This window comes from Dasypus novemcinctus, chromosome 20 (assembly GCF_030445035.2).
Source record: "Dasypus novemcinctus isolate mDasNov1 chromosome 20, mDasNov1.1.hap2, whole genome shotgun sequence".
Classification (NCBI taxonomy): Eukaryota; Metazoa; Chordata; class Mammalia; order Cingulata; family Dasypodidae; genus Dasypus; species Dasypus novemcinctus.
In genome coordinates this window covers 18,760,706-19,914,138 of record NC_080692.1, presented here as the reverse complement: position 1 = coordinate 19,914,138, position 1,153,433 = coordinate 18,760,706, and the positions used below count along the sequence as shown (strand labels likewise).

Genomic DNA, 1,153,433 nt, shown 5'->3' with positions numbered 1-1,153,433 from the left:
CGTTTCCCGCTATTTCTTTTCATCTCCACAATTTTACAGATGAGGAAACCTAAGGCTCAGAGCATTTAGGTAACTTGAGGTGGGAAGCAGATGTGGCTCAACTGATAGAGTGTCAGCCTACCATATAGGAGGTCCAGGGTTCGGTACCCAGGGCCTCCTGGCCTGTGTGGTGAGCGGGTCCACGCGCAGTGCTGCCACGTGCAAGGAGTGCCATGCCATGCAGGAGTGCCCCCCGCATAGGGGTGCCCCTGGAGCTGCCCCATGCAAAAAACGCAGCCCACCCAGTAGTGGCGCTGCACACCTGGAGAGCTGTCGCAGCAAGATGATGCAACAAAAAGAGACTCAGATTCCCGGTACTGCCTGACAAGAATGCAAGCGGACACAGAAGGACACACAACAATGGACACAGAGAACAGACAATGGGGGGCGGGGAAGGGGAGAGAAATAAATAAAATAAATCTTTGGAGAAAAAAAGCCACTTAAGGTCTCTCCGTGAGGAAAAGCGGGAATAATATTTGACCCAGCTCTTCTAACTACCAGGCCCTGGCTGTTTTCCTCACCCAGGGCAGTGCATCATCAGGCTTCCTGCAGTCGGTTAGCCACCAGGGGGACCAGATGAGTTGGATGCCTTAGAGCAGGGGCTCTTCACCTTTTTTTTGTTCCACGGGCCCCTTTGCCAGTCAGGTGAAAACCATGGACCCCTTACTGAGTCCCCACTATACTGTGCATTGTGTAATACATAGATCACGCCTGCACCAACACAGCCCCACAAGAATAATGTTGTTCTGAATTTCAATTCAAGCTCATGGACCTTTTGTTAAGAACCCCTGCCTTAGAGCATAGTTGTCAAACTTGATGTAGCAACGGAAGCCCCGGGAGGGCTTTTTCAAAACACACATTATTGCACTCTGCTCCCAGAGTTCCTCCATCTGTGGATCAGGGGTGGGGGCCCGAGAGTACCCATTTCTACTAAGTTCCCAGGTGGTGCTGATGCAGCCATTCTGCCCTGGACCACACTTGGAGACCCACTGGCTTAGGCTAACACATCTCCACTGAGAGAAAAGCCACTCCCCTTACGTGTTCTAAATGCAGTATATAAACGCTAGCACTTCCCAAAGTGCCCCCAAATTAGAACATACCGTGTTCTGGGAGCTGATGGAACCATGTTTTCTTGATTCCCAGTTCCCTTGCAAGATTTCACCCACAAATCATTCTCTTTCGCTAACACCGCTTTGGCTTCTAAGTTGCAACGCGCTGGTCATTAATAAACCTGCTAAGGATCTCTAGGGTGTTTTTGTTCTGTTTTATTTTTTTGACACTTTTTCCTTTCCCTTTCGCTGTCTGCTATATAAATATATAGGAATCTGAGGGGATAGGTACAGGAAGGAACCACAAAAACCAAACCAAAAAAAAAAAAAAGAAACACTTGAACATTAACTCAAAGACAAAAGGCTTATCCAGTGCAAATTAGTGTGTATAAACGGCATGTAAAACCATATTCTTTCTCTGGTTATTTCATATGCCGGAATGTAGGAAAGCATCAGTGATCACTGTTACTGTCACATTTCAGGCTTTTCCTACTGTTTCCCTCCAGATAATATTTAGTGTTTAAAGAATGAATCTCTTAGTCTCTTCCCTTTCGGTCAACTCTGTCCACGGAGAACTGTCAGAAGCCTGGGTAGCAGTAATGCCAGGATTCTCACATTCAGTGCCCAGGCCGGAGCGGAGGAAGGCAGGGCCTCCCAGCTGCTGTTTATCTCACTCTCGTTGTAACCGGAGAACAATGGGTCCTGCTGCTGCTGGGATGAGAAAACTGCTTTCATTGTTAGTGTCGATGGCCAGAGATGGGACTCTGAACCTGGGGACCAGTTCCTGCCCCTCTCCTTTGGTTTCGGAGTTTTCTCAGGAGCATAGGCCCTCTTCAAAGACGTACTGTTATGCTGGGGTGGCAGGGGAGAAATCTAGCATCCAGGGCAACACAGACCATGCACACGTGAGGAATGCCAACGAACCGCCTAGAACTCAGGCAAGGCTTCCCTAACCAAGACAACGCCCTCCTCCCAGGCTTGGGCGGGCTTAGCTCTCTGGACTCCTCTGTCCTCAGCATCAGCACAGCGGGACTGAAAAGTTTAAGGAGGACGAGTCCAGCTCACCTGGAAGGGATAGTGCCAGGACCCTCCACGAGTCGGGGCATTCAAAGATCATTGTTAGTTTAGTATACAGAGGTCCTTTAATGCTTCTTCCTTTCTACGTTCTGTCTTGAGAGCTGTGTGATTTTTATATATGTTATCCCTGACTGCCGTGTATCACAGACTCTAGACTGGTTTCGTGCACCAGGACAGCTCTATTACACTCCTGCCCTTTTCAGGTGTGTTTCTTCAGGGTCACTGGTTGGCACAGTGTGAAAGGGGAGGTGAGGGATCGAGTGGGGGCTGCGCCTACTTCCTCAACGCCGATGTTTTCTCTTTTCCTTCTGCCACCCCGTATTGGAAAGACGGTGTTTCCGCACACCTTGTGCTTTAACCAGCTGTCTCACCTTTTGCTTGACCTGCTTCATGGTAACACTCCCATTCTATTTATATTTGCATTTGAAACATGCGATGACGATTCCTAGCAATTGGTCAGCAAGGGTTTGGGACTCGAAAGGTGGGTAGGAGGAAGGTGAAATATAGTGGGATGACTGGAAAGAGAAAGGGACAGTGGCAGTCAAAATTAAATAAGTAAGATCCTCTAAATATTCAGAATATTCAGACAACCTCCCCCAGCCACATTCTCAGATTGTTCGGTTTGTTGCCCTTTGATCTGAATGTGCAATTGGACGCTTTTCCCAGTCATTTTTAGTATTTTCTCTGCATCACCTTTCTCATCCTCTGGTGCTTCTTTACTCATTTTCTTTACTCATTGTTCTCTTTACACATAGTTTTCCAAACCCTTCCATTTCCTTCCAGTTTTCACGGCTTCTACTGTTTCTGAAAGTCCCTATTTTCATTCAAAGACAAAGGACAAAACTCCTTATATCTATAATAATAGCTGCACACGTACTACTTACTAAGTGCCAGACACTGCCCTAAACACTCTGTATATGTTAACTCATTTAATTCTCATAATACTCCTAAGAGGGAAACGGACTTTGGCCCAGTGGTTAGGGCGTCCGTCTACCACATGGGAGGTCCGCGGTTCAAACCCCGGGCCTCCTTGACCTGTGTGGAGCTGGCCATGCGCAGTGCTGATGCGCGCAAGGAGTGCCGTGCCACGCAAGGGTGTCCCCTGCGTGGGGGAGCCCCACGCGCAAGGAGTGCGCCCTTGAGGAAAGCCGCCCAGCGTGAAAAGAAAGAGCAGCCTGCCCAGGAATGGCGCCGCCCACACTTCCCGTGCCGCTGACGACAACAGAAGCGGACAAAGAAACAAGACGCAGCAAATAGACACCAAGAACAGACAACCAGGGGAGGGGGGGGGGAATAAAATAAATAAATAAATCTTTAAAAAAAAAAAATACTCCTAAGAGAGAGATGCTATTATCACCCCCATTTCATAGGAGGAAACGGAAGCCCAGAGAGGTCAAGGAAGCTGACGGAGGTCACCCAGCTGGGAAGTAGCAGAACTGAGGGTTCAAGCCCAGGCAGTCTGGCTCTACAGTCAGTGCTCTTCGCCACCACCATAGAACCCTCTTCCTGTGAATGAAATACCGCGTACTGGCACTGTGACACTCTCTGCTCCACATGGCCCATGTTCTTCAATGCTTCTGAATCTTCCCTTAGCAGGCTGTCACGACAACTACTGCTGTGGCTGTGACAATAATGCCACCGAGCTCTCTCTTCTAGGATAGAGTAAGCTGGCCCTAACTGCTGGGAAAGTAGCTGGTAGCTGCAGGCTTTAGGTATGGCCTCAGCTGCAGAGAACTACCTAGCCCAAGGTCACGTCCTTCCCAAGGCAGCCCATACATATCCAATGATATCTTTTTCTTTTTAAAGATTTATTTATTTATTTTTAATATTTCTTTCTCTCCCCTTCCCCCCTTCCCCCCCCCCCCCCCCCCAGTTGTCTGCTCTCTGTGTCCATTCGCTGTGTGTTCTGTGACCGCTTCTATCCTTAGCAGCAGCACTGGGAATCTGTGTTTCTTTTTGTTGCGTCATCTTGCTGTGTCAGCTCTCCGTGTGTGTGGCGCCATTCCTGGGCAGGCTGCACTATCTTTTGCACTGGGCGGCTCTCCTTACGGGGTATACTCCTTGTGCATGGGGCCCCCCTACACGGGGGGCACCCTGCGTGGCACGGCACTCCTTGCGCACATCAGCACTGCGCATGGGCCAGCTCCACATGGGTCAAGGAGGCCCGGGGTTTGAACCATGGACCTCCCATGTGGTAGGTGGATGCTCTATCCATTGAGCCAAGTCCGCTTCCCTCCAATGATATCTTGATGAGAGACATTAGCTCTGTAGCTTTCCATGAGCTTAATTGAGGTCAGCGCAGGCCTGTGTTGTAGCTCAACTCCTCCTTCTACTGAATCCTCCTTCCTCAGTCATTGGTCCCTAAGGCACTCCCTAATAAGCACTCTATATGGTAAATTCCATCTCAAAACCCTCGAGAACATAACTGGACACTGCAACTGTAGGCCTAGGGTGCTCAAAAAAGGATACACTGAAAATGAAAGGGAAGACAGAGGTGTATAGAAAAGTCAATTTACAAAATCAATTAAAAAAAAACATGATATCATCAAAAAAAAAAAAAAAAAGAAAAGTCAAGTACAAATCAAGTACTGATGATATATTTTAAAGATGCCAGATTTATCATATTGTATCCAGCTCTTTCCATTGATCATTTCTGGATGATATATTTTTTTTTCCTTTTAAAACTGTTATGCAGCAAGATGTCAAAATTAAATTTTGGCAAGGGAGCATTGATGAGAACATTTCACCAATTCTATCTATGTATTCTCTGAAACTGGTAGTAGATCTGAGATTCTGCCCCGTGTAAGCCTTGGAAGGAGAGAGGTAAAAGCTTTCTCCAAAATGTGAGACAAGAGAAAGATGAAGCCTTGAAGGACAACGGAGAAGAAGAAGGAGGAAGTTCTCAGGAAAACAGTGCCAAGTTCAGGAGCACCTGCCACTGCATTGCTATGCGGTGGCTGTGGAATCAGGCACTTTTTATGTCGGTATAAAGATAACCTGAAAGAAGGATGAAGAAGAGAGGAGAGGGAGGGCATGGGTTCATGGCTGCGAAGCAACTGGAGCTGGTTGTATGCCATGACCAACGGAAACTGGAAGGAAAACCCGTTTGTTTTGAATCTCCGAGGGCATTCACAATAGTAGCTGCTAAACAGGAAGAACCCGAAAAACTGTTCTTAAAACCCCATTCTGCAACTCAGGAGAAAAAATGCTTAGAAGGGCTCAGGGACTGAAGTTTTAAAAGCAAAGATGACAGAGTAGGAATAATAGCCTGGTGTCAGAAGGAGGATTCTAGCAGCCGGTGACAGAGGCTGAAGAGACTCGGTGAGAGGGGATCAAAGCTTTCTCCAATCCTTGGGTGCCAGTGGGTGATCTGACCTTGACCTTGGCTCATGACAATGAAAGAGGAGCCCAACAAGTAAGTCAAGAGGAAAGCTAACCCTGCCTGCAGAGATTCAGTTTCACAGTAACCCCAGACAACCGCCCAACCTGAAACTACTTTCCTCAAAGCATTGTCATTATGCTTTGAAGCTATAGATGCTCTATTTGATGCACAGGTGAGAACTACCTGTCCTGTTCATAAATCAACCTGATTCCCTTTTCCAAAGGCACCTAAAAATTGCCTCAATTTGAAATGGCCAGATTGCTCTTGATGTCACTAAAGGGGTTGCTTTGAAGAACTTTCAGTATTATTTTCGATTAAGTTTACCCTTTTTTGAGGTTCCCCACTACAGTAAGTAAAGTGATAATAACTTAAATTGTAAGTGATATATATAAAAACACTTTATGTTTTTAAACATATAGTAATGAAATCAGCTAACAATTATGTACACCTATATCAATATTATAAATCTGTTCCATCTCTTTCATGATGCCTTACCTCCCCAACCCAGAACAACCCCTTCTTATATTGTTCCCTTTAGCATTCATCGTCTATAATATTTCTGAAATTATTAACTGGCCTACTTTTTTTTTTTTTTTTTCAGGTACCAGGGCCAGGAATTGAACCCAGGACTTCATATGTGGGAAGCTGGTACTCAGCCACGGGGCCACGTTGGCTCCCCTGACTTGGTTTTTTGTTTGTTGCTGTTGGTGGTTGTTTGCTTTTGTTTTAGGAGTGACTGGGCATTGAACCTTGGGCCTCCCACGTGAGAAGCAGGCACTCAGCCGCTTGAGTTACATCTGTTCCCCTGGCCTACTTTTCATCCCAGTTGCTGCTGAAACAACCAACTTTTCCCAGGCATCATTCTTGTGTTCTGTCCCAAAACTCAGAGACTGAGGTGGGGAATATCTGCAAAGTCTACTTGGCATTCGTGGACATGCAACCTGGGAGCGCATAGGCGTCGATGCCTCGTGGGACCGCCTCTGACCAGTGGGGACAGGAGCCAGTCCTTCCTTGGTGGGTAATTCAGAGAGGGACAGTCTATACTGCTTTTTGGACATTTCCAAAGAGACGGAGCCCCAGTTTCCTCCAATGACCAGTCTGAGACACATCTTCACACTGGTTGCCTTTTTTTCCTTTTGCATGGGATTAGTAGTCACCACCCCTCTCCCCACAAACAAACAAACAGACTTACTCAAGCCTTGTCTCAGGCCTGGCCTTCCAGAAAAAGCAGAGGCTAATACAACAATGGTAGGCTTTTGAGATCTCCTATATTTAAAAAAAATCGAAAATAACAAATGATTTCTTGCAACCCATGATAAAAGACCAAGAGGAATGTAAATGTGGGAAGTTAATAAGGATTTGGCTATGTGATTAAGATAGAAATGCTTGGTTTCTGTATTAAGCTAAGCAAAAGCACCAGGATGACAATAGCCATTCTTAGGGAATCAGCTGTTTCGAAGTCACTGTCAATTGACTGAGAGCTATAATTTCTCCTCCTTGTCATTATAGTGCCTTCTTCACCATGCCTTGCTCCAGCAGGAAGGGCTGGTGTGAGAGCATCTCATTTAGAACTCTGTCTTCCTCCTTCCCTTTAGTTCTTTTATTATTATCATTTGACTTTATTTGTGTGTGTAATTAGATATTTTTAGTATATGCACAAAGTCGTGCAACCATTACCACTATCTAATTCTAGAACATTTTTTATCAACCCAAAACAGAAACCCCATACCCTCTAGCAGTGCCTCCATATCCCCCCATCCCAGCCCCTGGCAACCACTAATCTAATTTCTGTCTCTCTGTTGGCCTATTCTGGACATCTTATGTAAGTGGAATCATCTAATATGTAGCCTTTCGTGTCTGGTTTCTTTCAATAGTATAATGTTTCTGATGTTTGTTCATGTTGTAGCATATATCAGTAGTCCATTCCTTTTTATGGCCAACTAACATTCCAGAGTATAGGTATACCACATTTAATCTGTCTGTTCATCAGTGGAGGGATATTTGGGTTGTTTCCACGTTAAGCAAGTGTGAGAAATGCTGCTATGAATATTCATGTACCAGTCTTTGCATGGGCATATGTTTTCATTTCCCTTGGGTAAATACCTAACAGTGGAATTGCTGGGTCATATGGCAATTCTATGTTTTACTTTTTGGGGAACTGTCAAATTTCCAAACAGCTTTCCAAAGTGCTTGTGTTGTTTTTTGAACTTTCTCTATACACTCTTTAGGTGTTATCTCCCAATTAACTTCCCTGCATTCCCCACAGGGTCTATTAATATCCTAAAGTCTTATACATAGTCAGACCTCAATAAATATTTGACGCGTGCCATGTAACTAAGATAATATGCTCCTTATCCTGGGAGTTGGTACAAATACAGGCTTCCTGTCAGGTGGTTGGTGGACATATAATTGGCTTTCTTTGCCTTCCTTCTTTTCTGCATGGGAAATATTCAGGCAACAGGTAGCGGGTACACGTTTGAGGGAATTGACTGATTGTGGTGATGGTGGTTGGTGGGCGGTAGTGTAAAGGAGAGTGGGATTCGAAAGAATGACTTAACCAATCCTTCTGGCCAAGTGCTCATACATAATCCCAGAGAATGTTGATGAGTTCCTATTCAAAGTGATGGATCCAATTTATATCAGACTCACAGACTGGCAGAGATTGGAGCGTCCTTCCTGTTCTAGTTAAATCATCTCAATCCTCTATTCAAGCATATAGAGCCTTCCCTCATAGGTTAGTCAGGCTCTCTCAGTTGCAAATGAAAGAAGCCCACTTTAATTTATCCAAATAAAAAGGCAGGGGAGGATTTCTTGGCTATAAATGTTAGGGCTCCTAAGTGTCAGACAAGCCTGGGTCCCCTGTCAGCTTGCTTGCTCATGTTCACTGTCTGAGTTTTTATTGACTCTGCTTTATTCAACCTTGACTTTATTCTCAAAACAGTTTTCTCCACCTGGCAATAAGATTTCCCTTGGCAGCTCCCTTTGCTTCTCACTATCTATTTCACACAAATACTAGAAAGCAAGGCAAGTGTCAGGAGCTTGGCTCAATGCTATTTGCCATTCTACCGGGGACAACAGTAGCCTCACGCGAGGGTGAAGCTCATTCTTATTCGGGTGGAAACTCCGGAGATATCTGGAGAGCTTAGACAACCATCGCTCACAGCACAGCCTCACCATCACTTCCTCTGGAAATCCCAGGCTCATCAGCATGCCCTTCTAGTCAGGCAGCACGTGCCCAGTCCTGTCCGTTCTTGAGAGGGAACATGGGATAACACCTGTAGAATGATGGGAAAATAAAAGTGTCTTGGGACCATTCTCTAAAATTTCCTGACTTTTCCTCCTCTGCTTGCACTTTTGCTTTTGGTCCCAGGAAGCCCGCTGAAAAGGGCCTGGTGCTGCTGGGCAGCCATTCCTGGGAGAAGACTCTGAGTGGCAGGTGTGGTTCAACACAGTGGGCAGCAGGGCATCAGCCAGCACATACAACCTGAGCCCTTTCTCCTGCTGAGTTCAGCATGCCTGCATCTTTTCCAATACTAAGAAATGAATCCCCACTGTGATAAGAGAAGCTACAGTGCCCTCACCAGCTCCGATTTGAACATTCTTTATCCCTCTTTTCTTTAATCCCTCTGTGGCTACTTCTCTGTCTTCCCCAAAACCTTTTTTTTACCTTAGGTACTGGATCCTGGGGATGGAACTGGGGACCTTGTATGTGGGAAGCCAGCACTCAACTGAGCCACGCTGGCCTCCCTAATTTGGTCTTTTTATTTGTTTTGCTTGTTTTTTTGTTTTCCCAGGAGACACCAGGAATTGAACATGGGACCTCCCATGTGGGAGGCAGGAGCGCAACTGCTTGAGCCATCCACTCCCACTTTTTTTTTTTTAAGGTTTATTTTGTCTATTTATTTCTCCCCACCCCGCATTGTTTGTACTTGCTGCATCTGTCTTCTTTTTTTTTTCTCTTTGTAAGGAGGCATCAGGAACCAAACCTGGGACCTCCAAAGTGGGAGGGAGACGATTAATCACTTGAGTCACCCTCCATTCCTTGCTTTGTTGTGTCTCTCATGTTTTTTCTTCTTGTGTCTCTTGTTGCGTTATCTTGTTGCATCAGTTTGTTGTGCCTGCCCATCAAACCAGCTCACTGTCTTCTTTAGGAGGAACTGGGAATCGAAGCAGGGACCTCCCGTGTGGTAGGCGGGAGCTCAATTGCTTTGAGCCACATCTGCTTCCCATCTGATGTATTTTTGCTGTGAGATTTTTGTTTGTTTGCTTTACTTTACTATCATTGTTCCAGTCTGAGAGACAACGGGGTTTCTCTCCTCCTATCAAAAGTCCCTCCCCACAGGGGCAGATCCAGGATTTGTGGGGTCCAAAGTCCATATAATCCAGGGGCCCTCTTTAAGAAAAAGAATTAGAAATTACTTAAAAAAATTAGGTTTGACAGGGGCCCATGCCAGTGAAGAGCCTTGAAGCTTTAGCTTTGTTAGCTTCAAAATAAATTTTCCTCTTCCAGGACCTGCGTCCCAGATCTTCTCTCTCTACTTCTCGAGAAGTTTGCATCCCTTTCCTCTACCATTAATCTCACTCCTTCTGTTATCACTCCCATTCACAAAGGGCTCCAATAACTTGCATCTTTGAGAACTCTGTCCACTTTGGCACCGCATCCCTCTTGAGGTAACTTTCTTTCCTCTGATCTCTTCAGAGCCAAAGTTCTTGAAAGAGTTAAGTCTTCACAAGCCACTTCTTCACCTTCCATTCACTTTTCAGGCCCCTCCTACTTGCTTATGTCCCACCCTTCCACTGAAAAATGGTTTCCACCATTTTTATCAACAGTACATGGCTCACTTGTTGCTTTAGCCCATGAACACTCCCCTGTATTCATCTTCTTGATCGCTCAGCAGCATTTGTCATGGCTGGCAACTTTTTCTTCAAACTCCTTTCTTGGCTTCTATGACACCACAATGCCCATGTTTTTGTCTTGAATCTTTTTTTAAAAAAAGATTTTATGTTATTTATTTATTCTCCGCCCCCTCCCCATCGTTTGTGCTTGCTGTCTGCTCTCTGTGTCCATTTGCTGTGTGCTCTCTATCTGCTTGTCTTCTCTTTAGGAGGCACTAGGAACCGAACCTGGGACCTTCCATGTGGGAGAGATGCACTCAATCACTTGAGCCACCTCCGCTCCCTGCTTTATTGTCTCTTTCGTTGTGTTTCCTCTGTGTGTCTCCTTGTTGCATCATCTTGTTGTGTCAACTCTCTGTGCCAACCCATTGCACTAGCTTGCTGTCTTGCTTGTCTTCTCCAGGAGGCACCAGGAACCGAACCTGGGTAGGCAGGAGCCCAATGGCTTGAGTCACATCTGCTTCCCCTTCTTGGATCTTTGTACCTTTTGCTCCCCTTTGCGGGTCCCTTCTCTTCTACCCAAACTCTGAATACTGGAGCATCCTAGGACTCATTCCTAGATCTCCCTTCTCTAACTACACACTCTCTCTAACCCCATGATTAAAATGTGCCACTTATGTGCTGAGAGCTCAAAAATGTCTCTCTCATCTAACCTAAACCTTTCCCCTGAGCTCCAGTCTCCCACCTCTACCTGCCAGCTTGTCATCTCCATTGGGATGTCTAACAGGCATCTCAAACTTTGTACATCCAAAACTGGGCTTGGGAGTCCCTCCACCACCCCAAAACCAATCCTTCCCAAGTCTTCTCATCTCAGTAAATGGTAGCCTTATATAACCTACTGCTCAAGGCAGAAATGTGGGTACCATTCTAGACTAATCAGTAGATCCTATAGAACACCCCCCCCCCCGCCCACATGCAGAAGAGGAGCTCGCAAATGTATTCATTTTTCTCCATTTCCATGGTACCACCTAAGTCCATCATTTCTAAACTTCCAATAGCCTCCTCGCTGGTCATCTCCCTTCTTCTGTTGCCTCACCTCCAATGCATTTTTCATAAAGCAGCCCAGGGCATTGTCCCATAGAGATACAATACAGGAGGCGGATGGGGCTCAACGGATTGGGCTCCCGTCTACCATATGGGAGGCCCTGGGTTCGTGTCCCAGGGCCTCCTTGTGAAGGCAAGCTGGCCCACGCCCACAGAGAGCTGATGGCCATGCCCGCAGAGAGTTGGTGCAGCAAGATGATGCAACAAAAGGGAGACAAGCAGACACAGAAGAACACGAAGTGAATAGACACAGCAGACAGCAAGCAAGCGGCAAGGAGGGGGGGAATAAATAAATAAAATAACTTTAAAAAAAAAAGAAATATAATACAAACCATGTGCATCATTTTACATTTTCTAGTAGCCATGTTAAAAAAAAATCCAGGTGAACTTAATTTTAACAATATATTTTATCTAACCCAATATATCCAAAATATTATTATTTCAACATGTAATCAATATAAAAATTACTAATGAGATACTTCACATTTTCTGACAAAATCCTTGAAACATGATATATATTTTACACTTCATACATCTCAATTCAGACTTGCCACATTTCAAGTCCCCAGTAACAACATGTGGCTAGGGGCTATGGTGTTCCATAGTAGCCAGGGAGATCTTTCAAAAAATTAAGTTGAATTAGGTCACTCACCTCCTTAAAACTCCTTGTTAGCTTCCCCTTGCCTTTGGAACAAAACCTAAACTCCTCACCAAGACTTGCAAGGGGCCCCATGATCCAGCCTGCACTTTTTTTTTTAAACAAATCAATTTTATTAATACCTATTAATAAAGCATACAATTCACCCAAAGCGTACAATCAATGATACTTAGTAGGATCACATAGTTGTGCATTCATCACTCCAATCATTTTCAGAGCATTTTCATTTTTCCAATAAAAATAATAATAACAAGCAGACAAAAACATAAACAAGAAATTTTTCTCAATTTCTCTGTTTCCGCTGCTGTACGTAGATGCTGCTATTTCTGGCTATTCTCGCGCAATTATTTATTTATTTATTCAGCAGGGTTTTGTTTTTTGTTGAGATATATTCATGTACCACACGATCCAAAGTGTATAATCAGTGGCTTTTAGTATAATCACCGTGTTGTACATTCATCACTGAAAAAAATTTTTAGAACCATTTCGTTACTCCAAGAAGAAAAATTCCACATAGCCTTAACTTTCCAACATCTTCTTGAGCCATTTTTTTTTCTTGTTCACAGGGCTCCAGTCGCCCTGGCCTCCTTTCATTTCTGAGAACACACCAAGTCTGTTTCCATTTATGTCAGGCTGGCTTCCTCTTATCCTCACATTTCAGCTTAAATATTATCTCTTCATATAGGACTTCCCTGTCCATAGCTAAGAAGGCCCGTCTAGGCTCTCATTTATCACAGTGCACGATTTATCTTCATAGCACCTTTCTTGGTTTGTAATTATGTATTTATGTATCAGTGTATTGTCTGTTCACTCATTAGACTGTAAGCTTCATGAAGGCAGAAATTATCTCTAGCTCTGCAGGCTGAGCCTGGAACTCATTTACACGCGGTAAGTGCTGAGTGAATGAATGTCTGGGGTCTCTCTCTCTCTTTCTCTCTAAGGAAATGGAACTAGGAAACAATTTGATTTCTGTAGTGTTGTGTATCATATTACCACCCAAAATGTGCACATCCATTATGGCTAGAAGAGATTGTGTCCCTTTAGCAGAGGAAAGGTTTGAATGTAAGGGAAAACTAGATTTCATTTGCTCTTATTTTTCCTTTTTGAAGAAATCTTCATTGTTCACTCTGCAAAGAAGGCAATCTTTTTGAAAGATGTTCTATTAAGGGGAACAGTGCCTCTGGGAATCCCCAAATTGAAATACATTGGCTCCACAAAAGTCAAACTCTATGTCTGTAAGACAGAACCAGAGACAGTGGAAACCACTGTGGCTTTGGGGAAATGAACTTGGAAGATGAATGAATGCTCTTGAGCGATTACTAAAAGGTTCGTTCATTCAACCAGTGTTTACCTTTACGAGAGCCATCACTCTACAGCGCTGGGGATACAGCAGTAAACAAAACACAAAGCCCCTGCCCTCCTGGGGCTTACCTTCCAGTGTGGGGAATAGAGATAAAATATGCAGTATGTTAAATAAGCTCTAGGAAGAAAAATAGAGCTGGGAGTAGGGGGCGGTAGGACGGGGCTGAGAATTTTAGATAAAGTGACCACTGAGAAGGTCAACTTTGCACAAAGACTGAAGGAAGTGAGGGAGAGAGCCACGGGCTCTCTGAGGTACGAGTGCTCAGGCACTGAGGGGAGTGAAGGGGAGCAAAGGTCCCGGGTGTTGGGACTTGGGGGACAGATCCTGCAGAGCTTGAAGCTGGCCGTCCTGAGGCCTCCGAGTGAGGTGAAAAGTCAGCGGAGGGCTGTGAGCAGAAGAGGGATGTGGTCTGACTTGCATTTTGGTGTGATCACTCTCACATATTTGCTGAATGTGAAGAAAGGGAGGAGGGAGGAGAGGGAGGGAAAGAAAAAGAAAGAAAGAAAATGGGGCAAGGAAGACATTTTGAGTAGGGCCTTACTGAACCCGGGAACCAGGAAACACCAGAAATGTACTTCTAGAGAAAAGCGTAACTCCCGACTCACTTTCTCACCACATGAAAGACAGAAAGCCCCACTTGAGGGGCCTCTGTTGCTTGCTGGGCTCTCGCCTCATCAAGAAGGGCAGGGGAGACTCTTGAGCTCCTGAGAGAAAAGCGGCCGGTTGCTGGTGAGACTGGAGGAGAACCCGAAGCAGCTCCTTTGTCACTAGAAACCTGACCCTTTTGGATTTAGTCGGACAATGACAGCCTTGGCTGGGGAATGTGGGGGCACGCCGCCAAGTTTACCGTCTGCCTCTCTCAGCTGGGACAACCTTTGAGAGAGGAGCGTCTCCTTTGAATTTGGAGAAATGAGACAGAGCAGAGGGAGAACTAACCTTTCTGATTAGTATAACACGCAGACTGTGTCAAAATGTGCTGCTGGGTCTATTTTGTTCTACCGTGAGAAAGCAGGACTTAATCCACATATAGAAGAGAAGGTATAATTGTGGGGTTTAGAATTTAGGAAGTTTCGAAATGGCTCCTCTAAATAAATTTATCTCTGCTAATCATTGTTTACCCCGTCTTCTTTTTTTTTTAGAATGAAATGAATTTTTTTTATGTTCATAAAAACTGAAACGTGTGCATGGTTAAACATTCAAGCAGTAGGAAAGGGTATACAATGCAAAGTAAGTCTCTCAGTGACATAAACATGTAAAGACCTCTAAATTCATCTATGTATTTGACCCTATCCCAATAAAAATGCTCTTAGAATTTTTTTAGAGCTAGACAAGACAATGCTAAAATTAACACTGAAGAGTAAATGTGCAAAAATAGTGATGAAAATTCTGTGAAAGAAAAATAGCAAGGGAAGATTAGCCCTAGAAGATTAAAATAAACTATAAAATACCACAATTAAATGCTTGGTAGTGGCACAAAAATAGCCAGACAGATTAGTGGCATAAAAGTGTGTCTAGAAATAGATCCAAATACGCATGGTAATTGAGTATAAGACAAAAGTAGCATTTCAGGATTTGGAGGGGGAAAGGTTATTAATAAATGGAGTCGGACCATTTAGCTTACTCTCTGGAAAAAAAATTAAAGTGGATCTCTAGCTCATTCCTTATATACCAAAACAAAATCCAGATGGAGCAAATATTTAGATGTTAAAAATACAAAACCATAAAATTAGCGGACAAAAGCACAGGAGAAAAAAAAATGGGGGGTGACTAAAATCTTAAGCATGAAAGAAAATTCAGAAACCATGAAAGAAATGACTGATAGATTTGATTACATAGCAATTAAACATTTCTGCACAGAAACAAACAACAATGATAAAAACTCACCAAAATGCACAAGGCAAATAGCAAGCTGGGGGTGGGGTGGGAATGACACCTAAAGGGCTGATTTCTTTACTTTGGGAAAAGAGACGTCAGAATTGCTAGGTGGTTCTTCCTTTTCTCTCTCTCTCTCTTTCATTCTTTCGCTAGAGTCAGGAAATCCAAATCTTTATGTGATATCTCCTGATAGTATATGTTGGAAACAAATTTAAAACTTGAACACTGCAGGCCCACACTGTGTGGGACTCCTAGTTGAGGCTCTGCGGTCTAGACGAACACGGCAGGGCGCCTTCCCCGAAGCAGGTCAGTCCAAAGTAGGTGGGGAGTCCTTTTCAAGGGTGATGCAGAATGCAGATTTCTCTATAGTTATCTGGAATCTTATACACACATGCACCCACATTTCCCCAGCTCATATTAACTCTCAAATACAGCCAGACTAGAGCGACACGATGGAAGCAAACCATTTCCCCATATGCAGCAGACTATTTTCTGCCCCCCTTCCCTGCTCACGTGTAAATAGTGCTTTACATTTTTTTGTGTCGAACTGTGTCAGTCACTTCCTATCCTCCTTGTCTGGTAAAACAAGGTCAAGAGGCCCACCTATGCAAGAAATAGGAGGCTTTACAGAGCTGTCTGTTGATGGATGGCTACCCTGAAGATCTGGAGGGGCTTTAAAAGAACCCTCTTCTTTGTACTGTAAGCCAAATCACATTCCCAAGCAGAAGGGAAAGAGAAAATAGGAGAAGTTATGGTCCGCTTGTATAAGAGCCTATGAGTAAGTGTGAAGTGAGTGTAGGGGTGGTATGCCTCTCTGTGGGGGTGTGTAAAAATTTTCATAATTTGAAATTTTAACTATGGCTAATTTGGGGAGGTAGGATTTGGGACGATTTTGCTTTTTTGTCTACCTACCTTTTTTTTTGCCTTTTTAAAATTTCCACAGTGAACAGTAATGAATGCTTTTATGAATAGGAAAAAGGATAATAAATGTTGTAAGAATCATTTTGTATGTTAGTATTAGCTTCCTACCTAGACTAGATAAACTTGAGAAGAGTTAGTGTACATCATTTTTTTTTTTTTTTTTTGGTATGTTTTCCTATACTTACAGTTTAGGGTCCACGGTCAGCACTTTAGTAAAACCTTGCTGACTGTCTTTTCCAGAGCTAATCCAGATTAAGGCCACCGAGGAAGACGTCGTCTTGGCTGAGTCAGAATGGGCCTTGTGGAAATGACTGGAAAACAGAATCTGTGGGCGGGATGTGTATTGTGCCCTGTACTGATCTCGAAGGTATGCCACCAGGCACCCAGATTCAGTGCGCTCTCTGCCAGCCCTCTTGCACCACGTGTCTGCAGCATTATTTAAAATTTTGAAGTGTGTGTTTGTGGGGTTTTTTGTTTGTTTTTTAGAAGGTACCAGGAATTGAACCCAGGACCTCATACATGGGAAGCAGGCATTCACCACTGAGCTACATTCGCTCCCCAGTGAGAATTGTTTTTTGTTTGTTGGTTTGTTTTGTTTTTAGGAGGTACTGGGGATCACATCTGGGACCTTGTACATGGGAAGCAGGCGCTCGACCACTTGAGCTATATCCGCTCCCCAAGCAAAACAGGCTTGCCACTCCAGGTTTAATACTGGAGACATGGCTATCATCAATCACCTCGAATGTTATTTCATCTAAGAAGGCTTCTCTGATTTTCTTGCCTAGAAGTAATTTTTCCTTCCTCCAGATTTCATTTCACGTGTTTTCTACCTCCATATCATCCATCACTTTCTAAATTTGTATTACAGTTATTTATGAACATCTTATTTCCCCTCTTGGACTATGTGTTTCCTGAGATTAGACAGTGTTCTTCACTCACTCTGTTTCTCCCTCAATAATAAAATGGCTACCCAGCAGTTACTATGATGCCTAGCCCTTTGTAGGGACCGTCCTAATTAAACCTCACATCATCCCCCATAGAGTGAGTATTTTTGTCTCCATTTTACAAATGAAAAATCCGAGGACCAAAAAGATGAACATCCAGTAAAAGGCCACTATGTGACAGAGCCTGGATTTGAACTCAAACTCAAAGACCCCTGAGCCTGTGCTCTTTACTGTTGAGCCATAGCATCCCTCAGTATCGCATCCTGCAAGGTAGGAGTTGTAGACAGTAGGATGCAGGAAATACATGTTAAGCTAATTCATTACTCAGTTAGCTAATCAATGATACTTACAAGAACGCTGGACACCTGTTAGGAGACCAGCCTAGTTTCAGATACAGCCCCTGACCCGCAGCATCAGGACAGCCAAGACTGGAAAGGATTTAGGAATAAAACATCCATCAGGGAAGCGGACGTGGCCCAATGGATAGGGCATCCGCCTACCACATGGGAGGTCCACGGTTCAAACCCCGGGCCTCCTTGACCCGTGTGGAGCTGGCCCACGTGCAGTGCTGATGCATGCAAGGAGTGCCGTGCCACTAAGAGGTGTCCCCCGCATAGGGGAGCCCCACGTGCAAGGAGTGTGCCCTGTAGGTAGAGCCACCCTGCATGAAAAAAGTGCAGCCTGCCCAGGAATGGCGCCGCACACATGGAGAGCTGACACAATAAGATGATGCATCAAAAAGAAACACAGATTCCTGTGCCACTGATAAGTATAGCAGCAGTCACAGAAGAACACACAGGGAACGGACACAGAGAACAGACAACTGGGGCTGGGGGGGGGGGGTGGAAGGGGAGAGAAATAAATAAAAAATAAATCTTTAAAAAGAAAAGTCAGTCAGGGGATAGTCAAGGATTAGATCTGCCTCCAGACCGCTAGCAAGCCATGTTCCACCAAGACTTAATAGTATAATTAACCTAAGATGCTGCTGCTTACACTGCTTCACAGCCCCATGCAGACCTAGCAGAGGCTGAGAAATTCCTAAGGAAGAGAAGTCACACATTTCAAAGAATTAAATTACAGACCTCTTCGAGCCTCAGTGCTATGACTGAGGCGAGAGCTTGTGAGGAGGGGGATGGGAGAGACCCACCTAGCAGGTTATTGGGAGGCTTAAACAAGACTGTGTAAAGTAGCCGGTATGGAGCATGGCTCAAAGAAGGATTTCAACACATATAAGCACGACCTGCCAGTCTACCCTTATTCCTCTTCTTTGCAGCTAAGCAGGAAGAAGGCACAAAGCCAAGAGGAAAGATGAATAGATGACAGCTGGCAATAAGAGCAATGCTACTCAGATTCCACAGAGCTAAGTGGCTGTGAATCAGATAAGAAAAAGCCTACTCCCCAAATTCCAGAGACCAGCTTTTAGTCTTGCAGGAAAAGTTCATCAGGGCAGGAATAAGTAAGACAACTAATGGAAGAAAGACAAAGTAGTTATTCCTAGCAGAGGGTGAAATTAGTTTCTGGAATTTCTCCATTGTAATGAGTGGCTGTTTGTTGGCCAGGATTGGATTAGTTGAAGGGGCGTACAAGGATCTCACTGGGTCATATGCATTTTACTGAGGAATAGGAAAATTAATTGCAGGCATTTGCCCGACTGGTCATCCCACTGTATGTAACTGACCCTGGGAAGTTCCTCTTTCATTCTTGAAACGCTCTTCTGTCTCCTGCCTCTATGATGTTTGCCCATTTGCCTGGAAGAAGGCAGTTCAGGCCTCATTTTCCCCAGCAGTAGAAAAAGTCAACCTCAACAAAGCTAGAAGCTCATCTTAAGAATCTAGAAGGTTACTTAAAGGATATTTCAACAATTTATGTCTTAGGTCAGGCTCCCCCAGAAACAAATAACGGATTTCTAGACAGAGATATGCATGCAAGGCTTTTTTTTTTTTTTTCCTGCAGGGAGTAGTCTTAGGAACAACATATGTGCAAGAGTTGAGAAGTAGAATTGGGCAGAGGGAGAGGTTGCCCTGCAATGCCGTTACAACAGAAGAGTCAGCTGAGTTTATGGGGAGCTGGTAGTGCAAAATTATCAGGGATTCGGGCGAGGAATGGGTCTTTGTGTTCCCGGTTGACCAGTCATTGGAGGTCATTGGATGCTGGCTGCCCCCAGGGAGAAGGCACAACCTTGGACAAGACAACTTCCTTGTTAAGGGCAATTCCAGGAGAGGGTCTCAGCTGTGCGCCAACAGCCTACACTCTGCAGCTGGGAGAATCTGAATGGGCCCCACAGTATCCCTTACAACCTACTATGCAGCTGTGGGTCACGTCTCAAGTTCAAAATCTAAGGGAAATTTTTTTTTTACCATGATATTCAGAAAGTAGTTTGGAGGTGAAAAATAGGAGAATCTCACCTAGGAGTTGAGAGTGGGAAAGAGAGAGGAAGGAACATTAATTAACAACTTCCTGTTCTGGAGATGGACAGAGCCAGGGCTGGATGACCTTTAGAGTGCAGTCCAGCCATGAAATTGTGCACCTCTTTTTGCCCATAGGCATTAGTGAAGTAGACTAAATGGCCTGATACACCTGGAAACTCAACCTAGCATCCTGGAAGCATGGAATCGTAGATAGACATCACAAAGAGTAGGCATTTTGTCAATATCTTTTTTTTTTTTTAGGTACCAGAACTGGGGATTGAATGCAGGACCTCGTGTGTGGGAAACCAGTGTTCAACCACTGAGCCACATCAGCTCCCCTGAGTTGGTTTTTTCATTTGTTTGCTTGTGGGTTTTTTTATTTATTTCTTTTTAGGAGGCACCAGGAACTGAATCCAGGGCCTCCCATGTGGGAAGCAAGCATTCAACTACTTGAGCCACATCTGCTCCCAGTCAATATCTTTTTTTTTTTTAAGATTTATTTTATTTATTTGTTTCTCCCGACACCCTTGTTTGCACTCGCTGTGTCTGTTCATCTTCCTGGTTTATTTAGGAGGCACCAGGAACTGAAACTGGCACCTCCGATATGGGAGGGAGGTGCCTAATTGCTTGAGCCACTTCTGTTCTCTGCTTTGTTGTGTTTCTCATTATGTTTTTCTTCTCATGTCTCTTGTTGTATCATCTTGTTGTGTCAGCTTGCTGTGCCTGCCTGTCACATCAGCTCACTGTCTTGCTCGTCTTCTTTGAGGAGGCATCGGGAACTTCCACTCCGTGCTTTGTTGAGTGTCTCATAATGTTTTTCTTCTTGTGTCTCTTGTTGCATCATCTTGTTGTGTCAGCTTGCTGCATCTGCCCATTGCACCAGCTCTCTGTCTTCTTTAGGAGGCACCGGGAACCAAACCAGGGACCTCCCACGTGGTAAGCAGGAGTGCAATCACTTGTGCCACATCCACTTCCCCAGTCAATATCTTTTTTAACTGAATTGTGTTTCTTTGGTTTGGGGAGTCTGACTAAGGGGTACAATGACTCTTTTTTGTGTGTAGAGTAGGGGAATTTTTCTCGTGGATACCACCACAAATGTGCCTACCTTGATTTAATCCTACCGGGATCTAACAGTCTGTAAAGTTTGTCAAGCCCTAGGAAGAAAAGGTGAGAAGATGAGAGTTTATTAGATGTAGGCAAAGCAAACAAACAAAAAAACCAACCAAACAAACAAAAACATCACCCACCTAAGTGGCTTCCTCTGTGGCTGAACCCCTAAAGTCACATAGCATTTTTCCTTGTATATATCACTTAGAATCTCTCTTACATTAAAGGGCTTTTTGTTTTGTTTTATTTTGTTTTGCTTTGCTTATTTGTTTGTTTTTTAAATTGGTATTTGACTTCTTCACCAGATTGTAAATTCCCGGAGAGGAGGATCTCAAGATTTATTCCCCCTTGTTTTCCTTATGGTCAGAGATGATCTTCATAGTGGTTAACACCCAGTAGAGCACAGGCTCCAATCAATTAAAATGGACACTGTCTTCTGCAATTCGTGTGGCTGTACTGGAGCATACAGCTGAATATTTGCTTTCCATATTCAATAAACAATCGTTGAGTTGAATTTCATTGGTTTGGTAATCCTGGCCATGGCATCTAATAGATTTCTTTCAGAAGTCAGGCTACTTTTTCTTGCCAAAATAGGACCATAACCATTTTTCTTCCTTGATTTAATCCTTCTGATCTGTGAGTAATTTTGAAGAGCTTTGCAAGAAACAGGACACTCCATATCTTCAGTGTTCAACATGTGTAGAGTTCCAGATAAAATATAAGTATATAAATATAACTATATCCCAAATATTGCATGGGATATATGTATACCACAAAATTGTTATTTACCTGAAATTAAAATCTAACTGGCCGTCCTATATTTTTATTTGCTAAAATCGACAACCCTACATATGAGGCCATATAAATTTAAATTAATTAAAATGTAATAAAATTTTTATAAATTAGTTTCTTAGTCTCTCTAGTCACATTTTTAAATGCTTAATAGCCACATATGGCTAGTGGCTGCTATCTTGGACAGCGCAGATACAGAACATTTCCTTCATCACAGAAAGTTCTATTGGACACGCTTTTGCCAGGCAAAAGAGAGAAGGAAAATTTTCAGTACTTTACAGAATTACATTTAGGGCTGAAAAACTGCCAGAAGACCCTAGAAGGCCACAGTCTTTATGTTTCAGTCTGTAACTATTACTGAATATGTAAGATATTTGATTAAAAGGTAGAAGGTGCCTCTGTTTCAGATCATTGAGTTGATATGAGAGAGAAAGCTCTTGCAGATCTACATTTGTGTGTGCAGTTGTTCTGCTTTTCCTCTGGGACTACAAGAGGAAAAATCTAGTTACGTCAGAGCAAACTAAATTTTAGAGGGTCTTAAGTGAAAAACAAATGTGTTGTTACTTGACTTATTAAATCATTATTCATAGATTTTCTTAAATTAGTAGTCACAGGACATCTTCAACTAGAATGTCTTCTTATAACCTAAGTCAGTGATGAACTTGGTAAACATAGCAGAAGTACTGCTGCTCTTAATTAGCCTTTTGGGAGAAATCATGTTTTGAATCACTGCCTATAGCCCTGGAGTCTTGTAAGAAATAGGAGTAGATTGAACTCTAGAAGAGTTGTGTGCCAGAAGTTGATTTTTACATATGACTTGGCAAATCTTAAACAGAAACTGGCTAACATGCCAAATGTGACTAATTTAAAAGTGTGTAAAGCCTATGTCAAAGTCAAAGTCAAAAGGCATAAAAGAAATGACTGGTTGATTTGACACAAACATATATTTTTTAAAATCAATTTTATTGAAACATATTCATAAAGCATGCAATCCATCCACAGTGTACAGTCAGTGGTATATGGTATAATCACAGAGTTGTGCATTTATCAGATCAATCAATATTAGAGCATTTTCATTACTTCAATAATAATAAATAAAAACCAGATAAACAAAAAAACTACACCCCTCAGTAGTCACCTCTCAATCTCTCTAAATTTCCCATGCCATACATAGCTGCTGTTCTATTTCTATCTCTCTAATTTATTTGTATTTATATATATATATATATTTTTTTTAAGGATTTGTTTTATTTATTTTTCCCCACCCCTTTGTTATTTGCACTTGCTGTGTCTGTTCGTCTTCCTTGTTTCTTTAAGAGGCACCAGAAACCAAACCCAGAACCTCTGATATGGGTGGGAGGTGCCTAAGCACTTGAGCCATCCCCGTTCCCTGCTTTGTTTTGTCTTTCATTGTGTTTTTCTTCTTGCGTCTCTTATTGTGTCATCTTGCTGCATCAGCTTGCTGCACCTCCCCGTCACGTCAGCCTGTTGCATCAGCTCGTTGTCTTGCTCATCCTCTTTAGGAGGCACCAGGAACCTCCGTTCCCTGCTTTGTTGTGCCTCTCACTATATTTTTCTTCTTGTGTCTCTTGTTGTGTCAGCTTGCCACGCCTGCCCATTGCTCCAGTTCAGTCTCTTCTTTAGGAGGCACCAGGAACCAAACCAGGGACCTCCCATGTGGTAGATGGGAGCTTAACTGCTTGAGCTACATCCACTTTCCTGTATTTCTATTTCGTGTAGATGGAGTCAAATAACATGTCATACCTTTTGTCTAGTTTCTTTCACTTAGTGTATTTCCTTTTTTTTTACTCTTAATGGAAGATTATAAATATATTATTATACACTACAGTCCATATTTTCTTTAGTTGTATTTTTGTCTGATATTAACATCTTGGAACGTTAATGCACATTTATTCTGTTTTAAAGAAAAACAGTCTTGGGAAACAGACTTTGGCCCAGTGGTTAGGGCGTCCGTCTACCATATGGGAGGTCCGCGGTTCAAACCCCGGGCCTCCTTGACCCGTGTGGAGCTGGCCATGCACAGTGCTGATGCGCGCAAGGAGTGCCCTGCCACGCAAGGGTGTCCCCGCGTGGGGGAGCCCCACGCGCAAGGAGTGCGCCCGTGAGGAAAGCAGCCCAGCGTGAAAAGAAAGAGCAGCCTGCCCAGGAATGGCGCCGCCCACACTTCCCGTGCCGCTGACGACAACAGAAGCGGACAAAGAAACAAGACGCAGCAAATAGACACCAAGAACAGACAACCAGGGGAGGGGGGGAAATTAAATAAATAAATAAATCTTTTAAAAAAAAAAAGAAAAGAAAAACAGTCTTATATATGCAGTATTACCCATAATCATTTTTCACATGAGGTTTTGCTATGCAAATAGTCCCATGTTATATTTTTTAGCTTTCCTTCTAGTAAAATACAAGATCTTATGCTTTCCCTTTCAACCACTGTCATACCGATATATTAGCACTGCTAGTTACAAACACTGTGATGTTCATTCACCATTTCTATTCATTTTCAAAGATTTATAAACAGTATTTTTACCAATTCTGCACAGACTGAATCTCAGCTTTCCATTCTCTAACCTCATTCTATTTTCTGGTGACTTATATTCTAGTTATTAACTCCATGAGTTTACTTATATATTTAGCTCATAATAGCACAATCATGTAATACTTATCCTTTTGTGTTTGGCTTGCTTCACTCAACATAATGTCCTCCAGATTCATCCATGTTGTCATATGCTGCACAACTTCATTTCTCTTTACAGGTGAATAATATTTCATCATATGTACACACCACAATTTTTTTATCTATTCATCAGTTGATGGGTACCTAGGTTGTTTCCATCTTTTAGCAATTGTGAAGAGTGCCACTATGAACATAGGTGCTCATGATTTGACACAAGCATATTAAAAAGTTGTACATCCAAAAAAGGGCAGAGGACAAATAGAAAAATATTGCAACGTATGTGACAGAGTTAATGTCATTAGTACATAAGAGATTCTTACAGATGAGTAAGAAGATGACAAATGCCTCAGTAGAAAAATGATCAAAGGAGAGACAAGTCACAAAACAAAAAAATACAAAAGTTTAATAAGCATTTCGTGTCTAGAATAGTGCCTGGCACTTAGTTAACACTAAGTAAGTAGCCACTGTTTGAATGAATATGAAAAAATGTTTGACTTCAGGACTAATCAAAGAATTACAAATTAAAATAACAGTGAAATATTGTTTTCACTTGTCAGCTTGACAACAATGAAAAAAATAATACCTAGTGTTGACAGTGATGTGGGGAGATGTGCCATATCATATATACTCTGTTGATGGTAGGTGTAGTAGTCAGCCAAAGGAGTGCTGATGCAAAATACCAGAAATTGGTTGTTTTTTTCAAAGGGTATTTATTTGGAGTAGGAAAATATATATATTTGGGGTAGGAGCTTACAGTTACCAGGCCATAAAGCATAAGTTACTTCCCTCACCAAAATCTATTTTTATGTGTTGGAGCAAGATGACTGCTGATGTCTGGTTCAGGCTTCCTGGGTTCCTCTGGGCTCAGCTCCTCGGTTTCCTCCACAAGGTCAGCTGTAGACTATGAGTCTCTTTAGACTTTGCCTCTCTCCACAAGGTCAGCTGTAGACTACCAGATGAATGGCTCTGTCTCTCTCCCTGGGGTTTCTGCCATGACTAAGGAGCCATCTCTATTCCTCTGTGCTCTTCTCCTGGCTCAGGTCCTCTCTTCCGGGGGCTTGCTTCTCTCTCCTCTGTGAGCTTACTTCCTGTGGCTCCAGCTTAAGACTTCAGCATCAAACTCCAACATCAAAACTCCAACATCAGAAAAACCCTCAACTCTGTCCTTTGCCATGCCTTTTATCTGTGAGTCCCCACCCACCAAGGGATGGGGACTCAATGCCCTAATGACATGGCCCAATCAAAGCCCCAATCATAACTTATTCATGCCCAAGTACAGACCAGATTACAAAAATAATCCAATATCTATTTTTGGAATTCATAACCATATCAAACGCTACAGTAGGGTAAAGTGTTATAAACTTTTTGGGTGGGCAATTTGACAATATGTAAAAGAGCTTTGTCTAAATTCTTTGACACAGAAATTTCATTTCGAGACAATTATTCCAAGAAAACACTTAGACAAATGCCCTATCCTATATGTATTATGGCGAGGTCAATGTTCTGCATTTATTTTGTTTTTGTTTATTGGGTCAATCATTTTAATGTATCCTCCTGACCTCAGTCGTTGATATAAGACATAGACATGGGATGCATCCAAGTCAGGTCACTCCTTCCAAGAATTACCCAAGTTGGAGATGGAGAAGGAGTTCTCTTTTTGCCCTTGACATGTAGGCTGTATGGGTGGACTCTAGAGCTGACAGTGGCCATGTCCTCCACTAGGATGCAGCAATATACAGAACTGGAGATGAGATGGAAAGAGAGAGATCTAGTGTAATTTGAGTAGATGGATCCACTCAACCCTGAGGCTGGTATACTTTCTTCCTACCTGGGTTTGAACTATGTGAGTCAATTAATTCTAATTTTTTACTAAACATAGCATGAGTGTGGGTTTCCACTTCTGGCCAAGCTGGAATAACAGTGATCAAATTTACCCTCTTTCCTGAAACAACTAAATTTTAAAAAATATTTTTTAAAAACAGCCATTTTGAAGACATTGAACATTAGGTCATGAAGAACAGTGATCCCTGAGAAATGGGAAATAAAGGAAGTAAGCCCTACAATTGCCCGGCTTGCTGCCCCCAGAGAGTTTCCAGGTGATGGAACATAGGTGGAGCCTGGCAGATTTCCTGAGTTGAGGGTCCAGAGAGAACAAGACAGCTAGCGTTTGCAGGGCAGAATACCAGATGGAAGAGAGCTGTTCAGGGAAAGACAATAAACTAACCCCAAAATTCTAGAGGTCTTTAGAGAGTCCCTTTCCAGCCTTCAACCGAACTCCCAGCACGAGTTTACACTCATGAGCGCAAGGAAAAACCACCTGAAAGGATTGTGGGAAGAGTAGCTAGAATTCATACAGGTCCAGGAATTAGTGCCTATTCCCACGAGCCAGATTGGGAATCTCATAAACTGCAGGGTAATGGGTTAAGCGCTTGGAAGGTCTTGCTTGAGTTGTAAGGAAACGCTGGCCCTAGATTAAATGCTGCTGTGTCGGGAAGCGGATTCAGCTCAACAGATGGGGCATCCGCCTGCCACATGGGGGTCCAGGGTTCGAACTCAGGGCCTCCTGACCCAGGTGGAGCTGGCCCACGCGCAGTGCTGGTGTGTGCAGGGAGTGCTGTGCCACGCAGGGGTGTCCCCCGCGGGCAGGGAGCCCGACGCGCAGGGGGTGCACCCCGTAGGGAGAGCTGCCCAGCATGAAAAAAGTGCAGCCTGCCCAGGAATGGCGCCCACACACAGACAGTTGATGCAGCAAGATGACACGATAGAGAGAAGACCCGGATTCCGGGTGCCACTGACAAGAATGCAAGCAGACGCAGGGGAGCGCGTAGCGGGTGGACACAGAGAGCAGACAACTGGTGGGGGGGGGGGGGTGGCGGCGGGGAAGGGGACAGAAATAAATAAAAAATTTTAAAAAGTAGAAATAAATGCTGCTGTGGGAGATGCAAAAAAGATTCAAATTAAGCTTTTTGGAGTGAAAATTACAAGACATGTACAGTGGATAGGATTAACAGCAGATAAGACATTGCAAAAGAAATGTTAGTGACCTTGATGACACAGCAATAGAAACTCTTCAAAATGAAACCCACTAGGATGTCTATAAAAAAAAGGCAAATAACAAAAAGCATTGGTGAGAATGGAGAGATTTTGGAACCACCATATATTGCTGGTAGGAAAGTAAAATGGTGCAGCCACTTTGGAAAATGGTTTGGCAGTTTCTCAAAAAGCGAAATATAAAAGAAACATGGCTGCAATTCTAATCCTAGGTACATACCCAAGAAAACTGAAAAACATGTTCATAGCAACATTATTCAACATAGTCTCAAAGTAGAAACAATCCAAATGCCCATCAACTGATAATGGATAAACAAAAAATTCCCAGTTCATTGGACTTACCCAGGTCAGCTAACAAGGAGGTGAGGATGGTCAACCACCACACTAAGGAACCGAGAGAGTCTACAACTGCAAACAGGAGAATCCCATCCATCAGCCATGTGGGATCGAAGACTCCTCTCAATTAAGAGGTGAAGTGGACATCACCATGCCAGAGTCCTCAGGACTGGGGAATAAAATTCCACTAGAATGGGCTTACTGATATTCTACTGCAGAATTATTGTGACTCTAGCAATGGAAGAAATTACATCATTGATGTGGAGACAGCGGCAGGGAGAGGGAAAAAAAGGTATCATATGGGGGCATTTTCAGGACTTGGAGTTGTCTTGAATGATATTGCAGGGGCAGATGTAGTACATTATATATCCCACCACAACCTACTGAATGGACTGGGAAAGTATAAACTACAATGTAAACCATGCTGTGTAGCAGTGCCCCAAAATGTATTCATCAAATGCAATGAATGTACCACACTAATGAAATAAGTTGTTGATGTGGGATAAGTGTGGGGTGTGGGGAATGGGGCATATGGGAATCTCCTATATATTTTTAAGGTAACATTTTGTGTGATCTAAGTATCTTTTAAAAATAAATTAAAAAAAATATATATATATATTTTTAAATGGTATGTCCATTCAGTGGAATATTGTTCAGCCATAAAAAGGGATGAAGTACTAATACATGACAGAACATGGATAAACCTTGAAAACATTATGTTAAGAAAAAAGAGTCAGATGGAAAAGCCACATATTGTAAAATTCCATTTTTAAAATTGGATTGCAATTTTATTTTATTTTTTCTTTGTTCTTTCATCTTTTTTTAAATAAATCAATTTTATTGGTACATATTAATAAAGCATACAATTCATCCAAAGTATACAATCAGTGGTATTTGGTATAATCACATAGTTGTGCATTCATCACCTCAATCATTATTAGAGCATTTTCATTATTTCATTAATAATAATAAACAAACAGACAAACAAATAAATAAGAAAATTATTTACCCCCCAATTTCTCTATGCCTCCCCTGCTATACATAGCTGCTAATTCTGGCTATTCTTGCACAATTATTTATTTATTTATTTATTTATTAAGCCGTTTTATTGAGGTATATTCACATACCATATGATCGATCCAAAGAGTATAATCAATGGCTTTTAGTATAATCACAATGCTGTGCATTCATTACCACAAAAAATTTTAGAACCATTTCATTACTCCAAAAAGAAAAACTCCACACCTCTTAGCATGCCTTCCCTAGCCTTACATAACCACTAATCTGATTTCATCTTTATAAATTGGTTTATATTTACATTTTATATATGTGGAATCATGTAATATGTTACGCAATATATTTAGTTCATAGTAAAACAACCATACAGTATTTGTCCTTTTGTGTCTGGTTTGCTTCACTCACTATAATGTCCTCCAGGTTCATCAATGTTGTCATATGCTTTAAGATTTCATTTCTTTTTATAGCTGCATAATATTCCATCTTGTGAATGCACCACAGTTTGTTTATCCATTGAAAGGTTGATGGACACCTGAGTTGTTTCCAACTTTTGGCAGCCATGAATAATGCCGCTATGAACATCGGTGTGCCTATGTCTGTTGGTGTCACTGCTCTCAGTTCTTCTGGGTATATACCCAGTATTGCCAATCCTGCAGCCAAGTTATATTCAACTTCTTTAGGAACTGCCAAACAGTGGTACACAGTACCATTCCACATCCCCACCAACAGTGAATAAGTTCCTATCTCTCTGCATCTTCTCCAACACTTGTAGTTCTCTGTCTTTTTAATAGTGATAGATATGAAATGATATCTCATTGTAGTTTTGATTTGCATTTTCCTACTTACTAGTGATGTTGGATATTTTTTCATGATTTTTTTTTTCCATTTGTATTTCTTTTTTGGACAAATGTCTATTCAAAGCTTTTGCCCATCTTCAAATCAGGCCATTTGTCTTTTTGTTGTTGAATTGTAACATCATGGACTGTATAATTTCATTTTTATGAAGCATGTAGAATAAGCCAATGGACAGATACAAAGTAGACTAGTTGTTGCCAGGAGCTAGGGGAAGGGGAGACTAGGGAGTGACTGTTAATGGCTACAAGATTACTTTGGGGTGTGATTAAATGTTCTGGAATTATATTGTTGTGGTCACTGCACAACTTTGTGAATATTCTAAAAATTACTGAAATATGTTCTTTTTTTTTTCTTAAGATTTCTCCCCCCCTTCCCCGCCCCCCACCTCCCAGTTGTCTGCTCAGTCCATTCACTGTGTCCATTCACTGTATGTTCTTCTGTGTCTGCTTGTATTCTTGTCAGCAGCACCCGGAACCTGTGTCTCTTTTTGTTGCATCATCTTGCTGCATCAGCTCTCCATGTGTGCGGCACCATTCCTGGGCAGGCTGCACTTTCTTTTGCGCTGGGCGGCTCTCCTTATGGGGTGCACTCCTTGCACGTGGGGCTCCCCTACACGGGGGACACCCCTACGTGGCACAGCACTCCTCGCACATCAGCACTGCATGTGGGCTAGCTCCTCACATGGGTCTGGAGGCCCTGGGTTTGAACCCTAGACCTCCCATGTGGTTGGTGTATGCTCTATCCATTGAGCCAAATCCACCTCCTGAAACATGTTCTTTAAAGGGGTGAATTTTATAGCATGTGAATTATCTTAATTTTAAAAAAAAGATAAACAGGTAAGCAGATGTGGCTTAGGCAACTGGGCTCCTGCCTACCATATGGGAGATTGCTGGTTCAGATCCTGGTGCCTCCTAAAGAAGACAGTGAACTGGCCAGACAGGCAAGCTGACACAAGAGACACAAGAAGAAAAAACATAATAAGAGACAAAACAAAGCAGGGAGCAGAGGTTCCCTGTGCCTCCTAAAGAAGACAGTAAGCTGATGTGATGCACAGGTGTGGCAAGCTGATGCAACAAGATGACGCAACAAGAGACACAGGGAGGAAAAACCTAATGAGAGACACAACAAAGCAGAGAGTGGAGGTGGCTCAAGGGATTAGGCACCTTCCTTCCACATCAGAGGTTCTGAGTTTGGCTCCTGGTGCCTCCTAAAGAAACAAGGAAAACAAACAGGCACAGCAAGTGAGAAACAACAAGGGGGTGGAGAGAAATAAATAAATAAATCTTTTAAAAAGATAAACAAAGAGAAAAGTGATTAACAACAACAACGTATATGAAGACAGCATTAGTTAGCTGTGGGAAAGCTGTAAGTAGCCTAATATGCATATAAATGAGTCCATGAAGGAGAGGTGAGTAGGAGGTGACAAAATTATTTGAAAAAATAATGGCTCAGAATTTTCCAAATTTGATGAAACACATAAATCCAAGAAGCTTGTTCATAAGCAGACGAAACAGGAAGAAAAACTAAAACTAAAACACTATACCAATGAGCATCATAATCAAATTTCTCAAAACTACTGCCATATTTTTAAAAAATCTTAAAAGCAGTTATCTACAGAGGAAGAAAGAAAACGATACAGCAAATTTCTTGGTAGAAACGCTGTGAATATAAAAGACAGTAGAGGGAAGCAGATGTAGCTCAAGTGGTTAAGCGCCCGCTTCCCACGTACAAGGTATTGGGTTTGGTCCCTGGTACTTCCTAAAAACAAACAAACAAAAAACCCAACTCTCACTGGGGAGTGGATGTAGCTCAGTGGTTGAGCCCTGCTTCCCATGCCCAAGATCCTGGGTTCAATCCCCAGCACCTTCCCTCCCAAAAAAGATAGTGGATTAATGTCTTATTGTACTGGAAACAAAACAAAACAAATACTGTCAACCAAGAATTCTATACTTTGTGAAACAGCTTTAAAAATGAATGCAAGATAAAGACTTTTCAGACATGAAAACACAGAAATAATTGACCCACATAACAAGTAAAAGGAAGTCCTTCAGGCAGAAGGAAAATAATACCAAATGGAAATCTGAATCTACACAAAGGAATGATGAGCTCTGAGAAAGTTAATTACAAGGGTAAACATAAATGATATTTTTCTTAGTTTTAAAGTATCTTTAAAAGATAATTAACTCTTTAAACAAAAATAGTAACAATGTAGCATAGCTTTATAGCATATGTAGAAGTAAAATGCATGACAACAAAAATGAAGTATATGGTTGTGAGGTTGTTAAACCATATGCAAAGTAATATAATATTACTTGAAGGTTGACTGTGATAAGTTAACAATGTAAACTATAAACCCTAAAGCAAACATTAAAACAACAAATGAAAAATAAGATAACAACCCTACAGATTCTATAGATCTTAAAAAAGGATATTAATGGAATATTATAAACAATTTTATGACAATAGATTTTCAATTAAAAAATAAAAAATAATAGCATGAATGTAAATTCTGTCACTTAGAACCAAAACATTCTAACCAGATGCTTTTCAAATATAATAGCAAAAACTGAAAACCATCCAAATACTTAACAATAGGGAATTGCTTACTTACAATATAGTGCATACAATCAGTGCAGTAACATGAAACCATTAAAATAATAATGCATTTATTGACTGAACAATGCTGTAATAGGCAAAATAATGGACCCCCAAGATGTCTACATTATAATTCATGAGTCCCATGAATATTTTCAGACTACATGGCAAAGGTGAATTAAAGTTGCTAATCAGCTGATCTTAAAAAAAAAGACTTTGATTTTTTTAAAAAATGTAATTGCATGTGTTCTTATAAGAGTCAGAGGAAGCTTTGTCTGTGGAAAACCAGACAGATGGCAAAGCAAGGACTTAGCCCTGAAGATGAAAGGAAGGGGCCATGAGCCAAGGAATGTGGGCAGCCTCTAGAAGCTGGAAAAGGCAAGGAAATGGATCACACCCTGGAGTCTCCAGGATGATTGCAGCCCTCCTGGAATCTTAATTTTAGCTTACTGAGACTGATGTTGGACTTTGGACATCCAGAACTGTAAGATAATGTGTTTGTATTGTTTAAGGCTTTGTGGTAATTTGTTACAGCAGCAGTAGAAAACTAATACAAATAAATGTACACATTAAATTGCCAAGTTAAAAAAACAGTACCAGATAGTATGTATATTATAAACCTGTGTTTTTAAAATATAGAAACTTATGTTTTACCGATATAATACCCTGGATATACACAAAAATGCTAAGAGTGGGCATCTATGTGATGATGGTGTTGAGAGTATTACTATTTCTCTCTTTTCTGTTTGTATTTTTATACTTTCTAACTTGAAGTAGCTTTCCACACTTGTTTGTCCTGTCCAAACAAGTTCGGTTTTTTGGTTTTTGGTGATTTTTTTTTTCAGGTACCAGGGGCCAGGGAATGAATCCAGCGCCTTGTAGGTGGGAAGCCAGCACTCAACCAGTGGACCACATCAGCTCCTGAGTTAGTTTTTTCATTTGTTTTTGCTTGTTGTTTGTTTTTTCTAGGATGTACCAGAAACCAAACCTGGGACCTCCCATGTAGGAAGCAGGCACTCGACTGCTTGAGTCATATCCACTCCCTATCCACACAAGTTTGAAATCTCTTGTAGCATGGATTATCTGCACTAATTTACTAATTCAATTTTCTCAAAAAAAGCACTTTTTTGGCAAAGATAAATATCCTTTATAACACTGCTTGTAATAGCCAACAAAAAAAAAAAAAAAAGGAAGAAAGAAAAGGATAAGTTAAAAAAAAAAAAAACCCTGAAAAAACCCCTGAATTTTATCAATAAGAGACATGTTAGATGGAAGTAGATGTGGCTTGAGTGATTGGGCCCCCGCCTACTAAATGGGAGGTCTGTGGTTTGGTTTCTGGTACCTCCTAAAGAAGACAATGAGCTGGCACGACAGGCAGGTGTGGCAAGTTGACAAAACAAGGTGAGGCAACAAGAGATGTAAGAGGAAGAACATCCTGGGAGACACAACAAAAGCAGGGAATGGAGGTGGCTTATGCAATTAGGCGCTCCCTTGCATATCAGAGGTCCTGGGTTGAGTTCCCAGTGCATTCTAAAGAAACAAAAAGAAGGCAAACAGACACAGCAAGTGCAAACAAGGGGGTGGGGAGAGATAAATAAATACAATAAATCTTTAATAAAAAGAGACATGTTAGATAAATTTTAGTAGTAGGAAAAAGGGACTTCTGATATATATTTGTTTATAGTATATGTGTGTAAAAATATATACAGTGTTTATATTTTTCTTAGTATTTGCAAGAAACAAAAAACCACTTAGGGGAGCAGATATAGCTCAATGGTTGAGCACCATCCTTCCCATTTATGAAGTCCTGGGGATTGAACCCACTCTTAAAAAAATGTAATAAAGTTTACTCCTGGAGAATTGGCCTGAGAGCCAAGATTTGAGCTTGAATGAAATGGGAAAGAAGATTTTTCTTCTCATTTCATAGCTTTCTGCAGTATTAATTTTTTTTACTACTACTTGCTTTATATGTTTTTAAACAGCTTTACTGAGATATAATTCATATACCACACAATTCACTCATTTAAAGTTTACAATTCAATGGCTTTTAGTATAGTCACGGAATTATGCAACCACCACCACAATCAATTTCAGAACATTTTCATTACTCCAGAAAAAAATCCCACACCCCTTAGCTTACACCCCAGTCCTCCTACCATAACTCCAGCCCTAGGCCACAGCTTATTAGTTTCTGTCTCTATAGATTTGCACACTCTATTTTTCATGTAAACAGAATCATACCATATGTGGTCCTTTGTGACTGCCTTCTTACATGTAGGGGAATGTTTTCAAAATTCATTCATTTACAACATGTATCAGTGCTTCATTCTTTCTCTTTTCCTTTTTTTTACACAAAAATCATGCAGAAAGTATAGTTTCCATATAGTCATCCACCTCACACATCCAGTTTCTTCTATTAACATTTTGCATTAGTGCAGTAATTTTGTAACAATTGATGAAACAATATCATTATAATTATGCTATTAACTATAGTCCATAGTTTGTATTTGGGTTTGCTCTTTATATTATACGGTTCTTTATTTTAAAAAAAATTTTTTTGGATAATACATCTACAATATAAAATTTCCCATTTTAACCCCTTGCAAATACACAATTCAGTGGTGTTAATTACATTCACAATATTGAATTACAACACACCATCCATTACCAAAACATTTCCATCTCTCTGAAATGAAACTCTGTACCAACTAAACATTTAGTTCCCCATTCTCTACCCCAACCTCAGCCCCTGGTAATCTGTATGTTCGTTTCTGACTCTATGAATTCACATATGATAATTATTTCATATAAAGGAGATCATATAACATTGTCCTTTTGTGCCTGGCTTGTTTCACTCAACATGATCTCTTCAGAGTTCATCCATGTTGTCGCATGAATCAGAACTTCATTTTTTTATGGCTAAGTAATATTGTATGACCATGTCACATTTTATTTATCCATTCATTAGCTGATGGACAATTGAGTTGTTTCCACTTTTTTACTATTATGACTAATTCTGCTATGAACACTCATGTACACGTTTTTGTGTGGATGTATGATTTTATTTGTCCTGGGTATATACCTCGGAGTGGAAATTGCTGGGTCTAACTGGAATAGCTGGAATTGCTTGGTAACACTATGTTTAACCTTTTGTGGAAGAGACAAACTGTTTTCCAAAGTAGCTACATCACTTTACATCAGCACTGGCAGTGTATGAGGGTTCCAATTTCTCCACCAATGCTTGTTATTATCTTTTTGCATATAATCGTCCTTGTGGGTGTGAGGTGGTATCTAGTTGTGGTTTTGATTTTCATTTCCCTGATGCCTAATGAGGTTGAACATCTTATCGTATGCTTATTGGCCATTGTATCTTCTTTGGAGAACTGTTTATTTAAATCTTTAGCCCATTTTTAAGTTGGGTTGTCTTTTCATTGTTGAGTTATAAGTGTTCTTTATACCAGATGCAAGTACTTTATCAGAGCTCTTTATTGATGGTGTCCTTTGAAAAACAAAAGCTTTTGTTTTTGTTGAAGACTAATGTACCTATTTTTTTCTTTTGTTGCTTTTGCTTTTAATGTCATATCTAAGAAACCATTGTCTAATCTGAGGTCACAAGGATTTACTTCATGTTTTCTTCTGTTTTGCAGTTTTAGCTCTTTCATTTATGTTTATGATCCATTTTGAGTTAATATTTGTATAAGGTATGAGGTGGGGTTTGATTTGGTTTTTCAGCGGCTGAAACAAATACGTATGTCTTAGTTTGTCAAAGGCTGCCAATGCAAAATAGCAGAAATGGGTTGGCTTTTATAATGGGAATTTATTAGGGTAAGTCTTACAATGCCAGGCTGTGAACATATTCCAATCAAGGGCATCATCAGAGATGCTGTCTCACCAAAGTTTGGCTTCTGGTGATCCTGGACTCCTGCCACATGGCAAAGGAAAATGGCAGCCAGTCTGCCTCTTCTCCCCCTGCATCACTTTCTCCCCGAGCTCAGCTGTGGGGATTAGGCATCTGGCTCATCTCTTCCCTCTCCTCATTGCTTCAGCTTCCACTGCTCCACCGATTTCAGCTTTAGTCTCTCTCTCAGCCACTTTGGGTTTCTCTGTTTTTCTCCACTTGCAGGTAGTCTTGGAGTCCTCTCTCACATGACAGGGTACCATAGTGGCTCTCTCTCTCTCTGCCCTCTCCTCCTTTAATAGAGGACTCCAGTAAAAGAATTAGGACCCACCCTGGGTCCTACAATCTAACCAAATGTACTTAACTGAAGCAATCTAATCAAAAGCGATCTAATAAAAAGGCCCCTTAACTGAATCTAACTCAAAAGCCCCATATATGATTGGCTTACCAGCACAGGAATGGGTTAGTATAAGAACATGATTTTTCTAGTGGCCACAAAAGACTCAAACCAGGACATCATACACTGGGTTTGCTTAATCATTAGGAATTTGTTGATTCATGCTTTTGAGGCTAGAGATGTCCAAATCAAGGTGTAATCAAGGCAAAGCTTTCTCTCTGAAGACTGCGGCATTCTTGGGGCTGGCTCCTGTGGCCCTCGGGCCCTTGGCTTTTCTGTTACATGGCAATGCACAGGGCATCATTTCCTCCTTTCTCTTGTGAGTTCTGCTGACTTCCAGCTTCTCTCTTCCCTGTGTCTTTCTCTATAAAATCCATCCTGATTCAGTTGACCACATTTTAACTTCACCGATAACATCTTCAAACAGACCTATTCATAGTGGGTTCACATCCACAGGAATGGATTAAGATCAAGAACATGTTTTTCTGGGGTACATAATTCAATCTACCACAAGATTCGACTTCATTCTTTTGGATGCGGATATCCAGTTGTTCCAGAACCATTTGTTGAAAAGACTATCTTTCCCTACTGAATTGTCTTGTCACCTTTGTTGAAAACTATTGACCAAAAATGTCAGGGTTTATTTCTGGAATTTCATTTCTATTGTCTTCGTCTACCCCTATACTAGTACCACACTGTCTTGATTAGTGTAACTTTAAGTAAGTTTTAAAATTGGAAAGTGTGAATGCATCAACTTTGTTCCTCTTCAGGATTGTTTTGAGTGTTCTGGGTCCCTTGAAAATTCATAGGACATTTAGGAACAGCTTATCAGTTTCTGAAAAGAAGATAGCTGGGATTTTAATAGGGACTGCACTAAATCTTTAGTGTAATTGGGGAATATTGCTAACAGAACTAAATTAATTCTGCCATTTCATGAACATGGGATGTCTTTCCACTTACTGAGTATAAGAATTTGGCATTATTTATGAATTCCAATAAAATAGATATTGGATTATGTTTGTAAACTGGTCTGTCTCTCCAGGCATATTAGATTGTATTGGATTCAGAGGTTTGACTTTTACTTGATTAATTTATGATTAAGGCTTTGATTGGGCCATGTCAGTAAGACTTTGAGTCCCTACCCCCTTGGTGGGTGGGGACTCACAGAGAAAACTACATGGCAGAGGAATTATTTGGAGTTTTGAGCTGGAGCCCCAGGAAGTAAACACACAGGAGAAGAACACAGAGGAATAGAGATGGCTCCATAGACATGGCAGAGGCCCTGGGAAGAGAGATTCTGATAGTCTACAGCTGACCTTGTAGAGAGAACAGAGCAGCTGAGCCCAGAGAAAAATGAGCCCCAGGGTAGAAAAGAGCCATATCCCAGTCTACAGCTGATATTGAAAGAAGCTGGGACCACAGAGCCTTAAGAGGAAGAGGAAGACTGGACTCTTAGAGATGTCGGCAGCCATCTTGCTCCAACAAGTGGCAACAGACTTTGGAGAGGGAAGTAACTTATGCTTTATGGCCTGATAACTGTAAGCTTCTACCCCAAATAAATACCCTATATAAAAGCCAACATATTTCTGGTATTTTGCATCGGCACCCCTTTGACTGACTAATATACTGGGTCTTTAAAATCTTTTAACCATGTTTTGTACTTTCAAAAGTTTTCATACTTTTAAAAGTTTTCAAAACTTTTAACTAAGTTTTACTGTTTTTAAAAAATCTGTTCATAAGTATTTTATTCTTTTTGATGCTATTGTAAATGGAATTGTTTTCTGAATTTCATTTTTGGTGCTACTGTATAGAAATGCAATTGGTGTTTGTATATTGACAATGTATTCTGCAATCTTGCTGAACTTTATTATTAGTTCAAATAGGTTTTTAGTAAATTCCTTAGGATATTCTATGTATAAGATTATGTCAACTGCCAATAGAGATAGTTTTACTCCTGCCTCTCTAAATTGGTTACCTTTTATTTATTCTCCTTGACTAATTACCCTGGCTTGAACTTCTCCAGTATAATATTGAATAGAAGTGGTGCACTATCCTTTTCTTGTTCCTGATCTTAGGGAAGAGCATTCTGTCTTTTACCATTAAGTGTGATGTTAGTTGTGGATTTGCATTACATTTGTTTTTTTAATCAAGCATTTTGCTAAATTCATCCTTGTCCTTCATCAATATTTTTCATGTAATTTTGAAATTTCTGATGTATCAATCACTAATTGTGTATTCACAACTACCAGAGGTCATTCCGTTCCCTGAATGTGACATACAGACACCTGAGCCCAGTTACAGTTTGTTTCCATGTATCATGCTACCAGGAACAAAGAGAAAAAATATTTTTCCTGTAATATTAACTTTCTTCAAGAGTATATTGAAGTTAGTGCAAATTTGATGGAGTCATAGCACACATTTTATAATCATTTTAATGGATTTTTATAATGCCTTGCACAAAGTAGTTTCTCAATAAAGATGTGAATGTGTTCTTGTAGAGTAATTGATAATGGGAGGAGGATAACATGGAAAAATAAAACCCATAGAAAATCTGAAATTCTAATTTTAGCCAGTAATTTTTATGCCAGCATCCCCTTGATTTTTTCCCTAAGCTCCTTTATCCTTTAATCTCCCTTTATCAAATACATAAAAAGCCTAAAGGAAAGGCAGGCTGAGAGAGACAAGAGACGTCTAAATAATCCACAAACAGTATAATTTGAGCCTGAATAATGAAAAGGGCTTTGTAAACAATATTGTGATAATATAACAAATCCTAATCGCTAGGAAAATTAATTCATCACTGAGACTGGGACATCATTTTACTCAACATGTAGTAATTTAAAAAATAATGGTAGTTGGGAAGCAGATATGGCTCAAGTGATTGAGATCTGCCTGCCACATGGGAGGTCCCTGGTTTGGTTCCCAGTGCCTCTTAAAGAAGACAGCAAGCTGGTGTGATGGGCAGGTGCAGCAAGCTGACGCAACAAGAGACACGTGGAGGGAAACAATGGGAGGCACAACAAAGCAGGAAGTGGATGTGGCTCAAGCAATCAGGCGCCTCCCTCCCACATCAGAGGTCCTGGGTTCGGTTGCCAGTGCCTCCCAAAGAAACAAGGAAGACAAACAGACACAGTAAGTGCAAAACAATGAGGGGGTGGGGAGAAATAAATAAATAAAATATGTCTTAAAAAAAAAGTAATGGTACGGAATGAAAGGCTTGAGGGCTCCATCTCCCACAGAAACTTTGAACAACCAGCAAGAACTGACAGAAATATCTTTCTCAAAGCTCTAGAAAATATTCACAGGGCCGCAGTAACAGGGCAAGCGCTGAATCAAGGAAAAGGCTACTTAACAGCAGAAGGAGCTGTGGTGCTCTGGCAGCCCCTTCCCCAACTCTTCCTGGTTCAGAGCAGGCCGGCCCAAATGCTCAGTCCTGGTTCTGGAGGGAGCAGAGTAACCCTCTTGCACATACTGAGTAGGTCTGGCCCAATCCATTTGGTAGTGGCCTGAGTGGTTTGCTGTACCAGAACCTGTCCTGTGTGTAGATGGCTGTGAACAGAACTCTCCTACTGAGCACTATGGGAAGATAGTCAAATCTTGCTGCTGAAGGCAAGAGATTGCTGGCTGTAGGACACAGTGCAGTGTCTGGACCATGAGGAAACTTTCTGAGGAAAGAGGGGACACCTGGAATGGGGGAGCTCCAGGGCCACACATGCATGTCCAAGACAAGATGCATGGCAGGAAGGATCGGAGCAGTAACCTGCCAATTGTTTTCTTTTTTTCCTTCTTCTGTTTTTTTGTTTGTTTGTTTGGTTAGATTTTTTTGGTTTGTTTGTTTTTGTTGTGCTGTTCCTGGCAATCTAGGAAAGCTCTGTCATAATACTGGCTGGACACAAGCTTAAGAAACAGACACCTCAGAGTCTAAATTCAATGATAATACTTTAAAATAACAAAATGTCCAGTTTCAACAAAAGGTTACAAAATGTACAAAAAACAACAAACAAAAGACAAGAAGTGATGGCCCAAGCAAAAGAGAACATTAAAGTATTAGAAAACTTCAATGAAGAGGATCAGTCCTGGCATATACCAGGCAAGTAGCTAAAAATTAAAAATGGTTCTAAAGATCTCAAAGAGCTAAGGAAAACATGGACAAAGAACTAAAGGAAACCAGGAAAATGATAGATAAACACAAAGAGAATATCAATAGAGAGATGGAAATTATGAAAAGGAACCAAACACAGCTAAAACCACAGTAACAGAATTTAAAATTCTCTAGAGGAGCTGGAAGAAGAACTTGAAAATAAGATCATCTAACTCATTTGGTCTGATGGGTTGAAAGAAGAAAATAATGAAGAAATATGAACAGAGCCTGAGAAACCTGTGGGACATCAGCAAGCATGCCAATATATGCGTTGTGAGAGTTCCTGAAAAAGAAAGGGGCAGAAAGAATATTCAAATAAATAATGGCTGAAAACTTTCCAAATTTAACAAAATACAGTGAATATACATATTCAAGACGTTCAATGAACTCCAAACAGGATAAACCCACATAGACCCACACCATGCCATGTTTACAATCAAGGTGTCAAATGTCAAAGATGAAGAGAGACCTCTGAAAGCCAAAAGAGAGAAGCCATGTGTCACATACAAGGGAGCCTCAATAAGGTTAAGTGCCAAGTTCTCATCTGAAACCATGATGGTAAGAAGGCAGTGGGTTGACATATTTAAACTTCAAAAGCAAAAAATTGCCACCAAGCATTTTATATCCAGGAAAACTGTCTTTCAAAAATGAGAGAGATATTAAGACATACCCAAATAAACAAAAGTTGAGGAAGTTTGTTGCCACTAGATCAGCCCTACAAGAGATGCTAAAGAGTATTCTGCAGATTGAAAGGAAAGGACAATAGATTGAAGCCACATGAAAAAATAAAGATGTGTGTTGAGGTAATGACATGGGTAAATATAAATGCCAATACTATTGTATTTTTGGTTTGTAACTCCACTTTTTACTTCCTACAGGATCTAAAAGGCAAATACATAAAATGTAATGACAGAGCAATCATTTTGGACTCATAATGTCTAAACATGCAATTTGTGCCAAAAACTATATAAAGGGGGGACATAGGGGTATAAGAACATAGTTTGGGGCACTCAGTGGTTGAGTGCCTTCTTCCCATGTGTGAAGTCGTGGGTTCAATTCCCGGTACCTCCTAAAAAAACAAAACAAAGCAAAATAAAATAGTTTGTATATACTCTTGAAGTTAAGTTGTTATCAAAGCAAACAAGATTCTTATAGATTAAGTATGTTAAATTCAAGCACCACGGTAACTACAAAATATACCAAGAATATGTATGCGCAAACAAGATTGTTATAGATTTAGGAGTTAAATTTAAGCACCATATTAACTATAAAGAAAATATCAGAGAATATGCAAACTTACAGAGACAGTAGTATATAGGTTGCCAAGGGGTTGGGGGCAGGAGAAACAAGAAGTTAATGCATAATGGCTGTAAGGTTTCTGTTTGGGAAGGTGGGAAGATTTTAGTAGTGGAAGGTGGTGAGTGTATTGCAACATAGTGAATGTGATTAATCCCACTGAATGGTATGCTTAGGAGTGGTTGAGATGGGAAAGTTTATGTTATGTATATGTTCTCACAATAAAAAATAATAATAAATTTTTTTAAAAAAGAGCAACTGAAGAGCCAGTGACAATAAAAGGCAATACATGATCCTGGACAGGATCTAACAAGGGAGGAAACAAGGCTCAAAGGGACATTATTGAGACATGTGAAAAAATTGGAATATGGATTTTATATTAATGATAAAATTCTTGAAATTGATATGAACTTAAGATGGTTACATAAAGGAATATTCTCATTTTTAGTAAATATACATGGCAGTATTAAATGTTCAGTTGCACGAGTGTTCACAAATGAATTGATAAATGAAAGAAAGAAAGAAGGAAAGAAGGAAAGAAGGTAAATGTTAAAATTAGTAGATCTGATTAAATGGGGGGTGGGTATGTTGGAATTCTCTATATGAGGTTTGCATTATTTTTTTCAATTGTCCTGTAAATTTGAAAGTATTCCAAAATAAAAAGTTTTTAAAAAGTAGTACTACAGGGGAAGCGAACTTGGCCCAATGGACAGGGCATCCGTCTACCACACGGGAGGTCCGTGGTTCAAACCCTGGGCCTCCTTGACCCGTGTGGAGCTGGCCCACGTGCAGTGCTGATGCGTGCAAGGAGTGCTCTGCCATGCAGGGGTGTCCCCGCGTAGGGGAGCCCCACGTGCAAGGAGTGCGCACCGTAAGAAGAGCCGCCCAGCGCGAAACAAAGTGCAGCCTGCCCAGGAATGGTGCCACACACACGGAGAGCTGACACAGCAAGATGACCCAACCAAAAGAAACACAGATTCCCTGTGCCGCTGATAAGGATAGAAGTGGTCACAGAAGAACACACAGCAAATGGACACAGAGAGCAGACAACGGGGGGGGGGGGGGGGGGCGAGGAGGGGAGAGAAATAATTAAAAAATAAATCTTTAAAAAAAAGTAGTACTACAACTTTAACAAGACTGGCTAGTAGAAGAATGTCAGAATCTTGGGACAAATAATTTAATTTCTTTAAGCTGTAGTTTCCTTATCTATTTTTTTAAAGGGAGTGAGGTGGGAAATAGGATTAATTTATCTCTAAAGGCTCTTCAAGCTTCTGTGAGACCCTGTCTTACAATTCTATTTGTCACTTTTTTTTGAAGGAAGGCACTATATCACATGCGCCATTAATTGTAACCAAAAAATATCAGATAGATAGCCTTTTTTGTTCTTATTTACAGGGGGGTGCTGTGGCAGTTTGAGATTATTTATGAACCCCAAAAAAGATAAGGATTATGCCTGTAAACTAGTCCGTTCCTCTGGGCATGATAGCCTTTGATTGTATTAGATTCAGGTAAGATGCCTTTGATCAAACTATGTTAAGATTAGGGCTTTAATTCCACCATTTAATAGGGTGTAACTCAGTGTATTAGTCAGCCAAAGGGGTGCTGATGCAAAGTACCAGAAATCAGTTGGCTTTTATAAAGGGTATTTATTTGGGGTAGAAGCTTACAGTTACCAGGCTATAAAGCATAAGTTACTTCCCTCTCCAAAGTCTGTTGCCACACGTTGGAGCAAGATGGCTGCCAACACTCAGCCTGCCTCCTCCTCTTAAGGCTCCGTGGTCCCAGCTTCTTCCAGTATCAGGTGTAGGCCATTAGGCTCTCTAGGCTTTGTCTCTCTTGCTGGAACTTGATTCTCTCCAGGCTCAGGATTGTTTCTCTCCATAAGGTCAATTGTAGACTATCAGGTGAACAGCTTGTCTCTCTTCCCACGGCCTCTGCCATGTTTCTGGAGCTGTCTCTATTTCTCTGTGTTCTTCTCCTATGTGTTTACTTCCCAGGCTCCAGCCCAAAATTCCAACTAACTCGTGTGCCTTGTCGTTTTTCCCGTGAGTCCCCACCCACCAAGGGGACAGGGATGCAATGTCCTACTGACATGGCCCAGTCAAAGCCCTAATCATTATTTAATCAAGTAAAAATGAAACCTCTGAATCCAATATAATTTAATATGCCTGGAGAGACAGACCAGTTTACAAACATAACCCAATATCAAGTTTTGGAATTCATAACCTGAGTGTGGCAGTTTGATATTGTTTATGTCCCCACCCCCTTGGTGGACTGATATAAACACTCACTCAAGAAGACACAGAAGAGATACTCAAGAAGAGAGAGAACAACTTTGTCAGTTTGGATCTGGAAGCTGTGGGGGAAGATGAGCCTGATAGTTTGCAGGTGATATAGGAAGCCCTGAGAGACCAGCCCTATGCCAGCCTACAGATCAGAAGTTGGGGCCATAGAACCTTAAGAGAAAGAAGGAAGGAGAGGCCAGGCAGAGATCACCCACCATCTTGCTTCATATGTGGCAACAGACTTTGGTGAGAAAGAAATCTTGAGTTTGACTCTTTAGGGCCTTGTAACTGTAGCTTTTACCTCAAATAAATAACCTTTGTAAAAGCCAACAGATTTCTGGTACTTTGCATCGGCACAGCTTGGGCAGACTAATACCAAGAGCTAATGAATCTGCCTAATATTGACAAGGGTTAGGGAAGTAAAAAAAAATCTTAGAGTTGAAAGAGTCCTTAGTTTGGTCATCCAGTCCAACTTACTTTCCAGTGTGGAATTCTCCTCAATATCACCAACTGATGATCAGTTATCTTGCCTCTGCTTGAATTTTTCATGCAACAGGGAGTTTACTGGCTCAGGGGACAGTCGGTTCCAATTTAGGGCAGCTTTAATCATTAGCAAATTCTTGCTTATATTAAGCTGAAATCTGTCTCCTTGTAACTTCCACCCTTCTGCCTTTTGGAGTCACACAGAAAAAATCTAATCCATTTTGCACACAAAAGTCCTTCAGATATTTGAAGAATGTTGTCATGTCCTCGTTAAAAATTCTCATATCCATGTTAAGCTTCCCAAGGTTCCTCAATCATGGTTAGTTCCTTGGCTGTTAAAGCAAATACTCTGCAGTGGGTTGGTTTAAACAGCAGGAATATATTGGCTCATGGTTTTGAGGCTAGGAGAAGTCCAAAATCAAGGTGTCATCAGAGTGACGCTTTCTCCCAAAAAACAGTGGCATTCTGGGGTTGACTATTGAGGATCCTTGGTTCTTAGCTCTTCTGTCACATGGCAATGCACATGTCTGGCTTCTCTTCTGGGTGCAGGCTTCTGGTTGCACCCCTTGGCTTTCTCTCAGCGGCCATCCCTATAAAGCCTTCAGTAATAGGATTATGAACCATTTTTATTCTTTCGGGCCACACCTTAAATGAGGTAACCTCATTAAAAGGTCCTATTTACAAAGGCTCACACCCACATGGGTTAGGGTTAAGAATGTGTTTTTTGAGGGACATAGTTCCAAACACCACAAACTGTTGCCATAGGACATGATAGTAGGTCCCTCACCATCCTGAGTTCCATCAATGGGTTACTTGTTTTGTCAATTTCTTCTTAAAATATAGTGCTCAAACTGAACACCATACCAAAGATTTGTGCTTCTTAAGGTTTTCTTAAAAAAAGCAGGCAGAGGAGTCAGGTACACCTTTGTGAGTCCAATGAAAACTATACCCTTTCCCCTAAAAGAATATAGATACAAAATTCTTTATTTGCACAGCCATTTAGGGAGTTTGTGAGTTGTCTAAAGCCTATCTGCAGGCCCAGATGTTAAATTTTATTTATGAGTATAATTGGTCTGTCATTTTGTTTAATTGAATACCTGGTAAAGTTTAAGGTTTCCTTTCTTTTATCTCAGGTTTGTTCATTTGGTTAGTTAGCTACCTAATTTTGCAAGTGATGGGTTTCTGTTCTTTCTCGTGTTCTCTCTCTCTTTCTCTCTTTGTTGTTGTCTTTAATGAAATGTCTCCAAACCTTACTTGTGCTGTGCTGATGATTATTTAAATGTAAATCTAGGACTTTCACATTTTTCTATTGAATTTTCATTTTGATTATTTTAGCTCATGTTTCAAGCTTGTGGAGATCTTTTAAAACCTCAGTTTTGGGAAGTGGACGTGGCTCAAGTGATAGCATCTGCCTACCATCTGGAAAGGTCCAGGGTTCAAAACCAGGGCCTCCTGGCCCATGTGGTGAGCTGGCCAAGGGCAGTGCTGCTGCGTGCAAGGAGTGCTGTGCCATGCAGGGGTGTCCCCCGTGTAGGGGAGCCCCATGCACAAGGAGTGCGCCCCACAAGGAGAGTCGCCTCCACATGAAAAAAGCACACGCCGCCCAGGAGTGGCACCAAACATTTGGAGAGCTGACGTAGCAAGATGACACAACAAAAAAAGACACAGATTCCTGGTGCTATCGAGAATGCAAGTGGACACAGAAGAACACACAGGCAATGGACACAGAGCAGACAGTGGGGGGTGTGGGGGAGAAATAAATTAAAAAAAACTTTTAAAAAACCCTCAGTTTTGATAGTCACAGTAGTTTTTTTTAAAAGGGCTTTTAAAAAAAATTTTTCTCCCTTCCCCCTCCCCACCCCAGTTGTCTGTTCTCTGTGTTCATTCACTGTATGTTCTTCTGTGTCCATTTCTATTCTTGTCAGTGGCATCGGGAAACTGTGTCTCTTTTTGTTGCATCATCTTGCTGTGTCAGCTCTCCGTGTGTGTGGCTGCCACTCTTGGGCAGGCTGAACTAACTTTCACGCTGGGCAGCTCTCCTTAAGGGCGCGCTCCTTGCGCGTGGGGCTCCCCTACACGGGGGACACCCCTGCATGGCAGGGCACTCCTTGCGCACATCAGCACTGAGCATGGGCCAGCTCCACACGGGTCAAGGAGGTCCTGGGTTTGAACCGTGGACCTCCCATGTGGTAGGCAGACACTCTATCCATTGAGCCAAGTGTGCTTCCCCAGTAGTATTTTTTAAACTTTATTTTAAGGGAGTTTTAGATTACAGAAAAGTTACATCGAAAATGAAGGGGATTCCCATGTACCTTCACCTCTTCCCCTCTCATGTTTTCCCCCGTTAACAACGTCTTTCATTAGTGTGGTACATTTATTACAATTGACGAACAAATATTGAAGTATTGCTACTAACCATGGTTTATAGTTTACCTTATAATTTACAGTTTTCACTGTACAATTTTATAGGTTTTGACAAAATGTATAATGGCCTGTATTCATCATTACAATATCATGCAAAACAATTTCAAAGCCCTAAAAATACCCTGTATATTCCCTATTCTTCCTTCCCCCTTCCCTCAGAGCTTCTGGTAACCACTATCTTTATATCAATGTTACAAGTTTTTCCACCACTACAATAATAATAAGTCTACTTTGGTCCATAGTTGCAGTTCCCCTTTGTGTTAATTCATTCCTCAGTCGTGAAGATTTGGGGATGGTGATTCCTACTCTGCTTCAGATTGGGAGGGAGCCTGGAAAGGGTGTGGGTGTAGCTCAGTGATTTTAGCAACTGCTTCCCATGTATGAGGCCCTGGGTTCAATCCCCGGCACCTTCTAAAAAATATATATATATTTGAGAGGGAAATTAGATTTTGTGGGGGTAGATGGAAGGAAGTATTTTGTTTGCAGTTGTAGATACTCTTTACTTTTTTGAGATGGGTGTTGTCCATCTACATCATTTTGTTTGTTGTCCTGGGCAAGTCTAATGAACTGGAGAGTAGGTGTTGGCTGTAACTCTCCTGAGATTCAGGGTTTAACTTGCATGTAAACAGTCCGAAGATTTAAGTCCCTGGGTCATATATTTAATGAGAATAGTGATAATTATAGGTTCAAATGAAAGGGGTAGAAGAATCATATGTAGGGAAATTATAAATGAGTCTAACTATGTTAGGTTGGGAAAATAGGTTATCATATATTCCAAGGTAAGGCCCATCAATGGGGTGCTGATTTCATGGAATTGTGTGCCTTGCCTATGGTGTCCAGCTGTCTCTAGAACCCTCAGGAGCACCCCTGCATGAGGCGTTATTTACTGCGGCGGTTAATGAGATCCTACTGAGACATGCATTAACCAGCAAGCACTCCAAACCTTGTGATATCTGAAAATTTAGTTGGGGTTATTTATTTTTAAATGTTTTTTTAATTGAACATGCATAAAGAATAAGCATACAATAAAGATTATGAACTTACAAAATAAGCAAATATAACATCTTAAAAGAGTCTCATACATCACCCCTCCACCAACACTTTGCATTATTGTGAAATATTTGTTACAAACTATGCAAGAGCATCATCAAAATATTAACTACTAACTATAGTCCCTATCTTACATTTGGTGTATTTTTCCCCCAACCTGCCCTATTTTAAAAAATATATTTTTACTACAGAGGTTGTGAACTTACAAAGCAATTGTACACATGTGTAGAATTCCCACACAACTCCCCTTCACCAACATATCACACCATGGTGGAACATTTGTTACAGATTATGAGATAATATCATCACACTATTACCACCAACCATGGTCCATAGCATACATTTGGCACACTTTCTCCATACTCCTTCACTATCAACACAGTACATCTTTGGCATTGATGCAAGAGTATTATAGTATTGCTGTTAACCACAGTCTATAGTTCACACCAGTTTTATTTTTCCCATGCTTCTCCATATTCCCACCATCTGGCTATAGTGATGTACATCTGCTCTAGCTTACAGAAGTACGCTCTTGCATTGTACCCTCAACCACAATTCTCATCCACCTTGGGGTTCACAGTGTTATTCAGTCCCTAGATTTTCTTTAACTTTCTTTCAGTTGACATTTACTTCCCCAGACTACCCTTTTCAGCCACAATCCATTTATAAACCACTTGCTGCTCACTGTAATGTGCTACCATCAACTTTAACCATTTCTATACTTTTACAGTCAATTAAAACTTCTACATACATTAAGCATCAGTAGTTCTTCTCAACCTTCCTCTTATCTCCTAATAACCTATACTCTAAGTTTTAACTCCATGTGTTTATTCTTCCTATTTAGTTCATATTAATGACACCATGCATATTTGTCCTTTTGTATCAGGCTTACTTCACTTAGTATAATGTCTTCAAGTTTCATCCATGTTATTATATGTGTTCCAATTTCACTTCTTCTTACTGAAGCATAGTATTCCATCATATGTATATACCACATTTTGTTTATCCATTCATTGGTTGATGGACATTTGGGTTATTTCCATCTTTTGGCAATTGTGAATAATGCCATTATGAACATGGGTGTTCAAATGTCTGTTCATGTCATAGTTTTTAGTTCACCTGGATATATTCCTAGTAGAGGAACTGCTGAATCATATGGTAGTTCTATATTTAGCTTCCTGAAGTGTTGGGGTTACTTTTAGTGTTTGTTTAATTGATTAAATGTTGATTAGAACAGGTCAAGGACAGAATTCTATGGCATGGACCTGAATACCACCCTTCAATATAACAGCTATATGCTTATGATACCTTCCAGCTCATATTTTTCCATCTTGTCCATAAAAATATTCTGAGTCTTTGTAATAAGCCATGGTAAAAGAAAAGACACCATGTTTCTTACAGCATTTCCTTTATTTATCTGCTTAGTACTCTTATCAGAAGAGGAAATGAGGGTTATTGCAAGGATTCAGTCTTAGGGTTGATATATATTTCTCATTTTATGCAATTGTGTTCCTAAGATTTGTGCAAATAATACATTAATGAGAGCTAACAACATATAGTGCATACTAATGGTTGGGAACTATTCTAAGTGGTATGCACCCATTTATTCATTTAATCTGACAACTTTGAGGTGGGTATTATTACAATTCCTATTTTACAGTTAAAGAAAAAAAGCGGAGGGAGGCTAAGTAACTCACCCAAGTTAAATCGCTATTAGGAGTTTGAACCTAGGTAGTTTGTCTAGAGAATTCGTGTGCTTATACAGCCCTGTACTTTAGAAATATCAGGTTCAGTGTAAGGAGATCCATTTGATAATTATCTGCAAATTTAGTTTCCTCTCTCAAGATATCTACCCTGTGTCCTCACTACATATAAGTCAAAGAGAATGAAAAGAGCACCCTTGCCATTTGCATTTTCCAGCAAAGTATACTTTAAAATCGGCAAGTTTTTTCCCAATCCAGTAAATACAATGAAAAAAGAAAAACCCTAAGATTCATGAAGATCCATTTCCTTGGGTCTAGATGGAGATTAAATCTGGACATAAGAGAAGCTACTAATCATGTTTAATCGCTAGCTGGGTCATCATAGGGCCAAATCTTTCCCTTTTCTGAATCTCGCTTTCCCCATGTGTTTTGCCTCAATTTCCTCCCTTCTTCAGAGAGCTGGTAGGAGAATGAAAATAAGTACATGACTATGTGAAGAGCTTTCAGTTTGAGAGAATGATAATGGGAAAATACAAGATGCTGTTAGAATTTATCTGTCCTGAACAATCCATTAAGAATCAATTAACACACTTTAAGAATTACAGCTATAGTAAAGTACAACTAACCAGCTTGAATATGCCATTGCATCACCACTTAAAAACACAAACATGTAAGTCCAGTTAAAAACCTGTCTAAACTTAAATACGGAGATTAGGACACTGGCCCCATTTAAATTAAGCATCACATAAATTGCCACCTGCAAGTTTGGGAACTATTGCTGAGGATGGGTTTTAACCTTTGCTGAGGAAGATTAAGCAAGTCATGCTTAATTTGACACAATATTGACAGTTCCTAATGCCTTTATTTTCACCTGAAAAAATTATGTAAAAACTAACCAGAAAGGCCTTTCAAAACCCTGCTTAATAGTATATAAATACTAAAAGCTTATAATGTGTTAGAAGCTGAAAAGTTATCGTAATATCTAAATGGATTTGTTGACCTTTAAAATGGAGCTTGGCTCTCATGTCTGTTTGTCACAATTTCCTACTTATTTCCTCCCCCACCTTTTCCCCATTGTCAAGTCTTGTTATTCTCAGTGGTCATGGAAAAAAATTATATTAGTTTGAGGGCCTTAATGTGACCAAATACAACACAGACTGGCAGATTATCTCTCCTCTCTTCTGCATTATTTCTAACTGTGCTCATTACAGAGGCTTTAATAATAAGAATGGGAGCCTGAATACAGCGCTTGTATCATACGACCAGAATCTCACTAAGAAGCTCATTCTGTTTTCCTCCACCCCTTCAGACAATGCTCCAGTGATAATATCCAGTCCAATTATGTATTTTCTGCATTTTATTAAAATGTGACAGGATTCTCAGATTGCATAAACTTTGAAGTAGTCTTTTTATGAAGCAAAGTGTTTTTAATATTAAGTTGAAGAGAAAAAACGATTTTTGAAAAGGGGAATCAATGCAACGTTGAGGCAGGGGAAACTGGATGATTGGGTGAGTCAAAATGGGATGGAGAGGTAATGAACATGAAGTTCAAGAGCTTATATGCAATATTTAAATTTTTTGAAAACTTTTTTTTTTTAAAGGAGGTCTGTTGATATGCTGGACCTGGGGAGAGAGGAAGGAGGTATCTGGGATAGGATGGCCAGTTCACATTTCTACTCCATCTCTCTTCCCCACTGCCAATAACTTCTACTTATAGAGCTGGGGATAGAGGAAGATTTTCATATGCACTGTATTTATAATAGAGAAACATTTGAAGCAACTTAAAAGTCCAAAACTTGGGTAGTGTGTTTTGGATCATCCATATGATAGAAGGCATGCTGTCACTGAAAATGACTTTAAAAATAAAAACTGTCATACGGAATTTTTTTAGAAAATGTACAAAAAAAGAAAAGAAACCTACGCCTACACATAAAAACATAAAAAAGCATAAAAAGTATTGGAAGGAGGGGAGTTGGTGTAGCTCGGTGGTTGAGTGCCAGCTTCTCGTATACGAGGTCCCGGGTGTAATCCCTGGCCCCAGTACCTCAAAAAAAAAGGTAACTATAGCAAAGGATTAGTGTGGTTATCTCTCTGTGGTTGAATTAAGAGTGGTTTTTATATCTTTATAAATTTTCTATAAAGAATATGCATTATTGCTGAAATTAAAGCTACTTTTTAAAAGAGCACAGTAATTTTAAAACATGGATTTTCTGGCCTTTGTAGAGATAAAATAATGGAATTTACAAATTATGTTTTTACTGTTATGATAAACAGAATTCATTAAAACCCTGGTTTGTTATATATGTAAGTGTGTAAGTGGGTGGGGTGGGGAGTGATCTTCTATACAGAAGTTAAATTTATCTTTTAAAAATCAATCAAATAGTTAATCAGCATCTACCATGTCTATGGCCCTTTTGTGAGTATTGCAGAGGACAGAATTAAACATAAAACATAGACCGTTTCAGGGCAGGCTTACATCTGATAGTGGAAATAAAACTAAAACCTGTGGAATTGTCCTTTTTAACCCCTGTGGTAAACAGAGGCGTTTTGCAACAAGTCATTATATTCTGTTTTGTTTATGTAATTTGATGACTAGAAAATGTTTCTTGAGAAGACCTATATACTTTAAAACACCTTAGTATATCTCTTTTGGAATGAGAGCCATGTATCACAGGAGTCCAAAGAGGTAAAAACAGTTCTTCCCATTTAAAAATTCATTTGGGATTGATTTGGCATTAAGGACTAACTTTTTTTTTTTTTTTTTTTTTGATGTAGCAAGGATTGAACCTAGGACCTCGTAATGTGAAACAGGTACTCAACCACTGAGCTACACCCACTCCGCTGGACTAAGTCTTTAAAGGGGTCTTTAAATTTCTCTTTGGGGCCTGTGTTCCGCCTTTTGGCCCTCCTTCTAAGTACTACTCATGAGTAGAGAAGGTCTGGTAGTCCTTATTTTTCTAATCAACGTCTGGCACTTGTGTCCTGATTCTTTTTTGGTAGCTAATCCAACACTTCAACCTGTCTTGGCATGTTATAGGCAGAGGCAAGTGGTAAATTTCCCCAATCCCATTCTGTCCTAATTAATACCTCTGTCAAAGTTTGACAATAAGAGCTGTAGAGATGCAGAGATACAAAGCTAAAATCAGCCTGACAGTTGAGAGACAATCCTAAAATGTGCTAAGGTATGAGGCAACTTTATCTTGTCTTCCTTTAGGACCCCTGATATTCCCAGGTTTATATTCCTCTACCACTCACATATTTCTGACCTGGCCACCTATTATCATACTGACTATTATGATTGTTCAGCACACTTATTGGAGGACGAGTGTTATACAGCATACAAAATGTGAAATTAGACATTGTTCCTTTCTAGTAGGAACCTAATCTCAACAGGCACATAATAAAAATTTAGGAAATTTATCTAAGAAGAGGCCAGGGAAGGAAAGCAATGGAAGGGAAAGAAATAATTACCATAAGGTTTTCCTAGACAAAGTATGAAGAAACTTCACAGAAAGTGGGTCACAGAGGGTAGGTGAGGTAACTTGCCACTCTAAAAATGGAATACCAACCTATTATTAAATCAGTTCAACTAAGTGTCCAGCTCTAAGGAGGAAATCTTGCCAAGGTCTCATCCACTACTGACTTAGAAGAGCTAGTTTCCTTTTTTTCATCTTCTTCCACTGTTGTTTCCTGGTATTTTTGTATAATTTCATGAGCTTTGTAATTATATCAGAGAAAAATGAGACTAGTATTTAAGGACTATTATTACTATCTTAAAATAATGTTTACTTCTGTCTAGTTTAGTGTATTACCCACGGTAGGACTTGGAACTCTTTTCCTAATTCCCAGTCATTCTAAGTGGGTAAATTTGCAACAGTATCTTAAATTATTCTACACACATTCAGATATATGGAAGATGATAATATTATTAATGTTGTTATTGAATTTGCTAAACCCCTTTTCTAGTTGCAGAATGAACCTGACCATGGAGGTTAATAAATGTATGTTCAATAAAATCATTATTTTTTTATATTATCTCATGAATATATCACAATTCAGTGGTTCTCAAATCTTTGGGGGTACAGAGAGACTGTTCTTGGTAATACACAAAATTTTAAGGGAATTCTTTTCCATATCCTCCACTTCCATCGATCTGTTCTCCTAAGACCCATCTGCCCGAGGTTTCCCAGTTTCTCCTTCTCCAGCTCCCCTTGGATGATTGCTCTTCTCCTATTCTCCTGCACCTTCTTATGATATAAGGCACTGGAGGTGCAAAACTTTCTGGAGCAAACAATCAAAGGGATAAGCCCAAATAGTTTTCACTTGATGTCCATCCCCTTAGGAATTGTCAAAGAATGTATTAGAAATCCAAGCAAAGAGGCACTTATTGGAGTGCCTATTGGCAGAATCCTGGGCCTGCTCACTCTACCCATGTCTCTATTGTAGAACTAGGATTCAGAAGTGAGGTAGTTATTATGAGATGCTCATTAGTGTGCTTATTTGGATTGCAAGGGAAATCCAGAATTCTTTAAAACAGAAAGTAAGTCTGATTTGCTGATTGGTTTGATGTAGAAAACTGGCTTTGCCAAGGAGATTCATTGACAGTATGTTTTTTCCCCCTTTATTACAGTAGGTGTGGGCTTACAGCTCAATCATGCACAAAATACAGGATTCCCATATATCTCCCCACCACCACCACCTTTCATTGGGGTGGAACATTTGTTACAATTAGTGATAGCACATTTTTATGATAGTACAGTTAATTAAAGTCCATGGTTTAACTTAAGGTTAACTGTGTTGTGTAGCAAATAGAGTCTGTAGTAAAATATTCAAAATAAACAGTATAATCTTTAAGTCTAACCATTGTACACAACATGGTAATAATCAACTTAAAAGTTGTACCTGTTTTTAATACAAAGCTAACATTACACCAGTCAAAAAAGCTGTTATGTGGGAAAGTATTGTTTCAAAGTCAACCTTTAATTGAATTATTAAAATGAATTTAGTTGTTCCTGGTTGAAAAGAAATGTCTAACAAAATTCTTTAGTGACCATACACACAGATATATCCTCCTTTCTTACGGAGCCAAAAATTGAACATTGTGATTTACTGGTTTTGTTTTGTTTTTTAACTCATCAATTTCTAATTATTTGCCTTAGGTTTAAAAGCAGATTATTTTTCCTAGTAAAGAAACAATTGAACAAGTGCTAAGAAGCTACTTCAAGAAGTACAATACTAACGTACTTTAAAGTCATTTCTTTCCTAGCTTACATTAAGTTTATGGTTGGACATTTACCACAATGAGATTCGCTGTTAGCAATGAATGAAAGATGTTTTCTGAAACAGTGGATCTCTACTATTTTAGGGATCTAGTTGCCTCTATGAATTTGTATTTTAAAATGTTTATAACCTGCCAGCTGCGTGAAACCTAACATTTGATCCCCCCGCCCAACATTTGGTTTTAAAACAATCTCTTTGTAAAGCTGAAAGTGCAGCTTTAACAAAAATTTGGAAAAAAAAAAAAATCAGTTTAACTATTTTACGCATCAGATGAGTTCATATGAATTGTATGGTGAGGCTTTTCTAAGTGGAGTTATCCAGGTAAACCGTGGGTATTTCCTAGGAAACGTAGTGCTAACGAATCTTCTGTCAAGTTGCTTCCAAAAACTACCACTCCTTTCAGCACGGTCCCCTGCTCGGACGTGCGCTACTGCGCTCGCTCCACAGCGGGCGCTGACGGGAGGCAGCGGTGTGTCGACGCTCTGATGCGGTTGCGTACGTTTAAGTACTTCCCGCTCTTACCCGTTGGGCGAAGACTTTTTAACTGCCATCTGGCTTCCACGCCTGGCTTCCTACTCTGTCTGGTGCCCCCTGGTGCTCATCACCTCTACACTCTTGAGTAGTTGCCAGGAGCAAAGGGGTCCAGGGAGCACAAAGATGCTTTTTAAAGAAAAGCATTCCATTACTGTGAACTGTAGGACCCCAGGTTTACTCTGTCACAGCCTTGGTATAAATTATATGTACGTTCTAGAAAAAGAGGGCATGTTGTTTTAGTAATTCACCAAGCAAAAAGAAGATGGAAAATAAGTTTTAACCAAACACACAGGCGGAAGTCAACCCGGTTCTCTTAAGTTTGTGGTAAAAACGCCAACATTTGTAAACCTTATCTTTTCTCGACCTCTCCTCCCGCTGTTTTGATTTTCTGGGAAAGCAAAATTAAGAGTTCACTTATGATCTGGAGGCCACTAGGGCAGGCAGCCCATCTATGAGAGCTGGAATATCTGTCTTGGAGCTGGAGCTCAGAATGTGGCCTTAAGGCTCATGAAAAGAGAGGAGAATAGAGGATAATTCTGTCTCCTCCAATTTAATCTTTGATCGATATTAATCTCATGGGCAATCTTCACAAAGTTTCTTCTACCCTATGGAAGGAGTCTTTGCTCCTCTGGCTCTCTGAGCTCCGGCTCTCGTTATCCTGCATTGCCGTGTCACTCCACCCCCACACTCCTACAGTCACTCAACACTACTGCGGCTCTCTCCGTTAAAGATGAACAACAGATCATTTTTCATTGCATGGCAACCCTAAGAGCTTTCTCGCTTCAGCAGAGCACTATGGGAGTCTCTCCTCTCATCCTCCCTCTCTCTTCTTTTTTTGTTTTTTCTTCCTTCTCTTTTTCCACATTAATCCCTAAATAATGATTTTCCTAGTCAGCGCGGACTTCAGGATGGGGTTTAGCCACCCACAATGACGCTCCCATCAGCCTTCCCGAAGGGGGGGGGGGGGAGGGAGGGGGTAAAGAAAACTACAACTCCCATGAGGCATCAGCCTAAAGCCGCCACAGGGCATCACGGAAGTCGTAGGCCCCTTCCTCCTCAGCCTCTTTCCTCCTGCGCGGTGTGAAACTACAAGGCCCAGGGAGCGTCAGGACCCGCACGCCTGCGCGAGAGCCCGGCGAGCGCGAGGGGGCGGGGCTGCCCCGGGCGGCGGGGGGCGGGGTCGAGCGGGCTGTGTGGAGGCTTCAGACTCCCGGCGCCATTTAGCGCGGAGAGTTTCCCCGGCGGACGCGGCTCTTCTCACTCGGTCCCTTCGCACCCCCATCTCCGGTGACAGAAGGCGCCTGGTGGGGGTGACTACTCCTTTCTCTCCCTATCCCCCTCACTCAGTCCTCTCGGTCTCCTCTACTCGCGGGCCCCAGAAGCAGCGGAGCTCCGGCCCCGCGGCGAGCGGCCCTCCCCTCCCCACCGTTCCCTCCCTCCGTCAGCCCCCGGCACCGGCCCGGGAGGAGACGAGGGTTTGCCAGTCCCGGGGCGGGCGGGGAGGCCTCGGGGAAGGGGGGGCCCGCTCCTTAAGGCGCCGAGGCTTCGAGGCGTTGGCCTTTTCCATTGGGGCGATGGACGTCCTGTGAGCCTCGCCCCGGAGTTGGGGGCGCGTGTGGGAGGAGGCGGCGCACCGACCGGCCGGAGCCTCGGGGCCCGGCCTCCTCTCGCGGTCCTCGGCCCCTCCCACCCTCTCGGCCTCGGAGCCGCCACCGCCCGGGCGCGGGTGCTCGTCCCGTCCCCGCGGCGCCTCCGCCCTCAGGGCCTAGCCCGCCGAGCCGGCGAGCGGCGGCCGAGGGGAGCTGGAGCGGTCGCCGCCGGCGCCGCATCCGCTTCGACTCGGCCCCGGCTGCTCGCGCTGCCCCTCATGACTGCGGCGCCGCCGCTGCCCCAGCCGCTCGCCGCAGGATGGATGCGGACCGGGAGGCGCTAACCCCCGTGGCTGCGCTCCTGGATCGCCCGCCGAGCAGCCCGCCGTGTGAGCCGCAGCAGCCTCGGAGTCCGCAGCCGCCGCAGCTGGGCCCAGCGTCCCGCCTGTCCTGCGGGCCGGCTTGTCAGTGCTGAGCGAGGAGTCGTCCCGGCCGATCCGAGCCCGCGGGGCGGAGGAGCCGGAGCAGCGGGGCTCCCCAGAGCGCCAGCCCTCCTCCGGGTCGGCCCTTCCTCCTCGTTTTCCTTCCCCCCGCCCCGGTCGAGCCCGCTCGCCCGCCGCCCGCGGACCGACCATGTCTGGCGGCGCCGCAGAGAAGCAGAGCAGTACTCCCGGCTCGCTCTTCCTCTCGCCGCCGGCGCCTTCCCCCAAGAATGGCTCCAGCTCCGATTCCTCCGTCGGGGAGAAACTGGGGGCCGCGGGGGCCGACGCCGGGACCGGCAGGACTGAGGAGTACCGGCGTCGCCGCCACACTATGGACAAGGACAGCCGTGGGGCGGCGGCGACCACGACCACCACGGAGCACCGCTTCTTCCGCCGGAGCGTCATCTGCGATTCCAATGCCACCGCGCTGGAACTGCCCGGCCTTCCCCTGCCTCTTCCCCAGCCCAGCGCCCCCGCGGCCGTCCCGCAGAGCTCCCCGCCCGAGCCGCACCGGGAGGAGACCCTGACGGCCGCCGCGGCTTCCCGCACCGCCCAGCCGCCGGCCGCCGCCGCCGCCCCCGGGGAGCCCGCCGGCGCGAGCGCCGCCGCCTCGGCCGCCCCCAGCAGCGCCGGCAAGGACCGCGCCGCCTCTCACCCGAACCATGTGGGCAGCCGAGAGGAGCCGCCGGCCGGCAGAAGCGGCAGCGGCGGCGCCCGGGAGGCGCAGGAGGAACGGAGCCAGCAGCAGGATGACATCGAGGAGCTGGAGACCAAGGCCGTGGGGATGTCCAACGACGGCCGCTTTCTGAAATTTGACATCGAAATTGGCAGAGGCTCCTTTAAGACGGTCTACAAAGGACTGGACACCGAAACCACCGTGGAAGTCGCCTGGTGTGAACTTCAGGTAACGCCTTGGTTTTAGGGTGGTGTGGCCCCCCAGTTTGGCTCGGTTCGGCCAGTTGAGTATCGAGGTCACCCTTGGCAAATCCCTGTCTAACTGCTCTCTCTGGCTGGCTGGGGGAAGCGAAAACGAAGAGAATGTTGAGCCAGTACCTAGGTGTTGGGGTCGACTGAGAATTATTGGTCCCCAAAGGTATTGGCTGCTAGTGAGAGGGTAGTGAAAGTCGTCGTGGTACAAACGCGTTGTCTAGTGGGGAAGTTTTGTTTTTTTTTTTTAGTGGGGAAGTTTTTGAAAGGACTTTTAGGATAGTACAGGGTCGTCTTGCTCAATGCATTTTAATCTCCTCAGAGGCTCTGCAGTGATGGTGTGTTACATGTGTGTTTCCATCCCTGGGATCAAGCTCTTCCTTTGAAATGAGATGTGCACGAACTTATTCAGGCATGACTTTCCTGTGACTATATCTTAGATGGTTGCACAGGCATTTCATATAAAAGAATTATGAAAAAGACTTTCTTCTCTGCCCCTTTTGGATAAATGCCTTGGGACTAGTAGAACATAGTAAATGTTGGTAATTGTCCTATCTGATGATGCTTAAGCTTTATGGTAAATAGTAGTGATCTGACTTTGCTAAGGAAAACTACAGTGTCTTCAGCATATTCACTATACAGTAAATATGTAAAATTGTGTCCTTTGGGAGTTGTCATCATCATTGATTTAATCCTGTTATAAAGGGTTTTTGAGATTAACTTCCCCAAGTATCCAAAGGAGTAACAATACTTCCTTTTTTAAAACCTCCCAGGGAGATTTATATGATGTAAATAATGATGTGTCATTTTGGTTAACAATATTCTAGGTTTAAGTAGCCGAGGTCAGGCTTCTTGTTGCTTGACCAGTGGCCATTTGATTGAAAGTGTGTTCTAAGAAGGAAGGAAGGAAGCATAGTTATTGGGGAAGCAGAAGTTTTACTGAATGAAAAAGTGCGTGACTACACTACACTATACATGAAAAACAGCATTATCAATATTCTTCTTGCCACGAAAATGGACCAGGCTGACATAAGATATGAAAAGTAACTGAATGATATGGGGACTTATTTTATCCATGGACTCCACTTGCTTACATTTAACCCTTTGAATGCCAGCTTCCGAAATGACCGAGACCTTATCAGATGTCAAAGGAAAGTAGCACAGCATGTGTGGAACCTAAAAATTGACAAGTCCTTTAGGAGCATAATACTTTCTTAAGCCAGATAGTTAATGATATAGATCATTTAAGGCATTATGAGGTAACACTATTCATTTTATGGTAGTTTAAAGTTGGAAAGATAGGCAGACCTTTAAAAAGAAAAAGCTTGTCCAACTATAACTTTATTTCTAATGGGCAGTCATACTCAACTTAGGTCTGATTCTTTTGTGTTTACAGGCAAAAATTTTAGTTTGCAGGCAGTCACCTATTTTGTACCAACCAAGGATGCCTAGTGCTAACTGAACCTGGAATTTTATTCTTCTGTTATAACTTCATATTTGAGTAGGAGCTTTTTAACAAAATTTTCTCCTTTATTGATTATTTTAGTCTCTTAAGACTGGACACAAGTAAGTATTGAGCACTTTTTGGGATTACTTTTGCTAGTTTTAGTTACTTCACTTTTATGACTTCTCAGTATTTGTGTTAAACCAAGTTCAGAATTTGGCTGCAGAGTGATACTGGCTTAATGAAGAAACTTCCATGTCACTTGATCCCATTTTTTATTTTTCAATATGGTTTTAAAATGTGATTAGCCTAGTTCAGAGTTCTTTTATTTTTTAATTTTATCTTTTGCCTAGGACACTGTGCATGCCATTAAAGTAGTCACTTTGAACTTTTGTCTTTGGATTCAAATTAAAGAACTAAAGCAGTAGGAAGAAAGGAAAGCATTTTTTGCATATGTATATTTCTAATATATATGCTTTTCTGTAACTAGATGGAAGTATTTGTTCAGTTGAGAGTTAAAAATATTAAGAGTATTAAAACTTGAAGAAATCTTAGATTATTCTGTCCAGCTGCTTAATTGATAGATGAGGACCTGAAACTCATAGAGCAGGTAAGTGACTTGCTCAGGGTAGAAAAGAATGAAAATTAAAGTGAGTAGAATCTTTAACTTGGGATGTATTTAAGCATTTGTAGTGCAATAAATGGCTAATAAGTAAATCATAGATAAGGCAGTACTATTTTGGAGTGGAAGAGTTGGTCACATTTTCAGAATAATTCAGTCCTGTAATAGGGACAAATCTCAGGCTTGTGTTTCAGGTATTGATTTTATCACTTCATATGAGAAATAAATAGGCTTTTGGGACAGTGGGAGGGGTAAATGTGATTCCACAAATCAAACTCCTTGTATCAAGTTGCTTTTTGTTCTTTTGTTGAACACGGTATGTATAGCTATCTGTTGAAACAAGCATCAATTTTTAATAACTTATACCTGGGTAATGCTTTGATCCTAAGTGATAACAGAGTTTTTGGAGGTACCAGGGGATAACTTTTACACGGGAAGCAGGCACTCAACCGCTGAGCTATACCTGCTCCCCAACTGAGATGTTTTAGGATGCAGATTTCTTTATCTGGTTTTATTAAGTTGATTATGTGGCTTAGTTTTTTTTTTTTAAGGTTTATTTTTTATTTATTTCTCTCCCCTTCCCCACCCCTCCCCCCAGTTGTCTGCTCTCTGTGTCCATTCATGTGTTCTTCTGTGTCCACGTGTATTGTCAGTGGCACCTGGAATCTGTGTTTTGTTTTGTTGTGTCATCTTGCTGCGTCAGCTCTCTCTGTGTGCGGCGCCACTCCTGGGCAGATTGTGCTTTTGTTGCATGGGGTGGCTTTCCTTATGTGTGGGACTCCCCGAAGCGGGGGGCACCTCTGCGTGGCGGGGCACTCCTTGCAGGTATCAGCACTGCAGGGACCAGCTCATCACACCGATTAGAAGGCCCTGGGATTGAACCTTGGACCTCCCATGTGGTAGGCGGACGCCCTATCCGTTGGGCCAAATCCGCTAATTTAATAATACCCATTTGCCAATGGGTCAGAAAATTATTGTTGGGCTTGTTGCTTTTCTAGGGAGGGATTGTGTTTGTTAAGAAACAGTGTAATTTGCTTTAAGAAAACATATTTATATACAGATAGAAACTTAAAATGATTTAAAGAAAACTTTAAGCACATTCCCCTCTTCCCTACAGGTTGCCTCCAGTTAGTATGGTTAGTACATGCATTACATACTGATGAGATTGTTTTGAGATCTACATGAAAGGGGAGGTCAGGTCATAATTTTTTTTTTTAAACCTCTAATATGTATTAGTGCTCACTTTTCTCTGACTTTTAGGAAGTTAAAAGTAATTTCTATCATAGGTATATGACGTTAATGTTTTATGAAAAGTTTAGCAGTGCTGCAGAAATGGGATGTGGTTCTGTGATTACGAAACCATAACATTTTGTTGCTGTAGTTCTTACAATAATTCATTGAACTGAATATCTCCATTTGAATATTGAGGACTTTTTTCCATGTACCTTTTAAATTTGTGCCACATTTTATTTTTTAGCATGAGAATCTGCAGTAACATTTAGTTGCAAGAACTAGATTTCAGGGAACACTCTTTGGAGGTTTTTTTGTTTGTTTTCTCAAGAGTCACTGATTAGTATTGGCAAAATTCAGATAACTCCTTTACCTTTACTTAAGGGTAGTTGCTATGCAAATTAAAGAAATGTTTGCTAACTTGTCTGAAATAATCTTTTGTCCCTTTTAAACAGGACAGAATAGAATTAGGCAGGATGGTTTTGATTTTAAATACTTGTAGATTTATTTATTCCTGTAAAAAGTAACCTCTTATGGTACAGGAATTGAGAATTACATTTAGGTTTAGTTTTAAAGATGTGAGTTCCTACTTAGGGTTTTAAATAATGTTTACATTTTCTCTTATTTACCTTTTTTTAACCTTTAGTACCACGGTTTTTCCTAGTGTAATAAGAACTTGTAAAGAAGTTGTTTTTGTGTTAAACAAATTGGCAATTTATTGTTGCCTGGTGACTAAATTCATTTTTGACATTCAGATTCTAGTGCAAAATCCTTGTCGTTTAAAAGTCATCCCAGTTAATTTCTTGAAGCCTTCAAATGCATTCTCATTTTCTCTGAAATCATCCCAAACCTATTATTTGGGTTTACTGGTAGCTTTTTAAATTTTTAGATAACGCTTAATAGTAGCAAGAGTGGTTGGGCTTAATATATAACTTCTGAAAATGTTGGTATAATGTGGAAAAAAATTCATAATAACTATAATTATTAGGTCTTTGCTGTATCTGTTCTTGAAATTATGTTGATGTATTTTTAGTAACCTGCATTTTATTTGAGGTTCTTTTGGTTTTTGTTTGATTTTTATATAGGGCCAATTTGATCTGCAGGAATAGGTAAGAGATTTAGCATGACCTGAACTTAGGTTGAAAAGGATATTACTGATATGCAGAGTAATGTAGTTGTTAAGAACTACACTGCCTAGATTCAAATCCTGGCTCAGGTACATAATTTGTCACCTTGGTAAATACTGTGCTGCACTTTTGTTAAATGGGTATAATATGGGCACTTACTTTGTGGAGTTGTAGTGACTAAACTAATATATGTCAAGCACTTAGGATATGCCTGACACGTGAACTTTAACAAGATGATTTAGCATCTTTTTTTAGGCTTTCCTTTTGAGGAAACATGAATATTTCCTTTGATTTTTGCCTACTTTTATGTTAGAAAATAATGTAGCAATACTCTTACTGTAGCTACCATTTTTTTCTGTTAACTTTTAAAAATATATTTTTAATTTATTTTTAAAAGATACATAGATCACACAAAATATTACATTAAAAAAAAAGGAGACTTCCATTTGCCCCACTACACACACCCCCCACTTTTCCCACATCAGCAACTTCTTTCCTTAGTGTGGAGGCTACCATTTTTTTGTAGGAAAAATATTGGACTTGGACATGGTGTCATTGGTCCTTTCAGATTCCTTAACTTTACTTCATCTCTACCTTTCTAATTTTATGACCTGTCACTTTCCTAAATGCCTTCCTTTCTGAACTGCTTATTTCTAAAATTTACTAAAATTTTTGTATTACCTCCTTAACATGTACCTGGAAAGTATTTTCCCTGTTGGTGAATCCTGTACATAATTCTCATAGTATTTATCGAAATTGAATTGAAATCATTTACATACTTTTCTCTGCTAGTCTTTGATCCCCTTGAAGACAGTAGGTACTTAAAGTACTTTAGTAAAAGGCAATTTTTTTTTTTTTTCTGTTTTAAGTTAGAAATAGTTGTAGATCTCAGGATTGTTTCATCCATTATCCTTGCCTTTCTTTGGCCCACAGCAAATTCTTTATGATCTTGTTTGTGGAGAGTTTACTATGGTATAGTACAATATAGTATAATGGAAAAAAGTACTAAGGTAGAACACTTGGGTTCCAGGTTACCCAGTTATCTGACCTTGAATAAGGAATTTAATCTTTTAAGTTGATGTATTAGTAATATGTCTTATTCACTCACAGGATTGTTGAGGATCAACTGGGAAAACTATATGAAGGTACTTATAAAAAATATTTATTCCCCGCTCTGCTCCCCCCTCCCCCCATTGTCTGCTCTCTGTGTCTATTTCCTGTGTGTTCTTCTGTGTCCACCTGCATTGTTGTCAGCTGTACCGGGAATCTGTGTCTCATTTTGTTGCATCATCTTGCTGCGTGAGCTTTCTGTGTATGCAGTGCCACTCCTGGGCAGCCTGCACTTTTTTCATGCGGGCCTGCTCTCCTTGAGGGGCATACTCCTGCGTGGGGCTCCCCTACACAGGGGACACCCCTCGTGGCAGGGCACCCCTTGTGCGCAGCACTGTGAGTGGGCCAGCTCACCACATGGGTCGGGAGGCCCTGGGTTTGAACCCTGGACCTCCCAGGTGGTAGGTGGATGTTCTATCTGTTGAGCCAAATCGGCTTCCCTGAAGGTACTTTTAATAGCCTTCTTGAAGTCCATAAGTTGTTACTTGTTGCAAGTTGATTGGATATTTTAAGCTTTTTTAGATGGGCTTTAGCAACTTTTTGCTTCTTCAATTTAGTAATTTTATCACATCTTAAAGCAAGCAGAGTAGTTTTTCAGACTGCAGAGAAGTTACGGTAAGCTTGCCTTAAGAGTAATTTTATTTGGAAAAGGATTATGTTTTTGAGAGGTGGCAGACTTAATTTTGTATGTGGTTTTAAAAAGAATGGTTATTGGGAAACAGACTTGGCCCAATGGATAGGGCGTCTGTCTACTACATGGGAGGTCTGCAGTTCAAACCTCGGGCCTCCTTGGTCCGTGTGGAGCTGGCCCATGTGCATCAGCACTGCACGCAAGGAGTGTGCCCCCTAAGGAGAGCCGCCCAGCGTGAAAGAAAGTGCAGCCTGCCCAAGAATGGCGCTGCACACATGGAGAGCTGACACAACAAGATGAAGCAACAAAAAGAAACACAGATTCCTGGTGCTGCTCATATGGATAGAAGCGGTCACAGAAGAACACACAGCGAATGGACACAGAGAGCAGACACGGGGGGTGAGGGAGGGTGGGATTAAATAAAAAAATGAAAAGAATGGTTATTGATATTTTATATATGAAGGAAAAGGGTGAGTAATTTGCTTAGTTTTGCTTTCACTTAACTGGTCATAAATTGCCACCTTATATTTAGATTTTTGAATGAGCTTTCATAAATCATTCATTCATTCATTCGTTCGTTTTGAGGTGCCAAGGATTGAACCCCCCAGGCCTTGTATGTGGGAAGCTGGTGATCAGTTACTTGAGCCACATCTCTTCCCCCAAGAATTTACTTTTTAATGTTGTAGCTTGAACCTTGGCATTGCAAAATTGCAATATTATTAAATGCGGTATGTTAAATGAATATACTTAATGGTTTTTGGAAAAGAGGTTAATACAGTTTTCCCAGGAATTTAAGCTGGTTTAGCTTTGGAAATCTGCTTGGTATAATATAATCATCAAATTTAGGTTAGTTAAGAAAAAACATGCTATCATTTCTAAAAGCTTTGCAGCCAAGGTTCAGCTTCTCGGAGACGACTTATATTTTTGTCAGTATACCTATGGTGTATGGTCTTGTGTTAAACACAGACTAATAAACAGTGGGATATAAAAACTAATGAGTAAATCAAATAGTTATTAATGTGCACATTCTCTCCATTAGATATAGCTAAATAGATTGCTTGGGATAACAAGGAGATCATCTTAGCTAATAGTTTTGAGTTAAATAACCTGTTATATCCATTTTGATGGGGATAATCTCTTTACTCAGACTCATAGGTCATCCTGAATTAGGGTAAATTTGGGAAATGCAGAAGATGATCTCTTCAACATTCTGTAGAGCTCCTAGATATCATGATAATAAAATGTTCTTTGAACTCTACCTACCCAACTATACCTTCCCTATCCCCCAGCCCCCAATCAGCTATAGGTAGTAGAGAATAACTGAAGAGTTTTAAGCAGGGAAGTTAATTGGTCAGACTTGCAAAGTACAAATCGTGAGGAATGGATTTAACAAATATTAATAATAGAATGGAAGTATAGAGATTACTTAGGTTGTTGAAATTATTTGTTGCATTTGACTGTTAAATCATTAGCAGCAAAATTGAGGATTACCTAAGTGAAAGGGGAAGGTTGAATAAGGGAGGTGGAGTATGTAAGTAGATGTAAATTATGATAATGTCCTAGATTTCTGCATTATTCAGTGTCCAATATGGTATTCACTAGCTACACATGGCTATTTAAATTAAATTCATTAGAATGAAATGAAAATTCTATCTCTTAACTGTACTAGACACATTTCAAGTAGTCAGTAGCCATGATGGCTGCCGTATTGGACAGTGCAGGTATAGAGCACATCCATCACTGTAGAAATTTCTGTTGGAAAATAGATACTAGATCTTGAATTGTAATTTTTTTTTAACTTTATTGAGATATTCACCTATAAAGTGTTGAAAGTAGTGCTTTTATAATAAGTTACACATTTTGAAAATATATCCTATTAGCAATTTAAAAAGTCATTTCTCTTTTTAGAGAAAGGAATATAAGTTCAAAGGATGTTATCACAAACACACGTAAACATGAAGAAATAACAAAAGTTAACTTGTCATACTTTCTTTAGATACTTAGTGACCTTATAATTTCAGGAGAGTAGAAAATTTGCTGTGGGTTTAAGAAGTAGCAGAAGGAGGTTAGGAAGTAAAGACAATCAGTGTAGGCCATTTCTTTGACAATACTGACTGACTGGAACTAAGAACACTGGGTGAATGGAAGGGGTCATCAAGGAGTGGATAGTTTAGCAAGGAAAGCTTTTTAAGGTGGAAGCATTAACCTTCAGCATAATATGTGCTATATTTTAAGCATGTTATATTTTGTCTGTTCTAATACTGTTTTAGTTTTGGTTTTCTTTGTGATAGTTAAAATTTAACTACGTTTTCATACTTGAAGCGATTTATTCACTATATTCTAGAATCCTCTCTATTGAGTTTGGAGAAATGTGTTGTTTCTTCATTAGGTTGTTTCTCTCTATAATTCTGACATTCATGCAACATTTGCATGTTAGTGTGGTAATGTGTACACTTTAAAGTGGAACACCTCTGTGAAATAACCATTTTCATGTGTTATTTGAGGTAGCAGACCAATTTCAGATAAAACTCCATTTCAAAGAAGGTTCTGAATTATTATATTGGTTTTTTGGGCGTGGTCAGAATGGACTTTTACACACACAAACAACCCTAAATAGTACATATACTTTCTTCAGGCCTGGCCTTAAGGAGTGTTTGCGAATTTTTCTTGCTAATTAATTTGGAAAGATATTAATAGTTATTAGGTTACCTGCCTAATAAGAGGTATGCCTTCCCTCCTTTCTTGTGACAGGCACAATGCTCTGCCCATGGCATATTACTTGTGATCTCACAACTGCAGTACAAGACAGATGTTTTCTTAATTTTATGTTTGAGTAACTAACTCAGGCTTAATAACTTTAAGATCACATGGCATATTTGAATCTTTGTTCTTTCTTTCCACTACAAAATAATTTCTAGTTAAACCAAGAAGAAAAAAGTTTGAGTTCTAGAGGAATTTTAAGCCCTTTTACTTTGTTCAACAATTGTAATTTACAGTTGGGCTTTTTGTTTACCTTATACTTTCACTGCATGAAATAAATATCCTCTTATATAGTCTTTCAGCCAAACAGGATAAACATGTAGTTTCTATAAAGAGAAAGGAGGTTCAATGCCTGGTACCTCCTGAAAAAGAGAGAGGGAGAGGAATGGCAAGTTTGTTTCATTAGTTTTTTGGTGTGTTCAAGTGCTATTTATATTGGTTATCACGGAGAATGTGTTAGTTCTGTTTAAATTGAAGAATTTAAATGGAAGGAATATTGCCCTAGCAGTTGATGTATATCAAAATTCCATCTGATAGCAGCAAAGTAAATGGCTGTAGTTTTAATAGGGTTTTTGTCTGTGGTCTCTAGATGACATCTATGTATAAAGAGTGTTCATTTTTAAGTTTTAGCAATGATTTAGGTACCAGTGCTGTTTTTTACTCATCAGGAAAGCAAAATTAAAGATATTGGAGTATTAATGATTGAGATGCTAATTGTCATTGTAAGATTTCTGTAATACTTAGTTTAAGCTAATGGTTATTAAGGCATGGTTTATTTAGTTCTTGATACTGACAGTATAAATTGATTTTTTTTTTTTTAAACCTTGTTACCTTTTTTCCTACATATTTTGAAGTATCATAAATGCTGTTGAGAAGGATTTGGCCCACTTTTTATGTATTCCAAATAGAAATCTCATTTAAATTACATAATTATGTTTTGAAATCCTCTGGAATGTTTAATTTATTCAGCATTGTTATGGGAATAAGGTGTTCCCTCACCACCAGTAAGATTTCCAGATAACTGAAGTTTTCTTTCTTAGATTAGCAGGTCTCTTTGTATTAAAATATTTGGTAAAACATTTAAAAAGTGTCTAACTCTCCCCCCCTTTTTATTTTTTATTTATTTTTATTTATTTTTAAAGAAGTCTTAGATTACATAAATGTTACATTGAAAATATAAGGGGTTATCATATACCTCCCCTCCTCCCCCCATTTTAAGTAGAGGATCTAAATCTGTTTAGAGAATGTTTAAGAGTACCTATTGTTATATTAGATAATAATACACTTAAGGGCTATTGGGTAATGAACATCATGCCCTTTTACTGTAAAGCCTTACACATGGCTACATTTTTGAAAAAATAGTTTTTGTCCCAACTCTTCCTATTCCCCGCCCCCAAACTTGTGGTTTGTCAGTGGTCACTGCTTGCTGCTTTTGGCTCATTTGTATCGGTTTCCTTATTAATGGTTGCTTCTGATTTTCTCTGGACTGGGCACCTAAATTGCCTGTTTTGTTAGAATTTTATGATTTAAAAAGGAAGAAATAAATTTAAAATAAATAACCAAAAAAAGAAATAAGACAAAGGAATAGGTATGAGTAAAATTCATTTGCTTTAGCACAATGTATCTGGGATGCCTAGGTCTTTCTTGCTTTCTGGTTGTGCTTCTCCTAAAGTAATGTCTGATTAAGTAAGTTTTAATGTGATATTCTGAGATTTTAGGGGACCTCTTTGATTGGTACTGTTATATTTAGTTCAGGGCATTTGATTTGAATGAAAGTATCTTAATGCTGGTAAAGATCACTACTGCTTTTTATATGCTCATGGCTGGCATCAGGATACAAAAGATTGTAGACCAGAAGTTAAGGGTTGTTTTTTTGCCGTGAGCTGTTCTTTTAAAAGTAAGTCATGCTTATCATTAATTTTGTATGCATATCTAGAATTTGATAGCTTCAACTTTAGGAATAATGTAGGTCTCAAAACTACATGGTCTAGTTTGCTGTCTTGATATTATTTGCTTAGTCCCCAGCAGCACAGATTAATAAGTGTAACATCCCAATAAGCCTGGACTCTTGGATGTCCTTTAGACTAACATGATTCTTTGTGGGCAGACAAACCCATATACCCTTTTATTTATTTATTTTTTAAAATTTCATTTTATTATCTTTTTTTAAAAACATACATGGGTCACACAATATGTTATATTAAAAAATATAAGAGGGTCCCATATACCCCACTCCCACACTCCCCACTCCTCCCACATTGACACCTTTGTTCATTATTGTGGCACATTCATTGCATTTGATGAGTACATTTTGGAGCATTGCTATACAGCATGGATTATAGTTTATGTTGTAGATTGCACTCTCTGCTAGTCTATTCAGTGTGTTATTGCCCCATACCCTTTTACACCAGGAAGTAGTCCATACTTGGGTACACAAGATGTCACCTCATAATATGCCTCAAAATATGATAGATTTCTCAAAATATTCCTGTTGTGGTGAGAGTAGCTGGGTCAATAGAGGTTTTCAACTTCACTTACACATTGTACAAATCACCCTCACTCTTTCGTCTACAAATCTAGCTTTAAGCTTTCATTCTCCTCTCTTTCAAGGTGGATTCCCTTACCGAGTGTGTTCTGGGTGGGAGAAAGTTCCTGCCATTGGACCGCATTCAGGGCCATTGAAGTCTGTCAGAGAACTTCTAGGTATATTAAACTAAAAGGGAATATTAAACTTAAAATTCTTGCCAGAAAACTTTGGCTTTTTTTTTTTTTTGCATACACATTATCTTCTCTTAGTGCACTAATATTTAATATTGGTGGGGACAACTTTTATAAGTTAAAAATAGAGCCTGCTCTACACCCTTTTTTCATGGTGTCAGTTTGCTTCGATGACATAACTGAGAAGGGTCCCCCTGAAGTGGTTCTTTGCAGAACAAAGAAGGTGGCTCCTAGGTGTGTTGCTCTTTTCTACCTAGTAAAAAAACCAGGAGCAATTTTTAAATGGTAATCCTATCAACATAAATATTTGTTCCGCCTAGCCAGGCATTTTCCTACTTAGGAGTGCTAGCTGAAGTTTTACCTTTGGTGGACAAATTGTCTATTACTTTATCTCCTTTTTTTTTTTTTTTGCTGTATGGGAGCATAGTGATATTTTGCTGGTGAACCACCTATTGCTAAAGCATAGTTTTCATTTCTATGATGAGAATCTTGACTGTTTTCTACCCTTCTCGTAAGAACAGAAGTGAAACCGCCATACTACCCATAAAGGTCACTATTATAGGCTTTCACAAGTTTTTAACTGAGTGTATTTTGTGTGTATTAGTTTGTTTTAAACATCTATAGTTTTTATCCTCTTCATGAATAAAGATGACTTCTTTAACAACCAGTACTTAGCTTAATGTTGCACATTATAATTTTTTCCCTCTTCACGTGATTGGACACAGTAATACTTTAAAAAAATATATTCTTACTGTGAAATACTTTTATGCATAAAAGTTGTCCCAGTGGGAAACCTTTTCAAGCTGTGGTCTTTGACCTTGTTTTTAATGTCTTACCATTTTTTTTTTAAAGATTTATTTTTATTTATTTAATTCCCCTCCCCTCCCCCGGTTGTCTGTTTTCTGTGTCTTTTTGCTGCGTCTTGTTTCTTTGTCCGCTTCTGTTGTCGTCAGCGGAATGGGAAGTGTGGGCGGCGCCATTCCTCGGCAGGCTGCTCCCTCCTTCGCGCTGGGCGGCTCTCCTTATGGGTGCACTCCTTGCGGGTAGGGCTCGCGGGGGACACCCCTGTGTAGCACGGCACTCCTTGCGCGCATCAGCGCTGCGCATGGGCCAGCTCCACACTGGTCAAGGAGGCCCGGGGCTTGAACCGTGGACCTCCCATGTGGTAGACGGACGCCCTAACCACTGGGCCAAAGTCCGTTTCCCTGTCTTACCATTTTTTGATCATATGCCCACTTTCTGCTTAAAATGTTTGAGCTTTGTCTTTCTCATTTCTTACCCCAGTCCTGAATCAGCCAATTCTTCAGGAGTCCAGGTTCCTTTTAGTGGAGAATGATATTTAGAACAAGATCTGAGTGGTAAGCATGCTCCTGGCTAGTGAAGTATTTATTGCTGTGCTCTCCCTCCCACCCCCCCACCCCCGTCTGTGTTTCTATATCTGTCTCTATTGGTACCTCCAATTCAACATAGAGTTCATTCTAGCTTTCCCATTTTCCTTATTTATACCTCCCTTCTCCAAGCATTAGAAATCCAGTTTCCATCATCCTGCTTAAATGTACTAATTTGCACTGTCCCCCTGTGTGTAGCCAGTCGCTTAAATTCTCTGAGCTGCAGTTCTTGGGTACCCTTTGCATGCAGGTCCCCTCTCCTGCAGGGCTGCTGTCCCTTCTCTAACATCTTCCTTTCTGGTGGCAGTACTCTTTTAAAATTCATTTACTGTCTCTTCTTTTACATTCTTTCTATTGCTGCTGAATTTGGCATTTCAGCTGCAAGGAAAACAGTGGTGTTAACTATTTCATTATAAAATGAAATAATAATAGAGGAGCTCCCTGTTCCTCCTCCCCCCAAATCATTCCCTATTAATAACAGATAGCCACTGTGAATCTGACTTAGTATCAAATTCAGTATTTTATTGTTTCCTGAGTTTTTATTTTACCTGTTTTCTCCTTTGTATGTATCACCAGGTTTACACTGCTTGAGCACCAGCTTTATTAGAAACTTCAATTCTGTTTGAATACCAAATATTCTAGGAGTTGTTAGTTAGTTTTGTCAGTTTACAAATGCAGCACTTAGCTCTTCCTGTTCAGTATGGTAGTCCCTAGCCACATGTGGCTATTGAGCTCTTGAAATGCAGCTAGAGTGACTAAGGAACTGAATTTTAAATTTTATTTAATTTTAGTTAATTAAAAATTTTTAAAGCTTTAATTTTTGGAAAACTTTTAAGTATGATTGAAACGACTGTGTGAATCTACTTTTTCAACTCTAAATTTTATAATATCTAAATACAAATCAAGTATTTCTGATATGAACTTAGGATCTGAATTGAGATATACTGTGTGTATAATATAAACTGGATTTTGAAGACTTAGTACCAAAAAAAGTAACACTTCACATTTCTTCAGTATTGATTACATGTTGAAATGTTTTAGATATATTGGATAAATAAGTATATTCTTGATACAATTTGACCTGTTCTCTTTACTTTTTTTTTTGGTTAAATGTGGCTACTAGAAAATTTTAAATTGCATATGTGGCTCACATTATATTTCTCTTGCCCACTGCTTAGACTACTCTGTTCAGATAAAATGCTGTAAAAGAGCTGATGCTGCAGTAAGTTTAGTTTACTTCTTCCTTTGAAAAAATATCTTAGCACCTTCCTTTTTGTGGTTTCTTTCATTAGCCTTTTGCAAGCCATAATTCTTTTGCTTTGCTGAACACAGACATTTGGGTGTTTAAGTCTTCTCTTTTTGGGTCATGGTGCTTTTAATACTAGTTAATTATGAAAATCGGCATCCAACTCCTTAAAATTTTATGTTTTTATTTACCAGCATCTCTGGATCAGAAATGATATTGTTTATGGTTTTGTTCTTTGAATACTTTAGGTGTTGTCAAGAGCAAACTGCAAGTCAGTTTTTGCTGCAAATATATTGAAATGTTTGGTAAATGTTTATTTCAGATAAACTGCTTATGCATATTTAGATGTATCCTGAATGTTTAAAACTTTCTTCTTTATATTTAATAATTTTTGACTATTGTGGTTCTTTAAACTTGTTAACTAATTTAGTGCACATGTTCATAGTGCACATGTTCATATCTTAATGATATTGAGAAATAGGTTAAATTGTTTTTTAGCATCTTTTGCTTTTGAAAGGGACACTATTTGTAGCTCAACTACTTAATTACATTAAGTTCTTTCAAAATAGTTAAATTCTTTGACTAGTTGTGCCTGTTCAGTAAACAAGGGTGAAAAGATAATAGTGAAAACACAATTAACTGCTTTGCATCAATATATTTTAGATGCCCAGACAGTGCTTTTCATATTCACTGGTAATTTAATGACTGTAGAAGCCTATTTTCTTTTTGAGTGAGAGCCTTTGACACTCAGGGTTTATAGACCAAAAAAGCCTTAGTGTGCCAATTTGATTTTACCTAAATGATCTGAGTTAAACTTCACTTATTTCCACCTTAGCTTTTGTAACCATCCTTAGATCACACACAAAAAGTTTTAAAAGTATATTATCATTATAAAAATTAGATTAGAATAAAAAATAAAAAAAATCCTTGCATTCAGACCCTTTAATCCAGAGCATCGTTATCATTTGTGGCACACCAGTTTCTTTTTTTTTTTTTAAGATATATTTTATTTATTTCTCTTTCCCTCTCCCCCCCCTCGTTGTCTGCTCTCTTGTGTCCATTTGCTGTGTGTTCTTCTGTGTCTGTTTACATTCTTGGCGGCACTGGGAATCTGTATCTCTCTTTGTTGGCGTCATTTGCTACTTTAGTTCTCTGTGTATGCAGCGCCACTCCTGGGTGGGCTGCTCTTTTTTCATGCAGGGTGGCTCTCCTTGCGAGAGGACGCACTCCTTGTGCGTGGGACTCCCCTACATGGGGGACACCCCTGTGTGGCACGGCACTCCTTGCATGCGGCAGCACTACACGTGGGCCAGCTCACCACATGGGCCAGGACGCCCTAAGTTTGAACCCTGGACCTCCTATATGGTAGGTGGACGCTCTATCAGTTGAGCCACATCTGCTTCCCCACACTAGTTTCTTTATGCATTGATTTTTAATTTTTTTAAGGAGGTATCAGATCTTGAACCCAGGACCTCATACATGGGAAGCAGGTGCTCAACCACTGAGGTATATGCGCTCCCCAGTATAGTTGTGATCATACCTCATGGTGCTACAGTTTGCCTATTTTACTACGTAGCAAAAATTTCCCATTAAGAAATTTGAGTGTTTTAGATAAGAAAACAACTAAATATGATTTGTACTCTGTTAATTATTTTTGATATTTTGGTGTCACAATAACATCATCAGTTTTTATCAGTTTATGATTTGAATCTTGAAGTTAAAATGAACACTTGAATATCTACTTGTGTGTAAATTATTTTTTTTTAATTCCTACCAAGACAAAACCAATTAGAATATTTCATCCACAAATAGAAACATTTAGTTAAAACTAAATTAAGGAAATTGATCATTCATGCATTTGATCCCTCTGAACAAAAGTTTAAAAGTCGTGGTTGATGTAGTGCAAAGCTAATTTCCTCCCCCATTTTCAGCCTTTATTCAGAGATTTGCAAGATCATAGTTGATTTTGGACGTTGTCAGAATACTTTAAAATTAATAGTTTGTTTTTAGAACAGTATTACTGTGGTTGAGAGATTTGTAAAAACCAAGTATTAGGGGTTTTAATAACAGTACATTTAAAATTCTTTGAGGAAGTTTAGTTTGTACATTGACCAAGTTACAGAAGAAAAAAGCCTTACTGAGCTTTTTCCGCTTCCTACCCACTCAAGATAACCTAGGTCTGCTTCCTTTATTTAAATTTTAGTATGCCTACTCTAGCACATACCAAATTTTTCTTTGAAAATATAGGAAATTCTTAATAGATTTTTAGGGAACTGCTTTCTAAATAGTTTTTTTTTCTTTTCCCAAGAAGTAATATATATATACATGGACAACTTAGAAAACAGGGAAAAGTAGAAACCAAAATTACCCCAGTAAAGTTCCATCACCAAAAGACAATGCCAGTGTATCACTTCAGAATATTTCACATTATCTGTCATGAAGGGTTATATGTTTGTTCAACAAATATTTGTTGAACACCAAGTGTCACCCACTGTCTTAGCAAAATAGAGAAAAACCCTGCCCTTAATAGAGCTTGTGTTCTGATGGGCTCATAGATATACATATATATGAGATATTGTAACAAAAGAATTAGTATAAATATTTTTAACAGCTGCATGATTGTTCCTTATGTGGATACAACACAATTTACCTCATTTTTTCTCCAAGTGTTTTTTTTTTAAACTTATAGTCTATATTCCAATTTTTTATTATTTTATTTTATTTTTTAAATATTTATTTTTATTTCTTTCTCTCCCCTTCCCCCCCCACCCCAGTTGTCTGTTCTCTGTGTTCATTTGCTGCGTGTTCTTTTGCCCGCTTCTGTTGTTGTCAGCGGCACGGGAATCTGTGTTTCTTTCTGTTGCATCATCTTGCTGCGTCAGTTCTCTGTGTGTGATGCCATTCCTGGCCAGGCTGAACTTTATTTCGCGCTGGGCTGCTCTCCTTCTAGGGCGCATTCCTTGCGGGTGGGGCTCCCCTATGCGGGGGACTCCCCTGTGTGGCACAGTACTCCTTGCGCACATCAGCACTGCACGTGGGCCAGCTGCACACGGGTCAAGGAGGCCCAGAGTTTGAACCGCACACCTCCCATGTGGTAGGTGGACGTACTATCCATTGGGCCAAGTCCGCTTCCCCAGGTGTTTTTAAGATTATTTTTTTGTTATAAATACAGTGGGTGTGAGTCTCACTCCAGAAAAGTGTTATGAAATACATTCTCGTTTTATTTAAACTCAAATTTAATGTGTTTTGTATCCTTACCTAATTTAGTCAGTCATTCCCCTGCATGATCTCTCCCACCCCAATCCTTGGATAGCTTCATACAGTCCAGAAATTTTCAGGAAAGGACTTTACAGTCTTCTACCTACACTATTTGTCATTGATATGTTCATTTATGTAAGCCATGAAGGTTATTTTGAAGTTCAGTTTACAGATAATCTTTGGAAATAAGATGTTTTGCAGAATTTTCAAAGGCTTTGGTTCTTACTATCATTGTCTCTTCATCAACCCTTCCCTTCTACCTGCAATCCCCTGTGGGAATGGGGTGATAATAAACTTAATCTGGATGAATCTTTTATCTTAGCATAAACCTCTCAAACTCCCTTCATTTTTCTGTTCCCTCCCTGTTTGGAACTGTCCAACTGAAATCCTTTGAGTCTTGAGCTTTCTCAAGCTATTTGAGAGGGTTATTTTCTAATTGCTGGTTCTAAAATAGCATGCAGTGAAAGCAAAGCTTGCTATAATATGATGTTTTTTAAGTGTTTGATTTCCAACTATTTACAATATTTGTCACAGTGTTTGTCTATCTCCTTTCATATCCTCTTGGGCTATTGCAAATTTTTGCTATTAAACTTAAGCTTCAGTAGGGCTGGGGAAGGATAGAGGAGGGGTTGACAGGTGACTGCTAAGGGGTGTGGAGTTTTTCTTTTTGGAGTAATAAAATAGTTTCAAAATTTTTTGTGGCAATGAATACCCAACATTGTAATTATACTAAAAGCCATTGATTAAACATTTTGGATAGATAGTACGGTATGTGAATATATCTCAATAAAACTGCTTTAATTTAAAAAACAAAAACAAAAACTTGGGAGTGGTCGTAGCTCAGTGGCTGAGTGCATTCTTCCCATGTGCAAGGTCCCTGGTATCTCCTAAAATAAAACAACAAAACCCTTAAGCTTCATGTGGCATTGAATATTCAGTTGTAGCCATAGGTAAATATGACTCCCAAACATAATTTAAAGCTTATGACAATTGATACCTTGTTAGCTGTCTTAGGACTCTAAGCTTCACTTATTTAGTGGCCCCAGCTATCAACTCTGTAATTAAGTAGTAGCTGGCTACTGATTTCCTAATGATTTAAATTATAATATTTTCACCTAAGAGGAATTATTACTAACCTAAGCAATTTCACATTTTTGCTTATAGTTAGGGTTAAATTTTGTTTGAATGGTTTACTTGCTTTGTGGGAAATCTGAGATTATAATTTTATGTTTGAGTTTAAAAAAATTATTTAACATGTTGAAATCATAATCTCAGATTTTAAAAATTCAAATATTAGATGTAATAATCCAGTTACCCTCTTCTGGTTACAACATCTTACAATATTAAACATAGCATAAGTTTAGAAAACAGGCAGCACAATGTAACTGCTTGTTTATCATTTCCAAGTGAGTAATTTGTTTATTAAAAAATGATTCATAGAAATTGGAAGGAAATGCCATTGTGCTATAACAGTCATTGTGATGAGGACTTGAAATTATGAATGACTTATTAAAATATAAAATAACATGGACCAGTATATGTACATTTTTTAAGGAAACTAACATAACCAAACTCTGAAAAATGAAAGATAGTAGGAAAAAAACATTAGGAGTATTTTTTGTAAACTACAGAACAAAATTTCATATCTCCTTAGTAAAATTGGTAGTAGTCTTGTAACATAGGTAAGACTTTTCCCTGATATCATGGGGAATTCCCATCACTGGGTTAGGGTGAGGTTCTAAAAATATTAATAAAATCACATATTGCCAGGAAAGTCGAGTACCTGGGAATCTTTGACCTGAGGGAGGAATTAATATTCTGGGAAGAGCAAACAATAATGGGCAGAGAATTTGCAGAAGTTTTTGCTTATTTTACTACTGCAAAATGGAAAATGGGTAGTCCTTTTTTTCCCCCTCTTAAGTTCAAGTGGACTTCATTTTCTTACCTCTTAAGTTCAAGTGGACTTCATTTTCTTACTTTACAGCTGCCACTGATTATACATTTCTTCCGACAGTAATGATCATATTGTCTTTTCTTTACCCAAAGAGCTAAATAACATTTATTTTCATTGTATTTTAGAAAAAATGAGTGAGTGAACATCGGTAGCTTTTGCAGTGACATTGAATGGTATTTACTTTCAGAGTTAGAATTCATTGTTGGAAAAGTAATCTAGGTTATGTTGCTGTGAGTGTAATTAAATAAACACATTTATCTTTTTAAAATAAAGGATAAATCTGTGTTTATTTCCCTTACTAAAAGAAAAATTCACATGCAACTTTGTCAACTGTCAGGAATGTGGAATAAAATTTTCGGAATTATATGTCTCTGCCACAAAGCTGTAGGACTGAAAAATACAAGAATAAATTCTCCAAGACATTTTTGTTTCTTTGTTGGGTATGAAGGACACTGTACTCCAGTAAACTTTCCTTTCTTCTTCCCTGCATTTGTTTGGTAATGTATATGTACTTTACTGGTTTGGTTAGTCATTATAGGCCTACAAGTCAGAAGGGATACCTGTATATCTCTGCCATTCCCAGTGTTTAGTAATTTTTAAATTTTGGATTTTATTGGTTATCATCGACAGACTTGTTTAAGGGTGAATGGTTAGTGTTCTTTATAGAAATTATTTGAGGCAATTGGGGAGGGGCTTCTTTCTAATATTATGAGTTAATTATGGATTTTTTTTTTAGTTTTTAATATTATAAATATTAGGAGAGAGGATGTGGAAATGAATCTTTGCTTGTAATATGAAGCTGTGATAATCATCCCCAAACCTTTCAAAGTTTAATCTTTTTGTTGAGACATCATTTTTGCCCAAATTAGTTTTAACTTTCCCAAACTCTTCAATGTTCAATCTTTTTAGCATTTTGTTGAGAGAGCTTTTTTGTCCAAACCAATTTTAACTTTAGTCCTTACTTGTTCCTTCTCTTCTCTTACTCATTTCAGCTGTCATTGAAGATTGATTTATTAGGAAGTGGTAGTGAAATACTTTGCATATATTTTAAGATTTTACTGTTTTGAATGGGACCTCTTAAAATATTTATGATGTTTTAATACTGAGGGAAATGCACAGACCACAAAAAAATATGATCTGATTTGATTAGATTTTGTAGTACTTTGCTTCTAAAATTTGGACGGAATATAGAAATTTCCATACTATGGCTACAGTCATGCATTCCCAAACGAAGTGTGTTGCATGCACTGCTGAGCATAATGGGCAAAGAAAAGTGCTATAAAAAGCTAAGTACCAAGTAACTAGCAGGAAAAAACTCTTAATGGGAGAGCTGGCATGGTCATTAATCTGATAGAATAGTACTTGAGGGAAATAGTTGCATGTGTTAAACTACAATTTCTTTAGGCTATTAGAAACCAGAATAGGAAACTCAGAATTAGCACTTCAATGCTGATAAAGTTCCTGCTACCAGATTTAGTTGCAAAGAGAATTAGAATGGGAGACTTGGTTGTAATGCAAACTATCGAAGAATGGCCTTGGCTAGTTTATTTTCTTACTGGTAAAGTGAGTGGGGGAAGGATTCTTTCAGCTTTAGGAGGTTGCTTTCTTGTCCTACCTAACAATCAAAAAGGGTTTATACTTTGATTCAGTCTGATTCCCCCAACCCTCTTCCAGTCACTAAATGTATAGTATGTTTGCTATAGAAAGGGGCAGTACATTTCACATCCTGACCCAGTACATTCAAAGGTAGAAGATGGTTTCACAAAATACTTCCCTTACTGGTGATGAGCTGTATTTTCTCTACTGTTTCATTAAAAATAAAAAAGCTGTTGATAACCCTTTACTTGAAAAACACTGGATTTACAATATAAACTATAAGCTAGATCATTTTTTGTCTTTAACCTCACCAATTAAACAGTAAGCCATTGAAAAACATTTGTCAGGAAATGAAAATACAGTGGTTATATGAAATTTCACTTCTGCCACTGTTCATTAATATATAATGATGATTTTGCATAACAGCTGGAGTTTGGCACATGTAAATTTTTACAATTGTGGTCTTCATGATAGATAATGAAATGTTAATTTTATTTTTGCTTTTTATTTAGTCTCCCATTATTAACATTAGATTAGCCATAACACAAACCAGTGGCATTAAATGGATTTTTTGCTCTTGTGTTTTAACTGTCAAGATATGTATAGATATATAGAGAAAGAATTTAGATTAAATCCAATTAAACCCTTCAGTCTTCTAGTCCTAGTCTAGTCCTTTAAGCTACTCTCCCCCATGATTGAGGTCTCATGGGATTTGTAACTTTTTAAAAAGATTTATTTATTTATTTATCCCCACCCCTACCCCACCCCTGTTGTCTGTTCTCTGTCCATTCGCTGTGTTCTGTGTCTGTTTGTCTTCTCATTAGGCAGCACTGGGAACCCATCCTGCAACCTTCCGGAGTGGGAGAGAGGCACTCAATCTCTTGCACTACCTCATCTCCCTAGTCTGCTGCATCTCATACTGTCTCTCCTCTCTGTCTCTTTTTGTTACCTCATCTTTCTGCTCCAGCTCTTGGCACAGGCCAGCACTCCTGCATGGACCAGCTCTTTGCTCAGGCCAGCTCACCATGGAGGCCAACTTTCCTTCACCAGGAGGCCCCAGGAGTCAAACCCTGGACCCTCCTATGGTAGATGGGAGCCCAATTGCTTGAGCCACATCTGCTTCCCTGGATTTTAATTCTTGAATTCAGAAAGTCACAAATCCGGGAAGGGGATGTGCCTCAAGCGGTGGGGCTCCCATCTACCATATAGGAGGTCCGTGTTTCCATACCCAGGGCCTCCTGCTGAAGGTAAGCTGGCCCATGTGGAGAGCTGGCCCATGTGGAGAGCTGGCCCATGCAGAGTACTGCCCTGTGCTGTAGTGCTGCCCTGTGCAGGAATGCTGGCCCACACGGAGAGCTGGCGCAGCAAGATGACACAACAAAAAGAGACATGGAGAGATGATGAAAGACGCAGCAGACCAGGTTGCTGAGGTGTCGCTAGAGAATGATCTCTTCTCTCCCACTCCAGAAGGTCCCATGATCGGTTCCCGGAGCTGCCCAATGAGAAGACTAGTAGACACAGAAGACCACTCAGTGAATGAACACAGAGAGCAGACAATGGAGGGAAGGGGGAGAAATAAATAATAAATCTTAAAAAAAAAAAAAAGAATTACGATCCAGTTTTTTGGCAATATTATTTAATATTTGTATGACCTTGGCCTGGATATCCCATTCGCATAACTTCTGAGCCTTTTTCATCAACTGAGAAGTATAATTTTTGTAGTTGACTGGATTATTTTAAATAACAAAGAAAATGCAGTTGATGAGTTAGTAAAGTGTAAGATTATATATATAACTATGTTATTAGCATAGGCTTGATTACAGAAATTAACTTCTGAGGTTTTGGTCTAAAGTGACCCTGAAAGCTCATGACCTAACTGTCATTTCATTAAAGATTGAACTTGAATCCTACTTTCTGAGAGAATAGTGTAAAAGTAGTTACATAGCTGACTCCTTAATCTAGCACATCTGTTACAGTGCCACTTAGTTATTCTGTAGTATATCAGTAGTTTCATTCAGTTTTGTCAATTACCCTATACATAGTATGTGTGTCTTCCCTATTTTATAGATGAGAAAACCAAAGGAACTATTTAGAATAATGTGAATATTTTTGTTATGACTTTCCTTATATTTAATTTTTTAAAAACAGATCTGTTGAGGAATAATTAACATACAGTAACTGCACGTATTTGAAGTATGGAAATTTAATAAGTTTGGGCATATGTATACATCCAGATTGCTATGAAACTATCACCACAATCAAGAGAGTGAACCTAGTCATCACTTCCAGAAATTTCTTTGTGTCCTTTCGTTTGGCTGTTTATCATTCAGTATAATTATTTTGAGATTCATCTATTACATGTTATAGTGTATTATAGCATGTATCAATAGTTCATTTTTTAAATTGCAGAGTAGTATTCCATTGTATGGATGTATTGCAGTTTCTTCATTCACTTGTTGATGGACATTTGGGTAATTTTCAGTTTTGGTCTGTTTCGAATAAAGCTGCTATGAACATTTATGTACAGGTATTTGTATGAGCCTGTGTTTTAATTTCTCTTGGGTGAATACTGTGAGTGGGAGGCTAGGTCCTATGTTAGGTGTACTGTTTATTTCAGACACTGTCAAACAACTTTCCAAAGTAGATGTATCATTTTACTTTTCTCCATACATTGTGTGAGAATCCAGTTGCTACACATTCCCTTGGTATGGTCAGGCTATTTAATTTTAGAAATTCTAAAAGGTATATATGGTGGTATGTCATTGAAGTTCCATTTGCATATTCCCTAATGAATAATTTTATTGAGGATCTTTTTCATGTGCTTATTTGCCATCTGTCTATCTTCTTTGGTGATGTCTGTTAAAATTATTTTGGGAGGAGTGGAGGTAGCTCAGTATTGAGTGTCCGTTTCCCATGTATGAGGTCCTGGTTTCAATCCCTGGTACCTCAAAAAAAAAAAAAAAATATATATATATATATATACACACACACACACACACACACACACACATAATTTGGGAGTTCTTTTATATTCTGGATATAAATCCTTTAACAGGCGTTTGAATGCCTTGTCTTTTCATTTTCTTTTATTGTCTGTCCAAAAGCAGAAGTTTTAATTTTGATGAAATCTAATTTATCAGTTTGTTCTTTTGTAAATCATTCTTTTGGTGTCACAGCTAAGAAATCTTTGCCTCACTCTATGTCACAAAGATTTTCCCCTATGTTTGTTTTATAGACGTTTTATAGTGTTGGGTTTTACATTTAGGTCTAAATGATCCATTTTGAGTTGGATAGATTAAAGTTCATTATTTTTGTGTATGGATTTTCAGTTAGCAATATTTGTTGAAAGGACTATCCATTATCAAATTGCTTTTGCACCTTTTTTGAAAGCCATTTGTCTCTTACTCATTTTTTTAAAAGATTTATTTTATTTACTTTATTTTTCTTTGTTTACCCTGCCCCCCACCTTCTCCAGGAAGCACTGGAACCCAACCCGGAACGCCCCCCCCAAACATGGGAGGCGAGTGCCCAACAGACTGAACCACATCTGCTCACATCAGCAGCAGTGCCTGCTGGCTTGTGGCCTCTGCTTGTTGAGGCGAGGGTGGAGTCTTAACTCCTTGGGGCTGCGGTGGGAGGTGGCCTCTAGCTTGTTGCAGCAGGAGGCAGCATTTGCTCATCTTCTTTTCGGAGGCATTGGGGCCAAACCTGGGACCTCCCATGTGGTAGGCAGGTGCCCAAGTGGTTGAGCCACATCTGCTTCCTCCTTACTCACTTTTGAAAGATAGTTTTGCCAGATACAGAATTATTGGTTGGCAATTTTTTGCTGTCAGCACTTTAAATGTCTCCTTGCTGCATTCTTGCCTCCATGGTTTCCAGTGAGAAATCAGCACTTAATCTTATTGAGGCTCCCTTGTATGTGACACATTGCTTCTCTTGCAGCTTTCAGATTTTTTTCTCTCTCCACCCTCTCTCTCTCCTTGCTTTATTTTTCTTTTTTAAAATAATTTTTAATATCACTGTTACAAATTACTCAGTTAACACAAGATAATAACTACAATAAGAATAAATCCACTTTAGTCAGTGGCTATACTCCTCCTCCTCATCCCCCCAGCCCCCCCCTTTTTTTTTTTTGAGGTACTAGGGGCCAGGGATTGAATCCAGGACCTCGTATGTGGGAAGCCAGCACTCAGTTACTGAGCCACTTCGGCTCCCCTGAGTTGGTTTTTTCATTTGTTTGTTGTTTATTTTTGTTTTTAGGAATCACCTGGGACCAAATGCAGGACCTCACGTGTGGGACGCAGGCGCTCAACCACTTGAGCCACATCCACCCTTTTATTTTTATTTATTCCTCAATCTTAAGGGACTTGGAATAAGGTCCACTCTGCCTATTTCATGCTGAGAAGGGGCGTAGATACTGTGGGGCAGAGGATTGGAATTGTTTTGCTTTCAGTTGAAGATACTCTTGCCTTCTGGATGGGACTGGTACATCATCATTGTTTTTTTAGTTGTCCTGGGCAGGCCCAGAGAACTGGAGAGTGGAATTTGACCGCATACCTGCTGGATTTCAGGGCTCAACCGATATAGGAACAATTGGGAGGCTTTTAGTCTCTGAGAAATAAACTTAACAAAAAAAAATATAAAGAAAATTATGGGTTCTAATAAAAGAAGTAGAAGAATCATGACTAGGGGATTTATAAGTGAGTATAAGTGTTATATTGGGGAAATAGCTTTTCATATGTTCCCAGATAGAGGGTGTTGATTTCATGTAGCCTTGTGGCTTGTCTTGGTTTCCAGACTTCCCTGAAGCCTTCGGGAGCACTTTTTTTATTTAGGAGGTACTGGCGATTGAATCTAGGACCTCATACATGGAAAGCAGGTGCTCAATCACTTGAGCTATGCACATTCCCTCAGGAGCACTTTTGTTTGAGACTTTGTTTACTGTGGCAGTTCATGAAATCTGGCTTGAGACTTCTGTAAGCATAACCTCCAGAATGACCTCCCAATTCTCTCTCTTTAAAATCCTTTTTTCCCCCTTAATTAGAGAAGTTGTGAGTTTTCCCAATTCTCTTTGAAGTCTCTTAGCCATAAAAACTCTATTTTAGTTAATGTTTCCCCCTTTTCATCATTGTCTTTCTCCAAATGCTTGACTAATTAATGCTTGGAAATAAGTCCTCAGCTCCAGGGAGGTTCATCCCTGGGAGTCATATCCTGGGGGGTAGGAAGAGAGTGACATATGACTTATGCTATGCAGCTTAACAGCCTTCTCAGCTCCTGTACTCTGGTATTCAAGATTGCTCTTGGGAGCAGATTTGGCTCAAGCGGTTGAGTGGCTGCTTCCCACATGGGAGGTTCGGGGTTTGGTTCCCGGTGCCTCCTAAAAACAAAAAAGCAAGCAAACAAACAAAAACCTGCTCATGGAGCCGATGTGACTCAGTGGTTGAGCGTTGGCTTCCCACATGTGAGGTCTTGTGTTCAATCCCTGTCCTGGTACCTCAAAAAAAAAATTTTATATTACTGTGATCTTAGGTTCTGTTTGGTTCCTTCTCATAATTTCCATCTCTGTATTGATATTCTTTTTGAGTTCATCTGTAATTTTCCTGTGATTTTTTTTTTTTTTTCCTTTGCCCATGCTTCCCCTTAGGTCAGGATACTTAAACTTTTTTTGTTCCATGGACCCCTTTGCTAGTCAGGTGAAAACCACAGACCCTTACTGAGTCCACACTATACTGTGTATTATTTAATAAATATATCATACCTGCACCAACACGTTCCCATAGGAATATTTTTTTTTTTTAATTTTCAATTCAAGCTCATGGACCCTTTGTTAAGAACCCCTGCTTTAGCTCTTTGAGCAAAATTAGAACTATTTCAAAATGGTTTGTTTTCTGGAATATACCAGGTCTGATCCTCTTCATTGATAGTTTCTGATCTTTGCTTGGGCCACCACTTCCTTTTTCTTTGTCAGTTTTGTAATCTTTTGCTGAAATTGGGACATTTTTATATTTTAATATATTATTGCTGTAATTTAGACTCTGAGGGTGTCTATTCCTTAAGCACAATCCAGCTAGAATTATGACAGAATTCCTTGAATGCCAGGAACTAACAAAACAAAACTTTTCCCAGTCTTTGACCTGTGTCAAAGCATATTCATACAATAAATTTAGAGAATTAGCTCCAGGCCAAAGTGTAGGGGCCTCTCTGGTCTTTTCTGCACAGGAAGATTGTCTTGACTGTGTGTGGTTGGCCTTATGAATTTAATGTTACCTTTTTTCTTAGTAAACAGCTTCCTTGTAGTACTGGTCACAGTATTGTGTGTCCTACAGCCAGCTGTCTTTTGCCCCAGGTTGCCACTTGACTGCCTTCTATATGCAAGGCAAGTTCTGGGACAAGAAGTCCCTTAGCCCCTGCTAGACAGATTGGGCCAGACATACATGCTCCCAGTATATTCAGGGGTTACTGTGCTTCCTCTGGAACTAGAACACAACGGATTCACAATGGAAGAGCGGTGAGAGTATACTTACCATGCTTTTAAACCTGATCTGGTAGTGGCGCCCTCTCACCTTTTAAACAAATAATTCCAGAAATAGGAGCTATGTAGGATAGGCAGGGGCTACAGCTGTTGAGAGTCTCCAGTACAGAGATCTGGTAGGAGATGGAAATATATATATATTTTTTAATTTTAATTTATTTTTTAAGATTTATTTATTTTACTTTGTGTATTTATTCTCCCCCCTGCCCCATTGTTTTTTGCTATTGCTGTCTGCTCTCAGCTCTCTGCGGTAGTGTGGGCCAGCTTGCCTTCACCAAGGGGCCCCGGGAGTTGAACCTGGGGCCTCCTGTATGGTAGATGGGAGCCCAACTGCTTGAGCCACATCCACTTTGCTATATATATTTTAAAAGAGATAATTCTAGAGATGACCAGGGTTTTAAGGAAGGGAAATGCAGTTTTATCATGAGCACAATTTTATTGCTTTTATTGGCCAGCAGTAGCTGCATGTGGATAGGAAGACTTCGTTAGCAGACCACTCCCCCTAAGAAAGGACTGCAAATTTTCATTCTTTCCCTTGAAGTTATGTTTTTCATCACGGTAGGGAAAACATCACAAAATCTCATTTTCTGGGTTCTTAAATAACAGTTGTAACAAATCCCAACAGTAAAGGATATTCTGTTTAGAGAATTGTTAACATCTCTCACAGCCCAAATAGCTGCCTCAGAAACAACTCTGAAGAAAAAAGATTACTCTAGAACTGTACATATGTGTGCATAGGTGTGTGTATGCCGGAGGGAGAATGAATGTGAGAGAATAAGTATCTGAAAGGTGGCATGTAATACTGAAGGAGGGAAGGCTGCTGGTGGAGAAAGAGCTGTGGTTTATTCTCCAAAAGGAAGATGAATGTGTGTGCCTGATGTGCTTTTAAGAAAGCTTCTTCCACAGAATAGAAATACTGAGAAACCCAGTCTAGTACAAAAAAAATTAAGAGAGCAGGTGACTACTATATTTCCAGTACCTGATCCACATAGTGTACTCGATAATAAATAGTTGCTGAATGAATGAATTAAAGGCAGGGTATGTAAAGCTTTGGATTGGGGAGGAGACATGTGCCTGTAAGGGAGTTCTGGGAGAAAAAGTGAAAAATATTGAGGGAAATGGCCGAACCATTAGGGCCTGGAAGAGGAGGAGACTGTGGGATTCACAAGAGCACTGACCAGAGAGAACTCAATGCTGGGCCAGTTGACTTGGAAGGGATGTCATCGCTGAGTGAAGGGATTGTTCAGCTGCCACAGGATGACTCCAGAAGGCAGCAGAGGACCAGTAACACTGGCCCGCCAGGGACCAGACTCTGTGTACCTACAGGAGGCAGTTTTAAACTCTGATAAGATTTCGTATCACTTACACTGAGATTGTTCCCATTAACAGTTGTGTAGCTTCCATGTTAGAGCTATGTCATAAATTATTGAATCATTCCCTGAGAGGGCATTTAGGCTATATTCAGTTTTATATCTTAGTAAACAGGTAAACAATATATTATACATCCTTGCTTGGTACAAACAAGTTTGTGTAGGTGATTTCCTGAAGAGAGGTATGTACATTTATTAAATTTTTAATTTTTCAAAGGTTGTATACTTAATAACATAGCTTTAAAGATAAATAGTCCTCCGAAGCTTATTACAAAAATCAGCAGTTTCTCCATTCTCTTTTCACCCTTCTCTTCCCACTTCCTAGTAACCAGAGGTACACATTCATTCATTTAACTACTTCTTTTGGTATTTACCTCCATATATATATAGGTAACGTGCCTTTACTGTACTTTTTCAGTTTTTTAGTTTTAGACATTATTATTTGATTCCCACTATGGATTAACTTTCCCTTCTCCCTTACACACTTCCCCTGTCATCTCCCTAGTGAAGATAAAATATGTAGTGTTTACATCATTATGACTGTGTTAAGTCCTATACAAAACTGAACCTTAGTACTAGTCATAAATATGATTACTTGTCCTTTCTTGTATAAGCTTTTGTTTTCTCTGGAGCTAATGTTTGATTCTTTGCTTAGTTGTGTGTGCATTTAATACTGTTTTTCCCAAAATTATTCTTGTAGTTATTTAGATCTCCTGTCAGTACATTAAAACTTCTAGATATTCTTCCATTTTGGAAATAACTTCCTTAAGAGAGCTCTAGCCTGCACCAGTTTTTACTGGTTGCTTTCTGGGTTGATGCCCAGGCTAGGTGCTCCCTTCTTTCTCATTTAGGGGATTCCTTTTATTTTAACTGATGTTTGATCATATTTCTAGAATCCCCCCCTTCCTTTTTTTTCTTTTCTTGATTTACTCTTATTTGTGGAAGTATGCCTTCATAGCTGTCTGAGAAATATCATTTGGGAGGTATATCTATTTTTTGAGATCATGCATATCTGGAAATATCCTTTTTCATTTTCCTATCTCTCCCTTCTTACTTGGTAGTTTGGAGACTGAATTTTAGATGATGTTTTCTTCAGAATCTTAAAGGCATTTGCTCTATTTTCTTCTATCTTCTGTTACTATTTTTAAAGCCTGATGCTATTAGGATTTTCCACCCTTTATAACTTATTTCTTTCTGTAGGAAAGTTTTTTGGTTCATCTGCTTGTCCTCATTATTTTGAAATTTCACAGTGATGTGCCTTGATGTGGGTCTGTTTTTGTCTGTTGTGGCTCTTTCAGCCTGGAAACTTAAATGTGCATCAATTCTGAGAATTTCCCTCTATTTCCTACCCTCTTATTTTTTCTTCTTTCCCTCTGGAATGCTTCTTATATATATTGTTTTCCTAGACCAAAGGTCTAATTTCCTTTTTTTTTTTCCCTCCTGTTTTTTGGGTTTTTTGTTTTGTTTTGTTTTGTATTTTTTTCTTTTGGTTCTGTTCGCTAAGAGATTTCCTCTTGGAAAATCTTTCTTGACCATGTTACTGAGTTTTATTTTTGCTATCATATTTACTAAACAACACCTCCTTGTTTCATGGATACACCATTGTCCCTTTTTATAGTTTGTCTGTTTTTTTTTTTTGCTTTTAAGTTTTCGATGTCTTACATGACTTCTGTTTTTTCTAAGTTGTTTTATTTCTGTTTATTGGTTTTAGTTACTCTTTAATTTTAAGGACTTTATTCAGTTATCTGACGAGCCTTGGTTTTCTGCTTGTATTTGAGTTGGTCATGGAAACATTGGTAGAGGAAGTACAGTGGATGGTGCTTTTTGACTGGGAACCTTACTGTGATCTGACTGGGCCATTGTGGAATCTGTCAGGACTCTTATGGGACCTAGATGTCAGTATCTTTAAATCTTTATACTTGGGTGCTCGCTTCGGCAGCACATATACTAAAATTGGAACGATACAGAGAAGATTAGCATGGCCCCTGCGCAAGGATGACACGCAAATTCGTGAAGCGTTCCATATTTTTTCTTCGGGACATGGAGCTGCCCTGGATGGTGCTTCAGAGGTAATCACCGGACATTGTAAATCCTCACAGGGCCTACATGATAGAATAGAGGAGAGTATGGGCCATGATGTGAACCAATGTATATGAGGTGCAGAGGTGCCCAAAGATGTACTTACCAAATCCAATGGATGTGTCATGATGATGGGAACGAGCGTTGTTGGGGGGGGGGAGAGGGGGGGTGGGGGGGTGGGGTTGAATGGGACCTCACATATATATTTTTAATGTAATATTATTACAAAGTCAATAAAAAATAAAAAAATTAAAAAAAAAAAAAATAAATCTTTATACTTGGAATGGTTAGATTCCTACTTTTATTGCATAATGGTCAGAGAATGGCTTAAGGCTTACATGATTTCTACTTTAGAGATTTTATTAATATTTTATGGCCTAATGTGTGGTCATGTTAAGAAATTTGATGTTCTTTGTTTATTTTTAAAAAATGTGTTGGGAAGTGGACTTGATCCCATGGCTAGGGTGTCCGCCTACCACATGGGAGGTCTGCGGTTTAAACCCCGGGCCTCCTTGACTTGTGTGGAGCTGGCCCATGCGCAGTGCTGATGCCTGCAAGGAGTGCCGTGCCACACAGAGGTGTTCTCTGCGTAGGGTAGCCCCACATGTAAGGAGTGCACCCCTTAAGGAGAGCTGCCCAGCGCGAAAGAAAGTGCAGCCTGTCCAAGAATGGTGCCGCACACGGAGACCTGACACAGCAAGATGATGCAACAAAAAGAAACACAGATTCCCGGTACTACTGATAGGATAGAAGGGGTCACAGAAGAACACACAGCAAATGGACACAGAGAGCCGACAACTGGGCGGGGGGGGGGGGTGGAAGGGGAGAGAAATTTTTTTTAAAAGTGTTTTGTTTACGGGGGAAAAATGTTCTATGTTTATTAATTTTATTACCTAAATCCTATACATTCTTGCATTTTTAGACCACTTCATTAGCTAAAAGTTTTTTTTATTTTTAATTGTTTTTTTTTTTAAGATACACAGATCACAAAAAATGTTACAGTAAAAAATTAAAGAGGTCCCCATGTACCACAGACCCCATACCCCACACTCCTTTCACATCAACAACCTCCTTCATCCTTGTGGTACATCCATTGCATTTGGTGAATACCTCTTGGAGCACTGCTGCACCACATGGGTTATAATTCACATTGTTGTTTACACTCTCCCATATATAATGTCCAGTATCTGTCCCTGCAGTATCATTTAAGACAACTCCAAGTCCCAAATATGCCCCCATATCACATCTCTTTTTCCCTCTCCCTGCCCTCAGCAACTACCGTTGGCACTTTCTCCATGCTACAATTTCTTCCATTACTAGTCACAATAGTTCTGTAGTAGAATACCAATAAGTCCACTCTAACCCATAGTTTATTCCTTCATCTGTGGACCCTGGAATGGTGATGTCCACTCCACCTCTATCGAGAGGGGGTTTAGGTCCCACATGGTTGATGGATGTGATTCTCCTGCTTGCAATTGTAGGCACTCTTGGTTCCCTGGTGTGGTGGTTGATCATCTTCACCTCCCTGTTAGCTGACCTGGGTAAGTCAAATGAACCAGAGTAGGAGTTACAACTCTGCTGAGGCTCAGGGCCCAGCTGGTAAATGGCCAGTCTAGAGATTCAAGTCTCCTGAGTATACACCAACCCCAGCGCCAACCACAGGTAAGTAAAAGGGACAGAAGAGGCATGTGTAGAAAGGTCACATCTGAGTCCAACTCCATCACATTCAGAAACCCAAAATCCAGAGTAGGGCCCACTGACAGGGCACTGAACTCCAGTTCATTAGCTAATAGTTGAGAAGCATTGTTAACCTTACAAAATAATTGTGGATTTGTCAATTTAGATTTATAACAATTTTTGTGTAATATTATATTTTTTGCTTGAATGTTCTATTCTTGAATAATTGTACTTTTTACTGATATTAAATGTGTTGCGTCACTGATGTTATTTTGGTTAGCAAATTCCCTTTGTATATTAATGTCATTTTTTATTAGTATTTATCTCATTTATATTTATTCATAACGCATGGCTGTATCATTTTATCTTAGTTGTGTTTTTTTTTTTTTATAGCAGGTACTGGAGATTGAACCCAGGACCTTGTACGTGGGAAGCAGGTGCTCAACCACTGAGCTATGTCTGCTCCCTGATAAGAGTTGGTTTTTTCATTTGTTTCCTTGTTTGTTTGTTTTGTTTTTAGGAGGTGCCAGGGATTGAACCCAGGACCTTATACATGGGAAGCAGGACTCAACTATTTGAGCTGCATCCACTCTCCAAGTTGTGTTTCTTGTAAATAACATTTAGCTAGGTTAAAAAAGAAAGTGTTTCCAGAGTTTGCCTTTTAATAGATAACTTTAGCCTATTCACATTTTTAGTGATAATTGATATGTTCGGATTTGATCTTATTTCTGTTTTTTACGTGTTTTATTTTTGTCTTTCCTTTCTTTGGCTGGGTTGACATAAAGCAGTAGTATGACTGGCTGGTAAGGACTCAATAAATGTTAGCTATTATCTTTATTTAGTAGTTGTTATTAACAATACATTAAGGTTTAAACTACATTATTAGTATAGTTCTTGGGTGTCCCAGTGGTTGATGTGCACCTGTTTCTTAATCCATATTTGCTTTCTGTATTTCTAAATAAATTCACCTTTATCCTTTTAACAAGTATGTTTTCTTTATTTTTACACTGTAATGTTCATAGGCAGCTCTTTTGTAAAGACTCAAGTCTTCTGTTCAGCTGACTTTTCTACTTTTATTTATTTTCTTTTGACCTCTGTGCTTGAGTTCCCTCTTTCTGTCCCCTCCCCACCTTAGGGACAGGTTTAACCAAAAATGTTAACACCTTGGCTGGTGTCATGGGTTTCTGAATGCTTTAATCACACAGTATGTACGCGTAATTTGAGTGTGGAGATGATGTATTAAGTCAGGGTTCTACAGAGAAATAAAATCAATAGGAGATGGATATGATTGATAATGTTTGTCCTTGCTTATCTTAGTTTTACCAGCATTTTCCAAATGCTTTTGATACTGGCTTATTGACATGTCTTTTACATCTACCAGAGAAGTATTCTGTGAGATACCATTTTGGGAAATCCTGGCCCAGTTGATAGTCTAAACTCCTTAACCTGGTCAGAATTTTAGTCTTGTTTCAACCAGCATTTCTAGTCTCATCTCCTCTTCCCATCTTATACACATTGCACGTTTATTCAGGGACCATATATTGAGAATGTACTCTCAGGTTGATGCTGCAAAGATCAAGAAGTCATTCTGCCTCGAAGTTGCAAATGGGCTTATTAAAATGGAGTGTGAAAAGTCTTGTGACAGATGTATATTTTCTGTGATACTTCCGCTGTGATAAAGTGTCACCTGAAAGCACACAGAGATTTCAAGATGCTTTTGGCTGCAGGTAACAAAAATCCAACTTTGAGCAATAAAGATGTATAATCTTCCATGTGAAGCAGGTCATTTCCAGACAGGTTTATTCTGTTATGGCATCAAAGATTTCTCTGCCTTTCTCAGATGTGTTTCAGTGTAATGCTCCTTATACAGCCCTTTTCCCAGGAATAACATGTATCCTGGAACAGCATTCAGTAGCAGAAGAAACAGTTGATTTCACAATATCTCATGCCTCACTGGCCAGAATTGTGGTCACGTGTTCATGCCTATTAAAATAAATTTTACTGGAAATGGGGACCCCATGATTGACTTAGGGCAATCACGATTCACTTCCTTGGAATGGGAATGCCTTTCTTTTAGGATTATGGTTAACAAGAAGGAGGAGATGTGGGAATGGCTGCTAAGGTAATCAGCAATGCTGTATTTCTTGAGGGATGGGGGTAGGGTAGGATGCTTAGCTTAGTTTTTTTTTTTTAAAGATTTATTTTTTATTTATTTCTCTCCACTCCCCCCCCCCACCCCAGTTGTCTGCTCTCTGTGTTCATTCGCTGTGTGTTCTTCTGTGACCACTTCTGTCCTTATCAGCAGCCCTGTGAATCTGTGTTTCTTTTTGTTGCGTCATCTTGCTGTGTCAGCTCTCCATGTGTGCGGCCCCATTCCTGGGCAGGCTGCACTTTTTTTCGCGCTGGGGGGGCACTCCTTGCATGAGTGGCTCCCCTACGCAGGGGACACCCCTGCATGGCACAACACTCCTTGCACACATCAGCACTACGCATGGGCCAGCTCCACACGGGTTAAGGAGGCCTGGGGTTTGAACCGCGGACCCCCCATGTGGTAGGTGGATGCCCTATCCATTGGGCCAAGTCTGTTTCCCTGGTTTTTTTTTAAATGTATTTCTCCACCCCACGGTTGTCTGCTCTCTGCTCTCTGTGCCCATTCACTGTGTGTTCTTCTGTGTCTGCTTGCATTCTTGTCAGTGGCATTGGGAATCTGTGTCTCTTTTTGTTGTGTCATCTTGCTGCATCAGCTCTCTGTGTGCAGTGCCACTCCTGGGCAGGCTGTGCTTTTCTTGCATGGGGTGGCTCTCCTTTCAGGGTGCACTCCTTAGGCACCCCCGTACGTGGGGGACACTCCTTGAGCACATCAGCAGTGCACATGGGCCAGCTGATCACATGGGTCAGGAGGCCCTGGTCAGGTGCTCTATCAGTTGAACCAAATCCACTTCCCTTAACTTAGTCTTGAGTGTTGTGGAAGGAATCATATTTTTGGATAAGGTAATTTCCTTATCCAAAGCTGAATTTTGTGAACAAGAGAGGTTATTAGGGAGAAAGAATTTTCCTTATCTTTCTAAGCCATTGGCATTGTTACTTTGGGCATTGTTGTTTGTGTTTTCTTTTTTTTTAGAATCATAACCCTGTTTAATAACACATTTCCCTAGGAATCTATCTTGACCTGTGTATGTGTGTGTATTAGGATTCTCTAGGGAAACAGAACCAACAGAAGATACCTGTAAATTAAGAGATTTTATATAATTGTCTCACATGATGGTGGGGATGCACAAGTCCAGATTCCGCAGGGCAGGTTGCAAACCAGGGCCTCAGATAAGGGTCCTGGGAGACATTGGCTGGCTGAAGTAGAGATCTGAATTCTCTCCCTGAATACTGAAATCACTTCCCCTTTTAAGGCCTTCAACTGATTAGATGAGATGTCACTCATTGCTGACAGCAATCTCCTCAGTTGATTGTAGATGTAACCAGCCAACTATGCAGTCAACTCACTGTTGATTAAAGTCCATGTAATGCCCTTGTATTACAGCTAACCTAGTGCTTGCTTGACCAAACAACTGAGCACCATTACCTGGCTGACTTGACACATTAGCCTAACCATTACAGTATGTTTAAAATTTGTGTCAAGGCCTTAAAGGAATATGTAGCAACCAGTTCAGTTGAATGAAATGTGTTGCTAATCACTGTTTTAAAACAGGAGTTCTTAACCAGGGTTCCATGAGCTTGAATTGAAATTTTAAAAAAATTATTCTTGTTGGGATATGTTGGTGTGGGTGTGATATATTTATTAAATAATACACAGTATAGTATAGACTCTTAAGGAGTCTGTGGTTTTCACCTGACTGTCAAAGGGGTATGTGGAACAAAAAAGGTTAAGAACCCCTGGTTTAAAAGGACAAGAATCTTTTGATGTCCCATATCTTAGTATTAATTTCTTTTTTATTTTGGGAGATATTTTTATCCTGGGAGTTTTATTTTACAAGATAAATAATATTTTGTTTAGTGTCCTTCCTTCCTCTCTACCTCCCTTGCTCTTTTGGTACTTTTCAGTCTGATCTTCTCCTCCTAGATTTAGAGATGAAAACATGGAAGTCCAAAAAGATTAAGTGATTTGCTTGAGATTGTTTGGCTAGTAGATTAGAAACCAGGTCTTCTAGGGAAATGAATTGTAAACATAGTGAAAAAAAAGGGAAATATGCTCTTTTGAGATTCTAAAAACACTTCCCAACTTTTGTTCTCTCTCTAAACCCAAGAGAGCCTGATATTTTAAAAAGGGATATGAAACTGTTTTTATTAGGATTGGTGAATTAGTGTATCATAGTGTCACAGAATATAATAATTAAGTAACACAGTTGAAATAGACATTGAAAAATGCCAGTAAGAGAATTGTACCTTCTTTTTGAAATTGTGAATATATCATAAAGTTCTTTCTTGAAATTAAAAGAAAAAGAGATAACTAGTGCACAAGTAGTATAATGACCTTCTCTTCCTAGTTTAGGCTTATATTTGGCCAAAGAGACATTTTGTTTGAGGGAGCTGCTTTTTTATCCCATAGTGGTAAGCCATTTTATTTCATAGATTTTTATTAATGATTTACTCTGTGAAGTATGTTGAAGAGGGCAGAGAAAATTGTGTTTACAACCTACTTAGCATTGGACATGGTACTAAAGTATATAACACTATTGATATGATTGTTGTGTCCTTTCTTGATAATTTTGTATCCATTTGTAGTCTTAACTTGCAGTAGGATATTTACTTTTTTTAGTTTTTTTATTGTTATATCTATGGTAGTATAAACCATTTATTAGTCCATGTTTAAAATGGTAGGAATAACAGTTTCTCGACCTACAACCAGAATTCTCACGATGAAAGAGGGGAGTTCAGGGGATTTTTCTATACACCAAACTGTCTGTCTGCTTGCTCTTTTTCCCCACCCCAACCTAAGGAGAGTAACTTTCTTAAGTACTTTGATAATACCGAAACACTGCTACTCCTCTGCCCACAGTCAAAGTTTTCTTGAAGGGAGAAGTTAGTCACATGAAAGAAGGGAGGGTAATAAGGTATTTTGTAGGCTGAGGAAGAACAGAGAGATCTAAAGGTGAGAGAGCTTGACACAGAACTACGGAAATGTACAGTATGTGCTTTTGTTCTAACTAATAAAACTTTCCCCCCATTTTGGTAATATTGTTACTCTTGTAAGAAAAGGCATAAGTAAAATAGGAATGCAAAAAAATAGGAATGCATTTACATCGTCTAAGATTAAAACCATATTAAATATTTACAGGAAAACATGAAAGTTCATCCTTGCCCATATCCTGCTTTTTTTCCTTTACCCAGAGGAAAGAAAGTAGGATATCCCTTTCCAGTTTGTGCATGCTTCCAGTTCTCTCTTCATGTCTTTACACAAATACGTTCACATTTTTTAAAAATTATGTTTATATTGTTCTGTGACTTGACTTTTTGTTAACTTTAACTCATGGAGATCTAATCAAGTCCAGTAAATTCTGAAGACAAGGGACACAATTTGGATTCAAATACCATCTATATATTAAGCCTCTGTTTTGTCTATTTATAAATGAAGATATTGATAGCATATATCTTGAGGAGCTATTTCAAGAATTGAAGTGTTCATGTCCTTAATATAGTAGCTAGTTCTCAGTAAATTAGCACAGGGCTGCTAAACAAAAAGTCAACACACTTCTATATCATCCTCTAAATCTACGAAATAAACTGTAGCAATAGAGCACAACCTGCCAGCTTTCTAAATCTGAAGAATAAAATTTTTATGGAGTCTAGCAATGACTGCAATGGTGACTGTTACCAAATAATTATAGGGCAGTTTTATAAAAAAAGGAATTAGACATTGTCTCTGTTTTGTTTTTGTTTTTTTTAGATCCATTAGGATACCAAATTTTTAACTTAGTTTATGGAAGAACCTTGTAAAGCAGAGCTTGCCAAACATGGATGACCTAAAAAGTCTTATGAAATCATTTAGTAAGAAATAAATTGGTATTTCTAATTGTAGTACATTAGAACAAAGAGATATCTATAAAAGAGCTAAACAGTAAATTAAGGACAAAAGTAAGAATAGTATTTCTCTAATGCATAGTAAACATTGGAACTAATTATTCCCAGTAAAAAGAGAGACTGATTTTTTAAAAAAACTAAAAATCGGTTTAAATAATAAAGATCAGTATTGAATGACTGTGGTTTTAGGAGTGTGTCTACAATCCTTTCTAAAAGAAATGGACCATTTTCTCTCATTATGTGTTCTTGTCTGGCTCTGTTTGAGGCAGAACACTGGATTAGAGGAGCTGTAGTTTTGACAAAATATGGTAATTCTTAAATCCATATATTGGTGGTTTGCATTATTTTATTAACTTTGTCATTTGCATTTTTAAAAAACAGCTTTATTGAGATAATTCACATACCATACAATTTACCCATGTCAGTATAGTTCACTGGTTTTTACTCTATTCACAGAGTTGTGCAATCATCACGGTGATCATTTTAGAATAATTTTCATCCCCCTTAAAAGAACCCCATAGTCTATTAAGTAGTCACTCTTCATTTCCCCCCAAACCCTCCAACTGTGGGTATCCACTAACCTACTTTCTGTCTCAATAGATTTGCCTGTTCTGGACATTTTATATAAATGGAACCATAGAGTATATGGTATGACTGGCTTTTCATTTAGCATAATGTTTTCAAGGTTTATCCATGTTGTAATATGTATCAGTACATCATTTTTTTTTTGGCTGAATAATAATCCATTGTATGTATATCCCATATGTTGTATATCCATTTATCAGGTGATGGACATCTGGGTTGTTTACACTTTTTGGTTATTATGAATGTGACTATGAACACTTGTATATATGGTTTTTAGTTTTTGTGATTTATATCTGTTTTTTTAATTTTGAAAATTATGTATTGTAGTATAAGAGAATATCCTTTTCTTAAGAAATAAATTGAAATATTCAGTGTTAAATGGTCATGGTATTCCAAACTTATATACAAATTGTTTTATAAATGATAAGTGTATAGTAAAAGTTGTGAAATTACAAAAGAAACATGTCTGTCATCATATAGGCTCTCATATATCACCCCACTGTGAACACCTTGCATTGCTGTGAAAAATGTTTGTTACAAACTATGAAATAGCATTGTCAAAATATTACCCATATTTAACCACAGTTCATCTTCCGCCACTGGATTCCCTGTGTTTTATAGCCCCATGTTTTGTACAGTCCATTCAAAGTATATACTCAGTGGCTCTCATTTTCATCACAGAGTTGTGTTGTCATCACCTCAGTCAATTTTAGAACACTTTCATTGCTACAAAAGGAAAAATTCCATAACCCCTATCCCCCTGTAGTTGTTTCTTAGGTTTGATATAATATCTTCTTTGCCATTGCTGCAAAAATTTACAGTGTTAATTGTTAAGTATCCTCTATAAGTTACATTAGTTGTAATTTTTCTGTGCATCACCATATTCTTAACACTTTGTGGAAGAACATATTTATATATTTATATTTGTATTTGTATTTATATTTTTAACCACAATTTTTTATCCCCACTGAAATCTGTTACATATACCCTGAATTATTCTCTAGTTTCCTTTCAGTTGTCATTTACATCTACAGACAGGCTATCCCTTTCAGCCACAATCTCATTTATAAATCAGCAATGTTAGTTATACTCATTATAATGTGTTACCATCAAGTCTATTCATTACCACAATTTTATAATAAATCTTATTAAAAATTATACATATTTTGAGTGTCAGCTCCCATTCTCAACCCACATGTTTATAAATTTTTATGTGGATATATGCTTTCATTTCTTTTGGGCAGAATACAATTGCTGGATCATATGGTAAGTCATTATATTTTATCTTTAAGGAACTGCCATTTGGTTTTCCAAAGTGGCAGTACCATTTTATATTCCCATTGGCAATGGATGAGGGTTCTAATTTCTTCAAAGCCTAACCAATACTTGTTACTTCCTGTCTTTTTTATTTTTATTTTTATTTTTTTTAATTTTTTTTAATTTTTTTATTTTTTATTGACTTTGTAATAATATTACATTAAAAATATATATGTGAGGTCCCATTCAACCCCACCCCCCCACCCCCCCTCTCCCCCCCCCCCCCAACAACACTCGTTCCCATCATCATGACACATCCATTGGATTTGGTAAGTACATCTTTGGGCACCTCTGCACCTCATATACATTGGTTCACATCATGGCCCATACTCTCCTCTATTCCATCCTGTCTTTTTTATTTTCATCATTGAATTAAGTATGAAGTAGGAGCTTGTGGTTTTGATTTGCATTTGCCTGTGATTAATGGTTTTAAGCAACTTATAATTGTCATTTTTTAATATCTTCTTTGGAGAAATGTGTATTCAAATCCTTACCCCATTTTTTTTTAATGTGTTCTTTTTTTTTTTTTTAATTTCTCTCCCCTTCCCCCCTTCCCAGTTGTCTGCTCTCTGTGTCCATTCATTGTGTGTTCTTCTGTGTCCGCCTGTATTCTTGTCAGCGGCACTGGGAATCTGTGTCTCTTTTTGTTGCGTCATCTTGCTGCATCAGCTCTCCATTTGTGCAACGCCACTCTTGGGTGGGCTGGGCTTTTTCATGCTAGGTGGCTCTCCTTGTGGGGTGCACTTCTTGCGCATGGGGCTCCCTTACGCCGGGGACACCCCCACATGGCACGGTGTTCCTTGCATGCATCAGCACTGCGCGTGGGCCAGCTCACTACACAGGTCAGGAGACCCTAGGTTTGAACCCTGGACCTCCTCTCACTTAAGCCAAATTTGCTTTCCCTCACCCCATTTTTAAATTTTGTTTTATTGTTGGGTTGTAAGAGTTCTTTATTAAATATACAATTCACTTATGAGATGTGATTTACAAATATTTTGTCTCATTCTCTGGATTGTATTTTCACTTTCTTGATACTATCCCTGAAGCACAAAAGGTTTTTATTTTGATGGAGTCTAGAAGAGTCTAGTTTATTTATTTTTTCTTTTGTCTCTCGTGTTTTGGGTATAATATCTGAAAAACCATGCCTAAACAAAGGCCACAAAGATTTATTCCTGTGTTTTTTAAATAAATGTTTGATATTTTAGCTCTATTTGAGTCTCTGCTCTATTTTGAGCTAATTTTTGTATATAATGTGAGATAAGGATCCAAATTCATCCTTTGTAATGGAATATCCCATTTTTTCCGCACATTTGTTGAAAAGGCTATTGTTTTTACCCATTGGGTAGAATTGGCAACCTTGTAAAAAATAAAGTAGTCACAGATATGTTTCTTTTTGAACTATCAGTTCTATTCTGTTGGTCTATGTCTGTCTTTGTGGCATTACCTCAGTTTTGATTACTGTACCTTTGTAATACGTTTTGACATCTGGAAGTGTAAATCTTCCAACTTTATTCTTCTTTTTCTCAAGTTGGTTTTAACCATTCTGTATTTCTTGGATTTCCATATGATCAGCTTCTCAATTTCTACTGAAAAAAAAAAAAAAAGGAGCTGGGATTTTGATAGGGATTGCATTGATTCTGTTCAATTTGCTAAGTCTTGTCATCTTCACAATAAAGTCTTCCAACCATGATTATGGGATACCTTTCCATTTATTGAGGTCTTTAAATTTTGAAGAAGGGAAGTGGACTTGGCCCAATGAATAGGGCGTCTGCCTACCACATGGAAGGTCCAGAGTTCAAACCCAAGGCCTCCTTGACCTGTGTGGAGCTGACCCATGTGCAGTGCTGATGAGCTCAAGGAGTGCCCTGCCACGCAGGGGTGTCCCCCGTGTAGGGGAGCCCCACGCTCAAGGAATGCACCCCATAAGGAGGGCCGCCCAGTGTGAAAGAAAGTGCAGCCTGCCCAAGAATGGTGCCACACACATGGGAGAGCTGACACAACAAGATGACGCAACAAAAAGAAACACAGATTCCTGGTGCTGCTGATAAGGATAGAAGTGGTCACAGAAGAACACACAGCGAATGGACATAAAGAGGAAACACCTTGGGGGGAGGGGAAGAAAAATTAATTTTAAAAAAATCTTAAAAAAAAAAAAACAAAAATAAAAATAAATTTTGAAGAACACCTTGATTTTCATTATATCAAGTCTTGCACTTATTTTGTTAAATTAATCTTTAGTATTCCTTTTTCTTTTTTTCTGTATTCTTTTTTATGATATGCTAAATTTAATTTTTCCTCATTTTTTTCATTATTGAAGTATATCACTCATACATAAACATACATAAACAATACATAAACATACATAATATCATACAAGGCTCTCATACCTCATCCCTACCACAAATACCTTGCATATTGTGAAACATTTTTAACTAAGATGAAAGAGTATCCTCAAAATATTACTAATAACCAAAGTAGCTTACATTTGGTGTATTGTTCTCCCAACCCACCCTATTATTATTGTTATTATTATTATATCATTTATACATGAACATACATATACAATAAGAGTATAATAAAAGTTGTGAACTTACAAAGCAAACATGCATAACTTCGTACTGGGGTCCCATACATCAACCCACCACTAACACCTTGCATTGTTATGAGACATTTCTTACAAATTATGAAAGAATATCATCAAAATCTTACTAATAGCTATAGTCCTTACCTTACATTTGGTGTTTTTTTCCCCCAGCCTACCCCATTATTATTTTTTAAATATATTTTTGTGACAGAAATTGTAAACTTACAAAACAATCGTGCACATGTGCAGAATTCCCACACATCACCCCTATATCAACACACCACTCCCTGGTGGAACATTTGTTACAGTTTATGAGATAATATCAGATTATTACCAGGTCTATGGCGTACATTTGGTATACTTTTCCCATACTCCCCCATTATCAACACAGTACATCTTTGGCATAGATACATGAATATTACATTATTACTGTTAACTACAGTCCATAGGTCACTCCAGTTGTACTTTTCCCATGCTTTTCCACTTTCCCACCACCATGCAATAATGATGTACATCTGCTCTAGCTCACAAAGGACACTCTTGCATCTGTACCATCAACCATAATTCACATCCACCCCTGGGTTTACTGTGTTACTCAGTCACTAGATTATTATCTAACTTTCTTTCAGCTAGTATTTACATCCCTAGTCTACACTTTCCAGCCACATTCCTATTTATAAACCAGCTGTTATTATAATGTGTTAACCATCAGCTCTATACATTTCCACACTTTTACAGTAAAGTAAATTAAAACTTCTACATACATAAACATCAGTAATCCATTTCAGTCCTCCTTTTATCTTCTTTAAGAAGCCAACACCTACCACCAGGTCTTGAAGATGTTTTCCTACATTTTATTATAGAAACTTAATGGTTCTCTCTTTTATATTTAGGTTTTTGTTCCATTTTGAGTTATATTTGTATAAGGTGTGAAATAGGGGTCCTCATTCCTTCTTTTGGCTATGGATATCCACATCTCCCAGTATCATTTGTTAATTGAACTCTTCTGCCTGAGCTGATTGGGTTTGACATGCTTTTCCAAAATCACTTGATTTGTGAGGGTCTGTTTCTGAACCATCAGTGAGGTTCCATTGGTCTATGTGTCTGTCTTTATGGCAGTATCATGCTGTTCTTTACCACTGTAACTAGGTAATATGATTTAAAGTCTGTGAGAGTCTTCCAACTTCGTTTTTCCTTTTTAAGATGTTTCTGGCTATTCAGGACCCTTTACGGTTCCAAATAAATTTAATAATCTTGCTTTTCATTTGTTTAAAAAAATGCTGGTAGAATTTTTATCAGGATTGTACTGAATCTGTAAAGCAATTTTTTTTTTGGTGAAGATTTTATTTATTTATTTCTCTCCCCTTCCTCCCCCTGCCCCAGTTGTCTGTTCTCTGCATCTATTTGCTGCATGTTCTTCTTTGTCCGCTTCTATTGTTGTCAGCAGCACGGGAATCTGTGTTTCTTTTTGTTGCGTCATCTTGTTGTGTCAGTTCTCCTTGTGTGCAGCACCACTCCTGGGCAGGCTGAACTTTCTTTCGTGCCGGGCGGCCCTTCTTACAGGGTGCACTCCTTGCACGTGGGGCTCCCCCACACGGGGACACCCTTGCATGGCAGGGCACTCTTTGCACACATCAGCACTGTGTGTGGGCCAGCTCCACACAGGTCAAGGAGGCTTGGGGTTTGAACTGCAGACCTCCCATGTGGTAGACAGACACCCTAACCACGGGGCCACGTCTGCTTCCCTGTATATCAATTTGAGTAGAATTGACATCGTAATGATATTTAGTCTTTCATTCTGTGAGCATGGAATGTTCTTCCAATTATTTGGTCTTTTTAAATTTCTTTTAACAATGAGTTGTAGTTTTCTGAATACAAGTGCTTTTACATTGTTCATTAAGTTTATTCCTAAATATTTGAGTTTTATCTGTCGTATTTTATTTTCACCACTCTTTTGACACTTTTAGTTACTTTTACTGATATATTCTTCATTTCTAGACTCTCTTCCAGTCTCTCTCCTGTCTTTTTCTTTTCAGGCTATAGCACACCCTTTAGTATTTCCAGCAAAACCAGTCTCTCTTGGTTATAAACTCTCTGTTTCTCTTGATCTATGAGTATTCTAAACTTGCCCTCATTTTTGAAAGACAACCCTGGATATAAGATTCTTGGCTGGAAGTTTTTCTCTTGCAGTATCTTAAATATATCATACCACTGTCTTCTTGCCTCCATGGTTTCTGATGAGAAATCGGCACTTAATCTTATTGGGTATCCCTTATATGTTATACATTGCTTTTTTCTTGCTGCTCTCAGAATTCTCTCTTTGTCTTTGGCATTTGACATTCTGATTAGTTTGTGTCTCGGAGTTGGTTTATTTGGATTTTTTCAGATGGGAGTACGTTGTGCTTCTTGGACATGGAAATTTTCTACCATTATTTCTTCAGATATTCCTTCTGCCTCTTTTCCCTTCTCTTCTCCTTCTGGGACACCCATGACACATATGTTTTGCATGTCTCTTGCTATCATTTAGTTCCCTGAGACCTTGTCCAATTTTTTTCCATTCTTTTCTCTATCTGTTCTTTTGTATTTTCACTTTCAGAGGCCATTTCTTCAAGGTCACCAATCCTTTCTTCTGCCTCTTCAAATCTGCTATTATATGATTCCAGGGTATTTAAGTTCATTTATAGTGACTTTCATCCCCATAAGATCTGCTATTTTTCTATGTATGCTTTCAGATTCTTTGTGCTCATCCAATTTTTTCTTAATATCCTTAATCTCTTTAGCCATCTCATTGAGTTTATTAAGGAGATTTGTTTGATCATTTTTGATTAGTTGTCTCAACTCCTTTATGCTATCTGGAGGCTTATCTTGTTCCTTTAACTGGGCCATCTCTTCCAGTTTCTTGGTGTGGATTGTAATTTTTGGTTGGCATCTGGCTTACTAAATGTATTTATATAGTTTCTCTCTTTAGTTTAGGGCTCTCTTGCCCTTTCTCCCTTGCTGGTTGTGTCGAAGGAGCCAAGGATGTAGTTGGCGTGTTAAGCTATGAAGGCTCAAGCGGCCCTCATTTCCCCAGGGACCAGTGAAGCTTTTCCTAAATTTCTCCTTTGCCCAGCGGTAAGGACAGAGACCCACAGTGGTGTGTAATAATCCAAATCGTTCAGGCCTAGAATGTAGTTGCCCAGAGAGACTGATGATGCTTTAAGCCCCTTTCTCCCCTGTCTAGGGTGGGGATGGAGCTGCAGGTGTGGGCAGCAATCTATGCCGTGTGAGTACAAAATGATTGCAGTTACCCCCAGAGAACTGGTGCAGGGCTCACCAGCTTCCTCCCTGGTGGTACTGAAGCCTAGGCTAGGGCTGCAGGCTGATCTGGATAAAAGAAGCTGGTCCCTATTATTGCTGAGATTTTCAGTCAGCTTGGTTTCCCCTCATGTTGGGAGCAGAGTAAAAATGGTGGCTACCAGCCCTTTTCCGACTTGGACAGGTTCAAACTTTAGTTGCTCTTAGGGTTATACTTTAGCCAGCTAATTTACTAATCAGTAGCTGAAATTGGTGACCAGCCGTCTTCTTCCCCTGTTTTTGGGAAATGGAGCTTCCTATTCCAGCCAAAGAATAGCTTCTGAGGCAGCTTGTGCTGCAACAGTAAATGATAACTGGCCTCTGTAGATGGCATGTATTTTCCCAGAGTGGCTGGCGCAGGTCCCCCTGGCGCCAGCCGGAAGTGGGGCTGGCGCTTATGCTAGAACTGCACTGTGATCTGGATGGAAAGAAGTCGATCCCTACCTGCACTGTGATTTTCTATCAGTCCCGCTTCCCTAGTGCCAGGGACGGAGTTAAAATAGCAGCTTCCAGCCTCTTTCTGACTCGGACAGGTTCAAACTTGAGCTGTTCTTAGGCTTAAACTTTAGCCCACCAAAATTACTGATCAGTAGCTGTAGTTGATGTGCAATTGTCTCTTCTTCCCCCATTTTTGGGAAGTGGAGCTTCCCATTCCAGCCTCGGAATAGCTCCAAAAGTGCCTTGTGCCACCAGTGGAGGGTGGGCATGCCTCCGGGGCATGGAGTGCTTTGCTTACAAATCCCTGCAGATGGGCAGTCTCCTCCTCCCATTCTTTCAAGGATGTTGCAGGATGCTGTTTTGGTCTCCTGGAGCCCCCAAACAGGAGCTTTAGATAGCTCTGGGTAATTACTAACGGCCCTGTAGCACACACTGACTCTAGGAGCTCCTTACTCTGCCACCATCTTGCTGATTGTTTTCTAAATTGATTTTTATTAAACTTTTCGGTTTCGAATTATTCATTGCTAGTGATAGAATTGATTTTTGTGTATCAATATTATATTCTGCAACCTTGCTGAACTTACTAGCTTTCTTAGTAATTTTGTGGATTCCTTATGACTTTCTAAACACAAAATCATACTATCTGCAAATACATAGTTTTACTTCTTCCTTCCTAATCCAGATGCCTTTTTATTTAAAACTTTTTCTTGCCTAACTGTTCTGGCCAGAACCTCAAAACCAGTGTCCAATTGAAGTTGCAAGAACAGACATTCTTGTCTTCTTAATTTTATGAGGAAAGCATTCAAATTTTCACTGTTAAGATGAAGTATAGGGAAGTGGACATGGCTCAACTGATAGAGTGTCCACCTGCCATATGGTAGGGTCCAGGGTTTGATACCCACGGCCTCCTGACCTGTGTGGTGAGCTGGCCTACGCGCAGAGCTGCCGCATGCAAGCAGTGCTGTGCCACACAGGGGCGCCCCCGTGTGGGGATGCCCCACGTGCAAGGAGTGTGCCCTGCAAGGAGAGCTGCCCCGCACGAAAAAAGCACAGCCTGTCCAGGAGTGGCGCTGCACAGATGGAGAGCTGACACAGCAAGATGACGCAACAAAAAAAAAAGAGACCAGTTTCCTGGTGCCACCGAGGGTGCAAGTGGACACAGAAGAACACACAGCGAGTGGACACAGAGAGTAGACAGAGGGGCAGGGAGAGAAATAAAATAAATCTTTAAAAAAATAAAAGATAAAATACAATGTGAACTGGTTGTTTTTCATATATGCCTTTTATCAGGTTGAAAAAGTTCCCTTCTTGTTTTTTGGATGTTTTTGTCATGAGACTGTTGAATTTTTAAAAAGACTTTTTCTGTATCGCAGATTATTCTGCATCTTTTTTGTTCCACAGACCCCTTTGCCAGTCAGTTGAAAACCACCAGCCCTTTACTAAGTCCATACCATGCTCTGTATTATTTAATTACTATATCACACCTGTACCAACACATCCCTACAAGCATAATGTTTTTTTTTTTTTTAATTTTCATTTCAAGCTCAGAGATCCCCTGACATCTTTCCATGGACCCCTGGTTAAGAATCCCTTGTCTATTGAACATGTGGATTTTACATTCTATTAATGTGGTATGTTACATTGATGGATTTTTGGATATTAAGCCAACCTTGCATTTCTGTGATAGATCCTTTTTATTTATGGCTCGATTTGATTTGCTGGTATTTAAGAATTTTTTTTTTTTGTCTATGTTAATAACAGGTATTGTTCTGTAGTTTTCTTGTGATATCTTTCTTGTTTGGGTATCAGGTTCATATTGACCTCATAGAATTCCTCATCTTTTATTTTTTGGAAGATTTTGTGGAGGATCAGTGCTAATTCTTTTAAGTATTAGGTAGAATTCACCAGTGAAGTCTTCTGGGCCTAGACTTTTCTTTATGGAATGTTTTTTAAAATTACTACTCTAGTCTCCTTGTTATATGTCTGTTCAGATTTTCTGATACTTGCTTGAGTTAGTTTCTATATTTTGTGTCTTTATAGGAAATATAAAATTTTCATCTAGATTATTTTTTAAAAAAATTAAAGTTAATAGATCACAAGGAATGTTATGTTAAAAAACATTTTAAAAACCCATGAGATTCCCATATAACACACTCCCCACCCCTCACCACATCGTTTTTGTAAATTGTATTTTTTTAAGATATATACATCACACAAAAAAATGTTACATTAAAAAATATAAGAGGTTCCTGTACAGCCCCCATCCCCCCACTCCACTTCTCCCACGCCAAAAACCTCCCCCATCATTGTAGCACTCTCATCACACTCGGTGAACACATTTTGGGGCACTGCTGTATACTACATAGATAATAGTTTACCCTGTAATTCACACTCTCCCCCAGTACATTCAGTGGGTTATGGCAGGATATATAAAGTCCAGCGTCTGACCCTGCAATATCATTTAGGACAACTCAAAATGTCAAAAATTTCCCCACATCACCACTCTTCTACCCTTTCCCTGCCCTCTACAACTACTGTGGCCACTTTCTCCACCTCGATGCTAAAATTTCTTCTATTACTAGTCACAGTAGTTTTATAGTAGAATATCTGTAAGTCCACTCTAGTCCGTATTTTATTTCTCCATTCTGTGGACCCTGGGATGGTGATGTCCTTAATTATCTATTTTATTGGTATATAGGTTTCCATAATATTCCCTTATAGGACATTTACATGTAATGTGATTATTGATATTGTCGTTTTCCCTTTGTTCTGTTGGAATATTTTTATGTTTCTCATTTTCTTTTTTTTTTTAAAGATTTTTTAAAAGATTTAAAAATTTTTTCATTTATTTCTCTCCCCTTCCCCCCACCCCCCACCCCAGTTGTCTGTTCTCTGTATCCATTTGCTGTGTGTTCTTCTTTTTGTCCACTTCTAATGTTGTCACCGGCACGGGAATCTGTGTTTCTTTTTGTTGCATCATCTTGCTGCATCAGCTCTCCATGTGTGCGGCGCCATTTCTGGGCAGGCTGCACTTTCTTTCACGCTGGGCAGCTCTCCTTACGGGGCGCACTCCTTGTGCATGGGGCACCTCTGCGTGTCAGGGCACTCCTTGCATGCATCAACACTGCGCGTGGGCCAGCTCCACACGGGTCAAGGAGGCCGGGTTTGAACCGTGGACCTCCCATGTGGTAGATGGATGCCCTGTTCACTGGGCCAAGTCCACTTCCCTGTTTCTCATTTTCTTTCTGCCTTTTGTGTTATGGAGTATTTCTGTTTTATCTCCACTATTGGCTAATTGAGTATTCTACTTTTAATATTTTTTTAGCAGTTGCTATAGAGTTTATAATATATGCATATTAATAATTAGAGTCTACTTTCAAATAATTTTATACCCTTCACAGATAGTTTAACAGTAAATTGTCAATTCCTCCTTCCTATCCTTAATGCTATTTTTATCACATATTTCTCTGAATTATAGGAACCAGGGAATGATAATAGAACACAGAGGGAAATGAATACTCACTTGTGTTGTTATATAGTAAAGAGCATGATAATTGGAAAGGAAAGGCAGAACAAGCAAGAGTAAGAGGGTATAATCAGAATTTTTAATGAAATTTGAAATCCAAAATTAAAATTGAATTATCAATTTGGGATAACTTGAGTTTCCTAATTATAATAGACACATCTATTACAAGCAGCCTCCCTGGGCATCCCTTTTCTCTGGGGTTTTTAAAAAACAAAGAGTTTACCAGAAGATGAGAACAGCAGGAAGGGGGAGTTAAGTTTGATGGATATAGATATGTATAAATAAAGTTCTTAAGAAACAAAACCAAAATAAAGCTAAAAACCTGGGAATCATCTTAAACTTCTCTCCTTTATATTTCCTTCACATTTCAATCTAATTAACCACCATATCTTTTTTTTTTTTTTTAAAAGAGGTACCAGGGATTATTCCTAGGACCTCTTGTCTCTTGTACATCAGAAGTAGTCACTCAACCACTGAGCTACATCTCCTCCCAAATGAGAGTTGGTTTTATTGCGTATTTGTTTTGTTTTGTTTTGATTTGATTTGATTTTAGGAGGTGCTGGGTACTGAACCTAAGACCTTATACATGGGAAGCATGCGCTGAACCACTAGAGCTGCATCAGCTCCCCCCACCACGTCCTTTTCATTCCACTTTCCTAAAATTCATATTCATTTTTAAATAAGTAAACACTTATTAAAGAAATCCTCCCAGACAGAAATTAATCTTTTGTATATCTATACTGTACTTGTGTAGTCTAGTATTGATTATATCATCTGTCCTTAGATGCACATAGGTGTCCAATAATGGTTGTAAAGCATTTCGATAGAATTTAATGTTTTCCCTATTTTATGGTATCACCTATGTAAGACAAGCATCAGTGGTTTTGACTGAGAGTAGTAATGTAAAATTTCCTTTTAAAAATTTTTAAGTTTTGTGCAAAGATGGCTTTGGGGGGGAAAGTTAGGTTAAGAAAGATTGTGCAACTACAGAGCAATCCTGATGGTGGTATGGAAATTAATCACAGTTTAGATGGTTTCACTTGCAACTTTGTGACCATACCATACCTTTATTTATTGTTCCATCTAGGATAAGCATTTCTGCTCTACTCTGTAAAATGAGGATTGTATTATTCTCAGCTCCTTTTCTTCAGTTCTATCCTCCACTCTCCACTATCTGTATTTTAAATCAAGATGATTAATATTAAAAGGTTCCTTTAGAGTTTTCTCATAGTATCCTATTCTTGTTTTATAGTCACTTGTTTTTAATGCACTCACAATAAAGGATTTTTTATTAACATTTTATTTAAAATCCAATATATTAAAAATATTGTTTTAGCAGTTAGTATAAACAGTAATTAATAAGCTATTATATATATATTTTTATACCTAGTCTTTGAAATCCAGTGTGTATTATATGCTTACAGCACGTCTCAATTTTGACTAGCATTTTTTTTCCATCTCCCTCCCTTATGACTTTTTGTGTGCTGTCTGCTCTCTTGTGGTTCATTCGCTGTGTGTTCTTCTGTGTCTGGCCTCCCATATGGTAGACGGGAACCCAGATGATTGAGCACAGCCACTTCCCTCGACTAGTCATATTTTATGGGTTCCATAAACACATGTAGCTAATGGCTACTGTTTTGGACAATGTAGTTCTAAACTTTTTTTTTTTTAGTTTATTTTGGTAAGATATAAACAACACAGTTTATCATTGACCCCTTATATATATAAAATTCAATGATATTGGTTACTTTGACACTGTTGTGCTACCACTACCTCCATCTATTACCAAGTTTTCATTACCTCAAACAGAAACTCTGTACCCATGAAAGGATTTTTTTAAAAGTGTATTATATTCATAAATTTTTGTTTCCTCTGAAGTAATTTTAATAATTTTCATGTGTGTGAATGCACATTTTATCTTTGTGAGTTTTCCTCAAGTTGGGTGATCTGTGGTTGCCTGCGGATGTTTAACAGTGAGGCTTACTGTGAGCCCAGAATAAGGATGGACTTGTTAACTGTCAGACTTCATGCTAGGGTGAGTAGAAAGGGAGACCAAAATGACAAAATGGTGTCTGGGAAGCTAACTTCTACTCTAGTTGCCCTCCTAGTTGCGTTGATATCTTAATTTTTTCCTTCCACCTAAGGGTAAATTCCTAGTTGAGTATTTTGCTGTGTGTGCAAGGAAGAGAAGGAGCATTGATTAGACTGTCCTATGGATTTTACGTTGTTTCTGCTTTTTTAAAATCCCATGTCTCATTTCTGCCAACCGGACCTCTCAGTTTTATGGGGAAGCGTTGATTCTCTTCTCAGTTGCCATCAAATAATCTAGGCGGCTATTTCTTGGGCCGCATTTCACCATTAGCAGACATTTGTTCTCTGCTGATGACTCTTTTCCCATCCTTTTCTAATGCATTTATTTACTTATTTCACTTTCGTTAATTATCATTTTAATGGACTCTCTGGAGGGAAAGTATGTAACAAAGTAGGATGTGTGTACTGCCATCATGAATTGGAAGCCCCTGCAAACTTCTTTGATGATGTTAAAGAATGTTAATGCTGAATTAACCTGTCAATATGGAGGATCAGTCTTGTTCCTTGATATCAGTTATATAGCACTTCAGTTGTTGCTTTGTAGAGTTAAAATGTGTTTATATTGTGTGTTTATGGTCCAAGATGGTGCCTGAATTGTACCTCCAAATCAGTTTTTCTTATTCTCGCCAAAATCCCCAACTTTATTGCACCCTAAAGTTGGACATAAAGACAGAACTGGGCATAATTGGTAAAACAATAGGATAAATTGAGGCAGATGGCGAAATATTAATACAACGTACTTATTAACTACAGAGTATATATTGAGTTTGTTTTTTGAAACAGGGATCATGGGGGAGAGGGAGAGTTGATAACCTCCCTCCCCCAATTGATAAAACTGAACTGCCATCAAAAACTTAACCCACTCTTATGTGAGGTAAAGCAAGTATCCTTTTCCTATAACCCTACCAATTTTTCTGTTTGAAAGGAAACCAATAAAAAAGGCAGTATATAGATGGCTACTAATAATATGCATATGGCAGAAACAAGAAAAAGATATATTTAGGCTTCTTATCCAAAATATGGTATATCTTCAAGAGATATATCTCTTTTATCTCTTCAAGAGATAAAGGATTGTTTTTTGTGGTATATGTATGAACATTTCAATACTTATAAATTCATTTAATAACCAACATAGCAACACTAGTGTTGGTTAAAACGATGCTAAAATCAGTATAAAGTACCATGGGAAGCAGATGTGGCTCAAGTGATTGAGCTCCCACCTATCCACATGGGAGGGCCGGGTTTGGTTCCTGGTGCCTCCTAAAGAAGATGAGCAAGACACCAAGCTGACACAATGGGCTGGCACAGCAAGCTAATGCAACAAGGTGATGCAACAAGAGACACACAAAGTAAAACATAATGAGAGACACAACAAAGCAGGGAGCAGAGGTGGCTCAAGCAATTAGGTGCCTCCCTCCCACTTGGGAGGTCCCAGATTCAGTTCCTGGTGTCTCCTAAAAAAAGACCATCACACAACAGACAGACACAGCAGATGCAAGCAATAAGAGCAATAAGTAGATGGGGAGAAATAAATAAATAAAATCTTTAAAAAAAGCAAACCCAAAATCAGTATTAAGTACTATGATGTCTTATAAATAAAGTATCAAGTAAATGTTAGGATAATATTGATTTTGGCCAAAAAACAAATGTGAAAATGGAAACAAATGACAGAAGTTTGAGAAACACCTGCATTAGATAAAAGCCTGCTAGAAACTGGGAATTGTGTTGTAATCTATGCATATCATAATTATAAATATGAAAAGGAATTTGACTTCCACAAGTGTGGTAGACAATAAGACCTTCAACACTAAGTTTGGAAGATCTGTCCTCATTTAAAACAGAGCCAAAAGAAAAAAACATAAGTCTAAGAAGAGAATCTAGAAAAATTTTACAGGATCTAAAAATATAGTTTAAGAAAATGCCAGCATATTCAGTAGAATGGCATCAAGACTTGGCTCATGGCATATGGGACAGAAAACAAAGAAATGTTTTAAGGAAGGATAAAGATGGCACTTCAAGGAAACAGTAACACAATTTAAATCCACATTTAATGTTGTAAAGAAACGAGCTGATGCCATATGAAATTAAATTAATGAAGAAGAGGATAAGCCTAAATTATTTTCAGAATGCAGAAGGAAAAAAACGGAGTCTTCCCTCTTTTTTTTCCCCCTTCTTCAGATTTTTAGAAATTTTGCTTTGGTATTATTTCCTTAGGTGAATACCTTGTCATATAAAGCTGATATATTGTGCTTTTATATATTAGACTTTCATTTTGTTCAGGAAAGACATCAAGAAAATAAACAGTTTTTGGAAATCAGCTCAATGAATTATTTTATGTGATGAACACCACCACATTTGCTTTTCTATGGTGGCAGATTCTTATAAGATTACCTACTGAGTTTCAGTACCAGTTATTATTCCATTTCAGTTTTTCAGTTCAGTTTTGGTCTCCCTTTTGATGATCCCTCAATACCCCATTCAAAACACTTTAGAAACTTTTCTCTGAAGTGTAAAATTTCCTTCCTATAATGAGCAAGAATTTTTCCCTCTTTATCCCCATTCCACATTCAACTTCACTTCTGTCCCCTCCTTAGCCTTTTTTGTTTTCTTTAGAAAGTTTTAGCTTAAGGCCTTACTTATTAGAGTTGAAATTTAGCCCTATCAGTTAGTTGCCTTCACATTCAAATTAATCTTATTTTGATGAAAAGACTTTTTTTTAATTTATGTGAATGGCTAGGTATTATGGGTTTTGCTGTGCAATGGGTATTGTAAGTCATTTAGTGAAAAGAGTTAGCCATTTTCTTATAGGGCTTAATGTGTTTCCTCTTTTTTTGGTTCAGCTACTTAAGTTTCTGCTTTATTTTAACATTAACCTAAACTTGCCTCTGTGTGCCAGGTTCTAAATATTTTAGGATTCTGAGAAGCAAGGGGTGTGGAGAAACAGGGAACATGATGTCATTTTTTAAATATTTCCCCAACTAGTTATTCATTTATTGAGGAAAATTCAACTGATGTAGACCCTCTTTACTCTGGGATAGGCCCAGTTCCACCTGTAAGGTACCAAATTTGAAGTTCGTAAGGAAATATGCAGTAGGAGTTTAATCTGTAGATTTGGCCACATAAAGTCCAGCTTTTATTTTCATGATGTATTTCAAAACACCTTAAAAGACACACTGATAGGTTTTTGTTGCCAATAATGTGAGCAGCATTATTTTGCATCAATTTGTTATTTTCCCATCCGTTTCCAGGCTTACAATCTAATTATTCTGAAGTTATCAAGAAGAAAAATGAAGATTAACTGTAGTTTAAAAGGCCAACAAATTACTTCTCTCTCAGTTTTGAATTGCTAATTAGATCATGTAGGCCTATCAGAAATCAATAGCCAGACAAAAGTAATTACTTATATGATTCCTTTTCTTATAAAAATGGCACCTGAGACCCATGCTGCATTGGAAAGTTATATTTCAACTGTACTTCTGCCTGCAAACAAGTTTGTGTTTCTGTAGCCCAACACCCAACAACAATTAGTATCATTTTAAGAGGTGAAATAGATGCCCATGTATTTGCTAAGTCAGTGTGTTGGAGAAAACGATAAGGAGGGAGGACTCCAATATTGACCTAAAGTATTTTAATCAAGAAATTCCAGACACTTATCTCCACCCATATTTTGATATATAACCATGTCATATGTATTCTTAATTTAGCAGTAAAACTTTGAATATTGCTAAAAATAAAATGAAACAGAAGTTTAAATGTTGACAAGACTTAAGGACTAGATCTTTTTGAGGGTATAGTTGTTAGGTAATTAAGTGAAAATTTCAGGTTAAGTTAATGAAACCAATCTCAGTGTTTCAGTTACACAATTAGTGTGGAAGGTTTGTTTCTCCACAAAGAAAGAAGCAAGTAATAGAAAGGGATTTGGATTGCTAATTTAGAAAATACTTTAATATAGGGATAAGAATTGTAGAAAATGCTCATTAGAATTATGTTTAGAATCCAGTAACTTCAAAGCAAGGAACTGAAGATGTGCAAATTGCTTTAAGGCTGTTGTTAGTATTATGTTTCCTGCACAAGAAGAAATTACATCAGCAAATTATCTACTGAGCACTGTTGTTTGCATGGTACTGAGATGAACAATTGTTTTGTTTGTTTTCCTCACTCCCCAACCCCATCTCCTAGCAGTCTGGAACTGTACATGTTGTGGGAGGTCATGTGACTGAGCCTTTGTTCATTTAGCCTATCAAAACAACTTAAAGTAGGTGGAAAAGAATGAATGAAATGAATAGAGTGGGTTAGATGCAGTCATCAGCTCTTACTGAAGATAACGCTGCAATTGGGGATAGTATATCAAGCCCCTAGAAATCAGTTTGATAATGCTGAAGAGAAGGCACTAAAAAAGCAAGAGTGGCTAATCTGTTTTAAATTTCATTTGACATTTTATTGCTACTTTTTTGATGCTTTGTTTTAAAGTTCTATTGTTTTCATGAAAATTTGATAGTCAATTGGTAATATTTAAATAATATAGGTTTCCCTTTCTCATTTTACCTTCAACTGTAATTTAGTAAAGTACTTAGCCTAACCCTTTTAATGATCTCAAGTTAACATACCAATATAGCTTTTCTGAGAAAAAAAAATTGTCTTAGAAGTTTTACAATTTCTCAGATATGTTTGGGTAGTGTAGTGAATGGAGCAAGAACTTTGAGTCAAATTTGTGTTTAACTGTTGGTTCTGATTTTCATTTACAAGTCATGTGAATTTCAAGGAGATATTACATTTTTCTGCGTCTGTTCATCTGTAAAATAAAGTAATAATGCCTAGTATGGCATAGGGTTTTTGTGAGAATTAAATGAGAACAGAAGTAATAACAGCCACCTAGCATATAGCAAACACTTGGTAAATGTTATTTTTGAAAACCCAGTTGTTCCTGTTGTGTGCTTAAGTTGGTTTCGATCTATTTTACTGTTGTCTTAAAAATTATTTGGACACTAAAATAACATAGTTCTCTGAGATTTTATGCCATGCTTCTAGATAAATAGAGGAGACTTAGTTTTCAGGGGGGACAAAATGCCTATAATCGTTACATAAAATAGTTTATAGTGGGTAGATGGCTTCTTGGTAAAATTAGATATAAAATAATCTTCATATTCCTGTGGAATTTGAAGCTTGCCTTTCAGTGTGTTCTCAAGAAAACTTAGTTGTAGATTATTGGTGAGGAAAAAGTTTCTAGTTGTTGTAACTCCATCTCCCCCACATTTTGTTAGTAGTAAGTAGTTGGAAGCTTAATTACAGTGAACTTTTGCAAAAAAAAAAAAAAAGTCATAATGGTAGTGGCTGTGTCCTTTGCAAATTGGTCATGGTTTTGATTTGTGTTAGACTTACTGAGATTCATATACTTCATGGCCGCTGCTTTTGCAATTTTTACCTTTATTTTAGGTAATAGGAATTCCTTTTATGCTTGGAGAAATGCTAGTTACTTGCTAATTACACACACATTTGTTTGAAAAATTTTACTTGTCATTATGGGCTATGAAAGAAGCATGTAGAATTCATAAAGACATAAAAATGGGGACAATGACTTAACATGAAGTGAGGACAATCAAAGGTGTCCCTGAGGAAATGACTCATTTGATCTTTGAAGGATGACTTTTTTTTTTCCCCCTCCAGGAGGTACTGGGGATTGAACCCAGGACCCTTGTACATACATAGGAAGCAGGCACCCAACCACTGAGCTACATTCGCTCCCCAATGAGAGTTGGTTTTTCCATTTCATTTTATTTTTAAGAGGTAGTGGTGGGAAGTGAACTTGACCCAATGGATAGGACATCCGCCTACCACATGTGAGGTCTGTGGTTCAAACCTTGGGCCTCCTTGACCCGTGTGGAGCTGGCCCATGCACAGTGCTGAAGCGCGCAAGGAGTGCCGTGCCTCGCAGGGGTGTCCCCCGCATAGGGGAGCCCCACGTGCAAGGAGTGTGCTCCATAAGGAGAGCCGCCCAGTGCAAGAAAAGTGCAGCCTGCCCAAGAATGGCAACACACACACGGAGAGTTGACACAGCAAGATGACACAACAAAAAAGAAAACAAAGATTCCCGGTGCCACTGATAAGGATGGAAGCAGTCACAGAAGAACACACAGCGAATGCACACAGAGAGCAGGCAAATAAAAAATAAATTAAAAAAAAAAGAGAGAGGTAGTGGGAATTGAAGCAGGACCTTGTACATGGGAAGCACGTGCTCAACCATGTAGCTATACCTGCTCCCCAGAAGTGCATTTATTTATTTACTTATTTATTTATTTTTAAAGATTTGTTTTTTTATTTATTTCTCTCCTCTTACTCCCCCTTTCCCCCAGTTGTCTTCTCTCTGTGTCCATTCGCTGAGTGTTCTTCTGTGACCGCTCCCATCCTTATCAGCGGCACCGGGAATCTGTGTTTCTTTTTGTTGTGTCATCTTGCTGTGTCAGCTCTCCGTGTGTGTGTCGCCATTCTTGGGCAGGCTGCACTTTTTTTCACGCTGGGCGGCTCTCCTTATGGGGTGCACTCCTTGCATGTAGGGCTCCACTATGCGGGGGACACCCCTGCGTGGCACGGCACTCCTTGCACACATCAGCACTGCGCATGGGCCAGCTCCACACGGGTCAAGGAGGCCTGGGGTTTGAACCGTGGACCCCCCATGTGGTAGGTGGATGCCCTATCCATTGGGCCGAGTTCGCTTTCCTCAGAAGTACATTTTATATAGAATAGCGTGTATAAAGGAGCCTGGCATGTTTGAGAATAGAAAATGTTTGAGTGACAAGAAACTAAGCTCCAAAGGTTTGCAAGGAGCACATTAGGTCACGATTTTCAACTTTATCCAAAAGGAAGCTATGGAAGGTTGTAACATTTGATATTTCATTCAATCTTAAGACTCCATCAATTACACAGTACATCCTCATTTTAAAGACATGAGAAGTGGCATTTCTTAGAGTTAATTAAACATTAAAAATATTCCTGCTATAATATGGACAAAGCAGATAAAAAGATTATATAAGAATAATAAGAGTCAGTGTATGGAAATGTGTTAGTAGAAAGTTATTGCAGGAAATCAGAAGAGATCATGATCACTTGAAATAGGATGGTGGCAGTAGAGAAAACATAAGTAAATTACTTGGAGTAAGTTTTTAGCAGGCCTAATTTACAAGCTTTGGGCACTTCAAAATGCTTTTGAAAGCTTGAAATTGTAGGTATGATAGAAACAATCTTTAAATAGATTTTAAATTTTAATTAAAAATTATAATTAAAATGATAGAATTATTTTATACCACAGTCTTATTTCACATCCAGTGACAATTTCTGGCTGAGAGAAGACATTTCACAATTGAAAATACAGTATGTCTTTTAAATTATATAGATGTTTTATGAAAGCCCTGTACTGAAAGTTATTCAGACTTAAAGTCTGTACAATAGTGATTGCATTTACAAGTTCATTTTTAAGCTATGACTGTTAAGCACTATGCTGTACCATCTTTCATCTTGTATAATGTATATAAGGGTTAGCTACATCGGCCTACTGTAAGTGATACATTTTCCAGTACTAAATAGTGGGTAGATAATCAAATTTCATAGTATTTCTTACATTCCACAACTCATTGTTAAAATAGTTTCTGAGTCCCCTTGCCTCCAATCTATAGTTTACATTTCCAAGTTTGCCTTTAGCGTATTTCCAGATTGGCATGTAATTAAAATATTATGGGACAAGAACTGTGGGTACTTTCATTTTCATGATCTCACTTAATCCTCAGAGAAACCTGCTGATTTCGATTCTTGTCATCTTACTTGGCTAACTCTAGTGTGGGTACACTTAACACAGAGTTCGGTCTTTTGTGATGAGTTCCCAAAGTACCCATTTCCCCGTCTTCATCATGCTTAGTAAAATTAATGTCTCTGCCTCTTATAGTGTAAGGTCTAGACTACAAGGATCTGTCTGTGGTATTCATCATATTCTGTTGTCTGACACAGGGCACCCAAATATATGTTAAAATTTAAGCAGACATTTATGAAGATGTACAGTCATTGTAAACAAAAAATGAATGTTGCATGGTACAGAATATTCTAAGTACTTATCAGGATAATTAAGAAGGTAGATTACATTTTAAAATATCACTTAATAGGTAGAATATAATAATTAATTTGACTCATTGACTACTGTTTTCTAGTTGTTTTGAGACTGGATTAACTTTTTGTAACCTCTTTAGAATGAAGTTTTTTTAGTTCAGTTATAGTAATAATTGAATAATGTACAAGGAAGTCAACAAGTGATCTAGACGCTTGTTTTTCTATCAGTATAGCTTTAAAAATTTATGGTAAGATTAAAAAATATATATATAGGGGGGCGTGGCTGTGGCTTAGGTGGTTGAGCACCTGCTTCCCACATGGGAAGTCCAAGGTTGTGTTTCTGGTGCCTCCTAAAAACAAAGAGAAAAACAAACAACAAGCAAAGAAACCATAAAACCAAATCAGAGGAGCTGATGTGGCTCAGTGGTTGAGCACCAGTTCTCACACATGAGGTCCCAGGTTCAATCCCTGGCCCTGCTACCTTTTAAAATAGATAGGTAGATAGACAGACAGATAGATTAGATAGATTAGATAGATAGATAGATAGATAGATAGATAGATAGATAGATAGATAGATAGATAGATACTCTTACTGTCAGCAAATGGAAAAACAGATAAGCTAAACACTCTTCTCAGTATAAAACAACTGATATTTTAATTTTTTTAAATTAAAATAACAGAAGCCTATCCTTTCAAATGCATAGCTGAGCTTGCAAGAATGTACTGGTAATTTCAAAGGTCTAAATAATAATGAGAAACTAAAACCAGAATAGGGACAGTATGAAATGACACTAGGGCTTTTCTGGGACAGTTGACAATCTTGTGAACTGAGAGACTTGGTTTTGCCATCTATCTGAGGGTAGATGAAATCACAAGCCAATCAGGTATTGGAACTGAGAACCCATAAAGTCAGTTTCCTTGAAGAGCTACACCTTTAATGAAAAGACAAACTACAGAAAAATGAAGTCCATGAGATAGGAAAAAGACAAAGACACTTCTCCAACTGAAAGTTTACCTTGAGAATTCATAATCAGCGACCTGTATTCATATAATATGAAATTCAAATTTAAACTGTTTGAATAGAGTAATATCCTGGACTAGTAAAATCTCTGGTGTACCAGACAGAAACAAACTCAGAACCCATCTAAAGGGATACATCTACAGCTGAAGCTATACAAGATTCCCACAGACAAATCACAGTTTAAGATAACCTTTTATCTAGTATTGTAAATCACAGGAAGAAACAAGCCTCAATGAGTGAGTGTCAGCAGCCTAAACAAAACAGGCAAAATTAGATTCCCAATACCGCAGATAAAAGTGGTATTGAATTGAACCTCTAAAATATATTTTTAAAGAGTTAAAAGGCTAAAAACTATTAAAAACAAAACAAGTTATCGGGATGCTGTGGAGCTAGGAAAAATAAAAGGATTGATTTAATAAAGACCCAAATCGAACTTCAGGAAATAAAAATGCATTGAAATTAAAAACTAATTGAAGGAGCAGATATGGCTCTAAGTGGTTGAGCACCTGCTTCCCATATATGAGGTCCCAGGTTTGATCCCTGGTACCTCCTAAAAAAGAAAAAACAACTAATTGAGAAATGCCACCATCTTCAGTCATCTGGCCTCAGATACTTTGGCTTTTCCTTTGACTGCCTGTTATCTGGGAAAGATAGACTTTATAAAGATAACCCTGGTTGAGATAGATATGCTGCCTTGGATCTGAGTCTCAGTGGATAGGGTATGTGACTTTGTGGATGTTGAAGCCTCCAGTTTGAGATGGAAATGAAAGTGAAAAAGGGCAGTGAAGGTGGACCTTTGAGGAACTATGAGGAAATCCAAGGGTGTTGCTGGGAAGCCTTGTCTGTTCATAATGCTGGAATGGGATGGAGGTTAGAAGGGATAATTGCAAATTGATCTGCTGATTGTCATGTGTCTCATCAAAATCCCATGTATAGGGTTACCACTAGATTAGCGAGAGGGGCAGGGAGGGGTATTTGTCCATGGTGAGATTGTCAGAGATTCCACCCCACTCAAGCCCTTAGTATGTGCCTAGCTTCCTCCCACCCCACTAGCTTTGATGTTGATACAAATGGGAAGAGTTAGGGACTGGAGTGGTGAATGGGTTCCCTTTGTCAAAAAAGATAAGCATATTAGATATAATAATGGAAGAGAGAATTAGTGAGCAAGATGGTAGATCTGAGAATATTGCCCAGAGGGTAATAGAGAGAAAGAAATGGAAAATAAAAGTTAAAATGTAAGAAGGACAGAATAAAGTTCTGTGTGGTCACATTCTCATACACTTATAAAATCTCATAAAGAAGAGAATGGAGGATAGGAGGAGAAAATATTCAAAGAGATAATATTTGAGAATTTTTCTGACTTAAAGACAAATACTTGAAACTTTTTATTTATTTAAAAAGCACAGGGAAGCGGACTTGGCCCAGTGGTTAGGGCGTCCGTCTACCACATGGGAGGTCTGCAGTTCAAATCCAGGGCCTCCTTGACCCGTGTGGAGCTGGCCCATGTGCAGTGCTGATGCATGCAAGGAGTGCCGTGCCACGCAAGGGTGTCCCCTGCGTACGGGAGCCCCACGCGCAAGGAGTGCGCCCCATAAGGAGAGCTGCCCAGCGTGAAAGAAAGTGCAGCCTGCCTAAGAATGGTGCCACCCACACGGAGAGCTGGCATAAGAATTCGCAACAAAAAGAAACAGAGATTCCTGTGCCGCTGACAACAACAGAAGCGGACAAAGAAGAGACAAAGAAGATGCAGCAAATAGACACAGAGAACAGACAACCGGGGTGGGGGGGCGGGGTAAGAGGAGAGAAATAAATAAATAAATCTTTTTAAAAATAAATAAATGAAAAGCACAGTCAGCCTCATTACTGGTAAGTAAAACTAAATGAATGGTAGTGAAGTTACAGAGCACAATAGTAAAAAGAAAAAAGTTACTCAAAGCAGCCAGAGAGAAAACATAAATTCCCTACAAAGGACATTTATCTTGACAACTGCAATAAAATCCAGAACACCTTGAAACAATATTTGGAAAGTGCTGGTAGAAAAAAAACGAACTTGAATTCTGCATGCATCTAAGTTATCATTCAAGAATGAGGATAAAATAAACAATTTCAAACAAACCAGAATCTACTAATGGATATTCGCTAAAATAATTTTGAAAAATACTTTTCAAACTAGAGGAAAATTGAACCTAAAGAAGGAATAAGAAGAAAAAATAGAGTGGTAAACAAGTACCTTGGTTAAGTATAAATAAGCATAAACTATTGAAGGAATAATTTTAATGCTATCCACTTGATGAGTTTTAAGATAGAACAAAATATTGAGGAAACTAATTTATAAGATGGGGACGGCTTTAGTTAAAATTCTTGATAATTTGATAGTTCTAATTTCTTTTGCTATGATTTCTACATTATAAAAATGATAGTTGTCATTGAAAAAAAATAGCCAAAACAATATTGAAGGTAAAGTTGGGATGATATTGAAGGAAGATGTCCTACCAGGTATGAATTTTTTTAAAAAACTTTTTATTTTTAAATAGTTTCAAACTTACAGGGCAGTTTTAAAGATAATACAAACCCCATACATAGAACTCTAATATGCCCTCAGATAACCAGATCCACCAATTTTAACATTTTGCTACCTTTGCCCATCCGCCCCTTCCTCTCTCCCTTCTCCCTCCCTTCCATTTGAGGGCAGGTTGCACACATCATACTTCTATGTACATTTCTTACGAACAAATATATTTACTTATGTTATTACTGTAACTGCAATTATCAAATTCAAGAAATTTAACATTGATATAAAGCTTACTGTCTAATTTTAAATTTTTTCATAGGTCCCATTAACCTATCCAGTGTAATGTATTTAATTGTCATTATCTCTTTAGTGTATCTTTCTTTCCTTGTTTTTTGTTTTTGTTTTTTTAATTGTGGAAACATACAACACAGATCTTTCCATCCCAACCCCTCTCAAGTGTGCCATTCAGTGGGATTAATCATATTCACAGTATTGCAGTACTGTCACCCATTCAGTAGTAGAATTGTCTCTTTACTCCAAACAGAAACCCTATACTCATTCTGCATTAACTCCCCATTGCCTTGTTCCCCTCCCTATAACCTGAGCTCAATTTTCTATCACTATGAGTTTGTATATATTCTTTGTGGTTACCGTGGGACTTAAATTTAACATCCTAAATCTATAACAATCTTGTTTACTTTGATATCAACTTAACATCTTCAATAATCTACATAAACTATGTTTCTGTACTCCTTCCGTCCCCCAACGTTTTATAGTTCTTGTCACAGATTACATATTTATATACTGTGAATCCATTATTTTGTCATTGCATTTTATGCATTTGCCTTTTAGATCCTGTAGGAAGTAAAAAGTAGAGTTACAAATGAAAAATACAATAGTATTGGTATTTATATTTACCCATGTCATTCTCTTTACCAGAGATCTTTATTGTCCTTTCAGCCTACAGGACTCCTTTTCGTATGTCTTATAATGGTGATAAAATCCCTCAGTTTTGTTTATCTGAGAATGTCTTAATTCTTCCCTCCTTTTTGTATAATTTCAGTCTTTTTATATTTATTGAGAGCTTCATTGTGCCCTAATGTGTGGTCTATCCTAGAATAAGATCCATTGGCACCTGAGAAGAATGTATAACCTGCTGAGTTTGGATGCAATGTTTTGTATATATCTGTTAGGTCTAACTCATTTATCATATTGTTCAAGTTCTGTTTTCTTGTTGATAATTCTGTCTAGTTGTTCTATGTAACCATGTGTGAGTGGAGTGTTGAAGTCTCCAACAATTATTATAGTTTCAGTTTTCCCAGAGTTTGTCTTATGTATTTTGAGACACCTTGATTAGGTACATAGATGTCTATGACTACTATATCTTCCTGGTAGACTGTCCCTTTTATTAATATATATCATGGCCATCTGTACCTCTTACAGTTTTTTTTACATTTAAAGTCTGTTTTGTCTGATATTAATATAGCTACTCCAGTTTTGTGTTTTTTTTTTTTTTTAGTTGCTAGTCACATGGAATGCCTTTTTCCAACCTTTTACTTTTAGCCAGTTTGTATCCCTGGGTCTCAGGTGAGTTTCTTATAAGCAGCATATGAGTGGCTCATGTTTTGTTTTGTTTTTTTATCCATTCTGTCAGCTTATATCTTTTGATTGGGGAGTTTTATCCATTCACATTCAATGATATTACTATAAATGCACTATTTACTTCCACCATTTTATTCATGTTATATCATATTTTTGTCTGCCTTTTTACTCTTTCAGTTATTCTTTCTGCTATTCTTTATTCTCCTCCAAGCCTCTCTTGCCTGGTTTTTTATTTCAGGTTCTAAGGCTACCTTTAATATTTCCTGCAGAGGTGGATTCTTTTTTGCAATTCTCTTAGTTTTGTTTTGTTTTGTTTTGTTTTGGTGAATATTTTATACTCACCTTCATATTTGAATGACAGTTTTTCTGGATAAAGAATTCTTGGCTGGCAGTTTTTCTTTTTTAGTATCCTAATTGTATCATACCACTGTCATCTTGCCTCAATAGTTTCTGAAGAGAAATCCATGCTAAGTGTCACTGGGCATCCCTTGTATGTAATGGTTTGCTTCTCCCTTGCTGCTCTAAGAATTTTCTCTTTATCTTTGACATTTAACATTCTGAGTAGTACGTGTCTTGGAGTTTATTCTGATTTGGGTAACACCGTGCTTCTTGGACATGGAAATTCTTTTCATTCATGTGACTTGGGAAATAGGTATTATTTCCTCAATACTCTTTCCACCCCTTTCCCCTTCTCCTTCTGGAACTCCCATGACACGTATTTTATTGTGTGTCATGTTGTTATTCAATTCTCTGAGCCCCTGCCCAATTTTTCCACTCTGTTCTCTCTCTGTTCTTTTCTCTCTTCAATTTCAACTGTTCCGTCTTCTGTATCACTTATTCTTTCTTCTATCATTTTGAATCTGCTGTTGTATGCCTCTAATGTGTTTTTTTTATCTTACCTATTGTATCTTTCATTCCTATGATCTCTGTTACTTTTCTGTTCAGGTTTTCAAATTCTAGTTTGTGCTCACTCAATGTGTTCTTGATGTCATTTATCTCTTTAGCCATATTGTCTTTAAGCTCATTAATTTGATTTTGTAAATTTCTGGGCATCTTGCTGATTAGTTCTCTCAAATCGTGTGTCTCTTCTGGGGCTTTGATATATTCCTTTACTTTGGCCATGTCTTCTACTTTCTTGGTATGGCTCGTAATTTTTTGCTGATGTCTAGGCATCTGATTAGGATGTAGTTTACTTAGATGCACAATTTCTTTCTCTTTTGTAGGAATTTAGTGGCAGGAGCTTATGTATTACCACTGCTCCTTGATTCTTGGCTTGACCTAGGTTGTTAGGATTGTCCCTGCTTATTGGTCAAAACTGGGCACTGGGCCCAGTAATTGATTGTAGACTCACTTCCAAGGACCTTGGTGAGGGAGGCTATAGAGGCTAGAAAGAGTCTCATCTACTTACTTTTAATTTTCTCACATGCACTTCCTTGGTTTTCCAGCAGATAGTGCTCTTTGGCATCTCTCAGTTCTATGCCTGGTTGGCATGTATTTGTTGCAACAGAGACCAGATCAGTGTGATAGAGCTTCCTGTCTGGAGGCTAGGAACCTTGTAATTCAAACTTTCTCTGAGACAGTTCTCCAACCTTCTCTGGCAGCCTCCTCCCTTTTCCTGGCTAAGGAATATTTCCATTCCTCTTTGAGTCCTGAACAATCAGTTAGTAGAGAAGGAGATTGGGAGGGTTGTGTATCTTTAGTTCCTTGCCCGCTCCAAAGGCATATAATGGTGTGGCCCCACCTGGCCTTGAAGGGCTCCTGGGATACAGCAGACCAAGTTTGTGAGTCAAAAGCTGATTCAACCCTAGGCTGTGTTCCTCTCTCTCCCCTTTCCTGGGGTAGTAGATCCCTGGAGCCCCCTTTGTCTATAGCCACAGGCCCAGGGGCCCAAGAATTCTAAAGTGTCTCTAATGTGTGTGGGGGGGATGGTGCTGGCAGCAGCAGCTACTGGTTTCAACTCACAGTTCTGTAGTTGCAATTTCTGTCCTTTGTCCCTCCATCCTCTGGGCGGTGTCCAGCATTCGCCTGGTGTCTTGAACCCTACAAGATCTTTTTCTAGGCTGTTTCAGCCTGTCCTTAGCTATTTTTTTTCTTTCCTCTCTTTTGAAAGACAGTTTTTGCCAGATACAGAATTCTTGGCTAGGAATTTGCTGGGGATTGAATCTACAACCTTGCACATGGGCAGCAGGCAGTTAACCACTGAGCTACACCCATTCCCCAGCACTTTTTACTTTCAGCACTTTAAACGTCTTCCCACTGCCTTCTTGCCTCCAGGTTTCCAATGAGAAATCAGCACTTAATCTTATTGACTCTGTTTGTGACACATTGTTTCTCTCTTATGACTTCCAGAATTCTTCCTTTGGCATTCGACATCTTAATTATAATATGGTATGATGTAGCTCTATTTGGGTTTCACCTCGTTAGAGTTCATGGAACATCTTAGATGGGTATATTCATTAAATCTGGAAGTTTTTAGCCATTTTGTCCTTGAATATTCTCTCTGCCTCTTCCTTCTTCTGGGCCTCCTGCAATGTTTATATTGATATGTTTGATAATGGTGTCCCATAGGTACCCCAGACTGTGTTTGTTCTTTTTCTTATTCTGCTCCTCAGTCTGGATGATTGCAACTGTCTTTTTTTTCAGGTTCACTGATTCTTTTTTCTGCCAGCTCCAATCTCCTGTTGGACCCCTCTAGGCAAATTTAAATTTCAGTTACTGTGGTCTCAGCTCTGTTTGGAGCCTTTACATAATTTCCATCTCTGTATTCATATTCTCTTTGTGTTCCATCTGTTGTTTTCTTTTTTTTAAGATTTATTTTTATTTATTTAATCCCCCCCCCCCCGTTGTCTGTTCTCTGTGTCTATTTGCTGCATCTTGTTTTTTGTCCGCTTCTGTTGTCATCAGCGGCACAGGAAGTGTGGGTGGCACCATTCCTGGGCATGCTGCACTTTCTTTCGTGCTGGGCGGCTCTCCTTATGGGCGCACTCCTGGCACATGGGGCTCCCCTGTGCGGGGGACACCTCTGTGTGGCACGGCACTCCTTGTGCGCATCAGCACTGCACATGGGCCAGCTCCACACGGGTCAAGGAGGCCCGGGGTTTGAACCGCGGACCTCCATGTGGTAGACGGACGCCCTAACCACTGGGCCAAGTCCGTTTCCCCATCTCTTGTTTTCTTGACTCCCTTTCGTTCTTGGATGAAACATTCATCCATGTTTTCCTTTAACTCTTTGATCATATTTAGGACCATATTCTAAATGTCTTTGGTAGTTCCAAGTCTTGTCCTCCACATTGATACTTTCTGATGCTGTAGTCTTCTTTTCCAGGGCCATTACTTACTATTTCTTCGTATGTTTTGTGCTCTTTTGTTGAATTCTGGACATTTTGACATTTTAATGTGTTGTTATTGGAATTTGGACTCTGAGGCATTTGGTCTTTATGCTTGTATCCCGCTAGTGCTTTCCTTGAATGTCAAGAGCTAGCAGGGAAAAGGAAGAGAAAGAAAGAAAACACCTTTCCCAGTCTTTTGCAGATTGGCCTGTGTCAGTGTTCTCTTTCAGGTCATATCCATACAGTGTTTTTAGAGAATAGCTCCAAGCCAAGCTTAGAGGGCTCCCTAGTCCTGTCTGCACACTAGACTTGTCTTGGGCAGGCATTTGACCCTAGGAATTCCCCCATTTACAAGGATAGGTCTTCCATAGGTCTTCCTTAGCAAACTGTTTCCTTACAATTCCAGGTACAGCACTGAATGTCCTATAGCCAGCAGTCTCTTGCCCCACATAGCCACTTGTCTACTCTCCCACAACATTCTGTAGTAGAGCTTGGTGAGCCTCCTTCTATATGAGGGCAGGTTCTGGTATAGCAAATGCTTCAGGCCACTAGCCAGATTAGGCCAGGCGGACCTGCTCCCAGAATGTACATGAGAGGTACAGTGAAGCTGGGACCAGGGAGCCACTCTGGAAGTTTGGCCAGCTCTGCACCTAGCAGGTGAGAGGATAGAAGAGGGGTTTACCAGGGTTCCAGGAGACTCTTACCATATATATATATATAATTTTCAAAGAGGTTTTAGGTTACATAAATAATATATCAAAAATATAGGAAAGTCCCATTGTACCCCCTTTTATACTTTCCCCCATTAACAACATCTTTCATTTGTGTACTTTGTACCGCACACTTTGATAGGTTTTGACAAAATGTATAATGGCCTGTATCTGTCATTGCAGTGTCTTGCAGAACAATTCCAATATCCCCAAAATGCTCCATGTTACACCTATTCTTACCTCTCCCTCCCCTCAGAACCCCTGGTAACCACTGCCTTTATGTCAGTATTACAAGTTCTTCCATTTCTAGAATAATAATAAGTATACTTTAGTCCATAGTTGCAATCGCCCCTTATGTTTGTTCATTCCTTAATCTTGAGGATTTTGGTGTGGTGATGTCCACTCTACTTCCAATTGAGAGGGGACTCTATCACTTTTAAATGGACTTTTTAAAAAATTCTGTGCTCACCCTGTTACTGCAGTCCTTTGTTGTCTGGAATTTTTAGAAAGATGTTTTCACCAGTTCCTGCTGTTTGCTCAAAGCTCATTTCAGGGAAATGGAGCCTCCCCCAGAAGGGAGTAAGTTGATATCTTTCGGGGAGAAGGAATTAATGTCATTTGATTAGTTCGGGTCCATCACTGCTTCTTTCAGTTCATCTGTGCATCTTCTGCTCTTAGCTGTAGGGAACAGGCACCTGGCTTGTTTTGTGAACCTGGTGCTTTGTATGTCTCTGCAGGGAATTTGCTAAGCCCAGCCATGAGGGAGAGAAAGTGAGCCCTGAACCCATTCTTGAGGGAAGGCTCTTTTGCCTGTGCATTCCTGCCTAACCTAGTTTTGAGGCTAGAAATCCAAAATCGAGACTTCCGCAAGGCAGTGCTTTCTCCCAGAAGATGGTGGTGTTCTGGCTATAGTAATTAAGAATGTGTGGTGTTTAGTTCAGGAATAGAGCATTGGAATAGAATATAGAATCTAGAAATGGGGCTATACTTAATGGAAACTTGATATGTGACAGGTAAGAAAACATAGGAACTGTTCACCAAATGATACTGAGAACACTGGTTGATGATATAGAAAGAGTAACATTCAGTTCCTTTGTCACCTGACCTTACTAAATAAATTCCCAAATGTGGCAAACAAAACAAATTTGTCTTAAAAAAAAGAAAAGAATGGCCTTAGTTTCTGGAAGGATTACCAAAGACACAAAACTCACCTATCAAAAGATAGACAAATTGAACTACATTGAAATAAAAACATCTCTAAACCGAAAGACATCATAAACTACATATTGAGAAAAAAATAATTTGTAACTCATAAAACCAAGAAAGGATTAGTATCCTCAATACATGGAGAACCTCCTACAAATCAGATAAAGAAACAAAGTGTAGGATTGAGCAGTTTACAGAAGAGGAATTTTAAGTAATCTGCAAAGAAAACAAAGTGTTGCTCAAATTCATTACTAACTCAGAAATTGTAAATTAAACGAAGGTTTTGGGAGGCAGAAGGGGTCTATATGCTCTGTTTCATATACAAGAAAAGAAAAAAAAAAAGAAAGTTGCTACCAGGGTAGATAGATTCATAGGTCAGATACCCATCAGAAGACGTTTAGTTCTTGAACAGGAATGTTTTTACTAAAATGTAGAGCTGTAGAAACGTTTATATTTTCTAATGGGAGAATAAATTGCTACAGTTTATTTTGAATTACTTTGAAGAGTAATTTGTTGATGGCTATGAAAATTGAAGATGCCTATACACTGTGATCCAGCAGTTCTGCTGCTAGTCACATCTCCTAATAGATGTTCTTAACTATTTTTTGTTGTTGCTCCAAACCCCTTTTGACATTCTAGTGATGGTTAGATTAAAATAGTTTTAAAATCCATTTAATAAAATACATCAGATTACGGTTGAAATCAAATTATATTGAAATAGTTCAGAGATTCTTAGCCTTTTTTATTCCATGGACCCCTTTGCCAGTCAGATGAATTGAATACTACTGTAATTTATTTATTGCATATATTCATAAGTGAAGGAAATGCTAGATTTCAGTTAGAGGTCAGAGAAAATAAAGATAACAAGTAGATTTTTTTCAGTTCAAGCTCATGGCCCCTCTGAAACTGTGGACCCCTAGTTAAGAATCCCTGAAATAGTTAATCACCTTTTTTTAAAAAATCATATTATGTGGTTCTTTTTTAATGCATACTAGTAAGAACAAGTGAAAGTTCTAATAGCTACTATAATTTTAAAGTAATGATGAGCATAAATGATTTCTTTGGTTGGTGTTTTGTTTCGTTTTGTTTTTAAGAGGTACTAGAGATTGAACCCAGGACCTTGTACATGGGAAGCAGGCACTCAAACCACTGAGCTACACCTGCTCCCATAAATGATATTTTGAAATAATTGCAACCATTGTTATGATAGTGAAAAAATCTGAGGTCTTTTGGTGATAAAAATCACAGATATTGCTAAATACTATTAGGTGTGTAAATTCATAATTGAAAGAAATGTTAAATTTTATTTTATGGTTTTGAAAAATAAAGAAGCATTTGTTTTCACATAAATTCACAAACCTTCCATATCACAAACCTGACAATAAAGGGGTTTGTGGACCCCAAGTTAAGAACCTGTTGTGTCTCCTAGAGACACTCTTACTCATGCCTATGGAGATTAATATTGTAACATGATTGCAATTATACCAGTGTTATAAAAGCAAAAAAATGGAGAATAGCCTAAAGATTTATCAGTAGATTTTATAAATTGTGATATACCATGGGTAACTGTATAGCAGTTAAAATGAGCAAAGCAGGATTACAGTAATGCAGTGAAAGTCCTGTGATGTCTTCTTATATACCATCATGGGTGATCTCAAACAGCATTGAGTGAAAAAAGCAAGCTTACAAAGAACACATACTCTCTAACATAATTTTGTGAAATCCTTATATTGTATATAAAGCATAAAAATCCAAGTGGGAATGGTATGCCCAAATTCAGGTTAGTGGTTATTCAAGAGTAAGGAGTAATGGTAGGGAGGACAATCTAGATTATATAGGGGACTTTGAATTATTTAACTCAGTGATGGGCATTTTACTATATTGTATGCCTGGATTTCACTAATATATGTATTGTATGCTTTGACAGAATATTAAATGCCAGTTAGAGATGGTTTCAGTTTTAATTTGCAGAACAATTCAGAGTTTGTGTGCTTGAGGCATTGTCAATGAAAAAATAACATTATTAAGTGATTTTCCCCCCTTTCATCTCTAAGAAGTGAATTAACCTTTGAAGTATCAAGTACTGTAAACATATGAAACCATACCCTACTGCTTAATTTTTATTTTTTATTTTTTATTTTTTTTGAGGTACCAGGGCCTGATATTGAACCTAGGACCTCATATGTAGGAAGCTTGCATTCAACCACTGAGCCACATCAGTTTCCCTTGAGTTGTTTTTTTAATTTTTTGCTTGTTTGTTTTTTTGTGTGTGTGTGGGAGGCAATGGGAACCAAACCCCAGACCTCCTACGTGGAAAGCAGGCACTCAACTGCTTGAGCCACATCTGCTCCCCTAACTTTTAAAACAGTCTTGTGAGGTGATGGTATATATTCAGAAAGGAAATATAATCAATACAAAGACAACTGGAATTTATATTTCTGCCTCCAAAACCTGTACTTGTTCTGTGATATTAAATTGCCTATCTCTAGCAATGGGAGACTTATTTTGGAGTGGCAAGTTAGCTGCACTTTACAAAATGAGACCATATGTGATAGACACTAAAATAATCTCAAGTATGATTTTGTAATCCAATTTTCTTAAACATACTTTTTGGCTTACCCTCACAATCTGAGGACAGGCTATTAAACATTCTTTTAAGCTTTAATGTTTAGTGTTTAGTGTTCCTCTTTTGTTTGTTTAGACATTATTATGATTTAGTACATTTTTAGCACCTAAATTTAACTGTATGACTTGGTTTTATCATTGTAAACCACATTCTGTTTTGGTTTGTGCTTATAGGACCGTAAATTAACAAAGTCTGAGAGGCAGAGATTTAAAGAAGAGGCTGAAATGCTAAAGGGTCTTCAGCATCCTAATATTGTTCGATTCTATGATTCCTGGGAATCCACAGTAAAAGGAAAGAAGTGCATCGTTTTGGTGACAGAACTTATGACATCTGGAACACTTAAAACGTAAGTTCATCAATATATTAAAAGTTAACCAAAGAGAATGGGAGAATTGATTTATTTTAGGCCTGCCAGTTCTACCTGTGATGCCCAGCTTACTAAAAGAGGTAACTATCCGTCCTATTATTAGTATATTGGCACAAAGTCCCCTTGTGTAGAAAGTGATTTGATTGTTGTTTATTAGTAAATATTAAAATGAGAAGTTATTGTAGGGTAAACCTAGCAGTTTTAAGTCATACTGATTTGTGTTTCTAAAATTGCTTGGCGAATGGATCAGAAATAAAATGACAAGGTAGCCCTCTAGTGGTTAAAATTAGGGTAAATCTTGTTGAAAAGCTTTTACCCTTTTATTTTATCACCATTGGGCAGTTTTTGCTACATGAATGCAACTATTGTATCACATGCTTACATTGATATATTGTGACAATTATCACTAAAAAATGCTTTAAGTTCCATTTTCCATTGTATCAGATACTGAAGCCAAAATTAGCTAAACCTGTCATTCCTCTCAGGGAACCAGAGAGGGGTCAAATGCAAAAATTCCCTATTCCCTATTATAGAGAACTTTAGGTAAGAATTGGATTATATCTTTGAAATTCCACATCTCTTAGAACATCTGTTTCTACTCAGAGAGGAAACTAGTGTAAATTATATGCTATATATTTTTTTTATTATGGAAGAATTGGCTTTTAAAAAATTGTCACTGTGATAAATATTCTTCATTACTTTCATTGGATTTCATTCTTTAGTTAATGCTACTAAACTGATAACTGATTAATCCCAGATCTTCTTGTCTGTGCCCCTCAATGCTCAAGATTAACATGTTGAAAAACCAACAGATTATTTCCGCCTGCAAACCATAATTTCCCCGTCCAACTTCTCCAACTTGATTTATGGTTCATGCAGACTTGAATTTTTTTTTTTTTTTTTTTTTTTTTTAAACACCATGCAGCCCACTTCAGTGTCAGGCCTATGGACAAGCCCAGGCAACGGTTTGGGGCTACAGTTTGCTCTGTCATGGGACACTACAGCAAGGGGACAGGCCTGCAGAATTGAATTCTATAGACTATATTCTGATTTAATTATCTTCCCTCCCTACTTCCACTCATAACTGTATCTGGTCTATAAGGATTGTTAATTTTGAAATATAACTCTTTTCAGTCCACTTGTATTTCCCACTTTTATTATATTTCAGTCTTTCGTCACCTAAAAATTTCACTATTATTGCAATCTTGACAGCTAACCTCTCTAGTTTTTCTCTCTCTAAGCAATGTCATTATTCTTAGGCCTTAATCTACCATCTGCATTCTTTTTTTTTCAATCTGTATTCTGGTAACACCTGAATCACTATTTCTATACTCTTCTCCTGAGTTCCAGGTGCAGGTATTTATTAGCTGCCTTAACTGTCTAAAGGTACTTCTTACCCTAGCATGTCCCAAACTAAACTCCTCATAGTCTACTATCTCTAGTGTCTCTCACCAGCAAACATTGCCTTTTTCATATGTCCTTATATTAGTTACATTAGTGAATGGAATTATTGCCCACTCATTGGTTCCAGGCCAGAAAACTGTTTGTAATCCTATATTGTCTTGTCACCCTCACTCACCACCATTCTCTCACCATTACTACTTTAATCGCTCATCTGGATAATGGCAATAGCTTCCTGCCTTCCAGCCCACTCTCCACTTTCAGGTACCTCCATCTTTCTGAAAGGAAACCTATTCCCTCAAAATAAAAATCTAAACTCTTCAATATAGATTTTTTGTGATAGGACTCCTAACTGCATTTCTAGCCCTCATTTTTTGTCATCTCTCTCCCTATCACTCCCACTTGTCCACTCCTCTCCTTTGTGTTCCACCCACAGACTTGTTTAGATTTTCAAATTCACCATTATATATGTTGTCTCATTTGTCTGAAATGTGTTTTTACTGCCTTCATCTCAAAAACTCATTCATAAATTTGTGGTCCTTATTAAACATCACTGTCTTGCTTTAGTCCCCAATAATTTTTACTACTTTCTCTTTTCCCAGTAGTACTTCATGCTGATATTGTTAGAACACTTATCATATTGTACTGTAGTTAACTGTCTCCTGTCTTCAACTGTCCTGGCCTTATAGTCAAAAGGAATTGTTATGCATCTTTATATATCCTTAGACCTAAATAAGTAATCTTTTCATACATGAGCTAATTTATTTGTAAAATTGGTATTATAATTACTTCTCTCTACCTCAAAAAAGATTGTGGTAAGATTTAGATTAGGTTAAGTTTATATGAAATATTCATGAAGAAAAAGAAGCACACCACATGTATATTGCTTTTAATCTTATTTTTTTTTCTTCCTGGTTAAAGCCTGCCTTTGCCTCCCTGTTGACTGAAGCAAACAGTCTAGTCCCTTGGATTATTTTGGGTGCTTGGTGAACAGTCCCAGACTTTCTCCAGGTCCAACAGAGTTGATTCTGACAAATTTTGCTCATTTTGTCAATGTTTCTACAGAGGGATGGGCCATTTTTGTTGACATCACCAATTTTAGACTTTAAAAAATCAAATGTGAATTTATTCAACAGATATTTAGAGCATATTTTATGTAAAAGGCACAAATAGAGCTCATTTTATCTCTTTGGGAGAGGTAGTAAATAAGATTAAGTAACTGGGAAAATGGTAGAAGTCAGAGAAGTAGCAGAATTTTTCAGGCCTTTGGAAAGATTTTCAATGTAAAGGTTTCTAAGTGATATGGAAAGCCATGAGGGAATTTTTGAGCATGAAAACAGTATAATCTTAAATCGTTATGACTACAATGCAGAAAGAAGGGAGGCAGAGGTAAAGCAGGAGGCTATTGGAATAGGCCAGATATAGAGGTAAATAATGGTGGTTTAGAGCAGGAGATGGCAGTGGAAGTAATGAAGTGCTCAAATTAAAATAGTTTTGCACAGTTATATGTAATTCATGTCATCTGTGTACTTGAGAGAAGACTGTATTAGGAAGTAGATTTCTTTTCATGTGCACAAAAGAGGTAGATGTTGAATCTTATTAGTGCTTATTTAATAAACGTGGTGAAAAAGCTCTTTTGTAAAACCCATTACGTTAATAAAATGATAAGCTATTGAACTTGCCTTTCATTCCTGAAATAACCTTTATGTGGTATCCCTTGTTTAATACAGTACTAGATTTGATTTGCTAATTAAAATTCTTTTGCATTTATGTAGTATCAGGAGGTACCAGAGATTGAACCCAGGACCTCATACATATAAGCAGGAACTCAGCCACTGAGCTACACCTGCTCCCCTATTTTTGTTGTTTTCAAAGATTTATTCACTCCCCCTCCCCACTGTTATTTTTGCACTTGCTTTCTGCTTTCTGTGTCCATTTGCTGTGTGTTCTTCTTTGTCTGCTTGTCTTCTCTTTAAGCAGCACTGGGACCCTCCCAAGTGTGAGAGAGGCACTCAATCTCTTGCACCACCTCAGCTCCCTGGTCTGCTGTCTCTTATTGTCTCTCCTTTGTGCCTTTTTTTTATTGCATTGTCTTGCTGCACCAGCTTTCCTCTCGGGCCAGTTTGCTGCACAGGCCAGCACTTCTGCGTGGGCCAGCACTCCCTTGGACCAGCTCGCTGCATGGGCCAGTTCTCTGCTCAGGCTACCTTGCTGCACGCCAGCTTGCCTTCCCCAGGAGGCTCCAGGAATCAAACCCTGGACCTCTCATATTGTAGACGGGAGCCCAGTCACTTGAGCTAGATCTGCTTCCCAGTATCATGCTGTTTTTACTACTTTAGCTTTGCAGTATGTTTCAGGGTTAGGCAGTGAAAGTGCTCCCCCATTGCTCTTTTTTTTTTTTTTATAGTTGATTATTTGGGTGCACTTTCCCTTCCAAATAAATCCAAAATACTTTTATTTTCTATTTCTGTAACATAGGCTGTTGGAATTTTGATTGGGATTGCATTGCATCTACAAACCAATTTGGGTATTTAGTCTTCCAATTCATGGACACAGAATATATTTACCATTCGTGTAGATCTTCACTGATTTCTTTTAGCATTGTTTTGTTGTTTTGTGTATATATAGGTCCTGTACTTCTTTGGTTACGTTGATTCATCATTATGTGAGTCTTTTTGTTGCTGTTGTAAATGGAATTTTTTTTCCTGATTTCCTTCTCAGATTGTTCAGTACTAGTTTATAGAAACATCACTGATTTTTGTGTGTTGATTTTGTATCTTCCCACTTTGCTGAGCTCATTTATTAGCTCAAGTAGCTTTGTTGTAGACATTTCAGAATTTTCTAAATATAGGGTCATATCCTTCATGAATAGTGAGAGATTTACTACTTTTTTGCCTATTTAGATGGCTTTTATTTATTTTCTTCTTGTCTCATTCCTTCAAGCTAGAACTTAAAGCACAAGGTGTTTTATCAAGAAAGGATGCCAGATTTTGTCAAATGCCTTTTCTGCATCAATTGAGATGATCGTGTGGGTTTTTTCCTTGAGTTTGTTAATGTGGTATATTACATTAATTGATTTTCTTATGGTGAACCATCTTTGCATACCAGGAATAAATCCCACTTGGTCATGGTGTATAATTCTTTTGAAATGGTGTTGGATTCTGTTCGTATGAGTTTTGTTGAGAATTTTTCAGCTATGTTCATTATAGAGACAGATTTGTAGTTTTCTTATAGTATCTTTATGGTATTAGGGTGATGTTAGCTTCATAAAATGTCTTGGGAAGGGAGGGGATGTAACTCAATTGTTGAGTGCCTGCTTCCTATCTATAAGGTCCAGGGTTCAATCCCTAGTACCTCCTTAAAAAAAAAGTGTTGGGTAATTTTCCCTCCTCTTCAATTTTTTGGAAAACTTTAAACAAGATTGGTGTTAATTCTTTCTTGAAATGCTTGGTAGAATTCATCTGTGAAGTCATCTGGTCCTGGACTTAATTTTGTTGGGAGGTTTTTGATGACTGATTTCAGTGTCTTTAAGTGTGATTGGTTTGTTGAGTTCTTGTGTTTCTTGTAGAGTCAGTATAAGTTGTTTGGGCTTTTGTAGGAATTTTCCATTTCACGTAGTTTATCTAATTGGCATACAGTTTCTCATAATATCCTCTTAGGATCCTTTTTATTGCTGTGGGGTCATTTGTAACTTCTCCCCTCTCATTTCTGATTTTATTTATTTGCATCTTCTCTTTTCTTTGTTAGTCTAGCTAAGGGTTTGCCAATTTTATCGATCTCAGAAAACCACTTTTGGTTTTGATTTTCTCATTTTTTTTCCTTTCTCCATTTATTTCTGCTCTAATCTATATTGTTTCTTTCCTTCTGCTTGCTTTGGGAATGATTTGCTGTTCTTTTTCTAGTTTCTCCAGTTGTTCAGTTAGATCTTGGATTTTGGCTCTTCTTTTTTCATGTAGGCATTTAGGGCTATGAATTTCCCTCTCAGCACGTCCTTACTGTATCCCATAATTTTTATTGATAGTTTGTGTGTTTGTCTGTTTGTTGTTTTTAGGAGCTACCAGGACCTCATCACAGGAGACAAACTTTCAACCACTGAGCTACATGGAATTCTCCCATAAATTCTGATAAATTGCATTCTTGTTTTCATTCAGCTGAGTATGTTTACTAAGGGATTTCACTTAACAATTTCTTCTTTGACACACTGATTACTTAGGAGTGTGTTGTTCTCCCTCCACACATTTGTGCATTTACCTCTTTCCCATCTATTACTGATTTCTGTTTCATTCCGTTATAATCTGAGAAGGTGCTTTATTTAATTTCTTTTTTTTTTTTAATTTATTGAGACCTGCCTTGTGACCTAACATGTTGTCTATTCTGAAGAAAAATCAATGAGCATATGAGAATGCATAACCTGCTGATTTGGGAGGCAGCGTTCTGTTTATATCTATTAGGTCTAGCTCATTTATCATATTCTTCAAGTTCTTTGTTTCCTTGTTGATCTTCTGACTAGTTGTTCTATCTAATGATGTGAGTGGGGTGTTGAAGTCTTCAACTCTTATTGTAAGGTTTATTTTATTTATCCCCCCCCACCCCCCCGGTTACCCCATTGTCTGTTCTTTGTGCAATTTGCTGTGTACTCTTCTGTGTCTGCTTTTATTCTCATTAGGCGGCTCCAGGAACCAATCCTGGGACCTTCTAGAGTGGAAGAGAGACAATTACTCTCTTGCACCACCTCAGCTCCCCTGTTCTGCTACATCTTATTTTCTCTCCTCTGTGTCTCTTGTTGCATCATCTTGCTGCACCAGCTCTCCGCATCAGCCAGCACTCCTGCATGGGGCGGCTTTTCCCACACAAGGTGGCGTTCCCATGCAGGGCGGCTCTCCGGCGCGGGGCCACATTCCTGCATGTACCACCACTCCACATGGCCCAGCTCACTATGTGGGCCAGCTTGCCCTCACCAGGAGGTCCTGGGCATTGAACCCTGGACCTCCTATATGTTAGACGGGAGTCCAACTGTTTGAGCCATATCTGTTTCCCAGCCTGTATCTTTTGATTGAGGAGTTTGATCCATTCACATTCAGTAATTTTACTGTAAATGCATTATTGCTTCCACCGTCTTATTCTTCGGTTTTCATATGTCATATTTTATTTTTGTCTGTCTTTTTACTCTTTTGGTTATCCTTTTTGCTCTTCTTACTGTCTACACTCTCCTCTAAGCCTCTTTCTCCTGTCTTTTTTTTTCAGACTCTATGGCTCCCTTTAATACTTCTTGTTAAGGTGGATTCTTTTTTATGAACTCTCAGTTTCTGTTTATTTCTGAATATTTTAAACTCACCTTCTTATTTGAAGGACAGTTTGGCTAAATAAAGAATTCTCAGCTGGCATTTTTTTCTCTTTCAATATCCTAATTATATCATACCCACTGTCTTCTTTCCTCCATGGTTTCCGAATGGAAAGCCACAGCAAGTCTTACTGGGTGGTCCTTGTATGTGATGGTTTGCTTCTCTGTTGCTGCTCTCAGAATTTTCTCTTTATCTTTCTCATTTGACATTGTAAGTAGTATGTGTCTTGGAGTAAGTATATTAGGATTTATTCTGATTTTGGTATGCTATACTTCTTGGACATGTAAATTCATTTATTTCATGAGAGTTGGGAAATTTTTAGCCGTTATTTCCTGAAATAGCTTTCTGCTCCTTTTCCCTTCTCTTCTCCTCGACACTTATGTTGTGCTTCATGTTATCATTCAACTCTCTGAATCCCTGCTCACTGTTTTTCATTCTTTTCTCTCTATATTTTTCTTTCTCTTCAATTTAAGCTGTTTTGTCTTCTAATTATTCTTTCTTCTCTCATTTCAAGTCTGTTACATGCCTCTAATGTGCGTTTTTGTTTTTTGTTTGTTTTTGAGGTACCAGAACCTCGTATGCAGGAAGCTGGCGCTCAACCACTGAGCCACATTGGCTCCCCTGAGTTGGCTTTTTCGTAATTTGTTTGCTTGTTGTTTGAGTTTTGTTTTAAAAGATTTATTTTTTTAATTTCTCCTGCCCACCCCCCCCTCGTTTTTTGTGCTTGCTGTCTGCTCTGTGGTCTATTCATTGTGTGCTCTATGTGTCTGCTCTTCTTTTTAGGAGGCACTGGAAACCGAACCTGGGACGTCCCATGAGGGAGGGGGATGCCCAGTCTCTTGAGTAACCTCTGCTCCTTGCTTGTTGTGTCTCTAATTGGGTCTCCTCATTGGGTCATCTTGTTGCATCAGCTCACTATGCTAGCTTGCTGTCTTCCTTATCTTCTTTTGAAGGCATCAGGAACCAAACCTGGAACTTCCCTGTGGTAGGCGGGCACCCAACTGCTTAATCTACATCCATTTCCTCCTATAATGTTTTTGATCTCACCTATCATTTCTTTCATTCCCATGAGCACTATTATTTTTCTGTTCAGGTTTTCAAATTCTTCCTTGTGCTCACTCAGTGTCTTCTTGATGTCCTTTATCTCTTTAGCCATATTGTCTTTCAACTCAATGATTTTGGGAATTTGTATGAATCTCATTGATCAGTTTTCTCAAATTCTGTTCTCATCTGGGACTTTGATATATCCTTTGCTTGAGCTGTTTTTTCCATTTTCTTAGTATGGCTTGTAATTTTTTGCTGACGTCTAGGCATCTGATTATGATGGTGAGTTTAATGCTTACTTTTCCCCTCTTTTGTAGGGATTTAGTGGTGGGAAGCTGTGTTTTATTGCTGTTCTTTGATTCTTGGTTCAACCTGTTCTAACTCTTTAGGATTGTCCCAGTTAGTTGCTCAAGTCTGGGCCCTGGATCCAGTCATGGGTTTCAGACCTGCTTCCAAGGGCCTTGGGGAGGGAGGCTCTAAAAGATGGAAAAAGCCTCTTACTTTTATTTCCTCACATGCACTTTCTTGGTCTGCCAGCAGATGGCACTCTTCAGCCCTGGGCTATTGGTAACATGGAAATAATACTGGTAAAGTTACTGTGGGGATTAAATTAGCTGAGTTTAGATATAGAGAATTTAGCTTTGATGTTTGCATCACAGTGAATGTCCATTAAAATATGCTAACTTTAACAAGCTCTAAAAATGTAGAGAGCTAGTTATAGAATGGAAGGAGTCAACTTTGAGAATCCTGAAAAGAAAATATGTATGGAATCAACTTGATGTATATAGACATCTAGAAAGCAGTCAGAGATGACTTAAGAAAAGATCATTTGTACCGATAAAGAAAAAGTAAAATAAGGAACCGAGATAGTTTTGGGAAAAGATTAGGATTTAAGTTGTATTTTAAGGTAAAAGTGAACAAATATAACCACAGTCAGAACTTAAAGAATGGAAATTCAAAAACCAAAAGTGGAAGTATGATCTTGCTTATTAGCATCACTAGAAATGGATGCCACATCAAATGTTTTAAAAAATCTACTGTGTTGTATGGGAAGTGGCTGTGGCTTAAAGCAGTTGAGCTCCCGTTTACCACATGGAGGACCCAGGTTCAGTCCCTAGGATTGCCTGGCAGAAAGGGAAAAGAAGTATCCCAGACCTGCGTGGCAAGGCCCCCATTTGGTGGGGAGAGGTACAAGGCCCGCGAGTGATGAACTGACACATCAAAAGAGACAATGATGCAAATGGATTTTTTTAAAAAATCTGCCATGTTGCATTTTCTCAAAAAATAGAAGGGATATTTTTTCCCTAAAAGTGGACACTTTAGTTTTTGAAACCAGCATAACCCTAATACCAAAACCAAAGATATTATAGCAAAAGAAAATTAAAAACCAATATTCCTCAAGAAGATAGATTCAAAAAGCCTTAACAAAATGTTAGCACACTGTAACCAGCCATCAAAATATGACACTATCAATTAGGATTTATCCCAAAATTGCAAACATGAATTAACATTGAATGCATTGTACATCCTTAACTTTTCAGTATATACTTGGGGTTAATACTTTGTACCATTTCATATAAAATATAAGAACCTTGTACAACTATAGTTCCCATTTATCCCCAAACTCTGGTTCTTTATGTTGTAATTTTCATGTTACATTCAATGTAATCTAGACCCCACAATACAGTTTTATAAATTTTGTTTCAGTTAGTCACATGTGTTTTAAAGATACTAAGAGCAAGTGTAATCTTTTATATTTACCATTTTTGAGGCTTTCCATTTTTTCCTGAAGTTCTGCTCTTTATCTTGTATCATTTACCATCAACCTGTAAAATTTTCTTTCTTATATCTTTTAGTGTAGGTCTGCTAGCTACGAATCATTTCGTTTTTCCTTTATTGAAAAAAAATTTTTTTTCCCCTTCATTCTTGGGGGATGTTTCAGTTGGATATACACTTCTGGATTTGCATTTTTTTTCCCTTTTAACACTATGTGATTTAAAATCTGCTCTTTTACCCATTTTTAGAGTACAATTTAAGGACATTAATTCTTTTTACAATATTGTGCTACCATCAACACCTATTACTTAAATTTTTTCATGACCCGAAATAGAAAATCTTTTATCACAGTAACTCCCTATTTCCCCTCACTGTGATGATCTCTAATCTACTTTCTATCTCTGAATTTGCCTATTCTTGATATTTCATATAGGTGAGATCATACAGTACTTTTGCTTCTGTATCTGGCTTATTTCATTTAGCTAGATCCTTTAATATTATCTCACAATCTTTTTTCTCTGAGTCTTCAAATTGTATAATTTCTTTTTGTCTGTCTTCAAGTTTACTGACTCTTCTGTAATTTTCAGTCTGCTGTTAGTCTCATGCAGTGAATATAACCAGAACATGGTGAATGATATGTTGTAGAGACTTGGGATTCTGATTCGTTTCTCTTTAGGAATATTGATTTTATTTTATTTTTTAATCAGACAGTTAACCAAATTAATCCCCATAGTTTATCTTCCCTACAGTTGGGAGCATCAGAAATTTCTTTTCTAGTTTTTTTAGCATTGCTGGACTATTTGGGATCTATCTTACAAATAAACATTTCAGAGGTCAACCAGAGATTTGAGCAGAGTGAATATGTAGATTTTGGGACTCCCCATTGTTCCTCTTTTATGAGAGTCCCTCCCTCACTTTCTAGATCTCTGATGTCCAATAGAACTTTCTGTGATGCTAGAACTGTTCTGTAATGTATTATCCAAAATGTGGCTAGTGCCACTGAGAAACTGAATTTTTATATTTAATCTAAATTTAAATATAAATAGCTGTATTCAGCTAGCAGATACTATCCTCGAATATTTCCATTATTGTTTCATATTCTGTTGGCTAATGCTAATCTGGATGCTGTAGGTCATCCTGTCCTCATTCCTCAACCAGTAAGACTAGAGGTCTCTATCTGGGTTTTAGCTGGCCCACTGTTTTAGTTTGCTAAAGGCTACCAATGCAAAAATACCAGAAAGGGGTTGGCTTTTATAATGTGAATTTATTACGACAGTATCTTAAAAGAGGCTGTGAAAACGTCCAAATTAAGACATCATAAGAGATGCTGGCTCACCAAAGGTCGGCTGCTGTCAGATCCTGCATTCCTGCCATGAAGAAAGGCAGAATGGTGGCTGGTTTCAGTGTGTTTGCTCTAGGCTCACTTTTTTCCCTCACGCTCAACTGTAGGTGATCCTGGATACCTCTTTCACAGGGCAGGGTAACAATAGCAGCTTTCTTTCTCTGCCCTCAGTTTATATCAGACTCCAGTAAAAGGATTAGGATCCAACCTGGTTCCTGCAGTCTAATCAACTGAAGCATGTAATCAGAAGTGATCTAATCAAAAGGCCCTTAGCCGAATCTAATCAAAAGGTCCTGTATACAATAGGTTTACGTATACAGAAATGAGTTAGCTCAAGAACATAATTTTCTGAGGTCCACAAAAGCTTCAAACAAGGACATTCCACCCTTCACCCTTTGGGCCCCAAAAATATGTGTTATTTCCATATGCAGAATACATTCATTCCATCACAATATTTCAAAAGCCTTAAATCATTTCAATAACAGTGCTAAGTGCAAAATCTCATAAAAATCAGTTATAGTCGTGCATTCTGTCTTGGGAACAGTCAAAGAATAAATGTTCCCATTCCCATAGGGAGAAATTGGAAGGAAAACAGGGGTCATGGATCTCAAACAGTTCTGAAAACCTACAAGGCATAGTCCATTAGATTTCACAGTCTGAGAGTCAGAATAATGGTTTCTTCTCCTTGGGGCCTTATGGAGGCCCACCCCTTCCAAGGGCTTGCCTAGTGCCATCTTTTCCATTCCACCCTCATCAGGCATCTGGGTGGCAGCTGAGCTGTAGGCCTCATCCTCCACAAACACTGGGGTAATGACCACAATCTCCAGGGCATGTGCTCAACCCCCTCAGAACAGTGAGGTGGGGACTAACTCCCTCCATCCCATGGGAAATGTGCTCCACCCTCTCTAAAGCCAGAGTGGGTGGCTGACTACCCTCTTCAAATGCCTAGGCAAACTCAACTCACCCATTCCATATACATGGATGGGGTCCCTCTGTTGGCCCCAGAAGATGTCTTAAGTCCAGACCTCAGCTTCCACTTTTGCTTTCAAAATCATTTTCCTTCAGTCTCTCACTTCTCTGTCCCTTTTAGTCTACACTGACAATGATTTCGTTCATATAGATCTCACAAAAAGATCGTTGGTTTATCATGTAGGAAATGGGTCCTGGCTATCAGACAGTAAGACCTTCCAAAGATCCTTTCTGGATAACTACATTTCCAGTCCTAGCTTACAAGGAAATGGCTGGCTGGTTCCAAGTTTATTTAAGTTCTCACGTGGTCATGCATTTCCAGTCCTGGCTTACAAGGAAACGGCTGGCTGGTTCCAAGTTTATTTAAGTCCTCACATGGTACCCTATCCTGAGGACTCATTTTCCAGAAGATCAGAATTTCCCAACCCATCAATTTCTGGTTTCTTTGTGCCCAGGAGTTCAGTTCTTAGCTAATCTCTTTTTCTCTTGTATTTTACTATAAGTAGCAAGGGAAGCCAGGCTGCATTTTCCACATTTAGTTTGGAAATCTCCCTAGCTATATATCCAAGCTTATGACTTTCAAATTCTACCTTCTATCTAACATCAGTCAATTTTTCCAAGTTCTCTGCCACTTAAAAGGATCTCCTTTCTCCCAATCATCATTTGTCTAAGGCCTCATAACAAGTAATTTTAGGGTCCATATTCCAACCAACAGTCTCTTCAAAGCAGTCTAGGCCAGGATACCCACAAAGTCAGCCTGGAACCCTCCATCAAGAGAAAAGGTATAAAGAGTAGGAAACCTAAGTAGACTTTACCTTCTTTTTGTGTGATCACCCCTCCAATATATGCCTGCTTTTAGTTGCTCTTCGGTGCCTTCAAATAGTTGTTTGGTCTATTTTTTGTCCCAAGTTTATAATCAGACCCACAGCCAATAAGAGCTTCCCCACTTTATCAGAAATAGAACTTTACCTCTTAAGTTTTTTTTTTTTTAAAGATTTATTTATTTAATTTAATCCCCCCCCCCCCCCCCCGCCCCCGGTTGTGTGTTCTCTGTGTCTATTTGCTGCGTCTTGTTTCTTTGTCCGCTTCTGTTGTCATCAGCGGCACGGGAATTGTGGGTGGCGCCATCCTTGGGCAGACTGCACTTTCTTTCACACTGAGTGGCTCTCCTCATGGGCGGGGGCACACCTGCGTGTCAGGGCACTCCTTGCGCGCATCAGCACTGCGCATGGGCCAGCTCCACACGGGTCAAGGAGACCCGGGGTTTGAACCGTGGACCTCCCATGTGGTAGACGGACTCCCTAACCACTGGGCCAAGTCCGTTTCCTGTAATCCATTTTAGAAGTGAACAAAATTTTTTTTTTTTTGAGGTACCGGGACTGGGGATTGAACTCGGGACCTCATACATGGGAAGCTGGTGCTCAACCACTGAGCCACATTGGCTCCCTTGAGTTGACTTTTCGTTTTGTTTTGCTTTTTGTTTTTAGGAGGCACTGGGGATTGAACCCCAGGACCTCTCATATAGGAAGCAGACTCTGCTTGAGCCACATCTGCTCCCCAGTAGTGAACTAATTTTAAGGAATTCTTTTTTGTGTTTTGTTATCAGAATTCTCTTACCAACCACTAAGTATTTTCTGCTCTGAAATATTTAGATACTGCCAATGCTGTTACAGGCAACTTGATCTCCCATTCTTTTATGAAAATTCTAGTTACCTAATATTATAACTGTTTAGAAGTAAAAGTATTTGGAAGACTTTTTATTTTTCTGTGTCTGTAGTTTATGTCTGTTAATTCATTATGGGAATTTTCCTTTACTTCCATGAGCATGGTTATAATCACTTCTTTAAAATCCTGACTGTTAATTTCAACATTCTGGCCTCTCTTCTTACATATAGGTCAGAATTTTCATTTTAAACTATTCTTGTCCTTTTGCCTTACTGAAAGTAGCACTGACCTTCAAGGTTACTGATTCTTAATATTCTCAATCTGATATTTCCATCCCAGGTATGCTAGAATTTAATTGAATTCTTCAAAGCAGTAAAATCATATCATCAATAATTTGTTTGGTGTACCTTGCCTGTTTTTCTAGGTACCTGAAAAGATTTAAAGTGATGAAGATCAAAGTACTAAGAAGCTGGTGCCGTCAGATCCTTAAAGGACTTCAGTTTCTTCATACTCGAACTCCACCTATTATTCACCGAGATCTTAAGTGTGACAACATCTTTATCACTGGTCCTACAGGCTCAGTCAAGATTGGAGACCTAGGTCTGGCAACCCTGAAGCGGGCTTCTTTTGCCAAGAGCGTGATAGGTATGTTTCAGGTGTACCTTGGAGCCTAACTGGTCTTGCTGACAGTCCTTTTGTTTAGAAACCTGGCCTTCTAAGAGCTTTTGTTATGTGAAATAAACCTTAAGAAATCTATAGCTTGAAACCAGGAAGTGATCATTTCTACTTATGGGATTCTCTTTATGCTTCTAGAATCATCTTGAGGACTACTGGTGTTTTGTGAAATTACAAGGAGAAACTTTAAAGTGAACTTTGTTGATAAAACTATTAATCTTATTGAGTCATTCTGTCAATAGTTAACATTATTTACCATTTATATATAATAGGTATAGGGTGTCACTTTCCCCCAAAAGGAGATGGAATTTATAATTTATATGTAGTTTAGTTTCTAAAAAGTCAGATTTTTTTCCTGAAGAATAGCTGCCTGTTAAAACCTGATTAAAATATGTGAAAATATGGTAGTTCATTATAGAAATTTCATTTTTGTTGACATTTTTCTTGTTCTTACTCTTCAGATGTTATGATATATCTAAAAGGATTTCTCAATTTCAGTACTATTGAATTGATATTTTGAACTGGACATTTCTTTGTCGTGAGGGCCTGTCCTGTAAATTATAAAATGTACTTTAGTAGCATCTCTGACCACTAGATGCCAGTAGCACACCTTCTGCCCTCTTCCCAGTTGTTAGAACCCGAAATTTCTCCAGATAATGCAAAATGTCCAATAGGAAACTAAATTGTCCCTTGTTGAGAAACACTGATTTGAAGACCTTGGCTGTCCTCTCAGACTTTTAACTGTATATTAGAGAGTAACTTGGAAAAATAATCCATTAATAATACCTATTTTGAAAAGCTTTCATTCTCTAAAGAAGATAACGTAATTTAAAACTTAAAATCTTTAAACACTCTAATCTTCTCCCCCACCCCCAAAGGTGTTAACAATAAAAGAAGCCCATTAATTTTTTAAGTGGGCTAGAATCCTAAGTATTAATAGAGAGGGAAAAGCATAGAACACCAGTAATTTTTACATCCTTCTAAAACAGTGGTTTCCCTTGAAATATTATGCAACTTGAATTTGGAGTGCTGTTTTTACATTTTCTTACAATCAGATTAGCTAGAAGAGTGGAAAAAAGCTATTTAAAACAATTTCCTGGGGAGCAGTTGTAGCTCAGTGGTTTGAGTGCCTGCTTCCTATGTATGAGGTCCTGGGTTCAATTGCCGGTACCTCCTTGGAAAAAAAAAAAACTGAATTTCCTTTTCACCATCCTTACAGGAAATATTTCTCAGATTGTCATCGGCATTTAAAATCTCTGGTCTGTTCCTTTATTTTTTTTTTTCTTTTATCTTTCTTTTTTTTTTTTTTTCACTTTGTTTTTTTAAATCATGGCATGCAAACTTGTTCTTGGAAATGCTCTATGATTTGTGGTATCCAGGCTTATTTCTTTGGAAAACCTGGTCTTGTGGGCATACTCTGTCCTCCTACCTCAGTCTCTGAGTATGTGAGTTCTTTGTTAGTATGTTTGTATTTGTTTTTTGCCAGTAGGATGTCCCTCACTGTATTTCTTGTATCTGCAGTAAGTTTAATTTATTTGTGTACTGCAAGGGAATAATTGGTAAGTATGTGACGGAAAGGGCTCTGGTGAGTGGCCCTTTTGGACAGGTATACTTTATCATTTTTTTAAAACTTATTGAATATCAGGTTTTTCACTGCAAACTCTCTTTAAAAGTGAAACTGGGGGAAGTGGACTTGGCCCAGTGATTAGGGCATCCGTCTACCACATGGGAGGTCTGCAGTTCAAACCCCGGGCCTCCTTGACCCGTGTGGAGCTGGCCCACATGCAGTGCTGATGTGCGCAAGGAGTGCTGTGCCACGCAGGGGTGTCCCCCGCATAGGAGTGTCCCCCGCGTAGGGGAGCCCCGTGGGCAAGGAGTGTGCCCCATAAGGAGAGCCTCCCAGTGCGAAAGAAAGTGCAGCCTGCCGAAGAATGGCACTGCACACACCAAGAGCTGACACAAGATGACACAACAAAAAGAAACACAGATTCCCATGCCGCTGACAACAACAGAAGCGGACAAAAAAAAAAGACGCAGCAAATAGACGCAGAGAACAGACAAGGGGGGGGGGGAGAAAGAAAGAAAGAAATCTTTTTTTTTTTTTTTAAGTGAAACTTATCAGATGGATGTTAATGGCAAGAGTCTAGCTGTGATGTTAGTCTTACAGCAGTGCTACATTAGGGGACAGACAGGTATTGTGAGATTTTTCATCCCATCTTATTTTACAGTAGATACCCTTATGTCTGCTTTGTTCCCTAGTAGTCTCTTACCTTTTCCTTCCATTTGTTTTCAATGTGAATTCTATTAGCTTATCTCTTATCCAAGGCTCTATTTTGACATATTGTATGACAGGAGTCAATTTGAAACAGTAAATACTAATACTGTCTCAGCTTCTTTTATTTTTTTTTTTATTTTTAAAAAGATTCTCCCCCTCCCATGCTCCGCCCCCCCCCCGCCCCATTATCTGCTCTCTCTGTCCATTTGCTGTGTGTTCTTTGTCCACTTGCATTGTTGTCAGTGGCACAGGGATTCTGTGTCTCTTTTTTGTTGTGCCACCTTCCTGTGTCAGCTCTCTGTGTGTGTGGCACCACTCCTGGGCAGGCTGTGCTTTTTTCACACAGGGCGGCTCTCCTTGAGGAGCACACTCCTTGCATGTGGGCCTCCCCTACACAGGGGACATCTCAGCACTGCACATGGGCCAGCTCACCACACGGGCCAGGAGGCCCTGGGTTTGAACCCTGGACCTCCTATGTGGTAGGTGGATGCTCTATCAGTTGAGCCAAATCCACTTCCCTGTTTCAGCTTCTTTTAAAGGCTCTTCATATAACATATTTGATGGAAAAGTCTAAGAATTCCTCCCCTCCCACACACACACACCCTTTTTTTTTTCCCCTTCCACTTTCTTCTGTCTCACAAGTCAACCCCCCCTTTTCTCCCCATTGGTGAATAAAATCTGCAACTTCTGCTCACATTGAGTCTGAATCATTCTTTTAATTTAAGGTACCCCAGAGTTCATGGCTCCTGAGATGTATGAGGAAAAATATGATGAATCTGTTGACGTTTATGCTTTTGGGATGTGCATGCTTGAGATGGCCACATCTGAATACCCTTACTCAGAGTGCCAAAATGCTGCACAGATCTACCGTCGTGTGACCAGTGTAAGTTCCTCTAACTGTTTGGTGACTTTGTGTTATATCTGTTATTATCCCCAAACTGGATAGCATTGAACCATGCAAAAGGGGACAAGAATAGCAAGCATAAGGTGTTGGTGGGTGGTTGACCTGAGGGCAAAACTATTGCTCATGATACTGGAAGAACAAAGATTAAGATCAAAGGATCACCAGTTTATCCTGGGCCCTTCATTTAAACCTTTATTATGAAATATATTATGTTTAAAAACACACTTATCACCTACATTTCAACCTATTTATTCATCTAAGTTCTCCTTCCCTCCCACCATAAAGCTTAGTTTCTGAGTTAAAGGGCTTTGTTAAATTAGTTTGTTCAGAGACTTCCCCCTAACTGGCTTAATTTGATTTCTTAATCTATTTCATCATACATGAGTATCCACCATGTTTTAAGATATGAATTAATGCCTTATTATAGCTAAATTACCCATGGCAGTTTATCTCTGCTGACAGATATTTTCTAGATTTGTCCAGTTGATGTCTGAAATATTGATATCATAACACGTAAGGATGTACTTGATGTAACCATATCATACCTGAAAAAAAATTAGTAATTTCAGGATTATCCAAACCTATTCATATTTCCCCCGTTGTTTCAAAAATATACTATTATAGCCAATTTGTTCAGAACAGAGTCCAGCAAAGTCCACATTTGGTTGGTATGTCTTTTACATCTCTCTTAATCCAGAACTATTGCTCCCTCTTTCTTCTGCATGCCATTCTTTGGTTTGTTGAAAAAATAAGATGAATTGTCCTGAGGAATGTTTTGCATTTTGGATTTATATATTGCTCTCGTGATATTGTTTAACTTGTTACTCTGCTTTCACTATTTCTGTAAACAGAAGTTTGCTTTAAAATAGTGGGGGAGGGATGTCAATGACATCAAAATAATTTTTATTTTTTTCACTCTCAGTTACACAAGAGTGTACAGTGTAGTTTTTTAGAGGCTAATGATATGCAGTATTACAGCAGATTAAATGCAGAAGTAGATACGAAAATCCTTTTATCTTCTAGTAAGCCATATAGTAAAAAATATTGCAAAAATGTAAAACATTACTAGTTGTCACATTAATTTTGTTTTGTTTTGGAAAATATAAGATTTTTTAAAATGTTACTTATATTAGTATTTAATGGGTTTATTATGATTTTAAAATTAAATACTTTTAAACTTTCTCAACTTAAATTTCTACCATGGTAAACATCAGCAGATAAAACCACGTAAATAAAAGCTGTCTGGATTCCTCCATAATTTTTAAGAATATAGAAAGGTCCTGAGACAAAGTTTGAGAACTACTGTTCTAAAGGCTTGATAAAATTTAGATTGGACTTTTTTGACGAGGTTACTTAATACGTGGTGCTTGGCTTGCTAGAAAATATGATTATAAATTCCTTATTTAGGTTTGATAGCTGGTCAGAGTGATAGTTTTTTTTATTTTTCTGAAAACGGCCTGGAAACGTTTTTGCTTTAGGTAGACTGAATTAATTGGTTTTACATATTTACACCATGCTAGAAGAGATTCTTTGTTTACCTCATTGATGTTAATTGCTGTGAATATTCCCTAAATGTCTTTTGTGTGAATTCTGCTATGTGATGGGTATGAAGCTACCTTTGGACAGTTTGTTTAACTCAACATGAATGGTAGAAGTTATAGGGTCTTTACACCTAATTATAATATCTGTTGTTTGCTTAGAGAGGAGCATTACTCTCCTCTATCAGTTACTGGGTGTGTGTCTCCCAGTCTCTGTTTTGAGCTTTACCTTTATGTTTGTTAGCCTCCCACCCCCAAGTTCTAATCCATGATAGCTCTGCTAAAGCTTTATTAGAGGCAGAGAGGGGAAGGGTAGTTTGTTAAATCTTCAGGTAATTCTGATAAGTATGCTAATTATTTGTTCTACAGTTAATGTCCTTAGAGAGATCATCTGCTTTGCCTTTCGAAATTCTGTATTTTTAGTCCAGGTTCAGGTCTGTTATCATTCCCTTGTCTTTCCTACAAGAAGAAATGCAAAATTATTTACATTCTGCTTTTTTACCTTGGGAGTTGGGTGGGCTATTTGCTGAATGATATTTCCTGTTATTGTTGAAGCCTCAAGAGGTATATTTGACTTGTCATTGTTTTGGGTTTTTTTGTGGGTTGTTTTTTTGTTTGGTTGGTTTTTTAAATTTTTTTATTTTTAAAAAAGCTTATATAAATGTTACATGAAAAGTATAAGGGATTCTCATATGCGCCACTCCTTTCTTTTTCCTCCCACATTTTCCCACATCAACATCCTTCATTGACCATATAATTGATGAACACTTATTGAGGCATTGCTGCTAACTATGGATTACAGTTTACATTATAGTTTACACTCTGTCCTGAACAGTTTTGTAGTTTATGACAAAATATTCAATGGCCTGTATCCGTCACTGCGTTATCATGCAGGACAGCTCCAATGTCCAAAAATGCCCCAGTATTACACCTGTTCTTCCATCCCTCAGAACCTCTGGTGGCCACTGCCTTTATATCAATGATAAGAGTTCTTCCATTGCTAGAATAACAATAAGTCTATAGTAGAATAATAATAGGTTATTTTAGTTTGTTGTTCATTCCCCAGTCTTGAAGATTTGGGGATGGCGATGCCCACTCTGCTTCTAAGTGAGAGGAAACTTAAATCCTGTGGGGCAGATGGATGGAACTGTCTTGCTTGCAGTTGCAGATGCTCTGTGTTCTTTAGGATGGGTGTTGCCCATTATCATCTCCTTGTTTGTTGTCCTGTGTGAGTCCAATGAACTAGAGAGTAGGTGTTGCAACTTTGCTGAAATTCACAGCTCAACTGAACTCTTTTTATTTACTCTCCACTAGCTCTATATAGAAGTGAAACATGTAAGCAAACAAGTATAATCACAATATGGTGAGTTTTCCAGTGAATATGAGTACTAGAAATAGCAGGAGCACAGCGTTGAGCTCTCCTGTGGATTATGGAGGGTTTCACAGAAAGACCTGTTATGTGACCTGCCAAAAAGGAAAAAGGGGAATTAGAGTGAGAGGGTATTCTAAAAAGCAGGAATCGTATGTACAAGACCACTAAGGTGCCAGCCACCATAATACAGTCAAATAGTGTGAGGCTCTGATCTTGTAGTTGGGAGAGGAATGATGATAAGGGTGTTTTTTGCTGCTTATCTTTTTTGTTTGCTTTATTTTACTTTATTTTAAAGATGTATTTTTATTTATTTCTCTCCCCTCCCTCCCCCCATTTGTTGTTTTTTTTTTTTTTTTGAAAATGAAAGGAACTTGTTTGTTTATTGGTTTTTAAGGAGTTGGGTTGAAATAGTGGAAGGGATATAGTTGATAAAGCAGTATCCAGGATTCTTTGGGCTCCAAAGCATGTTGTATAGTAAGCCTTAAGAAAGGTTTATTCCCTAAAAGGAGGTAAGGTATTAAGATGACTGGGGCGGGGGAGGCTTAATTTTGGGTTCATATTTCTCTGTACTTTAGTTTTGTTCTTTGTAAAATGAAGATACTAATACGTACTAATAGATTGATTAGCACACTCCTAGTACTTGTAGAGGTTCTGGTTGTTTTCTATGAAATATTAGTTGTCCTTTTGAGTGGAAGAATGGCCTTTAAGGGTGGTAAAATTGTAAAATAACATCAGTGGAATTTTGAACTAATCAGGAAAAATAATTATTGCAAAACAGCACCAAACCTCCAGAATTGCATTCTTAGCATTGATAAACACTGTTAAGTGAACAATGAATTTATTGTTTATACTTGTGTATATATAAATAGGAAAGAACTCTGAATCCATAGATCAATTTGGAGAATGTTAAAATCGTAACAATGTTAAGTCTTCCTGTCCATGAACAAGGAATGTTTTTCTGTTTCTTAAGATTTGGTATTTTCAACATTATTTTATAGAGTTCCGAGTTTGTTTTGCCCTTCAGTTAAATTCCTAAGTATTTTATTTTCTTTTGGTGTCATTTTAAATAGAACTGTTTTCTTCATTTTGTTTTTGAATTGTTCTTTGCAAATTTATAGAAATTGACTTTTGTGTTTTGGTGTGTTTGGCAACCTTGCTAAACTTACTAGTTCTAATGTTTTTTTTTAATAAATGCCTTAGAATTTTGTACATACAAGATCATGTCATCAGTGAGCAGAGTTAGTTTTACTTCTTTCCAATCTGAATGTCTCCTCTCCCCCATTTTCTTGCCTAATTGCCCTTGCTAGAACCCCCAGTACAGTGTTAAATAGATTTGACAAAAGTGGGCATCCTGCGTTGTTCCTTATCTTAGGAGGAAAGAATCCAGTCTTTGTGGATTTTTCTTGATGCCCTTGATTAGGATAAGTTCCCTTCTATTCCTACTTTGTTGAGAGTTCTTATCATAAAAAGGTATCGAATTTTGTCACATGTTTTTCCTGCATTTATTCAGGTTATTTTCTGGTTTTTGTTTTTCTATTATATGGAATGTTGTCTTAAGTGATTTTCAGGTGTTAAACCAACCTTGCATTCCAGGTATATGCATTTAGGGTTTTTTGGTTGGTTGGTTGTTTTTAGGAGGCACCTGGGATTGAACCCAGGACCTCAGAAATGGAAGCAGGTACTCCCTGCATTTAGTTTTGAATGCCATAAAATAACAGTCTCAAGTACATTTCTTATTGAATTTTGAAATCTGAAAGAAAGTAAGGTTGGGCAAGAGTTGGTGTATGCTCTATCTGTGAGAAAGAATTTGAGGAAAATGACTTACTCTTAGCTTAATGAACAGAGGTTGGGAATAAAGTTGAAAAAAACAAAACTCTGAAATTCAAGGAGGTTGACTTCTGGGGGAATTTCCCAATGAAAAGAGACTACCTCTTAATATGTCAGATTCTCCTCCCATTGTAATTAGACTATGTATATTAGAGAGGATGAATACACAAATCTTACCTTTTCCAGTGAAATAACCAGTAAAAGTTTTCTGGTTTTTAAAAGTTACTTATAGTAATAATAAAATGACATGAGTAAATTGCTTTTATTAGTTTTCCTTAAGGAAAAAAACCTTTTTTTTTCTTTGTTGGGATTTTATTTCTTTTTATTGCCTATACTGATTTTGCTAGAAATGACAAAATGACAATTAAAACCTTGACTTGAAACAAATCTGAAACATCCATGTATTTTTGATAACTTCTATATAAATTGTTGTTTGAGTCCAAATATGTGAATTTAATCATGTATCAGATTGTCTTACATGAAACTTACCTCACATACTGATCTATCATATTGATTTTTTTTTAACAAGTTTCAGGAAAGGGTCAGCAGTGGGAAACTGAAGTGACCCTGGAAATTGGATACCCTTCGAACTTAAATTGGTGTGCCCAATATTTGAGCACAAATATTTTATGAAATTCTTCATAGGAAAGCTCTATAATCTCTTTTTAAGACATGACCTCTTTTATTTAAATCTGTGTGGTTTCTGATACTTTCCTGTTTAGTGAAAAAAGTTTATTCAACAAATAATTGTTTCTACTATGTTCCAGACTTTTTTTCTAGATCCTAGTAAGTGAATATTATTGTTAAGTAAAATACATTCCTGTCTCTAAAGAGCCTATTAGGAAAGGGAAGCAGCCAATTACCAGACAGTGTGAAAACAGTTGCTCTAGATATAGGTATTTAACAAAAGTGCATAGGAGAATCCCCTAATCAAGTTTGGACAAGTTAGGGAACTCATGTTCGAAATTAAGACCTGGTAAAAAAAATTGGAGAGGAAGTAAGGTAATGTTTCATGTAAGGGATCTGTAATTGTTTATATCTACAGAGGAACCCAGTTTGGAGTAATTGTGGTAATCTGGAGTAATGACTAATAGTCTGAAATAAGGAGTTTCAGGAGATTGCCAGAGAGTATGGATAAGAGAGACTTATTTGGGGTAAGGGTTAGGAGTGATATAGGGGTTAGGGGTAGGTATTTATGAGTTGGAATTCATTTAAATTAAATTATTATTTTCCACTTAGTATTTATAAAAAATAAATGCCCATTACAAATACATATGAAGATAAGCTCAGTCCAAATAGCACCCCTGATTATGAGATTAAATATATAACTTAAAATTTAGGTCTGTGAAATATTCAATTTATGTATGGAATGATTTGTATATTTTATTTACTAACTTTTCTTTCGTTCCCTTATTCTTCAAACCAGGGATTAACAAACTATTGTCTGCAGTTCATATCCCACCTGCTGCCCATTTTTATATAGCCTGTGAGCAAAGAATTATTTTTACAGGTTTTAATGATTGGGGGGGGGGGAATCAAAAGAAAACTATTTTGTGATGTGAAAAATTATATAAAACATTTCAATATTCATAAGTAAAGTTTTATGGGAACACAACCATGCCCATTTGTGTAGGTATTATCTATGGCTGATTCCATACAACAGTGGCAGAGTTGAGTAATTTCAACAGGGACTGCTGTCTACAAAGACTAAAATGTTTACTATCTGGCTCTTAACAGAAAAGGTTGCTGACTGCCTCACCAGAACTTTTCTTTTAATTGCCCTCTGAAGAGTTCTCTAAGTAATTGGTAATGTGCCAGAGTAGTAGTGATGTTCTTCTGTAAGAATGCTGTTTGTCTCTGTACTTGAATAGACATGAGAATTTCAGTCCAAGCGCGTAGCTACTTAAATTATTAGCTCTGAGAATTTGTGAGCAGTCATTTCTCTGTGTTGAGTAAAATATCACTTTAATTCTGTGATGAAAACAAGACATTTTCTCTAACAACTATTTTTCACTGGTCATGCTTATTCTTGGTATTGGCCTAAGAGTAAATAATATCTGAAAACCAATATTACTGCTTGAGGTGATTATTCTGGATTTTAAACAAAAAGATTTATGAACCAATGTCTTTTACCTTCTAATAATACTATGTATTTCTTTTTTAAATTTTTTTTAAGATTTTTTTTTAATTTCTCTCCCCTTCCCCCCTCCCCTCATTGTCTGCTCTCTGTGTCCATTCGCTGTGTGTTCTTTTGTGTCTGCTTGGATTCTTGTCAGTGGCACCAGGAATCTGTGTCTCGTTTTGTTGTGGCATCTTGTTGCGTCCGCTCTGTATGTGTGCGGCACCACTCCTGGGCAGGCTGCATATTTTTCACATGGGGTGGTTCTCCTTGCAGGGTGCACTCCTTGCACATGGGGCACCCTGTGCAGGGGACACCCCTGCGTGGCACAGCACTCCTTGTGTGCATCAGCACTGTGCATGGGCCAGCTCACCACATGGGCCAGGAAACCCTGAGTTTGAACCCCGGACTTCCCATATGGTAGGCGGATGCTCTGTCAGTTGAGCCACATCTGTTTCCCCTAAGTATTTCTTGATACCAAACACATTTGGAGAATGAAATATACATACAATAGCCATCTACTTAAACATCTTATCTACTGTTACCCTTTGGCAGCCAGCCTTCGTTGGTTTTGCAGAATTTCTAATTTGGAACTCAGGTAGATTTTATTAAGTATCAGTAGACAATGGCTCTCCTGCTATTAGAGGTGCTATGACTAGCTGACTATATTACCTATTCTGTATTGATAAATATTTCTGATTAATTTTATGAATTCAGCTTTGGATTATTTAAACAAATGTTGATGCTTAAAGTGTCTCAGAGGAGCATGAAATTTTAATGTTGCTTTTATTTTTTTAAGATTTATTTATTTATCCCCCACTCTGCCCCCCGTCTGCTTTCTGTGTCCATTCACATTATGTCCATTCGCTGTATGTTCCTCTCTATCTGCCCGTATTCTCATTGGGCAGCTCTGGTACCCTCCAGAGTGGGGGAGAGGCAATCATTCCCTTGCGCCACCTCAGTTTCCTGATCCACTGCGCCTCTCATTGTCTCTCCTCTGTGTCTCCTCTTGTTGCGCCATCATGCTGGGCCAGCTCTCCATGCTGGGCAGCACTCCTGCATGGGGCAGTACTCTGCGTAGGCTAGCACTCCGCGTGGGTCAGCTCACCCACACAGGCCAGCTTGCCTTCACCAGGAGGCCCCGGGCATTGAACACTAGACCTCCCATATGGTGGGTGGGAGCCCAATTGTTTGAGCCACATCCGCTTCCCTAGTGTTTCTTTTTGTAAAAGAAATGTAAAAATAATTCTATTTAAAGAAATCAATTTATAATTATTTGGGAGTGCATATTATATGGGTGATCTGTATTAAATTTTATCCTTTTCCGTACCTACCCCAGCAGTTATGATTAACTGGTTAAAAATGACAACTATGTAGGATGAGTAGATAAAGACAGCCAAACCTTACTGATTAAAGAGTTGCTCACCAGAGGCTCAGGGCTCTTGGCCTCATTATTAGGCGAAGCACTGCCATTATTTGATTTTTGCAAAAAGACATTTGAGCCACTGTCTAATAAACAAATTGCTCTTCATTTGAAAACTCAAGCTGGGTTGAGAAGAAAAGCCCTTTCTTAAATGAAAGACCTCTTCAATAATACAGTTAAGAGAACCTAGAAAGAGCAGTATCACTATATTAATATTTTCCCAGTATAGTGTTTAACCTGTTTTTCTTTATTCAGTCGGGTTTTTAAAAGATATAATTTTAAAGTGTGTAATTCAGTGGTTTTTAGTATATGTTGTACAATCATCATCACTCTCTATCTCCAGGACCTTTCCATCACCATTCCCACCAGTCCACCTATCCCATCCCCCTCACCCCCTGCCAAAAAATAAACAAACTCTTAGTAGTCATTCTCCACTCCCTCCTACCCCTAGCTTCTGGCAACCACTAATCTACTGTCTCTTTGATTTGCCTATTCTAAATATTTCGTATAAATTGAATCATGCAGTATGTTGCCTTTTGGGTTTGGCTTCTTTCCATTACCATGTTTTCAAGATTTTCTTCCTCTAATCTGAAAATGGATTGGGAACAAGAAGCATGAAGTATATAGTTCATATGACTTTGTCCTGGAGCCTGGTTTATTAAATCTTTGTTTATATTTACTGTGTTTATAGCACATTGTAGGCACTTGGTAATTTTTTTTTAACAATTCAATTTTATTGATACATATTAATAAAGCTTTCAGTTCATCCACAGTGTACAGTCAATGGTATTTGGTATAATCACATGGTGGTGCATTCATCATTTCATTAATTATTTTCATCATTTCAATAATAATAATAAAAATAGACAAACTAAAAAATTCTTCACCTCTCAATCTCTCTTTCCTCTGCTGTACATAGCTGCTCTTTCTGGCTATTCTCATACCATTATTTATTTCATTATTTATTTATTTAGCAGTTGGGTTTTGTTTTGTTTTTTAAGATTCATTTTTTACTTATTCCCCCCCCCCCCCCATTTTCTGCTCTCTGTGTCCATTCGCTGTGTGTTCTTCTGTGTCCACTTGTATTCTTGTCAGCGTCACTGGGAAACTACGTCTCTTTTTTGTTGCGTCATCTTGCTGCATCAGCTCTCCGTGTGTGCAGCACCACCCTGGGCAGGCTGTGCTTTCTTCGCATGGGACAGCTCTCCTTACGGGGCGCACTCCTTGAGTGTGGGGCTCCCCTGCACGGGGGACACCCCTGCTTGGCACAGTACTCCTTGTGTGCATCAGCACTGCACGTGGACCAGCTCACCACACAGGTCAGGAGGCCCTGGGTTTGACCCTGGACCTCGAATGTGGTAGGCGGACACTCTTATCAGTTGAGCCAAATCCACTTCCCTATTCAAGTCTTTTGAACATTTTTTATTTGGGTCATTTGTCTTTTTATTGTTGAATTGTAACATCTCTTTATATATCATGGATATTAAACCCTTATTGAACATGTGATTTCCAAGTATTTTCTTCCTTTGAGTCAGCTACCTTTTGACCCTTTTGACAAAGTCCTGGGAAGTGCAGTGTTTAATTTTGAGGACGTTGTATTTATCTATCTTTTAAAGATGTATTTTTATTTATTCCTTTCCCCTTCCTGCACTGTTTTCTGCTGTGTCCATTCGCTGTGTGTTCTTCTACGTCCACTTACATTATCCTGTGGCACTAGGAAACTGTGTCTCTTTTTTGTTGCATCATCTTGCTGCATCAGCTCTCCATGTGTGCAGCGCCACTCCTGGGGGGGGCTGTGCTGTTTTCACGTGGGGCAGCTCTCCTTGTGGGGCACGCTCCTTGCACGTAGGGCACCCCTATGTGGGGGTGCCCCTATGTGGCACGGCACTCCTTGCGCACAGCAGCACTGCACATGGGCCAGCTTACTACATGGGTCAGGAGGCCCTGGGGATCATACCCTGGACCCTCCATATGGTAGGCAGACGCTTTATCAGTTGAGCCATGTCCACTTCCCCTACATTTTCTCCTAGTAGTTTTATGGTGCTGGCGTTTATATTTAGGTCCTTGATCCATTTTGAGTTGATTCTTGTATAGGGAGTGAGACAGGGGTCCTCTTTCATTCTTTTGATTATAGATAACCAGTTCTCGCATTTGTTGAAGAGACTATTTGTCACATTAAAATGGATGTAGTAGGTTTGTCAAAAACCATTTGGCTGTAGAGGTGAGGGTTTATTTCTGGAATCTTAATTCTATTCCACTGGTTGATACGTCTGTCTTTATGCCTGTACCATGCTGCTTTGACCACTGTATGTAATATGTTTCAAGGGCAGGGAATGAAATTCCTCCCATGTCACTTTTCTTTTTTAGAATGCTCTTAGCTATTCTGGTGCACTTTCCTTTCCAAATGAATTTGGTAAGAGCCTTCTCTGTTTCTGTGTTTCTTTGTAGTAGCCTGTTGGAATTTTGATTGGTATTGCATTGAATGTATAAATCAGTTTGGGTAGGAGTGACATCTTCACAATATTTAGTCTTCCAATCCATGAACACAGAATGTCTTTCCATTTGTTTAGACCTTCACTGATTTCTTTTAGCATTGTTTTATAGTTTTCTGCATATAAGTACTGTACTTCATTGACTAAATTGATTCCTAGGTATTTGAATCTTTTTGTTGCTAATGTAAATGGGATTTTCCCCCAATTTCCTGCTCAGTTTGTTCAATACTAGTATACAAAAATATTACTGATTTTTGCGTCTTCATCTTGTATCCTGCCACTTTGCTAAACTCATTTATTAGCTCAAGTAACATTGTGGTAGACAATTCAGAATTTTCTAAATATAGGATCATGTTGTCTGCAAATAAGTGAGAGTTTTACTTCCTCTTTTCTTATTTAGATGCCTTTAGTTTTTTATTTCTTGTCTAATTGCTCTAGCTAGAACTTCTAGTACAAAGTTGAATAACAGTGGTAACAATGGGCATCCTTGTCTTGTTCCCAATTTTAGAGGGAAAGCTTTCAACCTTGCCACATTGAGTGTGATGTTGGCTGTGGGTTTTTCATATATGCCTTTTATCATATTGAGGAATTTTCCTTCTATTCCTATCTTTCAAAGAAACTTTTATCAATAAAGGATTTTGGATTTTGTTGAATGCCTTTTCTGTGTTAATTGAGATGATCATGTGTTTTTGTTGTTGTTGTGGAACCAGACTTGCTTACCAGGAATAAATCCCACTTGGTTATGATGTGTAAGTCTTTTGAGATGCTGTTGGATTGGATTTGCAAGTATTTTGTGGAGAATTATTGTGTCTATGTTCGTTAGAGAGATGGGTCTGTAATTTTCTTTTTTTGTATTGTCTTTATCTCTCTTTGGTATTAGGGTGATGTTGGCTTCATAAAATGTGTTGGGTAATTTTCCCTCCTCTTCAGTTTTTTGGAAGAGTTTTAACAGGATTGGTGTTAATTCTTTTCAAAATGCTTGGTAGAATTCACCTCTGAATCCATCTGGTCCTGGGCTTTTCTTTATTGGAGATTTTTGATGATGGATTCAATCTCTCTAAATGTGATTGGTTTGTTGAGTTCTTGTATTTTTTTGTAGTGTCAGTGTAGGTTATACATTTCTAGAAATTTGTTATTTCATCTAGGTTATCTAGTTTGTTGGCATATAGTTTCTCATAATATCCTCTTAATGGAACCTTTTGTTTCTATGGGGTCTTTTGTAACTTCCCCCCTTTCATTTCTAATTGTATTTATTTCCATCTTCTCTTTTTTTCTTTGTTAGTTTAACTAGGGGCTTATGAATTTTATTGGTCTCAGAGAACCAGCTTTTGGTTTTGTTGACTTTCTGTATTTTTTCTTCTCAATTTCATATATTTCTGCTCTAATTATTATTATTTCTTTCCTTCTGCTTGCTTTGGGATTGGTTTGCTGTTCTTGTTTCTCTGGTTGTTCAGTTAAAAAATATTTAAGATCGAATTTAGCGCTTTCTTCTTTTATAATATAGGCGTTTAATGCTATAAATTTCCTTCTCCAGACTGCTTTCACTGTATCCTTATAAGTTTTGAAGTTGTGTTCTCATTTCCATTGGTCTCAATGTATTTACTGATTTCACTTGTAATTTCTTCTTTGACCCACTGATTATGTAGCAGTGTGTTGTTCAGCCTTCACATTTTGCAAATTTGCCTTTCCTTTTTTTTTTTTTAAGATTTATTTATTCCGCCTGCCCCCACACACTCATTGTTTGCACTCTCTGTGTCTGTTCTTTGTGTGCTCATTTTCCTTTTAGGAGGCACCAGGAATGGAACCAGGGACCTTCCCCATGTGAGAGGGAGGCGCCTAATTGCTTGAACCACCTCTGCTTCCTGCTTTGTTGTGTTTCTCATTGTTTTCCTCCTTGTGTCTCTTGTTGCATCATTTTGTTGCATTAGCTTGCCATGCCAGCCCATCGCATCAGCTTGCTGTCTTGTTCGTCTTAAGGAGACACCGGGAACCAAACACAGGACCTCCCATGTGGTAGGTGGGAGCTCAATCACTTGAGCCACATCTGCTTCCCTTTCCTGTCTTTTATTGCTTTCCAGTTTCATTCCATTATGTTCTGAGAAGGTGCTTTGTATAATGTCAATCTTTTTATATTTATTGAGAGCTACATGGTGCCGTAACATGAAAGATCCATGGGTACTTGAAAATAATGTGTAACCCGCTGAGTTTGGTGCAACATTCCATATAATGTTAGATCTAGCTCATTTATCATATTGTTATAACTTTTTTGCTTTTAAAGTCTGTTTTGTCCAATATTAGTGTAGCTACCCCTGCTCCTTTTTGGTTACTGTTTGCATGGAGTAGATTTTTCCAACCTTGCACTTTCAGCCAGTTTGTATCCCTGGGTCTAAGATGAGTCTCTTGTGAGCAGCATATGGATGACTTGTGTGTTTTTTTATCCAGTATGTCAGCCTATATCTTTTTATTGGGGAGTTTAATCCATTTACATTCAATATTAACATTACTGTAAATGCAGTATTCAATTCCACCATTTTATTCTTTGTTTTTCCTATGTCTTATCTTATTTTCATCTGTCTTTTTATTCTTTTGGTTATCCTTTCTGTTTTTCTTTCTTATTTACTCTCTCTCATGTCTTTTTCTTTCAGACTCTAAGGCTTCCTTTATTTATTTATTTATTTATTGGTTTTTCAATTTAATTTAATTTTTTAAATAAAACTTTTAAAATTAAAGTTAATAAATCATGTAGAACATTACATTAAAAAACAAGAGGTTCCCATATAACCCATACCCTACTCCCCTACCTGATATTTTTATAAATTATATATTTTTGAAGATACATATATCACAGAAAAGGTTACATTATAAAAAACATAAGAGGTTCCCATATAGTCCCCATCCCCCCACCCCACTCCTCCCACACCAACAACCTCCCCCATCGTTGTGGCACACTCATCACACTCAGCAAACACGTTTTGGAGGACTCCTGCACCACATGGATAATAGTTTACTCTGTAGTTCATACTAGCCCCAGTACATTCAGTGGGTTATGGCAGGATATATAATGTCCAGCATCTGATCCTGCAATATCATTTAGGAGAACTTCAAAGTCCCAAAAATGCCCCCTCATCATATCTCTTCTTCCCACTCCCTGCCCTCCGCAACTACTGTGGCCACTTTCTCCCCGTCAATGATACAATTTCTTCTATTAGTAGTCACAAAAGTTTTATAGTAGAATATCAGTAAGTCCACTCTAATCCATATTTTATTCCTCCATTCTGAGGGCCCTGGGATGGTGATGTCCACTACACCTCTATATTAAGAGGGAACTTTGATTCCACATGGATGATGGATGCAATTCTCCTGCTTGCAGTTGTAAGCACTCTCAGTTCCCTCGGGTGGCTTCCTTTAATGTTTCCTGAAAATGTAGATTCTTTTTCAGGAACCCTCTTAGTTGCTGTTTGTTTGCGAGTATTTTATACTCACTTTCATGTTTAAAGGACAGTTTTGCTGCATAAAGAATTCTCAGCTGACTTTTTCTCATTCAGTATCCTAATTGTATTATACACTGTGTTCTCACCTCCATGGTTTCTGATGAGAAATCCACACTAAGTCTTGGTGGACACCTTGTATGTGATGCTTCTCTTAGAATTTTCTCTTTATCTTTGACCTTTGACATTCTGTGTAGTATGTGTCTTGGAGTAGGTCTATTCAGATTTATTCTGATCGGGGTTCAGTGCACCTTAGACATGTTAAGTTCATTTCTTTGATGAGAGTTGGGAAATTTTCAGCTATTATTTCCTCATATACTCTTTCTGCCCCTTTTCCCTTCTCTTTTCCTTCTGGATCTCCCTCAACATGTATGTTCTTGCGTTTCATGCTGTCATTCAACTCCTATTTTTTCCATTCTTTTCTCTCTGTGTTCTTTTCTCCAATTTTAGCTCTTCTTTCTTCTATTATTCTTTCTTCTATTATTTTTAGTTTGCTGTTGTATGTCTCTCTATGTCCCCTATCATATTTTTCATTCCCATGAGCTCTGTTAATTTTCTATTCAGGTTTTCAAATCTTCTTTGTGCTTGCTCAGTGTTGTCTTTTGTCCTTTGTCTCTTTAGCCATATTATCTTTTAGCTCATTAATTTGATTTTGGAAATTTGTGTGCATCTTGATTAGTTAAGTTTCAAATTCTGCATCTCATTTTTGGGACTTGGCGTTGTCCTGAATGATATTGCAGGGACAGGTGCAGGACATTGTTTATCCTGCTATAACCCACTGGATGCACTGGGAGATGTGTGAACTACAATGTAAACTGTGGTCCATGTGGTGTGGCAGTGCTTCAGGGTATGTATTCACCAATGCAATGAATGTACCTTACTCATGAAAGGGAATGTTGATGTGGGAGGAGCGGAGGGTGGGGGGGAATGGGGTATATGGGAACCTCTTATGTTTTTTAACGTAACATTTTGTGTGATCTGTTTATCTATCTATTTTTGTAAAAAATCCTGCATCTCTTCTGGGGCTATGATCTATTCCTTTTCTTGGGCCATGTCTTCCATTTTGTTAGTATGGCTCATAATTTTTTGCTGATGTCTAGGCATCTGATTAAAATGGTAGTTTATTCAGATGCTCAATTTCTTTCTCTTTCATAGGGATTTAGTGGCAGGAGGCTGCGTGTTGCTGTTGCTCTGATTCTTGGTTCGACATGCATCATTAGGCTTATCCCTGTTAGTTGTTCAAAACTGGGCTCTCAACCCAATATTGGGTTACAGACTCTTCCTTGGAAAGGGGGGCTATAATGCCGAAAAAACACCTCTCATTTAATTTCCTCATGTGCACTTCCTTGGTCTGCCAGCAGATGTAGCTCTTTGACAACCCTCTCAGTTCAGTGCTGGAGTGTGTTTGCTGCAAGAGGGACTAGGTGCCTGGAGGCTAAGAGCCTTGTAATTCAAACTTACTCAGAAATAGTTCTCCAACTTTCCTTGGCAGCCTCGTCCCTTTTCGTGCATAGAAAATAATTCCACTCCCCTCTGCATCCTCAATGATCAGTCCTGGTTAGAAGAAAGGGGAGATTGAGAGGACTGTTTGGACACCACAGACCAAATTTGTGGATTAAAAACTGAGTAAGCCTTTGGCTGTGTCCCTCTCTCTCCCTTTTCCTGGAGAGGTGTGTCCTCAATAATCAGCCTCGGTTGGTAGAGGGGGAGCTTGAGAGGGTTGGATCTCTTTAGAGCTATGCAGGCTCCCAGGACAAACAATGGCTCAGCCCTACCAGCCTGGAAGGGATGGTGGGACACAGCAGATGAAATTTGTGAGTCAGGAGCTGAGTCAGCCTTAGGTCATGTCCCTCTCTCTCCCCTTTCCTGGGGTGGTGGATCCCTGGAGCCCCCTTGTCTTTTTAGCCAGCTCAGAGACCTGAGAATTCTAAAATGACTTTAGTGTGGGGAGGGTCCCAGTAGTAGTAGCTGCTGGTTTCAACTTAATTTTGCTGTCACAATTCCTCTCCTTTGTCCTTCTCTCTTCTGGGTGGTTTCCAGCCTTTGCCTGGTTTCCGAAACCCTAGAAGATCTTTTTCCAGGCCATTTCAGCCTGTCTTCTAGCTTTTTTTCTGGAAGAGAAGAGAGTCTCATGCCTGTCTAGTCTGCCATCTTTCCAGAAGTCCTTTTTTTTTTTAATGGAGGTACCTGGAATTAAACCTAGGACCTTGTACATGTGAAGCAAGAGCTCAACCACTGAGCTACACCCGCTCTATGTACTTGATAATATTTTGAAGAATAAATGATTCATTTAAAGGAATCACAACTATAGTCAGACTTATATACTAAGTAAATTTGGGAGAGTTACATCTACCCTGTGAAAAAGGAATGAAATTTAAATGATTTTTAAGATATTAGCAGAATTATTTTACTAAAATGAAATTGAAAATGGCAAGTAGAAACTGTTACACATAGAAAACCATTAGATTTTATAGCATGGGGAAAACTTTAGGGTTCAGATATAGCAGAAAACACTAGCTGAAGTGTTTCCCCATAATTTTTACCCTATGATTTCTTGGGAAGGTACTTTTATATGCATAATAGTAAGAAGCAGGTGCTCAGCAATTGTTTTCTTGAGTTTAAATAAGAAAGAAATGAAAGTTGTGAATGAACATAAAGACCTTGGCAAGATTTTGAAAAATTGCAAAGGTCTATTGGCAGAGGTTTGAGATTGTGTCCAAGATCTTTGAGAAGAAGATTAGCTACCAGACATGAATGCTTTAGCTCAGTGTTTCTTTGATATCAGAGCCCCTCTATGCTCTTAAAAATTATTGAAGATTCCAAAGACCTTCTGTTTCGTTGTGTTATATCTATTGATTTTACCCTATTAGAAATTAAAGCATAATTTTCAAAATTATTTATTAATCGAAAAATAGCATAACAAGCCCAATTTATGTTGGCATCAATAACATTTTCATGAAAAAATTTTAAAATTAGTGAGAAGCACAGCATTTTTACATTCTTGAAAATCTTTGCAGGCTTCACATATCTGTTCTGCACTCAATGTATTGCACTGTGTCGTTTTGGTTGAAGTATGTGAAGGAAAGCTAGTGTTCCACAGGTGGTTAGTTGGTATACCTTGCACACCCCCACAGATCTTGAGAACACAGAACACACCCACAGATCTTGAGTCTTCGTACAACACTTGAGAACCACTCTTTCAAATCTTTTCTATGTAAATTATAGTCTCTGGACAAACAAAATCAACATCTCAGGGTCTTTTAAAAATGTAAAATTTTGGTCTGGTCCTAGACTTAACAAATCAAAATCTGCGTTTCAACAAGATCCAAGGGTGATTCATGTGAGCATTAAAGTTTGGAGAGTATGAGCTGATCCACTGAAGTCCTCTCCTGTTCTGTGTTCCTGATTTCTCGTTAAAGGGTTTTAAATAGGCTAGATAATATCATTCCCAAATATTGATTTGAACAAGTTACTGTTTCTTCATCCATCGAATCTTTTTACTAGTGTTATAAGTAACCAAATTGATTTAGGAAGTTAACCTTATATAATTGCTTTTGTTTCCCTGCCTTATTCTGGAATTGCTATTTTAAAAAACAAAGTAATAAGGCAACCTGTAGAAAAGATGGAATAAGAAGTTCTTAAAGAAATTCTTTAAGTCAGTTCGAACTGTGTTAGTTTCCTTAGTTTCTAAGGCAGGTGGCATTCACTGGTGTTTTGTTTTGTTTTGTTTCCCTCTACACTGTGAAAAATTTAGTTCCTTATGATCTACAGTTCCATTATGCTGTATTGTTGAGTCCTATACCTATGCCTGGAAAGCGCTACCTTGATTTCACCAGTCTCTATTTTCATCTTAAGGCTTCCAGTCAAGAATAAAAAGGCTGTGTCCCTTCTTAGTATCCCTTCTTAGTTTTCTGAAGTTTTTCTCATGTTTTGGGTGCTGGGATAAATGTGGGGTATTTAAATAAGTGTCTAGTTAATAAAGTGATTTTTGTAATTATATAAGCAGTAACTATGACTCAGTGTTGAAATAAGCCTTGCATAAAACCTTACTTTCTCTTAATCTGCTTTAGCTTTAGCTTTAGCTCATTTTTAAAAGTATGTATTAGGAATGGAGGTGGCTCAAGCCATTGGGTGCCTTCCTTCCACATGGGAGGTCCCGAGTTCAGTTCCCAGTACCTCCTAAAAAGAAGACGAACACCGATAGCAAGCATTAACAAGAAGGGGGGGGGGTAAATAAATGTAAAAAAAAAAAAATTTAAGTATATGTTAGCATCCTTTTTCCTAACTGTTGCACATTAATTAAGGAAACATGTTTGGTTACCCATTGGGAGTGATCAAAGGACTCCCTAATGCTCCTCCCACTTCCAGATTTCTGGTTCCCACCCCAGATCTACTGTGTCTATTAGTAATCAGTAAACCACTGTCTCCCACTTCCTTACACAGGGCCTTCTGTAGATTTGTCACTGGCTTAGAAAAGGGATACAAAGAAGATTTTTTAACAGCTCATGATTGCTTTTTTTAGTCTGAAGATCACAGAACTCTAGTCTCTTTAACTATAAGCCCTAAATCTCAGTTTCTGTTTATTTTAACAATTATTCCCTTTTTAACAATTATGTATCTTTTATGTGCCAGATTGAGGATACAGAAGTGATCAAGGATATATGCTTCAGTGTTCTCCCAGAACTTTTATAGTCTAGAGGAAGATAGACATTAAAGTTTATTAAAGCAGGTGGATGTTATGAACATGATAAAGTAAGGAATTTTAATGTACTTAAGATGATCAAAGGCAACATTTCTGAGAAAGCTTGTTTTTTTTATTTTTAAACAAATCAGTTTTATCGATGCATTCCATCCAAAGTATACAATCAGTGGTATTTGGTGTAATCACATAGTTGTACATTCATCACTATGATCATTATTAGAGCATTTTCATTATTTCAATAATAATAAACAAAAAAAAAGAAAAATAAACAAGAAAATTCTTTACCTCTCAATCGCACTATGCTTCCCCTGCCATATAGCTGCTATTTCTGACTATTCTTGCACATTTATTTGTTTTTTTAAGCAGTTTTATTAAAATATATTCACATACAATGTAATATATCCAAAGTGTAAAATCGATGGCTTTTAGTATAATCATAATATTGGGCATTCATCACCATACAAAAAAATTTTAGAACAATTTCAAAGGCAGCATTACTGAGAAAGTTTAAGCTGAAACCTTTATTGATCTGGTATGTCAGAGATGCTAAGAGGTAAATCGGTCCATCAGAGTAAGCCAATAGCTTCAATCCTCTGTGCTCTCTACTGAAAATATCCCTAGGATTCTTGGAAGAAAATCTCTCTTCTGGATCTTTGTTGCCATCATACTCTACCTCTGTTTTAATAATTATCATATTGGCATTAACTGTTCTCACACATACACACACACACTGGAACTGAGCCTGTCAAGGAAAGGTTCCTTTTTACTTCTGCAGATCAATTCAGTACAATATGTCTGACACTGCAGTAATACACACTACTATGTAAATAGTCAAGGATATTAATATATACATGCTTAGTGCCAGACATTATAGTAAACACTTTAATACTCCTATTATCTATAATACCTAGAAAATAACAGTTCTGTTGCCAGATCCCCTGCTCATATAAGAATGCTATACTGAATCCATACATGTCTATTGCAGTATTGATTTGTGACATGGGGGCATTTTAACTTGTCTGTGTGAAGGCCCATGTGAAAGGGGCAAAAGTCTTAATCTACTAAACTATATGGCTTTATAGTTACATCCTATAGTGTACTAATAATAAACTGTTTTTGTGTCATTGTTCTGTACATGCAGTTCATTCAGGTTGCTGCTTAAATATTACTTGCTCAGCAAGTAATACTTACCTGCCCACTTTATCTAAGCCAACATTCTTAAGTGCACACACATCTTAATTATATCCCCCTACTGTGTATTTTTCTTCATGGCTTTTATCCCAACCTGACGTGTTATTTACCTGAAGTCCTCCCAATTAGAATGTAAGTTCTATGGGTCGGGGGTTTTATTTTTCTTGTGTTTTTTTTTTTTTTTTTGCTATATTCCTAGTGCCTAAGGACTTGTAAGTATTTGTGAATGAAGCTCAGTATTTGTGAATGAAGGCATTAATATAGAAACTGTAGGGAGTTAAACACAGTTTGGTTCACTGTGGAGGAAATGGGCTCTGGAGTTGGTTCTGCTTGGGTGCACATTCCAGCAATGTTGTTTACTAGCTGTGAGACCTTGGGCAAATTACTGAGCTTCCCTGAGCCTCTGGTCTTAGTGCCTGAGAAATGTATATAAAATACAACATTATTATCATTAACATCATTGTTTGCTTCCTAGTAAAATAAGTTGTCTCTTGTTCTATTCTTTTAACCAGAGATGTTTAGCATATTACAATAATTGAAATGTGTTTAATGAACTTAACATAAAGTCAAGTTTTAAATGAGGGAAAATAAACTAACATTTGCAACCTTGCTTCTTGCCAATCACCTTGCAAAATGCTTTACATACATTATCTTATTTTAATCTTTGGAATCCTGTTAAGTAGATACTATCTTCATTTCGCAGGTAAGAAAATAGACTCAGAAGTTAAGCATTTTGCCCAAGGACACTCAGAAGAAAATAGTAGTGAGTCAGAAATCAAGCATCTCTAACACAACACTAATGTAACCCCCGCCCCAATGTCCTTCACCTATTTTTCTTTTAAACTTTTTCCCTAGATCTCAAGGGTAAAAAAAATCTGAGAATAATAAAACTCTGGTGTATTTGGGATAGCATAAGTAATTAGACTGGTCTCGCAGATTTGAGACCTTTGTAAAAGTTTATGAATCCTGTTCAAATGCAAAAAACTTAATTACATACTCTGACTTGTGATCTTAACCTAATTATCTAAAAAATTGATGCCATTGGTAATGAAAAGATCTAAGTAACAATAAAAACTACAGCCAGCAGTGGTATCAGCTTTATATATAAAGGACCGTACATTTAAGTTCGGAGCAATATACAAACTTTTAGGTATCCAGAAAGTAATGAGCCTTGGGGAATCATGAGGTAAATTAATTTCCTTTGATAGAGCTAACTGGATTCAGTAGGGAATTTGAAGAGGCTTGTTTTCCAATGGGATCATAAGGTATGTTCAAATTCCTCTAAACTAATGGTTCATAACAGTAAGAATCTGGCTGAATCTAGTCCCATAACAACCAAGTTAGAAATAATGGGGATTTTTAATTACTTTGTTTGTGTAATTGGACTTTGTCACTGATTCCATTAGCCTTTGGATTGCAAGGTTTGAACATTTTGTCTGGGGGAAAAAAAGACTTAAAAACATTAGGTAAAATTCCTTTCAGTTTTTATATAACAGATTATAGTTCACCCTACTTTTTAACAGAAACAAATGAGACTAATGCCTGGTTAGATAGGGTTTGAAAAATTGGTGAAAACTTTGTATTTATTTCTTTAGCAGATGGAATTTTTTGTGTAATACCAGAGATAAAAATCCAGTAGAATTAGTTGAAATGGTTCCTTAATAAATTTTATTCCTGCATCCATCCAATAAGTTTGGATTATAAGTGTGAAAGAAAATTTTGGGTATCTTGGGCTGTATCTTGAAAACATTTTGCATGATTTTCAATGATATTTCATTGTTGTATTGTGATTTGATTGACATTAAAGGTGACAGTTCTGGGTCTCATTTCATACTTTCTCAAAAAAGCTAGTTCGTGTATCTGTGCCAAATAGCGTTCTTTAATTCACAAGGCAGTAAACTACAGGATAAAAGCTGGTAGAAAATAGAAAGAAGGTTTCTATATTTAAGTACATTTTAATAGTGCCAAGTTTCCTGGTATCTTATAAGCACTTTACATGCTAAATATCAAAAGTTTCATACAGATCACTTTGCAATTGCTGCCCTCTCATCATGAACTATAAATGATTTGAGGTTTACTTTAAAGAAAATAGGACTCAGTTGGCTACATAAAGGGGAAAGGAAAGAGTATTCTTGTTAGTGGAAACATTTATTATATATTCATTGAACAAGAAAATAGTTTTCTGGACTATTTTGGGAAAATGGAGGTAAAAAAGTAGGCAGAAATTGGATTTTAAGGACTTTTCATATCAGATTAAGGAAACTAAAAGTGTAGTAACATGGACTAGAAGTAACATTGGGCTAGATTTTGGGAACTCTGGATTCTAATTTTTGCTTTACCATTTACTAGGCCCTTACCCACTGAAATATGTCCTCTGTCTTATTCTAGGAACTAAAGGTATGGTAATGAACAGTATCTGACATTTACTAGACAAGACATTCCATAGATATCAATTGAATTAATGAATTCTTACTTTGAACATGGCATTAATCTCTCTGGGGCCACACATTTCTCATTCGGACAAGGAAGGACTTTCACTAAGATTTTTTTCCTAACCTGTCATCCTGTGACCGTCTTACAGATGTGGGAAACTATTAACCATTTTAGAGCATTGTGATGTGAGTTAAATGATGTCAGGTGATTGACAATGGTTAAATTTTAGATAATTAAATGAAATCATATGGTTGAGGATGGAGAGAATAAAAGAGCAAAGCCCATCTTAAATTAATCTATGTTTAAAGAGGTGAGGTGCTGATATCTGAATTTTGGTGGTCGTAATCACAATGTAAAAGAAACAATGATTTTGGGAAGCGAATGTGGCTCAACTGATAGAGCATCTGCCTGCCATATAGGAGGTCCAGGGTTCGGTACCCAGGGCCTCTTGGCCTGTGTGGCAAGCTGGCCCACGTGTAGTGCTGCTGCACACAAGGAGTGCTGTGCCACGCAGGTATGCCCCCATGTACAGGTGCCCCACGTGCAAGGAGTGTGCCCTGAAAGGAGAGCCGCCCTATGTGATAAAAGTGCAGCCTGCCCAGGAGTGGCGCTGTATACACGGAGAGCTGACACAGCAAGATGACGCAACAAAAAGAGACACAGATTCCCAGTGCCCCCTGACAAGAGTGCAAGCAGACACAGACACAGAAGTACACACAGTGAATGGACACACAGAACAGACAGAGCAGACAGTGGGGGTTGGGGGGAAGGGGAGAGAAATAAATAAAAATAAATCTTCAAAAAAGAAAAAAAGAAAAAAACAATGATTTTGAGAGGGAAAAAAGAAGCCAGTAAATATCTCATTTTGCCTGGCCGTTGTCTTTTGGAGGAACAATTGGAGCACTAGAAGCAAAACAGTATACCAGCTTCTTTTCAACATTTAGCTTTGTTTAAAGAGCTCATAGAAAATAATAGTACTTAAATGTTGTGGGAAAGAAGCATCCAAAAATTACTAAGGTTTCTATTCCAGGTCACAGAAATAATGGTGATACATTGAAAGAAACTGGGAAATCCAGAGATGGGCACTAACTTTGAGAGAAAGAGGAATTAGAGTTTAGACATATAAATTGTTAACTATATGGGAATGGTATTTTTATTGAGTATATTGAAAACTCTTATTTTAATTGATAGAAAAGACTGCTCTTTAAAGTATCTAGATATATGTGTCTACATCAAACCTCTGTCAAGGGGAAAAAAGCTGCTACTTTTGGATTTGTTTGTTTTGCCCAGTGAAGTTAAAAACCTACCCAGGATCTTTTTATCTGACAAACCTTATGAAGCAAGAAATAAGATATCTCTTTTCTAGTTTTCTTCCTTTCATTTAGCCAAACATTCAGAGTTGCCGAAACACTTAAGTTAAAGGTGCTACATTTCTGACCAAGTACCTTGACATAGTAAGCTGCCTGCTTAATAGTGATAAATTATGTTGAGCCAAAGATAAAGGGCAAATGCTTTCAGGAAGAGCATTAGAATTAATAGTCATTTCTAGCCTTTAGAATAACCAAATAGCTTCCAAACCCTTATTTTTTGTCACTGTTGAATAATCTAAGTCTTAGTAGCCACTGTTTTGATGGGAATTCAAGCTTCCTAGATTATAAGGGATAGGAGCTTTATTCTGTTATTCATTATAACAATGAAATGAGCAGTTTGTTTTCTACCATCTTTGTTAATAATGCCATGAAGTGACACATATTCCTTAATTACTAGAATCAAAGTAGTTATTTGAGTCCATGTTGAGGCTTTTACTAGAAGAAAGAGGAATAAATTCTTACCATGTTGTTGTATAGTAAATCAGTTATATAATATATATCTGATATATACCGTAAGAGAGTGGTGTAAGACATTTTACGTTAATATCACCACTTTTAAAATTAGATAAATAGAGGAACTTTTTCAAGTTAGTTTGAAGGATATGGTTCAGGTCACAGACTTAGTATATAAGAGGTTGAACTGTGAACCCCAGTATTGTGAATCCTTGCCCAGTGTTCATTTGGCTGCATATTCTGAGTTTTTCTACTTTGGTCATTGAACTCAAACCTCTTTTTCTTTTAAAAGCATAGTTTCAACATGATAAGGGGGCAGGGGATATTTAAATAAATGGATTTCTTGTGTACATACATATGATAGGTTTGATGTCAAAGAGGCTGAACTTGTGGATGTAGTAGGTGGGGCTTTGAGCAATTAAAAATCTCATTTTGCTTGTCCAGGGATCAGTTGCTGTTGGAAGAGAAGCAGAGAGAAAAGTAGCAAAACAGTTTCCTGCTCAGCATGTAGTTCTTTCCAAAGGACTAATCTAGAGAAAGCAGATTTTGTCTGAGCAGAGCAAACTCATGTCTGAGAGTTGGGGAAACATGGCTAGTGTTAAACAAGAAACTATGCCTCAGTCTGACTTTGATGTATGCCTTCCTTATGCTGTGGGCTAATTTACTGTGTTACTTTATAACTTATCCATTTTCTTCTCATTTTCCTCTAACTGTAACACGTTTATTTTGCCTTTTCTGATGGATTTTACAAAGAAAGATTTTTGTTCAGTATTTGTCATCGTAAATTCTCACTGCTGTTGCTGCCCTCAAAAGGATTGTGTAAATGAGGTGGGTAAGAATGTTACGATATATACAAAGGGTATGTTGTAGCCATTTGGTAATATGTGTAGAAAGTTTCAGTTAAGGTATTTAAATTGTTGACTTCAGTATGCTTTTAAAAAAATATTGAAAGTTCTATAGTTTAGTTGATTTATTTTTTAGTAGAACCTATTTTATTGGGTACAAAAATGTACCAAGGACAGTTGATACAAAAGAGCAAATTAAGCAAATATTTGAAGTGATTTCTTAACACTCTTCTATGAAAGGAGGGAGAAGGGAGACTTTTTTCAATTCTGAATGGTTATGAAAAGTTTTATTTTTTATCAAGAGATAGTTAAAGTTTATCCTAACTCATTTGAAATTTAAGAGGCAATTGCTGACAATTTTTTTAAGAACTGGAAGATTGAACCAGAAAATTTGTTTTATGATTCATTGTTACTTTGCCAGTAGATTAGCTGATTGAATCTACACTGGTCAAAACATAAATACATAGAACTCAGAGGAAAATTCAAAGTCTATAAAATGTATGTATGTGTTTTTGTTGCTTTTTGGTTCCAGTAAGTCAACATGTATTATAAATATAACAATTATTTTTAAACTTTATTTTGTACATTTAGCAATTGACAATGTAAACAATTAAAAACTAAAAAGAAAACACAGTTGATTAAAAATATACATTTCTCAATTAAATGTACTGGATACCTATAAAAAATTTTTAATCATACAATATGTTACATAATGTATTTAGTTCATAGTAATGCAGTCATACAGTATTTGTCCTTTTGTGCCTGGCTTGCTTCACTCAACATAATGTCCTCCAGGTTCATCCAAGCTGTCATGTGCTTTACGACTTCATTTCTGCTTACAGCTGAATAATACTCCATTGTGTGATATGACTTTGGGGAGTCACAGTTGTTACTATTTTTTTTTTTTTTTTGGTATACCACTTAAGATTGTGCAAAGTAGACTTTTTTGTTTTGTTTAAGAGAATACATGATTTTATATAACCCTGGAAAGTATATTAGTTGGGTATACCTTAGATGCTCAAGAAGTACTTGTTTAATATAGAGAGATGTGCCTACTGTCCCATGACAAAAAAAAAAACATAATATGGGACTACTGCCTAAGGCAGTGAGTTATAAAAGTAAGGCAAGATTATTTCTAGAGCCAGTGGAGTAAGAGAGCTTGCTTTCTTAACTAACTTTAATTTGTTCTTTGTAAGACATTAGCCCAATTTACCTACCTTAGCATTCTCTTGTGTTTTTGAACTTCTTTCAGAATAGGTCCTCAATACTTTGTATTTGCAAGTCAGAATAGGACTAGAATGGAACTAACTGGAGCTAAATCAGGGAATAAAGAAAAGTAATGATGTAATCACATTTTGGAGGATCATTGAGCTCTAAGTTGATCATCTTCTCTGTTGAAGCGTGTGAACTAAAAGGAAATAAGATGAAATCTTTTATGTCATTAAAACATTTTCTTTTCCTTACTTTGTTCTGTCCAGTGCTTAGAATCATACTTTAGAATAAACTTTCTTTTTTACTTATAATCTTCTGAGTTCTCTCATCTCTTATGAACAAGAAGCCAAGGATATAGAGAGAATATAAAAAACTGTAGTTGCCTATTTTAAGCCACTTTCTATTGTTATATGTCCCAGTTGACTTTTCTCTACACCTTCAGGGTTAGTGAGGTTTCATACTCATTTCATACATTTTTACTTGGTCATATGTAATACATGTTCCCTATATGTTCTTTTTTTTTTTTTTTAAGATTTATTTTTTATTTATTTAATTCCCCCCCTCCCCTGGTTGTCTGTTCTTGGTGTCTGTTTGCTGTGTCTTGTTTCTTTGTCCGCTTCTGTTGTCGTCAGCGGCACGGGAAGTGTGGGCGGCACCATTCCTGGGCAGGCTGCTCTTTCTTTTCACGCTGGGCGGCTTTCCTCACGGGCGCACTCCCCACACGGGGGTCACCCCTGCGTGGCACGGCACTCCTTGCGCGCATCAGCGCTGCGCATGGCCAGCTCCACACGGGTCAAGGAGGCCCGGGGTTTGAACCGCGGACCTCCCATATGGTAGACGGACGCCCTAACCACTGGGCCAAAGTCCGTTTCCCTATATGTTCTTGATTCTTCTTAGATAACTCAGAATCTCTTTCCTAAGTATATTGATAAACTTGGCTTCTGGATGGTGACTGACTGGTGAAATTTCTTATGTTACATTTTTCACCTCTTGAAATTATTTGCATCTAAGTGGGTAGCAGTAAGCGTTCTTAATCTTTTAGTACCAGCTGCTGGGCTGGTAAGTTGTGTTTCAGTTTTATTGGCTTCTTTGGCTCCCACAGTACATTTTTTTAAGGTGGCTATGGCTCCTGAATATATTATAGATTGGTATGGAATTTTCTGTACCTAAATCTTGACTTTAGGTTGAGGAAGAAGCATAACCTAGATTTGAGGTTATATAATGCACAATTATTGGTTTTGCTATTATGATCTTTAATCTCTTTTGTTCATCTGGTATTCCTTTTTGTATAGGAATGTATATGTATTTGCATAGATAAGGTTATTTATTATTAAGGATTTTTATTGTAATAATTCAGGATTGACAAATACATGAAAGCAGGGTCACTGTGGCTCTGGGTGATTATTTTTTCAAGAGAATTCTTTACTTCCTTTTAACTCTAAGCTAAATTATCTTTGATTGCCTTTGAACTCAAAGTTAGCCTTAGGTCAGTAAATTTAATAATTCACAGAGATCTTTCAACATAGATACTACATTTGATTCTAGCTGTCCTGAATGGAGGTAGGTAAATTGGACATGATTATCCCCATTTGCTAGATGGAGAATCTGAAGCTCAGAACTGCTTCTACTTGTTCAGTTCTTCACACTGCATTCAAGTCTTCTGGTAAATCCTTTCATCTTTGCAATGTACCTATGCTAGATTAAAACAGAAGAATCCTTTAGTATAATTAGTATATGTCTGCTTTATGATGAGTTTTACTGTCAGTAGGTCAGACATATTCCTCTAAAATTTTTGTGCATACGGAAGAAGAAACTTTTCTCCTCATTTTATCTATATTCTCTTTAACCATTTTTCTGTAATATTTGGAATATCTTTATGAATGTCCAGTTTTACCAAGGAAGGGGCTTTCAGATAATTTTCTGCCAATGGTGAATGTTCTACAAACTTAATATACAATACTCTACATAGTTCTTTCTGTAATTTTTATAAATAGCATTTAAGGTTTACTTTATGCCATTTTACATACTGAAAATTAAAAACCAATATAAAACAAAATCTCCATTTACTCTACCAGAAAAATTTTAGTGTACGCCATCCATTTTTCTCTTTAGCCACTTCCTTTTTTTAACCCTGAGTTTGAAATACCAGCTTGTTTCCTTCAGCAGCATTATTTTCTTGTTCTTATTAGAAGTATTATGTGAATAACTTAGCTGGATTTGGAAAATAAGTTGAGGAAAATTCAGTGGTGATCCTTGTAGACATTATTAAAAAATAAATCTTTTAAATGCATAGATTTGACTTCAGGGTCAGCATTACTACACAGTTCCTTGCTGTGTAAAGTTAGCCCTAAGCGTAGATTCTCCAAATCAGGACTTTGAATAATGCAGTGGGTAATTGTATATCTTTGTTAGTGACTCTAGATGACTTTTCTGGTCAGTCCCCCTTAAGCCCTACTTTCTTTGTTTTATATATCTATATACTTAATGGTACCATTTGAACCTTAGTTCTTGGTCTAGCTACTTCAACTTTTAATCCATCTGGTCACTTAGATGAGGTAGGAAGAGATATAGATTCTTTCTTCCACCCTAACTCTCAGATATTATTATTTTCTTGTTCTTTTATATATTTTCCACACTTTGATAAAAATATTTTCAAAGAATGTATACTTTATGAAGATAATGAAAACTATCCCTGGAGCAGTTGTAAGTAGTTGAGTGCCTGCTTCCCATGTATGAGGTCCTGAATTCAATCCCTGGTACCTCCTTTAAAAACAAACAAACAAACAAACTATCCCTGTGTTTCATGTAATACTACTATTTAGTATTACATATAATAATGGTTGTCTACTGACTGAAATTTTTGGAAAGTTCTTTCATAGGGGTCTGATATAGCACTTTTTACTTTGTTTTTTATTTACAAGACAATCTACTCTTCAGTTATCACACCAAACCCATCCAAATCCTTAACACCTTCCATACTTGTTGAACTTGTTAAACAGTACTGTAATAATATAATGCCTTTCAAACTAAGCATGTGGATTCATGCCCACATGTGGGTTTATTCTTCAAAATAGTGAAATGCTGTGTTGATTAATGTGTTAGGGAGCAATGTTGAACAAAGGATGTGTTCTAACCAATTAGAATGTTTGGCGTTCTCTTTGTCCAATAACTTCCTTTACCTGAAACACAGCCAAAGATTTTAATACAGCCAACATTTGTTCATAGCCGCATAGAGACGGCATGGAAGTTAGTGACCCCACTATCTAATTGTTCCTTGCTATTTCCTCTTGGGGAGCTAAATTACCACTACCCAACTCAGACCCTACATGGACCAGCTGCTGCAGGCAAATCAGAAGAAAGTCAGGATGGTAAGAAGGCAACTTAGTAGAAAGTTAAGAAGAAATTAAAAATCAAAACCCTGCCTTTATTAATATGTTTCTCTTATTTAATGGCTTTCAGGGTGTAAAGCCAGCCAGTTTTGACAAAGTAGCAATACCTGAAGTGAAGGAAATTATTGAAGGCTGCATACGGCAAAACAAAGATGAAAGGTAAGTTGCCTCTTTTGACCTGAATGTTGCTTGAACAAATACCTAAACTGTAATGTACTCTGAATACAGTGACACTCAATGTACAGTATAGTTAATACTTTCTTTGTGGTTAGTTTCACCACTGACACTATGTAACATTTTTTAAAGTAGGGATTCTCTCCATTGAGATATTCAGATTTGACATTCTAGAATGTTGTAAAAATTTGGTTCAGTAGAATTTAAGTAAACCAGAACCACCTTAAACCTAGCTGCTACATTCAATAAGAACTACTTGCTTATCGCATCAGCATTATTTATAAAACTCAGTAAGGTTCAGTCTCTCTAATGTACCACATCTGTTTGTTAGTCCTATTGAATTCTAAAAAGTAAGTAAAATCTTGGCTCTTTAAAAGCAATTGAACTATACAGTTTTTGATTTGCTGTCATTGTGCCAGAACTAAAGAAGAGCAAAACATTCCTTTGGGTAAAAAGAGAAGAGTTTTTGCCCAAGGCTTAGGAGGAGATGTGGCTTAGTCATTTGTACTAACAGAGGACTTTTCTCAGAGGAGTGGCAAGTATCTAATCTGCTATATAGCTGATTCATCATCAGTTAGGCTTGGCAAAGGTTCATTGCTTGTTTTTTGAAAAAGAATCTACCTTCACCAACCCCCCTACCCACAAAAAAAGAAAAAATAAACCAGTCAGTACAAATATAAATTGTAAATTGAGTGTAATCTACCTCCTGAAGAATGTGAGTGATCCAGGTGTATTAACCAAATTAAAGAATTCCATATCTCCACTTCTCCAGTGTCATACTCTTTTCATAGCTTTGTTGTTTGTAATAACTTAACATCATGATATTTAACACTTTTTAATTTTTTTTTTTCACTATAAACAAAGAATATTTGTTTCCAGTCTTAGAACATATTACTGTTTCTTTTTTGGGTGGAACAGTTTACTAGATTCCTGGTATTTTGAGACTTATTTATCTGAAGAAGATGGTTCCTCAATCAAACTTCTGCTTGCCTGGTACACAAATAGTTGAAAAAGGAATTAGGAGAATTTGTTGGGGTAAATGAAGGTTGCTTTAGTAGAAGGTACTGAACTAGAAATCAAAAGATTTATTTTCTAGTCTTGATTTCATAATTTACAACTTTTATAACTATAAGCAAGATTTTCAACCACTGTGAGCTCCATTTCCTACCAAGCAGGGAAATTATATCTCACTGGATATTAGTCAAGGATTAGATGGGATTATATATGTAAGGATTTTTTGTTAACTGTAAAGTACTATATAAATGATTATGTAGTATTTTGAAGCTATGATATTCTATACATTACTTTATCATAGTTATATGATTAGATCATTAACTAATATTAGGTTAAATCATTGAATTAAAAAATTATCACTACCAGTTCTTATTCATAAATAAGATGGTTATGATTTTTCTGTAGCCTGAGAGTAAAATTCTATAATCACCATCACATGGAGCAATGTAGAAATGAGTTCTAATGTTTCTTTGGTTTTTCTGTTCACAATGTTTTTTCATTCTTTCAAACATAATAATAATCAACCACCCTTGAAAATTTCCTTCATAATCTAATAAGATTTTGTTTTGTTTTTCTTTTCTTTTCCCTCTTTTTTGGAAGATATGCTATCAAAGACCTTTTGAACCATGCCTTCTTCCAGGAGGAAACTGGGGTACGGGTAGAATTAGCAGAAGAAGACGATGGAGAAAAGATAGCCATTAAATTATGGCTACGGATTGAAGATATTAAGAAATTAAAGGGAAAGTACAAAGATAATGAGGCTATTGAGTTTTCCTTTGACTTGGAAAGAGATGTACCAGAAGATGTTGCTCAAGAAATGGTAAATTAACACTAATTAGCCATTTAAAAATTGATGTAGATTAATTTACAGTGATATGAAAGGGCATCTATGACATCGTTGAGCAAAACAGCAGTTTTTGAAACGGTGTATGACATATCTGTATGGTATAAAATTGCACTGGTTACTAGCCTAAGATGTCTCTTTGGTGGGATCTCTGAGTGTCGTGTGAGGGGCAATGGTGCCGCAGGTGCGTATCTGGCATGTGCGTGAGATATTTTTACTCGGCCCTGGCCTTATCGCCAGGCTGGTGGCTTGAGCATCCCCAACCTTCGTGGGACAAGCCCTCCGCCCCTGCTCGGCCAGGCCCACCACGCAGCTCCGTCCTCAGGCATCCGGGTTGGCGGCACCCTCCCACGGCGTGCCCGGCGCATGGGGCAACTGGCCACTGACCTCCCCACCCTACTCCCTTGAGGCTGTCCCTATCCAGAGGCCAGGGCTCCGGGTGGGCTCAGGCCACTAGGCCCAGCACGGGTGGTGGGATCTGCATCGAATCCACTGCCCCCGCCCTCCTCGCCTCCTGTGCAGAGATGCCTTTCCTGTGACTGTTCCAGAACCTTCTGCCTGGGGTAGCTGTGCGGACTGGAAGGGGGGCGCAATAAAGCTTGTCTGCTCTCCCAAAAAAATATATATGTATTTTTTTGGTATTGTTTTTATAATGAATGTAGGATTTTATAGTCATTTTTTAAAGTTATATGAGGAAAAGTTTAAAAAATTTTTTTAAAGATGTAGGTATAGAATAGGTAGAGAGGTAGGTTCAGATATCTAGATATATAGAACTAGAATACACTCTGAAGTCATTTTGAAAGTGTAAGACTGAACAACTCCTAATTTGTATAAACCTCTTCAAATAGAGTGACAAGTCATCTGATCAATTCCTATAAATAGACACAAGTTTATAAATTGTTTTCACTTTGAAGGAAATTTTCAAGATCAGTTATTAGTAAGCAGCCTTTGTTGTACTTGTACTTAGTTGAAGTATGTCAGAAAGATCACTTTTCAAAAGTGAAGCCTCCACCAGTTTTAGGTTTAGAAGAGAGACTTCGTTTTTTCTACTATTTGAGATGTGTTTTGGGTGTTTGTTTTTAACTTTTGTATGATTACCACAATTGTTTTATCCAGCTAAATGGTTTCCTAGTGAAGGGAACTTTGGTTAATGTTGATGGTTAGATATGAGAGGAAAATAGAGTAGAATAGAATAGAGTAGAATGCCTTATTTGGTTCAGGAACTGCAATTTTTAGTGTCCCTTGTTTTATTGTTTGTTGGAAGGGAAAAGTACACCTACCCGAATTTCTACATAGATGGTAGAGAAATGCATAATGCAGATTTCAGTAATTTCACAGTTTGGTTAAGACCAATCCTGAGATAGTTTTCTTCCTCCTCCCCTCTACTTTTCTCCAGTGCCATTTTTTGTTTTATTTTGGTTTGTTTCCTTTTGCTGTCTTACTGCTTCCTAATAAAACCTTCTTGTCCTACAGGTAGAGTCTGGGTATGTCTGTGAAGGAGATCACAAGACCATGGCTAAAGCCATCAAAGACAGAGTGTCATTAATTAAGAGAAAACGAGAGCAGCGGCAGTTGGTAAGGGAGGAACAAGAAAAAAGAAAGCAAGAAGAGAACAGTCTCAAACAGAAAGTAGAACAACAATCAAGTGCTTCACAGGCAGGAATCAAGCAGCTCCCTTCTACTACTAGTACTGGCATACCTACTGCCTCTGCCACTTCAGCTTCAGTTTCTACGCAGGTAGAACCTGAAGAACCTGAGGCAGATCAACACCAACAACTACAGTACCAACAACCTAGTCTATCTGTGTTATGTAAGTATTTAGGGAATTGCAAAAATACTCTACTGATGCTACCAGTTGACTTTTTATCTTCTTGTTCAGCGTTTTCCACTGGTCTCTTGATTTTGACTAATGAATCCAAAGTATAAGAAATTTGAAATGGGTACCACCTCGCTTTTTATTTTTATGCCAACATCTAAAAGCATAGAAGGATAAGACAGTGAAAAAATCTAATTAGTATAAAAGATAATTTAACAAATTCCAACATCTTAGAGGTTTCTCCTTTTTGTAATTGCTTAAAACATAATACAATAAAAATGAGCAAGCTTATCTTAGCTACTTAAAATTGAACCATTAATCTGGTTTAGCTCTTTTAGCAAAGCGGAATAATGTATAAACTAAAAGTAATGATACCACTAATTATTGATTGAATTACTTGCTTAATACTGAGAACTCATTGGGTCTCCATATTTATGCTTTTTCTTCATATGGGTCCCTCGTTTAATGACTAGTTTTTGTTTTTTATTTAGTCATATCTGTACAAAGAAAATAATTAACGCTAAATTAATGGGTCTGAAATGTGATGGGAAAATATGAACCTCCTTTTTGTGATTTCTCTCTCTCTCTTTCTCCCTTTCTCTGTTTTTTGGTGATTCATGTCTCCTTCAGCTGATGGGACAATTGACAGTGGTCAGGGATCTTCTGTATTCACAGAATCCCGAGTAAGCAGCCAACAGACAGTTTCATATGGTTCCCAACATGAACAGGCACATTCTACTGGCACAATCCCAGGGCACACAGCTTCTGTTGTTCAAGCACAGTCTCAACCCCATGGGGTATATCCACCCTCAAGTGTGGTAAGTAAATGCATAAGAGAGTGTAAAACTATAATGAGAACCAATAGACAATTTGCTAATTCACATTCTTTCTACTATCCATAGAATTGCATGAATCTTGAGTAGAAAATATAAATTGTTTATTTCTAAAGAAAATAGGTTTATTATAGAGTGTAATTGGAGTAGTTGAGGCAGGGTAGGATATATACATTAATGTGTAAGAATTAACTCAACTTCCTATGTGAAAGGTACCTATGTACAAGACTTAGACTAATCTGCATTGGATTAAAGTTAATGCTCTGTGTAGCACTTAGAGTTGAAACTTTTAGAAGCAGCATAAGCTGGACATAACTAATGGTTTGGGGCTAGGGGCAAAGAGTTTTTCAAAAGTTTTATTAAAATAATTACTCAGTATTTTCTATAAGATTTCTTATTGTATATAATACAGGTAAGCCCTTCTAACCATTATAGAATGCTGCATGTGAGTACTTTAGAGTAAAGGAATCCTTTATATGTATGACCATTTAATTTAGCGCTTGTGTTCAATCATCAGTTGCTATGCGTGTTCCTGCCTTAAAGTCTGTGTTGGACACAAGTTCCTTCCCTAGTATATGTTCATTTGCTTTTCCCCTTTATTTGATATCTGTTTTATTACTGATTTATTTTCAGAATCAATTTATGGGAATTATCCTTAAATATTTTATTATACATTATTACCCCATGTTTTACATTAGCCACTCTTGCTTTTCATTTAGAGAGTATTTCTTTTGTTGACTCTCCAAAAGATCTTCAGCAGAAAATAAAATACATCATCTACCTGAAAAAGGTGGAGAATAACTGGTCACTGTGGCTTGCTTCAGTGAAATCTTTAAGCAGCCAGATTTTCCCTTTTAGAAAGCTTTTTAATCTGAAGTTTTGTAGAACTCTAGCTCCATCATTAAGTAAAGTATTTCTCTGTTAAGAAAATGCTTCTGCTTGCCCTGGTCTTTTATCCTGTAGGTTGGTAGAAAAGATGTTTATTTGTTTCAGGAGTCCATTCATTTGGCTAGATCTCAAGATGAATGGTCACAAGGAAAATTACTAGTGTACTAATTTTTTTAACAGTCAAGTTTCTAACCTTTAAAAAAATTACGGAGGATAGAGGAACTTTACAAAGACTAAAAGATATATTGCTGATATATTGCTGTACTCTGACAAATATTTTGTCAGCATTTCTTGTCAGCTTCTCCTTTTGCTCTAATTGATTTTTTTTCCAGTCAGCGTAACTAGATTTTTCAAAACTATTTTTAATCTCTTTGCTCCACTCATCACAGAATTATTTGTAAACTTTAGCTCTCTATTTTAGCAAAGGAAATGGAATGATCATTTATGAAGATATTAAGTATTTGAGCCACAAAAATAGCTATATAGTTTTGGAGGCTCTATAAGCAGACTGTTTCTTGCCTTCTAACAACAGTGTTCTATGGAAGTATCATGAAGAATTATTAAACATTGAGAATTTTTTTGCATTTTATAATTTTATTAATACCCTATCTTATTCCAGAAAGAACTTACAGTGACTTACAGTAATATATAAATTAAGTAGAATAAAGAAGTATGAATGAAAGGAAAGCAAGGGTATAGAAAAAAATGGAGCCAGGATTGAAACTAATATGATGATACTTAAACACTTGCTACAGGTTGGCCACAAATAAAAGCATTCAGTGCAGCCAATTCTGAAAAAAGAAAATGTAATTATTTGCACAATTCACAATATCTAAAATGAAATAACAGATTTGCTCAGAACAACCTTATAGTATTAGGCATACCATCCGTAGTTTTATTAAAACCTTTCTGCTAAGATATATCAAACTTTATAAACCTAAGTTGAATCTCTGATGTATGTGTTTAAAAAATGTTTTAAAATTTTTCTTTGGAGATTCAAAATAAAGATATTTTCCCATTGACTAAGTTAGTAAAAGTACAGAACATTTCCACTAGTCAGCTATGAATTTCCTACAGAAAGCTAAACTTTTTCCTAGTAGATGATGACTTTTTACCTTTGCAGATAGATTGGCAAGTGTAATAAAATAAAATGCTATGCACCAACAACTTTTTTAGTCTGATGCCACCTAAATTAAAAATAAAAAGGCTTTCTGAGGTTTTCAGAGCTCCTGCAAAATACTCCAGTCTTAAAATTTTCTACATCTTATAATATATTTAAAACTAACAATTCAGTCTTCTTTATTCTTAATAAATCTGTGGAAAATGTATGGTCATTATATTCCCTATCTGGTCTGCAACATTCAGTCAGACGCTCATTCTTATTCATGCACTCAATTCCAGCGTTTCAGAAATTTTAGGAAGATTATTTGATCACTCTCATAGTAGCACATAGAAAAACCTGTACTTGACCAACAGCATAGAGAGAATAGTTGTCATCTTCCATGTGTGCTTTGTGGAGTTATAGCTCTCCTTCAAAAAATTTGACTTTGCAGAAATTGGGGGAGGATGGAACATTTCTTTATGTCACCTATGCCCTGTTATCATTGTACATTTGGTTATTTTGTTTTCAAAGTACTGTTTTTTCATGTATGTTTGTTTTCTGTTTAGCCTCGTCGTGGCCGTAGCATGTCGGTTTGTGTTCCCCATCTTTCTGCTGTTCCCTCTCTGTCCCGCATCTCTCCCAGTGCTCCTTCCACCCCACCACCAGTGCTGTCTGCACCTCTTTCTCCTTCCCTCCTTCGGACTGCCCCTGAGGAAACTTTTGCCGAAAAGCTTTCTAAAGCATTGGAGAGTGTCCTGCCTATGCACTCTGCCTCTCAGCGCAAGCACCGACGCTCCAGCCTGCCTTCCCTCTTTGTCAGTACTGTATGTAACCATAAACTTCCTGACAAATGAAAAATTATTACCAGTGAATACATCCAGGCATCAAGAATTTTAATAAAAATGGAATAAAGAACATTACTAAACTTGCTGTCATACTATGCTATTATATATTATGAAACCAGTTCTTCCTATAAGAAATGTTTTTTGTAATAAGGCTTTAAATGGGAAAAAAAAAAAAGCTTGGAAGAAATAAGAGAGAATGTTTATAAAGCCCTTGGCACATATTAGTGTGTGCCCAATAAAATGTTGGCTTTTCTTATATTCTCCCATTCCCTAATCATATGTGCAAGTCCTTGTATTTTCATATCCTAGTAAAAAATATGTATATTATTTCTTTCCTTTAACAAATATTACCCAAACATGTTTTCTCCTCACTTTATTCTAAAGGATCGCTAATAAAGGTGGATGAGTCCATTTTTTCCCAATATCAATGAAAAATAATTGAGGAGTGAAAATTGGATTTTCTTTTGTTAGCTGTTAAAAATGATGTGACAGAAAACAAAAGGTCACATGATGTTCCATCATGGGAATATTTTTTCATAGGTTGAATAGTGTTGAGCCTTAATGCTAATGAAATGGGCTTCTATCATATTTAGTATGTGTGGCATTCTTTGGCCCCATTAATGTCTCTAATAAAGATCCATCTTTTAAAAATTATATTACGCTCCGTGGGACCTTGCTGCTGCTTTTCCAGGTCAAATGTAAACATTCTGAGCTTAGTAATCCCCAGATCCTCAGATTTTTATTTAGAGGAATGATTAAATATACAGTGTTTTTATGGCTCTTGGATACATCTTGTATAAATAACAATAAAATGGAACATTTCCAATTCTGTAATTAGAAATAGAAATCCTCTGTTACCTGCTTGTAAAGAAGTAACATGAGCCATTATGCTACCTTTATTACCTTGATAGGTGTCTTCCCTAATTATTGAAAGAATGAAATGGATCTGCTCTTTTAAAAAGGAGTCTATGAAAGTGAATTATTATAGCATGCCCTGTTTGCTTTCGGCAAGCTAGGTTTCCAAACTTAGAATCTTAAATCTAGAACTGCTTCTGTGAACAAAAAGTACTGTTAATTAAGCTAGCTGTTCCAATTTAAACACCAAATATTAGAATCTAGTTTGGGATAGACAGAGGAAAGATGATGTCGTTAGTCCAATGCATTTTTTATTAACCACCAAAAATCTCTTCTGATTTCTAACTAGAAGACATACTACTAGTGGAAAAGCATCCCTTAAACCTCTAAGAGCACAGGATAGTAACAAGAATATAGAATATAGGAAGACTTAGTACAGTAAATTGAAGTATGTTTCTTACATTATAAGAATAGTTGTACCTATTCCTAGTCTTAGCTCATGTCTTTTTCTAATGATATAATTCACATTAAATCTTAAGAGTGGGCATATTAATTGTGGATAAAAACAAAATAATCAGAAAATTTAATTCTTCCTTTTAGAGAGGAAAGTTAAGTTGTGGAAAAGCAGCTTTTATCTAATGCAAAGATTCCCACAGATTGATTATGTTGGCCCTGGATGTATTTAATGGATTTTTACTGTGCACATAATTTCCAAAAGCATTGTTATATCTTAATTATAAAATTTGGTGTAACTATTTCATAGGGTTACACAAAACTATCCAGTTGTTCATGTCTAATGTAATTTCACATATGAATGTATGAATTACTTGTCTTATTCATGTTGATACAGCCTCAGTCCATGGTGCATCCGTGTGGGGGGACCCCAACATACCCAGAATCACAGATATTTTTCCCAACTATTCATGAACGTCCAGTTTCCTTTTCACCACCTCCCACCTGTCCACCGAAGGTAGCCATTTCCCAGCGGCGTAAGAGCACCTCCTACCTGGAAGCCCAAACTTGCCACTTCCAGCCACTGCTGAAGACTGTCGGCCAGAATCTTCTTCCACCTGGTGGCAGCTCAACTAACTGGATACCAGAGTCCATAGTTATGTTGGGTACTACAGCCAATAGAATAACTGGAGAGCCATGTGAGATACAGGTCCATCCTATGCTTGAACCAACTCAAGTTTACAGTGACTATAGACCTGGACTAGTACCTCCAGAAGAAGCTCATTATTTTATTCCTCAGGAAGCAGTATATCTAGCTGGGGTACATTACCAGGCCCCAGTGGGAGAACCATATGAGGGAATTGTGTTCAATTCACCAGTACTGTCAAGTCCTATGAAACAGATATCTGAACAGAAGCAAGTGCAAGGAGACCCTATCTCAAATTCTGTCTTTGAATTTCCTCCTGGACAGACTTTCCTGGTAGGACACCTTCAGAATTTAAGGTTAGATTCTGGATTGAGTCCAGGATCTCCCCTCTCTAGTATTTCTGCACCTATCTGTACAGATGCTACACGTTTGAAATTTCACCCTGTGTTTGTTCCTCATTCTGCACCTGCTGTGTTAACTCATAACAATGAGGGCAGAAGCAATTGTGTATTTGAGTTTCATGTTCACACACCAAGCTCCTCTTCAGGAGAAGGAGGTGGAGGTTTACCTCAGCGTGTTTACCAAAATCAGCAGGTTACACTGGACTTGAATCAGGAAGAACCACCTCCTCAATCAGTTGGATTACATGGCCGTCTGCAGCCTGTGACTGAAGAACAGAATAATTACCATGCCCCAGAACTGACCGTTTCTATGATAGAGCCTATCAGACAGAACTGGCCAATAGGAAGCCCAGAATATTCCAGTGATTCCTCACAAATTACTTCTTCAGACCCTGGTGATTTTCAGTCACCTCCCCCTACAGGGGGAACAGCTGTACATTTTGGCTCTGACGTCTCATTACCCTTTATCCGTCTGCCTCAGACAGTGTTACAAGAATCCCCACTTTTCTTCTGTTTTCCCCAAGGAACCACATCTCAGCAGGTCTTATCTGCCTCATTTTCTTCAGGAGGATCTGCACTCCATCCACAGGTTATAGGAAAAGTTCCACAATTCTTTTAAACTACCATACTGTGCACCATTACGTTAAGGTTTCTATCCTTTCCCTGCATCATGGATTTATGAGGAAAGGAATATTGTTTAATTCTGTCAGTAGAGTTTCCACTTCTTTTGGGGATTACAAACACAATATGAGAGAAGCGCCTTAATTTACCTATAGAATATGCAAACCCTTTAAAAACAACACAAAAACTAGAATTTTGGGAAGCAGATGTGGCTCAGTGGTTGAGCACCCATTTCTCATGTCTGAGGTCCTGGGTTTAATTGCCGGCACCTCCTTAAAAAAAATAGAATTTTAGCATTCAGCTCATCAAAATCATTCCCTCCTATCCATATGTGTAGGATATTTTCAACTGGCAGTGGAAATGCAAATGCCTGTAATGTAAGGTTGACTACTCAGCATTGGTTATTTAGGAATGCTAATGTAAAGTGTTTCCTTTTCCTGCAAACAAATATTTCCCTTAACAAATGAAGATGCCTTTTTTAACATTAGGCATCAATCAAGGACCAGTTCTAATTTTTAGCATCTAGGTTGGAATCTAATAGGTGGTGGGTTTATTTTGGGGGATTTTGTTTTAAGAATTTGTATTATATGCTGCAAGCTAAGGAACATTACACATCTGTGGCTTTGCTTTTTTGTCAGCAAATTTAAATATATTTGTGTGTATGAGCACATACACTTTACCTAGAAGTGGACATAATATAATTTAAGAAGTGTAGTAAGTGTTGACTATTTCTTACGTTCTTTTGATAGCTATTATCAAATATATATACTCTGTGTATTGGAATATGCAATTGTATATTCAAGACATCATTTGGACATAAATATTCCTCTTTTTTTTGCAAAGTATTTTCTGTTCTTCCTGCATTATTCTTATGTTCTTCCCCCATTAGGGTAATAAACAACCCCCAAAAATGTACATAAAATATCAAGTACTTGGAGTAGTACTAAGAAGCAAAAAGACCCAGAAACTTGCACTGACAGGCATGCAGCATATCATATCAATACTCTAGTTGTCATGGTTCCTAGTGTGACTCCTAATGCATTGCCAGACTTTCTTGTTTAAACTTTTAGAAGTAAAATTTCGATTATCAGGTACTTAATTTACAGACATATTGCAGAAAGAATGAATGCTTATAGGTGGTTAAGCTGCAGTGGAGTTTGATGCTCTAAACCGAAGTGGAACAACAAAGATGGTATTGCCTTTTCATTTCCTTAACCTGCCTATATAGTCCTGTTCTTATTTCTCGTTTAGAGAAATTGTCTTTATTTTAACTAGACTTCTTTTTAATTGAAATATTCAGGGTCAGGATTTCTTAGCCTCAACACTATTGGAATTTTGGTGTGGATAATTCCGAATTGTAGGATGTTTAGCATCCTCCGTGATCTCCCCCCACTAGGTGCCAGTCACAGTTGTGACAACCAAAAATAACTCTACGTGTTGCCACATGTCCCCAGGAGGGCAAAATTGCCCCTGTTTGAGAATCATTGCTCTACATACTTAGCAGTTGATGATAACAGATTTTTTGGCATTTATGATAAAAGTTACCATGGCACTACAAGAAGTAGCAAAAGGAACCAAATTAGCATTGATTTTATCAAATACCTTTTTTCCCCTTAATTAGTTGTTCAGATACAGAAAATATTCACATCGATAGTTTTAGCACTTTTTTTTTGGTTATTATATTTCCAGGAATTTGTGATAAAGCATACTCTTACAGCCTGAGTAGCAATGGTAGGTTAGGTTTTAACTGTCAGTCATTTTTGCATGGTATCAGAACATGTCCTGGGTTACAATCATTCTCTCAAGTTTTCTTACAAAAGATGCCCCAGAAGCCTCTTTCTTTATACTTAATCAAGCTAGTGTTTCGTTTTGCTTGAGCAAACTCTCCGGAGCTTAAATATTGATTGCAAAAGCCTGTCTTCTCTACAGCCTTAGAGTCTCTCTAATTTGTTGTGTTCACTTCTTTCCTTCAGGCACAGGGGCAAAGCCAGGGTCAGCCAGCCTCAAGTAGCTTAACAGGGGTTCCATCTTCCCAACCAATACAACATCCTCAGCAGGTGAGAACAACTCATTACTCTTTATGGATTAGCAGTGGCCAAATAGTGTTTTTGTTTGTTTGTTTGTTTTTAAAGATTTATTTATTTATTTCTCGCCTTTCCCCCCCAACCCTGATTGTCTGTTTTCTGTGTCTATTTGCTGCGTCGTCTTCTTTGTCCACTTCTGTTGTTGTCATCGGCACGGGAATCTGTATTTGTTTTTGTTGCGTCATCTTGTTGTGTCAGCTCTCCTTGTGAGCGGCACCATTCCTGCGCAGGCTGCTCTTTCTTTCGCGCTGGGTGGCTCTCCTTACGGGGTGCACTCCTTGCGCGTGGGGCTCCCCTATGTGGGGGACACCCCTGCGTGGCACGGCACTCCCTGCGTGCATCAGCACTGCGCATGGGCCAGCTCCACACGGGTCAAGGAGGCCCGGGGTCTGAACCACGGACTTACCATGTGGTAGACAGAAGCCCCAACCACTGGGCCAACTCCGCTGCCCAAACAGTGTTTTATATCCCTCCAGAATTAGATTCCTGAAAGAAAAAGCAAGAAACATAGCATTCCTTATGTTCAGTAACATTTTAGAAAAATCTCTTTTGTTTAATGTATTTTTGAAAAATCTTATAAATTATACGTTAAAATTTAAAAGAATTGTTATAACTGAGTTTATTTACCTTAAACAGATGATTCTATACATTATTTAATAACAAATAATATTAATTTTGTTTCTACATGTGTTTTTGACTTGTCCCTTTAGAAGCATTTTGCCTTTGCTTTCATCATGCTTCTCTCTAATAATTCTATACTACTTTTAAATTATTTCTAATCCACTGTGAGATATGGGATATCTGATGTTATACTAAGAGGCCCCTAAATAAAAGCCTTAAAACAGCTACTTCAGGAACATGAAAAACTTTTTTTTAAAAAGACTTCTGACTTGCAGGTTTTCTTCCTGAAAGTTCAAGGAACTCAAGAGATTAGTGCAATTCTGATACATTGAACAGCACAAGCTGATAATTCTAAAATTAGATATCCTAATTCATTACTAATATTGGTTCATATTAATTATTTGCAGGGAATAATGCTTTGGCACAATTGAATGTTTATTAGCTGTTTCAAATAAAATTTATAGCCACTACATGTGTCATAAAAACTTCCCAATGAATTATCTCATTGATAGTCCCTAAAAAGTATACTCTTAAACTACCAAATTGTAAATTGGCTTCTGTTTCTATTAGTTTCTGAAACAAAGCTTTTCATTTCTTTTATATTACAAATGGTCTGCTTCCAGTCCAGCATGTGGTCATGTAGTCAATTTGATACTATCTTCAGATTAGGTGTCCTTTGTACAAGATAATCAATAAAAAGTATTTTGTACAGAAAGAATTGATTAGTTTGCTTTTACATATATTTACTCAGTGACCAGTACCTCTCTATCTTATACTAAGGGCTGGAAATAATTACATGCTTTGTCATATAATTTGCCCCTACCCTTTCTTCCAGATAAGTATCTGACTTTATGTTATGATTATGATTTAATTCGAGTAGTCAAATTTTTCCCAGCTTCAGCAAATTCTATTTTATCCTAATAGCAGCCCCTGATAAGTGATTATAAGTTACATAAAGCTAGTTGAGGACAGAAACACTATCATGGGTAACAATCTCTTAATTTGTTTATCAATGGACATAGGCCAACCCCAATGAAACAAGCAAATTGTTTGCTCTGTTTTTCCTTTTCCAGTGGAATTTGTTTTGTATCTTGTATATGTGTATGTGTAATTATTATTAAATGAAGAAGATACTGAAACAAGCCAAGTTCAGTGATGAGAAAAGCATATGAGTTTAGAGGAGGGTAATTCCATAAATGCAGATTTTAAAGAATTAAGGCATTTGACTCTTCTGGGAGATAAAAAAAAATGGCTAAATTGCTACAGTACAAACAAAAACTTTCTGATTCAATAATGTTTTCATTTTAGTTATTTTAACTTTGTGAACTTATTTTAAATATAGCATGATATTCATGTTGAACATTAGAATCATAAAATTGAGCCTTCAATTTATAGAAAAAGTATATGCAGCCCAGAATATTTATCTTTTCCAAGATCACATAGCCAATAAATATTCCAGTCCCAAATGCAAGATTTCTAGAATAGTGTTCTTTTTTCTATATTAAATATAATATTCTACAGGGAACTAGAGTACCTTCTCATGCTCTGCTGTCTCTTAATGAGGTACCAAAAATAACTTCCTCCTACCAGAAAAGTTTTGTTGCCACAGTCCAGGTGTAGTGAGCTGCCCTACGAACATAATAATTTCTTACATAAGGACATATAGGAATTGTCAGGTATTTCTTACTGTTCAGTAGAACTCATGAACATTTTTGTTAATGAAAGCACCTGCGTCCAACTCCTGACAATAATATAGTTAGTAAAGGCTATGTGAACTGGTTTCATGAGCCACATATATGCAAAGTATGATGTCAAGCTGCTATTTTAAACCATACCTGCTTGGCTAAAGTGTTGATTATTAGCCACTGTGATTGTGTACCAGCAATCTCCATAAACTCCTTTCCTACCCAAGGGTTCTACTTCTTCCTAAATGGTCAAGGGTATAACTAATACATCCCTCTCAATTATCTTAAGCAAGGAATAAGGGCATGTCCATAAAAGTACTCATTTTTTTTTTATTATTTTTAATTCTGATAAAATATACATAACAATCATTTAAACCATTTTAAGTGGACAATTATTTGACATTAAGTGCATTGACAATACTGTATTAATTTCACCACACTGTATTTCCAGACATCATTGTAAACCAAAACACATGCTCATTTAGCAGTAATTTCCTATTCCTTCCTCCCCTCAACATTCGTAAACACTGTTCTGCTTTCTGTCTCCATGAATTTGTTTATTCTAAGTATTTCATATAAGACAACTCATTCAATATTTGTCCTTTGGTTTCTGGCTTATTTCACTCAATATGCTGTATTCACGGTTCATCCATGTTGTACCGTGTAGCGGCACTTGACTTATTTTTATAGCTGAATACTATTTCATTGAATGGTTATACCACATTTTGTTTATCCATATATCTGTTGATCATACCTGGGTTGCTTCCACCTTTTGGCTATCATGACTAATGCTATGATCGACATTGGCGTACAAATACCTGTGTGAGGGCCTGATTTTAGTTCTTTGGGGTATGTACCTAGGAATAAGATAGTGATTCTATGTTTAACTTTCTGAGGAACTGCCAAACTGTTTTCTTCAGTGGCTGCACTACTCTACTTCCTCTGGTATGAAATTTGTTACTTCCTCTGGTATGAAATTATTTCTCCTTGTAGTTTGTTGTTGTTTCTTTCTTTTTTATCCTTTTGTTCTCCTTGTAGTTTAAATTTGCATTTCTCTAAAGTTAATGATGGTATCTTTTCATATACAAATTTTTTTCTCTGCCCTTCCCTGCCCCCCCCCCAGCTGTCTGCTTTCTCTGTCCATTCGCTGTGTGTTCTGTGTTCGCTTGTATTCTTGTCAGTGGCACCCAGAAAATCTGTGTCTCTTGTTGCGTCATCTTGCTGCAACAGCTCTCCATGTGTGTGGCGCCACTCCTGGGCAGGCTGCACTTTTTTTCGCCCTGGGCGGCTCTCCTTACGGGGCGCACTCCTTGCACATGGGACTCCCCTACGTGGGGACACCCCTGCCTGGCAGGGCACTCCTTGCACACATCAGCACTGCGCATGGACCAGCTCATCACACAGGTCAGGAGGCCCTGGGTTTGAACCCTGGACCTCCCATGTGGTAAGTGGATGCTCTATCCCTTGGGCCAAATCTGCTTCCCTCATATATAAATTATTTATTAGAATTTCTTCTTTGGAGAAGTGTCTATTCAAATCCTCGGCCCATTTTTTAAAATGGATTGTTTGTCTTTTTGCTGTTGAGTTCTAGGAGTTCTTTAGATATTAAATTAAACCCTTATCAGATATCAGGTTTCCAAATATTTTCTCCCGTTCTGTAGATTGTCTTTTTACCTTTTTTTAAAGTGGTATACTTCTATTTTAATAAATTGTTTTAAAAAAAGGAAAAGAAAAAATGGTATTCACTTAACATTTCCATGTCCAGACTCTTAATTTTTCCATCAGAAATAATAGTTCTCTACTTTTTTGGTATTCTGGATGATTCAATGACTGTAGAAGCAAAAATATTTTTAACTATGTTATATTGTTGTCATGACTCTTTCAAAGTTTATTGTTTCTTTCTATTAAAAATATATATTAATTATAGAAAAATGGGATATGTAGAAAATTAGCAGGAATATCTTAGTTCTCCACAGTCCCTCCACTTACTATGCTACAATCAGCATTTCAACATACTTGATTTAAATATATTGTAATGAGCGATAGCTATTTCCCGATTTCCCTGTATTTTATTTATTTATTTTTAATGTTTTGTTTGTTTCCCATATTTTAAAATAACATTTCCATGAATATTCTTGTACAGAGAATTTTTATTGTCATTGTGTTACTCCTTAGGCTCGTTCCCCATAAAGGGTGCTATTTTCAGAAATGTCCATTTAGAAGGGTACTCCTTTTGCCAGTTCTTAAACCTGAGCCCATGGTAGCTGTCACTCAGGCCATAGTCTTACCTAGGAATACTCAGCTTTCAAGTGAAAAAGGCACAGACCTCTGGAGTCCACAAACCCAGAGTTCCAATTTTGTCTTTCCTACTTACTAGACATGTGGTTTGAGCAAGGCACTTATATCCCTGAGGATTCAAGTAAAGTACTTAGAACAATACAAATTCATAGTAACCTCTTGATAAATGCTAGCCTCCATCATCTTAGGGGATGTAACTGTCCTTCTGAGAAGGATGTAAGTTTAGAGATCTTAGATATGTAAATTGGGCAGTTTTCACGCAACTATCAACCCCTAACATGTACCCTATTTTGAGTCGTATGTGAATCTGTATCTTTTCTGACCAAAGAGTCTACAGCTTAAAGTGGTCAGAGATCCAGAAATGACCAAGAGCTACAATTAGGAATGACAAGTTTGAGTGTTTTCAGATAGGATAGAAGATGAAAAACAGAGGCTGCTAGGAAGGATATCCAGGTGTGATGTTGGTCCAGACTCCCCTGTTGACCTTTTTTACTTTCTTGGTAACGTCCTTTGATGCTCAAAAGTTTTTAATTTTGATGAAGTCCATTTTACCTATTTTTTGTTGTTGCTTATACTTTTGGTGTAAAATCTAAAAATCCATTGCAGCTACTCCATGATTGCCTTATTTTGTATTTAATTATTTTTCTGTGGTGTGTCATTTTGTAATAAAGAATATTCCAGGCCACAACGGAGGAGAGGAGGGAGAATAGTAAGAATAAGGTAGGAGGTACAAAGGTGTGGGACAGAAACAGATCAACCTTTAGAATAGAAGTATGTGAAAGTATCACTGAGGTATACCCTTCAGGAAAGAGTGAGTTGAATCCAATCTCAGTACAAGCATGGTTCAGCATTAATTTGGCAGTGAGGGGGTTGAATATGTCCAAATATAAGAAAAGAGTTTTTTCCTCAAGTTTATACCTAGAAAAGAGGGAAGTCACCATACATTCATACCCTTATCATACTCTTATATTTCAGAGCTTTCACTGTCCTTTATTTTGGACAATTGATCCAAAACAATGAAAAGTGGAATTAAAAAATGGTGTGGGGGGCGGCGACAGACTTGGCCCACTGGTTAGGGCATCCGTCTACCACATGGGAGGTCCGTGGTTCAAACGCCGGGCCGCCTCGACCCATGTGCAGCTGGCCCACACGCAGCGCTGATGCGCGCAAGGAGTGCCCTGCCACACAGGTGTCCCCCGCGTAGGGGAGCCCCACGTGCGAGGAGTGTGCCCCATAAGGAGAGCTGCCCAGCATGAAAGAAAGTGCAGCCTGCCTGGGAATGGCGCCGCACACACAGAGAGCTGACACAACAAGATGACGCAACAAAAAGAAACACAGATTCCCATGCCGCTGACAACAACAGAAGCAAACAAAGAAGACGCACCAAACAGACACAGAGAACAGACAAGACAACCGGGGTGGGAGGGAAGGAAAGATAAATAAATAAATCTTTTTTTTAAAAAAATGATGAGGGGGAAAAAATATTGAGAACAGACTTGCCTTTAAGGACCTTAAATAATGTAGGTGGGAATATTTATAGAGGATATCTGTCAGAATTGGTTTTTTAAAAAAAAAAATTTTAAGCCAAGAAATTAAACACAGATTTGGTCCTTCTTAGGGGCATAATTTCACTATTCAAGTACAGTATGTCATTATAACTAGCTTGTTTAGAGATAACTTTAAGACGTTAATGCAAAGGTTATGTGATTATAATTTTACAAGACCATGGGAAAAAATTTCCAAATATTGTTATATTATTTAAACAGGTGCTTGTCACTGCAAATTTTACCTTAAGGCACAACTTAGGAAGTGTTATGCTGCAGAAAACTGAGTACTGATAATGGAGCTCCAATAAAGATAAAAACACTTATGTCTTACATTAAAGAGTTTGATAAGGGAGTTGGGTAGGGACAGTATTTTGGAACTAATATATTTATGTTCTATGCAGTCATAATAGGTTAAATATTTTGTAGATATTTCATTCATATTCCTCAAAGTAGTAAAAAAGTCATAGACCACCAAAATTTTCGTCATTATGCAATTGATGCCATTGGTAAATGACATTAAATGAATATTGCAGGTTGTAGAACAATATTTATAGGATGGGCATGTTTTTGATGTTTGTTTGAACCAAAAGAAAAGAAAATGTACCTGTTTGTAAATGACCATTTATATATAGAAAAAAATCCACAATAGTGTTATACCAAGCCATTAGCAACGTTTACCTCTGGAGAATGGGGAAGTACTTTTTATTGAGAGTTATAATAATATATTGGCTTTTTTAAAAATATATAAACAGGTGTTGCTTTTGCATTAAAAAAAGAAAAGTTTTAAGTTAGTTGTAGGTACCAGAGGGTCTTGAAATCATCAGCTATAAAGGTCAGATTTTATTTGTTAGGCAAAGAGGGGGATAATGAGTTAGTAGCTATGGTCCTATTTTTGTTTGGTTTATTATAAAATTTAGTATTGGGGTACCAGTTGTGTTCCATGCATTACATTAGTTGTCTTATACATGGTTGATTCCCAAATATCATTCCCTTTGTCCCACTTTGAATTGGGTGATAGCATCCTTGATTTCAAAGGAAGAAATTTTTATCATGGTAGTTAAATGAGTGATCTAAGGTATTAAAATTAGCAAATGGTAGAACTAAAATTTGAAACTGTCTCCTCATTCTAAATCTCAGTGCTTTTCCCACTGAGCTGTTCTCTAAGCAAATTAATAATGCAATTGATAAAATAGATTAAAGGAGGTGAAACTATTAGCCTAATATAGGAGCCAAAAGGAATACTGATGCAAAGAAATGGGGGGAAATTGGGGAGAGGAACTGTTTTGATGTTGTGTCCAAAGATCTTCGTAAGGGGCCTACTGTTGGGGCAAGGGAGGCAGCAGGTAAAGAGCCAATGGTGACTCAGATTTTGAAACATTGGTTAATTGTTCTTGGTACCATCACAAACAAATAGTTCCAGAGGGGAGGGAAACAGATATGTAAAGGGACTTGATGAATCTGTGCATGTTTTGATTACTGAAATGATCATCATTTATAGATACCAAAGGTCTTCCTTGGAAGCAGCCATTAATGACTTGAAATAAAACTGACCTCTCATTTTTTATTCTTAGCATCAGGGAATACAGCAGACAGGCCCTCCTCAACAGACAGTGCAGTATTCACTTCCACAGACATCAACCTCCAGTGAGGCCACAGCTACACAGCCAGCGAGTCAACCGCAAACTCTACAGGTCTTGCCTCAAGTAGCAGCTGGAAAACAGGTAAACAGTTTCTGAAAGGATGCTAAAAGGTATCCCATATAACTTGTCCTTACATATGGATAGGCTTCTATCTTCTCCTCTAATGATGAAATAGCTACTGAAGATGGTTAATCTCATGGCAAAAATGAGGTGAACATTGCTTCTTTTGCTCATATGCACTGGTTAATGTAAATGGGTACATACTAAGAACTCAGAAATAATCTAACTTTGAGGTTATTCAGGCTAAAATAGATATCACAGGTATTAGAACTAAGGTTAAATAAAGGTACTTTGTAACTCCAAATCCCATGACATGCTCCAGAATTTGTCAGCTATACCTAATATTCTGGGTTTGCAACTATAATGTATTTTCATGTAAATTTCTGTAGCATCATCCCTCATTGTCTACTGACAGTCATAAAAACATTTTATATGGAATGGTGTGTTTTTTTCCTAAGTACTCTTTCTAATCTCTTGAAAAAGTATCCTGAAGAAGGTTTACTCTTCCAAATGAACATCCTTCTACTTTATCTTTGGGGGTTCTTTTGCTTGTATGTTGGCACAATGTATTATTACTGTCATATTTCATCACACCTATGGTGTCTTCAGTTGTGAATTGCACTATTATTTTTGTACCACTTAGTATGGAAACATCATCAATTTTAAGATATATCCCAATTTCACAGATTTTAAAACAGCAGGGGGTGGATTGCATCCTAGGGTCATCAAAATTTGGTAATTATATCTCTTTTTATAGGGCTTTCAGTTAGGCTTCAGAATTGTAGAGGTAATTTGGATAAAGTCTGATTCCTCTAGGAAGGAATTCATTGCATTTCAGGAAATACTATAATAGCAGTAATATGTTAGTAACAACAAACATGTCTCTAGACTATGGTATTTGAAATGTATGTCCACAAAGCTATGTTTAAAATGCCAGTGAACAGTCCCTCTTTTTATTGTTGAATGGTAAAGCATTGGCAAAATTTCCTACAAGAAAAGATTTGGAACAGTGACCAGCCTATCAGATTCTTTGTTTCCTGCCATCCTTGCCCTATTTTTATGTGGCATATTAACTTACACTAATGTATGCAGTGTTTTTTTTCCCCAATCCCTTCTCTTTTGGCTAATACATAAATCTTGCTTTGGCAGTCTTGCTTTCTTAAAAATAGTCGTCTGTTTTGTTTTTCTTTACTTTCCCAGCTTCCAGTTTCCCAGCCAGTACCAACTATCCAAGGCGAATCTCAGATCCCTGTTGCAACACAGCCCTCAGTTGTTCCAGTCCACTCTGGTGCTCACTTCCTCCCTATGGGACCGCCAATCCCGACTTCCTTACTCCCTCAGTACCCTGTCTCTCAAATTCCAATATCGACTCATGTGTCTACGGCTCAAACAGGTTTCTCATCCCTTCCAATCACAATGGCAGCTGGCATTAATCAGCCACTGCTTACCTTGGCTTCATCTGCTACAGCACCTGTGGTCCCAGGGGCAACATCTGTGGTTCCTAGTCAGCTTCCATCCCTTCTGCAGTCTGTGACTCAGCTGCCAAGTCAGGTTCACCCACAGCTTCTGCAATCAGCAGTTCAGTCCATGGGAATACCACCTAACCTTGGACAAGCTGCTGAGGTTCCTCTTCCCTCTGGAGATGTTCTATACCAGGTATTGTGTTAGCTGTCAAAAAGGAGGGCACCAGAAGGTTTAGTTCTCATAGTAGACCATCAAGAACTTGCTAGGAGCTAGTAGTTGAGTATCAGAATAACTAGCAATGACAAAAATTGCTGATCTCAACTGGAGAAGCTAAAATGGTAAAATTCTAGGAAGAGATAGAATGATAATGTCTTATGATTCCTATCTATTTAGAATAGGCTACCATTTGGGGGGAAAATGGTTCTCTCAGTATTCAGTGTAAGCTGATAGAATGCTAGATATGACTAATAGTAGAGTAGATCAGGCTCCTTTTTTAATATATATCTAGAGGCAGAGTAAATAGAATAGCCAACATGGTATCAATAAAGAAGCTTCAGGGTTTAGATTTAGAATATTAGTGCATCATGATCTGACCAGAATGACTGACATTTTGAAAATATTTTACATTCTTTCATTTAAGATTGGCTAGAACATAGCTATTTTTCTAGAAGGAATTCTTGTATCTGTTCCTCCTATTTAAATAATTTCCAAGAGGGGAAAAACTAATAATTTAAAGTATGATTATAGACTCTTCTCCCCTAAATTGGAAACCAGTCTATCATTTCATTTCAAGAATTACCTTTAAATGTCCCTTATATATTAGAAAGAGATTGGGGCTTCTAGTCATCTTTGCTATGCTTTTTTTTCCCCCCATGACTTGCTGTTTGCTAATTCGATGACCCAACCTGCACTAACTCACCTTCCTCCTTTCTATCACAGGGCTTCCCACCTCGACTGCCACCACAATACCCAGGAGATTCAAATATTGCTCCTTCTTCCAACGTGGCTTCTGTTTGCATTCCTTCTGCAGTACTATCCCCTCCCATGCCTACAGAAACATTGGCTGCACCAGGTTACTTTCCTGCAGTGATGCAGCCATATGTGGAATCAAATCTTTTGGTTCCTGTGGGTGGTGTAGGAGGACAGGTTCAAGTGTCCCAACCAGCAATGAGTTTAGTGCAACAAGTCCCCCCTACATCCTCCCAGCAAGCAGCTCTGGAGGTAAATGAGATTACTGCATGTTTATAAAACATAAATAAAATGGGATAAAAATAGCAAAAGAGAACAGTAGGCTCCCCTGGCTTAGAACTCATTTAGAGACTATTTCAAACTAACTTCTGAATGACTTTTTCTTACAGCAGAATGAAATGCCAGTGTGGGGGCCTTGTTGCCACTGGCCGTTCTGTTGGGAAGTGAGTGTGCCTTGGAGAAGATTAACCCTGCTAGCACTTCACTTCTCTAGCTAGTGTACTTTCAACATTATTCTTGTCCTTTCACGAACTCATGCCATTGGCTGTAATAAGAGTATCTTATCCTGCTATGCACCCAGAATTCATTTTGCCCTAGTGGGTGAAAGATCTGAATCATCTTTGTACTTTGCTCTGCCTGCCCTATTGCACACTTATGGTAAGATGCTGGCCGCATGGCAAGTTGTAGTTTCATACAATCTAGCAGATATGTTGGCAGATCTCACCATGAAGTCTGTTACCAGAAACTAGCTTTAGAAACTTCTTTTGGAATTTTTAAACCACTATCTCTAGAAGCTGAATATTAAGAATTACTAGTGAGTTTAGTGCTTTTAGGATTTAGGGGAGGGATGAGGGGGGAAAAAAAGAGTAGCCTATTGGGGAAGATGAATAATGAAATATATTAATATCAAGATTAGAATAATCCTTTCCATTCACAGAGTACTCCAGGAGTTTCTCAAGTTGCTCCTCCAGAGTCCATTCCAGCAACACAGCCACAGCCTGCCCAACCTACCCCTTTGGTCTCCTCTATAGACAGGTATGTAAAACTAAAATTCTCCTTCAATTGACAGATGGGATGGTGTTAAAATTTGTAAAATATCGGGCCTTAAAATCTCAGAGTGTAAACTAAACTTTTTTTTTTTTCATTTTAAGTGCACATTCAGATGTTGCTTCAGGTATGAGTGATGGCAATGATAATGTCCCTTCATCCAGTGGAAGGCATGAAGGGAGGACTACAAAACGGCATTATCGAAAATCTGTACGAAGTCGCTCTCGTCATGAAAAGACTTCACGTCCAAAATTGAGAATTTTGAATGTATGTATCACTGTTTTGTGGGCTTCATAAAATTAAGGGAATTTGGCACTGAAACAGATTATAGAGGTCATCAAATCCAACCCTCTCACTTTATAAAGATATCTTTTTGTGACATTATTTACATAACACCCTTCTTATTTAATCCTCAGAAGCCCTTTGAAATGAATATCACATTTTTCAAATAGAAAAAAAAAAATGTAGCTCATAAAGCTGTAACAGGACTAACAGTTAATGTCATTTAAATATTTCTCAAATATCAGATACACTAATGAAAGCTTAGGACCTTCTAATTACCCAAATTTTATTGCTGAATTCTTTATTTCTATGGTAAGGCATTATTTGCCCTTTAGAAAAAGAATCAAAAAAAAAATTTTTAATGAGATATATTCACATATCATACACTCTATTCAAAGTGTACAATCAATAGCTATTAGTATAATCTCAATGTTGTCTATTCATCACCACAAAAATTTTTAGAACAGTTCATCCATTACTTGTGCATTCTCGTTACTCCAAAGTAAGACTTTACATTCCTTCCATACATTTTAGGGCAAGATAACTGATAACCTTCTCAAAGCTTTTCTTGCTACCAGTTTATAAATGTTTTTGGTTACCGTATGGTTTACATTTTAGACTATACACTTTTATAAATTTTTGGTGGAATATAACATGGCCTGTATCCATCATTGCACGATTTTGTGTATCACTTCCATTGCCCTCCAGTTACCTACTCCTCCATCTGTTCTGTTCCTCTCTACCCCTTCACTGCTTGAAGGACAAGATTCATAGATACTTGCAACAATGCTGAGGGCTTGACACACTAGTCTGTCCTCCCCCATTGGGAACCACCCATGCTCTCAAAAGACACCCTCCCTTCGTTTGAGAACATCAGGCCTCCCCAGGATGGGGGTACAACACCTTCCTGCTCATTGTATGGGTCTCCACCCATCGATATAATACACTAAGACAAGATAAGCACTCACACATTCCCTAGAAGCCTGCCCCAGGTGCACCCTGTGCCAAATGCCCCCCATCAAACACGTTAAACCAGTAACCCTTCCTTATTATATTTTCTGAAGAGTTTTCTCAACATTATAGTTTCAACCACATACCTGACAATCTCCCATATTCACCTGCTCCCCCCAGCCCTCCCCAATTCCATGGACCATCTGACCCATCCTCCCAACCCTAGCCCCCATCAAGCCTGCAAAGCCCCACCCAGTAGTATCCCTATGACCCTGTCTTATCCTTTCAGTGCACAACTATTTATCACCACCTTATCATAGATTTCTTCCATGTAGGCATTGGCTCACAACCTTCCTCTCCCGGCTATTTCCTGTAATCTTATCTTCCAGTCTCTAGCTCTCTTAGGCAGCTTGATTTGTTTAATTCATATCAGAGAGGTCATGTAGTATATGTCATTCAATGCCTGGCTTGCTTCACTCAACATAAGGTCCTCAAGAATCATCCATGTTACCCCGTGTGTTAGTGCTATATTCCTTCTTATAGCTGAGTAGTATTCCATTGTATGTATATACCACATTTTGTTTAGCCATTTATCTGTTGATGGGCATTTGGGTTGATTCCAACTTTTGGCAATAGTGAATAATGCCTCTGAGAACATTGGTATACATATATCGGTTTGTGTCCTTGTTTTCAGTTCTTCTGGGTATATACCCAGTAGTGGAATTGCTGGTTCATATGGCAAATCTATAGCTAGTTTTTTAAGGAACTGCCAAATTGTCCTCCACAATGGCTGGATCCTTCTACCTTCCCACTAGCAGTGGATGAGGGTTCCCATTCCTCCACATCCTCTCCAACACTTGTAGTCCTCTGTTTTTTTTAATAGCTGCCAGTCTAATGGGTATAAGATGATATCTCATTTTAGTTTTGATTTGCATTTCCCTAATAGCTAGTGATGTTGATTATCTTTTTATGTGCTTTTTAGCCACCTTGCTACCATTTTAAAAGGCAAAGTACCACTGTTCCAAGGAACAGTGATAACACCTATGCTTCCTCAGGCTTAAATTCAAGTGATAATCTGCATTACTTTCTCAAATTCAGTAAGAAAGCTGAACCTGGTTTTCTGAGAGGAAGCACCATTTATTTTTTTCTTTTTAGGTTTCAAACAAAGGAGACCGGGTAGTGGAATGCCAATTAGAGACTCACAATCGAAAAATGGTTACATTCAAATTTGACCTAGATGGTGACAACCCAGAGGAGATAGCTACAATTATGGTAATGTTGCATTTGGAGATTTTGTCTTAATACATGATCTTAATTTCTACCACCATTGTAATAAGTGTTTGTTTTAAAAGTTAAATTTTTATTTCAATGTGTATATAACTGGTACATCAAACCTGTGGATTAGAGTTGTTTTTGTCTAAGACATGTCTAACTAGGTATTGAAATTCTTAAAATGAGAAGAGTTACCTTAAATGCCAAATAAATAATAGTACAGATGGTTTGCAGATAGGGCAGAACTCATGAAAGTAATAGTTGAATGACTTAAAGCTTAAGAAACTCCATACTAATTAGCCTGGTATCACATTTCTTTTGCAGGTAAACAATGATTTTATCCTAGCAATAGAGAGAGAGTCATTTGTGGATCAAGTACGGGAAATTATTGAAAAAGCTGATGAAATGCTTAGTGAGGATGTCAGTGTGGAGCCAGAGGGTGACCAAGGATTGGAGAATCTACAGGGAAAGGATGACTATGGCTTTTCAGGCTCTCAAGTAGGTTCACCATTCCCATAATGAAGCTTTATTTAAATTATTTTCATAGTGCTAAATTTTCTGTGCAGTATGTCCAGTGATAACACATTACACCTATTACTGAGAATATAAAGCATTTATATTCTCTGTGGATGTAGTGATTTGCTTTGCCAAAGTCATTGAGATTGAGAATGAATTTAATCCGTGCTGTTTTTTGTAGAAACTGGAAGGAGAGTTCAAACAACCAATTCCTGCATCTTCCATGCCACAGCAAATAGGTGAATTTCTTTTCTTTCCATGTTTACTATTACCTTTCACCTAAGAAGATGTGTGCTAATAGTGAAACTTTGAAGGCTCGTGTTAGTAACAGGATATATAATAATAATGCAATTAAATTGTTTGTGTTTTTTTTGACTAGGTATTCCTACCAGTTCTTTAACTCAAGTTGTTCATTCTGCTGGAAGACGGTTTATAGTGAGTCCTGTGCCAGAAAGTCGATTACGAGAATCAAAACTTTTCACCAGTGAAATAACAGATACAGGTAAGGAATTGGTTCTTTTACACACTTATGCAAATTCTTCTCTATCTCGGCTATATTAGAAACTTAGATATCATTCAGTAGTTCAAGTGCTGGCATAGAAAAAAAGTAGGAAATTGAGATTATAACCAACAGATAAAGAGCTGGAGGAGGGAAATAGATACATGAAGATTAGTGAGAATTAAAGAAAAAAGCCAGAAAGGACCTCCATACTAGACTGGTGTAGTATGTGTTTGTTTCTCCATTTAGTACTATTGTAAATACTTTGAGATTATTCTATGTTTTGTTAGAAATAGGTATTTGTACAGGGTGACCTTACTTGATCAAGCTACTGTAGCATTTTGGTAATCCCAAAACTGATTGTTAGGAAAGTATTCTATGTTTTGTTAGAAATAGGTATTTGTACAGGGTGACCTTACTTGATCAAGCTACTGTAGCATTTTGGTAATCCCAAAACTGATTGTTAGGAAAATTTTTTAAATGGACTAATTCTTTTTTTTGTTTTGCCTTTGCAGTTGCTGCCTCTACATCTCATGGTCCTGGAATGAACTTGTCTCACTCTGCTTCATCCCTAAGTCTACAACAGGCCTTTTCAGAACTTAGACATACCCAAATGATAGAAGGACCCAATACAGCACCTCCAAACTTTAGTCATACAGGACCAACATTTCCAGTAGTTACTCCTCCCATGAATAGCATTGCTGGAGTCCCAACCACAGGAGCAACCACATCTTCAGTCTCAGTCCCTGCAACTAGCAGCCCTCTTACTGATGTTTCCACATCAGTAATTCAGTCTGAGGTTCTGGTGCCCACTGAAAAAGGGATTGCTGGAGTTGCCACTAACATAGGTGTAATACCTTCAAGAGGTCTCCCTATACCCCCTGTGTCTGAGCCACCAATATTTACCAGTGTGGTTTCAAGTATCACAATTCCTGCAGTTGTCACAATGTCTGCTACATCTCAGTCAGTTCAGGCCTCCGCATCTGGGAACATTGTTTCTAGTACAGGCACTTTCCCCTCTGTAACAGTTTCCACCTCTTCAGTCCCTGCAGTGGGCAGTGTTGCTGTTGCAGGTGCTAAGCCTCCAGCTATATTATCTCAGCAGGCTGCAGGCAGTACTACTGGGGTCACCATACTAACATCAGTTTCTACTACTACTTCATTCCCAAGCGTAGTTTCACAGCCATCCCTCCAGCTTAGCAGCAGCAGCTCTGCTCCTACTCTAGCTGAAACAGTGGTGGTTAGTGCACACTCACTGGATAAAACATCTCATAGCAGTTCAGCTGGGTTGGCTTTGTCCCTCTCTGTACCATCTTCTTCTTCCTCCCCTGGAGGAGTGTCTAGTTCTGTTTCTCAGCCTGGCGGAGTACATCCTTTGGTCCTCGCATCAGCTGTAGCTTCCACTCCTGTCCTTCCCCAAGCAGCAGGACCAATTTCCACACCTTTAATACCACAAGTATCTAGTATTCCACCCTTGGTACAACCTGTTGCCAATGTGCCTGCTGTGCAGCAGACATTAATTCATAGTCAGCCTCAACCAGCTTTGCTTCCCAATCAGCCCCACACTCACTGTCCTGAAATAGATGCTGATACACAACCCAAAGCTCCTGGGATTGATGACATAAAGACTCTGGAGGAAAAGCTGCGGTCTCTCTTTAGTGAACACAGCTCATCTGGAGCTCAACATACCATGTCCCTGGAGACATCACTAGTCGTAGAGACCACTGTCATGCCAGGCATCCCAACCACTGCTGTGGCACCGAGCAAACTCACGACTTCTACTACAAGTACTTGCTTACCACCAACCAGTTTGCCATTAGGAACAACTGGTTTGTCAGTTATACCAGGGACCACACCTGGGCAAGTTTCGACCCCAGTCAGCTATGTTTCAGCCCCAGCCAGCACATCTTCAGGAGTGAAACTTGGAACTGCTCCCACAAAGCCCCCTTTAACTAAGGCTCCGGTATGATTCTTGAGACAGATTCACTTCATTTCATTTATCTTCCTGTTTTGTTTTGAATTAGTTAAATAAATAACACACATTCCTCCCTCCCACCCCCACCAATAAGTATATTTTTTAACTCAGCCTTCCAAATTAGAAATGTAGTTATTTAAGGCTTCTGGTTTATAGTAAGCACTTAATATTTATTATGTAAGTTGACTGAAGGTAATTGGAGGATATTCTATGTACATTGAACACAGGATTTTTGTTTTGTTTTGTTTTGAAATATGGCAGGATTTTGGGGGGTTAATTATACTGCATAATGTGCTAAGACTACAGAACAATCATATAAAAATCAGGCATTTCTTCCTCATTGGTACAAACTGAAGAAAGCTATATTCCAAAAGGAAGCTAAATGCTTCTGTCAGCAAATAATATCATGGTAACAGTAGTTCAAAACCTGTTCCTGTGAGAATGAAGTAAATTTTCCACTTGCTATAGATTCTACAGATGTACAATTTAGGCTTATAACCAATTGGAAGTTCATGATGGAATTGATATAGAGAAAGAGAAAAGAATCTAATCCTAAGACTAAAATAACCAGAATGTATTTCTTAATTCTGCTGCTATGGAATTGCTCTCATTCTGCCATCTCTGAACTCTAATCTTCTCCAAATAGCAAGGCTGTATTTTGTCACCATATTGTATACTCCAGCCATCTTTCTGCATTGCCATTTATATGAGATTCTTTTTACAGTAAGATAATTCATAGCCTTCATTTAGACAAAATAGAAGTTGCTTAAGAGTATAGGATTTCTGTGCCCTTTTTTATCATAGTTGACCCTAGGTTATTTCTGAGCCGACTATTGATACTTTCTTTTCTAAGAAAAATTTTGTTGATCTTAGCAAAGGCCTTAACAATACCAAATAAGTGGCTCAAGAGTATTTGAACTGTGCCTCTTGTGTGCATAAGGCCTTTGTTCTTTGTTTTCCCAGGGGATAAACTTTTACTGTATTTTGATTATTCTTTTTATAGGTAATGGATTAGTAGCCCCTACAACAGTATCAGTGGTTTTAATGTCTTTTACTGAGACATATACCAGAGTATAACCCAGGTGACAAGTATGCCTTGACTAGATACATTTATTCTTTTGCTTCTGCATTCAGACTAGGTGATTTGCTCTTTACTGTGCAGTCTCTACTGTTTGTGTCTCATGGACTTGAATTTCCATTCATTTCATTGTCTGTAGGTGCTCCCAGTAGGTACTGAACTTCCAGCTGGTACGCCACCCAGCGAGCAGCTACCACCTTTTCCAGGACCTTCACTAATTCAGGTGCTCCAAAACTTGGCAGATTTTCTGTACCCCTACTTTCTTTCACAATGCTTGTTTAAATTCTCTATTGCATGATCTTGGCTCTTGGCTCCTATTTGGCTGTGACTCTATAACATCTTTCATTTAAAACAATGTAACTAATAAAACAGGTGCTACTTAAAATAAGGCACTTATTTTGTAATATTTTGTTTGTAATATTGGCTGCAGGTCACCTAGAAAACATTTGATATTAATATTTTTTCATAGCTTATGAAGGGAAAAATGGCAGTCAACATTTTCCAAGAGAAATATGATAGCTTCAATCATTCACACTTTTTTTTAATGTGAGGTTAGGCTCTAGGTTGTTTTGGAAGTCAAAACTGCTACGTAATCAAAATTAACTTTGAAAATTCCTTGGGAGAGGCACCACATTGATAATTTGATATACCCTTCGTCAGTATGTCCAATGCAACCCATTTTTTTGGTTGTTGTTGCTGCTGTTTTTATTGTTTCTTTCACAGACCATTAAGTGAAGTAATTGGCTTAAATATACATATAGGGGTCATGTTTCATGAATATTTTGCACTGTATCTTTCAATTCAAAAGTCATACAACTCAACAAGATGCTCACATTATGAAAGGTGCTCAAGAATGGAGACCAGCACATGAACATGGGCTTCCTATCTCACACTACATTTTGCTCATTGAGTGGAATGATGATTAGAAGTGTTTGCAATGTTTAAAGTATTATTTCCCCCTCTCACAGTACATTTCATTGAATTCCCATAAAGTACTCATTGTGAATCCATTGTAAACATCATGAAAAAGCCTCTAACCTAGAACAAGATGGTAAACATTGATACTAAATTAGGAATTTGTTTTTGAATGAGAAAAATACAGTGAATTGCTTTCATGAGAAATCTAGTATGAATTTATCCCTACATCTTTCAACCCAGACGTGCAGTAGAACATAAGGAATTTGCCACAGTAAGGTATTAATTCTAACAGAGAACCCACTCCCATTAGCCACCAAATTCTGAAAGAAAAAAAAATTTGGATTGTGAAAGTCTGTATATTGTGAAAATTAAGTCTGCTTTCTCATAGAAAACATGTTCCTAAGAGAGCTCAATGTGTGATACAGCAAATTAGACATTTGGAAGGGAGAGGTTTGGGTGTTGTAAACAGTGCTTGCATATAGAAAGAGAAGGATAAAGCAAGGCTGTCTGAGAATAGTTGATAGAAGTCAAGAAAAATGTGAGATTAGAGGCTGTGGCAGAGGTCAAGAGCTATGACTTTGGGGTGAATGTTAGTAAAGCATGGTTTAACAGGATGAAATACCTGCCTAGACCTCTTCCTCCTTGCTGCCATCTAGAGGGCATGAGAAGTATAGATTGTAAGACTCGACGAAGAAAATGTCTCTTGATGGCGACAGAATATGTTAATGCCATCTTTTATTCATAAAGACAAGCTCCCAGACAGATGTACAAAACTTAAAAAGAAAGTAGGGAGCATGTGATACAATTAGTCTAACAGATCTTGATATATTTTTCAAAATGTATTTTTTAACAGGACAGACTTCTGTCACTTTAAGTGAAATCAAACACAGATGGGAAGAAAGACAAACTGCAAAAAAATACAACTGAATTTCTCTTAAGTCTTAAGAGACTGACAAAATCTTGAGAAACTGAAACATATGAAGTTGAACAATTCAGACTAGGCAAATGTTATATTGTGTCAGTTTAAAGTTTAAAGTAGTAAATTCTTTATACATTGGCTATATATAGTGGCTCTGAAGATACCAAAGAACTGTACTTACTGTGGATGTTTTTGTTTAGTCCCAGCAACCTTTGGAAGATCTTGATGCTCAGTTGAGACGAGCACTTAGTCCAGAGACTATTGCAGTGACATCTGTAGTTGGTGTAAGTTTTGAAAATCTTGATACATTGATAAAAATCATTTTCCCATACCCTAATTTATTATATTCCTGAACACAAACTGTGACCTAAACCATTATTAATACCTTCAGCAGCTTTTCAAAAGAATATCCTTACTTGTTCCAGCCAACATGACTCAGATTAATGAAAGACTAACACCCAATAGTGTAACTGTGAAAAAGATTTGATTTGAAAGTCGCTTTTCTTGTCTTACCTCTGGTTTGTATTATGCCACAGATTAATCCAAATTAATTTTGAATTCATGCTTTGGAGGGGGCTTTACTTTAAATTTGAAGTTTAACTTTTTTTGCTTGTGCATTAGTAAAAAACCACTTTTCTATGAATATCCAAGTTATCTTAAATATCCTATGAGAAAAATTAAGAAAGCAATATGGAAGGCTTAAGACTCAAAAATTTCTTCCTTAAAATGCTGTTTCTTTACATCAGATTTATAGTTAGGCTGAGAAAAATAAAAACAACAAAGAAAAGAAAATTCCCTCAGACATAAGTGTTTCTTCACATATACTACCTTTTTACCCTTTTACAAAGACCAGAAGAAAGGCATAAAAGACAAAAGTTTAAGAGTGAAGCTAAAAGATTTTGTGGTGTCTGTGTGTGTGTGTTTTGCAGCCTGTGTCCGTTGTGGCTCCAACAGCAGTTGCAGAAGCAGGAGCACAGCCTCAGAAGGATGGTGAGAAGCATCCTTCTTACATTACCACTTCTAGTCCTGACTATAATTGACTATAGAGGTTACTGTTTCAAAGACACATTCTTGAGAATGTAGGTGTCTTTGAGACTATTCTAGGGAACAATGTATGTATTTCATGAACAATGAGAACTGATACTAATATCTAGAGCATGGAAAATTAGGAAATTAATGACTTTTGCCTTTGTTGTTTCGGGGAAGGTAAATGGGGATAATGGTAATTTTATTAGCAAAAATCCTTTGTTATTGGTTTGGCCACGTCCTTGCCATGAGAGGTTATGAAATTCAGGCTTACTTACAAAAGTTAGTTTACTGTTTTCCTCTTGGCTTTTATAACATTGGATATGTAGAGATGAATTTGAGTAGCCTGGATAGAAGAAACAAATATAAGATTTCAGTTAATCAGTTTAAACATTTTTAATCTATTTCTGGAATCTTTAGATTCGGTGTGTACATAAATATATCTCCTTAGATCACATTTTCAGCTTAATTTTATAAAAATTTTCTATGCCAATAAATTAAATAATTGATTAGAACATTAATCATCATGTGCTTACTCATAAGTTCATATCAACTAATTCTCCTCCCAAGCTCTATTGTGAATCTTCCACCACATCATCAGACCTACATAACCTGTGAAATTTAGGCTTTAATATTTTGTGCCACCTTTTCCTTCAGAATCATTTCTATTCAAAAATGGAAATAATAAAATATGGATTATAATCAATCTGATTATTGTATAGCACATACTAGATATATTAATTTTCCCTTTTTTATAATATATCCATTTTCAACTACCGAACATAATATACTTAACCTGTGAAATACACCATTAATAAGATTGAATGCTTCTATTTCTTTCTTCCTTCAGTTGCTAAATTCAGTTATTTTTAAGGCAATTACATTCAAAATTGGCTCTCTCACTTTAACTTACAAATCAGTGGAATAGACTAAAAAGTCTAGAAATGGACAAATTCAAAAGGGAATTTAGAATATGAAAAATGTAGCCTTTCAAATCAGTGAGAAGATGGGATATTATAATGAATGATTGGGACAACTGTAGCAGTTCCAGAAAAAAATAAAGATGGATTCCTACCTTAGACCAAAATAAATTCCTAGTAACTCAAAATGAAAGAAACATAAAATAGTATTGTGAAAAAACATAAGAGGAATATTTTTTCCTTTTTCTTTTCTTCTGTTAACTTTTTAGCGCATATTCAATAAACTCTTTCTGTAAAGGGCCAGATAATAAATATTTTAGGCTTTGCAGGCCATTCAATCTCTTTTGCAACCACTGAACTTCCTATTGCAGTGCAAAAGCCGCCACAGACACCAGATAAGTGAATGAGTGTTTGCTGTGTTCCAATAAAACATTATTTACAAAAACAGATAATGGGCTGAATTTGATCATAGTTTGCCAATCCCTGGTATATAGAGGAAGTTGAGTTTTAAGTTTAATACTTGACCCAAAAGCCACAATAGATTTAAACATTTCTGCATGGAAAAAAAAGAAATACATTATGTTCAAAAACCAATGAAAAACTGGGGGGGAATTACACATACATACACAACCCGCAAAAAAGGACTAGTTTTCCTATCTAGTTCTTAAATTCAGCATGAGCCAAAAATACTCAAAAGATACCAAAAAATCCATTGTTTTGCTGGACCTAGACGGATGGCAGCCGTCAAGTACTTCTGCGCTTACAGGGTGCTTTCTGCCCACCTGCAGCACCGGAGATGGTGAAGTTAGGATAAAGAACCTGGATACTCTTAGGGTCCCTCGCAGACTTCTTAGAGATTTATTTTTGGAAACTAGTGTCTTTGCCTTCACCTCTCCGCTTTCTGGAAAAAAAAGAGTAGAGTTTGGTGAAGGTATTTACCTGCCCACTGAGATTAGCCAAATTAGTAAAGCCTTAGTGGAACTGCTTTCCTTTTGGGTTTTCTGTGGACTCTTACTAGTAAGCTACAGAAGTGTTAATTTCCAACGTTTTCTTTCTGGATCCTCAAAACTCAAACCAGATTCTTCAGAGAGAGAGAAGGGAAGAAGGGAGAAGAGCCCAGTGCCATGGCTCTCATTTTCTAGGATTATAGAGCATTTGGGTTCATCCCTACCCCATTGGTGCATGTACTTCTACTCGTATGTTTTCTTTCAGGCTCTAGGGCAGGGAAGAGGATTTTACTGGGGTGCATGGATAGGTTTCAAGCAGGTCTGTGAACCCCCTGAAGTTGTATATAAAACTAAGTGTGTGTTCTTTTTCAAGGATAGATTCCAAAAAACATTAAAAACCTATCTAGGGGAGCGGATGTAGCTCAAGTGGTTAATTAAGCACCTGCTTCCCATTTATGAGGTCCCAGGTTCAATCCCCAGTATCTCCTAAAACCAGACAAACAAATGGAAAAACCAACTCTCATTGGGGAGCAAATGTAGCTCTGGTTGAGCACCTGCTTCCTTTGTATGAGATCCTGGGTTCAATCTTTAGTGCCTCTTTAAAAAAAAATTAAAACATGAAAACTTAACTTCATTCATGGTCATAGAAATGCAAAATAAAACTACAAGTGATACTTTTGTAAATCAAGAAATTTTAGTAACTACTGATGATTAGGTACTGCGTCTGTACCAAATCTTAATGTCTAACAAAGCTTTGAATGGAAATGACTCAGCACTTCCATTCTTAGATATTTATTCCACAGATCTGTAAGAGAATATTTATTAGAACACTTATAATAGCAGGATATTCTGAATGACTTAAATGTTCATCAGTAGAAGTCTCATTAAAATGCAGTATATAAAGATTATACCATGATACATATATACAATACTGTGCATCCATTAAAAAAAGAATGAAACATTGATATGGAATGATTAAGTGAATGCATCAAAGTCATATTCTACTAGTAGTATAAAATAAAGTATGTGCTTGTAGCTATATATTGACTATTTCTAAAAAGAAACTCAAGTAGTCCCTACAGAGCGGGACCTAGGTGGCTTTAAAGTTACTCAAAACTACTTACCAATGATTCTAAGACATGTACTGTCCGGTTCTAGGATTTTGCATTGAGAAAATAAAACTACCTATATTTCATTTTAAAATGGGTCTTTACTATCTCTGGTAAAATTTCTTCCTTCCCTTATTTATATCTCTGAGTTAATGAATGAGTAATTGAGTTACTACCTATTAATCTTAGTTTTTACATATCTACAAGAAAAGGTAGATGATTAGTGACAAATTTCCAGACCTTGACAATTTTTGACAAACAGTATAACCTTTCATAATGAAGGTATCTGGTAGCAGAGCAAACAGTAATTATTTTCCCTTGTTTGTTGGGCAAAACTTAAGGGGACAAGGGGATAAGGGAGTTTTCCTTGCCTCTAACAACTTTCTTCATCGGGTATATAGTTTCATTTTGTTATATTTCTGGCCAAAGGGAAAAGAAGCCAACTAAAAAAGGATGCTAATTTAAGCGGTTTTCCTCTTTCATATATTTATTTCAGTTTCTCAAGTCACTGAAGGCCCTGTCTTAGCAACTAGTTCAGGAACTGGTGTTTTTAAAATGGGGCGATTTCAGGTAAGAAAATCACTTTTCCTTTCCTTGATTTCCTCTTTTGAGGGCGTTAGGTATATTTTTTATATATAGGTGTAATTTGTTTATGTTAAAATTATTATCTAGTCTTAAATCATTTTTTCATAAAAATAATACATACTGATTAAGGAAAATGCATGCTAAATAAGAACAGCAAGGGAATATATCATAATACCACTATCCCCCAATGATTACTTTTTGGGATATATTTCCTTCCATTGCTTTTTCTCTGTAGGAAGTATATGTCTAAAACTTACACTTGTTTCTCCTCTTCTGAATGATATTTCTATCGTTTTTTTCCATCTAGTAGTTGGTTTACCTGACCATTCTCCTCTTGTTAGTCACTTCATTTGTTTCCAGTTTTTCATACATAATAAGTATGTACAAAATCCATTTCCTTTTATATAAAAACTTTTTGCATGATTAGGATAATTTCTTCAGGATTAAATCCTGAAGTGATGCTGTATCATTTTATTTTCCCATCTGGCCCAACAAATGTACATTTTCTGGCTTTTAGTACATAGTACCAAACAAGCTTTAAAAATCACTTTTTTACTACTTTCACTATTACTTCAGATTATTCTCGTATTACTGCTTAGAGTCAGAAATAATAGGTGACTTTTTTTTTTCTTTTTTTTTTTTAAAGATTTATTTATTTATTTAATCTCCCCACTCCCCCGGTTGTCTGTTCTTGGTGTCTATTTGCTGCATCTTGTTTCTTTGTCCGCTTCTGTTGTCGTCAGCTGCACGGGAAGTGTGGGCGGCACCATTCCTGGGCACACTGCACTTTCTTTTGCACTGGGCGCCTCTCCTTACAGGCACACTCCTTGCGCGTGGGGCTCCCCTACGCGGGGGCACCCCTGCATGACAGGGCACTCCTTGCACGCATCAGCACTGCACATGGGCCAGCTCCACACGGGTCAAGGAGGCCCAGGGTTTGAACCGCGGACCTCCCATGTGCTAGACGGACGCCCTAACCACTGGGCCAAGTCCGTTTCCCTCTTTTTCTCATTTGTAAACTGAGGTTCTGAGGGTTTGTAACTGGGCTAAGTCTGTATTTACAATACAACAGAAGAACCAGTACGGGGACCTGGATCTTCCTTTTAGCTCCAGTAAGTTGTATTGATTCTTGAAGCTTAGCTTTGCATTTAATGGTTACTGGTTTAACCTTAGCAGTTTTTCTTATTTGCAAGCAACTTTTAAGACTTCCTTGCTTGCTGTTTTTATAGTTTGGCTAAGACATGACTCTGGATGACGTGAGATATGAAAGCAAATCATTTAGTTAAAGAATTCTTGTGCATGGCTTATGATAGGAAAGCACATCTTTTAGTTGGTAAGCTTAACCAGCCACTCAGCATCTGCATCTTAGTATAGATTTGTTATTCCCTATAATGGTATTTAATTTATTTTCACAGTCAAAGTTGGAGGGTCTGTGTAAAGAGGTAGCCTATTCAGTGACTAGAAAATAAAGTAATTCTTGTTTTGTTTTGTTTGTCCATGCTGAGAAATGAATTTTGTGGACTTTTGTTTTTGAATCTCACTTTGACCTCTTTCCATCAGGTTTCAGTTGCAACGGATGATGCCCAGAAAGAGGGTAAAAGTAAGTCAGAAGATACAAAGTCTGTTCATTTTGAATCCAGCACTTCAGAGTCCTCAGTCCTATCAAGTAGTAGTCCAGAGACTACATTGGTGAAGCCAGAGCCTAACGGAATAACCATTCCTGGCATCTCTTCAGATATGCCAGATGGTACCCACAAAACCCCTGCCTCAGAGACAAAGTCAGAATCTGGGCATCCTACCAAGGTTGGACGTTTTCAGGTAACAACTACAGCAAACAAAGTAGGTCGTTTCTCTGTATCAAGAACTGAGGACAAGATTCCTTTGGCAAAGGAGGGACCAGTGGCACCTCCTCCTTTTACAGAATTAGAACCAGCTGTTCTTCCTGCTGTGATACCAAAGAAAGAGAAACCTGAACTGTCAGAGCCTTCACATCTGAATGGGCCATCTTCTGACCTGGAAGCTGCCTTCCTAAGTAGAGATGTGGATGATGGTTCAGGTAGTCCACGCTCGCCTCATCAGCTGAGTTCAAAGAGCCTTCCTATCCAGAATCTAAGTCAGAGCCTTAGTAATTCATTCAACTCCTCTTACATGAGTAGTGACAATGAGTCAGATATTGAAGATGAAGACTTAAAGTTAGAGCTGCGACGTCTACGAGAAAAGTGAGTATATGTTCTCCTGTGAAAGAAAATATAATATCTGAAAAACTTTAAAGATGCGCTTCAGGGGTAGTCTGTGGGCCAGTCTCCTCATTTTAAAAAATGTCCATGATCTCACCCTAATTTTAATGGCAGATATTGTACTAAGATTCTAGATCCCTTTTCATTGCTATATGCACATACGCTATATACATCTCCTTTCTCTAAAAAAGAGGATGGTATACATAAGCTAAAACTATCTGAGTATAGTTCATTAGGTTTGCTTATATTCATAAGAATCATACCATTTCTAGTTGTAAAATTTGAGCATCATTATATGATGGTTACCATAATATTTTAATAATAATACTTTTTATCATTAATCATTCTTTGCTGTTTATTAGTCTACCAAATGAATATGGTGATGACACTGCGATATGTGATTTTGTTGGTTACATTTGGCAAGTTAGATCAGAGGAGCAATTTCCACACTCTTGCATATGACCTCAAGAGTCAGGAAATCTTTTTCTCTTAACATGTCATCAACCATTTGTAGTTGGCTAGGAGCTTGTTGGAATTTTTTTTTTTTTTAAGATTTATTTTTTATTTATTTCTCTCCCCTCTCCCCACCCCACCCCCCAGTTGTCTGCTCTCTGTGTATTCTTCTGTGACCACTTCTATCCTTACCAGCAGGACCGGGAATCTGTGTTTCCTTTTGTTGCGTCATCTTGCTGTGTCAGGTCTCCATGTGTGCGGCACCATTCTTGGGCAGGCTGCACTTTCTTTCACGCTGGGCAGCTCTCCTTATGGGGCACACTCCTTGTGCACATCAGCACTGCATATGGGCCAGCTACACACAGGTCAAGGAAGCCCGGGGTTTGAACCACGGACCTCCCATGTGGTAGGCATGGTAGGCAGACGCCCTATCCATTGGGCCAAGTCCGCTTCCCTGCTTGTTGGAATTTGACTTGGGTAATTAAGGCCAGCAAGATGAGTAGAACTAGACTCATCAGGTAGTAGAACTTGGATTAAGTATATTTGGGGAAAAGTTTCATGTGTAAGTAAATATTTGAATGTAGGTAAAAGAATACATTCTTAATTTTAATGATGCTGGTTATGATGTTTTGAATTATGTTTCGTTATCTTTTATAGACATCTTAAAGAGATTCAGGACCTGCAGAGTCGTCAGAAGCATGAAATTGAATCTTTGTATACCAAACTGGGCAAGGTTCCCCCTGCTGTCATTATTCCCCCAGCTGCTCCCCTTTCAGGGAGAAGAAGGCGACCCACAAAGAGCAAAGGCAGCAAATCTAGTCGCAGCAGTTCCTTGGGCAATAAAAGCCCCCAGCTTTCAGGTAAAAAGCCCTGGCTAGACCAGCCATGGTTGGCTCATCTTTTTTTTTCCCCTACTCCAATTGTATATATAACTCAGGGGACATTTGTTATTGTTGCTAAATTTCAAAGATGATTGACTTCCCAGTATTCTTGCTTCCTTAACCTCCATACTTTCCATATTCATAGTGCTTCTTCTTAAGTCTATAGAAGTACACTAGGTGAGTACAACAGCTATTCCATTGTAATACATATTGCTATCAACTGGTATTCTTCATTTGTAGTAATTCTTAAAGATAAAACATTTAGCTTTGGCTGCTAACTCCTTAAATAAACCCTAAAACAGGTGGGAAGAAAATACATTATTCTCCTATTTAGTAAAGTTTAGATAGTTTCTTCCTTTTAATGAATGAGTTGGCCAAAATTGCAATCAAGATGAATGCAGATGTCATATAAATATTTGTAAGTATTAACCTCCTTGATTAGGATATTTATTTCACTTACCTGTATTGTGATGAAGAATTTCTAAGAAATGGTAAGTCCTAATCTCTCATGGATTACAGTTAGTCTCTTTTTAATTGTGATAAACATAGAATGAACCTTTACTTTTTGGAGAAATTATGATAAAGTTACCAGATAATTAGTTCTAAAGACAAAGAGGACTAAAATAAGTTGGAGAGCAGCTGCTAACTTCTGAGCATCTTTTTATTCTCTGGAAGTTTTTAGGGATGTCCAAACCTTTTCTCTAGCACGTTAGCCAATTCACAGCAACTCATTAGTAGTGATATGATTATGAGGGACATACCAGTTTTGGTGTACTTTTGGAGTGGACTTATTACTCAGCTAGTAACTAGGGATCACAGAATTTAGTCAATCACAGGAAAACTGACCCAGGAATTGAAAGCCACCTACCAAGATTAATTTTAAATATGCATTACTTAATAGTTACCTACATTTTTTTTTTAAGATTTATTTTTATTTATTTCTCTGTCCTTCCCCCCTGTTGTATGCTCTCTTGTGTCCATTCACTGTGTGTTGTTCTTGTCTGCTTGTATTCTCGTCAGGCGGCACTGGGAATCTGTGTCTCTTTTTTGTTGCATCATCTTGTTACTTCAGCTCTCCATGTGTGCGGTGCCACTCCTGGGCAGGCTGCACTTTTCACGCGGGGCGGCTCTCCTTGTGGGGCACACTCCTTGCATGTGGGGTTCCCCTATGCGGGGGACATCCCTGGGTGGCTTGGCACTCCTTGCGCGCAGCAGCACTGCACGTGGGCCAGCTCACCACACAGGCCAGGAGGCCCTGGGATTGAACCCTGGACCTTCCATATCGTAGGCAGATGCTCTATCAGTTGAGCCACATCCGCTTCCTAGCTACATCATTTTTGACACCTCTTTTGTAGTTGATTTGATGCATGCTTACAAGAAAAGTCTAAGCAGAGACTGCCTAACCTGTGTTTATCATAATCTAACATCTTTTCTAATAAAAAAAAAAAGTGATCATGGAATTGCAAAATGGAATTCTCTCATATTCATTGCATGTTCTAGTCTTCTTACTCAGCTCAGACTTGTGAACCATCTGGCTTACCTAAATTTAAAAACTCTCCTGGAATAGTTTCATATACAGCAGTATTCTTAGCCCCTATCACCTGCTGATTCTGTCATTCCTCACTTCTTCTCCTATCAGTGAGCCCTTTGTTCTTTGCTCAGTTACAGTTTTGACACATATTTATTACTCAGTAGGACAAACTGGAGGAATAAGAACAGTGCCTATTAAGTGCATTGAGAAGTCTGCACTTGTTTCTTCATCCCACTTTATCTTTTAACAGGTAACCTATCTGCTCAGAGCGCATCTTCAGTCTTGCATCCCCAGCAGACCCTCCACCCTCCTGGCAACATCACAGAAACTGGGCAGAATCAGCTGTTACAGCCCCTAAAGCCCTCTCCCTCCAGTGATAACCTCTATTCAGCCTTCACTAGTGATGGTGCCATTTCAGTACCAAGCCTTTCTGCTCCAGGTCAAGGTAAGAAATCAAAGCAACTGTCATCTTCCAAAAAACATCAAAAATGGCAAGGCTGTCATGCCTGGGACAAAAGCCTCTGATGAGTAAATCTCTTGTTTACTCTGATGATTATAATATTTTGAATTATGTTTGGTTATCTTTTGTAGACATCTTAAAGAGATTCAGGACCTGCAAAGTCACTAGAAGCATGAAATTGAATTTGTATACCAAACTAGGCAATGTTCCCCCTGCTGACCAGAATACAGCTTACATAAAACCCACTTAAGAATCTTTGGGCTGAAAAGGGAATTTGGATGATGATTAGATTAAGTGGGCTACTGTTCCCATCTAGTAAAATAGCTTTTTTGAAGGAATTAGAGTGAAAAGTTATATCTGGGACCTATATGAGAACTTTTAACAAATGTCTTACCAAGTACTTAATCATTTGGGATTTGGGACATAACTTTAGTGCTAAGCAGTTATTTCCTGGACCAAATTTTCTAAGGAACTATAGCAGGTTTCAGCAGCTAATACAAATTTGCCTAGCCAGGGTAGAATTTTTTTAACTTCTAAGTATGGGAGTGACATGTTAAGGTGAATAGCTCTGCAATTCAAGTTTTCATCCATGATCTACATTGCAAACATAATTTTGTTTACTAAATGATTACTCAAAACAAGGAGTGAAAGCAGGGACAGAGGAAAGATCTAATAACATTAAAACAAGAATTGAAAAGTTTTGAGTGTTTGGATGGAAAAGAATGATAGAAAATATAGATAAGTAGCTTAGCTGCCTTTGCCACAGTATCAGAGCATTTAGGTTGTCATAAGATAAATGCGCTTGCTTGGTAAGGAGAGCAGACTGGCTAGCATTATTCCAACTGTACTTATTCAGTACTTTGCAAATGGCGTGAATTTGATTGAGGTGGAGGGAACTGAGGCCTAATATTTCCTAGAATACATATCTGCCCTTCCCCCAGAAGGATATTCTTCTCTGTACCCTCTTAGTGCATTTCACCACTCCAGCCTCAAGTTTCTAACATCTTGTAGTTGTGTTCTGTCTCTTCTCCTTTCTCTGTTCTTCCCTGTTTTTCCCCTCTCACAGGCTGTGCGAAGTTTAACTGTGCGTCTGAGCAGGTGACATTCAAACCTGGTGGCAGGAGGACCCGATTTCTGAGTACGCCCTGCTTGGCTCTTTGTGTGTAACACCTTTACTCCTTCCTTGTCCTTGTTTTTCTGTTGCTTGGATCTGATGTTTCATGCTACCCATTTTCATTTGTCTCTTTGTATATCATCTACTCAGTGGCTTGGCTGAATTGCTATTACCGTCAGAAGTTTGGGTTTCCACAAAAATTATAGTAAAAGATAGAGAAATAATGATAGCTTTCTATAAACTTCAAAATAACTTTTTCAGGCAGAATTGATTCTTCATATATCCTTAACAGAGAGTAGATACGGCATCATGACTATAAACTGCCAGGTTATTTAGAATAAGAAGGCTGAACACCACAGTCGTGTTTACTACCATCTCCCTTCCTGGCAGTGACAGAAAGAATCTTAACACCTAATACTCTTCGATCCTGGCAGTAGTCAGAAATTACACTATATTTTTCCATTCTTCTCTTTCAGGGTCGGTTGAAATACTTTTTTTTTTTCCCTTCTCACTTTGCCCTAAGTATCTACCAGTTGAAATGATGCTTAGAATCTCTTTATTGAATCCATCACCTGCTACCTCCCATAAAAATCAGTAGTTCAACAAAGAGCTTTCAGTGTGGTTATTCTGATAAAACATTTATTCTCTTAGAGACCAAAACATAATACCTACAAGGGAAAACTGTCTTTTAAACATGATTGCTGGGATTTCCCAACTTCCTATTTAAACCAACACTCAATAGCAAGACACCCAACCTCTCTTCTCCATCTTCCCACTTGTGAAATGAAGCTGATGCCTGTTTCATAAGGCTGTTGTACAAATCAAATACAATCATGTATGCAAAAGCACTCATGTTTCCCTTCTGACTAGCAAATGCCTATCTAGTACATTGTAGGTAGTCAAGAAATGTATATTGAAATTAAAAAGTCTTAAATAGAAAAAAAATTTGGTAGTGTTTAGGTGAAGATCTTCTCTTTTAAGGCCTCAAACTTCTGATGTGGTTATTGAAGTGCTTTTTAAATGCATGTGCTAAGGCCATCACTGTTTCTGTGTATGGTTCAGAGGTCCTTGGGCCTTTTCATGGTGGGAAGAATCCTTTGTTCTTTGCAATGACCAGATATGAAGGGAAGTTCATCAAATATGCCTTTATGCATTACATTCAACTTCCATTTCCTTCACTTGGTACATGTATAATCCTTTTAGGACCCCTATTCTTTTTCACTCTTAATTAATAATGGATTGGCTGTACTTGAGAGGGTCTTTTAACACCTTCCCTCACATAACACTATTCTAGGACTATTTAGCAAAAGAAGGGAGTGATAAACATTACCCAGTTTGCTACAGTGTGGTAGTTTTCTAAGCATGTATGATTTTTAATGACTCAGATCAATAAGTTTTCTGGTTAGACTAGCCTGAAGCAAGCATACTAGCATCTTTACACTTGAATAAGCATTTAGTTTGCATGGCCAACTAGAACGATGAGAAGACATTAATAGTAGGAAAAGACATTAATAGTAGAAGATGGGTGCTTTGAAGTAGAATGTGACATGCCAGGCCTGTGTTATACAGCCTGAAAAGTCTGAAAGGTGAGAAAGTGAACCAAGGCTTTGCTGTGAAGGAGAATATGACCACTTTCCATTTATAAGTTTAGTGATTTCTCATCCCAGGTAGGTGGTATTATCCCTGTTTTTCAAATGAAAGTTGGTAGAAAGATTAAGTAATTTAGGTATATTTAGTGAGGCTGAGTTAGAATCAATCCTGGTTTCAATAAAACTTATGCTTTTTCTTCCTTACTTACTGCCTCCTAGGAACCTGTCCCATTTTCCTACTAGAGATTAATAGGCTATGGGGGCCACTATTTAATCTAAATCTTATCACTTCCCTTTGGGTCTAAAATAAGAGGCTCTACATCTTTGAAGGCATTTCAGTGTATATCATGTAAGCCTTGATAAGCAGATCTCAAGAGGCAGATTTAAAGCAAATATGGAAAGAAAACTGATACTTATGGGGGTTCTTACTAGATTTAAATGTATTATTCTATTCTGCGCTCTCAAAATAGATAATGTTTGGAAGCACTGCTTGGCTTAATGCTCTATTTATGTTCAGAGATTGCTTATTTCCACAGTCCTTTTAAAGAATATTCTGGAAGGAAAAGGACAGTATATATATATGACTGGGATGTGGAAATAGCCAATTTAAATTAACTTAATAAAATTGTAGAAGTGGTACTATCTATCAGCTTACCTGTGGTAGGATTGCTAATGCATTTGAGTGCTTTTTAACAACCCAGCAGGAGAAACAGAAGGTAGGACTGGTCAATGGAAAGACCTTGAGTACTTGAAATTCAAGCAATGAGACCCAAAAGACTGGAATTTCTCCCCCTTCCCAGAGTCCTAATTCAAGGCATTGTTCTTTTGGATACAAAGATTGGTGGAAACTCAACTTCCGTCAGCCAGGTGCCACACAATCCATCTGATAACTGTGTTAAGGCTATCAGCCAGTTAAATACATCCTACACAACTATAGCTATGGCTGGTTCCACCAGGTCTTCCCACTCCGTCTATCCTCCTGCTTTCTCTTGCTGGGCCTCTGTATGCTTTTTGGAAATGCTAAATATTTTACACTGATGTTTCTTTATCTTTAACACATTGCTCTCTCTTTGTGCTTCAGGGAAGATGGTGAAAAAAGTCTGTCCTTGCAACCAGCTCTGTAGTAATTATCTTTTCTTTCTGTTACTTTTGGCCCTTGATTGCAAAGCCTGCTACCCATGAGTTCATTTAGCCCTGAAGCCTCCACACCTCCCTGATTTCTGGCTTCCATCTGTCTATCTCTACCCTTTTCTAATATATTCTTTAACGTGCTTAATTGCTGTCTACTGGCTATTCTCCTAGATTGACGAAGCACCTCATGGTCAAAGCTCTCAGTGATGATCTCTGTGAGCTTAGCTCCAGGACAGTGATGAGTTGGTAATGCACATAAAAGTGTGGAGAGACCAGAGAAGCCTCATTCCTATGGGAAAGAGAATCAGCAAATAGGTGCCAGACATTGGAAATCAGTGATAACAGCAGACAAAGTCCTATGCCCTCAAAATTTCCATCATAGTGGGAGATGTCTGCTAGATCAGTGAGGAGAGAAACACCTTTATATTTGAAGAATTTGGTTTATGAGACAGATGGCTTCTCATTAAAATATACACAATTCAGCAACCCAGCAGGATGGGAAGACTCCGTACTTGGGATGCTGGGCAGTGAACTGTGGTTCCTAATAGGTTATTATTACAGGACCTGGCAGAGTTGGGGAAGGGGTATATTATGGCAGGAGAAAATTTAAAAAATGAATTTTGGGGGTAAAGTATTCATGACATTTCAATGCTTTTCAGCAAAACCGAAAAAGGTTTAGAGGGTCGGTCAGTACACTGTGTGAAAGGCCTCCCTACTAGCTCTCAACTACAGGCAAGTCTACTGCTATGAGGTCAGAATTGGTTTCCTTCTTTAACAGGAAAGCTTATTTTCAGAAGCCAGAATAAGGTCAACAGTACGGTTGTCTCCCTCTCATGACAAAAGTTCCACTTTCAGAATCCAGTAGTGTGTGACATAGAAAGGTTGGGATGAAATTTCATTCTAAAAGGGCCTCACAGCATCAAGGGGGGCTGGCATCAGACTAGAGAGGTGTGACCCAGCATGAGCTCTTTGTGAATGAGCAGTATTCACCTCCTCTGAGTTGCTGCTTCTGTTTGGCTTTTGACAACTCTGCTCGCTTGCAGTGATTTCTGGTTTCTGTTTTGATTGTCTCAGCAAGCTCACCAAGCAGTAATCATTGGAACAGGATGCCAGGCATTGTGCATGTAAAACGCTTGCCTTGTGGGTTTTCTCATTATCATAACTCCCCAACCCCATTGCCTGTGCTTCCCACTTCACCACTGTCTGACATTTGGTGTTCCAGGAAGGCTGTTTCCTGTGCTTTTTATCCATTTCTACTTAGGCTTCCTATACTGTAGGGGACCTTCTTCCTTTTACATTGTATGTGCAATAGCAATCCCCTGTGACTCCAGCAGGCACTGAGAAGTGAGCTGATGTTCACACTGCAGTGGTTCTTGCCATGGTGGTAAGAAGCATGTGACCTTCCTTTCTCTGCAGCTTCCCCTCAGCCTTAACTGTTTCTCCAGCAGACATGCTTGTGTGAGCAGTTCCCTGGATGGAAGGTTTAAACTTAAGACCAGCAATGGATTATGAAGGGCTTTTAAATGGCAGGGGTGCTTCAGGTGTGCTGCTGTGCTCTGGTGCTGCTTTGACCTTGACAGCAGGAAATGTATGCACTTATTAGCCCCCAGCATTACTCGGGTAGCTTAAGGCCTAGTGGCTAACAACTTACTTTAATAGCTTTTATTATTCTGCAGCAAATGCGAGGTCTGGTAAGAAAGTGGGTGGGGGAACAACAAGACCATGACTCTTCTTTCCCTCTTCCCTAATACTTGCCTCTTCGAATAATCTTCAGTGTGCCCTCCAGCAGAGCCGAAATCAGGCAGGACACAGACTCCTTCTTTCTCATCAAACCATAGGATTAGAATTCCTTCATCATAACCTGAAAGCTTCCTCTTCGCCTTTGCACCCCTGCCTTAACTGAATGTTTTTGTTGCTTCCACATGGGAGTGCTTGCTGTTGGGTGGGGGGGGGGGGTGGTAAGTCCTTGAAACGATTGAAACTGAGGTCATCTGCAGGAAAACCATGTCTTCCTGGATTTGCATGTCTCAGGCCCACCATCGAGCCCCTTCTTCATTAATAATCCTGGTTCTTTACTCATGGGAAATGGGGAGAGGGTGAATGCTTAATTTCTTCCAAATAGATGTTTACAGACTCAGGTTGATGGGTGCAGGTGGAAAATTTTTTTGGACAAAATATGCTGCTACTTTAGTCACCTCTTCATATTAAAGAATGAGTAAAGAATGTGGCTGTGTCCACATGGATTGGGAACCCCATCTTATCCTTGGCCAAGCACCTACCTTTGCATCCCTTTAAGTCCTGCTTTAACCCTGCCTGATGCACAAGAAAGCCGCTTCTTTGCCCTGCATTCTGCAAAATTCCAGAGTAACTAACCTTGTTGACCATACCACACCTCTGTCATCACTTGATGCTGGGAATAGAGTACCACACTTAGTCCTGGTACTCTTAAGCTGCTAGTGTGAAGGGCTGAAAGCACTCCCTATCATCATCCTGTCTGTTCAGCTTTCCCTGCAGTTCCTGAAGAGAATCCATTTGCTTTACACTGTTAGGCCAAAGCAAAATGGCTAAAAATACTGTGGGCTCTTCCCTTCTTGCATGGCTTCCTAATTCATCCTCTTACATTCTGTAGCTTGCCATTCATCATCCTGTGAAGTTTTTCCCTCTTCCTAAAAATATAAACCAGGCTGCTTTTAATGCTTGTATTCTGGTGCTTCTTATAACTCTAGGGACCAGCAGCACAAACACTGTTGGGGGAGCAGTAAACAGCCAAGCCCCCCAGGCTCAGCCTCCCACCATGACAGCCAGCAGGAAGGGCACATTCACAGATGACCTCCACAAATTGGTGGACAATTGGGCCCGGGATGCCATGAATCTTTCAGGAAGGAGAGGAAGCAAAGGACACATGAATTATGAGGTAAGTCTTCCCTTTTTGCCATTTTCCTAATCTGACAGATTATCACATAGCTCACATCTGAATCAGAGGCAACATAAACTACTCTAATTTGGTACTAAATATTTTATGCCATGATCTTCAGTAATGCATGGATTTTAACGTTTTTAGAAAAACAAGACAAATCACCAAGGGATCCTTTTGTTTTTCCTTCCCTTTATCCCTAGTTCCCTATTTTCTTCCTCCCTTTTCCTTCCCAGAGGCACCTACACATTTCTTCCCTCCCCAGCCTCATTCTATGAGTAACTATTCCCCTCTGCTTGGTAAGTGTAGTCAATAAGTATTATTTAAAAGTGTTTTATTGCTGTAAACTATTAAGTTTAGATAGTCCAGTCCCAGTTTTAGAATTGTATTTTAATACCAACCCATTTTATACCCACACCAGACTTTACATGTTCTTTTTGTTTTCAGGGCCCTGGAATGGCAAGGAAGTTTTCTGCTCCTGGTCAATTGTGCATCTCCATGACCTCAAACCTGGGTGGCTCTGCCCCCATCTCTGCAGCATCAGCTACCTCTCTAGGTCACTTCACCAAGTCTATGTGCCCCCCACAGCAGTACGGTTTTCCAGCTGCCCCCTTCAGCACTCAGTGGAGTGGGACAGGTGGCCCAGCCCCACAGCCACTGGGCCAGTTCCAACCTGTGGGAACTGCCTCCTTACAGAATTTCAACATCAGCAATTTGCAGAAATCCATCAGCAATCCCCCAGGTTCCAACCTGCGGACCACTTAGACCTAGAGACATTAACTGAGTAGATTTGGGGGCAGGAGGTGGAATGCTGAGGGGTGGGGTGGGGGGTGGGAAAGTAGCCTATATACTAACTATTAGTGCTGCATTTAACTGGTTATTTCTTGCCAGAAGGGAATGTTTTTTAATACCGCTTTGAGCCCGCAGAATGGAGAATCTCTCTCTCTCCCCTTTGCCGTTTATTGAAGTGGGACAAGAAGGAAAGAGCAGCTTTCTTGTGATGGGGCAGCTTCAGACTTTGCTTTCCTGTTCATACCCAACAGTGAGGGCTAGGAAGGAGAATTGTGGTCGTCAGGAAGCCATCAGAGAGCTCGCTCTAAAACCAAACCTGGCCTGTATTTTCAAGTGGGTGGAGCTCTTGATTTTGGTACCAGCTCAGCTCGCATTCTCTTACTCCCTCAAGAATCCAGACCACAAGGAGGCGAAGAAAAAAAAAACAAAAACCACACAACTTTTGGGCTCTCTCCTACCCTGCCCTGCCCCCTTTTCTTTCTTTCCTTTTAACTCTTTAGAACCCAGTGAAAAACACCAGGGGACTGGGATTGCAACCCTTTCTTAAGATAGGTCATTAGTGCTTTAAGCAAACGATATTAGCAGCTTTGACTGCAGCATTAGCAATTAGGAAAAAAAAAAATTAAGTTCCCTGCGGACATGTAACTGTGCCATCAGTTTTGATGTGGAAACACTGTGATATATAAATGTTGTTGGACAACAGTAGTTTTAAGAGTAAAATACGAAAGGTTTAAAAAGTTCAAAAAAAAGCTAGCTCAGTCCTTTACTTATTGAGACACTTTAACTTTTTCCTTTGTATTTCCATTGTATTAGATAAATAAATGTGAATGTAAAATTGTATAAATTACTGTACTTGAATACGTCTGTTCTCCCAGTATTGCTTGCTGGATCTTTTAGTGCCTTGGACTTCTTATTGCTTCTGCCATTAGCATCAATTTCTCATCAGACCCCAGATTAGCAGAGGGCATGTGGAAGGAAATCTTAGGTCCATGTGACCCCAGCCATGGATATGCCAAAGGGAAATTGAAAGGGTATTTTTTTAAGTCATTCATTCAACAATTTTGTCTAGAGCAGGTATAAGATGAGCAGGGTGAGAAGCTAAGTTGACATCAGTGGTTGAAAGCAGAAAGTTCTGTTTTGGGAATAGTGAGGAGAGGGGTGTTAAATAAAAAACCTGGGCAATTTCAAAGATTAAGGGTGGTATGTGCTAAGTGAAAGAAAAAGAATGACTAAAGAATGGGGGAGCAACCCTGTTTTGAAGATACATGATGTCTAGCCAGAGTGTGCCATAAGCCTTAAGTGTTAGAGCTGGCTTAGACAGTCTAGATCTAGAAGTAATGACTGAACATAGAGGAAGGGGGCAGGGACTGGTTTTTAAGTTGGGAAACGTGATGGTGAAAAGTCACAGAGAAAGTTGCTCTAAGAAAACCTGTTGGATTGCTTTCCTCTTGTTGCACATGTACCATGCATTTCTCAGCTTGGGGTACTATCTTCTGCAGAAAATGGACCCACATCTGAATTAAGCGTTGTAGGAAAGAACATTTATTCCTACCTGTTTCCTGTATAATGCCCAAATGGTTGCAGGATCATAATCTATTGTGCCACCTTTAATATGTCTAGAATTGTAACATACTACCACATTGTCATATAAACAAATATTCCCTTAAATAATTACTGCAACCAACCAGTATTATTTAATACTATGCCTAGTTGTGATGGGCAGTTCTATTATTTTCAAAGCTTTCAGAAATACTCTTCTAATTGATTTGTCAAGGATCTGGATTATCTCTTGAAAATAGGGAAGAAGCTAGGACTCTTGGATTTTTGGGTGCTTCTTCTCTTGATGCTTAGTTAGGGAAATTGACAAATTTCCAACCTCTTACCCACCTCAGTGGCACATCCCAGGAAGCACCACTGAAATAGGAAGAGCCTGGTGGCTCTCTGGACCCTGTCCATCCATTCCTTTATGGGCTGTTTAATTAAGTTGGCCTAGACCCCAAAGATGCAAGATGAGATCTGAAGGTTTTAGAAAAATAGAAATGGAAAGGGCAAGGGTTGGAAGCCCTGCTTTAAAAATTGTTTCCTTATTTATTTTCTGCTTGTAATTCCTGGGGAGAGGGTAAGAGTTAGGATAGAACAGAGAACGTGCCAAGTAAATGAGAAATGGACCACCTAAGATGAAAGGAAACAACACTTTCAGAGGAGTGAGGGAGCCAAATGCAGCACACTGTTTTGTTATTTTGGTTTAATAATTTTGAGGTCTCTTCACTCACAGAAAAAGAACTGGTTTTATTTACTGTTGATTTTTCCCCCTCCTGTGGATGAAATAACTGAAGCCTAGAGGAATGAACTAGTGCTACTGAACTGTTTATTTTTGTGTTAATAGTACACTTTGGGTATCTTTTTCCACATTAAAAAAATCTTTCTGAATTATAAATGTTTTCCTTACATTATTTAACAATGTACACTGTTTAAAAAAATAATAAAATTAATTCAAACCTTGGGGGTTTCTCAGCAGCCGTTAATTGTACATTTTGCACTAACTCCGGGTGTTGCGCTTCTTGTAAGATTGCGCTTTGTGCTTCCGTTTGTTACCTTTGTAGACTTTTATTTAATGAAACCATTCAAATAAACCAAACTTGCTTTTGTTGAGCTGTGGGGTTTCATTTCCAGCAAATTCTTTTTTCATGTTCTCATTCATTGTTGTGAGTTACGTGCAATTTATAACTGACTTCTAATTCCCAGGAACACTTTTAGTGGCAGTTCTACCCTAAATTAAGATAATGCTATAGACAAGAGGAAGATATTTTTCCTGAAGAAAAGTGGTATGGACATACAAATCAAAAGATGAATACATCAGCACATCCAGCAACAGGAAAGGTAAAAGCTTTTAAAAGACAGGGAAATCAGGGTAAGCTGCTGCCTCTTCAACTTCCAAAGGAACAGAAATTCTAGACTGCCTTCCTATACATAGCAACACCTATACTTAAGGGTTCCTTCGCTCAGGTTCACAGCTTGCCTCAAAGGGATATGATCCAAAAAAATAATAAAAATCACTGCTCTAAGATTAGATAGGACAGCTAAAATTGGACTTTAAAAGAATTTAAAATTGCAAGTCATCATTTAGGGGAAAGAATGATGAAATACCTGAATGTTATTAAAAAAGCAATTTGGGCGGTAGACTTGGCCCAGTGGTTAGGGCATCCGTCTACCACATGGGAGGTCCATGGTTCAGACCTTGGGCCTCCTAGACCCGTGTGGAGCTGGCCCACGCGCAGTGCTAATGCACACAAGGGGTGCCGTGCCACGCAGGGGTGTCCCCCGCGTAGGGGAGCCCCACGCGCAGGGAGTGCGCCCCATGGGGAGAGCTGCCCTGCACGAAGGAGGGTGCGGCCTGCCCAGGAATGGTGCCACACGCACGGAGAGCTGACACAACAAGATGACGCAACAGGGAAGCACGGATTCTCACGCCGCTGATGGCAGCAGGGGCGGGCAAGGAAGGTGCAGCGAATGGACATAGAATGGACAACCGGGGTGGGGGGTGGGTAGGGGAGAGATAATCTTTAAAAAAAAAAAAATTTATGTTAAGATGGGTAATGTCACATCTGAAACAAGGAAATATAAGAAGCTATTTTCTACTGCACAGCAAGTGTTTGTTTTTTGTGTGGGGAGTGTTGGGAGAATAATTTTTTTTTTAAGATACATAGATCACACAAAGTGTTATATTAAAAAATACGAGGTTCCCATATACCGCAGTCCCCGCACCCCCCACTCCTCCCACATCAACAACTTCTTTCATTAGTGGGTAACAGCAAGAGATATATTATGTTTACTCAAAATGCCTTTTTCTTGATCTTAGATCAGTTTTCTTGATCTCAGGAACAAATGTTGGTATTGAAAGAATACAGGGCAGTGATGTCCTAAACCCATAAACAGACAGTTACTACAGATACAGACTGCAGTCTGGCTTGATCCACAGCAGTGGGCACCACCACAGCCTGGCACACAGTACTAAGGCACCCTTATAAGCCTGACGCCCTGGAGAGAAAGGTGCAGTGATGACACAATGTTTCTGGTCAAAGCTGGTGCTTAGTAATATGGCCTTTATTGTCAAGGGCAGGCAGCCACTGGTGATTCCTAAAATTTCTATCTTTATTAACATAATAGTTTAGGAATAAATAATTAAAGCCTCCAGAACAAAGAAAGGGTATTTAATCTTGTCCAGATCCTTTCCCATGGCAGTATGTGACAAGCTTTTTTATAGTGCTTGTTTTCCAAACTGCTTGGCTTTATCTGCAGTCCCCTCCAGGAGTCAAAGTTCAGAAGGAAGCAAGGCAAAGCCTTGGAAAGAAAGCTCATTTCCTAGAAATGATGAACAGTTTCACAACCAAAAAGTAGTTTTCCAAAGTCCCTTAATTGCATAGTCCAATGATGTGGTCACAGCCTCCGTTAAGCTGGATCCAATCTCCTTTTTTTCATGTCCTGGCTCTTCCTATAAGAATCACAGTTTTCTGTGAAGGATAAAATGGTTAAACTATAACGGCTATAATCTTAAAATAAGGACTAAATTGACAGTTAATGATTTCTTGATTGGATTAGTTAACCTAATTTACACCAAGAGCCCAGAAATGAAAACTAAGTTGTTAACAGAGAGGGCAGATCCTTCCGTTAACCCCACACCAAGGTGCAATGACCATTATGATGAACCTACTTTCAGTAGGGAAATCTCTTCTAATTACTTACACTGCTCATTCCCTTGGAATGACTGCACCCAACTTTCAACAAAAAATCCACAGAATTAAGCCCAGGCTCTCTCTTCAAGTTCTTTTCCTAACCACTTCTCTCCCTGTACCTGTTACATGTCGGTTAGTGTCATACGTCTGGGGCTGCCAGGCTCCAGATTTTGACTGTGGCTTCTGTTGGCAAAATCCCTGTGGAGTCTTGTTCCGGGTCGCCATGTAGTTCCTTGGCACTGGTGTGGCAGGCGTCTGGAGTGCTTCTGGTCTGGAAGAGGGCTTGCCTACACTGTCCCCTGCATCTGGAGTCATCTCCCACATTTCAAGGTTGTCTTCAAGGACAGAGCACAGGAAAATGCAGCATCAAGACAGAAGTGTTCTCACATAAAGCACTAGGAAAACTGATCATAAGAAATTCCAAGTCTTCAGTGCCCTATTTTTTTTTCTAAGTCTCTCTTAAAATGTATTCTGTGGTTACCAAAAATACACAGCTCAGTAACTTACAAGCACTTCATAGGTATTTACTGATTAATATTTAAGATGTTCCATTAGCCCCTACCGACCTGCAAGGAAGTCTTTCTCGGACAAGGGTTCGGAAACAGCAGTGATGGGAGTGCTGTGCTTCAAAGGAGGGGCCGGCGGTGCTGCTGCAGTTTACAGGAGAGAGAGAGGACAAACCGTAAAAGATTAGCTCTACGCCCTCTTGTTAAAGGGAACAGCCTCAGAAACACAAAGCTGTCTAGCGGTATTCTGGTTCCTCGCATGGGCAGAAGGCCACAAGAAGCTGGAGTCGCAGTCTTTCTGCAGATCTTTGTTCTTTAAAATGCTCTATTTTTTCCTCTCACCAAAGGGAGAATGAAACAAAAGTTAATTTCTCCTTTAACAGCAAACCCAGATTTAGAAGAGTTAGGAGAATTCATCTGGTCCAGTGGTTTACTTACTTTTAAAAATTTATTTAATCCTTGTTCCTACAAAAGTCTTAAGCAGAAATTCAGTAGATACAACCAATAAAAACAGTAGTAGCTCTGGTTGTCTGACAAGGGGTGGGGAAAAGTCCCGAGGACAAGCTCCTCCACTCGGCAGCCCTCCTCCCTCGCCCACAGCAGTTGCTGCAAAGGTTTGGCAGGCGAGAATCTAGAATAACTCTTATTAAGGATATCTCCAGGACAGTAAGTTTCTTCCACATTAATTTCAGCCTGTCACTTCTGAAAGGAATATTAATGAGCCAAACATGAAGCAGGCCCTTTATGAATCTTGGTAGTTCTTAGATGGGGCAAAGTCAAACTGGTCTGGGGCAAGACCCTTCCCTGCTTCCACTCTCTGGGCAAGACCCACAACAAATCTGTATCTGCTACTCCCACTGAATGGGGACTCTGGAAATAATCTGCCAAAAGTCTGTCGTTTTCAAACCCAATTGCGCTCTATAATTAAAAACAGTTTAGAAACAAACAAAAGGCATTCTGATGCAGTTAGCCAAATCAAAAAAAAAAAAAATTAAAAAGATTTGAAAATGTAAAGCTTTGAACCCTGAAATTTCTAGTTCTACAAGATTATGCCAAGGCCCCCGAAGAGCCAGTGTCTTGAGAAATGGAAAAGTGCACAGCAGGATTTCACTGCTTTGATTTCTTGGACGCTTCTATCATTTGTAACTTGAGAGAAGTCTGAGTGCGGTTAGGCGTGGGCCTTGCCACATGTTCCTGACAGAGGAGCAGGTTCCCCTGTGCCCTGGCCCCCCGTCTTCAAAGAGCCCAGGGAGGGTCTCTGCCCCCGTCGTTCTCACACACCCTGGTTCCTCTTGTCAACTGAAGGGGCAGATGCTTGAACTTGCTGCTGTTTCTCCATTTGCTCCCGGAACTGCTGCTGCAACTGCTTCTGCCGGAGCTTCCGCTGGTATGTGGCCTCACTCTCCACAGCAGAGGCCTGGATTCTGCATCAGAGGGGAGACGAGGTGGGAATGAATTCCTGAGGGAGCACACAAACCAGCTTGCTACTTCTGAAGGTACAAAGAGGCGACCCAGACCATATGAGAGGAAGGGGCAGCTGAGGAAAGGGAGAAAACTTAGGCCCTTACCCAGAGCTGCTGTCCTTATCCCTCCGGGTCCCAGTGTGGAGGTCATCTGAGTGGCCTGGTCTGCAAGGGGAGGTCACCTCCAGTGGTTTGGGGGGTACCACAGCCATGTTCTGCCGGCAGCTGCTGTATCTCGCCAGTTCCACAGATGGTTCAAAATCTTGTCTCTTTGCTTTAGTTAAATCCACTTCAGGAGGCAACTAATAGAGGAAGAAAGAGGGAAAATCACTGTTCTTCCCCTTTTCTCTTCCTTACAGATTCAGATTCCTGGAAAAAGGCATTTGACAATCCTCTATCATTCTTTCTAGGTCCTAAGAAGCCGAAGCAAAGGATCGATGACTTCCAAGTAATATTCTGAATTATATGCAGAGAAGAAAAATAATGTCATTTTCCATTTTATACCCTTCTGTATTAATGTAATTTTGACAAATAGTATTTCTTTGGTTTTGTTCGGGCAAATGGTCTGTGAAATCTAATGGAACCATTCCTTGGCAGCTGGATGTGTTAAATCCTGTGTCCTTCACATGGAAATGATCAGGCATAGTCTGCGGAGGCCCCTACCTCCTCTGCCTTTCCTGCGAGGACTACCCAACCCTTACAAACACAATATTCATCATCAGCATCCTGCATGTGACGGGAAGAAGAAACCTTGAAGAGCACTGGTTTAGTAAGCTGCCAGCCAAAGCTGCAAGGAATCTCCGCATTTGGGTAGTTCCTGCCTCTCACTCATGCAAGAAATGATGTGTGTGTGTACTTCAGGACAGTGGCAAATTGTTTTATTTTCAGACATAAGCACTGCAGAAACTGGGAGCTTTCTTACTTGAGAGAACTTCTCCCTCAATTCATAACAATGATGCTGCTAGAATAACTGTCTGAATATAGGGCATTGAGATGAATAAATTTCAATAAAGCTGAAAATTCTAGTGTGAATTTCTTTACATTGAAAAGCAAATAAGCAGGTTAAAAAGAAACGGAGGGGGGGAAACGGACTTTGGCCCAGTGGTTAGGGCGTCCGTCTACCATATGGGAGGTCCGCGGTTCAAACCCCGGGCCTCCTTGACCCGTGTGGAGCTGGCCATGCGCAGTGCTGATGCGCGCAAGGAGTGCCGTGCCACGCAAGGGTGTCCCCCGCGTAGGGGAGCCCCACGCGCAAGGAGTGCGCCCGTGAGGAAAGCCGCCCAGCGTGAAAAGAAAGAGCAGCCTGCCGAGGAATGGCGCCGCCCACACTTCCCGTGCCGCTGACGACAACAGAAGCGGACAAAGAAACAAGACGCAGCAAATAGACACCAAGAACAGACAACCAGGGGAGGGGGGGAAATTAAATAAATAAATAAATCTTTTAAAAAAAAAAAAAAAAAAAAAAGAAACGGAGGGGAGTGGAAGTGGCTCAGTGGCTTCCCATGTACCAAGTCCTGGGTTCAATCCCAGGTGAAGGGAAGGAAGGAAAGGGGAAGGAGGGAGAGGGGGGAAGAAGGAGAGGAAGGAGAGAAAGGGGAAGGGAGGAAGGAAAGACCTTTAAAAACAATTACAAGAATGACAATACCAAGTGCTGTCAAGGATACAGAATAATGGGAAGCCTCAAAAGGCTCATATACTGCTGTGGGGGGGGGGTCAGCACAACCACATGGGAAAACTGGAAGACTCTACTAAAACCAAACACACCCCTGTCCTATGGCCTCATCATTCTTAAGAGAAATGAATGTGGGGAGGTACACCAAAAGACACACACAAGAAAGCAAGAATGTTACTAGCAGCTCTATTCAAAACAGCCGAAAGCTTTAAAAAAGTATTAAAAGCAGAATGGAATAAACTGTGGTATATTCACACACTAGGGAAATTATACCACAATGAAAATGCTGCATGCAACATAAATGAATCTCACAAACATGCTGAATGGAAGCCAAGACGAGTCCATACTGCATGATTCCAGACAGCCCAGAAAGGTCAGCGCTACACTGCGCTGCTAGGAGTGGATCTCCCAGGTCGTGGCAGCGGCGGGCAGGTTGACAGTGACTCCAGGGGCACAGCAGAAACTTCTAAGATGCAGGTAATGTTCTGCTTTATTTTTTTTTTTTTTTTTGTAATTTTATTTTAAAATTTCCTAAGTTTCACTTTTTATGGTCTGATTCTTCATCTGGATGCTGATTACATAGATGTGTTTGGTTTTAAAAGTCATCAAGCCAAACACTGATGATATTTATGATATGTGCATGTTTATATGTGCTTTTTAATACTTGTTTTTTTGGGTTTTTTTAAAGTACAAACTGTACAATTCCATTTCTACAAAGGAAAAAACAATCTCTGAAAATAGAGGTTAGAAGAGAGAAGTCAGGACAGTAGTTACTTTTTTTTTTTTTTTTTTTTGAGGTACCGGGAACCAGGGATGGAGCCCAGGACCTCGTATGTGGGAAGCCGGCACTCATCACTGAGCCACATCGGCTCCCTGGTTGGTTTTATCATTTGTTTTGCTTGTTTTTGGTTTTGTTTTTTCAGGAGGCACTGGGAAACGAACCCAGGGCCTCCCGTGTGGGAGCTGGGCATCCATCTGCGCGAGCCATGTCAGCTCCTCCCGTGGTTACTTTTGAAGAAGGGCTGGGCAGGGACTGGGAGGGGCAACGCGGGGGTCTCTGGGCCACTGGCAATGGTCTAGCTTCTATTTCCCTGTCTGGCGGCTAAACAGCTGGGCTCCCTTACGAAACGTCATCAAGCGATGCCATTACGATTTGTACAGTTTTCTGTATATATATACAATACTTCATTTTAAAAGGTCATTAAAGAAAAAAAAACAGAAAACAGAAATGGAGCTTTGACTGAGAGGCCAATTGATTGGCACATGCCCCAGGGCTCCAGAAGAAAGGAAATCCCTTGGAAATGGGACAGGAACTCTGGTGGTAGAACATGGCGGGAAGAAGCCATGAAAAAGCAGCCGCCCCAGCCCAGCCCAGTGGGGCAGCAGGGACACCACAGGCCCCTCAGCCCAGGTCAAAGACGCCAGCCACAGCCCCCGTTCTCCAAAAGCAAAAGCTCAGATCACAGAACGAGCGCTGAGAGAAACAAGAGAGCCCTACACCTTGAAGACACAAGTGCTAAAAAGGCAAGAAGGTGAGGTCTGAGTGTCTGCAAGGAGCAGATGGGATACTGCAGAGGGTTGTGTATTCCTTTTGAAAAACCCAAGTCCCAAGCACAGTTCCCTGTGTGTGAGACAGGGAACCTCTCCATAGGCTTCAGGTGCTTCATCTGTGAAGTGAGGGGCTTGGCCTGCTAAAGCTGACACTCGACGAAGTCTAAAATACACATTCCAGGCCCTCCAAAGAGTGAGTCCTCACTTGCTCCCCCTCCATTCTCCAAAACTTAAACCATGATACCAGGGAATTAGCTTTAATATCTTTACTCCAACCCACTCTATTCATCCATTTCTAACATACCTGGCGTGGAAGCTTATTTAGTGACCTCAGATAGTCTTTATCCAGGATACAATTTCCAAGTGCATTCCCAAAACTCCTAGGGGGTAAGAAAAAAGGGTGACTATTTCTTACCTTAGCACAGAAATACTAAGAAGGAACTAACACTAAGAGCCCATTAGTTCTCCTGATAGTGAGAGGATGGTGACAAGTCCCCAACTAGAGCAGGCTATACAAACTTGGGGGCTGGAGGGGGAGGAGAGTGTCAGGGCCCATTCTCTATGACCAAAGTCCTTACCTTGGGACAAATGGACTCCCCCACAGGAAATGTGATGCAAAATTTTAGTATATGTTTATATCTGTGTTATTTCTGGTAATTTATTCACTTCCATTCTCAAAGGGTCTATGAACCAAAAAGAGGTTTAAATCTCTCCTCTAATAAATTATGCTACTTAAACATAATAGAAAACTATTATGCTGTATTAAAAGGAATGAGGAAGCTATCTGTGAACTCCTATAAAAAAGTCTCCAGGATACATTACTGAGCGGTGGAAAAAAGAAAAAGGCAAAAGCAAGTACAGAATAGCAAACATGGTATTCCCTTCCAAAAAGGGAAGAACTAAGGATAAAGAAACCCTGGGGAGAAGCAGATGTGGCTCAAGCAATTGGGCTCCCGTCTACCATATGGGAGGTCCAGGGTTCAATTCCCAGGGCCTCCTGGTAAGGCAAGCTGGCCCTTATGGTGAGCTGGCCCATGCGGAGTGCTGTTCTGCACAGGAGTGCTGCCCCGGGCAGAGAGCTGGCACAGCAAGATGATGCAACAAAGAGACACAGAGGAGAGACAATAAGAGACACAGCAGACCAGGAAGCTGAGGTGGCGCAATGGAATGAGTGCCTCTCTCCCACTCCAGAAGCTCCCAGGATCAGTTCCTGGTGCCGCCTAAAGAGAAGACAAGCAAACCCAGAAGAACACATAGCAAATGGACAGAAACCACTGGGTGGGAGGGGATAAATAAATAAATAATAAGTAAGTAAATAAATAAAGATACCCTGGGAAAATGCAGAGTGTGGGGAAAGAGAGTAGATGGGGACAAGCATGGGAAGATTTACCTTTTTGACTTCTTTTGATTTTTGAACAATGTGAATGTATTACCTTTAAAAAAACAAAAACAAAAAACAACCAAAACTGACCTGAAACGAGGGCTGAAATGAAGCGGGCTGGATTCCCACCCCTTTTGCTTACCTGAGTGCTCGCTTCAGCCCATCCGTCACCGCCTCCTTCCTTGCCTTCTCCAGAGACAAGGCCTTTGACTTGAGTCCCTCGCTAACACCATAGCCCACGTCTTCATGGTACGACCCATCCTAGGGGTAAAACAGAGTTTAAACCTCCAACATGGAAAGCTGCTGTTGTGTTTCTGGCCCCACAGCTCTTCCCTTCCTCAAGCAGCAGCCTCAGGACAAGGCAGGCACACCCCAGGCCTTGCTAAGGAAGGGGACGTGGGCACCCGTAGTGGGAAGGGAATTAAGCTCCAGAACTGCAACTTCCTGTGCTGTGTTTCCTCGTGGTGAGGTCAGCCTGGACAAGTGCCCGTGCCCAGGGCCAAGCCTTTCCTCCCTCCCCCACCCCTTCTCCATGAGAAAAGCACATCTCCCACCCACTCCACATCATACTACTGCATGTTAGCCTGAGGTATAAAAACCTCTGGGACTCCGAACAAAGGGATAATTGAAATAGTGCATCTAATGGACTCCAGTGATTGGCTATCAAATCCTTTCGCAAGTTAGGTGGTCTTCATTCCTTGGCTTCCATCGAAAGTGAAGGGAGACCTGATCAAGTTATTTAGCTGGTAGGGAATTACCTGTAATTTTTTATGATAGTCCTACATGACTTCTTCTAGACTATAACTCAGAAAGCATTCAAAGAAATGAGTGACACTGCTATCAAAAAAAACTCTTGGGAAGCGGACTTGGCCCAATGGATAGGGCGTCCGCCTACCACATGGGAGGTCCACGGTTCAAACCCCGGGCCTCCCTGACCCGTGTGGAGCTGGCCCATGCGCAGTGCTGATGCGCACAAGGAGTGCCCTGCCATGCAGGGGTGTCCCCCACGTAGGGGAGCCCCACACGCAAGGAGTGCGCCCTGTAGGTAAAGCCGCCCAGCACGGAAGAAAGTGCAGCCTGCCCAGGAATGGCACCGCACACATGGAGAGATGATACAACAAGATGACGCAGCAAAAAGAAATACAGATTCCCAGTGCCACTGATAAGGATAGAAGTGGTCACAGAAGAACGCACAGCAAATGGACACAGAGAGCAGACAACAGTGGGGGGTGGGGAGGGAGAGAAATAAATCTTTAAAAAAAAAACTCTTTCCATTCCCAGCTGACTTATATTAACAGAGTTTTTTAGTACTGTTTATAATAAATATAAGAAGTTATGATAGAATTAATGCTGACTGCTCATTCTAAAAAAAGTAATTCAACTGTGGATATAGAAACTGACTGAAAAGCAAACAAGGCACCATCCAGGTCATTAAAAAATGTATTTTCCAGAAAATTTTTGTTTTTAATAATGATCTATCAAAAAATTGTATGTAGGGAAGTGGACTTGGCCCAGTGGTTAGGGCGTCCGTCTACCACATGGGAGGTCCGCGGTTCAAACCCCGGGCCTCCTTGACCCGTGTGGAGCTGGCCCATGCGCAGTGCTGATGTGCACAAGGAGTGCTGTGCCACACAGGGGTGTCCCCGCATAGGGAAGACCCACGCGCAAGGAGTGCACCCTGTAAGGAGAGCCGCCCAGTAGGAAAGAAAGTTCAGCCTGCCCAGGAATGGTGCCGCACACATGGAGAGTTGATGTGCCAAGATGACGCAACAAAAAGAAACACAGATTCCCTGCCGCTGACAACAACAGAAATGGACAAAGAAGAACATGCAGCAAATGGACACAGAGAACAGACAACTGGGGAGGGTGGGAAGGCAAGGGAAATAAATAAAAAATAAATCTTTTTAAAAAAAAAAGAGATACAAACAAATCCATTTTAAAATGTCAAATTTTACAATAAAAAAAATACTGTTTGCAACTATTTATACTTAGGATGAAAACTTTCAAGTGTCAAATGAAAAATATTCAAGGAGGACAGAGTTTTTCAAAATCCTTTTAGAAGTCACAGAAGCCAAGAATGTCTGAAGAGAACACCACCGACCTATGGAAACTGGCTGCAACACAGCTCCGGAGAGACCCATGGCCAGAGGGCCCGGCTCTTTAGTTTGGATGTGCCACATCCTGAGACCTCCCTACCTCTTCACTCCCTCCTCCCACCCCCACGATCCTTCCAGGCCACAGGTCAACTCCATTACCCTCACCTTCAACTGGACCCTCACAAACGCCCAGACTCCCACGTAGAACTTGCCGTTGTTGAGGTCGACAAAATCTAGAAGTAGAAAAGAACACCCGTTGAGGATTCTGACCCTGGCCTCCCCATATTCCTCCCGCTGGCCACCAAGTGCACCTACCATAATCCTCCCCTCCAAAACACAACGATCAGAAATTAGGCAATGCCAAAGCAAGGGGGATGAAGACGGCGCCATTGCCAAGAAGCATACTCACCCACGTTCTGCTGTGTGACAGAGTGTGCCCAGCCATTGTAACCAAACATCTCATTGGCCAGATTAATTACCCTGTGACCCTCAATGTAACACACCTGGGAAATATATTCAAGAAAAGAAGCTATATTAAAATTCCTTGCCACACTTAAACATGGATCAAAATTTACCTAATTCAATCCTTACTTGCTTTTTGGGCAAAACTCCTTTTCAACATTCCAGAGAAATTCTCAAAGAACTTATTTCAAAGATCTTCCTGAAGGAGCCAGCTAGAACTAATGGTCTGTCTCAGGGAGGAATTAGAGTCAGAGGGAAATAGACCTATTTACCTGGTACTATTACTACATAGTTGCAAAAGGAAGAATTTCAGGCCGATATGTTTTTACAGAAAACCAAAAACATACAGAGAAGTTACACTAGAAGCAAATGGCAAAGGGAGAATTTTTTTAAGATGGCATAAAACTCCTAAGATGGCAAGTATGCAAGTCTCAAGATGGGGCTTTGGCCACTTCAGATGACAGTAAAGGCCAAAACCCATCTGCTTGCTGCACCTGGAAGCCTCCAGTACCACTGACCAAGAGACCTTCTGGACCCACGAGGACCCAGAGAGGGAGCTGGAAAGCCCTCCGAGGGAGCAGCAGATGCCCTGGGCTCTCCTACCTTCTGCCCTCCTCCAGCCAGGCGGCTACTGATGTATTCGGGGCCCAGCCTCTGCCTCAGGGCATTCTGGATGGCCTGGTACTCTTCCGAGGTGTACTGGCACTGCAAGTCACAAAGGGACAATTCAACTGACATTTCCACCATCCCTCAGGCCAGCAGCTCTCCAACTTTTTGGTCTCAGAACCCCTTTACACTCTTAAAGGTATGCATATAGTATGAAGGAACCCAAAGAGCTTCTGTTGAGGTGGGTTATATCTATTGATATGTGCCATATTAGGAATTAAAATGGGGAAATCTTTAAAACACATGTTCCGTTAGCCATCAGGGCAGTGATGTCACTACATGTCAGGCAACCTCTGGAAAACTTCCCCATGCACATGTATACTAGTGGGAGAATGAGAGTGAGAAAAACTAAAAGTGTCTTAGCATTGCTATGAAAGTCATTTATTTTGACCTCATGGATTCTGAAAGGGTCTTTAGACCCTTAGGTCCCCAGACCACTTTTTTTTTTTAATTGAAGTATATCACTCATACATGAACATGCATAAACAATAAGTATATAGTAAAGATTGTGAACTTACAAAATAAACATACGTAACATCACACAGGGGTCTCATACATCACCCCTCCACCAACTCTTTGCATTGGTGTGAAACATTTGTTACAAACTGTGCAAGAGCATCATCAAAATATTACTACCAATTATAGTCCTTATCTTACATTTGGTGTATTTTTCCTCCAACCCACACTATTTTTTTTTAATATACTTTTGTTACAGATATTGTGAACTTGCAAAACAATTGTACAGACTGTTTACACCCTGGTGGAATATTTGTTACAGATTATGAGACAATATCATCAGACTATTACCACCAATCATGCCCAGACCACTTTTTGAGAACCACTGCCTTAGCTATTACTACCATCCTTACAAAACTTTCTCAGGGGAAGCGGATGTGGCTCAAGCAGCTGGGCACTCACCTACCACACGGGAGGTCCCAGGTTTGGTTCCCGGTACCTCCTAAAGAAGACGAGCAAGACAGTGAGCTGAAACAACAGGCTAGCGTGGTGAGCTGATGCAACAAGATGATGCAACAAAGAGACACAAGGAGGAAACACAATGATAGACAGAAAAAGTGGGGAGTGGCGGTGGCTCAAATAGTTGGGTGTCTCCCTCCCACATGGAAGGTCCTGGGTTCATTCCCCAATGCCTCCTAAAAAGAAGGTGAACACACAACAGACAGAGAGCAGATAGCAAGCGCAAACAACGGGTGGTTGGAGGGAATAAATAAAATCTTAAAAAAAAATTCTCAAGCCAGAATTAGGAAACTAAAACCTCCAGTCTCAGAGTCTGTATATGGTGTTTATATGGGAAACAGAGTAGGGGAAAGAGAAATATCATATGAAGTCTTGCTTCCATTTGTCTTCTCTAAAATTCTACTATCTCCCTCTCCCATTCAACAATCTCCGATCCAAAACACAGATGAATACACTACTACTGTTATTTTTGTTCTTGTCCCCGTGGTAATTTTCCCCTTGCCCTATTTAAATGAAATATTCACAAACAGACCTCTGGTAGAGACAAAATCTGGGAGGGAAAGGTAAAAATCCCTTTGCTATGTACAGAATATCTCTACAAAGAACATGAAACTGGTGCTTTGGATGCCTCCAAGAAAGAGAAGTGGGTTGCATATGGAAAGGAGTGACAGAGTGACAGACACTGTTTTTTGGGTTTTTTAAAAGATTTATTTATTTCTCCCCTCCCACTCGCCGTTCCCTCCGTTGTCTGCTCTCTGGATCCATTCGCTATGTGTTCTTCTGTGTCTGCTTGTATTCTCATTAGGTGGCTCCGGGACCTGATCCTGCAACCTTCTGGAGTGGGAGAGAGGCGATTACTCTCCTGTGCCACCTCAACTCCATGTCCTGCTACGTCTTCCTATTTTCTCTCCTCTGTCTCTTGTTGTGTCATCTTGCTGCGCCAGCTCTCAGTGTTAGCCAGCACTCCTGCATGGGGCGGCTTTCCTGCACTGTGCAGCATTCCCATACCTGGCAGTATTCCAGCATGGGCCAGCTTGCCCTCACCAGGAGGCCCTGGGCATTGAACCCTGGACCTCCTATATGGTAGATGGGAGCCCAATTGGTTGAGCCACATCCGTTTCCCTTTTTTTTTTAAAAGATTATTTATTTACACCCTCCCCACCCCCCTTCCACTGTGTCTGTTGTGTGCTCATCTTCTTTTTGGAGGCACTGGAACCAAACCTGGGGCCTCCCATGTGAGAGGGAGGCATCTAATCACTTGAGCCACCTCCGCTCCCTGCTTTGTTGTTTATCTCTGTGTTTTCCTTCTTGTGTTTCTTTGGTGCATCATCTTGGTGCATCAGCTTGCCGCACCAGCCCTTCACATCAGCTTGCTGTCTTGCATCTTCTTTAGGAGGCACCAGAAACCAAATCCAGGACCTCCCATGTGGGAGGCGGGGGAGCTCAATCGCTTGAGCCACATCTACTTCCCTCACTGTTTCCTCTTGAATTGTATATCACATGACTAAGTTAAGTAACATATTTAGGTATCCAAAAAATAATTAAATGAAATTTAAAGCTCAACATAATCCCCAGTTCTATTAGCCTTATGATGCACAAGTTCCAAAATGCTCTCAGAGTTCATCACAGGAAAAACCATAATGCATCTAAAGGAAAAATCAATAATAACCAATATCTCACACATGTCTGATGATGTTCTACAAACTGATTCCTCGTGCACTTTCTCCCTTAACCTCGTTCTTTCCAAGCATGAAAAATCCAGTTACCTGCCCAAAGCATAACACAGAGTTGCCACCAGCAGATGAAGGAAGGCTGTCACGGCCTCCAGTCGCTCCCTCAATCCCCGACATGTTGATTCTGGTTGGCACCTGTATAAATAAAAGGTTAAAAAATAAAATCACAAAAGATGCTAACTGTAAAAGGCAAGTGCCTCTGTTAAAATAAGCTAGAACACCCCCATGCCCCAATCAAGTGCTGAGTTCCTCAGTTCTTGGCTGTGGTCTGCCAAGCCACTGAAAATCCTTTAGGGTCTGCTTCTACCTCTCTGTTAAATTTTTTGCTTTTGTGGTGGTGCTATTAAAGTGATTTTTACAATGGCAATATATTATAACTGAAAAAATTAAAATGAAAAATATGTCCCTTTAAGAGAGAGCAATCATACCTTCTATGTCAGCATGACTCTGATCAAAAATGAAACATAAGCCACAATAAATCTGGGTGGCCGGCTTGGAAATGCACCCTGAATTGACTTCACCTTCCTTCTCACTCCCTTCTTCCCTCACCTCTGCTTTCTGGAATTGCACTTTATGAAAAAACAACAGCCCTTAAGACTTTGCCTCAAGCGCTAGGATCTGCAATACCTGGGCATACAGGCACCATAGATGCTCTGCCAATTATCCTGTCAGTCCTCCCCACAATACACACCATGGCCTGACTTCCAAGTGCCAACATCTGCATCTTTTTACCTCAGGGCTTTCTCTGGCATCCAGAGCCTATTTTGTAACTGATCATGGCAAGCTGGAAGTGCCAGAGAAACTGGTGTCCCCTGGGGCAGCTCTAACAGCGACCGACAAGCCTGGTGTTTCAATCCCCCAGTCTCTCACCCCTTCTGTGGGAGTTCTACGTTGGCTCCAGAGTTCCCCAGGGCAAGGGGTCTGGAGGTGAGAGTGGCAGCTGGCTTGATAAGGCACGCTTTGTTGACCACCTGACCTCCCTACTCATTCAGCCTCTCCTCTACCTATGTGTCCTGCGGCCATCTGGCTAATAAACGCACTTTGGGGAAAAGGGGGCAGGGCTAAAGATACCTTTACAATGGAGAAACCACTTGAATCAGGAATCAATGTCGTCAATATTAGTTAAATCATCTACCTGATGGATACACTGAGGACACAATATCACTTAAGTAGTATTTCTACCAGTCTAAGCATGACTCTAACCATGAGAAAATAACTCAGACAAGTCCAAATCTACAAGGTAATTGGCCTGGACACTTCAAAAATGTCAATGTCTAAAAAACAAAAAAACTGGTGAACTCTTCTTGATTGAAGGAGATTAAGGTGACATGGCAACTAATGTACTGTGTGATCCTTCCAGATTTGGGGTCAGGAAAAAAGAAGTTATGAAGACATCATCAGGACAAGTGCAGAAATGTGAAGATGGTCTGCAGAGTAGATAATGGCATTGTATCATTGTTAAATATATTGAGTGTGATAATTATATTATGGTTTTGTAAGATGTGATATTGTGATATCAGAGATATATGATGAGATATTGGAGTAAAGTGAGTTTTCTGCAACTTACTCTATTGTTACTCAAATAAAAAAAGAATGTGTGTTTGTGTATGTGTGTGTAAAGAGAAGGAGAGAAACAGATAAAGTCGAAGTAACAAACTGATGAAACTAGGTGAAGGATATGCAGGCATTCATAACATAACTTTTCTGAAGGCTTCAAGTTTTTCAAAATAAAAAATTAGGAAAGACTTCCTGGGTAGCCAAAACTAGGGCAGCTACATGAATCCAAATATCCCAATATAACCTCCAAAAACTATACAGACCAATAGGAAGAACAAATAAAACCATGCACATATCCCATATCTTTAATATAACTGAAGACTAAAAATACTATAAACTTCAAATTACCTATTAGGAGAAAAAATAAACACCAATTTCCAGAGGCGATATCACCTGATTTCTCATCCCAACTCTTTGAGGAAAGCAAGGTGGAATCCAGATGGAAAGGGAAATGCATGGAAGAAAGGAAAATGGAAAGTCTAAGACTGAACTAAAATCATCCCCAGAAAAAGAAACCCACACGAACTATGAAAATACTACAAAGAGTTCTGGTAGATGACAATAGTCCAGGGGGAGGGAAAAAAAAAAAAAAAGATATTAAGTGTACATTGAACTTGATGAGTCAGTACTGGAAACAAAATGTTTGTGCAGAGAAAAGCAAAAAGGTGGTGATGAATGCACAACATTGCAATTATACTAAAGGTCATTGATTATATACTTTGAATAGATTAAATGGTATGTGAATATATCTCAGTGAAACTGCTTAATAAATAACTGTGCAAGAATTTTTTTAAAAAAAAGCAAAAAGGAATGGCGAAGTGTCCCCTGAAACGGTGCAATGAAAGGAGAGAGGGGGTTCAATCCCTGGCACTGCCTGGAAAACAAACACACACACACACACACACACACACCAGAAACAAAAAACAAACAAAAAAACCCACAGCTATCGGAAGGCACTTGAGAGCTAACAAAAGCAAAAATAGAAGGAAGTCTACACTTGGAAGGGAATAACACTGGGTAAGTTTCTGTTTTTAGGTGTTTTACTCGAGGGCACAGACCAGCAGTGGCTTTTTGAAATGGCTGGAACTCAGAAGCCCCTAACACTGCTGGCTTGAAGAACAAAATAATAAGTCCAGGCATTCATCGCCACTGGACAGTAAAGGGGTAAATCTCAGAAAGGAGAGGTCAGAGAGGGGAAGTCACAAATCGTGTGTGTAAGTTCTGCGGATTGGCTGATCTTTAAACTTCCCACATAAGCGACAGACTCCAAGCGGCCCAGGAAAGGTTAAAAGAACTGAACAGAAATTTTACCTTCTATCTACTAAAGGGAAACAATTGGGAGGCAGGGTCTAGTCAAGTTAATCAACTGCTAAAACACCACTCTATAGAACTATATAACAAACCCAGGGTTCCAAAACATATTCCTGGGAAGCAGAGGTGACTCAAGTGATTGGGCTTCCACCTACCATATGGCAGGTCCCAGGTTCGGTTCCTGGTGCCTCCAAAAGAAAAGACGAGCAGACACAGAGAGCACACAGTGAATGGAGACAGAGAGCAGACAGTGAGCTCAAACAACAAGCAAAATAAATAAATAAATAAATAAATAAAATATATCTTTTTTAAAAATAAAACACGTTATTCACAATGTCCAGGGTATAATGCAAAATTATCAGACATATGAAGAAAAAAATACATTTAACCCATATTCAAGCAAAAAGGTAATCAATGGAATTCAATCCTGAGATGGCCCAGATATTGGATTTAGCAGACAAGGATTTTAATGAGTTAATTATAATTATTCTTAAGGACATAAAGGGAATGAATGAAATATCATGAAATTCACCAGAGAATTTAGAAACAAATACAAATTCTAGACTTAAAAATATGAAAACTGAAATTTAAAATTTGCTATATAGGCTTAATAGTAAATTTGAGATAAAAAGAAGAGTCAGTGAAGTTAAAGATAATTCAACAGAAATATGCAATCTGAAGAAGAGAGAAGAAATACTGACAATACTGAGACTTAGGGTCCCAAGGGATAACATCTAACACACTTGTCATCAAAGTCCCAGAAGAAATTGTCAAAGAGAAAGGGACAGAAAAAAACATTTTTCAAAATAAGGGCTGCAAATTTCCCAAATTGGGTGACAGAAATAAAATGACTCAATACTGTTTTTTTATTTTTTACTTTTTTAAAGATTTATTGATTTATTCATTTCCCTCCCATTGTCTGCTCTCTGCATCCATTTGCTGTGTGTTCTTTTGTATTTGCCTGTATCCTCATTAGGTGGCTCCGGGAACCAATCCTAGCACCTTCTGGAGTAGGAGAGAGGCAATCATTCTCTTTCACCAACTCAGCTCCTTCTTCTGCTACATCTCTTATTCTCTCCTCTGTGTTTCTTGTTGTGTCATCGAACCCTGGACTTGCCATATGGTAAAAAGGAGACCAACTGCTTCAGCCACATCCATTTCCCAAAAGTGGTTTTTTAAATAATATATTTTATTTAACCCAATATATCAAAAATATTATCATTTTTAACATGAAATTAACATAATAAGTATTAATGAGCTATATAACTTTTTTTGGTACTAAGTATGTACTATGTATTTTACCCTCACTAAGGATGTACTATGTATTTTACCCTTACCTCTCAATGTGTACTAGTCACATCTTTTTTTTTTAATTTTTCTTTATTACAGCTTTTACAATCAATTCAACTTTTTTTAAAGATGTATTTATTTCCCCCCTTTCCCCTCCTCCTGCCCTCCTGTTTTTGCTGTCTGTGTTGTCTTCTCTTTTTTATTTTATTTCTCCCCTCGCCTAGGCCCCCCACGTTGTCTCCTCTCTTGTGTCATTGTCTGTGTTTTCTTCTGTGTTCACTTGCATTCTCAGCAGCACCAGGAATCGTGTCTCTTTTTGTTGTGTCATCTTGCTGCGTCAGCTCTCCATGTGTGTGGAGCCACTCCTGGGCAGGCTGCACTTTTTTCACGTGGGACGACTCTCCTTGCGGGGTGTACTCAGTGCACAGGGGGCTACCCTACGCCGGGGACACCCCTGCGTGCCGTGGCACTCCTTGCGCATGGCAGCACTGTGCATGGGCCAGCTCACCACACGGGCCAGGAGGCCCTGGGTCTGAACCCTGGACCTTGTACATGGCAGGCAGACGCTCCATTCATTGAGCCAAATCCGCCTCCCAAGCTTTAAATTTTGATGTAATTATGTTATAATTACTTTCTGAATCCTAAGAAACCTCTGTGCACTCGCAGGTGGTAAAAATATTCTTCTGTATTTTCTTCTAGACAATTTATAATTTCATAATCTTGGAAAAAAGTGTGATTTCTTAAAAAATTAAACATGCATCTCCACAGGTATAATCTTTTCATAGGTATTTTCCCATGAGAAATAAAAACATATGTCCACAGGAAGCAGATGTAGCTCAAGCGATTGGGCTCCTGTCTACCAAATGGGAGGCTGGGGGTTTGGCTCCCGGGGCCTCCAAGTGAAGACAAGCTGGGCTGTGCCATGGAGAGCCAGCAGGCCGCGCCAGTGCTGGCACAGCAAGACGACCCAACTAAGGGAGACACAGAGGAGAGACAGTGAGACGCAGCAGACCAGGGAGATGAGGTGGCCCAAGCAACTGAGTGCCTCTCTCCCACACCGGAGGTCCAGTTCCCGGTGCCTTCTAAAGAGAAAGACGAGAAAAGACAAGCAGTTACGAAAGAACACACAGTGAATGGACAGACAGACAGCGAGTCCAAACAAGTGGGGGGGGGATAAAAATAAAAATAAATCTTAAATAAAACAAACAAAAAAAAGTGTCTACAAAGACATGTGAGAGGTGAGGGGGTTTGGGGTGTGGGTCCTAGTGTAGTGGCCATGAGAAAGAAAAGGATGAATTTAAGAGATACTAAGAAGATAAAATGGACAAGACTGCCAAAAGTGCTTTTATTTCTACCCATTTTGTTATCACCTAAAAGCATTTCTAATGATATGTGGAGAGAAGAAAAGAGAGAACGAGGCACATTACAAGAGAAAAACCTCCTCTTTTGTCATGTTATCAAAGACAGGACGACAGAATTATTAAGAGGGTAATGGTAAGCCGTACAAAGCTTAAACATCTTTTTAAGCCATGAAAAGCAATGGAAAATTTTAAGCTGAAAACAACAATATTATATTTATGCCGAAAACTTCCTTTGTCAACAGTGAATAACTGAGGGAGAAATAATTTAGGAGTCTGTATTGCAATAGTCCAGAAAGGAAATGATAAAGGTTCCATTAAGACAATGGAAACAGAAAAAGGGACCGACTCTGGATATATTTTACAAAGGGTAGAATTAGCAAACTTGATGATGGGTGAGATTCTGGTTTAAGTCTGATCTGATAAACAGAAATATCAAGTTTCTTTCATTTATATACATACTGTTACAACGTTTGAGAGAGTTGTTTTTTAAATAGCAACAGAGGAGAAAAACAATGTTAAAAAATAGATCTTAAAACTTCTCTCCTTTCAGAAGCCTTACACACCTCACTAAAATAAGGAGAATTAACCCTATGCTCCCACAGCACTTTTAGATATACTTCAGAGAATGTTTTCACACTACAACCATTTACGGCTCCATCACCACAGCTCATCCATTGGAGAACGGGAGGGTCATATACTACCACCCAAGCCCCAGCATTCCGCATAGTCCCCAACCTTATCTTGAGAGCATTTTAATCTCATTGTAACCCCTCTACAAACTCGGAATCACTATGCAGGGACATATAGGGCAGTGTCAACCGCCGCCCCAGGTCCTCTACTCGGAATCTGCGCGGCCCACGTTCCCCATCACCCCCCGGCCCGAACCGCCCCACGGGTTCGGAGCCCACTTGCCACTTACGCGCCTCGGGCAGCGCGCGGGGCACGCAGGGAGCTCCGCCTGGGCTAAATGCAAGACGAAGGGACCCTAGATAGAGGCCGCGCAGAGGAGACTGGGAAGGATGGGCAAGGAGACCTAGGCCAAACGGAAAGCCGGTCCCTGAGCATTTAAAAATAAATTAAAAAAAAAAAAAGAAGAGGAGGGACAGAAGCCGTAAATCAAGTCGGAAGGAGGAAAGCAGGCTGTCGGAAGCCGTAAAGCAGGCTGAAAGCGCGTCACCGACCTCCACGACCCGAGCCGCTGGCCCCGCCCCCTCACCCCGCGCTCTCGGCTGTCGACCCCCGGGTGGGAGTGTGCGGCCGTCCGCGGCCCTTCCTCCCCGGCGGGCCCACCCTCCCCGGCGGGCCCACCTATGTCGCCTTGGGAGGGCGGTTTAACCGAAGACCTCCTGGAACCTGGGGTCCACGCCTTCCCACACTTCCTCACGGACCCAATCCCCAGTTGGGACACGGGGGCGAGGCCGAGTAGGGTCCTCCCTGTATCCATCCTTGCACTTTGGGGCGATTGCACGGGGGAAAAATAATGTTTTCAAGTTTTATTAAGAATGGTTATCGGGGCCCGGTCCGGATTCCAGGCCCGGCAGACACGGCAAACGAGGCCGTGTGGACCACACTCATATCTAATCGTCACCTGATGGCTTCTTTAATTAGCAAGACCCTGAGGGAAGTGGGTATGTGGAGAGTTGTCTTTTTCAGAATGTCTTTTCCAACTGGGTGACCATTACGCATGGTGTTAGCAATGCTCAAAAATCCGACGAACAGTCTAGTCATCATAGCCCCAAATTAGTACTAAGAGCAGCAACAAAATGATCTAAGTTTTCAAATTGGTTGCTGCCCTAAGCTCCTGTAACCAGACCGATTCATTGTCTGGCCAAAGCAAGTCTTGTATTCATGGCTACGTACTCTTTCCAGTTAGACCATTGGAAGCCTCGGGAAAAGCCTAAAACCAGATCCAGTGCATAAATAATTTATTTGATAAAGGTGGCAGTTCAAGTCAGCCGAGAAAGGAATATTTGTTAAAAATAAAAAATAGAAAATTGTTGCTGGAATCATTAATTAACTCTTGAAGGGAAAGCTAGATTCCTTATAAAAATATACACCAAATTCCGGTTGAATTCCAGGATGAACTGTTAAGCACATGCACACGCATGGATACACATAAAACAAAGTAAAAAAATAAAAATTAAATTTAAAAGATACATATATTTATATGTATGTAGAAGGGAGGGGATATGGCTCAAGCTGTTGTGCCACCCACATGGGAGGTCCCAGGTTCAGTTCTGGTGCCTCCTGATAAAACAGACAAGCAAAACAAACAAAAAACCAACTCCCCAAGGCCCAGGTATATATGTAGATGAAGAATGATCTTCTTTTACAAAATGTTAAGAATACACAGAAAAATTACAACTGATGTAACTTATGGATGATAGTTAACAGTAATATTGTAATATTTTTTGCAGTAATGGCAAAGAAGATATATCAATTCTAAGGGACAACAATAGGGGGACAAAAGGGAGTATGGGATTTTTCCTTTTGGGGTAATGGAAATGTTCTAAAATTGACTGAGGTGATGACAGCCCAACTCTGTGATGAAAATGAGAGCCACTAAGTGTACTTTGAATGAATTGCACAAAGCATGTGACTGTATAACCAAATGAATCCTGTGATGGAAGATGGACTGTGGTTAAGCATACAAAGATGATAACGTTCTCTCCTGATCTGTAACAGGTAAATAATACTGATACAGGGTGTTACTAACCAGGTGAGTTGGGAAAGTGCACAAAAAGTAAGATATTGACTATAGTTAGTAGGAATACTGTGATAATGCTCTTTCATAGTTTGTAACGAATGTTTCACAACAATGCAAGCTGTTGGTGGTGGAGTAATATGTGGGAGCCCTGTATAATATTCATGTTTGTTTTGTAATTTTACAACTTTTACTATACACTTACTGTTTATTGATGTTCATGTATGAATGATAAACTTCAATTTTAAAAAGTTAAAATATATATAGATGAATATTTGACCTCAGAAGGGGGAATAACTTTTCAAGTATAAAAGCTAAGAAATAAATCTTAAAGAAAAAGCTAGATGAATGTGATATCTACATAGCATCCGCCTACCATATAGGAGGTCCAGGGTTCAAACCCAGAGCCTCCTGGCCCATATGGTGAGCTGGCCCACAAGCAGTGTTGCCACGCACAAGGAGTGCCATGCCACGCAGGGGTGTCCCTGCATAGGGGAGCCCCATGCACAAGGAGTGTGACCCACAAGGAGAGCCGTCCCGCATGAAAAGCGCAGCCTACCCAGGAGTAGTACCCCACACACAGAGAGCTGACACAGCAAGATGATGCAAGAAAAAAGAGACACAGATTCCCAGTGCTGCCGAGAATGCACGTGGACACAGAAGAACACACAGTGAATGGACACAAGAAAGCAGACAACAAAATTGGGGGGGAGAGAAATAAATAAAATAAAATAAATCTTTAAAATAAAAGAGAAAGGGAGAAATATCAACAAAAATATGGCAAAGCAATTTATATAATATAAGAAGTTCTAACAACTCAGTAAAAAAAGACAAAGACCATGAGTAAATATTTCACAAAAGGAGAAATATAATAAATATGGAAAGTAAAAAACATAAGTATTAAAACAATGTTCATTTTCTGTGGAAAAAGCAGTGTCCATAATCATGTACGTTAAAAAGCTTGCCTACAATGAATCCCACCAGAGTGCTCCCAAATACACAAAAAGCTTCCAGTCAACTTGTTAGTACCTCATTCTTAAACAAGAGGACAGCCAAAAATCACAACATGAAAGCTATCAAAACAAATGAAAAAGGAATGCAAGAGAAAATTTTTCAAAGAGAACGTAAATGTAGAAGATATTGCATTCCATTAATGAAGAGAACAGTATGTTAAAAAAAAAAAAAAGGAAAAAGAACCTTCATTTGCTAAAATAAGCTCTTAGAAATTAAAAATATGTAAGCTAAAATAAAAACTTCAGTAATAAGGTAGGAAGATAAAGTCAAATAATCTCTCAGAAAGTCAGTAAAAAAGGTGAACAATAAAAGAGAAACAATAAGCATCAATCAAGGAAGTCCAACATCTAACAAATAAGGATTCCAGAAAGAGAATAAGAAAATATCAGGAATAAAATTAACAAAGAGAAAAGACAAATAATCTTTTTCAGAGCTGAAGGACTTGGTTCTTCATATGGACAGGTCCAACCCAGGGCTTAGTATTTTGAATTGAAAAGACATGATGCTGAGAAATTTTAGATCATAAGAGATAGAAAAAATATCCCAAATGAAAATATCCAGAATGAAAACCAAAAAATAAAATGTACCATTACATTGTTTTTACATACAAAGTATCATGTTACATCAAAAGTAACAGGAATTACAGGGGCATAGGATTTCCCCAGTTAGCTATAGAAATTGAAAGACATTAAAGCAATGCCTTTAAAATTCTGAAGAAAAATAATTTCCAACCTAGAATTTGATACCCAAACTATCAATAAAGTGAAAGAAAATGTATAAATGTTTTTATACATACTCTTTAAAAATTATTTTGTTGTCCACTCCACCCTTTCTCAGAAAGTTACAAAAGAATGTTTCCATCAAAATGTAAAAGGAAACCAAGAAAGAGGATGGCAAAGGATTAAGGAAAGAGGGCCCAACACAGAAGAAAGGTGAATAAGATTCCCAGATAAGAAGGAAGTCTCAGGAAGGCAGCTATGCAGCAGGCCAGAGGACAGGCAGTCCAGAGTGGAAAAGAAAAGACAGCTTTATGTCTACAGGGGGGAAAAAAATACTGGTGCTGATGGATTATCTGAATCTAGAACATATGGAAAAAATTGAATTAAGAAGAATTAATGAGTCCTTCCCAATTTAAAAAAGAAAAAGAAAAGATAAATGGAGGAAAGTGAGGTCTCTTATTTACGGTAGAATGACAAAGGCTGACTGGCAATCAATGAGAAAATGTTGGAGTTGGAAAATCATCATCTGACAACCATCATGGAAAAGATGGAATCAGGCAAGTATCAAGAACGGATGCTTAGTCTAAGGGGAAATTTGATTAGGAGCAGAATATTTACATGTTTTTCAAGTATATCCTCATAGACTTATAAGTTACAAAGGAGGGAAAAAACAATTACACGGTGGAGAAATTGGACAAAGTTTGAGCAGGTGATCAAAATTATTATCACCGATGAGAAACAGAAGGACACTGTGTGCTTCCAAATGAGAGTCCCTGAGAAGGCCACAGCATCACCCAGGTAGGGTTCCAACAGAGAATATATAGCCTCAATGTAGTCACAGAGAAACATCAAACACACACCAGGTGAGGAACATTCAATTAAAAGAAAAAAGGTGAGCGTTGGGAACAGAAGGGGAAACTACAACCTTCAAGAATATCAATGTCAGAAAAGACAAAGGTCATGAAAATGTCCCAGAATAAAGGAGGCTAAAGAGATGTAACAACGAAACACAACACCTGGATCCCATGCTGGATGGAGGCAAATGCTTTGAAGGACATTTTGACTCATTTGATTACATTGGAATATGAATGACAGTAGGTAAAATTCTTATATCAATGTAAATTTGAGAATTTATTAAATTTATGAAGACAGTGGTTAGGTTAAGATAAAATTCTCATTCTTTGGGAATATATGCTGAAGTACTTAGGGAGTAAAAGAGCTATCATGTGAAGTAGATGTGACTCAAGCAGTTAGGCACCCACCTACCACATGAGGTCCAGGGTTCAGTTCCTGGTGCCTCCTAAAGAAAGCAAGACAGCAAGTTGATGCGGTGGGTTGGTACAGTGAGCGGAGGCAACAAGCTGATGTAATGAGCTGTAGCAGCAAGGAGACACAACAAGAGATTAAAAGAAGCAGGGAGTGGATCTGACACAAGTGATTGGGCACCCCCCTGCCACATGGGAGGTCCTGGGTTTGGTTTCTGGTGCCTCCTAAAAGAAGACGAGCAGACACAGAAAGCACACAATGAATAGACACAGAGAACAGAGAGCAAGCACAAACAATGGGGGGGGGGGGGCGGGAGAGATAGATGATAGATCTATTTAAAAAGAGCTGTCATGTATGTAACTTGCTCTCAAATGATTCAGAAAAAAATTATGGAAATTTATACATATATATAAAGAGCAGATATAGAGCAAAAGGAGCAAAACATTAACTATAAGCATTATATGCTTCTCTGGGTAAAGGATATATAGGTATTCCTGGTACTATTTTTATTTTTGCAACTTTTTTCTAAGTTTGAGGTTATTTCTGAATTAAAAATTTTAAATACTATATGCGATATGATACTAGTTTTGTATCATGTTTAATGTGTGTATTCATTAAAAAAAAAAAAGACTAAAAGGAAATACCAGATTATTCTCTAGGCGATGGGACTAGATGATTTTATTTTTTCTGTAAACTTGTATGTTTTTGTATTCCCCACAATAAACAGTAATATGAAATGATAATACTAGGGAAAACTGTGTAGGGAGGGGACATATGGGAATTCTGTACTTCCTGCATGATTTTTCTGTAAACCTACAACTACTCTGATAAAAATATAAATAAGTAAGTAAGTAAGTAGTGATGGTTATGCTGATGTGTCAACTTGGACAGGTAATGGTGCCCAGTTGTTTGGTCAAGCAAGCACTGGGCTAACTAACACTAGGACATTGACGGGCTTTAGTCAACAGTGAGCTTATTGCATAGATGGCTGATTACATCTACAAGCGATCAAGGAGATTACCACCAGCAACGAGTGTCATTTTATCTAATCACTTGAGTGCCTTAAAACGGGAAGCGATTTCAGCATTCAGAGAGAATTTCCCAGCTCGTCTTTGGACAGCCAGTGTCTCCCGGAAACTCATCAAGGACCTTCATTGGACCTTCATCGGAGCCCCTGGTCTGCAGCCTGCCTGCGGAACTTGGACTTGTGCATCCCCGTGGTCACGTGAGAGATTTTTACAAAATCTTATACCATTGACAGTTATCTCCTGTTGATTCAGTTTCCCTAGAAGAACCCTGACTGAAACAATAAACAAACAAACACAGATGTTTTATATTCAGAAAAAAAATATGTTTTTAAAATGACAGCTGAGACATTCTCTGTAACTCCTGCCTTAGGCCTTCAGAACCACCTACAGGACTCTGGAGCAGATTGGCATCCTGGTAAGTGTCGCAAGTTGCCACACACTATTAGAAGTGGCCGTATTAAAACACCTGGTGTTTATGAAACAACGACCTTCTAAGAGGCTCCAGGCTCTTACAATTATACTTTATCCTGAGCATAACCCTTTGAGGTAGAGACGGGCAGGTTGAGTCATGCCTGGTAACAGAGACATTATTCCATAACCTCCAAGCACACTCCTGTGGGCTGTGCAAATTCTACCCTCTCCCAGTGCTGCTGGTTGTTTTTGTGAAGCTGCCATCCAGCACACACCAAAACCCACTGTGTTGAAAATCAACCTTTCCTATCTAGGATTTCACCCCCATGTATTGAGGACTGACTCTCTCTGCTTTTAGAGACAGAAAGGGGAGAGGTGCAGAAGGCAGACTAGGCACCTGAAATATTTTCAGAGATTACTGATCTTTCCTTACTGTGGCCATTGGTATCTTGGAGCATGGGACACCCCCTCCAGTCTCTACCCCTCCACTCTCTCACTACCCTTCACTTCCCACATTGCTCTCTCTTCCTGAGGTTAGGGCAGAAATGAACCTAATCCTTGGTACTGCACTAGTAAAATTTTAATAGGTGATTGATTAACCACTGTTTTTCAGACATTTAACACATGGGTGTGGGTATCAGCCCAACAGTACGCCCAATTAGCCTTTATGATCTTGTACATTCTACTGCCTGTTTCTTAACCACGAAATGTAAGGGGTTGAGAACACAAAGTAGGAGTTATCAAGTGGAAATCTCTGTATCGCATTCTTTGAGTAATTATTCCACAGAGCCCAGCCTGGGCACACTACCCAAACCAGGTTCTCAGAGCCAGCTGGAATCAGAGCCACCCCACTTTGATGCAACCCATCTTTTCCCAACTAACCTTCTCCCTGCGAAATGTCCTCATAGCTAAACTTGAGACAGTGGCAGGAGAGGAAATGTGAACAAATCCCTGCTCCCTTCCTGTTGCTACAGTCAGTCAATGTTTCCAGTGATTTAGCTTCAAACTGCTGAAAGTGCTGCCCACAGTGAAGTAGCAGACCAGAGATGCGCGTCAGAACAGAATATTTTGAGAGTAAGAGAGGTAAGGCTGGTGCTGCCACTGTAACCTTGATATTTTCACTCCTAGAGCCTCTTCAGCCTTGTTCAGTTCCACTGAGAGGAGTCTGAAGAGTCTGGATGCACAATAACTTAATCTACTCGCATAGTAGGACTTCCTCTTCTTTAAGGCCACCAAGTTTTTATTTCCGAAGGTCCACTTTGATCTTGGAGAAATCCCTTCTTCCTCTTTGGCAGTTCCCATAACCTTACAGCTCATGACACCCTATGACATCATGACACTAGCTTACAGAATGCAGCTACTGACCTTGATGGTGACTAAACATAACAAAATATAATAATAATATTGATATGGCACTAACTTTGTGTCAGGCTCTGTTCTAAGCACTTTACATAAATGAACCAATTTAATTTAAAAAATGCCAAGATCATAAAAGATAAGAAAAACCTAAGAAACAGTTCTAGATTGAAGACCAAAGAGACATGAGAACTGAATGCAACTCATAACTGGAATTTTCTTGTCCTATAAAGGAACAGTATTAGGATATTTAGGTACAATTGAAGAATATCTATAAATTAGCTCAATATATTATATCAGTGTTAAATTCCTGACTTTGAAAATTATACAATGTTTCATATTCCTATTTATAATGTTTATATACTTACTTTTAGGAAATATATATTGAAGTATTTAGGGAAAAATAAACATTTTATATTTATCATAGATAGATAAACCATAGATAGATGGTGTAGCAGTTTGACATGGCTATGAATTTTAAAAATAGATACTGGATTATGTTTGTAAGTAGGTCTGTACCTCAGCATGATTAAATTATGATTAGAGCTTTGATTGGACCACATCATTAGGGTAAAAGACATGGCAAAGGACAGAGTTAAAAGGTTTTTTGTTTTGTTTTGTTTTGTTTTTTAATGATTTATTTATTTATTTCTCTCCCCTTCCCCACTGCCCCCCCCCCAGGTGTATGCACTCTCTGTCCATTTGCTGTGTCTTCTTCTGTGTCCACTTGTATTCTTGTCAGCGGCATCCGGAATCTGTGTTTCATTTTGTTGCATCATCTTGTTGTGTCAGATCTCCGTGTGTGCGGCATCATTCCTGGGCAGGCTGCACTTTCTTCACGCTGGGCGGCTCTCCATACAGGGTGCACTCCTTGCGCGTGGGGCTCCCCTACGTGGGGGACATCCCTGCGTGGCACGGCACTCCTTTCATGCATCAGCACTGCGTGTGGGCCAGCTCATCACATGGGTCAGGAGGCCCTGGGTTTGATCCCTGGACCTCACATGTAGTAGGGAGATGCCCTATCTGTTGGGCCAAATCCACTTTCTGAGTTAAAAGGTTTTTGATGTTGGAGTTTTGGTGTTGGAGTTTGATGCTGCAATCTTAAGCTAGAGCCACACAGAGGAAAGAGAAGCAAGCCCCAGGAAGAGAGGAACCCTGAGCCTAGGAAGAAGCAAGCCCTGGGAAGAGAGGAACCCAGGAAGTCTGAACACTTGTAGACGTGGGCAGCTATCTTGCTCCAGCATGAGAAAATAGACTTTGGTGAGGGAAGTAACTTATGCTTTATGGCCTGGTATCTGTAAGCTCCTACCCCAAATAAATAACCTTTATAAAAACCAACCAATTTCTGATATGTTGCATCAGCACCACTTTGGCTGACTAATACAGATGGATAGATAGATGATAATGATAAACCAAATGTGGTAAAATGTTAACACCTGGAAAATATGAGTTTAGGTTATATGGAAATTCTTTGTAATAGTCTTGCAACTTTTCTTAAAGACTTAAATTGGGAAGCAGATGTGGCTCAAGCAATTGGGCTCCTGTCTACTACATGGGAGACCCCAGGTTTGATTCCCAGGGCCTCCTGGTGAAGGCAAGAAGCTGGCCCACACCACAGAGAGCTGGTGGCCTGCACTGTGGAGAGCTGGCGCAGCAAGATGACGCAACAAAGGGAGATGCAGAGGACAGACATTGGGAGACACAGCAGACTAGGGAGATGAGGTGGCTCAAGCAGTTGCGTGCCTCTCTACCACACCAGAGGTCCCAGGATCAGATCCTAGTGTCTCCTAAAGAGAAAGACGAGAAGGAAAGACCAGCAGATATGGAAGAACACACAATGAATGGACACAGAGAGCAGACAGCAAGTATAAACAATAAGGGGGGTGAGGGAGGAGAAAAAGATTAAATATGATACTATTTTTTTAAAAAGATTTATTTATTTAAAAAAGACTTAATTTGGGAAGTGGATGTGGCTCAACTGATAGAGCATCTGCCTACCATATAGGAGGTCCAGGGTTCAAACCCAGGGCCTCCTGGCCCATGTGGTGAGCTGGCCCATGTGCAGTGCTGCTGGGCACAAGGAGTGTTGTGCCACACAGGAGTGTCCCCGCGTAGGGGAGCATCACGCACAAGGAGTGGGGCTACCTCAAGGAGAGCCGCACCACGTGAAAACCTCAGCCTGCAGAAGTGGCACCACACACACGGAGAGCTGACACAGCAAGATGAAGCAACAAAAAGAGACACAGATTGCTGGTGCCGTGGAGAATACAAGCGGGCACAGAAGAAACACAGCGAATGGACACAAGAGCGCAAAGAACCGGGGGCGGGGGGAGAGAAATAAAAATAAAACTTTTTTTTAAAAGACTTAAATTATGTTAAAATGAAATGTCTTAAAAATGAAAATAATAAAATCTGTCTTACCCACCTCACAGAATTTGGGGAACGATCAAATGAAATCTTGTGAGTGAAAGCTTTATAAGCCTTAAGTCTCCCTGCAAAAGTAAAACATAATTATTACTACCAAAAAGAGCTTTATATGTATAGGGCTCTCTACAAGTGTAAAGCTAATTTTAATTTTTTTACTGCATTTTTGTAACTTCTACAGAGAATAAGTCTAGTTTAGTATTCATTATCTTAATTATTTCTCCTTTGAAAGAAGGCTTTTTTTTTTAAAAAAGATTTATTTTATTTTTATTTAATTCTCCCCCCTCCCCCGGTTGTCTGTTCTCTGTGTCTATTTGCTGCGTCTTGTTTCTTTGTCCGCTTCTGTTGTCCTCAGCAGCACGGGAAGTGTGGGCGGCGCCATTCCTGGGCAGGCTGCACTTTCTTTCATGCTGGGCGGCTCTCCTTACGGGGCACACTCCTTGCGCGTGGGGCTCCCCTACACAGGGGACACCCCTGCGAGGCAGGGCACTCCTTGCGCGCATCAGCACTGCGCATGGGCCAGCTCCACACGGGTCAAGGAGGCCCGGGGTTTGAACCGCGGACCTCCCATGTGGTAGACGGACGCCCTAACCACTGGGCCAAGTCCGTTTCCCTGAAAGAAGGCTTTTTATAGGAAAAAAAAAGGATTGCCCCTTGGTTTTATTGCTTTAGGAGGGTCAGTAATCAATAGTAACTTTATTGCCTCATTTCTTACAGAAAATCTATATTCTCAAAAATCATCTCTTGTGTTGAATTTACTGCCTGAGACTAAATGGCCTCCAAATCACTTTCCCACCCTGGAATTTTATGATTTAATGAAAGCAATTCAGGAAAGCCTTTGGCGGGAGGACTTGTGCTTCTTGTTCCTGCACCATTGCACATTTGGGTATATGACATATGAATCATTACTCTGGGCAGTTAAACTTTCTCTCTCTCAATTTACACTTTTACCAGTGGAATTCATACTAAGTCTCTGACGCACAGAAACATTGTAAAGACCAATTAAGTACTATGAATGAAAATGCTCTTCTTCAAGTCTTTTTGTTAAGACCATTTATGTCAGTTAACAGCTGAGCAGAGCACACTGTACTAAGTGTTGTTACAAAGTAGGAAAGGTAGGGGCTCCCGCATGACCCAAGTTGCTATCTTCTTTGACGCTAAGTGCTAATCGACTGAACTAGGGCTGGCTTGCATGTAGTAGGGGTTGAATAATATTTAGTGCAATATAGGGCTTTTGCAGATTTGACCTAGCCCCCTTTTCCTCCCTATTTCTGATGAGTTTCTTCTTTTGCCTGACTTATTAGTTTGACCATAAGATATGGTAACTTTTACTGGTCAAAAATGGTCAAATATCAGCAATTTCTTATAAGTCAACTTATAGTTGAGCTAATCTATTAAATAAGTTAGTAGGTGTTCCTACTGTAAACTCTCATTTATTCTGGCACTGATATATATTAAAGCTGATTACTTCTCACTCCCTCTGAATGGTGACAATTTGGCCCCTTCACAATTCTGGGATATGTTAACCAGAAAGTGGGCAAAGAATTCCAATCTATTTTGCTATAGCAGCTCTGGTAAAACAATAGGTAGATAAGATTGACATTTCTGCCTTCAGTGTGATCTGGGAATTATCTGTAGGTTTCAGTTGCCCATGAAATATCTGTTCCCTTTGAAAATAAGTAAAATCAGGAATTGGCTGTATGCAATCATTCTTTTTTTTTTCCTTTAAAGATTTTTTTAAAAATTTTATTTATCGCTTCCCCCACCCCCACTTTGCAGCTTGCTTGCTGTCTGCTCTCTGTGTGCATTTGCTGTGCATTCTTCTGTGTCTGCCTGACTCTCTTTGTTGCGTCATCTTGCTGCGCCAGCTCTCCGTGGGCACGAGCCATCAGCTTTCTGCTGGTGCGGGCCAGCTTACCTTCACAAGGAGGCCCTGGGACACTAACCCAGGGCCTCCCATATGGTAGACAGGAGCCCAGTCAACTGAGCCACAGCCACTTCCCTGCAATCATTCTTAAATTGACAAAAGGAATAAGAGGAAATAATCTGCTTATCTGTGGCAGGGGTGGGGGAAATTCAGGCACCAACTGGTATCACATCAGTCTTTTTTTTAAAGATTTATTTTTATTTCTTTCTCTCTCCTTCCCCCCCCCCCTTCCCACTGTCTGCTCTCTGTGTCCATTTGCTGTGTGTCCTTCTTTGTCTGCCTGCACCCTTGGCAGCACCGGGAAACTGTCTCTTTTTTGTTGTTGTGTGTCATCTTGCTGCATCAGCTCTCCATGTGTGCTGTGCCACTCCTGGGTGGGCTGAACTTTTTTTGTGCAGGGTAGCTCTCCTTGCAGGGCACACTCCTTGCACGTGGGGCACCCCCACATGGGGGCACTCCTGCATGGCACAGCACTCCTTGTGTGCAGCAGCTCTGCACATGGGCCAGATCACCACACGGGTCAGGAGGCCCTGGGTCTCGAACCCTGGACCCTCCCATATGGTAGGCAGATGCTCTATCAGTTGAGCCACGTCTGCTTCCCATGTCAGTCTTTCTTACTGACAAATTCCTTATCAACTTATGGCTTTTACTGTGTTGTATTATAATTTAAATTTTTTTAAATCGTGGTAACATATATACAACTTAAAATTTCCCATGTTAACCACTTTCAAATACACAATTTGGTGGTACTAATTACATTTACAATATTGTGCTACTGTCACCACCACCCAGTACCAAAGCTTTTCCATCACCCCAAACAGAAACTCTGTATCCTCTGAGCCATAGCATAACTCCATATCCTTACCCCCCTCACCTCTGCCCCTGTGAGTTGTAATTTAGCTCTTTGCTCATAAGTATCCTCTTAAGACTGTAACTTCCTGGTAAGAATTTCATATGGTGTTCAGCAGAAAGTAGTCAATCCATAAATGCCTACTGTGAAAAAGTGAGTTTGTTTTCTCTGGCAGTTTGATATTATTTATGAATTATTTCTGAATTCCAACAAAGATAATTGATTATGCTTGTAAACTAGTCTGCTTCTCTGGGCATGATATCCTTTGATTGTATTAGATTTAGCTGAGATGTCTGATAAAATTATGTTAAGGTTAGGGCTCTGAGTGCAATTCAGCTTTGAGTCCCAGCCCTCTTGGGGATAAAACAGATGCTCACATGGAAGTAAACACACAGAGAGGAGGAATACAGATGAAAAGAGACAGCTCATTAGATACAGCAGAGGCCCCGGGAAGGGACATGAGCCTGATAGTCTACAACTGATCTTGCAAAGGGAACTGAGCAGCTGAGCCTGGAAAGAAATGAGCCACAGGGAGAGAGAAGAGCCTTATACCAGCCTACAGCTGAGATTGGAAGAAGCTGGGACCACCGAGCCTTAAGAGGGAGAAGGAAGGCTGAACCCTCACAGACATTGCCCACCATCTTGTTTCAACATATCGCCAATGACCTTGGGTGAGAAAGTACCACTTTTGGTACCTTGAATTGGACTCTTTAGGGCCTTGTGACTGTAAGCTTCTACCCCAAATAAATACACTTTATAAAAACCAACGGAGTTGTGGTACTTTGCATCAGCACCCATTTGGCTGACTACTACACCCTCATAAATCATCCCTTTAATGCCTTAGTTTTTATGTTTCATTTTAAAGAATCTTTTGTTGGTGAGGCCCTGAAAGGTCTTGCACAAAAACCTCAGTCTAGGCTAGAAGGTTTCTTGACACAGTTGCGAAAAAGAATCCAAGGACTAGGCATACAGTATCAAGAGAATTTAATGTAAAGTGAAAGTACACACTCAAGACAGAAGTGCAGGTGTGCTTGTAAGAGACACAAGAGTCACCCCTAATTTGTTTCAGTGAGTCATTTTATAAAGGCTTTGGGCTTTTGCAAAAGAGGGCTTAAAAGTTGTTTCCCCTTTATGCGAAAGAGATTGAAAACTAAGACTCTGTACTGGCTCCAGTGGGAATGGTCAGGAGAGGGATTGGTGGAGGGCGTGGTGATCAGGTGATGGGTGGGCCCTTAGTCATCGGTGTCTTTGGCACTGGCCCTTGGGTGGGTGTACCAGGCATTGGACAGGTGATTTTCTACTGAGGTTAGGTATTCTCTGATGGTAGTTTTCCCCTTGGTCCTCCTCCATTACCGCGTTATCTCCTTTTTCCTACCTCTTTCCCTACCTCAAACCTACATTTTTTTTTTTTAAGATTTATTTATTTATTCCTCTCCCCTTCCCACCCCCCCACCCTGGTTGTCTGTTCTCTGTGTCTATTTGCTGCGTCTTCTTTGTCCACTTCTGTTGTTGTCAGCGGCACAGGAATCTGTGTTTCTTTTTGTTGCGTCATCTTGTTGTGTCAGCTCTCCATGTGTGTGGTGCCATTCCTGGGCAGGCTGCACTTTCTTTCGCGCTGGGCAGCTCTCCTTATGGGGCACACTACTTGCGCGTGGGGCTCCCCTACACAGGGTGGGGGGACACCCCTGCGTGGCACGGCACTCCTTGCGTGCATCAGCACTGCTCATGGGCCAGCTCCACACGGGTCAAGGAGGCCTGGGGTTTGAACCACGGACCTCCCATGTGGTAGATGGACACCCTATCCATTGGGCCAAGTCATCCACCCCCTCAAAACTACTTGATTTATGTTGAAAAGATACAACTATTATAGCAACTAGGATTGCATCAATTAGTGTATATCAGAAACCCCACTACAGTGGCTTAACCAAATGGAAGTAGATTTTTCTCACCTAAGAGGAAGACTGGAGATACAGAGTCATCCTGGTATAGCAGCTTCATAAAATCATTAATGCATCAGGCTCCTTCTAACTTTTGGACTCACTATTGTAACTGATAGTTTTTACCTGCATACTTTTTGCTTAATCACAGTATGGTTGCTTCATCTCTAGCCTCACATGTTCATGTTCCAGACAGTACAAAAGAAGACAGATATGCTAGCCTCATCTGATCCTTCTAAGTAGCTTTTGTAGAGGCCTCATCAAGCATTACACTTATGTCTCAATGGTCAAAACAAAGTCACATGGCCATCCCTACCTGAGAAGGTGAGTATTTTCACCTAAGCGTATTGTCATCCTGAAGAGTCAGGATTGCATTAGTAACCCAATAAGTAGATACTGGGTTAGGCAACTGAAAGTGTTTTAAAAATTATTTAGGATGTCTATGGAGGAACTGTATTTTTCCTTTTTTTTCCTTTTAACCTTAGTTGTAGAAGGTTGAGTTAATCACAGTCTCCAAGCCATAAGCCATTATAAGCATTCTCTGTGCAAAACTCCTCTTTTGTTGTTACTTGTTTTGCTTATTTCTTTTAATCTCTACAAGCCACTCTCTTTGTTATTTCCTTCCTTCTTCTTGCTTTGGGATTAGTTTGTTGTTCTTATTCTAGTTCTCCAGAAGCCACTGTCATGCCCTTCTTCTACCCTAGTAATCATTTTGATATATTTAGTGTGTATCTTTTTTTTTGTTTGTTTTTTGTAAATTCTTGCAAATTGTATAAATATTTAATTTTCTTATTTAATCAGTTTTATTGAAGTATAATTTTCATACATTAAAATTCACAATTATAAATGTTCGATTTAATGAGTTTTGACAAATGTACGCAGCCATGTAACAACCACCAATTTCTATCACTCCTAAAAGTTTCCTTGTATCCCTTCACCACCTCAGTCCCTGGTCACCACTGATTTACTTTTATAACTGTAGTTTTGCCTTTTCTAGAATTTTGTATAAATGGAATTATATAGAGTTTTGTGTCTTCATTCACTTAGCATTATGTTTTCGAGATGCAGTTATTGCATGTATCAGAAGTTTATCCCTTTGTTGAATGGTATGCTATTATATGGATATACCACAATTTTTATCCACTCACCAGCTCACTAGTATAAATAGAGCCACTATGAAAATTCCAGAACAAGTCTTTGTGTAAACTTATTTTTCATTTATCTTGGGTCAATACCTAGGAGTAGAAGGTTGAAGGGTAATAGTTTTAAAAGAAACTGTCAAGCTTTTTCCAGAGTGGTGGTACCATTTTGCATGCTTGCCAGCAATTTATAGAGGTCCCCTTGGTCTACATCTTCATCAGCACTAGGCGTGATCAGTCTTTCAAAGTTTGGCCATTCTAGTGTGTGTGTAACCATGCCCTTTAACAGGCTGAAGAAGTTCCCTTCTGCTCCTACATTGCTGAGAGTTTTAATAATCACAAGTCAGTGTTGAATTTTGTCAAATGCCTTTCTGCAGTTAGTAAGATGATCCTACAATTTTCTCCCTTCATCTGTTAATATGGTTGAAGCAGGCTAGTAAGACAGGGTATCAATAGACAGATCTGGAACCCGGCAAGAAGTCCCCGTGGACATCACTAACCCCAAGACGGCTGCTGGAAGACCTCCCCATGGTTCTGCCACTCAGAAGAAGACTTCCTCCGGAAGCCAGGAGAAGCCCCGGATAGTCCCAAGGACTTTAGCATTGGGCCCTCCTGAGAGACTGATGGGAAAAACACGCAATCAAAATGGTAAACAGCTGGGAGCCCCTCCCCTGCCCTTAGCAAAGGGGTGGGATAATCAACAGTTCAAAAAGGCAGGCACCAGGCCTAAGCTCTCTCTCATGTGCTCTCTCACCTCTGGACCCCGACTCTGGCTGCCTTCTCCCCTGCTTGGATCACTACACAAGTAAACCTGGGTGTTTATAACCTATAATGGGAAACTGTAGCCTGTAAATCAGCCCACTTCACGACTTTTCAACCCCTTCCTCTCTACCTGAGACCCCTGATCTGTTATTTTCTCCCATTTCTCTTCCCTCCCTCCTGAATAAATTACTGGCCTAACTGACCTGACGTGCTCTTGAAATTCATTTCTGCAGCATAAATAAAATCCAGTAACATATTTGGCGAGCCAGCCAGGAGTTTATTGGTGAGTGAAACTTGGGCCGACGGCTTGTTTAATGCCTTCCTTTGGTTCTCCATTTTAAATGGGTTCACCTACAAGCCCCAAAGGTCATAATCCCAGGAAGGAAGGGGCTGGGGCATGGGAATTCTCCATGTCCCTGCCATGTGTCTATGCTTGTGAGATTGGCTGGGTGATAGGGCAGTGGCTCAAATCACAGCCCTGCCAAGACAGAGGTTCCCCAGCAGAGCATCAGCCCCTGCAAAGCTTCTTTTTCAAGCTCTTTTAGCAGCTAGGGGTCTTTGCCCTTGGGCCTGCCTGCTGTTGCCTTCCCCAGCCCTCTCCCCGCAGAGGCAGCATGGCAATGGGAGAAAGCCCCAGGGGCTTGCCCCTCCCACTGGGTCCACACCTTTGCAGGCCCTCCAGGCAGGCAGAGCCAAAATGGATCCTGTGGAAGTTCCCTTCCCCAGGAGTGTCACAGGCCAGGATACCTTTGCGTAACTAACCTTTACCCATGTTTTACCTTCCTACTTCTTGCTGCTGAATTTCTCTTTACAGGTTTGTGTTAGAATGCTTTGGTATGTCTTAACAACCGTGAAAATGGAAAGTCCCTTTGTCTAGGAAGGAAGCTATTGCCTCAGGGCCCCAAGTCCAGTTAGCTAGGACAATTAATCTCTAATCACTTAATGGCCTTTTGATGGCTAGGCTAACCGGGAAACTATCAGACAGTAAAGTCATAAAACTAGGAAGGGGGAAGCAGACATGGCTCAACTGATAGAGCTTCCGCCTACCATATGGAAGGTCCAGGGTTCAATCCCCAGGGGTTCCTGACCCATGTGGTAATCTGGCCCATGTGCAGTGCTGCTGCGCAAGGAGTGCCGTGCCACAGAGGGGCACCCCCACATAGGGGAGCCCCACAAGCAAGGAGTATACCCCAAAAGGAGAGCTGCCCCATGTGAAAAAAATGCAGCCCACCCAGGAGTGGCACCACACACACGGAGAGCTGACATAACAAGATAACCCAACAAAAAAGAGATACAGTTTCCTGGTGCCACCTGACAATGCAAGCGAATGCAGAAGAACACACAGCGAATAGACACAGAGCAGACAATGGGGGGAAGGGGAGAGAAATAAATAAAATAAATCTTTAAAAAAACAAAACAAAACTAGAAAGACTTTAAGAACCTCTGTAAGAATAAGAAGCTTTTTGCCCCTTCTGAAAGGGAGGAGCAATATTAAAGGAAGAAGCACTATTTGGCTTGGCAGCCTCAGGTTGAAATCTATTCAGCCTGTCTCCCAAGTCCAGAATGGCCCCAGGAATGCCCAGTGGCAGGGGCTCTGTGATTCCTAGGGGTGGCAGGAACCAGAGAGAAGCCAAACATTTCCTGAGATTTAACTTGGGAACTTCTGTTTGAGTATCAGTGCAGTCAGTCTTGGACCCTAGAATGTAGGGGTGCCGAGAACCGGAGCAGTAAACTAAATGGCCCCCGTTCCTTAGGCCCATCCACTCAGAGAGCAGCCAAATATCCCCTGAGACAAACACTTCAGGTGCTTTGATTTGGGGCCACTGCACAGTCTCCCACCAATTTGGCTTGGGTGCATTGATCTGATTGCTGGAGAGGAAGCATCAGATATCCCCCCAGGACCTAGGTAGCCCACAGGGATGCCTGTAGGACAGACAGGCTCTGAAAATTGAACTTCTCAGGATTCTGGGACAGAGCATCAGCTCCAAAGTATGTGGAGTGGTGAACGTTTTAGTCACACTAGGACTCTGGGATGCCAGAACAGTCAACTAAAAGGTGTTTCTTCATTTTTTTTTAAAGAGTAGGTTTTTTTTTCTTAAGGATTTAAAAAAAAAATCATTTCTCTCCCCTCCCCCCTCCAGTTGTCTGCTTTCTGTGTCCATTCGCCTTGTGTTCTGTGTCTGCTTTTATTCTTGTCAGCTGCACTGGGAATCTGTGTCTCTTTATGTTGTGTCATCTTGCTACATCAACTCTCTGTGTTTGTGGTCCCACTCCTGGGCAGGCTGCACTTTTTTTTTGCATGGGGTGGCTCTCCTTATGGGGCGCATTCCTTGCACATGGGGCTCCCCTACATGGGGGATACCCCTATATAGCACAGCACTCCTTGCGCACATCAGCACTATGTGTGGGTGAGCTCCACATGCATCAGGAGGCCCTGGGTTTGAACCCTGGACCTCCCATGTGGTAGGCAGATGCTCTATCCATTGAGCCAAATCTGCTTCCCTGTTTCTTCATTTTTTCCTAAAATAATGGGCATGGTCTCTAGCCTACCAGTAAACTCTCCACAAGAGTGTCTCTCAAGAGTCAGGAAATTCTACCTATTGCTGGTCTACATGGCCACAACATAGCCAAAAGCAGCCTCTGTAGAGGACCCTGAATTCCAGTTAAACCAGTGTAAGAAAAGGGGACAGATAGGTCTGAGATCCAGAAACCTCATGTCATGTCTCCTTAAAGAAATGAGGAATTAAACCTCAAAATTCTCAGTTTAAACTCAGTTGTGCCTATAAAAGTTGTGAATAGAGATCAAGATCCAGACAGGTTACTAAACCTCTCCTGGAAAATAAGAAACCTCAGGTGCCATCAAATAAGATCAAAGAGTTCCTAGAAAAGCTAAAGGTATAAAATTCTTCTGTTTTAGTCTGTGCTTAACTTTGTGTTCAACTTTGAAATCTGTGTTTAACTTTGTCAGTTTGCTTCTGCCTAGGAAATCAGATTTGGGATTCATGTGTTAACAAATTGCATAACGGTGAAAGGTAACTTAAAAATAAGTCTTTAAATGTCAATACTTTCTTGCTAGTAGATTTAATGCATAAAGCACAAGTGGAATTTATTTAATTGCTGGAAAAGCAGAGAAACTTCCCACAAATTTGAATGTATAACTTTTGGGATGCTTGTATTTTTTTTTAATTTTGTTTTTTTAATTGTGGTGAAAAAATATACATAACGTAAAAATCAATCATTTTAACCAATTTAAGTGGACAATTCTCTGACATTAAGTACATTGACAATGCTTTTACCACTATTTCCAGACAACTGTCATCATAGCAAAACTCATACTCATTTGGTAATAACTTCCCATACTCCTCTGCCCCCACCTCTGGTAACCACTATTCTGCTTTCTGTCTCCATGAATTTGTTTATTCTAAGTATTTCATATAAGAGAATTTATGCAATCTTTTGCCCTTTTGTGTCTGGCTTATCTCATTCAACAAGTCTTCAAGCTTCATCCATAGTGTAGCATGTACCAGCACTTCAGTTCTTTCTACAACTGACTAGTATTTCCTTATATGTATATGCCACATTTTGTTTATCCACCTGTTGATAAATACTTGGGTTGCTTCCTCTTTTTTTACTATTTTGAATAATGCTGCTCTGAACACTGGTATAAAATTATCTATCTAAGTCTCTGCTTTCAAGTCTTTCGGTTATATACCTAAAATTGGCATTGCCAGATCATATGGTAATTCTATATTTAACCTTCTAAGGAAGTGCCAAACTGTTTTCACAGCGCTGCACCATTTTACATTTCCATGTACAATGTATGAGAGTGTGTGCATTTTAAATGTTACCTAAATTCTGTTGAGTAAAATATATCGTTTCTTTCTTCTTAAACTTTTAAGATTTTTCCTGTTTTGTAACATCTAGTCCACCTACCTGCCTCAGAAATCTAGGGTTTATGTCCACCACATTTTATCTACCCACTTTCCCCCACCAAGGACACCCATGTTGCTTTCAACTCCCCATCATCATGTGTAACACTACAGTGAACATATCCATACATATCCCCTATGATCCTATGTGAGAATGTCTTTGGAATATATATGCAGGAGTGGAATTGTTCAATCAGAGGCATGTACTTAATTTACCTAAGTCATGACAGATTTATAGCCACATGGCTACAATGCATGAGGGTTCCTATATCTCCACATCCCTATCAACATTTGGCATCAACCAGCTTCCTAATTTTTGCAGTCTAATAGATGTAAAGTGATGTTTTTGGGTCTTCTGTTCTTTAAATTGTCATTCATATCCTTCATTTTTCTCTTGTGGTAATTTTCTTTTTTGTTGTTGTTAATTTGCAGGCATTTTTTTGAGATTCTAAATCCTGTTGTCAGATTTGATGTTGTATCTTCTATTCTGTCATCTGTCTATTGAACTGGTCCAAAGTGTTATTTGTCAAACAGAAATTCTTAAATTTTATGTACTAACATTCATAGATATTTTTCCCTTATAGATTTGTACTTTTAAAATTGTATTAAATAATGCTTTCCTAGCCATAGGTCACAAAAATTTTATCTTACATCTTGTATTAAAATTCCAAATTAGATTAATAATGTAACCTTCCATATATAGGTATTTAATCTCGAATTTTCCTTTGAATGTGGTGTTAGTTAGGGAGCCACAAGGAATACGACAGGAGAATTTCAAGTTTACAACTTCTTAATTCTGCAATCAGCGAGCAAAGGGTCTTCTTTTTCCTAAATACAATTTGAAAAATGATGGAAAAGGGATCTGATTGTTTGGTTTGGGTCAAAAGCACATTTTTTTGGCCTGAGTAGCAGGCTGCATTACCAAGTAGTGGGCACACAAACAAATAGTAACTATTGGGAGGAAAGGACAAATACATCCATTTCCTATAATTTAAAGTTAAAAGTTTGTAAAGGTTTAGATTTGGGGAAAATAGCACCCAATTGGGGAACCAGATAATCCTTTATGACAGAAATGACAAATTCAAGAGTCTGTGAAGGATGGGTAAGATTTAGACAAGAAATTATGTTAGCTGTAACTTGTAAGTAGAGGAAAAGCATCAGTAAAATCTTAGCGACAGAAAATTATGAGTGTGTTGATGGTATAATCCACTTTGGCTGGATCACAGCATACAGGAATTTTTAGTGTACACTGACATTCTGGTAAGGTACTTGTAGAAGACACAGCAACTGCTTACCTAACAGCCTTTTACCCATTATCTTTGCTAACAGAACTCTGACTGGGATTGCAGTGTACTCTTCTTTATGGGTTGAATCTTGATTGATCTAAGTCATTTGTGGCACTCTAGTGTTCCCCACCTCACTTCCTCTGCCCGCTAACCATTAGCACCTCCTTACACTATAGCCCCTTTTAGCAGCAGCTCATGCTGCTGCCTCCCCTCACCCCTCCTCCTAGCCATTGTTATCTTCCCTCTCCAGCCGCTGCTGTTCTTCCCGCCAGTCCCGCCCACATTGCCAACATGTAATCTGCCTCCCTCCATAGCCACTGCTTACCTCATAGCCATCCGCCCTTACCCACCTATCCGCCACCACCCCGTCACCAGCCCGCCCCAGCAGTAACCCCTTCCTCTCCCAACCCTATATAACCAAGTGCACTTCCTCAATAAAGTAGACCTGCGCACAGTCCTCGTCTCCGTGGTGTTCTTCCACTGCGCTACGCGTCCCCACCACACCTTGAGCCGCCTGCTGCTGGCTCAAAGGGCCTCCGGCCCCCCGGCAGCTCTCCCTGAGTCAACTGAACCCCGCCGCCTGCGGCGGGCCGCCCGACAGCACTCTAGTACTCTTTTGTCTGACACTGACTGTCCCAGACTTTCTTGAATGTAACTCCTGTAATCCAGGACTGGTCAGTGAAATATAAGTGGAGGTCCACTGGGAACTACTCTGTCCATCCCCTTTGGGGTGGCCCTATAGAAACATCATTAGAGCCAGGTCAGGTTCATGGGCCCCATCCCACAGGGCCCCATGCTCACAGGGACTCCATACTTGACTTAATGCCCTGCTGTTGCCTTCCTGAAATCCTTAGTAATATTTTAATAAGGGATTCTGCATTTTTATTCTTCCCTGGGCCAGGCAAATTGTGTAACCAGTCCTGATTAGACCCTTGGAATCTCCTTCTTCCAAACCTCTTGTTAACAGTAAAGGTCTTTATGCTTTAAAACACTTTTCTTTTTTTTTTTTTTTAAGATTTTACTTGTTTATTTAATTCTCCTACTCCCTTGTTGTTTGCACTTGTGTGTGCTGTGTCTTTAGGAGGCACAGGAACTGAACCCAGGTCCTCTAATGTGAGTGGGAGGCACCTAAGCTTGAGCTACCTCCATGCCCTGCTTTGTTGTGTCACTCATTATGCTTTTCTTCTTGCATCTCTTGTGTCATCTTGTTGTGTCACCTTGCCACACCTGCCCATCACGCCAGCTCTGTCTTCTTTAGGAGGCACTGGGAACCAAACCACAGGCCTCCCATGCCGTAGGAAGGGGCTCAGTCGCCTGAGCCACATCTGCTTCTCTAAAACACTCTTGACTGGGCTTTCTGTTACTTGCTGAACACATTTTGATACAGGATTTAAACTTGAGGCAAGAGTCAACTGTCAAATAATGTCTCCCATAAAAAGATTAGAGGGAAGCGGACTTGGCCAAATGGACAGGGCATCCGCCTACCACATGGGAGGTCCGCGGTTCAACCCTGGGCCTCCTGGACCTGTGTGGAGCTGGCCCATCCGCAGTGCTGATGCGTGCAAGGAGTGCCCTGCCATGCAGGGGTGTCCCCCATGTAGGGGAGCCCCACACGCAAGAGTGTACCCTGAAGGGAGAGCTGCCCAGTGCGAAAGAAAGTACAGCCTGCCCAAGAATGGCGCTGCACACATGGACAGCTGACACAACAAGATGATGCAACAAAAAGAAACACAGATTCCCAGTGTGCCACTGATAAGGATAGAAGCTGTCACAGAAGAACACGCAGCGAATGGACACAGAGAGCAGACAACTGCGGAGGGGGGGGACAGAGAGAGAATAAATAAAAACAAATAAATAAATAATAAAGTAACCAACTAGAAGAAATATATTTTTATAAAGATTAGAACCTCGCCCGGGCTGGTGAAGATCCCACTTCTCAACAGGAGTGACCTCCAAGTCACATATTAAGAACATGTGGAATGGGAGATAGAGCTGCAGTCATATTTGGAAAATACAATCTACTACAGAATGCTAATGATTTGGGTCAGGAAACGAAGTGGTTGACAAACCTGTTATGTGCGTCACATCTAAAGCTAGCTGAAATTTAAAGGATTTGCGAGGCTCAGAATTGGTGATTCAGAGATTCTTTTACATAAAATGGAGATGGGCTGGGTGCCTTAGTGGTAGGACACAGTCGGCCTTCAGGAGCTCGCAGGGCATTTCCTCAAGTATCACTATGTTAGTTCTCGTAGGTAGGCCAGGTTCCAAATCTGGTAAAAATTGTTCTGTTTTTCTGAATTCTCCCATGATTCCCAGGGGATGGGGTATTGTGTTTTGCTTTTTTGTTTTGCTTTGTTTCCTGTCCCTGATTATTGTATGACAGCAGCTAGACTGCTTGGCAAGTCACTGCCACTCTACTTACTAGAGAAACATGAATTTAGGCATACGATTTAATACTTTTACAGGAATTCCAAAAAATAAAACTAAAGTTACCATTAAGTGTTTGTGTGTCAGAGCATACTAAGTGCTTAACATGAATTATCTCATTTAAGCCTCAAAACTACTCCAAGAACTAGGCAGTGTTATTTCTATTTCACAGATGAGGAAACTGAATTTTAGAGGAGTTAATGGGTAAGGTTATGTAGAGACTATTTTAACAGGAGCTCAAAGCCAAGATTCCAGTGCCTCTTAATTTTACTATGCTGCACTATTATGTCTCAATATTTAATTGTATCTATTCAACACATATTTATTAGGCCTTATCACGAGTTCGCATTATTCTAGGCACTAAGGATACATCAGTGAACAAACCTGTTAAGTCCATGCTGTCATGCAACTTACATGCTCGTGGGGAAAGAGATGTAATAAAATATCAGGTAGTGTGTTAAGATGATGTTAAATGAGGGTGATGTCTGATAATGACTTAATGCTGGTATTGAATGACTTTGCAGAAAGAACAATTCTGGCTGACCACAGCAACAACAAAGATCCAGAGGTAGGAAGAAGTTTGGGTAATGGGCCAAAGGCACGTTAGTATAAGATGAAGGCAGGGAGGGAGCAAAGGTTAGACCATGGAGACCTAAAAAGCTGGGTAAACAAACTAATTTACAGATTCAACATAATCCCAATAAAAATCCCAACAGTCTTTTTTGCAGAAATTGAAAAGCCAATAATTAAATTTATTTGGGAGGGTAAGTGTCCCTGGATAGCAAAAATGTCTTAAGAAAGAAGAACGATGATGGAGGACTCTAACTTCCTGACTTTAAAGCACATTACTTAGCTACAGTGGTAAAAACAGCATGGTACTGCCATAAGGACAGACAGATTGACCAATGGAACTGAATTGAGAACTCAGATATTGACCTTCACATCTACAGTCAAGAGACTTTTTGACAAGGCTGTTAAGCCCACCCAGATGGGCCAGAACAGTCTATTCAACAAATGGTGCTGGGCGAACTGGATAGCCATATCCAAAAGAAAGAAAGAAGACCCCTATCTCACACTTTATACAAAAATTAACTCAAACTGGATGAAAGATTTAAATATAAAAACAACAAATATAAAATACCTAGAAGAAAATGTAGGAAAACATCTTCAAGATCTTGCAGTAGGTGGTAGTTTCTTTTTAAAGATTTGGTTTTTATTTATTTCTCTTCTCTTCCCCGCCCCCCCCCCATTGTCTACTCTCTGTGTCCATTCCCTGTGTATTCTTCTGTGACTGCTTCTATCCTTATCAGCGGCACCAAGAATCTGTTTCTTTTTGTTGTGTCATCTTGCTGTGTCAGCTCTCCACGTGGGTGGCGCCATACTTGGGCAGGCTGCACTTTCTTTTGCCCTGGGCGGCTCTCCTTATGGGGCTCACTCCTTGCATGTGGGGGTCCCTTATGCGGGGGACAACTCTGCGTGGCAGGTCACTCCTTGCACGCATTAGCACTGCGTATGGGCCAGCTCCACATGGGTCCAGGAAGCCCGGGGTTTGAATCGCGGAACTCCTATGTGGTAGGCGGATGCCCTATCCATTGGGCCAAGTCTGCTTCCCCGGTGGTAGTTTCTTAAACCTTATGTCCAAAGCACAGCAACAGAAGAAAAAATAGATAAATGGGACCTCCTCAAAATTCAATACTTCTACACCTCAAAGGAATTTGTCAAAAGGACAATAAGGGGAAACGGACTTTGGCCCAGTGGTTAGGGCGTCTGTCTACCACATGGGAGGTCCGCGGTTCAAGCCCCGGGCCTCCTTGACCCGTGTGGAGCTGGCCCATGTGCAGTGCTGATGCGCGCAAGGAGTGCCGTGCCACACAGGGGTGTCCCCCGCGTAGGGGAGCCCCACGCGCAAGGAGTGCACCCATAAGGAGAGCCGCCCAGCGCGAAGGAGGGAGCAGCCTGCCGAGGAATGGCGCCGCCCACACTTCCCGTGCCGCTGACGACAACAGAAGCGGACTAAGAAACAAGACGCAGCAAAAAGACACAGAAAACAGACAACCGGGGGAGGGGAGGGGAATTAAATAAATAAAAAATAAATCTTTAAAAAAAAAAAAGGACAATAAGGCAGCTGACACGATGAAGAAAATATTTGGCAATCGCATATCTGATAAGGGTTTAATATCCATGATATATAAAGAGATCATACAACTCAATAATAAAAAGACAAAGTATCAGATTAAAAAACAGGCAAAAGACTTGAAAAGACAACTGTCCAAAGAAATGCAAATGGCAAAGAAACATATGAAAAAATGTTCAACATCACTAGCAATTAGGAAATGCAAATCAAAACTAGAATGAGATATTATTTCATCCTCCTAGACTTTTCACTATTAGAAAAGTCAGAAAACTGTACATGTCAGAGAGGATATGGAGAGATAGGAGCAATTGTTCACTGTTGGTGGGAATGTAGAATGGTACAGCCACTGTGGAGGACTGTTTGGCAGTTCCTAAAGAAGTTGAATGTAGACTTACCATGGGACCCAGCAATACCATTGCTAGGTATATATCCAGAAGTACTGAGAGCAATGACATGAATAGATATCAGCACACTGATATTCATAGCAGTATTAGTCACAATAACCAAAAGGTGGAAACAACCCAGGTGTCCATCAACTGTGGAAAAACAAATTGTGGAGTATACACATGGTGGAATATTATGCAGTGATAAGAAGAAATAAAGTTGTGAAACATATGACAGCATGGTTGAACCTGGAGGACATTATGTTGAGTGAAGCAAGCCAGACACAAAAGGACAAATACTGTATGATGGTGCTATTATGAACTAAATATATTATGTGAAATATAAATCTATTTTGTGAAATATGAATACGGATAGAATTGCATATATAAGACCGTTTTTCTTTGAAACTGAACAAATGTAAGTTAATAGTACAAAATGTTAATATCAGACAAAAAAAATATTATACTAAATGAAAGAGACCAGACACAGAGTACTACAAATTGTATGACTCATTTATATAAAATGTAAATAGAAATCAATTTATAAAGATGAAAGGAGATTAGTGGTTATGTAGATCTGAGGAAGGAATGCTAAGGGATGTGGAGTCTTTCTTTTTGGAGTAATGAAATTTTTCTAAAATTTTGAGATGACGACTATACAGCATTGTGATTACACTGAAAGTCATTGATTATATACTTTAGATAAAATAGCCAGAAACAGCAGCTATGTACATAAGGGAAAGCATAGAGAGATTGAGAGGTGAGGAATTTTCTTGTTTGTTTGTCTGGTTTTTGTTTATTATTATTATTATTATTATTATTGAAATAATGAAAATGCTCTAATAATGATTGAAGTGTTGAATGCACAACTATGTGATTATAGCAAATACCATTGATTATACACTTTGGATGAATTGGAATTGTATGTTTATTAATATGTATCAATAAAATTGATTTGTTTTTTTTTTTAAAAGCTGGATAAGATTATGAGTTTTAATCTAAGTGTTATGGGAAGCCTTTGGAAGATTTTTAACAGGGAAATGACCTGATCTGAATAAAAACTTCACTCTGGTCATCTTGTGGAGAACAACTTGTAGGGGAATGAGTATGGGCACAGGGGGACCAGATAAGAGCTCAGAAAGTGTACCTTAGATGATGGTATTAATAGCAGTTGTAAAGTTGGAGAGGAGAAAAGGCATTTAGGAGATATTTTCATAGAGAAATTATAGCTTGGATAATGGGATAAACAAAGGAAAGGAATCAAAGATAACACTTCGGTTGTTTGTTTAAGAGGGTAGATGGTGGTGCTATTTACTGAGATGGGCAGAACAGGGGGAGCAACAGGTTTGGAGAAAATCAAGAGTTTTGTTTTAAATATGTTAACATATTATCTAGTAGACATCCACTTGGAAATGTGGATGGAATATACTTTATTTATTTTTTTAGATTTATTTTACTTATTTATTTCCCCCATCCCCTGGTTGTTTGCGTTCACTGTCTGCTCTCTGTTTGTCTTCTTTTTCAGGAGGCACTGGGAACCAAACCTGGGATCTCTCATGTGGGAGGGAGGCACCCAATCACTTGAGCCACCTCCGCTCCCTGCTTGTTGAGTCTCTCATTGTGTTTATTTGCTGTGTCTCTTCATTGCATAATCTTGTTGTGTCAGCTCACTGTCTTGCTCATCTTCATTATGAGGCACTGGAAACCAGACCTGGGCCCTCCCATGTGTAGGCAGCACCCAGCTGCTTGAGCCACATCCCATTCCATGGAATGTACTTTAATGTCAACTTAATATGTGAATCTGGAGTCAGGGTAGAGGTCAGAACTCAAAACATACATGGCATATAGATAATATATGAATAGTGAAGGTAATATTTAAAGCCATGGAAGTGGATGAGATAATGTAAGAATAAAGTATAGAGAAATATGAGAAATATGAGGAAGAACCTCAAGCTTGAGTCCTGAGCACTCCAGCATGTAGAGGCAAGAAAGAGGAGAAGAAGTAAGCAAAGGATATTGAAAAAGATTGGACAATGGGGTGAGGAAGAAAGCCGAGAAGGTATTTCATTCCAGAAGCAAAGAGAAGAAAATATTTCAAACAAGAGGGAATAGTCAACAATGTGCATTGATAAGAGCTGGGGTAAGACAAGGATGGGGAAGTGACCATTGGTAAAGCAACAAGGAGATCTTGACTTCCATGAGCAGTTCCTTGGAAGCCTGAGTAGAATCATGATAATGGGACCTGGGGAAGCAGGGATGGCTCCAATAGACCAATCTTTCAAGAAATGTCATTAAAGTGGTAAGAGAAATGGATGGTAATGGAGGGAGACATAGGGTCAAGGAAACAATAGTTAAGGTACATATTTGAACATGTTTGCATGAGCTTATTCTTTTATATATATATATAAAGGAATATATAAAATAATATATATATTATATATATATATATATGTTTTTATTAGAGAAGTTGTGAACTTACAAAACAATCATGCACAATGTGCAGAATTCCCATACAATGACCCTTCCCCAATACATTACATTGTTGTGGAACATTTGTTACAGATTATGAGAAAACATCATCAGTCTATTACCACTATGTTCTATCGCATACATTTGGTATACTTTTTCCATACCCCCCTATTTAGTAAGTACCTTCTTTGGCATTATAATATTGCTGTTAACTATAGTCCATAAGTTATATTAATTGCATTTTTCTCATGCATCTCCATATTCTTACCACCTTGTAATATTGATGTACATTTGTTCTAGTTCATATAAGTATATTCTCGTATTTGTACTATTTACCACAATCCTCCTTTGGCTTCACTATGTCATTCAGTCCTAGATTATTCTCTAGCTTTCTTTCAATTGACTTTTATATCCCTAGACTACCCTTTTCAGCCACAATTTGCATGGTCTTATTTTTAATAGATTTAAGGGGTGTGAATGAGAGACTGAAACAAAAATAGAAGAGATTTCATTTATTTAGTTAAAATTATTTTATGCTTTCATGTGAAATGTGTGGATTCTCTCTGTTTTGCATGAAGTGCTGTATAATATTTCAGTTCCAAGAATGTCACCAACCAAGGGCTCCTATAGTATAGTGAACAGTGTTACTATTTCTCATTCATTCATTCATCTCTTCATCTTTTGTGAAAAGCACTGAGCATAGGGCAAAGAACAAAACAATGGAGTGAACTAGGAGAAAAGTAGAGATAAGGTCAGAAAGATTCAGGGTCCAGACTTTGGAGCTTTGCAGGCTGTTTAGGATTTGGGCTTTTACTCTGAGTGAGCAGAAGAGTGACATTTGCTTACACACATTTTTAAACAATCTTGCTAGCCGCAATGCTGAAACTGGAGATGATATACAAGAAGATTAGTTAGAAGCCTATTGCAATAATCTGGATGCAAGATGATAGCAGTTTGAACTAGGGCAGAATAGGAGAGTTAGAGAGAAGTGGTTGGGTTCTGGATATATTTTGAAGGTATAACCCAGAGATTTTCTGATGAACTGGGAGAAAAAGAGAAGAATCAAGAATTTTCCTTTAATTTTGTAAAATTCCCAAGGTGATTTTTGTTTTACTCATAAATTTTGCCTGTACCTCTTCAGTGGAACACATTCCAACAGTATTCATTCAACACCAAAGGCCAGTGACCTTTATCAACTAAAACAAACAAATAAACGAAATGCAGTTGGTCTTTAGAATTAAAGCAATTCAGTGAAACCTGTTATATATGTATTAGTGCAATCCAAGGTCACTTGATTTTCTATTTCTAGGCCTCTGAAATAATTTATTTGCAGTGAGAACTCAGAAATGTCTTCTTCATATATCTCATCTCCACTTCCACAGCTTAGCCTGTTTTCAGGATCTCATTACTTTTGGGATTATTTTATCTCATTTTGCAGATTAGGTGGTCACTGGACTCTTACTACAGTTGAAATGCTTTTGCAGTCAGGAAGCTATATATAGTTTAAAATAAAAGTAAAAATAAACATATATATGACCACAAATGAGAGAACATTTATTTTCCCAAGATTCTTGCAGTTTGAAAGTATGGCCTAGACGCAGGGGTGTCCCCCGCATAGGGGAGCCCCACGCACAAGGAGTGTGCCCCGTAAGGAGAGCTGCCCAGCGTGAAAGAAAGTGCAGCCTGCCCAGGAATGGTGCTGCTCACATGGAGAGCTGACACAACAAGATGATGCAACAAAAAGAAACACAGATTCCTGTGCCGCTGACAAGAACAGAAGAGGACAAAGAAGACGCAGCAAATAGACACAGAGAACAGACAACCGGGTGGGGGTGGGGAGAGAAATAAATAAATAAATAAAATCTTAAAAAAAAAAAAAGAAAGTGTGGCCTAGGGAAGCAGATGTGGCTCAAGTGATTGGGCTTCCATCTACCATATGGGAGGTCCAGGGTTTGATACCCGGGGCCTCCAAGTGAAGGCAAGCTGGCCCACACAGTGAGCTGGCCAGAGTGGAGAGCTGGCCTGTGCAGGAGTGCTGGCCTGTGTGGCAAGCTGGCCCAAGCAGAGAGCTGGCACAGCAAGATGCACAACAAAAAGAGACACAGCAGAGAGACAATAAGAGACTCAGCAGACCAGGGAGCTGAGGTGGTGCAAGAGATTGAGCACCTCTTTCCCACTCTGGAAGGTCCCAGGATCAGTTCCCAGTGCTGCCTAAAGAGAAGACAAGGAGACACAGAAGAACACACCGCAAATGGACACAGAGAGCAGACAATGGGTAGGGTGGGGTGGGGTGGGGAGAAATAAAAAAATAAATAAATCTTAAAAAAAAAAAAGAGAGAGTACGGCCTAATAGGAATGGTGGTTGACAAATAATTAGCTTTTAGGCTAAAATGACAACTGGAAAGAAGAGTAACAAATTAGCACTGTGATACATTCATTTAGAAAGGCAGCTGCTAATGGGCATTTGGGAGGAAGTGGTTGGAAATAATAGTGTAGAATAACATTTGGGAATAAGTGGTTTATGAAACAAGACAGTACATGAAGAAAGTGAACTAACCAATTTTGGATGGGTATTATTGCAATTTATTATTATTATTTTTAAAGATTTATTTATTTATTTCTCTCCCCTTCCCCCCCACCCCGGTTGTCTGTTCTCTGTGTTTGCTGCATCTTCTTTGTCCGCTTCTGTTGTTGTCAGCGGCACAGGAATCTGTGTTTCTTTTTGCTGCGTCCTCTTGCTGTGTCAGCTCTCTTTGTGGGCGGCGCCATTCCTGGGCAGGCTGCACTTTCTTTTGCGCCGGGCGGCTCTCCTTACGGGGCGCACTCCTTGAGCGTGGGACTCCCCTATGCGGGGGACACCCCTGCGTGGCACGGCACTCCTTGTGTGCATCAGCACTGCGCATGGGCCAGCTCCACACGGGTTAGGGAGGCCCAGGGTTTGAACCGCGGACCTCCCATGTGGTAGACGGACGCCCTAACCACTGGGCCAAGTCTGCCACCTATTATTACAATTTAAATGTTAACTATTTATCTCATCAATGACTAAAGCCAGGTACATCCCTTGTTAAGACTTTGAAATTTTAAAAATTATGACTATATATAACTGCTCTCTCTATAAATATGAAAATAGAATTGCATAGAGTATGTTTAAGGAGACATATATAAGCAATATATAAAATTTGTGCCAGTTTGTATTATATACTAACTGTCTAAAAATTAAGGTATATGTGTGTGTAGAAGTGGATTTATGTGCATATATCACCTATTCTTTTAATAGGCTTTTATCTTTGCTCATGCAAAATAAAGATTTTTAAATCTGAGCATCAAGTTCTTCTGGTTGGAGAAGAAAAAAGAATCAATAGGTCTTTACTTTTACTGGGGCCTAATATTTCCTTCACATTGACTGTAAAGTAACCAGTATGTATGCTCAATCGACATTTTGTTTTAATTCATATTATTAGAGGATTCAGAAAATATTGTGGAAGGGGTATGATAATTTTAAGAAAGGGATAATCATTTAGAGAAAAAGACTGCCTTTCCCTCTAGTGTAAGAATTTTCTAAGTAAGATAAAACCTAATAAATAGGACTTAGATACCTGAACTTGGGAGGTCAGGATGACCTTTCACGGAGGAAAATAAGAATCAGTGTTTGGAGAAGGGTGGTAAATTCACCTTTAATTATAGGCAGCTAAAGGTACCAATAGGTCAGAACCAAAAGGGTAAATAACCCTGAGAAAACCTGTGGGCGAGATTTTAATTTTTTAAGAAAAGATTTAATTTTTAATTTCTTTATTGCATCCTCCCCCATTATTGTCTGAGCTTTGCTGCCTGCTCTCTGTGTCTGCTTGTCTGTTCAAGGAACTGGGAATCAAACCTGGGACTTCCCATGTGAAGGAGGCACTCAATCACTTGAGCCACCTCAGCTCCCTGGTTTTTTGTGTCTCTCATTGTCTTTCCTCTTTGTGTCTCTTTGTTGTGTCATCTTGTTGCATCAGCTTGCTGCACCTGCCTGTCATGACAGCTCACCTTTTCCAAGAGGCCCCAGAAACTGAACCCAGGGTCTCCCATGTTATAGGCAGGAGCGCAATCACTTGAGCCACATCCTTCCCAGATTATAAATTTTTAAACTATTATTTTTAGTTATTTTTTTAAAGAATTTTTTAAAAAAATTTATTTCTCTCCCCTTTCACCGCCCCCCCCCCAGTTGTCTGTTCTGTGTCCATTTGCTATGTGTTCTTCTGTGACCGCTTCTATCCTTTGCGGGGGACACCCCTGCGTGGCACAGCACTCCTTGCACGCATCAGCATTGCGCATGGGCCAGCTCCACATGGGTCAAGGAGGCCCGGGGTTTGAACTGCAGACCTCCCATGTGGTAGGTGGACGCCCTATCCATTGGGCCAAGTCGGCTTCCCTATTTTTAGTTATTTATTTTACATTATTTAATATTATATTTTATATTCTATTATTTATTTATTTAAATGTACTATCAATGGTTTTAAATAAATATGGAATGATAATCAACTTTGCTAGTCATGCCCATAAAATCTGGGGCAAAGTTGTCTAACAGGAGGATAACATACCTGGTATTCTCTGAATAATTGGTTAATTATTTGGAAAGCAATTGGTGATTTCTATTAAAAGCTGAAAAATGCTTTTACCTTTTGATTCAATAATCACATTTTGGGAACATACACAGAGGAATGAATAATAAAATATGGGAAAAAGTTGTATGCATAAAGTTTGAAGCAACCCAAATGTCCAATATTGGTTGCTCATTCATTTAATCATTCAGCAAGTTTTCCAAGTGCCTACTATGTTCCAAGCCCTGGGAGTAAAACAGGGAATAAAAGAGAGTCCCTGCCCTCATGAAACTTATATTTCAGTGGGAGTGATAGAAAAATTTAAAAATAAGCAAGCTATACATGCATACGTATAAACACACATCTATAGTGTGTCGGATGGAGGAAAATAAAACAGGGCAAGGGGACGAGTGAATGGAGAGGAAAGGCCTCATGGATGTGACTTCTGGGTATGAAGGAAGGAAGGAAGTCTGGCAGCGGTCTGGCAGAACACTGTGCCTATGAGAAGGAGCAAGTTTTGAAGCAGGAGACTCCCTCGCATGTTTGAGGAGCAGCCAGGAAGCCAGTGCAACTAGAGCAGAGTGAGCGAGGAGAGTAGTAAATGAGGTCCAAAAGTCAGTGAAGGGACCAAACCCTGTAGGCCGTTATAAGCCACTTTAAGAATTTAGATTTTACTCTGAGAGAGTTTGAAGCCATTGGAGGGTTTTGAGCAAAGAAGTGACATGATATGACTTTGCTTTTAAAAGGATGAGGTGGGGGTAGGGGTGAGAGGCATAGAAGCATAGAGACCAGTTAGGAAACTACTGAAATAATCCAAGTTTCTCATATTATTAACATTGGGAATTAGTATGGTACATTTGTTACAGCTGATGAAACAATAATGATGCATTATTTAACTAAAACCCATAGTTTACATTAGGGTTCTTTCTTGTGTTGTATAGTACTAAGGTTTTGAAAACTGTATAATATTATCTATCCACCTTTACAGTATCATATATATATATATCATATAGAATAGCTTCACTGTCCTAAAAATCTCCTACCCTCTCCCTATTCATTCTTCTCTCCCTACTCCTGAACCCCTGGCAATTCTGATCATTTACTGGACTGTTTATAGTTTTGCCTTTTGTGGAATGTAATGTAGCTGGAATCATAACTTGTGGTTTTTTCATACTGGCTTCTTTCACGTACCAATACACATCAAGGTTTCTCTGTGTCTTTTGGGGGCACTTCAGATCTTTTGCCCATTTTTAAATTAGATTATTTGTTTACTTAGTGTTGACTTTTAAGAATTCTTTGTCTTTTATCAGATATGTGTTTCTCAAGTATTTTCTCCCAGTCTGTGGCTTATCTTTTCATTATCTAAACAGTGTCTTTCACAGAGCATAAGTTTTAAATTTAATGAAGTCCAATTTACCAACATTTTCTTTTGTAGACTGTGCTTTTGAGGTTGTATCTACAGAGTCATTGCCAAAAACAAGTTCAGCTAGATTTTCTCCTATCCTATCTTCTAGAAGTTAGAGTTTTGCATATCACATTCAGGCCATTTTGAATTAATTTTTGTGAAAGGTATAACATATGTGTGCCTAGTTGTTGTTTGTTTTGGAATATAGATGTCCAGTTATTCCAGCACCATTTGTTGAAAAGACTATCCTTTCTCCATTGTGTTGTCTCTGCTTCTTTGTCAAAGGTCAGTTGACTATACTTGTGTGGGTTTATTTTCAGGCCTTTTTCTCTTTCATTTATCTGTCTATTCTTTAGCCGATATTATACTATATTGATTACTGTAGATTTATAGTACGTCCTTTTTAAAAGATTTATTTTATTTATTTATTCCCCACACCCCACCCCTCATTGTTTTGTGCTCGCTTTCTGCTCTCTGTGTTCATTTGCTGTGTGCTCTCTGTGTCTGCAAGTCTTCTCTTTAGGAGGTATTGGGAACCGAAACTGGGATCTCCCACGTGGGAGAGAGACACTCAATTGCTTGAGCCACCTCCTCTCCCTGCTTTGTTGTGTCTCTCGTTGCATTTCTTCTTTGTGTCTTGTTGTGTCATCTCATCGTGTCATCTCATCGCATCAGCTTGCAGTGCCAGCCTTTCACACTTGTCTCGTCCAGGGGGCACTGGGAACTGAACCCAGGACCTCTTGTGTGGTAGATAGGAGCGCAATCACTTGAGCCACATCCACTTCCTGTATAGTAAGTCTTGAAGTTTGGTAGTGTCAACCCTCCAACTATGTTCTTTTTCTTTTATTGTTGTGTTGACTATTCTGCATCTTTTACCTTTTCATTTCAACCTTGGAATCACTTTATTGATATCCACAAACTAATTTGCTGAGATTTTGATTGTGGCTGCATTATTTGAATCAAGTGTAGAAGTAATGACACCTTAACAACATTGAATCTTTCTGTCGACAAACATGGACTATATTGTTTTATTTGGATCTTTGATTTCCTTCATCAGGGTTTTATAACTTTCCTTGTATAGATACCATACATATTTTGTTAGACTTATATCTAAGTATTTCAGTTTTGGGGGCTAATGTACATGGTGGCATTTTTGTTTATTTATTTTTAGGTACCGGAGCCAGGTATTGAACCCAGGACCTTGTATGTGGGAGGCCAGCACTCAACCACTGAGTTCTCCTGAGTTAGTTGTTTCATTTGTTTGCTTGTAGTTTGCTTTTGCTTTTAGGAGTCACCGGGGATCGAACCTGGGACCTCCCCTGTGTGAAGCAGGCCCTCAATCACTTGAGCCACATCTATCTCTGGTGGTGTGTTTTTAACTTCAAATTCCAATTGCTCATTGCTGGTATATAGAGAGCAACTGATATTTATATATATATTTTTTGGAAACGGACTTTGGCCCAGTGGTTAGGGCGTCTGTCTACCACATGGGAGGTCCAGGTTCAAACCCCGGGCCTCCTTGACCCGTGTGGAGCTGGCCGTGCGCAGTGCTGATGCGCGCAAGGAGTGCCGTGCCACGCAAGGGTGTCCCCCGCGTGGGGGAGCCCCACGCGCAAGGAGTGCGCCCGTGAGGAGAGCCGCCCAGCGTGAAAAGAAAGAGCAGCCTGCCCAGGAATGGCGCCGCCCACACTTCCCGTGCCGCTGACGACAACAGAAGCGGACAAAGAAACAAGACGCAGCAAATAGACACCAAGAACAGACAACCAGGGGAGGGGGGGAAATTAAATAAAAAAAATATATATATATATATATATATTTTTTAAGATTTATTTATTTTTCTCCCCTTCTCCTCCACCCCAGTTGTCTATTCTCTGTGTCTATTTGCTGCGTCTTCTTTGTCCTCTTCTGTTGTTGTCAGTGGCACAGGAATCTGTGTTTCTTTTTGTTGCATCATCTTGTTGAGTCAGCTCTCCGTGTGTGTGGCATCATTCCTGGGCAGGCTGCACTTTCTTTCATGCTGGGCGGCTCTCCTTACAGGGCGCACTCCTTGCACATGGGGCTCCCCTATGCGGCACGGCACTCCTTGCACGCATCAGCACTGCACATGGGCCAGCTCCACACAGAGTCAAGGAGGCCCGGGGTTTGAACCGTGGACCTCCCATGTGGTAGACGGACGCCCTAACCACTGGGCCAAGTCCGCTGCCCTGATATTTATATATTAAGCTTGTATCCTGGAACCTTCTTTTTTTTAAGGAGGTCCCAGAGATTGAACCCATACATGGAAAGCAGACATTTAACCACTGAGCTACACCTGCTCTACTGAACCTTGCTTTAATCACTTATTAATTCTGGGAGTTTTTTGTTGAGTCTTTGGGATTTTCTACAAAGACAATCATATTACTTATAAACAAAGATACTTTTATTTCTTCCTTCCTAATCTCTATACCTTTTATTTCCTTTCCTTGTCTTACTGCATTAGCTTGGACTTCCAGTACTATGTTGAATAGGAGTGGTGAGGAGTTCCTTTTAGGCAGCTCTAATCATTTGTTGGTGTTCCACCTATAACACTTGCCTATACTGCATCATTGCGCTTAGGACAGCCTGACCTCCAATTGCCAACACCTCAACCTCTTGGCCTGTGGGCTTTCTCAAAATAAGAAAATAATGGGTGGAATGGATGTGGCTCAAACAGTTGAGCTCCCACCTCCCACATGGGAGGTCCCGGGTTCAGTTTCTGGTGCCTCCTGAAGAACAAAAAACAAACAAAAAAAACCAACTCAGGGAAACTGACGTGGCTAGTGGTCGAACTCCAGTTTCCCACATACAAGGTCCTGGGTTCATTCCCAAGCCCTGGTACTTGAAAGAAAAAAAAAGAGAAGAAAAGAATGAAAAACAAAACTAAAAAGAACAGGAGATTTTTCTTTATAATAAGAAAGGCATATGAGGAGGAATTCTCTGTCCTTTCTTGCTTGTGAATGTGATGACTAGTGATGTTGCAACCATCAGGGGGATGTCCAAGGGAACTGAACCAAGGCCAACCCAGAGCCCTGACATTGTGGGAATGAACCAGTTCCAGAAACAACCTGCCTCGGGGAAGACTCCCTTCTTATCTAAGCCACTGTAAATCAGTTTCAGTTGAAAGCATTCCTGTATTAGTTAGCCAAAGGGGTGCTGATGCAAAACACCAAAAATTGGTTGGTTTTTATAAAGGGTGTTTATTTGGGGTAGGAGCTTACGGATACCAGGCTATAAAGCATAAGTTACTTTTCTCACCAAAGTCTACTTGGAGCAAGATGGCTGCTGACATCTGTGAGGTTCCAGGCTTCCTGGGTTCCTACGTTCCTGGGGCTTGCTTTACTCTGGATTCAAGATTCCTTCCTTCCTGGGGCTGGCTTCTCTTTCCTTGGTGTGCTGACTTCCCAGGGCTCCAGTTTAAGTCTTCAGCATTAAAGTCCAAAATCAAAACGCCAACATTAAAAGCCCTCAACTCTCTTCTTTGCCATGCTTTTTATCGTCCTAATCATAACTCAATCATGCCCAGGTACAGTTCAGATTACAAGTATAATCCAATATTTCTTTTTGGAATTCATCAATTATATCAAATTGCTACAATTCCTTACTAATTCACTCCTCAATAATAATAATACTTAACCTTATTAAGTGCTTCCTACATTCTAAGTATAAGTAGATACTAACATAGGACAACATCAAGCCAGGTACCACTGAAAATTGGAGCTTAATTGTTTGAGAACTTATAGAATTAAGTGTAAAACATGTATCTCAGAGTTATCACACTCAGAGCATGAGGGTGAGAGAGCTGGAATATTTACACACTAACTCCTATCCGTCACTGGGTGAGGCCTGCTTCTGGGAGTATAAACCCAAAGGCATGGCTTTAGGAATACAGCCCTCAGTGGGACACCAGCTGGAGCACATCGAAGTGGTAAAGTTGGGAGAACGTGGGCAGGACATTGAAATAATTTGCTTCAGTGACATTGACATTTTGGATGATTCCAGGCCAGTTGTCTTATAGAATGTCCCATAACTGGCTACGTGGAATCAATCCTACATGGTCTCTCATGTTTTTGTATGTCTGTGAGCAGAGGCACTAGTTGTTCTTTGGTCCTGGACTATCTTTTCAAGGATGTTTGTATAGTAAACAGTCTTGGAAGCTAGACATAGTATCTCCCTTCAGAACAAGGGCTGGTTTATTGACTGTCCCATATTACAAAGATGTCTTTCTTTGATACAAAGGGTAGGCAGGTTCATTTGCAGCCCATTTTAAAAGATCTGGGTTCTCAAAGAAAAAGAAAAAAAAGAGATTTGGGTTCTTTAAGCTTGGGATTCCTCTCCTGCAATACAGACCACTGCATGTCACTTAGCTCTCAGTGTATCCCACTATGGGAACTGGGGCTTGGGAAACTGGCATAACAAAATGATGATACTTTGGATACTTATATTTCTGTGAGTAATAGACTGTTCTTTGTCTCTGACCCAGGAGTCTCGTGTCTTCTGCCAGCATCTATAGAACTGTGTAGGCAAACTTGTTACCTTGCAAGAAGGGTAAAATCTCAGATCATTTACAGTTCATGACAATGGCTTAGGCTGATTGTTTCCTTATGATTAGATTTTTTTTTTCAAGGTTATTGTTCTAGTTTGCTAAAAGCTGCCAGAAGCAATATACCAGAAACGGGTTTTTACAATGGGGGTTTGTTGGCTTGCAAACTTACAGTTCTGAAGCTGAGAAGTGTCCAAATCAAAGCATCATCAGGCAATGTTTTCTCCCCAAAGACTGGCTACTGGCAATCCTGGACTCCTCAGTCACATGGCAAGGTGTGGCAGCATCTGATGGTCTCTGCCTTCTTCTATGGGCTCTGTTGCCCACAGCGTCTGGCTTCATAGATTTATATCAGCTTCTGTAGGTTTCTCTCTGTTCCTGTCTTTCTCTCTGTCAGTTCCTGGGGTTTCCTCTCTGTGTCTCTCTCCGTATTCACCCTGTTTATAGAGAGTCCAGTAAGAGGATTATGACTTACCCTGGAATTCTGGGAAGATGGCAAACTAGAAAGACAGGAGGTTCTCTTCTCTCCCAGAAAAGTAGCTAGAAGATAGGCATGAACAACCTGGAAAAAAAAGTCTTCTAAGGTTTAGGACACCAGGGGAAGGCTGGACACAATCCAGAAGAGAGAGGGACAAAGGAAAAGAATCTCGACAGCAAAAAGCCGCAGCTACTACTGCTGGCACCCTCCTCCACACTAAAGATACTTTTAAGTACTCAGGCCTCTGGGCTGGCAGCTATGGACAAAGGGGGCCCCAGGGATCTACCTACCCAGGAAAGGGGAGAGAGGGAAATAGCCTAAGGCTGATTTAGCTTCTGAACCACTAATTGAGTCTGCTGTGTCCCAGGAGTCCTTCCAGGCTGGGTGGTCTGCATCATTGTTTGCCCTGGGAGCCAGACTAAAGAGATCTGGGACTTAAGGGATCCCACCCACTCAATCTCCCTCTCTATTAACCAGGACTGATTGCTGAGGATGTACCTCCCCAGGAAAGGGGAGAGAGAGGGACACAGCCTAAGGGTGACTCAGCTTTTGACCTGCAAATTTGGTGCCCTGTGTACCACAAGCCCTTCCAGGACAGGTGGGGCTGCACCATTGTTTGACTAAAGAGAGCCAACCCTCTCCATCTCCCATTCTACTAACCAGGACTGATTATTGAGGACATAGAGGGGAGTGGAATTATTTCCTACCCAAGAAAAGGGAGGAGGCTGCCAGTGAAAGTTGAAGAACTGTCTCTGAGTAAGTGTGAATTACAAGGCTCTTGGCCTCCGGGTAGGAACTTCTAACACAATGATCCAGTCCCTGTTGCAGCAAACACACTCCAGCACTGAACAGAGAGGGTTAGCAAAGCGCACCATCTGCTGGAAGACCGATGAAGTGCACCTGTGGAAATTAAAAGTAAATGAATATTTTTTTGGCCTTTATAGCTTTCCACCCCAAGGCCCTTGGAAGCAGGTCTGCAACCCATTACTGGTTCCTGAGCCCAATTTTGAGCAACTAACAGAGATAATCCTAAAGACCCAGGTTGAACCAAGAATCAAAGAACAGCAGTAACAAAAAGGCTCCTGCCTCCTGCCTCTAAATCCCTATGAGAGAGAAATTGAGCATCAGACTAAACTCACTGTCCTAATCAGAAGCCTAGACATCAGCAAAAAATTGTGAGCCATATTAACAAGAAGGAAGACTTGGTCCAAGAAAAATAATATATCAAAGTCCCAGAAGAGATGCAAGATTTGAGACAACTAACCGAGATGTACACAAATTTCCAAAATCAAACTAATGAGTTTAAAGACAATTTGGCTAAAGAGATAACGGACATAAAGAAGACATTGAGCAAGCACAAAGAAGAATTTGAAAACCTGAACAGAAAAGTAACAGAGCTCATGGGAATGCAAGAATGATAAATGAGATAAAAAGCATATTAGAGGGAAGCAGATGTGGCTCAAGCTATTGGGCTCCTGTCTACCATATGGGAGGCCCAGGGTTTGATTCCTGGGGCCTCCTGGTGAGGACAGGCTGGCCTGAGCAGAGGGCTGGTCCACGAAGAGTCCTGGCCCACAGAGGAGTGCTGGCTCTTGCAGGAGTGCTGGCCTGTGTGGCAAGTTGGCCTGTGTGGGGAGCTGGCGAAGCAAGATGACACAACAAAAAGAGACACAAAGGACAGACAATAAGAGACGTGACAGACCAGGGTGCTGAGGTAGCATAAGAGATTGAGCACCTCTCTCCCACTCAAGAAGGTCCCAGGATCGATTCCCAGTGCCACCTAAAGAGAGGACAAGCAGACAGAGAGGAACGCACAGTGAATAAACACAGAGAACAGAAAACAGGGGTGGGGGGGGTGGGAATAAATAAATAAATACATCTTTTAAAAAAACACAACAACATTGGAGGCATACAACAGCAGACTCAAAATGATAGAAGAAAGAATAAGTAATACCAAAGACACAACAGCTACAATTGAAGAGAGAAAATAACAGAGCAAGAAAAGAATGGAAAAAATTGAGCAGGGACTTAAGGATTTGAAAGACAACATGAAATGCAACAATATATATGTTATGGGAGTTCCAAAAGAAGAGGAGATGGAAAAAGAGACAGAAAGAGTATTTGAGAAAATAATAGCTGAAACTTTACCAAATCTCACTAAGAAATGAACTTACATATCCAAGAAATGCACCATACCCCAATCAGAACAAATCCGAATAGACCTACTCCAATACACATACTATTCAGAATGTTAAATATCAAAGACAGAGAGAAAATTCTTAGAGCAGCAAAGGGAGAAGCAAACCATCACATATAAGGGATGCCCAGTAAAACTTAGTGCAAATTTCTCATCAAAAACCACTGTGGCGAGAAGAACGTGGTATGAAACAATTAGATACTGAAACAGAAAAACTGCCAGCTGAAAATTCTTTATCCAGCAAAATTGTCCTTCAAATATGAAGGTGGGTATAAAATATTTATAACCAAATGGAAACTAAGAGAGTTTGTAAAAAAGGGAGCCTTGGAGCCTGAAAGAAAAAGACAGGAGAGAAAGGTTTGGAGAAGAGTATAGAAGGAAAAATAGCAGAAAGGATAAGTAAAAGAGTAAAAAGACAGATGAAAATAAGATATGGCATATGAAAACCAAAGTATAAAATGGTAGAACTAAATAATGCATTTACAGTAATATCAATGAATGTGAATGGATTAACTCCCTAATCAAAAGATATAGGCTGACAGACTGAATTAAAAAACATGACCCATCCATATGCTGCTTACAAGAGACTCAACTTAGGCCCAGGGATACAAACCTGCTGAAAGTGAAAGGCTGAAAAAAGATACTCTAAGAAAACAGTAATCAAAAATCAGCAGAGGTAGCGATACTAATATTGGACAAAACAGACTTTAAATACAAAGAAGTTATAAGAGATAAGAAGGCAATTATATATTAATAAAAGTAACAACCCACCAGGATAATAGTCAAAAATATCTATGCACCAAACCAGGGTGCCCCAAAATACATGAGGTAAACTCTGGTGAAATTGAAGGGAGAAATATACATCTAAACAAGCCCCTGAAGACTTCAACACACCACTCACATCACTTGATAGAACAACTAGACATAAGATCAGCAAGGAAACAGAGAACTTAAACAATATGATAAATGAGTTAGACCCAACAGAGGTACAGAACATTGCATCCAAACTTGAGAGGTTACATATTCTTCTCAAGTGCCCACGGATCTTTCTCCAGGATAGACCACATGTTATGTAACAATGCAGTTCTCAATAAATATAAAAAGATTGAAATTATACAGAACATAATGGAATGGAACATAATGGAATGAAACGGGAACTCAATAATAGATGGGAAAGAGGTAAATTCTCAATGTTATGGAGGCTAAACAACACATTCCTAAATAACCAGTGGATCAAAGAAGAAATCGCAAGTGAAATCACTAAATACAATGAGACAAGTGAAAACAAGAACACAACTTATTAAAACTTATGAGATACAGCAAGGCAATCTTGAGAGGGAAGTTTATAGCCGTAAATGCCTATATTTTTTTAAAAAGGGTTTAAATCAAAGATCTAACTGAACTGGAGAAACTAGAAAAAGAACAGCAAATCAATCCCAAAGCAAGCAGAAGGAAAAAAAAATTATAAAGATTAGAGCAGAAATAAATGAAATTGAGAAAAAAAAAAAACAATAGAGAAAATCAACAAAACCAAAAGCTGGTTATTTGAGAAGATCAATAAAATTGACAAACCCTTAGCTAGACTGAGAAAGAAAAAGAGAGAAGATGAAAATAAATACAATCAGAAAAGAAAGGGGGGAAGTTACGATTGACCCCTTAGAAATAAAAAGAATTATAAGAGGATATTATGAGAAGCTATATGCCGACAGACAACCTGAATGAAATGGACAAAGTCCTAGAAATGCAAAAACAACCTTCATTGACACTATAAGAAATAAAAGAACTTAACAAACCAATCACATTTAAAGAGATTGAATCCATCATCAAAAATCTCCCAAAAAAGAAAAGTCCAGTACCAGATGGCTTCAGAGGTGAATTCTAACAAGCATTTCAAAAAGAATTAACACCAATCCTGTTTAAATTCTTTCAAAAAAATTGAAGAGGAGGGAAAATTACCCAACACATTTTATGAAGTCAACATCACCCTGATACTAAAGCCAGATGAAGACATGACAAAAAAACAAAATTACAGACCCATCTCTCTAACGGACATAGATGCAAAAATTCTCAACAAAATACTTGCAAATCAAATCCAACAACATCTCAAAAGACTTATACATCATGGGAAGTGGACTTGGCCCAATGGATAGGGCGTCCACCTACCACACGGGAGGTCTGTGGTTTAAACCCCGGGCCTCCTTGACCCGTGTGGAGCTGGCCCATGTGCAGTGCTGATGCATGCAAGGAGTGCCGTGCCACACAGTCGTGTCCCCCCTGTAGCGAAGCCCCACGTGGTAGGAGTGCACCCTGTAAGGAGAGAAAGAAAGTGCAGCCTGCCCAAGAATGGCGACGCACACACACAGAGCTGACACAGCAAGATGACGAAACAAAAAGAAACACAGATTCCTGGTGTTGCTGACAAGAATACAAGCGGACACAGAAGAACACACAGCAAATGGACACAGAGAGCAGACAGTGGGAGAGCAGGTGGGAGAGAAATAAATAAAATAAATCTTAAAAAAAAAAACAACTTATACATTGTGACCAGCTGGGATTTATTTGTGGTATGCAAGGCTGGTTCGATGTAAGAAAATCAATTTAATATACCACAATAACAAATTGAAGGAAAAAAACCCACATGATTGTCTTGATCAATGCAGAAAAGGCATTCGACAAAATCCAGCTTCATTTCTTGAAAAAAAACAAACACTTGGAATATAGGAATAGAAGGAAAATTCCTCAGTATGAAGAAGGTGTATATGAAAAACCCACAGCCAACATTATACTCAATGGGGAAAGATCAGGAACAAGACAAGGATGTCCACTGTCACCATTATTATTTAACATTATATTAGAAGTTCTAGCTAGAGCAATTAGGCAAGAAAAAAAATTAAAGGCATCTAAATATGAAAAGAGGAAGTGAAAGTCTCACTATTTGCAGTGACATGATCCTATATTTAGAAAATTCTGAAATGATTATTACAAAGCTATTTGAGGTAATAAATGAGTTCAGCAAAGTGGCAGGATACAAGACCAACATGCAAAGATCAGTAATGTTTTGTTTTGTTTTTTTTAAAAGATTTATTTTTATTTATTCCTCTCCCCTTCCCCCTAAATGTCTGTGTCCATTTGCTGTGTGTTCTTCTGTGTCTGCTGGTATTCTTGTCAGCAGCACCAGGAATCTGTGTCTCTTTTTGTTGTGTCATCTTGCTGTGTCAGCTCTCTGTGTGTGTGGTGTCACTCCTGGGCAGGCTGGACTTTCTTTCACGTGGGGCGTACTCCTTGCACATGGGGCTCCCCTACGCAGGGACACCCCTGCATGTCACGGCACTCCTTGCGCATTTCAGCACTGTGCATGGGCCAGCTTACCACACGGGTCAGGAGGCCTTGGATTTGAATCCTGGACCTCCCATGTGGTAAGCGTATGCTCCATCCATTGAGCCAACTCCACTTCCCTCAGTAATGTTTTTGTACACTAATATTGAACAATCTGAGGAGGAAATCAGGGGAAATTTTCATTTACAATAGCAACAAAAAGGCTGGAATTCCTAGGAATCAAGTTAACCAAGGAAGCCATAAATAGCAGCTTGTACAGCAGGGGAAACCTAGAGAGATTGAGAGGTGAACAATTTTGTTTTTCATTTGTCTGTTTTTTGTTTATTATTCTCATTTTTATTGAAATAATGAAAATGCTCTAATAGTGATTAAAGTAATGAGCACACAACTATGTGATTATAGCATATACTGTTGATTATACACTTTGTATGAACTGTATGCTTTATTAATATGTATCAATAATATTGATTTGTTAAAAAAAGTACAGGATCTATATGCAGAAAACTACAAAACAATGCTTAAAGAAATCAGTGAAGGCCTAAACAAATGGAAAGACTTTTTCATGGATTGGAAGACTAAATATTTTGAGGATGTCAATCTTACCCAAACTGATTTATAGGTTCAATGCAATATCAATAAAAATTGCAACATCTTAGTTTACAGGAATAGAAAAGGCAATTACCAAATACATTTGGAAGGGAAAGTACACCCAAATAGCCAGAAGCATTCTGAAAAAGAAGAGTGACATGGGAGAAATTTGACTGCCTGATCTTGAAACATATTACAAAGTTACAGTGGTCAAAACAGAATAGTACTGGCATAAAGATAGACACATCGATCAGTGGAATAGAATTTGAGAATTCAGAAATAAACCCTCACCTATACACTCAGCTGGTTTTTGACAAACCTACAAAATTAATATTAATGGGACAAAACAGTCTTTTCAACAAAGGGTGCTGGGACAACTGGATATCTATAACCACAAGAATGAAAGTTTCACCAAATGCAATGAATGTCTCATGATGATGGAGGAGAATGTTGCTATGGGGGGAGTAGTGGGGTGAGGGAGGTGGGTGGTATATGGAGACCTCATATTTTTTAAATGTAATCTTAAAAAAATGAATAAAGACAAAAAAAAAGAATGAAAGAGGATCCCTATCTCAATCCCTATACAAGAATCAACTCAAAATGGATCAAAGACTTAAATATAAAAGCCAGGACCATGATACTACTAGAAGAAAATGTAGGAAACATCTTAAAGACCTTGTGGTTGACGGTGGTTTCTTGGACCTTACACCCTAAAGCATGCTCAACAAAAGGAAAAATAGTTAAATGGGGCCTCCTCAAAATTAAATACTTTTGCATCTCACAGGTCTTTGTCAAAAGGGTGAAAAAGCAGCCACCTCAATGGGAGGAAATATTTGGAAATCACATGTCTGGTAAGGGCTTAATATCCATGATATATAAAGAGATCTTTCAATTCAACACTAAAAAGACTAACGACCCAATTAAAAAATGGGCAAAAAACTTGAATAGACATTTGTCCGTAGAAGAAATAAAAATGTCAAAAAGACACATGAAAAAAAGTTCAATATCACTAATGATTAGGGAAATGCAAATCAAAAGTACAATGAGATGTTCATTTCACACCTATCATAGTGGCCACTAATAAAAAGACAAGTGTTGGAAAGGATGGGCAGAGATAGGAACACTTATTCAATGTAGAATGGTACAGCCTCTGTGGAGGACTGTTTTGTCAGTTTCTAAAGAAGTTGAATATAGACTTGCTACGTGACCCTGCAATACCACTACTGGGTATATACCCAGAAGAACTGAGAACAGTAACACAGACAGACATCTGCACACTGATGTTCATAGCGGCATTATTTACAATTGCCAAAAGTTGGAAACAACCCAGGTGTCCGTCAACCAATTAATGGATAAACAAACTGGTGCATTCACACAATGGAATATTATGCAGCTGTAAGAAGAAATGAAGTTGTGAAGCACATGACAACATGGATGAACCTGGAGGACATTATGTTAAGTGAAGCAAGTCAGACTCAAAAGGACAAACATTGTATGACTGCATTAGTATGAGTCAAATATATTGTGTAACATATTGTATGATTCCACTTATATAAAATGTAAATATAAATTAATTTATAAAGATGAAATTAGATTAGTGGTTATGTAGGGCTGAGGAAGGCACACTAAGGGGTGTGGAGTTTTTCTTTTTGGAGTAATGAAATGGTTTAAAAATTTTTTGTGGTGATGAATGCACAATATTATGATTACACTAAAAGCCACTGATTATACACTTTGGATGGATTTTGATGTATGTGGATATAGCTCACAAAACTGCTCAATAAATGGATAAACAACCTGCAAGGGTGGCCAGAGTGGCAGCTATGTAAAGCAGGGGAAACAGAGAGATTGAGAGGTCAGGCATTTTCCTGTTTACTGGTTTGTCTGTTTTATTATTATTTATTAAAATAATGAAAATGCTCTAATAATAATTGAAGTGATAAATGCACAAATATGTGATTATGCCAAATACCATTGATTGTACACTTTGGATCAATTGTATCTTTATTAATATGTACCAGTAAAAATGATTTGCTAAAAAAATACTCATGCTGGTTATATGTCTTACTGAAATAATCTAATGAAAAGGTCCCAACTACAATTAGTTCACATCCACAGGACATGATTTTTCTGGGGTCCTAGAAGCCTCAAACTACCTCAGTGATTTTGTGCATTTCCCATTCCATCACATGTGAAGGCGTATACCTTCAGTTTGTTCCATTAACAGTGATGCTAAGTTTAATCATTTGGCTAACGTGGTGCCTGCTAGATTTCTCCATTGTAAAGGTACCTTTCTCCTTTATAATTTTTTTAAAGATTTTATTTATCTGTGCCCCACCCCCCCTGCTGTTGTTTGCACCCATTGTGTGCTCTATTTTTTTTATCCCCCCCCTTGTGGCTTTTTTGCATGCTGTCTGCTCTCTGTGTCCATTCACTGCGCACTCTCCTGTGTTTTTGCTTGTTTTCCCTTTCTGTTGCGTCACCTTGCAGAGTCGGATCTCCGTGGTGCTTGCGGGGCGGCACTCCATGGCGTGTGGGTGAGTCTGCCTTCTCAAGGAGGCCCTGGGACGCGAACCCAGGGCCTCCCATATGGTAGACGGGAGCCCAACTGATTGGGCCACAGCCACTTCCTTCTTTTTTTAAGGAGGCACTAGGAACTAAACCCTGAACTTCTCATGTGGGAGGGAGGCACTCAATGGCTTGGGCCATCTAGATCCCACTTGTTTTATCTCTCATTGTGTTTCCTTATTATGTCTCTTCATTGTGTCATCTCGTTGCATCAGCTTGCTGCACTAGCCTGTCATTTTAGTGCACTATCTTGCTCACCTTCTTTAGGAGGCACCAGGAACCGATCCCAGGACCTCCCATGTGGTAGGCAGGCACCCAATCTCTTGAGTCACATATGCTTCCCTGTAATTCTTTATTTAGTTCAGTTACATAATCTCAGAATATCAGTCTATAGATTACTTATTAATTATCTGCTCCAGATTTAAAATCAGTCTTTTCCACAAGGAGCTGGGTGTTTTTAGAGCACAATTGTATTTAGAACCCAAGGTTAAGGTGGTCGTTATGTTCACTGCTATTGGGATTTCTTTGCTTCCAGACCCTTTCAGTGGCAGAGTTAGGAAAAATTCATGGGTTCACCCTGATAACTTCAGTCCAAATTCAACAACACAGAGTTCTTCATTTTCTTCCTTTCCATATTCAAATCCCCTATCTCCCATACTAACATCAATATATTTACTCATTTGCTCTATCATACATTAAAGACAGTTTCAGAATTACTATACCATTGAAGGTACCAACAAGTCTAAGTAACTTACAAGATTACTTTGTAGTTCTTTTGAATCTCAGACTACATAACATTGAGGCTGTGCTATGTTCAAAAGTGATGTGGATGAAATTGTTTTCAGTTTGGTTATGCTCTTTTTTTTTTAAGATTTTATTTATTTCTCTCCCCTTCCCCCCTGCCTCAGTTGTCTGTTCTCTGTGTCTATTTGCTGTGTGTTCTTTTTTGTCTGCTTCTGTTGTTGTCAGCGGCACGGGAATCTGTTTCTTTTTGTTGCATCATCTTGTTATGTCAGCTCTCCCTGTGTGCGGCGCCATTCTTGGGCAGGCTGCACTTTCTTTTGTGCTGGGCAGCTCTCCTTACGGGGCGCACTCCTTGTACATGGGGCTCCCCTACGCGGGGACACCCCTGCGTGGCACAGCACTACTTGCGTGCATCAGCAAGGTGCATGGGCCAGCTCCACATGGGTGAAGAAGGCCTGGGGTTTGAACTGTGGACTTCCCATGTGGTAGGCAGACTCTCTAACAGCTGGGCCAAGTCCGCTTCCCTGGTTATGCTCTTAATTTGATATAATTTGGTTCATTTTATCATTCTTTTTTAATTAAGTTTTTCAAAAATATAAAATAATTATGTTGCTCAAAATTCAAAATTTTACATAAAGGCATGCTAAGAGAAATCTCATTACTATTCTTATCCATGCCTCCCATCCCCTGTAGGTGATCATTGATTACTATATAGTTTATCCTGCTTGTGTTTCTTTTTCAGAAAATCAGCAAAAATTTCCTTCCTCTCTTACACAAAAAATAGCATACTATATACTACTTCACAATTAACAATATATCCTATGAATCACTGTATAGCAGTTTATAGAGATCTTCCTCATTCATTTTTACAATTGCATTTCTCTATTGTGTGTGTGTACCATCATTTACCCGCATACGTTAATATTTTACTATTACAAATAATGCCTTGATGAATAACCTTGTCTACGTGCCATTTCATATTTGTGGAGCTATTAATTTAGGGTAAATTCTTAGAAATGGGATAGCTGGGTCAGAGAATACATGCATATGTAGTTCTGTTAGATAATGCCTAATTCCCCTTCAGAGAGGTTGCACTACGCTATATATATATCGTAACCAGCAATGCAGGAGAGTGCCTGTTTCCTCACTGTCTCACCAACAACGTGTTGCCAAACTTTTGAATTTTTATCAGTTTGATAGTGAGAGATGATATCTGATTGTCCTTTGAATTTGCATTTCTCTTAACATGAGTGCAATTGTGATCTTGTCATATATTTATGGGAGTTTATGTATTTTTTCTCTGGATATCTTCTTTAAAATTATATTTCCAGGGAGTGGTTGTAGCTTATGGGTTGAGTGTCTGCTTCCCATGTATGCGGTCCTGGGTTCAATCCCCAGTACCTCCTAAAAAAATTACCTTTTCTAGTAACTCATATCTGAATATTTATCTTATATTTAGGATACGTCACGAAATTCTCAATATTATTAAGTCTAATGTTTAGTCTATAGATTCTTTCATGTAGAAAATCCTAACGGTGGTTATCATATCATCAATGAATACCAACATATTTGTTTCTTCCTTTTTGATACTTAATTATTTTCCTGTATTAGCATGCTAGTTATGACAGCGATAGAATGTTGAATAGATGAGACAAGAGTGGCTTTTTCTTTTTTGTTATTTTAAAGAGAATGTTTGTCATGTTTTCCATTAAAAATGTTTGCTTTAGGCGTTTGGTAAATAATTTTCTCTCTTTTTCATTTTTGAGGTACCAGGACCAGGGATTGAACCTGGGACCTCTTATGTGGGAAGCTGGCGCTCAACCACTGAGCCACATCAGCTCCCTTGAACTGGTTGTTCCATTTGTTTGCTTGTTTTGTTTGCTTTTGTTTTTAGGAGGCACTGGAGATCAAATCTGGGACCTCCCATGTGGGAAGCAGGTGCTCAATCACTTAAGCCACATCTGCTCCCCTAAATATTTACTCAGATTTAGGCCCAGGCCAGGCATTGAACCTGGGATCTCATGTGAGAAACCAGCGCTTAACCACTGAGCACCACTTTTTAAAGATTTATTTATATATTTCTGCCCCTCCTCCCTCATTTTTTGTGCTTGCTGTGTGCTTGTCTTCTTTTCAGAAGGCACTGGAACTGAACCAGAGACTTCTGATGTGGGAGGGAGGCACCCAATCACTTGAGACACCCCTGCTCCATGCTTTGTTGTGTCTCTCATTGGGTTTTGCCCCCTGTGTCTCTTTATTGCTTCATCTTGTTGCGTCAGCTTGCCGCAACAGTCCATCGTGTCAGCTCGCTGTCTTACTTGTCTTCTTTAGGAGGCATCGGGAAACAAACCCAGGACCTCCCGTGTGGTAGGTGGGAGCTCAATCATTTGAGACACATCTGCTTCCCTAAATCGTTTAAAAAACATTGCAGTAATAATACAACATAATACATAACATAATACAACCATTTTCAAGTATACAATTCAGTGGCATGAATTTATATTTACAACGTTGTGCTACCATCACCACCATCCATTACTGAAACTTTTCATTACCTCAAACAAAAACTCTGTCCCCATTAAGCATGAACTCCCTATTCCCTCCCACCCAAAGTCCATGACAAGCCTCTACTCTGTCTCTATGAACTCACCAGCCTTAGAAATTTCGTATGAGCGGCATCACACAATACTTGTCGCCATGTCTGGTCTAGTTTATGCAGTACAATGTTTCCAATACTGCAGCATGAATCATAACCTCATTTCCCCTTATGGCTAAACAATATCCCATTGTGTTTATACTTGTTTTGCTAAGAGTTTTTACCATAAATGAGTGTTGGACTTTAACAAAAATTTTTTTTTTGCATCTACTGATATGACTGAATGTTTTTTCCTTTAATATGTTAATGTGGTGAATTACATTGATTGATTTTCTCATATTAAATCACATTTGTACACCTGAGTAAACCCAATCTGGTTATAATATACTTTTTTTTTTTTTTTTTGAAATACTGGGACTGGGACTGAACCTGGGACCTCATATGTGGAAGGCCGGTGCTCAACCACTGAGCCACATGGGCTCCCCTGAGTTGCGTTTTTCTTTTGTTTGCTTTTTTTAGGAGGCACTGGAAACTGAACCCAGGATCTCCCATGTGAGAGGTAGGCACTCAACTGCTTGGGCCACATCTGCTCCCATAATATACTATTTTTTAATACACTGTTGTATTTGGTTTGCTATTAACTAATATTTTTGCACAGTGTAATTGCTCTATAGCTTAATGTTATCGTTCTGTGCAGACAAGCTTTGGGATCAAGATTTGATTAATTCACTAAATAAGTTGGAGTGGAAAAGCATTATTCCTCTTGCTTTCTTTTTATCTACATGTTCACTAATTTCTTTAACCACCCTCTTCTGTATTTCAGATCTTTTTCTAGGATTATTTTTCTCTTTCCTAAATTATTTTCCACATAAACTGGTAACAAAGCTCTCCTTTTGTTTATCTGAAAATGTCTTAATTTTTTGCCCTTAATCTTAGAAGATTGTTTTACTTAGTACACAATTCTAATATGACAGCTATTTTCTCTCAGCACTTGAAGATATTACTCTTTTTGTTCTTCTTGGTGTGTTGGCAAGTCTGCCATCTGTCTAATTATTACTTCTTAGGAAAAAGTAAGGTGATCTTTTATTTGGTGGATTTTAACATGTATTCTTTGTCTTTTATTTTCTCATTTTTAATACAATCTATTCAGATTGGATTTTTTTACTTATCCTGCTTATTATTTTTTAAAAGATTTATTTATTTATTTCTGCTCCCCTCTCCCCCCCCCCCCGCATTGTTTACACTTGCTGTGTCTGTCTGTCTTCCTTGCTTTCTTTAGGAGGCAGTGGGAACTGAAGCCAGGACCTCAGATGTGGGGGTAAGGTGCCTAATTGCTTGAGTCACCTTCATTCCCTGAATTGTTGAGACTCTCATTGTGTTTTTCTTCTTGTCTCCTGTTGCATTGTCTGATTGCATCAGTTTGCTGCGCCTGCCCAACGCACCAGCCCACTGTCTTCTTTAGGAGGCACTGGGAGCCGAAACAGGGACCTCCCATGTGGTAAGTGGGAGCTCAATCACTTGCGCCACATCCAATTCACTGATTATTATTCTTTGTGATCTGTGGATTCATGTCTTTTATCAGTTTGCGAAGTCCTTGCCCATTATCTGTTTGAATATTAGCTTTCCTCCATTCTTTCTATTTTCCTGAGACTCTGAATAAATTTAAATGAGAAAACTGCTTTTTCTGTACTCCATGTCTTTAAATCTGTCATATTTTCATCTCATCATCTTTCTGTTCAGCATTCTCGGTAATAACTTCAGCTGTATCTTTTACTTCATTTGTTCTTCAAATGCGTCTGATGTGTCTATTAACTTTTTTTTTATTTTAAATTTTAATTTTTTAATTTATTGAAGTATATCACTCATACATAAACATACATAAACAATAAGTGTATATTGGGAAGTGGATTTGGCTCAACTGATAGAGCGTCCACCTACCATATGGGAGGTCCAGGGTTCAAACTCAGGGCCTCCTGGCCCATGTGGTGAGCTGGCCCTCGTGCAGTGCTGATGTGCGTAAGGAGTGCTGTGCCACGTTGGGGTGTTCCCTGCATAGGGGAGCCGCACGTGCAAGGAGTGCGTCCCCACAAGGAGAGCTGCTCTGTGCGAAAAAAGCGCAGCCTGCCCAGGAGTGGCGCTGCACACACGGAGAGCTGACACAGCAAGATGACGCAACAAAAAGAGACACATTCCCAGGGCTGCTGACAAGAATGCAAGCAGACACAGAGGAACACACAGCAAATGGACACGAGAGCAGACAATGGCCGGGGGGTGGGGAGGGGACAGAAATTTTTAAGAAAAGAACATATTTAAAAAAACAATAAGTATATAATAATAGTTGTGAACTTACAAAACAAACATATATAATATCATACAGGATTCTTATAATTCACCCTACCACTAATAACTTGCATTGTTTTTAAACCTTTTTAATGATTAAAGAGCATTGTCAAAATATTACTACTAAACAAAGTATTTTCCCCCCAACCAATCCTATTATTATTATCTTTATATCATTTATATATGAACATACATAAACAATTAAGTGTATAGTAAAAGTTGTGAACTTACAAAGCAAACACGCATAACATCATACACGGGTCCCATACATCAACCCTCCACCAACACCTTGCATTGTCATGAGACATTTGTTACAAATGATGAAAGAATATTGTCAAAATCTTATTACTAATCATAGTCCTTATCTTACATTTGGTGTGTTTTTCCCCCAACCCACCCTATTATTATTTTTTAATATATATTTTTATGAAGAAGTTGTAAACTTATAAAACAATCATGCACATGTGCAGAATTCCCAAACAACACCCCTCCATCAACACACCACAATGTGGTGTGTCATTTGCTACAGATAAAATAATATCATCTGATTGTTACCATGTCGATAGTGTATATTTGGCTCACATTTTCCATACTGCCTCAGTATCAACACATCTTTTGCATAGATGCAAGAATATTATATTACTACTAACCACAGTCAGTAGGTCACTCCAGATGTATTTTTTCCATGCTTCTCCACATTCCCAACACCCTGCAGTAGTGATATACATTTGCTCTAGCTAAGAAAGGACACTCTTGCATCTGTACCATCAACCACCATTCTCATTCACCTCTTGGTTTTCTGTGGTATCCATTCCTAGATTATTCTCTGGCAATCTGTCAATTGGCATTTACATAACTAAACTAACATTTTCAGTCACATCCCCATTTATAAACTAGCTGTTACTCACTGTGTGTTACCATCCACTCTATACATATCCACACTTTTACAGTAAAGTTAATTAAAACTTCTACGTACATTAAACACTGTAGTCAACTCAGTCCTCCTCTTATCTCCTTAAGAATCCACCACCTACCACCAGGTCTTGAAGATATTTTCCAATAATTTCTTCTAGAAGTTTTATGGTTTTTGGTTTTTAGTTTTTTGATCCATTTTGAGTTAATTTTTGGATAAGGTGTGAGATAGGGGTCCTCTTTCCTTCTTTCAGCTATGGATATCCAATTTTTTCAACACCATTTGTTGAATAGTTTGTTCTGCCCAAGCTATGTACATGTCACAGGCTAGTCAAAAATCACTTTATCATACCTGTGAGAGTCTATTTCTGAACCATAATTTGGTTCCATTGGTCTATTGTGTCTGTCTTTAGGCCAGCACCATGTTGTTTTACCACTATAGGTAGGTATTGTGTTTTAAAATCTGGAGATGAGGGTTCACTTTTCCTTTTTATGATGTTTCTGGCTATTTAGGACTCCTTACCCTTCCAAATAAATTTTATGATCATGTTTTCAATCTTTTCTTTAATGCTGGTGGAATTTTTATTGGGATTGCATTACATCTGCATATCAATTTGAGTAGAAGTGACATCTTAATGATATTTAGTCTTCCAATCGATGAGCATGGAATGTTCTTCAGTTATTTAGGGCTTTTTTGATTTGTTTTAACATTGAGTTGCAGTTTTCTGAATACAAGTGCTTTACATTACTGGTTAAGTTTATTCCTAAATATTTGGGTTTTATCTGCCTTATTTTATTTTTACCACTCTTTTGACACTTTTCATTACTTTTACTGGTATAATCTTCATTTCTAAACTCTCTTCTGAGTCTCACTCCTGTCTTTTCTTTTCAGGCTGTAGCACACCCTTTAGCATTTCCTGAAAAACCAGTCTCTTGGCTACAAACCCTCTCAGTTTCTCTTTATCTGTGAATATTCTAAACTTGCCCTCATTTTTGAAAGACAATCGTGCCAGATATAAGATTCTTGGCTGTAAGTTTTTCACTTGCAATATCTTAAATACATCATACCACTGTCTTCTTGCCTCCATGGCTTCTGATGAGAAATTATTAGCCTTTAATCACATTGGGTATTCCTTATATATTATGAGTTGCTTTTTTCTTGCTGCTTTCAGAATTGGCATTTGACATTCGGATTAGTATGTGTCTTGCAGTGGGTCTATTCAGATTTTTTGGATGGGACTATGTTGTATTTCTTCCACATGGATATCCATGTCCTTCGATAGGGGTGGGAAATTTTCTACCATTATTTCTTCAAATATTCCTTCTGCCCCTTCTGGGACACCCATGACATGTATGTTTGCACATTTCTTGCTGTCATTTAGTTCCCTGACACCTTGTTCAGTTTTTTCCAGTCTTTTCTCCATCTGTTCTTTTGTATGTTTGCTTTCAGAGGTCATTTCTTCAAGCTCACCAATCCTTTCTTCTACCGCCTCAAATCTGCTATTATGTGATTTCAGTGTATTTTTAAAAAAGATTTATTTACTTATTTCTCCCCCTCCCACCATTGTCTGCTTTCTGTGTCCCTTCACTGTGTTCTTCTGTGTCTGCTCGTATTTCATCAGGCGGCTCTGGAAACCAATCCTGGGACCTTCCAGAGTGGGAGAGAGGTGATCATTCTCTTGTGCCACCTCAGTTCCCTGGCCTGCTGCATCTCATTATTTCTCTTCTGTGTCTCTTTTTGTTGTGTCATTTTGCTGCTCCAGTTCTCTGAGTGGGATAGTACTCCTGCACGGGCCAGTATTCCCCACAGGTCAGCACTCTGCATGGGCCAGCTCCACACATGGGCTGGCTTGCCTTCATCAGGAGGCCCTGGGCATCAAACCCTGGACTTTGTATTTGGTAGATGGGAGCCCAATTGCTTGAGCCACATCTGCTTCCCCAGTGTATTTTTAATTTCATTTATTGTGCCTTTCATTCCCATAAGACCTACTATTTTTCTGTGTATGCTTCCAAATTCTTCTTGTGCTCATCCAATGTCTTCTTAATATCTTTAATCTCTTTAGACATCTCATTGAATTTATTATGGAGATTTGTTTGAATATCTATGATTTCAGTTGTCTCAACTTCTTTGTCATCTGGAGGCTTTCCTTGTTCCTTTATCTGGGCCATATCTTCCTGTTTCTTGGTGTGGATTGTAATTTTTGGTTGGTGTCTTGGCATCTGGCTTACTAGAAGTATTTATTCTGTGTGCAGTTTCTCTTTAGGGTTTTCTGCCCTTTCTCTCTTGCTGGTTGTACAGTAGGAGCCAAGGAAATATTTGGTGCTGTAGGATGTGGAAGCTCAAGCTGCCCTCACTGCCTCAGGGACCAACACAGCATCTCCCACCTTTCTCCTCTGCCTGGGGTAGGGACAGAGCCACAGCTGTAATACTCTTTCTCACCTGCCTAGGGCAGGGACGGAGCTGCAGGTATGGGCAATCTATGCCATGTGGGTCCAAAATTACTGTAGTCATTTTATGTGCCTGCAAAATGTACCTGCAGTTACTCAGAGAGGCTGGTGCAGGGTCCACTGGCTTCCTCCCTGCTCGAGGTGGGGCTGAAGCCTAGGCTAGGGTGAAAGAAGTTCATTTGAGTGAAAGAAACTGGTCCCTACCATCACTGTGATTTTTAGTCAGCTGGCTTCCTCTTATGCTGGGGGCAGAGTCAAAATGGTGGCTACCAGCCTTTTTCCAGCTTGGACAGGTTCAAAGTTTAGCTGTTCTTAGGGTTATGCTTTAGCCAGCTGTAGCAGTTTGATATGGTTATGAATTCCAAAAATAGATATTGGATAAAGTTTGTAATCTGGTCTGTACCTGGGGGTGATTAAGTTTTGATTAGGGCTTTGATTGGGCCAACTCATTAGGGTGTTGAGTTCCCACTACTTGTGGTGAAAGGCATGGCAAAAGACAAGAGTTGGAGGGTTTTTGATGTTGGAGTTTGATGTTGAAGTCTTAAGCTGGAGCCCCGGGATGTAAGCTCATAGAGGAAAGAGAAGCAAGCCCCAGGAAAAGAGGAAACCTGAGCCCAGGAAGAAGCAAGCCCTGGGAAGAGAGGAATCCTAAACCCAGAGAGAAGACAGACCCTGGAAGAGAAGAACCCAGGAAGCCTGAACCCTCGCAGATATCTGCAGCCATCTTGCTCCAACACGTGAAAATAGATTTTGGTGGGGGAAGTAACCTATGCTTTATGGCCTGGTATCTGTAAGCTCCTACCCCAAATAAATACCCTTTATAAAGGCATCAGCACCCCTTTGGCTGACTAATGCACCAGCCGAATTTACTAATCAGTAGCTGAAGTCGGTGGCTAACAGTCTCTTCCTTCCCTGTGTTTGGGAAATGGAGTTTCCAATTCCAGAGTCGGATGATCACTGGCTTGCGCAGTGTGGCCTGTATTTTCCTGGAGAGGCTGACACAGGTCCCGCCAGCTTCCTCTTGCCAGAGGTGGGGCTGGGGCTTAGGCTAGAACTCCAATCTCATCTTGCTGCTCCCTACCAGTACTGTGATTTTCAGTCTGCACTGCTTCCCCTCATGCCGGTAGTGGAGTTAAAATGGCGGCTATTGGCCTTTTACTGACTTGGACAGGTTCAAACTTTAGTTGTTCTTAGGATTATACTTTAGCCCACAGAATTTACTAATCAGTAGCTGAAGTTGGTGCCCAATTGTCTCTTCCTCCCCCATTTTTGGTAAGTGGAGCTTCCAATTTCAGCCACAGAATAGCTCCAGACACAGCTTGTGCTCCCAGTGGAGGATGGGCACTGGCCTCTGGGGTGTGGAGTGCTCTACTTACAAATCTTCTCTGCAGATGGGAGTCTCCTCCTTCCTTTCTGTCAAGGATGTTGCAGGATGCTCTTCTGGTCTCATGGAGCCCCCAAACAGGTGCTTTAGACAGCTCTTGTCTATTACTAACTACCCTGTAGCATGAGCTGTCTCTAGGTGTTCCATACTCTGCTGCCATCTTGCTGGTTGTCCAACTGTCCATCTTTTTTATTGTAACCACCCTAAAGGGTATGAAGTGATATCTCATTGTTTCCCCACCCCCCCCAGATGGCTCCGTTGTCCGGTTGCTCATTGTCTGCTCTTGTTTTTTTCTCATTGTGTATTTGTTTTTTCTTTAGGAGGCACCAGGAACCAAACCCAGGACCTCCCATGTGGGAGGTGGGTACTCAACTGCTTGAGGCACAGCAGCTCCCTGTTCGTTTTGCTTGTTGTCTGCATGTTGTTTTTGCTCATCGTTTATGCTCATTGTCTGCTTGATTTTGCTTGGTGTCTACTCATTGTTTTTCTTCTTTAGGAGGCACCTTGAGCTGAAACTTGTAACTTTGTAATATGTTTTTTAAAAAGATTTATTCCTCCCTATCCCCTTGTTGTTTGCATTTACAGTGTTTATTCGTTGTGTGCTCATCTTCCTTTTAGGAGACACTGGCAACTGAACCCGGGACCTCCCATGTGGGAGTGAGGCACCTAATCACTTGAACCACCTCTACTCCCTGCTGTGTTGGGTCTTTCATTATGTTTTCCTCTTTTGTGTCTCTTGGTGCATCATCGTATTACTTCAGCTTTCTGCACTAGCCCATCATGCCAGCCTGTCATGCCAGCTTGCTGTCTTGCTCATCTTTTCTAGTAGGCACCAGGAACCAAACCAGGACTTCCCATGTGATAGGTGGGAGCTCAACTGCTTGAGCCATATCCACTTCCCTGTAATATATTTGTTTTTGTTAAAGCTGTTTCATGCTCCACTGACTTTATTGTTCTCCCTCTCCTCCTCTCCCCCAGCCTGCTGTTTTTGCTGTGTCCATTCACTGCGTGATCTTCTGTATTTATTACTTTTTGTCTTCTCTTCTTGTCTTTCTCCTCTAGGATTTACTGGGACTTGATCCTGGGGACCTCTGATGTGGAGAGAGGTTCCCTGTTAATTGTGCCACCTCAGTTCCTGGTTTCTCCTGCACTTCACCTTGACTCTCCCCTTTGTCTCTCTTTTGTTGCATCATCATCTTGCTGCGTGACTCACTTGCGTGGGCACTGGCTTGCCGAGCAGGCACTGGCTCACCACATGGGTACTCACATGGGCAGTTGGCTTGCCACACGGGCACTTGGCTGTGTGGGCACTGGTTCACTGTGTGTGCCCTGGCTCACTATGTGGGCACTCACGTGGGCACTTAGCTCCCCACGTGGGTACTTGGCTCACTGCATGAGCACTGGCTTGCCATGTGGGCACAGGCTCACCATGTGGGCACTCACATGGGCAATCAAATTGCCACGCAGGCACTTGGCTTGCTATGTGGGCACCCACATGGGCAGTTGTCTTGTGCAGGCACTCAGCTCAGCAGGCACGCACTCAGCTTGCCATGTGGGCACTGGCTTGCTGTGCCGGCACGCTTTCTCTTCTTTTTTACCAGGACCCAGGGATCTAACTCAGGTCCTTCCATATGGTAGGTGGAGGCCTTATCACATGAGGCACATCCGCTTCCCTATAATATGTTTTGAAACCTAGAAGAAGTAAGAGTCTTAAAACTCTGTTCTTCTTCAAGATTTCTTTGGCTATTCCAGGTTCCTTATATTTTCAGATGAGTTTTAGGACCAGTTTGTCAATTTCTGCAAAAAATGGCAGCTAGATTTTGATAGGATTGCATTTAATCTGTAGATCAATTTGGGAAGTATTGGTATTTTAAAAATATTAAGTCTTCTGCTACTATTTTTTGATTTATTAACTCCTAAGATTGGTGATGATTTAGCTTACTTACAAATCCAATAGCTTACAGTCTATACTCCATTTTTCTCATATGTCCCAATAATTTCATCTTGAGCATTTCCTCCTTCATCATTAGATCCTGTCTGGGATCATGAATTGCTTTTGATTGTTATTATCACCTTAACCTCTCCCTCTCTCTTTTTTCCAATTGTGGAAACATGTATACAACATGACTTTCTCATCACAATCACTCCAAAACATAAAATTCAGTGGAATTAATCACACTCACAATGGTGTGCTAGCCTCACCATTTCTTGCCAATACTTTCCTCTCTCAGTTTGCTATGCTACTATGACAAATGCAACACAATGGGTTGGCTTAAACAATGGGAATTAAATGGCTCACAGTTTTGAGGCTGGGAGAAGTCCAAAATTGAGGCATCAGCAAGGTGATGGTTTCTCCTCCTCTGTAACATTCAGCGATCTTTGGGGTTCCTCAGTTTGCATCTTCTTTTCCAGTCACACGGTGATGCCCTCTCCATTGCACTCTGAATTTTGCTGACTTCTGGCCTTTGCTTCCTCCTTGTGACTTTCTCTCTTTATGTCTGGATTTCTTGTTTATAAAGGACTCTAGTAATCTGGACTAACCTCATTCAGTTGGGCCACAGATGAATTAAAGTAACATCTTTAAGGGATCCTATTTACAATGGGTTCACACCTACAGGAAAGTGGATTGAGACCAAGAACTTGCCTAAATTTGGGTACATAATTCAGTCCACCATGTTTGCTATCACCCCAAACAGAAACCCTGCATCCATTATGCATTAATTACCTTTTTTCCTCCCTCCCCTCCCCCCCTGGCAACTCATACTCTGTCTCTGTTTATTTGCACACTTCTATTTCATACCAGTGGAATCATACAATATCTGTCCCTCTGTGTCTGAATTATTTCAGCCAACATGTGATTTTATAATTTTGGCAATTTTATTTTTAATTTCAAGATCTACTTTTTATTCTTGGATTGTTACTTCATCACAGGTGTTATTCTTGTTTCATAAATCATAGAGGTGATACAAATCAGATTTTTTTTTTCTGCGAAGGACCTGTTTTCTCTATGGTCCCATTTTCTGTTTATATTCCATTGATCCTATGTTGGGGGTTCCCTTACATAGCTAATGATCCCGGGTTGATCATATGATCCTGTTCATATTTAAGATAAGTCACTTGGAGTGCTGATTAGAAGTCTTGTCATCTTGGGTGGATCTTGTCAACTTAAGCGCCATCACGTGGTAGGAAACTAGCTATTGTACCAGAATGAAGAATGCTTTACTCTTTGGCATTAACACTTAAAATAGGTGTCCAAGTCCTCCCCAAAGAATCTAAGAACATTTGATTTTTAACCTGGGACAAATGTTTGGCTACTTTATCTGAGGTATAGGGAGGGTTATGCAGGTCCATATCCAGATGTTTATTTAGTCTCTGCTTTCAGCCCTGCTTTTTCCTTTTCTGTCTTGTCTATACTTCCAAATGTCAAGCTCTCGAAAACATTTTTATGCAGTAAGTGCCCTTCCTTGGCTGCAGTACCCACTCTATATTATGGTTCCTCTGCTTTGCTTGGTCAGATCATACTCACTTTCTGTATGTTAAGATTTTTAAAAAAAATTGCTCTCTTCTGATGGTCATCTTCTCATTTTCTATTTTATATAGGTTTGTATCAGTTTTATGCCTTAATATCATTTTAATGGGATCTCAGGAGGAAGAGGCAATAAATGCATCGACTCAGATAGCCAGTTTTAATAAAAAATCCTAAATGTAGATTTAAAAAAGATATTTGGGGTAGGGTAGTAGAAAAAACAACTAGTGCAGTGGCAAAATTTAATAAAAATAAAAATCCGAGTTTATGATAAGACAGTATCCCCATACATAATTTAGTACTTATTTCTTAATTCTCCAGATCCACATATTTTAGGGATATGATGGGTCTCAGACATCTAGTACAGGCTTCATTTTACAGTTGAGAAAAGAACCCAGAAGTAAAGTGATTTGTCCAAGGTCACACAAGAAGGCAGTGTCAGAATAGAGACTAGAAAGATTCACTGACTTCGATTTTACTTTTCCTTCTACCTCTGCCCTACTGAGATGAAGAGATGAGGGAAGGGTGAGAAAGGCCTTAGAAAATAGTCAAAGATGGCTTTTCCTGGGTAAAGAGCTGTAATTCCAAGAGAATTAAATATTTTAGGATGATTATTTGGCAGCTCTATAGTCTCCATCTTTGGCAGCACACAGTCTAAAAATCGGTAGCCATATGTTGGATGTACTGAAGGGGGAGACTGAACAGCAGGGACAGGAACTGCAAAGATCCAAGTGTGTGGTGATCCTGGATGGGAACAATTAGAAAGCCTGGGCAGGATGAAAAAGTAGAATTTGGTGAGTGATTGAGGAGAGATGGGAAATGTTAATGAGATTAAAAGGGTCAGTAAAGTGGTTAATTTGGGGATGGGGTGAGGAAAGGGGTAAAATGGTGACCTTTAACTCTTCTCACCTTAATGGCATTTAAATCTATTTTAATAAACACTGGGAATAATAAAATTCCTACCATCCTTTCTTTCCTGATTCTGAGGTAGGGATTAATCTTTAAATTAATGGCTGCAGCTACCCTCTTTGCATGGCTCCGACAAAAAAAAACAAAAAACGATTGCGATTCTGTACAACAAAATAGGGTTGTATTAAATAATGTACCGATTGTCTGGTAGAAGCGCCGAGCTGTTGGGAGGACTAAATAAAACTGTTAACATAGCACATTATTTGGTACATCACAGGGCCTTAAAGTGGACATAATTTCCGCCAGTGCGCTCGTCTCCTTCCCAGGCATAATCCCTAGGAAAAACGGCGTACACTGGTGTGGATCTGCGGTGCCCAAGTTAGATTCCTAGAGCCGTGAGGACAGCTCCAAATTTCTCACATCTTATTACTACCTCCCGCGACCACACTTTGCAAAAGCCAAGGCAATTAAGTAAAGCCAGTGGGGGAAAAAAAAATCCAACTTTCCTTGGATAAAGCGTGCCCACCTCATAAGTGGGGGCGCATCCGTGAACCAACTGACGATCTTAGCTCTACTCCCCAGGCGGTGGCGGCGGCGGTCCCGGGGTTTGCGTAACCGGCCCCGCGGAGGAGGGGCTGGGGCGACTCCAAGGTCTGGAAAAGACTTCCACTCTCCGGCTTCCAGGCCATCTACTTCCTACGGCAAGCAGAAGGAGACAAACGCCGCCTCTCCGCACTCCCACTACCGTCTTTTCCCAAAGCCGGGAAGACGTGGGTAGGGCGTGTGTAAGCTCGTACGCTCCGCGCCCGTTACTCTGTCTCGGCGCCGAGGTCCCGCCGTAGCCCTGAGTCACCCCGGCTTCTCCTCCCCCTAACCCACCTTCCCCGGAAAGACGCCACAGGCCTGCAGGCTGCCGGGTCCCGCTCCCAGGAAAGTGAGGAGGTAGCCGGGAGGGGAGGAGAAGCTCCGGGCGCCTCGCAGCCGGGGGCCTGGGGGCGGGGCTAGGTGTCTCGCGCAGGGGGCGGGGCGCGGTGACGTCGACGGGCGCCGGGGCCGGGCCGTGGCTGTGGTGGCGGCGGCGGCGGTAGTGGCGGCAGTGGTGTAGGCGGCGGTGTCCGAGCTCGGGCAGCAGCGGCGGCAGCAGCTAGCAGGGGGCTGAGACGGCCTTGGCGGTGGCATCTGGGAAGTCAGGTGGGACCTAGAGCTTCCTGCCTGTCGCTCGCGCTGAGGCTTTTGCCCCTTCTTACCCGGCTTCTTCCGCACGGCCCTGACCAGGGCAGGGCAGCGCGCCCCCGGGGAGGGGTGGAGCTGTAGGTGAGGCTTCAGGACCCCTTCCCCCGCCTCTCCCTCCGGGGGGGATGGGAAAGTCCGGGGAGGGGCGGACCCCACCCTAACTACCCCCGGCCCACCGGCGGGCTCCCCCCAGCCCACCGGCGGGCTCCACCCAGCCGAGCTCCGGGATTGGGCGGGCGCTGAGAAGATGGATGTGGAGAACCCGGGGCCGGAGGTGGGAGGTGGGGGCTCTGGGCGCTTGGAGAACGGAGGGTGGAGGGTTTAAGAGGTGTGTTGTTGCTGCTGAGGAAGACGGAGGAATTGGGGAGCCATGAGCTTGGGTGAATCTGTGGGTTAAGTTGATCGCTGTGAAATATTGAAGGTGAGGATTTTTTTTTTTTTTTTTTTTTGGTGTGTTGTATGTGTGTGAAATGGTGAGATGGGAGATGAAGGGTTGTATTTCAAAAGCAAGATGAGCTGTGCAGGTTGCCTCTGAGGCAGTTGGAAAAGCTATTGCAGTGGATCTCACGTTTCTACTTGAGGGTTTTGGTTATTTTTCTCTTTTTCTCCTTGTGGGAATGGGTGGGGGGAGGGATCAGGAGGGACGAGAAGCCCTTTGCTTTGGCTTGGGGTGGGTAACTAGTGAGTGGGGAGGGAGCTGAAGTTTTACACCCAAGTAGAGTGAGATCTTGGGTTAGACAACTTCACTCTGGCAGCAACCATTAGGGAATAGGTCGCATTACACGTCGATCCTTAAAGGTGTTGTCATCCATTCTTTTTTCTGTGTCTAAATGATCTCTTTATGCTACCTTATTTACAGGCCTTAACCTGGCCCCTTAAAGAAGGCCTGAGAATCTGACGGTTGCTTTGGAAGACACGTTTTTGAGTAATAGTTGCAGGTGGTTTTGGTTGAGTGCCTTGAGTGAAAAAAATTAACAATTTGAACAGTTCTGTGAGAGTTAATTATATGAAAAATGCTTAAAGATGTTAAAGCACAACTGTCTTACAGATCCTTTTTCAGTAGATTCTTTTTATTTCATAATTGCAGATGTACTTATAGTCTTTAAAATGAAATAGATTTTTAAAAAATTGGGACACACATGATAACATGGATGAATCTTGAAGACATGCTAAGTGATATAATCCAGACATAAAAGGACAAATATTGCATGGTTTCGCCAATATGAACTAAATATGAAGAATAAACGCATAGAGTTAAAACCTAGAGTACATGTTATTAGGAGATAGGAGGGCTGAGAAGGAGTACTGATGATTAATGTGTGTAGAAGTTTTAATTACTGTAAAAGTGTGGGAATGGGTAGAGTTGATGGTAACGCATAATGTGAATAGAACTACTTCAGCTGGTTTATCAATGGGATTGTGGCGGAAAAGGGTAGTGTAGGGATATAAATGTCAGTTGAAAGAAAGCTAGAGAATAATCTAGGGACGAATAACACAGTGAACCCAGAGGTGGATGAGAATTGTGGTTAATAGTACAAATGCAAGAATGTCTTTCTGTGAACTAGAACGGATTTATGTCACTATTGTGGGGAGATGGGAATGTGGAGAAGCATGGGAGAAACACAGTGTAACTTATGGGCTATAGTTAACAGCAGTACTGTAATATTCTTAATTTTCTTGCATCAGTGCCAAAGATGTCCTGTGTTATCAATAGGGGGGTATGGAAAAAATATACCAGATTACACTATGGACCATAATTAGTGGTAGTAGTCTGATGATATTACCTCATAATTTGTAACAAGTGTTCAACATCAGTGTGGTGTGTTGGTGAAGGGAATTCCACACATGTGCGTGATGGTTTGTAAGTTCACAACTTTTGTAATAAAAATATATTTTAAAAAATCATATGGCTTTAAATTTTTTAGGTAGGCCCCTCAATTTCTTAGAAATGTTCTTGGAGTGCTTTTAAACTTCTCTTTAGTAACGTTCTAGGACATTGTCACCTTCATGGAGAGATGTTACTAAGGAAATAATGTTCTTCACATCAGTGTTTCACAAGTAAGCACAGTAAATCAGAATCTTTTCTGGACTCCTCCTTCCTGTTAGGTTACAGTATTCCCTAACCTTATTTATAAGTTTTTTTAAAAATTTTTATCATTTAAGCTGTTTCTTGCTCAGAAAACAGGACTTGTGATGGGCATGTATTGTGTAATGGGTGGAATTATGCATGACTCTCAATAATTCATTTATGGAGGAGGAAGAGAAACCATCATGGAATGGAATTTAAGCAGTGACTTTCCCAAGGCTTACCCAATTTATTTGGAAAATAGCCAGAGAAGTGCTTTCTTTTAACCCAAGAGAGAAATATATAGATGAGAGTCAGTAGCTGAAGATTATTGACTTTTCTGCATGCCTACTTCATGAGCAGACACATTATTGTCTTCTAGCAAATACTTCTGCTTGTAGAGACTTATAAGAAACACAAAAGAGAATCTATGATATAATAGTTATTAAGTGAGAAACGATGTGGTCCAATTTATACTTATAAATAAAAGATTTAATTAGCTATATTCAGGCAGGTCAAATTGCAGGTTGATGCATTGAATAGTTTTCATTTTGGGATGGTTACTTAGAGGGAAAAATTAAAATTCACATATATAGTTTTAGCCTTTGAATTGTATTTCGATTGAATTTTGTATGTGTGCAGGGAAGTGCGAATTAAGATACTAGGTGAAACTTTTTTGTATGTACTGCTAAAATGACATTTGCATGGCTGAGAGTGGGATGTGATTCTTCCTTTGTGGGAATGAGATCATATGATTTGGGGGGAGGTCTAAGGTAGAAGCGACCTATTTCTGTTTTGAATTCCTTGGGTCTGAAAAAAGACTACATTTTATTTTTCAGGAAAGTGTTCCTTGCTAGTCATTACTGTGATCCTCGTTGAGCTTGCTGAGATGTTCTTTATTCATTACTAAAGGCATAGATAAGTATGTCAGTCGGTTAATTTAAAAATACTGGAAACCTCAAATAAAAGCAACGGAAGCTACTCTTTCTACGCTACACTTATGCCTTTAGAAGTATTATAAGAGCTGGTAAATGTGCTTTTTACACATTGTATCAGAAACATTGATGATCAGAACACGATTAAGGAATGAAGTATTTCGGTTAATCAGATAATAAACAACACATTATCAACTTTCAGGGAAATACATGTAATAAAATACACGTATTTGGCACAAAGATATGTAGACTATAATTTACTTCTGTGATCCTTTAGGTCTCAGTCTCTTGGAATGTGGGCTCTGGAGTCAGAATGCTTGAGTTCAGATCCTGGCTTTGCCATTGCGTGACCTCAGGCAAACTGCTTAACCTCTCTGTGCCTAATTTATTCATCTGTAAAATGGGAAAAATAACAGTAATACTTGACTTTTTAGGTTATTAAGTGAGTTAGTACATGTATTTAGTACAGTTCTGACACATAATTAGCTGGTTAACTAGCATTTATTGAACTTTTACTGTGACCATTATTTATTCATTCATTTAATAAATATATGTTATCATACCCAGGTGTTCTAGGTGCTAGCAATATAGCAGTAAACAAAGCAGACAAAAATTTGTCACCTCGTGGAGCTTATATTGTATTTGAAACAGGTTATTAAATAAATAAATAAATTGCATAGGAAATCAGAAATTGATAAGTACCAACAAGAGAAATTAAGCGGGATGGGAATGGGGAGACTTGTGAGGCATTCATTATTAGGACTCTGAATTTTACTTTGAGTAAGGTGAGTAGCCATTGTGGAGAAGAATGCCATAATCTGCTTTCTGTTTTCAAAGAATTGCTCTGACTACTGGGTGGGGATTTAGAGTAGGTGTGCAAGATAGAAGCAAGTCATTAGGCTATATTGTAAGGTTTGAAGCGAGAGTGGCTCAGACCAACATGAGAGCTATTGAAGTGGTGAGAAGTGGTTGGATGGATTTTGGGTATATTTGGAAGGTAGAAGTGAGTAGTGTTGCTCTCGTTTGGAAGTAGGATGTGAGTCAAAGAGAAGAATGAGTAACTAAAGTTGTTGGCCTGGGCAATTAGAGAATGAAATTGCTAGTAACTGAGATGGGTAAATTTGTTAGTAGAACACATTTGGAGAGAGATCAGAAGTTTAGGGGAGATGTCTAGGATGGTGTGAGAAATTTGGTTGCCGGCTTACAGATGGTATTTAAAATTACAAGATGGGTTGATAACTGGGGAGTAAATTTAGCTAGAAAAGAGATCCCAACATCTGAACCTTGGGGGACACTTATCCATTCATTCAACAGCTATTTATTGAGCTTGATTCTAGGTACCTTTTAGGCCTTGGGGATTGAGCAAAAAGCCACACCATCATGAAACTAACCTTGATACACTTCCAGGAAAGGAGATTGATAAGAGGCTCTTGTGTATGGAGGAAGAGTTGGAGAGTGTGATGTACTGCAAGTGAAGGAAAGGGAGTTTTCAAGGAGGAGGAATGATCAACTGTCTGAGTGTTGATTTGAATGTTTGTGTTTTTCTTATTGTTTTTTATTTATTTTTTTGTTCAGGATGTTTAGTAACAGTGAAGTGACTAAATGGTTTTAAGTGTAAGATAGATGAGACAAATATAAGAATCTTTGAGTTTTTTACTTTCCAGGATTTAAAAAATTATTTCATTTTTTATTCTTTTTAGAACAAAATAGGCAGCCTGTGAGTGTATAATTGTACTAAGGAGAGTTCTATGACTTGTTATTAATCTTATGTGTAGTTATTTTTAAAAATTGGTAATACATGTGTCAAATTACCAGTTATAAAAGTGTATGTAGGGAAAAGTAAGTCTCCTATCCCATCCAGGTCTCCTTCCTGGAGGCAGTCTGTTTCTATTTCTTGTTTTTCCTACCTGTGAAATTCTGTGCATATATATAAGCAATAATATGGCATTTAGCTATTTAAAATTTGCATAAATATAGCAGGTATTTTATTTCTAGGCATGTTTTTGCAGGCTTAATATTTATTTTCATAATTTGTTTAGCTACCTGCGCACTATTTAAAAAACTAACAGCTTTATTGAGATATAATTCATATACCATACAGTTCATCCATTTAAAGTGTACAATTCACTGGTTTTTAGTATTTTCAGAATTGTTGAACCATTACCACAATCAATTTTAGAACATTTTCGTCACCCCAAAAAGAAGTTCCGAACCCATTATCACTCTCCTTTTTGGTTTTTAAATTAAGTATTAATTATTTTGCTCATTATGTGGGAAAAATGTTGAGTACTTTGTCCAGTGAAGCCATTTAGTGTGTACTTTTAATGTTGTTTTGCTCATTATAAGGGAAAAATGTTGAGTACTTGGTCCAATGAAGCCATTTAGTGTGTACTTGTAATGTTCTCCAATTCAGTGGAAGCATAGGTTTATATATAGATAGATAACATTTTATTTAGTTGAGAGGATACTTCTGGAATATGTTGGTTATCTAAGTGTCTTGTTTTCATTATTCATTCATCAAGTATTTATTGAGTATGTTCTATGTTATAAACCCTGCATTAGGCTAGATGGATGATGAATATGGGACAGAGTTCTTATGGAGTTTCATTTTAGTGGGAGAAGAGGAAAAGTTAATGGGAGACTGTGGTATGCTGTGATAAGTGTTTCAGTAGATGACATATAAGGTACTACAGAAGCTCATAGGATGAATCTCTAAACTGGGTTGTGGGAAGGTCTAAGATGAGGAAAGTATGTTCTGGCCAAATGAAAAGGATGCATGTGCAGAACCCAAAGGCAAGAGAAAACTTGAGGGCAGATTGAGTGATCTGAAAATACGTTGGTCTAACTGGAGTGTTGTGTGCTAGTGTGAGGGGTTGGTATCACTCCTTCTCTTGCTTGCTTGATGGGCATTTTTTTTTTTTTTTTAGGAGGTACTGGGGATTGAACCCAGGACCTTGTACATGGGAAGCAGGCACTCAACCACTGAGCTACATCTGCTTTTTTCCTTTCTTTCTTGTAGTTGTTAGTTGAGGGTGAACAATTGAGTTTTAAATAATTATTTTGCGATCTAGCTTCAGCTTTGGAGTTAGGATTTTGTATTTCAAATATAAAATAAATTTTTTGTATTTTAAATTGTAGGTAATTTATAACCCTCATACATCCCCTTCATTATTTTGTGATTATAAAAGCTAAACAAGCTAATTTTGGGAAATTTGGGCCAATTTCAAAATATGACACTAATAATCTCAGTGATTAGCATTTAGGTGCATTTCCTAAATTTCTCTTCTCTTTTGTGTGTATATTTCAATGCATTTATGTATCCTGCTTTTGCATGTGATTTTTTACTGTATTTTTTGGAAGATACATAGATCACAAAAAATGTTACAGTGAAAAATAAAAAAGGTTCCCACATACCACAGACCCCACACTCCCCACTCCTCCCACATCAACAACCTCCTTCATCATTGTGGCACATCCATTGTATTTGGTGAATACATCTTGGAGCACTGCTGTACTACGTGGGTTATAGTTCACGTTGTAGTTTACACTCTCCCCCAGTACATTCAGTGGATTATGGCAGGATATATAATGTCTAGCATCTGTCCCTGCAATATCATTTAGGATAATTCCATGTCCTGAAATTGCCCCCACATCACATCTCTTCTTCTCTCTCCTTGCCCTCAGCAAATACTATGGCCACTTTATCCACATCAGTGCTATAGTTTCTTCCATTACTAGTCATAATAGTTTTATAGTAGAGTCCCAGTAGGTCCAGTCTAATCCATATTTTATTCCTCCATCTTGTGGACCCTGGGATGGTGATGAGTCCACTCTACCTCTATATCAAGAGGAGTCTTAGATCCCACATGGTTGATGGATGTGATTCTCCTGCTTGCAGTTGTAGGCACTCTTGGTTCCCTGTTGTGGTGGTTGGCCATCTTCACCTCCCTGTTAGCTGACCTGTGTAAGTCCAATGAAGCAGAGTATAGGAGTTGCAACTCTGCTGAGGCTCAGGGCCCAGCTGGCACATGGCCAGTCTAGAGAGTCAAGTCTCCTGGGTATACACCAACCCCAGCACCAATCAGAGGTTCAGTAAAAGTGACAGAAGAGGCATGTGTAGCAAGATCACATACGAGTCCAACTTCATCACACTCAGGAACAGAAATTCCAAAGTGGGGCCCACTGATAAGGCACTGAACTCGAGCCAACTGCCATGACCTTAGAACCTGTGTGTCTCCGTAGTCCTCAGGAGCACCAATATCTGGGATTGTATCTACTTTGGCTGTCTCTGGGATCCTGCTGAGGCGTGCGTAAATGTGACCCCTTTGATGATCTGATTCTTTTTTGAAGACTCTTAGCCATATAAACTCATTTGTCTTTACCATTCCCCCCTTTTATTCAAGGTCTTTTTCTAGTTATATCACGAGTTAGTGATTGGTAGTAATCCCTCTGTGCCAGGGAGGCTCATCCCTGGGAGTCATGTCACATGCTGTGGGGAAGGTAATGCATTTACATGCTGAGTTTGACTTAGAGAGTGACCACATTTGAGCAACATGGAGGCTCTCGGGAGGTAACTTTTAGGCACCCTGCAGCTCTAGGCCTAGTTCAAATTTCAGTCACACAGTCTTATAAGAGCATAGTCATCAGTATCAAGGGCTCATCATTGGACCATCCTTCTTCACTGGTCTTTGCCCTTGCACTTGGGGGATTGTTGCTGTTCCATTGGGGAATGTGACAGAGCTCCCCTGGGTAGGAACTCAGCACTCCCTCAGTTGTCATTTGTAACTGTAACTACTGTGAAAATACCCAATGAATATCCAAACATTTTTATATACCCTATGTACGTGCCCTGGAGAACTCAGCTGCAGCAAATATAACATGAATATGTAAAAAGATCATTGCTGTGGAAGGGGGAAAGAGTTTGATGCTGGATATATGGGAGTCCCCTATATCGCATATGTGACTTTACCGTGATCTAAAACTTTTTTGAAGACAAAAATTAAGGAGAAAAAAAAAAAAGATGTAGACACTGAGGAAAAACGGAAGAAATCACCTTGCCACTGTATATACAGGGCAACACCTATTGCATCTGATGAATTGCAAAACATCAGAAGCAAAGTTTTGTGGTATTTTTCAATTTTTATACCCCAATTTATTTTACTTCAGTTTTTCTAAATTAATATGTATTGTATTTCTAAACTTTAAACCTATCGTTACTATTTCATTTTCCTATTAATTAAATTTGGCAATATAATAGGCTTTATTTTTGAAGAAATTTTGGAATGCAGAGGGGTTCAACTATGGCAGGGGAGGAACGCTGGTTCAACTATGGCAGGGGTGTTATTGGTGAGGATATATGTAATTGTAAGGAACTTTTTTTTTTCCATTTAAAAATTTTTATTGCGTAAGCGGATGTGGCTCAGGCAATAGGACTTCCGCCTATCATATAGGAGGGCCCAGGTTCGATCCCTGGGTCTTCCTGGTGAAAAAGAAGAAGAGAAAGTGTGCCTACACAGTGAGCCAGTGTTTGTGTGGTGAGCCAAGTGCCCGTGTCATGAGTCAAGTGCCCAGATGGTGAGCTGAGTGCCCGTGTGGCGAGCCGAGTGCCTGCATGAGTGCCCACATGGCAAACCAAGTGCCCGTGTGAATGCCTGCATAGTGAACTGAGTGTCTGCAGTGAGCTGAGTGCCCGTACAAGTACCTGCATGGCGAGCCAGTGCCTGTGTGGCAAACCAAGTGCCTGTGCAGTGAGCCAGTGCCCACACAAGTGAGTCACTCAGCAAGATGATGACACAACAAAAGAGAGACAAAGGGGAGAGTCAAGGTAAACCGCAGCATAGACCAGTAAATGAGGTGGTGCAGCTGACAGGGAACCTCTCTCCACATTAGAGGTCCCCAGGATCAAATCCCAGTGAATCTTAGAGGAGAAAAAAATGAGTAGAGAAGACAAAAAGAGAAATGGATAGAGAAGATCACACAGTGAATGGACACAGACAGCAAAAACAGCAGGGTGGGAGGAGGGGGAAGGGAAGGGGGAAAATAAACCTTTTTTTTTTTAAAGATTTATTTATTTTATTTTTATTTCTCTCCCCCCCTGCCAGGTGTCTGTTCTCTGTGTCTATTTGCTGGGTGTTCTTCTTTGTCTTCTTCTTTTGTCAGCGGCACAGGAATCTGTGTTTCTTTTTGTTGTGTCATCTTGTTGTGTCAGCTCTCCGTGTGCGCGGCGCCATTCTTGGGCAGGCTGCACTTTCTTTTGCACTAGGTGGCTGTCCTTACAGGGTGCACTCCTTGCGCGTGAGGCTCCCCTACGCAGGGACACCCCTGCGTGGCAGGGCACTCCTTGCACACATCAGCACTGCGCAAGGGCCACCTCCGCACCGGTCAAGGAGGCATGGGATTTGAACCATTGGCCTCCCATGTGGTAGATGGATGCCCTAACCACTGGGCCACGTCTGCTTCCCATAAACAAATCTTAAAAAATTATTTTATTTTATTTTATTTTTAAAGATTTTATTTATTTATTTCTCTCCCCTTCCCCCACCCACCCAGTTGTCTGTTCTCTGTGTCTATTTGCTGTGTCTTCTTTGTCTGTTTCTGTTGTTGTCAGTGGCACGGCAATCTATGTTTCTCTTTGTTGCGTCATCTTGTTGTGTCAGCTCTGTGTGTGTGCAGCAGCATTCCCGGGCAGGCTGCACTTTTCTTTCGCGCTGGGCGGCTCTCCTTATGGGGCGCACTCCTTGCGCGTGGGGCTCCCCTAGGCGGGGGACACCCCTGTGTGGCACAGCACTCCTGCGCGCATCAGCACTGAGCATGGGCCAGCTCCACACCGGCAAGGAGGCCCGGGGTTTGAACCTTGGACCTCCCATGTGGTAGATGGACGCCCTAACCACTGGGCCAAGTCCGCCGCCTTTTTTTAATTGAAGGTGTATCATTCATACATGAACATACTTCTAACAAGAAATATATAGTAAAAGTTGTGAAGTTACAAAACAAACATGCATAACATCATGCAGGGCTCCCATATATCACCCTCCCACAAATATCTTGCATTGTTGTGAAACATTTGTAACAAATTATGAAAGAGGATCATTGAAGTATTAACTTCAGTTATATTTCATATCTTAAATTTGGTGTATTTTCCCCCCAGCCCATCCTGTTATTACTTTTGTTCATAAACCATACAATTTAACTATAGGGTACAATCAATGGCATTTGTATATTTGTATATTAACATTTCATTCAATATTAAAGCATTTCCTTTACTCCAAAAAGAAAAAGGAGAAAACAACAACCAAGAAACAAATCACTATCATACTCATATGTTAGTGCTGCTAATATAAAATCCTGTGATGTGCTTTCACTATTTCAATTCTTTTCCAAACATTTCCAAACAACTTTTTACCAATCCTGCACAGATTGAATTTCAGGTCTCCATTCTCTAATCACATTCTCTTCTCTGGTGATTTATATACTATATTTATAACTCTGTTAGTTTGTTCATAATATTTAGTTCTTGATAGCAAAATCATACAATATTTGTCCTTTTGTACCTGGCTTGCTTCACTCAACATAATGTCCTCCAGGTTCATCCACATTGTCATATGCTTCACTATTTCATTTCTTCTTACAGCTGGATAATATTCCATTGTGTGTATATATCATAGATTGTTTATCCATTCCTCAGTTGATGGATGTGTCTGTTGTTTCCATCTTTCGGCAATTGTGAATAATGTTGCTATGAACATTGGTGTACAGATGTCTGTTTGTGTACCTGCTCTCAAATCTTCTGGGTATATACCTAATAGTAGTATTGCCAGGTCACATGGCAGGTCTACATCTAACTTCCTTAGGAACTGCCAAACAGACTTCCACAGTGGCTGTACCATTCCACATTCCCACCAACAAAGAAAAAGTGTTCCTATCTCTCCACATCTTCTCCAACACTTGTAGTTTTCTGTTTTTTTTAATAGTGGCCATTCTTGTAGATGTGAAATGATAACTCATTGTAGCTTTGATTTGCGTTTCCCTAATAGTGATGTTGAATATTATTTTCATTTGTTTTTTTGGCCATTTTACTCCGTGTATTCTCCGTGTATTTTGGGCAATACACGGAGAGCTGACACAACAAGATGACGTAACAAAAAGAAACACAGATTCCCTGTGCCGCTGATAAGGATAGAAGTAGTTACAGAAGAGCACACAGCAAATGGACACAGAGAGCAGACAACTGGGGGTGGGGTGGGGGGAGAAATAAATAAATAAATCTTAAAAAAAATCAGTTGACCACAGAGGTGCTAAACTTGCTATTTGATTTCATTGATCAATGTGTCTATCTTTATGCCAGTACTGTGCCATTTTTTAGAAAAGATTTATTTTTTATTTATTTCTCTCCCCTTCCCCCTCCCAGCCCCCCCGTTTCTGCTCTCTGTGTCCTCTGCTGTGTGTTCTTCTTTGTCCACTTCTGTTGTTGTCAGCGGCACAGGAAACTGTGTTTCTTTTTCTTGTGTCATCTTGTGTATCAGCTCTCCGTGTGTGCAGCGCCATTCCTGGGCAGGCTGAACTTTCTTTTGCACTGGGCGGCTCTCTTTACGGAGCACACTCCTTGCCCGTGGAGCTCCCCTACGCATGGACACCCCAGCGTGGCATGGCACTCCTTTCGCGCATTGGCGCTGCACGTGGGCCAGCTCCACCTGGGTCAAGGAGGCCCAGGGTTTGAACCGTGGACCTCCCATGTGGTAGACAGACGCCCTATTCACTGGGCCAAGTCCGCTTCCCTACCATGCTGTTTTGATCGCTGTAGTTTTATAATAACATTTCAAGGTCAGGAAGTGTGAGTCCTTTGACTTAACTTTTCCTATTTATTTATTTACTTACTTACTTTACTTACTTTACTTACTTATTGGAGGTACCAGGGATTGAACTCAGGACCTCAGGCACTCAACCCCTGAGCCGTATCCTCTCCCCTTGCTCTTCTCTTTTAGGATGTTTTTGGCTATTCGGGAATCCCTTCCATTTCAAATAAATTGGGTAGTTGACTTTTCTATTTCTGTAAAGTAGACTGTTGGAATTTTTATTGGGATTCGGTTAAATCTATAAATCAGTTTGGGTAGAATTGACATCTTTATGATGTTTAGTCTTCCAACCCGTGAACATGGCATGTCCTTCTATTTGTTTAGGTCTTCTTTGATTCCTGATTTTTAAAATTTACATCTTCTTTCTTTTTTTCTTTGTTAGTCTAGTTAAGGGTTTGTTGATTTTATTGATCTTCACAAAGAACCAGCTTTTGGTGTTACCAATTTCCTTTTTTTTTTTTTTTTTTTAAGTACCGGAGCTGGAGATTGAACCCAGGACCTTGTATGAGGGAGGCCTGTGCTCAACCACTGAACTAAATTAGCTTCCCCAATTGTTTTTCTTTTCATTCGTTCTTTTTGTTGTTGTTGTTCATTTTGTTTTTTAGAAGGTACCAGGGATCAAACCCAGGACCTTAATGTGGGAAGTTGACACTCAACTGCTTGAGCTACATCTGCTCCTCTGTATCCCATATTTTGATATTTTGTGTTTTTATTGTCATTCATCTCAAGATATCTACTAATTTTTCCTGTAATTTCTTCTTGACACACTGATTGTTTAGGAGTGTGTTGGTTAGCCTCCATATATTTGTAAAATTTCCCCTTTCCCATCTATTTCTGATTTCAAGCTTCATTCCATTATGATCAGGGAAGAAGCTTTGTATAAATTCAATCTTCTTGAATTTATTGGGAGCTGTGTTGTCATCCAGCATGTAGTCTGTCCTGGAGAAAGATCCATGAACACTTGGAAAGAATGTATAACTGCAGTGTTCTTTATATGTCTGTCGGGTCCCGTTCATTTATTTGTATTGTTCAAGTTCTGTGTTTCCTATCTAGTTGTTCTGTCTAATGATGTGACACACTTTTTTTTTTGCATTTAAAGTCAGTTTTGTCTGATACCAGTATAGCTACCCCTACTTTCTTTTGTTATTATTTGCATGAAATGTTTTTTTCTGACCTTTCACTTTCAGTCTGTTTGCATCCTTGGGTCTAAGCTGAGTTTCCTGCAAACAGCACGTGGATGGCTCTGTTTTCTCATCCAGTCTCTCAGCCTATTCTTTTGAGTAGGGGTTTTAATCCATTAGCATTCAATGTTGGGAGGTGATGTGGCTCAGTTGTTGAGTGCTGGCTTCCCACATATAAAGTCCCGGGTTCAATCCCCAGCCCTGGTACCTAAAAAAAAATATTCAATATTATTACTGTAAAGGCATTACTGACTTCAATCATGTTATCCTTTGTTTTTCATATGTCTTATCTTATTTTTGTCTGTCTTTTACCCTTTTGGTTACCCTTTTTGATAGTTTTCATTTTAACACTCTCCTCTAAGCCTCCTTCTCTTGTCTTTTTTTTTTTCTGGTTGCAAAATTCCCTTTAGTGTTTCCTGCAGAGCTGGATTCTTTTTTACAAACTCTCTTAGTTTCTGTTTATCTGTGACTATTTTAAATTCACCATCATATTTGAAAGACAGTTTTGCTGGATAAAGAATTCTTGGCTGGCAGTTTTTCTCTTTTAGTACCTTAATTACATCATACCACTGCCTTCTTGCCTCCATGGCTTCTAAAGAAAAATCTGCACTAAGTCTTACTGGACGTCCCTTGTATGTAATGTTTTGTTTCTCCCTTGCTGCTTTCAGAATTTTCTCTCTATCTTTGGCATTTGACATTTTGAATATTCTGTGTTTTGGGGTTGGTCTATTTGGATTTATTCTGTTTGGAGTATGCTGTGCTTCTTAGACTTGTAAATTCATTTCTTTCATGAGAGTTGAGAAATTTTTAGCCATTGTTTCCTTAAATCTCTTTCTGCCCCATTCCCCTTCTCTTCCCCCTCTGGGACTCCTACGACATGTATGTTTTTGCGCTTTCTGTTATCATTCATCTCTCTGAGCCCCTGCCCAATTTCTTCCATTCTTTCCCCCTCTGATCTGTTTTCAATGTCAACTGTTCTGTCTTCTGCATCACTTATTCTTTCTTCTGTCATATGAGTCTGCTGTTGTATGCCTCTAATGTGCTTTTCATTTCACCTATTGTGTCTTTCATTCCTAGCTTTTCAAATTCTTTGTGCTCATCCAGTGTTGGCTTGATGTCTTTTATCTCTTTAACCAGGTAGTCCTTCAAGTCATTGATTTGACTTAGGAGATTTGGATAAACCTCACTGATAAATTGTCTCAAACACTGTCTCCTCAGGGGCTTTGATATATTCCTTTGCTTGAGACATTTCTTCCATTTTCTTAGTATGGCTTATAATTGTTTTGCTGATATTTAGGTATTTGGTTATGATGGTGAGTTTACTTTGATGCTCAGTTTCTCTTTATTTTATAGGTATTTAGTGGTGGGAGGCTGTTTTACTGCCCCATTATTTGATTCTTGGTTTAAACCATATTAGATCTTTAGAACTGTCCTGTTGCTCAAATCTCAGGGTCCTGGCTCTGCTTATCTCCAGGGGTGGCTGTGAGTCTGTGGGCATGGTGTTGCTGATGGGAAGCTCTAGGGCCCTTTTCACAGACCTACCTTCATCATGGCGGGAGGAAGACCTCAGCTAAAGAAGAGTGTCTCCATCATTCCCTGCTTTGTTTTGTGGAGTCTGAGCTGCTAGGCATTGTTGTCCTGCTTGCCTGCCATCTGGAGTTGACACCTTCTCTGTACACACACATGGATTATTCTACTATGATAGCATCTACTCCAAGCCCTACCTGGGGCCGGAGGTTGCCAGCCGCATGCCCCCCACCCTCACCTTTGCCCTGGTCACTGCTGGGCCCACCCTCGTGATCCTGGTGGGGGAGCTTCTTCCTGGCACACTCCTCGGCCATTCCCGGCCTTTGAGAGTGCACCATCATGTCTGGGGCTGCCACTTTAGTCACTGTTGCGGCAGCTCATCCACTGCCTGGGGGTCTATGCTTTGGGCCTCTTCACCAACACAGGGCAGATGGTGACAGATAACCACATGCCGCACTTCCTGTCAATCTGCCGCCCCAACTACACAGCCCTGGGCTGCCTGCCACCTTTGTCTGACTGTCTGGACCCCAACCGCTTTATCATTGACCAAGGCCATTGTGCCATCAGCCCTAGCCTGATGGCTGCCATGCACCGTGTCTTCCCCTACAAGGATGCAGCCATCCTGCAGGCTGTACAACGTTAGTGGATTCTATTCCTCACCCTTCTACTAGGACAGCTTTTATTTTTTTAATTTAAATTTTATTTTTTTATTTTTAAAGAAACTTTAGAGTACATAAATGTTACATAAAAGATGTAGAGGATTCTCATTTGCCCCAACCCCTCCCCTACCAGAACAACTTTAGCCCCTACCTGTTTGCCAGTTGTGACTATCTGCTCTGCAGCCCCCCCCCCCATCAGCCACCCACTTGGGAATCTGCCCATTCCCCCTTTCTTCCCTGCCATGTTTGTATATGCATGTCACATGTAAGTGCCAAAGCCCCCTTTTCCCCAAGTCAGCAAGGCCCATGATGTGGGGAAGAGGACCCCTGCAAGCTCCTCAATCCATAGCTGCCTACCTGGGAACAGAGGGCCCCAGTGCCGTTAGCTCCAGTGTGGTGTTGGGCTCCAACGGCAATTGCTGTAGCTTTACTCATGGGGTTTTTCCAGTCAGCCGAGACTCCTTTTCTTTACCCTTCTTTCTTCTGGGAGGTATCTTTGATGGCCATTTATTTATTTATTTATTATAAATTTATTTTTTTGGTTTTTTTTATGGCCATTTTAATGCTCATTGGTGGGTCAAAAGAAAAGATTGAGAAAATTAAATTGGTTAGTTTTACTACCTTATATTGGTATGGGCCAAGTTTGGATTATCTATTTTATTGTTTGAAGATTCCCCACCCCGCCCGTGTTTTAACATACTCCAGGATGCATGGTGATTATGCTTGGAAAATATATGCTGGGATGGGAGGCATTAATTACTTTGTCAAGTTTTCTTGTGTTATGGCTTCAAGAATTAAAGCTTTATCATTGATAAGTGAATTTGATTTTTCCACATTTCCCCGAGTTTTAGCCTATTATGATAATACCAGATGTTTCTTTTCAGTGTATGTTAAATGGGTTTAATTCATTTCTTCAGCAGTTGTTTTAGAAGTAGATCATTAATAAAAGGAAAATTAAGGTGACCACATTTAGGAGAATAATGGTAGGGCAGTAAAACTTTACCATGCTTTTGTGAAGCATCACTAGTGAATTAAACTAGTGAATTATTGTAGTTTTTGTTCATTGCTGCCCTCTTGTTATCTCGAATGGTGCCTGGCACATAATAGGCACTCAATAAATATTTGTTGAATGGATGAATGATGAAGTAAATGGGGAAAAGGCAAAAGGCACATTACATAGCTAGTTTGGTTGTCTGTAATAGTGCTTTCTGATTCTTTTCATGTCACATCATATATAAGAAATGATACTGTTTGCAGGGAACGTGGGGTAACAGGAGGCTGCTGGTGCCAGGGCTGACTAGATTTAGGGCTCCCGTCTAACCCAACAATTCCAGCTGCTGAGATCTTTATCTCATCACGCCTGTAAGTCACTCATAGCTTTCCAGTTTAGACACTGTACTGTAAGAAAAGTTTGTATTCATATGTCTATTATCTGTCCTGAGTTTTCATAAGGTTTGTATTATTGTTTTCCTAAGTTTGTATTATTGTTTTGGTGTCATCTTTACTGAGCCATATTTTTTTTTAATCTAAAAATTTGGAGTTGCCATCAAGAAACATCTGGCTTAATAGTAGATATATACTTGGTTGATTGAGGTTTTACTTTTTCCAATCTATGGCTAGCTCATACGTATGAAAGTCACTATACTATAAAGTATATACTGTATGTACTTTTATATGTTCCTATAAAAGTATACTTCTGTCAGATATGCGTTTGACCTCTAACCTAGTGATTTGTGCTGCCTTTTCTGTTTTAATCAGGAAGTAGAGGAAGACACTAGAACTGGCAGGTGGAAGCACTGGTTTAAGAATCTAAGATGAAAAGTATTTACAGGAATAATACATGGCAGATGAAGTGATACTTCATGAGACTGATTTTCATCTCTATTCACCATTTTTTTCCCTCTAGAGAACAGCATGGGGGAGCTGGTACTATTTAAAGAGATGGGAAATGGGATGATTGCCCTTGGAGATCTATTTGATATCCCTAACTGCTTCCCCTTTTCTTCTGTGTTAAGAGGAAAACTATAGTTTTATTTATCACGATTTTATTTATAGCAATTGTAGGTAACTAGAATGAAAGCGTAGCCCTTTAATGCAAACATAGTAACCTACATTGAGTTAATGTGGAGAGTGGGAGTAGAAAGAAAGCACAAATTTGTGGAAAATTTATATTATTGACTATTTGGAAAGAAATTGTGTTGTATCATTTCTAAGCATAAATTAATATAATTGATAAAATATTGACAATGATGCTGCTGGACTTGATTTACTAGAAAGATTAGATTGAGGTGTAATTACTTTAAAAAGTTTCTTAAACAGATAAAACAATTACATTATTAATTTGCTTAATAAACTTACTGTGTGGATTGAAATCACTTCCTAGCAGTATAACTTGGGCATGTTACTTTATTATCTAAAACTCAGTTAATTTTCTTATCTATAAAATGAGGATTGTTGTGAGGAATAAATGTGATAATAAACATTAAGCTTTCAACAAAATGCTTGGGACATAATAAGTACGCACTAAAGTCAGCTGCCCTGATGGTGAGATTGATGGTGGTAGTGATGAAGGTGCCTGACTTACAAAACCCCTTAGGATATTGTGGAACCCCAGAGAGTTCTCCGGAAACTGGAGAATGGCACCTGTTGTTTTAATATTTTTTTTTTCTGAGGGCGAGAAAGTGAATAATAAAACCGAAGACCAGTACTGTTCAATAGAACTTTCTGTGATGATGGAAATGTTCTTTGTCTTCACTGTCTAGTACAGTATCTACTAGTCCCTTGAGACCATTGAACACTTGACATGTGACTGGTGCAACTGAATTGTTAATTTTATTAAAATTTATTTAAGTAACTAGTTGTGGCTTGTGGCTACTCTGTTGGGTAGCACAGTTAACAGTTAAACTGAGGAGTCTAATAATGAACTCTGGCAGTATTTTATTTTATTATTTTGTACAAACCATCATCTGTATTTGCACACTTAAATTTCAAAACAAAAAACTCACAATAAACAACATCCAACCCCGTTGTCAAATGGTGTGAGGCCCTTATATCCTGCCTTAGACACAAGGATGGGAGGGGAAAAAAAAACCCTAGACATTAGTAGATGGAACCAGCTGGGACAGGGCCATTCAGGTTGCTCTGGGAGCCAGGGAGACACTATACATTGGGTACAAGGTTTGTGGCTAGAAACTCCTAATCTACTTCTTCCATCTGGTGGCAGTATTTTAGAATAGATTACTAAATGTTTTCTTTTTTTCATATTTTTTACTTTATTTACCTATTAATTTTAAAGTTAGTTTTAAGAGACCTTGTCAAGAAAGTAGTGATCTCCAAGACACAGCGTTAATTTAATTTATTAAGTCAAGTTAGATCATAATTCTAGTTTCCTAGAATTGACATGGTTAATAGACTAAAGGAAATGCAGTAGGTGTGATATAAATAGACTTCAGCTAGATCTTTTCATGCCATCTTTGTGGAAAATATTAAAGTATGTGTCCTAGGTTTCATGAGGACAAGGACCATGTCTGTCATGTGTTCTCCACTGAGCAAATAATAGGTACTTACTAAATATCTGTTGAATGAATGGATAATGGTGCAAGTAAGTGAATTCATAACTGGTTGAATGGCTTTACCCAGGGGATGGAGAATTGCTTATTGGAGATGATAGGTTTGAGGAACTGGTGTTAGATGACTCATCCAAGTACACATTGAAGCGATCCCCATAGTAGAAGGACTGTCAGGTAAAAGATGGTGACATCCTTGGTCTAGCTGACAGCATATCCTCACCAGATGGGGGGATGTTTAGGTGGTCATTAACTAATGGTGAAGAGGAGGTGGTGGAAAGCTGTATTGCTGAATAGCTTGACAATCACAGTAACAGGATTTTACATGAGGGTTCAAGAATAATGGTCTGGAAGGGGCTTTGGGAGAGAAAAGGGAGTACCAATCTCTTTTCCCAATATTGTGTGTGGAGTGTGAGAGACTGAATAGCCTCCGCTTGAAAAGGTTGTATGGGAAGAGGAGTCCTGATCGGAAAGTCAGTTTTCATTTAAGGCAGAGAGATAGCGGGAATATTTCCCAAAGAATCTGAGGACTTTTAGAGGAGCTCGTTGATTGTGGGATGAAATTTCACAAGAGTTTCTGTCCTATTGGCTTCTAATTATCGTTATTGAAACATGCTCACATCTCTCTCATGTTAACCCAAAACTCCGCTCCACATTCATACTCTCTTTAACTGTTGCTGTAACTTGTTCTCCCCTTTGCTGCCAAGCTTTCTGAGAGGGTTGTCTACATTTGCTACTTATCTCCATTAGCAGTTTTGTTTTAATCTATATCAGTCTTCTGTCTTGTTTCTTTCTTCATCTTTTTACTTGTTTGCTGGGGTTACTAATGTCTCTAAAACCAGTGTGGGTCAGGAATCCCAGTGAGATGCCTCTGACCCAGGTTGCAGTCAAGGTGTTGACTGTGGACACAGTCATCTCAAAGCTCGACTGGGGAGGATCCACTTCCACGCTCATTCCTGTGGCTCTTGGCAGGCCTCAGGTCCTTGCTGGCTGTTGCCTGGAGAAATCAGTCTCTCGCCACCTGGGTCTCTCCAGGACCACTCACACATGGGACCTTGCTTCCCGTAGGATGAGCACTCTGTCAGGGTCTTTTCGAAATCTAATATCAGTAGTGACATTCTACCACTTTTGCTGTGTTTTTTAAATTAGAAGTGAGCCACTATGTCCAGCACACTCAAGGGTAGGGCATTCCACAAGGGCCTGAATACTAGGAGCAGAGGTCATTCAGAACCATTTTCAAGACTGCCTAGTATGGAAGCATTTGATACGGTTGATTTCTCCTTCCTTTGTAAAGCTCTCTTTCCTTGGCATCTCCAGATCATTCCCTTCTATATTTCTTCCTGGTTCTCTAAGCTCCCTTTCTTCAGTCTCCTCTTTTGAATCTTTCTCTACCAATTCATTGAATTTCTCTGGACAATCTTATCCTCTCCTATTTCATTTTTTGTCTGTATGCTGAGTATTCTTTTTTTCCTGTTTTCAGCTTGTCACATTTCTGAGTCTAAGTTCCAATATATCTAATTTGTTATTCAGTATTTCCATTTGGATGCCCCTTAAACTAAGCACATCCAAAACTGAATGCATGATTTCTGCTCTGGTGTTATTTAATTCATTAAATGGTAACACTAGTTGTTCAAACCAGAAATATGTGTGTTATTTTTCATTCCTCCTTCTCCTCAATCTTCTTCCATTTAACTATTTCCTTCCCCCCCCAGTAATCATTAATAATAATATAATAATATTGTTGCTTTAAGAATTAATGTTGTAAGGAGCTAAAATTTTCGTTTTAAGAGGTGAGGCAAAAATATATAATCAAAGGATTTAAGTAGGGAAATGGATTTGGCTCAACGGATAGAGCATCCGCCTACCACATGGGAGATCCAGGGTTCAAACCCAGGGCCTCCTGCCCCGTGTGATGAGCTGGCCCACATGCAGTGCTGATGCGGGCAAGGAGTGCTGTGCCACACAGGGGTGTCCCCCGCGTAAGGGAGCCCCACGTGCAAGGAGAACGCCCGGTAAGGAGAGCCGCCCAGTGTGAAAAAAGTGCAACCTGCCCAGGAGTGGTGCTGCACACATGGAGAGCTGACACAGCACTATGACACAACAAAAAAAGACACAGATTCCCAGTGCTGCTGACAAGAATATAAGTGGACACAGAAGAACACACAGCGAATGGACACAGAGAGAGCAGACAACTGGGGTGGGGGGGAGGGAAGGTGGGGAAGGGGAGAGAAATAAATAAAAAAATAAATCTTTAAAAAAAAAAAGAAAGGATTTAAGTAAAATTCTGTAATTCTAAATGTGATTTGGTATATCAGTATGAACTCAGGATATATTTTCTCTTTGAAAAAATATTTCCTAGCTCTGTCCACTAAAAAACCCTTGAAATAATGACCAACCTGATATAAATGAGCCCCTCTAGCACCCATACTGTGATCACCAAATACCATTTCCCACATACACAAAAAACAAATAACGCAGTGATTCCTTGAAGAAATGGCTAGTTTCAGATCTCAGACAGAAAATGGACTAGTTGTGTTGGGAATATCTCATCATTCCAGAACTGCTGGGATTCTGTAGGATTCTAAGGCAGCTTCAAGAAGTTCCCATTGGCTGAAGCATGGGACAACTGGAGTATGGAAAAATATATTATCCCTTAGCACTATTTGATTTTTAAAAATGTGTACAGGGGAGCAGGTGCAGCCCAGTGTTTGAGCTTCTGCTTCTCATGTGAAGATCCCAGGTTCTTCAATCCCTGGTACCCCCATGTCACTTGATTGTATTTCTCAGGGATATTTTTCCGATTATTACACTGTACACAGATTGTTATGTCATCTTGTTGTGTCAGCTCTCCCTGTGTGCGGCGCCATTCCTGGGCAGGCTGCACTTTCTTTCACGCTGGGCGGCTCTCCCTAAGGGTGCACTCCTTGCGCATGGGGCTCCCCTACACAGGGACACCCCTGCGTGGCACGGCACTCCTTGTGCGTATCAGCACTATGTGTGGACCAGCTCCACACGGGTCAAGGAGGCCCGGGGTTTGAACTGCGGACCTCCCATGTGGTAGACGGACGCCCTAATCACTGGGCCAAGTCCGCTTCCCAATGTTCCTGTCTTGAACTGTTCTTTATAGCTCAGCCTCCAGAGCAGTGTCATGTATCAGTCACCTTTCAGGGTTGTGGTGAGAATCAAATGAAGTACTCAGGACTGAACCTAATACAGTAGGTGTTCGATGTGTGTTGCTGCCCTTCCTTGCCCTCTGATTTGAAGCATGTCACTTGACTTCTTTGTGCCTCAGTGTCCCCAACCTGTAAAACGGAGGCAGCAAACTAAAGGGCCAGAGAGTCAGCTGGCTTTGCAGCCGCTGGAGAAAAGACAACAGGGAAGAGTCACTTCCTGGTACACCAGGCGCCTCTATTCCAGAGGCATCTGCCACCATCCTGAAAGGCTGGCATGGTGGGACATGGAGCTCCTCCCAGGTGCTGACTGGGCCACCCTTCTTCTATTCCTTGGTATCGAGGAACACCCATCCCTACTTTGCTGGGGGCCCTTCACCTGAGACTGTCCTAAAAAAGAACTTAATGTTCTATTGCCCCACTGCCTTCCCTCTCCAACTTCTATTTTTTTTTTAAATGATTAATTATTTCTCCCCACCCCCTTGTTTTTCACTTGCCTTGTTTATCTTCCTTGTTTCTTTAGGAGGCCACTGGGAGCTAAACCCCGGAGCTCTGATGTGGGAGGGAATTGCCTAATTGCTTGAGCCACCTCCACTCCCTGCTTTTTTTGTGTCTCTCATTATGTTTTTCCTCTCTTGTTGGGTCATCTTGTTGCTCCAGCTTGCTGTGCATGCCCCATCGTGCCAGCTTACTCTCTTCTTTAGGAGACACTGGGATCTGAGCCAGCGACATCCCATGTAGGCGGGAGCCCAGTCGCCTGAGCCACATCCACTTCCCACTATGTACTTTTGATTTTGTGAAAGTCATTGCTGTCTAGTGATGGTGTGAATGTTTTTTGAGGTAGTGCATCTCCTGCCAGGGTTCCAAGCATTTGATGAGTATTTGCTATGCAATTTTTAAGGTTCCTTCCAATCTTGAGATACTGTGTGGATAGCTGTTGAAGATTTTTCTTTTTTCTTTTTTTCAAGTAGGAGACTGATAATTAGAGCTATGCTTTAGAAGGATAGGAACTTCCATTTTTAGTGGTTTACTTCAGAATAAAACCAAACCCTGTATTTCTTTTAACCTTATTATGGTGTGTTATGTGATGAATATACAATGCTTTTCATCTGGAAGCCTCTATTTTTTCTTTTTTTAAAGATCGATTTTATTTCTTTCTTTCTACCCCCTCGTTGTTTGCATTTGCTGTGTGTGTTTTGTTGTGTTCTTATCTTCTTTTCAGGAGGCACCAGGAACTGCACCTGGGACCTCCAATGTGGGAGGGAGGCGCCCAGTCTCCTGAGCCACTTCTGCTCCCTGCTTTGTTGTGTCTCTCCTTATATTTTCTTGTGTCTCTTGTAGCATCAGCTTACTGCGCCTGCCCATCACGTCAGCTCGCTGTCCTGCTTGCCTTCCTTAGGAGGACCAGAAACTGAACCTGGGACCTCCCATGTGGTAGGCAGGAGCTCAGTTGCTTGAGCCATATCTGTTTCCCTGGAAGCCTGTTTATATTTATATATACATTTTTTTTTCTTGTTATATTTTGCTTGAGAGCCCTTTTGTATGGAAATAATATAGCTAGTGGAAAAAATAATTGCTATGAACTTCAGTTAAGCATATTTGAAACTCTAAAACTTTTCAAGAAATGAAAGTGCAGACCTTAAACATAATTTCTTTATAGGAATATAATTTATCCATTTGAGGAATAAATCCCTTCTTGAAGCCCTTTTCATTGTGCAATGTGACACATATATAGAAAAGTATGTAAAACAAATGTGTAGCTTAATTATTTTAAAAAACAAACATGTATAATTAACAAGGTATTCTTGGAATACCTTGCCAGTATTTCAGAAGCTTTCTTGTGACTTTTCCTAATCACAACCTACTCCTTCCCCTGTGAAGGTAATCTGTATCCTGACTTTTATCAGAATCACCTTCTTGTTTTTCTTTATATAAACCTATAGTTTAATTCTTCTGTGTTTGCTTGTCTTCTGTTTAGGTGGCACTGGGAACCAATCCTGGGACCTTCCACAGTGGGAAAGAGGTGCTCAATCTCTTGCGCCACCTCAGCTTCCTGGTCTTCTGTGTCTCTTACTGTTGCATCATCTTGCTGCACCAGCTGTCTATGCAGGCCAGCACTCTGGGTGGGCCAGCATTCCATTTGGGCCAGCTCTCTGCTTGGGCCTGCTTGCCACGCAGGCCAGTTTTCCTTTACCAGGAGGCCCCAGGAATCAAACCCTGGGCCTCCCATATGGTAGATGGGAGCCCAGTTGCTTGAGCCACATCTACTTCCTGGGGGTTTATGATTTAATTCATTTTGAAAGTGGATATGATCTAACTTTTTCTCAAATAGCAAATTTCGTTACTCCTTATAATACAAATAATACAAATAAAATCCCCCCATACACTTGTTCTAATAGTTATACCTAACAAATATATTACGTGTTATAATTCATATACATTTCACATGGGTTATCTCAAACTTAAATTTCTACTACAGACCTCTGTTTACTTTCATTCTTCAGAGTTAAAGACAGAATTTCCTCAAGGATAACGAGTTAAAGTAAGATATAATGAAACTTAGTTTATAATAGAAAAAATTCAACATAACACTGTAAATGACAAATGATGGGAAATTGTTTAATTATGCTATACTCTATATGATGACATATGCAACCATTAAAATCATGTTTTGAAGAATACTAAATGAAGAAGGGAAAGCAGGGATTCAGTGCTAAGTGAAAAAAGAGAAATAATAGAGCTATACTTAACAGTTTGTTTATTTATTCTTATAGTGTATTAACTCTAAGTGGAAACAAACACGGAGAGAGAAAATCCAGGAAATTAAATCGAATGGAATACTAGCAATGGTCCCTATAACTATTCTTGTACAAGGCTTTTGGTACATATTTGTATGCATTTCTGAGGCATATGTAGCCAGGAGTGAAAGCACTGGATCTTAGGGTGTGTGCTGTACAATGTAAATAGATATTGCCAAACAGTTTTCCTATAGATTATATAAACTTATATTCTCAAAAGCAATGTTTGAGAATTCCTTTTGTTCTATATCTTTGTCAACACTTGGTATTGTCAGTGTTATTTTAGTCATTTTGGTGGATTGATAGTGAATCTCATTATAGATTTCATTTGCATTTTACTGATTACCAGTGAAGTTGAATACATTTATGTCTATTGGTCATTTGGAAAGCCTTTTTATGTAACATGCTTATTAAATTTTCTGTTGGGTTATCCTTTTTCTAATTAATTTGTAGGAGTTCCTTATATGTTTTGGATATGAGCCCTTTGTTTGTTATTTGTGTTGTAAATATTTCCCCCCACTTGCTACTTTGGCTTACTACTTTGTTTTCTTGATGGTGTCTTTTGAGAACAGGAAATTTTAATTTTAGCGCAGTCCAATTAATATTTTCCTTTGTGGTTAGTGCTTTTTATGTCCTGTTTATGAAATATTTCCCTACCCCAACATCATGAAGTTATTCTCTTTTATTATCTTACGGAGGTATCATTGCTCTACCTTTCTTATATAGAGCTATAATCCACCTGTAATTGTTTTTTTTTTAAGATTTATTTTTTATTTTTAAAAAATTTATCTCTCCTTCCCCTAGATCCCTCACCTTCTCCAGGAGGTACTGGGAACTAAACCTGGGAGCTCCCACATGAGAGGTGAGTGCTCAATGGACTGAGCCACATCTGCTCCCCACAGGCTGCTGTGTCTGCTGGCTTGTGGCCTCTGTTTGGGCTGTGGCCTCTGTGGGGGAGGAATCTAGCTTGTTGCTGCGGGAGGCAGTGTCTAACTCTGTTAAAGCAAGTGGTGGCATCTGCTTGTCTTCTTTGAGGAGGCACTGGGACCCCAGGCCGGGGCCTCCCGTGTGGTAGGCTGGTGTCCAAGTGGTTAAGCTACATATGCTTTCCTGTAATTGATTTTTGTATTTGCTGTGGGTAGGGATTGAGGTTCATATGTTTTCCATACGGTTAACTGGTTTTCTTGGTACCATTTTTTTTCTTTTTCCACTGTCTTGTAATAAATTAAGGATCTCTGTTCTCTTCCATTTGTCTTTCTTGGTCTAACACCAGACTATTTTAGGTGTTGTAGTTTTGTAGTAAGTTTTCATACATGACAGAGTAAGTGTTTCTGCTTTGTAATAGTATAAATACCATAAAACTTCCAATAATTAAGACAGTGTGGTATTGGGATAAGGATAGATATATAGATCAGTGGAATAGAATAGAGTCCAGAAATAAACCCACACATATATGGTTAATTGGTTTCCACATAAGTGCCAAAGTAATTCAATGGGGAAAAGCATAGTCTTTTCAACAGAAGGTGTTAGAATAATTTCATTATCTGCCTGGAAAAAATGAACCTCAAATCTTACCTCATAGGAGAAACCTTATCACATAGGAAATTATCATTGAGACCTTGGGTTAGGAAAGAAATACATAGATATGACACTGACAGCATGGCTCATGAAAGAAAAAATTGATAAATTGGCCCTTATCAATTTAAAAAGTTTTGCTCTTCAAAAGACACCAGTAAGATTTTAAAAAAAACAACAACAAAAAAACACAGAATGGGAAAAAAAATTTCAAATCATATATTTGATAAAGGACTTTATCCAGAATATATAAAGAACACTTCAACTGAGTAATAAGACAGAAAACCCAAGGGAAAAAATGAGCAAAAGATATGAATAGATACTGCATCAAAGAAGATATACAGATGGTAATACACACATGAAAAAAAATGCTTACTGTTATTAGCCATTAGGGAGATGGAAATTGAACCACAATGAAGTAATATTGCACACCTGCTAGAATGGCTGAAATCAAAAGATGGGAATACCAAATGTTGGCCAGAATGTGAAGAAACTGGAACTCTTGTTGATTGGTGGGGGAATGTAAAATGTTAGAGCCATTTTGGAAACAGTATATTAATGCAATGGATTACTACTTAGCAAGAGAAAGGAACAAAATAATGATAGGTTTCTAACAATATAAAAAAAATCATCCAAGTATTACTGCTAACTATAGTCCATATCTTATATTTGGTGTAATTTTCTCCCAATCCACCCTATAATTTTTTTTCCATCTTAAAAATAATTTATTGAAGTCTATCATTCATACATGAACATACACAAACAGTAAGTTTATAGTAAAAGTTGTGAACTTACAAAACAAACATGACCCCCTCACAAATGCCTTGCATAGTTGTGAGACATTTCTAACAAATTATGAAAGAGCATCATCAAAGAGTTACTAACTATAGTCCATGTCTTACATTTGATGTATTTCCCCGCCCCCACACACACCCTATTTTTTTTTCATTAACCATATAATATATCTAAAGCGTACAATCAGTGGCATTTTGTATAATTACCAAGTTGCATATTCATCACTTCAATCAATATTAGAGCATTTCCATTACTCCAAAACAACAACAAATAAACCATTATCTTACCCATATGTAAGCACTACTAGTTGCAGATACTATGATGTACTTTCACCATTTCTATTCGTTTACACATGGGTGGCTTTTCTACCTTCATGGCAGTGTTCACTTCACTTTCGTTATTAGTCTGGTAAGTGGGAGTATTTCATATAGTTTTTCATCCCTCTTTTAAACTGCTGAATTAATTTAGGCTTAACCTTTGCTCGATGTTTTTTCCCCTTAACATTTAAGTAGAAACTACAGTTTTAGAATTATTGACCATTTCACTTAATTTTTCTAGTAGTTAGCTGATACATCTACTTTATAGTGTTGCCAAGTTTTTGAATCCATTGTGAAATAATTTGTTTATTCTTATGCTTAGGTCTTGATAATACTTAATTTTAATAGAGCAGCAATTTTTATCTGGTTCCCAGGTAATTTGTAAAAGTAAATTAATTGAAAATATACATAAATTGTTAGGTTGAAACCCACAAACATAGGGAAAGATTAAATATAATACAATATATTAATATTTCTATATAGCAAGTGTATGTAGTTACATATTTTTTTTTTATTTTTTAAAAAGATTTATTTATTTATTTCTCTCCCCTCACCCCCCCACCCCGATTGTCTGTTCTTGTGTCTATTTGCTGTGTCGTCTTTGTCCGCTTCTGTTGTTGTCAGTGGCACAGGAATCTGTGTTTCTTTTTGTTGCATCATCTTGTGTCAGCTCTCTGTGTGGGTGGCGCCATTCTTAGGCAGGCTACACTTTCTTTCGCACTAGGCAGCTCTCCTTTCGGAGCACACTCCTTGCATGTGGGGCTCCCCTACGTGGGGACACCCCTGCGTGGCATGGGACTCCTTGCGCACATCAGCACTGCGCATGGGCCAGCTCCACACGGGTCAAGGAGGCCCGGGGTTTGAACCGCGAACCTCCCATGTGGTAGACGATTGCCCTAATCACTGGGCCAAGTCTGCTTCCCAGTAGTTATATTTTTAAAGCATCAGTCTGAATTTGCTTCCAAAGTTCAAAATGAGGGGTTGATTCTTAAGTTATATTAAAATTCATTTAAATAGTATAACAAAAATTCTCATTTACCAAATTTTAATTTTTATATTTGTTCAAGAGTTTACATCTATTTTCTTTTTTCCCTTCCTTCCCTTATTCAAAAAATATTTATGGAAAATGAATATACTTCATTCATTTGATATGACTATATTGTGCTGGGTTGTGGCAACATAATATTTGAGACCTTGTTTCTCTCAATTATCAGTGACTAGGGAGGGAAGCAAGTAAACAGGCAGTTATGATAGAGTATGATAAGTGTTAGTGATAGGGACAAGAATTGGAAGGTGAGATGAGGCTGGAGATTGTGTTTGGATCATGAAGGGTTTTGTAAACCATGTTAGAATTTGGACTTTAACCTTTGAGTAAAGGAAATAGTTTATATTTGCATTTTATAGGGAGTGGATTGGAAGAGGCTAAGTGTGGAGGCTGGTTAGGAGGCTGTGGGCCATAATCTTGCTAAAGCCTGAAAACTAGTGTTAGTGATTTGAGAGAAAAGCATACAAAATAAAGAGTTTTTAAGAAGACAGAACTGTGTAGTTCAGTATCAGCATGTGTGCACATGCACACACATTTGTAAATATTTCTTTTTTGTGGAAAAGATAGTTGACGGGATGGAAGGAGACTGAGATGACTCCCATACTCTCAGATGGAACAGCTAAGGTGGAAATAGTGCTGTTCATTATGGTAGCTATTAGCCACATAATGACTATTTAAATTTAAACTGACATGAAATAAGTTTTAAAATTCATTTCTTCAGTTGTACTAGCCACAGTTCTTCTGCTTAATAGCCACATGCGTCTAGTGGCTGCTGTATTGGGCAGGGCAGATATAGAACATTTCCATCATCACAAAAAGTTATGTTGGATAGCATGGGTCTGCAGTTTCAGGTATCTACTTCCTGCCTTGTCCTACTACCCCCTCCTACTTCCCACACCTGGAAAGACAAAACAATAGGTGGTATTCTCTAGTCTCCTGAGAACTCCCTGGCTTCTGTGAGTTAGGCACCATCACTATCCTTTTCCCCACCTCTGCCATCAATTCCTTCATTATCAGATATGGAACATTTCCGTAATCACGGAAGGTTCTATTAGTGCCAAGCTATAGGGATACTGATGCTACTGATTGAGCTATTGATGATGGTGGTGAGGGCAACAGGAGCCTCTAGAAAAGTGCTGTCCAATAGAAATATAATGTGAGCCACATATGTAATTAAAATTCTTTTAGTAGCCACCTTAAAGAGTAAAAAAACAAATGAAATTAATTTTTTATTTTTATTTAATCTAGTACATCAAACTATTATAGTTTTCAACACATAATATTGACCTTTTTTGTACAATGGATTCATTGTTTATTTTTCTTTTACAGTATATCAATTTAGATACTGAGTTTTTATTAGAGATACTTGTTCAATATTTAGATTTATAAAATTTACAGTTGACAAAGTGGATTTATATACCCAAGTTGTTTCAAACATGTTTAATTTTTTTCCTGTAACTGAATTGAGTATCTGTCTTTAATTTTGAATTTAAATTTGAATAAAGATAAATTTGAATGTTATGGCTTAGTTTACATTAAATCCAGAGGCCTTATTCGATGTTTTTTTTAACCTTTTGGAATTGAAGTTTATCATTCATACACAAACATACATAAACAGTAAATGTATAGTAAAATTTGTGAATTTGTAAAAGAAACATATTGTCATACAAGGCTCTCATATATCTTCCTACTACCAAAACCTTGTGTTGTTGTGAAACATTTATTACAAACTATGTAAGAGCATCATCAAAATATTGCTATTGGCAAGTGGATGTGGCTCAAGCATTTGGGCACCCGCCTACCCCATGGGAGGTCCCAGGTTCTGGTTCCCAGTGCCTCCTAATGAAGACAAGCAAGACAGCAAGCTTGATGCAGTAGGCCAGCACGGCAAGCTGATACAACAAGATGATGCAACAAGATGTCACAATGAGATGATACAATGAGGAGACGCAATAAGGAAACAGTGAGAGATACAACAAGCAGGAAACAGATGTGGCTTAAGTGATTAGGTGCCTCCCTTCCCACATGGAAAGTAGGTCCTGGGCTTGGTTCCCGGTGCCTCCTAAAAGAAGACGAGCAGACACATAGAGCACCCAACAGATAGACAGAGCAGACAGTGAGCTCAAACAACAGGGGGAAGGGATAAATCTTTAAAAAATATATTGCTACCAACTGTAGCCCATATCTTACATTTGCTGTATTTTCTCCCACTCCACTTAATTATTAATACTTTATTATTAATCATAAATTATTATATATTGTATATAATATATTATAATATAATTATTAATAATTATTAATAATTAATACTTTATTAGTATTATATATTTGATACTGTTCAAGAGAGAATGTTCTCATATTTGTTCCATTAACCACAGTCTGTCATCAACCACTGGATTTCCTGTGTTATACAGTCCCATTCTTTGTACAATTCATAAAAATGTACATTCAGTGGCTCTCATTTATATCATGGTGTTGTGCTGTCATCACCTCAGTCAATTTTAGAACCCGTTTTCATTACTCCAAAAGGAAAACTCTCTTACCTTCTTAAAACCCCCATTATTGTCCCTTGGGATTGAAATATTTTCTTGCCTTTGCTGCAAAATATTACAGTATTCCTGAAATGGTATTGCTGGATCATACCGCAGTTCTATATTCAACTTCTTGAGGTACTGCCAAACTGTCTTACACAAGCTGCACCATTCTACATTTTTTTGGTCTGATATTGGCATCTTGTAGTACTAACATACATTTGTTCAGTTTCAAAGAAAAATGGTCTTATATATGCAGTTTTACCCATATTTCTGTTTCACATGCAGTCTTACGCTATACAGTCCCATGTTACTTTTTTTTTGTGCTTTCCCCCTTATATCTATTATTGATGGCTATTTTTTTTTTTGGTGATTTTACCTCTTTATCTATTATTGATTTCCAGATTCATTGTTCTCTGAGAAGGTGCTTTGTATAATTTCAGTCTTTTTATTTTTATTGAGGCCTGCCTTGTGACCTAACATATGGTCTGTCCTGGAGAAAGATCCATGAGCACTTAAGAAAAATGTATAACCTGCTGAATTTGGGTGCAATGTTCTGTATGTGTGTGTTAGGTCTAGGTCATTTTTCATATCGTTCAAGTTCTATATTTCCTTGTTCTGTCTAGTTCAGGGTTCTTCACCTTTTTTGTTCTACAGACCCCTTTGCCAGTCATATGAAAACTGCAGATCCCTTACTAAGTCCACACTGTACTGTGTATTATTTAATAAATTTATCACTCCCACACCAACATGTCCCTACAAGAATAATGTTTGTTTTTTTTTTAAATTTCAGTTCAAGCTCAAGACTCCTGGTCTAGTTCTGTCTAACGATGTGAGTGGTGTGTTTTTATTTTTATTTTTAGAGATGCCTCTCCCTTCAGCTTTGCCAACATTTGTCGCATGTATTTTGGGGCACCCTGGTTAGGTGCGTAGATGTTTATTATTTCTTCCTGGTGGATTGCTGCTTTTATTAATATATAATAGTCTTCTGTATCTTGTATAACTTTTTAGTATTTAAAGTTTGTTTTGTCTGTTATTAGTATAGCTACCTCTGCTCCTTTTTGGTTATTGTTTGCATGGATATCTTTTTGTAACCTTTCACTTTCAGCAAGTTTGTATCCTTGTGTCTAAGGTGAGTCTCTTGTAGGCAGTATATGGATGGCTCATGTTTTTTTATCCATTCTGTCAGCCTGTCTTTTGACTGGGGAGTTCAATCCTTTCACATTCAGTGATAATACTGTAAATGCATTATTTACTTCTACCATCTTATTCTTTGGTTTTCATATGTCATATCTTGTTTCTGTTTGTCTTTTACTCTTTTCATTATCCTTTCTGCTATTCTTGCCTTCTGCAGTCTTCTCCAAGCCTGTCTCTCCTATCTTGACTTTCAGGCTGTAAGGCTCCCTTTAGTACTTCCTGCAAAAGTAGATTCCTTTTGCAGACTTTCTTAGTTTCTGTTTATTTGTGAATATTCTAAACTCACTTTCGTAATTGAAGGACAGTTTTGCTGGATAAAGAATTCTTGGTTGGCAGTTTTTTATTATCCTAATTATATCATATCACTGTCATTTTTCCTCCATGGTTTCTGATGGGAAATCCACACTAAGTGTTATTGGGTGTCCCTGTATGTGATGATTTGCTTCTCCCTTGCTCTGAGCATTTTCTCTTTATCTTTGAAATTTCATATTCTGTGATGTGTGTGTCTTGCAGTTGGTCTAATAGGATTTCTTTTGATTGGGATACACTGTGCTTCAAGGACATGTATATTTATTTCTTTCATGAGAGTTGGGAAATTTTCAGCCATTATTTCTTCAAAACTCTTCTGCCACTTTCCCTTCTCTTCCCCTTCTTGAACTCTCATGACACATACATTGTTGCGCTTCTTGTTATCATTCAATTTCCTGAGCCCCTGCTCAATTTCTTCCATTCTTTTCTCTCTCTGTTCTTTTCTCTTCAATTTCAGCTGTTCTACTTTTTGTATCACTTATTCTTTCTTCTGTCATTTCAAGTATGTGGTTATATGCCTCACATATTTTTTATCTCACCTATTGTGTCTTTCATTTCCATGAGCTCTATTATTTTTCTGTTCAGGTTTTCACATTCTTCTTTGTGTTCACTCAATATCTTCTTTATGTCCTTTATTTCTTTAGCCATATTATCTTTCAGCTCATTAATTTGATTTTGGAAGTTTGTATGAAACTTGTTGATTACTTCTCTCAAGTCTTGTGTCTCAACTGGGACTTTGATATAGTCCTTTGCTTGGGCATTTCTTCCATTTTTCTTGCATGGCTTGAAATATTTTGCTGATGTCTGTGCATCTGATTATCATGGTGAGTTTGCTGCTCAGTCTCTCTTTTGTAGGGATTTAATGGCAAGGGGCTGTGTGTTACTGCTGTTCTTTGATTCTTGGTTCAGCCTTTTCTAGGTCTTTAGGATTGTCCCTGTTAGTTGCTCAAATAAAGGCCCTGGGCCAAGCAATGGGTTACAGTCCCGTTTCCAGGGGCCTTCAGGAGGGAGGGAGGCTATAAAGTCCAGAAAAAGCCTCTCCTGCTTATTTACAGTTTCCTTACATGTACTTCCTTGGTCTGCCAGGAGATGGTAGTCTTTGACTGGCCTCTCAGTTCACATCCTGGTCTGGGTGTCTTCACTCTAACTTAGACCAGATTAATGTGCCAGAGGATCCTGCCTGGAGCCTAAGAGCTTCGTAAATGAAACTTTCTCAGAAAGAGTTCTGCAGGCTTTGCTGGCAGCCCTGTCCCTTTTCCTAGGTAGGAATAATCCCATTCCCCTTTGCTTCCTCAACAGTCAGTCCCTGTTAGTAGGGAGGGCCATTGAGGGGGTGAGATGGCTCTAGTCCTGTGCCTGCTCCCAGGGCCAACAATGGCTGGGGCCTACCAGGCCTCAAAGTACTCAAGGGCTTCAGCACACCAAGTACTGACTCAGCCTTGGCCTGTGTGCTTCCCTCTCCCCTTTCCTGGAGAGGCGGATCCCTGCTCGCTGCTTCTGTCTCTAGCGGCAGACATGACGCCAGAGAATTCAGAGCTCTGGTGGGAGAGTTGTCGGCAGCTGTAGCTGCAGCTTCTACTCATGACCTTAATGACGAGGTCCTTTTCCTGTGCCCCTCTCTCTTATGGGCAGTGTCCAGCCTTGTGCTGTTGTCCTGAACCCGAGAACTTTTTTTTTTCCCCAGGCTGTTTCTACCTGTCCTCTAGCTATTTTTCTGGGAGAGGAAAGAGTTGCGTTGTCTTTCTAATCTGCCATCTTCCAGAAGTCCTGTAATATATTAACAGATAACTTAATAGAAATTTTATAGTATTGGGAGTGAATTTGTACCCAATAAGCACAATATTTTCTTGCCAATGCTGGCAGTGTATGTTTGTGAAAAGGTAAGGGGCATGGCATTAGTGTGTTCTTAGAGCTTATGAAGTCTTCCTGGATTTAAGATTTAGGTATAGAATTTCCTATTTTTATTCATTTAAGAAAACATTTTGTTAAAAAAAAGGAAATCTTGCCCATTCAGTAACCCATCATCCCATGATAATATTCCTGGGATAACACTACAGGACAAAAATATGTTGCAAGACATATAGGGAATGAGATTGTCAATTTATGAAATTTGTTGATAACTTAAAAATAGAGAAAAGTTTGTCAACATGAGGGAAATGTTATTAAGACTATAATTATATTATACATGTATACATCACATTTAGTTCAGAGTCCAGTGAACTGATTTCAAAATTATTACCACCTTCTGAATGTATAAGAACTATCTAGTGAATTTTACTTGGATTTAGGTTAATTTATGGATTCAGAAACATTTATCAAATGCTTGGTTTCTAATAGGCACTGTGCTAGGTTTTGGAGATAGGGAAAAGACGTTCCTTTGCCCTTAGGGAAGTAGTTAATTTACTAAAACATAGTAAATACATTATTTTAAAAGCCTCCAGTTACCTAAGAGGAGCACCTAAATTAGACTGAGGTATTTAAGGATTTGTATAGGATTGTGACTTTCAACTTAGTTGGAATGAATGAGTAGTTATTAGCCAGTTGATGGGGAAGAGGAAGGTCATGGAAGCAAGGTTGTTGGCACCATATGGTTCTCCTTCTCCATGTGGAGGAAGAGAAGTTTTAAGAAGTAAATTTAGAGAGGTAGGCAGGGCCCAAAATCAGAAAAATCTTAAATATGTTCCAGGGAACTTAGATTTTTTAAAATTTTGAAAGCAGTGAGAAGCCGTCTAAGTAAGTACGTGGGTATATGTGATTATGTCATAGTTGAGATTTAGAGCAGTGATTCTCAACCTTTTTAATTTTAGCATCTCTTTACACTCTTAAAAATTAATGAGGATCCCATTGAACTTTTGTTTATGTAGGCGATGTCTTTCACTGTTTGCTATGTTAGAAATTAAAACTGAGAAAATGTTACAGCATAAGAGTATACAACACACATTCCATTAGCTGTTGGTAGGATATTACAACCATGTCAGGTAGCCTCTGGAAAATAACAGTTTAAGGCAGATAGCATCATGGTATTATGAAAAGAATTTTCCCTGATGTACTTCCTGAAAGTGGGAAGCAGTGAGTCCCTGGAGGTCCCTGAACCACTCTGAGAATCAAAGTATTAGAAGATTATTCTGGGGAAGCAGATGTGGCTCAAGCAATTGGGCTACCGTCTACCATATAGGAGGTCCAGGGTTTGATGCCCAGGGCCTCCTGGTGAAGGCAAGCTGGCCCTTGTGGTGAGCTGGCCCACGTGGAGTGCTGGCCTCCATGGAGTGCTGGCCTGTGCAGAGTACTGCCCCATGCACGAGTGCTGCCCTGTGCAGGAGTGCTGGCCCATGTGGAAAGCTGGTGCAGCAGGATGACACAACAAAAAGAGGCACAGAGGGGAGAAATAAGAGATGCAGAGATCAGGAAGCTGAGGTGGCGCAAGAGAATAATCACCTCTCTCCCACTCTGGAAAGTCCCAGGATTGGTTCCCAGAGCTGCCTAAAGAGAGTACAAGCACACCCAGAAGAACACACAGTGAATGGACATAGTGGGCAGACAACAGGAGGGTGGGGGGTGGGCTGGTGGAAGTAAATAAAATAAATATATCTAAAAAATAAAAAAAAAATTCTTGCAGTGGTATTGAGCCTTGTTTAGAACCTACAAAAACAAATACACTTTAAATACTTTAAATTGTGATCTAATATGCATGTGTATATCATATGCACATCCAAAGCAAAAGTTTCCGCAAGCAGTACTGTATTAGTCTTATCTTATTACAGAACAAATTACTTCAAAATTTGTTGGATTAAAAATCAAGCATTGGGAAGCGGACTTGCCCCAGTAGTTAGGGCATCCGTCTACCACATGGGAGGTCCACGGTTCAAACCCTGGGCCTCCTTGACCCGTGTGGAGCTGGCCCATTCGCAGTGCTGATGCACGCAAGGAGTGCTGTGCCACGCAGGGGTATCCCTGCGTAGGGGAGCCCCACACGCAGGGAGTGCGCCCCGTAAGGAGAGCTGCCCTGCGCGAAAGAAAGTTCAGCCTGCCCAGGAATGGCGCCGCACACATGGAGAGCTGACACAACAAGATGACGCAACAAAAAGAAACACAGATTCCCGTGCTGCTGACAACAACAGAAGTGGACAAAGAAGAAGAACCAGCAAATAGACATAGAGAACAGACAAACTGGGGGATGGGGGGGAGAGGAGAGAAATAAAAATTCAAGCATTATCTCAGTTTCTGTCAGCATCTTAGCTGGATAGTTCTGACTCAGGGTATCTCACAAATTTGTAGTCAAGATGTCAGCTGGATCTACAGTCTTCTGAAGGCTTGACTAGATTTGCAGAGTCCTCTTCCAAGCCATGGATGTTGGAAGGTGGTATCTGATTCTCACTGGCTGTTGATTGGAGGTTGCAGTTCCTTGCAATGTGGGTCTTCATAGGGACACTTGAATATCCTCATGATATGGCAGCTAGGTCCCACCACAGAGTGAGTGATCCATGAGAGAGTGAACAACACTGAAGCTCCAGTGTCTCTTATGAGTTAGTCTTGAAGCAGTACATAATTAGAAGCAAGTCACTTAAGTGAAGTCCACACTCAAGGAGAGGGAAATCTTGAAGGAAGAGTATCAAATAATTTATGGACATATATTTAAATTACCACAAATACTCATTGAAGAGTCTTCTGTAGGCTGCTTGTGTTCCTGCATGCCTCATTTGCCAAGAATGCAAGGCCCTGATTGCTCTTAACTCAGGCCATTTCTCATGGTTTTGTTTGCAGGGAGCTACCCTGAGGGATGAAGTCATGTCTCTCACTGACAAAGATCAGGCTTGCTGCTTGCTATAAAAGTGGTGAATTCTCTAAGCTCAGTGTTCCTCAGCCATGATGCAAACCCACACATCCATTTGTACCTCTCTCTGTTGCCTTGTGGGATTTGGGATTAATAAGGAACCAATGAAAACATGCTGATGTTTATGCTATTTGCTATGCTTTGGGCAAAAGTTCCTCTGACTTAGGAGACTCAGGTCTCTCTCAGTATCCATGAAACAGTAACAGGCTAACATTAACTTGTAAGTAGGGTAAAATAAAATCCCAGACCCTTTGTGTGGTATCCTCGAAAAATGAGCTATATCTATTTGATCTATTCTCATTTATTTTATTTCATTTTTTAAAAAATGAAAGAAAAAAGAAAAAGTGGTTGCAATCCACCAAACTGATTTTACAATCTACTAATTGGTCATTACCTAAAATTTGAAAAACAGTGATTAGGAAGACTCTGAGACAAGAGGCCAGGAACCAGGTTAGAAAATTGTTTTAGTTCAGTTAAGGTATGATGGCCTAAACCAAAGTAATAATTGTGGTGTTGGAGGAAGAGGATCACTTTGAGAGATACTTGGAAGTCACATGGATAGCAGTTGTATGCGTTGATTATATAGGGAGTAGGAGGGAAACTCAGGCTTCAGGAATGACTCCCAAGTTTCTGGTTTGAGCATTTGGTGTTGTTCATTTGAATATAAGTGTGCCCATTGTGGTTTTTTTTTTTCCTGCTGCAAGAGCAGATTTGGTTAGGGAGGGAGGAGACCTAGATGAAGAATTCATTTCGGGGCATGAGGAGTTTGTGAAATATATACATGAAGATGTCCAGGCAGTGGGATATATGGTTCTGATTGTCAGAAGGGCTGGAGATAGAGGGTTGGGCATATAACTTTGAGTCTTCATTAAACAGATTATATATTTATTTTTTAATAGTTTTTTTTTCCTTTGTTTTTCTTCTTCCCCTTCCTCTCCCCTGCCCTGCAGTTTTTCCTGTCTGTGTCCATTTGCTGTGTGATCTTCTGTATCTATTTCTCTTTTTGTCTTCTCGTTTTTCTCCTCTAGGATTCAGTGGGATTCGATCCTGGGGACCTCTGATGTGGAGAGAGGTTCCCTGTCAATTGTGCCACCTCAGTTCCTGGTCTCTGCTACACTTCACCTTGACTCTCCCCTTTGTCTCTCTTTTGTTGTGTCATTATCTTGCTGGGTGACTCACTTGTGCAGGCACTGGCTCACTGCGCAGGCACTGGCTTATACCGCGCAGGCACTTGGCTCGCCGTATGGGCCCTCGGCTTGCCATGCAGGCATTTGTGTGGGGACACAGCTTGCCACACGGGCACTTAGCTTGCCATGCAGGCTTTTGCATGGGCACTTGGCTCACCACGTCGGCACTCGGTTTGCTACGTGTGCACCCACATGGGCACTTGGCTCACCACATGGGCACTCAGCTCACTGCATGGGTGCTTGGCTCACTGCATAGGCACTTGGCTTGCCACGTGGGCACTGGCTTGCTGCTTAGACATGCTTTCTTTTCTTTTTCATCAGGAGGCCCCAGGGATTGAACCTGGGTCCTCCCATGTGGTAGGTGGAGGCCTTATCACTTGAGCCATATCTGCTTTCCCTAAACAGATTATATTTGAAACAGTGGGACTAGATATGATCCCCAATGATAATATTGTAGTGTGAGAATGATAGGGGGATGAGGATTTAACTCTGGAGATTATGAACAGTTAAAGGAGGAGTAAACAAAAAAGCAGGAGAACTAGGAGAAAGGAGAGTGTGATATGAAAGAAACCAAAGGAGGAAAGTTTCATGAAGTTAAGAGTGCCTAAGATGAGAGACTCTATTTATATATAAAAGTTACAAAGGCATTAGAGAGGAAAAGTATAATTAAGTAAGATTTCTCTGAGGAAGCCTGAGTTAATGGGAACTAAAGTATCTGTGGAAGGATTAGCTTTGACCCTCTTCTTTCACACTAGAGGAAAACAAGTTTAGGGTTGGTGTTGATGTGAATCAGTTTGCCTCAGGAGGATGTTGAGATAATGTGTGATTTCTATATTTCCCTGTGATATAGGAGGTAAGGTCACCTGCTGAAAGTGATGGGCAGAGACAGGAGACACCAGAACAAAATACTGGATTGTGATCTAACAAATCTTGAATAGGGACGTAACTAAGGGACTTGTTAGGACCCTGGGGCAATATTATGGACTTAGCTGAGGTTGGAAATCAAACTGAACAGCTGCATGATTTTCTTTAGCAACAGTCAGGATTCCAGGTATATAGTCAGTAAAATTGTTTTTTCAGATTAATCAAGGGTAGGGGAGTTTGGAATGTATGAAAATATTTCCCCAAACTTTAGTGGTATAACATACACAAGAAACTGCACCTATTTAAAGTGTACAGTTTGATGAGTTTTGACATGTGTACATTTGTGGAACTGTCACAGCAATTCAGGTGGTGAATATTTTCATCATCCCCAAGTTTCCTTCTGCTCCTTTTTGATCCATGCTTCTCTATCCTGTTGCCCAAGCAACTGCTTATTGGCTTTCTGCTGTTATAGATTGGTTCTAGAATTTTATATAAATAAAATCATATTGTATATACTTTTCTGTCAGATTTTTTCAAATTGTTGCAAGCATAAGAATTATTATTATTTTATTATTATTTGTGGTTGTGTGTCTAGTATTTCTTTTTTTAGGTACCAAGAGCCAGGAATTGAAACTGGGACCTTGTATATGGGAAGCTGGTGCTCAACCACTGAGCCACATAGACTTTCCTGAGTTGGTTTTTTCATTTGTTTTGCTGGTTGTTTGTTTTTGTTTTTTCAGGAGGCACTGGGAACTAAACCTGGGACTTTCCATGTAGAAGGCAGGTGCTCAACCACTTGAGCCACATCCACTCCTAGCATGTTTTTTTTTTAAGATCTATTTTTTTATTTATTTCTCTCCCTTTCCACCCCCCCACCCCCCCGCCCCAGCTCTCCGTTCTCTGTGTCCATCTGCTATGTGTTCTTCTGTATCCGCTTCTATTCTTGTCAGCGGCACTGGGAATCTGTTGTGCCATCTTGCTGCGTCAGCTCTCCGTTTGTGCGGCGCCACTCCTGGCAGGCTGAACTTTCTTTCGTGCTGGGTGGCTCTCCTTATGGGGTGCACTCCTTGTGCATGGGGCTCCCCTACACGGGGGACACCCCTGTGTGGCACGGCACTCCTTGCGTGCATCAGCATTGTGCATGGGCCAGCTCCACACAGGTCAAGGAGGCCCTGGGTTTGAACCCTGGACCTCCCATGTGGTTGGCAGATGCTCTGTCCATTGAGCCAAGCATGTCCGCTTCCCTTAGCATGTTCTTAAAATCAAACCAATTTTATTGATATATATTAATAAAGCATACAATTCATCCGAAGTATGCAAATCAGTGGTATTTAGTAGAATCACATAGTTTTGCATTCATCACTTCATTATTAAAGCATTTCTCTTATTTCAATAATAATAATAAAAAACAGACAAGAAAATTCTTCACCTCTCAATCTCTCTCTGTTTTCCCTGCCGTACATAGCTGCTATTTCTGGCCATTCTTGCACATTTATTTTATTTTTAAGCAGTTTTATTGAGATATATTCACATACCATATGATCTATCCAAGGTGAATAATCAGTGGCTTTTAGTATAATCATGTGGGTAACCCTTGAATCTCTAGTGCCCGTATCTGGGTCTCATGTCATTTCAACTAAACTGGCATGACTCACACCCTGATTGATTATCTACCCTGAGACTAGTTTCACCTTAAGAACTATGTAGGATGGAACTTGTATATTCTTTAATTTTGTGTTCAAGTCTTAGGGACATACTTTTGTGATATTATTTTTCACAACTTGGATCTTTTCATTTTCTCTTTTTATTACTGAGATATATTTATATACCATACAGTCCATCCAAAGTGTACAATCAAAATGATTTTTGGAATAATCCTAGTGTTCTGCATTCATCACCACAAAAAATTTTAGAACAATTTCATTACTCCAAAAAGGAGAACACCAGATTCTTTAGCAGTCACCTCTTAATCCATATATCCTTCTGCAGCCTTACATAACCACTAATCTCATTTCATCTTTATAAATTGATTTATATTTACATTTTATATAGATGGTATCATACAATATGTAGTACTTTGTGTCTCATTTCTTTCACTAAGATTAATGGTTTTTATTGGTCTGATATTAACATCTTTTAGTATTAACATATATATTAGTTCTATTTCAAAGAAAAATCTTATATATGCAATTTTACCCATATTCATATTTCACATGTGATTTTACTCTGCTATACATTTCATGTTACATTTTTTTTGTAATATACGTGACGTTATATTTTTTTGTAATATACGTGACGTTAGACTTTCCCTTTAAACCAGTCATACCCACATAATAGTACTGCTACTTAAAAATACTATGTTCTTTCAACTTTTCCGTTCATTTCTGAAGATTAATACACATCCATTTTGCCAATTCTGCACAAGTTAACCCTCAGCTGAGTGTGTCTAGCATATGTATGTATTTTAATTTTTTAAGTTGAAGTTTATCATTCATACATGAACATGCATAAGCAATAAGTATATAATAAAGATTGTGGACTTAACAAAAATAAACATGCATAACGTCACATAGGGGTCTCACATCACCCCTTCACCAACACCTTGCATTGTTGTGAAACACTTGTTACAGACTATGCAAGGGCATTGTTAAAATGTTATCACTAACTATAGTCCCTATTTTACATTTAGTGTATTTTTCTCTCAACCCACCCTATTTTGAAAAAATATTTTATTATTATAGAGGTTGTGAACTTACAAAACAATTATATACATTGTAGAATTCCCTTACAATGCCCCTTCACCAACACACCACACTGTGGTGGAATATTTGTTACAGATTATAAGATAATATCATCACCCTATTTACCCACCAACCAAGGTCCATAGCGTACATTGGCACACTTTTTCCAAACACCCCTATTATAAACACAGCACATCTTTGGCATTGATGCAAGAATATTATAGTATTGCTGTTAATCACAGCGTTTAGGTCACAACAATTATATTTTTCCCATGCTCTCCACATTCCTACCACTACGCAATAGTGATGTACATCTGCTCTAGCTCACAGAAGGACACTCTTGCATCTGTACCATCAAGCACAGTTCTTACCCACTTCTGGGTTCACTGTATTACTCATTCCCTAGATTATTATTTTCTACCTTTCTTTCAGTTAACATTTACTTCCCCTTTTAAGCCATAATCCCACTTATAAACCTGCTGCTACTAACTCTAATGTTTTACCATCAACTCTATCCATTTTCACACTTTTGCAGTCAAGTTAATTAAAACTAATACATTTTAAAAAAAGCTTATTTTATTTTTTATTTTTTATTTTATTTTTATTTATTTATTTTTTTAAAGATTTATTTATTTATTTTAATTTCCCTCCCTCCCCTGGTTGTCTGTTCTTGGTGTCTATTTGCTGCGTCTTGTTTCTTTGTCCGCTTCTGTTGTCGTCAGCGGCACGGGAAGTGTGGGCGGCGCCATTCCTGGGCAGGCTGCACTTTCTTTTCACGCTGGGCGGCTTTCCTCACGGGCGCACTCCTTGCGTGTGGGGCTCCCCCACGCGGGGGACACCCTTGCGTGGCACGGTACTCCTTGCGTGCATCAGCGCTGCGCATGGCCAGCTCCACACGGGTCAAGGAGGCCCGGGGTTTGAACCGCGGACCTCCCATATGGTAGACGGACGCCCTAACCACTGGGCCAAAGTCCGTTTCCCTTATTTTATTTTTTAAAATAACTTCTACATATATTAAGCATCAGTATTTCTTTTCAAACCTCCTTTATCTCCTAATAACCTATAGATTTTAACTCCATGCATTTATTCTTCAAATTTAGTTCATATTACTGAGACCATGCAATATTTGTCCTTTTGTGTGTGGCTTATTTTGCTTAGCATAATGTCTTCAAGATTCATCCATGTTATCATATGTATCCCAATTTTATTTTTTCTTGCTGCAGCATAATATTGCATTGTATGTATATACCAAATTTTGTTTATCCATTCATTAGTTGATGACACTTGGGTTGTTTCCATCTTTTGGTAATTGTGATAACACTTCTGTGAACATTGGTGTGCAGCTGTCTGTTCATTTAGTTCTTTTGGATATATTCCCAGTAGAGGAACTGCTGGATTATATGGCAGTTCTATATTTAGCTTCCTGAGGAACTGTGAAACTGACTTCCACAGAGGCTGCATCATATAACAAGCTCACCAACAGTGAAGGAGTGTTCCTGTTTCTCCACATCCTCTCCAGCACTTATTGTTGTCTTTTTAAAAAAATAATGGCTGTTCTGTGTGGTGTTAGATGATATCTCACTGTTATTTTGATTTGCCTTTCCCTAATAGCTAGTGATATGGAACATTTTTTTCATGTACTTTTTGGCCATTTGTATTTCCTCTTTGGAGAAATGTCTATTTAAATCTTTTGCCCATTTTTAAATTGAATTGCTTGCTCTTTTATTGTTGAGTTGTACAATCTTTTTATATAGAATGGAAATCAAACCCTTATTGGATTTGTGTTTCCAAATATTTTCTCCCATTGAGTGGACTGCCTTTTCACCTTCTTGTTGAAGTCCTTTGAATTACGGAAGTGTTTCAAGTTTGAGGAGGTCCCATTTATCCATGTTTTCTTGGTTGCTCGTGCTTTCAGTATAAGGTTTAAGAATCCACCACCTACACCAGGTCTTGAAAATGTTTCCCTACATTTTCTTCAAGGAGTTTTATGGTACTTGGTTTTATATTTAGGTCTTTGATTCATTTTGAATTAAGTTTTGTATAAGGTGTGAGATAGGGGTCTTCTTTCTTTCTTTTAGATATGGATATCCAGTTTTTGCAGCACCCTTATTGAATAGACTCTTCTGCCCTAGCTGGGTGGGTTTGACAGGCTTGTCAAAAATCACTTCGCTATAGAGGTGAGGGTCTGTTTCTGAACCATCAGTTCATTTCCATTGGTTTATGTGTTTATCTTTATGCCAATACCATGCTGTTTTTTATCACTGTGGCTTGGTAATATGATTTAAAGACTGGGAATGAGGGCCACCAACTTCACTTTTCCTTTTTAAGATGTTTCCGACTACTCAGGACCTCTTAACTTTTCAGATGAATTTGATAATTGTGCTTTCCATTTGTTTAAAAAAAGGCTGTTGGAATTTTTATTGGGATTGCATTGAATCTGATATCAATTTGGGTAGAATTGTCATCTTAATGATATTCATTCTTCCAATCCATGAGCATGGAATGTTCTTCCATTTATTATTTAGGTCTTTTTTGATTACTTTTAGCAATGCATTGTAGTTTTCTGAGCACAAGTGCTTTACATCGTTGGTTAAGTTTTTCCTAAATATTTGATTCTTGGAGTTGCTATTGTGAATGGAATTTTTTCCCAGACTTCCTCCTCAGATTGCACATTACAATTATATAGAAACACCACTAATTTTTGCATATTGATCTTGTATCCTGACACTCTACTGAAATTGTTTACTACCTCTAGCAGCTTTGTTATAGATTTTTTGGGACCTTCTAGATATCGGATCATATCATCTGCGAATAGTGAAAGTTTTGCTTCTTCTTTTCTGATTTGGATGCCTTTTTTTTTCCTTTTTCTTGCCTGATTGCTCTAGCTAGAACCTCTAGCACTATATTGTACATCAGTGGTGACGTTGGGTATCCTTGTCTTGTTCCTGATCTCAGTGGGAAAACTTTCAGTCTTCCTCCATTGAGTATAATGTTAGTTGTGGGTTTTTCATATATGGCCTTTATTATGTTGAAAAAGTTTCCTTCAATTCTTGTCTTTTGTAGTATTTTTATCAAGGAAGGGTGCTGTATTTTGTCAAATGCCCTTTTCAGTCAATTGATATGATCATGTGATTTTTCTTTGATTTATTAATGTGGTGTATTGTACTGATTGATTTTCTTATGCTGAACCACCATTGCACGCCTGGTATAAAACCCACTTGACAGAAGCAGATGTGACTCAAGCTATTGGTCTTCTGTCTACCATATGGCCATTGGTTTTCCGTCTACCATATGGGAGGTCCAGGGTTTGATTCTTGGGGCCTCATGGTGAAGGCAGGCTGGCCTGCATGGAGAGCTGACCCATGTGGATTGCTTGCCTGTGCAGTGAACTGGCCTGTGTGGAGTGCTAGCCCGCTCAGGAGTGCTGGGCTGCTTGGCAGGCTGGCCCATGTGGAAAGCCGGTGCAGTAAGATGATGCAACAAAAAGAGATATGCAGGAGAGACAACAAGAGATGCAGCAGACCAGGTAGCTGAGGTGGTGAAAGAGATCGAGCATCTCTCTCCCACTCCAGAAAGTCCCAGGATCAGTTCTCAGTGCTGCCTAAAGAGAAGACAAGCAGACAGAGAAGACTGCAAGCGAATGGACACAGAGAGCAGACATCGGGGTAGGGGAGAGAAAATAAATAATTAAATAAATCTTAAAAAACCCACTTGATCAGGATGAATAATTCTTTTAATGTGTTGTTGGATTTGAATAGCAAGTATTTTACTGAGGATTTTTGCATCTGTATTCATTAGAAAAATGGGTCTGTAGTTTACTTTTTTCATAATATCTTTATCTGGCTTTGGTATTAGGGTGATATTGGCTTCATAGAATGTGTTTGGTAGCATTCCTTCTTGTTGAATATTTTGGAAGACCTTTAGTAAGATTGGTATTAAATCTTCTTTGAATGCTTGGTAGAAGTCACCTGTGAAACCATCTGGTCCTGTGCTTTTCATTTTGGAGAGCTGTTTGATGACTTTTTCAATCTTTTGTGATTTGTTTGTTGAAGTCTTCTATCTCTTCTATGGTCAGTGTAGGTACATTCCCAGGAATTTTTCCATTTCATCTACATTGTCTAGCTTTTTGGCGTAAAGTTCTTCATAGTATCCTGTTATAGTCTCTCTTATTTCTGTGGGGTCAATAGGAATGTTCCTGTTTTCATTTTTTATTTCATTTATTTGCATCTTCTCTCTTTTTTTCTTAGTCATTCTAGCTAAGGGTTTGTTGATTTTGTTAATCTTCTCGAAGAACCAAATTTTGGTTTTGTTAATTTTCTTTTTTTTTTTGTTCTCATTTTCATTTATTTCTGTTCTGATCTTTTTTCATTCTTTCTACTTGCTTTGGGACTAGTTTGCTATTCTTTTTCTAGTCCTCCAGCTGTGTAGTTAGGTCATTGTTTTTAGCTCTTTCTTCTTTTTTACTGTAAGCATTGAGGACTATATTTTCCCTTTCAGCACTGCCTTTACTGCATCCCATAGATTCTGATATGTTGTGTTCTCCTTGTCATTTGTATCAAGATATTTATTGATTTCTCTTGAAATTTCTTCTTTGACCCACCGATTATTTAAGATGTGTGGTTTAATCTCCTTATATTTGTGAATTTTTCCTTTTTTCTGCCACTTGTTGATTTCCACCTTTATTCCATTATGATCAGAGAAAGTGCTTTGTATAATTTAGATCTTGTTGAACTTATTGATCTGCTTTGTGACTCAACATATGGTCCATTCTGGATAAAGGTCCATGAGCACATGAAAGGAATGTATATTCTGTTATTTGGGGGTTTAGTGTTCTGTGTATGCCGTTGCCTGGAAAGGCCGTGGAAATCCCAGCCCCCTCCTTCTTATTGGGGGTTAAGTATGGATCCACAAGTACCCACCAGTCCAGGCTGTGTGGGCCAGAAGCACCTGTAGTTACCCAAAGAGACTGGGCAAACACAGCTTGTCTCTTGTCCTGTTAGGGGTGGAGATGCAGCCACAGGTGCCCAGTGGTCAAGTTTGTGCAGGTGAAAAGTGCCTGCAGTTACCTGGAGGGGCTGAGGGAACAACAGCCCCTTCCTATCCTATGGGGAGTCAGAGGTGGAGATGGACTTGAAAGCGCTCAACAAACCAGTTTATGTCGTCTGAAAATGCCTGCAGTTGCCTGGAGAGGCTGAGGAATCCCAGCTCCTCTCCTTCCTTATTGGGGTGCAGAGATGCAACCCCAGGTGTTGGACTACTTAGTCTGTGCTGGTCGGAAGCACCTGCATTTGTCTGGAGAGCCTGGTGTGGGTCCCACCAGCTTCCTTCCTACTGGAGGTGGGACTGGAGCCTAGGCTAGGGCTGCAGTCCAGTCTTGGTGGAAAGAAAGCAGTCTCTAACTTTGCTGTGATTCACAGTTAGCTCGGCTATCCCTATGCCTGGGTGGAGTAAAAATTGCGGCTATCAGCCTCTTTCCAACTTGAACTGGTTCAACCCTAACCGTTCCTAGGATTATCCTTTAGCCCGCTGAGTCCACTAATCAGAAGTTGAAGTCAGTGGACAGCCATCTCTTCCTCCCTCGTTTATGGGAAGTGGAGCTTCTAACTCCAGCCACAGAATAGCTCCTGAGGCAGCTTGTCCCGCCAGAGTAGGATGGGCACTGGCCTCTGTGGCATGGCTTGCCATTTCCCAGAGAGGTGGTGTAGGTTCCCCCAGTTTCCTCTCTGCTGGAGATGGGGTGGGGTTTAGGCTAGAGCTGGAATCTGCTCTGGGTGGAAAGAAGCTGGTCCCTATCAGCACTGTGATTTTCAGTCTGCCTCATTTCCCCTAGTGCTGGGAGCAGTTAAAATGGCGGCTTCTGGCTTCTTTCTGACTTGGACAGGTTCAAAGTTTAGCTGTTCTTTGGGTTATACTTTCACCTGCCAAATTGACTAATCAAACTGAAGTTGGTGCCTCAGTGTGTCTTCTTCCCCTGTTTTTGGGAAATGGAGTGTCCAATTCCAGTCACAGAATAGGTCCTGAGGTGGCTTGCATTGTGGGCACCGGCCTCCACAGCATGGAGGGCTGTACTCATGAATCTACTCTGCAGAATGGCAGTCTCCTTCCATACTTTCAAGGCTGTTGCAGGATACACTTCTGGTCTCCTGGGGCCCCCAAACAGGTGATTTAGATAGCTCTGGGTGATTACTAATTGCCCTGTAGGATGAGCTGACTCTTGGAGTGCCTTACTCTGCCACCATTTTGGCTTCCTCCTGTCTAGCATATTTTTAAAAGAAATTATTTTTTTAAAAACACTATCTTCCTTGCAGCTCATGAAATTCAAAAGCTGATATGAGGGAGCCAGTGTGGCTCAAGCTGTTGAGTGCCTGCTTCTCACATGGGAGGTCCCGGGTTCAGTCATGATGCCTCCTGAAAACAAAAAAAAAATAAATAACAAACAAACAATAAAACCAGTTCTGGGAGTGTATGTGGCTCAGTGGTGGAGCACCTCCCACATACAAGGTCTGTGGTTGAATTTCTGGTCCAGATATCTTAAAAAAAAAAAAAAAAGCTGATATAAGGGCTTTAGACAAAGCTAGTGAATTTTCTTTAGAAACAAAGACTTAACATGCAAATGCCTTTTAGATATGGTAGCAACTTGAACATTAGAGTGTACCTGCTGATGCTGAAAACTTGATGTAAATTTTTGTTATTGGATCTTTGTTCGTTATGGTTCCTTGAATACATGAAAATAGAGTTCTGCACAAAAGCACAGTTAGGAATTTTCTTCTTGAATGTGACATTTTAAAAGTTTTTTTTTTTTTTTTTAATAGGTTAAACAATGGAAATTGATTTGCTCACATTTTGAGGCTGGGAAAAAGTACAAATAAGGCATCATCAAGGTAAATGCTTTCTTCCCAAAGACTTTGGTATTCTGAGGCTGGGTACTGACATTTTTTGGCCCTTGGCTTGGCACATGGCAGGGCACATGGTGGTGTCTCCTGGTCTTGCCCTCTTCTTTCAGGTTGCAGATTCCATTGATGTGAATTCTTGCCTCCTCTGTCTTTTCCTCTTTCTGTCTGAATTTCACTTTGCTTATAATGGACTCCAGTAATAGGATTAAGACCAATCCTATTTGGTCTGGGCCACACCTTCACTGTAGTAATCTCATCAAAAGGCACTACTGACAATGGGTTCACAACCACTGGAATGGAATAAATTTAAGAATATGTTTTTATGGGGTACATAACGCTTCAAAGCACCACAGATAGCCTCTGAACTTCCTGTGTCCTGTGCTGGAGTCACTTGCTGGCGTTCAGTTTTTGGGACAAAGGCTGACTTCTCAGAGTGCTACCTGTTACTACCCAGAATACTGATTGCAGATATATCCTACTGCAGCTATTCTGAATGCAATCAATTGAACCAGTTGTGCAGCATTTTAAAGTTATGATGACATGATCATTTTTTTTCATGTGCTTTTCGGCCATTTGTATTTCTTCTTTGGAGAAATGTCTAAGTCTTTTGCCGATTTTTAAATTGGGTTGCTTGCTCTTTTATTGTTATTTGTATGGTCTCTTTATAAGGAATTGAAATCAAACCCTCATTTGGATATGTGGTTTTCAAAATTCCATTGACTGTGCTGCCTTTTCACCTTCTTGATGAACTCTTTTGAATCACAAAAATGTTTAAGTTTGAGGAGGTCCATTTATCCATTTTTTCTTTCGTTGCTTGTCCTTTCGGTGTAAGGTTTAAAAATCTGCCACGTACCACTAGGTCTTGAGGCTGTTTCCCTACATTTTCTTTTAGGAGCTGTATGGTTCTTGCTTTTATATTTAGGTCTTTGATCCATTTTGAATTAATTTTTGCATAAGGTGTGAGATAGGGGTCCTCTTTCTTTCTTTTGGATATGGATATCCAGTTCTCCCAGAGCCGTTTGTCGAATTGAGTGTTCGGTCCAGCACGGGTTTGAGAGCCTTGTCAAAAATCACTTGATGGTTTCTGAACCATCAATTCATTTCCATTGGTCTGTGTGTCTATCTTTATTCCAGTACCATGCTATTTTTACAATTTTAGCTAGGTAATATAATTTCAAGTCTGGAATAAAGAGTCCTCCAACTTTGTTCTTTTTTTAGATGTTTCTGGCTGTTTGGGATTCCTTACCTTTCCAAATAAATTTGATAATTGTTTTTCCATTTCTTTAAAAAATGCTGGTGGAATTATTATCGGGATTGTATTGAATCTCTATATCAATTTATGTAAAATTGACATCTTAATGATATTTATTCTTCCAGTCCATGAGCATGGAATGTTCTCCCATTTATTTAGGTATTTTAAAATTTCTTTTAGTAATGCATTGTAGTTTTCTGAATAAACATGCTTTACGTCCTTGGTTAGGGTTATTCCAAAATATTTGATTCTTTTAGTTGCTATTGGAAATGGAATTTTTATCTTGACTTCATCCTCAGATTGTGCATTACCAATGTATAGAGACTGCTGATTTATGCATATTAATCTTGTGTCCTGACACTCTGCTGAAATTGTTTATTAGCTCTAGCAGCTTTTGTTGTTGATTTTTCGGGACTTTCTAGGTATAGGATCGTATCATCTGTAAATAGCGGAAGCTTTACTTCTTCCTTTCAGACTTGGATGCCTTTTATTTCTTTTTCTTGCCTGATTGCACTAGCTAGAACTTCTAGCACTATATTGAACAACAGTGGTTACAGTGGGCATCCTTGCCTTCTTCCTGATCTCAACGGCAAAGATTTCAGTCTTTCACCATTGCATACAGTGTTACCTATGGGTTTTTCATCTGTGACCTTTATCATGTTGAGAAAGTTTCCTTCAATTCCTATCTTTTGTAGTATTTTTATGAAGAAAGAATGTTGTATTTTGTCAAATGCCTCTTCTGCCTCAATTGATAGGATCATGTGATTTTTCTTCTTTGATTTATTAATGTGTATTATGGTAATTGATTATCTTTTGTTGAATCACCCTTGCATGCCTGGTATAAAACCCACTTAATCATGATAAAAAAATCTTTTAATGAATTTTTGGATTTAGTTAGCAAGTAGTTAGTTGAGGAATTTTGCATCTGTATTCATTTGGAAGTGGGTCTTTAATTTTCTTTTTTTCTAATATCTTTACCTGGCTTTGGTATTATAGTGATATTGCCTTCATAGGATGTTTTGTAGTGTTACTTGTTCAGTACTTTGTAAGACTTTAAGTATGATTCTTTTTTTAATGAGGTACTGGGGTTTGAACCCAGGACCTCATAATGTGGGAAGCAGGTGCTCAATCACTGAGCTGTATCTGCTCCCCAATGAGAACTTTTTCATTTCTTTGTTTGCTTGTTTTAGGTGGTACAGGGGCTCAAACCTGGGACCCTGTACATGGGAAGCAGGTGTTCAGCCACTTGAGCTACATCTGCTCTCCAAGATTAAGTCTTTGTCAGTGCTTGATAGAATGCACCAGTGAAACCATCTGGTCCTGGGTTTTTCATTTTGGGGAATTGTTTGATTGCTTTTGTCTCTTTACTTGTGATTTGTTTGTTGTGGTCTTCTGTTTCTTTGAGGGTCAGTGTAGTTGTTTGTACATCTATGAATTTTTCAGTTTCGTCTGCATTGTGTAATTTGTTGACATATAATTGTTCATAGTATCCTCTTATGATTTCTTTTATTTCAGTGGGGTCAGTAGTAGTGTCCACTTTAATTTTTGATTTTATTTATTTCTTCTCTTTTCTTTCAGTCTAGCTAAAGGTTTGTCAATTTTTTAAATCTTCTTGAAGAACCAATTTTTGGTTTAATTTTCACTGTTTTTTGGTTTTCAATTTCATTTATTTCTCCTCTGATCTTTGTTATTTCATTCCTTCTGATTCCTTTGGGAATAGTTCATGGTTCATTTTCTAGTTCCTCCAGCTGCATAGTTAGGTTATTGAGTATAGCTCTTTCTTCTTTTTTTTTTTTTTTATTTATTTTTAAAATTTTATTATTTCTCTCCCCCCCGCTGCCCCATTGTCTGCTCTCTGTGTCCATTTGCTGTGTGTTCTTCTGCGTCTGCTTGCATTCATGTCAGCGGGAATCTGTATCACTTTTTTTGTTGCATCATCTTGCTGCATCAGCTCTCCATGTGTGTGGTGCCATTCCTGGGTAGACTGTGCTTTTTTTTTCTTTCGTGCAGGATGCCTCTTCTTTCAGGGCGCACTCCTTGTGCATGGGGCTCCCCTATGTGGGGGACACCCCTGCGTGGCACGGCACTCTTGTGCGCATCAGCACTGTGTGTGGGCCAGCTCACCACATGGGTCAGGAGACCCTGGGTTTGAACCCTGGACCTCCTGTATGGTAGGCGGATGCTCTATCTGTTGAGCCAAATCTGCTTCCCTCTTTCTTCTTTTTAAATGTAAGCATTGAGAGCTGTACATTTTCCTCTTAGCACTGCCTTCACTGCATCCCATAGATTCTGATATGTTGTCTTCTTGTTTTCATTCATCTCGAGATACTTATTGATTTTTCTCACAATTTCTTCTTTGATCCACTGATTATTTAAGGTGTATTGTTTAATCTATATGTATTTGTAAATTTTCCCTTTTTCATCCTCTTATTGATTCCTGACATTATTTCATTACGATCAGAGAAAGTGCTTTCTATAATTTCAGTCTTTTTTTACTTTATTGAAATCTCCTTTGTGACCCAACATATCATCTGTCCTGGAGAAATATCCATGAGTGCTTGAGAAGAATGTATATCCTGCTGTTTGGGGCTGTTTTAGTCAGCTAAAGGGGTGCTGATGCAAAGTACCTGAAATCTGTTGGCTTTTATAAAGGTTTTTATTTGGGCTAAAAACTTACAGTTACAAGGCCCTAGAGGGTCCAACTCAAGGTTGCTTGCTTACCTGACTTTGTTGCCACGTGTTGAAGCAAGATGGCGGGCAATGTCTGTGAGGATTCAGCCTTCCTCTTCCTCTTAAATCTCTGTGGGTCCAGTTTCTAGCAATCTCAGCTGTAGGCTTGCATAGGGCTCATCTCTCTTTCTGGGGCTTGTTTCTTTCTGGGCTCAGCTGCTCTGTTCTCTTCACAAGGTCAGCTATAAACTATCAGACTTATCTCTCATCTTGCGGCTCCAATATGAAAACAAAGTTCTGTCCTCTGTGCTGTCTTTTTCTTTGTTTTCCTTTGTATCTACTTCTGTGTTAGAGTCTGTTTTATCAACCCACCAATGGTGTGGGAACTCAACCCTGTTCACTCTAATTACGTGTTCAAATCAAAGCCCTAATCTTAGCATAATTTAATCAGTGACATGTCAGCTGAATCTGGTAGACTCAAAGCCTATCGTGCCTGGAGGAACAGACCAGTTTACAAACATAATCAAGTATCTTTTTTGGAATTCATAAATAATATCAAATTGCTACAGGGTGTATGTAATGTTCTATGTATGCTTGTTAAGATTAGTCTGTTTATCGTATTATTCAAGCTCTTTGTTTCTTTATTGATCCTCTGCCCAGATGCTTTGTGGAAGGCTGAGAGTAGTGTGTTGACGTCTCCAAGCATTATTGTAGAGATAATCTCTTTCTTCCCTTCAGTTTTCCCAGTGTTTGCCTCATGTAATTTGGGTCATCCTTGTTAGGTGCATACACATTTATGATTGTTATTTTTTTCCTGGTGAATTGCCCCTTTTATTAATATATCATGTCTTTCCTTGTCTCTAATAACAGCATTGCTTGTAAATCTCTTTCACCTGATACAAGCATAGCTACTCCAACCCCCTTTTTTTTTTGTTACTGTGTACATAGTATATCTTTTTCCAGTCTTTCACTTTCAGTCTTTTGGTATTCTTGGATGTGAGGTGAGTTTCTTGTAGATAGTATATAGATGGCTCAGATTTTCTTATCCATTCCTCCAGTCTGTATCTTTTGACTGGGGAGTTTAATTCATCAACAATCAATGTAATTATTGTAAAGGCAGTTCTTAGTTCACCCATTTTGACTTTGGTTATTTATTTATTTACCACACCCCCCCCCCCTTTGTGGCTTGCTTGCTGTCTGCTCTCTGTGTCCATTTGCTGTACATTCTTCTGTGTGTGCTTGTCTCCCTTTGCTGCATCATCTTGCTGCATCAGCTCTCTGCAGCCGCGGGCCATCAGCTCTCCGTGGCGCGGGTCAGCTTGCCTTCACAAGGAGGCCCTGGGGTACGAACCCAGGGCCTCCCATATGGTAGATGGGAGCCCAATTGATTGAGCCACAGCCGCTTCCCTGACTTTGGGTTTTATCTGTCAGATTTTATTTTCACCACTCTTTTTACCTTAAGTTACTTTTACTGATATACTCTTGATTTCGAGACTTTCTTCCAAGTCTCTTCCTCCTCTCTTTTCTTTTCAGGCTTTAGCACTACCTTTAGTATTTCCTGCAAAGCTGGTCTTTTGGTTATAAACTCTTATGGTTTCTATTTATCTGTGAATATTATGAAGTCACCGTCATTTTTTAAAAACAGTCTTGCTGGATGTAAGATTCTTGGCTGGCACTTTTTCTCTTGCAGTATCTTAAATATATCTTAGCACTGCCTTCTTGCCTCCATGGTCTCTGATGAGAAATCAGCACTTAATTTACTGGGTGTTCCTTTTATGGGATGCATCACTTTTCTCTTGCAGCTCTCAAAATTCTCTGTCTTTGGTATTTATTTTGATTAGTATGTGTCTTGGAGTAGGTCTGTTTGGATTTATTTGGTTGGGAGTATGTTGTCCTTCTTGGACGTGGATATTTATATCCTTCAATAAAGTTGGGAAATTTTCTACCATATGTCTTCAAATATTCCTTCTGTACCTTTTCTGTTCTCTTCTCCTTCTGGGACACCATGACATGTATATTTGCAAGTTTCTAGCCATCATTTAGCTTCCTGAGAACCTGTTCAATTTTTTCCATTCTTTTCTTTACCTGTTCTTTTGTATGCATTTGGAGGCCGTGTCTTCAAGTTTACTGACCTTTCTTCTGCCTCCTCAAATCTGCTGTTACATACCTTCAGTGTATTTTTTATTTCATTTATTGTACCTTTTATTTCCAGAAGTTCTGCTATTTTTTTATGTGTGCTTTCAAATTCTACTTTGTGTTTACAAACTGTCTTCTTAATGTCCTTAATCTCCTTAGCCATCTCACTGAATTTATTAAGGAGGTTTGTTTTAACATCTATCATTATTTGTCTCACCTCCTTTATGTCATCAGCAGGCTTATCTTGTTCCTTTGACTGTGCCATATCTTCTTCTTTATTGTTATGGATCGTAACTTTTTGTTGGTATCTTGGCATCTGACTTATGAGAAGTATTTATTCTTTGCTCAGTTTCTCTCTATAATTTAGGGCTTTCTTGCCTTTTATCCCTTGTTGCCTGTGTAGCAGTAGCCGAGGATGTAGACAGTACTGTAAGCTGTGGAGGCTGAAGCTGCCTGTGTTGACCTAGGAATTGATGAAGCTTCTCCCACATTTCTCTGATGGGGTAGGGACAGAGTCACTGCTATGTGTAGTAATCCAAGTTGTGCAGGCCAATATCATCTATAGTTACCTGGAGAGACTGATGAACCCTCATGCCCTTTCCTTCCCTGCCTGGGCAGGGATGGAGTTGCAGGTGTGGACAGCACACTCAGCCTTGCGTATTAAAACTGACTGCAGTTAACCAGTTAGAATAACATAGTTCCTGCCTCCCTCTGCCCCCTGCCATGGGTGGCGATGGACCCCCTGGAGTGTCCAACAATCCAATCCGTGTGGCTGAAAGTGCCTGCAGTTGCCCTGAGAGGCTGAGGAAGTACTGTCTCTTCTGCCCTTTAAGGGGTGATGATGGAACCACCCAACAAACAAGTCTGTGCATGCTGAAAGCAACTTGCCCAGAGGCTGGGAAATACAGCCTCCCTTGTGTTTTATTGCAGGGTAGGGATGGAGCTATAGGAGTCCAAGTATCCAGTCTGTGCGGACTGAAAGCACCTGCAGTTGTCCAGAGAGGCTGAAGAAACACCAGCCCTCTTCTATCCTGTGGGGGGGAGGTGGAATTGAACATGCTCCACACACCTCTCTGTGTGGGCCAAAAGCACTTGTAGTTGCCCAGAGAAGTTGAGGAAACACAGCTTCCCTCCTATCCTGTTGGGGGATGGGAATGGAGTCCCAGGTGTCCAACTATCCAGTCAGTGCCAGCAAAAAGCACCTGCAGTTGCCTGGAGATGCTGGTGCAGGTCTTGCCATCTTCTTCCCTGACAGAGTTGTGGCTGGGTCCTAGTGTAGGGTTGCAGTTGATATGGGTGGAAAGAAGCCAGTCATTACCTTCACTGTGATTGTCAATCAGCCCTGCTTTCGCTTAACCTAGGGATGGAGTTAAAATGGCGGCTATTGGCCACTTTTTGACTTGGACAGGTTCAAACTCTGCCTGTTTTTAGGAATATACTTTTAGCCAGCCAAATTTACTAATTAGTAGCTGAAGTCAGTGCTTGACCGTCTCTTCTTTCTGTTTTTGGAAATGGAGCTTCCAACTCCAACTACGGAATAGCTTCTGAGGTGGCTTGCGCCACCAGTGAAGGATGGGTACCATCCTCCATGGCATGGAGTGATCTCCCCATGAATCTTCACTGCAGACAGGCAGTCTCTTCAGGGATGTTGCAGGATACTCTTCTGGTCTCCTGGGTCCCCCAAAATAGGTGCTTTAGGTAGCTCTGGGTGATTACTAACTGCTCTGTAGGACTAGCTGACTCTTGGAGCCCCTTACTCTGCTGTCGTCTTGCCCCTCCTTCCTCTATAATCAGATGATGATAGAAGGGGAGCTCTTCCTCAGGTAGGAGTAATCAAAGTTTCCAAGAAGGCAAATATTTGTTATTGGAGAATTTAATGTATGAATTTTTCATTACAGATAAGGTGTAAGAAATTTTTTCAAGATTGGACAGCTGGGAACCTGTTCTGATTAGCCTTAAGAAGACTTGTAGCCATAGAGAAGCCTCACGGAGTTACATTTTTTTTTTTCTTTTCTGCTTTACACCTTTCTTGGCAACTCAGTTCACCTTGCAACGATGTATGGAAGTGCTCGCTCAGTTGGGAAGGTGGAACCAAGCAACCAGAGTCCTGGGCGATCACCTAGGCTCCCACGTTCTCCTCGCTTGGGTCATCGTCGAACCAATAGTACTGGAGGGAGTTCTGGAAGCAGTGTTGGAGGTGGCAGTGGGAAAACTCTTTCAATGGAAAATATCCAATCCTTAAATGCTGCCTATGCCACATCTGGCCCTATGTACCTAAGTGACCATGAAAATGTGGGTTCAGAAACACCTAAAAGCACTATGACACTTGGCCGTTCTGGGGGACGCCTGCCTTATGGTGTTAGGATGACTGCTATGGGCAGTAGCCCTAATATAGCTAGCAGTGGAGTTGCTAGTGACACCATAGCATTTGGAGAACATCACCTCCCTCCTGTGAGTATGGCATCCACTGTACCTCACTCTCTTCGTCAGGCAAGAGATAACACAATCATGGATCTGCAAACACAACTGAAGGAAGTATTAAGAGAAAATGATCTTTTGCGGAAGGATGTGGAAGTAAAGGAGAGCAAATTGAGCTCTTCAATGAATAGTATCAAGACCTTCTGGAGCCCAGAGCTGAAGAAAGAACGAGCCCTGAGAAAAGATGAAGCTTCCAAAATCACCATATGGAAGGAACAGTATAGAGTTGTACAGGAGGAAAACCAGGTCAGTTATGTATGTGTGTTTATCTCTGTTGGCTAAATTCATTTATATGAATGAAAGGAGCCATTCTTTTTCTTTTCTTTATGTATTTCCTTCTCTGTTCATTTGTCTTTATTTTTCCTGTTTATTTTCATATTTCTGACTTCTGTTGCTTAGTCTTTTCCAGATTTTTCTGACTCCCTGTCCCCTGTTGTTGTCTTAGTTGCCTTAGCTGCTTGTTCCCCATTCTTCTGTTTCTTTTCCTAGCTTTTTCTTTTGCTTCCTTCCTTTTCTTTTAGCATATACTATCTTTTTTACTTCTTGTGAAGGTGTATTTTGCCACACTCTCTAACATCCATTAGCAAAATGACTTCAGACTATGTAATTTAAGCATAAAGTATAGCGTAAAGATTTACTGTAGTACATGTCCAGAAAAGTCAGTCTTACCGAAAAAACAACTATCAGAAGGCAAATAAATGTTTTCAGCACAGGAGGGAAATTACTGAAAAATGTTTGATATTGAAGATGTAAATATTTATTAAATACCAACAGTTTTTTCTGTTGACATTTATGAAGGTTTAATATGTTGCAATTTTCTTTTGGTTCCTTAATTCTTCAAATTTTAATGTGGAGGAAAAGCAATGTGATATGATTTGTTGGTTTTAGAAAATAAATGGGAACACTTGGCATTATCATTATGGAACTTTGCAGTTCAAGAGCTAAGTGCTACCTTATTAGGTATGTGAAACATTCATTTATTATTTTTCTACACTCTTGTAAGTTATAGTTGATATCTTGGTGATAGCTATATTACATTTACTAACACATTTTATGACTCCCAGTATGTGAACAAATCATATTCCACCCCCAGCAATTAAAATTTTAAGTAGAATTTTTGTTTAAAAGACTTAGAAAATTTGTTAAATTTGCAAGCTTGACTTATTTGCATTGTTAAAAAAATTCTCCTATATTTTAAAGAAGAGTTTTGAAGTAGCTATCTTTTGTTGGTATTGTACTTTATTTCTGAGTTAGGTTAGCTAAGAATAATGAAAAAAACAATAAACTTGTCTAGATTCTGCTGTCTTCTCGAATGGTATGGAAGAAGGAATTAGAAATAATCTCTGTCTCTGTTGAAGTAAATCTTTTGTCTTACTATTCTGTTAACAAATGCTCAGTTGAGGTTTTAATCTTTTCTGATTTGGTTACTTGAAAGTCTATAGTTATATTAAATTTTGTATGTTAAAGTCCCAGACTTGTTTTTCTCAGCAATAAAAATTAGCTTATTTCTCTCCTGATCATAAAAGTAGTATGAGGGAAGCAGCTTTGGCCCAACAGATAGGGTGTCCGCCTACCACATGGGAGGTCCAAGGTTCAAACCCAGGGCCTCCCGACCCATGTGATGAGCTGGCCCACGCGTAATGCAAGGAGTGCTGTGCCATGCAGGGGTGTCCCCCGCGTAGGGGAGCCCCACGCACAAGGAGTGCATCCCGTAAGGATAGCCACCCAGCATGAAAAATAAAGTGCAGCCTGACCAGGAATGGCACCGTGCACACGGAGAGCTGATGCAGCAAGATGACGCAACAACAACAAAAAAAGCAAGACAGATACTGGGTGCTGCTGACAAGAATACATACGGACACAGAAGAACACACAGCGAACGGACACAGAGAGCAGACAACTAGGGCCCAGTGGGGAAGGGAAGAGAAAAAAAAATTATGAAAGTAAATTTTATTCCAAATCTTTCCAACTGCTAATAAGTTCGTTTTTCCCCCGTTAGCATTTATTCATTTATTTATTTATATTTTTGGGATTGCAAGATATAATGCACATTTTTATTTTTAAGATTTATTTATTTCTCTCCCCTTCCCCCCTGTTGTCTGCTCTCTGTGTCCATTCGTTGTGTGTTCTTCTGCGTCTGCTTGCGTTATTCGGCAGCACTGGAAAACTGCGTCTCTTTTTTGTTGTGTCATCTTGCTGCGTCAGCTCTCAGTGTGTGCAGCGCCACTCCTGGGCAGGCTGCTTTTTTTTCCCACACAGGTAGCTCTCCTTGCAGGACACACTCCTTGTGCCGGGCACCCCTGCATGGGGGTGCCCCTGCGTGGCATGGCACTCCTTGTGCGTGGCAGAACTGCTCGTGCGCCAGCTTATCACACGGGTCAAGAAGCCCCAGAGATCAAAACCTGGACCCTCCATATGGTAGACGGACACTCTTATCAGTTGAGCCACGCCCACTTCCCTATAATGCAATTTTAAACAGTTAAAATTATGAAAATATACAAAATTGTTGGGCAACACAGCTAGGCATTTGTACATTTTCAGTTATATGTAGAACACTAAAAATTTCTCTACTTTTTATCCATATCAGATAAATTATCTAAAGCAAATGTTTGCTTTGGAGAATTTTAACTTAGGATCTTAATAGTATAAAATTTATTTTTTAGTCTATAAACAGTAGTCATGTTTTTTTCTCCTTTCCTTTTCTTTTTCTTTAAATATTAGTTTACTACTCAAAACAATCCACACAAACCAAAAAGAGCAGCAGCAATGAGTTATTTGGGAATTCTCTTCAAATACCAATGACATTTGATTGCTGGAAGAGGGTGCTTTTTACTCATTAAATAATATATGTCTTTTTTTTTTTTTTTAAGATTATTTATTTATTCCCCTCCCACCCGCTCTGGTTTTCTGTTCTCTGTGTCTATTTGCTGCATCTTCTTTGTCCGCTTCTGTTGTCAGTGGCATGGGAATCTGTGTTTCTTTTCGTTGCGTCATCTTGTTGTGTCAGCTCTCTGTGTGGGCGGCGCCATTCTTAGGCAGGCTGAATTTCCTTTTGTGCTGTGCGGCTCTCCTTATGGGGCGCACTCCTTGTACGTGGGGCTCCCCTACACGGGGGACACCCCTGCATGGCATGGCACTCCTTGGCGCGCATCAGCACTGCTCATGGGCCAGCTCCACACGGGTCAAGGAGGCCTGGGATTTGAACCGCGGCCCTCCCATGTGGTAGGTGGACACCCTAACCACTGGGCCAAATCCACTTCCCTGTCTTTTATTTAAAACTGTATACAAATTATAGTGCATGACAGTTTCCAAAAGAACAAATCAACAAAAGATACTGGCCATTTCTGCATAATTTCATTCTTTTTATCTCAAAATGTAAGAAGTTGGATTTAATGGAAATGTTATATTTCAGGAGGAAAATCAGCAAGTAACAAAGGAAGCATAACCTTGCTGTAACATTATCTGTCATTAAAACCAGTGGAGGTCCCAGATGCCACCAGGCAGGAGACTGGTTAGATAAATCACTGAAGTTGTACTCCACTACATTTTACACTAGCATTTTATGTCTCTCCCTTATTAAATATCTTTATGCATATATGCATACATATTTTATACAGATGGTATATTATAAGTATTAGGCTGTGAACTCCTCTTTTAATACAGCTTTTCTATTGTGTGTTAAGCTCCCATAATATGTATCTAAATCATTTTTTAATGCTTATATGCAATTCTGTTACTTTTATACTAGCTTAACATTACAGTAATATGTATCTAAATTGTCTTTTTAATGCTTGTATTAGTCAGGGTTCTCTAGGGAAAACAGAATCAACAGGAAATATCTGTCAAAAGTAAGAGAGTTTTTAAGAGTCTCTCACATGACTGTGGGGATGTTCTTTAGACTGTAAAGAAAGGTCATGAGACAGTGGATCAAAGCATCATAAAAAAATAAAGACCCCTGGTAAAGGTAACCATATAGGTAATTATAAATTTCATTCATGTTGTATTTTATTTTTTTGGTATGTAACTCTACTTTTTTACTTCTTACTTTTCTGAAATAAACATGTTGATTGTGGTTTTGGAATACAGTGTATATTGAAATTAAGTTAGTCTGAAATGTGATTGTTAAAGATTTAGAATGTTAAATGTAAGCCCCATGGTAACCAGAAAGAAATGTCTGAACAATACATTCAGAAGGAAATGAGCTTTTACCCTCATTGCACCCTGAGAGTAAGATGGGTCACCAGCAGCTCTGCTGTCACCATCTGTGAAAATTGGGCCAGGGTTCCCACTCTTGCCATGCCTGCTCAAACCGACATGGTCTGATCCAGAAATATGGTCTCAATATGTGCCACCAGTGTTTCCATCAGTATGTGAAGGATATAGGCTTCATCGAGTTGGACTAATCTTACTTGAATGGACTGCCCAGGACATCTTCCTAACTAAAACTATGCTAGCTGTTTGTATATAAAATAAAACTAAAAAAACTGAAAAAAAAAAAAAGAAGGAAATGAGAAGGGACTGAAAATGGTACACTACCAAATAAACAAATAAATGTGAAAGGCAATAACGGAGGAATTGTGGGATAGAAAGGTATAAACCTTACAAAAACCAAAGAGCAACATTTCACTAGGAAATCCTACATTATCAGTAGTTACTTTAAATGTAAATGGAAAAGCAGATGTGGCTCAAGTGATAAGGCCTCTGTCTACCGTATGGGAGGATCCAGATTCGATCCCTGGGGCCTCCTGGTGAAAAAGAAATCATGCCTGCATGGTGAGCCAAGTGCCCCTTTGGTGAGCCAGGTGCCTGTGCAGTGAACTAAGTGCCCGCACGGTGAGTTGAGTGCCTGCACAGTGAGCCAAATGCCCATGTGGGTGCCTGCACAGTGAGCCGAGGGTCCACACGGTGAGCCGAGTGATCACGTGAGCGCCCACATGGTGAGATGAGTGCCCATGCAAGTGCCTGCATGGCAAGCCAAATACCCATGTGAGTGCCCACGTGGTGAGCCAGTGCCTATGCGGTGAGCCGAGTGCCCATGTGGCGAGCCAGATGCCTGCATGGTGAGCCGAGTGCCTCCGTGGTGATCCATTGTCCGCGTGGTGAGCCAGTGCCCACACAAGTGAGTCACGTGGCAAGATGATGATGCAACAAAAGAGAAATGAAGGGGAGAGTCAAGGTAAAGTGCAGCAGAGACCAGGAACTGAGGTGGTGCAATTGCAGGGAACTTCCACTTTAGAGGTCCACAGAATAGAATCCTGGTGAATCCTAGAGGAGAAAGACTAGAAGACAAAAAGAGAACTAAATACAGAAGATCACACAGGAATGGACGCAGACAGCAAAAACAGCAGGGTGGGGGAGGAGGAAGGGGAAAAAAATTTAAATGGATTAAACTCTTCTGTCAAGAGTCAGAGATTGGCAGAGTAGATAAAAAACCATGACTCCTGTATAAGCTACTTACAAGAGAAGAACCTTAAATTCAAAGACACAAATCACTTGAAAGGATGGAAAAAATATACCACACAAACAATAACCAAAGGAGAGCTAGGTAGTTGTATTAGTGTTTGATATTGTTTATGAAATCCCAGTATAGATACTGGGCTATGTTTGTAAACCGGTCTGTCCTTCTGTGCATATTAGATTATATTGGTTTCAGAGGTTTCAGTTTTACTTGATTGAATAAGGACTGATGCTTTGGTTAGGCCATGTGAGTAGGACGTTGCATCCCCACCACCTTGGTGGGTGGGGACTCAGAGAAACCACACCACAGAGAAAGGAATTTTGAGCTGGAGCTCAGGAAGTAAGCACACAGAGGAGCACAGCAGCTGAGCCTGGAGAGAATCACACCCTAGGGTGAGAGATGGAGCTGGTCGCCTGATAATCTACAGCTGGCCTTATGGAGAGAGCAGGGCATCTGAACCTGGAGAGAAACAAGCTCTGGGAAAAGAGGAACTCAGGAAGCCTGAACCCTCACAGATATCGGCAGCCATCAGCAGCTATCTTGCTCAGACACTTGGCAGTAGACTTTGGTGAGGGAAGTAACTTAGGCTTTATGGCCTGGTAACTGTAAGCTTCTACCCCACATAAATACTCTTTATGAAAAACCAACTGATTTCTGGTATTTCGCATCAGCATCCCTTTGGCTGACAAATACAATTAGTATCAGATAAAATAGACTTCAAGTCAAAAACTGTCACAATTGACAAAGAAGGTCACCATTTATACTGATGAAGGGATCACTCAATGAGAAGACCATAACAGTTATAAATATATATGTCCCTGAAGATAGAGACCCAAAATATATGAATCACATATTGATAAATTTAAAGGGAGAAATAGATGGTTCTTAATTAGTAGTAGGAGACTTCAATACACCACTTTCAGTAATGGATAGAACCTCTAGAGCAAAGATGAATAAGAAATAGAAGACTTGAATGATAATATTAACCAACTATAACAGACATTTATAGAACTCTCCACCTATAGCAGTTGGATATAGTTATGAATTCCAAAAATACATATTAGATTATGTTTGTAATCTGGTCTGTTATTGGGTAAGATTGACTTATGATTAGGGCTTTAATTGGGCCACCTCATTAGGGTGTTGAATGGGGGTGGGGACTCACAGATAAAAGACATGGCAAAGAACAGATTTGAGATTTTCTGATGTTGAAGTTTTGATGTTGGAGTTTGATGCTGAAGACCCGGGAAGTCAGCACACAGAGGAAAGAAGCCAGCCCCAGGAAGAAAGAAAACTTGAACCCCAAGAAAACCAAGCCCCAGGAATTTAGGAACCCAGGAAGCCTGAACCCTTGCAGATGTCGGCAGCCTTCTTGCTCCAAATGGACTTTGGTGAGGGAAGTAACTTATGCTTTATGGCCTGGTATCTGTAAGCTCCTACCCAAATAAATACCCTTTGTAAAAACCAACCAATTTCTGGTATTTTGCATCAGCATCACTTTGGCTGACTAATACACCACCCGACAGCAGCAGAATAAACATTTTTCTGTAGTGCACATGGGTCATTCTCTGGGATAGACCATATGTTTGGTCACAGAAGAAGTCTCAGTAAATTAGAAGAATACCAGAATCATACAGTGTGTCTTTTCTGACCACAATGGAATGAAGCTACAGATCCATTAACAGAGGGACAACTGGAGAATTTGCAAAGAAGAAATCACAAGGGAAATTAGGACATTTCTTGAGGTGAATGAAAATGAAAAAGACAGCATACCAAAATTTATGGGATGCAACAAAGTCCTGACAGGGAATTTATAGCTCTAAATGTTTACATTAAATAAGAAGAAAGATCTCAAATCTGAGACCTAACCACACAACTGAAGGATTGAAAAAAGAAGAGTTACCAAATTCAAAGCAAGCAGAAGGAAGGAAATAGCCACTTTAGAGTGTGGATTAATGAAATAGAGAATTTAAAAACCTATAAAATCAACTAAACCAAAAGTTGATTCTTTGCAAAGATCAATAAAATTGACAAACCTTTAGGTAGAGTAACAGAGAAAGAAGAGACACATATAGCTAAAATCAGAAATGAAAGGGAGCACATTACTTCTGACCCCACAGAAATGAAAAGTTTTTTTTTTTTTTCTGTCTGTTTGTGTCACTGTCTTTTTGGTGCGTTGATTTGCTGTGCATTGGCCTGCACCTCTCTGTGCAGGTCTGGGGCGCCTTTTTTTTTTTTTTTAACCAAGAGGTCCTGGGGATTGGGATTGAACCCAGGTACTCCATGTGGTAAAAAGGAGCTCAATTGCTTGAGCCGCAGTTGCTTCCTAAAAAGTCTTTTAAGAGGATAAAATGAACAACTGTATGCCAACAGATTATATAACCTAGATGAAATGTAAAGGGACTTGAACAAGTATCTGTACACTGATGTTCATAACAGCATATTATTGCCAAAAGTTGGAAGCAAACCAAATGTCCATTGGTTGATGAATAGGTAAACAAAATGTGGTATATACATGCAATGCCATATTATTCAGCAACAAAAATGGATGAAGTTCTGATACATGCGACAGCGTGGATGAAATTTGAAGACATCATGTTGAATGAAGTAAGACAGATCCAAAAGGACAAATATTGTATGATATCACTTAGTTAATTAGAATAAGCAAATTCATAGCATTAAAAAATAATATAGTTTTCCAGGGCTAGGGGAAGTGTGGATGAAATTTGAAGACATCTTGTTGAATGAAGTAAGACAGATACAAAAGGACAAATATTGTATGATATCACTTATATTAGTTAATTAGAATAAGCAAATTCATAGCATTAAAAAATAGAATATAGTTTTCCAGGGCTGGGGGAAGTGTGTAGGGTATAAGGAGTTAATGCTTAATTGGTACAGAGTTTTTGTTTGCAGTGACAGAAAAGTTTTGATAATGGTTGATGACGGTAGTACCATAACATTGTGAATGTCATTAACATGACTGAATTATATATTTGAATAGGTTAAAAGGGGAAATTTTAGATTACATGTATATTGTTCAAGTAAAATTTTAAAATACTATAGGACTGTATAGCACATACAGTGAACTCATATTAAACTATGGACTATAATGGTGTAGTTATAATATTGTTTCTTTAGTTGTAACAAATGTACCTCACTAATGCAAAGTGTCATTAATAGGGAAAACTGTATATCAGGTTGTGGTGTATGAGAATTCTGTATTTTCTGATGGAATTTTCTATAAACCTACAACTTCTCCATTTAAAAAAAAACACAGCAAAAGACTCTAATGAATAGAATGACAGTATTTAGGTGTTTGTTTTTGTTTGTTTTTTTAATTTAAAATGGATTTTGTTCATTGAATTTAGCTTTCTGTTCTTATCATTGTATTATCCTCTAGTGGACTTTTCTGATAGTGATGAAAATGTGCCCATTACTAAGATGCTATTATTAGCAAGCGACACAAATTCTTTCAATGAGGAAAAAAAATACTAGCACACTTCTTTATTTTCAATTAATTGAGGCAGTTTTTATGCCTGTGTTTTAAAAGCTGCATGGAAGTAAAACAATGGCAATTTCTCTTCTAATCATCTAGCTACATACAAAGGCAAAATATTTGACTCTACTGAAAAGACCATAGTCAGTACTCAGCACTTCAGTCCAGTGGAAGTGAAACAGTCCAGAGGATTTTGATGCCAAAAGAACCATGTGTGCTGGAGAAGGGTGAATGCTGCCTTATCTAGATTCTCCCCCTTGTCCTAATTAAACACCAATGCTGGCAGGAATGTATTCTTCCTGCACCCACTATAATTTACTACACAATCCTAAAATTGTATAACTTTGGTCCAGAAAAAGGAAGGGTGTAATTTTAAAGTAAAATGAAACATTGCAATGACATATAGAGACTGAAAATGCTAATTAATAGATTATAGTCAGCCAGCAGTGTGCCCTAATTAAACTCTGCATTCATTATACCCTCCATTGCCCTCAGAAGTCAGACATCTTCCACTTTATAAAGAAGATTGGTTTAATAGAATTTACAGTAATTAAATTCCCCTCTTTCAATTTGAGACTGGGAAATTAGGTCCATTGTAAATGTTTGATCTGATTGTCCCACAGAGATCTTGGTTTAGTATCCTACTAGATGTAAAAACACATTCACTTAGATTTGCCTCATGTGTATAGTTTGTTATTATGGAGTCCTTTTAGAAGATTGTGTCTAATAATACTCATCTGCTTTTATGTCCCATGCTCTTTTTGTTACTGAACTTTCAAATGGTGGTTGGAGAGGCAGACTGTTAGATATGCTTTACAAAGAAGGCCGTTTTTGTTTTTTTTAAATTGAGGCTATGGTAGGCTTTTAGTATATGCTTGCTTCATGAAATATAAAAATCAAAGCTGTGAACTTGGTTGAATTTGCAGAGGTAAGACTTTATACATATATACATACATATATATACACACATATATAATTTTACTCTAACCATCTAGAGGCAGATATTGAATTTAGTTGGAAATTTACTTTTAATTATTTTAAAGTGCTTTCATTGGAATTCTGTGTGATCAGAGTACATTCTGTTTAATATTACAAGGTGGTAGGTGGGTTTAATGTTTTTGCCTTGTGCATTTGTTTCTTTTTGGAGTTCTGCTTTTATTCAGGATTCTTGTTTTTGGATTCTGATTTTATTTATTTAGAGATCAAGAAAATGTCAAGGTCAGAAATGCAGAAACATTTACCCTGTGTAAATTTTTGTTTTGTCCTTTGCCTTCACCATTTGGAGACTCTTGACCATTAGCATTTATATAATTTAGTTTGTACCTTAATTCGACACATGGTAAAAAAAAATTTATTTCAACTTAAATCTTATCATGAGGTTGCTAATTGTTTCACTGTCATTTGAAATCATGTCTCATAATCTGGGGTGTATGTCTTGGGCTATTTATTTAACTTTTCTTTCTAAGTTGTTTTTCATAAAGAAGAATTGTGAATGATTATTGGGAGTATTATGAGTAAATCGGTATTCCCATCTCTTCTCTGGATAAAGTTCATCTTTTTTGGTGTTCCAGAAGTAGAATGTGTTTCGGCCCAATGCATTGTGTTCTGAGAGAATTAAACAAATTTGAAATAGAGATGTTCTTTTTTGGGGGAGTCTACAGTTATTTTGAGAAGAAAAATGTGTACTTATGTGGCTTACAAAAATTTAAGCTCTTCATCCCTTGAATCTTGTCATGTTTAAAGGTATCTAAGTCAATATGTGAATTGACTTCTTGTTGAATTGGTAAGTTTGCCTGGAATGTAGTGGAATGTTATGAATAATGATTCAACAAATTTAATAAAAATATTGAATAAATACATGACAGAGCTTATTTGTGAGGAATTAAGGGCAGAAATGTCGGAATTGCAGTCTTTCTCTACTGCAATCTCTCCCTCTCTCTCTCTTTTTTATCCCTCTTCTTGGATTCCGCAGTAATTTTTGTTACTTTAATCTTGATCAAGGAAGGTCATAATTTCATTTTACCTTTTTTTTTTTCTTCCCCATATTCTTTAAAAACCATACCACCCCTGGACTTGGCATCCTCTTACAGTGTTGTGATGGGTAATTTCATGTGTCCACTTGGCCAGCTGTTACAGTGTTCCAGTTGTTTGGTCAAGGAAGCACTGGCCTGATTGTTATTGTGAGGGTTATTTCTTGAATTTAAATCATTAGTCAGTTGACTGCATCTATGGCTGATTACATCTGTAAGCAATAAAGGAGATTGCGTTCAGCAGTGAGAGAATTCTGTCTCATCCCCTCAGTTGAAGACCTAAGGGAGAACTGATAGTTTCAGCAGTCATAGGAATTTCAGCCACCCTGCTTATTCTGGGGAATTCATTGTCACCATTGAGTTCCCAGTCTGTGGCCTGCCTAGTAATTCAGACTGGCCATTCCCCACGGTCAAGTGAACCAATTCCTATAATAAATCTCTTTATGTATGTATATATGTGTGTGTGTGTGTGTGTATGTATGTACGTATGTATGTATGTATCTATCCATCTATCCATCCATCTATCTAATCTATCTAATCTTTCATCTCCTGTCAGTTCTGTTTCTCTGGAGAACCCTGACTAATACAATTGCTGTATTTCCCCGCAAGAAACCATCTTTGTAAGAAGTGGCTGAAGGAACTAAATAAGAGAAGATTTGTGACATTTTCATTATATTATGTCTATTTGATGGATTGTCACGTGGAAGGAAGTTCTTTTTTTCTTTTTCTTTTCCTCCCCTCCCCTCCCACCCTGGGAAAATGGGTACAATTTTGGAATTCTAGATTTTGTCTCCTTGAAGAAATACTTTTTCTAACAAAGCTATATCAGTTTGATGGGAAGTCAGTTTCACAAAGTAATTCTTCACCGTTACTTGAAGTGGTTACTGGAAAATCACATTATCTTCTTAGAGGAGTGTTGAGTGACCTCTAGAGTCAGGATGCCAGAAGTGGTATGGAGTAAAGTGGTACTTTGCAGAGAACTGCTTAGTGAGTTTCCTCCCATTCTCCCACCACCTTTATTACCCTCCTTTTCTCTTCCTTTCTTCTTCTTCCATCCATCCTCTCTTTCCTTCTTTTTTTTTTAAAATGACATCTTTGTTGAGATATAATTCATTTTACCATTTAAAAGTGCATTTTAAAAAATCTGACTTATAAGAATTGTAAGGCAGGCATAATAAAAAATGCTGTTTAGAGGCAGCTTTTATTGCTATCAGCAGGATAGAACGAAGGAAAGAAGACAAGGGAAAGGAAATGAGTTTGTTGCAAAAGGCCTGGGTTAACTTGGATAATAAGAGTAGAGAGGAAGGTGCACATCCAAGAGAGATCTTTTTCAAAGAAATATTTGGATATAGACTGATGGTTAAAAATAGAGAGAAATTAGAAAGTGGAACTAGATTTAGGGTAAGAAATGATGAATTAGTTGTTTTTTTTGTTTTTGTTTTAATTGCTTGAGTGGAAGTGTTTGATAAGCATTTGAAAATAAGAGACCAGTGACTTACCTCAGGTGGATTCCTGTGGTGGTTATAGTGTGCTTCTTAATGTTGGGGAACTTACTGTTTTAGTTATGAAGTATCCCTCCATGTCTCTGCTTGTGGGAGTGAGGAGTGGAGAGGAACGAGAAAAGCTATTAGATGATACCTGTTTTATAAGTATTTTCTCAGCTAGATATTTTTGTGTTTTGTTCTACTATCTTTGTTGTATTTTTCTTTGACGGCTGATAAATTCCTTAAAGTCACTATTAATATTAAAAGGGGTTAATAATGATGTATATTCCTTTAGTAAATCAGCTTCTGCTCATTGAGAAGTCATTTATTTTATTTTAGTTAGTGACAGTTTCATGGAGATCACGTTCCTCTGCGTTATGAATTAGGATCTGAGTAAATTTGTTAAAAAGAGAAATATTGCAGAAAATGTTTTTTCATTGAGGAAATGATTAACTTTATATTGAAAATGTTCTATTCTTCCCTTATGCACAGATTAGAAATGCTTTTATGAACTGGATTTTTCATGTTTTCTGTGCTGGCATATGTATTTCTTAAAAATACTTATTTTTCCTTCTAGAGTTGGAAAGGTAGTCCTTAACAAGGCTCTATTTTATTTTTACCATATTAATAGCAATAATGCTTACTGAAGCCCCTCTCCCTTTCTTTGTTCTGCCAGTCTTCCATAGTAGGTGCATGGTAAATTTTTTTTAACTTTTGACAGCTTCTGGAGAATGCTGGTTAGAAATGACACCTGTTCAGCCAGATTTCATATGTGAGGATCCTGTGGGCTTAGAAAGGGAGAAATAGTTCCACCTTGATGAGTGCACTGCCCAGGGACGTATATCCTCAGCATTATCTGGGTCTTGTGTACTTTGCAGTATGTGCTATTCAGGGACCTGTTTTACTTTGGAGCCACTCTTGGGTAATTGCTTTGGTTTTGGACTATCCTCAGGCACTTGGACGGTTTCCTATAGCAGCAGTTCTCATTTTTTGACTTCAGGACCCTGGTGAACTTATAAAAATTATGAAGGACTCCAAGCAGCTTTTGTTTGTATAGGCTATATCTTTCAATATTTGTCATATTACATATTAAAATAGAAATTAAAGATAGTTATTAATTCATTAAAATAGTAAATCCATTAGGTGTAACATAATTAGCATTTTAATCAAAAACTGTTTAAGTCTCTATTTTTAAAAAAAAATTATTTTAAAGACTGAGTCAGGCTTTTTTTTTTTCAAGATTATTTTATTTATTTCTTCTCCCTTCCCCGCCCCCTCCCCCAGTTGTCTGCTCTCTGTGTCCATTCGCTGTGTGTTCTTCTGTGTCCACTTGTGTCAGTAGCACCTGGAATCTGTGTCTTGTTTTGTTGCATCATCTTGCTGGTCAGCTCTCCGTGTGTGTAGTGCCATTCCTGGGCAGGCTGCACATTTTCACGCTGGGCAGCTCTCCTTACGGAGAGCGCTCCTTGTGCCTGGGGCTCCCCTATGCGGGGGGCACCCCTGTGTGTCAGGGCACTCCTTGCGCTCATCAGCACTGTGCGTGAGCCAGCTCATCACACAGGTCAGGAGGCCCTGGGTTATGGGGGGAGAAGTGGGGGGAGGAGTGGGGTGAGGGAGGTGGGGGGTATATGGGGACCTTTAATTTTTTGAATGTAACATTAAAAAAATAAAGACAAAAAATAAATAAAAAATAAAAACAGTTACTTAAGTATGAGCAGTAATTTCTTAACTGTCATTTGTATTTGCTACTTTAGTTCTTTCTCAGTATTGGGGTTTGGACTTCAGTTTGCATTAATGAAATACACAGGCTGGTGGAGAACTATGAAATAGTGATCTCTCTTTACTGATCTGCTTCATCAGCTAAATTCATCAAAGCTTTTATTCCTAGTTCAGTTTTTGTTTTATATTTCTTTTGACTTCTCTTCTTCAGTGGCTATATCACATAACTCTCTAAGGTGTTTTGATGTAAATTTAACACAAAATAAATGATGACAAATTAAAAAAAAAAGAAAGCTTATTCTCATATCTGCTTCTACATTCATTTTCTTGTAATTTGTTGTTTTAGTTGAAGTATATGAAGAAAATTAGGCCTCACATAAATAAGTAGTTGGAAATGAGAGTGAAAAATAGTTTTAAAAGCTTTTTTAGATAATTATGGATCTTCTTGGAAAATATGCCAAAATTGGAAAAGTGATTGTTTCCTTTTTTTTCACTTTTTTTGAGGAACACTTTACATGCAGTAAGATTCATCCATTTTAAGTGTATAATTCAGTATTTTTAAAGTAAATCTATCAAGGTGTGCAGACTATAACCGTTATCCAGTTTTAGAACATTTTCATCAGCAAGTTATAGTTTTTTAAAGTTAATTTCCATGTGGACTCTGAAACTCTAGTAGTGAAGTTTCCATATTTTGTTACATTAAAATTCATTGGTCTGTTTTGCACTTTGAATGGCTCTTTTACCCATGTATGATTTGATGACATTGGTCTTTTGGAAAGTTTGAGTTCATTGAATTATGTAACTCTTCTAAATGTTGATACATTTCCTTAGACAAATTTTAAAAATCACATTAATATCACCATCTGTTTTTTCAAAGATTTATTCACCCTCCAACCCTACCCCCTGTTGTCTGCTTTCGGTGTCCATTCTCTGGCTGTTCTTCTGTGTCTGCTTGTCTTCTTCTCAGGTGGTACCGGGAACTGATCCTGGGATCTTCTGGAGTGGGAGAGAGGTGCTCAATCTCTTGGCCACCTCAGCTTCCTGCACTCCTGTGTCCCTTATTGTCTCTCCTCTGTGTCTGTTTTCATTATTTTCTTGAGAGCACGATAGCCAAGTTTGTATAATCAGTTTGTCAGTTCAGTCTTTTAAATTAAAATTGGTGGGGAGTAGATGTAGCTCAAGTTGTTGAGCTCCTGCTTCCCATATATGAGGTCCTGGGTTCAATCCCTGGTACTCCTAAAAAAATTAAATAAAAATTGGTGTTGCACAAGTCCTTTTGCTTGAGACAGTCATTGTTAGGACTCTTTGGTTCATCAGTTACCCAGTTTTTACTGTGAAAAGAATTAAAAAACAATAGGCTATATTGATCAACTTTTGGTTGTAATTGTATTCACACTAACATTTGGTTTTATTCTCCCACTCTGGAAGCTATTTAATATAATCATATCCATAGCTCTAAATGTAGGACATAAATTCTTAAAGAAGCACTGCATGCTTGTAAGCATTGCTTGAATGTTACAATTTTTGCTCTAAAAAGAAGTGAACAATCACCAAGAAATACTTGAAATTGGGATCTGTATTAACATTGCCATTAGAAAGCTTTGTAAAATTCTGTGTTCAATTTTATTTATTTAGTAATAAATTATTTTTTTAAAATGTGGAACACTTCAAAAATTTGTGTGTCATCCTTGTGCAGTGGCAATGATAATCTCTGTTATCACTTTAATTTTAATATATTTGCTGCCAAAATGAGCATGAGTTCAATTTTAAACACTGAATATTGGCAGGCAATGTATATTAAACCATTCTCATGGGAAATTTAACATAACTTTTTATTACCCAGTTTATGCTGGAGAATCTTTTTTCTCCATCCAGTTGTTTAAAAGGGGTTGTTTTTGAGTTTTAAGCCCATCAGTGCTGCTGCTTCTAAAATGGTATTGTATCTATTGAGGCCTCTTATTTTATATGTTTCATTTTGATTTGGTTTTTAAATCTTCTTTGCGTGGTGAGGAAAAAATCATGTATTTTTATTTTCTGATACTCCTAGCATAGGATATGATGAAAGTTCAATATCAATATCTTTGGGGCTGTCATCATTTTGTTACATAATGTGCTTTTGCCCATTTTGAAACAGGAAATTTGTACAAATTAACCTCTAAGTTTTGCTTCATGCAGTAAGATTTTGTAATGGAGAAATTATGTTCTTCATTTTCATAGTATCTAAAAGCATAATTGAAGAAAAGGTTTTCTTCAGGTTAAGTTTCTTCATTGTTTCTATTGACAGTTTCTATGTTCTGTGAAATCTAGGAAGAGAGATGTTTCTGTAATTCACATGTTTTCATTGTCAACAAATATAGATAATGCTCTCATATTTTATCTGTTTATTAGGTATACAGTTTTAGGTAGCTATTTATATTTTATTTTATTTTTTGTATACCAGAATTATTCCTTTAATTAGTCTGATATAATTGTATTAAATTTACAGCAAAAATGCCATGATTGGCTGTTCATAAATATTTGTTTAAGTACAGTAATAATAGTATATATATATGAAATTACGTTGTATTTAAGTTATAAGCCTTCTACAGCATTCATTCTGTTTTAAAGAAAAACACTTTTAGAGACTAATTGCAACCTGTTACTGTTTAGGATTAAAATCTATTGAGAAGTTGGGAGACTATATTAAGAAAGTGTTCTTAGTTTTGATTATCTTTGATAGATTTGATAACCTGAATAATTAATAACTTATTCTTGCCAAATGACTCTTCTTCATGGCCATAGAAACTTGGAATTAGGTGCCAAATTCTTAATTGCTAAGCATATTTAGAATGCTACTTTATTTATTTATTTATTTTTATTGACTTTGTAATAATATTACATTAAAAATATATATGTGAGGTCCCATTCAACCCCACCCACCCACCCTCCCTCTCCCCCCCCCAACAACACTCATTCCCATCATCATGACACATCCATTGGATTTGGTAAGTACATCTTTGGGCACCTCTGCACCTCATAGACAATGGTTCACATCATGGCCCATACTCTCCTCCATTCCATCCAGTGGGCCCTGTGAGGATTTACAATGTCCGGTGATTACCTCTGAAGCACCATCCAGGGCAGCTCCATGTCCCAAAGACGCCTCCACCTCTCATCTCTTCCTTAGAATGCTACTTTAATGAGTGTTTTTAGCCTTTCCTATTCTGTAATTTCATGGAGTATATTTCTTGTTTCTCTAAGTTAAGTTGTTACCCTGGGCACAGGGCATTTTCAAGAGATGAAGCAAGTGAAAAAGAATCTATTAAATGGTCACAGATAAATTCTTGTATTTCTCTTAGTATTTCTAATGATAGGTACTTATTTTCAAAGTGTAGTGTGTTGGTTCTCAGTTGCTGGAAAGTAGTGGGAACACTGGTTACTAGAATAACTGGGGACAAGGGTGTTGCTGGCATTTAGGATGGAGAGGCATAGGATTGCAAAATACTCTGTAATGTTTAGGATAGCTTTGCATAATGAAAAATACTCCCTTAATCCCATTGGATTTTCAGATGCTTTGCCAGAAATTTATGTAGTATCTGACCCTGGATCCTAACTAAATAGTGTGCATCAGTACATTAAGCATTTTATTTATTTTATTTTATTTTTTAAAAAAGATTATTTATTTAATTCCCCCTCGTCCCCCTTCCCCGGTTGTCTGTTCTCTGTGTCTGTTTGCTGTGTCTTTTTTCTTTGTCTGCTTCTGTTGTGGTCAGCGGCACAGGAAGTGTGGGCGGCGCCATTCCTGGGCAGGCTGCACATTCTTTCCTGCTGGGTGGCTCTCCTTACGGGTGCACTCCTTGTGCGTGGGGCTCCCCTACGCGGGGGACACCCCTGTGTGGCGCGGCACTCCTTGCGTGCATCAGCACTGCGCATGGACCAGCTGCACACGGGTCAAGGAGGCCCGGGGTTTGAACCGCGGACCTCCCATGTGGTAGACGGACGCCCTAACCACTGGGCCAAGTCTGTTTCCCACATTAAGCATTTTTAAATGGTTCTAGTATACAGTGAATGTTCTAACAATGTAACTACTATGTAAGTAATTGAAGATTGTACTTTGTTTTATTTGCAATTTTATCTAGAGTTTTTACAAAACACTTACAAAACAATCACTTCAACAGCAGCATTGCACTGAGTTGCCAGTGCATTATTATGTCTTGGGTTGTAGCTATGCCCCAGCACTTACATTTTCTTTTCTTTATTAGATAAATTGTTATTTACAGAACAATGATGAATAAAATACAGGATTCCCATACACCAACCCACCACTTTCCAACTGATGATAGCACAATCTTACAACTGTACTATTTAATTAAAGCCCATGTTTTAACTTAGGGTTCACTGTGTAGTGTAGTTGTATGGATTTGAAAAAAATTGTTATATGCAATCTAACACTTCTTTTAATCATATTCAGATATATATTTCAGTGCTGTTAATTGCTTTCGTAATGTTGTGCTACCATTACCATCACCCATTACCAAAGTATTTCTATTATTCCAAATAAGAACACTGTACATTTTAAGTCTTAACTTCCTATTTCCTATGCTTACCCTGTCCCCTGGTGTGACAGTTTGATATTATTTATGAATTCCTAAAAGATATTTATTATGTTTGTAAATTGGTCTCTTCCTCTGGGTGTGGTACCTCTTTGATTGTATTTAATTTAGAGGTTTCAACTTTTACTTTATTAAATACCGATTAGGGCTTTGATTCAACCACGTCATTACGTCGTGCAGGACTGAGTCACTGCTCCCTTGGTTGGCTGATAAAACAGATTCTCACACAGAAGTAGATACACAGGAAAAGAAGAACACAGAGGAAGAAAGACATCCCCATAGACACGGCAGAGGCCCCGGGAATAGGGATGAGACTGATAATTTGCAGCTGAAGTAAACAGAGCAGCTGAGAAGCCCTGTGAGATGAGCCTTATGCCAGCCTTCAGCTGAAATCAGAAGAAGCTGGGCCCAAGGAGCCTTAAGAGAAAGAGGAAGGCTGAACCTTCACAGACATGTCTGCCATCTTGTTTCAACAGTGGCAATCGAGTTTGGTGAGGAAGTAACTTTGAATTGGACTCTTTAGGGCCTTGTAACTGTATTCCACCCCAAATAAATACCCTTTATACTTTGCATTAGCACCCCTTTGGCTGACTAACACACCTGGTAACCTATATTCTTGATTCTGACTCTATGTTACTGATTTCTAGCTTCCTTCTCTTGTGGTCAGAGAGTACATATTGTATGTTTTCAATATTTTTGAATTTATTGAACTTTCTTTTGTGATTCTGACTTATAGTCTATCCTGGAGAATGTTCCATGTGCTCCTGAAAAGAATGTGAACTTTGAAAGAGGCTGTTGATGTGGGAGGAGTGGGGGTGGGGGGTGGGGGGTATATGGGAACCTCATATTTTTTATTGTAACATTTTCTGTGATATATGTATCTTTAAAAAAAAAGCCAATTAAAAATTTGCTATAAAAGAAAAGAATGTGTACTCTGTTTTTGTTGGGTGTAGTGTATATGCCTGTATGTCTAGTTGGTTTAATGTATCATTCACGTCTTATACTTAACATACTCATCTTCTGACTAGCTGCTCTATCTATCCATTGCTGAGAGTGGTCTGTTAATTAATGTAGAACCGACATTTTCCCCTTTCAAATCTGTCAGTATGTGCTTCCTATATTTTGGAACTCTGATGTTAGGTACATATATGTATTTATAGTTGTTACATTTTCCTTTTGAATTTTCCCCTTTCTAAGTATGTATTGGCTGTGTTTGTCCCTCATAACTGTTTTTCACTTAAAGTCTATTTTATCTTATGTTAGTATAGCTATCCCAGCTGCCTTTTGGTTACTATTTGCATGATATATTTTTTTCCATCCTTTCACCATCAGCCTACTTCTATCTTTGACTTTAAGATGAGTTTCTTGTAGACAGCATATTGTTGGGTCATGCTTTTTTAAGTTGTTCTGCCAATCTCATCTGAGGTTTGTCAGTTGCCAAATGGGAATAGTAATACTTATATGGTTGTTGTGATATATAAATGAGATTACTGGAGATAACAGATATAAAATTATGGGAATAACTGCTTGGGATAGTAGGTATATACAATAAATGTTAGTTGAATTAGAATCAAAGTCAAGTATTTTGTAATTACAGTAATCTTTTTATAACTTTTTTGATACATAAATATACCATCTAATCTGTTATCAGACGGCAAGCAAAACTGTGGGACCTATAAAGTTTTTCTACTAAGTGGGTCACAATGGATAAGTTTTTTAAAATATATAAATCACTACTTCTGTAGCCATAATATTCCTGATGGAGTTACCAGGAACTTTAGGTAATTAACTTTTAGGATTTCAGTTACAGTCATATTCATTATTTAACATTTTATTTCCACAATGACTCATCCATGAATTATAGAGTAGTTTTCCAAAAGGAATGTAATATTGCTGAAAATAAATTTTTTACTGCTTTTTTTTTTTTTTTTTTCCTGTCGTAAGGGGTTTCTGCCTGGTTAGTTAGGCCTGAAACTCTATACAAATAATTTTGACTATATCCCTTTGTGTGATGAAGCCTTAACTTTCCAAAGGCAGTGGAGATTTCTTGAGAATGGGCAACATAGAATTTTTATTTACACATTTCTGTGTATTTTAAACAGTTTCTGTACTATGTGTCCTACTTTTTTTTTTTTTAGCTGAAATCTTACGTAGTAAGTGCATGTCACTAAGTAGGGCTCTTTTTTTCACATATCCTTATTATTTACTACACTGATCTTGCACTTAATCTTAGCCAAAGGACCGAGAAGTGTTTTCACTTACATTAAAAATGTAGCATTACATCTCATGTTCCCCTTTGTTTTCATATATTGTCTGCTGTTCTTCCCTTAGAAGTACTGTGAGTTTTGTTAATAAAATAAAAATGATGTCTCACAGTGACACTTTTGTCAAATAGATCTCTAATAGAATACTAATTAAGGAGATCTGCTAACTAACATTTGTAGAACATTATAGATCATACTGGATGCTTTACTTCTACTTTACTTCTGCATTACTTCTAGTCCTCATGATGGCCCTGTAGGTAAGTGTACTCATTTATAGTGAGGAAGCTAAAAATCAAGAGAGAAATCTGTTCAGGTCACATAGCAGTGAACAAATGGATAGAAGAACTTTAGAAGTAGAAGAAGCAGGAGACCACTGTGACCTTAGGATATCAAGACAAATGCTGCCTTTACTGTTAATATGTGGATGATAAATTCTTGTTGTAAATGCAACCTTAGGTGGTTTGAAGGGATGGTCTGTAGGAAAATGAATTGTCCAAAGAATACACTGTCTTTGATAAGGGCTGTCATTTATCATCTCTAACTGGACCTGCAGAACAATATACTGGGGCGTCATGGGTCAAATCACTAAGTTCCTTATTAATCTGTTTCAGTGCCATAGTCTGTGCTTTTTGTCTGGGTCTAAGCTATCTCAGTGTGCACTCAAAGGCCTACCCAAAACTTGTTTGTCAGGCAGTGGGGAAGGATTCTATCTTCATCTCACACTGGTTCTTCTAGACACAGGAGCTTGGTATTGAGATGAATCGCTGCCAGGATTTGTTGATTCTGTGGGCTGAAAATGATTTTTACATTTTTAAATGGTTGAAAAAAGTCAAAATAAGAATACTATTTTGTGATGTGAAAATTATATGAAATTCAAATTTCAGTGTCCATAAATAAAATTTTTATCACGACAGCCATTTTACATTTCCATCACAATGAACGAATGTTCCTACTTCCCCACATCCTTTCCGATGCTATTTTTTGGATAGTAGCCACTCTAGTGGGTGTGAAATGGAGTCTTATTGTAGTTTTGATTTACATTTCCCTAATGGCTAATAATGTTGAGCATCTTCTAATGTGCTTATTGGCCATTCATATACCTTCTTTGGTAAAATGTTTCTTCAAGTCTTTTACTCATTTAAAAAAATTTTATATAATGCCCATTTTTTAATTGGGTTGTCTTTTGTTGTAGAGTTTCTTCTTTATATTATTAATCATCATAACCTTATGAGGTAAGTACTGTATTCTTATTTTACCAATGTGGAGATTGAGGCTTAGAGAAGGTAACTTGACCAAGGTCACACAACTCTTCAGTTGCAGCAGACTCAGTATTCTGGCCCAGATAGTGTGCCTTATTGTCTGTCCTCTTTCTCACTTGTCCTCTTTGTCATTCTTTCTCACAAGACTGTCAGAAAAAAGAAAACAAAGAGACACTTTAGGACATTGAACCCACCCTAAGAAGGGACTATGGTGCTTTGTAGGGGTGGGAGGAATTATGGGATATTTGGGTGGCAAGTGGAGGATTTGGAGAGGCGGTAAGGGTTGAGTTTTGAATTGTGGTTCATGCTTACGCTCATATTTTGCAAGTTGCTTCCTTTTGTTCATTTTGAAGTTTTGATCATGCAGAGAAAACTGCCAGTGCTTTCCATAATAGAGGACTTTGAATTTGTCTTAAGTGTTGACTTGTTTCTTTTTTGTATGTGTGTGTGTATGGTTTCTGTTTGCCACTACATGTTGCTCCTTCTAGTAGTGAGATAGATTTCTAGTGTTGGTGGTTTTTCTTCTTCTTACCCATTCCATTCATAATTGGGCACTAATAATTTTGAAAATATTGTCCATTACCAGGGTTAACTGGAATTAAAATCTAACTTGGATGTACCCAGATTGAGGTAGCATGCTCTATTCCTTGGCAACTACTGCTGCCTCTTTTTCTTGTTAACAGATGGCTTCCCCTCCTGGTTGTAACCCGCTGCAGATTGCTTTTTCAAAGAGTGAATTCCATGTGTTTCCCATTTTGGCAATGATTATGTTCTGCCCACTCATTGGCTTCAGAGGACCTTGAAATTGGATGTATTTGCTGCTGGCATTTATGGCAGGAAGTGGATGCAACTGTAACTCTCTGGACCAAGTGTTCATTTATTAGAAAAATTGTAAATTCTGAAAATTAAACATTCTTTTTGTTGTATCAGGAGGAAAAATGAATTTGATGGCTTTTGTAGAAGTTACTTTTCACTTGATTTTGCATAGTAAATAATTTTGGTGCCATATTTATTGCAAAGTAAGCTTTTAAATATGAATTTCACAGTTTCAAAGATTTATGGTATGTCAGTTTGTACAAGATGTTGAATGAATAGATCTAATTACATTGAATATAATCATGAAAGGGATTTGTATCACAGAGACTCCAAAAAAACAGGTAAAATTGTGATGTGTGGTTGTGGACTTTGAACTTATTATTTTTTAAAAGATTTATTTTTTATTTATTTCTCTCCCCCCACCCATTGTCTGCTCTCTGTGTCCATTTCCTGTGTGTTCTTCTGTGTCTGCTTGCATTCTTGTCAGCAGCACCAGGAATCTGTGTCTCTTTTCGTTGCATCATCTTGCTGCATCAGCTCTCCGTGGGTGCAACACCACTCCTGGGCAGGCTGTGCTTTTTGTCATGTGTGGGTGCATTCCTTGCGCGTGGGGCTCCCTGCACGGGGGACACCCCTGCATGGCACCGCATTCCTTGCGTGCATCAGCACTGCTCATGGGTCAGCTCACCACAAGGGTCAGGAGGCCCTGGGTTTGAAACCTATACCCCCCATATGGTAGGCAGATGCTCTATCAGTTGAGCCAAATCCACTTCCCTGAACTTATTTTAAATATGCTTTATGGGAAAAGTATTGTCCATTTTAACTTTCTTGTTTAGAATTTCTCTAGAGGTTCTCAACCTTGGCTGTACACTATAATTACATTGGGAGCTTTAATTCTAGTCATGTATAGATTGGTGGACATCATCTTGGCACTGAAGAAATTTGTAAATCTAAACCTGAGCCGGTTTAATTCTACAAAAATACTGTTCATAAATATAAGTTGGGGAGCGGATGTAGCTCAAGTGGTAGAGTGCCTAGGTTTGATCCTCAGTACCTCCTAAACAAAAAAAATGAAAGCGAAAAAAATAATGGAAGTAGGGTGTTTGGCTTTTAAAAATGCCTGCCAGGTCAGAGTAGCCAATACTTCTTTTTTTTGGGTCAAGAAATACCCTAAAATTAAGGTAAATATTAACAATACTTATATATCACTCTCATTTGTGCTGGAATTTCAAATTTCTGTTCTCAGAAGTCACTGTTCTGTCAGAGCTTATTGTATTTGGCTGAGTGAATCTAGTGCAGAAATGGCAAAAGTATTGTGCATCCATGGCAGACAGTCCATAAGTCTGTTGTGGGAATCTCACCAGCTTCACCTAGGTCTGTGATTCTCAGTTTTGGCTGCACATTGGAATCGCCTGAGAAACTGAAAACAACACCCTTCACTCCCCACGCCTAGAGATTGTTATTTATTTGGGTCTTGGGTGTAGCTGCCATTTGGGGGTTTTTAAAGCTCCCCATGTAATTCTAGTGTGCAGCCAAGGTTGAGAATCTGTGTCTTCTATTAATGGATGAATTAGCACATGAATTGAAACCTTTTTGCTGTCCTCTCTCTAGTGAGGTGTTACATGTAACCATGCCATAATATATGAACCTTTAAAAGCAATTTACAATTTGAATGAATGGAGGATATTTATTACTGGAATTTGAGAGCACGATTATAACTTGGGGTGATTAACTTATAGTGTTTTGTGACATTTTTACTGAATTAGCATGGTACAAGATGTTGCCATGTTGGACTGGAAATACCCAAGGTTTAGCGGTCTTAGTAAGGAGGATGAAGGGGCCAAAAAGTAGATAACACAAAGAGCACAATTAGAATGAGGATAAAATGAGAAGATAGGATGGGATCTAAGTCTTGAAGCAGAAATTGAGGGAACTACATTTTCCTCACCCATTAGAGGTAAATAGGGCTTATCATTCTGTGAGAGTAGGAAGTGGTGGTAATAAAATTGATGGAATGAGAGGGTTTCCCTTTACATCCAAATCTGTTCTCTGCCTAGTGGCAAAAGGATCAAATTCCTCTTTATTAAGCATTTCTCAATCTTAAGTGAATAAGGATCACCTGGAAGTAACTGTTGAAATTTAAAATTTCTGGATCCACTAAAAACTTTTGGTTTAGGACTGCTGGAGAAGGGCCCAGTTCTATAGTTTTAATAAGCACCCTTGGTCAAGGATAACCAAATATTTTTGTTTGCATTTAATCTTTGCAGTGTTCACCCTATCCCTTGTACCATTATTTATTTAGTAGTTTTTTAAATTGACTACTTAAAAAAAAAACTGAATCTTATTCTAAAATGAATTACTATATGGGAATGAATTACATATATATGGAAAAGATAAATCACTTGCTCTGGCAGTTTGACATTATTTTATGAATCTCAAAAGAAAAAGAATTATGTTTGTAAATTAAATCTGTTCCTGAGGAACAACTTCTGGGAAGATGGTGGACTAGAAAGACACACAACTCTCTTCTCCAGAAAAATAAAGGACAGACTGAAACAGCCTAGAAAAAGATCTTTTAGAGTTTAGGACACCAGGCAAAGGTTGGGCACTGCCCAGAGGAGAGAGGGACAAAGGAGGGAAATCGTGATGACAGACTGTGAGTTGAAACCGGTTGGCTGCTGCTGTCAGCACCATCCCCCACACTAAAGACACTTAAGAATTCTCAGGCCTCTGGTCCTGTAGCTTTAGAAAAAGGGGACTCCAAGAACCTACCACCCCAGGAAAGGGGAAAAAGAGGGACACAGCTAAGACTACTCAGCTTCTCACCCACAAATTTGGTCTGCTGTGTCCCACCAGCCCTTCCAGGCCAGTGGGGCCATATGGTGGTTTGCCCTGGGAGCCTGCAAAGGACTGGAGAAATCCGACTCTTGCAATCACCCTCTCTTCTAGCTGGGACTGACTGTTGAGGATGCCCAGGGAAAGGGGAGAGAGACACAGCTAAGGCTGACTCAGCTTTTGACTTACAAATTTGGTCTTCGGTGTCCCAGGAGCCCTTCCAAATCATACCATTGTTTGCCTTGGGAGCCAGCAAGGGGCTAAAACTACCCTTCCAATCTCCTTCTCTAATAACCACAGGACTGATTGTTGAGGACTCAGAGGGGAGTGAAAATATTTCCTAGCCAGGGAAAGGGAAGGGGCTGCCAGAGAATGCTGGACAGTTGTCTCAGAAAAAGTTTGAATTACAAGGCTCCTAGCCTCCAGACAGGAAGCTGTAACACAATGATCAGGTCTGCGTTGCAACAAACACACTCATACCAGGCATAGATCTGAGGGCTGCCAAAGAGTGCCACCTGCTGGCAGAGCAAGGAAGTGCATGTGAAAAAATTAATAAGTAGGAGCGGCTTTTTCTGGCCTCTAAAGCTTCCCTCCCCAAGGCCCTAAAAAAAGCGAGTCTACAATCAATTACTCGGTCTAATGCTGAGTTTTGAGCAACCAACAGGGACAATCCTAACAGGTCAAGCCAAGAATCAAAAAGCAATGGTAGCACACAGCCTCCTGCCACTAACTACAAAAGAGAAAGAAATTGAACATTTGAGTAAACTACATCCTAATCAGATGTCTAGACATCAGCAAAAAATTACAAGTCATACTAAGAAAACAGAAGACATGGCCCAAGAAAAGGAATATGTCAAAGCCTGAGAAAAGGGACAGAATTTGAGAAAACTAAACAGCAAGATGTGCACAAATTTCCAAAATCAAATTAATGAGTTGAAAGACAATGTGGTTAAAGAGATAAATGACATCACAAAGACATTATTTGGGGAAGCAGATGTAGCTCAATCAATTGGGCTCCCATCTACCACATAAGAGGTCCAGGGTTCGATTCTCAGGGCCTCCTGGTGAAGGCAAGCTGGCCCATGTGGCGAGCTGGCCCATGTCGAGTGCTGGCCTGCACAGAGTATGCTCAGTATTGCTGCTCAGGGCAGGAGTGCTTGCCCACGCGGACAGGTGGTGCAGCAAGATGACGCAACAAAAGGAGACATAATAAGACACGCAGAAGATCAGGGAGCTGAAGTGGCACAAGAGAATGATCACCTCTCTCCCACTTTGGAAGGTCCCAGGATCAGTTCCCAGAGCCACCTAATGAGAATACAAGCAGACATAGAAGAACACACAGTGAATGGACACAGAAAGCAGACAGTGGAGGGAGGGGGGAGAAATAAATAAATAAATCTTAAGGGGAAAAAAAAAAAAAAAGACCATGTTTGAGCACAAAGAAGAATTTGAAATCCTGAACAGAAAGTAACAGAGCTTATGGGAATGAAAGACACAATATGAGAGATCAGAAACACATTAGAGGGAAGCAGAATTGGCCCAGAGGATAGGGCGTCTGCCTACCACATGGGAGGTCTGCAGTTCAAACCCTGGGCCTCCTTGACCCTTGTGGAGCTGGCCGCTGTGCAGTGCTGATGTGCACAGGGAGTGCTGTGCCACGCAGGAGTGTCCCCCGTGTAAGGAAGCCCCACGCACAAGGAGTGCGCCCCATAAGGAGAGCTGCCTGGCGCAAAAGAAGGTGCAGCCTGCCCAAGGATGGTCTGCACACACGGAGAGCTGATGCAGCAAGATGACGCAACAAAAAGAAACACAGATTCCCAGTGCTGCTGATAAGGATAGAAGCGGTCACAGAAGAACACACAGCGAATGGACACAGAGAGCACACAACTGGGGGGCGGGAAGGGAAGAAATAAATAAAAAAATCTTAAAAAAAAAATAGAAACACAATAGAGGCCTACAACAACAGACTAAAAATGACAGAAGAAAGAATAAGTGATACTGAGGACAGAAGAGCTAAAATTGAAAAGGGCAAAGAACAGAGAGAGAAAAGAATGGAAAAAATTGAGCAGGGGCTCAGAGAGTTGAATGACAATGCGAAATGCAACAACATACATGTCATGGCAGTTCTAGAAGAAGAAGAGAAGGGAAAAGGGACAGAAAGAGTATTTGAGGAAATAATAGCTGAAAATTTCCCAACTCTTATGAAATAAATGAACTTACTTGTCCAAGAAGTGCAGCATACCCCTATCAAAATGAACCTGAATAGACATACTCCAAGACACATACTATTCAGAATGTCAGATGTCAAAGATAAAGTGAAAATTCTGAAAGTGTCAAGGGAGAAGCAACCATCATGTACAAAGAACGTCCAGTAAGACTTAGCACAGATTAATCTACAGAAACCATGGAGGCAAGAATACAGTGGTATGATACAATTAAGGTACTAAAAGAGAATAATTGTCAGCCAAAGTTTCTTTATCCAGGAAATTGACCTTCAGATATGAAAGTGAGTATAAGGTATTCACAAACAAACTAAGAGAGTTTGTAAAAGGAAACCACCTTTGCAGGAAATATTAAAGAGAGAAGTGGACTTGACTCAATGGATAGGGCATCTGCCTACCACATGGGAGGTTCTGTGGTTCAAACCCAGGGCCTCCTGACCCGTGTGGTGAGCTGGCCCATGTGCAGTGCTGATGTACACAAGGAGTGCCATGCCACATGGGTTGTCCCCTGCGTAGGGGAGCCCACATACAAGGGGTGCACCCCATAAGGAGAGCCGCCCCATGTGAAAAAAGTGCAGCCTGCCCAGGAGTGATGCCGTACACATGGTAAGTTGATGTAACAAAAAGAGAAAGATTCCCAGACAAGAATACAAGTGGACACAGAAGAAAACACAGCAAACGGACACAGAGAGGAGACAACTGGGGGGAGGGGGTAACGGGATAGAAATAAATAAAAATAAATCTTAAAAAAAAAAAGATGCAGGGTGATAGAATGGATAAAAAAAACATGAGTTTTGGGGGACACAGCGGTGCGAGGAGGTGCGCAAGCCAGAAGGAGCCATGAGTTGGGAGCCGCAACCCGCTGTGCCACCACTGCCGCTCACCCTGCCACCACTGCCGCCCAGGGTCTAGGTGAATGCATCTTGTATCCCCCGCCCTGGGTTCCTCTGTCCAGTCTGAGGAGATGTGGTCTGCTCTCTTCACACCACTGCTCTGGAGGCAGGTGGTCATGGAGGGAAAGTCTTGGCTTTGGTGCCGTTTGGGCACATCCTAGATCCAACCCCTGCTGTGGAACTACTAAATTTTACTTATTAGTGGAAACATTATTTTCTACAAAATGAAGCCAATGTTTTAATTTAAAACCAATGTTTATGTGGTTCTGATTTATCAGCTATGGTTTGTGAACCTTGAAGTCTAAAGAATACAGGGTCTTTTGTGATGACAATATGACAGAGTAAAGGAAGATGTATTATTAATAAAATAAGTGATGGTCCAAGTGGTGGAGGAAGTTTTGTAGATTGGACTTTAAATTTAAATACAGTTCAATCTGATAAGTTTTAAAGTTACTGTTGAGTATGGTTCCAGTCATTTATAAGAAAAATCAAGAAGACAGGCACATAAAAACAAATGGCATTTGGCAATATGGACTATCAAATACTGTTGCACAAACTTTTAATAATAGAGCTGAACAACACACAGATTATCACAGTTTTTCAGCGCAGTCTTTTCGTGGCAATTATGGGCATATATCATCAAGCTGTAGCCAAAAGTATGATGATTATGCCAACTAGAATTACTGTGATGGAAGGGATGCATCTGAAACTACTGCCATGTTACAAGATGAAGACATTTCTAGTGATGGTGATGAAGATGCCATTGTCCAAGCAAACCAGAAATTACCAAAGGAATCCAGTGGTGTCATGGCATTGCAAATACTTGCGCCATTTTTGCTAGCTGGTTTTGGAACAGTTTCGGCTGGTATGGTTTTGGATATAGTACAGCACTGGGAGGTGTTCAAAAAAGTAACAGAAGTTTTCATTTTAGTTCCTGTACTTCTTGGTCTCAAAGGGAACTTGGAAATGACATTGGCATCCAGATTGTCCACTGCAAACAGCTTCTCCTACTTCTTTTGTAGATGATGTTTGTGATGGTTAAACTTTTGTGTCAACTTGACCAGGTAATTGTGCCCAGTTATTTGGTCAAGCAAGTACTGGGCTAACTGTAATACAAGGGCATTTGTGGACTTTAGTCACTTTTGAATTTACTGCAGTGGTAAATCATAGAAAGCTGGTTATAATTACATCCGTCAGGGAGATTGCGATCAGCAATGAGTGATGCTTAATCCAATCAGTTGAATCCCTTAAAAGGGGAAGTGATTTCAGCATTGAGAGATTTCCCAGCTCGTCTTTGGACAGCCAACATCTCCCAGAACTCGTCAAGAACCTTCATTGGGGGGGAAGTGGATTTGGCTCAACTGATAGAGCGTCCACCTACCATATGGGAGGTCCAGGGTTCAAACCCAGGGCCTCCTGACCCATGTGGTGAGCCACCCCACATGCAGTTTTGATGTGCGCAAAGAGTGCCATGCCACAAAGGGGTGTCCCCCGCGTAAGGGAGACCCACATGCAAGGAGTGCACCCCCCAAGGAGAGCCGCCCTGCCCAAAAAAAGCGCAGTCTGCCCAGGAATGGTGCTGCACATATGGAGAGCTGATGCAGTAAGAGGACGCAACAAAAAAAAGAGACACAGATTCCTGGTGCCGCTGACAAGAATGTAAGTGGACACAGAAGAACACACAGTGAATGGACAGAGAGAGCAGACAGTGTGGGGAGTTGGGGGGAGGGGGGAGGAAGGGGAGAGGAAAAAAACTTAAAAAACTTAAAACAAACAAAAAAACATGAGTCATCCAAATGCTACTTATAAGAAACTCACCTTAGATCCAGGAATACAAAACTGCTGAAAGTGAAAGTTTGGGAAAAGGTACTCCATGTGAATAGCAACCAAAAAAGAGCAGGGGTAGCTATACTAATATCAGACAAAGCAGAATTTAAATGCAAAATAGTTACAAGATACACAGAATGCCATTATATATTAATAAAAGGGACAATCCATCAGGAAGATTTAACAGTTATAAATATCTTTGCACCTAACCAGCATGCCCCAAAATACATGGAATACAAAATAAACTTGGAAAACTGTAAGGTAGAAAGAGACATCTCTACAATAATCATGGGAGAATTCAACACTCCACTCACATTAAATAGAACAACTAGATAGAAGACCAACAAGGAAACATAGAACTGAACTTTATGATGAACGTGTTATAACTAATGGACATATACAGAATAGTGCATCCAAATTCACTGGGTTATACATTCTCAAGTGCCCATGGATCTTTCTCCAGGATAGACCACGTTAGGGCACAATGCAGCTCTCGATAAATAGAAAAAAATTGAAATGATATAAAAGCACCTACTGGAAATCAATAATGGACAGGAAAAAAGTTAATTTGCAAATGTGTGGAGTCTGAACAACACACTCCTAAATAATCAGTGGGCCAAAGAAGAAATTGCAAGTGAAATCAGTAAATAAATATATTTTTTAAATTTTTAAAAAAATTTCTCTCCCCCCCCCCCAGTTGTCTGTTCTCTGCATCTATTTGCTGCGTTTTCTTCTTTGTCCGCTTCTGTTGTTGTCAGTGGCACAGGAATCTGTGTTTTTTTTTTTGTGTCATCTTGTGTCAGCTCTCTGTGTGTGCAGTGCCATTCTTGGGCAGGCTGCATTTTCTTTCGCACTAGGCAGCTCTCCTTATGGGGCGCATTCCTTGCGCATGGGGCTCCCCTACGCAGGGACACCCCTGCGTGGCACAGCACTCCCTGTGGGCATCAGCACTGCTCATAGCCAGCTCCACACGGGTCAAGGAGGCCCGGGGTTTGAACCACGGACCTCCCATGTGGTAGATGGATGCCCTAACCACTGGACCAAGTCTGCTTCCCAATAAATATATTGAGGCAAATGAAAACGAGAACAGAACTTATCAAAACTTAAGGGATACAGCAAAGGTAGTCTTGAGAGGGAAATTTATAGCCATAAATGTTTATATTCAAAAAGAAGAATGAGATAAATTCAAAGATTTAAGTCAACTAGAGAAACTAGAAAAAGGACTGCAAACCAATTTCAAAGCAAGCAGAAGGAAAGAAATAAGAAAGCAGAAATAAATGAAATTGAGAACAAAAAATAGTGAAAATCAACAAAACCAAAAGCTGGTTCTCTGAGAAGATCAATAAATGGATAAATCCATAGCTAGACTAAGAAAGAAAAAAGAAGATGGAAATAAATACAATCAGAAATGAAAGTGGGGAAGTTACAACTTACCCCACAGAAATAAAAAGAATTGTAAGAGGATATTATGAGAAACTATATGCCAACAAACTAGATAACCTAGATGAAAAGCAGAAATTCCAAGAAATGCACAACCAACTTATACTGATGCTATAAGAAATACAAGAACTTAAGAAACTAATCATTTAAAGCGATTGAATCCGTCATCAAAAATCTCCCAGGAAAGAACAGTACAGGACCAGATGGATTCACAGGTGAATTCTTCCAAAAAATTGAAGAGGAGGGAAAATTACTCAACACATTTTATGAAGCCACCATCACCCTAACACCAAAGCCAGGTAAAGATATTACAAGAAAGGAAAATTACAGACCCATTTCTGTAATGAACATAGATGCAAAAATTCTCAACAAAATGCAAATTGAATCCAGCAGCACCTCAAAAGACTTAAGCATCATGTCCAAGTGAGATTTATTCCTGGTATACAAGGCTGGTTCAACATAAGAAAATCAATCAATGTAATACACCACATTAACAGATTGAAGGAAAAGAAAACACATGATCATCTCAATTGATGTAGAAAAGGTACTCAACAAAATCCATTATCCTTTTTTGATAAGAACACTTCAAAAGATAGGAATAGAAGGAAAAATCCTCAATATGATAACAGGCATATAAGAAAAACCCACATCCAGCATCATATTAATGGGGAAGGGTTTAAAGCTTTCCATCTAAGATCAGGAACAAGGCAAGGATGCCCACTGTCACCATTGTTATTCAATATTGTACTAGAAGTTCTAGTTAGGACAATTAGACAAAAACTAAAAAATTCAAAGCATCCAAACAGGAAAAGGGGAAATAAAGCTCTCACTGTTTGTGGATGACATGATCCTGTACCTAGAACCTTCTGAAGTATCCATGACAAAGGTACTTAATCTAATAAACGAGTTCAGCAAAGTGGCAGGATACAAAATCAGCATGCAAAAATCAGTAATGTTTTTGAATAGTGGTACTGAACAATCTGAGGAGGAAATCGGGAAAAATTCTGTTTTCGATAGCAACAAAAAGACTCAAATACCTAGAAATTATTTTAACTAAAGAAGTACATGACCTATATGCAGAAAACTACAAAACAATGCTAAAAGAAACTAAAAAAGACTTAAAACAAATGGAAAGACATTCCGTGTTCATGGATTGGAAGAATAAATACCGTGAAGATGTCAGTGTTACCCAAACTGTTTTATAGATTTAATACAATACCAATAAAAATCCCAATAGTTTACTATACAGAATTGGAAAAGGCAATTACCAAGTTCATTTAGAATGGAATGTGCACCTGAATAGCCAAAAGCATTCTAAAAAAGAAGAGCAATATGGGAGGAATTTCACTGCCTGACCTTGAAACATATTACAAAGCTACAGTGGTCAAAACAGCATGGTACTGGCATAAAGAGAGACACATTTATCAGTGAAATAGAATTGAGGATTCAGAAATAAATTCTCACCTATACTGTCAACAGGTTTTTGACAGACCTACCAAGTTAATGTTAACGGGACAAAATAGTCTCTTCAACAAATGGTGCTAGGAGAAGTGGATATTTATTACCAAAAGAATGAAAGAAGACCCCTGTCTTACTTTCTATATAAGAATCAACTCAAAATGGATCAAAGACCTAAATATAAAAACCAGTACCTTAAATCTCCTAGAAGAAAATGTAGGGAAACAGCTTCAAGACCTTGTAATAGGTTGTGATTTCTTGGATCTTACACCCTAAGCATGTGCAACAAAAGAAGAAAATAGATAAATGGGACCTCATCAAGATTAAACACTTTTTTGCACTTTGTCAAAAGGGTGAAAAGGCAGCGGACTCAATGGGAGAAAACATTTGGAAATCACATATCTGATAAGGGTTTAATATCCAGGATGCATAAAGACATGTTACAACTCAACAATAAAAAGAAAAACTACCCAATGTGCAAAGGGCTTGAATAGAGATTTGTCCAAAGAAGAAATGGCAAAAAGAAAAACCCACAAAAAAAAACACATGAAAATAGCTTCAGCATCACTCATGATTAGGGAAATGCAAATCAGAACTTCAACGAGATATCATTTCACTCCTATCAGAATGGCCACTATTAAAAAGAGAGAATTATAAGTGTTGGAGAGGATGGGAACAGATAGGAACCCTAAGTCACTGTTGGTGGGAATGCAGAATGATAACGGCCACTATGGAGGACTGTTTGGCAGTTCCTAAAGAAGTTGAATGTAGACTTGCCACGTGACAATACCTCTACCGAGTATATATCCAGAAGAACTGAGAGCAGCGAAATGAACATATCTGCACACTGATTTCATAGCATCATTATTCACAATTGCCAAGTTTGGAATCAACCAAGGTGTCCATCAGCATTGAACAGAATAAACTGTGGTTTATTTTCACAATGGAATATTATGCAAATAGAAGAAATGAAGTAGTAAAGCATATGACAACGTATATGAACCTGGAGGACAGTATGTTGAGGAAAGCAAACCAGACACAAAAGGACTAATACTGTATGGTTGTGTTACTATGATCCAAACATATTGTGTAACATATTGTATGACTTAAAAAAAAATTCAGATGTATGCAGTAAAAAAACATCTGTTCTTCTGTGTGTGCTACCCGTTGTTGTATTAAATTCGTTTGAGGGGCCTTTAATTAAAATTACTTGATAAGATCACTTTAGGGCTTTGAGTCTTCACCCCCTTGCTGGGTCTGATATAAAGGACTCACTCACCAACAGACATATACACACACAGTAAGAGAGCTTTGTCATTTTTGATCTTGCCACGTGACAGAAAGAAGGCTCAAACAGCTGAGGCCCCAGGGAGAGATGAGCCATTTTGCCTGATAGGTTACAGCTGAAATCTGGAAGAGAGCAGACCAGCTAACACTGATATAAAAAGCCTGGAAAGTAACAAGCCCTATGCCAGGAGAGAGAGGAAGCCCTAAAAGACAACCTATGCCAGCTTGCAGGTGAAATTGGGAAGAAAGTAGAGTAGCTGAGCTTGAGAAAGGGAGCCCAGAGGGGAAGGCTGGAAACTCTCAGAGATCGGCAGGTATCTTGCTTCATTATGTGGCAATACACCAGGATCAATAGTGGCTGACTTTTGTGAGAAAGTATCTCTGCTGATGCCTTGATTCGGCCTTGGAACTGTAAGCCTTTACCCCCAAATAAATCCCTATTATAAAAGGCAAAAGCGGTATTTGCATCAGCACCCCTTTAGTGGACTAATACACTTGCCGTAAAAAAAACAAAGGTTTATTGATGTAGCTCAAGTGGTTGAGTGCCTGCTTCCCTCATGGGAGGTCCTGGGTGTTGTCCCAGGTGCCACCTAAAAACAAAAGTAACAAAGAAACAAACAGAAAAAACCAACTCAGGGGAGCCGATGTGGCTCATTGGTTAAATGCCAGCTTCCCGCGTTTGAGAACCTGGTTTCAATCCCTGGCCCTGGTACCTGAAAAAAACTATCAAAAAAACCAAACACACACACAGAAAAACAAAAACTTGAGATATGTATGGGAAACACAGGAACTGAGAACCTTGAAATAAATTATAATTTCTTCAATTCTAAAGCGCAGTTCATAGGATGGAGGAATAAAATGTTAATTATAGTGGGGGGGGGGAATCATGTGTTCAAAGTTTGTGCTATCACAATTCTCAATTTATTAGGATTTGCCCAACTAAAGTCAATCAATAACTGACTTCTGTCTTTGTAGAGGACTCCTCTCAAGCCAAATGCTTTTCCAGAATCAGGGCACATCATGAAGTGTGAGGTGCATCACAGAGCAACTGTGGTGGGTTAAGAAGTGCAGGCAAATGTGCTTTGTCTCAGATGCTGCATGTTACAAACCCTTTAGGAGTTTTGTTTTTGCTTGCCATTTCTGGGGCACTAGAATTCTTGACTTTTTTTTTTTTTTTTAGTTCTCTTAGTTTGTACTTTGCCTATTTGGTTGCCAGATATGTTTATCTGACCTTAGATAGTGCAGGCAAAGTCCAGCATTTAGGCAATGTGAATGGCAGTGTTAGTTGGGCTTTTTATTTTTATTTTTATGGTAGTATGTCACTATGCATTATTTGGGTAAAATGCTTTATGGGTATCTGTATGGTTAAGAAAAGGAAGGTCAGGCTGTGTTCATCCTCACAACATGACCCTTGTTTCTCTGTTTTCTATTTCATCATAACATTGTCTGAGTCTATCAGTAAGTATTTATTCAGTGCCTTCAATGAATGCCTAGTCATGTGATGGGTGCCTTGAGGGATTTTTAAAGGGGGTTGAGGGGAGAAAGAGAAATAGGGACATGAGTTCAAGGAGCATTAAGATCATGTTAACATGAAATATATATGCCATGTGGTTTTATTCCTGTATATTTATTTTTATTTTTGTTTTTTTAGGAGGTACCAGGGATTGAACCTGGGAGCTTGTACATGTGAAACATGCACTGAACCATTGAGTCTCACCTGCTCCATACTCTGTGGCTTTGGGTTTTTTTTTTTAGTTTTTTTTTTTAGATACTGGGAACTGGGGATTGAGCATCAACAAGGAGGTTCTCAGGTGGTAACTCTTAGGCACCCTATAATCCTAGGCTGTTTCAGTTTCCAAAGAAAGGTTCATAAGTACAGTCATCAATATCAAGGGCCTGTCACTGGTCCATCCTCTTTCACTAGTCATTGTCCCTGTGCTTGGGGGATTCTTGCTGTCCCATTAGAGAATATGGCAGAGCTTCCCAGGATGGGTATTCGATATTCTTTCAGTTATTGTATAACTCTCCGCCCACCATAACAATGCCCCATGAACACTTGAACACATTCATATGCCTCATAGGAATGCCCCAGACGAACCTCCAGATTGAATCTCAAGTTGGGCCATTTCTTATCTTTGTGACCTGGAACAGGTTACTTTTCATCTCTGTCTTGGTTTCCTTATTTGTAAAATGAAGATAGTAATAGTACATCATGAGGGAGATATGAGGATAAAATGAATTAAAATACATCAAGCATTAAAATAATTGCTGTTGCATGGTAAGCACTAATTAGATTGTTAGCTATTATATTTAATATACTATATAGATTTTATTGATGTGTATTATATGTTACTTATATATATATATATAAATATATGTATATTTTTTAGGAGGTGCCAGGCATTGAACCCAGGGCCTTGTACATGGGAAGCCGGTGCTCAGCCACTGAGCTTTATCCATTCTTCAGTGAGAGAGATGGTCTTTTCGTCGTTATTTTTAGGAGGTACCAGGGATCAAACCTGTGGTCTCGTACATGGGAAGCAAGTGCTCAGCCACTGGAGCTACATCCACTCACCTGTCCTCTTCTCTCCTCTTCTCTCTTCTCTCTTCTCTCCTCTCCTCTTTTCTCCTCTTCTCTGCTCTTCTCTGCTCTGCTCTGCTTTTCTCTTCTCATTTATTTATGGGGTGCCAGGGATTGAACCTGGGACCTCATAATGTGAGAAGCTGGTGCTCAACCACTGAGCCACATTGACTTAGCTGAGTTGGTCTTCTCTTTTCTCTTCCTTTCTCTTCTTTCCTCATCGGGAACTGAACCCGGGACCTCCCGTGTGGGAAGCAGGTGCTTAACTACTTGAGTGACATCCACTCCCCAGTATATATTTATATATTTTTAAAGGTCTTTTTAAAAAAAATATATATATATGTATTTTAAAATTTCTCTCCTTCCCCCTCCACCGCCCGTTGTCTGCTCTCTGTGTCCACTTGTATTCTCATCAAGCGGCACTGGGTATCTCTGTCTCTTTTTGTTGTGTCATCTTGCTGTGTCAGTTCTCCGTGTTCTCTGTGTGTGCAGCACCCCTCCTGGGCAGGCTGGACTTTCTTTCGCGTGGGGCAGCTCTCCTTTTGGGGCGCACTCCTTGCGTGTGGGGCTCCCCTCTGCAGGGGACACCCCTGCGTGGCACGGCATTCCTTGCACACATCAGCGCTGTGTGTGGGCCAGCTCACCATATGGGTCAGGAGGTCCTGGGTTTGAACCCTGGACCTTCCATGTGGTAGGTGGAAGCTCTATCTGTGGAGCCAAGTCTACTTCCCCACATGTACTGTTTGTCTTACTTTTAAAAATTTAATGAGATGATCTTTGCCCCTATGGTATTAAATATTCTCCAAAAACATTTTAAAAGATTACATAAAATTACATCATAATTTTAACTGTTTTCTATTATTGGATATTTGGGATTTTTCAATTTTTTGCTGCATATTTAATACTGTTACAGTTATTTTTGTTAATAAACCTTTACATTTCTAATTATTTTCCTTTGATAGATTACTTAAAAATGTAATTTATTGAACAAGGAAGATCAAAGGAATTACAGAAATCTTTTATTCTACATTACATTTATGTATTTTTAAAATATTTTTCCATATGTATTTAATACTTTGTAATGAGAAAAAAATGTTACAGAAGTGACTCTACAAATCACACTATTCTTTGTATTTGGAGAGAATCAACGTTGCTAAAATACAATATTTTTTCCTGAAGTATTCAAAATCATTCTTATTAAGTAAAAGACCAAATTAATAGTTTTAAAGAATACATCTTATTATTATTACTTTTTTCCTAATGGCTCTAGGTCAGCCCTCTTACCTGGTTCCTTTGAGAGAATTAAGCCCTAATGCTCAAAGGCATCCATTGTATTTAACAAGTTAATTTTTTTCTTATACATCTCTATTTTGGTAGTGACTATGAATTATCTTGTGAGAACTGAGAAAATAGTCGTTGAAATAGTTTTATATATGGCTTAATTGTTTAGTGAAACACCCGTTGAGAAAGGCTGTTCTAGATATACCTTTAAACAAATTGCTTCACAGAAAGAATGGACTATATTAGGAAATCATCAGCGTTGTGTAAATACACCTGTCTCACCCTACCTGTTGATATGATGTTCAAAAATTTTTTGTCTGGCCTTCTACAGTATGGCCAACGACGTTAGCTAGCGCTTGCTCTACTTTATAACAGAGAAGCAGCAGATTTACAAGAGATTGAACTGTATCTGCTTATTTCCAACATACTCATGTTTCAACTTTTGCTCACAAAAAAAGCCAGGAAATTTTTATTAATCCTTTTTTTTAAACACCATGGAGTTTCTTCCCTTCAGCCCCTCAAATAAAGCAATATTCTCTTGCACTGTGGGTTTATACGAATCTTGTACTTCAGAGGGGAAAGGAGAATGGATCCTGGTCCCAATTTTCCTTTTAGGTCAAGTGAATTTGTTCTACTCTTTTATTGACAGATGGTGACAAAAATAAACAGAGTATTTTAGCCTGAGAAAAGGGCGCATGGGCAGAATGGTAAGGAAACCTTCAACCATGCTGTGTTCCCCAGTGAGTCAGTAAATGAGATTAGCTTATCATGAGCACCATGCCTTTATTAACTTACTAAGTAATATAAAAGGTGTTATATGTAAACTATTAGGAGGATTTACTTTAAAGGTTTTGGATTCAGTAAGTCAAGTGAGCTTGAATCATTCACTTTACTTTTATTTTAGCAGCCATTTCCACTAATTTCTGTTAATAATATACTTGAAAGCTTTTGTTCAAATCAGAATTAGTTTTTTTTCTAACTGAAAAACCTATCCTGTGACTTAAAGTTCTGTGACTTTGTGATATGTGATGCATGTGATGGTGTTCTGATGTCATCTGTTTCACTATAATTTGATAGGATAAATAAAGTGACTACTCACAATGAAAGCTGTCCAGATTATTCAGGTGTTCACAGTGAAGCAGAATGCTATTCATAAAACATAATATGAAATTCCAAAATAATTACTTAATGGGAAATATACACTTTCAAGAATAGCCATCTTAGGAAGCGAACTTGGCCCAATGGATAGGGCGTTTGCCTACCACATGGGAGGTCCGCGGTTCAAACCCTGGGCCTCCTGACCTGTGTGGAGCTGGCCCATGTGTGGTGCTGATGCGCACAAGGAGTGCTGTGCCACTCAGGGGTGTCCCCTGTGTAGGGGAGCCCCACGTGCAAGGAGTGCGCCCCATAGGGAGAGCCGCCCAGCATGAAAGAAAGTGCAGCCTGCCCAAGAATTGCGCCGCACACACAGAGAGCTGACACAGTAAGATGATGCAACAAAAAGAAACACAGATTCCTGGTGCTGCTGATAAGGATAGACGCGGTCACAGAAGAACACACAGCAAATGGACACAGAGAGCAGATAATGGGGGAGGGGGACGGATGACTAAATCTTTAAAAAAAAAGAATAGGCATCTTTTTTTTTAGCTATATTTGCAAATTCTGTGGGATTTACCTAATTGAGAAAACAGTGAAGCTAGTTAAATTTTATATTTCTTGTCAGTATTTTTTTTTTTTTTGGATTGGTGCTGTGATGTTTTGTTCCTTCTGAATTGATATATGAAACACTTTTTTTTTTAGTGTTTCTAAACAGAATGTACTTTGTTTGAAATCAAGTGATTGAAACACTGTTTTAACTTATTTTAAGCACATTTATAGCCCATGGTCTGTATTACATTACTAATGGGTTAAAAAAAATTTTTTTTAGTAACTATATACAACCTAGAATTCCCTCTTTTAACTACATTCAATTATATAATTATGTCATGTGAATCACATTCATAGCATTGTACTCTCATCACCACCATCCATTGCCAAAACTTTTCTATTACCCCGAACAGACACTTTGAAACATTTAGGTATTATCTCCCCATTTGCTACCTCAGTCCTAGCCTCTGGTAACCCGTATTCTAGTTCTGACTATGAATTTGCTTATTCTAATTATTTCATAGCAGTAAGATCATGCAAAATTCATCCTTTTGTGTCTGGCTTATTTCACTCAACTTGATGTCTAAAAGGTCATCCATGTAGTCATCATATGTATCCATTCTTCATTCCTTTTTACAGCTGAATAATATTCCATTATATGCATCTACTACATTTTGTTTATCCATTAATCTGTTGATGGACACTTAGATTGCTTCCTCCTTTCAGCAATTGTGAATTATGCTGCTGTGAATATAGATGTAAAAATCTGTTTGAATCTTTCAATTCTTTTGGGTATATACTTAAAAGTGGGATTACTAGGTCTTATGTTAATTTGTACTTAATTTTCCAAAGAACCACCAAACTGTTTTCCACAGTGGCTGCCCCATTTTACGTTCCCATCAACAACACAAGTTTTTGAATTTGTAGTGCGTATGAAATGGTATTTCAGTGTGGTTTTAATTTGTATTTACATAATGGCTAATGATGTTGAACATATTTTCATGTACTTACTTATTGGCCATTTATGTATCTTGTTTGGAGAAATGTCTATTCATGCTTTTTGCCCACTTTTTAATTGGGTTGTTTGTCTTTTTGTTGTTGAGGTGTAGGATTTCTTTATATATTCTGGAAATTAAACCTTTATCAGCTATGTTGTTTCCAAATATTTTCTCCCATCCTGTAGATTGTCTTTTTAATTATGATGAAATCATTTGATGCACAGAAGTTTTATTTTGATGAAGTCCCTCTTATCTGTTTTTTCTTTTGTTTTTGTGCTTTTGCTGTAAAGTTTAAGAAACAGTTGCCTAAACAAGGTCCTGAAGATGCTTCCGTACATTTTCTTCTAGCAGTTTAATGGTTTTAGATCTTATAATTAGGTCTTTTATCTGTTTTTAGTTAACTTTGGTATATGTTGTGAGATGGGGGTCCACCTTCATTTTTTTTTATTATGAATATCCAGTTTTCTCAGTTTTCTCTAATTATATTTCCCTCCCGCCACCCACCCCAAGATGGCTCCCTCATCTGTCTGCTCATTGTCTGCTCATCTGGGAACCAAACCCAGGACCTCCCATGTGGGAGGTGAGTACCCCACTGCTTGAGCCACATCTGTTCCCCCTGCACGTTTCTTTCCCTTTCCTTTCTTTTTCTGCCTTTCTTTCTCATTTATCCCCATACTAACAGGTCTACATGTTTAAATTGAACCAACTTTTAGGAAAGATACTCAGAGACTTGATTCTTATCTCTTATGTTGAAAAACCAGTCATTATGTAGTCACCAAAATTGTGTGATGCTTCCTCCTGCTCCATTCTCATCCCTTATGGATAAATAGGAAAAGAGTTAATCCTTGTGATGTTGGTTAAATTTTCATTTCATCAATTAAGTAAACTTTTTTTTTTGAGGGTCATCTGTGACCCTCATGGTGCTATGTGGTAGGGGTGCAAAGATGAGTAAGAATTATTGTATGCCCTCAAAAGGCTCATGGTTGATGGGAGAGCTAAACAGATAAAAATGATAATATATAATAAAGTGCAACAGTAGAGATATGTTGAATGCATTATGGGGATATAGAGGGAGCTCACCTAATTCAGCTTGGGGAATCAGGACAGGCTTTCTAGTAGAGGTGATGCCTGAGTTGAGACTGACAAGGCAAGTAGGAGGTAGGTAGGATAGGGAAAGAAAGAGCAGAGGACACAGCCTAAGTAAAGGTTAAGGGGTGAATGGTAAAAACAGGGGTTTAGGTACTAAAAGCTGTTTGGGGTTTCTGGAATTTGTACTACAAAGAGTTTATTGCTACATGAGTTGTTGATTATCTTGATGAGCCCATTGTATATAGAATTTATTTATGACTGTATGACATCCCCATTTTGATACCATTGCCATTCACTCTTTAATTTGCATTCTGTGTTGCTAGTATAGTGATGATTATGTTTATTTGTGATATATATTCCTGTTGTGCAAATTTTGATGTTCTTTGGGGATTTTTTGCCACTTGGATTTACATGCAGGGTTCTTGGAGCAGAAAGTTAGAATGCTCTTATTTTTCCTGAATTCAATAGCGGAGATTAGTTGCTAGAATTTCAGCATAATTGCTTTTTCATTTCCTTGATTCTGATATCTTTTGTAGAGGATAGTAACTTTCTCAATAAGCTCAAGAGGTAAGAGTGTCAAGCAATTGAATTCATCCATTGGAGTTCTGATATAGTTCTGTCTTGTTTTTAGTGTATTTCTTGCTAATGTTTAGACTATTCTGAGAACTTTATTTTGTTTAATATCTAAGAGCTATTGTAGTATGCTTTGCTGCACAGAAAAGAAATCTCCGCATCTGCTAAACAAATACTGGTCTTAATGATCAAGAGAAATGAATTGCCTCAGAAGCTCTTCCTCAGTCTCAGTCTCTGAGGTTCACACTTATTAAATCTATCTAGTTTTTTCTTCTAAACTGATAGAAATTGGAATACTTTCTTTTTCATTGAAATAGATTAAAGGTTTGTGAATCAGCTCATAGTGATGGTTATAGGTTCTAAACTTCATTTGAATATGTTTATATGTCATTTTCTCTTTATAGAATATTCTTAATTTAGCATTTATAATAGGGTACAATACAGGTGAGTGAGTGTATATGTAAAACAAATATGCTTTACCAATTTGCAAACTTAATTTTGGACAATAACTCTATCTTATACATTTTTTGTGCTGTAGCTTTTGTAACACTAAAAGTGCGAAAGGTACTGTTGACTGTTAATTACTCTTCCTTCATGAAAGGGCAAACAATACAAAAACCTATAGTATATAATTAACATTTTTATAAGTGTTGTGTTTTGTGTTTTGACCTGTTTGATTTTAAGATAGAATTTTTTGTATAGGCTAGTGAAAAAGTAATTATTATAAGAGTAATTCATTTTATTATTTTATAGGAGAGAGATATAACTTCTAGGGACTTGAATTGCATCTATTGTCTTGTTGCCATTTACTTTCAATACAGTTTTTCAAAATCTGCTTTTGTTAATCTTTCAACAAAAGTTTATTAAGTCTCAGACCTGCAGCCTGCACCTGCCTGCCTTGAGGTTTCTTTCCCCCTTCCTCCTCCTCCTTCTCTTTCATTCCTCCTTACTCCTTTGCCTGCCCGCAGGGGGAGCCCCCCTCGCCTTCTCTCCTGCCCCTGTTGTTCTGCCCCTGGCCTCCCGCCCTTCCCCTTGCCACCCGCTCCCCTTTTCCCCACAGTTGCCTTGCACCTCCAGTGACCAAAGACTTAAACCACTCAAAGTTCAGCTCCCCAGAACACTGCTCGACATGGACACTGGTGTGATTGAAGGTTGATTAAATGTAACTCTCACCATCTGGCTACATATGCATGGAAAGGAAGTTGGCAGTACCATCGGAAAGAAAGGAGAATCAGTTAAGAAGATGCGGGAGGAAAGTGGTGCACATATCAACATCTCAGAAGACGGATCCACTAATGCCATCTTTAAAGCCTTTGCTGTGATCATTGACATACTGGAAGAGGACATCAGCAACTCTATGACTAATAGCACAGCCGCCAGTAGACCTCCATTTAAACTGAGGCTGGTGATCTCTGTAGTCAGTGTGGCTCTCTCCTTGGGAAAGGTGGTTGCAAGATCAAGGAAACAGGAGAGAGTACAGGGGCTCTCAGGTCCAGGTGGCAGGGGATGTGCTCCCCAGCTCAACTGAGCGGGCCATCACTATCACTGGCATTCTGCAATCCATCATCATGTCAAACAGATCTGTGGGTCATGTTGGAGACTCTCCCAGGCCCCTCACTGAAGGGCATGGCCATCCTGTACAGGCCCAAGCTGTTCAGTTTTCTGGTAATCTTTGCAGGTGGTCAGGACACAGCACAGGCAGCGACAATGTGAACTTTGCCCACACCACCCGTCCATGTGCCTCAGTCCTGACCTGGAGGGACCACCTGTAGAGATTTATGCCATTTCACAGCCAGATTTGACCAACCTGCACCAGTTGGCAATGCAACAGTCTCATTTTCCTATGACGCATGGCAACACCAGATTCAGTGCAGATTTGGATGCATCTGTTCAGACTACTCATGAACTCACCATTCCAAATGATATGATTGACTGCATAATTGGGTATCAAGGTGCCAGAATCAGTGAGATCCGTCTGATGTCTGGGGCACAGATCAAAATTGCAAACCCAGTGTAAGGATCTACTGATAGGCAGGTTACCATCACTGGATCTGCTGCCAGCATTAGTCTGACTCAGTATCTAATCAATGTCAGGCTTTCCTCGGAGACGGGTGGCTTGGGGAGCAGCTAGAACAATACAGATTCACCCATAATCCCTTTCTGCTGTTCACTACCACCCATGATTCATCTGTGTAGTTTCTGAATAGTCAGTAATTCCAGGTTTAAATAGTTTGTAAATTTTCAGTTTCTACACACTTTATCATCCACTCATGATTTTTTAATTGAAGTGTTTTAATTCCTTTCTCTGCTCAGCTGTTAATGCTGAGATCCATATTTAGTTTTATAAGCTTCTTCCTGTTTTCTGTTTTGTGTGGTTTTTTTTTGGCTCATGAATTCTTTCCCCCTATTTGTCATGGAAATGTAAGTGTGGAATATTAATACTTTTCAGTTTAGTTCTGTAATGTCAGGAATTTTTCAAAAAAAATTAAGAGGTGGACTGGAAAAAAGAAGTTTATTAAATATTTATTATGCCAAATACTGTGTTGTGCCCCAGGTTAAAAAGATGACAGTTCCAGCCCTAGAAAGTTTATTGAACACAGATGCAAACAGATAAATTGCAGATCAATCTAATAAGGCTATCCTAGGGAGCATACAGTGCTGTGCAACACAGAGTAGCCTGAGGAAGCCAGAAACTCAACTCAGGTTACTTTACTAAGAATTATTATAAGCTCTTTTGCATCTTACATTAATAAAGTTTACTTAATGTATATATTTATATGTTTCAGAAATAAATTGTTCTTAGATTAATATTTATACTAGAGTCAAATACTAACTTTCTTTTCCTCTAATTTTGGTTATCTTGATAACCAGTGCTTTGAATTTGTTGTGCATGTATTCTAATGAGTAGTTTTCATGTATCCATAATATCCTTTTTTGCTAACTGAAGATAGCTCTAGATGACATAGTTCTATCATTATAAAATCAGAAGAAACTGGATCAAAGTATTATCTCATTTATTGGAAGTTCTGCCTCAGAAAAGATTCTGATATTTAGTTCAAATATATCAAGGGTTGTTTGATCTGTCATCATTGTACTGATATGTTAGTTTTCTAGTAAAAGTCATAGCCCCATCAGAGATTTAAGAATTTCCTATATGGTAGTTCACAATATCCTACTATTACTTCGAGATACAGCTTGGTATAATAATTTATAATCCTTGGAAGTAAATTTTAGGCAGTTACTTTTCTAGCCTTTCCAGATCAGGCTAAGTGTTAGAGTGAAAAGAAATAGACAAGAGGGTAACAGTGTAAAATTTAGAATGTGAGAAGTGCAAGTTAATTTTAGAGATTATCATGAGCAGATTTCCTAAATAGAAATGTGCCTAATATCTAATGGAGCTCTTTCTACTGAATTCAGAGTATCTGGTTTTGGTTGATCATCATAAATGTCTATGAGATATGCAAATACGCTTATTTCATCTTCTGTATGAAAATACTAGAGAAAGAGTAGTCTAGCTTCTAGTACTGCTTCTTTCTTCTCCAAGGGAGTTGGCAGACCTTTTAGAGCCTCAATGTAACCTAGAGAAGGAATATTGATTTGTATTTCAGAGGAACCTTTCATTCTACCAGGCAGAACATTGTAAAATGGGTGTGAGCAGAGCTGAATAGACAGTGCATAAATAGTTTTATTTTCTTCTTCATCAAAATAGTGGTTGCCAAACTAGACTAGTCAGTATATGCTAAAATGTATGTGAGATTATCAACTATGATCATTATCTGTTTCTCCTTGGATGAATTGGTGAATATTCTAAAAGGGAGGAACAGTTGTACCTAGAAGTCAGTTTCCTTCTTAAATATAGCTCATAGTAGTTCCCTTTTGGATAAAGTCACAAAGGAGTGTCTTGATTACTTAAGATAAAGAAGAAAACTAGGCTTGGTTATAGGCTTCAGAGAATCACGGTTTTGATTTATCTTTTTATTGAGGATTTTAAACTCCATTAACTGTTACAAATCTTTAAAAGATGATGCTGACAATTAAATGTGCTGAAATCATATTCATGAATTAAAAATTACCTGAAAGTTTTATTGTAAATCTTGAAAGTAGTGCCTTTCAAGAGTTTGAAGGCTACCAAAAATGGAAGTTCAGTACTTTCTAAGCATAATATTAAAATCAGAAATCATAAAGGAAAAGGTTGATAGCTTTTGCCTTAAAAAGAAAATTCTGTATGTAAAAGTCACTATAAACAATGCTAATAAAAAATGGCGGACTTCAGAAAATATTTGGAACATGCACAACAGACAAAAGGTTATTTTCTTAATATAAAATGTTCTTAACATGGATTAGGAAAAACTTTAAATATCTCATGAACAAATTGTGCAGAGGACAAGAGCAGATGAGTCACAAAGGAGAAAATCCAAAGTGCCAGTAAACCTGTGGATATGTATTCAACCTCACTTGTAATCTAAGAAATGTAAAGCAAAACAAGAATGAGATTTTCACACCTTGCCCCCACCCCTGTCAGAGTGGCAAAATTGAAAAAAAAAAAAAAAGAATGTGAAAATGCCCAGGGTTGTCAAAGGTCTGGGGAAATAGCCACTTTCTGACATTGGTGGAAATTTGTATCTATACAGAGCCACTTAGAGATAATTTCCTAATGTATCTAAATTTTAACTGTGCACATCTTCTGATTCAGCAATTCCACCTTTTAAAATTTATCCCTAAGAAAAATTTGAATACATGTGCAAAAACATACCTTTGACTATGCCTGTAAATATCCATACAGTGGAATTCTATGGTAGTCATCTTTTGGAAAATAATTTGTTTTTTGAATGAGTAATAGATCCAAATGGTTGAAGATTCAAGAGGAGGGTTGGGTGAAAGGGAGACTGGGGAGTGATAATGGGTATGGAGTTTCTCTTTGGAAGTGATAAAAATCTTCTAGAATTAGTGGTGATCTATATATAACTTTGTGAATATGCTAAAAACCACTGATTGTACATTTTAAATGGATGATCTTTATGATTTGTGAATTATATTCAATAAAGCTCTTACTAAAAAAATTTAAAAAGAATGAAATATAGTAAAACTTTTTCATACAACTTGTCCCTTAACCATTCAAGTTCTTCTCCTACAAAAACTACCATTTATATTTTCTTGTGTAACTTTCCAGAAATATTTTTATTTCTTATGAATATTTTGTTATTTATAATTCAAAACAAATATTGCCACCCCCTTTTGAAAAATGGCAGCATATCGAACACAGTGTTATGTATCTAAGCAGGCATCTTTGAAGTCTGTTTCTTTTATTTTTAGATAAATTTTTTTAAATTATTGAAGTATTACATGCTTGCCATAGGAGATTTAGACAGTTCCAAAAAGCATAAAGAAAAATGTGAACACTACCAGAGATAGCCATTGATCATTGTTTACATCTTTTCAGACATTTCTTTGTATATACACATTCTCTTTTAAATCAGAAATGGTTACTCTTATACAGTCTGCATTTTTATATGTATAAGTACATTGTGACCTTTTATGGTGGGTAGATGTAACCTACATTGTTATTTTTAATTGATGCATTTAAATAATGTGGATATTTATTTATTCTTAATCTATCACCTACTAATACACATTCAGGTTGTTTCTAATTTTGTCACTATATAAACAATAATGAGTATCTTTGTATATACTTTAAAAAAAAGATTTATTTATTCCATATCCCCGCTCCCCCCTTGTTGTCTGCTCTCTGTGCCCATTCACTGTGTGTTCTTCTGTATCTGCTTGTATGCTCATTAGGTGGCACCAGGAACCGATCCTGGGATCTTCTGGAGTGGGAGAGTCATTCTCTTGTGCCACCTCAGCTTCCTGATCTGCTTCATCTCTTATTGTCTCTCCTCTGTGTCTCTTTTTGTTGCATCATCTTGCTGCACCAGCTCTCCGTGTGGGCCAGCACTCCTATGCGGGACAGCACTTCTGCGTGGGGCAGTACTCTGTGCAGGCCAGCACTCCACATGGACCATCTCGCCTCATGGGCCAGCTTGCCTTCACCAGGAGGCCCTGGACTTTGAACCCTGAACCTTCTATATGGTAGACAGGAGCCCAGTTGCTTAAGCCATATCCGCTTCCCTGTACATTCTTTTAAATTTAATTTTTTTAGGAGGTGATGGGGAGTGAACCTAGGACCTTGTACATGGGAAGCAGGCACTCAAACCACTGATCTATACCTGATCCCTATAGATATTTTTGTCTATTTGCCAAATCATTTTCTTGAGAAATTTAGTATACTACTGTTGTACAGTCTGCCAAAATTTTAAACAATGTATGTTTTTTAAAAAGATTTATTTTTTATTTTTCTCCCCTTCATCCTAGTTGTCTGCTCTCTATGTCCATTTGCTGCGTGTTCTTTCACATCTGCTTGCATTATCAGGTGGCACTGGGAAACTGTCTCTTTTTTGTTGCTTCATCTTGCTGTGTCAGCTCTCCATGAGTGCGGCATAGATCCTAGGCAGGCTGCGCTTTTTTCACGCAGGGCGGCTCTTCTTGCGTGGCATACACCTTGCACGTAGGGCACCCCTTCGTGGGGGTGACCCTGCATGGCACAGCACTCCTTGCTCTTGGGCCAGCTTACCACACAAGCCAGGAGGCCCTGGGGATCGAACCCTGGACCCTCCATGTGGTGGACAGACGTTCTATCAATTGACCCACATCTGCTTCCCAACAATGTATGTTTTTAAACACACACCAGAAAGATTTCCATGATATATTAATTCTGAGAAGATGGTATAGGTATTAATACCTCTTTTTTAAATGTGAGAAATCTGGGAGTGGAAGTGGCTCAAGTGGTTGGGAATTTGCCTCCCACACGGGAGGCTCTGGGTTCGGTTCCTGGTACCTTCTAATGAAAATGAGCAGACAGATGAGGGAGCCATCTTGGGGTGGGGGTGGGGGAATAAAAATTAATTATTTAAAAGAAAATAAATATGAGGAATCTGAAACCCAGAAAGATGGCATCAGTGTGAGAACTGGAAGTAAATCTTAGGTCTTCTGATCATGGGTTAGTGTTCTTTCCACTATGACATACTGCCAGACCTAATCTAGAATACAAATGTGATCTTTTTTTTTTTTTTAAAGATTTATTTATTTATTTCTCTCCCCTTCTCCCCCCTGCCCCAGTTGTCTGTTTTCTGTGTTTATTTGCTGTGTGTTCTTTGTCTGCTTCTGTTGTTGTCAGCAGCACGGGAATCTGTGTTTCTTTTTATTGCGTCATCTTGTTGTGTCAGCTCTCTGTGTGTGCGGTGCCATTCCTGGGCAGGCTGCACTTTCTTTTGCACTGGGCAGCTCTCCTTATGGGGTGCATCCCTTGCACGTGGGGCTCCCCTACGCGGGACCATCCCTGCGTGGCATGGCACTCCTTGCATGCATCAGCACTGTGCGTGGGTCAGCTCCACACGGGTCAAGGAGGCCCGGGGTTTGAACTGTGGACTTCCCATGTGGTAGATGGATGCCCTAACCACTGGGCCAAGTCTGTTTCCCTACAAGTGTGATCTTATTGTTGCTTTTTCATTCCTAAAAATAAGGTACTTGATGTAACATCCTTTGGAATTCTTTGCACAATATGCTGGGATTTACTTATTGTTTTATATTAAAGGTTCATATAATTTCATTATAGATAAAGGCTAAGGATATGCCCTTTCAAACTTTTGGTTTATCTGCATTAGCATCTTCATTAGATTACTAATCTGTATTGCTATCTTCCCTTATATGAAAAGCTCACATATTCTTAGTTGTTTTATTTTAAGCTTCAAGTTATGTTATTACTTAGAGTAGGACTAGTTTCAGTGGGTCTGAATGACAGCACTTTCAGGTACTATGTAATCTTGGGCAAGTTACTAACCTCTTAAACCTCTTAAACTAAAGACTTAGTTTCTTCAACAATAAAATTAAATTAATAGTACCTATATCATAGTGAGGATTAAATGAATTAACACAAAAAAGTGGTTGGCACAATGTGGCATTAGAAATTACTTATTAAGTGTTAGTATTTCTATTTATTGTTTACAATACATGAAAGTTGCTTGTACTTTGATATTCTTCCTACTTTTTGTTGAATGTTTTTGAATGAATGTGTTTGCATTTTTTGTAACTTTCCCCCTCCCCTTGACTTCACTTCATATGTATTTCAGTCTGTTAATTTTGAATGGTGTCTTTATTTTAATCACAGTTTATACAAAGTGAGGAGTTGCCATACTTACCTAATTTATCTTGTTTCATGTTGGGAATAAGCACAAGTAGAATCACATTTTGCAGATTATTTCTTCTTTTTTAAAATTTTTTTGAGAAAATGTAAATCAGAATAATGTTAGTCTTAATTTGCTAAATGCAGTGTTCTAAGAGCCCTTGTGGCTCCTATTTGACTCCCCAAAAGGGTTAAAGAAGCTACTCCGTTTTTGGTACTTGAGAAGGAGGCTGACTTGAGGATTTCCTTTTGTCTTGTTTCTATTCTAGCACATGCAGATGACAATCCAGGCTCTCCAGGATGAGTTGCGGATCCAGAGGGATTTGAACCAGCTGTTTCAGCAAGATAACAGCAGTAGGACTGGTGAACCTTGTGTGGCAGAGCTGACAGAGGAGAACTTTCAGAGGCTACATGCTGAGCACGAGCGGCAGGCCAAGGAGCTGTTTCTTCTTCGAAAGACACTGGAGGAAATGGAGTTGCGTATTGAAACTCAGAAGCAAACCCTGAATGCTCGGGATGAATCCATCAAGAAGCTTCTGGAGATGTTGCAGAGCAAAGGACTTTCTGCCAAGGCCACTGAGGAAGACCATGAAAGAACCAGACGACTGGCAGAGGCAGAGATGCACGTACACCACCTAGAAAGCCTTTTGGAGCAGAAGGAAAAAGAGAATAATATGTTGAGAGAGGTGAGTGACTGCTTTTTATCTCTTTTTTTTTTATTATTAGTGTCTTGGCCTAGATAAATTTATGTGTTCTACTGTGCTCCTAGTGGAAGGGAATTCCTTCTTTTATGTATAGTGCTTAACTGATCTCTATTCTGATTTGCTTTTTTATATGGGATGACATTATCTGGTATGTATGCTGGTTTTATACGTGTCTTGAGTCTCCTGCCCCCCCCCCGCCCCATTTCTATAGACACATTTGTTGCTAGAGGGACACAGAAGTTTCTTGGTTAATCATCTCTAGATGAGTTTATAGAGATACACTCAACAAAACCAAAATCGGAGTAGTTGTCTATTACTCGATTTTTAAAAATTAATAAAGTGGTTACCTCAGTTTAGGTGTGCTTATAAAGTCATTGCTAACAGTAATTCATGGTTGCTTTGTGGTTTCCCTGGAAACTGTTGCCTTGCTGTAAACCATATGTAATAAAAAAATCATTTGCTGCCAAGGAGGCATAGCTGGAAAGAATGATATAAAGGCACACTGTCATTTATATTTTAGGGAGGAAACCCCATCTTTAGCAGGCTACTCTGCCTTTTTGATAATTTTTCACTTTTCTAGGTAATGCTTCATTTAAAGAAAGTATAAATGAAGAATTCATCTTACAGTGAATAAAAAAAAAAAATTAACACCTGTAGTAACTTCTCTGTTTTTGATCAGAGACTTCAGATGATTTTCACATATGGAGTGGGGAAAAATCCCAAAAAGCTGTTTTAGTACCAGTATTAATAATTGCTGTTTAAATAAGGTGTGAAGGAGGTTAAATAATAGAATATTCCTGAAGCAGCAAAACACTTTTAAAAAAGTACTTCAAATTCATAGTTTTTCCAAACTTTCTCCTTTAAAAACTTCATTTTTAAAAAATAATTTAAATTCAGTTTGTTCCAAAATTTCTCCTTTAAAAATATCTTTGTTCACATTGCATGGATTTAAGCTTTATTAATTTGTATTAATAAAATTAATTTATTTTAAAAAATCTGAAATATTTATTTACAGTGAAGGCATTTTTATTTTTGAAGAGGACCTTAATTATTATTTAAAAACATGGCTTTATTACACAGGAAATCTATTGTAGTCAGTTGTTGAAAATGAGAAAATAGATAAGCAAAAACTTAAAATCTAAAATGTTGTTACTTAGTGATAAGTGTTAACTTTTGTTATGATATATTTCCAGTATTTTACTATGTGTACATTCTTTCATTGTTTCCTTTTTTTTCTCTCTTAAAAAGATGGGGTACTATACATAAATACTGTCTGGTTGAAATTTCTGCAGTGATGGAAATGTTTTATATCTGCTTAATCAAATAAGGTAGCCATTAGCAACATGTGGCTACTGAGCACTTGAAATACAGTTAGGGCAACTGAAAAAGTGAATGTAAAATTTTATTTACATATAACTAATTTAAAATTAAATTTAATTAAATTTAAATATATATAGCTAGTGGCTACTGTATTGGGTAGTGTCCTGTGCATAATGTAATATCCTCTGCTTTTCTTAGTTAATATGTCTTGACCATCTTTCTCTGAGAATACTTGTAGATTTTTCATAATTTTAGGTAACTTTATAGTTATCTATAATTTATTTGAACATCTCTTATTGTTGGAAATTTAGACCTTTTAAGACTTTATATTTTAATAATATAACCCAGAGCCTGGCATACATTGTTAGAGAAGTTCTAATAATTACAAATAACATACAACATGAAACTATTATGGGATTGTGATGAATTTGAATGTCAGATTTTTGTTGCTTCTGTTGTGACTATTTCACCTATGTCAATTCATTTTTGTGTTTTGGAGTTAATAAATGTCTAATAGTTGAGGATTATTGAAGGCCACGTGTTATTCTGACATAGAAGAAACAGAAATAAGGTGAATTTGAAAAGTGATGGAAAAAACATGAACTTAAGAAGAATTGATTTCTGCCAATGAAAAACTCTAATATATCAAGTCCCACTTATGCACATAAGTGGAAAGAAATATAGACCTTATCCATCACACCAGCATAAAATTCTAGTTGCTGTTAGTAGCTTAGTATCCTCTAGTAAGAAACACAGCAACATTAATTAAAAATTTTTAAGGGTAAGAGGGAATGATTGCTTGAGGGAAAAAATATTTAGAATGTCCATGTCCTTTTCTCTTGCTCCTACTTACTGTCAAGACTCAGCTCAGATTTCATTTCTTCTGAGAAGCCTTTCTTGTATAGCACTGTACATTTCTATAGATAGAACCATTCATATTATAGTATACCTACATGTATGTTTCTTCATTGTTCACTTAAATTTTTGGAATCAAAGATAAATGCTGTTTATTTTCATATTGCCAGTGTGTAACACACAGTGGATATTTAGCAAATGTTAATTGAATAAGTTGAAATTCAGGGAGAGGTATTTGAACCTGGAACTTACAGAAAGAAAGATGACCTTTTAAGTTCTTTTAATCCTAGTAGGTATAACCATGAATTCAAAACCTAAGAAAGGTTAAAGAAAACAAACTAAACTCTTTAAGAACTTTTAAAAAATGATCCCTCCCTGCCCCCCTTCCCCCCCCCCCAAGATGGCATCCTCATCTGTTTGTTTGTTGTTGTTTTTTCTTGTTGGTTTTGATTGTTGTCTGCTCATTGGTTTTTACTTGTTGTTGGCTGGCTTTTTTTCCCCCCAGGGAACTGAACCCGTGACCTCCCATGTGGGAGGCAGGCACTCAACTGCTTGAGCCATGTCTGCTCCCCTTAGGAATTTCTTTTATTTATGAGTTTAGATATAGAAATTATAAATGAAATATTAGGAAATAAATCAGCATTGTAATGACAAGAGGAAGAATGCCAGGGTGGCTCAATATGTCCTATACAATTATAATTTAAACTAGATTAAAGGAAAAGAAAAACTTGTGGTATTGTGGGTGGTTGTCTCTAAGATATTAAATAAAATGTTATGGACATTTTGATTTGAAGCAGAGCAAACAAACCCTTAATAAAATAAGAATTGAATAATACATTTATGGCATGATCTAAATAAATAACACAAATGTATGTTATAAACACATGTCCTGAACCAGTAGCCAGCATCACACGTAACTGGTGAACATACACATTGAATTTAGGAAGAGGTCAAAGGTGGTTGTTCTTATCAATATTTAACATTGGTCTGGAGTTGTTAGGCAGTGTAATTTGTTAAGGAAATGGCATAACTAATGGAAAGAATGGGGCTAAAATTTTCAGTATTTTCAGATAACAGAATTACCTATGTTAGATAATATAGAATTCATAGTAACAACAAAAACCTCATGAAATGTGTAGATTTAAATTTATATTAAGAAATGTGAAGGAAAGCAGTGGTACTGGGGGTTAGATAGTCTGGGATTGCCAATTGCATTGTGGAAAGTTTAGTGTCTTGTCCCCTAGGCTAGTACTACCCCATCAGTCATTGTGACCATGTAAAATTCCTCCCACTCATGGTGAAGAAATCGCTAAACTCTGCTAGAGATACATGTAAAAAATCTTAATAAGTGAAGAGCTATACCATCTTCTTCTGTGTTAGTCTTTAGCTTATTTAAGAGTTTTCTCTTCCTAAGAACTCAAACTCTCTTTCAAGTCTTGCCTGGTTGATTAGAGATTTAAGTCCCAGGTTTTTTTGGCTATAAGTTTGTATTCCCTACCCTATAGACTGTGAGTATTGGCTTCTCCTTGTGGTTACTGAAAATGGCATTAATAATCCCTATTTACTTTCTCTCTCTCTCTCTCTTTTTAAAGAAGGGTTTCTTAAGATTTGATACAAAAGAAGGATGTATTTCAACAGGAATATTGTGTATATTGCTTGTAGATTAGTTGTTCTTGTTTGTTTTTTGAGGCCTCCTTAAATACCTCTTTGTGCTTTCCCCCATTTTTAACCACCCTTAAAAATGTACTAGAAGAGACAATCAAGAGGACAGGTTTCTTTGGCCAGGTGCTAAGTATATGGATCTTAATTTCCCTATCTAATGATTCCGAAGAAAGGTTTTATATAGCTCTGGCTTAGGCTGAATTGGGAGTTGTGATTCAAAATAGCCACTTTCATCCATTGATTGTTTTGGGCATGTTAAGTTTACTCCTCTACTTACTTAAAAGTGGGTAAGGGGTGGTAAAGTTTATTACTAGTTGAAATGTAGGCAGTTTACAAGGGACAGATCTAGACTGGCTGCTGACATAACTTCTGCAGTGGAAGCATAGTATAAAGATAAGAGTGTCAAATAAGGTAAAAATATAATTGTAGTTCCTTTTAAGCTGGACTTGTCAAAAGTGTGAATGAATATAATATAACTAGATAAATATAAGGTGATATTGAAAACAATTAGGCAAGCAATGAGAGGGTGATACGAGGTGGTATATATCCACTCTCCATCTCCTTTTTTTTTAAAATATTTTTTAATTTTTAAAATTTATTTATTCTCTCCCTGCCCCATTGTCTGCTCTCTGTGTCCATTCGCTGTGTGTTCCTCTGTGTCTGCTTGTATTCTTGCCAGTGGCGCCAGGAATCATTGTCTCTTTTTGTTGTATCATCTTGCTGAGTCAGCTCTCTGCATGTGCAGCGCCACTCCTGGGCAGGCTGTGCTTTTTTCATGTGGGGCGGCTCTCATCACAGGGCGCACTCCTTGCGTGTGGAGCTCCCCTATGCGGGGGACACCCCTGCGTGGAATGGCACTCGTTGCGTGCATCAGCACTGCACGTGGGCCGGCTCACCACATGGATCAGGAGGCCCTGGGTTTGAACCCTGGACCTCCTATATGGTAGTCAGACCATCCCTTGAGTCAAATCCACTTCCCTCCATCTCTTTCTTATCCAGGATCTGCTCACTATGCAAGATTAGGTCCTACTCACCAAGTACTTAAGGATTTAGTTAAGAAAGGTAAGAGTTTAAAGTTTCATGAATCAAGGAGAAAAGTCCACTTTTCCCAGCCATTACAGGTGGGAAGACTAATACAGAGGTGTCAGTTTTCCCCAAATCTATAAATTGAATACTCTTGAAACATTCACAAATGATTTTGCAATTTATTTGCAAGACAAGTAATGCAGGAAGATTTGTCTAAGCAGATGATGATATATGTATTTTAATTAAAAAGATGTACCTGCACAGTAATAGCTGTATCAGTGAAACAGGATAGAGTCCAGACATGATAATATAGTATTAAATATATGATGAATGTTTTGGGTAATGGCCATCCATTTGGGCAAAGGTACCTAGTTATATGACAAATAAAATTCCAGATGACATATGGAGCTCTTTCTTAAATAAAGTAAAAAATCTTAAAGGAAAATGTAGGTGGAAACCTTTTAATACAATCTAGAGATAAGAAAGAAATCATTGCCATAGCATGAACCTTAAAAATTAAACTTGTGTGTTAGAAAATAAAATTAACAAAGTTAAATGATAGTTTGGAGTAAAGTCTGTAACATGTGGCCAGACTAATACATAAAGATTGTTTCCAAAACAACATGACGAGGTACTTGGTACTATCTTTCCTTTTTCACTTTTCCAACAATTATTTATTGAGCCTTTATTATGTATTTGATCCTGGGATAGGCACTGGGTATAGACTTTTTATAACAGAACACAGGGTCTCTGCCCCCCTAGAACTTAAAAATCTTGTGGGAGATAGGCAGTAAACTCTTAATTATGGCATGAAAGAAATGAGTTGGGTGAAGTGTTCATTATGTTGTGTTGGGGGGTGGTTTCTGAAAACAGTGGTTAGGTAAATGTCTTTGAGGAGTTGCTTTTAAGTGGATATCTGAGGAAAGGGAAGGAGAAGGCCTTCCTGAAGCTTGGGTAAAATCCTTTCATGAAGAAGGGTTAACTCTTTCAAAGGACTGATAAGAATGAGTCTTGAGGGAATGGAAGAAGGCCCAGGGCAGAGCCCTACTGTATAAAGGGTAGAGTGGCATGAGATAAGGAGTCGGAGAGGGTGCCAGCTCTAGTTCATTCATTCTCTTCATCAGATATTTATTGGGCACTTACCATGTGTAAAGCACTAGGAATATAGCAATGAACGAAACAAAATCCATGTTCTCTAGGAGATAGAGTACATACTTCATGGTATTTTGACAATGCAACAGTTTGTGTTTTTTTTAAGCAGTTTTATTGAGCTATATTCACATACCGTATAGTCTATCCAAAGTGTATAATCATTGGCTTGTAGTATCACAATGTGTATTCCTCACCACAGAAAATTTTAGAACAATTTCATTACTCCAAAAGGAAAAACTCCACACCCCTTAGCAGTGCCCTCTCAATTCCTCTGTCTTCCCTAACTCTATAAAACCACTAATCTAATTTCATCTTTATAAGTTGACTTATATTTACATTTTATATAAATGGAATAATAAAATATATAGTACTTTGTGCTTGGTTTCTTTCACTTAGTATAATGGTTTTTTTTTGCCTGATAATAACTTCTTGTAACATTAACATGCATTTGTTCAATTTCAAAGAAACACAGTCTTATATATGCAATATTACCCATATTCTTATTTCATGTAAGTTTTTACTATCCTATACAGTCCTATACATATTACCTTTTTTAGTTTTCCATTTAGTAATATACATGACCTTAGACTTTGCCTTTTAACCAGTCATACCCATATAATAGCACTACTAGTTATAAACATTATTTTGTGCTTTCACCCTTTTGTTCATTTCCAAAGATGAACACACATCCTTTTTTTTTTAAATCAATTCTGCACAAGTTAACCCTCAGCTTTCCATTCTTTAACTTCATTCTGTTTTCTGATGACTCATATTCAAGTTAACTCCATGAGATAAACAATATATTTAGTTCATAATAGCACAGTCATACCATATTTGTCCTTTTGTATCTGGCTTGCTTCATTCAACGTAATGCCCTCTAGGTTCATCCATGTTGTCATATGCTTCATGACTTCATTTCTTTTTATAGCTGTATAATATTCCATCATGTATATATACCACTGTTTGTTTATCCTTGCATTGGTTGATGGAGACCTGGGTTGTTCCCATCTTCTGGCAATTGTGAATAATGCTGCACATTGGTGTGCACATGTCTGCTTGTCTCACTGCCCTCAGTTCTTCTGGGTATATACCCAGTAGTGGTATTGCCGGTCACATGGCAAATCTTTATTTTACTTCTTTAGAAATTGCCAAACAGTTCTCCACAGTGACAACACAACAGTTTTATTCAAAATCCAAGAGAAAACCTTTTAATGAAGGAAGTGACATGATCTGATTTATGTTTTATGTTTTAAAGTTTACTTTGGTTGTGTTCAGAGTAAATGGGGAGAGAAGAGTAAGGAACTCAAGTGCTCTAATCTAGGTTAGGTGAATGACAACATGTAATGACTGTTGAAATGAATTGTACCACTAGTGTTATCAGAAATGGCAAAAAGAATTGTAGTTTAGAAATACCAGAATATCCAAAGGTTTTATTTATTGGAATGATTGTCTATCTTTTAAAAATTTGGTATTTCATAAATTCTAAGATTCACAGTTTTCCCCATTTTAACAGTATACAGTTGAGTTAAATCTTATACTTGATGACATTTTACAGTCTATTGGCAAGTTAGTAGTTGCAGTCCTAATATATTTGTTTGCAGTGTATTCACAAAACCAGTGTGGCTGTTCATTTTGTCATTTCAGTTGAATTACAAACATTGTTGGTATTTCTCATGTTAAATGTATTTTTTTTCTTTTTAATATATTTTTTATTTTTTTAAAAAGATACATAGATCACACAGAATGTTACATTAAAAAAAATTGGGGATTCCCATATGCCCCACTCCCCACCCCACCCCCTTTCCCACATCAACTACTTATTTTATTAGTGTTGCATTCATTGCATTTGATGAATAAATTTTGGAGCACTGCTACAGAGCATAGATTATAATTTACATTGTAGGTTGCACTTTTTTCCCAGTGCATTCAGTGGGTTATGGCAGGATATATAATGTCCTGCATCTGTCTCTACAGTATTCTTCAGGACAACTCCAAGTCCCAAAAATGCCCCCATATTAATTTTAATTGTATTTTAAAAAATTTTTGGAGGTACCTGAGGTAGGAATTGAACCCAGGACCTCGTACATGGGAAGCCGATACTCAGCCACTGAGCTGTACTGCTCCCCTTGTTGTACATTTTGTTTTCAGAAATATTGTGCTTTGAATAAGCATTACACATAAATTTTATCGGATGTGGGCAAAGTTATGAAAAATGTTAATGATAATCTGATAAAACTGTTTAAATAAGTTAAAAAAATAACTTGCAACTAGTATAAAATAAACATTCTAAATGATAAAGCTTTATGTCATGGTTTATTTGGAGGCATTCTTCCCCTTTCTTGCCGGCATATAAGATAACGGTGTGTTTTATAATCAATGACATCTTAGATTTGATGAAAAATTGTAACATTAAAATGGCATTTATATGTGATTCATTTTCCATTTTGTTTGTGAACACGTATCTCTAGGTAACAGGCAAAAGTTATTCCCAATAAAAAGTTAAAAGAGCAGAGCGGGTGTGTAGCTCATTGGTTGAGTGCCTGCTTCGCACATATGAGGTTCCCGGTTCTATCCCTGGTACTGCCTCAAAAAAATTACGTAGTTTTTTTTTTTTACATTAGATGATTCCATTGAGAGTTCAAAAAGTCAAAACTCAATGATATTTAGGGATGTATAGTGTCCACTGTAAAAATGAAGGTCATGATTACCTAGAGATAGAGGAGCTGGTGATGGGAAGGGACAAGGAACTGGGGGAGGGTGTTTCTGTAATTCCTACAATATCTTATTTTCTTTCTTTTTTTAAAGTATATTTCTTATTTATTTTTAAAAGATATTACGCTACATAAAAAAATATAGGGGATTCCCATATGCCCCTCTCCCCACACCTCCCACCTTTCCTCACATTAACATCTTATTTCATTAGTGTGGTATATTCATTGCAATTGATGAACATGTTTTGGAGCATTGTCACACAGCATGGGCCATAGTATGCATTGTAGTTTATACTCTCTCTCACTCCATTCTGTAGGTTATGGCAGGATATATAATGTCCTGTATCTGTCTTTGCAGTGCCACCCAGGACAACTCCCAGCTCCTGAAAATGCTCCCATGTTACACCTCATTTTCCCTCTCTCTGTCCTCAGCAACTCCAGTGGCCACTGTGTCCACACCAATGATATAATTTCTTCCGTTGCTAGAATCACAATGTCTATAGTAGAATACTGTAAGTCCTCTCTAGTCCATATTTTATTCCCCAGTCCTGAGACATTGTTTTGATTGTGCTTGCTAGATTTCATATTGTTTTGTTGTAGCACGTCTCTTTTGATTGTTAGAAGCATGAGGACATCTAGTGGACAAATATAGAAGTTGTGTTGGTTAGTTTTCGGTGCTTCGGCATATGAAGTCGTGATAACTTTTTAGGTTGCACGAAAAAGTTTGAGAGTAAAACTTTGGTTCTCAGACTTTTGGCAGAGGATACCTAAGATATTTATGGTATTTTTTATATCTGTTATCCATATGCATACCAAGCATTGTTTATAGGCTAGTTAAATAATATATTTATTGTGCTTCTTTAAAAAAAATGTAGATAGGCGCATTGTAATAAATTTTGGTCTCAATAAGATTTTGATCATCAAATCTTGGTAGTACAACCCGCTATCGTGTGGGCTTGTAAAAATGTTTGAGATTAAAAACTTTTATCAGTTAGATAGGTTGAGGAATGTCAATCATTTGGCAGTTGGAAAGTATAAGCAGGGGAGTAGAATAAAAAAAAAATCAGTAGATATGTATATAGAGGAAAAATAGACAAAGGACAGGAGAAATTAAAGAAAAAGGGGCTCATAATTTAAAACTTTTGTAGTGATTTTTGGAAAATAAGAACAGCTGCATCTTTTATTTATTTAGGTTATTCCACTTCCCCTCATTTCCAATTTGAGAAGATGGTAAGTTTCCTCAGCATAATAACATTGCTAAAGATGGTAAAGAGTTAAAAGTACAATGCTGAGTTTAAGAATCAGAAAAAGTAGTGAGGATTCTGTTTATCCTTTATTTTCTTTATTTCTGTTTTCTCTATATTATAATAATATAAAGTACAGTAAGCCCAGAAATTGTATGAAAGATTGAATCTATGAAGGAACTTCACATGGAATCTTGATCTTCTACCCTTGAACCAAGGGTACTGAAGTCTAAAATATAAAACTTGAAAAAAAAGAAATTTCAGACATGAGTAGTGTTTTTCAGTCACAAATATTTTCTTTCTCTCAGTTGTGTAAGTAAAAGTTGATTCACTTTTAAAAATAGACTAAAGAAAAGCAGAAACATAAAATTTTGTTTCTAATGCATTTAAAAAAAAAAACAAACTTCCTCTAGATTAGCCATTATCCTTTAGGAAATTAATGAGAGAAAATTAGCAATTAAATAAATCTGCCACAGCTGACAATATCACATGATCAGATCATGCTACCTCTGTTTTTTATGTATGTATGTGTGTACCAGGGCCAGGGATTGAACACTGGGCCTTGTATGTGGGAAGCTGGCACTCAACCACTGAGCCACATCAGCTCTCCTGAGTTGGTTTTTTCGTTTGTTTGCTTGTTGTTTATTTTTTTACTTTTAGGAAGCACCAGGAAGCTAACCTGTGACCTCCCATGTGGGAAGCAGGCACTCAACTGCTTGAATCACATTCCCTCCACTTATTTTTGAATGAGAATTTTCAGTCCTACAAGGAGGGAAATAAAGTGAGCAAAGAGCGTGTTCTTCCACTTAAAATAGTTTGAATAGTATATTCGTTTCTATTTCCAGAGTCTCTTCCCTATATTACTAGTGCATAAGTCACAGGCTTCATGTGCTGAATGGGAAAGAGGAGTTTATCAGCTAACTTACAGGAAGATGTATTCATAATGAGTTTTTTTCCATCTTTTTTTTTCTTCCCTTTTTTAAAATTTTTTAAAAGAACTTTGATTACATAAATGTTACAGAGACTATATAGGGGATTCCTATATGCCCTGCTCCCCACACCTCCCACATTTTCCCACATTAGCAACATCTTTCATCAGTGTGGTACATTCATTGCAATTGATAAACACATTTTGGAGCATTGCCACTAAGCATGGATTATAGTTTACATTATAGTTTACACTCTTCCATTCAACTCAGTAGGTTATGGCATAATATGTAATGGCCTGTATCATTCAGGATGATTCCCAAGTCCCGAAAATGCCCCCTATTACAACTGTTTTTCCCTCTCCCTAAGCCCAGAACATCCATGGGTCACTGCCTTTACAACAGTGGTATTTCTTCCATTGCCAGAATCACAATAAATCTATTGTAGAATACTAGTAAGTTTATTTTAGTCAGATTGTTTGTTTCCCAATCTGAGGACTCTGGGATGGTGAAGCCTACTTCACTTATTATCATAATGAGTTTTTTCTTTTCTTTTTTTTTTTTTTAAAGATTTATTTTATTTATTTAATCCCCCCCCCACCCCGGGTTGTCTGTTCTTTTTTTTTTTTTTTTAAAGATTTATCTGTTTATTCCCCCCCCTCATTGTCTGCTCTCTGTGTCCATTCACTCTGTGTTCTTCTGTGTCTACTTGTATTCTTATCGGGCAGCTCTGGGAAACGATCCTGGCACCTTCGGGAGTAGGAGAGAGGCAGTCATTCTCTTGTACCACCTCAGCTCCCTCATAATGAGTTTTAATGTCAGGTCTCTGAATGGAAATTCCATTACCTGTGATCAACTTCAAAATCTTTTTTTTTTAAATTTTATTTTGTACATTTAATAATTGAAAATATAAACTATTAAAAATTAAAAAGAAAACAACTGAATAAAAACATTTATCTCAATTAGATATACTAGATATATATAAAAAATTTTTTTTGAATCATACAGTGTTACACAATATATTTGGTTCATAGGAACGCAGTATTGGTTCTTTTGTGTCTGGCTTGCTTTGCTCAACATAATATCCTCCTGGTTCATCCATGTTGTCATATGCTTTTTGACTTCATTTCTTTTTATAGCTGCATAATAGTCCATTGTATGAATACACCACAGTTTATCTATTCACCTGATGAGGAAACCTGGGTAGTTTCCACCTTTTAGCAATCGTGAATAATGCTGCTATGAGCATTGGTGTGCATATAACTGTTCGTGTCACTGCTCTCAGTTCTTCTGGGTATATACCCAGTAGAGGTATTGCAGGGTCCTGCGGCAAATCTAGATTCAACTTCTTTAGGAACTGCCAAACAGTCCTCCACAGTGGCGGTACCATTCTGCATTCCCACCAACAGTGAATAAGGGTTCCTGTGTGTCCATATCCTCTCCAACACTTGTAATTCTCTGTCTTTTTAATAGTGGCCATTCTGATAGGTGTGAAATGATATCTCATTGAAGTTTTGATTCGCATTTCCCTAATCATGAATGATGTTGAACATATTTTCATGTGGTTTTTTTTTTCTTTTTGGCCATTTTTATTTATTCTTTGGACAAATGTCTATTCAAGTCTTTGGCCCATTTTTTAATTGGGTCATTTGTCTTTTTATTGTTGAGTTATAACATCTCATCTCTTTATATATCCTGGATAATAAACCCTTATTGGATATGTGATTTCCGAATATTTTCTCCCATTGAGTCTGCTGCCTTTTCACCCTTTTGACAAAGTTCTGGGAGGTACAAAAGTGCTTAATTTTGAGGAGGTCTGATTTATCTATTTTTTTTTCTTTTGTTGCACGTGTTTTGGGTGTAAGGTCCAAGAAATCACTGTCCTTTACAAGGTCTTGAAGATGTTTCCCTATGTTTTCTTCTAGTAGCTTTTTGGTCCTGGCTTTTATATTTAAGTCTTTGATCCATTTTGAGTTGATTCCTGTATAGGAAGTGGGATAGGGGTCCTCTTTTATTCTTTTGGTTATGGATATCCACTTCTCCTAGCACCATTTGTTTGAGAGACTGTTTTGTCCCGTTAACATTAACTTGGGGGAAACGGACTTTGGCCCAGTGGTTAGGGCGTCCGTCTACCATATGGGAGGTCCGCGGTTCAAACCCCGGGCCTCCTTGACCCATGTGGAGCTGGCCATGCACAGCGCTGATGCGCGCAAGGAGTGCCGTGCCACGCAGGGGTGTCCCCCGCGTGGGGGAGCCCCACGCGTGAGGAGTGCGCCCCGTAAGGAGAGCCGCCCAGCGTGAAAAGAAAGAGCAGCCTGCCCAGGAATGGCACCGCCCACACTTCCCGTGCCGCTGACGACAACAGAAGCGGACAAGGAGACAGGACGCAGCAAATAGACACCAAGAGCAGACAACCAGGGGAGGGGGGGGAGTTAAATAAATAAATAAATCTTTAAAAAAAACAAAACAAAAAAAAAAAACATTAACTTGGTAGGTCTGTCAAAAAACAGCTGACTCTATAGGTGAGGGTTTATTTCTGGATCCTCACTTCTATTCCACTGATTGATGTGTCTATCTTTATGCCAGTACCATGCTGTTTTGACCACTGTAGCTTTGTAATATGTTTCAAGGTTCGACAGTGAAATTCCTTCCACATCGCTCTTCTTTTTTGGAATGCTTTTGGCTATTCCGTTGCAGGTTCCCTTCCAAATGAACTTGGCAATTGCCTTTTCTAATTCTGTAAAGTAAGCTGTTGGGATTTTTATTGGTATTGCATTGAATCTATAAATCAGTTTGGGTAACACTGACATCTTCATGATATTTATTTTTCCAATCCATGAACATGGAATGTCTTTCCATTTGTTTAGGTCTTTTAGCATTGTTTTGTGGTTATCTGCATTTAGGTCCTGTACTTCTTTGGTTAAATTAATTCCTAGATATTTGAGTCTTTTTGTTGCTATTGAAAATGGAATTTCACCTCTGATTTCATCCTCAGGTTGTTCAATACCAGTGTTCAAAACATTACTGATATTTGCATGCTGATTTTGTATCCTGCCCCTTTGCTGAACTCATTTATTAGATTAAGTACCTTTGTCGTGGATACTTCAGAAGGTTCTAGGTACAGGATCATGTCATCCACAAATAGTGAGAGTTTTATTTCCCCTTTTCCTGTTTGGATGTCTTTAATTTTTCAGTTCTTGTCTAATTGCCCTACCTAGAACTTCCAGTACAATAATGAATAACAATGGTGATGGTGGGCATCCTTGCCTGGTTCCTGATCTTAGAGGGAAAGCTTTCAACCCTTCCCCAGTGAGTATGATGTTGGCTGTGGGTTTTTCATATATGCATTTTATCATATTGAGGATTTTTCCTTCTATTCCTGTCTTTTCAAGTGTTTTTATAAAAAAATGATGCTGATTTTGTTAAGCTCCTTTCTGCATTGATTGAGATGATCATGTGTTTTCTTTTCCTTCAATTTGTTAATATGGTGTGTTACATTGATTGATTTTCTTATGTTGAACCAGCCTTGCATACCAGGAATAAATCCCACTTGGACATGATGCTTAAGTCTTTTGAGGTGCTGTTGGATTCAATTTGCAAGTATTTTGTTGAGAATTTTTGCATCTATATATATTACAGAGATGGGTCTGTAATTTTCTTTTCTTGTAGTATCTTTATCTGGCTTTGGTGTTGAGGTGATGTTGGCTTCATAAAATATGTTGAGTGATTTTCTCTCCTTTTCAATTTTTTGGAAGAGTTTAAACAGGATAGGTGTTAATTCTTTTTGAAATGCTTGTTAGAATTTACCTGTGAATCCATCTGGTCCTGGACTTTTCCTTGCTGGGAGATTTTGGATGATGGATTCAATCTCTTTAAATGTGATTGGTTTGCTAAGTTTTTGTATTTCTTGTAGAGTCAGTATAAGTTAGCTGTGCATTTCTAGGAATTTCTGCATTTCATCTAGGTTATCTAATTTGTTGACATACAGTTTTTCATAATATTCTCTTATGATTCTTTTAATTTCTGTGGGGTCAGTTGTAACTTCCCCCTTTCATTTCTGATTGTATTTATTTGCATCGCCTTTTTTCTTTCTTAGTCTTTCTAGGGGTTTGTCCATTTTATTGATCTTCTCAGAGAACCAGCTTTTGGTTTTGTTGATTTTCGCTATTTTTGTTCTCAATTTCATTTATTTCTGCTCTAATCTTTCTTATTTCTTTCCTTTCTCTTGCTTTGAGATTGGTTTGCTGTTTTTTAGTTTCTTTATTTCAGTTAAATCTTTGTTTAGCTCGCTCTTCTTTTTAAATATAGGCATTTATGGCGATAAATTTCCCTCTTGCCTGCCTTCGCTAAGTTGTGTTCTTGTTTTCATTTGTCTCAAAATATTTACTGATTTTACTTGCAATTTCTTCTTTGACCCATTGATTATTTAGGAGTGTGTTGTTCAGCCTCCACACATTTGCAAACTAACTTTTTCCTGTCTATTAATGATTTCCAGTTTCATTCAATTATCATCTGTGAAGGTGTTTTGTAAAATTTCAGTCTTTTTGTATTTATTGAGAGTTGCATTGTGCCCTAACGTGACCTATCCTGGAGAAAGATCCAAGGGCACTTGAGAAGAATGTATAACCTGGTTAATTTGGATGCAGTGTTCTGTATATGACCGTTAGGTCTAACTCGTTTATCATATATGTTCAAGTTCTCTGTTTTCTTGCTGATCTGCTGTCTAGTTGTTCTATCTAATGATATGAGTGGGATGTTGAAGTCTCCAGTAATTATTGTAGAAATGTCTGTTTCTCCCTTCAGTTTTGCCAGAGTTTGTCTCATGTATTCTGGGGAACCCTGGTTAGGTGCATAGATGTTTTTGACTGTTACATCTTCCTGGTGGGTTGTCCCTTTTATTAATATATAATGGCCCTCTATATCTATTATACCTTTTTTTTCATTTACAGTATATTTTGTTTGATATTAGTATAGCTACCCCTGCTCTTATTTTGGTTACTATTCACATTGTATATATTTTTCCAACCTTTCACTTTCAACCAGTTTGTCTCCCTCGGTCTGAGATGAGTTTCTTATAAGCAGCATATGGACGGCTCATGTTTTTTCATCCATTCTGTCAGGCTGTATCCTTTTATTGGGGAGTTTAATATGTTCACGTTCAATTATAGTAATGTAAATGTGCTTTTTACTTCCACTATTTTATTCTTTGGTTTTCATATCTCATATCATGTTTTTGTCTTTTTACTCTTTTAGTTATACTTCTGCTATTCTTTCTTCTATACTCTCTTCTAAGCCTCTCTCTCTTATCTTTTTCTTTCAGGTTCTAAGGCTTCCTTTAATATTGCCTGCAAAGATGGGTTCTTTTTGGCAAACTCTTAGTTTCTGTTTTTGTGAATATTTTATGTTCACCTTCATTTTTGAAGGATAATTTTGCTGTATAGATAATTCTTGGCTGGCAGTTTTTCTTCTTTCAGTGTCCTAATTGAAGCATACCACTGTCTTCTCGCTTCCATGATTTCTGAAGAGATATTTGTGCAAAGTCATAGTGGACATCTCTTGTACATCATGGTTTGCTTCTTCCTTGTGCTCTGAGAATTTTCTATTTATCTTTGACAATTGACATTCTGAGTACCTTTTTTCTTAGTGTAGGTCTATTTGGATTCTGATTGGGGTACAGTATGCTTCTGGGGCATGTAAGTTCATTTCTTTCGTGAGAGTTGGGAAATTTTCAGCTATTATTTCCTCAAATACTGTTTCTGCCCCTTTCTCTTCTCTTCTCCTTCTGAAACTCCCATGCCACTTATGTTGTGTTTTGTGTTATCATTGAACTACCTAAGCCCCTGCTCAATTTTTCCTTTTTTTCTCTCTTTAATTTTAGTGCTTCTGTCTTTGGTATCATTTACTCTTTCTTCTGTCATTTCAAGTCTACTGTTGTAGGCCTCTAATGTGTTCCCCCCTCTCTCTGCTGCTTGCTTGCTGCCTGCTCTCTGTGTCCATTTGCTGTGCATTCTTCTGTGTCTGCTTGTCTCCCTTTGTTGCGTCATCTTGCTGCACCAGCTCTCTGTGGGCACGGACCGTCAGCTTTTTGCAGGTGCGGGCCAGCTTGCTTTCACATGGAGGCCCTGGGATGCGAACCCAAGTTCTTCTATATGGTAGACAGGAGCCCAGTCGGTTGAGCAACATCTGCTTCCCTCTAATGTGTTTTTGTTCTCACCTGTTGTGTCTTTCATTCCCATGAGCTCTGTTACCTTTCTGTTCAGCATTTCAAATTCTTTTTTACACTCGCTCCAAGTCTTCTTGATGGCACTTACCTCTTTAACCATATTGTCTTTTTTTTTTTTTAAGATTTATTATTTATTTATTTCTCTCCCCTTCCCTCCTTCCCCCCCAGTTGTCTGCTCTCTGTGTCCATTCACTGTGTATTCTTCTGTGTCCACTTGTACTCCTGTAAGCACACTAGGAATCTGTGGTTCTTTTTGTTGCATCATCTCGCTGCGTCAGCTCTCAGTGTGTGCGGCACCACTCCTGGGCAGGCTGCACTTTTTTTCACGAGGCAGCTCTCCTTACAGGGCGCACTCCTTGCGTGTGGGGCTCTCCTACGCGGGTGACACCCTGTGTGGCATGGCACTCCTTGTGTGCATCAGCACTGCACGTGGGCCAGCTCATCACATGGGTCAGGAGGACCTGGGTTTGAACCTTGGACCTCCCATGCGGTAGGCGGACGCTCTATCCCTTGGGCCAAATCTGCTTCCCTCTTGCAGGGATTTAGTGACAGGAGGCTGTGTATTATCATGCTTTTTGATTCCTAGCCCAACCTGGATTGTTAGGATTGTCCCTGCTGGTTTATCAGAACTGGCACTGGACCCAGTAATTGGTTGTAGACACACTTCCTAGGGTTTGGATGGGAGCTTAGAGATGTTGGAAAAAGCCTCTCCTTCTGTTTAATCTTTTTGCATGTTCTTCCTTGGTCTGTCAGCAGATGGTGCCCTTTGGCAGCTCTCAGTTCTATGCCTGGTCGGAGTGTATTTGTAGCAACACAGACCATATCAAGGTGATAGTGCTTTTTTCTGGAGGCTAGGAGCTTTGTAATTCAGACTTTCTCTGATATAGTTCTCCTGCCTTCGGTGCCAGCCCGCTCCCTTTTCCCAGCTAGGAAATATGTCCACTCCCCTCTGAGTCTTCAGTAATCAGTCCTGGTTAGTAGAGGAGATTGGGAGGGTGGTATATATTTAGCCCCTTGCTGGCTCCCATGTCAAACAATGGTATGGCCCCACCCAGACTGGAAGTGCTCCTGGGACACAGCAGACCAAATTTGTGAGTCAAAAGCTTAGCCATCCTTAGGCTGAGTCCCTCTCTCTCCCCTTTCCTGGGGGGTCCTCAACAATCAGTCCTGGCTAGAAGAGAGGGAGATTCTGAAGGTCACATTTCTCCAGTCTTTCACTGGCTCCTAGGGCAAACCATGTGGTCCCACCTGGCCTGGAATGGCTGGTGGGATACAACAAACAAAATTTGTGGGTGAAAAGTTGAGTCAGCCTTAGGCTGTGTCCCTCTCTCACCTCTTCCCTGGGGTGGTAGGTTCCTTGAGTCCCCTTTGTCTGTAGCTGTAGGCCCAGAGACCTGAGAATTCTGAAGTGTCTTTAGCATGGGGTAGGGTGCAGGCATCAGCAGCCCCTGGTTTCAACTGACATTTCTGTTACCGTGATTTCTCTCCTTTGTCCCTCTCTCCTCCGGGCGGTGTCCAGCCTTCAGACCTGGTATCCTAAACCCTAGAAGATCTTTTTCTAGGCTGTTTCAGCCTGTCCTTTAGTTATTTTTCTGGAGACCAGAGTCCTTTGACTTTCTAGTTCTCCATCATCCTGGAAGTTAGTACTGTTTTAAAAATACCTTAATAAAAAAGCTTGGGAAGCAGTGTGTCTCAGGCAACTGAGCTCTTGCCTACCACATGGGAGGTCACTGTTTTGGATATTGGTGCCTCCTAAAGAAGACAGCTGGCATGTCGGGCAGGCACAGCACACAAGAGACACAAGAGATACAAGAAGGAAAGATACAATAAACAGGGAGCAGAGGTTACCGGTGCCTCCTAAAGAAGACAGCAAGCAGATGCAACAATATGATACAAGTGATGTGGTGGGAAGGAAAAATATAATGAGATACAACAAATAGTGGTTCAAGCAATTAGGTACTTCCCTCCCATATCAGAGGTTCTGGGTTTGGTTCCTGGTGCCTCCTAAAGAAACAAGGATGATGAACAGACATAGCAAATGTAAAACAGCAAGGGGGGGGTAGGGAAAAATAAATAAAATAAATCTTTTAAAATAAAAAGAGAAAAGCTTTATGCCTGTGGATAGTTTAAAATGCATCTTAGTTCCTTATTGTATATAGAAAAGGATTTCTTTATTTAAATGGATTTCTGTGTTATTTTATTTTAATTTTGCTTGTATGCTTGCTAGGATTTAAAATGAAATTATGATAGTTTTACCTTAGAGTAAAGCATTTCAGAATTTACCTTATGTGGAGTTAGGTAACGGAGAAGAGGAGAAGTTAGATAAAATTAGTTCAAAATCTGAATTGTGAGGTATTTCAGTGAAATGCAATTTTAATATTTTCAAGTAGGGAAGTGGATTTGGTTCAACTGATAGAATGTCTGCCTACCAAATGGGAGGTCCAGGGTTCAAACCCATGGTCTCCTGACCCGTGTGGTGAGCTGGCCCAATGATACATGCAAGGAGTGCCGTGCCACACAGGGGTGTCCTCCGTGTAGGGGAGCCCCATGCGCAAGGAGTGCACCCCGTAAGGAGAGCCGCCCAGTGCGAAAAAAGTGCAGCCTGCCTAGGAGTGGTGCCGCACATACAGAGAGCTGACGCAGCAAGATGATGCAATGAAATGAGACACAGATTCCCAGTGCCACTGACAAGAATGCAAGCAGACATGGAAGAACACACAGTGAATGGACACAGAGAGCAGACAGTGGGGTGGAGGGGGAAGGGGAGAGAAATAAAAAATAAATCTTTAAACAAAATAGAATTTTCAAGTAGATACAGAAATACTAAGCAAAAATATTTAGACTATATAGGTTGTAGGATTTTATCAAGATTATTCATGTGTTAAGTGTTGGAATGGAAGAAAATAAATGGATTCAAGGATTTTTTAACTTCTTAAAAATATAGAATAGATGTAGAAAATTATCTGAAAGAAATGTGTAGTTTAATAAATTAGTTTGTCTCCACATGAAATCTTGGTGGGTATTTCCATCTTTCTCTCACATTTCTCAGCAAACTCTGTTCTTTCCCCCGTTTCCCAATATGGTTTTTTTTACTAGCCTAACTAAAAATAAATAATAAATTATAAAGTAGATGCCTTATAACCACAGGCACAGCAAGCTGACAAAACGAGACACAAGAAGGAGAGATAACCAGGTCTAGAAATAGAACTTTAATAGCTACCCAGAAGCCTTCTGAGTGTCCCATCCATACATAACCCTCTTCCTTCTCTCTAAAATTAACCACTGTTCTGATTTTCATGGTAATCACTTGTTTTTCAATACAGTTTTCATGCCTATATTCCTAATATTTATTATTATGGTATTTTATTGTGTTATTTATTATATTAACAATATAGCCTTAAATATTATGCTTTAGTTTATCTTTACATTTTCTAATCCACAGATTCTACCTTTTTTCCACTCATTCAGCTCAATCCTTTATTAGCTGGAATAGTAATTCCTATCATTTTTGTGATTTCTGGTTTTATATCAGTTGAATGATTTTTTTACAGGTCACAGGTCATATTTTCCTGCTTTGTGTATATTGAATAATTTTTTATTGTCTAATATACATTATGGATACTGGTGTTGAACGTCTGGATTTTGTTATCTTCCTTAATAAAGTGTTGTTTTGTCTTGCAGGAATTAATTTACTGGAGGATTAATGTGATCCTTTCAAGACTTGCTTTTTAACTCTGTCATGGTCTCATGGCTGGTCTAGAAGGCTCTCTCTAGGGCTAGATAAGCTCTACTCCTAAGGCTTGTCCTTTCTGGGGTCTCTGCTAAATATCTCTGGTGTTCTCTCCACTCTGGCTGGAACTTGATTTTTTTCCGGCCTCGGTGAGCCCAGGTCTGGTTAAAACTCAAAGCTCCTTGGTAGTTTTTTCCCCTGTAATCTTTCCAGTGTCCTGCCCTGCACCTGCAAAGCTTAGTATTTGTCCAAAGACTCAAGGGAACCCCTGACAGATTAGACACTACTTCTTTTCTGGCAATCTTCCTTCTCTCTTGTTAATCTGCTCCGCAAATTTCTACTGCCTTAAGAGCCTCAACCACTGATCTGTCTTCTGAAAAACTGCTGTAATCTGTTTGTTTGAGCTGTAATTGTGTTTCTCTTTTCTCAAGGACTGTAGTCCTGCACTGCTTTTTGTGCAATATCTGAAATATTTTATATAATTTTATTATACTTTATGACAGGAAGACCATTCTTGTTTCTGTTACTCCCAGTATGATCAGATCGTGTTGATCTTGTAGGGAGTAGGAAGTATAATGAGAAACCCATTGTAAGATTTAAAGCAGATTAGTGTCATCATCTTGTTGATGTTTTATGAAGATGATCCTTGCACTATCTTGAAAATGGACAAAGAGAAAAGAAGGAAACCAATTAGATAGAGACTGTTGGAGTAATCTAGGCTTAACCTAGGTTGGAAATGGAGGGAAGTGGATGAATTTAAAAGGTATTTTTGAGGTAGAATAATTAGGACTTGCTGTTGAAATGGTTGTGGGCAATGAAGATCTGGGAGGAATGAAAGGAAACATTCCAGTTTGGACTTGAACAACTAGGATGGTAGTACCATTTAATGAGATGGAGAAGAATTGGGGAGGGCTAGGTTGAAAGAAGAAAATCAAGAGTTTTGTTTTGGATAAAATAAGTTTGAATTACCTATTAGGCATCTAAGCAGAGATATGAAATGGGCAGCTGAATATTTGAGTATTGATGTCAGAGTAGAGATCAGGCCTAGAATTTACCATCATCTTGATAGTATTTTTTTTCTAATTTATTGAAGGATATCACTCATACATAAACATACATAAACAATAAGTGTTTGTAATTATTGTGAACTTACAAAACAAAACATATGTAGCATCATACAGGACTCTTATAACTCACCCTACCACCAATACTTTGCATTGTTGTTAAACATTTTTAAGTAATGATTAAAGAGCATTGTCAAAATATTACGACTAATGAAAATATTTTTCCCCCAACCCACCCTATTATTATTTTTATATTATTTATATATGAACATACATAAACAATAAGTGTATAATAAAAGTTGTGAACTTAAAAAGCAAACATGCATAACATCATACAGGGGTCCCATACATCAACCCTCCACCAACACCTTGCATTGTTGTGAGACATTTGTTACAAATTATGAAAGAATATTGTCAAAATCTTACTGCTAATTATAGTCCTTATCTTATATTTGGTGTATGTAGCCATTTGATATTATTGATGAATTCCAAAAAGAAATATTGGATTATGTTTATAAACTGGACTTTTCCTCTGGGCATATTAGATTATATTGGATTCATAGGTTTACTTGATTAAGTTTTTATGTAAACCTCTTGTGCCAGTAGGGCATTGAGTCCCCACCCACAGGGATAAACCGACATGACAAAGGACAGAGTTAAGAGTGTCGGAGTTTTGATTTGAGAATTTTGATGCTGAAGCCTTAAGCTGGAGCCCCAGGTAGTAAACATACAGAGGAAAGAGAAGCAAGCCCCGGCAAGGGAGGAACCCAGGAAGCCTGAACCCCATCGGCAGCCATCTTGTTACAACATGTGAGAATAGACTTTGGTGAGGAAAGTATATTATGTTTTATGGCCTGGTATCTGTAAACTCCTACCCCAAATAAATATCCTTTATAAAAACCAACCAGTTTTTGCATCAGCACCCCTTTGGCTGACTAATACAGAATTTGTTACCAAGGAGTAGGGAAGTGATTTTTGCAGTTACTGAAATGCTGGAATGGTTTTATAAATGGGTAAGGGGTATTTTTTGGAGGAATTGTGAGATGCTTGATGGGAAAGGCCTAGATCGCTCTGAAGAGACTATTGATAAAAATATGGAAGCTAAAGAGACTTTTTATGATGCCTTGTAAGTAAATGATGAAATATTATTGGAATCTGGAGAAAAGATGATCCATGTTTTAAAGTTGCAGAGAACTTAGCAAGATTAACTCCTGGTGTTGTATGGAAGGCAGAATTTGAAAATGGTGAGCCTGGGCATTTAGCTGAAGAACTTTCCAAAGTAAACCTGGAGACTGTGAGTTGGCTTCTGCTTGTAGCTTATAGCAAAATGCTAGATGAGAAAAATATGCTGAGGACTGAACTGTCAGCACAAAGGAAACAGAAACTGATTCTGGAAATTCCAAGCCTCTGGAAATCAAGCTCCCAGATGAAAGAGCCCCACTGGAGGACTTAACTAAACTTGGAACTTGTAAATCATGATTGAAGATGCAGTTATGTCAGAAAGACTTGTGGAAAGTCTTACTGTCTGATGGCTTGGACCCCTGCTTCCTGCATGCTAAACCAACAGACTTTTTGAGAGAGCTGTATGAACAAAACCACTGTCAGCCTAGAGTAAAAGGGACATGGAAAGGAGAGATTAGAAATGACTTTAAGAGGAAAACCATGGAAGCTGAGATCTGGAATTAGGACATCACCTTGGGCCATGAGAAGAATCCTACCCATGTGTACAGAGAGGTTGAGTTTGCCTCAGAGTTGAAGAGGATGGATGTTTCTGCCCAATGTTCTGGGAGAGTTTCACTACTCCAGGGTACAGAGGGGGTGGAGCACATTCCCCAAGGATTAGGGTGTTTAAGGTTGGCACCCCACAGGTCTGAGAGGGGTGGACCTGTCCCCCAAAGGTTAGGGAAGGGAAGGTGGTCAACTTGTTGCTCTGAGAGGTTGATTTGAGCCTGTATGCCAAAGGTTAGGGCGAATGTTGTCTTCATGTCACTGTTCTAGAGGGGTTAAGACTCTAACCCAAAGATTGGGTAAGGTGTGGCAGTCATCCCAACACTCCTAGAGGGAGAGGTCTGGAGCTTGGTCAACACCCAGAAGCTTGTCGAGGATGGAACCAAGAAAATGGCTGTTGGGCAAGCCTGTGGAAAGGGTGGGTTAACATAAGGCCCCAAGGAGAGGAAACCGCCTTTTTAAGAATGACTCTCAGACTTTGAAATCGAACAGGGGATTCCCTGCAGGTCTACAGAACTGTAGAGAAACCATTAACTCCTGTTTCCCTCCCAATTTCTCCTTATTGTAGTGAAAATGCTTTTTGTCCATTTGTGTTTTGGAAGCAGATGAATTGTTTTGTAAGTTTCAGTGGTCCATAGCAGATGGGCCTTTGCCCCAAGATAAATCATATTTCTTTAAATTGATTGTGATATGATTTAGTAACTTGCATTGTAACTGACTTAAAGTTTTTAAAAAATATTGTGATGTCTTTTTGGAATTCAGAGGGTGGAGTATAGCCATGTATATTATTGGTGAATTCCCAAAAGAAATATGGGGTTATGTTTGTAAACTGGTCTTTTCCTCTGGGCATAATAGGTTATATTGGATTCATAGGTTTACTTGATTAAGTAATTATGTAAACCTCTTGTGCCAGTAGGGCATTGAGTCCCCACCCACAGAGATAAAAAGCGTGGCAAAGGACAGAGTAAAGGGTTTTTGATGTTGGACTTTTCGATGTTTGAGTTTTGATGCTGAAGCCTTAAGCTGGAGCCCCAGGAAGTAAGCACACAGAGGAAAGAGAAGCAAGCCCCAGGAAGGGAGGAACCCAGGAAGCCTGAACCCTTACAGACATTGGCAGCTATGTTGCTCCAACATGTGAAAATAGACTTTGGTGAGGAAAGTAAATTATGCTTTATGGCCTTGTATCTGTAAGCTCCTACCCCAAATAAATACCCTTTATAAAAACCAACCAATTTCTGGTATTTTGCATCAGCACCCCTTTGGTGGACTAATACAGTGTATTTTTCCCCCAACCCACCCTCTTCTTATTTTTAAATATATTTTTTATGACAAAAGTTGTAAACTTATAAAACAATGATGCACATGTGCAGAATTTCCAAACAACACCCCTCTATCAACACACCACACTGTGGTGGAACATTTGTTATTTACTGATAATGTCATCTGATTGTTACCACTTCTATAGTGTACATTTGGCACACATTTTCCATACTGCCCTGTTATTAATACAGTATATCTTTGGCATAGGTGCAAGAATATTATATTATTACTGCTTACCACAGTTCATAGGTCATTCCAATTGTATTTTTCCCATGCTTCTCCACATTCCTAACACCCTGCAGTGTGATATACATTTGCTCTAGCTCATAAAGGACACTTTTGCATCTGTACCATCAACCACAATTCTCATCCACCTCTTGGTTCACTCTGCTATTCAGTTCCTAGATTATTCTCTAGCATTCTGTCAGTTGGCATTTACATACCTAGAGCACCATTTTCAGGCGTATCCCCATTTATAAACTAGCTGTTACTATTTGTTACCATCCACACTATATACATTTCCGCACTTTTACAGTAAAGATAATTAAAACTTCTGCATGCATTAAACATCAGTAGTCCATCTCTGTCCTCCTCTTATCTCCTTTAAGAAGCCACCACCTACCACCAGGTCTTGAAGATATTATCCTAAAATTTCTTCTAGAAGCTTTATGGTTCTTGCTTTTATTTTTAGGTTTTTGATCCATTTTGAGTTTGATTTTGGATAAGGTGTGAGATAGGGGTCCTCTTTACTTCTTTTGGGTATGGATATCCAGTTCTTTCAGCACTGTTTGTTGAATGGACTGTTTTGTCCGAGCTCTGAGGGTTTGACAGGCTATCAAAAATCACTTGGGGAAGTGGACTTGGCCCAATGGATAGGGCATCTGCCTACCACATGGGAGGTCTGTGGTTCAAACCCTGGGCCTCTGTGACCCATGTGGAGCTGGCCCATGCTCAGTGCTGATGCGCGCAAGGAGTGCCGTGCCACGCAGGGCTGTCCCCTGCGTAGGGGAGCCCCATGTGCGAGGAGTGCTCTTTATAAGGAGAGCCGCCCAGCGCGAAAGAAAGTGCAGCCTGCCCAGGAATGGCGCTGCACACGTGGAGGGCTGACACAACAAGATGATGCAACAAAAAGAAACACAGATTGCCGGTGCCGCTGATAAGGATAGATGTGGTCACAGAAGAACACACAGCTAATGGACACAGAGAACAGACAACAGGGAGGGGAGAGAAATAAATGAAAAATAAATCTTTAAAAAAAAATCACTTGAGGGTGAGGATCTGTTTCTGAATCATCAGTTTGGTTTCATTGGTCTATGTGTCTGTCTTTATGCCAGTATCATGCAGTTTTTACCACTATAGCTAGGTAATATGATTTAAAGTGTGGAAATGAGGGTTTGCTTTTCCTTTTTAAGATGTGTGTGGCTATTCAGGATCCCTTACCCTTCCAAATAAATTTGATAATTGTGTTTTCAATGAAAAAGAAATGCTGGTGGAATTTTTATTGGGATTGCATTGGATGGTTAAATCAATTTGAGTAAAATTAATATCTCAATGATATTTAGTCTTCCAATCTGTAAGCATGGAGTGTTCTTCCAGTAATTTAGTGCTTTTTTTATTTCTTTTAACATTGAGGTGCAGTTTTCTGAATACAAGTGCTTTATATCTTTGGTTAAGTTTATTCCTGACTATTTAAGTTTTATCTGTCATATTTTATTTTCACCACTCTTTTGACACTTTTAGTTACTTTTATTGATATAATCTTCACTTCTAGACTCTCAGGCTTTTCTCTTCTGTCTTTCATTTTTAGGCTGTAGCAGGTGCTTTAGTAGTTCCTGAATATCTGGTCTCTTGGTTAGAAATTCTCTCAGTTTCTGTCATCTGTGAATATTCTAATCTCACCCTCATTTTTGAAAGACAGTCTTGCTGGATATAAGATTCTTGGCTGGAAGTTTTTCTCTTATAGTATCTTAAATGTATCAGAGCACTGTCTTCTGGCCTCCATGGTTTCTGGTGAGAAATCAGCACTTAATCTTATTGGGTATCCCTTATATGTTATGCATTGCTTTTCTCTTGCTGTTCTCAGAATTCTCTGTCTTTCGCATTTGACCTTCTGATCTAGTATGTGTCTTGGAATTGATCTATTTGGATTTTTTTTGGATGGGAGTACCTTGTGCTTCTTGAACATGGACATCTATGTCCCTCAATAGGGCTGGGAATTTTTCTACCATTATTTCTTCAGATATTCCTTCTGCCGTTTTCCATTCTCTTCTCCTTCTGGAACACCCATTACTAGTATGTTTGTACATCGTTTGCTGTCATTTATTTCCCTGAGACCTTGTCCAATTTTTTCCATTCTTTTCTCCATCTGTTCTTTTGTACACTTTCAGAGGCCATTTCTTCAAGTTCAACAATCCTTTCTTCTGCATCTTCAAATCTATTATGTGATTCCAGTGTTTTTTTAAAAATTTATTTATTGCACCTTTCATTCCCATAAGATCTGCTGTTTTTCTTTCTCTTTTTAAAAAAAGATTTATTTATTTATTTATTTCTCTCCCCTTCCCCCCCATCCCAGTTGTCTGTTCTCTGTGTCTATTTGCTGCATCTTCTTTGTCCGCTTCTGTTGTTGTCAGCGGCCTGGGAATCTGTGTTTTTTTGTTGCGTCATGTTGTTGTGTCAGCTCTCTGTGTGGGTAGCGCCATTCTTGGGCAGGCTGAACTTGCTTTCGCGTTGGGCAGCTCTCCTTACGGGGCGCACTCCTTGCGCGTGGGGCTCCCCTACGCGGGGGACACCCCTGCGTGGCACAGCACTCCTTGCACGCATCAGCACTGCGCATGGGCCAGCTCCACACGGGTCAAGGAGGCCTGGGGTTTGAACCGCGGACCTCCCATGTGGTAGACGGACGCCCTAACCACTGGGCCAAGTCCGCTTCCCTGCTGTTTTTCTATGTATGCTTTCAGCTTCTTCTTCCTGCTCATCCAGTGTCTTCTTAATATCCTTAATCTCTTTAGCCATCTCATTGAATTTATTAAAGAGATTTGTTTGAACCTCTATGATTAGTTGTCTCAACTCCTTTATGTCATCTGGAGGCTTATATGATGTCATCTAGAGGCTTATCTTTTAACTGGGTCATATCTTCCTTTTTTTGTTATGGATTGTAATTCTTTGCTGCTGTTTCGGCATCTGGCTTTTTAGAGTATTTATTCTTGGTGCAGTTTTTCTCTTTAGCTTAGGGCTTCTTGCCCTTTCTCTCTTGCTGGTTGTGTAGTAGGATCCAAGGATGTAGTTGGTGATGTAAGCTGTAGAGGCTCAAGCTGCTCTCACTTCCCCAGGGACCAGTGAAGATTTGCCCAACTTTCTCCTTTGCCAGGGGTAGGGACAGAGTCACAGCTAGGTGGAATAATCCAAGTTTTGCAGGCCTAGACTGTAGTTGCCCAGAGAGACTGATAAAGTTTCATGTCCCTTTCTCCCCTGCATGGAGTGGGGATGGAGCTGCAGGTGTGGGCAGCAGTCTAGGCAATGTGGGTTCAAGATGACTGTGGGTGTCCTGGTAGACTTCCGATTATTCAGTCTGTGCCAGCCAGAGGTACTTGCAGTTACCTGGATAGGCTGATGCAGGGTCTGTCAACCTCCTCCCTGCCAGAGATGGGACTGAAGCCTAGGCTAGGGCTGCAGGCTGATCTGGGTGAAAGAAACCCATTCCTACCATCACCGAGATTTTCAGTCAGCCAGCATCCCCTCATGCTGAGGGCAGAGTAAAAATGACTGCCACTGGCCTCTTTCTGACTTGGACAGATTCACACCCTAGCTGTTCCTAGGGTTATACCTTAGCCATCCGAATATACTAATCAGTTGCTGAAATTAGTGGCCAACTGTCTCATCCTCCCTGTTTTTGGGAAATGGAGCTTCCAATTACAGCCACAGCATAAGTCCTGGGACGGCTTGCACTGCCAAAGTAGGATAAGCACCGGCCTCCGCAGCTTGGCCGGTAATTTCCCAGAGAGGCTGGCACAGGTCTCCCAGCTTCCTCCCTGCCGGAGTGGGAACTGGGTCCCAGGCTAGAGCTGCAGTCTGACCTGGATGGAAGGAAGCCAGTCTCTACCAGCACTGTGATTTTCAGCCTGTCCCGCTTCTCCGTGTACTGGGGGTGGAGTTAAGATGGTGGCTACCAGCTTCTTTCTGACTTGGACAGGTTCAAACTTTAGCTGTTTTTAGGATTATACTTTAGCCTGCTGAATTTGCTCATCAGTAGCTGAAGTTGGTGCCCAATCATCCTTTCCTCCCTGGTTTTTGGGAAGTGGGGCTTTGAATTTCAGCCATGGAACAGCTCCCAAGGCGGCTTATGTCTCCCAATTAGATGATAGGTACCGGCCTTCATGGTGTGGAGTGTACTATTTATGAATCCTCTCTGCAGATGAATAGTTTCCTCCTTCTGGTGTCCTTGTCTTGTTCCTGAACTTAGAGGGAAAGCTTTCAACCTTTTCCCAGTGAGTATGATGTTGGCTGTAGATTTTCATTATGCCTTTTATCATATTGAGGAATTTTCCTTCTATCTTTTGAAGTGTTTTTTTTCAGGAAAGGATGCTGGATTTTGTCTAATGCCTTTGATGCATTGATTGAGATGATCATGTGGTTTTTTTTTCAGTTTATTAATGTGATGTATTACATCGATTAATTTTCTTACGCTGACCAGCCTTGCATACCAGGAATAAATCCCACTTGGTCATGATGTATAAGTCTTTTGATATGTTGTTGGATTCTATTTGCAAGTATTTTGTTGAGAATTTTTGCATGTGTGTTCATTAGAGAAATTGATCTGTCATTTTCTTTTCCTGTAGTGTCTTTATATGGCTCTGGTATTAGGGTGATGTTTGCTTCATAAAAAGTTATGGGTAATTTTCCCTCCTCTTCTGTTTTTTTTTTTTTTTTTTGAAAGAGTTTAAACAGAATTAGTGTTAATTCTCTTTGAAATGCTTGTTAGAATTCATCTGTGAAGCCTTCTGGTCCTGGACTTTCATTTCTTGGGAGATTTTTAATGATGGATTCAGTCTTTTAAAATGTGATTGGTTTGTTAGGTTCTTGTATTTCTTGTAGCATATGTGTACGTTGTTTGTGCATTTCAGTGAATTTGTCCATTTCATCTAGGTTGTGTAGTTTGTTGGCATACAGTTTCTCATAATAACCTCTTGTGATTCTTTTTATTTCTGTGGGTTCAGTTATAACTTCCCTCCTTTCATTTCTCATTGTATTTATTTGATTTGTCTCCCTTTTTTTCTTTGTTAATTTTGGTTGGGGTTTGTCAGTTTTATTGATCTTCTCAAAAAAACAGGTTTTGGTTTTGGTGATTTTCTTGATTGGGTTTTTCTTCTCAATTTATTTCTGCTCTAATCTTTATTATTTCTTTCCTTCTGCTTGCTTTGGGATTGGCTTTCAGTTCTCATTCTGTTTCTCTAGTTGTTCAGTTAAATCTTTGAGTTTGTCTCTTCTCTCTCTCTTTCTCTCTTTTATGCCAGTAAAAAATTTTATTGGGAAATGGGGGAAAAAAGAGCAGAGCTTGCTTAGAAATGGAAGAGAAGGATAGAAATACATGCTGAAATTTGGTGCAGGCTCCTCTATGCAGAAAGAGTGAGACTGGGCTTGTGTGGTTACTTTTTAAGCTATTAATTATTCCCTCCCTTGTTAATGTTAAGGAGAGAGCCCCCAGCTATTACTGGTTACCTCACGAATGGTGGAGGCCAATATGAGGCTTGTTTGAAATATCTGGGGTCCCCCCTTGGCCCTGGGTAGAGTCCCATTTTGGACCTCAAGGTCAAGGTCAGGGTTTCGGCAGGGTCCCATGGCCGTGTTGTCTCTTGACCCTGTTGTGGCTCATTTTCTCATTTCCCTGTAGTAACCTGTGTCAACTTCCCCTCAGAGAGTTTACACCCTTAGTCCTAAGGCGGTGCAGAGGGGCGATGGTCGTTCTTCTGTGGTTACTTTGTACTGATAAGGGCAGTAGTCCCCGCCTGAGAGGGTGTAAATATCTTTGGCTCCTCTATTGAGGTTGAGGAAAAAGGATCTGATGCTGTGTGTTTAACTGGATGAAATCCTCACATTACTAATAAGGCATTGTTCCTGTAAGAAAGAAACTTAATTAGAATTTTGAAGATACCTGGTGCCACTAAAAGGATAAAGAAGATGGTGCTTAGCAGGCCCAAAAAGGGGGCCAGCTGTGACACACTTGACCACAAGAGTGAGAAAGGCCAGGTGCCTTCTGATGCTGCATCCTCCCCAAATTGATGGGAAATAGCATCCTTCCTTGAGTTCTTTTATGCTGTTAGTTAATTCTAGGGAGAGGTTGTGGTAAACCTGCTGGGTTTGGGTGTAAACTGCCACCCCCAGTTCCCACATCAGTGGTTATGCTTAGGACAGCTAGCAGAGGTATGAAGCAAGGCACTAGGTACAGTACTTAGTACTAATCAGTGCACAAGTTCCTCTTGGAGCTGCAATCAATAGATCTAAGCTACAGTTTTGCAATACCATACATGTTATCTTTCTATGGGATCAGGCCATAATGCCAATTGTGTTTATTTAAGTTCTACTCATAGTACTTCAGTTATTATTGCTCCACTTCGTATGCCCTCCACACAGCCAGCAGACTGTAACATTGTTGATCCTAGAGCGAGAATAGGAAGGTAGGGCTCCAATATTTCACTGGCCTGGTGCATAGTGCCTTTAGGGACCATTAAACAGAGCCAGTCTGGAGGCAGTGTCCATTATACATCTGGCCATATTGAGCCATTGCTGGCTGCTGCAGGAGTCTGAACCTGCAGTATACTCTCCATCCACTTCAGGAGCATGTTCAGAGATTCAATAGATACTTTTATTGTTTTAGGGGTCAGTGACCAATCTAGCCAGTAACTCAAATGGAGAGACAGCATGCAGTGTACTGAAGGCCTGGTGTGAATGTGCAAGAGGGTTTGACAATACTGAAGTCTATATCTTAATCTTTACACATTTTCTAAACATTTCCAATGCAATGTGTAATGTATTAAATGAACTTACTTTTTAGTTCTTTGCTTTTTACTTCTGTGCCTTTACCATGATGTTAATTAACAGGTATTTCACTTTAGTAGCACAGGAAAAACTACTTTCTCATTTATTTTATGAAAACTGAAGATTGCCAATGGAATCAAGATTCTCTTTCCTTACCACCACTTTAACATGCAGATTGAGGTGGCCTCTGACAGTTTCCCTGTTATGAAGTTACTTTTTGTTATTAATATCAGTTTAGGTTTCTAAATAATAATGGCTTTCTGGAATTAGCCATTCAAATGTTTCAGTTTAGAAGGTGCTTTCACAAAGTTCTTATAACTAGAAGGTACTTTATCTTTATATAAGCTTATTAAATTATAATTAGCAACCAGTGAAGCTTCCTTTATCCATTTAAGGGAGGACAGATCTACATTTCCTTCTTTAAACTTAATTTCATTAAACATGAACTTACAACTTTCATCATCTTAAAAATTTAATACATATAATGTTAATTTTTTAATTGGTATTTTGTAAACCTAGGGAGATCACACCCAAGCTAAATAAAATTGAAACCATTATAGTTTATGCAAAGAATGTTTTTTTTCCTTCCGTTACAGGAGGCTAAAACCTCTTCTATTTAATAAAATTTTAAAACGGTGATATCTTAAAAGCATACTGATTGCTAGGTTCTGGAATAACTACAAGTGCTTGTTTTAAAAGATCTTTCCATAACTTTCCAGGACTTTTACTTAGTGAAATTTGACAATTGATTTTTTTTTTTTAAGATTTATTTATTTATTTCTCTCCCCTCCCCCCCACCCCGGTTGTCTGTTCTCTGTGTCTATTTGTTGCGCCTTCTTTGTCTGCTTCTGTTGTTGTCAGTGGCACGGGAATCTGTGTTTCTTTTGGTTGCGTCATCTTATTGTGTCAACTCTCCATGTGTGCGGCACCATTCCTGGGCAGGCTGCACTTTCCTTCGCTCTGGGCGGCTCTCCTTATGGGGCGCACTCCTTGTGCGTGGGGCTCCCCTACACGGGGTACACCCCTTTGTGGCATGGCACTCCTTGCGCGCACACCAGCACTTCACATGGGCCAGCTCCACATGGGTCAAGGAGGCCTGGGTTTGAACCGTGAATATCCCGTGTGGTAGACGGCCGCCCTAACCACTGGGCCAAGTCCACCACTGACAATTGGATTATTAACCACCTTTATTTTAAGACTAGTAAAAGATTTAAATTGGGGAATTACGGGGCATGCTGATTCTTAGTTCCCCAGCCTAGAAGATAGAATTTTTTATTTTTGAAGATAGAGTTTTATTTATTTATTTTTAAAAGATTCATTTATTTTATTTAATTCCCCCCCCTCCCTGGTTGTCTGTTCTCTGTGTCTATTTGCTGCGTCTTGTTTCTTTGTCCGCTTCTGTTGTCATCAGCAGCACGGGAAGTGTGGGCGGCGCCATTCCTGGGCAGGCTGCACTTTCTTTCACGCTGGGCGGCTCTCCTTACAGGGCGCACTCCTTGCGCATGGGGTTCCCCTACGCGGGGTAACCCCTGCATGGCAGGGCACTCCTTGCGCGCATGAACACTGCGCATGGGCCGGCTCCACACAGGTCAAGGAGGCCCAGGGTTTGAACTGCGGACCTCCCATGTGGTAGACGGACGCCCTAACCACTGGGCCAAGTCCGTTTCCCGAAGATAGAGTTTTAATCTGCCACATCTAGCCCCTCCCTCAGAGCTCTTGCAAAGTGAAGGCCTTGAGGACTGGGTCGGTCAAAGAGCTCAGGAAAATCTTTTCCCTTTCCCAATAGTTTATTTTTTAAGATTTATTTTATTTATTTCTCGACCCTCTCCTTGAGGTCCCAGTTAACTCTTTCTGGTACCTCCTCTTGGCCCCATATTCCAAACAGTCCTCACCATTGGCCCCCACTATTGTTGGGGTAGCCAGTAACCGCTGGGGCTCCTCCCCTTAGCATTAGCATGGGGAGGGATAATTAATAATTTGAAAAATAACCACACAAGCCAGAGATTGCTCTCTCTGCCTAGAGAAGCCCGCACGAAATCTTGGTGCGTATTTCCGTCCTTTTCTCCCATTTCTTAGCAAGTTCTGTTCTTTTCCCCCATTTCCCAATCAACTATTTTACTGGCCTAACTAAACTGGCATGTTCTTAAATTCTTTTACATGACATAGCCAAGAACCTAGAGGAATCCAACACTTCCTCAGCTTCACTTTTATCGTTATCCAGTTTGTAACAGGCGAACCCTAAATCTGATATACAAGTTCCTAGGCACGAGCATACAAAGTTAAAGCAAAGCACAGATTAGAACAGAGGAGAGAATTTTACACATTTAGCTTAGCTTTGGGAAAGACTTGAATAGATGTAAAGCTCCTAGTGTCTGTCTATGGCAGAAACTTCGTGCAGGACCCTCCAGCTTAATTCCTCCAGGAAAATCCTTGGGTAGTTCCTAAGTACAGAGCTAAGGTATCCAAAGAAGCCCTATTTATGATGAGACATGAATTAGGGCTGCATCCCATTAGTTACCTCCCACAAGGGGTGAAACCTTGCAAGCCTCTTTTGCTGGAGGGATTGGAGTGCTACAGGGAAATAGGCAGGAAACTAGGAGAGCCAGGAACCTTTTAATCTTAATAATAGCACATGAGGAGGTTCCTTATTCTACAGTGGAGAGGTTTAGTAAATGTATTGCATTTCCTCATCCCTTTAAGGAGACATGACCACGTGGTCTCTGGCCCTCAGATCTATCTGTCCTGTCCTCTCTTAACACAGGTTTAATTGGAATTCAGGGTCCCATACAGAGCCCAGTCTCGGCCATACTGTTGTCATGTGGTATGGCAGAAAAAGATTAGCCTCTTTCTTTTTAGACCATCAATAGGTAGGTTGTCCCAGTGTCTGAGAAGGCACCCCAGTGGAGAGTCTGGTGAAATGCTGAAAGAGCCGCCTATTATTCTAGGGGAGGATAAAATACCATCTTCAGTTTGGGGGCATCCCACTGCTAGACCTGACTGAATGGATTGCTTACCGAGCCAGTGTCCTGGAAATGGGGAGATCTAATCACCATCCCTGATTTTCTGGGAATTGGGAGCTGTTTGTCACTGGTATCCCCAGAGCCTTAGAGGTCTTGGGGGTATCTGGGTACATCTTCCAGATCGAACACCCAAGCCTGGCTGATCCTAGGAAAGAGGCTGGCTAGGGACCTTTCTTTTGCCTACTTTGCAGATGTCTTAGGAGTTAGCCACGAGTGAGCTCATCTCATGGTGACCCCCAGGGTCTGAAGTTCCACAGTTGTGATGGTTAGGCCATCATGTCAACTTGGCCAGGTAATTGTGCCCAGTTGTTTGGTCAAGCAAGCACTGGACTAATTGTAATACAAGGGCATTTATGGACTTTAGTCATCATTGACTTTACTGCAGTGGTAAATCATAGATAGCTGGTTATAATGACATCAGTCAGGGAGATTGCCATCAGCAATGAGTGATGTTTAACCCAGTCAGTTGAATGCCTTAAAAGGGGAAGTGATTTCAGCATTGAGAGAGAATGTCCCAGCTCATTTCTGGACAGCCAGCATCTCTCAGAACTCATTAAGAACCTTCATTGAACTTTGATCGGAGCTCCTGGTTGCAGCCTGCCTGTGGAACCTGGATTTGTACATCCCCACGGCTGCGTGAGAGACTCTGATAAATCTCTTACTGTCGGCAAATATCCGTTGTTGATTCTGTTTCCCTAGAGAACCCTGACTAATACAGCAGTTAAACCCAACATTAAAAGCCCATTAAAAAACTAGGGACTAATTGTCCTTTGGCTCGCCAGCAGACCGCCTTAGTGTCCATTCATCCTGTTTCCCCCCACCCCCCCACCCCAAGCCTCAACAATTTCAGGGTCTTCCCAGGAGCAAAGCCTCAGGGTGTTACTGAGGGTGGTACATTTTCAGTTTCTAAGGCATTCTAAAGCATCTCATGAAGCCAAAATGAGGACTGCAGTAGTTGGAAGATTAAAGATACTTCTAATTAAAGGAGTTAACTAGTGGTCTAAGGAAATGATACAACTGATGATAGCCCTTCTCAACTCATAGGGAGGGCTTGGTGAACTGCTTACAGACTCCGGCTCTACTTAGGTCAATGCCCAGCAAAGTCTCAAGGACAGTTTCGCTCACCACCTAGAACTTCCTTGCATTTGCACAGCATGGGGGTCTGCCCCTTCCACCTTCAAAGAGGGAGCTAGAAGTTTGGGCAGACCGAGTATATGTCCTGTCGGAGCCTATCCAGGAGCCTCCTTTACAATAACAGGCTAAAGGCACTTACAGTGAAAAGGAGCTTACAGAGAGGTCCTGGTAGACTCCTGGCAGACTCCTGCTTGACTTAGACCACATGCCCAGTCAGGTCTCAAGGATGGTTTCACCCGCCACCCAGAACTTCCTTGGATCTACATGATATGGGATCTCGTCCCTACCACTTCTGAAGAGGAAGCAGCAAGTCTGGGTTTAAGTCCCATGGGAGTCTCTCAGGAACCCCCTTTAAAATGGCAGAACCAAAAGGGGGCACAGACAGGCCTTAATTAAAACTCACCAGTCTCCCCCAGGGGTCGGGGAGCACACTTGCCTTTCTGTCTCCTGTCAGTTGCTCACAAAATGAAGCCAGGGAAGTGTTGGATTCCTCTGGGTTCTTGACTATGTTTCATAAAAGAATTTAAGAACACACTAGTTTAGTTAGGCCAGTGAAAAGAATTTATTGGGAAATGTGGGGAAAAAACAGAGATTGATGAGAATTGGGTAAGAAGGACAGAAAAATGCACTGAGATGTGATGTGGGTTCCTCTAAGCAGAGAAAGCCTTTTTTTAATTTATTTTTTTAATAAAAGTTAATAGATAACAAAGAACTTTACATTAAAAAACATAAGAGGGGGAAGCAGCTGTGGGTCAATCAGTTGGGCTCCCATCTACCACGTGAGAGACCCTGTGTTCGCATCCAGGGTCCTCCTTGTGAAGGCAAGCTGGCCCATGCGCTGCAGAGAGCTGATGGCCTGTGCGCCATGGAGAGCTGGTGCAGCAAGATGATGTAGCAAAGGGAGACAAGCAGATACAGAAAATACGTGCAGTGAATGGCACAGAGAAGAGATAGCAAAAAGAATGGAACAAACTGCAGGGGGGGATAGATAGATAGATAGATAGATAGATAGATAGATAGATAGATAGATAGTCACATCTGAGTCTAGTTCCATCCCACTCAGGAGCACAAATTCCAAAGTAGGGCCCTCTGACATGGCACAGAACTCCAGATCTATCTGCCATGACCATATACCCTGTGGATCTCCATAGCCTTCAGGAGAACCAGTACCTAGGGTTGTATCTACTTTGACTTTTTCTGGGGTCCTGCTGTGGTGTGCTAAAGCATGACCCCTCTGATGACCTCCCAACTCTTTTTTGAAGCCTCTTAGCCATATACACTCATTTGTCTTTGCCATTTCCCAAGGTCAAAAGCAGTTTTTAACATATGATCCTGCATGTAGGCTGAGATATTCTACTGGTCTGAGTTGACCCCCTTCTTTTTTACTATAGGCATTAGGGCTTTAAATTTCCCTATCAAAACTGCCTTCAGTGTATCCCATAAGTTTTAATATGTTGTGTTCTCATTTTCATTTTTCTCAATATATTTTCTGATTTCACTTTGGATTCCTTTTTTGACCCACTCATTATTTAGTGGAATGTTGTTTAGCCTCCATACATTTGCAAATTTACCTCTTTCTTGCCTATTATTGATTTCAAGTCTCATTCCATTATGATCTGAGAAGGTGCTTTGTATAATTTCAGTAGTTTTATGTCTGTTGAGACTCTCATTGTGCCCTAATATGTGGTCTATCCTGGAGAAAGATCCATGGACACTTGAGAAGAATGTATAACTGGTTGAGTTTGGATTCAGTATTCTGTATGTTAGGTCTAACTCATTTATCATATTGTTCAAGTTGTGTTTCCTTTTTGATCTTCTGTCTCGTTATTCTATCTAATAATGTTAAGTGGTATGTTGAAGTCTTCAGCGATTATTGTAAAGATGCCTATTTCTCCCTTCAGTTTTGCCAGAGCTTGTCTCATGTGTTTTGGGACACCCTGGTTAGGTACATAAATATTTATGACTGTTATATTTTCCCGGTGGATTGTCCTTTTTGTTGATATATAATGGCCTTCTGTGTCTCTCGAAACTTTTTTGCATTGAAAGTCTGTTTTGTCTGGTATTAGTATAACCTACCCCTGCTCTTTTCTGGTTACTATTCACATGGAATATCCTTTTACGCCTTTCACTTTTCAACCGTTTGTATCTCTGGGTCTAAGGTGAGTTTCTTGTGAGCAGGAAATGGATGGTTTATGTTTTTTTTTATCCATTCTGTCAGCCTATACCTTTTGATTGGGGAGTTTAATCTGTTAACAGTCAATGATAATTACTGTAAATGGATTATTTATTTCACCATTTTTATTCTTTGGTTTTTATATGTCGTATCTTATTTTCACCTGTTTTTAAAATTCTTTTGGTTATCTTTCTGCTATTCTTTCTTCTATACTCTCCTCTAAGCTTCTCTCTCCTGCCATTTTCTTTCAGGCTCTAAGGCTTCCTTGAATATTTCCTGCAAAGGTAGATTCTTTTTTACAAACTTTCTTAGTTTCTGTTTGTTTGTGAATATTTTATACTCACCTTCATGTTTGAAAAACAATTTTGCTGGATAAAGAATTCTTGGCTGGCAGTTTTTCTTTTTCAGTATCCTAATTGTATCATATCAATTCTCACCTTCATAGTTTCTGATGAGAAATCCATGCTAAGTCTTACTGCGGGTGTCCCTTGCCTATTATGGTTTGCTTCTTCCTTGCTGCTCTCAGAATTTTTCTTTATATTTGACATTCTGAGTAGTATGTTTCATAAAGTATGTCTATTCAGATTTATTCAGATTGGGGCACAGCATGCTTATTGGATATGTAAGCTTGTTTTTTTGTGTGAGAGTTGGGAAATTTTCAGCTATTATTTCCTCAAATACTCTCTCTTCCCCTTTTCCCTTCTGGAACTCCCATGACATGTATGTTGTTAGATTTCATGTTGTCATTCAATCCCTGAGCCCCTGCTTAATTTTTTAACATTCTTTTCTCTCTCTGTTCCTTTCTCTCTTTAATTTCAGCTTTTCTGTCTTCTTTATCACTTTTTTTTTACAAATCAATTTTATTGACATATATTAATAAAGCATCAATTCTATGTGATTATACAAAATACCATTGAGTGTGCACTTTGGATGAATTGTATGCTGCATCACCTATTCTTCTGTCATTTCAAGTCTGCTGTTGTACTCTTCTAATGTTTTGTTTTTATTTTTAGAGATTTATTTATTTATTTATTTAATTTCTCTCCCCCTCCCTGTCCCATTGTCTGCTCTCTGTGTCCATTCACTGTGTGTTCATATGTGTCTGCTTGCATTCTTGTCAGTGTCGCTGGGAACCTATGTCTCTTTTTGTCACATCATCTTGCTGCGTCAGCTCTCCGTGTATGTGGCGCCACTCCTGGGCAGGCTGTGCTTTTTTCGCATGGGGCGGCTCTCCATGCAGGGCATACTTCTTGTGCATGGGGCTCTACTACGCAGGGCCACCCCCACGTGGTATGGCACTCCTTGTGTGCATCAAAAATGCACGTGGGCTAGCTCACCACACAGGTCAGGAGGCCCTGGGTTTGAAACCTGGACCTCCCATATGGTAGGAGGATGCTCTATCAGTTGAGCCAAATCCACTTCCCTCTATTTTTTGTTTGTTTGCTTTTTAAATTTTTATCCCCCCCTCCCCCCCTGGCTTTTTTGCTTGCTGTCTGCTTTTCTGTGTCCATTCTTCCGTGTCTGTATTATTTATTTATTCATCCCCCCACCTTTGTGGCTTGCTTGCTGTCTGCTCTCTGTGTCCACTTGCTGCACGTTCTTATGCATTTTTGCTTGTCTCCCTTTTTGTTGTATCACTTTGCTGAGTCGGCACTCCGCCATGCTTGCAGGCCAGCAGCTCCCTGCAGCATGTGTGCCATCCTGCCTTCACAGGGAGGCCTCAGGATGTGAACCCAGGGCCTCCCATATAGTAGACGGGAGCCCAACTGATTGAGCCACAGTCGCTTCCCCCTCTAATGTGTTTTTGATCTCACCTATGATGTCTTTCGTTCCCATGAGCTGTTTCTTTTCTATACAGGATTTCAAGTTCTTCTTTGTGTTCACTTAATGTCTTCTTTCTTTAAAGATTTATTTATTTTTTCTTCCCCTTCCCCCCCGTTGTCTGCTATGTCCATTTGCTGTGTGTTCTTCTGCATCTGCTTGCATTTTCTGGCAGCACTAGGAATCTCTGTCTCTTTTTGTTGCGTCATCTTGCTGCATCAGCTCTCCGTGTGTGCGCGCCACTCCTGGGTGGGCTGTATTTTTATCACGCAGGGCGGCTCTCCTTGCGGGGCGCACTTTTTATGTGTGGGTCACCCCTACGCAGCACAGCACTCCTTGCATGCATCAGCACTGTGCGTGGGCCAGCTCACCACACGGCCAGGAGGCCCTGGGGCTCGAACCCTGGACCTCCTGTATGGTAGGTAGATACTCTATCAGTTGAGCCACGTCTGCTTCCCGATTAATGTCTTCTTGAGGTCATTTATCTCTTTAGCCATATTGTCTTTCAATTCATTAATTTTATTTTGGTGATTTGTGTGTATCTCCTTAATTAGTTGTCTCTACTCCTACGTCTTTTCTTGGGCCATGTCTTCCATTTTCTTAGTATGGCCCGTAATTTTTTGCTGATGTCTAGGTATCTGATTAGGATTGTAGTTTTCTCAGATGCTCAATTTCTTTCTCTTTCATAGGGATTTAATTGCTGGAGGCTGTGTGTTACTGTTGATCTTTGATTGTTGGTTGAACCTTCATTGTTAGGATTGTCTCTGTTAGTTGCTCAAAAACTGAGCTCTGTACCCAGTAATGGGTTGGAGACCTGCTTCCTAAGGCCTTGGAGAAGGAGGCTATAAAGGCTGGAAAAAGCCTCTCTCATTTACTTTTTTTTTTTTTAATTATCCCTACCCCCTTGTGGCTTTTTGTGTGCTGTCTGCTATCTGTGTCCATTCAGTGTGTGTTCTTCTGTGTCTGTAGTTATTTATTTTATTTCCCCTCCCCCCTTGCAGCTTGCTTGCTGCCTGCTCTCTGTGTCCATTCACTGCGTGCTCTTTCTGTGTTTTTTTGCTTGTCTCCCTTTTTTTTTTTTTTGTATTACCTTGCTGAGTTAGCTCTCCGCGGCCCCTGTGGGCTGGGCTGCGCTCCGCGGCACCTGCAAGCTGGGCAGTGCTCTGCAGCATCTGCTGGTGAGCCTGCCTTCACAAGGAGGCCCCTGGATGCGAACCCAGGGCCTCCCATATGGTAGACGGGAGCCCAACTGATGGAGTCACAGCCGCTTCCCTCTCTTATTTACTTTAATTAATTATTTTCACTCCCCTTCCCTGCTCCCCCTCCAGTTGTCTGCTCTCTGTATCCATTCGTTGTGTGTTCTTCTATGTCTACTTGTATTCTTGTTAGCAGCACCCGGAATCTGTGTCTCACTGTTGCATCATCTTGCTGCATCAGCTCTCCCTGTGTGCGGTGCTACTCCTGGGCAGGCTGCACTTTTTTTGTGCTGGGTGACTCTTCTTACGGGGCGCACTTCTTGTGAGTGGTGCTCCCCTATGTGGGAGACACCCCTGCGTGGCACAGCACTCCTTTGTGAGCATCAGCATTGCGTGTGGGCCAGCTCACCACATGGGTCAGGAGGCTCTGAATTTGAACCCTGGACCATCCATGTGGTAGGTGGACGCTCTATCCATTGGGCCAAATCTGCTTCCTTCATTTATTTTTAATTTTCTCATGTACACTTTCTTGGTCTTCCAGAAGATGGTGTTCTTTGACAGTCCTCTCAGTTCAATGCCTGTTTGGAGTGTTTGTGAGTTTTGCATTTGCGATTCTTTTCTTTTGTCCTGTCTCTCCTGGGCAGTGCCCATCGTTTGTGTGGTGTACTAAATCCTAGAAGACATTTTTCTAGGCCATTTCAGCCTGTCCTCTAGCTATTTTTCTGGATGAGAATAGAGTCCCTAGTCTTTCTAGTCTGCCATCTTCCTGGAAGTCTGGTGGTTTTTTTCTTTTAAAAACAGTTTTTTACATATAAACTATACAGTTATTTATTTATGTTTCTTCTTTTAGTCATTTGACAGATATTTTGAGTACTATGTATTGTTCTGGGTCCTGAGTATACATCAGGGAACAAAGAGATTTCTGAGCATAGTGGAGACAGGCGATAAACAATAAACATAAATAAACAGTATGCTATTAGAGGGTGATAAATGCTAAGGAAAATACAGAGCTTGGTTAGGGGGATTGGAAGTGTAAGTTGGAGGCAAGTTATGAATAGAATAAAGATGGACCTCCTTGAGACTCTCTTTGAACAGACTTAAAGAGGTGAAGGAACAAGTTATTTGGCAAATGTAGAAGAGTCAGTCTGAGGGAACAGTCAGTTCAAACGCTTTGTAAGAAGCATTACTTACGTGTTAAGGAAAAACAAGGAGGCTAGTGTGACCAGAGCAGAATGGTCAAGGGAGAGAATAGTAAGGGATGAGGCCAGAAAGAGAGTCCATGGGGTCAGATCATATAGGGCCTGCTAGGCCAGAGTAGGCACTGTAACTTTCACTATGAGGGAAATGAAGTGAGGCGCTTTTGCAAGATTTTGAGCATATTTTTACTTCCGTTTTAAAAAGCTCATTTTAGCTGCACTGTTCTAAATAGAGAGATCAACTTTGGGAGACTGTTGCTATCATTCTGGCAAGAGATAATAGTGGTTGAAACCAATGTGAAGGTGGAGGTAGTAAGATGTAGTTAATTTCTTGAGATATTTTGAAAATAGGGACAAGAGGATTTCCTCATGTGTTAGACTTATATATAGGAGAAAGAGAGGAATCAAGTATGACTCCCATGTTTTTGGCCTGAGCAAGGAGACAGACCACATTACCATCAATTGAGGTAGGGTGGGTGAGGCAAGTTTAAAGGGTAAGATCAGTTTCGGATGTATGAACAGTATGATATCCATGTTGAGATGCTGAAAAGGTAATTGTACATACAAGTGTGGATTTCAGTTGCAGGTATAACTTTGGGAGTTATCCTTAAATATTGGAAGAAACGAAAGTGGTTGAGGACACTAAGGAGAAGGGAAGAATACAAAGAGAGTGGTCAGTAGAAAGGTGAGGAAGTAATGTAGGAGGAAAAGCTAGGAGAGTTTTATGTTGTGGAAGCTGAGAGAAAAGAATATAATAAAGAAGAGGGATTGAGCAACCATGTAACATGCTGCTGATAGATCAAGTAAGGTGGAAATTAAGGAGGAAGCATGGATTTTAGTAATGTGGAGGTCATCAATGACCCGGATGAATTATTTTGGTGATAGTTTGATTAAAATATGTCTTTCCTACTAGCCTTAAAGTTCCTAGAGTAAAGGCACCAAATTTGTTATTCATTCGTTTGTTTATTTATTTATTTTTACCATTATGTCTCGAAAACTTAGCGTTATTCCCGGCACAAATAAATGGATAAATAGATAGGTCCCAGAATCTCTGGGACAGCGTGATAACTGCTTTCAGAAATTATATAGCCATGAATAATGCCTTAAATCCAACCTGCTCCTTTATTGATTTGGTGAAGACAGCTGCTGTTGCTGCCAGGCATAGGCACAGCAGATTTTTCTGCTGTTACCATTGACACTGTACATTACTATTAGGTCCTCTGACATTGGCGAACCTCGTAGCTTGAGGTAACTGCTGTCTTTGCCACCCAGTGCCAGAATTGTCCCTATTTATTCGTGTCCTGTTTCTTTATGCCACAAGTTTCTGATTCAAATAATATGTTGAATATGTCTAATTGGGGTGACTAAGTCATGTCCCTGGTCTTTTGCTGTAAGAAGGGCAGAGGAAACAACTATCTGGAATTTTCAGCTTCTTTTGTTGGAGATCCCAGACACAGGAGATCAGATATCACAAGGCAAGACAGGGTGAGAGAAATAGATTTTACAGGTTATTCATGAAAAGGTAGTAAAGTTGTGGAACTAAAGAATGGCTGTCTTAGATGGTTGCATGGCCGGTTGTTCACCAACAAGAGCTCCTTGCTGATGGAGTGAAAAGGGCCAAAAATGCATGTTTCATGGTGAGGTTGCATCTAACCTAAAGGGGTAGCTTTTTCCTGATTCATGTGATGTTACCCTGTGTATAGTGAAGTTCCTGGATTAGGTTATAGAGACATGAGAACATTTCCAAGGACAGAAACCTAGAAAATGTCTGTCTTGTCAATAGGAATAAAGAAGGGACACAGAATGACTTTTACTATTAGGATAACTTTTTAATGGAATCCATTGTGAATGAAACAAAGATCCTGGTCCTTGTGGAACTTACTGTCTTATAGAGGGAAAAGAAAATAATACATTTAGTAAATGGAAAAAAAAAACCACATAATATATTGAAGGAAAAGTGCTATAGGAAAAAGAAAAAATAGAGCAGTATAAAGGGGAGAAAGGACATGTGTGTTCTTTTTTTCTCAGTTTAAAATTTTGAAGTTGAAATTCTGTGTCACCTTGTGAAGGAAGTGTAGGAAGTGCTTCCTGGAGCACCGACAAGGTCACCAATCATGTGACAGCAGCTTGTAGAGGAATCTGTCTTTGAAGCTGTTCCTGAATTGACAGTAGGGAAAACACAGACAGCCCTGGGACCCAAAGTCCAAGTCGTGGAGATTGAGTCTGCAGAAGAAAGGGATTCATCATGGCTGATGATCTAAAACAATTCCTGTATAAAAAAAATTACCAAGTGTTGAAGGGTTCCATGCTATTGTTATGTCAGATAGAGATGGAGTATTTGTTATTAAAGTGGCAAATGATAATGCCCCAGTGCATGCTTTAAGACCTGGTTTCTTGGGAAGCGGATGTGGCTCAACTGATACAGCATCTGCCTACCATTTGGAGGGTCCAGGGTTCAATACCCAGGGCCTCCTGACCCATGTGGTAAGCTGGCCCATGTGCAGTGCTGCTGCATGCAAGGAGTACCATGCCACACAGGGGTGCTCCCGCATAGGGGTGCCCTACGCGCAAGGAGTACACCCCACAAGGAGAGCTGCCCTGCGTGAAAAAAGCCCAGCCCGCCCTGGAGTGGCGCTGTACACATGGAGAGCTGACACAGGAAGATGATGCAACAACAACAACAACCAAAGAGACGCAGTTTCCTGGTGCCACCTGACAATGCAAGCAGATGCAGAAGAACATACAGCAAAATGGACACAGAGAGCAGATAGTGGGGGAAGGAGAAAGAAATAAAAGAAGTCTTAAAAAAAAAATCTGGTTTCTTACCAATTTTTGCCCTTGAAACAGATCAAGGGAGCAAACCTGGTCTGCCAAAGAACAAAAGTATTACCTGTTGTTATAACTCCTACTAGGTAGTTCAGTTTAACAGCCAGCAGCAATGCCAACACAGGACTAATTGTCAGCCTAGAAAAGGAACTTGCTCCATTGTTTGAATAATTGAGATACGTTGTGGAAGTTTCTTTATCTGACAGTGGATTCAATTTGTATCTTATCTTCATTATGCCAGACACGAAATCAATCCAGAAATCTTTAGACCATAATAATACTTATGTCATGTATGCAAGAAAGGGCCCCTTTTCTACTAAGAAAGAGCCTAGAGATATAATTTCTGGAGAGATTGTTTCATTTCCTTGTTTAGGGTCTCAGTGAGATCTGGGGACACTACAAAAATGGTTCTGTCTAATGTCAGCTCCTATGGAGTTAGTTCACTCACCAAATATGCTTAAGATTCTCTTCAGTAGATCAGAATCAAAATGGTATGTTGGTTTATTTAAGCCATTAAATGATCCCTATTGTATAATTCTCCCAGGCCTTCAGAGTGAAGCAGACACGTTTTATTGTGAATAATGTGAGGACATGTTTTTCTTCATATTAAGTTTTATTTCTTTGCATTGAATGTGAGAAAGGTAAAATGACTTATGAAAGGTAATAAAGTCAGTACAATCACTGACCTTCCTATGTATATATTATTGCTTAGTATAGACAAATATTACTAAATTTTTAAATTCTACTCAGAGGGTGCCCCTCCTTACCTAAAATGCAAATTATAGCTAATGGGTTTTCCCCCCACTCTGCTCTCTGTAACCAATCAGTGTTTTAATATTTGTGTTTTCTCTAAAATTTAGATGGGATTTGTTATAGAACTCTGTTTCCAATTATGATATGTATGCAAACTTGATAATGCAACCATTTTTTTTCATACCTGAGTATAAATAAAATAATATTTTTAAGAGTTAAAAAAATAAAATTTTACGGTTAGGTAGAATGTTAAATATTAATTTTATTATTAAAAATTTCAAAACTACACAAAAATAGTGAGAATAGTGTCATGAACCTCCATATACTTTTATCACTCAGATACACCAGTTATATTACTAAAATTTTGTCATATTTGATTCATGTATTCTGTTTTTATTGCTTCACCAAAGATTTAAAAACAAATTTTTGACACAATGTCATTTTATTCCTATAGACTTTTGTATGCATCTCTAAAACATATGGGTATTAAAATTTTTTTTATCATGGTAATATACATAGAACATAAAATATTCTACTTTCAAGTATACAAGTCAGTGGTAGGTATTAATTATATTCACAATGTTGTGTTACCAATACCAGCACTTTTCTGTCACCCCAAAGAGAAGGCTCAGTACCCATTAAACATAATTTCCCATTTTGCCCTATTCCTGGTAACTTGTGAATCTATCTTCTGTCTTTATGAATTTGCATATTCTTTTTTAATTAGAGAAGTTCTAGGTCTATAGAAAATACAAAATTCCCATTTACCCCTTACACATAAAATTTTTCCTATTAATGCTTTGTATTAGTGTGTTACCTTTGTTACAACTGATGAAACGATATTATTTTAATTAGACATTATATAGTCCATAGTTTACAGTAGGGTTCACCATTTGTGTTTAGAGTCCCATGTTTTTTTAAAAAAATTTTAGTCTAGTAACATATGTACACATACCCTAAAATTTCTCCCTTTTTTTTAAAAAACACATTTAGATATATAATTCAGAGGTATTAATTACATTCTTAATATTGTACTACCATCACCACCATCCAGTACCAAAACTTTTCCATCACCCCAAATAGAAACTCTGTACCAAGTAAGCATTAACTCCCCATTCTATCCCCCCCGTTCTCTACCTTCATCTTGGCCCCTGATAATCTGAAGTCTAGTTTCTGACTTTTGAATTTGCTTATTTTAATTATTTCATATCAGTGAGATCATACAATGTTTGTCCTTTTTGTGCCTGTTTTCACTCAACATGATGTCTTTAAGGATCATCCTCATTGTCGCGTGTATCAGAAGTTCATTTTTTTTTTATTGCTGAGTAATATTCCATTATATGTGTATACCTCATTTTGTTTATCCATTCATCTGTTGATGGGCTTGGGTTGCTTGCACCTTTTGGCTGTTGTGAATAATGCTGTGAACATTGGTAGAAAAATACTGTTTGAGTCCCTGCTTTAAATTCTTTGGTGTAGATACCTAGCAGTGGGATGCTGGGTGATGTGGTAATTTTAGGCCAGTGAGGCTGAAGCATAGTGATGGAGGGAAGAGTGCTAAGAGGTCTAGTTGACTACTGAAAGGATGTTGGCTTTACTTTGAATGAAATGGCTAGCCATGACAGGGTTTTGAGCAGAGAAATGACAGAATCATATGATATTCGAGGCATTCTGCGTGCTTTGCTGGAAAGAAGTTGTGGGGGAAGCAAGATAGGTGGGTGTTAAGAGCCCAGATAGGAGGCTGATGTTGAGGTAAAAGTGTGTCTTTGCTCAGTGGCTCATACCTGGTAATAGCAATAGATATGGTAAGAAGTAATTGTATTTTGGCTATGTTTTGAAGGTAGCGTTAAGAGGCTTTTCTGACAAATTAATTGTGGCTTGAAAGAGAAAGGAAGGTTTGGTAACTGGAAGGATTAGCAGATTTTAGGGGAACAATCAAGAGTCTTGTGTATATAGAGTGTGAGATGTTTGTTAAACGTACAAACTGATTTGGATATTTGGAGGAGAGGTAGCAGAAAGGGTGGTGATAGGAATAATGGTTTGTGCTGTAGTATGAGCAGCCAGATGAAAGGTATATGCTTATAAATTACTGGTGTTTAAACCGTTGACTGTTTATAATTTAGAACTTCTGTCAGTTCACTTAGGACTACTCTTTCAGGAAGAGGTAACTCAGAGAAATTTACAGTTATATTTTCTATTTCCCTCAAACCAGTTTTCCTGGCCAGGCAGGAATGAATAGATTTTGGTGAGGTAATTAAAGTATATACTGTGTATTCCTTTTTTATGGTAAGAATTGTTCATAGGGAAAGTATTCATCTATATATTCCCCGAGGTTACTCGAGGCTGCCCCGGGGGTATTTTGGATGAACTGAATGACTAACAATCTGACAACAAAATAGCCTGAAATGGTCTGGTAAACTACTGTGTGATTCTTCAAGACCCTAATTTTGACATTTCTGTCTTGCCTTCTTTCCTTCCCTATCCTGAACTCACTAAAATTTGGGTTTATATATAAAAAAAGCTATGTTGTTTCTGACATTTTCTGAATATGAACTATTTAGGAAACTTGTTCTGTCTCTTTTTCTTTCTACTTGTGGCTTCCCTGGAGAATTTTCATCATAGGTAACCAGGTAGTTGTTACCCTGGGGGTGGATGTTATGAAAAGGATATTGTTAACACTGATGTTTTCAATTACTTTATACAGTGTAGACTGAATGTTACTGTGTTTATTTCTCCTTTGAAAAAGGAAAAATTTCTTATCCACTTTTTGGATCATTTTACATTCAAATTGTATGTCTTGGAGTCATGTGGAAGACTGACATACCAACCTGGGGACATGCTGTGGTTTCATCTGTTGTAGTAGCTGAAGTCTGTGTGGACTAATTTAAAATAACTTGGCAGTCAGAGACAGTGACCCTTCTATGTTTGCATGATTGAATTAGCCTGAATGCATCCTGTGGATTGGATTCCCTGATCCACAGGGAATGGTCGGGTTGGCAGAAAGGGTCAGAGGATTTCAGAAAGCTGTAGTAATCATATTTTGCACTTAACTAGTCTTCCTTCCCCTCCCCTTTAAAAAAATGACAGAAGGAGGGCACTTACTCCCTTTTTTTGTTTTTCTTCTATATAGGAGATGCACCGGAGATTTGAGAATGCTCCTGACTCAGCCAAAACAAAAGCTCTGCAAACTGTTATTGAAATGAAGGTGAGACTCTAATAAAGAATCTTGAGTCAGTTTACATTTTTAAATCACTGTTTTTACCTTTTATGTGTGAGTTTCAGAAAATGGTATGCAATAAAATCTCACTCGTTTTCTAAATATAGAGAGGAAATAGTAAGACAATGAAAATTATATTTTAAAAGAACTTCAATTAAATTTTCTTTCAATTGTAGACTGTAACTCAAATTGAGCTAAAGTTATCCAGAATTTCTTTAAATCAGCTGTTCACAAACATTTTTGTCTCAGGACCCCTTTATTCTCTTTCAGTGATAGGCTCACTTCATTCAATTTTCAAGGAAATTAAAAAAAAATTTTTTTTTTCCAAGGAAACGGCTGCCGAATATTGAGTCTGAGAAACCATAGTTTGTCTCTCAGTTTTTCTTTCAGGCAAAAATAGTGTTCTATGAAAAAAGTAGCTAATTCAGTTCACAACTCAAAGCTGCACAGATATGCTTCTCCTAGGGATGACCACTCTACTCCAGCAGAAATGCTTCGTGCCTGGTTCCCATTTCTTTACTGAGAATATTAAGAAGATGTGTATTCAAGGACTAAGAATTATTAAAATAATTTTTACTGCTTTACCAAGAACATTCTTAGGTAAAGCAGATTGTGAAATATATTTTATTTATTTTTTCCTGTGAGTGTCTGAACAGGGATGAATATAGCAATTACTAGTATGATATAGTGCTACTGCCTTGAGTTGTGCTGAGGCCTAGCAGTTTTGCCCACTGTTGCTTTTAAACCTTTAGTGCAAATGTCAACAAAATGGAAAAAGGGGAATAATATCATAGTGGTATTGTTACTATGAAACAGTAATAGAAATAGTCTTCACTATGCAGTCTTCCTGAAAGGGTTTCAGGGAACCCCAGAGGTCCATAGAGCATACTTTGAAAACCCCTACTTTAAGTTAATGAATAGTTACAAATCTTTAGGCTGTATAGAATTGTAATTAAAAGCTTTCCTTATGTAGTTAAACTTCCTGGATTAAAAATCTGGCTTTACTAAATTAATTGTGTGACACAGAACATGTTACCTGACATCTCTGTGCCTCAATTTCTTTATCAATAAAATGGTGATAATATCCATCCTATGGATTGTTTTAATGTTTAAATTAGTTAAAATAGGTAAAACACTTTGAACAGGATCTGGCACATGGTAAATGTTCATTAACTGTTAGCTGCCCCTGTTGCTGCTATTATTAGCTTACTAACATGTTTTTTCTTTTCTTTCTTTCTTTTTTTTTTTTTTTTAAAGACTTATTTATTTATTTATCCCCCCCCCCGGTTGTTTGTTCTCTGTGTCTTTTTGCTGTGTCTTGTTTCTTTGTCCACTTCTGTTGTCCTCAGCGGCACGGGAAGTGTGGGCAGCGCCATTCCTGGGCAGGCTGTACTTTCTTTCACGCTGGGCGGCTCTCCTTACAGGGCGCACTCCTTGCGCGTGGGGCTCCCCTATGTGGGGGACACCCCTGTGTGGCAGGGCACTCCTTGCGCGCATCAGCACTGCGCATGGGCCAGCTCCACACGGGTCAAGGAGGCCCGGGGTTTGAACCGCGGACCTCCCATGTGGTAGACGGATGCCCTAACCACTGGTCCAAGTCCGTTTCCCAACATGTTTTTTCTTTTCTTTTTTTTTTTTTGGTGGTGGATTCTTTTTTTTTTTTTTAATTTTTTAATATTTATTTATTATTATTATTATTTTTTAATTACATTAAAAAAAATATATGAGGTCCCATTCAACCCCACCGCCCCCGCCCCCCACTCCCCCCACAGCAACACTCTCTCCCATCATCGTGATACATCCATTGCACCTGGTAAGTTCATCTCTGAACATCACTGCACCCCATAGTCAATGGTCCACATCATAGCCCAGACTCTCTCACGTTCCATCCAGTGGGCCCTGGGGGGATCTACAGTGTCCCGTAATTGTCCGTGAAGCACTATCCAGGACAACTCCACGTCCCGAAAACGCCTCCACATCTCATCTCTTCCTCCCGTTCCCCACACCCAGCAGCCCCCATGGCTACCGTTCCCACACCCATTCCACATTTTCTCTGTGGACATTGGATTGGTTGTGTCCATTGCACACCTATGTCAAGTGAGGGCTTAGATTCCACATGGGTACTGGATGCACTCTTCCCGCTTCTAGTTGTAGACACTCTAGGCTCCATGTTGTGGTGGTTGACCTTCTTCAACTCCATGTTAGCTGAGTGGAGTAAGTCCAATAAGTCAAAGTGTAGGAGCTGAAGTCTGTTGAGGCTCTGGGCCTGGGTGTCATATTATCAGTCCAGAGATTCAAATCCCCTACATATATCTTAAACGCAGCACCAACTACAATTCCAATAAAGTAGCACCAACATGTTTTTTCTGACTCTCTGTTCCCTCCCCTGCCTTTTTCCTTTTTTATTTCTTGATATTACCTAAAAAGCATGACACCGTGTTTTGCATTGTGAGCCTGAATTCAATATTTGTTGATCAGGGAAGAATGTTTAGTTACTGATATATAACTAATTTTATGTAAATAGATGCTTTCCAAGTACAATTATGAAAATCATTCTCTTAATTTGGATTATTTTATCTTGAAACCTTGTTCATATTGTGTACATTTTCATTCTTACAGGGAAAGGATTGACCAAACAAATTCCAAATTAGCGGATTTGGGGTTTTGTAGTTAGATAATTAGTAGTCTTGAAAATATATTGTAAAGAGCTTTTAGAATGGTTTAATTGCATGTTTTTAACTTTTTCACATTCCCACAAGTTTATTTGTACATTTTATATTCTACTCCCTGTCTCAAAAATTACTCCTTTAAAAAAAAGTTTTTATTGTAATAACATATATACAACGTAAACACAAAAATTGTTCCTTAACTCACCTTTTGACAGAATGGGGCAGTGTAATATTGTCATTTGGTGAAGGATCTATTTTTTAATTTAAAGATTTATTTATCCCCCCTTCCCCCCTCCCATTGTTTGTGTTCACTGTCTGCTCTCTGTGTGTGCTTTTCTTTTTTTGGAGGCACTAGGAACTGAATGCAGGACCTCCCATGTGGGAGGGAGGTGCTCAGTCACTTGAGCCACATTCACTCCCTGTTTGTTGCATCTCCTCATTGTGTCTCTTTGTTGTGACATCTTGTTGTACAAGCCCTTTGTGTCAGCTTTCTGTCTTTTTTTTTTTTAAAGATTTTTATTTATCTCTCTCCCCTTCCCTGCCCCCTCCCCCAGTTGTCTGTTATCTGTGTCCATTTTGCTGCGTATTCTTTATCCACTTCTGTTGTTGTCGGTAGCACGGGAATCTGTGTCTCTTTTTGTTGTGTCATGTTGCTGCGTCAGTTCTCCATGTGAGCGGCGCCATTCCTGGGCAGGCTGCACTTTCTTTCGCGCTGGGTGGCTCTCCTTACGGGGCGCACTCCTTGTGCGTGGGGCTCCCCTATGCGGGGGACACCCCTGTGTGGCATGGCACTCCTTGCGCACATCAGTACTGTGCGTAGGCCAGCTCCACACAGGTCAAGGAGGCCCGGGGTTTGAACCACAGACCTCCCATATGGTAGACGGATGCTCTAACCACTGGGGCAAGTCCGCTTCCGAGCTTGTTGTCTTGTTTGTCTTCTTCAGGAGGCACCGGGAACCAAGCTCAGGACATCTCATGTGGTAGATGGTCGTCTAACTGCTTGAGCCACATCTGCTCCCCAGCAGTGGATCTGTTTTAAGTTGCTAACCTTTGGCCATTCTGCTAAGAAGCAGGACGTTCTTGGTGGACCAATGGGTGTATATTATTCTAAAATCAGAACTGACATAGCCCTGAAATAGCTCAGTTGCCGAGAGAATGGCATGAACTTGAGAGTGAGTCTCTGGGGGAAATGGGAAAGGAAGATGATTGATAGACACTAAAAGAGCCCAACTATCTGCAAGGTGATGCAACTTGCTTTTCTTCCTTCTCTTCCCTTGGTCCCCCTTCTCCCTTTCTTTCTTTTTGCCCTTTCTGTTTTCTTGCCTTTTTTTCCTTTTTACTTCTTTTCTTTTTCCTCTAGCAGTGGAAGAGCAGAGAATTATTGTGCTCTAGGATTAGAGTTTTGCTGTGTAGATATAGCAGAATGATGTTAATGTATTGAGGGAAATGAATGTAGACTGGATATGGAAGGAATATAAATCAGAATTGACTGATATTGGGAGAAAATGTAAAAATTAAAGAAGTAGAGATCTCAGTGAGAGTGAAGAACAGGAAATAATGAGAGTATGATAGACCTGGAAAGACCCCTGGGTGATATTAGAATCCAGAGTGTGAGCCTGTAAACTGGATAGCTAAAATGGACTGGAGGATGATTTCATTGGAATTAAGGAGATAAAGAAACTGTGCCATTGAAATCCTAGGATGATGGCAAGAGTGGCTAATGAAGGGAAGATTATGAGCCAGATGTCAGACTTCATAAAATTGGCTGGAGTGATTGGGAAGTCCCTAGATGGTTGCAGTGAGAAGGGTAATGTGAAAGTGAGTATGAGTTTTAAATAAAAGGAAAAAATATCATTGAGGAAACAGGAGAACATCAGTACATTCCCCCTGCTTCTTTTTGGAGCTGAAGGATTACCAGTCTTCATTGGAGAGGTTTAGGGAAAATAGATCCTTTGGAGAAGCCAGGTTTTACTTGAAGCAGGGAGACAACCTTTGTGAAAAGGTTAAGGATCTGGGGGAATTTAACAACTAGCTGAGGATTTCAGTAGGTTCAGTGGGATTGGTTAATCAATGGTGGGAGAGCCAGGGTTGGGAAATTGATGGGCCGTCAGGTGATAAGTATTTGAGTTATTTACCTATTATTAATAGTAATTCTAGGAGTAAGAAGCCTGGTTGGAGGGACTTTCCTCAAATAAACACAGCCTGGATAGAGATGGATTTGTTGCTGTAACTAGCTTAGTGTATCAGGTATTAATATTCTGGCCTGATTTCATAGAGTAGCCTGGTAGGTTCCATTTCTGAACAGTAAGTGCCTGCCTCCTGTTTTTCAGAGCTGCATTCATGGGTCCTTTTAGGGGAGAACTTTATGGGTGCATGTTTCAGTAGTAGAGCTGCTGATCTGGGCAAGAACTGCCTCTCTTTTTCTCTGTATTGGGGTGAGGGAAATGATAATACTTAGGTAAGGACTTTGGGGTAGAGGCTATCTTGTGATGTGCGGAGCTGGAGTTGTAATGAGTGCTTTTTTTCTTAGCTGGGGCTATCTGTATTATCTTGTGTGGCGCACCAGTGTTGCTAGAAGTATACTTCCTTTTTCAGCTGCCCCTCCCCCTTTTTTTAGAGCTCTACATGTATTTTTATTTATTTATTTATTTATATTTATTGAAGTATATCACACTTTCAGCACCATTTATTGAATGGATTGTTCTGCCAGAGCTGTGTGAGTTTGACAGGCTAGTCAAAAATCACTTGACGATACCTGTGAGGGTCTGTTTCTGAACCATAAATTTAGTTCCATTGGTCTATTGTGTCTGTCTTTAGTCTGGTACCATGAAGTTTTTACCATTATATGTAGGTATTATGATTAAAGTCTGGAGATGAGGGTTCACTTTTCCTTTTTATGATGTTTCTGGCTTCAGGACTCCCTACCCTTCCAAATAAATTTTATGATCATGTTTTCAATTTTTTCTTTAATGCTGGAATTTTTATTGGGATTGCATTAAATCTGTATATAAATTTGAGTAAAATTGACATTTTAATGATATTTAGTCTTCCAATCCATGAGCATGGAATGTTCTTCTGTTATTTAGGGCTTTTTTGACTTGTTTTAACTTTGAGTTGCAGTTTTCTGAATACAAGTGCCTTACATCATTGGTTAAGTTTATTCCTGACTATTTGAGTTTTATCTGTCATATTTTATTTTCACCACTCTTTTGACACTTTTAGTTACTTTTATTGATATAATCTTCGTTTCTAGACTTTCTCCTGTCTTTTCTTTCAGGCTCTAGCATACCCTTTAGTATTTCTCTTGCTTAGAAATTCTCTTAGTTTCTGTTTATCTGTGAATATTCTAAACTCGCCCTCATTTTTGAAAGACTTGCTGGATATAAGATTCTTACCTGGAAGTTCTCTTGTAGTATCTTAAATAGATCAGACCACTGTCTTCTTATCTCCATGGTTTCAGGTGAAAAATCAGTACTTAATCTTACTGGATATCCCTTATATATTATGCATTGCTTTTCTCTTGCTGCTCTCAGAATTCTCTCTTTGTCTTTGGCATTTGACATGCTGATGAGTATGTGTCTTGGAGTTAGTCTATTTTTATTTTTTTGAATGATTTTTTCGTTGTGCTTCTTGGACAGGGATATCTATGTCCTTCAGTAGGGTTGGGAAATTTTCTACTGTTATTTCTTCAAATATTTCTTTTGCCCTTTTACCCTTCTCTTCTCCCTGGACACCCATGACACAGATGTTTGCACACCTTTTGCTGTCATTTAGTTCCGAGACCTTGTTCAATTTTTTCCATTCTATTCTTTATCTGTTCTTTTGTATGTTCACTTTCAGAGACAATTTCTTCAAGCTCATCAATCCTTTCTTCTCCTTCCTCAAATCTGCTACTATATGATTCCAATTTTTAAAAATTTCATTTATTGCACCTTTCATTCCCATAGGATCTGCCATTTTTCTATGTATGCTTTCAAATTTTTCCTTGTGCTCATCCAATGTCTTAATATCCTTAATCTCCTTAGCCATCTCATTGAATTTATTTAGAAGATTTTTTGGAACATCTGTGATTAGTTGTCTCAACTCCTTTATGTCATCTGGAAGCTTATCTTGTTCGTTTAACTTGGCCTAAGGTTCCTGTTTCTTGGTGTGGATTGTAATTTTTTGTTGGTGTCTTTGCATCTGGCTTAGTAGAGTATTTTTTCTGGGTGCAGTTTTTCTCTTTAGTTTAGGGTTTCATATCCTTTCTACCTTGGTTGATTGTACAGTAGGAGCCAAGCATGTAGTTGGTGCTGTAAGCTGTGGAGGCTCAAGCTGCCCTCATTGTGCCACCCAATGAATCTTCTTCTAACTTTCTCCTTTGCCAGGGATAGGGACAGAGTCATAGTTGTGTGGAATAATCCAAGTCGTGCAGGTCTAGACTGAAGTTGCCCAGAGAGACTGATGAAGTTTCTCGGCCCTTCCTGCCCTGCCTGGAGTGGGGGAGGAGCTGCAGGTGTGGGCTGCAATCTATGCAGTGCAGTCTAAGATGACCGCAGTTGCCCTGGTAGACTTCTGATTTTCAGTCTATGCCAGCCAGAGTTACCTGCAGTTACCCCTATAGCGTGGTGCAGGGCTCCTCAGTGTCCTCCCTGCCAGAGGCGGGGCTGAATCCTAGGCTAGGGCTGCAGACTGATTTTCATGAAAGAAGCTGGTTCCTGCTGACCCGGAGAGTTTCAGTAAGCTAGCTTCCCCTCAGGCTGCGGGGGAAGTCAGAATGGTGCCACTGGCCTCTTTCTGACTTGGGCTGATTTACACACCCCTGTTCCCATGGTAATATCTTAGCCAGCCAAGTCTCCTAATCAGTAGCCGAAATCCGCAGCCAACTCTCTCCTCCTCCTCTGTTTCTGGGAAATGGAACTTCCAATTCCAGACACAATAGCTCCTGGGGCTGCTTGTGCTGCCGGGGTAGGATAGTCACCGGCCTCCCCAGCTTGGCCAGTAATTTCCCAGAGAGGTTGGCGCAGGTCCCCGCAGCTTCTTCCCTGCTGGAGGTGGCACTGGGGCCTAGGCTAGAGCTGCCATCTATCTGGATGGAAAGAAGCCGGTCCCCACCAGCACTGGGATTTTCAGTCTGCCCCACTCCCCTTGTGCCAGGCATGGAGTTAAGATGGCAGCTTCCGGCCTCTTTCTGACCTGGACAGGCTCAAACTTGAGCTGTTCTCAGGATTATACTGTAGCCCGCTGAATTTACTTTTCAGTAGCTGAAATTGGTGCCCAACCGTCTCTTCCTTCCCCGTTTTTGGGAAGTGGAGCTTTCTATTCCAGCCGCCGAACAGCTCTGGAGGCGGCTTGTGCCTCCAGTGGAGGATGGGCACTGGCCTCCGGGGTGTGGAGCGCTCTACTTAAGAGGCTTCTCTACAGATGGGCAGTCTTCTCCTTCCACTCCTTCAAGGATGTGGCAGGATGTTCTTTTGATCTCCTGAAGCCCCCAAACAGGTGCTTCAGCTAGCTCCAGATAGCCCTGGGTGTTTGCTAACTACCCTGTAGCAGGAGCTGACTCTAGGAGCTCCTTACCCTGCTGCCATCTTGCTGGTTCCTTCTGGCCCCCTTTCTTTACCACCCAGGAGAACTCATATTTCACTTTCTTTTGCAGGTTAGCCATATGCATATACTTAGTATTTTAAAGTCAATATTGAGGAACTACATTTTGATGTTTCCAGAAACACATATAGTAATCTTAAAAGTGATTCTCAGATAGTGCAATTGAAGTAACTTACTTTTCATAGGCCCAGAGATTGCGTCGGGCCCACTAGTTTTAAATGAGTGAATCAAAATCCTGGTTTGGGTTTAGATGTATGTTTTAATTTGGATAGATTTGTAATAGAAAATTTTTGCTGTGGTATTATTAAAGGAAATGCAAGTTTCTGTCCTGAACCTGAAAATAACTAGTTGTAGTTATCCTTCTTGAGTTCTTAAACTCTTTTATCTGCATGCTCTACTAATTAGGATAGCAAGTGAAATCAGTCAAGAAATCTCTGAGGTAAAGTGGCAAAGGAAGTCAACCTCAAAATTGTTTCCCAGAAGAATGAATACTCTGACATTTCAAGTTAAATAAAGCTTAATAATAAAGTTATGCTCTTAAAGGTCTCTTTCTTAGGGAAATAAGTATATGCAGCTATAGATTAAAGGGTAATAGTTCTGTGTAGCAGTTCTTCTGCAATTGATGGCATCTAAAGCAGTCTTAGGAGTAAAGTAGATACTGTGACAAAATCAAGAAATTGAATATTGAAGGATAATCTAGGGTTGATATTTGTGGTAATGTTTACGGTTTACAAAGACAGTGATTTTTAAAAACCTTGAAGTATTTCAAATGTAATTGCTAATGTAATTCATTATTTTTGTTATAAAATTTTCTTTCCCCATCCTGAGATGGCTTGCTTGTCTGTTTGCTTGTTGTTTTTGCTTGTTGTCTGCTTGGTTTTTTTTTGTTTGCTTCGTTGTCTGTTTTCTTCTTCTTTTTTCCCTTTAAGAGGCATGGGGAACTGAACTTTAGAACTTCAGTGTGGGAGGCAGGGCTTAACTGCTTTTGAGGTACTGGGGCTGGGGATTGAACCCAGGACCTTGTATGTGGGAAGCTGGCACTGAACCACTGACTTAAATGGACTCCCCCGAGTTGGTTTTTTTCCTTTATTTTGCTTGTTGTTTGTTTTGGTTATTTTTAGGAGGCACTGGGAACTGAACCTGGGACATCCCATGTGGGAAGTCAGTCACTCAACTGCTTGAGCTACATCCATTCCTCTAAAATTTTTATTATTGTAAATATAGTTATGAACATTTTTGTATAAATCTTTTTTGAGCCCCCAACCCCAATCCTTTCAGGTAGACATATACCTTTTAGGGACCACTGAGTAAAATGATAAAATATTAGACCTAGGAAAGGCTGTGAATTTTAGAATTTTTTTTCACTAAAATTTTATTGACCATCAGTGCAGAGAAACTTTAACCAGTTTTCCATTGCTTCTACTTCTTTAGTAAATTCTCTCAATTTTAATTAAGAGGGCCCATAATCAGAGGAAGAGGTAGAGGAAAAAATCATATTTTAAGATTTCTCTTATATCAAAATGTAAGATTTCTCTTCCTTCTACCCAAAGACCATAAGTGATGTATTTTAGAAGCAAGGCATTAATTGCCAGGTAGCAATTTTTCTGCATATTTGTTTACTTTTTAAAATTTAAAAAAAAAAAAAAAAAGATTTATTTATTTATTTCTCTCCCCTCCCCCCCCGACCCTGGTTGTCTGTTCTCTGTGTCTATTTGCTGCGTCATCTTTGTCCGCTTCTGTTGTTGTCAGCAGCATGGGAATCTGTGTTTCTTTTTGTTGTCATCTTGCTGTGTCAGCTCTCCATGTGGGCGGCACCATTCCTGGGCAGGCTGCACTTTCTTTTACTCTGGGTGGCTCTCCTTATGGGGCGCACTCCTTGTGCGTGGGGCTCCCCTATGCGGGGGACACCCCTGCATGTCAGGGCACTCCTTGCGCGCATCAGCACTGCGCATGGGCCAGCTCCACATGGGTCAAGAAGGCCTGGGATTTGAACCACGGACCTCCCATGTGGTAGGCAGACGTCCTAACCACTGGGCCAAGTCCGCCGCCTACTTTTTAAAAGTTTAACATATTTAAAGAACAGGTTGCTCATCTTCTCTGAGTTTTTGTGAATAATTTAATATCTAAATATTCCATTGTCCTCAGGATTCAAAAATTTCCTCTATGGAACGTGGGCTCCGAGACTTGGAAGAGGAAATCCAGATGCTGAAATCAAATGGGGCTTTGAGTACAGAAGAACGGGAAGAGGAAATGAAGCAAATGGAGGTGTATCGGAGCCATTCTAAATTTATGAAAAATAAGGTAATGGTGTGCTGAATTATTAAAAACAGCTTAAAAAATTGATGAATATTCTTATTTCCTGTTATCAGACTTTAGGGAAGAATACTTACAGAACCATTCTTTCAAATGGAATTTTCCCAGAATTGAATTCAGACATAATTACATTGTATAATTTTCATTGAGAAGAAAATTTCCCATATGAGACTAAGTGTGTATTGCCACAGTTTAACATTTCATATCTGTCAGTACTTCTGGCTGATTAATAGAATTATATTCAATAACTATATTCAATAATTAATAGAATTATATTCAAATGAGTTTTTCTCACACTATAAGACATCAAGTTCTCAGTCTCTTGTCAATTATTTTAAAAGTCAAACCCCTAAGAGGTTGAACCTTTTCCCTGCCTTTTTTCTGACATGAGTTCAATAATACCATGTTTTCCCTTCACATACAGATCCACAAAGGGAAGTCCTTTACTCTCTCCCTTGGGGAAGAACCATTTGCTGTTAGATGTATTGCTTCCCACTTGCCTTTTGGGTACAGCAAGATAGGTACTACTGAGGCACAGCAGTCTGTGTTTATAAAACTTAGACACATAGTTTTGGAACTTCTATAGTTCCAAAGTCATTTAGTTTGAGTCTATAAACCATCTAGGCATCTGTGAGTTCTTCTTCCAGTTTAGAAGTAAAAAATTCACACACCCCAACACTTTATTAGCTTGTACCCCCTCTCCCCAATTTGAGAACAAAATATACTGCAATTTAATCTCTACACTTATGCATTCCATTTGTGGTGAATACATTCCTGTCCATTTAAAAGTCCTATGAAAATAGAGAATTCATCTAGGACCCTTTGAAGAGGGAAGTAGGGTAACAGGTTTAATTGTGTTATATCAGTTATTATTTCTAGTTACCACTCTGACTCAACAGCTGATATATTATGAAAACCTGAGTTGATATGTAAGTGAAAAAGAATAACAATGTCGTGACAGGTAGAGCAACTGAAGGAGGAACTAAATTCCAAAGAGGCTCAAGGGGAGGAGCTGAAAAAGAGAGCGGCTGGTCTTCAGGCTGAGGTCTTTGCCGTAAGATTTATTTCTTTGTGTGCAGTGATCCCACAGTGGGACCCTGCCAGCTCTCGCTTCTGGGTGGCTTACACTTTCCTCCTCTGTGGTTGGCAGCTTTTCCCAATACTAGCACTAACCAGCCTGCTCTGCTCTTTAACCGACTCTTGTTCACCAGTTTGATCCATATGTCACTTTGTGTGTATTGAGCCCTCACTTGTTCTGGAAGCCCTATATTTTGTTTTTTATTGTTGCTTTTGTCATTCTGTAGATGGTATCAACTTCAAACCTTGTTTTTTCCTTAATCCTTTTTTTTTGTTTTTGATTTATGTGAATGACAATCTTTTTTCTTCTTAGGTACGAGAATAGGCAGATATTCTTAGTCCATCACATCGTGTTTATTTGAATTTGAAATTCTTGAATAAAGTGTTCTATCTTCCTGTGTAGGCATTATCTTTAAATTTCCATTAGATGATTTTGCTACAAATGTTGCTTTCTTTAGAACAGATGTATAGAAAGTGATTACCTTATTTAGAATTACTGAATAAATTAAAATCAGCTTGAGAGTTAAACTAAGTCTCTAAATTTAGGTTACAACTTCATTCTTTTGTCTTATGAACAAGCATTTTATACCTGCTAAATTGATATATTATCAATCCCAATTTTATAGATTGGGAAATTTAGGTAACAGAATGGTACCTGGGAAAATGCTAGTCAGGGACAGATTATATAATCTGGATTCAGAATTTGTGCCTGTAAGTTCTTCACTATACTGGCCTATCCTAGGACATATGTGTATCTGTCAAAGTGTCAGGGAAAACTGCTTATGACTAAATGAAACATTCTTAAAAAATCATGCTAATTTGGTGCTTTTGCTATTTTTGGGCCATTTTATAGTATAGATAAAAAGTGAAATATTTTGTCTAAAAGGGTCTAATTTGGTTTATGGTAACCACGTATTATCTGGAAGAGAAGTTGATCTACAACTTTATTTTTCTCTTAGCTATTATTATTTATTTCTGTGTTGTATCATACGATAGGCTAAGCCCATTCCATAACATTATTTTATTTAATCCCTAAAAATACAATGACATTTGGTATAATTTCTCTATATTTCAGATTAGGAAACCAAGCCTTAGAAAAGTAAAGTAATTGCTTAAAGAAGTATGACTGCCTTGGTCTCCTGTGTGATTGACTGTAAACCTTGTGCTCTGAACCTCTATATTACATTTGCTTCCCATTTGTAATATTCTCTTCCTTTTCTCAGCCATTAAAGTCAATTTTATTGACTTTATTTGAAGATTATTTAATAATGCAGATGATCAGAAAACCAAGATTTTATATTTATATTTAATTGCATGGTTGGAGGAGCTAGAAATTTGAGTAATCTTTTAGGTCATAGTCATAGTTCTTTAGCTGGAGAAATAGTAACACATTAAGCATTTCTCCTACAAGTATGTGTTTTATTGCAGTCTTTTGTGTTAGGGGTAGAATAATAATGTGACCTTTTTTTTAATTGGTAAAGTATATGAAAGACTCCACACCATCACAGTGTATGTTTACTCCTGGATGCATATCTATTTTACAAGATGAAAATAGCAGCCATTCACAAAATCTTCCACTGATGTTCTTAGTGTCCTCAAGTACTTCTCATACAATAAACATAAGGAAAAATTTGGTGAATGAATAGCTATGTTTGTAAATAGAGAAAAAATTAGATTCTTAAAGAATGAACTTTTCTTCTTTATTTATATCACATACTTTTATCCATTTAATTGGTATGACAAGTTTTTGGAGATAGAATTTTGTGGGTGGAATCTTTTTTTGGCTCATTACCCATAACTCATCAAAATTACAAGAATTTTAAAGCACATGTTTATAATGCCTTACAACACTAAAATAAATTTTTTTTAAATTTTATTGTTTTTATTTTTTAGGAGGCACTGGGAACCAAACCCGGTACCTCCCATGTGGGAAGCAGAGGCACTCAACCACTTGAGCCACATCTGCTCCTCTAACATAGTTTTTAGAGTAGGAATTTTGTGTAAAATTTGTTTGAGAATGAAGAAAAATCTTATTGAAAAATAAAAAAAAAAATCACAGTAGCAGTGTCATTCAGATTTACTTTAAATAGCAATATTAGGAGGTTTATTTCTTTTGGTGTTATATCTACACTAAACCTACATTTGATCCATAATATCTCATTCTCATATAATTGAATTGGGATATCCTGTCTCCTCCATTCTTCTTTAAATTTTTAAATTAAAAAATATTTTTTTAGTTAGCGGGCTGAGGATTGAACTTGGGACCTTGTATGTGGGAAGCTGGTGCTCAACCACTGAGCCACATTAGCTCCCCTGAGCTGGTTTTGGGTTTTGTTTGTTTTGCTTGTTTTTTTGTTTTGTTTTGTTTTGTTTTGTTTTGTTTTGTTTTGTTTAGGAGGCATTTGAAACCAAACCTGGGACCTCCCATGTGGGAAGGAAGTACTCAATTGCTTGAGCCACATCTACTCCCTGCTCTATTCCTTTTTTAAGGGGTTTCAGAAAATATTTAGCTGACACATAAAATGAAAACTGGAGATTTCCCTGTTTGTTGAATATGCTTAGTTTTTCTTTTTTCTTTTTTTTTTTTTGAGGAGCCACATTATCTAAATCTGAGTTATAAAATTAATGCTGTGTTTAGTATCATGATTTAAGACTTAGAGCTGGTAAAGATCCAGACAAGTGGTGATTGTTTCATTTCTCCTTTCCTTATAGTGTTTTATTTTCTTCTCTAGATTGGTCAGGTAAAGCAGGAATTGTCCAGAAAGGACACAGAACTACTAGCCCTACAGACAAAGCTGGAAACACTCACGAACCAGTTCTCAGATAGTAAGCAACACATTGAAGTGCTGAAGGAGTCCTTGACTGCGAAGGAACAAAGGGCTGCCATCCTACAGACTGAGGTAAAAGAATTCTGGGATTTGTTTCCTTGGCATCTTTTCATATGTGTTATATGTATAGAGCTGGAAAATATGGATAATTTTAGGATAAAGTCTTTAACAGTGTATTTAGTTACTGTACTAAAATATAGCTATCTTATCTCAGTTCTTAAATCTAACAAATTAAAACTTGTACAGTTTATTTACACTTTTAATACTTTGTGCTTTTACTAGGTCTGTACTTTAAATATACTCTAACATTATTAAAATGAAAAGATAGTTGTAAAAAAGAAATCATTGATTTAGAAGCTTAGTTTTCATTCATGGTAAATCTTCTAGTCATGAATGGCAGTGAGCTTTGTTACCCTTGTATTTGGATTGTGTTTAAGTGTTCTTAATTTTTTATTTTATTTATAACTTTACGTAGGCAAACTGTGGGATCTAGAGATGTTCTAGATAGATCTAGTTCTGAACAACAGATCATTAGACAATGTAATTGCTTCATATCCTGTTTGAAAAGAGTATTTTTAGAAATCTTATCTAACCTGTTGGCCTTGACTTCAGATAGGAATACACTAAATAATCCCAGACAGATGAGAATCTATCATAATTTCAATGATCAAAGAGAAGGAATTCATGATGCTGTTTGAATTTACTGTCTTAATATAAATATTTTTGGAAGAACTCAGTGAAATATGAAAGGTAGGAATAGGTAAGAAGCTCAGCTTAATAGAAAAAAATGCAGCACAACATATGAATTCGTTTTTTTATTTCACTTTCCCACCATCTTCCCTTCTCTTCTCCCTCTTTTCTGGTTCAGAGTTGGATTATGTAATAATAATGAAATAATTTATAGATAAATAATGACATAGTTTGATGGAAAAAAGAAATGAATTGGAGAAAGAATGACTAAAAGCATAGAAGATCAGAACATTCAAGTGAAGATGAGTGGGGAAAGGACAAATTTATTTCATATGATGTTTTATTTTTGTACTGTTTGGGGCTTTGTTGAAAATAAACAGATTTGGATGACATATTCGTAATTTTTCATGCATTTTGGCAAAGGAACCTGTATTCTTTCCATTTTAATCATGTATCATTTTATCATGGTCCCTGTTCCATTCTTCCTCACAGGGATATTTTCATAAAATCATGAGATACAGTAGTAGGTAGGCCCCAGCTCTAGAGTCATAATTACTGAGTTCGAAGTTTAGTTTTACCACATACTAAGAGTTGTGTGATCTTGGGCATATTTAACCTCATTATATCTCACTTTCTATATATGTAGGATGATTGCCTACTTCATTCATAAAGTCATGTGATTTAAACTAGTTTATTTATGTCTACTTCCTGGCATATAGTAAGGCCTTTGTAAATTAATCATTGTTATCATCTTTTTTTTTTAAATAAATTTTAAATTTTGGAATAATTTTAGATTTACAGAAAAGTTGCAAGCATAGTAAAGGGAGTTTATGTATAGTATACCCATCCTTCAGGTTCCCCAACTGAATTATATTGCCATGGATAGTACATTTGTCAAACATAAGAAACTGACATTTCTATATATCGGCTAACCCTCAGACTTTATTTGGGTTTCACTAGTATGTCCATTGATGTCCTCTTTCAGGATCTAGTCCGTGTCTCAAATTGCATTTAGTTGTCATTTCTTCCCAATCTCTTCTAATCTGTTGAGTTTCTCAATCTTTCCTTTAAATATCTCCTAATCTAGGTTTATCTGATGTTTTTTTCTTTATTAGATTGAGCTTATTTTATGGGTTTTGAAAAAGAATAACACAGATGTGAAGTGCCCTTTTTTTTTTTAATTTTTAATTTTTTAAAAATATTACATTAAAAAAATATGAGGTCCCATTCAACCCCACCGCCCCCACCCCACCACTCCCCCCACAGCAACACTCTCTCCCATCATCATGACACATCCATTGCATTTGGTAGGTATATCTCTGGGCATCGCTGCACCTCATGGTCAGTGGTCCACATCATAGCCCACACTCTCCCACGTTCCATCCAGTGGGCCCTGGGAGGATCTACAATGTCCCGTAGTTGTCCGTGAAGCACCACCCAGGACAACTCCAAGTCCCGAAAACGCCTCCACATCTCATCTCTTCCTCCCATTCCCCGCACCCAGCAGCCACCATGGCCACTTTTCCCACACCAATGCCACATTTTCTCTGTGGACCTTGGATTGGTTGTGTCCATTGCACTTCTATGTCAAGAGGAGGCTTAGATTCCACATGGATACTGGATGCAATCCTCCTGCTTTCGGTTGTAGGCACTCTAGGCTCCGTGGTGTGGTGGTTGACATTTTTCAACTCCATGTTAGCTGAGTGGGGTAAGTCCAATAAATCAGAGTGTAGGAGTTGAAGTCTGTTGAGTCTCAGGGCCTGGCTATCATATTATCAGTCCAGAGATTCAAGTCCCCTAGATATATCTTAAACCCCAGCACCAACTACAGTTCCAGTAAAGTAGTATGAAAGTCTTGTGAAAAGAGATCCCATCTGTGTTGAAGTGCCCTTATAACATCCTATCAAAGGATACCTGTGACCCATATGACATCACTGAAGATAACCATCATCATTTGATTAAGTTAATGTTTGCAAGGTTTCTGTGCTGTGACATTACCATTTTCACCTTCCCCTACCTTTTCTATTTTTTGGAAATAAGTTTAGCCCACCTTTAATGGAGTTGGTAGAAATTAAGATTCACCTTTTGGAAGGAGTAGTATCTACATATATTAATTTGGAATTCTTCTGTAAGGAAGATTGTTTCTTCTCCCCCATATGCTTATATTCAGTTATTTATATTAGTATGGACTCCGGTGTATTTATTTGTTTATTTATTTTTACAAATCAGTTTTATTGATACATATTAATAAAGCTTACAGTTCATTGTAAGTGTACAAGCATTGGTATCTGGTATAATCACATAGTTGTGCATTCATCATTTCAATCCTTATTAGAGCATTTTCATTATTTCAATATTAGTAGTAATAATAAACAAAAACAAGACTAACAAACAAGAAAATTCTTTACCTCTCAATCTCTGTTTCCCCTGCTGTACATAGCTATAATTCTTGTAATAAAATTAGCCTATATGTATAAACTGTTAAGATGGTATAGGTGAACATAGTTTTCTCTTTCATTGGCATTTACTTTATTTAGAAGATCTGGTCTTTCAAATTTTTATCAAGCCAAATTTCAGTTTTTTCAGGGGATTATAAAATAGAGTCATCCGAAAAATGTTACCTGTGAAGTTATTAATTTATGGTTTATTAATAAGAGATTTCACTTCAGTAACTTGGGTATATGCAGTACTACAAAAACGTCAGAAGAGGGTGCCAGTGTTTCAGAGGTGAGCTTTGGATGGAGGTGGCAGGTGTGTGGACCAGAGAACCAAGCAGTTGGTTAATGATAATGCAAACATTTAAAAGCTTGTCACAGTCTAATAAATGACTTCTTCCCCTAGGCAATCCATCCTTCTCTTTGTACCCCTCCCAAATAATATTCTTAATAGCTAGGTCTCATACAGATGGTGTGTGATTGGTTTCTTATACCATAGAGAATTAAAGACTGTATTTGTGGTCACTCCTGAATGGTTTTTGTTTTTAGCCGTTGTGGGACTAACTGAATCTCAGTGATTACCCTTTTAAGTTACTGTTCAACTGTTCTGCTATAACTACTTCATCTGAAAAGATAACATTTTAAAAGCTAAACTTCCTTTTGAGTGTGGGATGATTATATAAAAGAATAAATCTGAGCTTTATGGGTTTAAAGGAGATATATATAAAAGTTTTAGAATTGAATGACAGTATAAGCACTGTGTATCAAAAGCTGTGAAACAGAAAGTTAAAAAAAAGGATCTGTGGGATATAACTAAAGTAGAATTTAGAAAGAAATATGTAGTTTCAGCAAATGAATTAAACCCAAAGAAACAATAAGATAAAAAATAATAAATATAAGGGTAAAAATCAATAAATTAGAAGATAAGACAAAACAAAACCAATAATTATTTGAAAAAGTAATAAAGTGGGAACATCTCTTAGAGAATGATAAAGAAGTAACTACTAGTACCACAGAGTTTGAAAAATTTAATAAAGGATATAAATAATTTTATTCTAATAAGCTTAAACATAAAACAAAAAGGTAATTAAATAAAATATTAGAGAATATTTTGTTTAGGGCCTCTTAGAAAATTGAAACAAACTTTTAGAAAATTTAATTAATTTAAATCCAACAAAGAACACCATTGATGAAGTTAACGAATGAATGATTGGGAGAAGATATTTTCAATGCTACCCAAAATAATAAGAGATTGAGATATTGAATTAAAAAATGCATGCTTGCAAATCAATAAGAAAGAGATAGAGACTAGCAGAAGGGAGGGAAAGATTTGAATAGGCGCTGAAACAAGGAAAACTACATGGTTAACAAATATACTTGTAAAATGAGAAATGAAAACTTAAAAGACAATGAAATACTATATTCTATTCCTCAAAATAGAATAAAAATTAGAAAATGAGATAACACTTAGGACATCTGAGGATTTGGGCAAATAGGAACACAAATGGCATAGTGTGTACTATTAATCCCTTTCCTGAGTATATTCCCCAGGGAAACTTTCTCATTGGTCTACAAGAGGACATATATGAGGATGTTCATGATAATGTTGTTTGTGGGAGCAGGGAATTGGAGGCAGCCTAAGTATTCATTATGAGAAGGTTAGATAAATAAAATTTAGTCAATATGTACCCTGAAGTACTATGCAAAAATCAAAAGCAATACATGGCATCATGGATAGGTACATCTAAAAAGTGAGAAGCAGGATGAAGTCTGTAGCATAGTAGCATTCATATAAATGCCAAGAAAATCTGTATATAAATTATCCTTTATTTCTAAGACACATGTGTATTCAAGAACATATATTAAACATATTAGAATGACTGCCTTTTGAGAGGGGAGTGGGTATGGGGATTGGGCATGATGGAAAAATAATAAAATAAAATGAGTTGAACTTCTTGTGGATCGATGATAGTTTTAAATGAATTGAGAAATGTGAGTGTATTAGTCAGCCAAAGGGATGTACCAGAAATCTATTGGACTTTGTAAGGGTATTTATTTGGGGGTAGGAGCTTGCAGTTACCAGGCCATAGAGCATAAGCTACTTCTCTCACCAGTCTTTTGCCACATGTTGAAGCAAGATGGCTGCCAACGTCTGCCAGGGTTCCAACTTTCTATGTTCCTCTCTTCCTAGGTCTTGCTTCTTTCCAGACTCAGGGTTCCTCTCTTCTCAGGGCTTGCTTCTCTCTGGGCTCCGAGTCCTCTCTTCCCGGGGCCTGCTTTTCTTTCCTCACAACCAAGCTTCTCTGTGTGCTTACTTCCCGGGGCTGCGACTCAAGACTCCAGCATCAAAACTCCAACAACAAAACTCCAACATCAAAAGCTCCAATTCTGTCCTTTGCCATGTCTTTTATCTGGGAGTCCTCACCTACCAAAGGGTGGGGACTCACTGCCCTACTGACATGGCCCAATCAAAGCCCTAATCATAATTTAATCTTGCCCAGGTACAAACCAGTTTACACACATAATCCAATATCTATTTTTGGAATTCACATGTAATTTGGTTCTTCAAGTTGATGAACGTGTGGAAGCAGTAATTCTGACTGACAACTCTGAGGGTCAGATGGATGTAGTATCTATTATCACATTAATTTCAGAGTTGATTTGGCTGATGTCCATTACCTTTTTTATTCCTTCAAACACTGAGGATCTGGCAACAAAAACCCTACAATAGGGTTGTTCTGAGGGGTTGTTATTTTTGGGAACCAAAAAGGGTTGAATTTTAATGATGATAGTGTATTCAGATTTATGAACAATGTTTTTACCAATTCTGCCCAGATTAACCCTCAGCTTTCTTTTCTCTAGCTTCATTCTGTTTTCTGATGACCAATATTCTAGTTAACTTCATGAGTTTACACATAGTATTTAGTTCATAATAGCGCAATCATACCATATTTATCCTTTTGTTACTAGCTTGCTTCATTCTACGTAACGTCCTCCAGGTTCATTCATGTTGTCATATGCTTCACAATTTCATTTCTTACAGCTGCATAATATTCCATTGAATATATAAACCGGAATTTAGTTATCCATTCATTGATTGAGGGACACCTGGGTTGTTTTCATCTTTTGGCAATTGAGAATAATGCCACTGTAAACATCATTGTGCAGATGTCTATTCGTGTCACTGGTCTCAGTTCTTCTGGGATATGCCTAGTAGTGGTATTGCCAGGTCACGCGGCAAATCAGTATTCCACTTTCTTAGGAACTGCCAAACACTCCTCGACAGGGGCTGTACCATTCATTCTACATTCCCACCAGTAGTGAATAAGCATTCCTCTCTCTCCATATACTATATAACACTTGTAGTTTTCTGTCTTTTTAATAGTGGCCATTCTAATAAGTGTGATATCTTATTGTATCTCTGATTTACAGTTCCCTAATTGCTAGTGAAGTTGAACTTTTTTTTTTTTTTTTTTTGCCATTTATATTTCCTGTTTGGACAAATGTGGATTCAAGTCTTTTGGCCATTTTTAAAATTGGGTCGTTTATGTTTTTATTATTGAATTGTAGCTTCTTTTTATATATCATGGATACTAAACTCTTATCAGATATGTGATTTCCAAATAATATTTCCTATTGAGTCGTCTTTTCACCCTTTTGACTGAGGACTTTGACGTGTAAAAGTATCTATTTTTTTCTTAGGCTGCTCATGCTTTGGGTATAAGATCCAAGAAATCTACCGCAAGATCTTGGAGATGTTTCCCTACATTTTCTTGTAGTAGTTTTATGGCCTTGCTTTTATTTTTAGGTCTTTGATCCATTTTGAGTTGATTCCTTATATAGAGAGTGAGATCGGGGTCCTCTTTCATTCTTATGTTTATGGATATCTAGTTCTCTCAGCACCATTTGTTGAAGATACTGTTTTATTCTGGTAACATGGACTTGGTAGATTTGTCAAAAACCAGTTGGGGGAAGCGGACGTGGCTGATGAACTGCTAGAGTGTCCACCTACCATATGGAGGGTCCAGGGCTTGATACCCAGGGCCTCCTGACCCATGTGGTAAGTTGGACCTTGTGCAGTGCCACCGTGCACAAGGAGTGCCGTGCCACGCAGGGGCGCCTTCGCATAGCGGTGCCCCACACTCAAGGAGTGCACCATGCAAGGAGAGCTGCCCCACGTGAAAAAAGCCCAGCCTGCCCAGGAGTGGTACCGCACGCATGGAGAGCTGATGCAGCAAGATGACGCAACAAAAAGAGATGCTGTTTCCTGGTGCCACCTGATAATGCAAGCAGACGCAGAAGAATACATAGCGAATGGACACAGAGAGTAGACAACAGGGGGGAAGGGGAGAGAAATAAATAAAATCTTAAAAAAAAAACTGGTTGGGGGAAGTGGATGTGGCTCAAGTGATTGAGCTCTCGCCTACCACATGGGAGGTCCTGAGTTTGCTTCCCAGTTCCTCCTAGACAAGATGAGCAAGACAGTGAACTGATGCAAGGCGCTGGCATGGTGGGCTCACACAATAAGAGATGGGAGGAAAACATAATGAGAGATACAGCAGAGCAGGGAGCGGAGGTGGCTTAGGCAATTGGGTTCTCCCCTCCCACATGGGAGGCCCTGAGTTTGGTTTCTGATGCCTCCTGAAAAGAAGACAAATAGCACAAGCACAAGCAATGAGGGTGTGGGAAGAAATAAATAAAATCTTTAAAAAACAAAACAAAACAAAACAAAATACAGTTGGCCATAGAGGTGAGGATCTCATTTCTATTCTAATGATCCATGTGTCTATCTCTATGCCAGTAACATGCTATTTTCATTACTTTAGCTTTGTAATATGTTTCAACGTCAGGCAGTGAGAGTAATTCCACATTCTTCTTCTTTTTTGACTTGGGTGTTATTTTCTTTCCAAATAATTCTGGTAATTGCCTTTGCCATTTCTGTAAAATAGTCTGTTGGAAATTTGATTGGTATTGCGTTGAATCTGTAAATCAGTTTGGGTAGAATCGACATCTTCACTATCTTTAGTCTTCTAATCCATGAACATAGAATGTCCATTTGTTTAGGTCTTTTAGCAGTTTTTGTAGTTTTCTGAATATTGGTCCTGTACTTTGGTTAAATTGATTCGTAGGCATTTGAGTCTTTTAGTTGCTATTGTAAATGAAATTTTTTCCCCTGATTTCCTCTTCAGATTGTTCATTACTCAAGTACAGAAATACTACTGATTTTTGCATGTTATCTTGTATACTACCACTTGACTGAACTCATTTTTTAGCCCACGTGGCTTTGTGGTAGACATTTCAGAAATTCTCTAAATGTAGGATCACATTATAATGAGAATTTTACACCCTCTTTTCCTATTTGAATGCCTTATATATATTTTTTCTTGTCTAATTCTTCTAGCTGGAATTACTAGCAAATGTTGAATGTCACTGGTGACAGTGGGCAACCTTGTCTTGTTTCTGATTTTAGAGGGAAAGTTTTTAACTTCTCCCCATTGAGTTGCATGTTGTGCATGAATTTTTCAGTCACCCTTTATCACCCTTTCCTTCTATGTATCAGACTGTAATTATCAAGACAGGATGCTGGATTTTGTCAAATGACTTTACCGCATCAATCGAGATGATCATGTGTTTTCTTTTCCTTAAGTTTGTTAATGTGGTGTATTATATTAAGTGATTTTCTTGCATTGAACTACCCTTGCATACAGGAATAAATCCCACTTGGTTGTGGTGTATAATTCTTTTGATATGCTGTTGGATTAAATATTAAGTATTTTGTTGAGAATTTTTGCACCTATGTTCATTAGAGAAATTGAGCTGTAATTTTCTTTTCTTGTAGTATGTTTATCTGGCTTTGGTATTAGGGTGATGTTGGCATCATAGAATGTGTTGGGTAATTTTCCCTCCTCTTCATTTTTTGGAAGGTTGGAAATACTTGATAAAATTTACCTGTAAAGCCATCTGGTCCTGGACTTTTCTATGGTGGGGGATTTTTGGTGACTGATTCAGTGTCTTTAAGTGTGATTGGTTTGTGGAGGAGTTCTTGTATTTCTTGTAGAGGCAATGTAGTTTGTGTGTTTCTAGAAATTTTTCCATTTTGTCTAGGTTGTCTAATTTGTCAACATTCAGTTTCTCATAATATCCTCTTATGATTGTTTTTATTTCTGTGGTGTCTTTCATAACTTCATCCCTTCATTTCTGATTTTATTTATTTGAATCTTCTTTTTTTCTTTCTTAGTTAAGCTAGGGATTTTTTTTTTTTAAAGATTTATTTATTTATTTATTTAATTTCCCTCCCTCCCCTGGTTCTCTGTTCTTGGTGTCTATTTGCTGCGTCTTGTTTCTTTGTCCGCTTCTGTTGTCGTCAGCTGCACGAGAAGTGTGGGCGGCGCCATTCCTGGGCAGGCTGCTCTTTCTTTTCACGCTGGGCGGCTTTCCTCACGGGCGCACTCCTTGCGCATGGGGCTCCCCCACGCGGGGGACACCCTTGTGTGGCACGGCACTCCTTGCGCGCACCAGCGCTGCGCATGGCCAGCTCCACATGGGTCAAGGAGGCCCGGGGTTTGAACCGTGGACCTCCCATATGGTAGACGGACGCCCTAACCACTGGGCCAAAGTCCGTTTCCCGGGATTTGTTGATTATATTTATCTTCCTATGAAACCACGTTTTGAGTTTCTCAATTTTTTTTTTCGATTTCATTTATTTCTACTGTAATCTTATTTCTTTCTGCTTATTTGGTGTTCATTAGGTCTTTGATTTTAGCTCTTTCTTCTTTAGTATAGGCGTTTCAGGCTATAAACTTTCCTCTTAGCATACCTTTGCTATAGCTCATAAGATTTTTTTTTTTTTTTTTTGAGGTACCAGGGTCTGGAGATTAAATCCTGGACCTTTTTTTGTGGGAAGCTGGCACTTAACTACTGAGCCACATTTGCTTCCCTGAGTCAGTTTTTTTGTTTGTTTTGCTTGTTTTTTTTAGGAGGCACTGGGACTGAACCCGGGACCTTCCAAATGGGAAGCAGGTGCTTAACCACTTGAACCACGTCTGCTCCCCTATCCTATAATTTTTGATGTTTTGTTCTTGGTTGAACTTATCTCACGATATTTACTAATTTCTCTAACAATTTCTTTTTTGATCTGCTGATTCTTTAGGAGCATGTTGTTTAGCCTCCATGTATTTGCACATTTTCCTGTTATCAATTTCTAGCTTCATTCCTTCATGATTTGAAAAGGTGCTTTATATAATTTCGATCTTTTTGTATTTATTGAGACCTTTTTGTGAATCAAACATGTGGTATGTCCTGGAGAAGATCCATGAGCAGTTGCGTAAGCTGCTGATTTGGGATGCAACATTCTGTATATGTCCATTAGATTTAGTCATTTATTATATTGTTCAGATTCTCTGTTTCCTTGTTGATCTTCTGTCTAGTTGGTCTATCTAATGATGTGAGTGGTGTGTTGAAGTCTCCAACTATTACAGTAAACATGTCTATTTCTCCCTTCAGTTTTACCAAAGTTTTTGCCTTACGTATTTGGGGCACCTTGGTTAGGTACATAGCTATTTAGGATTGTTACTTCTTCCTCGTGGATTGTCCCTTTTATTGATATATAATGGCCCTCTGAATCTCTTTTAACTTTTTTTGCACTTAAAGTCTGTTTTGTCTGATGTTAGTGTAACTATCCCTGCTCTTTTTTGGTTACTGTTTGCATGGAGTATCTTTTTCTAACCATTTGCTTTTAGCCAGTTTGTTTCACTGGGTCTAAGGTGAGTCTCTTACAGGCATCATATAGATGGCTCATATTTTATCCAGTCTGTCAGCCTCTATCTTTGATTGGGGAGTTTAATCCATTCACATTCAATGTTATTACTGTAAATGCATTATTCTACCATTTTATCTTTGGTTTTCATATATCTTATTTTCATCTGTCTTTTTTTTTTTAAAGATTTATTATTATTTTTTTTATTTCTCTCCTCTACCCCCCCAGTTGTCTACTCTCTGTGTCCATTCACTGTGTGTTCTTCTGTGACCACTTCTATCCTTATCAGTGGCACCAGGAATCTGTGTTTCTTTTAGTCGCGTCATCTTGTTGTGTTAGCTCTCCGTGTGTGTGTGGTGCCATTCTTGGGCAGGTTGCATTTTCTTTTGCGCTGGGCGGCTCTCCTTACAGGGCACACTCCTTGTGCGTGGGGCTCCCCTACGCAGGGGACACCCCTGCGTGGCACAGCACTCCTTGCGCGCATCAGCACTGTGCATGGGCCAGCTCCCGGGGTTTGAACCTTGGACCTCCCGTGTGGTAGGCGGACACCCTATCCATTGGGCCAAGTCCACTTCCCTCATCTGTCTTTTTATTCTTTTGCTTATCCTTTCTGGTATTTTTGCCCTCTAACTCTCCTCTAAGCCCCTCTCTCCTGTCTTTTTCTTCCTGACTCTAAGGCTTCTTTAATATTTCCTACAAAGGCAACTTCTTTCTTTACAAAGTCTCTTAGTTTCTGTTTGCTTTTGAATATTTTAAACTCACCTTCATATTTGAAGGACAGTTTTGCTGGATAAAGAAATCTCAGTTGGCATTTTTCCTCTTTCAGTGTCCAAATTATTTAATACCACTGTCTTCTTGCCACCATGGTTTCTGATGAGAAATCTGCAGTGAGTCTCACTGTGCATCCCTTGTATGTGATGGTTTGTGTCTTCTTTCTCTCAGAATTTTCTCTTTATCTTTGGTGTTTGACATTCTGATCTATGTGTCTTGGAGTAGATCTACTCAGATTTATTCTTATCAGGGTACAATGTGCTTCTTGGACATGTAAATTCATTTATTTCATGAGAGTTGGAAAATTTTTCAGCCATTATTTCCTCAAATATTCTTTCTGCCCCTTTGGCTTCTATTCTCATTCTGGAACTCCCTTTAATACCTTTTTTTTTTCTCCTTCAATTATTTACTTATAAGCAATTTTATTGATATATTCACATACCATACAATCTATCTGAAGTATATAATCAGTGGCTTTTAGTATGTGTTGTTTGATCCATGTCATCATTCAACTCTGAGCTACTGCTTAATTTTTTTCCATCCTTTTCTCTCTTCAGTTTCAGCTGTTCTGTCTTCTGCATCACCTTTTCTTTATTCTGTCATTCTAACTCTGCTATTTGACCTAATGTGTTTTTTTTTAATTAATTTTTTCTTTTTTTGACTTTTTTTCTAATGTGTGTTATGCCATTCTTTGATTCTTGGTTCAATCTGTTCTAGCCCTTAGGATTATCCTTATTTAGCTGCTCAAATTTGGGCCCTGGACCCAGTAATGGGTTGCAGACTTATGTCTAAGGGCCTTGGTGAGCCAGTTTGTAAAGGCCCAAAGAAGCCTCTCTTATTTATTCACTTTCAAATTTTCTCACATGTAGTCTCTTGGTCCTCCAGCAGATGACACATTTCATCAGCCCTCTCAGTTCAAATGCTTGTCAGAATGTGTACACTGCTACACTGACCAGAACAGAAGGACAGAGAATCTGCCTCAAGACTTTTCAGAACCTCTTAATTCAAGCATTCTCAGGGATGTTCTCTAACTTCATTCTATTCCCTAGTAGGAAATAATTCCACATCTCTCTGGGACCTCAGCAAATATCAGTGTGTAGGGAGGGTGTTTGTGAGAGTTGGATCTCTTTCCTTTCCTGCAGGCTTCCAGGGCAAACAATGGTGTGGCCACACCTGTCCTGGAAGGCTTGTGAGATACAGCAGACCAAGTTTTGCTGGCCATATGTTGAATCAGCCTTAGTCTGTGTCCCTCTCTCCCCACCTTTCCTGGGGAGTTGGACCACTGGTTCCCCCTCTGTCCATAGGCACCAACCAGAGGCCAGAGAATTCAAAGTTTTCTACTCTGAGGGTAGGAGAGGGCACCTGCAGATGCAGCTTTCACTCACAGAGTTTTCCCATTGAGATTCTTTTCCTTTGCTCGTCTCTCTTCTGGGTGGTGTCCAGCCTTCTTCTAGTGCCCTAAACCCTAATACATTTTTTCCATGCTATTTCTGCCAGTCCTCTATATATTTTTCTGGGAGAGAGAGGTGATTCCTTTGTCTCTCTAATCCACCATCCTTTCCATTGCTGCTTCTTGTTGGTATAGTGTTGCCAGATGATAGAACAAGTGAAATTCTGCATCTGGATTGTTTCTTTCTCTCTGTCAAGAAGAAGATCACAGAACCAAAAATGGTGCACTGTATATTTTCAAAGTGGGAAAATGAAAATGAAGCCCAAAATGAAAGAGAAACTTAAGAAAACATCAAAGAAATCTACATCCTTGCTACTTAAAGTGTGGTGCAAGGATCAGCAGCATCAGCTCATCAGGGAATTGGTTAGATATACAAAATTTTGAGTCCACCTCAGACCTCCTGAATCAGAGTCTGCATTTAGCAGGGTGCCTAGATTGAGGAAACACTTAATGTTGTTTGTCTTTTGGCTAAGACAGTTTAAATCTGAGGTCCAAATAAAATTCAAGAATCTGTGAAGAATCTAAATACAAATCAAAAAAGAAATAATAATGGAGAACTTTCTAAACTTACCAAAAGATGTGAATATGCATATTCAAGAAGCTCAGAGAACACCAAACAGGATAAATATGAAGAAAAATATACCTTGTCTTATACTAATTATACTATCAAATGCAAAAGAAAAGGAAAGAATTCTGAAAGCTACAAGAGAAAAAGCAACATGTTACATACTACAGAATCCCAATAAGATTCAGTGCCAATTTCTCACCAGAAACCATAGAGGGAAGAAGGCATTGGGTTGAAATACCTTAAGTGCTGAAGAAAATCAACTGCCAGCCCAGAATTTTATATCCGGCAAGACTTTCTTTAAAAAATGAGGGAGGGATTAAGACATTCTCAGATAAACAAGAGCTTATGGAGTACATCACCACTACACCTGCCCTACAAGCAGTGTTAAAGGGAGTTCTTCAGATGGAACAAAATGATAGTAGACAGTGGTTCAAAGCAGTATAAAGAAGTAAAGACCAGTGGTAAAGGTAACCATTTGGGTAACTATAAATGCTGGTATTACTGTATTGTATTTTTGGTATGTAACTCTATTTCTTACTTTCTACAGATGCTAAATTGCAAATCCATTAAAGGTATGAAAAATCTGTGTTGTTGGATATGCAGTATACAAAGATATAATTTTTAACGAGTACAAAAAGTTGTGGGAAGATGGAGGGTATAGGAAAAGTATATGTGCATACTATTTAAGTTTGTAGTAAACCAAATTTAATTGTTATATATTTAGGATGTTACATTTTAACCATAAGATAACCACTAGGAAGACAGATGAAAAACAGAAGTCACTCAATATGGTACAACACAAGAAAGCAAATAAATATAAAAGTAGGCTTTAACGAGAGTGAGGTACAAGAGAGGTTTAAAACTTACAAAGGCCAAAAAGCATTATAGCAGGTTAAAGTCCTTTATTATCAGTAGTGACTTTACATGTAAGTGGATTAAACTCTAATCAAAAGCAGAGACTGGCAGAATGTTTTTAAATAGTGTGAACCAGTGTTATGCTATCTGCAGGAGACTTAGCATAAAGTGAAAGATACAAGTAGGTTGATGATGAAAGAATGGAAAAAAATATATTATGCAAGAAGTAATCAAAAGCAAGCTGGGCTGGCTATACTAATATTGTATAAAATACACTTTAAGTCAAAAACAGTTACGAGGGACAAAGATGGTCAGTACATACTGATAAGGGTGACATTTCAACAGGAAGATGTAACGATTACAAACTTACTTGTACCTAACATCAGAGTTGCCAAGTATATGAAGCAAATATTGATTTGAAAGGAGAAATTGTATGCTCTACATTAATATTAGTATACTGTAACACACCAGTCTCAGTAAATGGATAGAGCATCTAGCCAGAAGATCGTTGAGTACAGGGCTTGAGTGATACTGTTAAACCAACTAGATGTATAGAACACTACACCTAACAAAAACAGAGTACCTATTCTTGTCAAATGTGCATGGATCATTCTTCAAGGTAGACCATATGTCGGGTCACAAAACAAATCTCAGTAAACTCAAAAATATTGAAATCAAACTGTGTATATTCTCTGACTACAATCGAATGAAGCTAGAAATCAACAACAGTGTAGGGACTCAAACAGATATTTGCACCCCAATGTTCATAGTGGCATTATTCACAGCTGCCAAAAGATAGAAGCAACCCAAGTATCCATAAACCAATACATGGATAAACAAAAGGTATATAACTACACTGGAGTATTTTTCAGCTATAAAAAGGGATTAAGTCCTGATACATGCGACAACATGTCTTAACCTTGAAGACATCATGTTGAGTGAAATAAGCTAGACACGAAAGGACAAATATTGTATACTCTCACTGATTTGATACAATTAGAATAAGCAAATTTAGTGGCAAAAAAAGAATTGCCCTGTGTAGTACATGATGGTTGCCATGTATTAGAAAGGCTGTTAGGTGGAAAAGGTTTTTTTAAAAATTTGGGCCAATATATAAAATTACATGAAAACTTTTTAATTAATTTTTTTTCTAAGATAAGATATAAGCTTTTACTATACCTGTTAAGAACATGGTGTGGGCTACTTCTAGAGAGCAGCTCTGTCCCTGGTTATTATTGGAGGTGTCCTAATACTATAGGTGTTTCCTTGAAGGGGTTCTTGCATAAGGAGATTGAGGCTTTGGACGAGAGATTGAATTGAGTGACTTTTAGAAACCTTTCTAGTGCTGAAATGCTCTCTTAGATCATTCTCAGAGAAGGCATCTAAGGCTTACTTGATCTTAATTCTGATGCCAGAATGAGTAAGTGGTATAGATGTGTTGGCTTTGTGGGGTCAAGGTAGAAGAATTAGGTAGGTAGACTCAATTGTTTTATCACGTTTTCAGAGACCAAGAGTAATAGCATTTTACTTGGGGGGCTACATAGCTGAATGCAGCTTGTTGTGGTGCATTTTGTATAGCCATTACTGTGTTCTCTTTGTCTCCTGTGAAATTTTCAGGAGTTAGGAAGGGAGAGAGTAATATTGGCAAAGCCAGGAGAAAAATTATAGGAAACAAGCCATTTTTCTATGCAATTAATTATTACAGTATGTAGAAAGTTAAGATAGGTTGAGAATGTTCATACATGTCTAGTATACAGTCTTCTGCTTTACCAGCTGAGCTGTTGAAGGGTGCCAGATACCACTGATTATATACTTTGGATGGATTGTATGTTTTTTGAATATGTATTAATAAAATTGATTAAAAAAAAACAAAAAAAGATATGTTGAGATATAAGTTTTGTGATCAGAAGCGAGAAGCCAGCAGCATGGCAATATTTCTGTTCACTTCTATCTGTGAGAGAAAACCTTGTTCTGTTTATGTTGAAGTTGGCATGAACCTATTTGCCGCAGACCTTGATGTTTGGCATGCTGCGTGGATGTTCTTCCTCTGGCTCAAATGATGTGAATAAACAAGGTCTTAGTCCTCCTGCCAGGAATGGTGTTAGGGTGATGACTATGTTTCTTGCTAGTCTTTGAGGGGTTTTCCTGAATATGTTTTTTGTGGTTTGCAAAATATGGACCTCACACAAAATTATACTACAAATTTAGTTCATTCCAATCCCAAAGGGTCAGAGTAGAATTCAGAGCAAATAATCTAGTAGTACCAAACTGATTTTTTTTTTAATCTCAAATCTCCAAACTAGGACTTTTAAACTTCATATTGCATGAAGAATTGGACCAAGAAAAAGTGTTATATAAATGATGTAGATTGAATACTTAGTAAAGAAAAAATCATATACTCATTAGGGTTATGGAGTCACACAATTTCTGTGCCTGTTGTCATATGAAGTATTTTTTATATCAAAGTCTACGTTTCCAGCCACACTTATCCCAGAGATTTCTCCATTTATAATGAGTTCTAAATTCTTTACCTTTTTCAGTCACCAATTCCTGTGGGTCTCGTATCTGGCATTCTCTCAAAATGAAATGCAGTTGTTAGCAATGGCACATTTCCAGGTCACTTAACTGAGTCTAATGTCAAAGTGCAGTTTGGGCATCTAGGTACTTTAGATAAAGAAAGAGCATGAAAATGCTTTAATATGTGCTTTAAAAATTTTTTTCTATCATATACACTTTAATGTGACTTTTCCTAAACTATGTAGATGGGTCAAAGGATTCAGTAAGCACACACCCTTTTTTTTTTTTTTTTTTTACAATTTTTAAAAATATTTTATTTTGGTAACATATATACACTCCTTTTTCTTTAAATATATTTTTGATTTAAAAAAAAAAAGATATTTAGATTACGTAAATGACTAAGCACAGTCTTTACTCACTGTGACTGATGTCCTGTAATGAATTCAGCTAATAAGGAACCAGATCTGCTTCTGTCAATAGGATTAGTAAACACACAGGCTGACTTGAGCTGGGCTCGAATGCCAAGTGAATAAGGGTCCATGGATTCATTTGGTATCTTGAACGGCCTGTTTGTTCAATTTTATTTTCCACAATAGTCTTTTGCTCTGTGGTGGCAGTGCTTTTCTCCCAACTGAATCAGTATTCGCTCTGTTTTGCCATTTTTTTATGGGACTTTTTTTCTGTATTTACATGATGGGGTGTTTCTGATTTTAATAGGTAGATGAAGGTAAACAGAGGGAAACTAAAAGGTTTTTGTCATCTTACCCTTTAGAAAGGACCATTAGAAAACTCAGTAATAGTTACTTAACTCATCTTTGTTTTGCATTTGATTTTCATACTTGCCCTGGGGTCTTTAGTGCTGAATCTGGGCACCAAAATAGGAAATACTTTAGCGTAACATCTCTTGGGTTCTAAGGGTTTCACGTATTGTAGTTCTACAATTTTGTCAGTAAAGTATGTTTTATATCACTGCTAAATAATCTTTTCTTTTTCCTTGACCTTGATGAAAATATTAGACTGGCCAACTTGATACATATTAACTCATAGTTTACAATTCACATAGTGTTCAAGGGAAGAACTTTTTTATTTAGACCTTTGTTTCATCAGTATTTTGTAATTTTCAGTGTACAGATTCTCTCCATGTTTTGTTAGATTTATACCTAAGTATTTCAGTTTTGGGGAGCAATTATAAATAATCTTAAATTTGGAGACTTGAACTTGATTATTGGGTCATATTTGATTTTGGCCACTTCACACAATATCCACATTTTTCAAAAGCAAATATAAATCTACTTCTTAGAATCTTTTAAAAAAATATTTGTTTATTTACTTCATTATTTTTCTTTTATTTACCCCCCTCCTGCAGATGGTTCTCTCATCTGTCTGCTCATTATTTGATCGCGTTCTCCAGGAGGCACCGGGAACTGAACCCGGGACCTCCCAAATGAGAAGTGGGTGCCCAGTGGCCTGAGCCACATCCACTCCCTGTGGGCTGCAATGTCTGCTGGGTTTTGGCATCTGCTCATTGTGGCCAGGGTGGCGTTTAGTGCGTTGTAGCAGGGGTGGAGTCTGCTCATCTTTTGGGAGGCACCAGAACCTGAACCTGGGACCTCCCATTTAGTAGGCAGGCATGCAAGTGGTTGAGCCACATCCACTTCCTAGAATTATTTTTATACTAAGAAATATTTCAGCCATATAACTATATAGATAAAATAATAAGCATTTTAAAATGGTATCTGGATGTGCAGAAGATTTAAAATTTAACGTATTTGGATTTACTGTTATTTTTCCTTTATAATGTATCCCTTTTTGACTTTTAAAAACATATCCTTCCATACCTCACTGTCTTAAAGTTGTTCGCCTATATTTCCTTCTTAAAGTTTTAAAGATTTACTTCTCATCTATAGATCTTTACTTCACCCAGAAATCATTTTTTTTGTGTGATATATGACTTAGAGACCAGTTCCCCCTCCCATGGGTAACTAATTGTCTAAAAATGATTTATTGAGTAGTCTGTCTTTTCCTTGCTGATTTACAGTGTCATCTCTGTTTGATATATGTATGGATCCCTTTGGGTGGGAGTCTGTTGGACTTCCATTTCTGATTCAGTGGTCTATTGGTTTATTCCTACATTAATGAACATGCTGTCATGTTATTTTTCCTTTCTTTTTTTTATAATCAACTTTATGGACATAAAATAAGTTGTGCATATTTAAAGTGCACAATAATTTTGACATCTTTATATCTTGAAGCCAATACCATAGTGAAGATAGCATTATTGATCACTCTTAAAAGTGTACTTGTATGCTTTTGTAATCCTGTTTCTGCTTCTTCCTGAGTTTCCCAACACACACACACACACACACACACACACGCCTCAATCCCAGGTAAGCATTGGTCTGCTTTCTGTCACTGTAATTAAGTTTGCATTTCCTAGAGTTTTATATAAATGGAATCATGCATTATGTACCCTTTTTTGACTGTCTTGTTTTTACTCAGGATAATTATTTTGAGAGACATCTATGTTATAGGATTTATCAGTACTTCATTTTGCGATATAGCCACATTATAGCATGTATCAGTAGTTCATTCCTAACATAAAAAGAAACATAAAAAGAAAATGAAAAACACAAAAATAGAAAGATTGTTCTTTTTTCTTTATTGCTGACTAGTGTTCCATTGTATGGATATATCATAGTTTGTTTATCCATTCAACTGTTGATGGACATTTTTGTTGTTCCCAATTTTGGGCTATTATTAAATACAGATGCTATGAGTATTTGTATGCAAGCTTTTATATGTCCTATGCATTCATTCTCTGGGTAACCTAGGAGTTAAATGACTGGATCATATTGTAGGTGTATGTATGATTAACTTTTTAAGGAATTGCCAGACTGGTTTCCAAAATGGTTGTACCATTTTACATTCCTACCATCACACTATGAGTTAATTTTCCACATAATTGTCAATACTTGGTATGGTCAGATTTTTTTTTTTAATTAACCATTTTAATAGTGTGTAGTGGTATCTTGTTGTGTATTTAATTTGTATTTCCATAATGACTAATGATGTTGTGTCATGTGCTCACTTATCTATATATCTTCTTTTTTTTTTTTTTTTTTAAAGATTGATTGATTTATTTAATTCCCCCCCCTCCCCTGGTTGTCTGTTCTTGGTGTCTATTTGCTGTGTCTTGTTTCTTTGTCCGCTTCTGTTGTCATCAGCGGCACGGGAAGTGTGGGCGGCGCCATTCCTGGGCAGGCTGCACTTTCTTTTCATGCTGGGCGGCTCTCCTTACGGGGTGCACTCCTTGCACGTGGGGCTCCCCTACGCGGGGGACACCCCTGCGTGGCACGGCACTCCTTGCGCGCATCAGCACTGCGCATGGCCAGCTCCACACGGGTCAAGGAGGCCCGGGGTTTGAACCGTGGACCTCCCATGTGGTAGACGGACGCCCTAACCACTGGGCCAAAGTCCGTTTCCCTATATATCTTCTTTGATGAAGGTGTTGTTCATATATTTTGCCTATTTTTAAATTGATGATTTGTTATTAAGTTTTCATAGTCTGCATATATAATGGAAACAAGTGATATAGGGAGAAAATATATAGAAAAAAATAAGGCAGTGATGGTAGTTTGGGACCATCAGATTATGAAGGGCCTGAATATCATGTTATAGATTGGGAGGAAGGCTTTATTATAGATTGAGTGGTTTAAGATATAGGATCTGCAGACAGACTACTTAAGTTTAAATCCTTACTCTGTTATTTATTTATAGCCATGAGACCTTGGACTTTTTATCCCGTTTTAAGTCCCAGTTTCCCAAGTAGCCATGGGAGCGTGGGAAATCTTACACAGGGAGAAAATACAATGCCTGAGTTTAGAACCTTGAGGATTTTTAATATACTCTGTATATGATTGGCAAGCATATACATGGCCACATGCAGGAAGGTTCAGTAGTATGGGGGTAGAATGAAGAAAATTATTTTGTATAGAAATAAAGATTTATGAAGTAGATATGTTATTTTTTCTCTAAAAGATGAAGTGAGGCCGTCTTCGAAATGATTGCTCAGGTTGGGAGAAAAACAAGTAAAATCAGAATAGAGATGAATGACAAAATAGAGGTGATTTTATAGATCAGAGGTTGTGCTTTGGACAAAAAGGAGATTTAGTAAAGAGTAGGAGAAAGGAAAAATAGTTTGTGATTCAGAAAAAAGATTTTGAAAAATAATTTGAGTGTTCTTAGGTAGACTTTTCTAGAAGATAATAAGGTTAATGTGTGATTTATAAAATTATAATAGCAACAAATTAGGGGTGAAAGAGTCATTATTGAGGCAGCATGGTAGACTTGAGTGGTTAAGAATTATAAATGGGACCTAAAACGATTGCTCCCCTAAATTCTGATTTGATGAGACTGGTGGCATAGAAGTAGTTGGTAGAAATGTAGCTTAACAGCATGAAATTCAATTTATCTACATATTTTTCCTTTCCAACATAGTTCAGCATAATTTGTAAGTACTTAATTGATTTAACTATAGTAGTCTCAAATAAGGCTGTTCTATGAAATTTTCCATCATACATATTGACAAGTGGGTACCACCATTCACACAGATTCCTTGTAATTTAGATATAATTAGATCTTTCCTGAGGGTTTTGCTGTATTCTAAATGTGAGTTATATTACCCGTATTATCTATATATTTTTCTTTATGAGTTCATAGATGAAGAGGAAAAATAATATAGGGCAAGTTACATAGAAACATTTATTAAAACACACTTGAGCTATTAGATTTACACTGTCCTTTATGGTAGTCATTGGACACGTGGTTATTGAGCATTTGAAAATGTGGCTTGTCCATATTAAGATGTGATGTAAATATAAAATATACAGTAGACTCTGAAGACTTAGTATGGGGAAAAATGTAAAATATAGCTCATTAATTTTTTATACATATTGCATGTTGAAATGAGAATATTGGGTTAAATAAAATACATTATTAAAATTACTTTTTACCTATTTTTTACTTTTAATGTGACTACAAGAGAACTTAAAATTACATATGTGCTTGGATATATGACTCACATTATATTGCTGTTGGATACCACTGTCTCAGGTGAAAGAAATCCATCTCTCTAATTTGCTTTTGGCAAATGTGTAAATATTTGAATTACTACACTTTCGTGAAAAACCAAAAGTTAAAAATATTAGACTTTGCAGGGATACTAAAAGTTTAATGGAATTGGATGTTAATAGATTTTAAAAGTGAATACTGTCATTAGAATTCTAGTTATTTTGAAGTTATGTCTAATGAAAGGTTTTAAATTTCAGGGATAAACTATCTAATTTGATAATTACCTAATTATTTTGGCTGACTTATCTTGGGGTCCAATCATAGGTCTTCCTTTGCCTCATCCAGGTATCTACATGCATTATTGAGTTCTGTGCAATAGAAGCATCATACTCTAGGGCTAGATTTTATTATCTGATACAGCAGGTGTCATGTTTGGTGATGGTTATGATTTTCTTTCTAATTTTAGATTTTTTATAGTAGTGTAGCATCATTTGGAAACTGATTAGAAATGCTAGTTCTCCAGAAACTTTTATGCTGGGTGTGAAAATCTGTGTTTTGATAAACCTTCCAGGTACACATAAAATATGAGAGTATACTACTTCTGTAGAAATAGACAGCTCAAACTCTTTATAACAATACTCCATTTTAGCCCCTTGTTTCAGATCTATTTGTTTTAGTAAATTTTATTATTGTAAAATGCCCACAGAGTTTAAGTTTATTGTTATTCTAAATGGTAATAATAACATTCAGAGAGGTATTTAATGAAAGATTTATTATATAACTGTCATTTGGGCAACTGTAGACATCTATTTGGAAGAAATTAATTTCTTTCTTTTCAATTAACCCTTTGCAAAAATCTTACATTCTTAGGTGGATGCTCTCCGATTGCGTTTGGAAGAGAAGGAAACCATGCTAAATAAAAAGACAAAACAAATTCAGGAAATGGCTGAGGAGAAAGGGACACAAGCAGGAGAGATACATGACCTCAAGGATATGCTGGATGTGAAGGAACGGAAGGTTAATGTTCTTCAGAAAAAGGTAAGGTGCACGTGTTCTGAGTTCAGTGTCTCACCTCTGGCACACATCCTCATTCTTACTAGTAAGTTATACGTAGAGCTGTCCAAATTTCTTTTTCATTGCTCTGTTTATATTTTTTGAGATTAGTAGTTGAAACTACTGTTGCAATAGATAGTTAAAATTGCTCTGCATATTCAGCTTGAAAAATTTTTTTTTAAGATTTATTTTATTTATCTTTTCCCACCCCCTCATTGTTTGCACTTGCTGTGTCTGTTCATCTTCTTTGTTTCTTTAGGAGGCATCAGGAACCAAACCCAGGATCTCTGATGTGGGAGGGAAGCGCCTAATCGCTTAAGCCAACTCCGTTCCCTGCTTTGTTGTGTCTCTTGTTAGGTTTTTCCTTTTGTGCCTCTTGTTACATCATCTTCTCACTTCAGCTTGCCACGCCTGCCCGTTGTGCCAGTTCACCATCCTGCTCGTTCTTTTTTAGGAGGCACCGGGAACCTCTGCTCCCTGCTTTTTTGTATCTCTCATTATGTTTTTCTTCTTGTGTGCCTTTTTGCGTAATTTTGTTGTGTCAGCTTGCTGAACCTGCCTGTCACACCAGCTTGCTGTCTTCTTAAGGAGGCACCAGGAACTGAACCATGGACCTCCCGGGTGGTGGGCAGGAGCCCAGTCACTTGAGCCACATCTGCTAAAATTTTAAAGTAATCACTATTAGTATCTTTCAGTAGCGTTTTCCATACTACTGCTTCTGCTGAGTGTTTTGTAAATTGTCAAAATGTTTAAATTGACATTTTTCTACCTCTTCTGATCCTCTTCTTTTATCAAAATTGTAATGACATGAATTAGTATAGTACATGGATTTGGGATGGTTATAACTCCATCTATGTGACTGATAATAAGATGACAATTTTGAATAGAAAACATGCTATTATAATTATATATAATGTAGATATGTCAAGGAAAGGACCTTAGCCATTATTAGAAAGAGAGTCACTGTGGAATAAATAGGAAAAGTACAACCTTATTTAAGCTTACATAAGGGATGTCCTTGAGATAACAGTTTTATTAACCCCTAGTATGTATTGTTCATATCCACTGAGGTAATAGATTAGAAATATTCGTTATTGGCCCCATTTGGTTGTATTTTATTTTAATTACTTAAATTTAAATTTAAAAAATTTATTAATTTCATTGTTTTTTGCTTATTTGTTTTTAAAGCATTTCCAGTTTGCCTTTAACTTCTAAGAATAGCTAAGGAATAAAATTCTCTTTACCTCTAAAACCTCAAATTAACTCTTTCTTTCATATACAGAGAATCATGTCTTGTAGTTACAGTTTCTATCAGTTTGGCTTTCATTTTCTTTCTGTAGGTAATCATAATGAAAATTTGATTTCTAAATATGGGTTGGCTTTGTCTTGTTAGTAGGTGCTCATTTTATTGGTTTACATTTTTATACATATTCATATCCTTCTGGCACTTTTCCTCCATCTGCTCAGTTCCCCTTACCTGTTTCTTATGTATTCTTCCAAAAGCATTCTATACATAAGCAAGCAAAAATGTATTCTGTTTTTTCTCTTTATCTGGTATTTTGTTTTCTTCCAGAAACATTTTATCCATAAGCCATATATAATAAAATGTGTGTGTGTGTGTGTGTTTCAACACAAATGGTTCAATTCCTTATTGTCTGCTAATTTCCTTTTTCCAGTTTACATATTTTGGAACTCTTCCCAAGGTCTTCCTCATTCAGCATTGTATGGCTCTGCTGCGTTTATTTAAAAAGATTTCTACTGATGGGCATATAATTTGTTTAAAGTTTTCTGCTTTAACATAAAATGATGCAATAAAAAATATGTGGAGTATATTTCTGCAATAAATTGCTTGAAGCAGAATCGCTGGGTGAAATGATATGTGAATTTATAATATTGATAAATTTTACCTCAGAGAAATTTTCATGCATCAATGCATGAAAGTATACTGATGGTGGAAATCAAACATTTTGATTTTTTCGCCAATCTGATGGGTGAGAAAACAGTATGTCAGTATAGATGCACACATTAGCATTGACACGACAAGATAATTTGAATAATAAAATGTCATTTGTTATTGGGAAAAAAAAAAGTATAGATGCAGTATTTCATTATAAGTAACATTGAACATATTTCTTAAAGAAAAAAAAAATTATTTATTTTTATCTACCCCACGCCCCCATCTGCTCTCTGTGTCCATTTGCTACATGTTCTTCTGTGTCTACCTGCATTCTTGTCAGCAGCACTGGGAATCTTGTGTCTCTTTTTGTTGTGTCATCTTGCTGCATCAGCACTTCTCTGAACATATTTCTTTGAATTTAGGACCACTTTTCCTTTTCTATATATTACTTGCTCCTGTTTTTTTACACATTTTTGTTCTGAATTCTTCCTTATTCTTTTTTTTTTTTATTTTAATTTTATTTTTGTAAAAAGATACTTAGATTACAGAAATGTTACATAAAAATATAGGGGATTCCCATATGCCCACTCCCTACATTTCCCACATTTTTGCACATTAACAATATTCTTCATTAGTGTGGTACATTTGTTACAGTTGTGAACACATTTTGAAGCATTGCCACTAAGCATGGATTATAGTTTACATTGTAGTTTACACTCTCCTGCACAATTTTGTAGGTTATGGAAAGATATATAATGGCCTGTATCTATCATTACAGTGTCATTCAGGACAATTCCCAAGTCCCAAAAATGTGTCCATATTATACCTGTTTCTCCCTCCAGTGGTCCACTGCCTCCACATCAATGGTATAATTTCTTCCATTGCTAGAATCACAATAAGTCTATAGTAGAATACCAGTAAGTCTGCTTTACTCCATAGTTAATTCCCCAATCTTGAGGATTCTGGGATGGTGATGCCCACTCCACCTCTAATTGAGGGTTGGCTTCGAGCTCATGGAGCAGTTTGATGGAACTCTCTTGCTTGCGGTTGTAGGCTCTCCCGGTTCTTGGGTTGATCATTGTCCATCATCATCTCCTTGTTAGTTGTCCTGGGGGAGTCCAATGAACTGGAGAGCAGGTGTTGCAACTCTCTTGAGATTGAGGGTGCAGCTGGCACATGGACAGCCCAAAGATTTAAGTCTTTTGGACATAAACCTGCCAACCCTGGCACTAATTATAGGTTCAACTAGAAGGTTCAGAAGAGCCATATTTAGGGAAACCACAGCTGAATCCATCTCTTGTCACATGGGGGAGCATAAATTCCAAAGTAGGGCCCTCTGCCAAGGCATCAATCTCCTGAGCAATCTGCTCTTAATATAGTGTCTGCATGTCTCTACAGCCTTCACAAGCTCCACTATTTGAGGTAGTATTTACCTTGGCAGTCAATGAGATCCTGCTGAGACATATATAAGCATAACTTCTGGAATGACTTTCTGAGTCACTTTGAAGTCTCTTAGCCATATAAACTCATTTGTCTTTACCTTTTCCCCCCTTTTTCAAGGTCTTTTTCCAGTTGCATTGCTAGTTGGTACTTGGTAGTAATCACTCAGTGCCAGGGAGGCTCATCCGTGGGAGTCATGTCCCACACTGGGTGGAAGGTAATGCATTTATATGCTGAGTTCAGCTTAGGCCACATTTGAGCAACAAGGAGGCTCTCACAAGGTAACTCTTAGGCACCCTGTAATACTAGACTAAGTTTCAATTTCAAGAATAAAGGTTCATAAGTACAGTCATCAAATTTAATGGCCCATCAGTGGATCATCCTCCACTATTGCCCCTGTACTCAGGGGATTCTTGTTGTTCCATTATAGAATGTGGCAGAGCTTCCCAGGATGGGAATTTGATACTCTTTTGGTTATTATATGGCATTCCACCCACCGTGACAGTGCCCCACGAACAGTTGAACACATTTATATGCCTTATATGTATGTGCGGGTAAACCTCCTCCCATGTATCCCTTATTCTTTCTTATTCTTATTTATATAATTTTTATTTGTAAAAGTTCTTTACTCAATTAAAAGTTCTTTTAGTTTTGATGTGTTTCAAATATTTTTCCCTCTTTTTTGTGATGTTGTGTGTATGTATAGTATGATCATATACTTTTTAAAAATTATTTTATTAGAGAAGTTGTAATTTTACAGGAAAATCATGTAGAAAGTTCAGAATTGCCATATATCCAGACCCCCATGCATAATGCAGTTTTCCCTATCATTAACACTTTGCATTTTTGTATTCGTTACAAATGATGAAATAATATTATAATTGGTCCTAATTTCATTTGGGCTCACTGTATTGTACAATTTTATGGTATTTTAAAATATTTAATCTGCTAACATTTAAACCTTGTAAAATTTCCCATTTTAACCACTTTAAAATATACAGTTTAGTGTTGTTCATTCTGTTGCACACTGTTGTGATACCATCATTATCATATGTTTGCCAAAACTTCTCCATCATCTGAAACAGAAACCGTGTACCAATTAAACATCAACTCCCCATTCCTCACCCTCACCCCAGGCCCAGGTAACCTATATTCTAGTTTATGGCTATGAATTTGCTAGTTTTAATTATTTTGTATCAGTGAGGTAATACAGTATTATTCTTTTTTTTTTCTTTAAAGATTTGTTTTATCCCCCCCCCCCATTGTCTGCTCTGTGTCCACTTCATGTCTGCTTGCACCCTTGGTGGCACTGGGAAACTGTGTCTCTTTTTTGTTGCATCATCTTGCTGCATTAGCTCTCCATGTTTGTGGCACCTCTTCTGGGTGGGCTGCACTTTTTTCACACAGGGTGCACTACTTGCATGTGGGGCATCCCCACACAGGGGCGTCCCTGCATGGCAAGGCACTCCTTGAGTGCAGCAACTGTGTGTGTGGGCCAGCTCACCACACGGGTCAGGAGGCCTTGGGTATTGAACCCTGGACCCTCCCATATGGTAGGCGGACGCTCTATCAGTTGAACCACGTCTGCTTCCCAGTATTGTTCTTATGTGCCTGACTTATTTCACTCAACATGCTGTCTTAAAGGTTCATCCATGTTGTTGCATGTGTTACAACTCCATTCCTTTTTATGACTGTCTGGTATTCCATTGTATGCATATAGGACATGTTATTTATCCATTTATAAACATATTATCAGTTTATAGACACTTAGGTTGCTTCCATCTATTGACAAGTGTGAATAATTCCACTATGAGCATTGGTGTGCAAATATCTTTTCAAGAACCTGTTTTCAGTTCTTTTGGGTGTATAACATGAAGTGAGATTGCCAGGTAATAGGGTAATTCTGTACTTTCTGAGAAACTACAAACTGTTTTCCACAGAGGCAGCATTTGTTCTCCCATTTTTTGAATAGCAACCTTTTTTTTTTTTTTAATTTCTCTCCCCTTCCCCCCCCACCCCAGTTGTCTGTTCTCTGTGTCTGTTTGCTGTGTCTTCTTTGTCCGCTCCTCTTATTGTCAGTGGCACAGGAATCTGTTTCCTTTTGTTGCGTCATCTTGTTGTGTCAGCTCTCCACGTGTGTGGCACCATTCCTGGGCAGGCTGCACTTTCTATCATGCCGGGCGGCTCTCCTTACGGGGCGCACTCCTTACGTGTGGGGCTCCCCTAAGCGGGACACCCTTGCGTGGCAGGGCACTCCTTGCATGCATCAGCACTGCTCATGGACCACCTGCACACGGGTCAAGGAGGCCCGGAGTTTGAACCGTGGACATCCCATGTGGTAGGATGCCCTAACCACTGGTCCAAGTCCGCCACCAATAGCAGCCTTTCTAGTGGGTGTGGGACGGTATCTCATTATGTTCCCTAATGGCTAATGATGTTGAGCATCTGTTCTTGTACTTTCTGATAATCTGTATATCTTCTTTGGAGAAATGTCTATTCAACTTATCTTTTGCCCATTTTTAAATTGGATTGTTTGTCTTTTTGTTGTTAAGTTGTAAGATTTCTTTGTGTATTCTGGATATTAAATCCTTATCAGTTATGTGGTTTCCAGATATTTCCCCCCATTCTATAGGTTGTCTTTGTACTTTTATAATAAACGCCTTTAATATGCAAAGGTTTTTAATTTTGTTGAAGTCTCATTGATCTGTTTGTCCTTGTTGCTCATGCAAAATTAGGTTGTTCATTTTTTTTGTTGTAGGATTTCTTTGTATATTCTAGATATTATACCCTTATCAGTTTTGTGGTTATAAATATTTTTCCCCATTCTGTAGGTTGTCTTTTACCTTTTATGATAAAGTCCTTTAATATACAAAAATTTTTAAAAATTTTGTTGAAATTTCACTGATCAGTTTTTGCCTTTGTTGCTCATTCTAAGAAACCAAGGTAAACACTAGGAGTTTTAGATTTTGTTTCTTTTAATGAGATCTTTGATCCATTTTGAGTTAATTTTTGTATATGGTATAAGATAGGTATCCACCTTTGTTCTTTTTCATATGGATATCCAGTTTTCCCAGTACCATTTGTTAAAGAGACTATTCTTTCCCCACTGAGTGGACTTGGCACCCTTGTCAAAATTCATTTGGCAGGAGTGGTATAGCTCAGTGGTTGAGCGCTTTCTTTGTATGAGGTCCTGGGTTAAATTCCTGGTACCTCCTAAAAATAAATAAATACAACCGGCCATAATATATGTGATGGTCTGTGTTTTTACTGTCATTCAGTTCCATAGGTCTACATGTCTGTCTTTATTCTAGCACCATGTTATTTTGGTTACTGTAGTTTTGTAATATATATATATTTTTAAGTACCAGGGTTGGGGATTGAACCATCGAATCCCAGACCTGTGTGTGGGAAACCAGTGCTCAACCACCGAGTCACATTGGATCCCCTGAGTTGGTTTTTTTGTTTGCTTGTTGTTCATTTCTTTGTTTTTAGGAAGTACTGGAGACCTAACCTTGGACCTCCCTTGTGGGAAGCAGGCGCTCAACTACTTGAACCATATCCGCTCCCCTGTAATGATTTTTTAAATCGGGAGGTTGAGTCCTCCAGTTTTGTTCTTTTCTTTCAAGATGGTTTTGACTATTTGGGGCTACTTAACCTATCCATATAGATTTGACAATTGACTTTACTGTAAATTCTGCAAAGAAAGCTGTTGAAAGTTTGATTGGGATTGCACGGAATTTGTAATTAATTGAGTAGAATTCATATCTTAATTATTAGTCTTCTATCCACAATCATGGAATATCCCTCTGTTTAATTAGCTCTTCTTTGATTTCTTACAGCAATGTTTTGTCACTTTTCCATGTACAAGTTCTTTACATTCTTTAGATTTTTTCCTAGATATTTGATTCTTATAGTTGCTGTTGTAAATGAAATTGTTTTCTTGATTTCCTCTTCAGATTGTTCATTACTTGTGTATAGAAATAGTACTGATATTTGTGTGTTGATCTTGTACCGCACCACTTTGCTAAATTCATTTATTAGCTCTAGTGTTGTTGTTTTTTCCCCTGTATATAGGATCATGTAATCTACAAAGAGGGAAAGTTTTACCTCTTCCTTCTCAGTTAAGTCTCCTTTTGTTTCTTTTCTTGCCCAGTTGCTGTAGCCAGAATTTACAGTATAATGTTGAATAATAGTGGTGACAGTGGACATCTTTGTCTTGTTCCTTGTACATTTCATCTAGATTATCTGACTTACTGGTTTACCATTCATAGAGTCCTCTTATAATCTTCTTTATTTCTGGGGTTTAGTAGTAATGCTCTTCCTTTCATTTCTGATTTTATTTATTTGTGTTCTCTCTTTTTATCTGTCAGTCTAGCTAAAGGTTTGTTGATTTATGCTTTTCAAACAACGAACTTTTGATTTTGTTGATTCTCTCTAGTTTTTTAATCTCTGTTTTCATTTATCTTTGCTCTGATCTTTGTTATATCCCTCCCTCTGTTTGCTTTCGGTTTAGTTTGCTCCTCTTTCTAAGATACTTCAGTTATGAGGTTAGGTCTCTGATTTGAAAACTTTCTTTTTTATTAATATAAGCATTTTAGAGTTACAAGTTTACTCTTAGTGGTGTCTTTGCTGTAGCTCATGTATTTTGTTATGTTGTATTCTTTTTTTCATTTGCCTTGAGATTTTTCCTAATTTCCATTGTGATTTCTCTTTAACTCATTGGTTTTTGAAGAGTGTGTTCTTTAATTTCCATATATTTATGAATTTTCCAGTTCTCCCTCTGTTGATTTCTTTCTTTTTTTTTTTTTTTAAAGATTTATTTATTTATTTAATTCCCCCCCCTCCCCTGGTTGTCTGTTCTTGGTGTCTATTTGCTGCGTCTTGTTTCTTTGTCCGCTTCTGTTGTCGTCAGCGGTACGGGAAGTGTGGGCGGCGCCATTCCTGGGCAGGCTGCTCTTTCTTTTCACGCTGGGCGGCTCTCCTCACGGGCACACTCCTTGCGCGTGGGGCTCCCCCACGCGGGGGACACCCTTGCGTGGCACGGCACTCCTTGCGCGCATCAGCGCTGCGCATGGCCAGCTCCACACGGGTCAAGGAGGCCCGGGGTTTGAACCGCAGACCTCCCATATGGTAGACGGACGCCCTAACCACTGGGCCAAAGTCCATTTCCTGTTGATTTCTAACTACAGTCCATTTTGGTTGGAGAAGATAACATTGTATTATTTCATTATTTTTAAATGTATTGAGACTTGTTTTGTGGCCTAACAAATGGTCTCTTCTGAAGAATGACAAATTTTTGCACTAGCAAAGAATGTGTATTCTGCTGTTGTTAAGTGGAGTATTTTATATATATCAGTTAAGGCTAGTAGTTGTTGTAATATTGTTTGATTATTCTATTTCCTTACTGATTTGTCCAAATGTTCTATTCATTACTGAAAGTGTTGAAGTCTGCTGCTGTTAACGTAAAACCTACCAATTCTCCTTGCAAATTTTTCAGTATTTGCTTTGTGTATTTTGGGGTTCTACTGTTCAGTGCATATGTATTTATAATTGTTATGTCTTTTTTTGAAGTTACTCCTTTATTAGTATATAGTGTCATTTTTTTTGTCTCCTATAGCAGTTTTTTTTGTTTTGTTTTGTTTTTTAAGATTTATTTATTTCTCTCCCCTTCCCCCCGCCCCTCCCCCGGTTGTCTGTTCTCTGTGTCTATTTTGCTGTGTCTTCTTCTTTGTCCGCTTCTGTTGTCGTCAGTGGCACGGGAATCTGTGTTCCTTTTTGTTGTGTCATCTTGTTGTCACCTCTCCATGTGGGTGGCACCATTCTTGGGCAGGCTGCACTTTCTTTCTCGTTGGTCAGCTCTCCTTATGGGGCGCACTCCTTGTGCGTGGGGCTCCCCTGCACGGGGGACACCCCTGCGTGGCAGGGCACTCCTTGCGTGCATCAGCACTGCACATGGGCCAGCTGCACACGGGTCAAGGAGGCCCTGGGTTTGAACCGCGGACCTCCCATGTGGTAGACCGACACCCTAACCACTGGGCCAAGTCCACTTCCCTCTTGTAGCAGTTTTGACTTAAATTGTATTTTATCTATATTAGTGTAGCTACCACAGCTCTTTTTGTTACAGTTTATATGGTATATATTATTTTCTGTCCTTCACATTCAACCTGCTTTTGTCTTTGAATTTAAGGTGAGTCTCTTCTAAAGAACATGTAGTTGGGCCATGCTTTTTTGTCCATCTGCCAATGCATGGCTTCTGCCATTTATTCTTTTGTCTTCTAAGTCTTATACCCTTTCTATTCCTCAATTCTCTGCTAATGTGTACTAATTTTATTTGATTTTTTAGTAGGGTACCATTTTGTGTCCCTTCTGATTTCTTTCTGTATATATTTTTCAGATGTTTTCTTTATGGTTGTGTTGGGGTTTAAATATAACATCCTGAATGTATGACGTCTTGTTTGATTTGATGTCAACTTAACTTCAACAGCATATACATGAATTGCTTCTATATCCTCCTGTCCTTCCCCCTTTTTGATGTACTTGTTACACATTGTCTTTATATATTCTATGTCAAAAACCACAAATTTATCATTAGTTTTTATGCATTTGCATTTTAGAACCTGTAAGAAGTAAAAAAATGGAGTTAAATACCAAAAAATACAACACGACGTATTGATGTTTATGATTACCCACTGACATACGTACACCCCAGTATGTATAAAGGGGTTGCTTTAGTCCCTGCATGACAGGGCCAGAATGCTAGCACAGGTTAGTTCCACATTCTGCAAGGGATGAGTTTGGGGAGTGGCTAGCATGGTTATCACATGCTCCTCCTACCATTTTTTTTAAAAAGGTTTATTTATTCACACCCCCTCTCCCTCCCCCCCCCCTTGTCTGCTCTCTGTGTCCATTCACTGTGTTACTCTGTGTCTACTTGTCTTCTCTTTAGGCAGCACTAGGAACCAATCCTGGGGCCTTCTGGAGTGGGAGAGAGGTGCTTAGTCTCTTGCTCTACCTCAGCTCCCTGGTCTGCTGCATCTCTTATTTTCTCTCCTCTGTGTCTCTTTTTGTTGTGTCATTTTGCTGCTCCACCTCTCTGCAGAGGCCAGCACTCCTGCTTGGGCACGCACTCAGCTTGGGCCATCTCGCCACATGGGCCAGATTGTCTTCACCAGGATGCCTTGGGAATTGAACCCTTGATGGTACCCAATCGCTTGAACCACATCCGCTTCCACCCTTCTACCATTTTTATGTTACATATTCTTGGTTCAGTTCTTGCTCAGTTACTGATATCCTTTAATCATTTTCTGATTTTAGAGGATGGTAGCTGTGACATTTTTTCTTATTATGCAAAGATACTGTGAGAGAATAGTACCCTTGAATCATCTTGGTCACTGAAAGTCCTATTCATTCATTTTTAAAATTTATAAAGTTCTTTTAAGGCTCCTGAATTTTGTGATATATTTAGAAAGTTCTCCTTTAGAATGCTTCTTCTTTCTATTGACTTATCTTTCTGTTTAGTATACTCTTTTAATTATTGTGTCTTTCTAATATGTCTTAATACCTATTGAGGCAAGTTCCTTCTTTGCAATTTTTTGTTTGTTTTTGTTTTTCAGAAATGTCCTAGGTATTTTTGCTTGTTTTTCCATATGATGTTTAGAATTAGCTTATTTCATCCTCCTGCCCTCATTCTTTCTGTTTTGTGTCTGTGGGGACTGTATGAAATTTGTAGAATAATTTAGGAAGAATGGACAAGAATATGGTGTGTCTTTCCAAGAGTTTAAATTTTGTGTTCCTCAAGAATGTTTCAATGTTTCCTTTATATGGGTCTTGTACATTTATTAAATTTATTCCTAGGTTTCTATCTGTTGTAAACAAGGTTATAGTCTTCATTATGTGTTCTAACTACTTGTTTTTTTAATATATATGATAGTTTGTGGTTCATGTATTAGTTTGGTGCTTACTCATACTGAATTATCTTACAGATTGGATAGATGTTTTTAGTTGATTCCCTTTGGGTTTCAGATATACAAACTGTCATATTCAAGTAATGATTATACTAACTTTTCAGTTTTAGTGTATATACCTAATTTTTTATCTTGTTTAATTGTGTGTACTATTTCATATGAAACCATACAGAATAATAGTGGTGATAATGAACATCTTTTGTATCTGATATGAATCCGAGTGTGTTGATGTTTTGATTTTTTTTTTTTTTTTAAAGATTTATTTATTTATTTGATTTCCCCCCCTCCCCTGGTTGTCTGTTCTTGGTGTCTATTTGCTGCGTCTTGTTTCTTTGTCCGCTTCTGTTGTCGTCAGCGGCACGGGAAGTGTGGGCAGCGCCATTCCTGGGCAGGCTGCTCTTTCTTTTCACGCTGGGCGGCTTTCCTCACGGGCGCATTCCTTGCGCGTGGGGCTACCCCACGCGGGGGACACCCTTGCGTGGCACGGCACTCCTTGCGCGCATCAGCGCTGCGCATGGCCAGCTCCACACAGGTCAAGGAGGCCCGGGGTTTGAACCGCGGACCTCCCATATGGTAGACGGACGTCCTAACCACTGGGCCAAAGTCCGTTTCCCTTGATTTTTTTTTTAATAATATGGTGACTTAGAAATAATATAATTCATCATTCTGAGTGATTCCTTCATATCTGATTACTTGATTATTATGTGTATTTTCCTCATATTGTGTGCCTTATGAATTTAATCATAATAGTATATCAGTGAGTAGTATAACCTGGTAACTTTTAGCAGATCAGTATTTATTCAGTAATTTTCAATGTAATTACTAAATCATACACATTTGGACTTAGTCTTCTGTTAAATTCTTCTTTTAGTATAGGATGTTATCATTAAAAATGTTAGTATTTTAAATTTCATTGGTTATCATAGTGGTAGGATTTGTGGAGTCAAAGGTGCTTTCATTCATTTAAAGGTATACAGTGCAAACCTCTGAAGACATCTTGATGCCCAAGACATATTTCACTACCATGCTAAGAGCATCATTGTCTGCTATTTTGGTAATATGATGGATTATAACTTTAATTAGCTTACAAGTCTTAGGGGGCTATATTTGACGTTTAAAACATATATTTTTCCAGCCTTTCTTCTCTTGGCTGTCATGCTATAGAATTATTTCATTTGAAAACAAAATGGAGAAAGATTGCATGGATCTTTGACTGTCACTAAACTTTGCCTTTCAGGGCATTTTAGGAACATGAGAGCAGGCTTCCAAAGGAATCTTAAAATGGTTAATGTCACTGGAAGAAAAGATATAATGGCTAGAACCCAAAAACTGTTTGAAAGCAATGCATTTCTTATTTTACCTCAGTAAGTTTTTAGAAAAGTTTTTTATATCTTTGAATAGAGATTTGAAGTTAGAATTAACACTGTTTTATCCCGAAACAATCCTAGCTTTCAAAAATAAAATGCCAACCCTAGGCTAGCCATTTTACATCTATAATCTTGTTTAATCCTTACAACCCTGTGGCAGTAGCTTTTAAATTTGGACTACTCTGCCATAATCAGTGATTTTCAAATGTTTACATCATGACAGTAAGAAATATATTTTACATTATGACCCAGTAAATATGTACATCTACATGTATTTGGAGAGGTATAGTTGAAAGAAAACTGTCACAAAATATACCTACCCTCACTGCATTAGATGTATTCTGATCTGGCTTCACCTATTCCTTAAAGGAAATAAAAAATGTCATTTCCTGACGTGTTAAATCAATTTCAGAACCCACTAATAAAACTTTTTTTCCCCCTTGGTATCCCACCACCCATGCTTCCCCATTGTCTCTCCTGAAAGCAAAATATAATGACAACAAAGACAAACCCCTCCCCCCAAAACAGAACATGTTATATATTAAGAGAAGTTCATTTGCATGAATTTGTTTAGCTCGAAAATGGTAGTTTCAGATTTTGACAAGGGATTGGTTTAACTCCACAGTGCAGCTTTTACCACTACAACAACGTCCATGTTGAGGAGATTGTATGGTGATATTGTTAAAGCTTTTTGACACTGAATCAGCCTTCATACATTACATACATTTTGTCTAGCCTCTGCATTTTTGACAGAAGGCAATGGAGGGCCAATAATTATGCTCTTTCTTTTGCACTCTGCTGCCTCAGTAATTTGTCACATTATTAACTTTGTCTTTAAACAGCTATTAAATAGATAACAAAGCAGGTACGTTCAAAACTGATTTAGATTAATTTACTTGTTTTAAGATAAAGATATCTGTATATATATTTTCAGTGCTCAGAGCTTTGTGTTCTTTCTACTCATTTTATTGTAGAAGTTAATGTAATGACATGTTCAGAATCAACATTTGTGATGAATTTCCTGTACTGTCATTTCCTGATAAAATAGAGGCAGCTTTAATTTTTAGCTCCACATAAAATAATCAAAATGAATACAGTAAGTATAAAGATAATTTAAATTTCTCAAAGGAACTACATAATTTTTTATTGTATAAAGAGGACTATTCAAAAGGAGTAATCAGTTTTCTCTTGGTAAAACATGCAGTTTTGTATATTTTTAGGCAGGAGTAACAACTTGTTCCTTATTTCCATTCAAAGATTAAAGGTCAAAATAGCATTTCCATTTACATTTAGCCATATTCTTACTGTTAAACTTTTCAAACTTCTGTGAGACCAGGGAGAGAAGAGTGATGCTTGCAACTGAATCTTAGTTTAAATATAGTGCTGTGTTCTTTTTTTCATTTTTTAAAAAATTTGAAATGCATCTAGTATTAGTTTAAACTATATATTATGCTATAGAGAGACCAAAGGATAGAGAATGGGAGGCATAAAGTTATAAGGTAGAGTCTGTTTCTTTAGCAAGAATTCAGAGTAACTGAATATTCTTTTATTTTCATGCTTTTGCCTTATAAGGGAAGTACTAGGGAAAGACGTGGGTGATTGATGAAGAGAATATAGAAAATACTTACCTACCGGTATCACTTAAAGACTTCTCAGATGGTAGTCAAATGGCTATCACTGAGACCCTGAGAAAAACAAAATCGTGACTTTTTTTTTTTTAGGAGAAGGCTGATTTGGGTATTTTGGGGGAATTTACATTTACTCCCGTGCATCTTATTTTAAAAAGCATTTGGCTCTGAATGGAATGTCTATAAATGTGTGTATTACCTTTAAACAGAGTGGACATTTGAAGGAGTTCCCTCAGAAATTATAGGACATCATCCTAGTGAAGGAGCTCAGATGCAGTTTGGACATATTTACATGTAGAAACTATCTAGCCCATACTTTCCTACTCAACTGTGAAAAAGCTAGAAATAACCATCCATCACCCCTACTCCTCAGGTTAGAAGCTTCTCTTTTGATAGTTATGGTATTGAAATTAGATCTTCTAAATATTGTCCAGAAAATAAAACAGATTATATTTATAGGGAGAGGGCAAATTCAAAGTTATTTGAAACTCTTTCATCTTGAAAAAATTGTATAGAATCTGACTAAATAGAAATAGTCAATCAGGTCTGATTTCAGCGTTTCTTACTGTTTTTACTGATTCTTATTGTTCACGTTGCTTTTTTATGTTTTTGGTCATGATAACTTAGGTTTTTTATATAGCATTCAGCGTTTAAACTCTAAAATGAGAATGGGATATAAAAAATAATTTGTGTCAACATCAAGTATGATGAGTCATACTGACAGTATGCATCTTTAGACATGTAATGAAAATGGCGCTCCACCTCCATGTTCTTCCCCACGAAAGCCCACAGTTTCACTCAGATTATAAAAAAAGTCAGACATCCCATGTAAGGAACATTCCACGAAATAACTAACCAGAACTCCCCTATACTGTCAAGACTTCCAAAACAAGGAAAGTTTAAGGAATTGTCTCAGCCAAGAGGTACTCAAAGTGACATGACAGCCAAATGAAATGTGGTATCCTGGAAAAGAAAAATCACATCAAGAAAAAACTAAGGGAATTTGATAAAAAATGGACTCCAGTTAATATAACATGTCAATGTTGGTTCATTAATTGTAACAGATATGCCATACTAATTTAATATGCTAAAAATTAGGGGTAACTGGTTCTGGGTACATGAGAATTCTCTGCAAATTCAAAGCTATTCTGAAACAAAAAGTCCATTTAAAAAATCCATTCTATTTTGACAGTGTTTTTTTTTAAACAGATTTTTTGGATACATATTAATAAAGTATAAATCCATCCAAAGTATACAACCAGTAGTATTTGATATAATCACATACTTTTGCATTCATCACTCCCGTCATTTTCAGAGCATTTCTGTAATTCCAGTAATAATAATAAAAAGCAAAAAACAACCAAACAAAACTTATCACCTCTCAATCTCTCTATGCTTCCCTTGTCTTACATAGCTGCTATTTTGTTTTCTTCTCTCTAGTTTATTTGTATTTATATTTTGAAAAACTGTCTTATATATGCAATATCAGCCATATTCATATTTTACATGAGGCTTCACTATGTTACATATTCCCATGTTACATTTTTAAACTTTCTTTCTAGTAGTATACATGTCCTTAGGCTTTTCCTTTCAACCACTTTCATACCCATATAATAGCTCTGCTAGTCACAGATAGCATGATGTGCTCTCACCATTTCCATTCATTTCCAAAGATTTACAAACAACCTTTTAACCAATTCTCCACAAATTAACCAATAGCTTTCCATTCTCTACCCTCATTCTATTTTCTGGTGACCTATATTCTAATTATTAATTCCATGAGCTTAAATAATATATTTAGTTCATAATAGCACAGTCATATAGTGTTTGTCCTTTTGTGTCTGGCTTGCTTCACTCATCATAATATACTCCAGGTTCATCCATGTTGAAGTGACAGTGTTTTTGAGAGAGCCAAAAAGGAAAGGGGAAAAATAAGACTGTGTTCCACTCAAAGCTTGATGGGGTCAAAACCTGTTAATCTTCAGTGAGGATAAGCATGGGTTTTTTAACTTCAGAACTTTAAGATGGTGCAGATATATTGGAGAATGAAAAAGGGTACAGGAGAATTGATGGAGTTCCAGTAGATCTTTTCCCTTACCCCTGGTTTCTGAATCTTCCTCTAAGTCATTGTATGTCATTGGCTCCTGAAATGTCAAATATCTTCCCATGAACAACTAGGAGAGATTCAATCTAAGACTCAAAAGAAGAACTCTCTGGGTGTTACTTTCCTGGAATGGAACCTTCCATCCTGAGTTCAAATTCTCTTTCAGCTCAGGTCATTAATCTCCTCTATCCTCCTCTGAGCAGCATATAAACCTCAGGTAGACCAGAAAACCTTCCCTTTCAGTCTTGGGGTCCTTTCTGCAGAGCTAGACAGTTTTCTTTCTGAGGGATATCAATAGGCAATCCTGTGGACCAGGTTTCTGCTAACTTCTGTTGGCAAGTTTCAATTCTGTCCCATTTCATGCAGCTGCCCAGCTTTGGAGGCCAGCATTTGAGAAGGTAACAGGAAAAAGAAAGAAGAACAATTGTATTGATTTAGCCAAGACCCATGTTATCAGGAATTAACACAAATCACAGGAAATATAAAAAGACCATTCCATTTGGGTTATAGGATATAAAAGATTACAAGAGTTTCTACCAAATAACTCTAGAAAGCTTTCCACAAATAGACAACTCTGAAATGCTTGCTCAAACCTTTCATTCAATACAGTGTAGATAGCTGGGTTGGTGAAAGAATTTAAATGGCTTAACTGGATGAAGATGTTGAAGAGGGGAATCCTGGCAGATGGGGTGGACCAGAGACACGACCAAGAAAGGCAGTCAATAGATGATAAAGGCCCCCAGAATGATTTTATTCTCTTGACTTTATTTTCTTGAAAGGAAAAATCCAGCTAATTCAGTTTACTGACAGCAAGCTTGATTTTCACATGCTTGAAAAACAGGGGAGTCAGTCAAGGCTGGGGTTGAGACTATAGAGTGAGGACCCCACAGAACCTAGCATGAAACAGGCTTTAGTGAAGTTATAGTGGGTTTAGAATGCTGTTCCTGGCAGCTGTGTAGAAGATGATTAGCAACCTGGATAGGACGTAGAAGGTCCCACAGTAGATGGTGTAGGAGATCTGGAAGAACAGCAATGGGATGGAGATAAAGATGGAGATGGCTCAGACAATTGTGGTCATGGAGGCCAGATGTCTGGTGTTGGCTGTACTACAGTGTGTTGGTAATGGCCTAGTGCCTGTTCAGAACGTGATGCAGAGATTCAAGTTGGAGGCCCAGGCAGCACATGATATCTGAAGGCAGCCAGATACCATACAGGATATTGCTAAAGCTTCAGGTGTGGGTGATGGTTATGTAATGCTGATGGGAATGACCAAGATGAAAACCATAAGGCTGGTCATAGCTAGAGAGCCAGTGGATTAGTTGCCTGGGATGTGACACTTCCTGATGAAAAGATGGCATTGGAGAGTACTGCACAGTGGTGGAAAGGAATGCAGCAAGAGAGATCTTGAGTTCTGGCGGGTCCCCAGATCCTAAGCTTTTCCAGTTTCTCTAATGTTCAGGGATTTGTTAGAGGCTTCCTGAGCTTATGAATAGCATTGGCTCCTGAAATGTCTGACTGGTTTGGTGGAGGAATTCTAGGTGGCCCTCTTTTCCACACTCACAGCTCCTTCTTTCACTGCTTTCCTGCCCACTGAACTAGGTCATCCTTCCATTTCACACTGGCGGAAGCCATACGTCAGATGAGCCAACCACAGTGAAAATACTCCCAGACTTGATTACTTAAAGACCAGTGAAGTCACTCCCAGCTGGTAGTTAGAAGTTTTCCTACACCTGATGAATTCCAAAATAGCTTACTGTTTTGGAACTCTGCCTGGCAGAACCTCCTGGGAGCTTTAAGAATTAGAAATCTAGTACTCATTGATTGAGAGAGGCCATCTGGTCAACAACTTGTACAGTTTACTTAGGAGGTACTTAACTTTGGTACTTGTTTCATTTATCACTTTGAGCCTGAAGAAATAAACAATTTAATTAGCAAGACTTGAAGCGTTCACAATTTTGAGCTTGGAGAAGGCAAAACAAACAGATCACTGGAGTGCACTGAAAGGAGCATATTTTCAAAAGTCCCTCCTTGGCAGAGGTAGGGCTTATTTGATGGGATCCTCCTTCCTTGCTTAGTGCCTCATTTTGTCTCATCTGGACCATGACCTCCAACTAGCTGCTGTGCTCTCTGTTGCCCCACTCCTTTGGGATCTTCCATACTGCTTTTTTGTTTTTGAAGATTTATTTTATTTGTTTACTCATCCCATCCCCACCCCCCACCCCACCCCCTATTATTTGTGCTCACTGTCTGTTCATTGTGTGCTCTGCACCTTCTCATCTTCTTTAGGAGGGACTGGAAACCTAACCCGGTACCTCCCATGTGGGAGAGGGTACCTAATTCACTTGAGCCACCTCTGCTTTCCCATACTGCTTTTTTTTTTCCTGTGACTTTTTTTTTTTTAACAAATCAGTTTGATTGACATATATTAATAGAGCATACAATTCATCCAAAGTGTACAATCAATGGTGTTTTGTATAATCACATAGTTATATATTCATCACCTTAGTTATTAGAGCATTTTCATTATTTCAATAATAATAAATAACAAACAAAATTCTTCACCCCTCAATCTTCCTATCCTTCTCTTGCTGTACATAGCTGCTATTTCTGGCTATTTTTGCAGAATTATTTATTAAGCAGTTTGTTCTGCTAGATATAATGCTTTGCTATATATATATATATATATATATATATATATATATATATATAAAATGAATTAATTCAAGCTTAAGAAAGCAATACATAGACATATATTTTATTAAACTTATGTTAATACTTGACAGACTATGAAATAAGCAAAGGATCATCTGTAAACAGGGACCCAACTGCCATATCACAATCCCTTACAATATACATACAGATAGATATAAGCTCACCAAACAGGGGACACACCAACTTGCCTGGCCCATCTCCCACCTGAGTCCTGATTGGATGCAATATAAATAAGTGTACATATATCTAGTTAGTGAACCTTTGTTAATAATTGAAAGAATACAAAATAAGCAAAGGATTGTTATAAACGGGTCCAACTGCTGTATCCCATTCCCTCACGCTATGCATACATACATTCATAAGCTCACCAAACGAGATGATATGCCAACTTACCTGCACCATCTCCTTCCAGAGTCCCGACTGGATGCAATATAAATATATATATGCATGTCTAGCTTAATAAGTCTATATTGACAATTAGAGTGAGAAACAAGAATAACATAGTCAAAAGATTAAATCAATATTGATCAGAGTCACAAAATGACAGAAAAATAGAAGTCTTACATACAAACTCACCACCGTCTAACTCACTGCTGGGTAGCCTCGAATCAGCAGCCGATACCAGAGTCTTGATTGAAAACAGCACCTGTGTAGAGCACCTTCTCCCAGGGTGGGACTTCAGTTGGCTTGACCAGAGACTGCCCTTTTTCTTGAGCTCAAAATCAATGAGTTTGATACTATAGATGCCAACTTGAGAGCACTGTGTCAATTCCTGAGGAAGTGGCCAGCTTCCTCAGCAAGGAACATAACACTCCCCGAGCAGTGCTTTCCAATGTTTATGCATCAGTCCCAGAGAAAATGACCAGCCCTCCCAGGGAGGAACACAAGAGTCCCTGGAATTGCACACTATCTGCTCTTATTTGTTAGAAAACATTCCCCACTGTGCCCACTGTTCTAGTTCTCATCATTCCTCCTGACTAGCAAGGCATTGGTTTGTTGATTATCAAAGTTTCCTGCATGATGTTTCACTTTTAGGTTTGAACAATACTCACTAAACTTTTTCCCAATATACAGTTTTATTGAGATATATTCACATACCATATATAATCTGTCCAAAGTTTATAATCATTGACTTTTAGTATAATTACGATGTTGTGCAGCTCTTCATCTGCTTTTTAACCATTTGTATTTTGTCCTTGGAAAAGATATTCAAATCTCTTCACCATTTTTTTTTTAATATAGTAAACTTTGTTTTTCAAGAGGTTTTAGGTTACAGAAAAATTACATTGAAATTATAAGGAATTCCTGTGTACTCCCCTCCCTCTCCCACGTCATTTTAAAACGATGTAGCAGTACAATTGGTTATGATGTGTCTGTAAAGTCTGCTCATTAAAAACAATGTGTATTTAAAAAATGACTCACTTGTGGTAAGGACTAACCTATATAGAGTAATAATCTTAAAAAAACAAACACTGGCATTGTGACAGTTAGTCAGTACTTCACACATCTAACAAATACTGAAGGATGCAACTACCATTGTTTAAACTTCTTTAAAGCCCAAAACTTTAGCATAAATCAGAATTGAGAAACTTCAGGATGTTCACATTTGAATGCATTTTTACTGAAGTTTCAAAGATTCCACAAAACAAAAACTGCAACTTTGAATCAAAATGAATATTAAAAATATTTAAGTCTTGTGAAAAACTCACTCTACAGAAGCAAGGAAAAGAAAGTGAATAGTAACAGCAGTATATTTTTAGGAGAGAAAACAATCACTTATTTCCTTTATCATAAAACAAAAGTCAGTGAGTTATTTACTATTCAAGAATTTGCTTTTCAAGTTGTGTCTTTAAAATGTATCTGTATTAGTTAGCCAAAGAGGTGCTGATGCAAAATACCAGAAATTGGTTGGTTTTTATAAAGGGTATTTATTTGGGGTAGGAGTTTACAGATACCAGGCCATAAGCATAAGTTACTTCCCTCACCAAAGTCAATTTTCACATCTTGGAGCAAGATGACTGCCAACACCTGTGAGAGTTCAGGCTTCCTGGGTTCCTCTAGGCTCAACTCCTCTGTTTCTTCCACAAGGTCAGCTGTAGACTATCAGGTGAACTGCCCCGTCTCTTTCCCTGGGGCTCCAGCTTAAGACTTCAGCATCAAACTCCAACATAAGAACCCTCAACTCTGTCCCTTGCCATGCGTTTTATCTGTGAGTCCCCACCCACCAAGGGGCAGGGACAACACCCTAATGATGTGGACCTATCAAAGTCCCAATCATAACTCAGTCATGCCCAGGTACAGACCAGATTACAGACATAATCCAATACATATTTTTGGAACTCATAACCATATCACACTGCTACAGTATCCATCCATATATTCGGATTAAATTAAATTTATACATCAAAAACATGCTCAGAATTCTAATCTTAAATATAAACCCTAATTTATCAAAGCATAGTCCAAACACTATACAATAATGCTACCATTTAGATTTATATGCTTCATCTAAAAAACTTAATCTTACAGGAGTTTTGCCCCATTTCTCCAGAATAAATGACCCTGTGTCTAAAACTTTAAATGATAATTAACAGAAGACATTCAAATAATTCATGCTATGCATTTTCCTTCATTGGGCTTTGATTAAATCAGAGCACTCAAGTGAATAGGGGAGCCTCCGTCCCACATGGGAGCTCCCAGGTTTGGTTCCCAGTGCCTCCTAAAAAAAAAAAAGACGAGCACACAATGAACAGGCAAAGCAAATGCAAACAACCAGGATGTGGGGAGGAATAAATAAATAAAAAACAGAGCCATATGATGTTGGAGCACCATCTTCCTTCTCAATCCCAGAAATAGACACAATAATCATTATTTTATTTGTTGAAGCTGTCTTTCTCAGTAACAGCTGCACAAACAGCAACAATCTCATCACATTCAATGTCATAGTCAGGAATTGACGTTGGTGAGAAGTCTGTTACTTCTGCTCATTCACTCTTTTTGTCCTCTGTGCCACTTTCTGCTGCTCCTGGAGTGTTCTTGCCTAGGAAAGATAGGTCTGTATTTCAGGGTTCATTGAATAGATCTGAAAGGCTACTTGAAAACTTCAAATCACTTCATCCATTTTGTCCGTTGTCCTGTTGTCATATTGTTCTATTGTCTGTCTATCTTTTAGTTTACCCTCCCTAATAATCTTCATTTCTAAACTCTTCTCCAAATCTCTCATGCTTGTTTTTTCCTTTCAGCCTGCAGCATCCCCTTTAGTTAGTGTCTCTTGCGAATCTGGTCTTTCAGTAACATATCAGTTTTTGTTTGTGAAGACTTTGAACTCACCCTCATTTTTGAAGGATACCTTTGCTGGATACATAATTCTTGGCTGGCAGTTTTTCACTTTTAGTACTTAAAAACATCTTACGACTTTGTCTCTCCCCCATGGTTTCTGATGAGAGGTTGGCACTTAATCTTGAGTTTCCCTTGTATATATGTGATGCTTTGTTTTTTTTCTTGCTGCTTTCAGAATCCTCTCTCTTTGTCTCTGATACTTGTCATTCTGAATAGTTGGTGTCTTGGGGTAGGTCTATTTAGATTTATTGTTTGGGGTGCATTGTCCTTCTTGGATATTGATGTTTATATCCTTCATAAGGGTTGGGAAGTTCTTGGTCATTATTTATCTTAAATATTCTTTCTGCCCCTTTTCCATTTTCTTCTCCTTCTGGGACACCAATAATGCGAATGTTTGTGCATTTTGCGTTGTCATTCAATTCCCTGAGACTCTATTCCATTTTTTCCATTCTCTTCTCATTCTGTTCTCCTGTCTTTTCCAGTTCAGATGCTGTCTTCAAAATCACTTATTTTGTCTTCAAGCAATTCAAATCTACTCTTATGTGTCTCTAATATATTTTTAATTTCATCCATCATGTCTTTCATTGTCATAAGGTCCCTTTCTTTTCTTCGCAGGCTTTCAAACTGTTCTTTATGCTTTGTCAGTGTCTTCTTAATATCCTTTATTTCTCTAGTCATATTTTCTTTAAATTCTTTGAAGTGATTTAGGAGAATTGTGTGATTATCACTGATTAATTATATTAAATCCTTTATCTCCTTAGGTTCTTTTGTCTGGGGCATCTCTTCCTGTTTCCTAGTATGGCTCGTAATTTTTTGATGCTGTTTAGGCATCTGAATATGTTAGTGTATTTACTCTGATTGCTAGTTTTTCTCTCTTGCCTATTGTTTTTTCCCCTACAGCTGTGTTTTTTTTTTTTTTTTAAGATTTATTTTTGTTTCTTTCTCTCCCTTTCCCCTACACCTTCATTGTCTGCTCTCTGTGCCCACTTGCTGTATGTTCTTCTGTGTCTGCTTGCACCCTCGGCAGCACTGGGAAACTGCGTCTCTTTTTTTGTTGCGTCATCTTGCTGCGTCTCCTCTCCGTGTATGCAGTGCCACTCCTGGGCGGGCTGCCACATCCACTTCCCTGTAGTCATCTTTATTATCTTGTTAGCTAGTTAATAAATGGAATTTGTCTTTTTACTTGAAACTTTTTATTTGAAAAGTTTAAAAATTTATCTACAATGGAATGTTGAAATATAACTTTTCAAGTAGAACTTTTGCCACTGAAGATGCCTTAATTCTGTACAATATTTAACCTGTTTACTTCTTGATTCAAACACCCCATAGGGCCAAGGGATATGGTAACTCTGTTTTTTTCCTTTTCTTGTTTTGTCATCTGCATTCTTTAGTAATTTTTTTCATAAATATTATTTATAATATAAATATAGCTCTGTAATATTTAGGGAGGAATACTGAGAAGTAATATGTTCTTTTGGTATTCATTGAAATGTGCATGTTAAAAATCATTCTTTTCTGATCACACTTGGTGGCTATGAGAATGGCTTGCTGGATTGTGAGACACATAGTCAGGACCCTGTTTGGTTCTTTCTGGCCATTGCTGCTCATCCATAGTCCCTCAGCTTTCTTGGTAGTGTACCTTTTTTAATGCACTAGCATAACCCTGTGCTCAGCGAATGAAATGGGACAATAGCAGATGGCCAGGCAGGCCATACAATGAGATTAGTATTTGGCTTCTCCTTCCCAGGGTTCTCCCCTATGGTTTGAAATAGTTTTGTGTTACAGTAAATTTCATATCTTTGTAATAAGTCATTGACCTGGGAAATGTAATTGAGCATTTAAATCTGAGCTGCATTCAAAATCTGCATTAAAATTGTACAGGTTCTTGCTTGATTGATTATAAATGATATTGTAGCCTGGAATTTAATTTCCTTTTGCAGATGCTATCAACATTCCCTTCTGTGCTTCTGTAACTTCTGTTTATTTCACTTTACTTGCTTCTCCATTTTCCTGGATTTTGGTATTTAGAGTTTTAGACTTAAGAGTAGCAGAAACCTGATTGATGTCTGTAGAATTTTATGGGGTTCTTTGTCCCAAGTTGGTTCTTTTAAGGCTTTTCTGTTATTTTGTTTTGAGTAAGAAGTAAGAAAGACTAGATTATCTTCAAGTTCTATTTGTTTTCTCTGGGGTCTTGGGTAATGCAATTGTTAGTTTCTTCACTTTTTTTCATATCATAAAATGGAAAGGAGAATATATTTTATCATTATAAGTAATTTTTACTAATTTATTCAGAGGAAATTAATATTTTATTTTTAAAATGTTGCCATTTTATTTTTAGCAAGGACTCATTCTGATATTTTCTAAACAATATCATTTTAAGGGATAAGTCAGCTGTTGACTAAGTTAAGAAAAGTCTTAGTTTCTCTGTTTTTTTTTAACAAAACAATTTTATTGTTAATAAAGTAATAATAATTTTATTATTAATGAAGTATAAATCCATCCAAAGTGTACAATCAGTGGTATTTGGTATAATCACATAATTGTGCATTCATCACTCCAATCATTTTTAGAGCATTTTCGTTGTTTCAGTAATAATAATAATAATAATAATGAACAAAAACCAAACCAACAAAAGTCATTACCTCTCAATCTCTCTGTGCTTCCCTAGCCATACATAGCTGCTATTTTGTTTCCTTCTCTCTAGTTTATTTGTATTTATGTTTCATAAAAAGTCTCATATGCATTAAAATTGATACTCGTATTTTACATGCAGTTTCACTATGTTATACAGTCACATGTTGCCTTTTTTAGCCTTCCTTCTAGTAATATACATGTCCTTAGACTTTTTGATTCAACCCCTGTAATAGCTTTGCTAGTCACAGCATGATATGGGCTCACCATTTCCATTCATTTCCAAAGATTTACAAACAACTTTTTAACCAATTCTGCAGAAATAACCCTCAGCTTTGAGTTGGAAAATTTTTCCCTTTGTTTTTCTTTTATTTATAATTGTTTAAGAAAACTCATGTTGATAAGTTTTGTTTTTGGAGTGTGCATGTGTATATATGTTATTGTATGTGTGTGTGTATATATATATATATTCAAATTATTGAAATGCCATTTTATTTAAAAAGCACATGCGCACAGTAAATGAAGTCTGACTGCTGATGATGACTTTTTTACTGGTAACTCAGGAAATACACTCCCTATGAACGTAAATTGCTTCATGTATCTTTTCCCACTCTCTTTTTCAAGTAAACCTTAAACATGTTGATGATTACACTTACAAAGTCTGATTTAACCTCCATTATATCAGCAGATCATTGATTTTAAATAATGCTGATCTTATTCAAGTAAAGATTTATAATGATGGAAGAATTATTCCCTTATAAAGGGAACATCTTTGTTTACCTTTTCATGAAATATCTTTTACTTTTAATATTCTTTAGCACCATCCTTCTGTTTCCAGAAAGCTCCCTTCCAAAAAATAAAAACAATAAAACAAAACAAAACAAAACAAAAAAACACTCCTCATCCCTGTATTCTGATAATGTAGAGACAATAAACTTCAGATATAAGTGTTTAAAATAACAATACCATTGTTTTATGACAGGTGCAGAAAAATCTATTGCTGTATAACAAGCTATCTCTAAAACTTAGTGGCTTAAAAATTTTTTCCCCCATTCTCACTAATTTTTGAGTCAGGAATTTAGAAAGTGTATAGCAGGAAAGTTTGTCTCTAATTTATGTGGTGTTAGCTTGGGGGTGTCTGCGCTTGGATGTTCCACTTACCAAGATGGCTTCCTCACTCGTAGGTTTTCTGATTTGATGTTCCTTGGCCTCTGTCTACATAGTGTCTTCCTCCTGATAGCTTCTGCATATGTCCTGGGCTTCTTACAGCATGGTATGGGTAGTTGCATTTCTTATATAGTGATTGACTTCCCAGAGTCAGGAAGAAGAAACTACCTGACTAGTGAAGGGTTATACCAGAAAGTGGCTTGGAAGTGGGAGTGTTATTTTTGCTGTATTCTGTTATTCATAGTGGTCACAAGATCTGCCCTGATTAAAGGAAGTAAACAAATGTACTCCACTCTTAATAGGGAAGTGGGAAAATCACTTGCAGAAGAGTATGTAAGTTAGGATATATTTTTTGGCCATCTTTGGAAAATATCTGCTCCAGTTGAAAAAAAAGTTAAATAAGTTGAATAAGGAAAAGAGAGTATGGGGGTGAGCTTTTTTAGTGTGGTATGGTGCTAAAGCTCTTATTGCCTTTTCTTTTGCCTTATAACTTTACAACCTTGTTAGTCAGAATGGAAGAGGAATTTTTCTATCTCCATGTTCTACTTAATGTTTTAATCTGTTATTCTTATTAGGCCCTCTGTATCATCATTGCTCACAACAGAAGCCACCCGCAATGTAAGGAATTCTGAACGGTTTAAAACTGTTTTGCTCAGTTTAGGAATAACCAAGAGTTTGAAGATAAGTCATAGGAAAACAGAATAGATTTATAAAGGTATGTGGGAACATACCTTCTGACAGCAGAAGGTGAATTAATGCTACAAATGTATTCTGGAGAAGCACAACTGTCTAGATGAAAATATTTACGTAGTGGTGATCTAATGTGGATCTGTCTTCTACAAGGCTTCGCTCTAGAAGATAATAAGACTGTTTGTATAGCTGAGACATAGAAATCAAAAGAACTTTTAAGTACGTTAAGAACAGGTAAACTTAGGGAATTGTTCTGTGTTTTTTGGGTGATAAAGTAGTATACATCTCATCAGATTTGAGAGTGGTTTTTCACTTCAGGTTCGTTATCGCAGAAGTTTGACCTTGAACCTAGTACTAAGGGGTTAATTGGATGGAATTTTCTTTTAATTGAAATATAATTCACATACCATAAAATTTTCCATTTTAACGTGCATAGGTCATTGGTTTTTAGTATATTCAAAAGGCGTGCAACCATCACCACTGTCTAATTCCAGAATAGTTTCATCACCCCATAAAGAAACCCCATTTCCATTAGTGGTCACTCTCCATTTCCCCTCTTCCCTTCATCCATTAATCTGCTTTCTGTCTCTATGGATTTGCTTATTCAGGACATTTCATATAAATAGAATCATACAAAATGTGGCCTTTTGTGTCTGGCTTCTTTTACTTAATCATTATATTTTCAAGGTTGATCCATGTTGTAGCATGTATCCGTACGTCATTCCTTATGTGGCTGCGTAATATGCCATTGTATGGAGATACCATTGTTATCACTCAGGGATATATAGGTTGCTTTCACTTTTTGGCTATTATGAATAATGCTTCCATGAGCATTTGCTTGCAACTTTTTGCATAAACATATGTTTTCATTTCTTTTAAGTATATACTTAAGAGTAGAGTTATTGGGTCATATATTAGTTTCACGTTTAACTCTTTTGAAGAACTACCCAACTGCTTTCCACAACAGCTGCATCATTTTGTATTCTCACCAGCAGTGTATTTGGTTTCCAGTTTCTCCACATCCTTGCCAACACTTATTTTCCTTTTTAAATAAATTTTATTCATCTTAGTGGATATGAAGTATATTTCATTGTGACATTGCATTTTCCAATGGCTAATGAGCATCTTTTCACATTTGCTGGATGTTTGTGTATCTTTTTTGAAGAAATGTATATTCAAACCCATAGCTCATTTTTAAATTGAGTTGTCATTTTATTGTTGAGTTGCAAGAATTTTTTATGTATTCTTGGAACTACACATTTGTCAAATATATATGGTTTGTAAATATTTTCTCCCATTCTATGAGTTGTCTCTTTTTGATAGCCTTCCTTGATGCACAGAAGTTTTGATTTTGATGAAGTTCAAATTTATCTGTTTTTTCTTCGGTTGCTTGTGTTTTATGTCATATGGAAGAAAACCATTGTCTAATCCGAGGTCATGAAATTTACAGGTTGCGTTTTCTTGTGAGAGTTTTATGGTTTTAGCTCTTAGGTTTAGATCCTTGATCCATTTTGAGTTTTTTTTTTTTTTTTTTAAATATGGTATGAAGTAGTGATCCAACTTTTTTCTTTTGCATGTGGAATCCAGTTGTCCTAGCACCATTTGTTGAAGAGACTATCCTTTCCTCATTGAATGGTCGCAGCACCCTTGTCAAAAATCAATTGGCTAGAAAATTACGGGTTCATTTATGTACTCTCATTTCCATTAGTCTATATGCCTATTTTTATGACAGTACCACATTCCCTTCTTTACTGTAACTTTATAATATTTTTGATATTGGTTAGTATGAATCTTGAGAAAAATCTTGCTTTTTAAAGATTATTTTGGCTATTCAAGTCTTTTAATTCCATCTGGGAATTTTGGGATCAGCATGGCCATTTATGTAAAAAATGTATAGTTGGGATTTTGATAGAGTTTGCGTTGAATCAGTGGATCACTTTGGGGAATATTGCCATCTTAACAATAGCAACTCTTCCAATCCTGAAAGATGTGATGTCTTTCAGGTTGTTTAGGCTTTCTTTAATTTCTTTCAACAGTGTTTTGCAGTTTTCAGTTTACAAAGCTTGCACTTCTTTGGTTAAATTTACTATATTCTTATTATACTATTATTAAGTGGCATTTTCTTAATTTCATTTTCAAATTGTTGTTAGTGTACAGAAATACAATTGATTTTTGTATGTTGATATTCCACATGCAACTTTATTGAACTCATTAGCCCTTAATAGTCTTTTTTTTTTTTTTTTTAGTATTTTCTGGGTATAAGTTGCTGTACCTACAAATAGAGATAGTTTTACTTCTTTCTTTCTAATATAGTGCCTTTTATTTCTTTTTCTTGCCTGACTGCTTTGCTAGAACCTACAGAACAATGATGGGTAGAAGTGGCAAGAGTGGATATCCTTGTCTTGTTCCTTATTCACATAAGGAGAAAACTTTTAATTTTTCTCTGTAAAGTATGATAGTAACTGTGGTTGTTTTTTTTTGTAGATGCCCTTTTTTGGGTTGTAGATACTCCCTTATATTCCTAGTTTGTTGAGTGTTTTTATCATTTATCCTTTATCTGCGTCTATTTAGATTATCATGGGTTTATTTTCTTTATTCTATGAATATAGGGTATTATATTGATTGATTTTCATATGTTGAATCAACCTTCAGTTCCTGGGATAAGGATGAGTGTGTTTTTAGATTGCTTGTGTTTCTTAACTGCAGGAATGTATTTGGTATACCAACATTATAAATGCAATAGGAATGGCGAGTGGTAGACCTAAGAGAATATGGCCTTTGAATAATTGCTTTATTTTGAAGTGCTAAATTGTAACATAAATAATAACAAAATGGAAATAATTTTGATTTATTAAAACATAATGTCTCTGGACTTTTAAGGTAATCAGAAAAATTTAAGGATTTATGTTTATATGGGTCCTCCTTTTTCCATCCATTGATGGGATATCACATTAAAAATCTGAGTCCTTCAAACTTCAGTTCAGATTATCCTGACTTCTGTATTGAGTGAGTTTACATTTTATACTTGAAAAATGATAATTAGCAAATCAATATGGAAGGTTCAGAAACCTATTATGGCAAATGTCTCACAGGAGGAACTAGTCTCATTAGCAGGAACTAGAGTAATAAATACAGAATTAAGAATATAGAAAGGGATAAAGATTGGAGAAAAATGTTTGATCGAAGTTTTGAAGTATAGTCAGTGTATTCTTCTCTTCAAGAGTGTTCATAGTCTGCCATGAATTAACTTGCATTGTATACTCATCTATGGGAATGGCTGTTTGGATGCCTAGTTACCTGTCAATTGTAATTGGAAAATTGAACTAATTGACTACCTGAAGAAGTAATTAAATCAAGCATTGATGAATTATCTTCTTATGCTCTTCCTTCTTTTTACCCACACCCATATGAACACCTTATCCGGAAAAGAGTTGCAAGCACATTCATGTATTGTTCTTTATCTCGATTATCTTCCTGTAATTGCTAGCCTTCCTAATTTTTTTCTCTGAACACTTTTTTCTTTCTTTCTTTCTTTCTTTTTTTTACCTAGAGGAGTTTTTCAGATTAGACAAATCATCCAAATTTACTGAGAAAAATTTACCATATTCTATAAGATCATTGGACTGTGTTGTAGAGGAAGTCCCCTGTACCTTTATCTAGGCCTCAAAAGTAATCAGTTCCACTGACCAGGAATAAATCGCCCATGAAACATGATAGCTCTTGACAACTTGCAGGTCCATAAAACCCAAAACAAAAAATGTCAATTAATCTGTGCCAGTGTGGAATTGGCATGCAGATCTGATGAATGCACATGTAGAACTGCATTCAGCATTAGTCTTCTCTAGTTTCAACAGTTTTTCTCTCTGTAAAATAAAAATTGAGGAGATAAAGGCTGTATTTAAATATAATGTTATCTCTACTTTCTGTACAACCCAGAAAGCAGAAATACACCTTGATCAAAGAGATCAGTTTAAGGAAAATGTCTTCTTTCTCTAAATAGTTAATTTAAAAATTATTTCCTTCCTGAATTCTTACTGTTAGATCTTCCTTGTGATTATAAACTATATGTATAAACCTGATTGGCTCTCCCACCTCCATTTATTAGGACACAGATATATAGGCTAAATGCTTGTAGCTTTGATCTCTACAAAATTCTACTCGGGAGAAAATGGGATACAGGTGAATAAGCACTTACCGATTTCTTTATGTATCAGGTAAAGTGTGCATAAAGTAGAAAAAAAGCCCTTGGGTTTATGTATGCTTTTAAAGCATTTTTTTGGTAACAACCATTTAATTAATTTTCAGTATTCAAATCAATTACAAGTAAAAGAAGAAAAATTTTTTTTTTAGCTATTTCATTGTCAGGTACCTCCTTAGTCTACATGTCTATGAATGAACTATCATTCTTGTAGCCCTTGACAATCAGGCTAAACAAACTATTTTAATAACTGACATCCTGATATCAAGTATCTTTGGCTCTGCCTACCAGCTTTTGTGTATTGTGATTGAGTATATGTTCCTTTTTGTATATGTTCCGTTTTGTGAACGGTATACTTTTGCAGTTACAGTGGTTTGGTACTGCCACCCTTCATTCTCTGCTTCAGTTAGGGAGATATATTTTTAATACAAAAGATCTCTGTCATAATATACTAGCTTAATAAATACTGTATTTAATAATAAGGAATAGATTATAGAAAGATGCTTTTGGTCAACTTTATGTGACTTTGGGTAACTTAATCCCTCTGTGCCTCAGTTTTATTATCTGTAAAATGTGAGTATAATAATAATTATGTCATGGTATTGTAATAATTATTAAATAAGTTATTATATATAAAATCCTTAGAACAGTTGCCTGCCACATATATAGTACATTCTTTTTAAGGGATGGCTGTTTCTGGTATTACTACCACTTCCTCACCACCACCACCACCATTGTTGTTGTTGTTACGGTTATTTTAGGGATTGTATGGTTTTTGTTTCTACAAAATGGAGTTGTTTCTTCCTTTTTAAAAAATGTTCTTTCTTTCATTTTTTTAAAGTTGTGAGTTAAAACAATCATGCACACCACACAGGAAGAGTTGTTTATTTTTAGTAGATACTCTGAGTGTATTAAAGGAATATTTTCCACTAATATGATTCTAAACAATCATCTTTCTCTTTATATTCAAGTGTGCATAACTGATACAGTTTTTCTCTTGGTTGCATGTTGTATTCAAAGCTCTTTGTAAATCATATCTTTCAGGCCCTGTGGACAATAAAAGTTCGTATAGAATGAGTTCTCTGACATATATTTGATAAAAGATATATGGTTAATACTAGTATTATATGAGACTATCAGAGAAAATAGCTCTTACAACTTCAACATTAAGTTAGTGAAAAATAAAATAATGAGAAGCTATTTATGTGGTACTCCAGTAGCATTCACATACATGTACCAGCTGGTTAATGACGCATATAAATGCAGAAGTCCTTGATCAAAAAAATCACACAATTTGGAATCACAACCCAAGTTGTGAATATATATAACAATATATGTAGAATATATATAACAGAGGAACCTGTAGTAGGGCTCAATTGTGATCCATAATGTTGCTGGGTAAATTATAAGAGAGGTATTTTTATTCCCCCCACCTCCATCTCCCAAACATCTTTTGGATTTGTTCAATGCTAAGGACAACTAGTTTGCAGATGTTTGTGTATAGTTCAGGTTTTCCTCACTATAGAAGTTTGCCCAAAGGAAGCAGTCTTATTGTCCACTGTCCTTTCTTCATTTTGTCAAATTCTTTCACTAGGGAATGTTTATTCCTGCTTTGTAGAAGTAAATTGGTGCCCAAGTATAGCTATGTATTCCCTCTCCTCCAACTTAACATTGTCAATTTGTCTAGATGGGTGGGTAATTGAAAAAGAAATTAGTTTAGGGAGAAAATGCTAATGGAGTTATTACCTGGGTTAACAGCTTCTGCACCTGAGTATTATCAGCAAAAGATTTTTACCAGCAAATAATAATGGATTCTTTTAATAATATGACTATGTAGTTTAAAAGTGGAATCATTAACATTTTAATTCCTTAATTTCTTCCCTAGATTCTGATGATGGAGGAGAAAAAGGGTATTATCCTTATCTGCATGTAAGGGTTGTTTGTATATTAGGTAACTGACAAAACAAGCTTCTGATGTTTTTGTGTAAAACTTTATTAGGTTCTGTGAAATTTCTTTTTAAATAATGATTCTTTTACTTTTCTTTCTGAATAAGAAAGTCAAAACAACATCATCATATCTTTATTTGTATATGGTCTGCATATTACCTACTGAAATAATTTGCAGTGCTGAACAGGTCAACTACCAGGGCATGATATTTTGCCTATATATAAAGTACTAGAGTTTTGGGAGGGAAGAATCTCTTTTGTGATTGTGATATTACCTAGGTGTTGATCCATATGAGTTTCTAATGCTTGGGTTTGGTTAAACCGAAGGAAGAAAAATGCCTTCATCTGTGATGAACTCTTCTCTCGCATTAGGCTTTGGACTCTTAATGGCACTAAAAAGATTGGAACTCATTTTGGGCATTTCAGTAGTTTACCTGTGATTATTTCTTTGTTAAGGAATGGAAATCTAATCCTTAGAGTATTCATGGTACCCTAATCCAAATTTACCATGTCTCTTCGTGTTGCTTATTTGTTCTATCCGTGGAGTTCTCATTGATTCTAGAGAAGGAATGAAGCAGACCTTAAAGAGCTGATATTAAATTTATAAATACAGGAAGCTATCTGAAGATTGGATTCAGTGTTCTTTTGTAGTGTCTTTCTTGGCAGAACTTTATGTTTATCTCAAATACAGTTTATAAAACCATATGTCCTAGTCCAAATCTATGTTATGTTCAATTATTAATGAACCAATATTTATTTGAGACCTGATGTGTGTGTCAGACATGAAGATACAGAGTAGGGGAGAGAGTATTGGGAGGGTGGGAGGGATCCATGTCTACTTGTGGAGACACATATGAAACAAATAATTAGAATATTGTTTGGGATTAGTGCTATAATGGAGATACCTTTGTGTGTATGTGTTATATATATGTTATTTGTATACACACATCTTTATAAATAATAGGCAAATAGACAAAGGTCATGTTATTCTCATGGGAGCGAGAGCAAGAACATCTTCCCAAAGGAGTTACATTTAAGTTGCATTTTGAAAGCCATGTAGAATAAACTAGCCAGTTCTAGTATTACCTCGAAAGAGGACTATGATTATGTTCTCCTACTTCATATTTCTCTAAAGAACTTACTGCCATTCTATATCTTTATCCACTTATTTGTCTACCTGCTGCTCTAGAATGTAAATTCCATGGGGCAGGGATTATTGTCTATTTTGACTATGTCTGTAATCCTCAACACCTAGAAAAGTGCATGGCACATAGCAGGAGCTCTTATTTGTTGAATCATTGAATGAACTTTGTAAGGTATAGAATATTGGGCTTATTTCTAGTTTTTCTTTAGCTTATTAAGAATGTCTCCCTAAAATTCCCTCAAATTTGTTTAATATTTTTCCTTAGATGTAGTTGAATCTTCCTAGTGATAACATGCTATTTCCACAATGTTTCACAAATCCATTCCCTCTCTTCTCTCTTAGTTCATTTAGGCCCCCATCTTCTTTTGCCTGAACTGATAAACTCCCTAATTGTTTTCTGTGTCTTTCTACAAGTTCTCTTAAATTTATCCTCCGCAGCCATCAGAGTGATCCTTCTGCAGTACAGAACAGACCATTTTTGTTTAAAACCGTCATTAACTGTTCCCATCTTTCCAGAATAAAATCTGCGCTTTTTAAAAAGTACCATAGTCCATCCATAGCTTGTTTTCAGCTACATAATGGGGAGTTCTCTTACCATCTCATAATAATAATAGGTCTATTCATTTTTTTTAATCACTAGTGCCTGGCACATAATAGAGATATCAGTAAATGCATTTTGAGTAAATGAATGCACATAAATGTGTATAAAGGAATGAAATGGCTACGATGAGAAAGTTCATTGAAAACTCCTTGCTATTTAGATAAAAGATGACATAAAAATCTAATTTATCATTAGTATTTAAGAACAGTTTTTCCTTTATAAAGCTGGTTTTCCTTTCTTGCTGTCTAGGTGTTCCATTTTCTGTTCTCCCCTGGTTCTTTGTGAAGGGGTCCTTCTTGACATTTACAGTGTCATTTTAGAAGTAATCATTGCATGCCATAGTTTTCCTCTCTATAGGTCCCTTTTCATCCTCATCTCTATATTGAGCCTTTTCTCCCTCTATATTTTCCTTATTTCTTTAGAGATTTGTGTATATGTGTATGTGTCCGCATACATGGTACAGCTTTTCTCTGTTCTTGTGATAAATTCTGGGTTTAAGGTTTTGCATATAATTCTGAAATTATAGGATTATTTCTATAGAAACACACACACATCCTTGATCTACCTGTTTCCAAGCTAAGAGTACTTTTATTATGCCTATTTGTATTTCTCTTAATATATTTCTTGTGTTTTTTCCCTTAAATGTATATTCACAATCAGATTGAAAATCTTCAAGAACAGCTTAGAGATAAGGAAAAGCAGATGAGCAGCTTGAAGGAGCGAGTCAAATCCTTGCAGGCTGATACTACCAACACCGACACTGCCTTGACAACTTTGGAGGAAGCCCTTGCAGAGAAAGTGAGTGACTGACCCAGAATTTTCACGGATACATGTCCTTTGATTTCTCATATATCTAAAATTTTTTCCTGTGATGGGACTTGGATCTAGAGTACAGAAGAAATCCCTTTGAGCAAAAAGGAAAAGAGCTTTCCTGTGCTGTTGCTAGTAAACATAGTACAAGGGGAAATAAAATTCATTTAGTTGTTGCTGGAAGGATGGATTTCACACTAGAGGATCTCATGTGATCTCTTCTGAAGAAAAATAAATATTTTCATTTAGATAATTAACTGGAATTGGGGGATGTGGAAATTTCAGACCTTAACCAACAGAAAGCAATGTGTAGTCCCCCTTTACTATTCCATCTTGGTAACTAATATATTCATGAATTTTAGTTATTAATAGAATGTGCTAGCTCTTTTCTAGTCTTGATCTTGCTACTTCTTTTTGTCTTTCTGCATAAACATAATTTTTCAGGAATCGTTGATGAAAGAAGTGGCCCAACATGACCCATGTTAATATCTTGGAAGGAGGTTTAGGGAATCTCCCTGGGGCACTTAAATTTTTTTTTTTTTTTTTAACAGAGATAAAGTCACGGTTCCTTCTGTCTCTTGTCCTTAAGCCTGAGTCCTTATACTCAGAATGCTTTAGACAGTCTGCCAAGAATCAAGGCTTCAGCCCTAAATATATTTGGAGATAATACCCAGAAATATACTTTTAAATTGTTTCAGCTTTCAAACTTCCTAGATATCTATTGACAGAAATTTTAAGGGTTTCTCTTTTCTTTAGCCTCCTTTATACTTTAAGCTCAACATATTAGAATCTCCCCCACTTCCTTTGTTTGTGTGTGTATTTTGAGTTGTTTACATTGCCTACTAGAAAACATGTAAATTATATATAAAGAAGAAAAATATTGTTACTTATTGTCCTTAGGGTATGTGTGTGTGTGTGTGTTTGGTTTCATGGAAATTGAATAAAAGGAAGTATGACAAAAGAATGCTTTAGGGATGTCTAAAGCCTTGGGTATTTAAAAGAACAAAGCCAGATCTTTGTGATGGCAAGATAGGTATGAAGGATAAGTGCATTAAATAGTTTACCACTATCTATTGAAGAGCATATAGAAGTATGAAATTTTATCATCTAAAAGCAGAATTACAAGCACACTATATAAGTACCAAAAGGAATTGCCTTATGTATTGATGTGCTTTCTTAACAGGAGCGGACAATTGAACGTTTAAAGGAGCAGCGGGACAGAGATGAGCGTGAGAAGCAGGATGAAATTGATAACTACAAAAAAGATCTTAAAGACTTGAAAGAAAAAGTCAGCCTATTGCAAGGCGACCTGTCAGAGAAAGAGGTTAAGATCGCCAAAATGGAATTATTTGGTTTGCTTAGTCATTGTATTGTGTGTGTATGTTGTTGGTATTTTTTAAAAAAAGATTTATTTATTTATTATTTCTTTCTCTCCCCGCCCCCACCCCCAGTTGCCTGTTCTCTCTGTCCGTTTGCTGTGTGTTCATTGACTGCTTCTATACTTACCAGCGGCACGGGGAATCTGTTTCTTTTCGTTGCGTCATCGTTGTGTCAGCTCTCCGTGTGTGCGGCACCATTCTTGGGCAGGCTGCACTTTCTTTCACGCTGTGTGGCTCTCCTTGTGGGGCGCACTCCTTGCACATGGGGCTCCCCTACGTGGGGGACAGCCCTGTGTGGCACGGCAGTCCTTGCACGCATCAGCACTGTGCATGGGCCAGCTCCACATGAATCAGGGAGGCCCTGGGTTTGAACCGCAGACCTCCCATGTGGTAGGTGGAGGCCCTATCCATTGGGCCAAGTCCACTTCCCTGTTATTGGTATTTACATCAATTCATACAAAACAATATTTGATGGAAGATTTTCTTAAGCTTCTTATAGCCAGCTGTAGTAGTCAGCCAAAGGGGTGCTGATGCAAAGTACCAGCAATCTGTTGGTCTTTATAAAGGGTATTTATTTGGGGTAAAAGCTTATAGTTATGAGGTCCTAAAGAGTCCAGCTCAAGGTTACTTCCATACCAAACTCTGTTGCCACATGTTGAAGTAAAGATGGCAGGCAATGTCTGTGAGGATTCAGCCCTCCTCTTTCCTCTTAAGGCTCCATGGGTCCAGCTTCTTCCTCTGACCTGTAGGCTGACATAAGATTTGTGTCTCTTCTTTGGGCTCGTTTCTTTCTGGGCTCAGCTGCTCTGGTCTCTTCACAAGGTCAGGTGTAGACTATTAGGCTCATATCTCTTCCAGGGCCTTAGAATTAAAGTTCATTCCTCTTCCATGTCTGTGGTTCTCTATTCCTTTGTGTGTCTTATTCTGTTTCTCTCTCCTTGATTGAATATCTGTTTATATAGCCCAACAAGGGAACAGGGACTCAACCATGAGTCACCCAAATGACTGAACTTCCTGTCCTAATCTGCATTTAATCAAGTAAACATAAAGCCTTTGGATTTAAATCAGTCAAAGGGTATAATGCCCAGAAGGAACAGATTACTTTACAAACGTAATCATTATCCCTTTTTGGAATTCATAAATATCAAACCTGCCATACCAGTTTTTTTTTGAGACCTTAAAAGATGTTTCAGGAAGCTTTGCAGAGACATAGGAGATGGAAACATTCACATTCTAGGTCTCATCTCTCTCACTGTGTTATTAGTTGATATTAGCAGTCTGGTTGGCTAAATTATTTCTTTTTGCTATTATTTATCAGTCTTTTAATGTCCTGGATAATGGACAATTGCCACCATGGCCTTTAGCAGTGCTGCTGTGACTTCTGCATGTTTGATCTCCTTCTTTCCTGAAGTTAATAATCCTCTCTTTCCATATGGCTCCATAAGCAAGGACCACTGAAAAGGCATACTTTGAATCTGTATAGGTTGTGATCCTTTTTGCTATTCCCACATGTAAGGCCCTGGTAAGAGCCTTTTGAGTGGGTATACCTGGAAGAAGGGCATTCTCTTGGCGAGTTACCATAGTATACCCAGCTCTACAGTCTTTGGTTCATTAGGTTACTTCAATCAGTGAACATCTCTAGGTCTGGATCCTCCATGGGTAGGTCCCTGAGGTCTATTCAGCTAGAATAGACTTCTCCAATTGTTTGTATACAATCACAATCATGGATGGGTTCTACCTGTGCAATCAGAAGTAGGGTGGAAGGGTTTAAAGAAGAAATGGCCTTCAGTTGTACATTAGGGTTATGTAGTAATATGCCTTGGTATTTACCTGGCCTCCCAGAGGTAAGCCAGTATTCCCTTTTTTGTTCAAGAGTGGGTATCACACAGTGAGGGGTGTGAACTTGGTGGGTTTTCCCAGAATAAAATTTTCAGCTTCCTGCAGTAGGTTGTAGGTGGCAGCCACTGCTCATAGGCATACTGGACAACCTTGAGTTACTATATCCAGGTGTTTGAAAAAAATCACATGGCAGGCCTATATACATTGCCTCAATTCTGCATCAATACCCCAAGGCTTACTCTTTACCATTCAGGTGCAAACAAATAGAAAAACTTTTTCACCTCTGCGGGCCAAGTGTCAGTATTCTTAGAAGTTTTTCCTTAATAGTATGAAATACCTGCTATCAAATGTAGTAGTTCATTATCTCTTCCTTTAGGGCCTCACACAAAGGTTTGCTATTATTCTAAAGTTTGGAATCAAAATACGGCAAAACCCGGCCATCCCTAGAAACCCTCGAAGTTGCCTCTTGGTGGCTGGTACAGCTATTCTTGCCAATCCTTCTCTATTTTGGGCAACAGATTTCTTTAACCATTTGACAGTTCAAATCTTAGATATTTCACAGCAGGTTGTGAGATTTGGGCCTTTTTCTTGGAGACCATATATCCTCATCTGCCTGGAAGTTCAGAGTTAGTGCTAGAGGATTTTGTCTAGGTTCTTGACTATGCTGTAGAAGTGGATTTCAAGAGCGTGTCAAGTGAGTCCGGCCAGTAATTTATTCAGGTGGGGAGGGATGAGAAATGGAGAAAATAACAGACCATTGGTTCCAGGTGAAAAGGAAGGGGTTGAAAAGTGATAAAGTGGGCTTATTTACAGACTACAGTGTCCCATTATAGATTATTAATCTCTAGGTTTACTTGTGTAGTGATCCAAGTGTGGGGAGAAGGCAGCTAGAGTAGGGGTCCAGAGATGAGAGAGCAAATTCAGGCCTTGTGCCTGCATTTTGAACCATTAATTATTCCACCCATTGTTAATGGCAGGGAAGGGGTTCCAGCTGTTTGCTGTTTTGATTAATTACTCTACCCATCAGCCCCCCATGAGGGCCCAATGATAAATCCTTGGGGAATATCCGGGGCTTTTCCTGGCTCCTGGAGAAAATCCTTTGCATGGCAGAATCTTGTGGGTGTGGGTCTTCCAGGAACCATCTTGGGGGTTATTGGTGTCCACGTGGACTTCTTGCTAGGTTCCAGATCCATCTGTAGATTCCCTGTTTTACTAGCTGGCTTCATTAGGTTAATATTCTAATATGAAGCTTCCTTGGTGGTACTGGCAATCAGGACATTGTCTACCTATTGTTGTAAAATTCCTTTCTGAAGTTGAAGCTCCCTTAAGTCTTTAGATAGTGTTTCTCTGAATATAGTGGGTGCATTTAAAAGTCCCTGTGGGAATACAGTCCAGGAGTGTTGTTGCTTTGAATTTGTCCTGGAATCTTTCTATTCGTACACAAATAATTCTTGAGATTCTTGATACTGAGGTACACAGAAAATGCCTTTTAAATCTAATATGTTGAACCAACAGAAATTCCCTGATAAAGTGGTGAGCAGGGTATAAGAATTTGCTGGGGATCAGCAAAGTTTACTTGATTAATATTGTTGTAGAAGTTGAGAGAGGTTCAGTTATTTGCGTATAGAGAGGCCAGGACTCAGGGATGATTTTGAGAAGGAAAAAATGATTTATTGCCAGCCAGCCGGACTCAGGAACTTTCTGTTTCAAACCTGATCCCCAAACAAGATTTTTTAGTTCCTTTTATACAGAGGAAGGGCCAAATCATTCTTTGTTTCAGTGCTCAGTAGGTTTGAATTAGCTTGTATCTTCCACATCCTAGGTAAGCTTTTACCATGGACGTCAGACATTCTAGATAAGCTTTTAGCACATTTGGTTTGCATTTTCCCTGAATATTTAAAGTTTATAGAGTTTGCATTGCTGTTTGCATTACTGTCCCACACCCACAGGTCAGGACACATACAGCTTAGGTTAGAGATGAACAGTCTTCCACCCATGGCCCACATCATTGTCCCCCCTTAAGCTGAAGCTTAACATGCTAAGCTTTGGCATAATTACCATTGGAGTTATGAGGTAGGTGGTTGTTTGTTGTTTTGATTGATTACTTTACTTATCAATTTTCAGTGAGGACCTAAAGACAAAGTTCCTGTTTTTAGAAGTTTTCATTCTGTACAGTAGAATCCTGGGGGCAGGGCCCCTTGCAGTCATCCTGGGGCCACCCGTGCTCACGTGAATTTCCAGTCAGGCTCCAGATCCATCTATTAATTTTATTTTACCCTTAAAGAATTTACACCTTTGATCTTAAAGGGGTGCTGAAGGGAGATGATCTCTTTTCTGTAACTGTTTCCTGCTGGCCATGGGCTGTAGTCATTGCCTAACAAGGTGTAAAACTTTTATTTTATTTTAACTGGAGGAAGATGGATCTGGCATTCTGTACGAAGCTGGATGTAGTTTTCATATGGTTAATAAGATGTTCATTCTGAAAGAAACAAACTTAATTAAAATTTTGAAATACCTGTTTTTAAAAGAGGACATTGGATTATAGAGGTAGACAAGGTTAGGTGCCTATAAAGATGGCATCCCTTTTTAAAAGCTGGTGGGAACAGTATATATATATATCTTTTTTTTTTTTTTTTAGTTATTTTCATAGAGAAATTGCAACAGATACTTTAGCTTTGGTGTTTTTTTGTTTGTTTTTTTTTTCACTTATTTTTATTTTTTAATTTTATTTCTTAGCTTTGTTTGGAAGACATATTTCAGGTTGTTTGATGATTGGCGCTCATGTGCTCTGTCAGTTATTCCTGGTGAACTGGCACCTTTTGGGCAGTTGGTTTCATTCAGGATATTGCACCAAGTTGGAAATTTTCTTAGTTTTAGCTGTGGGAGTGATCAGAACTACAGAATAAAATTTTTTACATTTTGGTTTTAATTGTACAATTTCTGGTAATTTTTACTGTTCAATAGGTGACCCATTATTAGCCAGCAAACCTCATTTTGCTACACAGTAGAGTACAGTAGAATAGTAAGTTGGCTGAGCCTGGCTAAGGCCGTCACCTTATTTTATAGACATGTTTATTAATTATTTAGAAAATGAAGTTACCAGGAATTTAACATGTCTAATATACTTTTGTATCTGATCCAGAATAGAAAAGATAACATTATAATTATTAGGCATATATTTTATACAGGATAAAAGTACAGCACTTTATATTAATTAATGTATTACTTAATGCATAAGGATTCTGAGTTGCAATTAATAGTTTTAAGTTTCAGGTTTGTAATACTCTACATGTTACCTCTCCGTGGGAGCAGGCCATAATGTTAATTGTGTTTAAGTTTTACTTACAGTATCCTGGTAATCATGGCTTCACTTAGCATGTTCTTCACACAGCATCATTGATCCTAGAGAGAGTTTCCAGTATTCTACCAGCCTGGTGCATAGTGCTCTCTGGCAGTATGGAACAGTGCCAGTCTGGAGGCAATATCCATTGTACGCTTCTTGGCTATACCGAGTCATCATTGGCTGCTGCAGGAGCCTGAAACTGCAACGTAGTTTTTGTTGACTTCAGGAGCATAACTAGAGGCTGATATAGCAAATATTTCTATTTGAAGGGTCAGTGACCTAGCCAATAACTCACATGGAGAGGCACTCTGTAATGTATTCAAGGCCTGGTTTGAATGCACAAAAGAGTTTGACAATGTTAAAGTTTATTCCTTGTTTTTATATTTTTTAAAAAATTTAATGCAACGCATCATATATCAAATTACTTTGTTTACTTATGCAATTTTACCATGAAGATAATAGTAGATATTTTACTTTAGTAATAGAGGGAAAAAACCCTATTTTTCATTGTTAAAATGAAAACAGAAGATTCTCAATAGAATTAAGATAACTTTTTATTACCATTTACTTAAATATGTACCTTGCGGTGGCCTTCAGACAGATTTTATTATCACAGTTATTTTTTGCCACCAATACCAATCCAGGTTTTTAGTTAACAATGACTTCTAGAACTAGAACCATTTAAACATTTTTAGTTTGGAAGATGTTTTTGCAAATTCTTTATAATTGATTACAACCACATAGACTAGTTACTTTATGTTTAAATAAACTTATTAAATTACAATTACTAACTGAAGAAGTTTGTTTATTTAAGAGAACATATCTACAATTTTTTTCTTTAGCTTAATTTCATTAACATGAACTTAAAATTTTAATTACTCCAAAGATTTTGTATATATAACGTTAATTTACTTAATGGATAATTTATAAACTAAGGGAGATTACACCCAAGCTAAATAAAATTGAAACCATTATAGTTAATGCAGGGAATGTTCTCTTTCTTTTCCTTACAGGAAGCTAAAACTTCTTTTCTTTGTTTAAGTTCTGAAACTGAATAATTTTTAAAAGCATACTGACTACCAGGTTCTGAAACACATTACAGTCACATAATTTATTTAATCATAATCCAGGAAAGATCTCTCCATAGCTTTTATGGACCTTCCTTTACTTACTGAAATTTGGCAACAGAACCACTAACCACCCTTATTTTAAGGCTGTCCAAAGGTTTAAACTGGGGAATTACAGGGCAAACTGATTTTTAATTCCCCAGCCTAGTAGATGAAACCTGCCACACCTAGTCCCGCAGTCAAAGCTCTTGCAAAGAGAAGGCCCTTTTCCTATAGTTCTTATAATCAGATTTCTATATGACTTTTCCATCTTGCTTAGTCTAATTTGGGCTCCAGGAATATTTATTCACATATATAACTACATATTTAACTTTTAGCAATTTGAATAGAGCTCTTTTAAGAATTTTCATTTGTTAATTTGATATTATTATCCTGATGTATGACGATATACACTGAGCAAATAGGCAGACAGAAATAGAGTTAAACACAGAAACACAACTCATTGATGTTACTTATAATTTGCATTATTTTGTGTACCATTCAGTTTAATTTAGGTTCTAGATATATATTTTACTTAATAACTGCATATTTAACTGACAATGAGCAAATAGGCAGACATGAATGGTTTGACACAGAAACATAACTTAGTTACTTAAAACTTTCATCTTTTTACAAAACAAGTGTCACTGCAAAATAATTGAAGATTTCTAAGAGGTTTTTGTTTTGTTTTGTTTTATTTAATTTGCACTATAACCATGCAGCTTTGCACAAGAATTTTGTTTCTTAACTAATAAATTATAACCAAAATGTTCCCAATGCCTTAATACAATTCTCTTTTGTTTCAGAACTTGATATTTTACCTTGAATTTAGCAGAATTTTGGATAAGCAACAAGACTAATTCTGTGTATATTTACCAAGGCTATTGAAGACTCAGAGAAACTGGTTTCTCTCATGAATTGCCACTCTTAGGAACACTGACAGTCAAGGCAGGAGACCTCCTTTATTTCCCAGTCCTTGAAGATAATAAAACTCCAGTGGTCATTCAACCCTGAGGGCTAAGAGTTTCACCTGGCAGTGATTTAGTTCACACCTGGAATCATGAGAGAAAGGAGGCTTACTAATACCAGTAGGACAGGAGACAGGGATGTCCCACAATCTCTTTTCCCTGGACTGTAGGGGTAGAAGCTGTTATGAAATAACCATAGGCAAAGGCAAGTGGCGAGGCTAGGCTTGAAGTAACCATAAACGAAGGTAAGGTTAGTTTAGAATTTACACTTACAATATTAGGTTCAGGCTAAATTCACCCAGTTACAATTTCAGTTATTATTCTTCTGCTGTTTTATAATATAAATGCATCTGTAAATGATCTTGACTCTTACAGAGTTATCATTAAGTTTTAACCTTAAGGTGAATTGGATACCTTTATTAATTAAATTACAAGACTTTTATTAGTAACAATTCTGTGAAGTCCTTCCTTTTCCTAGTAATGGAACAAATTCTCATCTGCAAGTTCTGCATTTAATTCACCAGCAAGAGAGTATTGACGTTTAAAGATTCATTTGTAAACTACCTTTTTACCATGAATACTTAGGCGCCAGCAACAGACAAAAGCCAAACACAGATTTTAAAGTGAAGGTTCATTCCCTTTTTTTTTTTCCTCTGTAGATTCACAACCCTGAAGTTCCCAGCCAGACCATTAAAAAGGCTATCAAGTGATGAGAGTTTCATTGTTTTCAAGGGATAGCCTCCTTCCTTTAGACAAGTTTACAGCTTTAAAACATTTCAAAACATTTTACATAGTCTCACAGAACCTGGGCAAAATGCAAATTTATTTTGGCCTTTGACACCTTAGGGAGGGAACTTTGTTGCACTTATTTTGATCCTACTCTGCATCCCCTTCACCCTCCCACCCCCCTTCCAGGCACTTGGGTGCACAGCGATCAAGTAGGAATGCAGTTTATGAATAGAAGGCGTGGACTCACTGGAAAGGGGCAAGCTCTTCCCTGCTTTCCAGCTTTCTACCAAAATGGACAGAAAGAACCTTCTCAAATTCGGTGCCTTTCCTGGGGACCCCCTGTCCTGGGAGGGCTATGATTCAAGTCACTGGCTCTACCAGCCAGTTCCAACTGGCTGGACTGGGCCAGCTCCAACAAAACTGGGTTCATGGGACAGACATGGACACAGACAATCCCTGAGTTCCTGCAATTGAGGCTGACCCAGGGAGGCAAAACAGCAGAGCATGCACACACACACTCACACTATGGTTTTGTTTTATAAACTGCAATCAACTCACTTTACCAACCGCAAGGGAGGGTTCCAGGTCAACCAATTTCCACCACTTTACATAACCACACAACTCCAGCACCATCATTGAGTTTACACAGACCAAAGCACAAAACTCATTAATCTGACCCACACGTTTATGTGTATCTTTTTCAGCACGGCTGCCCCTGCAGCCATTACAAACTTTAGAAAGAGAATACTTAGCATTTGATATAAAACAAATTCATTCACAGTTCAGCACCACAATGAAAGATTCCAGCTAGACCTTTTTCACTGTTTAACTTAACACCCAGACCAAGCTTCACTAGAAAACCTGGTTCATTTTCCTGTAACCAAGTTTTTCAAAATCCAGACCAATTTCCAGGATGTTAGGACTTGAGCTTATAAACATCCTTTCTTTTAATCAAGCCTCCACTCTTTTAGTAGAGACAAGACCAGTTACCAGATTCTAACATGCAGTTAGACAAACCCAAAACACCAGGCTTTTCCCCGTTTTTTCTCCTTTTTTCCAGATCTAAAGAGAACGGCTTCCCCTCAGATTTCTGGAGGTACTAGGGTCCTCTCTCGGGAGGTGATCAGGCTCCCTCCCCAGCAATTAAAGCTAGGGTTTTTCCTGAGTATGCTCCCCCGGTGAGTCTTACCTTCTTCCACGTCCGGAGTTCCCAGAATCTTTTTTCATTCCCAGAATCTTTCTCTTCAGACCTTCCATTGCCCTCAATTTTCATCGGGAAGATTCCAGTGGAGCCCACATCTTTTCTGGATTAAATTTAATCCAGAAGCGCCCAGATTTGGGGTTCACCAGAGTCCTCCCGGCTTCCTCAGGGATCTGGAAGGGGCAGCAAAATGCTACCATCTCTGGCCTTTGTTTACAATCCCAGACAAGCCCCCCAAAATGTTGTAGAAGTTGAAAGAAGTTCAGTTATTTGCGTATAGAAAGGCCAGGACTCAGGAATGATTTTAAGAAGGAAAAAATGATTTATTGACGGCTGGCCAGACTTGGGTGCTTTCTGTTTCAAACCCAAGCCCCAAACAAGATTTTTGAGTTCCTTTTATACAGAGGAAGGGCCAAATCAGTCTTTGTTTCACGGCTCAGTAGGTTTGAATTAGCACGTATCTTCCACATCCTAGGTAAGCTTTTAGCATGGACTTCATACATTCTAGATGAGCTTTTAGCACATTTGGTTTGCATTTTCCCTGAAAATTTAAATTTTTATAGAGTTTGCATTACTAAACTGTTCCTCTGGGACTGGAGTCGTTGCCATGTCACCAAGGACAGGGCTGCAGTCTCTTACTGTCCCACACCCAGAAGTCAGGACACATACAGCTTAGGTTAGAGACAAACAGCCTTCCACCCATAGCCCACATCAATAACAGAGAAAAGTGTCTATTTGGGCTTAGATGGCTTCTCTTGTATACCTTTTTAGAAAGTATTGTTTTAAATTAGGAGTATTTGCCTTGGCATGGAGTTTTACCTGTACCATTTCAGCTGTCTTTTCCCTTCCCGGCATACCGTCGACCCCACACCTTGGCCTCATTTTCTTCAGCATCTCTTCAGGAATTCTGAGTTGTATTTCTCGGTCCAGCTGTAGCAAGTCAGCTTGAAAAGGGCAGCCTTGCTCAGGAGTAACCCATTGTTTATTTTTTTTTGATGAGAAAGTTATTTGTGTGTTTAGTTTGGTTAGTAAGTCCCATCCCAGCAATGGTGTAGGACATTCAGGCATATAAAGGAAACTGTCTGAGATTGTTTTCCCCAAATTGGCATTTGAGGAATTGTATAAAGGATTTATTTGCCATTTCCCCTAATACTCCAGTAATAGCCATAGTTGTTGGGGAAGGAGGGCCCTGTCTTTCATTTAGAATGTAGTACGCTGCTCTGGTGCCTACCTAAAAGTCTGTGAGCTTCTTTCCCACCATTCGGACTCTTAGTGGGAAATATCAAGTGAACTGGTTGGATTGAGCCTTGCCTCTGGGCCCTATCAGTCCTGGCTGCTTTTGTGAAGCTGGGGCATTTGATAAGTGGATTTGCAGAGGGCCTTTGGCATTCCTACTTCCAATGGTCATCTTGTTTGCAATAAGCACATTGTTGTATTAGGTTAGGCATTAAGGGCCCCGGGGGTTCTTTCCCCTAGATCATCTGTTTGTACCCATTGATTTCTTCTTTGGGCCTGGCAGGTTGTTGCTCAAAGCAATGGCCAGGAGAGGAGTTTGCTGCCTTATATCTTGCTCTTTTTGTTTTTCCTGGGTCTGATTTTAGCTATTAAAACCTTAAAGGCAATCTTGAACAATTGAGACATAGGCATTCCTGATCCTCACTCCAGCCTTTGTAGCTCTTTCCTATAACTGGAGTACTTTGACTAATGCAAGTCATATTGACTAACCTCATATTATCCAGGCATTCCAGGTCCAAATCAGTGTATTTTCTGTATGCCTCATGTATTCTATTATGATACATTCTTTATAATGGTTTAGTTTGGTCTGTTCCCTGGGGTCATTTGAGTCCCACCCAGGCTCTGCTTCTGGGATGGCCAGTGCTGCTGGATTCAAATTGGGTTGTTAGGTTGCAATTCATGCAGTCTATCAGCCTCTTGGTGAACTTTTATAAAATCATCCTGCATTCTTCTGGCATGAGGAGGGTGTGCAGGAGGGCCTGAAGGTCTGCCAAGACCAGGTTATGTGTAGCAAAAAACAAAGTAAAGAGATTCTCTCTCTCTTTTTTGGGTCATCTTTATAAGAGGGCATATTCTTCTTCTAATTATACAGGTCAGAAATGGGAGAATGCACATATATAAACCCTCTGAGGTTGCCTTGATCATCTACTCCTGAAGGAACTTGTCTGAGTAGGCTCGAGCACTCCTCAGACCTAATTAAGTATCCTGTCATGTGTGGGAGGGGGAGACCATTCCATCTTGACCAGTAGGTAAAGAAGGGTATAAGGCTGAATTGGTGGCCTCTGGAAGGTTTATAGGGTTCCCCCATTTCCAACATATGGCGGGGTTGCCAAGGGAGACACCAAGTGGGATATGAGTAGACCATCATCTGGTTAGGAATCTGGCAACACAGACTTTGTCTGGTTTGCCTGAGTTCCTTCCTTTTGAACCATAATTTTGCACCTTTTCTGTAAATCCTTATTCTGATAAAAAGACATAAAAGATTGAACGTATAGGATTTCATCCCATTTCTCTTCCCTTTTATGATATAAATCTAATTGTAGGCTAGTATTATAATTTAAAAATCTGTTTTCAGGCCATTGATTGTCTAATTCTAATTTATTTTTGCAGCCAGACCGCGTTACCAAAGAAAATCATCTTTTTTCTTTTCATTAGCTAATTGCTGAACAAAGACCAGTTTTGCAAAATACAGTCTAAAAGAGTGCAGTATACATACCATTAGCATTCCTCATAGTTACAATTTCTTACAAACATATTCCAACTGATATACCTTTAAAATTTTCTAATATGAGTGACGCCATGGCTAAATTCTCTTTTATTGTCCTCCTTGTACTTAATCTGGGGACTCTAACCCCACAAAAGGTCTTCCCTCCTCATAGGAGGGGACTCCAACCCCAAAGGGTAGCACTTATTCCAAAAGTAGGATTCTAACCCATAATCCTAACAAACACTGGATAAGAGAACAGGCACTCATATGAGCTTACCCAAAAGACATCTATTCACAGAACTATTTCTTTCCTCAAATTGGAAATAGTGCCAAAGGGCCTGACACGCTGGGCTGGAGCAGAGGGGACACTGATTGTCAAGCCTCTAGACAAACTGATCTAGGTGGTCACCTAGGGTTGGCGATGGGGTCCTGTACCCTGCCAAGGCTGCAGCACATCAGGCAGATTGTCCTGAGACCAGAAGTCCCTTCGTGGTCACCAAAATTTATTACTGAGCAAGGGCTTGCTGCCCAATACACACAGAGGACAATATTGTGACATTGGGATTTTGACAAAAGAGGGAGTTTATTACAAGGTCAACTGGCAGGAAGACAGGAGGCAAGGCTGAAATTTTGTCTCCCTGATTGGAGACTTAAGGGAGATTTTATGGGAATGGTAGATGAGAGGTGGGCACAGAAGTGGGGAGGTTTCACTTGGCCTAGTCTGATTGGTAAATTATAGAGTTGTCCATATTAGTAGAGTGGATTATAGGCCAACTCTTCTTTATTGATGGACTTCTCACATTGGATTTGCTTTTGATGTCTCCTCATCCTTGTAATCCTAGTTCAAAGGAAGTTGACCTTTACTCCTGGTGCTCAAAATTGTCTAAAGGACAGAGTCTTAGTATAGCTATGAAAGTTGACCAGTTATACTCACGAAGCTTGAACTACTTCCATTTATTTTATGAGAATGGGTATGTATTGATAAAACTCTTTGAATCATCATTCAGTTGATGTTTCTTGGGAATCAATCTTGTTTTATCGTAGTCAAAACTAAAAATTAAAGCTAAAACTAAGAAAATTTCTTTCATTTTATATTTCTTGAATATTCTTGAAATGGAAATATATTAGTATATGGCAGTAGAAAGAAACTGTAAACTCCCAAGATAATAAAAATTTTAAAATTTCTACTTTTTATAGTTAGTATTTATTCTGGGTGTTTATTACTTCTTTTAGGCTTCGCTCTTGGATCTGAAGGAGCATGCTTCTTCCCTGGCTTCCTCAGGACTGAAAAAGGACTCACGGCTTAAGACACTAGAGATTGCTTTGGAGCAGAAGAAGGAGGAGTGTCTGAAAATGGAATCACAGCTGAGAAAGGTTAAAGAAAATTTTCCCATTTTCTTGTTTTGTTTTAAATAAGAACATAGTAGAAAACTCTAGGGTATTCATATGAAGGAACTTACCGATAGAGTAATAAGTTCAAAATTCTATTTGTATCTTGATTAATTCTCTCATCATTCTACCCCTACTTTATTTTATTCATGAGAATCCCCAAATTCTTAGAAAACTTGCAGTTTAGAAGATTAAAATGTGCATATCCTTTTTACATAAATATGAGACTATAATTTAAAAATAGCAATTATCTGATATTTTCCTTTCCATAAGAATCATATTTTCCAGGAGAACTAATGTAGCAGTATAGTCACCCATGTTGGTGAATATTAGGACACGGTACAGATATTTATAATCTATTTCTTTAATTTATAATACTATAATCCAATATACAGCAGTTTACAATTTTCAAAACACCTTCATATTTATTATCTCTGAGATAGCAACTCTGGGAGAATTGGAAATGAGACTTTTGACCAGTTAATTACATGACTGCGTCCAGTTCATGTGATTAATATGAATAAGGATTATATACTAATCTCAAGATTCCTAGTTTTGTGCTTTTTCTTTATATTGAGTGTGTTTATCATGATACTCTCATTATGAGTCTTCATTTAGGTAATGCCAAAAATAAAATCACATTCTGAAGCTAAGAAAAGGAAGAAAATCAGTTATTTTAAAGCTACTTTTGAAAAAGTAGGAAGCCACCTTTTTTGAGGTCGATTCAAATCATAACCAATTCAGATTTGATAGTTGAACTTTATTTGTTCCTTTATTAAAACGGTGGGGTAATTTTCCATTTAACAGCTGAACATTGAAGATGGCCCTGTTAGATATATTTAGGGTTATAAAACTCAGAGGTAGGGAAGTGGATGTGGCTCAGGTGGAAGGAACTGGGTTCAATCCCTGGGGCCTCCTGGTGAAAAAGAAGACGACAACGAGTGCCCACGCACACGAGTAATGCAGCAAGATGACAACGCATCAGAAAAGAGACAAGGGGAAAGTCAAGGTGAAGTGCAGTAGAAACCAGGAACTGAGATGGCACAATTGACAGGGAGCCTCTCTCTACATCGGAGGTCTCCAGGATTGAATCCTGGTGAATCCTGGAGGAGAGAAAATGAGAAGACAACACAGACATCAAAAACAACAGGGTGGGAGGAGGGGGAGGGGGAAAAATAAAAAAAAAATCTTTTTTGAAAAACAACAACAACAAAAAAACTGAGCGGTATTTTTCAGGAGTAGTTATTAACATTCCTTACTCCCTTGTTTATGATAGTCTCACATTCTCTTTTTATTTGTTTATTTGTTGTATTTCTCTATATCATGATACTTCTATGGCTGGTCACTTATACAGTCTTTTATACTTTTGACTGTATATTTAGATTCAAGTAAAATGTTATTTTTAGGTAGGAGAGGTAGGTGCATTTCCCCTGTTTGATTTGCTACCCTTGTTTCTATGAGTGATCTTTTTTTTTTTTTTCATATAATCTTTTGCTTCATTCTGACGAATTGATCCTTTTCATTTTAATTCATTACTGATGCTTTCCTATTATATGGCTTCCATAATGTTCTACTCCAGGTAAGAGATTTTTGTTATAGTTTTCTGTTTGATGCATTTGCTTTTTTCTTCATTTTCCCCTCTGTTTTTCTGCCTTCACTGGGTTTAATTGAACATGTTTATAATTCCATTTTCTCTCCTCTCTTAGCATAACAATTGTACTTCTTTTCTAAAGTTTTTTAATGGTTTCCCTAGAGCATGAAATATACATTTAAAAATTTTTTTAAATTTTTTATTGAAGTATTCATACATGAACACACATAAACAATAAGTGTATAGTAAAGATTGTGAACTTACAAAGTAAACATATAACATCACACAGGGGTCTCATACATTACCCTTCCACCAACTCTTTGTATTATTATGAAACATTTGTTACAAACTGTGCAAGAGCATCATCAAAATATTACTACCACCTATAGTCTTTATCTTATTACATTTGGTGTATTTTCTCTGCAACCCATACTATTTTTTTTTAATATATTTTTGTTACAGATATTGTGAATTTGCAAAACAATCACATAGATGTGTAGATTTCCCATACAGCTCCACACCCTGGTGGAACATTTGTTACAGATTATGAGACAGTATCATCAGACTATTACCACTAATCATGGTTCATAGCATACATTTGGCACACTTTTTCCATATACCTCCATTATCAGCACAGTACAGCTTGGCATTGATGCAAGAATATTATAGTATTGCTGTTAATCACAGTCTGTAGGTCACACCAGTTGTAGTTTTCCCATGTTTCTCCATATTCCCATCACCCTGCAATAGTTATATACATCTGCTCTAGCTCAGAGTAGGACTGTCTTGCATTTGTACCCTTAACCAACATTCTCAACCGCCTCTGGGTTCACTGTCTTATTTAGTCTCTAGATTATTCTTTAGCTTTCTTTCTATTGACATTTACTTCCCCAGACTACCTTTTTCAGTCACAATCCCATTTATAAACCAGTTGTTACTCACTATAATGTGTTACTATCAACTCTATCCATCTCCACACTTTTACAGTCGAGTTAATTAAAACTTCTACATACATTAAGTATCCATAGTTTTTCTCAACCCTCCTCTTACCTCCTAATAACCTATACAATAGGTTTTAATTCCATGTGTTTATTATTTGTATTTACTTCATATTAACGAGACCATGCAATATTTGTCCTTTTGTGTCTGGCTTACTTCACTTAGTATAATGTCTTCAGGACTCATCCATGTTATCACATATGTCCCAATTTCATTTCTTCTTACTGCAACATAGTATTCCATTGTACATATATACCACATTTTGTTTATCCATTCGTTGGTGGATGGACACTTGGGTTGTTTGCATCTTTTGGCAGTTGTGAACAATGCCGCTATGAACATTGGTGTGCAGATATCTGTTTGTGTCATAGTTTTTAGTTCTTCTGGATATATTCCTAGTAGAGGAATTGTTGGATCATATGGCAGTTCTATATTTAGCTTCCTGAGGAACCACCAGACTGTCTTCCACTGAGGCTGCACCAGTTTACACTCCTACCAACAGCACTCCTCTCTAGCACTTATTGTTGTCTGGCCATTCTATGTGGAGCTAGATGATATCTCATTGTTGTTTTAATTTGCATTTCCCTAATAGCTAGTGATATGGAACATTTTTTCATGTGCTTTTTGGCCATTTGTGTTTCTTCTTTGGAGAAATGTCTGTTTAAACCTTTTGCCCATTTTTTAATTGGATTGCTTGCTCTTTTTTTTTTGTTGAGTGGTATGATCTCTTTATATAGAATGGAAATCAAACCCTTATCAGATAAGTGGTTTCCAAATATTTTCTCTCATTGACTGGGCTGCCTTTTAACCTTCTTGATGAAGTCCTTTGAATCACAGAAATTTTTAAGTTTGAAGAGGCCCCATTTATCCATGTTTTCTTTTGTTGCTCATGCTTTTGGTGTAAGGTTTAAGAATCCACTACCTACAACCAGGTCTTGAAGATGTTTCCCTACAGTTTCTTCTAGGAGCTTTGTTGTACTTTATATTTAGGTCTTTGATCCATTTTGAGTTACTTTTTGTGTAAGATGTAAGGTAGGGGTCTTCTTTCTTTCTTTTAGCTATGGATATCCAGTTCTTTCAATACCATTTGTTGAATAAACTGTTTTGTCCCAACTGGGAGGGCTTGATGGACTTGTCAAAAATCACTTGGTCATAGATACGAAGGTCTGTTTCTGAACCATCAGTTTGGTTCCAGTGGTCTATTTGTCTATGTTTATGCCTATACCATGCTGTTTTTACCGTTGTACCTAAGTAATATGATTTAAAGTCTGGAAGTGAGAGTCCTCCAACTTTACTTTTCCTTTTTAGGATGTTTCTGGCTATTTGGGGCCTCTTACCCTTCCAAATAAATTTGATAATTATGTTTTCCATTTGCTTAAAAATGCTGGTGGAATTTTTATTGCAATTGCATTGAATCTGTATATCACTTTGGATAGAATTGACATCTTAATGATATTTAGTCTTCCAATCCATGAGCAAGGAATTTTCTTTCGATTATTTAGGTCTTTTAAAATTTCTTTTAGCAATACATTATAGTTTTCTGAATGTAAGTGCTTTGCATCCTTGGTTAAGTTTATTCCTAAATATTTGATTCTTTTAGTTGCTGTTGTAAATGGAATTTTTTTTCTGACTTTCTCTTCAGATTGTGCATTATTAGTGTACAGAAACACCACTGATTTTTGGTTATTGATCTTGTATCCTGATACTTTACTGAAATCATTTATTAGCTCTAGCAGCTTTGTTGTAGATTTTTTGGGACTTTCTAGATATACAATTATATCATCTGCAAATAGTGAAAGTTTTAATTCTTCCTTTCCAATTTGGATGCCTTTTGCTTCTTTTACTTGCCCGATTGCTCTAGCTAGAACCTCTAGCACTATATTGAATAGCAGTGGTGGCTGTGAGCCTCCTTGTCTTGTCCCTGATCTCAACGGAAAAGCTTTAGATTTTCACCATTGACTACAGTGTTAGCTGTGCATTTTTCATATATGGCCTTTATCATGTTGAGAATTCTTTGTAGTATTTTTATCAAGAAAATATGCTGTATTTTGTCAAATGCCTTTTCTGTGTCAATTGATAAGATCATGTAATTTTTCTTCCTTGATTTATTAATGTGGTGTTTTATGCTGATTGATTTTCTTATATTGAACCAGACTTGCATGCCTGGTATAAAACCTGCTTGATCATGATGGATAATTCTTTTAATGTATTGTTAGATTCGATTAGCAAGTATTTTATTGAGGATTTTTACATCTGTATTCATTAGAGAAATGTGTCTGTAATTTTCTTTTTTTGTAATATCTTCATCTGGCTTTGGTATTAGGGTGCTATTGACTTCATAGAATGTATTTGGTAGTGTTCCTTCTTTTTCAATTTTTTGGAAGAGCTTGAGTAAGTCTGGTATTAAATATTCTTTGAATGTTTGTTCGTACTCACCTGTGAAGCTGTCTGATCCTGGGCTTTTTATTTTGGGGACCTGTTTTGACGGCTTTTTCAATCTCTTTACTTGTGATTGGTTTGTTGAGGTCTTCTATTTCTTCTAGTGTCAGTGTAGGTTGTTTGTATATTCCTAGGAATTTTTCCATTTCATCTGCATTGTCTAGTTTTTTAGCATAAAGTTGTTCATAGTATCCTCTTATGCTCTCTCTTATTTCTGTGGGGTCAGTAGAAAGGTTTCCCTTTTCATTTTTTATTCCCTTTATTTGCATCTTCTCTCTTTTTTTCTTAGTCTAGCTAAGGGTTTGTTGATTTTGTTAAGATTCCCGAAGAACCAACTTTTAGGTTTAATAATTTTCTCTATTTTTTTTGTTCTCAATTTCATTTATTTGTGCTCTGATCTTTGTTATTTCATTCCTTCTGCTTGCTTTGGGATTAGCTTGCTATTCTTCTTCTAGTTCCTGCAGCTGTGTAGTTAGGTCATTGATTTTAGCTCTTTCTTCTTTTTTAATGTAAGCACTGAAGGCTATAAATTTTTCTCTCAACATTGCCTTTGCAGCATCCCATAGGTTCTGATACATTGTATTTTCATTGTCATTTGTCTCGAGGTATTTATTGATTTCTCTTGAAATTTCTTCTTTGACCCACTGATTATTTAAGAGTGTGTTGTTTAATCTCCATATATATGTGAATTTTCCCTTTATTTGCTGCTTGTTGATTTCCAGCCTTACTCCATTATGATCAGAGAATGTGCTTTTTATAATTTTGATTTTGTTGAATTTATTGAGATCTTTGTGTTGCAACATATGGTCTATCCTGGAGAAAGATCCATGGGCACTTGAAAAGAATGTATATCTTGCTGTTTAGGGGTGCAATGTTCTGTATATGTCTATTATGTTTAGTCCATTTATCATATTATTCAAACTCTCTTTCTTTATTGATCTGCCCAGATCTTCTCTCCAGTGCTTAGAGTGGTATATTGAAGTCTCCAGCTATTATTGTAGAGATGTCTATTTTTCCATTCAGTTTTGCCAGTGTTTGCCTCCTGTATGTTGGGGCATCCTGGTTAGGTGCATATATATTTATGATTGCTATTTCTTCTTAGTGAATCATCCCTTTTATTAATATATAATATCCTTCCTTGTCTCTAATAACAATTTTGCTTTTAAAGTCTATATCGTCGGATATAAGTATAGCTACCCCAGCTTTTTTTTGGTTACTGCATGCATGGAATATCTTCTTCCAACCTTTCACTTTCAATTTATTGGTATCCTTGGATCTAAGTGAGTCTCTTGCAGACAAAATATGGATGGCTTATATTCTCTCATACATTCTGCCAGTTTGTTTCTATTGATTGGGAAGTTTAATCCATTAACATTCAATGTTATTATTGTAAAGGCAGTTCTTATTTCATCCAGTTTGACCTTTGTGTTTTATCTGTTATTTTATATTTGACACTTTTGGTTACTGTTACTGATACAGTTGTCTTTTCTAGACTCTCTTCCAGGACTGTCTCTCTCTCCTGTCTTTTCTTTTCAGGCTGTAACACTCACTTTAGTATTTCCTGCAAAGCTGGTCTTTTTGTTATAAATTCTCTCAGTTTGTGTTTATCTGTAAATATTCTAATCTCACCCTCATTTTAAAAAATAATCTTGCTGGATATAAAATCCTTGGCTGGTAGTTTTTCTACTGCAGTATCTTAAATATATTAAACCACTGCCTTCTTGCCTCCTTGGTTTCTGATGAGAAATCGGTACTTCATCTTATTGGGTATCCCTTATATGTTATACATTGCTTTTCTCTTGCTGCTCTCAGAACTCTCTCTTTATCTCTGGCGTTTGACATTCTGATTAGTATGTGTCTCGGAGTTGGTCTATTTGGATTTATTTGGATGGGAGTGCATTGTGCTTCTTGGACATGGATATTTATGTCCTTCAATAGGGTTTAGAAATTTTCCACCATGAATTCTTCAAATATTCTTTCTGCCCCATTTTCTCTCTCTTCTCCTTCTGGGACACCCATGACACATATGTTTGCATGTCTCTTGCTGTCATTTAGTTCCCTGAGACCCTGTTCAATTTTTTCCATTCTTTTCTTCATCTTTTTGTTTGTTTATTTGCTTTTGGAGGCCATATCTTCAAACTCGCCAGTCCTTTCTTCTGCTTCCTCAAATCTGCTGTTATATGCCTCCAGTGTATTTTTAATTTCATTTACTGCACATTTCATTCCCATAAGGTCTGCTATTTTTCTATGTATGCTTTCAAATTCTTCTTTGTGCTCATCCAGTGTCTTCATAATATCCTTAATATCTTTAGCCATCTCATTGAATTTATTAAGGAGATTTGCTTGGACATCTAAGATTAGTTGTCTAAACTCCTTTATGTCATCTGCAGGCTTATCTTGTTCCTTTAATTGGGCCATCTCTTCCTGTTTCTTGGTATGGATTATAATTTTTTGTTGGTGTTCCTGCATCTGGCTTGCTAGATGTATTTATTCTGGGTGCAGTTTCTCTCTTTTGTTTAGGGATTTCTTATCTTTTCTCCCTTGCTGGTTGTGTAGTAGGAGCCAAGGATATAAGCTTTGGAGGCTGAGGCTGCCCATGTTTCCCCAGGAAGTGATGAAGCTTTTCCTACCTTTCTTCCCTGTCAGGATTAGGGATAGAGCTGCAGCCGTGTTTAATAATCCAAGTTGGGCACAATACTGTCTGTCTTTACCTGGAGACACTGATGAAGACTCACACCCGTTCCTCCCCTGCCTTAGGCAGGGATGGAGCTATAGTTTTGGTCAGCAATATATGCTGTGTGGGTCCAAAATGACTACAGTTGCTCAGGTAAACGGATGTATCACCAGACTCTCTCCCTGCCGGGAATGGGAATGGACCCTCTGGAGTGCCCAACAATCTAATCTCTGTGGGCCAAATATGCCTGCAGTTGCCCTGAGAGACTTAAGGAGTAGTGTCCCTTCTGCCTCTTCGGGGGTGATAACGGAACCACAAATGCTCAACAGTTCAGTACTGTAGGCTGAAAGTACCCACCGTTACCCAGAGAGACTGAGGAAGCACCAGCCCCCTCCTATCCTATTGGGTGGTAGGGATGGTTCTATGGGCGCACAACAGTTTAGTCCCTTTAGACCGAGAATACCTGCCATTGCCTGGAGAGGCTGACAAAACACCAGCCCCCTTCTATCCTCTTAAGGCATGGGTTGCATCCATAGGCACCAAACAGTTCACTCCCTGTTGGCTGAAAGTACCCACCGTTGTCCAGAGAGGCTGTTGGAAACACCAGACCCCTCCTATCCTATTGGCGGTGGGGGTGGATTCATAGGCATCCAGTAGTCCAGTCCATATAGTCTGAAGGTCTGCCATTGCTCAAAAAGGCTGTAGAAAGACCAGCCTCCTTCTTTCCTGTTGGGGGTGAGGGTGGGTCCACAAGTACCCACCACGCCAGGCTGTGTGGGCCAGAAGCACTTGCAATTACCCAAAGAGCCTGGGCAAACACAGTCCATCTCTTGTCCTATTGGGGATGGAGGTGGAGCCACAGGTGCCCAACAGTCAGGCTTGTGCAGTCCAAAACTGTTGCCCTGAAAGGTTGAGGCAATACCAGCCCCCTCCTAACCTGTGGGAGGACAGAGGTGGAGATGGGCTCAAAGGCACTCAACAAACCTGTTTGTCTTGGCTGAAAACTCCTGCCATTTCCCGGAGAGGCCGAGGATACCTGGCTCCTCTCCTGTTCTCTTGTGGTATGGGGAAGCAGACCCAGGTGTGTTAACTATTCAACCTGTGCAGAGAACACTTGTAGTTCTCTGGAGAGCCTGGTGCAGGTCCCGCCTGCTCTCTCTCTGCTGTAGGTGGGGCTGGAGCCTAGACTAGGACTGCAGTCTGATCTTGGTGGAAAGAAGCCTGTCTCTAACTTCACTGGGTTTCAGTCTGCCTGCCTTCCTCTCATGCTGGGAGGTGGAGTCAAAATGGCGGCTACAGGACTCTTTCCAGCTTGGACGCACTTAGATCCTAGCTGTCTCTAAGATTGTACTTTAGCTGTCTCTAAGATTATACTTTAGCCAGCCATGTCCACTAATCAGTATCTGAGGTCAGTGGACATCTGTCTCTTCCTCCACCATTTATGGGAAATGGAACTTCTAACTCCAGCCACAGGATAGCTCCTGAGGCAGCTTGTGCCCGTAGAGTAGGATGGGCACCGGCTTCTGTGGCGTGGCTTGCAGCTTCCCAGAAAGGTGGTGCAGGCCCTCCCAGCTTCCTCCCTGCCAGAGGTGGGACTGGTGTTTAGGCTAGAGCTATACTCCAACCTGAGTGGAAAGAAGCCAGTCCTTACAAGCACTATGATTTTCAGTCAGTATTGCTTCCCCTCCTGCTTGGGGCAGTCAGAATGGCAGTCACCGGCTTCCCTCTGACCTGGACAGGCTCAAAGTTTAGTTGTTCCTCAGATTCTGCTTCAACCTGCCTAATCCAATTATCAGTAGCTGAAGTCGGCACCACACCGTGTTTTCCTCCCATTTTTATTGGGGAAATGGAACTTCCAACTCCAACCACGGAATAGCTCCTTAGGTGGCTTGCACACCACGAGCACCAACCTCCGCAGCGTGGAGTGCTGTACTCATGATTCCTCTGCACACATGGATATGCTCCTCCTTCCACACTGTCAAGGATGATGCAGGATACTCCTCTGGTCTCCTGGGTCATCCAAACAGATGCTTTAGGTAGCTCTGGGTGACCACCAACTGCCCTGTTTCACGAGCTGACTCCAGGAGCTCCATTCTCTGATGCCATCTTGGCTCCACCCCTGAAATATACATTTTTAACTAATCTTAGTCCACTTCCAAATACTCTAGCCTGTTTGAAGAGCACTACAGATACTTTATAATAGGTCGTTCCCAATTCCTCCCTCCAGACCCTTATGATATTGCTGTGATTCATTTATCCATGTGCTGTAGTTGTACAATAACATTGTTACTATTATTTTTTAAAAGCTCTTTTAGATCAATTAAGAATAAGAAAAATAAAGTATTTATTTATTCCTTCTCTGATGCTGTTCCTTTCTTTATGTAATCCGAGTTTCTGAACTATATAATTTCCTTATACCCCAAGACTTCTTGTGACATTTCTTGTAAGGTGGTGCTACTGAGCAAAATCAGGATTCTTTTCTGCCCACAGAACTTCAAAGACCAATGAATTCCTGAGACACTAGGGTTTCAAAGAGAGCAAGTGTTTTTATTACTAACACATAGCAAGGAGATAAGAGGCCTAATGGTTAAAATTTGCCTTTCCAAGCTATAGTAATTTTATATAGTTTTATAGTATCCTACTTTAGCAGGTTTATGCCAATGAGTAACTGGGGTATTGCTGATTCATGTTCCTTCATTACATTAAGGGCTGTCTAATAATTATAAGACTTTGATGTTGTAAAACAGGATAAATGGTGGGCACAAAACAGGGTCAGGCACAAGGGTCTTTACAATCACAACATAACTGGTGAATAGTTTTATAGTCACCAGAGATTTAGCAAGTTTCTGGAATTTCAGGTACCTACTTTTACAATATACTAGAAAAGTGAAAACATCTATAATGATTCAGTAATCATAATCATTTGTTAATTCTTAAGCCTTGGTTACAGTGGGTCTCCTGGCAATTTGAATTCCCTCAGTTTTTGTTTGAGAAGGTATTTCACCCTCACTTTTGAAGGGTATTTATGCCGGATATAGAATTACTGTTCGTTGTTATTTTAAATTTCAATGCTTTATTTTACTCCACTCTTTTCTTGCTTACATGATGTTTGATAAGAAGCCCACTTTAATTCTTATCCTTTTTCCTCTGTAGGTAAGGTGTTTTTCCCCTCTGCCTTTCTTCAAACTTTTCTCTTTGTCTTTGGTTTTCTGTACTTTGTATATGATATGTATAGTATAAAGTTTTTGTATTGTAAGGGCAAATACAAATTTAAAATAATAATAAAAGGATTAATTCCCTCAGTAGAACATAAGGGAAGAAACTCCCCTTGCTCCCTTGTAATTTTAGATTTTTTTGTTTGTGCTTTTAAAATATATGATGCAAATTTCACTATACAAGGTCTGCATTTCTTTGCAATGTGATAAAGGAAGAAATTGCCTCTACCTTCCAGTTTCCTGAGAAGAGATTAGCATAACTTCCAGGGGACTGACTACTGTCAGACACAGGCAAAGATTGGGTACCTGCAAGCACGAGTTTTACACAGAACTGACTGTTTTGTCCTTATCGCCCTCATGCTTTTCTATGACACCTTTTCCCCTCAGGTCCCCTGTTATACCCTGCCTCATTCCTACCTTTCTGCCTTTCTGCTTTTCAGTTTAGGAAGTTTCTATTGAATTATCTTCAAGTTCACTGATTCTTCTGAAGAGCCCAAAGGCATTCTTTATTTCTGTTACAGTGTTCACCCTCCCCTGCAGATGGCTCCCTTGTCTGTTTGCTGATTGTTTTTGTTCATTGTTTTTGCTTATTGTCTGTTTCTTCTTTAGGAGACACTGGGAACCAAATCTGGGACCTCCCCTATAGGAGGTGGGCACCGAACTGCCCGAGCCACATCCACTCCCTGTTAAAGTATTTTTTATTTCTAGCAATTCCTTTATACTCTTTCTTAGAGTTTCCATCTTTCTGCTTACTTTACCCATCTGTTCTTGCATGTTGTATGCTTTTTTCATTATAGCCTTTAACATATTAGTTATTTTTAACTCCCTGTCTGATGATGCCAACATCTGAGTCAAATCTAAGTCTGTTTCTGATGCTTTATCTCTTTAGACTTTTTTTCCTTGCATTTTAGCATGTCTTGTAATTTTTGTGTCAAGTAGTAGAAATTAAGGCAAATAGACCTGTAGTGTGAGGTTTTATGTTAATCTGGCTAAAAGTTGGGCTGTGTTTATTATTTGCTACAGTTGTAAGTGCTAGAGGCTTCATTTTTTCTAGTCTCCTTGTTTCTGTCTTCCCTGATTACTTTGGACTTCTGTCAGTTTTTATCTTGCAGCTCTTATTATCTTGGAGCTCTGTTGGTGTGGTGGGAAAATGAGGGGGAAGGGAAACATTCTATAATCTTACGATTAAATCTGTCTTTTATGGACCTGGCTATCATCTTCACAGTGGTTTCTTAGCTTCCTCCTCTCCACCCCCCCCCCCCCCCCCCACTTATCCCTAGACAGGAGACAGGAGGCAAGAGGAGAATAGAGTGGGAGAAATGCCCATCCCTTGGGTGGGATAAAGATCTGGTAAAGTCTTTGCTTCTGGTTAGTTGGCCTTTGGATGGAGAATACACTGGGTGCATTTCTCAGTGGTTACTCTGTTAGTTTGTAAAAGGCTGCCAATGCAAGACACCAGAAATAGGTGGGTTTTTTTTTTTTTGTTTGTTTTTTTAAGAAAGTCCCAGCAGTTGAGTCCAGGACCTCCTACATGCGAAGTAGGCATTCAACTGCTGAGCTACACCCACTCCCCTGGTTTGGCTTTTATAATGGGAATTTTATTAGGGGAAGTTCTTAACGTTTTGAGGCTGTGAAATGTCCAAATCAAGGCACCTTCATTGATGCTCTCTTACCAAAGTCAGCTGCTGGTAATCTTGGTGTCCTGTCCCGTGGCTAGGCAAAATGGTGTCTGATCTCTGTTCAAGTCCCTGCTTTCCCCTCCAGAATCTACTGTCTCCTGGAGCTCAACTTTGATAGGTCAGGCATGTGGCTGGCTTCTTCAGCCCTGAGCTGGTCTGTGGGCCCAGCCTCTTGGGGGTTTCATACTTCATTTTTGGCTGCTAGAGATCCTCAAGTCCTGCCACGTGGTAACTCTACTGTCTCCTCAAGCACAGCTGTGGGGTGGTCAGGCATATCTCCCTGGGCTTCATCTCCTTGAGCCTCTAGTGGCTTATCTGTCTTTCTGCAGCTATAGGTGACCTGGAGTCCTCGCTCTCACATCGCTGTGTCAAAATGGCAGGGCTCCCCTTTCTGTGTGTCTTTCTCTCTGTGTGTTCTCAATTTATATAAGACCCAGCAAGAGGCCAGAGACCCAACCTGTGTTGTGCCTCACTGATGTAGTCCAATCGAAAGCAATCTAAGTGATCAAATCAAGGTCCCGTAACTGAATCTAATCAAATGGCCTGGTCTACACTGTGTTTACAGGCACAGGAATAGCAACTTAATTTTCTGGGGTCCACAAAAAAAAAAAAAAAAAAAAAACAAGCTAGGACAGTTACTCTTCCCTCCTGCTAGTCTTGAGAGACTCTTTTTCAACTCTTCACTGTTAGAATCTGGTGTGTTCCTGAAGTAAAACTCCATGAAAATGTGAGGGCTTTTCTTGTTGTAAGGATGGGAGTGCTGACTTCCAGACTTTTTTACTTGTCAGAGCTGGTTATTGTAGTTTTCCATATGGAACAGACCTATTCATTGTTATGAAGATATTTACTTGAATTTTGCCATTTAGGAAAAAAACTAAAGTAATAATTTTTAAAAAAGCTTATTGCCTATATTTGGACATCAGGTTTACTTATAAGTATTTATATAATAAATAAGTTACGTATCCCCAGGAATTTGGGAATAGGTCACACAGGTCTGAATTAACAATATAGATGCATTGTATAGCTTTCTTAATTCTGCTAGATGTCAAACAAACTTGTTTTTACTTTATTATCAAAGTATTGCTAAACTAGTTAATTCAAATAGAAAATTACCTGTATTCAAAAGAAAAACCTTTGAATTTAGAAATTTCTTCCTTAGAATAATTTAAGATTGAGGTAATGGGTAGCAAAATAAAAGATTCAAAACAATTGTAAATTATCCTATTTCATATTTTATTGCGTTCTAGTAGGTAAGTACTTCCCCTGACATTATTACATTTTAAAAAATAGGAAAAATACTGTATCAGATACTTTTTTATTGCCTATAATTTTAATTTTTCTCAGCAGCTTATTTGACTTATAATTTTATCTTTGTCTTTTATGATAGTGGTCTTTTTGCTTTATAATTTATTTGTAGATTTACACGAAGTAATATTTGGCATATTTTCTTCATGCTGAAATTCATAACTGGGGTGTGGTTAGTGTTCTAATCTATAATCTAGGCAAAAGACTGTGCTTATCATTGAAAATTTCAAAGTAATTTTCTTAGCTGCTTTAATTTTTTGTGTGGTGTAGAAAATGACTGGTTATTAGGTCATGATACACCGGAATAATTTTTTTACCTATTTACAGCTTAAGAATTTATATCTTATATCTCAATTTTAGTATTCTGCATCTTTAGCATAAGATAATCACTTCACACTTACTGAAGAAAGGGTTGAAAACTCAACTTTTGAGTTAAACAGAATTTTAAAAAATGATAGCAATGTTAAATTCCTTTTTTCTTGTAAAGAAATCCATGGGAAAAAAATCGAACCTTTTTTTTCTAAACTCATATTTTTAAGATTTTTCTTTTCTTTATCTTGCTTGTCATATTCCTAAACCATTTCCTTCAACTTTTCTTTCTTTTCTTCCTGACTCTTCTCTCCCTTCAACATCATGAGATAATGTTGTCATTTTCCAACCTAGTAAGGGACCTGGCAAAGCTGTGCTGTAAAGTCCTGATTCATGTTTTTTTCTGTGTTGCTCATGTGTCTTATTACCCTATAGAACAGTTAATACACTTGACCTTCTCATCTCACCCTTTCTCAAGTAGGAACTTGAGATTTTTTTGAATGACTTTCTAAGGTATATTGAGGTAAACACAAACTGGAAAAGTTTCTATGAGTCAAAAAAATTCTCTCCCAAACTTTGGGAAATATTTACATTTCTGCTGTTTCATTTTAAACCCAAATTAACTTTGTAAGAGTTTAGATGTAAACTATTCTGATATAGAATTTGTTATTATAATTAATAAGTGGTGTTTCATAATACCATTCATTTTTTTTCTACTTTGATTTATCTGATCTTTAAAATATGTCGTGCTATTCTTGATCATCCTACTGGCATTTTTTTTGGAGGGGGGGAGGAGGAATACATTTAACATTGCACTTATATTTAGCTTTTGATTATTTTCTCCTCCGAATCAGTTTTCTTTTCCTACCATCCAGGTTCAGGGACTTTTTTTTTTTTTTTTTTTTTTTTTAAGATTTATTTATTTAACCTCTCCCCCCCCCCCCCAATTGTCTGCTCCCTGTCCATTCATAGTGTATTCTTCTGTGTCTGCTTGTCTTCTCTTTAGGTGGTACTGGGAGCCTAGATCCTGGGACCTTCCAGAGTGGGAGAGAGGTGCGTAATCTCTTGTGCCACCTCAGCTCCCTGGTCTGCTGCATCTCTTATTTTCTCTCCTCTATCTCTTTTTGTTGCACAGCTCTCAGTGTGGGCCAGCACTCCATGCAGGCCAGCACTCCTGCATGGGGCAGCACTCCTGTGCAGGTCAGCTCCCCACAGAGGCCACCACTCTACATGGACCAGCACTCCGTGTGGGTCAGCTCTCTGTTCAGGCCAGCTCACCACTTGATCCAGCTCGCCTTCACCAGGAGGCCCTGGAAATTGAACCCTGGACCTCCTATATGGTAGACAGGAACCTAGTCACTTGAGCTACATTTACTTTCTGGTCCATGGGCTTTTTAAAACAAATGAAGTGGAAATTATCCCCCTACTTTGTGCATATTCTTTGTTTCAACAAATGTTTTGAGTTTCTACTCTCTTTAATTTACCTTCTGAGCACTGAGGATATGGTGTTGTATAAGATAGAACTGTCACATAGAATTTACAGTCTCTATCAGGGAAAATAGACACTCAAAGCAAGTAATTGCAGTAAATCAAAAGGTATGATGGAGCATGTATCAAAGTGACCTAATCTAGATCAAGGTCATGGAGGAAGTGACATTTACTAAAACTGAGACCTCAAGATAAAGATTTACCAGCATGCATGAAGGCCTAGAGAGCTGAAAGGCAGTAATTATATTTATGGAGTTTAAATAGTGTATTTACAATAAATTCTTATAAACCAATTATCCCAAAGACAGTGGATAACTTCTGGGCTTCTGGTTTGTTTGTGCAGTCACCTTTTCTAGCTTCCACCCTAAACCCTCTCCTGTTGCTTGTCTCATCACCTCCATTCTACATGGGGATTGGTATTATTGTAATTATTCTTGTTTTTGTTTGCATCTTCAGTCTCTTCTTTTGTTTTTTTTTTGCCCTGTTTGTATATAAATATGCTCGTCTTTCTATAAAATATCCCTTGGTCTTGCTACTCCTTAGAACTACCATTTTCCTCTCTCCCTCTCTGTTAAACTACTGTATTTTTAAAAAGTAGTCCATGGGAAGGCTGTACCTTAATAAAGATGGTAGAGTAGGAAGGTTCAGGGCTCTGTTTCCCACAGAAAGTTTGAACAACCAGCAAGAACTGGCAGAAACATCTCTCTCAAAGCTCGAGAACACAGTTAAAGACTGTAATACTTGGGAGTGTGCCAAATTAAAAAAAAAAAAGACTACTTAAAAGTGGTAGGCTCTCCTGGATCCCTGGCTTTCCCCTTCTCTAACCTCTCTGTAGCGCCATCAGATCCAGCACACTCCCACTGTGGATCTCTGGTCCCACTTCCAGAGGGAGCAGTTTACACTCGTGCATGTACTGGGAGTATCTATTCCTGGCCCAGTCTGGTTGTGGCCTGAGGGACTTGCTGTACCAAAATTTGTCTGTGTGTAGAAGGGAACTTGCAGAGTTCTACTACAGAACATTGTGGGAGTACAGTCAAGTGGCTCCCCTGGGGCAAGGGATTACTGACTATAGGACATAGAGTTCAGTTCCTGAGACTGTGGAAACTGTTTGCTAGGGAAGAGGGGCATTCACATCCATGTAAACAAGGAAATTCCAAGGGTCAAACATGTATGTCCTAGATAAGGGGCATGTACAGAAAGGATCAGAGTGGCCCCTACGCTTTGTACTAGAAGTATACTCTAAACTTGTTATGTGGATAAGCTCTGAAGTAAATAACTCACACAGGTCAATCTACAAAGACTAGGAAAGGCATTTTCCTTTTTCCTTTTTTTTTGTTTAGTTAGACTGCTGGTAGTCAGGGAAAGCTCTGTCATAACACTACCTGGATTACAAACTTGAGGAACAGATGCCTCATAGTCTAAATTCCAGCAGGACAGGAGCACATTAAAGTATCAGAATATCCAGGTTTCAACCAAAGATGATAAAACATATGAAAAAATATTAATTGATGGCTCAGGCAAAGGGGAAGATTCAAGCATTAGAAACCATCAGTGAAGGTCAGACCTGGGCCATACCAGACGAAGACTTTTGAAAAATTGTCTTAAGTATTCTCAGAGAGCTAAATGAAAACATGTATAAAGAATTAAAGGAAATCAGTAAAATGAAAGATAAACACAAAAAAAGTATCAATAGAGAGGTGGAAATTATGAGAAGAAACCAAACAGAGCTGAAGACCACAGTAACAGAAATTAAAAATTTCCTGAAGGGGTATTCAACAACAATTTGGAGCTGACAGAAGAAAGAATAAGTAAAGTTGAAGATAATTGAAATCATCCAGTCTGAGGAACAGAATGAAGAAAGAATGAGGAAAAGTGAACAGAGCCTGAGGAACCTGTGGAATACCAGCAAGGATACTAATATATACATTATGGGAGTCCCAGAAAGAGAAGGAGAGAAAGGAGCATAGAAAATATTCAAAGAAATAATGACTGAAAACTTCCCAAATTAAATGAATTACTTGAATATACACATCCAGGTTGCTTAATGAACTTCATACAGGATAAACACTAATAGACCCACACTACACCATGTTATAATCAAACTGTCAAATGCCAAAGATAGAATTGTGAAAGCCTTGAGAGAAGTGTTGTATTACATACAAGGGAGCCTCAGTAAAAATAAGTGCTAATTTCTCATAGGATGCCAAAGAGTCGAGAAGACAGTGGGAAACTAATGTCTAAATGTTGAAATAAAAAAATTGCCATCCTAAGAATTCTATATCTGACAAAACTGTCTTTCAAAAATTAGGGGAGGGACTAAGACATTCCCAGATAAAAGCTGAGGGAGTTCAGCACCACTAGACTGGCCCTACAAAAAATGCTAAAGAGAATTCTGCAGGTTAAAAGGAAAGGACAGTAGTCAATTGACTGAAGCTCATGTGACGAATTGAAGATTTCCAGTACAGATAATAACATAGGAAAATAAAAATGCCAGTACTATTCTATTTTATCATATGTATTTTTTTACTTCCTACAGCATCTAAAAGGCAAATGCACAAAGCATTAAGGATAAACCAGTGGTTTGGGACTCAGAATGTATATATATATAATTGTGACAAGAATTGGTTAAAGTTAGGGATATGGAGTAGTATAATGCTTTTGAAGTTATACTGATACCAAAACAAAAATGAGTTTTTTATACATTTAGTTTGCTTAATTTAAACCTCATGGTAACTACAAAGAAAAGATGGGATAACAGAAAGAGAAAAGAATCGGGAAAATGGAACAAGCTTTCATGATATTGAATGACAAAATTAAATGCACAAACTTACACATTATAGGTGTCGCAGAAGGAGAAGAAAATGGAAAAGGGTCAGAAAAATACCTGAGGAAATAATGACCAAAAAATTCCCAACCTTTATGAAAGATATAAATGTCAATATCCAAGAAAGACAACCCCAAACAGAATAAATCTGAATAAACCTTCTCTGAGACATCTATTCAGAATGTCAAATTCCAGAATAAAGAGAGAATTCTGAAAGCACCAAGAGAAAAACAGTTAATCACATACAAGGGACTTGCAATAAGACCAAGTACCAATTTCTCAGCAGAAATCATGGAGACAAGAAGGCAGTGGTATAATACATTAAAGGTTCTAAAAGAGAAAAACTTTCAGCCAAGAATTCTTTATCTGGCAAAAGTTTCCTTCAGAACTGAGGGTGAGTTTAAAGTCTTACTAGATGAATGAAAGCTAAAAGAGTATGTCACCAGGAGATCAGATTTACAAGTGATTTTAAAGGGAGTGCTGCATTATGAAGGGAAAAGTCAGGAAAGAGAGGCCTGGAGAAGAGAATATATATGAAAATTATTATTATAGTAAGGGTAACAAAAAGGGTAAAAAGACAGATAGTAGTAAGATAGGTTAATGGAAAGCCAAGAGATTTAATGGACAAAGTAAGTAATGCCTTTACAGTATTAACATTGGATGTTAATGGCTTTACCGCAACAATCAAAAGACAGAGATTTGCACAGTTGATAAAAAACTGTCAGCCAACCATATGTTCTCTACACGAGACTCATCTTACATACAAATACACAAATAGACTGAAAGTAAAACATTGAAAAAAGATATTCCACATAAACAGTAATCAAAAAAGAGATGGACTAACAATACTAATATTGGACAAAATAGATTTTAAAAACAAAAGTGCTTTAAGAGATTAAGAAGGACATTATATATTAACAAAAAGAGCAATTTACCAAGAAAAGAAATTATTTTGCACCTAACTAGGGTGCCCCAAAATACATGAGGCAAATACTTAAAAAATGAAGAGAGAAATAGATGTTTATACAATAGTCATTGAAGACTTCAATACAACACTCTCATCCTTGGATAGAACAACTGGACAAAGGATCAATAAGGAAAAAGAGCCTGAATGAGAAGATAAATGAACTAGATCTCATAGACACGTATAGAACATTGCCCCCCAAAACAGCAGGATATACATTTTTCTCAAGTGCTCATGGGTCTTTCTCCAGGATAAACCATGTGTTGGGTCACAGAACAATTCTCAATAAATTTAAAAATACTGAAATTATACAAAACATTATTTCTGATCATACTGGAATGAAGCTGGAAACCAGCAAGTGGACAAAAGGAAAAACTCACAAATATATGGAGGTTAAGCAGTATACTCTTAAACCCTCAATGGGTCAAAGAAGAAATCTCAGGAGAAATCAGTAAGTATCTTGAGATGAATGAAAACAAGAATATGACATATCAAAACTTATGGGATGCAGCAAAGACAGTATTGAGAGGGAAATTTATAACCCTCAATGCCTATGTTAAAATAGAAGAAAGAGGGAAGCGGACTTGGCCCAGTGGATAGGACATCTGTCTACCACATGGGAGGTCCATGGTTCAAACCCCGGGCCTCCTTGACCCGTGTGGAGCTGGCCCACGTGCAGTGCTGATGCATGCAAGGAGTGCCATGCAATGCAGGGGTGCCCCCCACGTAGGGGAGCCCCACGCGCAAGATCTGCACCCTGTAAGGAGAGCCACCCAGTGTGAAGGAAAGTGCAGCCTGCCCAGGAATGGCGCTGCACACATGGAGAGCTATCGCAGCAAGATGGCGCAACAAAAAGAAACACAGATTCCTGTGCTGCTGACAACAGAAGTGGACAAAGAAGAACATGCAGCAAATGGACACAGAGAACAGACAACTGGGGCGCGGGGCGGGGTGGGGAGAGAAATAAATAAAATAAATCTTTAAAAAAAATAGAAGAAAGCTAAAATCAAAGACCTAATTGAACATCTTCAGGAACTTGAAAAAGAACAGCAAACAAATCCCCAAGTAAGCTGAAGGAAAGAAATAACAAAGATTAAAGCAGAAATAAATCAAACTGAGTACAAAAGCAAATAGAATCAAGAAAACTAAAAGTTGGTTCTTTGAACAGATCAACAGAATGAACAAACCCTTGACTGAAAAACAGAGAAGATAGAAATAAATAAAATCAGAGATGAGAGTGGGAACATTACTACTAACTTCACTGAAATAAAAGAGATCATAATAGGATGCTATAAACCAACTCTATGTTAACATACTAGACAATGTTAATGAAACAGGCAAATTCCTACAAATACACATGCAGGCTATACTGACCCTGGAAGATATGGAGGGCCTAAACAAACCAGTCACAAGTAAGTAGATTGAAATAGTCATCAAAAACCGTGCTATATAAAGACATCATGCAACCCAATGATAAAATGACAACTTGATTAAAAAATGGGTATAAGGCTGGACTAGACATTTCTCCAAAGGGGAAATACAAATGGCCAAAAAGCACTTGAAGAAATGCTCAGCATCATTAGCTGTGAGGGAAATGCAAATCAAAACCACACTGAGCTATCATTTCACACCTTAGAGAATGACTATTATTAAAAAAACAGAGGAAGGTGGACTTGGCCCAATAGATAGGGCGTCCGCCTACCACATGGGACGTCCGCGGTTCAAACCCTGTGCCTCCTTGACCCGTGTGGAGCTGGCCCATGCGCAGTGCTGATATGCGCAAGGAGTGCTGTGCCACGCAGGGGTGTCCCCCACGTAGGGGAGCCCCATGCGCAAGGAGTGCACCCCGTAAGGAGAGCTACCCAGTGCGAAAGAAAGTGCAGCCTGCCCAAGAATGGCGCTGCATACACGGAGAGCTGACACAACAAGGTGACGCAGTGGAAAGAAACACAGATTCCTGGTGCTGCTGATAAGGATAGAAGTGGTCACAGAAGAATACACAGTGAATGGACACAGAGAGCAGACAAGTGGGGGGTGGGGAGAGAAATAAATAAAAAAATCTTAAAAAAAAATACAGAAAACTGCAAGTGCTGGAAAGGATGTGGAAAGAAAGGAAGGCTTCACTGTTGGTGGGAATTAGCGGCAGCCTTTGTGACAGGCAGTTTGGTGGTTCCTCAGGAAACTAAATATAGAACTGCTGTGTGATCCAGCAATCCCGTTCCTAGCAATATATTCAGAAGAACTGAAAGCAAGGATGTGAGCTGATATTTGCACATTGATGTTCATAATAGCATTATTCACAATTGCTAAAATAAGAAAGAACCCAATTGTCCATCAACTGATGAGTGGATAAACAAAATGTGGTATGTACATACAATGGAATACTATTCAACTGTAAGAATAATTGAAATTGGGATGCATGTGACAACATAGGTGAACTTCCAGGACATGTTGAGTGAAATAAATTAGACACAAAAGGACAAATATTGCGGCGCATGTGTAGCTCAATGGTTGAGCATGTGCTTCACATTTATGAGATTGCAGGTTCAATCCCTGGTGCCACCTGAACATAATAATAAAAACAAATATTTATATATAAAGGACGAATACTATATGGTCTTTTTAATATGAACTAAAACAATGAGTAAATTCATGGAGGTAAAATGTAGAATTTAAGTTATTAGGAAATTGTGAGTTGAGAATGGGAGCCAATGCCTAATGTATGTAGAGTTTTTAATAAGATTTATTGAAGGGAAGCAGATGGGCTCCCATCTACCATATGGGAGGCCCCAGGTTCGATTCCCAACCCTCCTGGTGAAGGCAAGCTGGTCTGCGCTGTGGCAAGCTGATGGCCTGTGCCTGGAAGAGCTGGCGCAGCAAGATGATGCAGCAAAAGAAGATGCAGAGGAGAGACAGTGATCAGTGCAGCAGACCAGGGAGCTGAGGTGGCTCAAGCAGTTGAGTGGCTCTCTTGGCACTGGAAGGCCCTGGGATTGGTTCCTGGTCCCTCCTAAAGATAAAGACAAGAGGAAAAGGCAAGCATACATGGAAAAAACATAGCAAATGGATACAGAGAGCAGAAAGCAAGCACAAACAACAACAAAGGGGGAGGGTGGATAAATAAATATTTTTTTAAAGTTAAAGATTTAGTGAAAATGTTGAATAGAATTGTTGGTAATACATTATAGTGAGTATAAATAACTGCTGATTTATAAATGTCATTGTGACTAAAAGGTGTAGTCTGGTGTAATATTTCAGTTGAAGGGAAACTAGAGAATAATGTGGAGACTGTATAACTTAGTGATTTTGGTGGTGGATGAAGATTGTGGTTAATAGTGTAATTTTAAGAATGTTATTTTACAAAGTGTTAAGAATATGGAGATATTTGAGAAAATTACCAACTACTGTAACTTATGGGTGATAATAACAGTATTATTATTATATTTTTACAGCAATGGCAAAGAAGATAAATCAATACTAAAGGGCTACAATATTGGGGTATAAGGGGGTGTGGAATTTTTCCTTTTGGAGTAATGAAAATGTTCTAAAATTGACTGAGGTGATGTCAGCACAGATAGGAGAAAATTTGATGAATGTATTGAATATGGGTGTTAGGGATTGAATCATGCTGCCCACAAAGACATATTCAATTCCTAATCCCTAGGCCTGTGGATTTGAACTTAAATAGAATCTTCAAAGATCCTATGAAGATGAGGCTAAACTGATTCAGAGTTGCCTTAAAACAAAATGACTGGAGTCATTATAAGCAGAGGAAATTTGGATATAGTCAGGAGTAGAAATAGAAGAAGACAGATGTCCATGTGACAGAGGTAAAGATTGAATTATGCCAGCAAGCCATCATTAGAACACTATAAACATCAGAGAAAGCATGATCCTACTGACACCTGTGAGAAAATAAATTCCTATTGTTTAAAAGACTTGTTTACAGGAGAACAGAGTAATAAATATATCACAGTAAACCTTCCTGGGACAAACTCCCAGTTTAATTCTTACATGGATTCTTTCTTAAATGGTTTGGTTTGTTAAAGGAAAGTTTACAAGATCTCTGTAGAAAAGGAGCCTACACATTGTGTTCATCATCCATCTTTAGTACAAAAATGTACTAAAAGGAAAAAGATACATTACTTTTGTCATGTCTTGGACACAGTTTTATGCTCTTTCTCTTAAGAAGGAATACTCATTACACAGAGCCATAGGAGGGTCAGGATATGGAGATAATTTCCCAGAGGAAGCAGTATTGATTTAAAATAATGAAAAATAAGAATGAACTTGAATCTCTAATGATAGGTAATTGAGTAAATATTGATATGTATGTAGATGGAATAAACTGCTATTAACAATTATTTTTATATTATGTATAAGACCATTGGGAAATGTTCATGGTAAACCTAAGTGACAGATATAGAGCTTCCCCCACCATAGAGGAGGTCCAGGGTTCGATACCCAGGGTCTCCTGGCCTGTGTGGTGAGCTGGCCCACATGGAATGCTGCTGTGCGCCAGGAGTGTCGCCCTGCACAGGGGTGCCCTCCATGCAAGGAGTGGCCCCCGCACAAGGAGTGCACAGACCCCCCAGAAGTGGAGCCACCCATACGGAGAGCTGACTCAGCAAGATGACGCAACAAAAAAGAGACATAGAGAAGAGACAATATGAGATGCAGCGAACTAGGGAGCTGAGGTGGGGCAAGAGAATGATCACCTCTCTCCCACTCCAAGGTCCCAGGATGGGTTCCTGGAGCCCCCCAATGAGAATACAACAGACACAGAAGAACACACAGCTTATGGACTCAGAGAGCAGACAATGGAGTGGGGAATAAGAAAAAACAAAAACAAAAACTGATTACCAAATTGTATTATGTATGATCTGTGTTGTAAGATAAAATATATAGGAAGGATTCACATCATTGTGATATCATTATCTCTGTTTGGTGGGAGTATATGCAAATTTTTATTGGTAATGTCTGTATACTAATTATGTATTTTATTATATTTGTTTTAGAAATATGTGCCTCATGAATGGGGAGAAAGAGACAAAAGACAGAAAAAGACAAGGAAGGAAATACTCTGACGTATTAGTAGTGGTTATATTTGGGTTTTCGAATTGTTGGTGATATTATAATTCATCTTTGGTTAATCTCAGAAATTAGAATAAATTCCCTCATAGGCCTATCATTTGTTCATTTTTTAATCATTACCAAAACACTGCTTCTTCCCTCCTTCATTGTGATTATTTTTGTACATAGTTATCCAGATGTATTCTGGATAATATAAGGAATGATAGTGTGCAATGAAATATTACTGTACAAATATCTAAAAAAATACATATAACAAATACAAAGTATAGCTAAAAGGAGTGTAACACACCAAAGTGTTTGTTCAGATAAATGTTATACTCTTCAAGGTCATCTCAAGAGGAACTGCATATATTCTAGAAGCTAGTAATAAGTTTTATAGTCTAAATTATTATCTTTCTATCAAAGTTAGTATTTCTAATAGTTAAAGTTCATTTTTAAAGATGATGTTTTTAATGCAGTTTATGAAAGATAAAATAATTCAGAGTTTTATACTATTAAATGTAGTTATTTGGTAATACTTGGCTTAAATTGAATCACAAGACAGTTCTTTGAGACATAGTTTGCTAACTGCCACCGTGTATGCTTCTGACAGAATTTGAACACTTTTCTTTTTAGGCACATGAGGCAACTTTGGAAGCTAGAGCCAGTCCTGAGATGAGTGATCGAATACAGCAGTTAGAGAGAGAGATCACTAGCTACAAAGATGAATCACTGAAGGCCCAGGCAGAAGTTGATCGTCTTTTAGAAATACTGAAGGAGGTGGAAAATGAGAAGAATGATAAAGATAAGAAGATAGCTGAGCTGGAAAGGTAAGGAAAGGAAAAGCAGAATGAGGACTAACTCGGTTAAAAGGGTTAAAGTATGCTTTTAAAAGTGTGTGCGTTTGGAGAACATACTTTTTAAATGTATCTTCCTCTGAATTTAGCTTCTTGAGTGCTTGATGTTACTTTATTATCTACCTTTTATTTTTAGTCAATGTAAACATTTTGTTTCAGTCTCTAAGAAGCAGCATGAAATGGAAATAAATTGGGAAACTGTAGAGTTCAGTATCACTGATTGGCAGAAAGGAAGTATTCAGTCATTTTAAGAGATTAAAACTTTCTACTACAGTAATCAAGAACATAACAAATATTTTACTTGCATATTTATTATTTGTCTGTCTAATGAGCAAATGAGTCTCATGGTCAAGGAGTTAACATTTTATCATTGGTTTAGATCTTATTGAGAGCTGTTACTCCTTTGGGCTATGAATTTTTAGGCTTTTCCAAATCTGTAATGTGGAGAAGCAGGCTATTATATCAGTGCATTGATCAACATTAGAAAAAGGAGGGATATTTTGAGGACAATTTAGGAGACTTGCATGTGATTTATGGAGCTCTGACTTGGAATTCTTCAATATAAGCGATGTTTGAGTAGATCCAAAATAATAGCTCTCTCAGAATTTTGTCTTTTTTAAAGAGTGTTTTATGCTAAAGATCAAGAATTTGCCTCTTGACCTCTCTTTTTATACTTTATATTTAACATAAATTCAAAGATATATAGAAACAGCTCTTCCAATAAAAGCTTATTAAATGAAGGCTGTTCACCTACCTTTTTTCTTAATATCCAGAGACTGATATTGACAGAATGAAATCACTAGTCTATGAGACTCCTTAAGGCCTTATCCTTAGGAATAATTTGTTTTCATGCTCTTGAAGGTTGAGGAAGTGTTAGACTATTTCAATATATTTTTCACTAAGTTTTTTTGTTCTTTTTTTTGTTTTGTTTTGTTTTTTGTTTGTTTTTTTGAGGTACTGGGGCCAGAGATTGAACCCGGAACCTTGTATATGGGAAGCCAGCATTCTACCACTGAGTCGCATCAGCTCCCCTGAGTTGGTTTTTTTGTTTGTTTTCTTGCTGTTTGTCTTTGTTTTTAGGAGGCACTGGGAACTGAACCTGGGACCTTCCAGGCAGGAGCTCAACCCCTTGTGCCTTATCTGGTCTCCTTCACTAAGTTTTAAATTTTCAGGGTTACTGGTAGAGCTTGATATTTTCCCCTTGAAGTTACTATTTTTTTCCTATTCCATGCCTATAGAATTTCAATTTTCAAGAAACCAAGACAACAACAACAAAAATTCAAACCTCACAGTTCTCCTTTACTATTCTCAAAGTGAGAATAGCATGGGCTAATTATCTTCTTGTTTCTTCTTATTTTGATATTAACTCAATTTCATTTTCCTCAATTCTAGATGAGATACTTGGAATTTTATCAAGTTAGAATTAACAAATCACCAGAGTCCCAAAATTTGATTCTGTGCATTTTTTGTATATCTTTGTATTTTCTCTGTACCCTTCTCTTCAAATGTATGCATATGCATATACACACATAAGCTTACATACTCATAAATAACAGGATGCTTTTGATTGTTTAGTGATTTCCCATTTCATTTCAGAGAAGAAATTCCTTGAGAAAGTTTCATTTTTTTGTTTGCTTTCTTATATTAGAAATCTGCATTTGAAATTAATTGCTTGTTATTCCAAGAAGCTTGCTTGAAAATTTTTAAATTCATTTTTCACCCCAGTGCTGATTTATGGACATGGTTGTGATTTGAAGGAAAGTAGGAAATAGGACTATATGTATATTTGATATCCAAAGCACACCAAATACCAACTTTAATTAGTCTCTATAGTTCTTATGTTTTGGGAAGAGAGATGTAAATTATCTACTCTTTCTATAAAATGTAACTTAAAAAGATTGGAAAATGCTGTATGGTTCTGTCCTCTGGTCATACAAGGCTGTAATTTAGTTTTAGGATTTAACTCAAAGTTTCTTGGTTATCAAAAGAAAAAAAACATTTCCAAACTCTGTTTTTGTTATTAGCATTGTATTTTGTTACTCAGTAACATAGTTTAAGATATGAATAAACAATAGAATCATATAACTTTATTTGTGGAAATGAGCTTAGACATCTACTGTGGTATTTTATGGAAGCAGGAACTAAGAGCCAGAAGAGTTATACCTGAAGTTATGCAGTTGTTGAGTGAGAGCTAATATTAATAGAATATGGTCTTTGAATCTGTAGCTCGATTTTCTTTTTGTTTCACCAAAGTTACATATGTTCTTTTTAGATTTACTGGCAACTGTTATTTGAAGGTTCCTTATTCATATGGGATTTATCTTTTTGCCCTATCTTGATGCAGCGTTTTCAGTAAAAATGACTATATTTAGTATTATGGCTTGCTTAGAAAGTAAGGTAAATTTTAGTTTTCCCTGTGCCCTTCGAGGCCATTTCTAGAATCTGAGTCGTGCTTCTTCTGGGAGATAACCAGGCTTTATTTGTCAAAAAATAGTTGTCATTATATTATGCCTTTTATTCCTATGTAGAGTTATTGTGGTGCATGATGTGACTACTCTTTCTTACTGTTTGCTTTGTGTGTTGCCATTCCACTACTTCCTATGTGTGGGTATCTGTCTCCCTATAGTTTATCACTTGAGTTTCTTTACCTCTCTTTTGATTTGTCTTATGGTCCTATTCCATTGGGGTTTTTGGTTTCACTCTATGTTTATATGCCTGTGTCCTCTCTGCCCCTTGGTCATGCTGTTTCTCAAAAAGCCAGTTTCCCGCAAATTATACTCTCCACATCAGGTTTCTATCCCTGCACCATCAGGGGGTTGTTTGGGACGTCCCAGGAAAATGAGTATTATGTAAGGCTATGGTTTTGTACAGAAGTGAATTGTTAACTGCTGTTCTTGCTACTGCTGGGACTTGCTGGGAATTTTGCTTGATCAGAATTAAAAAACAACCAGTTAAATGTCAACTTGACCTTGTACATCTTAGATACACAGTTTGTGGATAAAATTAGTGTGTGTTCTCTGGTAATGTTTCAGTATTGCTGGTTATAATGTCTTAGCCTTTATTTCTAGCCCATCTTTTATGGGCTGCAATGCCCTGTAAATAGCCCTTAACTGATGCAGTGTAGTGCCACACCATAATTCAACACATAGAATTAATTTCTAAAGAGTGTCCAGCAATCTTCAAAGTACAAAAGCAGATTTATAATCATTGAACTAAAGAAAATTCTTGGTATTCTTTGCATTTCATAGTATTTGTTATGTGATGGTCTCTAGTATAAAAGGGTTTAAATCATGAGGAATTCCCAGACCTATCTTTATGGTCTAGAGAAATAAAAAAGTAGTCACTTCCTATGTTGACTCTTACAGAACAATAGTTCCGTAAGAAGGTGATTTAGTTGTACCACTGTCTTGACCAATTGTAACTTTTAAAAGAAGTCATATAAGCCCACCCATACATCATACATATGAAAATATAAAATACTCTCTTCAATTCAATCTAAGAGCTACAACTTCTAAATGATGTTCCACTCTGTGGTATATATCAGTTGGAATTCAACCAGAGAAGCAGAATCAGTAAGATACACACACCCACGCACCCCCCGCCCCCCAAGAGATTTATTGCAAGGAATTAGCCTACACAGTTGTGGGAGCTGGTTAAGTCTGAAATCCATAGGGTAGGCCGCCAGGAAGGGAAGATCGTGTATAAGGTGGAACTCTATTAGTATGGGTGAAAGCTGTGGCCTGTGGGCAGAATTTCTCCTTTCTCCTGGGGACACCTCAGTTCTTCTTTTAAGGCAGGTGTTCTTAAACTTTTTTGTTCCACAGACCCCTTTGTCAGTCAGGTGGAAACCACAGACCCCTTACTAAGTCCACACTATACTGTGTATTATTTAATAAATATATCACACCTGCACCAACATGTCTCCACAAGACTAGTGTTTTTCTGAATTTCAGTTCATGCTCATGGACCCCTTATTAAGAACCCTGTTTTAAGGCCTTCTAAAGGATTCAGTCAGGCCTACTCATTATCATGGATAATCTCCCTTAATTAAATAGATTAGAGGCTTTAATTACATCTGCAGAATACCTTCACAACAACATATAGATTAGGAATTGATTGAATAACTGGGCCCTGTAGTCTAGCCAAGGTGACACTTTAGTCTTTATAGACCAATTTAAGAAAAAGTGTGCAATGTCCATTAGTAAGTAGGTTTAGATTAGCATCAATAACCCTTAATATAATTGGGAATTACTCTTCTAAAGTGAGCATGTTAGAGTCTATTTAGATTCATAATTAATAGGCTTTTCTATGGCATAATGTTTAAAATATTAGGAATGCAGAATAATGGAGGGTGAAATTCTGATATTAGTATCTTGGCAGACTCATATAAGAATTATTTTTTGTTCACTCTTTGACTCATGCTGTCCCTTTTAGCTAAGTACCTATGTCATATCAGCGCACTGGCAGCATTGTCCTTTATGCCAAATGATGTGTTTGCTTCATAATTTTACTTTTGTATTTGCTTTATTATCTTTTTTCTAATATAGAAATGACTAATGAATCCAGAGTTGTTGTTTGCAGCAGAAATCTTTGGCTAATAGGAGGTTATTTACATTAGTCAACATGCCATTCAGGAACTTTTGAAATTGTAGAATGGCAACCATCATCGATTTTCATATAATTTAGGATAGCAAGAAACAGGCTACTGACAGTTTGCCTTTGGTTGGTAGAGGTTAGGAATTTTCGGTGGTCTAAAGAATAATAGGAGGAAGCAGACATGGCTCAACTGATAGAGTGTCCATATACCATATGGGAGGTCCAGAGTTTGAACCCAGGGCCTCCTGGCCCATGTGGTGAGCTGGCCCACCAGCGCTGCCATGCGCAAGGAGTGCTGTGCCACACAGGGTTGTCCCCTGTGTAGGGAAGCCCCACGTGCAAGGAGTGCGCCCTGCGTTAAGCAGCCCTGAGGAAAAAAAGTACAGCCCGCCCAGGAGTGGCGCCTCACACATGGAGACCTGACGCAGCAAGATGATACAACAAAAAGAGATACAGATTCCCAGTGCTGCCGAGAATGCAAGCAGACACAGAAGAACACACAGCACATGGACACAGAGAGCAGACAAACGGGGGGTGGAAGGGGAGAGAAATAACTCTTCAAAAAAAAGAAAGAAAAGAATAATAGGATCTGTTATTGTTTGATTTTAAAAATTAGTAGAAAATGTGAATTTATAACATTTCCCAGTTTCAATGCAAAAAAGAACTAGGATTTTAATAGGTGCAGATTTTATTTTGGTATGTTTTTTGAGATTTAATGGAGGGATTAACAAATGAGAAGGAAGGACATACTTTCTTTTGAATTTATAATCTTTGCCAAGTCCCTAAAATTTTTTGTTTTCTTATTTTTTCTTGTTAATCTTCCTTTAAATATGCATCTCTAAAAACATTGTTAATGAAATTTATAGTTATCAAACTCTTGAAAATAAGACTTTAGTCTTTCCACAACCCACTTTCTTCCCTGTCAAACATATACTCGTTTTTCATTAATTAATGAATTAATTTTTCTAGGTATGGAGAATCTTACCTGCCAGGCTCTATTCTAGACTTTGGTGTACAACAGGGACTAAAACAGACAAAATTCCCTGCCTTATTAGAGTTTATATACTAGTTGGAAGTAGACAGATAATGGAAACTAAGGATGTTAGTGTTAAGTGGTGAAAAATAACTATGGAGAATATAAAGCTGAATAAGGAGGACTGGAATGCCAGGGTGTGGTCGTTGCTCTACTGATGGAGCAGTCCTCAGAAGTCCTTAAAAAAAGTAACTTTATTGATGTATGATTTACATGCCAAAAAGATGCACCCATTTAAAGTGTATTGTTTGAGATTTGACAAATCTATGCATCTGTGTAACCACTGCCACAATCAAGAATAAAATATTTCCTTCACCTTCAGAAGTTCCCTGGTATGTGTTTGCAGCAAATCTCCTCCCATCCCTACACACAGGCAACCTCAGATCTGAGAACTTGAAAAACTCTTTTTGAATTAGCTTTATACATTACACTTGAGTCCCCTCCTTTTGTTGTAGATTTTAGTTTTCTGCCTCACCCCCCCCCCTTTTTTTTTGCTCAGTTTAGAATAAAATAGGTTACATCTACCAAACATCCATTTTCCTGTCTATGTTAGTACATTCCCAAGTTTGTTTAGTTTCCTATATCCCCAGCTCCATGAGTAGATCCTGATTAATTTAAGCCAGTCCTGATAATGGCATTCTTTTTCTAGTGACTGGTTATGCATTGAACATATAACACATGTGATTTGAGGACCGGATTGCAGGAAAGCTTCTGGGAATGATTTCCTTATAGGAAAGAATTGCAAGAAGAGTTGCTCCTTTTTCCTGGACATTATCATGTCTAGATTTGAAACCAAAAACTGCTGAGGTCACCTTCTACCAGCCTAAGACATCATCCAGACGTGACAGAGTTGAGAAAACCAAAGAGAAACAGAGCCAGAACCCTAACAAACTATTCCTGAAAACACCTCTAGACTTCTTGCTATGTGAGATAGTAAATTTTCTCTTTGTTTAAGCTAGTTTAAATAAGGATTTTCTGATAGTTGCAGCCAAACATTCAAACCAGTATAACAGCAATTTATAAACCTTTTCCCTCATTCCCCATTCAAAACAGTAGAGGCAGCCATTTTAGAAAGATTAAAGTTTTTTGAGAAGTAAAACAAAATCAAACTGCTAGATGATCAAGACTAATGTTTGTCTATCTAAAACCTTTGCAAAAAAAAAAAAAAAACTCCATTCCCCTCCCCCCAATATTTTATTTTCTTTCTCCAATTAGGGGTAATTCCCTTGCTATTCCCATTTTGCTTTTTAAAAAAATAATCAATGAGGTAATAATTTCAGGTTAGCAATTAAACCAGTTGAAGATTATTTTCTTATGCCATTATTCTCATATGTCCACACAGGTTTCAAGCCTATATTTCCTTTGTTTCAGTCCTGTCTATCTTTCTCTGTTTGAACCGTGCCACTGTTTTCCACACAAATTCCTGTAACTGATCTCACCCTTCACCTTTTGGGAGGGACATATACAAGTAGATTTTTGCTCTCAGGCGACTACTTTAAAGGGGATATATTTTGACATCTTAAAAGTAAATGTGATCCCCTTAAAAAAATGAGCAAAGGACTTGCTTGAATAGGCATTTCTCCAAAGAATATATAAAAATGCCCTACAGTAAGTACGTGAAAAGATGCATTTAGTCATTGCGGAAACACAAGTCAAAACCACAGTAATAAAAATTATTTAAGGGAATTTATTTGAGACGATTCAAACAAACTGAAAAAAAATACCATAGGGTGATTAGAAGTTTAAACACTGGCAGAATGCATCAAATGTGTATCTTAAAAAAAAAAACCACACAAAATAAAATACCACTTCCAATCCACTAGGATGACTGCTTTAAAAACAAGCAAACAAAAACAGATATTGGAACCCTTTGTATGACTGATGGATATGTATGCATATGTAACAAAAGAGAACTTTTCTCGTGGCATTTGGAGAATTTAAGAGAAAATTGCTAGGCTTAAATTTAAGTTGTGGCCTTTTGATTCTTATATTTGTTTTTTAAGATTTTAGTAGTATCTGAAAAGTTACATAATGAAGTAGAGATGCATCTTTCTTTCATAAATCTAAAATTTCTTTGCAAACTTGACTTACAGGTTTGTTAAAAATTTTTCATTTGGTAGTCTTAGAAAATTTTGAAGACCTCCCTTTAAAAATGGAAGTCAGAAGATGAATGCTTTTTTATGCCTTTTCTTCTTATTTTTTCTTTGACTAAAATTTTCTTATTGGTTTGTGGGAATCTGAACTCTTTTAACTGTTACTTATTTTAAAAAGCAGTGTTATTGAGATATATTCATATATCATACAATCTAAAGTGTATAATCAATTGCTTTTAGTATGTTAAAAAATAGTGAACATGGCAATAAAATTGGTAAAAAGATTATTAAAGTTGCTCTCTGTTGGCAGGAATAAGCTTAGTTATTTTTTTTTCATGTATTTACAATTGTCTTTGTCTTGCATCTATGGGAGATTTCAGTTAGTGTCATTGATCTAAAATTATTTTTTAACTTTCTGTGTCATAACCAGAGGAGAAAAACAATCATTGGGAACAGTGATTTAGAGATTGTCTTCTTTTTGCCTTGAACATTATCTTTGTTTTACACCATTCTACATAATGCTAAAGATCCATGGATTTACAGTTTCCTAAAGAAGTATACAACATGTAAAGTGTTGGCAGACCTACATCCTTATCTTGATAAGGTGTTGGCAGATAAGGTGTTGGCAGACCTACATCCTTATCTTGAATCTACCACTTTACTCACTGTGTGCAAGTCATTTTGTTTTGTTGCTTTTCATTTCTTTATCTTATATAATGGGGAATAATAAATCTTGTCCTACTTATCCTTCATTATTCTCACAGTGCCTTTTAAAAACTCTGGTTTTGAGTCCTGAATTAGACTTGCAACAAATCACTAAATTTTAAAAAACATTGAATTACAAATTGAAGTGGTGCTTGCATTCAGGAAATTAACCTTTCGTTTTAGATGTTTAAGGTAAAATTTATAACATGAAGACAATCTGGATGACAATGGCCATTAGAAGACTATTTGGAGGATAATACTAATTTTAATGAATTTGATTCATTTTTAAAAAGAAAAGACTGCCTGTTATTATAAAAGACAATTATTAAAAAAGACAATTAAAAATTTAAAAATTAAAAAAAAAAATGAAGCCAGTAAAATAGCCAAATATGATTTTTAAAAAAGGCAATCATGAACCACGGGGCTTTGTGCTATGCAGGAATATTGAGCATGACTACTTTCATCTCTTACTGTCAGGCAACATTGGGAATGAATTGATGTATACAGAGCTATATCTTATTGTTCATTATTGCTTTTATTTTATGCCCCCCCCCCAAGAAGGCTCCCTTGTCTGTTTGGTCATTGTCTGCTTGCTGTGTCTGCTCGTTGTGTCTGCTCATTGTCTGCTTGTCTTCTTTAGGAGGCACTGGATATTGAACCCAGGACCTCCCATGTGAGAGGTGGGCGCCTGACTGCTTGAGCCACATTCGCTCCCCATATTGCCTTTAGACTGTACCATTCGAAAGGGATTTTGGTTGATTTCTAGCGAGCAATATTGGCTATGATGAGAAAAAGTAAAGTTATTATTTTTCACATTTGAGAAATTATTTCAAATTCTTCAAAATAAGTTAGAGATCTGTATTACAATAACTGATGTTAACAGTATTTTTCTGCTTTTCCTCTTAGAAACTTGGATCCTTTTAATGAATTGGGATAATTATATATCAAACTAAGCTGGCTAAAATTTTGAAGACACTTAATGCCAGTTCTGGCTTTTTACATGAGAAAAGGAGGGCTAACCTTTTCTTCTTTTCTTTTGTATTTAAGAAATTAGCTTTCTCTCAGCCCCAGAAAATGGCAAATTTTAGACCAATTTTTTTCCTTCAGAAATTTATATCAAAGTAAAATGGTGCAATCTAAGGAGAAATATACTTGTTGAGAATTGAAAATTTGAAATGACCAAATTTTAGTGTTTGTGCAGAATCTGTGTGACCCTTTCCCCTTCTCTAATCCTGGGCTTTATGTTCTGTCTGTGTCCACAAATAATATTATTCTGAATATTGTCCTCATTAATTCTTTCTAACTTTCTCTTTCACAATTTCTTCCTGGATTTGCTGTTTCCTTCAGTCTTACCTCAAGGTGAGTATTAAAACAAAGATATGTAAAAGAGTACCATGTATTACTCTTATCTTGAATTCTAATAAGGCGTTGAAATGATAGAACTTATTTCAAGAAAGAGATGTCTAGAAATCTAGTAATGAGCGCATGAAGTGTTAAGAATATTGGGTTTACCAGAAAAGTAGACTCAAATTTCTGTGCTTTTTAAGATAGTGAGACTGCTCAAAGAGCTAAAATCAGACTGGCCAAGCTTTGATTGAGAGAGAAGTGGCGATAGAAGGAGCCACCAGGCAAGTGAGGAGGAAAAATACTGATTTAATTTATTTAAAATTTCATTTGGGGCATTTTGGCTATTTAGCAGGGAAAAGTACAGAATAAATTCTGGAGAGAAAGGTGCTGTAGTCTATGGATTTGTATAAGAACCTTTAAATTATTTCACCTAGACGTACCTTCACATATCTACCCCCTTTAAATTTTGGTTTTGTGTTGCAATTCTGCTGAATGTTAGAACTAGTGATAACAAAAGCAACCACTACTACTGCTGTTTACATGTGCCGGAGGCACTATTTTGGGATCTTTACATATTTTATTTCAGTTATTTATCTTCACAATGATGTATAAAGATTTCTTATTTTCATTTTTTTAGGTGAAAAAGTCAAGTGCAGCGCACATTAAGTAACTAGCCCATCTTCATTAGTAAGAGAAGCTGGCACAACATAGTCAGAGAACCTGCATTTTTAGTTATTTCTTTTGCAAATGAGCCATGTTGACATAAATTAAAGTGTGAGAATTTCTAATAGGATTCAGAATACAGATAGTTAATTTCATATGTGTTTTACCTTGCAATTCTGCTAATAATAATGACATCATATATATTTCCTGTTTATAAAGCACCTATCTCTTTGCTATCACTGCTAACATATGAGTTATGCCAGTTAGATTATTATTCTGCTAAAGTTAGAGGGGAGTGATTTCTCTCAACTAGCTAGTGAATGATGCTTAGATTTGAAGCCAGATATTTTCATTTCAACCTCAGGGCTCTTTATTATTACATATACACTAGCCGAGGAATTAGAGTATGAGTTTTGGAGCTCCGTATTGCTTGGGTTTCCTTAGGCAGGTTTCTCAGGATAATTGTCTAATGTAAAGGATTGTTGTTACAATTGAAGGAGTTAATATAAATAGCACTTAGGACAGTTTCTGACACAGGGTAGGCAATCAGTAAACACAGTTGTTAGAATTACCATTACTACTCCTTTTTGTGTTTTCCCTGGAGTCTTTTTTGACCCAGTATGTCATTGTTAAACAATTCAGATTCTTTAAAACACTATGGTTTTCTTATAAATTCATACCAATATTAATAGAAAGTACTAAATAAATTCCCAGTACAAAATTGTTTATGTACAGAAAATGAAAGGAAAAAAGTTATCCCTTCTGTAATGATACTTTAGGGCCCCACTTACCTTTTGACGTGTTAGACTTTGTATTATAGGTAGAAAGATGAGATCGAAACTTAGTTGGAAAAAAAATTATGTATCCCATTTTCTTCTCTTTTCTGTAAATTATAGGGGATGTTTAAATTAAGGACCTAAAAAATATTTCTGAAAAGTTCACCATAACTTTGACTCATTATAATATAAGGGGAGCAGGTGTAGCTCAGTGGTTGAGTGCCTGCTTCCCATTTATGAGGTCCTGGGGTCAATCTCCAGTACCTCCTTAAAAAAAAACATTTGCATGGAATGTCAGTTTGTTAAAAGAAAAAGAAAAAAAAACATCTTTTATGAATTATTTATACCAATCTAATTCAAAAGGAATTCTAATCTAATTCTAATTCAATAAGATATATACTGTCCTCTCAGCAGAGGAGTAAGTAAATAGCACTTTTAGGGTTTCAGCAGTTTCTGTATTAATATCTTCACTCATTTTTACCTTCCTTCTGCTTCAAAGGAACTAGTGTCCCAAGTCTTTTCCAAAGCTAGATCTTCCTATTCTTTTCATCCCTTCTTTGTCAGTTTTCAAAATCTTACACCATAAATTACTCCTTATTTCCATTCTCTTTCTTTCCACTGACTTTCTCAAACATAAAAACATATGCTAATCTCTAATATTATTAAATAACATATAAATAATCCTCCCTAGTGTCTTTACTTTTATTCCTAATCCACTGCAGTGTATTTCTTTTCCCTTTTACTCTTTCATTTTCCATTTACTTGCTCACTTCTTGAAAGAATAATTTATGCTTGCTGCCTCCACTTTCCCACTTCCCATTTATTTTCCAAACCAATGTAATTTGAATTCTTCTCCTACTGCTTTGCTAAAATTACTTCAATATTGTACTCGTTGCAAAATTCACTGACCTTGTTTTGTGCCTATTTGACCTTTCTGCATTATGTGATATTATTACCTATCCCCCTTCCTTCCATAAACTTTTATTTTATAGGTTTTTTATTTTTATTTTTGTTTTGCTAGCTCTCTTACCACCTTGATGACACTTTTCAGTCTATTTTGCTTTTCTTCTTTTATCTGTTTCTTAATTGTTTTTTCTCAGTTTTTTGTTTCTTATAATTTGTTTAATCTACATTATTGGTAACCACCTTGTTACCGCATAAGACTTTCTAGTTTAAATTTTTGTTTAAGTTTTTATGGAACCCCCATTGTGTATAAAGTGGATTACTTAAGAATTCTTTCAGTATTTACAACAGGAATAACAAGCACAAAAGATTGCATTTTGATGTGATCTCCCCACCATTTTCTACTTTTAGCATGCTGTCCATGTATTACACTAAAAACAGTATGGGAGAAGATGTGGCTCATTTGGTTGAGCACCCACCTCCTCACATGAAGTCCCAGTTCAGTTCCCAGGGCCTTCTGAAAAACAAAAACAAACAACAAATGAAAAAACCAACGCAGGGAAGCTGATGCGGCTCAGTGGTTGGGTGCTGGCTTCCCAAATGCAGTTCAGTCCCTAGCCCTTGGTGCCTCATAAGAAACAAACAAACAAAACAATGGCAACAACAACAAAAAATTAGTATGGGTACCACTTAAGTAATTCCAGGTATGGTGAAATATGAAAATAATTCAGCTTTAGTAGAAAAATGTCATGAAGTTTCTTATGTTTGAAAAACTTTAACCTCTAACTTTAGCTTCAAGCAGACCCATATTTTTGGTGGAAAGTTTATCACTTTGTCCCTACTTTGTCTTTTGCCTGATTGGTTTTGGTCTACATGTCTTTGAAGGGACCCCAGTGAAAAGCTCCAGAAGAATTTTCCATAGAAATCACTGGTATATACATAATTTTCTGAATTGTAAGTTATGTTAGTTATGGTCTTGTTAGGTGGTTCATTTTAGTAGCTTTTACCCTGACAGTAAATGCTATTATACTATACTTATTTTCTTATTTCTAATTAAGTTTGTTTTCCAAGGAATATAAAATAAAACAGGCTTTGTTTATCTAATGGTAAAGGTCATCTTAGCTGTAGTATATGAAAATTTAAGCCTCTTTTTAGTACATATTGGAAGTTAGTGCTGTATTTTTTTTCTATATAGAAGCATTTCACCATTTTAATTATATTTTTGCCAAGTCCAATTAAGTAGGTCCTCAAGAGACTATAATTTATTGATGGGTTGAGATAGGATTGGATGTTTGAATGGCTTCATTATACAACCTTGGACAAGACACTTAAGCCTTCATTATTTGTTTTAACTACCAGTGTTTGTTTTTTTGTAATATGGATGCTTAACTGTAGCATTTGTATTTTAATAAGTATCCCCGCCCCTCTGAGCATTTCCATTTTGGATAGAATAATTTTTGTTCCCTTCTTGCTCTCCTGTTCTCCCCTGCCCTCCCCATTTTTGTTCCTCTCTTCCTCTCATCCTCCCTTGTCCCTTTCCGTTCACTACAGGGCAGAGAAATTTTATTTAGAGTTCTGCTAACTGAAGAGTCACATTCTCTTTCTTCAAACATATGAATCTTTTTATTTCCTGTTTAATGACATTAGCCCTAGAAAAGAATGTATAAATAAAAATATGTGTTTTGGTTCAGAATGCATAATTACTTTAAAAATTTTTTTTAATTTTTATTAAAGTTAATAGAGCACATAGAATGTTACATTAAAAAAAAAATACCAGGTTCCTATATAACCCATACCCTACCCTCACCCCCATCATTTTTGTAAATTGTATTTTTTTAAAGATACTTACATCACAAAAAAGGTTACATTTTAAAAAGTGTTCCTGTATACCTCCCATCCCCACACCCCACTCCTGTTTTTGAAGGATGTAGATATTTTCTTATTATTTAGCCAAAGCATTCAGGCCTTTGTAGGCTCTAGAGCATTTCTGACCCAGTGGGATCCATTTACAAGGAATTTGGCTCATGTGTAAGAGTTTATGGCTCAGGAGAATGGTCTATTGTTAATTTTATGTTCTTTCTCACCCTTTTCATTCCTTTGGCTTTCTTAACCTTATTCTTCTTTATATTTATTTTATTTTCCAGTGTTTTTTAATAGCCCACACAAGTACAGTGTAGCAGCACCATCTGTTAACTAACATGTCCTGAAATAAATCTGTTGATATGATTTTGAATGATTTGTTGGTAGAAAAAAGAAAATGTGAAGGCAGAATTGTGCTTATCTACCTAACTGTTCTGCTGAAAATTATTGACTTTTATACTTTCATGTATTGAGAAATGATAAACATTATTTTTCTAGATAACAATTGTTATTGACCACCTGACATTCTGTAGATGAGCAGAAGATAGCAAATTCAATAGAGAAGGGAGAGACTAATTTTAGAGTCTCTGTACAATTACCAGAGTCAGCAAATCAAAATATAGGATTTCCAGTTAAATTTGAAGTCCAGGTAAACAACAAATAATTTTTAATATGTATCATAAATATTGGTACATATTTATACTAAAATATTGTATGTCATTTGTCTGAAATACAAACTTAACTGAGTAGCCTATATTTTATCTAGGCAATCATACTTCTTGGCACCTTCCTCCAGCTTGGTAAAACCACTGAAATATAATGTCTAATTTCTAATTAGAGTTTTTCACTGTTTAAATGCTATCATATTTTTTATCTTGCATCAACTCATAGAAATAAATGATAGTTTCGCATTTCACAGATTAGAAAATTGAGGTTCAGAGAGATTAGATGTATTATCCAAGTATATCATAGCTACTAAGCAGCAAAGCTTAAGGTACAAACCCAATTTTTTAAATTTCAAGTTTATTACATACTTTACTTTCCTCTATTTCTTACTCTGTTCTTTCTTTGTGAGGTTCAGAACAATATTTAGGTTATAATTCATTTTAAAAGATGGGTTTTTGGGGTCTTGGAGTATGGGAGTAAGGAGTTCGATTGTGTTCTTTTTTAAAAATTTTTATTGAAGTATATCATTCATACATGAATATAAACAATTTAAGTGCATAGTAGAAATTGTGAACTTAAAAAACAGACATGCTTAACATCATACAGGGGTCCCATACATCAACCCACACCAAGACCTTGCATTGTTGTGAGACATTTGTTATAAACTATGAAAAAATATCATTAAAATCTTACTAACTATAGCCTGTATCTTACATTTGGTATATTTTCCCCCCAACCCACACTATTATTTTTAAAATACATTTTTATTAAAGAAGTTGTGAACTTATAAAACAGTCATGCACATATGTAGAATTCCCATACAACATCCCTTCATCAACACACCACACCATGGTGCAAAATTTGTCACAGTTTATGAAATAATGTCATCAGACTGTTACCATCAACCATGGTCCATAGTGTACATTTGGCATACTTTTTCCATACTCCTCATTATCAACACAATGCATCTTTGGCATAGATACATGAGTATTAGAGTATTGCCATTAACTACAGTCCATAGGTCACGTGAACTTTATTTTTCCCATGATTCTTCACATTCCCACCACCATGCAGTATTCTGGGTCACAGCGCACTTTTGCATTTGTATCATCAACCATAATTCTCATCCATCTCTGGGTTCACTGTGTTATTCAGTCCCTTAGATTATTCTCCAGCTTTCTTTCAATTGACATTTACATCCCTAGACTTTCCAGCCACATTCCCATTTATAAACCAGTGGCTTCTCACTAAAATGTGTTACCATCAACTCTATACATTTCCATACTTTTACAGTCATGTTAATGAAAACTTCTACATACATTAAGTATCATCAGTCCTCTTACCTCCTAATAATCTATACTCTAGGTTTTAACTCCATGCATTTATTCTTTGTATTTAGTTCATATTAATGAGACCTTTGCAATATTTGTTCTTTTGTGTCTGGCTTACTTCACTTAGCATAATATCTTCAAGATTCATCCATGTTATCGTTCGTGTCCCAATTTTATTTATTCTTACCGAAGCATAGTATGCCATCCTATGTATATATCACATTTTGCTTATCTATTCATTGGTTGATGGACACTTGGGTTGTTTCCATCTTTTGGCAATTTTGAATAATGCTGCTATGAACATTGGTATGCAGATGTCTGTTCGTGTCACAGTTTTCAGTTCTTTTGGATATATCTGTAGAGGAATTGCTAGATCATATGGCAGTTCTATATTTGCTTCCTGAGGAAACCGAAAGCTGTCTTCCAGAGACTGCACCATTATACAGTCCCACCAAGAGTAGAGGAGTATTCCTGTTTCTCCACATTCTCTCCAGCACCTATTTTCTGTTTTTTAGTAATGGCTATACTTTGCAGTATGAGATGATATCTCATTGTCATTTTGATTTGCATTTCCCTAAGAACTAGTGATGTGGAACATTTTTTTCATGTGCTTTTTGGCCATTTGTATTTCCTCTTTGGAGAGATGTCTATTTAAATCTTTTGCTCATTTTTAAATTGGATTGCTTGTTCTTTTATTGTTGAGTTGTATGATTTCTTTATATAGAATGGAAATCAAACATTTTTCAGATATGTGGTGTCCAAATATTTTCTCCCATTGAGTGGGCTGCCTTTTCACCTTTTTGATGGAGTCCTTTGAATCACAAAAATGTTTGTTTGAGGCGGTCGCATTTATCCATGTTTTCTTTCCTGGCTAGTGCTTCCGGTGTAAGGCTTAAGAATCCACCTACCTCCAGCTCTTGAAGATGTTCCCCTACATTTTCTTCTACAAACTATATGGTTCTTGCTTTTATATTTAGGTCTTTGGTCCATTTCGAGGTAATTTTTGTCTGAGGTATGAGATAAGGAGTCTTCTTTCTTTCTTTTGGTTATGTATATCCAGTTATCTCAGTACCATTTGTTGAATAGACTGTTCTACCCCAGCTGGGTAGGTTTAACAGGTTTGTCAATAATCACTTGACCATAGATGCGAGGTTCTGTGTCTGAACCACCGATTCAGTTCCATTGGTCTGTGTGTCTATTTTTATGCCAATACCATGCTATTTTTACCACTGTAGCTAATATGACTTGAAGTCCAAAAGTGAGAGTCTTCCACTTCACTTTTTATTTTTAAAATGTTTCTGGCTATTTGGAACCCTTACTATTCCATACAAATTGATACTTGCTATTTTCCATTTGTTTAAAAATTGCTGGTGAAATTTTTATTGGGATTGCATTGAATCTATATATCTGTCTGGGTAGAATTGACATCTAAATGATATTTATTCTTCCAATCCATGAGCATGGAATGTTCTTCAATTATTTAGGTCTTTTTAAATTTAACAATGAATTGTAGTTTTCTGAATGCAACTTCTTTACAGTGTTTGAGTTTATTCCTAAATATTTGATTCATTTAGTTGCTATTGTAAATGAAATTTTTTTCATTACTTCCTCCTCAGATTGCTCATTACTAGTGTATAGAAACACCACTGACCCTTGCATATTGATCTTGTATCCTGACACTCTACTTAGATCATTTATTAGCTCTAGCAACTTGTTGTAGATTTTTCAGAACTTTCTAGGTATAGGATCATATCATCTGTGAATAGCAAAAGTTTTATTTTTCCTTTTTGATTTAGATGACTTTTATTTTTCTGGCCTGAGTGTACTAGCTAGAACCTCTCCCACTATATGGAACAACAGTGGTGACAGTGGACATCATTGTCTTGCTCCTTATCTCAGGGGGAAAGCTTTCAGTCTTTCACCATTGGTAGCAATGTTAGCTGTGGGTTTTTCATATATAGCCTTTGTCATGTTAAGAAAGTTTCCTTCAATTCCTATCTTTTGTAGTATTTTTATCAGGAAAGGAAGCTGTATTTTGTCAAATGCCTTTTTGTATCAATTGATAGGATCATGTGATTTTTCTTGTTTGATTTATAAATATGGTATATTACGCTGATTGCTTTTGTGTTGCATCCCTAGCATAAAATCTACTCGATCATGATAAATAATTCTTTTAATGTGTTGTTGGATTCTATTAGGAAGTATTTTGTTGAAGATTTATGCATCCATATTTATGAGGAAAATGGGTCTTTAATTTTCGTTTTTTGTAATATCTTTATCTGGCTTTGGTATTAGGGTAACATTGGCTCATAGAATGATTTCGGTAGTGTTCCTTCATGTTCAGTTTTTTGGAGAGTTTAAGATTGCTATTAAATCTTCTTTGAATGTTTGGTAGAACTCACCTGTGAAACCATCTGGTCTTGAGCCTTTCATTTTGGGGAGTTGTTTGATGACTGTTTCAATCCTTTTACTTGATTAGTTTGTTGAGGTCTTCTGTTTCTTCTAGGGTCAGTATAGGTTGTTCATGCATTCCTAGGAATTTTTCCATTTCATTTACATTGTATAGTTTTTTGACATACCGTTTTTCATAGTATCCTTTTATGATCTTTCTTATTTCTGTGGGGTCAGTAATAATGTCCCCATTTTCATTTTTTATTTCATTCATTTGCATTTTCTCTCCTTTTTCCTTTGTCAGTCTACCTAAGGGTTTGTTGTTGGTATTAATCTCAGAGATCCAACTTTTGGTTTTATTAATTCTCTTTTTTTTTTTGAAAAAAATTTTTTTTAATATATTGAAGTGTGTCACTCAGACATAAACATACATAAACAATAAGAGTATAGTAAAAGTTGTGAACTAAAACAGTAAACATGCATAACATCATATAGGGGTCCCATATATCAACCCATCACCAACACCTTACAATGTTGTCAGACATCTGTTACAAGTTATAGAAGAATATCATCAAAATCTTACTATTAACTATAATCCATATATATTTGCTGTAGTTTTCCCCCAACCCACCCTATTATTTTTTAAAAATAATTTGTTGAAGTGTATCACTCATACATAAACAGTAAGTTTATAATAATAGTTGTGAACTTATAAAACAAACATCTATAACATCATACAGAACTCTCATAACTCACCCTACACCAATAACTTGCATTGATGTTAAACCTTTTTACTAATGATTAAAGAGCATTGTCAAAATATTACTACTAAGCAAAGTATTTTTACCCCCAAACAACCCTATTATTTTCTTTATATATCATTTATATATGAACATACATAAACAAACATATAGTAAAAGTTGTGAATGTACATACCAAACATGCATAACATCATACAGGGGTCCCATACATCAACCCTCCACCAATACATTGCATTGTGGTGAAATGTTTGTTACAAATTATGAAAGAATATTGTGAATATCTTACTAATCATAGTTCTTATCTTTCATCTTATAACCACCCAATTATTATTTTTCAAATATATTTTTTTATGACAGAAGTTGTAAACTTATAAAACTATCATGCACATGTGCAGAATTCCCAAACAACACCCCTCCATCAAAACACCACACTGTGGTGGAACATTTGATACAGATGAGATAATATCATCTGATTGTTACCGTGTTCGTAGTGCACCTTTGGCTCACATTTTCCATACTGCCTCGCTGTCAACACAGTACATCTTTTGCATACATGCAAGAATATTTAACCACAGTCCATAGATCACTGTAGCTGTATTTTTCCAATGCTTCTCTACATTCAAAGCACCCTGTAGTAGTGATGTACATTTGCTCTAACAAAGGGCACTCTTACATCTGTACCATCAACCACAATTCTCATCCATCTCTTGGTTTACTGTGCTATTCACTTCCTAGATTATTCTCTGGCATTCTGTCAGTTGGCATTTACATACATACCTAGGCTACCATTTTCAACCACGTCCCCATTTATAAACTAGCTGTTACTTACTATGTGTTACCATCTACTCTATACATTTCCACACTTTTACAGTAAAGCTAATTAAAACTTCTACATTCGTTAAATATCAGTAGTCCATCTCAGTCTTCCTCTCATTTCCTTTAAGAAGCCACCACCTACTACCAGGCCTTGGAGATATTTTCCTACAATTTCTTCTAGAAGTTTTGTGGTTCTTGCTTTTATTTTTAAGTTTTTGATCCATTTTGACTTAAATTTTGGATAAACTGTGAGACTCTTTCCTTCTTTTGGCTATTGGTATCCACTTCTTTCAGCACCATTTGCTGAATGGACTGTTCTGCCCGAGCTGTGTGGGTTTCACAGGCTAGTCAGAAATCACTTGACCGGCAGCAGACTTGGCCCAGTGGTTAGGGCGTCCGCCTACCACATGGGAGGTCCGCAGTTCAAACCCCGGGCATCCTTGATCCATGTGGAGCTGGCCGGTGTGCAGTACTAATGCACGCAAGGAGTGCCTTGCCATGCAGGGAGGTCCCCCGCATAGGGGAGCCCCACGCGCAAGGAGTGTGCTCCATAAGCATGAAAGAAAGCGCAGCCTGTCCAGGAATGGTGCCGCACACACGGAGAGCTGACACAACAAGGTGATACAACAAAAAGAAACACAGATTCCTGTGCTGCTGACAACAACAGAAGCAGACAAAGAAGACGCAGCAAATGGACACAGAGAACAGACAACCGGGGTCGGGGGTGGGGAGCGGAGAGAAACAAATAAATAAATAAATCTTTTAAAAAATCACTTGACCATACATGTGACGGTCTTTTTCTGAACCATCAATTTGGTCCCATTGGTCTATGTGTCTATCTTTATGCCAGTAACATGGTTTTACCACTATAACTAGGTAATATGATTTAAAGTCTGGAGATGAGGATTTGCTTTTCCTTTTTACAATGTCTCTGGCTATTTGGGACCCCTTACCCTTTCAAATAAATTTGATAGTCATGTTTTCAATTTTTTTTTTTTAATGCTGATGAAATCTTTATTGGGTTGCATTGAATCTGTATATCTATTTAAGTAGAATTGACATCTTAATGATATTTAGTCTTCCAGTCCATAAGCATGAAATGTTCTTCCAGTTATTTAGGTCTTTTAAAATTTCTTTTAACATTGAATTGCAGTTTTCTGAATACAGGTTCTTTACATTGTTGGTTAAGTTTATTCCTGAACTATTTGAGTTTTATCTGTGTCTTCTTAATATCCTTAATCTCTTAAATCATCTCATTTTATTTTCACCACTCTTTTGACACTTTTAGTTACTTTCATTGGTATAATCTTCATTTCTAGACTTTCTTCCAGGCCTCTCTCTCCTGTCTTTTCTTTTCAGGCTCTAGCACACCTTTTAGTATGTCCTGAAAATCTGGTCTCTTGCTTAGAAATTCTCTCCATTTCTGTTTACCTGTGAATATTCTAATCTCACCCTCATTTTTGAAAGACAGTCTTGCTGGATATAAGATTCTTGGCTGGAAGTTTTTCTCTTGTAGTATCTTAAATCTATCAGACCACTGTCTTCTTGCCTCCATGGTTTCTGGTGAGAAATCAGCCCTTAATCTTATTGGGTATCCCTTATATGTTATGCATTGCTTTTCTCTTGCTGTTCTCAGAATTCTCTCTTTGTCTTTGGCATTTGACATTCTGATTAGTATGTGCCTCAGAGTTGATTCAGATTTTTTTGCATGGGAGTACACTGTGCTTCTTGGACATGGACTTCTATGTCCCTCAATAGGGTTGGGAAATTTTCTACCATTATTTCTTCAGATATTCCTTCTGCCCCTTTTCCCTTCACTTCTCCTTCTGGGACACCCATGACTAGTATGTTTGTACACCTTTTGCTGTTATTTAGTTCCCTGAGACCTTGTTCAATTTTTTCTATTCTTTTCTCCATCTGTTCTTTGGTATGTTCATTTTCAGAGACCATTTCTTCAAGTTCAACAATCCTTTCTTCTGCATCTTCAAATCTGCTATTATATGATTCCAGTGTTGTTTTAAACTTTTATTTATTGCACCTTTCATTCCCATAAGATCTGCTATTTTCCTGTTTATGCTTTCAAATTCTTCTTTGTGCTCCTCCAGTGTCTTCTTAATATCCTTAATCTCTTTACCTATCTCACTGAATTTGTTAAGGAGATTTGTTTGAACATCTATGGTTAGGTGTCTCAACTCCTTTATGTCATCTGGAGGCTTATTTTGTTCCTTAACTGGGCCATCTCTTCCTGTTTCTTGGAATGGATTGTAATTTTTTGTTAGTGTCTTGGCATCTGGCTTACTAGTGTATTTATTCTGGGTGCAGTTTTTATCTTTAGTTTAGGGCTTCCTGCCATTTCTCTCTTTGTGGTTGTGCAGTAGGAGCCAAGGTTGTAATTGGTGATAAGCTGTGGAGGCTCAAGCTGCCCTCATTGCACCAGGAACCTATGAAACTTCTCTCAACTTTCTCCTTTGCCAGGGGTAGGGACAGAGTCACAGCTGTGTGGAATAATCCATGTCATGTAGGTTTAGACTGTAGTTGCCCAGAGAGACTGTTGATGCATCAGAGCCCTTTCTTCCCTGCCTGGGGTGGGGATGGAGCTACAGCTGTGGGCAGCAGTCTATGCAGTGCAGGTCCAAGATGACCACGGTTGCCCCAGTAGATTTCCAATTTTCAGTCTGTGCCAGCCAAGGGTACCTGCAAGTTACCTGGATAGGCTGGTTCAGGGTCCGCCAGCCTCCTCCCTGCCAGAGGTGGGGCTGAAGCCTTGTCTAAGGCTGCAGGCTGATCTGGGTGAAAGAAACTGGTTCCTATGGTCACTATGATTTTTGGTCCACCTTGCTTCCCCTCAGGCTGGGAATGGAGTCAAAATGGCAGCCACTTGCCTTTTTCTGTCCTGGGCAGATTCACACCCCAGCTGTTCGCAGGTTGATATCTTAGTCAGCCGAGTCTACTCATCAGTAGCCTAAATTGGCAGCCAACCATCTCCTCCTGGGGCGGCCTGTGCTGCCACAGTAGGGTAATCACTGGCCTCTGCTTGGCTGTTAATTTCCCAGAGAGACTGGCTCAGGTCCCCACAGCTTCCTCCTTCCTGGAGGTGACACTGAGGCCTAGGCTAGAGCCGCAATCTGACCTGGATGAAAAGAAGCCAGTCCCCACCAGCACTGTGATTTTCAGTCCACCCTGCTTCCTCTCGCGCCAGGCGCGGAGATCTAAGATTGCAGCTACCGGCTTCTTTCTGACTTGGACAGGCTCAAACTTCCACTGTTCTTAGGATTATACTTTAGCCCGCTGAGTTTACTTATCAGTAGATGAAATTGGTGCCCAACTGTCTCTTCCTCTCCTGTTTTTGTTAAGCGGAGCTTTCAATTCCAGCCGTGGAACAGCTCCCGAGGCAGCTTGTGCCTCTTGTGGAGGATGAGCACCAGCTGCCTTGGTGTGGCGTGTTCTGCTTACGGATCTTCTCTGTAGATGGGCATTCTCTTCCTTCCATTCCTTCAAAGATGTTGCAGAATGCTCTTCTGGTCTCCTGTAGTCCCCAAGCAGGTGCTTCCGCTAGCTCCAGATAGCTCTGGGTGTTTGCTAACTGCCCTGTAGCAGGAGCTGACTCTAGGAGCTCCTTAGTCTGCCGCCATCTTGCTGGTTGTCTCTGTTTTTCTCAATTTCGTTTATTTGTTTCCTGATCTTTGTTATTTCATTCCTTCTATTTGCTTTGGTATTAGTTTGCTGTTCTTTTTCTATTTCTTCTAGCAGTATAGTTAGGTCATTATTTTAGCTCTTTCTTCTTTTGCACTCTAAGCATTTAGGGATATAAATTTCCCTCTCAACACTGCCTTCTCCACATCCCACAGGTTCTGATATGTTCTGTTCTTGTTTTCATTCAGTTTCAGATATTTATTTATTTTTCTTGAAATTTCTTCTTTGACCCAGTGACTATTTGATTGTGTTGTTTAATCTCCATGTATTTGTGAATTTTCCCTTTTTCCACCTCTTTTTGATACCCAACTTAATTCTATTATGATAAGAGAAAGTACTTTGTGTATTTTCAATCTTGTTGAATTTATTGAGATCTGCTTTTTGACCCAACATATGGGCTGTCCTGCAGAAAGATCCATGAGAACTTGAGAAGAATGTGTCTCTTGCTGTTTCGGAGTTCAGTGTTCTGTATATGTCTATTAGTTTTAGTCCTGTTATCAAATTATTCAAGCTTTCTGTTTCTTTATTGGTCCTCTGCCCAGATATTCTATCCAATGCTGAGAGTGGTATACTGAAATCTCCAACTATTATTGTAGAGATGTCTATTTCTCCCTTCAGTTTTGCCAGTGTTTGCCTTACGTGTCTTGGGGCATCCTGGTTAGGTGCATATACATTTATGATAGTTATTTCTTCCTGGTTAATCACTCATTTTATTAATATATAATGTCTTTCCATGTCTCTAATAACAGTTTTCTTTTTCTTAATAATTTTTTTTAATTTTTAAAGATGCGTTTGATTACATAAATTTACATAAAAAATATAAGGCAGTCCCATATGCTCCAATCCTTCCCCCTCCCACACTTTCCCACATTAACAACATCCTTCATTGGTGTGGTACATTTGTTAAAATTGATGAACACATATTGAAGTATTTCTGCTAACCATGAACTACAGTTTACATTATAGTTTATACTTTTTCACACACAAGTTTGTATGTTACAACAAAATATACAGTGGCCTATATCTGTCACTGTAGTATCATGCAGGATAACTCCAGTGTCCCAAAAATGTCCCCGTATTACACTTATTCATCTCTCTCCCATCCCCCCCCTTTTAAAATTTTTATTATTTTTTTTAAAGATACTTAGATTACATAAATGTTGCATAAAAAATATAGGGGATTCCCACATGCCCCACTCCCCACGTCTCCCACACTTTCCCACCTTAACAGCATCCATCAATGTGGTACATTCATTGCAATTGATGAACACATTTTGGAGCATTGCCATAAAGCATGGATTACAGTTTACATTGTAGTTTGCACTCTATCCCATCCAATTCTGTAGGTTATTGCAAGATTTATAATGACCTGTACCTGTCATTGTAGTGTCATTCAGGACAATTTCCAAGTCTCAAAAATGCCCTTATATTACACCTGTTTGCCCTCTCTCTGCCCTCAGAACCTCTAGTGGCCACTGTTATCAATGATAACAGTTCTTCCATTGTTAGAATCACAGTAAGTCTATAGCAGAATACCAGTAAGTTTACTTATGTCTATAGTTGGTTCCTGAGGACTCTGGGAGAGGGATTTTAATCCCATAATGGATGGGACTCTCTTGCTTGCAGTTGTAGATTCTCTCAGTACCTTGGTATGGTGGTTGTCCATCATCACCTCCTTGTTAGTTGTCCTGGATGAGATCAATGAACTGGAGACTAGGTGTTGCAACTCTGTTGAGATTCAGGGCCCAGCTGGCACATGTACAGCCCCAAGATTTAAGTCTCTTGGATGTACACGTATCAATTCAAGTCCTAATTATAGGCTCAAATAGAAGGACAGAAGAGCCATGTGAGGAAAACCACAACTGAGTCCAATTCTGTCACACTGGGGAGCATAAATTACACAGTAGGGCCCATTGGCAAGGCTCTTAACTCCTGAGCTATCTGCCCTGACTATAGCATCTGGATGTCTCTAGAGTCTTCATGAGCAATGCTCTTTGGGGTAGTACTACTTTGGCAGATAGTACTTTGAGATCCTGCTGAGACATGTATAAACACAACCTCTAGTATGACCTACTGACTCAGTTTGCTATCTCTTAACCATATAAACTCATTTGTCTTTACCTTTTCTCTCCTTTTGGTCGAGGTCTTTTTTTTTTAGTTACATCGCTAGTTGGTGCTTGATAGTAATCCCTTGGTACCAGGGAGGCTCATCCCCAGGAGTCATGTCTCATGCTAGGGGAAAGGTAATGTACTTAAAAACTGAGTTCAGCTTAGGGAGAGGCCACATTTGAGCAACAAGGAGGTTCTCAGGAGGTAACTCTTAGGCACCGTAACAGTTTTCTTTTAAAATCGATTTTATCTGATACAAATGTATTTTCTCCGGCTTTTTTTGTGGTTACTGCATTGTGTGGAATATCTTTTTCCACCCTTTCCCTTTTTCTCTTTGTATCTTGGATCTAAGGTGAGGTTCTTGTAGAAACATATTGATAGCTCATATTTTCTTATCCATTCCTCCAGTCTGTGTTTTTGATTGGGGACCTTAATTCTTTAATTTCAATGTTATTATTATAAAGGCAGCTCTTATTTCACCCATTTTGACTTTGGGTTTTATCTCTCATGTTTTATTTCCACCACTCTTGATGCTTTTAGTTACTTTTACTGATATAATATTCATTTCAAGATTCTCTTCCAAGCCTCTCTCTCCTATCTTTTCTTTTCAGGCTGTAACACACCCTTTAGTATATCCTGCAAAGTTGGTTTCTTTATTATAAACTCTCTCAATTCCTTTTTATCTGCGAATATTCTAAACTTGCCCTCATATTTGAAAGACAATTTTTCTGGGTATAATATTCTTTGCTGTCAGTTTCTCTCTTTCAGTATCTTAAACATATCATATGACTGCCTTCTTGCCTCCATGGTCTCTGATGAGAATTCGGCAGTTAATCTTATTAGGTATCCTTATATGGTATGCATTGCTTTCTCTTGGCTCTCAGAATTCTCTCCTTGACTGTGGCATTTTTAACATTGTGATTGGTATGTGTCTTGGAGTTGATCTATTTGGATTTATTTGGATAGGAATACATTGTGCTTCTTGGACACGGATATCTATATCCTTCAATAGGGTTGGAAAATTTTCTACCATTATTTCTTCAAATATTCCTTCTGCCCCTTTTCCCTTTTCGTCTCCTTCTTGGACACCCATGACATGTGTATTTGCATGTCTCTTGGTGTCGTTTAGTTCTCTGAGACCTTGTTCAGTTTTATCCATTCTTTTTTTCATCTGTTCTTTGTTTGCTTTTAGATGCCATTTCTTCAAGGTCACCAAGCCTTTCTTCTGCCTCCTCAAATCTCCATTATATGATTCCAGTACATGTTAAATTTTATTTATTGCACTTTTCATTCCCATAAGATCTGCTGTTTTTCTCTGTTTGCTTTCAAATTCTTCTTTGTGCTCACTGAAATGTCTTCTTGATATCCTTAATGTCTATAGCCATTTTATTGAATTTATTAAGGAGATTTGTTTGAATATCTGTTATTAGTTGTCTCAACTCCTTTATTTCATTTGATGTCTTATCTTGTTCCTTTGACTGGTCCATATTTCCTGTTTCTTGGTATTAATGTAATTTTTGTTGGTGTCTTGGCATCTGACTTACTAGATGTGTTTATTTTGTGTGTACTTTCTTTTTTTAGTTTCAGTCTTTTCTTGCCCTATCTCCCTTGCTGGTTGTGTAGTAGGAACCGAGGAGGTAGTTGGTACTGTTAGCTGTGGAGGTTGAAGCTGCTCACATTGCCCCGGGGACCAATGAAGCTTCTTCCACCTTTTCTCCTTTGCCAATGTTAGGGACAGAGCCACAGCTGTTTAATAATCCAAGTCGTGCATGCCTGTCATTGTCCAGGGAGACTGATGAAACTTCATGCCCCTTCCTTCCCTGCCTGAGGTGGGCATGGAGCTGCAGGTGTTGGTAGCAGTCTATAATGTGTTGGTCCAAAATGACCACAGTTGCCCAGGTAGACTGAGTACACCAGCCCTCCCCTCCCACCAGCAGTGGGGATGGACCCTCTGGTCTGCCCAACAATCTAATTTGCGTGGGCCAAATGCGCCTGCAGTTCCCCTTAGAAGCTGAAAGAATACTGTCCCTTCTGCCCTTTAGGGCATGGAAACAGAACAATCAACACCAAGTCCTTACAGATTGAAAGTGCCTGCTGTTGCTCAGAGAGGCTGAGGAAACTCTAGCCCCCTCCTATCCTATTGGGTGGTGGAGGTGAATCCCCAGGTACCCAACGGTTCAGTCCTTATAGGCTAAGAGTACCTGCCATTGTCTAGAGAGGCTGAGGACACACCAGCCCCCTCCTTTCCTATTGGGGGTAGGGTTAGGGTGGATCCACAGGTATGCACCAGTCCAGGCCATACAGGCCAAAAGTGCCTGCCATTGCCTGGAAAGGCTGATGAAATACAGCTCCCCTTCAGCCTTACTTGGGGGCAGGGGTGGAACTCTTAAGTGTCCGACTGTTTAGTCTTGTGAGCTGAAAAGACCTGTGGTTACCTAGACAGGCTGAGAAAAACAGCTCCCCTCTTACCTTATTGGGAGGCAGGATGGTACAGATGCCCAAGTATCCAGTCTGTGTGGGCCAAAAGTGCCTGCAGTTTCCCAGAGAGGCCAAAGAAATCCTAGCCCCCTCCCATCCTATGGGGTTGGAGGGGTGGAGATGGAATTGATGACACTCTCAGAAGCCAGTTTGTCTGGGCTCCTCTCCTATCTTATTGTGGTACAGGGATGGAGCCCCAGGTGTCTGACTATTCAGTCTGTTCTGGCTAAATGTACCTGCGAGGTTGGTACACATCCTGCTAGCTTCCTTTCTGCCAGAGGTGGGGCTGGAGCCTAGGCTAGGGCTGCATTCCAATCTAGGTGTAAAGAAGTCTGTCCGTATCAGCACTGTGGTTTTCAATCAGCCTGACTTCCCCTAATGCTAGGGGTGGAGTAAAAATGGTAGCTATCAGCCTCTTTCTGACCTGGACAGGTTCAAAGATTAGTTGTTCTTAGGCTTATACTTTAGCCAGCCTAATTTACTAATCAGTAGCTGACGATGGTGACCCACTATCTTTTCCTCCCGTTTTGGGAAATGGAGCTCCTACTCCAGTCACAGGATAGCTCCTGAGGTGTCTTGTGCTGCTAGAGTAGGATGAGCACCAGTCCCCGTGGTGTGGCCTGTACTTTCTCAGAGAGGCTAGTGCAGGTCCCCCCAGATTCCTCCCTGCCAGAAATGGGACTGGGCTTAGGCTACAAGTGCAATCCAGTCTGGATGGAAAGAAGCCCATCCCTACCACTACTGTGATTTTCAGTCAGCCCCACATCCCCTCATGCTGGGGGTGAAGTTAAAATGCAGCTACCCCCCTCCTTCTGACTTGGACAGCTTCAAAATCTAGCTGTTCCTCGGATTGTAATTTAGTCAGTCAAATTTACCAATCAGTAACTGAAGTTGTTGTTGTTCAACTGTCTCTTCCTACCTCATTTTTGGAAAAGAAATCTTCCAATTCCAGCCATGGAATAGCTCCTGAGGCAGCTTGCACATCAGTAGAGGATGGGCACCTGCTTCCGTGGCATGGAGTGCTCTATTCCCGAATCTTCTCTTCAGATGGGCAGTCTCCTCCTTCCATTCTTTTAAGGATGTTGCAGGATTCTCTTCTGGTGTCCTGGAGACCCCAAACAGGTACTTTAGATAGCTCTGGGAGATTACTAACTGCACTGTAGCAGAAGCAGACTCTTGGAGCTCCTTCATCTTGCCAGGACATAATTGTGTTGTTTTGAATGTATAGAACACAAAGAAAAGGTTGTGTGGTCTCGAAATGAAGCATGCAGCTCCACCTCGTGGCAGCTGGCACATGGTGTTCTAGTTTTATCTTCTTTTTAATTACTATATACTGGGAGTATTTTGCATGAGAATCTGATAAATCCTGACAAAAATAAAAGGATTCTGCAGTCATCAATTGAACTGTTTTAAAACAGTCTCACAATGGTTTTATTTTCAGTATTTTTACATGATGTACACAGCTCCATATGAGTATTGTCCTGGCCACGTTATCAATATGGATGGAATTCATATACTTAAAAGTTTGTGGTTTCCTATAACAAAGTTTGGGAATTTTTGTACAATGTTTTTCATTTTGCCCTTTTTCTCAGGTGAGAGTTGCCACTCTTCTACCACTTGTATTCAGTTGGATGAGCTGTTTCTCCAGGATCAAATGGAGTACTTGTGTATTGCCTTGTTGATTCATACCTTTCTGTCCCGCTCAAGGGAAACTCTTCAACACAGCTATATTTTAGTATTGGGTAATGACATACAAATCAAATGGGACTTTGTTAAAATGAATTTCTGGTTTGGTGGCTTTGGTTTGGAGCCCGAGTTTGTGTACTTCTAAAAGCTCCTAGGTGGTAAGGAAGCTGCTGGTCTGTGAGGTATGCTTTGACTGGCAAGGCTTTAGACCACTGACTATAAATAACCTTTTTTGAATTGATCATCCTCCCTTTTTTTCATTCACAAATATTTAACATTATCCCTGTTGATTTTCCTATATTAGCTCATATTTGAACTTGTTATTAAAATCTATCTTTCCTTGATTTCAGGATCCCAAGGCCACCCTTTGCTTCTGTTAAAGGCCCTCTGAGGGCTTGGGTACAAGGCATGGGTACAAGAGGCAAGTTACATGTTCCTGATATTAGAGCAAAAAGCACTGTTTTCATTGGCACCTGTTACCTTGTATAAAAACATGTTAAGCTTTATAATAAAGTGACAAGAAATTGAGGGTAGGGCAAGAGGGGAGGAAAGATTCACAAACTTCAGACCAGTTGAATACTTAAGTTTGGCTGCTTGGGTGTGGATTATACTTACTTTCACAAAAACCTTCCCTTCCAGCTTCCAGTTTCTTTTGTCATACCTATGGCTTTAAACTCCGCATTTGAAATTGTAGAAACAGCAATCAGTGGTTTTAACTAACAGGTCCAGTCCTATAATGTGTTTGCTTAATTTGTGTAAATACTTACTTGCATGATGGTAGAGCCCTAACATAGATTTATTTCTCTTTGCAAGCAGATTTCCTGTTTAAGGTACAAGCCAGGAACTTGATCTCTATTGTAGACAGAAAGAAATGTATTTATTTAATTTTTCTTCACTTTGTTTTCCTTCACTATGATGGGATTATTTTGTTTGTTTCTGTTATGCTTGAGGTATTTTATTTACTACCAACAGCCACAAAAGACATTTTTAGATACTATAGCTAGCTGTTTGGTTTAGGTATTTTCAGGTTTAAGTGTTATTATTGTTCTCAGATTTTCTCTAGCTCCTTGGCTAAGCTACAAGAAATGAATTCCAAGAGCAAGCCAGGTTAATTAGGCCAGTAATTTATTACGGAAGGTTAGAAGAGAAATGGGAGAAAACAACAGATTATGAGTTCCGGGTAGAGAGCAAGGGGCTGAAAAGTGACAAAGAGGGCTGATGTACACATTACAATTCCCCATTACAGATTGCAAATGCCCAGGTTTTACTTGGATGCTATTTCAGGCAAGGGGGAACAAGGCAAGAGTAGATGTAAAGAAGGCAAGACCAGGGGCCGGTTCAGCCTTTGTGCTTGCTCTTTATTTTTATTTTTTGCGGCGGCTTGCTCGGTTGGTAGAGGTGGGGTCTGGCTGCGGACGAGGGGTCGGTCCAGCTCTGGACGAGGGGTCAGTCCCGCTTGGGACGAGGGGTCGGTCCGGCAGCAGACGAGGGATCGGTCTCACAAGGGGTTGCGCGGTTCGGCTGACGGGGTCGCCCGGCGAAGCCGGCGACGAAGGGGTCGCCCGGAGAAGCCGGCGACGAAGGGGTCGCCCGGAGAAGCAGGCGACGAAGGGGTCGCCCGGAGAAGCAGGCGACGAACTGGGGACAAGGGAGGCCAGGCCCTTGTCGGGGGCTCTCAGGACTGGAGGGCGCACGGCAGAAGAACTACCGCGGAGACAAGGTAAACACGCAAGTCCACTTTACTGAGGGAGAGGCAACAGTTTTATAGGGGCTGGGGAAGGCTGATTGGTCGAAGCCACGCCCTGTTCTGATTGGTTGCCGGTGAAAGGTCAGTGGGCGGTACTGGACGGGGGAGGGGTGGTGGTTAGGGATTGGCTGTCGCTGTTGCTGGGGGAAGGGGCAGGGTTTTAGGGATTGGTGGCTGCTGTTGCTGGGGTGGAGGGCAGACTGGATTTTTCCGCCCACACCTGGCTATTGCTGCTGTCGGGGGAAGGGAAAAGGGCGGGCTGGATTTTTCCGCCCACACCTGGCTGTTGCTGCTGTCGGGGGAGGGGAAAAGGGCAGACTGGAATTTTCTGCCCTGCGCCTGCGCAGGGAGAAGGAAGAAGAAGGGTGCCGCCCCACAAGGCATCGGGTGGCGCCATCTGGGAGGAGGGGCGGCCGTGGAAGCATGGCTGCCGAGAAGGGGAGACCCGAGGGCACTCTGCGCCCATGCCGAGCTTCCTTCAGGGGTGGCGGTGAGTCCGACCAGCCACCCTATTATGGGGGCAGCGGCTTGGCCTGCCGCGGCTGCTCCCCCGCCAGGCCAGCAAACCACACTTCAGCCTGAGGGGTGACCGCAATTTTTAAAATTTTTTCCTTCTTTATTTCTTTTTTAAATGTTACATTCAAAAAATGTGAGGTCCCCATATACCTCCCACTCCCCCCAACTCACTCCTCCCACATCAACAACCTCTTTCATCATCGTGGCACATTCATTGCATTTGGTGAATACATTTTGGAGCACTGCTGCACCACATGGATAGTGGTTTACTTTGTAGCTTACACTCTCCCCCAGTCCACCCAGTGGACTCTGGTAGGACATACATTCTCCAGCATCTGTCCCTGCAGTACCATCCAGGACAGCTCTAAGTCCTGAAAATGCTCCCATATCATATCTCTTCTTCCCTCTCCATACCCACAGCAGCTACCATATCCATTTTCTCCACATCAATGCTACAGTTTCTTCCCTTACTAATCACAATAGTTCCATAGTAGAATATCAGTAAGTCCACTCTAATCCATACTCTATTCCTTTAGCCTGTGGACCCTGAGATAGTTATGTCCACTCCCCCTTTATATCAAGAGGGGGCTTAGATTCCACATGGATGATGGATGTAATTCTCCTGCTTGCAGTTGTAGACACTCTTGGCTCCCTGGTGTGGTGATTGACCTTCTTCACCTCCCTGTTAGCTGGCCGGGGTAAGTCCAATAAACCAGACAGTAAGAGTTGCACTTCTGCTGAGGCTCAAGTCCTGGCTGTCACATGAACAGTCCAGAGATTCAGGTCTCCTGAGTATACACCAACCCCAGTGCCAACCACAGGTCCGGTAAAAGTAACAGAATGTGTATGTGTAGAAAGGTCATCTCTGAGACCAACTCCATCACACTCAGGAACACAAACTCCAAAGTAGGGCCACTGAACTCCAGAGCCGTCTGTCATGACCATAGAACCTGTGGGTCTCTGTATCCCTCAGGAGAACCAGTACCTGGGCTTCTGTCTACTTTGGCTGTCTCTGGGACCCTGTTAAGGCATGCGTAAGCATTACCCCTCTGGTGACCTCCCGACTCTTTTCGGAGACTCATAGCCATATAGCCATATAAACTCATTTGCCCTTTCCATTTCCCCCTTTTATCCAAAATAATAAAGCAGTTTTAAACACCTGATATTACATGTAGGCTGAAATATTCTGCTGGTCTGAGTTGACGTTTTATTCAAGGTTTTTTTCTAGTTACAGCATCAGGTGGTGCTTGGTAGTAATCCCTTGGTGCCAGGAAGGCTCATCTCTGGGAGTCATGTCCCATGCTGAGGGGAAGTTAATGCATTTACATGCTGAGTTTGACTTAGAGAGTGGCCACATTTGAGCAACATGGAGGCTCTCAGGAGGTAACTCTTAGGCACCCTGCAGCTCTAGGCCTAGTTCATATTTCAGGTGCATAGGCTCACAAGCATAGTCATTGGTATCTAGGGCTCATTGTTGGACCTTCATTCTTTTTGGTCTTTGCCATTGCACTTGGGGGATTGTTGCTGTTCCTTTAGGGACTGTGATAGAGCTCCCCTGGCTAGGATCTCTGTACTCCCTCAGTTGTTGTTTTTAATTGTATCCACTAGGAAAATATCCAAACATTTTTATGTACCCTGGATATATGCCCTGTAGAACTCCCTGCCAACCAGTCAATAACATCCCACACCAGTATTTCTCCCCTGTCATTGTTGAACCTCTCTGTGATCCATAACTTCTTGAAAAGTGAAGCCCAATATATTGCCAGGTTCCATTAATAGTAAAATGGAATATAGTGATGAGTTTAAAGGTTAGATATAGAATACATATTAATTTAGAAAAATTAAGGTAAAAATAAATTGGGGTATCAAAAAATGAAAAAATGCAAAAGCTTTGTTTTTGATGTTTTGCCTAGCAATGATCTTTTTGCATGTTCGTATTATATTTGCTGCAGCTGATGTACAGATATTGAAACAATAGCTTTCAAACATGTTTCCATTTGGGTTTTCATTATGGTTTATATTTTAGACTATACAATTTTCTAAATTTTTAGTTATGTTTTACATTATGATTTATATTTTAGCCTATAGACTTTTTAATTTAACATGTCCTATATCTATCATTGCATGATCTTGTGGAACTCTTCCATTGCCCGACAGTTACACTGATTCCATCTATTCAATACCTCTTTCCCCCTCCCCTCAGGGCCCACAGTGACAATCAATGGGTTAGGGCAGTCGAGTATGTCAAACCCTCAACATTGTTGCAAGTATCTCTGAATATGGTCCTTCACGTAATGAAGATTGATTCTCACTGTGTGCTTGCTTTTTAAACCATTAATTATTCCACCCCTTTGCTAATGACAGGGGAGTAGTCCCAGCTGTTTGCTACTTTGATTGATTACCCACCAACTGAATCCCTGGGAGGGCCCAGTGATAAGACCCCTGTAGAATATCCGGGGCTTCTCTTGGCTTCCTGAGGAAATCTCAGCAACTATCTTCCGGGTACCAATGCTCATGTGGGTTTTTCCTGCCAGGTTCCAGATCAATCTGTTGATTCCCTATTTTACTAGCCTGCGTCATTATGAATTTTTTTTTTTAGCATATTTTCTTTTTTAATTGTCTTTTTTTTAAAGATACACAAATCACAACAAATCTTACATTAAAAAATACAAGAAGTTCCCATATACCCCACCCCCCACTCCCCACTCCTCCCACATCAACAACTTCTTTCATCATTATGAATTTCTAACTTCAAAAAATTGTTAAACTTAACTATTTTGAAAGTCGTAGCAAAAATTGTTGCCTTTCAAATGCTTTTTAAAAAAATTTGGATGTTAAAGGGAAAGGTCTTTGTAATTGGCTTTCCAAGAGAGCTAGAAGTAAGGAATAAATGAATTTGGAAAGTGGTCGTGATTGGCTAGCTTGGATATAATCAAAACAACTCTTATAGAATGTGTTGTGATATGAAATTTCTCACAGGTTGTCTTTATTTGATTTAAAGTGGATTAATTAATATATACTCTACCACCTTGCCTGTAATTAGTTTGTTTTATTGTTACAACTTTAGGGCAAAGTTGAATTGATTCTTCTTTATCATTTTATCTTCCCTTCATTATTGTGCTACTGCATTACTGTAACAGCCATCTAATTGTCTCCTCTTCCCCTCCACCTTTCTGCTTACGATTACCCTTCAGTCGGTTTTCCAGATTCATAAAAATCTGATTATGTCATCTCCCTACATAAAGTCTTAACACATCTAGGATAAATTACTGTTAAAAGAAATCTTTTCATGCAGTTTAGGATCTCACAGCATTATTGAGCAATTAATGAAATTGGATAGCATCCCGTACAGAAAAGTAAAAGGGAGTGCCACCTAGGAAATAGAAAGGGGAAACTTAATTCCTAATAAGAATGCAGAAGCAAGTAAGGAAATTGTCTAAATGGCTGATGTTAAGTCCCATTTTGCTTAGAAGAGTCTTACAGAATGGGGAGCAGATATATGTTGGTTGGTATGGTATATACAATCTGACGTATCTCCACAGCTTTCTCTCCTATACTGAAACTGGTTTATCACCAGGTATTGCTTACCTGCACTTCTGTAAGGTGCTTTCCATTGTTCCATTTTCTTGGAAAGCCCCTGTGGAACAATTGTTTTACTTTCTGGAAAATCCTTTCTCAGAAGGAGGTCCCTCCTAGCAACGTGCAATGCTGTTTTATTTTACTTAACATTACAAGTTCCTTCCTAGCATGCTATAACTATTTGGCTTTTGCTTACCTTTACTTTGCTTTCTCTGTACTCTGCTTCTTCAAATTTAAGCTCTAGATATACTGAACATAATCCTTATTTAATGGCCTTTGTTCATACTGTTCTCTCTGCTTAGTGATCTACCCCTGCCAAATAACATGGACTTACCTCTTAGGAATGTTTAGAGGCACTTTCAGGAAGCTTTTTATGATCACTACCATCACTCCTACCTACAGAGTAGGTCAGATCACTTTCCTGTCCACTCTTATAACACTGTGTATATGCTCTAATTGCTTGGATGCCTGGGAGGTACTTGAGACCCCAGTGTTTGATACATGATAGTGGTACTTAAATATTTTTCTATTTAATGACAGTGAATATGTAAAGAATTTAGTAGATTTTCAGTGCTTCAGACGAACTTTCTCCTGGGCAATGTCTTAAACGTATTTTTTAGTAGGCTGGTAATTCTGGTTAAGTTAGTCTTTTTTCTTATCTTCTTTACCTGTTACCTAGCATTTAGTCTAGTTTACTGGCACATATATGGCTTTGAGGTAATATCCTCCAGATGTAAAATTATTCCCTGACTCTTCTCGCCTAAAACCTTTGGGCTCATAAAGTAATAGTAATGTCTTCCTTTTATTTAGTATTGAAAGCTTACATTGTACTTTCTTACTTACTGTCTAATGTAAAGGAGACAAATTCTGTGGAAGAACTAAGGAAGTTTCATTCTGTCACACTCATCATTTCAAGTGGAGAGAAAATAGTAGCCTTTTCTTTACATTTTTACTGTGGTTTTATATGTATATACATCACAAAATTTCACATTTCAATCATTTTTATGTATACGTTTCAGTGATATTGATTTCACAGTGTTTTGCTACTATCACCACCATCCATTACCAAAACCTGTCATCACCCCAAACATTAGCACCCATGCTAGTGCTTGTTATTTTTCCTTTCCTTTCCTTCCTTCCCCTCTACTCCCCTTGATGTATTCTATTTCTGTAATAATTGCTGCTGGGATTTTGATAGCACTCTGTTAAATATGCATATTGTTTGACAATATCAAGTCTTCCAGTTCATGAACATGGGATGTCTTGCCATTTATTTATGTCTAATTCCTTTTAGCAGTGTTTTGTAATTTTCAGTGTATGTCTTTCACCTCCTTGATTAAATTTATAACTAAATATTTTATTCTTTTATACTATTATAAATAGAATTCTTGTTTAAATTTCCATTTTTGACGGTTCATTACTGGTGTACAGAAGCATAACAGATTTTTGCGTGTTAATCTTATAGCCTATAACTTTGCTGAATTCACTTTAACAGGTTTCTTGTTAATTCTTTGGGATTTTCTATTTATGGGATCATGTCAGATACAATCTCATTTTTTAAATGTATTATGTAAGCCATCTTCATTCAATACTTGGTGTCAGAGTTCTTACCAAAGAAATAATTTTTGTTCACACTTTCTATAGTAGTGAAATTAAAAATATGGTAGTACAGTCAGACAGATCTATCTGGGTTTGAATGCCAGCTCTATGATAACTAAAACTGATATTGAGATAATTTCTCAAATTTTTGATGGCTTTGTTTTTTCTATTAAAATATAAATATATTAAAATATAATATATTATAAAATATAAATATATTAAGACTAATATATGTGTGTGTGTGTATTGTATATGTAGAGAGAGGATATATGTTACCACTTGCCATAAGCTTTATGTATCTCTCTCTTTGGCAAAGCAAAATAGCTAGTAGAAGTGTAGTCTCTGAAAATTGTTTCTTAATCAAAGGCAAGTACATTTTGAAGAAGGAAAACAAGAATAATTCCTCTGTCAATTAAGTTTTTCAGATGCAGAAATTAGGGAAGTATTATTGTTCATGTTTTGGAATGTTTCAAACTAAATTCAAAGCTACATTTAAAAAAAATCATTCTTCTTCAAGCAGGAAAAGAAGAGAGAGGAGAATGATTGATAAATCAAGCCTTGAAATCAGAGTTTTTATTAGTTCCTATTATGATACATAATAGATTTCCTGCTCTCCACCCTCACATGGGTATGAGCAATGAAATTTTAAGAAGAGAGATAAACAAAGATGGAAAAGGAAACAACAATTTCCGAAAGGTTTTGTAAAATATGTTCTACCAACTTGCTTTTCAAAATGTGATCAATAAATTCACAACATCACGTGGGAGCTTTTAAGAACTACAGAATCTTGGTTTACACCAGAACTACTGAATCACATTCTGCATTTTAACCAATACCCAAGTAATATGAGTGCACAAGAAAGTGTAGGAAACGTTTTACTCCATAGCATATCCAGGCCAAGTTCTGCCCCCAGTTTACTTCACTATTTCTTCCTCATCCTTCTGTCTCTTACAATCCAAACTCACACTTAAGTAAATCTGTCTGTTAGATCAAAGCCACTATTGACATTCCTAGCTCCATTACAACTTTAACTGAATGTATCTATAATATCTTAATTTGCTCCTCATAGTAGAGGTACTTAGGTGCATGTCTTCTTATGTCTATAAAAATGCCTTCCTATGGTTCAAGGTCCATGCTAACAGGTCCACCAAAAACATGGCTATGAGGAAAATACAGCTGTGAACTTAATTCAGTTGAATTCATGTACAGTGGCAGTCTGAGATAATTTTTAGAAATCTGTACCAAGCCAGTAAGTCCTTTTCTTTCTTTGAGCATATTCAGGAATAGTATAGATTTACTAACATTTAAGTTTACTTATGGACTCAACATTTAAGTCAACTTATATATTGGTCTCTTTTTAAGGGAAAGGAAGGAGATTTCACAGACTTATGTCTAGGAATATTTGTTCTTAAATATGCATTTAAGTAAACCTACAAATTCTCTAATAAAAAATCTGTGTATATACGTTCATATGCTAGTAATATTGCATTGCATTCTACAGCATGTAACAAAATGGTGTTAATTATGTACCCTTCCCATCTTTTTCCTTTCTCAAGAAATGGTATTGGAAGGGACATCAGTGAGGCAGGAACATCATTGTGTGCATTCGTTCCCCCTAGTTAATTCCTGAATTCAGAACTCTATATGCATGTATGCTTGAGTGTGGAATGGGAAAGAGATAACAGAAAGTAGGTTAATTTTAATCCTTGCACAGTTTTATATACTTTTCTTAATTGCTTTGTATATAAAATAATTTATATTTAGTTATCCTTTAGTCTACAGAGTGAAAAAATAAATATTGTAGCTGGAAAACTAAGGAAAAGAAAGGAAATTGAAAATCTGTGAAGATAAAATAGATTAGGAATTGGAAAATTAAAGACCATAAATATAAGGAAACACCAAATGTATCGTCCTGGATTCCCTTCCATTTGGTTGCATGTGGGCGAAGACATTCTTTAGAGATGCAACCATATATCATTTTAAATAACATAACTTTTTTAAAAATTCAGGGAAGTGGATGTGGCTCAAATGATAGAGCATCTGCCTGGGTTCAAAGCCAGGGCCTCCTGACCCACGGGATGAGCTGGCCCACACACAGTGCTGATGTCCGCCAAGAGTTCTGTGCCACACAGGGGTGTCCCCCGTGTAAGGGAGCCCTACATGCAAGGAGTGTGCCCCCATAAGTAGAGCTGCCCCACGCAAAAAAAGTGCAGCCTGCCCAGGGGGGCGTCACACACACGGAGAGCTGACACAGCAAAATGACACAACAAAAAGAGACACAGATTCCTGGTGCTGCTGACAAGAATGCAAGCAGACACAAAATACATAGTGAATGGATACACAGAGCAGACAATGGGGAGTGGGGGGCGGGGGAAGGGGAGAGAAATTATAAATAAACAAATCTTTTCTAAAAATTCAAATATTTTATGTCTAATGTAGAAAATTTAGAAACTATATAAAAGTATTAAGAGGGAAAAAATACCTTCTGCATTTTTCATTTAAATTTTTTATCTTTATCGCACATGTGCACACACACATACACACTTATATCTGGGATCATGCTCTATATTCATCTTGATAGCCTTGCATTTCCCTTAGCATTTGATCATATAACTTTTGCAGTTGAAGGAGGAAACCCTTTAAGCTTTTGGTTGTTTTTTTTTTTTTAAGGTTTATTATTAAAAAAAAAAAAGTTATTTCCCCATGATGACTCTCTCATCTGTCTACTCATTGTTTGCTGGCTGTGTCTGCTTGTCTTCTCTAGGAGGCATCAGAAAGGGAACCCAAGACCTCCCATGTGGGAGGCAAGTACCCAACCACCTGAGCCACATCCGCTCCCTGCTGGTTTCATCTCGTTGTGGCATCTGCTTGTTACAGTGGTTGCGGTGGTCACAACATCTGCTGGTTGTGGCATCTCCTGGTTGTGGTGGTTGTGACATCTGCTGTTTGCAGTGTCTGCTGGTTGCAATGGTTGCAGCATCTGCTGATTGTGGCAGCTGAAGCAGTTGTGGCATCTGCTCATTGTGGCGTCTGTTTGTCTTCTTTAGGAGGTGCTGGGAACCGAACCTGGGGCTTCCCATGTTTAAGGCGGGTGCCAAACTGCTTGAGCCACACCTGCTCCCACCTTTAAGTTTTTTGGTCAACATTTTGAAGATCAAAATAAATATTTTTATTACTTTAATTACTATTATAAAAATAAAAAGACATAAGTGAGATCATGGTCAGTATAGAATGAGGGCAACATTTTGTTTTTATTTAGTTTTCTGAAACACAACTAAAAACACTCTTGACCTAAGTTCTGTGACTTGAGGGTAATGTTAGGATTAAAAAACAACAACACTCTCAGAGTATAATTGGTTTTGATTCAATCAAAAGTTTGACCTATAATATCTGCCTTCTGACCGAAAAAAAGTCAAGTGGCTTTAATTCCATGTGTCATAATGCCCCAGATAACTAGTGTGTGCTGTAGGCATCAGTGGTTGTCAGCACCATCTGGCACAGTTACAAAGGAAAAGGAATTCATGCAACTTTTTTTCCCCTCTTAAAACAGCAAAAATCTTTTATATCTGCTAAGCCAATTTTATGAAGAATTTAAGTTTGAGAAAGCAGTTTGGTTTATGGATAAGATTTTATCCATTTCTTTGTCTTTTCTAATGCAAAGACCCTGGTTTCTTTTTTTCCATTAGTTGAGATGATTGATATCAGATTAATAAAAATAGGAACATTAACACAGGAAATTATGATTGAGGAGAAACAAATATAAGCATCAATTTCCTTTTATATATTCTAATGGTAGTTGGTTTTATTGTATTCTCTGTGGCAGAATCCTGTAGATATCCAAGGTAATAGAAAGTTGAGATCTGAAATGTGAATTTTGAATAGTTTATCAGTGTGCATTTTCATCAATGAATGGATTATTTTCTTACCATCTATGAAATTAATTACTCTTTGATTTTGAATAATTTCTTTTAATTAAAATTATATATTTAAGCATTTAGAAATTATGAATCTTTTCCTTTTTTCTTTTTGCCTATAGATAGATTCACATCCAAACAACACAAAATAGAACGTGTATTTTCAAAACCTTAAAAAGGAGTATTCCATAGTTTTGTTTTTGATAGTATGGTAAACTATGTATTCTGAAAAGCCTTCCTGACTGACACAAAATAATAAACATGCCAGATGATTTTTCTTTAATTTTATAAGTGTACAGTTTAATGGGAAGGAAGCAAAGAAGTCCATTGATACAAAAATCGATCAAAATATAAAATAAAGTTTATCTCATGAAAAAAATTGTTAAAAATTTATGTAAAAACTGTTAATAATTTAAAGCATGAAGAACAAATGATAGTCTCAATAAATGCCAAAAGAGCAAAAAGTATTCTATAAGTTCAGCATTTACTCATTTGTGATTTGAACAACAGTAACTTTTGGCAGACAAGGAATAAATAACAGATTTCTACAAAGAATAAAACAAAACAAACCTACAGCAAATATACTCAGTGGTGAAATGTGAAAAGCATTTCCTTGGAGAATTAGGAGAAAAACAAAGCTACCCAGTTTCAATAGTGTTTTGTTTTCCAAAGATTTATTTATTTGTTCCTACCCCTTGTTAGTTTTGCACTCGTTGTTTGCTCTCTGTGTCCGTTTGCTGTGTGTTTTTCTTTGTCTGCTTGTCTTTTCTTCAGGTGGTACCGGGAACCAATCCTGGGACATTCTGGAGTGGGAGAGAGGTGCTTAATCTCTTGTGCCACTTCAGCTCCCTGGTCTGCTGCATCTCTTATTGTATCTCCTCTGTGTCTCTTTTTGTTACATCTTCTTGCTGCATCAGCTCTTGGCATGGGCCAGCACTGCGCAGGCCAGCACTCACTGCACAGGCTAGCACTTGAGAGGGCCAGCTCTCCACTTGAGCCATGCTACACAGGCCAGCTTTCCTTCACCTGGAAGCCCCAGAAATCAAACCCTGGAACCCCTGTATGGTAGATGAGAGCCCAGTCTCTTGAGCCACATCTGCTTCCCATCAATACATTTTTCATTATGGTTCTGGAAGTCCCAGCAAATTCAATAAGGCAATAACAAAGAGAGTGTAAAGATTGAAAATAAAATCATTATATATGTGTTATATAATTGTCTTCATAGAAAACCCAATAGAATTCACAGAAAAATTGTTAGAATTAACAGGATCTTTCACCAATTTTACCAGATATAAAATTCATGCACAAAAAATCAAGTGTATGTCAAAATGCCAGCAAAAAACTTAGAAAAATGTAATTTCAAAAAACATTATCATTACAGAAAGCACAATAATGATTGTCAAGTGATAGAGGGAGGTGTGATAGGATGGGACTGCTTAATAAGTGTAACATTTCCTTTTCTGATGGGTGAGAATATTGTAAAAAATTTGAATATATTAAATGACTGTATTGCACACTTTAAAATGGTCAGTTTTATATCATGTGAATTCCACCTCAATTAAAAAAAAAAGATACTGAATTAATTTATTCAGGAAAAGTTCATTGGTACCTTTAGCCTGTATTAGTCAGCCAAAAGGGGTGCTGATAAAAAGCACGAGAAGACTGTTAGCTTTCATAAAGAGTATTTATTTGGAGTAAAAGCTTGCAATTACAATGCCCTAAAGAGTTCAGCTCAAGGTTAGTTCCTCACTGAAGTGTGTTGCCACATGTTGAAGCAAGACAGCGGGCATCTGCGCAAATTCAGCCTTCCTCTTTCCTCTTAAGGAATTCAGCCTTCCCTCTTTCCTCTGGGTCCTTGAACCCAGCTCCTTCCTATCTAAGCTGAAGGCTGTAGGGCTCTTTTCTTTCCAAGCCTGTTCAGCTGCTCTGGGCTCTGGGCTCTGGGCTCTTCAGCTGCAAACTATCAGGTGAATGGTTCATCTCTCTTCCCAGGGTCTCTGCTGTGTCTGTGGAGCAGTCTCCATAGACTTGATTGTCTTGATTGTCTTGATTGTTCTTGATTGTCTTGATTGTTCTTGATTGTCTGTTTATATAGCCCACCTAGGGGGCAGGGACTCAACCCTTCATGCCCTAATGCAATGGTCAAATCTAAGTCCTAATCTTGATTTAATCGAGTAAATGTAAAGCCTTTGAATTTAAATCAAAGGGTATCATACCCAGAGGAACAGACCAGTTTACAAACATAATCTATATCTCTTTTTGGAATTCATACATAATATCAAACTGCCACAGAGCCATTAAATGAAAAGTTGCTGAAAGGGGAACTTTACACAGAAGAGAAAAGGTTGTGTTAGTACTGTAACTCACTGATGAATGTTGCCTCACCCAGAGTGGGAAAATCAGACTTTATGTGCTTTCTGATGTGAGTCAATGTGAAGTGTAACACCATTCATTTAATAGTCTTGCCTGAAAAGTTTAAACTAAATATAATCAGTCTTTAAAAATAACTTTCATCAAAAAAAGCAAGAAGAAAAAGAAGAAAAATAAAGTAAAACCAGGAGATAGAGGAACAAGTTAAATGACATAACAAGGAAGTAAACAGATAAACCTGAATGTGGATCTTTTTTTTTTTTTAAATGACTCAATCAAAGAGGTGATGAGGTACTTCTCTAAATTAGTAGAGCCCTCAGGGATCTAATGAAACCATATGTGGACCTGTTTTGGATTCTGATTCAGACAGGATGATTGTAAAAAAGTTTATTTGAGACAACTAGTGAAATTTGAATATAGACTAGATATCAGATGCTACTAAGGAATTATTGTTAGTATTGTTAAGAATAGTATTTGCATTGTTAAATAAAAAGCACATTTTAGGGGGGAGATGTGTAGTGTATAATGATATCATGTCTGCAGTTTACAATGACATTGAAACATAAGGTGCATAGGAATAAATATCATAAAATCAATGCAAGTCTTTTATGGAGAAAATTATATCACTTTGTTGAAAGTCTTTTCAGGAGACCTAATTAAATGGAAAGATATACTGTGATAATGAATTGAAAGATTCAATAGCATGGAGGTGTCAGTTCTACCCAAATTGGTACATAGATTCAGTGCAGTTCCAGTCAAAATCCAAAAAGGTGGTTGTTGAGTTTTTGTTGCTTTTGTTGTTTTGGTGGAACTTGTCAGGCTGGTTCTGAAATTTATATGAGAATTGTAAAGGGCCAAGAATAGCTAAAATAGGCCTGAAGAAGAACAAGGTAGGCAGGCTTGTCTTAACTAGACAATTAGACCTCTCAAAAAGGTTAGTAACTGAGATAGTATGGGTATGGCATAGAAATAGACAAACTTACCCGTGAAATCGGGTAGAGAGCCACAAAACAGGCATATGTATAGAAACATTATATATGACAAAAGTAGCAATGTGGGACATTTAGATATGATTATATGTAAAAAATGAAATTTTATTCTTATAGTCAAAAAATGAAATTATTTCTTTACCTTACACCATGCATTAGGTCAGTTTCAGCAGATTAATGACTTCAGTGTGAAAGACTAAATTATAAAACATTTAAAATATCTTTATGAACTTGGGATGGGGTAAGAGTTTATAGAAAAGTCATGCAATTGCATACCATAGAGAAGATTGGTATATCTGAAAAATTTTTTAATTCTATAAATGAATAGCTACCATGAAGCAAAGAAATAATTTACATATTAAAAGAAAATATTTGCATATAACAGATGAAAGAGTATTATTGAGAATATGTAAATAATATTTTTAAGTTAATAAGAAAAAGATATCCTAATTGAAAAACAGACAAAAGACACAAATAATTGTTTCACAGAAGTGAAAACAGGAATTGACAAATACAATATGAAAAACTATTCAGCCTCAATAGTCAGGAGTTGCATTTTAAAACTATAAGATAGTATTTTATATCTACCAGATTGGCAAAATTAAGAAGGTCTGATAGTAACACTTAAGTGTTAGTAAAGATGTGGAGAAAGTAATGGACACTAGTTATGTACTACTTGTGAGAATGTAAATCATACAACTTTTTGAAAAATAATTACTAATGTTGAATATTTTTCTACTGTATGGCCTAGTAATTCAGTTTTTAGACCTACAGCCTGGAGAAACTCTTATAAAGGTTTATCAGGATGTACCTAGCACCATTGTTAGTAATAGCAAGAAAAGGAAAACAACACAAATGCCCATCATCTTGGGAATGTGTTAAAACATTTGCCATATATTATGCTACACCACAGTGAAAATGGTACACTGTGAGCAGACTAAAAGCCACAACACTACACTCACTGACCAGTATGGAAGGAAAGAATCAACTTTATACATAAAGTTCAGAAACATGCAAAACTTAATGAAGGGGATTCCTCTCTATAAAAAACTATAATAAAAGCAAGGGGACTTTTTTTAAACATAAAATTCAAGGTAGAGGGGAATGGATGTGGCTCAAGTGTTGAGCACCTGCTTACCACATGTGAGGTACCGGGTTTAGTTCCTGCTGCCTCCTAAACAACAACAACAAAAATAAACAAATAGCAAACAAACAAAAAAACCAACTCAGGGGAGCTGATGTGGCTCAGTGGATGAAAATTTGGCTTCCCACATACGAGGTCCTCGGTTCAATCCCCAGCCATGGTACCTAAAAAAAAAAATTATCAAGGTAGACGCTTCTCAGTAGGTGGACAGTTCCCCAGTAGGATAGGGAGAGTTACCTAGGGAACTACAGAAGTGGCCATAATGACCTATTTCTTAAGCTTGTTCCCAGATCTTTTTATCATTATTGTTCTTTTTATCTACATATACATCATATATAGCTTTTTGAATGTTTGAAATATTTAATAATAATAAAGTTGTATTACAAACCTTTCATAATCAGCTATTCTAATATTTCATAGCATTGATGCCAGAAGACTGTTCCTATATTTCCAACATACATCTCTGAATTGGTTTCTTCTTTCTGTCATTTTAAAGTAACCCATGGTTTTCTTGTTTATAATTTCACTGAGCTTAATAAAGGACATGCTGAAATACATGTTCTTTAGAGGAAAACTGAAATATCATTGTGAACAATTTGCTATCATTTGTAGGAAGGAATTTTAAAGATGATTTGCAGCAGAAATGCGTTGTTAGCTTTTAGTGCTTCTATGGTGTCATTGGTGTAAGTCTGCAAATAAATATGTTCTTTTCTATGAGTACATATGAAAAACTTGATTTTTCCCCCCTATCAATAGGCAAGTGAAAGACCAGAATAAGAAGGTAGCAAATCTGAAGCACAAGGAACAGGTGGAAAAAAAGAAGAGTGCACAGATGCTAGAGGAGGCTCGGCGGAGGGAGGACAATCTCAATGACAGTTCTCAACAACTACAGGTTAGAATATGAGAATCTGAAAGGATCAGACAAAGAGATTTGATCCATAATTGCATGTTGCTTTTCTCTTCATCTTTGTCCTCCTCTTTTTTCTCTTCCTAACCCTGCTTGCTGCCTTCCTCCCAGACCAACTGTTTAGCAGTAAAGGAATGACTTTAAATAGAAAAGGCAAGTTTTATTCCACAGCTTTGTGTGAGGATGCTTCTGCATAGGAGAAAGTTCATCTTGCTTCAAGTTGATCACACTTAATCGGTAAGTTTTATGACAGAGTGGGTTCTGCTGAGCTTCAGGGTGTTTGCCAATCCCATTCATTAATATGTATTGTTATCTTTGTATGTCTTTCTTCTTTTTTACATTCTTTCTTTCTTTTTTCCTTCCACCCTTCTTTCCTCCCACTATCTCGCCTTCCTTTCTTCTTTAAAAACATTCCATTTAGAGAGAATATTTCATGATAATATAAGTCATCTAAACTATATATTTTCTCTTCATGAAGGAATGAGAATTGATATATAAATGTAATTATTCACAGATAAGGTTAAACAGGACCACTATATGATAAGAGCCAATTAGGTCCCCAGGGGTAATTTAAACTAGGCCCTACTCTAACCCTTACAACAATCCAATGAGTAGTATTGTTCACATTTTGCAGATGAGGAAATATGCTAGAGACATTGAATGACTTACCCAAATCCATATGACTTTCTACGTGGCTAAGCCATGATTTTAACTGAGACTTTATGGATCTGTCGTCTGTTCTCTTCCTTTATGATAAAGGCTTAGTTTTTAAAGACAATACCGCAATGAATGTCCCATGATGATGGAGGAGGTTGTTGTTATGGGAAGAGTGTGGTGAGGGGAGTGGGGGGTATATGGGGACCTCGTTTTTTGAATGTAACATTAAAAAAAAAATAAAGACATAGCTCATAAAAATAAAAAAAATAAAGACAATACTATAAACTTGCTGGAATCTTCTGATATTCCTGCTAAGGCAATGCTAAATTGTTTTTCTCTCATTAAAACTTCTAATTGGATGTGCTATAGTGCATGTACCACAATTGCATAATCATTGGAGAGAGATGGAGGAGTTGCTATGCAGATGCCATTTTTTAAGCTTTACAACAAATTCCTTTCAGACATGAAGACCCTGCTTTTTAATTTCTTTTTTTAAATTATCATTTTTATTACTTTTTCTGATTATAAAAGACATAGTTCTTAAAGACAGTTTAAATTCTTCAAATGAATGAACTTTTGGTAAAAAGCAGAATACATAATTTTCCCACAGCCTTTGTAAACAGTGTTGGCAAGGGCTGGATAAGGATAGAGTTATTGAGGAGTGACTGGTAAGGGGTGTGGAGTTTTTCTTTTTGGAGTAATGAAATTGTTCTAAAAATTTTTATGGTGATGAATACACAACACTGAGTATACTAAAAGCCATTGATTGTACATTTTGATGGAGTGTATGGTTTGTGAATATATCTCAGTAAAACTGCTTTAAAAAAAAAGCACCTATTATAGAGGGAAAAAAGTTGGTAATTTTCTCTTCCTTCCACTTCCCCTCACCCCCCTGCTAGTCTGATGGGTGAAAAATATTTCATTTTCTTAAAAAATATATATTTCTCTATTACCAGTGAGTGTGAGTACATTTTCATGTCCGGAATTTTCAATTGTTTGCTTATGTAATTCAAGTCTCTCTCTCTTCAATGGCAACTTTTTTCCATGGGTTTTTTGCTTAGCTTGTCCCCATTTTGAGTGTACATAAATGTTTACCTATAAATAATTCTAAGTAATGTGCTTCCATTTTTACCTTTACTTTTAAAAATCCATCTAGAACTTATTTTAGAATATTATGTGCAGTAAGGATATTATTTTTCCTTTCTAGCTAACAATTTCACTATAATTTTTATAGGAAATTATTTCATGGTTCACAAGTTTGAATTAACATCTTTATAGTGTATGGAATTGTTTATTTTATTTTATTTTTTAAAGATTTATTTATTTATTTAATTCCCCCCCTCCCCCGGTTGTCTGTTCTCTGTGTCTATTTGCTGCGTCTTGTTTCTTTGTCCGCTTCTGTTGTCCTCAGCGGCATGGGAAGTGTGGGCGGCGCCATTCCTGGACAAGCTGCACTTTCTTTCGTGCTGGGCAGCTTCTCCTTATGGGGCGCACTCCTTGTGCATGGGGCTCCCCTACGTGGGGGACACCCCTGCGTGGCAGGGCACTCCTTGCACGCATCAGCACTGCCCATGGGCCAGCTCCACACGGGTCAAGGAGGCCCAGGGTTTGAACCGCGGACCTCCCATGTGGTGGACGGACACCCTAACCACTGAGCCAAGTCCGTTTCCCCGAAATTGTTTAATAATTAGACTATATCTAAGATTTCAATTCCATACTACTTCATGCCCTAGGACCACGTTGTTTTTTGGGTTTTTTGTTTTGTTTTGTTTTGTTTTGTTTTGTTTTGTTTTGTTTTGAGGAGGTACCAGGTATTGAACCCAGGACCTTGTATGTCCAAAGCTGGTGCTCAGCCCCTGAGCTACACCCTCCCTTATATTGTTTTTTAATTATAGAAAATATTTTATTTTATGGTAAGCCAAGCCCTTCTTTATGTTAGCTCCTTCACTGTTTCATTTGTCTCCTCTTTCTGCCTGATTAAACATGCTTTCTATTACCAGTTTGTCTTTGTCAACCAAAAGGTATGCTTCTAATCTTCTATCAGTTGTTATGACAGTACCCTTTCAAAGATGTTTTCATATATAATCTCTTGTTTTCTCTTTATATAAATGACAGACAAGTAATACAGCTTTTATTATTTATATTTTACATATAAAGAAAACTTATTTGGAATTTAAGTAAGTGGCCTTTCCAAGGTGTCTCAGTTAAGTGATCCATATTAGAGTTATGAAAAATACTGCCTGATGGCCATATGCCTTTCAGGGATTAACTGTATTTCAGGGAAATAAAGTAATTAATGATGGTGAATTCTTTTTTATCAAAGAATTCCAGTTAACAAATATGGAAAGAATTATAGAATTCAGAAAATTAACATTTGTAATCACTAAATAAACAATGGAGTTAGGCAACGGTCATCAATGGCTACTCAAATGAAATGTTGATGGGGACTCATAATGGATGGAACAGTTTGATACCACCCCAACCACCTGTTAAATCTTTCAATCTCTTGAAAAATAGATACACTATTTGAGCTTCCTGCTGTGATGCATTGGGGCGAACACAACACATGTCAAAAGAGTCCAATTTAGATCTGATCAAAAAGTTTAAATAAAGTATCTGAGATAAAGGGATATGTCACTTATCCTGGAAATGATATCGGCCAAGCCCAGATAATGGGTAATTCTATATGATAAAAGACTTGATTTTTTCAGCTAATATATGGCAAGGGAGGAAAAGAAATATGATGGGTATTAGAGATAATTTTTAAATTATGAAACATATAATTTCAAGCAGATCCAGTGTTTAGAGCTCATTAGATCCTTACTTGAATTGACCAAGTATAAAAAGACATTTTATATGTCAGTGGAGAATGTGAACATGTAACAGGATATCAAATGTTAAGAATGTTTTAATATTTTAAATGTATTATTGTAAATAATTAGAGGTACATACTAAATCATAACTTGTCTGGGTTTATTTTATAAATTCCAGTGATAGTGGCATAGGGCACAGAATTAATGAAAATAGTAGTGGTTATTTTTGTAGGAGGTACTGGATATTGAACCCAGGACCTTGTACATGGGAAGCAGGCACTCAACCACGGAGCTACATTGGCTCTTGCCATTTTTTAATAATTATTGAAGCTGAGCAATGATGGCATGGAATTCATTATAATGTCCTCCTCTATACATTTTTTTATGTTTGAAAATTTCCCAAATAAAATCTGAAAAACAAAGATATTTAACCTTTTGAATCTGTTTTCATGTATCAAAAAGAAGTTATAAGACAGTAAGACTACATGGACTTTTGTGTATCTTTCAACCTAAATTCATCTATTTAAACATATTTACATAGCATTGAAATGGAGTACTTTATTGTAGCCTGGTTTCTTAGTCACACTTGTAATTTGTGTTTTACCTCCATTCCTTGAGAATTTTTTTAATACTCTTCAAGTAACATTTTATATCATACTTTAGTTTTTCTTGGATTTGGTTTCTCCTTTTTTTTTTTTTAAACTCAGGTCATGTGCCATTGCTTAGTGTACTAGGAAAATGAATCTATAAAATTGCTTACTTCTTTCCAAATTTTGCTCTAAACTTGAGTTTTACTCATTTGTAACAATAACATATACACTATTTAGCATTTTGCTTTTTAAATGCTTAGCATTATCCTTTTAAACAATTCCATGAATTGTATTCTTCATGATGTGGTGTATACTTATTGTGTCCAATTTAATCCAAAGTTCCTTAGCTGTATAGAAGTTCCTTTTTTGTTGGACATTTTGTTTATTCCCAGTTTTCACTCAAATTTTTTCCCCATTTGGGGGATTTCCTTTCGGCATTTCTCAAAGCAAAATTATTAGGTCAAAGTAAATGAAGTGCTGTAGCCTTTCCCAAATTTCTATCCCGAAGGGCTAAGCCAGTAATATGTTAGCAACCATTATTCTCCATAGCCATTTTGAGTCTATCTAGTTTTTGTAATTTTATATATACAAAATAGCATCTTCTTGTCGTTATGTTTGTTTAATGAAGCTGTGTGTTTTTTCCAGATAATAATTTATCAGAAATTTCCCAAATATCAGAAAATACCCACTGTAAGCAAATTTACTGATATTTGCTATCTGTCAAAGGATATATGCATAATATTATATCTACTTTGAATAGACATGTGTTATGTAAGTTTAGTAATAATGATTGCCATATATATTTTTTCTCATTCAATTATTTTCCTATTGATATTGATTTTTTTTTGATTTTGCATGAATTATTTTTGTTTAATTTTTTAAAAAATTATTTATTTTAAAGAAACTTTAGATTACATAAATGTTATATAAAAAATATAGGGGATTCCCATATGTCCTTCGTTAGTGTGGTACATTTGTTACAATTGATGAACATATATTGAAGCATTGTCACTATCCATTGATTATAGTTTACTTTATACTTTACACTTTGTCCCACACAATTTTGTAAGTTATCACAAAATATTTAATGGGCCCTATCCATGCAGGACAATTCCAAAGTCCTAAAAATGCCCCATATTACACCATTTTTCCCTCTCCCCTCAGAACTGTCAGTGGCCACTGCCTCCACATCAATGATAAAAGTTCTTCCATTGCTAGAATAATAATAAGTCTGTAGTAGAATAATAGTAAGTCTACTTTAACCCATTGTTCATTCTTCATTCCCCAGTCTTGAGGATTTGGGGATGGTGATGCCCCCTCTGCCTCTAATTGACAGGGGCTTGGATCCCGTAGGGGTAGATGGATGGAACTGTCTTGCTTACAGTTATAGACTTTCTCTGTTCCTTGGGATGGACATTGTCCACCATGATCACCTTGTTAGTTGTCCTGGGTGAGTCCAATGAACTGGCGAGTAGGTGTTGTAATTCCGCTAGATTCAGGGCCCAACTAGTGCATGGATGGACCAAAGAGTAAAGTCTCTTGGAAATAACGTCTATCAAGTATAGTACTAACTATAGTTCAAATAGAAGGGGCAGAAGAACCATGTGTAGGGAAACCATAAATGAGTCCAACTCTGTCACACTGGGGAGCATAAGTTCCAAGTTGATACTGATTACTTATGGGGAAGGTTCTATAAACATTTTTTAAAAAACAAAACTTCTAATTTGCCTGCCTTGTCCTTTCATGGCTATTTTTTCATTTATCTCCCATCTATAACAGGGTTAAATATATTAGTTTCTTCTAGCTGTTTCAGTATGCGTGTATGTATGTGTTTATTCTAAGTATTTATCTCATTGATCTATATGGAATTTATTTTGATGTATCTTATAAGACATAAAATATTATTTCTTTATACTGACACCCAGTTCTCCTAAGTAACATTTAGTAAATTGGGATTTTTTTTGAAAAATATTTTTCTTTCTAGCTAATCATATGCTAAATATTATGGAAATTTCCACTCAGTTTTAGATTATGTTTTATTCCAGTTCTATACAGTATGCTGTGTTATTTGCGATATATTTGCAAAGTTAGTAGGTCATCTCTACCATTGTTATCTTTATCTCAAAACTTTTTTTCCCTAGGTAAATTTCAGTTTGTCAATAACTTATCTTTTGTGGTGCTTTAATTATGTTATCATGCTAGTAATTCTTAAAAATTATCACCTGTATTCAGTGCACTCTAGCCATGAACTAAATTTATTTTTCTTTTTGTTTGTATCTTCATTTATTCTTTTTTTTTAAAAAAAGATTTATTTTTTATTTATTTCCCCTTCCCCCCTTCATTTATTCTTTACTATGCTAAAAATTATAGTTATGTCTGTCAGGAATAAAAATGTTTCCTTAATAAATTTTACATCCAGATTACATTAATAGTTATTAATTATTACTAAGTTTATTTTAATATCCTTACATCCAAAAAAGATTTCTGATAAATTATGGAGAAAATTAAATGAAGCTCCAAATTATAAAAAGGGTGAAAAAATTATTAATGAATGAACTTCACTATATTCAGCTCCATAATGAAGTTAATACTTATTGTTTCTCTATATCAAAACTAGTAAGGCAAATTCCTTACAAATTCTTTTGAGTTCTTGACTCAAAAGTATGTGAAGATTATACCCATACAACCCAGAGGGTAAAGTCAGTGATTGTCAGTGTGATTGCAGAGTTGTGCTTTCATCAGCACAATTTTTGAACATTTTCATTGTTCCAGAAAGAAAAACCCCATGCCCTTATCACCTCCTATCGTTGACACCGGTGTGCATTGGTGTGATACCTTCGCTTCAGTTGATTGAAGAATATTAAAACACTACTATTAATTATTTTTAAAACTGAGGAGATTAGAAGGAGAAAATCATTCTTTTCTGGGACCAGCAAAAGAACCTCCCAGATGAACCCAGCCTAACTTGCTGAACACACAATCATGTACAAATAAAATGGTTGTCGTTTAAGGTCCAAAAAGAAACAAACACATGATATTTTTCTATGAACCATACTTCTTTTTAGTCAAATAGTAAATGAGGGGAAGTTTACTTTTATAAATGCATGACAGTTAATAACAAAAGGAAAAGGCGTCCTTGATTTGAAATAGAACTATTTTCTAGATGTGAATGAATTAACAGATCTGGACACTAGCTTTAGCAGCTCCTTACATCACAGAGAGACAACCAGACTTCAGTTGTGTAGATATTATCCTTTGAAAGTGTATACCACCACTTATGAAGATTTCTTGCCCAGAAAATTAATAAAATTTTGATTTTTCATAAAAAAATAATGTATGTGAAGATTAATGAGGTTATCTATATAAAAACATCTATAATGGTAAATGTTAGGATTAGAATGTGATGCTAATGTAATAAGGGAAACGAGAAATTATATAATTATCTTATGAAAGAAAGAACCCATTTCATTAAGAGTCAAAAATTTTTAATTTTCCTAATAGAATTTTGTGAGAAATTAGTCTCATGGGACTCCATTTAGAGGAGTGGTTCTCAACTGGAGATGAGTTTGACTCCTAAGGGACATTTGACAATGTGTGGAAACATTTTTAGTCATCTTAACTTGGGTGATATTTCTGAAAATAAAGTTTTATTGGAACAGCCATTTGTTTATGGCTGCTTTCCTGGTACTATGGCAGAGTTGAGTGGTTGGAAGAGAGAGCTTATGGGCCCTAAAACACAAAGTATTTACAATCTGGCCCTTTATGGAAACAGTTTGTTGATCTGTGTTCTAGAGAATTAAAAGCAGGATTTTTCATTCAAGAAGTTAAAAAAAAAACCTGTATCACCTCTGAAAATATCATTCTGGAGTAAAAAACAAAGTATTTAGCCTTACCTTATAAAAGCAGGTGACAGGGCATGGTGTCAAGAGGAATGGGAAAAATAGGAACATGACTAACATTTGTTGAGGGCTTAAAATATTCTAGGGGAAATGGATGTGGCTCAATTGGGCTCCTGTCTACCATAGAGGAGGTCCAGGGTTCAGTGCCCAGGGCATCCTGGTGAGGGCAAGCTGCCCCACACAGTGAGCTGGCCCACGGGAAATGCCTGCCCACTCAGGAATGCAGCCCCACGCAGGAGTGGCGCCCTGTGTGGGAATGCTGCCCCACAGGGAAAGCCGCCCTGCACAGGAGTGCTGGCCAACATGGAGAGCTGGCACAGTAAGATGACAAAACAAGAGACACAGGGGAGAGAAAATAAGATGTAGCAGAGCAGGGAGATGAAGTGGCGCAAGAGAGTAATCACCTCTCTCCCACTCCAGAAGGTCCCAGGATTGGTTCCCAGAGCCTCCTAATGCGAATACAAGCAGGCACAGAAGAACACACAGCAAATGGACACAGAGAGCAGACAATGGGGGGAGTGGGGGAGGGGAGGAGAAATAAATAAAAATAAATGTGAAAAAAAATTCTAGGCACTGTGCTGTTTTTGTTTCTTTTATTTTTTTTTAAATTAGTGTTTGATTCTCAATCATAACTAATATATATACTTCCTTTAAGGTTAAAAAGTGTAGTGTATCACTTCCCTCTCCCAAGAATACAAATGCCAGTGTGTGAAATACTATATTAGAAATTATACATTGAGATTTTAAATTATAATTTCATGAAAAGTAGAATAGTGTCCTGCTTAGTTAGTTGTTTGTGTTGTAAGAGTGCTGATGATTTAAACCTGTATTTACATATTGATCTTTTTAGATTACTGTTGAAATGAAAGACCACATTTAAAGTTCAAAGAAAGGAACTGATGATTGAGAATAAGTCCAGAGAGCCCCAGGTATCTTGGGACCATATTTGAAAAACTGTTCATTTAACACTGGTTAACAGTAAAGTTACCATTTCTGTTATATAAGTAAGGAAACTGAAGCTTATTGAGATTACTTAACTTGACCAAGATAATAAGCTTCTAATTGGTAGAACTAGGATTCAAACCCTGACCTGTCTCCAAATGTTATGGTCTTTCCACTATACTTAACTAATTTTTTTTCAGATTGCTAAGAGGTTATGATTTTTTAATTTTTATTTTTTTTAAGGTACCTGGGCTTGGGGAATGAACCCAGGACTTTGTATGTGGGAAGCTGAAGATCAATCACTTGAGCCTGATGATTGTTTTAATTTTAAACCTTGAAGCAAATAGATATTTTATTTACAACCATTATTTGTTGGTTTTTTTTGGTGAGGACACACAGGTATACATTTCAGATGATTTTTAATTATAATTAATATCATGCTAATATGAAATTCTTAAAACTATAATCTCCATATTGCCGAGGAGACCATCCACAATAGAGACAGGTGTTCTTCTACACACATATTCCGTATTTTCCTGTCTTAGTCCCTAAGAGGCATATTGGGTTTTCCTCCTGAGGCCAAAAACAAAATATTTGTTTATAAAGGGGTCTGTACTGATAGAAATACTGATGGAAATTTGACATTTTTGGGGAATGTGGGCCAGAAGAGGGAGGGGTATAAGGGTAACAAGGAAAACCATACTGTCTCAATTTTATGAATTGGATAAACATTGCTCTTTTTTTTTTTAATTGTCCCTTGCTTTCTCCCAGGGGTGAGCCTCCCTGGCACCGAGGGATTACTACCAAGTACCAGCTGATGATGTAACTAGAAAATGACCTTGAATAAAATGGTCAACTCAGACCAGCAGAATATCTCAGTCTTCATACAATACCAGGAGTTAAAAATGCTTTTTGACCTGAATAAAAGGGGGAAATGGAAAGGACAAATGAGTTTATATGGCTATGAGTCTCCAAAAAGAGCCGAGAGGTTATCAGAGGGGTCGCCCTTATGCATACCTCAGCAGAGTCCCAGAAACAGATAAAGTAGATACAACCCCAGGTATTGGTTGTTCTGAGGACTACAGAGACCCACAGGTTCTATGGTCATGGCAGGTGGAGTTCAGTGCCATGTCAGTTGGCCTTATTTTGGAGTTTGTGTTTCTGTGTGATGGAGCTGCACTGAGATGTGATCTTTGTCCCAAGCCTCTCCTGTTACTTTCAATGGATCTGTGGTTGGTGCTGGGGTTTAGTGTATACCCAGGGGACCCGAATCTCTGGACTGACCATGTGATAGCCAGGCACTGAGCCTCAACAGACTTGCAACTCCTACCCTCTGGTTTATTGGACTTACCCCACTCAGCTAACATGGAGGTGAAGAAGGTCAACCACTACACCAAGGAGCCAAGAGTACCTACAACTGAAAGCAGGAGAATTGCTTCCAGCATCCATGTGGAATCTAAGCCCCCTCTTGATAGAGATGTGGAGTGGACATAACCATTCTAAGGTCCACAGGATGGAGGAATAGAGTATGGATTAGAGTGGACTTACTGATATTTTATTCATGAACTATTGTGATTAGTAATCAAAGAAAACCTGGCATTGATGTGGAGAAAATGGCCATGGTGGCTGCTGGGGTAGGGAGTGGGAGGAAGAGATGTGATGTGGGGGCGTTTTCAGGACTATGAGTTGCCCTGGGTGGTGCTGCAGGGACAGTTACCAGACACTGTATGTCCTCCTATGGCCCACTGGGTAGGCTGTGGGAGATGTGGGCTATGATGTGGACCATTGACCATGAGGTGCAGCGGTGCTCAGAGATGTATTCACCAAATGCAGTGAATGTCTCATGATGATGGAGGAGGTTGTTGTTAATGGGGGGAGGAGTGGAATGAGGGGGTTAGGGGGTATATGGGGACCTCATATTTTTTTATTGTAACATTAAAAAAAAAAGACAAAAATAAATAGGATAGCAAAATCCACAGACAAGCAGTGTGAAACATTTCCATGGTTTGAACTCATTTCAGTGAGAGCTCTTGCACATGGATTCCATCTTCTCCACAATTGGGAATCTATAATAGACTGATCAGATTGAGTCATTTAATGATTTGCTTGTCTTACACCAGTCCATCCGATCACCTTTTCCAGTTTCAAAAAGTAGTCTACTTAATTGATCAGAATCTACTTCACATTTCTACTAATGTAATTCCAGTGAGATAAAGAAACGTTAAATCTGGATAGCTCTACACCTTCTTTGCTATTATTGTTATACATATTACATCTATGTATGTTAAAAACCCAACAATACATTGTTATAATGAGCACTTTAAGTTGTGACTTCAGTGTATGGTCTAAGGACTCTTGGCTTCAGAATCACCTGGGATGCTTTGTTAAAAATATTGATTACTAGATTCTTTTTTGATTTGCTGAATCAAGTTCAGAGGATGGATTCCAGGAATCTGCACGTTTAACAAATACCTGGTATCTTTTTGATTATAAGGATTGTGAGCCATTAGAGCCTAACACTATTATACTTGCATTTGTAATTTTTAAATACCTTGGTTTCTGTGAATGCCATGCTAGTATATATAGCCTCTAGGTTGGTAAACAAATTGAAAACATTAAAATTGTAATATTTAACAAAACTATCTGACATTATGATCTGTATATCCAAAATGCCCACTGGAAAATTTCATCATGTTTGCCTCACAAATTTCATTTCATCCTTGAAAACTGTTCAGACATAGCCTCTTTTTTGAAGCTTTCTAGAAATTTCTCTCCTTCTCCTTCTTTTCTCTATTTCCATGCACCCTGCCCTGACAGAATTAACCATTCTTCATGTATTAGTTTTACGTTTTTGTTTTTATAGCCATAATTGTCTGTTGCTTTAACTGGTTGCCTCTATTTTACCTATTATACTATATTGTCTACCTTTTGAGGTGTGGGACCATATTTTACAAATTACAAAGATAACTGTATTTCAGACACACAATAGTACAATTATACTCATTTTTGTATATTTCTTTTTTTTTTTAATTTATTTTTTATTTATTTCTCTCTCCCCCCCCACCACCAGTTGTCTGTTCTCTGTGTCTGTTTGCTGCATCTTCTTTGTCCACTTCTGTTGTTGTCAGCAGCACGGGAATCTGTGTTTCTTTTTGTTGCGTCATGTTGTTGTGTCAGCTCTCCATGTATGCGGCACCATTCCTGGGCAGGCTGCACTTTTTTTCATGCTGGGCGGCTCTCCTTAGGGGGTGCACTCCTTGCACGTGGGGCTCCCCTACGTGGGGGACACCCCTACGTGGCAGGGCACTCCTTGTGCGCATCAGCACTGCACATGGGCCAGCTCCACACGGGTCAAGGAGGCCTGGGGTTTGAACCATGGACCTCCCATGTGGTAGACGGATGACCTAACCACTGGGCCAAGTCTGCTTCCCTGTATTTCTTTCTTGATCTTTTTTGACATACATATTTATTCTTACTAGGTTGCAGTATAACTATATGGTAAACATTTTCCATTTTCTACATAGTCTTCATGAGTAAGTTTTATAATGTCTGCATAACACTCCATTATATTGAAGTACCTTGATTTTTAATTCATACCTGTATTAATGGATTTTTAGGTTTTCAATTTTAAAGAAATAATAAGAAACATATGGGGAGCAGCTGTGGCTCAATCAGTTGGACTCCTGTCTACCATACGGGAGGCCCTGGGTTTGCGTCCCCGGGGCCTCCTTGTGAAGGCAGGCTCACCCACAAGCACCGCAGAGTGCCACTCAGTCGGCAAGCACCACAGAGAGCTGACTCAGCAAGGTGAAGCAACAAAAAGGGAGACAAGGGAAGCAGACTTGGCCCAGTGGATGGGGTGTCCTTCTACCACATGGAGGTCTGCGATTCAAACCCCGGGCCTCCTTGACCCGTGTGGAGCCGGCCCACGCACAGTGCTGATGTGCACAAGGTGCGCCCAAGGAGTGCTTTCCTGTGCAGGGAGTGTACCCCATGGGGAGAGCCGCCCAGCGCAAAGGAGTTCAGCCTGCCCAGGAATGGCCGCACACACAGAGGGCTGACGCAGCAAGATGACGGCAGGGAGAGACACGGATTCCCACGCCACTGACAACAGAAGTGGACAAGAGGACAACACGCAACAAAATGGACACAGAGAACAGACAACTGGGGTGGGGAGGGGGAGGGGAGAGAAATAAAAAATAAATCTTTTTTAAAAAAAGGGGAGACAAGCAAAAAAGGCAGAAAAACATGCAGCGAATGGACACAGAGAGCAGACAGCAAGCAAGCCACAAGCGCAGGGAGGGGGGGATAAATAAAAATTAAAAAATACACAGAAGAATGCACAGCGAATGGACACAGAAAGCAGACAGCAAGCAAAAAAACCCATAAGAAGTGGGGTTAAAAAAAAAACATTTTAGTTATGGAATACTGTAATTGAATCCTTAAGTGTTGAATCAATGTGACTTGATTTTTTTTTTTTAAGATTTATTTTTTTTTATTTCTCTCCCCTTCCCTCCCCCGCCCTACCAGTTGTCTGTTTTGTGTCCATTTGCTGTGTGCTCTTCTGTGACGGCTTCCATCCTTATCAGTGGCACCAGGAATCTGTGTTTCTTTTTGTTGTGTCTTCTTGCTGTGTTAGCTCTCCATGTGTGCTGCACCATTCCTAGGCAGGCTGCACTTTCTTTCGCGCTGGGCGGCTTTCCTTACATGGTGTACTCCTTGCGCATGGGGCTCCCCTACGCGGGGGACACCCCTGTGAGGCAGGGCACTCCTTGAGTGCTTCAGCACTGCATATGGGCCAGCTCCACACACATCAAGGAGGCCCGGGGTTTGAACCGTGGACCTCCCATGCGGTAGGCGAACGCCCTATCCATTGGGCCAAGTTCGCTTCCCTGACTTGATTTTTTAAAAATGAATATGCCTGCCTATATTTTGATAGTACTAATTACCAAGGATTAGCAAATAGTCTCATTGAATCTTTGTAAGATATGATTAGTGATGAGTTGATAATATACTCATATTTCACAATTGACAAACAAACTCACTTAGTATGGAAAGGGAAACAGTGCATAAAGTTCCTGGGTGTTTCCTTTTAGCATGTCTAGGAACTACATTATTTATGTTGATTCTCTGATTGTACTTATTTATGCTGATTCTCTGGTTAGACTTACTCCATACTGTCTCATTTTAATGGATTGAAATAAGAAAGCTATGAATTTCAAAAAACATCTTACCACCATAGTTAACGATATGAGATAGATCTCTTGGGCTTTTTTCCTACTTAAATTTGCAGTGCAAATACTATGTTCTCTATTTGATTTTACATCCTAAGGCCAGAGTGTTTTAGAGTTGATGTACCTTGACTGTCTATATTCCTCCAAGGTGTTAGGTGTAATTTTACTCATCTTCCTTAACCATATCTGAAATGTCTTTAATTTATGTAGTATAAATGTATCAAATGCTAAGTCTTGGGTACTCTTGCTAATATTTGGTTATACAATACGAAAAGACATGTTCCCTACCCTTCTAGAATCTCATCGAGGAGAAAAATAATAAAAAAACTAAGCCAAGGGGAGAGAATATGGCTCAAGCGGTTGAGCACCTGCCTTCCCCATGAGAGGTCCCAGGTTCGGGACCCAGTGCCTCCTGAAAAAAAAACAAACAGCAAGCAAAACAATCAAAAAAACCAACTCAGGGAAGCCATTGTGGCTCAGTAGTTGGACTGTATAGGCCATCATATGACGTTTAGATTTTAAAAGTAGTGAGAAACCATTGTGAAACATTTTAAGTGGAAGAGTGACATGATCTGATTTACAATTTGAGAGTACTATTTTTTTTTGCAGCATTTGGAGAATGGATTGAAATGAGATGAGAGGTTTGGACAAATTATTTGTTCAGTGAATATTTATTGCACATATACTTTGTGCTGCATAATGTTCTGTTTTGTGCCAGAGTTAAGAGTTTTCAGCTTAAAATCGTATTAAAATCCTTAAGAATCTGATAACATGTAGAGATAAAACATTAAGAGAAGAATATGATTTAGAGCTGAGTCCCAAGGATTCTCAGCATTTAGAGAGGGGTCAAGTAGGAGGAGGTGGCGATGACAAGAGACTAAAATGAAGAGAGAAGTTTAGACAGAAAAAAAATAGAATATGGCATCACAGAAGACAAGAGAGAAGATTGTCTCTAGAGGGAGGGATAAGTACATTATGTCAGTGCTGCTGAGAGGCTGAAAAAGAAGAGGACAGCACAGTTGAGTTCGCTCATCCAGTAAGTTAGACAAATGCCTTACAGTCTGCCTTATTGGCCTCAGAAATAGTAGACAGTCAGATATTGATACTTGCCTTGGCCGGCTTTTTCTGTCACATGCTCACCAAAATGCAGTGCCCTTGAGTACCTTTGGAATGCCTTGCCTGGCATAACTTTCTAAAGATTTGATTATACAATGGTTACTTAAAGTTTCTTTGAAATGGTCCATATATGCTCACATTTAAACTATTTTAAAATTCCAGTATTGTTCACTAATAGTAAATAGTGAAAACGTGAAGCAGGTATTAGTGATTATCATGTTTTTTAATTATAGTGCCTCTTATATTAATAGGCTGCATTTTTGCCAAACTGTTTCCCTTACTCAGAATTTAACTCTGTATTAATTAGAGTCAATTCTGAAGTTGCTACATTAACATTTTCCTAAAAGCTATATTTTACTTTAATTGGCTAAATCAGATTTCAGAATAATTTGTTGTCTTTGATGAACATTCACTGAGTGCCTATTATTGACCAGTCACTGTGCCTTAGTGCTGTGAGGACACTATGAACAGTAGATAGGCTTCGTAAAATATGGGTGTGTGTGCATGCATGCAGGATATGTTAGAAGTGGTCTTCTAGTAAAATTTATAAGTAATTGCTCTGTGAAGAAGTGAAATTAGGTAAATCCCAGCAACAGGAACCTCCCAAAGAAACACTATAGGGAAGCATAGTCTCAGCTAATTTGACTAATATAAGAGTAGTAAGATTAGAAAAGCCCACTATTGAAAACCTACTCCTCTTTTAAGGTTCAGCTCAAATGTTCCCTTCTCTGTGAAATCTGACTAAATCCTTACATTGGAATAAATCATGCCTGTTGTACTTCCATCAAAACTTGTTTCTGCTTTGATGTTACAGGTTATTTTACCTTTCCTTATATTATATACTAATTATGTGTCAGTTTCCCCCTGTATGCTTGAATTAGGGAACCATGTCTTGATACTTTTCATACAGTTGGTTCTTGATAAATGTTTATTGATTTTAGTCGTATTGATAGATATGAAGAACTCTCAGTCACAAGCATCTTAGCCTGGCATTTGGACTCTGTCATCATCCAAATCCTGTAAATGTTGCTATACTCATTTTTAAGGAGATACTTACTAGCATAATTACTGTGTTCTAGTCAAGCTGAAAGTATTGATGTTGGCTTGAATATAATTTATTGACTTCCTACTCTGTCCTTTTTTGCTTAATGTAGAACCTTTTCTCTGTGAATTTCCTGGTTTACCACCTAAAGATTCCTGTTTAAAATTAACCTTTGTTTATGAATTCTCTCCTATCCTTATTATTGCCATATTCGTTGTTCCCTCAGTTTGCATGTTTAATTATATTTTATTACTTTATACTTTTCAATGTATCACTTTATAATTTCCCATAAAATGCTTTAAATTATCCATTTTTCTCTTCCTTTCCTGATTGTTTATATTTACCTTAAGATTAAGGGCTATTTTTAAAATTTCTTTATAGCCTATCTTAAGCAATGTAAAACTATTTTACATTTACATAGCTATTCATCAATTGCAGCTATCATTATTGAGTTATAAATTATAAAAAATTTGAAATTTTAGTTATATTTAAAAAAATTTTTTTGAATGATGATATATTTTAGATTCAGCATCTAATATATATATATTCTTTCATAGATAACCCTTTAAGAGCCTCACATATTTTAACAAAAGAAATGTCATCTTCCCTTAGCTGAGTATATTTACCTTATATATTTTTATTCTTTGAGCAATAACACTCAAATACACCTTTTGAGTTTTAATCACATTCTCTTGAGGCAATGTGTAGTATATTGAAAGGGGTCTCATATTGCTAGTGGTGTGGGGCTTTGTTTTGAGTTTATTAATAAAGATAAGTATCTGAATTTAACCTTGGTGAAAAACTGTCTGAGAGATTAATGGGACTGCTGACAGCATTCTGTGGTTCATATGAGACAGCTCTCCTGAGACTAATGAACATTAAGAATAAAGTTCAAATAAAGCAAAACTATAGAAATAGAGGAAAAGTAGTTTTATGTATATTTAGGCATATCCTCTTAATATGCAGAATCAGTGAAACATTTGTGTTTTCCTTTAAATTTTGATTTGATTTGTTCTATGTATAAAAAGTTTCTTCCTTTTTGATAAGAGATTTGTTTAGTGGCTTTGATTTAATTAGTTAATTTCTCAGTAAATGGACTGTTTTGTGAAAATTATTCTCTAGAGAATAAAGGTTGAACATATTCAACGATTTTTGTAAACAGCTTTATTCAAGTATAAATAAATTGCACATATTTAAAGTATATACCTTAATGTGTTTTGATATATCTCTAAACTCATGAAACTATCTAATTTCTTTTAAAGTTCTTCATGGGAGAGTATCATGAGAGCAGAGTGCCTTCACATTATAGTAACTATTTAAATGCTTACTGATTTCTTACTTTTCTGTGAACCAATGCATTAATAGGTAGCTTTAAAAAAATTAGGTATATGAATGTATGCAGTATAGACACTGTACTGGTTGTACTGAGCAATTAACTTAGGTGGATCCCTAAGAATTTATAATCCGATGGTATGTTTGTCTTAGGGAGTGTAGGAGTAGGTCTAGTTCTAAAAGTCAATAGAAGTCTAGAGAACAATTATGATTTCATTTAGAAGAAAAATGAAAAATATGGGGGAATAAAAAATTCGAAAGAGAAATTAGTTGTTTTGAAATTAATGGTTTTAGTGGCAAAAGTTAAAATGTACTATTTTGAATCAAGGCAAAATTGAATACCCATTAGGAGATTGCACAACAGTAATGTCTCTGATGGAAATGTCCTCCCTCTTTTTGCTTCCATTCCCCCTCTCACTCTCACCTTCCTTTATTGTTCCTCTTTTATCTGTTTCAGTTCCCCATTTTATAGAGTAGTTTGACAAATACATTTTAAATTCTAGACTGTAGTTTTTTTTCTCATTTATTCAGTTTTCTTTCCAAAGTATGTGTGTGTATACTACACATGTATGGTATCTTATTTTATCATCACAAGATCCTTATAAATATATATATATAATAATAATAAAAAGATCCCTATGAGTTCTTTGACATGTAGTAAAGCAAATGGGCATGGAATCATTTCATTATCTTCCAGGTGGAGGGTTATTAAACAGGTTTTCCAGGTCGGGGTATACAGTGTTCTTTTTTTCACTAGATTGTAGTTCCACTACTATAAATCATGTTTTCCATTTGTTAATTTGGAAATGCCACAAATTTATCAAAGACTGGAATCTGTTAGTCCATTCCTCCTAATTTTAGTTATTTGTGAGATCTAGACAATTATTAGTCTGATGTGTCATAATCTTTTTATTTTACTTTTCTTATTTCTTTTCTTTATAAAATTCCTATAGTCTTTCTTTATAATCTGTTACTTTACAGTGTGGTTGCAGTATAATTACAGCTATAGAACACAATCAAAGTATGAAATAAATCTAGAAGACAATATAGAAACATAATAGCACTTATCTTTGGGAATGGAACGATGGTCTTTGTTTTACATTTTTAAAATTTGAAACTTTTTTGTAATTAATATTTAACTTTTATTATTTTTAAGTGTTGGTTTATTTTTAATTATAAAAGTAGGTATTAATTTTATTAAATGAGGGAACACGAATGTCTCCCATTTTCCTTATGAAATGTCAAGCCTGTATTTCATAATGTTTTTGTATTTTTGATTTCCTAAATTATCTTTTTAACCATTATTTATATTTATTGATGGATAGTCTGAGGTGTTTTTGTTTTTGTTTTTATTTTTGTTTTTGTACCCATACTCCCCCAAATACCCAATAGTGTTTTCCTCACTCTCTTCAGTTTTTCAGTCCTTTAGTCAGGTCAGCCCTTTCTCTGAATACCCAAGGAATGTGAGAAAATGTTTGTTATAATAATAAGTTTAATGTGTAGACTACTAGACCATTTCCTACAGTTAAGTTTAACCCTATTTTGCGGGAAAATTTAATCACATACTTAGACTTTATTATTATACAAAAACATTCCTCATAAAATTCTTACACATGGACTACTCTTTTCTCACCTTAATGAAATGAATGGTTTAATCCTTTCCTTTTTGTTATTGTTGGAGATCCTCTTTGCTTTGCATTTGTTAAGTGAAATCTCTTAATATTCATTTTAAGTGAGAGCAGAAACAGGCATGTGTCAGGCTCTTTACCATTATCTCAACCTCTTACAGACCCCCCATCAGTTTTGTTTTTTTTTTTTTACGTAAAAGGTCATCTTTGGGTTTTTTGGTAAAGACTTTGAAAGTTTATTCTTGTTCTTTTTATAGAAATTGCAATCCCAGGCAGCACATGTCCTGTGATTTGGTAATGTAAATCTCATGTCCTTGCCCAAGTTACCAGAATTTTTGAGATGAGAACCTGACCAATCATATGGAATATTTGTGCTAGATACCCTGAAAAAATTATTTATATAAAACATGATTTTATGTATGTTTGTTTTAATTTCTTTAACGAAGTACATCTGTTTTTGTTTTACCTTTTTTATTTTATTTTATTAGAGAAATTGTGTGTTTACAGAAAAAAATCACACGTAAATACAGGGTTCCCCTTTACCACCTGATTTTACACCTTGCAATGATGTTGTACATTTGTTACAATTGATAAAAAAGCACATTTTTATAATTGTACCATTAACTATAGTCCATGGTTTAATGTAGGGTTAATCTGTGTTATGTGGTTGCATGGATTTTTAAAAAAATTTTATTCTAATAGCATATATACACCTAAAGATTCCTCTTTTAATCACATTCAAATATATATTTCAGTGCTATTAATTACATTCTTAATGTTATGCTACCATCAGTTAAGGTTATAACAGAGCTCTGTTTTAACTGGGAAAGAGTGAGGTATGACATTTGAGAGACTTTTTTTTAAATTTTATTTTTAAATGATATGCAGATTATATAAAATGTTACATAAAAAATATAGGAGATTCCCTTATGCCTTGAGGGGCTTTTCAGAGAAGGGGGAGGAAATTATCTTTAAAGGTTAACTCAAAGCATTTCCTTACATAAAATGTAGTGGGTAACCAGATTCTGTCTCTGCATTATACTAGCTTTCTTTCTTAAAATTGGCTTCATCAATGCCTCTGGCTTTATTTTTTTCCCCCACTATGCATCTAAGAAGTTGGTAATTGAATTCTGACATGTTGAATGATTTTAATGAAATATTCTTGTGTATACATGCTTGGGAGATGGGGAAGAGGAAGAAACAATATGCAGTGGGGTTGAGGGTAATAAAAAAATTAGTCTTTTTACCTTAAAGATAATGGATGGTGGTTAACAGTAATATCTTTCAGAATATGTTAAAGTCTGTCTGGTAAGTGTTGTTTACTCCACTGGAAGCAGCTCTTGATATTAACCCAAGTACATGACCTCCATTACCATGGCAAAGCCAGATTTGGGAAAGGGATAAGAGAAGGCTGTGTTACCTTGGAAAATCTATGTGAAATCTGAAATGGCCTTATTTCTGCTGCTGAAAAGGGCACAGCTTAATAAAATCTGTCATCATCGAATGATCAGTTCTTAAGTCACTATGCTATTGAGTATTTTCTTTTTTTTTAATTTTGAGGGCAATGCTTAAAAAGGACTTTTTTTTTTTTTTTTTTTTTAATGTTTAGAGCAGTTGTAAGTTTATAGAAAAATCATGCGGTAGTATAGAGTTCCCATATTACCCCTCCCCACATTCAGTTTTCTCTATTGTTAACATTTTACATTAGTACAATACATTTGTTACAATTAATAAGCCAGTATTTTTATATTATTTACTAAATTTCATAGTTTACATTAAGGTTCACTCTTTATGTTGTACAGTTCTGTGGGTTCTCCTTTGTTTTTAAAATGTTTATTCTTATATATATACAATCTAAAATTTCCCATTTTTCCATTTTCAAGTATATAATTCAGTATTGCAAATTAATGTTTAAAAACTGTTTTTCCTTGCCTTTTTCTTTGCCTTTGCTTTCTTTATTGCATGTTGACTTGAAAGAAAGGCAGTGGAATCTGGAGTCTTACAGCTGCAGTGATACATAGTTTGATGATGACAGAGCTGATGTCAAGAAGGAAAGGTCAGAGGAGTGTTTTAAGAGTATTATCATGGGAATTGTTAAAGTGTGTAGTCATCTTGTTAATATGCTCAAATGAAGTTACAGTTATAGCTAGCTATCATAGATTTACCCTAATCTTGTTTGAATATAGAAGTCTTCTTGTTTAATGAGATGAGGAATTCTTTGGTTGCTTCCCTCTTCCTCTGCCTCTGCTAATCTCCCAAAAACTAGTCACACAAACCTGTTTTGAATTCCGTACTCTGTAAGAAGAGTTTCTCAAGTTTGGCTTAATAAGTAGGCTTTAGTTACCTAATTTAGTAGCAGGAAAACTGCCTGTGTTTGTTTTGAGGAATACAAATGTAATTTATACAAATTGAAGTAAAATTCTAAAGATACTATTTTCATGTTAAGTGATATGAACTATTTAAGATGTTAAAGCATGTTCCTTTAATGTTTCCGGAAAGCTGTTGAGTTGCTTGTGACACACGTTAACATATCTAAATTGGGATTGCCTGAATTGCTTAAGTAGAGTAAAATATCCAAGTTAGGGAAGAGAATGAAATTAAACTCTCTCTACTTTATCTTGTTCTCTTATGCTGCCAATTTAATATTTTAACTCTTCAGGAATCCAGCCTCCATGTCATAATAACATAATGGCTAGTACCACCTTGCCAGCCATGTAGCTAGTAGTGGTTACTTTAGTCTTCACTCAGACATCAGAGGACTAAAGGCTGGCTGACATCTTTTTTTTTTATGTTTTCAAATTTACAAGACAATTACAAAAATAATACAGACCCCATACAGAGAGTACCAACATACCCCCAAACCCCCAGATACCCAGAACCACCAATTTTAACCTTTTCCCATATTTACCATATCATTCTATCTGTCCATCTTCTTATCAATCTATTTTCTTACACTTTCTTACACTTGAGTCTAAGTCATATGCATCATGTTCCTTGAACACTTAATACTACCATGTGCATTTCCTACAAACAAGGATGTTTACTTATGTAACCACCTTAAGTAGTTATTAAGTTCAAGAAATTTAACATGGATATATTGCAATTTAGTCTATATTCCAATTTTTTTCATATTTCTCAAAAATGCCCTTTGGACCTTTTCTTTTTTATTTATTTCTCTCCCCATCACCCCACCTCCCCCACCCCGCCCCAGTTGTCTGCTCTCTCTGTCCATTCGCTGTGTGTTCTTCTGTATCCACTTACATTCTTGTCAGCAGCACCTGGAATCTGTGTCTCTTTTTGTTGCGTCATCTTGCTGCTTCATCTCTCCGTGTGTGCAGTGCCACTCCTGGGTGGGCTACACTTTTTTTGCGCTAGGTGACTCTCCTTACGGGGCGTGTGAGGCTCCCCCTACGCTGTGGATACCCCTGCATGGCAGGGCACTCCTTGCTCACATCAGCACTGTGCGTGGGCCAGCTCATCACATGGGTCAGGAGGTCCTGGGTTTGAACCGTGGACCTGCCATGTGGTAGGTGGACGCTCTATCTGTTGAGCCAAATCTGCTTCCCTGGACTTTTTTTTTCTCCATTTTTAGATCCCATCCAGAATCATGTATTACATTGAATTGTCACTGTCTCGTTACTTGCTCACTCCTTTGTTTAAATTGTAATATATACAACATAAACTTTCCCATCTCAGCCACTCCCAAGCATACCAGTAGCAGAAATAATCTCATTCACAATGTTGCTTTACCCTTACCACCCTCTATTAGTAAAACTTTTCCATCTCCCCAATCAGAAACCCTATACCCATTATGAATTAACTCCCCATTGCCCCTGGCCCTCGCCTCTGGCAATCTGAACACTAATTTCCATCTCTATGAGCTTGCATGTTCTGTATTTTCTTCATTGTTATCTTGGAGCTTAAATTTTATAAACCTGTAATCCTGTTACTTGCTAAGATACCAACTTAAATGATATATTCAGACTATTCTTCTATATCCCTCCATCCTCCAACCTTTATGTAGTTCTTGTCACAAATTGCGTATTTATACATTGAGTCCAAAACCACTGATGTATCATTACATTTATGCATTTATCTTTTAGTTCCTGTAGGAAGTAAAAAGTAGAGTTACAAACCAACAATTTAGTAATACTGGCATTTATATTTACCCATGCTGTTACCCTTATTGGATAGTCTTATTTCTTCATGTGACTTTGATCTCTTGATTTCCTTTCAATCTGAAGAATTTTCTTTAGCATCTTTTGTAGGGCCAGTCTTGTGGGATGAACTCCCTCAGCCTTTGTTTATCTGGGAATGTTTAATTTCTCCCTCACCTTTGAAAGACAGTTTTGTCAGATATAGAATTCTTGGTTCTCAAATTTTTGCTTTTAACACTTTAAACATGTCATCCCACTGCCATCTTGCATGCATGATTTCTGATGAGAAATTGGCACTTAATCTTATTAAAAGCTCCCTTTTATGTTATACATCATTTCTTTCTTTATCTTTGACATTTGATTGTTTGATTTTTACATGGCACAATGTGGGTCTACTGATGTTTAAACCTCTTTGGAGTTTGTTGAGCTTCTTAGATACATATATCTTTCTTTAAATTTAGGAAGTTTTCAGCCATTATTTCTTTTTTTTTTTTTAAGGTTTATTTTATTTTTTATTATTTATTCCTCCCCCCACCACCCCCCCCCCCCCGTTGTTTGCACTTGCTGTGTCTGTTTGTCTAGGAATTCCCCCATTTACACCAATACAGATGTCCCCTCTTCCCTAGGAAACAGTATCCTCATGGTTTTGGGCACTTCACTGTTTCCCCTGTAGACAGAAGTCCCCTGCCCGAGGCAGCCATCTGACTGCTTTCCCAGAGCTGTTTTGTAGGAGTGCCCTGTGAACTGCCTTCTATAAGCAGGGCAAGTTCTGGAATGATGAGTCCCTCAGGTCTTCTTCAAAGATTGGGCAGATATCCATGCTCTCAGTGTGTGCCTGAGGGCTACTCTTTAAAGGTTTTCTGGAGCTTTGAGACAGATATTTCTGTCAATTCTTGCTGTTTGCTCAAAGCTTCTGTGGGGGGACAGAGCCTTGAAGCTCCTCGCTCTGCTCTCTTGATTAGGATGGGGCTCTGACTGACATCTTACTAAAATTCAGTGAAACACTCTGGAAACAGAACTACTTGGCTAAGCTGCTTTTGAAATGCTACCCCGCAGTTGCTGTGTGAGATGAGAAATGTTCATGGTTGTTTTCAGTTGTTAAATTTTTAGGTAATTTGTTATTTAACAATAATTAGTATGGGTAATAGAGTTTTTTGCTATGTGCCTGAATTTTTCCCCTTAAATGCACAATTGACTTTCCCTTTTGACAGAAGATTCAGTCCTATTTGAATTTGTTTTATTAATGTTAGCACCCCAGCAATATTCATTGCTGAATATAGGTTGGGTTTTGGCAGTATTTATCATAAGGATTATGTGACTCATGTTGGTATGCTAATGGGATAAAGCTAAGAAAAATGTTACAAATTTGTATAAAACATGATATGAATATGATATGTTGTTCAGGCTTTTATAGAATACATTTCATATGTAAAAACTGCTCTAGCAAGAGTAATTTGTCCAATAAGAATATAATGTGAGCTATGTATGTAATTTATTTATTTTTAAAGATTTATTTTATTTATTCCTCTCCCCTTCCCCCCTATTGTCCATTGTGTCCATTTGCTCTGTGTTCTTCTGTGTCCGCTTGCATTATCCTGCGGCACTGGGAAACTGCATCTCTTTTTTGTTGTGTCATCTTGCTGCATCAGCTCTCCGTGTGAATGGTGCCACTCTGGGCAGGCTGCACTTTTTTCACACGGGACAGCTCTCCTTGCAGAGCACACTCCTTGCGTATGTGGGATTCCTATACAGGGACACCCCTGCATGGCATGGCACTCCTTGCACGCAGCAGCAGCACTGCGCATGGGCCAGTTTACCACACGGGTCAGGAAGACCTGGGGATTGACCCCTGGACCCCCCATGTGGTCGACGGACGCTCTATCAGTTGAGCCATGTCCATTTCCCTGTATATAATTTAAATTTTCTAATAGCATCATTAAAAAGAGTAAAAGGAAACATTACACTGATTTTAATCATTTATTTCATTTAATCCAATATTCCCCAAATATTATAATTTTAGCTTATAGTCAGATTTAAAATTATTAATGAAATATTTTACATTATTTTTTTCATACAAAGCCCTCAAAATGAAGTATATATTTACTGCACATCTCAATTTGGGCTAGCTATGTTTTAAGTGCTCAGCCACATGTGGCTAGTGGGTACTATATTGAAAAGCACAGATACAGTTTTTAGCTGAAGAAGAACACTCCTTCAAGGTAGCAATAAGTCAAGAAAGCATATAAACAAAGGATTTTCTCTAGTTAGGTTTGATATGTCCTACCTTAGCTTTAATCTCTCTCACCATTTAGCTCCAATGAGTCGTTCTCCGATTTTCCAGTTACCTGAGATCCTTCAAACTTGTTGATAGAGGGATTAAGGATGTCAGAGGTTCTGTGTACAGTTTTGCAGGATCACAGCCAGAATGGCATGACTTTCTCATGGTTTATCCTGAGGACTGGCCACTAAGGACTTTTTGGAAAAGAAAGTATTGGCTTGGAAGGTAAAGGACATACGTGTTCATGGTCTTTAGCTGTACCTTGTATAATCTGTCTTTCAGTACTAAAGCCATTAAGAAGCACTTTCCAGGGATTTCAGAATGCTTCTACTTCCTCGTGCCTGGGCCTGAAAACAGAAGTATATGTAAAGCCTGTTGCATTCCCCACTTTCTATAGTCCATTACCTCATGAACTGACATCTGATTGGCTCACATATATTCAAGAAAAGTAGTGATAACTGTCATTTCTTCTACTGAAAGTTCATGCATTGACTAGATGAGTGTTTTTTCCTCTTCCTTCAAATCAAAATACTCCATGAATTATAGTGTAGATAAACAGTTTTGTCACAAGAATTCTGTGTTAAACTTGATCACCAAAATCCACTCAAAGATATTTTTGTGGGTATAAAAATAACCAAAACTGCATAGAAAAAGGGGGGGTTGGGGACAACTTGAAACCTTTGGTTTTGTGCCTCAGGCATCTGCTTTTGGGGGTATTTAAGCCTTAGGCATCCCCACAGTCTTCAAAATAATAGCAGAACTTATTGTAATGTCTTGTCTCTTATAAAAATGGATGGGTGAGAAGTGAATATGGCTCAAGTGATTGAGCTCCTGCCTACCACACAGAGGTCCCTGATTTGGATTCTGGTGCCTCCTGAAGAAAACGAGCAAGACAGCAAGCTGGATGACAGGCAAGAGCAGCGAGCTGACACAAGAAGATGATGCAACAAGGAGACACAAAGAGGAAAGACAATGAAAGACACAATGAAGCAGGGAGCTGAGGTGTGACTCAGGCAATTGAGTGCTTTTCTCCCACCTGGGAGGGCCCAGGTTCAGTTCCCAGTGCCTCCTAAAGAGAAGATGAGCAGACACAGAGAGCACAGTGAATGGACACAGAGAGCAGACAACAAGTGCAAGACAACGAGGGAAGTAGGAATAAGTAAATAAAAATCTTTTTTAAAAAAATGGGTGGGCAGTGATGGTAGCACAACATTGAATATAATTAACAGAACTAAATTATCTATTTGAATGTGAGAAAAAGGGGAAATATTAGGTTGTATATATGTTAGAGAAATAAAATTGTTTAAATCCTTGGACCTACACAACACAAGTGAACCCTAATTAAACTATTGACTGTAATTAATAGTATAATAATAAAAATGCGTTCTCATCAATTGTATTATAACAAATGTGTCTCACTATTGCAAGGTGTTAACAGTTTGTTGGTATATTGGGAACTCAGTATTTTAAGCATAATTTTTCTGTAAACCTACAACTTCTCTAATAAAAAAATACAAACACCAAAGCAAATATACTACATCAATACAAGGTGTTAAAAATAGGGTGTTACATGGGAACCTTTATTTCATGCATGATTGTTCTGTAAATCCACAACTTCTGTTTTTTAAAAAAAGTTCTTATTGAAGTTCCCCATAGTTTCCAAAAGACTTAGAAGGAATTTCTCATCATAGTTTTGATACCGCTCATGCAAATTATTGGCATGAAGAAATTTACTGGACTTTTGAATAAAAAGCTGAAGAGCATGATGGCTTTCAAGTCACATTTAATTTGTTCTCTTCAGCTTTCTTTATGTCATTAACACTGTATCAAACTGTATTTGCTTAGTCTTTCTCTTTCCACAGTAGTATTTAACCCAGATGTTTATAAATGAAATATGTGAAATAGTCACCATGTTTGTAAAACTATTTCAAGAATTTTTTGTATGCTTATTAATTTACTTGCAGTGTGTTTAGTCTTTTAGCATATTTTTAAATTAAAAATTTCATCTGAATAATGTTTTATGTCATCTACAAAGTGAAATAATACTAAATAGCTAATAATAAATAATTTTAATACTCTTTTCTAACCCTGATTCCTGCTCCCCTGAGATGATCACTTTCAACTCTTTGCGTTGTTTCTTCTGCTGTTTGCTTTCCACCTTTCCAAATGACATTCTTTATTGCTATTTTATTTTTTTTCCTATTTGAACATTATCTACAGATTTTCTTTATGGGTGATGAGGAATGAACTTTTTTATACACAAACCAACCACTTACACATCCTTCTTTGAATTCTTCCAGTATAGTTTTGAAGACTTACATTACTGTGTCTGAGGCATCTAGTGTTCTATGATTACATATCATTTCTTATGCTTTTAGTTTTTCCTGGTTGTAATGATTGCTTGGTGTTTGTTTGTTCGCTAGTTTGGTCAGTTGTTTGTATCCTTATTACCAGTTCATTCCCAAATTCCTTACTAGAGTTATAAAGTTCCTCCCAATATTAAAACTACTGTAAAAAATATCATCTCTTATAAATTCTCTCAGGTAATGTATACCTCTACTTTTTTTCTTTTTAAATATTATTTTTTTATTTATTTTTAGAAGATACATAGACCACACAAAATGTTACATTAAAAAAATACAGGGAATTCCCATATGCCCCACTCTTCTTTTTTTCTTGGAAACATCTTTCCTCAAATTTCCATGCTCTGCTCCAGTCTGTACTTATTCTCTAGGCTTGCTGTCACCCTCGAGGTCCCCTTCACCACTCACCTGTGTTAAGTTCCTTTTTTTTTCTGGATCTCATTGTCTTCCTCTTTCTAGGTTTTCTTCAGTTTGATAGAGCGCATCCTTAGTAGCTTTTGAAGAGGGTCTGTGATATGAGGTAAATTTTTTGAATCTTCACATTCTACTGTAACCCTTTTCAGTTTGGATATAGAATTCTATATTGGAAATCATCTTTCTCTCAGAGTTTTGAAGGCTTTACTCTTTTGTCTTCTAGTTTCCTGTTTTGCCTTTGAAAACTTCAGTGCCTTCTCATTTTTTACTTTTTACCTTTTGTAGTTGACTATTTTTGGCCTATTGCAAAGTTTGTAAGATCTTTTCCCTAGTATTCTAAAGTTGTTTTTCATTTTTTAAGAAATAGTATACACATGTTAAACATCTAAATACAGAAAGACATATTTAATCTTCATTTAAAGAGCAAGGACAAGAAAGAATAATTATAAATGCGACCTAGTAGTATGTTTGGGACTTCAGTACTTATGGAACTAAAAGGTTCTCTTCATTTCTGGCATTGTCTCAATATTTATTTTATTACACTAAATAGTATGTTCAAGATGTATTTGATATAAAGGCAGCTTCCTTGGTTTACCATAGCAGATGTCTATTAAGATTCTAAAAATAGAACTGGGGCAAATTTTACTTACTAGAAGGATTAAGTAGTTACGGGTTGTTGTTGTTTTTTAAAGATTTATCTTATTTATTTCTCTCCCTTTCCCCCCATTGTCTGCTCTCTGTGTCCACTTGTTGTGTGCTCCTCTGTGTCCACCTGCACTCCCATCATGCAGCACCAGGAAACTGTGTCGCCTTCTTTGTTGTGTCATCTTGCTGCACCAGCTCTCCATGCGTGCAGCGCCACCCCCAGTGGGGCTGCACCCCTTTCGCGTGGGGCACCTTTCCTTGCAGGGCACACTCCTTGTGTGTGGGGTGCCCCTACACGGGGGACACCCTTGCGTGGCACGGCACTCCTTGCGCACGGCAGCACTGTGTGTGGGCCAGCCCACCACACAGGTCAGGATGTCCTGGGTATCGAACCCCAGATCCTCCATATGGTAGGTGGATGCTCCATCACTTGAGCCACAATCGCGTCCCTAGTTATGGATTTTTTTTTTTTTAATTTACTTAATTCCCCTCCCCTCCCCCGGTTGTCTGTTTTCTGTGTCTTTTTTTTTGCTGCGTCTTGTTTCTCTGTCCGCTTCTGTTGTCGTCAGCGGTACGGGAAGTGTGGGCGGCGCCATTCCTCGGCAGGCTGCTCCCTCCTTCGCGCTGGGCGGCTCTCCTTATGGGTGCACTCCTTGCGCGTGGGGCTCCCCTACGCGGGGGACACCCCTGTGTGGCACGGCACTCCTTGCGCGCATCAGCACTGCTCATGGGCCAGCTCCACACGGGTCAAGGAGGCCCGGGGCTTGAACCGTGGACCTCCCATGTGGTAGACGGATGCCCTAACCACTGGGCCAAAGTCCGTTTCCCCCTAGTTATGGATTTTTCAAATGAAGGTTACTACAGGAAGTGGACTTGGCCTAATGGATAGGGCATCTGCCTACCACATGGGATGTCCGCGGATCAAACCCTGGGCCCCTTTGACCTGTGTGGAGCTGGCCCATGCACAGTGCTGATGCGCACAAGGAGTGCTGGGCCACACAGGGGTGTCCCCTGCGTAGGGGAGTCTCACGCACAGGGAGTGCGCCCTGTAAGGAGAGCCGCCCAGCGCAAAAGAAAGTGCAGCCTGCCCAAGAATGGTGCTGCACACACGTAGAGCTGACACAACAAGATGACACAACAAAAAGAAACACAGATTCCCAGTGCCGCTGATAAGGATAGAAGCAGTCACAGAAGAACACACAGGAAATGAACACACAGAGCAGACAACGGGGGGCAAGGGGAGAGAAATAAAAAACAAACAAACAAACAAATAAATCACCAAGAAATACTTTAAAAAGATAATAATAATAAAAAAAGGTTACTAGGGTATTTGCAGTCTTTCATTCTCTTATGATTGCCCTGGCTTGGTATAGTTTTTTTAAAGCATATGTTTCCATGCTTAGTTCAAGATTTCATTGTTATGCAGCTTAATTCACATAAATATCAATTAATGGTCCTTTCAGTCTTTTTTTTTTTAAGATTTATTTTTTATTTATTTCTCTCCCCTTCCCCCCGCCCCTGCCCCCAGTTGTCTGCTGTCTATGTCCATTCGCTGTGTGTTTTTCTGTGACCACTTCTATCCTTACCAGCGGTACCGGGAATCTGTGTTTCTTTTTGTTGCGTAATCTTGCTGCATCTGCTCTCCATGTTTATGGCGCCATTCTTGGGCAGGCTGCACTTTCTTTCACGCTGGGCGACTCTCCTTACGGGGTGCACTCGTTGCGCACATCAGCACTGCGCATGGTGCAGCTTCACATGGGTCAAGGAGGCGGGGGTTTGAAGTGCGGACCTCCCATGTGGTAGGCGGAGACCCTGTCCTTTGGGTCAAATCTTTCCCCCCCACCCCCTTTATTTGTAGTTTCACTAGACTTTTGTTCTTAGTCCTTATAGAGAATGATTCTGAACCAGACTGTGCCATTAAGACCAGAAAACGCAATTCCTAAATAAATGGTATTGCATTCTGAACTCATCTGTTAGACTCTGGTTTTACTACTGATCTCAAGGAAATCTTCATTATGAAAACTTGTACTGATCTTCTACATTGTAACAAATTTCTGATTATCCTTTCTCCAAAAAAGTTTTACTGATAAAGCCTTAAAGCTGTTTTCCATTCAGCACAGGAATACAAGTAAACCTGCTTACTTGAAATAGATTCCTGGGAACTTATTTGACATAACTGTTTCAGCCTCATTGGAATCAAATATTTAGGTTAGGATAACAGAGACCTCTTTGGAGACTTCTAAAAGACAGATGAGGAATGAAGGATATCATAGACAGAACAAAAATATAATTCCAAGCTGTGTACAAGGTGATATGAGAAACATTAGTAATTCTTTTTGCCTAAAACAAAGCAATCTGTATTTCATTATTCCATGTGACTACAAATATAGTTATTTTCATTCATTAGAGGATTTGAGAGGTCTGAACTGACTGGAACTGTCATTTTCCTCATAATCTTTTTGTTACACTTAGTGTTTTTATAAAACCAGAAGACGTTACCTTGGCCTTTATTTTTACTGCCATCTTTCCTTCTCCCTTTCTGCCCATCATCTCTTTTACAAACAGTCACTGCACTCAGCTGCCCATGACAAGCCAACTGGGAGCATTAAGATTTCAACACAGAACATTTTTTGATACAGCTGAACTATTCTTCACAAAATGCAATTGTATACGTGGAAGTAGATCAGAGTGTTTTATAACATTAGCTCTGAGAAGAATGAAAACTTTTTTTAATGAACATAACATAATATACTGAAATGTGAACATTCATCTTTTTCTAAATCCCACCTTTTTTTTTAATCAAGAGAAAAGAGAGAAAGCAAAAGATTGACTAGTGTTTTTTATTAGGAAGAATGTTAAATAATATAATAGATGCTGCTCCTCCAGAATTGGTAGAAAATCTGACTTATCATTTAAGATTTCAACTTCTGGATTCATTAAGACAAAGTTATCATAGAGAACTTTCTTGTACTTTGCATTTATAAAAATGAGCTACAGTATAATCAAATGAGACTTGCATAGATAAAAGGATACTATGCTGACGTCTTTTGCTGATTCAAGTATTCTAAAAGTAGGGGAATGGTTTAACAAGCCTTCTTCTTCTCTTTCATATATTAAGGAAAAGTTAACATTTATTCCTAATCCTATAGTTCTATAATAATTTAAAGAAGAAATATTATAACCTGATGAGTCCAGTTCTCCATGCTACTTGAACTCTGCTTCACTTATCCTTATTTCAAGGTCTCTCCTATTTTACATGATCTTAAAGTCCTCTTGGATTTTGTTTGTCTTTCTTATAGAAATCCATGTATCTTATCCAAAGAGTTACTTTTTTAACTTATGTGAGGAATATCAGGGCAAATGGGAATTGCTTGGTTAACCAAATTGTTCATTCTTAGGCAGATCAGCCACTTAGATCTGGTTACTGTTTTCAGTTTTCTTATATGGTATTAAAATAAGACTCCTTTTCTTGAAGTTATTAGGAAACTTTGCCTCTATTTCATTGCTTTTAAAAATTTTAATTAGTTTGCCAACAGTTGCCTTCATAAAGAATAAAATCTGAAAGGTCATGCTGTCAACTTTCCTTTTTCATCTAGACTTAACTTTGGAGAGAAAGAGAATGTTTTGATATTCAGTCTAGTTAGGCTTCATCAAGGCTGTCTTTAAGCCCAGTTGAGAGAGTAGTTCAAAAACAACTTTGTGTTTTTAAATAATTAAGCCCTTGCTACCTATGCTAATGCAAAATTTCATTTCCTCTTTTGTGAAGAGCAAGTCTATCGCAAGTTTGTTTTAACTAACTTGACCCTTTGCTCTTAATAATATAATCCTTCAACCTTCTTTATTTCTTTTCTTCCCTTGTTTTATACTTATCTCTTTGAAGATATCTTTGTCCTCGATTTACTTTTGAAGGGAAGGACATTTAATAAGCAAAGATAGTCCTTTCTTGATAAATAGGCTCTTCTTGAGTTAACTGATTAGTCTACTTCACCTAGTCTTCCATCGTTTTCCAGGACAATCTCCGTAAGAAGGATGACAGGATTGAAGAGCTGGAAGAAGCACTAAGAGAAAGTGTACAAATAACTGCAGAGCGAGAAATGGTGCTAGCACAAGAGGAATCAGCCAGGACCAATGCTGAAAAACAGGTCTGCCAATTTATATAGTTACTAGTGATGTTGCTAGGTAAACAAAAGGTAAAACCCAACCAGTATAGTTGAGGTAAACTATATCTATTGTGGTTTATAGGGTTTCAGAAGCACTTCACCAAGTGTATTTAGATTTGAATAAGAATTGAATTGTACTTGTACAAAAATTGACTGGTGTTTCATAAAGTCTCTGTGTTTAATAATATAGAACTCATTTAATATATACTTATGTAACAGGTACTCAGGAGATGAAATAGAACTTGTCCACTCATTACAAGTCTGTGCACAACCCTGCTTTTAAGTTGAATGAAAAAACACAAAAATATTCTCTACTCAAATATGTTAATTTCAAGTAGTAAATAGTTTATTTAATTAATTTATTCCCTGCCTTGCTCAGAACAGTTAAAATTATAACAAGTTCAGATTAACAGCAAGTATGAAGGACATAGATATCATGACACAGGGGGAGTCCCAGATCAACATGTCTCAGCCATTAGGTGACTTGTTAAAGATGGTTGTTGCAATTGTTTTATGAATTTCCTATATGTTTTTATCTTTACTGGATTTGAATAGATGCTTCTTGAATAGCATTTTCAAAAATATTTTTGTGAAGGTTTTGAACATTACAAAATTACAAGCTTTTTGTTAGTAGAGGCTATGTCCTATTTAATCAGTGTACCTCCTCCTTCCTAGTATTGATATCAAGTCGCTGCAGTACTTAGTTTATAGTACATACTCAGCAAATGTTAATGAATGAATGAAGAGCTCCATACTCTAGTCTTTAACTTTTTATTAGGCAGAAATAACTAAAGCTGGGAGATGTGGACAGAAGAAATAATTTTACAACAAGGGATGGCTCTAATCTCAGTGCCCCTTATAAGAGTATAATTTGAGGTTTTGAATGTACTTCATACAAAGATCCATGAGATTTAATTTTCACAGTGATTATTTCCTTTCCTTTTCTTTGTTGGAGAAATATAAATGCTAAATAGGTAAAAAGAGTTCAGTGAAAGGGTAACATGAATCTTTTGGTGAACCCCCTTAATGAGACCACAATTGCTATTTAGAGTTAATGTAGTTGAATAGTAAGGAAAGAGGGGTACATTTTTAAGGCAGACATATGATAGTATGTACCACAGGGATTCCCTTCAGAGCCATGTTGGGTACAAGTATATGGTTTCTTTAGTACAAAGTATATGAAGAATGACAGAAGGACATTTACCATCAATGCTAAGGGAAAAATAGGTCTTCTTGCAGAAAGCATATATTTCAGTGCCTTGTTCATAGAGAAATATTTTGTCCACTTTTTTTTGACTTCCTTATGTGCAATTAGATAAAGCTTGAGTCCTGGAGATCTTCAGAGAAGGGATGGTCACAGCTCTTGTTCCAGGGTGGGGAGGGATTTTCTTTTGTTTGATTTCACCCTTAGTGCATTCTTTCTTTTATTTTTAATGTGCCCTGCCCCATTTTCTTTCTTTTTTTTATTAGTCTGATGCATCAGATCATGTAGAGAATTTGGAAATTAACAATAGATCATGTCTGTAAGATATATAGATTGCTATAATGTGATTGTAAGCTATTGTGTGGACTGATTATAATTTGCTTTTAATTGCATGCTTTTTCCTTCTCTTTTTCCTGTTTATCTTGCTTTCCACTCCACTCTTCTGCTACTCACTGCCTATCTACAGCTGTTCAGTGAAATATTGCATGAGACCAGTCATTTGGGCTTTAAGTGGTTCAAGGTATGAAGAAAACAGCTTCTATATTTATGCTTCTGAGGCTTTATAACCTTCATCTACTGTACCCCCGTCTTCTCTATTCTTATTTTTATCTTATTCTTTATTCTAACCCCATTGTAAATATTACTTATGTGTATCATTTGTATGCACTGAGGTAATCTGGAAATATTCTTTTGAAATATCATAAATGGATGAAGTCCTTTTGGCTAGAGACATTATTCTTACTAGCATACTCTCATCTAGAAGTTATCTCTTATTTAAATTTAACCTCTGAGAAGAAAAGAACTCTCTGTACTATAAGGAAGATAAATGTATCTCTTTAATTTCTCAGAGCAAAGTAAAATGATGTGAGTACTGTTTCTCCTCTTAAAATAAGTTAGAAAACCTTCTAAAGTTTGAGCAGGGAAAAACTCTAGGAGAAGAACATTTCTTGATGCCTTTCCCATGTTCTCACAGGATCCCCTTACAGTTTCTTTATTTCCAATACATAGTGTTCCACTTCTAGCCTATGTCAAAAATAAAGAGAAGTTTGTGTAATGATTCAATAAAGGAAGAGCCTCTAACCTGTGTAGGCAAATGGAGAAATGGAAGTGAATAATTCTTAAGGGTCCAAACCCAAGGGCTCCTTTGACTTTTGTTTTCTGAATGGGGATTCATTTTCTGAAACCTTCCTCTGCTCAACCTTTGGCAGGTTTTATATTTGTTGAATAATTGAATCCATTTTCTTTAAAATGTGTAAAGTAAAATTTGTATCTTAAACAAGTATCAAAAGGGAATTCAGGAACAATATCCTTAATTCAGCAGTGCTGAATGACTTCAAAGAATTTTGAAAAAAAAAAAGAAATACCTGTTTGCACTTGTAAAGGATGTTTGAGGATAAATTTATTTACTAAAGGAACCATTTACACTAGATCCGAATAAAATTTTTTAAAATGTCTATAAAGTGACAAGACTTTATTGTGGCTCAGTAACCTGGTTTTATACTTTATTCATAAATAATGTTTTTTAAAGTTTAGAGCTATTATAAAGGTGTATTCTCTCAAAATAAGTAACATTTGCCCTTATGAATTCTAATTTTTGTTTTAAAAGCTCCTTTCTAATAGTAATACTCATTTTTCATATTGCCATTTGACATTATTTTGGATCATATGTAAATTCTTGACCTAGAATATCATAAGATTTTATCTATGGTTTGCTAGACAATTATAGATTAATAAGCATTTTTAAATATTAGGTTTTTTAATATTTAAAGATTTATTTTCCCTATTGATTGCAAATCTACCCAGTTATTTGTACATCAGTTACCACCATGATACTCAAGTACCTTTTCATAGTGAATCTTTGCTACTACTGAAGCAGAACTGGTAGCTCAGTAGCCTTTATCTGCTGACAGAACTATAATTGTACTCCCCAGTCATTCCTATTGCCCTTAATTGCCTATAGCCTCTGCCTTTAAGAAGCCTGAAGTTTACTGGGGAAGACTGAAAAATTAATCTATTGTAAGTATGGCTCAGTTTAAGTGCCATGCTGTTCTGAATAGAGAGGTCCACAGAAAGCTTCCTAGAGATGACTGATGCAGGTGAAAAAGAAGTGAAGATTATTTAACATAGTCCATGTAGAGAGACTAGCATAGATAAAAGCTAGAAGCATCCAGGGAACTTTAAATTATAGTTAGTTGATACATTTCACGGGAGATACGAATAGTAAGAACTGAGTGAGGAAGAAAGAACTTTCAGTGCATGGTGCAGCATGTTCAATATTGTAGGGTGTACTGAAGAATTTTAGTTTTATATTGAAGAATTTTAAACCTAGAATAATATTTGTTATTTGCTATTCATTCATTCATTCAGAAAATCTTTATTGATCATGCATTGTGTGTACTGTGGTCCTGGATAAGTAATGATAAACAAAGCAGCTGTGATCTCTCCCCTAAGAGTTTATAGTCTACAGAGGGACACAGACACTAAATCAACAAATATACTTTTATTTATAAGTTATCACAAGGTGCTATAAAGGAAAAGGATGTTTTTTGCTATAGAGAATCATTTGGTGGAGTTTGGAAGGGTTAGAACCTATCTTAGATTGAGTGCTCAGAAAAATTAACATTTAACTTGAGCCCTGAAGGATGAGAAGTAACCTGGCATATGAAGAATAGGGAGGAATCAGCACTAAGACAGCATTAGAATAGGGAAGAAATAGACATGTTCGAGGAAGATTAGTATGACTGACGGACAGGAGCAGTGCATGGGATGTAGGGCCTAATGTAAGCCATGGCAAAAAGTTTGTTTTTTAAGAGTAATGGAAGCTATTGAAGGGTTTGAAACAGAGTATGGCCTCATCCGAATTGTGTGTATAAAAGATCACTCTCGCTGCTAAGGCATAGTGGTTTGGAACAGGGTAAGAATGGAAAGAAGATTTGATGGGTTATTAGAGAAACCTAGGATAGAGTTCTTCAAACTAATGCATGCACAAGTCTGGAAATGTATAGACACCAACGTACATGGGCATAGCTCCTCAGCTTCCAAACATACACCTTTCCCTCAAATTGATCAGCCTAAAAAAGCACCTAAGAGGTGTAGACTCTCCTTTCTCATTTCCTTCTTCACAATTGTGCAACCCCACTGTGCAATGGGCACACCTCTCCTGCATCTTACTATCCTATATTCCTCAGGGACAAAAAGCCCTATAGAACAGGGTTTCATAACAAGGAGTCACTCCTATGAATTGGCACTGTGAACATCAGTGTGCAGATGTCTGTTTCATAGTTTTAACTTCTTCTGGATATATTCCTAGTAGAGGAATTGCTGGATCACATGGCAGTTTTATATTTAGCTTCCTGAGGAACCGCCAAGCTGTCTTCCACAGAGGTTGCACCATTTTACAATCCCACCAACGGTGAAGGAGTGTTGCCATTTCTCCATATCCTCTCCAGCACTTATTGTTGTCTAGTTTTTTTTAAAAATAAGGCCATTCTATGTGGTGTTAGATGATATCTTGTTGTTTTGATTTACATTTCCCTAATAGTGATACGGAACATTTTTCATGTGCTTTTTGGCCATTTATATTTCCTCTTTGGAGAAATGTTTATTTAACTCTTTTGCCCATTTTTAAATTGAACTGCTTGCTCTTTTATTGTTGAGTTTGTATGATCTCTTTACATAGAATGGAGATCAAACCCTGATCGGATATGTGGTTTCCAGGTATCTTATTGAGTGGGCTGCCTTTTCACCTTCTTGATGAAGTCCTTTGAATCACAGAATTGTTTAAGTTTAAGGCGGTCCCATTTATCCATGTTTTCTTTGGTTGCTCGTGCTTTTGGTATAAGGTTTAAGAATCTACCACCTACCACCAGGTCTTAAAGATGTTTCTCTACATTTTCTTGTAGGAGTTTTATGGTACTTGCTTTTATATTAGATTTCTGATCCTTAATGAGTTAATTTTTGTATAAGGTATGATATAGGGGTCTTCTTTCCTTTTTTTGGATGTGGATATCCAGTTGTTGCAGCATCATTTGTTGAATAGACTGTTCTGCCTCAGCTGGGTGGGTTTGACAGGCTTGTCAAAAATCACTTGGCCATACATGTGAGGGTCTGTTTCTGACCCCTCAGTTCAGTTTCATTGGTCTATGTGTCTATGTTTATGCCAGTACCATGCTGTTTTTACCACTTCAGCTAGGTAATATGATTTAAAGTCTTAAAGTGAGAGTCCTCCAACTTCACTTTTCCTTTTTAAGATTTTTCTGGCTATTCAGGGACTCTTAACCTTCCAGATAAATTTGATAATTGTGTTTTCCATTTATTTAAAAAATGCTGGTGGAATTTTTATTGGGATTGTATTGAGTCAGTTTGGGTAGAATTGACATCTTAATGATATTTAATCTTCCAATCCATGAGCATGGAATGTTCTTCCAATTATTTAGGTCTTTTTAAAATTTCTTTCAGCAATGCAGTATAGTTTTCTGAATCAAGTGCTTTACATCCTTTGTTAAATTTATTCCTAAATATTTGATTCTTTTAGTTGCTTATGTAAATGGAAATGTTCTCCTACCTCCTCAGATTGCGCATTACAGTTGTATAAAAATACCACTGATTTTTACCTATTGTTCTTGTTTCCTGACACTCTACTGAAATCATTTATTAGCTCTAGCAGCTTTGTTGTAGATTTTTCAGGATTTCTTAGATATAGGATCATATTATCTGCGAATAGTAGAAGTTTTACTTTTTCCTTTTCAATTTGCATGTCTTTTATTTCTTTTCCTTGCCTGATTGCTCTAGCTAGAACCTCTAGCACTGTATTGATCAGCAGTGGTATAAATGGGCATCCTTGTCTTGTCCTTGATTTCAATGGGAAATCTTTCAGTCTTTCATCATTGAGTACAATGTTGGCTGTGGGTTTTTCATATATGGCCTTTATCATGTTGAAAAAGTTTTTTTCAGTTCCTATCTTTTTTAGTATTTTTATCATGAAAGGATAGTGTACCTTGTCAAATACTTTTTCTGCATCAATCGATAATAAGATCTTGTGATTTTTCTTCTTTGATTTAATAATGTGGTATATTATGCTGATTGATTTTCTTATGTTGAACCACTCTTGCATGCCTGGAATAAAACCCACTTGATTATGATGGATAATTCTTTTAATGTGTTGTTGGATTTGATTAGCAAGTATTTATTGAGGATTTTTTGTATCTGTATTCATAAGAGAAATGGGTGTGTAATTTTCTTTTTTCATAATAGCTTTATCTGGCTTTGGTATTAGGGTGATATTGGTTTTATAGAATTAGTTTGGTAGCATTCTTTCTTGTTCAGTGTTTTGGAAGAGCTTGAGTAAGTTTGGTATTAAATCTTCTTTGAATGCTTGTTAGTACTCACCTGTGAAACTGTCTGGTCCTTGGCATTTCTTTTTAGGGAGCTGTTTGATGACTGTTTTCATCTCTTTACTTGTGATTGGTTTAGAGGTCTTCTATTCCTTCTAGGATCAATGTAGGTTGTTTGTACATTCCTAGTAATTTTTCCATTTCATCTACATTGTCTAATTTTTTGGCATAAAGTTGTTCATAGTATCCTCTTATGATCTCTTTTATTTCTGTAGGGTCAGTAGTAATGTTTCCATTTTCATTTTTTATTTCATTTATTTGCATTTTCTCTCTTTTTTCCCTTAGTCAATCTAACTAAGGGATTGTTGATTTTGTTAATCTTCTCAAAAAACCAGATTTTGGTTTTCTTATTTCTCTCTATTGTTTTTTTGTTCTCATTTTCATTTATTTCTTCTCTGATCTTTGTTATTTTATTCCTTCTACTTGCTTTGTGACTAATTTGCTGTTCTTTTTCTGTTTCCTCCAGCTATGTGGTTAGGTCATTGATTTTAGCTCGTCTTTTTTTAATTTAAGCATTGAGAGCTATAAATTTTCCTCTTAGCACTGACTTCACTGCATCCCGTTGGTTCTAGTATGTTGTATTCTCCTTGTCATTCATCTCGAGATATATATTGATTTCTCTTGAAATTTCTTCTTTGACCCACTGATTATTTATGAGTGTGTTGTTTAATCTCTCTATATATGTGAATTTTCCCTTTTTCTGCTGGTTGTTGCTTTCCAACTTTATTCCATTATGATCAGAGAAAGTGCATTTTATAATTTCGATTTTGTTGAATTTATTGAGATCTGCTTTGTCACCCAACATATGGTCTATCCTGATGAAAGATCCTTTAGCACTTAAAAAGAATGTATATTGTCTTTAAAAAAAAAAAAGGTACATAGATCACACAAAATATACATTAAAAAATATAAGAGGTTCCCATATACCCCACTCCCAACACCCCCTGCTCCTCCCACATCAACAATCTCTTTCATCAGTGTGGCACATTCATTGCATTTGGTGAATACATTTTGGAGCACTGCTGCACCGCATGGATTATAGTTTACATTGTAGTTTACACTCTCCTCCAGTCCATTCAGTGGGTTATGGCAGGATATATAATGTCCTGCATCTGTCCCTGCAGTATCATTCAGGACAACTCCCAAGTCCCGAAAAAGCCCCCATATCGCATCTCTTCTTCCCTCTCCCTGCCCTCAGCATCTCCCATGGCCACTGTCTCCACATCAGTGATACAATTTTTTCCATTGCTAGAGTCAACAATAATTCTATAGTAGAATACCGGGAAGTCCACCAATAAAAAAATTTTTTGCTAAAAAAAAAGCTCTATGCAAATTGTTAAAAATTAAACAAGTGTTTATATATATAAATAAATGTTCCTGGATCCCAAATTAGAAAACCCAAGGGAGATAGAAAGTTCTTATGAATGCCTAAATATAAGAACTATTGGGTGTTGTATGAAAGTAGAAAAGGTTAGCACTCCCCTTGACAAAGATGGAAGAGGCCCTTGTGCCTGTGTAACATACATACAGTTAAGGCATTGCCACTTACTTCATCGTATCTAACCACTTTTTGTGTGTTGTGTGTAGCAGTGTTCCAAAATGTGTTCAATTGCAATGAATGTACCACACTAATGAAAGAAATTGTTGATGTGGGAAAAGTGGGAAGTGTGGGGAATGGGGCCTATGGGAATCCTCTGTATTTTTTAATATAACATTTTGTGTGATCTATATATCTTTTAAAAATAAATAAAAAATATATTTTAAAAAAAGAATGTATATCCTGCTGTTTTGTGGTGCAGTATTCTGTATATGTCTATTAAGTTTAGTCCATTTATCATATTATTCAAGCTCTCTCTTTCTTTATTGATCCTCTGCCCAGTTGTTCTATCCAATGCTGAGAGTGGTATATTGGAGTCTCCAACTGTTACTGTAGAGATGTCTATTTCTCCCTTCAGTTTTACCAGTGTTTGCCTTATGTATCTTGGGGCATCTTGGTTAGGTGCTTATACATCTATGATTGTTACTTCTTCCTGGTGAAATCATGCCTTTTATTAATATATGATGTCCTTCATTGTCTCTAATAAGAGTTTTCATTTTAAAGTCTATGTCATCTGATATAAATATAGCTACCCCAGCTTTTTTTTGGTTACCGCATGCATGGAATATTATTTTCCAACCTTTCACTTTCAGTCTATTGGTATTTTTGTGTCTAAGGTGAATCTCTTGTGGACAGCATATAGATGGCTCATATTTTCTTATCCATTCCAACATTCTGTGTCTTTTGATCAGAGAATTTAATCCATTAACATTCAAGGTTATTACTATAAAGACAGTTCTTATTTCTTCCATTTTGATCTTTGGATTTTATCTATCATTTTATTTTCACCACTCTTTTGACACTTTTAGTTACTGTTACTGATATAGTCATAATTTCTAGTCTCTCTTGCAAGCCTCTCTTTCCTGTGTTTTCTTTTCAGACTGTAGCACTTCCTTTAGTATTTCCTGCAAAGCCAGTCTTTTTGTTATAATTTCTCCAAGTTTCTGCAGTTAATATTTTAATCTCACTCTTACTTTTGGAGGATAATCTTGCAGGATATATAATTCTTGACTGGTAGTTTTCTCTTGCAATATCTTAAATATATCATACCACTGCCTTCCTGCCTCCATGGTTTCTGATGAGAAAATGGCACTTAATCTTTTCAGGTATCCCTTATATGTTGTGCATCACTTTTCCCTTGCTGCTCTCAGAATTCTCTCTTTGACTTTGGCATTTGACATTCTGATTAATATGTGTCTCAGAGTTGGTCTATTTGAATTTATTCAGATGGGAGCACATTGTACTTCTTGGGCATGGATATCTGTGTCCTTCAGTGGGGTTGGGAAGTTATCCACCATTATTTCTTTAAATATTCCTTCTGCCCTTTTTCCCTCTCTTCTGGGACACCCATAACGTGTACGTTTGCACATCTCTTGTTCTCATTTAGTTCCCTGAGGCCCTGTTCAACTTTTTCCATTCTTTTCTTCATCTTTTCTTTTGTATGTTCACTTTTGGAGGGCATGTCTTCAAGCTCACTGGTCCTTTCTTCTACTTCCTGAAATCTGCTGTTATATGCCTCCAGTATATTTTTTATTTCATTTATTGCACCTTTCATTTCCATAATGTCTGCTCTTTGTCTGTGTATGCTTTCAAATTCTTCTTTGTGGTCCCCCAATGTCTTCTTAATATCCTTAATCTCTTTAGCAGTCTCATTGAATTTATTAAGGAGATTTGTTTGCACATCTATAATTAGTTGTCTCAACTCCATTGTGTCATTTGCAGGCTTATCTTGTTCCTTTTACTGGGTCTTATCTTCCTGTTTCCTGGTATGGATTGTAATTTTTTTGTTGGTGTTTTTGCATCTGGCTTACTAGATGTATTTATTCTGTGTGCAGTTTCCTGCTTTAGTTTAGGGCTTTCTTGTCTTTTCTCCCTTGCTCATTGTGTAGTAGGAATTGAGGATGTAGTTGGTGCTATAAGCTATGGAGGCTGAAGCTGCCCACACTGCCCCCAGGAAGACCCTCTGGAGTGCCCAACAATCCAATCTGTGTGGAACAAATACTTCTACAGTTGCCTCAGAAACTGAGGGAGTGCTGTCCCTCCTGCCCTTTAGGGGGTGAGAATGGAACCACCAATGCCCAACAGTTCCAGTTCCTCTAGGCTGAAAGTACCCACCCTTTCCTGGAGAGGCTAAGGAAACACCAGCCCTTCCTATCCTATTGGGTGGTGGGTTTTTTTTGATGGGCGCCCTACAGTTCAGTTCCTTTAGGCCAGGAATACCTGCTGGTGCCCTTTGAGGCTGAGGAAATACCAGCCCCCTCTTATCCTATTATAGGGCATGGGGTTGAATCCATAGGCACCCTACAGTTGGGTCCCTATAGGCCGAAAGTACCCACCATTGTCCAGAGAGGCTTTGGAGACACCAGATCCCTCCTACCCTTTTGGGAGTGGGGATAGATCCATAGGCATCCAACAGTCCAGTTCATGCAGGCCAAAAGTTTCTGCCATTGCCCAGAAAGGTTGTGGAAACACCAGCCCCCTCCTTTCCTATTGGGGGATCAATATGGATCCACAAGTACCCACCAGTCCAGGCTGTGTGGGCCAAAAACACCTGAAGTTACCAAGAGAGGCTGGGCAAACACAGTCCATCTCTTATGCTATTGGGGATAGGGGTAGAACCACAGGTGCCAAACAGTCAGGTTTGTACAAGTCAGAAGCATCTGCAGTTGCCCTGAGAGGCTGAGGGAACACCAGCCCCCTCCTATCCTGTGGAGGAACAGAGGTGGAGATGGACTCGAAGGCGCTTGCAGTTTCCCAGAGAGGTGGTTCAGATATCCCCAGCTTCCTCCCTGCCAGAGGTAGGGCTGGGCCTTAGGCTAGAGCTGTAATCCGGTCTCGGTGGAAAGAAGTCGGTTCCTACCAGCACTGTGATGTTCAATCAGCCCCTCTTCCTCTCGTGCCAGGGGCATAGTCATAATGGCAGCTACTGGCCTCCTTCTGACCTGGACAGGCTCATAGTTTAGCTGTTCCTAGGATTATACTTTAGCCTGCTGAATTTCCTAATCAGCAGCTGAAGATGGTAGCACACTTTGTCTTCCTCCCCTGGTTTTTGGGAAATGGAGCTTCCAACTCCAGCTGTGAAATAGCTCCTGAGGCAGCTTGCACCACGGGCACCATCCTCCGTGGCATGGAGGGATCCACTCACAAATCCTCTCTGCAAATGGGCAGTCTCCTCCTTTCATACTTTCTAGGATGTTGCAGGATGCTCTTCTGTTCTCCTCGGCACCCCAAACAAGTACTTTCGATAACTCTGGGTGATTAGTAACTGCCCTGAAGCATGAGCTGACTCCAGGAGCTTCTTATTCTTCTGCCCTTTCTCCATCTTTACATTTTTAAAATAGATAATGGATTCAGGTCACCATAATATTGTATTTCATTGGCTATGTTCTCTTTTTAAAAAGTTTTTTTTTTCTTTAAAGTTTTTAAATATCCAGGAAATTACTTTCTTTGCATCTGTTTAAACTTGTAATGTTTTTAAAAATTAGATATCAAGTTAAAATAGTATGTGAGAAGTGGGTATGGCTCAAGCAATTGAGCTCCTGCCTACCATACAAGAGGTCCCATGTTCAGTTCCTGGTTCCTCCTGGAGAAGACGAGCAAGACAGCGAGCTGACCCAAAAGAATGATGCAACAAGGAGACACAAAGAGGAAAGACAATGAGAAAAACAACAAAGCAGGGAGCTCAGGTTCGGTTCCCAGTTCCTCCTAAAGAGAAGATGAGAAGACACAGAATACACAGTGAATGGACAGAGAATAGACAGCATGCACAAACAACGGGGGCAGGAGGGATAAATAAATAAAATCTTAAAAAAAAATTCCTTGGGGGGGAGCACAGAGTTGTATGAACTCTGTAAGAGTATGCAAGCAAAAACACTTAAAGACTCCTAGGCAAGAGTTAATTGATAAGTAGATTAAATAGTGGCAGTGTAGATGGAGAGAATGGATGGATTTATAATGTTTTTTCTAAATGGAACTGAAAAGATTTAATGATGAATTGTATGTATGGGTAAGAAAGGGAGATGAGTCAAAGATGAGTCTCAGATTTCTGGCTGAGGAGCAAGAAGAGTGGTGGTACTATTTTCTGAGATGAGAGAACCTGAGGGAAAAACTGGTTTGAGTGTAAGAAACAAGACCTTGTGCTAAATAAGTGTTACCTAATTTATCATTATTATTATTTACCACATCACATTTATATCTTCAGCCCAGATCTCTCTTCTGAGATCCAAACTAATAAATAAGTCTTCTTGATATCTTTACTCTGGTATTTCATTGACGTCTCAACCAAAACCATCTGAATCCAGAACTTGCAATTTTTACCCCAAATCAGTTTTTCGCTCAGAATTTTTTATCTCATCTCAGTAAGCACTGTTATCCTACTGAAGCTCAAATTAGGCATAGTCAGTGTTAGAGGAGTTAAGTCAAAGAAAGGCAGCGATTTGTATATTCTCCCCCATTTCAGAAAGTCCCATCCAGAAAATTTAGGATAGCAATATTACATTGTGGGTGTTGGAGATTCAAACAATTTCTCCCTCAACAGGCATGTTCAGGTTCCAAACCCTGGTGTTATGAGTATGAACCCATTTGTAAATAGGACCTTTGAGAATGTTACTAGTTAAAGTGTGCTCAAACTGAATGAGGGTGGGCCTTAATCTGACTGAATTAAGCAAAGGAAATTAGGCCCAGAAAAAGAGGAGCCATGGGGTCCAGCTAGAAGCCAAAAGTAAGCAAAACCCAAAAGAGAAAGGAAAGGACCCTTCCATGTGATTTACCATGTGATGGAAAAGCCAAGGAACCCCAAAGATTGCCAGCCAGCCAGAAGACACTGACCCCAGGAGGAAACAAGCCTTCTGGCTTCTGAAACCTTGAGCCAATAAATTCTTGTCACTAAGCCAGCCCATTGCATGGCATTGGTTTCAGCAACCAGAAAACTAATACTGTGGCTAAGAAACTGGGCTTTGGAGTTAGAAGCCTTGTTTTGAATTATGGTTCCACTACGTACATGTTGTGATCCCAGCAGCTTGCTTCTGCCTCAGTTCTCTGAACTGTAAATGAAAGATATCCGCTATCTTAAAGAGAAACAGTCTGACACATAGTAAGCCCTCAGTAAACATAAGCTATTGCTGTTACTTCTCATTACTACCACTGTTCTCTAGAGGTCCTAGAGGAAGAGTTGTTCTGACCAGATTCTAAGGCCCCAGAAAAGCTTAGTATCTATACACCTTACTTGGTTGACTCAGTAGTAGTGATGACATGCTTCTTGTTAAAAGTGATACAGGGAAATCCTTGTCTACCCCACCCCCTTGCCAGCCTCATACCCCAGAGTCTGTAGTATTTGCATCACCCGAGAATGCCATAGGTTCTGGTCTGCCAAAGGAATACATGTTTTCTGGCAAACTAATTGGTTTGTCAGATGGGCATTGTTCTCATCATTTGATTATTCATTCTTGGAAGTGTATCTTAGGCCAGTGCAGGATCTTAATAATCTGCCCATTTTTCCATTTTACCTAAAAGTATATAGCTGGACATTTGTGCTGTAAATGTGTGAATGCCAATCATAATGCTTTCTTTCAGTTTTACTAAGTCATTTAATTCTATAGTTTCCATTAGGAAGAAAGAGAGAGAGAAAGTGAAAGAGAAAAATATATCATCTTAGTGTTATTTAAAGTAAAATAAGAGGGAAGCGGACTTGGCCCAATGAATAGGAAGTCCACCTACCACTTGGGAGGTCCGTGGTTCAAACCCTGGGCCTCCTTGACCTGTGTGAAGCTGGCCCATGCGCAGTGCTGATGCGCACAAGGAGTGCTGTGCCATGCAAGGGTGTCCCCCGTGTCGGGGAGCCCCACACGCAAGGAGCGCGCCCCGTAAGGAGAGCTGCCCAGCACGAAAGAAAGTGCAGCCTGCCCAAGAATGGCACTGCACACACGGAGAGCTGACACAAGATGACACAACAAAAAGAAACACAGATTCCCAGAGCTGACACAACAAGTTGACGCAACAGAAAGAAACACAGATTCCCGGTGCTGCTGATAGAGATAGAAGCGGTCACAAGAACACATAGCGAATGGACACAGAGAGCAGACAGTTGGGGGCAGGGGAGGGGGAGAGAAATAAATTTAAAAATAAATAAAAATAAATCTTAAAAAAAAAACAAGTAAAATAAGAGTGTTAAAACATTATGATTAGACCCTATTCCTAGATAAAAGAAGATACAGAAAATTTAGGATTGAAAAAATAATTTAAGGGATTTGATCCCTCTAATCTTAAATTGGAAATATCTGTTTGAATTCATAACTTTTTTCTGTTAAACACACAGACATAAGCACATTTCCTAAGTATATACTGAAAATATGTAGAAAACTGTGATCGTCTGAGTATCACTACACTCCTAGTATTCAGGTTGTCTTCAGTAAGCACCATTCCCTATCACAAAGATTTTAATTCTAAGCAGAAGTTACTTTGTTTTCTTTTGGCATGAAATGAATAATTAGACATTAATCTTCACAAATGCTTATTGGCTTTTGAAGCCTCTGTAGTCTTTATAGCAGGTAGCATTATGCAACAGAACTTTTTAAGACAAATTGTTTTATATATGTTCTGTCCAATATGTTAGCCTCTAGCCACATGTTTCTGTTGAACACTTAAAATGTGGCCAGATGACCTAAAGAATTGAATTTTTTCTTTTATTTAATTTTAATTCATTTAAATTTTAATTAAAATGGCCACATCTGGCTGTTGGCTGTATTATGTATTAGATGGATAAATGTGGGCAGATGGATGGATACATATTTAGCTACTATTTAGTTTTAACTGTTCAGCTTGACAAGAGTTGTAGTGCTGATAGATAGAAGTACAAGCACATTCTGGTGTTGTTGATCACTTTTTTGTTTTCGGAAAAACATTTACAGTCTAAAAACATTTGTTAAAAATCCATTTTCCTTTAAGAAATACTACTAGTAAAGGACTAGGTCACTTTCAGGAGAAATGATAACTCTGTGTGGATGTGTTACCCCAAATTCATATAATAATAGACATTTAAATAGATAGTATAAATGATGGAATTAGTGTAGGATAAAGGAATAGAATACATTGGGAAACGGACTTGGCCCAGTGGTTAGGGCATCCGTCTACCACATGGGAGGTCCGCAGTTCAAACACTGGGCCTCCTTGACCCGTGTGGAGGTTGCTCATGCGCAGTGCTGATGCACGCAAGGAGTGCCGCGCCACGCAGGGGTGTCCCCTGCGTAGGGGAGCCCCACGCGCAAGGAGTGCACCCCGTAAGGAGAGCTGCCCAGCGTGAAACAAAGTGCAGCCTGCCGAGGAATGGCGCTGCCCACACTTCCCGTGCCGCTGACGACAACAGAAGCGGACAAAGAAACAAGACGCAGCAAATAGACACAGAGAACAGACAACCGGGGGAGGGGGGGAATTAAATAAATTAATAAATCTTTAAAAAAAAAAAGGAATAGAATACAGAAATAAGTATCATCTACAATAGATGGACATGAAAATGGTCAGAACGTATCACCCCAGCATTGTTAAGAGCTTAGTGGCCTCAGAGATATCATTCATTTTTTTCATTTAGTAGATATTTGAGAGCCTACTATGTGCTAAAAACTGGGAATGCTTTAGTGAACCAAATGAATATGGTCCCATTCCTTGTGGAGTTTACATGTAACTGAGGGTGATTAATCAAATTATCACAGAATTATATACTTTAAAATTGTGCTAGCTGAAAATAAATAAAAAGTATAGTATGTTATAGTAGAGTATAACAAGGGGACCTTATTTAGAGTAAATGGTCAGGGATGGCATATCTGCCATCCTGTTAAGACAGTAGTGTTTAAATTGAAATGTGAAAAGTAAGTAGGAATTAATGAGGTTAAGAATGTCAGGAAGTAGACTTATTATTCTAGTAATGGAAGAATTTGTAACGTTGATATAAAAGCAGTGGTCACCATAGGTTCTGAGGAGAGGGAGAGGGAAGAATAGGTATAACACAGGGCATTTTGGGGACATTGGAATTGTTTTGCATGATATTGCAATGACAGATACAAGCCATTATACATTTTGTCAAAACCTATAAAATTGTGTGTTGCAAAGAATAAACCTAATGTAAACTGTAGACCATACTTTGTAGCAGTGCTTCAATATGTGTTCATCAATTGTAACAAATGTACCAAACTAATGAAAGATGTTGTTAATGGGGGAAAGTGTGGAGGTTGAGCAGGTGGGGTATATGGGAATCCCCTGTATTTTCAATGTAACATTTATGTAATCTAAAGCTTCTTTAAAAATAAAGAAAAAAAATAAAGAAGTACACTTCAGAGGGAGCCATATGTACAGTAGCCCTAATAACAGAAAAAGCTTGGCATAGTCAGGGAACCAAGAGATAACCAGGGTTCATGGAGAATTTGGAGTAGAATTTGGTTGAGTGGGTAGGTGAATGAGTGAGTGAGTGAATAAATGAATGAAAGAAGGGATGGCATGAAATAAAACTGAAGGGTAAACAAAAACCTGATTATGTGGGTTGGTCATGTTAATGATTTTAGATTTTATCTTAAGCATAGTGGTTAACCTTTCAATCATTTTAAGCAGAAGAGTCAAAGGTCCTCTTCATTTTAAAAAAGATTGTTCTGACAGTTAAATGAAAAAATAAATAGGAGAGTAAGAATGAATGGGGAGGGACCTGTGAGGAAGATATTGAATAATCCAGGGGCATGGTAGGGTCATGGCAGTAGAGATGGAGATAGACTCAACAGAATTTGCTGACAGATCTCTTGTGGAGAGGGAGGGAGAGGGATGTGGAAAGGCTAATTGCCAAGTTTTTTGGCATGGCTATCTCAGTGGTTGATTTTATTTAGTGGATTGTGGGGAAAACTGGAGGAGAAAGAATTTAACATAGAGCTTCAGCTTTCTGTATTTTGCTTAGCAATGTGTATATGTTAGGAATGTGCACATATGCTATCAGGTGCACTTATAGAGGTGGGATGCCTTATCTAGGAATTTATGGCTTCTATGGTTTATGGCCTGAAAGTCAACCCCTCAAAAAACACACACACACACACACACACAAATAGTCTTAACATTCTACATGCTGCCCCTCTTCCTCAAAGAGGAAGTTGAAGGGCGCATCTGGAGGCAGAATCTGCAACAGTGTAAGACACAGGTATTAATACCTATGCCTGCTAATTTCAAGAGGAAATAAGTAAAACAGGTTCCCAAACCCCACTCTCTCAGGTTAAAAGGTAATATTGTCCCAGGTATTCCTTCTTGGTGGAAGTCAACAACTCTCATTACACCCAGCCGTCAATCTGGTTATGAGTTGTAGCTACTTTGTTGCCCATTTCATGAATTCATTTCTTTCTGCTCTAAAGATTAGAAAGAATACAAGATGTTTAGCAGGAACTAACTTGGAGAGGTCATGACTGTTCAGCAAGATGCAAGTTACCAGCCCATCTCCTGGCAAGATAGTTTCTCAACATTTGTTTCTTCCCTGGAAAAGTATACCAAACTTTAGCCCCGAAGCGTTCTGTGGCATCATGTAGGACATTATATAAAGGAGCTGGTGGATTAAGTCATAATTATGAGTGCGACATCAGCCTCATCATCTATAGAGGCTGTCTGTAAACTAGAGCCATGGGGACCTTCTACGTACCAGTTGTTGGTGCACTATTTATTAGCCTAGTTGCTTCCTGTAAAAGAGGTACCCACCCATACAATGAGTGGTTGGGAGGTAATTGTTGTAGTTTTTGTTTTGAAATACCATTCTTCCTCACTATCAGACCAGTAGTCTGAGCATTGTACGGCAGATGAAAATGCCAGGCAGTTTTGCTTTCATGCACCCAGTCTTGAACTTGGTAACCTGTAAAATGGGTGCTTTAGTTGCTTACAGGAAAGTTTCTTGAGTCCTTGTATTGTTGAAACTTGATTCTCTTGTTGATATCCAAAAACCTGAAGAATGCCTAAAGTAGTATCTAAACAAATTAGTGCATATTTTTGTCCATCTTCTAGAGGAAGGGATCCTATATAGTCTATTTGCCAGCATTGCCTGGCCTTCTTTCCCTGTGGTTTCTGCCCCATAGTACAGGGTAGGGGGGCACCTCTATCAAGTGTATGTTGGACAGGGCACACAGGCCGTAAACATATCACTATATTTCAAAGGGAGATGTAATGTTCTACACAATGTCCACATAGTCATTATATTAGTCAGGACTATTTAGGGGAACAGAACCAACATATTTCTGTAAATATTATGAATATTTTTTGGAATTAAACCTGGGACCTCGTACATGAGATGTACTCAGTGTGCTCAACCACTGAGCTATATCTGCTCCAATATTATGAATTTTTAATAAAAATTTTCTCATGCAAATTAAGAACTCTGGTGATCATTTTTGGTGAATGCCCCTTCAGTAACCATCAGTAGTCCAGGAATCTTCCAATGGGGCTCCTACACCCTCTATTATTGATGTTTCTTTCTCTGTTGCTGGCATGGATGGTATAGAAGTGTTCAGATTCTTTACGTACATAACTGCCCCGATAATTTATGTAACCCCTCAGATAGTGGGCTAATATGGAGCGAACTCCATTGTTATAAATAACCATGCCATTTTTCTAGTGTGCTAGCCTGTACACAAGCACTTTTGGGTCTAATACAACTGTCTTTAACCCATGCACTTACTGGCAATAATGTTCACACATTTCTTCGCAAAGTCATTATTATAGGTTCAGCTTGCATGATTCAAGATATACTGCTCAGGAAGTGGATGTGGCTCAAGTGATAGGGCTCCTGCCTACCATATGGGAGGACCCGGGTTCAATCCCTGGGGCCTCCTGGTAAAAGAGAAAGAGAAAGTGTGCCTGTGTGGTGAGCCAGTGCCCACGCGGTGAGCCAAGTGTGGTGAGCCAGTGCCCGTTGAAGTCACACAGCAAGATGATGACACAACAAAAGAAAGACAAGGGGAGGGTCAAGGTGAAGCACAGCAGAAACCAGGAACCGAGATGACATAGGTGACAAGGAATCTCTTTCCACATCAGAGGTCCCCAGGATCAAATCCCGGTGAATCCTAGAGTAGGGGGGAAAAAAATGAGAGGAGAAGACAAAAAAGAAATAGATATAAAATATCAAACAGCAAATGGACACAGACAGAAGGGGGAGGGGAAAAAAGACAATAAATATTTTTTAAAAAAAGATACACTGCTAGCAGTTGTTTTTCAGTAGTACTATGTCATTGTTCTATTCCTTTCCATAGCTGGGACCAGAACCGGAGCAGTATTCGCTTCCAGTTTTGTTTTTGCCACAGACCCTACCCAAACCATTCTGGGTAGCTGGCAACATCCAATTCACAAGCTTGCCCTACTAGTAAAGTACCTAGAGACTGAATCTGTTTTACAGCTATTTTTGCTTGTTGGTATGCTTATTGTATCCTAATATCACTGAACCCCCACCTCCCTTTTTAATCAATCTATATAATGGTTGAAGTATTTGAGCTAGATGGGGTTTAAGGGGTCTCCAGTAATTTAATAAGCCTGTAAAGTCTTCCAGTTCCTCTACAGCTCCTCATTTGTACTTGATCTGTGATTGCTGCCAGAATGACCTTTGTCTTACCCAACTAAATGATCCCTAGGAATTTTACAGATTGTCTGGGCCTCTAGGTCTTGTCATCACTGATAGCCCATCCTTGGCTCCTTATAAAGCACTGTAATGGTGGAGTTGCCATTTCTAGAGATGTACTATTATCAGAAGTAAGCACAGTTTCATCAATATATGAAGCACAGCAAAATTTGATGGCTTTTCCTGGCTTGCTAGATCAGCTGCCACCATTCTGTGACAGATGGTGGGTCTATGTAGGTACCCTTTTGGCAAAACTTGAAAAGTCCATTGCTGCCCCCACCATGTAAATGTAGTTTAATTTTGACTATCTTCAGCTAGTGGGATACTGAAAAATGCATTAGCTAAGTCTATAATACCTAATGGAATTCTAACTGATTGAGAAGTATTGCAATATTTGGCATTGTGGCATGAATGGAAGGAATAGCCTTATTTAATTCTCAATAATCAACTGTCATTCTCCAGCTACCATCAGGTGTTTTCACCAGCTATATAGGACTATTAAATGGACACTGTTCTGGCCTCATGGTCCTCTCTCTGGCCAGTTTTTCTAATGTCTCACTGATTTCAACATGTCCACCCAGAAGGCGATATTGTTTGATATGGAGGCAGGTACCCTGGAACCAACAAGCAGCACCCTCTATAATTGATGTCACCATCCTAACACAAAGGTAAAATTCACCAGCAGTGGCTAGGATTTGTAACACATCCATCCCTAATATGGATTCAGGAATGGGATAAATGCATACAATATACTTTTGTGGGGTGAGGCATCCAGTTTGCAGTCTTACGGTAGTTTGTACTACTCATATGGCTTTTCCCTATACCCATCTATCAGCTTTAGGGGCCCATTAAATTTCCAGGGATTCCTGTAGATGAGTGTCTACTCTGCTCCAGTATCAATTAGGGCTACAAAATGCAAACAGTTTGTTGGAGACCAGTGGATATCTAGCTCTTCCTGAGGCCTCCAATCACCTGTTGTCCCATATTTACAGGCTGCTATTGTTCCACCCCTAGTCTTCAGTGGTAGGGGCTATCCACCCCCTTATACCAAACATACTTGCCTTGGGAGGTGCTCGGGGAGTGATAACTGGTGGCACAGATTTAAATGTAGACAGAGGCTGCTATCTTTTCTCCTACTAATGTAACATTAGGTTGTATATCTATTTTTTCTAGTGGAGCAGCTGTGTGGCAATTAAATCGACCCATAATTATGTATGGGTTACACAGGCAGGCCCCTCTGCCTCTTCCCTTGTGAGGTCTCTTCGGTTACTTTCCTTAACGCAATTGACCAAATTCTTTCTGTCTCTCCCAAGTCTGCTATTGCCTGTGCCATCCAGTGAATGGCCTGGCTGACTAGTGGGCTTAGAATAGCTATTAATGTCCCATACCAGGCTGGAGGCATATTTTGGAGGATATTTTTTTAAAAAACAGTTTTATTGAGATTCACATACCATACAATCCATTGGTATTAATTAGCCAAAGAGGTGCTAATTAAAAGTACCAGAAATCTGTTAGCTTTTACAAAGGGTATTTATTTGGGGTAAAAGCTTACAGTTAAAAGGCCTTAAAGAGTCCAACTTAAGGCTGCTTTCTCACCAGAGTCTGTTGCCACATGTTGGAGCAAGATGACAGGCACTCTCTGTCTAGTCTCCAGGGCCTTCTGCTGCTCAGCTGCTCTGCTCTCTTAAGCTGCAAACTATCAGACAAATGGCTCATCTCTCATCCTAGAGCATTAACTGTTTGAACCTTCTCCTTTCTGTCACATGGCAGGGCCAAAACAACCGAGTTCTTTCCTCTTCCAAGTCTGTGGAGCTCTCTCTCTTCCTGTGTGTCTTCTAGAGTGAGTGTCTGTTTATATTAGCCCGCCAAGGGGTTGGAGACTCAACCCTGTCATGCCATACTGATGTGGTCAAAATCAAAAGCCCAAAATTTATTTAATCAATTAAACTTAAAACCTTTGAATTTAATACAATCAGAGGGTATCAAATCCAGAGGAGCAGAACAATTCACAGACTTAATCTCTCTTTTTGGGGGAGTCATAAATAATCTCAAACTGTGACACCATCCAAGGAGCTTCACTAATGAAGAGAGAGATATATAGTTATGCTTGCTATTTTTGCCATTCCCATTCCTAAAAGCATAATACCACTTTCCCCTACATCCCATAATCTTCATAACCAAGTGGTTGTGCTCCCTTGCCATGTTTGTTTAAACTTTTTTGTTAATTCTCCTAATTCTGTGGGGATATACTCCCTCAGTACTGTTTGCTTCTGAGCAGGGATCTCTTCCTGAGGGTTATTGGGATCCCTGGTGGTTTTTTTTTTTTAATCCCCACCACCCCCAGATGGTTCTCTCATTCATTGTTTGCTCACCTCTCCAGGAGGCACTGGGAACTGAACCCAGGACCTCCCACATGAGAGGCAAGTGCCCAACAGCCTGAGCCACATCCACTTCCCACATGCTGTGGTATCTGCTGGCTTGTGGCATCTGTTTGTTTTAGGCGTCTGCTCTTTGCAGCAGGTGCAGCATCTGCTCATCTTTTTTATGAGGCACCAGTATCTCCTTTGTGGTAGGCAGGCACCCAACTGGACGAGCCACTTCTGCTTCCCTGCTTTCATTTAAAAAAAAAAAAAAAGATGTATTTATTTATTCCCCCCCCCCCATTGTCTGTTCTCTGTGTCTGTTTGTTCTGTCTTCTTTGTCCGCTTCTGTTGTCAATAGCACGGGAATCTGTGTTTCTTTTTGTTGCGTCATCTTGTTGTGTCAGCTCTCCATGTGTGCGGCACCATTCCTGGGCAGGCCGCACTTTCTTTTGCACTGGGCAACTCTCCTTCCGGGGTGCACTCCTTGTGCGTGGGGCTCCCCTATGCGGGGGACACCCCTGCGTGGCACGGCACTCCTTGTGCACATCAGCACTGTGCATGGGCCAGCTGCGCACGCGTCAAGGAGGCCTGGGGTTTGAACCGCGGACTTCCCATGTGGTAGACAGATGCCCTAACCACTGGGCCAAGTCTGCCGCCCTGCTTTCATTTTTGTAGTTATTAATGGCCTTGCTTATTTAGGCTCATCCTCAATTTCCTTTTTCCCTCGATTCTCCCTCTTTTGCACTCTACCAGGAACCCCACACCTTGGATCCCAGCCTTCCCTCTGAATAACCTCAGGGACCTGCCTCTGCGCCTTCATCTGTGCATATTTACAACTTTACATGCCATTACTTCTAATTGTCTCTCTTGGGTTTGTGCCTTTTTTGTTACTTCTTTAGTGTTGTTGGAACATGCTAACTTAATATCCTTTTTAGAGCTAAAACCTCTTCTAATCTCCTCCCTCCAACTTCTGCTTTTAAATGGGCTTTGGTAGCATATCTAACTGCCTATAACAGTGGCCATGCAGTGGCAGTAATCGCTTCTTTTCCTTGTGATTTCCACTTGACCCCCATGTTCTCCTGCAGGACAAATACCAGTCCAACTGGCATTTTCAGGGTTTCTCCATACTCATCCACTGAGCTCAACTGTTCAAAAAATATTATTATTCATTATTAGTAATTATAATATTATGATATTATTACTTATTTACTTCCTAACCCTGTCTCTAGCCTCTCTGAGATGGAACATTCCTTGAGGGCAGGAACTCTGTCTTGTTCACTGTTGTATTCTTAATAACTAGCATCATGCCTAATACATAGTGGCATTCAATAAATATTTGTCGAGTGAATAAATTAATGAATAAGTGAATGAATAAAATTTTGTTCTGACAGCCTAAATGTTTGCACTCCTAATAACAGAAGCCTCACATTATTTACTAAACAATTTAGTGTTTAATGGTAATTTTGTGATTGACTACAGTAGTTATGAAAACAGTATTTTGAATTATTGTGTTTATTTTTTGTTGTAACCACTGTGGTTAATTAATACTGACCTAGAAAATGAGGTTTGTGTTACCTATATCCAGGATAGAAAATTTGCAACTGCTTTTCCACTGGATTTGAAAGAACTTTTCATCTGAATAGGAAAACCTAAAGATTTCAGCATATAGGGGATTTAAAGAATTTAAATAGATATTTATTTGAAAGTAACTTATATTTTGTTAGTGCTTGATGTTAAAGCATTGTAGCCAGAATGGAAAAATAAAATTTAGAAATCATCATTATCCCTGATCTGTTTTTTGGCGGGAATATAGAAGATGTATTTTGTCTCAAAGAATAAATGTAAAAAACTCTAGGCCATTTTTGTTTATCTTTTAGCTAGTGGGAGCTAACTAAAAGTCTTATGTAGCAGCTAGTCTTAACTCTGAAATAGCAGTTGAGTTGTGTTCCATAAAACATGGAATCATTCAAAATATTGTTCAAAGTAGATAGTATATAAACTGTAGTCAAGTTAGTATGAAAGTCTTTCTGTTTCTACTTCATTTCTTTTTAGTGGTGTTACTATTTCTGGTCATCTTTAGTGAATTTGATGTTTGGGTTTCCAAGATTCGTCTCTTTCTACCCACCCTTAAAAATAGGTTTATAATATTGTAGTCCTGTAAGAGGCTGCTTTTTAATGGTTGATCAAAGTTTCTTCTTTAACATGGCTTAAATTCTTTTTCTTTACTTAGCCTTATAAATCCTTTATACATCTTGAACCAGTTTCTGCATCAGTAGTTCTTGAGATGAGTAGCTGAGCAAATACAAATCTGTTTCTGAGAGCTATATAGAATTATTCAGTCTTATAAGAAGATCTAGTTGTGAGTTAGCAATGTAAGCTGTGCTTTTAAAGCAGTTATCTAGTTTTTGCAGAAGTTATAATTTTTGGTCAATGCAAGTATTTTAGATACTGTTGTTCAAAGATACTTCATTTAAAAACTTAGTATGTTATTATGAATCACAGTATTGATAAACATATGGAAAGTACATTTTTAATGTACCAGGGGTCTGAGGAGATATGACAGTTAGGTTCACAATCATTTTCTCTTGGCCATTGTGTAATAAATTCAGTATTTAAACTGAGCCCCCTGTCAAGAGGAACCTAGTAAGTTTCATTGTAGACTCTTGTGCTAATGTCAAGGAGTTTGAATCTCCTTTGTTATGGCGACTGGTTATGAAATCAGTCACTTGACAAACTCTGACGTGAGACTGCTGGAAATACGTCATGTCTGCCTTCATGGTGACAGCTGGTTACAAAACAAACCCTACCAGAGCCATTCTGCAATCGACAAGGGACTTCAAAGGCCAACAGGGCTGCCACTTCAAAGAGAATTCTGCCATCTCTGGCTTGTTGAAAGAAGAAGTTAAATGTCTGCACCCTGCCCTAGCAGAAATCTCGATGTTTAGCTTCTTTTGATCTTGGAAAGATGTATGAAATGGACTTTCAGTTAGTGGAATGATATAGTCTCTTGTAATGGCAACCCACTATTATTCTATATTTCAGTCCACTTATTAATGGAAATTACCAAGATATGTTCAAATAACAGCAAGTCTGAAAACTCAGTTGTCTCAGAATGAATGTTCAAAAGCCGAGTTGAAATTTCATTTCATATTGTTGTTGTAGCTACTTTGACAAATGTGGAGTAAGTCAGATGGTGAATTAAATGAAACTCTTAGTGTATTCTCAAAACTCTCCTATTTCTCCTTATAATTTTTACCCCTTTTAATAGCATCATATCCTGAATATTGATAGTAAGAATGCCAGACAATAGTAAACTATAATTGCAAGGCTGATTTAAATGGTTTAAAAGTGGCATTTCTCCACATTTAGCAACTCTGTACTTAAAATTTGAAACTATCTCGAACTATTTAACAATCATACCTATCTGGTTATAAGAATAAGGAGTAAAAGCATCAAAATCAATTATTTCTTTTCAAATACTGATAGCCTTAAAAGGTGCCCTTTGATGGAGGCATGTTTGGTATATTTGATAGAGAAAACAGAAAATGTAAATAATATGGCAGAAAAACACAGGTTTTATATGTAATATGCAGTGGGAGTATGGATTAGTTGGAATTTAAAATCATTATAACTCTGTGACATGACATTTTCTTTATTACTTACTTCACCTCTCACCCTGTGTATTAGAGAAGGATAAAGCTAATAATCCTTGCATTGTTTTGCTGTGATCTTCTACTTCCTTATTTCTCTTATTTCTCCTCACATAAAATTTTATAATTGAGTTGGCAGAAGCTGTAGTCATGATAACATCCTCTATAATTTTGCCAGATGGGGTCAGTAGACAACAACTAAAGAAATTCTAAGAGAAAACTGAATCCCCCAGGAAATAACCACATGCCATAGTATGACCAAAGTCTAATAGTTCATATGAGTAGTTCTTAAAATAATATATTCTGGTCTGTCTTTTGTTTTGTTTTGTTTTCATAGTTCCTTCTTGAAAATTTTTGATAAAGTCGTATATATTATTCTGGCTGTTCAGCAAGCATCTGTGACTCTAAGTTTTGATCTTTTTATTTAAAATTTTAAAAAAAGGTCCTTAGCTATAAAAATTTTAACTGCAGTGGAAAAGAAATAAAACCCAGCACCCCCAAAATTGAACTGCAGAGATGAGTGCCAGAAGCTTATAGATAACTGGTTTTCAGAGTATGTATGTTTTTATACTTCCATCTAAACTACAACTACTACTGTACTAGGAAGCACTTTTGGAATCATGTGGCAGATCTATAACAGATGATATATAGTTTGCTTGTAATGAGTTCTAGAGGTGTTTGGCCTCTATTCTGTTGATAAACCAAGTTATTGACAGTAGAGGCAGTCATCCAAGATATGGCTAGAGATGAAGCCATGAGAACCAGATGGCTTCCCACTGATTTTGTATGCAGTTTATGTTCCTGGCTGTACCTTCCTGAATGTTTTCAGTGAAAGCTGTTTTCCTGGAGAAATGCATAGAGGAAGATTTATCCTGCGCAGTAGATAGTTGTGTATGGCATGTTCCAAATTCTGTCTTGGCACTCATTATCCTTTCCTTTAATTCCACCTCCTTTAACAGAAGAATACAGAGTCATTAAGGTTTAGTGTAAAGTTAGTGTAAATTGGATCAGAAGTCAGATGATGTGGATTCTGTTCTTCATACTTTTTACTATCTGTGATTTAGGGCAAATCTTTTAATCTGCAACTCTGGAGCATCTTCTACAAAGAAGGGATTATTGCCCCCTTAAGCATTCACTTGCTACTTCATATTGCAATAGACTTGAAAGTGTTTTGGTGGCCTATGAAGGCAGTATACAAATATTGAGCCATATTATTATGACCAAAATAATCATTTTGTTTACACACACATGATGAAAATGAGTTCCCTTTTGGTATCTTTGAGTTGCCAAATATTAAAACCCATCTTTTTTCTTTTCTCCTTTGTCTTATAGTAAACTTTTGACAAGATCAAGTGCTATTTCATGTGCTAGTATTTTGTTTCTCATCATTTCCGAGAGGTTATCACTGAAATAAAGCATTTTCTTCTCTCTCTATATGTACATATATAATTTTTTAAATGAAATATCAACTTTATTTGCTGCTAGGTAGCAATTTGATTTTTTTAGCATTGCAAATGAGAAAGGTTTAAATTGTTTATTAACAATGCCAGTAACCTTTTATTTTTATTGTTGAAAACCTAAGGAAACAGTACAAAGTCATTTTACTCAAATTCTTCATATATCCTTAGAAGAAGGGTTCAAGCCCTAAATTCTTTGTTCTGTGTAGGTGCCTTTATGATAGTGAGGAATTGCTGTTTTCCATACTAAAATGCAGTTAAGATTTTCTCCATTTGAAATGATCAAACCATTTCAAATCAAAAAGGAAATTCTTTCCAAAACTTGGACATTTTATATAACCACTTAGGACTTACTTTATTCCACGGTCTTGATTTACTAGTAAACCAGAAAAAAAAATTCTTTTTAGAAACTTGTCAGAGGTCAAAGTTCATTCTTGTCGTCCCATGTCTATTAATATTTGCAGAAACTGTGATAAAATATGAAGAGCTCACAGAGTCAGATGCAGAAGATGGTGTAAAATGATGGTTGCTACATCTTTGTTACTGCTGTTGGAGGACGGAAGAAAATATGATCTGTTATTTAGATTCTTTTTACCTTTTTTGCATCCAAGAATACAGAATTATGGAGCATTTGTGGCCCCAGGAAATTTTTAACTTTTTGTTATATTTTATTCTGGTACAGCATGTTTGTTGCTGGTATAAATAGGAGATAGTTAATTAAATATCAGTCCTTGAAAAAAATAATTGTTTTCAATTTTTTTTTAGTTATGATACTATGTAAAGAAAAAATCACTTAAATAGAATTGGTAGTGAGATAAATATTAGCCCTTCTTTAAGCTTCATTCCAACTGCAGTGACAAAGGATGATAAGAATCATAGCATGCTGGGTGGCATTTGCTTTGCTTTGAAAATGTGGGTTATTTTATTGATGTCCGATTTTTTAAGCTCCACATAGGAGTGATGATTGCTTGTAAATAAGATTTATCTATCCAAGCCCTCTAAATTGATTAAACAAACAAACAAAAAATAAAATACATAAGAAGCAGTTCTTTCATACTGTCTTGTTTCCACTCTCTTCTTAAATTTATCTTCAGTTGCAGAAGATTTGTTGCCACACATAATGTCCCTGGAAACTTAAAGGCATTTGCCAGTGAAGAAGTACAGCCAATCAAATGGGAATTTATCTCTTCTACAATGCAGCTTAACTGTATGAATATTTATAATCCATATGTTTTTATAGAAATATCCAGCATTGTTAAGTGTCCTTTGAAAATGTGAGCCATATTTTGGGAAATAGGATGTTTTATAAATTCTCTTCTCAAGGATAAGGATCACATTAATTATTTAAAGTGTTATTTACTGATTTTTATTCATTCTTACAAACATTTCACAGTGTTGACTTAATGGAAACATGCAACAATATATAAAAAGTAAAGAAATCTAGTGAATCCCAAACGTGAATTGTGGAAAAGTGACTCCTGCTTGTGCATGGTTCCCTCATAAAGCCTGGAGTAAAAGATAACCATTGTACATGACAATTCCCAAGTTTAATATAATGCTGAATTCAGTAGTATCTTTTACTATTAGATTACCTCAAGAATCACTTAGATTTTCTTGTTTTCAATAAACAATAGAAAATTATTTTCAGCACTAATTGTAAAACTCACGTGCATTTGAATGGGGACTGAAAGAAAATAGAAGTTTTAAATTCTTTCGTATTTGATTTATTTTGAAGTTATGATCCTTTGGGTCTAGTACCTACCTTCTTCAACCAAACTATGGAGCTAATTTCATTGTGTCTCTAATTCTGGATTCTCCTTGTTCTCATTGCTTGTGATACGTTGGTCTTTTTTGTCTTCCTTTATAGGTATTTTTTTCCCATCTCAGGGCTGCTGTATTTTCTGGGCCTTTAAGCTGAATTCCCTTTTCTTGCCCCATTTTCTTCTTTGATATTCTTGGGGAACTTTCTCTAGGCCCCCAAACTATTTAGGTCATGGCCTCATGCTACTTTTTCTCTTGGCATCCTGTATTTTCTTGCATAACACTATTCACAATTTATAATTATATTGTTATAAATTTTATTAGTGACTGTATTCTCTCTGGACTCTTTAAGTTCAAGGTGGGAATGGAACATGTTTGTTTTATTTTCTGTCATTCCCACAATGCATAACACATTGTGCCTGGAAAATGATAGGAGTTAAAATAAATATTTTGGAGGGTAGAAGAGATAGAGAAAAATGACAGAATGATGCAAGAGTGGGCATGAGAACAGATACCAGACGAACTCTTTAGATTTAACTTGTGGAAAGCTGTTTTACAACTTTGTTGGTAAAAACTGATTTTATAACAAGCAACATTAACTTTAATATTATGGAATCAGACTGCCTAGATTGGGATCCTAATTCTGCCTCCTCTGACTGTATGACCTTGGGCAAGGCACTTAAACTTTCTAAATGTATCTCCTCTTACATAAAAATGAAGATAATATTACCTAATCCTTCATAAGAGCTGTGTAAAGATTTAATGAGTCAATATATGTAAAGCACTTTGAAAGTTCATTTCAAAGGATTCAAATAATCTAAGTTGCTATTATTATTATCATTAATACAATAATTGTAACAATTTCAAATCCATAAAATATTGTCCTATTTGTATATATCTTAACCAAGGTAAGAAGTATCATGCATTAGCAAAAAGAAAATACTGGGGCAGCTGTGCTGTAAATTCGTAATTATTTGAAAATAAAAAGTGAAAAAAAAAATACTGAGAAAAATAATGCTTCTACTTTAAATACCAGCATAACATGGTGTTAGGAAATGAAAATTCAGATTCTCATTAGTGATTGTAGGATATCTAAAGAAATTTCTTAGGAGAGAATGGTAGAATTTGTTTCTTTCTTTAGTTAGTTCCCACTAATACTTGAAAAAATAGGGTTTTCAGCTAAGGAGCTTGGTAACTTTCTATTTTAAAATTGTACAACAGAATGTCTTATTTTAATTTTGTTCAGTTCAAGAAAAATAGTGGACCTTTCATGAAAATATGACTTATATAATAAATGTTTAACCTATAGGTAATCTTCTTTTTGTACCATTCCCTTTTTTCCTAACCATTTTCCTGTGTTAAAGAGACACTCGTGCCTCTTACCTCTCAAGAAACTATAATATGATTTTCCATAAGCATCTTGGAAACTAGAAAAAGTATTTTACTCTCAGTTATGGAACAGAAGAAGGTGGGAAACTTGAATATGCTGAGTTTGCCAGCACCTGAAGCACCCGAATGCTTTTTTTAAGGCATGTGGATTTGTGGTAAAATCATAATTTGTTCCCTTCTTATTCTGAATAGAGGTTTATTAGCTTGTGATTTAAGCAAACCATCTGGTCTTGCTGGCACTGCACACTGTCAAGCCCCAGGCTTTCTCCTTAATAAGTTACTTGAGGCAATAAAATTACATACTTGAATCTCAGCTCTGGCCTAGCGTTTTTTTATTTGTTTCTTAAAACATCTGCTTTTGAAAATCTTGTTGTGACATGGAGTGTATTTTTAAATTGTGGAGAATTTCTTCATTGCTTAATATGGAGTTTCTTCTTTATTCTGCTCAACTTCCATTATACCTTCATTTCATAGTGATTATACCCAATACTGTACAACAACTGCTATATAGTAGGCATGTAATGGAATACATATCCAAGTGATTTTAGCTGAAAGTGTTCTCCTGGATTGTGGAAAAGTAATAGACAGTGAAGTAATTAAATTTGACCCTGAAATTTTTTCCCTGGCTTGGAGCCAGAGAGCTAATTAGATGATTCGTTGGAAATCCTGGTTTATGGTACCACTCTTGCCTTGAGTACTAAAATGCTTAAAATGTATTTGGATAAATGTATAAACTGAGGCAGAAATACCTTGAAGTTCTGGCACTCAAAAGCATGGGAAAATTAAGCAACTTAAAGAAAATTTACTAACATGCAATACTCTGGACTAAAAGTTTTAGATGAAAAGTAAAATATATCTGCAAATGTGGCAGACTGGATGCCAAGAAATAAGTTCCACAGAAAAACTTGAGAATGGTTGATAAAATGTGCAGTCATAAGTTGGCAAGAAGTAAGAAATTCTCAGGCCAGGAAATAAATAGGCATGGAATCGAAAGATAAGTACCTGATAAACTGGTGAACTTGAACATTGGTATTCAAACCTTGGCAGTACGAAAGAAAAGATCTAGGGTAACCCAAGGTGGAGAATCTAATAGGTACCCTTCTCTTCCCAAACATAAAAACACTGCAACTTTACAAGGATATACTCGAAGAGTATTGGTTAATTAGAAATAAATCTTCATTCCCCATCTCCACTGGAGGATGCAAAGAAAACTGTCTCAAACTTGGGTGCCAAGTAAAGGAGAATTTTTATTCTTCCCTAGGAATTGAAAATTGTAGGTTGGCTCCCTCATATGAGCATTTGTGATCCTAGTTCAACCTTCTAGTGTCAAAAAACCCTCAGTCTGGGACTTTGGCTTAACAGTTGTTCAGGACTGGTTTTGCTCCTAGGTGACTCTGGTGCAACCCACTTCAACTAAGGCTTCAAAATATTTGCACTAAGGAAAATTAATGTCACAGAGTTAAAAACGAATAAATAAAAAATAAACATGAGAATATGAAATTAGTGTTAGCAGTCAGAACTGAAAAATTTAAATATTAGCATGATCAAACATACCATCATTTAGAAATTAAGTAGTTTAATATTTAAATAAATAAGACTTGAAAATAAGAGTAAATAATAAGTAAATTTGAAAAAGGACTAGAAAGAAATGAAAAATATAATACTTGAAGTTTCATTCATTTAATGAATATAACAGATTACACATAGCAAGGATGAAAATTAGTGAGCTTGAATTAAGAACTAAAGACATTACATTGAATACAGCTCAGTATAGGGACAAAAACATTTAAACATATGAAAGAGCAGTTAAAAGACATGGAGAATAGGATGAGATAGTTTAACGTATATCTTATTAGAGTTCTAGAAGGAGAGTAGATAAATAATGGGGTAGAGATAATAAAGAAGTAATGATTGAAACTTTTCTAGGACTGTTGAAAGACACCAGTACACAGGTTCAAGAAGTTCAACAAATCTCCAGCAACATTTCTGAAAGGAGAGAGAGATTAGGGAAGGAAGTCCTCCAAAGGAGCAACAGTTGTCTGACAGTTTCTCAATTACATCAGTAGAAAGAAAAATTGTTTCCAAGAATTCAGGAAAAATAAAAATCTGTTTAGACCTATAGAATCAGTAAATTACCAAGGTCAGACCCTTATTGAGGGAAATTATAAAGAATATTATTAAGGCAAAAGTAATCTGAGAGAAAAGACTTGAGCAGCAAAGATAGTGGTACATAAATGGGTTAATTTAAACATATTAACTCTTAGGATAACAGCAAGAAGAATATTCCCTTGAAGATAAAAAAAGAAAGCTGAAATACATGACAATAAGAGGATATAAGGGAATCGGACTTGGCCCAATGAATAGGGCGTCCACCTACCACATGGGAGGTCTGCAGTTTTTAAACCCTGGGCCTCCTTGACCCATGTAGAGCTGGCCCATGTACAGTGCTGGTGCACACAAGGAGTGCTATGCCACACAGGGGTGTCCCCTGCATAGGGGAGTCCCACGCACAAGGAGTGCACCCCGTATAAAGAGAGCCGCCCAGCACAAAAGAAGGTTCAGCCTGCCCAGGAATGGCATCGCACACACAGAGAGCCGACACAACAAGATGACGCAACAAAAAAAGAAACACAGATTCCCGGTGCCGCAGATAAGGATAGAAGCGGTCACAGAAGAACACACAGCAAATAGACACAGAGAGCAGACAACTGGGGGGGGGGGAGGAGGAAGAATAAATAAAAAAAATAAATCTTTAAAATAAAAAAGAATATAAGTCAAGAAAATATTTGTAATTAAATTCTTTTAAGTGTGTTGGGGAAGAACGAAAAGATAGGAATTAATTTCAGGTGTTGTTAATTTGTTAGGTTAAATATTCTTGTTAAAACTTCTATGGTAACAGCTAAAAAATAAATGAATAAAATATATGACATCCAAGCAGGTAGACAGAAAAAACAATGAAAAAAGATAACCAAAAAAAAGAAGGTAAGAGAGATTGGAGGGTTTGGTGATGGTGGTGGTGAGGAGTAAAGGTTGAACAGATAGAAAGCATAAAAATAAAATTATAGAAATAAATCCAAAAATGTCAGTGGTTATATAAATGTAAATTGGCTAGGTACTAGTTGAGATCTGACTAGGAATTTCAAGGAGTAAGAAACACAAGTGGCCCCCAAACAAACGAAACAGTTTTAAGCTCACTAATAACCAAGGAAAGGTAACTAGAATTATTATGATATTCTATTTCACATCTATCAATTTGAGAAGAAGTAAAAATTTTGAATGTAACGCAACAAGCATTCTCATATACTCCTCATGGGGGTATAAATTGGCAAAACTATTTTTGGAAAACAGTTTGGCATTGCCAAGTAAATGATCCCACAACAGAGAAGTTCTGCTAAGTATATATCTTCAAGAAACTCTTTCACATATGTACTGAGACATGGTCATTACTTTTTTTTAAGTAGCTTTATTAAGAAATAATTTAATACAGGCCATAAAATGCCCTCAGTTAACTGCATGATTAAATGATTTTTATAAAGTTATTGAATTGTATAGCCATTACCAAAAGTCAATTTTAGAACTTTTCCATCACCACAAATGATCCCTTGTGCTTGAGTATAATCCGTCAAATATTAACAAATATTGTTCCTAAATATCGCTTTAGAATCTTTGTTGAAAATGAATTAACCATAAATATAAGGGTCCATTTCTTGATTCTCAATTATATTTAATTGATTTATTTGTCCTTTTAAAAGTACCACATTCTCTTTATCACTGTTGCTTTGTAATAAGTTTTGAGATTGGGGAGTAAGCCTTCCAACTTTGTTCTCCTGTTTCAAGGTGGTTTTACTATTGTGAATTCCTTGCATTTCCAAATAAATTTTAGGATGGTTTTCTATAAAATCACCTGCTGAGATTTTAATAGGAATTTCCTTTAGTCTGTGGATCAGTTTGAGGGAGATTGCCATCTTAACATAATTCAGTCTTCCAGTTCATGAATATGGAATACCTATCTTTTAATTTAGATCTTCTTTAAATTTTCTCAGCAGTGTTTTATAGTTTCCAATGTACAAATTTGGCACCTCTTATGTTAATTTTTCCTAAGTATTCTTCCCAATAATTTTATGATGGGAATAGCTTTTTTTAAATTTTATTTTTGGATCATTTCTTGCTCAAATAGAAATGCAATCCATTTTGGTATTTTGATCATGTATCTTTAACTTTGCTGAACTTGTTTATTAGTTCACATAGATTTTGTATGTGTGTGTGTGTAGATTTTATAGGATTTTATAGAGGATCATGTCATCTACCTATAATGACAGTTTTACTAATTCCTTTCCAATCTAGATGCTTTTTCTGTCTTTATCTTGTCTAATTGCACTGATTAGAATCCCTGTTACAGTGTTAAATGAAAGTGTCTAAAACATACATTCTTGCCTTGTTCCAATGTTAGAGGGAATACATTCAATCTTTCATCATTATGTGTGATGTCTGTGAGTTCTTCATAAATACTCTTTATTAGATGAGAGGTGGAGGCGTCTTTGGGACATGGAGCTGCCCTGGATGGTGCTTCAGGGGCAATCACCGGACATTGTAAATCCTCACAGGGCCCACTGGATGGAATGGGGGAGAGTATGGGCCATGATATGGACCATTGACTATGAGGTGCAGAGGTGCCCAAAGATGTACTTACCAAATGCAATGGATGTGTCATGATGATGGGAATGAGTGTTGCTGGGGGGGGAGAGGTGGGGTGGGGGTGGTGGGGTTGAATGGGACCTCATATATATATATTTTTTTAATGTAATATTATTACAAAGTCAAGAAAAAAGAAAAAAGAAAAAAAAATAAATACTCTTTATTAGCTTCAGGAATTTCCCTTCTGTTCCTAATTATTTGAGAGATTTTTTCATGAATTGATACTGGATTTAATCAAATGCTGTTTCTGCATAGATTAAACTTGTCTTGTGTCTTTTGTCCTTTATTCCATTAATATGGTGTATTACATTAATTAATTTTTGGATTTCAATCCAACCTTGCATTCCTGGTATAAATCCCACTGATCATGGTATATAACTATTTTTATATGTTGCTGGACTTGGTTTACTGGTATTTTGTACCAGGGTGTTATTGGCTTGATAGAATGAGTTGAGGAGTTTCCTTTTTTCTAAAAGTGTTCATGAAGGATTGATGTTATTTTTTAAATTATATATTTTTTAATTTATCACTAAAGCAGTCTAGCCTAGTCTTATTTTTGTGGGAAGATTTTAAAATTTTAATTCAGTTTCTTTAATTGTAATAGATCTATTCATATTTCCTGTTCTTCTTGAGTCAGTGCCTATGATTTCTATCTTTCTAGGAATTTTTCCGTTTCATCTCAGTTGTTAATTTGTGTGCATAAACTTATTTATAGTATTCCCTTACAGTCCTTTTGTGTTTGTAATGTTGGTGGTCATTTCCAAATCTCCTTCATTTCTGGTTTTGGTAGTTTCTGTGTTCTCTTTTTTTTTTTCTCATCAGTCTACCTGAAGGTGTATCAATTTTCCTGATCTTTTCAAAGAACAAACTTTTGGTTTCATTGACTCTCCCTCTTTTTTTGTTATTGTTGTTCTATTTTCTACTTCATGGATTTTTCACTCCTTCTTTATTACATCCTTCCATCTCTTTGCTTTGTGTTTACTCTGCTATTCTTTAGGCTGTTAAGATAGAGCTTAATGTTTGGGAATCTTTTTTAATATAGGCAATTAAGGCAAAACATTCTGCCTAACTGCTGCTTTAGCCATATATTTTCATACATTCTGTTTGCATTTTATCTAATTCATAATAATGCTTGTTGTTTTGCTCATTGTTTTTGCATGTTGTCTGCTTCTTGTTTGTCTTCTTTAGGGGACACTGGGAACCAAACCCAGGACCTCCCATGTGGGAGATGGATTCTCAATTGGTTGATCCATATCCACTCCCTTTTATCTTTTTTTCATAATTTTTTGTGAGAAAATTTATAGGTTTACAGAAATATCACACATAAAATATATAAAATACAGACTTTCCATTCACTACCTATTAACAACACCTTGTATTAGTGAGGTACTTTTGTTATAATTAAAGAACATTTTATTATTAACTAGTCCATCATTTATAAAAGGGTTATTGTGTTGTACAGTCCTGTTTTTCCTTTTGTTCTATTAACATATACAACCTAAAATTTCATCTCTTTTAATTACATTCACATATATAATTCAGTGCTATTGATTACATTAAAAATGTGGTACTACCATCACTGTTATCTATTACCAAAACTACCAGCAACCCCAATAGAAATTCTGTATAGTTTAAGTATTAACTCCCCAACCCAGTCCCTATTCACCTATATTCTAGATTCTAACTCTATGAGTTTACCTTTTATAGTTAGTCTTTTATTAATATAATTCTTTTAATTTGCTGTGGATTTGATTTGCTAGTATTTTGTTGGGGATTTTTACATCTACATCAATAAGAGAAATTGGTCTGTAACTTACTTTTCCTCCACTATCTTTATCTGACTTAGTTATTAGGGTGATGTTGGCCCGATTGAATGAGTTAGGTAGTGTTCCCTCCTCTTCAATTTGTTGGAAGTGTTTGAGCAGGCTTGCTAGTAATTCTCCTTGGAATGTTTGCTTGAATTCCCCTGTGAAGCCATTTTCTCCATTTCATCAAGTTGTTAATATAGCTGTTCATAGTATCCTCTCATGATCTATTTTATTTCTATGAGGCCAGTAGTAATAACCGCCACCCACCCACCCCCGCCATTTCTGATTTTATGTCTTCTTTCTTTTTTTCTTTGTCAGTCTACTTAAGGATTTGTCAGTTTTATTTTCGTCTTTTTAAAGAGACAACTTTTGTTTTTTTTAGTGCTCTCTATTGTTTTTTAATTCTCTATTTCATTTATTTCTGCTCTCATCTTTTTTATTTCTTGCCTTCTGCTACTGTGTGTTAAGTTTGCTATTCTTTTCTAATTCCTCCAGGTGAGTAATTAGGTCTTTAATTTTAGCTCTTTCTTCTATCAGCCAAAGGGGTGCTGATGCAAAGTACCAGAACTCTGTTGGCTTTTATAAAGGGTATTTATTTGGGGTAGTTGCTTACAGTTAACAGGCCATATAGCATTAAGTTACTTCCCTCACCAAAGTCTTGTGCCATGTTTTAGAGCAACATGGCTACCGAAGTCTGCAAGGGTTCTGGCTTCTTCTTCCTCTTAAGGCTCCATGGCCCCAGCTACTTCCAGTATCAGCTCTAGGCTGGGATAAGTCTTCTCTCTCTCCTGGAGCATTTCTCTCTGGGCTCAGCTGCTCTGCTCTCTCCACAAGGTCAGCTGTAGCCTCTCAGGCAAACAGCTTTCTCTTTCCAGGGCCTCTGCTGTGTCTAATGGTGTCTGCTCTCTTCCCACATACCTGCTTCTCTGTATGCTTACTTCCCAGGCTCCTGAATCAAAACTCCAACCTTCTCTTCAGCATATCATTTCTCTGTGAGTCCCTACCCACCAAGGGAGTAGGGACCCAACATCCTACTGACGTGGCCCAATCAAAAGCTTAATTATTATTTTATCAAGTAAAAGTGAAACATCTGAATCCAATATAATCTAATATGCCCAGAAGAACAGACCAGTTTACAAACATAATCCAGTATCTATTTCTGGAATTCATAAACAATATCAATCTGCCACAGACCTATAAATTTCTCTCAGCACTGCCTTCAATGCATCCCCTAAGTTTTTTTTTAATATATTTTTTATTTGTTTTTAAAAGATACTTAGCTTGCATAAAATTTACGTTAAAAAATATAAGGAATTCCCATATGCCTCACTTCCCACACCTCCCACTTTTCCCCACATTAACAGCTTCTTTCCTTAGTATGGTACATTCATTGCAATTGATGAACACATTTTGGAGCATTGCCACACAGCATAGAATATAGTTTACATTGTAGTTTACACTCTCTCCCACTCTATTCTGTAGGTAATGGTAGGATATATAAAGGCCTGTATCTGTCTTTGCAGTGTCATTCAGGACAATTCAAATCCTGAAAACTCCCCCATATTACACCTCTTTTTTCCTCTCCCTGCCTTCAGCACCTTCAGTGGCCACTGTCTCCACATCAATGATATAATTTCTTCCATTACTAGAATCACAGTTAGTCTATAGTAGAATACCAGTAAGTTCACCCTAGCCCACATTTTATTCCCCAATTCTGAGGATTCTACATACCCTAAATTTTGATATGTTGTCTTCTCATTTTCTTTTGATTCAAGGTATTTACTAATCTCCTTTGTAATTTCTTCTTTGACCCATTGTTTCTGAGTATGTTACTTAACTTCCTTATATTGGTTTGTTTTCTAGTTCTCTGCCTATTATCGATTTCCAGCTCTTTCCATTACGGTTAGAGATAATGCTTTGTATAATTTCAATCTTTTAAAATTTATCAAGACTTGTTTTGTGACCCAGTGTGTGGTCTCTCCTGGCGAACAATTCATGTGCTATTCTGGATATGTATATCCTGAATACATATACAGAACACATATCCTGCTGCTCTGGGGTGCAGTTTTCTCTGTATATCTTTTTAGGTCTAGTTCACTTATCGTATTATTCAAATTCTCTGTTTCCTCATTAATCTTCTGTCTAGATGTTTTATCTATTGATGAAAGTGGTGTATTAAAGTCCCCAACAATTATTGTTGAGGTGTCTATTTTGCCCTTCAGTTTTGCCAGGTGTTTATCTCATATATTTTGAGACCCCCAATAAATATTTATCAATAAATAATTATGATTGCTATTCCTTGTTGTTGGATTGCTCCTTTTATTAATATATAGTGTTGTTCTTTGTCCCTTGTAATAGCTTTTGACTTAAAGTCTATTTTTTTTTTTTTTTAAAGATTTATTTATTTATTTAATTTCCCCCCCTCCCCTGGTTGTCTGTTCTTGGTGTCTATTTGCTGCGTCTTGTTTCTTTGTCCGCTTCTGTTGTCGTCAGCGGCACGGGAAGTGTGGGCGGTGCCATTCCTCGGCAGGCTGCTCTTTCTTTTCACGCTGGGCGGCTTTCCTCACGGGCGCACTCCTTGCGCTTGGGGCTCCCCCACGCAGGGGACACCCTTGCGTGGCACGACACTCCTTGCGCGCATCAGCACTGCGCATGGCCAGCTCCACACGGGTCAAGGAGGCCCGGGGTTTGAACCGCGGACCTCCCATATGGTAGACGGACGCCCTAACCACTGGGCCAAAGTCCTTTTCCCAAAGTCTATTTTTTTTTAAAGATTTTTTTCTTTTTTATTTCTCTCCCCTTCCCCGCCACCGCCCCCCCCCCCCCAGTTGTCTGCTCTCTGTGTCCATTCACTGTGTGTTCTTCTGTGTCCACTTGTATTCTTGTCAGCAACACCCGGAATGTGTGTCTCTTTTTGTTGCATCATCTTGCTGCATCAGCTCTCCATGTGTGTGGCCCCATTCCTGGGCAGGCTGCACTTTTTCCATGCTGGGCAGCTCTCCTTATGGGGTGCACTCCTTGCGCATGGGGCTCCCCTACGCGGGGGACACCCCTGTGTGGCATGGCACTCCTTGCGCGAATCAGCACTGCGCGTGGGCCAGCTCATCACACGGGTCAGGAGGTCCTGGGTTTTAACCTCGGACCTCCCTTATAGTAGTCAGACGCCCTATTCTTTGGGCCAAATCCACTTCCCTTAAAGTCTATTTTGTACAATGTTAGTATAGCTATGCTAGCTCTTTTCTGGTTAATATTTGCATGGATTATCTTTTTCTATCCTTTCCCTTTCAACCTATTTGTGTCTTTATGTATAAATATATCCAATATATAGTTGGATCATATAATTTTATCCATTCTGCCAATCTGTATCTTTTGATTGTAGTGTTTAGTCCATTAACCTTCAGTGTAATTACTGTAAAGGCAATGCTTGCTTCAACCATTTTGTCCTTTTGTTTTTATGTCATATCTTTTTATTCTCTTTTCCTTTATTGTAGCTTCCTTTTCTGCACCACTGATGTTTTGTGCTTTGTTTTCTGATCTCTTTCTCATTTCTGTTTCTATGTATTTTTAAATATTTTCTGCATGGTTACTCTGAGTTTTGTATTACCAACTTATGTGTACAAACTACTAATTTGGAAAGATACCAATTTAGCTTCAGTAGCATACATGTTCAGGAAGCGGATGTGGCTCAAGTGATAGGGCCTCTGCCTCCCATATGGGAAGACTTGGGTTCGATCCTTGGGGCCTCCTGGTAAAAAAGAAGAGAAAGTGTGATTGCATGGCAAGCCAGTGTACACATGGTGAGCCAAATGCCCACACGGTGAGCTGATTGCCAGTGCAGTGAGCCGAGTACCCACATGGTGAGCCAGTGCCCGTGTGGCAAGCCAGTGCCCATGTGGTGAGTTGAGTGTCCGTGAGGTAAGCCAAATTTGCCCGCATGGTGAGCCAGGGCCCACACATGAGTCATACAGCAAGATGATGATGCAACAAAAGAGAGACGAAGAGGAGAGTCAAGCTGAAGTACAGCAGAGACTAGGAACTAGGTGGCACAATTGACAGGGAACCTCTCTCCACATCAGAGGTCCCTAGGATTGAATCCCAATGAATCCTAGAGGAGAAAGATGAGAAGACCAAAAGAGAAGTAGATACAGAAGATTACATGGCAAATGGACACAGGCAGCAGAAACAGGGTGAGGGAGGGGAAGGAAAAAAAAAAAGCATACATGTTCATTGCTCCCACATCACTCTGTCTCCTCTTATTATGTTGTTTTTATCCCACTTGACCACTTTACACTTTGCATGTCCATTATCAGGAAATACAACTTTGCTGTTCAATTGGATTCTGACTTTTATATGAAATAAAGAATATAGTTGTATTTGGAGGATATAGTGCTGTTAGGTTTTGTGTTTACTCTTTTAATCTCCTTTATTGAAGATCTTCACTTCTTTACACTACTCCAAGCCACTCTCTTGTCTTTTCCTTTCAACCTGAAGAACTTCCTTACATAATTTCTGTAGGGCAAATCTTTTTTGACAAACTCTTATCAGTTTCTGTTTGTCTAAATATTTTAAACTCTCACTTATTTTTTGAAGGACAGTTTTGTTAGATAAAGAATTTTGGACTGGCATTTTTTCTCTTTCAATACCATAAATATACTATACTACTACCTTCCTGCTGCCATGGCTTCCAATGAGAAATCAAAACTTAGTTTTATTGGTGATCCCATATGTAATGAATTGCTTTTCTCTTGCTGCTTTCATAATTCTCTCTTTATCTTTGACTTTTGACTTTCTGATTAGTCTGTATCTCATAGTACGTTTATTAGTGTTTATTCTGTTTGGAGTTTATTGTGCTTCTTGGACAGGTATATTTATGTCTTTTATAATAGTTGGGAGATTTTGGGCTATTTTCTCAAATATTCTTTCTACTCCTTTTCCCTTCTCTTCTCCTTCTGGAACATACATGATGCATATGTTTGTATGCTTCATGCTGTCACTCACATCCCTGGGATTCTGCCCAATTTTCTTTATTCATTTGTCTAGAGGTTCTTCTGACTGTATGACTTTGATGGTCCTGTCTTCTAGTTTGCTGATTCTTTCTTATACCTGTTCAAATCTGCTATTGTGTGCCTCTCATGTATTTTTTATCTCTATTATTTTGCCTTTCATCACCATAAAATTTGGTTTTGCTTCTTTTTAAACTTTAATAGTTTTGTTTTGTTTTTAAAGATTTATTATTTATGTATTTCTCCCCCTCACCCCCATTTGTCTGCTCTCTCTGTCCATTCACTGTATGTTCTTCTGTGACTGCTTCTATCCTCATCAGCGGCACCAGGAATCTGTGGGGTTTTTTTCTTTTTGTTGCATCATCTTGTGTCAGCTCTCTGTGTGTGCAGCTCCACTCCTGGGCAGGCTTCACTTTCTTTTGCACTGGACGGCTCTCCTTACAGGTGCACTCCTTGTGTGTGGGGCTCCCCTATGCAGGGGACACCCCTGCGTGGCACAGCACTCCTTGCATGCATCAGCACTGCGCATGGGCCAGCTGCACATGGGTCAAGGAGGCCCAGGGTTTGAACCATGGACCTCCCATGTGGTACCGGACGCCCCATCCATTGGGCCAAGTCCGCCTCCCCATAGTCTTTATGCTGACATATTGTCTTCTTAATATTCTTTAGCTCTTTAGCCACCATTATTTTATTTCTATCCGTATTTTCCATCATCTCCTTGAATTACTTGAGGAGTTTTTTTTTGAACTTTTTTTAATTAGTTGTTCCAAATTCTGGATCTCCTTTGAAGCTTTAATTTGTTCCCTTAACTGATCCATATCTTCTGGTTTATTTGTAGGACTTGTAATTTTTTGCCAATGTCTGGGAATCTGATTCATTTTTGTTTGTTTTTTTCTTTTGGAGGGCATCTGTTTTGATGAGTCAACTCTAAAGGTCAGTTTCTCCCTCTTGTCAAAGGGTTTTATTGTTAATTGGCTTTGTGTTAATACTCTTCTTTAATGTTCATTTCAACTTATTCTGGAACTTTAGAGTAACCCTTATTTAACTGTTAAGATTTTCTCAGCTCTTTTGCACATCATCCTTGTCCTGTATATGTGGTACAGTTTTTAAGATTGCAATTGTTTTTGTGTGCAATTGTTTTACCTCCTGGAGAAAGCTTACTTTCCTGTGTTCCTTCTCTGGAAATCTTGATTTCTTTTGTTTTGTGCAAAAATTTCTCTCTAGCACCTATGATTTGTTTAAATTCTCTTCCTCACTCAGTGTCCTCTTTTCATTATACTTTTCAGTTCTGGAACCTCTCCTGTTTTACAACAGTTCAGTTCCCCGTAACCTTTTGTTTTGTTTTGTTTACTGTGGGACTTTTCTGCCTCTGGTTTCTTTCATGTTAGGATATTCTGCCCCAGGGAGGAGCCAGGGAGATGGGATCAATTCCAGTATGTCCATTTTGTGTTTAAGTGATCCACAAAACAGACTAGATTGAATGTGTGTTCCTCTTGGCAACCGTTCTGCCTCACTCCTTCTTCCTGGTGCCACTTTTGTATGCGGCACTCCTCAGCCACTTGTGTTCCACCCTGGGTCTCTGCATACTCGGGTCCCTGTGCCTGGATGTGCCTGAGATTCTAACTCGCTGCTGCGAGTGGCTCTATTGTCTGCCTCCATGGCAGGAAGAAGCCAGGTTGTGCTGCCTCTTCATGACTGCCAAGCTGCCTGGGACTGAGTGATGATGGAAAGGGGTTCAGTCTGGCAAGGGAGGGTTTTGGACTCAGGGGAGGAGTCCAGACTGGTATATCTGGGACACAAATTTTCTCTCTGATTTTGGTGTTTGTTTTTCTTTTTCTTCTTTTCAACATTTGTGGAGTCCTTCTCTAGTCTCTATCCTACTCCAGAGATCCAAGAAAATGGAATTTGTCTTTCACTAGTTGATTCTGAGGGGAGAATTTTCCAGGGGTGTCTTATGTCACCATGTAGTGACATCACTCCTGCCTCATTTCTTTTTTGTTCCTCTAATTTATCTTTACTAACTCTATGTTAAAGAGATCTTTTCTTGTGTACCATATTAATTCTATTGTTATTATTATTATGGCTTTGTTTTGGGGAAGTTTTGGGTTGCAGAAGGGTTGCAGTTGTGGGAAGAGAGGATCACTGGTGCAGGTTGTTGGTGGTGAGGGGGATGTTTACGGAGGGGTGCACCTGGGGCATGCCTCTGTGGAATATGAAGCTGTTCATGTGGTCATGGAGTATCATTTCGGTAGATGGAAACCTACACAATAACCAGGAGAATATTGAACTCCCATCCTGGGGAGTCCTGCTGTTTCTCTAATAGAGTGGCAAGAGTACATGAGCAGTGCCTAGCAAAAGAGGACATACCAATATGCCAGACCCTTGATACTGATGCTTATACTTATGAACTTTGTTCTTGTAAAATTGAAACTTAGCCTAGTAATATATATTGCTTAAGAGTTAACTCCTGAAAGCCTCCTTGTTGCTCAAATGTGGCCTCTCTCTAAGCCAAACTGAGCAAATGAACTGTCTATCCCCTAACCTCTCTGGTGTGGAACATGACTCCTGGGGATGAACCTCCCTGGAACTGAGGGATTATTACCAAATGCCAACTAGCAATGCATTTGGAAAAAGTTCTAGACCAAAAGGGAGAAATATTAAACAAATGAGTTTTTATGGCTAAGAGATTTCAGAGTGAGTTGGGAGGTCATTCCAGAGGTTATACTTATGCACATCTCAGGAGGATCTTACTGACTGCCACAGTAAACAGTGCCTCAAGCAGGGGTGCTCCTGAGGGCTCTAGAGACATCTAGACTCTATAGGCTGGGCAGACAGCTTGAGGAAATCAGCACCCCCATTGGTGGGCCTTACCTTGTAATATATGATAACCTGTCTCCCCAATGTATCAGACTTAGACTCATTTATAATTTTCCCCATACATGTTTCTTTGGCCCCTTTTATTTGAACCCATAATTAGCACAATACCCACTAAGTATATGTCCAAGGTACATAAATCTTTGGTCTCTTCACGTGCTGGTTGAACCTTGAATCTCAGCAGAATTGCAGCCAACACCTACTCACCAGTTCATTGGACTCACAAAGGACAACTAACAAAAGAATTATGATGGACAAAACAGAGTATCTAGGTCTATAAGCAAGACAATTCCATCCATCTGCCCCATGGGATCTAAGCCCCCTCTTAATCGGAGGCAGAGTGGCCATCACCATCCCAAAATCGTCAAGATTGAGGAATGAACAACATGGAGGGAGGGGGATGCAGCTGTGGACTACTGTAGACTTATTATTCTAATAATGGAAGAACTTGTAACATTGATATAAAGACAGTGGTCACTAGAGGTTCTGAGGGGAGGGAACCGGAAGAATAGATATAACGTGGGGCATTTTGGGAACATTACAATTGTTTTTTTCTAAAGATTTATTTATTTCTCCCACCCCCTCATCGTTTGCACTTGCTGTCTGCTCTCTGTGTCTGTTCATTGTGTGCTCTCTGCGTCTGCTTGTCTTCTTTTTAGGAGGCACCAGGAACTGAACCCAGGATCTTACATGTAGGAGGCAGGCACCCAATCGCTTGAGCCTCATCTGCTCCCTGCTTTTTGTGTCTCTCATTGTGTTTCCTCATTGTATCTCCTAATTGCATCCTCTCATTGCACCATCTTATTGTGTCAGCTTGCCATGGCAGCCTGTCACATCAGCTCACTGTCTTGCTCATCTTCTTAAGGAGGTACTGGGAACCAAACCCAAGACTTCCCATGTGGTAGGCAACACCCAATTGCTTGAGCCACATCCTGTTCCTTGGAATTGTTCTGCATGATATTGCAATGATGGATACAAGCCATTATATATTTTGTCAAAACCTATGAAATTGTGCAGTACAAAGTGTAAACCATAATGTAAACTGTAGATCATGCTTAGCAGCAATGCTTCAATATGTGTTCATCAATTTTAATAAATGTACCTAACTAATGAAAGATGTTATTGGGGTAAAGTGAGGGAGGGGGAGAGGTTGGGTCTGGGAATCCCCTATATTTTCAATGTAACATTTATGTAATCTAAAGTACTTTAAAAATAAAGAAAAGAGGGACGCAAATGTGGCTCAGCTGGTGTCCGCCTACCATGTAGGAGGTCCAGGGTTCGAACCTAGGGCTTCCTGGCCCACGTGGTGAGCTGGCCCACATGCAGGGCTGCCACACAAGGAGTGCCATGCCACACAGGGCTGTCCCCTGCATAGGGGAGCTCCATGCACAAGGAGTGTGCCCCACAAGGAGAGCCGCCCAGTGCGGAAAAGCGTAGCCCGCTCTGAAGTGGCACTGTGCACACGGAGAGCTGACGCAGCAAGATGGCCCAACAAAAAAAGAGATTCCTGGTGCCACTGAGAATGCAAGTGGACACAGAAGAACACACAGCAAATGGTCACAAGAGAGCAGACAACAGGCAGAGGGGGAGGGGAGAGAGATAAATAAAATAAATCTTTAAAAAAAGAAAAAAAAAATGAAAGCACAATTGGAGTATTGTATCTCCATATATATATAAATATGTATGTATCTTTTAATGTATACTATATATATATATATATCTTTTAATGTATCTTGTTTTCTTTGTGGTTCCTGTAGGGTACACTATATACATCTTTTCAAAAACAGATTTTTTTGAGGTATAATCCGCAAACGGTATAACTCATCCATTTAAAGTGTGATTCACTTTAAAGTGTATTCACACAATTGTCCAGCCATCACCACAATCTAATTTGGAATGTTTTTGTCCCCTGCCAAAGAAACCCTATTCCCATTAGCTATAACTCCCTATTTCCCCCAGATTTCTCAATCCAAGCCCTTAATAACCACTAATCTGCTTTTTTTTCACTATATAGTTACCTATACTAATAGGACATTTCCTATGATTGAAACTATATAATATGTTGTCTTTTTAACTGACTTCTTTCACTTAGCATAATGTTATCAAGGTTCATTCATGTTACAGCCTCTGCCAGTAATTCATCCTTTGAATTGATAAATCGATAGCTAAATGTGCAAGTTTTGGATTATATTATATTTTATTTCTCTATCAGTTGATGGGCTTTGTCATTGTTTCCCCTTTTTGGCTATTTTTAATAATGTTGCTCTGCATATTTATGTACAATTTTTGGGTGGGGATATGTTTTTATTTCTCTTGGGAATAAACCTAGGTGTGCTATGGTAATTATTATTTAGCCTTTTGCAGAACTCCTAAATTGTTTTCCAAAGTGGTTGCACCATTTTACATTTTCACCAGCTATGCATGAGGGTTTCAATTTTAATAACAATAATATTTGTTATTATCTGTCTTTTTTATTATAACCCTTCTAGTGGCTGTGAAGTGGTATGTCATTGTGTTCTTAATTTGCATTTCACTGATTGTTAATTATGTTCAGCATCTTTTCATATGCTTAGTAGCATCTTGACTATCTCCAAAAAGATGTCTTTGCCCATTTTTAGAAGGGGTCACTTTTGTTTGTTTTTGAGTTGTAGGAGTTGTTTTTATTTTCAGGATGCAAGTCCCTTATCAGATATATGATTTGCAAATATTTTCTTCCATTGTTTGTGTTGTCTTTTTATTTCTTTGATAGTGTCCTTTGACATGCAAAAGTATTTCATTTGTAGAAGTCCAATTTTTTTGACACTTAGGATTTGGGTGTGATATCTAAGAAATTATTGCTTACCTTAAGGTCAGGAGCATTTACTCCTATTTTTTCTTCTCAGAGTTTTGATGTGTTACCTTATGCTTTTAGGTCTGTGATCCATTTTGAATTCTTTTCTGTGTATGGTATAAAGTAAGTATTCAATTTGATTCTTTTCCTTGTTGTCTCAACACCATTTGCTAAAAAGTCTATTCATCTCCCCATTAACTTGACACCCTTGTCAAAAGCAATTTCCCAGAAATGTTAGGGTTTATTTTTAGACACTCAATTTTTTCCCATTGATCTGTTTGTATATCCTTATGCTGTTACCGGGTTTTATCTAGGTTCTTTTACTATGCTGCAGAAATGAATTTCAAGAGCATGTCAAGTAAGTTAGGCCAGTAATTTATTCAGGTAGGGAGGGACGAGAAATGGGAGAAAATAAACAGATCAAGGGTCACAGGGAGAGAGGAAGGGGGTGAAAAGTGATAAAGAGGTCTAATTTACAAGCTACAATTCCCCACTATAGATTATGAATGCCCAGGTTTACTTGCATGGTCACGTGGCTGAGGAAAAATGTCGAGAGTGGTGCGCAAAAGTCAGAAACGGGTCCAGAGGTAGGAGAGCAGAGTGTGAGAAGAGTGCTTAGGCTCTGTGCCTGCTCTTTTGAACTGTTAATTATTCTACCCATTTGCTAATGGCAGGGGAGGGGTTCCAGCTGTTCGCTGTTTTGATTGATTATCCCAACCATCAATCCCCCATGAGGTCCCAATGAGGACGTCCTTGGGGAATATCTGGGATTTTTCCTGGCTTCCAGAAGAAGTCTTTGTTTTGGATGGTAGGATCTTGGTGGTGGGGAGTCTTCCAGCAGCCATCTTGGGGGTTATTGATGTCCATATGGACTCTCTGCCAGGTTCCAGATCTATCTGTTGATTTCCTATCTTAACAGCTGGCTTCAATGCCTTTGACACCCTCTCCTGAATACTGAATCTTTAAGTTTTTTTTCAGCATTAATGTGCCTCTTCTAGGTCCCTTTCATTTCCACATGAATTTTTCTTTTTTTTTCCTCTCTCTTTATTTTTTTTTAAATGTGACATTCAAAAAATAAAAGAAGTCCCCATATATCCCCCACTCTCCTCACCCCATTCCTCTCACATCAGCAACGTCTTTCATCATCGTGGGACATTTGTTATATTTGGTGAATACATTTTGGAGCACTGCTGCACCACATGGATAATGGTTTACCTTGTAGTTTACGTTCTCCCCCAGTTCACCCTGTGGGCCATGGCAGAATGTAACAATGTCCAGCATCCGTCCCTGCAGTACCACCCAGGACAACTCCAAGTCCTGAAAATAACCCAGCATCATATCTTTTCTTCCCTCTCCCTACCCTCAGCAGCCACCACATGAGTTTTAGTATCATCTTGTCAGTTTACTCAAAAAAGTCTACCAGGGTTTTCATAGGGATTGCATTAACTATGTAGATCACTTTGGGGCATATTGCCATTTTAACACATTTAAATCTTTAGATCCATGTATACAGATGATTTTCTACTAATTTAAAACTTGGATTTATTTCAGTAACATTTTTTGGTTTTCAGTGTATATATCCTGCACATCTTTACTTAAATTTTTAAAAAGATATTTCATGCTTTTTGATGCTATTTTCAGTGGAATTTCTTTTTTTTTTTTTAAGATTTATTTATTTACTTATTTCTCTCCCCTCCCCCCCTCACACCCCAGTTGTCTGTTCTCTATGTCTGTTTGCTGCATCTTCTTTGTCCGCTTCTGTTGTTGTCAGCTGCATGGGAATCTGTGTTTCTTTTTGTTGCGTCATCTTGTTGTGTCAGCTCTCCGTGTGTGTGGTGCCATTCCTGGGTAGGCTGCACTTCCTTTTGCCCTGGGCGGCTCTCCTTACGGGGCGCACTCCTTGCGCGTGGGCCTCCCCTATGTGGGGGACACCTCTGCGTGGCACGGCACTCCTTGCACGCATCAGCACTGCACATGGGCCAGCTCCACACGGGTCAAGGAAGCCCGGGGTTTGGACTGCGGCCCTCCCATGTGGTAGATGGACACCCTAACCACTGGGCCAAGTCCGCTGCCTGGAATTTCTTTTTAAATTTTATTTTCAAAACATTCATTGCTCAGTCATTACAATTGATTTTTATATATTGATCTTGTATCTTGGTATGCTTGTTTATTAGTTCTAATTGTTTTTTATTTAATTCTTTAGGATTTTTCTCTATATAAGATCATGTCATCTTCAGCTAGTGATGGGTTACATCTCCCTTTGCAATGTTGATGCCCTTTAGTTCTTTATCTTGCCTTATTTCCCTTGCTATCATCATCTCTGGTAAAATTATATATAGAAGTGGTAAGAGTGGGCATCTTTATCTTGTTCTTGGTCCTGGTCTTAGAGGGAAAGCATTTTGTCTTTCATCATTAAGGATAGTTAGCTATGGGTTTTTCATAGATGGTCTTTATCAGGTTGAGGAAGTTCTTTTCTATTACTAGGTTTCATATAAGGATGTTGGATTTTGTTAAATGCTTTGGCAATTTATTTTGAGATGATTATGTGGTTTTTGCCATTTATTCTATCAGTATGGTATATTCGGTGATTTTCATATATAAAATCAAATTTGAATTTCTGTGATAAATCCCAATATTATATTTTGTGAGGATCAGCTTTCTAAGTACTTTCTTGAAGGTTTTTATATCAGTATTCATAAAAGGATTTTTCTTTGTACTTTTTTTTTATTACTGTGATATCTTTGTCTGGTATGGATATCAGTGTTTCTGTGTCCTGTTCAAAGGACCTCTATTCCTTCTGCTTTCTAGAACAAGATGTGTTGAGTTCATCTTGTACGTGTCTTGCCCCCAATCTGAAAGTAGCCATTTTTCCAAAGAGCCTATTCAGTTTATTTATTTTTTTAAAAAATTTATTTTATTTTTTCCTCTCCCTTTCACCCCATTGTCTGTTGTATCCATTCGCTGCGTGTTCTTCTGCATCCACTTACATTATTGTGCAGCACTGGGAAACTGCGTCTCTTTTTTGTGGTGTCATCTTGCTGCGTCAGCTCTCCATGTGTGCAGCGCCACTCCTGGGTGGGCTGCACTTTTTTCATTCAGGGCAGCTCTCCTTGCACATGGAGGACCTCTACGTGGGGTCACCCCTGCAAAGCACAGCACTCCTTATGCACACCAGCAACACTGCACATCGGCCAACTTACCACATGGGTCAGGAGGCCCTGGGGATCGAACCCCCAGAGCCTCCATATGGTAGACGGATGCTCTATCAGTGGAGCTATGTCCACGTCCCTATTCAGTTTAATAGGAAACCATAATATTTTTCCTTGCTGCTCATCTGTCATTGCTTTTTCTCTTATTTGGTGAGTACGTAGGTATATGTTTTGCTCTTGGTTCTGGAATATATACTTTTAATGACCCTTTTTAGTGTTCATGAAAAACATTGTAAAATGAAATAAGTCAGAACATTCCATTTATTCAAAATTATAAACTGGTAAAATAAGGCAGTTTAATTTCAGTGGCAAAAACAAAGAAATGCAAGTGAATAAATAACAAAAATTAAGAATTGTGAGTACCTCTTGCTGGGGATATTTAGAGATGTAGTTGGATAACTGCATTTATATAGCTCCTGGGTGGTGAGTATACAGATGTATATTTTTGTCCTAGTTCTGATTATACTTATATGGCAGGTACTTTTTTATGATTCATTATTTTACAGTGCTCATTTCTGAAACTGAAAGTGCTACTATGAAGCACTTTTTTTGTTTATTTGTTTAATGGTACCAGAGCCAGGCTTTCCATGTGGGAAGCCAGCTCTCAACCACTAAGCCACTTCAGCTCCGGAGTTGGTTTCCTGGTTTGTTTGCTTGTTGCTTTATTTATTTGTTTTTCGAGGACACTGGGGCCCCAAACCTGAGGCCTCCCACGTAGGAAGCAGGCACTGAGCCACTTGAGCCACATCCGCTTCCCTGTGAAGCACTTTTAAATAGTTTTTCTTTCAACTTATTATGAGTAGTCTTTAAATAATTTCTGATCTTTTGTGAAATAGATAAGACATACCATCCAACTACTGTTTATAGTGCTGATTCATTTGGATATCTGTATTGATTTAAATGAGTTTTGACCATTATACTATCTACAAAATCAACTGCATATATATTATAAATCTAAATGTAAAACATAAGCATAAAGCTTTTAGACAAAAGGATAGAATAACGTATTCATGACCTTGAGGTAGACACAATCTTCTTATTCATTATACAAAATAGCTCTGAACATAAAAGAAGTATGAAGGAAAAAATTAATTGGACTCCATTAAAATAAAAAATCTCTCTTTACCAAACTCAACTTAAATAAATTTTTGTATTTTCTCACATTGAAATACCATACATTTATCAAAATTACAGAACTATGATTAAACCCTGTTAAGATGCACGAACTGTAAGAGCAAAAAAAATCTATATTCAAAATTATATACTATATCATTCAACTTGTATAAAGTTTTAGAAAAAGCTGGCAAAACTAATCTGGCATGTTAAAAGTCAGAAAAATCATTACCCTTTATTTTGAAATGGAGTACAATGCTTCTGGAGTATTGTAGAATATTCTGTTTATTCATCTATATGATAATTACATAGCTGTGTTCACTTTCTAAAGTTCTTCATTCTCTACATTTGTTACTTGCCTAGTTTTTTGTGTTGTACTTCAATAAAAAGTTTGCGAAAATATAGATGCATAAGAGTATGTAGAGAGTGGGCTTCCTTTTGTGTAGAAAAAGTAGGAAAAGTTTATTTATACATGTTTGCTTATATGCATAAAATATCCCTCCAAGTTATCTAAAGAAACTAATACTAGTGATTGCTTGGGGTGGTGAAAGACTGGCATAGGAAGGGAGTCTTTTTGAGATGTTTCAGATGAGTTCATAAAAGATGGACACATCCCACACTTAACTGTAGTTGAGTCCTTATAAATGGTGCTACCCATTACTGATTGTGTTATTATGAGAACATATCTTGGTATAACATTTGTATCCACTTTTAGGTAGGACTTTTCATGAATTTAACTGGCAAAATGGGATCCTCCTAACTGGCAGTTTTCAAGAAGGTTGACAGTGACATGTTCATATAAAGCTTGCAATATCTGAGTACATATCTAAAGAGATCTGCATAATTATGTATTTTCTCACAGCAGCTGCTACTGTGAGGATGCTTTTAGCTGAGGACTTAGCTTGATCACTTCTGAAAAGATGAACAAAGTAAAGGAATTCAGGTGCCAAAAAACTATAAATATATCTGTTTGCTCTCAGTGTTCAGCATCTGTTACCAATAGTCTTAGGCCTTTGGTTAGGTATGAGACATTAATATCCAGGGTTCTGTCAATAATCCAGATTTGTCATACTGCAGTTTTATCTCCAGTCTGCTCTGAGTTTCAGTAACACAACATTAATTTTATGGAGGAATCAATGAATGGCAGATACCCAAACTCTACCTACCCTACTTTACCTCTGAAAATGTTTGTTGTCACAAAGATTATTTCTTGTCAAGCAGTAACCTGACATAAGCTCTTGTGATTGCTATAGTTGGATGGTTGCTTACTTGATTGAAGGTTATTTTTTATTAATAACAGATAATTTTGTCAGCTTTTTTTTTTATTCTGAATTAAAATGAACATGTTTATTTAAATAATTCTGATTTGGGGACTACTCCAAAATAAGTAGAAATGACTAATAAAATATGTACTCTTTTTTATTAGTTTGTTTCTCCTGTGTTTTCTCTTGGGCCTTTTTTTCTTTTTAAGGCCTGTTACTGTCTAGTCTTTTTTACCCCAGATATTTTTTAGCTTTGTATCTCATCATATATTTTTCTTTTTTCTTTTTCCCCTTCCTTCCTTAAAAATTCTGCCTATCTGGATTTTAAGTCAGAAATTATCTTAAATGTTTTCTTAAATGAAATTCTTTTTAATGGTATAAACAAGACAATCTTGACTTAGGTGGATTAAAATTACTGATTTATGCATGTACTGTGTCTTTTATTTGTCATGTTTATATCTTTTATCTTATTTCCTAAAAATCCTTGTATAAGCATTTATTATGATACTGTTCCTTATATTTTTATTTGTGCCATATTGCTATGGCACATATGGCACATGGAAATTCCTGGACCATTTCCAAAGAACTTTCTAAAAAGGATTTTTTATGACAGAGTGTGACTCCTTGAATTGATGACTTATATCCCCTTACATGTATCAAAAAGGAAATGAAGTTCCTTTTAACCTAAGATGTAAAGAATTATAATATTGGGGTCAAAAGGATTTTATTTTATTATCTGCTGTATCTTCTTGATATACATGTCTGATCCATAAGTTCAGATTTTATGAAGTATTCCTGTGTATCTTCAATTGTGTGGACTCAGGAGTTTGCCCATTTCCTGGCTTCTCTCCCTTTAGTTGATCGAGGCATTCTCTTTTTTCTCCTTTCCATATTCATCCTAGGTGGAGGAGTTACTGATGGCCATGGAGAAGGTAAAGCAGGAACTCGAGTCCATGAAAGCAAAACTTTCATCCACCCAACAATCACTGGCAGAAAAGGAAACTCATTTAACCAATCTACGGGCAGAGAGGAGGAAACATTTAGAGGAAGTTCTGGAGATGAAGTAAGTGCATATATTACTCTTCAGGCATATGCTTAGTAGAAATATTTTTTCTTGTTTGCATATTCTTGCCTTATTACCCGTAGCACACTTATCCTAATTTTTATGGTAACTTGTATTTCTCATTCCTCAGAAAATATTTGGAACAAATCCTGGTCAAATGCAATTATTTTTACCTATTCTTCAGTGAATTTTAATGAACTTTGGAGTATATGTATTTGTGTCTAATTACCTCTCTAAAATTTCTAAAATTTTCTCAAAAGTTCAGGTGAACTGATGAGCTTATTGAGGAAGAGGACTGTTTATTGTTGTTTGTTTTGTTTTTAATCTCTTTAGATTCTTTTTTTTAATTGTGAAAACATTTATACAACATAAATCTTACCATTCCAACCCTTCCCAAGCATATCATTCAGTGGGATTAATTACATTCACAATGTTGTAGTACCCTAAACATCCTTTACTAGAGCTTTCTGTTCACCACAGATAGAAACCCTATACTCATTTTGCTTTAACTCCTCATTGCCCATGCCTCCTACCCCTATAACCTGTACCCTACTTTTTGTCTTTATGAGTTTGCATATTCTCTGATATCTTCTTTGTGTTTACCATGGAACGTAAATTTAACATACTAAATCTATAACCATCTCGTTTGCTTTGATACCAACTTAACTTTAGTAGCGTGCACACACTATTTTTCTATACTCTGTGGCCCCCATCTTTATGTATTTCTTGTTACAGATTACATGTTTATACATTACGAGTCCAAAACCAGCTATTTATCATTTCATTTTGTACAAACATTAATAATAAAAAGTAGATTTACAAACCAAAAATGCAATAGCACTGGTATTTTTATTTATCCATGCCATTTTTACCAGAGATCTTAATTTCTTCATGTGGCCTCAGTCAGTTGTCTAGTAAGATTGTTGGTTTTGAGTCATATGATGCCTAGGTAATTTTTAAAAATGCTTTTTATTATAAAAATTATTATAAAAATTAAAAATAAGAGTATAATGAACCTATCCCCCAGACTCAGCAATTAATATTTCATCATACTTTCTAACCAGTTTTTACAAAATTGTCCCTTATAGCAAAATCTTGCTGCATATTATTTTCTTACTTAACCTACCTCTTGTGGCTCCTTAGGATTATAATCTGTTATGAAGCGTGTATACATCTGCTCATACTCAATAGATGCTCCTTTTCCTTCTCTGTGACTTGTTGAGACAGTTTGTGTCTACTCTTGAGATCAAACAGTACTCTCTTTTTCCTTTCCCAACCTGCACTCTTAAGTAAAGGCACTACTCCCGTTTTCCTTGAGCAAAGCCTTAGCCTGGGATCATTCAGTTATCTTCTTTACCTCAGCAGTTTTCTGAATTGTCAGATCTTCCCAACTCTGTTCAAATAACTATTTGCAGCATAATAGTGGTGTATTTGCTTAGGGATTTTCCTTTCTTGTTAGGACTTTGAGAAGATATCAGATAATTTTTAAAGAATGTTTTACTTCAACCCATGAAATGAGAATTGTGTGTAATTTGTGTGTGTGTGAATGTGTGTGTGTACACACCACAGCACCAAACCATTTTATATACTTCCCTTGCCAACCCATGTTAGAGTTACATGTCTGAAAAACAGAATGCTTATTAAGACTGTTATTGGTAAGATCAAGGACTCACAGAATAAGGATTGGGGAAATAATTAAAATGTACAGAAATTTATAAACGGTACTAAATTTTAAAATCAAATATTAAGTTTTAGATATAAAGTCTTAAAACCTGGCTCTGGCAGATGACCTACCTTTTAAAGCACCTTCAGTTTCTCAGGTTATATTACTGTGGCATCAAGATGTTTTAGGCACATTTCCAAAAAGTTTTATAGGTGCAGATTATTATCATCTTAAACTTTTTAAAGCAGTCCCTGCTTTATTGTTTTTTAAAGATTTATTTATTTCTCTCCCATTCCCCCCACCCCCATTGTCTGTTCTCTGTGTCAGTTTGTTGTGTGTTCTTTCTTTGTCTGCTTCTGTTGTTGTCAGTGGCACGGGATATCTGCTTCTTTTTGTTGCGTCATCTTGTTGTGTCAGCTCTCCGTGTGTGCGGCGCCATTCCTGGGCAGGGTGAACTTTCTTTCGTGCTGGGTGGCTTTCCTTAACGGGGCACACTCCTTGCATGTGGGGCTCCCCTACGCGGGGACACCCCTGCATGGCAGAGCACTACTTGTGCGCATCAGCACTGCACTTGGGTCAAGGAGGCTCGGGGTTTGAACCACGGAGTTCCCATGTGGTAGCCAGATGCCCTAACCACTGGGCCAAGCCCACTTCCCCTCCCTGCTTTAGTTTGCATTTGAATTTCCCCTTGCCATCTTTCAATTTAATATCTTAGTAAAATGCTTGTTTAATACATTGCCTTTTAATAATTTATCTCAATGTTAAAAATGAATTCTCTATCCCGATATTCCATTGAGAGAGTGGTGATTCTTTGTAGATTGCTGTTTCCACTGCCCTGTAGACCAGTCCATATAGGTCTGCCAGGAGTGGGGAGCAACAGTGTTGTCCTATTTTTTCAGTTTACAGTGGTGAATTGAAACCCCTATTTTTTTTTAAATGTGGATTTTAAAAGTTTGATATGCAAATATATAAAATAATGATTGGTAAAACGTTGTTTGAAAACTACAATTAACCGAAGTATAGTTATGCACAAAAACTATGAATGATATATTGTGGGTTCTAATATAATAAACTTTCATTTCTTTTTCACGAAGTAGCTGACCAATGAAATTGTTTTTCTTCCCCTACATCCTGTACTCTTCCTTTCTGTATGTTGAACAAATTTCTACTCATCATTTGGTCTGAGTGTAAGTCTCAGTTTCTATAACTTTGCTCCAAATTTGCTTCATTCTTTTGTCAGTTTTAAGTTCTGCAATAGTTCTGCATAATATCTGCCTCTAATTACTTATGGTAAGTGGTAAGAGCTAACTTCCTGGTATTAAAAAAACCTGATACTGAATTCTGATTCTGCTGCTAATTAGCCCTATGACCTTAGCAACGCACTTAACTTTTCTCTCTGCCTCTGTATCCTCATTTGTAAAAATGATAATAATTGTTCCTACTTCCTAGATCTTTTTGAGAACTAAATAAGAAATGAGGTAATGCATAGAATTGATAACAGTGCCTAACAACAAACATTTAATAGTTTCCTATTATTGGCTTGATTTAAGTATTTCCTGATGATGATTTGTAGGAAAACAGAAATTTATGTAAGCAAAATTTAAGAGGAGAATTCTAACTGTGGTCATTAGCAATGATAACCAGGTTGTTTATGCTGTAGTCATGGTAATAATTTAGGTTTAAATTGTTTAATTACTGCTAATTGAAGAAGTAAAATGACTTGTTTAGTATAACCAGAAAAGTGGAAATGTAGAGGAAATAGGGGAATACAATGTGCAAAGAGGCTGAAGCATGTGTGACTTTGGATCTAGAATTAAAAATAGCCTTCCCACAGGAAAAGGCAGTTGGCTCATTTGTATAGAAAAACTCTTCAAAAAAGCATTAGAATGGTCTAGTTTTCTGAAATAATCCTGACCCAGTCAAACAAAAAAGAGTGATCTACTACTTCTTTTCCATCCCGTAGCATTTATGATTGCAATTTTTTTAGTGTTACAGATAAATGGTGGGCATGAGTTTTGGGAGATGTGAAACTGTTCAATTGGTGGCCTGCCAGTGGTCCATTAGAAACATTTGAGTTGTTCAGCCAACCCTGAAGAGAAGGAACATTTTTATTGGCAGATCCCACCGTGGTTCTTCGTTTCCTTATGCTGTGGTTTTGTTAGCTATTATTTTTTTATTCTACTCTTATGTTCACCCCTTTGCCTTAAGGAAGGAAGGGAGGAGTAAGGGGAAGAAGTAATAAAATGACAGCAACTCTTAATTGAGTAATAAATTCCAAGTACAGATCATGAAGTTCTCTATAAGAATTCTAGATGAGCTGCTTCATTCTCCACTGCCCTGTCTTCATATTTCTGCTGCATTCCCATTCAGTGTTGTCACTCAGAAGAAGTTTAAAAATCTCACTTCATTTTTAATAAAAATTTATCAAGCCATCAATTTAACTACCCTGAGAATCTATTTCTTTGGGGAAGGGGTTGAAGAGCAGTTTAGTGTTTTTTTGAGAACCCCAGAGCTGTTTGACAAGTAGCTTCCCATATCCAGTCTCCTGGTAGCAGTCTCTACCCTGAGCCACTGTGCCAAGCATTATTGTTAATTGCACATATGTATACTTTCTCTTTCTTTCTCTCTTGCATCTCTGCCTGTGAGTCTGTATTTAAGTCTTTTTCTTTGCTCTCTTGCCTTATTTTACAGATTGTACAGGTATTATTGGAAGTTTTTAATGTAACCATTTGATTTTATAATAAACATTTTAACAGTTAAATTTTATAAGTCATTCAAGGGATGAAACCAGCTAATAGGAATTCAACAAATCACTGTATTGAGAGCTAAAAAAAAGATTGTGATTTAAAAAGATAATATGAACACTGAGGTGAAAAATGAAAAATATTAGAATCTACTGAATTAACTAAGACATGTTTAGAAAACCAGTGTGTTCCCTTAAGATTAGTAAAGTAGACAGAGAAATCCAACTTCTTTAGGCTAAATTAATATACTCAAAAGGTCTAGCTTCCCACAGACAGAAAATAAATTTTCATATGTACCTAAAAAGAGTCTAGCAGTATAATCTGAATTCTGACATTTAGAAAATCTCTACCTTTCAGAGAGAAAAATAGAATATGCTTGGGATTATTTTAAGAAAGCTAAAAATGGCTATTAGGAAAAAAAAAAAAAAAGCCAAGCTATTTGGGGAGAGGGTAGCTAAGTGATCTGTTATACCTTAAATAATTAAAATGAGGTTAAATTATTTTAATCTCCTGGTATCCTGTAGTATTTTACTTTAAATTCATTATAGGGTTAAGCAGCCAAAATATAATAATAATTTAAAAATTCATTGTTGGATTGCCAACATTTAAAAACATCCCATTGAAGATTTATAGTCCTATCTTCCAAATTACCTAGAATATTAAAAGTAGTTATGCAAATTTCATCCTCATAACAACTTATGGGAAAAAATCAGAATTGAAGTGCATTCTAAATTGTGCAAGAATATGTGTACTTTTTATAAAGGCATATTTATGTATAAATACTTCCACCAGAAGCCTTTATTTAAGTAATCAGAAGTAAGATAAAGAACTTTAGAGGATTAGAAATCATTTTTCACAGTGAACCAAAATATGGAGGTTTAAATATTTTGTAGAACATCAACATAATATAGACATTTCTTACACTTGTCCTGAAAAAGAGAACAAAATGTGTTGTACAGTATAGCTACAAACAGGTGACACTGATGGAAGTGGTCCTAGTTAAAATTATAAAGCAAATTCTGCGTCAGTAATAAACTGTCCTTTGGGACTTCCACCTATTTTTGGTTAAATTCTTGAATCTGCCCTCGGTTTTTCTACTCTGATATCCATCTCTTATACTGCCCACCTTGTAGACTCTATAATCTTGACTGTTCTTGACATCTTTACTCATCAAAACCTGAACAGTTTAGTTCAGAAAAGTGATTTTGTTGGGCTAAACTATTTCCTGTAACTAAAGTTGTTACAGGAAAATGGTGGCAATAGTTTTATTAAATTAAGTAATTATTAGAATTCCTTATCTCTTCCTGCCTGTAAATTTTAACCATGATGCTTAGCTTACCTTAAGATGGGACATGAGTATTACAACTAAATATTTTCTTATTTTTTTGTATATACTTTTAATTTGTTTTTAAAGATACTTATTTACATAAATGTTGCAATAAAAATATAGAAGATTCCTGTATGTCCCATTCCCTACCCCACCCATGTTTTCCCACATCAACAACATCCTTCATTAGTGTGGAACATTTGTTACAATTTATGAACACATTTTCGGGCACTGCCACTAAGCATGGGTTATCGTTTATCTTGTAGTTTACACTCTTTCTGCACAATTTTGTATGTTAGGACAAGATATATAATAGCCGTATCTGTCATTTGCAGTATCATTCAGAATATTACTCAAGTCCTGAAAATGCCCCCATATTACACCTGTTTTTCTGTCTCTCTCCCCTCAGAACCTTCAGTGGCCACTGCCTCCACATCAGTGATAAAATTTCTTGCATTACTAGAATCACAAGTCTATAATAGAATACCAGTAAGTCTACTTTTGTCCATTGTTCATTAAATATTTTCCCTAAATCTTTTAATTTTGAGTTGAATCAGAATCAATTACAAATAACCACAAAGTCCCTTGCCTCTTTCCTCCCTTAAATCATAAAGAAGTTTCACCATTTAGCCATTTATGGTCAAATGTAACTTCCAAATAGAAGATACCACAGTCTTGAAAATCATGTTTCCTATATGCATATCTTTTCATGTATAAAGCCTCAAAGGCCTGGAGTAATCCCTAAGTAGCAAGTAAAGAGTTTAGCTTTTCAGATAAAGGTCTCCCGACCTTTTCCAGCTTTTATAATTCTTTCTCTCTTCCTATCAGTATGTGGGTCTGTGTATCAATGTCCACACTTGTGTGAAGGTGAAATTAAAGAATATCCTTTTTCTCCCCAGGGAAAGGTCATGGGATTATTGTCCTTGTTTCTTTATTTTTTCATCTTTTTCTGTGCTGGAGGAATAGGGTCAGTTCTAGTCATTTCTGTTAAATACAACAGAGTTAGTTAAAGGGAAAATGATCACAGGTAAGTAACCTAATGCTTAACCTAATTGGAATGCCTATTTTAAGAAAATCTGTTATATAATGTACCAAAATGAGAGTTTTTTGTTTTGTTTTGTTTTGGTTTGATTTGTCTTTTCCTCTCATGACCTTCCCTTTCAGTGTCCCACAGAAAGTACCATATAGGTAGTTACTCATTCTGTAAATGGATAAAACTTCCCAAAAGCTATGGATATAAAAGGTAGTAATCCATATTTTTGCTTATTTGCTTTTCCTATTAGAGTATCCTGAGTAAAATAGTATGGTATGAAGCTCTGTGTACATAGGTTGTGCTTATGTTTTGAGCAAGTTTGCTTATCTATAAAATAGATATAATAATACTTAGAACCCCCTCATGAAATTATTTTGAGGTTCAAATAAGATAATTTAATGAAAACATTTTTAAATTGATAAAGCTGAATATTTGTAAAGTATAATAGTCATAATTGAAAATCCAATTTTGTTCTTTGCAACTAGAGAAACTACTTACCTTTTCAGTTCTGCTGTTTTCTCATTCAGAAATAAATATGTTGTCCTAAGTCTCTAAGATCCTTATGCATTTTTAAAATTATATAGCACTTTGACAAGTTGACCTTCGAGGTCCTTGATTCCAAGATTATAAATGCCCTGGAAAGTAACTTGTTTTCAATCAGTATGGTTGGAGGCTGATGTCTAGGAATTCTTGGCTGAGGAATAAGCTGCACATTTATTCGATGAGAACTACCCAAAGCTTACCAGTGTAAAATCTGCTATGGGGATAAAAGTGGAGTTGTAATACCATAGGAAAACAGTTTTGGGCATTTGGAGTTGCAACAGCCAGACTGAAGAAATCCTTGTTAACACTTCAGGCAATAAGTGGAAAAAAAAAAAAAAAAAACCAGAAATACTGGGCCTTAGGAGTAGGGACCAGGCCCTTTATTAAATCCTACTCTAAACTCAGCCTAAAAAAACTTAAAACCCCAACAAAATCTAGAAAGGGAGACAGAGTTTGAAGGATAAGTCTCACCAAGATAGAGAGGCCTGGGAAATACCCTGGGCTTTCAAAAGATATACCCTAATAAAGGATAAAACCAAGCCAACACAAGGAGATCAACTACTAACTGAACTACCTACTAGAGTAAAAATCAGTGCTCTTCTGAAAAAGGTAACAGAATCTAGAGTTCTTACATCACATCATTAGCAATATTCTATATAGAATTTTTAAAATTACCAGATGTTATGGGTTGACTTGTGTTCTTAAAAAGACATGTTCATTTCCTAACCCTGGTACCTGTGAATGTGACCTTATTTGAATATAGGCTTGTTCCAGATGAATTAGTTAACTTAAAATGAGGTCACACCAGAGTAAGATCGGTACTTAATGCAGTATAACCGGTGTCTCTATAAGAAGAGACTCAGAGAGACACCAGAGAGAAGGCCATGTGAAGATGGAGGAGGCAGAGATAGGAGTCACTCATCTACAAGCCAAGGATTGCCAAGGATTGTGAACAAACACCAGAAGCTAGAAAAGGCAAGAAAGAATTCTCTCTTACAGGTTTCAGAGGGATCATAACCCTTCTGACACACCAATTTTGAACATCTAACTTTTAGAGGTATGAGATAAAAAATTTCTGTTGTTTTAAGCCATCCAGTTTGTGGTACTTTGCTATGGCAGCCCTAGGAAACCAAGACACCATCCATACAAGGAACAGTAACTTATAAGCCATAGTCAAGACAAAAAGCATCCAGTAGAAATCAACTGAGTGATGTCCTAGACGTTGAATATGCCTCCAAGAACCTAAGGAAAATATCATCTCTGTGATGGACCATATAGGAAGTCTGAGCTAAGCAAAGGAAACAAGATGGAAATTTGAGAACTGAAAAGAACAATTACAATGGAAAATTCACTGGATGGTCTCAATGGCAGGTTAGAGCTGTCAGAAGAAAAGATAGAGCATTAGAAATTATCCTGTCTGAAGCTCAGGGAAAGAATGGATTTTTACAAAATGAACAGAGCCACAGAGCGTGTAAGAAAATATTAGATGGGCTAGCATACTTGTTATTGGAATCTCAGAAGGATAGGAAAGGGAGAATGAGGCAGAAAACAATTGAGAAAAATTTCTCAAATTTGATTTAAGAAACATTGACTTATAGATCCTAGAAACTTAGTGACATAGAGCAGGATAAATACAAAGAAAATTATGCCTAAAATATTATGGTCAAATTGCTGAAACAAAATATAAAGAGAAAATAAAAGCAGCCAGTGAAAAAAGACACAGTACATAAAAGGAAACTATGAGAAGAATAATATGAAACATGATTTTCATATATAGAAAATGGAACATATTTTCAAATACTGAAAAAGAAAAGTCAGCATAGAATTTTATAGCCAGAGAGAAATACCATTAAAAAATTAGGATGAAATAAAGATATTTTCAGATAAGCAAGAATGAAAATAATTTTATAAAATATGCTCTAGTGGATATTCTTTTGGCTGAAGGGATATGATACCAGATGGGAATATAAATCTACAGGAAGGAATGGAGACCTGGTAAATAAGTTGATATATGGCTCCTTGATATTATTTATGAATTCCAAAAAAAGATACTGATTATGTTTATAAACTGGTCTTTTCCTGTGGGCATGATACCTTTTGATTGAATTAAATTCGAAGGCTTTATGTTTACTTGATTAAATGAAGATTAAGGCTTTGATTCGACCATGCCATTAGGGCCTGCAGGGTTGATGGGCTATATAAGTGGACACTCAATCAAGAAGACAGGAGAGGAACACAGAGGAAGAGAGAGACAGCTCTGTAGATAGGCAGAGGCCCCAGGAAGAAAGATGAGCCATTCACCTGATAGTTCGCAGCTGACCTTGTGAGGAGAACAGAGCATCTGAGCCAGAAAGCAGTGAACCCTCCAGCCTACAGCTGAGATTGGAAGCTGAACCCATGGAGCCTTTAAGAGAAGGAGGAAGGCAGATGTTGCCTGCCATCTTGCTTCAACATGTGACTACAGACTTTGATGAGGAACTAACCTTGAGTTGAACTCTTTAGGGCCTTGTAATTGTAAGCTTTTACCCCAAATCAATACCTGTTATAAAAAGCCAACAGATTGCTGGTACTTTGCATCAGCACCCCTTTTGACTGACTAATACTATACACACACACACACACACACACATACGTGAACTTGTTTTTTTTCTCATCATTTCCTTAAAAGACAACTAGCTATTTAAAGTAAAAATAACAACATTGTAAGGTGAGTTTATGATGTATGTAAAAGTGAAAGATATGACAACAATATCACAAATAATTGGGATGAGGAGGAATTCTACCTTTGTAAGATTGTTACATTTGTGAAGTGAAAAGATGAAGTGTCAGGTGTGAAACAGTACAATTTCTAATCTAAATAGACTTTTGGTAAGTTAAGGATGCATATTGTTAGCTATAAGCAATTTCCAAAATTAGAAACAAGAACAAAAACAAAGAAAATACCTAAAAACTATAAATCCATTGAAGGAAATAAAATGTAATACTAAATATTATATAAATTACCTAGAAGAAAAAGGCAGGAAATGTACAACAGAGGAACAAAGTACAGAATGGATGAATGGATGATAGATATAAATTTAGCCATATCAGTACTTACATCAAATTGGACTAAATACTCCAAATAATGACAAGATTATTAGAATGAATTAAAAAAGGAAAGGAAAGGGGGTGCGTGTGCCCCCTCCACATCCTGTGGGCAGGCTCCAGGGCCCATAGCCTGCAATGGCCAGGTCACCCAGGCAAGTTCAGAAGACCTGTTTGAGATGTGGTGGTTTCAACAAGGCCTCAGGTTCCTCCCTTCAGCCCTTGTAATTTGGACAGCTGCTCCTTTTATCTTTTCATACATTACTGCAATAACTCTCCACCATGCTGACCCTGCTTTGCCTTATATCAGTGACACTGGTATAGTAGCTCCAGAAAAGTGCTTGTTTGGGGCAGTGTTAAATGTCGCTGCTATTTTATGTATTGCTATCATTTATGTCTGTTACAAGCAAGTTCATGCCCTGAATCATGAAGAAAATAGTATCATCAAATTAAACAAAGCTGGCCTTGCGCTTGTATTACTGAGTTGCTAAGGACTTTCAATTGTGACAAACTTCCAGAAAACAGCCTTTTTTGCTACACATGTACGTGGAGCTGTACTCACCCTTGGTGTGGGCTCATTATATAGGTTTGTTCAGACCATCCTTTCCTAACAAATGCAGCCCAAAATTCATGGCAAACAAGTCTTCTGGATCAGACTACTGGTGGTTCTGGTGTGGAGTAAGTGCACTTAGTATGCTGATTAGCTCATCACTTTTGTACAATGGCAGTTTTGGAACTGGTATAGTACAGAAACTTCATCGGAACCCTGAGGACAAAGGTTATATGCTTCACATGATCACTACTGCAGCAGAATGGTCTGTGTCATTTTCCTTCTTTGGTTTTTTCGTAACTTATATCCATGATTTTCATAAAATATCTTTACGGGTGGAAGCCAATTTACAAGGATTAACGCTCTATGACACTCCTCCTTGCTCTATTAACAATGAAGAAACACGACTACTTTCCAGAGATTTATGATGAAAGGATCAAATATTTCTGTGACAATTAGGATTCTCAGGGATTGGAGAAACATTCATGAAGTTACTTATTCTGCTTTGAAATTTTCAACCAATTAAGGCTGACAGGACATTGATGAATAATGATAAGAAACATGAAATAAGCCATTTGCTAAGTTATTTTAAAGGACATCAAGAGGACCGTGTAAAGACATGTATATACTTTTTTTTAATCCCAGAAAATAAAGACTACAAAAAAAAAAAAGGAAAGGAAGAGCAAGTAAGAGCCAATTTTAGGCTGTATACAAAAGACACTAATTAACACAGAAAGGTTGAAATTAAATAATTGAAAAAGATGTACCTTGCAAACAGTAATCATAAGAAATCTGGGGGAAGTGGATGTGGCTCAAGCGATTGGGCTCCCCTCTACCATATGGGAGGTCCAGGGTTTGATTTCCAGAACCTCCTGGTGAAGGCGAGCTGACCCACGTGGCAAGCTGTCCTGAGCAGAGAGCTGGCCCATGCAGAGTGCTGGTCTGCTCAGGAGTGCTGGCCCACATGGCAAGCTGGCCCGAGCACAGAGCTGGTGCAGCAAGATGACACAAACAAAAAGAGACACAGAGGAGAGACAATAAAAGATGCAGCAGACCAGGGAGCTAAGGTGGTGCAAAAGATTAAGCACCTCTCTCCCACTCCAGAAGGTCCCAGGATCAGTTCCTGGTGCCACCTAGAAGAGTAGACACAGAACACTCAGCAAATGGACAGAGAGAGCAGACAACAAGGTATGCATGTGGGGAGGAATAAATAAATAAATCTTTAAAAAAGAAAAATCTGGTATGTTATGTGGTTCATCAATGATTAGAGTAAAATTTATAACCTTAAGTGCCCATACTAGAAAAGAAAATGGGTTTAAATTCAATAATCTGAATTTCTACTTTAAGAAGCTAGAAAAAGAAGAGCAAAGTAGACTAAGGCAAATAGAAAGAAGTAATAAAGCTAAAAGCAGAAATCAAGGAAACAGAAAACAGACTACAGAAAATTCACAAAGCCAAACATTATTTGTCAAACAATAAAGTCACTCATCCCCTAGAAAGACTGATTAAGGAAAGAAGGAATACATATGAATTACCAATATCTGGAATGAAAAAGGGAGCTATAACTCCAGATTCTAAAAACATTTACTAAGATAAGAGGGTGTTTTGACTGACTTTGTGCCGATAATTTAGATGAAATGGACAAATTCCTTGAAAACTACAACTTATCAAAACTTGCTCAAAAAGGAGTAGAAAATGTATATCTATTTTAAAACTTGAATTTGTAATTTTAAAAAAAACTTTCCCACAAAGAAAATCCAGGCCGAGATGCCTTCCAGTGCATTCTACCAAACATTTAAGCAAGAGATAATACTGATCTTCTAGAAATCTTTTCAGAAAATAAAATTGGATGGCATACTTCCCAATCATTTTATGACACCAAATTTACGCTCATACCAAAACCTGACAATAACCTAAAAAGAGAAAATTATAGATCAGTATTCCTCATGAACATTGATATAAAAATTCCTAAGAAAATCTTAGCAAATTAAAAGGTAAATAAGAAGGGTAATATATCACAACCAAGGTAGGCTTGTTTCTGGAATGCAAGGTTTGTTCATTACTCAAAACCCAGCTAATTTAATTCACTGTAGTAATAGAATGAAGACAGAAATCGTGCCATTATCTCAGTACATTCAGAAAAAGCCTTTGACAAAAGGCGTCATACCCATTCTTGATTTAAAAAGAACAAAACAAAACCAAAAACTCCTTGCAGAATAGGAATAGAAAGAAATTTCTTCAACTCATCAATGGGCAACTACAAAGAAATTACAGCTTATATCATACTTAATGTTGAAAGTGGAGCACTTTGAACTAAGAATGCAAAGGAAGCAAAATTATGTCTACTTTTACCCCTTAGTGTTATATTGGAGAGCCTAGGCATGTAATAAGTCAAGAAGAAAAAAAAACACAAAATTTGTCTTTATTTTGCCTTCCCCCTCAGCGTGGGACATGACACCCGGGGATGAGCCTCCCTGGCAACGAGGGACCACTATCAACTACCAACTGATGATGCAACTGGAAAATGACCTTATACGAAAGGTTCAATGCGGATCAGCAGAATATCCATGTCTACATAAAATAACATGACTTTAAAATGCTGTTTGACCTAAAGTAAGGGGGAAATGGAAAGGAGAAATGAGTATATATGGCTACGAGTTTCTAAAAAAGAGTCTGGAGGCTGGCAGAAGGATTGCCCTCATGCACAACTGAGCGGAGTCAGAGAGACAGATAAAGCAGATACAACCCCCAGATATTGGTTCCTTTGAGGGCTAAAGAGACCCATGGGAGTTATGGTCATGGCCGATGGGGTTAACTACCAGGGCAGATGGCCCCTCTTTGGAAATGGTGTTTATGTGTGATGAATCTGGACTCAGATGGGATCTCCCTTCATAAGACTTTCATGCTATTGTGCTGGAGGTGCAGTTAATGTTGGGGTTTAAGATATATTTAGGGGATTTGAATCTCTGGACTGACAATGTGATAGCCAGGACCTGAGCCTCAACAGACTCCAGCACCTACAATCTGATCTATTGGACTTACCACACTCAGCTAAGATGGAGTTGAAGAAGGACAACCACCACACCATGGAGCCTAGAGTGATTACAACTGAAAGTGGGAGGATTGCATCCAGCATCCAGGTGGAATCTGAGCCTCCTCTTGACATAGAGGTGCAATGGACACAACCAATCCAATGTCCACATAGAAGAGGTGGCATTGGATTGGGAAAAGTGGACATGGTGGATGATGGGTATGGGGAAAGGCAGGAAGAGATGAGAGGTGGAGGCGTCTTTGGGACATGGAGCTGCCCTGGATGGTGCTTCAGAGGTAATCACCGGACATTGTAAATCCTCACAGGGCCCACTGGATGGAATGGAGGAGAGTATGGGCCATGATGTGGACCATTGTCTATGAGGTGCAGAGGTGCCCAAAGATATACTTACCAAATCCAATGGATGTGTCATGATGATGGGAACGAGTGTTGTTGGGGGGGGGAGAGGTGGGGTGGGGGGGTGGGGTTGAATGGGACCTCACATATATATTTTTAATGTAATATTATTACAAAGTCAATAAAAAAAAATTTGTCTTTATTCATAGACAACATAACTGTCCAAGTAGGGCAAATACACAAAAATTACATTTTCATATTCTAGCAACAAATGAAACTGGAATATTTTAAAATATCATTTACAATAACATCAAAACCCATAAAGTACTTTGGAGTAAATTTAGCAAAAATTGTTGAAGATCTCTATGCTGAAAACTACAGAATATTGCTGGGAGAAATTAAGTAACATCTAAATAAATACAAGGATATATCTAGTTCATAATTTGAATTATTTAAACTTCAAAATGTCCCAGATTGACTTAGTGATGCAGCATAATCCCAGTCCAAATCATAGGGCTTTTTCAAGAAACTGACAATAACATTCTAAAATTTGTATGGATTTGCAACAGATCTCACAGAACGTAACCAACTTTGTAAAAGAACAGACTTGGGAGACTTATATTTCCTGATGTCAAATCTTGCTATAGTAATCAAGACAGTGTAGTATTGGCACAAAGATAGACATATTGAAACAAAATAAAGAATAAGAAATAGACCCACATATTATAAACTTCTGTGGAAGAAAATAGGAATTGGTATAAGCAAAGATTTCTTAGAACACAAAATGCATTAACCATGAAAGAAAAAAAATGGTAAATTGGATTTCATAAAATTAAAGCTGTTCTTAAGGAGGCACCATTAAGAAAATGAAAAGTATGTGAAAAGCATTTTATATAGAACTTTGCAAATGATAGTTTGATTTCTGTTATAGTGGGTATCATGGTTAGGCTAATATGTCAACTCGGCCAAGTAATGGTACCCAGTTATTTGGTCAAGCAAGCACTGGGCTAATTGTAATACAAGGGCATGTCATGGACTTTAGTCATCAGTGAGTTGACTGCATAGATGGCTGGTTATATAATAGCTACAATCAACTGAGAAGATTGCTGTCAGCAATGAGTGAAATCTCATCCAATCAGTTGAAGGCCTTAACAGGAGAAGTGGTTTCAGCATTCAGAGAGAGAATCCCCATCTTTACTTCACATAGCCACATCTCCTGGGGAATGCAGTGATAACCATCTGAGTCCCTGGCTTGCAGCCTGCCCTATGGAGTTTGGACTTGTGCATCCCCATGGTCATATGAGACTATTTTATAAAATCTCATAGTTGATTCTGTTTCCCAAGAGAACACTGACTAATAATGCTGTGTTCTATAGGACTTTGTATTGTAGTAATTTATTTGCAGGCTATATATTATTTTCCTTCAAATGGATGCCATTTTGAATTCCCAGAACTAAGCAGAGTGCCCAATATGTAATGAACACTCAGTAAATGATTTTTGCTTTGTATTGAATTATTTTTTCCTTAAAGTGAAGGCAAGTAGATATTCTAGAGGACGTACTACCAATAACTGATTGTTTTAAAAAGCCTTTACACTGTCTTTCCTACAAATGGCCTTTAATTCAGTGCACATTGTTTAGGTTCAGAGTTCATCTCTTCTCTCTTGTTTAAAACTCTAGGAAATTAAGTAGAAAAAGCCAATTTAGTAGAAACAGTCGCTATGAATAATATTGTAATGGACATACCAATTTGATATATAATCCCTTCTTTGAGGGAAAACAGTGTGAACCACTCCCTTTAGCAGAAGCTAGCAGTTGCCATACATGTGAAAGCAATTGTGTCTGGATTCAATCTCTCTTACTTGCCGTTTTTCCTACACAATGACATTCTTCTAACACCCTGTTGATGTTGGTATAATTTTCCACCCAAAGTTATTTCTTCTCAGTGTGTTTTTGGCCATGTATTTTCTGGTTAGATTCTGTTGCATGCTGGTTACTAGTTAGCAAGGATAGTAAACACTCTCAGTCTTGAAACTAAGCTCGAGTTTCACAGGTGGCAGTGCACACATCTGGACAGAACCTACCAGAATACAACTGTCCATTCAGAGCCTTGGCTTCCTGATTGGCGTTAACCTTACTAGCTCCAAGTGTCCACACACATGTATAGTATGCATAGTACCCACCCCCTTTGATGTTCCTATGTGTTGGGCATCTCCTCTGCATACTATCCTTTTCTTAATTATTTCTTGTTTTTATCTAATTTTCTTGCTTGTTTATAGTTTTTTAGCTCATTTATACAACTTTTATATTCCTAAGGATTTAAAAATTGCCTTTATCCAAGGGTCAAAACTTGGAGTTGGGTGTTAAAATTGTAAAAAGGGTGAGTGAAAATAGTGCTGTTTTATTTTCTCATAAAAGCATGATTGACTCAAATATGAGTATGGATATTATTAACTTCTTAAAAATAAGAGTCCTCTGATCTCTAAGTATTCATTTGTCATTCTTTTTTCTGTGGATAAAAGTCAGACCTTAGAAATATTCATTTCATACCATTGATCCTCCTCCTGCAACAAGAATTGTAATAAAATCTCGTGTTACTGATATCACCTTGCTTTTATTTTCTTTTTTTCGGTATTGGAGGTGAGCAGTGTGATCCATTTCATTGAACTGAATATTCAGTTCAATAATGAACTTTCATGAACTTTCTAATATACAGGTGTGTGTTCAAAATATTTTTTCCTAACCAATAGCTCAGTGGAAATAAGTTTCCTGTTTTCATTGAGACTACAGATTTATGTTGCATTTTATGTTCAGAAACCTTCAGAAGTTCTCTATTTTATTCAGCCAACATAATTTTGTCCCTACACATTTTTCTAGCTTTATTTCCCCCTGTACTCTTTATTTTCATTCTCCATAAACATCTAACTACTCAAACTTACCTCACAACTCTCTTCCTAAATGCTTTTGCTAAAATCATTCCATCTTAAATACTTTGTTCATAATCTTGTCTTATAGATTCCACCCTTTTCTCATAATCATACCAAATTGCCATTATAAGAAAACCTTAAATCTTGCCAGTTAACTTTTAGTCCACCTCTCACTTAGCCCTTTTTGTTTGCTTTTTGTTTTATAGAGCGTTTTTAACTATTTATGTCTTGTTTCTGGACTCCCTCCATGTTCCAGAACTATATTAGGTACTGAGCATAAAATACTCATTTTAATGATATTTGTTTCCTACTTTTAAGGAGCTCACAGACAGGCATACACAATGTTTTGTGATAAATGATTATGTTAAAGAGTGAAGTGTAGGGTTCTGTGGATGAACATAAATATATAAAAAGCCAGTATGATTTGTGGGATCTTTTAAAATATTTGGAGAAGGTAATAGATTTTAATAGAGTTGTTTATATGTATTGAAGTTTTGTTTTTACTTTTAAGTTTGGTGTGAGGAAATTTTTCCCAATGGAAAGTCAGTCGTAGTACCACTTACATATTGTAGTAAGTTCCCATATGTACTTAAGTCTGTTTCTGGTCTCTGTATATTTTCAGAGGATTTATTTGTTAGTTCTGTACTAGTTCATTATAACTTCATAAACTGTTTTACTTTTAAATTCTGGTATATGGTAAGATAAACCTCTCCGTAGTGTTCTTTGTCAGAATCATCTGATTCCTTTACTCTTTCATATGAGTTTTATAACACTGACTAGTTCCTTTGGAAAAATTCTTTTGGGAATTTGATAGCAATTTATATTGACTTTATAGATTAATTTAGGGAAAATTTAATATTTTGTCAACTGTGACTCTTCCCATTCACTAACATGGCCTATCTAACAATTCATTTGTTTTCTTTTATGATCTTCATTAATGTTGTTTTCTCATAAAAGTCATTATACTTCTATGTTAAATTTATTCCTAGATACTTTACTTGCTGCTGTTATGAATGGTATTTTTTTCCTGTTAAATTGTCTAATTTTCTATTGCTGGGTATAACTTTAATGGTTTAATGTAAGTTTATTTCTCACTTACCTAATGGTCCAGTACTATTATTTCTGATTGGGGCTGTTTTTTAAATCTATACTGTATTTTTGCCCTATGTTCATTCCTACCCTTTGTAACTGTTTTTTTTTTTTTTCCTTCTTCATTGCTGCTAGAGCTTTGTCTATTTTATATTTTTAAAGAGTTTTTTTTTAAGTTTTTGTTTTCACCTGTTAGTTACTGCTCTGTTACTTAGTTTTCCATTTTCTCTATATTTACCATGTGTATTTTTCCCAAGTCACTTGAAGTGTATATTTTGTCATCGTAGAAGGCTATGCATTTTTCTCTAAGAATCCCATTAGCTCCATAGACGTTTCAATATATAGAAATTTTGTTCTTGTGTATTATAAAAGTCTTTGGTTTCTTGAGCTTTTCTCTTTAATCCGTGTGTTACTTGGGGTGTGGTGGTTTCATCTCATAAAATTGGCAAGGTATTCATTGTTGATTTTACAATATTATTGTGTTATAATGAGAAAGCAGTTTATAGAAGGAAAGCAAGGGAGGCATAAATATAAGTACAGTAGAAATTTTAAAAATGATTCACTGACCAGGTATACCAGCATTGGGCCTGAGTTGATTTTATCCTCAAACTGGAATCGGAATGATGTCACCATTTCCCAGTGTTCCCAGGTCTCTTTCTGGGGGAATGAGAAAACCTTTCCCAAAAGCCCTTTTCCCCTACTTCCTCCAACAGTAGACTTCTCTACTCAATATCTAATTGACCAGACTGAGTCACACACAATGTAATTAAGATAGGAAAGGCAAATTGACTTAGCTTTTCTGGCTTAGACTGATCCTGATCTTCCCTGAGGTCTGGAGATGGACTCTTTTTTTCTTTGAGTCACAGTGTAGAAGGGGTATATACATGAAAAAAGTCAAAACTCAGGAAGGTGGATGGTTGGGGTATGAATGTTGTAAGCAACCAACCAAGTTTTATATGGTCACCCCCTAATTAAGAGCTTTCAGTTTGCCTTGGACATCATGAATTTTTTGAAAGGGAGAAAGAGGATTTTGAATAATATGATATCTGATATATGGCATTCTGGTAAGATAGCTACTATTATTATACTTATTTTAAGGCCCTTTGAAACAGTTCTGTTTTTTCTGGTTTTTACTATGTAAGGTCTCCTGTTTGTTGTAACTTAACTTGATCTCATGGGAATTTGTTCTCTCATATGGTTAGTAAACTTTGATTATGAGCTCATATTCTGTAAGGCTGCTTTCCTCGGGAGGCTTATTCATTGAGATCAGCATCAAGTTTATCTTTACTTGACCCTATATATTCACTGTTTTTGGAAGAGATTTTAATATTTCTCCGCTTAAGATTCTCTATAACTGTAAGGTAACACTGATATCTCATGTGTGAGTCTTTTTCCACCCATTACCCTAGATTCTTTGCTGCTTCATAGGGCTGGTAGGCAGTTTTTCTGGTCCGCATTTTACAGGCAATCTTTGTGACTTTTTTAAAGCTTTTTCCAGAGATTAGTTCCATCTCCTCCTGTCCCTGAACCCTGGAATCTCATCCCCAGTCCCTAGCTATTAAGGCCGATAACCTAGTTGTTTTACTCCCATGAGCCATTTTAGTTTAAGCTCTGACTTTGAGTTCTGTCTTCATTGTTGGCACTTCTGGTTTAGTGAATGTTTGGTACCTAATTGTTATTTTATATTTTATGCAGTATTTTCATAAGATGAAAGGGTTTTTTTATATTGACTTAGTTCACATTTTATCAGAAGTGTAAATTCCAACTTAAACCAAAATCATTTTTAGTTTCTGGTTTTTTTCTCCTCTTCTCCTAATTTTTGCCTGCCTTTAGATTTGAATGCATGCTTTCCTTCCTGAAATTTTCCGTTAAATCCGTTAGATGGATTTTGACTGCTATGTTTTAGACAAAGGATCTGTTGCAAATTTTTGCCGTTCTTTATAGGATGTGGTAAATTACAACACTCTTGGACTAAAGTTTGATGGCAAAGGCAGCATAAGAGAACAATAAAAAGATGTTCTTTCTTCTCTTCATCTCTCTCTGAAATATTGTTTGGTTCTCTTAAGTTCCTTTAAACTTAAGAGAGTTACTTCTGCTTAAAACATTCATCTTTACACAAAATTTTCATGTGTTTTATGGAGACCGTTCATTTTTCCAGTATACTTTAAAGGAAAAAAAAAACAAACAAGACTTTCTGTTCCTAGCCTGCTCATGATAGCCAGCTCCTGTTGCTTTTGCTCAGAGTTCCATTCTGCCTCACGATAAACACCTCTGTATCTTGTTATATCTTAAACTCCATAAGCCCTAGGAGCAGACTTACAGAGGGAGTGCACTGTGCTATCTAAATGAGCCATGACAAGCCTGGGAGTAGAACTTACTGCTGGGAAGTGAACCAGGTGGTATTAAAGGGGCTTGTTCCATATGGTAATTCCGTAAATACTGAAGGAAAACTGGGGGAGTGAGCCTCTTTTGGCTACTAATTTCCTAAAGAGATAAGATAGCCATACTATGCCTGTGTGTTTATGTCTCTGCCTGTAAAATTGCACTTGCAGACATTTCTTTTTATTTCTAGATCTTATTTTTTGTTTTCTTTTACTTTTATTGCCAAGCTCAATGTGGCTAATCCCCTCAATACTTCAAGACTAAGACACCATGAGACAGGTTAAATTCTTTTATGTTATTAACTAGATCCTACAGCTCTACTTGCTAGGGATGAAGCTATATTACGATGAAGTAATATGGCTTGAAAGTGTCAATAATTTCCAGATGTAGAAGAGGGTCTAATCAGAAAGTTTCTTGATCAGGACAAATGTGCAAGTTCCATTTGCATCTGTGCTGTTTGAAGTGTCCTTTCCCTTTGTCATAAGATTATTAAATCAATTTTTGGAAATCACCTTGAAATTTTCCATCTGTTAGAAAGTATCCAAATAATTGCACATCACACAGACTTGGGTACATATCAAATGCAAACAGTAGGAATATTTCAACTTAGTTGTAGTTGGGAGGTTTCATATGGAATATTGTGAGTAAAGGCCATATTACCAGCCACTGTTCTAGGAAGTGCTGATGGACTCCAAAGCAGGAATAGTCCTAAGACCATTTGTAACATGCCCATGCTCATTAGGGTCCCATCTCTTTTATCACTAAGAAGAGAGCTGTTTTAGCAAATCTCAGTTGTTACCAGATTCAGTGAATTGGTCATCTTGAAAAGGAAGATAAATCAAAAATTTTCCTGAAGATAGTTGATCAGGTCATTTAATGATGAACAAATAAATGAAGAAGCAGTATTGAACTTAATAAGTGGCACATAAGTTCTTTGTGATTTGACCCTCAGGTAAAATCACTTCACCTGCTTTGTGATTTTGCACAGAATGTTTTAATGAGTCCACAGACCCTATAACCATGTTAGGTAGCATGTTGGTGTTTTGTTTTGTTTTGTTTTTTGTATAGTAGTTGGGACTGAATCGAAGTTCACATTGAATTTTGAGTGAAGGGACATCTTCCCTTTACAGTTAACTCTGGAATGTCTTTGGTTTGAAAGATTTTGTTTGATATAGCTACCTCTTTACTACTACTTTTAAACTTTGGGTGCATACCAATTGTATCCTCCTAATAAGTATACCTCTTTTTATTTTTAAAGCATGAGAAGATCCAAGAGATGTTTTTTGTTTTGTCTTTATTTTGTTTTTTTAACAAACACCTAGCATCCCTTTGGTCACCAATCACTGTTTAGGTAAGTTGATGATTCCCTTATATTAACCAAGATTTTTAATTTAAAATTTAGCGTTTTTGACTTGCTTTTTGGGATGAGAGGAATCATGTCCTCTATGGTGTTCCTCCTCTATATCAGCTTTTAAAAGAAGTATTGTAAGTCAGGACTTTTGACTTAGATAACACTATATATTTTATTAGCTAAAATAGAACTGAAACTGTAAGCTAATAAATGCACTGAATAAAAATATTATGGTATGTCTTTGCACACCTTTTTTTTTTTTAGATTTATTTTTTATTTTATTTATTTCTCTTACCTTCTCCCCCCCATTCCTGCACCCTCCCACCATTGTCTGCTCTCTTGTGTCCATTCACTGTGTGTTCTTCTGTGTCCGCTTGTATTCTCGGTGGCACGTGGAATCTTTGTCTCTTTTTTGTTGTGTCATCTTCCTACATCAGCTCTCCGTGTGTGTGGCACCACTCCTGGGCAGGCTGCGCTTTTCACACAGTGCGGCTCTCCTTATGGGGTGCACTCCTTGCACATGGGGCTCCCCTACATGGGGGACAGCCCTGCGTGGCATGGCACTCCTCGCATGTGGCAACGCTGTGTGTGGGGCAGCTCACCACATGAGCCAGGAGGCCCTGGGTTTGAACCTTGGACCTCCCATATGGTAGGTGGATGCTCTATCAGTTGAGGTACATCTACTTCCCTCTTTGCACTGTTTTGTAGATGTAATGTAGTGTGAACAGTAGTAGCTTTGATTCATCATAAATCCCATCTGAATACTGTGAACATGGTTCAGAATACCAGGTGATAAATCCCAAGAGTCACATTAATGTAAAGGTCACTGTGCCTATGTAAGACTCTATGTGATTTTTTTAAAAGTAGCAGTATTACTGCTAGGAAAGGGAAACCAGGGATTGAGGTAAGATGAGAACTTGATGAGCCAATAGCTGCTGATTTATAATATTTTTTGCAGGTGAGAGTCTGTTTCTTCCTTAGCTGTAAGGTTTTCATATGAATGGTAGTGATTACTTTACGGGCAGAATTCCCTTGATCACAGAGTATTGCAGCAGATTAGCAAAAAATAAAGACTTAAAGATAAAAGAACCCAAAATCAGTTTTATTAAAATGAAGAATTTTTAATGAGAAATAAAAACAATTTATGTATTCACCTGCACAAAAGACATTTCTTCAAATTTAAGGAATTTCCTTATCTTTCTTAAAGGAAGTCCATTTCTTTATAGTTGGAAAGAGGTTCCCAAACTTTACTAGTTCCAGTATCATCAATAATTTTTTCATGATCCCTAGACCAAAATAAATACCTAGCAGTTCCTAACAGTATTTGTATCATACAATTTAAATATTGGTGTCCTAGCAATAACCATTTTAAGAATGCACAAAAATTGAAAGAAAGAAAAAATATTTTCATTCATAAATGACCACACTTACTTACTAGTGGGATGTATACTTGTTGGGTACTATACAGTTTTTCAAACCATGGGCAACAAATTAGTCACCACCTTTCTTATTCTTTTTCCCATTTTTTTTTTTTTCTTTTTGTGATGTTTTTACTTATTTTCTACCCACAAACACAAAAATCTTCAAAAACTTTCTGGAAATCTACAATTTCTAAATATCTTGCATAATAGAAAAAGTACATATAAATTCTGAATTATCTGATTTTCAGAATGAACTGATGATGAAAGATGAATTATTCAGCTCAAAAAGGTAATGTGGATTTTGGAAACCTTTGTCTTTCCTAAGAGGATAAAAAATGCTAAATAAAGATGGCTCCTGACTACAGTAAGATTTTGATATCTGCTAGCTGGAAAACTCTTTTGAGATACATTTTACTGAGCCGTAGACAGAAATTTGAGAGAATCTCATTCTACGCTATATGGATCTTTTTCATTATACTGGAACACAATTTGAGACTAAGGATTATTTTCCTTGCTAACATCAAGAAGCAATAGTTTATCTAGCTTATTTAGTAAACTGGCCTTTTTTCCTCTTAATCAAGGGTGACAGCTATTCTAAACAAAGAACATTGGAAACAGTTGACAAGAATACCCAACAAATCAGGACATTGACACACTAGTCACACTATGCTATACTACAGACCCTGGGTTGGCAAACGTTTTCTGTAAAGAGCTGGATATGTATTTTAAGTTTTGCAGGCTACAATCTTTGTAATGAGTATTCAGCACTATCATTCAGCACAAAAGTAGCCATACATAATAAGTAAAAGAATGAGCATGGCTGTGTTCCAATAAAACTTCTTTTATGAATACTGAAATTAGAATTTCCATTGATTTTCATGTGTCATGAAATATTCTTGTTTTTTAGTCATTTTAAAATGTAAACAATTCAGGCCATGTAAAGCTGGCAGCAGGCTGGATTTGGCCCACAGACCAGATTTAGCACATGGGCTGTAGTTGGCTCTCTGCTTATATAAGGCTTTTAGATATTATGCAAAAAGTTTAAAAATAACAGGTTCAAATTCTAGAGAATATTGTTTTTAAATCTCTCATTTTAAAATATAAACAAGGTCTCTACATTTTGGATAAGTGTAGCCACCCGCCAAAAAGAAAATAATTCAGGGGAAAAAAATCCTAGTTAAAAAAGGGTAAAAAGAAAAATACTGTAAAACCAGTGTTTCACCTTAAAACACAAAATTTGGAAACATGTAAAATTAAGCAGATGAAATTTTTTTATTCTAAGCAATATAAAATACAATGCATAGATTTGGCCTATAATTTTTTTGTTTTTACTTTGGGAAAAAGAGAAGAAAATGAGGAAAAAGTCTATAAACCTCTGTCTTTTTTTTTTTGAGGTTCCAGGGGCCCAGAGTTTGAACCCGGGACCTACTATGTGGGAAGCTGGTGCTTAACCACTAAGCCACGTTGGTTCCTCTGAGTTGGTTTTTTCATTTTTTGCTTGTAGTTTGTTTTTAGGAGGTATCAGGATCTGAACCTGGGACACCTCCCATGTTGGAAGCAGGTGCTCAACTGCTTGAGCCATATCTGTTCCCCTCTCAGTCCCTTTTATAAATTATACTTGGAAACTGGAATTTTTAACCTTGATGAGTTCTGGCAGCTTTTTTTAAAACTGCACAATTATATCATAGAACACTGGCTTCTACAATTTGAAACAATTTTGTAAAGCAAAGTATATTATGCCTCCATAATATAAGGAAACAATAATATTTTCATAGTTGTGATCCATATTAAAAAAGTTCACAGGTGGCGGACTTGGCCCAGTGGTTAGGGCATCCATCTACCACATGGGAGGTCCACAGTTCAAACCCCGGGCCTCCTTGACCCGTGTGGAGCTGGCCCATGCGCAGTGCTGATGAGCGCAAGAATGCTGTGCCACACGGGTATCCCCCGCATAGGAGCCCCACACGCAAGGAGTGCGCCCCGTAAGGAGAGTCACCCAGCGCGAAGGAAAGTGCAGCCTGCCCAGGAATGGTACTGCACACACGGAGAGCTGACACAAGATGATGCAACAAAAGAAACACAGATTCCCGTGCCGCTGACAACAGAAGCGGACGAAAGAAGACACAGCAAATAGACACAGAGAACAGACAACCGGGTTGGGGGAGGAGGGGAGAGAAATAAATAAATCTTTTAAAAAAAAGTTCACAGTCTGATTTACCTTTATCAAAAGGTCAAGTGATTTGTTGCTACATTTGCATACATTATTTTGACCCTCAGTAGTTCCTTAACACAAAGATAAATTTAAAATGAACCTATAATTGCTTGAGTTTTCTAAAACAAGATACTAATATACAGTGTATTAAATTGACAGAAGTCCATAGGCTAAAGAAAAAAGAATTGAATATAAAATGCTTACCAATTTTACCAATTCTAATTTTACAACAGTTTTAGGTGTTGAGACCTAATTGGTTTCTTGAGCCCCTATCCATTATGAACATAACTCAGTTTTCTATTTTAACACTTCTCAGTGTCATCTTTTGGTTGGTATTTCATTTTGTGTTATATAAGGTCATTTTGTCCAAGTTTGGTCATTTGTTTTTTCTCTGGTTGTATTTCATTATTATTAGCAAGCTGAATATATACTTGCTTTTTGAGGATCAGGCATATTTTTCCAGTTTTCATTTCCAGTCTTCATCTTGGCCTATGGTGAATCTTCCTTAGCTTCTTGGAAGCATCTTAATATAAAAATATTATAAGCTGATTGGCTCATTTTTTTTCCTCCAGTTTACCAAGCATTGTTAGTGCTCTTTTTAATTAGTGCTTTCTTTTTTCAATGCTTTTGCATGATTTCTAAAGTTATGATCTCTCCATAGGTGGGTGATTTTTAAAATTAGTTTTAAATTTTTCGCATATGGGTTTTGAGCTTTAAATATGGGTGACTGTTCTTCAGAAAAGCAAAGGTATGAAGTCAAAAGCTTCTTTGGGTAACTACCCAAGGTGGATGAATATCATCTTGGTGTACATGCAAAACTGAGAGAAAAGCACAGTTGATTTCCACAGCTGGGGTAGAGCTCCACCCCTGACTTTTCCAGGGAACTCAGCAAGCCCCACAAGCCCCAGAGAAGTACCATCCCACCTGCAGACACTGGCAATGTCAGGGCTTCAATTTTGTCATCTCCTAGCTCAGTAAAATCCCAACAATAACAACATGAGCCCCCATGCAACACTCACTTCCACTGATTTCTATACAGTACTTTTATCAACAGCAGCCATTGAAAATTCAGGTTCACAAAGATGGAATATCATGAAGAAGAATGTAGCATGATCTAGTAGTGTTGAAACTGAACTATCTCAGTAATTCGTTAGACAGATATTACTGTTTCCTACCAAAATTTAAAATATTCTGCAGTTTGTGAGTTCCCTAGGAATGTTTCGGTGGCACCTTTTGGAAACTGTGGTAGTATTATAGATTATCTAATAATAAATACTAATTGTGCTTTAATTCAGGTGTAAGTACTACTATGCCAGACTATAAAGAAAGTGGGTAAATTGTATACTAGGCTGAGTAACTGTGACTTTTCACCTACCTATGGGGAGACTACATGGCAATTTCAATGTCTTTCAAACTCTTCTAAGAAAACATTTTACATTTCTTTCTTTCACACTTAAGCATGCATACACACACACACATGTGAAGCAACTGTTTAACAAAACAATACTTATTTTTACTATGTGCACCCTGCCATTTTCTACCCATTTCTTTTCTCGCTTCACTTTTTAAAACTTGCTCCTCAGGACCTGCTAAACCAAAAGAAAACAAAACGAAAAACTGGTTAAGCTCACAGACTCTGATTTTTTTTTTTTTTAATTATAATTTGTGAGTTTGGAGGGAAATCATTCATGAAATACAGCATCCTCATATACCACCCTATTATTTACACCTTGCATTGGTTTGGTACATTTTTCTACAATTGATGAAAGCACATTTTTATAATTGTGCTTGTTGTAACAGTAGTCCATGGTTTAACTTAGGTTCCACTGTGTTATACAGTTTTCCATGGATTTTTTTTTTTTAATTTCTCCCCCCCCCCAACCCCCCGTTGTCTGTTCTCTGTGTCCATTTTGCTGTATGTTGCTCTTTGTCCGCTTCTGTTGTCAGCGGCACGGGAATCTGTGTCTCTTTTTGTTGCATCATCTTGCTGCATCAGCTTTCTGTGTGTGCAGCGCCGTTCTTGGACAGGCTGCACTTTCTTTCATGCTGGGCGGCTCTCCTTATGGGGTGCACTCCTTGCATGTGGGGCTCCCCTACGCAGGGGACACCCCTGCCTGGCACAGCACTCCTTGTGCACATCAGCACTGCGCGTGGGCCAGCTTCACATGGGTCAAGGAGGCCCAGGGTTTGAACCGCGGACCTCCAATGTGGTAGGCGGACGCCCTAACCACTGGGCCAAGTCTGCTTCCTTGTAATTTTTATTCTAGTAACATATCTATAACCTAAAACTTTCTCTTTTATAGCTGTATTCAAATATATAATTCAGCACTGTTAATTACATTCACAATGTAGTACTGCAATTACATCATTCATTACCTAATCTTTTCTATCATCCCAAATAGAAAGTGTATTTTAAGTCTTAACTCCCTATTCCCTACCCCCACTTCATCCTCTGGTAACCTGACTCTGTGAGTTTGCTTATTCTAATGATTCCATATCAGGGAGATCATATAATATTTGTCCTTTTGTGTCTTGCTTATTTCATTCAACATGACGTCTTAAGGTTCATACATGTTGTCATGTATCAGAACTTCATTCCTTTTTAATGCTGCATAATATTCCATGGTGTCTATATACCACATTTTTGTTTATCCATTGGTCAGTTGATAGACAGTTGGGTTGCTTCCATCTTTCAGGAATTGTGAATAGTGCTGCTACAAACATGGTATGCAAATATCTGTTTGAGTCTCTACTTTCAATTCTTTGTGGTATATACCTTGAAGTGGGATTGCTAGGTCATTTGATAAATCTATACTTAACTTTATGAGGAACTGCCAAATTGTCTTCCACAATGGGCTGTACCATTTCACATTCCCACTAGGAAGTGAGTGTTCCTATTTTTCTACATTCTCTCCAACACATGTAGTTTTTTTCTTTTTTTCTTTTTTTTTTTTTTTTTTTGATAGAGGCCATTTACCATCCTAATGGGTGTAAAAAAAATGGTATCTCATTGTGGGTTTTTTGTGGTTTAAGACTTATTTATTTATCCCCCCCGCATTGTTTGTGCTTGCTGTCTGCACTCTGTGTCTGTTCATTGTGTGCTCTCTGTATCTGCTTGTCTTCTTTTAGAAGGTACTGGGAACTGAACTTGGGACCTCCCTTGTGGGAGGTGCACAATCACTTGAGCCCCATCTACTCCCTACTTGTGTCTCCTCATTGCGTCATCTCGTTGCACCACCCCTTCATGTCAGCTCACTATCTTGCTGGTCTTTGTTAGGAGGCATAAGGAACCAAACCAGGGACCTCCCATGTGGGAGGTGGGCACCCAATTGCTTGAGCTACATCTGGTCCCTTTCATTGTGGTTTTGATTTGCATATCCCTGGTGACAAAGGATGGTTGAGCATCTTTTCATGTGCTTTTTGGCCATTTTTATAAGTTCTTTGCAAAATGGTCTTTACATCTTACTCTGTGAATGTGGGCAAGATATTTAGCCTCTGAATATCCTCATTTATAAAATGAGGATTAATAGTATTATTTAGTATTGAGTATTAAATAAGCCAATACATATAAAACACTTAAAGCAATCCTTGGCTGTTAATTCTACTGTTATTTATTTCTAGAATCTCAATGGATAATCAGAGGATAGCATAATTGGGCAAGTAGAGCAGAGCAGTACTTCCATGCTCTTAAGTGGTACTCTGTATAGTAAAAAGACTGAATTTTTACTGTAGGCTGAAATACTGGGCAGTTAGATTTTGTATCCCTTGCCAATGATTTTATGCATTTGATCCCTTCGAATATGGATCCAGTTGAGAAATAACCACAGGAGTCACAAGGGAAGTGAAAACTTTTTAACGTTTTCCTCAGTCCAAAAGAAAAAAATCCCATATCCCCCTACTATTGATCTTTAACATTAATATAGTACTTCCTTTGACAATGATGCAAGAATGTTGTAGTATTGCTATTAAGCCACTATCAAGATCAGTGTGCAAATGTCTTTGTATCACTGTTTTCAGTTCTGAATGTATTCCTACAGAGGGATTACATGGTCATATGGCATGAGAGAACATTTTATAGGGCTCTAGAAGGCCTATAATCAAGTTCACATTTTGTAACTTTTAGCAATTAGGTATCCCTTCTGGTATGATCTTGAAGGACAAACACACCGTGGTTTGAATCCTGGCTTTCATTTAATTGCACTGATTTGGGCAACTTAAGATTTCAAGGAGCCCCAAAACCAAACAAATAGTACTTTGCAAGAAAAATTGGCCACTAGCTTCTCTTCCCTGCTCTATTTATACGTTAGTTTGTTAATGTCTGCTCTTTTCAAACTGCAGTAGTATTAGAAGCATATGACTAGCCTTTGACTACTTTTTTCCTAATAAAATAAAACTTCCATCAATCTGTCCATTTTCTGAATTTTCACCTTTCATTTAATTGTAGTTGAAAAGTTTGGTAAGTTTGTAGCCAATAGAGTATTGCATAATGCCTGGTCAAAGGTATTATGGTGATGCTTCATTAGATTATTTACCATCCATCTTTTTTTTATAAGAACTTACGGAATATCTTGGCTGATTTTACTCTCTTGCACCACCTCAGCTCCCCTTTGGCTAATTTTTTAAAACTACACTCGTAATAAAAAGTTTTCCATATGAGCTTTGACTGTTTCAGACTTCTGTCCTCCTCTATATTTCTCTTTTTCACTTCATCCTTCCCATTCTCTGTCTCTTGCTGTTTTTCTTTCTTTTAATAAATATCTACAATCGTACCTGTGTTTCAGGAACCATAGTAAACATTGATGGTGCAATCTTGATAGAATCAGTCCCTTACTGTATCTTTACTCTAGTGCTAAGAGGACACGTTAAACAAGTAATTTAATTATGATTAATATTTAATCATGAAAAATTATAGTATTGAATGAGCATTTAAAACAGGAAATCTGAGCTGGAGCGGCTTCCCTGTGAAGTGGCCTTTCAGACCTGAGGAAAGAGTAGGAGGAGCCAGTTAACTAGGTAGATCAGGGAATGGATTAAGGAAGAAGAGGTTCCAAATGGAGGCACTAGCATGCATGAGGGTTCAAAGGTGTCAAAGAGCTTAGTATATTCAAGGGTCTGAAAGGAAGCTTGTTTGGTTAAGTGTAGAAAATGAGTGAAAGTATTCAAGATGAATGAAGAAAAGGGCAAGCAATGTTTATATCTCTCAGAATCTTGTAAATCCAGAGGTGATTTGTTTAAATTTTTATCTCCTACTCCACTTTGAAGTTTAATTTTATAATTTTGATTTAATATAATGTGTTGACTTCCATGAATAGACTGTTTTTGAAGGTTTCTTTTTCCTTTCCCATATTCCCATTTCCCTTATTCTATCAATAACATCATGGAAAGTCTTTAGTTTCATTTGGGATGAATCAGATCCTAAAATTTATTACTTTCAGCTACAGAGTGTGTAGTAGGTTGATTATTAGCATTGTAAGTCTAATGTGGTTTAGGTTAGTAGAGTTAATTCCAACAACCGAAGATAGAAGAACTGGGAGTTTTATGACAAAGGTAGGGATATTTACACACACACGCACACATACACACCCAGACCTTATGAACCTGAGGTAGCAAGAGATAGTTGTGTGCCTTTGGTGTTTTCTAGGAAAATTAATAATTTATTAATCCAATTTTTTTTTAAGATTTCTTTTTTATTTATTCACACCCTGTTTCCCCCGTTGTCTGCTCTCTGTGTCCATGCACTCTGTGTTCTTCTGTGTCTGCTTGTATTCTCATCATTAGATGGAACTGATCCAGGGACCTTCTGGAGTGGGAGAGAGGCAATTACTCTCTTGCACCACTGCATTTCCCTGTTCTGCTACATTGCCTTTTTTTTTTTTTATTTCTCTTCCCTTCCCCACCCCGCCCACCCCCATTCGCTGTGTATTCTTCTGTGTCCACTTGTATTCTTGTCAGCCGCATCGGGAATCTGTGTCTCTTTTTGTTGCGTCATCTTGCTGTGTCAGCTCTCTGTGTGTGCGGTGCCACCCTGGGCAGGCTGCACTTTTGTTGCGCTGGGCTGCTCTCCTTTCAGGGTGCACTCCTTGCACATGGGGCTCCCTATGTGGGGAGACCCCTGCATGGCAGGGCACTCCTTGCGCGCATCAGCACTGCACATGGACCAGCTCCACACGGGGCAGGAGGCCCTGGGTTTGAACCCTGGACCTCCCATGTGGTAGGCAGATGCTCTATTTGTTGAGCCAAATCTGCTTCCCATGCCGCGTCTTCTTCTTTTCTCTCCTCTGTGTCTCTTGGTACATCATCCTGCTGCACCAGCTCTCTGTGTTGGCTGGCACTCCTGTGCGGGGTAACTTTCCCATGCTGGGCAACATTCCCACACAAGGCGGCACTCCTACCTGGGGCCTCACTTTGGTGCATGGCGGGCACTTCATGTGGGCCAACTTGCCCTTACCAGGAGGCCCTGCGCATCGAACCCTGGGCTTCCTATATGGTAGACGGGAGCCCAATTGGTTGAGCCACATCTGTTTCCCTTAAACCAATTTTTATTATCATATAACCTAGATCCATGGTTGTCCTATTAAAAGGAACCTTTCTTTTGCCTGCACGTATCAGAAGTATTTTTTCCCCTTTTATAGATGAATTAGTAATGACATCCATTTTTCTGGTCAACCAAAACTGAAACTATACAACTCATTTTAGACCAGAAAGTCTTGAAAGTGATAGCTATCCATGGCATAAAATTTATAGGCTGGAGAACAAATTCCCTGGACCACGAAAACTCACAGGAGCAGAGGGCATGGCTTGCCAGCCCTGGCCTGGGACCCTCAGCATGCTGCAGCGAGGAGCCATGAGTGCCCAAGAGGCAAGGAGGAGAAATGCTCCTTCTGCATCCTACTCCCAAATTGGCTTCCTGCATGCTGGGGGACTTCCCACCTCGTGTCTGCTGTTCTTCCCATTCTCCAGGTTTCTTGCACTGCGCCAAAGAACAGCCAGGATTCCTCTCTGGCTCCCTATTCCTCACCGATCACCTGCATCCCAGCCCCCAGCGTGAACGTTCCCCTGGGCATCTTCTTGAGGGGTCCCCGTCGCCTCTCCAAAGCTAGCAGGATGGTGTCCTCGGTGATTTGTCACCTAGTGGTCTTTTTTTTTAAAAAAAAGATTTATTTTTATTTATTTCTCTCCCCCCCCCCAGTTGTCTGTTCTCTGTGTCCATTTGCTATGTGTTCTTCTATGTCCATTTCTATTCTTATCAGCAGCACCTGGAATCTGTGTCTCATTTTTTGTTGAGTCATCTTGCTATGTCAGTGGTCAAGGAGGCCCTGGGTTTGAACCGTGGACCTCCCATGTGGTAGGCAGATGCTCTACCCTTTGAGCCAAGTCCGCTTCCCGCCTAGTGGTCTTAGTGTTTGGGATGTTTTATCAGCCTATGCAGCCTACAAGTCTGTGAAGACTAAGAGTATTTGTGGATATATCTGGTATTTATGTAAATAGATTTTCTTTGCACTCTTTATGTCAGGGGAAATCTTCACAGACTTTATATCCTGGTTTCCTTTCTACTATGAGATCAAGATAACCTTTGTGCTGTGGTATACCAAGGGAGCCAGCTTACTTTACCACAAGTTTGTCCATCTGTCTGTATCCTGCCATGAGAAGGAGATCGACACGTACATCCTACAGGCCAAGGAGCGCAGCTGTGAGACCATGCTCAGCTTCAGGAAGTAGGGCCTCAATATCCACGTCTTGTCCACTCTACAGGCTGCCACCAAAAGTTAGGGTGTGCTGGCTGGTAGGCTGCAGAGCTTCTCCATGCAGGATCTACATGCCATCCCCGACACCTCTGCCCCTGCCTGTGAGAGGACCAGGTACCCCAAGAGAGGCCACCCATATGTAGTAGGCAGGGAGCCTGCAAGACAGTGACACAGAGAACAAGTGTTGGTTGGACACAGAGGTAGCCTCCCAGCTGTCAGCCTGTCCCCAAGAGAAGCCTCTGAGCCACAGCCAGAGCCTGCATGTGGCCAAGAGGAAGCCACTGGTACGGGTGGGCACCTCATGCTTCCTAAAGGTCAGGACAAGGAAAAAGGCTGTGCCCTTGGATATGGACAGCTAGAGTCTGCAGACTTCTACTTCATCTTACTTTGCTCCCTCCGGGTTACCAGGACCTGTTTTGAGGGGACTTCTGGCTGCACGTCTTGCCTATCCACATCAGCTGCCAAGGCACTGCCCCTCTTTACCTCAGCTCTTGGTTGAGGCACCAGGGCAGGTGCTGTTGGGTGCCACACTCAGGAATGCACCCATGACATACCAAAGCAGGCTGGAGCCAGGGTTTTTTTAATTGCCTTTCTCATCTCTTTAACTTCACTGGGTATGGGATCAGAGCTCTTTCCTCTTCCTCCACGTAAAACCAAAAGCCCATTCGTGCCTTCCTGTCTTTCAAACTGCTTGGCGGGCCTTTTCTAAGGTCTTCTGTGTGTGTTCCAGTTGTATGTTTTTTGTTGGTCAATAAGGTCAAGGTTTGTGAAAGGTTTGATAAATACATAAAAGTGAAAACAACAACAACCACAAGCACCATTCTACTGCTTCCCTTTTTAAAAAACTTCATTATATAAAGTTAGCAATTACCCTTGTGACTAATTCACTTCAGCTGAAGAGGGGCTGGGGTGATCCTTGGCTGGTTTTATTTGCTAGGTGTAGCAGAATAGACAGACAGCCAAACTAGGCTAGGAAGGGAAAGAGGATTTATTCACCAGCGGGAGACCAGAGATGCACAATCTCAAACCAACCTTCCTGAACTACAGAAATTCCCATATTTTATACCATTGGGATGCTAATGAATAATCGGGGTGGACCTGGATACAGGTTCCTTCATCAATAAACATTAAAGGGTTAGAACATGGTAAGGTGGGTACCAAATCAGGGTGAGTTACAAGGTTATAATCACTATCAGAGATCAAGATTCTGTGGAAATAAAGTATAGAATAGAGGTCAGTCAAAAGGTGTTCCATATGGATATCAAACAGGAGGGTGAAATTTTATACACAAGGGAGAGGCTAAGTTTTGCATAACCATAAACAAGGATGAGACCTGTTTAGAATGACCATCATAATAGCCAGTCTAGGCTAAATCCAGCCAATTTCAGCAATTTCAGGTATTAACCTTTTGCTTTTTTTAATAACATAAAGGTATCCATCTAATTCTTAACCCTCGGTTACAAAGGTTCAGTACAATTCTGCATTATTTAAGCTGTACTGGGTTTTTCTAGTACTATGGATCTAGCCATGCTTTTCTTTCTGACTGTGGAGCTAGGCTATCTCACCAAAAATGAGGGTTTTCAACAGCTGAGTGGAATGAAACTTGATTATGTCTGAAGTATAAAAACATTTCTGTTTAACCTCTCTGATTGAATTTCTACTATGTAAAATTAAACAAATTATTTATTATGCTACGTAACTAATACGCATTGTTTGAAAACTATACATTGCTTTTTTCCGCCAACATCATTTTGTCTTTTGAATGTCAGAGCAGCAATTGGATGTTTTAATTTCCTCTTCTAGAAATGCATTTCCTACAGTTTGTGACTACTTGTGTTATTTCACCAAAGGCTATGGGAAAGAGTGGGGCTCTTAGTATATTTTAGTATTCAGGAGTATGTTAGCTTTTCACCTGCTAAAACAAATAGCTTATAACGGGTTGGCTTAACAACAGGAATTTATTGACTCATTGTTTCAGAGGGGAGAAGGCTTGCTTCCTCCTAGGTTGGTGTTTTCTGGCTGGCCAACAGTCTTTGGGGTTCCTTCACTTTTCCATCACTTGGCAATGCACATGGGTAGCTTCTCCTTTTTCTTCCGGGTTCCATTGACTTCCAGCTTCCAGCTGATCCCTGTGCCTTTTCCTTCTGTGTCCAGTTTCCTTTGCTTATAAGGACTTCAGCCGTAATGAATTACAACCCACCAGCATTCTGTTTGGACATAACTAATAACATCTTCAAAGGTCCTTTTTACAAGTGGGTTCACATCCACAGACCAGGAGTTAGCACCTGAACGTACCTTTTGTGGGGTGCTTGATTCAGTAGAGGTATGATTGTTTTCCTCATTTGGAGTTTTGGTTCTGAAATAAGTCCTACTGACTGCCTTTCTAGTTCCTTGAGCTTGACTTCTGGCCTTAACCAGTAAAGGTGCTTTTCTTTGGAAAAGAAGTTCCAGGGGCAGAAAAAAAGTTTTCTTATGTCTTCTTGACCCATTGAGAGTGACAATAACTCTTTGACAATGTATTTATTTCTCAAAGAAGTGAGGCAGTTGTTTGACTTATTAATATTTACATATTGAGTTTGATTGAGCTCTTCCTCCTAACATAATTTCCTTTGTGTTAAATCACATTTCTTTTTTAGGTTTGAATATCTGTCTTATTTATGGATTGGTCCATTCTTCTTTCACATGAGTTGAGTTTTTTGTTGTTGTTGGGGTTTCGTTTTGTTTTTGGCTTTGTTTTCGATTTTTTGGGTTTGTTTTTTGTTTTGTTTTGGTTTTAGTTTTATTGCAAAGTCTCTTAAATTTGGTTTCCTTTCTATTTCTATTGCAACAACTTTCATTTTAGCATTTATCATGATATCCCAGATAACTGTAACCAAGTCTTCCTAACTCTCCTCTTAACTCTAAACTGACATATAAATATTACATTGATTTTTCTCAGTTATTATTTTTGACAGACTACTTAAGTGACAGAATTGTCTTTGTTCACTTTTAATGAAAATCCAAACAAAAACCCCTAGTCAAATAAAAGCATAAGAAAATACTAATAAAATAGAGGTTTATTTTTCTCACCTTACAAGACTGCTTATACTGGCTCCATGGTGCCAGAAGGGCCTGGCCTCTTTTCTTTTCACCATTCTTATTATATTGCTTTCTTCCTCATGCTTGCAAAGTGGCTGTCTGCTGTAGGCCTTGCATGCATATTCCAAACTATGAAGAAAGGTGCATACAAGGGCAAAAGATGTATACAAATTGAGTCTAACACTTTTATCAAGAAAATCGCTATTCCAAAGACCCACCCACTAGATTTCCACTACTTTTTTATTGGCCAGAACTGTGTAGCATACCCTACCACCCCAACTGCAAGGGAGCCAGGAAAATCACATTTGGCTGTCCATTTCAAAATCCAGATTCCATTAGTAAACTTGTTTTAACTCCATATTGCTTAGTGTGTTAGACTCTTCAGCCTAGATAGAATTACAGACCAGAATCAGAGCTTTAGGGGCACTAACAACTGAAAAGAGGTGAATTGCCTCCCTTATGTAATTCAAAACTTTATTAAAAATTGAGCAAAATATATGAAAAGAAAACAGAAAACTTTCTGATTTTTCCCATGATTTTTCAATTTTAAAAAGAATAGAAATATTCTTTCCAAAATTTTTTCTTCCTTTTTTTTGTTCTGTAATGGGCTGGGGTATGTGATAAGCCTACTTGGCTCACAAGCTAAGCTTAGCTGCCTATCAGTATTTCAGCTGTACTTCTTATATAGCCTATTGTTATAAAGACAGATACCTAAATTTTAACTCCAGAAATGTGATTCATTCACTGTAGAACCTTAAGGAAGATACTTAATCTTTCTGAGTCTCTGTTTCTTATCTATGAAATGAGAACATTGGCCCTAATAGAAGAGTGGGCAAAGAACATAGTTCACAGAAATGTAAATGCCCTGAAAAGTGTAAATGGCCACTGAAAGTATAAGGAAGTATTAAGCCTTATTTATACAAAAGAAAATTAAATTTAAATTTAAATACCTCTTTAAAATTCAGTACAGTAGCAGACAATACCCAGTGTCTGTAGGAATATAAAGAAATAAGTACTCTCCCATAATCCAGTAGGAGTCTAAAGGAGTAAACCTTTCTGGAGGGCAGTTGGAAATATTTATTAAATGCTTTAAAAATACACATGCCTTTTGACCTTGCAATTCTTCTTCATGGAACTTTTCCTAAGGAAATTTTAGACAAGTGCATGATGACTGACCTAGTAAATTGATATAGGGTGTCCATTTAAATCCAGCCAGTTTTTCTTTTTCCTATAGTAATTAAAATGCACAGAGCTTTTGAAGAAATAAATATATAATTTACCATCAACCCTTTTCATTCTAAAGAAAATCCAAACCATGAACATTTAGTGTGTTTTTTCCTCACATTGTATTAAAACAATGGCAGCCATCTTTAATTAAATTCAGTTATATAACATCTTAAATCACAATAGGTGCTGTTGTGGGTTTATTTGTTAATTTATTTTTGCTTTAATCTGTCCATTTTGGTATTGCCTATTTTACCTAGAGAGAAACCTCAGAGTATTTTCAAAATGAAACTTGCCTTATGGTCTGGTTCCATTAGATATTTTTCCTTCTCTCTTCTATCTCTTTTTTGGATTTTCATCTGTAAACACTATCTTTACCCAGAGGCTTTTCCATAAGATTCTAGAACAGGAAGCTGTTTCCCCTTCCAAATTTATACTCAGACTTATTCCTTTCCTAGTGCTATAAAATATTGTAAAACACTCCATTTATATCTAGTCTTGGTACAGACAGATCATGTAATTGAGTTTACAGAACGACAGGAAAGTGAATCACGGCTCTTAACCTCTCATCACTTTATAAAACTGATAATAATCATATTATCTCTTGAAGCACAAATCCACAGTTTAAAATGGTAAATAAACGTCTTTTTAATGCTAATGGGCACTTGTAGACTGTCACTAACTACTATTAAATATAGAAGAATCTCTTTTGACCAACTGCCTCTTAACCCTTAACCTACTTGCCAGATTAATTGAGGCTTTATTTTCTGTTAAACATACTGACACCTACAGCGTGCTGTTACAGCTAATAGACTGTTCTTTAATATTTTATGTACTTCTCAGTTGACCTGTTGAGTTGTGTGTTTACTAAAAAAAGTTAGTTATGCTTGTTCCCAAACCTGTTTATTCCAGTTATTCTTTTTTTTTTCTTTTAAGGAGGTAGGGATTAAACCCAGGACCTCGTGTATAGGAAGCAGGTGCTCAACTTGAGCTATATCCATTCCCCATGAGAGTTGATTTTTTGTTTTGTTTTGTTTTGTTTTTAGGAGGTACCAGGCATCAAACCTGGAACCTAGTACATGGGAAGCAGGCCATTAAAAAATTGCTGTTGAATTTGATCATCTAAAAGTATTTTGAACTGAAATTGCTTTCAGGTGTCTTTAAGTACCAGCCCTACTTTAACAAAACCAGAATTGGAAAGTATACAAAAAAGACAATGTAGAATTTAAGTTAGTGGATCATATTCAAAGAAAAATTTTGGACCCTGCTTATATAAAAAGATCAGCAAAGTAGTATACATTTATGTGCCATAACTCAAAATTTTTAAATGGTATATGTATAACTTCTTGATTCCTTACTTTAAGAAAATTTTCACTTAATCAGTTGGCAGACCTGAGGGTCATGTAAAAGGACTTCTATAGTTTCTCATAAATAATGCAATAATTCTAGGAATTTCAAAAGGTAAGGCTTTTATGTTGCATGTTGTATATTGTTAAATTATTTATAAAATTTTATGAACTTTAAAGACTTTATCAAATAGTAAATAATTTAAAATTATAGCACTGGTTTCATAATGTGATATCTTTAAGATTTAACATAAAGTCAGTTAAGTTTATTGGTATGGATTTGGCTTTAATTCCAAAAAAAATTATCAAAGAATATTATCATTTTTTTGCAATTAAAAATAGTGACTTTTTTCTGCTGTTCATAAAAACTAATTCTAAACTTTGGGAAATCAGCATAGCTGCATCATGATTTGACTTGCCTGGGTTTGGTATTTTACTGATATACCTACCAATAGGAATTAGAACCCAATGGACATAAGCAGGATGGACTTAATTATTGGCTTTTTATATTTAAATCAAAATGAAAAGCTCACACAAAATTTCATACCCATACCCTGAAAAAATGCAGAGCTGTTTTTGGACTAAAATTTCATAGCTTTTGTGGCTAATGAGGCATGAAATAAATTGGCAAGCTCAAACTACTCAGAGTATAGTGGTACAGTGTGCATTTTCTAATTCCCAGCCCTTGGGATTCCAGCAAAGGTCACAAATTAAACAAAGTCAGGATTAATCAAAACTACAATCAAATAAAACCCAATCATTAATCCTCTTCTGAGTTACAATGGAGTGATTGTGTAATTGTGTGAGAAACACTGGAGAGGGCTCTTTTGTAGAATATAGAAAAATCAATATTAAGGTGTCAAACAGAAAAATGAAACCCTGCAGGTGAAGCTGTCTCTGGAGCCAACAGAAACTGACAATTTATGCAGAGTTGCAAGTGAACCTTTGGGGTATTGAAAGGGATGTTGGCACTGAGCTGCAGAACATGTGGGTCTCTCAGTGGGGCCTTCCAGAGATTAGTTTATAGGCTCAGCAGGCCCTATTTGCTGAGAAGCTTGGTGTTTGGGTGTAGCAGCTCCAAGCAACAGTCTCTCAAAGTTAACTGCCAAAAATTTACTGTGCAATTCTCAGCTCTTTGTAATTTTGAAGAAGAGGTTATAGAAAAGCATTTTCTCTGTGGGAATAATTCAGTGTCAGAATATATCATCCCCTCCAAAAGTGAGATGAGGGAAATTTGCAAAGAACAGAACTTTCTGCTTGTATTTCTTCCATGTCCCTGACTTTTGAACTTACTGATGTTTGCTTCATGATAGTTGTCTTATTATTTCTGCTATTTTTTATTCTACAATGATCGTTTCCTTCATTTCTCATCCCATAGTCTCAAGTCAGTATAAGTTTATAGCCTATTGTTAAAAATTGGCAGTCATACGATCAAGTTATGCTAAGATTATAACTTTAAGAATCAATTTTGATGTTTATTTCTTATTATTATTGTTTATATGTGGATATATGTTTTGGGGCTTAGAGGATAGTATTTGCCTCTACTTTTTAGTTTTTCTCTTTGCTTCATGTGCCAAATAAAACAATTCTAAATCACTAATCCTATCTGTAATTTGGTAACTGATTTGAAAGCCCCAAAGTAAGTGATCACCTGTTATCAGGTGAGTCTGAATGAGTTTCTATATTACAGAATTTCTGTTTATTGCATTGCTTTTTGCTACGTATATACTAAGCCCTTTGTGTATGCAGCACACTATTAGGTGCTCTATGGGATACATGCACTTTCCTTTCAAGTAACTCACTAGTCACTAGTGGCCATCTATAGCTGATCAGTCCCATAAACCCACATTTCTAAAAATATTACTTTGGTTGTATGGCAAGACCTCATTCTAATGATGTATTATTTTAGATTTGTCTTTCCATTTCCATGTTTAAATCTTGTATGTATGTACTTACCTATAATAAATTTTAATATTAAAAGAAGCTAAAGCTATGGTAGAAATGGGAAAGTATATAGAATACTTAAGTGTGTATATATGTGTGTGAGTAGTGGAGGTTGAGGGATTCTTGTTTCATTTTATTTTACTTTGTATTTTATTTGGTTTTCTGATTTTATGTAAATGCAACATTAGGTTACATTGTTCTGCAGCTTACTATTTTAACTCAAGAATATGTCATGGTTTTTTTTAATGTCAATATAAGATCTCTTTTTGTTTAACAACTGCTTAATGGTTCAGTGTACAGATTTATTATTTATATAATCATTTCTCTGCTGAAAGTTATTTAGATTATTTCTAGTTTTGCAGTATTACAGACAATACTGGAAAGAACATCATTATACTTGTATCTTTTCACATAGGTAAGCCTGTTTTTTTAATGGAATTGCTGGGTCAAAAATAAAGGTATATTTTATTTTCAATAACTGTTGCAAAAATTGTCCTACGCAAAGGCTCTATGGACATAAACTTTTACCAGCTGCATATGACTGTGTGTTTCCAACTCACAGTGGTGGAACCCTGTCCTATTTTTATATTTGGGATGTCTTTCCATACTATTTCTGTATTTCACTTCAGTGGTACCGTATTCCATAGTACAAGATTCAATTAGCTAGACATTTAAGTTACTTCTAACACTTTGCTATTAAAATAATACATTTGTAATAATATATAATTTAATAAATATAAGAATAATCTTGTACAAAAGTCATTTCACATTTATGGAAAAGTGGAATTGGGACTTTAGAGAATATATGCCTTTGTAATTCTTGTTGATAATTATATATGAAAAAAGCAAGAGGGAAAATATGGTATATAGTATGCTAACATTTGTGTAAAAAGGGAGGAAATATGAGTATACGTATGTAAATACCCCAATACATGTTGATATCTGGGTCATTGGGAGAAAAGAAAGGATAAAATTGAGAAAAACACTTTTCACTAAATCTATATATTTTTTCATCCTTCCTGATTTTTTAAATCATGTGAATGTATTTCCTGTATAATATCATAAAGATTTCTTCAATTTAGTGGCAAAAATATGAGCTTTCAAGTTAGAACCAAATTTAAATCTATGGTATGTGACCTTAGGCATAAACATTTAATTTTCTTTATTCTGAATTTTAGTGTCCTCTTGTTTGTAAATAATACTAGTTAGTGCCTGTCTTGTAGAATTGTGAGGATAAATGCGAAATTGTATGTGAAGTTATAAACACAGTGGCCAACACATGATTTTTGTTAGTAAATAGTAAGCTCTTTTAGATTTCACTCTGCCAGTTATTCCTGTAATAAGAAATGCCTGCGAAGTAATTTTTAGGGGGGTAAAACTTAGTCAAGAATGTCTATTATCTCTTCCACTCTCTTTAAATGTGAATAGAGAGGCAGAGGTGAACCATTTGTTTAGCTAGGAAGGAGGCTGTTACCCTGCCTTAATTTTCTGATAGTGATGTTTTTAATGGCAAATAATGGAAAAATAAACATGTGTGGGACACTGATGTACAGAAGAATGAGTTCAGAATAGCATTGGTATCATATGCTTCAGTTAATAAAACACTTATTCTGAAACTATGGCTTATTGGAGCAATCCTTAGGCCAAGTTCATATGTTATCATGCATACTTAAGTGTGTGTAGGCTGGATCTACTTATAAGTCAGTGTAAGTTAGCCAGTGATAACTTCAGGGTAATTCCTATATAGAAATACAATTTGAACTAGTGATAGTTATGCACACATAATAAAAGAATATCAACTTGTTTTAATAACAAGTGTATATTATTACTCCATTTTATTAAAATACCTTAATATAATTTTTGAAAAGATCTTGTATGAGGGTGATATTTGGGGAAAAAAAAACCAAAGCAAACTATGGACCGTAGTGTAAAGTAATTAATAACCTTTCATCAATGGTGAAAAAAAGGAAGTATGCTAAGTGAAAGAAACTAGGCAAAAGTACTATGTTTGGGGTGTGAGGAGTGGGGCATATGGGAACCTCCTATATTTTTTAATGTAACATTTTATGTGATCTATAAAAATATATTTATTTTTAAAAGTACTATGTTTGCTTTTTTTGTCTTTTGTTGCCTTTTTTTGTGTGTGGAGTAATGAAAATGCTCTAATATTGATTGAAATGGTAAATACACAACTCTTTGATTATACCAAATGCCATTGATTGTATACTTTCGATAGATTGCATAGTTTTTTGATATGTTTCAATAAAATTGATTAAGAAAGCCAAAAAATAAAATAAAATATCTTCCAAATTCACTCCATTAGACATCCTTGCCAAATCATTTGAACCTCAAAGGCTTCATAAAACTTTTATTTTTAAGGATATCAAATTAGAAAAGACAGCTGGAAAGCTTATTCCTGTTGGTTTCTATTGACATCCGAGTATCAATAGGCCCTGAGCACAAATCACAAATTCCAAAGAACTGAAGAGGTCCTAAGTGTCAGTTCTTTCTTTTTTCTTTTCTCCTTTATCCTCTTCTTAAAATTTTGCATCTTTTATACTAATTTCCATCTTTTCTCTGTGTATCCATTTGCTATAGTGTTCTTTAAATTACTTAGTCTGCTCTTATTCAATCTCTTTTTTGCCACTTCAGATGGCCAGCATTGATTAAAGGTAAATTATTTACTGAAAAAAAATAGTATAACTCTGAAAGTTTGTCTTTATATATTTATAAAAGAACAGTGTTAAAGTGATTTTAGGTACGATAGTTAGATTGACTTGATAGGTTATTAATATGATTGTATTCTGTAGACCTTCCTCTGTAATGGTATAAGAATTCATATTCAGAATCATACTCAAGCCCTATAACTTATTCTAAAGTTAACATAATATCTACCTTTAATTTTTTTAAAAGCAGTTTTATTGAGATATGTTCACATACCAGTCTATGCAAACTGTACAATCAATGGCTTTCAGTATAATCACAGTGCTGCGCATTCATCACCTACCTTTTATTTTCTGCAAGCCTTTGGATGGCCTATGTTGAAATTCAATAAAAATCTCTAAACTTCTAATATATATGCTTGCATATTACATTCTATATTCCTGAAAAAAAGCTTCATGAAATAATATTAATACTTTTCCTTTATATATGTAGAACATTCAGATACTTTATATTCCCTTACACTTTGTAAAATGTAGAGTGTGAAAATAACTAAGAATGCATAGCTCTTAATAAGCTCTCAGTGCATATTGATTTCCTTTTCTCCTTTCCATTCTCTTAGTTAGCACTGATGGAAATGGTTTATAATGGTTAAGTAATTAGTGCACAATCAAAAGGCCAATTTAGTAACAAACTGGGCTAGAGCCATAACTTTGATTACCATTAGGTTCTTTCCATTATACTAAGCAACACTGATATTAATTTATTCTCATTTGTACAATTTTCAGTGAGAAAAAAAATGAGCAAAAATTACTGGACCATCTTTTTCATCTTAATAAGATACAGTACTTATTGAAATTGCTAAGAATTAAATATTTATTACACTAAACCCAATCCATAGAGGTGGTATTGAGTTCCAACATAAATATCTTCAATAATGATATTCCATAATTCTCAGCAGTTTCTTATAGGTTCACCTCTTAACTGGTAAAATTTTCCAGTTCTGAACTTTTATCCTCATTGAAAATCCCTAGTGATCCTTTTTCCATTTTGAGCTTGCTTATATTTTCTAAACTTTGATTTCTAACTTGGTTTTCCAGCTTGCCAGTTTCAATTTGTTCATATTGGAACAGCCAGATTATCATTGATTTTGTGCATTTATTAATTCAGTTATCACTGACTTCCTTTTCCATATCTGATTTTCTTGTCTTGCTAATTAAGGATTAATAAAAGTGTATGGGAAAGCAGCTGTGGCTCAATCAATTGGGCTCCCGTCTACCATATGGAAGGCTCTGGGTTCACATCCTGGGGCCTCCTTCTGAAGGCAGGCTTGTCCACATGCTGCAGAGAGCAGCTGGCCCGCAAAGCAATGCGGAGTGCTGCCCGGCCTGCGGGCATTGCGGAGCACCGCCGGCTCACTAGCACCGCAGAGAGCCGACTCAGCAAGGTGATGCAACAAAAAGGGAGACAAGTAAAAAATGGACACAGAGAGCAGACAACAAGCAAGCTGTGGGGGGTAGGGAATAAATTTTTAAAAATAAATAAAAAATACAGACTCACAGAAGAATGCACAGCGAATGGACACAGAGAGCAGACAGCAAGCAGGCCTCAAGGGGGAGAATAATAAATTTCTAAAAATGTATGGGCTAACAGTGACTTGATTAAAAAAAGAAAGCTCTCATCTGGGAATTATGAAAAACTCCTTTCTTTTCCATCACTCATCTTTATTACCAAGCAACTTCATCTCCAAATAGGAAAAGTTTCATTTGTAAAGTTATCTGGTATTTTAAAAAAGAGTGCCCAAGTTGGTATATACTCTGTATTAATACTATATATTTCATGGGGAGTGTGAATATTTAACTTTTAATAAATAATGTGGGACATTAGTATGCAGTATCTGAAACCCAAATAATTCTCATTTTAATGTCAACCACACTTATATGATGAGATGAGTTATGAAAAAAGTTTGGAACCAAAGGTGTTACGTTATATTTATTTACAATTTGTTCTGTCTTCACTTTGAATATTTGCTTTCCCTCCAGCCAATATAGGATATCAGTTAACTTTGAAAGTAATGGCAGCTCCTTATATTTACATATTGCAGTTTTTCAAAGCATGATTAAATACATGTGGTATATTTAAATAAAGGAATATTTCATAGTAAACAATATGCTCATAGCCTATGATTCTTTCACTGTCACACCATTTGAAAAAAGCCTTGCAACTTATTCCACATGTGTTGTGGACATTTAGAGTCAGATGCTCTACTCTTTTTTCTTTTTTAGATTTATTTTATTTATTTCTCTCCTCTCCCTCCCCGCTGTTGTCTGCTCTTTTGTATCTATTTGCTGTGTGTTCTTCTGTGTCCGCTTGCATTCTCGGCAGCACTGGGAATCTGTCTCTTTTTTGTTGCATCATCTTGCTGCATCAGCATTCTGTATGTGTGGCGCCATTCCTGGGTAGGCTGTACCTTTTTTTTTTTTCCTTGCGGGGCACACTCCTTATGGGTGGGGATCCCCTATGCAGGAGACACCCCTGTGTGACATAGCACTCCTTGCGCATAGCAGCACTGCGCATGGGTCAGGAGGCCCTGGACTTGAACTCTGCACCTCCTATATGGTAGGTGGACGCTCTATCAATTGAGCTACATCTGCTTCCTGAGATGCTCTACTCTTACAAGAAAAACATAAATATACCTATATAATTAACTATGGCCACATTTTTCCCATGGAAAATTTTAGATTTAAACCCACACTCAAAATAGAAAAGGCATTGGGAAAATAATTTCCTTAAAAAGAATAACTGCTTTTCATTGTTTTCTCTATTCCTTACTTTAAATGTTTAACATGAAAGTAGTCCTTACCTTGAGACCTCTATGGTTAGCTGTTTTTACCTCTCAACATACTTCCTTGCTTCACCCCTTTCACCAGAACTTGACTCCTGCTGCTTTACCTTCTCAGCTCTGAACTTCTGTTATACTTAAAACCCAGTCACCAGCAGTACATCCAAGGCAGGTCAGTGTTCTTTTCTCCCCCCAAAACTCACATCTTGATTTTCCTGCTCTTTAGTCCTGACGATTTGAATTGTGTCCATCTAGTGGCACATCTAATGTCTGTCAGTCATTTCCTATTCCGAGTCAAGTGACTTGATCTGGTAAATTTAAATGGTCAGCTGGGTAGAGTGAGTTTAAGAAGTATCCATCTGTTTTGGATTTGATATTGCTTGAGAGAAGGCAAAAAAAAAAAAACAGGAATTAGTGAGTGGATTAGGCTTCTCTCACTATTGGCAGCTGACCAACATACTGATGAGGTGAAATGAACTCAAAAGCCTGCCCCAATGGCAGGGTAGGAAAGGAACCCAGGCAGTAGGCATGCCTCACTCTGGAGCCTGCCAAGAATTGTACTTTTTAATTGGGATTCATCTCAAGGAAATTAACAGGTAGGTTTTCCTGGTTACATGTCAGGAGTGTAACTTGTCACTTGTGGAGACCAAAGAAGAATGTAAGTTGAGAAGCAGATGTGGTTCAAGGAATTGGGCTCCCATCTACTATATAGGAGCTCCAGGGTTTGATATTGAGGGCCTCCTGGTGAAGGCAAGCTGGCCCATGTGGCAGGTTGGCCCGCATGGAGTGCTGCCCCGGCACGGAAGTACTGCTCCATGCAGGAGTGCTGGCCCATGCAGAGAGCTGGTGCAGCCAGATGATGCAACAAAAAGAGACACAGAGGAGAGATAATAAGAGACATAGCAGACCAGGGAGCTGAGGTGGTGCAAGAGAATGATCAGCTCTCTCCCACTCTGGAAGATCCCAGGATTGGTTCCCAGAGTTGCATAATAAGAGTACAAGCAGACATGGAAGAACACACAGTAAATGGACACAGAGCAGATGAGGAAGGGATGGGAGGATAGATAGATAGATAGATAGATAGATAGATAGATAGATAGATAGATAGATAGATAGATAGATAGATAGATAGATCTTTTTTAAAAAAAGAATATATGTTGTATTACTCTCTACATAGCAAATCAGAGTCCACAATCTCAGACAACAACTGCAGTAATCCAGGTAGGTAGAAGCATTTGGACCAGGGCTAGAATTCACAGTTTATTTAAAAAGAAAAGAAAAGAAAAAAGAATATAATCTTTCCTTCCATTAAAAAATTATCTGGGGAGCCAATATGACTCAAGCAGTTGAGCACCCACCTCCCACATAGGAGGTCCCAGGTCTGGTTCTCAGTGCCTCCTGGACAAACAAAAACAAACAATAAGCAAAGCAAAAGTAGTAACCAACTAGGGAAGCCAACATGGTTCCATATTTGAGCACTGGCTTCCCACATACAAGATCCTGGGTTCAATCCCCAGCACCCAGTACCTAAAAGAAAAAAATTATCTGATACATATAGTATGCCAAATGAAACATTCCAGAGTTATTAGTTACTTCTGTTTATTTGATTTCTGGCCATGCTTACTAACAATCTCATGTTTAATTGAAAACAATATCAATATTTAAAGTAAATCTTCCCGGTTTTTTTTTCAGTTACGAATTACACTGAGTCTCCCATTATTCAAATTTCATTTTATACTTCCACTGATCATTTTTTATCAGGTGTCACAATTCTCAAGTTTTACTTCCTTGGCTATCCATCCCCATTTTTCTTCCTCTGCCTTCATGGGTAGCAACAGCCATTCGTACACATTTATTTTGTACCCACACAGTAGGCAACTTAACGTGAAGGTACAGACATTTTTGATTAATTACTTGGAAGTGTACTGAACATGAAATATTGGGGTCTTTGAAAATCTCTAAAGATAAAAATACCCAATGATATATAGAAAATTTTAAATGTCATTGTAATATGATACCCTTTATTGCTCAGTGTTCCTTTTGTAAAGGCTTTTGTGACTAAAATACTATACATGAGAAAAATATAAATTTCATATGATAGATAGGAATGTTCCCCGTTTATAGACAAGGACTGTGTGTTACTTTCCTTGTTTTAGATACTAGAAGATCAGAATTGAGTTTTTACCATAGCTCAGGTTTACTTTATTTTTTATTTTATTTTATTTTATTTTAAAGATACATGGATCACACAAAACATTAAAAAATATAAAAGGGGAAGTGGCTGTGGCTCAATCAGTTGGGCTACCATCTTCCATATGGGAGGCCATGGGTTCGTGTCCTGGGGCCTCCTTGTGAAGGCAGGCTCGTCCACGTGCCGCCGAGTACCACCTGGCCCGGCCCAGCCAACAAGCGCTGCAGTGTGCTGCTTGGCCCGCAAGCACCACTGAGACAGACTCAGCAAGGTGATGCAACAAAAAGGAGACAAGTAAAAACACAGAAGAGCACACAGCAAATGGACAGAGAGCAGACAACAAGCAAGCCACAAGGGGAGGAGGGAAATAAATAATAAAATGCAGGCACACAGAAGAACGCACAGTGAATGGACAGAGAACAGATAGCAAGCAAAGTCGCGGGGGGGGGGGGTGGATTTATTTATTTATTTATTTATTTATTTATTTATTTATATAAATGAGGTTCCCATATACCACACTTCCCACATCCCCCACTCCTCCCACATCAACAACTTCCTTCATTAGTGTGGTACATTCAGATTTACTTTAAGTACACTTTCATGAAAAATTCACCTTCCCTCTTGTTACTTAATTTTATTTTGTTTGTCAACAGTAGGTCTTTAGTGTTTTGTTTTCTTTCTGTGACTTTTTAAATAAGCTATTCAAATGGAAGTATAAGATACTTTAAAATTTTTTCATACCCAGTCCATGATTCAAGTAATAATGTGATGCTTGTGTTAGCTCAAGACATGGAAGTCAGTTGCTTTGTGGACTGACAGATTTTTTGGATCGGATTTTTTTTTTTTAACTATGGAAAATTTTAAACATATTTAGGAATAGAACAGTGAACATCCATTGACCCATCTTCAACGGCTATCAATTTAGGGCTAACTTTATTTTTTCTGTATTCTCACTTCCCCCATTCTGTTTAATTTTTAAAGCAGATTGCAGACATTTTATCATTTCATCCTGAATAGATATATATTTTTAAAAGATAAAGGGATCTTTTAAACATAACAGCAGTACTGTTTTCATAGCTTAAAAGAAATTAGCAATAATTCCTTTTTCTAATCAAACATCCAGTTAGTGTTCACATTTCCCCAGTTGTTTCTTAAATGGTTTGTATGTTTGTTCATAATTTGTTCAATTCAGTATCCAGATCAGTCCATAAATGCAATTGGTTTATATAGCTCTTATATATATTTGAGTTTATTTAATTTTGGTTCCCCATCCATGTCTATTTTGTTTGTTTGTTTTTCCCAGTTGGAAAAACAACAGATTGCAAGCCCTGCAATCTGGATTTTTTGCTGATTTTATGCCTGTGAAAATATTAAATGTATTTCTCTGTCAATAGCATTTTCTATAAATCATTTCTTAGATTTAGAAGCCTGATCATATTAAATTGTTTTTAGTAACTGTAGTGCTGCTAGTAATGTTGATATTCAAAGATACAGGTCAAAATTAGAGTTAAAATCTCTTGTCAATTTTTAGCTATATAAACTTGGACAAGTTAATTAACTTAATCCGTGTCTTTCTCTGTCTCTTAAACAAGGATAATAGCACCTACCACTTTTAGGTTTTTGTAAAAGTTTAATTACCATCATTATTAATGGTGGTTGTGGCATCATGATTGTGAGTCAAAAGACTGATCAATGGCTTGAAATTGGTCTTTTGATTTCAAGAAATATTTGTTAGATCATTGTCCTACCATATAATTAAAAACGTGTCTACTGGTATTTCTAAAGAAGCTCTTCAACTTCCCCTTCCTCAGTTTTAGGAAGAATATGCACTTTGGAAAGTTCTTAAAAATTATTTCATTATCCATTACCCAGCAGGCAGGTTTCTGTCTTTAAACTGAAGTAGTGTTGAGCACTTTAGGAGATTTAACAAGGACAAAGCAAAACCACATTTTTAATAAGAAAACATTAAGAAGTCAAACAGTGTGTATCAGCATTCTGGGAATTTGTATTGATCAAAATTGCCAAACTGTCAGGGCCTTTCTTGTTTACTTCCCTTGACATATGTTGGGAACCCATTTGTACTGTTTTAACTAGATTGTAGGTTACAAAAATGCCTGTTAACTGTCCAGAAATGACATGATTACATTTTCTTTCTTTCGTTTCTTCACAACTTACCCACCACCACCACCACTCCCTTTTTTTTTTTAGTATAAAACTATCTTTTGCAGAAGATTTGGTCAAAGTTGCTGATCTTGCCCAGTAACCACGGAGTCTGGTTTTCTTCCATATCTATTTGACTAGTATTTTCTCTGCCATAGGAAAATTACCTTTCGAAGCCAAGACAACTCATTATTAGTAAGCAAAAAATGTGAGGGCATGTTTCATAAAACTATATAAAGTTAACATTAGAAGAACCAAAGTTGAAAATTCTTTCCTATTTGCTTTCAGATTAGATTTTCAAGGATTATGATTTTCATAATTGACCATACCAATCTCTCATTTCTCATTCTTGAATGATTAATTAAAAAATAATTTTGAGGGAGCAGATGTGGCAAGAGGGAGTGGATATGGCTCAAGCAGTTGAGTGTCACCTCATCATGGGAGTCCCAGGTTTGATTCCTGGTGCCTTCTAAAGAAGACAAGCAACAAGCAGGCAATGAGCAGACATTGAAGAAAAACAATGCGCAAATAACATGCAAAAACAATATGCAGACAATGAACAGAAACAATGAGCATACAACAAACAAAAACAACAAGCAGGACAATGAGCAAACAATGAGCAAAAGCATAAACGAGCAGGGAACAGATATGACTCAAGCAATTTAGTGCCTGCCTCCCACATGGAAAATCCCAGGTTTGTTTTCCAGTGCCTCCTAAAGAAAAAAAAGGGGGGGAGGAGTAGAGAAAACAGACAGTGAGCACAAACAACAAGTAAAAACAATAAGCACATAAGTAAGGAGACATCTCAGGGGAGGAGAGGAATCTAAGGATTACAGTCTTCATTCAGCATTTCATCTTCATGAATACAGCTTATTTTATGTCTTTTTCATACTACAAGCTATGGACCAATTTGTTTATTCATTCTTCTTCACTTCCCAAAACCTGTTTGCTTCCTTGATGTGTCTGCTTATTTCTTTATTTGGCTATTACTGGTCATTGTGAACAGTCAATTCATTTACCTCTCTGCTTTTATTTCATAATACACAAATTCATACTGAAATAAAATAAACGTTTTGGGTTTCAGGGACCTGTTTGCAGTAGGAAACTACTAATGTTCTACTTTGATATTTAGGATCCAAAATCTTCTCATTCCTTGGAGAGAAATAGCCCAAGTTATACAGCCCTAATTATGTAGCCCTAGGAATACATTTTGATTTATTTTCTTTAAAGAATGTCTAGGGAAGCGGACTTGGCCCAGTGGTTAGGGCATCCGTCTACCACATGGGAGGTCCATGGTTCAAACCCACAGCCTCCTTGACCCGTGTGGAGCTGGCCCATGTGCAGTGCTGATGCGCGCAAGGAGTGCCGTGCCACGCAGGGTGTCGCCAGCGTAGGGGAGCCCCACGCTCAAGGAGTGCGCCCTGGAAGGAGAGCCGCCCAGCACGAAAGAAAGTGCAGCCTGCCCAAGAATGGTGCTGCACACACGGAGAGCTGACACAACAAGATGACGCAACAAAAAAGAACACAGATTGCCGTGCTGCTGACAACAACAGAAGCGGACAAAGAAGAAGGTACAACAAATAGACACAGAGAACAGACAACCGGGGTGGGGGAGAGAGAAATAAATAAATAAATCTTAAAAAAAAAAAAAGTTAAATATTTTTGCAAGTTTCTCTCTGAAGCTTTACCTTATGAAGTAAAGTAGAATGATCCTCTATCCACTTATTTGCAACCTGTGACAAAAATTAGAAGCAAGAGATTTTATTCAAAGTCCACTAATTCAAAAGGGGAATGTCAGAGTTTGTCCTAACAGACCTCCACCTGACAAGTAAATTTGACTAATGAACTGCATTGTGTCCCATTATTTGAACAATTAACTTCATTAAGAACTTAAATCCACTTAAGTTGTCTTTTTATCAAGTGATAACTTCCTATCAGAGTTAGCATGATCCTGAACCTATAAAACTGAAGGCATTCAAAACAAAAATTCACCTCGGATGTCCAAAACTCAGTATTGTGCCTTTGAAGCATAATCTGTTTTTTTTCAAATCCCTCCCCCAACTCATGGCTTTTTGCATGCTGTCTGCTCTCTGTGTCTATTCGCTGTGCATTCTTCTGTGTCTGTATTTATTTATTTTATTCCCCTCCCCGCTTACAGCTTGCTTGCTGTCTACTCTATGTGTACATTCACTGCGCGCTCTTCTGTGTTTTCGCTTGTGTCCCTTTTTTTGTTGCGTCTCCTTGCTCAGTCAGATCTCCGTGGCACCTGCAGGCTGGACAGTGCTCTGCAGCATCTGCTGGTGAGCCTGCCTTCACAAGGAGGCCCCAGGATGTGAACCCAGGGCCTCCCATATGGTAGACAGGAGCCACAGCTGCTTTCCCACAATCTGTTTTTAAAAGGATGCAAACAGAATTTTGCCCCTGCATGATAGTACTGGTTCCAAATTGTATTTTAAGCGTTCTTTTTTTATTATTGCTATCTAAATTTATTGGGAATACTTTATTCACCATCTAGTGTTAAGATGATGCCACCTAAACATTACTGAAAGCAATGAGTTGTACTCCATAACAAATGCATCACTGATTTTCTACAATCATTGGTTTAATAATTAGTTTAATACTGTATGATCACATCTATATTCTGGACTGTTAATTTTAGGCATTCTTTATCAAAGACAAAGATTATATGCAAGAACTTGGAACAGATTAGGTGCCCTAATTCTTTATATTTGAAAGAGAATGTTTTAGACATAGAGAAGGAAGTTTCCCTTGAGTTTTGATGGAAAGTGCTTATGGGATATATGTTTTATTGTGAAAACAAAATATTTTTTAGTTTCTAATTCATGAATAGTTCATAGGGTAATTTCTTTAATCCTTTTTTAACCTTTATTTTAACTTCAAAAAAATAACAGACAAAAGGCAGATAAAAAATTGTGGAAGCATTACTTAGAAAAATCCTGTCTGGGTGCATTTGTTTATTTAATTCTAAAAACAAACTCATTTTAATCATTTTGACTTCACTATTTATCCGCCTTTGGGAAGGTTAGAAACTGCCAACATAAAGTAGAGCTTCCTATTTCTGCATGTCTTTCTCCAAAATAAAGAATGTGACACAGTTATATTACTCCACGTTTAATTTTTGACCTGGACTGTTTTGTTCTGTGCTATTCGTGTTTTTTTGTTCTGTCCTACTGTATTTTTTTCTTTTTAATTGTGATAAACTATACATAACATAAAATTTTACCCTTTTAAACATTTTAAAATGCACAATCAGTGATATTTAGTGCCTTCACACTACTCTACAACTGTCACCACTACCTAGTTCCAGAATGTTTTCCTGACACCAAAAAGAAACCCCATGCCCATTAAGTAGTCACTCCCCATTCTCCCCTCTCCCTAGTCCCTGGCAACCACTAGTCTGCTTTTAGTATCTATGAACTGGCCTATTCTGCTTATTTCACATAAATGGAAATATACAATATGTAGTCCTTTGTGTCTGGCATCTTTGATTCATTGTAATATTTTCAGTGTTTATTCATGTTGTAGCATGTATCAAAACTTCATTCCTTTTTATGTCTGAATAATATTGTATGGGTAGGCAACAATTGTTTATCCATTTAGATTTCCACCTTTTGACTATTGAGAATAATGCTACTATTAATAGTCTTGTACAGGTTTTTGTTTACACAGTTGCTTTCAGTTATTTTGGGTATATACCGAGGAGTGGAATTGCTGGATCATGTGGTCATTCTTTGTTTCACCTATTGAGGAACCTCCAAACTGCCCCCGTTGCATTTTTTTTTTTTTGGTAACAACATATATACAACATAAAATTTCCCATGTTAAATATTTTCAAGTATATAGTTCAGTGGTATTGAATTTTACAATGTCAATGTCATTGTCAAATACATTGTCAAATACAATGTCAAAGTATCATTACCGTCATTCATAACCACAAATTTTCCATCACCCTGAGGAGGAGATCTGTAACCATTGAACGTTAACTCTATATCCCCTGCCACCACTCCTCTCCTGGCAGCCTGTACTCTAATTTCTGAGTCTATGAATTTTCATATTCTAATTATTTCATATAATTGGGATCATGTAATATTTGCCCCTTTGTGTCTGACTTCTTTGACTTAGTGTAATGTTTTCAAGGTTCATCCATGCAGTGGCACGTATCAATACTTCACTCCTTTTTATGGTAGAATAATATTCCATTGTATGGATATAGCACTTTTAATTCATCCATTCATCAAATGATGGACATTTTGGGTTGCTTCAATTTTGGCAATTATGAATAATGCTTTTATGAGTACTGGGGGAATATCTCTTGTAGTCCCTCCTGCCAGGTTATAGAACAATTTTGTATTTAACTTTCTGAGGAACCACTAAACTGTTTTCCTGGTACCTGTATCATTTTACCTTCCCACCAACAATGTATGAGAGTTCCTATTTCTCCCCCTCCTCACCAACACTTGTCCTTTTCCTTTTTTTTTTTTTTTTAATGATAACCATTCTAATGGGGTAAAATGGTATCACTGTGGGTTTTATTTCCCCTCCCCTGCCCCGCTGTTTTTGCTGTTTGTCCATTCACTGTCTGATCTTCTGTATCTACTTCTCTTTTTGTCGTCTGTTCTTATCTTTCTCCTCTAGGATTCACTGGGATTTGATCCTGGGGACCTCTGATGTGAAGAGAGGTTCCTGTCAGTTGTGCCACCTAAGTTCCTGGTCTCTGCTGCACTTCACCTTAACTCTCCCCTTGGTCCCTCTTTTGTTGCATCATCATCTTACTGCATCACTCACTTGCATGGGCACTGGCTCACCACACAGGCACTTGGCTTGTTGCATGGGCACTCGGCTCACCAAGCAGGCACTTGCTCACCACGCAGGTACTCAGGGGGCACTTGGCTTGCCACATGGGAACTTATGTGGGCACCCAAATCACTGCATGGGCACTCATCTCACCACACGGGCACTCATGTGGTCACTCAGCTCACCACATAGGCACTTGGCTTGCCACACAGGTACCCACATGGGCACTCAGCTCACTGCTTAGGCACTCGGCTCACCGCACAGCCACTCAGCTCGCCATGTGGGCACTGGTTCGCCATGCAGGCATGTTTTCTCTTCTTTTTCACCAGGAGGCCCTAGGGATCAAACCCAGGTCCTCCATATGGTAGGTGGGAGCCCAATCACTTGAGCCACATCTACTTCCCTCACTGTGGTTTTTGACTTGAATTTCTCTAATGGCCAATGATGTTGACAATATTTTTATGTCATTAATGAGCATTCATATAGCTTCTCCAAGAAACCAAGTCAAGTCCTTTGTCCCTTTTTTAATTGGGTTATTTGCCCTTTTTCTTGCATTATGTCAGTTCTTCACATATTCTGGATATTAAACCCTTATTAGATACATGATTTCAAATATTTTCTCACATTCTGTAGGTTATCTTTTCACTTTCTTGATACTGCCGTTTTATGCACAAAGTCTTTACTTTTGATGAAGTCCCATTTACCTGTTTTTTTTCTTTTATTGCCATTACCTAACACAAGTCCTATAGTTGTTTCCCTATGTTTTCTTCTAAGAGTTTCTTCTAGTCTTTTATTTAGGTCTTTGTTCCATTTTGAGTACATTTTTGTATATGATATGAGTTAGGGATCCACCTTTATTCTTTGGTATGTGGATGTCCCATTTTCCCAGCACCATTTGTTAAAAGAGACTTTTCTTCCACTGTTAAGTAGACTTGGCACCCTTGTCAAAAATCAGTGACCTAAATTTCAGTTTCACAAGGAAAGGTTCATGTGTACAACCATCAACATCAAAGGCCTGGCATAATGGTCTGTTCTCCTTTGCAAAGCACTGCCTGTATACTCCAGAGATTCTTGCCACTCATTAGAGAATGCAGCAGAATTTCCAGAATGGTAATTCAGTATTCTTTCAGTTATTGTGTGGGTCTTTACCTACAGAGGCATGCCCCAGGTGCACCATTCCCCACACATCCCCCATCACTGGCATCCTGCACCAGTGATCCTTCCCTGCCACAATTGTGACCTTTCTGCAGTCCAAAAGCTCCCCAAATGCAAAGCCAAAAAATAAAAATAAAAATGAGAAAATAAAATAGTAATAATAAATAACAAATAAAATACAAAAAGAATAAAATAAAAAATTTTTCATTGTGTCTTTCATCACTGTAAGATCTATTATCTTTTATGTACAGTGACAGTCTCTCTTCTGTATGTTCCCCCAGTGTCTTTTTTTTTCTTTATCTTTAAAGAAGCTTTAAATTATAGAAAATATAGGGGATTAATGTATACCAAATCCCCTCCCACTCTCCCCTGTTAATACCATTTTACATGTATATGGTATATTTGTTACAGTTGATGTACCAATATTGAAGCAATGCTGTTAACCATGGTCAGTGGTTTATGTATTGGTTTATATCTTGTTCCACACTTTTATAGGTTTCAACAAAATTTAAAATGGGTGGGTGTATTTATGAACCTTTTCTTGTAAAATTGAAGTTTATCCTGGTATTATATTTTGCCTAAGAGTTACCTCCTGAAAGCCTCCTTGTTGCTCAAATGTGGCTGCTTTCTAAGCCAAACTCAGCACATAATTGCACTACCTTCTCACCTGCATGGGACATGACTTCCAGGGTGAGCCTCCCTGGCGCAGAGAGATTATTATCAAGTGCCGACTAGTGATGCATCTGGAAAAAGACCTTGACCAAAAGGGGGGAATATTAAATACAAATGAGTTTATATGGCTAATAAGAGATTTCTAAGTGAGTCGGGAGGTTATTCCAGAGGTTATGCTATTGCAAGTCTCAGCAGGATCGCATTGATTGTCAACAGTAAACAGTGCCTCAAACAGCAGGGCTCCTGAGGGCTCTAGAAACATCTAGACACTATAGGCAGGGCAGACAATCTCAGGAATTTGGCACCCTGTCAGTAGGCCTTACCTTGGAGTAGATGCTCCCCAATGTCATAGAGTTAGACTCATTTTTAATTGCCCTGTACATGGCTCTTATACCCCTTTTATTTGACCCTATAATTAGCACTATTTGTTTAATATATGTCCCAGTGACTTAAATATTTGATCTGTTCATATGCTGAATGAGCCCTGAATCTCAGCAGTCATAACATCTACTCTCTAATTCATTGGAATCACCCAGGACAACTAACAAAAGGATGATGATGGACAATGCCCATCCCCCCCACCAAAAAAGAGTACCTGTAGCTGCAAACAGGCCATTCTATCAATCTGCCCCAAGGGATCTAAGCCCCCTCTCGATTAGAAACAATGTATTACCATCCACAAATCCTCAAGATTGAGGAATGAATGAACCTAAGGGGCAAATGCTAATATGGAATAAAGTAGACATTATTGTTCTAGCAGTGGAAGAACTTGTAACAATGATACAAGGTCAGTGGCCACCAGAGGTTCTGAGTGGAGGGAGAGGGAAGAAGAGCTGTAATATGGGTTTTTTTTTTTTTTGAGACATTGGAATAGCCCTGCATGACATTGCAATGACAGATACAGGCCACTATACATTTTGTCAAAACCTATAAAATTGTGTGGGGCAAAGTGTAAATTATAATGTAAACTATAGTCCATGGTTAGTAGCAGTGCTTCAATTTGTGTCCATCAATTGTAACTAATTTATCACATTAATGAAAGATGTTGTTAATTGACAAAAAATGGGGGAGGGGTATATGGGGAGCCCCTATAGTTTTGATAAAACATTTATGCTGCTTTTAAAATATTTTTTTTTTAATTTTTAAGCAAAAAAAAAATCAATTAGCTATAAACCTGAGGGTTGATTTTTAACACTAAGTTCTTGTCTGTCCTGTTCTAGTACCATGCTATTTTGATGACTATACCTTTGGGTAGTAAGGTTTAAAATTGGGAAGTGAGTCTTCCAACTTTCATCTACTTTTTCAAGATAGTTTTGGCTATTCGGGGCCCCTTACCCTTCTCTATAAATTTTAGTATTGACTTTTCCATTTCTATATAGAAAGGTTTGGAAATTTTTATTCCAGCCCCATTGAATCTGCAAGTCTCTTTGGGTAGGATTGACATCTTAACAATATTTAGTATTCCAGTCCATGAGTACACAGTGTTCTTCCATTTATTTATGTCTTCTTTCATTTTGTTTCATATGGTTTCCATGTACGAGTCCTTTATATCCTTCGTTAGATTTATTCCTAGATAATCTTTTAGTTGCTATTATTGTAAATGGAATATTTTTCTTGATTTCTTCTTAAGATGGCTCATTACTAGTATATAGAAACACCACTGATTTTTGCATGTTAAACTTGTACCCTGCCAATTTGCTGAATTCATTTCTTAACTCTAGTAGCTTTGTTTTGGATTTTGTAGGATTTTCCAAGTATAGAATTGTGTCATATGCAATAGGGAAAGTTTTACCTCTTTCCAGTTTGGATGCCTTTTATTTCTTTTTCTTGTCTAATTGTTCTGGCAGAAACTTCCAATACAATGTTGAATACCAGTGGTTATTATGGATATCCTTGTCTTGTTGCTGCTTTTAGGGGAAAAGTTTTCAGGACTTCACCACCAAGAACAATGTTAGCTGTGGAATTTTCGTTTTTGCCTTTTATCATCTTGAGTAATTTCCTTCTATTTCTAATTCTAAATGTTTTCATCAGACAGATATCCTGTATTTTTTCAAATGCTTTTTCTGCACAATTGAGATGATTGTGTGTGTTTTCCTCCATCATTGTAATAATACAATGTTTTACTTTAATTGATTTTTTTATGTTGAACCACCCTTGCATCTTGCATACCTGAGATAAATCCCACTTGATCATGGTGCATAATCTTTTAAATGCACTCTTCTATTTGGTTTGCTAGTTTGCAACTATGGAATAAAGTAGACTTATTATTTCTGTGGGATGAGTAGTGATGTTTCCCCTTTTGTTTCTGATTTTAGTTATTTTTTATGTCCTCTTTTTCTGTCAGTCTAGCAAAAGTTCTTTCAATTTTATTGATCTCTTCAAAGATTCAACTTTTTATTTTATTGATTCTTTTGTGTGTGTGTGTGTGTTTAATTCTCTTTGTCGTTATCTCCACTTTAGTCTTTGTTATTTCCTTCCTTCTGCTTACTTTGGGTTTAATTTTTTCTTCTTTTTCTAGTTTCACCAGGTATACAGTTACAGCACTGATTTGAGATTGCTCTTCTTTTTTTAATATAAGCATTTAGAGCTATAAAGTTCGTTCTCAACACTGTCTTTGCTGCATCCCCTAAGTTTTGGTACATTATATTTTCATTTTCATTTGCTTCAGAATATTTCATAATTTCCCATATTATTTCTTCCCTAACCAGTTGGTTGAGTGTGTTGTTTAATTTTCAAATATTTTGAATTTTGCAGTGCTCCCTCTGTTATTGATTTCTAGGTTTATTGTGGTTAAAGAAGATTCACTTTATGATTTCAATATATTTGAACCTGTTGAGGCTTGTTTTGTGACATAATGTAGGTCTCTGCTGGAGAATGATCCTCCATGTGCAACTAGAGAAGAATGTGTATTCTGCTGCTGTTGGGTGACATGTTCTATATATGTCTGTTAGGTCTAGTTGCTTTATAGTATCATTTGAGTCTTTTATTTCTTTCTTGATCCTCTGTATAGATGTTCTATCCATTACTGATATTTATCCTGCTATTAATGAAGAAACACCTATTTCTCCTTTCAATTCTGTCAGTTATTTGCTTAATATATTTTGCAGCTCTGCCATTATGTGTATATATATTTATAATTATTATGTCTTGTTAAATTCCCTTTTTATCAGTATATAATATCATCTTTGTCCCTTAGAACAGTTTTGATTTAAAGTCTATTTTATCTCATATTAATATAGCTACCCCAGTTTTCCTTTGGTTACTATTTGCATAGAATATTCTTTTCTGTTCTTTCATTTTCAAGGTAAAATTCAGAAACCTTAGCATTCTACTGAAGATTCTTCATAATCTGTCCCCTCCCCACCATTATTCAACATTCCCTACCCCTTAGTATTCCACTTTGATCCTTCACCTTCATCTCTCTCTTTCCCTTCTTCCCCTCTTTCTCGCTCCCCGACCTCCACACCTCTTACTCTGTGCCCTTGTTTGTGAATAAATCAGGTATCCCCAAAATAAGTAAATAAACAAATCCTCTGTCCCACAGAAGACATGTTCAAATCTTAATCTATGCTTCTGTGGGCATGAACTCATATATAAAGTATCCTTTAATGTGTTGAATCATGGTGTAGGCTCATTTGTGATTAGGATCTTCAAAGATCCTATTGAAGTATGGCCAAACTGAGCCAGGGTGAACCTTAATCCATGTAACTGACTGCCTTATAGGCGAGGAAACTGAGATGGAGTAAGTATTAATAAGAATAAGCCAAAAGCCAGAGAAAAGAATGAAATCACCCCATGTGACTGACTGCCATCACCAGAGCACTATTAACCCCAGAAGAAAGCATGGCCTTGGCAGCATCTTACTTTTGAACTACTAGCCTTCTCTGAGTTCGATCTGAACCTCTATTATTGCTTATCATTTTTTACCACCAACTGAAGCTATCTGTGTACATGTATTTTCTTCTAGTAAATTATGAGTACTTTGAGTCCGTGTGAGGCACTGTTCTACATGCTGGCAGTATAACCGTGAACAATACATAGTCTCTGTTCTTAAGAAGGGAAGGAAGGTTCTTATGGTTTTTGTTCTTAGAACTCAGAGAGCTCATTTGATGGATGAATAAATATCTATTTAAAGGTTAGTTTAGGGAAGCGGACTGGGCCCAATGGATAGGGCGTCCACCTACCACATGGGAGGTCAATGGTTCAAACCCCAGGCCTCCTTGACCTGTGTGGAGCTGGCCCATGCGCAGTGCTGATGCACACAAGCAGTGCCGTGCCACGCAGGCATATCCCTGCGTAGGGGAGCCCCACGCACAAGGAGTGCGCCCCGTAAGGAGAGCCGCCCAGCGCAAAAGAAAGTGCAGCCTGACCAAGAATGGCACCGCACACACGGAGAGCTGACACAACAAGATGACACAACAAAAAGAAACACAGATTCCCAGTGCTGCTGATAAGGATAGAAGTGGTCACAGAAGTACACACAGTTAAAGGACACAGAGAGCAATTTTAAAAAGATTTATTTTTTATAAAACTTTTAAGATAAAAGTTAGTTTATTCTTAATCATTTATCTTAGAAAAAGATAACGCTTTTCACAATTTCTTAATGTGAATTCATCTAATTTCTTGAAATTAATTTTCTAATAACCTAAATCAAGCACAGGTATGTTGAATGATAGTCTTCTCTATATAAAATTCTATTTGGGATACAAAAAGATGCAATTAATACAAAAATAATATGTTTTTATAGTGTTTAACATTTTCTAGGTATATATTTTGTTAATTTGGGGATGCTGATAGAAGCCTGAGAGAGTGCTGCCTTTAATATACACATTTTATATTTGAGGAAACTGAGGCTATAAGAAAATCAGTAATGTTTCCACTTGTATTCATAAGTTAGAAGGAGAAGATCTAAAACCTTGGTTTCTTTTTGCCACCTCATTCTGCCCTTCTAAATCTTACCTAGTTGGGGGAAGAGAAAAATACTAATAATTGAGATATAACAAAAGAGGAGGTTAAAGCATTTCAGGCAAGAAATAACGAATGAGGATTATATTAGAGATGGAGGCTGGAAAAATATTGAGGAGGTAGAATGAGCAGATTTAATGACAAAGGGAGATGCGGGGTTTGAAGGAAAGGGAGGAGTCAAAAATGATTTAAGTTAAAAGCTCCCCCGACTTTTGACCTCAGTATTCTAGTGTGCTTGGTTTCCCCTTTAAAAAGATCCTGGAAAACAGTTTAACAATTCCCAGTGGAAGTAAATTATGAAAGTTGATATAGGGATATTTAAACCCTAGAGTCAACACCAGTGGACTCAACCCTGATGTTTCAAGCAGTATCTTTTGTTTTATGATTCAAAACACTCTCCTCTGTTCTGTTGCTAGAACAGCAACTCACTTTTTTTTATTAGGCCAGTAAAAAAAATTTATTGGAGAATGGGGAAAAGAACAGGGTTTGCTGAGAATTGGGAGAGAAGGATGGAAATATGCACCAAGATTTGGTGTGGGCTCCTCCAGGCAGAGAGAACTCAACTCACTTTTTATAGGATCAAAATTTTCTATGATTTTCTTTGGTGAATTATGTATTCAATGTAATACATGACCTTGATAAAATATCAAATGGTTTGGAGGGGCTTATAAAGAAAAGCAGTAATACCTCAACCTTATCTCCCTCCAGTCCCATTTCCTAGGGTGAATTATCTTTTTCTCTTGAGGTTTCTTTCATCACTCCAAACTTTATGCTTTTATTGTTGTCTTGTTACCCCTTGATTGAAATGTATAAGATTTAGCGCACTTAAACTTATACCTTCCTTCCTTCACTCTTCCTCCCAGTATTCATAGTATTATTATTATTTTTGTACTCTTTTTTGTTAGCTTTTAACTTTAAATCATGTTCTTTAAACTCCATATATATTCTGTCAGCTACTCATATGGGTAATCTCTTTGATTACCCCTGTGTAAAATAAGATTATCAGTATCTCTGCCCTTCCTTCCACTTCTTTTTCCCTCTCCTATTCTGTTCTTAACTTTTCACAGTTTAAAATTTATTTTTATTTCACACAGGATATAGAGTAATGCTTTAAATTTGAAGACTCATCTTTTTCTTCTATTTTGGACTATTAGCAATAATTATCTTTTCAAATATTGTTTTTCCCCTGTACTTTCAAGAGTTCTTTTCTTCTGCAATCCCTAGTAGACTTATATTGGAATTGCTTAGTCTTTCTTCCATGACTTTCAATTTCTCATTTCTAGTTTTTATCTCTTTAACTTTCTATTATGAGTCTCGGTCTTTTTTCCATCTCTCGGTTTCCCTTTTCTATTTTTTTTTAATCTCTTTATGTCTCTGTTTTGTGAGTGAATTCCTAACACTGTGTTTCAAGACGTTGATTCCCCCTTCACCTAAATTCAGTGTAGTATCTCCCTCTTATTTAGTTGTTTGGGGTTTGTTTTAATTTCATTGACATATTTGGTAACCTTTTTGGAAGTATACTGTACCTATAGAAGAGTCAGTTCAGTTTACTACATTTTTGCAAACTTAAAATCTTATGTATATAGAAAATGTGGCAAAATGTTAAAATTGGTGGATCTAGGTATCTTGGGGGGTATGTTGGAGTTTTCTATATGGGGTTTGTATTATTTTTGCAACTGCCGTGTAAGTTTGAAATTACTTCAAAAGAATAAATTTTTTTTAATAAAAAGAAGATTCTGTCATCCATTAACAATAAAAAAACTTATGTAACCTGACACCCAGTTCAAGAAATGAAATATTACTAGTACTCTTTTGTGTCTGGGTTCTTTCACTCTACATTATATTTGTGAGTTTTATTCAAGCTCGTACATGTAATTAATAGGTGTATTTTTTTTATTTCATGCTAATAGCATTACATTATGTGAATATACCACTCCTTATCAATTATTTTTGTATTCTATTTATAGAGCCAAGGATTATTTACAGTTTGAGGCACAGAAATGTGCTATGAATATTTCCAGTTTAATGGTGGTCCCTGGGTGGGATGTTAGTAAGATTGTCACAAAGATCCAGAGACAGAAGATGACTTGTTTCTGTTTGTGTTCTTGATTCTCTGTACCCTAATTCTAGAGAGCAGTTAACAATGGGGCAAGGGTGGGGAATTGTCGCTTCTGGTTTTAAGCAGTGAGCCTGGCTCCCGTCCTGTGTCTCCTGTAACAAGCTTTTAGTCCCCATCATTCACTAGGAGTCAAATTCCCATCCAATCCAGCCTGCTCTTTGATCATGGCCTATCAGGCCAGACTTTAGCCCTGCACATCACTTTGCAGCTGCTTTTCATCCTCCTTTAGTTCTGGGGTGCTTACCTTGACTTTATCTTACAGTCCTTTTTTTTGAATTTTTGAGATTTATTTTGTAGTCAGCTGAATTTTAACTTTAATATAATCAAAGGTTTTTTCTACAGCCTCTTGTTTCTCTTTTGTGACTTGAATATTTTCCTGAATTTCTCTGAGAAAATTAAATAGATGTTTTTTAAAACTTTCTATTCTTTTTTGAATTATTTCTGTTACCTCCAGCCTTGGTTATTAGATCTGTTTGTTTTTCTCTTTTGTAGGTTTTCCACATATGTCTGATGATCCTTCATTGTCCATTCATATTTAAGAAGAACTGGGTTGTTTATTATAGATGGCTGGATTGAGATTCCTTTGGTGGTGTTTGTAGGTTTGTTTGTTTGTTTGTTTTTTTAAAGATTTATTTATTTATTTAATTCCCCCCCCCTCCCCTGGTTGTCTGTTCTTGGTGTCTATTTGCTGCGTCTAGTTCTTTGTCCGCTTCTGTTGTCGTCAGCGGCATGGGAAGTGTGGGCGGCGCCATTCCTGGGCAGGCTGTACTTTCTTTTCACGCTGGGCAGCTTTCCTCACGGGCACACTCCTTGCGCGTGGGGCTCCCCTATGCGTGGGGCACCCCTGCGTGGCAGGGCACTCCTTGCACGCATCAGCACTGTGCATGGGTCAGCTCCACACGGGTCAAGGAGGCCCAGGGTTTGAACCGCGGACCTCCCATATGGTAGACGGACGCCCTAACCACTGGGCCAAAGTCCGTTTCCTTTGTAGGTTTAATTTACTTCTGTGGTACTCTCATCTGAATGATGGAGCTGACTCGGAGCTTCATATATCTAGGAAGAACTTGTCAACTGGTAGACATCTCTTCAGGATGAATGGCAAGAATCCATCTTTTAGGTTGGAGACTTCCCCTAAATGCAAGAATGAAGAATTTACTTTGGGGCACCAACCCTAACAAGCAGTCCTACATCTCCCCAAGTAATTTATCTTTATCTTCTTTGTTTGTTTGCTTACTTGTTTGTTATAGGTTAGGAAAATATTAGACTGCCTGTTTGTGTAAGAAGATAAGTGAGGCAGGCCAACTGTTACAGCTGTTCAATAGGTAGACTTTCAGTGAATCTCCTTGATTATGACTTCTTATTCCTGCCCTCCACGCATGCTAGTTTTGAGTCCTGAATCTCTTTGCGGGGAAGATTAACTACCATCTCGACCTTTTCTGTTGAATAGCCTTTAATAGACTGGCATCCTTTAGGTAAATTCTGTTGAGGAATTTGTTTCTGAATCACTTTGAGTGGATATTCAAAACTTTGAATTTTTGAAAACTATAAGAATTCCTTTTATTTCACAAATTAATGAATAATTTGTGCCGGTTACTCCTCTGCTTGGGAATTGATAGATGAAAAGGCTTGGTTCTTACCTTCCCTAATCTGTGAAGAAATACACAAAAACAGGAAATTTTAATGTACTGTGTTAATAAATACAAAAGAAGTATGAAAAGAGTCAAATGGGAGCATAAAGAGAGAGAAGGACCCAAAACTAACAGGAATGTAAAGGTAGGAGTCATAGATCTTCAGCCATATCTTAAGGGAGAAATAAGAGAGCAATCTTAATAGAGAAAATAGCATTTGAAAAGTTACAGAGATATGAAATATTAAGGTGTATTTGAAGAACTGTAAGAAATTTGTATTGGTGGAGCAATGAGTGTTTCAGGAGAATTCTGAGGGATAAAACTGGAAGGGCTTTCTGTGTCTTGCCACCGATTGAAAGTTTTATTCTGCAGGCATAGGGAACAGGGAAATATAACATGATCTAGTTCTCATTTCAGGAAGATAATGCTGGCTTTTTTAAGAATTGATTGTAATTGGGAGGGATTAGAACAGAAGACCAGTAAGGAATCTATTGCCAGAGTCCAGAAAGGAATACTCTAAATTTGGAGAATTAAGTACACACTGTAAAATTTTAATGGCATACGAATATCTATGTTGTCTCATGCTGTCCCCACAACTCCCTCTAGCCCTAAGCTAATCAGTCCCAGCTCTGAATGTTTATTAAGAAAATAGCCCTGTTTTGACAGACAGGAGTTAGAACACCTGGATTTAAAGCAAATCTTACAGCTTTTCTGGGATCTTTCATGTGGGAAACATGAGGTCAACAGAGCCCTATGCAAACAAGCATTGTAAGCAAATGACCACTTTTTTTCCATTATAGACTCTATCCTTCAATAGAGAGTTCTATTTGCTGCAACTAGTATTTCCTCCTTTTACCTGTATCACTGATTCTGAAATATTTTGTGGAACTGTCAATTATAGAAACTTTGGTACTAATCTTTGTATTTCACAGTTTCAGAACTCTACTGCTCAGTATAGCAAGATGAAAATATCCAATTCACTTATGCATATGAGCTAAACAGAGAATACAATATTGAGCAGATTGTGTGTATTCCTCCTTAAAGCAGGTTCTCTTGTAACTTGAAAGTGTAATTATCCTGTTATTGTTATTGAGTATTTGGGTGTGGGTGTGGGGGTGGGGAGATGGGGGAGTGGGGGGTGGGTGTGGAGGGTGAGGGGAGAAGGAGTGTTTGTAGCAGTTATTACCTTCTTATTATCATTGCTCAATCACTTACCTACTCTTCCTGCCCTCTCCCTGTGAATATCTGTGTGATGCATCTTCTTCATCCTCTCCCTTTTCAACTAAGTCTCAAGTGCTTAGAAAGACAGAACTTGTAGAACAAGTTGGTTGGTTATGAAATTCTTGAGTATGTTCTAATGTAGAGTGAATAAATTTTCCCTGTTCCTTTAATACCCCCACCTTATCTGAGACTTGGTTACTTGTCTTTCTTCTTCTTTTTATTTATTTATTTATTTTATTTTTTAAGTTAATATATCACATAAAATTTTACATTAAAAAACATGAGGTTCCCATATACCCCACTCCTCACTGCCATCCCCATCATTTTTATTGTATTTTTTTGAAAATACTTAGATCACAAAAAATGTTACCTTAAAAAATACAAGAGGTTCCCATATACCCCCCTCCTCACCCCCTCCTCACTCCTCCCACATCAACAACCTCTTTCATCACTGTGGCACATTCATTGCATTTGGTGAATACATTTTGGAACACTGCTGCTCCACATGGGTAATAGTTTATATTATAGTTTACACTCTCCCCCAGTACATTCAGTGGGTTATGGCAGGATATATAATGTCCAGCATCTGTCCCTGCAATATCATTTAGAACACTTCTAAGTCCTGAAAACGCCCCCACATCCCATCTCTTCTTCCCTCTCCCTGCCCTCAGCAAATACCGTGGACATATTATCCACATCAGTGCTACAGTTTTTTCCATTACTAGTCACAGTAGTTCTATAGTAGAATATCAGTAAGTCCACTCTATTCCATATTTTATTCTTCCATCTTGTGGACCCTGGGATGGTGATGTCCATTCTACCTCTAAAGCAAGAAGGGGCTTAGATTCTACATGGATGATGGATGCAATTCTACTTGCATTTGTAGGCACTCTCAGTTCCCTGGTGTGGTAGTTGACCATCTTCACCTCCCAGTTAGCTGACCTGGGTAAGTCCAATGAATAAGAGAGTAGGAGTTGCAACTCTGCTGAGGCTCAGGGCCCAATTGGCATATGGACATTCCAGAGATTCAAGTCTCCTGAGTATACATGAACCCTAGTGCCAACCATAGTTTCAGTAAAAAGTGACAGAAGAGACATGTGTAGAAAGGTCATATCTGAGTCCAACTCCATCACACTCAGGAACACAAATTCCAAAGTAGGGCCCACTGATGTGGCACTGAACTCTAGAGCCATCTGCCATTACCATAGAACCTTTGAGTCTCATAGCCCTCAGAAGCACCAGTACCTGGGGTTGTATCTACTTTGGCTGTCTCTGGGGTCCTGCTGAGGCATGCATAAGTGTGACCCCTCTGATGACCTCCCAACTCTTTTTTAAAGACTCTTAGCCATATAAACCCATTTGTCTTTGCCATTTCCCACTTTTATTCGAGGTCAAAAGCAGTTTTTAACACATGATCCTACATATAGGCTGAAATATTCTGCTGGTCTGGGTTGACCCTTTTATTTAAGGTCTCTTTCTAGTTTCATCACCAGTTAGTAATTGGTAGTAATCCCTTGGCGCCAGGGAGGCTCATCCCCGGGAGTCATATCCCATGCTTGGGGGAAGGTAATGCATTTACATCCTGAGTTTGGCTTAGAGAGTGGCCACTTTTGAACAACATGGAGGCTCTCAGGAGATAACTCTTAGGCATCCTGCAGTTCATATATCAGACACACAGGCTTATAAGCATAACCATCAGTATCAAGGGCTCATCATCGGACCATCCTTCTTCATTGGTCTTTGCCATTGCACTTGGGGGATTGTTGCTTTTCCATTGGGGAATGTGACAGAGCTCCCCTCGGTAGGAACTCAGCACTCCCTCAGTTGTCATTTGTAACTGTAACTACTATGAATATACCCAACATACATCCAAACATTTTTATGTACCCTATATACTAGCCCTGAAGAACTCCCTTCCAACCATATGCCCTGCCATCAATAAAACCCCACACTAGTGTTCCTCCCCTGCCATAGTTGAACCTCTCTGTGGTCCAAAACTTTATTAAAAATGAAGCCTAATATATTGTCAAATTCAATTCATAGGAAAATGAAATATAGTGATGAGTTTAAAGATTAGAAATAGAATACGTACTAATATAGAAAAACTAAAATGAAGTAAAAATAAATTGGGATATTAAAAAATGAAAAATATTATAAAGCTTTTTTGACATTTTGCCTTTCATCACTGTAATAAGGGTTACCCTGTGTTTACAGTGGCAAGGGAATTTCTTTCATTTCTTCCTCAGTGTCTACATCCTTTCTTTTTTTCTAATTTATAATTTTGTCTTCAAAAAAGTTTTAGATACAGTAATTCACACTTGTCTTTCAAAGTCAATGTGAGAACTGGAATTTGCCTTCAGTCTCCTTTTCTTAGCCTGAGAGATATGGGGGGCAGGGACAAGGTTCAAATGCTCAGCCAAGTCCATGCACAGGCTTAGTTGGAAGACCTGAACTTGGTTTTTCTCTTTGAAATTTTTATAAATGTCATGTATTCATCCTGGTCAGGAGTGAGTTGGGTTCAGATAATTTGTGAAATTATTAAACCCTAGAAAATAGCATATCCTGGTAGTTTTTTGTGCATTTACTGAGCCATTTTCTCCTTACTTTAATTCCATGAACTGTTGATCTGCCCTTTTAATCTGTATAGAAAATTGGGGATACTACTGGAAATTCTCACAATCTTGTCAGCTACTTTTTACCTTAGCATTGTTTCTGGACTTTAAATAGGGTTAAGGGGTCTACCTTTCCCCACCAGTATTTTTGTTTCATTTCCTTAGCTGCAGCTAAAGTTGAGATTGTGTCTTATTTGGTTGCTGCAAGTGAATATTTTTCAGGATTTTGTAATGTTTTGTTTTTTTCTTTTTACGTATTGGAGAGGAAATTCTGATATCCGCCACATTTAAGCAAAATTTCCCTATTTAATTTTAATGGCAATGTAAGAGAGGGCTACATGTAAGAACCAGGGTGCTGCAGCATACTGCCATATCACAAATATATTTCAGATGTGTGTAAAGATTAGCCTTATCTTTTTAGGTTAATATTAATATTTGCTGTGCCATACAAATATTATCTTTTTTATGTGTTCCATGATATGAAAAAGGTTGGGAATCACTGATCTAAACTCCAGGCTTTGTTGTTGTTGTTTTTTTTAATTTATTTTATTTATTTATCCACCCCCCCCCCACTTGCGGCTTGCTTGCTGTTTGCTCTCTGTGTCCATTCACTGCTCATTCTTCTGTGTCTACTTGTCTCCCTTTGTTGTGTCATCTTGCTGTGCAGCTGTCCATGAGCATGGGCCGTCAGCTTTCTGTGGGTGTGGGCCTGCTTACCTTCACAAGGAGGCCTTGGGAAGTGAACCCAGGACCTCCCATTTGGTAGACGAGAGCCTAGGCAATTTAGCCACATCTGCTTCCCCAGGCTTTGTTTTTAATTTATTTTATTTTATTTTTTTAATTATCTTTTTTAAAAGTTACTAGATCACACAAAATGTTACATTAAAAAAACATAAGAGGTTCCCTTCTACCCTACTCCCCACCCCCTTTTATTTTATTTTGTTATTATCTTTTTTTAAAGCTAATAGATCACATAAAACATTACATTATAAAACGTAAGAGTGTTTTTTAAACAAGAAAAAATATTGTTTTGGAGATAGGTTGCCCAGGATATATTCTCTGCACCTTTATTGTTTATTTCTTTTCTAGGGATAAAAACTTTGTGACTAGAGTTAGAATTATTAAAATGGGAGTTGAGAATTATCATTACTGCTTCTGAAAATTCTTATGTCTTAAAGTTGTATATTTTAAGTGTTTGTGCAGCATGGTTATATTGAAAACTTAGTACAAGTCTGTTCATTCAATAAATGTTTATTAAATACCTTCTATATTTATGTGCTAAGGATAGACATATAAACAAATATTAAAGCATGAGCAAGTGTAAAGATGGAAGCATATACATAAGGCTACTGTGTATAGCCACACTATACCATTCACACATTGACTACTACTCAATGTGCAGCTGGCCCTTCAAGTACCATGGATAAAATTAGCTCAGAATTCTGGCAGTGGTCGAATTGTGTCTGAGCCATATAGGAAATAGGAAGTGATTATCAGGGACAGCTTCTTGGAAGGTGTGATATCAGAAAAGGATTTTGAAAACTGGGTAGCAGATGATAAGAGGTGGAGAAGCAAAGCAATTCAGTAATATTGGAGCATCAAATAATGGGCCATGGCAGAATCCTAATACTAGAGAGGGATAATCATAGCTCATGAAAGGCCTTATGTGCCATGCTAAGGAACTTGGCTTTTATCCAGTGTATTAGTTAGTTATCTGTTGCTACATAGCAAATTACCCCAAACTGAGTGGCCTAAAACAGCAATTAATATCTCACAATTTCTGTTGGTCAGGAATTCTGGAGCTACTTAGTCCATGCTCCTGGTCCAGGATCTGTCATGAAGATGCATTAAGGTATCAGCTGGGACTGTAGTCCTCTGAGGCTTGACTGCAGTTGGAGTAGCTATGCCCATTGTATTAGTCTGCCAAAGGGCTGCCAATGCAATATACCAGAAATTGGCTAGCTTTTATAAAAGGAATTTTGGGGGATAAAATCTTACAGCTCCAAGGCTATAAAAATGTCCAAATCAAGTCATCATCAGGGATGCTTTCTCACCAAAGATCAGCTGCTTGCAGATCCTGGAGTCCTGCCATGTGGTGAGGCAAGATGATGGATCTGCCATTTTTCTCTGCTTTCTCCTGGAGCTCACCTGTGGACGATCAGGCATCTCTCCCTGGGCCTCATCTCCTTGAGCCTCTCCAGGCTTCTCTTTCTACAGCTCTAGGTGAACCTAAAGTCCTCTCATTCACTCTAGATCAAAATGGCAGAGCTCCCTTTTCTGTGTCTTTTTCTCTCTGTATCTCCATTCATGTAAGGCTCCAGTAAGAGGGCAGAGACCCAATCTGAGTCAAGCCTCACTGAGGTAGTCCAGTCAAAAGCAATCTAGAGACAACCAGCAAGATGGTGGCAGAGTAAGGTACTCCTAGAGTCAGCTCCTGCTACGGGGCAGTTAGTGAACACCCAGAGCTATCTGTAGGGACTCCAGGAGCCCAGAAGAGCATCCTGCAACATACTTGAAGGAATGGAAGGAAACTTCCCATCTGCAGAGAAGAGTCATAAGTATAGCACTCCACGCCATGAAGGCCAGTATCCATCCTCCATAGGAGGTACAAGCTGCCTTTGGAGCTGTTCCACGGCTGTAATTGAAAGCTCCACTTTAAAAAAACAGAGGAGGAAGAGACGGTTGGGCACCAACTTCATCTACTGATGAGTAAAGCCAGCAGGCTAAAATATAATCCTGAGAACAGCTCAAGTTTGAGCCTGTCAAAGTCAGAAAGAGGCTGGGAACCGCCATCTTAACTCTGCACCTGGCATGAGGGGAAGCAGGGAGGACTGAAAATCCCATTGCTGGTGGGGACTGGCTTCTTTCCATTCAGATCAGATGGCAGCTCTAGCCTAGGCCCCAGTGCCACCTCCAGCAGGGAAGAGGCTGCGGGGCCCTGTGCCAGCCTCTCCAGGAAATGACTGGCCAAGCCTCAGAGGCCAGTGATTATCCTACTCTGGTAGCGTGAGCCACCCCAGGAGCTATTCTGTGGCTGGAATTAGAAGCTCCATTTCCCAGAAACGGGAGGTGGAGATGCCTATTTCAGCAGCCAACTGATTGGTAGACTTGGCTGGCTAAGAGATAACCCTGGGAACAGCCAGACGTGAATCTGTCAGAGTCGAACAGAGGTTGGTGGCCACCATTTTTACTCTTTCCCCAGCCTGAGGGGAAGCCAGGCTGACTGAAAATCATAATGATGGTAAGAACGAGTTTCTTTCACCCAGAACAGCCTGCAGCCCTAGACTAGACTTCAGCCCTGCCTCTGGCAGGGAGGATGCTGGCGGACCCTGCACCACCTTATCTAGTACTGCAGGTAACTTTGGCTGGCAAAGACTGAAAATCAGAATTCTACGGGGGCAACTGCACTGCATAGACTGCTGCCCACACCTGCAGCTCCATCCCCACCCCAAGCAGGGGAGAAATGAGCATGAAGCTTCGTCTGTCTCTCTGGGCGCTACAAACTAGGCCTGCACGACTTGGATTATTCCACACAGCTATGACTCTGTCCCTACCCCTGGCAAAGGAGAAAGTTGGGAGAAGCTGCATTGGTCCCTGGTGCAATGAGGGCAGCTTGAGTGAGCCTCCACAGTTTATAACACCAATTACAACCTTGGCTCCTGCTGCACAACCATCTAGGGAAAAATGGCAGGAAGCCCTAAACTAAAGATAAAAACTGCACCCAGAATAAATACACTAGTAAGCCAGATGCCAAGACACTAACAAAAAATTACAGTCCATTCCAAGAAACAGGAAGAGATGGCCCAGTTAAGGAACAAGATAAGCCTCCAGATGACATAAAGGATTTGAGACACCTAACCATAGATGTTCAAACAAATCTCCTTAACAAATTCAATGAGATGGGTAAAGAGATTAAGGATATTAAGAAGACATTGGATGAGCACAAAGAAGAATTTGAAAGCGTACATAGAAAAATAGATCTTAAGGGAATGAAAAGCAATAAATGAAATTAAAAAGACATTGGAATCATATAATAGCAGATTTGAAGAGGCAGAAGAAAGGATTGGTGAGCTTGAAGAAATGGCCTCTGAAAGTGAACATACAAAAGAATAGATGAAGAAAGAATGAAAAAAATTGAACAAGGCCTCAGGGAACTAAATGACAGCAAAAGGTGTGCAAGCATGCATGTCATGGGCGTCCCAGAAAGAGAAGAGAATGGAAAAGGGGCAGAAGGAATATCTGAAGAAATAATGGTAGAAAATTTCCCAACCCAAAGAAGGATATAGATATCCATGTCCAAGAATCACAATATATTCCCATCCGAAAAAATCTGAATAGATCAATTTGATACTCAGCAGAATGTGAAATGGCAAAGATAAAGAAGAAATTCTGAGAATAGCAAGAGAAGCAGTGCATAACATATAAGGGATATCCATTAAGATTAAGTACTGATTTCTCACCAGAAATTATGGAGGCAAGGAGACAGTGGTCTGATATATTTAAGGTACTATAAGAGAAAAACTTCCAGCCAAGAATCTTATATCCAGCAAGACTGTCTTTCAAAAATGAGGGCGAGATTAGAATATTCACAGATTCACAGAAACTGATAGAATTCCTAACCAAGAGACTAGATTTTCAGAAACTACTAAAGGGTGTGCTAGAGCCTAAAAAGAAAAGACAGGAGAGAGGCCTGGAAGAGAGTCTGGACATGAAGATTATATCAATGAAAGTGACTGAAAGTGTCAAAAGGGTGGTGAAAATAAAATATGACAGATAAAACTCAAATAGACAGGAATAAACTTAACCAAAGATATAAAGCACTTATATTCAGAAGACTGCAACTCAATGTTGAAAGAAATAAAAGGTATAAACAACTGGAAGAACATTCTGTGCTCGTGGATTGGAAGACTAAATATCATTAAGATGTCAGTTCTACTCAAATTGATATACAGATTCCATGCAATCCTGATAAAAATTTCACCATCATTTAAAAAAAATTTGAAAACACAATCATCAAATCTATTCATAAGGGTAAGGTGGGCAGTGGACTTGGCCCAGTGGTTAGGGCGCCCATCTACCACATGGGAGGTCCGCAGTTCAAACCCCGGGCCGCCTCGACCCGTGTGGAGCTGGCCCACGCGCAGTGCTGTTGCGCACAAGGAGTGCCGTGCCACGCAGGGGAGTCCCCGCGCGGGGGTGCCCCACGCGCAAGGAGTGCGCCCCATAAGGAAAGCTGCCCAGCGCGAAAAGAAAGTGCAGCCTGCTTGGGAATGGCGCCGCCCACACGGAGAGCTGATGCAGCAAGATGACTCAACAGAAAGAGACACGGATTCCCCTGCTGCTGACAACAACAGAAGCGGACAAAGAAATAAAACACAGTGAATAGACACAGAGAACAGACAACCCCCGGGAGAGGGGGGGCTGGAGAAATAAATAAATAAATCTTAAAAAAAAAAAAAAAAAGAACGTAAGGTGTACTGAATAGCCAGAAACATAAAAAGGAAAAGTGAACCCTCATCTCCAGACTTTAAATCATATTACCTAGCTACAGTGGTAAAAAGAGCATGGTACTGGCATAAAGACACACACAAACCAATGGAACCAAAGTTATGATTCAGAAACAGACTCTCATATGTATGGTCAAGTGATATTTGACTAGTCTGTCAAACCTACACAGCCCAGGCAGAACCGTACATTCAACAGATGGTGTTGAAAGAATTGGATAGCCATAGCTGAAAGAAGGAAAGAGAACCCCTATCTCACACCTTATCCAAAAATTAAGTCAAAATGGATCAAAAATCTGAAAATAAAAGCAAGAGCCATAAAACTTCTAGAAGAAATAGTAGGAAAATAGCTTTAAGACCTGGTAGTAGGTGGTGGATTCTTAAAGGAGATAAGAGGAGGACTGAGATAGACTCTGATGTTTAATGTATATAAAAGTTTTAATTACCTTTACTGTAAAACTGTATAAATGTATAGAGTGGATGGTAACACATAGTGAGTAACAGCTAGTTTATAAGTAGGGATGTAGCTGAAAATGGTAGTCTAGGGATGTAAATGCTAATTGACAGAATGCTAGAGAATAATCTAGGAACTGAATAGCACAGTAAACCAAGTGGTGGATGAGAACTGTAGTTGTTGGTACAGACGCAAGAGTGTCCTTTGTGAGCTAGAGCAAATGTACATCACTACTGCAGAGTATTGGGAATGTGGAGAAACATGGGAATAATACAGCTGGAATGACCTATGGGACTGTGGTTAGCAGTAGTAATATAATATTCTTGCCCCTATGCGAAAGATGTACTGTGTTGATAATGAAGCAGTATAGAAAATGTGAGCCAAAAGTACACTATGGACATGATAAGAATCAGATTGTATTATCTTATCTGTAGCAAATGTTCCACCACAGTGTGGCATGTTGATGGAGGGGTATTGTTTGGGAATTCTGCACATGTACATGATTGTTTTATAAGTTTACAAAATCTGTCATAAAAGTCGATGTAAACTGTTGTCCATGTGGTACAGCAGTGCTCCAGAGTATATTCACCAGATGCAGTGAATGTGCCACAATGATGACGAAGGTTGTTGATGTGGGAGGAGTGTGGTGAAGGCAGGGCGGGGGTATATTTGGGAACCTCTTGTATTTCTTGAATTTTTTGTGATCTATGTATCTTCAAGAAAATACAATTAAAAAATGATGGGGGTGGGAAGTGGGGTATATGGGAACCTCTTAAGTTTTTGAATGTAATGTTTTGTGTGATCTATTAACTTTTTAAAAATATTTTTAAAAAGCCTAGGGCCAAAAAATATATAAATATATATTTAAAAAATAATAATAGGGTCGGTTAGGGGGAAAATACACCAAATATAAGATAAGGTCTATAATTAGTAGTAAGATTTTGACAATATTCTTTCATAATTTGTAACAAATGTCTCATGACAATGAAGCGTGTTGGTGGAAGGTTGATGTTCGGGACCCCTGTATGATATGCATGTTTGTTTTATACGTTCACAATTTTTTACTATACAATTAATTGTTTATGTATGTTCATATATAAACAATATAAAAATAATGATAGGGTTGGTTAGGGGAAAAATACTTTGTTTAGTAGTAATATTTTGACAATGCTATTTAATCATTAGTTAAAAAGGTTTAACAACAATGCAAGTTATTGATGGTAAGGTGAGTTATAAGAGTCCTGTATGATGTTATATATGTTTGTTTTGTAAGTTCACAAGTATTATTATACACTTATTATTTATGTATATTTGTGAGTGATATACTTCAATAAATTAAATTTTTTTTAAAAGTAAAAAAAAAAACAAAACAGCAGTCTAATCAAGTGATCTAATCAAGGTCCCCTAACCAAGTCTAATGTACTCAAGTGGCTTCACACCCACAAAAATGGATTAGTTCAAAGATATAATCTTTTTTGGTGATTCATCAAATTCAAACTGTCACACCCAGGATGAGTCACTCACATGGCTATTGAAGAGAGTACTCAGTACATCACTGACTATTTGCCCACTGTGTGGGCATCTCTGTAGGGCTGCTCACAGCATGGCAGCTCGCTTCCCACAGAGCAAGTGATCCAAGATTGAGAGAGCTCTCAAGACAGACGCAGTAGTAGTGCCTTTTATAACCTGATCTAGGAAGTAATATACATTACTTCTTCCATATTCTGTAGGTTACACAAATTAATCCTCATATAATGTAGGAAGGGACTGCATAAGGGTGTGAATATCAGGGGGAGGGACTCACTGAGGGCTATCTTGGTGACTGGCTACCCCATCCTGGAAATGATAAAGAGCCGTTAAGTATTTAGAGCACATAAGTTGGGTTCATATTTGCATTTCAGATACATAATTCTGGAGACTGTGGAGAATAATGTGTAGAGGGCAAGTTTAGAATCAGGGAAACAATGCAGTAATTGAGTTGTTGAGATCTTGAGCTAAGACAGCACTCATGAGGTTTGAGAGATTTTTGAGACATAGTTGAGAGAAAAGACACGATTTATTGGTTATTGGCTGGATGTGGTAGGTTAGAAAGTAGAGGTGTTAAGGATATCCGCTTGATGTTTGGATTAAGAAACTAGGTGGATGCTGATGTGGTCCACTGAGATGTGGGACATTTAGAGAGACTTAACCAGTAGCCCTTTGGATATGGGTAAGTCTGAAGCTCAAATAAAAAGGAGTGGGTAATAGTATAGATTGAGAGGCAAAGAGGCCTACATGAAACTCTGGGAAATTTAAAGGAAGAGAGAGGGGCATGGATCCAGCGAAAGAGGCAGAGAAGAAATGATCCAAGTTAGTAAACTAGGAATGTGTGATTTCACAGAAGCCAAGAGAGGATAGACTGTCAAGAGGGTAAGGAACTCTGGCTAACTTATAATCATAGGTTGGAAAGCCTAAACTATATGCTTTAATTTAATGAAATAACATGGTCACGCTTATCCCAATGTTAAGGTAGAATGTGAATAATGTTTTCAAGGTAGTGTTGTTAGGGCCAAATGATCCCCTTGCCATTACCCCTCCCAAAACTTACACGTACACATACACATATATGCATGCGGACACACATAGAGCCCAGATACAAGACTAAATTAGCTTTTTCTCCACCCCTTCCACATCTTGCTATAATGGACTATAATAGAGGTCAGCAATTGTTTTATGTAAAGGGCCAGTTAGAAAATATTTTAGGCAGTGTCTGTCACAACTGCTCAAATCTGATATTGTAGTGTAAAGGCAGCAATAGATAATACATAAATTAATGCTCGTGGCTGTGTTGCAATACATCTTTATTTATAAAAACAGGGGAAGGCTAATTTGGCCTGTGGACTATGGTTTGCTGATCCCTGGACTGTAAGTTCCTGAGTACAGAGACTCTTTTTTATGTTTTATTTAAGATATAGAGAAGTTAAAGTTAACGAAATAAAATTTTAAAACTATCTTTCCTTTTTTACTTTGTATTTAGTTTTCATAGTCTTTTTAATGTTTATTATATATTTGCTTATGTTTTTATTGCAAATATAGAGGAGGAATTATCCTGTGATGTTTAAAGATTACAGGATTAAAAAGAAAATGTCGATTTTATATAGACTTCTAAATTAAAAAAATTTTTCATTAACACAAATGCCTTTAGTCTTCTCATTGGTGTAAATTTGAAAAATTAATTTCTAATAAGCCAGTGTTCATGTTTTTCATAACATTTTTTTAAAGATTTTTATTTTATTTATTTCTCTCACCTTCCCCACCCCGCCCCCAAGTTGTCTGTTCTCTATGTCCATTTGCTGCGTGTTCTTGTTTTTGTCCACTTCTATTGTTGTCAGTGGCATGGGAATCTGTGTTTCTTTTTGTTGCATCATCTTGTTGTGTCAGCTCTCCGTGTGGGCAGTGCCATTCCTGGGCAGGCTGCACTTTCTTTCGTGCTGAATGGCTCTCTTTACAGGGAACACTCCTTGCACGTGGGGCTCCCCTACGCGGGGGACACCCCTGCATGGCACAGCACTCTGCGCGCATCAGCACTGCACATGGGCCAGCTCCACATGGGTCAGGGAGGCCCGGGTTTGAACTGTGGACCTCCCATGTGGTAGACGGACATCCTATCCATTGGGCCAAGTCTACTTCCCTCATAACATTTTTATGTTCTGTCTTTGTGTGTCTCTAAAAGCCTTAGATTTTATATAGTACTGGCTTATCTTCTTGGCACATAGTAGTAAGTGGCCTGGATGAGAAGTGGGCCTGATTGGCAATAATAAGTTAATCTTCCTTTCTACCTGTATACTCAACTCTATTAATCCTGGAAAGAATACTCAAAGAATTTTCCTTTAATAGTTTTAAATAACAATCAGAGGAATTTTGTATTCTGCTTTTGTCCCTTAAAGTGAATCATGAACATCATTATTTGTTACTATGCTTACATAGTAATGATTTTATAGGACTGCCTAATATTCCATCTAATTGATGCATTGTTATCTTTAATTTTAAAAGAGACAACTGTACTATCTGAGCTATAAATAAAACATAAGAAATTTTAAAAATTAACTACTTTGAAAAGGGAAAATTGAGATAAAGTAGTAATTTCTATATGGAGAAATTCTGTAAAACTCAGACATGTCTATTTTGATATGTGTCCTATAAAATATTCAATAAATTTTGTGGTTGGCATGAATTTTCACATTAGCCACATAAATGATCTTTTCCTGCCAAGTTAAGAAGTCTAGACTTATCTGTAAATGAGCGTTATTTTTTTTTTAATGCTAGTTTCTCATATTTCTATCCAGTTCCTTTAGAATGTGATTTATTTTACAGGGCATTTTCTGCAGTGTTTATGTACACTGATAGGCAGGCTACAAAGGCTGGTAGTGTTTTCTAGTGAGAACCAACTCTATGGCCAATGTATGTGATCTGCAACAGCCGCCTCCTGGTTTAGATACCTTTTCTAGCAAGAAACAGATGCAAGAATTATGCCAGAGATCATTAAAAAGAGCCTGTTTGCCTGTCTTGTTTCCAAGAATTTTAATACTTTTCATTAAAGAAAGTATATGTTATTGAATTCTTTTTAGGAAATTTGTTAGACTGTATGGTCAATAATGAAAACCAGCCTAAGGAAAAAGCTATATATTATATGTATACATATAATGTAGCAGTGTGTAAGATCTCACATACAAAAATGTATGTCCTATAAGGTATAAGGAGATCACATTGTCATCTAAATGTTATGGGTTTTTTTCAGTTGCTGAGAATTCCCATAGTCATGTAGTCCTCTATGATTCATTGGAAAGCTTTGAGTCTTGAAATGTTTATGATTTGATTTTTGCAGTTTACTTTGACTTGCAGTCACCATGTTCAAATTTTTTAACACAACGAATATACAGTCCCGTCATTTCAACCATTTTGGGAAGGTATGAAGAGGCAAATGAACTAGCTTCCATATTATTTTCCTTTAGCCTATAATTTATTATAAAGGTATGTAGTAAAGCATGCAGCTTTCCGAATCTATTGTTGGCTGCATGCCCCCAAAACATATACATCAAATAGGTCTTTATTGAATAAAAGTGAACTGGTCAGAGTTGTACCCAAAGGAATCAGGGTGTTGGAGTCAATTCCTTAGTTGTAATAGAGCATCTCAACGCTTCTTTTGCTCCAAGGTTTCCACAAGTAAAAGCATAAAACAATGTTAGTATGTGGCTGGCCTTTGGCTTGGAAACTAAAGTAAAACTATGAAGTGAGATTTATTAGGATTAATAGCTTTTTGTCTAGCTAAAAACTCTTTGGGATCTTGGCTTATGAGTTCTTTTTGATACCTCAGAGAATGTGGTTTTAGCTGATTTAAGTATTTTATTCAGGCAAAGACTTGAGAACATAAAAGTTTGGTGATTATACTTAGAGTTTAGGTAAAATACCCTTAGGAGTTCACCAAATCTTTAGAACAGGTTATATTTTCAGTTTTCCTAAACAAGAATATGGAGCTATTACCAATCTTGTTTTAAAGTATTTATAACATGTAAATAAATGGCATTAACTGCTCTGTTGGTCTTCAAGCCCAGAAAATAACTGGGCAATTTTGTTTCTAGGATCACTCTATTAAATAGTGCTCCTTATTGGGTTAACTAGAGGGAAACCAGCTTCACAGTCCTTTGCTTTTTTTATTATTTTGACAACAAAAAGAACTCTTCTTAGTTAATGAGTTTTATGTACTGGGAGAAAGAGTGAGAGGGAAATTAGACATGGGGAATATAATTTTCTTAATAGGTAAATAAAGTCAGGGAAAAAGAGAGGACAGTGGACATAGAGGATGGGATTATTGCACTTAAGTTTATTCTATAGTCCTGTCACAATAATAATTCACCCAGAAGGGGCTCATTTTTTAATTTACTGTTTAGCGTTAAAAGGAACAGGCTGAGGCAAGTGCAGGCTAGCACTGAGAAACAGTGGTGGGTTGAGACCTATTGTATTATGTTTTCAGGTGGTTCCAGGGCTGTCCAGGTGTCTTGATTTAAAGGCTGCTTCTTGAGTCAGGATATTGTATCTTGTTCTAAGGTTTACTGTAATAAAGTACACAGTCCTAGGGGATGGTACTGCTGGCTCCATGAATCACTTTACAGCCTGGCTTTACTGACCAGCCCCGTGATTTATTTATGCCATACTATAGTAGGAATGGCAAATATGTAAGCCACAAATGGTCTCTGAGATGGTCTTTTAACTGGGAGACTGCTGTAAATACATAAAATGAGATAGGGCAGAGCCAATAGCCACTTGTGTCATGTCTAAGAGATCTCTTCCTATGTTACTGGGACATGCAGTTCTAGAGCTTGTTCAGTTCAGCATCATGCTTGCAATGTGTTCTTGGGATTTTTGTGTGTTATGTTTTAGTCTATCCAGTTTTGATTCATTGCTTGGAAATCTGGAAAAAAAAAAAAAAAAGCCCCAAAACTTAGTCTGGTACTGTTTGTTGTCACTAATATTTTCTCTTGGATTTATTTCTGTAAAGTGAAATTGATTTTAATGTTTTAGATTGTTGCCCATATACTTTTCAACAGTTTTAATTTTTGGAAATCACTGCACTGGACTACTGAGCCAATGATCAGTCATCCTCTTTTGTGTTTGATTTTATGATTGTCAGGATTGCGATATGATTCGAATTCTACCCAACTTTTTGGACTTCAACTGATTTCCCAGAATTCGTAAAGAGATTCTGTTAGAATTGTACTTAGGATTTATATGGGGTGACCAAATTTTGAGCCTAAATAGCATAATAAATTAATTTTCATTTTAACTTGAATGGAATAGTCTTTTCTGGTTTTTTATTTAACTTATATTTTGAGATAATTATAAATTCACAAGCAGTTGTAAGAAATAATACAGAGATATCCCATGTATGTTTTACTCAGTTTCCACTAATAACATCTTGCAAAACCGAGATGTGATCTTTTGTACCAGTCATATCACTGCCAGGATATTGACATTGATACAGTCAAGATGCAGAACATCCCTCACTGATCCCTCATGTTGCTCTCTCACCCCCTTCTCTTATCCCTTGACAACTATAAATCTGTTCTCCATTTCTGTAATTGTGTCATTTCGAGAATGTTAAATAAATGGAACTACACAGTACATAATCTTTTGGGATTGGTTTTTTTCACTCTGCATAATTCTCTAGAAATTTATCTATGTTTTTGAATCTATCAATACTCTTTTCCTTTTTACTGTTGGATAATATTCCATGGTTTGAATATACTGCAGTTGGTTTAACCAGTACCTATTAAAGGACACTTAGGTTGTCATGAATACAGCTGCTTTAAACATTTGGATATAGGTTTTTGGGGAATGTAAGTTGTCCTTTCCCTGGGATAAATGCCCATGACTTCAGTTTCTGGGTTTTATGCTAGTAGTTGTATGTTTAATTTCTTTAAGAAGCGTCAAAATTATTTTTCAGAATGACTGTACTATTTTACATTCTGAGCAGCATCCTTTCTCTGCATCCTTGCCAGCATTTTGTGCCATTACTATTTTTAATTTTAACCATCCTAATAGATGCATAATGATACCTTGTGGTTTTAATCCATATTTCCGTAATGTTTAGTGATGATGAACATCTCTTTATGTGCTTTTTTGCCATCTTTATATACTTTTCAGTGAAATGTCTTTTCATGTTCTTTGTCTATTTTCTAATTGGATTGTTTGGCTTTCACAGTGGAGTTTTCAGAGTTCTTTATGTTTTGAAGATACTAGTCCTTCGTCAAATATGTGGGTTGCAAATATTTTCTCCCAGTCTGTTGATTACCTTTTCATTCTCTTAACAGAGTCTTTTAACTAACTAGGTATGACTTTAGATATTTGAAATTTTTAAACACATGTTTTGTTTTTTCAAGGAAAGTATCCAGCATACATAGTCTTAACATGTTTAAATTAAATAATTTAAATATATCTTGTTTAGTGGCAGGAATTAATGAATTAATGAAATAGGGGGAACAGGGAACCCAAGGACTTTGCAGATATACATGATTAACCAGTTGAATTAGAGAGGGCTTATCTTCCAAGTTTTATATCATAAGTATAGTTCACAAATAACTTTTTAAAAGAAAACAGCATTTCCTCTTTTTCACATAGTTAAACAGTTACTAAATAAATCACTACATAGCATATACTAAAGCTCCATTAGATCTTGCTTCAGTTTCAATCCAATACAACATACTGAAATGTCCCATTCTCCCCGGAGCTTCAAAGGGCCTCTAGACTCACCCACTTCATTTCCTCACAGGGCTGAATCAAAAGGGGCATGAGGAGATAGGAGACTGCCATTTTAAGTGAAAAGGATAACCAAATTGCAAGTGGTTTGAATGCCATGATATATTGTTTATGAATTTATATACTTTTTCATAGATTGATGAATTTTTATAGATGGATTGTTCTGAGAATTCAACCAGAAAACACCAACTTGAGATCTGTCAGAAGATCCCCAAATAAATTGACTGTCATACAACTTAAGTCTTAGACCCTTCAAGCACGTATCCTCAAGTATACTCACACTTGCACATACTGATTTGCAGAACTTTGAGAAAATAATATAGCTAGAGATTTTTTTTTTAGGCTAACACTTGCTTTTACTTTCTTTCTGTTACTTTCTCTTATTTTATTTCTTTCAAAATACATACAAATAGGGCTTCTTACATTCATGGTCTCCTATGTGAAACAATGTATATTTGCAGTAGAATTACTCTAAGTTGATTTACCTTTTTTTTCTTTAAAATTCGATCTTTAAGTATCATTTAAGCCCTTAAGTACTAGTATTCAATCCAATCTCTTAGTTTTCACTCTAGGGCAAGAGAAGTAGTCAAGTCTTCCTTCCCAGAGGTGTGTTTGGATATAAGTCAAATAAAGAACTCTAAATTAAGAGATACTGTTATGTCTTTTGCTTTTTTTTTTTTTTAACTTTTTTTTTTTCTCTCTCTCCCCTTCCTCCCCATCCCCCTGCCCCGTTTTCTGCTCTCTGTGTCCATTCACTGTGTGTTCTTCTGTGTCTGCTTGCATTCTTGTCAGCCATACTGGGAATCTGCATCTCTTTTTGTTGCATCATCTTGCTGCATCAGCTCTCCATGTGTGTGGTGCCCTCCTGGGCAGGCTGCATTTTTTTCACACAGGACGGCTCTCCTTACAGGGCTTATTCCTTGCGTGTGGGGCTCCCCCTATGCAGGGGATACCCCCTGCGTGGCACGGCACACCTTGCATGCATCAGTGCTACGTGTGAGCCAACTCACCACATGGGTCAGGAGGCCCTGTGTTTGAACCCTGGACTTCCCATGTGGTAGGTGGATGCTCTATCAGTTGAGCCAAATCCACTCTTCCCATATTGTTATGTTTTAATTGCTATATTTCCTAATACCAACCTAAGTGTGAAAGAGTCATTGAAGATCCTAATTTGTTGTTTTTATTCTATACTAATTGTTTAAGGTTTATTTTGTTCTACAAAATAATCAAGGCAGGAAATCTAACATGTATTGACTGAGATTTTAAGAAAAGACTTTATACCTGGTACGGCTTCCAAGTTGCTTTAAGTAAAATATATAAAAATATTTGTTTATCCTACAAGTTATCAACAAATCAGCCCAAAATACCAGTTCATACAGGTCACCTGGCACTAAAATACTTTTATTCAGAGTACTTGAGCTTAGGAAAGTGTTAAATTAAGCCATAGCTTCTTGGTCAAATTTTTCACAACAATTGTTTAGCACTAAAGAGATAATCAGGTGGAAGAGTGATTAATTTCTTTTTATGGTCTGGAGGAATAGAACTAAGGATCTATTTTATAATTAAGTTATTTCTAAGAGTTAGAATATCAAAGTTGGAATAGACTGCTTTGGGACAGCTTGACTTTCATGTTATTAAATGTAAGTATAGGCCGGAGGGCCACTTGGCAGGAATGTCATAAAACAAAATTAAGCAATGATTTTTGTGGATGGATTTTCTGGGTCTGTAAGGCCTCTTATTATTTTAAGTTTATGATTCTAGTTTTGTGTATGTGTTCTGAAAAGACTAGTTTATGGTCTTGTTCTATTTCTTCACTGCCATTTACTCCTCCACCCTTTTTGAAGTAGCTTTCAATGTGCTTCCATCACTGAAACTGTTTTCCAAAATAACCAGTAACCTTTTAAAACCTAAATTCAATGGAAATTTTGCATTCTTTGTCTTAACCTCTCTATAAACATTTTAAAGTGTTTGATCACTTATTATTTCTTGGAACTTTTTCTTTGGCTTCCAAGGTACCACTCTCTCCTGTTTTCTTCTACCTCTAAGACTACTTACTTGCCCTCAATTCTTTACAGACTCTTCTTGCACCAGTGTCATAGGCCCCTCCTGTGATCTTGGTGGTCATGCACTCCTATGATTTCAGCTGACTTCTATTGCTGATGATTCTCACATCCACTCAGGTCCTGGCTCCAGGCCCATCAGTCTAGCTGCCTAATAGATATCTCCTTTGGATAGTTCATTGACATCTCAATTCATAGGGTTGTAAGGATTAAATTACTTAATCTATATAAAGTGCTTAGCAGAGTATCTGGCTCTATAATTATCATGCTGGTAATGTTAATCATGGTGAACTCTTACCCAGTTCTTTCATATTTTTACCAGTCCTTTGAGGCGCCATCAGTATATCTGTAAATCATCACTTTCCAAACTGTTTTCTTGCAATAGTAGTATCCCTCAAGGTGTTAGTTGGTGTTTCAAAACCCAGTAAAAGAGGAGGTAGAGTCCCATAGCCAAATAAGTTGGAAAAATGCTTTGTAACAGAGTTAGCAAACTTTTTTAATAAAAAGGCAAATAGCCAATATGCTGGGCTTTGTGGGCTATTTGGTCTCTGTCACAGCTAGTCATTTCTACGGTTCTAGCACCAAAGCAGCCATAGATGATACCTAAACAAGTGAATATAGCTGTGTTCTACTAAAATTTTATTTATGGACACTGAAATTTGAAATGCATGTAATTGTCAAAACATTGTTATTTATACTATTTCATGTTGCAAAGTATTATTTTTCTCTTTATTTTTTTCAACCATTTAAAAATGTAAAAACTATTCTTAGCTCATGGGCAGTAGTTTGCCAAACACTGCTTTAAAATATTGCCTCCTATTAAAGATGTGTAACATACACCATAAAAAGTACTGCAGCAGTGGAATTAGGCCTGATTTTCTTCAAACTTATTTGACCATGGAAATCTTTTTCACATGGGACAATTATTAATATCTCTTACTATACTTCTATAGAATGCACTTTTGAGAAATGCTGACCTAGATAATAGCCAGCTATGTATGCAAGAGGTGAAAATTTTGGCTGTGGAACAGACTGAAAATAACAAGCTTACATAGGAAGTTTCTTTATTCCTTTGCTCTGAGCCAAGCTAAGAGGACACAGACAGAAGGACACTTTGGAAAAGACAGTTCAACAAATATTTATTGAATTACCCCTGTGAGGAAGGCATCAACCAATTAAGCACTACAGCTGAGCTGAAAATGTACATGATGAAGTTAACGCCATCAATCACCTTTTAGAAATGGGAAAAATATGAACGTTGCTATAACTTAACACAAGTAGAGGTGCTGGAAGAGAGAGAAAAAGTATTCAGACAGGAGGAAAAGATCTAGAGGCCATATACAAAATATAAGCAATGATAGATAATTTCTATGATTTGAACATCTTTACTACTCTTTTAAAAATACTTTTTAAAATGCAGTTTAAAAGTTTCTTTTAAAAATTTTAGTTTACATGTAGTAAAATTTTAAAACTTATTTTGAAATAACATTTTTAATTGTCATTTTCCTGTGTCTTTGAAAGGTAATTGTTGACTCGGTAGGCAGCAAAGGGCTATTGCTTTACTATTTTTCAAGCATATTTTCCTTACTAAAACTAAGGTCATTGCTATACAGAAAAACTTCAGATTAAAAAAAAACTTTTATCAAAAGATTCTGTATTTCCATTCTTTTATGCCTGCTTTAACCATGTGCCCCTTATATAAATGAGAAATGGGCATAGAAAGCATTCTTTCTAAATTATGCCTAGTGTTTTACCAGCAACTAGAACCTGTGGGAAAATGCAGAGAAGCCCGAATCATCCTAGCTGATAATAATAACTCATCCACCTAATGCAAGCATAGTCACTTGTCCATCCCTACAGAATTTCTCTCCCAGGTGTTTCTTTCCAAACCTTTGTAGGAGAAGAATTGGTCTTTTAATTTTCCCCTATAAATGTATAGCATATGAATGATGGAATTGTTGAATCATTAATACAAGAAGGTAATAAGTTACAGGATTTGTTTTCATCCATTTTGGCCATCAGGTGTTTTGGGTAATCTCCAAGGTCTCAGCAGCTCCAGTGTCTTCAGTCCTCTCTCAGCACACCCCAGCAGGCACTCGTATACTACCACCACCACCCACATATGGCCTTCATGTGCTTCATCTACCGCTTGAAGAATATCATAGATATTTATGTATTGGGAAAGTTCCTACTTTTTTTTTTCCAAGCAGCCTACCACAAATCCAAATATTAGGTGTTCTGTATAATGTTGGGCTATTTTGTGAAATCAAGACACATTTAGCTCTTGATTGTGCTAGAAAGTGGGGAAATGAATGCCATGATACCACTGGCATTCTTCTAGCGAATGTCATAGCAAACAGACTTGGAATGCAGTGCAAGCTAAAGAAAAGGCAAGCAAGTGTTCACTGTAGTACTGTGGACAGCTGGTATGGACATGTTATCCATCTAGTACTGGAAAAGGTTAAGTAAACAGTGGGACAGTGACAAAGTGCAGGGATTAATTGCTTAAAGCATTCAATAATTCTCAGAACAGACATCTAAATAAATGGAGCTATTCTGGAGTTTGAGTTCTGAGAAACAATGTAAAAAGGCTTTATTTTTCTTTGGAAACAGAGACTTCTTAAAGAACGATGACAGGTAAATGGTATAACCCAAAAGTGTGAGGATGCAATAACAGGTGTACCTTATTTTGAAGGGATTCTATCCTCATATGGGAGATTCATGATAAAAAATGAGACATCAAAATTGTACTACCAAATATGAGACAGAAAGGACATGCTATTATAAAAGGCCAGTATAACTCTTTTTACACAGGCCATTCCTAGATGTTAGCTTCATTTCTTGAGGCTTCTCTTGTACTTCATCCCCATGGCCCCCTAGGCTCCAGATCTCTAACATAGATATAATTCACTAGAGATTTTTATAGGATATAAGTAAATCCCCAACAAAACTAACCTTAATTTTCTAGCTGTTATTATAGACAGATACATGGAAAGCAGAAGATCCCAAGATCACCTGTCTGTCTTGTGATAGCCATTGTCATGAAGATAGGAGGAAATTTTCCTCTGGAGACATTATGAGATAACTCTCCTAAGCTTTCCTTCAAATAATCTGTTGCATAGAATCAATTCATAGTAGTTATCTTTGCATGATATTTCCAAATCCAGCAATGGTCAATATTATGAATGTTTGTAATATCAATAGACTTTAAGAGTTTAAAAAGACTTTGATCATTTTCATCTTGGAATTGGAAGATTTTGTATATACTTATTTATGCTTATTAGGAAAAGTTAAAAAATGCTTAAAAACCTAGACATTGCTGGTAGCCTTTTAAGTTAGTTCATCTTCCTGTAAAGTAGTGGGTCTTGAAATTACCTGAGGAGTTTATTAAAAAGTGTAGATACCCATTTCTAGAAATTTGGATTCATTATATCAGGAGAAGATCTTAGGCTTCTATTTTTAATATTTTTTTTAGTGATTAACAAGCACTATTTGTAGAGCAAGTCTGACACAATATAATAAACTAAACAAGTTTTCACAGCCACTAACCTAATCATTCCTGAGCTGCCTTGGGTTGTGCAGGGTAAAGCTACTTCCTTCTCATAAATAGCTCTCTCTGTAGGCACTTGGGGTTGATTTTCATGTGCTAAGTTGGTTAGAATGTCCATTTCCATTTTCTCTTTATATATTGTATTTTTGCTTAACATTGTCTTCATGTATTATCAAAGATAGAGTTTCCTTCTGTTTTTTGTTTGTTTTCCTAGTGTTTGGAAGTGAGTTTCTGAATAAGAAAAGGTCTGATAGGTCTTTGCTCTGCCATCTTGAAATCAGAAATCTGAATTTGTCATTATTACTAATTTGGAATCCTAAAAATTTCGACCAGTAGGGGAAATGAGAAGGCATGGAAACTATAGGGAGAAGTAGAGTCGACAGAAACTTTTTTTTTTAAAGATGAACATCAGTAATTGTAATATACTGAGGACGTGAACAGTCAATTATATTAGATAAAACACATTTTCTTTATTTTTATGTTCTCCCTGGAAATAGGTGTACTGAAAATAAAATCCAAGAATCACTTCTATACTATACAAAGGTATAGATAAGTCACTCTAATGAGCTATGTCTGTTTGGAAAACAAAGTCTAAGAATCTTAGTTAAATGATGCTCTTTTTCTTTCTATATAATGTTTTAAAGTAAATTGTGTACTGCATATTATGCTGAAGAGACTATTGGTCTCTAAATATTTGGGCATCATTAAATAAGTTACATCATTGCTAGACTAAAATTTATGAATATATAGATACATTTTATGTTAAAATTTGGCAGTTGTCTAATTCTATAATTCTGGACTTGTTTTAAAGAAAGGTGCCAGTGCCGTTATTTTACAAATTAATGTGGATCCTGTACATTTTTAATGGATCTTGCTATAATAATAAGTAAAATGCCATATCAAATGAGCAGACATTATCCTAACAGGCATTCCTTTCTCCTCTAAAATATATATATATTTTAAAAATGCATGCTGAGGCTTATTCTCAACTCTTGTTTCTCTTCTAAATTTAGATTCCAGTTAAATTGTCTATTTTACTATCTGTAGGCTTTTCAGAGTATCTCATTTATACAAAATGCTAAAGAGATATAAAACATTTCATTAAAAATCACTTTTAGTTAGATATATGTTCAGCTGCTTTGACAAAAATAGCAAGGAGTGAAACTATATGGGACCGAGATGCGCAGCCTCCTGGCTGTCTAGAGTGGTGCTGGCACGATTGCTGACTTCCGGCTGCTGACTTCCGGCTTCTAAGGTTCTTGCTTTTCCAAACCCAGAAGACAGTGCATGAAGCCAGGGGACATCAGCCATGCCTCCAGAGCCAGCAGCATCAGTGGGCCAGCCTGAACCCTGTGCAGAAGGCCCTGTACAGGGAGGTGATGCTGGAGAACTATGCAAACGCGGCTTCCCTAGTAGCATCTCCAATCCTCAAACCTGTTCTGATCTCCCGGCTGGAGAGAGGGGAAGCACCTTGGGGCCCAGATCCCTGGGAAGCAAAGGCTTTGAGAGGTCGCAAGTCCTGGATCAAGAATGAAGAGCCAACTATAAAGCAGGAACCTGCTGAAGCAGAATTGCACCAGATACCTGTAGGAGGACTCCTCCAGAACATGTCTCAGCACTTTGATGTAAAAAGCAAGGCAACAAAGCAAACTTGTCCAAACCCGAATCTGATACTTTGAGGTGGGATGAAGTTCTATGAATGCAAAGAATGTGGGAAAATCTTCAGGTATAACTCCAGACTTATTCGCCATCAGATGAGTCATACTGGAGAAAAGCCCTTCAAGTGTAAGGAATGTGGCAGAGCTTTCAAGTCCAGCTATGACTGTATTGTACATGAGAAAAATCACATTGGAAAAGGACCCTACAAATGTAAGGAGTGTGGCAAAAATTTAAGCTCCAACACAGCTTGACTCAACATCAGAGTATCCACACTGGGGAGAAGCCCTATGAGTGTAAGGAGTATGGAAAGGTTTTCCACAGGAGTGCAGCGTATCTTCAGCGTCAGAGACCACACACTGGGGAGAAGCTCTGTAAGTGTAAGGAATGTTGGAAGGACTTTGATTGTAGGTCGCTTTTTATTGTTCATCAGAGAATTCATACTGGAGAGAAACCCTACCAATATAAAGAGTGTGGCAAGGCATTCACTCAGAAAATCACCTCCATTCAGCATCAGAGAGTTCACACTGGGGAGAAGTCTTATAAATGTAAGGTGTATGAGAAAGCCTTCAAATGGTATGGAAGCATCAGAAATTGCACCCCATGGAGAAGAAGCCCAACAAGGGTCTTGGGCCATCCCTGATCAATTTCCAGTGTTCTCCTCCAGCCTTACCTCCTGTTCCTCCCCACGTTCCGCTCTCTTCCCCAGCTTTGGCCATGCCTTCACTGACCTTTCCACATGCCATGCTCATTCCTACCTCTGGGCATTTGTTCATGCTGCTGCCCTCTTCGGGAATACCTTCTTCACCTGTCCAAATAGTATGCATTTTTCAGGGTATTACTCCCCCTGTGAAGCCTTCCCCAGTTATTCTGACCTCTGTTGCTCACCCCTCATGAGCCTTATCTTGGCGCTTCTCTGGTTCTTACTCTCAGCGGATCTTCTACCCAATTTAAATTTCATTTGCATTTTTTCTCACTTTGTGTGTTACAACTCTTATCAACCTAAATTCCATTGCAATCTGCATATATTTAAAAATTTGTTTATGTACTCTCTTTTTTTTTTAAGTTAGAAAAATGGAGGGAAGCGGACTTGGCCCAGTGGTTAGGGCATCCGCCTACCAAATGGGAGGTCCACAGTTCAAACCCCGGGCCTCCTTCACCCGTGTGAAGCTGGCTCATGCACAGTGCTGATGCACAAAAGGAGTGCCCTGCCACGCAGGGGTGTCCCCCACGTGGGGGAGCCCCACGCTCAAGGAGTGCCCCTGGAAGGAGAGCCGCCCAGCGTGAAAGAAAGTGCAGCTTGCCCAGGAATGGCACCGCCCACACGGAGACCTGACACAAGATGACGCAACAAAAAGAAACACAGACTCCCATGCCACTGACAGCAACAAAAGCCGACAAAGAAGAAGACACAGCATCAAATAGACACAGAAAACAGACACCTGGGGCGGTGGGGGGGCCGGGGTAATAAATAAATCAATCTTGGGGGGGATAAATAAATAAATCTTTTTTTAAAAAAAAGAAAAACGGAAATACTTGATCCTTGCATTAGTCCCTTTTAGGCTTGAACAGCAGTGGCTGTGCCTGCACTTTGGGGATCCTGGCGTTAAAACCTGCTGGGAGTACCCTTTTGGAGTGTTAGGGAAGTTTGGGAAAGAGGAAATCCCTGTATTAGGCCATTGCAATAAAGAAAGCAGCCTGGGAGAAGTGAGGAGCCATGCAGGATCTATGGGAGTAGAGATATGGAATAAGCTTTCAACGATGGGCTTTAGAAATTAATGCAGATTGTCCAGTGGACCTATGGCTAAGTGGTGTATTAATGCAGTTGAAGTGGTATTGCCCTTAGCATGGGTGGTTGAGGATCCTGCAATTCTATGCAAAAAATCATGCGAGATAACCAGTAAAAAATAATAGATATCCATCGATAGCAGTCGTTACATGATTGACAGTGGTCATGTAAAATCACATCTTTAAACATGAAGGAGTTTGTGGCTTTTTCCCCTTTAGTTTTGCTCTTGATGTCTAGTTTGTCTTTTTGGGGGTGGGGTAAGCAACAGACTTTATTTTTATTTTACCTTTTGAACAAATTTTTTATTCTAGAATAGATTTAGATTTACAGAAAAGTTGTGAAGGTACCGCAGAGAGTTTCCATATGACCTGCACCTTCTCTCCCCTTTATTAACATCTTAAAACAGTATAATATATTTGTCACAACTAATGAACCAGTATTGATCCATTACTGTTAAAGCCCATACTTGATTCAGATTTCCTTCATTTTTACCTAATGTCCTTCTTTGTGTTCCACGATCCCATCCAGGATCCCACATTCCATTTGGTAGTCTTGTCTCCTTTGGCTCCTCTTAACTATAACAGTTTCCCAGTCTTTCCTTATTTTTGATGACCAGATATATTGTAAAATGTACCTCAGTTGGGGTTTGCCTGATTTTTTTTTTCTTCACAATTTGGGTTTTGGGGAAGAAGACCACAATGGCAAAGGGCCATTTTTATCACATCATAATTGTATCGTACCACATTATTAACATGAATTATCACTTTTGAAATTGACCTTAATCACCTGATTGTGGTGGTGTTTGTCAGATTTCTCCACTGTAGATTTTTGCATACTGTACTCTCTAGGTTGCTGTGTGCTACCCATACTTAAGGAGTGGAGAGTTAGGCTCCACCTCTTTGAGGGCAACATATCTACATAAATTATTTGGGATTCTTGTGCACAGGACATTTGTCTATTCTGGGGAAGCAGACTTTTATAAAACTTTCTTGAAAAAATTTCATACTTATAAGACAGTTGCAAAAATAACACAGACCCCATATGGAGAACTTTAACATACTCCTACACCCACCCCTAGATACCCAGATCCGCCAGTTTTAACATTTGACATCATTCTACTTTGTCTCATCATTCTACTTATTCATCTGTCATCTACCACTCTTTCTATTGTCTATTTTCTGTAGTTTGTCCTTCTTCCATTCATTTGTGAGTAGGTGTACACATCATACTCCTTGAACACAATATTTCCATGTACATTTCCTACAAGCAATGTTATGTAATCACCTTAAGTGCAATTATCAAGTTCAAGAAAGATAACGTTGATATAAAGCTTATGTTGTGTTACAATTTTATATGTCACAATAATGTACCTCTGAGCCTTTTCTCCTCTATTCTTAGATCCTATTCAGTACAGACATATCTCTGGGATATTGTGGGTTTGGCTCTAAACCACTGCAATAAAATGAATATCATCAAAAAAAAACAAAACTATATGTAAGTATATGTCTCTTCAATAGTCCAAAGAGGTATTGTAATTCTGCTCAACAGAATTGTCAGAGGTTCAAGATTTTCCTCTCTCATTGCTTTGCCATCCCTGGGTGTTACCTTATCCACATGATCTACCACACAGCATCTGACCAGCAGGAAAGGGAGAAGGGAAGGGCACACTAAGCTCCATACTCAATATACTACTTGATCAAGTATAATTCAGTAGTAAAGAACCTTAGAATATCACAAACAAGCGTCTAGATACCTTACTCAGCAGAAGGCAATCTCTAGATATAACACTGTATACAGAAGACCATGCTGTCCTGATCTGTTCAGGAAGGGTATGAGGTTTGGCTATAAAGTAGTAAGAATTTTTTTTTTTTAAATAAAAATGCTGGAATCTAGCATCTGAGTCTCAAAATAGTCACCTAGACAATTTTACATTTATTCCATTGGTACCTGTCATGCTAAAGCTATTGTTTAATCTCTTTCTTGGAAATTGCTTTCAGAGACAGTTTACAAGATTCCCCTAAAAATAAATATACACTTATACCTTGTTGTGGTCCAAAAAATACATTGTCTATGCCTCATGCTTGGTGTTAAAAATAAAATTTGATCTAAAAAAAGGATATCATAATTCCAAATACTTAAATAATGCAATAAATTTTGAAACTAGTTGCAAGGAGAAATTTGGCAGTAGCACTAGAATAAATGTTTTTATTTGTGTTCCCAAAATGAATTTTTGGCTTTTATTTGGAAGTATAAGTGCAAATATATTTGTTGGTCTCTTTACATTATGCTCTACTACATGAGAAGTAACTGGATAACTTTTGCTAAAATAAAATATAGGATAAAAGAAGCATTTTTACCTATTCAGTAGTCCCAAGGAAGCTGTGAAATTGAATTCATTTATTTTGGGGCACGCTGATTTAATCGTGGAATGTGTATTATATCGTATTTATTATTCCCATATGGACAACTACATTTTGCAAATGCCTCATCATTTGCCACAGTCTTAGCAAAGTTAATCTGTTTGTTGTCAACCTAAGAAATTCAAGACTTTGATAAAGGAAAACCTGGCTAAAGTTTTTGTTTGTTTTGTTTTCTTTTAATACAGAAGGAATTTTCTGGTATTTTGACACATGGATATTGTCAGTAGAACTAAAAAGACTCTTATTAAAGTTTGTTGAATGACATCTAATGTTAAAGGACAAATACAAGTCCCAGTTACAATTATTTAATTGTGTGCATAATTTTGCTTTATGTCTCGCTTCCCTAGTAGACTGTTAAATATTGTGATGTCATTGTTTTCAGTGTATCGGTAGACTTAGGATAAGACCTAGCATATAGTAGGCACTCACCAAATATTTAGTAATTGCTAATTTTTATCTTGTTTTGTTTGTAGGAGTCAAAATATTAGGTTATAGACTAGTGCATAAGTAAAGCAATTCATGCTTTTGGACCTACAGCAAAGCATATAAAAATGCCTAGAAAATGAACTAGCAAAGTGTGTCAAATTACTTTTCTTAGTAACTGACTTTTGAAGCTTGCTCATATAATTTTTAAGAGCTTTCAGTATTGCTCTGTGAGGTTCCATCCATTTTTACACTGCTGTGATACATTGCTACAGTATCTGTAATGTCTGCAGTAACTAAAACACTTGTTGTATGCATTTTCTTAAGAATGATTTCTAGGGGAAACCGATATGGCTCAGTGGTTGAGTGCCAGCTTCCTACATACAAGGTCCTGGGTTTAATTCCTGACCACCCACTATCTCAAAAAAAAAAAAAAAAATCTATCTATCTATACACACACACATATATGTGTAATAAACAGAACTTTAAAAAAGAAAAAGGAATGATTTCTTTGTTAATACAATATTGAATATGAATGGGAAAAATTTCTTATGTATTTCTTAATAAGCTGAAAGAAATGAGAATTTTTCCCTGTGAAAGAACCTTTAAGACATTAAATTGCAAAGTAGCTTAAGTCAAAAATCTTACAGGATTTGGATTTATGCAAAAGTGTCTTCTTTGGACATCATACAATGCTTTCCCTCTATAATTGAGCTTTTATTGTAGATTCATAAAAAGATGCTGTTTCTGTAAGGCTGTAACCACCATTAATGTACTGGGACTTCCTCAAGAAAGTTTCATCTTTAAAAATTCAGCATAACGAAGAGTGAGCTTAGTAGTGACTCTAGATGAACTCATAATGCAGAAAGTTATTTGCTTTCTGTGATCAAATAATCATGTAAGCATGAGTAAAGTATACTTAATTATTGGAAGGGTCTACATTGTAACATGTAGAATAGGTAATGTAGCAATTAATCATATATTAATATCTTGTTTCTCTACTCTTGTGTTCAGGTAAATGGACTTTCCTAACCTTGGTTCTGAGACAGTAGACCAAAAGGGTTTTTAGCTCTGAAGTAGTTCCATTTTTACTTAATTAACTGAAATTTACTGAGTGTCTACTGTATATGAATGTATGATAATGTAGAGGACACAGTGAAGTTAAAACATGGTCCTTATACTAAGAAATGTACAAGCTAGTTAAGTACCCCGATTTGAATACAAGAGTTTCTTTAAAAAAATAAAAATTTTAAGAAAACCCCTCTCCTCAGTCTATAAGTACAATAACTCCCAAAACAATATATGATGTGGGTAGTAAAGTTCTGTGAGATTAGAAAAATTACAGTTGACGGGAGTAGCTTGAGAAGGTTTTATTGAGGAGGTAAATGTAAACTTTTAAAAGATGGCCAAAAAAAAAAAAAAATGAGCATAGAAGGTAAGTGGAAAGTATCCGAAGATAGACTGATTAAACTGGAGGCGTTGCTATTTGTCTCTGAGCTGAAATTATATGATGTTTTTTGAGGAGCCATTTTCCTCCTGATTCTAAATTATATTGAGTTATATATACCTTTGATATAGGAAAACTATTTCCTGCTTTTTCATAGCCTCGAGGCTAAGATTTTCCCATCTTTCAAAATATAGCCTACAGGGCTCATTTAGGAATGCTAGTAAGATTAGAATTTCCCATTTTAAAGAATTTCAGTAATCAGTAACCAATTAAGAATATTTGGGGAAACGGACTTGGCCCAGTGTTTAGGGCATCCGTCTACCACATGGGAGGTCCGCGGTTCAAACCCCGGGCCTCCTTGACCCATGTGGAGCTGGCCCATGCGCAGTGCTGATGCGCTCAAAGAGTGCCGTGCCACACAGGGGTGTCCCCGCATAAGGGGAGCCCCATGCGCAAGGAGCGCACCCCGTAAGGAGAGCCGCCCAGCGCGAAAGAAAGTGCAGCCTGCCCAGGAATGGCGCCACCCACACTTCCCGTGCCGCTGACGACAACAGAAGCAGACAAAGAAACAAGACGCAGCAAATAGACACAGAGAACAGACAACCGGGGGAGGGGGCGGAATTAAATAAATAAATAAATCTTTAAAAAAATATATTTGAACTGTATAAATGCAGTTAAACACAAATTTAGCAGTTCAGACAGACATTGAACATTTACCATACCTAAACCTAGTAACACACCATTTAATGAACAAATACTTAGCACTTTCTGTATTCTAGAGTACTTTTCAATAGTATACTTAACAGGCAGACCCAAAGTTCAGGAGTATATCAACAGAAAAACTTAAGTTGGGGACTTGAAGCCCCGACAGAATTGTACCCAAAAAATCCCAGATCAAGAGGAGTCATCTGGAAGAAGTTTAAGGGGACTTGAACCCCCAAACTAACTTCCTGAATCACTTTTACCTTGTTGACCTGCTCACCCAGATAGATGCCTGGACTAGAGGTAGGGACTCTTTCTCTCTTTGAAGCGCTAAAGCGCCTTTGGGGCCTGGAGTACCAGAGAGAGAGGAGAAAACCAATTGTGGAGCTTTTAGACCAAACAGGTCTACTGGCCACATAAAGCTCGATCATCATGCTTACCTCTCTCTGGGGCCTTAGAACTTGGGGGCAGTCGTATTTATTCAGGAACCCCTTCGTCTTTAGTCCCTGCTAGGTAGCCAAATTAATACCAAGCAAAAGCCGTTTCTCCCAATGCATCTTTAAAGCCAATTCCTGAGACTCTGGGGTTTCAAAGAGAGAAAATGTTTTATTGGTTGCACAAGCAATGGAGCATAGTGGCCTCATGGCCCCAAACTGCCTCCCGGACATACTTCTGTATACCCAGAGTTTAATCAAAGTTAAATATCACCTCCAGTTTATTGAGCAGATTTTCAATATCACCGTAAATGATTCTTAACGTGAAATGGCAGGGAAAAAATTGTCCACAGAGATTCTAAGTAGTATGCAGTTCAGCAGCACTGAAGCCATGGTTGTATATTGCACTTTTGAACTATAATACATGTAATAAAGAAAGGCATCAGGACCCAAAGAAGTTGCCATCGTTTTGACCAAGTCCTGTCAAGTGCTTCTACCTCAAAATTTTCCTCATCTGTTCAATCAATCCAACCTGTCTCTTCCCCCACCAACTTCCTTGTCTGACAATCCCTGGATAGAAGACTTAGATTCTTAGAAATCTATTTTTCTTTTTTGGAGAATGGTGGTAAAGAAGACTGGAGGAAAAATGCCTACAATGTATTTTATATCTTCAGGGTCACTTAAATTGGGAAACTTATTTTATATTTTTTTAATTTATTTTATTTCTCCCCACCCCCTCGTTATTTACATTTTCTGTGTGCTGTGTCTTTAGGAGGTACCAGAAACTGAACCTGGGACCTCCAATGTGGGAGGGAGGCACCTAATCACTTGAGCCACCTCTGTACCCTACTTTGTTCTGTCTCTCATATGTTTTTCCTTCTTGTGTCTCTTGTTGAGTCATCTTGTTGCATCAGCTTGCCATGCCTGCCCATTGCTCGTTTTCCTTAGGAAGCACTGGGAACCTCTTCTCCCTGGTTTTTGTTGTATCCTTCATTATGTTTTTCTTCTTGTGTCTCTCATTGTGTCAGCTTGCTGTGCCTGCCTGTTGCGCCAGCTCACTCTCTTCTTTAGGAAGCACTGGGGACCTAACTGTGGACCTTCCATGTGGTAGGCCGAAGCTCGGTTGACTGAGCCACATCCGCTCCCTGGGGAACTTAATATAAATGGTAGGAATATGATATGTTATGATTGCTGTTTTAAAACATTCCCACATACAAGGTCCCGGGTTTAATCTCTGATACCTCCTAAAAACAAAAGACAAAAAACAAAAAAAGCAATGTGGGGACACTGATGTGGCTCAGTGATTGCGCACTGGCTTCCCACGTACAATGTCCCAGGTTCAATCCCTGCCCCCTGTACCTCAAAAAATAATAATTTTATTGAGATATAATGTGTATACATAAAATGCATAAATTTTAGGTATACAGTTTTGACAAACGAGTATACCTGTCTAACTGCCGTCTTAGTGACGTTATAGTCCATTTCCATCACTCCAAAAGGTTTTCTGGTGCCCCTTTCCAGACATTCTGCAGTCCCCAGGCACAACTTCTGGCAGCCACTGATCTGCTCTCTATCTTTGTGGATTATGTTACAGTTAATTTTTAATTTTTTTTTTAGCAAATGGAGGCAATAAAAGCTTTTGTTTTTTCCTGACAAATAGACATACAAATTTGAAGATTTTGCCAGTCTGAGAAGCATACTTCATAATAGGAAAGCTATCAATATCACAACAAAACCACAAGTTTTCCAAACTTCCCATAATCTACAATAGGCTAGACATATTTTATATTTTTTAAATTCTCATGTTTCAGAAAGAGTGAGGAGGAAAAAACTGAATAAGTTCTCTCCCTCAAATTTTGTTTAATCAGCATAATTTATCAGGCTATACCTACCAGCAGTTTTTACTTTTATTATGTTAATTTTTCTTCCTTTCAAGGACTTCTGAAAAACAAATGTCGGTCTGCATCATTCAGTCCATACCCATTCTCATATCATTGTGTTCCTTAGTTTAGATCATTTCCTTTCCCATATTTCAGGAGACTAGGAGACATGAAACAAGCTGTAAATAGAGGATTCAGAAGTTGTGTTGTGCAAAGGCCTTGCCACGGTGCTTCAGAGGGTTATACCAGGCATGACACCAGCATACACTGTTCACATGCCCTAAGAGAGTATCTGTTTGGTGGCATTTGAAATTTTCTTTTTAGCATAAATGTGAAACTTATTTTAGTTGCATATTCATTGAATAGTAAAGCAGTTTATCACTTATAGTCTTACATGTGATTCTTGAATCCAAGAATCAGACAGCAGTATTTTATTCTCCATTCCTTAAAAATAATTTTTGGAGACTTCGAGGAAGATGGTGGACTAGAAAGACATGGGACTCTCTTCTCCTCCAGAAAAATAACTAGAGGTCAGCTGAAACCACCTGGAAAACTTTCTTCAGGGGTTTAGGACACCAGGCAAAGACCTGACACCACCCAGAGGAAAAAGAGAGACAGAGGGGAATCACCATGACAGAACTGTGAGTTGAAACCAGTGTCCCTGCTATGACACACTAAAGACACTTTAGAATTCTTGGGGCTCTGGGCCTGCAGCTACAAAGGAGGTTCCAGGGATCCACCATCCCAGGAAAGGAGAGAGAGAGGGATACACCATAAGGCTGACTCAGGGTCTGGCCCACAAATTTGGTCTACTGTGTACCACCAGCCCTTCCAGGCCGGGTGGGACCACAACATGGTTTCCCCTGGGAGCCAGCATAAGACTGGAGAAATCCAACCCTTGTCAATCTACCTCTCTTCTAGCCAGGACTGATTGTTGAGCACAAAGGATAACCAAAAGAATAAAAAGACAGATAAAAATATAATATGACATATGAAAACCAAAGAATAAAAATGGTGGAAGTAAATAGTGCATTTGCAGTAATATCATTGAATGTGAGTGGATTAAACTTTCCCAGTCAAAAGATACAAGCTGACAGAATAGATTTTTAAAAAAACATGAGTTGTCCATATGCTGTTCACAAGAAACTCACCTTAGAGCCAGAATACAGACCAGCTAAAAGTGAAAGGTTAAAAGAAGATACTCCATGCAAATAGTAATAAAAAAAAAGAGAAGGGGTAGTTATACTAATATCAGACAAAACAGACTTTAAATGCAAAAAAGGTATAAGAGATACAGAAGGCCATTTTACATTAATAAAAGGAAAAATCCACCAGAAAGATAAAACAGTCATAAATATCTATGCACCTAACCAGGATACCCCAAAATACATGAGACAAACTCTTACAAAACTGAAGGGAGAAATAGACATCTCTACAATAATTGTTGGAGACTTCAACACACCATTTTTATCACTAGATAGAAAACTAGACAGAACATCAACAAGGAAACAGAACTTGAAATAAAGAACTTGATAACCAAGTTAGACCTAACAGACATGTGCAAAACACTGCATTCAAACTCAGTAGGTTATACCTTCTTCTTAAGTACCCATGGATCTTTCTCCAGGATAAATATGTTAGGACACAATACAGCTCTCAATAAATATAAAAAGATTGGAATTACACAAAGCATCTTCTCAGATCATAGTAGTATGAAACTGGAAATCAGTAATAGGAAAAAAGTAAATTTGCAAATGTGTAGAGGCTGAACAACGCACTCCTAAATAATCAGTGGGTCAAAGAAGAAATTGGAAGTGAAATCAGTAAATATACTGAGACAAATGAAAACAAGAATACAAATTATTAAAAGTTATGGGATACAGTGGAGGCGTCTTGAGAGAAAAAATTTATAGCCCTAAATGGCTATGTTAAAAAGAAAGAGCTAAACTCAAAGATTTAACCGGACAATTGGAGAAACTAGAAAAAGAACATCAAACCAATCCCACAGCAAGCAAAAGGAAAGAAATAATAAAGATTAGAAATAAATGAAATTGAGAACAAAAAAACAATAGCGAAAATCAACAAGACCAAAAGCTGGTTCTTTGAGAAGATCAATAAAGTTAACAAACCTCTAGCTAGGCTAACAAAGAAAAAAATGAGGTGATGCAAATAAAATCAGAAATGAAAGCAGGGGGAGTTACAACTGACCCCACAGAAATAAAAAGGATCATAAGAGATTGTTATGAAAACCTGTATGCCAACAAAGTAGACAACCTAAATGAAATGGACATATTCCTAGAATGCACAAACAACCTACACTGACACTACAAGAAATACAAGAACTTAATAAACCAGTCACATTTAAAGAGATTGAATCTGTCATCAAAATCTTAACAAAGAGAAGTCCAGGACCAGATAACTTCACAGGTGAATTCTACCAAGCATTTTGAAAAGAATTAACACCAATCCTTTTTAACCTCTTTCAAAAAATTGAAGAAGAGGGAAAATTACCCAACACATTTTGTGAAGCCAACATCACCCCAATACCAAAGCCAGGTAAAGATATTACAAGAAAGGAAAATTATAGAACAATTTCTCTAATGAACTTACATACAAAAATTCTTAACAAAATACTTGCAAATTGAACCCAACAGCATATCAGAAGACATACATCACAACCAAGTGGGATTTATTCCTGGTATGCAAGTCTGGTTCAACATAAGAAAATCAATAAATGTAATATACCATATTAATAAAATGAAGGAAAAAAAACACGTGACTGTCTCTACCAACACAAAAAAGGCATTTGATAAAATCCAGCATCCTTTTTTGATAAAAACACTTCAAAAGATAGAAATAGAAGGAAAAGCCCTCAAAACGATAAAAAGCATATGTAAAAAGCAAAATGATAAAAAGCATAGCCAACATTGTATTCGGTGGGGAAAGGTTGAAAGCTTTCCCTCTAAGATCCGAAATAAGAGAAGGATCCCCACCGTCACCATTGTTATTCAGTATTGTACTAGAAGTTCTAGCTTGGGCAGTTAGACAAGAAAAAAAAAATTAAAGGCATCCAAAAGAAGAAGTAAAACTATCACTGTTTGCAGATGACATGACCTTGTACTTAGGAGATTCTTAAGTATCCACGACAAAGCTACTTGAGCAAATGAGTTCAGCAAAGTGGCAGAATGTAAGATCAACATGCAAAAATCAGTAATGTTTTTGTACACTAATACTGAGTAATCTGAGGAGGAAATCGGGGAAAACTCCATTTACAATAACAACAAAAAGACTCATATACCTAGGAATTAACCAAAAAAGTATAGGTCCTACGTGCAGAAAACTATAAAACAGTGCTTAAAGAAATCAGTGAAGACCTAAACAAATGGAAAGACGCTCTTTGTTCATGGATTGGAAGACTAAATACCTTGAAAATGTTAATCTTACCCAAACTCATTGATAGATTCAATGCGATACCAATAAAAATTGCAACAACCTACTTTACTGAATTAGAAAAGGCAATTACCAAATTCATTTGGAAGGGAAATTGCACCCAAATAACCAAAAGTATTCTAAAAAAGAAGAGCAATGTGGGAGGAATTTCGCTGCCTGACCTTGAAATATGTTACAAAGGTACAGTGGTCAAAACAGTATGTTACTGGCATAAAGATAAACACATTGATCAGTGGAATAGAATTGATAATCCAGAAATAAGCCCTCATCAATACAGTCAGCTGGTTTTTGACCATATTAACTAAGTCCATATTAACAGGACAAAACTGTTTCTTCAACAAATGGTGGTAGAACTGGATATCTGTAACCAAAAGAATGAAAGAGAACCTCTATCTCACTCTCTATACAAGAATCAACTCAAAATGGATCAAAGACCTAAATGTAAAAGCCAGGACCCTAAAACTACTAGAATAAAATGTGAAACATCCTCAAGACCTTTTCGTTGGTGGTGGTTTCTTGGACTTAACACCCAAAGCACGTGCAACAACAACGACAAGATAAAAAGAGAACTACAAGTGCTGGAGAGGATGTGGAGAAATAGGAACACTTATTCACTGTTGGTGGGAATGCAGAATGGTACAACCACTGTGGAGGACTGTTTGGCAGTTCCTAAAAACTGTTATTTAATGACCTTCATCATCTATTGTAGACATTGATTGTAGACTTGCCATGTGACCCTGCAATACCACTACTGAATATATGCCCAGAAGAACTGAGAGCAGTGACTCAGTCATCTGCACACCAATATTCATAGCGGGATTATTCACAATTATCAAAAATTGGAAACAATGCAGGTGTCCGTCAACCAATAAATGGATTTCAAAAAGTGTGGTGTATTCACACGATGGAATATTATGCAGCTGTAAGAAGAAATGAAGTTGTATAGCATATGACAGCATGAATGAACCTAGAAGACATTATGTTGAGCAAAGCAGGCCAGACACAAAAAAACAAATACTGTATGATTGATTGCTTTACTATGAACAAAATATATTGTGTAACATATTGTAGGATTCAAAATAATTTTTTTTTATGTATCCAGACCTTCTATTAGGTTCTGTTTAGAGCCCTGAAGGTTTTCTCAGTCTGTGTATTCCTTAGGCTGCCATTCCAGACCATCTCTGCTCTGTTTCAAAGTTACCTTTTTACCTTCTCTCTCACACTGTCCTTTCCCAACAGAAACCCTCTAATTCAGGTATACACTGTGTTCTCATATAGAACTTGTGCTTTTTACTTTTATACTTGCCATCATCCCTGGCTCGAATGCCTTTTCATATTTCTCTGTCAAAATAAGACCCACATCAATTCCCACATCCTTAGCCAAAAGACTACTTCTCTGCCTTCTGTGCTGTTATTTAATGACCTTCATCATCTATTGTCCCATCTAATTAGCTATATATTAGAACCTTTGGAGTTCAAATTGTCAGACTTACCACTCAAAACAAAATTATTTGTACAATACATCTGGCAATCTTTTTTTTTTTTTTTATGATTTATTTCTCTCCCCTTCCCCCATCCCCACCCCCCACCCCTAGTGTCTGCTCATTCACTGTGTGTTCTTCTCTGTCCACTTGCATTCTCAGTGGCATCAGGAATTTATGTCTCTTTTTTGTTGCATCATCTTGCTGCGTCAGCTCTCCATGTGTGCAGCACCACTCCTGGGCAGGCTGCAGTTTTTCGCACAGGGCGGCTCTCCTTGCAGGGTACACTCCTTGTGTGTGGGGCTCCCCTACATGGGTGACACCCCAGCATGGCATGGCACTCCTTGCGCACAGCAGCACTGTGCATGGGCCAGCTCACCACATGGGCCAGGAGGCCCTGGGTTCTAACCCTGGACCTCCTATATGGTAGGCCGACACTCTAACAGTTGAGCCACATCTGCTTCCCTGGTAATCTCTTTAAACACCTAGTCATTGGAAGCTCTATAATTTTTTAGGCTACCCAATTCCATTTATTAACAAGTATTAATACACTTGAAGTTGACTTTATAAACTGAAATCTATATCTTTGTGACTTTCACTTTTGGTGTTATTGGCATCTTCTAGAGGAACATGGCCTAATTATCTTGTTTCGGTAAGGCCCACCTTAAAATTGCTCATAGTGATTATCATGCTAAATCAGTAAATCTTTTTGGATTACCATGCCTTTTTATAACTCCACCCTATCATCTTTCTTTGGATACCCTTTACTTTTGCATAGCTTCTTGAAGTATGGCTTTTAAAATTAAACCTAGTACTCCAGTTGTGACCTCTCTAGTTAGAAAAAAAAAAAATTCAGCTCTTCTTTAAATGAAATATAGATTTCCAAAGCTGGTACCCTCATTTTAAGTTTTTGTTTCTTTCATGGTTTTAAAATTTCACATTCCCTACTCTAAACTTTGTTCACTGGTCTTCCATGCTACTGGCCCAAAAGAAAAAGGGGAAAAAAAACTCTTAAAAGTAGAGTGAAACACTACTTTGAAGTCTGTGACAACATTGGAACAGCTGAGAAACCACCACATCAGAAAAAAATGTCAGAAATGAAGGAGCTATTGGTTTAATATATATTTATTAAGTACATACTCTGTGCCAGAAACTATTCTTGACATTTGGGATACATTAATAAATAAAACAAATATCCTGTCTTCATGGAGCTTGCATTCCAGCTGTTTCTGAGGAAAGGCTCTGGACAAATTTTAAAAAAAGATTGTCAGGAAAAACAAACAAAAAAGACTGGCAAATTATATTAATGTGTAGAGTAAATAGGTAACTCCAGCCCCAAGTTCAAAAACAAAACAAAAGTTATAAATGGTTTAGGCCCATAAAGTGTAGAAAATAATATTTGAAAGATTCTGTTGTTTCAAGCCACACTTAGACTCTAGAAATAAGATATTTTAAAAATTAAAAGAAATAAACCATAAACATAATATATTTAGGAAAGCAGACCATATACATGTGGAAGAATTGAAGGACATTTACAGAACAAATGCTTGTTAATATAATCCAAACTGGGAAGCAGATGTGGCTCAAGCAGTTGGGCACCCACCTACTACATTGGAAGTCCCAGGTTTGTTCCCCAGTGCCTCCTAAAGAATACAAGCAAGACAGCAAGCTGACCCAACAGGCTGGCGCGGCAAGCTGACACGCAATGACACAACAAGAAGATAAAATGAGGAAGCCCGATGAGAGACACAACAAGCAGGAAGCAGAGATGGCTCAAGCAATTGGTGCCTCCCTCCCACATGAGAGGTCCTGGGTTCAGTTCCCAATACCTCCTAAAAAAAAAAAAAAAAAAAATGAGCAGACACTGAGAGCACACAATGAACAGACACAGAGAGTAGATAGTGAATGCAAACAATGGGTGTGTGTGTATAAATATATATATCACATATAATATACCTATCTATATATATAAATTGATAAGTATGCCAAACTGTGAAAAATGCCTAAAGGTGTGTTAGTTTGCCAGAGCTGCTATGACAAATACCAGTTAGTTAGTTTAAACAACATGAATTTATTGTCTCACATTTTGGAGGCCAGAAGTCCAGCATCAGGGTATTGGTAGGACTTGCTTTCTCACAGAGTCTGTACCTTTCCATCAGTCCTCTGTCACATGGCAATCTCTCTTCTTATGTCTGCTCCTCTGGTTTCCAGTGACTTCTTTCTTCTTCCGACAGCATCCAAATTTACTTTGCTAGTAAGGGCTAACATCACATAAATTAAGGCACACCCTGACTCATTTTGGCCTCATCTAAGTAGGATCTTTGAAAATGCTATTCACAAATAAGTTCACACCTTAATAGTAACATCCTCAAAGGTCCTTGTTACAACCCAACTCCTGATGGGCACAAGTTGGTGTAGCCACCAGACAAAAGAACCCAGCTAGCATTTAGTCAGGCATAAGCTTTATTGGGACTTTTGGACAGGAGAGAATGGCAGTTCAGAGAATGAAAATAGTGCTCTGCAAAGAGATAAGAAAGTGAGAGGTGATATATAAGGGGTTTCAGAATATGGACAATTCCATAGGGTATGAGAACAGAGTTCCTGCTAGGGTTACATGATGCATACACATGGGCTCTGGTCATGTTTTCACTATGTTTGTAGGAAAGACATTTACCAAGGACATTTACTGCTTTGGGAAAATTAGAGTACGGTAACATCTATACCTCATCTCCCCTCTAGAGAGGGTTGTTAGCATTTAACTTAAGCCTAGATCACGCAGGTGGCTACATGCTGAGGACTTGAGTAGGGAGCCCTGGTCCCCAAGTCCTCTTTACAAATGAGTTTGCACCCACAGCACCAGAGGTTTGGACTTGAATGTGTTCTTGGGGGTGGGGGGGCATGATTCAATCCCCAACAAAGGAGATGCTAGAGGTAAATTAGTAGTGAGGTTAGGAACCAGATTTCGAAGGAGAGAAAGCTACAGGTGTTTAGGTAGAGGAAGTAGTATAAACCAAAGTGAAATCAAGGTGTAACTCAATGACAGAGGGTCACTGGAGGACAATAAAGGGGAAAATAAGTTGAAAATTCTAGCTGGTCCTGATAGTAGACCAGAGTGTTTGATGTAGTAAGAGACTTGACAAAAATGACTTTTGAAAGAATAGCACAGTGTAGATCAGAAGTAAATCAGAGAAGTCTTTAAAATAATACAGGCTCAAGCTAAAAGGATGGATGATTGTGACTGCAGTAGTGATCCACAGGTATAAAGCAGCAGGTTCATTAAAAGCTATTAGGAAAAGTCAACAAAACTTGAATATTGGCTGTGGGAAACAAAGAAGACTTCAAGTTATTTAAATGTTGTCAGCCTATGATCCCAGAAATGTGGTGGTTCTATGCTGAGGGGGAGATTTGTTGTGTTGGAAGGAAAAGTTGATTAATTTAATTTTGACATTTCACATTAAAGATTTTTCTCAGTTTCTAAATAAAGTTGTCCTATAGTGGAGGTAGTAGGATGTACAAGGAACAAGGATGAGAGATCAGGCCTTTCAGTCAGGCTTGCCCACAGAACTGTTCATTTCACCGAGCTTAAGGCAGTTATCTACCATATTCTCTGAGACTTCTGAAAGGTGAGTTGGAGAAAGGTAATCATATGGATTTCTTCAGGAAATGAGATGGGAGAGTGAAAGAGATATCCTGGTAGTATACTACTCACTTTGGATAGTTAATTGGTTAAGTAACAAGAAGGAGGAGAATCTAAGGTTTATTAAATTCATCCATAGAGAATATAGAATTCAGATTTATTTTAAAATTCAATTAAGTTATGCCTTCATATCCATGACAATAAGACTTCTAAAGCTACCAATCTCATTCTTGCTTTCATTCGATATTTTTCCTGATGTTTTTAGGTTTACTGTACACATATGGAACATGATTATGCTTGTCATTCAATTTGCAATACCCAGTTGGAGAAAGAGGGAAAAGTAAATCTTTTTTTTTTTTTTTTTTTTTTTTAATTTTTTTTTTTTATTGACTTTGTAATAATATTACATTAAAAATATATATGTGAGGTCCCATTCAACCCCACCCCCCCACCCCCCCTCTCCCCCCCCCCAACAACACTCGTTCCCATCATCATGACACATCCATTGGATTTGGTAAGTACATCTTTGGGCACCTCTGCACCTCATATACATTGGTTCACATCATGGCCCATACTCTCCTCTATTCCATCATGTAGGCCCTGTGAGGATTTACAATGTCCGGTGATTACCTCTGAAGCACCATCCAGGGCAGCTCCATGTCCCGAAGACGCCTCCACCTCTCATCTCTTCCTGCCTTTCCCCATACCCTTTGTCCATTATGTCCACTTTTCCCAATCCAATGCCACCTCTTCTATGTGGACACTGGATTGGTTGTGTCCATTGCACCTTTATGTCAAGAGGAGGCTCAGATTCCACCTGGATGCTGGATGCAATCCTCCCATTTTCAGTTGTAATCACTCTAGGCTCCATGGTGTGGTGGTTGTCCTTCTTCACCTCCATCTTAGCTGAGTGTGGTAAGTCCAATAAATCAGATTGTAGGTGCTGGAGTCTGTTGAGGCTCAGGATCTGGCTATCACATTGTCAGTCCAGAGATTCAAATCCCCTAAATATATCTTAAACCCCAACATTAACTGCACCTCCAGCACATTAGCATGAAAGTCTTATGAAGGGAGATCCCATCTGAGTCCAGATTCATCACACATAAACACCATTTCCAAAGAGGGGCCATCTGCCCTGGTAGTTAACCCCATCGGCCATGACCATAACTCCCATGGGTCTCTTTAGCCCTCAAAGGAACCAATATCTGGGGGTTGTATCTGCTTTATCTGTCTCTCTGACTCTGCTCAGTTGTGCATGAGGGCAAACCTTCTGCCAGCCTCCAGACTCTTTTTTAGAAACTCGTAGCCATATAAACTCATTTCTCCTTTCCATTTCCCCCTTACTTTAGGTCAAACAGCATTTTAAAGTCATGGTATTTTATGTAGACATGGATATTCTGCTGATCCGCATTGAACCTTCCGTATAAGGTCATTTTCCAGTTGCATCATCAGTTGGTAGTTGATAGTGGTCCCTCGTTGCCAGGGAGGCTCATCCTCGGGTGTCATGTCCCACGCTGGGGGGAAGGCATTGCATTTACATGCTGAGTTTGGCTTCGAGAGTGGCCACATTTGAGTAACATGAAGGCTGACAGAAGGAAATTCCCAGGCACAAAGTTGCTCTAGGCCTTGTTATTATTTTGGGTTTATCAGCTCACAAGCATAGTCATTAGTATCAGGGGCTCACTATTGAACCCTCACTCCCTCCCGGTCCCCACCACTGTACCTGGGAGACTGTCGCTGCTCCCCTAGGGACCACGACAGAGCACCACTGGCCGGGAACCCAGTACCCCCCCCTACTGTGGTTTTTAATTGTTGCCACTATGAGTATATCCAAACATTACCATGCACCCTGGACATATGTTCTGTACAGCTCCCTGTCAGTCATATATCATCTGTCATTGGTATCCCATACCAGTATCCCTCCATTGCCATTGTTGAAACACTCTGTGATCCAGAACTCCCCGAAATTTGAAGCCCAATATAATGTCATGGTCCCTTACTAGGGAATGGCATATAGCGATGAGTTTAAAGGATAGATAAAGAACTTGGATAAAGTTAGATAAAGAACTTAGATAAAGAATGTTGACTTGAAAAAATTCCACATCCTATTTTTTCTTTTTTTTTTTTTTTTTTTTTTTTTTCCCCCCCCCCCCTAATTATTCAGCTTTTCTTCACAGGAGTCCTAGACCACAGCAATGTATATATATAATGTACAGCACTCCCACACATCCACCAGAAAACCTTTTCCCTTCCACAGTGATATTCTTACGCCCTATTCATATCATATTTACTTAAAGTGATGTACAGAGTCTGAGACATTAGCTTTCTAACAAGGTGACATCTGTATTTACATTATGGTGCATACTTTAGGATACACAGTTCTTTACATTTTTAGTTATCCTATGTTTTACATTATGGTTTACATTATCAGTCTGTCATCTCCTATATGTTATGGTGTAATATTACATGTTTTATATCCATCCTTGTGTACTCTCAAGAAACTCCTCTCTTACCCCCCATTTACTTTGGTTCCACACATTTAACGTCCATTTTCCCTTCCACCTTAGTGCCCTCAGTGATAGCCAACCTCCGTTTCCTGAGGAGCCACTTCCAGAGATAGATGGAATAGTGTTCAGGGCCTAACTTGCTCAACTGCCCCAATGCCCTGGGAGCCACCCTTTCTCTCGAGGGATACAGTTCCCTCTATTGGATGGCATTAGTCCTCCCCAGGATGTGGGTCCACCCCCACTCTCACTACTTGGGTTTCTACCCCATGGTGTCACCCACTCTGGCAGAATGAGCATTTAGACATTCCCCAGGAGCCCGTCCTGCATCAGACCCTCCCCTCCGAGCATTCTAAACAGGTAACCCTCTTTATTATATTTTGATATGATTTTCTCGGCATTTTACTCTCCACCAACACCTGACCCTCTCCTGGTTCGTATGCTACCCCTCCCTCCCCCCACTTTTGGGCAACGTTACCCACCCGTCCCTCCCCAGCCACCCTCAAACCCGCAAAGCCCCAAGCAAAGGCAACCCCTTGCCCCCCTTTTATCTCTTCTTTGTGTTCATACTTACCACCATCTCGTCTTAAATTCCACCCCTGCAGACATCGGCTCATATCCTTCCTCCACCCTCCGATTTCCTGCAAGCCTATCGTTCAGTCTCTTGCTATCTAGGGCAGCTTGTTTATTTCATATCATTGAGGTCATGTAGTATTTGTCCTTCAATGTCTGGGTTGCTTCACTCAACATAAGGTTCTCAAGATTCATCCATGTTATCACATGTGTTTGTAGTGTGTTTGTTCTTACAGCCGAGTAGTATTCCATTGTGTGTATATACCACATTTTATTGATCCACTCGTCTGTTGATGGGCATTTGGGTTGATTCCAACTTTTGGCAATAGTGAACAATGCTGCTATGAACATTGGTGTACATATATTGGTTTGTGTTCTTGTTTTCAGTTCTGCTGGGTATATTCCCAGCAGTGGTATTGCTGGGTCATATGGCAAATCTATGGCTAGTTTTTTGAGAAACCGCCATACTGTTCTCCAGAATGGTTGGATCCTTCTGCATTCCCACCAGCAGTGGATGAGTGTTCCCCTTCCTTCACATCCTCTCCAGCACTTGTATTCTTCTGTTTTTTTCATAGCTGCCAATCTTATGGGTGTAAGATGGTATCTCATTGTGGTTTTGATTTGCATTTCCCTGATAGCTAGAGATTTGGAACATTTTTTCATGTGCTTTCTTGCCATTTGTATTTCTTCTTCGGAGAAGTGTCTGTTTAAGTCTTTTTCCCATTTTTTAAATGGATTGTTTATCTTTTTATTTTCAAGATGTAGGAGTTCTTTATATATGCAAGTTATAAGTTTCTTATCAGATATCTGATTGCCAAATATTTTCTCCCACTGTGTGGTCTCCCTTTTTACTTTCTTGACAAACTCCTTTGAGGTGCAGAAGGCTTTAATTTTGAGGAAGTCCCATTTATCTATTAGTTCTTTTGCTGCTCGTGCTTTTGGTGAGATATTCATAAATCCATTACCTATTACAAGGTCCTGTAGATGTTTCCCTACACTGCTTTCTAAGGTTTTTATGGTCTTGGCTTTTATATTTAGGTCTTTGATCCATCTTGAGTTGATCTTTGTATAAGGTGTGAGATGGTAATCCTCTTTCATTCTTCTACATATGGCTATCCAGTTCTCCAGACACCATTTGTTGAATAGGCCACTCTCTCCCAGTTGAGAGGGTTTGGTGGCTTTATCGAATATTATGTGGTTGTATATGTGAGGTTCTATATCAGAGCTTTCAATTCGATTCCATTGGTCTATATGTCTCTCCTTATGCCAATACCATGCTGTTTTCACCACCGTTGCTTTATAGTATGTTTTGAAGTCAGGTAGTGTGATTCCTCCAATTTCGTTTTTCTTTTTCAGTATGTCTTTGGCTATTCGGGGTCTCTTTCCTTTCCAAATAAATTTCATAGTTAGTTTTTCTAGTTCCTTAAAGAAGGCTGCATTGATTTTTATTGGGATTGCATTGAATGTGTAGATCAATTTTGGTAGGATAGACATCTTAATAATGTTCAGTCTTCCTATCCATGAACAAGGAATAGTCTTCCATTTATTTAGGTCTTCTTTGATTTCCTTGAACAATCTTGTATAGTTCTCAGTGTATAAGTTCTTTACCTCTTTAGTTAAATTTATTCCTAAGTATTTGATTTTTTTATTTACTATTGTGAATGGTATTTGTTTCTTGATTTCCTCCTGATCTTGCTCATTATTGGTGTACAGAAATGCTACTGATTTTTGCGCATTGATCTTATAACCTGCGACTTTACTAAACTCATTTATGAGTTCTAGAATCTTCGTTGTAGATCTCTCAGGGTTTTCTATGTATAGGATCATGTCATCTGCAAATAATGAAATTTTGACTTCTTCCTTTCCAATTTGAATGCCTTTTATTTCTGGTTCTTGCCTCAGTGCTCGAGCAAGTACTTCTAAGACAATGTTAAATAGGAGCGGCGACAGTGGGCATCCTTGTCTTGTTCCTGAGTTTAGAGGGAAGGAGTCTAGGATTTCTCCATTGTAAACAATATTGGCTTTAGGTTTTTCATATATACTCTTTATCATGTTCAAAAAATTTCCTTGTATTCCAATCATTTGGAGTGTTTTTATCAAGAAAGGGTGCTGTATTTTGTCAAATGCTTTTTCTGCATCAATAGATATAATCATGTGATTTTTTTCCTTCAATCTGTTTATATGGTGTATTACGTTGATTGATTTTCTTATGTTGAACCATCCTTGCATACCTGGGATGAATCCCACTTGGTCGTGGTGTATAATTCGTTTAATGTGTTGTTGAATACGATTAGCAAGTATTTTGTTAAGTATTTTTGCGTCTAGGTTCATTAGAGAAATTGGTCTGTAATTTTCCTTTCTTGTGATGTCTTTGTTTGGCTTTGGTACTAGGGTAATGTTGGCATCATAGAAGGAGTTGGGTAATGTTCTTTCTGTTTCGATGGTTTGGAATAGTTTCAGCAGGATTGGTGTCAGTTCTTTCCGGAATGTTTTATAGAATTCACCTGTGAAGCCATCTGGCCCTGGGCTCTTCTTAGTTGGGAGATTTTTAATAACTGATTCTATCTCTCTGCTTGTGATTGGTTTGTTAAGATCATCAATTTCTTCTTTTGTCAATATGGGCTGTTTATGTGTTTCTAGGAATTTGTCCATTTCCTCTAGATTGTCATTTTTGTTGGAATATAGTTTTTCAAAATATCCTCTTATGATAGTCTTTATTTCTGTGGGGTCAGTGGTGATATCGCCTTTCTCATTTCTTATTTTGTGTATTTGCATCTTCTCTCTTTTTTTCTTTGTTAGTGTTGCTAAAGGTTTGTCAATTTTGTTAATCTTCTCAAAAAACCAGCTCTTGGTCTTGTTTATCTGTTCAAGTGCTTTCTTATTTTCTATTTCATTTAGTTCTGCTCTTATCTTTGTTATTTCCTTCCTTCTTCTTCCTGTTGGGTTACTTTGTTGTTGTTTTTCTAATTCCTTCAAATGTGCAGTTCTTCAATTTTTGCTCTTTCTTCTTTTTTGATATATGAATTTATGGCTATAAACTTCCCTCTCAGTACTGCTTTTGCTGCATCCCATAAATTTTGGTATGTTGTGTTATCATTATCATTTGTTTCAAGGTAGTCATTGATTTCTTTTGAGATTTCCTCTTTGACCCACTGTTTTTCTAAGAGTGTGTTGTTTAATTTCCAAATCGTGGTGTGAAATCTGGGCTTCTTTCCCTTGCAAATCTCCAGCTTGACTCCACTGTGGTCAGAGATAATGTTTTGTATGATTTCAATCTTTCTGAATTCGTTCAGCCTTTCTTTGTGGCCTAGCATATGATCTATCTTGGAGAATGATCCATGTGCGCTTGAGAAAAATGTATATCCTGCTGTGTTTGGGTGTAGCGATCTATATATGTCTATTAGATCGAGCTCCTCTAATATACTATTCAGATGTTTTGTGTCTTTGGTGATTCTCTTTTGAGATGTTCTGTCCAGAATTGATAGTGGTGTATTAAAATCCCCCACTATAATTGTAGATGTATCTATTCTTTCACTTAGTTTTTCCAGCGTTTGCCTGACGTATTTAGAGGCACCCTTGTTAGGGGCATAGATATTTATGATTGTTCGATCTTCTTGACAGATTTTCCCTTTGACTAAAATGTAGTATCCTTCTTTGTCTCTCACAATTGTTTCACATTTAAAGTCTATTTTGTCTGATATTAATATAGCTACTCCTGCCTTTTTTTGGTTATTGTTAGCTTGTATGATTGTTTTCCAGCCTTTCACTTTCAATCTCCATGCGTCTCTGGGTCTAAGATGTGTCTCTTGTAGACAGCATATGGATGGGTCATATTTCCTTATCCAGTGTCCCAGTCTGAATCTTTTGATAGGTGAGTTTAATCCATTGACATTCAGTGTTATTACTATCAAGGAATTATTTGTGTTAGCCATATTTTGATTGGATTTGTGTTTGTCATATTTTGTTTGTATATTTTTTTTTGTCTTTTTTGTTGTTGTTGTTGGTCTTATACTCTCCTCCAACTTTGCCTTTCCTGTTTTTTCCTTTCTTCCTGCAGAACTCCCTTTAGAATTTCTTGAAGGGGAGGTTTCTTGTTGGTATACTCTTTCAGTTTCTGTTTGTCTGCGAATATTTTGAACTCTCCATCATGTTTGAATGCTAGTTTAGCTGGATAGAGTATTCTTGGTTGGAAATTTTTTTCCTTTAGTACCTTGACTATATCATACCACTGTCTTCTTGCCTCCATGGTTTCAGAAGAGAAATCAGCACTTAATCTAATTGAGCTTCCCTTGTATGTGATGGTTTTCTTTTCTCTTGCTGCTTTTAGGATCTTCTCTTTGTCTTGAGCATTGGATAATTTGACAAGTATATGTCTTGGGGTGGGCCTGTTGGGGTTTATGACTTGTGGAGTGCGCTGTGCTTCTTGGATATGTACATCTGTCTCTTTCAGTAGATTTGGGAAGTTTTCAGTCATTATTTCCTGCCACACTCTTTCTGACCCCTTTCCCTTCTCTTCACCTTCTGGAATGCCTATAATACGTATGTTTGAGCGTTTTGCATTGTCATTCAGGTCCCTAAATCCTAATTGGATTTTTTCTATCTTCTTATTGACCCCTTCTACTATCTGTTTGATTTCTGATGTACTGTCTTCCACATCACTAATTCTCTGCTCTGTCTCTTCTAGTCTGCTGATATTTGCTGCAAGTGTATTTTTGATTTCTTGAACTGTGGTGTTCATTCCCATCATATCTGTTATGTTTTTGCGTATGTCTGCAATTTCCCCTCCAAGTGATGTCTTCATGTTGTTAACCTCTTTCATTACTGCATCAAATTTGTCGGTGATAAATGTTCTGAGATCTTTCATTGCTTGTGCCAAGTTTTGCTCCCCTTCGTGATTATTGGTTTGTTGATTGGATTCAGCCATGTTTTCCTGATTATTGGTTTGGTTCGTAGATTTTTGTTGCTTTCTGGTCATCTCTTTATTTTGACGAATTTAATCAGTTCCTTAGCTTCTTTGTCTGCTCTTGGAGGTTAATTAGTTGTTATTTTTGCACAGGTGTTATATCTTCTCTTTGTCACTTTTTTCTTCTTATTCTAGTTACTTGTTGTTGGTTAAGTTCACTTTAGAGGAAAGTATTAGTGTTGGGGAAAGGCAATTGTGTAAGCAAGGGAAAAGTGTAAAGTTGTATTGGTGATGTATGTTAATAAAGCAGGAATATGAGATCTGGAAGGATGGAGGTTAGATTCATGTAGATTGTATAGAGTTATAGCTGTAGGTAGAGTACCTTTTATGAAGTTGATGACTGAATTTGGGAGGAATATGGTATGAACTACACAGCTATTGTTTTCATGAGAGAGGGAAAAAGAAAAGAAAGGTAATAGTTTCAAGAGTGGATAATAGACAGAAAACAGAACAAAGGTATTAGAAATTAAGAGTTGGACACTTTGTGGATCAAAGAACGGGAGGTGGGGGGTGGAATATAGGAGAGACAGTAGATGATAGTGGATATCAAGATGCAGGGGAAGGGGGATAGTGTAGGTAGCCTAAATCAGTTCACAGAGAAATGAGGCAGTGGAGGATGGGAAAACACAGCAAATGTGAGGTGTTCCCTGTAGCACCTATTGTATACTTGAATTAAAGTAAAAATAAGTGGAAGATGAGGGACAAGAGGGAAAGAGAAAACCGAAAAAAAAACAAAAACAAAAACAAAAAAAAAAACAAACTAATTATAATAGAGAAAAAAGAAAGGCAAGAAGAAAGGAAGAAAGAAAAAGAGGATGGGCAAACGGTAGGGAACGGATAGGGAGAAGAGAGATACAGGTACACACGTGTCACAATTGCAACACTATCTAAAACAACAACTTCCCCCCGCTTTGCCCTAAAACCCCCCCGTCTGTCTGCCCAAATGGGTCTGCAAGCACCTCCCTTCCCACAAACCCCCAATAGGCCGCCCAGGGCCCACGAACTCCCCAGTACTGCAGATGCTAAAAAAAAAAAAAAAAAAAAAAAAAAAAAAATTTAAGTAAAATTAAAAAAAAAAAAAACAAACAAACAAACAAAAAAAAACAAAACAAAACAGAAACCCCTCCGCAGGCCCGGCTCCGCCCGGCTCCTCACGCCGCCTTGGCCTGGCCTGGCTGCGCCCAGCTCCGCTCGCTACAGCGGCCCAGCCGGCTCCGGCATCCACCTCCCGCCACCGCGGCCTGGACCGGCCCTGCCCGGCTCCGTACCCGCCGCGGCCTGACCCGGGCCCGCCCGGCTCCAAACGCTACCGCGGCCCGCAGCCGGGGCCTGCACCGGCCCCGCCCGGCTCCAAGCGCTACCGCGGCCCGCAGCCGGGGCCTGCACCGGCCCCGCCCGGCTCCAAGCGCTACCGCGGCCCGCAGCCGGGGCCTGCACCGGCCCCGCCCGGCTCCAAGCGCTACCGCGGCCCGCAGCCGGGGCCTGCACCGGCCCCCGCCCGGCTCCAAGCGCTACCGCGGCCCGCAGCCGGGGCCTGCACCGGCCCCGCCCGGCTCCAAGCGCTACCGCGGCCCGCAGCCGGGGCCTGCACCGGCCCCGCCCGGCTCCAAGCGCTACCGCGGCCCGCAGCCGGGGCCTGCACCGGCCCCGCCCGGCTCCAAACGCTACCGCGACCCGCAGCCGGGGCCTACACCGGCCCCGCCCGGCTCCAAACGCTACCGAGGCCCGGCCCGGCCTGGCTCAGCCCCACCGAGCGGGGCTAGATGCCTCGTCTCCGCCTACCCAAGAAGGGAATCCTCTGCAGGTAGCTGGGATCTCCGTGTATATTTCACAGACGAATCCTCTCTGTTACCTTCCCTCCAAATCGATGTCCAGACACCTCCGGACCAGCAAAAATCCCGAAACAATCCGGTCCCAAAGAGTCTCCAACGCCGCCCAGCCGATTCCCTGCAGAAGACTCTAACAGGGATGTTCACTCAGCCGCCATCTTGCCCCCTCCCCGGAAAAGTAAATCTTGACACATCTCATTTAACTCCTTTTTCTATCTGTCTTGCATTTCTGTTAAACAGACACACTTTAGGACTCAGTCTTACATTGTAAACCACTGTTATTCTACTCTTATTTACTAGTGATGGAATGTTAATGTGTTTTCAAGGACTCAGGAATTATCTAAAGCAGGGGTTCTTAAACTTTTTGTTCCATGGATCCCTTTGCCAGTCAGGTGAAAACCATGGAATACTACTGTAATCTATTCATACATTCTTTTTTTTTTTTTTAAGATTTATTTTATTTATTTATTCCCCCCTTGTTGTTTTATGCATGCTGTCTGCTCTCTATATCCATTCACTGTGTGCTCTCTGTGTCTGCTTGTCTTCTCTTCTTGTCTTCTTTTTGGGAGGCACCGGGAACCGATCCTGGGACCTCTGATGTGGAAGAGAGGAACTCAATCACTTGAGCCACCTCAGCTCCCTGGTTTGTTGTGTCTCTCATTATCTTTCCTCTTTGTCTCATTTTGTTGCACCAGCTCACCACATGGGCCAGCTCTTCTTCACCAGGAGGCTCCGGGAAACAACAGGAGCCCAGTCGCTTGAGCCACATCCTCTTCCCTTATACATTCTTACATGAAGGAAATGCTAGATTTATTAGAGTTGAGAGAAAATAAAGATAAGTTGATTTTTTTTCCAATTCAGATTCATGGACCCCCTGAAATCTTTCCTTGAATCCTAGGGGGTCTGTGGACCCCTGGTTAAGAACCCCTGATCTAAAGGATCTTGAACTACAGTTGTAACTGAGGTTAAGAATTAACAAACAGGAAAGTGGATTTGGCCCAACCATTAGGGCATCTGCCTACCACATGGGAGGTCCAAGGTTCAAACCCAGGGCCTCCTGACCCATGTGATGAGCTGGCCCATGCACAGTGTTGATGTGCGCAAGGAGTGCCGTGCCACGCAGGGGTGTTCCCTGTGTAGGGGAGCCCCACGCGCAAGGAGTGCGCCCAATAAGAGAGCCGCCCAGCGCGAGAAAAGTGCAGCCTGCCCAGGAATGGCTGATGCAGCAAGATGAAGAAACAAAAAGAAACACAGATTCCAGGTGCTGCTGACAAGAATACAAAGCGGACACAGAAGAACACACAGCGAATGGGTACAGAGAGCAGACAACTGGTGGGGGCTGGTGGGGAAGGGGAGAGAAATAAATAAAAAATAAATCTTTAAAAAAAAGTTAACGAATAATTGTAATTACTGAATCATTATATAGATGCCTTTTCACTTCCAGTATATTATAAAATAGACAAAGGTTAATATTTGAAATGACTGAAACTAGCTGAAGCAACCTCACCCTTTTATATCAACCTCACCCTTTGTATATCCTCAGTTCTAACTAAAACCCACCATTGTGATGATTATTTCATACTTCAGGTGGATCTTACCTTTGTATGTGGTCATTTCTAAGACATGCCATTGTGATGATTATTCCAGATGGATCTACCCTAGTATATGAACATTTTTGTTGAAATGTTAACCACTCCTCCTCCCTGTATGAAATCCATAAGAAAAATCTTATAACTGGCCTTCCTTCTGTATCCCCCTATTCCTAGATACCTTGTTCTCTGATGATTGTCTTGTGATTGTAATAACCGTGTGATTCACCCCCATTTCATACATACCCCCATCCTGTTCAGTCCATTAATGTTTATTAATGAAGGAATCTGAGCCAGCCCCACCCCAATTACTCATTAACATAAACTGCTAAATGTGGAAACTATAATAAATTATCAAGATTACTGCAGTTCAGGGAGGCAGATTTGGGGCCCTTAGGCTACTGATCTCCTTTGCTATGTGCCAGCAAATACACTCTTTCTCTGAAACCCCAGTGTGTCAGGAATTGGTTTAAAAAGTACACTGGGCAGAAGAAGCCACGTTTTGCTCAGTATCATATTTGCCTCCTGTTTCTGAAATTTGCCCAAAATAGGGAAGGGGACAGAGGAAGTGGTCTTAACTATTTGCTGAAGCTCAAATGCAGCTTCAGAGTACTTTTAGAGACATCTTGATTCTATTAGAATTTGCAGGTCAAAGGGCATATTCAGCTCTGGTAGTTTAAAGCACTAAGGATGGCATGAATAGACCACTTTAATGAGCTGAAGTTGGATTTCTGCTGCTACCTACTCATTATGCAAGTAATATGACATGTTAGTCATGCAGTAGGAGGGTTCTGATCACTTTGAAAAGTTCTGTGTCTACATTTTCAATTTTTTTTTAACTGAGGAAAAGAAATGAACAGAACAAGGAGGCTAATTTGGCAGGAAGAGCATTGTAGAATTTTTTTGCTCTGGACTTGTGGCATACATACATTACCTTTCACATTTTATGTGTTTGTATTACTCTCTAGGGCTCATAGGAAACCAAATCAGAATGTGGTTCACCAGCAAGTCGTCCTTTGCTGTGGATTGTCTTTAGTTAGTAAAGCTTTTAAAGTCAATAATTAATCACCACTAAGGTTAATTTTCTTTAAAATACTCATAGTAGAAATAGAACAGAGGATTCCAGATCTCAAGCCATTACTCGGGTTGGAAATGAACTATTTCTGGTAATTTTTATTTTCTTCTCTATGGGTACTGTTTCTTTAAGTTTTTCTTCAATGAATGTATATTAATTTTTTTTTACAAAGTAGTTATAACCTGCAGCTTGTTAATTATTGCAAACCTCTAACAGGTACTAAATAGGTTATTTTTGCAATTTGCTCTCTTTTGTTTTCATTCTGAATTCCATTCGCTCTGAGAAACAGTATTTTTAACAAAATCTTTAGAGTGTACTCTGTAAAACTTAAACCAATAATAGGGTGGTAAATGAGAAGTCTGTATGTTATGTATGATTTTTCTGTAAACCTACAACTTCTCTAATAAAAAAAAGGGGGGTGGGACTTAACCACATAAGTTCAACTATCATATGGTGTTTTCTATCAGATATATTCAGAGAACATTTTTTCTTATTCCTCAAAAGTTATGGCTGTTAATATTTACTAGTTTCCACATTCTTGCTTATCCTCGACATTTTTTTGGGAAGTTATTCTCCCTATAGTTTCCATTTCAAATTTACCAAAACTGTAAACAAATGAACAATACTCTTTCTGTCACATTCCAAAAATAACAGAAAATTCTAAAAGCTAATATACCCACAAAAGATGTTGACATTACCCAGAATTTATATGATTATATGTACAATATATAACCGAAACATTTTATTCTTTTGACTCTGAATTGCCCTTTTAAGGCATATTTACACGTAGAAATCCTTATCAAGACTATACTTTTCAAATTGAAAGGATAGCAATATAATAATAATCTATTAGGGAATTTCAGAGGGTGAGAATGGGAGAGGTTTGATTCTGTGCAGGTTGTAGCATCTTGTTCAGTACTCAATAAAAAATAAAATCTCTATTTGCACTGAAAAGAAAATATTTCAAATGATTTATCTTATTATAAAGACATTACTCCAGTGGCTCAGACCCCAATGCCAATTTAAAATTTAGAGTCTGAATTGTCACCTATTGTATTTTGACTTGGAAATTTGATACTGTACCCCAGAGAATATCTGTACCATACTAGCTGGCCAAACTATCATTTATAAAAAGAGTTTAGAATTTAGTCAGGATGCTTTATCACAATAGAATAATTTTTATTATTTCATATTATACTTTCTTTATGCATAGAATAGAACTAAAATCCTATCACCTTTGCGTCTTGCATTCATCGAAGATGCTAATGACTCTGATTAGATGGAGTAATGTATCTTTCCTTCTTCTTCTGCTATGTGTGTGCTACTACATGTATACATGGAAATGCAGCACCCTTATTGAGAAAGTATATTTTTCATTCCAACTTTGTAAGTCTTTGAGCTTCCCAGAAGGGAACAGATGATAGCAACCAACAGGGAACTGTACATAGTGAGACCATCTTGAATTCCTTCATGTTTAAGTTCTTTTTACCACTTAACATATCTTTTTCAAATGGTCAGTGGATATATTTAGACTGTCAACTCTTTGAGTTGACTGGAGCCTCATTTTATTTTATTTTATTTTATTTTATTTTATTTTATTTTATTTTATTTTATTTTATTTTGGTTTTTATAAACTGTATTTATTTGGGGTAGGAGCTTACAGATATCAGGGCATAAAGCATAAGTTACTGCCCTCACCAAAATCTATTTTCTTTTTTTTAATTTTTTTTATTTTTATTTTTTTATTTTTTTAATAATATTACATTCAAAAAATATGAAGTCCCATTCAACCCCACCGCCCCCACCCCCCACTCCCCCCACAGCAACACTCTCTGCCATCATCATGACACATCCATTGCATTTGGTAAGTACATCTCTGGGCATCGCTGCACCTCATAGTTAATGGTCCACATCATAGCCGACACTCTCCCACGTTCCATCCAGTGGGCACTGTGGATCCTCATTTTATAAATCGTTTGCCATTTCTTAGAATTACCTAAAATGTGGAAGCAATAGAAAGTGATAGTGGAATTGGTAAGAACCTTCTTTTCATCCCTTGCAAGAGTAAACAACACTAAATAAATCTTTATTTCCAGCATGTAAACAGATATACGTCCTCCATTTGTTAATATTGCTTGTTTAGATTTCAGAACCCCTACCCATCCAGAACAAAGAATATCCCTATCAGGATATTCAAACAGTAGTCATAAGTTTGTGGCCAAACTAAAACTCTTCCACATGACTGCTGTTGAAGCATAATTATCTTAAAAGATGGAAGCAAAGTTAAACTTGGGTGTGCATCCTCAGATTCAGAATTTCCTCAAGTCAAAATCTCAGGCTACAGATGGGGTTAACTACCAGGGCAGATGGCCCCTCTTTGGAAATGGTGTTTATGTGTGATGAATCTGGACTCAGATGGGATCTCCCTTCATAAGACTTTCATGCCAATGTGCTGGAGGTGCAGTTAATGTTGGGGTTTAAGATATATTTAGGGGATTTGAATCTCTGGACTGATAATGTGATAGCCAGATCCTGAGCCTCAACAGACTCCAGCACCTACAATCTGATTTATTGGACTTACCACACTCAGCTAAGATGGAGTTGAAGAAGGACAACCACCACACCATGGAGCCTAGAGTGATTACAACTGAAAATGGGAGGATTGCATCCAGCATCCAGGTGGAATCTGACCCTCCTCTTGACATAGAGGTGCAATGGACACAACCAATCCAATGTCCACATAGAAGAGGTGGCATTGGAATGGGAAAAGTGGACATAGTGGACGAAGGGTATGGGGAAAGGCAGGAAGAGATGAGAGGTGGAGGCGTCTTTGGGACATGGAGCTGCCCTGGATGGTACTTCAGAGGCAATCACCGGACATTGTAAATCCTCACAGGGCCCACTGGATGGAATGGAGGAGAGTATGGGCTATGATGTGAACCAATGTATATGAGGTGCAGAGGTGCCCAAAGATGTACTTACCAAATCCAATGGATGTGTCATGATGATGGGAACGAGTGTTGTTGGGGGGGGAGAGGGGGGGTGAGGGGATGGGGTTGAATGGGACCTCACATATATATTTTTAATGTAATATTATTACAAAGTCAATAAAAAATAAAAAAATTAAAAAATTAAAAAAAATTAAAAAAAACCTACCAAAAAAAAAAAAAAAATCTCAGGCTACACCCATGCATCAGCCATATGAAATCAAAGCCCCCTCTCAATTAGAGGTGAAGTGGGCATCCCCATCCCAGAATCCTCAGGTCTGGGGAATAAAATATGGACTAGATTGGATTTACTGGTATTTTACTATAGACTTACTGTGATTTTAGCAATGGAAGAAATTATATCATTAATGTGGAGACAGTGGCCCCTGGAGGTGCTGAAGGCAGGGAGAGAGAAAAAGAGGTGTAATATGGGGGAATTTTCAGAACTTGGAATTGTCCTGAATGACACTGCAAAGACAGATACAGGCCATTATATATCCTGCCATATCCTACAGAATCAAGTGGGAGAGAATGTAAACTGCAATGTAAACTATATTCTGTACTGTGTGGCAGTGCTCCAAAATGTGTTCATCAGTTACAGTGAATGTACCACGCTCATGAAAGTAGTTGTTCATGTGGGGAAAAGTGGGAGTGTGGGGAGTGGCACATATGGGAATCCCCTATATTTTTTTATGAAACATTTTATGTAATCTATGTGTCTTTTAAAAATAAATTTAGGGAAACGGACTTGGCCCAGTGGTTAGGGCGTCCGTCTACCACATGGGAGGTCCGCGGTTCAAACCCCGGGTCTCCTTGACCCATGTGGAGCTGGCCCATGCGCAGTGCTGATGCACGCAAGGAGTGCCGTGCCACGCAAGGGTGTCCCCCGCATAGGGGAGCCCCACGCGCAAGGAGTGCGCCCCATAAGGAGAGCCGCCCAGCGCGAAAGAAAGTGCAGCCTGCCCAGGAATGGCGCCGCCCACACTTGCCGTGCTGCTGACAACAAGAGAAGCGGACAAAAGAAACAGGACGCAGCAAATAGACACAGAGAACAGACAACCGGGGGAAGGGGGGGAATTAAATAAATAAATAAATCTTTAAAAAAATAATAAAAAAAAATTTTTTTTAATAAAATTAAAATTTTAAAAAGCTCAGGCTACTTAATGTAGTTCCTGTAAATCAAATGTATCTTCTTACAAATGACTTACATAAAAAAATAAACTTTTGAGGAATGCATTTTGGACTGTGAGACTAATTGTTCACCGTCTTCATTCTGATTATTTTGTTAATTTCTTATGTCCATTTCCCTACTAAATCCCTTCTTTTTTTTTTTTCTTCTGGACTTTGAACCATAACGTAGTTAGCTAAACCACAAGAAATCTGTAAAGTTTAAATTACTGTTTCAAAATGTGCAGACCATTGCCAGGTAAAGCCACAACTGGAAACATTGATAAGATAAAAAGAGTTTTCCATGTTCAGAATGCCCTAGAAAACGATTACTGGGTTTTCTAAATCCTATTTACAGAAGTTTTCAATTTATTATAACTCTATACATGAAAATGTTTTCAGGTTCAGAAATACCTCTTTGTGACAATACTACATTACCTAGAAGCTACAGAATACTCTCCAAAGGATTGTGTTAAATGATTGAAAATGTATAGGTGACACTTAGAGTAAATATATATATATGTATTTTACTAAAAACAAGTTTTTTGTGTGTTTTTAGTAAAAAAAAGTTGCTAATTTAGTTTATTTTGGAAATTAATCTACTAGTATATCTAAGAACTCTTTATTATGACAACAGTTTAACAGCATGATAAAGATACTTGGAGTCAGAAACACCTAAATAGAATTCCTAGCTGTACCATTCAGTGAAAATATAAACTTGAGCATGCTATGTTAGCTCTTTAAGCCTCAGTTTCATCATCCAGAAAATGGAGATAATAGTGACTTCAAAGGATTATTGGGAGGATGAAATGAAAGTCTGCATTTTCTTTCTCTTGCAGGCAAGAAGCTCTTCTAGCTGCCATTAGTGAAAAGGATGCCAATATAGCTCTTTTGGAGCTTTCATCCTCTAAGAAAAAGACTCAAGAGGAAGTGGCTGCACTGAAGCGAGAGAAGGATCGTCTGGTGCAGCAGCTCAAACAGCAGGTAAAATCAAATGCCAGGGAGGATCCCATGGAGCAGGGTCACTGTGACCAGCTTTCACACCATTCTTTACACAGTTCTTTGCTAGACTGTGTTTTAAGGTATCATGTCTCATATTATACACTCATGTTTGTACCTTGTTAATTTTCATAAGCAGTTACTTCTTCACAAACCTCTGGCTCTGATTAGGAAATGCAGATTATTCTTGGTTTGGAAGATGTCACAATTTTTCTGTGAGAATGCTTTTTGATTTTACATAATGGCTAAATGAAATTAGTGAAATTCTGCTCATTTGAAATGAAAAAGGCTTTTTTTTTTTTAATGTCCAATCAGATAACCTATTGCAGTAGGGATACATCAGCAGATTTCCATTTATACAATTAGGTAGATTCTGAAGGTAAGAGCAGAATTTTGCCCTTTTCTTTCCCAACTTAAACCTTCCCAAAATTTAATTGTTAATATTTATGTAAGGCTTTTCATCTGTGAAAATAAAAACTAAAAAAATGTCCCGTTTGAAAGGTAATTCTGAGTCTCCTTCTATAGCCTTAACACCCTTCACTGGTCATTCCCGTACAATGTGCAGTGTCCTTATCCTTGTCTTCCAGTGTCATCTCCTGCATTCTCAGTCATGTTTTCTGTGCATTTTGACTACCACATTTGCTCTTTTGCTAGAAGAAATGATACTGGGAAAAAGCTTTTTTGTTTCTTCTTTTTTGCTTTGGGAGACCAGGCATCAATTGATAGTGTTTTAGGCATAGTGCTTTAGGCATAGTGTTCAAATTAACAAGAATCAATATTTATGGAATAAAGATATTATCTCCATTTGTAGACCAATATTAAAAGTGCTTAGAAATAGACTTTATATTTATTTATGTGGCTGGCCCTGCTAAGAAAATGCCTAAAGAAATCCCTTTTCTACAGGATAGAGAGATAATGACCAGCTCTAACTCCTTGTTCCTATACAAGTGAAAGAAAACTTTTCCAGTATCCTAAAATAATTTGTAGCAAGAAGAGTACATCATCCAGTTTTGGATGTCTATTAAGTAAAATTGGAAGAATGTTGCTTATTATAGAAATCATCTGTCTAGTAGGAATTGGCTTATCAAAGCTGATATTATGAAATAGGAGGGTACTGTTCGGGTAAGGAGTTCACTGGTTTGTGAGAGTATTTATATATTTAGCAATGTCAGTTCTTTTTAAGACTGGTGCTATAGACGTGATTGAAGCAATTTATGGACCCTCCATCTCGAGACACCAAATTCAGTAGAATGTCTAGCAGACTGGAGTGCTACTGTATCTCAGTTAAAGCAGTTTTTTGCTTTGTTGTTTTAATTTTTATTGAAATAAAAAAGAAACATAGTGAAGTGCATAAAGCACATTAATCTTAAATGTATAGATTTGTGAAAAATATATTTATATTCATCTGTGTATTTCTCACACAAAACTGGGTCTAGAACAGCACTCCTCAAACCTTATTGTGCATGCGAATCATCTGGTGATCTTGTTGAAATTCATGGTGTTCTTTTTTTTTATTATTTGACTCTCAAAACTATATGTTTTCATTACCTGACGTTAAAGAAATTAATTAATCCATGAAATTATAACCTTAGAAACTATTGGTTAAAAATTCCTAGTGTCTTTTCTTCTAGCTATATACACTGATTATTCTGTATAGATGCAACCCATGTAAGGAGAAAGGTGATATAGTACTTGGGAGTCCTTACTTTCAGTACTTTTCTGCCTTCCTTCCATGTTTCACATTCCTGCCCTCTCAACATATATCTGGGATGCTGCGAGAAAGAAGGAATGAGTCTTGCAAAGACATTCTGGTTCTTTAATTTCTCTAAGTGTGTGTATTAAAGTTTGAACAACAGAGAGACCTCTTAGAAAGAGGATATGGCATCAGCATTGTATTGTTTTAAATTAAAGCCCCTAGCCTTGAATTGCTGGAATGCACCTCAATCTACAGGTCCTTTCCTAACAAGGAAGCAGTCAGCATTGACCATGCTTTCTGTAAATGGAGCTGCCACGGCCTCATAGTCTACTGGCACTCATCAGTGATGTCTCCTGTCAGAGAAAGTTGAAGTAAGGAGGAATGTACAGATTTTGAGTCACCCTCTAATATGGTGCTAATTTACTTACCTTCTCCAGGGTAACTTGACTTCTTGACTCATTCATGGTTAAGCACTTGGAGAGATTGCATTAGAGGAAGGGGCCACAGTCAATGAGAAAAATAAAAACTGAAGTTTGTCTAACAAACCCCAAATGTGCTGTAGTGGATGCCAACCAGTGTGTCATGAAGAAGCCCCTACTGTGATTGTTGAACCCTGTGGTGGATTTACTGTAAATGCCAATAGAACCCTTAATGCAGTCTGTTCAGCCACAGTGTCTGTCATAAGATGACCTTACTTTCAGCATTATTTTCTTCTTTTCACCTACAGAATTTTATGACATCCATATTTCATTTGCTGTTAAAGTGAAATCTAACATTTCTCCCTGTGTGCTCTATACAGATGTGTCATAGGTAGGGTTGGGCTTTTCAAGACAGGCCAGACATTTTCTCTGTTTTTAAAAGTCAACTGTAACAATATAAAAGTAAAGACTACAAACTTAAAATGATCTCTTTTGAATCTAGACAGTTTTATTTGCAATTTTCTAATCCTCTGCATCAGGATAAAGTTTCAGGCTTATCTCATTCCAACATTTTCTAGACCTGAGGGATGCAAAGACTACCTTGAAGCTCCAGTTTAGTGCTTAATACTTGTTCTTAATGTTTGACAAACCCATTCTGTAGAAAGTAGTTCCTGGCCCTGTCTTCCAAATTATAGCCTCAGCAGATCATCTAAGCATTAAATTTTTTGTTTGCCCATTCATTTCAGATTCATTCAGCATCAACTATATGCCAAATATTTTATTAATGAAGAACAAAAACAAAGTTCTTTCTTTCTGACAACAACCTAGAGAGCTAATTAGGCCTCAATTGTAATCCTGTTTACCAGTTGCACAAATTACTTTTCTGAGATTTATGTTCCTTCTGTACAAAATTGGGATAACATTACCTACCTCACAGGGGTTGGTATAAAATTAAATAAAATAGCAAACCCAAAGTGCTTAGATCCCATTCCCTGTCAAAGGTCCTTGGTTCCACTGTAAGAAATACGCATGCCTCTTGTTGATGAAGAGGTGATACATATTAAGTTGAGGGAAGGGGAATTTCAATAACTATGACTCTCATTTTAAGTCATCTTTAATAACTTTAATTAGTTTTCAACATGACTTAATGTTCAGAATTATACAACATGGTGTTCTACTCCTCTGAGGAAGAATATAATATCTGAGCAGTTAGGAGAAAGAGGTATTGGTACTTTTTCTCCTTTTTTTTAACCTTATGTTCTTTTTTATGACGTGATTGTAATATAACATTTTTAAAAATATTTCTAAATTAAATCTTAATTACATTTTCGTCATTGAAGAGCAACATATAAATGCCCTCCCCGACCTGAAGTTGTCAACACTAGGAAAATTTTATAAGTCCCAAGCCTACATTACCTCTCACTTACTTTGTATTTCTATGACCTTCCACTCACATTCATGTTTGTTCCTTATATTCTTAACTAGTATTGCTGACTTTTTGATAATTATGGGAAAATAAATTATGGGAAAATTATGGGAAAAAAAAAATGACAAATATGGCTACCACTTATCATTGACTGTAAAATACTGTGCACAGGAGCTTGATACACATCAGATCTGATGGTCACCACAACTCTGGATTGTATTATCCTTATTATATAGATGAAACACCTGCAAAACTGTTCTCTTTTTATTTTTACCATCTTATATAGAATTTCCAGGCAGTTGGTAATTTGGAAGGTTATAGTAGAATGTTACAAACAATGCTGTTTCATATTTTTAGGAGACTCATTTGTTCTCACATCCTTGAGAGAGAAGATGTTTATTTGTAATCTGACTGTTTGCTTCCCTCTGCCTGCCACAAAAAGAAATGATATGTGGAATCAGATGTGGCTCAAGCGATTGGGCTCCTGCCTACCACACGGGAGGTCCCTGTGCCTCCTAAAGACACAAGGAAGATGAACATACACAGCAATTGCAAACAAAGAGAGAGTGGAGAAAAAGAAATAGCATAAAATCTTTTAAAAATAAAAGAAACAGTGTAGTTTATTCCTGTCTAACAAATTACTAAAAGAGGGAAGAGGACCTTAAATCTACAAAATAGCTTATTTTATATCCTTAGAGATGACAGTACCTTCTCTGTACTAAATAATGTTGTGGTTTGAGAGGAAACACCCAGAAATGTTTCACATTCCACTTTGAACAGTTTTCACACCATTCTTAAAAGCACCAGCCAGGACCCAGCCTCCTAGAAACATTCCTTTGATTCATAGATCCCTTAGTACATGGAGAATTCAAATTCAGAGTGATTATAGTGAAGAGTCTGATCCTGTGGATCACTGACCTGTGGGATGTGTGCAGCCAGTTTATTTGGCCTTTACAGGGCAGCTAAGAGAATCATCCATTTAAGCTCTGGTACCTGTAAAGTTTCATATATGAACGTGACATACATGAAATAAGGTTTTATCACAATCTCCTGATTACAGCCAGGTTTAATAGTCCTTTCAGAGTCCTATGAGTTCAAAACTGCTATTCGTTCTTTTTTTAAATAAACTATTCATTTTTAATTGTTATAAAATACACATAACATAAAAATCATTTTAACCATTTAAGTAGACAATTCTTCGACATTAGGTACATTGATAATACTGTGGAACTTTCACCCCTATCTATGTCCAAACCACTTTCATCTTCCCAACCAAAACTCATACCTTGCAGTAACTCCCCATTTTCCTAGCCCCTAGCCCCACCCCTCTGGTAACCACTTTTCTGCTTTCTGTCTCTATGAATTTGCTTATTCTAAGTATTTCATATAAGATAAATCATACAATATATGTCCTTTGATTTCTGGCTTATTTCACTCAAGATGATATCTTCAAGGTTCATCCATATTGTTGCTTATACAAACCCTTCACTTCTTTCTATGGCTGAATAATATTCCATTGTATTCATACAGCACATTTTGTTTATCCATTCATTGTTGATGGACACTCAAGTTATTATACTTGCACCTTTTAACTATTGTGAATAATGCTGTGTTGGACATTGTTGTACAAATATCTGTACAAGTCACTGCTTTCAGTTCTTTGGGGTATATAAAACTGGAATCGCCAAGTCATGTAGTAAGTCTATATTTAACTTTCTGAGTAGCTGCCAAACTGTTTACCATAATGGCTGTGCCATTTTACATTCCCATCAATCATGAACAAGGGTTCCCATTTCTCCTCATTCTTCCCCACACTTTTTTTACCCCGATGTTTTTAATAATAGTCAACCTAGTGGGTATAAGATGGTATCTCATCGTAGTATTAATTAGCATTTCTCCAATAGATAGTGATGTTGAGCATCTTTTTATATACTTATTAGCCGTTTGAAATTTCTTCTTTGGAGAAACGTCTATTCAAATCCTTGGCCCATTTTCACTTTCTTTACACTTGCCTTTGATGCAAAAAAATTTTAATGTGGAAGTCCATTTTATCTGGTTTTTTTCTTTTGTTGCTTACTCTTTTGGAGTAAAATCTGAAAATCCATTGTTTATTACAAGGTCCTGAAGATACTTCCCTGTGCTTTCTTGTAGGAATTGTAAAGTGTTAGCTCTTATATTTAGATTGCTGATCCATTTTGAATTAATCTCTGTATAAGGTGACAGGTAAGGGGTCTACATTGATTCTTTTGCATGTAGATTTCCAATTGTCCCAGAAGCATACATTGAGTAGATTCTTTCTCTCCTGAGAAATCATCTTGCCATAGATGTATTAACTCTCAATTCTATTCCATTGATCTATTTATCTATTCTTATGTTTAGTCATTGCAGCTTTGTAGTAAGTTTTTTTTTCTTTTTCAAGATTGTTTTGGCAATTCAGGACCATTGCAATTCCATATGAATTTGAGAACCAACTTTTCCATTTCTGTAAAAAAAAAAGGTTGCTGGAATTTTGATAGGGATCATTGATTTTGTAGATCCCTTAAGGCAGTTTTGATATCTTAACAATATTAAGTCTTCCAATCCATGAACACAAGATGTCTTTCCATTTATTTAGATCTTCTTAAATTTATTTCCAAGTCAAGATGTCATCAAGGAGGAAAACAGATGTGGAGCCCAACTGGGCTCCTGTCTACCATATAGGAGGTCCAGGGTTTGATGTCCAGGCCTCCTGATGAGGGCAAGTTGGCCCACATGGGAAGTTGGCCCACGCAGGAATGCGGCCCCACGCAGGAGTGCCTTGCTGGCGCAGCAAGATGATGCAACAAGAGACACAGAGGAGAGAAAATAAGAGGACCTAGCGGAACAGGGAGATGAGGTGGTGCAAGAGAGTAATCACCTCTCTCCCACTCCAGAAGGTCCCAGGATCAGTTCCTGGAGCCACCTAATGAGAATACAAGCAGACCAGAAGATCACAGCAAATGTACAGCAAGAGCAGACAACGCGGGGAGTGGAGATGGGAGGGGGGGAATAAATAAAAATCTTTTTAAAAAAAGATGTCATCAAGGAGATGCTTTCTTCCCAAAATCTAGCATTCTGGAGCTAGCTGCCAGTGATCCTTGGTCCTAAGCTTGTCATATGGCAAGGCACATGGAGGACTCTTCTGGCTGCTCCCTCTGTGTCTGTCTCTCCTTGTCTAAATTTCATTCTGCTTATAAAGGACTCCAGTATTAGGATTAAGACCCATCCTAGTTGGATTGGACCATACCTAAACTGAAGTAACCACATCAAAAGTCCTACTGGGTAGCAGATATAGATCAGTGGTTGAGCACCTACTTTGCATGTACAAAGTCATGGGTTCAATCCCCAGTACCTCCTTTAAAAAAAAAAAAGTCCTTACAACAGGTTCACACCCATAGGAATGGGTTAAGTATAAGAACATGTTTTTCTGGGGTCCATACAACTCCAAACCACCACAGCCAGTTTACTAGACCTAATCATCGGTTGTCAAAGTCCTTGGGGGTAAGGGTGTGTGAAATGCACTGATTTTTACCATAGTATACCCTCCTCTTCCTCTTTCTCTTTCTCTTCCCATGATGCAGCACAGTATTCCACTAGACTCCAGCAATTCAAAATAGTTCAGACAGTTCCTGCCAGTTCAATAGTTGTTTTGGTGGATGGACCATTTCCTGGACCTTCCTACTCCACTATCTGTCCACAATCCTTTACAAGTCCCATTTTGTAAATCCAGAATTATTGTTCTTAAAGAATATTTAGCTAACCACCTACTTGAGATTCAGACTGCATTAATTTAGGTGCTTTTCAGGATTAATTGCTTTTTAGAGGAAACAAAAACTAGGAAATAATTTGCTTTTTCAAAATAATCTAGAACAACCACCTCTAAAATATTTATTTTCCATAATTAAAGGTTGCCCTGGAAACTTAGTACCTGATGATGGTGTTCTTTACGAATTTTTCAGCTTTTGCATTCCATAGGCAAATGTTGTGTTTTCTGTAATAAGACAATACTAAATTAGTTCCAAAAAATGTAAGTAGAAGAATCCATTCCCTCATAATAAGAAGCTCAAAATTTGATTGGTTAATTTGTTTAATCAGTAGCTTCTTCCGAATAACCTCAAAATAAAATGTTTTAGGCTTTAACCTTTGCTTCTCATATATGAATCTCAGATTCATAATTGATTTTAAAATTGTCCATATTAAACCTTTGAGTCTTTATTCTTCATTTGATTCTTTATATTCTCTATATACCTATTTTTCTCCAGGAACTGAACTATTCTCATTGATGAGTCATTAAAATAACTATCAGAAAATCTAGTATGATATCGATATCAAGAATTCTATTGAGTTTAAAAAAATCTTTATAAAGTCAGCATGGCCTCACATCTTTTATTTATATACTCACACTTGGCTGTTTGTAATATTTGCCCCTAAATTATGTTTGCATAATTTTGTCATTTTCTAGAAGGATCTTCTCTAGGAAAACAGAATATTAATAGCATAATTCCATTTCATGGAAGGTAAAACAATTTATTAATCAGCTAATGATATAAATCAGCTGACGGTATCAGAAGATTTGTAAGAAGAGTAAGTCTGTACTTTAGCATAGCCTACATTGCCGTATCAGTGTTCCTAATTGGAACTCTGGGGCTAGTTTAATTCTAGACTCAGCCTTCTTAACACTTCTGCTGTTCAGGAACTTCTTCCTTGATCCACACCCATTTCTGTTTTGTTTTGGGCTTTTTTTTGTTGTTTTTGAAGGGAGGGGTTATAATGAGAATTTGCCCATTACTATTAATAGTTCCTTCCAGACTCTCTTTGAAACTCATTTAGTAACATTAAACAATTATTCGTTTTGGCTCTCTGAGCAGCACCATGGCGGTTGGCAAGGACAAGCACCTTACAAAAGGTGGCAAAAGGGAGCAAAGAAGAAAGTGGTCGATCCATTTTCTATAAAAGATTGGTATGATGTGAAAGCACATAAGAAATATTGGGAAAACACTAGTTATAAGGACTCAAGGAATCAAAATTGCATCTGATGGCCTTATGGGTTGTGTTTTTTGAAGTGAGCCTTGCTGATCTACAGAATGATGAAGTTGCATTTAGAAAATTCAAGCTAATTACTGAGAACATGCAGGGCTTAAACTGCCTAACCAACATCCATGGCATGGATCTTACCCATGACAAAATGTGCTCCATGGTCAAAAAATGGCAGACTATTATTGAAGCACATGGTGATGTCAAAACTACCAATGGTTATTTGCTTCATCTCTTCTTTGTTGGTTTTACTAAAGAACTCAACAGTCAGATTCAGAAGACCTCATATGCCCAGCATCAACAGGTCCACCAAATCCTGAAGAAGATGATGGAAATTTATGACCCGAGAGGTGCAGACAAATGACTTGAAAGAAGTGTTCAATAAGTTGATTCCAGACAACATTTTTAAAGACGTAGAAAAGGGCTGCCAATCTATCTAGCCTTTCCATGACGTGTTCCTTAGAAAAGTAAAAATGCTGAGGAAGCTCAAGTTTGAATTGGGAAAACTCATGGAGCTTCACGGTGAAGGTAGTAGTTCTGGAAAAGCAACTGGAGATGAGACAGGTGCTAAAGTTGAATGAGCTGATGGATATGAGCCACCAATCCAAGAATCTGTTTAAAATTCAGCCTTTTAAAAGTGACAAATAAAATGTCTTATTTGTGATGATTTGATTTGGAAAAAAACAATTATTATTTAGTGCTTACTATATGCTAAGCCCTGTCCTGGGTGCTGATGATACAGTAATATGTAAAACAGATGTAAACCTCCCTTTTTTTCAGGCTCAACTACTTAACCCATCATTTCTAGATATTTTTTGTCACAAAAGAGCTTTAAGGTTTTCTAGTTTCCTTCGTGTTATACAAGAAAATTGAGCGAAGGAATTTATTTATCACTGATTTTTCACACAATTTCAGATTGCTTATTTTATTATTGAACATTTATTAGTAGTAGTACTAGTTTTGTCTCACTCATTTTGAGAGCTATAAAATAATTTTAATTTGTCCATATTTATATTTTCCAAAAAAATAGTTCCAGTATGCTTAATAGAAGAATTCTAAATGGATTAAGGATGTCTATGTTGACTGAGTAGGCCTGAAGAATCAAATAATGTGTATATACCATTTGGTAGATGAAAAGGCTTGGGTAAGTTGCTTGTTTATGTTCCATTTCCCAAAGTATAAAATGAATATTATCTCTATCCCATTCTTGTTAGGGAAATTTTAAGATCATTTGGCTAGTATTTTGAAAAAGAACCAAGATCTTCTTGAGAAGAGAGTAGTATAAATGCAAAGCTGGGGAAACGGACTTGGCCCAGTGGTTAGGGCGTCTGTCTACCACATGGGAGGTCCGCGGTTCAAACCCCGGGTCTCCTTGACCCGTGTGGAGCTGGCCCATGCACAGTGCTGATGCGCACAAGGAGTGCCCTGCCACGCAGGGGTGTCCCCCACGTAGGGGAGCCCCACGCACAAGGAGTGTACCCGTAAGGAGAGCCGCCCAGTGCAAAAGAAAGTGCAGCCTGCTCAGGAATGGCGCCGCCCACACTTCTCATGCTGCTGACAACAACAGAAGCGGACAAAGAAACAAGACGCAGCAAATAGACACAGAGAACAGACAACTGGGGTGGGGGTGGGGGAAATTAAATAAAAATAAATAAATCTTTAAAAATAAATAAATAATAAAATAAAATAAAATAAAACTTCGGCATCATTTAAAAAAAAATGCAAAGCTGCATAATCTGTGACAATCTCATGTTATGTGTGCTGCAGAAAGGTGTGTGTCACTTAGGAAATATAGCCGTTTTTTCAAACAGATACTCATGCCAAGACTAATTGTTAGCCACATAGGGTTACTTTGGTTCTCTTTTTCACATCATCCTCTGTTCATAGTCTTTCTCCTCTTGCCCCAATACTTCTCTGAGATTATATACAGGTGATCCAGATTGGCACTGGGGGCTGATACTATATTCTTTAGTCAGGCATTTTCATATACTTTCTTAGTTTTCTGTGTTTTCTGTATTTTACTTGTTTAACTTCATAAGACCACCTTATTTCTCTAATCTCTAAATTCTTGGCAGAAAGGGGATATTTCACTGTTGTCCCAACTTTCAGGAGGTATACAGTGGGGAAATAATCTGAATCAAGTGAATTATATTTTAAGTAATTGTCTTTTATTAAGTGCTGTCCACTCTAGTTGACAATTTTTAGTTCCTTGCTAGGAGCTCTATATGGTACATATAATACCTCGTATGATAGCTTTACTCTTTATTTGTTGCTCCATCAGGCAGATCCAAGGACTCTGACAGCCGATGTTTAGGTCCAGTAAACCAGCCTAGGCTCTGAATTGGCACTTTCTATAATCTAGCTAAGCATACATTCAATCATATATAAACCCACCTTTGTACATGCTTTCAGACTTTTCCTCATCCCTGTTAGAGAACCTGTTGTGGCGGCTTGCTCGGTCGGTAGAGGTGGGATCTGGCTGCGGATGAGGGGTCGGTCCAGCTCAGGACGAGGGGTCGGTCCCGCTTGGGACGAGGGATCGGTCCCGCTTGGGACGAGGGGTCGGTCTCACAGGGGTTGCGCGGTTTGGCTGACGGGGTCGCCCGGAGAAGCAGGCGATGAACTGGGGACAAGGGAGGCCAGGCCCTTGTCGGGGGCTCTCAGGACTGGAGGGCGCACGGCAGAAGAACTACCCGGAGACAAGGTAAACACACAAGTCCACTTTATTGAGGAAGAGGCAACAGTTTTATATGGGCTGGGGAAGGCTGATTGGTCGAAGCCACGCCCTGTTCTGATTGGTTGCCGGCGAAAGGTCAGTGGGAGGTACTGGACGGGGGAGGGGTGGTGGTTAGGGATTGGCTGTTGCTGTTGCTGGGGGAAGTGGCAGGGCTTAGTGATTGGTGGCTGCTGTTGCTGGGGTAGAGGGCAGACAAGTTTCCCGCCCACGCCTGGCTGTTGCTGCTGTGGGTGGGGGGGAGGAAAAAGGGCAGACTGGATTTTTCCGCCCACGCCTGGCTGTTGCTGCTGTCGGGGGAGGGGAAAAGGGAAGACTGGAATTTTCCGCCCTGCGTCTGCGCAGGGAGAAAGAAGAAGAAGGGTGCCGCCCCACAGGCATCGTGTGGCGCCATCCGGGAGGAGGGGCGGCCGCGGAAGCATGGCTGCTGAGAAGGGGAGACCCGAGGGCACTCTGCGCCCATGCCGAGCTTCCTTCAGGGGTGGCGGTGGGCCCGACCAACCACCCTATTATGGGGGCAGCGGAATTAGGCCTACCGCGGCCGCTCCCCTCGCCAGGCCAGCAAACCACACTTCAGCCCGAGGGGTGACCGCAACCTGTTACAATGACAATATTCAGGGCTCTGTCCACCTATCCTGCTCAGAAACAATTTGACATCGTTTGTTGAACATGTACTCCCAATGCCATCAAAATTCCTTCTGTTGACTCCTCTCCTTTCCCTCTCACACCAGCTTATTAGACCAAAAAAAAAAAAAAGGCATGCAGAATGGTGGCAATCGTGCCTGCTTTACAATGTGTTGGTAAATTCTCTTTATAATGTAAATTGCTTAGCTCTTCTTTGTTCCCAACTTTGGGCCTTAGATACAAATTCTGGAATAACTGAGAAAGCCTGTTAATCATACCTTTAAAATTATTTAAAAAGTGATATCTAAAATTGGAGAGAGGAATAGTGAAACTATTTTACATTTTGTGAAAAGAGTACTGTAGTTGAATAAAGGTGCAAAGAGCCCTGAGTTGTTAGCAAATAAAGAAAAACTTAAATAGCAAGTGTTAAAGCAGCTTGGTGCTAAAGAAGCTGTTCCGGAAAGTAAAACGTAGTAAACATTTGTCCATCTCACTAAGCAGTTTAAATTCTTAAGAATGAAACCAGGGAAACGGACTTTGGCCCAGTGGTTAGGGCGTCCGTCTACCACATGGGAGGTCCGCAGTTCAAGTCCCGGGCCTCCTTGACCCGTGTGGAGCTGGCCCATGAGCAGTGCTGATGCGCGCAAGGAGTGCCGAGCTACACAGGGGTGTCCCCCGCGTAGGGGAGCCCCACGCGCAAGGAGTGCACCCGTAAGGAGAGCCGCCCAGCGCGAAGGAGGGAGCAGCCTGCTGAGGAATGGCGCCGCCCACACTTCCCGTGCTGCTGACGACAACAGAAGCAGACAAAGAAACAAGATGCAGCAAAAAGACACAGAAAACAGAGAACCGGGGGAGGGAAGGGGAGATAGATAGATAGATAGATAGATAGATAGATAGATAGATAGATAGATAGATAGATAGATAGATAGATAGATAGATTAGATAGATTAGATAGATAGATTAGATAGATAGATTAGATAGATAGATAGAATGAAACCAGCCTCTGAAAGCAGTCATGTATCTACTTATCCACTAGACATTTATAGTGCCAGGTACCTTTTGCATGACTGAGAAGACATTCCTCCGAGAAGACATTTGTGTTAGGCACTGATGGAGGACCCTTTTTATGTTGCACTTGACAATGACTACTTTCTCCTATATTTGGTGTATACATGAATGCCAACCTCTCAGCAGTCTTAGGTGACATTATCTCTTGAATAATGACTGCTGTGTTGTGATCACAGAAAGTAAAAATTTTCTGTCTAGTTAAAATATACAATATTCATAAGTCGACATAATAGATGATAGCAGTTCAGTTAGCATTTCATGATTGAATAACTCTTGTTGACTTGGTCTGATAAAAATGTTAATCTCTTTTTAATTACCCTTCTTCCTTCAATTCTAGATTTTATTAAGTATTCAGTATAAAAAACTTCTTCCTTTACACCGCTACAAACATTAAGACAGGCTAGATTGTTTCTGCTGATGCTATCCAGATGTATTTGAAAATTACTATATATAAAGTATTTTCCACTCACTGTCTTCATCTCTGGAATTGCTTTCTACTTCCTCATCTTATGCTCTTCTTTAATCTTCACTTCAAGACTCATCTTTGTAATTTGGAATTTTCTAGCCATGAAATCAATTTTTTTTTCTTATCATTAACACAATTATTCTGTACTTTATTTCAGTCACACATTCATCTTCTCCTTAAGGAATAAGTTGAAACAAATGAGAGGGGAGAAAGGAAGGGAGAGAGCCAAAAGAAAGAGAGAGAGAAACTGTTCACTTGCTACATTTTAGTTATTCTTATTTATTCATTATTCTATGCCAAGTTATTCTCATTTGTGTGGCCGTTTCTTCAAATATAGGAATTCCCATTCAGTAACTTTTGCTGTCTTGTTTCTTCTTGCTTATATGAAGCAGCATGGTGCAGTGGAAATAGTACTAAATTAAGTGTCAAAAGACCTGAGCTCTAACTCCAACTCTGTTGATAACTAACTGTATAATCTTGAGTGGTAATACCACCATCAACTAATATACACCACTTTACAACTCACCAAGCACTGTTCACATGCCTTCCAGTACCTACCTAGGGCTATATGGGCTAGGCAGATATCATAAATTTAAAAAGTGAGCAAGTGTATAAGCCAATAGGAGAGAAAATGGCGGTGAACTAGAGGCTGCATGTCCTGTCTAAATAACAGCCACTTTTCATTCTACCTTGTGGCCATGCAAGAAATAAGCCAATGTTATCCAGGTATCCACTTTTTTCCCCCACATTGTCCAGACTTATGTGGATTATTTCCCATATAATCCAGACTTGATTTCCAAGTGTTGGCAACTGATTTATTTTGTTTTTAACTTAATAAACTAGGCCAAACAGGCTACAGGATGCCTAACTAACCTTTTCTGTGCTTTATCTTCCTCATCTGTAATATTGAATGGATAGAGCAAATGAATTTTGAGGTCTAAAATGCTTTATTTTCCATATTTTGACAAATCAACTTATTTTCATATGTCTATATTATCTGCTAATTGCAGCATTAGGAAGCATTCCTTTTTTTTTTTTTTTTTTTTAAAGATTTATTTATTTATTTATTTATTTACACACACACACACACACCCCCGGTTTCTGTTCTCTGTGTCTATTTGCTGCGTCTTGTTTCTTTGTCCACTTCTGTTGTCGTCAGCGGCACGGGAAGTGTGGGTGGTGCCATTCCTGGACAGGCTGCACCTTCTTTCGCGCTGGGCGGCTCTTCTTATGGGCGCACTCCTTGCACATGGGGCTCCCCTACGCGGGGGACACCCGTGCGTGGCACGGCACTCCTTGCGCGCATCAACACTGCGCATGGGCCAGCTCCACACGGGTTAAGCAGGCCCGGGGTTTGAACCACGGACCTCCCATGTGGTAGGCGGATGCCCTAACCACTGGGCCAAGTCCGTTTCCCTAGGAAGCATTTCAAAAGAATTAGTCAAAGTGTAATAAAACATTTAAGGAATGCTTAGGGCCATGATGTGAACCAATGTATATGAGGTGCAGAGGTGCCCAAAGATGTACTTACCAAATCCAATGGATGTGTCATGATGATGGGAACGGGTGTTGTTGGGGGGGGGGGAGAGGGGGGGGTGGGGGGGTGGGGTTGAATGGGACCTCACATATATATTTTTAATGTAATATTATTACAAAGTCAATAAAAAATAAAAAAATTAAAAAAAAAAAAAAAAAAGAAAACCTTTTCCAAAGTCTGGTCCAAAAAAAAAAAAAAGGAATGCTTAAATCTATCCATAGAAATTGCTTGTTTTATGAAAGTAATATGGTTGGATTTTGCATTTTGAAGTTGCGGGGGAAAGCCTACTTTCTCACTAGCCCCATAAAACCTTTTTTGAATCATTCAGAGAAGTTGATCATATTTTGGTGAGTTGTTTAGAGTAAGTGAAGCCTGGAGGTTTGGAGATGTGGGGAAATGTGAATTTAACACAGTCTTCCTTTTTCTATCTGTTCTATCTTATCAATAATTCCAGCTGTAGGAAAATTCTTAACAAAAATTTGATAAGACTATTCCTTTTATTCTTTTCTAATAACAGATCTAACTTGCCCTTCCTATTGTCAGACTACTGCCTTTTAAGGATGCCACAGGGTAATTATAAATCTTTTGGGTTTCCTGATCCCTCTTGAGTAGTCTCAATACAAATAAATCAGTCTAAATTTCTTGCTCTCATTTGCCCCTCCCATACCTGCTTCTTTCTCTGTATCTGCCAGGTGGTGTGATCTATAGCCATGTTTCTTGTGCTCATTGGCCGTGGTCAAAGGAGCTCATTAAGCATAAGTAAAACTAGAAAGATTGGTTGAAGGATTTCCCCATGAAACTTCTCTTGGTGGTAATGGCAAGACCAGTATATTCCATAGAAACATTTTGTTTCTTTTGTTGTTTTTTTTTAAGATTTATTTTTTATTTATTTATTTCCCCTCCCCCCCCCCCCCCCCCAGTTGTCTGCTGTCTGTGTCCATTTCCTGTGTGTTCTTCTATGTCTGCTTGTATTCTTGTCAGCAGCACCCGGAATCTGTGTGTCTTTTTGTTGTGTCATCTTAATGCATCAGTTCTCCGTGTGTACACCACCACTCCTGGGCAGCTCTCCTTATGGGGTGCACTCCTTGCACGTGGGGATCCCCTACGTGGGGGACACCCCTGTGTGGCACAGCACTCCTTGCATGCATCAGCACTGCGTGTGGGCCAGCTCATCATATGGGTCAGGAGGCCCTGGATTTGAACCTTGGACCTCCCATGTGGTAGGCAGACGCCCTATCCGTTGGACCAAATCCACTTCCCATCTTTGTGTTTCGAAAGTTATTTTCACTGGATATCAATTTCTTTTTCTTTCAGTATTACCTTTTGTGGGTTTTTTTGTTTGTTTGTTTGTTTGGGTCCTCCTCCCCCAGCCCATGAGAAATCTGCTGTCCTTCTCATCATTGTTCCTCCATATATAAAGTGTGTTTTTTTCCTCTGGCTGCCTTTTTTTTATACTTTATTTTGTACATTTAATAATTGCAAATATAAACAAAAACTAAAAAGAAAAAAGTTGAGTAAAACCATCCATTTCTCAATTAATTATACTGGGTACATATAAATTCTTTTTTTTTTTTTGAGTCACACAACATGTTACACAATATATTTGGTTCTTAGTAATGCAGTCATGCATCATTCTTATCATTGTTATCATTCTTATCATTGTTCCTCCATATATAAATCATTCTTATCACTGTTTCATATTTTTTATTTCATCAGTAACCTTTGGTAATTTGATTATGGTGGGTTTTAGTGTTGTTTTCTTTTTGTTTATCTTGCTTGGGTGTTGAAATTCTTGGGTCTGTGGATCATCTTTTTCTTCAAATTGGGGATTTCCAGTTATTGAATCTTCTTCTGTTTCATTTGTCCTCCCCTTTTCTGGAACTCTGTGTACGTGTATATTAGATTGCTTTGCTATTGTATCACAGGCACTGAAGCTCTGTTCATTTTCTTTTAGTTTCTATATTTTCCTTTGTACTGCAATTTGGTTAGTTTCTATTACATCTTCAAATTAACTTATTTTATGTTCTGTATTATCTAATCTGCTGTTAGGTCCATAAAGTTAGTTTACCTTTTCAGATATATATATTTCTTCTATACAAGTCCTACTTGATTCATTGTTATATATTTCACCTCTTTCATATTTTTCCAAATCGTTGAACATATTTATAATAGTGCTGCTGTTAAAGTCCTTGTTTATTAATTATACCATCTCTGTTATTTCCTAGGTTTACCTTCATTGACTGAATTTTTTTTTTTTTTTTCGGTTATGGATCACAGTTAGCTACTTTATTGCATGTCATTGTTTTTATTGGATGCTGGATATTATGAATGGTATTTTTTTGGATTTTATTGTCTTCCTTTAAAGAGTGTTAAAATTTATTTTGACAGACAGTCAAGTTACTCGCTGATTAACTTGACCCTTTTAAAACTTGATTTTATGCATTTATAAGGTAGGTTTAGAGTATCCTAAAAGACATGGCCTTTCTGGGATTTTTCCTCATTGCCCTAAGTGTTCAAAGAGGTGTGTCTTCTCAGCCTGCTTGGAATATAAATACATTCTAAATATTCTAATATGTTTTCTCTGGGAATTGTCCAGCTTATAGGTCCTTAGCAGTTGTTCTTGTCCTGACCTTTGGAGTTCATACTATGCTTGCCTCGATTACTCATCAACCAAATATGCAAGGGGATATTTGTATAAATTTCTTGAGCATTTATTCTTCAGAGCTCTCTCTTCTCTGGTATTCTACCCTAGTAATTCTAACCATCTCAGTCTTTCTGAATACCAATCTCTGTTTCCTCAAATCAGGAAGACTATGGTACTCTGTTTGGATTTCTTCTCCCTAATATGCAATCTGCAGATTGCCTGGAAGGAGAAAACTAGAACAATCCTAAGATTTACCTTTTTTGTTTCCGTTCTCTGAAGAATTCTAATCCATGTCCCATTGTCTGAAAACAGTTGTGTTATATATTTTATCCAGTTGTCTCGTTTATGGTGGCCAAAGTCCATACATTATTCCTTCATGGTTGGAAGCACAAGTCTTCCCCAAGTCTGTGTTTTTAACTATTATAGTACACATACGCAAAGTAGGAGCTACTATATCCTCACCATTTCTTGTTAGAATTGAAGGAGTTGCTGTTTGATTTTTTATGACTGAATGCGTAATGCTGATTCATAGCATGAGAGAGCTGCTGCATTCCACTCTGTAACAAGCTCCATTTCACTGGTTTTAGTTGGTTAGAGTGGTGTGAATAATTATATATTAAAGGATTTTTCCAAAACCGTTAATAAGCTATGGAATAAAAGTAGGTGTTATGTTACACACATTGCTTATATACATTTAACATTATAAAACGAATCTTAAGAAATGATCTTGGTGACTTGTCACCTTCTGCTTTTCCTTCCTTCCTTTTATTTATGTATTTTTAAATTAAAAACATTTTATTTGTAGATAACTGTAGATTCACATGCAGTTGTACGAAATAAGATAGAGAGCTCCACGTACCCTTCACCCAGTTTCTCCCAATGGTAAGATCTTACAAAACGAAGATATGTACAATATCACAACCAGGATTTTATTTTATTTTTTTTAAGATTTATTTATTTATTATTTTATTTATTTCTCTCCCCTTCCCTGCCTATCCCCCCAGTCGTCTGCTCTCTCTCTCCATTCACTATGTGTTCTTCTGTGTCCACTTGTATTTTTGTCAGCAGCACCGGCAACCTGTGTCTCTTTTTGTTGTGTCATCTTACTGCATCAGCTCTCGTGTGTGCGGCGCCATTCCTGGGCAGGTTGCACTTTTATCACGCTGGGCGGCTCTCCTTACGGGTGCACTCCTTGCGCATGGGGCTCCCCTACACGGGGGACAGCACTGCGTGTGGGCCACCTTACCACACGGGTCAGGAGGTCCTAGGTTTGAACCTTGGACCTCCCATGTGGTAGGCGGATACCCTATCAATTGGGCCAAATCCGCTTCCCACAACCAGTATATTGACGTTGATATAGTCAAGATACAGAACTTTTCCATTATCACAAGGATCCCTCATTGCTCTTTTATAGCCACATCCACTTTCCTTTCACCTTCCCTCTTTAATTCCTGGAAACCCCTGATTGATTCTACATATATAGTTTTGTCATTTCAAGAATATTTTATAAATGGAATATACAGAATATAACAGTTTTTGGGATTGACTTTTTCACTCAGCATACTTCTCTGAGTTGCTACCAGTAACTCACATTTATCCAAGTTACTACCAATAGTTCATTCATTTTTATTAATGACTGATATTCCATGGTATGGATAAACCATAGTTTGTTTAACCATTCACTAATTGGAGGACATCTGAGTTGTTTCCAGTCTTTTACTGTTACGAATAAACCTCTAAACATTTGTACATGTTTTTGTGTGAACATAAGTTTTCTTTTCTCCAGCCCAGTGCAATTGCTGGGCTTTCTATTAGTTGTGTATGTATTTAAGAAATCACCAAACTCTTTTCTACTATGGCTGTAGAATTTTACTTTCCCTACAGCAACATATGAATGGCATTTCTGTGTATCCTTACCAAGCTTTGGTGTTCTCACTGTTTTTTATTTTAGCCATTCTGATAGGTGTATCATGTTACTTACTGTGCTTTTAATGTGTATTCCTGATGGCTAATGATGTTGAACATCTTTTCATGTGTTTATTTGCCATTTGTATGCTCTCTTAAGTAAAATGTCTTTTCTTATCTCTTTTTTTTTTTTAAGATTCGTTTTTATTTATTTCTCCTCTCCCTCCACCCCCATTGTTTGCACTTGCTGTCTGCTTTTTCTTCGTCTTCTTTTTTTTAGGAGGCACTGGGAACTGAACCCATGTGAACCCAAATGATTGGGTGTCTCCTCCACTCCTCCACTGCCTGCTTCCTTCAGGCAATCTTATTCTTTATGCCTTTGAGACCAGGGGAGATTAACTAGCTGCATATGCCCATGCATGATTCAAGAGGAAAAACCTTTTAATATCAAGTATGGTCCATGTCAGTAAAACATATAATTTTAGAAATGGAGACAGAAGTTCTTAAGACTATTTCTTCATTTACTTATATGGATCAAATAAGTAATCTTTGGTCTTTTCTGTCTACTCTGATCCCTTCCTTTGGGGAGGCTTACATAATCATTCCTAAGAAGTTCTTAAAGTACTTTCTACTTTGAAAATGGATTTATATGTACTTTATTAGAATTTAAGTTTTTTAGCTTATTCTAGATATCAGGTATTAACAATTAAGCATCTCTTATTCTAAGAAAATAGCCAAAATACACTTTCCCCTTCATTCCTATTACAGTCAAAATGGAAAGGTTTCTTTACCAAATGAATGATGTGCATATGTTTTGCACAAGTTCTGGATATGCCTATCTGCACTTTCCTTTGTCTTTACCCCTTTCTCAAAAGCTGCTTTGCAGAAAACTTTCCATTTGTCATGCAAAACCACATAAGAAAAACTACCCTATATATTTTCAAGGTTACTGTAGGTCATCCCAGAAAAGAGAAATTTGATATCACTGACAATTTATTGATAAGTATTTTCTTTGCTCTTAGTATATACTGGAGGGATAAACCAGCTTTAAAATATGCTTATAAATTAAGTGAAAATGGAAAGGCCTATGGTACTCATTATGGTACTCAAATATGGTACTCATTAAACATCTTTTCAGTTGAATGCTGTGCAGCCAGTTAAAATTATGTTTTAGAATAATATTTAATGAATGAAAAAAAATGTTCATGATGATGATAGTTAAAATTTACTGGGCGTTGATTTTTATGCCAGGAACCTAAATGCTTCACGTAAATTAATTCATTTAACCCTCATAATAGCTCTGTGGGGAGAAACTATTGTATCACCAATTTTAAAAATAAGGAAACTGAGTCTCAGACCATTTTAAGTAACTTGCCCAAGATTAGGTACCTGAGAAAAGTCAGAGCAAGAATTCATATCGTAGGCATTTTCGCTCTGGAGTCTTTGCTAAGGCATCATTTCATGAAAAAAATACCAGAGAAAATCTCTATGAAGTTTTTAATGAAACTAGACAAAATATTTTAAATTCATCTATAAAATAAAATGTGTTAAACATTACCAGTCAAGTAAATTAGTAAATTAGTGTCAAGTAAATTACAAGTCAGTAAATTAGGTGAGGGAGAAGGGCAGCATATCCTACCAGATATGAAAATATACTGTAAGTTTTATTAATTTTTAAAGTACCATAAAGCAGAAATAGGTGAATAGATCAGAAGAGCATATTGCTGTGTACGTTCATAGAGATGAAACTAAATAGATACACCTAAATATTAACAGTAATTATCATTGATTAGAGTGATTACAGGTGGTTTTTCCTTTATTTTTTTATTTTATTTTTCAAATTATTTACAATAAACATTTTGAAATCATACAGTATCAGCAAATTTTTAAGATTTATTTGTTTATTTCTCTCCCCTCCCCCCCCCCAGTTGTCTGTTCTCTGTGTCTATTTGCTGCGTTTTCTTTGTCCGCTTCTGTTGTCAGCAGCACGGGAATCTGTGTTTCTTTTGGTTGTGTTATCCTTTTGTGTCAGCTCTCCGTATGTGCGGCGCCATTCCTGGGCAGGCTGAAGTTTCTTTCGTGCTGGGCAGCTCTCCTTACAGCGCGCACTCCTTGCGCGTGGGGCTCCCCTATGCCGGGACACCCCTGCGTGGCACGACACTCCTTGCATGGATCAGCACTGCGCATGGGCCAGCTGCACACGGGTCAAGGAGGCCCAGGGTTTGAACTGCAGACCTCCCATGTGGTAGACGGGCACCCTAACCACTGGGCAAGTCCATTTCCCCAAATTTATTTTTAATACACACACTTAAGGTTTTAGCAATTATTAGTACAACATATATTGCTGTTTGAGGTCATGCATAGAATATCCTGCGTGTTCTGAATGCTTGCCCTGCCATGTGAATTCTCTGAAATGTTGCATATATTATTCATATATTCAAGGTTTAAATTGGCCACTCACACAAGTTCACCAATCCTGCCCTCCTTTCTGGTATACATGGAGAAAAAGCAATGAGGTAATAACTCTCTTTTGGCTTAGGGTTGAGGAACAGGATTTCAGAAACTTTGACTTAATTTCAAAAGCTAAATTGTTTGGGAAGCTGACATGGCTCAACTGATAGAGCGTCTGCCTACCATCTGGGAGGGTCTAGTGTTCGAGACCCAGAGCCCCCTGACCCATGTGGTGAGTTGGCCCATGCACAGAGCTGCTGTGCACAAGGAGTGCTGTGCCATGCAGGGGCGCCCCCCACACAAGGAGTGTGCCCTGCAAGAGAGCCACCCCACATGAAAAAAGTGCGCACACGGAGAGCTGATGCAGCAAGATGATGCAACAAAAAAGAGATGCAGTTTCCCAGTGCCACCGAGGGTGCAAGTGGACACAGAACATACAGCGAATGGCTGCAGAGAGCAGATAATGGCAGATGGGGAAGGGGAGAGAAATAAATTTAAAAAAAAATTTTTTTTAAACATGAATTGTTTATTGTTGGTATAAAGAAAAGTTTTTGAATGTTATATATGTAGGTAGTTTCTGTCTGATCACCTTACTGAACTGTATTTTAAGTTGTATTCATTTTTCAATTGATTCTTTTGGGTTTTCTAGATATATAATCATTTCATTTACAATTAATAATAATCCCTTTCCCCAAATATTTATCCCTCCCAAAAAATGTAATACTATATAGTTGTTAAAAAGGATGAGTCAATTCTTAGATAGTTACATGGAAAGATGGCTCCTATATACCAAATAAAGCAAAAAAATAAATTACAGAGTATTATGTGTATTACCCAGTTTTATTTAAAAAACAAACATACAAGCATTGCCTAAAGTGCTTAATTTGAGGGAATTTGACCCTCTTCCCACAAATTCCTGTACTAGTTTAGGTGCCTAAACTTTTTCCCCCAATAACCACAGAAATCTTATGTTTCGTTTATTTTATTGCAAATATGATTATGTCTACCTTTCTCATGAAATTCTTTTTTTTTTTTTTTTTTTAAAGATTTATTTATTTATTTAATTCCCCCCCCCTCCCCTGGTTGTCTGTTCTTGGTGTCTATTTGCTGCGTCTTGTTTCTTTGTCCGCTTCTGTTGTCGTCAGCGGCACAGGAAGTGTGGGTGGCGCCATTCCTGGGCAGGCTGCTCTTTCTTTTCACACTGGGCGGCTTTTCCTCACGCGCGTCCCCCACACGGGGGACACCCTTGCGTGGCACGGCACTCCTTGCGCGCATCAGCACTGCGCATGGCCAGCTCCACACGGGTCAAGGAGGCCCGGGGTTTGAACCGCGGACCTCCCATGTGGTAGACGGACGCCCTAACCACTGGGCCAAAGTCCGTTTCCCTCTCATGAAATTCTTAAACCACTTGTTACTTTACAGTATGTCATAGGAATTCTATTTAAATTTCACCTTATGAATCATTTTCTCTTAGACACAAAATCGAATGAAGCTCATGGCCGACAACTACGAGGATGACCACTTCAAATCCTCCCATTCCAATCAAACCAACCATAAACCCTCTCCAGACCAGGTAAGACTGCTTTTGAATGTTTTATAAATCCCTATGCTTTTTTATTTTGATGTATTTTGTACCAGTGTGTTTCAAATTTGGGGGTATAAGATATATTCTAATACCAAGTTAGGCAAATAAAAATAGCTAATCCAGTTTCTGAAAACTCCTTCACTGTTATTGCTTTAAAAAAAAAAAAAAAAAAAAAAACAACAGTCAATATCTGTATAGGAAGGTGATGCTTCTGTATATTTTAAAAACAGAGACTCCAAAAATTTGAGGTTAGTAAAGAATCTTTGAATTGGATTTCAAAAGTTGTTTAACATTCTCAGAGATACATACTGATTTTTAACTGTCTTACTTTTTTTAATCAGGTAAACAATGCCTTATTAGAAAAATAAGACTCTTGCTTTGTAAACGCACCAAAGCACAATTCAATGCAGAGTTAACTTAAATTGTAATTTTTTAAATCTCAACTCATTCCCTCCTAAAACTGAAGATTGAAATTTAATCACTTCATTTCCTTGGTGAATCCCTCTAGCGTATGTGATTCTCAAGGAAAATTGTTGCCTTCAGCATCTCATCAATGCAAGAGCGGAATTGATAGGTCTGAAGGGAATCATATCCAATTCCAGTTTTTTGGAAGAAGGGAACTCTCCTAGGATCTAGAAAGTGATGAATGTGAGAGAGTAGTGAACAGATTACCTCATATCCCATTGCCAAAAATTCAGATTTCAACATCTCCATCACACCAGTCTTAATATATATATAGCTGAGGGAAAAAATAATAGTAAGTAATCACACCCATATGACTAAAAAGTCAAGGAAAATTCTCCTGCTAAACATCTCCACTAAATGACACCTATAACATTGTCTTAGAAGAAGCAGCAGACATATTGCAAATGAAAGCAGCAGTGATATCCAAATTACAAGTTTTTCTAAGAGTCAGAAGATATATTCCTCCTATGATGACATTTACTAAACCAGTTGAAGTATGCCTTATATTTTAGAGGGAAAGCAGTACCAAACTTCAGTGTAGAAAAAATGGAGAGCTGTCTGCCTGATGTCAGCAGTCTTTCCCTGATAAGAAATCACTGTTTTCTCCTCCTGCTTCCTGATACCTAAAATTAAATTTATGCCAGAGTATATAAGACACATATCAGACCCTTTTCTTAGGTTTTGATAATAGATAGAAGGAACCAGATATCTGAGAGTAGGGGGAGACAAACAAAGATAGGGAAAGGCTGAAGAAATGGTAAAACATGAAAAAAAGCCTCCTACTTAACAATTTTGCCCAGATCCAACCCTGAGATAGAGAAGGCATCTTGGAAAGGTAATAAAAGTTGAAGTGTAATGGCAAACTAAATACAAATTTTAGTAGTGTAGGAAATTTAAATTCAATATAAAATGAGCCAAGAAGTGAAGACCATTTTCTTCTGCTACATTATGCTTATGTGTTTGTTTTAAATACTAACCAACTCTTTTTCATTCCCATGCTGCTCTGGGGCATTGTTCCTTTGTCATCTCTCTCCCAATAGGATGAGGAGGAGGGTATATGGGCATAGCCAATCAGATGCTCTTAGTTCAGCCATTTTGTTCAGAACGGTGAGAAACAGCTTTCCTTAACTATAGAAATGTTTTTTTGTTTGTTTCCTTTCCGCCCCTCCCCCCCACAATCACTCTCACATCTTGTTTCTCTGTAATTCATGAAATCCCTTGATGTGCTTCCTTTATTTTCTTTTTCACATGTGTGTATTGCTGTGCTTCTGACATAGTGGGGATTGGATTTTGTGGCTTTTTTTTTCTTTTTGTGTGTTAATAGTCACTTTTATAATTTCTTTGTATGCACTTTTGGGAGAACTTCCAGGGCATATAACTAAATTTCTCATTTTTATTTTGTTAATAAGTTACCCTATATAGGGTGATTTTTACAGTGTCCTGGTAAGGTTTATAATGACTTACATCAAACTGGGTATTAAAAATTCATCAAATACTCTGTCATTAGTCTAGGTTTAAAATATATTTTTTATGATAATAATAAACATACATACATAGTCTTAACAACAGTTATATATATAGTCTTTAAAAATGAAAGTGAACTGTAGACTAAATCCTCCTTTTGTTTCTATCTGTAGAAGAATGCTCTAAATTCTCAAGGTCAATAATTCTTATAGACTGTCCACCTAGGACATCCCCTAGAGCTTTAAAATTGCTCTCAAATTATTCCTAAAGATGAAGAGGAGCAAAGAATTAAAGAAAGACTTTTTTTTTTCCTTAAAAAAGTCACTGTAAAGATTTCTTTTCCCTCTCTTTCTTGGCTGCTGTGTTAAACCATTGCCAGAACACTGTCTAGATTCTCCTTTCCAGGCCAATTGACTGGAAAATATAGTCCAGCTGTGGCAGTATCTCCCTTTGATCTGATGCCCTGGAGGTTTGACTAAGGAAATCCTTTTCTTAGAAAAAATAATGATGATTAATAAGTTCACACATATTGGTGGCCTTGCATTCCCTGAATTCACTGCCTGTGCTTACTGGTGATCTCACTCTTCTGGAGTCACTTCTCCCTGAAATGTCTGTGTCTTGGTGTTAAACTGTTTAAAGTGATAAGGACACATGTAGACCTCCCACTATTGAACACAGCCAAGAAGGATGATGAGGTAAGTTGTGAAAAGAGGCATATATTATGAAGAAGGGAAGCTCTCCAAATGACTTTATCCCAAGGGTGTGAAAGAAGGTGAAATGTGCAATACCAACCCAAAAGACCATCAAGTTAGAATGCCAGAGAAAGCTAAAGTTGAAAAAATTAACGTGCTAATTCTCTTTTTCTACACCCTACAAGGATAGATAGTTGTCATCATGAGGCAAGTAGGGGCCATTCAGTAGTTGAATGTAGTTCACTAGTCTCTTACTTAGAAATAAACCTGTTACTGCCTTGTCTATTTTGGTATGCTTTTTGGCATGCCTCAGCATGAAGTACGCCACACATACGTGAACAGGACTGTATTTTGGTTGCAAAACCCTTTTTCTAGCCAATGAGAAGAAACATTTAGTGTTCTGGGAAACAAGGCCCATAAATAACATCACCAGGATACTGAAAAATGAGCAAACCCTTACATAGATTTGTTGCTGTAGTCTTTATTTTCCTTTCTCTTCTACCATATAGAATAACTCAGAGTAAGAGTTCAAATGCCATTGATTATTCTTTTTCCAATTATTGCAATGTTATGTTTACTGCACTAAAATATTAACTGCCTTTGGTTTAACACAATGCAATCACAATTAGCTGGACATAGCTGGAGTTTTTAGAATATGACATTTCAGACTTCCTAAAACATCATTGTATCATCATTGTATCTTTTACCTAAAGATAGATATAAGTGACCCTTAAAACAATGCAAAAGTCTTTATTTCCTATCCAGTTTCCTTTACTTTTTTCCTTGCTAATTCTACAGAGAACAGATTTTCATAACAATTTCAAACTTTTGAAATTTATATTATCGAACTTAAGAACAAGGATAATACTTTGCCTCTGAAAGATTTTATAACACACCAGTATATACTGGCAAAATATTACTAGGTATAATCAGTACTTAGATAGCAAGAGACTGATAGAAGAATTAAGCTGAAAGGGGTTTTGGTTAAGAGTGTACATTTTGGAGCTCTAATGCCTATGTTCAAATCCTAAGACTACCACTTATTAACTTGTGACCTTGGACAAGTTATTTAAACTCTCTGTACTTCATCTTTAAAATGGAGGTTATTGTGAGAAGTGGGCAAGTTAGATGAGGCAGTGTAGCATGGATTCTGGATCCAGACTGCACAGCTTTAAGTTCGGGCTCCTCTGTTTGCTCTGTAACCTTGGGCAAGGAACTTAAACTGTCTGAACCCCAATTTCTTTATGTATACAATGGGTTTACTAATAGTACCTACTTCATAGGGTTATTAGAAAGGTTAGATATATGTGAAATGCTTTGAATAGTGCTTTCCACACAGCCAATATTACGTAACTGTGTGCTGTTATTATTTTTGTCCATGCTGTTATCGTTAAGTTAGATCCATCTCTTAGAAATAGTAAGCTTCCAATAAATTTTAGTATTATCATCAATACCATCATCTAATCCAGTGCTCTAATTTTATAGGTAAGAGTGCAAAACAAAGATTTGGAAGCTGTGACCTTAAGGTTCCCTGACATTTCTGTGGACTGGAAAGAAGGACTTACAGTTCAGAATGAAAGAGATATCCAAGCTGTAGTAATGATTTTATCTCCCTTTTCATCACCAAAACTTTGTTTTTTTGAAGATTTATTTTTTATTTATTTCTCTCCCCTCCCTCCACCCACCCCCCCCCCCCGCCCCCACCCTGGCCTCCAGTTGTCTGCTCTCTGCGTCCATTCGTTGTGTGTTCTTCTGTGACCGCTTCTATCCTTATCAGCGGCACCGGGAATCTGTGTTTCTTTTTGTTGTGTCATCTTGCTGTGTCAGCTCTCCATGTATGCGGCGCTATTCCTGGGCAGGCTGGACTTTCTTTTGTGCTGGGTGGCTCTCCTTACAGGGCGCACTCCTTGTGCGTGGGGCTCCCCTACACAGGGGACACCCCTGCATGGCACGGCACTCCTTGCGCACATCAGCACTGCGCATGGGCCAGCTCCACACGGGTCAAGGAGGCCCAAGGTTTGAACCGCAGACCTCCCACGTGGTAGGTGGACGTCCTGTCCATTGAGCCAAGTCCGCTTCCCACCAAAACTTTAATCTCCTGTATGTTGAGGATATTTTTCTTGGAAAAACACCTTGAACTTTATAAAGAAATTAACTATGAACTAAATGTATTTAGTTAGTGAAAAAATTTGCTGTCAGGCAACCCTCCTAACACAAAGAATGAATAAAGCAAGGGTTACCTCCTTATCAAAAATCCTTGTGAAGTATAATCACTTTTCTTTCTCACATTTCCTTCTGTTCTTTTCAGAGGGTCCTGTCAGGTTTCTGATAGGATTTAAGCATGATTTGATAATAGTTATAATATAACTATTCAGCAAGTCAGTTGAATAAATTTCTGCATTGTAACATGTTTAAATTGCACTGGGTCTAATTGCCATCAAATCTAGTTATGTGGCATTATTGCCGACTTCTAGAACATCCTCTCCAAATTAGCCATGTCTGCCATTCTCTATCCCTTTACTCCAAATTTTCTTCTTTCTTCTTGTTCTTTTATAGTAGAATGTAAGCCCCTTGAGGATAGGGACTTTTGTATTCCCATCACCTAAAACAGTGCTAGTATACAATAGGCCCTCAATAAATATATATTGAATTTAATGACCTTGTGAATTCTTGAAATCCAGAGAAGTAAAGTCACATTGAAAGCAAGAGCATAGAATTGGCTGTTAACTTTAATATCAGTATTACTAGTATAAGAAAAGGAGATTTAGATAGGAAATTGTCTAGAAACAAAACTCTAGAGGAATGTTAAGAACTTAAAGGAAAGTCATAACTGAGTCTTAAGAGTCTGGCTCCTGTAATCTCACATAAATAAAATAGAGTTAAGTATAATTCAGAAATCTTTTTCTTTTTGCTAAATGAGCATCCTTCAGGTAGCTTTTCTTCCCCTAGTAACCTGTAGTTTATGTGTGTCACAAAAAGCTAGGAGCACGGTAGATACCATGACCATGTGCTCTTTCTGGACTTTGCTTATGGAAAGTTTGTGTAAACTGGTGCCAGACCCCTAAAGTAAAAGATGTATCTGCCAAAAGGCTTAGCAGTTGGTCAGAACATTCCACTGACAATGGTTGCATGCCTATTATATTAACACTGTAGCATCCCAGAACAGGATTTGGACCAGTATGTTAAATTTTTTAAAAAAATTAGAGATGATATAAATATTGACACAAGCTTTTAAGGCAAGTGCCCCTTTCCCTTTTGGCATTTCTATTTTGTCTGTTTCAATTGGGTTGTCATCCCCTTATCTGTTTGAAATATTCTAAAATTATTCTCATTACAATAGTACTAAAGTGGAAGAATCTTATATCTCTAGAGAATATATCTGTATAAGGGAAATGTTAAAATCATCTTGCAGAATTGAACCAGGGTATTTAATTGGAATATTTTGTTAGTATGGAAGAAAGAGTTGGTCCCATGAAAATCAGAGCATCTTCACAATAAATCCCAGGACCATTTTTTGACATGTAACAACAGACAAAGAATTTGACCCTATACTTTTAGAAGGGGATCAGAGATTATTTTAACATTTTATCTTATCTTTCTTTTATCTTTCCTGAAAAGTTTGGTGTTTTCATTTCCTAGGCTTCTTAAGGAAATACCATGAAATGGGTTGGCTTAAACAATGGGATTTTATTAGCTTAGTGTTTTGAGGCTAAAAGAAAGTCTAAATCAAAGCATTATCAAGGTGACGTTTTCTTCCCAAAACTGTGGCATTCTGGGGCTGGCTACCAGTGATTGGCTCTTCTGTCACATGGCAAGGCATATGGTGGCATCTCCTGGTCTCCCCCTTCTGTTCTGGGTTCAGTTTTTTTGCCTCCTGTGGCTTTTTCTCACTTATGTCTGAATTCATACCACTTATAAAGGATTCCAGGAATAGGACTAAGACACATCCTGATTGTGCTGGGCCACACATTCCTTTAGTTACAATGGATTCATACCCACAGGAATGGATTGAAGAACCTGTTTTTCTGGGATGCGTACAGCTTCAAACCACCATATACCGTGCAGACTAGAAAGACATGTGACTGCCTTCTCTCCCAGAAAAATAGCTACAGGTCAGGCAAAAACAGCCTAGAAATAAAGCATCTAGGGTTTAGGACACCTAGGGACGACTGGACACTACCCAGAGGAGAGAGGGGCAAAGGAAAGGAATTGTGACAACAAAACTATAAGTCCAGCCACTTCTGCAGATGTCGGCACCCTCCCCCACACTATGGACACTTTTGAGTTCTCAGGCCTTGGGGCAGGCAGCTGTAGACAGAAGGAGCCCCATGGATCCAAATCCCCAGGAAAGGGCAGAGAGACACAGCCTAAGCCTGTCTCAGCCTTTGACCCAAAATTTGATCTGCTGTGTCCCACAAGCCCTTCCAGGCCAGCTTGGGCCACACCATTGTTTGCCTTGAGAGCCAGCCAGGGATTAAAGAGATCCCACCCTCAGAGTCTCCCTCTCTACTGACCAGGACTGGTCATTGAGGATGCAGAGGGGAGTGGAATTACTTCTTACCAGTAAAAACAGAGGGAGCTGCCAGCAAAGGTTGGAGAACAGCCTCTGAGAATGTTTGAATTATGAGGCCCTTAGCCTCTAGGCATGAACCTCTGTCACATTGATCTAGTCCGTGTTGCAACAAAAACACAGCGAACAGGCATTGAACTGAGAGGAATGCCAAAGAGCGCGCCATCTGCCGGCTGTCTAAAGAAGTGCACATGAGGAAATTAAAAGTAAATAAGTAAGACAGGCTTCTTCCAGTCTTTATGGTCACCCTAGGAAGCAGGTCTGCAACCCATTTCTGGGTACAGGGCCCAGATTTGAGCAACTAACAGGGACAATCCTAAAGACCCAGAACAGGTTGAGCTAAGAATCAGAGAACAGCAGTAGCACACAGCCTCCCATCTCTAAATCCCTATGAAAGAGAGAAATCGAACATCTGAGTAAGCTCGCCTCTCTAATCAGATGCCTAGACATCAGCAAAAATTACAAGCCATACTAAGAAAATGGAAGAAACGGCTCAAGCAAAGGAATATATCAGAGCACCAGAAGAGACACTAGATTTGAGACAACTAATCAACAAGATGCACACAAATTTCCAAAATCAAATTTATGAGTTGAAAGACAATAAGGCTAAATAGATTAGTGTCATGAAGATACTAAGCAAGCACAAAGAAGAATTTGAAAACCTGAATAAAGTAGCAGAGTTCATGGAAATGAAAGATACAACAGGGGAGATCAAAAACACATTAGAGGCATGACCTAACTACTCACCTAGTAGAACTAGAAAAAGAGGAGCAAACTATTCCCAAAGAAGTAAAAGGAATGAAATAACAAAGATCAGAGCAGAAATAAATGAAATTGAGAACCAAAAACAATAGAGAAAAGTAACAAAACCAAAAGTTGGTTCTTCAAGATCAACAGAATTGACAAAACTTTAGCTAGACTGACAAGGAAAAAAGAAAAGATATAAATAAAATAAAAAATGAAAATGACATTATTTCTGAGCCCCCCAGAAATAAAGGAGATCATAAAAGGATACTATGAAAACTGTTCCAACAAACTAGACAAAGGAGACAAAATGGAAAAATTCCTAGGGATGTATGAACAGCCTACACTGACCCTAGAAAAAATAGAAGACCTCAACAAATTAGTCACAAGTAAGGAGATTAAAACAGTCGTCAAACAACTCCACACATGAAAAGCCCACAACCAGATGGTTTCACAGGTCAGTTCTACCAAGCATTCAAAGATTTAATACCAGTCTTAATCAAGCTCTTCCAAAAAATTGGACAAGACGGAATGTTATGAGACTCATTCTATGAACCCAATATTACCCTAATACCAAAGCCAGGTAAAGATATTACAAAAAAAGAAAATTACAGACCCACTTCCCTAGTGGAATACAGATGCAGAAATCCTCAACAGGGAAACGGACTTTGGCCCAGTGGTTAGGGCGTCCGTCTACCACATGGGAGGTCCGTGGTTCAAGCCCCGGGCCTCCTTGACCCGTGTGGAGCTGGCCCATGCGCAGTGCTGATGCGTGCAAGGAGTGCCGTGCTACACAGGGGTGTCCCCCGCATAGGGGAGCCCCACGCGCAAGGAGTGCACCCATAAGGAGAGCCGCCCAGCGCGAAGGAGGGAGCAGCCTGCGGAGGAATGGCGCCGCCCACACTTCCCGTGCCGCTGACGACAACAGAAGCGGACAAAAGAAAAACAAGACGCAGCAAAAAGACACAGAAAACAGACAACCAGGGGAGGGGAGGGGAATTAAATAAATAAAAAAAAAAAAAAAAAGAAATCCTCAACAAATCAAATCCAGCAACACATTAAAAGAATTATTCATCATGATCCAAGTGGGTTTTGTTTTGTTTGTTTTTTTTAATTTATTTCTCTCCCCTTCCCCCCACCACCTCAGTTGTCTGTTCTCTATGTCCATTCGCTGTGTGTTCTTCTGTATCCACTTCTATTGTATTGTTTTCAGCGGCACCAGGAATCTGTGTCTATACTTGATGCGTCATCTTGCTGCATCAGCTCTCCGTGTATGCGGCTGCCACTCCTGGGCAGGCTGAACTTTCTTTCGCACTGGCGGCTCTCCTTACAGGGCACACTCCTTGTACATGGGGCTCCCTTATGTGGGGGACACCCCTGCGTGGCATGGCACTCCTCGCGCACATCAGCCCTGCACGTGGGCCAGCTCCACACGGGTCAAGAAGGCCCTGGGTTTGAACCATAGACCTCCCATGTGGTAGGCAGATGCCCTATCCATTGGGCCAAGTCCACTTCCCTAAGTGGGTTTTATACTAGGCATGCAAAGGTAGTTCAACTCAAGAAAATCAGTCAGCATAATACACCATATTAATAAATCAAAGAAGAAAAATAACATCATCATCTCAAATCAGAAAAGGCATTTGACAATATACAGCATCCTTTCTTGATAAAAAATACTACAAAAGATAGGAATTAAAGGAAACTTTCTCAACATGATATAGGTCATATATGAAAAACTCACAACTAACATTGTACTCAATGATGAAAGACTGAAACTTCCCGTTGAGATCAGGAACAAGTCAAGGGTGCCCACTGTCACCACTGTTATTCAATATAGCTCTTGAGGTTCTAGCTAGAGCAAACAGGAAAGAAAAAGAAAAAAAAAAGGCATCCAAACTGGAAAGGGAGAAGAAAAAATTCCATTATTCACAGACAATATGATCCTATATCTAAAAGTCCCTAAAAATCTACAAAAAGCTTCTAAAGCTAATAAACTACTTCACTAGAGTGTCAGGATACACGATCAATACACAAAAATCAGTGTGGTGTTTCTATACCACTGAGAAGGAAGTCAGGAAAACAATTCCATTTACAATAGCAACTAAAAGAATCAAATATTTTGGAATAAGCCAAGACCGGAAAGCACTTTTATTTTTCATTTTTTTTAAGATTTATTTATTTATTTATTTCTCTCCCCTTTCCTTCTACCCCCCTCCCCGGTTGTCTGTTTCTGTATCTATTTGCTGCGTCGTCATCTTTGCCCACTTCTGTTGTTGTCAGCGGCACAGCAATCTGTGTCTCTTTTTGTTGCGTCATCTTGTTGTGTCAGCTTTTCATGTGGGTGGCGCCATTCTTAGGCAGGCTACACTTTGTTTCGTGCTGGGCGGCTCTCCTTACGGGGCGCACTCCTTGCCCATGGGGCTCCCCTACGCAGTGGACACCCCTGCGTGGCAGGGCACTCCTTGTGCACATCAGCACTGTGCATGGTCCAGCTCCATATGGGTCAAGGAGGCCCGGGGTTTGAACCACGGACCTTCCATGTGGTAGGTGGACACCCTAACCACTGGGCCAAGTCCGCCGCCTATGGTCAAGTGATTTTTGACAAGCCTATCAAACCCACCAAGTGGATAAGAACAGTCATTTCAACAAATATTGTTAGGATAAATGGATATCCATAGTCAAAAGAAAGAAAGAAGACCCCTTTCTGATACCTTATACCAAAATTAACTCAAAATGGATCAAAGACCTAAACATAAAAGCTAAAACCATAAAGCTCCCAGAAGAAAATATAGGAAAACATGTTCAATGTTTTCAATGGTAGTTGATGCATTCTTAAATCTTATACTGAAAGCATGAGCAATGAAAGAAAACATGCATAAATGAAACCTCCGCAAATTTAAACACTTTTGTCAATCAAAGGACTTTTGTCAAGAAGGTTAAAAGGCAGCCCAATGGGAGAAAATATTTGGAAAATGCATATCCAATAAGCATTTGATATCTATTCTATATAAAGAGATCATACAACTCAACAATAAAAGAGCAAGCAATCCAATTAAAAAATGAGCAAAAGACTTAAATAGACATTTCTCCAAAGAGGAAATGCAAATAGCCAAAAAAAAATATGAAAAAAAGTTCAGTATTACTGCCTATTAGGGAAATGCAAATGAAAACAACAATGAGGTAGCATCTCACACCGTATAGAGCAGCCATTATTAAAAAAACAGTAAACTATAAGTGCTGGAGAGGATGTGGAGAAATAGGAACGCTCCTTCAGACTTGGTAGGATGGTAAAATGGTATATCCTCTGTGGAAGACAGTTTGGCAGTTCCTCGGGAAGCTAAATATAGAACTGCTATATTATCCAGCAGTTCCTCTACTAGGAATATGTCCAGAAGAACTGAAAACTGTGACACAAATACACATCTGCATACCAATGTTCATATTGGCATTATTCACAATTGCTAAAAGATGAAAACAACCCAAGTGCCATTAAACAAGGAATAGATAAATAAAATGTGGTATATACGTATGATGGAATGGCATTATTCACAATTGCTGAAAGATGAAAACAAGGAATGGATAAATAAAGTGTGGTATATACATATGATGGAGCACTATGCTGCAGTAAGAATAAATGAAATTGGAAAACATATGATAACATGGGTGAATCCTGAAGACATATGCGAAGTGAAATAAGGCAGACCCAAAAGGACAAATATTGCATTGTCACTAATATTAACTAAATACTAAGAATACATGCATAGGGTTAAACCTGGAGTATAGGTTATTAGGAGGTAAAAGGAGGGCTGTGAAGGAGTACTGACACTTAATGTATGTAGAAATTTTAATACCTTGACTGTAAATGTGTGGAAATGGATAAAGTTGATGGTAATACATTAGAGTGAGTCGTAGCTGGTTTGTAAATGGGATTGTGGCTGAAAAGTGTAATCTAGGGATGTAAATGTCAGTTGAAAGAGAGCTAGAGAATAATCTAAGGACTGAATAACACAGCGAACCCAGAGGTGAATGAGAATTGTGGTTAATAGTACAAATGCAAGAGTGCTTCTGTGAACTAGAACAGTTCACTGTACCCTGTTGCTATTGCAGGGTAGTGGGAATGTGGAGAAGCATGGGAAAAATACAATGTAACTTATGGACTATAGTTAATAGCAAATCTATAATATTCTTGCATCAATGCCAAAGATATTTGTTAATAATATTTGTTAATAATAGGGGGGTATGGTAAAAATATGCCAAGTGTACACTATGGACTATGTTTATTGGTAATAGTCTGATGATATTATTTCATAATCTGTAACACATGTTCCAAAACAATGTGGTGTGTTGATGAAGGATTGTTGTATGGGAATTCTATACATGTGCATGATTGTTTTGTAAGTTCACAATTCCGTAATAAAAATATTTTTTTAAAAATCAACAACAAGGGAAATGGACTTTGGCCCAGTGGTTAGGGCGTCCGTCTACCACATGGGAGGTCCGCGGTTCAAACCCCGGGTCTCCTTGACCCGTGTGGAGCTGGCCCATGCGCAGTGCTGATGCGCGCAAGGAGTGCCGTGCCACACAGGGGTGTCCCCCGTGTAGGGGAGCCCCACGTGCAAGGAGTGCACCCATAAGGAGAGCCGCCCAGCGCGAAAGAAAGTGCAGCCTGCCCAGGAATGGCGCCGCCCACACTTTCTGTGCCGCTGACGACAACAGAAGCGGACAAAGAAACAAGACACAGCAAAAAGACACAGAAAACAGACAACCGGAGGAGGGGAGGGGAATTAAATAAATAAAAATAAATCTTAAAAAAAAAAAAATCAGCAACAAAAAATATATAGCCTGACAGAATGGATGAAAAAGATGAGCCATCCATATGCTGCTTACAAAGGATTCACCTTAAACTCAGGATTACAAACTGACTGAGAGTGAAAGGTTAGGAAAAGATACTCCACAAAATTTTAACCAAAAAAAAGCAATGGTAGCTATACTAATAACAGACAAAACAGACTTTAAATTTTAAAAAGTTATGAGATACAGGAGGCCATTATCTATTATTAAAAGGGACATTCCACCAGGAAGAAATAATAGTCACAAGTATCTATGTACCTAACCAGGGTGCCCCCAAACACATGAGGCAGACTCCAGCAAAACTGAGGGGAGAAATAAACGTCTCTACAATAGTAGTTGGAGACTTCAACACACCACTCACATCATTAGATAGAACAACTTGACAGAAGATCAACAAGGAAACAGAGAACTTGAACAATATGATAAACAAGCTAGACCTAACAGACTTATACAGAACATTGCACCCAAACTCAGCGGATTACATATTCTTAAGTGCCCATGGATCCTTTTCCAGGATAGACCACATTAGGTCACGGTGCAGCTCTCAATAAATATAAAAAGATTGAAATTATACAATGCACCTTCTCATATCATAATGAAATAAAACTGGAAATCATAATAGACAGGAAAGTGGTAAATTCACAAATGTGTGGAGGCTAAATAATCAGTGAGTCAAAGAAGTTCCAAGTGAAATCAGTAAATATAATGAGATGAATGAAAATGAGAATACAACTTATCAAAACTTATGGGACATAACCTACAAAATCGTGCAGGAAAGTGTGTAAACTACAATGTAAACTGCAATCAGTGCTTAGTGGCAATGCTTCAAAATGTTTTCATTAATTCTAATGAATGTACCCCACTAATGAAGGATGTTGTTAATGTGGGAAAATATGGGAGATATAGGGAGCGGGGCATATGGGAATCACCTATATTTTTATATAACATTTATGTAATCTAAGTATCTTTTAAAAATAAAAAAAATATTTAAAAAAAACAACCAACTTTCAGGATTCGGACCAGATGTGGCTCAAGCATTTGAACACCTACCTCCCACATAGGAGGTCCTGGGTTCATTTCCCAATGCCTTCTAATGAAGACAAACAAATGAGCAGACATTGAGCAAAAACAAAGAGCAGACAACAAGCAAAAAACAAAAGCAATACAGTGAGCAGACAAAAAACAAAAACAAAAAACAAGCAGAGAGCAGATGTGGCTCAGGCAGTTGAGCTTTCACCTCCCACATGAGAGGTCCCAGGTTTGGTTCCCCGTGCCTCCTAAAGAGAAACAAACAGATGAGCAAAAAGCAATGAGGAAAAAAAAAAAAAAAAGCAGCCAATGAATGCAAATAACAAACCAAAACAACAAGCAGAAAGGGAGCCATCTCGGGGGGTGGGGAGGGAAACTTATGGGATATAGTGAAGGCAGTTCTGAGAGGGAAATTTAGAGCTTTTATTAAAGAAGAGAAAAGTAAAATGAAATATCTTACTGAACAACTGGAGAGACTAGAAAAAGAACAGCAAACCAATCCCACAGCAAGCAGAAGGAAAGAAATAATAAAGATTAGAACAGAAATACATAAAATTAAGAACAAATAACCATAGAGAACATCAACAAAACCAAAAGCTGGTTCTTTGAAAAGATCAATAAAATTGACAAACCCCTAGCTTGACTAACAAAGAAAAAAAGAGAAGACACAAATAAATAAAACTAGAAATGAAAGGGGTGAAGTTACGACTGACCACCACAGAAATAAGAAAGTGTCATAAAATGATGTTATGAGAAACTGTATGCCAACAAGCTAGACAGCTTAGACGAAATGGACAAATACCTAGAAATGCATAACCTACACTGACGCTACAAGAAATATGAGAACTTAACAAACCAGTCACATTTAAAGAGATTGAATCTTTTATCAGAAATCTCCTAACAGAAAAATCCAGGACCAGATGGTTTCACAGGTGAGTTCTACCAAACATTTTGAGAAGCATTAACACCAGTCCTGTTTAAACACTTCCAAAAAATTAAAGAACAGGGAAAATTACCCAAACGTTTTATGACGCCAACATCACCCTAATACCAAAGCCAAGTAAAAACACAAAAAAGAGAATTACAGACCAATCTCTCTGATGAACATGGATGCAAAAAATTATCAACAAAACACTTGCAAATAGAATCCAACAGCCTATCAAAAGACTTAGACATTACGACCCAGTGGGATTTATTCCTGGTATGCAAGGGAGGTTCAACAGAAAAAAATCTAGATAAGACAACACATTAAAAATTTAAGGGGGAAAAACACATGATCAGACAACCAGCAAGATGGTAGCAGAATAAGGAGCTAGCTGCAGCATCTGTATTGGGGGTTCCAGGGGACCAGAAAAGCATCCTGCAATATCCTTGAAGGAATGGAAGGAGGAGACTGCCCATCTGCAGAGAAGATTAGTAAGTAGAGCACTCCACTCATGGAGGCCGGTGCCCATCCTCCACTGGAGGCACAAGCCGCCTCAGGAGCTGTTCTGTGACTGGAATTGAAAGCTCCACTTCCAAAAAACCAGGGGGGAAGAGACAGTTAAGCACCAACTTCAGCTACTGATGAGTAAATGTAGCAGGCCAAAGTATAATCCTAAGAACAGCTAAAGTTTGAGCTTGTCCAAGTCAGAAAGAAGCCGGTAGCTGCCATCTTAACTCTGAGCCTGGCACAAGGGGAGGAGGGGCCGACTGAAAAATCACAGTGCTAGTAGGAACTGGCTTCTTTCCATCCAGATCAGATTGCAGCTCCAGCCTAGGCCCCAGCCCAACCTCTGGCAGGGAGGAAGCTGAGGGGACCTGCACCAGTTTCTCTGGGAAATTACTAGCCAAGCCACGGAGGCCAGTGATTATCCTACTGGCAGTGCAGGCTGCCCCAGTAGCTATTCTGTGGCTGGAATTGGAAGCTCCATTTCCCAAAAATGGGAGGAGGAGACAGTTGGCCACTGATTTTGGCTACTGATTAGTAGACTTCACTGGCTAAAGTATAACTCTAGGAACAGCTGGGGTGTGAATCTGTCCAAGTCAGAAAGAGGCTGGTAACTGCCATTTTGACTCTGCCCCCAGGATTAGAGGATGTCAGGCTGACCAAAAATCACAGTGATGGTAGGAACCAGTTTCTTTCACCCAGATCAGCCTGCAGCCCTAGCCTAGACTTCAACCCCACCTCTGGCAGGGAGGAGGCTGGTGGACCCTGCACCAGCCTATCTAGGTAAATGCAGGTAACTTTGACTGGTACAGACTGAATAATCAGAAATCTACAGGGGCAACTGTGGTTATCTTGGAACCGCACTGTGTAGATTGCTGCCCATACCTGCAAATTCATCCCCACCCCAGACAGGGGAGAAAGGGGCATAAAGCTTCATCAGTCTCTCTGAGCAACTATAGTGTAGGCCTGAACAACTTGGCTTATTCCACAGAGCTGTGACTCTGTCCCTACCCCTGGAAAAGGAGAAAGTTGGGAGAAGCTTCATCGGTCCCTGGGGCAATGAGGGTAGTAGCTTGAGCCTCCATAGCTTATAGCACCAACTACATCCTTGGCTCCTACTACACAACCAGCAAGGGAGAAAGGACAGGAAGCCCTAAACTAAAGGAAAAACTACACCCAGAATAAATACTCTATTAAGCCAGATGCCAAGACACCAACCAAAAGTTACAATCCACACCAAGAAACAGGAAGCTATGGCCCAGTTAAAGAACAAGGTAAGCCTTCAGATGACATAAAGGAGTTGAGACAACTAATCAGAGATGTTCAAACAAATCTCCTTAATAAATTCAATGAGATGGCTAAAGAGATTAAGGATATTAAGAAGACATGGGTGAGCACGAAGAATTTGAAAGCATACATAGAAAAATAGCAGATCTTATGGGAATGGAAGGTGCAATAAATGAAACTTTAGAAACATTGGAATCATATATTAAATTTGAGGAGGCAGAAGAAAGGATTGATGAGCTTGAAGAAATGACCTCTGAAAGTGAACATACAAAAGAACAGAAGAAGAAAAGACTGGAAAAAATTGAACAAGGTCTCAGGGAACTAAATAACAGCAAAAGGCATGCAAACATACTAGTCATTGGTGTCCCAGAAGGAGAAGGGGAAAGGGGCAGAAGGAATATTTGAAGAAATAATGGTAGAAAATTTCCCAACCCTAATGAAGGACATAGATATCCATGTCCAAGAAATACAGTGTACAAATCCAAATATACCAACTCCAAGACACATAACTAATCAGCATGTCAAATGCCAAAGACAGAATTCTGAGAACAGCAAGAGAAAAGCAATGCATAACATAAAAGGGATACCCAATAAGATTAAGTGTGATTTCTCACCAGAAACCATGGAGGCAAGAAGACAGTGGTATGATATATTTAAGATACTGCAAGAGAAAAACTTCCAGCCAAGAATCTTATATCCAGCAAGACTGTCTTTCAAAAATGAGGGCAAGATTAGAATATTCACAGATACACAGAAACTGAGAGATTTTCTAAGCAAAGACCAGATTTTCAGGAAATACTAAAGGATGTGCTAGAGCCTGAAAAGAAAAGACGGGAGAGAGGCCTGGAAGACAGTCTGGAAATGAAGATTAGATCAATAAAAGTAACTAAAAGTGTCAAAAGAATGGTGAAAATAAATTATGACAGATAAAACTCATAGGAATAAACTTAACAACTATGTAATGCGTTTGTATTCAGAAAATTGCAACTTGTTCAAATAAATCAAAAAAGGTCTAAGTAGCTGGAAGAACATTCCATGCTCATGGATTGGAAGACTAAATGTCATTAAGATGCCAATTCTCCTCAAATTGATACGTAGATTCAATGCAATCCCAATAAAAATTCGACCAGCATTTAAAAAAATATATAATGGAAACATGATTATCAAATTTATTTGGAAGGGTAAGGGGTCCCAAATAGCCAGAAACATAGTAAAAAGAAAAAGCAAACCCGCATCTCCAGACTTTAAATCATATCACCTAGCTGTAATGGTTAAAAACAGCATGGTACAGGCATAAAGACAGACACATAGACCAGTGGAAATTGATTGTTCAGAAACAGACCCTCACATGTATGGTCAAGTGATATTTAACTAGTCTGTAAAACCCACACAGCTCGGGCAGAACAGTCCATTCAACAAATGATGCTGAAAGAACTGGATATCCATAGTTGAAAGAAGGAAAGCAGGCTCCTATCTCATACCTTATCCAAAAATTAACTCAAAATGGATCAAAAACCTAATAATAAAAGCAAGAACCATAAAGCCTGTAGAAGAAATTGTAGGAAAATATCTTCAAGACCTGGTGGTAGGTGGTGGATTTGTAAAGGAGATAAGAGGAGGACTGAGATGGACTACTGATGCTTAATGTATGTAGAAGTTTTGATTGACTTTACTGTAAAAGTGTGGAAATGTAGAGTGAATGGTAACACATAGTGAGTAACAACTAGTTTAGGGAATGTGGCTAAAAATGTTAGTCTAGATATGTAAATGCCAGTTGAGAGAATGCTAGAGAATAATCTAGGAAATGAATAGCACAGAAAACCCAGAGGTGGATGAGAATTGTGGTTGCTGGTACAGATGCAAGAGTGTCCTTTGTGAGCTAGAGCAAATGTACATCACTACTGCAGAGTGGTGGGAATGTGGAGAAGCATGGGAAAAATTCAACTGGAGTGACCTATAGACTGTGGTTAACAGTAATAATATAATATTCTTGCATCTATGCCATGGATGTACTGTGTTGATAATGGGGCAGTATGGAAAATGTGAGCCAAGTGTACACTATGGACATGGTAACAATCGATATTTATCTTATCTGTAACAAATGTTGTGTGTGTGTTGATAGGGGTTTTGTTTGGAATTCTACACCTGTGCATGAATTGTTTTATAGGTTTACAATTCTGTTATAAAATATATATTTTAAAAATAATAATAGAGTGGATTGGGGGAAAACACACCAAATATAAGATAAGTACAATAATTAGTAGTAAGATTTTGACAATATTCTTTCATAATTTATAACAAACATCTCTCAACAATGCAAGGTGTTGGTGGAAGGTTGATGTATGGGACCCATGTATGATGTTACACATGTTTGCTTTGTAAATTCACAACTTTTACTCTATACTTATTGTTATGTATCTTCATATATAAATGATATAAAGATATTAGTAGGGTGTGTTTGGGGCAAAATACTTTGATTAGTAGCAATATTTTGACGGTGCTCTTTAATCACTAGTTAAGAAGGTTTAACAACAATGCAAGATATTGGTGGTAGGGTGAGTTATGAGAGTCCTATATGATGTTATATATGATTGTTTTGTAAGTTCACAACTATTACTATACACTTATTGTTTATGTTTGTTTATGTATGACTGATATATTTCAATAAATTAAAAAAAAAACAAACACATTCATCTCCATCGATACAAAAAATGCGTTCAACAAAATCCAGCATCCTTGTTTGATGAAAAAAAGGTAGGATTAGAAGGAAAATTCCTCAAGATGATAAAAGGCATATATGAAAAACCCACAGCCAACATCATACTCAATGAGGAAAGGTTGAAAGCTTTCTCTCTAAGATTGAGAACAAGACAAGGGGGCCCACTATCACCATTGTTACTCAACAATGTGCTAGAAGTTATAGCTACAGCAATTAGAGAGGGAAAATAAAATAAAATACATCCAAATATGAAAACAGGAAGTAAAACGCTCACTATTTGTAGATGATATGATCCTATATTTGGAAAATTCCAAAATGTCTACCACAAAGCTACTCGAGCTAATAAATTACTTCAGCATAGTGTCAGGATACAAGATCGACATGCAAAAATCAGTAATATTTCTGCACATTAGTATTGAACAATCTGAGGAGAAAATCAGGGGAGGTGGGGGTTTCCATTTACAAGAGCAACAAAAAGACTCTTAATACCTAGGAATCAATTTAACCAAAAAAATACAGGACTTATATGCAAAAAACTACGAAACAATGCTAAAAAAAATCAATGAAGACTTAAACAAATGGAAAGCCATTCCCTGTTTGTGGATTAGGAGACTAACTATGAAAATGTCAATCCTTCCCAAAATGATTTATAGATTCAATGCAATATCAATCAAAATTCCAACAGCCTACTCTACAGAAATAGAAAAGGCAATTATCAAATTCATTTGCAAGGGAAAGTGTACTTGAATAGCCAACAGCATTCTAAAAAAGAACAACAACATGGGAAGAATTTCACTACCTGAACTCGAAACTTATCACAAAGCCACAGTGGTCAAAACAACATGGTATTGGTATAAATGTAAACACATTGATCAGTGGAATAGAATTGAGAGTCCAGAAATAAACCCTCAACTCTACAGTCAACTGGTTGTTTGTTTTGTTTTTTTAAATAAAGATTTATCCCCTCCCCCCCATTATTCGTCTTGTTTTTGTTTTTGTTTGTTTTTTAAGGAGGCACTGAGAACCAAATCCAGGGCCCTCCCATATGGGAAGAAGGTGTCTAATCACTTGAGCCACCTCTGCTCCCTGTTGTGTCTCTCATTATGTTTCCTCACTGTATTTTGGTTGCATCATTTTGTTGCATCAGCTCGCTGTGCCAACCCATTGTGTCAGGTCAGTGTCTTGTCTTCTTTAGGAGGCACTGAACCTGGAACCTCCCATTTGGTAGACAGTAGCCCAGCTGCCTGAACCAAATCTGCTTCCCTCAGCTGGTTTTTGGCAAGCCTACCAAGTCAATGTTGATGGGATCAAACAATCTCTTCAGCAAATGGTGCTGGGAGAACTGGATATCCATAATCAAAAGAATGAAAGAGGACTCCTGTCTCACTCCCTATACAAGAATCAACTCAAAGTGAATAAAAGACCTAAATATAAAAGCCAGGACAATAAAACTACTAGAAGAAAATTTAGGGAAACATCTTAAAAACTTTGTGATAGGTTTTGGTTTCTTGACCCTGATGTGCAACAAAAGAATAAATAGATAAATGGACCTCTTTTTTTTTTTTCAAGATGGCCCTGATTATTTAAGGCCCCTTACCTTTCCGTATAAATTTACTGATTGACTTTTCCATTTCAACAAAGAAGTTTGCTGGAATTTTAACTGGGATTGCATTGACTCTAAATCTCTTTGGGTATAACTGACATCTTAACAATATTTAGTCCATGAACATAGAATGTCCTTCCATATATTTAGTCCTTCTTTGAGTTCTTTTAGCAGTGTTTAGTTTTCTGTCAGGTGCTTTACCTCTTTGGCTAAATTTATTCCTAGTTTTTTTTTTATTCTTTTAGTTGCTATTGTAAATGGATTTTTTTCTTGATTTCATCTTCATTACTAGTCTATAGAAACACTGCTGCTTTTTGTGTATTTATCTTGTTCTCTACCACTTTGCTCAATTCATTTATTAGCTCTAGGAGCTTTGTTGTGAATTTTTCAGGATTTTCTCTATATAGGATCATATCATCTGAAAATAGGAAGTTTTACTTCTTCCTTTCCAATTTGGATGCCTTTTATTTCTTTTACTTACCTAATTGCTCTGGCTTAGAACTTCCAGTACAATGTTGACTAACAGTGGTGACAGTTGGTATCCTTGACTTATTCCTGATTTTAGAGGGAAAGTTTTAAGTTTTTCACCATTAAGTATGATTTTACCTGTGTGTTTTTCATATGTGCCTTTTATCATGTTGAGGAAGTTTCCTTTTACTCCTGTTTCTAAGTATTTTTATCAAGAAGGGTGCTGGATTTGTCAGATGCCTTTTCTTTGTCAGTTGAGATGATTATGTGTTGTTTTTCCTTCATTCTGTTAATATGGTGTTTTACATTACTTGATTTTCTTATGATGAACCACCTTGCATACCTGGGATAAAACCCATTTGATTATGATTTGTAATTCTTTTGATGTGCTGTTGAATTTGATTTGCGAGTATTTTGTTGAGGATTTTGCATTTATATCCATAAGAGATACTGGTCTGTAATTTTCTTTTCTTGTGATATCTTTATCTGGCTTGTAAGAGGGTGATGTTGGCCTCATGGAGTGATTAGGTGGTGTTCCTTCCTCTTCAGTGTTTTGGAAGTGTTTAAGCAGGATTGGTGTTAATTCTTCTTGGAATGTTTTGTAAAATTCACCAGTGAAGCAATCGGGTTCTGTGTTTTTCTTTGTTGGGAGGTTTTTTATCACAAATTCCATCTCTTTACTTGTTATTAGTTTGTTGAGATCTTCTCTTTATTCTTGAGTAGGTAGTTTGTGTGTTTCTAGGAATTTGTTTCATCTAGGTTCTCTAGTTTGTTGACCTACAGTTATTCATAGTGCCTCTTAAATTCCTTTTTATTTCAGTGGGGTCAGTGATAATGTTCCCCTTTCTATTTCTGATTTTAGTTATTTGTGTCCGTTTTATTAATTGTCAGTCCAGCTAAAGGTTCATCAGTTTCATTGAACTTTTCAAAGAACAACTTTTGGTCTTAGTGATTCTCCCTATTGGTTTTTCATATACTCTTTCATTTATCTCTGCTCTAATTTTTATTTTCTTCCTTGTGCTTGCTTTGGGTTTAGTTTCTTCTTCTTTTTCTAGTTCTTCCAGTTTTGAGGTTAGACCTCTGTTTGAAATCTTCTTTTTTAGTAGAAGCATTTAGAGCTATGAATTTCCCTCTCAGTACTGCCTTTGCTGCATCCCATAAGTTTTGGTATTATGTATTTTCATCTTAATTCACCTCAATGGAAACGAAAATGCATCATTCCTCTTGTGAGTTCCTCTTTAACCCATTCGTTTTTTAAGAATGTGTTGTTTAATTTCAATATATTTGTGAATTTTCCATTTCTCTGTTATTGATTTATAGCTCATTCCATTATGGATCATTGAGGGTGGATCATTCAAATCACTGTATAATTTGAATATTTTTTAAATTATTGAAACTTGTTTTGTGACCTGATGTGTGGTTTGTTCTGGAGAATGATATATGTACACTCAAGAAAAACATGTGTTCTATTGTTATTGTCTGAAGTGTTCCATATATGTCTTTTAGGTCTAGTTGGTTTAGAGTATCATTAAAGTCTTATATTTCCTTATTGCTCTGTCTAGATGTTCTATCTATTATTCAAAGTGGTATATTAAAGTCTGCTACAATTAATTTAGAACTGTCAATTTGTCCTTTCAAATCCATCAGTATTTGCTTCACATATTTCGGGGATCTTCTGTTAGGAATATATATATTTATAATTGTTATATCTTCTTGTTGAATTGACCCCTTTGTCGGAATGTAATGACCGTCTTTGTCCCTATTAACTGTTTTGGACTTACGGCCTATTTTACCTCATATTAGTATAGCTACCCCATGTCTTTTTTGGCTACTACTTGCTTGGTATGTATTTTTTTCCAGCCTTTTACTTTCAACCTACTTATGTATTTGAATCTAAGGTGAGTCTCTTGTAGCCAGAATATATAATCACTTCAGTCATCGTTAGAGTACTTATGGTATTCTAATAAAATAATGATCATAATAATTTTTTTAAAAAAAGCTTATTTGATTTTTTTGTATTGTACCATACTGAGTCCCTTCTAATTACTGTCTGGATTTATTTTTCATATATTTTCCTTGTGGTTACCTGGGGTTAAAAATTCACATCTGTATTAGGGTTCTCAAGGGAAACAGAATCAACAGTAGGTATCTATAAATAGAATGAGATTTTATAAAATTCTTTCATGTGACTATGAGGATGAACAAGTCCAAATTCCAATTGCGCAGGCAGGCTGCAAACCAGGGTTGGCTCCAATGAAGGTCCTTGATGAGTTCCCAGGAGACGTTGGCTGTCCAAAGTCAAGCTGGAAAAGTATCTCAATGCTGAAATCAGTTCCCCTTTTAAGGCATTCAACTGATAGGGTAAAACATCACTCATTGCTGATGGTAATCTCCTTGGTTTATTGTAGATGTAATTCAGCCATCTATGCAATAAATTCACTGATGACTAAAATCCATAAATGTCCTTGTATTACAATTAGCCCAGCGTTTGCTTGACCAAACAGTTGGGCACAATTACCTGGCCGAGTTGACACATTAGCCTAACCATTGCAACATCCTAAATATTTAACCATCATATTTTATTTGATACCAACTTGACTTTAGTAGCATGCACATGTACTATTCCTATATCCTCTGTCCACCCACCTTTTTTTGTACTTGTTACAAATTATATCTGTACATTATATGCCTCAAACCATAGTACTACTACTTTTTATATATTCATAATTTCACACCTATAGGAAGTAAGAAGTAGAGTACATACGAATCAGTACAATAGTATTGGCGTTTATAATTATCCAAAAGGTTACCTTTACCAGAGGTCTGTGTTGTGTTTTTGTGGGGGGGGGGGGTTGCCACTTTGAACAACTGACTACTGTCCTTTCCTTTCAGTCTGAAGAACTCCTTTCAGCACTACTTATAGGGCAGCTCTAGTGGTGATGATCTCCCTCAGCTTTGGTTTATCTGGACATGTCTTCATCTCTCCTTCATTTTTTTTTATCCCCCCCTTGTGGCTTTTTGCTTGCTCTCTGCTTTCTGTGTCCATTCGCTGTGTGTTCTTCTGTGTCTCTATTTATTTTATTTTTTATTTATTCCGCCCCCCCCACCCCACCCCCATGGCTTGCTTGCTGTCTGCTCTCTGTGTCCATTCACTGCATGTTCTGCATTTTTGCTTGTCTGCCTTTTTGTTGCTTCCCCTTGCTGACTCAGCTCTCCACAGCACTTGCAGGCTGGCAGCTCTCCTCAGTGTGCAGGTGAGCCTGCCTTCACAAAGAGGTCCCAGGATGCAAACCCAGGGCCTCCCATATGGTAGACGGGAGACCAATTGATTGAGCCATAGCCATTTCCTTCTCTTCATTTTTGAAGGAAAGTGTCACCAGATATAAGATTGTTAGTTGACAGTTATTTTCCTTTAGCACTTTAAGTATTTCAACCCACTGCCTTCTTGGCTGTATGATGTCTGATGAAAAATTGGCACTTAATCTGATTGGAACTCCCTTGTGCATAACACATTGCTCTCCTATTATAGCTTTCAACCTTGTACTTTGCATATGAAAGTTTGATCCACGTATGACAGGGTATATTTTTCTTTAGGTTTATCCTGTTTGGTGGTCTTTGAACTTCCTGGATGTGCATATCCACATCTTTTCCTAAATTTGAGAAGTTTTCTGTCATTATTTCTCTGAATTCCTTCTGCTCCTCTCTCTCCCTCCTTTTTGGACTCCTACAGTGCATATATTGGTACAGTTGATGGTTTCCCAGAGGTCTCTTATGCTATTTTCACTTTTTATAATTCTTTTTTTCTTTTTGTTTCTCAGCCTGACTCATTTCTAGTGTCTTGTCTTCAAGTTCACAGATCTTTCTTCTACCAACTCCAATCTGCTTTTGAAACACTCTGGGAAATTTTCATTTTAGTTGTTGTTGTCTTCAACTCCCCTAGTTCTGTTTGGTTCCTTTTTAAAATTTCTATCGCTTTATTAAGAGTCTCATTTAAAAAAAAAAAAAAAAGATTCTCATTGTTCATTCATTGTTCTCCTGTTATCCTTTAGTTGTTTTTCTTTATTTTTCTTCCTCTCCTCGAACATATTGAGTATCTTTTTTTTTTTTTTTTAAGTCTTCATCTGGTGTGTCCACAGTCTGGTCTTCTTCACTGGTGTTTTCTGAATTTTTATCCTTTTCCTTTGTATGGTCCATCTTTTCCTGTTTCTTTGTCTTGTAATCTTTTGTTGCATACTGTATGTTTTAATTTTAACATTTTAAAATATTAACTCTGAGATTTATTCTCTGAGATGTCTGTTTGTTGAGCTTGTAACTCTCTGGTGATATGAAAGAGATTTTCTTGAACTTCAGCACTCCTTTCAGGAAGTTCTGCCCTCAGTGAATGCAATATGTATTGTCCTCCCAGTCCTTTCTGTGCCTGCATCTATCCTGGGCTTATGCTTCCCAATAGCTTAGGAGTTCCCCTGTTTATAGGAGTTTGAATAATCCCTCTATTTCCCAGGAGACAAACCTTCTCCCTCTCCTGGGTGTTTCGCTATTGGACTTACACAAGTAAACCTTTGCCCAAGGCTATCCATCTCATTTGTTTCTTATACCACTTTCCTTGTCTCAAGCTGCTGTCACCTGAAGGTCAAATTCTGGGAGGGAGGGAACCCCAAAGAGGAGTTTCCCAGGCAGTCTTTCCCAGCCAGAAGGCCAGGCACCCACGAAAGGAATGCCGTCCACCTCCAAAATGTCCTGAAGAGAGGATGAGGAAGGGGCCAGAAAGGGCACCAGGAACTTCTTCCATGGCTCCCTACATATGCACTTTCTTGACCACCCAACAGAAAATACCCTTTCAGCTATCCTCCACAGCTCTGAGGAAATGTACCATCTTTAAGTCTCCTTTGCTGCCTTTGTCCGGGATGGGTTGGAACAATGGCCCCTCTCAGAGCTGATTCCCAGCAATCCAAAGTCGCTAATCAAAAGCCATGATCAGTGATTGGCCCATGCCAACCCCAGATCCTAGGGAGTAGTTTTTTTTTAAAAGATGTATTTTATTTGATTTCTCCCCACCCCCTTATTTACAATGCTATGTCTGTTCGTTGTGTGCTTGTCTTCCTTTTAGGAGAGACCAGAAACCAAACCCAGGACCTCCCAGGAGGGGAGGGAGGCACCTAATCGCTTCCTTCTTTGTTGTGTGTCTCACTATGTTTTCCTCCCTGTGTCTCTTGTTACATCATCTCATTTCATCAGCTTGCTACACCAGCCCATCATGCCAGCCTGTCAACTTGCTCATCTTCTCTAGGAGGGATCGGGAACCGAACTCAGGACCTCCCAAGTTGTAGGCAGGAGCTCAATCAGTTGAGCCACATCTGCTTCCCATGGGAAGTAGATTTTTATTTCCCTTACTGGCACCAGCAAGCTACACAATGGACTGGATCCCACTGCCTCCTGCCACAAGAGTGGAAAATGGGCCAGTAGCCACTGTGCAGAGAGAGCAGTTTACAGGTATTTGCCATCATTTTCCAAGCCTCTTCCTTCTGCTCTTCCCTGGCTGTTGTGTACTGCTCTACCTGGACTCTGGAGTTTTGATACAGTTGATTCAGACAGTTCTGCCTGTTTAGTAGCTGCTTTGGTAGAGGGACTAATGCCTGGAACTTCCTACTCTGCTGTCTTCCCACAATCCTCACTTCATTTTTTCTTGATTAGTCTGTCTGGAGGTTTATTAATTTTGTTCTTCTTTTCAAAGAACCAACTCTTGACTTTATTAATTTTTACTATTTATTTTCTTTCATTAACTTCTGTTTTTTATTGTTTACTTCCTTATATTTAATTGGGTTTACTTTGTTCTTTTTCTAGCTTCCAAAAATAGAACCTTATGTTGCTGATTTTATATCTTTCTGCTTTCTAAAATATGTATTTTAAGTTATTATTTTCTCTCTAAGCACGGCATTAGCCCATCCCACAAACTTAGATATATTTTCATTATCATTCAGTTTAAAATGTCTTCTATTTTTCCTGTAGATTTCTTCTTTAATCCAAAAGTGTATATATATTTTAGTTTCACAATTTATGTGTTTTTCTAGATATTTTATTGTTACTCGTTTCCGGCTTAATTCCATTATCATCAGAGAACAGACTTTGTATGGTTTTAATTATTTTACATTTTTGAGATTTTTTTATGGCCCAGAATATGTTCCATATTGGTGAACATACCACATGCTTTTGAAAGGAATTATATTCTTCAGTTGTTGTATATATTCTATAAATAAGAGTTAGATTAGGGAAAATGATAGAGTTGTTCAGATCTTCCGTATCTTCACTGAACTTTTTTAACTATTAATTGCTAAGAATAGACTGTTGAAATCCTTCAACTGTAATTGTGGATTTTTGTTTGTCCTTTGAATTCTGTCGATTTTTGCTTCAGATATTTTGAAGCTCTGTTATTAGTTGCATACCCATTTATGATTGTCATATATTCCTGATAAACTGGCCTTTTATCATTGTGAAATATCCTCTTTATTTCTGGGGATATTCTTTGCTTTGAAATCTACCTTATTGGTATTAAATCATCAGGGAGCACTGTAAAGTGACAGGAAAGGTAGATAAAAGTATTACCTAGCAAATGAATCATTCAGTGAATACTTGTTGTAAGTTAACTTTCTAATATTTTCTGTGTGGCAAACTGCCAGATGATATGATTTTCCTTGTGTATATATATATGTGTGTGTGTGTTTCTTTTTAACACTCTTGTTTTTTAGAAATCTCAAAGTAGATGATATGCTGTAGAAAACACTTATTTCAGGAGGTTAGTTACCTCCTAGGTTAACTGAACATTGGTCCTGTCCTTCTGATATTTAATATTGAAGAAAGAAGAATAGGAACTTTATAGTGACAGATTGAATAGGTACTGATTGTACATACCATATAAGATGATTTCAGTGGAGAGGTAATAAAAGAGCTGGAGAACTTTATAAATACAGAACTTGAATGCCATTCCACTACATTATCCATGTATAATTATACATGATCCATGTATAATTTTGGTAAAACATTTGTGCTGAATTGTGCTTGATGGGAGTGGGAGTACTTTTGGGTATGGTGTATAGCCATATCTACTGTGGGGGTAATAATATTTTCCTACTACAATAGATGGCAGCCCCTTCCACTTCCTCCTTTTTTCCCCCAAACTTATAACAGCCCTTGATAAACAGAACAGAGAAACACTTTCCACACCAGCATTCTCACCAGCCTCACCAGATCCTGAACCCCTGACTCAACTAAGAGGAGAGTTGCCTGTCATCTCTACCTCTCCAGCCTTACTTCACAGCATCTTCTGCTATGGAAGTATTTAAAATAACTACCTCTGTCTTCCACTAGTGGCTCACTAGGACATTTAGGCTCCCCAAGAGCTATAACACAGGCAAGTTTACATATTTTATTCCCAAATAGAATTTCTCTGATAGCTGGTCCCCAGCCTAGAAGTATTTCAAAACCTATTTCACCTACTCTTTTTCTTAAAGCTCAGAGCCTTCTAGAAATGGACTATCAAGATAGAATCACACTCTGTCCCATTTTCCCATTCCAGTAGCAGGCAAAAAAGGAGTAGGCCTCACCATATCTCCTATGTTAATAATCTCTACCCTCTTTCTCTCAGAATGTACACATAAATTACTGTGTGTGGGTTTCCTTTTTGTGAGACCTAAGTATCTCAAAGCATATAGCGCTTCAAGAGGTTGGATTGAGTTGAGGAGAATTTGTAGTCAGCATTAACCACTGAAATTGGAAAATGAAGAAGAGAAAGATATTGTCCATAATCCCACCACCCTGATGCAATCTGTATGAATATTTTGATGAATCACAGTCCAGTGTTATTGTTTCTCTTATGTGGTGTTACCATAGTTGTGATATAAGCACAATGGGTATGTACAAATTTCAAATTTTTTTTTTAAATTTTATATCCCACCACAGAAACTGACAAAGTATATTTTCTTTTGCTTCCCCTATTGGGAAATCCAGCTCAGACAATATGTAGTTGTGTAACATACCACAAATCACATAACCTCTTCTCTAAGCATCAGGTTCCTTATTTGTTAAAAGGAAATAATAAAATCCATACCAGGGAGTGGGTGTAGCTCAGTGGTTTCAAAGCCTGCTTCCCATGTATGAGGTCCAGGGTTCAATCCCTGGTACCTCCTAAAAAACAAAAAACCCATACCATAAGGTTATTGTGAGTATTAATTGTAATAATGTATTCCATGCACTTAGCCTGTTGCCTGGCACACAGGACTTTCTCAATTAGGCAGTGGCAATGAACTCACTGGTGAACTCACTAGTTCACCAGTACCGCCTGAAGCAACAATATAGATCCTTTCCCAGTATACCAAGAAACATGGCCACTGAATTACCTACAAGAAGGCACCCCATGGTGGCAAGTGACTTTTTCTTCTGGAGTTTTCTGACCCAAGGACGATTTTCAGGCAATAGAAAGAAATAGAAGCCACTATCTCTAAACTGTGGTTCTGAGTAATTCTTGACAAGCTTGGTGATTAAATTTGAGCTTGGGGTTGCTGCCATAACCCACTGAATGGACTGAGAAAGAGTGTAAACTACAATGTAAACTATAATTGATGCAGTACAGCAGTGCTCCAAAAGGTATTCACCAAATGCAATGAATGTGCCACACTGATGAAAGAGGTTGTTGATGTGGGAGGATTGGAGGTTGGGGTGTGGGGTATAAGGGAACCTCATATTTTTTAATGTAACATTTTTTGTCATCTATGTAATTTTTTAAAAAGGCAATAAAATAAATTTGAGCTTGACAGAGGCAGAGACCTCTTAGGTCACATGAGTAAGTTTTAAGTGATTTGGGCAGAGAACCTCTCTCAATGTGCTCCATGGATATGAGCTACATATTTGTGGTTTCTGCTGAGTGATTTAAGGTGACATTGTTCTGTGATTCACTTGATTTATTTCTTAGACTGAGAATAACAAAGTAGCTTAAGCATCTCTAACACATACGCTCTTAGATTGATGTGTTCAAATTTTAATAATCTTGAGATTTAGACTAAATGAAGAGTTATCTTCCTTCTGTTTGTAGTATTTTTTTGATGTAGGCCTTCTTCCTGGACCATAAAATTATCCTCACACTTTGTGAAAAGTAAAATTCTTCACATCCTAATTGTTTTCACATAGTTATCTGAGAATGTGATCCTACAGAGTTCGGCAGATATTTATTGAATGAAAAAATCAGTGAGTTTCTACTCTAAAGGAAAGTTTCCTGAGGGAGCAGATGTAGCTCAGTGGTTGAATGCCTGCTTCCCATATACAATATTCCACATTCAATCCCTGGTACCTCCTAAAAACAAAACAAACAAATGAGAAAACCAACTCTCATTGGGGAGTGGATGTAGCTCAGTGGTTAAGTGCCTGTTTCCCATGTACGAGATCCTGGTTTCAATCCCTGGTACCTCCTAAGAAAAAAAGAAAAGTTACATGTATTTTGTTTATCATTTTATGCATTCATAGTAGACTTTTTCTTTTTCTTTTTTAGATTTTTTTGAGGTACTGGGCATGGGGCATTGAACCCGTGACCTCATATGTGGGTAGCTGGTGCTCAACCACTGAGCCACATCAGCTCCCCTGAGTTGGTTTTTTCATTTGTTTTGCTTGTTGTTTGTTTTTTTGTTTGTTTTTTTCAGGAGGCACTGGGAACCAAACCCAGGACCTCCCATGTAGAAGTGGATACTCAACTGCTTGAGCCACATCCACTCCCAGGAGACATTTTAAATCTTTCAATACCCTACTACTCCCTAACAGGTTAACCTATAATCTGACTTCATTCAAGTGTATCAATTTCCCAGGCTGATGTTAGCCAGGGACTATCCAGGCAATATCTAGTGTACCCTCTAGAATATTATATCATTAATACTCCCCTCAGTAGGATCCCTTTTTAACACCAGTTTTGGAAGACAGTCTAAAACCTGCTGATTATATCACATTTTAATTTTATACAGAGTTATATTTTAGAGGATATGATTGGACTCACATTTTATCAGAACTACTAAACAGTTTTGTTTATAATAGTATTCTCTAGTACTCCTTTCATTAACTTGTCCTCAGCTCCCAACTAATTTGTTATTTCTATACATTCTTTCTGTGTTTAGGATTTCTGTTTTGGGTTAAAGGAATATTTTTTTGGACTTGGTACTGCATCATCAACCAAAATAAAAGGGCTATTCTCCCTTGATGTGTCTTCCTTCTTCTTCCTGATCCTGGGATGATGAAGCTAAAGTTTCCAGCTAGATCTGAAAGTCAGCATTTCTGGGATAAATTAAATGAACACACTTGATTGAGGTGTAGCTGGACTGTATCACTGTCTTCCTAATATCCTAGAAAATCAAAGCAGAGCACAAATAGAGGCTTAGTCTTAAAAATATTCAAAACAGATGGCTGGTTCTTTTTTGGTGAAAATTCAGGTTTTAAGGCAAAATACTTGTTAGCAAGACTCCGTTTCTTTTCACTGAAAAATACACTGAACATATACCATAATTTCTTCCTGAATTTCAGGACTTGAACCACAAACTTTTTACAGGAGTAGAGATTTGGCAAGCCTAGAAAGCTCTTAGATTGTCTGGAATCCTTTTCATCTGAATATGAAATAACTTATTCACATTTTAATTTTGGCATTCTTGATATCAAATGAAAACATCTTAAATTTGGTCTCATAGTTGTTTTGGTGGTGGGTCATTATTTAAAATCTTGCATCATGTTTTCACATCTGCCATGAATTGTACCGAGATGTTTATCACTGACTTCATGTTTTAACAAATTGAAAATCACTTTCTCCACACTTTTTTTAATCATTGATGCTCAAGTCTTCAAATTCATATAGAATAATTCCCTAAGTGTGTTTTAAAGCTTTTATTGTTTTGGTTTAAAACTGACTAAAATGCCAAAGTTAATTCAAAAATACTTATTGGGAGTCTACCATGTGCCTACACTAAACTAGGTACGTGGATAAAAATGCATATTTCATGACTATGAAACAAATAGTGAAAAACAGATTTTCTGTAAGAGAAGAAATTATACAAGGTGCAGTAGAAGAATCCAGGTCTCCATGAGAGGCTCAAGGGTGCATGGAGAAGGTGACTCTTGAGCTGACTCTTGAAGGAGCAAAGGGCATATGTCAGGCAAATATCATTTTAGACAGAAGACATAGCATTTGCATAGGTATAGAAGCATAAATAGCATAACAAATTTAGTGGACTCTTAGGAATTCGCTATGTTTAGGGTGTGTCTTGATTTTTGTATTGCTAGCTAACAAATTAGCCCAAACTTAGTGAATATAACAACAGTAGATGTTTATTATCTCACATAGTTTCTGTGGAGCAGCTTAACTGGGTAGTTCTTACTTGGAGTCTCTCATGGGGTTGCAGTCAAGATGTCAGTTGGGACTGCAGTCATCTAAAGGCTTGAGTGGACATGGAAAATCTGACTTCAAGATGGCTCACCCACAGTTCGTGCTGAGTGTTGGGAAGAACCTTCATTCCTCACCATATAGACCTCTTCATAGACTGGCTGGAATGTCCTCAGGGCATGGTGGCCAGCTTCACCCAAAGTGTAATGCAAGGATAGAGAGCAAGGAGGAAGCTGCAATGTCTTTTATTTCCCAGAATCAGAAGTTACACACCATCACTTCTACCTACATTCTGTTGCTTAGAAGTGAGTCACTAAGACCATCCACACTTAGCAAAGCAGGGGGACTTAGATTCCACCTTTTGAAGGTAAGAGTATTGAAGAATTTTTGGTCTTATTTTAAAATCACAGAATATCAGAGAGGAGGAACCAGGATATGCAGTTGGTACAGTAAGCAGCAGGTGAATCATAACGAGCCTAGTACATCATTGCCATCTGTAGAGGATTGACAGGACAGGGAGCAATACTGGAAACAGGAAGACCAGTGATGAGTTTCTTTCTCTGTATTGGAGAGTGATGTTAAGGGCCTGAATGGGTGCAGTGATGGAAGAGTTAGAGAAGTAGGAATATACTTATTACCAAGAAGTTTTAGTTCTTATAAGAAACTAATATTTCTAGTCTCCCTTGGTTTAGAAAATAAAGAACAATCTGAAAGTCCAGTTACAGTTCAAAAAGTTAACCTGCCCACAGGTACTATTCAGATAAAAGCAATGAAATAAAACCTGCATGTTCCATAATCGATCAATATGAGAAGAATCAAGCCATAATTCGCTGATGCTAATTGAGTGATTTAGCTCTTGATCATATTTATAGTTTGGATTACCTTTCATGGTCTTGAATTTTTCTTTTAGAAAATGGGGCAGAGACAAGGGAGCAGAGGGACTGATGACCTAAATGATCTCTAAAATCCCTTGCATTTTTAATGTTCTGTATTCAAAATGAGTACAGAATATTATTTTTATCCAGTTAGTGTTTTAAACTTGTTTACCCCTCAGAATGTTTGACTCTGTACAAACATTTAACCAATTCACAAACATTTAAATCAGGTTATACTAATATCAGGGAATTTTCAGTATATTTTCTGGAGCTGAAACTTAATCCGATTTAATTCCTTGATCAGTTTTCAATGCAATATAGTTGAAAATGTCCAACTTTTTCAATTTTCTTATTTTTCTGTTATCATTTTATTCAGTAGCTACTCTTTTCCATATTTAAATTTCAAAATGGTTTTATCAGTCGCATGTGCCTCTGTTTTTTTTTTCTTTTTTTCCCATTTTGTATTATCTTTTTTTTTTTAAGATACATGGAACACACAAAATGTTATATTAAAAAATATAAGAGGTTCCCATATACCCCACTCCCCACACCCCCCAATCAGGTGTTTTTTATCCATATCAAATTTTACTAATTTTAACTGTCTGCAACTCTTTTCTTGATATGCCTCTTACCAAATCTAATTTTCCATTTAATTACTTTTTTTTTTTCAGGTTTTGTAGCCATTTTATGTGTTTAAATCATTATTTTTTCTTAATTTTTAGAGAAGCTTTAGATTATCAAAACTATAGGGGGAAAGCAGATATGGCTCAAATGATAAGGTCTCTGCCTACCATATGGAAGGACCTGGGTTTGATCCCTGGGGCCTCCTGGTGAAAAAGAAGAAGAAAGCATGCCTGCGTGGTAAGCTGAGTGCCCACACAGCAAGCCGAGTGCCTGTGCAAGTGAGTCACACAGCAGGATGAGGACAACAAAAGAGAGACAATGGGGAGAATCAAGGTGAAATGCAGCAGAGACCAGGAACTGAGGTGGCACACCTGACAGGGAACCTCTCTCCACATCAGGGGTCCCCAGGATCGAATTGTGGTAAATCCTGGAGGAGAAAGACAGGAAGAGAAGACAAAAAAAAAATAGCAGGGCTGGAGACGGGGAGAGGAAGGGAAAAAATATATAAAGGGGATTCCCATATACCCCACCCACACTTTCTCCCATTAACAACATCTTTCATTAGTGTTTAGCCAATATTTTATTTTGTGTTATTACTGTTAATACCAGTAATATTCATTATGAAATTAATTTTTAAAAACAAGTAATTATATCTTAACTAATCTGTGAAAAAATTATTGTGAATTTCCTCTCTGTTATCTGGGATCGGTCTGTTGCAGGAGTCAGCAAACTCTTTTTGTCCAGAGGGTAAATATTTTAGGTTTTGTAAGCCATAGTCTCTGCCAAAACTGTTTGACTCTGCTGTTGGAGCATGAAAGCAGCCATAAACAAGGGTTTGAATTGGTCATGTGTCTGGCCATGGCCATAGCCAGCCATGTTGCCTTCCCTGGCACTAAAGAATGGAGACTACTGTGTCTGCATTAAATGTAGTTCTATAAGGTGCAGAGATGTCACAGAAACTTTTGCCAGAGAAATATTCAGGTAGATGAAATTCTTTGTTGAGATCATGAAACAGAGAACTACCAAAGTTACTGTAATTCCATGGCTAGTGAAAAAATTTCATAAGGGAAACAACTAACATGAAAGCAAAGCAACATAAGGGCAAGCAGCCAAGCAAGCAGCTATGCTTTCCTGGAAGGTACAAGTTGTAATTGCTCCAAAGATGCCAGGATGCCTGAGTTCCAGTTCAAAGAAGGCTGGCTTTAGCCAGTCATACCACCCTACGTGTGTGTGTGTGTGTGTGCGTTATGTAACAGAGTTTATTTTTGTGCACAGAAATATATTATTGAGATAGGGCATGTTAATGGAATTGGAAAGCTGAAAATCTATAGGTATACACAATGCACAGCACTGAATTTACAAGACAGTCTGAGACACACACATCAGCCTAACAACGGCTTTGTGATATCTTTTTAAATGGTGCAAGTGGGAAATGATGTATGGATAGCTTGTTAGATAGATGAGTAACCAGAAGTGTATCAGACCCAGTGACATGTAACCTTATTGCTTAAGTGAACAAGACAGCAAAGGCTTTTCTCCTTGTTGATAATTCAAGAGCAGTTTTCTATTTCCTGCATTTCATACAAGAAGATTATGGTTGCTAACACTCACAAGGTAGCTGAGTATGAAGAATCCCCAAAAACTGTATGGTGCATATATTTGGACAGGTTTTTTGAAGCATGGAGAAAGCTGTTCCTTCTATTAGTTACTTTTAAAGTCTGTGACACCAAGAGTGTACTCTCTGGAAAGAGAACCAGGAAAAAGCACTAATAAGATGTACATGGTAAAGGAAAAAGAAGATACATTTTTGCCTTCTCTTGTCCTTTGTGCTTGACCTCTAGTGTTGGAGTTTTATTCTTTCATTCTATTTCCTAGTTTTAAAAAATACCCATAATATATTAACTACTCTGCTTATGTCAGAAACTTGGTCTCTATCCTTTGGGTTTCACCACTAAAATTACTACATTTGGAAAAATGTGTGTCCACATATATGAGTATTTTTTTTTAAAGAGTACTAAAAGTTTGGGCTGTAGTCTAGTAAGTTAAACAAAAATGAAGATTCTGTACAAACTATGCTTTTTGTTTGTTTTTGTTTTTTACTGTCATGTTACTTTACAGCTAAGATAGGCATCTGGTTAGATCATGCTTTGATTTATTTTATTTTTATTTTTTTCTTGTCAGTGATTAATTTTTGTTTTTTGTTGTTTTTTTTTTATTGACTTTGTAATAATATTACATTAAAAATATATATATATGTGAGGTCCCATTCAACCCCACCCCCCCACCCCCCCTCTCCCCCCCCAACAACACTCGTTCCCATCATCATGACACATCCATTGGATTTGGTAAGTACATCTTTGGGCACCTCTGCACCTCATAGACAATGGTCCACATCATGGCCCATAATCTCCTCCATTCCATCCAGTGGGCCCTGTGAGGATTTACAATGTCCGGTGATTACCTCTGAGGCACCATCCAGGGCAGCTCCATGTCCCAAAGGCGCCTCCACCTCTCATCTCTTCCTGCCTTTCCCCATACCCATCGTCCACCATGTCCACTTTTCCCAATCCAATGCCACCTCTTCTATGTGGACATTGGATTGGTTGTGTCCATTGCACCTCTATGTCAAGAGGAGGCTCAGATTCCACATGGATGCTGGATGCAATCCTCCCATTTTCAGTTGTAATCACTCTAGGCTCAATGGTGTGGTGATTGTCCTTCTTCAACTCCATCTTAGCTGAGTGTGGTAAGTCCAATAAATCAGATTGTAGGTGCTGGAGTCTGTTGAGGCTCAGGACCTGGCTATCACATTGTCAGTCCAGAGATTCAAATCCCCTAAATATATCTTAAACCCCAACATTAACTGCACCTCCAGCACATTAGCATGAAAGTCTTATGAAGGGAGATCCCATCTGAGTCCAGATTCTGGTTCCTTGGCACTTCTTCCCTTGGCCTGTCTGAATCCCATTTTTTTACTTGCTAGTACTGTTTTCCTCTTAGGATCTGTCACCTCTGTCAGAATGCTAGGGTTTCGTCTTTCTGCCCAGTCAGTTTCTCACATTCCAGTGGGACTGCCCCATTCTACCAGTGCACTTCAGAATTGATCTTCCTTCAGCATTTAATGAGTGCTGTGCTGGAGCAGAGGGAATCAGGGAACAAAGCCCTTCTTCCAAAGATGGGGTTATATATACACAAAAAGGATACTATGACTTGGAGATCATGGGATTTGTCATGCATCTGGTTATTTAATCCTGGATTCTCCTGGCTGTTAACTTGTAACATACAACATCAGCCACAACTTGAAGTGTTTCTCTTTTGAGCCTCTTTTGACATAGTTACTTTTATATCCTCATATTATAAAGATTTGCTTAAGCACTAACAACTAGTAATATTGAAATGGTTATGTCTATCTGGATTCATATTATGCCAAGCAGTTTAAACTCTGAGAGAGAGAAAGTGAGATTAATGCAGTGACTGCATGGGAGATTTTATTCTCCAAGAAAGTAGGTAGAGAAAACAGTCTTCCTCGTTTTATTTTTCTGCAACAGTTTTTTTCCACTCAAAACCTGGACTGCTCCCAAGGGGAACGGGGTGATGTCTGGAAATCGTTAATCCATGAGATTTGTTCATGGTGTATAAAATTTTCAGAGAGAATTTGCTTTAAATATGATTTCCTAATTGACTATGGCAGAATTAAATCCAGGAAGAACAGCTCTGTCAGAGCAACCAAGATCCCTCTTAAGCTCCTCAGATGTAGGAGATTTTTTGGTGTGTTTGGAGTAGAAATAAAGATTCTTCGTGTAGGAGGTCAGAAGGAGAGACGCAGGTAGAAGAGAAAGAAGAAAATACTAATGAGTGGATAAAAAGCAAAGCTACTGAGGTAGGGATCAGAGGTTGTAAACTAGAGCTTCCTTGAAATTAGCTGCCATCTCACTGGAACCTAACTTTATTTCTGTTTTCAGTCGTGAGAAGATGAGTTAGGGAGAGAAGCTCCTGTCCTGACCCTAGTGCAGTATTTCCTCAGTCCTCTCACAGTTTTGCAGAGTTCTTGAGAAGATGAGTTAGGGAGAGAAGCTCCTGTCCTGACCCTGGTGCAGTATTTCCTCAGTCCTCTCACAGTTTTGCAGAGTTCTTGAGGCACTCATTTTCAGAGAAAACCAAGCTGTGCTGAAGTTAAACATACTGGCTTAGAGCCATTTTGCTCAGATGTTTCCTTCCATCTTTCCCTCTTGCCATTACAATCACACATATTTGCATTCTTGCACACACCAAATCACAAATGTTTCTAAATTTGTTGCAGTTTGTTTCCTGGCTATTTCCGGTTACAAGATCAAATTCCTGTGATAGTTATTCACATAGCTACAGATATATTTTGCCCTGGATTCCAGGTGATAACTAAACTCTTTCCCTCCTACCTGCACCCTCTCAGACCATGCATGCTCTTGCTAAGCACTGTTTAATGAGGAGCCATGTCTGCCACGTGGTTCACACATGGAACAAGGCACTCGGGCCACAGCCTGTCTGAGCATTCAGTAGTAGGCTGCAAAACATCTGCATAGTCTGTTGTGTTTGACACTGGAGTTGAAGTAATGTGACTAATGGCAGGTTGCCTGTGTCTACTATTCCAGCTCTCCTATGTATACATACACACATGCACCTTAACCTGACCTTGAAATAATTGCTAATTATAGAATAGTCTCCTCCAGAAACTGACGTCTATTAGCAAACCTTTTGTACACGTAGGCTGGCAAGTCTCATAGTTACTAGATAATCACATTTGGCTCTTTTCTTTGTATTCCTGTGAACTATGAGAAGGAACCAGAGGATGTGTTCCCTTTACTCTAGATTCACATCCCTTGTTATGGTACTCCTTGGTTATTGAGATACTTTGCAAAGTAGGTCAGGAGATTGTTTTCCCAGGGCAACCCATTTGCCATTCCCCTCCACTCCCAAAGGTAATGTTGTAGTAGTTACTGTGTTTTGCCCAGCAGGCAACATGCCTGCTGCTGTTTTTCAGATTCATCTGTCTGGCAGACATGTAATAATGCCAAGAAGTGCTGTTGTGTTTGCAGCAGTTTATTTCAGGGGTACTTTTTTTTTTTTTAAGATTTATTTATTTATTTATTTCTCTCCCCTTCCCTGCCCTCCCCCGCTGCAGTTGACTGCTCTCTGTGTCAATTCGCTGGGTGTTCTTTTGTGTCCTCTTATGTTCTTGTCAGCGGCACTGGCAATCTATGTCTCTTTTTGTTGCATCATCTTCCTGCATCAGTTCTTCATGTGTGTGGTGCCACTCCTGGGCAGGCTGCACTTTTTTCATGCTAGGCGGCTCTCCTTACGGGGCGCACTCCTTGCACATGAGGCTCCCCTACATGGGGGACACCCCTGCGTGGCACAGCACTCCTTGCATACATCAGCACTGCACGTGGGCCAGCTCATCACACGGGTCAGGAGGCCCTGGGTTTGAACTCTGGACCTCCCATGTGGTAGGTGGACACTCTATCCGTTCAGCCAAATCCACTTCCCTTGGGAGTACTTTAGGCGCCCAACATCAAAGGATCAGAACAGTTATCAGTTTCAGCCCTTGAGCATGTAGACAGGCATGTGAGGAGTTAAAGACCACCGTTTTACTTTTTAAATCCAAACATCAGTCCTTTTCGTTTAGCCTTCTCAAAAACTATGAACCTATATTCCTCCTTTGCCTGAATTTTTCTCCATGATTTCTCATTCGTAAATATATAGTCCTAGTACTTTATTTACAGTGGGGAAGTCACTGAAATAATATATATATTGTTATAGTATAAATAATATAATATATGTGTGTTGATATATAACCCCATATTTTTTCACCAAAACAAAAGTTTCAATTTAATTTAAGTTTGTTTTCCCATCTTTATTCACTCTTAATATCAAAGAATAAGAATTCTGTGGCCCATAGATGCTCCTCGCATTTCTGAATCCAGCAGGGTTGATGGCTTTCTGGATTCTGGTTATCTCACTGTCTTTCACCTGAACATCCCTTGCAAGGTCATACTCTGGGTACCCTTGACTGGTTCTCATGTATTGGCTTCTGTTCCTCATAGTAGCATTCTCTCCGCTTAATGCCCCATTTATCTACACTGTCTTCATCTGTACATACTTGCCTGCCTCCTGTTGGTGAATGGCCTTACTAAAGCAAGTGCTTCAGATACCTACAACCTTAACTTCCTACATAAGCACGTTAGCAGGAGATTTTCTTCGCTCACCAAGCTCAAGCCCCCAAAACTCTGCTAACTATTTACATGCCTTAGATTTAATTTGAATAGCATTTATTAGAATGCATAAGATTGGACAGGTCTTTACTGAATAAAGATTGGCTAGGTAGAATACAGTTAACTGTGCTATAGCTGAGATTTCAAGATTGATTTTATTTTAAACTTTGCTATCTTTTACAACTTTTAGGACAGATTTTTTTCTTTTCATATCTGAGTCAGGAAATAAGAGATGTTTTGTTGGAGTGATAATGCAGCATACTTTAAGAAAATTGACAATAAATTTCTAAGCTAGGGAAATGGATGTGGCTCAACCAATTGGGCTCCCATCTACCATATAGGAGGCCCAGGGTTCGATGCTCAGGGTCTCCTGGTAAGGGCAGGCTGGCCCATGCTGCAAGTTGGCCCATGCAGAGTGCCAGCCCACAGGGAAATGTTGGCCCACGCAGAAGTGCCATCCGGCATGGGAATGCCACCCAGCGCGGGAAAGCTGCACCGCGCATGAGTGCCAGCCAACACAGAGAGCTGGGACAGCGAGATGACACAACAAGAGACACAGAGGAGAGAAAACAAGAAGGTAGCACAACAGGGAGTTGAGGTGGCGCAAAAGAGTAATTGCCTCTCTCCCACTCCAGAAGGTCCCAGAATCAGTTCCCAGAGCTGCCTGATGAGAATGCAAGCAGACACAGAAGAACACACAGCGAATGGACACAGAGAGTAGACAACAGGGATTGAGGGGGAACAAATAAAATCTTTAAAAAATATATATTTCTAAGCTAAGAGAAAATGAGCTTTTGTTACTTTCAGAAATGATTTCCATCTTCCTATTTCAAAGCCTGTATATACCTTTTGCAATTTTCAAAGACACACATATACTGTAGCAAACCATAAAACCTTTCCAATTAAAAACCTTTGGAGGGATTTTTACTTTTAGAACCATGTATTTCTTTTAGTACTGAGATGTCTGATGAACATTTATCCATCTCAGTGACATCTTAAACTCCCAATGATAACTTAGTATTTACTGTTTCTCTCATTCAACCAGTATATAGATGAGAGGAATGAGAAAATGTATTGAGACTAATTAAACAAGTAATAATAGGAGGTTATCTATAAGGGAAGCTTAGTAAAACTAGTATTCTAAGTACTTGCTAAACACTATTCTGAGTAACATTGTTCTGAGTTCTTCGTTTTTTCATTTTGTTTTTGTTCCGGAAGTTAAATGCAAGACAGAGGAAAATGAAATGGGAGTTAGGATTTGGAGCTCTGAAGTTTCTTGCCTTTAGTTTTAACTAGGTTATCTTTTAATTTTCCTGAAATTTTAGAAGATTATTGACTTACCCCTAAAATAAAGGCAGCTATGTTATAATAGGTTTTTTTGTAAACACTATCGACCTCCAGCTAAGCTGCTGAAACAATATAAAGCTGCTGAAACTTTTCAGATTCTCAATGCTAACAATAAAGTTTGTTCCCTGATGGGTTTAAATAGGTATATCTTTTTATAAACTATCCTGAAGCATTGACTGCTTTACAAGTTATTCTGAGGGTGCAGACCTGCTACGTATATTTTTGCCCAGTATATTTCTTGCAGGCAAAGTATAAAATGAGGACTATTCTGAAATGTGTGTGTGTGTATATATATTTCTATATATTAGGATTAAAGATGAGTAAGGACCATAGCACTAAAAACATTTGGGAATCCATTAATTATCCTTTTGTTTGTGTTTCAGATTGAAAGCCTGTTTGTTTAAGAGGTTGGACCTCAGAGGCCATTAAGAAAAACTTGTTGAATTTCATAACCTTATGTTTAAAAACTAAGTCGGACTAAGTCTCAGATCAAGGCAAAGGATTTTATTTAGCAATTTAAGAGTTTACCTGAAGTAAACTTCAAAATTGAAATTAAAAGAGATAAATAATGGAATTTGTACCTTTTAATTCTAATACACACTTAACATAGTAATTCTGTTACCTCATGATTTAAAAAAAAATAGAGTACAGCAACATTTTATTCCTCATATCCCCATTAACTAAAACTGGATATGCCATGCCCACAAGGCATTCAGTAAATGTTTCTTAAGCAAGTTATGTAATTTTTTTAGTTTCAATGTAAGTGATTTGACATGCAGTATAGTATATAATCAGTGTAATAAAAATATAGGATTTTACTCTTATTTTTTTTCCAAAGAAATCTTCTTTCACAAAATAACCTCTATAGAAATGAGAACATAACACAAAACTCCAAACTTTTGTCGAGAGGCCTAACACTATCCTCCATCTTCCTTATCATGAAGTACAATCAAGAAGATACTCGTAATTATTGAGAGGAAAAAAGATTTTGAGTCTGAATTGATAAATTTTATTCCCTCACCACCTTTTTTACTTTTCAGAGTTTAGCTTTCTGCTGGAGGCTTTGGACAAGAATTTCCTTAGGGAATAATGTCTGGAAGTTCATCTGTTATTCTGGAACTTTCTTCATGTAGTCTTTGTTGAGAGATAGCAGTGTAATAGTAGCCCAAGTAGAAATCAAAACTATCCATTAATATTCATGCAGTTAATAATATACTGACAGCGGCAGACTTGGCCCAGTGGTTAGGGCGTCTGTCTACCACATGCCGGTTCAAACCCCAGGCCTCCTTGACCCGTGTGGAGCTGGCCCACGTGCATTGCTGATACACGCAAGGAGTGCCCTGCCACGCAGGGGTGTCCCCTGCGTAGGGGAGACCCACGCGCAAGGAGTGCACCCCGGAAGGAGAGCCACCCAGCGCTAAAGAAAGTGCAACCTACCCAGGAATGGCGCCGCAAACACACGGAGAGCTGACGCAACAAGATGACGCAACAAAGGGAAACACAGATTCCCGTGCCGCTGACGACAACAGAAGCGGACAGAGACGCAGCAAATAGACACAGAAAACAGATAACTGGGGTTGGGGGGGAGGGGAGAGAAATTAATTAATTAATTAAAAAATAATATACTGACTGTCAAACCTGTCTCTGAAGACTTCAACAGGTAGAAAGAACAAAAAGATTTTTCAGGCATTTCAGGCCAGTGAACTAGCCACAGAAGAAAAATGTAATTTACAACCCAGTAAGAAGTGCTCAGTAAATGTTAACTTAAACTAATTGGCATCTTCCAAACAATAAAAGTACCCCAGGGAAAATACCTTAAGTCACAAATAATATTCAGTACCTATCAGTACAGTCTTTATGATGAAGATATACCATATCTCTCAAAATGAGTTCCTAGATTGTGTTGCAACAAGCTAATCTACATTTAGAATAAATAAATGACATAGAAACAGTAGTATGGAAACAGAAAAGCAGGCCATGTAATTGACCGGTTAAGGGCCTTTTGCTCTGCATATCCAATCATCCTGATATTGAAAAGTCAAATGGTCCAAGAAAGTGCATTCAGACCTCATAGAGAAATGAGTTTCAGAAATGAAACCCTGTAGAAACTTCTGTTATTATCTGTATTGAACAATACAGGAATAACTCATCTGTCTTACAAAAGAACTTTAGCCATTTAACCTTACTTAAGCAGAAAGGAGGCTAAATAAACCTTCAGAAGACCACTGGTCCTCTCACCGTATTGCCATTGAATGCTGGCCTTTGAAACCTGTTTGAGAATCTAGTATATAAGCAAACAAATCCTTACAAGAAGAAATGAAACTCTTAGTAGCTAAACCAGAAATCATTCATCCCTCTTTATAATTTAAATTTTTATCTTTAACAACTTGGTAAATGTAGGATTGGGAGAATATTGATGTTTTGGCATTGTATTTGATATAAGCAAAATTGTCTTGACAAATACATTTCTTAACTTCTTTCTCTCCAGTGCACATCAGACATATAACTACAGTTCTGCACAGCTAAGGTCCTGACCGCATTTCTGATGGTTTTTGGTAGGACCCCTTGCCAGTATACTAAGGTTGTATGCAGACAAAAGATATCACTTATGGATCCTGTAAGGCAATCCTCTTTCTACTTGGCAAGTGTCACTCTTTTCTCTTAAGATTAGGCATTGGTAGGTCTACCATGTGGGAAATGAAATTTCTTTTCTAAGTGGGCTTCTCAAGTTAGATAGGGGAGAAAAGGAAGAGATAAGTACATTCCTACGTGATTGACGGGGTTAATGTGTCTCAAGAGGCCAAAGTTATTTTTTTGTGGATAGATTTGAGGATGATGTTATTTGGGCAGTTTCATATACTTTCACATAGTAAAAGCTGTAGTGTTTGTTTTTTTCATGTTTTTTAAGCCATTCCCTTTGACAGGAGAAGAAAGGACAGACCTCCTGGCCATTGCATGGAATGAGTTTTTATCCTAGGGCGGGGAGAGAATCAAATTATTTTTTAAGTTTTCAGTTAGACTTTGAAAAATTTCAGAGTACAAAAGTACTATCATGTTAATGTATCAGCTGCTTCAGCCTTGCAACCCAGATATGGCATTTTTATAATGTGCAACTATATAAATACATATTCCCTAAGAAATGGGAATAAGTTGCACAAACCCAACGGAAATCCCAAAAGTGATTTTTTAAACAATATCTGTAAAAGAAGATAAAGAATGCCAAACTTAAAAAAAAAAAAATGGGAAAGGACATAGGACTGCAACACTTAGAGTCATGGGGCCTGTGGTGGTAGAACTACAACTGGACAGGGTAGTTAATGAAATGCAAAGTATACATGCATTTAAAGGAATAGTGCCTTTAAATTGCCTTTAAAGACTGCACTTTGGAATTCTTTCTGTATTTTCTACAGTGACTATGAAATAAAATGCAGGTTTGGTTTTTTTTTCCTGTAGAGGTTAGTGGTACTAGCGTAAAACTATCCAACTTTCCCACCCTCCTGATCCTCCGCTTGATTGAAACAATCTCTGCCGTCTGTGATTGGCAGTGTTGATGTGCTTGTCAGAGATAGGAGATGCCAGCACAGAACTGGTATGTTGAGCCCCTAATTACGGGTCTCTTTCAGAGCCCATGAACCTTCCACAGCAGCCCCTTAGTGTTTAGCCTTTCTCCCTATAGACTTGTATGTGAGTTTAAAAAAATAAAAGTAATGCTAAATTGATTTATGTTTTCTGGTTTCTCTAGCCAGGCCCTAGGTCCTATGTTACATTGTGTTATGTAAGAGTCTAACAATATTCCTCTTTTTTTCCTGTTTTTTGTTCTCTTAGGGGAGAATCTGAAAGATTCTCTTGAGTAAGCCAAAGAAAAATTTAACTACAGAGCCTGGCTTTTCACTCTCTTTACGATACTTATTTCCTGGAAATAGTATAAGAAACAAAGGGAATATGGTATATTTATTATGCAGCCATTAAAATCATATTTTCTAGGAATAAGTAATGTTGTGAACAGCACTTAAATTATAATGGTAAATGCCATTTATTGTACACTGGATGAATTGTATATTAATATGTATCAATAAAACTGATTTGTTAAATATATATATATATAATGGTAAATGAGAAAACAATGTATCAAGTAAAATGTGAGGATGATATTGTTAAAAGTTGATGTGTGTAAGTTCGTAAAATGACTTGGAAGAAAATCATCAAAATATTGCAAATGATTATTTTTTGGTGATAGAATATCTATAGGCAATTTTATTTCCTTTGTACTTTTTCCCAAATTTTCCAAGGTAAAATATGTGTTACTTTCATTATTTAAAAACCATAAAACTTGTCTTGGGTTCAATCCCCAATACCTCCTTAAAAAATAATAATAGTCTTTATTCATTTAAAAAACTATTACAAAGCAATAAAGGAAAATGGCAAGAGCAGTTGTCTGAGGGAGCCAGGGAGGAAACAGTGTCACTGTTGAAAGTAATACCAGGCCTTGTATTGGTTGACCTGAAGATTATTGAACTCCTCATTCATTAGGTAGGTCAAAAGTGTGCTTTTGATGAATAATGCCAGACTGGTGACATGCAACAGGTGCAAACCTCTGTCTTGGAAGCCTTGAGAACATTTTGAGATTTGCCAGCATTTTGGCAGGACTTTGCATTCTTTCACAGCTGCTCTGTATCAAGCAGATGCTGCTCTAACACTTTAGTGCTCTAAGATGTGAGATCTTGCCTGACTCTCTTCCTAAACACCCCAGGCTTTGACCAACTACTAAATACCTTGCCAGAGTATTGTCACAGAAGCTGTCGAATGAAATTCTGGGGCAGAAGTCAGCAGTCATTTAGTGTGCTTCCAGGGGGAGTTAAAGGGATAGTTATTCAGGGTAAAAGGAATAGAGAAAAAGCAAATCAGAGCAGGTCTGTTTTTCACGAAAAACATAGAACCAGTGTTACAACTAAGAATGTCAGAGTCTTTGGCTATGAGTCAAGTGTTTGGTATTATATAAGGATTTATCCATCACTGTTTAAAAAGAATATAGGATAGCCTCTGTGAAATTAATGAGGGGAGCTTAAGCCAAGATGAGGCAGATTTAGTAATGAGTTCACTCATCACATCTCTTGGCCAAGAAAAACATGCACCTTCTCTAGAGGCAGAATTTTTCTTCCATTCCAGGAGTTGAAGGAACACATGAAGTATATGTAGTCAAAGCTTTCAGATGAGCAAATTTCACTAGCAGTTTTTGTCTAATCTCCTCATAAACAAATGAAAAGAGAAATTGTGAGGTAACTAGAATCTTTCTGTATCAGGAATGTCATCTCTGTAAAAACAAGTTAGCCCTGTGCTTAATCTTCTGCCTAGATTCAGCACTTTTGTTCTCAGGTTGATAAACTAAGCCAATATTTTCTCCCTATCCCGCCCCCCCCCATCCCAAATGGTGGTTGGATGTGACAGTATAAATGTGCAATAGTATGTGGGACTGTTTATAATCCTGATGATTTCATTAGAGCTTTGGCCTTATGTCAGTTTTCTTTGACTTGGGAGACATCAAGAATATTTGAACTTCTCATTGTAGATTGACCTTGACTTTCCTCATTTTTTTCCAACTCAGATCATCCAGCCCCTCTTAGAACTTGACCAAAATAGAAGCAAATTAAAGTTGTATATTGGACACCTGACAGCCCTCTGCCATGATCGAGACCCCCTGATCCTTCGCGGACTCACTCCACCAGCTTCCTATAACTTGTATGATGACCAGGCAGCTTGGGAGAATGAGCTGCAGAAGATGACCCAGGATCAAGTAAGTCTCTCATGTGCGCTTTCACAAGAGCCTATTAAAATTCACCAGCGATTTAGACTGATGCATTAGAAGCCACCTTGGAGAGTTCAGTGTTTAGATTCTTAGAAATAGGTAACTGTTCAACAGATAATTAGGAATTACCTTTTGAAGGAAGTGCCACTTTATTCTTCCCTCAGTGTAACTTGCTCAGGTATCAGAAAAGGGTGGTTTAGGAGAGAGTAGATTGAGGACAATCTGTTAGCATGCCATAGGTTGTTACATAGACATAATGGCCATGAATAATTATGGCCACTGAAGGAAAGTCTGAATTAAGAATATTTAGATAAGGAAATTTTGACAAATCAGCAGCTTGTATCTTTGCTTGTTTCTAGGGAACTATGGTTTACAACATACTTTATGATTTTAAGTAAAAGAACCATTAGATGGATTAGCTTAGGTTAGCCTCCTATACTCCATTTTTGTTTACGGTTGTCTGTAATGATAACAATCATTCTCTTTTCTCATATATGTGATTTCTAATTCAATAAAGAAATGAGAAATCTAGTCTGGAGACAAAAATCATGAATAAAAGAAACAAAACAGGATGAGGATAGGGATATTCAGTAAATATGGAAAGTGAAAGAAAGAAAAATTGAGTGAACACTGAGAAATAAGAAATAAAGAGAGAAATGGAGAGGGAAGTTTTTAAAACATCAGTTCCAAGCTCCTTTTGCTCCTGGTTTATCAGTAGAGGTTGAGGATACCCCAGCCCTTTACAGACTAAAACCAGACCAACCAAAGAGCTCTTTTTGCTCTTAATAACCACATAGTGATGATGCAACTGAAAGCCCACCAGAAATAAGCACATGACTAGTTCATTTTAGAGACTTCAAAAATTTTGCACACCAAACAGTGATGTATCAGAATTTAACTGACATTAAATTGTTTGTAAAATTGTTTATCTTTAAAGTGGAAAAAGTTCTGTATTTCAAATATGCCTGGATAGACTTAACAGTCCTTCTAGGAGGTGGGGTCAGGGGGACCAAAATCCTAGGGATGAGACCAAGCATAGAAAATTCCAAACTAAGAATTTTTCAGAAAGTTTTGAGTGAATGAAACCAGGAACTCATTAATAGATTCACCGTTGTACATTATATTACAATCAAGCTACTGCAGTCATCAAAACAATTTTGCTCATATACATAATTTCTGTTAATACTGTCATGTTTCCACTTGATTGAGAATGTACTTCAGTTACTGAAGTTATTCTTTGAGGTGTGTAAAATTATATCTTCTGCAGTATTTCCTGGGATACAGATGACTTAGGGGGCTGGGGAAGACACAGACACACTCAACAGCCATCTCTCAGCCCTCGCCTGCCCCCACTTTACCCTTGCTAACCACCTTCATTTCTCCTCTTGCTTGTTTGCATGCAAGTATTTGTTTCCACTCTTGTTTGTTTGTGTACAGGTGTTTCATTTGTTTGCATTTATGCTTGTTTGCAGGCAGGTATATTTGTATTTCACCAGAGACAGGCAGGCATACAGACTAGATGCTTGCCAGGGCACAAAGGTTGCTCAATGGCAGAGCCACCTTCCCCTGGAGTGTATAAAATCCCAGCATTATGGCAGTGCAGGTGTCCCTCATCTCTTGACACAAAACAAGGTATGCAGAGCTGTCAAGCACTTGGCCTCCATGGGAGACCAGCCACAATTGGTCCCTCATCTTCAATGTGAAGTGGGGCATGCAGAGCAATCATCCACAGACCCTGACCTGAGCAGTTGGCCGTGGTCAGCTCTTTTACCTTGCCCCTTTGAACTCTTTGCACCATATATGTAATAAAGCAGTCATTTTCTGGGAGTCTCTTGTGTACCTGAGCCTGTGTTCCCACAGTGCACCATAAGGTAACTCACTCTACATTAGGTCATCCAGAAAGGAATACAGCAGCTACCACCACCTTTGGTAAGTTTCTCTGTAACCACTACAGATTAGTGGAGAAGTCAACCAAATTTCTGCCTCCATAATATCTCAAGTAATAGTTTAAGAGAATAATGCAGGACATTGACAAATATGACCTTTAACAGTACAAAATGATTTGCCTGTGAAAATATAGTGATCAAGCTTTGACTTTAGTCTTTGAAGTCCAAAACGTGAGATATGAGTCACTGCTAAATATGTGTATTACTTTTTATGTGTATGTTTTGTTTGTGTTTTTGTGATATAGAGCTTTCTGTTCCTAACATCTGTATTATTCACATCTGTTTCCCTAGTGGACTTCTGTGCCACTATGCATCATCTAACACCATCCCCAAGATAGAGACTTGTCTGTCTTGTTCAATACTGTATCCTCTATACGAAGAACAGTGTGTAGCATATAGTAGCTGTTCAATAAATATTTATTGACTAGGAGAGACAGAGAGAAGAGGAAAGAAGGTAGGCAGGATAAAGTCTATGTTTCTTATATCATACACGGCCTTCTTTCATTTGACCTAATCACTAAATGCATTCCTCTTCTAACCCTATCCTTGAAACATACCAAACCACTTACAGTTTTTTTTTAAAAAGAGCTGGACTATTTCATACTACTGTCATTTGTTCATACTGATCCTTCTGCCTGGTATGCCCTCCCCTCCCTCATCTCCCTGAAGAATGCCTAAATTGGAATCTGTGAAAACTCATCTCAGAATTCATTTCTTGCATGCATTCTTACCTGAAACCCCAGGGAAAATATGCCACTCCCTCTTTTAGGCATCTCTAGTACCTATAACACTTGTTTTTATTTGTTTTCATATCTAGCTTCCCATTCTAGGCTGCCTGCTTGTTGAGGGAGGAAACCATATCATTTTCATCTTAAAATTAACACGATACCAGGTGCTCAGTACTTGTTCAATAACTTAAGTGAATAGGTGAATTCTAGTAAATTCTGCAGTTTTGTAGTTTATTTCATAAGGTTTTCATATTTTGATTCTTATTTCTCCAACTAGATTATAAATTTCCTTCACTATCAGAACCATGTCATATTTCTAAAGTACCTAGCATAGTACAATGAATGTAGAGAATGCTTAGCAAGACACTTTCCTCAGTACCATTGAATAGCTTTGGATAGTCCCACTGTTGATATAAGAAATCAGTGTAGAATATTCTCCACTCTGAGTCTTGACCCTATAATTTGTAACACCTGGTTTATTATAGGAGTCTTAAAAAGTAACCTTACTTCTGAAGATTTCCAGAATTGCTTTGTTTCCTTTGCCATCTTACAGGCTAGCTATCATACTAACCCAATTTGTGGATTTTTTTAAAAAATTTCTTTCCTGTTCTATAGTTTTTTAAATTTATATATATTTGAAGCTCTGTTGCATGCATACATATTAAAAATTGTTATATGTCTTCTTGATGAATTGACACTTTTATCATTATACAGCATTCCTCTTCAAAGATAATATTCCCTTTTCCAAAGTATGCTTTGTCTGATATTAATGTAACCACTCCAGCTTTCTTTAGATTAGTATGTGCATGGCAAATCATTTTCTGTTCATTTGCTTTTAAGATATCTGCCTTTATATTTTTTAAGTGAGTTTTTTGCAGCTAGCATATCCAATTGTTCAATCTTTGTCTTCTGAAGTGTTTAGACCATTTGTACTTGCTGTCATTATCAATACACTTGGATTAAAGCTATCATCTATTTATTTTCTATTGATTACATCTGCAATTTGTTACCTTTTCCTCTTTCCCTGCTTTCTTTCAAATTAATTATATATTATGGTCCCCACTAGTGGCTTATAAGCTATACCCACTGTAAAGCAGGAGGTCAAGCCCAGGAAGGTTGACCAAATACTTTGATATTCCATAGATGACCACATGGGAGCTCAGCATCAGTCATACCTTTATTACTTATAAATATAACCTGGTGGCGGCAGGCCAAGAGAACCTCTGCCCACTTACAGGACCCAGTGGTGGCCTCCATGCCATGCTCGCCTCATCAGTAGACATGGTTGACTTTTATAAGGTTACAAAGCAGCAGGACACAAGGGTTACTAGTTAACAATTACCAAACCTCCTGATTATTACCACAGGTGTTCCTCCAATCCTTACATCCAACTCCCTGTTTATGAGGGTCAGGTGGTTGGCTAGACCAACCCGTCCTCCTTTCAGGGCCTCAGTTCACAGAAAGGGCATTCTACCTTCGTTTACCCTATACCCCATATGCTTTTTTTGTTTTCTTTGTTTGGGTTTTAATGATCGCATTATGGTATATAGTATACATCTTTAACTTACCATAGTATACCACTTCATGTGTAGTATAAGAACTTTTCAATAGTGTACTTCTATTTTCTATGTCCCAAACTTTATGCTATTTTTATTTCTACATGTTATAAGCCTCACAGTCCATTGTTACTGTTTTTTTCTATTTAGAAAGTCTATTACATTTTAAGGGAATTTTAGAAAAATAATGTCTTTTGGGAAGTGGTTATGGCTGAACTGATAGAGCGTCCACCTACCATATGGAGGGTCCAAGGATTCAATACTCACGGCCTCCTGACCCGTGTGGTGAGCTAGCTCATGTGCAGTGCTGCCGTGCACAAGGAGTGTCGTGCCACATAGGGGTGTCCCCCGTATAAGGGTGCCCCATGCGCAAGGAATGCACCCTGCAAGGAGAGCTGCCCCACATGAAAAAAGCGCAACCCACCCCAGGAATGGCACCACACACACGGAGAGGTGATCAGTAAGATGACACACACACAAAAAAACCAACAGTTTCTCAGTGCCACATGACACTCAGTGAATGGACACAGAGAGCAGACAATGGGGGGGGCGGGGAGGAGCAAGAGGGAAGGGGAGATAATACATAAAATAAATCTTTAAAAAAAATGTCTTTTATAAATACTCATATTTACCATTTTCAGCACTCTTAAATTTTTTTGTTTAGATCCAACTTTCCATCTTATTTTTAATAAAGTAATTGGTTTTTTAAGCAGTTTTATTGAGATATATTCTCATACCATAGTCTATACAAAGTGTATATGGGTTTTAGTCTAATCACAATATTGTGTATTCATCACCACAAAACATTTTAGAAAAATATCATTACTCCAAAAAAGAAAAACTCCACACCTCTTAACAGTCACTCTCAATCCCCCTATCCTATCCCAGCCCTATTGGATTAGTCTGCCAAAGGGGTGCTGATACAAAGTACTAGAAATCTGTTGGCTTTTATAAAGGGCATTTATTTGGGGTAAAAGCTTACAGTTACTAAGGCCATGAGAAGGCCAACTCAAGGTACCATAAGAGGTACTTTCTCACCAAAGTCAGTTGCCACATGAGATGGCAGGCGATCTCTACCTGGTCTCTTAGGGCTTCCTGTATCGGTCTCCAGCATAGGACTGGTTTCTCCCTGGGCTTTCTCATCTGCTCAGCTCCTCTGTTCCCTTCAGCTGCAAACTGTCAGGCAAATGGCTCATCTCTCCCTGCCCCAGGATCAAACATGACAGAGCTTTCTCTCTTCCTATGTGTCTCTTGAGTGTCCATTTATATCAGCCCACCAAGGGGACAGGAACGCATCCTGAGACAAAAGCCCTAAATTGATTTTACCGAGTAAACGTAAAACCTTTGAATTTAAAACAGTCAAAGGGTATCACACCCAGAGGAATAGATTAGTTTACAAACATAATCTTTCTCTTTTGGGGATTCATAATTTCAAACTGCCACATCTATATAACCACTAATCTAATTCCGTCTTTATAAATTGATTTATATTTACATTTTATATAAATGGAATCATACAATATGTAGTACTTTGTGTCTGGTTTCTTTCACTTAGCATAATGTGGGGTTTTTTTTTTTCTGCCTGCTATTAATATCTTGTAACATTAACTTACATTTGTTCAGTTTCAAAGAAAAAGTCTTGTATATGCAACATTACCCATATTCATATTTCACATGAGGTTTTACTATGCTGTATAGTCCCATGTTAAATTTTTTAGCTTTCCTTCTAGTAATATACATGACCTTAGACTTTCCCTTTCAACCACTGTCATACCCATATAATAGCACTGCTAGTTACACACTATATGTTGTGCTTTCACCTTTTTTATTCATTTCTCTTTTTTTATAATTTTTAATTTCTCTATTAGTTACTTGGAACAGTATTTTTATGTAAAAATTAAAGGGATTACATATATATATTTTTTAAGATTTTATTTATTTCTGCCACCCCCTCATTGGTTACACTTGCTGTACCTGTTCTTCTTCCTTGTTTCTTTAGAAGTCACCAGGAATCAAACCCAGGACCTCTGATGCAGGAGGGAGGCACCTAATCACTTGAGCCACCTCCATTCTCTGTTTTGTTGTGTCTCTCATTGTACTTTTCTTCTTGTGTCTCTTGTTGCATCATCTAGTTGCATCAGCTTGCCACGCCTACCCATTGTACTACCTCACTGTCTTCTTTAGAAGGCACTGGGAACCGAACCAGGGATCTCCCATGTGGTAGGCAGGAGCCCAGTTGTTTCAGGCACATCTGCTTCCTGTTTTGATTCTTGTCTCTCTCCCATCAGTGCCTTGATAAGCTCTGTGAGGGCGGGACACATTGTCCATCTTCTTCCCTGCTGTCTACCTGTGCTGAAGACAGTGCATAGCAGAGCCTCCAGATGTTTCTGAATTCCCTGTCACAACATCCTCTTTCCTGCCCACCACATCTCACACAGGCACATACATTAGTATTTAGCTCTGTCAACATGCTTCACACCGGTTTCCTCTTTAATCCTGTCTGTTGCTGTTTTTCCTTTGACAAAGGGGAACCTGTCTGCCTCCTAAATCAGGGATGTGCTCAGAACCTCCACGCAGGTTTTGGAGGCTTTCCCAGCACACACCCCTCAGTTTTATGCACAGGAAACAGCACTTCCTTGTTGAGGAGCACCGCCACAGGGCGCGGCGTGGTGTTGCGGTCGGCTGCAGCCATGTTGTCTCCGTTGGGTAGGGTCAGACTGCCATCAGTGCTGTCCTGCGCTAAGGCGGGGAGAGAACTTATTCATTTCTAAAGATTAACAACCTTTTGCTTCCATCTGTTTTATTCCCTCTGCCTGAAGAAATTCCTTTTAAATTTCTTGTAATACATGTCTGCTAGTGATGAAATCTGTTTTATTTGTCTGAAAAGATGTCTTTTTTTCCTACCTCCTTTTTAGAAAGTCTTTTTCTCTGGGTATAGTTTTGTATTTTAATACTTTAAAGGTGCTGTTTCATTTTCTTCTGGCCTGTATAGTTTCTGTCAAGAGGACTGCTATAATTCTTTTTTTTTTTTTTAAGATTTATTTTATTTATTTATTCCTCCTACCCGCCCCCCCCCCCCCCCCCCCCCGTCATTGTTTTGTGCTCACTGTCTGCTCTCTGTTCCTCTTCTTTTTAGGAGGCATCAGAAACCAAACCCAGGACATCCCATGTGGGAGGGAGGCACTCAGTCACTTGTGCCATGCACCCCACTCCCTGCTTGTTGTGTGTCTCATTATGTTTCCTCCTTGCTGTGTCTCTTCGTTGCATCATCTCACTGTATTGTCTTACTGTGTCAGCTTGCCACACCAGCCCATCACATCAGCTCGCTGTCTTGCTCATCTTCTTTAGGAGGCACCGGGAACCCAAACCCAGGACCTCCCATGTGGTAAGCAGGTACCCAGCTGCTTGAGCCACATTTGCTTCCCTGCTGTAATTCTTATATCTTTTTTCACCCCCTATATATAATATTTCTATTTTTTCTGGCTGCCTTCAAAATGTTATCTTTATCTTTGGTTTTCAGCCATGGGACAGTCATGTGCCTTGCTGTGTTTTTCTTATATTTTTCCATTTTGTGGTTCTCTGAGTTTCTTGCATCTTCTTGTTGTCTTTCATTAATTTTGGAAAACTCTTGGCCTTTATCCCTTCAAATGTTTCTTCTGCACATTTCAGAAGGAGTTCTAGAACTACAGTTACATATTTGATAGTGTCCCACAGCTCTTGGATGCTTGGTCTGTTCTTCTGTGGGTTTTTTTCCCACTTTTTTTTTTTCTGGTTAGGTTTTAGTTTGGATAATTCCTACTAATCTATCTCCAAGTTCCCTTGCTTTTTTTGTGCATCTCATAATTATTTACTAAATGTTAAATATTGTATAAACAATAGAGGCTGAGGTAAATACTATTTATGTCTGGAAATAGGCATTCCTCTTCTTCTGTCAAGCCATTAGCATGGGGAACTGAATCAGATGTGTCAGTAGTTGAGCTGGGTTGAGGTTTTGTTTTTGCTATAGTTACCTTCACTGCACCACGGGCTTTAAATTTTCCAGTTATGGATTGCCACTATCATGCTTAGCGTGAGTTCTGGAGTGCCTGTTTCTCTCAGCTTTCCCACTTTACTCACCTTCCAGCAGGTCCTGCAGGCCTGTGCTACCCTTCATGCTCTTGACCTTGTCCCAGCTGTTGACTGCTCTTACTTGTTACTCAGTGCAAGACTGGTGAAGGCAAGGGTGGTTTCTCCATTCTTCTGCTCCAATCTCAGTCTCAGGCAGCCTCAGTCTCAGTGTTCGTGCTCCACCCCCAGCAACAAACAGCATCAACCCAGGGCAGGGACTATACTGCAGGTAGATGTCCTGCCCCTTCTCATAGCAGCAGACTTCTGCTTTGAATCAGTTCAGAATCTTAGGGACTAATAGACTTCCTGTCTCTTCCTCAGTGACAGATTGCTTTTGCCTAGTGTCAGTACAAGAGGTAGTGTGGGTTTCTAGCCCTGTCTTGTGACAGCTGTGAAAGAGGGGCCATGAGGATTTCCTGCTTTGCCAACAGCAGACAGCTTTTCTTGTCGAAACGGGATCAGGCTCTAGGCACAGAAGTGTTTCTTGCCCCTCCTGGGCACATGGTTTTTGCTTCATGTAAGAATGGAGTCCAGGATACAGGTGGATTTTGTGTGCCTGTCTTCTCATGGTAGCCAGTCACGACCTGTACTCTTGGCAGGGCCCAGAACCTGGACAGATTTTTCCAGTAGTCCTGGTCTGCTCTCAAACTTTCGCAGGGCCTCCGTGCCTGTGCCATTGAGGGAAGGCACTTTCATCTTTCCTGCTCTGCCCCCAGTCTATCTAACACTCTGTGGAGGCTCGGAAAAGATTTTGAAAGTGGGTTTAAACCCCCTTTGCATCGAGGGATCCATGGGTCTCTAAACTGTCAAGCTGGCGCGTACTCTGACTTTGTTGAACTTTTTGTTGTTTTTTACTTACCCACTTTTATGGCTGCCATCACTTTCTCCTGTGCTCTGCCAAAGGTGTGTCCCATCTCTCTTTAGATAGGCTTGTCACCCTTGAATTCATTCATTTAGTTACCTTGTGGCTTCTCTCTAATGGGCTCAAAAAATTCTGATTCTGTAGATGATGCAGCCTTTTTTTGTTGATAGAGTAGAAGCAATGTTCTTTTAGGGTTTTCTGTATTCTAAGTAGAAGTGAATTCCTTATAAACTTACATTATTGTCAGCTTGCAAGGTAAAGTAAGAAAATGCACAAAGGGTCTATTTTAAGGCTTCAGCATCTCTTGGTCCTCACTTACACAAAGTTTACACGTGTTTACACAAAGCTCTCTTTATCCAAGACCCTCAGATTCTGCTTACTTAGACAGCTGGAGTATATTAAGCTTAGCCTCCAGTGTTTTTTCTGTACATTTCTGTACAGAATTCATATAGAAGAGAGATGCAGAAAGCAACTCATTGCGTAGACATTCTGAGGCTGTCTGGGTACTGATAGGTAACTTGTGCTTTAATTTGTATCTGGTTGGAAAGAGGCTGTGAAATCTTTGAAAAGCCAGGGGAGGTAATCTCTCATGTCCTTAAAGAATAATAGCATGAGAATCAGGAGGGAAATAAGATGTTCCTTCTGCTAACCCAATTGGGAAAATTTCTTAAACCATGCAGAAATTAAACCCAATAAACATATTCCCATCTTTAAAAATACATACATAAGACACATATACAGATGCAGAGTGGCATAGTAGAAAAAATAATAACACTGGAATCCAACAGATCTGGGTGTAGTGCCCAACTCTGTTTCTGGCTGTGTGACATTTAGCAAGTTTCTTTTTTAACCTTTCTGGCCTCAGTTTTTTTTAACACTAAAATAGGGATAATACGTGTTCCTCAGAATTGTATAAGATTTAACATTACCTACCTAAATCATGTAGCATAGTTACAGCAAAACACTGTGCTGGTGAATTAAAAGGAAGTGAATGTCAGAACCTTATTTTCAATCATGAAACATTTTATTAAAGATTCTCCCTATATGGTAGTTAAGCTTTCTCAATTCCATAATTTTTTTTCTTTTCAAGGCAATTGCACTTTTGGTGCTTGTTCTTGTATAACCCATTGAATTATATATATCATAAAGTATAAAAATAATGAGTTCAAATAGATTGAAAAGATTACTAAATTTTTATCTTGAAAAAAATCTAGAGATGAGAAAATAAAATTTTGATCAGAGTTACAAAATTGAAAAATTTAAAATCACTTTTGAGGGAAGTGAATTTGACTCAACTGATAGAGCATCTGGCCTACCACATGGGAGGTCCAGGGTTCAAACCCAGGGCCTCCTGACCCGTGTGGTGAGCTGGCCCACACGTAATGCTGATGCACACAAGGAGTGCTGTGCCACACAGGGGTGTCCCCCACATAGGGGAGCCCCACGCACAAGTAGTATGCCCCGCAGGGAGAGCTGCCCTGCACGAAAAAAGCCAAGCCTGCCTGTGAGTAACACTGTACACACAGAGAACTGACATAGCAAGATGACACAGTAAAAAGAGACACAGATTCCCAGTGTCACTGACAAGAATACAAGTGGACACAGAAGAACACACAGCAAATGAACACAGAGAGTAGACAATTGGGGGGGGGAGGGGAGAAATAAATAAAAAATACGTAAAAATATAAAAAAAATAAAATCACTTTTGTGAATAAATTTAAGGCAGATCCTAGGAAGGAGTTTAGAAGTAAAATTTTGTTACTGTTTCAGAATTCCATAAGGATTCGTTTAGTAAATATGACAATTGTTATCATTTTATTCCTGGTATTAAAAAATTGACCAAACTGGAATTTATTCACTCCAAGTAAAACAGTCTATCTTTGAATGTTAGAGTATTACTTAGCCCCATAGTACTATTGAGTTTTTTTCCCAACCTATCAAAGTACCTATGGTAGCTTAATGATAATTATAAGATAGCTAGATGGCAAAATGTGATGAATTGCTTTCTACCTTGAACCTCTCATAGAAATGATTTTTAATTTTTGAGTTTTGTAAGTTTACCTCCAAATTTCATGCTCTTTGAAGTTTTCTTTGGTTCCGATTTATTAGTTTGGATTGGGTAGATGGGTACATGGATGATCAGCAGGCGTGTGTGAATGAGTGTCATATGCTTTTAGCATCAGCATCAGTATACTATGGAAGAGAAGGGCTCAGTATTTTAGAGTCAGATAGACTTGAATTTGTAATCTTTCACTCCCACTTCCTACTTGTTTATTCTTAGTTTTCTTAACATCTCTATTTCTGTTCCTTCATCTTTTCAGTGTTGTGAGAATTACAATGCATATAGATAATTGACATTGCTGTTATCACTAGTATTTTTAGTTGATATTTTACCAAGAATCAGCTTGATGAACCCCACATCAGCCTTAGAACTTTTCCTTGTTTTAGAATCTTAGGTATGAAAAAATTTGACCCTACACTTTAGCTGTGTTTGGATTTTCTTAATTTCAAGTTTCCTGTCATTCTATATCAGTGTTGTGATACAAGAGAACTGTCCTAAATATATGTTTCAGGGGTCATAAAAATATTTTTCAGAGAATCCCAAAAGAAGGTTTCCTCTGGGAAAACCTACAATTGTTACTTTTTATATAATATATATACTTAAAATTTTGGTCCACAAGCTAATTTGTCTTGTTTGTGTGTGGTTATACCAAATTATTATTACTTTTCAAATAGCGATAGTTTTATTACAGTGTAACCATTATATGGGCTGTATGTCATAGAAATTAACAGTTAAGAAAATGTGCTTCTCTGATAGCCTTGGGGGAAAATACTTGCTTATCAGATTTGTTTAGAGAATATTTCCTAATTCAAGTATGAGCTGAAAAAATAAATTAATTAGTTAGGACTGCTGTGAACCTTAGTTCCAGTAGTTGTCATTCTAATAAGTTACAGTGATTACCCCAGAAATAATTTCAGTTGCAAGCATAAGTAGTCTAAATAAATGGCATCTTGAAGAGATATAATAGAACAATATCTTAGTAGTACTGAAAAAAACAAGAATGTTTATTATTTATCAACTCAATGAGATTATTTATTGTTACTAACTGCAGTCCCTTCTATGCAAAAAATACTGCAGTTTCTTATATGTGATATCACTTGAGCTCTGCAACAACCAAATGAGATAAACAATCAAATTTTCTTTAATTCAGTCCCCCATGCTTTTTTTTGCAAAACAACAAAGATGCATTGCTGTAGCTTTTCACATTCCATAAACCAAATTATTTTTAATGAAATATTTCAAGCATTCAGAAGATTGTAGAGATTAATGTAACATCACATTTGTACCCAGAATTAACAAATATTACTTTGCCATATCTGCTTCAGCTTTTTTTAAATGATATAAAGTCCTCTTTGTATCCCTTCTCAATTTTTCTTCCATCTCCACTGACAAAAGCTGTACTAAATTGTTGTGTATTTTCCAGTCCACGTTTTTAGCTTTTTAATACATGTTTATGTTTTCTTTAAAAAAATATGCAGTACTGCTTAGTGTGATGTAAATTTAAAATATATGGTATGCTTCTCAGACTATCTTTCTGGGTTTTTTTTTTTTTTTTCTTTTTCCTTTTTTTTTTTTAAGCAAGAGAGTAAAGAGTTTATTAAGAAACTAGAAAAGATATAAGTACACAACCCGAGACATGGGTTGCAGGCATACTACAGAATGAGATGTGCTTCAGACTATCTTTCTATTAATCATTTACTGAACCCAAACTCTGTAGTCACTTGGTATTAAAAGAAGAGGCACTGTTTAAATTTCTCAGATAGATGGGAGTCATATATGGTTTTATATATGGTCCTAGAATCCTAAGGAAACTTTCTTTGAAGAAATAGAGGAAATGTCAAAGTAGAATGCAATTTTGATACAAAGTGGCATGGACCTAGCACTGAAAAGACATTTTTATTAAGTTCGGTTTTAAATTTAAGCATATTCTCTGTTATTTTGGGATATTCCCATATTTGACCACTATCTGTTATCTTCAAGAATCATAACTTACTTATTGGAATTCCAGGTCCAGTCCCACTAGGTTTTCCACACTGCACTTCTAACTTCTCCTCATTTCTTTGCTAAACTTACCAGCTCTTGTGCAGGAAATCTTGTTAGTGTCTCCATGAGTCCAGCATTGACACTTGTTAGCATAGAACTAACATTTATTCAAGGAGTAGAGTCATCCATTCTTAGTTCGAGTATGTGAAAATTGTGGGAAATTTCCAATTGAAACTTTGCAGAGCAATAGTTTTTCCCTTGAAAATAAATGCAAATAGTGTGGGGTTTTAAAATTCAAACAGTTACTCTCACAGTGCCCAAGAATTTGGATCCTGCTATGTTTGGGAGGAGAAACAATGGGTGAACATAAACATTGCATATGTTTTTAAAAAGGCTGTACTGAACTGAACATTTGCTACACATCAATTCCTTAATTTCAGAAAAATGCACCAGAGTGGGATACTCCAGATATTTACAGGTATAGATATTGGAAAGACCGTACTCATATATATAATCTTTCTCATGGTTGCAAGTGGTTGTATTCAACTTTATAATGTAGTAAGAAATATTTAAAAGTCTCCTATGGCTCTCTTATTCATCCACTGCTGCATTGTATAACATGATCTCCCTGCAACAATAAACTTCAACTTTTCAGCTTGTCACCAGAGCAATAGCTCATGTAGTTATAAAGTGAGTGTGGTAACCAGCTTGGAGCATAATATTGCTCTTGGGTCAGAGTATCCTAGTTTGAAGAAACTTTATGTATTGTGATTTTACACTCACTGGCCAAGGTCAGATAGTCACTATAGACTAACTAGATTTGGTATTTGAGTTCTATTCCTTAGGTTTTCTACCTCTAGATTTTCCCAAACATACTCAAATAATGAATTCAGGACCACTTTGCTTCTGGCTTTGATCTTGTCAAAGTCCAACAACTAAATAAACTTGGACTAGGTCAGATCTGAGATACATTATAGTCAAGAAAAAATTATTTCTAAATATCTTGTATACATGAAAGAATAATCATTATTTTACCGTTTTGAGATAAATATTTTCATCTAGTTCACAAGATAGTTTTTATATCTTTCATATATAAGATTAGATGTTATCTTCACAATATCATATTAGCCTAGCTTTAGGGTTAAGGGGAGCATGGATCAGAAAGACATAATAAATAATCAGGACCTCCATTCTATAGCTTAACAGTACTCCAGATTGAGTGATTCTGGAGCAGTACTTCTTGTGGGGTAGGGAGGGTTAATCACAATCACCTAAAGACCTTGTTCTCCCTTCTTCCTTCCCATACCCATGATTCTGATAATCAAGGGAAAACGAGGATAGAAAAAAAAAACAAGGCGAAACCAGGAATTAGCTGTCAGGCAGTATCAAGAAACATCAGGGGGGAAGTGGATTTGGCTCAGCTGATAGAGCATCTGCCTATCACATGGGGAGTCCAAGGTTCAAACCCAGGACCTCCTGACCCATGGGGTGAGCTGGCCCATGCACAGTGCTGATGCGCTCAAGGAGTGCCATGCCACACAGGGATGTCCCCTGTGTAGGGGAGCAAGGAGTGTGCCCCATAAGGAGAGCTGCTCCCCACAAAAAAAGTGCAACCTGCCCAGGAGTGGTGCCGCACATACGGAGAGCTGACACAGCAAGATGACACAACAAAAAGAGACATAGATTCCCAGTGCTGCTGACAAGAATATAAGCGGACACAGAAAAACACACCACAAATGGACACAGAGAGCAGACAGCTGGGGGGCCAGGCAGGGAGGGAAGAGAAATAAATAAAAAATAAATCTTTTTTTAAAAAAGAAAGAAACATTAGTTATGCAGTTTGTCATATCCCCACAAGATTAAAACAAACCAGTAGCTCAGCAAAAACATGACTATTTCTAGTCCTGAGAGCTGATTGAAATTTATTCCCCATGGGTCCTAATAAAGAATCAAATTGTAATCAACATCTTCAACATTCTTCCATTATATGTAGCAGTGAACTTCATGGAGCTGCTTTTAAAAAAAAAAAAAAAAACTCTCAAAGTACACCAATACCAAAACACCAAAATTCATTTCAATTAAAAAAAGATACAAAGCTATAGGAGACCTTAAGTACTGCTGCCTAAGTATTCAACTATCTAATTTATTATTTAGTTTAAGGAATAAATTCTCAAGTCTTTGAAGGAATTGGTGAGCTGCACATTCTTCAGGCAATACTCTAAATATTAGTAGTTGCAACCAAATATTTTATGTGTAAAGCAGCAGTAAGTTTAAAGATGTAGTCTCTGACAGATAGCCGAATGTAAATATTTGGTGTTCTTTTTAAATGCAGAGCCATGTGCATTTCGGCATGGTTAGTGGGCCTGGAGTCAAGGATTTGGCAGGTATATCTGGAAGGATTTAGTCAGCATGGCCAGCATGTCTAGCAGTAGAGCTGGATCCAAGGTTTGGGCCCTATATATTAGGTGGGACCAAGGATCTTGCCAGCACAGCTGGAGGGTTTAGCAGGCTCAGGCTAATGATTCGTCCCACATGGCCAGCATTTTTAGCAAGGCCAAAATTCACCTGGCATGGGTAGAACTAGTAGGTCAGGACCAAGAAGATGGCTCCTATGGTTGGAAGATTATTTACATACAAGGAGATTGAGCAAATAAGTAAATACATTAAGAATTATGGGAGCCATGTTTTTCACTATAGGAGGAAGGAGTAACAGATACAGAAAGAGTAAAGGCTAGAGTAAATCCTGTGATATTGGATTATTAGTGGAGGTATTGGTGTGAACTTATGGTTTTTAACATATACAGAAATAGACTTAGATTTTTCTGTGTCTACGTATGTTATGTATTTGTCTATGTATATACATACATCTATTTCCTAGCTTTGTCTGCTTAGAGAACCTAGAAGCAATAACACGCTAGTAACAAGAACCTAGTTACTTAGTTTCTAGATGCCCTTTTAACCCAAAATAACCAGAGTTCCTTAGAAAAATGACTGAAGCTAGGGCTGTGTATGAAAAAGTACAAGATAAGCCCAGAATATCTTATTGTACCAGAAGGTAAGAAAATGTTCCAAGACTGATGGGGATATGTCAGAAGACTCCCACTGGCAAAATCTGGGAGAATTTGAGAACCAAAATAAAAGAATGATAGCAGATTATAACAATAACATATTATAGCCCACTGAATAAAATAGAAATCTGTGAGTCTATACTGGTATTCAGGAGTGAATGAATGAATACAAAATGTTGGCAAGTATATGGAGCAACTAGAACTCTGACACATTGCTAGTGAAAGTGTAAAATGGCACAACACTTTGGAAAACTGTTAGGCAGTTTTCTTATTAAGATAGACATACAGGGAAGCAGATGTGGCTCAAGTGATAGGGCCTCCGCCTACTATATGGGAGAACCCGGGTTCAATCTCTGGGGCCTCCTGGTGAAAAAGAAGAGAAAGCATGCCTGTGCTTCGAGCCAGTGCCCGTGTGGCGAGCCACGTGCCCACATGGTGAGCTGAGTGCCCACACAAGTTCCCACGTGGTGAGTCAGTGCCCACATGGCGAGCAGAGTGCCTGCACAGCAAGCTGAGTGCCCGCACAGTAAACCAGTGCCCGTGCAAGTGAGTCACACAGCAAGATGATGACACAACAAAAGAGAGATGAAGGGGAGAGTCAGGGTAAAGCACAGCAGAGACCAGGAATTGAGGTGGCATAATTGACAGGGAAGTTTTCTCCACATCAGAGGTCTTCAGTATCAAATCCCAGCGAACCTAGAGGAGGAAAACAAAAAGAGAAATAGATAACGAAGATCACACAGCGATTGGATACAAACAGCAAAAACAGCAGGGCGGGGGAGGGGGGAAGAAAAAATAAATAAATAAGATGGACATACATTTATCCTATGATCCAGCAATTTCATTCTTACTTACCTAAGCGAAGCAAAAACATAAAAGACTTGAACAAAATGTTCATAGTAGCCTTATTTATAAAACCCGAAACAGGAAACAACCCAAATGTCCATTACAGAATAGGTTTTTTAAAATTATTTTATATCATATACCAGATTACTACTCAACAATAAAAAAGAATGAACTATTATATTCAACTTTGTGAATAAATCTCAAAAAACATTATGTTAAAGGAAACCAGTAAAAAAAGAATATGTAATTAATGTACAATTCCATTTATATGGTATTAAAGAACAAGATAAACTTATTTATGGTAATAGTAGAATGGGGGTTGCCTGTGGAGATAGGAATAGACTGAAAGGTACAAGGGAACTTTCTAGGATGATGGTTTTGTTCTATCCTGATTGAAGTGGTGGTTATGTAGAGATACACATGCGCGCACACATACATATCAAAATTCATCAAATAGTACACTTTGCACTATAGTACAAAGAGTTCTCTGCATTGATTTTATATTATTTTTGTAACTTTACTGTGCTTGAAATTATTTCTAAATAAAAAGATTTTAAATGTGCACTAAAAGATCTGTACATTTTCCTGTGTGTAAAATGTTAATTTAATTTAAAACAAATAGAAAATCATATCCCACCTCCAGTCTCCCTTTGAACTATTTGAAGCAGTTTAACTGGTAGGAGATTCTGCTAGAAAGCTAAAAATGGAATTTCTCCCTAGATTACAAACTCTTCTTTCCCCCACCATAAATGCCAGCCTCACATCAGGAGCTGAACACTGGCATGAGCTTGTATTAACCAGCTCACAGTGTTTCACATTGAGCTTTGTATTCCAGGTCCCTTTCCCAGCAATCAGTCCGATTTTTAATTTTCAGGAAATATTGTTTCAAAACTTGGCTCAACCATGTCGTCTCCTTGGATTCCTTCTCCATTTGTTTTCTCAATTTTGATCAAACACTCTTTGGCTTGGGCCCCTCTTTTTCAGCGTGGTGGATTAGGGGGTGTTAATGCTAAGGCAGTATTGCACACAGAACCTAGAGGTCACCTCCCACTCAGGGAGTGCATCAGTCATCAGTCACAGACATGACATTTCATTCTTCTCTCTCGACTGCATTTGTACAGATTGTTGTATCATAGAAGTAAGCCAAATGGCATATGAGCTATTGCGGTCAGGGGATAAGGGATGGGCAGAGAGACAAGATAAGAAAGAAAGGAAGAAGAAGAATGTTTCTTCGTGGGCAACAAACTTTATTCTGGTTCCCAGCCTAAATGTTTCTGATCTGGCTTTCTTCTTTTTGTGATGTTTGAATTTGTTTCCTTAGCTCAGATGCTGAACTCTTGTCCAAAAAACTAAGAGCAGCTTAGTTTTTTGAGTGTGAGAGGCTGAGGGAGGCAAGACCAGCAGTACAGGAAAAAGAACTACAGATCCCTGAAGATAAATGTGTGTCCGTATCAGGACCAGCCTTGGGAATGATTGTGTGTGTGTGTGTGTGTGTGTGTGTGTGTGTGTCTTGGCCAAATTTATAAGAAAAACATTGGTGCACCCTCACTTTCTTTCTCTCCTCTCTGCTCTCACACAGTCTGACACTTTCTTCTTTCTCTAACAGCTGCCATTAACTTTTTTATACAAAAGCAGAATATCTTGCTAATTGAATGTTGAAATCTCTGGCAAAGAAAAGTTTGCTTAAAAAAAAAAAAAAGAAAGGGTGAGGGAGATAGGTAAGAGCTGACTAGACACACCACAAGAGAAATACAGGAGCTGACAGGGCAATAGGTTGGGCCCTAAGACACAAAACTGCTGCTTTACTTCTTATAAAGCCCCCTAAAACTAAATTGGGAAAAGAAAGAAGAAAATGGGGATTTGAATACAAAAGAGATAAACTCTTTTACATAGTCGAAATTACACAGATATTAAACATTATTTAAAATTCATTCCCATATTGAGAACAGCCTTATGGTGTACACATGGAAAGAGACACATATGTGGGGCAAAACTCCTGGCTTTGTGCTAAATGTTGAATAATCTTGTTTGTGTAAAGAGGGAGAAATGACCTGGAAAGAATATTAAGAGACCTGTCTAGCCCAAAACTCTTTGATACAAAAGACCCCTTCATCGATTTCCTTCCTTAACTTCTCTTGGAGAAGGGGGATTCTGTTATTCCTGTCTTGTCTACCAGTCTTTCCCTCTACTTGACTAAGGCAGCTCATAATCCTCTTTGCTGGTACCTACCCTGAACTCACCAGGACTGAGTAAAATTGAACATAAAACACCCACTCTGAATTCAGGTCTCTCATGCCCTCAGCTTTGCAGCAAAGAATGCAAGAATGTTTGTTTTTTTAAAGATTTATTTTATTTATTTATCTCCCCTTCTTTTACCCCCTCTCTCCCCCTCATTGTCTGCTCTCTGTGTCCATTCGCTGTGTGTTCTTCTATGTCTGCTTGCATTCTCAGTGGCACCAGGAATCTGTCTCTTTTTGGTGCATCATCTTGCTGCATCAGCTCTCCATATGTGTGGCGCCACTCCTGGGCAGGCTGCCCTTTTTTCTCGTGCAGGGCTGCTCAATGCAGGGTGCACTCCTTGTGCGTGGGGCTCCCCACGTGGGGAACACCCTTGTGTGGCATGGTATTCCTTGTGCACGGCAGCACTGAACGTGGCCAACTCACCACATGGGCCAAGAGGCCCTGGGTTTGAACCCTGGACCTCCCATATGGTAGTCAGATACTCTATCAGTTGAGCCACATCCACTTCCCAGCAAGAATGTTTTTTAATCTAGTTTTTATTAGCTTGGACTCTGAATTATGAATACTGAATATTCATTTTTAAATTAACAAAGCTCTGCATTTATAGAGATCTTAAAGTTTTGTATTTGCCCTAATTGCATTTTTCCTTTGTGTTTAAAGAATTCTCCTGGGAAAAGAAGGTTGCTACTCCTGATTCCCTGGAACTCCTGCAGGAGCAATTATTTACCATCTTGGAATTTTATTAAGTCTTGACAATTACTACAGTCTAGTATATTAAACACTGATCTGTTGTCTCCAGTGTCATCTCCCAGAGATAATGCTTCCCACATCTAATCAAAGATTAATACTCATGAATGCCAAAAATATGATCACGACTGGTGTGGGCACTGCAAAGTTAAAGCCAGTGGACCTTAGAAACTTTCTCCAGTCTCATCAGAGTGCTTGAAATAGCTTGTTCCCAGTTTTCTTCCAAACTATTTAATTCTTTACAAAAGGTTTGGTGGTACCAATCTTATTAGGAAAGTCCAGAAATAGAAGTATTTGAAATTTCTGATAGTATCCTCCTATTATGGAGAATGCCAGGGACCCTCAGCCACTTTTCTGCCCCAGTACACCTGAAGATATGATTCCCCTGTAGTAACAGTGGCTATGCACAGCAATAATTCTCTAAATTTTCTAGAGGAAACCTATGTAAACGTTGAAAAATAGGAAAAAAGATATAGAACCACACCCCTACCCCAGTGGGAAGACAACAGACTCCTGTATGTCCCATAACTTTAAAGCTTTGCTTCCCTTGAGAGAAAGGGAAAATATTGCCACAGCCTCCCTTCCTTTATTATTGACTTGTCCAAAGAGAACCAGCTATGTGAGGTACCCAGCCCTCCACAGCAGCCACTAGTGAGGCTTTCTAGCTGTTATTGCTATTACTCCCTGAGCCTCCCAGAAAATCTCCTGAATCCCTCATAAGAATGTTCTGCTACTGGGACTACTGCCAGAGAAGTGAGATTTTTCTCTGACCCCCCTGCCAGTGTTAAGAAGGAAAAATGGAGTCAGGCCTCACTCACTTACCACTAGAGTAAATGAAGATGTATTCCTGGAATTAGAAGTCACAGGGTAACTTCTATATAAAATGTTCTAAATGGTGGCTAGGCTCTATGGCACTGTATACCAGCAACATGATGGGTAATGCAGGCTCATGGGAACTACCTGGGAACCTCACTACTATTTAGAAAATTGTGTCAGGGTCTCAAACAACTGAACTCAGGATCTTAAACGCTGGAAACTACATTCCAAATAAACCACGGAGCCCTGTCTGTTAAGGTAGGGGGAATACAGCAGAATCTGTAACTCACAGAGACTAATGACAGAATGCTCCCTTAGGAGAAATGGGAGATGCGGGGCCTACTGTTTACTCCAATCCAGAAATAGCACTACATGCTATGTGAAAAGAACTCAGTAACTGGAGCTTTCTTAAAGAGCTGTATAATGAGCATAGAACTATATAATATGAAACAGGTATTTGTTTAATGAATGGATGAAATCAGGAATTTTCTGGAGATGAGATTGTGATCATCTTCAACACTGTATGAAGCTGTCTTATTCCTCTGTTTGCCTCTTTTTACACAGAAGACCACCAAGGCACAAAAGAATGCCCCTACCTAGTATATGCTATCCTGGTGAAGAGAAACCTTTAATTTTGACACTAACAATTCTTGCTATAAATTTCATTGAAGCTAGGTAGTCCTAAAGATCAGGTATTGATTGATGGGATTTTTCATGGGGTTATTGTTAAAGATAAGTAGTGGTTTTAATATTACCAGATTAGAAAAATCTTAATTTTTTTCTGATATAAACCCTAAGCCAGACTTCAGACACTAACATCTTATTGCCAACTTAACCAAAAAAGCTTGATATGGTAGTGGTTAAAATAATGTGTTGGGATGTTTGATAAGGCTTCTGCCTGATGGTGTCTCTCCTACATTCATGCCTGAAATGTCACCAGTTTAATTTATTTCTTTGAATTAAGCATCTCCAAAGTACTGCCTTTTATTTTATTTTATTTTATTTTTTAAGATTTATTTATTTATTTCTCTCCCCTTCCCCCTTGGTTGTCTGTTCTCTGTGTCTATTTGCTGTGCCTTCTTTGTCTGCTTCTGTTGTCAGCAGCACGGGAATCTGTGTTCTTTTTGTTGCATCATCTTGTTGTGTCAGCTCTCCATGTATGCGGCACCATTCCTGGGCAGGCTGCACTTTCTTTCGCGCTGGGCGGCTCTCCTTACGGGGCACACTCCTTGCGCATGGGGCTCCCCTACGTGGAGACACCCTTGCGTGGCACAGCACTCCTTGCACACGGGCCAGCTCCACACGGGTCAAGGAGGCCCGGGGTTTGAACCGCAGACCTCCCATGTGGTAGACGGACGCCCTAACCACTGGGCCAAGTCCACTGCCAGCACTGCCTTTTAAAATGCAGATATTTCTAGGAAGGATAGTTCATTGTCACTATCACCTTAGCAAGCCTAGGGTCACTAGGATGACAAGAATAATGAGCAACTGGGAAAGGAAGAGTTCAGAAAAGGACAAAATTGCCAGATTAAAAACCATGTTAATCTCCTCTTCAGTGTGGCCTAGGCATGGTGATAAAGCACTATCCCCTCAGGAGTCTCAGACTTTCAGCTACTTGATACATACAGAATATAAGAGATATTACATCAACCTTTTGCAAGTCTGTAGCCTAAATTTGAGTTAATAGATATTTATTCCTAAAAGTAAATTTACTAGAGATTGATGTCAGAATACAACTAGCAGAAAGACAGGGAATCAGGAAGAGATAAGGTAAGAAGCCTTCCTCAGCCTCATCTGATGAGCCACAGAGAAAAGGTGCAGGGGAAAACGAAGCCTTCATGGGAGCTGAAAAACTCCAACTAAAAACAGCCTGCAGGCTTTCAGTTGAGGATGACTGTTCTGTTATATTATAAGGCAAATAGGGATTGAGCTGTATTGAGTCATAAATGATTAAAGTTGGGGAGACCTTATAGGTCAGCTAATCTCACTTTTTCCTTCTACACATAAGGAAACTGAGGCCAAAGAGGTAAAATAACTTTCCCAAGATGATAATGCTAAGTAACATTTGTGATGACATTTACTTCCCTTTCAGCCCTTTCCCACTACTTCATCTTGCAGCCTTTGGAGAGAAAAGTCCTCTTAGCCTGTCAGAGGAAGCTCTAGTAGTAACTCTATTGTCCTTCACTAATGTTAAATCTTTGCATTACGGACATTTGCCTTCTAGCTCTAGCAGAGTGTGTTTCAGTCATGGATAACAGACCAAACCCTTTGGTTTTGGGGGTAGAAAAAGGTGAATAGTTAATAATTTAAAAAAATCTGTTAGGAAGTTTTAACTTCCTACAGAGCTGTGTCTTTGCCAACACTTCTCTTGTATTGACAGATGAACCCTTAAGAAATCTCTCTAGTAAACCGCAGCCCACAAGTGAGAGCCCTGTGGGCATTGGAGATAATTGGAAAGAGCCACATGTGGGAGTAGCTGGGGCTTTTGTTTATTTGAGTTGGCCTCCTCGGGTTGTGTGCAGTGGGATGGTTCCATGGCTCCTCAATCTTCTCTTTCCCAGGATAGAGCTTACTTTCTCACTTGGCTGTTTCTGGGGGATTGAGCCCACCTCCTTCTCCAGGTCCTTCCTTGGGAAGAGAAGTAGAGAGAAAACATCTGGTGATCCTTCTTCTCTTCAGTAAGTGAAGTAAAACCTTCCCAGCAGTACTTCTTTGGTTGGGCTTTCCTTCTCATACTTGGCCATTGCCTCCATGTGGGAATAAACTGTGTGAGGCCGTTTGAGCCCTGGATTTCCATGGCTTTGCCCACACTTTGTGAGGAGCTGTGCTCACTGTGGTGAACTTAGAGCATTCATTGAGCCAAACTGGACTGGAAATATCCCTGGAGTCTCTCATTGTCACCCTTTTCACCCAAAAAACTCTGAGTACAAAATTCTCAGAGCTTTAGGGGGCTGTGGAAATATTTTTCTTTCAACCCCAAAACCTTCCCAAGAACTTTCAAATCATATCACATATCTTCTTCCCTTCAGCAGCTCAAAATTAGCAACAGGCAACTCCAGGTCCCCACTCCACCTCCCGCCTTCTCCATGTCAGCAACATCAGATAACTCAGCTTGCCACATTAACAGCTATGCTTGCCCATCACCACTGCACATTGCCCTCCATGAGATGTTATTTGTGCCCAGAGGCTCACCCACAGCAGCCTACATGATCCCAAAGCTTTGGACAGTAATAGAACCCCTTCCATGGACCCTTTGAGTTACTGGACCGAGAGTTTGTATCACATCAAAGGGTCATTCCGTCACCTCACCAGGGAGTCAGGAAGTATCACCCAGGGAAATGTATCAGGTTGGCATTTAAAAAAGAAAAAGAAAATCAAGTAAGATCCACAACTCTAGGAGCCTTTCTCTCTTCCTCTGCCATACTAGTCCTAGAATCAGATAGCCTCTTCTAGAAACAGCAGAGAACAGTCCTATATGTAGAGAGTACACTGTACACATGCCACTGTGGCTAAAGGAAACTTTCTTCTCTCTTCCTTCTTGGCCAGAACGTTGGACATGGATTGGGGTTTGTACTGTAACAAAGCCTTGTTCTTACCACCCTATTATAGCATTGGATTTCTTTTTTCTTTTTTTTTTTTTTAAGATTTATTTATTTTTATTTATTTAATTCCCCTCCCCTCCCCCGGTTGTCTGTTTTCTGTGTCTTTTTGCTGCGTCTTGTTTCTTTGTCCACTTCTGTTGTCGTCAGCAGCACGGGAAGTGTGGGCGGCGCCATTCCTGGGCAGGCTGCTCCCTCCTTCGCGCTGGGCGGCTCTCCTTATGGGTGCACTCCTTGCGCGTGGGGCTCCCCTACGCGGGGGACACCCCTGTGTGGCACGGCACTCCTTGCGCGCATCAGCACTGCACATGTGCCAGCTCCACACGGATCAAGGAGGCCCGGGGCTTGAACCGCGGACCTCCCATGTGGTAGACGGACGCCCTAACCACTGGGCCAAAGTCCGTTTCCCCCTGGATTTCTTATTAGTTATTTAGTTTTGGATTTTACGTTTTTGTTTTGTTTTGTTTAGTCCTCTCCCTTTTGACACTTCTCGTTTCTGAGAGCCAAACCAAATATACTGGGCTGGCTAGCTAACCTAGCTATGTCTGCGATTCCCAGAACCCAGCTGCTGTTCTGATGGATCCCTTTGGCAGAGAGGGGAATTTTTCTCCATTTTGATAATGATGGGCCCTTAATTTGAATGTCTCTATTCACTTCATTTAACAGATTTGCAAGAGATAATGTGAGATATCACTAAATCAACTTAGACAACCATATTAAAATCCTGCCTAGCTGGGAAATCTGGGTCCTTGTTTATAATACTCTACACATTCTCAAACGTCAAGTGCTTCAGCAGGAAATCTTTGGACTGGAAAAGACTTCTAGAGAAATCCCATCCATCTCTTTGCCTCATTATTGTGCTTTATCTAAGCATTCCACCCAAATGGGTAACTGGCTTGTTCTTTAAGTAGGATGAGACATCACTGTTTGGTGTTCTAGGAACATTTTTACACAAGAGATGATTCCCATTCTCTTGGCTCTTGAAACTTAATATATAAGAGGCCAGTCAAAAAGCAAAAGCAATCTCCTGTTGCTTTTGTGCCTTTTTTTTTTCTTTTGCCACTTTTACCTTCTGTCACCAGGTTTTCTATTTTCTTGCTCTACTCCCTCTCTGTCCATCCCTTTTTCCTGCTTGTTCAGAGTAAACATAACACCTATATCAAGATGCAACCTTTTAGGAAAGATGGTACCCTAGAAAGTTGTAGGGACAGAATAGCACAGAGGAAAAAACAGATTATCTCAGCCTGAGAAGAATGCTGCAGGCAGGAAAGCAACCAGCATTTTAGAAGTGTCTGGATATAATAAGTAGGTTAGAAATTAAGACATTAGTATTTGATTTTTGTTTACATTTGTGACTAACACTTATATGTTAGTGACATCTATAAATATGAAACAGGATAATCAAATAGAAAGCAGAAATTATGCCATAGATAAGTTCTTAAAACAGGATTGTGGGAAACGGATGTGGCTCAACCAGTTGGGCTTCCTTCTACCATATAGGAGGTCCAGGGTTAGATGCCCAGGTTCTCCTGGTGAGGGCAGGCTGGCCCATGCAGCAAGCTGGCCCACACGGAGTGCCAGCCCAGGCAGGAATGCTGTCCCACGCAGAAGTGCTTCCCTGTGTGGGAATGCCGCCCAGCACGGGAAAACTGTCCCATGCAGGAGTGCCAGCCAACATGGAGAGCTGACACAGCAAGATGATACAACAAGAGACACAGAGGAGAGAAAATAAGAAGACATAGCAGAACAGGGAGTTGAGGTGGCACAAGGGAGTAATCGCCTTTCTCCCACTCTGTAAGATCCCAGGATCAATTCCCAGAGTTGCCTAATGAGAATACAAGCATTCTCAGAAGAACACACAGCAAACAGACACAGAGAGCAGACAACAGGGGGAACTGGAGGGGGGAGGAATAAATAAAATAAATCTTTTTTAAAAACCAAACAGGATTATGGGGGGCATGGGGAGTGGGGTATTTGGGAACCTCTTTTATTTTTTAATGTACCATTTTCTGTGATCTATGTATCTTTTTTAAAAAAGATAATAAAAAAAAGGGATTGTTGCATCCATTGGACTTGCCTTCTTCCAGCTTCTGCTATATGTGAGGAGATTAATTTGGAATGACAGCTGTTAGCAATCTGTGTTTTGGTCCTATAGCTTGCCATTGATTCCAATTCATTTGTCCACTTATACTTGGGTAATCTTTCTCTCAGTTGCAGACTTTCACAAAATCATGATGCTGGCTTAACCTTCAAAATAATGATAAGTGTCAGTGGGGTAATATGGCAACCCTGAAAGGTCTGGTCGTTAGCTAGCAAAACCAGATATTCCTAAAACTTTCCCCCTCTTTTTCTCTACAGAGAATTTGTGCATCTGGAGACAGTAGCGTTTGATCCCCTATCCACTGGCTAGTCCTGAATAATAATATCTATTGAGTTTTACTAAGGTAAATACTTAAGTCATTCTAGCCTATGATAGTCACTTTACCTATTTAGGCTTTGGTTGTCTTACTTGTAAGGTTGGGAATTGGAGTGGCAGTTGTCTAAGCTCCCTTCCAGACTTTTATGATTCTAAATTTCAGAATTGACCTGCTTTGAATCTAGCACCTTTGGGTCTTGTGGTTCCACTGTTAGATATTTGTCTGGGGTGGAGGCAGGGGAGCAGTGTGAAAAACTTAATTATGAGCCTTCATTTTCTTCTTACAGATTAACTGAAAATCATAACTGTTTAACTTCCTTCAGAACTAGGGAATTGTCAATATCTTACTGCAGTTTTCAGTGCCATCGCTGAGAAGCAGAGAATTGATATGTTTTTATTTTTGTTTTGTTTTTAATCTTCGAAATCTAAAGATAAGAATATATGATGTCATCACATTGAAAAGTCTAGCCTAAGGGATATGGCAAATATTTATTCAGTAAATATTTAGTGAGAACTTAACTATGGGCCAAGTATCAAGTGTTATTGATAATATTAGGAAATGATTATATGATTTTCATGCTCTGAGAGGCTTAAAGTACTTGGAATTCTCCCCTATCTTGAAGTTTCTATTGTGAAGAGAGGAAAGGGGAGAAATTTCCTTCACATCACCCAGTTACTCTTAAAGAAATTACTATAGCATACTATACCATTAAGCAGTGGGCCTTTGTGTATTCCCGAGCCCCTTGATGAATAAAGCTAAAAAACTCTACATTTATTATGCCATTTTGTTCAGAGTTAGTCATGGGAAAGTAGTAACATCTTATTATTTTTGACCTAAGCAAAAACAGCCTTTCCTATCTATAGAAACAAATGCAAATGTTGCCTGGGAAAACAGTTCATTATAAGGTTAGGGAGTAAGGAGAGAAGACCCAATAGCAATCTCACTATAATTTCCAATTCCAGTCAGCATAGCACAGAACCTAGGGCCTTGGGGGGCAGAGTTTTCAACCTCATGCATGTGCCCTGGCTGCTGGAGTGGGTAGAGACATTAAAAAGAAACCTAAGGGATTCAAGCTGCAAACTTCTTTTAAATCAAAAGTATCATTGAAATTTCAAGTAAGAGAGGACTTTGGCCTCGGTCTTAATCTGTGGGAAGTAATCATAGAACAGAATCTTCTAGAGCAACTTCAGTTTTGCCCAGTACTATGTGCCAAAGGATTCTACAAAGTGTAAGAGTAACTAAATGCCAAAGAAAAACAAATCCCTGGGGAAAGAAAAATCCACCATACTTTCAGATCCTTCTAACCAGATAATCTTTATGTCTTGTTCAACAGATATTATTGGCAAAATAATTTCAGTTTATTCCAGGTGTTCAAAAATCCAAACTTGAATGCTGATTATTTTATGTCTTCATATCTCCTAAGCAGATATGGGTAGAAAACCTGCTGATTCAAGCTGGGAGCTCTTGGCCAGGCCTGACCAGGGCAGGGAGATCATTTCAGTTTGACCCCTTTGGTTATTATCTGTCATCTCTGAAAGGCTGCAGTCATCATGCCACATGCCCAGGATGCATAGGACATCATGGTAAGATGTCCTATGCATCCTGGGACCTAGTTGTTAAAACCTCAAGTTCAGATTCTTGGCTGCTTAAACCAAACTAGGCAGCTCTATATAATTTCCTGTCCACCATCAAACCATCTGTTGAAAGGAATTAATCTGAGTCACTGCCAACCACCGCTCAATTCGTTCAGTGACCTCTCTTGTAACCATCCCTTCTTTATACCCATCTTTATACCTAGCAATACATCTTCATCTTTCACCTCATCCTTTGTGACTGTAAATAGAGAGTTGTTTATCTTGTAATAAGACCAAGTCTATAGAATTCTTAGCTGTTTTCTCTCTTAAGAATTCCTTATTTTGCTCTCCCAGAAGTTTCTACTTGTCTGTGGAAAAATGTAGTACCTATTCTAAAATCGTGACCTGTGCTGGGCAATAAACTTTATGGGACAATTTCCCTGAATAAACCATTCCACTCCTCAGCTATCCCTCTATTCCTCCATCCAGCCCACAGTCATTTCCCTTAACATTCTTCATATTATCAGCTTTGTTCTCTGACAATAATCCTAACACTCAAAGCAGGACAGAGGCTCAGGTATTTTCCCCTATAGCCAACCTTTCATAACAATAGTTTTGTTTGGTGTGAGGCTGTAGAACATCATCTCTGAGTGCCTCAGTTTCCTTCTGATTTCTTCTATCCATATCTCTCCTAAAGCAGTGATAGAGGCAGAACATTTTCTCCTTCCCTCTGTTGCACATCCTCCCAATGCATGTTGCTTTGAGTATTCAGATTGAGTTGCTATTGCATTTGTGATTCTTGGCTCAAATCCCTCTAGAAATTATATTACTACCCTGAGTTCAAAGAGGGCTGGAACGACAACTAAGAACAAAACACATTACAATAGCTGTTCAGCAGACAAAAGCCAGAAAAGTCCTGCCTGAGGCCACCTTTGTATCCCGTACTTGTCCCATATTCCATCTTTTGAGGACTCTAAACAGAGTGGTTTGATACAATATATGGTTTATGTGCCCTACTGTACTATCTAACAAGTCTGTATCATTATACAGTTTTGATTTGGAGATTGAGCAGTTTAATATATTTATGAATTCCAAAAAGAAATATAGATTATGTTTGTAAACTGGTCAGTTCCTCTGGTATGGTAACCCTTTGATTGTATTAGACTCAGCTGAGATGTCTGATTAAATTATGTTAAGATTAGGACTCTGATCCAACTATGTCATTAGAGTGCAATTCAGTGTTACGTTCCAGCCCCCTTGGGGATAAAACAGGTGCTCACATGGAAGTAGACACACAGAGAAGAACACAGAGGAAGAGAGACAGCTCATTAGACACAGCAGAGGCCCTGGGAAGAGAAAAGAAACTGACCTTGTAAAGAGAACTGAGCAACTGAACCCAGAAAGAAATGAGCCCAGGGAGAGAGGCGAGCTTTATAGCAGCCTTCAGCTAGATTGGAAGAAGCTGGGACCACAGAGCCATAAGAGGAAGAAGGAAGGCTGAACCCTCGTGGACATCACTCAGCATCTTGCTCCAACCCGTGGCCAATGACTTTGGGTGAGAAAGTATCTTTTATGGTACCTTGAGTTGGACTCTTTAGGACCTTGTGACTGTAAGCTTCTACCCCAAATAAATATCCTTTATAAAAGTCAACAGAGTTCTGGTACTTTGCATCAGCACCCTTTGGCTGACTAATACAGAGATGATTTTATTTGATCTGAAAATGCTCTTGTGAAAGTTATTAGTGTTTTCCCACAGGATTGGTGTCTTCATTCATCCATCATTTTTAGGTTATATGCTATATGCAGAGTATTTTGCTAAATGGCATTAGTATATAGAAAAGAATTCATCAGGAGTTTGCAGAATAGTTGGAAAATTAAACATGTAACCAATTTTTAAAATGCAAGACAAAATGAATACTGTAGAACTGTTGATCTCTAACTAGGGAAGGCTTCACAGAGAAGAGTCAAGTAAACTCAATCATGAAGGGTGAGTTCGAGAAGAGGTGTGTGTGGGGATAAGATAGTCCACATTCTATAATGAGAATCACATCACCCTTCAATAAAATTTACTTGATCATGGTGTATAATTCTTTTAATCTGCTGTTGGATTCCGTTTGCCAGTATTTTGTTGAGGATTTTTACATCTCTAGTCACAAGGGATATTGGTCTGTAATTTTTTTTTCTTGTGGTATGTTTATCTGGTTTTGCTATTAGGATGATGTGGAACTCATAGAATGAGTTAGTCAGTATTCCCTCCTCTTCAGTGTTTTTGGAAGATTTCGAGCAGGATTGTTGTTATGGAATGTTTGGTTAAATTGACCAGCGAAGCCATCTGATCCTGAGCTTTTATTTGTTGAGATATTTTTGATTAATGATTCAATCTCTTTATTTGTTATTGGTCTGTTAAGATCTTCTATTTCTTCTTGAGTCAGGTAGGTAGTTTGTGTGTTTCTAGAATTTTGTTCATTTCATCTAGGTTTTCTAATTTCTTGGCATATGGTGGTTCTCTTTAAATCTTTATTTCTGTGAGGTTCGTGTAATGCCCCATAGTTCATTTCTGCTTTTAGTTACTTACATCCTTGCTCTTTCAGTCTAGCTAAAAGTTTATCAATTTTATTGACCTTTTCAAAGACCCAAAATTTGGTTTCATTGAGTCTATTTTTTATTCTCTATTTCATTTATCTCTACTCTAATCTTTGTTATTTTCTTCTTTCTGCTCTCTTTGGGTTTAGTTTTTCTTTTTCTAGTTTCTCCAGGTGTGAGGTTAGGTCTCTGATTTGTCTTCTTTTTTATTAGTATTTAAAGCTATAAATTTCCCTCTCAGAACTGCATTTGCTTCATCTCATAAGTTTTGGTGTGCTGTATTTTTGTTTTTATCTACCTCAAGATATTTCATAAATTCCCTTGTGATTTCTTCTTTGATCCTTTGGTTTTTTTCTGAGTGTTATTTAATTTCCACATCTTTTAAAAAATTTTTTCCATTTCTCCTTTGTCTTAGTTTGCCAAAGGGCTGCTGATGCAAAGTACCAGAAACGTGTTGGCTTTTATAAAGGGTATTTATTTGGGGTAAAATCTTGGTTCTGAGGCCATGAAATGTCCAAATCAAGGTCAACAGAGATGCATTCCCAGGTCCTGCCATGTGGTGAAGCAAGATGGCTCTCAGTCTCGGCCTTCCTTTCCAGAATCTACCATCTTCCACAGTTCAGCTATGGACATCCAGGCATAGGGCTTGTCTCTTCGGCTATAGGCTGCTTTATGGGCCTAGCCCATCAGGGGCCTCTTGTTGTGTCTCTGTGTTCTGCTGTGTTCACTCTCTGTGTTCACATGGCAGGATCAATATCATATTGCAGCTCCCTTTTCCTGTCTCTGTTTCTGTGTCTTTTCCTGTCTCTGTTTCTGTGACCCAGCAAGAGGATGGAGACTCAATCTGAGTCATGCCTCACTGATGTAGAGCAATTAAAAGCCCTACAGAATCTTATCACATAATCTAATCAAAGTCCCCTCAACTGAGTTTAATGCAATCAAAGGGTACCACACCCATCGGAATAGATTACTTTAAGAATATAATCTCATTCTTTTGGGGATTCATAAAATAACTTCAAATTGTAAAATCCTCTCTCACTGATTTCTAGCTTCATTCTACTGTGGTTAGAGATTATACATTTTATAATTTCAATATTATAAATGTATTGAAACTTGTTTTATGACTTAACATATGGTCTATCCTGGAGAATGTTCCTATATGCACTAGAGAAAAATCTGTATTCTGCTGCTGCTAGGTGAAGTGTTCTGTATTGTATCTCTTAGGTCTGGTTGATTTATAATATTGTTCAAGTCTTCTGTTTCCTTGTTGATATTCTTTCCACATGTTCTATCCATAATTGGAAGGGGTATATTGACATCTCCTGCTATTAATGTAGAACCATCTATTTCTCTCTTCAAATCATTTGTCAATATTTTCTTCATATATTTTGGGGCTCTGCCATTAGGTGTATATGTATTTATAATTGTTATATTTTCTTGTTGCAGTGACCCCTTTATCAGTACATAGTTACCTCCTTTGCTTCTAGTAACAGTTTTGACCTAAAATCCATTTTATCTGATATTAGTATAGCTTCCTCAGCTCTCTTTTGCTTACTATTTGTATGGAATATATTTTCCATCCATTAACTTTCAACCTGCTTGTGTCTTTGAATTTAAGGTGAGTGTCTTCTAAACAGTACATAGTTGAAGGTCATGCTTTTCTATCTATTATTCCAATCTTTGACCTTTGACTGGAGAGTTTAACCCATTTATATATAAAGTAACTGCTGGGAAGTAGACGTGGCTCAACTGATATAGTGTCCACCTACCATATGGGAGGTCCACGGTTCAAACCCAGGGCCTCCTGGCCTGTGTGGTGAGCTGGCCCACGCACGGCACTGCCATATATAAGGAATGCTGTGCCATGCAGGGGTGTCCCCCATGTAAGAGAGCCCCATGTGCAAGGAGTGCACCCCTCATTGAGCCGCCCCGCGCGAGAAAAGTGCAGCCTGCCCAGGAGTGGTGCCTCACACACAGAGAGCTGATGCAGCAAGATGACACAACCAAAAAGAGATACAGATTTCCAGTGCCGCTGAGAATACAAGTGGACACAGAAGAACACATAGCAAATGGACACAGAGAGAAGACAATGGGGGGAGTGAAGGGGAGAGAAATAAATAAAATAAATCTTTAAAAAAAAAAGTAACTGCTGATAGTACAAGATGTTTTTCTGCCATTTTGCTCTTTCATCTTTGTCTCTTTTTTGTCTCTCAATCTTTCTGTTCATTCCTACTTTCATATTTATTTGATTTGTGTGTGTGTGTATGTGTGCCATTTTGAGTCCCTTCTCATTTCCTTCTGCATATATTTTTCAAATATTTTCTTTGTGGTTACCATAGGACTTAAATTTAACATTCTAAATCTATTTACAGTTATGTTTGTTTTGATACTAACTTAATTTCAATAGTATACATGCTGTCCCTGCACTCCACCTTTTTGTTGTACTTGTTACAAATTATGTTTTTATACACTTTATGTCCAAAACCATAGATTTATTATTACTTTTTATGCATTCACATAAAGTGAAATTGCATATTAAAAAATAGAATATAATAGTACTAGCATTTATACTTATCCATATGATTACCTTTACCAGAGATCTTTATTTCTTTATGCCACTTAGATCTACTTTCTAGGGTCCTCTCCTTTCAGTCTGAAGAACTCCCTTTAATAATACAAGTAATATTTAATATTACTTGTAGGAAAGGTCTAATGGTGAAAAACTCCATCAGCTTTTGATTATATGGAATGTCTTAATCTCTTCCCCATTTTTGAAAAACAGTTGTGTCAGATAAAAATGGCAGCTGTTTTTTGTAAGCACTTTAAATATTTCTTTCCACTGCCTTCTTGCCTCCATGGTTTTTGACAAGAAATCAGCATTTATTGCTGTTGAGGCTCCCTTATATATAAGATGTTGCTTCTCCCTTGCAGCTTTCAGAGTTCTCTCCTTGTCCTTGGCATTCAACATTTTGTCTCCTAAGTGTCTGAGCCTGGTTTGCTTTGAGTAAACACCAGTTTGGGGTTCATTGGGCTTCTTGGATGTGTAACTCATGTCTTCCATTAAATTTGGGAAATTTTCTGCCATTATTTCTTTGAATATTCCTTCTGCCCCTTCCTCTCTTCGCCTTCTGGGAATCCCATAATGCATATATTGATACACTTGATGGTATCCCACAGGTCTTTTAAGCTATGTTCACTTTTTTTCTTTTTTTTTTTTCTCCTCCTTAGCCTAAAACATTTCAAGTCTTGTCCATGAGTTTGCTGATTCTTTTCCCAGCTCCAATCTGCTGTTGAAACCCTCTAGGGAGGGAAACGGACTTTGGCCCAGTGGTTAGGGCGTCCATCTACCACATGGGAGGTCTGCGGTTCAAGCCCCGGGCCTCCTTGACCCGTGTGGAGCTGGCCCAAGCGCAGTGCTGATGCGCGCAAGGAGTGCCCTGCTACACAGGGGTGTCCCCCGCGTAGGGGAGCCCCACGCGCAAGGAGTGCACCCATAAGGAGAGCCACCCAGCGCGAAGGAGGGAGCAGCCTGCCGAGGAATGGCACCGTTCACACTTCCCGTGCCGCTGAGGACAGCAGAAGCGGACAAAGAAACAAGACGCAGCAAATAGACACAGAAAACTGACAACCGGGGGAGGGGAGGGGAATTAAATAAATAAATAATAAATCTTTAAAAAAAAAAAAAAAAGAAACCCTCTAGGGAATTTTTCATTTTGGTTATTAGGTCTTCAACTCCAGTATTTCTGTCTGGTTCCTTTTTAAAATTTCTCTCTCTTTAATGAGCTTCTTATATTACTCATGCATTATTTTCCTGATATTCTTTAGTTCCTTGTGTTTTTCTTTGTCTGCTTGAGCACATTAATGATTTTTTTGTTGTTGTTAAGTCTTAAATATGTCCAAAATCTTGTCTTGTTTTTTGATGGTTTCTGAATTTTTGCCTTGTTCCTTTGCATAGGCCATCCTTTCCTGTTTCTTGGTCTTGTGATCTTTTGTTGCAACTGTATATTTTCATATTTTAAAGTGTTAACTCTGGGATTTAGTCCCTGAGCTGTCTGTTCTCTAAGATAGTATACATCTAGTGATGACAGAGATTCCCTTGAGATTCCCACAAATCTTTGAAATTTGTGGCTTTATATTGGCTGGTGCTCTCCTTCAGAATTTAGCCCTTCGATCATGAAGATCAGCCTGAGGCTGAAGTGCAGGGTCCTCTCCATCTTTTCTGAGCCCGTGTCTTGTCCAGGGCTTGTGTTGGCTCATGGTCTTAGGGATTCCTCCATTTACAGGAATCTGAAAGTCCCCTCTATTCCCAATGAAATAGACTCCTTAGCCTACAACCCTCCCTGGAACTCTCTGTTCTATGTCTTAAAGCTGGTAATTCTTTGACCCAGGTTACTTGTTTCTTAACTGTTTTCGCTGTGTACAAGCTGCTTCTGCCTGCAGGGCAAGTTCTTGGTAGGCAGCCCAGAGACCAGTTTTCTCATTCTGTCTTTCATGCTGCCACCAGAAAAAATTACACCAAAATACAGGCACCCTATTCTGTGCATTGAGGTTACTCTTCTTCCCCCAAAAAAGGGCCAGAGACCCACAATGGGAGCAAAGCTGACTCCACACCACACCAGGGAAGTCGTGGGGTTGGCGCTAGCAAGGGTGCCACAAGCTTCTCCTACTTTTTTTTTCTTTTCTTTTCTTTTGTTTTCTTCCTACCGTTTTATTTTTTTTATTTTTTTTATTTTTATTTTTTTAAAGATTTATTTATTTCTCTCCCCTTCTCCCCCCGCCCCAGTTGTCTGTTCTCTGTGTCCATTTGCTGCATGTTCTTTGTCCGCTTCTGTTGCTGTCAGCGGCACAGGAACATGTGTTTCTTTTTATTGGCATCATCCTGTTGTGTCAGCTCTCCGTGTGTGCGGAGCCATTCCTGGGCAGGCTGAACTTTCTTTCTTTCATGCTGGGTGGCTCTCCTAACAGGGCGCACTCCTTGCATGTGGGGCTTCCCTGCGCAGGGACACCCCTGCGTGGCAGGGCACTCCTTGCATATCAGCACTGCGCATGGGCCAGCTCCACACGGGTCAAGGAGGCCCGGGGTTTGAACCGCAGACCTCCCATGTGGTAGACAGATGCCCTAACCACTGGGCCAAGTCTGCTTCCCCCTACCATTTTTAAAGCTTGGTTTTCTTGATTCAGCACTTGCCCATTTACTGCATCCCTTTATCTGCTTTCTGAAATAGCTTTGCTAATATTTGGTAGTTATTCGAAGATTCTGTGGGGTAACAGCACCCTGGAGCATCTTACATTGCTGTATTGATCAACCAGAAGTGTCTAAAAGTCTTTTGCCCATGTTTTAATCAGATTATGGAAGTGTAGCATTTTTTACATATTTTAGATATTAAGTCTTTATCAGATATATGCTTTCAACTATTTTCTCCTGTAGTGTAGATTGTCTTTTCCTTTCTTGATTGATAAAGTCCTTTGATACCTAACAGTTTTTCATTTTGATGAAATCCCATTGATCTGGGTTTTTTTTTATCTTTTATTGCTCATGCTTTTGATGTAAAGTCTGAGAAACCATTGTCAATACAGAGTCCTGAAGATATTTCTCTGTTTTCTTCTAGAACGTTTTCCTTCTAATATTTAAGTCATTGATCTGTTTTGAGTTAAATTTTGTATATGGTATGAGGTATGGGTCCAATATCATTCTTTTGCATGTGGTTGTCCAATATTCCCAGCACAATTTGTTGAAGAAGCACCATTGAGTGGACTTGGCACCCTTATCAAAAATCAGTTGGTGGGAAGCAGATGTGACTCAAACAGTTGGGCACCCATCTGTTACATGGGAGGTCCCAGGTTTGGGTCCCCCTGCCTCCTAAAAAAAACGATGAGCAGATGCCACCCCTGCCACAAAGAGCAGATGTCACAAGCCAGCAGACACAGCAGCCCACAGGGAGCATATGTGGCTCAGGTCGTTGGGCACTCACCTCTCATGTGGAAGGTCCCAGGTTCACTTCCCAGTTCTTTCTGGAGAAGGTGAGCAAACAATGAGCAGACAGACAAGAGAACCATCTAGGGTAGGGGTCGGGGGATAAATAAAGAAAAAAAAATCCATTTGGCTATAGATATGAGAGTTTGCATATAAGGCTTATTATGCTATTCTCTTTCCTTTGTTTGAATTTTTAAAAAAACTCACCTCCCAAGAAATAATTAAATTGGCAAAGAAAGTGGATTAAATGTTTAAGTACACTAAAGCACTTGGACTAGTACCTGGCCTATAATAAATGCCCAATAAGTTTGCAACAGTTATTATTACCACTTTTTAAAGCCATAGGTAGACAAGGTTATCCAAACACAGTATACAATGGGAAGAACAGAAGAAAGTCTCCTAGACATCAGAAAACCCCTACATGTGTGGGAGTGAACAGAAGGAAGAGGAACCAGCGCCAGGATGGAGAAAAAATATTTGGACAGGCTGAGGAGAGCAAGTGGATGCTGTGGAAGTCAAAAGTGGAGAGAGATTCTAGAGATTTAATATCTGAGAGTCAAGTAGGATGAAGACTGAGTAAATACCATTGGATTGATCATTTAGAAAATCCATGCTGTTTTAAATGTAGAAGTATAACATGCCTACAGAAAAGTACACCATTCATAAGCATACAATTCAATTAACTTTTCACAATCACATAACAAACATCTAGAAAAAGAAGCCAAACACTATCAGCACCTCAGAAGCCCCTGTCAGGCCTTTTTCCAGTCTCTACCCACCCTGTAAGAATCAGTAACCAGACTTCTAAAACCTTAGTTACTTTTGCCTATTTTTTTTAAATTTGTGTGCATGGGATCATACAGTAGGACTCTTTGGGTCCTATTTCCACATCATGTTTATGAAGTGTGTCTATTTTGTTGTACAAAGTTATAGTTTATTTATTATAGTTTATTCTCATTGCTGGTTGGTATACCATTATACTAGTATATCACTATTTATAATTCAACTCTTGATGGAAATTTGGGTTCTACCAGGTTTTGACTATTACAGTATTGTCATGAATATCCTGATCCATGTCTTCTGGTGAATTTACACATACCTAGAAGTCCAGTTGTTTAATCACAGGGCATAAATATATTCAATTTAGTAGCTATTGCCAAATAGTTTTCCAAAGTGATTGTACCAATTTACATTACCACCAGAAGTATATGAGAATTCTAGCGGTTCAACGTCCTTGACAGCACTTAGAATTATCGTTTTAAGTTTTGGCCATTATGAGTATGCAGTGGTATCTCAATGTAATTTTTAAATTGTTTCCCTAATGACTAATGAGATTCCATTTGCTATACATTTTATACATTTGTTAGCTATTTCATTATACTCTTTTATATGTAACTATTCAAGTCTCTCCATTTTTTATTATTTGCTTTTCTGTTACTTATCTGTAGGGGTTCTTTAAGAAATATATTCTGAATATGAGTCCTTTGTCATATATGTACATTGAAAATATTTTCTGCCACTCTGTGGACTCCCTTTTCAATCTCTTAATAGTGTTCTTTTAAGAGAAAGAAATTCTTAATTTTAATATAGTCCAATTTATCATTTTTTTTTGTCTTTGTGTTTAAGAAATCTTTGCATTCCCTAAAGATATTTTCTCCTAAAGGTTTTATTATTTTACCTTTCACATTGTTTTAGTTTCCTCATTGCTAAAGCAAATACCATGCAGTGGGTTGGCTTAACAATCGGAATTTATCAAGTTATGGTTTTGAGGCTAGAAGTCCAACTCAAGGCATCATCAAATCAATGTGTTCTTCCCAAAGACTGGCGTTCTGGGCCTGGCTGCCAGTGATCCTTGGTCCTTGGCAACTCTGTCACACAGCAATGTATATGTTGGTCTCCCCTGACCTCCCTTCTTTCCCAGGTTCTGTTGACTTCAGCTTCTGGCTGCTCCCTCTGTGGCTTTTTTCTCTTTGTGTGACCATCCTTATAAGGCCTTCAGTAATAGGATTAAAACCCATCCTGGGCCACACTTTATCTGAAGTAACTTCTTCAAACCTCATCAAAATTTGACCTACTTACAAGGTTCACACCCACAAGAATGGATTGAGTTTAAGAACGTTATTCTGGAGTACATAGCTCCACACTACCACACACATTTATATTTACATTTCATCAGAAATTGATTTTGTGTGTGGTGTGAGGTAGAGGCCAAAATACTCCATCCTCTCCCTACTGGACAGTTTGTGTCACCCTTGTCATAAATCAAGTGGTCCTATGTATAAGGGTCTTTTTCTGGAGTCTCTTTTCTATTCCAACAGTCTATATGTCTGTTCTTGGGCCAAGAGAAAACTATGTTAATGGACATATAGTAATTTTCTCTTTGGTATAATGATGTTGTTCTTATAGCTTTGCTCTTCAAGATTGCTTTGACTAATCTTAGCTCTTTGCATTTCCACTTAAATTTTAGAATCACCTTGTCAATTTACACACACACACATACACACAATTGCCAGAGTTTTGATTTGAATTATATTAAATCTATAAATTAATTTAGAGAGAATTAACACCTTTACAATATTGAGTCATCCAGGAAATGATCACATTATATCCTTCTGTTTATTTAAGACTTTTTATAAAGATTTATTTATTTCTCCCTGCCCACCCCCCATTATCTGTTCTTTGTGTCCATTCGCTGTGTGTTCTTCTGTATCTGCTCATCTTCTCTAGGTGGCACTAGCGATTGATCCTGGGACCTTCCGGAGTGGGAGAGAGGTGCTCAATCTCTTGCTTAATCTCAGCTTCCTGGTCTGCTGCATCTCTTAATGTCTCTCCTCTGTGTCTTTTTTTGTTGTGTCATCTTGCTGCACCAGCTCTCTCTGCTCAGGCCAGCTTGCCGTGCGGGCCAGCTTGCCTTCACCAGGAGGCCCCAGGAATCAAACCTTGGACCTCCCATATGGTGGATGGGAGACCAGTCGCTTGAGCCACATCTCCTTCCCTAAGACATTTTTAATGTCTCTAAATAATGTTTTGTAGTTTCCAATGAAGTAGAGGTCTTACTTTAGTAACCTTTTGAGAGAGCAATTTCAGTGAATTAATATAGAGCAAAAACTAAATTTTCAAGTGTTAAGGAGGGAGATGAGAAGCAGAGATAGCAAATGACTATTTTTTGAGAAGTTTGATGATGAAAGAAAGAATAATTGCTACTAGCTTGAGAGAGATGCAGGTTCAAAAGGTCTTTTTAGGATGGGGGTGATTTAAGTATCCTTGAAAGCCATGAAGTAAGAGGAGGAGATGGGGAGAGGTTTGGAAATAACAGAGTTAATGGAAGGGTCAGGGATCTGGATGGGTGGCCCAGGAGTCTGAGAGAGAGCCCTGTCAGCATGGAAAAAGAACAAGGAGTATTGTGGGATCACTTGAGGTAGGATGTTTCATATATGCATTGCCTTAGTAACAGCTCCCTCAGATTCACTGGTTGCTTCCACAGTAAACAGCTTTAAGCCTTTGTGAATGCTGTGAACTTTGCCACTGACATGATCAGATCCCATGCACAGGATGTTTTAAAGTAGCAAGACATGCTGCCCTCGTGGTCACCTAATCCACATTTTCAAATCCCTATTTCTTTTTTTTAACTAAAATTTTGTTAAAGTGTATCATTTATATATGAACATATATAAACAATAGGTGTTTCGTAAAAGTTGTGAACTTAAAAAACAAATATGTATATCATCATACACTGTTCCCATATATCATCCCACCACCAACACCTTGCATTGTTGTGAAACTTTGTTGCAAACTATGAAAGAGCATCATCAGAATATTTCTACTAACTATAGCCTGTATCTTATATTTGGTGTATTTTCCCCCAACCCACCCGATTAACACTCTGTATTAGTATTGTATATTTGTTATAGTTTGTGAGAGAATGTTCTCGTATTCTTTTTTTTTTTAAGATTTTTTTTTTTATTTCTCTCCCCTTCCCCCCCCCCCCAGTTGCCTGCTTTCTGTGTTCATTTGCTGTGTGTTCTTCTGTGTCTGCTTGTCAGTGGCACGGGGAATCTGTGTCTCTTTTTTGTTGCATCATCTTGCTGCGTCAGCTCTCTGTGTGTGCAGCACCACTCCTGGGCAGGCTGTGCTTTTTTTGCACTGGGTAGCTCTCCTTACGGGCACACTCCTCCTGCATGGGGCTCCCCTACACAGGGGATGCCCCTGCATGGCAGGGCACTCCTTGCATGCATCAGCACTGTGTGTGGGCCAGCTCATTACACAGCTCAACCCTGGGTTTGAACCCTGGACCTCCCATGTGATAGGCGGATGCTCTATCAGTTGAGCCAAATTCACTTCCCTGTTCTCATATTCTGTTAACCATCGTCCATCTTCTACCACTGTATTCCCTGTGTTATACAGTCCTATGCTTTGTACAGTCCATTCAAAGTGGACACTCAGTGGCTTTCATTTTCATCACAGAGTTGTGCTGTCATTACCCCAGCCAACTTTAGAATGTTTTCATTATTCCAAACGGAAAAACCCTGTAACCCCTTATACCCCTTATTGTTGTCTGTCAGAACTGATATAATATCTTCTTTGCCATTACTGCAAAAATAATACAACAGTACTGTGAACTGTTATCCATAAGTTACATTAGTTGTAGTTTTCCCAGGTATCACCATATTCTTAACATTTTGTACATTTTATTTATATTATTAACTACAATCATCATCCACTACCAAAATCACTGTTATACATTCTCTAGATTAATCTCTGTCTTCCTTTCAATTGACATTTACATTAACAGACTACCCCTTTCAGCCACAACCTGTGTTAGTTATACTCACTATAATGTGTTACCATCAACTCTACCCATTTCCACACTTTTACAATAAACCTTATTAAAAACTCTACATATATTAAGCATCAGCTACCATTTCAACCCACATTCTATCTCCTAATAACCTCCTAAAACAAGGGGTTCTTAACCAGGGGTCCATGGAAAGATTTCAGGGGGTCCATGAGCTTGAGTTGAAAATTCAAAACAATATGATTCTTGTGGGGATTTGTTGGTGCAGGTGTGATATATTTATTAAATAATACACAGTATAGTGTGGACTTAGTAAGGGGTCTGTGGTTTTCACCTGACCAGCAAAGGGATCCATGGAACAAAAAAGGTTAAGAACCCCTCCTCAGGAAGCAGACTTGGCCCAATGGATAGGGCGTCCGCCTACCACATGGGAGGTCCACGGTTCAAACCCCCGGCCTCCTTGACCTGTATGGAGCTGGCCCATGCACAGTGCTGATCCACACAAGGAGTGCCGTGCCACACAGGGGTGTCCCCCGTGTAGGGGAGCCCCATGCTCAAGGAGTGCGCCCCATAAGGAGAGCCGCCCAGTGCGAAAGAAAGTGCAGCCTGCCCAGAAATGGTGCCACACACGGAGAGCTGACACAGCAAGATGACACAACAAAAAGAAACACAGATTCCCTGTGCCGCTGGTAAGGATAAAAGTGGTCACAGAAGAACACACAGCGAATGGACACAGAGAACAGACAACGGGGCGGGGGTGGGGGGCGGTGAATAAATAAATAATAAACCTTAAAAAAAAAAAAGAACACCTCCTCTAGAGTTCACCTCCATGAGTTCCCTCATCGTATTTATTTCATATTAGTGAGACCATACAATATTTTTCCTTTTGTGACTGATTTATTTCTCTCAACATAATATCCTCAAACTTCACTTATGTTGTCATATGCATCCCAATTTCATTTCTTCTTACAGCTGAATAGTGTTCCATTGTATGTAGATGGCACATTTTGTTTATCCATTCATGAGTTGATGGACACTTGGGCTGGTTCCATATTTTAGCAACTGAAATAATGCTGCTATGAACATCAGTGTGCAAATATCAGTTTGTGACCTTGCTTTCAGTTCTTCTGAATATATTCCTAGTAATAAAATCCCTGTTTCTTTTTTTTTTTTAAAGGAATGTTCTTTCCCCACCAGTTGTCTGCTCTCTGGATCCATTCGCTACGTGTTCTTCTGTGTCCGCTTGTATTCTTGTCATCGGCACTGGGAAACTGCATCTCTTTTTTGTTGTGTCATCTTGGTGTAGTCAGCTCTCTGTGTGTGTGGCGCCACTCCTGGGCAGGCTGTGCTTTTTTCGCATGGGGCAGCTCTCCTTATGAGGCGTACTCCTTGTGCATGGGGCTCCCCTACGCGGGGGACACCCCTGTGTGGCACAGCACTCCTTGTGCGCATCAGCACTGTGCGTGGGCCAGCTCCACACAGATCAGGAGGCCCTGGGTTTGAACCCTGGACCTCCCATGTGTTAGGCAGATGCTCTATCAGGTGAGCCAAATCTGCTTTCCCCCTTTTTCTTTTAGCAAAGTATATTTTATATTTTGCCTACTGGAAGTACTTACCTATACATCTATTATTCCACTAGTCTTTTCCTCCAGAGTATCTCAGTTAAATTAAGGTTTAGTGGGGTGTTCCCACTAAATCTTGTGGTTCCCAAGAGGCTTGAGGAACATTTTGTGGTAAATATTTTATATATGGAAGAAAGTAAGGTGCTTGACGGATGGGACTTAATGCATACTTTATAGAAACGGTTTGTAGAATTAATGAGAACAAATATCTTTTGCAGCATAGTGAAACTTATTTCACTTTGGAAGTGTTTTTAGGTTTTTGTTGTTGTTTGTCGTTAGCTGCAAAGTTTTCAATACTTACAAAAAATTGCACCTCTATATATAGGATATTATCTGCTGCATATAATTACGGTGTTTTAAGAAAGTAAACAGGAAGATGTTATTTTTCACTGCAGTACTCACAATGATGAAATTAGCCCTTGCCAGTAGTAGAAGGTAGAGAATCGGAAATGGAAGACCTTGTTGAATTACTCAGTCTTACAAGTTTGGAAAGAGGGTGAAAGGATGAATAAATTACTCGTAATTAGGAATGTGTTGAACATTTTTATTAATCTCAAATCTTGCATGTTTGTACCCTTTGGAAAATTCTTTCCTCCTTTTAAGCAGAACAGGCCCTTTCTGGTGGAGGGAGGTAGCTGTGGCAGAAGATATGGACAAGAATATCCTGAGTTAGATCTGACAGATTAATTTCAAAAACTAGAATACACACTTCCTAACTTATCTGTAGGACCTCCTACATAGCAAAACCACACAAAAACTTCCTTTTTACATGGGATGTGCATGCTTAAAAAACATTTTAAATAACAAGGTACTATTCCACCTCAAAATTTATTTTTACACGTGTGCCACATAACACATCTGACCAAGTTTTCATTTGGTTATTTCACATTGGCTTTCTTTCCTAAGAGGTCTAAAAGTTTAACAACACATTCCTGTATCTCTCACCTCAGAATGACTGAAACTTTGCATTTCAAAATTAGCAGAATAAAAATCCTTATTTGAAAAGTAATTCCAGTTTCACAAAAGAGGTTGATCTTTGGGATTTTTTTCAGGCCAGGAAATTTTAGCATATAAAGGATCAAATGCCTGTAAAATCTCTTGCTGGTCAGCCATACCCACATTTAATACTGCTTTCAGCTACAATGTGAGCCATGCATAATCAGTGGAGAACAGAGAAAAACCTATGGGATGGAAAACAACTCTGGCTAATGAAAGAATACTTCCTTCTCTAAACTTTTTAATTTTTCTGATCCCTGCTATTTTCAAACATTTCCCCCCCCAGGCAAACAATTCTTTAGACCATGGGAAAAGCAGAGCCCAATAGGCTGCTTCTGTTTTGACCTCCTGATCTTCTTCCTTTGCTTCTAGTTATCCTTCCTCTTCTAGTACTAAATCACTCTTCCCCTTGTGTACACTGTCCTGACATTTGTAGGTGATAATCACATTCCCTCCCCTTATTTTTTTTTTTTAAGTTCGTGTATATATATTTAGTTCTTCTAATCCTGCATCATAAAATGATCTTTTCAGGTTCTTAGTGATGCCTTCCGTTATTCTTTGAACTTATTCTGGTTTGTCTCCATTTTCCTGGTAACGAAGTGCCTGAGATGGAACACAGTGCTTTCTAGGTGTAGCTTTCCTGAAGCCATGTAATGGGGGGTGGGGGGTGGGGGCCCTCTGAGGCATAGTGCCCAAGTCCAGCCCAGGGACCTTTGGTTGCCCTCAGAGACCTGGGATTGCTCTTTTTAAAGCCCAATATTCCCTGTATCCCTAAACTGTAATGCATAGTCAGTGCGTTCTCTCCCCTGTGCCCAAGCTCATACTATTTTCCACTTGCAATAACCCTTTTTCTGTCTTCTGCTACCAAATGCCATGTTCTTTAACAAAATTTCCCTTCCTCTCCTCCCTATTTCTGACCAAACTAAAAGTAATTGCTTCCTCCTCTGAAGTAATAGCTCTTAAATATACTTCTCTTAGGGCATTCTCTACACAGTGCTTTACATGGAGTTGGTACTTAGTCAATACTTTTTTTACACCTTTAATGAGACGTAATTCACATACCATACAATTCATCCATTTAAAGGTATAGTTTACTGGTTTTTAATGAATTCTCAGAATTGTGCAACCATCACCATAATCAATTTTAGAACAATTTCATTACCCCAAAAAGAACTCATACCCATTACCAATCACTCCCAACTATCCGCCCCTCCCCCAGCCCACCTTAGTTCTAGACAAGCACTAATCTATTTTCTGTTGATGCATTTGCCTAGTCTGAACATTTCATATAAATGGAACAATAGACTATGGGAACTTTTGTGTTTTTCTTCTTTGATAGCATAATGTATTCAAGGTTCACCCATGTCATAACATTCATCAGTACTTCATTCCTTTTTATTGGTAAATTAATCTATACTTATTGAATGAATATTATATACACTTCTACTTGTAACTTGTCCCTTCTTAAGGACTTAGAATATCACAATTAGGTCTTTAAAAATACATGCAGCTTTTGGGACACAGTGGAATCATGTGGTGGATGATGGACTGTGGTTAACAGTACAAATATGACAGCATTCTCCCATGGACTATAAAAAGAGTACAATATTAATACATGGTGTTAATAACAGAGGGGTGTATGGAAAAAATAAAACAAACCTAAGCTACAAAGCATAGTTAATCGTTATATTTTGATGATGTTCTTTCATAATCTGTAACAAATGTCTCACAACAATGCAAGGTATTGGTAGAGGGGTGATGTATGGGGATTCTGTACATTGTGCATGACTGTTCTGTAAGCTCGCAACTTTTCTAATAAAAAAATTTTTTTAATACATGTGGCTTTGAAGATCTATACCCAAATAAATTGAAAACATGCACTTGGACAGATATCTATACACCACTGTTCATAGCAGCATTATTCACAATAGCCAAAACATAGAATTAACCCAAATGTCCATCAGCAGATGAATGGATAAAGAAAATGGGGTATATTCATACGATGGAATATTAGCCTCAAAAAGGAATGAAGTGCTGGTGCATGTCATTATATGGATGAACCTTGAAAACATCAAGTTAGACCCAGAGGGACATATTGTGTGAATCCATTTATATGAAATAGCTAGAATATGCAAATGCATAGAGATAGAGAGTAGAGTATAGGTTACCAGGGGCAGGGGAGAAGAGGGATTGGGAGTTAATGCACGATGGGCATAGAGTTTCTGTTTGGGGTGGAGGGAAGGTTTTGGTAATGGAAGGTGGTGAGAGTGGCACAACATTGTGTGATTAATCCCACAGAATGGTACGCTTGGGAGTGATTGCGATAGGAAAGTTTACGTTGTATCTTTTGTATATGTTTCCACAATTAAAAAAAAAAAAAAAGGAGCAACTAAAGAGAGTGACACAATTAAATGCAGTACATGATCCAGGATGGGATCTAATAATTGAGGAGAAAAGGCTCAAAAGGATATGATTGAGGGAAGTGGACTTGGCCCAGTGGTTAGGGCGTCCGTCTACCACATGGGAGGTCTGCGGTTCAAACCCCGGGCCTCCTTGACCCGTGTGGAGCTGACCCATGCACAGTGCTGATGCGCGCAAGGAGTGCCCTGCCACGCAGGGGTGCCCCACGCATAGGGGAGCCCCACGCGCAAGGAGTGCGCCCCGTAAGGAGAGCCGCCCAGCGCAAAAGAAAGTGCAGCCTGCCCAGGAATGGCGCCGCCCACACTTGCCGTGCCGCTGACAACAACAGAAGCGGACAAAGAAACAAGACGCAGCAAAAAGACACAGAGAACAGACAACCGGGGGAGGGGGCGGAATTAAATAAATAAATAAATCTTTTAAAAAAATAAAAAAGGATATGATTGAGACTTAGGGAAAAATTGGAAAACAGGTTGTAAGCTTTATATCAGTGTTAAATTTCTTAAACTTGGTAACTGTGCTTAAGGTGGTTACGTAAGTGAATATCCTTGTTCCTAGGAAATATACATAGAAGTGTTATATGTTTAAGGAGCATGATGTGTACAGCCCACTCTCGGATGTTTAGAAAATAGGTGATAGATGGCAGAATTATGCAGCAAATGTGTGGCAAAATGTTAGAATTGCTGGGTCCTAGGTATCAGGGGCAGGTATGTTAGAGTTTTCTGTATTGACTTTGTATTATTTTTCCAATTGTTCTGTAAGTTTAACATTATTTCAAAATTAAAAGTTTAAAGAAAAAGATACATGCAACTCTGAAAGATATTTATATTATATATACTTACTCATTTCTTATCACAAAATTAATGTTTATGGTATTAAACTCAAACAGTGCAGAGGTATATAGAATAAAATAATAAGTCATCCTATCTACTTAAGCCACTCTTTATATATTTTTTAAGATACTTAGATTACATAAAATGTTACATAAAAACATATAAGGGATTCTCATATGCCCCACTCCCCACATCTCCCACCCTTCCCCACATCAACAAGTTCTTTCATTAGTGTGGTGCATTCATTGCAATTGATGAACACATTCTGGAACCTTGCCACCAATCATGGATCATAGTTTACATTGTAGTTTATACTCTCTCCCACTCAATTCTGTGGATTATGGCCATATATATAATGACCTGTATCTGTTGTTCCAAATGGAACCTTGTGGCCAGGGTCTTGGCAGGGTCTTTCTGACTTTGTTCTTTTAGCAGCTTTCCCTCAGGAGATTTCAGGATGGGGTTTCAAGGCCATGTTCTCTGCTGGGCCCCAGCTGTGATCGTCTTCTCTCTTTCCCTATACTAACCTGCCTCAGTATGAGGCAGGAATCTAACCACAAATGAACTGAGTTGACTTAATAAAAACCACTGATTTCAAATGCCTCCTGAACGTATTCTGAATTCTACTCATCTAATATTATCAATGCAATACTCTTCTAGTTAGTGTACTTTTATCATTTTTGTAATTATCCGGTACAGCAGGTCCCACATAATTCTTCCTTTAAAATATTTTCTTGTCTCTTCTTATATATTTACACTTCAGGATAAATTTTAGAATGAATTATCAAGTTCCAAAAAAGCCTTTGGGATATGTTTTGGAAATGTAATTAAAGTATAGTTTTAGGTGAAAAACAAAACCACTTTACAAATAACCTATATAATCTTATTGCCATTTTGTTTCTAAAATTTACTGTGTATATGGGTGTAATAAAGTGTCAAAGAATATATGACAAAATATAGAGCAGTAGCTATCTCTAGGTGGTGGTAATGTTATAGGGAATTTTTTTTCTTGGTGTTTTTCTTTCTTTTCCAAATTTTCCACAGTGTCTGTTTAGTACTTTTAAAATCAGAAGGAAAAAAACTGAAAAATTGTTATTAAACCAAAGTATATCCATTAGTAATCTACTTAACAATGTTTAACAGAAGCCAAATTAGAATTAACAAAAACATTTCATGGAAAATAAATTTATGGCTACTAAAAAATTAAGTGCTAATACTCAGAGTAGTTGTCCAGAATATTCCTGGGAGGGGTTGAGACAGGAAACTGATTCAACACAACCTCACAGCCTCCTCACTTGTTCTATATGACTGCCGTCACATCTACTGAAGAGACTTGAGAGTTGTATGTAGCCTTTTCACCCAGTAGCATTTTTGGGTTATTGCCTATGCAGCTGAATTTATAGGCACCTGGCCTCCCACATGTCCCCATTTCAGAAAGTCATATTCATGTGACTCAACCAGTCCTTGAGATGCCCCTAGCCTTAGTGTGGTCTAAATCTGACCCTCACATGTCTGGTCCTTTAATAACATTTAGCAGAAGATAGTTTCTTTAGATCTGTTTCTAACTCTTTTGATATATTTGAGCAAGCACCATGCTAATTCTTGACTCAAAGTATCTAGATTCAGCAAGTGGAATTAAAACTCGATTCTCTTTGCTTTTCAATCTACATATTTTTCTAGGTGGTCTTATTTATTTAATAACAGTAGCGATAGTTATAATGACATCTAACATTTATCAAGCATTTCCTCTGTGTCAGGCATTGTGCTAAGCGGTTTATATGAACATCTTGGTAAATCCTTAGAACAACCCTGTAAATGTTATTGCCCCATTTTACAGATGAGGAAACTGAGGCTAAGGTCAAGGTAATGGAAATTAACTGGCACAGCCGGCACTGAAACCCAGGTAGTCTGACTTCAGAAACTATATTCTTGACTGTTCTTTAAACTCAATATGTAATTCTTTCTCACTTAACTCTGCCGCCTATCTTCTTACCTTTGAAAAGTCTCAGATCCACCCAGTTCTCTCCATGTCCCCCCAGTCTTACCTTAGTTCTAGCCTTCCTAACTTTCACTTGGACTTGTAATGATAACATCCCTTGAGAAGTCTTCCTTCCATTCAATCTAACACATTTTTCTTATCTTCTAAAAAAATGAAGCTGGTCATATCACTGTTCTGGACCCTTTTTTTTTTTTTTAACCAGATAAATACGAGTTCCTTAACTTTCCATCATTATCTGGCCCCAGACTGACTCTTCAGCTTTGTTTCCTGTTGTTCTGTACCCAGTCCCCTTAGGCTTATACTCCAAGTGTACTGAACGTTTCACCAATCCTCTAGCTCTGTGCCAAGCCTTTTCATAGCTCTTTGCACTGCATTTGTTTCATCTGCTTGCAGTCCTCTTTGGTCTTGGATTTGCCAGACAAATTCCTATTCAGCCTTCAAGATTCAAATGCCATGCTACCTTTAGTAACATCTTCTCAGATTCCTCTAGGGTGAACCAGCCATTCTTTTTCTTTTTTTTTTTAAGATTTATTTATTTATTTCTCTCCCCTTCTCCCCCCAGTTGTCTGCTCTCTGGGACCATTCACTGTGTGTTCTGCTGTGACTGCTTCTGTCCTTATCAGTGGCACCGAGAATCTGTGTTTCTTTCTGTTGAGTCATCTTGTTGTGTCAGCTCTCCGTGTGTGCGGCGCCGTTCTTGGGCAGGCTGCACTTTCTTTTGCACTGGGCAGCTCTCCTTATGGGGCGCACTCCTTGTGCGTGGGGCTCCCTTACACAGGGGACACCCCTGCGTGGCAGGGCACTCCTTGCGCGCATCAGCACTGTGTATGGGCCAGCTGCACACGGGTCAAGGAGGCCCAGGGTTTGAACTGTGGACCTCCCATGTGGTAGGCGGACACCCTATCCATTGGGCCAAGTCCGCTTCCCCAACCATTCTTTTATCTTACCCCATAGTATATGTTCATGCCTTGATTGTGGCCCTTACTGTGCTGGGTTATAATTTATCTGTGTATGCATCTTTCTTCTCCACTAACCTAAATGAGTCTTTGGGACAAAGACCAAATCAATTCATCTTACAGCACCTAGCATATAGTAAGCATTCAATAATGTTGGTTAAAATACTTGAAGGAATGTCAAAGAAGGTGTTAAAAACAATAAAACTTGAAAATATACTTACTCCTGAACTAATGGAGTTCTGTCTGATGTTTCTCAAAATAATCTCTTTAGCTAAATTAGCCAGGGTGGTCTAATGTACTAAATAAAATTGGTATAGCAAATACGGAGAGTCCTTTAAATTATAAAGTTACTTAGGGCAAGAACCATTATGCCGGAAGTTAATAGCAAGATCAAGAGCCTGGCTGAGATCATCCTTGCTCCCTTCTCCCAGTCATGTGCATGTGCATGATAAGGCACACTGGAGAGAACATTCTACCTGCAAGGACATCACTGAGCTTGGAGCCCCAGCTCTGTAAATGATTAACTTTGGGCCTTGGACCAGACACTAACTACTCTGGTCCTCATTTTCACAAAAAGATATTTGATACTTTTACACTTTTCTTATTAATTTTGATGCAGGGAGATTTCACATGGGAGGTATCTCTTCTTGTTATTTTTTTATTGACAAGCAATAATTCTTAACTTAGGTTTGTTTTATTTTATCTAACGTCTATGTCTCCTTTCCCTTTCAGCTTCGAGATGAGTTAGAAAAAGGTGAGCGGGACAATGCAGAACTGCAGGAGTTTGCCAATGCCATCCTCCAGCAGATAGCGGATCACTGCCCTGACATTTTGGAGCAGGTGGTCAACGCATTAGAAGAGTCATCCTGACCCTGTATTGTGGGGAGTGGTGAGCACAGCAGCCCAGTACAGTCAACGCAGGAGTCAAGAAAGGAGCAGTATGAGGAAAGACACCCAAAAACTTCTTGGCAACAAACCAACACTACAAACTCCATCCTATCTTGCTCAGCTCCTCAAGTGTGATTCCAGCACCATTTCTACTAATTTAATGCTGTCTGTCATCTTCCTCTGCCTGTCTGCTGTGGATGTCGTGTGTACACTAATTTTCTTGATGTCCAGGGTGGGTAAGCTGCTGAGTCTCCATGAAGAACTGCCATTCCAGTGGAGAACTACAGAAGCTGGTGAGGGACATGTAGTAGAGTGTCCTCTTACCTTTTGTCCTTTGACTTGAGAACCAAATCTGGACTCTACTTAGAGTTCAACATACTGAGAGAATGTCTCACAATGGACCAGAGAGCTTAGTGTTCTAACATCACAACAGGTGCTTTTTCCTAAAAGGGCAAAAAAAAAAAAAAAAAAAAAAAAAATCTCAAAAAGAGAGAGTATTAGAAAAAGACGAGGGTGGGGAGAGAAAACAGGAATAAGGAGAAAAACAATTCTCCTTTTCACCATCTTGTTTACTTACTTTTCCTGTGTAATGCTTTACGCAGGGGAGCTGCAGGCAGGCCTCATGATGTCTTAGCAAACACTAATACCCCAAATTCAAATCTTCACCCCAGCCCTGTCTCACCCTTCCTTGCTCATCTCCTCAACCAGGACTAAGAGGATAATGTGAAAAGATGCCGCCCTAGTCTCTCTTATTCAGCACATTTGACCTTATTGAACTTAAATTTGTCACATAAAATCTAATTGAAAGAAGGAGAAGAGGGATTAACACACAAGGCACTGTAGCCACCTCCTGCGTGCTGTGGAAGACAACTGCTTCTTGGGGTTGGGCCGTGTCCTCCAGAGCTTCTCCCTCATCAGCACTATAGGCCCCTGAGCCTCAAAAGAATGCTGCCTGCCTTCCCACCACCCATGCTCCAAGCTCATGCCACCCACAGGTTGCCAAAGTTTGTGATCCTTATCCCAACCTGTGAGCTTCATTCTTGACTTGCACGCCCAGAACCTCAGTCTTGTGCATTGCTTGAAACCTTCTTCTGGCCCAGTGAGTGTTCCTTATCCCACACACATTCCTTCCCCCTTTCTTCTATTCAAAGAATATTTATGAAATGCCTACTGTGCAAGTCATCCTAGAAAAAGTCTTCTTTCAGGGAGAAAGAGGTATGGTGGATTTCATAAGAGATAGCCAGAATCTTTTTTGTAGAATAGTCTTTCCTCAATCAACATTTTTTATTATAGTGGATTAATGGATTTGGGAGGACCTGAAGGATCCCATTTAGTGATTCAGGATTTTCTTTGTAGTTGTTATTGTTACCCTGAAAAAGTGTACTCATTAGGGGGCTATGCTTATCCACTTGCAAGTAGTATTTTCTTGCCACATTTGTGCACACCTCATAGAACTGGGCCAGCTCCATGTTGCAAACCAGAAAGTTGACCCCAAAGTCGCAAATCTGGTTAAAGGTATTGGCATTTTGAAGGGTGTTTTTCCCAAACATAGACAATGAAGTGGTAAATAATCAGGCACCAAGAAATAGACCACTTGACCCAAATCTAGCCCTCTGACCATCTCTACCACCAGCCTCCCACCAGATACTCATATCTTCTGATAAGAGTTGCTGAGCTAAACAGTTTTATCTTCCATTTTCTCTCTCCCCTTCCCCCAATTACTCACCTAAAGAATTTAATGCTGCCTGTAAAGTCATCACAGCCATCAGCCCAGTATCTTCCCCCCACAGCCCTTGCCTATCTCATTAACTTATATGGTCAAGTCTCCAGCTGCTCTATTCCCTGCTGTAAAACAATCCCTCTCCCTATGGGGAGCTCTGGAGTGTTCCTTATCGAAGGTTTAAATGGACTCTGCTCATAAACCTCTTACTGAGATGCTTCCTGATAGTGAGGCAGCCAGGGGTGGGTGCAGGGGTTAGGAAGTAAGTGGTGGCCGTTTGTGGTCAATTACCTCAAATCCATTTATTTATTGAACTGCCCATAAATCATGTAGAAAGCCTCCAGTATTTCAGGGCTGGGTATTAGAATCTCACACCACCCACCATAAAGCAAAGAACTGAGGTATGCTAATACCCTTCCCAGAACCACAGCAGAACAACAAAGTGGCCAGACCTGGCCTGCTCTTCTTTGGCTGTTCTGGCAAAGAAAGGCATCAGGCAGGTTTCCCTGGACTCCATCCATCGTCTGTCATAATCAAATACAATCCCTACAGTCCCTGCCACTCTTGTCCACTTGGCATGTGATACCAACTGCACCTCCTCCTTTCCCCTCCTCCTTTCAACCCTACCCATAGCTTTCTCTTAAAAAAAAAACTTATGGAAGCCCTCTCTGGGAGGTGTTTCTGATTTTAAAAATTCCTGGGACAGACATCTGTCTGGTCTCTATAAACCTGGCAGGGATTCTCGATTCTTCTTAGGTGGTGATCCTGGCACCTCAAATTATTCTGGATGAAAGCAGGCTCTGAATAAAGTGTAATAGTAAACCTGACTTGTCTTTATATTATAGGGGCAAAGATAATACCCTTCGTAGCATTTAGAGAATCTTCTTGAATTTAGCTCATTCATTGAGCCAACATTTACTAGATGCACAATTCCCATCACACTAGGACTTGTCATTCCATGACCCTCTTCTAGTATTCATAGTCACTCAACTGCTACTGAAGTGAAGGTCTATGGCCTTGAATACTCACTGCAGATTACCATTAATATCCACCAGACTCCATCCATTTCATTGGCAGGTAAAGATCCATACCCCAAATTAAGGTAATCACAAAAGGAACAGTAAGAGGAGGAGTGGGTGGAATCCCACTTGAGACTTGTAACTAAAGGAATAAAATGTGAATACATCTTTCCAGGTACCACTTATCCCAGGTATTCATTTAGTTATTAATGAAGTATCTGAATTGAACTCTAAGAACCTGGATACCATTTGAAATGGAAAAATTTCTTAATGGGCTTTAACATTCAGAAATAGGAATGGGGATCCTCAAATCCAGCTCAGCTCCAACATTTGACCTTGTACCTTGCAATCTAAAGATTTAAGAGCTTCTCTCTTCGTTCTTTTCACTTTAAAAATCGTAGTAAAGCAGACTGGACCCAGGGCCATTTTCAGTGTTGACAGTGGTGGTGTGACTCGTCATTTTTTGTCAATAAAAGTCTAATTGGTTTTCCACGAGGGACCCATTGGCTTATCCACTCCCCAGAGAAAAGAAGAAGGAGAAGTCAACACAAAGTTTTAGTCAGTGGCTGAACTACTCTCCCCTTATTGATGGTCAGGATTGGCGTGTGGGTTTGCTGCTAGAGCAACCTGCTGATCCCAGAACCATCCTGCCCTTCTGCCTGACCCAGTTACTTAAGCACTAGGTCTAGTGGCTCCCTCAGGGTCTTTAAGGAAAAAGCAAAGTGAGGAGTATGTCACCACTAGGATGCGGTCCTCACATGGGATCCTAAGTCCCAGTGGGGCCCACTGTCAGCAGGATCAGTAACTAGAATGTCTGCCTCCCCAGCCGCAACGCCCCACCTCCAAGAGCTCAGAACTGTGGAAAGGGGATGAGAAGAGAACAGGCCGCGGTATAGCAGGCTTCCCTTCACAAAGCCTGCCAGGCCTGCCCACCCGTCACTGCCAGTTCCTGGCCTTCTCAGGACAGTGACTTGAATCATTCAAAATGTTTTAAAAACAATCTGGGGCTTCTCCCCATGTGAACTAAGGGATTCTTTAGGCAAGAAAATACATACATTACAGGGAAATCCTTCTGAACAAAATGGCTGTCTTTTCCTACTCTTTTAAAGCAAATATTGGTTTTTTTAATGTCAAAACTGTAATCAGTTGTCTCCTGATATTCTCCACTGCCTTTGGCAAGTGCCGTGACCCTGTTGTAGGTGTGCACCTCTCCCCCTGACGCTCCTGGGGGAGAGGTGGTTTTAGGGGTTGATTGGGGGAAGTGGATTTTAGTAGTCCCATCCCACCTCCTCTTTCGTTTCTCTGCTTGTCGATGTTGTCTGTGTGATTCAGCAAATTGAGGCAGTTACATTGTGTCCATTGTTGAGATTATAAAATTTTTCAAGTAGTTGTAGAACTGAGAAAAAAAAGAGCTGTGTTTTAAAAATTGCATATCAATGTCATCTTAAAAAAGGAATTCAAGCTATGGGGCAACCAGACTCCTCTCCCTCATCCCAAGTTGGCTTAGGTAGAAGTTGGACTAGCCTCTTGGGAAACACAGTGACCACACTCCAGGCAGGTGACTGCCTGGATGAGAGAGACAGCTGGTGAATAAAAGGAATGAGGATCTGGGGGCTCAGTCCCAGTTGTTCCAGAGTTTTCCTACATATCCTCAGGACCTCTGGGTAAAGGTCTCAAATTTTGTGACCCCATAACCCCCCTCTCCCCTACATTGGTCCCAGCTCAGTGTGCCTAATATTATGTGGTAAACTGGGCTTGACTCAGAGGCCCCCACACCTGGCAGCAGCCCTGTTCAGGCCACAGGACCTCTCTCCTGCCCACTTGGTGCTATATCATGCAGTGACCCATCATTGTAGACCAGGCACTGGCTAGCCTGGAGCCTGCAATCCAGGTGGAATGAATTGTACTCAGATCTCAGTTCCTTCGGGTTTCTGGTGCTGGATTCTTTCCTTTTCTTAGACCCCAAATTGCATAGGCCCAGGAGTTCTGCCTTGGCCCAGAGATACCATGGCCAGGAAAGGAAGGGAACCAGGCTGAAGCCCCAGAGTCCAGCCCTGGGCCTGTGCGAGCACTCTAGGTCCAGCTCTTCTCTCCCACCACACCAGTATTGCATTCATCCTCTAATGCAGCTAGGCCTACCTGAGGGCAGCACACCACCCCTCCTGGCTGGCTTGCCCCACTGCAGGGCAGTCCAGGAACCTGCCAAGCACCTCGGGATGTCCAGGATGAGGCCTGGGGGTCGCCCTGGGATTCGCTCCCCTCTGCTTCGGAAGAGAAGTGTTGCACTTTAGCAGAAGAGCTGAGGAGCACTGGGCATGCCTCCTTGTAGCTTGAGTTCCTTCTGGTAGCAGTAGCAGCCCACGTGGTAGTGCCCGTGATGCACATGCACCGCTGCCTTCAACTGTATGTGTGTGTCCTTGCTGGAGTCATGTTACTGACAGGATAACAAAGAAATGTGTTATATTCAACTTTGCCTTGATAATTATTGTAAACACTTTGTTCATTTTTTCTTTTTTATTCACAAACTAAATCCATTGGGAAATTATAAAGTAATTTAAAAATTGTATGCTGTGTCCTTCTTTGAGTCTCATCCAACCTGGTCTTTTAGGTGAGATATGTCCTGAAATGCTAGAAGAGCAAGGACAGGCCAGAGGCCCCACAAGGTCAATTCCAGTGGTAGGTAATTTGAGAGCAAGGAATGCCCAGGGTTGTTGGGGGTGGGGGGTCAGGTGCAGATTTACAGCTCAGCCTGGACAGCGTTTGCTTCCTTATCCGTGGGCTTGGTGGGGTGATTTCATCAGAGAGAAGAGCTCCCTTTAGGAGACCACCTGAACTCTGGATTGGCAGCCCCTTCACTGCCTGTCAATTTCCACCTCCCTCCTGCCGACCTCACACCCTAGGCTCTGAGTCAGGTTCCCCATTTCCAGTCTAATTATGTTCCAGACCTCAGAGTAAGTCCCCACTGCTGAGCAGTCATAGAACAATTCACACTAAGATGGAAGGAGGACACCGAGGCTGGTCTTACACCTTGGGAGGGTTTTGTTCTGACCTGGGATTTGAGCTTCAGCGAGGTGTGTTCTGATGGATTAACCCTGGGGTGTGTGGGCTGTATCAGCCAATATAGCGGGGGTATCAAGAGCAAAAGGGGGAAGCGGACATGGCTCAACTGATAGAGCATCCATCTACCGTATGGAGGGTCCAGGGTTCAATCCCCCGGGCCTCCTGACCCGTGTGGTGAGCTGGCCCACGCACAGTGCTGCTGTATGCAAGGAGTGCTGTGCCACGCAGGGGCACCCCCACATAGGGGTGCCCTATCACAAGATGTGCACCCTGCAAGGAGAGCTGCCCCACATGAAAAAAGCACAGCCCACCCAGGAGTGGAGCCACACACACGGAGAGCTGACGCAGCAAGATGACGCGACAAAAAAGAGGCACATTCCCAGTGCCACCTGATAATGCAAGCCGATGCAGAACACACAGCAAATGGACACGGAGAGCAGACAATGGGGGAGGAGGAGAAGGGGAGAGAAATAAATCTTAAAAAAAAAAAGAGCAACTTGAGAGCCATGAGGACCTGTGCTTGAAAACAGTTGTAATTTTCAGCCTCAGTATTTGTCTTAGCACCTATGCTCCATAAGAAACTGGAGAATTTATTTTATGAGAACTAGTTTTCTGCATTAGCTTCATTTCTGTGTTTACCTCAGAAAGAAATTCAGAAGTTCCTGCTTGCTATACACCCCTCTCACCCTTTGGCTTTGGCACCTGAGAATTGTGCTGGAGAGTCAACCATTGCTCTTCTTGGCAGACCCTCCCAGTGCCCAGATCCCATCCCTACCTCACTCACTCCAACCAGAACAGCCATTCTGCAGCTCCGCCAGGTAGAGGAGCACCTAGGAGACAGGGCTATTGACAGGGCTATGAAAAACAGATGATGCACATATGAAGTAGGAAGCACCTGACAGCAGAGCACGTGGCATGCGGCACAGTCTAAAATCACAGACACAGCAGATGCATCCACAAAGAGCTGACATCACACGGGTCAGCTATTTCCAAGTTTTTCCATTCATCTCTGTGTCTGCCAACATTCAGCTGTGGACAATTGAACTCAGAGACCACAGGTTTAAGGAAAACAGGTGAGGAGAACTTTAGAAATTCCATCCATTAACTTGGTTTTTCCTCCAAATTGGGAAAACACTGCTATTCCACTGTTTATTTTTTGTTTGTTTGTTTTTAAGATACATAGATCACAAAAAAATGTTACATTAAAAAATATAGGAGGTTCCCATATACCCCACACCCCACCCTCCCACATCAACTTCATCATTGTGGCACATTCACTGTATCTGGTGAATACATTTGGAGCACTGCTGCACCACATGGATAGTGGTTTACATTGTAGTTTACACTCTCCCCCAGTACTGTCAGTGGGTTATGGCAGGATGTATAATGTCCAGCATCTGTCCCCACAATATCATTTAGGACAACTCCCAAGTCCCGAAAATGCCCCCACATCACATCTCTTCCTCCACCTTCCTTTGAGCCAGCCTGAGATATTCTACCTCAAAAAGCAAGCAACTGGGAAGCATTTGTGGCCCAATCAGTTGGGCTCCCGTCTACCATGTGGGAGGCCCTGGGTTCGCGTCCAGGGGCCTCCTTGTGAAGGCGGGCTTGCCTGCACGCTGCAGAGAACCGCGTGGCCTGCAAGCACCGTGGAGAGCTAACTCAGCAAGGTGACGCAGCAAAAAGGGAGACAAGCAAAAAATGCAGAAGAGCGCAGCGATGGACACAGCAGACAGCAAGCAAGTTGCAAGGGGAGGAGGGGAAATAAAAAATACAGACAGAAGAATGCACAGAAAATGGACAGAGCACGCAGACAGCCCACAAAAAGCTACAAGGGGGGAAGATTTTTTAAAAATGCAAAAAAAGAAGCAAACAACTACAGTGGTACAAACAACAGTAGTTGTTGTCTTTTGAGGTGGAAAATCGCAGGCTAGCTCAAAGATGATTGAGAACCTGTTAGACCGTGGAAAAGGAAGGGTTCTGAGGGAGCTGATTTGAGCTCCACAAGCTTTCTCCTGGGTGTCCTGGAAAGAGCCCTGGACTTGGAGACAGGAGCCCTTGGCTCTTCTTTGACATCTCAGCCTCTATTCAATGTCCCTCTGTAAAATAATGCCTTCTCCATCTATGTCACAAGCTATGTGTCATAGTAAGGATCGTAGAATATTATGCTTTTCCATTTTGAAAACTACTGTAAGACTACAAAGCATAAACTTGCTTTCTTCCCATCTGTGATTGGCTTTTTTTTTTGTCTTTATTTTTTTAACATTACATTTAAAAAATATGAGGTCCCCATATACCCCCCACCCCCCTCATCCCACTCCTCCCCCCATAACAACAACCTCCTCCATCATCATGAGACATTCATTGCATTTGGTGACTACATCTTTGAGCACCGCTGCACCTCATGGTCGATGGTCCTCATCATAGCCCACACTCTCCCACAGCCTACCCAGTGGGCCATGGGAGGACATACAATGTCTGGTAACTGTCCCTGCAGCACCACCCAGGACAACTCCAACCCCCGAAAATGCCCCCACATCACATCTCTTCCTCCAACTCCCTACCCCCAGCAGCCACCATGGCCACATTTTCTTTGATTACTAATCACAATCGTTCATGAATAGAATATCAGTAAGTCCACTCTAATCCATACTCTATTCCTCCATCCTGTGGACCTTAGAATGGCTGTGTCCACTCCATGTCTATATCAAGAGGGGGCTTAGATTCCACATGGATGCTGGATGTAATTCTCCTGCTTTCACTTGTAGGCACACATCAGACACCCCCTGATGTGGTGGTTGACCTTCTTCACCTCTATGTTAGCTGAGTGGGGTAAGTCCAATAAACCAGAGGGTAGGAGTTGCAAGTCTGTTGAGGCTTAGGGCCTGGCTATCACATGGTCAGTCCAGAGATTCAGGTCCCCTGGGTATACACTAAACCCCAGCACCAACTACAGACAAGGTAAAAGTAACAGGAGAGGCTTGTGGACAAAGATCACATCTCAGTCCAGCTCCATCACAAAGAAACACAAACTCCAAAGTAGGGCCAACTGACATGGCACTGAACTCCATCTGCCATGACCATAGAACCTGTGGGTCTCTGTAGCCCTCAGAAGAACCAATACCCAGGGTTGTATCTGCTTTATCTGTCTCTGGGACTCTGCTGAGGTGTGCATAAGGGCAACCCCTCTGATAACCTCCCAGCTCTTTTTGGAGACTCATAGCTATATAAACTCATTTGTCCTTTCCATTTCCCTCTTTGATTCAGGTCAAAAAGCATTTTTAACTCCTGGTATTATATGTAGATTGAGATATTCTGCTGGTCTGAGTTGACCCTTTTATTCAAGGTCATTTTCTCGTTACATCATCAGCTGGTACTTGGTAGTAATCCCTTGGTGCCAGGGAGGCTCATCCCTGGGAGTCATGTCCCACACTGGGGGGAGAGGCAACACATTTACATGCTGAGGTTGGCTTCAAGACTGGCTTTAAAATAATCCAGTGTGTGTCAGAGAAGGGAGAAGAGCAGAATATATAAATACAAAAAGATGGGCCAGGAATCAATCATTGTTGAAGCTGGGCTTTAGGTACATGAGGTTTCATCACATACTTCCTACTTCTATGGATGTTTGAGTTTTCCTTCATTCGTTTAGTGTTCACATTCTTCAATAATGATTGCCCAGTCATCACTCACAGGTCTCTCTGCCCAGGTGCCAAGCAACAGGCCTTCACAAATTGCCACTATAGCGCTCAGTTCTATATTTGTATTCCATTGTGTTCTAGGCACCAGGGATACAAAGAATAATAGCTAGTGGCCCATGTTTACCACTAATTTACCACTATTTATTGGTTCTAAGTACGCTATAGATTTTATTTCTGTCATAACTATCCTATGAGGTACCTACCTTTATCCTCACAGATGAAGCACAGAGTGGTTAGACAACGTTCCCAAGGTCATGGAGCTACTCCATGGTAGTGCTAGGATCTGAACCCACTCCGTCTCCAGAGCTTGTGCTCTTCAACCCACTGCTGTGGCCGCTTCTTTAAGGGAACTCATAGTCCCTTGGAGGAAACTAATCCCAACAAAGTGTGTTGTAGGAGTGCCAAAGAGCAGGGTTACTCTTCACAGATCTTTGAGCTGGCCCTTGAAAGATGGGCAATGGATTTTGTTCAAAGATGAGGGAAGGCAGAAGAGACATCAAGAGCAAAAGGGAGGTCAGGAAGCCCCGCTAGGCACAGCCCGCGGTCCACTGCAGATTGCTCTAGCTCGGCTTAAGTACTAGTTAGTGGGGCTGAAGAGGAAGGAGGGACGCAGCAGCCCAAATGGAGCCTGAAAGGAGGCTGAAGGGGCCCCTATGGTGAAAGGTCTCTAATGTGGAAGGGAAGAACAGCTCAGCAGGAGTGTTACCTCACAAGGCCAGTGGCAGATCTAACCCCTCCCAAGCCCCAAGGACCTGATTTTAAGAAAAGCACCTGGGCATGCCAACTCTGGAGAGTCCCCAGCCTTGCTGATTCTGTCCCGTAAATGGTGAAGAAAAGGCCATGGCTTGAACCTGAGAAGGAAAGCGTCCCAGACCCAGTCCAGATGAGAGGGTGGTACCAATGGTATTTCTGTAAAGCAAGGAGAACTTGACTTTTTTTTTTCAGCAGATCTACTCTATGCCAGGCAGGTGTGCCCTTTACAAAGGTTATCTCCTTTAACTCTTCAATTACTCTGCGAGGCAGATGTCACTCACCATGGCTTTTCTGTTAAATAACTGAAGAGCAGAGATTAAGTTGCCCAAAGTCACACAGCCAGGAAGGGCTGAATCTGGGGTTCAGACCTGGGTTGGTTTGTTCCCCGGCTCCTTTCATAATCCATGACACCATCAGGCTCAAGGCCAGGGTAGGGGCTGATGTGTGATCTGACACACTGAAGCCACTTCCTGACAGCCCGGTGGGTTTGAGGCCTCAGGGTCAGGGGGTGGCTGGGGGTCTCAGAAGACAGAGGGAATTAATATGCCTGGCTTGCTCACCCTCAGAATGGATGTGGGTCACTCCAGGATTTCACGCTCCCTGCAAATTTAGGTCCCACATATCTCCTGGGAGTCAGGTAGTGTAACGCTCGGAGTGTTCTCTCCTCAGGCCCTTGGTGGGACATGAATGAGGCTTGAAGACTTAGAAATGCCACGTCAGCCCTTCCCATCACAGAGACTATTCCTTTGCCACGTTGCCTGGGGAAGGAGTTTCCCTTGCATTCAGCAGTGGCTTACAGGGTGCTGAATATAATTTCTGTCATAACAATTTAGAAGAAAAAGCTAGTGGACTAGCTTGAGCCTTGAGCTCAGCCCAACTGTGAAACGCTCTGTCTTCCACGTTTCCATACCATGTCTCTTTCCTTTCCCAATTTCACACTCCTTGGCCACTCCCTGGTCTCTCAGTCCCAGGACCTTGGTCTCCCCAGCCTTGCTCATGCGGGTGAAGAACTCAAGCCACGTTCTTCTTAAGAGGGAGAGTTGGAAGTGTGTGGGAAAAAATCCAAATTTTGCAACGCTTCCATGCCAAAAGGCCATCTCTGGCCCCTGCTGGACTTCACACCACTCAGGAGACGGTTCCAATTTGATTTGTCTTGGACTTAAAAAATTTTTAAGTACAATTTTATTCTTAAGAGTTGTTGAAAAACGAGGCTTTGGAGGGAATCTATTTGCAGCCTTCTTGGCATTGTGTGCACTATTTAATGGGTTGGGTGTCCCCAGGCTCCTGGCTGTGTGTTTGTGCTGGAAACACACCCCAGAAAAGAGGACCCCAGAAAAGAGGACCTCCTGCAGCAGCCAGGGCCCAGCATCGAGGTACAGGGTAAAGCCAGGAGGAGTAGGTCTGCATCGAGCTAGGAGCACAGCAGGCTCCAGGGCACATGGGTGGTGGAGATGCGCCACAGATTTGCATCCAGAAACTCTTCTTCGCCTTGCATCTTAAGTTTTGATGTCAGCATGATCCTGCAGCTCTCAGGAGTTATCTGGCTCCTTAGGGGAAAATAAAACTCAAGGAGCCAGTCTGCCTTCCTCATTAGCTGGGCTCATCCCTGGACATTCCCATCCAGGAAGGCTCAAGTCCAGCCTCATCAGGGCCTGAGGGTTTGTGGGGAATGGGATGCTTATCCTGCTGAATGGACACAAAGAACCAGCTTCGCGATTTCAGGACAAAATAGGTCACGGGCTCTGGGGCCCTGGGCCTTGACCTTGGAGGCAGGCATGAAGAGGACGTTGGGCCAGGGATTGGGAGACCTGGGGTCCCATTCTGGCTCTGCCATGTTTTCGATGTATGGCCTTGGGAAATCCACTTGACTTCTTTGACCTTCGGTCTTCTATTTTTTTAATGGAAATATTGCTACCTTTCCACAGGTGTACCTGAAGTTTAAATGAGATGATGCCTGGGAATCATCGAGGCCAACGATTGCACACAGTAGGCTCCCAGTAGCCATTTATTGAGTTGCCAGCTTGGGTGAGCCCACTCTTGCTTAGGAAATTCTTGCTGGTCGGCATTCACCATATGTAGGGTGGGAGTCTCGCTGTGGCCCGTGAGGGAATCCACATATTGTGCCTAGAAGCCTAAAATCTTGGAAATGGGACCATCACCTTTATAAAATGGGACCATCATTCCCCTCTAACCAGAGTGTGCTCCCAGTTCTCTCTCATTCCACAGATGGGAAACCAGAGGCCTGGAAGGGGCCGTGTCCCCTTGAGGGAGTCGCTGCCCTCTTCACTCTAGCCCTCTTCCAGACTCCCCCGACCCTCACAGCCCTTGCTCATCAGAGGTCTCTGGGTCTGTCTGCCTGGGGGATGGTCCCTGGCTTGGGCCGCAGTCCCCTCCCTTCAGGGGAGCCATTTGCCAACAATCATATTGTTTCTGCTTTAGCAGGAAAAAAAAAGACAACCCAGATGCCAATCTGCCTGCCTCATCATCTGGAGATGGGTTCTCCTCCTGCAGGGATGGGCTCTTGAATGAGAGCTTTGTCTGCCCTGCCTGTTAGTCACCGTGACAAAAGAGACCCAGGGAGACTGGAGCCTGAAGTCGGATTCTTTGGCCAGGACATCATGTCATGGAGCTGAGGCTGCAGTGTACAAACCAACTCTGGTTCCAATATTTCTAAGCTCTCCTGCATGGGTTAAAACTTGCAGAAAGGGCCTAAGGTGTCGCCTTTGAACCTCAGAAGATAGGGGGTGCTTTGATGCCCATCTCCTCCCACCTCAAACATGGGCTTTTCTTCTCTGTCCCCTCCCTGGCCACAAGCCCCCTGAGGGCAGGGACGCGTCTGCTCTTCCTTTTGGGTCCCCTGCACCCCAGTCGAGCACAGCAGGGTACATACTAAGGCTCACCAAGAGTGGTGAGAACTGATTTGCTCACTTGTAGGTGCCCCACTAGCTTTGTCTTCTAAATACTTTTTTCCTCCGCCCATTTTTGGCCCGCATCACTGGAAATGCATCAGTCCTGAAAATGTCAGCATCAACATCTGTTCTGAACCAAACTCCCCTCCTGTCGGCAGCACGGGTCAGAACGAGCTGAGCCACAGCTTCCCGATGTCACGGGGAACCCTGTCTGCTGCCTCCTCCGTCAAATTCCTTGTTTCCATGCCAGGGCACTGGAGCAGCCGTTCCCCCCGAGGCCAGGCCACCTCTGACGGCGCATCTGTGTCCTCCTGGGCACGCAGCTGGGAGGGAGGCAGCTGGAGTTTGACCTCGGAGCCTCAGGATCTGTTGGAAGGATCTTTCCGTGACCTTCCCGGCTCTCTCCTGGGCTGAAATCTTTGCTCAGGTCCTCTGGTGCTCTTTGAACTTTTTTTTTTTCCTTCCAGTGGCTCTGGATAAGTCTGATAAGACTCCTTCCCTATCTCAAGAGAAGCTGAATTTGGCTAGGGAGCAACGGCTCAGAATCCAGGGCAGGTATTAGTCCTTTAGAGGGAAATCTTTATGCTGAAAGGCTCAGTGGATATTTTGGAAACTTGCCAGGCACTGAAATGCAGCCAGTCTCTCAAGATTCCCTCCTCTCTCTGAGTGTGTAAGTGTGTGTGTGTACATACAGCCTCACAGCCTAACTCTGTGTTAACATACACACACACGCACAAACACACGGGCTTTGGCTAAGTGGGAGGGTCTCCGTGTTATGAAGGAAATGAGTGAACAACTTCAACATTTTTGTGTCCCTCTGAGGCTTGCAAAAAAGGTGTTAAGAGCAAAAGATTTAAATCATAAACTTCATTAAAAGCCAAGCAGCCCGATGCGTGGCTCCTGCCAACTTGGACGAGTCTTCGGGGGTAATGCTGCACTGAGCTAATCCAGAAGGAATCAGCGCGCCGCGGTGGCGGGAGCCAAGGCACGCAACCCCGAAAGGCGGCAGGAGTGGCCGCGCCCTGGCCCGGTCACTCGCCTGGGCCTGGGAGGACGGCACGGGAGCCCAGGGCAGGCCAAGACACTTACCGGCTCTTGTTCGACTTTTCTTCATACTACTTCCTTAAGAGCTGGCGCCTCACGTATGCCTGAGGAACCACGGCAGTGGAGGGGAGGGTCTCCTCCAGGGAGACCCAGGACTGGCCAAAACTGCCCACTCGATGGCTTCCGGCGCACCAGCAGGGGAGGGCAGCTCTGCCTGCTCACCTGCCAGCTCCTCCCACCAGGGACGCCCCGGTCCCCTCTGCCCCCCCTGAGGCAGCCCCCTCTTCCCAGCATGAGTGGTCTCTTCACGAGGTGCAGGGACCCTACTCAGCGCCATACGAGTCACAGCAGCAGGGATAGGAGCCCTGCTTGCAAGCTTGCCGTCCAACTGAGGAGGCAGAGTGAAGACATGCATCAACAGCGAACGAGGTCACAGCGCGGGGGACCAACTGCGAACGCTCTCACGCGCAGCGGGGACGCTCGCCTCCCACCCAAGCTCAGATCCACAAAGTCTTCCCCCAATGGCCCCCCCAAGCTCGAGCAGTTCATTAACCCACGGCCCAGCTTCTCTCCTTGATCTGGTTCACCTCCTGAATACTCGGAATTTACAGGGACACTTCTGCACCACTAGGTGCCTTGCAATGTATACAGTGGAACTTGGAAGCGTCTCATCTCCCTGCTCGGATAGAAGCTTCCAGAGGGCAGGAACCCTGCCCCTCGCCTCCCCTCTGCTGCCCGGGAGTACCTGCAGATAAGCCCTCCAGCTTATCTGAGAAAGAGAGATCAGAGGCCCCTCTGGGCTCGAGAATCTGAAGGAAAACCACAGCGGCGAGGAGGGGAGGGGGCCTCGGCTCATGCAGACAGGCCCAGCTCCTCTTTTTCTGTCCAGTTAGACTTCAGCGGCGGAATGGCTTCCGGAGACCCACCGACCTTTCCTCTCAACAAAAGCACTGGTTTTAGAAAAACATGGTAAAAACCATGTTAGCTTGACACAAATTCTTGCGAAGCTCCTCGGGGTAATCTCCTGGGGCATGTAGGGCCTTTGTCCAGAATCTTTGCAGCCTTAAACGAGTGGAAGGAGCCGATGGAGCCGAGGGGTTGAGCACCTGCTTCCCACATCCAAGGTCCTGGGTTCAATGCCCTGTACCTCCTGAAAAAAAAAAATTGGAAGGCTGGGGATGGGTTCTGTGGGCCTTCATACAATACAACCTTCGGAATAATTTCCAGTGTGCGGATGTTGGTGGGTACCTCTGTAAACAGCGATACCTAGTAAAAATGTGACTGTTTGCAAACTGGGACTTCTATTCGATGTAATTACTTCTTTCCTAGTTTCTTTGAATTCTTCCTCCTACGAGGGTGAAGACAGAGCACGGGGTGTGCTCTAGAAGCTCAGCCATAGAGTGAGGAAGCGTGGGGTGCTCCCAGGACGGCTCCCACTTGGCTCTGACAGGAGGAGACAACGCGTCAGCGGCCACGGACACAGCCCGCAGCCCCTGCCCCTGCCCCGGCCCTGTGGGGACAGCGGCCACAACCCCGAGCCCGTCCAGGGCTTTCCCGGCAGCTGCCCCTATTTTCTTTCTCTCCCGATTTTCCCCCTTGGCTTGAAACGATCCCAGCATAAAAAACGTTTTCCTCTTTTCCTCCGTGAGCCGCATGCAGGACCAGGAAACCCCAGGGGCTGGCCTCGCCCTGGTCTTCGGGTGCGCGGCCGCTCCGGCCGGGTGCGGGCCAGGGGTGGCTTCCAGTCTGGTCTGTCCCCAGCCGGCCCGGGAAGGAATTTTTCCTAGGTCTCCAGGACACAAAAATCCCACCTGTACGCAGCCAGGCCAGGTTGGTGGCGGCGTTTCCAGCCCCCGGCGCTGTGACTCACGCCCTGTGTCTCTCACCCACGCTCCTCTGGGAGCCTTTTGCGGTTTGCCGAGATGTTTGTTTCCAGGTTAGCGTCAGGCACTGCTGACTGTTGGTAACTTTAATTACCTGAGCAAACCCAGGCCTGGCCCGTTCCCACTGCACCACCTGCCCCCTCCACCCCAGGGGGGGCCAGCCAGCCGACAGAGCCCCCCAAACCTACCAGCCAGCCGACAGAGCCCCCCAAACCCGCCAGCCAGCCGACCAGAGCCCCCCAAACCTGCCAGCCAGTCGACGAGAGCCCCCCAAACCTACCAGTCAGCCGACGAGGGCCCCCCAAACCCGCCAGCCAGCTGACCGGAGCCCCCCAAACCCACCAGCCAGCTGACCGGAGCCCCCCAAACCGGCCAGCCAGCCAACAGAGCCCCCCAAACCCATCAGCCAGCCAACAGAGCCCCCCAAACCTACCAGCCAGCTGACCAGAGCCCCCCAAACCCGCCAGCCAGCCGACAGAGCCCCCCAAACCTACCAGCCAGCCGACGAGAGCCCCCCAAACCCGCCAGCCAGCTGACCGGAGCCCCCCAAACCTGCCAGCCAGCCGACAAGAGCCCCCCAAACCTACCAGCCAGCCGACGAGAGCCCCCCAAACCCACCAGTCAGCTGACCGGAGCCCCGCAAACCTGCCAGCCAGCCAACAAGAGCCCCCCAAACCTACCAGCCAGCCGACGAGAGCCCCCCAAACCCACCAGCCAGCTGACTGGAGCCCCCCAAACCCGCCAGCCAGCCGACAGAGTCCCCCAAACCCGCCAGCCAGCTGACCAGAGCCCCCCAAACCTGCCAGTCAGCCGACAGAGTCCCCCCAAACCTACCAGCCAGCCGACCGGAGCCCCCCAAACCCACCAGCCAGCCGACCGGAGCCCCCCAAACCGGCCCTGCTCTGCGCGAGGCCGGCCTCTTCCTTCTCTGAGCCCCTGGCTTGCGCACACGGGCTCCTCCTAGAAGCACCCCTCGGATTTGTTGTTTTTTCACAATGGCCTCCTCTGAATGGTAAGAACGGGATTGGAAGGGAGTTATTTAGAGGAATGCCTCAGCAGGAGGTTACTTACAGGAGGCCACGCGGCGTCCCGAGCAGCCCCCGCGCCCGCAGCCGCCAGCCGCGCGGGGGAGAGCTAGTTATTACGTGCTCCTGGCGCGTGCACGCGGCGCTAGCCCTCACGCGTGCAGCCGGGGATTATCCTGCACGCTTCACACAGATGTGGAGTGAGAGCCCAGGCCAGGGCGGGCGCATCATTGGTGCGTCCCTGTGCTTAGAACAGTGGCTGGAATATTCTAGGTGTTCCATGAGGGAGGGCGACGGGAACGGAGTCTCGGAGCAGCAGAGTGACTGGCACGGACCCCCCTCCAGCTGGGCAGCGGCTGGGGGGGTGACAGCGTGGCCCCTGCGTCAGCCTTCCAGGACCTGCCACCTCCTCCTTGCTCAGCGGTGGCCCCCATGTGGGGCCCAAAGGCTCCGGCAGAGACTTGCCATCCCCACGTCAAGCAGCCTAGCAGCGCCCCACTCCCACGCCCTCAGCCCAGGCCGTCTGCCCCTCCCTGGGCCTCCTCTTGTCTGCTCTAAAGTGACACCTAACAAAAAGAAACACAGATACCCATGCCGCTGACAACAACAGAAGCGGACAAAGAAGAACACACAGCAAATAGACACAGAGAACAGACAACCGGGGGAGAGGGGAGAAATAAATAAATAAATCTTTAAAAAAAATAAATAAAGTGACACCTGAACCCATTTTCCAAATGGGGACTGGGGCACAAGGAGGGTGAGGAGATTCCTTTTATTAGATTTGCTGGGTTTAGAGCAGAAACCTCCTGAGGAATCTGCTTTACATGAGAAACAAGGAGAAGCTGCTTTCTCTGAGGGGCTCCGTCGGTGGGCAGTGGGGGTGGGGGTCACTCTAACTTCCCTCCTTCTGCAAGAATCGCCTCGACTACACGTACCCCCCCCCTAAGGCCACCAATTCTATTTTTGAACAGATCATAATGTTAGAAAATCCTTCCCCATAGATGCGGAGATGCTTAGAGCTGGGAGGAAGCGTAGAGATAACCCTTATCATTTGATAAGTTGACCCAGTCAAACTTGAGTGACGTGTTCAAGGGCACCCAGCTCCTCAGCGGCAGCACCCAGATCCCTCCTCTCCCTCCAGGGTGTGCCCCGTGGAACCCAGAAGAGCCCACGCTTGGGCAACGTGGTCCCGGCTAAACGGGCCACCAGCTGGGGTCTTCCCCTTACCGCCCGCTCTCCTTCCTCCCTAAACCCAACAAGGGAGCCTCCTGGCCGCAGGAGGTGGCGCGCTGGTCTTCCCCACGGGTTAGCCCCAGAGCTGGGCTACTAGGGACGAGGCGGAGGCTGAGCCTGCCCGCCAGCCCCCAGCCGTTTCCACCCCAGGAACAAGCGTCTCCTGTCAGAATCGGCGAAGGACAACCCCATTTGCTCCAACCAGATATGGAGACGGCGTTGGGGCCTCCTAGAGAAGCGCATCTCACCGTTTGCTGCTAGGTTGATGTCCTCTAGTGGGGATGGCCTCCAAAGACCTCACAGTCACCTGGGTTCTACACCTGCCAGCAGCCGCAAACTGTAGATTGTCTAAACAAAGGTTCAAGCTGTAGGCATGAAGCTTTGGGGGCTAAGATGAGAATTCACTCATTCCCCATTCTGGAGTCATAAACTATGCCTGCTGCCTGGATCTGTACCAAATTTAAGTAATGTAGCTAACAAAAATGCTAACATGCTTTCGACTCACGCACTACCTCTGAAAACGGCTTGAAAAAAAGCCCAAATATCACTGAAATAATTTTAAAAATAACCAGTCGACCCAACTTGCAGGCATACGTCTAGAAAGGATAGAATTTCAAATGAACTATCACAGTATCTGAGAAATAGGACTACTCAAAGAGAACACATCTTTAAATATAACTTGGTGTGTGAAGAAAATGTCACCCATTTTTCTTGATATTTCAGTTTAAACTTGGGATGGCTACCTGAATTGAAGGACTGATGAGCATATATATGGCATTCCCTTGCCCTGCCATATGCATCCCACCCCAACTGATAGCTCCATCAAAAAAGAAAATGAGTCTAATCTGGAATAAGTTATTTTTAGTAGACCCATAGTGGGCCCTAGTATTTAATCATTTCTTTTGAGGGCCACACTTTAATCATCTCCTCTGAGATTTTGCTGAAGATTAACTTTAATAGAAAAAAAAGTATGCTGATTTCGGGCAGGGCTGGCTTTGCGGGCAGTTGTACAGGCTTCTGGGCTTAGCGGGGCCCGTACTTGGTTTAATGCTCTGCTCTCACCGTCACAGAATCCGTAGTCTTTTTTTTTTTTAAACAAGGGTTCCCCATTTTCATTCTGCACTAAAATTCCGTGGCCCATCTTGATGGTAGGCTCCGTAGGCCACGTGGCCTGCGCGGACTCTCCTCAGCTCTGCGGCTGCAGCCTGGAAACAGCCACAGATAACGCGCGCTGGAGTGCGTGTGGCCGCGTGCCAGTAATGTTAATTATGGACCCTGAAATTTGAATTTCCTATCATTTTCATGTCACGAAACGTTATTCTTTGAAAACATGTCTTTTTTTCCAACCATTTAAAAGCATGAAATCCATTCTTAGCTCACAAGCCATGTGAAAAAAAACAGGCAACAGGCTGGATTCGGCCTCTGAGGCACAGCTTGCCAACCCCTGCCCCAGGAAAACAAATCTGGGGAGACCCTGATTTTCCTCTTGTCACAACTCTGGATTCCTGGGAATTCCCTGGGCTTGCTCTGCACAGGTTGGGCTAGAGCGCCGCTATCTTGGGTGACGCCCACTGGGTCGTCAGTAACCAAGAGCCGTGTGTGTCCACACTGCCATGGAGAGGAGGAAATGCGCCTTTCAGCAGCACCTTTCCAGGAATTTCACCTCTTCCCTTGGACAACCTGGGCCTGACCCAGCCAACGAAAGTAGAGGTGAAAGCTGGGCCATTTCGGTAAGCCACCACTCCCTGCCTCTTCCTCCCCTACCCTACAAAGCCTCTTTAGTGGTTACCCTGGATCTGCTTCTCCTGCCTGATCAGAGAACAGGAGGGATCCTAGAGCACTCAGCCTCGAGACCCACCTGGCTGCATACTTCCCTGGAGCCCCTTCCCCTGGACCCCACCGTGTTGCTTGGGAACGAGGTGGGATGGCAGACTCCTGGTCTGGCTCCTGGTCTCCAAGCAAGGGCTCAGGACACCCAGAACTTCCCTCTGAAAGCGCTCAGGAGCAGACCCCTCAACTTCTTGCTGGCTCAGGAGGGTTCCTAGAGCCCGTTGAGGCTGGGTTCCAGAGCACCTAGAGAGCGGAAAGGAGGCTGCGCTTCCCACTCACTGTCATTTTTTTTTAAAATAAGATTTATTAACTTCTCCCCTCGCCCCCTCGTTGTTTGCACTCGCTCTCTGCTCTCTGTGTCCATTTGTTGTGTGCTCATCTTTTTTTTTTAGGAGGTGTCAGGAACTGACCTCGCATGTGGGAGGGAGGCGCCCATTGGCTTGAGCCACCTCTGCTTGTAGTGTCTCTCATTGTGTTTCCTCCTTGCGTCTCTTCATTGTGTCATCTTGTGTCAGCTTGCCATGTCAGCCCATCATGCTGGCTGGCTGTCTTGCGTATCTTCTTTTAGAGGGCCCCGGAAACCAAACCCGGGAGCTCCCATGTGGTAGGCAGGCACCGCAGTGCCTGAGCCACATCCACTTCCCCCACTCACTACCTTTGATATAAGCTCCTTCTCCAGACAGTCCCTGAGTTTCACAAACACTTGCTGCCCTCGGGTGTGTCTCCCTCAAAGCCTCTGCCCCACTCGTGTTAGGAAAGGTGATGAGGTCAGGCCCACTTAGCCACAGCCCAGCCTCTCCCCTGCCATGACTCATTCTTCTTCAGTCACACTCTCTACAGTTTCCTGCTCCTCTCGAGAGATGGGTGACCACACTGTGAGGGCTAGCCTGCGTCCATTCCAGACGCGGGCTTGAGGCCGAAGGAGCCCAGGCTGCCCCCCAAGGAAGCTTCTCATTGCTGGAGGAAACAGTCCTGAAGAGGAAGCTGGGTGGAGGGTTCTTGCTCAGAGGGCACACACATCCTGGGAACTTCTTCACAAAAGAAGAGGGGGAAAGTTGTTGGCGGCTGGGCCCCGCGTCTGCCAGCACCCCGGCAGGGTCTGCGTCGGCGCGTCCACGGAGCTGACCGGGGGTAAGGCTGACAGCCGCTTGTCGGTGTAAGCAGAAGCTCTCGTTGGCAGGGGTGTTTTAAAATCAGTTAACTAACTGGCTGAAGCTTTGGAGATACAAACCAGAGCGTGTGACGGCGCTTCCCACCTGGCCAATATGCAGACATGCGTTCAGTGTCAGGACACAGCCCTATATGAGAAGTTCACAGTTAACATGCTCAGTAAGCCTGTATTGCGCGCCCTACTGTGTGCTAGAAAGACACCTCAGTTATCTTTATTTTTTCATTTTGTATTAGAGTAGTTGTAGTTTTACAGAGAAATCACGCAGAAAGTACAGTTCCTGTATATACCCCCTTCCCACAGGCATTTCCCCCATTATTGACATTTGGCATGAGAGTGCTCCCTTCGCTACAATTGATGAACCAATATTATTATAATTATGTCATTAACCAAAGTCCATAATTTGCATTAGAGCTCACTGTGTTGTACAAGTCTATGGTCTGTTAGTTTAATTTTCATTCTGGTAACCTATACACAACATTAAATTTCCCTTTTTTAACCACTTTCAAGCATGCAATTCAATGTTGTAAATTCCATCCACAATGTCGTGCCCCCGTCACCACCTTCCATCGCCGCAAAATGGAAACTCTATATCCATCAGGAAATAATGCCCCCTGCCCCAGCCCCTCCCCCTGCGTCCTAATTTCTGACGATTGCTCGCATGTTCTGATTATTTCACATACGCGAGGGCATAGTGATCGAGACATAAGTTCCTGAGTGTGAAGGACTGAGAAGCTGCCTCTGATGTCGGGCCCGTTGAGGTGGCCTGCAACTCGGAGGGTGCCCCTGTCCTGGGTCTGGAAAGATGGGCAGAGTTTAGGTGGGCTGAAAATAACTAAAGGACCGGGGTGAGCTAAGGATTGTGGGCAAGTCAGAATGGGGACCGGAGAGCAGTGGGAGGAGACCCTGGATATTTATCTAGGAGGTAATTGGGCAGGACATTGGGCAGAAACAAGAAGTCTACGCTTCATTCAATAATCACCCAGATTTATGGGCTGGAAAGTGACATAAAAGTGGTGTTGAAGGCAGGACAAGGGCTTTCAGAAGGCAGAGGTTTGTTCTGATTAGCTTACTGGATGAACTCAGAACACCCTGTGCAGTGAGCCAGTTCAGTGAACGACGATTGGGATTGAGTGCTCATGGACTTGGCTCTGAGAGGCAGTTACTGTGACAGACATGGCAGAACTTATTTTTCTTTGCTGTGACCATTGATTCCTCTTCAGGCACTCAAGCTCAGAAGCACATGTGCGCTTCGGCTCCCTAAGAGAGATCAGGCTTTAGGGTCGGACGGACTTGTATTTCGGTTTGGAACACAATTCTACCACGTCTCCACGTGGCCTTGGCCTGCGTCTGCAAAAGGACAATATGTACCAGGAGGGGCCTTTGCGAGGACGGACGCAGGCGCAGTGCCGGGCTCAGGCGCCCACATATGGCAAAGGCTCCACAAAGCTACTTCCCTTCTCTTCCTTATCTCTTGGAGAACTGAGTGGATTTTTTTTCTTTTACCTTTTCATTTTGAAATGTTGACAGATTCATAGGAAGTTACAAAACTAGTGCAGGAAATTCCCAGATCCCCTTTACCCAGTTTCCCCCCAATGAGAATCTCCCATAACTAGAGCGCAATATCAAAACCAGGAAATTGACTTTGGTAAACGCCACAGAGCTCATTCAGACATTTAGATTTCACCAGGTTTACATGCACTATTGTGTGTAGTTCTATGCAATTTTATCACCAGGTTTACATGCACTGTCACGTGTAGTTCTATGCAATTTTATCACATATGCAAATTCATGTAACCACCTGCACAGTCAAGATTCAGAACTGTCACATCGCCTCAAAGGCCTCCCTCGTCCACCTCATATTCGTTCCTTTCAATTCCTGAGCAGGAGCCTCATGCGGACATACCACAATCTGTTTAGGCATTTATCCATTGAAGGACATCTGGGCTGTTTCAAATTTTTGGCTATTATAACTAGAGCTGCTATGAACTTTCATGAACAGATTTTCATGTGAGTAGTTTTCTTTTCTCTGAAATAAATGCTCAGGCGTGTGATTACTAGATGTTATGGTAAGTATATGTTTAGGGTTTTTTTTGTTTAAGTTTTTTGGTTTTTTTTTTAATTTCTCTCCCCTCCTCCCCCCAGTTGTCTGCTCTCTGTGTCCATTTGCTGTATGTTCTTCTGTGGCCACTTCTATCCTTATCAGCGGCACCAGGAATCTGTGTTTCTTTTTGTTGTGTCAGCTCTCTGTGTGTGCGGCACCACTCCTGGGCAGGCTGTACTTTCTTTCATGCTGGGCAGCTCTCCTTACGGGGCGCACTCCTGGCACGTGGGGCTCCCCTACGCGGGGGACACCCCTGCGTGGCACGGCACTCCTTCCGCGCATCAGCACTGCGCGTGGGCCAGCTCCACACGGGTCAAGGAGGCCCGGGGTTTGAACCGCGGACCTCCCATGTGGTAGGCGGACGCACAACCACTGGGCCAAGTCCTCTTCCCATGTTTAGTTTTTTTTAAGAAACTGCCAAACTGTTTTCCAGAGTGGCTGTACCATTTTACACTCCCACCAGCAATGTACAAGAAATCCACTTTTGCAAATCCCTATCGGCATTTGGTTTTGTTGTTATTTTTTTTATTTGCGCCATTCTCGCAGATGTGTAGTGATACTTCATGGTGGTTTTAATTTGCATTTCCCTAATGACTAATGATATTGAACATTCATGTGCCTATTACCAAGTGTACAGCCTCTTTGGTGAGAGGCCTATTCCTGTCATTTGCCCATTTTCTAAATGGATTGTTTTTTTTACTGTTGAGTTTTGAGAGTTCTTTATAGGTAGATCTTTTGTCAGATATGTCTTGAAAATATTTTCTTCCAGTCTATAATTTGTCTTTTTATCTTCTTAACAAGACTTCTGCAAAGAAAAAGTTTTAAATTTTGATGGAAGTCAAATTTAAATTTTTTTTTTCTTTTAGGATTTTTCAGTGTCATGTAAGAACTCTTTACCTGGCCCCAGGTCCCGAAAATTTTTCTCCTATGTTTTCTTTGAAGAGTTTTACAGTTTTACATTTTACATTTAAATCCATCGCTCATTTTGAATTAATTTTTGTATAAAGTATGAAGTTGAGATTCATTTTTTTCACCTAAGGATGTCCAATTGCTCCAGCACCCATGTTGAAAAGACTGCCCTTTCTCTACTGAATTGCTTTTGCACCTTTGTCAAAAAACAGTTGTACGTATCTGTGTTGATTTGTTTCTGGGTCTTCTATGCTGTTCCATTGATCTTTATATCTATCCTTCCATCCACACCACGCTGTCTTGATACTCTGACTACACATCAAGGGTTTTTTTGGTTTTTTTTTTCATATTTCAAGCAACAGTTTTATTCATTCTCTTTACATATGTCTTTGGCGTCCCTTGATGCCACTTTTTGAGTCATCTGATAGTTTTTATTTTTTTTATTTTTTTTTTCACTTTTTAAAATTAAAGTTAATAGATCACAACAAACCTTACTTTAAAAAACTTAAGAAGTTCCCACATAACCCACTCCACACCACACTAAGTTTTAACATCAAGTGGAGCGATTCCTCCAAGCGCAGGTAATTTCAGCCTAAATTGAGTGACTTGGGGAAGTCTTTAGGAAACTTGGAGAAAGCCTCCGTGGACCCGTTCTCTCTCGTGCCAAACTCCAGACTCGCGCGGCCGTCGGCCTCCTGCCCTTCCCGGGGTCAAGGGCCGAGGGGCCAGTCACGGCAGGTCTCGGGCCGCTAGGGGGAGCCCCCCACCCTGGTTTGGGTGGGGTGCTGGCCTTACTTTCCTGCCTCTGGCTGGGTGGAGGTGAGAAAGAAACGTGACTACTGCGAAGGGAAGGGCAGTTGTCAGAGTTGCGTCCTCAGTTCTCAGTGGCTCGGCCCATTCGCAGCCCGAGCTGACTTCAGCGTCAGTATTGCTTTAGTAAAAGCAGCACCTCTCGGCCTCAGGAGTGAGATGGAGGTGGGAATCAAAGGACTGCCCTTTTTGCATTTCGTAGTTTGGGGAAAATTGGTTTCCTGTCTCACCGTGAACTAGAACAGGTTATGTTTAAAAAGCATGTTAGGGAAGCTGATGTGACTCGAGCGACAGAGCTCCTACCTACCACATGGAGATCCCGGGTTCGGTTCCAGGTCCTCCTGGAGAAGATGAGCAAGACAGTGAGCTGGCGTGATGAGCTGATGCAACAAGATGACTCAACGAGGAGACACAAAGAGAAAACAATGAGAGACACAACGAAGCAGGGGACGGATGTGGCTCAAGCAAGTAAGCACCTCTCACCCACATGGGAGGTCCCAGGTTCAGTTCCCGGTGCCTCCTAAATAGAAGACGAGCAGACACAGAGAGCACACAGCGAATGGACACAGAGAGCAGACAAAGGTGTGTGTGTAATAAATAAAATAAATCCTTTAAAAATAATAATAATAAAAAGCACATTATCTTCTACATCTCCCTCAGGTTCTCCAGTCCAACTCTTCCTCTCCCATTATTTATAGAATTAGGACCAGAGTAGACTTCCTGTTCTGTGGGAAGGGAGGTCCTTCCTACGCTTTAGGAGGTAGGTTTGGGCAGCAAGTTTGGCCTCAAACCAGCAAGATTCCCCTAAGTCCTTCTCTCCACATAAGCTTATCTCCAAATGGGGCACGAAGCCTGATCTGACCCCCATCAGCTTTGTGCTGTTGGGAGTTAACTTAGCCTCCCTAAGCCTCAGTTTCCTCATCTGTAAAATGGGAGAATTATAATGTTAACTTCACAGTGTTGTGGTGAGCATTAAATGAGCTCCTGCTCGGCAAGTGCTCCCTTAGCACACTGTAAGCTCTCAGAACTGACTCTCCCCGTTGTGTGATATTATGATAATTCTGCAGGAATTAGTCGTGGACTGAGGCAGGTGTCCCTCCACACATTCTTCACATCTCACCCCAATATAGTACATGTAAAACTAACATTCATAAAATGTGGATTAGAGTGGACTTACTGGTATTCTACTATAGAACTACTGTGACTCTAGCAATGGAAGAAATTGTAGCATTAATGTGGAGACAGTGGCCACGGGAGTTGCTGAGGGCTGAGAGAGGGAAGAAGAGGTGTGATATGGGGGCATTTTCGGGACTTGGAGTTGCCCTGAATGATGTTGCAGGGACAGATGCAGGACATTATATATCCTGCCATAACCCACTGAATGTACTGGGGGAGAGTGTGAACTACAATGTAAACTATAATCCATGCTGAGCAGCAGTGCTCCAAGATGTACTCATCCAATGCAAAGAATGTACCACACTAATGAAAGAGGTTGTTGATGTGGGAGGAGTGTGGGGTGTGGGGAGTGGGGTATATGGGAACCACTTATATTTGTTAATGTAACATTTTGTGTGATCCATGTATCTTAAAAAAAAAAGTAATAAAAAAAATGAAAGAAAAACTAACTAACCTTCATACGGGAAGGTACAATTGGCAAAGCATCTTCATTTAGTAGCTGAGGAAACTATCCTAATCAAAAGCTTTTCCGGAGCCTTTCCAGAATCCATGCTACTGAAACAGTGGTTCTAGCGCTGGGTCCTGCCAGAGAAGGCGTTCCTTCCCAGCACCCCGCCCCCCCACCTGGACCCGGTGAGTGACAGACCCTGGAACACACAGAGGACCTGGCTGAGGGAAGGCCAGGGAAGCTGAGAAAGGCCAGGGCGCCTCAAGTGGGGAGGTGGCCAGGTGGCCGGGCAAGGCCCAGGGGGAGGATGGGCATCTCCTCGCTCTTACCCGAGTGAGGGAAAAGGACCAAACAGCGTCACCTTGGCTGCATGACTGCCTTCTCTCACCTGTCTTGTGGCGCAGAGAAGTGTCAGGTGGGAGTCAGAGAAGCAGCCGAAGGCTGGGAGGCTCTGCTTGTGGTTGAACCTAAGCGACTTCACTGACACAAAGGGGCGGTGCCAGGTGGCCTCACAGCTTGCCCCGGGGCTCCTCTTCCAGCCCCAGGATCCCAGGTCCTACCTGTCAGCTCAGCTGCTCGAGCATCCTGTCCTGCCACCAGCCGACCAGTCACTCCCTGGCCCCCTTGAAAATAAAGTTGGGGTGTGGTTCCGTGGCTAAAGCTGGGTCTAGGCAGGGGGTTCGGGCCGTGGGTGGTGATGGCCCGTGTTGGCAGAAGGCACGTCATTTCCAGCAGCATCCAGCACTGGAGCGGGGACCCCTTCCCCGGCAGCGGGGGAGCCGCAGGCGGCGATGAGCGGGGCTGGTGGCATCGTAGCCCCCTCCCACACCAGGTGCCACTCTCCCCCCTCCCTCCCTCCCTTTCTCCCTCCTCTGAGAACAGGCTGAGACTCTACCCTTTGTTCAAAGAGTGGTGAAAACTCTGCTGGGGCCCCGACAGCCCTTGGGGAGCCACAGAGCTCCCCCAGGCGGGTCAGGGGCCAAGTTCAGGTCCTCCCCAGGGGCCCACCAGCTCCCCTCTCTTACACCCTGTCTAGCCACCCCACACTCTGGATCTCCTCTTCCCACCTCTGCTTCTTGGACGGTGCTCCCCGTCTCTCCCCACCTTGGCCCAGCTACCAACTCGTGTGACTCAATCTTCTCTCCCGGCCACATAAAAGGCACTCTGGCCGTGGCTTGTATGGAGTAAATATTTATGTGCTCAGTATTTGTAGCAAGTGAGTGTTCTCTGTCTGGGTCACTGTCAGCTGTCATCCTTGCAAGCAGAGCTCCATGGAGGGTTCCTCAAGTGCAGAGAGTGGTTTAAAGTACCGATCGTGGCCAGATTTACTCTTATCCTTCAAGAGTTACAATGAAGGCGTCTTAAAAACCTACGCACTCAACCCCGCCAGAGAGGAAAAACTCCGAGGATTTTCGCTTGCCTGGCATGGCTTAGACCCCCTGGGCAGAGCCTTTGCTGTCAGCTCCAGTGATCCAGGGCCTCGCTGCAAACGCAGATGGACATTTAAACGAAGGAAGCTGAGCAAGTAGCTGCCGGCTGCCTGCCCCGGGGGCGGCCCGCGCAGCGCTGCCTCAGGGAGTGGACGCCGCAGGCAGGCTGCCCCCGGGGCCGGTGGGGTCCACACGCAGTGGGCAGGCTCCCTTCAGCTTCGCCACCAGCTCCTGCGGCCCTGGAGTGTCCCCTCCGCTCAGGTGCCGCGGTGCCTGCAATTCCATCCCTGGAGAAGCACCTGCTCTGGAGCGTGCAGCTTCTCTGTTTCCAGAGATTCCTGCACCACAGATGACACTCCAAGGATAAAACAGGCAGGTGGGAAAGGCAACAGGGCAATCAGAAGGGCAGGCAGGAGTACGGGGATCCAGGGGACCCTGGCGTTTCGCGTGGGGAGTCGTGCCACACGCCAGCTCCCTTCTCCCTGGGCTGGTTGCCTCTTGCCCTGTTCTCTCCTTACCTGTTTCTCTCCTGCCTACTCAGGTGCGGGGCGTGCAAGTCAACACCTCCAAAAGGCGTCTAACCCTATAAAAGCCAAAGGTATTTATCTGCTCGTTCTTTCCTTTGTATGGAAGCTTCCACCACCCATATTGGGAGCTGGAAAGGAAAGGAAATACCTGTACAGAATGTAATCCACATTTAATCTCTTTACTGCTCACCTCTCCCTATCTCACTCTTTATGGGCAAAGCATGAAGTCTCAGGAAGGACTTCTCAGAAGGGAGACATGTTAGTCTAATTAGCATTGTACCTGATGGCTAGTTTCTGAAATTTTTTTTTTTGGAGATACCAGGGCTTGAGATTGAACCTGGTGGGAAGCCAGCGCTCAACCACTGAGCTGTATTGGTAATGCTAAGTTGGTTTTCTTTCGTTTGTTTTGCTTGTTGTTTGTTTTTTTTGTTTTTAAGTGGTCCAGGGACTGAACCTGGGACCTCCCATGTGGGAAGCAGGCGCTCAATCGCTTGAGCCGCATCTGCTCCCCTGAGTTATTTTTACTGAACAACATACTTAAGAACCTCAAAGATTAATAAAGGATGCTAGAGGTAGTTATGTGTTAAGTCCTGCATGCTTGCCTGCTTATATAGAGTGAAAAATAGCAGAAAATAAGGGATAGTATTGGGCTAAGTGCTTTAAATTTAATTTTCTGAACATTTAACAATTCCAATTGTTAAACAATCATCCATTACAGTGATACATTTTCCTTTATTAGCATTTGTCCCTTGATGTGCAGCCATTTTTTTCTCAAGCCAAACATGCGCTTCAGATAGGAAACTATACGGCAAAACATCAAGGTCACAGAGTGGGGACTGAACCCAGGACCTCATCCATACGTGGGAAGCAGGTGCTCAGCCACTGAGCTACAGCTGCTCCCCAGTGAGAGCTGGTTTTTTCATTTCTTTGTTTTTAGGAGGTACCAGGGATCAAACCCAGGACCTCGTACTTGGGAAGCGGGCGCTCAACCACTGAGCTACATCCACTCTCCTACAATCCTTTTTTTTTTTTTTTTGGTGAGGAAAATCAATTTTGTACAGTTTTATTTTAATCTCAATAAAATGTGAATTTTGTTTAAGAAAGAATGATTACGCCAACAGAAAGGAAACAGCAGTAAAGAAAAATAAGCTCCTCACTTACATAGAGAAATCATAGGAAATTATTGTAAAATTTACATCATGCCCCCTTTTGCCTTGGGGAAAGCAACAATCAGGACTCTAGAGGCCATATGCTTCTCCTCTTTTTTTTTAAATTTTCAGTCTTTTTTTTTTTTAAGGTACATAGATCACACCTGTGAATGCTTTTGATGATAATTATAGGTCAGGAGACTTACCTTAGACATCTGGATCACCTCTATCACCCTTACTAGTACCATTTATTAAAAAGGCAACTCTCCCACACGGCGGCACCCAGTTCACGCTGAGAGCACCCAACCACCGTCCCTACCTGAGAAAAAGCAGGAAGGAACCAGGCAGCTGGAAACCAGGGCAGATCCGTGCCCTCCCCCCTTACGGCCCACCTCCACTGCAACGTAGCTGCGGAGTAGACTCACCTGATAAGTTTCCTGTAGCTGACGGGAGGCGCCACAGCTCTTCTCCAGGTTGACTTTTTGAACAGTCAACCTTCCCCAGAGACATAGAACGAATAGGCCCTGTATCCAATCTGCAGGTGACATACACAGAGATACAGGCATACATCATATACAGAGAAGATTTAGTTTAAGGAATTGGCCCCTATGATTGTGGGGGCTGGAAAGTCCTAAATTTGGAAACTCCGGCAGGATTTCCCTGCTGCCGTCTCGAGGCAGAGCATTTTTCCTCCAGGAAACCTGTTTTTGCTCTTACACCATCAGCTAATTGGATGAGGCCAACCCACATTCTCCCCTTTATTGGAATTCAGCTGATTGTAGATGTCAACACCATCTAACAATCCCTTCACAGTAGCATCTAGACTAGTGTTTGACCAAACAACTGGGCACTGTGGCCAGGCGGAGGTGACACATCCAATTACCCGTCACACCTCTGTGGTTCCCGCAAGCCTCCCCTTCCCCCTGCTCCAGGGGCTGGACCTTTGCTGACTCCCACACTGGAATGCGGATCCGTCACCTGCCGGCCCTTCCGAAGGCTGGATGCCAACCTCTTCAGACGGCCTGCGGGTGGCCTGGGAACCTGTATTTTCTAATTCTCTCCTCGGAGATCGTGATGAACCATGGATCAACCCCTCAGGGTCCTGGGAAGCCCCCAGGTTGCTATTTTCGGGCGAATGACTTGAGACGCCCTCTCTGGTCACAGGCCTGGGTCTCTCCCCCGCCCTGGCAGCTGCTCGGGTGCCCCTCGAGCTCCCCGCCCAGCAGGTGGCAGCTTCCCCCTCGCTCCACCGGCCTGGCCCGTGGGACCTGCCCGTCCTGGCGGTCTCTGGGGAGGAGGAAGGAGGTGGCTCCCTCACGCCTGGGGCGCCCCCTCCCCGTGGGCTCCCGGCCCCCCTCCCAGCCTCTCCCATCCCTCCCCAGCAGGAATTTCTCACCCTCCTCCCTGGCCCCCTCTCTGCTTTCAAGCGCGTCCAGGGCCCCCTTACTGTGAGCGGCACATCACTTGTCCCCGGTACCCCTTCCCGGCCTGCCCTCCCTCCCTGGTTAACTTGTGGGTGTCTCCACGGGGCTGCCCCGGCCCCTCACCGCCCCCCGCCGCCTGGACCCGCCGCTTGGCTTGCAGATTCATCAGTCCCTCCACTGATGCGGCCTCCCCGTCCAGCCTGACCTCTGACCCTCCTTCCAGTCCCTGTTTCCTGCTGTCAACACCTGAATTCTCCCCATGACACTCAGAACTCGAGGCGAACGAAGTGGAGTTCGTTGTCTTCCCCAGAAACCTCCGCCTTGGGTCCTTCCCTCCTCGGCTCGTTGAGCTCCACTCGTCTGGCTCTGGGGATGGTTCGGACCCACGCGGGCCCTTTAGCGGTGAAGACGCTGCAGCCCAGGGAGGGGATGGCCTGGCGGGTGCCAGCCAGGAGGACTGGGGGACAGCCTGGACCGTGGGCCACCTCCCAGCACTGGTGGCCTCAGCCTCGGGGCCCGGGCACCCGACGGGGCAGCTGTCACCGGCTTTTGTTTCCATTTGCTTGTGACCTGGTCCCACCGTGAGAGCAAAGCTCTCTGAGGGCAGGCTGGCATCCCTCAGCAGAGGACACGTTAGGGGACTTGAGTCAAAGAAGCTGGGATGGGGGTAGGAGTGGGGGTGGGGGCACAGGGGCTCCAAAGGGAAAGCAGCCTTTCTTATTAATCACCATTCCAAATAGTACATTTAAAAAAAATATGTTTCACTCCATTTCTTTTTTTTTTAATTTTTAAGGTTTTATTTTATTTCTTTATTTCCACCCTCCCCTTGTTTTTTTTTTTTTTGCACTCACCATCTTGCTCTCTCTGTCCATTTGCCGTGTGCTCTCTGTATCTGCTTGTCTTCTCTTCAGGAGGCATCGGGAACCAATCTTGGGACCTCCCAGGTGGGAGAGAGGCGCTCAGTCGCTTGAGCCACCTCAGCTCCCTGCTTTGCTGTGTCTCTCATTGTCTCTCCTCTTTGTCTCTTTTTGTTACGCCAGCTCTCCACGCCCGTCAGCCAGCTCGCTTTCTCCAGGAGTCCCCAGAAATCGAACCCGGGACCTCCCATGGAGTGGATGGGAGCCACGTCTGCTTCCCCAAATGGTACCTTAATTTTTGGTCAAGTCCTTGAGCAGTTTACAGAGAGGCCACGTTCACCGGATCCCCATTTGCTCCTAACTGGACCTTGACACGTAATACTGACGGCTGATGAAACTGCCCATCCTGTCTGCTCTGGGTCTGCCAGCTTTTCATGTCCCCTTCCACTACTTCAGAGGAGGTATTTATAAGGTGGCAATTCATCGGAGAACAATTTAGGACACTGTTTGGCTTTTCTTAGGAGAAAATATTTAGGATTAAAATCCAGGAGTTTGAGCTAATAGTGTAATTATAATAACATTGTTTCATCAGTTGTAACAAAGGTAGTAGACAAATACAGTGTTAAAAATAGGGAAAACTAGGAACGAAGGTGGCTCAAGCCATTGGGAGGCCCTGGGTTTGGTTCCCAGTGTCTCCTAAAAAAATAAAAAAGAAGATGAGCACACAACAAGCAGAGAGCACAGACAAGGAGGGAGAGATAAATAAATAAAATAAATAAATCTTTTAAAAAATAGGGAAAACTGTGTATGTGGGGGGCTACATGGAAACTATCATAATCCTTCTCTAATTAAAAAACAAAACAAAACAACACATGCACATACACACACCACAAACCCAGGAATTTGAGGACAAAAGGCTGCATTAAACAGGACAAATGGAAAATCGGGTCATGTCTAAATAATATTATTATTAATATTTATTGAGTATATACTATGTGTAAGACATGGTATATTAGCCAAAGCAGTGCTGATGCAAAGCACCAGAAATCTGTCGGCTTTTATAAAGGGTATTTATTTGGGGTAAAAGCTTACAGTTACAAGGCCCTAAAGAGTCTAACTCAAGGCTGTTTTCTCACCAATGTCTGTTGCCATGCGTCGAAGCAAGATGGCGGGCGATCTCTGCCTGGTCTCTCCTTCCTTCTTCCTCTTAGGGCTCCATGGTCCCAGCTCCTTCCGGTCTCCACCGTAGGCTGGCAGAGGGCTCGTTTCTTTCCAGGCCTTCTCAGCTGCTCACAGACTCTATCCTCTTCAGCTGCAAACTATCAGGGGAATGGCTCGTCCTGGGCCCCAGGATCAAAGTTCCCCTTCTTCCGGGCCTATGAGCTCTCTCCCTTCCTGTGTGTCTTCTTGAGTGAGTGTCCATTTACAGAGCGCACCAAGGGGGTGGGGACTTAACCTGAGTTACACCCTGGTCGAATCAAAGCCCTAATCTTAACATAATTTAATCAAGGACGTCTCAGCTGAATCTAATGCAATCACGGGGGAGGGTATCATGTCCAGAGGAAGGCATATTTAACAAACATAATCAACATCTTTTTCGGAACTCATAAATAATATCAAACTTCTACACATGCTGCTTTGTTTCTTTACCCTTATCATCCCATTTAATTCTCACATTCCTCTGAGGCAGGTGATCTTACCACTGCCATCTTTCAGAGGAGGAAACTGAGGCTTAGGGACACCTATAGCCCTGCCCACACAGAGAGCGTCTGGGTGTCACCAGGCGGGCTGACTCGGAGTCCCCTTCAGAGGGGATGAGTGGGGCCACCATCATTTTGACTTGTCTCAATCAAGATAAAAATGTAAGAGCAGTTTGTGCACATATCAGGTGTTGGGAGTGTGAATTGTTTAGTCCTCCTTTGGTTCAAAAATTCCTTCATGCTCTTGGCATCTTAGTGAGAAGGGTTTCCCCTATAAGCACTGCAGAGCCAGAGCCAGACTCACGACACCTGCCACAGTTTTCTTCTTACCAGCCCTGTGGCCTCAGTCTTCAGGATTCCAGCTGATCCAGAAGTCCCAACTTGCTCAGCTATTGTGAGTCTGTGAGGGGACATCTATGGATGGGATCTGGATATTTAGGTCAAAGTCTACTAGTTTTTAAAGCCCTTGTTCTTAGAAAAACAGTGATTTCTGTATTGCCTTCAGACAACAAGCATGAGGTATGCTCCGAATAAGGCAGGCCCCAGAGGGAAAACGCCAAGTGATTTGCTTTGCTGCTCCAACAGCTTTGCTCTGGCCTTTGAAGGTTCATCAGACTGGTTCCCCCAAGAAAACTTCCTGTGCATCCTAAATACAGCCTTTGAAAGGGGCCAGAGACCAGCTAACAGGGAGGTGAAGAAGGTCAACCACCACACCAGGGAGCCAAGAGTGCCTACAACTGCAAGCAGGAGAATAGTTTCCATCAGCCATGTGGAATCTAAGTGCCCTCTTGATATAAAGGGGGAGTGGACACAACCATCCCAGGGTCCACAGGCTGGAGGAATAGCGTATGGATTAGAGTGGACTTATTGATATTCTACTATGGAACTATTGTGATTAGTAATGGAAGAAATTGTAACATTGATGTGGAGAAAGTGGCCACGGTAGCTGCTGAGGGTAGGGAGAGGAAAGAAGAGATATAATGTGGGAGCATTTTCAGTACTTAGAGTTGTCCTGGGTGGTACTCCAGGGACAGATGCTGGACATTGTATATCCTGCCATGGCCCACTGGGTGGACTGGGGGATAGTGTAAACTACAATGTAAACCATTATCCATGTGGTGCAGCAGTGCTCCAAAATGTATTCACCAAATGCAATGAATGTCCCACGATGATGGAAAAGGTTGTTGATGTGGGAGGAGGGGGGTGAGGGGGGTGGGGGGTATATGGGGACCTCATATTTTTTTAATGTAACATTAAAAAAAAAAAGAAAGAAGAAAAGGAAGGAAGGAAGGGAGGGAGGGAGAAAGGGAGGAAGGAAGGGGCCGGAGAAGCCAACGGGGCTGAGGTGGGGGTGGGGGTGGAATGAAGACTGACCCACGGGGGTGTGCTGTGCTCCCGCCACCAAGTGCCACCTGATGCTCTTCCCCTGGAAGCTCCATTCTTGGGGATGGCAAAAGGGAGAGTCCTAAGAACACCCAGCCCGAGGGCCAGAGGCCAGCCGAGGTGTCCACCCCAAGGGAAGGACATCCAGGAGGCTCCAGGTCTCCTGTCTGCCTCGTTGCCGCAGAGCTTTGGGGGATTCTCTGGCTTCGAGGGGTCTGAGCGTGACTGGTGGCCTGCGAGGGCGCCTCCCGTAGCAGGAGTCATTCAAAATATCCACAGGCCCCCACACTCTTTCTTCTTCTTTTTTTCCCCCCAGAGGCCAGGTAAGGAGACGTTTCACCTGGAAGAGAAGGCCCGAGAGCCCACCCAGCAGTCCCAGACAAAGCAGATGCGCCCCGGCTGCTCTCCCATCAGTCCTGACCTCTGGGCTGGGGGTTCGGTGACTCAAGCCTGGGGCCTCCCCACCTCCCTCGGGAACCGGCCAGGCCTCTTCTGTCTCCTCACTCGAATGTCCTCTGGGCTGCTTGGCCACAGGCTCCTTTCTTGGGGGCACGGCAGCTCCCCTTCCTGCGCCCCAAGTGTTGACTCATCTTGGATAGAGACAGTGGGGGGTGCAGGTTTTGTGGGACACGCGGCAGGGGGGTGTGGTCATCCGGTCCCTTTGCTCATCCCGGCTTGTCTTCTGTTCGCTCTAGGCTTCAGGTTAGGGGTTTGCCCCCCTCTCCACCCCCCACTGGCCCTCTAGGCTTTAAATTTCCTGAGGGTGTTTAGGGCTCAACTGACGTGTGTTGAGTGAACCCCCAAATTCTCCCAGGTAGCATTCTGGGAGGATTGGGGCTTCTTGGACAAGAGCCTTGGCTAGACCTCCCACAAAGCCCCTAACCCCAGAGCTGACGCTTTACGCTGAAGAGAGGGACTGGCCTGTTTGTAACTGGATTCAAAGCTTTTATGCCGGCTTCAGACTAGCTCTCCTCCTTGTCCCATCTGTCCCCAAAGATAAAGCCTTGAACTCGCTCGGCTCCGTGAAGGCAGCCCCCCCGACAATCCGCGGGCCATTCACTGAAAGTAGCTGGACCTGGCCTCATAAACCCTCTTCACCGTGAGGTGAGAAAAGTCTCAGGGCACCTCCAGGCCTGGCCGGCTCCATTCCAGGGAGGTCTGTCCCTCTGATTAGCCGGGCATTTGCTAAAACGGCTCCTGCTTTCCTTATTGTAAAGCGCAGAGGACAATGGCTCCTTATTGCCCGACCAGGGTGGAGGGCTCTGGGTCCCATCCGTTCCCGTCCCCTCCCCCCACTGAAAGGAAGCCTTCCCCGAGGAGGGGGCGGCTGTCACCTGGCAGGGTGACTAATTCAGAAGAGGCAAAGCTCCCCACGATTACTATTGTTTTCTTTTTCTCACCGTATCCTGCATTCAAAGGCACTTTCTCTAACAGGGAGACCTGCTCACTCAGGAGAGAGACTGGGGATCCCCGAATGTAAAAGAAGGGGCGGCTGGACTGCAGGCCTCCCCCCCTCCCCCCTGGGGCTCTCACCAGCCCTGGAGGGGAGGCCCTGCCTAGTGGACCTCTGCTAAGCCTCTCTGCCTCCCAGGGGCACCCTTGTGGGCAGTGCATCCAGGGGAGCTGGGAGGCAGCTGCTAACCGGACTCAGGGCCTCAGTAAAAGTATTTACACTTCCCTGTCAGCTGAGGCCCAACACTGCACTCTAGTCACCGATTCAGGCCACCAACCCCCTTTATTTTTTTTAAGATTAAAAAAAAATTTTCTCTCCCCTCCCCACCCCCCATTATCTGCGCTCTGTGTCCATTCGCTGTGTCTTCTGCTGTGTCCACTTGCATTCTTGCCAGCCGCACCAGGTCAGCTCTCCCTGTGCGGAGCCACTCCTGGGCAGGCTGCACTTTTTTTTTTCCCCAATGGGGCTCCTCTCCATGGGCCGAGCACTCCTTGTGCCTGGGGCTCCCCTACCTGGGGGACACCCCTGCGTGGCAAGGGCATCAGCACTGCGGGTGGGTCAGCTCGCCACCCGGGTCAGGAGGCCCTGGGTTTGAACCCAGGACCTCTCATGTGATAGGCGGAGGCTCTATCCGTTGAGCCAAGTCCATTTCCCCAACCCCCTTAGTGGCTAGAGGCTGGTCGTGCCACTCTTTTTGTGCCTCCGTTTCCCCATAAAAAGCAGGAGAATTCGGCCCCAAACCCCTGCCGTTAGTATTGAGTCGGGCATTTCCTTTGGGAAACCCTTTTCTTGGCGCGGCCCTCCCTCAGCATCAGGTTTCCGGTCCCCGAGGGGTGCGTGTGCTGGTGCTGCAGGAGCGCTCAGGTCTGTAAGGTGGAAATCATCGTTTCCTGATGACCGCCCTTCTTCAGGAGATCCGGAGGACGACAGAGCTCGTGCCAGCGCCTGAAGTCACTAGAAAGGGCGTTGGCGCGCCCCCTCCTCTCACGGCCTCGAGCTCCGCAGCCCGGGAGGCGGGGGCTCGGCCGGGAGCGCCCGGCGCGGGGTCCCCGGGCACCCCGCAAGTCCCGCGCGCCTGGTCCGAAGCCGGAATCGAGTTCCGGGGGAGGAAGGCGGCGGGCGTGCTGCGCCGGGGCAGGGGCTGGGCGGCCGGCCCCAGCCGCACCCCGCGCCACTGTCGGGGTCGCTCGGCCGAGGGGGGGTTCTCGAGAGGCAGGTGCGGGAGGTCCCGGGGCCGGCGCCGGGGAGGAGCCCTCGGGAGGGGTGTCGCGGGCCGGGCGGGTGGGCAGGAGCGAGCCGGGGCGGCGCGGCTGCGGGGGGCGGGGAGGCGGCGCGGGAGGCGGGGCGGAGGCGGGGTGCCCCGGGAGCCGCGCGCCCGCGCCGCCCTGCACGCCCAGCCGCCGCAGCCGCTCGCCCCGCAGCCGACTTGGGGCCGAAACTTGCGTGGGCGCCCGCGCCCCGGAGACGTGCGCGCAGCCCCGCGACGACCGACGGCGGCCGAGCCGACGCGGCGCCCAGGCCCGCGGGCTTCCTGCGCTCGGCCGCGGGCTGCGCACCCCGGCCTCCCCGCCCGCCGCGCTCGGGGGTCCCCGGGGCCCGCCGGGACCAGGCAGGAGCGCGCGCTCCGCGGGCCCCGCCGACGCGGCCCCAGCATCTGGGGGCCGGGCAGACGCCTCGGCGGGACCCCCGGAGCGGGGCGCGCCCCGCCCGCCCCGCGCCCGGCCCCGGGATCCCCGCGGATGAGAAGCCCGGTGCGGCGGCCCGAGCGGTGCGCGCGCTGAGCGGAGCGGGCGGGGTCGGCCCCGGGCCCCCGGCGGGACAGCCCCCGCGGGCCCCGCTTCCGCGCCCCGGGCGCTGGACGAGCCGGGCCGAGGAGGGCGGCGGCCGGAGCCGGCGGGCCGGACGAGCGGCGGGATCTGCAGGTAAGCGCCCGCCGCTAGCTGCGGGAAGGAGCCGCGCGGGCCTCCCGCCACCCTCGGCGCCCCTTGCTCTCCCCCGGCGCCCCGAAACTTCTGAGAGCTCCCGCGGCTCTCCGTGCCTCCTGGGCGCCCGCGGGCCGGCGGGTCTGGGCACTCGGGCTGCGGGCGCGGCCGGGGACGCAGGGGCGGCACGGCCCCCGGGAGCCCGCGCGGCCCGCGCAGACTTTGTTGTGCTCGCTCGGAGCTGGGTCTGCGGCGTCGGCGGCGCCCGGCAGGTGGGGGCGAAGCGAGCGAGCAGGCGGCGTTGCTCCAACGCCCCGCGCGGCGAACAAAGCGGGGGCCGTGGGCGGGCTCTGCGCGGGGCCGCGGCTGCCCCATCGCGCGGGCGGCGCGGGGCGCGGAGGGCGCTCTCGGCCCGGGCAGGTAGGGTGAGGCCGCCCTCCCACCGCAGCGCCGGCGGCGCGGCTTTTCGGTCCCCGAGAGGGGGGCGACCGAGGAGGTGGTCCGGGAGCTGCTGTCCCCGGGGTGCGCGCGCCGCCCGCGCGGGGCACCGCCTCGGCCGCCCGCGCGGAGCGTGAGCCCTCCGGGGCTTGTCGCCCGTTTCCCCGGGCCGGGGCCGCCCAGCTCCTCGGCTCGAGGTCTGCGCGCCGCGTCTCCCAGCCCGGGACGAGGGCTGCATCTGGATGAGTTTAACCCCAGCAAGAATGTGAGTGCGGGCCTGCGTTTCTGCCTGAGCCGGGAGTAGGTAGCCCCCCAAGTGGTGGTAAAGTTTTCTGTTTTCTCTCCCTGACCCTCCCCTTGTGTCTGATCCACCCCTGCCCTGGGAGGTGGGACGTGACGTCCTTCTCCATCTTGTCCCTGGAGCCTCAGTGGACACTTGCCAAGCCCTCTGGTCAAATCCTGCGAATCAATGTGGGAGATAATTACATTTCTTGGAGAGGGATTGGTTTTCTTTTACAGAGAGAGAAACTGAGGGGGCTCAGGCAGTGGGCTGGTTACTCAGCCATGAATTGGGGGTTGGTCTCCACTTTCCGGGGTTCCTTCTCCACTGCCCTTGCCACCTGGCCGCGTTGACACACAACGTGCGGTTGCTCCTCTCTGGGCATAGTTTCAGCCAGGTGGGAGAGAGGCTCAGGATCACAAGGCTCAGGAATGTGCCCACAGGACAGCCGTGGGAGGACATCTGTGCCCATCGGTGTGGGTACAACATACCGGGCCAGCTGCACGGTCAGCTCCCGGCTCGATACCAGCGCTGTGCCGTGTGTGTGTGTGTGGGGGGTGGTTTGGGGTGACCCTTTGGTGGCTGGCCTTAAGATGATGGACCTAGGGCCCCGGAGCTGGGAGGGCAGCACTCCCTCAGAAAGCTCGAGGACCCTTTCCTGCGTCTGCCGCTCCTGCTGGGGTCTGATTTGATGGCAGGGTTTCCTTATCAAAGACAAGAGTCCTGGCTCCCAGGCAGAGATGTGACTGGCTGCCAGGCCCTGAGCTTGCGCCCGCAGCCCCATCCTGGCTGACATGCACAAGTCCCCGCAGGCACCCACGAGACCCAGTCGAGGGGGGGAGGCTGAGTGGTAGTTTTCTTCCGTTTGGAAACAGCCCCTCTTTTCTCTTTGGCACAGAGGATTTGTGTCTATAAATAGCAAATAGAAGGGGTGTGTGTGCCAGGGGAGTGATACTCCTGGGATCTGGAGGTAATGGCAGGTCCAGGAGCCCAGCAAAGGGCTGTGCAGGTAAGCTGGCCCTAACACCAGACAGGTGAAGGGAGCGAAAGGGACCCAGAGACAACAGATGGTGAAATGACTAAGGGCAGCAGTGAAAAAGGACACCCACCCTTTTTGTCTTTTTCTTCTTATAGAAAGTCAGACAGGGCGTGTGTGTCACACTCTGGGATGTGCCTGCCAGGGAGTGGGAGCCAGGCTGGAGGAGCTCGCTGGCCCTTTTCCATCCATGGATTTCCTACTTTCCCAGGCTCTGCTTTCTCATGTCTTTGGGTGTTTAAGTGTGTGAGTGAGTGTGCGCGCGTGTGTGTGTTTGCCCAGGGTGTCGGAGTCCAGTTCCCGCCTTAGTTCGCTCGGTGGTTTTAATATCTCCAAGGGTTTCTTATTGGCTAGAAACAACCCGTTTCTAAAACTTTTTCTGTCCAACAAGCGTAAGTTAAAAGGGATATTGCCAAATTGCTGGGAGCCATATGCTGTGAAAAGAAAAGAAAAGGAAAAAAAAAAAACCCAACAAAACAATGGTGATTGTTCTTCACCTGCATAATTCACTCTCCTCTCACGGCCGGGGCCGGGCAGCCAAAGACTTTTTGTTTGCTCCTCTTTAGGAAGGACAGAGGAGTGGGCTACTCTGAGTTTTTCCTTCTAGGATCGTTCTGCTGGCTTCTGGATGCCACGGCTCGGCAGCTCCAGCGAGGGAGGACATTTTTACGTGAAGGGATGGTCCTTGCTTTCTCTGAAATAAAAACCAACAGAGCCACAGAAACTGTCCTGCGCCCAACTATGGTTTTGTTCTTTTTGGCTCCTTTTCAAGTCGCCTGTCATTTATCTCCTTAATCTTCTACAGGGGTCTTCAGGCCCCACCGTTGTTCCAGCCCCACGGCTGAATGCAGTCCTCAGAGTTGGTGGTTATTGGTGACTCTTTGTAAACGTTGTGTCTCCCAAGACACACAAAAGCAGTAGATATAAACATCTTACTCCCTCTGTGCATGGGGAGAGAAGATGGGCGCTCCCCCGAGCCCACCTAAGAGCACCCTTGGCTGGTTTCTATTGAGCATCTAGAGATGCTGTCCAGGAGTCCAGAAAAGTCCAGAATAGATGCTGCATAAGGATGGGAAGACCTGGTAGGTTTTTTTTGTTTGTTTGATCTAAGCCACCTTTTAAGGTAGAAATCACCCCGAGGTCCTGCCTTCCGCACCTCCAGAGAGAATGTAGGTGGAGCCCTGGAAATGGACACGCTGCTGCTCCAGTTCCAGCAGGGCTGTTCCCTGCGGTGAGAAGTGTCCCCGCCTGGCCTCTGCAGACCAGGTGATGGCAGGGCCCCCACCAGGCCCTCTCCACCTCCCTGGCTCTGCCCACCTGCTATATTTAAACCTCCACCCACCTCCATCCCAGTCTGACCCTCTGGCTGGCGGTCTCGCCCCTGGACTGGCTGCTTGGCGGCCTTTCCAGACTTCTTTGACCCTGTGGTTGCAGGTTGGTCTTTCCGTGTTGCCTGAGCCCTCGTCTAGGCTGTCTAAAGTTGGTCTCTTTCCTCCCTGTTTCTCCACCCATAGGACTTTCTTCCAGCTCTTTTTTTTCTCCTGGGTGACTTGGAACCTGGCTCAGTCCTGGGGGGAGACCAGGTGATTTTTGGGTCTGCAGAGCATGGCTTCCGAATGCTCCTCTGACCCCTCCGATAACTGTACATGGAGGTTTCCAGAAACCTGGACTCAAGCTGCCACTTCAGGCCCTTGGGGGGGTGGGATTCTGCTCAGCAGTTGTACCCCGCCAGGCTCTGGGTACCCCGCCAGGCTCCAGGATCTCCATTGAGTAAGGCCAACTGGCACCACGCTTCAAGGGCCGGGAGTGCTTTCTCAGAATTTCTTTTTGCCAGCCCGTGAAGGACCCAAGCTGCCTGCGTGCTGCTCTTTGCATCAGTGTCTTTCCTAGAGGCTTTGCTGTGGGGTGTTCTGGTTTGTTTTGTTTGGGCCGGAGTGGGGTGGGGGTGGCGCAGGCCTGGGCCTCTCTGGTTCTCAGTTATGTTTGCTATGAAGTGAGAGTGTCGGACGAGATTCTCTTTGATGCCCCTTCCAGTGCAAATGTTCTGACATTTCAAACAGCTTTCACTACTTCTGGTCTTGGAAAAACCCCTGCCGTTTTTTGGGGGAGGTGGTTAAATTGGGGGGGGGCAGGCCAGTGGAAGGCCGGGGGCGCGTGCCCGCCAGAGGGGAGCGTTCCCTGCCGCTTCCACGGGGCTCCCGTGTCACATACCGTGGCTCTGCAGGCAGGCTTGTGGCTGGGCAGGAGGCTCAGGCTGTGGCCTGGCCGTGGCCTGCAGGGGCCTCTGTGGTTAGCTGGCATCTCGAGGATTAGGCTGAGGCTCTGTCTCCAGCTTCGGGTGACTTGGGGCCCCTGCCCGAGTGCCTGGGGTGAGGCCCCCAGATTCCATTCTTGAGCCGGTTTATAGTCTTCTCCTGAAGCTGGAGAAACGCTGCCTCCTAAAAGGTCACCCTTGTCTGAAAAATTTCCAAAGGGCAGAGTGGATTTACAGAAGCCGGGCTTGGGTAAGAGAAGGCAAGCGGATTCCAGTGTTCTTGGTTTACAAACTTTACCCCCCAGAGATGTCTTGAGCGTTATCTGCAAATGTTCAGTCCTTGGATTTGGTCCGGGTCCTGCTGGGGGAGGGAGAAAAAGGGTAACAAGCTTTCCTGACCTCAGCTCCTGGCAGGCCTCTTCCCTGCAGAGCCTTAGGCTGCCTGGAGTTTAAGGTAAGAGCGGCTGGACTCGCTCCTGCGCCGTGTCTGCGCTGGTGACGTCCCCTGGGCCTGAGCCAGGATTTGCCTTTGCCTGAGTCTGGACATACCCAGCGGATGGACATGGCCGAGAAGCCAGCGCACATCCAGCTGGTTCTCTTCCCACTAAATGCTCTGGGACAGGAAACCACGTTGTTTTGGGGGATGGAGCACGTCAGACCTTCGTTGTAGACTCATTTCCAAGACTATACGGTCCTCCTCTAAATTGTGGAGAAGTTTCTCCTGGGGAAATTTGCTAGATACTTTCTCAAAATCTTGTTTGGGGTTCAAGATCTGCGAAATCAGGGTAATTAAAGCTTTGAAGATGGGAAGCAAACTTGGCCCAGTGGTTAGGGCGTCCGTCTACCACATGGGAGGTCTGCGGTTCAAACCCCGGGCCTCCTTGACCCGTGTGGAGCTGGCCATGCGCAGTGCTGATGTGCGCAAGGAGTGCCCTGCCACACAGGGTTGTCCCCCGCATAGGGGAGCCCCACACGCAAGGAGTGCACCCCGTAAGGAGAGCCGCCCAGCGCGAAAGAAAGTTCAGCCTGCCCAGGAATGGCGCCGCACACACAGAGAGCTGACACAGCAAGATGACGCAACAAAAAGAGACACAGATTCTGGGTGCCCTTGATAAGGATAGAATCAGAACACACAGTGAATGGACACAGAGAGCAGACAACTGCAGGGGGGTGGGGGGAAGGGGAGAGAAATAAATAAAAAATACATCTTTTTAAAAAATTTAAGAAAAGCTCTGAAGAGATTCTGTGTGTACGTTTGGAACTAGGAAGTGTTGCATCCCAGGATCGGGAGCTGGTGAGGGATGGCGGCGGGGGATCTTCTGGACCGTACTAACAGGGTCCCCCCTGAGCCCAGGGCAGGAAAGAGCAGCAGTGAAGACGAGGGCTTCGGAGTCAGACCCCTGGGGTGCGAGGCCCAGTGCTACTGCTTATTAGCTGTGCAAACTTGGGTGGGGCAGGCTGCCCGACTCCGCTGTGCCTCAGTTTCCACCCTTGTGCAGTGGAAGCAGTAGCTTTTTGCCTGTGCTGTATGGGAGCTGGGAGGCAGGCTGTGGAGAGGATGGGTGCCTGTGAGGCGTGAGGACCGTGCCTGGAACCCTGCAGGGCTGGAGCAGCCATCGCCGTGAGGACGCTTTGCCCCCTGGCACTCCGTCCCCTCACTGGCCCCCACTTCAAGACGGAAGCTGCTCGGTGTGGGATGCACCGTTTGTGCCAGCGTGTGCTCAACGGTTCTCGAAGGAAACGGCTCTCGTGAGCATCACCTGTGCCCAGCGAGGCCGAGAGGTCGTTTTGATCCCTGCGCTGGTGGGAATGGCGGGTCCCGGGTTCTCTTCAGGGAGGAGACCGATGTTCAGGATTGGCTGTGAGGACGGAGGGGAAAGGTGGGAAATCCTCAGAGGATGGTTCGATCCTGACGTGTTCCGTGTGGTTGAGAATCACACGCATCCCTGGCCGAGCAGGTTGGGATCTGGCTGAGCCCGTCTTGGGTTCGCTGAGTGGGTACGCACGCATTCCCTGTGTGTGTGTTGCAGTCGCTCAGGACCTTCCCAGGTTGTAGTTCCTTATTTTTAAAAGGGTAACCTCTGTGAAATCAAATGTAAATTGCAGGGTCAGATGCTGGACCTTATATGTCCTGCCAGAACCACTGAATGTAGTGGGGGAGAGTGTGAACTACAGGGTAAACTATTATCCATGTGGTGCAGCAGTGCCCCAAAATGTGTTCACTGAGTGCGATGAGTGTGCCACAACGATTGGGGAGGTTGTTGGTGTGGGAGGAGTGGGGTGGGGGCGTGGGGGTATACAGGAACCTCTTATATTTTTTAATGTAATTTTTGTGTGTGATGTATTTATCTTAAAAAAAATTTACAAAAATGATGTGATGGGGGTGGGGAGTGGGTTATATGGGAACCTCTTACGTTTTTTGTTTTTTTATTTTTTTAATGTAACATTCCTAGTGATCTATTAACTTTAATTTAAAAAAAAAATGTAAGGGAGAAGATGAGAGTCGAGGGCTCCCTTGTTTTCCTAGGCTGTCCATCACCGCGAGACAGGGCTGTAGGGCCTGAAGAGGAGTTTCGGGGTCTCCTCCTTGGGTGTTCCCAGGAACCAGGTAGGAAGCTGACATCCGCTGGAGAGAATAGAGAGCGCCCCCAAAGGCATTCGGATATTTAGAGTCACAGCCTGCACCTCTGTGGGCTGGATGCTGCGGGCCTCCCTGCTGTGATCTTGCAGCCCACTAGGCAGGCACCTCCGGCTGGGACGCGGGGACCCGCGTGCCGTCCTGCTCCCGGCCCCGCGCCCCGGGCTCCTGTCCCAGCCCTGCTCCTGACGTAACCTCCCTACAGAGCGCCACGGACCGACTCCGTGGACGTCAGCACGTCCTGAGAGGCTTCTCTCTTACAGCCTTGGTGTGTCATTCCTCGTACTGGCAGGGAGTGTTCACGCTGCGCGGAGAACGCCCTCCTCACCGGCTTCCCTGGACTTAAATGCCCCCAGACCCCTCCTGTGACTGGGGGCTCCTTCCCGCCCTGCGGGATTCTTGCTTCTGGAAGAGGCGCAGCTCTCTCAACTCTCGTTTGTTAGTTTCCTTGTTAAATGTCTGCTCGCCGAACATCTCATTCTTCGTTGCATCTGCAGACCTTTAAACAGTTTCTGAACCATAGAACGTGCTCAATAAACGCTTGTTGTGGTCGGTCTTGGGGCCGTGGACTTCGTAATTGTACAGCCTGTTCCTTGCTAGAAATAGGCCCGTTTCACCTAATAAGCTGTGCCCTGCTAGATTATTTTTCCGTTCACAGTTGAATTATTCACATAACAAATATTGATTCCGGCATGTCCCAGGTGCTGGGGATATAAGTTTCTGAACTCCAGGAGCTTTTGTTCTAGTAACTTCTACTACTTCCAAATAGCAAATTAGCAGTATTCCAAAATTTCCAGGTCTTTTATTTTCCCAGACCCTGTGCTTAAGTCCCATCTTGGGATGCTGCCCATTGCGGATGGTTTGGGGACGTGGTACCGAGTGGAGGTGCCCCAGGAAGAGGGGGCCAGAGGGGGCAGTCCGGCCCAGCCTCAGGTCCATGAGAGACAGGCTGAGTGACCCCTGGCTCCTCGTCGGGGCCTGCAGTGTCCCTCTGTGCTCGTTGCTAATGGCATGTGTGTGACCAGATGGGAAGACGGGGACAGGCCTGGGCTAGACGTCCCTGGGCCTCCCTCCCAGTGCTCTGCAGCGCTGTGTCCAGTAATTGTCCCCCCTGCTGGGCTGTCATCACAGACTGCTGGCGCCACCTCTTCTTACTGCTCTCTGGTCCCAGGCTGCCCAGCCCAGGTACCCAGTAAAGGCTTACTGAGTATAATTTGGAGAGGACTAATGGAAAAAGGTCCCCAGTTGGTCATGGGCAGTTGCGCCGGGACCTCCTCCCTGGTGTACGGCCATCACTTCGCTTCCAGGTCACCCCATTCTCCTTTCCTGCCTGATTTTCTCTATCATCTTGGACCTTGTCTCTTCTCTGTGTATACTTTTAATTTTTTTAAAGATTTATTTTATGTATTTATTCCTCCTCCCCTCGTTATTTGTGCTCGCTGTCTGCTCTCTGTGTCCATTCGCTGTGTGCTTTCTGCGTCTACTCGTCTTCTCTTTAGGAGGCACCAGGAACCGAACCTCTCACCTCCTATGTGGGAGAGAGGGACTCAAGTACTTGAGCCACCTCAGCTCCCTGCTTTTGGGTCTCTCATTGTCTTTCTTCTTTGTGTCTCCTTGTTGCGTCATCTTGTGTTGGCTCACCACGCCCGCCTGTCAGGCCATCTTGCTGTTTTCCTCGTCTTCTCCAGAAGGGACCGGGAACTGAACCCATGACCTCCATGTGGTAGGCAGGAGCTCAGTCACTTGAGTCACATCCGCTTCCCTCTGTGTACACTTCTGAGGCTGTCAGTACTGCCTGTCCTCTTACAAAGCTCCCATTTTTCTTCTCTTGCCTGGTCCTCTCCCTTGAACTCCAGGCTGGCATCTCCAGTGGCTTAAGGAGCATCTTCCTTTCAACATTTAAAAGCATTTTCCTTAAACCTGCTCCTCCCTCACTCACTCTTTTCCATCTCCTCCTTTTAGTTGCTTGGAGCCATCCTTGCCTTCTCTCCTTTCCTCACTGCCCATCCCACCCATCAGGGAATCCTGCCGGCTCTAATTTCAGAATTTATCTAGGACCCAACTGCTTCTCACCCCCCTCCACCGCTCCTCCCCTGGCTTCTTTCACCACCACCGCTCTCCTGGGTTATCGCAGTAGCCCCACTGCTCTCCCTGCGTTAGTCAGCCACCGCGAGCCTTACAAAATCTGCCAGCTCCTGTCACTTTCTCCCTCGGCCTCCAGAGGCCTCTGGGGGGGCTTATAAGCCCTGTGTGACCTGATCCCTGCTTCCCACTGTGACTTTACTACCAGCCTTTGCCGGTGTCACCCCAGCACGTTTGCCTGTTTGCTCGTCCTTGAACCCACCTGGGTGCCTCTGCCGAGGACTTGGAGCCCCTGTCCACACAGCCGTAACTTCTGCAGGCCTTTTGTTAAATGTCACCCCGGCCAGGGCTTGCCTGGCTTTCTTCAGTCTATTGCACCCACCCCATACTTCTCTTAGCCCCCCTCCTCTACGTTATTTTTCTCCGTAGCATTTATGACCGTTGAACTGTGTAAATTTTACTTATTTGTTCCCTCATCTGCTTCCCCTCTCTAGAATATAAACACCGCAAGGGCAGGGATTTTTTTTTTTAATGTTTTATTGTGATAACATATGTAGAACGTGAAATTTCCCTTTTTAAGCTATTTTTAAGTGTATGGTTCACAGCATTGTGCAGCAGTCCCCACCATCCATTCCCAAAGCTTTTTTATTACCCCAAACAGAAACCCTGTGTCCATGAAGCAATAATTTCATTCCTATCCGCCCCAGCCCCTCGTAACCTCTGGTCTACACTCATTCTGTGAGTTTGCTTTTTCCATGTATTACGTGTAAAGTGGGATCATACAGTATTTGTCATTTTGTGTCTGGCTTATTTCACTCAGCGTAATGTTTTCAGACTTCCGGGGAGATGGTAGAATAGAAAGACATGGGACTCTCTCCTCTCTCGGAAAAATAGCTAGAGAACAGGCAAAAACAGCTTGAAAAAATGTTCTGGGGTTTAGGACACCAGAGGAAGGCTGGATACTGTCCAGAAGAGAGAGGAACACAGGAAAGGAATCTCAGAGGAAAGACTGTAGTGGAAGCTGCATCAGCGGCAGACCCCAGAGCTTTCCCCACCCTGTGAGCAGACAGTGTTGAATTTTCCGGCCTTGGATTGGCAGCTATAGCCAAAGGGGCCATAGGGACCCCCCTCCCCAGGGAAACAGGAGAGAGGGGGACACAGCCTAAGGCCAATTCAGCTTTTGGCTCACAGATTTGTTCCACTGTGTCCTCCAGCCCTTCCAGACCAGGTGTAGCTGTGCCATTGTTTGCTCTGGGAGCTGCCGGGGACTGGTTGTTGAGGACTCAGAAGGGAGTGCTGCCCGGGAAAAGGGAGGTGCTGCCAGAAAAGGCTGGAGAACAGCCTCTGAGAAAGTTTGAATTGTGAGGCTCTTAGCCTCCAGGCAGGATCTTCTATCACATTGATCTGGTCCGTGTTGCAGCAAACTGCTGAGTAGGCTTTGAAAGGAGAGGGCTGCTGAAGAGCGTCACCTGCTGGCAGACCAAGGAAGTGCATGTAAAAGTAAATAAATGAGAGGCTTTATCCAGCCTTTCCAGCCTCCTTCTCAAAGCCCTCGGAAGTAGGTCTGCAACCCGTTTCTAGGCTAGGGCTCAGATTTGAGCAAGTAACAGGGACAATCCTAAAGACCTGGAAAAGGTTGAAACAAGAATCAAAGAATGGCTGAAATACACAGCATCCTTCCACTAAACTCCTCTGAAAGAGAGGAAAATTGAGCATCAGAGTAAACTCACCATCATATTTAGATGCCTAGACATCAGTAAAAAATTACAAGTCATATGAAGAAATTAGAAGAAATGGCCCAAACAAATGGCCTCAAATCCTGCATCCCAGAAGAGATGCAGGATTTGAGGCAACTAATCAATGAGAGTCATACAAATTTCCAAAACCAAATTAATGAGTTGAAAGACAGTATGGCTAAATAGATAAAGGACATCAAGAAGACACTGAGCAAGCACAAAGAAGAATTTGAAAATCTAAATAGAAAAATAACAGAGCTCATGGGAATGGAAGACATGATAGGTGAGATAAAAAACACATTAAAGGTAAATGGATGTGGTTCAAGCGATTGGGCTCCCATTTACCATGTCAGAGGTCCAGGGTTTGATTCCTGGGGCTTCCTGGTGAAAAACAAGCTGGCCCACGTGGTGAGCTGGCTTGAGTGGAGAGCTGGCCCACGCGGAGTGTTGGACTGCGTGGAATTCTGGCCCATGCAGGAGTGCTGGCCTGCACAGAGAGCTGGTACAGCAAGATGACGGAACAAAAAGAGACACAGAGGAGAGGCAATAAGAGATGCAGCAGATCAGGTAGCTGAGGTGGCACAAGAGATTGAGCAGCTCTTTTCTACTCCAGAATGTCTCAAGATTTGTTCCTGGTGCTGCCTAAAGAGAAGACAAACAGGCACAGAAGAACACACAGAGAGCAGAGAAATCAATAAATCTTAAGGGAAGTGGATTTGGCTCAACAGATAGAGCATCTGTCTACCACATGGGAGGTCCAAGGTTCAAACCCAGGACCCCCTGACCCATGTGATGAGCTGGCCCACACACAGTGCTGATGCACGCAAGGAGTGCCGTGCCACGCAGAGGTGTCCCCCATGTAGGGGAGCCCCACACGTAAGGAGTGTGCCCCGTGTGGAGAGCCGCCCAGTGCAAAAAAAGTGCAGCCTGCCCAGGAGTGGTGCCGCACACACGGAGAGCTGATGCAGCAAGATGATGCAACAAAGAGAGACACAGATTCTGGGTGCCACTGACAAGAATACACGCGGGTACAAAAGAGCACACAGTGAATGGACACAGAGAGCAGACAACTAGGGGGGGCGGGGAAGGGGAGAGAAATAAATAAATAATAAATCTTAAAAAAAAATATTAGAGGGGAGTGGATATAGCTCAGTGGTTGAACACCTACTTCCCATGTATGGGGTCCCAGGTTCAATACCCAGTACCTCCTAAAAAATAAAAGAAAACACAAATGAGAAGCATACAAGAGCAGGCTTGAAATAATAGAAGAAAGAATGAGTGATACAGAAGACACAACAGGTGAAATTGAAGAGAGAGAAAAGAATGGAGCAGGGGCTCAAGCAGTTGAATGATAACACAAAACACAACAACATATGTGTCATGGGAGTTCCAGAATGGGAAGAGAAGAGAAAAGGGGCAGAAAGAGTATTTGAATCTCATGAAAGAAATGAGTTTACATGTCCCAGAAGAGCAGCATACCCCAAGCAGAATAAATCCAAATAGACCTACTTCAAGACATGTACTACTCAGAATGTTAAACATAAAGATAAAGAGAGAATTCTGAGAGCAGCAAGTGAGAAGCAAACTATCACATACAGGTGATACCCCATAAGACTTACTGTGGATTTCTCATCAGAAACCATGGAGGTGAGAAGACAGTGGTATGAAATAATTAGGATACTGAAAGACAAAAATTGCCAGCTGAGACTTCTTTATCTGGCAAAATTGTCCTTCACATATGAAGGTGAGTTTAAAATATTCACAAATAAACAGAAACTAAGAGAGTTCATAAAAAAAGAATGCCTTTGCAGGAAATATTAAACAGCCTAAAAGAAAAAGACAAGAAAGAGAGACTTGGGGTAAGTACAGAAGAAAGAATAGCAGAAAGAATAACCAAGAGGGTAAAAAGACAGAATGATATATGATATCTGAAAACCAAAGAATGAAATGATGGAAGCAAATAATGCCTTTACAGTAATATCATTGAATGTGAATGGATTAAACTCCCCAATCAAAAGATAGAGGCTGACAGAATGGGTAAAAAAAGCATGAGCCATCCATATGTTGCCTATAAGAGACTCACCTTAGACCCAGGGATACAAATCGGCTGAAAGTGAAAGGTTGGAAAAAGGTACTTCATGCAAGCAGTAACCAAAAAAGAGCTGGAGTAGCTATATTAATATCAGACAAAACATACTTTAAATGCAAAAACTTATAAGAGATACAAAAGGCCATTATATATTAATAAAAAGGACAATCCATCAGGAAAAAATAAGTCATAAATATCTGTGCACCTAACCAGGGTGCACAAAAAAAATACAAGAGGCACCTCAGGCAAAAATGAAGGGAGAAATAGACATCTCTACAATAATAGTTGAAAACTTCAACATACCACTCCCATCATTAGATAGAACTGGCCAGGAGATCAACAAGGACACAGAGAACTTGAACAATATGATAAACAAGCTAGACTTAGACATATACAGAATGTTGCACCCAAACTCAAAAGTTTATACATTCTTTCTCAAGTGCTCAAGGATCTTTCTCTAGGATAGACCACGTGTTAGGTCACAAGGCAGGCCTCAGTAAATATAAAAAGACTGCAATTATACAAAGCACCTTCTCCAATCATAATGGAATGAAACTAGAAGTCAATGATAGACAAGAAAATGGAAATTTTGCAGATATCTAGAGGCTGAACAACACACTCCTAAATAATCAGTGAGTCGAAGAAATTGAGTGAAATTAGTATTTTGAGAGAAATGAAAATGAGAACATAAACTTATCAAAACTTATGGGACACAGTGAAGGTAGTTCTGAGAGGGAGATTTATAGCCCGATGCCTATATTAAAAAAGAAGAAAGAGTTAAAATCAAAGATCTGGGAGCAGATGTGGCTCAAGCAGTTGAGCCCCTGCTTCCCACATGGGATCTCCCAGGTTCAGTCCCTGGTGCCTCCTGACAACAAAAAAGCAAGCAAGCACACAAACAAAAAACAACTCAGGGGACCTGATGTGACTCAGTGGTTGAGCGCTGGCTTCCCACGTACAAGGACCAGGTCAATTCTACGAAACATTTTGAGAAGAAATAACACCAATCCTGTTTAAACTCTTCCAAAAAATTGAAGAGGAGGGAAAATTACTGAACACATTTTGTGAATCCAATATCACCTAATACCGAAGCCAGATAAAGATACTACAAGAAAAGAAAATTACAGACCAATTTCTCTTAAGAATATAGGTGCAAAAATTTTCAACAAAGACTTGCAAATAGAATCCAACAGCATATCTATGTTTTCCTTTAAAATTTTGAGATTTTCTTCTACTTGCCCTGTTCTGATCTTGAAGATCTTGTGGTAGATAATGGTTTTCCTGGATCTTACACCTAAAGCATGAGCGACAAAAGAAAAAATAGATGGGACCTTCTCTAAATTTAAACAGCCTCAAAGGACTTTGTCAAAAGGATAAAAAGGCAGCCAACCCACGTCTAGGAAGTTATCCTATAGATATGGTCACACGTTGAAGTCGTGAAGCATGGCAACATGGATGAACCTGGAGGACATTATGCTGAGTGAAGCAAGCTGGACACAAAAGGACAAATGCTGTATGATTATGGTATTATGAATGAAATTTATTGTGTCAACTCATGGAATTAATAACTAGAATATGGGTCGCCAGAAAAATAGAATGAGGTTAGAGAATGGAAGGCTGAGGGTTAACTTGTACAGAATTGATAAAAAGGTTGTGTGTTAACCTTTGGAAATGAATAGAAAAGGTAAAAGCACATGTATAATGTGTAACTAGTAATGCTATTATATGGGTATGACAGTGGTTGAAAGGGAAAGTCTAAGGTCATGCATATTACTAAAAGGAAAGGTAAAAAATGTAACAGGACTGTATAGCATAGTAAAAACTCGTGAAATATGAATATGGGTAATATTACATTTATAAGGCTATTTTTCTTTGAAACTGAACCAATGTATGTTAATGGTACAAGATGTTAATATCAGGCCAAAAAACCCACCCCATTATCTGAGGGAAAGAAACTAGACAGAAAGGACTAAATATTGTATGGTTTCATTTATAGAAAATGTAAATATCAATCATATTTACATAATTTACATGATTGCACAATACATAATTTATGTAATGTTTTCAAAATTCATCCACTTTATAGCACGTATCAGAACTTCACTCGTTTTCACGGCTGAATGATGCTCCATTTGTGTCGCTAGACCACATTTGGTTTATCCATTCATTTGTCAGTGGACACTTTGGTGACTTCCACCTTTTGGCTATTGTGCATAATGCTGCTTATGAACATTGATGTACAAGTATCTGTTCAAGTTCTATTTTCAATTCTTTTGGGTATAGACCTAGAAGTAGAATTGCTGGGCCTTATGGTAATCCTATATTTAACTTTCTGAGGAACTGCCAAACTGTTTTCCACAGCAGCTGTACCTTTTTCCATTCCCACCAACAATGTATGAGGGTTCCTGTTTCTCCAGGTCCTTGCCAGCCTTGTTATTTTCTATCTTTTGGGAATAGCCATCCTAGTGGGGTGAAGTGGTATCTCATTGTGGTTTTGATTTGCATTTCCCTAATGGCTAATGATGTTGAACATCTTTTCATGTGCTTATGGGCCATTTGTAAGTCTTCACTGGAGAAACATTTATTCAAGTCCTTTGTCAGTGTTTTAGTTGGGCTGCTTGTCTTTTTGTTGTTGAGTTGTAGGGAGGGCAGGAAATTTTGTCTCTTTTGTTCACTGTTGTATCTTGAGCACATGGAGTAGTGTCTGGCATATAATAGGTGTTCAATAAATAATTGCTGACGGACTCAAGTAAATAAATGGCCAACAAGGCTACAGTCCATCCTCTGCTTTGCTGCTCCTTCCCCCTTCCTTTCCCTCTCCTCTGACCACAGAGATGGGCAGCTGGTGAAAATATGTGGTTCAGGACATACCTCTATTTTGTTAAAATTAACTGTACTTTTAAAATATTATGAAAGGAAGATATGTTATTGATAAAAAGAAAAAATTTCAATTCACATTTTTAATTCATACATACTTTCATTGAAAATGTGAAGGAAAAATTGAAATGATAATTCCAAGTTAGAGCTACTCATCGATAATATTTTGGTCTATTTCTTTCAGCCTTTTCTATGCATAGATGTACAAGCACATGTAAATGCATAAACACACATAAATTTCTTAGGTGCTCCTCTCCCTTCAGGATGGTGGCCCCCAGGTTGGAGGACTGTGCCCTTTCTCTTTGTCTTTGGTGCCTGTTGCAGGCCTGGCATGTATCAGGTGCAGCCAGTTGTAAAATAAGAGCATGAGTAGATCAGCGTGTGGTCTGTTTCTGGTAAATGATTGTAGCCTGCAGAGCTGGTCTTTGCCTGTTTGGTTCCTGGGCTGATGGTAAGTGCACCATCTTATTTCCTTAAGGTTGTTCTAAAGCCTGGTTTCTCTACCTCACACTATGGGCACTGTGGACCTGATGATTCCTTTTTTTTTTTTTTTAAGATTTATTTATTTATTGACTCCACCCCCTCATTGTTTGCCCTCAATCTGCTCTCTATGTCCATTCACTGTGTGTTCTTCTGTGTCTGCTTGTCTTCTCTTTAGGTGGCACTAGAAACTGATCCTGGGACTTTCCCGAGTGGGAGAGAGGTGCTTAATCTCTGGCAGCACCTCAGCTCCCTGGTCTGCTGTGTCTCTTATTGTCTCTCCTCTGTGTCTCTTTTTTTGTGTCATCTTGCTGTGCCAGCTCTCTGCGCAGGCCTGCATTCTCTGTGGGCCAGCACACCTGCATGGGCCAGCACTCCGCGTAGGCCGGCTTTCCGCTCGGGCCAGCTCACCGTGTGGGCCAGCTCTCTGCTTGGGCCAGCTCACAACACAGGCCAGCTTGCCTTTACCAGGAGGCCCTGGGAATCGAACCCTGGACCTCCCTTATGGTAGACGGGAGCCCAATCACTTGAGCCACTGTATGTCCCTGATAATTCTTTATTGAGGGGGGCTGCCCCAGGCACTGTAGGATATTTAGCCATGTCCCTAAGCTCTTCTCACTGGCTGGCAGTCACACTCCCTCTCCCAGTCCTGTCTCCAGTCATTGCCTAAAGTCCTCTGTGGGGCACAATGGCCCTTGGTGGAGAACCACTGTTTTAAAGTATCTCAGTTTCCCCCCGACACGCTGTCCTTATTTTAGTTGCCCCTAAATCCTTTGGAATTATCAGTTTTGAGCCCTATATCCACACCACTGCCCGAACGTGGGCCCTTCCTTACACATCAGGAGTGGGTTGTGACAGCAGTTTTCTCACCTGACGTCTGTCCTCGGCTGCCCCCTCCCCAAGGATGTCTCCGCTCTGCTCCCAGCTGAGTCATGCCGCTGCTGCTTTAGGTCCTTATCCTGCTCAGAATGCTTGAATGACTCATTTCCCTACTCAACTGATCGATCTTTACTTTGGCATTCAATTCCCTTCAAAATCTTCTCCTAATCTACTTTTGCAAACTTCTCTCCCACCACTTCCCTATATTGCAGCCAAACATGGAGTCCTGCCCCCTCCTGAGGTTTGCTCAGGCTGCTCACGCCTCTCGGAATCCCTTCCCTTCCTCTCCTCCCTTAACACACCCTACCTGTTCTTCAGGCACAGCTCGGAAGCCACTCGCAGGGCTTCTCTGAAATAATCTCTCTGTGGTCAGGAGTGGGCTTCCAAAGACCACTACAGGGAAGCGGACTTGGCCCAGTGGTTAGGGCGTCCGCCTACCACATGGGAGGTCCGCGGTTCAAACCCCGGGCCTCCTTGACCCGTGTGGAGCTGCCCCATGCGCAGTGCTGATGCGCGCAAGGAGTGCCATGCCACGCAGGGGTGTCCCCCGCCTAGGGGAGCCCCACGCGCAAGGAGTGCACCCCATTAAGGAGAGCCACCCAGTGCGAAAGAAAGTGCAGCCTGCCCAGGAATGGTGCCGCACACATGAAGAGCTGACACAACAAGATGACACAACAAAAAGAAACACAGATTCCCGGTGCTGCTTCTAAGGATAGAAATGGTCACAGAAGAACACAGAGCAGACAGTGGGGGGGCTGGGGGGGAAATGGGAGAGAAATAAATTTGAAAAAAAAAAGGTAATTACTTATTGAAAAAAAAGAAGACCACTTCAGTTCAGTGAACACTGAGCTAGAGTCTCCATCTGGATATTATCAAACGACCTCGCCATACCTTCTCTTCCTTTTTATTTTAAAGATTTATTTATTTCTCTCCCCTTCTTCCCCCCACCCCCCTTGCCCATTGTCTGCTCTCTGTGTCCATTCACTGTGTGTTCTTCTGCATCTGCTTGCATTATCTGGCAGTACTGGGAAACTGCATCTCTTTTTTTTTTTATCATTTCGTCATCTTGCTCCGACGGCTCTCCATGTGTGCAGTGCCACTCCTGGGCAGGCTGTGCTTTTTTCACATGGGGCGGCTCTCCTTACGGGGTGCACTCCTTGTGCGTGGGACACCCCTACACCGGGGTGCCCCTGCATGACAGGGCACTCCTTGTGCGCCGCAGCACTGCGCATGGGCCAGCTCACCACACGGGTCTGGAGGCCCTGGGGATTGAACCCTAGACCCTCCATATGGTAGACAGATGCTCTGTCAGTTGAGCCACATCCACTTCCCACCTTCTCTTCTTGTTGCTCTTAGTGTCTGCATCTGTTCTTCACTTTAGCCCATAGCCCGGAGGTCCTGGCATTGTGACTTTGTAGTAAGATGGTGAAGCCGTCTTCTTGGGTTGAGTTAGGGAATCTTAGGAGAAACTCCATAGCTACTTCCCCGCTTGCAGCTCAGATTGTACCTAAATCACTGCAGAGAAAAGAACAGCCATCCTACTGATTTAAAAGGGTCCCAAATTGAGGGTGTTCTGTAGCAAAACAGGTTTTGTTACCTCCTGTGTAGTTGTTTGAGTAGCCTATCAGCCTTCCAGCCTGTGAAGTGGTGATCCTCAAGCATTTAAAAGTGTTAGTGGGAAGCAGATATGGCTCAGGTGACTGAGCTCCCACCTACCACATGGGAGGGCCGCGTTCAGTTCCCGGTGCCTCCTGGAGAAGACGAGCAAGATGGCAACCTGGCAGGATGGGCTGGTGCCCAGCTGACACCACAGGATGATGCAGTGAGATGATGCAACCAAGAGACAGTGAGGAAGCACAATGAGAGATGCAGCCAAGCAGGCAGCGGAGGTGACCCAGGCGATGAGACGCCTCCCTCCCATGTGGGAGGTCTCCGGTGCCTTCTAGAAAGAGAAGACCAGCACACAACAAATGGACACAGCAGATGCAAACCATGAGGGGGCGGGGAGAAAGAAATTAAATCTTAAAAAAAGAAAAGCATTGGCCCTCCCTGCATTCTCATCTGCTGTCACGGTACAGTAGAAAGCATATGGCTTTTAGGGTTTAATAACCTTGAGTTTGAATTCCAATTCAGCCATTTATAACCAGCCTGACCGCACCTCAGTTCTTGACCTTTTCTGAGCTCTAGTTTCCTCATCCATTAAATAGGGATAATAACACTTGTACCTTTAATTCTGAGAATCAAACGTGATCATTTTTGTGAGTTAGGGCAGCTCCCGACATATAGTATATACTCAGTAAATATTTGTTCCCTTCTTCATCTCTTGATTGAAAAAAGAGAAAGCATCAAGATATTATCACATAGATGCTCCACATACCCTCTCAGTTTGGTTCAGAGGAATCAAGGGTTCGTAATTTGGTTTGGCTTGGTTTCACCATTGAGGAGACAAAGGAGGCCTGAAAATTCATTGGTACGACAGCCGCTTCACCAAAGAGGCGTTCCCCCACGCGGGTCGGCTCCGGGCTCTTGGAGTTCCCTGGGGGAACCTCGCGGTGTGAGGCTGGGTTCCTGTGCCACAGCAGTCATGCCTTCCTCCTCCTCGTTCCTCCCTGTGGGCAGTCCCAGCACTTGGCCTTGTTACTGCTCAACAGATTGGTAAGTTAATGGGCCAGTGACTTCCAAGGAGGTTGTTAACACCCAGTTTGAGAAAGCTGGTCCCGAATTACCCTCTTCATCAATACAAAGGTGCGTTTCAACATACCTGAGGACAGAATGCATCTTAAAAATCAATGTTGTGTCTTGGTTTAGTTGAGAGTGTTTTTCTTCCTTAGTGATACAAATTAATAGTGCATTTTAGCATCGGGAATGTCTTTGGTTAGTGGAATAAGGAAAGGTCACTGATCAGTGTCTTACTAAGCTGACCTGCTGCGCTCGCCTTGGGGTGCCCTTGGAAATGTCCTGCTGCTGTTTTGCCATGAGTGTCCCCTCATGTTGAACAGCCATTGGCCATGAGTTACAATCAGATAGGAAACTAGGTAAGGACCCCGGGCCCCTGTGTGCTGGTGCTGGAGGACGCTCAGCCTCCCTGTGGCCACCTGGGAACCTGAGGTCCCCCCAGGCTTTCTGCCCCTGAGGTCACAGGGCTCTTGGGCACATTCGCCGTCACGGGTCTCCCTTTCCTGCCTTGTGAGTGGACTCACAGGGTAGCCCCCCTCGCCTGTCTTGCAGAGATGGCGTTAGGATGTAATGAGTTGGCGTGTGGGAAAGCGTTTTATAACAAAAGTAAGGCATTATCCTACCCCTCAGATGTGCCCAGTGGAAACGTGTCTCAGAGACCTCTATACATCCACTGACAAAACACAGCCCCAGGTGACTCAGCGGTGAGTCATACCTGGGCTTATCTTCTTGGTTGTCTGCCTCTAGGAGAGAGTCTTTGAAAGCTTTGTATAAGCTTGTCTGGTACAGTGAAATAGCAGCCCCAAGGATCAGAAAGGAATTACCTCCTAGAACTGGAGTCCAGGAGCCCCTCCCCCATTTTCTCCTTCCCTGTTTCGCTGCCTTGGCCTGGGAAAATATGTCAGATAAAATATCACGAACCTTAGCGCGGACATCTTTACGGTGGGGGAGCAGGTCTCATCGCTCACGCGCGGTGCGTAAGACGTCAGGCTCTGCAGCCCAGAGGTGCTGGTTCACTCCTGGCACCCCAGCTCCCGCAGTGTGACTGCCCCGCCAAGGTGGCCTGGAGCAGGCGGCCTCAGTGCCCTGGAGCTCGGTTTCCTCCTCGTCAAAATCCCTAAAGGCTTTGTGAAGACTACATGAGTGGAATGGCAAGCGCCCAGCAGGACCTGGCACACGTGGCGAGCACCCAGTGGTTGTATGCGCTCATCACGCTTCTAAACGGCCACCAAAAAATGCTGTTGCGCAGTCGCCAGACCCAGTGCTGCTGGCGTGATCAAAAGCGGGGCTGTGTCTGGGAAGAAAGGAGGGAGCCTGTGTGGTTCTCGTGCTTAAACGTGGCATTCACAGGCTCCACGACGTGTCAGCTCGACAGTAATCTGACCTCGGTAACGCTGCATTTTCAGGTGCATGTGGTTTTTGTATTACAACCAAAACAGGGGAATCCTGGTCAGAACCTTACCAGATGGCTTTTAAATATTTCCTTTTAAGTGAGATCCTTGAACTGTACCGTTAACCATTTCATACGCGGGTGAAGAGTCTTTAGTGGCATCTCACTTTTGTGCTTAAATGCTTGGGAGGCCTGCCCTCAAAATGGGACGGGATGTCCTGCTGCTTCAGCATCGAGCACAGGCTTCTGGGAAAACGTCATGAACTTATTTCCACAGTCTGTTGGCATTTAGGGGTTTGAGAGAGTCTTAGCAGTGTGAAAATTCATAAACCTCGTATAATCTGCCCTCCGTATTTCACTGCTGCTCTGTATGGCCACAGCTGAATAGCAGGGACGATACAGGCGAGCCTCATTCTATTGTGCTTCACTCTATTGCACCGTGCAGATTTTGTGTTTTTTACACAGTGAAGGTTTGTGCCACCCTGTGTCGAGCAAGACTCTCAGCATCGTTTTTCCAACAGCGTGTGTGCACTTTGTGTCTCTGTATCACCTTTTAATTAAGGTGTGTACATTGGGTTTTTTTTTTTAGACTTAATGCATCAGGAGTGTATGATGTGACTATGATTAATAATAGTAATCCTCATTTTTCTTAATTTAATTTCTAATAGAGTTTGGTTTGGGTCTACAGTGTTGCTCTTTATTTTCCATTCATCTCTCTCTCTTTTTTTAAAGTGGTTGCTCTAGGGCTTACTATATCCATCCTTAATTTATCAGTGTCTATTTAGAGCACAGGTTCTTAACCTTTTTTGTTCCACGGAACCCTTTGCCAGTCAGGTGAAAACCACAGACCCCTTGCTAAGTCCACACTACAGTGTGTGTTATTTAATAACTATATCATACCTGCACCAACACGTCCCCACAAGATTAGTATTTTTTTCTCATGGACCCCTTGTTAAGAACCCTGATTTAGAGTCAACATTATACCTCTTCACACTTCATATTCATGTAACTTTCAACAGTAGAATTTCATTTACACGCCCCCACCCTTAGTATATTGTCATGTATTTTATTATACATATCTTATAAATCCCACTTCTTAGTATTATTATTTTTGCTTTAAACATCAGATGTCTTTTAAGTAAATTATGAGAAGAAAAATACAGTCTTTTGTATTTATGCACTTTACTGTTTCAGGTGCTTTTCATTCTTTCCTGTAAGGTAAAGGTTTCAGCCTGTGGGACAGCCTTTAGTATATTAGTGCAGATCTGCTGATAACAAATTCTCTCACCTTTCACTTATCTGAAAATGTCTTTATATGCAACCTTGTTTCTGAAGGATATTTTTGCTAGATATAGAATTCTGGATATTTGTTTTGTTTTGTTCTTTCTTTCTCTTTCAGTACTTTAAAGGTATTATTTCATCGTGTTCTTTTTTGTTTTGGGCAAGAGAGAAAAGTCTTTTTTTTTTTTTCCCTATAGATAATGTGTCTTTCTTCTTACCCATCAGACTACTTTGAAGATATGTGTGTGTGTGTATATATGTATATTTTTAAGGAGGTACTGGGGTTGAACCCAGGACCTCGTACATGGGAAACAGGGACTCAACCACTGAGCTGCATCTACTCCTGAAGGTTTTTTTTTCCTATTTCAGCAGTTTGATTATGATGTCCCTAGGTGTGGTTCTTTTTTCTAAAAAATTATTTATTTATTTATCCCCTCCCCCCCATTGTTTTGCACTCACTGTCTGGTTTCTCTGTCCATTTGCTGTGTGTTCTTCTGTGTCTGCTTGTCTTGTCTTCTCTTAAGGTGGCTCTGGGAACTGATCCTGGGACCTTCTGGAGTGGGAGGGAGGTGCTCAATCTCTTGCACTACCTCATCCCCCTGGTCTGCTGCATCTCTTAATTGTCTCTCCTCTGTGTCTCTTTTTGTTGCGTCATCTTGTTATGCCAGCTTTCCATGCGGGCCAGCATTCCCGTGCAGGCCAGCTCTCCACTCGGGCCAGCTTACCATGCGGGCCAGCTTGCCTTCACCAGGAGGCCCCGGGAATTGAATCCTGGATCTCCCATATGGTAGACAGGAGCCCAATCACTTGAGCCACATCTGCTTCCCAAGGTCGTTCCTTTTATGTTTATTCTTCTTGGAGTTTGTGGTACTTCTTAGAACCGTTAGTGGTTTTCATCAACTTGAGGAAGTTTTTGCCCATTATTTCCTCAAATATTTTTCCTGCTCCATTCTCACCCTGTTATCCTGATACTACAATTGCGCTTGTGTTAGTGATTGACACTGTCCTTCAGATCCCTGAAATTTGGTCCATTTTTTGTTAATTTTTTTCTCTTTGTTCTTTAGATTAGGTAATTTTTATTTTTTATTTTTTAAAGATTTATTTATTTATTTAATTCCCCCCCTCCCCTGGTTGTCTGTTCTTGGTGTCTATTTGCTGCGTCTTGTTTCTTTGTCCGCTTCTGTTGTCGTCAGCGGCACGGGAAGTGTGGGCGGCGCCATTCCTGGGCAGGCTGCACTTTCTTTTCACGCTGGGCGGCTTTCCTCACGGGCGCACTCCTTGTGCGTGGGGCTCCCCCACGCGGGGGACACCCCTGCGTGGCACGGCACTCCTTGCGCGCATCAGCGCTGCGCATGGCCAGCTCCACACGGGTCAAGGAGGCCCGGGGTTTGAACCGCGGACCTCCCATATGGTAGACGGACGCCCTAACCACTGGGCCAAAGTCCGTTTCCCTAGGTAATTTTTAATGTTCACTGATTCTTCTGTTTTACCACTTCCAACCTGCTCTTAAGATTATCCAAGGAGGTGGATTATTTTTGTATTGCAAAAATAATACAAACCCTATAGAGAGAACTCCAACATACTTCTATATCCTCAGATAACCAGAATCACCAATTTCAAATTTTGTTTTCTTTCTTTCTCTTTCTTTCTTTCCTTTCTCCTTTCTTTCTCTTTCTTTCTTTCCTTTCTCCTTTCTTTCTCTTTCTTTCTTTCCTTTCTCCTTTCTTTCTTTCTTTCTTTCTTTCTTTCTTTCTTTCTTTCTTTCTTTCTTTCTTTCTTTCTTTCTTTCTTTCTTTCTTTCTTTCTTTCTTTCTTTCTTTCTTTCCTTCCTTCCTTCCTTCCTTCCTCCCTCCCTCCCTCCCTCCCTCCCTCCCTCCCTCCCTCCCCTCCCCTCCCCTCCCCTCCCCTCCCTTCTCTTCCCTTCCCTTTCCTTTTCTTTTCTTTTTTCTCTTCTATTCCTTCCATTTGCGAACAGGTTGCACACATCATGCTCTTTTAAGACAGAATACTTTCTTGTGCTTGTCTACGAACAAGGATATTCACTTATGTAATAAAATGCAGTTATCAAGTTCAAGAAATTTAATGTCATAAAAGTTGCTTTCAATAATTAATGCCCTTTTGAGTCTTTTCTTTTCCATTCCTAGATCTCGTTCAGTATCGTGTATTGTATTTAAGTGTCACTATTGTCATTATCTCTTTAGTTTCTCTCTGTTTTTTTTTTTTTTGTGGATACATATATACAAAATAAATCTTCCCATCCCAACCACCCCAAGCATATCATTCACTGGGATTAATCACATTCAAATGTTGTAGTACCTTCACCATCATCGATTACTAGCGTTCTCTTCACCCCAAACAGAAACCCTACACTGCTCCTGACCCCCCTCCCCAGTAACCTCTACTCCGCTCTCTGTCTCTTTGAGTTTGCCTAGTCTCTGATATTTTCTCTGTGGTTACCATGGGACTTAGATTTAACATTCCAAATCTAGAATAGTCGCATTTGCTTTGATATCAACTTAACAACTTCAATATAATACATAAACTATGTTTCTGTATCCCTCCATCCTCCCACCTTTATTTAGTTCTTGTCACAAATTACATATTTATACATTTATTACGAATCCCAAAGGATTTTTTTGAGATTTATTATTATTTATTTCTGCCCCCATTCGTTTGTGCTTGCTGTCTGCTCTCTGTGCCTGTTTGTTGTGTGCTCTGTGTCTGCTGGTCTTTTTTAGGAAGCACCAGGAACTGAACCCAGGACCTCCTATGTGGGAGGGAGACAGCCAATTGCTTGAGCTACCTCTGTTCCCTGCTTGTTGTGTCTCTCATTGTGTTTCCTTATTGTATCATCTCATGGTGCCATCTTGTTGTATCAGCTTGTTGCATCAGTGTGCTGCACCAGCCGGTCACTCTCTGTCTTGCTTGTCTTCTTTAGGAGGCACTGGGAACTGAACCTGGGACCTCCCATGTGGTAGGCAGGCACCCAACTGCTTGAGTCACATCTGCTTCTCCCAAAGCATTTATTTATCATTACATTTTATGCATTTGCCTTTTAGATCCTATTGGAAGTAAAAAAGTGGAGTTACAATTTAAAAGTGCAATAGTACCAGTATTTATGTTTACCCATATCATCATCTTTCCCAGAGATCTTTATTTCCTCAGGTAGCTTCAGTCAGTATATGATTTGCCAATGCTTTCTGCCATTTTGTGAGTTATTTGTTTTTTTTAATTAAAAAAATTTTTTTCTAAAGATTTATTTATTTTATTTATTTCTCTCCCCTTCCCCCCCACCCCGCCCCGCCCCAGTTGTCTGTTCTCTGCATCTGTTTGCTGCGTGTTCTTATTTGTCTGCATCTGTTGTTGTCAGCGGCACGGGAATCTGTTTCTTTTTTGTTGCGTCATCTTGTTGTCTCAGCTCTCCGTGTGCGCGGCGCCATTCCTGGGCAGGCTGCACTTTCTTTCGCGCTGGGCGGCTTTCCTTACGGGGCGCACTCCTTGCATGTGGGGCTCCTTTATGCGGGGGACACCCCTGAGTGGCACGGCACTCCTTGCGCGCATCAGCACTGCGCATGGGCCAGCTCCACACGGGTCAAGGAGGCCCGGGATTTGAACTGCAGACCTCCCATGTGGTAGATGGATGCCCTAACCACTGGGCCAAGTCCGCTTCCCATCATTTTTTTAAGCATCATTTGTATCACAAGTGAATGTTTGAAACATGTCAAAGAGATAGTACGGATCTCAGAGGTGGCTGTTGACAGGGGAAGTAACCAGAACATCTTTAGAAAGTTTAATTGAGCCATGATAATTGGGACAAAATGCAAATTTTGCATGTGGAGTATTTTAAGTTACTTTCTTGTGTAATAGTAGGAAACAGTGTAAACGGTCTCTAGCTGATGTCATCAGGATTTCAGGATCTGAAGCCTCTGGACAGATGACTTGGGCATCAAAGCCCCATCTGCGGGCTGGCTTGTTGAATGGGAGTGTTAACCCTGTGACGCAGCTAGACGCCTGAGCTCGGGGATCTTATGGGTGTTTAAATTCCACAGTAACTTGAGCTTTATGCCCATAGTGGTTTTGCACAATTTCAAAAGTGTAGGGGAAAATGAATATCCACCAAAAATAACAGTAAATTATTTGGAATGGAAACATCTATTACATGTTGTGACAACTCGTCAACTTTCTCTAAAATACTGTATGGTGTAAGTCTTTTAAAGAATGTGAATTGAAATGGACTTAGTTTTGTATTTCCTCACACCTCTTAAGAAATTAGAGCTAATCAGACATAAAATAAAATTCTGACTGAATATTATTATCTTGCTAAATAGTCTGAAAAGTCTTCCTAGGAGTCATATTCCAATGGCATCACCGTTATTGCTGCGTCAAGTCTCCCATGCCAGGCTGTTCTTTCCATCCGCTGGCAAACTTGTGGTTTAAGGGAAATATTTTCTAAGAGAAGGTGATAATAGGATAATGCTTTGCACGTGTGTCTAACCTCAAGCATATCGCTTCACTCTGCCATTTGCCCATCAGTGTGGTGGTAAGAATGCCTTGCGGTGTTTGGATTAAAGATGAGTTAGACAAGCCCGACTTGGGGAAAGCGGGGTTTGAGAACCAGCTGTCTGCCCTCAGGCTAGTACTTTTCCTGGGTAGAGGTTTCTTCAGGGCTGACCTGCGCCAGCCACTTCCCTGAGGGGTTGTGAGGATCGGGTGTAATAAGATGCATGCCCGGGAAGCAGACGTGGCTCAAGTGATAAGGCCTCCACCTACCATATGGGAGGACCCAGGTTCGATCCCTGGGGCCTCCTGGTGAAAAAGAAGAGAAACGTGCCTGCACGGTGAGCCAGGGCCCACATGGTGAGCCGAGTGCCCGTGCGAGTGCCCGCGTGGTGAGCCAGTACCTGCGCAAGTGAGTCACGCAGCAAGAGGATGACGCAACTAAAGAGAGACAAAGGGAGAGCCAAAGCGAAGCGCAGCAGAGACCAGGAACTGAGGTGGCGCAATTGACAGGGAACCTCTCTCCACATGGGGAGGTCCCCAGGATCGAATCCTGGTGAATCCTAGAGGAGAGAGATGAGAAGACCAAAAGAGAAAGTGATACAGAAGATCACACAGCGAATGGACACAGGAAAAAAAAAAAATCCAGCAGGGTGGAGGCGGGAAAAATAAATAAATAAATCTTAAAAAAAAAAAAGACGCGTGCCTGAAAACTGCGCTCAAATGGGAAGTATCGTAGGAGGTGCTGTTTGGTTTTTGGTCACCTTGTTGCCCTGATTGCCATACTGGAATGGACTAGAAGAGAACAAGGAAGTCTGGGAGAAGGAACAGGGAACTTTTCACTTGCAAGCTCTCCAGGCTGACAGACTTTGCGGCCTGATTGTTTGCCTACAGTCTGTTGGCTCGTCTTTCTGTCTCATGTGTACCTTCTGCCAGATGATTTCTGTGGTTGGGAGATCTATGAATCCTTGTTCTTAACTTGCTGTCATCGCAGACGGCAGGGCTTGTCGGCATTTCAGCCTGGCAGATCCATTTAATCCATATAGAGTTTCTCCTTGGTGATTTCCCTGGGGACGCACTTTCTGTCAGCCACCCCGTCTTAAACATACACACATACCTCAGGTTCAGGATTTAGGAGGGTACGTGAGATGAGGTGAAGTAATTGAATTCCTATGGAGAGCCGTTTTTCCTTCCAGTGTACTCTGCGCTTTCCTCAGAGGTTATCTTTCTTCAGAGGTAAAATGAAAGCCCTTTTTGGACAGATGACTGGGTGATGCGGCTCACACCCATGGCATAGGCTAAGTGTATAAAATGGGGCTTTTACTGTGTTTGGCTTATAGTGGATGTCACGTCGGGTGTCCTGAGGTAAGCTGGAGCCACTGGACAGTGCACTGCCTTGTAAGAGCTCCTGCTGTGGCGGTGCATGTGAGGTTATGGTTGTGACGGAAGCTTTTATTTCCATGAACTGCAGCGAATTCACCAGCCACCTTCTTAGAGACCCCGGTGGCCCACGGAGTCGCGGGCATTGGCCATTAGCTCTGACCCAGGGACAAGAAGCCGCCCTGTGCTTGTTCCTGTAGCCGTGTACCTGCCCTGGCTCCCTACCGTTTGGGTGCAGGGGCTCTTAGCTCACGAGTGATTAACCCCTTGGCAGTCCTACAGATTTGGTTTTTCAGTGAGGGTGTCTGTTCATGCTGGGTGATTGAAGGCTTCTGTCCTTCCAGCAGAGTTCATGGTGGCACTTGAGAGCTGACTTCTGCCACGCGAAGTCGAGCAGCCCAGGCGTGGCTGATAAATTTAAGACTTTCCCAGCTACCTGCTGTTGGCGCCAAGTGGCCACCATTTGGGTAACCCTCGGCCACTTCTGCTCAGGCTACTAAGACCATCCATCTTTTCTTCTTTCCATTTCCTTCATTACCTTTTCCTCTTCAATCTGGCAAGCACAGAGATAGGTACTAAAAGTATAAAAGGAGCTATAGTGAGAGGGTCTATTTAATTCAAGAACTATTTATGCAGTATTTATCCAGGGTCTCTTTTGTGGCTCTGCTAGGTTTTTCTGGGTAAATGCTTGACTGAGGCATAGCCTTTGCCTTATGTTCCCAGGAAGAACAAGAACAAAGACAGAATCATTTATTAGTTCTGGGAGCTTGGGAATTATAGCAGTTTGGTGTGGCTATGAATTCCGAAAATAGATATTGAATTATGTTTGTAATCTGGTGTGTACCTGGGCATGATTAAGTTATGATTAGATCTTTCATTGGGCCATGTCATTAGGGCGTTAAAAGACATGGCAAAGGACAGAGTTGAGGGTCTCTGATGTTGGAGTTTTGATGTTGGAGTTTGATGCTGAAGGTTTAAGCTGGAGCCCCCAGGAAGTAAGCTCACAGAGGAAAGAGAAGCCAGCCCCAGGAGGAGAGGACCTGAGAGGCAGAAGAACACAAAGAAAGAGAGACAGCTCCTTAAACACGGAAACCCCAGAGAAAGAGACAGAGCCATTCACCTGATAGTCTACTGCTGACCTGTGGAGGAAATAGAGGAGCTGAGCCCAGAGGAAACCAGGAAGCCTGAATCAGACGTCAGCCGCCGTCTTGCTCCAACACGTGAAAATAGACTTTGGTGAGGGAAATAACTTATGCTTTATGGCCTGGTATCTGTAAGCTCCTACCCCAAATAAATACCCTTTATAAAAATCAACCAATTTCTGGTATTTTGCGTTAGCGCCCCTTTGGCCATCTAATATCAGAATGCTCTGAGTTCCATCTTCCTCATTTCTAAAATAGGGGTTTTGAGAGTACTTTGAAGGGTTACTGTGAAGTTAGTTTGAGTCAAAAATTTTTTTTTCCTTTCACTGAATGTATATCATTTTTTTTTTCAAATGACTGTTATGTTGCTGGGATAAAATATTTAAGTTGTTTGGATTTAATTACTTAATAAATGGAACTTTTAGCTATTTGTTTTGGCCTAAGGGCTCCATGCAAAATTTACTGAGACACTAAGTGTGACAACCAAGAGTTCATTGATTCTAGGGCTGGGGTGGGGGGACACGGGGTGTTGTTGCTGTTTAGGTCCAGAGTTTCTTTCTGGGGGATGAAAAAAGTTTTGGTGATAGGTTACGGTGATCGTGGGACAATACTGTGAATGTAATTGATATCTCTGAAATGTATACATATATAAGTGATTAAAATGGGAGATTTTGTGTGTTTACTACCATAATAAAAAATTTTTTAAAGTTCAGCTCTAAGATGTCTTAGGCTTTATGCTGGAATACTGTTGAGCAGTTAGAAGTCAGTTGGGGAGGCACAGGACAACATCAAGGAACCTCGAGGACATTATGTTGAGTGCAATAAGCCAGACACAATATGGTATGATCTCTCTGATAGGGACTGAATACGGTGAGTGGACTCACGGAGTTGGACTACGAAGTGTAGGTTGGTTGGTGGGGGATGGAATGTGGATTGAGAAGAGGGAGCTGATGCTGGATGTGTGAAGAATGTGCAGTAAGGTCGATTGTAGTATGTGGTAGTGGATGGACTTGATGGGAGCGCATTGTAATGAATATAACAAACACTGTATTTAGGGATGTGATTGTGGCTGAAATGAGTAGTCTAGGGAGGTTAGTGTTAGCTGGAGGACAGCTGGAGGGTAATATTGGGAACGTATAACTGATTTTGGTGGTAGGAGAGGATTGTGGTTAATATAAATACTGGAGTGTTCTACAGGGTGTTAAGAATGCGGTAATACATGGGAAAAAATATAACTAATGTAATTTATAGACTAGAGTTAACAACAATAATGTAATGTTTTTGTAGCAAAAGCAAAGAAAATACTATAGTAATGTAAAAGGTCGAAAAAATAATATGGGGTTGGGTTTTGTGAGCTATGAAGATGATTAAGCATTTTTTTTCTTTTTTTAATTAATAAAGAGACCTTGACTGTGTCATTGAACTAATTTGTGTTCATCTCTGTATCTTTCTGAACACTGGAGGAACAATTGAGTTTGTTGTTGGAATTAGATGAGATAAAAGTACCTGGGCAGAAATTTTTAGGAGTTGAGCTGCCTTTTGTCTGTTATTTTATTTCTTTTGAGTTTGAAATAAAGTCTGAATGAAAAAGAAAACTAAAAAAAAAAAAAAAAAAGATGGCTTTGGTTTTACACTATATTTTTATTTTCTTTATCATAAAGAAAGAAAAATCCCTGCCGATTACCTATGGTATAGTGCCTTTAAGATTGTCCTGTGAGACATAGGAATTAATCTTGCCACCCTCTCTCACTTTGCAATTTCCATTATCTGTTCGGAGGGATTTGAACATTTCTCTTGCCTTCAGTTGCATTGTTTGGCCTGTGATAAACCATATCTCAGTAATAGAGGTAACCCAATTTTGTCTACTTGTGGGTATTTTCCTTTCTTAGGTCCCATGAAGCTTTTGCTTGGTGCTTTGCAAGAAAATAGGCAGTTTTGGTCGTTCCTCTGATGGCAAACAATTGATTTACTAATATAAATTTTAGATTCTGCTCTTCTGTTTCCATACCCTTTCTGTGTTTTCATACATTTGTTTCAATGTCAAGTTATTGTCGTCGTTTTTTGGGGGGAGGGCTAACTGGGGCTGGGGATTGAACCCAGGACCTTATATGTAGGAAGCCGGTGCTCAACCGAATGAGCCACATCAGTGCCCCTGAGTTGTTTTTTTGTTTGCTTGTTTGTTTTTTGTTTTTAGGAGGCACCAGGAACCGAACCTGGGACCTCCCAGGTGGGAAGGAGGCTCTCAACCACTTAGCCACATCCACTCCCCATGTGTCATCTATTTTATGACTGTTTTTTTAAAAGATTCATTTTTTATTTATTTCTCTCCCCTTCCACCCCCCACCCCCCAAGTTGTCTGCTCTCTGTGTGCATTCTCTGTGTGTTCTGTGTCCGCTTGTATTCCCGTCAGCGGCACCTGGAATCTATGTCTCGTTTTGTTGCATCATCATGCTGCATCAGCTCTCCGTGTGTGCTGTGCCACTCCTGGGCAAGCTGTGTTTTTTTCGCATGGGGCGGCTCTCCTTGAGGGGCGCACTCCTTGCGCGTGGGGCTCCCCTAACATGGGGGACACCCCTGCATGTCAGGGCACTCCTTGCGCGCATCAGCACTGCGTGTGGGCCAGCTCACCACATGGGCTTGAACCCTGGACCTCCCATGTGGTAGGCGGACACCCTATCCGTTGGGCCAAGTATGAGTCCCTATTTTATGACATTCTGAATGGCAGTTAAATTTGGGATGCATAGTACCAACAATGCACATGACTAACTGAAGTGACAACAATATGAGCCACCGTGACCAAGTTCTGTCATTCAGAGGCAGTGACAATTGGCAGTGCTCTCTTGCTGACAGCACTGTAATTTGCATTCACATTTCAGAGTTGTTAAACTGTGATCACATGTACGCTGGAGCATCATCCTGAGTGTCAACTTTACTTGACTGATGGCGGCTTCATGGGATTGCCTGCTGGGATAGGAAGGCTTGTGGGGCTGAGCCCTGAACCAGAGTGGAAATAGTGCAGTAGTCAGTGGCCAAAGTCTTCTAACTGACGTCTGGTCAGGGAAGGGGGAATGGGGTGTGTATGAGGATTTGCCTCGCCAGGGTTACAGAATGGAAAACGGGCCACTGTGATAGGAGATCAGGAATAAATTAGGGTGGTGCAAAGAGTGGCACAGATGTAAGAGGTTTTGCAGAGGTAGATTTTATAAGACTCATCACCTGAGTCTCATGGGAAGGTGGCTGTGGCTTTCGGCCTGGCTGCTGGAACGTGGATGTGGCCCGAATGTGAGTAAGTTAGGGGCTGGATTGGATAGACTTGTTTTGGGGACAAGTTGTAAATATTCAGGAAGAAGTTTGGCCCTGAAGATAAGGATAGAAATTGGGCAGTAATTTAAGGTGGGGAAACTAAGCGGTGGGTCAGAAAGGTGCATGAGTAGGGAGTGTGATTAAATAGAGCCAAGTTTGCAGAGCCTCGCGAGGGGAAGGGGTTGAGAACATGGGTGAAGGGGTAAAACTGATTATTTATACCAAGTGTGGGGATTACAGATAACCATCTTCTTGCTATTCATTCATTTAAGGTATTCATTAGCCCTTTCTATTTCCTTCCTTCTCACCCAAGGACATCGGATTCCTCTTCTCCTTGGTCCAGTGGTCATACTCTGCTTTTTTTTTTTTTTAAGATTAATTTTTTAATTTATCCCCCCCCCACCGTTATCTGCTCTCTCTGTCCATTCACTGTGTGTTCTTCTTTGTCCGCTTGTATTCTTGTCAGCGGCACCCAGAATCTGTGTCTCGTTTTCTTGCGTCATCTTGCTGCATCAGCGCTCCGTGTGTGTGGTGCCACTCCTGGGCAGGCTGAGCTTTTTTCATGTGGGGCGGCTCTCCTTGTGGGGCACACTCCTTGCACATGGGGCTCCCCTCTGCGGGGGACACCTCTGCGTGGCAGGGCACTCCTTGCATGTGGCAGCACTTCACGTGAGCCAGCTCCACATGGGTCAGGAGGCCCTGGGTTTGAACCGTGGGCCTCCCATTTGGTAGGCGGATGCGCTATCAGTTGAGCCAAATCCTCTTCCCGTACTCTGCTTCTTGCTAGTGCCTCCTCCCCTTACTTTGCCAAGACTCCTCTTCACAGTTTCCTTGGTCAGAGAAGAAATGGGTTTCTTGTGCTTTGAGGTAGAGGCTGTTCCCTGCCTCCTGTTCCATAGCTTAGCCTTCCTTGGTGCCCAAGGAATTCCTGGGAAATGATCTTGCACTTTCCAAAAGAGTTCATCTGATTGCCTAACTTATTAGATTCCTTTTTTCTTCTAATCAGGATTTTCCTAGCTTCATCTTTCGACTAACTTGGTTACAGCTCAGGACTTCTTCCCGCTTCCTGCTTTCTCTATTATTAATCCTCTGTCCTCTTCTGGTCTTTGAGTTTCCTGATTCACCCATCATCCTCATCATCACACCCTTTCATGAAGGCAAGCCCCATTTCCAGTTTCATTATCTTTTCAGAATAAATGTTAGTATACGTAAAACTCATTTTGTTTACTTCAGTTCCAGCCTAATGGCTTATTCTCCATCCGCAGAAAATGGATTTAAATGGTCAGAAGGTAGGCTGGCGATCACCTAATGCAGCCCTTTCCAGCATGTGTCCCTCCCTAGAGGTTAGTAGGTATTTGGTGGGGGAAAAGGGGTAGGTATTCAGGGAAGTTGGAGAAATGTTGATTTAAACCAAATTAAACACTTTTTTTTTAAACCACAGGACTTTAGGGCATTGTGGCTTAGGAGGGTGAGTGTTTCCCACTTACTTGACAATGGAGCCCTCTTAGAGCAAGTCACTGACCTAACCCACCGCAGTCCTTAGGAGAGGCGGAGACTCCCAGGCACTGAGCACCTGGCGGCAGGAAGACGGTTATTCAGCTTAGACAGACGCTGGTGGTGGGACCGTGGTTTCACGGGCCGACTCCGACGCCGTCGCTCTGTGGGAACCTTTAGCAATGAGTTCTCGGCGCTGGCGTTAGCGCTGCTGTGAACCAGCGCCCAGAGAAAACCGTTCTGACCTTTCCAGCTGAAAATAAGAGGTAGATACAGAATCCAGGGAGACCTCGGTCGATTTGAGCCCCGTTGACCTGGGAAGCGTGGCAGCTGCGCGCTGCGACCCCCAGAGGAAGCTGGACTTTGTCGTGTGGAGTCGGAAGCCCCTTCCTGCTTCTCCCCAAATTGCAAAGTCGCTGGCTGTTTTCTCGAGCACAATGTGCAGATTGTGATGCCCGGGGCCTCTGCACAGCTCTTCCCGCTTTGGACTGCCCTTCTCTACCCGTGGTCCTTGTGATGGTCATGCGTACTGCCAGATTCTTTCAGAAAGGCCCTCTCCTCGTGCCTTACCTCCCCGGGCAGGCCTGCTTTCTCCTCAAAGCTCCCAGAGAGCATCCTGGTATGAAACCTAGCTCATTCCTTTATTATTATTTTTTTTAAGATTTATTTTTTTTATTCCCCACCCCCTCCTGTTGTTTGTGTTCTCTGTCTGCTTTCTGTGTCCATTCGCTGTGTGCTCTCTGTCTGCTCGTCTCTTCTTTAGGAGGCACCAGGAACTGAAGCTGTGACCTCCCATGTGGGAGAGAGGTACTCAGTCGCTTGAGCCACCTCCTCTCCCTGCTTTGTTGTGTCTCTCATTGTCTTTCCTCTTTGTGTCTCCTTGTTGCATCAGCTCACCATGCCTGCCTGTCATCTTGCTCGTCTTCTCCGGAAACTGAACCCAGGACCTCCCGTGTGGTAGGCAGGACCTCAATTACTTGAGCCACATCTGCTTCCCTAGTACCTTCCTTTAACTATTAATACTTGCTTTTATTTTGTCCCCCTCACCAGATGTGGGCCCTTGAGGGAAGACACCGCCTTTTGCTCATTACTGTGTCTCGGGCAGGTGCACAACACCTGGCCTGGAGCAGGCTCCTGCTGGGTTTGGTGAAATGAACGACCCCTGTCTGGTGAAGCGAAGCGGTTGGGGGAAGCTTAGGGTAAAGCCTCCGGGGTGGGAATTGCCACGGAAGCCTTTCAGTTCCTAATGGCTTTTGAGCAAGGACTTGGAGGAAACCAACAGACTGAAAGGCAGGCAAGGGAAAACCTCTTCCAGGTGTCGGGCAGAGTGGAAGAGGGAGAGTGCAGGCATGGCAGGGAAGAGGAACGAGAAGGCAGGAGAAGCTCTGCTCCTGGGCAGAACGGGGAAGTGAGGGAAGTGGGAGGAGCAGAGAGGGCCGTGGCTGTGGCCGAGGGGCCGAGGCTTCCAGGCAGGGGAGAGCAGGGAGGGGCTGGCAGGCGGCTCTGCGCTCACATGGCCGCCAGCTGCGGGGGCGTTTCTGGCCAACACCTCGCCCAGATGTTTGCTCAGTGCCCAGGCCAGGGTCTGGCTGGCTCTCAAACATCAAAATAACTGAAACCAGGTCCCAGGAGGTTGTATTTTTAGCCGGGGCTTTGGCTGTGGCAGGCGATGGCTCTGATCATCCAGACAGTTAGTGGAGTGGCAGGCAGGCTCCAGGGACCGAGTAAAATTGAACTCTAACTCTGATTTCTCTCCTGACACCCGGCCCTTCCAGCTCACATTTTGCCTTCTGTCAGCTAGGAAGATGAGTACATCCCCCTACTAGGTGGTGGACTTTTAAAAATGAGCGTAGGACGTTTAACAGCTAAAAATGCTAAGCCAGAGTGTTGATGGTGCTTCTCTCTAGGTGTTAGTGTTTTAAGGCCTTTATCTTCTCACTGCTGATTTATTCCTATTTTCTAAAATTCCTGCAAATGAAGATGGGATGAAGTGAAACCTAAAAGTGATTTTAAAAGATGTAAATACTAATTAATTGTAATTAAAACTTTACCATAAGTCTGGGTGGTTTTAAAACAACCGAAACGTGATTATCTCACCGTCCTGGAGGCTAGAAATCCAAAATCTGTAGGGGTCTCGATGATGTCTTGCATGAATGGCTCGCGGGATGAGCTGGGCATGCTTGGACTTGAGTAGAAGCCTCTTCTATCTTCTGTGGGTTTGCCAGCCATCCTCGGTCTTCAGCCTCAGCCCGGGGCAACACATGGCATTCTCCCCCGGGTCACCGCTTTGCTACTTAGAAGGACACCAGGCATGCTGGGTTAAGGGCCACCCTGCTCCAGTGTGACCTCGTTTTAACTTGGCGAATCTGATCTGCAATGACCCTATTTCCAAATACGGTCACATTCCGAGGTGCTGGGGATTAGGACTTCAGCCTGCCTTCAACACAGTTCAACCCTTAACAAATACTTGGAATTGCAGCTGTTGACCTGTGGTCTTTCTTCTTCAATTTGACATTGACTTATTATTGGGCAAAGAGTCCGTCGCTTAACTTCTCCATACCTTTCCTGTTTATTAAAAGAAAATTTAGAATGCCTGTTATTGAGACAAATATTAATAGCTCCTGTCTGTGGTAACATGCCATTTAAATTAAATTACAGTTTCCTTGGTTGAAGGCTGACATTGGTCTCTCTCTGAGAGGGCTATTGTTGAAGTTAGAAGTTTGACTTCTGTGGAAACGGGAGGGAGGAAACCAGCCGGCGGGCGTCCTTCCTTCTCCACGAGCAGTAGCGACTGCACACCTGGAACCCTGGTCCAGGTTCATTACCCTCCTAACTGTCGACGGCAGAGACTGTTACATACGAGGTCACAGTCAAAAAGGCCTCGGTGGGGTGCTGCTAGCTGTCGAATTGGGCAATAGAAATGGGATTTGTTCCTTGGAACATAGCTTTATGTATCTAGTAGCATAAGAACTTAGCCACTCACCGAGCTGAGAAAGCCTTTTTATATTCTAATGGGAACTCATGGAAAAATCCTTTAATTCCTTCTTTTACATAAGTTTGGAGACATTTATAAGTTTATAAAGTTTCTCTAGCTAAGGCCCTTAGCATGTTTTAAAACTCATGAGGGAAGTGGATGTGGCTCCAGTGATAGAGCTTCTGCCCACCATATGGGAGGACCCATATGGTTCCATCCCTGGGGCCTCCTGGTGAAAAAGAAGAGAAAGGGTGCCTGCTTGAGTGCCCGCGTGGTGAGCCCGTGCCCCGCGCAAGTGACTCACGCAGCAAGATGATGATACATCAGAAAAGGGACAAGGGGAGAGTCAAGGTGAAGCACAGCAGAAACCAGGAACTGAGGTGTCGCAATTGACAGGGAACCTCTCTCTGCATCAGAGGTCTCCAGGATGGAATCCCGGTGAATCCAAGAGGAGAGAAAATGTGAAGAGAGGACAACACAGCAAAAACAGCAGGGTGGGAGGAGGGGAAGGCGGGAAATAAATAAATCTTTAAAAAAACAACAACAACTAATAATGTGGCTGTCTTCCCCCAGGAGACCATACGTTCGCACCCTGGTGATTTTTTTTTTTTTTTTTTTATTGACTTTGTAATAATATTACATTAAAAATATATATGTGAGGTCCCATTCAACCCCACCCCCCCACCCCCCCTCTCCCCCCCCCCCAACAACACTCGTTCCCATCATCATGACACATCCATTGGATTTGGTAAGTACATCTTTGGGCACCTCTGCACCTCATATACATTGGTTCACATCATGGCCCATACTCTCCTCTATTCCATCATGTAGGCCCTGTGAGGATTTACAATGTCCGGTGATTACCTCTGAAGCACCATCCAGGGCAGCTCCATGTCCCGAAGACGCCTCCACCTCTCATCTCTTCCTGCCTTTCCCCATACCCTTTGTTCATTATGTCCACTTTTCCCAATCCAATGCCACCTCTTCTATGTGGACACTGGATTGGTTGTGTCCATTGCACCTTTATGTCAAGAGGAGGCTCAGATTCCACCTGGATGCTGGATGCAATCCTCCCATTTTCAGTTGTAATCACTCTAGGCTCCATGGTGTAGTGGTTGTCCTTCTTCACCTCCATCTTAGCTGAGTGTGGTAAGTCCAATAAATCAGATTGTAGGTGCTGGAGTCTGTTGAGGCTCAGGATCTGGCTATCACATTGTCAGTCCAGAGATTCAAATCCCCTAAATATATCTTAAACCCCAACATTAACTGCACCTCCAGCACATTAGCATGAAAGTCTTATGAAGGGAGATCCCATCTGAGTCCAGATTCATCACACATAAACACCATTTCCAAAGAGGGGCCATCTGCCCTGGTAGTTAACCCCATCGGCCATGACCATAACTCCCATGGGTCTCTTTAGCCCTCAAAGGAACCAATATCTGGGGGTTGTATCTGCTTTATCTGTCTCTCTGACTCTGCTCAGTTGTGCATGAGGGCAAACCTTCTGCCAGCCTCCAGACTCTTTTTTAGAAACTCGTAGCCATATAAACTCATTTCTCCTTTCCATTTCCCCCTTACTTTAGGTCAAACAGCATTTTAAAGTCATGGTATTTTATGTAGACATGGATATTCTGCTGATCCGCATTGAACCTTCCGTATAAGGTCATTTTCCAGTTGCATCATCAGTTGGTAATTGATAGTGGTCCCTCGTTGCCAGGGAGGCTCATCCCCGGGTGTCATGTCCCACGCTGGGGGGAAGGCATTGCATTTACATGCTGAGTTTGGCTTCGAGACTGGCCACATTTGAGTAACATGAAGGCTGACAGAAGGAAATTCCCAGGCACAAAGTTGCTCTAGGCCTTGTTATTATTTTGGGTTTATCAGCTCACAAGCATAGTCATTAGTATCAGGGGCTCACTGTTGAACCCTCACTCCCTCCCGGTCCCCACCACTGTACCTGGGAGACTGTCGCTGCTCCCCTAGGGACCACGACAGAGCACCACTGGCCAGGAACCCAGTACCCCCCCTACTGTGGTTTTTAATTGTTGCCACTATGAGTATGTCCAAACATTACCATGCACCCTGGACATATGTTCTGTACAGCTCCCTGTCAGTCATATATCACCTGTCATTGGTATCCCATACCAGTATCCCTCCATTGCCATTGTTGAAACACTCTGTGATCCAGAACTCCCCGAAATTTGAAGCCCAATATAATGTCATGGTCCCTTACTAGGGAATGGCATATAGCGATGAGTTTAAAGGATAGATAAAGAACTTGGATAAAGTTAGATAAAGAACTTAGATAAAGAATGTTGACTTGAAAAAATTCCACCTCCTATTTTTTTCTTTTTTTTTTTTTTTTTTTTTCCCCCCCCCCCCCCTAATTATTCAGCTTTTCTTCACAGGAGTCCTAGACCACAGCAATGTATATATATAATATACAGCACTCCCACACATCCACCAGAAAACCTTTTCCCTTCCACAGTGATACTCTTACGCCCTATTCATATCATATTTACTTAAAGTGATGTACAGAGTCTGAGACATTAGCTTTCTAACAAGGTGACATCTGTGTTTACATTATGGTGCATACTTTAGGATACACAGTTCTTTACATTTTTAGTTATCCTATGTTTTACATTATGGTTTACATTATCAGTCTGTCATCTCCTATATGTTATGGTGTAATATTACATGTTTTATATCCATCCTTGTGTACTCTCAAGAAACTCCTCTCTTACCCCCCATTTACTTTGGTTCCACACATTTAACGTCCATTTTCCCTTCCACCTTGGTGCCCTCAGTGATAGCCAACCTCCGTTTCCTGAGGAGCCACTTCCAGAGATAGATGGAATAGTGTTCAGGGCCTAACTTGCTCAACTGCCCCAATGCCCTGGGAGCCACACTTTCTCTCGAGGGATACAGTTCCCTCTATTGGATGGCATTAGTCCTCCCCAGGATGTGGGTCCACCCCCACTCTCACTACTTGGGTTTCTACCCCATGGTGTCACCCACTCTGGCAGAATGAGCATTTAGACATTCCCCAGGAGCCCGTCCTGCATCAGACCCTCCCCTCCGAGCATTCTAAACAGGTAACCCTCTTTATTATATTTTGATATGATTTTCTCGGCATTTTACTCTCCACCAACACCTGACCCTCTCCTGGTTCGTATGCTACCCCTCCCTCCCCCCACTTTTGGGCAACGTTACCCACCCGTCCCTCCCCAGCCACCCTCAAACCCGCAAAGCCCCAAGCAAAGGCAACCCCTTGCCCCCCTTTTATCTCTTCTTTGTGTTCATACTTACCACCATCTCGTCTTAAATTCCACCCCTGCAGACATCGGCTCATATCCTTCCTCCACCCTCCGATTTCCTGCAAGCCTATCGTTCAGTCTCTTGCTATCTAGGGCAGCTTGTTTATTTCATATCATTGAGGTCATGTAGTATTTGTCCTTCAATGTCTGGGTTGCTTCACTCAACATAAGGTTCTCAAGATTCATCCATGTTATCACATGTGTTTGTAGTGTGTTTGTTCTTACAGCCGAGTAGTATTCCATTGTGTGTATATACCACATTTTATTGATCCACTCGTCTGTTGATGGGCATTTGGGTTGATTCCAACTTTTGGCAATAGTGAACAATGCTGCTATGAACATTGGTGTACATATATTGGTTTGTGTTCTTGTTTTCAGTTCTGCTGGGTATATTCCCAGCAGTGGTATTGCTGGGTCATATGGCAAATCTATGGCTAGTTTTTTGAGAAACCGCCATACTGTTCTCCAGAATGGTTGGATCCTTCTGCATTCCCACCAGCAGTGGATGAGTGTTCCCCTTCCTTCACATCCTCTCCAGCACTTGTATTCTTCTGTTTTTTTCATAGCTGCCAATCTTATGGGTGTAAGATGGTATCTCATTGTGGTTTTGATTTGCATTTCCCTGATAGCTAGAGATTTGGAACATTTTTTCATGTGCTTTCTTGCCATTTGTATTTCTTCTTCGGAGAAGTGTCTGTTTAAGTCTTTTTCCCATTTTTTAAATGGATTGTTTATCTTTTTATTTTCAAGATGTAGGAGTTCTTTATATATGCAAGTTATAAGTTTCTTATCAGATATATGATTGCCAAATATTTTCTCCCACTGTGTGGGCTCCCTTTTTACTTTCTTGACAAACTCCTTTGAGGTGCAGAAGGCTTTAATTTTGAGGAAGTCCCATTTATCTATTAGTTCTTTTGCTGCTCGTGCTTTTGGTGAGATATTCATAAATCCATTACCTATTACAAGGTCCTGTAGATGTTTCCCTACACTGCTTTCTAAGGTTTTTATGGTCTTGGCTCTTATATTTAGGTCTTTGATCCATCTTGAGTTGATCTTTGTATAAGGTGTGAGATGGTAATCCTCTTTCATTCTTCTACATATGGCTATCCAGTTCTCCAGACACCATTTGTTGAATAGGCCACTCTCTCCCAGTTGAGAGGGTTTGGTGGCTTTATCGAATATTATGTGGTTGTATATGTGAGGTTCTATATCAGAGCTTTCAATTCGATTCCATTGGTCTATATGTCTCTCCTTATGCCAATACCATGCTGTTTTCACCACCGTAGCTTTATAGTATGTTTTGAAGTCAGGTAGTGTGATTCCTCCAATTTCGTTTTTCTTTTTCAGTATGTCTTTGGCTATTCGGGGTCTCTTTCCTTTCCAAATAAATTTCATAGTTAGTTTTTCTAGTTCCTTAAAGAAGGCTGCGTTGATTTTTATTGGGATTGCATTGAATGTGTAGATCAGTTTTGGTAGGATAGACATCTTAATAATGTTCAGTCTTCCTATCCATGAACAAGGAATAGTCTTCCATTTATTTAGGTCTTCTTTGATTTCCTTGAACAATCTTGTATAGTTCTCAGTGTATAAGTTCTTTACCTCTTTAGTTAAATTTATTCCTAAGTATTTGATTTTTTTATTTACTATTGTGAATGGTATTTGTTTCTTGATTTCCTCCTGATCTTGCTCATTATTGGTGTACAGAAATGCTACTGATTTTTGCGCATTGATCTTATAACCTGCGACTTTACTAAACTCATTTATGAGTTCTAGAATCTTCATTGTGGATCTCTCAGGGTTTTCTATGTATAGGATCATGTCATCTGCAAATAATGAAATTTTGACTTCTTCCTTTCCAATTTGAATGCCTTTTATTTCTGGTTCTTGCCTCAGTGCTCGAGCAAGTACTTCTAAGACAATGTTAAATAGGAGCGGCGACAGTGGGCATCCTTGTCTTGTTCCTGAGTTTAGAGGGAAGGAGTCTAGGATTTCTCCATTGTAAACAATATTGGCTTTAGGTTTTTCATATATACTCTTTATCATGTTCAAAAAATTTCCTTGTATTCCAATCATTTGGAGTGTTTTTATCAAGAAAGGCACCCTGGTGATTTTATTCATCTTTGTATCCTCAGCTTCTAGCCCTGTGCCAAGTACTCAATGACGTACTGAATGAATGAATCAGTGGGTGAGGTGGGTGTGTGTGGACTGGAATATTTACTCCAGAATCAGAACCTAGCTCTTCATCTAAACCTGATTTCGTGGGTTAAACAGCCACAAATCTGCTTCTCTGCACCTTCTTTTCTGTGACATGAGGGATGTAATCGTCATGTAGACTATTTGCTTGCCTCAGTGCATTTTGAGCTCTTCAGGTTGAAGTTGCTATTGAAACATTCAGGATTAATCCTGACACCTTTTTTTCCCCGAGCCTTTTCTTGAATTTAAGAAATTCAAAAGATGCTCCTTTTAAAACCATTCAAGGGGAGGGGATGTAGCTCAGTGGCTGAGTGCTTGCGTCCCATGATCAAGGCCTGGGTTCAACCCCCAGCACCTCCTAAAAAAATGAAAAATAAAAACTTGTTCTCTTCAAGTCAAAATAAAACTATTCAAGACTTGTTAGGGACTTATGTGAAGGAAAAAAAAAATTTATGTGGAAACAGAAGAACTTGAAACATGTCAAAATTCGTGTGTTCCTTTGTTTTTCTTGTAGCTCAGCCCTCCTTCTCCAAATTCTCCTGTCCTTCCGTGACACTGGACTTGCCTCTTTCCTCTCCTGTTTGTTCTCTTTCCTTTTTCAGAGACCCTCAATTACATTGAGGCTGCCTGTCACTCTCTTTTCTTTTTCTGTATAATTTTTGCTAAGTATCTAATCTATTAGCTCTATATGGATGAGTCCCAAAACCTAATCTCTGGCCCAGACTTCTCACCCAAAGTTCCCTTCTGCATTCCAGCTGCCTCTAGTCTGGATAAGTTCAACGTGTCTGAAACTGAACTTACAGTTTTTCCCACATCCTACTATGCTCCCTAAAAATGCATCTTTATTCTCTTTATCCGCACTCCTCCCCGCCCCCCGCCCCACGGCTCCCTAGTCTGTTCTTGTTTTTGCTCGTTGTTTGCACTCATTGTTTGCACTCATTGTCTGCTCATTGTTTTTGCTCCTTGTCTGCTCCTTGTCTGCTCATTGTCTGTCTGTTTTTTCCTTAGGAGGCACTGAAACCAAACCCGGGACCTCCCTGCTTGAGCCACATACACTCCCACACCTTCTCTCTTTTTTTCTCCATGTCCCATTAGTGACTCAGAAAATTTTTACTGAGTTCTTGCTGTGTACCAGGTATTTAATTAGCTGGTTAACCCAGTAATTTGTAAATTGTCAAACCTCTAACATTTGTCTTTTCACCTTCATTCCCTTTGCAGTTTTCCTGCTAGCTCCCCTCTGTTTACAGCTGTCTTCCTCTTTTCCAGGCGCAGTCAGTCCTCTGGGCTCCCTCAGCCCTGGTACCTGCTTCTGCTAGTGCTTGGACTGTTCGTAGCCCCACTAGACCAAGGAACTCAGCTAGGACCTTGTCTTTATTTTTCTGTCATTAGAGTTTAAAATAGTGTTAGGGGGAAAAATCAATTAAAAATAAAAATAAATAAATAGTATTTGATAATGCCAGGAACTCCATGGCTGAATGAATGAAATAAGGAAGGTGGTCACAATCTACCTTGCCAGCCTCATGTCCCATCACTTAGATTCAAGCACTTTATTCTCAGGCCCAATGCCTGGCTTCTCATCTCCATCATGTTTCCTTTCTCAGTCTGAGGTCAGATTTTAGCCCTCATCCACGGCCCAGCCCCAGTTCTGCTTCCGTGCCACCCCATCCCCAGTAGGAGCTTGCCTTTTCCCAGTTCTCGTAGCACTGTATCTTGCCTTTTCTTGGGCACTTTTAGCTTCGGCTTCATGTTATAGTAAGTTATCACAGAGCTTTATTACTAAAAGGGATCTTACATGTAGACCAAGACCAAGATATCTGCGTTGGATCCTTAGGAGCATTCTGGTGTTGTTTTTTTTTTTTTAAGATTTATTTTTTATTTTATTTCTCTCCTTCCCCCCGTTGTCTGCTCTCTGTGTCCATTTGCTGCATATTCTTCTTTGTCCGCTTCTGTTGTTGTCAGCAGCACGGGAATCTGTGTTTCTTTTTGTTGCGTCATCTTGCGTGTCAGCTCTCCGTGTGTGCGGCACCATTCCTGGGCAGGCTGCACTTTCTTTCGCGCTGGGCGGCTCTCCTCACGGGGTGCACTTCCTGTGCATGGGGCTCCCCGACGCGGGCCACCCCTGCATGGCAGGGCACTTATTGTGCGCATCAGCACTGCGCATGGGCCAGTTCCACACAGGTCAAGGAGGCCCGGGATTTGAACCGCGGACCTCCCATGTGGTAGACGGACGCCCTATCCACTGGGCCAAGTCCGCTTCCCATTAGGAGCATTCTAGAAATCATTTCAGATCGCTCGGCCCCTACACTGAGGGATTCTGATCAGCAGGTCTGGGATAGGGCCCTGGAATCTGTACTTTGAAAGACCTGCATTTGGGAATCATTAATTCAATACAACCTCCTTATTTTGCCTACAAGGAAAGTGAGACCCCCACATGGTTAAACGACTTGCCTCCCATGACATAATGAGTGGTCGAGCCGTCCCCTCACATGGTTCTCTTACCTTTTCAATCAGATTTCGGCAGTTGAGGGGCAGAGTCTGTTCCTCGCTAATCTTCATCACCTTTGTAGCAGCATGACACCCCTTGCTGCTACCTCAGTGCGTCCCTCACTAAATGGTACCAACAGGGGAGTTGACTAGTGGCCCTACCAAAAGCGCCAAGAAGACAGGTCTGCCTTTGCCCACCGCTTCACTTCCAGCACCCAGCACGGTGCTCAGTTAAAACTGAAGGGTGGAAGCCTCCACTTTGTACCAGGCACCCCAGTAGGTGCTTTACAAACCTCCTCTCGTTTCATTTATTCCAGTCGTAGCCCAGGAAAGTAGGGTTTTTTTTTTTTCTTAAAGCTTTAGATTATATAAATGTTACATCAAAAATATAGGGGATTCCAATATCTCCCACCCCCACCCCCACTTCCCCCATTAACATCTTTTGTGAAATAGGTTTTAATATTCCCATTTTATAGATGAGGAAATTGAGAACTGGAGGTTAGATAACTTGCTTAAGACCGTGCAGCAAATAGCAGGCATACGTGAGTTTCGAACTTGGGGGCTCTTTTTCCAGTGCTGCAGAATTTACATGCTCCCAGTGCTCAGCCCTCTTCTGAGAGCTGTAGGTCACTCCAAAGCAGGTACCGTGCAAAGGTATTTAAAAGCCCCAGGCATTTAGAGGCTTCAGCTCTTCCCCAGCCTGGCTGCTCGGTGATGCCACGTAAAAGGGGATTCTACCAAAATTATAGAACATACTGCCCTCCTACCACTTGCATGCTGATATGTGTATGGCTCAGTACTAGCTAATACTTCACATGTGTTTCATTCTCTTTGCCTGGTTTTTTCAATTTTATTGGATTCCCCTCCCTTTTTATGGCTGAGGTCCCAGGACCAGGGCAGACGGAGTTCAGTCCCAGCGCAAACTGCTCTAATACCCACTTTCAAATTGGGCCCACGGTTGAGAAACCGCAGGAAGGGGTGGGTTGGCCCCACACACCTAGTCCCCCGCCCAGAGCCCCCGTGGACGGGCGGGTTCCACCGGTACCGGCGGTGGCGCGCGCCAGGACTGCGTGCCTGGAAATGACAGGCCTCTGATCCCAGCTGTCAGGCTGGAGAGGAGACCCCAGCAGCCACATCCCAGGGACGGGGTTTCAGCTTCATCATCTGAAGTGTTTTCTTTTTTCTTTCCAATCTGATGTTTTACTTGGATCTTGGCCTTGAGTTTACACTCACGTAAACTCTTTCCTCATTCCTTGTGGCCTCCTTTTCATGGCTTTGTTTCCGTGACCCGTCCTTTCTGACACCGCAGCCCCCCTAAGCTCTCCCCCCACTCTCTCTCCAGGGTGTAAGAAGGAGTAGGAGGGACCCCTACCTCATCCTCCTTCCACACCTACTTCCACCCACCCGTGAATGTTTCAGGTATGTGCATGTGGCTCTCAAGGCTTCTCACTCTACCATCCCTTCTTTTAAAAGGCCTTGACATAACTACTTGAATAAGGACTCTGTCCTTAGAAAATAACCCAAGGCTCCTTCCTGACAAAGCCTGGGGCACCCCAGAATCTCTCCCGGAGGGCCATACCTCCTCCCCTGTGAGCTCCCAGACTGACAGTGGCTAAGGTCTTGGGGAGCCAGGTCTGGGGAGGCGTCGATGGTTCTTATCCTCATCTTCTTGCCTGGGTAGCAAAGTGCACATCCTCTGTGACTACCTGAAGGCACGCCCTGAGCGTGGGCCTAAGTCCCCGAGGCCCGGCGTGCTGGCCTTAGTGTTGAACTCTGTGCTCTGCAGCGGCTCCCACGAGGAGGGTCTGGGAAGCCATCTGCTGTCGGCCGAGTGACAGAATGCACCGACACGAGGCCAGCGATCTACGATATGGGCAAGGTCTTTTGGCAGTAAAATCCAGAACACTCTCCACATTCTTTGGTAGTATAAACTCTTTTTTTATTTTCCCCCACTTTATTTTCAGAGAAGTTTTAGGTTTACATTTATAGAAAACTTACACCGAAAGTATAGGGAATATCCATATCATCTATCAGCACCCCTGCACCCACACACACAGTTACCCCTCTTATTGCCCTCTTAGATTAGTGGGGTACATTTGTTACAGTCGAGGACCAACATTGAAGCACTGCTTTAGTAGACCTAAAATCTGTAGTTTACGTTATGTGTTTACATACATACTTCGTGCTGTATAGCTCCACAGGCTTTGCCAAATGCGTAATGTCACATGTTTGTCCTTGCAGTTGTCATACTGAAGACTCTCAGCACCCCAATTATGCCCTGTTCCCCCATTCATTCCCCTCCCCCCACTTCTGAACTCCCGGCAACCACTGTCTTTATATCAGTGTTACAAGTTCTTCCACCAACACCAGATAACACTAAGCTCTTGCTGATGAAACCTTTCTAGAGTTTGTAGACCACAAGCTCGGTTTGATTTTTTCTTTTTCGTTAAATGGATTTTCATTATAGTGATATGTGTTTAATGGAATTTGACCTGTAGTGCTTCTGCCAAGAGGAATTCAGAAGTACCCATTGGCGTTAATGTGGTATGAAGACTAGAAACCTCTCCTTCTCAGGCAATGGATTGGCGGAAGTCTTTAATGAAAACATTGAGTCACTAATTTTTGTGGCTTCATCTTGCCACATGGAGGACCATTTGTTCAGAAGAGATTCTCAGAGACAGGGCGTTATAATAAAAAGAGCAAGGGATTAGCATCAGGAAACCAGACTTGTCGCATTGTCTGCGCCGCCGGGTGGTACTGTCATCGTGGGGAAGGCTCCCTGCCCTGGCAGCCCAGGACGGTCAGGTTCAGCAGGTAGACAAGCTCAGACCTGGCAGCCTTAGGCTAGAGTCCTAAGCCAGAAGGTACTTTTGGGAAATGGGAAAAAAGACTGGACGTAGAAAGCAGTTTCCAGAACAATCAAGAGAGACCACGTTGATGGAAATGTTTTGGTATTGGATGGTGATGATGGTGGCGCAACATTTTGAATGTAATTAACACCACTGAATTATATATTTGAAAGTGGCTGAAAGGGGAAATTTTAGGTTGTGTATGTGTCACTAGAAGTTTTTTAAAAGCCGTAGGACTATGTAACATAAACAATGAACCCAGTGTAAACTCTGGACTAGAATGAATACTGTAATTATAATGATCTTGTTTCATCTATTATAACAAAGCTACCACACTAATGCAAAGTGTTAATAATAGGGAAAATTCAATGTGTGTGGGGGTGGTATATGGGAACTCTATTTTCTGCATGATTTTTCTGTAAACCCACTTCTCTAATTAAAAAAAAAAAAAAGCGGGGAGAAAGGCAAGTTCTCCCACACCTTGGTGACATAACTGGACTAAGACAGGCCTGGGGAGATGCTTTGGAAGAGAAAATTCTCTGGACTTCCTAAGCTGTGTAGTATGGAATTCCATCTCTGATTCTATGAAGTGGGAGCTGAAAGAATTTTATCCCAGCAAATTGACAAGGCAATTTTGAGATGAAAAAAATGAGAGTTGTGATAGTGGGACAGCAGTTGCTTATTATCATTTTGACCTCTTCCTGATGTGTGCACTTTTGGTCCCCAGCGAGTCTTCCTTGACTCCTGCCTGAGGTGCCCTTGCCCCCAACCCAAAATGCCCCCCCACGGGGAATTTCCTTCCAGACCCAAGAGGTGCAGCCAGCAGGGCTCAGCAGGCTCTCTCAGCTTCCCTTCCACTCAGCCTCCTCTCACTCCTTAGCCCCAGGCCTCTTTAAATCTTTTTTTTTCTTCATAAAGCATCTGACTCATGGAAGTGAAATGATCCAACTTAGTTTATAAAGCCAGGAAATTATTCTTCTGGACCAGCGAGAGAGGGAAAAAAACCCCAAAACACCCCAGAACAGCAGCAACCAAAAAACCAAAACAGAATATGAACAAGGAAGACATACATATATATTCTCTGTTGTTTCCAGCAAAGTGAAAGTCCCTTGGGAGAAGGAGTTGCATCTGTGGAATGTATAGTGGATTTCTTTCACATATGGGCACTCCGTAAACATTATTAATGGATGATAATGATTTGTCAAGTGATTGAAACTGTTGCAGGGAATGAAATACAGAGACATTCCTGTATCTCAGGGGAGGATTGCTAGTCAGGTCAAACAGATGTATTTTCTTTGGGGAGCTGTGAATTCCTGATGTGTCCAGCTTTTGCTGTGTAATCATCTTTTGCTTTTTTTTCGGTAATACATAATATGGTTACAGATGATTGTGTGTGTGTGTAACGAAATTGTGTTTCTGAGGCCACTTTGGGCTGAGCAGCAAAAGATACGGGCCTGAGGCATTAAGAACAACCCAGAAAATTGATTGTCAATGATAATAATAACCTTAATAATGTTTCATGGAGGTGGGATGCAAAGAGTACGTTAAAGTTCTCACAGAACAGAAATGGAAACGGTGCTGCGTATCTCATGCTAATACCCGCCGTCAGTGCGTCCTTCTGTTTCTGTGTGTACGTGCTATTTATGAAGACTGTGGGAGTCCAGGCAATGAGGCGGCTTAAAGTCATCCTACCTCTTTGTCTTGCCGTGCTTTCTTCCCCTCCTTTTCCTTGTCCTTTTTCCTTTCCTCGTTGAGTCAAGGTAGTGGCTGTTTGCGCAGGGGCCGTTGACTTTTATCATCTCACTTTTATGTCTTCGATTTTCTTTCTCTCTCTTCCCCTCCCTCTTCCTCCCTCCCCATCCCACACACCTTCCTGAACTGAAAAATAAACCACTCGGTCCCCTCCTGCACTTGACCGCTCCTGTTCACCCCCAGAAACCTGGTTAATACTCCACGCTGCTCCACAGAGGAGCGGGGTCCCTCTCCTGAAGGCGTGTGCCCCTCCAGGTCCCCTGCATGGAGGAGAAGAGGCAGACAGAGAGGGGCGAGGGAGTCAGGACCCGCCCTGGGTCCACCCGTAGAGACGGCAGTGTGTCCCCCAGCCCCCCAGTGAGAGCTGCCCACGCAAGGAGGGGTGTCTCAGGCAGGGTCTTTCATGCCCTGGAGGCTCTAAGAGAACCACTTTTGCTGGGGGTGGTTTGGGTTCAGTGGAGATGAAGTTCTTTTTCCTTTCTGGCCTCAGCCTCCCCCAGCTTTGTCTAGTAGAGCGTCTTGCCCAGAGAACGCCTCGCGAAGTGAAGGAAATCCTGGTAGAGGCGTGGGAGCCCGAGACAGGCAAGGGCAGGCAGCTGGTGAGGAGTGCGTTGTCCCGCTGTTACCACGTGGCCACGGGAGCTCGAACCCGCTGGGGGGCCCAGCCCAGGAGAACACCCTCCCCCCCCCCCCCCCCCAGGGAGCCAGGAGCTGGAGTCCTTCTCCCCAGACTCCTGCCAGTTGGTCGGGGGCTGTCCCAGGGAGCAGGAATTCCTAAAAGGATAGGCAAGGGGGTGCTGCAGCCAGACAAAGCCTCAGGGAGGTAAAGGCAGGAGCTGGAGGCTAGAAGGTGGGTTCCTGGGCACTGAGGGGTGAAAGCAAGGGGATCTGGGCTGGCACCTCTGCACGTCCTACACCTGCGGGAAATACTTGCCAAGTTGAAGCTTGTTTCACTCTTCCCAAGCCCCTGTACGTTGGACCCTTCTCAGTGTCCCTTGGGGTCTGATGGCAAGTATCGTGTCTAGTATTTTGTCTGGTTTTACAAGGGAAACAAAGTGAGGCAAGACAAGGTCAATCAAGTTAAGCCAAGGACTCAGCGACCAAAGCCAAATAGGGCTCAAGTTTCTTGATCTTTTTTTTTTTTTCAGTATGAAAAGTTCATTGAAGTTTATCATTCATACAGGAACACAGAAAAAAACACGTGCATAGGAAAAGCTGTGAATTTACAAAGAAACACACCTATCACTATACAGGGTTCCCAAACCTCAGCCCTCTTGACCCTTTTTGCCTATTTTCGGGTGAACATACATTGTTTCTTCAGTAACTCTTTGATGATCCGATCCTGGAGCCCAAATGCTGTTCATTCTCTTCTGCCTCTTTTGATTCCTGTCCCTTTGGTGGGCTCCCAAGGGGTTGTGGTTTTGGTGGGAGGAGTGATGATGGCAGGAGAAATTACAGACCACCCAGCACTCTCTCCTCCAGTCCTTCCACTCGGGCCACGGACTCTCTGCCTGAGAGATCACTGCAGGATGAGAGCACATTCAGATGCCTGGGGTCGGTAGCCCCCACCTGTGGGACATTTGCTTATCATTAATAATCAATGCTCTGGACAGTCCTTCAACAACTGTTTTAGAATCCTATGTATCTCTCAGATTTAGTACTTATGTATATTTCCAGAAAACATGTTTTTGTATGGTAGTAATAATAAAATACCTTTTTAATCAGCAGTGCTTAAGCCACACAGCGTACCAATGGCATAAACTTAAATACTGTGATTTTTAAGAGATACTCGAAATTTTCTAGTCGCTTATGCTGTTTCTTTGACTTTGAAATGGGTCCTGGTTTGTTGGTTTGTTGGTTTGTTTTTCTGTCCTCTCCCCACTCTCCCACCTCTCCCCGCCCCCCCCCCCCCGTTGTCTGCTCTCTGTGTCCATTTGCTGTGTGTTCTTCTGTGACTGCTTCTATCCTTATCAGTGGCACCGGGAATCTGTGTTTCTTTTTGTTGTGTGCGGATGGAGAGGAGGATGAGGCCCTTGACTCTAGAAAGCGGAATTGTCTCAGGCTCCTGGTCTGGCCTTTCATGGAGACTGGGAATTCCGGTGGTGGAGTAGGATTGGGAGGAAAGAATGTGTTGGCTTGAGGCGACTGTGGGTTGCATGAGTGGAAATGCCTCCTAGCCTATGGGGGCAGAGGTCTGAACATTTGAGGACCGTGAGCATTTGGGAGGCACTTCAGTTGAGTTTACTGAGACCCTTCCAAGGGGGAAGCAGTAGTACCAGGAAAACAAAGGTATGTCTGTCCTGGCATCGTCTCGGAGGCATCCTCACATCCCTAGACCAGGGTAGGTCCTCTGGTATGCCCAGTAGCACGAGGTACTTCCATCCGGGCATCACATATTACTTACTAATTGTCCCTTCCTGACAAGTTCTGTAGCTCAGTGAGGCTGGAACCCAGCATTGTGCATTGCCATGTCCTCGATCAAGCAAGGGCTGGGTACCAGGTAGAAGCTCAGTATGTGCTTCCTACCTGCCAAATGAACTCCACCCACAACCACCACGATGCAGGGAAGTGCAGGGCCCGGAGCCTCTGATCAGGACGGAGGGGAAGGTTTCACGGAGTTCACAAGAGCCGGGCCTTGGAGGGGAGGAAGAATTCTCCAGTCCAACCTGGGTGAAAGCACATTCTGGACCAGGAACGCAACATACACAGGGCATAAAAAAGTGAAAGGGCTGCAGGTGACCAGAATGAGAGGCTAGAATTTGGGAGGGAGGACTGGCCAGAGATGACATTTGGGGAGCACCTGGGGAACTCCGAAGGCTCTGAGTACTATAGTAACTTTACTACAGCACTTTATTCTTTATGCAACAGGACCTATTGGAGGTTTTTTTTAAAGATGTATTTCATTTACTTCTCTCCCCTTCCCCCCCTTGTCTGATCTCTGTGTCCATTCTCTGTGTGTTCTGCGTCCGCTTGCATTATCCGGTGGCACTGGGAAACTGTGTCTCGTTTTTTGTGTGGGTCATCTTGCTGCATCAGGTCTCCGTGTGTGTGGTGCCACTCCTGGCTGGGCTGTGCTTTTTTTCACATGGGGCAGCTCTCCTTTAGCGTGTACTCCTTGCACGTGGGGCATCCCTACACAGCAGCGCCCCTGCGTGGCACGGCACTCCTTGCATGTGGCAGCACTGGGCGTGGGCCAGCTTACCACACGGGTCAGGAGGCCCTGGGGATCGAACCCTGGACCCTCCATATGGTAGAGGGACGCTCTATCATTTGAGCCACGTCTGCTTCCCTGGAGGTTTTTAAGTAGGATAGCGATACAATCAGATTACATATTCAGGAGAACTCTAGGGATAAGTAAAGAGGTTGTGAAGACTTTCCCCTGAAAAATGCATCGTGGGCAAAAGGCCAGATGATTGTGGGTGATCCAAAGGCCACACCTGGCGACAGCGAGGTGTGGACGAGAAGGTGGAATGAGTGATGCTGGAGTAGGGGGGTGCCCTCCGGAGTCAGGGCCAGTGACTCCAGCTTCTTAGCCAGATGAGGCTTCAAAGCCTTCTTTTGAGTGAGCTGGAATCCAGGACCTCAGTGATCCCAGAGCATGTGGTAACGACCACCCAGAGGCTCTGCAGCCCTGCCTGGTGCTCTGCCAGCCAGATGTGGGCAGAGAGCTTTGGGCACGGGAGCATGCCAGCCTGCGGGCCACAGAGTCCTGCCTGCTCTAGAGGCTGGGGCGGTCCCAGTCCCCGTGTCCTGGTGACCGTTGTCCTATAACATGAGTGTTGTTGAGAAAAGCTTTGGTAGGAGTCTAGTAGGAAAGTCGGGGTCTTCTTTTATAAATTATCTTTGATGACCTTAATAGTATATTTTAGAAATACTTTTTGGCTAGTAATGAATCCACAGATCGCCCCTGAACTAGATGGGAAAGCTCTAAACATAGCATCTAGGTACAACAGTATCAGAAGTATCACTGCTTGTCTTTTATTTGCCCTTTAAAATCTGTACAAACAAATGTGAACAGACTCTGGACTATAAGTATAGTATTTTCTGTGGGCATATATGGACAGATAAACAAAACCCCAAGGGAGAAAAAAGTCCAATAAGATAAAAATAAAGACCCTCCCCACCTTCACACCACTTGATCCTCCTTTGCTGACTGGGGTTCCTTTATTTCACTTTAAGATAGAAGTAGTTTGGATTCCCAGGAACGAATGATTAAGAGTTAACCAAAAAAGAAAGTATTTATGGGAAGAGGATGTGGCTCAACAGGTAGAGCGTCCTCCTACCATATAGGAGGTCCAAGGGTTCGATCCCCAGGGCCTCCTGGCTTATGTGGTGAGCTGGCCTGCGTACAGTGCTGCTGCGCGCAAGGAGTGCCGGCCCACGCAGGGATGCCCCCGCGTAAGGGTGTCCCCCCCCCCCCGCACAAGGGTGCACCCCACACAAGGAGTGGCCCCTGCGCAAGGAGAGCCGCCCTGTGTGAAACTGCAGCCCACCCAGGAGTGGCACCACACACACGGAGAGCAGATTCAGCAAGATGATGCAACAAAAAGAGACACAGATCCCCAGTGCCGCCTGAGGAAAATACAAGCGGACACAGAAGAACACACAACGAATGGACACAGAGAACAGTCAACGGGGCGGGGGATAAATAAATTTTTTAAAAGTATTTACATGTATGTATTCATGTATGAATGACTGTGTATATGTATCTAGCTATATCTGACATCTCTCATCTGTCTCATCTGCCAACTTTCTGTCCATCTGTCTGTCTTATTGTCATCCTGAATATTCCAATCATAAGCAATTGACCTGTTTGCAGGGTTGGGATTAATGGCACTTGGAATCAAAGCCAGTGGGAAAAACTCCTCCTCCTCCGTGGTCAGTGGCAGCACGATGCTCACAGCTTCCACTCCCCCAAAGCCGAAGCTCATGTACGATTGTCTGGGACGGGAATCAAGTCTCTCCACGCCCCAACACTGTGATCTGGCCACGGAGGTGGCTGTTGGCTTCTGTCGCTGCTGCGTCAGTGTCTGGAGCTGATGGTCGTGGGCGCTTGTGAAGTCCCCAGGTGGTTTCTCGGTGGGAAAAGCGCGTGGGGTGCGTGTGTTCAGGTCTCCTGTGCATGTTGAAGGGGCAGCGCGGCCCCCCGTCTTTAGGGGCATGTCTCCACTGGGACCCTAGGGAAGCTTCACGAAGCGGTGGGCAGGTTTCGCCCGAACTCTGCACTTTGTCCGTTTGCAGGATCTGCAGTAAAAGAGGGTCCTGCCCTTAGGAAGCCGTTCCCAGGAACTCCCCTGTGCTGTCCCTGCCAGCACAGGTGTCACCAGGAAATGCACTTGGCAGGTTGGACACAAGTACTGCACACAGCCCAGCAGGTTTTTTCTGTTTGCACTCAATCAGCCTCGAACAGCAGGAGGAAACCTTACGTATTTCTTCTGCTGCTTGCAAACCCTTTCTCTAGTAAGACAGAATTACTGGAGGCGAAGCCGGGAATAATTCAAATAGGCATTTAAGTCAAGGGCCTGGTTTGGCCTGGCCGCCCCTGGAGACTTTTCAGTTTGTGCTGTGCCGCTGAAGGCTGGGCCAGCCGAGCTGATCTGCGTGGAAAGGCAGGTGCAATAAAAGGGGTGTGTGTGTGTGTGTGTGTGTGTGTGTGCGCGCGCGCGTGCGCAGTGTAGGATATTGCATACTCCCTTAGCCCCTCATGCCTTGGTATTTTGGTACCAGTGAAAGCAGGTGGAAACTGACATCCGTGGGCAGCCTCGAGGGCACCGGGAAAAGAAAGGTAAGCAGTTCAAGCATGGAAGAGGAGTGAGGCTACCAAGTTAGAGGGAAATCAGTATTGAACGTCTGTAAACCTCCTTTCTGCCTTTTCCACCACTGCTTGGCTCGTTTCTGTACTGAGAATCTGTAAAGGAGCAATTCTTTTTTTTTTTTTTGCTATTTTGTTTTTGTTATCGATTTAATTGAGATCTCAAACCTTTGTCAGTTGTAGGACTTGAGGCAAAATTCTTACATTCCCTGGGGCCTTAATTTTCCCTTCTGTAAAATGATGTATTTAAGCTAGATCACCTATAGCAGTAGTCCTCAAAGCATGCTCGTAAAGTAGCAATTCTTAACATTTCTTTTTCCTGAAACACCCACGAGATACACTCCCACGGGCCTATCCAGATTACAGACTGCGGCACAGATAAATCAGCCTGTGGGTTGGGGCCAGTTCCCAAGGAAATGCCACTCTTTTCTCTCCCACTCAAGGAAGTGCAACTCTTCCTTGCAAGCGTGAGACGTCACTCCATATCTCCAAGCTCTTGGCACCAGCCTTTGCCTATAATCACTGCCAAATAAATATTTATTAAGTGGAAGATAGCCTTGAATCCACACGGATTCATATCTTTAAAAAGTCATTCATAAACTCTAGCCTTTTAACTATTTGTTGGTTAGTCTGGAATCCCAGAGAGCAGTGGACTCTTGCGATTCTGCACGACCGTTGTCATGGGTTGGTCAGAAGGAATATTTGTGAGCATTCTTGCAAGCTCGTAAAGTGGTCTTTGCTCTGTAACGGATAAAGCCAAGCTTTATCTGTCCTGCCTCTTGGTAGTCAGCACTGTGTGGATAAACTCCGCATGGTTCCCAGAGAGGAACTTGAAGCAATTCTCAGGGAGGCGGCCAGGGAGCAGTATTGGTGGCGTTGCTGAATGCCACTGGCCCTGGGCTGACGGTGTTTAATTGCAAGATCTTACGCTGTCCAGAAAAACTGGACACATTTGGGACAGTTTGTCATCTCACTGCTTGTTGGCAACGCTGAAAGCTGGAGCTGGGACCCAAAGGCTACAGACCACTCCGTTACCCCGGGCTTCTCAGGGAGCGAAGTGGGATTAGATGAGAACTGAAGAGCAGTTTTGCCTTGTCATCCCGAATTTTCTATTCTGGATGATTTTTTTTTTTTCTTGTCTTTTTTTTTTTCTTTAGGAGGTACCAGGAACTGAACCCAGGACCCCCCCCCATGTGGGAGGCGGGTGTTCAACTGCTCTCCCAGACAATTTTTTTTTTTTAAAGATTTATTTATTTATTTAATTTCCCCCCCCTCCCCTGGTTGTCTGTTCTTGGTGTCTATTTGCTGCCTCTTGTTTCTTTGTCCGCTTCTGTTGTCGTCAGCGGCACGGGAAGTGTGGGCGGCGCCATTCCTGGGCAGGCTGCTCTTTCTTTTCACGCTGGGCGGCTTTCCTCACGGGCGCACTCCTTGCGCGTGGGGCTCCCCACGCGGGGGACACCCTTGCGTAGCACGGCACTCCTTGCGCGCATCAGCACTGCGCATGGCCAGCTCCACACGGGTCAAGGAGGCCCGGGGTTTGAACCGCGGACCTCCCATATGGTAGACGGACGCCCTAACCACTGGGCCAAAGTCCGTTTCCCATCCCAGACAATTTTTTAAAAATCGTGTTAACATATACATAACAAAATTAGGTGATTTTTATAAGGATTTTTAAAGAAGGATTAAGAGCAGCCTTAAAAGAGTGAATTTTAGTAAAATTATTTTCTAAAACTGGTGTGAAGATTGCCAATCAACACAGTAATGGTAATTATTATTTGTCTGGCTACCAGTGACAAGTTAAAGGGAAGAGAATGTGGAATTTGGATGGTTCTGGGAATTCCTGTGGTTGTTAGGAGGTGCCTGGGATGGACTTGGAAGGCAGAGCAGAGGGAAGAGGGAGATAGAGGAAGGAAGTCAGCGGGTGCTGGATTGGAACGGTAGGCATGGAAACGGAAATGATGGCTAAGAGAATTAGGTGGAGCAGACGAGATGATAAGTTTGCCCAGAAATGCTGTAAAATGAGTGCATCAGGGAGAATTTAAAAATATGAAGCAATACAACATTGACAACTATTTGATCACCCAGGACAGCTAACAAGGAGGTGATGATGGTCAACCACCACACCAAGGAACCGAGAGAAATCTACAACTGCAAGCAAGAAAGTCCCCTCCATCGGCCTATGAGACTGAAGCCCCTCTAAATTAGAGGAGGAGCGGACATCACCATCCCAGAATCCTCAGGATTGGGGAATAAACTATGGACTAGAGTGGACTTACTGGTATTCCACTATAGACTCATTGTGATTCTAGCAATGGAAGAACTTCTATCACTGATGTGGAGGCAGTGGCCCCTGGAGGTTCTGAGGGCAGGGAGAGGGAGAACAGGTATAATACAGGGGCATTTTCGGGATTTGGGAATTGTCTGAATGACACTGCAATGACAGATACAGGCCATTATATATCCTGCTATAACCTACAGAATAGTGTGGGAGAGCGTGTAAACTACAATATAAACTATAATCCATGCTTAGTGGCAATGCTCCAAATGCGTTCATTAATTGCAATGAATGTACCACACCCATGAAAGAAGTTGTGAATGTGGGGAAATGTGGGAGGTGAGGAGACTGGGGCATATGAGAATCCCCTATATTTTTAATGTAACATTTATGTAAATCTAAATATCTTTTAAAAAAAGAAAGAAACAATTTGAGCAGGAGCAAGACACAGACCCCAGTTACCAAGAACATGAGAGAAGGAACTAGAGACACAGCGGCGAGAAGGGGTGAACTCCATTTCTCTCGGCGGGTCCCATTCGGGGCCATCTTGAGAAGCTCGTATTTCGTGTCTTGTTCGAGGACGCCAGGGCACTTCCCAGCTTTTCAGGCGTGCCAGTCAGACACTGTGAGCTTTGGACAGATGCCATGTCAATGTCAAGGTATCACTTCCTTCTCTCTTTAGACCTTGAGCCCTTTGTACATTTTAATTGATTATGCTCAGCTTGCTTGTTGAATGGAAAATTAAGAAAGTTGGTCGTCTAAAGGGTTTGTAGATGCCTCTGTGGTCTGATCACCGTCTGAAAGATGTTTCATTCCAAGGTACTGAAATTTTCTGGAAAATCTGAGAGGCGTCGTTGCCACTGTTTTTTATCAAATGGTTGTTTGCAAATTGCTGCTGTGTTCTTCCCCTAACTGGTTTTGGAAGGAAGAGCAACTTTGAAAACCGGTGGTTTTTTTTCCAGTGTAGTATGTTAGAAGGGCAGAGAAGTGAAAGAAGAATAACGAATACCAAAGCAGCGGCGCTAGACCAGGGCAAGCAGCGAAGGGGCGTTCTGCGTAGTGACTCAGGAGGCGCGTGCAGGCTCATCCTGCGACTCGCTCCTCGGTCAAGGAGGCAGGAGACACCCCCGGCGTCTTGGTGCCCTTGAATGCAGCTCTTCACCTTTCTGAAGCAGTTCATCTTCATCCAAAGTCAGGGTAAGAGGATTCACCTCTGGAGGGAACCTGCGCGCGGGGGCTAACCCGCGGAGGTCATCCGGCAGGCCTGTTCGTCGTTATTTGGGGAGGGGACCCTTACTTGCATTCTTGTGGGAAACTCTAGGGTCTCCTCCCGTAACACCTTCCGAAAGGAGTGCGAGAGTCAACGTGAAATTCTCACGTGCTATTTGGCGTCAACTATTAAATGTGATTCTTGTGCTTCTCTCCGTCTAGTTCTCAATTGTCTATGGCTCTTGGGAGGGAGAAACAAAGCTCTATAAGGTCAAGGTCTATAAGGCATTTATATCAATGAACACACACCAGAGTTGTGACATTTGTAGTTACTGGGTTTGTCTATTTTTTGAGATTTTGTAGTTATTGTTTGACCCAAGTTTTTTTTTAGGGACTCTGAAGAAAGGACCAGAAAAATTATTATTCACCCTGGTATTTCGTTGGAAATGTATGCTGACTTTCAACTTTTAGGAAGAGTCTAGTCCTCCATCATTCCAAAACGAGTTGAGGAGTTTGTGATCCTTTCCTTCCTCCTGGGCACTTGCATCTATCACTAGCCCAGCTGGGATTAGGAGGACAAGCAGCCCTCTCTGCTGAAATAGAACGACAACACTTTGGGCAAACCTGAAACGTTAGTCTTCATCAGTTAATCCCGAATGAACATCCTGAGTAACCGACATCAGAGAAGGTGCTTCGCATCGGACGGAGAGGACACATTCCCTTCCGTCGAGGACATTTTAAAACGAAGGTTCCAAACAGACCAATAAAAAGGGTGAACGATTTATATTTTTATCCCTGTTTTGCCCTGAGATTAAGCAGAAGGGGGTTCGTGGATATTTGCTCAGCCTAGAGGGGAAGGGTCACTGTGTATAAATAAGGAGGCGGTGCTCTGGCAAGGTTGGGAACATGACCTTTGGCCCTTCCGAGCCTGGGAAGCCCGAGCGAATGCCCGCAATCCTCGCAGTGAATGGGCGCAGCCTGAGCGCGCCCCTCTGGGTGCCCAGCGGGGTTATAGGTTAATGAATGAGTGCTTTCCCCGCACGCCGGATTCTGTTTGATAGTGGTTTTATAAATAAAGGCTTAAACGGGGTCAGAAGAGGACCTGCCTATTGCTTCCAAGCTCTGCATCTTTTCTGAAGTGGTGGCGTTCAAAGCTGACATCCTTCCACCGGGGAAGAGAGGGTGGAGGCTCAGGTGCACAGAGAACCGAGTGACCCCGACTGGCTCAGTCGGTCTCAAAGCAGGACCCAGTGGAAAACAAAGGGGAGGGGGTCCCTGCTGCCCTCCATTCTTCTCTCGTAATCCCTTAAAAAATAATTACAGACCCGAACCTCTGGCCTCCAGCACATTTTCCACTTGATTAGAGGCCTTTGTAAGGTAGGGGAAGGGACCTGCCGACTTGGACATTGTGCTGGGGCCTAAAATGTCCAGCTGGGATTTTTTTCCATCAAAAGGGGATTTGAGTTAAACCATTATCAGGGGCTTAAAGGAGAAAAGCTGTTGAGCCGCAAGGGAGGGGGGAGATTAGCATCGGGGGCTGGCTGTGGGCACCGGTGGAAGGGTGGGGAGGGGGCTCCCAGCCCCTTCACGCCAGCTCCCGAGCTTCCCCGCGCCTTCCTGGCAGGTGCGGGAAGAGAAGTAGAGTAGCGTGTCGCTGCCCCGGGGCTTCACCTGGAAGGCCACCCGCACGTGCCGCATGGCAGGTGACTTCCGTGCAGTCCCCTGGGGCCCCCCAGGGCCCAGCCTCCACAGACAGGAGAATCAAGAACTGGGGGTGGCCGTGCTGGGTGTCTGCGCAGGACCTTTCCTCTTTGGAGGCGAGTCTGGAGGAGGCACTGAGCGCACCGAGGACGGGTCAGAAAGCAGCAGCCGTGGCCGCCCTGCTCGCCGGCTGTGTGGGTGCGCCGTGGGAGCCCTCCGGGGTGGGGGAAATCCAAACTTGGCTTGGGGATTCCTAGACCTGTCTGCCGTGGCTTCCTCAGCGAAAGGTTGCACCAGCGTGAGCCTAGTGGGGGTGATGGAGAATTGGGCCCCCGGAGGGTACGGCCCAGCCTGCGCTGGAAACGCTGGCTTTGTTTCTCCCAGGGCACCCTGTGTCATGCCAGCCTGGTTTTCCCCGCACAGTTACGATAGTGGATCGAGCCTGACTCTCCTCCTGCAGTGAGAGCACAGCTAGAGAGGGGAGGGCCAAGGAGCTGGGCGGCAGCATCTCTCCCAGTGGGATGGTGTCCGGTCTGGGTTGCCTTGCAGAGATCCTCCCAGCCGCCTGCCTGGTAGCCATGTAGGTTGGAATTTGGGCCTCAAGTCGGAATTCATCCGAAGAATCTTCTTAAAAACGTGCTAGCCCAGAAGAGACCAGGGAAGCCCCTTAAGGACCTCCTTTAAGAACTGCAGGTCACTAGGCAGTTTTCACTCCCCCTCACCTAATTTCTTATCATTTATCCTTTTTTTAAAAAATGTATTCTTGTGTATTTTATTTACCACCCACCCCTGCCTGAGATGGCTTCCTCATCTGTCTGCTCATTGTGTCTGCTCGTTGTCTCTACTCATCTACTTTAGGAGGCACCGGGAACCAAACCTTGTACTTCCTGTGTGGGAGGCAGGTGCCCAGACCCTCGAGCCACATCTGCTCCCTGCTCATTGCACCTGCTCATTCATCAGCTCGTTGAGTCAGCTTGTTGCAGCTGCTTATCTTCTTTAGGAGGTACTGGGAACCAAACCTGGGACCTCCCGTGTGGGAGGTAGGCACTCAACTGCTTGAGCCACATCTGCTCCTATGACATTTGTCTTTATGCTGGCTCATCAGCTTTGTGTGGCATGACACGTTTCCTCCTCTTTCCTCTTTTCATTTGGGTTGTTTCCCTGAATCTGTATTTTCCTGGTATGGTCGCTCACAATTGCATATTTCTACTCTGGTTTCCTTGAATTTGTCAAGGGAGATTTTCTGCTTTTTAAGACCTACTGGATGATGCCAGGGATGGCAGTTTGCTTCATGCCCAAGCCCTGAGTTCCAGAAGCTCTTCCTTTCTTTTCTTTCATTCTCTAGCGAAACATGACCTCTGTATCTCAGACCTGATGAGCTGTGACTCATCTGCTAGTACAGCTTGTGGAAGTTTCCGGGGGGAGACCCCCTTTCCACCTTCTAGGCCCACGTGGGCACCAACTGCCCTCCAGACACATGCTGTCCATTCCTGGGGCCATGTGATCGAGGGCCCAAGGGACAAGAGGTCCGCAGTCCTCGCCGACCTTTAGCCTGTCCCTTATTGTGACGGGCGGGATCTGAACAAGTTCGCTCAGGAGTTTCTTCTTGTTTTGATATCTGCTACCATTTCCTAATGTCTGTTTTCCATGGGAGGAATTTAGGTCATGTAAGCAACCTCACTTTCTTTAAGAGGGCTCTTATTTCCAGTTTCATAGACTCCTTTAGATTTCATAGAGAAGTCTTTATCTGGACAATTAACTTCTTTTAATAATTAGAAGAACAGATACTCGTAAAAATTTTTTAAATATTTGTCACTTCTCAGAGGGCCTCAAGAACTATTCATCACAGACTATACTTATTTTTTTTGGAATTAAAAAAACCCAACAACAAAACTAGCTCTATCGTTCTTGCGGTTAAAATCGGTATCTCCATGGATGACTATAAAATTTTTTCCATTTTTTGTTCTTCCAAACTGCCCAAAATGTGGCCCTCTAACAGGATTTGTGGGCAGGAGATGGTTTTTAGGAAGAATTAGAAGTTGATGTTTGATTCCTGCAGGCTCCCACAGCAGAGCGCTGCTGGCTCCAGCAGGGAGCCCTCGGGAGGGGGCGTCACAGTTTTTACCTTGTTCCCCAAACAAAAGTGCTCAGCCCTTGGGCCCTGGGAAATGGCATCACTGATATTTGAAAATTCAATCTCATCTCTTGTCACCTCTTAAACCCTGGGGAAAGTCTTTTCAGAGAGGAGGCTGGGAGGGGGTGGGGAAGAGGGTGGGCGAGCGGAGGGGACTTGTTAGATGGGAGGTCGTGGTTTCCCGGTGGAAACAGCCAACTCGCAGGCAATGCTGCCCCCTGCTGGCAGAACCCAGGGCGTGCGGGTTTTGTGAAGAAGTCCATTTCGCCTTTCCCTGCCCATCGTCCACATTGGCGAGCAAACATTTGGAATTTTGCATTAACCATACTTTGTTTTGTTGCCTTATACTGGATCCTAAAATCCGTTTCGTAAACTTGGGGTGAAGGAAAACGCAAGGCGGCACTCCCGGGTACCTCTGATTCTGGTTGGTATACCCCAGCAGTGTACCCCCGACCCAGGGGCGGGTAAGCGTGGGCCAGTGGGCGGGGTTGGTTGGTTGGTTTGGGGGAGGGATGGGGAGGATCAAGGAACAGTCCGGAAGGAAAAGACGAGAACTGTCCCCCGCCCTCACCTTCCCATAATGTGTAGGGTTTGACTTCTAACCCACGTCTGCTCCTTTTTATGTGTGAAGTAAGCGGTGACAGAAGCCGTTTGCTGCTGCTACATCCTGCGTGGTAGCACGCTAGTGAATTTCTGCAGTTCCTCTTGTGATTCCATTGAAAACTAGACCCTTCTGTGTGGGGAAAGACAGGCCAGCTGCCTGCCTTAGGGTCACGCGGCTCGATTGTCGCGGTTTGACTGCGAGCACAATGGCAGGCATCTGTCTCAAGTGCACAGGCGCTGGCTGCGTCTGGAGGAGCCTCTCGGCTCTTCTGGACTTGGAACCTGGCAGACTCGCTCCGCTTCCTGCAGCAGCAGGCTGTGAGCCTGGCAGAGTTCAGGGGACCCCCGGACCTCGTCGTGCTATTTATAGGGAAGCCTGAAGGACTCCCTAGATTTTGTGCATTTGAAATTAACCAGAAGAGCTTGCAATTGTCATTTGAATTTAGCTGGTTTTCATATTGTGTAAGACACACCAACTGGCCAGTTAAAAAAATTTTTTTTTTGATAGTTCACAGCAGCGGGTGTTTGCAATGAAGTTGTTTAATACCTAGGTCATTGAAAAACATTTGTAAACTTTTAAAAAATTAAAAGAAATGCTTTATACAGTAAAAAAAAAAGTTATGGTTGAAAATATCGGAAGTAAAAATGGAAGGCACCAGCTGGGTTGTCACGTGTCTAAGAACTTTAGGAATTGCTTAAATGTTGCAGTTCCTCCCTTATTTTACCCATCTGTCCAATTTTAGTCTTGGTGATTTTTCTAAAAATTCTAAGGTCTGTCTGGACCAATTTTTTTGGGGGTGGGGGGGAGGTCTCTTAGACCATTTCTCAAAAAGCCTTGCCCTGGGCTGGAAGATGGGAGCAGGTGGCTATTCTTACACAAATGTGTGCATAAAATAATGCCAGTTTGGCTTAAAGATTTCCTAAGGAGATATATTATTTTGGATGTTTAAATTCTTCTCATAGTCTTTTTAAATGAAGAAAACTATTTTTTCCCCCAACCATATTGAATTTTCACATACTATTCATGATAATCTGGTGTCAAACAACTGTTTTCCCACGTCCAATCCCAGTATTTTGGGTCCATGATATGAGTAGTAATTATTGACAGGCAGCTGTGTGCGAGTCCTGATCCTTCTCAAGTGTAGATTACGTAAATTGAGGAGTAATGAACATAAGAGGGTGTCTGGTATTAACAAATTAGTCCTTTTTTCTCTTCCTGGACAAGAGGGATTTGTAACTAACACATCTGTGAAGTCAAGCCTTTTCACATTTGAATGAAGAGAAAATAGTGTTCCTGCAACTCAATTCCACTTTAAAAAAGGGTTGTTAAGGACTGACGGGGAGTTGTGTGACAGTTTTAGTGTGGCAAACGAGTGTGGAAGTTCTTAGCTTTGAGGCTATCACAAGCACAGAATTCCAGCATTTGTACTTCACATCACTATTTGAGGCAGTATTTTTGAAACTGGCTCAAGTCCTTGGAGGAAAACAAGCAACACATTTGACACAACTAGCTACTTCCGTCCTGTTGCCCATTTGCCAACTTGCCCTGGTTTTCGGCTTGAGTAAGCGTGCACACACAGTGCTCGGAGACCGTGTCTAAGAAAGTTGTGCAATTCGGTACATATTAAGTTGTAGTGATGGCTTCTGGGTTTTTGGGGGTTTTTTTTTTGACTCCCACTGAAAATACCGTGCTCCAGGTCAGCACATTCCTGAGGAGAGGGCTCAGGGTGCTATCTCACCTTGCCTCCCCTTGGATAACCAGGTCACGGCAGCCGCGGTTCTGACACTGACTCCGATCACCTGGGCAGGATCTTTTTCCTCCTTGTCAAGCCTCTGTCCCCATTTATAAGAATAAATGTACAGTATCTGCCAGATTTGGAAAAACAAAAAAATTTGCGACAGAGGAATCAAACGTCGTGGTACGACGCACTTAGTCCGGCCAATGACAGGCCCCTTCCTGGCGTCGTCTCACCTGGTCTCTGCTGCTGGCTCCCCAAGACTTCCTCCTTCCCCCCTCTGTAACTGAGACTCACTCCTTTCCACCACCAGAAGTACAAACTTCTAACGACACGTGGCAACTGTCCCTAAAACACTTACAAGGTAGAGGAATAATAAGAAAGTAAGAACCTAAGTCTTTGTTTTTAATAAAATAGACACACATTATTTCTAGTCCAACAGCAGGCTGAGGGACACCGCACTTCCATTTTGTTTTATTTGGGGGTGGTCAGCACAGCCCACTCTTGCATCTTAACCTGAAGACTCGGCTTTACCAAGTACCAAGTGTCCTGGGTTGGTAGAGGCCACCTCACATGGCAAAATCAGAGCAATCCCTGGAAAAGAGGAAAAGACTGACACTGATCATTTGTGACGTTTAAATTTGCCAATTGACCGGAAATACCTGCTTTCCATCCAAGAGCTGAGAATATGCGCTGGTTTTTTCCAGTGTCTCTTTGAGAAGTTGTAGGGGAATTAATAGTAGTTGGCACTGATCCAAATGTGAATATTTCACGTTTTACTGCGTTCACTTCAAGTTTTGTTTTTTTTTTAACTTGCTACCCAGTATTTGACCAAGTTCATTGATTAAAAATGAGATAAGTATGGGGCCCAAGCATAAGCTTGGGTTTGAATGCAGCCTTCGCGTGTCTAATCCTGTGCTCTGCCCACCGTTCACATGATTTCATTAAAAAGTCTCACCCTTTTGGCTCCTCAGGGTTGGTAGTGATCCAAAATTTAGGTCTTGCCCTTCACTAACGGGACAGGATTGACTTTTAAAAGGGCTGATGTTGCTGCAAGGAAGAGAAAGAGAACAGAGAGCCGCCCGGCTGCCTTGCCCTAGGCCCTCCCTTTCCCCAGCCAGCAGCTGAGGTCAGAGGCCTGCCTTCCCCTTTCATCGACCGGGAAGAGACAGTTGTCCGAAGCTGCGGGAGGTCTTGGTTTTGTTTTACAAATCTGATCTTTTAATCAAGAGGTTCTTTTTCTTTGGGAACACTACCTTTCTCTTTTGAAAGCTTGAGTTCAAATTCTCTAAGTCAAAAGTGAAAGGTTTTACTTGTATCCCAAGACTATCACCAACTAGTAATCACTGCAGGACGGCACCAAGATTTGGGGGCCAGCCATGCTTCAATTTATAGTCCTCAGACCTATCTTTTAAGAGAGAGGTCTTACCTTCCCAAGGAAACTCCATGAAAGGAAAGTTGATTTTTAAAAAAGTCTTTGTCGTTGATTTGAATTCTGAAAGAGTATGACCAGTTTTTCTTAATGATTTTAGTTTTAATAAAAAGGCAGGCATCCTTGTTGCTATTGCCAAATGTGGAATAAGTCAGGTGAGTTTTTCTCCAAAACCTCCTCCCCACCACCAATCTAGGACAGGAATTCACCAGGAAGAAGTCCAGGGAGAATTGCGCAATGCCTCACACACAGAGCCTGGCACAATGACACACAGACACACACACAGCGCCTGGGGCACAATGACACACACACACAGAGCCTGGGGTCTGAACGCCACTTTATAGATTATCATTTCAGTGTAGACATTAAAAGGCCACTACCCAGTAAGACGTAGAGAGGTATATTAAGTCCTTTCTTTACTACTACCCAGTTTCTAGATAAGGCTTATTACCTTGTAGATGAAAAGATTTTTTATTTTTCAGTCCTGACATTTCAGTAAATATCTGTAACCAGATTTTTTGTTTAAAAATTGCCCTGAAGTGACTTTTTAACTTTTGTCCCACCCACAAAATACATTGCAACCTTCTTCCCTGGGAAGCTGTGCCCTGGGGCAGGGCCTGTGCACACGGCCGCCTCTCAGCTGCAGGTCACTTAAGTGAGGCGGACTCAGGGCCTGGGGTAAGAACAAAACTTTCTCGAAGACCAGGAGGGAGCTGGACCTGAGACCCAGAGGTGGGTTTGAATCCTGCCTCCCCAGCTTCCGGCTGGGTGCCTTTGGGTAAGTGTGTATTCCTCATCCGTAAAAGGGATGCCTGTTTCAGCAGGTGGCTTGCAGGGAAATGACAAGCACCAGGAAAGCACACCAGAGGTTCTCAGCACACACTCATTTCCTTCCGTCCAAAAAAAATTGAGAGATGAGCAATTGATCGTGTTAATGGGAGAGTGGTTCATTCATTCTCTTTTCCAGAGAAGTTCCAGATATTACTTGGAAGTACGCCCAGCGCAGGACAAGGACACTGGGCGCCCAGGATCTTAACTTTCAAACGTTAATTTACCAACCTGTAGGCAAGCTTAGATTTAATCTTTAAAGTAAAAAACAAAACTAAACCAAAACTCTTTGGGTTACAGGTGGCAGGATTATTTTGTGTATTAAAAGGAAGAGTGTTAAGTATAGTGTCTGAGACTTGGGAGGTGCTTGAATTTTTACTGGCTGAGTGGGTCTGGACGGTCCTGCCAGCTCTTGGGAGAAAAACAGGCTGAGAACCTCTATAGCTTGTGTAACCTTCGGGCGTTGTGTCAAATGCTAACTTAGAAAGCTGACCTTAATCCGAAATCCTTATTTCTTACTGGGGTCACACACCACTTTTTAAAATTTTCCAGCCAATAAGCATTGTAACCTAAGGAGGAAGAAAGAGATCCATACCTTCCCCAAAGAAAAGGAAGACGGAACTAGCGTCAGGCTCAATTAGACCCAATAGTGATGGCTCTCCAAAAAGGAACAATGCCGCTTTTGTTACGTTCAAGCAGAAAGCTTGGAAATTTTACAAAATAATCCTACTCCAAGAGAAGCCTGGGCTCCAGCCCTCTTCCTGGAAAGAGGGGCTGATCCAGAAAAGTGTTATCTACTCTTATCAGCTCCTGCAGGATCAGTGACTTCAGGTTGTTTAAGCAAACTCAGAACAACTAAGACCTAGGTGAAACCAGAAATCGGAAGGACTTCCCGGTTAGGGCTTTCCAGCCCGGCCACAGGCTGTCTGATTCTTTTATTGTCCACCCAGGGGGGGCCTTCGCCAGGATTGATTGTTAGTGCGTCTGTCTGCCCCGAAGTCAGTCTCGGAACCCTCAACAGAGGGGGCGTGGCCAGCCTCGGCCCTGGAAGTGCTTAAAATGCAAATGTGTGACAACTCCAGGCCCAGGGCCCCATCCCCCAGGAAAGTGCTTCAGTGCAGCCAGGCCTGGAGGGGAATGTTAAAAAGAGGGGCTGAGCCACCCTCCTCCCGCCTGGGGGACCCGGCACGGCACGCCTGAGCGAGCCGCCGGCTGGGACCGCAGCTTTCCACTTTCCTGAACAATGGCATCTGTGCCCTCCACCCACACCCACTCTTCGGGCCAAGAACCCCATCTTTCTTCCCCGCTTCCCTATCTCCTGACCCACTTCCCTACACTGCCCCTTGATCTCATTCCCATCCCAGCCCCCCAAAATATTAGCCACTGTAGGGGGCAGTTGGCTCTTACAGCTCTGGTTAAGGGGGAAAAAAAAGTTTTTTTTTTCCACTTTCTCCGACTTCTTTAAAATTTCCATGTTGTTGATAGCTTAAAATCCAAAAGCTCTGTAAAGCTCCAGACTGATCGCATTTCTAGAGGCAGAACATCGCATTTCTAGAGGCAGAACTTCGGGATGTCAGGGGTAAACCTTGCATGGAATATACTTTTAACCTTGAGTTTGCTCCCACCATGCAGGCTGCACCCAGTCCCACACCTCATTTCCTCTGCCGGTCAAGCACACCACCAGCTCCTCCTAGCCTGGCAAGAGCCCAAACACACAAGGCCTTCCAAATAATTCACAGGTACGAGGTGGGGTTTTTTGTTGTTGTGTTTTTTTTTTTCAAAAACATATTTCATATTTCCTCTTTTATTATATAAATATCAGTTTAACCTTTTACTGTAAGAATATAAACGTTTTAAGAGGATCTTTGTTATTATTTATACAAATTCACAAACAGTACAATTAATCAATAAAGGTCTCTGGGTTCCTTTAACTCCATGATGATAAAGGGGGTCTTGCATGTTGCTGTGGAGGATTCTAAAAAAATAAACAAAAAAATCCAACAAAAATATACATCCTACTCAAAAGCGAATTTTCTTTTAAAGCCACAAGTTCCAACCCCCACGAAAATAAAGGCATCTATTCCTCCACTTAAAACATATTTTTTAAAACCCACGCACTCCATTTTATTAACAGAACAGAGATAAGACGTGGATTTCAGTCTCCTCCGCTTCACGTGGCAGCCCCAGGGGCTCAGCAGGCCAACTCAGCTCCTCTGCTTCCAACAGGAAACCTCACTGTGGCCTTTCAGTGAGGAGGAAACTGGGCAGGAGGGCAAGGGAGGGCAGAATTTGCATATATAATAGTCATCTTCAAGATGCAGCCTGCATCTCAAACAAACAAAAATAAAAACAGTTCAACTCTCACTTCTCCCACACATTTGTGCTATAAATTAAGTCAAGACTTAAAAGCATCATTGGGTCCTCAAATCCCAATGGATAAGGAGAAAATGAAAATCACAGCCAGGATGTGGACGTGGGGGGCACACGGGATGGATGATGATTGGGAAGAAGCCAAAAGAAAGAAGACGTACAAACCCAACGGGCATCTTTCCAGTCTAGGCACAAAAATGTTTCAGTCTCAAAATATCTCTCTTGTAGAATATTCCAGGGCTTCAGAGAAAAAAGTCAACTAAAACGAGGTAGCCAGACACACACACACATATATATATAAAATTTATATATATATATATATATAATATATAGCACATATTCAGCAGAAAAAGAAATGGTACTTTAAAAAAAGACCGTGATTTCAAATTTCTTGGAAAAAAGAAAAAGGTAAAAATGAAATGAGTGTGAATATCAGAGTTCGGTAAAAGGAGAAGTGATGAGAAGAGACTGGGACTAGTTACAGAAGTGGAAGGGTGAAAAGGCCGTTGTACTGGGTTTGCTTTTTATATACTTAAAAATAAAAACCAGATCACAGAATTAAAATGAAAGCTTAAGTGAAGGCAGACATTTTCCTCAACTCCCCGGGGTGGGAAGGACCAGTCAGTCTCCCTCGGACCCCCACCCCATCTTCAGCTGCCTCACAGTGGGGAGAAGTGGGCAAAGCAGTCCTCCATCCCCCTGCAGAGAGGAGTGGGTGAGTGGTAGCTGAGTCCATCTCTGCATCCTCGGGGAAGAGAAGAGGGCAGCAGGGGAGGGGAGCAGAGGAGTGAGGGGGTGCAGCTGGTCTCCATCCCCAGATGGGATGAGACTGGGGGTGCTGGATGGGCATGAGTGCTGAGGGAGGAGGAAATGAGCCCGAGGCCTCCTGTCATTGCCCCCTGCCATCGACTGCTGTGATTTATGTGTAAGTGGGCATGTGGAGTGGGGGTGGGGGGCGGTGGTGGCCAAGGGAGGATGAGCAGGGCAGGACAAGGGGAGCGGGTGCTGCCGCCCTCACCTGACCTTCTCACTGTCCGTCATCTGCCAGAGTCCCAGGTTGAGTACCTTGAGGCAGGGCAGCTGCGTGATGCGCTCCAGGCCGCGCTTGGTGATGCGGGTACAGCCGTACAGGTCGATGCCCGTGAGCTGGCTCAGGTGCTCCGCGATCAGCTCCAGGCCCTTGTCCGTGATGCGCACGCACTGGCCGATGTTGAGCGTGCGCAGCCCGTGCATCTGCCGCACCATGCGGTTGATGCCGTCGTCGCTGATGTGGCAGGAGCAGAGCGAGAGGGACTTGAGGCCGTCCAGCCCCTGCGCTATGTACGCCAGGCTCTGGTCCCCCACCTTGTCGCAGAAGGACACATCCAGCCCCGAGAGGCGCAGGCTGCCCATGGCCAGGTGCATGATGCCCGTGTCGCTGATGTTGTCGCAGGAGCGCAGGTTAAGGCTGCGCAGGCTGCCCATGTGCGACAGGTGCAGGAGGCCCGCGTCCGAGATGCCCCCGCAGAAGCTGAGGTTGAGCAGCCTCAGGCCCGTCAGCCCGCGGGAGATGTGCTTCAGGGAGAGGTCGGTGAGCTTCTGGCAGTCCTGCAGCGTGAGCTGCTCCAGGCCCAGGCAGCCCTCGGCCGCGCTGCGCGTCATGCCGGCCAGGTGCCCGATGCCCACGTCCGAGAGGTGGCGGCAGCTGCGGAGGTTAAGGCTCTTGAGGCGCTGCAGGCCCCAGGCGATGAGCAGGAGGCCGGTGTTGGTGATGTTGCTGCAGCCCCCCAGCTCCAGCACCTCCAGGCCCTTGAGGTACTGGGCGATGCGGCCCAGGCTGCTGTCGGTGATCTGCTTGCAGAGGCTCAGGTTGAGGGCGCGCAGGGAGCCGATCTCCTGCACGAACGCGTGGCCCAGGCCGTTGTCGGTGAGGTTGTAGCAGCCGCTGAGGTTGAGGCTCTCGATGTTGGCCATGCCCTGGATCACGTAGCTGAGGCTGCGGCGGAGGCTCAGGATCTGGACCCGGCGGATGCCCCGGGCCTGCAGGCTGGGGAACAGCGACGGGTTGGCCCGGCGCAGGTGCAGCTTGGCCTCCACGCCCCGCCACACCGACTTGTGGTAGGCGGCGTCCCGCCAGGCCGTGCACACCTGCGCCGCGCGCCCCTTGTCCCGGACGTCCAGGTAGCCGAAGATCATGGCCAGCAGCTCGGGGAACAGGCACGAGATGTGGGTCTCCATCTTCCTCCTCCCCCCTCCGCGGCGCCGGGGGGAGGAGGCGCGGGCCCCGCCGCTCGGGCCCCGGGGAGGCGACTCGCGCGGTTCCTCCCGGCCGCCGCGGGCCCCACGGGCGGCCCCTCCCCGCCTTCCGGCTCCGGCCGCCGCCGCTCCTCCTCCAGCGCCCTCCGTCCTTCCTGCCCGCCGGCCGGCGTCGCCTCCCGGCCCTCCCCCCGCCCCGGGCGCCGCTCGGTCCTCACATCCCGGGCGGGGAAGGCGACCCGCCTCGCGCCCGCCGCCCGGCCGGGCCCGCCGCCCGCGGTCTACCCACGCCGCGCTCGGGCCGCGCCGCGCCGCCCGCTCCGCCGCTCCCACGCCCCCTGCCGCATCCTCCGCCGCCGGCGCTGCCGCCTCGGGCTCGGCGGGCCGGCGAGGGGGGGGCCTCGGGGACCGGGCGCTCGGGCTCCGGGCGCCGCGGAGGCTTCCTGCCGCCTTTGTCTCTCGGCCGCTTTTCAAAGCTCCCAGCCCCGGGCCGCCCGCACTCCGCCGCCCAGGCGGGGGGACCAGGAGGCCGGTGCGGGCCGCCGGGCGCACGCCCTCCTCGCCCCGCGCCGTCCGCCGGCCCTCGGGAGCCGCCGGGCCCCGGCACCGAGGACGCCGCGGCCGGAGCGCGGCTCGGCGCGGACCCGGGCCGAGCAGGCGGGCTGCGCGCTGGGGAGAGTCCGCGACGTACCCCTCGGGCCGCCGGCGCCTCCGCGCGGCCCCTCCTCCCGCGCTCGCTCCCCCCCGCGCGCGCCCGCGCAGTGGTACGAGCCTGCGCTGCCGGAACTGTCGGAGCCGTTGCCCTGGAAACCGAGTTCTTCCTATTCTGGGCGCCCCTGCTTTTTAACCCTGTGCGCGCCGCGGGAGAGCAGCTGTCAGCAGAGCTCGTCCCCACCCTCGGCCTTCCCGCGCCGCCGCGCGTTGTGGAACCCGGCCCTCTGCGGGCCACGCCCTAGCCCTGCTCCCCGTTCTCTGCCGCCGCCGAGGGGGCAGCCCCCCTGGCCAGAGCTTTCGCCTACAATTCTTGACCCTTACTTTACACCCTTCTCCGTTTATTATCTTCTCAAGACCTTCCTCCCCATGCTAGTACTCAATAATCATCACCCCTGCTCTCCTTCCTTTTACTGTCCCTAATGCCCCTTAACACGTTGCTGCGACCACACCCCTACCTCCCCCCAGTGGAGCTGTTTCCTTTCTCCCCAGTCTTGTGCCTTAAGTGGCAGAGAAAATCGGCTTTATTATTCCATACCTTAGTATGTTCTCATTCGGGAGTCTCATAGACTTAGCCATCACTACTACCTTCTAGCGTCTTCTGCTTGCTTCCAGACCACCTCTATGAACGTGTTTCCCTCGGGGTTTTATACTTCAAAATTTCCCTCCGCTTCCGGACGTTGCCTCGCGGTGCCCTCGCAGCCCCTCGGCCAGCTTTGCTCTTATAAGGGGGGGGCCTCACCTAAGCCTTATTTTATGACTTTCCTTCTCCTCAACAAGGTAGACTATAAATTGTACGGCCAAACTGCACTGCTTGTCAGGATATTTGTATGCGCTAATACAAATCTACTTTTTAAATAAAATGTAATGACTGTTGGACTTGGTGCTTTTTGTTCATAAACCGGGTTTTATGGAGCTCCGTTCTAGAACGTGTCTCCTTTCTAAATGCCCACACTGAAGACAGGGTTTCAGGGGTTTATTTTAAGTGCCCATCCCAAACCAAGAATTTTGGGATCAAAAATACCCGCCCTCTCTATTTTTTAACCAATTTATTGGCCAGCAACTAGACGCGAGACAAGCAGATTTCAGTGTCAGAAGAGGAAAAGGGCTTCACTGATTACTTGAGGACCTGAACAAGATTTTGAATGGGACTTACATTCATTATATGAGACCGTTAAGTTTCGGCCACTTCTTTTTGGCCCAAGAGATCTGTACACAGAGATTCACTGGAAGGCATAATACATTTTAGACTCCACCCACCTCAACTTCTCCTGAATCAGGAAACGCAGAAGTAAAAATTCTCACAAGTTTGTTAGCTAACCCACATTACACAGGGCGTGAGGCCTGTTGATTTTTATAACCTGCCTGAAATAATAGATTGTGCTGTTAGTCGCTCAGGTGATTCCAGGTGGACTGTGGCACACTTCATAGGTGTCATGCTACAGGGGTGTCTCTGGGCTTGAGCGCTTCTCAGTCCCTGCTGAAACTTTGACTTTAAACTCTACCTCACAGTCACTCGTTTTTGTTACGTGGATGTAGATGTGTTTGTGCTGATGTTGAGCTCTTAACTCAAAGCACCTATAGTGCACCTTTGTCCTAGTTAGTAGAAAACGGAGTGCCAGGCGGTACATGTGGGGTGGATTTGTAGGCAGACCCTGTCCTCCAGAGAAGGGGTTTAGTGATTTTTCTGCTCTGGAAAGATCATTATTCTCGAGTCTGAAGAGTCATTCAGAGAGAGGAGCCTTGGAGCGCTTTCTCTAAAGGCTGGCCACCGACCCCAGTCCTAGTTCTAGCAAAACCTTCTCTTGAGTTGAGCTCTAGGATTTTGTTAATACAGAGCCTTTTACTTAAGATATTAAAATATGTATTACAAGGATTTTCAGAATATTGTTTTCACTTGCGCTAAATAAGAAAATATAACTAAGAGACATTACAAAATGAATGGAGTGGGGGGTGCTTTTTATTTTTTATGGTATTGAGGAAATGATTCCCCTCACATTTAGGGCACAAAATGTATGAAGGGTGTATATAGGTCAGAGACTCGCTTGTCTGAAAAAGTATACCTAGGTAGAAAATCCTGTGGCTCACGCTATTCATATGTTAAGGAGAGGTTGAGATTTGTGTTTATCATTCAACAGGTTTCATCCAGAATAAAGATTTCTTGATTAAGCTATGAGTTTCTGTGTTTAGAAGCAGAAATGAAAGCGTTGTTTGGGGACTCTCTCTAAAACTTAACCAAGAATTTTAAAGAAACTAGATTTTCACATAGTTTCTTATTTTTATTTCTAAATCATCTGGGTGTGGCCTGGGAAATTGGAAAGACCCCACCCAAAGATCAGGCTTAGTGGAGGCTGTGTACTTCCTCCTTCCCAGAGGGAAGCTCTGGCAGGCAAGACAAAGAGAGCTGTATAGCCCAACTCCTCTTTTGAGAATATGTACATAGAACCAAAACTGGTGGCTGGATTCTAGCTTATGGGCATTAGATCAAAGGAGTTAAGATAGTTTGTGCATGTTTTCCTTTAATTCTAGTATATCCGAGGCATAATTCCTGCTGTGTTGTAGGCACTCCGTAAATGTCAAGCTGAAATTAATGCGATGAATACCAGTAGTAATATCTTTACAAAAGACTACTTATCAAACCAAGAGTTCTGGGCAACCAATAGCAGTGGCTATCTGAGGTTTATAAAATGGTGCCTTTCCCAGCCACCTTCCAACTTCAGGATCTGCTGTAAGCAACTAAAAGGGAAAAAATAGGTGAAAAATTTTCTCACCTCAGCAAATTGCCAGGAACAACTGGAAGCATTTATTAACTTTTCCCGAATTATTAGTTGCTATCTCCTGTGAACAAAGGCCAAGTTAGCATCCTCTTTATCCACCACCATACAATTAAGGGCTTGAGATCTGGGCAGCTAGAGCTTTTCTCACTAGGACAAATGTACACTTGGATGTACAGCCTGGAAAAGTCATGGGAGCAAAAGGGGATGCAATTACTAATCACGCCAGACGACAGCAAATGGATGAATGGGCTTCCTTCTACTTTGAAATGGAGTTGGCATTCGTAATCTGTAATTTGCAACATTTGGGTGTTAACTCTAATACATGTTTTCATATTTTTAGACATCCAACCAAAGGATTAGAAATACAGAAATAGAGTAATCCCAAACATCAGCTATTATATGTTACTATTAACAAATAGTTCAGGTACTCTTTACAAAGCCGGTAGATGTGACAACCTTAGAAAAACAAGCTCCTTTGGAAATGAAGTCATTGCCTAGCTCACTGAACACTGAGAAAGGTTGGTTTTCAATTCTTTCAACCGTTCAGGAAATATTGGTATAAATTGTTTCAGTGCTGTGTGCTCTGAAGTAAACAAAGATATTGAAGGTGATGTCTCTGCCTTTTAAGAACAGGATCCAGCCGGTGAGCCAGAAAATACCTACCGACAATGACGGTATTTGTTAGTGTTGTGCCAGCAGAGAGATAGAAATATAATGTGTTCAGTTTAGAAGATCACTGTGGTGGGAGCCTAGAATTTGAATGGGTGTTCATTGAAGGAAGGGCATTGCATCTGGCAGAAATTTTATTGGGGAACAGCCTGAAGTTTTCCCTTACTTGTTTAGAAAAAAATGAGAGCAGTATAATGGCAACCGTACATTGTAAGGGCATTCTCTATTGAAGCATCAGTTAAGCTAATTTCAAAAACGGCATTTTCGAAGAATTCTTAGCTTTTCTTTCTTTCTTTTCTTTCTTTTCTTTCCTTTCTTTTCTTTCTTTCTTTTTCTTTTCTTTCTTTTCTTTCTTTCTTTCTTTCCTTCCTTCGTTCCCAGACTAAGGAAGCTTTATTTTAACTCTTACTTATTTGGAATTGGATGGAATTCAGTTGTCTGACGTCAGACAACTTTTAGTTCATGTTTTGGACTCTGCTGCTATTTTTAATTGTTTTATTCAGCCATCTTTCTCCTCCTTTGCCCAGGTCCCCCCTCTCTGACAGTAAAGCTTGGTAGTGCACATCCAGGAGGGGATGGGAAGAGGGAGATGTGCAGAGGACTGCTGTCCCATCAAGGCAAGCTTGCAGGTCTCTGTGTGTCTCCCCTGAGTGCCTGTGACAGGCAGGACCCCTGCACCATGCTCTGTTACCCTGAGCAGCAGCAGGTGCGAAATGCGCACCAGACTTGGAGGTGGAGGTTGTGCATTTGAATCCTAGTTCTCCTGCTCTAGTTGCGTGACCTAGGCAAAGTGGCTTCACTTCTCTGAGCTTTGGTTTCCTCATCTATAAAATGAAAGTAACTCCTGATTGTGGAGCAGTTGTGAGAATTCGCTGAGGGAATAAACCCAGGAGAAAGGAAGGGCTCCTTCGAGAACATGACACATATCGGGATCCTAATAAATGCCTTTTTGTTTTTTCTTTTATAACTGTACCTTGGGGGGGGGGAGAGGCAAGCATACTAAACAGATGTGCCCACAAAATGTGCAAATATGCATTTGCTGACAGTTCAACTTTTTTTTTTACTTTATTTCCTGTTTTTAAAACTCTGCAGGTTAGAAGAGCAGAAACCCAGCACAAGTGCAGGAGAACAGTAAAATGGTCTTTCAGTTACAGCAAGCTAGCTATCTCTTCGCATCTCATTTTCTCCTATGTTGCAAAGAATAGCGTAATCCATTCATCCACAAAGAAATGTTTCCAGGCTTATCCCAAATTTATCCAACCTTTGACCTCTTTTTCACTACCAACTCTCACGCTTTCTTTTTCTTCCACTAGTGGTTCTCAAACTTCAGCATATATCCAAATAACTTTACAGGCTTATTAAGTCACAGGTTGCTAGGCCCCACTCCCACTCTGTTGTGTTTTGTTTTGTTTTTCCATCTTTCTGTCTGTTGGATCATAAGCTTCTCTGGAACAGAGACGGAATTATTTCCCCCCAGTTGTACAATGCAAAGAAAATGGGTTTTGGAGTTAGATGAATTCTGGGTTGAAATCTTGACCCTGTTACTTATTAGCTGTATGATCTTGGACAAGTCATTTAACTTCTTGGAGCCTCAGTTTCCTCGTCTGTAAAATGGGACTAGCGATCTCCACATCTTGGGAGTTTTATAGGGATTGAATGAGATGATGCATGTAATCTCCTAGTACAGTTCCTGACGATAATGAAAAGAGCTCATATTACCGAGCACTTGTTTGTATTAGATGTTCTTTCAGGGCTTTTACCTTGTGAACATACCTGATCTTCACAACCTATGAAGAAGATGGTTATTATCTCCATTTTACAGATGAGGAAACTAGGTACAGAGAGGTCACTTGCTCAAGATGAAACAGCTGGCAGAACTGGAATTTGAAGCCTGGAGTTTGGTTCTAAAGCCCTCATCCTAAAACATCATGCTTTGCTGCCTTAACAATATGAATTTAGCACTCTGCCTTGCTAGGAGGTAGTTAGTGTGCGACGCCAAATATTGGGGTCCCCCAAAGCAGTGGTTAACAGTGAAAGAACTACTGGCTGTACCGTCAGCAATATCTGGCCATGGTGAGCTGAGGGTTTTTGGAGAAACATTTGAAGGCTCTGGTTGATTTGCTAGCCAAAGTAGGTCAGCATTTGTGTGTGTGGGTGTGTGAGAGCGAGGGCGAGATCGTGTGTGAATGAGTGCCTGCGTGCATACTGTGGGTAGATACGCTGATAATCCATTTTTATCCCCCCCCCCCCACAGCTGGAGGCTGGGCTGGCTCTGGCCTTGGAGAGTCCCAAAGGAATGTGCTTTTGTGTAATTATGTCACCCTCTAGTGGCTACTTCCCCATTAGCCCTTTATCTATAAAACAGCCCCTCGGTGGCAGGGCCCTCTCTCCCGGAGGAGATCGGGTAAGCAGAGCCTAAAGGAGATTTTGGCCTGAAGGACAGAGCTGAAAGAAAGGACTGCGGCCAGGAGCAAGACAAGAGGGGGAGGACTGGAACAGGAATAATTAAGAGTCCATTCCTGGCAGGGAAGAAGGCGAGAGAGGAAGGGCAGGGAGGACATCTGCAGCGAGGAGAGGAATGAGGGCGGAAGGACTCAAGCAAGGCTCCCTGCCTGACACGTGTTTATCAAGTGTCCCTTCATATTTGTGGGACGAGGCAGTGCCTGCACCTAGAGCTCTTTCCACCTTCAGTCGGTCCTGAGGGCTGACGTGGGCGTGGAGGGGGGATATTTTTAACCAGTTTCAGTTCTCTTTTCCAAGGGAGGTAGGCACAGGCCAGGGGACTCCCCCAGGCTGAGTAAATTCCAAACTTGTACCACCCCCAGTGGACAGGTGACATCAGTGCTGCTCAGGAGCCTGAGGCTGTGTTCTCTCGCAGGGAAAGGTCACTGGATCGGGATGCTTCTAGGTCTGTCATATCTTGATAAATATTTCAAAAGGCAGCAGGGGTCGAGATCAATCTTGCTCAGAGCTGGTCTGCAGCTCCGCCAGGCCTGGGACCCAGCTGTCTGCAGCCTTCCTGAGCCTGGAGTTTGAAGGTTATTCCCTCAGTGAGAAGGTGCTGGCCCTGAGCCAGGCTTTGCTGGAAAGTCTTATCTGGACAAACCCAGAGCATTTACATTTCTTACATAATGTCAGGCCCAGAGGAGTTGGGGCTCGGCCCTGCTGCAGAATTCACAGGCCAGGTCCCCTTTTCTGCCAAAAGGTTAGGGTTAAGGGTTTTTAAAAAAACAGCCAGAATCTCAAGGGGCCAGGAAAGCAAAACCTCCAGCCTTGCTGGTGTTTAACTCTTCAGACCCCAGAAAAGATAGTGAGCAAAGAAAGATCAGATCCTCATATCTTGCGCTATTGCTGCTCTCCTGAATACCAGTTATTGCCCAGTATGTCCCTAAATGCCAAGCCTTGACTTTTACCCCTCGTGGGAGGGAAATTAAAAGTGTGAAAACCCTGCCCACATTTTTTTCTAAAGTTGGAACAACTTGGGATTTCGACTTCAGTGAGGCTCTTTGTTTGCTGTTGACTTTTTATTTTTAAACTTCACTTACAGGTTAAGGCCAGAGAGTTCAGGGAACTTACTCAAGTGAGTGGTTTATCAAGCAGGCGTCTGTTTTAACCATCAGAATTCCTTGGCTTAGCCGGCCGAGGGAACCTAAATAGGAGTTTTCAATGTTTGGGCAAAATAATGAAGGTTGGATGGCACCTTCCCTGGGGAGCTCTGAAAGCACTGTGTAGACACGAAACGCCAATGCTTGTTTTTCACAAGCGAAGACAAATAAGACAGAGTAAAGGAGCAGCTTTCTTAGGGCCGGGGTGAAGACCCCTTTCCTGTGTCTTGCAGAACTTCCGTATATTTCCTCAGTCAGTCGCACACCCAGCTTTGCAGGGTTTTGCTGCTGGTGCCTTCATAGCCTGTATTTCAATAAAATTCACGCACAAGTTGAATGGTAGACCTAAGCAAAAGTACCGGGACATGTGATCGTTTTCACTGCTACCTGAGTAGGAGGCTGATGTACCTGCAGTATGGGGGGGAGTAGACAGTTTAAGGAGAGTGATTATGTGTGCCATCCAGACGTCAGTGGCTGCTAAAGCACTGTGAGAAAATGGGAAGCACAATCTTTGGGGTCTTCTTTCATCCTCCATTCTCCATTTTCCTGACTTTATATCCATAAGCTTAAAAGCATGGCGTACTTTGAAGAATAATATCTAAAGTTAGAAGTTGTCATTGCCAGCAGAGCTAAAATTGAATTAGCTTGCATTGTGATTTCCTCAGCAATGTATCTTTGTCTGTAATGCTTCATTATAGAAAATGCACAGGAGCTACTAATAAATACATATTTAATGCACATATGTCCCCTTCTGTTACACTTCATATCCTGACCATCATAAATTTCATTATAAATATAGCATTTATTTAAAATACCCTGTAATGGGAAGCAGATGTGGCTCAAGCAGTTGGGTAACTGCCTACCACATGGGAGGTCCCGATTGGGTTCCCGGTGCCTCCTTAAAAAAAAGACAACGAGCAGACACAAAGAGTAGACAGCAAGTGCCGCTACGAGGGGGACATTAAATAAATGAATAAAATAAATTTAAAAAAAAAAAAAAACCCTGTAAGATGTCATGAAACTGATAGGAAGTTGTGACCACTACATGAATTATTATGTTGCTATAAGACTGAATATTTTCGACATTGTATAGTATAAGACAGTAAGTGTTTAAAATATGAGTATTTCTTAATCCTTGACCAACATAAAGAATCACATAATTAACATTAGACCATCTTAAATTATCCGTGACACTGGGAAAGAGCTGGTTGTTCCATTGCATGGATCCTGTTCCAAACTGAGGTGTTTTTTTTTTTAATTTGCAAAAAAAATTCAAGTTTGATTTTTCATCCTGTTTATTTAAATTCTAAGTCAGAGCTGGAAAAGGGAGAATTGAAGACCTGAAAAGAACATTGTCTAGCATTGCTGCTCTACTAATGGAAAAGAAATGTTTTGCAAAAAGAGAAAAAGAAAAAAAAAAGGGTAAGGGAATTAAAAGTTTGTAGTGTTTTGCAAGAGAAAACACCCAGATTACATATGAAAGTTAAACTGCCCCACACCCTGTCCCTAAACATTAGGGATGCAGATATGTGGCCGCAGTAGGGCAAGGCCTAGATGTTTTCGTGTTTTCTTAAGCATTAGAGAAGACCGTCCTGAATACATGCTAGTATGCCTGCTGAAACATGTTTCCTAGATCCTTCTTGAGTTGACCCAAAAAAACCAAAAAAACTGAAAATACAACAAACTCGCAACATCTAAACAAAACCAACAATGAAAAAGCTTAAAAAGGCGCATTAGAGATAGAGCTGGGTTCTGCTCCTGCAGTTTTCCTGCAGCATATCCAGTTTGTGCCATGAAAAATTGGATGGTTCTTGATCTGCCTGGTGGTTCCACATGTGTATGCATCTGTGAAAATTCACCAAGCTGCGAGGGTAAGATTTGTGCCTTTTATTCTATGTATGTCTTGTTTCAATAAGAAAAGGGTTTTGTTTTGTTTTCTTTTCTTTTCTTTTTCGTTGTTTGTTTTTAAGTCAAAGGGTTGAGTGGATCAAGGAAAGTTGACTTAGATGCATACACTTTCTGTTTGCCCAAACGGGGTAACCAAACAGGTCCAGCTTGGCGGCCACAGCTATCTAGAATGTAACTGGGATGGGGACTTGATCCCTTCCCACCCATCAACCCCAAAGCCTCCTGGCCTGTGGCCACGCCCTCTCCAGGCCTGGTTGCTGGCTGCTCAGCTAGGGCGAGGCTTTTTGCCTTTCTTTTCTGGGTTACTCCTCACCAGGCCAGGCCCCTGCTCACCCGTCCTTCAGCCCCTGGTATGGTGTATGCAGTCAGCACTCAATAAGTATTGACTCTAGGTCTGATAGTTTTTCTCTGGTCAATGGGTGTGTGTGTAGGAGAGGTTAGACGGTGAGATTGGGGAGCAGAAGGAGAAGCAGACGCTTTCTCCTTAGTGTATAGATGGGGGCTCCAATCTAGGCCACTGAGAGCAACCCAGAATGGGAACACAGATATTTCTATTTTTGCCACAACCTCTGGGAATATTTTGTTAAAGCTGGGAAAAGGCAGTAATGTCATTGTTTGCTGCACACCACTGCATGCTGCTCCCTGCTGAGCCAAATCAGGTCACATTAGATTTACTACCTTGTGCCGTGCTGTTTTCCATCGACGTTGTGGTTGTTGACTTTGGCTTTGAGAGTTGGGTGTGTGGTTTCTCCTGATACAAACATGAATGCATTTTCCCACCCAAATTTTCCTAGGGGTCCGATCTCGTGAAGGTGGAAATTGCCATCAGGATGCGTTTTTAATTCCTGTTCTTGCTTTCACCTGTGGGTACCACCCAGCGCTGGGCTTTCTGCAGGGTAGCAAAAGTGCCACGTGTGCCAAAGTGGCCAGGCCGGCTCTAGGAAGGCTGTGTGATGTTGACACACATTTATTTGTGGTGCATCAAAGTTTCAGATCCAGCTGCCTGCCATCCTGAACAGAAAAGCCACGAGAGGAGGTCCTTTTGCAGGAGATCCCAGGGTCCTCCCTCATTCCTCTTTCCTGGCCCCTTGGGTATGTTTGCAATCTCCTGGATCATGCCTGCTAACCTGTCCTAGATTTGAACTCTGAGCACCGGCTACGGGGCAGTTTTTTTGTTTTGTTGTTGCAGGGGCTCATTAAAATTTCCTCCTCTCGTGTGTGTTTTTTCAAAAAATTATTGAAATATACATTTAAAAAATTAAAATCTAACTTTAAATTTCTAAAATATCTTTGAAACCAGCAGTGTTGTTTTACTCTGTGGATGGAATCCAGAAGGAAGAAGGAGAGGATTGGTTTTTTTCCGTCATTTGAATCAAAACACAGGCATGCTCCATATCACCCAGAGACCCAGAGGGGTGATTTCAGGATAGTGCAGTGGCCGCACAGCTCGGTTAGGCTTGGAGAAGCAGCTGGGCCAAGAAATGCCTTCTGATTCAACACTTCCGCGCTCCGTGTGACTTACGCGTGTATCTAGTTACAGGGTTTCTTTGGCAAAAACACATTTTTGTACCAGAGTTAGCCAGGCAAAGCCGGTGTCTCCCTGGCCAGTTGAGTTTGAGGACCCATCTGCCTCACACATCATTAGCAGCATTGTTTGTTTAGGACCCCTCTGTAGAATCTTTATTCATGGAGAAGTAGAAAGAAGTTCAAACAGCCCAGCTGGATTTCCAGGTCCTGGGTGGAATTTGTAACCCCTTTGACTTCTCAACTGAGAAAATTGGATGCGGCTGTCAGAGAAAGAGAATAAATATGGAACCCCACCATGCTGTGCTTGCAGCCACTTTTATTCCATTGACTTGAACTCATAATGAGAGGCAAGCTCCTCCAGGAGGCAGCGAGTCCACCAATGCTAGAAGCCTCTGATTCCAGGTCAGTTGAGCTGGTGACAGTTCTGGGCAGTGTCCTTTAGCCCCTTGTGTTGGTCACTGCAACGACACACAGCAGTAATATCTCCTCCTGTGATCCTCCAGTAAGCATTCTAATTTTAAAGTTAAATGACCTATGAAAGAGGAAATACAAATGGCTACTAAACATCTAAAAGCTGTGTGCCTTTGCTGATAATCAAAGAAAGGCAGCTTCAGATGAGATAGCATTTTTCACCTATCATGAGCAAAGACTTTTTAAATGATAATATCCAAACACCCTAATTAGCTTCTGTGCTTTAAAACTAGAGCTTACTTTAGTGTGTGATTAGGCTTTCCTTTCATTAGAAGGTGGGCAATTTTTAAATAACTTATTTTGAAAGTGTAATGAATTGCCCAATAAACTTAATGACCCAATTTTTTAACTGGATTGGTTGACTGGGTGGATAGATGCCAGAGTTGTTAGAACTGGAAAAGCCTGTAGGTGTGGAGCAGTTCAGCCCCCTTGTTTTCTAAGTGAGAAATCGGGGGCCTTGGGAAGTGCTGTGACTTGTCCAGGGTCCCACAGATGCACAGAGCTGGACCTGCATTAGTAAAATATGACGGGTTGAGATCTTGCTGTGGTGGGATCTGACGTTTTACAAATACCTGAAGGAAATAGTGTTTTACTCTTTCCAGAGATACAAAATTTCATAGACCTCAAAGAACAGGAATTCAGGGTCTGTGTCCCCATCCCTCCTCGTTCTGTGGTTGAGTGGCTGGATACCTCTCTGTCTCCTCAGTGGAAATAATAATTCTTTCAAAATTGAGGGTCATGAGCCCTTTGATAGCCTGAGCTAGAAACCGCTTGAGCAACCAGAAATAAAAATAAGGTGTTTACAATCTAAAAGCGGGATAAAAGATGTACAGAGAAGTCTGCGAAGTATAGTAAGGTGAGTGTTGTAAGAGTTTGTGTTAAGTCGGGAATTAGAAGTTAATGCTTAAATTGGAAGGGGCTTCTATTTGGGTTGATGATAAAGTTTGGTAATGAGTGGTGGTGAGGAAAAAAACAGGACTCTACAACACTGACAGCGCACCCTGTTGTAAACAATGGCCTATTGTTAATAGTGCAATTTAAAAATACTATTTCATGAATTGTAGCACACTCATGTAAGGTGTTAATAATAGGGGGATAGGCATGATTTTTCTCTAAACTCACAACTTCTCTAATGAAAAAAAAATAGAGTGTGCTAGTTTAGGTAATGGCTAGCTCCTGTAACAAACAAAACCCCAAATGTAAATTGGCTAAAAAACAATAGAAGTGTATTTCTTGCCCATATAAAAACCAAAATGGATATTCCTCGTGGGCAGGCAGTTCTCCTCTAGGTGGTAATTTAGGATCTGGGCTTCCGCTCTTTGTCTCTGTCTTCAGCGCTGGCTTTAGAGGTCACCTTGCTTGTCTACATCAAGCTGAAAGGTGCAACGAGGGCATGGGGACTACTTGTTGGAGGTTTTTATGGGCCACGCCTGGAAGTTGTGGACATCACTTCTGACATCCCATGAGGGAGAACTCGTCAAATGGCCACAACTTAGTGCAGTGGAGGATGGGGAAGATAGACACCCTGTGCCTGGGAAGAAGAGAAAACCGTTTTAGTGACCCTCAAGGGATCTCTGCCAGAAATAGCTACGAGGCTCCAAAGTGGGAAGATGTCATATGAGGGGGAGTCACTCCTTGGACAAATATGTATATACCCAGGACTGCAGCTATCATTAATTTCTTCTATTAGCTATAATTTTTTGTTAATTTTAATAAAGATATTTCTGCTGACTCATCCTAGCTGGTGGTATATGCACTTCATGCTGTTTGTTTCTTCAGTAACAGAGATTCTTTCTGATAATGGCATATGTGTGCAAGATGGCCAGATCCCCTGAGGATCAAGCCTGCTGCAGCCTCCAAAGGCAGCCCTGGAGATGAGCACAGAACTCCCCGAAGCTACATGCAGGTAGAGGGTACCATCAGAATTCTTTATTTCAAGTCATTAGTGACCAGAGGCACGGGCAGAGGATGATCTGAGGGCCTGAGTGGTTCCCACCTCTAACATTTGTCATTCCCATGACTGTACAAAACGCAGATCATACTTCCTCTCCATCTTTCCACTGAGGCTGACGTTCTCGTCCTGCTTCTTGCCATGTTCCTGCTGGGTTAGACCTCCCAGTAGGGCTCCCAACCTTCAGACTCTCACTCTCCACGCTCCATCAATCATTATTGTCTGCAAACTCTTGCCAGGGTTTTCCTAAAAACAGGTCCAACGATGCCTCTCCTGTGTTTAAATGACTTGGGTGTCCCTGCAGATTACAGAATAAAGCCCAGACTCCTTGGCACAGACTCCATGACGCAGCCCAGTACGAGGCCCTACTCCACTAAGAATTAATAACCTTAGTTTTCTTTGGCTTTTGGCTTTGGTTTTCTCCCTCTTGCTCATTCTCCCTGGTTTTTTCTTTTCCCCCTCTTTGGACATAAAACTGTGCCTCTGTTGTACTTGTCATTCTTAAATTGCACTATGCATTTTTCAGGCCCCTCTGCCTTTGCTCAGTGGGAGGGCCCCATTCCCATCTCTGCTGGTGGGAATCCTGCCTGACCTCCTAGGGACAAGGTCAAGTACCACTTCCCCACAAAGCACCTCCTTCCTTGGCATACTTAGTCTTTCTTAGGTATTTGGATAGTGATCTGTACCTTCATTATACTACCTTGCTCTGCTAAATACTTGCATGTATTTACCTCAAGATAAGTAAGAAGCTCTCTTACGCAACTTTGAGTAAGACCTAGTAACTGCTCAATAATAGTTGATTTGAATCAGATTCAAAGAAGGAGTTTCATTTAAATTAAATTTCATTTAAATTGGAATCTTGGCATTTTCACTGGGTCTGAATTTTTTCCTTTATTCTCTGTACCAAATACATATCGTTATCCACTTGGTTCCAATAGTGGGAAATTTCTTCTGACTTCATTAGAGAGTGTCTACCCTTTCACGTTAGTAGCTGTAAATGTAAGAGGTGGAGGCTGTCAATGGACTAGAAAAAGTGTATCTCCAGAGCCAGAAGGTGGGTGCTGATCTTGGACCCCTGGGTTGTGAACCTGTGTTGCCCAGAATGATAGCCACTAGCCATGTGTGGCTATTGAACACTTGCAGTGTGGCTAATGCAACTGAGGAACTGAACGTTTTGTTTTAATTAATGACAGTCTACCTTTAAATTACCACATGTTGACCAGTTGGCCCAACTAGCCGTTGGCCAGTACAGCAATGTTGAATTCCTAGAAGAGAGAGGCCACATCTTATTAATTTATTATAATCTCCTATCTTGCTCTGTAGTTACTCAGTAGACCTTCCATCAATATTTATGTGATGAGCAGTTGACATTTATTGCACGCCTGCTGAATGCCAGGTGCTTGTCAGAGGCCTTCCTGGTGTTGCCTCCATTTTCTCTAGAGCTCCTTTTTGGAGCAGCACAAAAGACCACAAGGCTTGGCCCCTATCGTGGCAGCCTTTACTGGGAATCCTGGCCGCCACAGGAGCCATTTATAAAGAGGGCTGGAAATCCTGCAAGACGAGGCTTGGCAGAGCCGTGAGAGAAACTCAAGAATGTCAGCGGTGAACCAAAAACCTCTTGAACCTGCCCAGGCCCAAGTCTGGGGCTCATGCTTTTTCCTGAGGCAGCCACCGAGGTTATTTAGCTCCAAAATTCAGAGCCTGGGAGACCCACAGACCTGGTCTGGAGATGCTGGCGGTGACTCTCGTTGGGGCAGAGGAAACACGAGCCTCTCTGCAGTGACCATGGGCAGGGGAGAGCCGCTAGCGTGGTTGGCATCGAATGTCCTTATCTGAGGAGGAAGGACACCGTGCGGTGACTGAGCGGGGGCTGAACTCTCTGCCTCTGGTTTTAATTAGAAAGCTGCTTGGCAGTTTTTCCCTGTAAGGGTTTACGAACTCTTCCCCAGCCCAGTGGAAGGATCAGCTTGAGACATAAGGGCAAGAGCTGGGCAAAGTGTCAGGCAGACCCACATAACCTAGAGCTACTGGTTTTCCAAAAAATGAAAACCAGGTGTCATTTCTGCGTGAGCAGTAAGTTATGGGGAGAATTAGCTTGCGGCTCTTCCTTTCCCACTCTGCCCTGAGAGCCCATCTGGCCATGAGCATTCCTTTGCCATGTTTCCATGTGTCCCTGGCTCGTGATGGCTCCAAGGACTCTGGCACTCATCTTCGAAGGCTTTATGTCCAGGGTTGCTGCTCCCGCTGTTCCTTTCCCTCCAATCCTCACCCTCCCCCCCGATCTTCCTCCTCTTTATCCCATTTGTTTATAAAAATGAAATAGCTATACTGTTTTTCCAAATGGAAACTGCTGAATTTTGAAGCAGCAGGTTGGCAGTTCTTGTTTCAAGAGAGCAAGACAACCAGACTAAACTTGACGCAATAACTTCTCATCCACACTTCGTTTAGGGGATGAAGTTAGAAAATTGTTTAGGAAAAAAAAAAAAAAAGATGTATGTATATAAAAGTTTCTTTAAATAACAGACTTTGGGAGCCTGACAAGAAAAGTACATGTGTGAAACCAGGAGAATGCAATAGGGAGTGACGGGGCTTTTGGAAAATTAACCTTTGCTCCTCCACCCCAAATGCATCCATATTCCCCAAATTTAAAAACATTGTGCTAGCCAAAGAAATGTGGCTGCCTGCCAGCTGGTGATTCCTGCTTTTTAAAATAGTAAGACTTCTCCAGATGCTTTAAAAATATGCTTCGGTTTGCAAAAACAGGAACACATCTACTTGGTAACATGAGACAGATTCAAACTCTATATGCCCGTAGCAGAGAGCATCAACCTACCTGGGATGGGGTTCTACCACTCCATTTATTTGCTTTCTTCACCCTCTTTAAACCAGGGAATCTGTGGAAATGAGTGGATAGTACAGGACCCCAAAGCTCTGGGGGGGGTGGGGGGCGATAGATTACTTAGAGAAGGGTGAGAGCGTCCAGCCCACGCTCCCCTCAGTCCTCCAAGCTCCCTGAAAAGCCCAGTTCACAGCTGGGATGGGGGGGCGCACTCCTCAAAATAGTTCCCTTTGCCACACCATGCACCACACATTTCTGCCTTTCTTTCTAGAGCATCTTATTAAATTATTTTAATTTCTCAGGATTCCAGAAAAAGGACAAATTCCTCTTTCTTCTCTTCTGCACAGAGTTAAGACTTCTAGTAGGCTTTTGCTTGGTGCCGCAGGGAGAGAAAATTGTGCCTTTCCCAATGAGCGGAGGAGGCATCACCGGGCTCTGTTGCTTCCAGGAACTGCCTGGTGACCTGGAATCTTGGGGATTGGCTCGGCCTGGCTTTGTGGGATTTATTCTAGCAGTGTGTGCACCCTTTCCGAGGCACTCGGAACCACGGAGTTGGAACCATTCTTCTCCGAAACATTTTTTTTTTTTTTAAAGATTTTTCATTTCTCTCTCTCCCCTTCCCTCCCCCACCCCCCAGTTGTCTGCTGTCTGTGTCAGTTCCCTGTGTGTTCTTCTGTATCCGCTTGCATTCTTGTCAGCAGCACTGGGAATCTGTGTCTCTTTCTGTTGCATCATCTTGCTGCGTCAGCTCTCTGTGTGTGCGGTGCCACTTCCTGGGCAGACTGTGTTTTTCGTGTGGGGCGGCTCTACATGCCGGGCGCACTCGTTGCGCGTGGGGCTCCCCTATGCGGGGGACACCCCTGCGCGGCAGGGCACTCCTTGCGCGCATCAGCACTGTGCGTGGGCCAGCTCACCACATGGGTCAGGAGGCCCGGGGTTTGAACCCTGGACCTCCTATGCGGTAGGCGGATGCTCTATCAGTTGAGCCCAATCTGCTTCCCTTCTTTGAAACCTCTTTAGTGGGAAAGTGTCCGAGTCCATTCCTGTGTCCCTGCCACTCTGCTCTGTGAATGGGCCATTTTGCTGTATACTTCCCAAGACCTGTGCCTCCTCATTACAAATCACAGACATATTTCTGGAGAAGGACAATTTTGCATTTTTCTTAAGGGCCTCCTTCCTTGCCTGCCCCCCGCCCCATATTACTTCTCCTGCAAGCTAGAGAAACAGTGAGAAAAGCCACAGAATATTTAAGACAAGGCTTCCCAAAGGTTTGTTGCAAAGTTACATGGCTGGAGCTGGGACCCAAACACCCCACTACGCCCCCCTCAAATCTTTTTTATTTTCATTTCCACCAATTGTCGAAAGTAGATCACACAAAAGAATGCTCTGCCTTAGGGCTAAAAGGATTCATTGAGCAAAGCTTGGAAGGAAGAGCTAGAGAGAGAGAGCAAGAGGAAAGAGACCCCTGGGAGAAATAATTAGGGCTGGCAGGGAAAGGCTACGTTAATTGAGTTGAGAAGAAAGATGAGCATCTGGGGATTCTTTTTAAAGGTTATGGAGTTTTCTGGTAAAGTCTTGGGTACATTATTGTATTAATCTTTGGTCACTACTTAAAAAAAAATTTTTAAGGGAAAAAGGTCTCTATGAAAAAAAAAAAATCATGCGAGAAAAAGAGCTTGCCCAGGGACTAAACAGTAATAATTGACAAAGAAGAGTGAGACAGAAGGTGGTTTTGCCAGATCCATCCTTCCTGGAGTGAAAAAGAGTGGAATAAAACTGCTGAGCAGATGCCCTCGTTGTAGCTCCTGTTTTCTGTGTGGTTGATCCAGGCCTGGCAGCACAGGTGAGGTACCTGCACATACAGGTGAGGTACCTGCACATACAGGTGAGGTACCTGCACATACAGGTGAGGTACCTGCACAGTTTGCATTGAACCCCACCACACCCCCAGGCCACCTGCCCTCAAAGAGCTATCCCATGGGACTGTCTCTATACCTAAATTTACCAACATTTGTTTAAGGCGGAGGTTTCTTTTGAGGATGAGGCCCCTTTATAAGTAAAAAAAAAAAAAAAAAGTCATGTTCCCATGAAACCGTACTTGTACTTTCCACTGAGAAAATATATAAAGGCCCTCTAATCATTAGGCACTGAGAAGACTTTGCTCCATTTTTAAACATAGTTGATTGTGTAATGTAACACAGTGCAGGAAAGTGATAGCGCGCTTAGGCACAGCCTGCTAACTCGTTACAAAGTGGACAGCTGTGCACCCGGTAGCCAGCACTCCAGAAACTCCCCACAGCCCCTTCCCCATCACGCCCCTTCCCGCCACTCTCTTGATGTTCATGGTCATCATTTCCTTGCTTTTCCGTATGACATTCACACGCATGTTTGGATCCCTAAACCATATAATTTTGCCATAATATACAATCATGATGTGTTTTTCAATATATATGTTCATATATATTCTTTTCTGACTTGCTTCTTTCTCAGCATTATGCTTGTGAGGTTCATCCATGGTGATGCCTGTAGCTGTAGCTCATTCCTTTTCATTACTGTATAATATTTCATTGTATCAAATTACCACAATTAGCTAGTCTGTCCGTTCTCTCACTGATGGACGTCTGCTTTGTTTCCAGTTTGAAGCTGTTACTAACAGTGCCGCTATTCTTGGCATGCTCCTGATGCACGTGTGGGCAGATTTAGAGGAGCAGAATAGCTAAATCATCAGGAACACTTTTTTTTTAAATATAGCAGTTTTCTTAAGATATAATTCAAATACCATACAGTTAATGCATTTAAAGTGTACAGTTCATTTTTAATATATTCACAAAGTTGTGCAACCATCACTACAATCATCAGTAACACTTTAAAATCAATTAGTATTTTATTAATTACAAGGGTCTATATACATGTGACCTTCTAGTAGAAATTGGTAGGCATATATATTCATTCTAGAGAGAGTGGTTGATTTGCATATATATTTTCAGGTCCCTGGCCTTGTGGCCCTCAGATAGTTTAGGAACCAGTGGTTTAAGGCACTGACATGTAAAAATTTGCCTTGTGAATTTAGAACATGTAGAAGTGTTACTTGAAAGACCAGTGCTTTAATTCATTACACATTATTATGGATGGGTTTATGACAGTGGTTCTCAAATTTTTGTTGGAATCAGAATCACCTGGAATGTTTTTGGTCTTTTTTTTTTAAGATTTGTTTATATTTATTTATCACCCCCCCTATTGTTTGCACTCGCTGTCTGCTCTCTGTGTCTGTTTGTTGTGTGCTTGCCTTCCTTATTTTAAGAGGCATGGGGAACCGAACCTGGGGCCTCCCATGTGGGAGGGAGGCACCCAATCGCTTGAGCTACCTTTGCTTCCACTTGCTGTGTCTGTCATTGTATTTCCTTACTGTGTCTCTTCGTTGTGTCATCTTGTTGCATCAGCTTACCATGCCAGCCCATCGCGTCAGCTTGCTTTCTTGCTTGTCTTCTGTAGGAAGCACCAGAAATTGAACCCAGGACCTTCCATGTGGTAGGAGAGCCCCCAAATGCTTGAGCCACATCCACTACCCTGGAGCGTTTTAAAACAGATTCCTTGGGCCTTACCGCCAGAATTTCAGATTCAGTATATCTGGGTGGGGCCTGAGAATTTGTGTTTCTAACAAGTTTCCAAGTGGTATTCTGATATTGTTAGTCTTGAACACTATTTCGAACCTTGGTAGCTGGCTGTTACCTTGGAAAATCGAGAACTTAGTGTGGAAGGGAATTCATTCAGTCATTCAACCAATAAGAATGAGACATAAGGCACAATTCATTGGAGGGAAAATAGGGGAATTAGGAGGCTCCTGTAGTAGCTGAGAGTATGGACATAGGAATGGAGAGTAAGGAATAAGTTCAATGGCCTTGGCCGTTGGTTTGACATGGAGGGTGAGGGAGGGTGAGGAGTCAAAAAGGTTACCAATAATTCAATCCTAGATCCAAGAAGGGACATGGAGGATGGAATAACAAGCGGATTGGGAGGAAAGAGAGTGATCAACCAGTGTCTTTCATTTTACTTCTCATGACTCTCTAGGAAGATTCACTCAATCATGGCCAGAAAAGCAGCATCCAGGGTGATTGACCCACTAAATTTTCAGCCCTGCTCCTGCAGTGTTGCCTCCTGGAGAAAAGAAGCATGTCATTGTTGATATTTCCATGGGTGATTGATATGGAAAGCTCAGTGGGAATTCAGTATCAAATTTCACAGAGACTACATAACATAGATTTCATGAACAAGGATGATCTGAAAACACTGGAAATTCTTGCAGTCCTCCTTTGTTACCTTCTGGCTCCTCCCTTCCAGAAGCACCTTGAAATTTTCTGTCTTTGACAAAACCACATCTCTGTCTGAAGCCCTTCCTGCTGTTTTCCTCCCGTTTAAAGCCTACACATTTGTATTGGTCAGTCAAAGGGGTGCTGATGCAAAATAACAGATATTGGTTGGTTTTTATAAGGGTATTTATTTGGGGTAGGAGCGTACAGATACCAGGCCATAAAACATAGGTTACTTTCCTCATCAAAGTCTATATTCACGTGTTGGAGCAAGATGGCGGCCAATGGCTGTGAGGGTTCTGGCTTCCTGGGTTCCTCCTCTCTGGATTCAAGGTTCTTTTCTTCCCAGGGCTTGCTTCTCTTTCCTCTGTGAGCTTACTTCCCAGGGCTCCAGCTTAAGTCTTCAGCATTAAACTCCAACATCAGAAACTCTCAACTCTGTCCTTTGCCATGCCTTTTATCTGTGAGCCCCCACCCCTTCAGGGGTGGGGACTCAATGCCCTACCGACGTGGCCCAATCAAAGCCCTAATCCTAACTGAATCATGGCCAGGTACAGACCAGACTGCAAACATAATCTAATATCTATTTTTGGAATTTATAACCAGATCAAACTGCTACAACATTCCTCAAGGCCCTGCTTAAATCCCAGTTCCTGACCAGGACTGCTCCCCTGGACTCTTGGGGCACTTCTTGCTTCCTGCTTTTACACATAGGTTTTCAGGTTTCCCCTAACTAGACCAGAACATTCTCAGGAGCAACGTCGTAGACATTTTCACATGATGTTAGAGTTAGCAGTTTAGTACTTGCCTCTTAGCAGTTGAATGTTACTCATGTTTTTGAAGAAAAGATTGAGACAAAGCTGGGACCTAGAATCCTCCAAATTCTAATTAGCCTCTTAGAGTAAATTCTCTGAGAAAACACCAATAGAAGCAGCTTTTTCAGTGACAAGATCTTCTTTCAGTCGTCAGATATTTACCTAGCACCTACTAGATACCCTTGGGTATTATCCTAACCATTGGGGAAAAAGTGGTGAAGAGACCATTTCCAGAAAGAAGCAAAAGACGAATAAACAGATTACAAATCAAGTTATTCCAAGTTCTGTTAACTGCTATAACAAAAACATTGAAGAAGCTAGGAAAGAGAGTAATGGAGATGGGACCTCCTTTGGATGGGATGGTTAGGAAGCCTTCTGTGAAGATCTAACTTCAAGCATGAAGGCATCTGCTAGGCACCTTCTCTTTCTGAGGATGTAGCTCATTGATCACTTCTGCTAAGACTCATCTAAACCTTCTCTCAAATAAAAAAAAATTATATATATAGAGAGAGAGTTTACGCTTTAAAAAATGGGATGAGGTGGGATTCCAATTGCCTTCTTAAAAATGTTTCTTCTAGAACTACTAAAAAACTAACATTTACAAAGTAGCTGATAAAAGTATTCCTCTGGATTGTGCAAGAAGGGAGAAACAGGGACCACCAATAAAATATAGTATACAGTAAAACAAACAAACAAACAAACAAACAAAAAAACCTTCTCTCCACCTTCTCCCAAAGCCTTCATATAGTTCTCTGCCTCCTTCCCCCTGCCAGGGTCTCCCGTGTGCCCCTCATACCATGCCAGAGCCCATGTCTTGGCTTACTTTGTCTTTTCCATCCCAACATAAACATTCACACCAGCTCTATTAAAAGATTATTTTATTTTGATTCCTCCAGCTTTAGGCAGCCTGGCCTATTTTCAAGCCATAGGATTGGGGGAGAAGTCTGCCTTTTTTTTTTTCCCTCACAGGGTTTTTTTGTGCATGAGTTTGTTTTTTTTTAATACCTAGTAACTTTGTAGTTGGTTTGTTTTTGATAAATATTGTTTTTTGTGTTAATTCCCATAAATCAAGATACTGTTGTTCTGTCAGTCTTACTATTCACACCCTTAGTAATAGGGCAATGGTGAAGAGAACCATTTAGTAATGAGAGAAGAAAAATAAAGCAAAGAAAGCATTTCATTTCAGTGGCAAGGAGGAAATATGAGAGTATTTACTTGTGTGTGGGGAAGAATAGAAAGATCTGGATTTCTCAAAGGAAGGACGTGATCAGGAAAGTGAAAAGACAACCTACGGAATAGGAGAAAGCATTTACAAATCATGTCTCTAATAAAGGCCTACGTGGTGGTTTGAAGCTGTATGTAGCCCAGAAAAACATGTTCTTAAATCCACACTATGCCTGTGGGTGTGGACCCATTGTAGGTAGGACCTTTTGATGAGGCTGCTTTAAGGGGTGGCCCCCCTCAATCAGGGTGGGTCTTAATCCTCTTACTCGAGTCCTTTATAAGAGAATGAAATTCAGATACACAGAGGGAAAGCCATGGAAGCAAGAATCTGAAATCAACAAATCCTAGAAGAGAAGGGAGAGACCAGCAGATGATGCCATGTCCCTTGCCATTGGCAGGCCTGTCTTTGGGGAAGAAAGCATCGCCTTGATGGTGCCTTGATTTGGACATTTTCCTGGATTCTAACTATGACTGAGTAAAATTCCCATTGTTTAACCCTACCCTGGCCATGGTCTTGGCTTGGAGCAGCTTAGGAAACTGAAATAGTCTAGTGTCCACAATAGGTAAAGAATTCTTACAACAATCCTCAACAATAAAAATGCAAATAACCCAATTTTAAAATAAGCAAAGGATTTGAACAAAATGGTCAGTGAACACATGAAAAGATGCTCAGCTTTATTAGTCATTAGGGAAATGCGAATCAAAGCCACAATGAGACACTACTGCACACTGACTAGGGTGGCTATAATCAAAAAGTCAGGTAATAAGTTGGTGAGGATGTGGAAAAATCGGAACCCTCCCACATTGTTGGTGAGAATGCAAAATGGTGTAGCTGTAGTGAAAAACTCTTTGGCAGTTCCTCAAAAAGTTAAACAGAGTTGCCATATGACCTAGCAATTCCACTCCTAGGAATATACCCCCAAAAAACAAAAACATACACTCATAAAAAAATCTTCTACACAAAACTGCATAGCAGCATTAGTCATAACAGCCAAAAAATGGAAACAACCCAAACATCCATCAATTGATGAATGGAGAAACAAAATGTGGTATATCTGTACAATAGAATATTATTCGGCTGTAAAAAGGAACAAAGTACTGACCCATGCTACAGTATGGATGAACCTTCAAAACAATGCTCAGTGAAAGAAACCAGGCACATATGATTGCATTTTTATGAGTAGATGGCAGGAATGGGGAGTGACTGCTAACAGGTATAGGGTTTCTTTTGGAATGATGAAAATGCTCTAGAATTAGTGGTGATGATTGCAAAACCTTGTGAATGTATTAAGAACCATGAATTGTACACTAATGGTGAATTTTATGGTATGTGGAATTTATCTCCAAAAAAAGATCTAAATTCCAAACCGTGATCTAACTTTCAACCGATACGTAAACAAGTTATTTAACTTCCTATACCTCATTTTCCTTATATTCAAAGTAAGTATATACTGTTTTCATTTCCTAGGCTGCTTAAGCAAATACCATGACATGGGTTAGGTTAAACAATGGTAATATATTTGCTCATGGTTTTGAGGCTGGGAAATGGTCCAAATCAAGGCATCATCAGGGCGATGCTTTCTCCCTGAAGACTGACGTTGTGGGGCTGGTTCCTCTGTCACATGACAATGCACATGGCAGCATCTACTGGTCTCTTCCTTTTCTTCCCAGTCCCATTCCAGCTTGCTTCCTGTGGCTTTCGTTCTCTCTGTCTGAATTTCATTCCTCTTATAAAGGACTCTAGTAATAGGAGTAAGACCCATACTGATTGGTGGATCACACCTTAACTGAAGTAACCTCATCAAAAGGCCCTACTTTGGGAAGCAGATTTGGCCCAGTGGATAGAGTGTCCGCCTACCACATGGGAGGTCCACGGTTCAAACCCAGGGCCTCCTGACCCATGTGATGAGCTGGCCCATGCGCAATGATGATGAGCTCAAGAAGTGCCATGCCACGCAGGGGTGTCCCCTGCGTAGGGGAGCCCCACGCATAAGGAATGCACCCCATAAGGAGAGCCACCCACAGTGAAAAAAAGTGCAGCCTGCCCATGAGTGGTGCTGCACACAACAGAGAGCTGACGCAACAAGATGATAACAAAAAGAGACACAGATGCCCGATGTCTCTGACAAGAATATAAGCGGACACAGAAGAACACACAGCAAATAGACACAGAGAGCAGACAACTGGGGGAGGAGGGGGGATGGTGGGGAAGGGGAGAGAAATAAACATAATAATAATAAATAAATCTTTAATAAAAGGGGGGGTCCTACTTACAATGAATTCGCACCCACAGGAATGTATTAGATTTAAGGACATGTTTTTCTGGGGTACATACAGCTTCAAACCTCCACATATACTCCATAGGATTTTAGTGAAGATTAAATGAGAAAAATAAATGTAAAACAGTGCAGTGTACATTGTGTGTGCTCAGTAAGTGTTACCTGTTGTTGGCATTTTCACTGGTTATTGACCATGAGCCACTTAGAATCGCCTAAATAAAACTGTATAAGACACAGTGGGACAATGCAATAGAAGTAGAGGAGATAAGTCTGTGCCTTCAAGAAACATTTTGTCTACCGGAGAATAAGAAATACACATTTCACTTGGAAAACAGTTCCAAGGCAGCACATGGGGATAGCTGGGTGCAGATGACATATACGTATTCATAAGCGCTGAAGGGGTCCCTGTAAATGGAGACATTTTCCCGGGGTTGATTAATCCAGGACAGTTTGATGGAAGGAGGTGAATCTTGAGCATGGACCTGATGGAAGTTTAAGGTTTGGATTGCATCCTGAAAGAAGGGTGGGAATGAGGCCTTGGGTGGAGGAAAGCGGGGCTTATTTTAGCAATAGGAAGTGTTTGGAAAAGAATCCTCATATTGGGAAATTCAGGAAGAGAATAAGAGGTCAAATGAGTCTGAGCTGGGAAGTTTAGAATGGTTACAGAACTGGGAGCCATTGTGGATTTTCAAACAGGGAATCTTATATTTGGGGAAAACTGGTGCTGTAGCTGCCTGCACCTGTGCTTTATTTATTTGTGTTTTTTTAAGATTTATTTATTTCTCTCCTCTCCCCCCCCACACCCCAATTGTGTGTTTTCTGTGTCTGTTTGCTGCGTGTTCTTCTTTGTCCGCTTCTGTTGTTGTCAGTGGCACGGGAATCTGTGTTTCCTTTTGTTGTGTCATCTTGTTGTGTCAGCTCTCTATGTGTGTGGCGCCATTCCTGGGCAGGCTGCACTTTCTTTTGCGCTGGGTGGCTCTCCTTACGGGTGCACTCCTTGCGCGTGGGGCTCCCCGACACGGGCAACACCCCAGTGTGGCACGGCACCCTTTGCGCGCATCAGCACTGCACATGGGCCAGCTCCACACAGGTCAGGAGGCCTGGGGTTTGAACCGTGGACCTCCCATGGTAGGAGGATGCCCTAACCGCTGGGCCAAGTCCGCTTCCCAGCACCTGTGCTTTAGACCACTCAGAACTGCCCTGGTGTCCAGGTAGAAGAAGGATGAGCACTTACTTGAAAGTAGGGAAGGAAGGGAAAGAGCCTGATGTACATTTCAGTAGGTGTTTCTTGAGTGTTTTGAGATCCATGAAAAGTCTTCCTCTACAGTGGAGGAAATGAATGGCCAAGGGGTAAGAAGGCGGCAGATGACAGCTGTGTAACCTCTGCCCCCCTCTCCATGTGTCCCCCTCGTGGCTATCACTGAATAGCCCCAGAGACCTCAACAGAAGTGCAGCAGGGATTCACAAAGGAGAGCGTCCCCTTTCCAGAGACGAAGACTTCCACCTTGTTAATAAAATCACAAACGCATTTCTAAATTACACATTCAGTAGCTCCCCTTTGGGCCCTGGGAGTAAGAATTAGCCATTGGCGACCTTGACAGGCTCTTTGCTATCTCTGGGTGGGTGTCTGGGTGTGAGGGTGCCTGTCTGGGAAGGGGGCAGGTGTGGGATATGACACTGCCTCCTGGGTGAGTCGTGTGCGTTCCACCCTTCAGGCTGCTGGAGTGCAGGGCTCACGGGAGCCCCGTCCTCACATGCAGTTGTGCGTCTTGGTCCCCTAGGATTGTCATAACCAAGTACCGCGAATGGAGGGGGGGTTGTTAAACAACAGAATTTTCTGGTCTCGGTTCTGGAGGCTATGAGTCTGAAATCCAGGTGCCAGCAGACACTGGAGTGCTGAAGGCAGGGAGAGGGACAAAGAGGTGTAATATGGGGGCATTTTCAGGAATTGGGAATTGTCTTGAATGACACTGCAATGACAGATACAGGCCGTTATAGATCCTGCCATAACCTACAGAACTGGGTGGGAGAGAGTGTAAACTCCAGTGTAGACTATAATCCATGCTGAGTGGGCAGTGCTCCAAATGTGTTCATCAACTGCAATGGATGCACCACACTCATGAAAGACGTCGTTAATGTGGGGAAAAGTGGGAGGTGTAGGGAGTGGGGCATATGCGGAATCCCTTATAATTTTTTTTTTAAAAGATTTATTTTTTATTTATTTCTCTCCCCATCCCCCGTTGTCTGCTCTCTGTGTCCATTCCCTGTGTGCTCTTCTGTGACCGCTTCTATCTTTATCAGCGGCACCGGGAATCTGTGTTTCTTTTTGTTGCGTCATCTTGCTGTGTCAGCTCTCCGTGTGTGCAGCGCCATTCCTGGGCAGGGTGAACTTTCTTTCGTGCTGGGCGGCTCTCCTTACGGGGCGCACTCCTTGCGCGTGGCCCACGGAGGACACCCTTGCGTGGCAGGGCACTCCTTGCGCGCATCAGCACTGCACATGGCCAGCTCCACACGGGTCAAGGAGGCCCGGGGTTTGAACCCTGGACCTCCCATGTGGTAGGCAGACGCCCTATCCATTGGGCCAAGTCCGCTTCCCCCTTATAATTTTTAATATAACATTTTATGTAATCTAAGTATCTTTTAAAAATAAATAAAAAATATATTTTCTAAAAAAGGTGTCCGCAGGGCCGTGCTCCCCTGAAACCTGTAGGGGAGAATCTGTCCACGCCTCTCTCCTGGCTGCGGCCATCCGGGGCTTCTCTGCCTCAGTCGCCGCATGGACTTCTCCTGTGTCTGACTTTGTCCTGTTGGCCTCATCTTAACTAATACCCTCTTCAAAGACATTATCTCCAAGTAAGGTCACATCCGTGGGACCGGGGGTTAGGACATGATCATGTCTTTTTGGGGGAGGGGGGGTGCAGGCACAATTCCATCCACAGCACCATGGTTTCTGTGACTCGGATGAACCCCCCGAGAGCAGCCCTTTGCCCTGCAGACAGGGTTTCCACTACTCTCAGGTAGACGTGGAAAGCACAGAAATGGCCCCCTTTAAGGACAGAGTTGCTTGGGGCGTCCCAGCTCCACTTGCGGATTCAGGTCCCCGGTCCCCTCCCCCTGGGGTGCATGGGAACAACCCCTTAAGAGAATGAGGTGGAGAAAGGAAGAGAACCTGCAGTTTCTGTTTCCACACGTGCCCCCCTATGTCTGTGGGATGGTAAAGGGGGACAGTGCCCACTCAGGGAGGGCCCCGGCACTGCCACGCTGCCATGGCGCGGGGTCGTTTGGGGGTCCTGGATGTGCAGCGGGGGCATACCCCCTGCTACCATCCCACCGCAGGCCTGCCCCTGGGACCCTCTGCTAATGTCAGCTCTCACCCCTTATCCTTCTCAACTCTCATCCCCGCTTTATTCTTCCTCACAGCACCCCTGGGACCTAAGATATATCTTACTTGGTGCCTACCGAGCACTTGTCTGAGTGAATGCCCAGAAGTGGAGCCCGGCTGTTCTAGCTCTGCCTCTCCCTTCCCTCCCTTCCCAGTCACTGCTGGAGAATAAAGACCCGGGATTTCCCCATACTTGGCCGCCCCGTCTGGTGTGTTTGAAATGGGGACGCTCTCTAGTTCTCTGAGCAAACTGTAGTCGTAGCAGTGGGAGCCAAAGACCTCCTCTCTCCCTGCCTTTCAGGTATTTACTAGATCTTTCTACACCAGGGAGCGCCTCCCCCCGTGGGGTCCTGCTGTAAAACTCACTAGTGACCCACACACGGGGCTTTCGGTGTGTCCAGCCCACCAGGCCCGAGCCGCCACACCCCAACAGCTTCCTTCCTCAGGGTGTGAAAAGAAGGTTCCACGTTGCCCACGCCTGTGAAGCCACTTATGCCCTTTGCCTTTTCCACGAGCTCCGTTCTCCTCCCATCCGCCTGCAAGGAAAGCAGAGAATGCACGGGGGTGGCAGCTGCCCGCTCCGGGGCTGTTCCCTCGCGGGGTGGGGGGCGCACATCTGGGCAGGCCAGGAGGGCAGCGGGAGGAGGAGGCAGCCGTCGGGGGGGCAAGAGGCGGTCAGGCCAGGGGAGAAGCCGCCACATGCTAAGGCTTCCTTCTCCCCTCCCGTCCTCCCTCCCTTCCTAGGAAGGGAGTGGTGGGAACAGCCAAGTCCCGGGGAGGTTTATAAGGGAGGAGTGACCGGAGCAGGGGCTCTGGGGAGGTCTGGCCTCAGCCGCCCCTCAGCCCAGGGCCACGGTGACCCCTCGGTGGGATCAGAACCCCCCCGCCCCCCAGTGTGGCCTGGGTTGAACTTCGGGCTTGCAGGGCCATCGAGGTGTCACGGGAGCCTGGTGAAAGGGCGTGAGGGGGGTGGGAGGGGGGTGCAACCGGGCTGTGTGGAGAACTAGTGCCACCGGCTGGGAGAAAGGACTCGTCTGCCTTGGGCTGGGGGGCGTGGAGGTGCTGCACGGGGGGGAGGGGCAGCCCCACCCCTGGGGAAGCGCCCCAGGCCCGCTGAGGACTGGGCAGTGGGGTGGAGGGTGTTCGGACTCGGGAACTCTTTGAAGCTTTTCTCTCGACCCCCCTACCCTGGACCAGGTCCCCTCCCCTCCATAAAGCCATTAGCTTCTGGTGCCAGCCCTATCTCTGCTCCATCTCCCTCGGTTCCAGCCGGTGCATTCGCAGACCTCCCCGCCCCGAGGGGTGGGGGGGAGTGTGGGGGGGGGAGGGGAGCGGGGGAGGGGCGGCCTGCCGAGGCCTCGAGGCCGCCGAGTGGAGGCAGGTCATTTCCGAGCCGCCTCTGCATGACAAAGGGGCAAGGAGCGAGGTTCTGCTTTGATCTGCCCCCTGCCGGGCCCCCCACACCTGCCCATGGGGGGGGGGCCCCCTGCCCCTGCCGAGCCCCCCCCCCAGGAGACCAGCCCGAGGGGGTGGGGAGGAGGCAGCGTCCCAGCCGCCCTGGATCTCGCCCAGGCCACCTTCCTCTCTTGGTGGCCCCAGGACAGACGTAGTTCCTAGGCTTAGGACCCAGAGCACCTGCCGCCCCCTCCCGGAGCGCCCGGAGTCCCCGAGCTGAGGGACCGGCATGGTGAGAGGGGGCGGGGGCGTGTGTGTGCACAGCGCTGGAGGTGCTCAGGGGTCCTGGGAGGAAGACTCCCTGAGATCTAGGGTCACGCTCTGGCTGCAGCGGAGGGAGACACGGGGTGGACGTGAGCGGGGACCAGGGGGGCTGTTACGGACCGGCTCCAAGATCCAGAAGCCTGGGATTCTGTCTTCAGGGGCTCAGGGAAGGGTGTTCTTGGGGGGATAAAGACACAGGTGTTGGTTACAAAAGGCGTAGGGCAGAGAAGCTCTTGTGCTCCAGGAAGGGGTTGTCCTCCGGAAAGAAGTGTCTTCCGCACAGATGTTTGATGCCAGAGACCAGGAGCTCCCAAGGTGTTCCTTAGGGGGCGACAGGGCCAGGCGCCGACGCTTAGCGGCTGCGGGTGGCTTGTGACTTTCTCAACAACCAGAGGGACGGCCTTGTGAAAGCGGAAACCTTGCTCTTCTCCCAACCATTTTTCCTTGCTTGGAAAGTTGCTTAGATTGAGAAGGGGACAGATGGAGGGAGAAGACTCCTCTTTGGGTGTAGATCAGTCCAATTCACCAGTTGGGCTTTAATGTCACAAAGAAGAGCCTGATGGTCAGAGGACTCGATCTCTGGGCTGGAGGGAGAGGTAAAGGAAGGGGTGGATGGCATGGTCCTCATTTCTGCTCGGGAAGAGGAGTATGTGTGCTTTTCAACAGCCAAGGCATCTTCCGAAATGCTGCGTGGAACACACTCTGTTCTTGGAATGGTTTCTGTTCATTTTCCTTCTCTGGTTTCTCATCTCAATTGTTTCGCTGGGAAGGAGGCCTGAGTAGGGCTTCTACAGATTTGGGTAAGGGATAGAAAATCCCCCCGGTGAGGAGGTGTAAGGACTAGGGGCTCGAGCCTGGAAAGAGGCTGGATTTTTTTGGGGGGGTAGCAGAATCTCCCTTGACACCCGACCCAGAGCTCGCTCCCACACGCCTCTTTCCTGCTCTGCCCTTATCTGCCGCAATCCGCGTTGATTCTCCCTTCGTTTCTGTTTTCTCCAGGGAGCCCCGTCTTGGAAGCAGTCAGTCCCCGGGGCCTCCCCAGGGCCCTGGCGAGGGGGGCGGCCCGCCATGCCCTCCCTGCTGCTGCCGCTGGCCGCCGCCCTGCTCGCCGGCTGGGCTCAGCTCCTGGCGGAAGCCAGCTCCTGGTGGTGAGTGACCCTGCCTCCCCTTCTGTGGCCGTGGGGACGAAGGACACCCTAGACTGTGAGCCTCCCTTTATTTCTAGGAACCCTAAGGACCCTGCCTTTTTCTAAGGCAAACTAGGAGAGCTCTTTTTCTCTCCCAAGCCTGTAGATGTCGGGGTTCCCCGAGGATGAAGAGTTGGGGCGTTCAGTCGACTTCTCTGAGCTGGTCCACATTCCTTCTTTCCCGGACCTACGCCCATTCCCATGCTTTTGTTTTGTTTTTAGAAATAGCTCCTTCCGTGCTGCGGGATCAATAAGAATACTGATGCTTTTTTTTTTTTGGTGGTGATAGTGGGATCAGAGAGAGGAGAATTCTTCTTTTAAAGAAGTCCCAAGACAGGATGAGAGAGTTGCAAGACCTTGTGTGGTTTTTCCTTTTGGCATTTTTGAGACTTGCATCGTGGCCAAGTCAACAATTGCCTCCTCTGTGTGTCTCTGCCCCTCACATTTTCACTCAGATGGCAAACCCACCGCCTTTTCATGTACTAAGATTGTATTATAGTTGGTAGATGAAAAGCAAAAGGGAGTTCCCCTGAACTGATAAAAAGTGGCTCTGAGGGTGTGTAGGGTGAGATGTGGAAGTGAAAACCTTTGGGATAGGGTGTGATGTATGTGGATTGGATTCTCTTTTAAAAGAGCAAGGGCAGGTCTATTGAAAGGAATTCCTTGCTTTCCATCACATAGCCTGCACTTGGGCTGGGCTGGGCTGACCTCGTCACTCCCACTCCTGGCTCTCCTACCAAGGTTTGGCTTTTTGTGCCCTCTGCATCAGATGCGTAGCCTGCCCTCCCTGTCTCCTTCCCACCCCCGATCCTTCAGGGCCCAGTTCAAATTCGGGCCATTTCCTCATAAAAGCATTCTTCCCTTTTCTCCCCAGTTGGAAGAGATCTTTCCCTATCAGATCACTAGGGATTTAGAGGCTCAAGCCTGTCAGGCACTTAGCCTTTCAGATCTCATCTGACTTCCTGCCTCAGTTTCCCCTTAGTGCCCATTGAAGGCAGGCTTTCTCATTTTCCTTTCTGAGCTCTTAGGACTGGGCCTGGAACCCAGGAATCCCTCAATGCATGCCTTGAATGAATGACTCCCTGCGGCACACAGACCTGCACTCACTCCTCGGTCTTCCTTTCCCTTCTGGATCACTCTCGTAGGTCGTTAGCTCTGAACCCAGTGCAGCGACCTGAGATGTTCATCATTGGTGCTCAGCCTGTGTGCAGCCAGCTGCCAGGGCTCTCCCCCGGCCAGAGGAAGCTGTGCCAGTTGTACCAGGAGCACATGGCCTACATAGGGGAGGGCGCCAAGACGGGCATCAAGGAGTGCCAGTACCAATTCCGGCAGAAGCGGTGGAACTGCAGCACGGTGGACAACACGTCTGTCTTTGGGAGAGTCATGCAGATAGGTAAGAGACCACCGAAAGGTGGCGTGGCCCTGGGGACCGCGCTTGTCCCGCCTGGGTGTGGGTTAGCTGTCTCAGGACTGGTGCAGGGCGAGTCCAGTGAATATCTCATTGGGGTCCCTCTAGGCGTGGAGTGCCAGGAGAGAGGGCAGCTCCTAAAGAGGGGGAGGCTTGGCTAACGGGGTCACCATTTCGGTGTCCCTCCAGGCCTGTTTTCCAGCTTTGCCCCCAGGGCCTGGGATATGTGACTCACTGGGAGAGGGCAGGACATCTGAGTTGAGTTAGAGGGGATTAGGACACCCGCCCACCACCATGCCCTTTGTCTCTCAGGACAACTGGGGGCCCCCCTTAGAGCCTTGGCTAGAGAACTGAAAATTGCTGCCCCGGGCATCTGTAGGATTTTTCCTCTTCCACTGGGACCCTTCAGGGAAAGAGAGAGAAAATGCTGGGCCAAATTGGTGTGGCTGTCATTAGCCTGACCCAGCTTCAGGCCTGGCCTTTTCATTTGAAAGGCGCTGTGTGTGAAAGCGGGGGAAGCTGCCAGGCTAAAGAAGAAAGCTGAGAGGCTTCGCTTCCTGGCTGCCTTCTCTCACCCATCTCCCCTTGCTGCTCTCAGTCCAGGGCTGCTCTCAGTCCGGGGCTGCCCTCTTGCTTCGGTGGAGGTGTGATCCGGGGTATAATTGTTTTAGAGCCTTTTGAAATGCAACTCTCCCCTCCCTGGCAAGAAATTGAGAAATCCGGTCCTATTCTACTGGGTCTTATCCCCAGGGCCATAAAAGGAAGGTGTTAAAGCACTGTTTTCTCCCCAGAAAGCTTCCCCTCGAAAGGCCACGGACAGGAGTTAACCTGAAGCTGGAGCTTTCCCAAAACCTGATTCCAGCACCGGGAGTTAGGAAGGATACTTGGGAGCCACCCCCTGCCCCTTACTCCAGATCTCCTCCCCTTTCTCCCTCACCCCACAGTGAGAAGCCGGCTGGGGTGGGGGTGGGGTGTAGTACACTTTGAATCTTACCGCTCCTGCTTCCATCCGTATCAACTCAAGGTGCATGAAAGCTCCTGCCTTCTCATGACAGCCTTGCTGGGCACTCCCCAAAAGAATGGACTTGGGCATTAAGTGGGCTGGTTATATTGTCCCTTCTTCCAGGCAGAAGCCCTAGCCAGCGGCGCCCCTCTACCTGTGTTTTGAGCGAGGAGATCAGAATGACCCAGGAATAGAGAGAGGGCGCCCTGGAGTTGCCACAGGGAAACGGGTATTTATTGGGATATATGCCTGACATGGGCTAAATCCTTTTCATGTGCTCTCTTGCTTGAGTGAGACTTTCCTTTTGGAAAGGAAGGACTTGGCGGCAAGAGACACTCCGGCGGGTTTCGATTCACATGGCAGAAGGACCTGTACAGGCAGACCGCGGCCATCTCTCTGTACCCTGTTCCCTTACAAAGTGGGACATCCCCTCCGGGCGCCTTGTCTCTTCATTCCTTTTCTTAGCGTCCCTGAAGGCTTAAGCTCCCCGGGAAGCTGTCTTCGCTCTTCCCCCGAGCCGGGAGCAGCTCCTCTTGCTGTGTTCTTCTATAGGACACCCAACAGACCCCTTTCCTCGTTAAGGCGGCTGCACAAGTCGGCCACCAGAGGGCAGCAGAGCTGCTCGGAGGGAGCTGGGGCTGGGGGTGCCTGGTGCGCCCTCCTGCTGCTTGTGGTTCCTTCCTGCTGCTTATGGTGCCCGGGGAGTGGCGAGGACCTGGTGGCTCTGCTGCCTCCCTGTAGGGGCATGGCGCGAGGTCACTCCGGCAGCTCCATGGCTGCTCCTGTCTTCGTCTTTAGCCTTGACACGGTGTCACCTGGAGATAAGCCCCCCATGTTGCTCGTCCAGCCCGAAGCCCCTTTCATTACGTCGTGCTCATAGCTTGTACTCGGGGCTTCCCCGAGGACCCAGATGCTGCCTGTCCAGGTGGAGATACCCACAGTCAGTGCTCAGTCGTGTCTCCCCCGAAAAAGGCAGGCGCAGGCCCTGCAGGAGACAGCGCCCGGGCCCCGGGACAGACGGGGACCCCAGCCGGGTCCTCAGAGCCCGCGGTGCCCGCCTGCTGCACCCGGGTCAGGTGCTTGGCTGGCATTTTCAAAGGTGTGTTGAGAAGCCGGGGCCAGTTCTGAGAGGGCAGATTCAACTCTGAAAAGCATGTGCTAAAAGACGTGGAAGAAATCAGACACATGTCGCTCAGAAAAGAGAACATAGGTGGCGTCCTAGTTGTTTTCAAACACTGGAGGGCTGTCAGATGGAAAAGGGAGTCGACCCTGTGGCTCCAGCAGGCAGAAGTCCTAGGGAGGCGCATCTCCGCTTCCTACGGGAAAGTAGCGCTGGCCGGTAGAGTCATTCAGAAACGCCGGGACGAGTTGCCTGGAAAACATCGCCAGCTTCTGGGAGGAATGTTGTCCAAGGAACGCTTCCAGTGGATGGAATGTCACTTGGGCTTAGCTTGAAAGGCTCCTTCCTGGGCAGGATGCCACGGCAGGAGGTTGCGGCTACACCTCTGGCATGAATCCTTCAAGGTGGGGCCCAGACCAGCTCTCTGTCCCTGCCTGGGGTTCAGCCCTGACTCAAATGTCAGTCCCCACGGCTGAGTCAGGAATGCAACTTCCTGCCATCAGCTGGGTGTTTTCTTGGGCGGCTCCTATTCCACGACCGACCAGAAGCCGCCTCTTGGTGAGATGAGAAAAACGGGCTCACCCAGGGTGGTCATGGTGGCAGATGTCACCGAGTCCTGCCTAGAAAACCCAGAAGTAGGGCGAGGAGTTCACTCCAGACCTGTTAATTGATCGCCCACCCCTTCCTTTTCTACTTGCTAAATGTGGATTCTGGGATTCCTGCCTCCCGCCCCCCCCCCCCCCCCCCCAGGCCCAGGGGATGAGAAAATGGAAAGCTGAAGCTTCCACCTGGCTGGATTTCTGAGATCAGGATTGAATCTCATCCTGTTAAGAACCACTCCCTCCTCTCCATTCCTAAATCCATATGAGTGTTATTTATTTCTTGTAACAGCTTTTTTGAGATGTGATTCACACACCATACAGTTCACCATTTCAAAATTTACAATTCAGTGGTTTTTAGTAGAATCACAAGGTTGTGCAACCACCACCACTAATTCCAGGATGTTGCCCTTATGTCAAAAAGACACACCCCCCCCCCCCACTCTGTTAGCCTTCTCTGCCCATTCTCCCCTCCCCCAGCCCCTGCTAACCCACTTGTCTCTGTGGATTTGCCAATTCTGGACATCTCATATGAAAAGAATCTTACAATATGTGACCTTTGTGTCTGGCTTCTTTCACATAAAATAATGCTTTTAAGGTCATCCAGGTTGCATCAGATCTTCATTCCTCTTTATGGCTAGATAATATCTATTGTAGGGAGACACCCACATTTTGTTGATTTTCTCTTTTGGGGTGTTATGAATAACGTGCCAGTGAGCATTCATGTATAATGTTTCATGTGGACTCGTGTTTTCCTTTGTCTTGGGTATATTTCCCAGCGTGGAATTTCTGGGTCATATGGTAATTCTACATTTAACCTGGGAGGAGCTGCCAGACTGTTTTCCAAAGCAACTACATTTTCTATTCCCGCCAGCAGTATACCTGAGGGTTCATTTCTCCGCATCCTCACCATCCGTGTTACTAGGTTTGGTTTGGTTTGGTTTTTGAAGTCATCCTCGTGGGTGTATGCAAATCATGGTGGTTTTGATTTGCATTTCTCGGATGGCTGATGAGTATTATTTTTTGTAAACAGTTTCGTTGAAGGAGAATGCATTCATAGGAGTGTTTTCAGTGCTTCACTAACTGCAGCAATAAAGAGGAACACAGTAAGGGTTTCCCGCTGGAACAAGATCTGGATGTTTATAAGGCGGTGCATTTTGCCCGCAATTAGAGCTGCCCAAACGCATTGTCGGGGGCAGCGTGGGCTGTGGACGCAGGAGGGACACAGCCAGGGTGATTCTGGAATTGTCCTTCTCGTCCTCTTTCTTGCCCTGGTCTGTGCCACAGTCTTGCCTGATAATGGCAGCAATCAAAGGAAGATGTGTGGCTCAGAGAGTGGTGAGAAACTGTATGAGTGAGGGAGGAGATTTTTGCTTGAGATACAGAGTCCTGCTGTTTTTTCTTTTCGTTTTTTATTTATTTATTTTTTTCTCTCCCCTACCCCCCCCACCCCCCGGGTTGTCTGTTCTCTGTTCATTTGCTGTGTGTTCTTTTGTCCGTTTCTGTTGTCAGTGGCATGGGAATCTGTGTTTCTTTTTGTTGCGTCATCTTGTTGTGTCTGCTCTCCGTGTGTGCGGCACCATTCCTGCGCAGGCTGCACTTTTCCTTCGCGCTGGGCGGCTCTCCTTATGGGTGCACTCCTTGCGTGGGCTCCCCTATGCGGGGGGACACCCCTGTGTGGCACTGCACTCCTTGAGCACATCAGCACTGCGCATGGGCCAGTTCCACATGGGCTAAGGAGGCCTGGGGTTTGAACTGCTAGAGTCCTGCTTTTGACGTCTTCAGTTCTGGACTCGTCTAGTCTGTTAGCCCCCCGTGGGCCGTCACTTCCTCCCTGCCCCTCTCCTCTGTGTGGGTCAACCTCGAGGGCTCCCTGGTCTTGTGGACCTCTGGGAAACGGGTGTTGGCGGAGGCCAGGGCTGGAGGGATTCCTTTTCCCTGGTGTGTCCCTAGGGCAGAGCCAGGCTCGCGGGGCAGGGGGGCAGCAGTTTTCAGAGAAGTTTCTACCGGAAGTGAGAGGCGCTGTGTCCTGGCCTGGTGTCCCGGCCCTGGGGCCCTCTCCGCGCGGGGGGCGTTAGGGCGCCGGGAGAGCGAGGAGCGGAAGGGCCCGCCCCGCGCAGGGGCGCCCCCGCTGCCTCTCTCGTCCTCTCTTGCAGGGAGCCGGGAGGCCGCCTTCACCTACGCGGTCAGCGCCGCGGGGGTGGTCAACGCCATCAGCCGGGCCTGCCGCGAGGGCGAGCTGTCCACCTGCGGCTGCAGCCGCTCGGCGCGCCCCAAGGACCTCCCGCGGGACTGGCTGTGGGGCGGCTGCGGCGACAACGTGGAGTACGGCTACCGCTTTGCCAAGGAGTTCGTGGACGCCCGCGAGCGGGAGAAGAACTTCGCCAAGGGGTCGGAGGAGCAGGGCCGCGTGCTCATGAACCTGCAGAACAACGAGGCGGGCCGCAGGGTAAGGCGCACCCCAGCCCCCGCGCGCCCACCGCCCCAACCCAGCCATCTCCCCATGCCCCATTTCCCAGTGGGCACATGCGAGCGTTTTGGGTTTTTTTTTTTTTTTAGCTTTATTTATAACCCCCAGTCTTCACCTCCATCTCTGTAGGTCTTAGATGGAGTGTTTGAATCAGAATTCAAGACCCCTCCTCCCCACTTTTGTAAATTAAACAGATAGGATGATCAGAAGTGTAAGCGGTTGCGGAGAGTGCAGGTGACGCCAGAGCTTTTTTTTTTTTTTAAGATTTATTTTATTTCTTTCTCCCCCCCCCCATTGTCTGCTATGTGTCCATTTGCTGTGTGTTCTTCCTTGTCTGCTTTCATTATCAGATGGCACTGGGAAAATGCATCTCTTTTGTTGCATCATCTTGCTGTGTCAGCTCTCTGTGTGCGGCGCCACTCTTGGGCAGGTTGCACTTTTTTCACGTGGGGCAGCTCTCCTTGCGGGGTGCACACCGGGCTCCCCTAGGTGGGGGCACCCCTGCGTGTGGCACGGCATTCCTTGCACGCGTCAGCACTGCACGTGGGCCAGCTCACCACAGGGTCAGGAGTCCCTGGGGATCGAACCCTGGACCCTCCTTATGGCAGACGGACGCTCTATCGGTTGAGCCACGTCTGCTTCCCTAGAGGTGACTTCTGAGAGCTGCTATCATGCCTATTCCAAACCCCAGCCTCAAAGCACAGTCTGGGACTAGTGGCAAGCACGCTTCCGTGCTGGGAGTTTGTAACACCAGTGGAAGTGTGGAAGATGCTTATTTTTGTAAGGTTCAGGCAGACAGTCTCACCAATCCCTGAAGCTGGGACCCTGTCTTCTGAACCTCAAGTTCAGGTTTTGAGGCAAGCTGGGTTTATCGCCCGCACAGGGCGTTCCTGGGCGGCGGTGTTGGGCTCCCCTGCCTGGCGCGTGGAAGGGCTGTATCCTTCCCTGCCCGGCCCCGGTTTGTGAAGATGCCCCCTGCCCCCCAGCACTGCTCTGGCCTCCCCTTTCTTTTGCAGCCTCACCATGTGCTGCCTCTGGCACAGGAAACAGCACCAGGCTCCAGGCTGGCTTGGAGTGTCTGGTATTGCCAGGGACCTGAGGGCGATGGGGATGGGCACCCCGGTTTAAAAAGCTCTGAGGTCTCGGCACTGGGCGGTGGGAGACCCCTGCTCCTGGCAAAGAGCCCCAGGTGCCGCGTGCTCTCCGGGAACGGCAGACCCTTGGGGAGTTGTCCTCACCCAGGTCTGCCTCTTGCCAGCGGGCCTGTATCCCAGGCCGGGTGTTAGTGAGACCAGAGACTGCAAGTTCTTGAGAAGAAACAAATTCAGAGGTTTAATTGGCTCATTGGTGATCCAGGCACAGAATATGGATGTAGTTCTGAACATGTGTTTATATCAGTTTTTTAAAGAAGTTAATTTATGCTTCGTAGGAGCGCTTGTCAGATAAAATACGAGTGGAAATGTGTGTGAATCGGGATCTTGTCGCATCGGCTTAATACAACAAGATACACATGTGTAAATCCCACATCCTCAGCAGTGTGGCCTCAAGTAGAATTCAGCATTGGTCATTTGCTCAATGTTTGCCTTATCTATCCCATACCCAGAGACTACTTCTCTTTTTTTAAAGATTTATTTTTATTTATTTATTCCCCACCCCCTCGTTGTTTGTGCTCACTGTCTGCTCCCTGTGTCCATTTGCTGTGTGCTCTCCTTGTGCATCTTCTCTTTAGGAGGCACCAGGAACCAAACCTGGGACCTCCTATGTGGGAGGGAGGCTCAGTCACTAGAGCCACCCCAGCTTCCTGATCTCTCGTTGTCTTTCCTCTTTGCGTCTGTTACGTCATCTTGTTGTGTCAGCTTGCCACACCTGCCCGTTGTGCCAGCTCACCACCAGGAGGCACCAGGAACCGAACCCAGAACCTCCCGTGTGGTAGGCGGGAGCTCAATCACTTGAGCCACATCTACTTCTCCAGAGGCTACTTTTGATTTGCTGGCTCTGGCATGGGCAGGGGTTGTTCGTCTTCAGTGATGTTAGGAATTCTGGCCTTGCTCTGACGCTGTAGTTATTATGGAATAAACCAGAACCATCGTAGATGGGGAGTAGAGAGAGATTAGGGAACGTGGTTGAGATCTTCACTTTCTGCCCTGAATGCCCAGACTCGACACAGTTTTCAGGATCTTAGCTCCCGTACCCCCTGGTCCCTGAAATCTTTCCCGTCCCTGTGGTTGGCAGTCCTCCTGGCATCTGAATGCCAACAGAGCCGTTTATGCTCATTGAAGGTATTTCTTACTCTCCCCTCTCTTGTTGGCTGTCAGTTTCCAGAACTCTCCTCCTTCCCAGCCCTCGCTGTGCCTTTCAGGGGTGGGGGCCTGTGAATTGCAGAGGGGAGTTCCCGGCTTGCCCCCTGACAGAGGTCAAATTCATGGAAGGCAGGTTCCTGTCTCTGCTCCGAGCCATCCCTGGGGAACTGTGGCCGGTGGCAGAGGTCGAGGTGCCCGGGAGTTCATCCTAAGGGGGGGGCCCTCTGGAGAGCAGGAGAGGCCGCCCTTCCCTGCTTCCCTGAAGCCACAGTCTTGACCCCACTTGTGCTGGCTCCTCATTTATTGCCCCTAATCGTTTGTTTGTTTGCACTGGGCAGCGCCCCCTCCTTCTGCCTTGTCCTGGGTCACGTATACCTTCCGTCTCCCAGTCTTTGGCCCCTTCCTCCAGCCTCCACTGCCCTGTGCCTCCTCTGTTCCAGGTTGGGAATTCTTGTCCCTTTCTACATTTTAAAAAAATTCCCTCTCTAAGAAACAGGCCTTGGCCATCAATCACCATCTGAGGCCAGAGGTATTCGCCTCCCACTTCCTCCCACCTCCACCAAAGTTCTTCAGGAAGCCTTAAATGGTGGCAGGGATGGAAGTTCCCTGGACCAACGTTTTACGACCGGATTCCCCCCCCCCCCCCCCGATTATCTAGGATCTGACAGTGTGCTCTCAGAGTGAATCATGGGGTGCTTTGCTGGAAAAGTCTCTTGGGTTTCAAGAGTCTCTAGTGACTGCATTTTAGAGACTGATGGCTAGACCAGCAGGTGGAGAGGCTTGGCCACTCAAGGGTTTCTAAGCCTTTTCCAGATAAAAGCTCCCTAATCCTGGAGACATTCCTGTCGGTGGCCGGCCCCGCCACGCCAGTGAGAGACGCAGAAGAGGAACTTAAGAGAGGGCTTTATGGATAGGAAGTTTTTGTTTGAGGTCATGAAAAAGTCTTGGTGTAACGGATGATGGTGCTGGGAGCATGGCACTGTCAATGTAGTTAATACCACTGCAGTGTACACTTAAAAATGGTTAAAATGGGAAAACTTGTGTTTAATATATATTAGCACAGTAAAAAGAAAAAGGAGGAAAAAAGAAAAGAGAGAGAAAGCGCTTTGCCCGTGGACTCGATGGAGAGCCAGATTTCTTTCTTTCGTTGCTTCTTCAGTTTCAGTAGCAGGCAGGGCCCAAGATTGGGATTTCCATCCCACCCCCGAGGAGAACGTTGTTGTATTATCAGAAGTAACCCATTTTAGAACTACAAAATACTGTCTCTACGATGCCTTCTCCTGCGGGGGGGTGGGTTAGGGGTGCAGTACTTCTCCTGAATTTGTTTTACTGAAATTCTTGTCGTGACACCCAGGAGTCTTGCTCTGCCTCTGCCTCCCCAAATTCCCCCGGGTTTACTCCCCCGGAGACGCCCGTCCCGCCCGTGGGTCACTGGGCGGCAGGTTCCCCCCCGCAGGCCTTCAGTGCCTCCTCCCCTGCCGGCCGGGGCTCCCTGCACCGAGGACCGTGTCCAGAGGAACGTGGGGCCCCGCTCAGCCGGGGAATTTGGGTCAGCGGGATAATTGCAGGCTGTGTCTCCGAAGTGCCCGCTGCAGGGGCGCCCCCGGGCCCCCGGCTAAGTGCCAAGGCCTCCGGCCTTGGGGAGCAGCCCTCCTGCCTTCCCGCCCCCCAGCCTTTCCTAAGCCCGACTTGGGCAGAAGCGACGTCCCTGCCACCCCTCTGGGTGGCCCCGAAACCGCTGATTCCGCCTCTCTGGGGCTTTAATTTCTCCGTCATGAAAAAAACGGGCAGCCTTCCCTACCAGGGAAGAACTCAGGAAGGGTTTGACAACAGCGATGTGAGCCGAGCATGGGGAAGCCGTGTCTTCCACCTGCAGTGGCCTCTGCGTGGAGCTGAATAAAGACACGGCCTGGGGACTCTTGAAGAGAAACCTTGAAAAATGAGTCCCGACCCAGTTGGTGACAATAGCTGCGGCATCAGGAGGCGTTGGGCAGCAGGCTTGCGTTTCTGCGCCGCCATCTGCGCTTCTGGGCCTGCTGCCAGGGTCATGTCACACAATGCATCCGTACGCTGTCATCGAAAAGCCCTTTGTCAGCGGCTTGCTGGTCTACACCTGCTTTTAAATGCTGATGTCGATAACCCACGTTCAAATCCAGTCTGCGTTGTGGGTCAGTGTCTTCTGGGGTGGGTTTGCTTTCCAGTGAATTACCCCGCAGAGAGGGACGCCCGTCATCCTGCTCTCCCCTTCTGGCCTCCGCCCTCCGGGGAGTGTCTGGAGGTGCTGGGGTAGGGACAGGACAGCGGTCTTGCTTTCGAGTAGGATGTGGCTCTGGCCTTAGTTTCCTGGGCCTCGTAACAAATGCCACAAACTGGGGGGCTGGAAACAACAGAAATTTATTCTCTCGCAGTTCCGGAGGCTGCAAGTCTGAAATCAAGTTGTCAGCTGTGGCTTGCCACCGATCAGGGCGTCCTCTGCCTCAGTTATCATGTGGTTTTCTCCCCCCTGTGGCCAGTTCTCCTCTTCTTATAAGAATACCAATCATATGAGATCAGGGCCCACGCTACTCCAATTTTTTTTTTTTAAGATTTATTTATTTCCACTCTGCCTCGTTGTTTGCACTTGCTATCTACTCTCTGTGTCTGTTTGTTGTGTACTCATCGTCTTTTTAGGCAGCTCTGGAAACTGAACCTGGGACCTCCCGTGTGGGAGGGAGGTGCCCAGTCGCTTGAGCCACCTCTGCTTGTCGTATCTCTCATTGTGTTTCCTTGTTGTGTCTTGTTGTGTCTCCTTGTTGCCTCATCATGTTGCATCGGCTCACCATGACAGCCTGTTGGATTAGCTTCCTTTCTTCCTCATCTTCTTTAGGAGGTGCCAGAAACTACGCCTGGGTGTGGATACCCAACTGCTCGAGCCACATCCACTTCCCTCTACTTCAGTTTGACCTCTTCTAAAAACCAGTATCATCTTCAAAGACTCTTTCCAATACCAGGGGTTAGGACTTGAAACACGCCCTTTGGGGGGGATACAGTTCAACCTTCTGATAACTATGGAGTTGTGACCAAATGGTGACAAAAAGAGTGATCATTTAACTCATGGGATCAAGCAAGACTTGGGGGGCGCTTTTGGCTAATCGGGCCATGTTAGGGGTTTCTGTTACAGGCTCGTAATCAGACTGGATTATTTTTTCTGACTTCTGCTCCATGTCATATAAAAAGCTGGGCACATTTTGTTGGTTTTTGTTCAAGACTTTGGTCATGACAGAAATGTCTTTTTTTCTAGTTGTAAAATAGCACATTTGTTATAACAAATTTCAAGTAATACGTGCATGAAGTGCAAAGCGAACATGTCCCAGATGCCACCCTCATAGCTGATAAAAACATGCCACCTTGTCTCCCCACCGTTTTCCTAAGTGGCACTTCTTTTACCTGCTTTCAGTCTGAGTAGCTGAAGATCCTGGAAGAATCTTTACATACTTGCTAAAGAAAAGCTCTTGTCCCACCCACTGCCCCCAGCAGTCCCTCCTCTCCCCCCCTCCCCATCTTCGGTCAGGGATTGTCCTTATCCCTCTTTCTCTTCCACCTCTCGCCCTCAGGCTGTGTATAAGATGGCAGACGTAGCCTGCAAGTGCCACGGCGTCTCGGGCTCCTGCAGCCTCAAGACCTGCTGGCTCCAGCTGGCCGAGTTCCGCAAGGTGGGGGACCAGCTGAAGGAGAAGTACGACAGCGCGGCCGCCATGCGTATCTCCCGCAGAGGCAAGCTGGAGCTGGTCAACAGCCGCTTCAACCAGCCCACGCCGGAGGACCTGGTCTACGTGGACCCCAGCCCTGACTACTGCCTGCGCAACGAGACCACAGGCTCGCTGGGCACCCAGGGCCGCCTCTGCAACAAGACTTCTGAGGGCATGGACGGCTGCGAGCTCATGTGCTGCGGCCGCGGCTACGACCAGTTCAAGAGCGTGCGGGCCGAGCGCTGCCACTGCAAGTTCCACTGGTGCTGCTTTGTCAAGTGTCGCAAGTGCACGCAGGTGGTGGATCAGTACATCTGCAAATAGCCCCAGGGGCTGCTCCTGCACGCTGCCTCACAAAGTCTATATTATATAAAGCTATATAAATCTATTTTATATTTGTGTAAATAAATAGATGGGTGCTAAATAATTAAAAGAAGAAAGTGGAAAGGGAAAGTTTATTTAAGAGACGCCAATGGTCTTCGAGGATTGGACTTCACTGGCGGGTGGGAGGAAGGGCTGTTTTTCTTTCTCTCCCGCTGGTGGGGATTCTCAGGACTTGGAATTATAATTTACTGTCATCCGAGAAGACGCTTTGGCCTGGTGGTCTAGAGCCTTGGTTGGGTTGAGAACTGCTCGTGAGCCCGGCTGTTGGCCAGGACGCCCTGTGGAAGGTGGCAGGAGCTCGGCCTAAACCTGCGTGTCTTTGGGGTCTTGTCCCTTCCAAGGCTGTTGGAAGCCCAGGGCTTGCTTCCCTGTCACTCGCCTGCAGAATGCCCAGTTAGAGGAATGGCTCTGGGGGACCCTGAAGGAAGGAAGGTGCTTGTCTTTGGGGCAAGATTAATTCTTCCTCCACCCTTGACCAGCTCCCACCACAGGCCCCCAGCACCATGGGGGGAGGGGGCCCTCTGGCCTCGACGTTTTAGGGACACCACGGACCGGTTATTCGTGCCTGGGCTGCGCGAACGTTGTGCCGTCCTTCCATGGCCAGAGGAAACTGGCGCTGCTGCTGCTGTCACTTCCTCCATCTGGGAGGCCTCGGAAACCGACAGGAAGCCTGGACGGGCAGGCCCGGCCAGCCTGGCTCGTTCCTTCATCTCCCCAGATGTACGGTTTCTCTGCGACATTAAAAGTCCTTCACTGAGGCTCCTCTGCCCTTCCTTGTCTGGACACACAATGGTCTTCTCATGAGTCTCCTTTTATTTTTCATCTGATTCTTAGAACCTTCCATATGGTGAACATAGGAAGAGGGGGTCTGATGACGGAGGGACAGGAGATTATAAGAATTTGTGCCCCAGGCCTGGCACAAATTCAACGCTCCATCCATGGTAGCCACTGGTACTCCTGTTATGAAAAAGAAATCAGAAGTTGGGCGAAATCTCACGTTTACCTCTCCCTTTCCCTTCTTAGCCCCGGGTGTCCCCTGGGCCCTGGGGGAGGCACAGGGGATGGGGATGCTCCCTGCAGGCATCTCAAGGTGCCACCTCCAGTCCTGGACCCCAGGAGGGAACATAAGATGAAACCCTGGATCCAGGAAGGGGGATGCTGATATCCCAAGAAGGGGGCAATGAGCCAGGCGGTACCAGCTGTAGTCTAGAAAAGTGTACTTCTGGGGAAATAATACAATGAAAGAATGAACTTGGGATTATAACCAGCCTATAGGCAAGGGACAGGGCAAAACAATCCAAAGGCGACTTACTGGGTGTGTCCGAGGCCACCTTACTCCTGATGTCTCTAGTAGCTGAAAGGGAGCCTGCTGGCCTTGACTGCCCAGAATGTCAGGCCTGGGGTTATTCTACCAGGAACTGTTAGTCACAGCGTCACTCCCATTCCTTTGGTCAACGTAGTCAAGATGACAGGCCATGAAAGAATGTGCTGGAAGCCAGCTGGTGTGCAAAAGATCAACACCACAACCTTGGCATTCAACCAGTAGTTCTATGAGAGCCAGGCACGTCTGCAGAGCCCTGGCAAGGCGGGGGAGGGAATCGTTTTCTTTCTGACCTGGGAAGCAAGTCACTAATTGCAAATGCCACAGCAATTGCCACCTCTAATAGGTTGAGATGAAGTTAGAGTTCCTACCAAGGCTGGTTGACTCCTGCCAATTAGCAGTTGTCTGGAGAGGCTGGTAACAATGCAGGGATGTGGCTGCATGCCCTGGAGACCCAACCTGAAGGACCAGGAGTTTCTGCTCTGAATCGAGACTTGAAACTGGCAAGGAGCATGGCAGTTGGGTCTCCAACTCTTGGGTTTCCAGATAAGGACATGCAAAGCTTGTGCAGGTCTGAAACCATCGTGTGCTTGAAAAATGCAGAGCCCTGGGCCTCTGACACCATGAGTTTGTGTTCATGTGTTCTGGGGTGGAGCCTGCGCTGGTGGTCCAGAGTCTAGACTTGTAGGCATGAAGAGCTCCCCCAAGACCCACGGGATACAGGCACCAGCTCCTGCCCTCCCAACCCAGTGCCCCTGGCAGCCCCACGCGGGATTCCCTAGAACCCGAAATGTCTTACCATCGGTACATAGTCTAAGCGGAAGATCAATGCCGGAGCAGGCAGGCCCCCCCCCCCCCCCCCCGGCCCAGGAGACCTTTTTGATGAGTGGGACCAGGAGATGGGAGGGTGGGAAGACAGCACAGCTGGAGTTAGAACCAAGCAATACTTCGTGAACTAAGGCTCAAGGGCACAGATGCAGGATCCTAATTTAGAGAGCTCAGGAAAGAATCTGACACACACACACACACACCCATTTTTTTTAAGGTGACAAATAAGATTTGCTCCTTAGAGCAAAACCCCAACTCAGTTGAAATTCTGCCCTGCTTCCTCTCTAATCATTAGGATCTTGCTTAAACTCTGTCATACCGGGGAGTTCTAGAGCTAGCAAGCCAGTGGTTGAGATTTCTCCACGAGATAGACAACAGCTGAAGTAGCTTATCGAGAGAAGCTTAGGGGAGCGGATGTGGCTCAAGCAGTTGAGCGCCTGCTTCCCACACGGGAGGTCCTGGATTTGGTTCCCAGTGCCTTCTAAGAAAAATGCCGAAAACAACAAATGAGAACGCCAACTCAGGGCAGCTGATGTGGCTCAGTGGATGAGTATTGGCTTCCCACATACGAGGTCCTGGGTTCAATCCCAGGCCCCGGTGCCTAAGAGAGAAAAAGAGAAAGAGAAAATCCTATTTCTTGAGCGGAGAACACACCACCCTGAGAGGGTGGGAAAAAATAAAATAGCTGTTTCCGTTTTAAAATGGGCTCTGATGTATTGCCAGACGCCGCTGTCACTGGCCACGTGTGTTTTGGAAGAACCTCATCGTGTGTGTGTGTGTGTGTGTGTGAATGACTCACTAATTTGGGGGAGGAAGTAAGGAGGCATTTGAGGCATAGAATACTAATAAATTAAAAAATAACCACTTCTGGCTGTGAGGCCGCAGGATGTGGCTTGCCTAACTTGATCTGAAATGCCTGTCCTCTGATTGGCTGGTGAAGACGAGCTTCCTGTCCCTAGAAGGAATGTTGGAAAGCCGAGAAGGACCCTGTGAGCCGTGGTTGCTGAGTATTGTTATATGAGAACCTCTGTGCTGTATTTATATTGAAACCAATTAGGAAAGGGTGCTTTAATTCCTGGCTTTACACAAGAGCTCTGGATAGTTTGCCCATATTTGCCAAAGGTAAGAAGAGGCTGGCCCAGTGTGAGGATGGGACCTAAGGTAATACTGGAGGACAGTCCCACACGGAGCTTTCTGGAGGGTTGGAGAGTTGGGGCAGGCGTCGAGTGGAGTTTCCCATCCTTTGCTTTCTCCCTCCTGCCACTGGCCTCTTGGTCATCTCTGCTCAGTTACACGTCCACGGGGGGCAGCACCGCAAGGTAGAACCCCATCGGTTAAGTTAGGCTTCCTAAGTGGGTTTTTCATTTGTTTTTTTAGTTGCTATTTGTATTCCAAAGCTTTTTTTTTTTTTTGGTGTTTTTTCCCCACAAACCGCGTGATTGTGAACGCCATGTAATAGTATTGTTTATTTGTTATTGTTTATGGCAGAACAGTCTCATAATTCATACTGTTAATTGCAGTCCATCCTTCACCGCAGGGTTCACTGTGACACAGTGCCCTGCCTTGTACAATCCAACCAATGTGCATGCTCACCTCATCACAGAGTTCTGCTGCCATCAGCTCCTATGTGTTTTTTTTAAAGATTTATTTATTTCTCCCCTCCCCCCCCTTTTGTCTGCTCTCTGTGTCTACTCGCTGTGTGTGCTTCTGTGTCTACTTGTATTCTCATTAGGCGGCTCTGGGAATCGATCCTGGGACCTTCTGGAGTGGGAGAGAGGCGATTACTGTCTTGCATCACCTCAACTCCCTGTTCTGCTGCATTTTATTTTCTCTGTGTCTCTTGTTGCATCGTCTTGCTGCACCAGCTCTCCACGTCCGCTGGCACTCCTGCGCAGAGTGGCTTTCCCATGCTGGGCGGTATTCCCACGCAGGGTGGCAGTCCTGTGCAGGGTGGCGTTCCCGCATGGGCCGGCACTCCACGTGGGCCGGCTCGCCACATGGGCCAGCTTGCTCTCGCCAGGAGGCCCTGGGCATCTAACCTCCTGTATGGTAGGCGGGAGCCCAATTGGTTGAGCCACATCCATTTCCCAGCTCCTAAGTGGTTTTGATAAATAACTGGGTAGGAGAGGCGGAGGCTCAGATGAGAGTTTTTAAATGATCTGTGATTTTATTGTCACTTCTGCCCATTATCCGCTGTGTCCCATGATGACTGAGAATAGATAAGCTGTTCACAAAAAGCAGCAGGAGCCGATGGTATCAGGAGAGGGTGGAAGTGGACTCTTATCATTTTGGGCAAAGAGGGTTTGCCAAAGTGCAGAAGCAGGGGCTTGTCCACAAAATACCGTAAAGAGGTTTCACATGGGCACCAAGAAAAGACAGTAAAGAACAGGTGACCCCCTTGAATGTAATTTTATTTTAACGGCAAAAGGGACATGTATTATTTCAAGTGACTGTGGTCCTATAGTAAGGTTTCTAAGCCTTGAAACTTATATTCTCTGTCTCCTTTGTACCTGATTTTAAGGTTATGCCTAATATATTTGCATTGTTTCCAGAGACCTTTTTATAATACAGAGGGTAATAGGACCAGAGCGCGACTCTAGGACCTTACATCGTCATCACCATTCATCACTAGCTAGCCCCACCACCATCATCATCAATCACCACCATCATCATCGTCACTGTCATCATCATCCTCCTTCACTGCATGTGTGGGATAAGTCTTTGGGAAATTCAGGGCCATGTAGAAGGTCAAGTTCATAAAGGAAGGGGTTTTAAAAAAATCTCTTGTTCACTGCTGTGTCTGAGAACCTAAAACAGTGTGTAGCACAGAGAAAGTATTAATAAATATTTGCTGAATGAATGATGATTCTCATTAACAGGAAACTGAGGCATAAGGAGATTAACTGGCCACTCTGTAGTTTGTTCTCTCCAAGTAACGGAAGTCAATTTGAGCCAGCTTCAAAGGAGAGGGTCCTGTACGGGTCCAGGAGAGTCTCGGTGATCTCAGGGCCATAGGGAGCTGATCTAGACACCTCTAGCTCTCTCCCTCCCTTCTTTCTCTGCAGCCTGCTTACCTCTCTCTCTCCAAAGACCAGCTTCCTCTGCTCCTCGCACGGCCGCTGACAGCTTCCGTATTTACAGGTTACAATTCCAGCCATGGGAAGTGGCTCTCAATCTCCTGGTCCTCTTTCCAATTTCCTGGGATCTTTCTACCATCCCAAGACTCTGCACTGGTTCAAGCCAATGAAATAGAGGTTTAAGAATCCATTGAGGCAGGAGGAACTGCTACATTCTCATGAACTTCTCTAGATCCAGATAACATGGAATCCAGCTGATTGGTGTGGAAACCCCTACATATCTGGAAATTCTCATGTATATTTTTTACTGGGGAATCCTTTATCTGTGAAATGTATAATTAGAGGACAAGTCCGGAGACTTTTCTGTTTTCCGGAAACCATTCATGTAAAGAGGAAGCTCCTGTTTCCTAAATAACCTTAAGAATGTTAATACCCACTCGCCTGTCTGATAAGGGTGAGGGAGTAGAGTTGCTAAGAAGCAGAAGAGTAGACTAGACTCAATGACGGGCCGTGTCATTCCATTCTGAGAGTCTAGTAATCCTTTTATACTGAGCTATATTTGCAGGGCTAATTACTCCCAATAATGACTTAATTATGTTGCCTTTCTACAATTTTACACTATCATACTTCCATCATATTTGTCCTAATTCCTTGAGGTCTGAGTAGGACAAAAATATCTGAGAGGGATAAGGATTGCCAAGATAGTTCTGTAAATCTTCCACAGCTCTTGAGGGGCAGCTTAGCAACATTTTAAATTTACGTACACTCCACGGCTAACCTTCTTTTGTGCTTTTTTTTTTTCTTAAGATTTCTTTCTTTCTCCCCACCTCCTTGTTGTTTACATTTGCTGTGTCTCTTGTGTGCTGGTCTTCTTTTTAGGATATGCCAGGAACTAAAGCAGGGACCTTTGATGTGGGAGGGAGGCACCTAATCATGAGCCACCTCTGCTCCCAGCTTTGTTGAGTTTCTCATGTTTTTTCCTCATGCTCTTGTTGTGTCATCTTATTGTGTCAGCTCACTGCGCCTGCCCATCGAGTCTGTTCGCTGTCTTGCTCATCCTCTTTAGGAGGCACCGGGAACTGAACCTGGGACCTCCCATGTGGTAGGCAGGAGCTCAATCGCTTGAGCCATATCTGTTTCCCCTTTTGGGCTTTTTGACAGGTCAGCACAGACCATCCAGCCCTAGAATCTTAGGCTGTGGACAGAAAGGACACATTTGTGAAGTAGGAAAGTAATTCCAGTCACACTTGTGAGGTACTGTGTGTTCCCTTCCTCATTTTATTTTCTAACAGGAAGAAATGTTAGATGGATAGAGAACATGGCCAGACTTTTTCTGACCCCAGACTGTGGCAGGGCTGGCGTTCAGCCCAGTAGGTAATGCCTGGTCTAGCTGCAGTTCTCCTCTTGGCCACACAGTGTCGCTGTCTCGTCACTTCTAACCAAATGTCTCTGGGTCACACTTCCTTCCAAAGTTGGGTGGTGCTACAAGAAGGGAGACCCTTGAGTGAACCAAGCAAGACACAAAAGGACAAATGCGTGATTCCACTTAAATGAAACATCCAAAGTAGGCAAATTCATAGAGAAAGTGGATTCGAGGTTTCCAGGAGCTGGGTGGAAGGGAGAAGTTGCTTTAATAGAAACAGTTTCTGTTTGGGGTGATGAAAAAAAATTCTTGGAAATAGATGACAGTAATGGTTGCACAACATTGCGAATATACCAATGCCATGACTTTACACTTAAAAGTTACTAAAATGGCAAATTTTATGTTATTTCACCACAACATAAAAAATTAGTTGCGTGGTGGGTCCTTGAGGCTTGATGGCAGGGAACAGTGGGGTGAGCAGCAGAGCTCCGGTTTTCACTGGTGGGATTTGGGAAGAATTCGATCAGTGTTATCTTACTTACTTTTTATTTTATTTCTTAAGATTTATTTTTTAATTTATCCCGCCCGGTTGTCTGCTCTCTGTGTCCATTCGCTGTGTGTTCTTCTGTGACCACTTTTATCCTTATCGGCGGCACTGGGAATCTGTGTTTCTTTTTGTTGTGTCATCTTGCTGTGTCAGCTCTCCATGTGTGCAGCACCATTCCTGGGCAGGCTGCATTTCTTTCGCGCTGGGCGGCTCTCCTTACGGGGTGCACTCCTTGCGCATGGGGCTCCCCTACGCGGGGGACACCCCTGCGTGGCAGGGCACTCCTTGCACGCATCAGCACTGCACATGGGCCAGCTCCACACGGGTCAGGAGGCCTGGGGTTTGAACCACGGACCTCCCATGTGGTAGACGGACGCCCTAACCACTGGGCCAAGTCCACTTCCCTTACTTACTTTTTAAACATTGAGTGGGGAGAGTAGAGCAGTTAGGAGAGACATTGTGAGGGTTAGGCCTCATCCTTTGCTCGACTGAACCGCCACCAGGTCTTCCCGGGTCACCGTGGACCACTTGCAGGGAAGCGGCTGCGTGCCGGGTGGGCACGCCTTCATCATCTTAGTTTTCTTCCTGCCCCTAAGAGGTTTCCGGGCAGCCAAACTGCAGGTTTGAAGGTTATTGACATTTGTCGAATGCCTACTATATACAGCTGCTTTACGCCTATTACGTCTAATTTTCCCCTTTCTTCTCAAGGTAGGCATTGTCACCGACATGTTACAGGCGAGGAACCTCAAGCCCCGAGAGCGGCGGGGACAGCTAATAAATGGGTGCTGACTCCTGAGCTTTCTGGTTCCTCAGCGGATTTCTGGGTAAAGAATCTAGTCGTCCTAAGTAAGAGGTGCCTGTTTCCCTCTCAGTCTCAAGGTGCATACAATCTTCTCCGACTTGCCACCGTGAATTTTGGATGAGACTAGAGAAATCTGACTTGATGGGGGCATGTGGCAGAGGGAGCTTGACGATCCCAAATCTAAAGTAAATGGAGAAGGTGTCCAGGGCTCGTACCATTATGCTAAAAATGCAGACAGTAAATTGCCTACCTGTGGAAGCAGAGAGAACGCCGGTGGGTGCTGCGCCCGGGGACCACCCAGGATGGCGGGACTCACTCGCGCTCACGTGGTGGGGATGTAGCACTGCCTCGCGGGGAGGGGGGCTCGCATAGAGGAGGGGAGGAAGCGGTGAACTGGAACTCGTCCCCCCAAATCTGCACCAGCTTTTCCCTGCCTTTTCCCAGGTTTTGTGAGTCTGAGGATAACGGTGAAAAGGTTTTTTTAAATTCAGAGCTTCTGAACTCTTTCCAGTTTGTTCTTCCAGCCTCTCTGTCTCCATACCAGTGTTCAGCTCTCCATCACCAGAAGCTAATTCCTGTCACAGGAAAAGGGGGCAGCCGAAAACACTTTCACACGGAGCGACATGTTTTCCTTGAAGGTTCCTGGGTACTCAGTTGCGCCGGTGCATGCCACAGCCCGGGAGGCACGTGTCACGCTGGCATGAGACAGGGAGACAGATCTCGTGAGTGGATTCCCAGTGAGAATGCAGAGCTCGCCTGGTGCCCACTTCCCAGGCGGTACCCACTGAGGCTGCAAGAGCAGGCACAGCAGCTCCTGCCCTGCCCTGCCCAGCTCGGAGTCCTCACTGGGGCTTCTGGGGTGGGGCAGAGGCCACGGCCTCAGGTGAGAGGGCTGGAACGAGCAGCTCTTATGTCACCTGAGGCCTCCTGGTGCCCTACCTGCTCCTAGAGACATGGGCCTGGGACAAAGCGAGACGCTGTTGATAAACTGTAGGACAGGTCACTGGAGGTGGCCGGAGAGTGGAACGTGGGTTCCCCCAGCTATGCTGGGTGTGCGCCTGAAGCGCTGCTCAAACATGTGGACCCCGTGAGCACAGAGATTTTTTCCCTTTTGGTGGCGGCAGTTAAGGAGGGCGTTGGCACGCTCCGGGCACTGGGTCTCATGGCTTACCTTGATCTTGCCGAATGAAAATCACCTGGGGAGGTTTAACAACACAGACTCCCCTGGAAGAAAGCTAAAATCAAAACAAAACATTAAAAAAGAAGCAACCACAAAAATGCAGACTCCCGGGTCCCAGACTTAAGGGTGTCCGGGGTAGGGCCTGGGAATCTGCTTTTAAAAGGTGCGCTGGGTAGGGAGGCTGGGGGCTCCTTAGGTCTGCCTGCACCCTGCCTGGAGGGGGCTGTTGGCAGAGTGGGGTTGAGGGCGCGCTGGGCCCAGGCTTGGGGCTGCCAGCGGCTGCGAAGGGGGACCCAGGTGGCATCTATGAGACAAGGCCATGGTCCAGCCCGGGCGAGGGGCTGGTAACTGTCCTGGGTGGGAGTGTCCCGAGATTCCCAGGCCAGCACGGCCTGTCCCCTGTCCTCCGGGTATCAAGGGGGGCCTCGCCTCCGCTCTTCACGTTCGCCTCTGTGGTCAGCTGCAGCAGCACGACTTTGATCAGGTGAGGAGAGAATGTTTTTTTTGGAGGCAAACCAGCGCCCGAAGGCGCCTTCCGCCTTCCCTGGCTTTGGAGAGAGGCACGGGGAGACGTGTCACCCAGAGCAGCTTCACGCTGCTGCGGCACAGGCTCGCACGGCTTGCGGATCTGGACACACCTAGAGGGCGACGCCCCGGGGAGCCTCTGCAGCGCCTCTGGTTTGCACGCGAGCCTGGTTTGCACGCAAGCCCAAGCACACCCTCCACGGGCCCTGCCCCGGCACAACTGGGGCTGCCCGTTCTCACTGAGCAGCTCCCTGGGGCCCAGCTCGGCTTCTGCCCTCAGCTGTCCTGAACTGACCCAGATAAAAGCCCCGTCAATCGGCTACATCCACGTGACTTTCTGCCACCTCTGCTGTTTTGCTGTCTGTGGACATTCGCTGTGTGATCGCCTGTGTCTCTTTCTTTTTTTGTCTTCTCATTTTCTCCCCTGGGCTTCACCAGGATTTGATCCCACGGACCTCTGATGTGAAGAGAGGTTCCCTGTCGCTAGCGCCCCCTTAGTTCCTGGTCTCTGCTGTGTCTCGCCCTGACTCTCCCCTTTGTCTCTCTTGGGTTGCGTCATCATCTTGCTGTGTTGCTCGCCGTGCAGGCCTGGCTCACCCAGCGGGCACTCGCCTTGCTGCGCGGGCACGTCCTTACCAGGAGGCCCCGGGTCCTCCCAGACAGTAGACAGAAGCCCAGTCACTTGAGCCGCATCCACTTCCCTCCACATGACTTTTTGACGGGACATAGACCCTTGGTATTTTAATCCTGGCTCATGCTGATTTGTGCAAGAGCCTTTCAAGAAACACGGGTTGTCCAGGCTTTAGTTTGCTCCACCCGCCCTGCCAGAATTCTGTAAGGTTTAGCCACCTTAGAAGATGAGGAAGTGCTTTGGAAAATGGATGTCCACTGCCCTTCTTGCGTAAGTGACAGCTTCTGTCCTGCCGTGGGCGGTGTGAGCTGGCCCAGCCACCAGGGTGAGTCTCCTGTGTTCTAAGCCCCCTATTGTTTTCCCAACAAAGTAGTGAAAAACATTTTCTCTGCCAAGTTTTATTTTCTTTGTCTGTAACAAAATGAGCCAAGGTGGAAATAAAAGATGGCTTTCTCATTAGACAGTGGCTGTTTGTCAGCAGGACAGGTAACTGAGAAAAAGGATAGATTTCACTCCCTAGAGAAGTTCAGAAAAGTAAGAGCATCTAGATGTTCGCGATACTGTCCTTGGACTCTGGTGACGAGGAGTAAACCAGATATTATCTGGGGATTCATTTCGGCGGCAGGTCTCTTTGGGTCCTGCCTCCCTTTGGGAAGTTAACCAACCTCTGAAAACCGTTAGCGAGGCCACAGGCTTTGGTGCAGAGGACCTGGTTTCCCCACCGACTAGTTAGGTGATCTCGCGCGGTTTCCTTAGCAGTAAAACAGGGATAATATCTCTACCTCAAATAAGATAATGGACATGAACAGCTTTGGTAAATATAAACTTTTCTAAAAATTGAGATATTGAGGCAGGTTAGTACAGGGAAACAAGGAGAAGATGAGCCACAACATGGCTGCCCCACCCCACTGAGACCTTGACCTTGACCTTGAGGTCCCAGCTGGGTCTCTTTCTGGGCCGATGGGAGGCCCCGGATATTCCAAGCAGGCTTCACCATTGGCCCCACCATTGGTGGGGTAACCAGTAACAGCTGGGGACCCTCCCCTTAGCATTAGAAAGGCAGGGAATAATGAATAAAAGGTGACCACACAAAGCAAACCCCACTCTCTCTGCCTAGAGGAGCCCGCACCAAATCTCAGGGTGTATTTCTGTCCTCTCCCATTTCTCAGCAAGTTCTGTTCTTTCCCCCATTTCCCAATAAATTCTTTTCACTGTCCTAACTAAACTGGTGTGTTCTTAAACTCTTACGCAACATAGCCAAGAACCTAGAGGAATCCAGCACTTCCCCAGCTTCAGTCTGGAAATAGATGCGTCAAGCTTCTACCAAGGCAAGATCAGAGCAAATGAACTTTGATTTATTTATTTTTATCCCCTCCCCCCTCCCCCCATTGTCTGCTCCCTGTGTCCATTCGCTGTATGTTCTTCTGCGTCCACTTGCATTGTCAGGCAGCACTGGGAATCTGTCTCTTTTTGTTGTGTCATCTTGCTGTGTCAGCTCTCGGTGTGTGTGGCACCACTCCTGGGTGGGCTGCGCTTCTTTCACACAGGGCGGCTCTCCTTGCGGGGTGCACTTCTTGCAGGTGGGGCACCCCCACACAGGGGAGCCCCTGCTTGGCAGGGCACTCCTTGTGCGCATCAGCACTGCATGTGGGCCAGCTTTACCCCATGGGGCAGGAGGCCCTGGGTTTGAACCCTGGACCCTCCATATGGTAGGCGGATGCTCTATCAGTTGAGCCATGTCTGCTTCCCCAAATGCACTTTTAAAAAAGAAGATACATCCCTTCATAAGACTTTCATGCTAATGTGCTGGAGGTGCAGTTAATGTTGGGGTTTAAGATATATTTAGGGGATTTGAATCTCTGGACTGACAATGTGATAGCCAGATCCTGAGCCTCAACAGACTCCAGCACCTACAATCTGATTTATTGGACTTACCACACTCAGCTAAGATGGAGGTGAAGAAGGACAACCACCACACCATGGAGCCTAGAGTGATTACAACTGAAAATGGGAGGATTGCATCCAGCATCCAGGTGGAATCTGAGCCTCCTCTTGACATAAAGGTGCAATGGACACAACCAATCCAGTGTCCACATAGAAGAGGTGGCATTGGATTGGGAAAAGTGGACATAATGGACAAAGGGTATGGGGAAAGGCAGGAAGAGATGAGAGGTGGAGGTGTCTTCGGGACATGGAGCTGCCCTGGATGGTGCTTCAGAGGTAATCACCGGACATTGTAAATCCTCACAGGGCCTACATGATGGAATAGAGGAGAGTATGGGCCATGATGTGAACCAATGTATATGAGGTGCAGAGGTGCCCAAAGATGTACTTACCAAATCCAATGGATGTGTCATGATGATGGGAACGAGTGTTGTTGGGGGGGGGGAGAGGGGGGGTGGGGGGGTGGGGTTGAATGGGACCTCACATATATATTTTTAATGTAATATTATTACAAAGTCAATAAAAAATAAAAAAATTAAAAAAAAAAAAAAAAAAAAAAAAAAGAGTTCCAGAAAGCCTTTGAACAGACTGAAAGGAAATAGAAAATAAATGTAAGTGTGTTAGGGTGGTGAGATTCTGGTTAATAAAATAAAAGGCTTGTATTGCTAAAAAAAAAAAAAAAAAAAGAAGATACAGTACAAGTTTATAACACATAAGATCTTGGGATCATCTCTTGATTGAGGCTGACCACAAGTACACGGGGTCCAGCTTTGATTATCTAGATTCTCTTTACAAATATGAGGGGCCTCTTTCTGTATACCTAGAAATTCACTTTTCTTCCCCATTCCCCATTAACTGAAAAAATGAGAACTCCTGGCCCCCTTTTTGGGAGTCTTTGTTTTTTGAAGCACCCTCTCTGTTTACCATTGTTTCTAGAGTACAAAGACCTTAAGAATCTTCTAAAGGGCAAAGAAACCTTAACTAGAAGCAGAAGGGAAGCAGGCCTATCCTTGGGGGCCCTCAGAAGACACAGGCAGCGAGCCAGAGTCTGCAAGGAATCCTGGGGTTCACTCGCCTCCACTGGCCACCCTCCAGCTCCTGCCCCTCAGCAGCTTCACCCCTTCCAGGGCCCGGGGCTCGGGACACCCCTCCTTCCTGCCCACGGGCGCCGGAGTGTGGGGAATAAGCTTCCCAGGATCTCGGGTTCCAAGTTGAAGGGCACAGCTTGCCCTTGGGCGGGTTTCTGGTATCACCACACAGCCTTGATTTCAAGGACACAAGCGGCTCTTTGGGGCTGTCCTGGAGAATAAAGGCCACACATAGCCTTGTGTTTTTTCCTGGGGATAAAATGCCTTCCAATTCCAGACACTGGACTTACAAATCTCTTTCTGAGAACAACACCCATTCATAGTTCAGGGACACTCTGTACGCGTGACCCTGGCTGGGCAGTCACAGTTCTCCTGGGAGAGGGGAGGGAGGGTGCATTCTTACAAAGGGGGGCTGTGCTTCGGGGCTCCCGCCCCAGCGTTTGCAGGAGCACACAGGGTGGCAGGTCCGAGCCTGTCCAGAGGACGCACCCTGGGCCTGTGATGTCACACGCCCTGTGCCTGCGACATCACACGTCCTGCCTTATCCTGCCTGATTTTCACTCTGGGCTGAGGACTGCTCAGCTGTGTCCTTGAGTGAGGTCATATTGACACACCTTTAGAATGTCCAGGCCAAATTTTAGAAAAACAATTTACCCTCAGGCAGAACACTTACCTTTGCTCCTGCTTATCTTTTAACAATAGGTGGGCAGGTGAACCTCAAAATCACTCCATCCCCCCAATGTACAAAGTACTAGGTAGAGGTAGATAAAGGTTTTGGGGGACCTAGACATTATACAATGTGTATGTGTGGGGGAGCAGTTTCTTTTAAATTACGAACACAAATGTATGAAAAGGGTCTTACAAGGCAAGTTGGAGGCTTTGAAGCTTAAGCTTCCTGGAAAATTCACTTCTGGTTGTAAGGAAAGAATCCAGGAGATTCCACTAAAATACAGTTTGTTGGGAAGTGAATGTGGCTCAAGGGATTGAGCTCCTGCCTACCATGGGAGGTCCTGGGTTCCGTTCCCTGTGCCTCCTAAAGAAGACAAGCAAGGTGGCAAGCTGATGCAACAAGAGACACAAGGAGAGGGAAGCAGATTTGGCTCAACTGATAGAGCATCCGCCTACCATATAGGAGGTCCAGCGTTCAAACCCAAGGCCTCCTGACCTGTGTGGTGAGCTGGCCCACACACAGTGCTGATTCGCACAAGGAGTACCATGCCACTCAGGTGTTTCCTGCGTCGGGGAGCCCCGTGCACAAGAAATGCACCCTGCAAGGAGAGCCGCCCCACATGAAAAAAGCACAGCCTGACCAGGAGTGGCACCACACACATGGAGAGCTGATGCAGCAAGATGACACAACACTAAGAGACACCGATTTCTGATGCCACTGACAAGAATGCAAGCAGACACAGAAGAACACACAGCAAATGGACACAAAGAGTAGACAACGGGGGGTGGGGAGAGAAATAAATAAAAAATAAATCTTTTTTTTTTTAAAGACACAAGGAGGAAAACATAATGAGAGACCCAACAAAGCAGGGAGTGGAGGTGGGTCAAGCGATTAGGTGCCTTCTTCCCACATGGGAGGTCCCAGGTTCAGTTCCCACAATGCCTCCTAAAAAGGAAGATGAGCACACAGCAAACAGACACAGCAAATGCAAACAACGAGGAGGTGGGGAGAAATTAATAAAATTATTTTTTAAAAAAACCACGCAATCTAACTGAGCTTGAAATTACTCTCCCTAAAACACTCCCACTACATTATGCCCTAACCGAATTCTATTTTTTTTTCCTTGACAAGGTCATGATTCAAAACCCTCTGGGGTAAGGGTGCTTCCTTCTCCCACACCTCCATCCAGATGGACCCTGTCAGGCTGTCCGTGTGCCACAGGCTCAGCCATCTCCCCAGCCCCACCGTCCCCTTGGGGTCTGGCTGGCCGTCCTCCACCTGCCCCGCCTTGGGGTCCTTCTGCTCCCAGCTTCCTCATTGGCTGGCCAACAAGCTGCGCGTTTGATCGGGCAAGTCAAGCCTGCTGCACCCTGGGAACTTATCTCCCATGAGCTCTCGCTCATGTGAAAACTTGACCGAGTGACCGGATCCCCTCTTCAACCCCAGCCTCGGCTCTGCTTACCTTCCTCTGCATGCCACTGGGTCCCTCGAGCCCACCTGCCCACCCTCCCATGGCTCAGCAGCACCCAAGGCACAGGGTCAAAGGGGCAGGACTTGGCTTCTGGAAATGCACTGGTGCCATCTTGCCCACTGGGGAGAACAACCTTCTCAGAGCTATTAAGTCACCTGGTCCCTGACCCCCCACCTGGCAATAAAATATCCTACGTCCGATGGAGAGGTAGACCTCTTTCAGAGTCTCCAGCGATTGCGCAGGCATCGCCTCACCAGATCCCTTCCCTCTCCTACCGCTACCTGGCCCTGCTCCTGCTGCAGCTTGCTAAGGAACACCGCGGCCCTGCGCCAGGTTGCCCCACGGCTCCCTCTTGGCTCCCTGACCCCGTGGTCCCCTCACATCGCTCCCCCGTGGTATTTTTCCACTCCCTTCCTCACAGTCCCACACACCTGAGTGCCTCTCAGTTCACCTGCTCGTCTCTGACTCAGGAATTTCAGCCACTCTCTCTCCCTCCAGACTTGTCCATGCTCCCTCTTCCTCCCTGAGAGCCTTTGCGTGGAGCAGAGGGAATTTGAGGACGTCCCCGATGTGGCATTTTGTTCATCCTTACGAGGGAGGAGGCGGTCGGCATATTCGTTGAGCTGCTTACGCCATGACTCCTGAAGGAGAGGGACAGTGTCTTCCTCTCCCACGGCCTTGTCTGCCTTCAAGTGACGCTTTGTGTTCCTCCCTGAAGAACAGAAGGAACTAGAAGTGTCTGCTGAGAGTTAAGGGCCATGCACTCGCAGTGTTGAAGGAACGCTGGGAGCCCTTGTTTTGATCATCTTTGGAAGCAGGACTGCCCCCTGCCTGGCCTCTCGTCTGGGAAGGTGGTCCAGGAGGCAGGACACCTGGGGAGGAGTGGAGCCAGCAAACTTCAGTGGGACCCAATGGGACAGCCTTTAAAACCTCATCCATGGGAAGTGGATGTGGTTCAAGCGATTGGGCTCCCGTCTACCATATAGGAGGTTCCAGGTTCGGTTCCCGGTGCCTCCTAGGGTAGACAAGCAAGACAGTGAGCTGGTGCGGTGAGCTGATGCAACAAGATGATGATCCTACAAGAGACACAAGGGGGAAAATATATTGAGAGACTCAACAAAGCAGGGAGCGGAGGTAGCTCAAGGGATTAATCACCTTCCTCGCACATGCGAAGTCCTGAGTTCAGTTCCTGGTGTCTCCTAAGAAGAAGACCCCACACAGCAAATGCAAACAATGAGGGAGAAATAAATAAAATAAATCTTTAAAAAAAATTTCATCCAGCCCTAAGATTCTCTCCTCCCCTGAACTCCAGAGGGGCACAAACGTGGTCTGTGATCAATCTTAGGGCACATTCCACATTTCCTCTTCAGTAAAAATGCAGCTAATGATGAGTTCCCTCTACCCCTGTGAGCCGATGCACATGAATCCACAAAACCTCAGTTTTTATTAATAAGCAAGGGGAGAGAATACGTGATAGGTTCTCTCTTCCAGGACAGAATCTGAGGACAGAATTTGGCACTTGATGCTTGCTGGAGGCCTCAGTTGGGAGCAGCTGGTTGCCTCCCCTCTGGTGAGAGGTCAGCCACCGGAAGAGGGTTTATTTAGTGACTCACTATTTTACGCCCACTTGATTGTATGTCTGCGGAAGACAGCACCTGCGTCTGCCAGGCTATTCACTGCTGACTCCCCAGACCGAGCACAAGGAAGGAAGGAAAGAAGGGAGGAGGGAGAGAGGGAGGAGGGAGGGAAGGAAGCTGCTTCGGGGTAAAATGTTGCTAGGAGAGGTGAAGTCATGCTAAGGGCTGGCCAAGGGTGCAAATGTCAAATCACTGCTAAGGAGACCACAAGGACGAGGGAATGCGCCATCAGTCCACAGCAACAGACGATGGTCTTTTTTTGTTTGGTTTTCTCAGTCTTATTGTTTAATACCCAGGGCTTAAATAACGATATTTCGTACAGACATTCAGTGCAAGAGCAGGGGAGAGAACACAGGAAATAGCTGACCGTGCCCTGCGAACTAGGGAAGATGACAGTCAAAAAAGTGGAAAGGACGTGTACATAAAACCTTTACAGACAGGAAGTGGATGTGGCTCAACTGATAGGGCGTCCACCTACCTCATCGGAGGTCCAGGGTTCAAACCCAGGGCCTCCTGACCTGTGTGGTGAGCTGGCCCACACGCAGTGCTGGTGCACGCAAGGAGTGTGCTGCCACGCAGGGGTGCCCCCCACGCAGGGGAGTCCCACGTGCAAAGAGTGCACCCCTGCAAGAAGAGCCGCCCCATGTGAAAAGTGCAGCCTACCCAGGAGAGGCGCTGCACACACAGCTGATGCAGCAAGATGATGCAACAAAAAGAGACACAGATTCCTGGTGCCGCCAAGAATGAAAGTGGTCACAGAAGAACACACAGTGAATGGACACAGAGAGCAGACAACAGGGGGCATGGGGAGAGAAATAGATAAAATAAATCTTTAAAAAAAAAACCTTTACAGAATGCACAAAAGCAAATTCAGATGATCACACACCTTTATTGATCTCACAATCTATTGCTCTCTATTGAAAATCCTGAGTTCATACTGATACCTCCAGGTCCCCCCAGCACCATAGAATCCATTCTTGTTTTCTCTCTGACAGTGAGACACCTGGCTTCAATGGGGAGCTCTTTTTTAGGGAACTGAAAAGAATGAATAGAAGCGATTGCTCACTGTCCTGCTAGCTCTCCAGCTGCGGGCCCAGGCTGTGGGCAGATTAGGGCAGCGAGAGGCTCAGACCAGTTTGGCTGGGACACTTCCAGGCGGAAGGAAGTCCCAGAAGTCTCACCGCCTGCCACTGATTTAGGACAGGTCTAAATAAAGACACCCTGTGAGTATGCAGCAGGCAAGGTTGAGTCAAGGGCACCTGTAGCCTCCAGGGTTCACGTGGATTCACTCTGGCTTGTGTCTAGCTGTTGATCTGACCCTTGACCCAGGAATCTGGGGTATGATTTGGGTTAGGAAGGAATCAGATTAATTTTAGTATTTGGGGAAAATGGGAAGGGAAAGGAGAGAAAACAGTTACCTTATCACTTAAAAGCATTACTAAAGATTGGTAAAGCTGACTGGATAAAAAGTTAACATTTCCATGTGGCAAAAAAAAAAAAAAAAAAAGGCAAAGAAAACTCAAAGGAGAAGGAAATAAACCAGGAAAATACTGGGTGCCATATCATGACTGTTCATTTTCTTTCTGTGCAAAGTATACTGAAAAGTCACCGACAGAAAACTGGGCTAAGGACTCAGAAAAAAATCACAGGAGAAATATGCACAGTTTTTCAACACATGGAAAGGTGCTCAACCTCATTTATAATTAAAGAAATGTAAATTCAAACTAAATGAGAGATGATTTTTCACCTATTAGATGAGATAAGATGAAAAACTTTGGTAAACCCCTGTGTGAGAGGTAAGGTAGAGAAACAGCTACCCCTCGTTGTAACTGGGAGTTCAAAGTGCTTCACCTTCTTTGGAAGAACCTATCAAAATGAAAGATGCATATTCTTTGATCCAGCCAACCCACGTCTAGGAAGTTATCCTATAGATATGGTCACACGTGTGCACCAAGATGTGTGTGCAAGAAATTCCCAGCAGTGGTAGTTGAGGAGCAAGAGTCTGAAAGAGCTTAAATGTCTGTCAGCAGAGGGACGCGGATGTGGCTCAAGTGATAGAGCTTCCGCCTACCATATGGGAGGACCTGGGTTTGATCCCTGGGGCCTCTTGGTGAAAAAGAAGAAGAGAAGGCATGCCTGCGCGGCGAGCCGGTGCCCCGTGCAAGTGAGCCACGCAGCAAGATGATGACTTATCAGAAGAGAGACAAGGGGAGAGTCAAGGTGAAGCGCAGAAGAAACCAGGAACTGAGGTGGCACAACTGACAGGGAACCCCTCTCCACATCAGAGGTCTCTAGGATCGAATCCCAGTGAATCCTAGAGGAGAGAAAATGAGAAGACAACACAGCAAAAACAAAAACAGCAGGGCAGGAGGAGGGGAAGGGGGGAAATAAAAAATCAATCGGTCTTTTAAAAAAAATAGAGGGAAGGAACATTAGCCACGATGTGCTTGAGTGCTGTGGCCTGAGGGAAGGGGCCGGCTCTCTGAAGAGCAGGGCCCGCAGACCTCGAAACAGAACATTGAGGGGAGAAGCAGAAATTTGTACAGGATGATAGTCATTGTGTAAATTAAGATACTGCATCAAGTAATGATATATATATAGAGAGAGAATATATATGTGAAAGGATAAAATATTACTGACAGAATAGAGCAAATTCCTACTGGCTGTCACTTCAGGGGTGGAAAAAGAGGAGTCGGTGGTTTGGGGAGGCCACAGGACAGGTAACGTTTAGGGGTAACCTTTTACTTTTATGAAAGATAAAAGAAGAGAGACAGCCCTGACTCACTGTTCTTATCAGTTTTGGATGTGGGAATCCATGTATCACACTTGTTCTTTTCTGTGTTTCTCAGAAAAGCACGCTACAGTTCAGTGAGTACAAGATAGTGTCTTGTGGGTAAAAAGGCACATGCCTGCTGGTGTATAGGTTGAGTGTCTGGAAAGACAGACAGTGTCACGGGTTGATGCAGGGCAAGGGAAAAGGAAGTGGGGATGGGGTGGGAGGGGGAATTCTTTTTCACTGACCTTTTTTTTTTTTTTTCATTTTATTTTAAAGTTTGAGTGTACTGCTTTAAAATAGTATTATAAAAGAGTGAGCAAACAAAAAGCGCCTATTAAGAGTCTCCTGGGCCTGCCACCCTGGGGTGAGGAGCACCCCTGGTGCTTGGGGGAAGAAAAGGTTTCTTTCCCTTCTCTGAAGTCTTTGCCTGAGGCCAGGGGGTGACTGCTGAGGAGGTGGGTGGGAGAGGCGGGGGCAGCTGGGGTCGAGGGGGGGCCCGGGTGTGGCCCAAGTCCCGTCTGCGGGCGGCGCCGAGCGCTGGCAGCTGCTGTGCTGCTGCTGATGTGGTGGGCGAGGCGGCGGGAACCGCTGAAAAATGCCCCATGTGGCAGAGAGAAGTATGGTTGACGGTGGGGGGAAGTGGGCGCCCTGGCCGGGCAAACTTTCAGTTCTGCAATCCTGTTTCCAACACCAGAGTCCTCACCAAGAAATCGAAAACACCCATCCCCCAACAAATGAAAGAAACACAAACCCAACAACAAAACCAAACTGAAAACAGCACACAACTCTCAAGGGACCAAGGCAGTGAGTCTCAGATTACCTTCCTCCAAAGCTGGAAGGGCCCGATAAAACCCATTTCTGTGCTGGCCCAGAGAGGAGAAAAGCTGTGTCTGAGGACCCTACACACACACACACATATGCATACATGTACACACATGTACATACATGCACATAAACACACAAATATACAACACAAAAAACACACATGCACACGCTGCAACCTTTGGACAAACTTAACATTTTATAAGTAATACATACTGACAAAAACAAAACTGACATAAACCAACCCAACAATTTGAAGACCGTAAGGGAACGTATCACCCAAATCCTTCCACCAAAAGTCACCCCTCGCTAAGGTGGGCATTTCACTATTGTTTTTGTTAAAGAATTATTTATTATTTATTTCTCTCCACCCCTTCCTCCCCCACTGTCTGCTCTCTGTGTCCATTCGCTGTGTGTTCTTCTGTGTTCTATTGTATTCTCATCAGGCAGCCCTGGGGATCTGTGTCTCTTTTTGTTGCATCATCTTGATGTGGCAGCTCTCTGTGTGTGCGGTGCCACTCCTGGGCAGGCTGCATTCTTTTTTGCACGGGGCAGCTCTCTTAACGGGGCACGCTCCTTGCGCGTGGGGCTCCCCTACACAGGGGAAACCCCTGTGTGGCACAGCACCCCTTGTGCACATCAGCACTGCGCTTGGGCCAGCTCACCACACAAGCCAGGAGGCCCTGGGTATCGAACCCTTGGACCTCCTGTAGGGTAGGCCGACGCCCTATCAGTTGAGAAATATCCACTTCCCTCACGGGTTTTTGACCTGTAACTAGTATCCTAACTGGTTTCTTTCTAAAGGTATGTCCTATCCTGTTGGAACGAGCATATCTTTGTGGGTCCCTGGTCTTTGAACTTTGCACTAAGCCAGAGGGCATCTGGAGGCTTGGCAGAGCCCAGGCCCTGCTTGCCCCAGCCTGAGGCCGCTCCTTTGTCCTCTTGCTTTTGAAATACCATGGGGTGGGAGCCAAGTTGTTCCATGGCCAAGTCACCCCAGGCCGCCCCTGCCAATGAGAGGACTCTTCTCTCTGCCCCACATTCTCCTGAGGACTGTCCCCTGGACCCTGAGCCTCTTACCCCGTCCACGGGATCAGCACCTGGCATGGAAATGTAATTGCTGCCAGACGTGGAGGGACGGAGAAAGAGAAACACCCCATGTAGATGTGGAAGCAGAGCTAAAGTAACTATATTCCCAAACTGGCTTTATCCTTTCCCAAAAAGACCTTACTCCAGTTGTCGTATATTTGGCTGGTGACCAGGAATTCTGGTGTAGGGAGGAGAAGGAGGGAGAGGTAGACTATTGCACTAACTGGGCATAATTTGAATGCCTGACACCTTGGTTTTTACTTTCAACCTCCAATAAATTCTAATAAATCCACAGAAACGGCACAAACTCTTGTTGGGGGGCTGCATTTGCACGGACCAGAGAATCCCCGGATGCAGCTTGCTTTCTCTAGTGTTAACAGGGCTCATTTTAAAACCTTCCGTGTCTCCAAAAGCTAAGGCAGGAAAGGGCTTTTTCCATACAAATCTGACCCTCCTGGAGGAACTCGAGGATATAAATATTAATATCACATCCCCCTCAGAGGGCAGAATTTGAGGGGAGAAGTAGCAGGCCCCGAGGAGAGAGAATAAAGCAGACCGCAAGGGGAGGTGAGGCCTGCTTGGCTCTTGATTTACCTGGGGCCCTTGCTCAGAGGCCAAGATTCTCTGGGAGGAACACGGAGGAACCTTCTCTTGGCTGGTCTCCCGCTCTCACTCTAGGGTCACAGGGCCTGCTTTTACGTTTTCATGGCATGGGGTTCTCCATCCTGCCCCTCCCAGGCTGGCATGCGCCTCCCCTCTGACCTGCCCCTCTTCTCTGTTTTTCTGCTCTCCTCTGTCTCATCCGTTAGGGCTGCTAAGCTTGGAGAAAGTGACACAGGGGCAGCCAGGAGCCATCTCGTCCTTGGCCAGTGTCTTCATACAGGGTGAAGCCAAGCTGAAACAAGTCAAGTTCAGAGACGGTATGGTGGATTGGATGATTGTTCCCAGCTCTCCCCCAGAAATATATATGTTTGCCACACCTTTTTCCCTGCGACTTTACAGTGCTTCCCACAGGAGTCCGTGGTATTTCCATCCCTGCCCTTTGACCTTGGTCTTGGCCACAGGACTTGCTTGGACCAGCAGATTGCTGATGGAAGTGACCGGTGTGCCAGTTCCAAGCTGAGACCTTGGTCTTTCACTAACCATTTTGGACTTTCTAATCTCCGCCATGAGAAGATCATGCCCCCAGGTAGCTGTGGACCCTTCCCCCTTGGCCCCAGGACGAAACAGTGAGCAGATCTGCACCCTGCAGAGCCCGGAGTCCAGCCAACATTATCCCGTTCACAACCAATTTGTGGACCTGTGAACATGAAATAAACGTTTGCTGTGGCAGGCTATTAAGGGTATGAATTTACCTGTTAAACAAGTTTATGGTTTATTTGTTACACGGCATTATTATAACAAACCAGACTGACAGATGGCAAGTGAAGAGTTCAGGTTATATTTCTGAACCTTTGGAATCCATTGCATCTGAAGACAATACCACCCCATTATGTAAGTTACGTTTCTATTTACAGGACCTAAACAAATCCTGACTAATGCAGAAAACTTTCCTAAACTCTTAGGATGTAGTCATAATACCTTGGCCAGAGGTTGCCAGCTCAGTCCCCCAGAATCCTGGCT

General features: G+C 40.1%; 6 protein-coding genes, 3 non-coding genes and 8 pseudogenes across 57 annotated transcripts; 14 read left to right on the top strand and 3 right to left on the bottom strand.

Annotated features, from left to right (window-relative positions):
* The first annotated feature begins 57,587 nt into the window (after positions 1-57,587).
* WNK1 (WNK lysine deficient protein kinase 1) lies at positions 57,588-232,611 on the top strand. Of its 18 annotated transcripts, none has more exons than XM_058282540.2 (30): positions 57,588-58,570; positions 132,513-132,685; positions 146,670-146,890; positions 149,921-150,078; positions 180,024-180,112; positions 181,742-181,961; positions 183,459-183,795; positions 184,432-184,619; positions 192,419-192,502; positions 200,252-200,401; positions 201,581-202,036; positions 202,784-203,065; positions 203,751-203,848; positions 203,965-204,127; positions 206,249-206,365; positions 206,690-206,863; positions 207,063-207,120; positions 207,261-207,383; positions 207,896-209,343; positions 210,573-210,656; positions 212,471-212,554; positions 213,200-213,260; positions 216,769-216,842; positions 218,418-219,076; positions 220,205-220,407; positions 222,210-222,404; positions 223,486-223,578; positions 226,204-226,245; positions 228,980-229,167; positions 229,615-232,611. In XM_058282540.2, exons 1-30 carry the CDS (start codon positions 57,818-57,820, stop codon positions 229,930-229,932), a joined length of 7,293 nt encoding a protein of 2,430 aa, XP_058138523.1. In that variant the 5' UTR covers positions 57,588-57,817; the 3' UTR covers positions 229,933-232,611. The 18 variants fall into 18 exon arrangements, with proteins under 18 accessions (XP_058138523.1, XP_058138530.1, XP_058138532.1 ...); XM_058282541.2 differs by having other exon boundaries at positions 57,686-58,570; positions 223,486-223,557; XM_058282547.2 differs by lacking the exons at positions 228,980-229,167; positions 229,615-232,611 and adding an exon at positions 228,028-228,190 and having other exon boundaries at positions 57,685-58,570; positions 223,486-223,557.
* Positions 89,503-89,609, top strand: LOC131274828 (U6 spliceosomal RNA). Its single transcript, XR_009182142.1, has one exon. It is a non-coding gene; the product is annotated as a U6 spliceosomal RNA (small nuclear RNA).
* LOC131274774 (uncharacterized) lies at positions 184,911-190,632 on the top strand. The gene has a single exon (XM_058282559.2). The coding sequence runs from the start codon at positions 189,139-189,141 to the stop codon at positions 190,441-190,443; it is 1,305 nt and encodes a 434-aa protein (XP_058138542.1). The 5' UTR covers positions 184,911-189,138; the 3' UTR covers positions 190,444-190,632.
* RAD52 (RAD52 homolog, DNA repair protein) lies at positions 232,311-253,868 on the bottom strand. 3 transcript variants are annotated; one of them, XM_012524803.3, is made up of 12 exons: positions 253,636-253,868; positions 247,231-247,332; positions 244,427-244,528; positions 243,771-243,864; positions 243,527-243,594; positions 241,408-241,526; positions 240,189-240,264; positions 236,767-236,963; positions 236,480-236,622; positions 235,259-235,342; positions 234,812-235,027; positions 232,311-234,470 (listed from the first exon to the last, which is right to left on the bottom strand). In XM_012524803.3, the coding sequence occupies exons 2-12, from the start codon at positions 247,312-247,314 to the stop codon at positions 234,409-234,411; spliced, it is 1,245 nt and encodes a 414-aa protein (XP_012380257.2). In that variant the 5' UTR covers positions 247,315-247,332; positions 253,636-253,868; the 3' UTR covers positions 232,311-234,408. The 3 variants fall into 3 exon arrangements, with proteins under 3 accessions (XP_012380257.2, XP_012380259.2, XP_012380260.2); XM_012524805.3 differs by lacking the exon at positions 253,636-253,868 and adding an exon at positions 249,103-249,179; XM_012524806.4 differs by lacking the exon at positions 232,311-234,470 and having other exon boundaries at positions 234,914-235,096.
* A 64,603-nt stretch (positions 253,869-318,471) lies between these two features.
* ERC1 (ELKS/RAB6-interacting/CAST family member 1) lies at positions 318,472-980,470 on the top strand. Of its 24 annotated transcripts, none has more exons than XR_011646635.1 (21): positions 318,472-318,638; positions 367,638-367,706; positions 375,675-376,500; positions 428,012-428,428; positions 477,689-477,763; positions 488,173-488,328; positions 489,302-489,385; positions 492,150-492,317; positions 515,228-515,395; positions 550,900-551,037; positions 552,233-552,373; positions 565,570-565,710; positions 590,922-591,115; positions 637,664-637,799; positions 670,935-671,066; positions 725,209-725,369; positions 852,166-852,310; positions 875,822-875,920; positions 877,438-877,504; positions 923,351-923,539; positions 975,012-980,470. XR_011646635.1 is itself a non-coding variant. In XM_058282523.1 (21 exons), the coding sequence occupies exons 4-21, from the start codon at positions 375,832-375,834 to the stop codon at positions 975,147-975,149; spliced, it is 3,351 nt and encodes a 1,116-aa protein (XP_058138506.1). In that variant the 5' UTR covers positions 318,497-318,638; positions 344,238-344,295; positions 367,638-367,706; positions 375,675-375,831; the 3' UTR covers positions 975,150-980,470. The 24 variants fall into 24 exon arrangements, 17 of the variants coding, with proteins under 17 accessions (XP_058138502.1, XP_058138500.1, XP_012380256.1 ...); XM_058282523.1 differs by lacking the exon at positions 877,438-877,504 and adding an exon at positions 344,238-344,295 and having other exon boundaries at positions 318,497-318,638; XR_011646636.1 differs by lacking the exon at positions 489,302-489,385 and adding an exon at positions 344,238-344,295 and having other exon boundaries at positions 318,509-318,638.
* Positions 333,263-333,899, top strand: LOC101413320 (phospholipid phosphatase-related protein type 2 pseudogene; annotated as a pseudogene).
* On the bottom strand, positions 392,096-392,200 carry LOC111763950 (U6 spliceosomal RNA). Its single transcript, XR_002796672.1, has one exon. It is a non-coding gene; the product is annotated as a U6 spliceosomal RNA (small nuclear RNA).
* LOC131274772 (solute carrier family 41 member 2 pseudogene) lies at positions 405,651-412,375 on the top strand (annotated as a pseudogene).
* LOC101443196 (poly(rC)-binding protein 2 pseudogene) lies at positions 420,636-421,686 on the top strand (annotated as a pseudogene).
* Positions 473,225-474,189, top strand: LOC139437056 (ragulator complex protein LAMTOR3 pseudogene; annotated as a pseudogene).
* Positions 679,130-679,255, top strand: LOC111763952 (U6atac minor spliceosomal RNA). The gene has a single exon (XR_002796674.1). It is a non-coding gene; the product is annotated as a U6atac minor spliceosomal RNA (small nuclear RNA).
* On the top strand, positions 735,814-736,873 carry LOC139437083 (DNA damage-regulated autophagy modulator protein 2 pseudogene; annotated as a pseudogene).
* LOC139437055 (receptor expression-enhancing protein 4 pseudogene) lies at positions 757,876-759,186 on the top strand (annotated as a pseudogene).
* Positions 770,450-817,973, top strand: LOC139437054 (zinc finger protein 621 pseudogene; annotated as a pseudogene).
* LOC101443634 (small ribosomal subunit protein eS1-like) lies at positions 860,757-861,538 on the top strand (annotated as a pseudogene).
* Positions 980,471-1,013,667: 33,197 nt separating the features above from the next.
* On the top strand, positions 1,013,668-1,130,829 carry WNT5B (Wnt family member 5B). 2 transcript variants are annotated; one of them, XM_058282513.2, is made up of 6 exons: positions 1,080,932-1,081,001; positions 1,082,684-1,082,790; positions 1,116,840-1,116,988; positions 1,118,173-1,118,420; positions 1,123,314-1,123,606; positions 1,129,521-1,130,829. In XM_058282513.2, the coding sequence occupies exons 3-6, from the start codon at positions 1,116,909-1,116,911 to the stop codon at positions 1,129,977-1,129,979; spliced, it is 1,080 nt and encodes a 359-aa protein (XP_058138496.1). In that variant the 5' UTR covers positions 1,080,932-1,081,001; positions 1,082,684-1,082,790; positions 1,116,840-1,116,908; the 3' UTR covers positions 1,129,980-1,130,829. The 2 variants fall into 2 exon arrangements, with proteins under 2 accessions (XP_058138497.1, XP_058138496.1); XM_058282514.2 differs by lacking the exons at positions 1,080,932-1,081,001; positions 1,082,684-1,082,790 and adding an exon at positions 1,013,668-1,013,800.
* On the bottom strand, positions 1,070,362-1,086,326 carry FBXL14 (F-box and leucine rich repeat protein 14). 6 transcript variants are annotated; one of them, XM_004457670.5, is made up of 3 exons: positions 1,085,549-1,086,324; positions 1,084,440-1,085,447; positions 1,082,840-1,083,026 (listed from the first exon to the last, which is right to left on the bottom strand). In XM_004457670.5, exons 2-3 carry the CDS (start codon positions 1,085,372-1,085,374, stop codon positions 1,082,927-1,082,929), a joined length of 1,035 nt encoding a protein of 344 aa, XP_004457727.1. In that variant the 5' UTR covers positions 1,085,375-1,085,447; positions 1,085,549-1,086,324; the 3' UTR covers positions 1,082,840-1,082,926. The 6 variants fall into 6 exon arrangements, with proteins under 6 accessions (XP_023444288.1, XP_004457726.1, XP_004457727.1 ...); XM_023588520.3 differs by lacking the exon at positions 1,082,840-1,083,026 and adding an exon at positions 1,070,362-1,079,385 and having other exon boundaries at positions 1,084,440-1,086,326; XM_004457669.5 differs by lacking the exon at positions 1,082,840-1,083,026 and adding an exon at positions 1,070,362-1,079,385 and having other exon boundaries at positions 1,084,487-1,086,326.
* Positions 1,130,830-1,153,433: the final 22,604 nt, after the last annotated feature.

Excerpts from the sequence above, each read along its gene's own strand:
- RAD52 (XM_012524803.3), bottom strand. The coding sequence starts at position 247,314 with ATGTCGGGGATTGAGGGAGCGACTGGAGGCCGTGACAGCCTTCCTTCA. Across the intron at positions 243,595-243,770 it reads TGTCACACAGCAGAACGTGG|ATTTTGTCGACCTCAACAAC; the intron begins GTGAGTATGCTT and ends TTCTACTTCTAG. Across the intron at positions 241,527-243,526 it reads TTGTGAGGGTCCAGTTGAAG|GATGGGTCGTACCATGAAGA; the intron begins GTGAGGGTAATG and ends TTTTACCCCTAG.
- WNK1 (XM_058282540.2), top strand. The coding sequence starts at position 57,818 with ATGTCTGGCGGCGCCGCAGAGAAGCAGAGCAGTACTCCCGGCTCGCTC. Across the intron at positions 150,079-180,023 it reads TCTACCGTCGTGTGACCAGT|GGTGTAAAGCCAGCCAGTTT; the intron begins GTAAGTTCCTCT and ends AATGGCTTTCAG. Across the intron at positions 229,168-229,614 it reads AAGGACACATGAATTATGAG|GGCCCTGGAATGGCAAGGAA; the intron begins GTAAGTCTTCCC and ends TTTTGTTTTCAG.
- ERC1 (XM_058282518.2), top strand. The coding sequence starts at position 375,832 with ATGTATGGAAGTGCTCGCTCAGTTGGGAAGGTGGAACCAAGCAACCAG. Across the intron at positions 428,429-477,688 it reads AGAATAATATGTTGAGAGAG|GAGATGCACCGGAGATTTGA; the intron begins GTGAGTGACTGC and ends TCTTCTATATAG. Across the intron at positions 477,764-488,172 it reads AAACTGTTATTGAAATGAAG|GATTCAAAAATTTCCTCTAT; the intron begins GTGAGACTCTAA and ends CATTGTCCTCAG.
- LOC131274774 (XM_058282559.2), top strand. The coding sequence starts at position 189,139 with ATGTATGAATTACTTGTCTTATTCATGTTGATACAGCCTCAGTCCATG.
- WNT5B (XM_058282514.2), top strand. The coding sequence starts at position 1,116,909 with ATGCCCTCCCTGCTGCTGCCGCTGGCCGCCGCCCTGCTCGCCGGCTGG. Across the intron at positions 1,116,989-1,118,172 it reads GCGGAAGCCAGCTCCTGGTG|GTCGTTAGCTCTGAACCCAG; the intron begins GTGAGTGACCCT and ends TCACTCTCGTAG. Across the intron at positions 1,123,607-1,129,520 it reads ACAACGAGGCGGGCCGCAGG|GCTGTGTATAAGATGGCAGA; the intron begins GTAAGGCGCACC and ends TCTCGCCCTCAG.
- FBXL14 (XM_004457666.5), bottom strand. The coding sequence starts at position 1,085,638 with ATGGAGACCCACATCTCGTGCCTGTTCCCCGAGCTGCTGGCCATGATC. Across the intron at positions 1,083,027-1,084,439 it reads ACGGACAGTGAGAAGGTCAG|AATCCTCCACAGCAACATGC; the intron begins GTGAGGGCGGCA and ends TTATTTTTTTAG.